This window comes from Mastigoproctus giganteus, chromosome 1 (assembly GCF_048544385.1).
Source record: "Mastigoproctus giganteus isolate SK-2022 chromosome 1, ASM4854438v1, whole genome shotgun sequence".
Taxonomy (NCBI): Eukaryota; Metazoa; Arthropoda; class Arachnida; order Uropygi; family Thelyphonidae; genus Mastigoproctus; species Mastigoproctus giganteus.
The window spans coordinates 120,122,318-121,275,750 of NC_143575.1; the positions used below are offsets into that span (position 1 = coordinate 120,122,318).

The 1,153,433-nt window shown below is 39.0% G+C and overlaps 3 protein-coding genes across 5 annotated transcripts; 2 read left to right on the forward strand and 1 right to left on the reverse strand.

Annotated features, from left to right (window-relative positions):
- Positions 1-76,690: 76,690 nt before the first annotated feature.
- CycB3 (cyclin B3) lies at positions 76,691-277,349 on the reverse strand. Of its 2 annotated transcripts, none has more exons than XM_090381974.1 (9): positions 277,250-277,349; positions 275,075-275,132; positions 255,555-255,868; positions 250,349-250,589; positions 229,542-229,772; positions 201,651-201,806; positions 162,747-162,896; positions 87,983-88,110; positions 76,691-77,104 (listed from the first exon to the last, which is right to left on the reverse strand). In XM_090381974.1, the coding sequence occupies exons 2-9, from the start codon at positions 275,081-275,083 to the stop codon at positions 76,981-76,983; spliced, it is 1,353 nt and encodes a 450-aa protein (XP_090238100.1). In that variant the 5' UTR covers positions 275,084-275,132; positions 277,250-277,349; the 3' UTR covers positions 76,691-76,980. The 2 variants fall into 2 exon arrangements, with proteins under 2 accessions (XP_090238100.1, XP_090238107.1); XM_090381981.1 differs by lacking the exon at positions 76,691-77,104 and adding an exon at positions 77,410-77,490.
- Positions 277,350-277,614: 265 nt separating this feature from the next.
- Atg3 (Autophagy-related protein 3) lies at positions 277,615-701,476 on the forward strand. Of its 2 annotated transcripts, XM_090381993.1 has the most exons (9): positions 277,615-277,748; positions 291,409-291,450; positions 393,893-394,013; positions 448,419-448,523; positions 515,907-515,962; positions 570,803-570,910; positions 600,332-600,478; positions 680,759-680,886; positions 701,259-701,476. In XM_090381993.1, the coding sequence occupies exons 1-9, from the start codon at positions 277,677-277,679 to the stop codon at positions 701,416-701,418; spliced, it is 939 nt and encodes a 312-aa protein (XP_090238119.1). In that variant the 5' UTR covers positions 277,615-277,676; the 3' UTR covers positions 701,419-701,476. The 2 variants fall into 2 exon arrangements, with proteins under 2 accessions (XP_090238119.1, XP_090238127.1); XM_090382001.1 differs by lacking the exon at positions 291,409-291,450.
- Positions 701,477-757,868: 56,392 nt separating this feature from the next.
- LOC150091117 (uncharacterized) lies at positions 757,869-999,091 on the forward strand. The gene is made up of 5 exons (XM_090384939.1): positions 757,869-759,136; positions 807,722-807,829; positions 881,205-881,259; positions 989,564-989,625; positions 998,895-999,091. Exons 1-5 carry the CDS (start codon positions 757,869-757,871, stop codon positions 998,914-998,916), a joined length of 1,515 nt encoding a protein of 504 aa, XP_090241065.1. The 3' UTR covers positions 998,917-999,091.
- The last annotated feature ends 154,342 nt before the right edge of the window (positions 999,092-1,153,433 follow it).

The window sequence follows — 1,153,433 nt, forward strand, 5'->3', positions numbered from 1 at the left end:
TGACTAGGAAACGGAAGCCAGCTGTAGTTTGCACATTAAAATCACCAAGGAAAATTACCTCACTCTTAGGACAGTTGGACTAGAGAAAGTCAAGTTACAATGAGAGGAAGTCAAAGAGCTCCAAGAGATTAGTGGAATTGGGAGAACGGTAGAAACAACAGATGAATTTGACGCAATGAGGTAGAGAGAGAGAGAGATTTTAAGCCAGAGAAGATGAAAGAGAGGAGATTAAAAATTGCCAAGTCTCTGACAGGGAATATCAGAACGGACATATGCACAAGTACCACATTTGAGGCGAAAGGAATCATCCAGCGAATAATTTGAGCATCTGAGATGAGCAGTAGTTGAATCAACAAATAACTGAGATTCTCTCAGAAAAAGTACATGGGGTTTGGCATACTGCAAGTGAAAACGGACATCGTTGAGATTAGAATTGAGACCACGTATATTTGTTAAATGAATTAGGAAGTGCTTGGAAGGTTTAGACCTTTCCGCAGATAAGCTTGCTCTATTAGTTTGACAATTCATGGTGTATTCAATAGTAAGAAAAAGTGGTTGGGACATGCTCTATGAAGTAATGAAATTTTTGGATATGGCGTACATAGGGTAAGAATATACCCAGAACATTGACATACCATGGCCACTACAATGCTCCCCGCATATACACTACTTGGACTCCCTCCAGTCACTATCTGGCAGAGTAGAGGTAACAAGATTATACCCTAGCTGATCCGGAAACCTTCTAGAGATTTGCGAATAGTCCGGAGTGCTAACTAGCGGCTGACCTGCGAACACCGTTTTAGAGCTGTACCCTTGAAATGTAAGGCATATTCGAACTCGCCACGATGTTCATCGTAACCTCAAAAGTCATCAATCATACTGCATGATGGAAGAGATAGGAAATGGTTGACCGGAACTTAGCTCTAGAGACTTAACATGGGTTTCACCACTTCAAGCCTCCAATAAGCAAAGTGGTGGAATTGCACCGGTTGACGAGAATAATCTACCACCTAGTACTGCCTGGTAACATAGAGGGGCGGCATTCCTCCATGTGGCGTGGACGCCACACCTCAACCCCTCCTTAGGTTGGTTCACATCTGGGTGGTCACTCACCATGTACTTGTGCATGGAGGTTATACCCAGGATTACTAACAGTCCAACCATCGTGAAAGTGCAAGCAGAGGATTTGGCTCTCACAGATCCTCCGGACTTCGACAAAATTGGATCCATTTAGCTTGAGTGTGACCCGAATATCAGTTCCATCAGCGTTTTAGACTTCCAGGTAGCAAGTGCAGCTTGTCTGGCATATCTGAGAGAATGTCTTTGACAACTTCAAGGACCAATAAACGATGAAGATGAAAAGTTGGTTCTCTGAATTTCATGTTGCACAGTAAATGGATGTTGGCCGGTGGCGGCACGTGTTCGGATTGTTTTTAAAGCGAGAGCGTGAATTACAGAAGGTAATTCAGAACAACAATGCCCATGGAAATATCTGTAGAAGACGCATTCAGCAGAAGCAGTCCGTCTCTGAGACAGCGACTGGAGAGACTCTGTTAGAGATGAATCATTAATTAACCTAACTGCCCTCTTCTGAATGGAATAAAGAAGCCTGAGAGAGAGATTTTGGGAGCACCACCACAGATGTGGGAACAATATTCCATGGTAGGGCGGATTTGCGATTTATACAGAGTGAGGAGCTGTTTGGAAGAAAAGTAACGCCGAGACCGAAAGAGAAAACCAAGTTTTTTAGATGCAGAGGAAGCAATATTTGTAATGTGCTTGTGCCAAGAGAGATGAGAAGTCAGCGTAATCCCCAAAACGGATATCATTTTGCCTAGAAATGGGAGTGTCACAAAAGATAAGCATAGGAGCAGACGAATTCTTGTTTTCAGCATTAGCATTATTTGAGGCATTTGATGCAAGAAAGCAAGCTTATGCAGCATCAGCCAAAAAAAAAAAAAATAAATAAATAAATAAATAAAAAAGAACCACTTCCACTTCACCCCTCTGTTCATTCGAAATACCTGTCCAGCTGAGCCTTAAACTTCTTTAGGCTATCAACTTCCACCACAAGGGATGGAAGTCTGTTCCACCAACCCAACACCCGCTGGCTAAAGGCAAATTTCCGCACATCTATCCTACATCTGTCTTTCCTCAATTTGAATTTATGCCCTCTCAGGTGATTATTCTGAGCAAGAGGAAGAATCCCATCAGCATTGAGCATGCTCAAACCATTCAAGGCTTTATAAACCTCTATCAGATCACCTCGCTGGTGCCTAGACTCCAGATACTAATTTGCAAAACAAGCCTTTCTTCGTAAGAGCACCCCTTTGTTCCATTCACTAATCTTGTTGACCTTCTCTGTACTCGTTCCAGCAGCTCTACATCCTTATTGAAATGAGGCCTCCAGCCCTTTATACAGTACTCTAGGTGTGGCCTGACCATTGCCTTATACAAGGGAATAATCACATCCTTATCGCTGCTAGAAAAATTCCTATATATCATTGACAATACACCATGAGCTACTCTCTCAGACCGTCAGCCCTGCTCAGAGAACTTCATATCTGCCTGAACAACCACCCCCAGGTCCCTTTCATTCTCTGCCTCTGTCAATGTAGTACCACAGAATTGATACGTTTATCTGGGGTTCTGTTTCCCATGTGTAGTACTTTACATTTGTCAATGTTAAACTTCATTTGTCACCTCTCAGCCCATCTGCACAACCTTTCAAGATCCTGTTGCAGCAGCATAGTGTCAGTAGTGTCCTTGACAACTCTGCCAACCTTCGTGTCGTCTGCAAACTTGGACATTAAGCTTGATATACCATCATCAAAATCATTTATAAATACAGAAACAATAATGGACCCAATACTGAACCCTGAGGGACTCCACTAATAACATTAGTCCACAATGAGCAGTGTCCATTGATTACCACTCTCTGTCTTCTCCCCCTCAACCACCCCTTTATTCATAGCAGTAATTTGTCTCCAATGCCACACTGCTCCAATTTGTGCAGCAGTCTTCCATGTGCAACAGTATCAAAAGCCTTTCTAAGGACCAAATATATATTATCAAAGTTATTCCCTGCATCCAGTTCTTTTCTGACTGCATCATGGTATCCAATAAAATTGGTCAGGCAAGACTTCCCCTTAACAAAACCATCCTGTGTCCGAGCTATAACTGAAGACTTGTCTAGATGATCCTGCATTGCTTCTTTAACCAGTGCCTCCATTAATTTTCCGAGAACAGAAGGTAAACTCACAGGTCTATAATTACTTGTGTCATTGCCTTTGATCCTCCTTTGTGAATTGGGGTCACATTTTCACATCTCCAGTCCATGGGCACCTCCCCTGAATCCAAGGAAGTTCTCATAATTATGGCTAAGGGTTTCCTTACTTCCTATGCTGCCTCCTTTAATATAACTGGATAGATCCCATCCACCCAGGTGCCTTTCTTGTGTTTATGTTCATCAATTTCTCCTCCACTTTACTCTCAGTTGCTACAAGATTCACTAGCTTACTGCCAGAGTTGAATACACCTCTGGCATTCCCCTCGTTGAATAACTTCTTATGTGTGAATGCAAAATATTCATTTAGTTTGTTAGCTACCTGAGTAGGATCATCAACAGTTGACCCATCGATATCAAGTGGACCAATCTTCATTCTGGAGTTTACATAAGTAAAGAACTCTCTGCTGTTTTTCTTTGCATCCCTTGCTAAAGATTTCTCGTAATCTGTCTTCGCCTGCCTAACCTCCTTTGTAACTTGGTTACAGATCAACTTGTATCTATCATAGACTTCTGTGTCTGGTGTTAATTTGTATGTATCCCATGCAATTTTCTTCTCTGCCATATGCCTCATTAGTTCATCTGACATCCATTTAGGCCTAAACCTTGAACAATATTTCTTAGTTGAATGTAAAGACAGTAGCTTCCAAGATAAGTTCTTTGAATGCTTCCCGTTTTGAATTTGCTGTTGGTACCATCATCATTTGGTCCCACTGTATAGAATTTAAATACTGTCTCAGTCCATCGTAGTCGCCTTTACGAAAGCAATAACCCTTCCCTTTACACCTAATGGTAGTTACCTCTTTGAGTAAATCCCACTTCAGCACACTGTGATCACTGCCACCTAGTGGTTCATTTGTTGCAGATTCTTAATGCATGAAGAATCACTACTGATAATCAAATCAAGAGTATTACTCCCTCTAGTTGCATCCCGAACATGATGATGTAGAACACAATCATCCAATAAATCCACAAAAGCCTTGCTAGTGTGTGAGTGACCAATCTACAAATTCCAGTCAATATCTGGGAAATTAAAATCCCCCATTATAAGACTCTCTGATTTACTGGCCCACTCTATTTCCCTGTACAGTTTCTTATTATACGCATCAGAGTCATTAGTCCTATATCACACTACTACTCTCAATTTTGATTTCCCAGTGCTTATGTCACACCAAACTGACTCGACACTACACTGTCCAGCGATGTTGACTGGCTTCACTTCCTTGGATTTTATGTATTTCTTAACTATTAGCATAAGCCCTCCTCCCTTTCTATCCTGTCTATCCTTTCTGTACACATTGTACTCCCAAAATTCCAGTTCTGCATTCCTTATATATATGTGACATCACGTCTCTGAAATCCCATCAATATCTGCCTTTGATGTTTTGGGCAATACCTCAAGTTCATCAAATTTATTTACTAAACTTCTAGCATTGGTGTACACGCAAGTATGCATGCACCTGTTCTTTTTCTTATCTACCCTAACACAACCCATGTGTTTACTTGTACCCCAATGATTCGCAGCAGTCTCTGAAATATCCTGCATCTTATTTCCCGGGCTGCTGGTCATTCCAATAGAAGCAGTGCAAGAATCTCTTTCACCTCTGCCAGTGGCTACTGTCAATCTATTGGTCTTTGTCTCACCCCAATCTAGCAGTTTTCCGACCCACCTAACCCTGCCTCGATAGCATCAGCAAACATTCTTGCACCCTTTATATTTAAATGTATCCCATTCCAGTAGGAGCAGTCTCTCCTGTTAACAAGTACAGACACGTACATTTTTGCGAGATATAAGACAAGACTGCATTTTAGAATGGTTGAAATAAACTAAGTTGTCTTTGCCCCACTGGAGAATTACCTGAAAATCGGTATTAAAAGAATTGGTAGCAGATTTGCGAGAAGTTGAAGCTGATTGAACAGGGCAAGGTTTCTTAAAATGGAAAGTGGAATGCAATATTCTATCATCGGCAAAACTATGGATAGGATTTCCAGTCAATGGAAGAAGGTCATTAATATACATGAGGAAAAGAGTGGGTGAAAGAAGTAAACCTTGGGGGACACTTTCATTAGTGGAGAAGTTTGAAGACAGAGAGCCATCTACCATCACCCTCAGTGAGCGATCAGACAGAAAACTGGATAACCAAACACAGTTGGCAAGCCGCGCTCTATCCTTTTAGAAGCTTGTTTAGAAGACTTTTACGCCAAGCACAATCGAAAGCCTTTGAGGTGTCAAGAGCATCTACTTTTGTTTCACCGAACCTTTCCATCGAATCAGTCCATAAATGGGCAACATAAGCCAGAACATTACCAGTGGATCGACACTGACGGAATACATACTGGCGATCGTTGATCAGACGGAAGGTTTCTAGGTAGTTTAAGAGTTGGAGGTTAATTGATTTCTCCATTACTTTAGAAAGAGTAGAAGTAATTGCAATAGGACGATAATTGGATAGGAGGAATTTATAACCCTTTTTAGGAACTCGCTGTATATGAGCAAATTTCCAAGCAGAAGGAAAAACACCTTTGGAATAAGAAAGTGAAAAAAGGAGGCAAAGAATAGTATTAAGTTCAGGAGCACAGGGTTTGAGAACAAGTTGAGAAATACCATCTGGACCTGGAGCTTTCTTCCCATCAAGATTCGGCAAAATCCTTCTGATATCCTTTTGACGGAAGACCACAGGAGGCATTGAATGGAGCGTGTTGGTAATGGTATCAGGTGTTTTACCAACATCATTAATACATGAGTTGGAAGAAAAATGGGATGCTAGCAGGGCAGCTTTATTCTTGGCTTAAGTGACAACAGAATTATCTGGTTTGGACAGAGGTATGAGCAGAGATGGGCAAAAGTTGCGGCCAATAGCTTTGGCAAGGGAACAGAATGCTCGGCTACCATTAGGGCAAGAAGCAAGTTTTCTATTCTTAGCCTGTTCAAACTCTAGTTTGGACTGATTAATAACTGCTTTGCAGTTGTTGCGAACTTTGGTGTAGACAGAAAATAGAACTGAACAATTAGAAACAAGCCAATTACGATATGCAACATTCTTCTCTTGAACAGCCTTAGCACATTTATTGGAAAACCTAAGTTTAGAAAAAGGACGAAGTGGAGTTTGGGATAAAGGATTCCATTCATGCAAGAATAATTTCACTGACACGATCTGCACAAACGTTGACATCAGAATGTTTTGAAACAGTAATCCAACCAAGAAAAAGAAGAAAGGAAATCTCACGGGTCATCCCATTTTGCATTCTTGTAAGGCCAAACAACACAAGGTTGGGAATTGCCATGAGATAAAGGCTCCATTGGAGAAGAGACAATCACCAAGTTGTGATCTGAAGTGCCTAAAGGACCTCTCACTTCCACCGTGTCCTTAGAAGGGTTGTTTATGAGAAAAAGATTGAGTGTATTGGCTGTATGATTAGGATTTTCCGGTATTCTTCTAGATAAATGAACAATCTGTGCAAGGTCATTAGTAATTGAAAAAGCCTGAGCATCTCGGCCAGCTGGTTTTGTGCGACTAGAAAACAGAAGTCACCTGAAGTTTTGTGAACATTAAAATCAACAAGGAAAATTTCCTCACTGTTAGGAAAGTTGGACTATAGAAATTCAAATTGCAAAGGGAGGAAGTCAAAGAGCTCGAAGTGGTTAGTGGAGTTGGGAGAACGGTAGAGACCACAGATGGATTTGACACGTGTGAGGTGGCCCTGGGTGCCAAGCGAATGTGATCGAGCGTTTTCTCTGTGCTTAAAAAGTGATTATCTGAAAGCGATTTAAAGTTATATTAAGTTACTGTCCTTAAGAAATTTATTTTTTATATCAGCCAATGTCACAAAAAGTACTTGTACAGAGCAAGAAAGAAAAGCTACCTTTCTTTATTTTTCATACTTCTTTTACTAACACTTAATACTCTACGCTTGGTCACACCGGGCACTGCTCCTGCCTCCCCGTGGCGGGGCCGGAAGTCTTTGCAGAAAAGCTAATCTGCCAAGGGCTAAAAGGAGAAAACATGGATCAACATGCCTTTCCGCCTCTCGAGCCGACAAGCTCTCGGCCAGAGTTAGACAACGAGCATAACACGTCGCAACCCAAGAGGATGAAAACCACTTCCTCCGCGACAAATTGTCCTGCATTTCTAATAATGCACTCTCTTGGAGATCAGCCTCTCAGTAAGCTCTCTCCGTTTTTTATCCAAAAACACCTGGAAAGTCCTGCAGGATCGCCTAAGACAGTCAAGAGACTGCAATCAGGCGACCTACTAGTGGAGACAATAAGCCATGGACATTCGCAGAAACTACTAAACCTTGCCAACTTTGCTGGAATTCCAGTAAACGTTTCTCCCCATGCTACCCTAAATACATCCAAAGGGATTATATCCAGCTGGGATCTTTTGAATGTCACGGAGGAGGAGATAATGCAAGAACAATCCATGGACATTCGCAGAAACTACTAAACCTTGCCAACTTTGCTGGAATTCCAGTAAAAGTTTCTCCCCATGCTACCCTAAATACATCCAAAGGGATTATATTCAGCTGGGATCTTTTGAATGTCACGGAGGAGGAGATAATGCAAGAACTTCAAGACCAAAATGTCATTGCAGTCAAAAGGATTATGATTAAAAAAGACAATATACTTGCACCTACAAGGAACATTATCCTCACTTTCAATACGCCAAATCTACCAACATCGATAAAAGCAGGCTATCTACATTGTCGCATTAGGCCCTACATCCCTAATCCTTTGAGATGTTTTAAGTGCCAAAAGTATGGTCACTCTCAAATGGCATGCAGAGGAAATCAAGTTTGCCCCAATTGTGGGTCCTCTGAACACACTCAAAGTGATTGCTCAGCAAAAGAAATGGCCTGCCCCAACTGTAAAGGCAACCATCCTGCTTATTCCAGGTCATGCGAGAAATGGAAAACTGAAAAGAAAATTGTGACATATAAGATTGAAAATAAAGTAAGTTTTCAAGAAGCAAGGAAAGTAATTGCTCCCAGTATGACTAAGCATACATACGCCAGTATTGCGCAAAAGTATCAATCAGTGGGCACCCAAACCGATGTTACAGTACCTACAAACACTTCAATCTCTGACTGGGCTCGGGCTGTTCTCTCCCAGCAACAGTCCGATACCCCTAAGCAGATGAACCAGGCAAATAATACTGCAATTACAGTACCAGCAACATCTCCTTCTCCTCCCACAGTGATTGCTTCTACATCAAATAATCGGAGCTCACATTTAAAAAAGAATATCCAAGAAACATCTATGGATACATTAGACTCATCTAGACAAGAAACTATATTAGAATTACATGCGGAAGAAGAAATGGACACCGGTCGACCATTCTTCTCCAAAAAAGTCAAACCAAAGCCTGAACGTCACAAGCCAACCACATTAAAAAAAGCAGTCAGATACAGCTCCTTCTACTAAACACCAATAATGCCTTATATTCTACAATGGAATTGCAGAGGATATCGTAGCAACCTTAATGATATTCAAGTCCTAATTCACCACTATTCTCCAGTTGGTTTCTGTCTACAGGAAACCTACCTAACTCCACAAATTTCCACAAACATAAAGAACTATGTCATCTATCGACAAGATTGTAATACTTCAAATGCTGCCCGTGGAGGTGTAGCCATCTTCATCAGCTCAAAGATCCCGACCAAAGAAATTGTTTTGCAAACTGATATTGAAGTTACCGGCCCTGGAAAGATTGTGCAAGGCTCAAGGGGTAGAATTTTTTTCAGTCTGGACTGTACTTGTTAACAGGAGAGATTGCTTCTACAGGGATGGGATACACTTAAATAGAAAGGGTGCAAGAATATTTCCTGATGCTATCGAGGCAGTGTTAGGTTGGTCGGAAAACTACTAGCTTGGGGGGAGACAAAGACCAATAGATTGACAGTAGCCACTGGCAGAGGTGAAAGAGATTCTTGCACTGCTTCTATTAGAATGAGCAGAAGCCTGAAAAACAAGATGCATGGTATTTCAGAGACTGCTGGGAGCCATTGCGGTACAAGAGACTGCAATCTCTACATGGGTTGTGTTAGGGTAGCTAAGAATAGAAACAGGTGCAGGTATACTTGCGTGTACACCAATGCTAGGAGTTTAGTAAATAAATTTGATGAATTTGAGGTATTGCTCAAAACATCAAAGGCAGATATTGTTGGGATATCAGAGACGTGGTGTCACACAGATATAAGGGATGCAGAACTGCAATTTGGGGAGTACAACGTCTACAGAAAGGATAGACAGGATAGGAAGGGGGGAGCGGTTATGCTATTAGTAAAGAAACACATAAAACCCAAGGAAGTGAAGTCAGTCGACATCGCTGGACAGTGCAGTGTGGAGTCAGTTTGGTGTGACATAAGCATTGGGAGATCAAAATTGAGAGTAGGAGTGTGCTATAGGCCTAATGACTCTGATGAGTATAATAAGGAACTGTACAGGGAAATAGAGTGGGCCAGTAAATCAGAGTGTCTTATAATGGGAGATTTTAATTTCCCAGATATTGACTGGAATTTGGGGGCTGGATACTCACACACTAGCAGGGCTTTTGTGGATTTATTGGATGATTGTTTTCTACATCATCATGTTCGGGAGGCAACTAGAGGGAGTAATACTCTTGATTTGATTATCAGCAGTGATTCTTCATGCATTAAGAATCTGCAGATAAACGAACCACTAGGTGGCAGTGATCACAGTGTGCTGAAGTGGGATTTACTCAAAGAGGTAACTACCATTAGGGGTAAAGGGAAGGGTTATTGCTTCCGTAAAGGCGACTACGATGGACTGAGACAGTATTTAAATTCTATACAGTGGGACCAACTGATGATGTTACCAACAGCAAATTCAAAATGGGAAGCATTCAAAGAACTTATCTTGGAAGCTACTAGGCTTTACATACCAACTAAGAAATATTGTTCAAGGTTTAGGCCAAAATGGATGTCAGATGAACTAATGAGGCATATGGCAGAGAAGAAAAATGCATGGGATACTTACAAATTAACACATGACACAGAAGCCTATGATAGATACAAGTTGATATGCAACCAAGTTACAAAGGAGGTTAGGCAGGCGAAGGCAGATTACGAGAAATCCTTGGCAAGGGATGCAAAGAAAAACAGCAAAGAGTTCTTTACTTATGTAAACTCTAGAAGGAAAGGGATGAATCAGATTGGTCCACTTGATATTGATGGGTCAAGTGTTGATGATCCTGCTCAGGTGGCTAACAAACTAAATGAATATTTTGCATCGACATTCACACATGAGGAGTTATTCAGCGAGGGGAATGCCAGAGGTGTATTCAACTCTAGCAGTAAGTTACAGAATCTTGAAATAACTGGGAGTAAAGTGGAGGAGAAACTGTTGAAGATAAACACAAGAAAGGCACCCGGGGTGGATGGGATCTATCCAGTTATATTAAAGGAGGCAGCAAAGGAAGTAAGCAAACCCTTAGCCATAATTATGAGAGCTTCCTTGGACTCAGGGGAGGTACCCATAGACTGGAAATGTGCAAATGTGACCCCAATTCACAAAGGAGGATCAAAGGCTGACACAAGTAATTATAGACCTGTGAGCTTGACTTCTGTTCCAGGAAAATTAATGGAGGCACTGGTTAAAGACGCACTGCAGGATCATTTAGACAAGACTTCAGTTATAGCTCAGACACAGCATGGTTTTGTTAAGGGGAAGTCTTGCCTGACCAACTTGATTGGATACTATGATGCAGTCACAAAAGAACTGGATGCAGGGAATAACTTTGATATTATATACTTGGATCTTAGAAAAGCTTTTGATACTGTTGCACATGGAAGACTGCTACACAAATTGGAGCAGTGTGACATTGGAGGCAAATTGCTGCTATGGATAAAGGGGTGGTTGAGGGGGAGAAGACAGAGAGTGGTAATCAATGGACACTGCTCATCGTGGACTGATGTTATTAGTGGAGTCCCTCAGGGCTCAGTGTTGGGTCCATTATTGTTTTCTGTATTTATAAATGATATTGATGATGGTATATCGGGATTAATGTCCAAGTTTGCAGACGATACAAAGGTTGGCAGGGTTGTCAAGGACACTACTGACACTATGCTTCTGCAACAGGATCTGGAAGGGTTGAGCAGATGGGCTGAGAGGTGGCAAATGAAGTTTAACATTGACAAATGTAAAGTACTACACATGGGAAACAGCAACCCCAGAGCAACGTATCAACTCTATGGTACAACACTGACAGTGGTAGAGAATGAAAGGGACTTGGGGGTGGTTGTGCAGGCAGATATGAAGTTCTCTGAGCAGTGCAGACGGGCTGCAAGAGTAGCTCATGGAGTATTGTCAATGATATACAGGAATTTTTCCAGCAGGGATAAGGAGGTGATTATTCCATTGTATAAGGCGATGGTCAGGCCACACCTAGAGTACTGTATACAGGTCTGGAGGCCTCATTTCAAGAAGGATGTAGAGCTGCTGGAACGAGTACAGAGAAGGGCAACAAGATTAGTGAATGGAACAAAGGGGTGCTCTTACGAAGAAAGGCTTAAGTTTTGCAAATTACAGTGTCTGGAGACTAGGCACCAGCGAGGTGATCTGATAGAGGTGTATAAAGCCTTGAATGGTTTAAGCATGCTCAATGCTGATGGGATCTTCCTCTAGCTCAGAATAATCACCTGAGAGGGCATAAATTCAAATTGAGGAAAGACAGATGTAGGATAGACGTGCGGAAATTTGCCTTTAGCCAGCGGGTGGTTGGTTGGTGGAACAGACTTCCATCCCTTGTGTTGGAGGTTGATAGCCTAAATAAGTTTAAGGCTCAGCTGGACAGGTATTTTGAACGAACAGAGGGGTGAAGTGGAAGTGTGTTTTTTTTTTTTTTTTTTTTTTTTTTGGCTGATGCTGCATAAGCTTGCTTTCTTGCATCAAATGCCTCTACTAATGCTAATGCTAATGGTGCACCCACTCACATACAATTACCAACTGGACAAACTTCTGCAATCGATCTATCAGTATGTTCCCCGATTCTGTTTCCAATCATAGAATGGTCTGTTTTAGATGACCCCTTGGGCAGTGATCATTTTCCCATTATTTGTGATCTGCTCACTGCACAACCACCATTAGTCAATCCCTGCAGGAAATGGAAGTTCACTCAAGCCAACTGGGTCAAATTTCAATCTTTTGTCACCCTGGATGAGCAATATATACGTACACAGTCGATAGATGAAGCCACAGATTATATCACTTCATACATACTATCTGCAGCTAAGTGTTCAATTCCATTGTCGAATCCTCATTCCCGACGGCACCATAACTATTGGTGGAATGAAGACTGCACTAAAGCAAAGAAGTTAAAAAATAAAGCATGGAATCTATTTCGCAAATCACCAACCACGACTAATCTAATCAGTTACAAGAAGCTAAGAGCGAAAGCACGTCTCATTCAAAGGCAAGCCAAGAAGAATTCTTGGATTCATTTTGCATCTACCATAAACAGAAACACTAACTCCAGGTTAATATGGAAGAAAATCAGACAGATTTCTGGAAAATTCCCAACAACCCCTTCACCAATTCTTTCATGGAATGGGCAGGAACTCTCTGCTCCTGAGGACATAGCAAATGCTTTGGGCAAAACGTTTGCTAAAGTTTCAGCGGCCTCAAATTATTCTTCGGATTTTCAGAAAATAAAGACCAAGACCGAAGAACGAGCCATAAACTATCGAACCTCAGTTTTCCTTCCGTATAACCAGCCTCTTCAATATCACGAACTTCTACATGCCATGAAAACGACACACAACGGTGCTGCTGGGCCAGATGGAATATCTTATATCATGTTACAAAACCTTGGAGACAAAAATTTACAAATACTACTGGTCTACTATAACAGAATATTTATGGAAAACATTTATCCCACCTCTTGGCATCATGCCACAGTTCTTGCCTTTTTGAAACCTGGAAAAGACCCTACAAGGCCACACAATTACCGACCAATTTCCCTCTCCGGTTGCCTCAGTAAATTACTTGAAAAAATTATTCATAATCGACTTGTTTGGACCATCGAAACACAACACCTAATGAGTAATAATCAGCATGGCTTTCGTAAGAACAGGTCCTCCTTAGATCTCATGATTAAGGCAGAGTCTGCAATTCGAAATGCCTTCTTAAAAAATGAACATCTCGTTTTGGTTTCCATTGACATAGAGAAGGCATTTGACACTACCTGGCGTCATGGCATACTCAGCGACCTCCATGCCCTTGGTCTACGAGGCAACCTTCCTATATTCATCAGAAACTTTCTCCAGAATCGTTCGTTCCAAGTTCGATACCACAACTCGCTTTCTATGACATTTTTACAGGATGAAGGAGTGCCACAAGGTTCTGTATTGAGTGCAACCCTCTTCGCCCTTAAAATTGATTCTATAACAAAAGAACTCCCAAATACAGTTGAGACCTATCTTTATGCGGATGATCTATCCATTTCTTGCCATTCTCAGAATATGAGATCCATTGAACGGCAACTGCAGTTATCCTTGAATAAGGTGCAAAGGTGGGCAGGACTCAATGGCTATCGTCTATCTCAGCAGAAAACTGTTGCAGTCCACTTTTGTAATCAACGAAAAATGCATACAGATCCTGAACTTCAGATGTCAAATTTTACCGTTCCAGTGACCAACAATATCAGATTCTTGGGATTAATCCTTGACAGAAAATTAAATTTCTTTGAGCACATTAAATCGCTACGTACTTCCTGCCTTAAAAAACTGAACATACTGAGAGCTTTATCTGCAATGTCTTGGGGAGCAGACCGTACATCTTTGCTTCTGCTATATAGAGCATTGATCAGATCCCGTTTGGATTATGGTGCTCCAATCTACGATTCTGCCCGAAAGAGTACACTACGCTGGTTAGACCCTATACAGCATAGTGCACTGCGGATTGCCCTTGGCGCATTCAGGACATCCCCTATCCAAAGTTTATATATTGAAGCACATGAGCCCCCTCTTTGTCTCCGCAGGAAAACACTACTTCTTAAGTATGCAGCCCGAATACAAAACTGCTGCCTGCATCCTATTGGGCCATATCTCTTTAATCCACCACTGCAAAACCTTTATAGAAACAAACCCAGTAAAATAAGACCGGCAGGCTTACGCCTAATTGAAATAACACAGAGTTGGAATATTCCTAATGTCAACAGGCTAGACGTAGTGAAATGCCTTCACCCACCTTGGACACCTCGTCCACAATTAACTTGTGATACTTATCTTAAAAAATGGGGAAAGAATCTTCTACCGTCACTCACCATGAAACAACTCCATGCAAGCCATATTCAGAAATATGCTAGTTTATTGCCAATATATACTGATGGCTCCAAATCACACTCAGCTGTTGGAGCAGCAGCAGTATTTCTCTCTACAATCATTTCTGCTTCCCTTCCACCTGAGTATAGCAGCTTCTCTGCAGAACTTCATGCAATAAAGTTAGCTTTAGAAAACCTGAATCTTTACCCATCTCTAAAATATATTGTATACACTGACTCTCTAAGCTCAATTACAGCAATACAAAACTTTTCTTATAAGGTTCATCCTATATTAAACCAAATCAGAAGCCTATTGTTAAAAATTGAGGAACGTCATCAATCAGTGACCTTTTGATGGATCCCAGCCCATGCGGGGATAAAAGGGAATGAACTCGCTGACAAAACTGCCAAAAATCCAACAACTTATGATTTAACCTTTGCTCCTATTCCAATCTATGACTATAATCATATCATACAAACAACATGTCTTGCGATGTGGAAAGAGTTATGGCACACCCAAAGCAATAATAAACTTTATCAGTTGAAACAGGATCCACAGCTTTGGCGCTCTAGCACCAAAACAGTACGAAGAGAAGAAGTAGTGCTTGCACGAGCACGGATAGGACATACATATCTGACTCACCTTCACCTACTTACAGGAGAGGATCCTCCTCATTGTCCACACTGTTCCTCGCACTTATCAGTCAAACACATTATCGTTGACTGCCCTCACTATGATCAGGACAGAATATCCATCCTCCTTTCCCTAAAAAATCTTCCGGAACCAAAGACATTAAAAAATATTATAGGTGACGATGCAAACATCAACGATTTCTTCTCTTTTTTGAAAAAAATTGGATTGTATCATAAATTTTAAAACATCACTCTATTAAACCATAAATTGATTCAATCTGAAATTTGATTTTTATTATTTTCTATGAATAGGCGCACTATAGCCCCAGCAGCTCGTGCGCCATTAAACCCCCGTCACAACAACAACAACGTGTGAGGTTTAGAGATTTGAAGCCAGAGAAGATCAAGGAGAGGATTCCAAATTGCCATGTCTCTAACAGAGAATATCGTAACGGACACATGCACAAGAACGGACATTTCACCTGAAAGGTGGAATGTCCGTTCCAGCGAATAATTTCGACATCTGAGATGAGCAGTAGTTGAATCAACCGATAACTGAGATTCTGTCAAGAAAAGTACATTGGGTTTGTCAGACTGCAAGTGGAAATGGACATAGTTAAGTTTAGAATTGAGACCACGTCTATTTGTGAAATTAATAAGGAAGTGCTTGGGAAGTGTAGATCTTTTCGCAGATAAGTGAGCTCTATTAGTTTGACAATTCATGGTGTAATCAATAGTAAGAAAAAGTGGGTGTGACATGCTGTATGAAGTAATGAAATTTTTGAATATGACGTAAACATGGTAAGAATATACCCAGATCCTTGACATAACGTGGCCTCCACAATGCTCCCCGCATACACACTACTCGGACTCCCTCCAGTCACTATCTGGCAGAGTAAAGGTAGCAAGATTATACACTAGCTGATCCGGAAGCCTCCTAGAGAGTTACCAATAGGTTCTGTACGGTGTACTAACTAGCGGCCGGGCTGCGAACACCGTTTTGGAGCTGTACCCTCGAAATGTAAGGAATATTGGATCTCGCTGCGATGTTCATCATAACCTCAAAAGTTATCAATCATACTGCATGATGGAAGAGACAGGGAAGGGTAGACCGGACCTTAGCTCTAGAGACTAAACATGGGTTATACCACTTCAAGCCTCCAATAAGCAAAGTGATGTTATTGCACCTGTTGATGAGAGTCATCTACCACTTATTTCTGCCTCATAACATAGAGGGGCGCCATTCCTGTATGTGATGTGGGCGCCACACCTCGTCCCCTCCTTACGTTGGTTCACACCTGGGTGGTCACCCACCATGTACTTGTGCATGGAGATTATACCGAGGATTACTAACAGTCCCACCAGCTGGAGGTGATAGGAGTCGATTTGGCTGTCCCAGGCCGTCCGAGCTTCGCCAAAATTGGGTCTACTTGACTTGAGTGTCACCCGAATATCAGTTCCATCAGCGTTTTAGACTCCCAGGTAGCAAGTGCAGCTTGTCTGGCATATCTGAGAGAATGACTGTGACAACCTCAAGGACCATTACCTCAAGGAATTAGTGTCTTTAACAAATCTGCCAACTTTCATATTGTCTTCATGACACTGTGATCACTGCCACCTAGTGGTTCCTTTATCTGCAGATTCTTAATGCATAAAAAATCACTATTGATGATCAGATCAAGAGTATTACTCCCTCTAGTTGCCTTCCGAACATGCTGCTGTAGAAAACAATCATCCACTAAATCCACAAAAGCCTTGCTATTGTGAAAGTGACCAACCCACAAATTTCAGTCAATATTTGGAAAATTAAAATCCCCCCCCATTATAAAAGTCTCAGATTTACTGGCCCAATCAATTTCCCTGTACAGTTGTTTCTTATACTCATCAGGCCTATAACACACCCCTAATCTCAATTTTGATTTCCCAGTGCTTACACCAAACTGAGTTGAAACTGCACTGTCCAGCCATGTTGACTGGATGTACTTCCTTGGATTTTATGTGTTTCTTAAATAAATCATAACCCCCCCCCCCTCCCTTTTTCTCCTATCTATCCTTCCTGTACACATTGTACTCCCCAAATTCCAGTCCTGCATTCCTTATATCTGTGTGACTCCACATCTCTGATATCCCAAAAATATCTGCATTTGAAGTTTTGACTAACCCACAGATTCATCAAATTTATTTACCAAACTCCTAGCATTGGTGTACACGCAAGTATACATGTATCTGTTCCTATTCTTAGCTACCGTGACACAGCCCATTTGTTTACTTGTACCACAGTAACTCCCAGAAGTCTGAAATCACCTGCATCTTGTTTTCGAGGCTGCTACTCATTCCAATAGAAGCAGTGCAAGAATCACTTTCAACTCTGCCAGCAGCTACTGTTAATCTATTAGGCCCTGTATCCCCCAAGTTAGCAGCTTTCCGACCCACCTAACTCTGCCTCAATAGCATCAGCAAATATTGTTGCACCCTTTCTATTTCAGTGTATCCCATCCCTGTAGAAGGAGTCTCTCCTGTTAACAAGCACACACCATGCTGAAAAAATTCTACCCCATGAGCCTTGCACAATCTCTCCAAATCGATTGACAAAGCTCTCTTCTTATAATCTCTCCTATCAAGTCTCTGCAGGATTGCAAATAGTTTAAAATTTAGTCCTAACTCACGTCCTTTTTTCAACATTGACCTTCACTTGTTAAGTAAATCTGCAGATCGCCTACACTTAATGTCATTAATGCCAACGTGTACAGCAATATCACCATTTATACCCTTAAAAGATTATATCTGCTCTAAAAGTTATCGATTTTGCCCCTGTCAAATTTACCCTGATCCTATTCCAACTTTACGTTTTGCACACTATATTTCCAGTTTCCCTGACAGTTGAGTCACCAACGATGTCCTGTGGGACCAGTGCATTCTGCTCTGAAGATTGCTGCGGTGTTGTGTAAGGTACAAGAGTGAGCTTGTCAGCTGAGAGCTTGATGAGCGCCTATTTTAATTCCCAACTCTTCAAACTCTCATAGACGCCCATCAGAATGCTGACTTGGCACTTAATTTCTTCACATTATCTGCCCTTAGCACCCACAAAAACATCCTCCATGGCTAGGTCATGTCCTGTTCTAGATAGGTCTGTGGACATGTCACGTTTTGAAAATTTTTTTTTTTTTAGGCTGTGATGCGTTGCAGAATCATCCCCTTCGGTTCTCCCCTGAACCACAGCACTTTCACTACTTTGTGCACGCTGCTTTGCTGCTCTAGTCTGGGGAATGATTTCCATTTAAATACAATTTAATTAGCAAGCAAAATTATTAAGATTTATAAATTTAATTGATAAATTGCCAGTACTATACTAAGCTAAAAATTCCTAATACAGTGCTACGTATTATGTTATACTTTACGCTATCAAGTTCAAGATATACGTTATGCTATTCCGTATTGATCTACAACAATTGCAGCAAGTTTTGAACTGTGCAATTTTTACCGATACAAATAATAACCCACAAAATCTCTATCTAAATTCAAAATAAACTAAGTATCATAACTAATAATATAAAGCTACTTCTAGAAAATAAATTAATATGCCAATTAAGTCAATAAAACAGCAAATATTTAAGTAAAACTTCTCTATTATATGGAACCATACAATAGACCCACACAGTTATTGTAATTCCCATTTCTCTAATTTGGAAACTCCTTTTTTTTCAATCCATCTTTACTCAGTTGTAATAAAGCATATATTGTGGTATTGTCTTGCCATTGCTTCCATCTCTTTGTTCAGTATTTTTTGTTAACCCATGAATGGTCATAACATTTTTATTTATGCTAGTGTTGATGTGATAGGAAAAGAACCCTACATTAATTGATATCTGTGAAGCATAAAGCAATGAAAGAAGTGCAAAAAAACTATGATAAAGGGTCAATGTATATATGTATAAAAAATGTATAAAAAAAAAGAAGTTAGGTGAATGATCTTATACGAGGTGCCGCAATAAAGTTCCCAAACTGGTACTGTTACAGTCATGAATTTGAAAATAAACAGAAGTGGTATGTTGTAGTTCAAACCTCCTCCAACAGATGATGATACATTATCTAGTAGAATGATAAGTTGCAAGTAACAAACTTTTCCATTAGTAGCATTAATCCACTTCACAATTTGGTAATGGAGAAATAAATAAATATTAAATTTTGTTTTAAACTAGAATATCTGTAGAAACATAATAAATGTTAGACTGGTACACCGAAATGTTAGCAAACTGGTACGCTGTTGTTCCAGTGTTTTGAATGCTATAAGTGGTTCACAGACAGATGGGAGGATGTTCGAGATGACTCAAGAAGTGGGAACCCGTCAATCTCTAAAAATGAGGAAAGAGCTGCAGAAGTTTGGGAAATTGTGACAAGATATCATCATTTCACCCTCAGAATAATGACTGATGAGTTAGATATGAATAAGGAGATAATTTGCAAATTCTGCACGGAAAAAAAGGTCTGTGCAAAATTTGTGCCAATCCACAAATTTTTCAATGAAGAGTAACATCATGCATAGACATCCACACTTATCAAGACAATCTTAATTTTCTTATTGTCCCTGCAGATGAGTTTTGGGTATTTCAGTAAGACTTTGAAATGAAGCCAGAGCATACAGTGGACTTCAGAATCATCACCAAGACCCAAAAAGTTTTGTTTACTGAAGCTAGGATAAAGGTGATACTGCTCGTATTTTATGACAAACGGTGTAATGCACAAGGAATTTGTACCCAAAGGGGCAGAGAATCGAATCTGTCTTCTGCATACAAGTGCTTCCAAAATTATTGAAGTACATTTCCCAGGTGAGGCTACAATTTAGAGAGAAAGGCAATTGGTTCTTGTTACACAACAATGCTCTTGCCCATTCCAACTTGCGAATATATTACTGACAAAACAGGGCATTGTATAGATCAACCATCCACTCTACTCTCCAAAAGTGAAAACTACCCTGAAAGGAAAGTGCTTTCGGGTTGTTGAGGACGTAAAGGAAAATGTACAAACTGAACATCATCTTTTTGGGTCACTGTAATTTATTGTCACAACAAACTGGTTAAGTCAGACTTTACTAAAATAAAATACAATACGAAATATACATAAAGCATTAGAAAAGATATAAAATAAGATAAAAGCATTAAAATACAATAAAAGCACTAAAATAAAGGAATAAAATAGAGGTTTTCGGGGCAAGGTGTCCCTTCATCAACTAGTTAGTGTATGGTGCACTGAGTATATATACACTAGTTAATATAACGGAAGACTGTGCATGATCAAAAAATCACAACTTCGGTGTTGGTGATGCAGCATTATGCACAGCAGTACTCATCGCACTGTATAACAGCAGACTCTATAGTGGGGGTGTATATGAACTCCCCTACTGCAATTCATAGTACGATTGCAGCTAGCATTTTGGAGTCGCGAGCGCTGGCGATAATTACATGGGTAGTCGTTGGCTTCAATGTTGTGATGGGGGATCAAGATTATGTTGCTCGACCTAATAATGTTCAGCAACAGCAGAGCATTCAAAGTTAGTGGTATGAAGAGCCACTTCATGCTCTGCAACACGATCTGTTAACCTTCTGGCAGTCTCGCCATTGTAACATATTCTGGACATGTAACACGTTAAATCGACCAGCTCCACAGAAAAGGAGGAATTGGTGTTTACACTCTGGAAATCATAGATGATATGACAGAAGAAGACATGGTTATAAAATTACAACTCTGATGCCAGTGACCCATTATGGAGTCTGCCATTCTACAGTGCAATGAGCGCTGGTGTGCATTACACATGCATAACGCTGCATCACCAGCACCACAGTTGTGATTTTATGATCATACCCAGCCTTCTGTTATATTAATAAAACCAGTGTATATACACCGATGACCAAAACATTATGACCACCTACCTAATATGATGTTGGTCCTCCACGTGTAGCCAAAACAGCTAATACCTGGTGAGGCAAGGACGCTACAAGATTTCTAAATGTGTCTTATGGTACCAACACATAACCAGCAGATCCTTTAACTCCTGTAAGGTCCATGGTTGAGATGAGGCAGATTGGAGTTGCTGTTCCGACACAAACCACGCATGCTCGATGGGTTGATGTCTGGAGAATTTCGAGGCCAGGGCAATACCTGGAATTCTTCCTCGTGTTCTGCGAACCAGTCTCGAACAATCCTGCAGAAAGATGGCACCGCCAGAGGGGAAGACCATTGCCATGAAAGAGTGTGCCTGGTCAGTAACGATGTTTAGGTAAGGCGTAAGCCCTACCTAAACATCATTGTTAGATATGTTGGTATCTAACAGCTCCTGAGATTTCTCCCATCTCCACGAGTGAGCTTTGTATCGGGCCAGAGATTTTGAGGTGTGTGGGTTATGTGCTATGTAGTGTGTTGTACCCTTTGTTCATCCGGTCATTAGCTGCCGAACCCCTAGTGGGACCCGACATTACCACACCTTGCCTCAGGGATTCTGACCGGGTGTACTATTTTTCTAAAGTACTCTGGCAGGGATTTCAGTGGCTAGGGCCTAAATAAATGGAGGAAAAATATGAATTAGAGTAGATGTCAGGGAGGATACTAAGTCGCTGTTTAGAGGGGCTATAAAGGACTCGCTGAAAGATAAATTTTCTAATATGTCTAGGAAATAAGTGAACTCATTCACCAACCATTAGATGAATTTTACTGTAACTAAAGTTTTACAAATAAATATCAAAAAACAATTTATATAATTTACTATAATTTACAATAAACTGATGGCTGTATATTGTGGAATGCTAAAACTAAAATAAAATATTTACTATAAAATATGCTAAAATATAAAGATTAAAAGCTCTAAAAAAACTGAAGCTTTTGATATCATCAGCTCCCTTCCTCAAGAGTGATAAGACTTCCTGCAACATCTCCTTATATAAGAGGCTCACGGTACCTCCACACGTGGTATTCCTCCACGTGATTCCCTCGGCGCATGGGCAGAAGCGGACATGGTTCGGGTACGTTGCAAACAAAATCGTTCATCCGTACTGCGGACAACTGCTTCAAAAATAGGATGTATGCATATACCTCTGTCTCTATTCATGGTAAATAGCTAACTTGGCAGAAATAAATTTCAAAGAAATGTAAAACAAAAGAAAATCAATCACTTACTACCCTCCTAAAGGAGGTTCCCCACAACGGGGTAACCTTAGCTGAAAGGACCACCGCTAACCTCTTGATACGATCGGCCACTTTCCTCAAACTTCAGAACGAGTAGAACACCAATGAACGAAACAATTCACAAACTAGCCTCTAGACATGTTTCAAGGCTATTGTGAATTTAATGTGAAAAAAACCCATTGGACCAGATCTATTAAATCAAACAAATGAATTATAAAATTCAAACCATTTGTCCCTATTAGACTTAGAAAAGCAAAAAGGTAGAGGGAAAGTAATAGTAGTAGTGGAAGAGGAAAAGAAACATGTCGAAGAATGAAAGGGACAGTAACTCTTCAACTCACACCACTCAAAAACTCAAATTCCTCCAATAGGTAACGCTTCCCCAGTAGAGAAGACTGTTGTTCCCATTCTCGGAAACTCCGTGAATATCAGGCTCCCCAGACATGTTTCAAGGCTATTTGTATATGTGTGGGATAATAGCTCTACTATCCACTTGTCCCTATTAGACTTAGAAAGCAAAAAAGGTAGAGGGAAAGTAATAGTAGGAGTGGAAGAGGAAAAAGAAACATGTAGAAGAATGAAAGGGACTAACTCCTTCAACTCACACCACTCAAAAACTCCTCGAATAGGTAACGCTTCCCCAGTAGAGAAGACTGTTGTTACCCATTCTCGGAAACTCTGTGAACACCAGGCTCCCCAGACATGTTTTGAAAATAGTAATGGATAAAGATGTCCGTTATCCTCAATATCCCTATTAGACTGAGCAAAGAAAAAAGAGTTAGGAAAGTGACAGTAAGAGAGGGAGAGGAAAAAACATGCCGTCGAAGAATGAAAGGGATTTTTTAGTTGTGATTCACCTGAACTCAAAACTCCTTGCCCCGAATGGGCAATGCGTCCCTCTGATGGGGATATTTATTACCCAATCGGAGTCCTACATGTTTCTGGCTATTTGGCCTTCATCAGTGGGTGGGTAGGCTTGCTGGTTAGACCAGACATAGTTTCCAGATATTTATATGGAATTTACCTTCAAGGATCCTATATGGATCCTGCTTTGGGATTACCTAGCGGCCTGTATGGCTGAAAAAAAAAAAAAAACTCCCTGTAATGAGCAGACAGGGACAGACACCCTTGTCCGCTCATATCTTTCACCTCAACCCGATTGCTCTGCTCAATCTCCCACTGACACACTCCGAGGAAGGCCCAGTCCATGTGACCACCTGGTTGGCGGCCGCCTGGAGTTGGCTTGCCCTACATGGGTTCTAGGGTCATCCGCCTCTTCCACACTCCTGTTACTTCATGCAGCCTTCAAAGCTCGGCTGCCGTTCATCTGGGAGAGAGACCAAATGCCTGCAGCTGACTTGGTCCCTTTCCTCTAATAACTAAACTAATCTGTTTTGTACATACGCTTCCCTAGCCTAGACTCATCACTACCATCTAAGCTGCACATATATGTTGTCATCTATTAGCCGACATAAAGGTGTGGGGAAACACCATAATTTTAAGAATCTTTGTTTACCAAGTTGTCGTAATTCTAATAGCAAAAATCTTCTTATTGCACCATGCATTGTTCGAAGGGTGCATTTTGACACCTCCTGTGCAGAGCCGCCTTCTTTTCTTTTCCTGATTTTCCAGGCCTGATATTTACCTTCATTTAAGAGGTATATCAGGATGTGTGTTGCTCTGGAAATGGGGGCCGGGAACTGTAAGAATAGTACTTGTTCCCTGGTCAAGCGTGGTATTCCCATTGTTTTATGTACACTACGCCAGATGCGCTGAGTAACCGGACAAGAGAAGAAAGCATGTTCCACTGTTTCACACGCCTTACAGAAAAACCACTCAACATTCGTGTGCCCTCGAAATTTGGCTTTGTTCTTCTCCACTGGCAGGTGTCCGTGTATTATTCTCCATGCCAGGTCTTTCCGTGACTCATAACCTATATGATGGTGTAGGTTGTCCAACTTCTGAGTCACATCCAGTCTCAGCCAACTGCGTGGCACCGGTACTGGCGGTGTATTGGTGTATTCATGTCGGATAACTTCCAGTATATTTCCGAAATCTTAAGCTTGGTTCCCATGTGCAAACCCCCTGCAGATAACTCTTGTAAGTGTTTGATTGCCAATTTGTAGAAGGGTGTTATTATTTCTACTGTTGGACCAGTGTGCTCCTCTCCTAGTAGTTTAGTAAACCTTCCCATATTGTACTTTGCTAAGGCAGCAGCTGCATGGGCTCCCCGTAGGGCAGTCCAAATGTGCTTTAACACATATGCCCACCTTAACCACTTTAACCGTGGTATTGCATAACCTCCCTCACACTTCCTGCAGTATAGCCTCTGCTGCGTCACTTCTTGCTGTCTGCTGTTCCAAAAGAAAAATAGTCTTCGAGTTAGCTTTTTCTGCACGCAGTAATTAAATGATGTAATTGACACAGTATTCATCAGCATCGGTATCAGAATCGTCCACATAATACACACCCTTCCGGAGAAAGATAGCATCCCCAGATTCCACTCTGACAGAGCGTCCTCCCAAGAATCTAGTAATTGCCGAGACGGTACTACCGGATATTTCACAAAAGGAACCCCTAGGATGGTTATAGGTGCTGTCGAGAATGTGAGGCCTGCTGGCAATTGTACTGGAGCCTCAGTTCCCCACTGTTGACATTTGGTCTTGCTTTTGTTTAGACATAGGCCGCTGGATAAGCTGAAATGACTGAAGGTTTCCAGCGCTCTTTGTAGAGAACTGCCATCCGCCAAAGTTAGGATCACGTCATCTGCATGTGCTACATATTTGCAATCAGAGTGTGGGCCAGGAAGATGAACCCCGCTAATGTTTTTAGAAATAGCTAATTGCCTTAATATGGGTTCTAATGCCAACGAGAATAGTGCAGGGCTTAGTGGGCACCCCTGTCTAACTCCTCGTTCCTGTTTTATTTTCTCCGAGCTGTGGCCATTAATCAAAAGAGTGGTTTGTGCCCCTTTGTACAGACTGATAATGGCTGTTCTTAGCAAAGAACCCATTCGGACCGTATGCAGCAGATTTTTAAGGTACTCATGGGAAAGCTTATCAAAGGCCTTTGCCAAATCCAGTACAGCCACCACTACACTGTATTGTTTTTGCTTACAGTATACCTGCAAATCTTTTAGAAATGACAGATTTGCCATCACAGATCTTGTTGGAATTGCATATGTTTGATTGGGACTTATGATGTGCCCTAAATGCCTTTTGAGTCGAGCGTTTAATACTTTGGCATACAACTTATAATCTGTATTTAGTAGTGATATTGGCCTCCATTCGCCCACTTCTTTCCCCATTTTACCCTGTTTTTTGAGAAATATGGTTTGGGCTTCTATAAATTCTTCCGGGACAGCCCCTTCCAAGAAGAATTTGGAGAAAATGACGGCCAAGACTGGCCCAATTTTCTCCCAGTGCTTCTTATAAAATTCCACTGTTAGCCCATCTGGACCTGGCGCTTTACCTCCTTTCATATCTTTCAATGCTGATGATAGTTCACTCAGGGAGATAGGTTGATCCTGTTCATGTCTGTGAACTGCCAAGAAACTTGGTAATTCACAGCTCTCTAGTAAACCTGGTCCTTTAAATGCTGTATACATTTCCTTGTAAACATGTGCAAAACACTTAACGATGTCACTAGTGTTCTGATATTGGTGCGGGCCTACCTGTATTTGATGGATTAAACTGCTGTCTCTGCGTGATCTGTTGAATTGCTTAAAGAAGAAAGCAGACGACTTATCAGCTTTCTTGTAACATATACGCATCTGGATAGCTTCGTTTTCTGCCTGCCTCTCTAATAGCGACAGGATTTCTTTTTGTATTTCCCTTTCTCCCAGATCATCCTGACAAGACTTTAGGAGTCTCCGAACTTCATACAGGTGTCTTAGCTCTCTCCTGCTTTCCAGGTGCTTTTCCCTTGTTAATTTTTGAAAAACTGTTTTTATTGCATTTTTGTAGTGCACCCAGCTCCCTTCTGTCCAGTGATTAGGATTTCTCAAAAGCTGTGTTAGTCTTTTAATATCCTGCGGGTCACCTTGCAGGAGCACCGGTTTTAACCTCCAGGGGCCCTTCCCCTGTTCTACAGTTAAGCTTAATGGAAAGTCCATTATAACTAATTTGTGATCTGTTATTGCGCGGGGTCCCGAAATGTTGATATGTCTTACCCGATTTATTTTATCTGCTATCTTACTTGGGACATAGAACCGGTCAATGCGGGTCCCTACCGTTCCCCTAGACCAGGTTGCTCCGTGACTTATGGGATATTTCTTTCTCCATATGTCTATCAGGTCGTGTTTTAAGCTCAAGCTGTTCAGCTCCAAGGAGCCCTCTGTGCCAGTTGTTGGATCCCCCGTACCTGTCTTATCTTTAACTGGGTCTAACACGCAATTCCAGTCTCCTCCTAGTATAATCAATCGAGCCCCCACCATAAAAAAGATGTAAACTGCTAAATATCCGCCTCCGCTCTGGAGCGGTGTTTGGTGCATATATATTCATCAGTCTTATTGTGTGTGACCCTATTCTCCCTTCTGTGTAGACTATTCTCCCTTCTATGTCCCTTTGAAGATTGCAGAATTTTCCTATGACCGGTGGTAAGACTATGATGCCTACCCCCTTGGAATTGCTTGAGCCAAAACTCCAGAAGCTTAGACATTTGTATCTGTTCTGGAATTTTCGCACTTGGACACTGTTAAAAAAGTGACTTTCTTGGATGAATAAAATTCTAACCCCCTAGTAACAACATGCTTCTCCATACATGATGCTGAGCATGCCCTTGAGCAAAGCCCCTTATGTTCCAAGTACCTATGATTACCATGTAGATACTATTGTGTCAGAGATATACTTAGAGCATACAGGGTTCTGCCTAACTCTTGCTCATGTCCTAATAACCATGAGATTCGGGAATTATTTAGCTGCTGCACTATTCCCAGTAACGTCTGTCCTGCTAAGTTTCCAAAAAATATGTCTCTCCACATAAATTGAATGTTATTTACTTTGCCTCCTTGAGCATGCTCAAACACTATTCTCGGCTTCCCTAGCCGCTGCTCCCATTCTTCTAATTTAACAGTTAATGTTTCCGATCCTACTGGCACGTATTTTTTTAAATGCTCCACCCCCAGTAATTTATCACTACCCTCGCCTAATGTCCCTTCTGTTTCAGAGTCATCTGAACTTAGCTCATTCAGATCTTCTATTGTGTCCTTTCCTTTTTCTACAATTTGCCTCTTTCTTTTTCCTTCAACCTCTAGACTTTCTTCGTCTTTGTTGTTCCCCCTCTTCATACCTCTTGCTATTTCCACCGTTTCCATTAAAGTGGGGGTGTCCTGACTTATGTCTATAACCCCTTTTTCTTCCCCTGTTCCTGTAATTAGATTCACTGGTTCAGCTGACAGTATCTTTTTTATAACTCCCTGTGGCCTTAAAATGACCATATTTCCCTTTTCCGAATTTTCTTCGCCTACTTTTCCTTCCCCTCCTCTGATCGCATCTGCATATGACCTAATTGGGCAGCTTCCCGCTCTGTGGCTTGTCTCCCCACATTTGTTGCATGCTTTGGGGCAGTCACTGCTGATATGCCCCACTTCTTTGCAATTGAAACAGCGCCCATTTGTACAATTCGCGCCTAAATGATCCAGGCTACCACATTTTAAGCACCTCTTCTCTACCCCTCTGTAATTCAGAAGTAGTCGATTTCCCATTACATAAATGATGTTTGGAACTGGTTTTCTCATTTCCATTTGCACTGTTACTTTTCCCGTATACAGCTCTGGAAAGCCCTCCCACGAGTGCATTTCTATTCTCGAGACTTTTCCATATGTTTCTAATGAAGTTTTTAGATATGTGTTCGGCATTTCAATTGGGTAACGCTCTATGGTGATATATTTCCTGATACTACCCACCAAATGGGGGTGTATCACTTGGTTTTCAAAAGGGAAGCCCCTCAGCAATGTGTCTCTTGTCACGCAGTCTTTACAAACTACCTGGTATTTCCTCAAGGGTAAGAGGGTGAACCCCTGTAATCTAGATAAATTTACGCTTTTCGCTAAACCCTCAATTACTTGTCTCGGTTCATACTCTGCATCCAGAGTGAATTCCAAGGTCCTCTCACGTATATAGAAACTCATTTTGTAGAGAGAAAAAAAAAAAAAAAAGTAACAATTGTCGTGCCCGCAGGCACTAATACCACCCTGGAAACTTTCGCAGGGTCAGCAAAAAAAAACAACTTAATCTAAGAACTTACGATCTAGAAGGACCTTGAAACAGCACAACCTCGTCAGGCGATTATACGAAAGAAGAACGTTATATCCGGCCTATCATCAGTGGGTGGGCAGGTACCCTGGTATTGCAGACAAGACGACCCAGTTGTGAAGATAATCACAAAATATGAGAGATGCCAAAAGGTGTATATGACAATATTTAAAATAACTAAATGCACAAGGCATAATACATTAAGAGTTTAATATCTATATAATATCGGTGTGTAGATACACCATAGACAACTCTTAAAAAACTACAAAGTAGTTGTTGTAGGCATCATTTGCTCTTTCTCATATTGTGCTCTGCCTTCACGACGAGTTGCCATGATATTGCACTACCTCGAATAAGTAACGCTTCACTAATAGAGAAGACTATTGTTACTTATTCTCAGTGAGTACCACCACCCAGACATGTTTCAAGGCTATTGGCCTATCATCAGTGCTATACTATACAAAAGTAGCACTCGTCATGTTTTTGGGCTTTCCATATGTGAAGTATAGCAAAAGACATGCACATTCAACTACGGCGCCTCTGTAGCCAGGTGAGCAGGTGTAGCAGTGCGTAGCACATGCTTCTTGATTAGACCGGGGTTCGAGCCCGTGACCACCAAATACGGAGGAAGCGGAAAGGTCAGGGAATGACCACCGCATATCCCCACAGAGCAATATGGCCTTAGTTGCTAATGCTCCTAAAAACCAAAATAATAATAATAATAATAATAATAATAACCTAGAACTACCATGAAACAACCTCTCTAATGTTGACCTGCAAGTAATACAGCAGAATTGAGGTGCCCAAAAAATTGTCACGATCATACATGTAAATTGCAGCCATTATCAACCCACTGCAGGATGGAAGCCTCCTCAACAATTCATGCTGAGGGAAATGGTCCATAATCTGCCACGCTGGTCCAGTGCGGGTTGGCAGATCGATCGTATTCAGCAGTCTAGGGCTTGAACCCCGGTCTACTCAAAGAGCGTATGCTATTGCACTCCCGCTCCTGACCACTCGGCTGGTTTCTATGTGCTCTGATTAATAAGTGATTTTAGTGTTGATTAAACATGGATTTACTATTCGCCAAAGATTCGGACTTGAAGAACTAACGATACTGAATCATCAGGTGATTTTATGTGAATTTCTGTGCGGATTTAAAGAATTTATGTGAGTTTTTAAATTCTTACATATGTTAGCGTTGTGCCTGTATGCAGTGCGTATGCATAGAGCCAATATGGCCGCCTTCACGATCGTTAATATGGCTGCCAGACACGTTGTTCATTTCACACTCGTGGATTCCAGTTTAAAGTGTTTTTCTCATCAAAAGTATATACAGTGATTCCTCAACTCCAGTGGACTCTCAAGGTGAGAAACTTTCTGTGCTTTGTTGGGATTTTGGCTGGTTAGAAGCGTCACTATTTGTATTCTTTGTGCCAGACCGCATGGTCACCATGTGGCTGACATTTGGGATATAGAGAGGCAACCGACATAACCCGGTCGCCACGCTTCTATCGAGCAACTTGACTGGGGAGGTGACCCAAGCTTCGTAACCTCGGACTGTGACCTAGTCCCAAATTTTCAGCGATCTTCGTACTCTTCATTTTAAGGAACAGTGACCAAAACGGTTCCCCCCCCCCTCCATTACCATAGACTTACAATGGTGAAATGTTATCTTTTCCCGATGCGCCAAATAACTTTTTAGTATTACCAGAAGCTTCGCCGCCCCTAAAAACCGCAAAGAAAGTGACCCCGCTCTCCTAGGAGTATTTCTGTACCGAGCTGTTTTCTCCCCCCACAATCTAGGCGCCTCTGTAGCCAGGTGGGAAGGAGCAGCAGTGCGTAGCACACGCTTCTTGATTAGACCGGGGTTCGAGCCCGTCACCACCAAATACGGAGGATGCGGAAAGGTCATTCAGGGAATGACCACCGCATATCCCGGAGCAATATGGCCTTAGTTGCTAATGCTCCTAAAAACCAAATAACAACAACATAACCCCCCACAATCTAACTGGGGGCACAAACCAAACTTCAACGGCTTACTGCAAGCCAACTAATATACCCACAAACTTGTGGCTGACATCATCCGCCAGCAAAATCCAAGCCCTAGCAAACACTATCAACAAAATCCCGCTAATTCGGACGACCCCGTTAATCCGAATTTTGTAGACATGGACGGGGAAACAGACAAAATGAAGGACACACAGCAACCTAATCAATGCGACTACATCCAGATAACCGCAGAGCAATCAGAGGACTTGGAGGACACTCGCCCGGGGTCCCTCTCAACCAAACGGCAGAATGTCAAACGAATGGCACCAAAATCAGAACAACGTGAAACGCGGTCTCAGACTGAAGCGAGAGACCAATTACACAACACAACCTCACAGAAGGACCAGAACGACGAAAAGCAACAGGACTCACTACTTGACCCTGCTCTCCCAGAGGGTACTGTCTACCAGAAGTCTCTCTTCCTAAAGATGGCCCTCGAAAACTTATTCAAGGACCACTCAAACAGAGTATCCACAGGCCTTAGGGCCCAAATAGTTACGATCTTCCATAAAATGGAAACGATACTCCTAGACACTCATGTCGAATGTGAAAGAGCGACCTCGCGACTACAAGCATACATGGAATGTGGGGCAAACCAAATGCCACAGCGCGCCTCCACATACGCTCAAGCGCTGAGGACCACAACCCAGGAACCACCAGAGACGACACTCCAATCGGCATCCAGACGGAAGACACTACTCCCAAGGCCGAATTTGGTCATCCTCAGACCAACTTCCACAGAGGAGCACACCTCCAGCGAAGCAGTCAAAACCACAGTAATGACAAAACTAGCAGAGGATCTCAAGACCACAAAAATTAAATCAGTACGGAAAACGCGCAACACAGGCATAATAATCGAAACGCATACGCAGGAAGATGCCCAAAAAATAATAGCCAATCCGAGAATACAAACTCTTGGCCTGGAGGCCGCGCCCCCCCAAAAAAGAGGGCCTAGTATAATTATATTCAACACGGACAAAGACCTCACACCAACAGCTCTTCGAGAAGAACTGTATATGAGAAACCTCCAGCAAGAACACCCGGAGGTCGATCCAGTTTCACTTATAAATCCGAGGTATCAAACCAAATCCCGAATAGGTAGCGCCACAAACTGGGTGGTTGAGCTTTCGCCTGCGGCCTGGAATACTATAAACAAACACTACAGAGTGTTCATAAACTGGGGCAGTCATCGCTACAATGAACATGTGACAGTCCCCAAATGCTTCCGGTGTGGCCGCTTCGGACACACCACCCACACATGCGCCCAAACGCAACCAACATGTGGGCACTGTGCTGAAGTAGGACACGAATTTAAGACATGCCCTAAAAGAGAGGATCCACCAACATGTGCAAACTGCAAGGCGCACAAAATCCAGGCAGACCATTCAATCCGTGACAACAAGTGCCCTGTATACATAAAGGCCAAGGGAGTATACCAAACAAGACTCGACTATGGAAGCACGCCCTAAACAGTATAACCAACTAAAAGTTCAGTTCACACAGCTCAACGCACAAAGGTCTAGGGCGGTTGCCGCCCAGTTGGTAAAAAAGGCCAACGAAGAAAATGTCGACATTATGCTCGTGCAAGAGCCGTATACACACAGCAAAAAGGTCAGGGGATACCCCATGCAATACAAGATTGTGCATACTGATGCTGAAACCCCGTGGGCAGCCATCCTAGTTAGAAATCCGGATTACACAGTGACTAAACTATCAAACTACTGCCTCCCCTGGGCTGCGTGTGCCCACATAGTCACCGCACTAGGGGAATTTTATGCTGTCTCAATATACAGTCGACCGGGGGAAGATATCCTCCCAACAATTAACTACCTACAGACCATGCACACAGAATTTCCGAACGCCAAAATAATTGTAGGCGCAGACGTAAACTGCCGCTCACCGGCATGGTATAGCGAAACCCCAGGACGGAGAGGCGTTGTGAACGGGCAGCGTCTGGAAGAGTACCTCACAAACAGTTGCTATAATATACTTAACCAGCCAAACAACCTCCCAACGTTCTCCAGTACTATGTGGGAGACAACAATTGATGTCACCCTTGCCACAAGATCCGTCACTGATCACATCACAGCCTGGACAGTAACGGAAAACTGGACAACATCGGACCACAGAGCAATAACCTTCCAACTAAACCGAACCATAGCCAGAAGCACAACACCCAGACAAATACAGCACAGATACGCCATAGGAAAAGCAGACAGGCCCAAATTCCAACAAAACATACGCGCCCACACATTCAATACAGAAGAGACAACCCCAGACCAACACCAGGCAAAACTGGTGAGACTTATCACAGAAGCGGCGGACAAATCTATCAAAAGAAAGAAACCATATCCGGGGGCGGTACCCTGGTGGAACCCTGAGCTTCAGCAACTAAGGCAGGTAGCAAACACCTGTCGGAAAAAATTCCAGCGGGCTAGACGTGATTGGCCTACTGCAGAAGTAGAGGCGCTCTGGGAACGATACCGTACTGCAAGGAATCAATACACAGCAAAAATCAGAGAAAGAAAACAGCGTACATGGGAGCACCTAGTTTCCACGACAGGAAATGACAACCCCTGGGGAGTGGTCTATCGGGTGACTACAAATAGGCTTCCCAGAGGCGAGGTACTCCCAGCAATGAGGAAACCGCAAGGGAGGTTCACAAAGACGTGGCACGAAACTGTCAACAATATTTTGGATGCTATGTTTCTGGAGCACACTGATCCCGCTACGCCAGAACAAGTACTGCTCTGCCAACAGAACAGGATATACACAACCCAGCAAATTGAGGAACCTTTCACCAAGATTGAGTTGGAGATCGCGGCGGCCAAGCTGAGAAACAAAACGTCCCCAGGGGAAGATCTCCTAAAGCCAGAGATCATCAAGAAAGCAGTGGACACTATCCCGGAGGAAATACTGAAACTATACAATAAATGCCTCAAAGAAGGCTACTTCCCGTGGAGTTGGAGGGTGGCGACGCTCCGGCTAATCTTGAAGAATCCCACGAAGAGGCAGGACCTCCCAGGGTCCTATCGCCCGATAACGCTCCTGACAGTTCTCAGCAAGCTTCTTGAACATCTCCTGCGAAACAGGATAGAGAAGCACTATAGAAACGCAGGCCTAGAGTCACCCAAACAATTTGGATTTCGAAAAGGATACTCCACTACCGATGCCCTACGCAGCATCATCAACGCTGCAACAGAAACAGACCGCAAATACTTTCTTGCCATCGCGGTTGACTTTGCCGGGGCGTTTGACACCCTCTGGTGGCCAAGCGCCCTCAGCAGGCTCCATGAGGCCAAACTCCCAAGTAATCTATACAATTGCATTAGCAGTTACCTATGCGACAGGTCAGTAAAAGTCACTGCTCCTTACTGTACAATAACCAGACGCATCTACAGAGGATGCCCACAGGGCTCCGTCCTGGGCCCACTGCTCTGGAACGTGGTCCTGGACGGATTCCTCAACCTCAACCTCGGAAATGCAACCACCCATGCATATGCGGATGACCTTGTACTGAAACTGGCAGAAAACTCCAGGGCACAGCTGGAAAACACAGCAAACCGGGCGCTCGCCACTCTACAACAATGGGCTGACGAAAATAACCTGAAGATATCATCCACTAAGACAAGCTCCATCCTACTTCGGGGAACCCTGGACACCAGGAGACCCCCCAAATAAAAGTACAAGGAACCACCGTCAAACTGACCACAGAAATGAAATTTCTGGGGGTTGTCCTTGATAGAAACCTATCCTTCACTCCCCATCTTAACTATCTCAGAAATAAAATCAGAAATTACTCGTCACTATTTGCAAGAATCACCCGCAAGGACTGGGGCATAAAGAAGAAAACCCTTGCTCTTTTTCACAAAACTGTGTTCCTGCCAGTCATCCTCTATGCCTCCGGTGTCTGGTACAAGAAAGCAACCACTGCAACTAATAAAAGAAAACTAGAAACCATACAGAGGTACATCTTACTGACTATCTCACGAGCTTGCAAAACAGTGAGTACACACGCGCTTCAGGTGCTCACGGGTGCCCTCCCCTTGGACCTGGAAGTGATACGCAGTGGACACCTCTACAGCCTTTCCAGAGGCATACCGGATACCTGCCTAAATTTCACATTAAATGTAGCCAGCGAACCGAAAATAGAGAAAAGAAGACTAACTGTACATCTCCAGCAAACCTGGCAAACACGGTGGCAAAACTCAACAAAAGGGCAAATAACGCGAAACTTCCTCCCAACTGTCTCGGCCGTATACCCAAAATACCCAAGCTGGCTCTCCCCAGGATTGCTGGCCACGTACCTCCTAACTGGCCACGGCGCTATCAGATTCAAATTAATGACCTTTGCACTGAGCAATACTGCCCTCTGCCATTGTGGCTTAGTGGAAACGTGGGAGCATTTAATGTACCACTGCAAGCTTTATGAAGACCTCCGATGCCGACTAATTACAGAATTACATTATGTACCAAAGAATCAAGAGGAACGCTTACTGGAGGAGGAGCACAGCTACAAAGCACTGGCAAACTTTGCACAAGATCTTTTTGACAGAAGGTGTACTCTTCCGCCCCCACAGCCACAATAGCATTTCTCAGGCCCACAATATATGACTTTGCAAACAGCAACCATATAAGGTGCACGGACAGTCACCATCAAGACAATCCACAAAGGGATTGCATCCCAGGAAGAAACAGCATAAAAAAATAAAAAAAAAAAAAAAACACCCGGACTCGACAAACTCGGATCCAACAAATGGACCCAGGATCCAATAACTAATGACCATAACTCCAGATAGAGACATAAGTACAGACTGGACTAAATACCCAAAACTACGGACCTGACTAAGGCACCTGTCCTGCTGCCAAGTGACAACCACAGACAGGAACCTACACACGGATGGGACAACAAGGACCTGACTCAAGCAGACATGCAGCTGCCAGGCCATATGGCGACCTGTGCCGGCTCCCTTGCCGGGCACACTTTCCTCCCTTCCCTGGCAGAGGGGGAGGCGACAGCCTTCTTGTTGCCTCCCCCCTGCCATCCCACATCTTTCTCTCTGGTGGGGCATGGGCATGCCCCACTGGCACATGCTGGGGTCGTCTACTCTATTGACCCCAGTCTTTCCTATCTATTCCCCCCCCCCCTAGCCTTCAGTCTCCTCCCCTCTCTATCTCTATGCCAGCGCAAGACCCACACCAAAATTCTAGCTTTCTAAATTATTTCGCCCTCTCCTCGGCCATTAAATTTTCAAATGCAACCCCTTCAAACCGGGAAACATGTATGTGATCAACATACAACGTGCGAATTTTTTTTTTTTTTTTTTTAAGGTCCTAGCCACTGAAATCTCAGGAAATTAGGTGGCAGGACCTGCCAGAGTAAATTAATTATAATACTGGTGTACCTGGTCTGCCTCCACGGGGCGAAAGTGGGGCAACGTTGGGCCTCAGTAGGGGTCCAGCGGCTAAATGACCAGATGAACAACGGTACACGACACTACATATGAACAATATCCATACACTTTTAAATCTCTGGCATTTCCAGCAAACTGGCACACCCATCACAATGTAAACAACGCGGAGATGGGGGAAGCCCCTGGTGCCGTATGACCCTAAATACACTTTACACTTTACACACTTTACACTGACCACTCGGCTACGGAGGCCTCGATCAGACATAGGCATTCTCAAATATGAAACACCAAAGCTTATTGCCACTAATGATGATGTTTCAACTGCTTTGGATCTATTGGATATATAAAATTTACACGAATATACCAGAATAAGTTAAGATAATTTACACCTCCATTGGTAGCCATTACAAAGTTTGGTGGGGGGGATAAGCAGAAACAACTAAAACATCATGCAGACTTGTCAAGACAATGCTACTTTCCTTGACAGTACTGTCACTGTATTCTGTATGGTGTTGCAGTATGACCCAGATACAATGTATCAGAACATGCCATCAACTTAAAAAAGTTTCATTTAAAGAAGTTCCGAATAAAAACAATGCTGATCATGTGTTTCGACATTCATGGTATGATTCACGAGGAATTTATACTTGAAGGGGAGAGAGTCAATGCAGCATTCTATGAACATGTGCTGCAAAGACTACTGGAGTGCTTGCTGGATGAGGCTTCAATTTCGAATGAAAGGCTACTTTGCATGAAAATACTGCTCATTCCACACTTGTGAATACATTTCTTTCAAAACTTGGCATTAGATCAACCCTCCATTGTACTGATTTATTGTTATTGCTGATTATTATTGTTGCTGATTTTCTCCTCTTCTGTTCACATCAAGTGGTTCTGTGCTTGCAAAGTCAGAAGTAAGAACCCAGACAGGGAATCCACCTTTCTTTCCTAGTCTTCATATCAAATACTAACCACTCTACTAACTTCAATAACCGCTTGGTAACTGGTGGCACAGCTATTTCCTCCATGTGGCAGGGCTGGTAACCTGGGGAAAAATCCAACCCTCAGAACTAAAAGGAGCAGAAATGGAAACTGATGTATTTCCACGTTTAGAGCCTAAGAGCTCTCGACATGTCATGTCAATGACACCGAATATGACTTCTCTCTATCAAAGAGATTTATAAAGGACACAAGGAAGCAGGATCTCCAGCTTTCCTCATAGTACATTCTTTTTCATCGCAACCTATGAGCAAGCATTCCCCTTTCATCATGCAGAGATGCATAGAAAATGCTGCAGGTTCACCAAAAATGGTTAAACGTCTCCAATCAGGAGATTTACTACTAGAGACGTCTCATCTCACTGAAGACATTCTGAGATACTATTACAACTAACTTCTTTAAGTGTAATACTGATTCAGGTAACCCCACACAACACACTAAATTCTTCCAAGAGAGTGATCTCCAAATTGGATCTATTAGAATTTTCTGAGGGAGAAATATTCCATGAGCTAAAAGATCAAAATGTGTCTCATGCAAAACGAATCATGATCAGAAAAGACGTGCACTTAACTCCTACGCGAGACATAATCCTAACTTTCAATACTCCAAATCTACCGGGTTCTGTCAAAGCAGGTTGTTGAACTGCCGCATTAGGACATATATCGCAAATCCACTTAGATGTTATAAATGTCAAAAGTTTGGCCATTCTCAGACACCATGCCGTGGAGACGCTGTAAGTCTGAACTGTGGATGCAAAAGTCACATGCAAGGCTCCAACACTACAGTGTCCTAATTGTAGTGGAAAGCATCCAGCTTACTCCAAAGATTGTGAACTAGGGAAGATAGGGGTAAAAAAATACAAAAATATAAAACAGAAAATAAAGTCTCTTACCAAGAAGAAAAAAAAAACAGATCAACTTAAGTATACCAAAATGCACTTAAGATTCTACCATTCACAGACACGAATCAGTGGCATATCAGACAGAAGTGTCCATCTCTTCAAAAAGATCAATATCAGACTGGCTCGATCAGTACTCTCAGTCCAGCATCCATCTAAACCAAATTCAGCAGACCAAAGCTATAATATGCCACTCACAATTCCATCCTAGAGACCTTTCCATTGTTAGGTAGCAGAAAATTTGCAAAGATCGTATCCTGTTGAGGTAAAACAATCATGCCTAACAAGCTTATCATGCCTATACAGATAATACTATCGTTCAAGAAGAACTGCTTGAAATACACGCAGAAGATGATATGGACGATAGCAATGAATCAGGACATCCCACTTTTCCAAAAAGAAAATTCAATACCAGACTATCATAAACAATCAGCTTTTGAAAAGCAGTCAGATACATCTTCCACAAACAAAGCCAAATAATGGAACATATCAGTCACTGGAATTGCTGAGGTTTCCGCAGCATCATCGTTGATATCAATGAATTAATTCACTGCTTCAATCCTGTTGCCATGTGCCTACAAGAAACCAACCTGACGCCCCAAGTTTCCCCTGCAGTCAAAAATTACACTATCTTCAGACAAGATAGATCTCACACTAATAGTGCTCATAAAGGAGTAGCTATCCTGTTAGACTCAAGAGTTCCCTCCAGATGCATTCCATTGCAAACCTTCTTAGAAGCTGTTGCCATGCGCATAGTAATTGGAATCATTGTTACATTGGTCTCAATTTATCTTCCACCTAATCGTACATATTCTATTCAGGAAATCGAAGATCTTGTGTTGCAACTACCACCTACCTTCTGTCTACTAGGTGACTTTAATTTTCACCACCCATTATAGGGTTCCTCTAGCTTAGACAGGGGTGGAAAGCTTATTGAAATGTTGATAGACAGACAGGATTTAACATTGTTGAATACTGGCTCTCCTACCTATTCATTTTCCTACCGGATCAACCTCCACAATAGACCTTTCCATTTGTTCTACAGTGGTCTATCCAAGTATCGATTGTGTAACTCTTAACGATCCTCACAACAGCGATCATTTCCCAATAATGCAAAATTCAAACTTCCTGTTCATTACCAAGATATAAATCAGTTAAATGGAAATTTCCAAAGGCTTGTCTCGTTCAACATACAGTGCTCTTCTATCAATCATGTTACTGAACAAACCAAATTCTAACAGCTGCAACCGCTGCCATTCCACAATACCAAGTCAGAAAAAGACAAAAATTAAATTATTGGTGGAATGAAGAGTGCAACAATGCAAAAAAAAAAAAAGAAAAACAAAGCATGGAATCAATTCTACAAACATCGAACCACTTCCAATCTTATTAATTATAAGCGACTTAGAGCAAGAGCCCGTTATATCAGACGGACAACAAAAAAAAAATATCTTGGATTAAATTCCCTTTCTCAGTTAATAAAAATACAGACAGACTGATCGGGAATAGGATAAAGCTGTTAAATGGCAAATTTCCTCCAACATCTACTCCTCTAATTAACTGGAATGGAAGGTATTCTCTACCCCTGCAGAAATCGCAAATGTACTGGGGATCTGCATTTTCTCAGTTGCCCTCCTCAACTGCTTATGACGAATTATTTCAAAAAATTAAAGAAGTAACTGAAAAATCCAAACTGAATTTCAGTGACAGTTGTGTATTAATACAGGGTGTTTCAGTTAAACGTTTCAGAACTTCTAAGAGAGGTAGGGTACATCCTGACAACTCGAAATCATATAGCAATGTGGGGTCGGAAATGCTTTCCTGAAGCGGTGTTGTACACAGAAGCACCATAAAGAAAAGAGACCGTAAGTGAGAAATCGTTTTAATATAATACATGAAAAGAAGCAAAAGGTACATGGATTACCGTAGGTACATGAATTATCAAGTAGATAGGTCTAACCGGACCTATCTACTTGATCTTTCTGCAGCAAGTATTGCCACAACTTTTGAGAGATGAACAGATTTCGGCATCGACGCAACAGGCAATGTGGTTCCAACACGATGGAGCCCCTGCCCATAATAGCGGAGATGTTCGTAACTACCTGGATGTCACATTGGTCAACAGTGGATCGGACGTGGTGGTCCCGTGCGTTGGCCTGCTCGGTCACCCGACCTATCATGTCTTGATTTTTATTTCTGGGGTCATATGAAATCGCTAGTTTATGACACCCCTGTTGACAATGCTGAGGAGCTGGTTGCAAGAATAGCAGTAGCTGCCGAAGAAATTCGAAATTCGCCTGGAGTATTCCAGAATGTTCGGATGTCCATGCGTCGGAGATGTGAGGCGTGCATTGTAGCCCATGGAAGAAACTTCGAACACTTACTTTAATCCATGTACCTTTTGCTTCTTTTCATGTATTATTAAAACGATTTCTCACTTACGGTCTCTTTCCTTTATGGTGCTTCTGTGTACAACACCGCTTCAGGAAAGCATTTCCGACCCCACATTGCTATATGATTTCGAGTTGTCAGGATGTACCCTACCCCTCTTAGAAGTTCTGAAACGTTTAACTGAAACACCCTGTATATAATCAACCATTCACCATGGTTGAACTGCGGCATGCTCTTGCCAACACAAGGAACAGTGCTGCTGGACCTAATGGGATATTCTACGTAATTCTCAAAAATTTAGATTCAAAATCAAACTTGTCACTGCTGATCTTCTTTAGTTGAATCTTCACTGAACATACATTCCCAAGCTCGTGGCATCATTCCTACGTACTGACTATCCCAAAACCTGGTAAAGACTATTCTGTTCCTCATAATTACAGACCAATTTTTCACTTACCAGCTGTCTGAGCAAAACCCTCGAAAAAATTATTCATCGCTGTCTGACTTGGTATCTTGAGTCCCAAAATTTGATCAATAACAATCAATTTGAATTCAGAAAAAAATCGATCATCATTGGACGTTACGATTAAAGCCAAAGCAAACATCAGAAATACATTCATCAGCAAGGACTATCTTGTTATGTTCTGTCTGGTTATTGAGGAAGCCTTCGACACCACATGGCGTTTCGCCATCTTAAAGGATCTACATTCTCTTGGCCTGTGAGGAAATTTGCCATATTTCATCCAAAATTTTCTACAACAAAGTTCTTTTCAAGTTCGATATCGGGAAACTCTCTCTAGAAACTTTGTCCAGGAAGAAGAAATCCCACAAGGATCCGTTCTTAGTGCCACTCTATTCCCAATTAGAATTAATCACTTAACTGAACTCCTTCCGAAAACAGTTGACTCATATCTTTATGCCGTTGATCTCAGAATCTCCTGTCACTCTCAAAACATGAACTATATTGAGAGACAATTGCAGATATCAATAAATCGGATCCAGATTTGGATGACACAAAACGGTTACAGACTATCCAGCCAGAAATCTACTGCCATTCACTTCTGTACCATAAGTAAAATGCATCCTGATCCTGAACTCCAATTAGATAACCATCCTATTCCAATAGCAAATAGTATTCGTCTGCTTGGCTTAATTTTTGACATTAAGTTAAACCTCAGAATAATCACCTGAGAGGGCATAAATTCAAATTGATTAAAGACAGATGTAGGACGTGCGGAAATTTGCCTTTAGCCAGCGGGTGGTTGGTTGGTGGAACAGACTAAGTTTAAGGCTCAGCTGGACAGGTATTTCGAACGAACAGAGGGGTGGGTGAAGTGGAAGTGGTTATTTTTATTTATTTATTTATTTATTTATTTTATTTTTATTTTTTTTTTGGCTGATGCTGCATAAGCTTGCTGTCTTGCATCAAATGCCTCTACTAATGCTAATGCTAATTACGGGCAACCCTAAAATAATAATTTGGTTTGTAACGGAATGGTGGCCCAGTGTTATTCGGAAACTTCGGCAATCAAATGTTTCTAAAAATCTATATAACAGTTTGAAGTCTTACCTAACCAACAGAAAAGTACGAAATACTAACAAATATCAGACAGTTACCAAATTCATCCGCCGGGGATGTCCGCAGGGCCCTGTGCTTGGCTTCTTCCTCTGGTCTATTATCTTTGATGAGTTCCTGAGCTTGGACCTTGGGGGCTGAGCCCTTGGCCTTTGGACACAAGGTCGTCCTTGGAAATTACTGCAAATGCGGCGCTTGTGAAGCTCCAGAACTGGGCAGCCTTGCACAACCTTACCATCTCGGCAGAAAAAACAAAATCCATTCTCCTCAAGAGCAGACTACAAATTAGAAGACCACCTACGAAGAAATTAAACTTCACTGCCATCCGACTGTATACAGAGGTTAAATACTTAGGTATTTAGCATTAGCATTAGCATTAGCATTAGTAGAGGCATTTGATGCAAGAAAGCAAGCTTATGCAGCATCAGCCAAATAAAAAAAAAAAAAAAAACCCCACTTCCACTTCACTCCTCTGTTCGTTCAAAATACCTGTCCAGCTGAGCCTTAAACTTATTTAGGCTATCAACCTCCACCACAAGGGATGGCAGTCTGTTCCACCAACCAACCACCCGCTGGCTAAAGGCAAATTTCCGCACGTCTATCCTACATCTGTCTTTCCTCAATTTGAATTTATGCCCTCTCAGGTGATTTTTCTGAGCTAGAGGAAGAATCCCATCAGCATTGAGCATGCTTAAACCATTCAAGGCTGTATACACCTCTATCAGATCACCTCGCTGGTGCCTAGTCTCCAGACACTGTAATTTGCAAAACTTAAGCCTTTCTTCGTAAGAGCACCCCTTTGTTCCATTCACTAATCTTGTTGCCCTTCTCTGTACTCGTTCCAGCAGCTCTACATCCTTCTTGAAATGAGGCCTCCAGACCTGTATACAGTACTCTAGGTGTGGCCTGACCATTGCCTTGTACAATGGAATAATCACCTCCTTATCCCTGCTGGAAACATTCCTGTATATCATTGACAATACTCCATGAGCTACTCTTGCAGCCCGTCTGCACTGCTCAGAGAACTTCATATCTGCCTGCACAATCACCCCCAAGTCCCTTTCATTCTCTACCACTGTCAGTGTAGTACCACAGAGTTGATACGTTTCTCTGGGGTTGCTGTTTCCCATGTGTAGTACTTTACATTTGTCAATGTTAAACTTCATTTGCCACCTCTCAGCCCATCTGCTCAACCTTTCCAGATCCTGTTGCAGCAGTGTAGTGTCAGTAGTGTCCTTGACAACCCTGCCAACCTTTGTATCATCTGCAAACTTGGACATTAAGCTTGATATACCATCATCAATATCATTTATAAATACAGAAAACAATAATGGACCCAACACTGAGCCCTGAGGGACTCCACTATTAACATTAGTCCACGATGAGCAGTGTCCATTGATTACCACTCTCTGTCTTCTCCCACTCAACCACCCCTTTATCCATAGCAGCAATTTGCCTCCAATGTCACACTGCTCCAATTTGTGTAGCAGTCTTCCATGTGCAACAGTATCAAAAGCCTTTCTAAGATCCAAGTATATAATATCAAAGTTATTCCCTGCATCCAGTTCTTTTGTGACTGCATCATAGTATCCAATCAAGTTGGTCAGGCAAGACGTCCCCTTAACAAAACCATGCTGTGTCTGAGCTATAACTGAAGTCTTGTCTAAATGATCCTGCAGTGCTTCTTTAACCAGTGCCTCCATTAATTTTCCTGGAACAGAAGTTAAGCTCACAGGTCTATAGTTACTCGTGTCAGCCTTTGATCCTCCTTTGTGAATTGGGGTCACATTTGCACATTTCCAGTCTATGGGTACCTCCCCTGAGTCCAAGGAAGCTCTCATAATTATGGCTAAGGGTTTGCTTACTTCCTTTGCTGCCTCCTTTAATATAACTGGATAGATCCCATCCACCCCGGGTGCCTTTCTTGTGTTTATCTTCAACAGTTTCTCCTCCACTTTACTCCCAGTTATTTCAAGATTCTGTAGCTTACTGCTAGAGTTGAATACACCTCTGGCATTCCCCTCGCTGAATAACTCCTCATGTGTGAATGTCGATGCAAAATATTCATTTAGTTTGTTAGCTACCTGAGCAGGATCATCAACAGTTGACCCATCAATATCAAGTGGACCAATCTGATTCATCCCCTTCCTTCTAGAGTTTACATAAGTAAAGAACTCTTTGCTGTTTTTCTTTGCATCCCTTGCCAAGGATTTCTCGTAATCTGCCTTCGCCTGCCTAACCTCCTTTGTAACTTGGTTGCATATCAACTTGTATCTATCATAGGCGTCTGTGTCATGTGTTAATTTGTAAGTATCCCATGCATTTTTCTTCTCTGCCATATGCCTCATTAGTTCATCTGACATCCATTTTGGCCTAAACCTTGAACAATATTTCTTAGTTGGTATGTAAAGCCTAGTAGCTTCCAAGATACGTTCTTTGAATGCTTCCCATTTTGAATTTGCTGTTGGTAACATCATCAGTTGGTCCCACTGTATAGAATTTAAATACTGTCTCAGTCCATCGTAGTCGCCTTTACGGAAGCAATAACCCTTCCCTTCCCTTTACCCCTAATGGTAGTTACCTCTTTCAGTAAATCCCACTTCAGCACACTGTGATCACTGCCACCTAGTGGTTCATTTATCTGCAGATTCTTAATGCATGAAGAATCACTGCTGATAATCAAATCAAGAGTATTACTCCCTCTAGTTGCCTCCTGAACATGCTGATGTAGAAAACAAATTTACATTGACTCGGGTCTTACTTTCCATAACCACCTGAAATATCTAGCCATAAAAATTCGTAAGTATGCCGCCATGATCAGGTGGGTGAGCAGAGCCGACTGGTGCCTGAAGCACAAAGCTCTGACCCTCATATACAAAGCAGTATACGTCCCGATAGTTTGATACGGTGCCTCCACCTGGTACAGACATGCTACACTAGCAAAAATTAAACAGAAGCTGGATACAATTCAAAGGTTCATGCTGCTTTCAATTAGTAGGGTGTGCCCCACTGTTAGCACTCCTGCCTTCCAAGTTCTAACAGGTTGTCAGCCACTCTACCTAGAAGCAGTCAGGCGAAGCCTATATTACCACCTTAGGAAACACCAGCTGAAATAGTAAATCTCCAGCTGGATCTTGCAAATGACCCCAAGATAGAGAAGAGGAGAATCACCCAACACCTACAAGCGATATGGAAACAGAGCTGGGAAACCACACAGAAAGGAGACATCACGAGGCGATTCCTCCCAACAATAAACTATATTCACCCAGAGCCCTCTCCCTGGTTCTCACCTGGTCTGCACATGACGTTTATTTTCACTGGACATGGCCCCTTCCATCAGAAACTCACAGCTGTGTGGATTGAAAGAGACCCGCTGTGCCATTGTGGAGAAGAAGAGTCCTGGAGGCATCTTATGTATGAGTGCCCTGCCTATGACAACAGTAGAATCAAATTTGTTACCGCAATTCAAAGGAATCCACGTAATCAAGAGTCCTCGCTGCTGCTGCTCGATGAAAACACATACACGGCACTAACTGTGTATTCGCAGGAAATCTTCGCACTGACGCTAGCCAAGATTTCTGAAATGAGAACAACATTGGATCATGCTGCCCCAGGCCTGAATCAGACTGGCGTGGGTTAACTCCTTCTCTGCTAGAGGACACTGCCCTGACACCTTGCTAATCCTTTAAGGGTAGGAACACCGCTGGCACCATTCTGGTGCGGGACTGCTGGCGCTTATGGAGTGCGGGATACTGCTGCAAACCCCTTATAGGGTAGGATCAGCCGACACCGTTCTGGTGCGAGATTGCTGGCACTCTGGAGAACTCCTGAGTGCGGGGTACAGAGTCCACTGGCCTCTGGTGATCATGCAGGGGCACCTGTCCCCTGCTACTTTAACCCCCACTCCCAGACCCCTATTTTCACCTCATAAAGAGCGGACTGCTCCTCAACTTCAGTCCGTCCTCCTTTTCCCTCTTTCTGTTCCTTCTAACTCGTACCCCTGTTCTATGTTTCTTCTCCCCCCCCCCTTTTTTTTCACTTGGCCTTTGTCAGGAAGCTCACGCAACCCTGGCAAAGGCCAAAAAAAAAATTATTATTTTAGGGTACTCGTAATTAAATACATTAACCCGTATTTGAGTCTGTAAATTGCGTATGTTCGATGGTTGATTTGCCTGTTTTGCTGGACGAAAAAACCCCAGTTACTGGGGAGAAAAACCTTGCAATCTACGCCTGAGACCAACTAACTCAGCCACTGAGTGAAAAACCCATTAAAGTTCCTCGCGTCATCGACGGGATTCGAACCCAGGACTTTTCCACCCGGTGTGGGGAGGACGGTGACGATACCACTGTGCTACCGCGCAGACTCCTGGCAAAGGCCAGCCAGAGTATAATGGGCAGCCTGGCTCACCTCCCCGTGGTGGTGGCGGGCAACGTGGGGTCCCACTGGGGCTCTGCTGCCAAGCAGCCAGAGACACAACAACAAAACATAGCACTACTCTGACAGAAACCAGACATTACACTTTTTCTGGCTTTAACAGAGATTCTGTACTTCTTCAAAAAGTACTATGGTGCAGATGGGGGAAACCACAGGTGGTGCTTTTCACAAACACTATGCCACTATATCACAATGTAACGGAATGGAGGGGGAAAATGGAAAAATCAAGGGTTCTCAGCAATAAAAACAAACCGAAAACATTCAGATCTTAATGGACCAACTGAATGACCTGGAAGACACCCGGTCCGGGGCCCTATCGAACAAACGAAAAACTGGAAGCCGATGGTTGTCAAGTTGGAACGCAAAACCTGTTCCCAGACTGAGGCGAGGGAGCCACAAGAGATAAACACAACACAAAAGAAACAGCAAGACGACAAACAGCAGGACCCGCCCCTGGATCCTGCACTACCAAAGGGCACTGTATACGAGAAGTCTCTCTTCCTCAAAACGGCCCTGGAAAATATTTTCAAAGAACACCCGAACAGAATGTCTACTGGACTCAGAGTTCAGATAGTAACTATATTTAACAAAATGGAGTCCATTCTCGTGGATACCTATTTAGAGAGTGAAAGAGCCACTACATGGTTCCAAGCATACATGGAATATGGGGCAAACCAAATGCCACAGCGCGCGCGCACATATGCCCAATCGCTGAGGACCTAAACACAGGGACCTCCGACGATGACAATGGAAACTTACCCAAACGAAAGACACTACTGCCAACTCCGCACTTCATCATCCTCCGACCAAACTCCACAGATGGACACGTCACCAGTGAAGCAGTAAAAAACACAGTCATAACGAAACTAGCAGAGGACCTCAAACTCTCTCTCATTTTGGCTGGTGCAGCATAGCCTCAGGCTTACTTGCACCATACAGCTAATAATAATAATAATAATAATAATAATAATAGTGTTTACATAAGTTAAGAAGTCGTTGCTATTTAGTTTCTTCAGTTCATCTGACATCCATTTTGGCGTAAAGTCTGAAAAAAAAGTTTCGAAAACTGCGTTGTAGACTTCTAATTATGGCCAACTTCGCTGAGCCACTGTATGTCACATGTGCGGTTCTAAACCCTGTTAGAGTCGCTTATTTAAAATATTGCCCACAATTGGCTTGTGGGTGTGCAATATTTTAAAACTGTCACCTAATAAAGTTCATAAATTAAAGCATCAATTAAACGGTTGGATCCCAAGAATGGGTCCATCTTAATGAATTAATCAACAAAATCTTCCCATTTAAAACCTGATGCCTGGAGCACAAGAAAGAGAAGAAAAGATAAATCCATTAGGAGCTTGTTCAATGAGAAGGCTCCAGATTCGAGCTCTCTAGGGATCGATCTTTTGTGTCTGTTCAACAACTGAAATCGCCGTGAGAAAATGGGGGACAACCGAAGGTAAAGCAGATTTTTGGTAAGTTCACTCAATTAATTGCTATGATTGAAAGTATAGCAGAGTAAATGTTGGTGATAATGGAAATGAGAAACACTGTTAATGTTGTTGTTATTTGGTTTTTAGGAGCATTAGCAACTAAGGTCATATTGCTCCGGGGATATGTGGTGGTCGTTCCCTGACCTTTCTGCATCCTCCGTATTTGGTGGTCACGGGCTCGAACCCCGGTCTAATCAAGAAGCGTGTGCTACACACTGCTGCTTCTGCCCTCCTGGCTACGGAGGCGCCCTGTTAATAGTTATTACGTGATTCACACTGTTTGCTGACTGAACTTATTCTGCAGAACGAACTGACCCACCATACCGTTAATGTTATATTAATGATTTTCCCAAAAAAAATAATAATTAATAATATATAGTTTTATTTTATAATTATTTAAAACTAATTAAAGCAATCGTTTACATATTGAGCCAAAAATTAGTATGTATAATGCATTATCAAAGTCATTCTTAGTCAGTACAAAATAAGTTATATTGGCCCCGGGTGCCAAGCGAATTTTTACCAGGCGATTTATCTGTGCGATTTTTCCCTAAGTGATCTCTGTAGAGCGACGAGTAGTTCTTTTCAAGTTCCCACATTTTCTAGAACTCTTCAATTGTTAGAAGCTCTTCTAACAAAAAGATCGTACGTTATACAAGCAGAAATGTGAACAGAGGAAGCTTCGTGTCTTTTCATTTTATCAGATAAGTTGTTCCAGTCAGATATGCCATTTATCCAAGATTTTTTTAAATCTGTGTTTTAGCGCTCTCTCCAAATAACCAACATGGTTCACAATATACAAAATCTGATTTCTGAGAATAACATAGCCATGTAACTTGTACTTTAAGACCAGCTTTTGTTGTTTTACTATAATTAAATTCAGAAAATGACCTCGACCTATTATTTTGTACAGTAATCGGAAAGGGACCTTTAGGTTGGCATGGACCTGAAGCTATTATCACACGTTTGTCTGCATCAGAAATATTTTCTTAAAATTTCGTTAGAAGATCAAATATACACCCAAGGAAACTGCTGTTCGGATATTGTTCCCTAAAAACAATTACAATAAAACAAACTTTTTTTTTTGAACAAATGTGCATGCAGTGTTATCAGTTTTACACCAGTTCTTCCCGTTTCCAGTGTGGCTTCCAGCAGATGAATTTACTTGATTTTCTGTTAAATACCTCTCCTATTTGTTTTCCACACACAAACACAAAAGGAAATAAAATAACTAAAGGAAATTGAATTAGCCAAAGGTGCAGGGCCCCTAAACAGCCCGGGAGCGGAGGTAATTGCCTTGCGTGCCTACATGGTAGCTACGCCACTGCCCTTCTCTGTACTCGTTCCAACAGCTCCACATCCTTCTTAAAATGAGGCCTCCAGACCTGTATACAATACTCAAGGTGTGGCCTGACCATCGCCTTATACAAGGGGATAATCACCTCCTTATCCCTGCTAGAAAAATTCCTATATAACATTGACAATCATTAACAAGGCACCATGAACTACTCTTGCAGGCCGTCTACACTGCTCAGAAAACTTTATATCTGCCTGCACAAGTACCCCTATGGTACTACATTGACAGTGGTAGAGAACATTCTCTATCACTGTCAGTGTAGTACCATAGAGTTGATATGTTACTCTGGGGTTACTGTTTCCCATATGTAATACTTTACATTTGTCAATGTTAAACTTCATTTGCCACCTCTCAGCCCATCTGCTCAACTTTTCTAGATCCTGTTGCAGCAGCTAACACAACTGGTTAGTGTCATTAACAAGTTAGCAGACACCAGTTAAAACCAAACATTGGATACAGTTATTCAGTGGAATTGTGAAATCTGTGCTAACTTAGATGACTCATACAATCTCCTAAGTGAATATAAGCCTGACATAGTATGCCTAAGAGAAACAAATCTGACAAATACAATATCTATGACAATTAAACATTACACTATATACAGAAAAGATACAAACTCTTCTAATTTAGCTCATGTAGGAGTAGTACTCATAGTGAACTCTAGTTCCCTTTAGACGGATCCCCCCTGCAAACATCTTTGGGGGCTGTTTTGTTATTGTTGGATTTTAGGGTTGCAACTGGGGCCATGTTGCTCTATGTAAATTGTGTGTTCTGTGCGCGATTTTCTGTTTTCTGGATGAAAAACCCGAGTTTCCGGGAGAAAAACCATGCTACCCTCACTTGACATGGACTAACTGAGTCACGTTGTGGAAAGGATCCATAAAAATCCCCCCCTTCTTCGACGAGATTCGAACACAGGTATTTTCCACCTGGTGTGGGGAGGAAAAGAACTGCGTTTGTGTCAGCTGTCGTACAGGAACTTCCCGACTTACATAAGAGTTCCGTTCGGTGGAACGCTACGTAAATCGGATTTCAGGTAAGTCGGAATTTCCCTCATGCCTGTGCAGTGCTCGCAACTGTGCTCGCTGAATTGATTGAATCAAAAAAGAAATGTTCGGCGAATATTTACATGTTCGTCGAACCGTTCCGAACTCTACCATTCTCCCTACTCCAATAATCACTTGGAGTTTTTTGATAATTCCTTCTCTTCTTCCTCTATTAACTCCTTCATGTATTTGGCATCAACCTCCAACTGAAGTAGCTCTGCAACCTTTACAATCTTATCTGTAACCTCTCCATATGATTTGTCTTTTTTAAATCCTTCAAAGCCTTTTACGAGCCGTAGGCATATTTTCTTCCATGCGCCATTTAAACAACTTTTAGTCGTTTAAATCAGATCTAAAAAGGAAAAATTACTAAAAGTCAGATCGTAAAATTCGATTTGACTTTTAATTTCCGCCTATCGACAAGCGAATACACAGTTCTGTGTATTCGCTTGTCGATTTAAGCAGAAGTACGCTTCATCACTCCAAAGGATGTTCCATGGCCAAGTGATATCCACTGTCATTTGCGCAAGAAACTGAAGTGCGTATGTGAAACGAATATCTGCATCACCATGCTTTAGCTGCTGTAGTATGTGCACCTTGTAAGGACAGTACTGCAACACCTGACGCATTACTAACCTTACAGTGGAATATGGCATGTACACTTAACGAGAAACAGCTGGTACACTTGCGCTACCACATGGAAATTGACTTGATAAATCCACGACAGCCATAGACACATCTGCAACACGAGAGGAATCACTCGTTTTCGACCTCTATTTGGTTGATGTACCGCAGCATTTTCCGTCGTATTATGCACTTGCCTATCAACGTACTCGTGAATCAATCGGCTTCCAGCAAGACCGCACAATACCATGTGAATCCAGAAAACCCTGGGTTTCAAATGATCTTCTAGCAGTTGAATTAGGACAAAAATCTAGTGTTCTAAATTTACTCTGAGAAGTAAAGAGCAAATTGCAACATCTAGACGCTCTGTGATTTTCACCCAGAGGAACCTCTTAGATAAGGGGCCCCGGAGTGACCACAATTAATGGTTCTTCTACAAGTTTGTTCAGTGAATTGCATGTAACTAGAGGAATGGTCAGGACGCAAAATAGTAACAAACAAAACAAGGTTTATTAAACATATAAGTATACAAATGAGCACAATAGAGCTGGTACATAGTTTGAATTAAATGGTATGTGATTGTTAGGTAAATTAACTGAATACAAGCATTATCTTGCTGTTAGTAATATTATAGTTCTGTAATGTTCTTCATGTGGCTTTTCCACTAATTCTCTAGCAAGTACAAAATGATTGGTGTTTGTCAACACACACACACATAACTGTTCCAATACTAGACAGGGTACTATATTAACTTAATAGTGTAATTAGTATTTGGACAACTAGATTAACAAGTCGCATTATCTATTAAAACTAAATACTAAGAAAATGATACAACAATTGTCTGGGTATATATACAAATTGTATATACATGTGAGGAAATATCTTGCTGTTAGTAATATTATAGTTCTGTAATGTTCTTCATGTGGCTTTTCCACTAATTCTCTAGCAAGTACAAAATGATTGGTGTTTGTCAACACACACACACATAACTGTTCCAATACTAGACAGGGTACTATATTAACTTAATAGTGTAATTAGTATTTGGACAACTAGATTAACAAGTCGCATTATCTATTAAAACTAAATACTAAGAAAATGATACAACAATTGTCTGGGTATATATACAAATTGTATATACATGTGAGGAAAGATGTCTTATAAATGCATTAAAATGTATGCAGATGGTAGGTTCGGCTTTGGGAAATTTAATACAGTTTGTTATTAAACAATAAGGGTTGACTTACCGAAAATATTCTGCACCGCCTCGGTGGGGGGGGGGGAATCTATATCAGACGTCAATATGGTTCTTTTCTCATCTTTTCCTAGTAATTATTATTTTACATCTTCACACAATGACAAAAATCGGCCAAGACTCTCACTGCTCTCATCTTCCTCTCATGTCTCACCCAAAGTTAAAGTTAATCAAAGTTAATCTGCATCCCCTCTCTGAGCTCCCTAAGAATTGTTCTGATCTCACGAGTCAACTATGTGTGTGTGGGGGGGGGGAATTAAATGGATATTGTACCATGCACGGGGTGTCGAAGTGACAGCTAATATGTTTATAAAGGTCTCGTTACGCAAGACGTGATGTGTCTTATCCTGCTAATTTCTACTCGTATAACAATCTACTCCGTTCTTGGGACCTTGCGTGATCGACGCTCTTGTCCGCTCACAGGAGAACAGGTGACATCATTGTAGTGTAGTATTACGGCGACCGCACCCCTGGGGTGATTGAAAACGAAAGTAAAAGTTTAAGCTCCGTCGTAGTGACGCATAAGTATATAGGGCTGTGGAAAAAGAAAGGGCTTCTTGAGGTACTGAATACCTCTTAAGGGCAAAAAAAAAACAAACTAAAAATGAAAATATTTTTTCATATTGAACACCAAGTTCGCTTCAAATTTCGCAATCACTTTGCGGACAGCACAAAAAGTCATAGGCCCATGTTGGCCTTATGCACGTCTGACGCCGGAATTCTCTGATAGCTGCAGCTGCATTGTTGCTGTTTTGATAGTACAGCTTCACTAATAGCGCATTTTCTTGCAACGTTGTTGGCATTGCTGCTCTAGCGCAGGCAAACGCCTACTGTATGATTTTGAAGAGACTGCTTTGTTTTTATACAGTAGAGTAGAGCTGAGTAGTGGCGCTGTGGCAATATCTTACGATTATGCAAATAACTTACGTTATTTGCATAATCATAACTAAGATATTTATGTGCCATACAGTGACAAATTTTGTAACTAATTTTTTTTTCCCAATAAATGGCGAGAGCATTCTTTGTTGTACCTGTTGTCCAAATTTCTCTTCAGTACGAGCCTTAGACTCGCTCCAGAACCCGCTACATAGCGATACTTTAATTTTAACAACCCTGTAGAAAGAAATTATTACATGGGATGGATTAAATAGACTAGATGAGAGGCGGGGGTGGTCCTTTTTTTTTTTTTTTTTTTTTTCCAATGTATAAATGAGAAGGCCCAGACAACAAAAGACTTAAACGTAAAATAAGTTGTATGTTTTGCTGCCTTTTAACAGAAACATCTTCTATATATTTAACCCCAGGGCTCACATCTGGTGAGTATGGGCTTGGCACACCCAGGGTCCTGAGCTAACTGGATGTAATCATACTTCTCTTCTTTGGTGATTCCCTTCTCTCTCTCTCAGGGTAATTCAGAATTTTTTTTTTTTTTTTTTTGGCTGGTGCAAAAAAAGCCTCAGGCTTCCTTGCACCATATGGCTAATAATAATAATAATAATAATAATAATAATAATAATAATATATACACAGGGCATTTTTATGCAAACAAACCAGGTCTATCTTGTTTATTTTTACATTTTGCTGACTGGACAAATTTTGTGATATCTTGTCTAAAATTTCAATATTATTAAAGTGGCCTAAGTATTGTCCTGTAGATTTTATAATTAATAAACTTAAATTTTGCCTAATGAGCTGCTTTTGATTAGGCAAAATTGAGCTCGTGGGTTTGGTTAAAAGCGGCATCATCTGTACCTCTGAAATGAATGTAAATATTCTCTTTGAAGGGAAAAACTAACGAAGCTGTATGGTCGCTCTCAGTAGGCGTCTAGCTTTCTAACGAATTTGTCTCGTCTCCTCCTGCAAATAATGACAAAATAAATAACATTCAAAAGAATTAATAAAAAATAAAAAAAAGAAGAAAATTGAGTAAAGCAGAAATTTAATTAAAGGTAGTTTAACTGAAAGAAAAAAAAATAAATAAAGGCAGTTTATGTGCATTTGGTTTTAATAATAAAAACCGTTTTTATTTATCCGATAAATGAAACGGTAACGGATATTTCGGTGCTAGCTTAACTTCCAAATTTCAGCAGTTTGTTTTTAAATATCAGTCATGTTAAATAACGGCAGATCAAATGGTTAAGATTCTGCATTGTTTATACCAGTCTCTGTAGACGGCACAGTTTTTATGATAGCTAACACATGATTTTAATTGTATTCTCAATTATGCGCCCTCAACATGTCATAATAAATGTAACCTATGGAATAAACGAGGTTGAACATTATTTAGAATAAATTTCATTTCAGTTCATGCATTATGTATTATTCTATTTTTCAGATCGTCTGAAAATTCAATGAACGTTTCATACTTTTGCTTTAATAAAAACCCCAGAAGAAAACTTTGGAGAATGTAGTGACCTTGAAAAACCTAAAAAAAAAAAAAAAAAACCACACACACACTCTTCTCATTTCACCCATCAACTCGTTTTTTTTTTTTTTTGGCTGATGCTATATAAACTTGCTTTCTTGCATCATGTGCCCATGCTAATGCTTCATTCCAGTGAGGTGTGCCGTTAAGAAGGATTTGCCGACAATTTTGGCTCCAAGTATGCCATCTCATCTGATAGCGAGTATTCCATCAATAGTATAGGTTGACAAATATGATCCCAATAGCAGGAAATTACACTTGTAGGTGAAGCCATCTGGAGTAAGAGTCCATGGAATATTGCCGTGAGAGATTTTCTACCTAGGTTAACATAAAATTACAGAACTTCAATCATTTTACATTACCCTCATGCAAACATTGTAAAACAAGTGACAAAAAAAAAAAAACATGATTAGCTTTGTTCTTTCGAAGGATTCTCTATATATTTGTGATCCAAATTATGTGCACATTTCTATCGTTTTTATGCATCACAATTCCAGTTAGAATAAAGTGATTTGAAAATTGCATGATTGTGATATATTTGCAGTCTCCAACAATTGCTTTTGGGAAATAATCTTGCTGTTGCCTGCAGTATTTTGGTCTGCATTATCCATCCAGTAATATTATCTTGTGTATCCTTATTTGGAAAACATGCTTTCACACAATTTACAGATGTAAAGTGTGTGAGGCTGGTGAGTTAAGGCTTGTGTGGCAAAAAAAGGACGCTTATCTAGCATCAGCAAAAAAAAAAAAAAAATTTACCCACATATCCCCTCTAAACGTTCAGTTCCTCCGTGAATTTATTTAAGCTATCAACTTCCACAACAACAGATGGTTCGAGAAATCAACTACGCACTGGCTAAAGACAGATTTCGGCATATCTATTATATAACTGTCTTTTAATTTGAATTTACGCGTCCCATCTGAGCAAGAGGAAGAATCTCATCAGAATTCAGCCTGCTCAACATATTCAAGGCCTTATACACCTCAATCAGATCGCCTTGCATGTGCCTAATGTCCAGACTCCAATTTTCGGAAGTTAAGCCTACTCTTGAATTTGCAGAAGTTAAGCCTTTCTTGGTGAATACCCTTTCGTTGCCCTTCTCTGTACTCGCTCAAGCAACTCTGCTTCCTTCCTAAAACGACGCCTCCAGACCTGTGCACAATACTCAAGGCGTGGCTTGACTTGCCTTATACAAAGGGACAATCACCTCCTTTTCCCTACTAGCAAAATTCATATATATATCATTGACAATACCCCATAACCTGCTCTGGCAACTTGTCTGCACTGAACAGAAATTTTCACATCTCACTGCACAATTACTCCTAGGTCTTCTTCATTTATTACCACGCAGTTGGTATGTTTCTCTGGGGTTACTTCTGCAGTATGCAGAACCCAGAGTTACATATGAAGTACTTTGCATTTGTCAATGTTAAACTTCAGTTAACACTTCCCAGCCCATCTGCCCAAGTTTTCTAGATCGTGTTGCAGTAGTATACTGCCATAATTATCATTAACCCTGCCAAACTTTGTGTCATCGTTAAACTTCGATATTAAGCCTGATATACTTTCATCAATATCAGTGATAAATATTCAAAACAACAGTGGACCCAACACCGAACAATAATATTAGTACACGAAGAGCAGCGCCCATTGATTACCGCTCTGTCTTCTCCCTCTCAACTACCCTTTTATCCCTTGTGGCAACTTACACTTAATATCATACTGTTCCAAATTCTACAGTAGTCTTCCATGTGCAATAGTGTGAATGTTATTGAGTTCAATGATACAAGGGTATGTAAGGCCAATTGTTTAAAATGGAGAAAAACTTTTATATTTTCGTTATTTCAGAGGAAATAAGATAAATATGTGCAATTTTCAACTTGGAGCTGATGGTTGAATATAGGGGACAATGAACTCATCCAAGTAGTTATCTTGATTCTCACAAGATGACTACTTGGATGGGTTTTCTCTCAATAATAGGAAGAGAAGTGCATGGTGTGTGTGTGTATGTCCAATTCTGTCTTGCCACTACCACTTCCTCTTCTGTTTCCTTGGAAACTAGAGACCCACTGCACTGGATCTTGCTTTATCTGGTTACGTTATTGGTGGTATTGAGTCTCCAGATTAGTGACATGGTCAGCACTTTCATTTCCCGGAATTCCAGAATTGCCCAGAATCAGCAGAATGTCACTGGTAGATTGGACATGCTGCAGTAGAATAACTGACAATGAACGCATTTAATGGTAGAATACGATGATCAATTTTTTTTTCTAGCCGAGTGCTGGATTTTAGGAGCATCAGCGACTAAGGACATATTGCTCCGAGTACACTATCTGTAAATTGGGTGTTCTGTGATCGAGTTTGTTTGCTGGATGAAAAATACTCACCTGAGACTGACTAACATCATCGGTGGGGAGGAGAACGGGGATTCTATTGTGCTACCCTCAATGGCAGCTGAAAGTGCACTGAAACGGTCGGGTCTATACTATTTCAGGCGAGATGGAAAGGCGGCTCCGTAGCCAGGTGGTAAGGAGCAGCAGCAGTGCGTAGCACACGCTTCTTGACTAGACCGGAGTTCGAGCCTGTCACCACCAAATACGGAGGATGCGGAAAGGTCAGGGAATGACCAACGCATATCCCGGAGCTGTTGTTGTTGTTGTTTTGGTTTTTAGGAACATTAGCAACTAAGGCCATATTGCTCCGGGATATGCAGTGGTCAGTCCCTGACGTATTTGGTGGTGATGGGCTCGAACCCTGGTCTAATCAAGAAGCGTGTGGTACGCACTGCTGCTCCTTCCCACCTGGCTACGGAGGCGCCCTATCCCGGAGCAATATGGCCTTAGTTGCTAATGCTCCTAAAAACAAAAAAAAAAAAAAACCAACAACAACAACAACAGCGAGATGGAAAGATCAAAAATCTTATTGTGTTAACTTGATGGCAGATATTTCTTTAGCATCTTCACGAAATGCTAATGGTAATGAGCCTGTAATTGTAGATGAAGGAAAAAGTGCCACGACACTTACCTTATTGGCACTTTTTGATCCATCAATATAAACCTATTCAAACTGGGACATATATTACCTCTGACGATATACATTTTCTGCAGTGGGTGAAGAAAAAATGTTATATCTACCGAAATATCAAACATTTGTACTTGTCTCATGCTACTCTGAACTCCCATTCCTGTAAAATATTAATATTTTACAGGAATGGGATTATTATTATTAATATTTTATAGGAATGGGATTATTATTATTAATATTTTATAGGAATGGGAGATCAGAGTAGCATGCGCCACGTACAACTGTTTGATATTGCGGTAGATATAACATTTTTTCTTCACCCACTGCAGAAAATGTATATCGTCAGAGGTAATGTTGCCCCAGTTTGAATAGGTGCAGCTGTCTCGAAAAATATTAAACTGACGTTCTAACACTGAATAGGCTCTAATCCTCAATGAGGTAGGTTGAAATATGTGGCTTACTATCATAGGAATCCCACAAAGTATATACAGTATACTCCCAAATAGAAGACGTTGAATCTTAGCAATATAGAGAAGCAGTATAGTGTTATTTGAACATGCCTCCGAGGATTTCTCCCAACTCTTCGATTAACTGTCATGATTACAAATGCTGAAAAGGCCAGATTATGTAGGTAGTGTGTTTGTGTGTTTAGTGTTGGGATGTTTATCTGGCCTCTTAGTTAGGGGCCTATGTTCGGCCACAAAACCTCTAGTTTACCATCCAGTGCCCAGGGTATGGGAATAGATTTGTGAGAAGAGAACAATAACCCCAAGCGGTAGGAGTGAAAGAGGAAAGGGATCCCTATGTCGAATCCCCGGTTAGTAACACTCCCACATTGGCCAGTGTGTGCATTCCACACCACCCCAACGGGAGCTACAGAATGGTGTCTGCTTGGATGACCATGAGGCCGCTAATGGTCTCCTAGGCTATCAGTCTGCTTGGTGAGGAGGGCGAAAGGGATACACAATTATTGGTAACACTCATTCACTCAGATTTTATTTTTTCTTACGTCAATACGTAAGTAGTAAACAGTCCTGGACGAATACCACTTTAGTGGTTTTGGGCTAACCATAGTTACCAAAATTCTGTAATGGCATCCGCTTAGATTTACATAGGTATATTTTTGTAAACTACAAAATAGTTGAATATTAGTTTATCCCAAGGCTGCCTCAAATTATTTGCACGAGAACTGCAAACACTGTCTAAATGCTGGTTGGCAGAATCAACTGCCCTGACTTCTGGGACATGTCAGTGGCATGTGCCACCTCCTACTCTAAGAACCACTTCTCTTCTTCAGTTACGGTAACTGAAGATCTGCGACCAATTTCTACCTGGCCAAGTATTTCGCATAATATGTGGTCTGCATTATCCATCCCTGCTAATGATCGGATCCCCAGTTCATTTCAGATCGCAATTACAGGCATTCGCTGGCCGAACTGGTTCCGCTAATGTATGGCTCCTGATCTCTACTCGCAAATTGAGATCCAACCTATCTGAAACGCAGAATGGAACTTTGCATTTACACTGACGAACTTTCACACGAAAATGCAAAACTCCATACAGACCAACTTAATGCATGTCTGAGACCAGTGAAATTTGGTGACTTCTGAGCATACATGTTGTGTACATAAATTTGCATACTATATCCGCCTCAGAACACAGGAGCTCACATCTGGTGAGTATGGGCTTGGCACACCCAGGTTCATGAGCTGAATGTCATCATTCTTCTTTCTTGGTGATTCCCTTCTACTTCTGACTCTCTCTCGCTCTCAGTGTAATTCAGATTTTTTTTTTTTTTTTTTTGGCTGGTGCAAGGAAGCCTTAGGCTTCCTTGCACCATATGCTGATAATAATAATAATAAAACTTGTACATAATCCCAACTATATGTTTGTCTGTTAATCTTATAGCACGTTATAATGTTATCTCTTTGTGATACACATAACCTTGACAAGCTCCTGGCGGTGGCAGGTACATATTGTGTCTATTTGGTATATGGACAATATAGCACTTAAAAATCATTTTATGTTATTATGCAATATCGCTTATAGAAACGTGGCACTGGAAAAATTTTAATAAAAATTCAGAAGTATTATATGATTTCAGAGTTTTGTGGTTTGCAATAAAAATATTTGTTGAAGGCGATTCCTGACTCAAAAAGGGTGGCGAACTGCTATTGTAATGTTCCTGGAAGAGTCATATACAGCCACTCCCTGGCTTACATAAGTTTTAACCGGCCGGTGCAAATTTAAAAAAAATCGGAAATGTATTTTGCATCCTTTAGGAATAAATGGTATCATGAAAATATCGTAATGTGAATCCAAGAACACATTTTTTTTTTTGGTAATTAGTTCGAAAAAGTGGTTCCTATCTTCCAAGACCTTGGAAGTTGAAAATTTCGGTATATAACTAAGCTGTTTATCTCTCTAAAAGGTCATTTTTATAAGGGAAATTGCACCCACTTTCATCATTATCCGTTATAAGAATCAATTTTGAACGCCTTTGTGGTATTTTTCTAAAACACATTTCTGGAGGTCACAACCATAAAACAATAAAAACAATTTGCACTTTCGGGTTTATCGGGCTTTCCTGTTAGCGCAATCTATTATAAACGGGTAGTAAGAACTCGATCTTATTGTATTTGCGATAATACCGATAATGGAATTGTGTGGGGTTTACTTTATTATGGTGAAATGTGGTCCCCTTCACTGAAATCTTCAATCATATAAAAAACAAATAAATTTTCAGAATCTTCTCTTCATTCCTATTTACTTATTACAATAGTGAAGGGAAAGTGCAAGTACTTGCAGGGCTAGGAACTGAAACAAAATTGATTTAGAAATGAAGATGATTAATTAAGAAGTACGAAGCAGGACAAAGTTTGTCATCTAGTGCAAGGGAATTTGGTCTCGCTGCTTCAACAGTGAATACTATTTTATAGGACAGTGCGCATATAAAAGAGCATGTTAAAGGATCAACGCATTTAAGATCAACAATGATCATAAAACAGCGTTCAGGTGCTATTTCGAAGACAGAACAGCCATTAATAATATGGATGCAAAATCAGAGTGAGAAGCAAGTGCCCCTGAGTCCAATGGCCATTCAAGCAAAAACAAGAAGTATTTATGAAGATATTAAGAATAAGTACGGGGAACCCCAAGCCAAATTTGTGGCAAGCAACAGGTGGTTTAATAGGTTCAAGCATTGCACTGGTTTCCAACACATTAAAGTATGTGGTGAAGTTGTCAGTGCCGATTCTGCAGCTGCAGAGAAATTTTGTGATGTATTGGAAAAAACACCTTCTAAATCTCCACAGCCCTCAACATCCACAGTGGCATGCTTATCAGCTGGAGAGTTAATTCTGGCAACGATGCTCAAAAGGTAAAACTTGCTAACGTTATGCCTGTCTCCACTCTTTTTAAAATTTTTGTTGTTTTGTAATTTTTCCTACGCATGAGACAAAAAAAAAAAAAAAAATGGAATAAATAATTCTATTTACATGCTCGTCGAACATTTCTTTTTTGCTTCAATCAAATTTGCGAGTGCTGCATGAGCAATTACGGAAATTCCGACTTACGTTCCATGGAACGCAACACTTATGTAAGTCGGGAGTGGCTGTATTGGAAAACCATAATCTGAGTGAACGGATTAGAGTTGTAAAGATGCAGTGAGGCATACTGATTAGCTCCCCATGACACGGATGAGACTAATCAAAATATAATCAAAACAAGTGGTTCATAAATGAGTGATGTGAGCTTGGAAATTCAGCTTGCTATCAGTACAAACATTTCTAACGGTATGAACAAATGAGATTGGGTTATTGTTTATTTGTGGATCAAGATGGGGAGCATCCATTGCTTGCAAAATGAGTGGCAGTGCATTTCTTTTCTGAGTCAATAACTGTTCTGCGATGTCCAGGATTCTATTTTAGTTATGCCAAGTTGCACCAGCCATTTGATGATCACACTTTGTGACTGAAATGCAATGGAGTGGTTATCAGCAAACATTAGCCTCAACAATTTTTGGGTTATCGCATCCCAGAATGACTGGATTTTATTTCAATAGTCTTGTTGAACAGTCTGTCTAAAAGTGTTTGGGCAGAATTGCCATTGCAGTTCACTTTATTAAACTTCCAAGTGAATTATTGATCAGGATATGAAATTACTTGTTTGCAATGAGCAAATAATTGGAGAGTGATCGCTCTTAAGGTGGTCATTTAATAGCGACCATCACCATTTTTTCACCATTAATGGATATGGTGAAAAAACTGACAAGTCAACTGTAGAAGTAGATCCTGTAGATAGGTGGGGAGATCCAGTTTAGTAAATTTAGTAATCATCATTTCCACATATTCTTCAATCAGTTTGCATCTCACGTCCACTGTAGTGGATGTGCAAAATGGAAGTTGGCCATTAAGTCACCAAAAAGACAAATCGGAGTTGGGATTTGTGTAATGAGATTGTCCAGCAATTGGAAAATATAAATGGAAACATGGGTAACTGAAGTACCAACTCTGATAGGAGATGCCACAGCTTCTAAAGTGGTTCATAATTGTATGGACCTGTACCTGGACGATGTTAGAATTAACGATAGCTACTCCTAAATGGGCAGGAGACAGAGCTCCTATCTTGTCTGTACATAACAGTTTGAAAATTTTGGCAAACTCATATTTTACAGAAAACTGCAAGTTTTCTGTAATTATACAAGTAAGGATACTGAATTGACGAGTAAATCCTTAAGTCATCAGAATAAATGCGGAATCCTCTGCAGTTCCACTATATTGTGTGCATTATTTACTTTTAGCTGAGGATTCATATTTTTTTTTTTTTGTAACATGGGGTATCTAGTACCCATTGTCCTTTTGCCTGAACTTCTAGCATTGGTTCCAACTAATCTGAGTGTACATCCAATTCTATACTGTTGGTGGGTGGTTTGGTTTTCTTATTCTTTAGCAGTTTTTAGTTTTTCAGTGTCAAGCAGCACCATTGGGATACTAATTGGGGCGTTAATGGCTTCACCAGTTTTAGTTTTAGGAGTCTTTTCCAGAGTTGCTTTATCCCAGTTAGCTTTAGGTGCCACCGTAAGCTAGTGGTCAGGTGCATAAGTACACGTACCTTGAGAGACTGGGGTTCAAGCCCGTGACTGCTGAATACGGGGCTGTTTCTTGTAATCTGTATCTTGTGAACTCCTCTGACCGTTTGGTCATTCCAGAGTATAAACAGAAAATTTACTTATTTATTTAGACAGGTGTCAGGCAGTATTGACACACCTACTTGAACTACAGTTGAAAGATAGCTTCGGGTGTGAAATGCATAGGATCAAGTAGGCATGGTTAGTGTAACTTGTATGTGGCTGAGGATATGCAACTGGATAAATTCTATTTTGTATTTCTGAATTTTCTTTCATTTTCCACATTTCACATGATTTAGCAAGGACAGGGTGATTTGATTTGCAGTTGGAGCAAACAGTAGTTGAGGCGGTGATATGGCTCTTCTATGATAGCCATCTTTTGATAAGGTGCTTTTAAGGTAATTTTTGATAAATTTAATATATCTGGAGTTAATTGTGCCAAATGAAGAATCAATTCATATCCACATCTGCATAAAATTTTGCATTGCAAGATATTTGTCATCCCCACTAGACTGGCAAAAAAATGACAATTCATAAGCTGATTTCAAGAACCTCATTTAAATCAGATTGCTTTTTATTTTGTACTGGGATTTACTCTTACTTTCAAAATTATAATCCCTGTATGTATTATTTAAATTGATGTGCCACTTTCATCCATTTTTGTGAAATTGCATTAAACGGAACATGCGGTGCATCCTTACTAAACACCTTGGATAACGGTACAAGGGTACATGTGAACAGGCGAAGTTTTTATGGCTCCAGCTAATAGAGAAGTTTTCTTAAAAATTTTGCTTTTTTTAAAATTAAAATGGGCATATTAATTTATTTTCTAGAGTTGCTTTATATTCCTAGTAACAATACTTTAGTTTAATTTGAACTTAACTAGAGATTCAGTAAGGGTATCTAATCCACATGTTGGACAAGTTTTGCAGTTCCCACGAACGCTAAGTTTTTAATTATATTTAGCCGGTTTATTTACTTAATTGTTAGATTAACTTATTTTCTGTAAGTAGCTTATAGACCTAGTCAAGCTCCGTGGTTTATTTTGAATTTAGAGAGTGCGATTTTGAAAGTAATTAATACCTCATGTCCGTAGTTGCCGCCATTGTAATACGATACAACGTATACCCGAACTAGATAGCATCAGGTTTAATGGAACACTAGATAGCGAGTATAGTGGTATCAATTAATCAGTAAAATTTACTAATCTTATTAAATTTCATTGTCAATTAAATTGTACTTTTTTAACTAAATACTCATAACGACCTAGATTTTACAAATTAACATTATAAATTAATACATATAACTTGACAGGAGATAAGAAAGTCATATAACATAACTCGGAGATAATATTCGATACTGAAAAACATATATATATAGTGTTATAACTGCATTGGGATATAAGATTAGTTTTATATTTTGTACTGGAATTTTATTTCAAATTGAATAGAAATCATGACTCAGACCAGAGCAGCAAAGCAAAAAGCTCAAACTAATAGGAGTGCTGTAGCTCAGGAGAGAACTGGGGGGGGGGTTGTGAATCGCAGTCTATTGAAATGCACTGCTTGTTTGATGTTTGTGGAGCATCAGGAATGGGACATGATATTGCCAAGGGAAATGTATTTGTGTGTGTGCGCAATGTAAGGTATATGAGGAAATCAGGTGGCAACTCAGCATTGTTATGGGCCTATATGAGAGCAGAAAGACAGGGTGGATGCCCTCGAAGGATTTAAATTGAGGTACCCATCAAGCTCTCAGATGCCCACATCAAAGCCAGAGCTTGCACTTGAACATCACGGAACACAGCAGCAAGCCCCAAGGCATAATGCACTGATCCCAAGGGAACTAGTTGTTGTCGGTGACTCTACCGTCAGGGAAACAGGAAACGTATTGTGCAAAAAGGACAGGTGGAACAGGACAAGGGTATGTCTTCCAGAGGCAAAGGTTGATGATGTTTTAGAGAGATATCATCTTTTAAGGGCACAAAGGATGATATTGTTGTACACGTTGCCGCTAATGATAGTAGGAGATCGATGGAATTACTTAACAAGTACAGGTCAATGTTGAAAAAAAGCCATGGGTTAGGGTTGAAATTGAAAGTGTCTACAATTCTGCGCAGACACAATAGGAGGGAGTATATGATGAGAGCCTTGTCGATCAATTCAGCCGTGGAGAGACTGTGCAAGGCTCAAGCGTTAGAATTTTTCTCAGCCTGGTCTGTGCTTCTTAACAGGATAGACTGCAAGAATATTTGCTGAAGCTATCGAGGCAGAGTGAGGTGGGTTGGAAAACTAGCTTGGGAGGACACACACGGACCAATAGATTAACAGTAGCTGCTGGTAGAGGTGAAAGTGATTCTTGCACTGCTTCTATTGAAATACAATTGAGAGGCAGCCTGGAAAGCAAGGTAATGGGGATTTCCAGGACTGCTGGGAGTCATAGTGGAACAAGTAAATATATGGGCTGTTTTAGGGTAACTAAGAGTAGAAACAGGTGCATGTATACCAATGCTAGGAGTATAGTTAATAAATTTGATGAGCTTGAAATGCTAGTCAACACATCAAAGGCATATATTGTTGGGATATCAGAGATGTGGTGTCACACAGACATAAGCTGTGCAGATTGGAATTTGGAGAGTACAATGTGTACAGAAACGATAGGAAGAGAGGAGGGGTCATGCTGTTAGTTAAGAAACACAAAATCTAAGGAAGAGTATCCAACCGATGTTGGTGGACAATGCAATGTTGAGTCTGTTTGGTGTGACAATGGGAATGAAAAAATGAGAGTAGGTGTGTTGTAGGCCTAATGAATCTGACGAGTATAATGAGCAATTGTGAAGAGAAATAGAGTGGGCAAGTAAACCAGAGTGTCTTATAATGGGATTTCAATTTCCTAGAGATTGACTGGAATTTGTGGGTTGATCACTCACTACCAACTAAGAAATATTGTTCAAAAAAATTAAGGCCTAAATGGATATCAGATGAACTAATTAGACATGTGGCAGAGAAGAAAAATGCATGGGTAACATATAAATTAACAGGTGACACAGAAGCCTATGATAGATATAAACTGGTCTGTAACCAACTCACAAAGGAGGTTAGGCAGGCAAAGGCAGATTACGACAAATCTTTGGCAAAGGAAGCAAAGAGGTCTTTACTTATGTAAATTCTAGAAGGAAGGGGGATGAATCATATTGGTCCACTTGATATCAACAGTTTAACTGTTGATGATCCTGCTCAGGTAGCTAAAAAACTAAATGAATATTTTACATCCAAATTCACACGAGGAGTTATTCAGAGAGGGCAAAGGAAGCAAAGAGGTCTTTACTTATGTAAACTCTAGAAGGAAGGGGATGAATCATATTGGTCCACTTGATATCAACAGTTTAACTGTTGATGATCCTGCTCAGGCAGCTAAAAAACTAAATGAATATTTTACATCCAAATTCACATGAGGAGCTATTCAGAGAGGGGAATGCCAGAGGTGTATTAAATTCTGGCTGTAAGCTAGATAATCTTGTAATAACTAAGAGTAAAGTGGAGAAGAAATTGTTGAAGATAAACATAAGAAAGGCACCTTGGGTGGATGGATTCTATCCAGTTATATTAAAGGAGACAGCAAAGGAAGTAAGCAAACCCTTAGCCATAATTTTGAGAGCTTCCTTAGACTCAGGGGAGGTACCCATGGACTGGAGATGTGCAAATGTGACCCTAATCCACAAAGGGAGACACAGGTAACTACAGACCTGTTAGTTTAACTTCTGTCCCATGGAACTTAATGGAGGCACTGGTTAAAGAAGAATTGCAGGATCATCTAGACAAGATTTCAGTTATAGCTCAGACACAGCACTGGTCTTGTCTGACCAATTTGATTGGATATTATGATGTAGTTACAAACAAACTGGATGCAAAGAAGAATTTTGATATCACATATTTGGATCTTAGAAATGCTTTTGATACTGTTGAACAAACTGGAGCAGTGTGGCATTGGTGGCAAATTACTGCTATGGATAAAGGGATGGTTGAGTGGGAGAAGACAGAGTGGTAATCAATGGACACTGCTATTCGTGGAGTCCCCGAGGGTTCAGTGTTGGGTCCATTGTTGTTTTCATCAATGATATTGATGATGGTATATCAGGCTTAATGTCCAAGTCTGCAGACGATTCGAAGGTCGGCAGGGTTGTTAATGAAAGTATGCTGCTGCAAGAGGATCTAGAAAAATTGAGCAGATAGGCTGAGAGGCAGCAACTGAAGTTTAACATTGATAAATGTAAAGTACTACACATGGGAAGCAGTAACCCCAGAGTAATGTAAGAACTGTGTGTTTCCACACTGACAAGATATAAGGTATATTCGTGTCAGACGGCACCTGGGATTTATCCCATCTCCGTGTGCGTTAGCTGTATCGAGGACAGTACACTGTCAAGCCAAAGACTTGAAAGTGTGTGGGCCATGTCTGTGCAGTGTGAGATGTTGTGCCCATTGTTTGTCCAGCTTATTGGCTGCCAGGCCCCTAGTGGGGCCCGCCGTTGCCCATACCTTGCCAACTGGAGGCTAGCCGGGTGTATCCAGTATCACAACAAATTGCTCTGGCAGGTCCTGCTACCTAGTTTCCTGAGATTTCAATGGCTAGGGGGAAAAAAAAAAAAAATTACGCGTTTGACATTAATGCTTAATGGGATTGCTGTTAGGAAATCGCTGATTGGGGTTGAACGCTAAAGAGATGTGTTAAAAGGCCTAATAAGTCAGGCAAAATTTTGATGGTATTAAATTTAGACGTGTGAGGCTATACGCTAGATGAAAGATAATAATTAGTTGTCTTAGAGATTTACATGAAACTGGCAGAATTTAGACATTGATTAGAATTTGGCGGCATTGTTAAGGGGTGTACTCGGTTGGTTTAGTGAGAGAGGGGGAGACTGAAGACTGGGGGGACACAGATAAAAGAATAGGGATGATAGAGTAGGCCTCCCCAAAGTGGTCAGGCGAACGGGTGGGAGAGACACACATTTACTTCATTCATAATCTGCATTCTCACTCTACTTGCATTCTTTTTTTTTTTTTAATACTTTTTTATTTTATAATTTTTTCCCGCAAGTTTTTTATATATATATATATATTTTTTTTTTCACTCAACTCATTCATCTTTTTATCACACCAGGAGGGATGCAATGATGTGTAGTGTAAATTTATATACTAATTAAAACTAGAGTTAGTGTACTTAACTGTAGCATTTATGTTTTGTGCTCTTTTTCTTACACGCTTACTTTTATTTATTCTTGTAGCGCTCATCTCATTTATTCGACTTACTTTCTGCACTGCATTGTCTGGGCACTTCAACTTACTGTTATTCTTGAGTTGTGGTGCAGGCCTAGCCGCAAGTCTTTTGTTTGTTTTTTGCAGGCCAGGGGAGAATGCAGTGATAGTGTTTATGTGGTTAGTAAATGATTAATGTAAGTTATTTTTAACTTTGTATTCTTTTGGCCAATTACATTTGCTTTTCCACTCATTCCCATTCACTCTCTTTCCCTCATGGTAGGTCACTCTTTCTTTCACCAAAACTGCCATTTTACCATAATTCTTAGTTCACTCGGTGCCCAGCCTATTCATTCTATCTTTCATTTTACATTGCATCCCTTTGCTACTAGCTTACTGATATTTTTCAGCTAATCTGCTTCCCTGGCTGCCTGTACATCTCTCTCTCCTACATGGTTACTTATTTGGTGTGGGACCCCAGGTTCCTACATATGGCAGGGTAGTCCTGGGGAGTTTTGTCATGTTAGGGCACAGTTATACTGCTATCCTGACAGTTTTTAAGTCATTGTCTGAGAGTGGTGGGAAACTTCGGCAATTTTAACTATTGATTATTGTTTAATTGCTGGGGGGCTGAATCGCCATTCTTTGGATTGTTCTGTGCATTTCAAATACTTGCTGTGTGAAAGATGTAAAAGCTTTATAATTTTCCTCTTATGATGAACAGATGTTCTTCTCCCCTGGGAAGGGAGCCAATCTGTGCAATTAGCTCTGTTCTGGGGATTTCATATATTATACATTCATATAGAATGTGTGCCCAGTCTTCACTTTTGCCACAGGTGCAGTTTGGGTTATCAATCAGCCCTAAGGAGGTTAGTTTTGTCTTTAGGGAGCCGTGACCTGTCAATATAAATGTTGTGAAAAGTTCAGAGGCATACCACTTAGGTGGCTTTGAGCTAACCATTGACATCTGGTTACCAAACGGCAGAAACTGTTTAGTAACCAGACCTCTGGTTTCCTGCTCCCATTTTGTTTGCCATAGCTCATGGAGCTTTGTGGCTATTCTTTTTCTTTCATCACTGAAGATGTTGGTTGTACCAAGGGCTATCCCCAGAAATTCTGTGGGTATGCCCTTTTTAAATCTGTAATATAAGCCTCTTTTGATTACTTCCAGGTAAAGTGGGAGAGCTCCGGCCAGCAACTGTAGTGCAGGTGTGCTTACTGTGCGACATGCTCTGGTAATAGTGAGTAGTATTGTCCTTTGTATCGATTCTAATTTATTCCTATTTCTTACTATGGTCGAGCAGGTGAACCATGCACCAGTTCCATAGGTGATAACAGGTAGGAACATTGCACAGTATATGATTGCCAGGGTCTTTCTGTTGAGTCCCCAGTCTGCTCAACTGATCCTGGCAATCATACCTGCATAATTTCTCACTTTCTTTGCCAAGTAGTTCAAATGGGTGTAGAAAGTTAATTTTGAATCAAAGCCCACTCCAAGATATTTTAGTTCCGTTACCATTTTTATAGTGTTTGTGTTAATTTTGATTTGTGGACGTCTTCTTACATCCAAATTGCCTTTTAGAAGTATGTTTGGTTTTTTCAGGTGATATTTTGAGCATGTGTGCCCACTCCTGCAGCTGCAAGAGGGCAGCATTTGATCTTTGTTCTATAACCACTCACACGTTACCTTTTACAAGGAAAATCATATCATCTGCAAAGGCCAGAAATTCATCCAGAACAATGTTCCAGAAGAAAGGGCCAAGAATTGAACCCTGCAGGCAGCCTTTATTCACAGGGCATGTCAATTCCTGGAACTCCGTGCATACTAGGAATGCACGGTGAAAACCGTGCATTCCTAGTGAAAACCGAGAAATTTCAAAACCAAGTTTAACCGAAGTTTATTCTTAAAACCGGTTTTAAAACCCGATTTTTTCAGACTTAGGGAAAATAACTAAAAGTTTATAACACAGGTATTTATTTTATCTTGGGTAGATTGTACAAATCGTAATCAAATCTTTTAAACAAAATCTATCACCCCTGATAGTAAAAAAAATAAAAAAATTCAAATGCTCCAAAAACGTAACAAGCTTGAGATTATACAAAATTACAAATTGTATTCGAATCCTTTGAATAAAAACTATCTCCTTGTATAGTAAACAAAAAATAATAAGCCCTGTAATAATAATAAATAAATAAAAATAATGTGAAAAAAAAACAGCTTGGGGAAATTACTATTTATTGCTCAGCTTTTTTTTTCTGAAAATGATCCTTTAAAAAACCCAGTATATTAAGCATTTTTCCTGATAGACTTGACTTTAAAGAGACCAGTGACAGAAAACACTCTCTTAGATTGGACACTTGTTGGTTTAATGGTCAGCAGTGCTCTATAAACTTTCTCCAGCTTTTCACTTTTATTGCTAGTTGCCTCGAAAATTTTAAATTCTTTGCTGATTTCGAATTCACTCGGATATTTTGAAGGCTCTTCAGTTAATCTCTTTATTACACTATCATACTCTCGCATGAGTGTATCTTCAACATCGGAACTAGATGAGTCTTTGTTTTCTTCTAAAAGAAAATAAAAGTTCGTTTATTTTCAGTTTCTTCATTCAACGCTAAGACTCCTTCGGAATGTTTGCAAATAATCTCTGATAAATCTCTTCAGCATGCTTTTTCAAAACTTGCTTACTTGGAAAATCAAAAGTTCTTGAACCTGAATCTTCTTTCCTAAACTTTTTGGGGTTGTCTAGATAGCTCAGCAAAGCCACAGTTTGGAAATTTCGTCTTGCATTGTAACACTGCAAAAGGCTTTGGTGAAACTTTAAAGCAAATTGGTTTTCTGCTGTATCAAGTTTAGCAAGCAGAAATTATATTAAAGACTCTGCTTTAAGTAAGGCTGTATCTTCTGAGGTTATAGCCTTCAGAATCATTTCAACTGGTCACAAAGTTTCACATAGCAATTCAAGTGTTTTCCAGTCATCGTCAGATACAGCTTCAGTTGACAGTACTGCACATAGAGCATTTGAAATGCAATTTTTCAATTTCAAAAATCTCTCAATCATATAGAATGTGCTATCCCTGTAGTCTTGCAATCTAATATAAGTTTATATTCTTTCCCATTAAATTTTGCTTTAACAAAATTTTGTAATATGTCATTTTTGGTAGGCGATTTTCGAAAAAGCTTGCAAATTTTTCTGACTTTGTTAATAGTTTGTGCAATATTGGCCATTGGATTGAAGAAATAAATGAGTTCATCGGTAAAGTTGGTGTGATAAAGCATGCCTTGCTGTCTTTCTTCAACTTCTTCATCATCACTACTTTCATTATTTTCATTTTCTCCATTGTCTTTGGGAGACTCAGAGACTGTGGCACCATAATTGATTGTTTTTCATAAAGTACATCTATAACTGACAGATGTATAAAATGGGCTATATATTGTTGATGATTAGGCATAATTTGTTTGCCAAACTTAATCATCATTGCTCCATCGGTGGTGCAGGCAACAATATCCTCATCCAAGTTCAAACCAAATTCCTTCAAGTGTTCATTCACAATTTGCTCAGTTCTTCTGCTATTAAGTGAACCATTAATCTCAATAAAACCGGTTTCGGTTTTAACAACTCAATATGAAAACCGATTTAACCGGTTTGCAAGCCCTAGTGCATATTGGGACACTTAGGAGACTGCCTGGCGGAGTCTCCTAAGGACACTAGGCCACCAGAGTGAGTCAAATGCCCCAGCAAAGTCAATGGAGATTGTCAGCACATATTTCTCCTCTGTGTTTTTAACTGTTGTCAGTAGGTGGTGCATGGCATCCTCTGTAGAATTGCCCTGCTTAAAACCGTACTGATTGTTGGAATGTAAACCTGCTTCTGTGTAATACTGAGCCAATCTGCTATTATTAGTCTTTCATATATTTTCCCTAGTACAGGGATTAGGGCTATTTGTCTATATGATTTGGGATCGGTAGGATTTTTCAAGGTTTTTGAGAATTAATCTAACACTGCTTTTTTCCATATTTTTGGGAATACACCTTCTGTCATACAGTTATTATATAGTGCTATTAATTTATCTGGTACTATTTTTGCTAATTTTTTGATAATCTCAACCTCTAAGAGGTCAAAATCTGGGCATTTATTGTTTTTGGTTTTAGATAGTGCTATTTCCAAGTCTTGTATAGTAAACAGAGGTTCAATATTGGCATTGTCATATTCAGTGTTTTCTTTTATAATGTCTAGCTGGGTGGGGGAATGTGTTATTCTAAAGAAATAGTGCTATTTCTAAGTCTTGTATAGTAAACAGCATTGTCATATTCAATGTTTTCTTTTATAATGTCTAGCTGGGTGGGGGAATGATTCCCAGTTTCAGTCTGAATGATACTGTCTAGGATGTTATTTACAGAATCCACCAAGCACAGGGTTGGGGTTCCATCTGGTTTAACAGTAGTTTCTAAGACATCTCCTCTTGGCAGCTTGTTTGTCACTATTCTGTAGACAACTCCCCAAGGGTTATTGTTTCCAGTAGTTCCCACCAAGTTCCTCCAGCATTCCTTATTCTTGTCACTTATGAAGGCTGTATACTGATTTCTGAGAGTTCTATAAGAATCTCTCAGTGCATTCACCTCATTTTGTGGCCAAGATGTTCTGGCTCTTTCAAAATGTCTCCTCGCCTGGTGTACCCTGCTTCTGAGTATAGTCAGTTCGGGGCACCACCAGGGAACTGTCTGCTTCCTCGGTTTTTTCTGTAGGATAGACGGTTGCTGTTTTTGTTAAAATGTTTGTCATAGTGTTTGCTCGTCCGGGCTACAGTTGCCTGATGTAGACCACTCATTTTCCTGTTTTTGCAGCTCAGCTCAGCTGCTGTATGTTCTGCCAAAATCTACCAGTTTGCCTTGTTAAGGTTATACCTTTTGATATTCAACAGGGAGTGTTGGGTTGTTTGTAATTGCCTGTTTAGTTTGAAGGAAATGGTTCTGTGATCTGATGTGGTCCAGGCTGGCTGGACACACCAGTCTGTGATTTTATAAGCTATTGCATTGGTGGCAAGGGTAACATCAATGTCACTCTTCCACATGGCACTGCTAAAAGTTGGGAGGTTATTTGGTTGGTTTACACTTCAAAGGGTGAGGTGGCTATACAGTCTGAAAGTATCTGGCCGTTGTGTGTGTGCCTGCTCTGTACGGCTAACACTATGATATTTGCAGTAGGTAGCAAGTTTGTGACTACTTGTAGGTATTCAATAGTTGGATTTATATCTTCACCTGGTCTGGAATATAATGAAATGATGTGAAACTGTCCTACAGCACTGGTGATATGGGCATACACTCCCACTGGGGAGCAGAGGTGACTCACCTTTGTGACTGTAAGGTCAGTATTTTTAACTATTATTGCTGTAGAAGGGACACCTGAGTTGTATTCTATTTATTTCATAGCCTCTTGGGTATCCCTGAACCCTACCCATATATGTGTAGGGCTCCTGGAGTACAAAGATATCTATATTGTTTTCTTCTAATTTGAGTTTGATCCGATCTACAACAGCTCTTGCTCTTTGAGCATTCAGTTGGACGAGATTTAGAACCCTAGTCACATATGTTTTAAATCTGGCCCATAGTGGTCCTAGTTTGAATAAGTTTTGCCATTTTTTTTTATAACTGGGGCATTTATCATCCCTGATACTATGTATATAGTCAGTCAGCCATTGCTGCCTTGTAGGTAGCACATTTTGGCTGCTGAGACTTATTTTTATAATCGTGGCCAGTTACTGCACAGTGACCACAAACAGGTTCTTTCTGACTGCAGTCTCTGGCAATGTGACCATATTTATGGCAGTTAAAGCAACTCTGATTTAGGGAATGTTCCCTAAATCTATGACTGGTCCAGCCAGCATAGATTCTCTGTTGTCCCCGCAATACCTTCCAAATTTTTGGTGTAATTTCTGCAATTACGTTGAGTTGTCCATTCCTTTTGTTTTTTGTTGCTCTTTTCAGCAGCAAATTCATCTATTGTCATTTCATTGTTAAAGTTTTTGAAATAGATGTCCATCATGAATTCTTTTTCTATTACTGACACAGGAACATCAAAGATTATATTAGGATTTTTCCCTTTTGGTTTTCCAGGGAGCAAGCCCAGTTTTTCCACCTCAGGATGGTTTTCTATTTTTCTTAGATCTTCTTGCTTGCTACGTCGATTAGGATTCCATCATTCCTGATTTTCCACATGTTGTTTATCTTTATTTCTCTCAGATGAGGCCTCAACTTTGTTACCACTGTGTCCTTAACTGCCTCACTGGTTTTATGGGTAGAGTCACTTTTTGCTTTCAGAATAATGTTGCTTTCCTTGTTTATATTAGGTTGCTTAGTAGCTATTTGTTTTTCTTTAGTTATGTCCTGTTTGCCATTAACCTTCGCACATTGGGCATAATGTGTTCATTAAACATAGTTGTTCTTCTCTTCAGTTGTAATCTCTAATTTTGATTTTAACACTTGGTTCTCTGTGTTTAATTCAATCAGGTGCTGCTCAAGCAGTGACCAACAGTTCACTATCTGCAGCCTAATTGCAGAAGTAATTCTGTTGGTTTGCTTGTGCATATATTCTTCTAGATACACTCTGGTTTCTTTTGCCTGTTTGATAGGGTCAGTCAAATTTGTTAGGTAGTCTAGTTTTAGTTCTTCTTCTGTCTTTTGTTGCATCTCTGGAATTTCTATAGTTTCTTGATTTTTTCCTTTCCTGCCCCTCTTAATACAGAGGAGGCCAGCTATCCAGTTCATTACCATTTTCCTCATTAACAGGGGTTTTCTCTCTGAGCACTCTAAGCTTCATTTTCAGAGGAGTCTTTTAAGTCATTGTTCAGAATTTTGTCATTTGATTTTTCAGCCACAATTTCTGATGTTTTAAGTAGTGGTTTGAGGTACTTATTTCCAGTGTACCACACTGATAGTGGTAGTGAAAAGGACCTGGAGGTAATTGTGCAGGCAGATATGAAGTTTTCTGAGCAGTGAAGACAGTCTGCAAGAATAGCTCATGGTGTCTTGTCAATGATATACTGGAATGTTTCTAGCAGGGATAAGGAGGTGATTATCAGCTTGTATAAGGCAATGGTCAGGCCACACCTTGCTTGTATACAGGTCTGGAGGCCTCATTTTAGGAAGGATGTAGAGCTGCTGGAGCGAGTGCAGAGAAGGGCAACACAATTAGTGAATGGAACAAATGGTTGCTCTTACAAAGAAAGGCTTAAGTTTTGCAAATTACAGTGTCTGGAGGCTAGGCACCTGTGAGGTGATCTGATTGAGGTGTAGAAAGTCTTGAATGGTTTGAGCATGCTCAATGCTGATGGGATTCTTCCAGTTGCTCAGAATAATAGCCCGAGAAGGCATAAATACAAATTGAGGAAAGACAGTTGTAAGATAGAAGTACAGAAATTTGCCTTTAGCCAGCAGGTGGTTGATTAATAGGAAAAACTTCCATCTGTCATTGTAGATGTTGATAGCTTAAATAGATTCAAGGCAGAACTAGACAAAAATTTGTAGGGAAGGGATGGGTGAAATTAGATTTTTTTTTTTTTTTTGTGTGGCTGATGCTATATAAGCTTGCTTTCTTGCATCATGTGTCTTTACTAATGCTAGGTGGGTGGGAAAACTGCTAGCTTGGGGGATTCACTCTTTTTAATATTGTTAGCATTAATAGTGGCAAATAATGGAGGAAAGCAAGCTTATATAGCATCAGAAAAAAAAAACAGCCTTGCCTTCAAGTTCCTGTTGGGGAAAGTTTTACTCTCCTCAAAGGGAAATAGAAGGCATAGCTATCAGTTTACGTTAATATCAGTTAGCTTTCCTTAATTTTATGTTTAATGATTGCAAACAGAGATGTCTTCCTGCACAATCAGAGTTATTTTAACATTGCTGTGTTTTTTCCCTAGCAGTAAATGTGAAAAGTGCCATTTTAATATTATGCCAAAATTGTGGTTGTTATTATTTATACAAGGTTACCTAATGGCGTATTGTGCTGTTATTTTTGTATGAAACCCGAAACTTTACTTCTGTATTGTGCTGTTATGTATGGATGAAACCCGAAACCTTACTTCTGTACAAGTGCTTTTCATGTTGTTTGTGGCTGAAAAACCCAGAATAACTCATGGGGCAACCCTCTATCTTAGACTGGTTAACTACATCCTGTAAAAAAAGTAGAAATTGATTTTTTTTTGTTTGTTGCAAGAAGTAAGGTTTCAGGTACATGACGGCTGAAATAACAATCCAGGATAGAATTCTCATAGCACAATTTTATTAATAAAACATTAAGTGTGATGATCACCCAAAGAGAATTAGCTAAGCATTCTTGACACTTCATTACTCTTAAAATGTAGCAGCTATCAAACATTTTATACATTTTCAGTGGACAAGAAGTGTTGCTAATCTCCCTTGAAGCATAAAATGATTGCATTTAACTTGAAAAGAAGATATTGCTGCTTGTGTTAAGTAAGCTCTGGATCAACAAGGAGGCATTCAAGCTTGAACCAAAAATATCTCAAATTTCAGCAAGAAGTTTAAAAGTTCATTATAAAATGTTAGCATTACAAAATCATGTCACACATTTAATGAAATGATGAGGCAATTTAAGACCAATAGGTATTTTAACAGACTGGTTAGAATTTGCTAAAATTTGCTAGAATTAGAAAGGGACTGTGGGGTATTCTCCTCTCCTCAGTGAACCCCAAAACAAAATTTGATACTTCTGGCAGCCATTTTAACAATGTTAAAGATTTTGTTTAAGCTCATGCACATTATTCTCTCAAAGTTAGGAGATTATTAAATGTAAATTAACTGAACAAGTGGATCAGACATAATGGCCCTGAGTGGCCAACCAGGTTTTTTCTGCAGGGCTATTTAAAAGGACATGTCTATTATAGGAACCAACATGCTGCAGAGAACCTTAAACATAGGGAACTGTGTTTAAGGTTGAGAAAAACTTCCCAGGTGTTATTTTCAAAATTTCACAAAAATGTATAAACTGCACTTCCATGGGCTGGGCACTTTTGACCAGTTCTCAGTGTTTCTAAAAGGTTAACACTCTTCTTTATGGGCCACATAATGGGTTTCAGGCTTTTTAATTTTCTTCTACTTAAAATAAAGCACCGTTTCAGAAATGGAAAGAAATTAATTTATGAGATGATTTTAAAAATGGCACTGATTAAATAAATAAGAAATATGTTTATGAATTTTACACATTATATTTACAGTAATATACAGTAGACATATGGCAGTCAGTCAAATAACAATTATGACAAAATTTAGTGTTTTTTTTTTTGTCATTAATGTTTAGTAGATATAAACATTACAATGAAGAGTCCAACATAAAAAAAAAAAAAATCTGATAAAAGAAAATAATATTGATAATTTTACTGAAAAATTATTCAGAGTTCCTTTCAATCTTGCCAGTATCTCTTCCCCCTCGCATTCATTTCAAGTTCAATGGAGCCACCTTGGCAACCTCAAAAAATACCCTTAAAACATATAAAACAAATTAGTTTCTGAAAAAAATCAACAAAACAGCAATAAAAGGAAAAAAAAAAAAAAAAAAAAGAATTTCTTTAGTAGTGATTTTGCAGAGGATATTGAAAAATCTATACCCTCTGCAAAATTACCTTTTCTAATTTAGCAAAGGTTTCTTCAATAATTAGAAAATAATAAGCACACTTCTGATGAAAGAAAAGAAGTTTTGGCTACACAATTCTAGAAATAGTATGGTATCATTATGGAAATGTAAATACCCTCAGAGTTAGTAGAGTTTACAGGGTGACAAACATCCATATCCTCTGTCATTGAAGTTGAATGACTTAACACATATGCAAAGAGATGGGTAATTGCAATGAGACTTACACAAATTGTTGCAGAAACACAAAGCAAGTCTCACGTGATAAAACAATTTTCTCAAAATGTTTTATCCCATGCCTCATTCAAACATTTCTACTAATGGTAAATATTGTTATAACATCTTTGTGCCACACAGGTTGAGACTCACTGGCCTTGTACAAATTTTTTATTAAAGGCAAAAAACTCTGCAAAGAGTGAGGCAAAAGGAATAATTTACAATTATTCCTTTTGTCATTTTATTCACATTTTATAAAGGGTAGCAAAAATATTTTGAGACAGGGATATTACATGGTAATTTACAAATATGTGAAATAAAACCATGTGAACTATTAATAAAGTGAATTTTGCAATACACAAAGGCATACAGCTTATTATTAGCTTACTTAACAAAAGAGGGTGCATGATGTTTATAGATACCACACTGAATCCTGTAATCAGTCCCACTCAAGCTTTTATTGCAACATCTACTTCACCTACTCATTCAACTCATATCATGCAGCTATAGATGAGTTATTCATTGTGCAGATTTTTTCAAATTCCATTTTTTAAATTTTAAAGTTAACTAAAACAAAATAAAATTCATCAATCCAAACATAACTAGTAGTGTTATATATGACAAAAATCTGTAAAATAATAAGAGGAGTTTACCTCTAAAATAATAAGAGGAGTGTATCTGTAAAATAATAAGAGGAGTTTACAATATAGTACGTAGAACACTTCCACTTCCGTATGATACTCTCCAGAAATTAAAATGAAAAAAATCGAAAACTTACATTAGAGTAAAAAATAAATAATTAAAAACCAATTTAACACAATTCAAATCAATTTAACACAATTGGGAGTTGGGAGAACGGTAGAGACAACAGATGAATTTGACACAATGAGGTAGAGAGATTTTAAGACAGAGAAGATCAAAGAGAGGAGATTACAAATTGCCAAGTCTCTGACAGGGAAAATCAGAATGGACATATGCACAAGTACCACCTTTGAGGCGAAAAGAATCATACAGCAAATAATTTGGGTATCTGAGATGAGCAGTAGTTGAATCAATCGATAACTGAGATTCTGTCAGAAAAAGTACATGGGGTTTGGCAGACTGCAAGTGGAAATGGACACTGTTGAGATTAAATTGAGACCACATATATTTGTGAAATGAATTAGGAAGTGCTTGGGAGGTTTAGATCTTTTCACAGATAAGCTTGCTCTATTAGTTTGACAATTCATGGTGTATTCAATAGTAAGAAAAAGTGGGTGGGACATGCTGTATGAAGTAATGAAATTTTTGGATATGGCATACCCATGGTAAGAATATACCCAGATCCTTGACATAACATGGCCTCGACAATGCTCCCCGCATACACACTACTCAGACTCCCTCCAGTCACTATCTGGCAGAGTAGAGGTAGCAAGATTATACACTAGCTGATCCGGAAGCCTCCTGGAGAGTTACCAATAGGTTTGGTCCGGTACTAACTAGCAGCCGGCCTGCGAACACCATTTTAGAGCTGTACCTTCGAAATGTAAGGAATACTGGATCTCACCACGATGTTCATCATAACCTCAAAAGTCATCAATCATACTGCATGATGGAAGAGAAACAGTTACAAACATGAAACAGTTAAGTGGTATAGACCAAAGTCACTAAAATCTGAAGGCTGCTATATGATTTAATGGAAAAATCTAGAAATGGATATTCAAAGTTGTAGTATGTTAACATAAGCTTGAAAAAATCCAAGCCCCACAAGCTAAATTCCACATATGATATCAACTGTATTCTAAAATAAATCATTAGAAGTCAGCCAAGACTCAATATGGGCAGATAAATATAAGTAAGCCCAGATTCAACAAGGGAAGTTAAATTATAAGTAATCTCATGAATGATTATTAAAACAAATCCATTGGATATACGAGAAAACTTTCTAACCGGAAACAACAAAATAAAATTGCTTACGGAATATGAAAGTGATTTTCCAACATTTGATTGGAAATGTTGGAAAGATGATTTTCCAACATTTTCCCCAAAACTTCCGAACTCAAAAAGTTTTATTACTTATAGAATCAATACTGCAGAATGCTTAACAACTTCAACATGTGCACCTTTCGTGGCACGTAAGATGTCCAAGCGATATTCAATTTCACTCCAAGTGTTTTCCAGCATTTGTGGTGTAACTGTTTTGATTGTAGCAACATTTCTTAGCTTCAGTTCATCAAGGGAGGTCACAGGGGTCTCAAACACAATGTCCTTCACGTATCTCCAAAAGAAGAAATCAAGCACCGTAAGATCGGGTGGGTGCGGAGGCCACGGAATCGGTCCACCACGTCCAACCCAGCGCAGAGAAAAATGCATGTCAAGAAATTCTCGGACAATAAGAGCCCAACGTGGTGGTGCACAATCTTGCTGGAACACCACATCTGGCTGATGATTTTCCAACTGGGGTAACAGATACAGCTGTATCTCGTCCAGATAGGTCACACTGTCACTGTTTTTTCCGCATAGAAAATGGGCCCCAAATTTCCGAACATGACAAAGCACACCAGATGTTGACCTTTGGACTTTCAAATTCTCAAAGGGCATGAGGGTTCTGATCCCAATATTCTGCAGTTATGATGATTTACCCTCCTCGATGCGCAAAATGTTGCTTCGTCACTAAATCTCCATCTCCGAAGGTAATTTTCATCAGCTTCAACATTTGACAAAATGTCTTGGGTAAATTGGAAACAGCGGGGTTTATCATTCTGCTTTAAAGCCTGCACAATCTGAAGTTTGTAGGCAAAGCCAGTTATGAACAATCCTCCAAACAGTTCTTTGTGGTGTACCTAATTGTAAAGAAGCTTGTCTAGTTGATTTTTGTGGGCTTTGAGAAAATTCTCCGTGGATTCGATCAACATCTTCCTGCGAAGTGCTCTGTCTTCCTGCTCCTTTTCAGTGCAGAAAACTACCAGTCTCTTGAAATTGCTTTAACCAATGTCAGAGAGCATTACCTGAAGGTGGATCTTTTCCATACTGAGTTCTGTAACGGCACTGCGTTGTGATAACGGACTTTGTTTTGAAAAACCAAAGTTTGCCTTCTCTTGAACAGTCATCAATTTGAAGTAATGCTGTCAATATCTCCCAGACATCAATGCGGCAAGTACAGCATTGCTAAATAAAACTTTGAGTTACACTTTCATATTCTGTAAGCAGTTTTGTTTTGTTGTTTCCAGTTTTAAAATTATAGGCCACGGAAACCCCAACAATAATTTAGAATCACCCTGAATATTAATGGTAATGTTTAATTTTTTACGACTGTATCACAGTAAAGCCATAATATTCCAACCGCGTTTCTTTTTCTTTTCTTTCAACGCTAATTATAAATTATCTCCATGCACGTGTATTCTAAATATGACTATAGAGGTCTCTATTTTCACACTATTTTGAATTTCTTTGCAGCTTTAAGTCTGCAGCATTAAATCCACTTCGCTGCTATAAATTGCTCTATCATGTAGATATATTGTTCATTTTGTTGAAGCTTGCATGCATTCATCTACTCTACTGAATTTGTGCACTCCAAGCTCCCAGCCTTTATTTTTCCCACCAGTTCATTTTCACTTCGCATTTCTTGAAATACTCCAGGTATTGTACACGTTCACTGTCTTATCATACTTTTGGTTTTGTTTTATATTCATTTCTTGGCATGTTTTGACACATGTTTTCTTTCATTACAAACATTTGGTTTTAGCTCCCTTTTATACTAAAGCTTACAAATGCCAGAGCCCTTACTACAAGGTTGGGTGTCACAATCCCAGCAAGCTTAGTGTTACTTAACTTTTTCTTTGCTTTTTATCTTTCTGCTGTCTAATTCTAACGTTCTTCCCGTTCGTTAAACTATTAGTATAACATGAGGATAAAACAAACGTTCCTACTATCATACTTCTATTGCTATTTTTCGTCTTTATTTATTTAAAATACTCCTTTTCCCTCCCCCATCCTCAATTTAATACCTCACCCTTATACTGTTTGCTTGTTCCAAATTTATTTTTAAAATATATTGATTTCTTATCTATACAAAATTAAATCCTACACTAAATTCTACATATTTATATTAACCATTTTTATCCCAACTAGATACTTATTTTTACCTAAATAAATTACACGCATTGGGACTACCTTGTCCATACTGTATTAGAAAGTGCTAATTTCATTTTTATTCCTTTTTGGCCTTATTTCTATACTTGTCCATAGCAGCACATTTCTTCTGCTGCTATGGACAAGTATAGAAACGCAATTCCTGATACATGGTCAGTTATAGTCCACTGGAGGGCAAATATGTGGCCTTTTAATGTAGTACTAATAAAAGGCTGTATATTTGTCCCCCTTTTTCTAATACTACAGACAAGTTTGGAAATGCAGTGCCTGATATGGTCAGGAGTATCCTGATGAATTTCCTGACTATGCATCATATTTTCATCTACTATATTCAGATTTTGCATATTTGCCATCCACTGATTCGACCTCTTGCTAAAATTGCCCTCCCATATCTGAATAGTGTTATTTATTTATTTATTTACTTACTTATAATTACTTTTTTTCCCCCATCTCTCTGCTCAGTCCCAGTTCATTTTTGTACTAGGTTTTTCAAATTCTTTTACCTGTTTAACCACTACTTCATTTCCACTTTCTACTATCCCTTAAACTTCTCTTAGTTCAGGCACCATGTGTACTTTTCATTTCCATTTTCACACTATTTATTTATTCTACAAACCATACATTATTTATATCCTTTTGCTTCCTTTACTGCTGCACTATGTGTTTTGGAGCATTAGACATACTATAACTTTTGTTATTTTCCTTTTTCTGCTTATTTTGCTTCTTAACTGTTATATATTACTACTATATATATAAAAAAAATATAAAAACGAAGAAGAGGAAGGAAGAAGAAAAGAAAAAGAACAGTATGTGTACCTGAGTGCGCCAAGCAGCAAAACAAGATACAAGTATATAAATAAATATTACAAATAAAAGTAAAATGAAATAGAAGAAAATATAGATGGAGAAGTTATTAACTACAAAATGCCTGGCCTAGATGAAGAAAATAAGAAAGAATGTTAAGAACCTAGAAATAAAAAAAAGAAAGAAAAATCATCTAGTGGAATTAAGGCTGAATTAACAGGCAAATCATATGTACAAAAGCTGAAAAGGAAATGACTGAAAGTGAGAGGAAGGTAATCAAGATACAATTAAAAATTATTAAAAATTAAAAAATTAAATTGAAAAATTGGTACACAGATCAGGTATTTCATCAGGGGGCTACACCTGATCATGTACCAAATACGGTTTCTATGCAAACCCATGTTGATGGAGAAACTATTAAAAAAAAAACCCAAGTAAGGCAAAACCCCTGAAGGAGAAACTATTAAAAAAAAAATAATAAAAAAAAAAAAAAAAAAAAATTGATCTCCAGAAACATGAGTAAGGTAGCCCCAACACAGTGTGTTTAGATTAATAAATTAAGTCGAAAGTATGTAAAAAAGGAAAGTAAGTTAAAAGTAAAACAAAAGTAAAACAAGGTAGCGGCATAGAAAAAGGAAGTAATGCAAGGTAAGGGAGGAAAAATATAGTGAGAATAAGAAAAGTGAGAATGTCCGAATCACCCTCATATTGCACTAATAGTTCAATGGACAGAAGAAAGAAGAGCAGAAAGTAGAAAGATGTAAAGAGAAGGAAAAGAGTTTAAAGGATACTAGGCAAGCTAGGTGTGTAAGTACCCAACCTCATAGAGAGGGCCTTGGCTGTGAGAGTGTTAGTAGAAGTGGAAATTAATACCGCTAGCTTGTAGTGTATATTTTGAGTGTTAGATGTACAAATAAAAATTATTAAAAAATTGGTACATAGATGAGGTATTTCATCAGGGGGCTACACCTGATCATGTACCAAACACACAATTTTTTAATTTTTAATTGTATCTTGATTACCTTCCTCTCACTTTCAGTCATTTCCTTTTCAGCTTTTGTACATATGATTTGCCTGTTAATTCAGCCTTAATTCCACTTGATTTCCCCCCCCCCCCAGGTTCTTAACATTCTTTCTTTCTTATTTTCTTCATCTAGGCCAGGCATTTTGTGGTTAATAACTTCTCCATCTATATTTTCTTCTATTTCATTTTACTTTTATTTGTAATATTTATTTATATATTTGTATCCTGTTTTGCTGCTTGGCGCACTCAGGTACACGTACTGTTCTTTTTCTTTTTCTTGTTCTTTTCCTTTTCTTCTCCCTTCCTCTTCTTCGTTTTCATATTTTATGTATATCATTTAATTTTAGCTATCTGCAGCTTTGCGCATGGCTACTTTTAAAATTTCATCACTTGCATTGTTATTGGTAATGAACCATGGGTGCACACAGCTATGATTTGAAAGGATATTTGTACTCTGTTCAGGTACAAGTTTGGGAAAATGTGAAAATCATGTTGGTTGTCTTTTTTCAACACTCAGGGAACAAATTCATCTAGATTTTTTTTCCAAACGGTCAGATGGTAAATCAGGCCTATTTTAAAGAAGTGCTGATTTGATTGAGGGAAAATATTAGGAGGAAATTCTACCAACTGTTTGAAAATAGTGGATAGTTTCTCAATCAACTAAGCTATCTTTACCCCAATGAAGGCTTACTTGGAGATAAGAATAAGAAATTGGTAGTGGATATTTGAGAAGTTGAAGCTCTTTGTGCAGAGCAATGTTTCTCAAACTGGAGTGGAATGCAATGTACTATCATCAGCAAAACTCTGGATAGGATTTGTGGTCAATGGAAGAACATTAATATACAAGAGGAAAATAGCGGGAGAAAGAACAAAACCTTGGGGAACAGCAGCATTAGTGGAGAAGTTAGAAGACAGAGAGCCATCTACCATCAGTAAGCAATCAGAGAGAAAAGCCAGATACTCAGTTACATAAACAGTTGGCACATGATAAGATGGAATTTGATATGTCAAGGGCAACTGCTTGAGTTTCACCAATCCTTTCCATTACAGTTGTCCATAGATGGGTAATATGTGCTAGAATATCACTAGTGGATCGACACTGGAGATCACTGATCAGATGGAAGGTTTTTCTAGATAGTTTAAGAATTGGGAGTTAAATGATTTCTAACTTAATTTAGAAAGAGTAGAAGTGCAATGGGATGATAACTGGATGGGAGGGATTTGTCACCCTTCTTAAGAACCAGCTAGATACAGGCATTCCAAGAAGAAGGAAAAACACCTTTGGAATAAGTAAGTTAAAAAGGTGACACAGAACAGGAGTAAGCTCAGAAGCACAGGTTTTGACAAGTAGAGAAATACCATCAGGATCTGGAGCTTTCTTAGCATCAAGATTGTTCAAAATCCTTCTGACGGAAGACCACAGGAGTGGTTTACCAAGATCATCAATACACAAGTTAGAAGAAAAGTAGGATGATAGCGGGTCAACTTTATATTTGGCTGAAGTGGCAACAGAATCGTCTGGTTTTGACAGATGTGGGAATAGAGATGGGCAAAAGTTGCAGCCAACAGTTTTGGCAAGACACCACAATGTTCGACTATCATTTGCACAAGAAGTAAGTTTTGTACTCTTAGCCTGTTGAAATCTAGATTGCACTGATTAATAACTGCTTTAAAATTGTTGTGAGCTTTGGTGTAGGCAGAAAATGAAGCTGGAGATATTGATACAAGCCAATTGCGATATGCAGCATTCTTCCCTTGAATAGCCTTATCACATTTATCGGAAAACCAAGGTTTAGATAAAGGAAGAGATTTTAGGTGGAGTGTGGAACAAAAGATTTTTTATTCCAGAAGAATAATTTCACTGACATGATCTGAGCAAACATTGACATCAGAAGGCTTGAAATAGTCCAACCAAGGAAAAGAAGACAATCTCGCACATCATCCCATTTTGCATTCGTGTAATGCCAAACATCACAAGGTTGGGAAAATGGCCATGAGAGAAAGGCTCCACTGGAGAAGAGACCATCACCAAACCTTGGGTGATCGGAGATACCTAGAGGACTACTCACCTCGACTGTACTTAGAATGGTTTTTTGTGAGAAAAAGATCAAGCGTGTTGGCTACATGGTTAGTAATGTCTGGTATTCTGGAGCTAAACGAACAATCTGTGTGTTGTCAATAATTGCAGAAGCCTTGGCATCTTGATCGGCTGGGTACATGTGATTAGAAAACGGATGCCAACTAGAGTTGTGAACAATAAAATTAATAAGGAAAATTACCTCACTGTAAAAAAAGTTAGACTGGAGAAAGTCTAGTTTCAAAGAGTTCCAAGTGAATAGCAGAGGTGGGAGAATGATGTAGGCAATAGATGAATTGCCTATATCTACAACAGAATGTGGTAGAGAGAATTTAAAACCAAAGAAGATCAAAAAGAGATTCCAAATTACTAAGTTTCTGACAGGCAATATCAGAATGGACATATGCACAAGTACAGAGCACCTTTGAAGCGAAAGGAATCATACAGGGAAAAATTTGGAAAACTGAGATGAGCAGTGGTTGCATTAACTGATAACTGAGACTGTCAGAAATAGTACATGGGATTTTGCAGACTATTTGTGGAAATGGACATCACTGAGATTAGAACCGAGACTACACATATTTGTGAAATGAATGAAGTGTTTGGGAGGTTTAGATCTTTTCACATATAAGTTTGTTCTATTAGTTTGACAATTCATGATGTATTCAGTAGTAAGAAGAGGGAGAGACGACGACAACTGCTGTATGAATAATGAAATTCTTGGTTATGGTATATACATGGCAAGAATGTACACAGCTTCTTGACATAATGTGGCCTTGACAATGCCCTCCCCCCCCAGAACAGCAGTTAAACTAACAGGTTTGTAATTACTTGTGTCACTCTTTGATCCTCCTTTGTGAATTGGGGTCACACTTGCACATCACAAGTCCATGGGTACCTCTCCAAGGAAGCTCTCATAATTATGACTAAGGGTTTGCCTTAGCCATAATTATGAGAGCTTCCTTTGCTGTTGTTGTTGTTGTTTGGCTTTTAGGAGCATTAGCAACTAAGGCCATATTGCTCCGGGGATATGCGGTGGTCATTCCCTGACCTTTCCGCATCCTCTGTATTTGGCGGTCACGGGCTCAAACTCCGGTCTAATCAAGAAGCATGTGCTATGCACTGCTGCTCCTGTCCTTTGCTGCCTCCTTAAATCTAACTGGATAGATTCCATTCACCCCAGATGCCGTTCTTATGTTTAAATTCAAAAATTTCTCCTCCACTTTGCTGTCAGATATTACATTTAGCTCACGCCAGAATTTAATACACCTCTGGCATTCTCCTCTCTGAATAACTCTTCAGGTGTAAATGTAGATGCAAAATACTTATTATTATTAGCTACATGGTGCAAGGAAGCCTGAGGCTTATGCTGCACCAGCAAAAAAAAAAAAAAAAAAAAAAAAAAAAACTCAGTTACCGAGAGAGAGAGAGAGAGAGAGAGAGAGAGAGAGAGAGAGAGAGAGAGAGAGTGTGTCAAAAGTAGAAGGGAATCACCAAGAAAGAGAAGAATGATGATATCAGTTTATACTTGTGCAGTGTTATATTAACAAAGAAATATTTCTTTATTAATACAACACTGCTTTCTACATTGTTTTTGTATCTCTTGAAAGTTCAGGTTCATCAATTTCTGGTTGTGAATTCTGGAGAATTTCAGTTTTTGAATGCCAAAATCAGACAATGGCTGAAAGTACAATTTTAGTGATTATCCTCCTCCTCCTCCTGTTTTTTTTTTAAGGACGTATGTGCTCCTCAGCAACAGAAAAGGTTAAGCAGCTAGTTGGAAACAAATCCACTTATTTAACATTTGTGTGTGTGTGTGTGTGTGTGTGTGTGTGTGTTATGTAACTTTGCCACTATTTGACTAGTTTTTGGAGTAAGGAGGAAGGCTGCAAGCAATTTTCCTTCTGTGGGTATATCACAAATAATTACTATTATAGTTATAAGGAATGAACAGAACATAAGTGAAACCAATTATCAATATGCATTTAGGTTCTTCAAATATTGAATAATGGAATTTTCCTAGATGTCATTTTGTGGCTATTATGATTATGCAAGTTTAATAAAAATTCACTGTGAGAGACTAAGGCTTACCTGTGAGAATACTTTATTCTTATGGTTTGAAGATGTTTGTGGTTCGTTGAAATCAAAGAATTAAGAGTAACACTTAAACTTTCTAAGTCTTCTTCTTTGTATCCAGAATAATACTGCAAGGTTGGTGTCTTGATGTAAAAGCAAAAATAATATAACATGAAATTTTAATATTATTAAATTCAAATAATATTAATTTAATATTTTTGTCTTCCAGTGAAATAACTGACAATAAAATTAATTAACAAGCACAGAAGATGGAGTATCACCCAAAATTCTAAAATGTATTGGTAATGGATGATGGTTATGCAAAATGTTTTTTCTAGCTAATTTAGTAAAGTAGCCATGAGAACCCAAATAAGGCGGTACACGATGACTTGGCGATGGGCAACTCAGCGACAGTAAACTCTGTGACAAAAATTATTTTGAAAAGAAAATTATATGCATGTTTTCATTTAGGGTTTTTATAAATTTATTAATGGAAATTTGTTAAGTCAAATTGATTAGTGCAATATGTTATTTATTAAGAACACACATTTATTAGAAGAGAATTTATTATGTAGTTTGGTATATATCTTTGATTTTTTTTTAATAATCCTGGAAAATAACTATAAAACTACAAATCCTTTACTTTTTTAACCGATATTGTAGTTCTAGGATATACCACGAAGATATTCTATAATATTTTTCCGATTACAGTTATTGACTTTATTTAAAATTCTGCAGTCAGCTTCTTCATAGCATATTCGTTTCTGTGGATGTTCATGGCTGGCAATATTTCTTTCGTAATCCATATAAGTGTTTTGAATTTTCCTTAACTGATCTATAAAATTCAAAGTATAGTGAGCAATACTACTACCAAAGCGTGGCCAAAGTTTGCAGTGGCAAGCTTCTGCAATATTGTTTGTTCTATCGCTTTCACTTAATGTAGACGTGCGGAAATTTGCTTTTAGCCAGCGGGTGGTTGGTTGGTGGAACAGACTTCCATCCCTTGTGGTGGAGGTTGATAGCCTAAATAAGTTTAAGGCTCAGCTGGACAGGTATTTTGAACGAACAGAGGGGTGAAGTGGAAGTGGGTTTTTTTTTTTTTTTGGCTGATGCTGCATAAGCTTGCTTTCTTGCATCAAATGGCTCTACTAATGCTAATGTTCATTGGTAATCCATATAAGTGTTTTGAATTTTCCTTAACTGATCTATAAAAATTCAAAGTATAGTGAGCAATACTACTACCAAAGCCTAGCCAAAGTTTGCAATGGCAAGCTTCTGCAATATTGTTTGTTCTATCGCTTTCACTTAATGTTCATTGGTAATCCATATAAGTGTTTTGAATTTTCCTTAACTGATCTATAAAAATTCAAAGTATAGTGAGCAATACTACTACCAAAGCCTAGCCAAAGTTTGCAATGGCAAGCTTCTGCAATATTGTTTGTTCTATCACTTTCACTTAATGTTCATTGGTATACAAACCAAATATTAGAGGGAAATGTTTGTTCAGCTCAGGTACCATTGTTTTTGAGGTGCCCTATACACATTGGTAAACTATTCTAAAATTGTTCAAACTCTTGTGGTAAATAACACTAGCTAACACAATTTTTACCTCCAAGAACTTAAATGCTTTTTAAACCAATTTTTATATAATATCGGTGTTTAGATACACCATAGACACTCTTAAAAAAACTACAAAGTAGTTGTTGTGGGCATCATTTGCTCTTTCTCATATTGTGCTCTGCCTTCATGACGAGTTGCCATGATACTGCACTACCTCAAATAAGTAACGCTTCACTAATAGAGAAGACTATTGTTACTTATTCTCAGTGAGTACCACCACCCAGACATGTTTCAAGGCTATTGGCCTATCATCAGTGGGTGGGCAGGTACCCTAGTATTGCAGACATGACGACCCAGTTGTGAAGTTAATCGCACAATATGAGAGATGCCAAAAGGTGTATAAGATAATATTTAAAATAATTAAATGCACATTGCATAATACTTTAAGAGTTTAGTATCTATATAATATCGGTGTTTAGATACAACCAATTTTTATGTATAGATTTCAAAAATCGCCATGATAGTTTCACATCAATAAATAGTGTAATTTTCTAAACTGGTAATTACATGAATAATGTATTCTTGGGGAACAAATGCAATAGACATGATCATTTTTGAATGTAATGCAAAGTCGACATCCATATTGTGTCTTCCTAGAAGATGGCATAATGACAATTGTTTCCAAAGATTTTTTAATTAAGTTAAATAAGCAACTATTAATATTTACTTCTGGAAACACTGCACAAATAGCTTGATGGATTGCAAGTTCATAATCCACATTTATTATCTCTGGATTCAGTCGAGGCGAAAGTTCAAATATCACGTTAAATAATTGTATATACGTTTCAGCTCTTATCTGGCAGTGAACAAAACAATATAGGTAAAGCTGCACCAACATCCTTTCTAGCTACTATGACGAAAATTTGAGAAGAAAGAGGAGGAGAGAGCAAAAAAAAAGTCCCGTCCATAAATAATTCCTTCATATGTTCATTCCACACTGAATGATATTCCCTAACAAATACCAGGATGCACTGCAGGCCGGACTGGCCTCTGCCTGAATCTGATAGAAGCAAACGCTCGAATTTGTCAGACTATCTCATAATGGGAATACGCCTCAAGTATAATTATTGCCTCACAAGATTCTGGATTGGTTGACGATTGTATGTTTCTGCACATAACATTACTATTTGGAAGAATACCTTGCACTGCAGCAGGAACATCTTCAATGACCTTTGTTCTTATCTGTGCTAGGTTTTCCATGGTTGTGTCTGCAATATGTTTCATGGCTGTATTTACTTTTTGGAGTATAACACTTGCTGCATTTCGTAAGTTACTACATGTATGTTCAATTCGTAGAGAATGAAAAGAATCATCGTCTATGTTGGTCCATATTTGACCTTTATATCCTTTGTGCTTATTTTCGGTGCCAGAATTGAACTGAACATCCTTATTAACTTTACCTTTGTTATAAAGATACCCATCCCAAGAGTATTTTTCATTGGCTCTTTGACTCAAAATATTAGATGAATTTTTGAAATAGATGAAGTAGAAACAAAATAGATGAAATGGATGAAGATGAATAAAGGAAAAAATGTAAATCACTAAATAAATAAATAGCATATGTCCATATTAACATAAAAATTAAAAATGTGTAACTTTAATAATTATTTTATGAATAGCAGTAGTGTGTCTAATGTTATTGTAGTTTAATAAATAAACGAACAAATTTTAAAGTTACATTTTATTTTTTCAACCTTAAACACACTTCGAACAATGAAGTGAAAACTATACAAAACCGTTAAAGCTTATAACAATCCCTTCTTGAGCAACAGTAGTATTTCTAAGAACAATATATAAAATTCTCGTTACACCTGATATTAGCTTCTCCAAAAGAATAATAGAGAACTGGATTGTTTACTCGTGTCTATAGTCTGGAATTTCTCTCTCTCATTCATATTTTTTTCTGTTAAAAATTTAATCAAAGATTGGGATTTAATGTATCTCATCAGCTTTGTGAGTATAAATAGTTAAACTTTTTTAAGACATACCGTACTTCAGTGGAGATGAAATTTACGTCCACCACTAACTCAGTCAAGTACACAAAGCAATATTAATAACGTCACTGGGGTGTTCATGTATTAATAGCAATTGTAATCACAAGAAAGTATTGATTATTCATGAAATAAATTAACAGAAATATTTTAATTATAATTTTTGTTGCCAGCTGCCCATTGCTGAGTTGACCGTGTCACAGATATGAGGGGAGGTTGAAAGTTTATAGCCTTTCATAGAAGGAACATTGTGATTACTCATTTATTTTTCAACATAGTCTCCACTTAAGTCAATCCACTTTCTGGCATTATATACTAGTTTTTGTAACCCACTCAAATAAAATTCAGACGATTTTGACTAAAATTTTGCTCACTATACCCATCACAGCATTCTCACTGTCAAATTTCAGTCTGTCCTTTTAAGTCCATTTTGAGAACTGGAAATGAAAATAGTCCAATGGAACCAAATCTGGTGAGTAGAGGGGATGAAGAAATACCTTGAACCCAGAGTTTCACAGTGTTGCCTAAGTCACAAAGACAATATGTGCTGGTGTCTAAATGCAACACGACACCTTGGGCCAATTTTCCCACACCTGTTGAGAAACATCTCAGTAGGTTAGAATAATACACATGATTCTAGCCTATTGAGATGTTTCCATGAGGAATTCATAATACATTGACAGTGGCACCTCATTCCAGGAAATCAACCATGATCACTCATTCGGCATCCTATAAGACAGATGCCATGCCGACTTCTGCACTAAACACTTTTTAGGGGGGGGAGAGAAAAGAGGGTTGCTTATACTATTTTCATTGTTCTTTTGTTCTATATAACATACTGTCCCCAAAAGTGAGCTTCATTATCTTCAAAATACTGCACAATCACATGACAACCTGACATCTTCCTGCTTCTGATCGACATTCAGCGCATTAGGGACCCATTCCAAAGAAACGCTGTCCTAAAATATTTACGACAATATTGTCAGCTCGCACATGATACAACCTATATTGGGCTAAAAACCTTATTCCCCAATACAATATCTCCATTTGTATATTTTGTGCAATATTAATTAAAAGAGTTAAAAAATAAATAAATAACTAGCCAAACTTCAAATGGATTTGAAGTTTCAAATGGATTTCATTGGTGTTGCATGTTTATAGGCTGATTTTGGTTATTACTTGTACGTTAGAGTAACATGAATAGGCGGAAGAGCAGGAATACCACCAAGTTATTTTAATGGCCAGCAACTTATCAATGAGATTGATCGTGCAATCAGCTTTTTTTATCCATTTAATGGTTCTTCAAAACCTATAGATATGTTGCCCTGGTTGGAAATGTGGTCTCTCTATCTGGCTAAACAATTTCTTTTTGGTTTGGTTTTGGTTTTTTTTTTTTTTAGGAGCATTAGCAACTAAGGCCATGTTGCTCCGGGATATGCGGTGGTCATTCCCTGACCTTTCCGCATCCTCCGTATTTGGTGGTGACGGGCTCGAACCCCAGTCTAATCAAGAAGCGTGTGCTGCGCACTGCTGCTCCTTCCCACCTGGCTACCGAGGCGCCAACAATTTCTTGATAAGGGGATGGACTGCAACTTTTTTTCCCCAATGAAATAATTATTGTTTCAAAATATTTAGCATAACAGTCTTGCTTAACCCCCCGATGGTATTCTCCACCTTGTCGCGGTGGGGGGCCTTGCACGTCCCGATGACGCGGAGAGCTAAGTCGGCGGTAGCTTAGCTACTGGTAGGCCCTCCCAAGGCCGACAGGTCAAAGGGTAGGGGCCAGACTAAGAGAGATACTCCAGCTCTCCAGGTTGGGGGTTGCTGCAACGGGCTAGCTCCACGTTCAGTGTAAAAAAATACACAAATGCTAAACGACCTACAAGTAAAAATGAATGACTGGAGATGTGAAATGTATCCCCAATTCATAAAGAGGATCAAAAGGCGATGCGAGTAATTCCGGACCTGTTAGCCTGTTCTACGGAAAATAATGGATTCACTGGCTAAAGAAGTAATGCAGGACCAGCTAGACAAGCATTCAATTATATTGCAATTATAGCCTGGATTTGTTAAGGAGCAGTCTTGTCTGACCAATCTGACAAGTTACTGTTGTGCAGTGACCAAGGAACTGGAGGTAAAAAATAATTTTTAAATCATATACTTGGATTTCAGGAAGGCTTTTGGATAGTGTGTGCATAAAAGACTGCTGTATAAACTGCAAGTTACTGCTATGGATAAAGGGCAAGACTTAAAAAATATCCATAAAGTAATAATGTAATTCAAATGGCAGAAGACTACTACAAAGAATTATACAAGGAGCGAGGGAATAATGCCAGCAGTGGGGAAGATGGATCGCAAATTAGTAACACATATGACATACCCAAGAAAATGAAGAATCAGAAAGCACTGGGGATTATATTGAAAGTAAGTAAGTTACTGTAGAGTTGTTAAAATTGGGAGGAAGAGATGACACAAAAACTGGCAAGACTCTTCACAAAATGCATTAGAAAAGGTGTCACACCTAAGGGGTGGAACAATGCAATCATAGTTTTGCTGCATAAGAAAGCAGAAAAATCGGAAATTGGAAATTATAGACCAATCAGCTTGTTATCTCACATCTACAAGTTGTTCACAAGGGTCATTACTAACAGATTAGAAAGAATATACGAGAATCAAACAAAAGAACAACCTGGCTTTAGGACAGGATTCTCAACTATCAATCACCTTCATGTAATATCACAACTATTAGAGAAAGCAAATGAATATAAAACACCATTATGCCTGGCATTTGTGGATTATGAAAAGGCAAGTTGTTTACCGCTGCCTTTGAGAAGCTTTCAGAAGATTAGACTGGTTGCAGAAAGGAGTCAATGTGAATGGAGAGTACCTAAACCATTTACGATTTGCAGATAACATTGTGGTCATAAGCAAAGTTCCAAAGAATTAGAGGAAAATCTTAATCAGTTATGTAGAGTTAGTAAGGATTTTGGACTAAAGATGAATATGGCAAAAACAAAAGTAATGATAAACAAGTATGCTACAGAAAGGGATATAATGATTGAAGGAGCAGTAATTGAAAAGGTGAAGTCATACTTATCTGGGAGAGGTCATTAGCTGTAATAATGATAAATCAAGAGAAGAAGAAGAATAAATTTTGGATGGATAGCATTCAATGTATACTCCCCACCATGACTTATGGAAGTGAAACTTGGGCACTCACGAAAAGAATAGAAGAGAAGCTGAGAACTACACAGTGAAGAATGGAACGAATTATATTGGGAACCAGACTGTTAGATAAGAAGAGAAACACATGGATTAGGCAGCAAACTCAAGTAAAGGACATTCTTATCAAAACTAAAGAAGTAAAATAGTCTTGGGCAGGACACATAGCTCGAAGACATGATGACAGATGGATTAAGAAAATAACAGAATGGTACCCAAGAGGAGCTAGAAGAAAACGACGGAGATGGACAGATGAAATTCACGAGTTTGTGGGTAGTAAACAGATGGCCATTGCACAAAACAGAAGGAACTAGAAAGTCCCTGGAGAGACGTTCATCCTGCAGTGGATTGAAAATGGCTGATGATGATGATGACTAAAGTGAACTTAAAACAAGCGACAATATAAAACAAATGGTAACAAGGAGATTAAATTAGAGATGAAAAGAATTAAGATAAAATCAATAAGAAAGATTAGAGATAGAGGTATTGTTACTATGGCTGCCTCTAATCATTATTAGAGAAACTGCAAAAGTGCAGTAAGTTTAAGGATCACAGTTTAAATGTCGATCTTCCTAAGAAATTGAACATTTATATGATAAGAAACTTAGTGATTGTAGTATAACTGATGATGTGTTCAAAAAATGTGTCAAGGTTAGATTTAAAATTAAGAGTAACTTTTATTGGATCATTGAAACCCCTACCGACATTAGGAAAATATTATTATTATTAGCTATATAGTGCAAGGACGCCTGAGACTGATGCACCAGACAAAAAAAATTTCTGAGAGAACAAGAGTCAGAAGTAGATGGAAACTGCCAAGAAAGAGAATTATGATAGCCAGCTCAGGACCCTGGGTGTACCAAGCCAATACTGACCAGATGTGAGCCACTGGGGAAAATACTGGTAATCATGTATATATTGCATGGGCAGCACAAGGTGTTAAGGATTTTATTATAGCACCTTGATGCTTTAAAAGCCTTGGTTTTTTTATGAAAACCCCAAACACGAGAAGTGTTAGAACCTATAGTACTTAGTACTGTGCTTGGGACGGAAGACAAAAGAAGATATTTGTTGACTTTAGTCTTGAACTTCTATAGACTGAAATTTTCAAGAAAGTTGTTCCAGAAAACAGCAGTTGAATGAATAAACGAAGATGATGAAAAGTTGGGTCTGTGAGTTTGACGCTGGACAGTAAATGGATGTTGGCTGGAAGCAGTGTGTTTGGACTGTTTTGAAAGAGAGAGTGGGAATTATAGAAGCCAATTCAGAAGAACAGTGACCATGGAAGTATCTGCAGAAAAGGCATGCAGTAGAAACAGTACGTTTATGAGACAGAGAGACTCTGTTAGAGATGGGTCATTAATTAACTTAACTGCCCTGTTCTGAATGGAATCTAGAAGCCTGAGAGAGGGTTTGGGGGCACTCTCCAGATGTGGGAACAATATTCCATGGTAGGGCAGATTTGCAATTTGTACAGAGCGAACAGCTGTTTCGAAGAAAAGTAACGCCAAGAGTGAAAGAGAAAACTAAATTTTTTAGATGCAGAGGAAGCAATATTTGTAATGTGCTTGTGCCAAGAGAGATTAGAAGTTAGGGTTAATCCCCAAAAGAGATACATCAACTTCCGCAGAAATCGGAGAGTCACCAAAGATGAGCGTAGGAGCAGAAGAATCCTACTTGCGAGATATCAGACAAAACTGAGTTTCAGAAGGATTGAAATCAACTAAGTTGTCTTTGCCCCACTGGAGAATTACCTGGAGATCGGCATTTAAGGAATTGGTAGCGGATATTCGACAAATTGATGCTGATTGAGCAGGGCAAGGTTTCTCGAAATAGAAAGTGCAATGCAATGTGCTATCATCGGCAAAACTATGGATAGGATTTCCAATTGATGGAAGGTCATTAATATACAAGAGGTTGTTGTTGTTTAATGGTTTTAAGACACAAGGGCATCAATGGCCAAGATGTGTCTTTCCAAGTTTTAAATGTAAATCAAACATTTTTTTCAGATTTGTTTATCAAATGTGATTTGCCGAATAAAATTAAACAATTCATCTATATTCGCAGAATTGTCCAAGATCTGTTGAAGGGTAACTGGATTCTGGTTATTGTATGAACTCTGAAAACAAAGGGATCTGGAATTTCTGAATCGAGGGCATACCAAAAGAATGTGCTTTACTGAAAGCTGAACTTGGCATTGAACACAGAGTGGGGGATTTTTGTTTGTCAATAGATGAAAATGAGTAAGATGAGTATGGCCAATTCTCAGTCTGAAAAGTATTACTTCTCTGCGACTGTGTCTGAAGCTGGAGTTCCATATTTCTGGATTAGGTTTTATTTCCTATAGTTTATTGCTTACTTTATTTTTCCATATTTGGGCCCATTCATTTTCACTTTCTCTAATAATGATTGGACTAAAATCAGTGTGTGGGACTATCCTTGTTCTGTTTGGCAGTTCTGATGATGACTTAGCTGCAATGTCTGCTTTTTCATTGCCTTCTATTCCACAATGTCCTGGGATCCAGCAAAGAGTTATTTCAGACATGTTTCTTTTGACAGAGGTTGATTAGAAAGTCAATTTCTTGTAGGAGAGGATGATGAGAATGTCGTTTACTGTATGGCTGAAATAGCACTGAGTGAATCCGAGTATATTAAGACAGAGAGGGACGACTGCTGACATATTTCACTTAATGCAAGCTGTATAGCATACAGTTCTGCAGATAGAATGCTGCACTCAACTGGAAGAGATTTTGAAATTACATGCAAAGGGAACACGGCTGCTGCACCTACATGTGACTGGGTCTTAGATCCATCCGTATAGATTATGAGTTTCCCAGTGTGTTGTGAAGTATAGATGGCATGCAACGGTCGGATATTACATAGTGGAATGGTATTTTTTGGCCACTGAGCAAAGTAAAGATCAATGTTTATATGATGTCTATTCCATGGAGGTAAAGGCATATTTGCACTTTCCGCAATTTTATTGAGATCGAGTTTCCACTTTTTTATTACTTCTTGAAGACGAATCCCAGCAGGTCTGGGTTCATTAGGGTTGGATTCATAAAGTGTTGGCCATAAAGGTTGGATGAGGTATACCCAACAGGGATGAGTTGGAAAGCTTCTTATTTTGGCAGCGTATTGGCAGAGTAGGCGTTGTCTTCTAAGATAAAGCGGAGGGTCGTGTGCTTCTATATACAAGCTTTGTACTGGCGAGGTTCTGTAGGCGTCTAGTGCCAATCGAAGGGCACTGTGTTGAATGGTGTTCACAGACCGTAATATGCTGTTTTTAGCTGATGCATATACTATAGCTCCATAGTCTAATCGTGACTGGATTAGAGCACGATATAAATTCAGCAATGACTGTCTGTCAGCACCCCAAGATGTTGAGGATACTGCACGAAGGATGTTTAGTTTCTGGAGACACGTAGTTCGTAGATAGGTTACATGTTTACGAAAATTTAATTTGGTGTCTAAATTCAGACCCAATAATCTTATGGAGTCTGTCATCGGTATTTCTCTGCCTTTCAGTTTTAATACAGGTTCCGGATGAAGCGATCGTAATTTACAGAAGTGTATCGCTGCTGTTTTCCCCTCGGTTAATTGATAGCCGTTGCTTTCTGTCCAAGTTTCAATTTTGTTTATTGCTATCTGTAGTTGTCTTTCAGTGGTAGCCATGTTCGATGATTGACAGGAAATAGCAAGATCATCTACATACAAACTTCTACCATGGCTGGGACGTCTCTTATAATGCTACTGGTACCTAACGCAAAGAGTGTGGCACTTAAAATCGATCCCTGAGGTACTCCTTCTTGTGTGTGAATTTTGGACAGCTCATTCTGAATGAATCTAGGCAGGTTACCTCTCAGTCCAAGTTTGTATAAGTCTTGGAGGATTCCATATCTCCAGGTTGTATCGAATACTTTGGTAATAGCGAAAGTTATCATTACCATGTGTTGATTTTTAAGAAAAGCATTTCGAATGTGAGCTTCAACCTTGATATGGACATCAGTTGTACACCTGTTACGGCAGACAAAAGTCCGCGGAAACCAAATTGATGGCATGATATAGCATCTTGATCTTTAACAATCCAGGCAGGTCTCTTGTGAACCATCTTTTCTATTATCTTTCCTAAACAGCTGGTCAAAGATATAGGACGATAACTATTGGGGGAGTAAGCATCTTTCCCGGGTTTCGCTATGGCTACCACAACTGACTGTTGCCATGTATCAGGGTAAACATTCTCCTCAAAGATTCAATTGGAAAATTTCAGTAGTATAGATTTTGAGTGTGATTTGAGGTGGCGAAGCATTATGTAGAAAATGCCATCTGGTCCAGCAGAACTATTTCTAGAATTCTGGAGAGCTTCGTTGAGTTCATTCATAGTGAACTAAAGGTTATACGAATAAGATTGTTTTGTAACAAAGTTAATTTTATATTTTTCCACGGAAATTTTTTTGCGTCTAAATGAGTCTTCATAAGATTGAGATGATGAAGTGACTGCAAATGTTTCTGCTAAAGCCTCTGCAATATCAGTTGGAGAAGAAATATTCATTCCTTTCCAGGACAGGATTGGGGCTTTGGTTTGTTGACACTTTCCACTGAGGATACGGGTCTTTCTCCAAATTATTCTGGGGTCAGTGTTTCTGCAGATGGTAGAACTGAATCGAATCCACGCATCCTGTTTAGCCTTTCTACGAATTCGGTGTGCTTCAGCTTTCAGCCGTTTATAGTTTATAAGGTTATCCATTGTAGCATTTCGGCGAAAAATGTTCCAAGCTTTGTTTTGTTTTCTTTTGGCAAGATAGCAATCCCTTGTCCACCAACTATTATACCTTTGTTTCGTAAGGTTAACTTTTGGTACTGCGCTGGCAGCAGTTCCAAGTAGTTCTTCTACTATATGTCTAGTGGCATTATTAATAGATGCAGTAAGAATAAAATGGTTATCAAATTGCACTGTTTTCGAAAACTTCTCCCAGTTAGCTCGGTGAAAATTCCACGTAATTCTTTGGTTAGATGTATAGTTTATATCCGTCTGTATTTTGCAAATTATAGGAAAGTGATCACTGTTGTGAAGGTCAGTTAATACTGTTCAATAAAAGCTAGGATAAATGGACGAGGAACATATGGACAGATCCAGAGCAGAACTAGAACCTGTAGGCAAGTGGATATAAGTATGCACACCGGCATTCAGTAGTGTTAAGTGATGGTTATCAAGTAGTTTCGATCATCCTCCCTCTACGATCTATGTTCGGGGAACCCGACAAAGGATGATGAGCATTTAGATCACCTAGAAAGCATACAGGTTGGGGCAGTTGATTAAGTAAATTGTCAAGTTCTGCAATGGAACATGAAACGTTTGGTGGAATATAAATGGAGATAAGAGTGAGATTAATTCCAAGAACAATACGAACGGCTACTGCTTCTAGATTAGTGGAAAGCTGAACGGGTTTAGACGGTACATTACAACGAACTAATATTGCTACTACTCCTCTTGCTGGAGACTCAGAACATCTGTCACGTCTATATAGTGCATACCGTGAGAAGTATGGGGTATAATTTGATGATAAATAAGCTTCCTGTAGACAAATACATGCAGGATCATGCCGGTGCATTAAGTATTTTAATTCATCAAGATTGCTTCTTAGTCTTCTACAATTCCATTGAATAATTTTCTGCATTACTTGGGTTTAGGTTAGGTGGATTGATCTGATCGTTTGTTTTTCCCCTCGATCCTGTTTATATTTCTCTTGTTTTGAAAAGACTGGGCGAGTAATATCCATCTCATTATCAGCATGAAGCAGGAAAACAGCATCTTCATTATCTAACTTCTCATCGATTTCCATAGTTCGTTCAGTTGGTTTATTTTGTGTACGATGAGCATCTTTCTCCTTTAATAATGTGCCCGAGTTGGGAACGTCTTGTTGTGGCTTGGATGGCTTTGTATTAGTAAACTTTGATGGACTCTTTGTCTTTGTTGCTGTCAGTGTCTCACCATCTGCAAGGATGGATCTAGCCCATTGAGTAAGAGATAATTTAGGAGGAATAGTAATATAAGTCTGTGTAGAAAATTCTTGAGTGTTTTTGGCTGCATTGGAATATGTTTCAGCAGGCATCACATTTAATATCTGTTTATGTGCCTCTTGGTAAGATACATTTTTTCCTACCTTGTACTTCATTATTTTCTTTCCCATTTTCCATAATTCGCAAGTTTTAGAATATGTGGGGTGAGTACCCTGGCAATTGGGACACTTTGGTGTTGCTGCTGTACATTCAGTTTGGGAATGGTCTGATGAGCCACACAGGTAGCCAGCTTTTACTGATTCTGGGAGATTCAGACTGCTGAAGGTAAGGATAACGTTTCTTGTGGGTGTAAGGACACCATCTTGTTTGGTCATAATTCTCTTTAGCACCGACAACACGTTGTGCTTTAAGTTCTTCGGCAATTTCTTCCTCAGAAACATTGAGGAGGTCCCATTCCGAGATGACTCCCTTTGAGGTGTTTAAAGTTCTGTGTGGGGTTACCGAAATGGGAAAGCCTCCGAAGGTCGTTTGCTTCAGAAGTTGTCTAGAATGACTGGGATTGGAAGTCTCTATAAGATCTGAGCGAAGGAGTTTGACAATTTTGGGAGTACCTGCTACAGCCTCTATGCTTTTCTGCACAAGAAATGGCGATAAGCTACTAAGAGGTTTCACTGATAACGAGTGTAAAATTAAAAAAGCAGGTAGGTCATGTGAAGAATCATCTTTTTTGATTCTTTTTGCTTGAGTTCAAGTTCATGCGAGCACGTGGGCTCTACAGTCGGTGATATTAATGGATCCATAATTGCTCCTTTTCGCCTTGAGTATTGGATTATACTCAGATTACCAGCCCCGCCACGTGGAGGCAGGAGCAGTGCCACCAGTGACCAAGCAATACAAGATTAGTGGTTACTATGTTAGAGAAATTGGTTATATATATATATATATATATATATATATATATATATATATATATATATATAAAAGAAAGGTGTCTTTCCTTCCTTGATACGAAGCTTAGTTCTTTATTTAGAAAAAGGCAAAATTAAATAACTTTATAAATAAAGAGGATTTTAACAATCTCTACAATCTGTCGCTTAGAGAAAAGACTTTCAAAATCGCTATGATCGCTCGCTTGGCACTCGGGGCCCATACAAGAGGAAAAGAGTGGGGGCGGGAAAGAACTGAACCTTGGGGGACCAGCATTAGTGGAGAAGTTAGAAGACAGAGAGCCATCTACCATCACACCCAGTGAGTGATCAGAGAAAAAACTGGATAACCAATTACAAAAAACAGTTGGCAAACCAGAAGATGAAAACTTGTTTAAGAGACCTTTAGGCCAAACACGATTGAAAGCCTTCGAGGTGTCAAGAGCAACTGCTTGTGTTTCCCCGAAATTTTCCATTGAATTTGTCAATAAATAAATGGGTAACATAAGCCAGAATATCATCACTGGATCGACACTGACTGAATCTATAGTGGCGATCGTTGATAAGACTGAAGGTTTCTAGACAGTTTAAGAGTTGGCAGTTAATTGATGATTTCTCCATTACTTTAGAAATAGCAGAAGTAATTGCAACGGGACGATAATTGGATGGGAGGGATTTGTCACTCTTTTTAGGAACTGGTGGGATACGAGCAAATTTCCAAGTAGAAGGAAAAACACCTTTGGAATAAGAAAGTGAAAAAAGGCAGCAAAGAACAGGAGTACGTTCAGGATGTTGTTATGTTTGTTATTTGGTCTTTAGGAGCATTAGCAACTAAGGCCATATTGCTCCAGGAATATGCGGTGGTCATTCCCTTGACCTTTCCGCATCCTCAGTATTTGGTGGTGACGAGCTCGAACCACGGTCTAATCAAGAAGCGTGTGCTACGCACTGCTGCTCCTTCCCATCTGGCTACGAAGGCGCCATTACGTTCAGGAGCACAAGTTTTGAGAACAAGTGGAGAAAGACCATTGGGACCTGGAACTTTCTTAGCATCCAGATTTGTCAAAATCCTTCTGATATCCTTTTGATGGAAGACCACAGGCAGCATTGAATGGAGCGTGTTGGGAATGGTGGGAGGTGTTTTACCAAGATCATTAATACACGAATTAGAAGAAAAACAGGATGCTAGTAGTTCAGCTTTATCCTTGGCTGAAGTGACAACAGAATCATCTGTTTTTGACAGGTGGGAGCAGAGACAGGAAAAAGCTGCAGCCAATAGCTTTGGGAAGAGACTAGAATGCTCGACTGCCATTAGGGCAAGAAGCAAGTTTTCTACTCTTAGCCTGTTCAAAATCTACTTTGGACTGATTAATAACTGCTTTACAATTCTTGTCAGCTTTGGTGCAGGCAGAAAATGAAATTGAATAATTGGAAACAAGCCAATTAGCATTAGTAGAGGCATTTGATGCAAGAAAGCAAGCCTATGCAGCATCAGCCAAAAAAAAAATAAAATAAAATAAAAAATAAATAAATAATAAATAAATAAAAAATAACCACTTCTACTTCACCCCTCTGTTCGTTCGAAATACCTATCCAGCTGAGCTTTAAACTTATTTCGGCTATCAACTTCCACGACAAGGGATGGAAGTTTATTCCACCAACCAACCACCCGCTGGCTAAAGGCAAATTTCCTCATGTCTATCCTACATCTGTCTTTTCTCAATTTGAATTTATGCCCTTTCAGGTGTTTATTCTGAGCAAGAGGAAGAATCCCATCAGCATTGAGCATGCTCAAACCATTCAAGGCTTTATACATGTCTATCAGATCACCTCGCCGGTGCCTAGTCTCCAGACACTGTAATTTGCAAAACTTGAGCCTTTCTTTGTAAGAGCACCCCTTTGTTCCATTCACTAATCTTGTTGCCCTTCTCTGTATTCGTTCCAGCATCTCTACATCCTTCTTGAAATGAGGCCTCCAGACCTGTATACAGTACTCTAGGTGTGGTCTGACCATTGCCTTATACAATGGAATAATTGCCTCCTTATCCCTGCTTGAAAAATTCCTATATATCATCGACAATACACCATGAGCTACTCTTGCAGCCTGTCTACACTGCTCAGAAAACTTCATATCTGCCTGCGCAACCCCCAGGTCCCTTTCATTCTCTACCACTGTCAGTGTAGTACCACAGAGTTGATACGTTGCTCTGGGGTTGCTGTTTCCCATATGTAGTACTTTACATTGCCACCTCGAAGCCCATCTGCTCAACCTTTCCAGATCCTGTTGCAGTAGCATAGTGTCAGTAGTGTCCTCGACAACCCTGCCAACCTTCGTATCATCGGCAAACTTGGACATTAAGCTTGATATACCATCATCGATATCATTTATAAATAAAGAAAACAATAATGGACCCAATACTGAACCCTGAGGGACTCCACTAATAACATTAGTCCACGATGAGCAGTGTCCATTGATTACCACTCTCTGTCTTCTCCCCCTCAAGCACCCCTTTATCCACAGCAGCAATTTGCCTCCAATGCCACACTGCTGCAATTTGTGCAGCAGTCTTCCATGTGCAACAGTACCAAAAGCCTTTCTAAGATCCAAGTATATAATATCAAAGTTATTCCCTGCATCCAGTTCTTTTGTGACTGCATCATAGTATCCAATCAAATTGGTCAGGCAAGACTTCCCCTTAACAAAACCATGCTGTGTCTGAGCTATGACTGAAGTCTTGTCTAGATGATCCTGAAGTGCTTCTTTAACCAGTGCCCCCATTAATTTTCCAGGAACAGAAGTTAAACTAACAGGCCTATAATTATTTGTGTCGCCCTTTGATCCTCCTTTGTGAATTGGGGTTACATTTGCACATCTCCAGTCCATGGGTACTTCCCCTGAGTCCAAGGAAGCTCTCATAATTATGGCTAAGGGTTTGCTTACTTCCTTTAATATAACTGGATAGATTCCATCCACCTCAGGTGCCTTTCTTGTATTTATCTTTAACAATTTCTCCTCCACATTACTCTCATTTATTTACAAGATTCTCTAGCTTACTGCCAGAGTTGAATACACCTCTGGCATTCCCCTCGCTGAATAACTCCTCATGTGTGAATGTCGATGCAAAATATTCATTCAGTTTGTTAGCTACCTGAGCAGGATCATCAACAGTTGACCCATCGACATCAAGTGGACCAATCTGATTCATCCCCTTCCTTCTAGAGTTTACATAAGTAAAGAACTCTTTGCTGTTTTTCTTTACATCCCTTGCCAAAGTTTTCTCGTAATCTGCCTTCGCCTACCTAACCTCCTTTGTAACTTGGTTACAGATCAACTTGTATCTATCATAGGCTTCTGTGTCACGTGTTAATTTGTATGTATCCCATGCATTTTTCTTCTCTGCCATATGTCTCATTAGTTCATCTGACATCCACTTAGGCCTAAACCTTGAACAATATTTCTTAGTTGGTATGTAAAGCCTAGTAGCTTCCAAGATAAGTTCTTTGAATGCTTCCCATTTTGAATTTGCTGTTGGGAACATCATCAGTTGGTCCCACTATATAGAATTTAAATACTGTCTCAGTCCATCGTAGTCGCCTTTACAAAAGCAATAACCCTTCCCTTTACCCCTGATGGTAGTTACCTCTTTGAGTAAATCCCACTTCAGCACACTGTGATCACTGCCACCTAGTGGTTAATTTACCTGCAGATTCTTAATGCATGAAGAATCGCTACTGATAATCAAATCAAGAGTATTACTCTCTCTAGTTGCCTCCCGAACATGCTGATGTAGAAAACAATCATCCAATAAATCCACAAAAGCCTTGCTAGTGCGTGAGTGACCAGCCCCCAAATTCCAGTCAATATCTGGGAAATTAAAATCCCCCATTATAAAACTCTCTGATTTACTGGCCCACTCTATTTCCCCCGTACAGTTTCTTATTATACTAATCAGAGTCATTAGGCCTATAGCACACTCCTACTCTCAATTTTGATCTCCCAATGCTTATGTCACACCAAACTGACTCGACACTGCACTGTCCAGCAATGTCGACTGGCTTCACTTCGTTGGATTTTATGCATTTCTTAACTAATAGCATAATCCCTCCTCCCTTCCTACCCTGTCTATCCTTTCTGTAGACATTGTACTCCCCAAATTCCAGTTCTGCATTTCTTATATCTGTGTGACACCACGTCTCTGAAATCCCCACAATATCTGCCTTTGATGTTTTGAGCAATACCTCAAATTCACCAAATTTATTTACTAAACTCCTAGGACTGGTGTACACGCAAGTATACATGAACCTGTTCTTTTTCTTAGCTACCCTAACACAACCTATGTGTTTATTTGTACCCCAATGATTCCCAGCAGTCTCTGAACTATCCTGTATCTTATTTTCCAGGCTGCAGCTCATTCCAATAGAAGCAGTGCAAGAATCACTTTCACCTCTGCCAGTGGCTACTGTTAATCTATTAGTCCTTGTATCCCCCCAATTTAGCAGTTTTCCGACCCACCTTACACTGCCTCGATAGCATCAGCAAACATTCTTGCACCCTTTCTATTTAAGTGTATCCCATCCCTGTAGAAGCAGTCTCTCCTGTTAACAAGTACAGGCCAGGCTGAAAAAAATTCTACCCCTTGAGCCCTGCACAATCTTTCCAGGGCCGAATTGATCGACAGGGCTCTCATCATATACTCCCTCCTATTGTGTCTGGGCAGAATTGCAGACACTTTCAAATTCATACTTAATTCACTGTTTTTTTTCAACAGTGACCTGTACTTGTTAAGTAATTCCGCCAGTCTCCTACTCTTAATATTATTAGTGCCAACGCGTACAACTATATCACCTTTTGTGCCCTTAAAAGATGATATCCGCTCTACAACATCATCAACCTTTGCCCCTGGCAAACATACCCTGGTACTGTTCCACCTATCCTTTTTACAAAGCATGTTTCCTGTTTCCGTGACAATAGAGTCACCAACAACTACTAGTTCCTTTGGGACCAACGCATTCTGCCTTGAGGGCTGCCGCTGTGTTGCTCGATGACCAAGTGCAAGCTCTGGCATTGATGTTGGCAGCTGAGAGCTTGATGGGCCCTCACTTTTAATGCTTCGAGGGCATCCACACTGTCCTTCAAGCTCTCATACAGGCCCATAACAATGCTGAGTTGTCGCCTGATTTCCTTACGCTCCTTGCATTGCGCACACACACAAAGACATCCCACATGGCAGTATCATGATATACAATTACGGTAAACAAGATTCTTGTCTTGAACAGCCTTAGCACATTTATTGGAAAACCAAGGTTTAGATAAAGTGTGGAATGAAAGATTTCATTCCTACAAGAATAATTTCACTGACATGACTGGAGCAAATGCTGACCTCAGAAGTTTTGAAACAGTAATCTGACAAAGGAAAATAAGAAAAGAAATCTTGTAGATCATCCCATTTTGCATTCTTGTAAAGCCAAACAACATGAGGTTGGGAATAGCCCCAAAGTAAACACTCCATTGGAGAAGAGACAATCACCAAGTGATCTGAGGTGTCTAAAGGACCACTCACTTCGACCATGTACTCACAAGGGTTGTTTGTGAGAAAAAGATCAAGTTGGCTCTATGGTTAGGATTGTCCGGTATTCTTGTAGGTAAATGAACAATCAGTGCAAGGTCATTAGTAATTGCAGAAGCCTGAGCATCTCGACCAGCTGGGTTGGTGTGACTGGAAAATGGAGGCCAGCTGAAATTGTGAACATTAAAATCACCAAGGAAAATTACCTCACTGTTAGGAAAGTTGGTTACGGGCATTCTGCACATAATTTTCATCAACCTGAATATACTTTTGGGTACTGTGGTAATTAGGGACACCAGATTAACCCTTGTCCTGACAAAGCTTTCCCTGCAACTTGTCATAACAGTAAAGTATGCTAGAAGAAAGCAAACCACTCCTATTGTTACAATAGCTGTCCTGAGTACATTCGTACACAAGGGGTAACCAAGAATAGCCAAGACTTAACTAGAATAATCTCTGACCATGATATCAATTACCATTTTCATCAAAAATAGAAAAATCTAATAATGAAACTACTGGAATTGGCAAGAATGTTGTGGCCATTGTTTGGGCAGCTCTGGTTATAGTTGATCCAGGTATAATTGTCACAAAAATAACGAGCTTGTGCTCCAAAATTCTGCCTGTGCCTGTCTGGAGGGTGCATTTGGGCAAATGTATTTTGCTTCATCGTATTTTCAATGCTCGCAATAACATCAAAAGATTGAGCCTTACCTAAATTAAGTAGAGGATTTTCTCAACAGGTTGTCGGGTAGAAGAATTGTGTGTAGATGCAAATTCTGCATCTAGCATTAGCATTATTAGAGGCATATGATGCAAGAAAGTAAGCTTATGCAGCATCAGCCAAAAGAAAATTCGTTTCAAATGCCTTTTCAGCTCAGCCTTAAATTTATTTAGGCTATTAGTTTCCACAACAAAAGATGGAAGCCTGATCACCAATCAACTACCCACTGGCTAAAGGCAAATTTCTGCAAATCTATTCTACAATCTTTCCTCAATTTGAAACTGTGCCCCCTCAAGTTAGTCTGTGCAAGAGGAAGAATCCCATCAGCATTCAGCTTGCTCAACCCATTCAAGGCCATATACACCTCAATGAGATTACCTTGCAGGTGCGTAGTCTCCAGACGCTGCAATTTGCAGAATTTAAGCATTTCTTGGTAAGTGCGCCCCTTTGTCCCTATCATCAATCTTGTTGCCCTTCTTTGTACTACAACTCAACATCCTTCCTAAAATGAAGTCTCCAGACCTATACACAGTACTCTAGGTGTGGCCTGACCATTGCCCTGTATAACTGGATAATCACCTCCCTGTCCCTGCTAGCAAAATTCCTACATATCATCGACAAGACTCCATGACCTGAAATGACAGCCCGTCGGCACTTTTGAGCGAACTTCATATTTGACTGCACAGGTCTTTTTCACTTTCTACTTCCTTGAGTGTAGTACCGCACAGTTGGTACGTTTCTCTTGGGTTATTGCTACCCATATCAGTACTTTGCATTTGTTAACGTTAAACTTCAGTTGCCACTTCTCAGCCCATTTTCCCAACGTATGTAGATCCAGTTGGAGTAGCATACTTTGCAGATGATACTTTGTATCATCTGCAAGTTGAACATTAAACCTGATATACCTTCATCAATATTATTGATAAATATACAAAACAACGATGGGCCGAAAACTGAACCCAGGGGAACTCCACTAATAACATTTGTTCACGAAGAGCAGTGTCTATTGATTACCACTCTCTGTGATCTCCCACTCAACCATCCCTCTATCCATTGTAGCAATTTACCCTTAATGCCATACCTCCCCAATTTGTACAGCAGTCTTCCATGTGCAACAGTATCAAAAGCTTTCCTGAAATCCAAGTATATGATATCAAAATTAATTTTGCCATTCAGTTCCTTTGTGACCACATCATAGTATCCAATTAAATTGGTCAGACAAGACTTCCCTTTAACAAACCCATGCTGTGTGTTAACTATTACTGCAATTTTGTCTAGATAATCCTGCAATGCTTCTTTGACCAGTGATTCCATCATTTCGGAATTGGGACTGTTCCATAATGATAATAATTCCATCATTATGGAACAGCCCCTTTACAGATCAAACAGGCAAATTATTAGTAGTTAATCCTAACTAGGAATTTACACCTTTGGAACAGTGTAGGGCATTCCCCCCCCTACTTTTGTCGGTGTACCTGGTCAATCCTTCATAGATATGGTGTCCAACTCTATATTTGGACATAAGGAGGGGGCTGGGGTTGCAGAACAGAAAAGTCGGTGGATTTTTGGCTGCTGTAAAGGGATAAGTATTTTGAATTTTTACTGTATTCTTCGTTAATTAACATAGTACATTGTGTTTTACAGTGATATTAAATAGTTTCAATAGCGTTCGTTAGCTTCTTATTTTGAATTTAACCAGCAACCTATATATATATATATATAAAAACTCTAAATGAAAGCATAAGGTATAAAGTAAAACTAGATAGCATAACATGAAGCACTGTATTAGGAATCTGTTAGCTTATAATAGTATTATCCATTAATCAAAAATAATATTAATCTTATTAAAATTCATCGTTAATTAAATTGTATTTAAGCAGAAATAATGACCCATACTAGGGCTGCGAAGGAAAGATCACAGACTAGCGAGAGTGCTGTGACTCGGGGAAGAAATGAAGGGGGCGATTCTCCAACGCATCACAGTCTCAAAAAATGTGCGAAATGTTTGCCGACCTTTCTAAAACAGGGCATGATCTAGCCAAGGAGGATGCCTTTGTGTGTGCTAGGTATCTAGAGTGTCGAGAAATTAGTCGCCAACTCTGCATTCCGATGGGCATCTATGAGAGCTTGAGGTGTAGAGTAAATGCCCTCGAAGAAATTAATGAGGTGCACATCAAGCTCTGAGCTGCCCAGCTCAATGACAGAGCACACTCCTGTGCATCAAGCAAAACAGAGGCAATCTCCAAGGCAGAATGCACTAGTCCAAAAGGGACTAGTTATTGTTGGTGACTCTATTGTCAGGGAGATGGGGAATATACTATGCTAGAAGGATAGGTGGAACAGGACCAGGGTATGTCTGCCAGGAGCAAAAGTTGATGACGTAGAGCGGATATTTTTAAGAGCACAAAAGGTGACGTTGTTGTCATAAGAACTAATGACATTAAGAGTAAAAGATCTGCAGATTTACTCAACAGGTACAGGTCAATGTTGAAAAAAAAAAAAAAAAAAAGTTGTGAGTTAGGGTTAAATGTGAAAGTGTCTACAATTCTACACAGACACGATAGGAGAGAGAATATGAGGAGAGCCTCGTCGATCAATTCGGCCCTGGAGAGATTGTGCAAGGCTCAAGGGGTAGAATTTTTTTCAACCTTATCTGTGCTTGTTGACAAGAGACTGCTTCTACAGGGATGGGGTACACTTAAATAGAAATGGTGCAAGAATATTTGCTGATGCTATCGAAGCAGTGTTAGGTGGGTCGGAAAACTGATAGCTTGGGGGATACACTGACTAAAAGGTTAACAGTTGCAGCAGGCAGAGGCACTGATTCTTGCACTGCTTCTATTTGAATGAGCAGCAGTCTAGAAAGCAAGGTAATGGAGATTTCCAGGACCGTTGGGAGTCATAGTGGAACAAGTAAATACATAGGCTGTGTTGGGATAACCAAGAGTAGGAACAGGTGCACATATACTTGCATTTACACCAATGCTAGGAGTATAGTTAATAAATTTGATGAGCTTGAAGTGCTAGTCATCTGGTATCACACAGATATACAGTGCAGAATTGGAATTTGAGGAGTATAATGTGTACAGGGAGGGAGGAGGGGTTATGTTGTTAGTCAATGAACACACAAAATCTAAGGAAGTGCATCCAATTGATGTTGGTGGACAATACAGTGTTGTCTGTTTGGTGTGAAATAAGCACTGGGAAAGTAAAAATGAGAGTAGGTGTGTGTTATAGGCTCAATGAATCTGATGAGTATAATGAGCAATTGTGCAGAGATATAGAGTGGGCAAGTAAATCAGAATGTCTTATAATGGGGGATTTTAACTTTCGAGATATTGCGGTTTGGTCACTCGCACACTAGCAAGACTTTTGTGGATTTATTGGATGACTGTTTTCTACAGCAACATGTTTAAGCAGCAACCAGAGGGAGTAATGCTCTTGATCTGATTATCAGCAGTGATTATTCAAGCATTAAGAATTTGCAGATAAAAGAACCACTGGGTGACAGTGATCACAATGTACTGATGTGGGAATTACTTAAAGATGTAACTACTATCAAGGCTAAAGGTAGGGACTTTTGCTTTCATAAAGGTGACTACACAGGTCTCAGACAGTTTTTAAATTCTGTACAGTGGTATCAACTGATGATGTTACCAACTAAATGGGAAGCTTTCAAGGACATAATTTTGGAGGCTATTAGGCTTTTCATTCCAACTAAGAAATACCGTTCAAGGTTTAGGCCTAAATGGATGTCAGATGAATTTTTTTTTTTTTTTTGTAGTTGTTGGCGCATAGGCTTCTGTGGCCATAATGCACCTCCCAAGGTTTTTGTACTACTTTGATCCAAGCCCGAGGCGGGAATCGAACCCGTGACCTTGGGGTTGCCGGGCAAGCACTTTAAACACCCGGCTAGCCCGGTCGGCTGTCAGATGAATTAATGAGGCTCATGGCAGAGAAGAAAAATGTATGGGATGCATATAAAGTATCAGGTGACACAGAAGCCAATGGCAGGTATAAACTAGTCTGTAATCAAGTCACAAAGGCAGTTAGGCAGATTATGAGAAATCTTTGGCAAAGGATGCAAAGAAAAATAGCAAAGAGTTCTTTAGTGATGTAAACTCTAGAGCATATGGTACAACCCGAAAAGAGGAAAACACTCCTACCAAAACCGCACCTAGTGTTGCTCAAGCTGGCTGCACCTGAAGCACCCAACACGTGAAGAAATAAAGAAAGCGGTCATAGCAACCCTCTCAGAAATACGAGGATAAAATCAATCCATAAGACCTGCAATACTGGAGTCATAACTGAAACTGAGTCAAAGGAAGATGCTCACAAGATCATAACCAACACCAGGATCCCAACCATGGGACTCCTTGCTGAACAACCACGCAAAAAAGGGCTGTCAATAAAAATTTTTGACGCTGAAAACGACATCAATCATACCACCCTCCGAGAAGAAATCTATCACCGAAACCTGCAGCAGCACTTCCTGGATGGAAAGCCAGAGGAACTCATCACACCAAAATACCAGACCAAATCCAGGACTGGGAATGCCACAAACTGCATTGTGGAGCTTGCGCTGCAAGCCTGGCAGGCACTCACTCATCATACTAGAGTTTATATAAATTAAGGCTCACACAGTTTTAGGGAACACGTAGCTGTCACCAAGTGTTTCAAGTGTTGCCACTTCAGCCACTGTGTGACAAAAGGTCATAGCTATGATACATGTCCTAATAAAACTAGTGACCTAATCTGTGCAAACTGCCGAAGCCTAAAATTACCACACACGCACTCAATCCGTGACAACAAATGCCCTGTATATGTTAAGGCAAAGAGTACATAGCAACAAAGAACTGAATATGGGGACTATGCCTAGACACTATAATAATACCAGGCTTAAAGTTTTCCAAATTAACGCACAGCAAGCTAAGGCAGTAGCTGGCCAAATCAGACAGAAGATCGAAGAAGAAAATATAGATATTCTCCTGATCCAGGAGCCCTATGCCATTGCCAATAGAATAAAAGGCTATCCTAAAAGGTGGTCCAGGTGGAAGGAGAGATTCCATGGATAGCCATAGTCGTGTGAAACCCCAACCTCACAGTCACAAAGATTTCCCATCTCTGCTCGACCTGGGCAGTGTGCACCCACATAGTTACAATGATAGGGGACTTCTACACAGTTTCCCTATACTGTCGGCCAGGAGAGGATAACCTGTCAGCTTTACAGCCTTCAACACCTTCTCACTGAAATAGAAGGGACAAAAATCCTAATCTGTGCAGACGTAAATTGCCGCTCTGCCACAGCAAAACCCCGGAATGCAGGGGATCAAGAAATGGCCAGTGTCTAGAAGACTTCATAATAAACAGAAACTTGGTCATCTATAATCGTCCTAACAATCTGCCAACCTTTTCCTCAACCAGACCCTTTTCAGGCTACATCACCAACTGGACTGTGCAGGAGGAGTGGATGACTTCCAACCATCGCGTCTACTTTCGACATGAACAGAACAATAACCTGTACCCTGGTCGCAGGACAGAGACTACAACGCTACGCATGGACAAGGCAAACTGGAACCTATTTAAGGATATGCTAACTGAAAAAGAGCAACAATTACTTGCTAAGAACTCCCAAGACCCTGACTGGCAACAATGGGCAGTAATGGATGCAATCTTGAGTGCAGCTAATGAAGCCATCAGGAAAAAAAAATCCCCTTCCAGGAGTTGTTCCCTGGTAGTCCAGAGAACTTCAGGTACTGAGGCAAGAGGTAAATCGGAAAATGTGCCTTCCAGAGGGCAAGGAGGACCTGGCCACCCGCAGAAGTTGAATACCTGGGGCAACAATACCATGAACTCCGTCAAAAATTTACTCCGTCAGAACATTTACTCCGTCAAAAATGATCTGGCAATGCAAACAGCAGTCCTGGGAGCACCTGGTCTCAACAATAGGAAACACTAAACCCTGGGGGAGTTGTTTATAAAGTGACAACAAACAAGCTCCCCAGAGGTGAGGTAACACAGTCAATGAGAACCCCACAAAGGCTAATGACCACCACCTGGAGTGACTCAGTTAGTAACATCCTCAACACCTTATTTAAACAACTAAACGAACAAAATTCTCTTGACCAACTGCAGATTTGCCTGGACAATGAAAACTACCACTCTACCTGGACAGAAGACCTCACCATAATTGACCTCCATCTTGCAATCAACAAGATAAGAAACAAAAAAAAAAAAAAAAAAAAACACGCCGGACTTGACCTGATAGAACCGGAAATAGTGAAAAAAGTAGCAGAATACACTCCACACGACCTTCCAAACCTCTATAACCACTGCCTACAACGGGGGTGGTTCCCATCAGACTGATGGACTGCAGGTATTCGCCAAATTCGGAAGAATCCTTCTAAACCTCAAGAACTTTCTGACTCGTATAGGCCCATCACCCTACTCTTGGTGCTGAGAAAGGTGTTTGAACATTTACTCCGTCAAAAAATAGACAACCACTAAAGTGCTGCAGATGCCTGCTCCTAATCAATATGGCTTCAAGCCAGGAAGACAGGATTTTTCCAATACATCGACAGTATTTTCCAATACTGTCGATGTATTGGAAAATCTCATCAACGAAGCCAACAACTGTGACAAGAAATACCTCCTAGTTATCTCAGTCGACTTTGCTGGGGCGTTCGACACCCTTTGGTGGCCGAGCGTCCTCGGCCGACTGCGACAAGCACAACTCCCTAACAACCTCTATAACTGCGTAAAAAACTACCTAATAAACAGAAGTGTAGTAGCCCAGGCACCTTATTGCCAAGTGAAGAGGAAAATCTACCGAGGTTGTCCCCAGGGTTCGGTTCTTGGCCCACTGCTCTGGACCTATGTCCTGGGTATGGGCCTTGGGGAGGTCCGCACTCAGGCCTATGCAGATGATCTGTCACTAATATTGGCCGTTGACTCAAGGGCTCAAATTGAAACCTATGCAAATCGTGCCCTAACCAACCTTATGGACTGGGTATGACTCCACCACCTCACAATATCACCCACAAAATCTCAATCAACCTTGCTAAAAGGCTCCATGGCACCAACAAGGCCACCACAGATCAAGATCCATGGCATTACAGTCAAACATGTCACTGAACTAAAGCACCTAGGAATAATAATAGATAAGAACCTATCCTTCCGCCCACACTTGAACTATATACAAAGAAAGATCAGAACCTACACAGAAACAATGGCCAGGGTGACCCGCCGAGACTGGGGTGTCACCCTGAAAAACCGCACGCTGGCTCTCTTTTATAAAGCCGTATTCATTCCTGCAAATCACTTACGCCTCTGAGGTGTGGTTTCACAAGGCCTCCACCTTGAAAGAGAAAACTGGAGTCCATTCATAGGCCAATTCTTCTTAACATGACCAGGGCATGTAACAAGGTTAGCATGCACGCACTGCAGGTACTGGCAGGGGTGCTACCCCTTGACCTGGAGGTCACACGTGTTGGAATGCTCTACCAACTCAGTAGGGACAAACCTTCTACGTATATCAACCATACAACAGATCCAGTGAGAAAAGAAGACTTCTGACCTACCTACAACAAATTTGGAAGGAAAGGTGGACAATCTCCACCAAAGGAGAAATAACTTGAAAATTTATACCGGGTATTGACAGCGTATTTCACCAGTCCCTGACCTGGTTTTTACCAGGACTACAAACTACATATCTTCTAACTGGACATGGTGCCATCCGCAGCAAACTCACCATGCTAGGCATCAAAAACAACCCCCTATGTGCATGTTCGACTGCCATTTGTATGAAGATCTCCGAGCCCTTCTCATCACTCAGCTCCAGTACAATCCCAGGAACCAGGAACACTGCCTACTTGATGAAGAACAGAACTACAAACCATTCACAAAGTTTGCCCAAGACTTGTTCACAAGGTGCAGAACCCTACCACAACCAAGAAACTTGGCAACCCTTAGCATGACCAGAACAACCTTATCACTACGAACCCTGCACTGAAACTCAGCCTGAGCAGCCCTGGCTGGACACATTGTGAAAACCAAGACTTTGAATGCAGCTAAGCTGCCATCTCTTCAGTTGGCGATCTGGGTAGGGCACCTAGCCTCACCCACTTTCTTTCCCTATCCTGGTGCGGGGAGGGGACGATCTGTTGTGTCCTTCCTTCCTTCCCCACCACCTTCTCCTGGTGGGGCATGGGCATGTTCCAATGGATATCATTGGAGTCGTCTTCTCTTTCGTCTCCATACTTCTGACTCCCCCCTCCCTTCAGCCTTAAGTCTCTCTCCCTAACTCTGTCTGCACACTAGCGGCACACATCCCACACGTTCAAATTTAAATTTGACAAAATTAAGCTGCATTCACCAGGCTTTTCCAAATTCTAGCCAAATTCTAGCCTTTTCCAAATACTTGCCCAATTTTTTTTTTTTTTTTTTTTTAAGGCCCTAGCCTCTGAAATCTCAGGAAATTAGGTGGCAGGGCCTGCCAGAGTAAAACAAATTACTGGTGTACCTGGTCTGCCTCCACGGGGCATAGTGTGGGCAATGTTGGGACCCACCAGGGTCCCAGCGGCTAAATGGCAAGAAGAACAACGGTAGACCTTAAATACACTATACTATCATCCTATTGCTTTATTACCAGTGCTAGGTAAGGTTTCAGAAGCCACTGTAACTAGATTTATGAAATATTATCACGCTAAAAATTTACAAGTAAACACTCAATTTGGCTTTACATAGGAATGACACATATCAGCGAAATGACAGTGAGGCTTGGATGGACCACATAAGTAGATTCTCCAACACACATCATCAGGTTTGATTTGATTTGGGTTTTATTGGCGCATCAGCAACTGAGGCTATAATGCACCAAATACAGGTCATATATAAAAAGTTAAAACATTCAGTGACCTGACCTAAGTAGTTAAATGACAATTCAATTTTAAATACGAATAAAAAGGTTTATTGATTTTAAAAAGCTAAAAACAGCAGACACATTGTCATTGTCGGATAAGATCTGACTGAGTGTATAAGACTCAGCCAGATGACTAAAAGCGGTAAAAAATAAAAACCACATTCATGTCTAAAACGTGGACACTCGGTTAAAATGTGGCGTATACTTAAATAGGTGTTACAGTTCTTGCACATAGGACAGTCATCTGCCCTCAGCAAAAATGCATGTGTTCTTACAGATGACTGTGTCCTATGCGGAGGCAAGCTAAAACAAATTCCTCTCTGCGATTCCTGCGCAGACTAGACTGACAATGTCGGATTACAGGCTTTATCTGATAGAGCTTGTTTGTGACTTGCTCATGCCAGGATTGTTGCCATTGGGACAGTAATTTATCGTGTATTAACTGCCTGTAGTCTGTATATGGGACTAACAGGCAATAAGTGTTGTGGGGTTCTGTGACCTGACCGCAGCATCTGCCAGTTCATTTCCCACGATCCCAATGTGGCTTGGAATCCAGCAGAAACGAATGTCGAAAGAACACTCAGACAGAAAGTGTAGCGTCTGCTGAATCCGGGTCACAAATGGATGAGGATTATACCTCATACCCGATAAAGCCTACAGTGTACATAGAGAGTCAGTGTACACCATACACCTTTGATACCTATGGGTTTTAATGTGGTCCAAGGCTAACACTATAGCATACAACTTAGCTGTATATATGCTGCATTCTTGGGGAATCTTTCCAGATATAGAACGACCTGGAAAGATAGCAGCAGATCGAACAGACAACTCCGACTTCGACCCATCAGTGAAGAGAGGCAAGAAGTCGGAATATTAGGCCCGGTGGGCAGCGTAGAGTTGGTGGTAGACAGAAGATGGATCCAATTTTTAAGGGAGAAGTCGCATGTTGGTAAGCGAGCATGCCAGGGTGGAAGTGGTTGCCTTGGTGACTGGACAACATTGTCTACCATGATGTTGAGCTCTCTGAGCAGCTCTTGGACACGGAGCTGCTCAGAGAGCAGCTCCGTGTCCAAGAGGCCGATTAGCAGTCTGATGAGTATTATATAGGTTTTCCCATCATGGCTTGAAAATGGATGTCCTATGCGGAGGGATTTTAATTTAATGGTATATTTTAAAGACAATTGCTTTTGTCGAAATGACAGTGGTGGTTCAGTTGTTTCACCATATAAACTCTGGACAGGGGATGTGCTAAATGCTCCAGTAGCAATACGGGGATGGCTTGGTGGTGAACTGGGTCCAGCCATCTAAGTATGCTGTTTCTAGCCGATGCGTACACTTGGGACCCATAGTCTAGTTTAGATCGGACAAGTGCACGATAGAGGCTGAGCAAAGTGGAGCAGTCTGCTCCCCATTTATTGGAGGAAATAGAGCGTAGGAGATTCAACCCTCTTGTGCACTTTGTCCGCAGTTGACGAATATAAGGTAAAAATATCAACTTGTTGTCGAAAATTAGCCCCAAGAATTTTGTCTCGGGTGCTACAGGAATGATGTCTTGTCCGAGTTTAAGTTCTGGTTCAATGTGAAGGTTCCGTTTGCGACAAAAGTGTACGCAGACAGTCTTCTGTGGCAAGAACCTAAAACCATTAGTCACTGCCCAAGAGTTGCCGTGGTCAACTCTTGGGCAGCAATTGGAAAGACAAATGCATGCTGCAATTGTCTTTCAACGACCCTCATATTGCATGACTGCAAAAAGATGCTAAAGTCATCTACAAAGAGGCCACTGTTTACGGTTGGAGGAAGTTGTTCAGTTATAGAGTTAACTTTGATTGCAAAAAGCGTAATGCTTAAAACTGATCCTTGTGGAACTCCCTCTTCTTGGCAGAATGGCCGGGAGAGGGTGGATCCTACACGAACTCGGAAAGATCGGTCTGTAAGGAAGTTTTTGATAAAGAGGGCAATGCGTCGTCTAAGACCAAAGTTATGTATGTGTTTTAAAATTCCATATCTCCAAGCAGTGTTGTACGCTTTTTCCATATCAAAGAAAACAGACACCTGGTGCTCACGTTTTTGGAAAGCATCACGTATAGATGTTTCCAAGCGGATTAAATGGTCAAGTGTTGACCTGTTCCTTTGGAAGCCACACTGTACAAAGGGTACTAGGAAAGTTTTGCAATACAGCTTTGTTTATTTAATTTTTTTCAAAGTAATTTCCTCTACATTCAATACACCTCTCCATCCTCCGAAACCAATCTTTAAACCAGCTATGCCAAGTTTCACTAGGGAGTAAAGCACACTCGTCCCAAGCCCGTAGAAGGTCCTCATCACTGGAAAACCGCCTCCCTTTTAGCTTCATTTTCACATGCGGGAACAGTGCAAAGTCGCAGGGAGCAAGGTCTGGACTGTAGGGAGGGTGCTCGAGAAGTTTCAGTCCTGTCGTGGTCAAATATTCGGTGCAGGTTTTGGCGCGGTGAGCTTTAGTATTATCGTGATGGAGGTACCAGGTGTCCATTCTTGACTTTGGCCGCAGGTTCTTCATAGATCCAATGACTTTTTGGCAGGCATTGTTCAGTATACCACTTAGCTGTGACTGTCTTCTGCGTGTCCAAAACGACACGTTCCACAATTCCACTCGATTTGAAAAATACACCTATCATTTTCTTCTTTACAGATCGGGATTTTCTGACAATTACGGGTGTGTCGTCATCATCAAAGACCCAAACTTTGTTTTGAGCCTTGGTCGGCAGATCGTAATAGTAGAGCCAAGTCTCGTCACCTGTCACGATGTTGTTCACATACCGAGATTGTCCCTTATCAAACTTTTTTAACATCTCCCGGCACCAAGTCACACGCCGTGTCATCTGCTCTTCAGTCAGTTGATGCGGCATCCAGAGAGAACAAAGTTTCTTCACGTGCAAATGATCTTGCAGAATCGAATGAATTGCTGGTGCATTTAGGCCCAAAGTATCCTCTATCTGTTGGTAGGTCACTCGCCTGTTTTCGTCAAGCATTTTCCTCTGGGGGGTACGATTCCTCCGTAACTGACGTTCGTGGCCTTCCCGGCCTCTCAGAATCCTCCGGAGTGAAATTTCCCCTTTGGAATTCTCTAGACCACCTGAATATCGTTGTACGATGTGGACAATCATCATCTAGTGCAAGAGTCATTTCTTCTAAGCACTGGTCTATGGTTAAACCCCCGCACGAAATTATACCGCAAAACTGTCCTTATCTCATTTCGTGACCACGATGCCATCGCAAGCACTTTACACTCTCACTACTAATGAATAACTGAGCCCATCGACTTGGCGCGGCGGCTACTATGCACGTATGAACATGTCTCAACATGCAGCAACAAGCAGCTTCCTGTGATTCATTGTTGCGTCATATTGCAAAACTTTCCCAGTACCCTTTGTATACTGGAAAGGAGGTCGTTAGCTTCTAAATACCACAAAAGATGAGCATTGACCATTCTTTCCAGGATCTTGCACAAGCAGCTCGTCAGAGTGATAGGACAGTAATTTTTTGGTATTTCTGGATCCTTTCCTGGTTTCGGAAAGGGAAGGACGGTTGCATATACCACGAGTCCGGAAATGTCTCTTCAATATAGATTCTATTATAGAGACTGAGCAAACGATCCATAGATTCCGATGAAAGGTGTTTAATCATCTCATAATGGATGTCATCTGGCCCAAGAGCACTCACCTTGGATAGTGAGAGTGCTACTTTCAGCTCCCACTGTGTAAAGGGCTGATTGTATTCCTCGCGATTGTTAGAGGCCAGCTTCAGGTGATGTTTTTCTGATCTTTGTTTGAGTGCGAGGAACTCTGGGGGGTACGATGTTTCTGAAGACATTTTAGCAAATGTCTCCCCGAAAGTATTTGCAATTGCAGTTAGATCTGCAATTGTACATCCATTATGTTCCAGGATCGATGAAGGGTGTGAGTTGTATTTGCCCTTCATTTTCCGAACTTTGTCCCAGATGGCTTTGGGATTGGCGGCCCGTGTAAGGGAAGATGAAAATTTGATCCAAGATTCCTTTTGGCTCTGACGTCTAATGTACCGTGCTTTGGCACGTGCACGTTTGAAGGCTATTAAATTATGTGGTGGGATAACGACGAAATATTCCCCATGCTTTGTTTTGAGCCTTCCTAGCTACTGTGCATTCTCCATTCCACCATGCTTTTGGAAAACATGGAAAGTGGGACGATGCCCTTGAAATTGCAACTGCTACTGCCTGGACTATACTTACGTGATGTGTTTTATTGCCTCATTAATTGGCTCCTGACCGACTATAGTGGTATTGAACGTTGCCAGATGACAAAAGGCATTCCAGTCGGTGTGATCGATCTTCCAACGTGGTATCCTCGACTGGTGACATTGTCTTCCATTTGAAATGGTGGATAACACGGGGAAGTGATCACTGCCGTAAAGGTTTTCTTCAACCTCCCATGTACTCGGAGGCAGGAGGGAAGGGGAGCAGATGGAAAGATCGATGGCAGTAAATGTACGGGTAGCCGTGTGGAAAAAGGTGTTAGATCCCACATTTAGAAGGGCCAGATCATTGTTTCCAAGCAATCGCTCGATAATCCAACCTCTTCTGTTGATGTCAGAACTACCCCACAGCGGATTATGCCCATTGAAATCACCTAATAATAGGAAAGGGGGTGGCAGTTGCTTAATAAGATCATCAAGGTCTGCCTGGGCAGTCATTTCCGGGTGGCAAATAAATGGAGCCAACAGTTAAAAGGAATCCTACTGTAAGACGAACTGCTACAGCCTCTAGATTAGTGGTAAGAAGCACAGCTTGAAAGGGGTTGTGGTTACCCACAAGGATAGAGACTCTTCCATGGGCAGGTCCATCCCCAGCTGTCTCTGTGAATAACTGAGCAGTTACATAAGTAAGGGTCTTCATTTGCCTTTAAATACGTCTCCTGTAAGCAAAAGCAAGTTGGTTCATGCTTACTCAGGAGAGCCTTGATGTCATCTCTATTTCTATGAAATCCACGGCAATTCCATTGGAGAAATTTAAATGTACCCATTATTTTGATTTACTGGGTCCGTCTGGTGGCTTCCGAAGGGCCGAGGGCTTCATTTTCTCAGTTCTGGGTTTATCTCTCTTTGGAAAGACTGGACGTTGGCCTGTATCCATTTCTTCTTCTTCTTTCGCAAAGAGTTCCAGGAGAGACTCGTCCTGTACCTCCTTATCTTCGACATCCATTGTCTCTTGGATTGTAGATGCCTGTTCCCCTTTCTTCGGAGTTTCTTTAGTACTCTGTTTTGGAAGTGGTGGAGCACTAGGAGGTACGGATATAGCAGTGGCGCGTGACTGATTTTTGGGTGGGCTTTTGGGAACTTAATAAATAGCGCGCAATGGGGGTAAATGACTTCCTTGGTGGAATACTCATATCAGTCTGGGTACCAATGGTACTTTTCCCAGAAGCTTTCTGGGCATATGAGGGCTTGGCGCTATTTATAGGTTGGATGCATCTTCTGGCCTCATGATAGGAGGTTTATCTCTGTTTGTAGTTTCTGAATTTCCTTCTCCTCTTTCCATCGTTGGCATGCTCGAGAGTATGCAGGGTGTTCTCCTTGGCAGTTAGTACAACTTGGCTTAGAAGCTAAATATTCCTTGCTCTCGTGGTCTTTAGCACCACAGCGAGCACAGACAGGGCTGCCACGACAAGCTGTTTGAGAGTGGCCATACTTTCGGCATTTAAAACACCTCAGTGGGTTCGGGATATAAATCCTCACTGAGCAGTTTAAATAGCCTGCTTTTATGGAAGTTGGAGGCCGTGGGGTGTTGAACGTTACGATGAGAACTCGGGTAGGGACGAGATTCCCATCCTTCCGCATCGATTTTCTTTTCACAGCCGTCACTCCTTGGTCTTTAAGTTCAGAGCAGATCTCTTCTTCAGAAACATGAAGAACCCACTCTGATATGACACCGCGTGAGAAATTCAAGGTTTTATGGGGGGGGGGTAACAATGTGGCTTTCAGTAGTTGCTGTGCATGTTTTTGGCTTGCAGCCTCAACTAAAATGTCTCCAGAACGTAGCCTTTTTACAGATTTTGGAGATCCTGTCAGCCCTTCTAATCCTTTCTGGATGAAAAAAGGTGACATTTTCCAGAGTGCCTGCTCTCCGGTGGAATGGAGAATGAGGAAAAGCAGATGGTGGTGTATCCTCAGTTCTGGCTCTTTTTTGCAGAGGTGGTTTCTATGGTTTCGTCTCGATTAGGTAGGGGCCTTGTTGGGGGCCCAGAAGAAATAGAATTTAAATTACTTATATGAGTAAGATAAAAATTTCAGATGCCCTAAGTACCTCACCAACCATGGAGCCCTATGAGGGGACGCCCACTCGTGAACTAGCAGGTACTGTGTACACGAATGGGACGGCAAGTTAGCTTAGAGGCACCATACCCACGTTTCCAATAAGCCTTGATCCCGTCCCAGGACCAAAGGGAGGGAGACTTATTGGAACGCAGTTGACCCTAGCAGTAACAACCACCCGCCGATTGATCCCAGTCGGACCAGTTCGGACCACCTGTCTTGTCGAAGCAGGGGTCAAAGTGATGTATTAAGGCTGGGCCCCTCAACCACCAGGATCCCCTTTCCGAATTCCACGGGTCGTGGCGCACGGCTGCACACGCCGGATTCCAAAGATGTAACCCTGGAACCAAGGTATGGGCGTTAGATCCCAGTGATGCTAATCTGGAAGCCCAGCAGCATCACTGGGAGGTCCCCTCACAACGTACAGGTGCCTACGTTGAGGGGCACATCATCAGGCTGTTCAACTGTTGATGCTATCAAGTTTATTAGAAAACAGGCCTTGTACGATGCACAAGGCCTGTTTTCTAACCAGTTAGTCGGTCATCGTAAGAAACTTTGATAATGATGATGATGATGCTATAAAGTTTGTAACGGATTCAGTCTCAAATGCGGATTCCAAGTATTTCTTCGGCCTCTATGTGGACTTCAAATGACACCTTATGGTGGCAAAGTGTCCTGGCAAGGTTCTGTGAGGTTGAGGTATCTGCTCCACTTTATCATCTAGTTTCTGATTATTTCCATGGGCCTAGTCTTGTGATGTATTCTGGTGACTATTTGGTTTCTTGAGGCTGCCCTCACAGATCGATCGTTGGACTGGTCTGCTGGAATACGGTTCTTGATGGGTAGCTCGGGATGCAGCATGACAAAATTTTGAAGGCGGGATATGCTGACAACTTGGTCGTTTTGGTTTTTGGAAAGTGTCATAGGGAACTAGAAGAACATGCAAATGAAATTTTGGGAGACCTTGATGACTGGTTTACAGTGCACAAACTACAGATTTCTATCGACAAAACTAAAATGCTTTTGAAAGGTTATTTGAACCTGAATAGATCTCCCAATGTAAAAATTAATAATCAACAAATTAAAATTGTAAGAACAAATAAATATCCTGGAATAATGACCAAAAATTTGTTATGCTGTAGGTGCATGGGGTTATCGTGTTAATAATTGTTTGGTATTGAATTATTGACTCAAGCACAATTTCTTCTTGCCATCACTAGAAATTGTAGAACACTGTCGACAATGGCACTCCATGAAGTATTGAGTGGAAAACTTCCTATCCAATATGAAGTTATATACCTTACAATATTATCATCAGAAAGCCCTGTCTGTAAGGGTGAGCAACTATTCAATTAATTTAGACATACCAACCAAGGTTGATAATTCTAGAATTAGAAGAGAGTTTGTTTAAAATTGGCAATTAACTTGGTCCATTGCAGAAGTAGGTAGAGCTACTTTTAGGTATGAGGGGTTTCCTAAAAGTAAGGTAACAAATTTTTTTCTTAATAATGGTGAAAGGGAATGAGATGAAATGCGATAGACCCGTTAATAATGTTCAAAAAGACCGCCAGGGCAGTGTTGCGGTACTGTCGCCTCGCAGCAGATTCCAGTTGCAAAATGGCAGCTACCGTGCGAGTGTGGTCTAAAACAGGTGTTCATGAAGTTATTCGCTTTTTGCAAGCAAAAGGGTTTTCATCAAGTGACATTCACCGTGAACTGGTTGCTGTGTATGGTGAAAAGGTGATGACAAAGAAGTGCTTTTAGTGCAATGAATTTAAAGCTGGCCGTATTGACATTGACATTGGGCAGGCAGGCCTTCATGAATTATTATTCAAGCAAGACAGAAGACATTTTGCGCAATAAGGGCATCATTCTTGAAACAGGCAAGTTTCAAGAATGATGCCCTTAGTGCGCAAGAAACTGTGTGAAATTGCACAAATAGTGAAAGTGAGTAAGTTGACTGTTCACGATGTCCTTGTCTTTTGAAAGGTTACAATTGTCAGGACAAAGCAAAATGCATGGGGATGTGTTTGGAGAACCTGTTGTGATACAGTGACGAAATAGAGGATTTTCTTGCTTGCATAGTCACAGCAGATGATATGTGGGTTCATCACTTTATCCTGGAGAGCAAACAAGACTGTGACCTGGAAACATCCACAAATATTCAAAACTGTTCCAGTGTCCGAAAAGTCATGGCCGCAGTGTTCTGGGATCGCCAAAGCATTCTGTTGGTGGATTTCTTGCTGAAGGGAGGAACAATCAATGCACAGCTTTACTATGCAACGCTGGGAAAACTGAAAGCCAACATTCAACACAAACGACCAGGATTCCTAGGACATGTAACAAGTGCGTTATTTTGTTGCACGACAAAACAACTCCACATACTGCCCACACCACTCGTGAGTGGTTGCGCCATAATCGTTAGGTTAACTCTGTCACCCCCCCCTACAGCCCAGACTCAGCACCTTCAGACTTCCATTTGTTCGGTTCTCTGAAAAAACACCTTTAAGGAAAGCATTTCACCATGGATGTGGAAGTTCATCAGCCTCTGCAATGATGGTTACTGCGTGTAGGCACAGACTTCAGTACTGGTACCGATAAACTGATCCATCGTTGGGGCAAGTGCATCAATAAAACTGGAGACTTCGTGGAGAAGTAGCGCATGTTCACTTATTTCTTGATGTGTAATTTCAACTTCGTATTATTAAACGTCATCGCGAGAAAAAATGTGTTACCTTACTTTTTGGAAATCCCTCTTAATTTCCTAAAGTGTCAGAATTTACCAAGCAACAGTTGACTTGGTTTTGCCCAGGTCTGAATGCATTCTATTCATGGGGTATGGCAGCTTGAACTCTAAATTGTTCACTGTGGGGTTGGCTGCCTCTTCATTATGTAAGTGTGGTGCTCCTGAGACCATAGCGCCTTTAATATTTGATTGTTATCTTTATGTAGATTTAAGAAATAATTTACAGATTCTTACAGAAGTGTACAATGAAGATGACCTACCACATTTTGTCTGTAAAATCAGAAAAGGCTAGGAAATTGTCTTTGTCACTGACAAACTGTTTGCATGCAGGTTAGTTATTTGGTTTTTAGGAGCATTAGCAACTAAGGCCATATTGCTCCGGGGATAAGCAGTGGCCATTCCCTGAGCTTCTGCATCCTCCGTATTTGGGGGTCATGGGCTTGAACCCTGGTCTAATCAAGAAGCGTGGCTACAGAAATGGTGCCTCTGTAGCTACTAATCAAGTGGCTACAGAGGCACCATTTGCATGTAGGAAGAGACTAATTGGAGATGATCTGTAAAAAAAAAAAAAAAAAAAAAAAAAACTAATGCCCCGTTATCCAGATTTTGTGTTGTAGGACAAGAACTATTATACTCTGTTCATTAAATATGTCTTTTGTAAATAAGTACTGTACTTAGTTTTGTTTTCTAAGGTAAATTTGTTTGGTTCCACTATAGTAATGTTTTGTAAAATATAGTGGATTTAGTGGATTTAATAGATAGGTTGTCTGTTGGTTGTGTTACTTTCTGATCTGGGTGTGGCTCCTGTCATGTGTGACTTGTAAAAACTATCAGGATAATGATAGCTGTTAGGTGTACAGAGGACAAGTTGGTTATACATGTAAATGTATAACCAACTTGTATAACCTGGGAGTCTAAAACGCTGATGGAACTGATATTCGGGTGACACTTAAGTCAAGTGGACCCAATTTCGGAGAAGTCCGGACGGTCTATGACAGCCAAATCCTCTTCTTGCACCTTCACGATGGCGGGACTGTTAGTAATCCTGGGTATAACCTCCATGCACAAGTACATGGTGGATGACCACCCAGGTGTGAACCAACGTAAGCAGGGGTCGAGGTGTGGCGCCCACACCACATGGAGGAACGCCGCCCCTCTATGTTACCAGGCAGTACTAGGTGGTAGATGACTCTCATCAACCGGTGAAATACCACCACTTTGCTTATTGGAGGCTTGAAGTGGTGGAACCCATGTTTAGTCTCTAGAGCTAAGTTCCGGCCAACCCTTCCCTATCTCTTCCATCATGCAGTATGATTGATGATTTTTGAGGTTATGATGAATGTCGTGGCGAGATCCAATATTCCTTACATTTTGAGGGTACAGCTCTAAAACGGTGTTCGCAGGCCGGCCGCTAGATAGTACACCGGAAACCTATTGGTAACTCTCTAGGAGGCTTCCGGATCAGCTAGTGTATAATTTTGCTGCCTCTACTCTGCCAGATAGTGACTGGAGGGAGTCCGAGTAGTGTGTATGCGGGGAGCATTGTCGAGGCCACGTTATGTCAAGGATCTGGGTATATTCTTACCACACGTACGCCATATCCAAAAATTTCATTACTTCATACAGCATGTCCCACCCACTTTTTCTTACTATTGAATACACCATGAATTGTCAAAATAATAGAGCAAGCTTATCTGCGAAAAGATCTAAACCTCCCAAGGACTTCCTAATTCATTTCACAAATATACGTGGTCTCAATTCCAATCTCAACGATGTCCATTTCCACTTGCAGTCTTCCAAACCCCATGTACTTTTTCTGACTGAATCTCAGTTATCAGTTGATTCAACTACTGCTCATCTCAGATGTCCAAATTATTTGCTGTATGATTCCTTTCGCCGCAAAGGTGGTACTTGTGCTTATGTCCATTCTGATATTCCTTGTCAGAGACTTGGCAATTTGGAATCTCCTCTCTTTGATCTTCTCTGGCTTAAAATCTCTCTACCTCATTGTGTCAAATTCATCTGTTGTCTCTACCGTTCTCCCAACTCCACTAATCACTTGGAGCTCTTTGACTTCCTCTCCTTGCAACTTGACTTTCTCCAGTCCAACTTTCCTAACAGTGAGGTAATTTTCCTTGGTGATTTTAATGTTCACAACTCCAGCTGGCTTCCATTTTCTAGTTACACCGACCCAGCAGGTCGAGATGCTGAGGCTTTTGCAATTACTAATGACCTAGCACAGATTGTTCATTTACCTACAAGAATACCGGACAATCCTAATCACACAGCCAATACGCTTGATCTTTTTCTCACAAACAACCCTTCTAAGTACAAGGTCGAAGTGAGAGGTCCTTTAGGCTCTTCAGATCACAACTTGGTGATTCTCTTCTCCAATGGAACCTTTATCTCATGGCTATTCCCAACCTCGTATTGTTTGGCATTACAAGAATGCAAAATGGGATGACCTGCGAGACTTCTTTTCTTTGGTCTGATTACTGTTTCAAAATATCTGATGTCAATGTTTGCTCAGATTGTGTCAGTGAAATTATTCTTGCAGGAATGGAATCCTTTATCCCACACTCCACTCTAAAATCTCGTCCTTTATCTAAACCTTGGTTCTCCAACAAACGTGCTAAGGCTGTCCAAGAGAAGAATGTTGCATATCGTAATTGGCTTGTTTCTAATTCTTCAGTTTCATTTTCTGCCTACCAAAGCTCGCGACAATTGTAAAGCAGCTATTAATCAGTCCAAACAAGAGTTTGAACAGGCTAAGGGTAGAAAACTTGCTTCTTGCCCTAATGGTAGCCGAGCATTCTGGTCTCTTGCCAAAGCTATTGGCCGCAACTTTTGCCCATCTCTGCTCCCACCTCTGCCAAACCAGATGGTTCTGTTGTCACTTCAGCCAAGGATAAAGCTGACCTGCTAGCATCCCATTTTTCTTCCAGCTCATGTATTAATGATCTTGGTAAAACACCTCCCACCATTTCTAACACGCTCCATTCAATGCCTTCTGTGGTCTTCCGTCAAAAGGATATCAGAAGGATTTTGATGAATCTTGATGCTAAGAAAGCTCCAGGTCCTGATGGTATTTCTCCACTTGTTCTCAAAACCTGTGCTCCTGAACATACTCCTATTCTTTGTCGCCTTTTTTCACTTTCTTATTCCAAAGGTGTTTTTCCTTCTGCTTGGAAATTTGCTCATATCCAGCGAGTTCCTAAAAAGGGTGAAAAATCCCTCCCATCCAATTATCGTCCCATTGCAATTACTTCTACTCTTTCTAAAGTAATGGAGAAATCAATTAACCGGCAACTCTTAAACTACCTAGAAACTTCCGTCTGATCAACGATCGCCAGTATGAATTCCGTCAGTGTCGATCCACTGGTGATATTCTGGCTTATGTTACCCATTAATGGACTAATTCAATGGAAAGGTTTGGTGAAACACAAGTAGTTGCTCTTGACATCTCAAAGGCTTTTGATCGTGTTTGGCATAAAGGTCTTCTAAACAAGCTTCCATCTTATGGTTTGCCAACTGTTTTTAGTAATTGGTTATCCAGTTTTCTCTCTGATCGCTCACTGAGGGTGATGGTAGATGACTCTCTGTCTTCTAACTTCTCCACTAATGCCGGTGTCCCCCAAGGTTCAGTTCTCTCCCCCACTCTTTTCCTCTTGTATATCAATGACCTTCTTCCATTGACTGGAAATCCTATCCATAGTTTTGCCGATGATAGCACATTGCATTCAACTTTTCATTTTGAGAAAATTCTTGTCTTGCTCAATCAGCTTCAAGTTCTCGAAAATCTGCTGCCAATTCTCCAGTGGGGCAAAGATAACTTAGTTGATTTCAACCCTTCTAAAACTCAGTCTTGTCTTATATCTCGCAAAAAGGATTCTTCTGCTCCTATGCTTATCTTTAGTGACACTCCGATTTCTAGGCAAAATGATATATCTCTTTTGGGGATTACCCTGACTTCTAATCTCTCTTGGCACAAGCACCTTACAAATATTGCTTCCTCTGCAACTAAAAAAACTTGGTTTTTTCTTTCGCTCTCGGCGTTACTTTTCTTCCAAACAGCTGCTCACTCTGTATAAATCGCGAATCCGCCCTGCCATGGAATATTGTTCCCACATCTGGGGTGGTGCCCCCAAAACCTCTCTCAGGCTTGTTGATTCCATTCAGAAGAGGGCAGTTAGGTTAATTAATGATTTATGTTTAACAGAGTCTCTCCACTCGCTTTCTCATAGACGTACTGTTTCTGCTGCATGCCTCTTCTACAGATACTTCCATGGGCAGTGTTCTTCTGAATTGGGTTCTATAATTCCCGCTCTCTCTTTCAAAACAGTCCGAAAACGTGCCGCCACCAGCCAACATCCATTTACTGTCCAACTTCAAACCCACAGAACCAACTTTTCATCTTCCTCATTTATTCATACAACTGCTGTTTTCTGGAACAACCTTCCATCATACTTATTTCCTGAAAATTACAATCTACAGAAGTTCAAGTCCAATGACAACAAATATCTTCTTTCGTCTTCTCAACCTCCAACCCAAGCACGGTACTAAGTACTATAGGTTCTAATACCTCTCGTGTTTGGGGTTCTCATAAAAAAAAAAAAAAATATATATTGAATTGTACAGCAATGCCAAGGTGCTGTTTATGTTTGTACACTACAATTGTGTTCTTTGTTTAATGGCGAAATCTGATAGTGTAGGATCAGTTAATCATTGAGTTTTATTAAGACGCTAAGTAGTTTAGTACTGTATAATGACCAATGACTGGACAAGTGTGCCTGGTTGCTGTGGCCTAATAGTAATATTTTTGAAATGGTGTTAATTTTAATATAATGGATTTGGTATTCATGGTTTTGGATTTTCTGATTAAGATCCCAGGGAGTGGTGATTGTACTCACTTAGCTAATAGTATATACTGTATATAGGTACTTTGTTTGGATCAAAATGTCCAACACTCAGTCTATTTATCTTCTATTCCCTTCATTCTTAGTTATTTCCAGGGGATGCCTCCTTTTTTCATCTCAAATCTATCTATCCTCTTTCTCCTTCCTCCCAACTCCTACTTCTAAGTTGCCTTTGATAATAATTCTCTCTCTCTCTCTCTCTCTCTCTCCCTCTCTCTCTCTCTCTCTCTCTCTCTAAACTATTGTAAACTTCTCTCTTCTATTTCCGGGGATGTTTATTTCTTCTTTCCCTTATCTTCCTAACCCCATACTTGTCCTTCTTATCTCCACTTCTTTTCCTTAAAACACTTGGGATTTTAAGGTTTAAGGTCAGGGGGCAGGGAACAAGGTGTCAACTCTTGGCTGCAAAGTTGCCAGGTGCCGGCACTCAACATGCATACATACATTTGCCATCCTTGGCCTTTTGCCTTTTCAGATGCTACAGCAGCATGTAGGGGGAACCCTGGAGACTGCAATTAAAACAAGCACACCGTGATAGTAGTGAATGTCAAACTTTGCCAGACGTTGGAAGGCATTCCAGTCAGCCTGACCTGTCATTCACTGGGAATGACAGATCAGGATAAAAGGAAGGCAGTCTTCTACTATGAAAGCAGGTTACCATGGGGAAGTGATCACTTACATATGGATATTCCTCTATCTTCCAAGTAAGTCAAAGCAGTAGAGAAGGAGTGCAGATAGAATGATCAATGTGTAGGTGGACATGTGGAAGGTGTTCCTTGCCACACTTAAAAGAAAGAGGCCATTGTCAGTTAGTATATGCTCCCCGACTTCCCCCCATTCCATCGATATAAGTTCTATCCCACAGAGTGGTATATGCACAAAAGTCCCAAAGAAGAAAGGAGGCGACAACTGTGTAATACAATCATTAAGGTTTCTCTCTCTCTTGCTAGGGGATATCAGTGGTGGCAAATAGCCAGATCAGACCATTCCATTAATAAAAACTGCACTATATGGTGAATTGCTATCACCATATAGTGCAGTTACTACCAGACTCTGTTAATCTTTAAACAGAGTCTGGTTTTCCAGAAGGATAGTGATTCCTTAATGAGAACGGCCCTGCAGAATTTTATCCTTATGAATGATAGTAATGTTATGCATAGTGAGGTGATCATTTGCTTTTGCAGAAGTGTCATCAGCTCTTCACTTTTTTTTGTCAGAATCCATGACAATTCCACTGTAGGAATTTAATTATTATTTAGGCTTAGCAGATCCATCAGTTGGCTTCTGAAGTGCTGGGGGCTTGTTTTTCTTTAATGTTAGCATTAGTAGAGGCATATGATCCAAGAAAGCAAGCTTATTCAGCATCAGCCAAAAAAAAAAAAAAAAACTCCCCACTTCACCCCTCCGTTCGTTCGAAATACCTGTCCAGCTGAGCCTTAAATTTATTTAGGCTATCAACTTCCACAACAAGGGATGGAAGTCTGTTCCACAACAACCAACTACCCGCTGGCTAAAGGCAAATTTCCGCACATTTATCCTACATCTGTCTTTCCTCAATTTGAATTTATGCCCTCTCAGGTGATTATTCTGAGCAAGAGGCAGTATTCCATCAGCATTGAGCATGTTCAAGCCATTCAAGGCTTTGTACACCTCTTTCATTTCACCTCGCCGGTGCCTAGTCTCCAGACACTATAATTTGCAAAGCTTAAGCCTTTCTTCGTAAGAGCAACCCTTCGTTCCGTTCACTAACCTTGTTGCCCTTCTCTGTACTCGTTCCAGCAGCTCTACATCCTTCTTGAAATGAGGAGTCCAGACCTGTATACAGTACTCAAAGTATGGCCTGACCATTGCCGTATACAAGGGAATAATCACCTCCTTATCCCTGCTAGAAAAATTCCTGTATATCATTGATAAGACACCATGAGCTAATCTTGCAGCCCGTCTGCACTACTCAGAAAACTTCATATCCGCCTGCACAATTACCCCCAGGTCCTTTTCATTCTCTAGCACTGTCAGTGTAGTACCACAGAGTTGATACGTTGCTCTGGGGTTGCTGTTTCCCATATGTAGTACCTTACATTTGTCAATGTTAAACTTCATTTGCCTTCTCTCAGCCCATCTGCTCAACCTTTCCAGATCCTGTTGCAGCAGCATAGCATCAGTAGTGTCCTTAACAACTCTGCCAACTTTTGTATCGTCTGTAAACTTGGACATTAAGCTTGATATACCATCATCAATATTATTTCTAAATACAGAAAACAACAATGGACCCAACACTGAACCCTGAGGGACTCCACTAATAACGTTAGTCCACGATGAGCAGTGTCCATTGATTACCACTCTCTATCTTCTGCCACTCAACCATTCCTTTATCCATAGCAACAATTTGCCACCAATGCCATACCGCTCCAATTTGTGCAGCAATCTTCCATGTGGAACAGTATCAAAAGCCTTTCTAAGATCCAAATATATAATATCAAAGTTATTCCCTGCATCTAATTCTTTTGTGACTACATCATAGTATCCAGTCAAATTGGTCAGGCAAGACCTTCCCTCAACAAGACCTTCCCTCAAGATGATCCTGCAGTGCTTCTTTAACCAGTGCCTCCATTAATTTTCCTGGAACAGAAGTTAAACTCACAGGTCTATAATTACTTGTGTCAGCCTTAGATCCTCCTTTGTGAATTGGGGTTACATTTGCACATCTTGTCTGTGGGTACCTCACCTACGTCCAAGGAAGCTCTTATAATTATGGCTAACAGATTGCTTACTTCCTTTGCTGCTTCCTTTAATACAACTGGATAGATCCCATCCACCCAAGGTGCCTTTGTTGTATTTATCTTCAACAATTTCTCCTCCACTTTACTCTCAATTATTACAAGATCATCTAGCTCACTGCCAGTGTTTGCTTCATCCGCATGAGGAGTTATTCAGGGAGGCATTCCCCTTCCTGAATAACTCCTCATGTGTGAATGTAGATGCAAAATATTGATTTAGTTTGTTAGCTACCTGAGCAGGACCATGAACAGTTGAACCATCGATATCATGTGGACCAATCTGATTCATCCCCTTCCTTCTAGAGTTTACATAAGTAAAGAACTAAGGCGTATTTAGGGCTAGAGCCTCAAGCTGCGAATAAATTTAGACTATGTATATAAAGTGCTTAGCATCATAATACACAGCCATTTCTGAATAAACAGAAAATTTTTTAAGGGAAAATTTTTTCTGAATAAACAGAAAATTTTTCTCATATTCACAATATGAGATATAACCTAAAACGATGCCACCTTAAAAAATTTTCTGTTTATTCAGAAATGGCTGTGTATTATGATGCTAAGCACTTTATATACATAAGTAAAGAACTCCTTGCTGTTTTTCTTTGCATCCCTTGCCAAAGATTTCTCATAATCTGCCTTCGCCTGCCTAACCTCCTTTGTAACTTGGTTACAGATCAACATATCTATCATAGGCTTCTGTGTCACGTGTGAATTTATATGTATCCCATGCATTTTTCTTCTCTGCCATATGTCTCATTAGTTCATCTGACATTCAATTAGGCCTGAACCTTGAACAATATTTCTTAGTTGGTATGTAAAGCCTAGTAGCTTCCAAGATAAGTTCTTTGAATGCTTCCCATTTTGAGTTTGCTGTTGGTAACATCATCAGTTGGTCCCACTGTATAGAATTTTAATACTGTCTCAGACCATCGTAGTCGCCTTTACGAAAGCAATAACCCTTCCCTTTACCCCTGATGGTAGTTACCTCCTTGAGTAAATCCCACTTCAGCACACTGTGATCACTGCCACCTAGTGGTTCCTGTATCTGCAGATTCTTAATGCATGAAGAATCACTACTGATAATCAAATCAAGAGTATTGGTCCCTCTAGTTGCCTCCCGAACATGCTGATTCAGAAAACAATCATCCAATAAATCCACAAAAGCCTTGCTAGTGTGTGAGTGACCAACCCACTAATTCTAGTCAATATCTGGGAAATTAAAATCCCCCATTATAAGACTCTCTGATTTACTGGCCCACTATTTCCCTGTACAGTTTCTTATTATACTCATCAGAGTCATAAGGCCTATAGCACACTCCTACTCTCAATTTTGATCTCTGAATGCTTATGTCACACCAAACTGACTCGACACTGCACTGTCCAGCGATGTCAACTGGCTTCACTTCCTTGGATTTTATGTGTTTCTTAATTAATAGCATAACCCCTCCCCCCTTCCTATCCTGTCTATCCTTTCTGTAGATGTTATACTCCCCAAATTCCAGTTCTGCATTACTTATATCTGTGTGACACCACGTCTCTGATATCCCAACAATATCTGCCTTTGATGCTTTGAGCAATACCTTAAATTCATCAAATTTATTTACCAAACTCCTAGCATTGATGTACACGCAAGTATACATGCACCTGTTCTTTTTCTTAGCTACCCTAACACAACCAATGTGTTTACTTGTACACCAATGATTCCCAGCAGTCTCTGAAATATCCTGCAATTTATTTTCCAGGCTGCTGCTCATTCCAATAGAAGCAGTGCAAGAATCACTTTCACCTTTGCCAGTGGCTACTATTAATCTATTAGTCCTTGTATCTCCCCAATTTAGCAGTTTTCCGACCCACCTAACACTGCCTCGATAGCATCAGCAAATATTCTTGCACCCTTCCTATTTAAGTGTATCCCATCCCTGTAGAAGCAGTCTCTCTTGTTAACAAGTACAGACCAGGCTGAAAAAAATTCTACCCCTTGAGCCTTGCACAATCTTTCCAGGGCCGAACTGATCGTCAGGGCTCTCATCATATACTCCCTCCTATCGTGTGTGGGCAGAATTGCAGAAACTTTCAAATTCAACCCTAAGCATTGGGCTTTTGTGGCACTGAGAGAGAGAGAGAGAGAGAGAGAGAGAGAGAGAGAGAGAGAGAGAGAGAGAAGTTTAGAAAATAAAAATCTTGCGTCTCTCTCTCCTCGCATACAGAATCATCCATTTGACCTTTGAATTTCTTCAAACTGTCAGCCTCGACTACCTGTGGAGGTAAGTTGTTACAATGATCATCAACTTCCCCTGTAATTTCAATTTACACTCCTTAATTATGCAAATCGTTATAACAGTGAAAATTTTGCCTTTGTTCATTTTACTAACACCTCTTAGAGCTTTATAAACCTCATTCGAGTTGATTTAAGGTGCATGGTTGACAAGTTCTGCAGCCCACAGTCTTTTGTTGTATGGCCACCCTTTCAAGAAGCTTAATGTCTTTTTTTCAACCGAGGTCTCTACTAGAACAGAGTATTCCAAATGTTGTCTTATACAGTGGAATTATGACTTGCCTATCACTACAGGATATTGTTCAATAATTCATTGATAGGACACCATTGGCAAATCATGGTGTCCTATTCTGGGCTCCTTTTTATACCACTCAGAGAAATTCATATCTGCCTGTATTATAACTCCCAGAACTCTTTCTTCTATTGTTTTTAATTCAGCCCTACCAAGTTATTTTGGTTTGCTATTCCCAAGTGTAAGATCCATTTTGCTATATTAAATCAGTTTTCTGCTTCTCTGACCATTCCTGAAGCCTGTTAAATTCACCCTTAAGGATGCCCTGCTTGGCACTTATCCTTAAAAACTCTACTAACTTTTTCATCATCTGCAAATTTTGTCATCATGCCTCTACCCATTTGCAAAGTCATTTATGAAAACCGGAAACAACAGTGGTTTGAGAACCGATCAGTGGGGGACCACTTCAGATATTACACCGACCTGAAGAATATTCAGCAACCACATCCCTCTATATACTGCCCTGCTGCTACCCTGTAATTCATCTTAGAATCTTCCAGTAATCAACCACAACAAGTTTCAGCAGTAACCTCTCATAAGTAATTGAGTCAAATGACTTGCTAATCCAAAAAGTACGTTGACATTGTTCCCAACATCCTGCCCATGAGTAACTGCGTAAAAATTGTCAAGCATGATTTTTCCCTTAACAAGTCATTCAGATAGCTATTTCTATCTAACTATTCCTGGATTGCAACCTTAGGTTCCCCCCACCAGTGAAGTTAGACTCATAGTTATTACTGAGTATAAGGCATCAACTCTAGGCACCTTACTTGCTTCTAGGCTTGAGATGTTCTGATAAACAGTCATCTATAATTTTGAATCACTAATTTCATGTCTCAGTATCATTTACACAGCCTCTCCTTAGCTTGATGAGTATTTTGTCAGTAAATACTGATTTGAAATAACCATTCAATTTATCGCCAACATCAGCTGGGTTATCTAAGACTTTCCCACACGTGAAAAACTGCTACCACCAGTTGTATGCATCAGGCTGCCTTCTGTCTTTTATGGTTTATCTCAAATCCACAAACTGGGAGTGCTGCCAAGACCTATTGTTTCATTAATTGGCTCTCTGACTTAATCTTGAAAGTACCTCAGCACACTCTTGAAGCCTTTGATCTCATCTTCCAAACATTCAGTGAAGTCCAGCAACGACTTTATTATCTTCTTACGTGAACTGTATATTTCTGAGGATTACGTCATGGTCTCGTTCAATGTATCCATTCCAACAGAACAGAACTGACTATTTCATGTGACAGAAATTCTTTAAAGAATGACTAATCTTAACAAGAGAATTAAACTAACAGTTGCTACAATACAATACGATCTAAGCCAAAAGGCCAATAAGCAATGGAAATAGTTACATATACATGTGTTGGCCTTCAACTTTGTCTGATCCTCGAATATACCACAGTATTTCAGGATCACGTTTTGTCAAATTAAGGGAACTGTCATGGGATTGTCCATTAGTTTCACGCAGTGGCAGATCTAATAATACACAATTTTGAAACTAAGATTTTGTCTTGCCTGTCAGTTCTCCCATCCTCCTGGTGTTGCTAAGTGGATGACATGGTTGCCTTAGTTACGACTGACTACGAGAACTGAGTATTAGCTTATGTTAATGGGTTTGAATCCACATTAAGTTAAAATTGAAGAAGAAAGTCCATTCTTTCCTCTGCTTCCTAGACATACTAGTCAAATGTGTAGGCTGCTGCATTGAAACGTTGGGGTATAGGAAGCCAACGTGCATTGGCCAAGCCACACTTTACCACAGGTCATGAATATGCACAGAATGCATTCACATCTGGAAATGTATGAAACACTGCACAAAAATATATAAAAAAAAAAAAAAACCCTCACCCAAAATGTTTATTAAATTAATAAAGAAACCTGGCACATGTCAGGTGCCCTGCCACTAGATTAAAAAAAATAATAAAATAAAATAACAAATACTGCCGCTTACTAATTTTAAAACAATATCAAACTTTAATCACTGCTCAAGCATAATGGAAGGGAAAAAAAAAAAAACCCCAAAATGTTTATTAAAAATTAAAAATAAAATTGCCACAACAATGGATCTACACACAAACTGATCTCTCGTCACATGATTTTTCTTTTCCAGAAAACTTTTAGGAAGATCCTACAGCTACCAACAATTGTACATTGAAATGACAAATTTCATGTGATACTTGGTTTCTGGGCAATGTGACGCTGTCACCCCTTCTTGCTAGTGGGCAAACCCACCACTTGGTAGGTATATAGGTATACTGCATTCACATAGACTGTAATTCAATGTCAGTATGAATAACTGATGTGAGTTAACCAACTTTGACAGAGGGATGACAGTGGGTGCCCAACACATGGGTCTATCGCAAAGGTGGTACAAAAATTGCACTATCCCCGTTTGTCAGTATCAAGAGTGTATTGGGAATATGACATTTCGGGAATAACATCTCATCGTGGACAGTGCTGTGGGCGGAGAAAGGTGGTGGATGAACGTGGCACAAATCACCACCAACTTCAATGAGAGAGGTGGCAGAAACATCTCCACTAAGACCATCAGGCAATCATTAGTTGCAATAGGTTATGGGAGCCACCGACCCACCACAGTCCCATTGTTAACACCCTAAGCCTCAATTGGGTGAAAGAACATCAGCACTGGACCTTGGATAATTGGAGATGGGTCTCCTGGTCTGAATGGGATGGGAGGATGCGTATCTGGTGGAAACCACAGAAAGCTATGCACCCGTCATGTCATCTAGGAACTGTTCAGGCAGATAGACAGTCGGTAACGGTCTGGGGCGGGTTCAACTAGCACACGTACGGACCTCTGGTATTCAGATGCATCTCTGAATGGTCCAGGTTAAATGTCCATCCATGCATACCATCTGCACCCACAGGGCAATGGACCCTTCCAGCAGGAAAATGATCCCCCCCCATAGAGCCATGGTGACTAGAACATGGTTTGAAGAACATTCTGCAGATTTTACCACCATCGAATGGCTTCCCTGTTCACTGGACATAAACCCTGTGGAAAAGACTGTTTGAGCTTTGGATTCTCCACCCAGGAATGCGACAGAATTATGGAGTGTGGTACAGCAAGTACAGATGGAAATACCCGTGGAATGCTTTTGTGAAATAGCGGACTCAATGCCTCACCGTGTGACTGTCCTCATTGCGGTGAAAATTGGGCCTACTCGTTACTAGGTACGCATCCCATGATTTCTGTCCACTCAGTATACTTTGACTATATCACAAAGTTTTGTTCTTTCTCATACAATACATCCATTTAAACAATAAATAATTTTACTATTTATTTTCTGCTAGAAATTAAATGGAATGTCTCTCTAATCTGATAGCCCTGTTCTCATGAACATGAGATAGCATTTAGAATATGAACACATCCTTTCACGAACCACTTTTAGCTATACTCTTTCCTACCAGCCTTTAAGAAACTCCTGAATTTCTATTCCTAGGGCCATATTCAAAGGCATAGAAATTAAATTCAGTTGGCATTTTGCAGCTCATTTCTCTGTGACCAATCCAGGTAATTTTTTAAGCAAAATGGCCTCCTCTGGTCATTTACCATACTGCCAACTTAAATAATTAGAAAACTTTGAACTATTATCGTAGCAAGCAACTAGTAGGGCAGTGGAATTGTTGGTTTAAAAGTTTTTAAATTGTTGGTTCATGTGATTAGAACCTTCGAGCTACTCGAAGGTTCTAATCATGTAGCTTGGCATTTATTTGTTGCTTTTAGCTAAGAAATTTTGCTTTTAGTAAGGATATAACTAATTGAAAACTCTGTGAATGCAATGCAGAACATGTATATAGGAATTTATATATATGTTCTGTGTCTATTAGCTTTAGGAATCTATTAGCTTATGGAAACCACACCCCAGATTACAGCTGCAAAGCAATGGGCATAAAGTATGCCCACTGCTTTGCTGAGGCTTGTGGAAAACCAAAGGGGCAATTCTGATATGAATCACGGCCTCGTGAAATGTGTAACATGTGCAATGTTTGCAGACCTTTCTAAAGCAGGACACAATACAGACAAGACAGGGGGGGGGGGAATACCATTGTGTGTGCTTGGTGCAGAGAGTGTGAGGAAATCAAGTGCCAACTCAAAAGATTTGATGGATGTTTATAAGAGCATGAAGAAAACAGTGGATGCCCTTGAAGGAATTAAAGTGGGGGTTCATCAAGCTCTCTGCTGTCCAACTCACACTGGCACAATCACAGTGTCAATCCTCAACGTAAAATGTGCTGGTCGTTCCACAGGAAGTAGTTATTTTGGTAACTCTGTTGTCAGGGAAATGGGAAATACACTGTGTAAAAGGGACAGGTGAAACAAGACCTGGGTATGTCTTCTGGGGGCAAATGCAGATGATGTAGAGCAGATATCTTTTAAGGGCACAAAAGGTGATATTGTTGTAAATGGTGGCAATTAAGGGTAGGAGATAGGAAGACAAATGAGGTATCCCCAATTCACAGAGGGGGATTGAAAGGTGAGAATAATAATTACCAATCTGTTAGCTTAAATCTGTTCCAGGGAAAATAATTCAGTTACTGGCTAAAGAAGTAATGCAGGACCTTGACAGGAATGAAATTATACTGTCATGACATGATTTGTTAAAGGCCATTCTTGTCTGACCAATCTGATTGGATACTATGATGCAGTAACCAAGAAACTGGATGCAAAAATTTTGATATTATATACTTAGATTTTAGGAAGGCTTTTGATACTGTTGCACATAAAAGATTTCCATATAAACTGGAGCAATGTAGTTTATGGACAAGTTACTGGCATGGATAAAGGGATGGTTAAGCAGAAGATAAAGAGTGGTTATCAATGGGCACTGCTCCCGGGGCCACTATTGTTTTGAATATTTATATTAATGAAAGTATGGAAGGCTTAATGCAGTGGTTTTTGACCTTTTTTTAATAACGGGACCCTTAAGTAATTTATTTTATTTTGTGGTACCCCTACACAACTTTCTGCCTATTAGATCTGATTCTGTGTGTGTATTTAAAAAAAATATATGAAAGTTATTATAATAATATAACTATAAACAAAATTAAAATTCATAACACAAATTATGTAAACTTACATAATAATTGTATTCTTTTTTATAGAGGTACTAAATAAACATCAATTATAGATCACCACAAAATTAAAAAGGTAGCGTACAATGGATACCGTAAACCTTTTTATAATGAAATAAATATGTAAATTTAAAAGAAAAATCAGTTTGAGTAACTTAAACCCAAATTATGTGGTACCCATGGAATGTCATTGCGGCACCTTGGTTGAAAACCACTGGCCTAATGTCTAAGTTTGCAGAAAATGTTGTTGTTGCTGTTGTTATTTGGTTTTTAGGAGCATTAGCAACTGACGCCATATTGCTCCGGGGATGTGCGGTGGTCATTCCCTGACCTTTCCGCATCCTCCGTATTTGGTGGTGACGGGCTCGAACCAGGGTCTAATCAAGAAGCGTGTGCTACACACTGGTGCTCCTTCCCACCTGGCTACGGAGGCGCCGATTGCAGAAAATAAAGAGTGGAAGGGTGGTTAATGAGTTATCAGGGCAAGTTGCTACAACATGATTTAGGAAAATTAGGTTGATAGGCTGAGAAATAGCAGTTGCAGTTTAACATTGACAAATGCAACATACTGCATACTGTTGGCAGTAATCCCAGATTAACATACCAATGTGGTACTACACTCGAGATATTTACAAATGAAAAAGACCTGAGGGTAATTATGTAATCAGATATGAAGTTGAGCAGTGCAGACAGGCACCAGTACAAGGAAAGCTAATTATCTCTTTATACAAGGCCATAATTAGACTGCAAGTTGCATACTCTTTACAGGTCTGGAGACTTCACTTTAGGAAGCATGTAGATCTGTTGGAAGGGTGTAAAGAAGGGCAATCAAATTGGTGAAGGTAACAAAAGGGTATTCTTACCAAGGAAGTCTCCAGTTCTGCAAATTGCACCACTGGAGAATAGGCACTTGTTGGGATCTCACCACAGGTGCCTACTTGATTAAAGTGTTTCTTGAATGGATTGATGAAGCTAAAGGTTGATGGCATTCTTTTCTTTTGCAGAGACTACACACATGAAGGAGCATAAACTCAAATTGAGGAAGAATAGTTGCTGGATAGATATACAGAAGTTTGTCTTCAGTCAGAAGGTATTAGTATTAGTAACGGCCGCATGGTGCAAGAAAGCCTATGGCTTATGCTGCACCAGCCAAAAAAAAAAAAAAAAAAAAAAAAAAATCCGAACAAATCAATGATAAAAAAAAAACACTAAATAATAATAATTAATTAAAAAAAAAAAAAAAAGGGAAATTAAACCTATCATCCTATGCGCTTCCCTTACCCGAAAGTACTATCCAGATGACCTTTGAATTTCCCCAAACTGTCGGCCTCTACCACCCATGAAGGCAACTTATTCCAGTAATTTATAACTCACTGGCTAAAATAAAACTTCTTGCAGTCCAATCTAAACATTTGCCCCCGTAACTTGAATTTATGTCCCCTAGTTCTAGCATCATTTATAATCTTGAAAATTTTGTCCTCATTTATTTTACTGATGCCTCTCAGAGCCTTAAACACCTCAATCAAATCTCCTCTAAGGTGTCCAGTTTCCAAACTCTGCAACCCACATATTCGAAGTCTTTCTCCATAAGGATGCCCTTTAGCCGATCTTACCAGGGGAGTTGCCCTTCTTTGCACCCTTTCAAGAAGCTCGATGTCTTTCTTTAGGTGCGGTCTCCATACTTGAACACAGTATTCCAAGTGTGGTCTAACATAAGCCTTATATAATGGGATTATCACGTCCCTCTCTCTACTTGCAAAAGTTCGATAGATCATCGATAGGACACCATGGGCCTTCCGTGCAACCTGTTTACAATGCTCAGAGAATTTCATGTCTGACCGTATCGTAACACCCAAGTCCCTTTCCTCCAGTACTGGGTTTAGTTGAACTCCACCAAGTGAATAAGTTTTTTTGGGATTACTGTTTCCCAGGTGTAATACCTTACACTTTGTTGGATTAAAGCACAGCTGCCATTTTTCCGACCATTCCTGAAGTCTATCTAGGTCTCTCTGAAGAAGCTCAGCTTGACAGTGATCATTAACTACTCTACCAATTTTATAATTTGCAAATTTAGACATCACGCCCTCTATCCCTTCATCAATGTCGTTTATGAAAATTAAAAACAACAGTGGTCCTAATACTGATCCTTGGGGAACCCCACTTCAACCCAATCTGAGGAATAGCCATTTATCACAACCCTCTGCCTCCTGCCCTGAAGCCATCCTTCTATCCATCTAAGGATTTTCCCAGTGATTCAAACCTGTTCCAGCTTATAAAGCAACCACTCATGTGGGACTGAGTCAAAAGCTTTGCTGAAATCTAAATAAACAATGTCGAAATTATTCCCTAAATCCAACTCGTGAGTGACCCTTTCGAAATAGCGAACCAGATTTGTTAAACATGATTTTCTCTTTACAAAACCATGCCGAGTATCCTTGAGAATTTCAATTCGATCCAGATCCTGAATTCCACCCTTGATTATTGCCTCCATGATTTTCCCTACTACTGAAGTCAGACTGACAGGTCGATAATTTCCAACTTCACTTTTAGAGCCACCCTTATGTATGGGAGATACATTTGCACTTTTCCAATCCAAGGGAATCTCCCCAGAGTCTAGTATGCTCGCATAATTAGCCTCAATGGTTCAATGCACTCGCTTGCCGCCTCTCTTAAGATTATAGGGTATATTCCATCAACTCCAGGAGCCTTACTGGTCTGTAGGATCAAAAGTTTTTTCATTAAATAATCTTGTGAAATTTCAATATCATTAATTACATATTTTTTAACTTCGCTCCCACAATTTCCCATTGCCACAAAAGGCTTTTCATTTGTAAATATCGATGCAAAATAACTGTTGAGTTCATCTGCAATGGCAGCTGGTGTATTTATTACTATCCCCTTTCCCTTACGTAAAGGTCCGATCTGGTTTGTCCTGCTCTTCTTGGCATTTATATATGTGAAGAATTCTTTATTCCCCCTCTTTGCTCTGTTTGCTAGTGATTTCTCATAAACTGCCTTTGCCTGTCGAACCTTTTCTGTGGCTCTATTAAACATCACCTTGTAGTTGTTACAGGCTTCAGTACTTTTTATTGCTCTGTAACCTTTCCATGCTACCTTTTTCTGCTCAAGTAATGTGGCAACTTCACTATTCATCCAACTTGGAACCCTTCTCGTGGAGTATTTTTTTAATGGTATATACGCATTCAAGGCATCTGTGATTAATGTTTTTAAAGTGTACCACAGTTCAAATGTATTCATTCTCTGCGCGATATTTACCCAGTTAATAGAGGCCATGTAGTACCTTAAGGCATCGTAATTTCCTTTTCTGAAATTAAAACCCATTCCTTTGCCTTTTACTTCTGCTACCTCTCTCGTCATCATCCACCGTAGAACTCCGTGATCACTTCCTGCTACTGGTTCCTCTACTGTCAGCCCGGTTATGTCATCTGATTCATGTGTGATGATGTGGTCTAGGATATTCTTTTCTCTAGTACTTTCCCTGACATGTTGATACAAATAACAGTCATCTAGTTGATTTAAAAATTTTGTCCCCCATGTCGAGTTTCCTTCCCATTTACTCCAATCAATTAGAGGCAAATTGAAATCACCCATAATAAGGCATTGACGCTTACTTGCCCATTCCATTTGCATGTAGAGGCTTTTGTCGTAATCTTCACAATCACCTGGTTTGTAGATTACTCCTACTCGCATTATATCTTTGTTTCCAACTACCTCACACCATACAGACTCTATACTAGCATGTGAAATGTCTGAATCCGGGAAAGCTATCGTCGCACTCAGGCTGCTTCTGATAAGAAGCATTACCCCAACCCCCCTTCTATCTAACCTATCCTTCCTAAATATATTATACAAGCCGTACTGAAACTCATCATCCCCAATTTCCGGGTGGCACCACGTCTCTGTAAGCCCTATTATGTCCGCGTTACTTGTTTTAACCAGCAGTTCGAATTCGCTAATTTTATTGACGACACTTCTAACGTTACTGTATAAACAATTAAGATTTACTGTTCTTGTATATTTAACAACCCTAACATAACCCTTGAAGTTTTTTAGGCTCTCTTCCCTGATATTAGCTAACCGCTCATGTGAAACGTCTTTGCCCCCAGAACATCTAGATAATACGTCCAGTTGGGGTAACAGATAAGAACTCTTAAGGTATGTGCAAGAGTTACATTGACCAATATTATCAGATAAATGCATGTCAGTATTATCCACATCCCCCCTAACTAGCAGTTTCCCCTGAACCTTTAAGGTATCCTCAATAATACTGGCAAAAACTTTTGCACCACTTTTGTTTAAGTGTATCCCGTCTCTACAAAACAAATTCCTTCTACATACAAGTGTGGGTCATGCTGATAGAAATTTACCCCCTAAAGCCTTGCAGATTCCTTCAAGTCTTCAGTTAATCCACAAGGCTCTTAACATATAATCCCTCCTATCATGTCTGGGCAGAATTGCAGACACATAGACATCATGGCCTAGCTCGCGACATTTCCTCAGCATGGTCCTGTATTTTTCCAACAAATCGTCAGATCGTGTACGTTTAATATCATTAGTCCCCACATGAATAATAATATTTTCTTTACCCCCTTTAAAATCTGACAATTTGTTGGTGACATCATCAATTTTGATGATGACATCATCATCAAAATATTCCCCGTTTCCCTGACAATGGAGGAGACTCCATCTCCTAATAAAACAATGTCCTTTTTAACCAGAGTAGTTTGCACTTGGTTTTTCTGTTTTGAGGCTCGAATCGGGTGTGCATCAGGTGGTTGATTGTTGGAATAAACTTCCATCTGCTGCTGTTGTTGTGGAAATGGGTGGTTTGAATAATTCAAGGAAGAACTAGACAAATTCTTGGAGGTATGAATGGGTGAAGTGTGTAGTTTTTTTGGCAGATGCTTTATTAGCTTGGTTACTTGCATCATTTGCCACTACTAATACCATCCTCCCCTGCACTCCCCCTCAGTGTCATTACAGAATGATGAGAAATGGAAGTAGCCCCAATAATGATCTCTGAGGGACTCTGCTTGTTATACCAACAGACCATGAGGAATTTCCATTTATGGCTACTCTGTATGTTCTATCATTTAGCTTACCCTTGTTCCAACAAAGGAACTTACCACTAATCCCAATTTTCTATAGTTTATGCAAGAACCCTTTCAGGGAAAAGTGTATCAAAAGGTTTACTGAAGTCAAGGAAAATAATGTAATTGTTTTTTTTTTTTCATACAAATGTTTTATGAACTCACCATAATAATTACTTAGATTGGTCAAGCAAAACTCCACGAACCCATATGGTGATCTACCAAGGATACCATTCTTATCGAGATGGTCTTGTCTTGTGTCCTTAATTAGACTCCATGATCTTAACGACCATCGTATTCAAACTCATTGACTACAGTTGCCCATCACATTTTTCATCTCCTTTGTGGATTGGGAAGAGGTTAGTCCTCTCAAGCCCAGTGAGGATTGTCTGGAAAATAATGATGATCTCATTAACATACACTTTTTTTTTTTTTAAGTATAAAAGGATGTATACTGCCTGATGATGATCACATTAACATCCGTAGTGGAGTTGGTGCATAACGGCCTTTAGCTGCACTATAAATGCACTCAATATGCAGCCATTTCAACATAACAGGATGTATACCATCTGCTCCTAGTATTTCATCTTCACTGAGCTTCAGTAGTTTACCTCCCAAGAAATTTTCAGAGATTGATATATCACTTAACTCACGACACTCTGACTTCTTGTTGCCGACCCCTAATACTTTAAGGAGGCTTTCAACAGATCACTGCAATGAACCTATTCAATTTGTTTGCCAGTTCTCTTGGGCTTTCCATGACCATATCCAATTTTAGATCTCTTTGGTAGTGATTTCTTGCACCCAGCTACGGGTTGATTTAACTCAAATGGTCTTGTTACAAATGCACTTTAATACTATATAAATCAGCATCCCATGATATACAGTCAGTTCTGCTATAACATAGTACATGTGTTCCTAAAAATCTGTGTTATGGTATTTTGTGCATTAAAAACAACAGGGCTTATGGGAAAAATAGAGATAGCACTAAAAAAAAAAAAAAAAAATATATATATATATATATATATGTATTAAAAAAAAAAAAAAGTTCAGTCTGGTAAGCAAAACACTAAAAAAAAGTTAGAAACCTAATAAAATTGCTAAAACATCTTAAATTTCTAATAAATAAATAAACACAGTAGAATGTCAGTTATCCGGAATAATTTGAAAGGCTGATCTTTTTTTTTTTTTTTTTTTTTTAAATTAACGGTAGTACAGTAAGCTCTGGTTATAGTGATCAGGTTTACTACCTGTTTATAACAGATTGTACAAACCAAAAGCCCAATGAACTGCAAATTGTAAATTGTTTTATGGTTGTGACTTCAAGAATTCTATATGACCTTCAGAAATGTGCTTTAGAAAAATATCACAGACTATTGGGTTTTCTCAGAAACTACGAGTGAATTTCAGATCTCCAGATTTAATAAGAATAATACCCGCCCAAAATGGTGCGACATCAAGAAAAATTCCAATGCTATAACAAAATTTGTGTAGATTATGGATAGTAAAGGAGGATCTAGCAGGAAAAAAAATGATGTCAAAACCTGAAAATGCTGCTTTAGAGAGTGCACTCACTTTATTTTTTTGTTTTCTTCAGAGTGAAGTTTAGGTGAACCAGTGTCTGGCCCAACATTGTGTGAAAAAGCATTGGATTTTAATCGAAAAATAAGAGGTAATGAAGATTTTAAGGCAAAGCACAGGTTGGCTGAAAAACTTTAAGCCGAGACACGTTATATGTGAAATAGATATTCAAGCCAAAAACCTTTTTGTAAATGAATCAGCAGAGGTGTCCTTTGAAAAGTAAGTTTGCTTCAGTTATAGCAAATTATGAAAAAGAACACGTTTATAATGTTGATCAGACGGGCTTATTATGGAAGCATTACTGAGAAAAATCCTAGCCACTAAAAGAGAAATGCCTGTACCAGGTTTAAAGATGAGAAAAGATCGAGTTACAATTGCTATGTGTGCAAATGCCACTGGGATGCATAGATTCTCCATGCTCGTTATCAATAAGTCGAAAAAACCAAGTGCATTTAAAAATCTTTCTAATTTTTTTTTTTTTATTTAATTAATCTTATTTAATTTAATCATAAGGTAAGAATAAAATTATTTAATCTTGCCGGAAAATTACGCTATCTGGAAGAGGTCTGACAACAATTATTCTGGATAACTGATGCCCTACTGTATTACAGTAAATATAGCACTTTACCTTGACTAGATATGAAGGTTTGTATTGTGAAATTTAAAACAGTAAAAAAGATAAGCAATCAATAAGAGCAAACATGGGATGCACAAATTGCACAAGTAACAAGTTCACAAAGCTTAAAAAATAGGAATGAACAGACAATTCTGAAAATTTATATTTTTATAAGATTGAAGATTTCATGGAAGGAGAAACACGTTTCACCATAATAACATAAAAACCCACAGAATTCCAGCTACTGGTATTATTGCAAATGCAGTAAGACCGAGTTCACTAACCATTTATAATGAGATTCCACTAAGTGAAAAGCCCAATAAACCAGGAACTGCAAATTATTTTTACTGTTTTATGGTAGTCACCTCCCAAAATATGCTCCTCTGCTAATGCTTCACAAAATTTCTGTTCGAACAGAAAAATATGAGCTCCTGAAAACAAGAGTCATCATGGAATATCACCCATTATCTTTGTGAATACAGCGAATGATAACAGTGCATCTCTGATCAATACAACTACAGTATATAGGAAATATAGCTCTCACACATTTGACATTTTTTAAGCTTTGTAAACTTGCATGTATTGCTGCGCAAGTCGCTATGTTCAGCTTGGTACTGGGTTTTGTGTCATCATCATCAGCCATTTGCAGGATGAAGGCCTCTCCAGCAACTTTCCAGTTCCTTCTGTTTTGTGCAATGGCTATCCATTTACTACCCACAAACTCACAAATTTCATCTGTCCATCTCTCTTGTTGTCTTCCAGGTTTTCTTCTAGCTCCTTTTGGGTACCGTTCTGTTATTTTCTTTATTCATCTGTTATCATGTCTTCGAGCTGTGTCCTGCCCAAGACCATTAAAACTAATGAACTAAAAAGTTCTTTAGTTTTGATAAGAATGTCCTTTACCTGAGTTTGCTGCCTAATCCATGTGTTTCTCTTCTTATCTAACAATCTGATTCCCAATATAATTCATTTAATTCTTCGCTGTGTAATTCTCAGCTTCTCTTCCATAAGTCATGATGGGGTGTATACATTGGTTCATTATTTTACGTTTCAGACAAATTGGTATATTGCTCCTCAGTATGTGACTATATGTCCTGAATGCTATTAATCCAAAATTTATTCTTCTCTTGACTTCCAGCCAATTATCATTCTTACAGCAAATGACATGTCCAAGTAAGTATATGTTTTTCTTTTTTTTGGTAGTTAGTATTAGTATTAGTATCAGTAACGGCCGCATGGTGCAAGAAAGCCTATGGCTTATGCTGCACCAGCCAAAAAAAAATAAAAAATAAAAAAAAAATAAATCCGAACAAAACAATGATAAAAACAAAATAATAAAAATAAATAACTAAATAATAATAATTAATAAAATAAAAAATAAATAAAAAGGAAATTAAACCTATCATCCTATGTGCTTCCCTTACCCGAAAGTACTATCCAGATGACCTTTGAATTTCCCCAAACTCTCGGCCTCTACCACCCATGAAGGCAACTTATTCCAGTAATTTATAACTCGCTGGCTAAAATAGAACTTCCTGCAATCCAATCTAAACATTTCCCCCCGTAACTTGAATTTATGTCCCCTAGTTCTAGGATCATTTATAATCTTGAAAATTTTGTCCTCATTCATTTTACTGATGCCTCTCAGAGCCTTAAACACCTCAATCAAATCTCCTCTAAGGTGTCTAGTTTCCAAACTCTGCAACCCACATATTCGAAGTCTTTCTTCATAAGGACGCCCTTTTGCCGATCTCACCAGGCGAGTTACCCTTCTTTGCACCCTTTCAAGAAGCTCGATGTCTTTCTTCAGGTGCGGTCTCCATACTTGAACACAGTATTCCAAGTGTGGTCTAACATAAGCCTTATATAATGGTATTATCACGTCCCTATCTCTACTTGCAAAAGTTCGATAGATCATTGATAGGACACCATGGGCCTTCCTTGCAACCTGTTTACAATGCTCAGAGAATTTCATGTCTGACCGTATCGTAACACCCAAGTCCCTTTCCTCCGGTACTGGCTTTAGTTGAACTCCACCAAGTGAATAAGTTTTTTTGGGATTACTGTTTCCCAGGTGTAATACCTTACACTTTGTTGGATTAAAGCACAGCTGCCATTTTTCTGACCATTCCTGAAGTCTATCTAGGTCTCTCTGAAGAAGCTCAGCTTGACAGTGATCATTAACTACTCTCCCAATTTTAACATCATCTGCAAATTTAGACATCACGCCCTCTATCCCTTCATCAATGTCGTTTATGAAAATTAAAAACAACAGTGGTCCTAATACTGATCCTTGGGGAACCCCACTTCTTACATCAACCCAATCTGAGGAATAGCCATTTATCACAACCCTCTGCCTCCTGCCCTGAAGCCATCCTTCTATCCATCTAAGGATTTTCCCAGTGATTCCAACCTGTTCCAGCTTATAAAGCAACCGCTCATGTGGGACTGAGTCAAAAGCTTTGCTGAAATCTAAATAAACAATGTCGAAATTATTCCCTAAATCCAGCTCGTGAGTGACCCTTTCGAAATAGCAAACCAGATTTGTTAAACATGATTTTCCCTTTACGAAACCATGCTGAGTATCCTTGAGAATTTCAATTCGATCCAAATGATCCTGAATTCCACCCTTGATCATTGCCTCCATGATTTTCCCTACTACTGAAGTCAGACTGACAGGTCGATAATTTCCAACTTCACTTTTAGTTGTTGGCGCATAGGCTTCTGTGGCCATAATGCACCTCCCAAGGTTTTTGCAGTACTTTGATCCAAGCCCGAGGCGGGAATCGAACCCGAGACCTTTGGGTTGCCAGGCAGGCACTTTACCCACCCGGCTAGCCCGGTCGGTCGGTAAGTATATGACTCCACCTTTTCAATTACTGCTCCTTCAATCATTATATCCCTTTCTGTGGCATACTTGCTCATCATTACTTTTGTTTTAGCCATATTCATCTTTACTCCAAAGTCCTTACTAACTCTGCATAAATGATTAAGATTTTCCTCTAATTCCTGGGATCATGGCTTATGACCACAATGTCATCTGCAAATCGTAAATGGTTTAGGTACTCTCCATTCACATTGACTCCTTTCTGCGACCAGTCTGAAAGCTTCAAGAAGGATATCGAGTATGCTTTATATGTTACTAATTTGCGATCCATCTTCCCCACTGCCGGAGTCATTCCCTCGCTCTTTGTATAATTCTCTATAGTAGTCTTCTGCTATTTGAATTATACTTTCTCTGCTCTTTTTAAGTACACCATCGCTATTAGTCAGTTTCACTATTATTTGTCTTTCTGTATTACTGCTCATGGCTGCTGGCCTTTGTTTTCCCTTTATGCTTGTTCTACTTTTCTTGTGTTAAATCTTCTTATGTCCTCTCCGAGTCTCTTTCTAATGGCTTTGCATAACTCAGTATACTGAATTTTCTCCTTGTCAGTGTTTATCTTGCTCTTCATTTGTCATCTTTGGTTCATCATGACAAGTGTTTCTTGACTAATTTTTTCTTTTTTGGATGTCTTTTTACCTATAGGTTTCTTGGGCTTTAGCACTTTCAGAAAGTTGTAATATTCCTCATTGATATCTTGGTCCGAAGCAGTCTGCAGAAGCTCAAACTTGTTCTTAAGTTCCAGTACATACTGCTTTTTCTCCTCTTCTGTTATCTCAAAGACATTTGCATTATTTACTCGAGTCAGTTTTTTCCTTTCTTTTCCTACATCTATAGCAAGTGTGCATCTTAGCATTCTGTGATCACTTCCAACATTTACCTTATTCAGGACAGCAACATCATTCACAATATATCTTCTGTTAGTGTGGATGAAGTCGATTTCATTAGATGTTAATCCATTCGGGCTCTTCCACTTCCTGTTCACCCTAAAAAAAAAAAAAAAAAAAAAAAAAAAGTTCATTACTGACATTCCTCGAGATTCTGCAAATTTCACAAGTCTTTCACCATTTCATTTTTTTCACCAATTCCAAAATATCCTATAGTTCCCCTTTCTGTGCTGTTTTGTCTCTTTCCAACCTTAGCATTGAAGTCCACCATAATGATAGTGTAGTGGGTTTTCTGCTCATTTAGAAGACTCAATTTCTGTGTACATTTCTTCAACTTCTTCATCATCATGGCTTGATGTTGGTGCATAAATCATTATAACCTTTAGCTTGTACCTCTTATATATGGGTTGGGTTCGCGAAATGCATTTCAGTGCACGTGGAAACTTAATACGTGCTAAATTCCAAATGGGGGCGAAATTGGCGGGAATCTTTTTGTTTAACACGTTGAGTGATGTATGGCGCTTAAACCATTCGATGACTTCGAGGGATTCATTTTCAAGGATTTTGTAGCTAGAATTTAATTTAATTACTGTAATGGCATAGATACTCCATATATTATGATTTTGAAGAAAATATATGAGAGTACTACATCCTTTATTAGACTAGACAAAGACAGTAGCAAATTTAAAATCGAGAAAGGAGTTCGACAAGGAGACACAATATCTCCGAAGCTGTTTACTGCTGCCCTTGAGGAAGCTTTTAGAAGATTAGACTGGTCGCAGAAAGGAGTCAATGTGAACGGAGAGTACCTAAACCATTTACGATTTGCAGATGACATTGTGGTCATAAGCCACGATCCCAAAGAATTAGAGGAAAATCTTAATCAGTTATGCACAGTTAGTAAGGATTTTGGACTAAAGATGAATATGGCTAAAACAAAAGTAATGATGAACAAGTATGCCACGGAAAGGGAAATAATGATTGAAGGAGCAGTAATTGAAAAGGTGGAGTCATATACTTATCTGGGACAAGTTATTAGCTGTAATAATGATAAATGGCTGGAAGTCAAGAGAAGAATAAATTTTGGATGGATAGCTTTCAGGAAATATAGTCACATACTGAAGAGCAATATCCCAGTTTGTCTGAAACGTAAAATAATGAATCAATGTATACTCCCCCACCATGACTTATGGAAGTGAAACTTGGGCACTCACCAAAAGAATGGAAGAGAAGCTAAGAACTACACAGCGAAGAATGGAACGAATTATATTGGGAATCAGACTGTTAGATAAGAAGAGAAACACATGGATTAGGCAGCAAACTCAAGTAAAGGACATTCTTATCAAAACTAAAGAACTAAAATGGTCTTGGGCAGGACACATAGCTCGAAGACATGATGACAGATGGACTAAGAAAATAACAGAATGGTACCCAAGAGGAGCTAGAAGAAAACCTGGAAGACAAAGGCGGAGATGGATAGATGAAATTCATGAGTTTTTGAGTAGTAAATGGATGGCCAGTGCTCAAAACAGAAGGAACTGGAAAGTTGCTGGAGAGGCCTTCATCCTGCAGTGGATTGAAAATGGCTGATGATGATGATGACTGTAATGGCTGAATCGATGAGTGGGTTGTGATTTTCAGATTGGACGTGTTGTGTTAGTTCTGTACTTGCTGAATTAGTTTTGAAGCTATTAAAGTGGTAGTATGCACACGTGTTGGAAATTTTTGATGTCCCGAATTTTGCTGTTGTACTGCCTATGTAACATGCTTGGCAATCTGATCAAATATATAATGTTGTCGTAATCTTGTGTCTCGTACTCGTGTGTTGTCTTGTATGAATTGAATTTGGAACTTAATTTGTTATAAGATGTGAATATTAATTTGATATCTGTATTTTTAAAAATCTGTTGAAGTGTTCTAGCGTATTGTTGATGATATGGGAGCGCGATAAGGGGTTTATGTATCCTATTCTTGTTCACGTGGTTAATAATTTTGTTTGGGTTATTAGTGTTATTATGAACTTTGGTGATGGTTTCTTTTATTAGTTGTGGTGGGTATTTTCTATCGATGAATTTTTTGGTGAGGTATTGTAATTCTACAGATAGGTCTGTTTGTGTGTGGCTATATTTTACAGCGTTGTATATCTGGTTGTATAGAACTGCTTTTGTGATGTACAGAGGGTGGTGTGAGTGGTAATGTAGGAATTTACTTGTATGTGTGTTTTTTCTGTATATTTTGGTGCCTAAAGATGTGCTTATTTTGTACAGTGAGGTTTAGAAAATTAATTTTATTATCGGTTTCTACTTCGAGGGTAAATTTGAGTCTTTCATGTGTTGTGTTAAAGGTGTTCAGTAAAGTATCGATGGTGGTTCTGTTGCCTATTAAGAGGACGTCATCTGCATACCTCATGTATAGTTTAATTCCTGGGGGAATGGGTTGGAGAATTTTTTCTTCGATAGATGCGAGGTTAAAGGGGCAGAGATACCGAGGCCCATGGGAAGGCCGAAAATTTGTTCGTAGATGTTATTTTGGAATTTAAATTGTTTGGCGTCAAGTAACAGTGATGTGAGTTCTAAAATATCATTAATGTTTAAGTCGGTACGTTTTGTTAATGTGTCGTCTTTAATTAATAGTTCTTTAAGGGCCAGTAGCATGGATTCGATGTGCACATTTGTGTATAGGGAGACGACGTTGAAGGACGCGAGAATATTGTTTTCAGATATGGTTATGGAAGTTATATATTCATGGGCTTGTTTAGTATTGTAGACCCTGAACCGAGAAAATTTCATTAAAGGTGAAATAATTTTGATGTTAGCATAGGCGGACTGTTTATAGGAAATGATGGGCCTTAAAGGATAACCTTGTTTATGGAGTTTGACTATTCCAAAAATGTGTGGGAGAATGTTATTGCGTATGCCTATTTGCTGGAGGGTATGTAAATTAATTTGTTTGTTGGCTCTGAGTCTTCTTAGGATCCCATCAAGTTTATTTTTAAGCTTGTTAATATTAAACGTGTTGCAAGCTCTGTATGTTGTTGAATCTGATAAGATGTGTAACATTTTCTTTATATATGTGTTTTTGTCCATGACTGCGATGGTATCCCCTTTGTCTACCTTTTGTATTATAATGTTCGGGGTTTTTCTAACATATACGATCTAGTTATTACATTAAAGCACATAAGGACTCCTTAAAAATCAAGAGTCAATTTAACACAAATCCTTTAACTATACATTACACCTCTTCCGCACGCCTATCATTTCCACATTTTCCCCAATGCATTCAGATCTGCACGATAGGAAACTCCATTACACAAAACAAAACCATTACAAAACTTTTACATAATGTAAATTATCACGTTCTGCTCTTTCAAATTATGTAGTGAATAGACATACTAATAATACTTTTTATTAGCAGGTAATATTCCAAGAGTTGTAAAAATCGTCATGGAGCATCTAATTTAATCCCTATCAAGCAGCTCTATCACAAGCATTTTGTCTTTCAATCTGTGTACTGCTTAAAATTGTTCTACATAATTTCTGCATCTAGTAAAGAGTGCAACTATGTCTGGACTGCAAAGGAGAAAAAGAAGATGAGCCTGGAGAAGAAAGCTTCAGATAATTTCAAGCTTCCTTTCAAGGAAGCGTGAAATTATCTGAAAGATTGATGCCAGAAAGTATGTTGGACATAGGACATGAATTTGGAATCTGAATCCACAGCATACACACCATTTGTGCAAAGGATGGTATATAAAAACATCATTTGTTTCCTTTTTTCTCTGCAGCATTCCAGGGGTCTTGAATGCTGCAGTATTCAAGACCCCTGGCTGCAAAAACCATTAAATATACACTAAAGCCATTGTTAATGCATGTGGAATCTCTGTTGATGGCATGGATCAAAAGCCCATCCCAGTTGATGGACACATCATCAAGCAAAAGGTAGCACAGAAGTCCTGGAATTTGGCAAGTAAGGGATGATATGACAAGTTTTGCAAGCTCTATACCAGGGGTAGTGAACCATTTTAAGGGTACGTGCGAAAATTGGCTAAATGTTTAAAATAACTACCACCCTAGGTGCTGCTCGGAATTTTGCAAAGTACAGTATCATTATTTTTCTCATACACGTTTTACGTGGCAAAAGCGTAACCAAAAAAAGAATGAAATAAAAAACATTATTTCAAGGATGCTTTAATAAAGGCATTAAAATAAAATCCTTCATAATAAAAATGATAAACCTCTCATATTTTAAATATAAGACATGTGAGACTTCTGCTGCACCACTGATGACATACTTTACATCAGGCTTATACTTTGCAACTTTTAGAGCTATGCATGCAGCACTAGTTTCATCTGTAAGACTACTATGACTGGACTTTACAAAGTTCATCACTGAGAACAATGACTCATAAGAATATGTTATGAGAAAATGTTAGTAATGCTGCCGCCAGATTTTTTAAACAGACAAAAGTTTCAGGAATGGAATTCCAAACTTTTAATATCTCATTTTTTGTAGTTTTCTTTGCTAATCCCATCACTAATTGTTCTCTTTCAATATTTTCTAAATCAGCTGTGAGATTAATAAATTTTTGCCTCCAAACTGAGCTGCTCTGAAAATCAATCAATTGCGTCTCAATACCATCCTGGTCGATCCACTAAACATTTTCAGGTTCAGTTCGGCTAGTTTTACACTGTCTGCAAACTTAATGAATTCTGCCGTTCCTTCCAATTCCCCGAACTTGACAAATCTTGAAGAAAACTGTTCAATCGTTGACTCAATTATTTTGGAATGTTCTGAATTCCGCGTGCCCCCCTTCGGGCACGTGTGCTATAGGTTCACCACCCCTGCTTTATAATATGCACAATGTTAATTTTAGTGGCTAAGCTGCAAATGCTGATCAGTCTGCAGCCCAACAATATCCTGTTGAACTGTTAAATTTAATCCAGAGGGAAAGCTACTCACTGAAGCAGATATGTAACACAGTTAATACAGGTCCTTACTGATGATGCCAGCAAGGACCTTTATTTCTAAGGCAGAAGCGAAGGCTCCAGGATTCAAGGTCTCTAAATATCAGCTAATTCTGCTATCCCGTGGAAACACAGAAGAGATTAAGTGCAAGCCCACACTCATTTAATTTATAAATCAGAAAATCCCAGCGGTTTGAAAATTGTTTAAAAAAAAGTAGCCTACCCAATCACTGGAGGCTGAATAGATGACAGGAGAAATGTTTGACATCTGATTCATAAAGTACTTTTGCTGAGAAGTTTAATGATATTGTAAAAGGGGCTTAGAGGGGGAACAGGTATTCTGTGTGTTATCAGACACTCAGCCTAAAACACTGATGTATCCAATATCTTTCTATTACAGAAGATTAAGGAGAAGTCCGGTTGGCCTGCCTCCCTAAAATCCACTCATGTACACCTTCTCGATGGTAAGTCCTGTTACGTCACTTAGGTGGCAACGAACGTGTAGAGTGGTTCTCTTCAAGACGCCTGGTCAGCGTGAAGAGGAAAAGACCAAACCCTCCAGCATATGACAGCACGACAAAAATAAATGGCCCTCAGTCCCCAGCAGCTTTCACTCTCCCTCTTACGGCAATGAGAGGATCAGAGTGGAAGCAGAGGGTGCTAAGAATCTCTGGGTATGACCAGGCTGTCATGCACGGAAACTGAACTTGGCCTGTTATAACGTAAGATCACTCATCAGTGCAGACAGGATATTAGAGCTGGAAAAGGAATTAGAAAATGTGAATTGGAATATCATCGGTTTGGCTGAAACAAGAAGAAGAAATGAATCACTTAGTTTATCAAGTGGAAATGTGCTGTACACCAATGGAAACAGTGAAAGAAGTGAAGGTGGAGTTGGGTTTCTGGTCCATAAAGATTTTAAAAACAACATTTTGGAATTCAAAAGTACATCACCAAGGGTGTCAAGACTAATACTCAAGATTTCTAAGAGGTACAAGCTAAAGATTATAATGATTTATGCACCAACATCGAGCCATGATGATGAAGAGGTTGAAGAAATGTACACCGAAATTGAGTCTTCTAGATGAGCAGAAAACCCACTACACTATTATTATGGGGGACTTTAATGCTAAGGTTGGAAAAAGACAAAACAGTGCAGAAAGGGGAACTATAGGAAATTTTGGAATTGGTGAAAGAAATGAAAGAGGTGAAAGACTTGTGGAATTTGCAGAATCTCAAGGACTGTCAGAAATGAACACTTTTTTTTCAAGAAAAGGGTGAACAGAAAGAGTCCAAACTACTAATGAAATCGACTTCATCCTCACTAACAGAAGATATATCGTGAATGATGTTACCGTCCTGAATAAGGTAAATGTTGGAAGTGATCATAGAATGGTAAGATGTACACTTGATATAGATGTAGGAAAGGAAAGGAAAAAACTGACTCGAGTAAATAATACAAAGGTCTTTGAGATAACAGAAGAGGAGAAAAAGCAGTATGTACTGGAATTTAAGAACAAGTTTGAGCTTCTGCAGACTGCTCAGGACCAAGATATCAACGAGGAATATTACAACTTTCTGAAAGTGATAAAGCCCAAGAAACCTATAGGGTAAAAGAAATCCAAAGAAAAAATTAGTCAAGAAACACTTGTCATGATGAACCAAAGACGACAAATGAAAAGCAAGAAAAACACTGACAGGGAGAAAATTGAGTATACTGAGTTATGCACAGCCATTAGAAAGAGACTCAGAGAGGACATAAGAAGATTTAACACAAGAAAAGTAGAACAAGCATTAAGGGAAAACAAAGGATTTAAATCAGCAGCCATGAGCAGTAATACAGAAAGACAAATGATACTGAAACTGAAGAATAGCGATGGTGTACTTATAAACAGCAGAGAAGGCATAATTCAAATAGCTGTTGTTGTTGCTTGGGTTTTATTGGCGCATTAGCGACTAAGGCTATAATGCGCCAAAACCTGGTCATAAAAAGTAAAATTTTCAGTGGCCTAATGATTTAGGTCACTAAGTCAAGGTATAAAAACAAGTATAAACTAAAAGACAAATATCAGTAAACAAGTAACAATAACAAGGTAGATTTTTTAAATATGAGTGAAAAAGTTTTCAAAAAGCTAAAAATAGCAGACACATGGTCATTGTCGGATAAATTCTGACTGAGTGTATATGGCTCAGTCAGATGGATTCAAATAGCAAAAGACTACTATAGAGAATTATACTAGGAGCAGGGGAATGATGCCAGCAGTGGGGAAGATGGATTGCAAAGTAGCAACACATACAACATACCCGATATTCTTCCTGATGAGGTAGAACGTGCATTGAAGAAAATGAAGAATCAGAAAGCCCCGGGGGACGATGAAGTTACTGTAGAGTTGTTAAAATTGGGAGGAAGAGACATAACACAAAAACTGGCAAGGCTCTTTACAAAGTGCATTAGAAAAGGTGTGACGCCTAAGCAGTGGAATAATGCAATCATAGTTTTGCTGCATAAGAAAGGAGATAAATCAGAAATTGGAAATTATAGACCAATTAGCTTGTTATCCCACATCTACAAGTTGTTCACAAGGTTCATTACTTAGAAAGAATACTTGATGAGAATCAACCGAAAGAGCAAGCTGGCTTTAGAACAGGATTCTCAACTATGGATCACCTTCACGTAATATCACAGCTAATGGAGAAAGCAAATGAATATAAAACACCATTATGCCTGGCATTTGTGGATTATGAAAAGGCATTTGACTCCATACAGCATAAGGCAATGTTTCGGGCACTGCAAAGACAAGGCATAGATATCCCACATATTATGATTTTGAAGAAAATATATGAAAGTGCTACCTCCTTTATTAGACTAGACAAAGACAGTAGGAAATTTAAAATCGAGATAGGAGTTCAACAAGGAGACACAATATCTCCGAAGCTGTTTACTGCTACCCTTGAGGAAGCTTTCAGACAATTAGACTGGTCGCAGAAAGGAGTCAATGTGAAGGGAGAGTACATAAACCATTTACGATTTGCAGATGACATTGTGGTCATAAGCCACGATCCCAAAGAATTAGAGGAAAATCTTAATCAGTTATGCACAGTTAGTAAGGATTTTGGACTAAAGATGAATATGGCTAAAACAAAAGTAATGATGAACAAGTATGCCACAGAAAGGGATATTATGATTGAAGGAGCAGTAATTGAAAAGGTGGAGTCATATACTACATATACATAAACTTATCTGGGACAAGTCATTAGCTGTAATAATGATAAATGGCTGGAAGTCAAGAGAAGAATAAATTTTGGATGGATAGCACATTCAGAAAATAGTCACATACTGAAGAGCAATATCCCAGTTTGTCTGAAACGTAAAATAATTAACCAATGTATACTCCCCACCATGACTTATGGAAGTGAAACTTGGGCACTCACCAAAAGAATGGAAGAGAAGCTGAGAACTACACAGCGAAGGATGGAACGAATTATATTGGGAATCAGACTGTTAGATAAGAAGAGAAACACATGGATTAGGCAGCAAACTCAAGTAAAGGACATTCTTATCAAAACTAAAGAACTGAAATGGTCTTGGGTAGGACACACAGCTCGAAGACATGATGACAGATGGACTAAGAAAATAACAGAATGGTACCCAAGAGGAGCTAGAAAGAAACCTGGAAGACAAAGGCGGAGATGGATAGATGAAATTCATGAGTTTGTGGGTAGTAAATGGATGGTCAGTGCTCAAAACAGAAGGAACTGGAAAGTTGCTGGAGAGGCCTTCATCCTGCAGTGGATTGAAAATGGCTGATGATGATGATGATTATTGTAAAAGACAGAATTTGCATTACAAGGCACTATGGTTAACTGATAATTCCCCAATCATTTGCAAAGCCTTGAAATCATGAACGAAAACATTACAGTTGTTTTTTTTTTTGTCCCTGAACATGACTACGTTGATTCAGCCAATGGATCAAGTCATAATTTCCACATTTATGAGCTTGTCTGTAGAAGAATTGTTTATCCATAGAGTGCGAAGCAAAACACAAAGAGGAGAAAAAACAGGATGATACTGCATCTGTGAACCTCTTAATCATTTCCAACTTACAGAAGACATTAAAGACGTTCCAAGATAGCACAGATTTTTTGCAGACTCTCGAAGCTAATTATGCTCATGTAAATTCAATGAGAAGAGATGTTAACAGCGCACTGCCCCATACAGTCTGATGTTGGCTGAACTGAAAAAGGAAGCCTGACAATCACAACATTACTAGTTTTTCGGATGACCAAACAATGTTTTTGAAACAAGAATCTCCAGCACAGTATGCCTGTCGGCGATGGACTCTGATTAGTATTTAAAAACCATGGAAGTTTTTTAGTTTTTAAGAAATCAACTCATTCTAAACATTTGTTTTTATCATTTTCTATTTGTATTACCTAATTAATATTAGAACTTATAAAAAACTTGTATAAAAGTTTGAAATAGTTCATAGAACCTAACCCCCTGTTTCCTATTGTTTTTTTATTTTTATTTCCATAAGTTTTGAATAGTTTCTGGAGCATGGACCCCACAAATACATGGAGGGGTCTACTGTACTGTCATGGAGGACTATGGTTTGCTGGATTGTTTTAGCACACAAATCACCTTGACAGCATAATGTTTGGTCGAAATGTATTAATGCTGTTTTACTGCATGTAGAAAATTTTAAGTTCCGGTTGTAGCAAATATTGGGTTATACTACTGATCAGTTTGTTATCTATAATTTGTAGACAAACACTCTCTGTATTTGTCTCTCAATGGTGATTGATAAAGAAGGTGGTCTTTACTAATTTATTGACAGGAAGGGTGGTATTTTGGCTCATATATCCAGCCTGATGTATGCACATCAGGTTTAGGCATAGTAGTTTCTACCTAAACTATATTATTAATTTCACATGATATATGAGTGGTATAAAATATAGTAATATTTTTCTTTAGTTCACTTAACTTTTTACTCTTTGCTAATTTTTTTTTTTTTACACTCTGTCTATCCAAAATCTTTGATAAATAAGTCTATAGTGCCTAAATCTACTTATCTTGATACAGCTGGTGGTAGCCACAGATTATTTTTGTTTAGTTCCAGTGAAAATTTTTAATGACAATGAATATTATTTCTTGTAATGAGGGCAAGAAATCAGTAACACCACAACAACTATGAATGATAATGGATAACATATGCAATGTAATGACACAGAGGACACAATTTAAGTTTACAAAGATGAATATTTTAACTTAAAAATTCGGTTTTTTTTGTTGTTAATGAAATAACCCTTACCCACGGTCCAACACATTTCATCCGGAGACTGAGAAGTAGAGAAGCTGCAGCAATAAGCGAATCACTAACAGATACAAGCTCATATTCCATCAGTGATGTCTCCAAAATATATCTGGCCAGTGTCAAAATTTCAAGGGACAGTTGTGCACACTAATGAATAAAATACATTATGAGAGAGAGAGATTTTTATTTGATACTAACTGATACTGTAAATTAACTTATGAATAAATTGCAAATATACCCTTCTTTACATCCATTCAAATTATGCAAAGTGCAAGTAAAGGATATGAACATATTAATCTTGATTACCAGTAAATCAATGTATGTATCTGTACTTGGACATAATTTTCATTCTAATTCTGATGTTCATTTCAGAGTTTGAAGAAGTATGCCAAACTCATACCAACCATATATGACTGAAACTTTATTAAAATAAAACAGTACAGTAATACCCCGACTTACGTGGTTCATGCCTTTTTCATTTGGCAACACTTCCGCCCGCTATCTTCAAGGTCGTTTTTCATATGCTATCAATATGCGGTGCGACAGCAGAGGTGCTTCCGTAGCCAGGTGGGAAGGAGCAGCAGTGCGTAGCACACGCTTCTTGATTAGACCGGGGTTCGAGCCCGTCCACCAAATACGGAGGATGCGTAAAAGTCAGAGAATGACCACTGCATATCCCCGGAGCAATATGGCCTTAGTTGCTAATGCTCCTAAAAACCAAATAACAAACAACAACAAACAGCGACAGCGGAAAGAGAGCGAAAGATGAACAAAATACAACTTTGCTGCCACATGAGCCACACACATATACAAGAATTTGTACTCTAACTGTCATATTTATATGTGTGCGTTCGAATTTGTGCTCAACTTTTGTCGGAAATGACATCGCTTTCACGAGAGAAATGGATCACGTCGGTCGAGCCGTATATCGATGCATATGAAAAACGACCCTCAGTGTTTCTCTTGCTGTGATACGCATTGGACGTGTTTCACATGAACTCTACGTGCACAATTACGATTCTACGATCGACGAAAGTTAAGATTGTTTTGTTATACATTTTCTAAACCCTTAAAAAAACTATGTCGTTCAAACGAAGTAAATCTGATTCTCTTGCACCTAGTAAGAAAAGGAAAACAATATCTTTGGAATGTAAACTTAACATTATCAAGGATTTTGATAGCAGAATGAAAATTTGTGAATTGGCAAAGAAGTTTGGGCTACCGGAATCCACAGTAAGAACAATCATAAAAGATAAAGAAAGAATTCTCGAAGGGGTGAAAGATGCCCAATCCTTGAACTCAAGCTTAATTCGTAAACGTCATGGTATTATTGCTGAGATGGAAACAATGCTGAAATTATGGTGTGATAATCAAGTAAAAGTGAAGAATTGTCCAGTCGATCAGAACACTGTATGCTATCAAGCTAAGCTGATTTTTGAGGGTGAAAGAAGCAGCTGGGGAGGTGGGCAAAGATGAAAACTTTGTAGCTAGTAACAGTTGGTTCAACCGATTTAAAACTCACTGTAACTGGCACAGTATTGCGGAGAGGCAGCAAGTGCCGATAAAGAAGCTGCGTCTTCTTTTCCTGAGACACTCAAGGCTATGATAAAAGGTGATTATAGCAGTGAAACCGTATTTAACGTGGATGAGACTAGCCTGTTCTGGAAGAAGATGCCTAAAAGAACTTTTATTGCGCGTGAAGAAAAAAAACTTTCCAGGCTTTAAGGTTTCCAAAGACTGATTGACAGTGATGGTTGGCAGGAATGCAGCTGGTGACTGCAAGTTAAAACCTCTTAATTTATAGCTCCAAAAAACCCAAGAGTTTTAAAAAATATCTAAAGTTAACTTACCAGTGATTTGGAAGTCAAATCATAAAGCTTGGGTGACAGCTTCCGTTTTTGGGGACTGGTTTGGTCACCAATTCATGCCTGAAGTCTAACGTTATTGCAAGTCTAAACAGATTCCATTTAAAGTGATGCTTTTTACTGATAATGTACCTGGTCACCCTCCTGCCACCCTAATTAATTTCGACCTACGTGTGAAAGTTGTGTTTTTGCCTCCAAACACAACCAGCTTGCTTCAACCGATGGACCAGGGAGTCATCAAAAAAAATTCAACGCTTACTACACGCGGCGTTCGTTTGCACATCTGAATGAAGCTATGAGACAAAATAGTGAGATATCTTTTGGAAACAATTCAATGTTTTAGATGCCGTAAGAATCATTGAAGAATCTTGGGATGAAAGTCACAAAAAAAAACATTCGGTGTATGGAAGAAACTTTGTCCATTTTTTTTTCAAAAACGAGACGAAAACAATGCCAGAAACTGATCATGTCGTTCGTGTGATAGAAGAAGAAGTTAATCTTGCCAGGCAATTAGATTTGAAAGTCAATGGTGATGATGTGAACGAGCTGTTGGATTCACATAGTCAGGAGCTGACAATGAATGAGCTCATGGAGATGCATGAGCAAAATGTCACTGAACCCCAATTCACAAAGGAGGATCAAAGGCTGACACAAGTAATTATAGACCTGTTAGTTTAACTTCTGTTCCAGGTAAATTAATGGAGGCACTGGTTAAAGAAGCAATGCAGGATCATCTAGACAAGAATTCAGTTATAGCTCAGACGCAGCATGGTTTTGTTAAGGGCAGGTCTTGCCTGACCAATTTGATTGGATACTATGATGTAGTCACAAAAGAACTGGATGCAGGGAATAACTTTGATATTATATATTTGGATCTTAGAAAGGCTTTTGATACTGTTGCACATGGAAGACTGCTGCACAAATTGGAGCATTGTGGCATTGGATGCAAATTGCTGCTATGGATAAGGGGATGGTTGAGTGGCAGAAGACAGAGAGTGGTAATCGATGGACACTGCTCAACGTGGACTAATGTTATTAGTGGAGTTCCTCAGGGTTCAGTGTTGGGTCCGTTGTTGTTCTCAGTGTTTATGAATGATATTGATGATGGGATATCAAGTTTAATGTCCAAGTTTGCAGATGATACAAAGGTTGGCAGGGTTGTTAAGGACACTACGGACGCTATGCTGCTGCAACAGGATCTGGAAAGGTTGAACAGATGGGCTGAGAGGTGGCAAATGAAGTTTAACATTGACAAATGTGAAGTACTACATATGGGAAACAGTAACCCCAGAGCAACGTATCAACTCTGCGGTACTACACTGACAGTGGTGGAGAATGAAAAGGACCTGGGGGTAATTGTGCAGGCAGATATGAAGTTCTCTGAGCAGTGCAGACGAGCTGCAAGAGTAGCTCATGGTGTCTTGTCAATGATATACAGGAATTTTTCTAGCAGGGATAAGGAGGTGATTATTCCCTTGTATAAGGCAATGGTTAGGCCACATCTTGAGTACTGTATACAGGTCTGGAGGCCTCATTTCAAGAAGGATGTAGAGCTGCTGGAATGGGTACAGAGAAGGGCAACAAGATTAGTGAATGGAACAAAGGGTTGCTCTTACGAAGAAAGGCTTAAGTTTTGCAAATTACAGAGTCTGGAGACTAGGCACCGGCGAGGTGATCTGATAGAGGTGTATAAGGCTTTGAATGGTTTGAGCATGCTCAATGCCAATGGGATTCTTCATCTTGCTCAGAATAATCACCTCAGAGGGCATAAATTCAAAGTGAGGAAGGACGGATGTCGGATAGATGTGCGGAAATTTGCCTTTGGCCAGCGGGTGGTTGGTTGGTTGGTGGAACCGACTTCCATCACTTGTTGTTGAAGTTGAAAGCCTAAACAAATTTAAAGCTCAACTAGACAGGTATTTCGAATGAACGGAGGGGCGAAATGGGAGTGGTGTGTTTTTTTTTTTTTTTTTTGGCTGATGCTGAATAAGCTTGCTTTCTTGCATCATATGCCTCTACTAATGCTAATGCTAAAAGGAAGTATCTGACACTTCAGACCCAGTTCCACCAGAAAAGCACAGGACAATTGGAAAGCTTGACAGAAGGTCTCAGCTTAATTGAAAAGGGCTTAAAAATTTTAGAAAACAGACTCCAACGAAGAACACACTATAGCTAAAAAGCAAGGAATAAAAAAATTATTAGCTTGCTACGAAGAAATTCTGCGTGAAAAAAAGAAGGCACTGTGTCATCAGACGAATTTGTTAGATTTTATGAAGCCATCGACATAACTTTTTTATGTAACTCATTTATTTTTTTAATGCATATTTTGTATTAATATGTATAAAGAACTGCAATTTTATTAAATATTTTTCTTCTAAACTAGTGTTTTTGTTAGTCCTTGGTCTCAATTAAACAAAATTTATATGTATTTATATGCACAGTTGTACCACGACTTACGTGAATTCGACAAGCGATTTTCGTCAGACCCACCTATCGCGTAACTATGAGGTATTACTGTATAAAATTTTATGTAAAAATAAAAATGAAATTCACTGACAACTGTAGAGTTAAAAGCAATAAAAATATATATAGAATTAAAATACATAAAATACACACAAAAAGTTACATGTTAAAAGTGATAAAACAACATTAACTTTAGGATATGGGAATTACTTCCATAAGTGCATGGCGACCAGAAATGGCTCGGGAGTGTGCTAAGTAGAACTGCCCATCCCATCCAAGAATTATGGTTTAAAGAGGGGGAGGGGTGAGTATGGACTTCCCTATCTCTGTGGATGGTATTATATTCCAAAGAACAAAACTGCAAGCTCTCGAGTAATTTCCGGTTCCAATAACGATGCAAATTACCAATGATAACAGCAATGCCTGGAGACATTTGGTGGTTCTCCTCTCAGAAGTGTTCAGCCACAACATATTAACCACAGTCTGTAGCCTATATTGCTCTAGCACAGGGATTCTCAATGGGGGCAAAACTTGGTTTTTGTGAGGACATAAAAATCATTACAATGGCTTGTTCCCCTTCAAAGATCAACCCTACCAATGACATATTATTCCTTAATATTAATTTCTCTCATTGGGTTTTCTTTTCTCCTGAGACAATTGCTTTTTAACATATAGGTATATTATATTAGGAGTGAGTGAGAAATTTTGATAAAAGGAAGATAGTGGGCATGATTTTATTCAACCTTTGCTTTAGGCATTAATTAAATGCCTAAGTGCTTTCAGAGGTAATGCCTCTGTAATCCTTGGCAGCGTTGTGATTGGGTGTGGTTTATTTATTTATTCTTTTGTTTCATTGGTCGATATATGAGGCATGGATGGGATGAGAAAATGTTTCAGTCTTTTGTTTCTACTTTCTAAGTGAAAATTAGTATTTATTAATTGTTTCCTTGTAGAAGTGTTTTGGGGTGACCTGGGCTATGAGAGTTAAATAAAAATAGTTTATATTTTATTATTTAATTCTTTTTAGTTATTCAACCCATCATCAATCATGTCAAGTGCTGAAAGGAAAAACTATCGACAGTATCTGCATGAATATCTAGCTTATGGTTTTACTGAAAGCCTATTTGACTCAAGACAGCCCATATGTCTCATATAATAGTTCTTTTTCAAATGAGGCTATAAAACCATCAAGACTTTTAGATCACTTGAATCCTACAAAAGGTAACTGTTGGATGCATTTTTCAGCTGAATTAACATTGATATAATTTTTTTTTCAAGATAAGAATAGTAGAAATAGTATTATTCTTTAATGCAACTATTGCACTTTACTCTTTATGATTGGGAGAAGAAAAGATGTTTTCTATTGCTAAGTTTATCATGAATAATTCTGCAGTGTAGTTGCTGCATTCAATCAGATCTATTTGATGTTTGCATAAACTGTTGCCACACCTCTATGCTTGTCAGATTTTGATTCATTATTATTTCCTGAGAAATAAAAGTAATCTTCCAAATGGTATTGGTTTATGGTGTTGTCTAATGTCAAAACTTGCAAGTGATAGTCTTCCCGATTGATTAAGGTAGTTATCTATAATTGGTGACTACTTTAATCAATGAGAAGGAAGGCTATCACTTGCCTACTGTACTTACTGCAGATCAGGTTTACCTGTTTCTTGAAGGAACTTATGATGTAAATTCCAACATGGGGTTAACTCTTTCAGCCTAATACTAAGCAAGTCTGTATATTGCCTTGGGTTTACTGGTGTTAATGAACTGTCCACTGTAAATGAAAGAGATACAGGTAAATGGGTTGAGATAGATAGCTCTACTTTTAACTGCATAAATGAGCAGCAGTGGGATGAAGAGATATATTTGCTTGAATACACAAGTTTTTTTTTTTTTTTTATGTAAACCCCAAACACGAGAGGTATTAGAACCTATAGTACTTAGTAACGTGCTTGGGTTGGAGGTTGAGAAAATGAAAAGATATTTGTTGACATTGGACTTGAACTTCTATAGACTGTAATTTTCAGGAAATACGTATGAAGGAAGGTTGTTCCAGAAAACGGCAGTTGAATGAATAAATGAGGAAGATGAAAAGTTGGTTCTGTAAGTTTGAAGTTGGACAGTAAATGGATGTTCGCTGGTGGAGGCACGTGTTTGGACTGTTTGGAAAGAGAGACGGGAATTATAAAGCCAATTCAGAAGAACAGTGCCCATGGAAGTATCTGTAGAAGAGGCATGCAGCAGAAACAGTAATTTGTTATAGTTACTTGGTTGTTTTAGAAGCATTAGCAACCAAGGCCATACTGCTCCGGGGATATGTGGTGGTCATTCCCTGACCTTTCCGCATCCTCCGTATTTGGTGGTCACAGGCTCGAATCCTAGTCTAATCAAGAAGCGTGTGCTACGCACTGCTGCTCCTGCCCACTAGGCTATTGGAGGCGCCACAAACAGTACGTCTAGGAGACAGTGAGTGGAGAGCAAAGAATAGGAGTAAGTTCAGGAGCACAGGTTTTGAGAACAGTTGGAGAAATACCATCAGGACCTGGAGCTTTCTTAGCATCAAAGATTCATCAAAATTCTTCTGATATCCTTTTGCCGGAAGACCACAGGAGACATTGAATAGAACGTGTTGGGAATGGTGGGAGGTGTTTTACCAAGATCATTAATACATGAGCTGGAAGAAAAATGGTATGCTAGCAGGTCAGCTTTATCCTTGGCTGAAGTGACAACAGAACCATCTGGTTTGGACAGAGGTGGGAGCAGAGATGGGCAAAAGTTGCAGCCAATAGCTTTGGCAAGAAACCAGAATGCTCGGCTACCATTAGGGCAAGAAGCAAGTTTTCTACTCTTAGCCTGTTCAAACTCTAATTTGGACTGATTCATAACTGCTTTACAATTGTTGCGAGCTTTGGTGTAGGCAGAAAATGAAACTGAAGAATTAGAAACAAGCCAATTACAATATGCAACATTCTTCTCTTGAACAGCCTTAACACATTTATTAGAAAACCAAGGTATAGATAAAGGATTCCATTCCTGCAAGAATAATTTCACTGACACGATCTGAGCACACGTTGACATCAGAAGTTTTAAAACAGTAATCTGACCAAGGAAAAGAAATCTTGCAGGTCATCCAATTTTGCATTCTTGTAATGCCAAACAATAGGAAGTTGTGAATAGCCATGAGATAAAGGCTCCATTGGAGAAGAGACAATCACCAAGTTGTGATCTGAAATGCCTAAAGGGCCTCTCACTTCGACCGTGTTGTTAGAAGGGTTGTTTGTGAAAAAAAGATCAAGTGTTGGCTGTATGATTAGGATTGTCCGGTATTCTTGTAGGTAAATGAACAATCTGTGCTAGGTCAGATTAGTAATTGCAAAAGCCTCAACATCTCGACCTGCTGGGCCAGTGTGACTAGAAAACGGAAGCCAGCTGGAGTTGTGAACATTAAAATCACCAAGGAAAATTACATCATTGTTAGGAAAGTTGGACTGGAGAAAGTCAAGTTGCAGAGAGAGGAAGTCAAAGAGCTCCAAGTGATTAGTGGATTTGGGAGAACGGTAGAGACAACAGATGAATTTGACACAATGAGGTAGAGAGATTTTAAGCCAGAGAAGATCAAAGAGAGGAGATTCCAAATTACCAAGTCTCTGACAGGGAATATCAGAATGGACATATGCACAAGTACCACCTTTGAGGCGAAAGGAATCATACAGCGAATAATTTGGCATCTGAGATGGGCAGTAGTTGAATCAACCGATAACTGAGATTCTGTCAGAAAAAGTACATGGGGTTTGGCAGACTGCAAGTGGAAATGAACATCGTTGAGATTAAAATTGAGACCACATATATTTGTGAAATGAATTAGGAAGTGCTTGGGAGGTTCAGATCTTTTCATAGATAAGCTTGCTCTATTTGTTTGACAATTCATGGTGTATTCAATAGTTAGAAAAAGTGGGTGGGATATGCTGTATAAAGTAATGAAATTTTTGGATATGGCTTACACATGGTAAGAATATACCCAGATCCTTGACATAATGTGGCCTCAACAATGTTCCTCGCATACACACTACTCTGACTCCCTCCAGTCACTATCTGACAGAGTAGAGGTAGCAAGATTATACACTAGCTGATTCGGAAGTAAACTAGAGAGTTACTAATAGGTTCGGTCCGGTGTAACTAACTCGCGCCGGCCTGCAAACACCGTTTTAGACCTGTACCCTCGAAATGTAAGGAATATTCATCATAAACTCAAAAGTCACCAATCATACTGCATGATGACAGAAATAGGGAAGGGCTGACCGGAAATTAGATCTAGAGACTGAACATGGGTTCCACCACTTCAAGCCTCCAATAAGCAAAGTGGTAGTATTGCACCAGTTGATGACTACCACCTAGTACTGCCTGGTAACATAGAGGGGAGGCATTCCTCCATGTGGTGTGGGTGCCACATAGTCCTTGAGGTTGTCACAGACATTCTTTCAGATATGCCAGACAAGCTGTACTTGCTACCTGGGAGACTAAAACGCTGATGGAACTGATATTCGGGTGACACTCAAGTCAAGTGGACCCAATTTCGGCGAAGTCCGGACGGTCTGCGACAACCAAATCCTCTGCTTGCACCTTCACGATGGCGGGACTGTTAGTAATCCTGGGTATAGTAATCATATTAGTAATCATTCAAGGAACTAATCTTGGAAGCTACCAGGCTTTACATACCAACTAAGAAATATTGTTCAAGGTTTAGGCCTAAATGGTTGTCAGATGAACTAATGAGACATGTCGTAGAGAAGAAAAATGCATGGGATACATACAAATTAATGGGTGACATGGAAGCCTATGATAGATATAAGTTGGTCTGTAACCAAGTCACAAAGGAGATTAGGCAGGCAAAGGCAGACTACAAAAAATCCTTGGCAAAGGATGCAAAGAAAAACAGAAAAGAGTTCCTTACCTATTTAAACTCAAGAAGGAAAGGGATGAATGAGATTGGTCCACTGGATATTGATGGTTCAACAGTTGAGGATCCTCCTCAGGTGGCTAACAATCTAAACGAGTATTTTGAATCTACATTCACGCATGAGGAGTTATTCAGGAAGGAGAGTGATGTAGGTAAAGTAAACATTGGCAGTGAGCTGGATGATTTTGTAATAACTGAGAGAAAGGTGGAGGAGAGATTGTTGAGGATAAACATAAAAAAGGCACCTGGAGTGGATGGGATCTATCCAGTTATATTAAAGGAGGCAGCAAAGGAAGTAAGCAAACCCCTAGCCATAATTATGAGAGCTTCTTTGGACACAGGGGAGGTACCCATGGACTGGAGATGTGCAAATGTAACCCCAATTCACAAAGGAGGATCAAAGGCTGACACAAGTAATTATAGACCTGTTAGTTTAACTTCTGTTCCAGGTAAATTAATGGAGCCAATGGTTAAAGAAGCACTGCAGGATCATCTAGACAAGAATTCAGTTATAGCTCAGACGCAGCATGGTTTTGTTAAGGGCAGGTCTTGCCTGACCAATTTGATTGGATACTATGATGTAGTCACAAAAGAACTGGATGCAGGGAATAACTTTGATATTATATATTTGGATCTTAGAAAGGCTATTGATACTGTTGCACATGGAAGACTGCTGCACAAATTGGAGCAGTGTGGCATTGGAGGCAAATTGCTGCTATGGATAAGGGGATGGTTGAGTGGCAGAAGACAGAGAGTGGTAATCAATGGACACTGCTCAACGTGGACTAATGTTATTAGTGGAGTTCCGCAGGGTTCAGTGTTGGGTCCGTTGTTGTTTTTGGTGTTTATGAATGATATTGATGATGGGATATCAAGTTTAATGTCCAAGTTTGCAGATGATACAAAGGTGGGCAGGGTTGTTAAGGACACCACTGACACTATGCTGCTGCAACAGGATCTGGAAAGGTTGAACAGATGGGCTGAGAGGTGGCAAATGAAGTTTAACATTGACAAATGTAAAGTACTACATATTTGAAACAGTAACCCCAGAGCAACGTATGAACTCTGCGGTACTACACTGACATTGGTGGAGAATGAAAAGGACCTGGGGGTAATTGTGCAGGCAGATATGAAGTTCTCTGAGCAGTGCAGACGAGCTGCAAGAGTAGCTCATGGTGTCTTGTCAATGATATACAGGAATTTTTCTAGCAGGGATAAGGAAGTGATTATTCCCTTGTATAAGGCAATGGTTAGGCCACATCTTGAGTACTGTATACAGGTCTGGAGGCCTCATTTCAAGAAGAATGTAGAGATGCTGGAACTGGTACAGAGAAGGGCAACAAGATTAGTGAATGGAACAAAGGGTTGCTCTTACGAAGAAAGGCTTAAGTTTTGCAAATTACAGAGTCTGGAGACTAGGCACCGGCGAGGTGATCTGATAGAGGTGTATAAGGCTTTGAATGGTTTGAGCATGCTCAATGCCAATGGGATTCTTCATCTTGCTCAGAATAATCAGCTCAGAGGGCATAAATTCAAATTGAGGAAGGACGGATGTCGGATAGATGTGCGGAAATTTGCCTTTGGCCAGCGGGTGGTTGGTTGGTGGAACCGACTTCCATCACTTGTTTTTGAAGTTGATAGCCTAAACAAATTTAAGGCTCAACTGGACAGGTATTTCGAGCGAACGGAGGGGGGAAATGGGAGTGGTGTGTTTTTTTTTTTTTTTTTGGCTGATGCTGAATAAGCTTGCTTTCTTGCATCATATGCCTCTACTAATGCTAATGCTATAACCTCCATGCACAAGTACATGGTGGGTTACCACTCAGGTCTGATCCAACGTAAGCAGGGGTCGAGGTGTGGCGCCCACACCACATGGAGCAACACCGCCCCTCTATTACCAGGCAGTACTAGGTGGTAGATGACTCTCATCAACCGGTGAAATACCACCACTTCGCTTATTGGAAGCATGAAGTGGTGGCACCCATGTTTAGTCTCTAGAGCTAAGTTCCGGTCAACCCTTCCCTATCTCTTCCATCATGCAGTATGACTGATGACGTCTGAGGTTATGAAGAACATCACAGCGAGATTGAATCTTCCTTACATTTAGAGGGTACAGCTCTAAAACAGTGTTCGCAGGCCGGCCACTAGTTAGTACACCGGACCGAACCTATTGGTATCTCCAATGGAGCCTTTATCTCATGGCTATTCTCAACCTCGTGTTGTTTGGCATTACAAGAATGCAAAATTAGATGACCTGTAAGACTTCTTTTCTCTTTTTCCTTGGTCAGATTACTGATTCAAAACTTCTGATGTCAACGTTTTCTCAGATCGTGTCAGTGAAATTATTCTTGCAGGAATGGAATCCTTTATTCCACAGTCCACTTTAAAATCTCATCCTTTATCTAAATCTTGGTTTTCCAATAAATGTGCTAAGGCTCTTCAAGAGAAGAATGTTGCATATCGTAATTTGCTTGTTTCTAATTCTTCAGTTTCATTTTCTGCCTACACCAAAGCTCGCAACAATTTTAAAGCAGTTATTAATCATTCCAAACTAGAGTTTGAACAGGCTAAGATTAGAAAACTTGCTTCGAGCCCTAATGGTAACCGAGCATTCTGGTCTCTAGCTGAAGCTATTGGCCACAAATTTTGCCTATCTCTGCTCCCACCTCTGTCCAAACCAGATGGTTCTGTTGTCACTTCAGCCAAGGATAAAGCAGACCTGCTAGCATCCCATTTTTCTTCCAACTCATGTATTAATGATCTTGGTAAAACACCTCTCACCATTCCCAACACGCTCCATTCAATGCCTCCCGTGGTCTTCCTTCAAAAGGATGTCAGAAGGATTTTGATGAATCTTGATGCTAAGAAAGCTCCAGGTCCTGATGGTATTTCTCCACTTGTTCTCAAAACTTGTGCTCTGAACTTACTCCTATTCTTTGCCACCTTTTTTCACTTTCTTATTCCAAAGGTGTTTTTCCTTCTGCTTGGAAATTTGCTCACATCCAGCCAGTTCCTAAAAAGGGTGACAAATCCATCCCATCCAATTATCGTCCCATTGCAATTATTTCTACCCTTTCTACCTAGAAACCTTCCGTCTGATCAACGATCGCCAGTATGGATTCCGCCAGAATATCACCAGTGGATTCGATCCACTGGTGATATTCTGGCTTATGTTGCCCATTTATGGACTGATTCGATGCAAAGGTTCGGTGAAACACAAGTAGTTGCTCTTGACATCTCAAAGGCTTTTGATTGTGTTTTGCATAAAGGTCTTCTAAACAAGCTTCCATCTTATGGTTCCAACTGTTTTTAGTAATTGGTTATCCAGTTTTCTCTCAGATCACTCACTGAGGGTAATGGTAGATGGCTCTCTGTCTTCTAACTTCTCCACTAATGCTGGTGGCCCCCAAGGTTCGGTTCTTTCCCCCTTCTTTTCTTCTTGTATATTAATGACCTTCTTCCATTGACTGGAAATCCTATCCATAGAGTTGCCGATGATAGCACATTGCATTCCACTTTCCATTTTGAGAAACCTTGTCTAGCTCAATCAGCTACAACTTCTCGAAAATCTGCTACCAATTCCTTAAATGCCGATCTTCTGGTAATTCTCCAGTGGGGCAAAGACAACTTAGTTGATTTGAACCCTTCTAAAACTCAGTCTTGTCTTATATCTCGCAAAAAGGATTCTTCTGCTGCTGCTCTGCCTATCTTTAGTGACACTCCGATTTCTAGGGAAAATGACATATTCTCTTTTGGGGATTACCCTGACTTCTAATCTCTCTTGGCACAAGCACATTACAAATATTGCTTCCTCTGCATCTAAAAAACTTGGTTTTCTCTTTCGCTCTCGGCGTTACTTTTCTTCCAAACAGCTGCTCACTCTGTATAAATCGCATATCTGCCCTGCCATGGAATATTGTTCCCACATCTGGGGTGGTGCACCCAAAACCTCTCTCAGGCTTCTTGATTCCATTAAGAGGGCAGTTAGGTTAATTAATGATTCATCTCTAACAGAGTCTCTCCACTCGCTTTCTCATAGACGCACTGTTTCTGCTGCATGCCTCTTCTACAGATACTTCCATGGGCACTATTCTTCGGAATTGGCTTCTATGATTCCCGCTCTCTCTTTCAAAACAGTCCGAACACGTGCTGCCACCAGCCAACATTCATTTACTGTCCAACTTCAAACCCACAGAACCAACTTTTCATCTTCCTCATTTATTCATTCAACTGCCGTTTTCTGGAACAACCTTTCTTCATATGTATTTCCTGAAAATTACAATCTACAGAAGTTCAAGTCCAATGTCAACAAATATCTTCTTTCGTCTTCTCAACCTCCAACCCAAGCATTGTACTAAGTACTATAGGTTCTAATACCTCTCGTGTTTGGGGTTCACATAAAAAAAAAAAAAAAAAATCATCCTCGACCCCTGCTTATGTTGGTTCAAACCTGGGCGGTCACCTACCATGTACTTGTGCATGGAGATTATACCCAGGATTACCAACAGTAGCACCATCGTGAAGGTGGAAGCAAAGGATTTGGCTGTACAGATCATCCGGACTTCGCCGAAATTGGGTCTACTTGACTTGAGTGTCACCCGAATATCAGTTCCATGAGCATTTTACACTCCCAGGTAGCAAGTACAGCTTGTCTGGTATATCTGAGAGAATGTTTGTGACAACCTGAAGTTTTGAAGTGGAGAAGTTTTAAAATCACCCATGGAAATTCAAAGGACATTGTGTTGAATAGTATTAAGGCACCTCAATGCACACGCACACACTCTCACTCTCTCTCGAAGAGTCATATAGTTGTGCATTTAACCTAGATGGGATCAATTACGGCTTGGTACAGAGAGAGTAAAGTTACATGATCAGAATGCCATAATTTTGATTTTAACTCATTTATGCCTCATTTTTAACTCATTTTTTAACAAGTACAGGTCACTGTTGAACAAAAGCCGAGAATTAGGGTTGAATTTGAAAGTGTCTGCAATTCTGCCCAGACACGATAGGAGGGAGTATATGATGAGAGCCTTGTCGATCAATTCGGCCCTGGAAAGATTGTGCAAGGCTCAAGGGGTAGAATTTTTTTCAGCCTGGACTGTACTTGTTAACAGGAGAGATTGCTTCTACAGGGATGGGATACACTTAAATAGAAAGGGTGCAAGAATATTTGCTGATGCTATCGAGGCAGTGTTAGGTGGGTCGGAAAACTGCTAGCTTGGGGGGAGACAAAGACCAATAGATTGACAGTAGTCACTGGCAGAGGTGAAAGAGAGTCTTGCACTGCTTCTATTAGAATGAGCAGAAGCCTGAAAAACAAGATGCATGGTATTTCAGAGACTGCTGGGAGCCATTGCGGTACAAGTAAACACATGGGTTGTGTTAGGGTAGCTAAGAATAGAAACAGGTGCAGGTATACTTGCGTGTACACCAATGCTAGGAGTTTAGTAAATAAATTTGATGAATTCGAGGTATTGCTCAAAACATCGAAGGCAGATATTGTTGGGATATCAGAGATGTCGTGTCACACAGATATAAGGGATGTAGAACTGCAATTTGGGGAGTACAACGTCTACAGAAAGGATAGACAGGATAGGAAGGGAAGAGGGGTTATGCTATTAGTTAAGAAACACATAAAAACCAAGGAAGTGAAGCCAGTCGACATCGCTGGACAGTGCAGTGTGGAGTCAGTTTGGTGTGACATAAACATTGGGAGATCAAAATTGAGAGTAGGAGTGTGCTATAGGCCTAATGACTCTGATGAGTATAATAAGGAACTGTACAGGGAAATAGAGTGGGCCAGTAAATCAGAGTGTCTTATAATGGGAGATTTTAATTTCCCAGATATTGACTGGAATTTGGGGGCTGGTTACTCAAAGAGGTAACTACCATTAGGGGTAAAGGGAAGGGTTATTGCTTCCGTAAAGGCGACTAAGATGGACTGAGACAGTATTTAAATTCTATACAGTGGGACCAACTGATGATGTTACCAACAGCAAATTCAAAATGGGAAGCATTCAAAGAACTTATCTTGGAAGCTACTAGGCTTTACATACCAACTAAGAAATATTGTTCAAGGTTTAGGCCAAAATGGATGTCAGATGAACTAATGAGGCATATGGCAGAGAAGAAAAATGCATGGGATACATACAAATTAACACATGACACAGAAGCCTATGATAGATACAAGTTGATATGCAACCAAGTTACAAAGGAGGTTAGGCAGGCGAAGGCAGATTACGAGAAATCCTTGGCAAGGGATGCAAAGAAAAACAGCAAAGAGTTCTTTACTTATGTAAACTCTAGAAGGAAGGGGATGAATCAGATTGGTCCACTTGATATTGATGGGTCAAGTGTTGATGATCCTGCTCAGGTAGCTAACAAACTAAATGAATATTTTGCATCGACATTCACACATGAGGAGTTATTCAGCGAGGGGAATGCCAGAGGTGTATTCAACTCTAGCAGTAAGCTACAGAATCTTGAAATAACTGGGAGTAAAGTGGAGTAGAAACTGTTGAAGATAAACACAAGAAAGGCACCCGGGGTGGATGGGATCTATCCAGTTATATTAAAGGAGGCAGCAAAGGAAGTAAGCAAACCCTTAGCCATAATTATGAGAGCTTCCTTGGACTCAGGGGAGGTACCCATAGACTGGAAATGTGCAAATGTGACCCCAATTCACAAAGGAGGATCAAAGGTAATTATAGACCTGTGAGCTTAACTTCTGTTCCAGGAAAATTAATGGAGGCACTGGTTAAAGAAGCACTGCAGGATCATTTAGACAAGACTTCAGTTATAGTTCAGACACAGCATGGTTTTGTTAAGGGGAGGTCTTGCCTGACCAACTTGATTGGATACTATGATGTAGTCACAAAAGAACTGGATGCAGGGAATAACTTTGATATTATATACTTGGATCTTAGAAAGGCTTTTGATACTGTTGCACATGGAAGACTGCTACACAAATTGGAGCTGTTTGGTTTTGTTTGGTTTTTTTTTTTTAGGAGCATTAGCAACTAAGGCCATATTGCTCCAAGATATGCGGTGGTCATTCCTTAACCTTTCCGCATTCTCCGTATTTGGTGGTGACGGGCTCGAACCCCGGTCTAATCAAGAAGCATGTGCTACGCACTGCTGCTCCTTCCCACCTGGCTACGGAGGCACCGCACAAATTGGAGCAGTGTGACATTGGAGGCAAATTGCTGCTATGGATAAAGGGGTGGTTGAGGGGAGAAGACAGAGAGTGGTAATCAATGGACACTGCTCATCGTGGACTGATGTTATTAGTGGAGTCCCTCAGGGCTCAGTGTTGGGTCCATTATTGTTTTCTGTATTTATAAATGATATTGATGATGGTATATCGGGCTTAATGTCCAAGTTTGCAGACGATACAAAGGTTGGCAGGGTTGTCAAGGACACTACTGACACTATGCTGCTGCAACAGGATCTGGAAAGGTTGAGCAGATGGGCTGAGAGGTGGCAAATGAAGTTTAACATTGACAAATGTAAAGTACTACACATGGGAAACAGCAACCCCAGAGCAACGTATCAACTCTGTGGTACTACACTGACAGTGGTAGAGAATGAAAGGGACTTGGGGGTGGTTGTGCAGGCAGATATGAAGTTCTCTGAGCAGTGCAGACGGGCTGCAAGAGTAGCTCATGGAGTATTGTCAATGATATACAGGAATTTTTCCAGCAGGGATAAGGAGGTGATTATTCCATTGTATAAGGCGATGGTCAGGCCACACCTAGAGTACTGTATACAGGTCTGGAGGCCTCATTTCAAGAAGGATGTAGAGCTGCTGGAACGAGTACAGAGAAGGCAACAAGATTAGTGAATGGAACAAAGGGGTGCTCTTACGAAGAAAGACTTAAGTTTTGCAAATTACAGTGTCTGGAGACTAGGCACCAGCGAGGTGATCTGATAGAGGTGTATAAAGCCTTGAATGGTTTAAGCATGCTCAATGCTGATGGGATTCTTCCTCTAGCTCAGAAAAATCACCTGAGAGGGCATAAATTCAAATTGAGGAAAGACAGATGTAGGATAGACGTGCGGAAATTTGCCTTTAGCCAGCGGGTGGTTGGTTGGTGGAACAGACTTCCATCCCTTGTGGTGGAGGTTGATAGCCTAAATAAGTTTAAGGCTCAGCTGGACAGGTATTTTGAACGAACAGAGGGGTGAAGTGGAAGTGGGTTTTTTTTTGTTTTTTTTTTGGCTGATGCTGCATAAGCTTGCTTTCTTGCATCAAATGCCTCTACTAATGCTAATGCTAATGCCCAGAAATAATTAAGGAATTTGGAAACACTTGAAACTTTAATATATTACAAATTATAATGTATATAGATCAAAACTGGCAGTTAAAATTATTTTTTAAGCCTATTAGTAAAATTAGAGCCCAAAATTTCCCATTGCACAAATGCAACAACTGGGCATATTCCAAAACTTTACATCATATTACTTAGGATGGAAATGGAATAGAAAATAAAAATGAATGTGTCATATTTTTAATGAACAAACACAATAATCCTATACGCAAAATATGTAGTTTGACTATAGCATTTCTCCTCACTTTCAACAATGTCATGACTCAATTTGTCGTAGCGTGTCTCTGCATTCATGGTACTTACACTCAACAGACATTGCTTTACTGGATTTTTAAGTGGATTTCCATATTTCTTAAGCCAACATTGAAAAATTGACCTAGTAAAGGCTAGCATATCATCCTCATATCCTCCTTCCTGAGCTAAATGCAAGCCATTGTTAACACAGACATTTATCATATAACAGAGTACAGGAAAGTACCATTTCTTGCCACAAATTGCAATTCAGTAGTGTGAAATGTTTTTGTTCATCCTGTCCACCCCCACCCACATACCTGTTGTACATACTAATTAAATGTGGAACAGATACTATTATCTTCTTTTTTTCGGCTGCTTAGTAGTGCTCGGCTTTTTCCCAGGGAACAATCAGTGTTGAGTGGATGCAATACACACTGTACCATTATCATTCCATCTGACAATTAGAATATTGGAATCTCTATCCAGAAAGTGCCCTTTAGTACCTTGTAGTAGCTTTTCCAAATCACTTATTGTCAGTCAATGGACATTCCTTTACTCTATTTCTTCATACAGTGCACCATGACCTCTTTTCTGAATCTCATCCAATAATGTGAGTGCAGTAAAAAAGTTTCAAAGTATAGTGAGAACTTTCTTCCTGGGTACTGCGTTACAAGTATATCTAAAAATCTAGGGCTATTTTTCCACCCAGTCCATGCTGATGAACATGAATTCAGTCAACATGAATTTTTCTTTGATATTTTCTTTGGTATAAATCAATGGCAAGTACATAGCCTAGAGGAGACGCAACAACCCATCCTTTATATCCCCATTGCATGGGCTTTCCGAGAATAAAGTGCTTTGTGTGATGCTGTTCATAGTATGGAATCATTGACTCATCAATGGATACATTTGATAGTCCAAGAGCTGTGCCACAATGGAAAATTTTATTCAAAATGTCCATAAATGGACACACTTTAGCAAACTCTCCATCCTTCCATATTTTGGTATTATCTGCAGAGTGAAAATTCTTCACTATCTCTCTCTTCAAATTTGTTTCGATGAATCGAATTCGCTACCAGTTCATTACGTGTGTCTAACTCAGTAGACCAATACAACCTGTGTCATGACACACTGCAGTATCCAGAAAGTAATATCACAATCAAAAATTTTCGCCTTGTCAGTTGACAACTTAAATAGATGGTTACCTGCTTGAGCTGCATAATTCACTGTTTCGATTGTTAACCGATCTATGGCATCATTAATCAAGAAGAGGTAAAATATTTCATGAGGAACATGTGGAACATCGGCAAATGGTGATTTATATAAATATTTTTCAAAATTATTCTCCCTTTGAGGAAGATCCTCAATGCACTACTGTGACAGTTTCAACTTCTTTGCAGCAATTGTAGCAACAGATTCTGGTAGTGTCTTCAATTAGTGAAACTGCTTCACTAATTGAAGTTCGAGAAATAATCTATTTCCAGGCAAGTTTTTCACAGTTGAACATCATCTCCTGAATCTTCATCGGTGATGCCATCATTTTCCAGAGGTGAAATGTAAACATTTCTTTCTTAGTTTGAATGACTGGGTCCTGGTCTAAGTGTAGATGCAAATCGTTATCACTGTCTGACTCCAGGTTCCTTTCTAATTCTTCTAAAAGCTGATCCAGTATCAATCCTCTGAAAAAAAAAAAAATAAATAAAAATTAGTTTAAACGATATAAAATATAAATTTATTAGTGACACCCTCTTAGGGGAGAGAGAAATTTATGCAAAGGGAAAATTACCTATTAAGATCTATATATTTTCACTTTTTGCCTGCTAAAGAAACTCAGGCTCAAAAAGGGAAAATAAGCGTTCGTATGATATTGGGTGTTTGCATACAAGTTCTCTTCCCAATAATGGAAGTTTATCAATTTATTGTGTGTGTGTGTGTGTGTGTGTGTGTGTGCATATACACACACAGGCACTCCTCTACTTACATACAAGCGATGACTTGCGTACAACTCACAGATACATACAAAGCTGTTGCTATGTTTGGTTATGAGAATCAATTTTGAATGCCTTAGTGATATTTTTCTAAAGGAGATTTCTGGGGGTCACTACCATAAAACAATTTGCAGTTTCCGGTTTATTGGGCTTTTCTGTTAGTGCAATCTATTAAAAACAGGTAGTAAACTCGATCTTATTGCATTTACAATGATACCGATAACTGGAATTCTGTGGAATTTTATGTTATTATGGTGAAATGTGTTTCCTCTCCACTGTAATATCACACTTTCTAAATTTTTTTTTTTTGTTCGGTTATGTTCTTCTCCAGTGCTGATATGTAAATATCTTTATTCTTCCACAATGTCTATACACTTGAAGAGGACAAAGAAAACTCTTTGCACACTTCAACATTTCTTGCACCACATTCATTAGCATTAGTAAAGGCACATAAGGCAAGCTTATATAGCATCAGCAAAAAAAAAAAAAAAAAAACCTAATTTCACCCATCCACTTACTCCAAATGTTTGTCTAATTCAGCCCTGAATCTATTTAAGCTATCAACTTCTAACAATGACAAATGGAAGTCTGTTCCAGCAACCAACTAGCCGCTGGCTAAAGGCAAACTTGTGCACATCTATCCTATATCTGTCTTTCCTCAATTTGAATTTATGCCCTCTCAGGTGATTATTCTGAGCAAGAGGAAGAATCCCATCAGCATTGAGCATGCTCAAACCATTCAAGGCTTTATACACCTCAATCAGATCGCCTCACAGGTGCCTAGTCTCCAGACACTATAATTTGCAAAACTTAAGCCTTTCTTTGTAAGAGCAACCCTTTGTTCCATTCACTAATCTTGTTGCCCTTCTCTGCACTCGCTCCAGCAGCTCTACATCATTCTTAAAATGAGGCTTCCAGATATGTATACAGTACTCAAGGTGTGGCCTGGCCGTTGCTTTATACATGGGGATAATCACCTCCTCATCCCTGCTAGAAAAATTCCTGTACATCATTGACAAGACACCATGAGGTACTGTTGCAGATCTTCTGCACTGCTCAGAAAACTTCATATCTGCCTGCACAATTACTCCCAGGTCCTTTTTATTCTCTACCACTGTCAGTTCTAACTGGTGCAAAAAATAATTTCGACGAATAATTGACTTTTTTGAAAACCGAGAGACACTTTCTTTTGTTAGCAGAAATGTTTCCAAAGGAAGGGTTCGTTTCTAACTGATTTTACTTTAAAATGGTAAAGTGAGCTGCATAAAAAGTTCTTAGAAAGCCCGATATGCACACAATGTTCATAGAACGTCCTGAAATGCATACAAAGTTCTTAGAAGTCCTGAAATAAATTTATGGTTCAGTGAATACAAGAATCTGTAAATAGGGTAATGCGACAAGCAGAAAACCAATGCACTATTATATAGTGCAGTTCCCGAAAGGATAAGGTCATAAACTGGCCACTAATCCTGATGTGATGCAGGTGGTCATAAAACTAAGTCGCCCTTTTCATTTTTGTCTATTCCAAGAATTGGGTTTTTTTGACACTGAGCAGCATAGTTACCAAAATTTGTTTGGTATATCCGTGTAGTACCCTCGTTATAACAGTGAGCGATTGTATGGGAATATGCATAAATTAAAATCATTATGGCTTTTTGCTCGTTACAGCCGTGATCTCGTTATAACCAAGTTGGACTGTACTTCCAAGGAAGTCTGGGGGTAACATGCCTAGATGAGATTAAGTTGCTGTCTTTTTTTTTTATATGAAATGAAGATTCAGAGTAATTTGCAATGTGAAGTTGATTTCTTGCAAACACATAGTAGAATCTGACGAGAGATCAAATCATAAAGATCAATGTTACTACTTAAACCTCTGCAATTTCATTGAATGATAATTTCCATTATTTTCTTTTTAAGAAGGAAAATGATTGATTTTTGTTAAAATATGGCCTTTCCTGTATATTTCCTGAAGTAGATCCACATATCTAACGTCAAATGTGGGGGAGCTATATTTAACAATTAGCGTATTGCTCTGAGAGCACCGTTGTGATTGGCTGAATTCACAAGATAACATGTTTGGCTTCAAGGCTGAATGACATTGTCAAGGTTGTTATTTGTTATTATTTGGTTTTAAGAAGCATTAGCAACTAAGGCCATATTGCTCCTGCTCCAGGGATATGCAGTGGTCATTCCCTGACCTTTCCACATCCTTCATATTTGGTGGTCATGGGCTCAAACCCCAGTCTAATCAAGAAGCGTGTGCTACGCACTGCTGCTCCTGCCCACCTGGCTACGGAGGCAGCCACACACATTTGTCAGGGAGTCAGATTTTTCTGTTCAAACAGAAATTTCGTTTGCCGTGACCGAGTGACAAGAGGAAAATGGAGGAAATGCTAATAGAAAATTAAATTAGAAGTAAATAATCTGTTTTGAGTGCACAAGTAAGAATATCCGAAATCAAATAACAATAACATCAAGGACGTTGCACCTGTGCCTATTCCGAAGCACCCTCTATTTCGACCAGCTACTCGGCATACTCACTGCAAATGTCCAGTCACAGGGATGCTCAAAATGGAAATTAGATCAACAGAATTCCAATTAATAAATTGAGAGGACGAACAAGCCGATCATTTCAATTTGAACAACTCGTACAATACGATTTCTTATCAAGTTCAATTTTTTGAAAGTTTGAGAAGCTTTTCGTTGCAATTAAATTTCATTTAAAAGTTTTGTTTCGTATTTTGGCTGAATAAATCCTTATTCAAAATTAAACTTGCAGTAATTCAACTTTCCTTAAACATATAACTAATATTTCCTTAGCACTGATTGAATTTCAAAATTGCATATTTTGCCCTCGAATGTCATCCTTAATTGGATTATATCAGAAATTAAATTCTTCTTTATTCATCCGTAAGTACATCTTGAAACGATTTTCATCATCATCAAATCCTGTAGTAAATGATGGAATTTGTCCCTTTCTGTTCTCTTCCATTTGATGTTGTGTATCCATTGCATACCAATGTATACTCCCCACCATGACTTATGGAAATGAAACTTGGGCACTCACCAAAAGAATGGAACAGAAGCTGAGAACTACACAGCAAAGAATGGAACAAATTATACTGGGAATCAGACTGTTAGATTAGAAGAGAAACGTATGGATTAGGCAGCAAACTCAAGTAAATAACTAAAATGGTCTTGGGCAGGACACACAGCTCGAAGATATGATGACAGATGGACTACGAAAATAACAGAATGGTACCCAAGAGGAGCTAGAAGAAAACCTGGAAGACAAAGGTAGAGATGGATAGATGAAATTCATGAGTTTGTGGGTAGTAAATGGATGGCCAGTGCTCAAAACAGAAGGAACTGGAAAGTTGCTGGAGAGGCCTTCATCCTGAAATGGATTGAAAATGGCTGATGATGATCCATTGCGTACTCTTTTGTTTTCTCAGCTATAAGAAAAGCGCATGCATTTTCTAAATCTTCAAAATCTGAAGAGGAGGATGAACTGTGGCAATTCATTTCGCTTCAGCTTTCCTCAAAGAGAATGACACGTATACAATGTTACAGGTTTCCAGAAGTACCCCTTTTGGAATTATAATAATATTTCTAAGATACCTCTTTTTTAACATTTGAAATGGGGAATTTGAAAAAAGCAGAAATCATAAAACAACCTGTTGAGATTATTATTTACGAAGAAAGAATTAACTGATGATAAAGTTGTTGTTGAAATGCATCCTTAAAGACTCAAAAAACATTCTATCCTATTTACAAAGGGGGTTACAGAATATTCATATTATGAATATTCTGTAACCTCCTTTGTGAATTGACTTCTTTGTAACCTTTTACATTTCTTGACTTCTTTTTTTATTTATTTGTAATGGTTTAAGGCTCAGGCAACAAACTATTTTTATTTTTTTTTTATTTAAAATTCCCAATATCAATATTGATTTTCTGTATGAAGAATATGTTCTGTTGAAATCATTCCACAAAAATATTGAGAAAAAGATCTCAAAAATATCATAGATGTTTCGATAAAAGTTTTAAATGCGTATGAAGTACGTTATACAGAAAAAAAATATTAATTTTGTTTTTGCTTTTCCTCACTCAAATGCAATGCTTGAGCGAGTATTTAATAAGAATGTCAAAGGAGAACTGTTGCCGAAAACCAATCACAATACGACTTGCAAAGAATTTTACACAAATGCACTGAAAAAATGAAAAACTGTTAAAGAAAATTTGCTCAAATGAAAAGTATTGCTAGGTAAATATTTTCTTTTAGTACACCTAATTCTGTTTTTGCACAAACTTTTTTTACACTAATTTGATTTAACACAAATTCAAAATAAATATTTCATTCTCTTTTTACGAGAGTCATTTTGATTTAACACAATTTCTATGAATTTTTTGCCTAAATTCTAAGAAAATTTTTTTTTTATTTGTGGCATATTAGTATCATTTCTATATCACACGCACCAATAGATTGGATAACAGCTAGTGTGTGCGTTTTGAAATGCGTGCTTTTGTTTACCAATGTGTACGTCTAGGTATCTATGAATCATCAACGTTTTTAGTGAATTTGGTGCACATCTACGGTATTTGTGCATTGTATCTTCGGAAGACATTTAGTAGTAAGCTCTATTTCAAAGTGAAAGAATCTTTAGTGAAATTTGTGCACATATAAATTTATTAATTTTGCCGATAGTCAATAAATTGCTAGTTTACAAATTTTTCATACCTTTTTTTATTAATTATAACTGAGATATTTTTCGGTAGCCCTTATATAATGTCGAATAATTCACCTATTCCCAAAATGAAAAGGAAAGCGATTTCTTTGGAACTTAAAATTCAAATTTTAGATTGTCTGGCAACTGGACAAGGGGCTACGTCTGTAGGAAAGCATTTTGGTGTACATGAAGCTACCGTAAGAACTATTAAGAAAAATGAAGCTGCAATTAGGAAGTCGGTATGTTCTGGAACAAAAGTAAGTGTTAATTCATCATCATATACAAGAGATATTGTCAAGGAAAAAATGGAAAAGGCTCTGGTAATATGGATAGAAGATCAGTCACAAAAAAGAGTACCGGTAGATAGAAATGCCATCAAGCAAACAGCACCAAGAATTTACAGACAGATTAAAGAAAAGGAGCCAAGCACTTAATCTCAGTTAAACAGAAAGTATGAATTTTTTGCGAGTACAGGTTGGATGACAGGGTTTCTTAAAAGGAATGCTCTTCATAATATAAAAATTAAAGGTGAAACTGCATCTGCAGATGAATCGGCTGCTAAAGTATTCCCGCAAGAACTTGCAAAAATTATTGAAGATGGAGGATACACTTCTGATCAAGTGTGGAATGCAGATGAAACTGGTTTCTTCTGGAAATGAATGCCGAACAGAACGTATGTAGCCAAATCGCATAAAACTGCTGGTGGTTTTGGTTTTAAGGTAGCTAAGGATCGTGTGACCTTATTATTTTCCTCCAAAGCTTCAGGAGATCATATGTTGAAACCACTGCTGGTAAATCGAGCCCTAAACCCACGTTCAATGAAAGGTGTAGATATCAATAAACTGCCTGTTCACTGGATGGCAAACAAGAAGGCCTGGGTGACCACTGCTATCTTTACAGAATGGTTCAACAAATGTTTCGTTCCAGATGTCAGACATTATATGAATTTGAAAGGTCTCGAATTTAAAGTTCTTCTGATTCTTGACAATGCACCCAGTCATCCTGTCTTGGAACACCCAAACGTACAAATTTTATTTATGCCACCTAATACTACATCTTTGATACAACCGCTAGACCAAGGTATAATTGCGACAATTATACGTTTTGGACAAACTGAATGATGAAACACTAACAGTCATTGATGTGTGGAAGAAATTCTCAATTATGGAGTGTATCAATCAAGTTGGATTAGCGTTAACTGAATTAAAACCAGAACTTTAAATGCGTGTTGGAAAGCGGTTTGGCCATAATGTGTGAAAAGCAAAGATCCCATCATCCCTAATACGACCGAATTTCCCAACATCATTATGGCACACAAGAAGGATTCAATGATCTATCGTTTGAAGATATTGATGAATTGTTAACCGACAAAGCCCTAAGCGAAGATGAAATATTAGAGGTTGTCCTTGGGACTCCTTATCCCACAAAACATAGTGATAATGAAGAAAATGATCCTGTTCTAAATGCAGATTTAATAAAAGAAGGCCTGGAAGTGGCCAGAAAATTAGGTAATCATTTTGTCAAACATGACCCGAATGAGGAACGTGCTACGAAGTTTCAACGTGAACTGAAGTTGTTGACAGCCTCTTATAGAGAATTATATAACGGCCTAACCAAAACATGAACACAACGATTAATAACTGAATTCGTTCGTAAAACCGATGAAACATCAGCACCAGAGGAGACTCGTGCTGATTTTGCTCAAGAGATCACAGAAAGAATTTCGTTAATAGAGGAAGAAGACGAAGTACACAACATTTCTAGTGACAGCAGTGATATTCCAGTCGTACACAAACGTATGCGCCGTTTATTATCAGAAAGTGAAAATGAATAAAATCTTATGTGTAAAACATTTTTTTTGTTCATGAAGAATTTTTTTCATTTCATATGCATATAAATTTACTTTAATACATTTTCATTACATATTATTACACGTGTATTTTGTTGAAATAAAATAATAAGCATAAAACGAATATTTTTATGTGTTTTTTTAAAATTATTTTTACTGATTTTTTAGATCTGGAACCAATCTTCCTTTCTTCCATAAATACAATGTCTTTTTTTTACACGTATTTTTCAGTAACGTATCTATCGTGTAAAAACAGAATTAGGTGTATTTACAACTCTTGCAATAAAATTTTCCGAATTAAACAAATTAAAGCACCGGCTATGCTTCGGTTAGTTTTATTGAAATTTGACTAATTTTTTATTCCACAAACTTGTAAAAATCAACAAAATATAGAAATAAAATGGCTGTTATTAAAATTATTCAGTTTTCTTTTATGATATGCGTGTACCCCTAAACGAGTGTGTGTGTGTGTTATGGGGTTTGTCGGCGCATAAGCTGCTGTGGCTATAATGCGCCTCCCCTAAACGAGGAATGAATACCCCAAACATAAGCATCAGTACCTCGAGATCAAAATTTTAATGTGGCCACCGTATGTTACAGTGACGTTTCTTCTCAGACGGACTTCGCAGTTACACTAAACAGGGACCACATAGTACTACTCTGTGGCAGGGATATGACGAGATTCACGTGACGTGACAATAATGTGTTCCAGCCCTTATTCTCTTAGTCGGCACCATGATAAGTAAAAATTAAATTTTCTTGAAAGAACTTCACAGGGTTAAAGCGAAAACTTACTATTATCACCCCACACAAACTCACATTTTATTAAAGCACATTTCCGGAGGTCACTGCCCTACAACAATAAAAACAATTTGCACTTTCCAGGTTATTGGGCTTTTCTGTTAGTGCAATTCATTATAAATGGGTAGTAAACTCGATCTTAATGCATTTGCGATAATACCGATAAATGGAATTCTGTGGGTTTTTACGTTATTATGGTGAAATGTGTGTCTACATCACTGAAATCTTCAGTCATATAAAAAAATATATATAAATAACGCAATGTAAGTCGGCAACTTACTGCATCGAAAACTGATCAGCAACCTACGTAAAAAGTATTACGATATATAGGAGTCTTGAAGTGTCCCGGTAAATCGAGTTTGCTGTGTGTGTGTATATATATATGAAATATGAAAACGAAGAAGTGGAAGGAAAAAAAAAAAAAAAAAAAAAAAAAGGAAAACAGTACGTGTACCTGAATGCGCCAAGCAGCAAAACAGGATACATGTATATAAATAAGTGTCACAAATGAAAGTAAAATAAAATAAATATAGATGGAGACGTTATTAATCACAAAATGCCAAGCCTAGTTGAAGAGAAAAAAAAAGAGAAAGAATGTTAAAAACCTATAGGGGGAAAAAAAAAAAAAAAAAAAAAAAATCATTAAGTAGAATTAAATCTGAATTAACAGGCTAATCATATGTACAAAAGCTGAAAGAAAAAGAGGGGAGGGTAATAGAAATAAAAATTAATTTTTTAAAAATTATAAAAATATTAAAAAATTAAAACATAGATCAGGTATTTCATCAGGGGGCTACACCTGATCACGTACCAAACACTGTGTATTTCTATGCAAACTCATGCTGATGGAGAAGCTATTAAAATGAAATAGATAAAAAAAAAAAAAAAAAAATTATTTTTTAATTTTTTTAATCTCCAGAAACATGAGTGAGGTAGCCCCAACGCAGCGTATTTAGATTAATAAATTGAGTCGATAGTATGTAAGAACGCAAACGCAGTGTGTTTAGTTTAACAAATCGAGTAGAAAGTATGTACGAATGTAAGTTTAAATCGAAAGTATGTAAATTAAATAATAATAAATAACAAGGTAGCGGTATAGAAAAAGGAAGTAATGCAAGGTAAGGGAGGGAAAAGAAGTTAAAAATATAGAGGCGAAGGTAGTGAGAATAAGAAAAGTGAGAATGTCCGAATCACCCTCGTATTACACTAATAGTTCAACGGACGGAAAAACGAAGAGCAGAAAGTAGAAAGATGTAAAGAGTTTAAAGGATACTAAGCAAGCCGGGTAGAGGGCCTTGGCTGTGAGAGTGTTAGTAGAAGTGGAAATTAATACCGCTAGCTTGTAGTGTATATTTTGAGTTGATAGATATATGAAATATGATATAAAATATGAAGAGGAGAAAAATTAAATACCTATGATATTTGGCAGAAACAAGTTGAGTGGAATATAATCAAGAAATAAGATACAAATATGCGATCATGATTAATAAGGTACAATTATGCGAATATGATTAATAAGAATGGAATGCAAACAGAGGGAAAACTATGATAACGATGGTGGAGTTGCTCAGAAGAGAAGAACTATGGGAGCCCTCTGTGGCCCAAATAAAATAGAGAAAATAAGATTGGACATAAGTAATTACTGATAATATTAAATCACGAAAAATGAAAAGATAATAAACTTAGGAAGTGAAAGAACACGGACATCATTCTAATAGAAGTCATTATGTGTGATCACTTTCCAAGCAGTGGAAATACCACCATTCAAATGTACAACTATACAGGTATCGAATTAACCCTAACCAAGGTGGAACATGGTGAAACCGAATTTTTCTTTAATGAAATCAAAGAGATTTTTTATAATAAAATTTAAGAAATTAATAGGAATGTCATTATTGCAAAGTTTAGTATAGAGATCATTTAAAGCACCAGCGAAAAGTGATTGATTGCTACTAATATTAGCCAAACGGATAATTTGTGTGTAATTATATTTTTATGAACCTTAATCGAAATGTCCGAGTGCCAATTTGTTAAATAGATAATATTAAAATTAAATTTGCATGTTGGTTGCCAAAGTTTTCTTTATTGAGAGTGAGTTCAGTGGATTTCATATGGATTTCGCAATATTTTCAAAATGAATGTTGGAATAAGAATGTCATCAATAACGGAATGCATAAAAATTAAGGTTCGGGTTGTTATGAATATATAGATGTTCGTAATAATGAAGAAATAAATTGGATACTATACTAGGAATTTGTGAACCCATGGGAACTCCTATGGATTTTTTATAAGTGTATTTACCATCGTAAATATAATTGTTTAGAATACAGAGGTTGATGTAGTTATTCCAAGTAACCTCATCTGTTGGTATAACGTTTTTGTATTTGAGGAACAATTCATGAAGTACATTAACAATCAAGTGATGTGGTAAGGAGGTAAATAAGTTGAAGTCATAGGTTTCAATACTAAATATGCTGGAATTAAAAATTTTAATGATACTGTGGTTATTGTTAATGATCCAAGTGGAAGGGATATTAATAAGAATGGTAGTTAACAATTTGAAAAATTGTTTACCTGGTTGGATAACAGCCACTTTTTTTTTGGCACTAGTGATGAATCTGAAGCCAACTGGATGTTTATGGAATTTGGCTATCATATACAAGAAAGGCAAAGTAGAATTGCGAATTTTGGTATGTAATTTTTTATTCAAGGCTATAATTTTTTTGATGATTGTATTAATGCCGAGATTACAGCGTAAAAAGGTGGAACTACTTTCTACTTCCTTTTTGAGGGTAGTGTAATAAAATTGCTTGCAAAAGATAGCAAAGTTTTTAATTTTTTAATATTTTTATAATTTTTAATTCTTTAATTTTTATTTTTGAATTTTATAATTTTTATCTCTATTACCCTCCCCTCTTTTTCTTTCAGCTTTTGTACATATGATTAGCCTGTTAATTCGGCAATAATTCAGACTTAATTGTACTTAATGATTATTTTTTTTTTTTCTTTTTTATATAGGTTCTTAACATTCTTTCTCTCTTTTTTTCTCTTCAATTAGGCTTGGCATTTTGTGATTAATAACTTCTCCATCTATATTTATTTTTATTTTACTTTCATTTGTGACACTTATAATATATCTCTGCTGAGTTGAGAGAGACTGCTCTCCCTTGCTTCTTGAGAGGTAACTATTTTCAACTATACACTTTTGGATTTGTCTTTAGCTTCCATTTTTCACAAATTTTAGAATATGTGTATAGACGTTTGCAGTTTAAATTTAAATGAAGCAACAATCCGGACCATAAAGAAAAATGAACAGAAAATTAGTTGCTACAGGATCTTTTATTTTCACAAATATGACAGCTCGTCCCTGAGCACCAATAATTAAGAAAAAAAAAAAAAAGCACCTAGTATACAAATTGACGATAGCAGTAAAAAACGGATCCCATTAGATGGCAGTGTATATAAACAAAATGCACTAAAAATTTATAATCATTTAAAAGAAAATGGAGACTCTACTGATAACATGGAGTTTGTTGCCAGTAAAGATTGGTTTGAGCAATTTAAAAACCACTTCTCATTATATAACATAAGAATTCAAGGGGAAAGTGCATCAGCTGATAATGAAGCTGCCAAGAAGTATGCAGAGGAATTCCAAAAATTTATTGAATGGCACACGGACACACCACATTTAAGTTTTCAATGCCGATGAGAGAGGACTTTGGTGGGAAAAAATACTCAACAGAACATTTCATAAAAATGAGAGAAAACTGCATCAGGTTTTAAGACATCAAAAGATCGTGTAACATTATTTATGTGAAGTACCACGTCAGGAGATTACCTGATAAAACCTATGCTAGTTTATAGATGCTCTAATCCTCGTGCAATGAAGAGTGTAAATAAAAACTTGTTACTGGAAACCACATAAAACTGGGTAACTGCCAATTTATTTAAAGAATGGTTTCTAAATTGTTTTGTGCCAACTGTGGAAAACTATTTAAAGTGGAAAAATCTAGATTTCAAAGCTTTATTACTATTGGATAATGTGCACGCCACCCAAATGATTTAAATCATCCAAACGTTGAAGTAATGTTCCTACCACCTAATACAACTTATTTAATTCAGCCATTAGATCAAAGTATTATATCTACCTTTAAAGCTCATTACATCAGAAAATCATTACAATGTCTTTGGGAAAAAACTGATTCCAAATGTACTGAAGTGATGGAGGTATGGAAACATTTTTCAATTATGGGCCGTATCGGAATCATAGCTTTATCTCTCAAACTAGTAAAACCATCAACATTAAATGATTGTTGGAAAAATGTATGGCCAGAGTTAGTTCATTCAGGACATATGGTCAGAAACGGCAGAAAATGGAATTGGTCAGATAGTAGAACTTACTAAGTCAGTAGAAGGGGAAGGTTTTTATGATATGATTACTGTAGACATCCTAGAATTACTGGCAGTAAAAGAGGCTGGTGAAACTGATTTGGTGAAAATGGCATTGAAGGTAAACCAAATCAATTCAGAGGATTATTCAGTGCAGATGAAAATTTTGAAGTTCCAAATTTTACACTAAAAAGCATACGGGAAGGCATAAACTTAGCCGAGCAATTAGAATCTTATTTTTTGAATGTAGATCCTTTGATTGAAAGGAGCACAAAGTTCAAAAGGGAGCTTCAAAACTGCTTAGCTCCATACCATGAAATACAAAATCAAGGAAAAGCAAACAAACTCAGATTACTAATTTTTTTTTTTAAAGAGAGCAGAAGAAAGTTCAGAAGGTGAAAATATTCTGCAACAGAGAAAAAAACTTTCTCTGTTTGATTGCGCTTAAAAGCAGTTAAAATGAAGAAAATTAAACAAATGTATATTATCTGTCATATATTATCACAGTTTAAGTTTCTGATAGTTATAAAAAATTGGTACATTTTTGTTAGCTTTCGGAACGTAATCCTCTCTTTTGTACTGGTTCTTTGTCCTGAATAATACGGTTTTGTACTAGACGAGATTTAATAGAAACCTAACTATCATGTGTGTTATACAAGGGCCACCTGTGCTACATTCTTTGGGAACCATTGGCTGAAAGTACTATCCTGAAAGTGTAGCATGTCTCCTACACAAGTTTCTGTTTTGACACATCACTTTCTCTATATAAATACATAAAGTGATGTTCATGGTGTGCACGAACATTAAACTTCACCAACATATACATTTTATGAAATAGAGCGTAGGATTGTTTACCAATACAGTAATGGCTTTGAACATTAGCTTATATAGCATCTTTCTCTATGGATTCCATGCTTGTCAATATTATTTATAACAATTGGTTCTCTTGTTTAGACTTGGCTGTGAAATGCATTCTGATGAGGCATTTCAAAAGCTTCATCAGAAAAAGACCTCAAAACAGTTTTGTTTACACCTGGCTAAATATCCTTCCATACTCAGCACTACTGAGTATAAGAGAATGGCAAATGTGACTTGGAATAATTTGTCAACCTTCCTTTGCACTTGTCAATTTCTCAACCAACCAAGAACCACTGTATCAATTGCAGCCAAACCTTCTTTCATTATTATGCAAGAAGAACTAACCCAAATGATATCACAAAATATCTATTTCTTAAGTTTTTTTTTCTTTGCTAAATCGATTTTTTTTTTTTGATAAAAAAAAAAAAGTGTTTGCCAAATAAGATTATATTTATGTTAAAGTTATATAATTTGGCATAATGCTTCTGAAAACTGTTGGCTGTTTACTCTCTATGAATTCTATTTCCTTATAGCAGTTGGAAACTTTCAACTGCTATAAGGAAATACATTTTGGTCTTAGGAGTTCACAGCAGAAAGTTAGATGGTTGACAAGACCCATAGTTACAAAATTTATGCATAAAGTCATATAGCTTGTGCTATGAGTATATTAAATATTTGAAGTTATAGCACTTTATTGGATCATATCAGTACACAAATCACCTGGACGGCATAGCACTGACAGAACTATGATTAACTAAACTATTACAACAAACTGTTTTGAAATGTTAATTATAGTAATATTTGTTAATAAAAATAAGAAATTCACATTTTAAGTAGTATTGCTATTTTTTGCAAAGAGAAAAAGACAGAGAAGGAACCAAATTGAGTAAAAAAAAAAAAGAGATTCTCCATTGTAACACCAGAGAATTGGCAGCTATTATGTACAGTGAATCCTATCTATGCAGACACCACTGGGGCAGAAGAAAGTGTCTGCTACCGAGATGTCAGTGTACAGGTAGTCAGTTTCAATAATTCGGAAAAATGAAACTCACTTTATCAGGTTACTTAAAGTGAAGTGAACACTTTTTTATTGCTTATCTATGCCTTTAATAAATAATGCGTAATTAATTTTTAATAAATAAACTTGTGTTATTAATTATTAAACATCAACTTTTAGGATAAAATGAATATAAATTGCTTTGTTTGAAGTATTTCATTTTCACTGTGGACAATTAGATTGCACACTAGTTTACTCCATATTCATTGTTTTTGCTCACATAGAATTCTTTATATGTGTATGGGTAATCTAATGCATAAGCATATTTTAATCTGGGATCACCCTGCTGTTTATCCCTTTCAGGTTCTTTATCTCCTCTTCTTCCATATGTTCTTCATTATTCATATTCACTTACATTGTCCTTCACTTTAGTGTTTATGTCTTCCACCACCACACTAGAGTCTACAGAAATATCAATCATCACTTTGTGTAGAATTTCCTAGTGTCCATAGCAAACCATTAAAAATAGAATTACATCAGCTGCACCTGCAAAGTCACCATCATACTGACTAATACTTGAATCAAATCCTATGTGGAAGGCTCGCTGCTTTGTGCTGCACTAATCAAGATTACAGCTTGTAGTACATCCATAATTTTGCAGTTTTGAACAATTTTTTTCTTCATTAAATTTTTAAATCATGTTTTGAAGAACCATTTGTTGATATTTCTCCTTAAAGCTTGCAATTATTCCTTAATCTAGAGCAGCATTTCCCAAAGTGTGTTCTGCGGAACACTAGTGTTCCACGATATGAGAAGTGTTCTGTCAAAAATCGTAATTAATAATTAAAAATATAATAATAAAATAAATAAATTTGGCATATTTGTGGCATACACTACTTTTGTATCATTCTAATTTTTGACATTATTTAATATTTGCTCCTCCGCTTGCACCCTGACGATGGTGGGACTGTTAGTAATCCTAGGTATAAACCCCATGCACAAGCACACTGTGGGTTACCACCCAGGTGTGAATCAACATAAGCAGGGGTCGAGGTGTGGCACCACACCACATGGAGGAATGCCAACCCTCTGTGTTACCAGGCAATACTAGGTGGTAGATAATTCATCAACAGGTGCAATACCACCACTTTGCTTATTGGAGGCTTGAAGTAGTGGAACCAATGTTCAGTCTCCAGAGCTAAGTTGCAGTCAACCCTTACCCATCTTTTCCATCATGCAGTATGACTGATGACTTTTGAGGTTATGAAGAACATCACAGCGAGATTCAATCTTACGTAGGTTCATTTACGTAGGTAAATGAACAGATTGTTCATTTACCTATGAGAATACTGGATAATCATAACCATACAGCCAACTTGATCTTTTTCTCACAAACAACCCTTTTGAGTACACAGTCGAAGTAAGTGGTTCTTTAGGCACCTCATATCACAACTTGGTGATTGTCTCTTCTGCAATGGAACCTTTATCTCATGGCTATTCCCAACCTTGTGTTGTTTAGCATTACAAGAATGCAAAATGGAATGACCTGCGAGACTTCTTTTCTTCTTTTTCTTGGTCGGATTACTGTTTCAAAACTTCTGATAGCAACGTTTGCTCAGATCGTGTCAGTGAAATTATTCTTGCAGGAATGGAATCCTTTATCCCACACTCCACTTTAAAATCTCGTCCTTTATCTAAACCTCGGTTTTCCAATAAATGTGCTAAGGCTGTCCAAGAGAAGAACGTTGCATATCGCAATTGGCTTGTTTCTAATTCTTCAGTTTCATTTTCTGCCTACACCAAAGCTCGCAACAATTGTAAAGCAGTTATTAATCAGTCCAAACTAGAGTTTGAACAGGCTAAGAGTAGAAAACTTGCTTCTTGCCCTAATGGTAGCCGAGCATTCTGGTCTCTTGGCAAAGCTATTGGCCGCAACTTTTGCCCATCTCTGCTCCCACCTCTGTCCAAACCAGATGGTTCTGTTGTCACTTCAGCCAAGAATAAAGCTGACCTGCTAGCATCCCATTTTTCTTCGACCTCATGTATTAATGATCTTGGTTAAACACCTCCCACCATTCCTAACACGCTCCATTCAATGCCTCCTGTGGTCTTCCGTCAAAAGGATATCAGAAGGATTTTGATGAAACTTGATGTTAAGAAAGCTCCAGGTCCTGATGGTATTTCTCCACTTGTTCTCAAAACCTGTGCTCCTGAACTTACTCCTATTCTTTGCCGCCTTTTTTCACTTTCTTATTCCAAAGGTGTTTTTCCTTCTGCTTGGAAATTTGCTCATATCCAGCCAGTTCCTAAAAATGGTGACAAATCCCTCCCATCCAATTATCATCCCATTGCAATTACTTCTACTCTTTCTAAAGTAATGGAGAAATCAATTAACCGCCAAATCTTAAACTACCTAGAAACCTTCCGTCTGATCAACGATCGCCAGTATGGATTCCGTCAGTGTCGATCCACGGGTGATATTCTGGCTTATGTTACCCATTTATGGACTAATTCAATGGAAAGGTTCGGTGAAACACAAGTAGTTGCTCTTGACATCTCAAAGGCTTTTGATCGTGTTTGGCTTAAAGGTCTTCTAAACAAGCTTCCATCTTATGGTTTGCCAACTGTTTTTAGTAATTGGTTATCCAGTTTTCTCTCTGATCGCTCACTGAGGGTGATGGTAGATGGCTCTCTGTCTTCTAACTTCTCCACTAATGCCGGTGTCCCCCAAGGTTCAGTTCTTTCCCCCACTCTTTTCCTCTTGTATATCAATGACCTTCTTCCATTGACTGGAAATCCTATCCATAGTTTTGCCGATGATAGCACATTGCATTCAACTTTCCATTTTGAGAAACCTTGTCTAGCTCAATCAGTTTCAAGTTCTCGAAAATCTGCTGCCAATTCCTTAAATGCCGATCTTCAGGTAATTCTCCAGTGGGGCAAAGACAACTTAGTTGATTTCAACCCTTCTAAAACTCAATCTTGTCTTATATCTCGCAAAAAGGATTCTTCTGCGTCTATGCTTATCTTTAGTGACACTCCGATTTCTAGGCAAAATGATATATCTCTTTTGGGGATTACCCTGACTTCTAATCTCTCTTGGCACAAGCACATTACAAATATTGCTTCCTCTGCATCTAAAAAACTTGGTTTTCTCTTTCGCTCTTGGCGTTACTTTTCTCCCAAACAGCTGCTCACTCTGTATAAATCGCAAATCCGCCCTGCCATGGAATATTGTTCCCACATCTGGGGTGGTGCCCCCAAAACCTCTCTCAGGCTTCTTGATTCCATTCAGAAGAGGGCAGTTAGGTTAATTAATGATTCATCTCTAACAGAGTCTCTCCACTCGCTTTCTCATAGACGCACTGTTTCTGCTGCATGCCTCTTCTACAGATACTTCCATGGGCACTGTTCTTCTGAATTGGCTTCTATAATTCCCGCTCTCTCTTTCAAAACAGTCCGAACACGTGCCGCCACCAGCCAACATCCATTTACTGTCCAACTTCAAACCCACAGAACCAACTTTTCATCTTCCTCATTTAACATCTTTTCATCTTCCTCATGGAACAACCTTCCTTCATACGTATTTCCTGAAAATTACAATCTACAGAAGTTCAAGTCCAATATCAACAAATATCTTCTTTCGTCTTCTCAACCTCCAACCCAAGCACGGTACTAAGTACTATAGGTTATAATACCTCTCGTGTTTGGGGTTCTCATAAGAAAAAAAAAAAAAAAAAAAAAAAAAAAAATATTAAACTAAATTGATAGTATATTCGCAGTAAATTCTCAGTATATTTGAACCTAGAAAAACTGGCAAATGGCAAACAGATGGCCTCAGTTAATTATTGATGGGATATACTGAGTGGAACTAGCCTAGTTAACATTCCATTCAATGTATCCAAATGTCAATAATTAGCTACATCATTTTAATTGTACTATTTTATTATGATTTATGTGTTTATTTATAGGGTACAACAAAGAAGTCCAACTTAGGTTACCAAAATACTTGGCCCTTTTCACCCCTAATATTTATATTCTAAATTCTTATTAAATTGCTCCAGTTGTATGCAATTTATCCAGTTGGTATTAAGTTTAAAAAATAAAAAATAAGGTTATATACAGACTGATGTAATGTTCAATCATTATTTTGATGGCATTAATCTGTTCTGATACTCTTTCTATTTCTCATATTCTTCTACATAATTTCACATATAGTTAAAAAAAAAAAAAATAAATAAATAAAAAAAATAAATAAATATATATATATTTATTTATTTCATGTTCCTGTTTTTGCTCTTTATATCCCTACCAGTCCATACATTTACTTGTCCCATGACGACTATCCTCAGGCCTTAATCACTGATACCCTACTTTCCAGGCACGAATGAATTCTGCCAATGGAAGCAGCACAAGAATAAGTTTTGCCTCTGCTTGTGATTACTGTTAAAGCACTTCTAAATATTCCTCTCCCAAACTAGCAGTTTTCTGAGCGACCTGACATTGGCACAACAGCATCAGCAAATATTCTTGTAACCCCCTTGTATTTAAGTTATCCCAGCCCTGTAAAAACAGGCCTCTCCACTTCTCCTCCAAACTGATTGACAAGGCTCTCTCCTATCATGTCTGGGTAAAATCACAGAAAATTTCAAACTTAATCCTAACTCAAGGAAAAATTTTTAACAGTCTCCAATACCTGTATCAGAGTGTGTATTCTTAATACAATTAGTACAGATTCAAAAAATGTAAAGGAAAAATAAAAATTAGCACCAACAAATAAAATTTATTCAAACATTGTTAGGCTAAATAATGTTCACACCAACTCTCTACACAAAACTGCAACAATATATAGGATAACAACAGTATAGGATTTTTATAGAGATAAAAATGGGAAAATCCTGCACAGTTTATGAACAGGTCTGGACCACATGACACTCATGAAATGGGATGTCACTGCACTCTGCTTTCATATTCAAAACAGCATCAGCTGGGCTATCTAACTGCTGTACTTTTTATTTTATAATTTCGTTTATTATAATAATAATAATCATTATTTTTTAGGTTTGTGCATTTTAATTACACTCACCGCTAATGCTGAAATCAGTCTTGCCGTAACCTACTTTTAAGCTGTCGAATCCCATTTATCTATATATTCTCTAGTTAAAATTGACTTTTTCATTCCTGTTATTTTATTTTTATTAGCTGTTCTTTAATGTACCTTATTAAAACTCATTTAGAAGTTAACTATTTTCATGTTTTTATGTACTCTGCACTCATTTGTCTCCTGGCAATCCAGGGGAGAAGTTCATGCTATTATTTTTATTTTTTTCTCAACTACTTAAAGTATGTGTTCACTATACTATAAGTTCATTATAATTTTAGACATTCATAAAATATTAGTAACGATTAAAAAAATTAATTTGCTGCAACTTACTCGGGCATATCTACGAAGAAACCTGTAAGACAATGGAACACCAAGGTCAAAATCGAGCGCTTTCAGCATGGTAACTTCCATTGTCAGCAATTCCTTTCTGCTGTAACTGTCATCACAGATATAAAGAAAATCATCCACTATAGGCGGACAGCGTTCCTAAAAAGTACTTTGAATTAAGCATAAAATTGCAAAAAAAAAAAAAAATAAATAAAAAAATAATAATAAAATAAAAATAAAATAAAGTAATAGGTAATGACATTTTTATATCATTACTATTGCATTTTATAAAATAGTGAAAAAGGTTATTATTTGAAAGTTTGAAGGTGGTAAAGGTAAAATATCTTGTATTAAGAAATAGGAATCAAAAATTTATTTTTTTAAATAAAATGACAAACAGCATAACACAGTATGTAGTACCATGCATGGGATGAAAGATACTTGTTCGCATCAGAGTTGAATTTCTGTAATTGTAATTTTTTTTGGAAATACATGAGAAGGATGGTTGTTACAGAGTGCAGAAGGGATAAATGAAGAGGAAAACTTGGTTCTATGAGTTTGCAGTTACACAGTGAATGGAAGAATTATGCATGCCGATTTGTAAGAGAAGCCCATAGAAGTATTTACAGAAAAGGCTTGCAGCAGAAACTGAACTTCTATGATACAAAGTAGAGAAAGAGTAAAAGATGGGTCATTAATTAACTTGACTGCCTTCTCTCAAATGGAGTTAAGCAGCTGGGAGAGGTTTTGGGGCACCATCCGAGATGTGAGCACAACATTGAATGGCAGGATTAATTTATATAGATTAAGTAGTCGTCAGAAGAAAGGCAACACTAATAGTAAATAATGAAAGCTGTTTTTTTTTATGCAAAGGAAGCTATAATTGGATGTGCTTATGCCAAGAGAGAGAAGTGAATCAGGGTCTTCAAATACAAGCATGTGAACAGTATACATTTTACTTCCCCCCCACCCCCGCAGGAAAAAAAGACAGGACTGTGTTACTAAGTTTTAGAAAGACTGAATTTAAATCAGTTTTATTTGCTCTATTGGAGCATTATCGGGTGATCAGTGGTAGATATCTGAGAAGCTTATGCAGATTATACAGAACAAGTTTTCTTAAACTGGAAAGTAGAATATAGTGTGCTATTATTAACAAAATTATGGATAGGATTTCCAGTCAGTGGAAGGTCATAATACAAGAGGAAAAGAACTCAATCTTGGGGAACAACAGCATTAAGGGAAAAGTTGGAAGACAGCTATCTACCATCATCCACAACAAGTATCAGAGAGAACAATGGATATTCAATTATAAAGAGTTGGCAATCCATAAGATTGGAGTTTGTATAAAAAACCTTAAATGTCATCAAAAGCCTTAAGAATATCTAGAGCAAGTGCTTGAGTTTCACCAAGCTGTACTTTTCCTCAGAATTTGTCCAAAGAGAGTAACATAAGCAAATATATCACTAGTGGACAGACACCTACAGAATCCATATTTGCAATCACTGATCAGATGAAGGTTTTTATATAGTTTAAGAGCTAGCAACTCACATATTTTTCCATTATTTTAGAAAGGGTAGAGGCAAATAAAATGGGATGCTAATTGGAAGGGAGAAATTTATCAGTCCTTTTTAGGAAGAAGCTAGATAGCAAATTTCCTTGTGTAATCTTATTATTTTGTCAAAAACAATACTAAAATCTAAGGATGTTCACTTGTTAATGGCTAGCAAATACTGCCAGAAGTATTTCCAGCTACCTTAAGCAGGAAATACTTCTGAAATGTTCCAATAAAACTTTAGACAGAAGTATTTCCTGCTCCATTATTTTTTTACTTAATTTCTCTTGCAATTTCACCAGATTTCCTCCTTGTAGTCACGAAGTGGAAGAAAAGTGGTCACAACAGTAATGCTGTTGTGACCACTTTTCTTTTCATGCACAACTAGTCATACAGTTAGAGTCCTAACTATTTAAAGAAGAACTTTATTTTAATGTGTTAGCAGCAAGGCAAGGCAAACATTGTAATTATGATAATGCTCTATACTAGAGGTTCCGAAACTTTTATACCTGAAGCGCCCTTAATTTTTCATAATTTTCATGTGCCCCCAAGTTCCAGAACAAGTGCAAATGAACAGATTTCAACTAAAATTTTGCAATGAATATACATACTTTTATAAATTAATACATACTTCAATAATTTGATAGTAAGAACCAGAGCTATAATGCTCAATACGTTGATATCAATATTAGTAAAAGAATAAGAGACGTTTACCTCAATATGATTCATAGAACACTTCCGTATGATCACTCAGTCCTTTCCTCATTCGCAAAACAAATAAATGTCCTAGTATACAACATTTCTTGTGACTCGTCTTATCAGGGTTCTACGCGGTTTCCCCTGAATTTTTGTGTTAATCAACCCACGGCCTCAGTTCGTGCTTCTTGTTCAGCAGCGTCAGATTAACCTTTCATGCCATTAATGAAAAACACTTTTTTATTTAACAATGCCAAAATACTTAGTGTTCAATGTAATTATATGAGACTATTAATAGCAGAAACCATCGAAATTAAATTACACGAGAATTCTGTTAATGTTCACCGGCCATATCTAATCTCCAACTAGTGGTCCTTTATGCCCATGCATAAAGGACCCCATGCGCGAAGACAAATAATCCCTATTTAAGTTCCATGCTCACCCGTATTTGGTAATTTTCATTCCTGTGATCACAAAATAGGGTCGAAAAGAATTGTCAGCTTCAGGAAGGAAAATCGTTTGGCATTTTTTTTTTTTCATTAAATAAATTTTTTATTGCATTAAAATAGATTTTTAATTATTGTTAATTATTTCTTACTATAATGTAAGATTTAATTTTTTTAAAAAATTGTTTTCGTTTTAATTTCTGAAGAGTATCATACGGAAGTGTTCTACGTATCATATTGAGGTAAACACCTCTTATTCTTTTACTAATACTTCAATAATACATTTAATCTCAAAGAAATAAAACTTCATACCCGGATTAGTGGGATGGCTTGTCCATAATTTGCTAATAAAATGTTTAACAAAAACAACAAACATCCACTCCCCCACTTTGGGAACCTCTACTCTAGATACTATCCTAGTAACAGGGGTATAGTATACTGCTGTTAACAGGAGAGACTGTTTCTACAGGAATGGGATACACTTAAATAGAAAGGGTGCAAGAATGTTTGCTGATGCTATCGAGGCAGTGTTAGGTGGGTCGGAAAACTGCTAGATTGGGGGACTAATAGGTTAACAGTAGCCACTGGCAGAGGTGAAAGTGATTCTTGCACTGCTTCTATTGGAATGAGCTGCAGCCTGGAAAATAAGATGCAGGATATTTCAGAGACTGCTGGGAATCATTGGGGTACAAGTAAACACATGGTTTCTGTTAGAGTAGCTAAGAAAAAGAACAGGTGCATGAACAGGCGCAAGTGTACACCAATGCTAGGAGTTTAGTAAATAAATTTGATGAATTTGAGGTATTGCTCAAAACACCAAAGGCAGATATTGTGGGGATTTCAGAGACGTGGTATCACACAGATATAAGGAATGCAGAACTGGAATTTGGTGAGTACAATGTCTACAGAAAGGATAGACAGGATAGGAAGGGAGGAGGGGTTATGCTATTAGTTAAGAAATACATAAAATCCAAGGAAGTGAAGCCAGTCGACATCGCTGGACAGTGCAGTGTTGAGTCCGTTTGGTGTGACATAAGCATTGGGAGATCAAAATTGAGAGTAGGAGTGTGCTATAGGCCTAATGACTCTGATGAGTATAATAAGAAACTGTACAGGGAAATAAGAGTGGGCCAGTAAATCAGAGTCTTATAATGGGGAATTTTAATTTCCCAGATATTGACTGGAATTTGGGGGCTGGTCACTCGCACACTAGCAAGGCTTTTGTGGATTTATTGGATGGTTGTTTTCTACATCAGCATGTTCGGGAGGCAACTAGAGGGAGTAATACTCTTGATTTGATTATCAGTAGTGATTCTTCATGCATTAAGAATCTGCAGATAAAGGAACCACTAGGTGGCAGTGATCACAGTGTGCTGAAGTGGGATTTACTCAAAGAGGTAACTACCATTAGGGGTAAAGGGAAGGGTTATTGCTTTCATAAAGGCGACTACGATGGACTGAGACAGTATTTAAATTCTATACATTGGGAACAACTGATGATGTTACCAACAGCAAATTCAAAATGGGAAGCATTCAAAGAACTTATCTTGGAAGCTACTAGGCTTTGTTAAGGGGAAGTCTTGTCTGACCAATTTGGATACTATGGTGCAGTCACAAAAGAACTGGATGCAGGGAATAACTTTGATATTATATACTTGGATCTTAGAAAGGCTTTTGATACTGTTTCACATGGAAGACTGCTGCACAAATTGGAGCAGTGTGGCATTGGAGGCAAATTGCTGCTGTGGATAAAGAGGTGGTTGAGGGGGAGAAGACAGAGAGTGGTAATCAATGGACACTGCTCATCGTGGACTAATGTTATTAGAGATGTCCCTCAGGGTTCAGTATTGGGTCCATTATTGTTTTCTGTATTTATAAATGATATTGATGATGGTATATCAAGCTTAATGTCCAAGTTTGCCGATGATACGAAGGTTGGCAGGGTTGTCAAGGACACTACTGACACTATGCTACTGCAACAGGATCTGGAAAGGTTGGGCAGATGGGCTGAGAGGTGGCAAATGAAGTTTAACATTGACAAATGTAAAGTACTACATTTGGGAAACAGCAACCCTAGAGCTACGTATCAACTCTGTGGTACTACACTGACAGTGCTAGAGAATTGAAAGGGACCTGGGGGTGGTTGTGCAGGCAGATATGAAGTTTTCTGAGCAGTGCAGACGGGCTGCAAGAGTAGCTCATGGCGTATTGTCGATGATATATAGGAATTTTTCTAGCAGGGATAAGGAGGTGATTATTCCATTGTATAAGGCAATGGTCAGACCACACCTAGAGTACTGTATACAGGTCTGGAGGCCTCATTTCAAGAGGATGTAGAGATGCTGGAACGAGTACAGAGAAGGGCAACAAGATTAGTGAATGGAACAAAGGGGTGCTCTTACGAAGAAAGGCTTAAGTTTTGCAAACTACAGTGTCTGGAGACTAGGCACCGGTGAGGTGATCTGATAGAGGTGTATAAAGCCTTGAATGGTTTGAGCATGCTCAATGCTGATAGGATTCTTCCTCTTGCTCAGAATAATCACCTGAGAGGGCATACATTCAAATTGAGAAAAGACAGATGTAGGATAGACGTGAGGAAATTTGCCTTTAGCCAGCGGGTGGTTGGTTGGTGGAATAAACTTCCATCCCTTGTCGAGGAAGTTGATAGCCTAAACAAGTTTAAGGCTCAGCTGGACAGGTATTTCGAACGAACAGAGGGGTGAAGTGGAAGTGGTTATTTTTTATTTATTTATTAATTTATTTTATTATTTTTTTTATTTTTAATTTTTTTAAATTAATTAATTAATTAATTTTTTTTTTTTTTTTTGGCTGATGTTGCATAAGCTTGCTTTCTTGCATTAAATGCCTCTACTAATGCTAATCTCTTTTAAGGTCTAACAATGCTCTTCTTTCAATGGTTTTTAAAATCGTTGACTTCCCTGTAGTCTATATTCTGGAGTAATCTTATGACTATAACACTGATAGAGTCTCTGGCTTGGTCATCCTTATGGTTCTCACTTTGATTATAGGCTTTACAGCACAAGGGCAGCAAGGCCATAATGCACCAAAGGTTCTCACTGTTGTTGAAGCAGGGGATGTTGGTGTGGGAATTTGGCTCAGGGTAGGCTTGAAAATTTAAACCTATTTTAGTATGTGAATTTCTGCAGTAATGAGGGTTCTAGAGCTTAATGGTATGACTGAGATGCTCAGGGTTCCGTCTGGGGGAGGCATTGCTAGGAGGAAAAATGGATCGAGGGGGGTCTAGTTCCTGTTGCTACTCAAACTGAAAATACAGAATATAAAATTGGAGATTTTATTACTGAGGCGGTTAGTTAAGCCTAAATGTGTTTTTAGCTGTTATTAATCTGTTCATGTTTGAGAAATCGGCTTTTAAGAGGATAAGCCAGTTATGTTTTTTATTAATGGTATTTGTTAAGTTTCATGTCTAATCTAATTTGTTTGGCACTATAATAATTTTGTTCAGGTGATGTTAATGATCTTAACTGAAAAGTAATTTTTAATGTATTTTTACATTTTAACTAGCTTGAATGAGTTTTTGTTCTTGGTAAGTAACTAAGAATTTAAGTCTACATTTTAGTTTGGTTATATTAACATTAAGATTCGCAAATTTAATGGACTGTTGTTGAACCATACCTAGATCTAATATACACTGGTGTTCAAAGAAAGTGCATCACCTAGGAATTTCACAGTTCTAACCCTTTTTCACGATGGTATGTTACATTAATGACCAGCATCACAAATAGATAAACAAAAGATTTATTAATAGTTAAGGCAAAGTTAAGTAATATTTGACAAGTGTTCTCAAAATATTCCAAAATGAGCATTTGCAACCTTTATACAAAAGTTTTGGTAAAAATTACAATTATGGCTGAAATGTTAAAAGAATCCCCCAGTTTGCTTCAGTTTATCATTTTAAATGAAAAGCAAAATGAAAAGTTCACCAGGTGCAAACTAATGATTAGTTGAACCACCTCTGACCTTGATGACAGCAGAACACCGTCGAGACATTGGCAAGATCAATTTCTGAAGATAATCAACTGATAGTTCATGGTTCCAAACACGAATTTTGGCTTTCTGAAGTTCACGAAGGGTCTTTGGTTTCTTTCGGATTCAAGTCTGGGCTGTTTCCTGGCCAGCTAAGAGTTGTAATGGACCGTTCTTCCAACCATTTTTTCACCTGTAACAAATGTAAACACATTGCTGTCGAACTCTGAATGCAGAAATGAAGCTAAAGTAACTAAAGAAGTGTCTACTTACACTTTTGCCTGATGATAAGGAGCAGAGCCGTCCTGAAAAATGTAGTTACTTGGCAGGTTGAAATGGTCTCTAATGGTTGGCAGCAATTTGCCTTCCAATATAGCCAGGTATCCATTGGCATTTATGGAACCTTTTATAAACTGCAGGTGACCTACTCTGTGATACGAAATGCACCACCATATCATTTGGCTGGTAGGGAATTTCACTGTAGACACCATACAGTCTGGATGGTATTCTTCACCACATCTACGGTGAATCGCTTGTCTCCCACCAGAGCCATGCAGATTGAATTTCTTTTCATCTGAGAAAATAATTGACTTCCACTGCTCGGGTGTCCATTTGACGTGCTCCTTACACCAAATCAATCACACCAATTAATTTGAAGAGGCTTCTTCTGACTACCAACTCCTGTATGTTCTTCCCATTCTCTTTTCAGATCAGACGAAGAAGCTTTACGGTTTTTAAGGCATAAGCACTTCAAAATGGAGTCCTGTTTTCGTGTAGACTCGTTTGCGTCTGGTTCCTTTTTTCCTATCAGCAGAACCAGTATTCTTGAGCTAGGAAAGAAATCTACTCACTGTCGACTGATTACAAGACACTCTATAAGCAATATGATGGGAAGAACATCCTTCTTCATGTAAAGCAACAACAGCACTCTTTCTTCTTGGCATCAACTGCATGTAACCCTGCATCCTGACACAAGCAAGGAATAACTGCAACTCTTGCAGAGCGTGCTCATATAGCTGAAAGTAACAGTTGACGCAATATTACATCATCACCTACACGTGTCAATCTTATCTGATGCAATCTGTAAGAAATATTGCCATATACTTATGTTATTCGGACAAAAATTACAATTTTAAGGGATGATACACTTTTTTTTGAACACCAGTGTAGCAGGGAAAAGACGTTACATAGTGACTACGTCAGATCTAAGTATGATTCAACAACAGTCTGTAAATACCCTCTCTCCACTCATGGCACAAATATTTATGATACACTTGGAAAATGAATTCATGGAAAAACAACCTGTCACATCAAAACATCAAATTTTTTGATGCACTCAATAATCACCTGAGAGGGTGATTATTGAGAAAAAATGGCATACCTTTCCTGGACACCCTTATCAACAGAAAACCTAGAGTTGCAGATGAAAGTGTACAAGAAGCATACAGATACAGGGATCAACCTTTACTACAAATCTTGCCACCCCCATTCAACAAAAATCAGCGTATAATAAAATCCTTCAGCCTAAAAAAAAAGGTAAACTGCAGGATGGAAGCCTCCTCAACAATTCATGCTGAGAGAAATGGACCATAATCTGCCACACTAGTCCAGTGCGGGCTGGCAGATCACCTGTATTTAGTAGCCAGGGGCTTGAACCCCAGTCTGCTCAAAGAACATGTGCTACTGCACTTCCGCTCCTGACCACTCGGCTACGAACCCAAGAACATACCAAATCTGCAAGAAAGAAAACCTTCAACAAGAAATAGAAGGTATAACAAATCTAGCATTAAATGACATATTCCCTCTACACATCGTAAAGAAAATAATGGCCAACAGCCCTAAGGCCTTCAAACAACCTAGCAATACCAGGAAACCAAAAATCTGTATACCATACATACCTGGAATCACTGGGGGGGGGGGGGACACCAGATTCGGCACTTTCTTCAATGGTTCAGCTTCTGTAAAACAGATTCTAAAATATCAATCCAACAGCCCCAACAATCCCAGAGGCCATATTCATCAAATATACTATGGTGTTTCGGGGTCGGGTTGGGGCTCTCGATTCCACTGCGCGTTGGATTTGGCCGTATCTCGGAGTGCGGGAATTCATTTTTTTTTTTTAAACCTTTTTTCATCTTATTCTAAGTGGTAGATGACTTTCATCAACCGGTGCAATACCACCACTTTGCTTATTGGAGGCTCGAAGTGGTGGAAACCATGTTTAGTCTCCAGGGCTAAGTTCTGGTCAACCCTTCCCTATCTCTTCCATCATGGAGTATGATTGATGACTTTTGAGGTTATGATGAACATCATGGTGATATCCAATATTCCTTACATTTCGAGGGTACAGCTCTAAAACGGTGTTTGCAGGCTGGTCGCTAGTTAGTACAGCAGACCGAACCTATTGGTAACTCTAGGAGGCTTCCGGATCAGCTAGTGTATACTAGCTGATCTTGCTACCTCTACTCTGCCAGATAGTGACTAGAGGGAGTCCGAGTAGTGTGTATGCGGGGAGCATTGTCGAGGCCAAGTTATGTCAAGGATCTGGGTATATTCTTATCATGGGTATGGATTATCCAAAAATTTCATTACTTCATACAGCATGCCCCACACACTTTTTCTTACTATTGAATACACCACGAATTGTCAAACTAATAAAGCAAACTTATCGTTAAAAGATCTAAACCTCCCAAGCACTTCCTAATTCATTTCACAAATATACATGGTCTCAATTCTAATCTCAACGATCCATTTCCACTTGCGGTCTGCCAAACCCCATGTACTTTCTGACAGAATCTCAGTTATCGGTTCATTCAACTACTACTCATCTCAGATGCCCAAATTATTCGCTGTACGATTCCTTTTGTCTCAAACGTAGTTTTTGTGCATATGTCCTTTCTGATATTCCCTGTCAGAGACTTGGCAATTTGGAATCTCCTCTCTTAGATTTTAAGCCAGAGAATATCAATCTACCTTATTGTGTCAAATTCATCTGTTGTCTCTACCATTCTCCCAACTCCACTAATCACTTGGAGCTCTTTGACTTACTCTTTTTGCAACATGACTTTCTCCAGTCCAACTTTCCTAACAGTGAGGTAATTTTCCTTGGTGATTTTAATTTTCACAATTCTGGCTGGCTTCCGTTTCCTAGTCACACCGACCCAGATGGTTGAGATGCTGAGGCTTTTGCAATTACTAATGACCTTGCACAGATTGTTCATTTACCTAGAAGAATACTGGACAATCTTAAATCATACAGCCAACACGTTTGATCCTTTTCTCACAAACAACCCTTCTAAGTACACGGTTGAAGTGAGAGGTCCTTTAGACACTTGAGATCACAACTTGGTGATTGTCTCTTCTCCAATGGAGCCTTTATCTCATGGCTATTCCCAACCTTGTGTTGTTTGCCATTACAAGAATGCAAAATGGGATGACCTGCGAGACTTCTTTTCTTTGGTCGCATTACTGTTTCAAAACTTCTGATGTCAATGTTTGCTCAGATCGTGACAGTGAAATTATTCCTGCTGGAATGGAATCCTTTATCCCAAACTCCACTTTAGAATCTCATCCTTTATCTAAACCTTGGTTTTCCAATAAATGTGCTAAGGCTGTTCAAGAGAAGAATTTTGCATATTGTAATTGGCTTGTTTCTAATTCTTCAGTTTCATTTTCTGCCTACACTAAAGCTCGCAACAATTGTAAAGCAATTATCAATCAGTCCAAACTAGGGTTTGAATAGGCTAAGAGTAGAAAACTTGCTTCTTGCCCTAGTGTTAGCCAAGCATTCTTGTCTCTTGCCAAAGCTATTGGCTGCAACTTTTGCCCATCTCTGTCCAAAACAGGGGGTTCTGTTGTCAAGAAGCATACACCAAGGATAAAGCTGACCTGCTAGCATCCCATTTTCCTTCCAACTCATGTATTACTGATCTTGGTAAAACACCTCCCACCATTCCCAACACGCTCCATTCAATGCCTCCTGTGGTCTTCCGGGAAAAGGATATCGGAAGGATTTTGATGAATCTTGATGCTAAGAAAGCTCCAGGTCCCGATGGTATGTCTACAATTGTTCTCAAAACCTGTGCTCCTGAACTTACTCCTATTCTTTGCTGCCTTTTTTCACTTTCTTATTCCAAAGGTGTTTTTCCTTCTGCTTGGAAATTTGCTCATATCCAGCCAGTTTCTAAAAAGGGTGACAAATCCCTCCCATCCAATTATCATCCCATTGCAATTACTTCTACTCTTTCTAAAGTAATGGAGAAATCAATTAACCGCCAACTCTTAAACTACCTAGAAACCTTCCGTCTGATCAATGATCGCCGGTATGGATTCCGCCAGTGTCGATCCACTGTTGATATTCTGGCTTATGTTACCCATTTATGGACTAATTCAATGGAAAGGTTCGGTGAAACACAAGTAGTTGCCCTTGACATCTCAAAGGTTTTCGATCGTGTTTGGCATAAAGGTCTTCTAAACAAGCTTCCATCTTATGGTTTGCCAACTGTTTTTAGTAATTGGTTATCCAGTTTTCTCTCTGATCACTCACTGAGGGTGATGCTAGATGGCTCTCTGTCTTCTAACCTTCTTCCATTGACTGGAAATCCTATCCATAGTTTTGCTGTTGATAGCACATTGCATTCTACTTTCCATTTTGAGAAATCTTGCCCTGCTCAATCAGCTACCAATTCCTTAAATGACAATCTTCAGGTAATTCTCCAGTGGGGTAAAGACAACTTAGTTGATTTCAACCCTTCTAAAACTCAGTCTTGTCTTATATCTCACAAAAAGGATTCTTCTGTTCCTATGCTTATCTTTAGTGACACTCTGATTTCTAGACAAAATAATATATCTCTTTTGGTGATTACCCTGACTTCTAATCTCTCTTGGTTCAAGCACACTACAAATATTGCTTCCTTTGCATCTAAAAAACTTTGTTTTTTCTTTTGCTCTTGGCGTTACTTTTCTTTCAAACAGTTGCTCACTCTGTATAAATTGCAAATCCGCCCTGCCATGGAATATTGTTCTCACGTCTGGGGTGGTGCCCCCAAAACTTCTCTCAGGCTTCTTGATTCCATTCAGAAGAGGGCAGTTGGGTTAATTAATGATTCATCTCTAACAGGGTCTCTCCACTAGCTGTCTCATAGACATACTGTTTCTGCTGCATGCCTCTTCTACAGATACTTCCATGGGCACTGTTCTTCTGAATTGGCTTCTATAATTCCCGCCCTCTCTTTCAAAAGAGTCAGAATACGTGCTGCCACCAGCCAACATCCATTTACTGTTCAATTTCAAACTCACAGAACCAACTTTTCATCTTCCTCGTTTATTCATTCAACTGCGATTTTCTGGAACAACCTTCCTTCATACATATTTCCTGAAAATTATAGTCTACAGAAGTTCAAGTCCAATGTCAACAAATATCTTCTATCGTCTTCACAACCTCCAACCCAAGCACAGTACTAAGTACTATGGGTTCTAATACCTCTCTTGTTTGGGGTTTACTTAAAAAAAAAAAAATAAATAAATAAATATATATTATTCATATATTATATTATTATTCATTACTCATCACATATGAGAGAGAATTGACTGGAATCATTCCACAAAAAAGATTGAGGTAATCTTTTACATTTTAATATATTAAAAAAATGTGGAAGTTATTGAGCACTGTAGCCCTGAATTTTTTACTAATACAAAAGAACAGAAAAATTTGACACTGCACTGCACCAATGTGGGGATACAAGGCAATTCAACAATATCATAGTTCTTTCCATCGACCAATAATACAAAAGGAGGAAATAAACATAACATTGTACGAAGGGATGTCTGTTAGCAGTAGTTCAAAGGAATTGAATTTAATCCACAAAAATTTTAAAAATTAAACACAATTCAAAATTCTTATTTTAAATTTATACGTATTTAAAATTTTAATTTATGTGAAGTTTTTGTCTTCATATCACCTGCCAAGCTTTCAAAATCAGGGATGTACTGTGATAAGGCCAACCGTAAAGAATCTTCTGTATGCAAGTCCGTAAGAGATTCTACATATCAATATGATATGTAGAATCACAGTGATTCTTTGTCTTTGTTTGTTTCCAATACGAAAAAGCCGATTCACAGAGACATGTGTAACTAAAACAGGAATTTAAAAGTTCACTACATTTTTTTACATTTGGGTACTTTTTCTGGGCAAACATATTTCCAAGTGTTTTTCTGATGATCTGGCTTTTAGGTAGATATCGTTTCGCAATGTAATAATTTCATTTTCAAGGAATATTTTTTCCATGTGAAAAATCGAGGCGATTTTTTCTGCAATTTGTTTCATATCTAAGTTGACATTAAATGGATAAGAAATATATTGAACAACGTAGCAGCTGATAATGATCTTGCATATTTGCAAAATGATCGAATTTTTTCGTTTTAGATCCTTAGCCATTTGTCAAAAATTTATATTTATATGCAGAAATACTACTGTAATAATCAAGTCACCCACCTTTTTATTTTTTCCTTGTAATTTCAAATTCAGATCACTTAAGATTTGTCGTGATCGACCGAAATTAAAGCCACAATCAACTCGTTGGCCACCCCTGGTATAGATAATTCTTACATGTATTATAAATTAATAATAATGTATAATATAAGAAGTGAAACTTGGGCACTCACCAAAACAAAGGAAGAGAAACAAAGAACTACACAGTGAAGGTTGAAATGAATTATATTAAGAATCAGACTGTTAGATATGAAAAACACATGGATTAGGCAGCAAACTCAAGTAAAGGACATTCTTAACAAAACTAAAATGTCTTGGGTAGTACATATAGCTTGAAGACATGATGATGGATGGACTAAGAAAATAACAGAATGGGGTGGAATATATGAAATAGAAACCATATTTCATATATTCATTCCGATAACGTAGTTTTTTTAAAATTCTTATCTGGAGCACTCGGAGATGGATTAGGTGAATGGTCATGATTGCACTCACCACTTGTTCTGTAATATTAAGATGTTCTTGACATGTCTTCACATCTTACCTTGGGATTTTCTGTCCTCTCCACAGAATCTAATTTTCTCTTTGCCTAAAAATTTATCCATGGCTGGACAGTTTGAAATAAAAATTTAAAATATTTACACAAAAAAAAAAAAAAAAAAAAAAAACCACCACATTTCCCAAGCACACGCACAACAGTAGGCATTTCTGGGATTCAGATCTACAGAAATTTTCCCCTCTTAGGAATACAGCTGTATTTCTAAGAGGGGAAAATAGCTAAAAATTGGCTGTATATTCGCTTTGATATATTCACTATTCAGTTGCCTGATAAATTTTGCAAACATGACTCGTCAGTGAATAATTACTGTAAACATTCAATTTCTCTCCTCAGATGAAGACGCAATAAAAGAGTATTTCAGTGGAACAATAATTACAAACAGATACCTCTGGAAGGAAATATGGCTACTGATTGTGAAGTGTAGTACATTGGCTACAAAGTAAATTTTTGTAAACATCACATGACATCCTTTTTCTGCTATAAGTTGCACTGAGGATAGCAAAATCTGCTAAGGGCTAAACTACGGGAAAAAATAACAAGCGAATTGTGGAGAAATCATGTGACTTCGTTTCAGTACTACGATAGGCTGGACAGGTTGGTTTTGATTCAGTTTTCTTAAAACACAAACTCTAGAACATCAGAAATAAATACACAGAAACTTCACAATTAGCTCATAAAAATTTTTCTAAAAACTAAGCGCATGAAAATCTGCAATTTTGGATGCTATGCCTCAGGTACCCCCAGGGGTACATGTACCTTTGATTGAGAACCAATGATTAAAAATTTTTTCTAGAAATTCTATTTAACAGAATTTATCTGCCCGTAGATGTTTAAAAAAAAGCAAAAGGGCTAATGCTGTATGATCTTGCTTTCTTGCATCACTTGCCACTATTAATATAAAGTGGGCACTGGATCATTTATGCTTAGTGCTATTAGTGGAAAGAGCAGAAATTAAAATAAACATGCATGCCTAGTGCCAACAGAGCTTCTCTTTTTTGAGTAGAACTGTGCACACATAGTTTGCATAGCAATTTTATATGTAAATTGTAGAGCTTTAAGTTTTTAATAAAAAAAGGAGAAAGTATTTATTATGCAGTAGGCATGAAGTGACTACATGGACCCTTGCAGCCGAGTGGTCAGGAGCACAAGTGCAGTCGACTGCTCTTTGAAGCTCAAGCCCCTGACCTAAATATGGTTGATCTGCCAACTCGAACTAGACCAGCATAGCAGATTTTGGTCCATTTCTGTCAACATGACTTGGACATGAGGAGGCTTCTATCCTGCAGTAGACTGATAATGGCTGCTGCTTACTTTTGGTTATGAAGTAAGGGTGTGCTGATTTTGAAAGGATCATTCAAGGTAATAATAAATTCAGTAATTAAATGTTAAAAAAAAAAAAAGTGCTACTTAATAACAAATTATTAAATTATAATAAATGAATTAGCAGCTATTGTTAATTAACATAAGTAACAGCACTTATATTATTTGCTATTAATCACATTTTTACATACATTTTTAAAATTTAAATAGAATCAAGCTCTCAAGAATCAATTAAAAAGAATCAAGCTTTCAAGCTCTGTGCAGCTGCACTGGCACAGTTATGTCACTGGGTTTGTGTCACATTCCAGCTCCAACCCAATAAATAAAATGAAGAATAAAATTCGGTAAATTTTACTTACCTACATAAGCAGAACAATTATTCAAATAAAAACAACCAATATCACTAAACAACTTTATAGCGATGTGTACTGTGTTTGGCAGGGCGAGCAAGGTTGCTCGGCTATACAACAGGTACTGGATGAAAGTAATTAATGTAATTTTCATACATGTATACCCCACCTTAAGGTACGAGCCAGTTTTTACACATCCCTTGAAATATCTAGCCCTAGATAATGGTCAAAATTCCCAGACCATCATAGTAATAAAAAATTCTCTGTAAAAGAATAAGAGAAGTTTATCTCAATATGATATGTAGAACACTTCCATATGATACTCTCCAGAAATTAAAACGAAAACAATTAAAAAATCAAAAATCTTACATTACAGTAAGAAATATAGTAATTAATCAAATGAACACAATTAAAAATCAATTTAACACAATTAAAATTAAGTCAAAAATTAATTTAACAAAAAAATTGCAAAACGATTTTCCTTCTTGAAGCTGACAACGCTTTGACTATATGTCGTGATCAAAGGAATGAAAATTACCGAATAGAGGTAAGCACGGAACTTAAATAGGGATCATTTGTCTTCACGCATGCGTGTAAAGGACCATGAGCTGGATATTAGATATGGCCGGTGAACATTAACAGAATTCTCATGTAATTTCATTTCGATGGTTTCTGCAATTAACAGTCTCGTATAATTATGCTGGACACTAAGTATTTTGGCCTTGTTAAATAAAAAAATGTTTTTCATTAACGGCATGAAAGGCCAATTAGCACGAACTGAGGCTGCGTGTTGATTAACACGAAAATTCAGAGGAAACCGTGTAGAACACCGATAAGACAGGTGGCAATCACCGCAAGAAATGTTGTATGTTAGGTCATTTATTTGTGTTGCGAACGAGGAAAGGACTGAGCGAAAATGAGCATTTTCAGCATTTATACAACACAATGAAGAGATTCTGATCATTTACAGAATTTAATTTTAAAGACTTTCAAAGGGAGAAAGCAAGTCTTTGTTAGCAAAATTTTATGAGGTGGGAAAGTCAAACATAAGAGAAATTAAAAACAACGAGGAAAAAAATTTAAAGTTCACTCAAAACTTGATTGAGATGATGGTGCAAAAAAAAAAAAAAAAAAACCCTATGAGAACAGCTTTGATACTGTAGTTGGGTTCTGGGAGCATCAACAACTAAGGCCATATTTCTCAGTGTATACTGTCTGTAAATTGGATGTTCTGTGGTCGATTTTCTATTAGCTGGACGAAAAACGATGCTACCCTCGCCTAAGACAGACTAATTCAGCCATTGTAAAAAAAAGGCCCATAAAAATTTCTCCCGGCATTGAATGAGACTAGAACTCAGGTCTTTTAAATCCAGGGTGAGGAGGAATGGCATTTCTACCAACTGTGCTACCTATGAGGGCTAGGTGAATACGAGCAACAAGCTCACATCTTGTGAGTATGGGCTTGGCACACACACAAGGTCCTGAGTTGGATATCATTATTCTTCTCATTTTTGGTGATTCCACCCTACTTCTATCTCTCTCTTAAATTTTTTTTTCGGCTGGTAGAGCATTGAGATGATGGTGCAAAAAAAAAAAAAAAAAAAAAAAAAAACCCTATGAGAACAGCTTTGATACTGTAGTTGGGTTCTGGGAGCATCAACAACTAAGGCCATATTTCTCAGCCTCAGGTGTCCTTGCACTATAATAATAATAATAATAATACTAATAAAAGAGTAAGAGATCTGGCAACAATGAAATGAAGTTCGAAAATGGTGCAGCAAAAAATAAGTAATTATTTTCGTTAAAGGTCTATATATGTGTTGATAAAAGTTCCATTTGTTTTGTTACCTATGAATAAAAATACGTAAGTACAACTTAGTGTTTTTTTTTTTTTTTTCTAATCTTACTAAACTTTTTTTTTTTCTTTTTCTTGTCTCAAGAACTCAAAACTTTATTTTTGATAAGTTCGAAAATCCAAACAAATCGGAAGTCAAAACCACCCCTGGTCCCTATTAGTTGGATTATTGACATTCTAGCGTAGTAGCTGCACAGGAAGATTGTTAATTCTGTTCTTATAAAATGTCCTTAAACTACTGAAATTAATGCCATAAAAGTAATCAAATTATAGAATTTGAACATAACTGTTATAACAAGTGATTTTTCTTAAAAGCATTTATCAGATTTAGAACTAGATTGATTGTTGTGTCAAAGTATGATTAGACACCTACTAAACTAAGAATATATCAAGATCTTAAAGAAAAAAGAAAAGCTTGTGGCACTCGAAGAATGTGAAAAACAATTTAAGAATCACAATGTTTAGTCCTTAAAATCTGATTCTTTTCAAAAGGCATTTTACTCAGTAAATGTTTGGGCAAATATCCAGTGTTTTTCTCTCACTGCTTTTATAAACCATCATGGAAATAAGAAGCACACTTTATCAACATGATAAAGTAGTAAAAAATAACTTGATTTTGCATAATTTCCTGTTTGCTCTTAAAGCAATCAGTCACACTAAAAAAAAATTAACAAAACTAAGGAATGCTATGTATGAAATTTTGATGAATTTGGAGTGATGGTGAAGACAACAAATGCAAATATTGTTGGGATTTTGAAAATGTAGTGTCATCGAAATCCAAACAATTGTCATGTGTGCAGAATATGAATATCAAGAGCACAATGTATACAGAAAGGACAGACAGGATAAGAGTGGTGAGGGGAGTTATGTTCTTAGTTAAGAAGCACATAAAATCTAAGGCAGTGCATTGAGCTAACATGGGTGGCCAGTGCAACGTTGAGTCAGTTTGATGTCAGTGACCGGGAAAGCAAAAATGACAGTGGGAGTGTCACAGGCTTATTGACTCTGAGTGCAACAAATAGCTGTACAGAGAAAGAGTGGGCCAGTAAATCATAATGTGTTATAAAGGAGAATTCTAGCCTTCCAAATATTGACTGGAACTTGTGGGTTGGTCATTCACAAACCAGCAAGACCTCTGTGGATTTATTGGATGGCTGAGTTATACAAACACATGTTAGGGAGGCAACAAGAGGGAGTAATACACTTTGATCTGGTTTATGTATTAAGAATCTGCAGATAAAAGAACCATTAGTGGCAGTGATCAGTCTATTGACTTGGGATTTACTTAAAGATGTTATTACCTTTCAAGGGTAAAGGGTTTTTGCTTTTGTAAAGGTGACTACAGTCATTTCAGGCAGTTTTTAAATTCTATATAGCAAGACCCACCTGTGGTTGTTACCATCAGCAAATTCTAAATAGGACGCATTCAAGGAATTAAGCATAAAAGCTACTAGGATTTTCAGGTTAACTAGAACAAGTCTTCATGGGGAGAGGCCTAAACAGATGTCAAATAAACTGATAAAACTTGTGGCAGAGAAGAAAAATACATGGTATTTACAGAGAAGAGCAATAAGATTAGTGAATGGAACAAAGGGGTGCTCTTACGAAGAAAGGCTTAAGTTTTGCAAATTACAGTGTCTGGAGACTAGGCACCAGCGAGGTGATCTGATAGAGGTGTATAAAGCCTTGAATAGTTTGAGCATGCTCAATGTTGATAGGATTCTTCCTCTTGCTCAGAATTTATGCACCTGAGAGGGCATAAATTCAAATTGAGGAAAGACAGATGTAGGATAGATGTGCGTAAATTTGCCTTTAGCCAGCGGGTGATTGGTTGGTGGAACAGACCTCCATCCCTTGTCGTGGAAGTTGATAGCTTAAATAAGTTTAAGGATCAGCTGGACAGGTATTTCGAACGAACAGAGGGGTGAAGTGGAAGTGGTTATTTTTTATTTATTTTTTTATTTATTTCTTTTTTTTTGGATGATGCTGCATAAGCTTGCTTTCTTGCCTCTACTAATGCTAATGGTATACATATATGCTATTGAGCAACACAGAAAGCATATGGCAGATAGAAACTATTCTGTAATTGAGTCACAAAGGTGGTGAGGCAAGCAAAGGCAGATTATGAGAAATTTTTTGGTCAAGGATGAAAAGAAAAACAGCAAAGACTTCTTTCTTGTGTAAACTCTAGAAGGAAGGGGATGAATCAGATTGGTCCACTCGATTTCGATGGTTTGACTGTTGATGATCCTGCTCAGGTTGCTGACAAAGTGAATGAGTGTTTTCCACTTACATTCATACATAAGGAAGAGTAGGAGACTTGAGGAATTACTTAACAAGTACAGGTCACTGTTGAAAAAAAGCCGTGAATTAAGTATGAATTTGAAAGTGTCTGCAATTCTGCCAGACACAATAGGAGGGAGTATATGATGAGAGCCCTGTCAATCAATTTGGCCCTGGAAGGATTGTGCAAGGCTCAAGGGGTAGAATTTTTTTCAGCCTGGTCTGTACTTGTTAACAGGAGAGACTGCTTCTACAGGGATGGGATACACTTAAATAGAAAGGGTGCAAGAATGTTTGCTGATGCTATCGAGGCAGTGTTAGGTGGGTCGGAAAACTGCTGGATTCGGGGGATACAAGGACTAATAGATTAACAGTAGCCACTGGCAGAGGTGAAAGTGATTCTTGCACTGCTTCTATTGGAATGAGCCGCAGCCTGGAAAATAAGATGCAGGATATTTCAGAGACTGCTGGGAATCATTGGGGTACAAATAAACACATAGGTTATGTTAGGGTAGCTAAGAAAAAGAACAGGTGCATGTATACTTGCATGTACACCAATGCTAGGAGTTTAGTAAATAAATTTAATGAATTTGAGGTATTGCTCAAAACATCAAAGGCAGATATTGTGGGGATTTCAGAGACGTGGTGTCACACAGATATAAGGAATGCAGAACTGGAATTTGGGGAGTACAATGTCTACAGAAAGGATAGACAGGATAGGAAGGGAGGAGGGGTTATGCTATTAGTTAAGAAATACATAAAATCCAAGGAAGTGAAGCCAGTCGACATTGCTGGACAGTGCAGTGTCGAGTCAGTTTGGTGTGACATAAGCATTGGGAGATCAAAATTAAGAGTAGGAGTGTGCTATAGGCCTAATGACTCTGATGACTATAATAAGAAACTGTACGGGTAAATAGAGTGGGTCAGTAAATCAGAGAGTCTTATAATGGGGGATTTTAATTTCCCAGATATTGACTGGAATTTAGGGGCTGGTCACTCACACACTAGCAAGGCTTTTGTGGATTTATTGGATGATTGTTTTCTACATCAGCATGTTCAGGAGGCAACTAGATTGAGTAATACTCTTGATTTGATTATCAGTAGTGATTCTTCATGCATTAAGAATCTGCAGGTAAATGAACCACTAGGTGGCAGTGATCACAGAGTGCTGAAGTGGGATTTACTCAAAGAGGTAACTACCATTAGGGGTAAAGGGAAGGGTTGCTTTCATAAAGGCGACTACGATAGACTGAGACAGTATTTAAATTCTATACAGTGGGACCAACTGATGATGTTACCAACAGCAAATTCAAAATGGGATGCAATCAAAGAACTTATCTTGGAAGCTACTAGGATTTACATACCAACTAATAAATATTGTTCAAGGATTAGGCCTAAATGGATGTCAGATGAACTAATGAGACATATGGCAGAGAAGAAAAATGCATGGGATACATACAAATTAACACGTGACAAAGAAGCCTATGATAGATACAAGTTGATCTGTAACCAAGTTACAAAGGAGGTTAGGCAGGCGAAGGCAGATTACGAGATGGAATGGCAAGGGATGCAAAGAAAAACAGCAAAGAGTTCTTTACTTATGTAAACTCTAGAAGGAAGGGGATGAATCAGATTGGTCCACTTGATATCGATGGGTCAACTGTTGATGATCCTGCTCAGGTAGCTAACAAACAATGAATATTTTGCATCGACATTCACACATGAGGAGTTATTCAGCGAGGGGAATGCCAGATGTGTATTCAACTCTGGCAGTAAGCTAGAGAATATTGTAATAACTGAGAGTAAAGTGGAGGAGAAATTGTTGAAGATAAATACAAGAAAGGCACCTGGGGTGGATGGGATCTATCCAGTTATATTAAAGGATGTAAGCAAACCCTTAGCCATAATTATGAGAGCTTCCTTGGACTCAGGGAAAATTTTGGACTGGAGATGTGGAAATGTGACCCCAATTCACAAAGGTGGATCAAAGGGTAACACAAGTAATTATAGACCTGTTAGTTTAACTTCTGTTCCTGGAAAATTAATGGAGGCACTGGTTAAAGAAGCACTGCAGGATCATCTAGACAAGACTTCAGTTATAGCTCAGACACAGCATGGTTTTGTTAAGGGGAAGTCTTGCCTGACCAATTTGATTGGATATTATGATGCAGTCACAAAAGAACTGGATGCAGGGAATAACTTTGATATTATATACTTGAATCTTAGAAAGGCTTTTGATACTGTTGCACATGGAAGACTGTTGCACAAATTGGAGCAGTGTGGCATTGGAGGCAAATTGCTGCTATGGATAAAGGGGTGGTTGAGGGGAAGACAGAGTGGTAATCAATGGACACTGCTCATCGTGGACTAATGTTATTAGTGGAGTCCCTCAGGGTTCAGTATTGGGTCCATTAATTTTTTCTGTTTTTATAAATGATATTGATGATGGTATATCAAGCTTAATGTCCAAGTTTGCAGACGATACGAAGGTTGGCAGGGTTGTCAAGGACACTACTGACACTATGCTACTGCAACAGGATCTCGAAAGGTTGAGCAGATGGGCTGAGAGCTGGCAAATTAAGTTTATCATTGACAAATGTAAAGTACTACATAAGGGAAACAGCAACCCCAGAGCAACGTATCAACTCTGTGGTACTACACTGACAGTGCTAGAGAATGAAAGGGACCTGGGGGTGGTTGTGCAGGCAGATATGAAGTTTTCTGAGCAGTGCAGACGGGCTGCAAGAGTAGCTCATGGTGTATTGTCGATGATATATAGGAATTTTTCTAGCAGGGATAAGGAGGTGATTATTCCCTTGTATAAGGCAATGGTCAGACCGCACCTAGAGTACTGTATACAGGTCTGGAGGCCTCATTTCAAGAAGGATGTAGAGATGCTGGAACGAGTACAGAGAAGGGCAACAAGATTAGTGAATGGAACAAAGGGGTGCTCTTACAAAGAAAGGCTTACGTTTTGCAAATTACAGTGTCTGGAGACTAGGCACCGGCGAGGTGATCTGATAGAGGTGTATAAAGCCTTGAATGGTTTGAGCATGCTCAATGCTGATGGGATTCTTCCTCTTGCTCAGAATAATCACCTGAGAGGGCATAAATTCAAATTGAGGATAGACAGATGTAGGATAGATGTGAGGAAATTTGTCTTTAGCCAGCGGGTGGTTGGTTGCTGGAATAGACTTCCATCCCTGGTCGTGGAAGTTGATAGCTTAAATAAGTTTAAGGCTCAGCTGGACAGGTATTTCGAACAAACAGAGGGGTGAAGTGGAAGTGGTTATTTTTTATTTATTTGTTTGTTTTTTTTTTTTTTTTGGCTGATGCTGCATAAGCTTGCTTTCTTGCATCAAATGCCTCTACTAATGCTAATGCTAATTCTTTAGGGAAGGGGATGAAAGAAGTTTAAACTAACAGTCAGCTAAATAATTTTGCAATAACCAAGAGGAAAGTGGAAGAGAAATTGTTGAAGTTAAACACAAGAAAGAACCTGAGGTGGATGGGGTCTATCCAATCATATTAAGGGAGGCAGCAAAGGAAATAAGAAAACTCAGCCATAATTATGAGAGCATTCTTGTAAGATTAATATATGGAACATATTAATCTTACACGACACAAATACTGTACAAAAAGTAGGAATCGCACAGAGAACAACCGTTAACTGAGAAGAAATCATCGAGTACCTAGTTGTATTCGATTACTGCAACAGAGTTGAAGACACATTTGAGGCACCAACTTTTCAAGTGATGTAGAGCGAGATGACAGTTGCAGATCATGTGATAACAGCATGGTGGCATGGAAATTGCAATGTTGCCATGTGTTTTCCTGAGAGCTGTAGTTGATAATGTAGAGTAACTCACCAATATGAGCCCCAACTATAATTCAAACACAAGAGCCAATTGACAAATTTTAAATGATTTTCGTGTTCAACAGGGTTATACTTCAGATACATCATGGGTTTGTTAAGTGGACATCTTGTTTGACCAACGGAACTGGATGCAAAAAATGATATATTTGGATTTCATGAAATGCTTTTGATATTGTTGCACATAAAAGACTGTACAAGTTGGAGCAGTGTGGCATTAAGAGCAAGTTGATGCTATGCATAAAGGGATTATTCAAGACGAGAAGACAGAGTGGTAATTAATGGACATTGCTCTTTAAAGACTAACATTATTAGTGGAGTCTCCAGGATTCAGTGTTAAGCCCACTGCTGTTTTCTATACAGGTGATCCCCGCTTAACGCGGATAATTCGTTCCAGAAAAACAGAACGCTAAGTGAGCACTGCATCCCCATAAGGTAACATATGTATTTTTGAGTTGTGGTCGATGCCATAGGATATTTCCTAATCAATAATAAACGGTAGTGAAAAGATGCACAAATGTCGATCAAAATATTTAATATTCAAATATTTGATCTGCATTACATATGTATATAATTATAGGGTAACCACTTATGTATCAAAATTAAACTTAAAATTCCAATTAAAATCATGAATTTAATTGATCTAAATTGATTTAATTTAATCAAATTAATAAATGTGCTAAATCAACACACTGAAAAATGTGTTGATCTAGCCACATTTATTAATTTGATTAATAAACGTGGCTAAAAATGTGTTGATTGAATAAATCCAATAAATGTGCTAAATCAACACATTGAAAAATGTGTTGATTTTGGGTTGTACTTTGGCCCTCTTGCTGGTTGTTGTTGTTGTTTTGGTTTTTAGGAGCATTAGCAACTAAGGCCATATTGCTCCGGGATATGCGGTGGTCATTCCCTGACCTTTCCGCATCCTCCGTATTTGGTGGTGATGGGCTCGAACCCCGGTCTAATCCAGAAGCGTGTGCTACGCACTGCTGCTCCTTCCCACCTGGCTACGGTGGCCCCCTCTTGCTGGTAAACTAAAAGGGGTTTTAATTTTAAATCCCCGCAGCATTAGTGCCCAACAATAAAGCTTTGAAACCTGGCGTGTTATTTTCTTCTTCTAATATGAAACTTCTTTTAGGCATTCGTTTCCAAAAAAGTCCTGCTACATCTATGTTAAAAACTTGTTGAGAAATGTGAGTTTTCTTCAGATCATCATATAGGCTAATCTCTCTCTCCCTCTTTTTTTTTTTTTTTTTTTTTTTTAATATTTAACTTAACTGAATTCTGCATTGGATATTATCTTCAATAAACTTAGTCAGTCTCACCATTTCAATCCTAATAGCCGGCCTAGTCCTAGTTGCTTGCAGTGGAACAGCTGTCTTTCCCGCTCTTAAAATTAATTCTTGATTTTTTATAATTGTTCCTACAGTCAAACTTGCCAGTCCTAAATTATGGCACACATCCGCTTGTCATTGACTGGAATCGATTCACTTCAAAACGTCTAATTTAATTTTCAAATTCAGTCTTTTTCTTACATTTATAGTCTTCGTACTGCATCCAGACATTGTTGCTTTTTCATTCTTATCCGCCATTATTAATTCTTCAAAAATGTAACTGCGTTGGTTGCATTAATTATGACACAATGTTTGAGTAAACTGTCCATTATGCACGATGTCTAATACTGTACTGAGTGATGACTAGACTTCGGATAAATGCATATAATGCAAATATTACAAGCAATATACAGTACTTGATCATTTTTTAAAATGTTGATATCGGAATTACGTAACAAGTCACTGTACTGCAATTAAATTAGCGTGTGAAAAAAAATTTTACTGAGCGTGGGAAAATTTATCAAGTTGGCATGGGAAACGTTTTAATGCTGTTTTGCTATTCATTTTCAAGCTATCGACTCCATCAAATGAAACAATTTCGTTAAATATGCCAAAAATGCAATCTGTAAAAGAGCGTTATAGCTTCCATATCAGCTGCAGTGTATCTTGCTGCCTCTACTCCGCCAAATAGTGACTGGAGGGAATGCAAGTAGTGTGTATGCAGGGCATTGTTGAGGCCACATTATGTCAAGGAGCTCTTACCATGTGTATACCATATTCAAAAATTTTATTACTTCATACAGCATGTCCCACACACATTTTTTCTTACTACTGAATACACCACGAGTTGTCAACCTAATAGAACAAACCTATCTACAAAATATCAAACCTCCCAAACATTTCTTCGTTCATTTCACACATGTAGTCTCAGTTCTAATCTCAATGATGTGCATTTCTATGTACAATCAGCCAAACCTCATGTACTTTTTCTGACAAAATTTTAGTTATCAGTTGATTCAACCACTGCTCATCTCAGTTGCCCAAATTATTCATTGTATGATTCCTTTCGTCTCAAAGATGGTACTTGTGCATATGTCTGTTTTGATATTCCCTATAGAGAGTTAGTAATTTGGAATCTCCTCTTTTTGATTTTCTCTGGCTTAAAATCTCTCTACCACATTCCTTCAAATTCATCTGTTGCCTCTATCGTTCTTCCAACTCCACTAATCACTTGGAACAATTTGATTTCCTCTCTTTGAAACTTGACTTTCTCCAGTCCAACTTTCCTAACAGTGAGGTAATTTTCTTTGGCGATTTTAATGTTTATAACTCCAGCTGGACTCTGTTTTATAGACACATGGACCCAGCCAATAGAGAAGCTGAGGCTTCTGCAATTACTAATGACCTTGCACAGACTGTTCATTTATCTACCAGACAATCCTTACCACACAACCAACATGCTTGATATTTTTTTTCCACAAACAGCCCCTCGAGGTGAGTGGTCACAACTTGATCACAACACCTCAGATCACAACTTGAGTTCTCTTCTCCAATGGAGCCTTTCTCTCATGGCCATTCACAACCTTGTGTTGTTTGGCATTACAAGAATGCAAAACAGGATGATCTGCGATATTTCTTTTTTTCCTTGGTTGGATTACTGTTTCAAAACTTCTGATGTCAACGTTTGCTCAGATCGTGTCAGACATAATTCTTTATCTAAACCTTGGTTTTTCCAATAAATGTGCTAAGGCTGGTCAAGAGAAGAATGTTGCATATCTTAATTAGATTTTTTCCAATTCTTCAGTTTCATTTTCTCCCTATACCAAAGCTTGCAACAATTGTAAAGGAATTATTAATAATTCCAAACTAGTTTTCTAAGAGTACAAAACTTGTATCTTGTCCAAATGGTAGCCAATCATTCTAGTCTCTTGCCAAAGCTATTAGCTGACTCTTTTGCTGATCTCTGTTCCCACCTCTGTCAAAACCCTGTGCTGCTATTGCCACTTCAGCCAAGGATAAAGCTGACAGCTAGGCTCCTATTTTTCTTCCAACTCGTGTATTAAACAGCAAACAGTTGACAATAGTGGAGACCAATGATATGTTGTTTCACATTCACCAGGGGTCCAAGTTCCTGCCAGTGAAACATGCCCCACACCATACAACCACCTCCACTGGCCAGCACTCTTGATACCACGCATGATGGATCAAGAACCTCATGCTGTTGACACCAAATTTGTACACAACCATCCATGGTATGGAGTAAATAACGTGACCCATCTGACCAGCACACCTTCTTCCAGTCTTCTAACATCCAGCTTGCATGCTCTTTGCACTAGGCAAGTCTTTTACACTGATGAACCTTGGTTAGGAGAGGATGCCATAGGGGTTGTCTGCTGGTATAGCCCATACGTGTGACGCATGGTCATGGCAATACAACATATTGGGTAGTCAACTCTTGAAAGTGCTATGCCTGTTCGAGTTGTCGGACCCGCACACTCACCTCTAACCTCAACCTTTCGCTGACCTTTGCAGTTTTGTTGTCGGGTCGTTGTTGGACCATTTTGACACCAGTTCTGGTACACTAACTACGGCGGCTCTCGAAGACCCCACCAGTTCAGCCGTTTGGGAAATAGAGGCACCAGCTCGTCGAGCTCCCAAAATCTGTCCTTTATCAAAGTCCGATAAATCCTTCCTTTTACCCATCACGCTTGGAATTTTATTACCTACCGAACCACTGACACCTTATCAGTGGTTCGGTAGGTTGACTAACTGCCCATTCTTCTACCTCACATGGTCTACAGGCCACATTCACTTTTCATAAGGGTGGTCATAATTCAGTGATCACTCAGTGAGTGTGTGTTTATATATATATATATATATATATAATTCAATTAATGCAAAATTAAATAGAGCGATAAAAAGTAATCAAAAAAATATATATTTTGATCACTTTTTAATGCTAACATCAGTGGCAGCAGAAAAGCACAATGCTTATAATAAGCTAAAATTGAATATTTGCCATCAGCATGGCAAACCAGTAGAGTGAAAGAGAAAGAAATATAAAAATTCTACTGTGTAATAGAGAATTTTACTGAAATTTAACATATTCAATTATGAAACTTACATCAAACTTGCAAGCAATAAATATAGCAGTAGCCCCAACCAGTTGGAGAACAGCCTTTGAAACGGGGTATACCATAAGGTAGTGATCAACCAGTTTTACTGCTAAATAAAGTGTCTCATGATTTAGTTCAAAGTTTTCCTGAACTTCTACCATCCAGTCAATTAAGATTGCCCTCATGCTTTGATTGATTTCTGGCTGGTAGTCAAGGTATTTCTTCACTTTGAATTTAGCCTAAACAAATAAACACTTCATTACTTATATTAATAAGTATAATTGAAACACGATTAAAAATCATCAAAATTTAACAGACATGATCTACATCAATTACTTTTGGCCAATTTTGGCAATAAACATCATAAATAGATTAGTGAATCACAAAGAGAAGCATACTGCTATTTATTCTCAGTAAATGCCATCACCAATATGGATCATTTTTAGGGAAACTGACTGGTTATTATTTATATAGCACATTAACACCAAATGCTAATACAAACCTGGAATAAATCATGGAGGTTGATTGATTGATCAACCAAGAAATCCTAAACCCAGACTAACCACCAGAATGGTTCACTCTAAATAAGTGAACCATTTTGGGGGTTACTGTTCCTTCAGTGGTAACTCGGCAGTTTCAGTATAAGAGTTGGAAGCTCTATTGTGATAGGTTTATATAATGAGATGACAATTTCATTTCAATATTCCTCTTTTGCAATTAGATGTTCCCTAGAACTAGCATTTTACATACATTATTTCTCCAAACCAGTTCTAGCCTGTCTTACTATCAATTAACAGTTAATGAGTACAATAACATAATAGCAACTAGCAAGGGAAAAATAAAAACCCTCAAAAGTTTATTTTTCACAATTAACATCTGCCGAGCAAGTTATGACCCTACTATCTAATCTTATCCACTCTGATCAATCTGCCCTTTTCTTAAAATGATATTTGCAAATTGCAAATGATCTAAACTTTCTAGTATCAAAGATGGCACCTCTCAGGTTACTATTATCGAGGTTCACTTCATGATGGGAAGTGGACCAGATGTCTGCATAGAATGGACAACTGCATAACACATGTTCAAAATTCTCCTTTCTTTTGCACTGACACAGGATTGTATCAAAAATCTTTCTTTCTTGAAAGGTCCATGATGCTATAAAGCAAGAGACTGCTGTGCTAAAAACCAACCATGATCCAGTTCTCATACTGGTGTATCCACAGCAGGAATAATTTCACATATTCTTCCCTTCTCAGACAAACAGGTTCCATTCATATGGAAATCATATGTAAATATATAATTATATGTAAATGTTATACCTAGAATCTTTCCCAACATTCTTTTTATAAAGTACTCATGTTTTGTAATCACTTGAACAGGCTACCCAAACAAGATGTTATTCAGCAACTTTTTTTCATAAAATTTCCAACTCTATGAGCAAAGGCAACTGAGATATATGTCGCAGCTGGAATGAACACATACTATATATTAAATTCGGAGGTACTGGAGACTCTATTCAACTATTGGGATCCTTAATTTAGCAAACACAGCCTTCGTATTCTTACATAAATATCTGACACAATTCAAAAATGATAATGTGTCCTCTCACACTATGCCTAAATACCTAACAAATGTAGCAAATAAGGAATGGAAATATCCATAGACTTTACAACTGGAGTCCTAGTTCTGTTGTTTTGCTAACATGAAAACTTATTCTTTATAATAGAAAGATGGCCAAAAAATGAGTTGCTTATTTCTTCTCTGATGGCAAATTTTGAATTTCAATGCCTGGCAAGCAACAGGCAACAAAAAGGGATAATGAAGTTATGAATGATATGTTTTAAAATGGATGAATCTTTCATAAAATCCTGTTCAAACAAACTACTACTTTGAAGCCATTCTTGGAAACTCTCTTTAAAACAAGACCTAAGACCATTATTCTGGCATTCCCTCTGGTTATACAGCAATAATCTCCCCTCTGTGTCCAAACAATGTTCATTAGGCTTGTATATTTTGTTCATTAGGCTTGTTTTTTTTTTTTTGTATTTTTTAAGTAGAGACTGACATGTTAATTTTTTTTTTTAATATGTATTTCTTCACAACATATGTAAAACATCTCTAAAAGGAAGGGGATGAATCTGATTGGTCTACTTGATATCGATGGTTCGACTGTTGATGATCCTGCTCAGATAGCAAACAAACTGAATGAGTATTTTGCATCTACATTTACACGAGGAGTTATTAAAGTTTGAATCATCTTGTCAACCACCAGAAGGTTATCAAATTGTAGCACGTTGCTTAATGATTTTGTAATAACTGAGAGCAAAGCAGAGGAGAAATTATTGAAGTTAAACATAAGAAAGGCACCTGGGGTGGATGGGATCTATCCAGTTATATTAAAGGAGGTGGCAAAGGAAGTAAGCAAACCCTTAGCCATAATTATGAGAGCATCCTTAAACTCAGGGGAGGTCCCCACGGACTGGAGATGTGCAAATGTATCCCCAATTCACAAAGGGGGAATCGAAGGGTGACACAAGTAATTACAGACCAGTTAGTTTAACTTCTGTTCCAGGTAAAATAATAGAGTCACTGGTTAAAGATGCATTGCAGGATCATCTAGACAAGACTGCAGCAATAATTCTGACACAGCATGGGTTTATTAAGGGAAAGTCTTGTCTGACAAATTTTATTGGATATTATGATGTGGTTACAAAGGAACTGGATGTAAAAAATAATTTTGATATCATATACTTGGATTTCAGGAAAGCTTTTGACATTGTTGCACATGGAAGACTACTGTACAAATTGGAGCAGAATGGTATTAAGGGTAAGTTGCTACAATGGATAAAAGGATAGTTAAGTGGAAGAAGACAGAGGGTGGGTGCTGCTCATTGTCGACTAATGTTATTAGTGGAGTCCCACAGGGTTCGGTGTTGGGTCCACTGTTGTTTCGTATATTTATCAATGATATTGATGAAGGTATATCAGGCTTAGTGTAGAAGTTTGCAGATGATACAAAGGTTGGCAGGGTTGTTAATGGCAGTAATGGCAGTGTGCTACTCCAACAGGATCTTGAAAATTTGGGCAGATGGACTGAGAAGTGGATACTGAAGTTTAACATCGACAAATGCAAAGTATTGCATATGGGTAGAAGTAACACCAGAGAAATGTACCAACTGTGTGGTACTACACTTAAGGTGATAGAAAATGAAAAAGACCTGGGAGTAACTGTGCAGTTAGATATGAAGTTTTCTGAGCAATGCAGACAGGCTGCTGGACAGGTCATGGGGATTTGTCAATGATATACAGGAATTTTGCTAGCAGGGAAAAGGAGGTGATTGTCCCTCTGTATAAGGTAATGATCAGACCACGCCTTGAGTACTGCGCACAGGTCTGGAGGCCTCATTTTAGGAAGGATGTAGATTTGCTTGAAGGGTATACAGAGAAGGGCATCAAGATTGGTGAGGGGAATGAAGGGATCCTCTTACCAAGAGAGGCTTAAGCTGTGCAAATTGCAGTGGCTGAAGACTAGGCACCTGCGTGGTGATCTGATTGATGTGTATAAGGCTTTGAATGGGTTGAGCATGCTGAATTCTGATGGGATCCTTCCACTTGTTCAGATTACGAACCTAAGGGGGCATAAATTCAAATTAAGAAAAGACAGATGTAGAATAGATGTGTGGAAATTTGCCTTTAGCCAGCGGGTGGTTAATTGCTGGAACAAACTTTCATCTGTCATTGTGGAAGTTGATAGGTTAAATAAATTTAAGGAGGAACTGGACGGGCATTTGGAGGGAATGGTGTGATTTTTATTTATTTTTATTTTTTGGCTGATGCTGCATAAGCTCATACACTTGCTTTCTTGCATCACTTGCCACTATTAATACTACTACTACTACTACATAATTATTTGAGCTTCCTGTAAGGTTGCATCAATTTTTAAGCACATAGATGTAAATAAGAAACTTATACACCCCACCCATTACACTAAAAGCTCCCAGTAATTTTGTATAATTTTTCTGCTTCCCCACATGAATGGTAACTTTAGCACTGTATTGACTGCCATCCCTGAGAGCTAGTGCCTGGCTGCAATCACTTCCATGCTTCCATGTTAGCACAGTTCTCAGCCTGTGCATTTGTAAAACTTCCATGTACAGGTCATCCTCTGGCTTAAAGCAGTCTACATTCTTAGGGAAAAATTATGCCATTAATTGGAACAATGATATAATAAGGGATTTGCATATTTAGCTTTTCTGTGCTGGATGGTTTAAATTTTACTGCTTTTACTTGTTTCCCACAGTAATTTTTTGAAATGAAATATGTAGTTTCATAAAATGACTGTGGGCATTTTATGAAATTATATGATATTATTTTAATTATTAATTGTCTCTGGCTTTCTGTGTTATGACTAAGAGCTCATTATCAGATGTCGAAGTCATCTGATAATGAGTGGGAAATTACCCACATGTCAGTCTAACTTCAGTAGCAGGGAAAATCATGGAGGCATTGATTAAGGGTGGAATTCAGGATCATTTAGAAAAAATGGAATTCTGAAGGATACTCAGCATGGTTTTGTAAAGGGAAAATCATGTTTAACAAATCTATTTAGCTATTTTGACAGGGTCACTCGTGAACAGGATTTAGGGAATAATTTCGACACTATATAGAAAGTATAGGACATTATATAGAAAGGTATAGAAAGGATAGACAGGACAGGAGGGGAGGAGGGGGTTATGCTATTAGTTAAAAAACACATAAAATCCAAGGAAGTGAAGCCAGTCGACATTGATGGACAGTGCAGTGTCGAGTCAGTTTGGTGTGACATAAGCATAGGTAAATCAAAATTGAGAGTAGGAGTGTGCTATAGGCCTAATGACTCTGATGAGTATAATAAGATACTGTACAGGGAAATAGAATGGGCCAGTAAATCAGAGAGTCTTATAATGGGGGATTTTAATTTCCCAGATATTGACTGGAATTTGTGGATTGGTCACTCACACACTAGCAGGGCTTTTGTGGATTTATTGGATGATTGTTTTCTATGCCAGCATGTTCGGGAGGCAACTAGAGGGAGTAATACTCTTGATCTGATTATCAGTAGTGACTCTTCATGCATTAGGAATCTGCAGATAAAGGAACCACTGGGTGGCAGTGATCACAGTGTGCTGAAGTGGGATTTACTCAAGGAGGTAACTACCATCAGAGGCAAAGGGAAGGGTTTTTGCTTTCGTAAAGGTGACTATGATGGTCTGAGACAGTATTTAAATTCTATACAGTGGGACCAACTGATGATGTTACCAACAGCAAATTCAAAATGGGAATCATTCAAGGAACTAATCTTGGAAGCTACCAGGCTTTACATACCAACCAAGAAATATTGTTCAAGGTTCAGGCCTAAATGGTTGTCAGATGAACTAATGAGACATATGGAAGAGAAGAAAAATGCATGGGATACATACAAATTAATGGGTGACATGGAAGCCTATGATAGATATAAGTTGGTCTGTAACCAAGTCACAAAGGAGATTAGGCAGGCAAAGGCAGATTATGAGAAATCCTTGGCAAAGGACGCAAAGAAAAACAGAAAAGAGTTCTTTACCTATTTAAACTCAAGACGGAAAGGGATGAATCAGATTGGTCCACTGGATGTTGATGGTTCAACAGTTGAGGATCCTGCTCAGGTGGCTAACAATCTAAACGAGTATTTTGCATCTACATTCACACATGAGGAGTTATTCAGGAAGGGGAATGTCGTAGCTGAAGTAAACATTGGCAGTGAGCTAGATTATTTTCTAATAACTGAGGGGAAAGTGGAGGAGAAATTGCTGAGGATAAACATAAAAAAGGCACCAGGGGTGGATGGGATCTATCCAGTTATATTAAAGGAGGCAGCAAAGGAAGTAAGCAAACCCCTAGCCATAATTATGAGAGCTTCTTTGGACTCAGGGGAGGTACCCATGGACTGGAGATGTGCAAATGTAACCCCAATTCACAAAGGAGGATCAAAGGCTGACACAAGTAATTACAGACCTGTTAGTTTAACTTCGGTTCCAGGAAAATTAATGGAGGCACTGGTTAAAGAAGCACTGCAGGATCATCTGGACAAGAATTCAGTTATAGCTCAGACACAGCATGGTTTTGTTAAGGGCAGGTCTTGTCTGACCAATTTGATTGGATACTATGATGTAGTCACAAAAGAACTGGATGCAGGGAATAACTTTGATATTATATATTTGGATCTTAGAAAGGCTTTTGATACTGTTGCGCATGGAAGACTGCTGCACAAATTGGAGAAGTGTGGCATTGGAGGCAAATTGCTGCTATGGATAAAGGGATGGTTGAGTGGCAGAAGACAGAGAGTGGTAATCAATGGACACTGCTCAACGTGGACTAATGTTATTAGTGGAGTTCCTCAGGGTTCAGTGTTGGGTCCATTGTTGTTTTCTGTATTTATAAATGATATTGATGATGGTGTATCAGGCTTAATGTCCAAGTTTGCAGATGATAAGGTTGGCAGGGTTGTTAAGGACACTACTGATACTATGCTGCTGCAACAGGATCTGGAAAGGTTGAGCAGATGGGCTGAGAGGTGGCAAATGAAGTTTAACATTGACAAATGTAAAGTACTACATATGGGAAACAGTAACCCCAGATCAACGTATCAACTCTGTGGCACTACGCTGGCAGTGGTAGAGAATGAAAAGGACCTGGGGGTAATAGTGCAAGCAGATATGAAGTTCTCTGAGCAGTGCAGACGAGCTGCAAGAGTAGCTCATGGTGTCTTGTCAATGATATACAGGAATTTTTCTAGCAGGGATAAGGATGTGATTATTCCCTTGTATAAGGCATTGGTCAGGCCACACCTTGAGTACTGTATACAGGTCTGGAGGCCTCATTTCAAGAAGGATGTAGAGCTGCTCGAACGAGTACAGAGAAGGGCAACAAGATTAGTGAATGGAACAAAGGGTTGCTCTTACGAAGAAAGGATTAAGTTTTGCAAATTACAGAGCCTGGAAACTAGGCATCGGCGAGGTGATCTGATAGAGGTGTATAAGGCTTTGAATGGCTTGAGCATGCTCAATGCCGATGGGATTCTTCCTCTTGCTCAGAATAATCACCTGAGAGGGCATAAATTCAAATTGAGGAAGGACGGATGTCGGATAGATGTGCGGAAATTTGCCTTTAGCCAGCGGGCAGTTGGTTTGTGGAATAGACTCCCATCGCTTGTTGTTGAAGTTGATAGCCTAAATAAATTTAAGGCTCAGCTGGACAGGTATTTCGAACGAACGGAGGGGTGAAATGGGAGTAGTGTTTTTTTTTTTTTTTTTTTGGCTGATGCTGAATAAGCTTGCTTTCTTGCATCATATGCCTCTGCTAATGCTAATGCTAATTGTTTGTTTGGATTTCAGCAAAGCATTTGATTCAGTTTCACATGAAGAGTTACTTTAAAAGCTTAGGAGGAGTTACTTTAAAAACTTTAACAGGTTGGAATCAGGGAAAATCCTTAGATGAATAGCAGGATGGCATCAAGGCAGGAAGCAGAGGATTGTGATAAATGGTTATTCCCCAGATTGGGTTGATGTAAGAAGTGGGGTTCCCCAAGGATCATTATTAAGACCCCTGTTTTTTTTTTTTTTTTATTTTCATAAATGACATCAATGAAAGGGTAGAGGATATGATGTCGATTTGCAGATGTTGTAAAGATTGGCACAGTAGTTAATGATCACCACCAAGCAGAGCTTCTTCAGAGTGACCTAGATAGACTTCAGGCATGGTCAGAAAAATGGCATCTATGCTTTAATCCAGCAAAGTGTAAAGTATTACACCTGGGAACAGTAACCCCAAAATAACTTATACACTTGGTGGAGTTGAACTGAAGCCAGTAGTGGATGAAGGGGACTTGGAAGTTACGATACGGTCAGGCATGAAGTTCTCTGAGCATTATAGACAGGTTGCAAGGAAGGCCCATGATGTCCTATCAATGATTTATCAAATGTTTGCTAGTAGGATAAGGACATCAAAATCCCATTATATAAGGTTATTATAGACCACACTTGGAATACTGTGTTCGAGTATGGAGACCGCACCTAAAGAAAGACATCGAGCTTCTTGAAAGGGTCCGAAGACAGGTAACTTATCTGGTGAAATCAGCAAAAGGGTGTCCATATGAGGAAAGACTTCGAATATGTGGGTTGAAGAGCTTGCAAATTAGGCACCTTAGAGGAGACTTGATTAAGGTGTTTAAGGCTCTGAGAGGCATAAGTAAAATGAATGAGGATGAAATTTTCACGGTTATAAATGATTCTAGAACTAGGGGCCATAAATTCAAGTTACGGGGGAGATGTTTAGACTGGATTGCAGGAAGTTTTATTTTAACCAGTGAGTTATAAATTACTGGAATAAGTTACCGACATGGGTAGTAGAGGTTGATAGTTTGGGGAAATTCAAGGGTCAGCTGGATAGTTACCTATGGGAGGAGGGAAATGCATAGGTTGTCTATTTCCTTTTCTTTTATTAATTATTTATTTTTTCAATTTTCTTCTTATTATTATTTTATTTATTTATTATTATTTTTTTTTGGCTGGTGCAGCATAAGTCAGACTTCCTTGCACCATGTGGCCATTTCTAATACTAATATGCAGGTAGGTACACTACTCGCACATATAAGCCTAAATACATCAAGAATTTCTCTTCACATGACCTATTTCACCTTCAGTGACATGAGAAAGGTCTTTCAAGAGCAAAAGCAAGAATCAGCCTCAGGTTTCCTCACAGCATATAGCTAATAATAATAATAATAATAAAAGTTAGGCAAGTTTTTCTCTCAACAGACTAACAGTAACAAAATGATCTTTTCTCACACAAAATCCCCTAGTTTTCCTATCTGAATTAATCGGCTGATTTCAGGCTTAGAGTACCTCACATTCTCAAGCAGACACTTTTCTTGGGAGGATCCCCACCTCACTTCTTCTGGACCTCTCTCTTTCTCACTCTCACAGAGAATGAGATAACTGATGCGTTAAATGGCATTAGCATTAAAAATAATGCATCCACGGGTGACAATCGTCAATCTTATTCCTAATTTTGCATTCCAAGTGTAGCATGATAATCTTGTCAAGACCTCTGCAAAACATCAACGTTGTGGTCTGTGCGAACACACATACATAGTATGAAGTTCCACAGCTTTGGTTTCATGGGAGAGTGTGGCACATAAGCCAAACTTCAACCTCAGATAGCAGTCTCACCTTACATAGTTCAACAAATGCTGTGATTGTTCCACAGAACAGTGCAATTTGATTCCATAGTTATGAATTTTGCCACACTTCCATTCTGACCAGGTGAGGTGAGAAGATGCCCAGACAATATCTGCTGCTGCTGCTGCAGTGCACTGTGCCAACAATGAAATTCAGAGGAGGTGAGGTTATAGTGTATTAATGTTTCTTACAGTATGAACAGTATCTTGGGCAGTTATATGGGGAATCCATCAGTGCCAATGCCTACCTTAATATTTTGGACACTCACATGCTCTCTAGGATGTGGAAAGTCTTTGGTACATGCCCTTTTTGTTTCAGCAGGACACTTGGCCAATGCTGTAAAATCAGTGTCATCAAAAAATGGTTTGTGAACAATAATAAACAAAGGTTGGAACGGTTGGTGCCGAGTCCTAATTTGAAACTGATGGGATAAAAACTGCAGTGAATGTGAGGCTGAAATGCCGCACATCAGCAGTTGAAATGGACTACAGCTGCTGCAAATCTAGTATTCATTCTAGTGGAAAGCCTACACAGGAGGGTGGAGTGAGTGGCAGTGATATTAATGTGAAAACAATACGTCTTAATACTCCTTAGAGTAGGGGTGGGGGAATCTCTCACCCACAGACGAAATTTCGCTCCCAGTCTAATTTGAAACCGCCCGTTGACAGAGTCCTCTAAAATGCCATAAGCCTTAAGGGCAAACAGTAATTTAATATAAGTGGTTTTAAGCACTTCATAAACAAATTTCTGTTAGCTGTAATCAGAGGTGGACTGGGTCAAAAATTCTTACCAGGGAAAACTTGTAGCAGTCTCATACTAGCGTTTATGGTCATATTGCCAGGAAGTGTGTGCAGGTGGGGGGGGGGATTTACAAATAACTAGAGTAATTATTGATCATTAATTATTTTTAATGAATTTTAAATAAAAAAAAACACTAATTTATTCAACAATAATTAACATAAATAAATGGTGATAGCTTCACAATCATAAAGATAAAGCTTTATTGTGAACTGTGGAATGTTAATCCTTTCAACTCTTAATTTGTGTTAATTGGACCTTCCATGAATTATTCATGGGAGATCCAATTAACATAAATTACAAACTAAAGAATTCACATTCTACAATTCAGTAGTGTCCGTAACACCTATACACCGCCTCGCCCACATACTGTAGCGAGAAGGCGCACTTGTAATAACCACACCATAGTGGCCATAGTCAAACTACCTTGTATCAATATGTATGGTAGCCACTAGCCGCAATGGCAACCTGGTGGTGCTGCTTTTATCAAACAAACTAACAGTGTTGATGAGACTACAAGGGAAAAGAAAATATTTCCAAATGACTTCGTATATTACTGTGGATAAGGAAGATACATATTTTTGTTGTTATGATTTTTGTGCATTTAGTTTTCTTTAGTCAACAAATAGAATTTATTGGAGGTCAGAGTGTATTATTGAAAATCACACTAAGTATTATGGCCAGTCCACCTCTGGCTGTACTGCTTGTTTGGTGACATTAATCACAAGTTGGAATATGTATGAATTTATGTCACACCATTATTACAGCCAATTAGCATTTAGCATTTGTTCCCCTCCCAAAAAACCATGCTTGCATGCATTGGTTCTGTCTTATTAGATCTTGTTATTGGTGATGGATAGTCAGTGTTGATATAAGTGTTTTGTGTTGGTTGGTTGTCGGTTGCATCGTTGCAAATTAAGTGCAATAATTTTCAATGCTGGCTACATTTATTACTACTTTTGCTTAGTTCTATTTAAGTCAATATTGTAAAGTGCATAAAAGTAATCCCTTTCTACAATGACTAGCAATAATAAAAGAAGAGCTGCAGGCAAAAGTTCTTTGATGAAAAATGGACGAATAATTATTTTTTCATGGAAGTAAATGGAAAGTGTGTGTCTCATTTTGTAAAGAATCAGTTGTAGTTTATAAAAAGTACAATCTTGAATGCCACTATTTGACTAAGCATAAGGAATATGAAAAACTGAATGAGACTCAGCATTTAAACAAGCCAACATTTTTTAAAAGAATCTTTATGCAAACAGCAGTCTATTTTCAAAAGACATATTCATGAAAAATATATCCATAATGCAAACAAGTTATGAAGTGTGTGAGCTAATTACAAAAAAAATGATGCCACACATTGAAGATGAATTTTAGTGTTTAGTTGCATGTTGCATGAATTTTAACTCCAGAAAAAGCAGATTGTTTGAGAATATTTTTTTATCATGGAGGACAGTTTCTGACCGTATAAAAGAAATGGAAAACAATATCCAAGTATTCTTGAAACAGGCAGCATCAGAATTTGTTTTATTCCATAGTTGTAGATGAGACAACAGATATAGCAAATGCGGCACATTTGGCTACATTTTATGTGGGATAAGGGCATACTTTAAGGTACAAAAAGATTTACTTGCTTTAAAATCTATGCCCAGATTACTACAGGTGACGATCTCTTTTCTGAAGCCAAATCAGCAATATGTGATTTCAATTTAACCTACGAAAAACTTAGGCTGTAGTTACAGATGGTGCACCGTCTATGGTAGGATCTCAAAAAAGGACTCATTACTTTAATTAAGAAGGAATTGGAGAGCCATCACCTGAAATCGAATTTGTTAATAGTGTGTCACTGTCTTATTCACCAACAAAATGTATTAACTTCATAAAAAATAAGGGATTGAAGAACAGAGAATGAATTTAAAGAAATGTTAAAGGACCTTGAAGCGGAATATGGTGATTAATTGTACATTGAGGTTTGCTGGATAAGCAAAGGGCACATGCTCAAGTGCTTTATGAGCTGAAAGATGAAGTGAAACTCTTCATGGATATTAAAGGCTCCCCCATTATGGAATTGGAGTAGCAAAAGTGGTTATGTGATTTGGCATTTTTGGTGATATCACTAGCCACTTAAATGATATAAACTTGAAATTACAAGGGCCAAACCAGATGGTTCCATCTCTTCTTCTAGTAGTAGTAGTAGTGATACAAGAAAGCAAGTGTATGGGCTTATGCAGCACAGACAAAAAAAAAAAAATAAATAAATAAAAATAAATAAATAATAATAATAAAAAAAATAAACAAAATTTACACAACTCCCTCTAAATATTTGTCCAGTTCCTCCTTAAATTTATTTAACCTATCAACTTCCACAATGACAGATGGAAATTTGTTCCAGCAATTAATCATCCGCTGGCTAATTTGTGCCATCTTTGGTTCGTAATCTGAACAAGTGGAAGAATCCCATCAGAATTCAGCGTGCTCAACCCATTCAAAGACTTATACACCTCAATCAGATCACCTTGCAGGTGCCTAGTCTCCAGCCGCTGCAATTTGCAGAAATTAAGCCTCTCTTCGTCAGAGGATCCCTTCATTCTCCTCACCAATCTTGTTGCCCTTCTCCATCACGCAAGCAAATCTACATCCTTCCTAAAATGAGACCTCGAGACCAATATGCAGTACTCAAGGTGTGACCTGACCATTGCCTTATACAGAGGGACAATCACCTCCTTTTCCCTGCTAGTAAAATTGCTGTATATCATTGACAAAGCCCCATGACCTGCTCTGGCAGCCTGTCCACATTGTTCAGACTTCATATATGATTGCACAATTACTTCCAGGTCTTTTTCATTTTCTATTACCCTAAGTGTAGTACCACACAGTTGGTACATTCCTCTGGGGTTACTTCTACCCATATGCAGTACTTTGCATTTGTCAATGTTAAACTTCAATTGCCACTTCTCAGCCCATCTGCCCAAATTTTCTAGACCCTGTTGCAGTAGCACACTGCCATTACTGTCATTAACAACCCTGCCAACCTTTGTATCATCTGCAAACTTTGACACTAAGCCTGATATACCCTCATTAATATTATTGATAAATATACAAAATCATCAACATCATTGATAAATACACCAACACTGAACTCGTGGGACTCCACTAATAACATTAGTCTACGAAGAGCAGCACCCATTATTACCATCCTCTGTCTTCTCCCACTCAACCATCCTTTTATCCATTGTAGCAACTTACCCTTAATACCATTCTGCTCCAATTTGTACAGTAGTCTTCCGTGCGCAACAGTGTCAAAAGCTTTCCTGAAATCCAAATATATGATATCAAAATTATTTTTTGCATCCAGTTCCTTTGTAACCACATCATAATATCCTATCAAATTTGTCAGACAAGACTTTCCCTTAACAAACCCATGCTGTGTCTGAATTATTGCTGCAGTCTTGTCTAGATGATCCTGCAATGCATCTTTAACCAGTGACTCCATTATTTTACCTGGAACAGAAGTTAAACTAACTGGTCAGTAATTACTAATGTGCCGACCAAGCTAGCTAAGTGGGTAAAGTGCCTGCCTGGCAACACAAAGGTCACGGGTTCGAATCCCGCCTCAAGCTGGGATCAAAGTACTGCAAAAACCTTGGGAGGTGCATTATGGCCACAGAAGCCGATGTGCCAACAACTACCAAAAAAAAAAAAAAAAAATACTAATGTCACCTTTTGATCCCCCTTTGTGAATTGGGGATACATTTGCACATCTCCAGTCCGTGGGGACCTCCCCTGAGTCCAAGGATGCTCTCATAATTATGGCTAATGGTTTGCTTACTTCCTTTTCCGCCTCCTTTAATATAACTGGATAGATCCCATCCACCCCAGATGACTTTCTTATGTTTAACTTCAACAATTTCTCTTTCACTTTTCTCTCAGTTATTAAAAAATCATTAAGCACCCTTCTACAATTTGATAACCTTCTGGCATTTTCAAACCTTAATAACTCCTCATGTGTGAATATAGCTGCAAAATACTCATTCAGTTTGTTTGCGATCTAAGCAGGATCATCAACAGTTGAACCATCAATATCAAGTGGACCAATCAGATTCATCCCCTTCCTTTTAGAGTTTATAAAAGTAAAGAAATCCTTGATGTTTCTTAGCATCCTTTGCCAAAGATGTCTCGTAATCTGCTTTCGCCTGCCTTACCTCCTTTGTGACTTGATTACAGACTAGCTTATATCTGCAATACGCTTCTGTGTCACCTGATAATTTATATGCGTCCCATGCATTTTTCTTCACTGCCACGAGTCTCTTCAGTTCATTTGACAACCATTTAGGCCTAATCCTTAAACAATATTTCTTAATAGGTATGAAACTTTTAGTAGCTTCCATGATTAATTCCTTGAATGCTTTCCACTTAGAATTTGCTGTTGGTAACATCATCACTGTACAGAATTTAAAAACATCAGGAGCTTCAAATCAATGCTGCAATTGTTTGTAACTCAACTGAAAAAATAAAACAAAACCTGATGGTACATGCTGCAGAGGGTTCCAATCTTTACAAAATCATGAACTCAAACTAAGAGAATATGCAAAACTACTTTTGATGTAATGACAGATGAAGCTCCTGATTCCTTGCAACTAGAAATAATTCATTTACAACTGGATAATACTTTGAAATGCAAATTTAATAGTACACCTATTTTGGAATTTTATAAATCCTACGTAGATACTGAAAAATATCCACTTTTGAGTAATCGTGCACTGAAAATTGCATCACTGATGTGAACAGTTTTTCTCAACATTAAATTTAAACAAGAACCACTTGCATGCTAGACTTATGGATGATAATCGTGCAAACCAACAAAGAATTGTTGAATTATCAGTGCCATCTAACATCTCTGAGCTTAGCAGAGACAACCTTGTCATTAAAGGGTAAGAAGTTTCATTAAAATTAATACATTATAACATTTTAATTAATATTGCTTAGTGTCGTCACGTGCGTACTTATGAATTTGTAAAATTTAAGAAACCATATTTTTCCCAGCAAAAATGTACTCCCACTGGTTGTTATGCACTTGCAATTTGCCCCTGGTACTAAAATGGTTTCCTGCCCCTGCCTTAGAGTATAGTGTACCAGTGCTAACAGTACTGGTATACACCCTTTGTTCCCCTACAATCTCGTTGCTCTTCTTTGTACTCGTTCTAGCAACTCTACATCCTTCCTAAAACGAGGCATCCAAACCTGCACACAGTACTCTGGTGTGGCCTGACCATTGCCTTATATAACGGGATAATCACCTCCCTCTCCCTGCTAGCAAAATTCCTATATGACAAGACTGCATGACCTGCCCTGGCAGCCCGTCTGCACTTCTCATCAAACTTCATAATTACCCCTAGGTCTTTTTCACTTTCCACTTCCCTGAGTGTAATACCACACAGTTGGTATGTTTCTCTTGGGTTATTGTTACCCATATGTAGTATTTTGCATTTATCAATGTTAAACTTCAGATGCTACTTTTCAGCCCATTTGTCCAACTTATCTAGATCCAGTTGGAGCAGCATACTGTCTTTACTGTCATTAACAACCCTGCCAACCTTTGTATCATCTGCAAACTTGGACAATAATCCTGATATACCTTCATAAATATCATTGATAAATATACAAAACAACAATGAGCCCAACACCGAACCCTGGGTCAAGAGTTATTAGTGGGGAACACCACTAATAAACATTTGACCACGAAGAGCAGTGTCCATTGATTACCACTCTGTCTTTTCCCACTCAACCATCCCTTTATCCATTGTAGCAACTTACTCTTAATGCCATACCTCTCCAATTTGTACAAGTCTTCCATGTGCAACAGTATCAAAAGCTTTCCTGAAATCCAAGTATATGATATCAAATGTATTTTTGTGATCACATTGTTGTATCCGATCAAATTGGTTAGACAAAGACCTCCCTTTAACAAACCCATGCTGTGTCTTAATTGTTACTGCAGTTCTTGTTTAGATGATCCTGCAATGCTTCTATAACCAGTTATTCCATTATTTTCCTCAGAACACAAGTTAAACTAACAGGTCAATAGTTACTTGTGTCACCTTTTGAACTTCCTTTGTGAATTGGTGATAGATTTGCATACCTCCAATCCATGGGGACCTCCTCTGAGTCCAAAGAAGCTCTCATAATTATGGCTAAGGGTTGGCTTACTTCCTTTGTTCCCTCCTTTAATATAACTGGATAGATCCCATCCATCCCAGGTGCCTTTTTTTTTATGTTTAGCTTCAACAATTTATCCTCCACTTTGCTCGTATTACACTATGCAGTTATTACAAAATCACTGAGCTCCCTGTTAGTTTGATAAACTTCTGGCATTCCCCTCATTGAATAACTCCTCATGTGTGAATGTATATGCAAAATACTCATTCAATTTATCAGCTACCTGAGCATGGTCACGAATAGTTAAGTGGTCCAATATGATTCATCCCTTTCCTTCTAGAGTTTACATAAGTAAAGAAAAGAGTTTACATAAGTAAAGTACAGATGCATATACTTTACTTAGCACACTCCAGTTATTTTAGGAAATCCAAAATATGCATTCTGCCAAGTACTTGTTTCAAGACTATGTAGGACAGCTTTCTCATTATTTTGAACTTTACGATTAACATTATATTCAGATGAAACATTAATCAGTTTCCAACAGATATCGGTGTTCATCAATAAAACTTGGGTGTAAGGGAAATATGGCCAGGAAATCAGACAGTATTCCCAGCAGCAGCTCTCAGGCTAAAAACTGCAAATGGAAATGTGAATCTCACAACAGAAACTATGATGATTGTCTACACACACCCTAATAACATACTGAAGACTGTTTTATCAAATACATGGTTTTCTTTAACACTATTTGTAGTAATTAAGATTAATCCAATTGTGCAAGAGGAGATATGTGTGTTCTCTTTTTCTTTCCAACCTAAGGCTCCATGCTCGATCTTCGAGGTGGTGTAGGCTTTAAATTTTGGGACCATGAAACTTTCTTTCAACGGCCAAAAATCTATTCGGGGCAGTAAGGAGTGTGAAAATGTCTTTATTTTTACTTAGTTTGGTTCACCTTTAGAGAGAGCAGACGCCTCATACTTGTGTCACTGGCTGTATGTGTAAAACAATCGGGGGAAGGCTGTGTTTTACTTTTGCTTTCACGTACAATTGAAGCCGCACGAGAAAAGGAGTCATAAAACATTACACCACCGTTACGTGTCCGCTAGTTAGTAGCGAGAGGTCGTCATTCGTGATTGTTATCTAAAAATAAGTAGAATTGATCAGACTTTAGATCTAGTGATTACCGCTGGACAGTCTAGAGAAGCAACCTGATACAAATATGAAGTTGCCCTATGCCCCCTCATGAATTCCATTTTGATTACGTTAGGTCTCCTAGATGACAGTCCCTGTTTTCTTCCCCCCCCCTCCGACAAAATGAACCTGAGCTAATGCGGGGGACGGGGTAGGCTCGAAAGAAGGGGACCTATATATATAGTGAGGGAAGACAAAGAAAGGGGGTGATTGTGGTTGGTTGCATACTCTGATGTCTTAGAGCGGTTGTGGAAAAGCGGTAGCGAAGTTTTAGGCAGAGAAAGGCTAAATGTATGAAGGAAGAAGAGGAATATCCGATGGATCGTTGTGAGGAATCTAAAATCTCTGATGAGACAGAAGCTGGCCAGCAAGTTGTCCCTCGTTGCTTGATCGCATACCAGACTAAATTGACCAATATCAAATCCTACACTTTACTTAAATATTAAGCCCCTAACAGACATTTCTCCTCCTAGGTATACACCATGACGAATGTTGAGTTTTATAGCACTTGAACCTTAAAATGTATTATTAATGCGACTCATTATTAAATGTAATATTGTTAATCATTGTTGAACTCCCATGTGAATTAGATACCCCCCCCAAAACTTGAACAGCAAGATGTTTGTCAGTTGCTGAGAGTACGAGTAATAGCTGTTTACAAATGTCACACGAAGAACGCAACCAAACTGATATACATGTATCATTTATATTTTAACCCATAGTACATTGTGTAACTTTCAGTATATAGGACGAAGGTATAGAGTTATACTCTTTTAACACGAAGATGCAACGTCATCCCTTATATTCATTTAGTGTAATATGTGTTTATGTTTAATAAATCATGTTTTGTTTGTTTACCCCTGCCTCTTGGCTATTCTCTAGTTACACATACGTCACTGAATAAGTTATTGTAAAAGAACCACCATTTGCGGCCGCTCTGGAGTCTAATCATCTGAAAAGGGACCAGAGTGGAAATCACAGCGCATCTTGATGTTGCAGTTTACACTTTACTTCTTAGAGTAAATTTAAGAACACAGGATTCAGTTCTAAATAAACCTCTAGTCGATCATATAAAACCCAGGCCTCCTGGAATGCTAATGTTAGTGATGAGTTTGTCCGGAAACCATTTTATACACTTTGAATGTTGAGTAATAGCATGAATCGATTATCTAAATTATTCTGTGATTAGAGTTGTCCGGCAAGCACACTATAACGGGAAAGCCTGCGGAACAGGGACTTTAGTATTATAAAAATTATACATTATTATTGATATACATCTTTGGTCATTATAACATAAAGGGAATTTAAAAGAGAGTCGCTATAAAGAGCTTCAATTGTATAAAAAAAAAAAAAAAACCACCATGTAGACAATATATATTTGATAGCATTAGTTAAAAAAAACAAATTTCTTCAGTGTAGTGATTTTTTTTGATTCTTCAGGATATGCAAAAAGGATTGCAAGTAAGGCATATCAATTATTTGAAATATTTAGAAATGTGCTCATGGTCTTCATGCTGAGGCTGCAGTTAAAGTTGTTAGGAAAACATTGAATCAAAAATGCCTCCTTTCTTAACTGTTCACTTTCTGTTATTGTTTGTGACTTATCACTGCCACATAATGGATGTCTGAATTTATCAATTACAGGCACTCCCCAGCTTACGTAATACTTGACTTACGGAAATTCAACTTTACATGTTTTTGCCAGCCAGTGCAAACTTAAAAAAATTGTGGAAACGTATTTTGCATCCCATAGGTAAAAAATGGAGGTACTGCGAAAAACCGTCATGGGGACCAAATAACACTTTTTTTTTGGCAATTCATTCCAAGACCTCAGAAGCTGAAATTTTCGCTATATAATTAAACTATTTATCTCTCTAAAATGTCATTTTTATAATGAAAATTGCACTACACTTTCATAGTTATCATATCTTTCTCTTAGGGTAATTCAGAAATTTTTTTTTTTGGCTGGTGCAGCATAAGCCTCAGGCTTCCCTGCACCATATGGCTAATGATAATAATATGTTCTGTTATAAGAATCAATTTTGAATGCCTTCATGATATTTTTCTAAAGCATATTTTGGAGGTCACTACCATAAAACAATAAAAACAATTTGCACTTTCCAGTTTACTGGGCTTTTCTGTTAGCGCAATCTATTATAAACGGGTAGTAAACTCGATCTTATTGCATTTGTGATAATACCGATAACTGGAATTGTGCGGGTTTTTACTTTATTATGGTGAAATGTGCTCACTTCATTGAACCCTTCAATCAAATAAAAAACGAAAGTTTCAGAATCTTCTCTTCGTTCCTATTTACTTATTACAATGGTGAAGGGAAAGGGACCAACAGAAAGTGCAAATGCTGGCAGTGCTAGGAAATTAAACAAAATTGATTTAGAAATGAAGAGTTTAATTAAGAAGTACAAAGCAGCACAAAGTTTGTCATCTATTTCATGGAATTAGGTCTCGCTGCTTCAACAGTGAATACTAATTTAAGGGACAGTGCATGTGTAAAAGAACATGTTAAAGGATCAACAGTGATCACAAAACAGCATTCAGGTGCTATATCGAAGATGGAAAAGCTTTTAATAATATGGATGGAAAATCAGATTCAAAAGCAAGTGCCCCTGAGTCCAATGTCCATTCAAGCAAAAGCAAGAAGTATTATATGAAGATATTAAGGATAAGTACAGCGAATCCCAAGTCAAGTTCGTGGCAAGCAATGGGTGGTTTAATAGGTTCAAGCATCCCACTGGTTTCCAAAACATTAAAGTACGCGGTGAAGTCGCCAGCGCCGATTCTGCAGCTGCAGAGAAATTTTGTGATGTGTTGGAAAAAAATCCCTTCTAAATCTCCACAGCCCTCAACTTCCACAGTGGCGTGCTTATCAGCTAGAGAGTTAATTCTGGCAACAGTGCATGAAAGGTAAAACTTGCTGACGTTATACCTGTCTTCTCTCTCTTTTTGTAATTTTATATCTTTTAAATTTTTGTAATTTTTCCCGCACAAGATAAAAAAATGGAATAAATAATTCTATTTAAATGTTCGCCGAACATTTCTTTTTTGCTTCAATCAAATTCAGCGCACATAGTTGCAAGTGCTGCATAAGCATTTAGGGAATCCAACTTATGTAAAATTTGACTTACACAGAGTTCCACGGAACGCAATCCTTATGTAAGTCAGGCAGTGGCTGTATACCTTCTTATCTGAGCTAATGATTCCAAAGAAAGAATAAAAATCTGTGGTTCATTTAAACTTGAAGTTATGTTTCCTTTCTAATATTGGTGATTTTATTCTTTCAAACTTCTCTTTCTTTAGTTAAAATAATTCTTATGGAAACATTAATCCTCTTAATGTAAACAATTGGAGTTTAGCACAAGAATATAATAACCACACTGAAGTTTTTAAACTATACTTACCTCTCGTTCTTTGTAATAATGAAATATGTCAGCAGCATACAGCGATTCTGAAAAGGGGTCATCATTTTCTTTATCAAAATCTGATATATTTGATGGCAAAATGACCGGTTTTATCTCCAGTAATTCTGACGACTTCAGTCCTAAGGCTACATGATTGTTTTCATTAAAGTCTTCTGTGATGCTTCCTGCCGTTGATATATTCCATACCTCAATTTCTGCATTTTCTTCATTCTTTAAAACACTAAAAAAGGGGAAAAGCTCCTATCAATCAATTCCCAGTATAATTAAATTTCAATTAGATTCTCTACAGAATGGTTTCTACTGAGTGCTAAACAATCAATAGGATGGGATGCAATTTCATACTGTAAAGCAAAGTGAAAAGGGTTTTCAGGTGAAGAAATACCATTCTGACACTTTATAATGTTATACCACCATGATAAATAATATTCTAAAAGGTATTTCTTGGCTAAATGCCTAAGTGTACGAGGGAGTTTCTTTATGCATGGGTAATGCACACACACACATCATTTCTACTACCAAGGTAGTTTAAATGCTTCCTTTTAATTTTATCTCAAATTGTGAATACATTCACAACAAGTTTCAGGGTAGTGTAGTTTAAATGCACTACCTCGAATAAGTAATGCTTCACGTATGGAGCAGACTAATGTTACTTCTTCAAGATAGTGTAATAACATGGCAACTCGTGAAGGTATTCATAATGAGATATAATTAAAACTGCATTAAAACTACCTTGGTAGTAGAAATGATGAGTGTGCATTACCCGTGTATAAACAAACTCCTTCAATAATAATATTTATGATTATTTATTTTGGTGTATATATGCACACTGTGTATAGAATAGCTTCTTTCTCAATGGATACCAAGACTGAAGAAAACACCTCATTTAAAGACATAAGACTTTCCTAATCTTGCAACACACACACAAATTCTCCCAAGTATATTGCCATTTATTTGGGATGTACACTATTCTAAAAGGTATTAAATTTCACTGACACAATACACATTTTTATATTAAAATGCAGCAACAGGATTGCTCAGCAGTATAGTACGTGTTTAAAATATTACCTTACCTAACATTTTTAGGTCTGTAGAATTCTGACTGTATGACCATTTACACATCACCTGATTATGACTGCTTAAAGAAATATACTGTAACAGATTTCACAACTCTTCAGAATTGGTGGGTCATTAATAACAATGGCACTGCTGTTCAGACTTTCTGTCAAGAGCATTTCCAAACCTGCACCAAAAAAGATCTGAATTCAAGATTCCCCTCTCCCTGCTTGGTTGAATATTTTCCAACAACTCAGAACTACTATGAAGAATTATTAAAATACTAAGAGGGTTAACTTGTTGCCTACATGACGAGGAAAGTTCCTAATTTGTATATTCTTATCTACTTTTTTTTGGCCATTGCAGCAAAAGCCCGTGGTTTCCTTGCACTCTATGCAATACTAATACCAATGTCATGTTTTCTTGTGTACTTGTTAGTTCCCCAACCCAAGACCACTGTACATTGATTATTTCAAAATAGCAATTTGGGTAGGTCTTCATAGTTAAACTGACAGAACTGCAAAATATCTATTTCTTTACCTTCAATATATGTGAAACAAATAATTTCTAGGAGTGAAACAAATAATTTCTAGTTTCTTATCTACTCTGCCTCCCACAAGCCAGTGCAGCAAAAGCCTCTGGCTCCCTTGCACTGTATGGCCATTACTATTATTACTACTTTTAAGTTTTTTTTTTTTTTTTTTTTTTCTGCAAAATTATTTTTACAGTATGTAAAACAGTTTACATTAAAGTTCTACTACATTAACTTGTATTGACACATGATTTATCATCTATATATTTGGCTCTCATTGGTCTTTTGTAATTGTGATTGAAAGGAAGGATAGTTTTGACTTTCTAGACTATCAGCAATGCAAATTAGGAGATGAAAATATGCAATTTATTTTATTTAAATCTTTATTTATGAGTAAAATACTGAAATAGAGTAATTAAATGCAAGGGAAGGAAGGACTCTTGTAAAAGTGACTATAATGACTCAGATTTTATATTCTATGCAGTAAGAATAACTGTAATGTTGCCAACAGCAAATTCTAAATGAGAAGCAACAGGGAAGTAATTGCAGAAGGTACTAGGCATTTTATATCAACTAAGAGATACTGTTCAAGCCTTAGACCTAAATAGATGTCAGAAGAACTGAAGAGGCTCGTGGCACAGAAGAAAAATGCATGGGATGCATATAAATTATCAGGCTATATAAAATAGCCTGCAATTAATCACATAGCAGGATAGGCAAGCTAAGGACCAATTCACAAAATGGATCAAAGGTGAGCAATTACAGACCTGTTAACTTGACTTCTGTCCCAGAAAAAATAATGGGGGGGTCATTGGTTTCAAAGTAATGTGGAGCCATCTACACTGGAATGCAGTTAGGCTGCAGTAGTAGTAGTAGTGGCATGTGATGCAAGAAAGCAAGTGTATGAGCTTATGCAGCATCAGTCAAAAAAAAAAAAAAAACGCCATTCCCTCCAAATGCCTGTCCAGTTCCTCCTTAAATTTATTTAACCTATCAACTTCAGCAGTCAGGGCATGGATTTGTTAAGGGCAATCTGATTGCATACTTTGACAAAGGTTCCTTAGTAACAAAGGAACTGGATGCAAAAAAAAAATTGACATAAAATACTTCGATTTCAGAAAAGGCTTTGATACTGTTCCACATGAAAGCATACTATCAAAATTGAAGCATTGTGGCATTAGGGGCAAATTACTGCTATGGATAAAAGGGTTGTTCAGGGGAAGAAGACAAGGTCAAGGTGTGCTTCTTTTAATTATGGCTTCTAGGGTTCCCCCATAAGCCGCTGTAGCATCTGAAAAAGGCATAAAGCCAAGGCCCGCAAGTGTATGTATGTGTGTTGTTGTGTTGAGCATTGAGTGCCAACACCTGTGACTTTGTAGCCAGGGTGTCCCCTGTCATCCCCAGTTGGATGTCAGGGGACACCTGGTCCCCTGACATCCAACTGGGGAGAAGACAGGGTGGTTATCAATAGTCACTGCTCTTCTTGGACTAATTTATTAGTGGAGTCCCTTAGGCTTCAATGATGGGCCCTGTCCTGGCAGCTCATGGGTTTTGCCAATAATATACAGGAATTTTGTCAGCAGGAATAAAGAGTTGATCATAAAGGGTGCTCTTACTAGAAAACCTTAAGTTTTGCAACTTTGCAACATCTGACTGAAGTGTTTAAAGCTCTGAATAGATTTAGTAAGCCCAATGTCAACGGAATCCTTGCTCTTGCTTTCCAACACAAGGGGGAATAAATTCAAATTGAGGAAGGATTGTTGTAGAACAGATGTGCAGAAATTTGCATTGGGGTAGTTTGAATAAAATTAAACAAGGAATGGACTAACTATGAAAGAGTGCATGGGAGGGGTTTTTTTTTTTTTTTTTTTTTTTTTGCTGATGCCGTATAAGCTTGCTTTCTTGCATGATTTGCTAATGGTACAGTAAACCCTCGATTTAATGGACCGGACAAATAATAATACAGTAATGTACATATTAATCTGGACCATATTATTTTTTTAGGTTATACAAAACTTCAGTGGTATTATTAATAAAAAATTAATAATAATTACCTATTTCCATTATTGTTTTGATAATTACCTACTTTTATTTTTATAATCAAATTCAGGAAATTTTTTTTTTATTCTTTCTGAAAACATGTTCAAATAGCTGTTTTCCAAGATTACAGATAAGAGCAGGCGGTGACTTGCGAGCTGAACGTGATTCAGGACACTAAATTGCAGGTCTACAGACTCTGTTTCGGTCTCAGTCTGCCTCAAGCTATCGTGCGATCAGGTTGTATACAGTGTTTTTGTGATTTATGAATTGTGACTTTATTTATTAAATAATTTTGCAATCCTTACAATTTAAAATGGCATTAAGTGATAGAAGAGTTAAAAGAAAGCATGTAAACTTAAATGTGGCACAGATATTAGGGCTAATTGAGAAATTAGAACAAGGTGTCTCAGTAGCATGTGTTTGTGAAATTTACGGCATAAAAAAAAACAAACTGTTTCTGATATCCATAAATCAAAGGCCAAATTGCAAAATTTTATATTTACAACAGAATATTACTTACATATTCTTTATTATAATTTAATAATTTTATATTGTACGATACTGTATATTGTATTAAAGCTTTTTTTTTGTCCCCCCCATTTTCAGTACCTTGTTCAATCCATGCCTAGATGAATTCAGGCTGTTTTGAAGGCTAAAGGCGGCTCAACATGCTACTAGGTAGGTGTATCTAATAAAGTGGCAGCACAGTGTATGTCCTTAGAAAATATTTTGGGTATATTTTAGAACGTTTTTTGGGTCTGTATACCTGGGACACAGTCCTAGATGAGCTTGTTGAAATGATTTTGAGTGGGCAGCCTGTTTCTTATGTGGATGGTCTTGTAATTTAACATGTGGAACTTCTAGATCTGAAACTAAGGACAAAGCTTCCAATTGTTTTAGATAAGTTGATGGACTGGAGTAAAAATATAAACTCAGTTTCTACTAAAAACACTGTGCACCTAATCCTGAAGATTGGCTGAGCAGAAATTGTTTGAGTAGCAAGGAGTCCTCAAAGCTATGTGGCTAAAATCAAGTATTTGGGGTTGTATCTTGAAGAACTTTTATTCTTTACCGAACATGTTATATGATTAAAATATAGAATAAAGTTACTTCATTCTAAGCATGCTAAGCTCAGAAGAGTTGTTAGGGCAGCAACAGTCAATCATTCAACTAATTATACAAATGCTTACTTTTGTCCATTTTAAACTGCTTTCGGTGCTTGGCATCACAGAGTTTCAAATTTTGCAAGAAAGCATTTGATTTCTGCTAAGAGATTTGCCCTTCTGGGTGCAACCCTGGCATTTCACTCAGTCTCTATATGGAGACTTCAAAAAGGATCATGGAGAGTAACTTCTCTCCATCATCCTTTCTTGAAGGTCATCAGTTGTTACATTTTGGTTTGCTTGCAGTTTGAAAATAAGGCAAGAGTTTTTTTTTATCAAACTTTCAGTTTTCAAGAAATAATTTAGCAGAAATATGATCTTAAGTTTGGTAAGGTAAAGTTAGAATAAATGAGGCTATAGTTAATAAGTTAAAAGTTGAGTCAATTTTTTCACTCACCTAATTTCGCCTGGTGTCACATATAATGATATTTCACTTGCATCTGCTTTTTTTGATGGAATATTACTTCTCTGTATATTTTCTTGGTCTTGTAGTGTTTCTGTTTTACCAGGTAATGGTTTAATTTCTTCTTGAGCAGATAATTTTGATGCTTTCAGGGTATTTTTTACCTTTTGTCCAGGAATCACAGCATTAGTAATATCTCCAAAAACTGAACGCTTTCTTACTCCACGTCCTTCAGGGGAATTTTCAGCACAGCGTTTAGTATTTGCAGCCATATTAACTACTTTTGCTGCTGTTTCTTGGGATTTTATCTAATGTAAGGGAAGGAAAAAATTAAATATAGAAAATCATTTAAAAAGATTCAGAAACATACATTCCTGGCCAGGAATGTATGTTTCTGAATTAAACATCAAGAAGTGTACAAAGAGTATGCCAGTGCCACATTCTTACTTACATTAAAAGATAAAATCAAATGAATGCAATATCAAAAGTTAGAGTATTGCACATACATACTCTTTTTTTTTTTTTTTTTTTTTTTTAATGCTATGAAAAGAAACCCTCTAAATGCAACAGCCAACCATGCAAAAGCAGGATATAATTTGCTTAAGGTCTTATTCAATAGATATCTAAGGTAAGGTAAGGGGAGGCTGGCTAGTAAATTTTAAAAAGAGACTAGTTTTGTCAAAAATTATTGTTCAGAAATACCTGTGGAAAAAGAACAAATACTAGTGATAGCTGAAGAGTGCAGAAATTTATCAGAAACTCTAAAAGGCCTAATAATTTATTCAATACACATACAGACAAAAACTGGCCTGTTTTACATATTTGCCTCATAAATGAGTTTCTTGTAACAAAGAACATTTAATGGTTCTTTTGTAAATGCAAATGGAACAAAGAAACTACTCTAATATAGTTGGAGAAGGACGTTATGTGATGGTTTTCCATGAAATTCAGATTTCCATAAAGACCATTCTTATGCCACGTGAATATTAAAATAATTTATTTAGCTATTAACTAATATTCACATAGTATAAGATGGTTCATTATTGAAATCTAGATTTCGTGGGAACTACTCTCTCTTGTGAAGAAAATCTTCAAAACAGTTTTGCTTTTCTAACGGTGACTATACAGATTTTAAATTGTATACAGCAGGACCAAATGACGATGTTACCCATGACCATTCTTAACAAGCTTCCATCTTATGGACTATACATTACTTTTTTCAAATGTGTAATCAGTTTTCTCTCTAACTGCTCTCTGCAAGGGCCAGTAAGTGGTATCCTATCTTCTAACTTTCCACTAATGGGTGTTCTCCAAGGTTCAATTCTTTCTTCCACTCTTTTCCTTTTGTACATTAATGATAATCTTCCACTGACTAGAAAGCCTATCCACAGTTTTGCTGATTTTAGCACATTGCATTCTACTTTCCAGCTTACTGAGAAACCTTCAACTTCTTGAATATCCACCACTGATTCCTTAAATGCTACTCTGCATGCAATTCTGAAACAGGGAGGAAGTTAAGTTAGTTAATTTCAATAAAAGTTTGAATTCAGCCCTGTTTTATATCTTGCAAAAAGAAGTCTGTAGTTCCTATGTTTATCTTTTATGATACTCAGATTTCTAGACAAGGTCACACTTCCCAATTAGGAATTACCATGACTTGTAATCTCTTTGCAGAAGCACATAACAAATATTGCTTTGTCTGCATATAAAAAAAACTGGGTTTTTTTCTTTTGATCTCACCTTTACTTTTCTTCTAAACAACCACTCAACTCTGTACAAATCTCAAGTCCACTCTACCATGAAATATTATTCTTGAATCTGGGGTAGTGCCCCAAAACCTCTCTCAGGATTCTAGCTTCCATTCAAAAGAGGGAATGTGTGGTTAATTAATGACCAGTCCCTTACAACGTCTCTCCACTCAATATTATCATCAAAAAAAAAAAAAACCCTAAATATGTGCAATTCTTTCTTTAATTCATTCAAACTATCTACTTTCACAACACCAAATGATAGTTTTTTTCCAAACAATCAATTACTCTTGTTGAAAGCAAATTTGCATCCTGCAGTCATTCTCTTTCGATTTAAGATTACTTCCTACTGTCTGTGTTTTGTCCAAGAAAGGGTAAGACTATCAATATCATCTACTTTACTCAATCAATCTAAATTCTTAAACACCTCAACTGAGCATTTAATAATAATAATAATAATAATAATTCATAATTGTTGAGTGAGTGAGTGAGTGTCTGTGTACATCTGTGATATCAATGTGGCAATGAATAAAAACAGAATTAGTGCATCAAACACAAAGGTGTTTCAATCAGTTCTTAGTTGATTTGTAATGGAGTGTCTTTCTTTCTAGATAGCATAAAAGCAACAGCCATTCAAATTTCATACAAGTTGCTTTAGACACTTATTTGTCTAATTTTCAAAATACTAGTATGTTAGCCAGACATCAGCGTAGTGGCTTACTGAGGAGAACAGATTTAATGGCTGACTGCTTCCTCTTTCAAATAGTAAAAAGAAAAGAAGAACTTGTATGATATATTTAACAACTAAACAATTAGTTCCAAATAAACAAATGGCTCATCTTACTCTTTTTTTTTTTTTTTGCTTAATTTTTGGTTATTTGCATGGTACAAACCACCAGATTAGCATCAGGTGATAGTACGTGATTTAAAGCAAGCTTATACTGTCAGCAAAAAAAAAAAAAAAAAAAAACACTTCACGCAAAATCCAATTTATCTAGTTCTTAGTTGAATTTATTTCAACTATTCACTTCCACTAAAAGATGGAATCCTGATCCAACAATAAACCATTGGTGGGCTCTAACTTGCAACCATCATTTAACTTGAATTTATGCTCTTTCATGTGTAGCTGCTGCAGGAGGAAGAATACCATTAACATTAAGCTTGCTCAATCCATTCAAAAACTTAAACACCCCAATCAGATCACACTGCATGTGCCAAGTCTGAATGCTGCAATTCACAGAACTGAAGCCTTTCTATGTAAGAGCTCTCTTTTGTTCCCTTCACCTGTTAACAGCAGATCTAGATCCTTCCTAAAGTTAAGCTACCAAACTTGCATACACTACTCAAGATGTGGCCTAACCGTGTACAAAAGGATAATCACCTCCTTATTACTGCTAGAAAAATTTCTGTATACCATGGACAAATCCCCATGAGCTGTCCTGGCAGCATGTCTACACTGATCAGAGAATTTCATATCTGAGTGCACAATTGTGCACTCAGATATGAGAGTCATCTACCACTTGTGCACAATTGGTAGTTGATTCTCATCAACTGGTGCAATACCACCATTTTGCTTATTGGATGTCTAGTCTCCAGAGCTAAGTTCCGGTCAACCCTCTCCCTTCTCTTCAATATGTTGTTGTTATTTGGTTTTTAGGAGCATTAGCAACTAAGGCCATATTGCTCCGAGGATATGCGATGGTCATTCCTCTGATCTTTCTGCATCCTCCGTGTTTGGTGGTCACGGGCTCGAACCACGGTCTAATCAAGAAGTGTGTACTATGCACTGCTGCTGCTCCTGCCCATGGAGGTGTGCTCTTCAACATGCAGTATGACTGATGTCTTTTAGGGTCGGATAACTGTTATGATGAACACCATGGTGAGATTCAAATTTCCTCACATTTCAAGGGTACAGCTCTAAAACGGTGTTTGCAGACCGGCTGCTAGTTAGCACACTGGACTGAACATATTGGCAACTCTCTAGGAGCTTTCAGGATCAGCCAGTATATAATCCTGCTACCGGAGCAGTTACCGGAGGGAGTCCGAATAGTGTGCGGATAGTTACCGGAGGGAGTCCAAGTAGTGTGCATGCGAGGGGCATTGTCAAGTCCACATTACGTCAAGGATCTGTGTAATGTGTATGCCATATCCAAAAATTTCATTACTTCATACAGCATGTCCTCCCCACCTTTTCTTACTGTTGAACACACCATGAATTGTCAAACTAATAGAGTAAGCTCATCTGTGAAAAGATCGAAATCTCCCAACATTTCCTAGTTCATTTTGTAAATATATGTGGTCACAGTTCTATTCTCAATGATGTCCATTTTAACATAACAGTCTGCCAAACTCCATGTACTTTTTCTGACAGAATCTCAATTATCGGTTTATTCAACCACTGCCCATCTCAGTTGCCCAAATTATTCACTGTGCGATTCCTTTTGCCTCAAATGTGGCACTTTTCATATATCCGTTCCAATATTCCCTATCAGAGACTTGGTATCTCCTCTTGTTGATCTTCTCTGGCTTAAAATCTCCCTACATCATTCTGTTAAATTCATCTGATGTCACTACTGTTTTCCCAACTCTACTAATCACGTGAAATTTTTTCATTTCCTCTCTTTACAATTTGACTTTCTCCAGTCCAACTTTCTTAAAAGTGAGATAATTTTCTTCGGTGATTTTAATGTTTACAACTCCAGCTGGTCGAGATGACGAGGCTTTAGTAATTGCTAATGACCTACCACAGATTGTACATTTATCTACCAGAATACCAGACAACCCTAACCATACAGCCAACACACTTGATTTTTTTCTCACAAACAACCCTTCTCCTAAGTACATGGGCGTAGAGAGTGGTCCTTTAGACACATCAGATGATCACAACTTGGTTATTCTCTCTCTCTTCTCCAATTGAGCCTTTATCTCATGACTATTCAAACCTCGTGTTGTTTGGCATTCCAAGAATGCAAAATGGGATGACCTGCGAGATTTCTTTTCTTCCTTTACTTGGTTGGATAACTGTTTCAAAACTTCTGATGTTAACATTTACTCAGATCGTGTCAGTGAAATTATTCTTGTAGGAATGGAATCCTTTATTCCACACTCCATTATAAAATCTCGCCCTTTATCTAAACCTTGGTTTTCAATAAATGTGCTAAGGCTGTTTAAGAGAAAAATGTTGCATATCGTAATTGGCTTGTTTCAAATTTTTCATTTTCAGTCTACACCAAAGCTTGCAACAATTGTAAAGCAGTTATTAATCAGTCCAAACTAGAATTTGAACAGAATAAGTGAAGAAAACTTGCTTCATGCCCCAATGGTAGCTGAGCATTCTGATCTCTTGCCAAAACTATTGGCTGCAACTTTTGCCCATCTCTGCTCCCACCTCTGTCCAAACCAGATGGTTCTGTTGTCACTTCAGCCAAGTATTCAGCTGACCTGCTAGCATTCCATTTTTCTTCCAACTCATGTATTAATGATCTTGGTAAGAGACATGAGCCATTGAATGGCTCATGTGATATTCCGTCAAAAGAATTTTGACGAATCTGGATGCTAAGAAAGCTCCATGTCATGATGGTATTTCTCCACTTGTTCTCAAAAACTGTGCTCATGAACTGTTTTTTCCTGCCTTTTTTCACTTTCTTATTCCAAATGTGTTTTTCCTTCTGCTTGGAAATTTGCTCATATCCAGCCAGTTCCTAAAAAGGGTAACAAATCCTTCCCATCCAATTACTTCTACTCTTTCTAAAGTAATAGAGAAATCAATTAACTGCAACTCTTAAACTACTAGAAACCTTCAATCTGATCAATGATCGCCAGCATGGATTCCATCAGTGTCGACCCACTGGTGATATTCTGGCTTAGGTTACCCATTTATGGGAAAATTCAAGGGAAAAGTTCAGCGAAACACAAGCAGTTCATCTTGAAATCTCAAAGGCTTTCGATCGTATTTGGCATTGGCATATGATGCAAGAAAGCAAGTTTATGCAGCATTAGCCAAAAAAAAAAAAAAAAAGAAAGAAAAAAGGTCAGATATCACCCTTCCCGTTTGTTCCAAATACCTGTCCAGCTCAGCCTTAAATTTATTCAGGCTCTCAACTTCCACAACAAAAAAATGGAAATCTGTTCCATCAATCAACTACTGCTGGCTAAAGGCTAACTTCCGCACATCTATCCTACAACTGCCTTTCCCCAATTTGAATTCGTGCCCTCTCAAATGATTATTCTGAGCAAGAGGAAGAATCCCATCAGCATTGAGCATGTTCAAACCTTTCAACACTTTATACACCTCAATCAGATCACCTCGTAGTTGCCTAGTCTGCAAACACTGTAATCTGCAAATCTTAAGTCTTTCTTTGTAAGAGCAACCCTTTGTTCAATTCACTAATCTTGTTGCCCTTCTCTGTACTCTTTCCAACAGCTCTACATCCTTCCTAAAATGAGGCCTCCACACCTGTATACAGGGTGTCTCAAAAATATTGGTACAAATGTTTAGGGGAGGTAGGTAATATCTAAAGGAATGTGAATCGCATAGCAACCCATAACCGGAAACGTCATTGTAAGTCGGTAGACGGCACTGTTCATCAGTTCGCAAGAGGGAAAATTTCTGGTTTACTCATTCAAGCAGTAGTCGCCGCACGAAGAGCATGCATCGATATACAAACTGTGAGCTGGTACACATGCACCTAGTGAATGGATTAGTAGAGGGCAATGGATGAGCCGCTCAACGAATTTATGGAGAACACTTCCCAGACAGACATGTATCAGACCACTGTTTGTTTGCGCGTGTGCATCAAAATTTGTGCGATTATGGGTCATTTAGAGGTAGCAGGAGTAGTGCGGGCAGACCATGTTCCACGTGAACTCTCGCCATGGAAGAAAGTGTGTTTAATGCCGTCCAGAATAATCCTACTACCACCACACGTGCCGTTGCCTCTGCCTAAGGAGTGTCTCGTTGCAGTGTACAGCGTGTCCGGCACGATGATTCGTTACATCCATTTCATCTCCAAAGGTTTCAGTTACTGCTCCCCCAAGATCATCCTGCCCATGTGGCTTTTGCGCAGTGGTTTCTCCAAGAAAGTGTCCAAGACTTGAATTTTCCAGCCTATGTTTTATTCACGGTTGAGGTAGATTTCACTCGGGAAGACTTATTCAATCAGCACAATGATCACGTGTGGGCTCATGACAACCGACACGGTGTGTCCGCACGCGGCACAACATCGTTTCGCAATAAATGTGTGGACAGGTATGGTCAGTGACTGCTTAATCAGCCCATACTTGTTACCATCCCGCATGAACTCCGCTAAATATCGGATCTTTCTTGAACAAGTTCAACCAGGGTTACTTGACGATGTTCCAGCAAATGTTAGAGACAACATTTAGTTTCAACATGACGGGGCGCCTGCCCATTATGGAAGGTGTGTTCGTGACCATTTGAACAGGCATTTTGGGAGTTGATGGATTGGATTTGGTGGACCAGTTGCCTGGCTCCCACGTTCGCCTGATTCATCGAGCCTTGATTTATTTCTGTGGGGACCGTCAAATCTATCGTGTATGAATCGCCTGTGGAGATGGAAATGGATCAACTCGCGAGAATCGTCTGCGCTGCTGATACTGTCAAAGAAACTCCAGGCGTGTTCGACTGTCCTCCAATCCATGCTGCGTCGGTATCACGCATGCATCGTGTCATGGTGGAACCTTCTGTTGTAACGTCACGAAATGCATCATTATGTACTCCATTGTTAATATTATGTCAAATAAATGTTTGCCACTAATTATCATCTTGTGTCATTTCTGCTTCTTGTGCCTCTGCTACTACTTTCCTGTGATGTTTCCAGTTATGGGTTCCTATGCGATTCACATTCCTTTAGATGTTGCCTACTTCCCCTAAACGTTTGTACCATATTTTTGAGACACCCTGTATAGTACTTAAGGTGTGGCCTGATCATTGCCTATACAAGGGGATAATCAACCCCCTTAACCCTGCTAGAAAGATTCCTGTATATCATTGACAAGACACCATGAGCTACTTTTGCCGATCGTCTGCACTGCTCAGAAAACTTCATACCTGCTTCCACGATTACCCCCAGGTCCTGTTAATTCTCAAAAACTGTCAGTGTAGTACCACAGAGTTGATATGTTAATCTGGGGTTACTGTTTCCCATTGTTTGGCATTACAAGAATGCAAAATGGGATGACCTGCGAGACTTCTTTTCTTCTTTTCCTTGGTCTGATTACTGTTTCAAAACTTCTGATGTCAACGTTTGCTCAGATCGTGTCAGTGAAATTATTCTTGCAGGAATGGAATCCTTTATCCCACACTCCACTTTAAAATCTCGTCCTTTATCTAAACCTTGGTTTTCCAATAAATGTGCTAAGGCTCTCCAAGAGAAGAACGTTGCATATCGTAATTGGCTTGTTTCTAATTCTTCAGTTTCATTTTCTGCCTACACCAAAGCTCGCAACAATTGTAAAGCAGTTATTAATCAGTCCAAACTAGAGTTTGAACAGGCTAAGAGAAGAAAACTTGCTTCTTGCCCTAATGGTAGCCGAGCATTCTGGTCTCTTGCCAAAGCTATTGGCCGCAACTTTTGCCCATCTCTGCTCCCACCTCTGTCCAAACCAGATGGTTCCGTTGTCACTTCAGCCAAGGATAAAGCTGACCTGCTAGCATACCATTTTTCTTTGAGCTCATGTATTAATGATCTTGGTAAAACACCTCCCACCATTCCTAACACGCTCCATTCAATGCCTCCTGTGGTCTTCCGTCAAAAGGATATCAGAAGGATTTTGATGAATCTTGATGCTAAGAAAGCTCCTGGTCCTGATGGTATTTCTCCACTTGTTCTCAAAACCTGTGCTCCTGAACTTACTCCTATTCTTTGCCGCCTTTTTTCACTTTCTTATTCCAAAGGTGTTTTTCCTTCTGCTTGGAAATTTGCTCATATCCAGCCAGTTCCTAAAAAGGGTGACAAATCCCTCCCATCCAATTATCGTCCCATTGCAATTATTTCTACTCTTTCTAAAGTAATGGAGAAATCAATTAACCGCCAACTCTTAAACTACCTAGAAACTTTCCATCTGATCAACGATCGCCAGTATGGATTCCGTCAGTGTCGATCCACTGGTGATATTCTGGCTTATGTTACCCATTTATGGACTAATTCAATGGAAAGGTTCAGTGAAACACAAGTAGTTGCTCTTGACATCTCAAAGGCTTTTGATCGTGTTTGGCATAAAGGTCTTCTAAACAAGCTTCCATCTTATGGTTTGCCAACTGTTTTTAGTAATTGGTTATCCAGTTTTCTCTCTGATCGCTCACTGAGGGTGATGGTAGATGACTCTCTGTCTTCTAACTTCTCCACTAATGCCGGTGTCCCCCAAGGTTCAGTTCTCTCCCCCACTCTTTTCCTCTTGTATATCAATGACCTTCTTCCATTGACTGGAAATCCTATCCATAGTTTTGCCGATGATAGCACATTGCATTCAACTTTCCATTTTGAGAAACCTTGTCCAGCTCAATCAGCTTTAAGTTCTCGAAAATCTGCTGCCAATTCCTTAAATGCCGATCTTCAGGTAATTCTCCAGTGGGGCAAAGACAACTTAGTTGATTTCAACCCTTCTAAAACTCAATCTTGTCTTATATCTCGCAAAAAGGATTCTTCTGCTCCTATGCTTATCTTTAGTGACACTCCAATTTCTAGGCAAAATGATATATCTCTTTTGGGGATTACCCTGACTTCTAATCTCTCTTGGCACAAGCACATTACAAATATTGCTTCCTCTACATCTAAAAAACTTGGTTTTCTCTTTCGCTCTCGGCGTTACTTTTCTCCCAAACAGCTGCTCACTCTGTATAAATCGCAAATCCGTCCTGCCATGGAATATTGTTCCCACATCTGGGGTGGTGCCCCCAAAACCTCTCTCAGGCTTCTTGATTCCATTCAGAAGAGGGCAGTTCGGTTAATTAATGATTCATCTCTAACAGAGTCTCTCCACTCGCTGTCTCATAGACGCACTGTTTCTGCTGCATGCCTCTTCTACAGATACTTCCATGGGCACTGTTCTTCTGAATTGGCTTCTATAATTCCCGCTCTCTCTTTCAAAACAGTCCGAACACGTGCCGCCACCAGCCATTTACTGTCCAACTTCAAACCCACAGAACCAACTTTTCATCTTCCTCATTTATTCATTCAACTGCCGTTTTCTGGAACAACCTTCCTTCATACGTATTTCCTGAAAATTACAATCTACAGAAGTTCAAGTCCAATATCAACAAATATCTTCTTTCGTCTTCTCAACCTCCAACCCAAGCACGGTACTAAGTACTATAGGTTTAATACCTCTCGTGTTTGGGGTTCTCATAAAAAAAAAAAAAAAAATGTAGTACTTTACATTTGTCAATGTTAAACTTCATTTGCCACCTCTCAACCCATCTGCTCAACTTTTCTAGATCCTGTTGCAGCAGCGCATTGTCATTAGTGTCATTCACAACCCTGCCAACCTTTGTATAGTCTGCAAACTTGGACATTAAACCTGATATACCATCATCAATATTATTTATAAATACAATAAACAACACTGAACCCTGAGGGACTCCACTAATTTAATAACATTATTCCACGAAAAGCAGTGTCATTTGATTACCACTCTGTCTTCTGCACTCAACCATCCCTTTATCCATAGCAGCAATTTGCCTCCAAAGCCACACTGCTCCAATTTGTGCAGCAGTCTTCCATGTGTAAGAGTATCGAAAGCCTTTCTAAGATTTAAATTTATGATATTAGCATTAGTAGAGGCATTTGATGCAAGAAAGCAAGCTTATGCAGCATCAGCCAAAAAAAAAAAAAAACCCACTTCCACTTCACCCCTCTGTTCGTTCAAAATACCTGTCCAGCTGAGCCTTAAACTTATTTAGGCTGTCAACCTCCACCACAAGGGATGGAAGTCTGTTCCACCAACCAACCACCCGCTGGCTAAAGGCAAATTTCCGCACATCTATCCTACACCTGTCTTTCCTCAATTTCAATTTATGCCCTCTCAGGTGATTTTTCTGAGCTAGAGGAAGAATCCCATCAGCATTGAGCATGCTTAAACCATTCAAGGCTTTATACACCTCTATCAGATCACCTCGCTGGTGCCTAGTCTCCAGACACTGTAATTTGCAAAAATTAAGCCTTTCTTCGTAAGAGCACCCCTTTGTTCCATTCACTAATCTTGTTGCCCTTCTCTGTACTCGTTCAAGCAGCCCTACATCCTTCTTGAAATGAGGCCTCCAGACCTGTATACAGTACTCTAGGTGTGGCCTGACCATCGCCTTATACAATGGAATAATCACCTCCTTATCCCTGCTGGAAAAATTCCAGTATATCATTGACAATACTCCATGAGCTACTCTTGCAGCCCGTCTGCACAGCCACCCCTAAGTCCCTTTCATTCTCTACCACTGTCAGTGTAGTACCACAGAGTTGATACGTTGCTCTGGGGTTACTGTTTCATATGTGTAGTACTTTACATTTGTCAATGTTAAACTTCATTTGCCACCTCTCAGCCCATCTGCTCAACCTTTCCAGATCCTGTTGCAGCAGCATAGTGTCAGTAGTGTCCTTGACAACCCTGCCAACCTTTGTATCGTCTGCAAACTTGGACATTAAGCCCGATATACCATCATCAATATCATTTATAAATACGGAAAACAATAATGGACTCAACACTGAGCCCTGAGGGACTCCACTAATAACATCAGTCCACGATGAGCAGTGTCCATTGATTACCACTCTCTGTCTTCTCCCCCTCAACCACCCCTTTATCCATAGCAGCAATTTGCCTCCAATGTCACACTGCTCCAATTTGTGTAGCAGTCTTCCATGTGCAACAGTATCAAAAGCCTTTCTAAGATCCAAGTATATAATATCAAAGTTATTCCCTGCATCCAGTTCTTTTGTGACTGCATCATAGTATCCAATCAAGTTGGTCAGGCAAGACTTCCCCTTAACAAAACCATGCTGTGTCTGAGATATAACTGAAGTCTTGTCTAAATGATCCTGCAGTGCTTCTTTAACCAGTGCCTCCATTAATTTTCCTGGAACAGAAGTTAAGCTCACAGGTCTATAATTACTTGTGGCAGCCTTTGATCCTCCTTTGTGAATTGGGGTCACATTTGGACATTTCCAGTCTATGGGTACCTCCCCTGAGTCCAAGGAAGCTCTCATAATTATGGCTAAGGGTTTGCTTACTTCCTTTGCTGCCTCCTTTAATATAACTGGATAGATCCCATCCACCCCGGGTGCCTTTCTTGTGTTTATCTTCAACAGTTTCTCCTCCACTTTACTCCCAGTTATTTCAAGATTCTGTAGCTTACTGCTAGAGTTGAATACACTTCTGGCATTCCCCTCGCTGAATAACTCCTCATGTGTGAATGTCGATGCAAAATATTCATTTAGTTTGTTAGCTACCTGAGCAGGATCATCAACACTTGACCCATCAATATCAAGTGGACCAATCTGATTCATCCCCTTCCTTCTAGAGTTTACATAAGTAAAGAACTCTTTGCTGTTTTTCTTTGCATCCCTTGCCAAGGATTTCTCGTAATCTGCCTTCGCCTGCTTAACCTCCTTTGTAACTTGGTTGCATATCAACTTGTATCTATCATAGGCTTCTGTGTCATGTGTTAATTTGTATGTATCCCATGCATTTTTCTTCTCTGCCATATGCCTCATTAGTTCATCTGACATCCATTTTGGCCTAAACCTTGAACAATATTTCTTAGTTGGTATGTAAAGCCCAGTAGCTTCCAAGATAAGTTCTTTGAATGCTTCCCATTTTGAATTTGCTGTTGGTAACATCATCAGTTGGTCCCACTGTATAGAATTTAAATACTGTCTCAGTCCATCGTAGTCGCCTTTACGGAAGCAATAACCCTTCCCTTTACCCCTAATGGTAGTTACCTCTTTGAGTAAATCCCACTTCAGCACACTGTGATCACTGCACCTAGTGGTTCATTTATCTGCAGATTCTTAATGCATGAAGAATCACTGCTGATAATCAAATCAAGAGTATTACTCCCTCTAGTTGCCTCCCGAACATGCTGATGTAGAAAACAATCATCCAATAAATCCACAAAAGCCCTGCTAGTGTGTGAGTAACCAGCCCCCAAATTCCAGTCAATATCTGGGAAATTAAAATCTCCCATTATAAGACACTCTGATTTACTGGCCCACTCTATTTCCCTGTACAGTTCCTTATTATACTCATCAGAGTCATTAGGCCTATAGCACACTCCTACTCTCAATTTTGATCTCCCAATGTTTATGTCACACCAAACTGACTCGACACTGCCCTGTCCATCGATGTCGACTGGCTTCACTTCCTTGGTTTTTATGTGTTTCTTAACTAATAGCATAACCCCTCCCCCCTTCCTATCCTGTCTATCCTTTCTGTAGACGTTGTACTCCCCAAATTGCAGTTCTGCATCCCTTATATCTGTGTGACACCACGTCTCTGATATCCCAACAATATCTGCCTTCGATGTTTTGAGCAATACCTCAAATTCATTTACTAAACTCCTAGCATTGGTGTACACGCAAGTATACCTGCACCTGTAAAGTTATTTCATCAAAGTTATTCCATGCATCCAGTTGCTTTGTGACCTTAACATAGTATCCAATCAAATTGGTCATACAAGAATTCCCATTAACAAGACCATACTGTGTCCGAGCTATAACTGAAGTCTTGTCTAGATGATGGTGCAGTGCTTTAACCAGTACCTCCATTAATTTACCTGGAACAGAAGTTAAACTAACAGGTCTGTAATTATTTGTGTCGTCCTTAGATCATCCTTTGTGAACTGGTGTCAGATTTGCACATCTCCAGTCCATGGGTACCTCCCCTGAGTCAAAGGAAGATCTCATAATTATGATTGAGGGTTTGCTTACTTCCTTTAGTATAACTGGATAGATCCCATCCACCCCAGGTGCCTTTCTTATGTTTATGTTCAACAATTTCTCCTCCACTTTACTCTCAGTTATTACAAAATCAGCTCACTGCCAGAGATTAGTTCACCTCTGGCATTCCCCTCCCTGAATAATTCCTAATGTGTGAATATATATACAAAATACTCATTTAGTTTGTTAGCCACCTAAGCAAGATCGCCAACAGTTGAACCATCGACATCCAATGGACCAATCTGATTTATCCCCTTCCTTCTACAGTTTACATAGGTAAAGAACTGTTTGCTGTTTTTCCTTTGCATCCTTTGACTGCCTAACCTCCTTTGTGACTTGGTTACAGACCAGCTTATATCTATCATAGGCTTCAAATGTCACCCACTAATTTTTATGCATACCATGCATTTTCCTTCTCTGCCATGTCTCATTTGTTCATCTGACCTCCATTTAGGCCTGCACCTTGAACAAAATTTCTTAGTTGGTATGTAAAGCCTAGTAGCTTCCAAGATTAATTCTTTGAATGCGCTGTTGGTCACACCGTATAGAATTTAAATACTGTCTCAGACTTCCGTAGTCGCCTTAACGAAAGTGAAACCCTTCCCTTTGCCCCTAATGGTAGTTACCTCTTTGAGTAAATCCCACTTCAGCACATTGTGCCAACAAGTGGTTCCTTTATCTGCAGATTCTTAATGCATGAAGAATCACTACTGATAATCAGATCAAGAGTATTACTTCCTCTAGTTGCATCCTGAACATGCTGATGTAGAAAATAAGCATCGAATAAATACACAAAAGCCTTGCTAGTGTGCGAGTGACCAGCCCAAAAATTCCAGTCAATATCCAGGAAATTAAAATCCCCCGTTATAAGACTCTGATTTACTGTCCCACTCTAATTCCCCGTACAATCTTTATTATACTCTCAGTCATTAGGCCTATAACACACTCCTACTCTCAATTTTGATTTCACAGTGCCTACGTCACACCAAACTGACTCCACACTGCACTATCCACTGGCTGTACCCACTTGTATTTTATGTGTTTCTTAACTAATAGCATAACCCCTCCCCTCTTACTATCCTGTACTTATTGTACTCCCCAAATTCCAGTTCTGCATTCCTTATATCTGTGTAACACCATGTCTCTGATATCCCAACAATATCTGGCTTTGATGTTTTGACCAAGACCTGAAATTCATTAAATTTATTTACTAAACTCCTAGCATTCATTGGTGTAAACGCAAGTATACATGCACCTGTTCCTATTCTTAGGAACAGGTGCATGTATACTAACACAACACATGTGTTTACTTTTACCAAATTCCTCCCAGCAGTCTCTGAAATCCCCTGCATCATATTTTGCAGGTTGCTGCCGAGTGGTTACTGTTAATCTATTAGTCTGTGTATCCCCATAATCTAGCAGTTTACTGACCCAGCAAATATTCTTTCACATTTTCAATTTAAGTGTTACCCATCCCTGCAGAAAACATCTCTCCTGTTAACATTCACAGACCAGGGTGAGAAAAATTCTACTCCTTGAGCCTTGCACAATCTCTCCAGGGCCAAATTGATTGACAAGACTCTCATCATATACTCCCTATCATCGTGTCTGGGCAGAATGGCAGACACTTTCAAATTCAACCCTAATTCATGTCTTTTTTTTCAACAATAAGCTTCTTGCATGACTGGAAATCTTATCCATAGCTTTGCCGATGGTAGCACATTGCATTCCACTTTGCATTTTGAGAAACCTTGCCCTGCTCAATCAGCTTGAACTTCTCGAATATTTGCTACCAATTTTTAAATGCCTATCTCCAAGTAATTATCCAGTGGGGCAAAGACAACTTAATTGATTTAAATCATTCTAAAACTCAGTTCTGTCATATTTCGCAAAAAGGATTCTTCTGCTCCCATGTTTATCTTTGGCGACACTCCTATTTCTAGGCGATTTTCAGCTCTTAATTCGTGCTTTCTACATTCATTAGCTTCTTATTTTGAATTTAACCAGTGATTTTTGGAAGTTACGACACCCAGTGTTTGCGCCAATATTGTTGAACTAGCTGCCATATTGCAGACGATAAGAAATAGCTTAATGTATATATATCTCAAACTGATAGCATAAGGTATAAAGTAAAACTAGATAGCACGAAGCACTGCATTAGGAATCTGTTAGCTTATTATAGTATAAATTAATCGTAAACAATATTAATCTAATTAAAATTCATTGTTAGCTAAAGCTGTGAAGCAAAGATCACAAACTAGTGAGAGTACTATGACTTGGGGGAGAAACAAAGGGGGTGATTCTCCAACGCATCACAATTTCAAAAAATTGTGCGAAATGTGAAATGTTTGCCGACCTTTCTAAAACAGGACATGATCTAGCTAAGGAGAATGCCTTTGTGTGTGTTAAGTATGTAGAGTGTCAGGAAATTAGGCACCAACTCAACGTTCTGATGGGTGTCTATGAGAGCTTGAGATGTAGGGTAAATGCCCTCGAAGAAATTAATATAAGGGGCCCCTTCAAGCTCACAGCTGCCCAGCTCAACGATAGAGCTCACTCCTGTGCATCAGGCAAAACAGAGGCAATTTCCAAGGCAGAATGTTCCCCAAGTAAATAGTTATTGTTGGTGACTCTATTGTCAGGGAGAAGGGGAACATACTATGCAAGAAGAATAAGTGGAACAGGACCAGGGTATGTCTGCAAGGGGCAAAAGTTGATGATGTAGAGCAGATATCATCTTTTAAGGGCACAAAAGGTGACGATGTTGTACATGTTTGAACTAATGACATTAAGAGTAAGAGATCTGCAGATTTACTCAACAAGTACAGGTCAATGTTGAAAAAAAAAGTCATGAGTTAGGGTTGAATGTGAAAGAGTCTGCAATTCTGCCCAGCCATGATAGGAGGGAGTATATGATGAGAGCTCTGTTGACAAATTCAATCCTGGAGAGATTGTGCAAGGCTTAAGGGGTAGAATTTTTTCAGCCTGGTCTGTGATTGTTGACAGGAGAGACTGCTTCTACAGGGATGAAGTACACTAAAATAGATAGGGTGCAAGAATATTTCCTTATGCTATAGAGACAGTGTTAGATGGGTCAGAAAACTGCTAGCTTGGGGGGGGGGGGTACACAGACTAAAAGGTTGATAGTGGCCACAGGCAGAGGAAAAAGGCACCTCCATAGGCAGGAGTGGCAGTGCGTAGTACACGCTTTTTGATTAGACTGGGGTTTGAGCCCGTGACCACCAAACATGGAGGATGTGGAAAGGTCAGGGAATGACCACCATATATCCCCAGAGCAATATGGCTTTAGTTGCTAATGCTCCAAAAACCAAATAACAACAATAACAACAACAACAGAGGCAAAAGTGATTCTTGCACTGCTTCTATTAGAATGAGCAGCAGCCTGGAAAGCAAGGTAATGGAGATTTCCAGGACTGCTGGGAGTCAGTGGAACAAGTAAATACATAGGCTGTGTGAGGGTAACTAAGAGTAGGAACAGGTGCATGTATACTTGCATGTACACCAATGCAAGTCAAGGCACGAATGGCAGATATTGTTGGGATATCAGAGACATGGTGTCACACAGATATAAGCAGAGCAGAATTGGAATTTGGGGAGTACAATGTGTACAGGAAGGACAGACAGGAGGTGAAGGGAGGAGGGGTTATGCTGTTAGTAAAGAAACAAAATATGAGGAAGTGCATCCAACTGATGTTAGTGGACAATGCAGTGGTGAGTCTGTTATTTTATTTTATTTATATTTTATGAAAACCCCAAACACGAAAGGTATCAAAATCTATAGTACTTAGTACTGTGCATGGGTTGAAGGGGAAGTATGGGGGGAGGGGGATGCCGGAAACTTTGCTCTAGAGACTAAACATGGGTTTGGTGTGAAATAAGCACTGGGAAAGGAAAAATGAGAGTAGACGTGTTTCAGGCCTTTGGTATATTTAGTAGCATTTAAAGCATTAATTTTTATGTCTTGATATTGAAGATTGAAATAATATTTTTATATCATTAGCATTAGCATTAGTAGAGGCATTTGATGCAAGAAAGCAAGCTTATGCAGCATCAGCCAAAAAAATAAAAAGAAAGTAACATAAATAAAAATAACCACTTCCACTTCACCCCTCTGTTCGTTCGAAATACCTCTCCAGCTGAGCCTTAACCTTATTTAGGCTATCAACTTCCACGACAAGGGATGGAAGTCTGTTCCACCTACCAACCACCCGCTGGCTAAAGGCAAATTTCCGCACATCTATCCTACATCTGTCTTTCCTCAATTTGAATTTATGCCCTCTCAGGTGATTATTCTGAGCAAGAGGAAGAATCCCATCAGCATTGAGCATGCTAAAACCATTCAAGGCTTTGTACACCTCTATCAGATCACCTCGCTGGTGCCTAGTTTCCAGACGCTGTAATTCGCAAAACTTAAGCCTTTCTTCGTAAGAGCACCCCTTTGTCCCATTCACCAATCTAGTTGCCCTTCTCTGTACTCGTTCCAGCAGCTCTATATCCTTCTTGAAATGAGGCCTCCAGGCCTGTATACAGTACTCTAGGTGTGGCCTGACCATTGCTTTATACAAGGGAATAATCACCTCCTTATCCCTGCTAGAAAAATTCCTATATATCATTGACAATACACCATGAGCTACTCTTGCAGCCCGTCTGCACTGCTCAGAGAACTTCATATCTGCCTGCACAACCACCCCCAGGTCCCTTTCATTCTCTACCACTGTCAGTGTAGTACCACAGAGTTGATACGTTGCTCTGGGGTTGCTGTTTCCCGTATGTAGTATTTTACATTTGTCAATGTTAAACTTCATTTGCCACCTCGAAGCCCATCTGCTCAACCTTTCCAAATCCTGTTGCAGTAGCATAGTGTCAGTAGTGTCCTTGACAACCCTGCCAACCTTCGTATCGTCTGCAAACTTGGACATTAAGCCTGATATACCATCATCAATATCATTTATAAATACAGAAAACAATAAAGGACCCAATACTGAAACCTGAGGGCCTCCACTAATAACATTAGTCCACGATGAGCAGTGTCCATTGATTACCACTGTCTGTCTTCTCCCCATCAACCACCCCTTTATCCATAGCAGCAATTTGCCTCCAATGCCACACTGCTCCAATTTGTGCAGCAGTCTTCCATGTGCAACAGTATCAAAAGCCTTTCTAAGATCCAAGTATATAATATCAAAGTTATTCCCTGCATCCAGTTCTTTTGTGACTGCATCATAGTATCCAATCAAATTGGTCAGGCAAGACTTACCCTTAACAAAACCATGCTGTGTCCTAGCTATAACTGAAGTCTTGTCTAGATGATCCTGCAGTGCTTCTTTAACCAGTGCCTCCATTAATTTTCCGGGTACAGAAGTTAAACTCACAGGTCTATAATTACTTGAAATTACTTAAAAAAAAAAAAAAAAAGTAACTGTTTTAACTTCATAATTCACTTGAACAGATTCTCAAGGAACTGAAGACACTGAGTATATATTTTTGTTTATATTCTTTTATATATTTTAATTAATCAGAAAAAAATATTTTACGATGTTTAGTCTACTTTGTTTTTATTTTACTGTTCGAAATGCACATTAATTTACAATCTTATATGCCACTGATTACTGAAAATACATTCATATATTTCTAAGAGTAATCTCCTTAAAATTTATTTTTTTTATATATATATTTGCTATAGTTCATTTATTTATTTTTTTTTTTTTTTGCACACCAGTGCATGGATATCAATCTGTTTGGCAGCTTAATATATCTGAATAATATTAAATTAATTAAAATAAGGAATAATAAAACTTACTTGCTTCATATTATCTTCCTTGGGTGCTCCTTCAGGTGTTGTGGTATACGATCAGCACCTATTAATATTAGAAAGGAGTATTTCTTTCTGCATACAGGTAAAGAGCTCTTCTTATGTTTTATTTCTTACAAAAGAATGTAAATTTAAAGATACACAACAAAAAACAAAAATGATTTATGTGAAATCGGTTGTAACCATGTTTTTTTTTTGGAAAGACTGCCAAATGATTTGATTCTATATTGTATTCCTTGTTGTCTTTTTTTTCTCTCTTTTTTTATTATTATACTCCAGAACAGACTAAGCCTTACAGAGGAGAAATATAGCAGTAATAGTACAGGTCTATTTACAGTTAATATGCAAAGTCAAATGTCAATATACAGTATATACAATGGAATATCATGTATAATAATAGTTTCAAAAACTAGATTTATCCTAGTCCTTGTTGGCCTTTCTAAGCTAAAATCCAAAATCTATGCTAACTTGCTATCATGCTTGAAGTTATGAGAAAACTAAAGAAATCCTTGATTTTTTTTAAATAAAAAGGAAAAAATTAAACATACTAAAGGTTTTTTGGCAGCATTATATAACAATGGAGATGTCAGAAATGACTGCATTTCATTTCTTTATTTTTGGCTAATCCTCTAAATAACCCAATAATGTGTGTGTGTTTGATGACCAGCAGTGGTTCAAATTCATCAATTCTACTCACTATATTCATTAGTGTACATGCAAGTGCTGGTGCATTATAGCCTCAGTTGCTGATGCGCCAATAAAACCCAAACCAAACAAAACATGCAAGTACATATGCATCTGTTCCTCACCCCAGTAGGCCTTGTAATTCCTGATATTTTTCTTTCCAAGTCACTGCAAGTCCCAATAAAAGTAATGCAAGAATTATTTTGCATCTTTGCTTGAAGCTGCTGTTTATCTATTAATCTGTAATTCCACCCAAGTTAGCAGTTTCCCCAACCCATCAAAACAGTAAAATGAGCAAACATTCTTACATCCCTTCTATTAAGTATCCCATCCCTGTAAAACAAGTCTTTACTGTTAACAAGCACAGACTAAGATGAGAAAATGAAGCAGCACTTTTTTTTTTCCCTTTCTTTTAATTAAGAATTATAAGGCCTGCTGGGGGGTATTGGTACAAGCAGTACATGGGTTAGGATTCCCAAAAATATAAATAAGACATAATAGAACTGTACACTTTAAAATTTAATCCTAACTCCCAACTTTTCCAACATTAGCATTAGTAGAGGCATATGATGCAAGAAAGCAAGCTTATGCAGCATCAGCAACATCGATCTGTACTTCTTAATTAATAAATCTTCTACTCTATTATTATTAGCCATATGGTGCAAGGCAGCAGGCGTTTGCTGCACACCAGCAAAAAAAAAAAACTTTCAGTTACCCAGAGAGAGAGAAAAAAAAACACGTCGAGTCAGAAGTAGAAGGGCAACATCAAGAAAGAGAAAAATGATTATATCCAGTTCAGAATCCTGGGTGTGCCAAGCCCATACCACTAAATGGGAGCCCTTGGGGGGGGGGGGGGGTTTCCTCTAAGTTCGAAAATTATCTATAAAATTTAAAGAAATTAGGGGCAGATCTCTCGATGTACTCACGTTTAAGTGCTTAGGTTTCAACCATTTTCCATTTCGATTTAGCTGCACACTATACCGCTAAAAGAAAGCAATGATCAACCGGAAGGGTACCAGCTTGTAAAAATTAACCAAAGAAAGTATTTTTCAAAGGAAACGTTTCTCCAAAATGTATTTAGAAATAACCAGGTTGGAAACAAAAACCTCTATTTCTTATTCAATTGAAGGGAAATGATAACATATTTTGTCAGTGCTGCATCAGACTTATTTCCCCCAGAATGCTGTATGTATGTTTTCTGAATAGTGCTTAATAAGCAGTTGAAACTGCTATATTAAAAATAAAATAAAATTAGAAAACAAAGTAATTTTTTAAGGTTACGAATTCCTAAATGTTCAAGTTTTGATAAATACTATCTGATCCTGTTTAAACATTCAGAAGTTTACTGATATTTTTCAAATATTTCTCTATTTGCAATAATCGTGTAATTACATATACCCATTGCTGTATTGCAAGAAATCATTTCTAGCAATACAATAATGGGTATTCGACTAGTACACACACACAAAAAAAACCTACCGTTAAATAAAGTACAGTAATGAAGAGAAATAAATTGCTGTTGTGAGTTTCAGCCTTCAGAACGGTACATCGTATTTTTAAATCTTTATCAATTCGACTTAAGTCTGAATTTATTTAATAAACTACTCCGACCACTTTACAACTTTGTACAAAACTTGTCCAATTCAAATTCTCAACTTTATTTCAACAATTATTTCATTGGACTCTTTATACGGAAATCAGCCAATTATGATTTCCAAACAAATACACAGTTTTGCTTTTGGTTCGAGGTTATAAATGGGGTGTGCATATGTGGCGAGATTGGGAAATTTTCGGTGTTTTGATTTCCAGCAGGTAAAAAAAAAAAAAAAAAAAAAAAAAAGGAGTGAAAATCAGCTGCGGAAAGTGTAGGCGCCATTCAATTCCAATTTTAAAGCGATTCTTCACGATGCAGAGTGTGATTAACAGTGTCAAAGGCACTGCTTTAGGTGTCGCAGAATTTTTAACTCCAATTTTGAAGGTATGTAAAATTCTGTTATGTGTATGTATATATATATATATATATATATATTCTTCATAATTTCCAACGTTGCATTACTATACGTATTTAAATTTTTTAAGCTATTGCTAGGGCAATAAACAGTAAACGGATTCTAACCTTACAATGCACTCAAACGATTGTAGAACAAATTGTTGGGTTTTTTTAACATGTTAGAAATATCACAATATGCCATAAATTATTAACTGAATTGTATTACTCCTTGATCCAATACCATCAAATATGCATGGCCTATATGTAGGAGAAGATGAAATTGTGCAAAAATAGGAGTCTTGTGTGTCACTACTTTAAAAAAAAATCACTGGTTTCATCCAGCTATAGTATTCCAGGTATTTACAAAAGAATGTCAAGTAGACATTCGGAACAATCGATTTCCCACCTCCCTGCCTCCCCCCCTAAAAAAAAAAAAAAAAATTAAACCATTTCTTTATAATGAATAGGCGCATTATAGCCAAAGTAGTTTATGCGCCATCAAATCCCCATAACAACAATATTTTTAAAATTTTTATATTTAATTAAAAAATATATTAATTTTATTTATAAAAAAAATTTAATTTTATTTTATGACTGAAATTTATAAAATTTTATTTATAAAAAAACAAATATAGTCAATTTTTTTTCACATATTTGTTTTATATCACAGAAATACCTATATAGGTATTTCTGTGAAATAATTATTAAAATACATATTTTAATAATAAAAACAATATAAATTAAATAGAATTAAATATATTTTTCTGCGGAGTGGATATTTCTTAATAATTTTTCATTATTTGCTATTATTCATAATATTCTATATGGAATTAGCAAAATAGTAATTAACTTGTATTGCTTTCAACATTTCTACGGTCAGTTGTGTTTTTTTTTTGATGTCCACAATTTACTTATTACTGAAAAAACTCAGGTATATCAAGCTTAATATCAAAATTTACAGATGATACAAAGATTGGCAGGGTTGTTAATTAATAACTGTAATGACAGTATGCTACTGCAACAGGATCTGGAAAAGTTCGGCAGATGGGCTGAGAAGCAGCAACTGAAGTTTAACATTGGAAAATGCAAAGTACTGCATATGAATAGCAGCAATCCCAGAGAAATGTACCAACTGAGTGGTGTTACACTCAGGATAGTGGGGAATGAAAGAGACCGGGGGGTAATTGTGCTGTCAGATATGAAGTTGTTTGATCAGTGCAGACAGGCTGCCAGAGTACATCATGGGGTCTTGTCAATGATATACAGGAATTTTGCTAGCAGGGATAAGGAGGTGATTATCCCCTTTTATAAATCAATGGTCAGGCTACACCTTGAGTACTGTATATGGGTCTGGAAGCTTCAATTTAGGAAGGATGTAGAGTTGCTCGAATGAGCACAGAGAAGGGGAAGGGGTGCTCTTATGAAGAAAGGCCTAAGTTCTGCAAATTGCAGCGTCTCGAGACTTGGTACCTGTGAGATGATCTGATTGCGGTGCATAAGGCCCTGAATGGATTGGGCAGGCTCAATGCTGATGGGATTCTTCTTCTTGCATAGATTACAAACCTGAGGGGGCATAAACTGAAATTGTGGAAAGACAGTTGTCAAATAGATGTGTGGAAAAAATTTGCCTTTCAGCCAGCGGGTAGTTGATTGCTGGAACAAATTTCCATCTGTCATTGTGGAAGTTGATATCTTAAATAAATTCAAGGAAGAAGTGGACAAATTCTTGAAGCAAATGGATGGGTGAAATGGGAAGTTTTTTTTTTTTTTTTTTTTTGGCTGATGCTGTATAAGCTTGATTTCTTGCATCATGTTGTTGTTGTTTTTATTTGGTTTTTAGGAGCATTAGCAACCAAGGCCATATTGCTCCGGGGATATGCGGTGGTCATTTCCTGACCTTTATGCATCCTCCGTATTTGGTGGTCATGGGCTTGAACCCCGGTCTAATCAAGAAGACGCACTGCTGCTCCTGCCCACCTGGCTACGGAGGCGCCCTTGATAGTTGGTTTTTTGGTTTTATATCCTCGTTGGGGCACCTAGTGCCTGGGCATATCCTAGAGGGTTGGATATGTACTTAACTCTGCCTCTTTAACCTCAAGCTTAGCTCTCAGAACTACATTCTGTTACTGCAGGTTCAAGGCGGGCCCTGAACTGAATGATCAGCCTTCAAAGTACAGTAGTGATTCTTCCTGTTTGGTCTGGCATGTTTCAGTCTGCAGTCTTATTCATGATTTTATTCTCATTCTATGATTTTATATCAAGAACAACAGGAGAACCATGTCAAAGTACCAAAAACTTACCAGACAATATAGGTTTGTCACTACCGCAGTTTCTGCCTGCAGTCTCGGTGAACAGACGGTGAGTGTATGTTATCGGTATTTGCAGTAGAAATAAAGAACGATGTATTGATCAACACGTAGTTGTGACAGACAGTAACATCATAGCATTATAGTGACATTATGATACTTTTATATACAAAGAATATTTCTTTCATTTCCTATTATTTTCTAACCCAACGTTTAAGGTTAGGTTAGGAAAAAGAAGAAAATCTTTTCCTATTATTTCCTAACCTAACACTTAAGGTCAGGTTATGAAATATAACGAAAAATTAAGAAACCTCCTTTTTTAAGCCTAACCTTAAAGACTTGTAAAGAAATGAGTAATGTTGTTTTTTTAATAGTGAAAACACTCATGAACTCCATTAATTTGCCTTTAATAATGAGAAAAAACTGACCATTACATTGTCTGTCACATCTACGTATCAATCAATATATTGTTATCAACTTCTACTGTCACTACAAATAACATGCACTATCTGTTTACTGAGAATGCAGGGAGCAACTGTGCCGTAGTTGCAAACCAGTTTGTCTGGTAAGTTTGCCGTGGTTCTCATGTTGGCTTTCTTTTTGAATATTGACTGGAATTTGGAGGTTGGTCATTCACATAGTAGCAAGATGTTTCTGGAGTTACGGATAACTGTTTTTTTTTTACATGGCCATTGTGAGAAAAGCAGTGAGATACTCTTTGTCTAATTATCAGCAATGACTCTTCATACATTCTAAGAATTTGTAGAAAAATGAACCACTAAATGTGTATTGATGTGGGATTTACTTAGATGTAAATATTGTTAAGGGTAAAGGGAAGGGCTTTTGCTTTCACAGAGCTAACTACAGTGGTCTCAGATTTTTTAAAATGTATTCAGTGAGACCAACTGTGATGTTAAGAGCTATTATTCAAGGTTTAGAAATATGTGAATGTCAGATGAACTGATCAGTCTAGTGGCAGAGAATTAAAATGCATAGTTTGCTCTTAAATTACAAGGAGATATATAGCACTACAGTAGGTATAAACTAGTCTGCAATCAAGTCATGAAGTGTGTTGGAAAAACTATGGCAATTTATGAGAAGTCTCTAGCACAATATATAAAGAAAAGTAACAAAAACTTTATGTATGTAAATACTACAAGGAAAGGGATGAATCACATTGGTCTGCTAAATGTGAATGGCTTAACTTCTGATGATCTAGCTCAGGTCACAGAAAAACTGAACAGATATTTTGCATCTATGTTTACAGGAAGAAGCTCGTATGAGTGGGGATGTTGGTAGTATGTCAAATCACAGAGAGCTAAATAGTTGTGATAAATGAGAGAAAAGTTGAAGATAAAAGTAAATGAGGCATCTGGATGGATGGGATATATTCAGTTATATTATGAGAGAGAGCAAAAAACGTAAGTAAATCTTCAGCCATAATTTAAAAAAAAACCCAACAAAGACGTCTTTATTTAGATAAACACTGGAAGGAAGGGGATGAATCATATTAGGCCCTTAGACTAGTGTTTATCAACCTTTTTTTTGTTCGCCCACCTCCAAACAACCACATTCTTATTATTGTACCTACATACATGTACGTCTACTATATTTTACTAGAAATAAACCTCTACATTTGAATTCTAAGTGCGTACAGTGAGTTAACTTTTTTTGTACTTACATAGTTTGTTTGTTTGTTATCTGGTTTTTAGGAGCATTAGCAACTAAGGCCATATTGTTCCGGGGATATGCGGTGGCCATTCCCCAACCTTTCCACATCCTCCGTATTTGGTGGGCATGGGCTCGAACTCCGGTCTAATCAAGAAGTGTGTGATATGCACTGCTGCTCCTGGCTACGGAGGCACCACTTATTTAGTAAAACAGATGATTGGACCACTTTTACGCACAAGTTTTGTGTTGCGCAACAAAATGTCGAAATACAGACATTTATTCTCATTATAATATCGCTTCTACAAAAACAATGTTTAAAAGAAATACAAACATTTATTCTCATTATAAATAACAAATATTAAAAACAATACAAACATTTATTCTCGTTATAAATAACGAATTTTAAAAACTCAGTGACATTGTTAAGCTTGTTTTGTTGAAGCCAGCAGTTCAATTCGTGGCCGAGTAGAAGTTAGGGCAAGAATGATCGCTGACTCTGGATTCAAACAGTTTCTGTCCTTAACTTTTATCGACATTAAGGCAGAGCAGCGTTGTTCACACAAATAAGCTGAAGGAAATACGAGAAGCTTTAAAAGAGCTTCATTGCTAATTTCTTTGAACTTTTTTCAAGTTTTGAACCAAAAATCATATATTTTGAGGCTTTCAAAAATTGTTTTCAATGAGTTATCTGCTGCAATTTCTAATGAACTCTTTTAAAATGACTGGCATATGGCATTGGCTGTGACGAAAGGATTTAATACCCAATCATTTGGTTTTTCTTTGTTCTTGATATGCAGAAAATACTGTGTGAAGGCTTCACTGAGATGCACCAGTGCTTTAAAAAGCCTTGAATTTAGTGCTCGAGTCCAGTCCATGACAAAAGTCATGACTCGATGACTTTTGTCCAGTCATCGAGGCCGCTCCATCTGTAGATATACTGATACACCATTCCCACTGGAGTCCTAATTAAAGTCGCACAAAATTATCCAAAGTTTGAAAAATATTTTTTCCCTTTGTTTGTTCTGGCATCTGTTTACAACCCAGTATGTCATCCTTAATAGCACCAATTTCAACATTAAAATAGCGGACAATCACAATACCCTGGGCATTGTTTGAAATGTCTGTTGACTTGTCGATTTTGACTACCTTAATCCTTAATAGCAACACTCATTACTTCATGCAACTCTGGAGTCATATTTTTTGCAGCCAAACTGTCTGTGAATAATAAAATGCTGCCAGCCGATGTCAGGATCGATTTCACATATACTTGCAATAAGACCACTTTTTTTTGTCCAGTCATCGAGGCCGCTCCATCTGTAGATATACTGATACACCATTCCCACTGGAGTTCTAATTAAAGTCTCACAAAATTGTCCAAAGTTTGAAAAATATTTTTTCCCTTTGTATGTTCTGGCATCTGTTTACAACCCAGTATTTCATCCTTAAAAGCACCAATTTCAAAATTAAAATAGCGGACAATCACAATACCCTGGGCATTGTTTGAAATGTCTGTTGACTTGTTGATTTTGCATTGAAAATCTTTTATCCAGTTTGATGTTTTCAACAGTTTGCAGAATGTGCCATTTCACAAATTCGGTGAGGCACTTCCGTAGCCAGGTGGGAAGGAGCAGCAGTGCGTACCACACGCTTCTTGATTAGACCGGGGTTCGAGCCCGTTACCACCAAATATGGAGGATGCAGAAAGGGCAGGGAATGACCACCGCATATCCCGGAGCAATATGGCCTTAGTTACTAATGCTCCTAAAAACCAAATAACAAACAATAACAAACAAACAAATTTGGTGACCTACAGTAGTATCAGAAGTTGGTATGCTTTTTATTATGTTTGAACAATTTCTGTCAAGCATTTTATCAGTGATAATTAAAGCACCAGGAACAATGAGTGTTTCAACTGCTGGGTATGCTTTTTATTTTTAGCAACTAATAAAGCTAATTTGTAAGATGTTTCTAAAGCATCTTTAGAATTTGAAGTTTGGGTAAAACTTTGAATAACTTTTTGATTTTTTTATTATAGAGTTAGCTTTGCGCTTAAAAATATCAATAGCTTTATCTTTCGATTCGACATGATTTGTTACAAGATGTCATTCTAATAGAGTGGGCTTCATGCAATTATTAGACAAAGTTTGATTGCATATTACACAGACTGGAAGAGGCGGATCACACTTGTTTGAAATGAAACCATAATTAACATAACTTTCGTCATAATAACGATGTTTGGGTTTAGAATCGGCTTCCAAAGATTTGGTGGTATTATGTTTAGTTTTAGTAGATTTTACAACAACATTTTCAACACCACTCGGCCTAGATGGAATAACAAGTGTAACTTTATTAGATCTTTGCAATTCATTATTTTCACTACATACACTGCCGTTCTCACCTTCACGTTTTAGCTTTAAACTAAACTTATTCATAATGGAGTATTAAAATAATCACATTGAAGAATTAACAGGAAAAATCGCCACACAACTGCAACCCACAAACTCATGCATTTCACCTGTCTACCTCTGTCATTGTCTTCCAGGTTTTCTTTTAGCTCCTCTTGGGTACCATTCTGTTATTTTCTTAGTCCATCTGTCATCATGATTGCATGATTGATAAGAATGTCCTTTACTTGAGTTTGCTGTCTAATCCACGTGTTTCTCTTCTTATCTAACAGTCTGATTCCCGACATAATTCGTGCCATTCATTGTGTCGTTCTCAGCTTCTCTTCCATTCTTTTGGTGAGTGCCCAAGTTTCACTTCCATAAGTCATGGAAGTGACTTATGGAAGTAAAATAATGAACATTGGTTCATTATTTTACTTTTCAGACAAATTGGGATATTGCTCCTCAGTATGTGGCTATATTTCCTGAATGCTATTCATCCAAAATTTATTCTTCTCTTGTCTTCCAGCCATTTATCATTATTACAGCCAATGAATTGTCTCAGACAAGTATATGACTCCACCTTTTCAATTACTGCTCCTTCAATCATTATATTCCTTTCTGTGGCATACTTGTTCATTACTTTTGTTTCAACCATATTCATCTTTAGTCCAAAATCCTTACTAACTCTGCATAACTGACTGTTTTCTTCTCATTATTTGGGATCGTGACTTATGACCACAATGTCATCTGCAAATCGTAAATGGTTTAGGTACTCTCCATTCACATTGACTCCTTTCTGCGAGCAGTCTAATATTCTGAAAGCTTCCTCAAGGGCAGCTGTAAACAACTTCGTAGATATTGTCTCTCCTTGTCGAACTCCTTTCTCAATTTTAAATTTCCTACTGTATCTATAAATTGTCGACTCTGTCTTTGTCTAGTCTAATAAAAGAGGTAGTATTCTCAAATATTTTCTTCAAAATTATAATAATGGGGTATCTATGCCTCTTCTTTTCAGTGCCCTAAACATTGCCTTATGCTGTATGGAGTCAAATGCCTTTTCATAATCCACAAATGCCAAGCTTAAGGGTGTTTTATATTCATTTGCTTTCTCCATTAGCTGTGATATTACGTGAAGGTGATCCATAGTTGGGAATCCTGTCCTAAAGTCAACTTGCTCTTTCAATTGATTCTCATCAAGTATTCTTTCTAATCTGTTAGTAATGTCCCTTGTGAACAACTTTTAAATGTGGAGTAACAAGCTAATTGGTCTATAATTTACAATTTCTGATTTATCTCCTTTCTTATGCAGCGAAAGTATGATTGCATTATTCCACTCCTTAGGCTTCACACCTTTTCTAATACATTTTGTGAAAAGCCTTGCCAGTTTTAGTGTCACATCTCTTCCTCCCAATTTTAACAACTCTACAGTAACTTCATCTTCCCCTGGGGCTTTCTGATTCTTCATTTTCTTCAACGCATATTCTACCTAATCAGGAAGGATATCGGGTATCTCGTATGTGTTACTAATTTGTGATCCATCTTCCCCACTGCTGGCATCATTCCCTTGCTCCTTGTATAATTCTCTATAGTAGTCTTCTGCTATTTGAATTATGCCTTCTCTTCTATTTATAAGTAGACCACCAGTATTCTTCAGTTTCAGTATCATTTGTCTTTCTGCTCATGGCTGTTGATTTATATCCTTTGTTTTCCCTTAATGCTTGTACTTTTCTTGTGTCCTCTCTGATTCTCTATCTAATGGCTTTGCATAACTCAGTATACTCAATTTTCTCCTTATCAGTGTTTATCTTGTTCTTCATTTGTTGTCTTCAGTTCATCATGACAAATGTTTCTTGATTAATTTTTTCTTCTCTGGATTTCTTTTTACTTGGGCTTTATCACTTTCAGAAAGTTGTAATATTCCTCGTCGATATCTTGCTCCTGAGCAGTCTGCAGAAGCTAAAAATTGTTCTTAAGTTCCAGTTCATACTGCTTTTTCTCCTCTTCTGTTTCCTCAAAATTCTTCGTATTATTTACTCAAGTTAGTTTTTTCCTTTCTTTTCTTACATCTATATCGAGTGTGCATCTTGCCATTCTGTGATCACTTCCAACATTTACCTTGTTGGAAGTGATCGCATATATCTTCTGTTAGTGAGGATGAAGTCGATTTCATTAGTTAATCTGTTTGGGCTCTTCCATGTCCGCTTTCTGTTCTCCTTTTTCTTGATAAAAGTGTTCTTTGCTGACAATCCTCGAGATTTTGCAAATTCCACAAGTCTTTCATTTCTTTCACCAATTCTAAAATTTCCTATAGTTCCCCTTTCTGCACTTTCTTAGATGACTCTCATCAACCGGTAAAATACCACCACTTTGCTTATTGGAGGCTTGAAGTGGTGGAACCCATGTTTAGTCTCTAGAGCTAAGTTACAGTCAACCCTTCCCTATCTCTTCCATCATGCAGCATGATTAATGACTTTTGAGGTTATGATGAACGCCGTGGCGAGATCCAATATTCCTTACATTTCGAGGGTACAGCTCTAAAACGGTGTTCGCAGGCCGGCCGCTAGTTAGTACACCGGACCGAACCTATTGGTAACTCTCTATGAGGCTTCTGGATCAGCTAGTGTATAATCTTGCTACCTCTACTCTGCCAGATAGTGACTGGAGGGAGTCCAAGTAGTGTGTATGCGGGGAGCATTGTCGAGGCCACGTTATGTCAAGGATCTGGGTATATTCTTACCACGTGTATGCCATCTCCAAAAATTTCATTACTTCATACAGCATGTCCCACCCACTTTTTCTTACTATTGAATACACCATGAATTGTCAAACTAATAGAGCAAGCTTATCTGTGAAAAGAAATAAACCAACCAAGCACTTCCTAATTCATTTCACAAATACACGTGGTCTCAATTCTAATCTCAACTATGTCCATTTCCACTTGCAGTCCGCCAAACCCCATGTACTTTTTCTGACAGAATCTCAGTTATCGGTTGATTCAACTACTGCTCATCTCAGATACCCAAATTATTCGCTGTATGATTCCTTTTGCCTCAAATGTGGTACTTGTGCATATGTCCGTTCTGATATTCCCTGTCTGAGACTTGGCAGTTTGGAATCTCCTCTCTTTGATCTTCTCTGGCTTAAAATCTCTCTACCTCATTGTGTCAAATTCATCTGTTGTCTCTACCGTTCTTCCAACTCCACTAATCACATGGAGCTCTTTGACTTCCTGTCTTTGCAACTTGACTTTCTCCAGTCCAACTTTCCTAACAGGGAGGTAATTTTCCTTGGTGATTTTAATGTTCACAACTCCAGCTGGCTTAAGTTTTCAAGTCACACAGACCCAGCAGGTCGAGATGCTGAGGCTGTGCAATTACTAATGACCTAGCACAGATTTTCATTTACCTACAAGATTACTGGACAGTCCTAATCATACAGCCAATACTCTTGATCTTTTTCTCACAAACAACTGTTCTAAGTACATGGTCGAAGTGAGTGGTCCTTTAGGCATTTCAGATCACAACTTGGTGATTCTCTTCTGCAATGGAACCTTTATCTCATGGCTATTCTCAACCTCGTGTTGTTTGGCATTACAAGAATGCAAAATGGGATGACCTGCGAGACTTCTTTTCCTTGGTCAGATTACTGCTTCAAAACTTCTGATGTCATCGTTTGCTCAGATCGTGTCAGTGAAATTATTCTTGCAGGAATGGAATCCTTTATCCCACACTCCACTTTAAAATCTCGTCCTTTATCTAAACCTTGGTTTTCCAATAAATGTGATAATACTGTTCAAGAGAAGAATGTTGCATATTGTAATTGGCTTGTTTCTAATTCTCCAGTTTCATTTTCTGCCTACACCAAAGCTCACAACAATTGTAAAGCAGTTATTAATCAGTCCAAACTAGAGTTTGAACAGGCTAAGAGTAGAAAACTTGCTTCTTGCCCTAATGGTAGCTGAGCATTCTGGTCTCTTGTCAAAGCTATCGGCCGCAACTTTTGCCCATCTCTGCTCCCACCTCTGTCCAAACAAGATGGTTCTGTTGTCACTTCAGCCAAGGATAAACCTGACCTGCTAGCATCCCATTTTTCTTCCAGCTCATGTATTAATGATCTTGGTAAAACACCTCCCACCATTCCCAACATGCTCCATTCAATGCCTCCTATGGTCTTCCGTCAAAAGGATATCAGGAGGAATTTGGAGAATCTTGATGCTAAGAAAGCTCCAGGTCCTGATGGTATTTCTCCACTTGTTCTCAAAACCTGTGCTCCTGAACTTACTCCTATTCTTTGCCGCCTTTTTTCTCTTTCTTATTCCAAAGGTGTTTTTCCTTCTGCTTGGAAATTTGCTCATATCCAGCCAGTTCCTAAAAAGGGTGACAAATTCCTCCCATCCAGTTATCGTTCCATTGCAATTACTTCTACTCTTTCTAAAGTAATGGAGAAATCAATTAACCGCCAACTCTTTAAACTCCCTAGAAACCTTCCGTCTGATCAATGATCGCCAGTATGGATTCCGTTAGCATCGATCCTCTGGTGATATTCTGGCTTATGTTACCCATTTATGGACTAATTCAATGGAAAGGTTTGGTGAAACACAAGTAGTTGCTCTTGAGATCTCAAAGGTTTTTGATCGTGTTTGGCATGAAGGTCTTCTAAACAAGCTTCCATCTTATGGTTTGCAAACTGTTTTTAGTAATTTTTGGTATAATGAATTTAAAGCGGCCTGTGTTGACATTGAAGATCGACATCGGGCGGGCAGGCCAAGTCACAGCGAATGTGACTTGGCGAAGACCGTTTTGCATGCAAATGTGAATAACTTAAAGAACGCCTGTTTTGGACCACACTTGCATGGTAATTGGCATCTGCTGTGAAGCAGCAGTACTGCAACACTGCACTGGGGGTCTTTTTGAATGTTATTAATGGATCTGTCTGTCTACCGCGTTTTATCTGAATCCCTTTCGCTATTATTAAGAAAAAGATGTATTACCTTGCTCTTTGGAAATCCATTAGAAGGGCAATGTGGGAATAAAGATTGGAGTGAATGTTTTTTATATAATGCAGTTTTGATTCATTTTGATATTTTATTTGTGATGTAATTTTTTTTATTTATTTTATTTATCAGTGAATTAATATAAATGTTATATCTACAAGTTAGTGTAATGCATCAGTTCTGTATATTGTAAATCACCAAAGTTTTAGAAATGGCATCATTTTCCTTAAATCTCACATTGTGAATGCCTTCAGAACGAGCTGCTTGTCATTGTACTATAGTTACTTATGTCAAATAAGTAACACTTCCCCATTAGCGAAGACTTGTTCCTTATTCTCGGTGAATACCACCACGTAGATTGCCGTTTGAGGGCTAGTTGGCCTTTCATCGGTGGGTGGTTAGTTTCTCGGTAGTTTAACGACTGACAACCCAGTTATGAAGTTAACTTCACAATATGAGAGATGTTAAACAGTATACAATAGTTAAAGACAAAAATAAAATTTTGAGTTAAAACCTCAAACCACGGAATTTACAAGACATACTAGTTAGTGCAGTGCATCAGTTCTGTAGCCAGGTGGGATGGAGCAGCAGTGCGTAGCACACGCTTCTTGATTAGACCGGGGTTTGAGCCCGTCGCCACCAAATACGGAGGATGCGGAAAGGTCAGGGAATGACCACCACATATCCTGGAGCAATATGGCCTTAGTTGCTAATGCTCCTAAAAACCAAAACAACAGCATCAGTTCTGTACATAAATCACCAAAGTTTGTGAAATAGCATCATTTTTCTTTCATCTCACCTTGTGAATACCTTCACAACAAGCTGCCTGTCATTGTCAAGTAAATTCCCTGATTTGTGTCTTTACCACCAAATTTTATTTTAGTCTATAAATGTTCAATTAATTAATATAAATAGTAATTTGGAACACATGAATTAATTTTTTCCAATGAATGATCACTTATATTATTAATTAGTTATTAATTACCTATATATTATTAATTTATTTTATATATTTATTTATTTTTCTGCTACTTTATGCATGTATTAATAAAAATACCTATAAAATAGTCATTTATTTGAAAAATCTAGAAATGAAATGTGTCCCAACATGTATAACCACAATGTGGTCTGAATGTGTTATTGAGTCTGATGTGCATTGAAGGATATTGGTTACTTCAAATAATTTTAGGAAGGAGGTCAACGAATTCAACCTCAATAGCCCCAGTAAAAAAATGTGGCCAGAAAATTGTTTATGGTTTTGTGGGATTTGAAGACGAAATTAGAGAAATCACAGCTGATTTTCTGGAGATGACTTAACTGCATTAGAAGTTCAAGCAGGTGGTGTTCAGAATATGCTTTCTCTCATTCTTGGGAAATCACAAATGAATATCTGGTCTTTCTAGAGCAGCAGGAAAAGTCAGTTGATTGAATGCATTTCAGGAGCAGTCACAATTTGCCATGGGGGAAAAAAAGCAGATGACCGTGACTTTTACAATGTCTAGAAGCTGGCATGGTAACTTTCAAAGAAAATTTATCCAGCTTGAAATATAGAATAACATATTCAATCCATGCTTGTGGCAAGTCATCATATAATTTTCTAGATTCATTCTTCAAAAAGGCATCAAGTGACATTGTCTTTCCTCAAATAAATCAGCCAGATTTTCCCATAAATGCTGTTTCAGTGCCACGATCATGATTAAAGATGTTCTTCTTTAACTGCAAATATAGTGTTCCGTATTCAGTCTAAATCAATTTAGAATTGAAAAGAATAAGAACTTTTCTAAACATCATCATTGTACTTTTTATATGATTTTCAAATTGATTAAATATTCTCTTTCTATTCACTTATGTAAAAAAAAAAAAAAAAAATTGCATATCAGCAACTCAATTCCATTTTACATTGTTTCTGTGATAAATGATGTTCTGATTAACATAACTTTGGCAGCATTTTTTTCTTGGAACCTAACTGGCTGTATTGGTCCTCACCAAAAGTATTAATGTAGTGGAAGATGAATTGCATTCTGAAGATAAATTTAAATGACATCTTAATGTTTAAGGGAAAAAATTTTAACTTAATAGCGATAAATGTAAAATATTGACTAAGTTTAATAATGTAAATTACCATAGAATACTGCCTGTAAGGGGAATAACTAATTCTATTTTGCCAACAAATAAATACTTGTTTTTGTTTTTTTTGCATTTACCTCGAAGTCATTTACTTTGCTGTGCTGTCAAGGTAAATGACTTCTTTTATGATGCTATAAACTTTCCTGTATGGTTTTATATTGCAGGAGTCAAGATTTAAAGAGACTGGTGTTCTGACTCCAGAAGAGGTAGATTAGTAAAAATTAATTTATGACAAAAATTAAACAGAAGCCAAAATTTAAGAATATTTCACTAATATTTATATGTATGTGTTACTAAAATTCTGTACAGTATGTCAAAACATGTATTTATGCAAAGAAATAAATAGCACATTGGTCCACCTTTGGCTGTAATTACTGCTTCAGTGAATTTAAGAAGGCTTTCTGCTGTTTTTCTGGTAAAAACTATGGCAAGAGTTAGCTAAACAACCTTTTTAATGCCACTGAAAACTTTCCTAAGAAATTGGCGTGATTGGCTAATTAGCTGACGGTCTATGACATTTGGTTCTTTTTAGCTCTTCCACTAATGATTGTGTACATATGTGATTTGCTTCAATATTTTTAGTGTTCATCTGCTATTCATGTTTGTTTTTTATCTAACCAGTGAATATTTGATGCCATTAGTGTATTAGTCGCTTTAGCATCCATTTCTAGATTCTGGGCTCTTTATTTTGCAAATTTATTTAAGACTGATACAGTAATGCTATTGGGTATGTCTATATTGCAGAAATTGACTACAGTACTAAACAGTAGCAAAATATGCTGTTTTCTTGGGACCACTCAGAAACAACTTTTTAAGCATCCTAACATTAATTAGGTTAGGTTACCTAAAAGGTCGCTGACCGGGCTAGCCGGGTGGGTAAAGTGCCTGCCTGGCAACCCAAAGGTCGTGGGTTTGATTCCCGCCTCGGGCTTGGATCAAAGTACTGCAAAAACCTTGGGAGGTGCATTATGGCCACAGAAGCCTATGCGCCAACAACTACCAAAAAAAAAAAAAAAAAAACCCTAAAAGGTCTGATTCTGTGTGATTGCTAACTGAGACACATGAAAGTTTTTTTTACTTTACTTCTGAAGAACCATTCAGTTGACTGATGTCAACTGAATGGTTGACTTAAAAGTTGTGTGAGTGCTCCTGAGAAAGGAGATCATGTTATTTTGAAAAAAAAAATAGAATTTTTATTTTGTTGCTGTTTAGTACTATATTAGTACTACAGTATTATCAGTTTCCATAATGTAGCCACAGTGATACAACCATGATGCAATAACACAGTAGTGTTATTGTATCATGGTTGGATTACAAAAATTTGCAAAAGGATAAATATTCCTGCAGACATGAATGTTGAATACATAGCAAAAGTGAGGGGAGATTGCAGAACATTATGCTTGCAGGAGAAGGTGGTCTGTTGTTTACTAATTAAACTTCACTTTATCCTTGTTTCATACTTTAGTCAATATCCATGACATAACTATACACAACAGTGTGATTATATTACGGTTAGGTTACCAAAACGTGCAAAGGGAGACTCCAGAAATTCATGCAGAGCAAAGTAGCAAATGCAGTGGGCAACTGCAGGTGACTTTTTTGTACAGAGTGAGTAGCTGTTGTGAAGACAAATAACACCAAGAATTAAAGAGAAAACCAATTTTTTTTTTTAAATGTGGCGGACGCAATATTTGTGATTTGCTTGTGCCAAGAGAGATAAGAAGTCCAAGTAATCAAGTCAAGGGTCCTTGAGGTTGTCACAGACATTCTCTCAGATATGCCAGACCAACTGTACTTGCTACTTGGGAGTCTAAATCGATGGACTGATATTTGGGTGACATTCAAGTCAAGTGGACCAAATTTTGACAAAGTCCGAATGGTCTGTGACAGCCAAATCCTCTGCTTGCACCTTCACGATGGTGGGACTGTTAGTAACCCTGGGTATAACCTCCATGCACATGCACACTGTGGGTGACCACCCAGGTGTGATCCAATGCAAGCAAGGGTCGAGGTGTGGCACCCACACCACATGGAGGAATGCCACCCCTCTGTATTACTAGGCACTACTAGATGCTAGATGACTCTCATCAACCAGTGAAATACCACCACTTTGCTTATTGGAGGCTTGAAGTACTGAAACCCATGTTTAATCTGAAGAGCTAAGTTCCGGTCAACCCTTCCCCATCTCTGCCATCATGCAGTATGACTGATGAATTTTGAAGTTGTGATGAACATCGTGATGAGATCCAGTATTCCTTACATTTCGAGGGTACAGCTCTAAAACAGTATTCGCAGGCCGACCACTAGTTAGTACACCGGACCGAACCTATTCGTAACTCTTTAGGAGGCTTCCGGATCAGCTAATCTTGCTAATCAGCTAATGTATAATCTTGCTACCTCTACTCTGCCAGATAGTGACTGGAGGGAGTCAGAGTAGTGTGTATGTGGGGGGGCATTGTCGAGGCTGTGTTATGTTAAGGATCTGGTATTCTTACCATGTTTGTAAAATAATAAGAGGTGTTTACCTCAGTATAGTAGGTAGAATACTTCCGTATGATACTCTCCAGAAATTAAAACAAAAAAATCGAAAACTTACATTAGAGTAAAAAATAAATAATTAAAAATCAATTTAACGCAACTAAAAATTAAAAAGAATCTAACGAAAATATTCAAAATGATTTTCCTTTCTGAAGCTGACAATGCTTTTTGACCATATGCCGTGATCATAGGAATGAAGATTACCGAATAGGGTCGAACCTGAAACTTAAATAGTGATTATTTGTCTTTGCGCATGCATGTAAAGGTCCATGCATCGGAGATCAAATATGGCTGCCGAACATTAACAGAATTCTCGTGTAATTTAATTTCTACGATTTCTGCATTTAATAGTCGCGTATAATTACGTTGAACATTAAGTATTTTGGCCTTGTTAAATACAAAAGTATGTTTTTCGTTAATGGCATGAAAGGCTAATTCTGACCCTGCTACACGAGAAGCACGAACCGAGGCTTCGTGTTGATTTACACGAATATTCAGAGAAGATCTCGTCAAACCTTGGTAAGACGAGTAGCAATCACCGCAAGAAATGTTATATACTAGATCATTAATTTGTGTTGCGAACGCGGAAAGAATCGAGCGATTGTTCAGTGTAGTGTGTAATTTCCGTATTGGCCATGATTTTAAATTCGGTATCTTTAAAGAATCTATTAAGCTGTTTGTGCCACTGTTCAACATAAGGGACAGAAATAAAGTATTTTTTGATATTACTATTGTTGGTTGGTGTAGTATTTTGTATCCTATCCTTAGCCTGTACCCTAATTCGGTGTGTTGTGGCAAGGGGATAACCCCTGTTTAAGAACCTGCTAGTTAATATTTGTATTGCTGAGTCCAAAGCAGATTCCATTAGTAAATATTTATAGGCATGTAGAAATTGATTAAAGATAATCGATCTTTTGTAGGTGAACAGGTGATAGCTATTATAATGTCGAGGCTGTGTTATTTCAAGGATCTGGTATTCTTACCATGTTTGTAATATATACCGTGTTTGTAGGTTTTTGATAGATGCTAAATTGGATTTTATTGTGGCTAGGCCAATACGAAAATTACAATACGTAACATACTTAATGTTCAACGTAATTAGCATTAGTAGAGGCATATGCTGCAAGAAAGCAAGCTTATGCAGCATCAGCCAAAAAAAAAAAAAAAAAACACTACCACTTCACCCCTCCGTTCATTCGAAATACCTATCCAGCTGAGCCTTAAATTTCTTTAGGCTATCAACTTCCACAACATGGGATGGAAGTCTCTTCCACCAATCAACTACCTTGTGGCTAAAGGCAAATTACCGCACATCTATCCTACATCTATCTTTTTTTTTCTCAATTTGAATTTATGCCCTCTCAGGTGATTATTCTGAGCAAGAGGAAGAATCCCATCAGCATTATGCATGCTCAAACCATTCAAGGCTTTATACACCTCTATCAGATCACCTCACTGGTGCCTAGTCTCCAGACACTGTAATTTGCAAAACTTAAGCCTTTCTTCATAAGAGCAAACCTTTGTACCATTCACTAATCTTGTTGCCCTTCTCTGTGCTCGTTCCAGCAGCTCTACATCCTTCTTGAAATGAGGCCTCCAGACCTGTATATGGTACTCAAGGTGTGGCCCGACCATTGCCTTATACAAGGGAATAATCACCTCCTTATCCCTGCTAGAAAAATTGCTGTATATCATTGACAAGACACAATGAGCTACTCTTGCAGTCCATCTGCACTGCTCAGAAAACTTCATATCTGCCTGCACAATTACTCCCTACGACCCAGTTCGGTAATTTTCATTCCTGTGATCATGATTATACAGTCGAAAAGCGTTGTCAGCTTCAGGAAGGAAAATTGTATTGAATATTTTCCTTAGATTCTTTTTAATTTTTAAATGTGTTAAATTGGTTTTTAATTATTATTTTTTACTCTAATGTAGAGTTTTTCAATTTTTTCGTTTTTAATTTCTGGAGAATATCATACGGAAGTGTTCTATATAATATATTGAGGTAAACTCCTCTTATTATTTTACAAATATTAATATGAACGTATTGAGTATTACAGCTCTGATTCATACTATCTAATTCTTACCATGTGTACACCATATCCAAGGCGCCTCCGTAGCCAGGTGGGCAGAAGCAGCAGTGCATAGCACACGCTTCTTGATTAGATCGGGGTTCGAGCCCGTGACCACCAAATACGGAGGATGCGGAATGGTCAGGGAATGACCACTGCATATCCCCGGAACAATATGGCCTTAGTTGCTAATGCTCCTAAAAACCAAATAACAAACAACAACAACCATATCCAAAAATTTCATTACTTCCTACAGCATGTTCCCCACTTTTTCTTACTATTGAATATACCATAAATTGTCAAACTAATGGAGCAAATATACGTGGTCTCAATTCTAATCTCAACGATGTCCATTTCCACTTGCAGTCTGCCAAACCCCATGTACTTTTTCTGACAGAATCTCAGTTATCGGTTGATTCACCTACTGCTCATCTCAGATGCCCAAATTATTTGCTGTATGATTATTTTGCCTCAAAGTGGTACTTGTGCATATGTCCGTTCTGATATTCCCTGTCAGAGACTTGGTAATTTGGAATCTCCTTGTTTCGATCTTTGGCGTAAAATCTCTCTACTTCATTGTGTCAAATTCATCTGTTGTCTCTACCGTTCTTCCAACTCCACTAATCACTTGGAGCTCTTTGACTTCCTCTCTTTGCAAGTTGAATTTCTCCAGTCCAACTTTCCTAACAGTGAGGTAATTTTCCTTGGTGATTTTAATGTTCACAACTCCAGCTGGCTTCTGTTTTCTAGTCACACTGACCCAGCTGGTCGAGATGCTGAGGCTTTTGCAATTACTAATGACCTTGCACAGATTGTTCATTTACCTACAAGAATACTGGACAATCCTAACCATGCAGCCAACACGCCTGATCTTTTTCTCACAAACAACCCTTCTAAGTAGACGGTTGAAGTCAGTGGTTCTTTAGCCACCTCAGATCAAAAATTGGGGATTGTCTCTTCTCCAGTGAAGCCTATCTCATGGCTATTCCCAACCTCGTATTGTTTGGCATTACAAGAATGCAAAATGGAATGACCTGAGAGATTTCCTTTCTTCTTTTCCTTGGTCGGATTACTGTGTCAAAACTTCTGATGTCAACGTTTGCTCAGATCGTGTCAGTGAAATTATTCTTGTAGGAATGGAATCCTTTATTCCACACTCCACATTAAAATCTTCTCCTTTATCTAAACCTTGGTTTTCCAATAAATGTGCTAAGGCTGTTCAAGAGAAGAACGTTGCATATCATAATTGGCTTGTTTGTTTCATATCGTAATTAGCAGAAAAAGAATCTTCAGATTCATTTTCTGCCTACACCAGAGCTCGCAAGAATTGTAAAGCAGTCATTAATCAGTTCAAACCCGATTTTGAACAGGCTAAGAGTAGAAAACTTGCTTCTTGCTCTAATGGTAGCCGAGCATTCTAGTCTCTTGCCAAAGCTATTGACCACAACGGTTGCCCTTCTCTGCTCCCATCATCTGTCAAAACCAGATGATTCTGTTCTCACTTCAGGCATGGTTAAAGCTGACCTGGTAGCATCCCATTATTCTTCCAACTTCTGTATCAGTGATCTTGGTAAAACACCTCCCACCATTCCCAACACACCCCATTCAATGCCTCCTGTGGTCTTCTGTTAAAAGGATGTCAGAAGGATTTTGACGAATATTCTGGCTTATGTTACCCATTTATGGAAAAATTCAATGGAAAAGTTCGGGGAAACACAAGCAGTTGCTCTTGACATCTCAAAGGCTGTCGATCGTGTTTGTCATAAATGTCTTCTAAACAAGCTTCCATCTTATGGTTTGCCAACTGTTTTTTGCAATTTGCTTATCCAGTTTTCTCTCTGATCGCTCACTGAGGGTGATGATAGATGGCTCTCTGTCTTCTAACTTTTCCAATAATGATTTCCATTCTTATGGGACACTATTTCCAATAGTGTCCCCCAAGGTTCAATTCTTTCCCCCACTCTTTTCCTCTTGTATATTAATGACCTTCTTCCATTGACTGGAAATCCTATCCATAGTTTTGCTGATGATAGCATATTGCATTCCACTTTCCATTTTGAGAAACTTTGCCCTGCTCAATCAAATTTATCTTCTCGAATATCTGTTACCAATACCTTAAATGCCGATCTGCAGGTAATTTTCCAGTGAGGCAAAGACAACTTAGTTTATTTCAATTCTTCTAAAACTCAGTCTTGTCTTATATCTTGCAAAAATGATTCTTCTGCTCCTATGCTTATCTTTGGTGACACTCTAATTTCTAGGCCAAATGATATACAGGCATACCTCGAATAACGAATAGGATGCGTTCCACGAAATTACTTCGTTAAGCGAAACTTCGTTTTCAGAGGTAAAAATACTATGGCCAGAATAGGGATACGTTCCTACCTAAAGAAAATGAAAAGCTTTTTTTTTTCGAACAAAGAAAAGTTTTATTAAATAAACAGTCAACTTACATACAAAGTGAAATCACATTTTAAAATAGGAGTCTAAAGCTGATTGCTTATGCTTTTTTTCTCTTTCATTTAACAATTGCCTATACGGAGTTATTGCATTTAACACTGATCGCTTAACAATAAAACTTCTTCCTAAATCAGGATCATTTTCCCTAAAAAAATTTTAAACGTTTTCAATGTCATTTAAGCACCTTTTTAAATCTTTGGTTGTTAACACTTTTTGGGCAGGAACTTCTTTAACTTCGTCTTCATTGCTAACAAGGTTTTCTAAATCTTCCACTGAAAAACCATCATCTTCTGCATTCAATAAATTTCTAACATCCTCTTCATCGACATTTTCGAAACCTATTGATTCAGCCATCTGGATAACTTCATTTCTAATTTCTTGGATGTTATTTTCTTCTAGTACAACTTCTGGCCATATTTTGCGCCAAACTCCATTTAAGCATTTCTTAGTGACTTCTTTCCAAGAACTATCAATGTTTTCAATTGCATTTTTAATGGTGTAGTTTTTCCAAAAAGTTTTAACTGTCATTTCCTCTTTATCCTCTAGTTCAGTTAAATTGCTTAATGTTCGACGCAGATAATAAGCTTTAAATGATGCTATTACTTCCTGATCCAATGGTTGAATCAGGGAAGTTGTGTTTGCTGGAAGAAACACAACTTTTACAGGAATGCGTGTCCAACGTGTTAAGATCAGTAGGATGTCCCGGAGCATTGTCTAACAACAAAAGAGCTTTTTCTTCAAAGTTGTTTTTTTGACAATACCGTTTTACTTCAGGACAAAAGTGGTTAACAAACCAATCAGTAAATAACTCCTTGGTAACCCACGCTTTTCTATTTGCTTTCCATATTACAGGTAACATTTTTATGTTACCTTTTAACGCCCTCGGATTTTCTGAATGGTAAACTAATAACAATTTTAATTTATAATCGCCAGAGGCATTTGATCCAAAGAGTAACGTTAAACGGTCTTTAGCTGCTTTGAACCCAGCAGCTGATTTTTCTTCAATAGAAATGAAGCTTTTTGTTGGTAGCCGTTTCCAGAACAAACCGCTTTCGTCAACACTGAACACCAAATTTGGTGGAAATTTTTCACGTTCAATTATTTCCTTTAGTTTTGCTGGAAACTTATTTGCAGCTTTTCCTGTTAATTTTACACTATGAATCCTGGCCCGTTTTTAAATTTCTCGAACCAACCACGAGAAGCCCCAAAGGTTTCCTTAATTTCTTCAGTTTGTTTAGATTTCAGGTGATTAAACTGGAATATTTTTTTTTTTTTTATGTTAAATGGGGCTTGAAATTGCGGACTTTGTTATATCGAAGCTTCGTTATCAGAGGTAACGTTAACCGAGGTATGTCTGTATCTCTTTTGGGAAATACCCTGACTTCTAATCTCTCTTGGCACAAGCATATTAGAAATATTGCTTCCTCTGCATCTAAAAAACTTGGTTTTCTCTTTTGCTCTAGATGTTACTTTTCTTCCAAACAATTGTTCTCTCTGTAAAAATCCACCCTACCATGGAATATTGTTCCCACATCTGGGGTGGTACCCCCAAAACCTCTCTCAGGCAGATTCCATTCAGCAGAAGGCAGTTAGATTAATTAACGTCTCCTCTCTAACAGAGTCTCTCCACTTGCTGTCTCTTAGACGTACTGTTTCTGCTGCATGCCTTTTCTACAGATACGTCCATGGGCACTCTTCTGAATTGGCTTCTATAATTCCCGCTCTCTCTATCAAAACAGTCCAAACATGTGCCACCATCGGCCATCTATTCACTTTCCAACTTCAAACTCACAGAACCAACTTTTCATCTTTCTTGTGTATTAATTCAACTGCCATTTTCTGGAACAGCCTTCCTTTGTACGTATTTCCTGAAAATTAGTCTACAGAAGTTCAAGTCTAATGTCAACAAATATCTTCTTTTATCTTCTCAACCTCCAATCCAAGCACGGTACTCAGTACTATAGGTTCTAATACCTCTCGTGTTTGGCGTTTTTATAAAAAAAAAAAAAAAAAAATCCCTACGTGTGTTACCTCACTTGCCCTGATAGCTTAAGTTCTATATTCGACTTTCCCACCTGGCCTTTTAGGACAAGTGGGAAAGCTCCTTGTCCCACTTGCCCTAATCGCATTATATCCCATTTGCCCTAATCGCATTATATCCCATTTGCCCTATTCCCACGTTTCCAATGTGTGTAGGTAACTGTGTTCTATTTTTTTGGAGTGATAAAAATTGACTTCAAAAACATAATGAAAAAAATAAACAAAAATAACAGCAAAATAAAAAATACAGAAACAAAATAAAAATTGTTAATAAACAATTTATTTGTAGAAGAATAAGTGAAATTTACCCCAACACATTAAGTAGAACACTTCCAAAACATTTATGTATAAATGTTTTGATGTCAAATAAAGAAATAAACACAAGTTTAAAATACAAATACAAATTATTAAAGTTTATATTATACTAATCATTTAGTGGAAGAAATTAACCAACTGTTAGCACAGAAGTGTAGAAATCGATGTCCCCGTTTTGTCTCTCTGCTGTGAATTTCATTAATTTCTTATTAATGCCCTCATTTTTACAAGGTCAAAGATTTCCAACATTTATTAATCATAGTATACTCTTAAAGTTAGCTTGTTGTGTTTTTAAATGGGTAATCATCTCCCATATATTAACATGATGCTGCCCCACAGATTTGATAAGAAATTGGAAGATGAAGAATTTTTGCTATTTGAACGTGGTGGGGAGAAAAGATTCTTGGTTTTGGAATTGCGGAGTTTCAGATTCTCTGCAGAAATCCAGGAAATGCTAATTAAATGGATGGAAAGTTATTTAAAGTTATTCTTCAATTATTTCAGTTATTCTTCAATTATTTATATTCTTCTTCCAGATAAATCAAAATCAAGTTACAATTGCATGTTCTAATTAATTCTACAGAAAGCATTGCACAATGGGGCAACATTTCAACCAAGAAAATTCCAAGTTGATTACAAAAGTGCTGTGTGTGTCAGATCCACAGAAGAAACATTTTCTGATGCTGATGTTAAGGGCTGTTTATTACATTTCGTGGAAATTACAACGTTTAGGATTACAATCAGCATACATTAAGGAACAAATTGTCAGAAAGTTGAAGTCAATGGTGCAATGGCATTTGTTTATCTAGAGGAAGCTTGGGAAAGAATGATTCAAGAAATTCCACTGCCAGTACATCCTTCATATGAAAAGTGTGAAGAACTTATAAAATACTTTGAAACTAATTGGATTGGACACACTGCTTGCTTTCTGCCATTATTGTAGAATCATCATGTCTAATTTCGGTTCTTGAATCATGTGGAAGGATGGCATTTTACCACGTTCAAATAGCAAAAATTCTTCATCTTCCGACTTATATTCATACAGGATAATCAATTCTGATAATGAATCTGGAAGACAAGGTTCTTCTGCAGTCTTTGAAGTTTTATCAGAAGCTATATGAAGCATCGATCATATATATATATATGTTCTCATAGCTGGGCAATAGTAGAAACAGCTTCATAACTGTAGTAACTTCTTTATTCTCCTTTATTTGTTCCACCACTTTCGTTCTCAATGTTCTGATATCAGGCTCATGATTATTACGGGCACTTTTTGCTTTAATAATGGCCCCATCCTTTGCTTTGATAACTGTTGCACGCTTCAAGAAGTTGTGGTGTGTTACAAAGTGTTTAAGGTGACATTTCTGGCAGTTTACCGATACCTATCATCATACCATGCTTTTGTTTCAGGTGGACTGGAGAGAGGTCTACTTTTTTTACCTGGTTTTTCATTTTCCTTCTTCTATTTTATTGGTATAATATTGGTAATGTTGTTCTTTTGATCATCTGGTCACTTAGCCAAGGAGCCCATGGAACACCACCAGCCTGCATACCAACCATGATGTTCAGAATATGGGAATAAAAGTCACCTCAGGCTTCCACTACACAAGAATCCTGGTTCAGGATAAAAAAAAAACTTGGCACTATCCTATTGGCTAAGGGATTTTTTCCTCACATGTAAATTGACTGCTGGCAATGCCTCTTGCCTGTATGCACATCAGCTTTCTGGGAGCTTCTGAGAGTGTCAGCAAGTAAGAATTTAATCTATTTGTATTTACCTTGGATATTCTGTTTTCTATTGTAACGGCAGTTCAGAACTTAAACTTTAGAAGCATAACAAGACACAAGTAATTATAGACCTGTGAGTTTAACTTATGTTCCAGGAAAATTAATGGAGGCACTATTTATAAAGAAGCACTGCAGGATCATCTAGACAAGACTTCAGTTATAGCTCGGACACAGCATGGTTTTGTTAAGGGGAAGTCTTGCCTGACCAATTTGATTGGATACTATGATGCAGTCACAAAAGAACTGAATGCCGGGATTAACTTTGATATTATATACTTGGATCTTAGAAAGGCTTTTGATACTGTTTCACATGGAAGACTGCTGCACAAATTGGAGCAGTGTGGCATTGGAGGCCAATTGCCGCTATGGATAAAGGGGTGGTTGAGGGGAGAAGACAGAGAGTGATTATGAATAGACACTGCTCATCGTGGACTAATGTTATCAGTGGAGTCCCTCAGGGTTCAATGTTGGGTCCATTATTGTTTTCTGTATTTATAAATAATATTGATGATGGTATATCAAGCTTAATGTCCAAGTTTGCAGACGATACAAAGGTTGGCAGGGTTGTTAAGGACACTACTTACGCTATGCTGCTGCAATAGGATCTGGAAAGGTTGAGCAGATGGGCTGAGAGGTGGCAAATGAAGTTTAACATTGACAAATGTAAAGTACTACATATGGGAAACAGCAACCCCAGAGCAACGTATCAACTCTGTGGTACTACACTGACAGTGGTAGAGAATGAAAAGGACAGATATGAAGTTTTCTGAGCAGTGCAGACGGTCTGCAAGAGTAGCTCAGTGTTTTGTCAATGATATACAGGAATTTTTCTAGCAGGGATAAGGAGGTGATTATTCCCTTGTATAAGGCAATGGTCAGGCCACGTCTTGAGTACTGTATACAGGTCTGGAGGCCTCATTTCAAGAAGAATGTAGAGCTGCTGGAAAAAGTAGACAGAAGGGCAACAAGATTAGTGAATGGAACAAAGGATTGCTCTTACGAAGAAAGGCTTAAGTTTTGCAAATTACGGTGTATGGAGACTAGACACCAGCGAGGTTATCTGATAGAGGTGTATAAAGTCTTGAATGGTTTGAGCATTCTCAATGCTGATGGGATTCTTCCTCTTGCTCAGAATAATCACCTGAGAGGGCATAAATTCAAATTGAGGAAAGACAGATGTAGGATAGATGTGCGGAAATTTGCCTTTAGCCAGCGGGTAGTTGGTTGGTGGAACAGACTTCCATCCCTTGTTGGGAAGTTGATAGCCTAAATAAATTTAAGGCTCAGCTGGACAGGTATTTCGAACGAACAGAGGGGTGAAGTGGAAGTTTTTTTTTTTATTTTTGGCTGATGCTGCATAAGCTTGCTTTCTTGCATCATATGCCTCTACTAATGCTAATAATTTGCAAATTGTAATCGTATTATTAGTGATTGTAACTGTAATATTCTAAATTATTCAAATTTGTAAAACCCTTTCTATTTTCTGTCTCCCCCCACCAACTGTATGGTCTGATGATGGGTATCGGTAAGATGCCAGAAACATCACTTAATGGGTCATTAGAATGAAAGGGAATGCAAATATACAGTTATATTCCTGCTTTGGGCAACTGACAGTAAAACACATCTACCAAGTTGGGATGCAATTAGGGCAGGTCACCATTACTGCAATCATTCATTAGGGCATGTGCGATTAGGACTTACATAATTTTGGCAAGTCACCATTAGGGCAAGTGAAATAAGTCAAATTCACTTGCCCTAATCGCCTCTGAGATTAGGGCATATGAATTAGAGCAAGTGAGGCTAAACCAACCCCTAGTAGAGGTATGTGATCTTGTTAGGAAACCTGAGTGTCATTGAAGATAAGCATAAGAATTGTAGAATCCTTTTTGTGAGATAAAAGACAGGACTCGGTTTTAGAAGGATTGAATTTAATAAAGTTTCCTTTTCCCCACTGGAGAATTACTTGAAGATCAGCATTTAAGGAATTGGTAGTAGATTTTCGAGAAGTTGAAGCTTCTCAAAAATCTACAGTGGTTATGAATAGACACTGCTCATCGTGGACTAATGTTATCAGTGGAGTCCCTCAGGGTTCAGTGTTGGGTCCATTATTGTTTTCTGTATTTATATATAATATTGATGATGGTATATCTTGCCTAATGTCCAAGTTTGCAGACGATACAAAGGTTGGCAGGGTTCTTAAGGACTCTACTTATGCTATGCTGCTGAACAGGATCTGGAAAGGTTGAGCAGATGGGCTGAGAGGTCTTTCAGATGGAAAGTTTAATGCAGTGTTCTATCATCAGAAAAACTATGGATAGGATTTCTGGTCAGTGGAAGAAGGTCATTAATATACAAGAGGAAAAGAGCAGGAATTGAACCTTGTTTGAAAGAGCGGGAATTGACCACGACCATTAGTGGAGAAATTAGAAGATGAAGCCAGAATGTCACCAATGGATCAACACAGATAGTAGCCATATTGGTAATCATTGATCAGATGAAAGGTTTCTAGATACTTTAAGACTTGGCAATTAATAGATTTCTCCATTACTTTAAAAATATTAGAAGTGCAATATGATAACAGTTGGATGGGAGGAATTTGTCACTCCTTACTCCTTTTTAGCAAATGAGAAATTTCGAAGCGAAGAAAAAACAACAGTGAAATAAGTTAAGTTGCTGAGTAGTATTGGGCACAGACATTTTTCTCCGCACAATATCCTGCTATCAATAACTTAGCATTAGCATTAGCAGAGGCATATGATGCAAGAAAGCAAGCTTATTCAGCATCAGCCAAAAAAAAAAAAAAAAAAAAAAACTCACTCCCATTTCACCCCTCCGTTCGTTCGAAATACCTGTCCAGTTGAGCTTTAAATTTGTTTAGGCTATCAACTTCAACAACAAGTGATGGAAGTCGGTTCCACCAACCAACCACCCGCTGGCCAAAGGCAAATTTCCGCACATCTATCCGACATCCGTCCTTCCTCAATTTGAATTTATGCCCTCTGAGGTGATTATTCTGAGAAAGATGAAGAATCCCATTGGCATTGAGCATGCTCAAACCATTCAAAGCCTTATACACCTCTATCAGATCACCTCGCCGGTGCCTAGTCTCCAGACTCTGTAATTTGCAAAACTTAAGCCTTTCTTCGTAAGAGCAACCCTTTGTTCCATTTACTAATCTTGTTGCCCTTCTCTGTACCCGTTCCAGCAGCTCTACATCCTTCTTGAAATGAGGCCTCCAGACCTGTATACAGTACTCAAGATGTGGCCTTACCATTGCCTTATACAAGGGAATAATCACCTCCTTATCCCTGCTAGAAAAATTCCTGTATATCATTGACAAGACACCATGAGCTACTCTTGCAGCTCGTCTGCACTGCTCAGAGAACTTCATATCTGCCTGCACAATTACCCCCAGGTCCTTTTCATTCTCCACCACTGTCAGTGTAGTACCGCAGAGTTGATACGTTGCTCTGGGGTTACTGTTTCCCATATGCAGAACTTTACATTTGTCAATGTTAAACCTCATTTGCCACCTCTCAGCCCATCTGTTCAACCTTTCCAGATCCTGTTGCAGCAGCATAGCGTCAGTATTGTCCTTAACGACCCTGCCAACCTTTGTATCATCTGCAAACTTGGACATTAAACTTGATATCCCATCATCAATATCATTCATAAACACCGAAAACAACAACGGACCCAACACCGAACCTTGAGGAACTCCACTAATAACATTAGTCCACGTTGAGCAGTGTCCATTGATTACCACTCTCTGTCTTCTGCCACTCAACCATCCCCTTATCCCTAGCAGCAATTTGCCTCCAATGCCACACTGCTCCAATTTGTGCAGCATTCTTCCATGTGCAACAGTATCAAAAGCCTTTCTAAGATCCAAATATATAATATCAAAGTTATTCCCTGCATCCAGTTCTTTTGTGACTACATCATAGTATCCAATCAAATTGGTCAGGCAAGACCTGCCCTTAACAAAACCATGCTGCGTCTGAGCTATAACTGAATTCTTGTCTAGATGATCCTGCAGTGCTTCTTTAACCAGTGCCTCCATTAATTTACCTGGAACAGAAGTTAAACTAACAGGTCTATAATTACTTGTGTCAGCCTTTGAACCTCCTTTGTGAATTGGGGTCACATTTGCACATCTCCAGTCCATAGGTACCTCCCCTGAGTCCAAGGAAGCTCTCATAATTATGGCTAAGGGTTTGCTTACTTCCTTTGCTGCCTCCTTTAATGTAACTGGATAGATCCCATCCACCCCAGGTGCCTTTTTTATGTTTATCCTCAACAATCTCTCCTCCACTTGCCTCTCAGTTATTACAAAATCATCCAGCTCACTGCCAATGTTTACTTTACCTACATCATTCTCCTTCCTGAATAACTCCTCATGCGTGAACTTTTTGTCTGGTATATTTCTAATCAGTGTCTAGTAGTAGCCTGTGTGCATATTCTGATAGTAATATACATTTCCGATTCTTTAGAAATCAGAAATGTGTATTTTGGACTTGCTGCTAATTGCCTTTATATGCAGTCGGGGAGGGGTGTCAATTATTTCTCTTAAGGCTCAGTTATTTCTCTGTGTACAAGTATGTTGTCACATGGCAAAAATGTATTATGGTAATGTAAGTTAAAGGCTATACTGTAGTAGTCCAGGTTCCAGAAATTCAAGTAAAATATCCTTTCTATGTAATAAATTGCTCACATAAATGTTCTTATGGTATCATTGCCAGGGGGCACTGCATAACATGGCGAGGCAACTGCCAGGTATTGGTTTTCATGTGTGTGTAAAGTTATTTTTTTATTCTCAGTTTTTTCAATATATTAGATATTCTCTATTCTGCTATCAATGGAAATAAATAAATTGATTTATCAGTAATTAAGATGATGATTAGGTAGCAAATATATTCTTTAAATTTCTTTCAAACCCTTTGCAGATTATTCATACTGTACTCTCATTTAAAAATGATTTAGTGTAAAAGTAACAGCTTATACTCCAGCGTAAAAACTGGTTTATGTAAAATTGATATTCAAAAATTCATAAATGTGGTAATCTGTATGTGTGAAGATGTACTTTGAAAATAACATCCACATTAATTAAAAAATATTATATATATAGTACTCTTCGTTAGCATACTGAAGCTAGTTCTTTTGGCAACACAAACCAGTTTAACTCACTAGGGCTTAATTGGGTTGCTATGTTCTTGGGATGTTTAAAATTTTTGTATGTAAAAAATTTCAGCATTCAGTAAAGTGACTTTTACTACGTTTGAGAAATATGAATAGCAGGAAAATAATTTTATGAGCAGCATCCCTCAAATGAGCCAGGATTACAAGTAGCATATAGAGTGTATTTGAAATGCTCACATGCAGTAAAAAATATTGGAAAAAATCAATAGTTCTTATTGATTTTTTTTTTGTGATAAATAATTTTTTGTAAGAGAAAAAAAAATCTGTAAAGAATGTCTAAAAGCAGCAAATTTTCTTAAAATAGAGTGCCGTTTTTTTTTTTTTTTTTTCCATGTCAAGAATTAAATAGCACATGAAAAAAAAAATAATAATAGAATGGTATTTTTTGCAGAAGAACAGTATGTTGATAAAAGCAAGTTTATATTTTGATTTCAAATGTTTCCATGGAGCTGTAACGGAAATGAAACTGAATTCATGTATGTATATATGGGTGGAAAAATGTGTATAAGCAGATGGACAAAACATTGGAAACTCTTGATATGAAAGTATACCTTTTTTTATTCATGTATGTCATTTACGAACATGCATTGGTTTTTTTTTTTTTTTTTGCTTGTTTCTAATGGGTAGTACTGTGAATAAAAGATGATAAAAGCTAATGTTTATTTAGAGATGATATAAAAAAGTACATGAAGTAAATGACCAACCTGTCTGAATTCCAAACGTTTAAATTGTAGGTGCATGTTTGGCAGGAGGATTGGTTACTGAAACTGCTGATTGTTCAGGGCTGGTGCTAAGGGGGTGTGCAAGTGAGGCACTTGCTACAGGTGCTGTCTAAAATAGGTGGCGCACTACACTGCGCACGTGTGCACACACACACACACACACACACACATGTATATATAAATAAATCAGAATGATTTAAAAAATAAAAATAATGCCAGCAGTAGGTCAAGACAGAAGAGTGAAAATAGTCAAAATTAAACATAACGATCAAACCAACAGGGAGGGAAGAGAAGGGTAACAAGAGTAAAATGATGGCAGCAGAAACTCGCCAAGATAATCTAGAAAATCTAAATGCAAAGATAATAAAATAATCAATTAAATTTTGAATGCTAATTAAATAGAAATTTAATGGCACCCCCCCCCCCCTCTGACGGACACAAAGTTCAAATTTATAAACCAAAATTATAATTTATAAATCGAATTTATAACAAAAATAAACCAAAAATAGACTGACCATTACGCCCTATCTCAAAAGAGGCCCACAAGGCCAATAATGGTCAGGGAATCGCAAAGGGCTTGATGAACTGCCAATGCAGAGGACTTGAATAGCGGTGGTCCTAATGCAGCGAAAATTAAAAATAGGACAGATGCAAGCACTCGAATGCATAGCCACACCACTGACAAAAAGTAATCTTAACCAGATTATATAGGCGAATAATGAATATGGATGGCAGCATGGGTGCAGCGTTAGCAAATCTGCCCACTACTGTTATGTGATATACCTATACATATATTTGAATAATGTTTGAAATAGTTGAAAACTGAATCTTTCATAATAAAAAAGGTAAAGCAAACATCAGAGACAGCAAAAAGCATATTCCTCTACATGATTCTTGAAATATAAAAATAAATTAGAATGATGATTAAAAAAAATAATGCCAGCAGCATGGCAAGACAAGCAAAAATAGTCAAAATTAAAAATAACGATCAAACCAACAGGGAGGGGAGAGAAGGGTAACAAGAGTAAAATTATTGCAGAAGAAACTCTCCAAGATAATTTAGAAAATCTAAATGCAAAGATAATAAAATAATAATCAATTAAATAGAAATTTAACTGTGCCCCCTCTGATGGGCACCAAGTCCAAATTTATGTGAAATATCACCAACAGAGATGTAAACCAGATACAATAAAATAAAAAATAAACAAAAATAGACTGACAATTAAGCCTCATCTTAACAGAGGACCACAAGGCCAATAATGGTCATGGAATCACTGCATTTCAATCGCTAGACAAATCGACACAAAGGCTAGTCAATCGAAAGATCTGTCTGCCACCCGATCCCGGACTGATCTTTTGATCGACTCTCCTTTGCAGTGATTGAAATGCAGTGATTCCCTGACCATTATTGGCCTTGTGGTCCTCTGTTAAGATGGGGCATAATGGTCAGTCTATTTTTGTTTTATTTTATTGTAGTTGGTTTACATCTCTGTTGGTGATATTTCACATAAATTTGGACTTGGAGCCCGTAAGAGGGTGCGCCATTAAATATCTATTTAATTGGCATTCAGAATTTAATTGATTATTATTTTATTATCTTTGCATTTAATTTTCTAAATTATCTTGCAGAGTTTCTGCTGCAATAATTTTACTCATGTTAGCTTTCTCTTCCCTCCCTGTTGGTTTGATTGTTATGTTTAATTTTGACTATTTTTTGCTCTTCTGTCTTGCCATGCTGCTGGCATTATTTTTTTAACCATCATTCTAATTTATTTTTATATTTCAATCATCATGTAGAGAAATATGCTTTTTTTGCTGCCTCTAATGTTTGCTTTACCTTTTTATATATTTTTTTTATTATGAAAGATTCAGTTTTCAACTATTCCAAACATTATTCAAGTGTGTGTGTGTGTGTGTGTGTAAAATAAATTAGAATAAAAATTAAATAATCTTTATTTAATTTTTATTCTTATTTCTTTTTATATTTCAAGTATGATGTGGAGGAATATGTTTATCTTTTTATTTCATTTTTTATTTTTATTATTAAAGATTCCGCTTTCAACTATTTCAAACATTTATTCAAATATATATATATATATATATATATATATATTAGCATAATGAAGTAGTTAAGAAAATAAATATAAAGCTATCATTAGAGGCAGCAAAATGCACATACCTCCATATAATACCCAATGTATAACTGATATTAAATCAAAATTAATGCCAGTAGCTGTTGAGCGAAAATAATAAATTAAACAAAATAACAAAAATAGACTGACCATTATGCCCCATATCAACGGAGGACCACAAGGCCAATAATGCTTTATTAATAAATACTACAATAAATTTTATTGTAGTTAATTTAGTCTCTATATGTGATATTTCACTTAATTCGGAACTGGCACCTTACGAGGGGGGGGTGCCGTTAAATTCTTATGTAATTGGCTCTAAATTTTAAAATTGATTTATTATTTTGAATTTGGTTTTTTAAATGTTTTGGAGATTTTCTGCTACAATTTTGTTTCACCTTTTCTTCTCCCTCCCTGTTGATTAATCATTGTTTAATTTATTATTTTTGCTCAACAGTTTTGCATGCTACTGGCATTAATTTTGATTTAATATTTAATATCGTGTGTGTGTGTGTGTGTGTGTGTGTGTGTGTGTGTGTGTGTGTGTGTGTGTGTGTGTGTGTGTGTGTGTGTGAGTGAGTGAGGGTATGATTTGAATTAGGTGCTGTTACAAAGTTTTGCCTCAGGTGCCACAAACACTAGTGTCAGCCCTGTGATTAACAGCTGACAGGAGAGTAAAAAGCAGACCCTCTACCTTAATCAGCTTCAAACATTTCTCCAAGAGGGATGGTCCAATATTCCTTTGAGAACAGTTCACGATGTATTTGAATCTATTGAGCATGTAATAAAAGCTGTTTTTAAAGCAAAGGGTGGCATAACGGCATATTAGTGCATACCTATCCATACCTTTATTTAATATCTATACCTATAACTCTTATCACAAGTGATAAGAGGTATAGGTTAAAAGGACTTCATTCCTTTTAAATTCAAAAGGACTTCAGTCCTTTTGAATTTAAAAGGTCACCAAAAGAAAATATGATGCAGTTGAAGAAAAGTTAAAGGTTATCAAACGATTTTAGAGTAGCGAAAGGCAGTATATTTCATCAGTGTGGAATTCCAGATGGAACTATCTGCAGTTGGATGAAAGATGAAGAAAAATTGCATTCATTCATTCAAAGACTGTGTAGAAGGTGAAGTAGGTCTCCAAAGAAAGAAAACTGGACTTTTAGAAAACAGTAATGTAGACAAGCGGTTTCTACAGAAGCATAGTGAACGAGTACCGAAAAATTGGATAATTTTGAAAGCACAGTCACTTAAATTTCATAAGCTACTTGGTGGAAATGACACATTTAAAGCTTCTGGCTTTGGGGATGGAAGGTTTGTGGGATATCCCACTTTGTAGGCAAATCTGCATTTGGTGACATTACAGCAGTAGAAGCGTTTCTGGAATTTCTGTGTAATGTAATTCAAGATGGTGACACACAGATGAACAACTGCAATGAAACAATACTGTACTGTAATCTTCTCCCAGAAAAGTCATTGGATATTAAAAAGGCAACCACTGAAGCAGGCATGAAAACTAGCAAAGAGAGGGGCATTACTATTATTTTGCACAAACAGGGCAAAGCTAAAGCTATTGTGCATCATTAGCATTAGTAGAGGCATATGATGCAAGAAAGCAAGCTTATGCAGCATCAGCCAAAAAAAAAAAAAAAAAAAAAACACACTTCCATATCACCCCTCCGTTCGTTTGAAATACCTGCCCAGCTGAGGCTTAAATTTATTTAGACTATCAACTTCCACAACAAGGGATGGAAGTCTGTTCCACCACCAACCACCTGCTGGCTAAAGGCAAATTTCTGCACATCTATCCTACATCTGTCTTTCCTCAATTTGAATTTATGCCCTCTCAGGTGATTATTCTGAGCAAGAGGAAGAATCCCATTGGCATTGAGCATGCTCAAACCATTTAAGGCTTTATACACCTCTATCAGATCACCTCGCTGGTGCCTACTCTCCAGACACTGTAATTTGCAAAACTTAAGCCTTTCTTCATAAGAGCAACCCTTTGTTCCATTCACTAATCTTGTTGCCCTTCTCTGTACTCGTTCCAGCAGCTCTACATCCTTCTTGAAATGAGGCCTCCAGACCTGTATCATTAAAAATCTAAAAAAAAAATCCCCAATGTTTATAGCACGTCAGCATGAAGCCTCTATCTGTGATTAATAACAATAGCCCCAACACTTGGATGATGAGTGATATTTTTGCTTCGTAGTTTGAAAGTGTGTTTGTACCATCGGTGAGATGCCACTTTCTTTCCAAAAAAACTTGAAGAAAAGTCTCTGTTACTGTAGGAATGCTGCCAGGGAACACAACTGCACTAATTCAGCTCATGGATCAGGGCATTATTCGAGCCTTCAAAGCCTATTATCATGTTGAGTTACTTGCTGGTGTTGTGAACCCAGAAATTTAAGTTCTAGAATTTCTGAAACCATTAACACTGAAAGATGTTGAATACAATATTGTATTAACATAGTAGAAAGTAAGCTTAACAGCAAAAAACTACTGGAAAAAATATTGTAAAAGACAAGATCACTAATAATAACCTTGAATTATCAGCATTTTCAGAACAAGAAGCAAAAGGCTGCTTGTTCTGAAAATGTATTTGGTGGCATTCCTGGAACAAAAGACTTGGTTGCTTGAATTAAGGTGAATGCAGAAGCTCCAGTTGTGCATTATCTGAGTGAGGAAGAAACTGCTTCCTTTGTGAACAGTGGGAAGACAACTGCAAACAGGTCAGAAGATAATGTGGATGACTCATGTAAGGAAAAAGTATCAGAAATTAACAAAGTGCCTGAAAATGTTAGAGGTAATGGTGCGATTAAAACATCAGTGATAGCAAACAGCTTCATTTATTGCATCTGACCACCGTTAAGAATTATGTACAGAAAAAATGCAAAAGTTCTGGCAAACTAAATTACATGACTATTTCAAGATCGATCCATAAAATAAGTCCACAACAGCATTGTTTGTAGAAGAATAAGAGAAACTTGCCTCAATATGATACGTAGAACACTTCCTAATGACCCTGTACAGAAAATAAATGGCGCCTTCGTAGCCAGGTGGGAAGGAGCAGCAGTGCGTAGCACACGCTTCTTGATTACACCGGGATTTGAGCTCGTCACCACCAAATACGGAGGATGCAGAAAGGTCAGGGAATGACCACCGCATATTCCCGGAGCAATATGGCCTTAGTTGCTAATGCTCCTAAAAACCAAACAAACAACAACAATAAACAACAGAAAATAAACTAAAATAAAATTAATGCTAATCATTTATCTCTCTATGCTTTTCTCCTAGTGATATTTATTCAAGCCAATGGGAGAAGAGGGCGAGGCAATTACATCACTACAAATGCAATTAATTATTGACAACTGCCTCCATAACATTCACCAACCTCATGCACTTGCTTCACTGGCTAACATTTGATGTTCCATTGTAAGGTTTTTTGTATATTAATAAATATTGTATTTGTAAATATTTTTGTCCTGCTGTTTCAAATTCAACAATATTCCTCATGCATTATGCAATAATTAAATGCAATTAATTATTGACAACTGCCTCCATAACATTCACCAACCTCATGCACTTGCTTCACTGTCTAACATTTGATGTTCCATTGTAAGGTTTTTTGTATATTAATAAATATTGTATATGTAAATAGTTTAGTATTTTGTAAATATTTTAAATATTTCTATAGTTTGTAAATATTTTTGTCCTGCTGTTTCAAATTCAACAATATTCCTCATGCATTATGGAACCCGAATCAGAAGCCTTTTTCCTAAGTGACCTATGTAAACACAGGTAAATAATTACATAGTGATATTTATTTGTCCTTGAGAATTCCACACACTACAAATACACAGGTAAATAATTACATGGGTTATTTCCTGGTTATATAACAATCAGTGCATATCAACAGGTGTCTTTTATGTAGAAAAGATTTGACTTGCCCCGTATACCTCTACATTTTATGTAGAAAAGCATGTGCAGGGGGTGGGCAAGCATGGGGCAAAGCCCCCTAGTAGTATTAAAATTAATTAAAAAAACAATTAACAAATTAAAACAAGTTCAACTCAAATTTTGAAAAAAGACTTCTTTTCCTGAAGCTGACAGGGCTTTTCTACCATGCATCACAGAAATGGAAAATGGAAATCTTGGTCACAGGAATGGAAATTACCCAGTATGCGTGAGTCAGAATCTCAAATAGAGAGATTATTTGCCTTCACGCATGTGCGTAAAAGACCGTTATTATTTGTCTTCGCACAGAGTAAAAGACAACGAATTGGAGATTAGATATGGACGATGAACATTAATAGATTTCTTATATAATTTAATTTTGATGGTTTATGCAATTAATATAATTACATTGGACACTAAGTAATTTGGCTTCATTGAATAAAATGTATGGTTTTCATTAACAGCATGAAAGGCCAAATCTGATGCTCCTAATGAGAATCATGGACTGACACATGCTGTTTTAATCTCACATCCAGTGTATGTGGCATCGAGCCCTGATAAGACGAGTCACAATCACTGAAAGAAATATTATATACCATGTCATTGATTTGTGTTGTGAAAGGGGAAAGAACTGAGCGATTGGCTACTATAGTGTGTAAAAATTTCTTTTAGGATAGATATTCTTGAACAAATGTAAAATGTCTTGAACAGTGCAATTATCAAAAATAACCAGAACATCGTCTAAATACCTCCCATAAAATTTAATATGGGATAGAAAGGCATCAAATGTATACGTTCAATCGTTGAGAGGTAGACCTCTGATATTAAGCCACTTAGACTCAATCCCATTGGCAAATCAGAAATTTGTTTGTATACATTGACTCGAAAGGTGATATAGTTGGCTTCAACTAAGAGTTTAATCAAGTGAAAGTTTAATCAAGTAGGAAGCTTCATATAATTAATCAGTAAAGAGTTATTATTTAACATATCCCAAAGAATAGCTAATGTGTATTCAATGCTTACATTCATACATAACAAAGTAACATCTAGTGAGAATAAATTATCATTATCACCGAGTCTACTGTCCTTAAGGTTATTAAATAATGTAACATAGCTTTTTATCTCAAATTGTATCGCCTGTCTAAAGGGTTTTATAATACTATAAAAGTATAAAAATGCTGGGTTTCTGTAAGAAACATGGGCCTAATAAGAAATCCGTTCTTATGCATTTTTATCTGACCGAAAAGTGCAGGAATGTTGTATGTTCTGGCCTTCAGTTCCTTTAACTAAGACATAGTAATGTAGTCAGTTTTTCGATAAGTGGTTAACGTTTTATTGTACTGCTTGACCAAATTGGAAAATAGTACCAAGTCTACTTCAAGATATATGGAACTATTCGATATAATTCAAAGTAACTTATTAATATAATCAGTTTTATTAAGTACAGTTAGTCTTCGTATAACACATGTTTACACTACATGAATTCGATCATGCATGATTTATAAATAGGGGAACGATATCGTATATAACACGAACCGAATTCGCCTATGCACAATTCGCCATTTGTATTTACAAGAAATGGCAGTCGGACCGGAATCACCAACTGAACGCAACACGATAGGAATGAAGAGAAGATTCTGAAAATGTATTTGTTTTTTTATCAGTGAAGGGGAAACGCATTTCGCCATAATAACATAAAATTCCAGCTATCGGTATTATTGCAAATGCCATTAAATCGAGTTTACTACCAGTTTATGGCAGATTCCACTAGCAGGAACTCAACTGGAAATTGTTTTTATTGTTTTATGGTAGTGACCCCCCCCCCCCCCCCAGAAATGTGCTTTAGTAAAATGTGAGCTAGTGAGGTAGAGTTCTCTTTGCCTTTACGGTGTTGTTTATTCAGTTGCTACACATGCACAGCTTTGTTTATGTGTATCATAAACAAATCTTATTTTATTTGGATTTCAGGAAAGCTTTTGACACTGTTGCGCATGGAAGACTATTGTACAAATTGGAGCAGAATGGTATTAAGCATAAGTTGCTACAATGGATAAAAGGATGGTTAAGTGGGAGAAGACCGAGGGGGATAATCAATGGGTGCTGCTCTTCGTCGACTAATGTTATTAGTGGAGTCCCACAGGGTTCGGTGTTGGGTCCACTGTTGTTGTTTTGTATATTTATCATTACTTCTAACATTACTATATAAAGAATTAAGACTTACTGTTCTTGTATATTTAACAACCCTAACACAACCCTTGAAGTTTTTTAGGCACTCTTCCTTGGCATTAGCTACTCGCTCACTTGAAACGTTTCTGCCCCCAGAACTTCTAGATATGTCCAGTTGGGGTCACAGATTTTTGTTTAATTCGAAAGTACAACTCTTGCGTTTGCCCATGATTTTCGCGATTTCTAAACAAAAAAAAAAAAAAAAAAAAAACTGACATCCCTAACATAACTAACGAAACAAAATTTGTCCTTTTGCTGTGCGATGAAACAATTGATGCGATGTACTAAATTAAACTAAACTTTTGTCCTTGAAGTGTCCCGGCAAATAAATAGTCTACTATACTTTATTATTACTGATTTAATGTTGGTAATGTCTTCTGCGGGTTTAATTTGTCAATTAAACTTTATTATACATATGTATGTACAAGAAAATCACACTATCATCATCATCAGCCATTTTCAATCCACTGCAGGATGAAGGCCTCTCCAGCAACTTTCCAGTTCCTTCTGTTTTGAGCACTGGCCATCCATTTACTACTCAAAAACTCATGAATTTCATCTATCCATCTCCGCCTTTGTCTTCCAGGTTTTCTTCTAGCTCCTCTTGGGTACCATTCTGTTATTTTCTTAGTCCATCTGTCATCATGTCTTCGAGCTATGTGTCCTGCCCAAGACCATTTTAGTTCTTTAGTTTTGATAAGAATGTCCTTTACTTGAGTTTGCTGTCTAATCCATGTGTTTCTCTTCTTATCTAACAGTCTGATTCCCAATATAATTCGTTCCATTCTTCGCTGTGTAGTTCTTAGCTTCTCTTCCATTCTTTTGTTGAGTGCCCAAGTTTCACTTCCATAAGTCATGGTGGGGAGTATACATTGATTCATTATTTTATGTTTCAGACAAACTGGGATATTGCTCTTCAGTATGTGACTATATTTCCTGAATGCTATCCATCCAAAATTTATTCTTCTCTTGACTTCCAGCCATTTATCATTATTACAGCTAATAACTTGTCCCAGATAAGTATATGACTCCACCTTTTCAATTACTGCTCCTTCAATCATTATTTCCCTTTCCGTCGCATACTTGTTCATCATTACTTTTGTTTTAGCCATATTCATCTTTAGTCCAAAATCCTTACTAACTGTGCATAACTGATTAAGATTTTCCTCTAATTCTATGGGATCGTGGCTTATGACCACAACGTCATCTGCAAATCGTAAATGGTTTAGGTACTCTCCGTTCACATTGACTCCTTTCTGCGACCAGTCTAATCTTCTGAAAGCTTCCTCAAGGGCAGCAGTAAACAGCTTCGGAGATGTTGTATCTCCTTGTCGAACTCCTTTCTCGATTTTAAATTTGCTACTGTCTTTGTCTAGTCTAATAAAGGATGTAGCACTCTCATATATTTTCTTCAAAATCATAATATATGGAGTATCTATGCCTTGTCTTTCCAGTGCTCGAAACATTGCCTTATGCTGTATGGAGTCAAATGCCTTTTCATAATCCACAAATGCCAGGCATAATGGTGTTTTATATTCATTTGCTTTCTCCATTAGCTGTGATATTACGTGAAGGTGATCCATAGTTGAGAATCCTGTCCTAAAGCCAGCTTGCTCTTTCGGTTGATTCTCATCAAGTATTCTTTCTAATCTGTTAGTAATGACCCTTGTGAACAACTTGTAGATATGGGATAACAAGCTAATTGGCTATAATTTCCAATTTCTGATTTATCTCCTTTCTTATGCAGCAAAACTATGATTGCATTATTCCACTGCTTAGGCATCACACCTTTTCTAATGCACTTTGTGAAGAGCCTTGCCAGTTTTTGTGTTATGTCTCTTCCTCCCAATTTTAACAACTCTACAGTAACTTCATCTTCCCCTGGGGCTTTCCATTTCTTCATTTTCGTCAATGCATTTTCTACCTCATCAGGAAGAATATCGGGTATTTCGTATGTGTTGCTACTTTGCAATCCATGTTCCCCACTGCTGGTATCATTCCCTCGCTCCTTGTATAATTCTCTATAGTAGTCTTCTGCTATTTGAATTATGCCTTCTCTGCTGTTTATAAGTACACCATCGCTATTCTTCAGTTTCAGTATCATTTGTCTTTCTGTATTACTGCTCATGGCTGCTGATTTAAATCCTTTGTTTTCCCTTAATGCTTGTTCTACTTTTCTTGTGTTAAATCTTCTTATGTCCTCTCTGAGTCTCTTTCTAATGGCTTTGCATAACTCAGTATACTCAATTTTCTCCCTGTCAGTGTTTTTCTTGCTCTTCATTTGTCGTCTTTGGTTCATCATGACAAGTGTTTCTTGACTAATTTTTTCTTCTTTGGATTTCTGTTTCCCTATAGGTTTCTTGGGCTTTATCACTTTCAGAAAGTTGTAATATTCCTCGTCGATATCTTGGTCCTGAGCAGTCTGCAGAAGCTCAAACTTGTTCTTAAGTTCCAGTACATACTGTTTTTTCTCCTCCTCTGTTATTTCAAAGACCTTTGTATTATTTACTTGAGTCAGTTTTTTCCTTTCCTTTCCTACATCTATATCAAGTGTACATCTTACCATTCTGTGATCACTTCCAACATTTACCTTATTCAGGACGGTAACATCATTCACAATATATCTTCTGTTAGTGAGGATGAAGTCGATTTCATTAGTGTTAATCCATTTGGACTCTTCCATGTCCACTTTCTGTTCACCCTTTTCTTGAAAAAAGTGTTCATTACTGACATTCCTTGAGATTCTGCAAATTCCACAAGTCTTTCACCTCTTTTATTTCTTTCACCAATTCCAAAATTTCCTATAGTTCCTCTTTCTGCGCTGTTTTGCCTTTTTCCAACCTTAGCATTGAAGTCCCCCATAATAATAGTGTAGTGGGTTTTCTGCTCATCTAGAAGACTCTCAATTTCAGTGTACATTTCTTCAACCTCTTCATCATCATGGCTCGATGTTGGTGCATAAATCATTATAATCTTTAGCTTGTACCTCTTAGAAATCTTGAGTATTAGTCTTGACACCCTTGGTGATGTACTTTTGAATTCCAAAATGTTGTTTTTAAAATCTTTATGGACCAGAAACCCAACTCCACCTTCACTCCTTTCACTGTTTCCATTGGTGTACAGCAGATTTCCGCTTGATAAACTTATAAGTGATTCATTTCTTCTTCTTGTTTCAGCCAAACCTATGATATTCCAATTCACATTTTCTAATTCCTTTTCCAGCTCTAATATCCTGTCTTCACCGATGAGTGATCGTACGTTATAACAGGCCAAGTTCAATTTCCGTGCATGGCAGCCTGGTCGTACCTAGAGATTCTTAGCACCGTCTGCTAAGAATCTCTAGTCTAAGAATCTATAGACCTAGTCAAGCTCCTTAATTTATTTTGAATTTAGACAGCTCGATTTTGAAAGTTAATTAATACTTAATTCTTTTTTTCAGCCTGGACTGTACTTGTTAACAGGAGAGATTGCTTCTACAGGGATGGGATACACTTAAATAGAAAGGGTGCAAGAATATTTGCTGATGCTATCGAGGGAGTGTTAGGTGGGTCGGAAAACTGCTAGCTTGGGGGGAGACAAAGACCAATAGATTGACAGTAGCCACTGGCAGAGGTGAAAGAGATTCTTGCACTGCTTCTATTAGAATGAGCAGAAGCCTGAAAAACAAGATGCATGGTATTTCAGAGACTGCTGGGAGCCATTGCGGTACAAGTAAAGGCATGGGTTGTGTTAGGGTAGCTAAGAATAGAAACAGGTGCAGGTATACTTGCGTGTACACCAATGCTAGGAGTTTAGTAAATAAATTTGTTGAATTTGAGGTATTGCTCAAAACATCAAAGGCAGATATTGTTGGGATATCAGAGACGTGGTGTCACACAGATATAAGGGATGCAGAACTGCAATTTGTGGAGTACAACGTCTACAGAAAGGATAGACAGGATAGGAAGGGGGGAGGAGTTGTGCTATTAGTTAAGAAACACATAAAAACCAAGGAAGTGAAGCCAGTCGACATCGCTGGACAGTGCAGTGTTGAGTCAGTTTGGTGTGACATAAGCATTGGGAGATCAAAATTGAGAGTAGGAGTGTGCTATAGGCCTAATGACTCTGATGAGTATAATAAGGAACTGTACAGGGAAATAGAGTGGGCCAGTAAATCAGAGAGTCTTAAAATGGGAGATTTTAATTTCCCAGATATTGACTGGAATTTGGGGGCGGGTTACTCACACATTAGCAGGGCTTTTGTGGATTTATTGGATGATTGTTTTCTACATCAGCATGTTCGGGAGGCAACTAGAGGGAGTAATACTCTTGATTTGATTATCAGCAGTGATTCTTCATGCATTTAGAATCTGCAGATAAATGAACCACTAGGTGGCAGTGATCACAGTGTGCTGAAGTGGGATTTATTGAAAGAGGTAACTACCATTAGGGGTAAAGGGAAGGGTTATTGCTTCCGTAAAGGCGACTACGATGGACTGAGAGAGTATTTAAATTCTATACAGTGGGACCAACTGATGATGTTACCAACAGCAAATTCAAAATGGGAAGGATTCAAAGAACTTATCTTGGAAGCTACTAGGCTTTACATACCAACTAAGAAATATTGTTCAAGGTTTAGGCCAAAATGGATGTCAGATGAACTAATGAGGCATATGGCAGAGAAGAAAAATGCATGGGATACTTACAAATTAACATATGACACAGAAGCCTATGATAGATACAAGTTGATATGCAACCAAGTTACAAAGGAGGTTAGGCAGGCGAAGGCAGATTACGAGAAATCCTTGGCAAGGGATGCAAAGAAAAACAGCAAAGAGTTCTTTACTTATGTAAACTCTAGAAGGAAGGGGATGAATCAGATTGGTCCACTTGATATTGATGGGTAAACTGTTGATGATCCTGCTCAGGTAGCTAACAAACTAAATGAATATTTTGCATCGACATTCACACATGAGGAGTTATTCAGCAAGGGGAATGCCAGAGGTTTATTCAACTCTAGCAGTAAGCTACAGAATCTTGAAATAACTGGGAGTAAAGTGGAGGAGAAACTGTTGAAGATAAACACAAGAAAGGCACCCGGGGTGGATGGGATCTATCCAGTTATATTAAAGGAGGCAGCAAAGGAAGTAAGCAAACCCTTAGCCATAATTATGAGAGCTTCCTTGGACTCAGGGGAGGTACCCATAGACTGGAAATGTGCAAATGTGACCCCAATTCACAAAGGAGGATCAAAGGCTGACACAAGTAATTATAGACCTGTTAGTTTAACTTCTGTTCCAGGAAAATTAATGGAGGCACTGGTTAAAGAAGCACTGCAGGATCATTTAGACAAGACTTCAGTTATAGCTCAGACACAGCATGGTTTTGTTAAGGGCAAGTCTTGCCTGACCAACTTGATTGGATACTATGATGCAGTCACAAAAGAACTGGATGCAGGGAATAACTTTGATATTATATACTTGGATCTTAGAAAGGCTTTTAATGCTGTTGCACATGGAAGACTGCTACATAAATTGGAGCAGTGTGACATTGGAGGCAAATTGCTGCTATGGATAAAGAGGTGGTTGAGGGGGAGAAGACAGAGAGTGGTAATCAATGGACACTGCTCATCGTGGACTAATGTTATTAGTGGAGTCCCTCAGGGCTCAGTGTTGGGTCCATTATTGTTTTCTGTATTTATAAATGATATTGATGATGGTATATCAAGCTTAATGTCCAAGTTTGCAGACGATACAAAGGTTGGCAAGGTTGTCAAGGACACTACTGACACTATGCTGCTGCAACAGGATCTGGAAAGGTTGAGCAGATGGGCTGAGTGGTGGCAAATGAAGTTTAACATTGACAAATGTAAAGTACTACACATGGGAAACAGCAACCCCAGAGCAACGTATCAACTCTGTGGTACTACACTGACAGTGGTAGAGAATGAAAGGGACTTGGGGGTGATTGTGCAGGCAGATATGAAGTTCTCTGAGCAGTGCAGACGGGCTGCAAGAGTAGCTCATGGAGTATTGTCAATGATATACAGTAATTTTTCCAGCAGGGATAAGGAGGTGATTATTCCATTGTATAAGGCAATGGTCAGGCCACACCTAGAGTACTGTATACAGGTCTGGAGGCCTCATTTCAAGAAGGATGTAGAGCTGCTGGAACGAGTACAGAGAAGGGCAACAAGATTAGTGAATGGAACAAAGGGGTGCTCTTACGAAGAAAGGCTTAAGTTTTGCAAATTACAGTGTCTGGAGACTAGGCACCAGCGAGGTGATCTGATAGAGGTGTATAAAGCCTTGAATGGTTTAAGCATGCTCAATGCTGATGGGATTCTTCCTCTAGCTCAGAAAAATCACCTGAGAGGGCATAAATTCAAATTGAGGAAAGACAGATGTAGGATAGACGTGCGGAAATTTGCGTTTAGCCAGCGGGTGGTTGGTTGGTGGAACAGACTGCCATCCCTTGTGGTGGAGGTTGATAGCCTAAATAAGTTTAATGCTCAGCTGGACAGGTATTTTGAACGTACAGAGCGGTGAAGTGGAAGTGGGTTTTTTTTTTTTTTTTTTTTGGCTGATGCTGCATAAGCTTGCTTTCTTGCATCAAATGCCTCTACTAATGCTAATGCTTAGTGTCCGGAGATTTACCATTCGTAACTTGCCACGATTGTTATATGATACTTTGCAACCACATATTCAAAGTCTTTCTTCATAAGGACGCCCTTTTCCCGATCTCACCAGGCGAGTTACGTATATCCTGAACTAGATAGCATAAGGTTTAAGGTAAAACTGGATAGCGCAGGGAATACGTTCCAAGACCTACAATGGATGCTGAAACCGGGGATATAAGCAAACACCTGATGACCCATAGAGGAACAGGTATCCTGTGTGTTATCAGACACTCAACCTAAAACACTGATGGATCCAATAACTCTCTATTACAGAATATTTAGGAGAAGTCTGGTTGGCCTGCCTCCCTAAAATCCACTCATGCACATCTTCTCGATGGTAAGCCCTGTTACGTCACTTAGGTGGCAACGAACGTGTAGAGTGGTTCTCTTCAAGACGCCTGGTCAGCGTGAAGAGGAAAAGACCAAACCCTCCAGCAATGAGAGCACAACAATACAAATGGCCCTCAGTCCCCAGCAGCTTTCACTCTCCCTCTTACGGCAGCGAGAGGATCAGAGTGGAAGCAGAGGGTGCTAAGAATCTCTGGGTACGACCAGGCTGCCATGCACGGAAATTGAACTTGGCCTGTTATAACGTACGATCACTCATCGGTGAAGACAGGATATTAGAGCTGGAAAAGGAATAAGAAAATGTGAATTGGAATATCATCGGTTTGGCTGAAACAAGAAGAAGAAATGAATCACTTATAAGTTTATCAAGTGGAAATCTGCTGTACACCAATGGAAACAGTGAAAGGAGTGAAGGTGGAGTTGGGTTTCTGGTCCATAAAGATTTTAAAAACAACATTTTGGAATTCAAAAGTACATCACCAAGGGTGTCAAGACTAATACTCAAGATTTCTAAGAGGTACAAGCTAAAGATTATAATGATTTATGCACCAACATCGAGCCATGATGATGAAGAGGTTGAAGAAATGTACACTGAAATTGAGAGTCTTCTAGATGAGCAGAAAACCCACTACACTATTATTATGGGGGACTTCAATGCTAAGGTTGGAAAAAGGCAAAACAGCGCAGAAAGAGGAACTATAGGAAATTTTGGAATTGGTGAAAGAAATAAAAGAGGTGAAAGACTTGTGGAATTTGCAGAATCTCAAGGAATGTCAGTAATGAACACTTTTTTCAAGAAAAGGGTGAACAGAAAGTGGACATGGAAGAGTCCCAATGGATTAACAACTAATGAAATCGACTTCATCCTCACTAACAGAAGATATATTGTGAATGATGTTACCGTCCTGAATTAAGGTAAATGTTGGAAGTGATCACAGAATGGTAAGATGTACACTTGATATAGATGTAGGAAAGGAAAGGAAAAAAACTGACTCGAGTAAATAATACAAAGGTCTTTGAAATAACAGAGGAGGAGAAAAAGCAGTATATACTGGAACTTAAGAACAAGTTTGAGCTTTTGCAGACTGCTCAGGACCAAGATATCGACGAGGAATATTACAACTTTCTGAAAGTGATAAAGCCCAAGAAACCTATAGGGAAAAAGAAATCCAGAGAAGAAAAAATTAGTCAAGAAACACTTGTTATGATGAACCGAAGGCAAAAAATGAAGAGCAAGATAAACACTGACAAGGAGAAAATTGAGTATACTAAGTTATGCAAAGCCATTAGAAAGAGACTCAGAAAATTATGCGAAGACTCAGAAAATTATGCGAAGACTCAGAAAGTTATGCAAAGCCATTAGAAAGAAGACTCGGACATAAGAAAAGTAGAACAAGCATTAAGGGAAAACAAAGAACTTAAATCAGCAGCCATGAGCAGTAATACAGATAGACAAATGATACTGAAACTGAAGAATAGCAATGGTGTACTTATAAACAGCAGAGAAGCCAAATTCAAATAGCAGAAGACTACTATAGAGAATTATACAAGGAGCGAGGGAATGATACCAGCAGTGGGGAAGATGGTTTGCAAAGTAGCAACACATACGACATACCCGATATTCTTCCCGATGAGGTAGAACATGCATTGAAGAAAATGAAGAATCGGAAACCCCGGGGGAAGATGAAGTTACTGTAGAGTTGTTAAAATTGGGAGGAAGAGACATAACACAAAAACTGGCAAGGCTCTTCACAAAGTGCATTAGAAAAGGTGTGGTGCCTAAGCAGTGGAATAATGCAATCATAGTTTTGCTGCATAAGAAAGGAGATAAATCAGAAATTGGAAATTATAGACCAATTAGCTTGTTATCCCATATCTACAAGTTGTTCACAAGGGTCATTACTAACAGATTAGAAAGAATACTTGATGAGAATCAACCGAAAGAGCAAGCTGGGTTTAGGACAGGATTCTCAACTATGGATCACCTTCACGTAATATCACAGCTAATGGAGAAGGCAAATGAATATAAAACACCATTATGCCTGGCATTTGACTCCATACAGCATAAGGCAATGTTTCGGGCACTGGAAAGACAAGGCACAGATACTCCATATATTATGATTTTGAAGAAAATATATGAGAGTGCTACATCCTTTATTAGACTAGACAAAGACAGTAGGAAATTTAAAATCGAGAAAGGAGTTCGACAAGGAGACACAATATCTCCGAAGCTGTTTACTGCTGCCCTTGAGGAAGCTTTCAGAAGATTAGACTGGTCGCAGAAAGGAGTCAATGTGAACGGAGAGTACCTAAACCATTTACGATTTGCAGATGACATTGTGGTCATAAGCCACGATCCCAAAGAATTGGACCAGGGTATGTCTGCCAGGGGCAAAGGTTGATGACATTGTAGAGCGGATATCATCTTTTAAGGGCACAAAAGGTGATATAGTTGTACACGTTGGCACGAATGATATTAAGAGTAGGAGACCGGCGGAGTTACTTAGCAAGTACAGGTCACTGCTGAAAAAAAGCCGTGAATTAGGGTTGAACTTGAAAGTGTCTGCAATTCTGCCCAGACACGATAGGAGGGAGTATATGATGAGAGCCTTGTCGATCAATTCGGCCCTGGAGGGATTGTGCAAGGCTCAAGGGGTAGAATTTTTTTCAGCCTGGACTGTACTTGTTAACAGGAGAGATTGCTTCTACAGGGATGGGATACACTTAAATAGAAAGGGTGCAAGAATTTTTGCTGATGCTGTCGAGGCAGTGTTAGGTGGGTCGGAAAACTGCTAGTTGGGGGGGATACAAGGACTAATAGATTAACAGTAGCCACTGGCAGAGGTGGAAGTGATTCTTGCACTGCTTCTATTGAAATGAGCAGAAGTCTGAAAAACAAGATGCAGGATATTTCAGAGACTGCTGGTAGTCATTGCGTTACAAGTAAACACATGGGTTGTGTTAGGGTAGCTAAGAATAGAAACAGGTGCATGTATACCTGCGTGTACACCAGTGCTAGGAGTTTGGTAAATAAATTTGATGAATTTGAGGTATTGCTCAAAACATCAAAGGCAGATATTGTTGGGATATCAGAGACGTGGTGTCACACAGATATAAGTAATGCGGAACTGGAATTTGGGGAATACAATGTGTATAGAAAGGATAGACAGGACAGGAGGGGAGGAGGGGTTATGCTATTAATTAAGAAACACATAAAGTCCAAGGAAGTGAAGCCAGTCGACATCGATGGACAGGGCAGTGCCGAATCAGTTTGGTGTGACATAAGCATAGGGAAATCAAAATTGAGAGTAGGAGTGTGCTATAGGCCTAATGACTCTGATGAGTATAATAAGATATTGTACAGGGAAATAGAGTGGGCCAGTAAATCAGAGAGTCTTATAATGGGGGATTTTAATTTCCCAGATATTGACTGGAATTTGTGGGTTGGTCACTCGCACACTAGCAAGGCTTTTGTGGATTTATTGGATGATTGTTTTCTACACCAGCATGTTCGTGAGGGAACAAGAGGGAGCAATACTCTTGATCTGATTATCAGTAGTGACTCTTCATGCATTAAGAACCTGCAGATAAATGAACCACTAGGTGGCAGTGATCACAGTGTGTTGAAGTGGGATTTACTCAAGGAGGTAACTACCATCAGAGGTAAAGGGAAGGGTTTTTGTTTTCGTAAAGGCGACTATGATGGTCTGAGACAGTATTTAAATTCTATACAGTGGGACCAACTGATGATGTTACCAACAGCAAACTCAAAATGGGAAGCATTCAAGGAACTAATCTTGGAGGCTACCAGGCTTTACATACCAACTAAGAAATATTGTTCAAGGTTTAGGCCTAAATGGTTGTCAGATGAACTAATGAGACATGTGGCAGAGAAGAAAAATGCATGGGATACATATAAATTAATGGGTGACATGGAAGCCTATGATAGATATAAGTTGGTCTGTAACCAAGTCACAAAGGAGATTAGGCAGGCAAAGGCAGACTACGAAAAATCCTTGGCAAAGGATGCAAAGAAAAACAGAAAAGAGTTCTTTACATACTTGAACTCGAGAAGGAAAGGGATGAATCAGATTGGTCCACTGGATATTGATGGTTCAACAGTTGAGGATCCTGCTCAGGTGGCTAACAATCTAAACGAGTATTTTGCATCTACATTCACGCATGAGGAGTTATTCAGGAAGGAGAATGATGTAGGTAAAGTAAACATTGGCAGTGAGCTGGATGATTTTGTAATAACTGAGAGGAAAGTGGAGGAGAGATTGTTGAGGATAAACATAAAAAAGGCACCTGGGGTGGATGGGATCTATCCAGTTATATTAAAGGAGGCAGCAAAGGAAGTATGCAAACCCCTAGCCATAATTATGAGAGCTTCTTTGGACTCAGGGGAGGTACCCATAGACTGGAGATGTGCAAATGTAACCCCAATTCACAAAGGAGGATCAAAGGCTGACACAAGTAATTATAGACCTGTTAGTTTAACTTCTGTTCCAGGTAAATTAATGGAGGCACTGGTTAAAGAAGCACTGCAGGATCATCTAGACAAGAATTCAGTTATAGCTCAGACGCAGCATGGTTTTGTTAAGGGCAGGTCTTGCCTGACCAATTTGATTGGATACTATGATGTAGTCACAAAAGAACTGGATGCAGGGAATAACTTTGATATTATATATTTGGATCTTAGAAAGGCACTGTTGCACATGGAAGACTGCTGCACAAATTGGAGCAGTGTGGCATTGGAGGCAAATTGCTGCTATGGATAAGGGGATGGTTGAGTGGCAGAAGACAGAGAGTGGTAATCAATGGACACTGCTCAACGTGGACTAATGTTATTAGTGGAGTTCCTCAAGGTTCAGTGTTGGGTCCGTTGTTGTTTTCGGTGTTTATGAATGATATTGATGATGGGATATCAAGTTTAATGTCCAAGTTTGCAGATGATACAAAGGTTGGCAGGGTCGTCAAGGACACTACTGACGCTATGCTGCTGCAACAGGATCTGGAAAGGTTGAACAGATGGGCTGAGAGGTGGCAAATGAAGTTTAACATTGACAAATGTAAAGTACTGCATATGGGAAACAGTAACCCCAGAGCAACGTATCAACTCTGCGGTACCACACTGACAGTGGTGGAGAATGAAAAGGACCTGGGGGTCATTGTGCAGGGAGATATGAAGTTCTCTGAGCAGTGCAGACGAGCTGCAAGAGTAGCTCATGGTGTCTTGTCAATGATATACAGGAATTTTTCTAGCAGGGATAAGGAGGTGATTATTCCCTTGTATAAGGCAATGGTTAGGCCACATCTTGAGTACTGTATACAGGTCTGGAGGCCTCATTTCAAGAAGGATGTAGAGCTGCTGGAACGGGTACAGAGAAGGGCAACAAGATTAGTAAATGGAACAAAGGGTTGCTCTTACGAAGAAAGGCTTAAGTTTTGCAAATTACAGAGTCTGGAGACTAGGCACCGGCGAGGTGATCTGATAGAGGTGTATAAGGCCTTGAATGGTTTGAGCATGCTCAATGCCAATGGGATTCTTCATCTTTCTCAGAATAATCACCTCAGAGGGCATAAATTCAAATTGAGGAAGGATGGATGTCGGATAGATGTGCGGAAATTTGCCTTTGGCCAGCGGGTGGTTGGTTGGTGGAACCGACTTCCATCACTTGTTGTTGAAGTTGATAGCCTAAACAAATTTAAAGCTCAACTGGACAGGTATTTCGAACGAACGGAGGGGTGAAATGGGAGAGGGTTTTTTTTTTTTTTTTTTGGGCTGATGCTGAATAAGCTTGCTTTCTTGCATCGTATGCCTCTACTAATGCTAATGCTAATGCTAATTAGAGGAAAATCTTAATCAGTTATGCACAGTTAGTAAGGATTTTGGACTAAAGATGAATATGGCTAAAACAAAAGTAATGATGAACAAGTATGCGACGGAAAGGGAAATAATGATTGAAGGAGCAGTAATTGAAAAGGTGGAGTCATATACTTATCTGGGACAAATTATTAGCTGTAATAATGATAAATGGCTGGAAGTCAAGAGAAGAATAAATTTTGGATGGATAGCATTCAGGAAATATAGTCACATACTGAAGAGCAATATCCCAGTTTGTCTGAAATGAAAAATAATGAATCAATGTATACTCCCCACCATGACTTATGGAAGTGAAACTTGGGCACTCACCAAAAGAATGAAAGAGAAGCTAAGAACTACACAGCGAAGAATGGAACGAATTATATTGGGAATCAGACTGTTAGATAAGAAGAGAAGCACATGGATTAGGCAGCAAACTCAAGTAAAGGACATTCTTATCAAAACTAAAGAACTAAAATGGTCTTGGGCAGGACACATAGCTCGAAGACATGATGACAGATGGACTAAGAAAATAACAGAATGGTACCCAAGAGGAGCTAGAAGGAAACCTGGAAGACAAAGGCGGAGATGGATAGATGAAATTCATGAGTTTATGAGTAGTAAATGGATGGCCAGTGCTCAAAACAGAAGTCAAGAGAAGGAAAGTTGAAAGAACTGGAAAGTTGCTGGAGAGGCCTTCATCCTGCAATGGATTGAAAATGGCTGATGATGATGATGTCATTAGGAAGTGTTCTAACATATCATATTGAGGTAAACTTCTCTTATTGTTCTACAAATATTGAAGTAGAACGTAGTGAGCATCATAGCTGTTGCTTATACTAATAACAGCATTGGGAATTAATAAAATGTGAAGGGAATGTATAACCTTTAATACTTTATATCTTTTAGTCCGTATGCTCATGTAAAGTTAGTAAGTATAGTGTATTTATATTGAAAAAAAAAAAGGAAAAAATGGAAAAAATTAAGCTATAATGTGCTTCACTTATAACGTGGATAGATATTTACATTGGTGCCCAACGCTCGTGTTGTATCAAGGTTGCACAGTATGTTTTTAGTTTTAAAAAAATGGATTAGAAAGATAGATTGTTCAAAACAGATTAATAATACAGGCCATAAAAAAGCAAACTACAGTAGAACCTGGATAAGAAATACCCAATTATGAAGTTTTCCTCTGTACTAGGTTTGGATTCTTAAGTCCCAATTTCAACTCTGTAAATTGTAATGTATTGTTTTTCCCACATAAGAAGTTTCCCAAGCAAAAAATTTTCCCGCATAAAAAGTTCGTGATAAAAAATATAAAGTGTATTATTATGATGACATTTTCCTACTTAATAAATTTTTTAAATATAGAAATTCTTTTATTTCTATATTTATTTCTTCACGCGTTGACCACAGGAAGCGCAGTGAAGCGTTTGCCATTAATCTTCACGGTTCTTAATTACTTGGTGCATTGTTGCTGTGTCTTATTGTAATTGTGACCTTTTAAGGTATGCTAAAAGCTGAACTTATAATAAGGTTTTTACTCGTATTTAAAATTTATATGTTAGTGTTGTTTCTTTTTATTGATATTTTTTATTTTATATCTGGACATGGTGGCCTAACCAATTAGGTCACTGAGAGGTTAAATTTTTATATATTACCTGGTCTTGGCGCATTATAGCCTTAGTTGCTAATGCGCCAATAAAATACAAACCAAAAAACTATTGCTTACAAGGAAATAATCACCTCCTTATCCCTGCAAGAAAAATTCCTGTATATCATTGACTAGACACCATGAGCTACTCTTGCAGCCCGTCTACACTGCTCAGAAAATTTCATATCTGCCTGCACAATTACCTCCAGGTCCTTTTCATTCTCTACTACTGTCAGTTCTCTACCAGTTGTCAATGTTAAACTTCATTTGTCACCTCTCAGCAAATCTGCTCAACCTCTCCAGATCCTGTTGCAGCAGCATAGCATTAGTAGTGTCCTTAACAACCATGTCAACCTTTGTATTGTCTGCAAACTTGGACATTAAGCTTGATATACCATCAGCAATATCCTTTATAACTACAGAAAACAACAATGGACCCAACACTGAACTGTGAGGGACTCCACTAATAACATTAGTCCACGATGTGCATTGTCCGTTGATTACCACTCTGTCTTCTCCCCCTCCCCTCAACCATCCCTTTATTCATAGCAGATATTTGCCTCCAATGCCACACTGCCCCAATTTATGCAGCAGTCTTCTATATGCTACAGTATCAAAAGCCTTTTTAAGATCCAAATACATAATATCAAAGTTATTCCCTGCAACAGTTCTTTTGTGACTGCATCATAGTATCGAATCAAATTGGTCAGGCAAGACTTCCCCTTAACAAAACCATGCTGTGTCTGAGCTATAACTGAAGTCTTGTCTAGATGAGCCTGCATTGCTTCTTTAACCAGTGCCTCCATTAATTTTCCTGGAACAGATGAGCCTTGTCTAGAGAGCCTGCATTGCTACTTTAACCAGTGCCTCCATTAATTTTCCTGGAACAGAAGTTAAACTCACAGGTCTATAATTACTTGTGTCAGCCTTTGTTCCTCCTTTGTGAATTGGGGTCACATTTGCACACCTCCAGTCTATGGGTACCTCCCCTGAGTCCAAGGAAGCTCTCATAATTATGGCCAAGGGTTTGCTTACTTCCTTTGCTTCTTCTTTAATATAACTGGATAGATCCCATCCATCCCAGGTGCCTTTCTTGTGTTTGTCTTCAACAATTTCTCCTCCACTTTACTCTCCGAGATTACAAGATTCTCTAGCTTACTGCCAGTGTTGAATACACCTCTGGCATTCCCCACGCTGAATAACTCCTCCTGTGTGAATGTGGATGCAAAATATTCATTTAGTTTGTTAGCTACCTGAGCTAACTATCCAGTCGACCAATCTGATTCATCCCCTTCCTTCTAGAGTTTACATAAGTAAAGAACTCTTTGCTGTTTTTCTTTGCATCCCTTGCCAAAGATATCTCGTAATCTGCCTTCGCCTGCCTAACCTCCTTTGTAACTTGGTTACAGATCAACTTGTATCTATTATTGGCTTCTGTGTCACATGTTAATTTGTATATATCCCATGTATTTTCTTCTCTGCCATATGTCTCATTCGTTTATCTGACATCCATTTAGGCTTAATCCTTGAACAATATTTCTTAGTTGGTATGTAAAGCCTAGTAGCTTCCAAGATTAGTTCTTTGAATGCTTCCCATTTTGAATTTGCTGTTGGTAACATCATCAGTTGGTCCCACTGTATAGAATTTAAATACTGTCTCAGTCCATCGTAGTTGCCTTTATGAAAGCAATAACCCTTCCCTTTACCCCTAATGGTAGTTACCTCTTTGAATAAATCCCACTTCAGCACACTGTGATCACTGCCACCTAGTGGTTCGTTTATCTGCAGATTCTTAATGCATGAAGAATCACTACTGATAATCAAATCAAGAGTATTACTCCCTCTAGTTGCCTCCCGAACATGCTGATGTAGAAAACAACCATCCAATAAATCCACAAAATCCTTGCTAGTGTGTGAGTGGCCCCAAATTCCAGTCAATATCCGTGAAATTAAAATCCCCCATTATAAGACTCTCTGATTTACTGGCCCACTCTATTTCCCTGTACAGTTTCTTATACTCATCAGAGTCATTAGGGCTATAGCACACTTCTACTCTCAATTTTGATCTCCCAATGCTTATGTCACAAAAAACTGACTCGACACTGCACTGTCCAGCAATGTCGACTGGCTTCACTTCCTTGGATTTTATGTATTTCTTAACTAATAGCATAACCCCTCCTCCCTTCCTATCCTGTCTATGCTTTCTGTAGTCATTGTACTCCCCAAATTACAGTTCTGCATTCCTTATATCTGTGTGACACCATGTCTCTGAAATCCCCACAATATCTGCCTTTGATGTTTTGAGCAATACCTCAAATTCATCAAATTTATTTACTAAACTCCTAGCATTGGTGTACACGCAAGTATACATGCACCTGTTCTTTTTCTTAGCTACCCTAACACAACCCATGTGTTTACTTGTACCCCAATGATTCCCAACAGTCTCTGAAATATCCTGCATCTTATTTTCCAGGCTGCTGCTCATTCCAATAGAAGCCGTGCAAGAATCACTTTCACCTCTGCCAGTGGCTACTGTTAATCTATTAGTCCTTGTATCCCCCAAATCTAGCAATTTTCCGACCCACCTAACACTGCCTCGATAGCATCAGCAAACATTCTTGCACCCTTTCTATTTAAGTGTATCCCATCCCTGTAGAAGCAGTCTCTCCTGTTAACAAGTACAGACCAGTTTATACCTAAATTACTGGCAGTCCCACCATTGTGAAGGTGCAAGCATCGGATTTGGCTGTCACGGACATTCCAGGCTTCGCTGAAATTGGATCCATTTGACTTGAATGCCAATATCAGTTCCATCAGCGTTTTAGACTCCCCGGTAGCAATTACAGTTTGTCTGGCATATCTGAGAGAATGCCTGTGACAACCTCAGTGACCAAAGTTCTATTATGATGTGGAAGAAAATGTTGATAGTGTTGAACAGGATGGATTCCTTTTGATGAATGGGATTTCCTACAGAGTATGTTGAGATTTACACTAAATTTTTATGATTATGTTGATGAAGACAACGATGTTATCACATGTGAATTGGCAAGTATTGAAGATATTTGCAATGAAGATCAAATCACGAGTGATAGTGAGTCTGAACAAGATGATGAGCTTGCTGTACCAACATTCTGAGTTGGAATGATTGGCTTCTCTTCACTGCAGCAATCCTACATAGTGTGCCAATTGAAATGTGTTAGGGAAATTGATTTATTCTATGAAGCTCTCCCCAAATTATTTGACTTTTCTCTGTACAGCTTCTTGAAAAAATTAAAATTTAGTTTTTTTGCTTTTTTTTTTTTATTTGTAATACTTGTAATTATTGAATTATTATTCTCATTACCTTTCTTCTCACTGCATCCTTGTTTATAATTTTGAAATCTTATTAAATCATGACTAATAAATATTGTTTTGCCTTAAATGACAATTTTTATTATTGACAGTTTTCCTATAATTCACATGGTCAATACAAATATATGTGTATCTTTTGATTTTTATTTGTGTAGTTAATATTTCATGCCCTTAGGTCATTTTCCCTCGTAAGAAGTTCTAAGCCTTTGGTCCTTGGGAAAACTTCTTATCTGGGTTCTACTGTAGTTTGAAATATTTTTCTGATGAAAGGAAACAAGTGGGTGGGTGTGTTTTTTTTTTTTTTTTTCTTTTTCAGCCTGCCCAATAATTGGGAGACTGGGCAAATAAATGTGCCAGCTGAAGTGTAGGTGTGTTTAAAGATCATTAGTTTGGCAGTGGTATTAATGTCTCTTGAGGTTGTTGCTGCCAGAGGTGAAAACATTTTCAACTGGGTGTAGAAGTCTCAATTCAAGTGACCTCTACACAAGGAAGCCAGTGGTTTGCCAGTATTCAGTAAGAATACAGGAAGCCAGTATTCATTCTAAAAGTAAAAATCAGCGTAGAGACAGAAAGGACTATTTCAGGTATTCTACAATGTTCATTTTTTTGATTATTGTTGAAGACAAGAGGTAAGGCATTTATTGTTTTTCTATCTGGTTGTCTTCTGTGTATTATTATTATTATTAGCCAAAAAAAAAAAAAAAAAATCCCGAGTTACCCTGAGAGTCTAAAGTAGAAGGGAATCGCCAAGATAGAGAAGAATGATGATATTCAGCTCAGGACCCTGGGTATGCCAAGCCCATACTCACCAGATGTGAGCCCCTGGGGTTGTGTGTGTGTGTGTGTGTGTGTGTGTGTGTGTGTGTGTGTGTGTATATATATATATATATATATGAAAAAAATTAAAATAATATATATATATTATTTTAATTTTTATTTTATATTTACTTTAATTTAATTTTAATTTTATACTTAATATCGGTTATGCATTGGGCATCGTGTGGAGGATTGTGTGTTTTGCTGCCCTAAATGCTGAATACCAATAAGCGTTAACCAATCGGCAAACAATATTGAAAAAATTTCGGCACCGTCTTGAACCCAAACTCTAACCAGTACGGATCTAGAGGTGAGTTCTAAGATAATAAGCTTGCTAAGAATCTTAATAGATAATCAACAGTACTTCAAGCTTTCAGTTGTAAAATTAGTCATTAACTTTGACTAGAATTTCATTTCATTATATAACATATAGACTGTTGTGGATAGTTTTGCCAATCATAGAGAAAATTAAGATTTTATGCATTGTAGATAACGGTGTGCATTCTGACACCAATGGTGCCTCCGTAGCCAGGTGGGAAGGAGCAGCAGCAGTGTGTAGCACACGCTTCTTGATTAGACCAGGGTTCGAGCCCATCACCACCAAATACGGAGGATGCGGAAAGGTCAGGAATGACCATCGCATATTCACGGAGCAATATGGCTTTAGTTGTTAATGCTCCTAAAAACCAAAATAACAATAATAAACAACATCTGACACCAATTTTGTTAAACAGTTCAATATTCCCAAGAGTACCCTATTCATCATTCTGACAGATCAAAAATACATATTGAAAGCTTGGAGAAATCAGCTGCACCAAGTGGGATTAGAGCACAATAGGTGAAGCATTCAGACTTTTTTTTTTTTTATTCAGACTTTGAAAAAGTGCTCTTGGAATGTCTAATGAGGGTGTAGGAATAAACCATTGTTGTAGATGGAAGTCTTTGAAAACTACGATGGAATCATTTGCATGTCAGATGAATATTGAAGATTTCAATATTTGTCCAATGGGTGGTTCTAGAAGACTTGATGGCAGTACCAGAAATTTAAGTCTCATCATCGGATTTTCTTCGGAAAAGTTTGCAAAGAAAGTGCAATCTTTCGCGCAAAACTTATGGTGAAATGTAAGGAAAAATCATTTAAAAAATGTTTTGTTTACCTACAACCAGAGCAGCACCTTCCATCCTGATGAAACTGGATGTTGTTTTTTTTTTTTTAAGTTGACATTGTATAAGATGATTAAATTTAAAGGTTAGAATATGGTGGTATGAAAAATGGCAGTGTGACTTATACCATTCTCCTTAGTAAACATGTTTTTCACAAGAGGAGCCTCCTCTCATAATCATTGGGAAATCCTGTACACTCCAATGCTTTAAGATATCCGATTTTGAAGACATTCCTGAATGTGTAAAACCAAAACCAAAGGCTTGGATGCCATCAAAAATCTATGAATAATGAGTCAGAGACTTAAATCGCAAGATAAGAAGGGAGAATAGAATATATTTGCTCTTTGTGGATAACTGTTCTTCTCATTGCTGAGTGAATGGCCACTGTGCAATTACTGTTGAATACCTACAATATGATAATATGGGTAGTAGATATCCTGGATTTATGTAACAGCTGTGTGCTACAACAGATGGGTAGTGTATAATGAAAAAGATCTAGAGGTAATTGTACAGTCACATATGAAGTTCTCTGACCAGTGCAGAAAGCTGTGAGAGAACTCATACAGTTTTATCAGTGATATTGAGAAAATAAGGGTAAGGAAGTGATTATCCAAATGTATATGGCAATGGTTGGCCCTGTCTTCAGTACTGCATACAGTTGTGGAAGAATAATTTGCAGAAGGATGCGGATCTGTTGGAGTTAGAGAAGAGCACAACATTAGTGAGCGGAACAGAAAGTGATCTTGAACTGAAGCCTTTAGCTCTTACCAGGAAAGGTTTGTTTTGTCATTTGCAGTATCTGGAGATTAGACAAGACACCTGTAAGGAGATTGAGATGTTTAAAGCTCTGAATGGATTGAGTAAGCTCACTGCCTATGGTATCCTTCTTCTTGTGTAGATTATGCACCTGAGGGGATATAAATTGAAATTGAGCAAGGATAGTTGCCGGATAGATGTGCAAATGTTTACATCCAGCCAACAGGTGGTAGTAGTAGTGGCATGTGATGCAAGAAAGCAAGTGTATGAGCTTATTCAGCATCAGCCAAAAAAAAAAAAAATCACACCATTCCCTCCAAATGCCTGTCCAGTTCCTCCTTAAATTTATTTAACCTATCAACTTCCACAACGACAGATGGAAGTTTGTTCCAGCAATTAACCACCCGCTGGCTAAAGGAAAATTTCCGCACATCTATTCTACATCTGTCTTTTCTTAATCTGAATTTATGTCCCCTTAGGTTTGTAATCTGAACAAGTGGAAGGATCCCATCAGAATTCTGCATGCTCAACCCATTCAAGGCCTTATACACCTCAATCAGATCACCGTGCAAATGCCTAGTCTCCATCCACTGCAATTTGCCGAACTTAAGCCTCTCTTGGTAAGAGGATCCCTTCATTCCCCTCACCAATCATGTTGCCCTTCTCTGTTCACGCTCAAGCAAATCTACATCCTTCCTAAAATGAGGCCTCCAGACCTGTACGCAGTACTCAAGGCATGGCCTGACCATTAACTTATACAGAGGGACAATCACCTCCTTTTCCCTGCTAGCAAAATTCCTATATATCATTGACAAAACCCCATGACCTACCCTGGCAGCCTGTCTGCATTGCTCAGAAAACTTCATATCTGACTGCATAGCTTCTCCCAGCTCATTTTCTACCACCTTAAGTGTAGTACCACACAGTTGGTACGTTTCTCTAGGGTTACTTCTACCTATATGCAGTACTTTGCATTTGTCAAGGTTAAACTTCAGTTGCCACTTCTTAGCCCATCTGCCCAAATTATCTAGATCCTGTTGCAGTAGCACACTGCCATTACTGTCATTAACAACCCTGCCAACCTTTGTATCATCTGCAAACTTCGACACTAAGCCTGATCATTGTCATTGATAAATATACAAAACAGCAGAGGACCCAACACCGAACCTTGTGGTACTCCACTAATAACATTAGTCCACGAAGAGCAGCACCCATTGATTATCACCCTCTGTCTTCTCCCACTCAACCATCCTTTTATACATTGTAGCAACTTACCCTTAATACCATTCTGCTCTAATTTGTACAATAGTCTTCCATGCGTAACAGTGTCAAAAGCTTTCCTGAAATCCAAGTATATGATATCAAAATTATTTTTTGCATTCAGTTCCTTTGTAACCACATCATAACATCCAATCAGATTTTTCAGACAAGACTTTCCCTTAACAAACCCATGCTGTGTCTGAATTATTGCTGTAGTCTTGTCTAGATGATCCTCCAATGCATCTTTAACCAGTGACTCCATTATTTTACCAGGAACAGAAGTTAAACTAACTGGTCTGTAATTACTCGTGTCACCCTTCAATCCCCTTTGTGAATTGGGGATACATTTGCACATCTCCAGTCTGTGGGGACCTCCCCTGAGTCCAAGGGTGCTCTCATAATTATGGCTAAGGGTTTGCTTAGTTGCTTTGCCGCCTCCTTTAATATAACTGGATAGAAGCTATGCACCCCAGGTGCCTTTCTTATGTTTAACTTCAACAATTTCTCCTCCACTTTGCTCTCAGTTATTACAAAATCATTAAGCACCCTGCTACAATTTGGATAACCTTCTGCCATTTTCAAAACTTAATAACTGATGTGTGAATGTAGATGCAAAATACTCATTTGGTATTTGATTTTTGGAACAAACTTCTGTTTGGTATTGTAGAAATAGGTATTTTGGATATATTCAAGGAAGAACTAGAAAACCTTTTTAAATGACCATCGTTCAGGTGGTATGAGAAGCATTGTTTTTTTGTTTTTTTTTTTCTGATGCTATATACAAGGTGCTACCCAAATGTTCCTGAAATTTGAATGTTGCACAGGAACTATGTCTAGTACAGACTTGTGGTGCTATGTAACACTGCATGCATCCTTTGTGTGAATCAGTGTGCCATGTGCCATTTGGCAGGATAGAGTCATTGAATATTTAGTATTAGCATTAGTAGAGGCATATGCTGACCATGCTAGCCGGTTGGGTAAACTGCCTGCCTGGCAACTGAAAGGTCGTGGGTTCAAATCCCGTCTCGGGCTTGGATCAAGTACTGTAAAATCCTTGGGAGGTGTATTATGGTCACAGAAGCCAATGCACCAACAACTACCAAAGAAAAAAAAAAAAAAAAAAAAAAAAGTAGAGGCATACGATGCAAGAAAGCAAGCTTATGCAGCATCAGCCAAAAAAAAAAAAAAAAAATCCGATCTGATTTCATCCTATCATTCAATATAAATATCTATCCAGCTTAAATTTATTTAGGCTATCAACTTCCACAACAAAAGGTGGAAGTCTGTTCCAACAATCAACTACCCGCTGGCTAAAGACAAACTTTCGCATATCTATCCTACAACTGTCTTTCCTCAATTTGAATTTATGCCCTCTCAGGTGATTATTCTGAGCAAGAGGAAGAATCCTGTCAGCATTGAGCATGCTCAAACCTTTCAAGGCCTTGTACACCGCAATCAGATCACCTTGCAGGTGATCTGATTGCGGTGTTGTAGAAGTTGTTGCGGTGTTGATTGCGGTGGTGCCTAGTCTCAAAATACTGTAATCTGCAAAACTTACGCCTTTCTTTGTAAGAGCAACTCTTTGTTCCATTCACTAATCTTGTTTCCGTTCTCTGTACTCGTTCCAACAGCTCTACATCCTTCCTAAAATGAGGCCTCCAAACCTGTATACAGTACTCAAGGTATGGCCTGACCATTGCCTTATACAAGGGGATAATCACCTCCTTACCCTGCTAGAAAAATTCCTGTATATCATTGACCAGACACCATGAGCAATTATCATTGTATTTGTATATCCCTATATACCACTGACAAGACACCATGAGAATATTTATGTGCAGTTCTTTTTCAGTGCGTTTTGCATAGTTTGTGATTGTTGCAATGGCTGATGCAAGAGAGCAAAGTGCTTGCATCACTTTGTTTCCTTCTTAATGATACAGCAGCAGAAACCCATAGGAAATTGAAACAAGCTTTTGGTGACAATTCTTCAGACCTACTGTGACGATTACTGTGGGTTTCTATCGTGGAGCATCACCCTGGAAAAAAGTTCAGGTGGCGATCCGCGAATACCGAAGGCAGACCATCCACGATGTTTCTGGAATTCTAGGACTATTGTATGCACATGTCAGCAGATTTTGTCAGAGGAGATGAACATGAGAAAGATTAGGGCCAAGTTCGTTCCATGGTTACTGAGTGAGAACCAAAAGTAGCATTGCATAGAAGTTAGCAGAGATCTTCAAGAATGGACTGGCAGTGATCAGTACTTCCTTTCTACAGTCATCACTGGTGACAAGAGTTGGGTATATGGGTATGACCTAGAAACCAAGCAACAATCATCCCAGTGGAAGAGCCCATCTTTGTTCTGACCGAAGAAAGCCCGTTAAGTGAGGAGCAATGTGAAGTCCATGCTCATCTGATTTTTGGACATTGATGGGATTATCCAAAAAGAATTCGTCTCTCCAGGCCAGACTGTCAGTGCAAAGTTCTACTACGATGTCCTGAGGCAGTTAAAGGAAGCCATCAGGAGGAAACATCCAGAGAAGTGGAGAACAAAGAACTGGGTCCTTCATCGTGACAGTACACTGGCGAACACATCTTTCGCTTTGGCGCAGTTTTTGGCATCTAACAACATGACAGTCTTCCCCCACCCCCCCTTTGTTCCCCAGACTTAGCCCATTGCAAATTCTTCCTCTTCCTAATAATGAAAATCAATCTGAAGGGTCGAAGATTTGACAGCGTAGAGGATATCCAAACGGAATTGCAGGCAGTTCTGAACACTGTGGTGAAGCAGGACTTTTCAGGATGCATTTAAATCATGTAGAAGCTCTGGGATTGGTGTTTATGCTCTCAAGTAGAACATAAACTACTTTGAAGTAGTTTATGTTCTACTTCAAAGGTGATTGGTTGCAAATAAGACCCAGTGTAGGTCTAATTTATTTTATAAATACTTTTCAGGAACTTTTGGGTAACACTTCATATGCTTGCTCACTTGCATAATTTGCTACTGCTTAATACTAATGCCCTTAGTTTTTCAGCTGATAAAGTGATCCAGTGTTTTAAGATAAATTTTCGAGTAATGCTATTAAATAAAATTAGTTATGTCTCAAAAGCAAAATAATGCAAAATTGACATGCTGCAGGCATTGCATTGCACTGTTTCAATGTGGGATTAGGGGTTTTATGAAAAAGTGATTGCCAAGTGCTTCAGATTTGTTATTGCGTAAGACGCTTTACATGCATCTTTCTCTATTAATCCTGAATAACAGTTTAATCATAATGAAGAAATTTTTACATGTCATGTGTGTCAGTGCTTAAACTCAGAAAGAAATATGTTTTAAAGTCCATACCAAAGTGGATATGAACATAGGGTTTGTGTATATGCAGAATGAAGAGGAATTCATTGCAGACATAATGAAATCTGAAGTTTGTAGTGATAAATGGGAAGAACTTGATGTGCTTGAACAATATGTTTTGTTGAAGGAGTTTGATAAGGTTTGTTGAAGGAGGAACAAGTTTTTCAATGTTTTTTTTTTTTTTTTCCAAGCACAACCTAACTGTGGAAATGAATTAACTGCTATCATGAACCTTCATAATTTTCTTTTAAAATGTGCTCTTCGGCTGAAATAGTACATCTTGACAAAGTTATTTTACAGTCTTAGGCCTTGATAAAATATCAGCAGTGATTATTCATGCATTAAGAATTTGCATATAAAGGAATCACCAGGTGGTGATCACAGTGTACTGATGTGGGATGTACTTAAAGATGTAACAACCATCATGTGTAATGGGAAGGATTTTTGTTTTCGTAAAGGTGACTACAGTTGTTTCAGACAGTTTTTAAATTCTATGCAGTGGGAACAACTGATAATGCTAAAAACAGTGAATTCTAAATGGGAAGCCTTCAAGGAATTACTCTTGGAAGCTACTAGGCTTTTTATACCAACTAAGAAATACCGTTCAAGATTTAGACCTAAATGGATGTCACATGAACTAACGAGGCTCATGGTGGAGAAGAAAAATGCATGGGATGCATATAAATTATTAGGTGACACAGAAGCCTATGTCAGATATAAACTAGTCTGTAATCAAGTCACAAAGGAGGTTAAACAAGTGAAGGCTGATTATGAGAAATCTTTGGCAAACGATGCAAACAAAAACAGCAGAGAGTTCTTTACTTATGTAAACTCTTTAAGGAAGAGGATGAATCAGATTAGTCCACTTGATGTTGGTGGTTCTACTGTTGATAATCCTGCTCAGATAGCTGACATACTGAATGAGTATTTTGCATCTACACTCACCTTGAGGAATTCCGTAAGGAATGGGAGGACAGAAGTTTACTAAACTCTAACAGAGAGGTAAATGATTTTTGTAATAATGGAGAGCAAAGTGGAGGAGAAATTGTTGAAGTTAAACCTAAAAAAAAGTCATCTGTGGTGAATGGAATCTATCAAGTTATATAGATGAGGCAGTGAGGGAAGTAAGCAAACCATTAGCCATAATTATGAGAGCATCCCTAGATTCAGGGGGGGGGGTCCCATGGACTGGAGATATGCAAATGCCCAGTTCCCAAATGGGGTTTCAAAGGGTTACACAAATAATTATAGACCTGTTATTATAACCTCTTTTCTGGGGAAAATAATGGAGTCACCACTTAAAGAAGTGATGCAGTATTACTGCACTCTTATCTAGGTGATCCTAGACAATCCCATGCTGTGTCTGTCAAAGGGAAGTCTTGTCTGACCAATTTGACTGGATGCTATGATGTGGCCAAAAAGGAATTGGATGTTGTTCCAGAATAGATGGTAAAAAAAAATTCCCGGTTAATCCAAAAATACAGTACGTTCCCGGACTTCTTACGTAAGTAGAGTTTTACGTAACTCGGGAATGACCCAAAAAATATTCCTTACTATATCCCCGATATGCCAAAATTACAAAAACCACATAGTATCCTCAGAAGAATTATGAAAAATAGTTATATATTTTTAATTAGTTCAATTAAAAACTTTATCTGGGGACAGCGGTGAAATAGCCAGAGTGGCACATAAGAAAATTAAACACTTATTGTACTGTAAAAACTGATTTGTATTTCGTAGCCTTAGTTATTATAATTGACCTCATTGGTACCGATTGCATCACCGCTTCTCGTATTCTGTCTTTGTACTTTGTGTTCACTGTTGTCACTGACAAATCTGAATTTTGCACGATACTTTTTAATCTTTGGCCATTTTCATACATCCTTATTATTTTAATTTTCTGATCCAACTCGATCGATTTCCTTTTTTTTGATAGATATACTAGTATATCTATCACTTATTCTCTTAGTTGACACCACAATAACAGTCAAAATTAAATTTTCTGAAAAGAACTTCACAGGGTGGAGGCAAAAACTCGCTGTTATCACCCCACGCGAGCTCACATTTTACTAAAACACATTTCTGGATGTCACTACCATAAAACAATAAAAACAATTTCACTTTCCGGGTTACTGGGTTTTTCTGTTAGTGCATCTAATTGTAAACGGGTAATAAATTCAATCTTATTGCATTTGTGATAATAGCAATAGCTGGAATTCTGTGGGTTTTTATGTTATTATAGTGAAATGTGTGTCGTGTCCCCTTCACTGAAATCCTCAATCATATAAAAAAAATATAAAAAACCTTATGTAAGTCGGGGAGTGAATGTATCGAAAAATGTTCAGCAACCTATGTAAAAAGTATGACGATAGATAAAAAAACGAAAAACTTATCACATAGTACTACTCGCACGTCCAGTACGATGCTTCCCTTTATTTTTTACGATGGCGATATTAAATCATTAGATTTCATGATTTAAATCTAATGACTTAAGCTAAATAAAGGGTCAATTTTAAATCATTAGATTTAAAATCGACCCTTTATTTAGCTTCCCTTTATTTTTTAAAATGATGTGTATGGTTTTGTCACCAACATTATAATGGTTCTTTAGAGATTTAACGGATGCACTGTTTTCAAACTTTTGAGTAATTTCAAGTTTTTAATTCTTTTACGTTTGCCCATGATTTTCGCGATTTCTAAACAAAAAAAAACATATATAGTTACTATAAAAAAAAAAAAAAATTCCGACATTCCTGACATAAATAACGAAACAAAATTTGTCCATTTGTGGTGCGATGGAACAACAATCGGTGCATCGCACTAAAACAAAATAAACCTTTGGTCTTTTTTTTTTTTTTTGAGCAACTGGTGTGAAGACAGTGGGGGTTGCCAGATAATAGGTACAATAATCTCCTAATGACGACTTATAATGCCACTTCTTTTTGCTCATTTACAACTTTCAAAACATCTGTTTATATTACTTGAATTTTATGATTTCAGTTTGATTTTTTTTTTTTTTTTTCAATTTGGGGTCTTGAAGTGTCCTGGTTAATCCAATCCCGATAAATCCAGAGTCTGATGTACTTTTATTTCAGCAAAGCTTTTCATACTGTTGCACTTGGAAGATTGCTGTAAAAATTGGAACGTTATATCATTAAGTGCAAATGGCGGCAATGTATAAAGGGATGGGTTTTTTTTTTTATAAAAACCCCAAACACGAGAGGTATTAGAACCTATATGTACTTAGTACCATGCTTGGGTTGGAGGTTGAGAAGATAAAAGAAGATATTTGTTGACATTAGACTTCATCTTCTCTAGACTGTAACTTTCACGAAATACGTATGAAGGAAGGTTGTTCCAGAAAACAGCAGTTGAATGAATAAACAAGGAAGATGAAAAGCTGGATCTGTGAGTTTGAACAGTAAATGGATGATCTGATTATCAATAGTGATTATTCATGCATAAAGAATCTGCAGATAAAGGAACCACTAGGTGGCAGTGATCACAGTGTGCTGAAATGGAATTTACTCAAAGAGTAAAGGAAAGGATTTTTGCTTTGGTAAAGGTGACTACGGTGGTCTCAGACACTATTTAAATTCTATATGGTGGGACCATCTGATGATGTTACCAACAGTAAATTCAAAATGGGAAGCATTCAAAGAAATAATCTTGGAAGCTACTAGGCTTTTCATACCAACTAAGAAATATGGTTGAAGATTTAGGCCTAAATGGATGTGAGATGAACTAATTAGACCTGTGGCAGAGAATAAAAATGCATGGGATACATATAAATTAACAGGTGACACAGAAGCCTATGATAGATATAAGCTAGTCTGTAACCAAGTAACAAAGGAGGTTAGACAGGCAAAGGCAGATTGCGAAAAATATTTGGGAAATGATGCAAAGAAAAACAGCAAAGAGTTCTTTACTTATGTAAACTCTAGAAGGAAGGGGATGAATTAGATTGGTCCACTTGATATCAAAGGTTCAACAGTTGATGATCCTGCTCAGGTAGCTAACAAACTAAATGAATATTTTGCATCTACATTCACACACGAGGAGTTATTCAGGGATTGCCAGACGTGTATTAAACTCAGGCAGTAAGCTAGACTTGTAACAACTGAGAGTGAAGGGAGGAGAAATTATTGAAGATAAACATAAGAAAGGCACCTAGGCTGGATGGAATCTATCAAGTTATATTAAAGGAGGCAGCAATGGAAGTAAGTAAACCCTTAAGCATAATTAGATCTTTCTTGGACTCAGGGGCGGTAACCATGGACTGGAAATGTGCAAATGTCACCCCATCCATAAAGGAGGATCAAATAGAGACACAGGAAATTACAGACCTATTAGTTTAACTTCTGTTCCTGGGAAATGAATGGAGGCACTGGTTAAAGAAGCTTTACAGGATCATCTAGACAAGACTTCAGTTATAGCTCGGACACAGCATGGGTTTGTTAAGGGGAAGTCTTGTCTGACCAGTTTGATTGGATACTATGATATAGTGGCGCCTCCGTAGCCAGGTGGGAAGGAGCAGCAGTGCATAGCACATGCTTCTTGAATAGACCGGGTTCGAGCCCATCACCACCAAATACGGAGGATGCGGAAAGGTCAGGGAATGACCACCGCATATCCCGGAGCAATATAGCCTTATTTGCTAATGCTCCTAAAAAACCAAATAACAAACTATGATATAGTCACAAAGGAACTGGATGCAAAGAATAATTTTGATATTAGCATTAGCATTAGTAGAGGCATTTGATGCAAGAAAGCAAGCTTATGCAGCATCAGCCAAAAAAAAAATAAATAAATAAACAAATAAAAAATAACCACTTCCACTTCACCCCTCCGTTCGTTCGAAATACCTGTCCAGTTGAGCCTTAAATTTGTTTAGGCTATCAACTTCAACAACAAATGATGGAAGTCGCTTCCACCAACCAACCACCCGCTGGCCAAAGGCAAATTGATATTAGCATTAGTAGAGGCATTTGATGCCTTATACAAGGGAATAATCACCTCCTTATCCCTGCTAGAAAAATTCCTATATATCATTGACAATACACCATGAGCTACTCTTCTAGCCTGTCTGCACTGCTCAGAGAACTTCATATCTGCCTGCACAACCACCCTCAGGTCCTTTTCATTCTCTACCGCTGTCAGTGTAGTACCACAGAGTTCATACGTTGCTCTGGGGTTGCTGTTTCCCATATGTAGTATTTTACATTTGTCAATGTTAAACTTCATTTGCCTCCTTTCAGCCCATCTGATCAACCTTTCCAGATCTTGTTGCAGTAGCATGGTGTCAGTAGTGTCCTTGACAACCCTGCCCACCTTCGTATCGTCTGCAAACTTGGACATTAAGCTTGATATACCATCATCAATATCATTTATAAATACAGAAAACAATAATGGACCTAATACTGAACCCTGAGGGACTCCACTAATAACATCAGTCCACGATGAGCAGAGTCCATTGATTACCACTCTCTGTCTTCTCCCCCTCAACCACCCCTTTATCCATAGCAGCAATTTGCCTCCAATGCCACCCTGCTCCAATTTGTGCAGCAGTCTTCCATGTGCAACAGTATCAAAAGCCTTTCTAAGATCCAAGTATATAATATCAAAGTTATTCCTTGCATCCAGTTCTTTTGTGACTGCCTCATAGTATCCAGTCAAATTGGTCAGGCAAGACTTCCCCTTAACAAAACCATGCTGTGTCTGAGCTATAACTGAAGTCTTGTCTAGATGATTCTGCAGTGCTTCTTTAACCAGTGCCTCCATTAATTTTCCAGGAACAGAAGTTAAACTAACAGGTCTATAATTACTCGTGTCGCCCTTTGATCCTCCTTTGTGAATTGGGGTCACATTTGCACATCTCCAGTCCATGGGTACTTCCCCTGAGTCCAAGGAAGCTCTCATAATTATGGCTAAGGGTTTGCTTACAACCTTTGCTGCTTCCTTTAATATAACTGGATAGATCCCATCCACCCCAGGTGCCTTTCTTGTATTTATCTTCAACAATTTCTCCTCCACTTTACTCTCAGTTATTACAAGATTCTCTAGCTTACTGCCAGAGTTGAATACACCTCTGGCATCCCCCTCGCTGAATAACTCCTCATGTGTGAATGTCAATGCAAAATATTCATTCAGTTTGTTAGCTACCTGAGCAGGATCATCAACAGTTGACCCATCGATATCAAGTGGACCAATCTGATTCATCCCCTTCCTTCTAGAGTTTACATAAGTAAAGAACTCTTTGCTGTTTTTCTTTGCATCCTTTGCCAAAGATTTCTCATAATCTGCCTTTGCCTGCCTAACCTCCTTTGTAACTTGGTTACAGATCAACTTGTATCTATCATAGGCTTCTGTGTCATGTGTTAATTTGTATGTATCCCATGCATTTTTCTTCTCTGCCATATGTCTCATTAGTTCATCTGACATCCATTTAGGCCTAAACCTTGAACAATATTTCTTATTTGGTATGTAAAGCCTAGTAGCTTCCAAGATAAGTTCTTTGAATGCTTCCCATTTTGAATTTGCTGTTGGTAACATCATCAGTTGGTCCCACTGTATTGAATTTAAATACTGTCTCAGTCCATCGTAGTCGCCTTTACGAAAGCAATAACTCTTCCCTTTACCCCTAATGGTAGTTACCTCTTTGAGTAAATCCCACTTCAGCACACTGTGATCACTGCCACCTAGTTGTTCATTTACCTGCAGATTCTTAATGCATGAAGAATCACTACTGATAATCAAATCAAGAGTATTACTCTCTCTAGTTGCCTCCCGAACATGCTGATGTAGAAAACAATCATCCAATAAATCCACAAAAACCTTGCTACTGTGTGAGTGACCAGCCCCCAAATTCCAGTCAATATCTGGGAAATTAAAATCCCCCATTATAAGACTCTCTGATTTACTGGCCCACTCTATTTCTCCGAACAGTTTCTTATTATACTCATCAGAGTCATTAGGCCTATAGCACACTTCTACTCTCAATTTTGATCTCCCAATGCTTATGTCACACCAAACTGACTCGACACTACACTGTCCAGCAATGTCGACTGGCTTTACTTCCTTTGATTTTATGTATTTCTTAACTAATAGCATAACCCCTCCTCCCTTCCTATCCTGTCTATCCTTTCTGTAGACATTGTACTCCCCAAATTCCAGTTCTGCATTCCTTATATCTGTGTGACAGCACGTCTCTGAAATCCCCACAATATCTGCCTTTTATGTTTTGAGTAATACGTCAAATTCATCAAATTTATTTACTAAACTCCTAGCATTGGTGTACATGCACCTGTTCTTTTTCTTAGCTACCCTAACACAACCTATGTGTTTATTTGTACCCCAATGATTCCCAGCAGTCTCTGAAATATCCTGCATCCCATTTTCCGGGCTGCTGCTCATTCCAATAGAAGCAGTGCAAGAATCACTTTCACCTCTGCCAGTGGCTACTGTTAATCTATTAGTCCTTGTATCCCCCAATCTCGCAGTTTTCCGACCCACCTAACACTGCCTCGATAGCATCAGCAAACTTTCTTGCACCCTTTCTATTTAAGTGTATCCCATCCCTGTAGAAGCAGTCTCCCCTGATAACAAGTACAGACCAGGCTGAAAAAAAATTCTACCCCTTGAGCCTTGCACAATCCTTCCAGGGCCGAATTGATTGACAAATTGATATCATATATTAAGATCTTAGAAAGGCTTTTGATACTGTTGCACATGGAAGACTGCTGAACAAATTGGAACAGCGTGGCATTGGATACAAATTGCTGCTATGGATAAAGGGATCGTTGAGTGGGAGAAGGCAGTGAGTGGTAATCAATGTACACTGCTTATCGTGGACTAATATTATTAGTGGAGTCCCCCAGGGTTCAGTGTTGGGTCCATTGTTGTTTTCTGTATTCATTAATGATATTGATGATGGTATATCAGGCTTAATGTTCAAGTTAGCAGACGAAAAGAAGGTCGGCAGGGTTGTTAACGACACAAATGACAGTAAGCTGCTGCAATCGGATCTAGAAAAGTTTAGCAGATGAGCTGAGATGTGACAACTGAAGTTGAACATTGACAAATGTAAAGTACTGCATATAGGCAGCAGTAACCCCAGAGTGATGTATCAACTGTGTTGTACTACACTGACAGCGGTAGAGAGTGAAAAGAACCTGGGGGTAATTGTGCAGGCAGATATGAAGTTTTCTGAGCAGTGCAGATGGTCTGTAAGAGTAGCTCATTGTGTCTTGTCAATGATATACAGGAATTTTTCTAGCAGGGATAAGGAGGTGATTATCCCCTTGTGTAAGGCAATGTCAGGCCACACCTTGATTACCCTATACAGGTCTGGAGGCCTCATTTTAAGAAGGATGTAGAGCTGTTGGAAAGAGTACATTGAAGGGCAACAAGATTAGTGAATGGAACAAAGGATTGCTCTAGCACTCTTACAAAGAAGGCTTAAGTTTTGCAAATTGCAGTGTCTGGAGTCTAGGCGCCTGCAAAGTAATTGAGGTGTATAAAGGCTTGAATGGTTTGAGCATGCTCAATGCTGATGGGATTCTTCCTCTAGCTCAGAATAATTACCAGAGAGGGCATAAATTCAAATTGAGGAAAGACAGTTGTTGGATAGATGTGCAGAAGTTTGCCTTTAGCCTGTGGGTGGTTGATTGTTGGAACAACTTCCATCTGTCTTTGTAGAAATTGATGAGTTAAAGAGATTCATGGTAGAACTTGACAAACATTTGCAGCATGTGGATGGGAGAAATGAGAAGGGTTAGTGTTTTTTTTGGCTGATGCTATATAAGCTTGCTTTCTTGCATCATGTGCTCTATTAATGCTAATTGTGTGTGGATGCTTGTTTGTATATACTCCCATGGATTGATACTTTATCATGTAGGAGTGTTGGCACATGTCAATGAGGCTGAGAACTATGCCATTGGTAGCATGTATTCCTATCATGGCCATCCATGATGTGAACAGACCAAAGCTAAGATTAAATTAATCAAAAATCTGTCATCACCCCACACTGGACTAGTGTGCCTGATTATGATGACAATCCCTCAACATGGCTTCACAACAAAATAAATTGCCCACATCATGCACGGCCCTCATCACAATAAAATAAATGGTCCTCAGCTTAATTAGCACTATTCTTGAAAAAAATGTCATTAGCATTAGTAGAGGCATATGATGCAAGAAAGCAAGCTTATTCAGCATCAGCCAAAAAGAAGAAAAAAAACCACCACTCCCATTTCAACTCTCCGTTCGTTCGAAATACCTGTCCAGCTGAGCCTTAAATATGTTTAGGCTATCCACTTCAACAACAAGTGATGGACGTCTGTTCCACCAACCAACTACCCGCTGGCTAAATGCAAATTTCCACACATCTATCCTACAAAAAATGTGATTTCTAGTTTGTTAATTGTGCTGTGTATAAGTAACAAACTAGAATTTGAAAGGCCAGTCTTTGAAAGCATGTCACTGCCAGGCCTTTTGCTCCTCCATAAGAAGTAGCCTATTTAAATAGTCTGCTAGTTCTGCTGTTTTACTGTTTATTCAGTTGATATGTAAGTAGGTATTATGTATATATTAAGTAGCATCATTATACGCAGCCAGTGTATTAATGGCTGTGTACTAATGATGCTATTACACTTAATATATACATAGTCTAAATTTGTTCGCAGCTTGAGGGTTTAGCCCTAAATGCATCTTAGTAAGTAGTTATTTTATTAATTAATGCTATTTATTCCCCACTGAGGAGAATGTGAATAGCTTTTTAAAATATTTAGCCAAATATATGCCAATCATTATTAGTAAAATAATAAGAGGAGTTTACCTCAATATAGTACGTAGAACACTTCCGTATGATACCCTCCAGAAATTAAAATGGAAAAACCGAAAAAATCGACAACTTACCGGTACATTAGAGTAAAATATAAATAATTAAATAATCAATTTAACACAATTCAAATCAATTTAAAACAATTAAACCCAAATTAGCGCAATTAAAAAATCTAACGAAAATATTCAAAACGATTTTTCTTCCTGAAACTGACAACGCTTTTCGATCATATGTCGTGATCACAGGAATGAAAATTACCGAATCGGGTTAAACTTGAAACTTAAATAGTGATTATTTGTTTTCGCGCATGTGGGAAAAGGTCCACGCATCGGAGATCAAATATGGCCGCCGAAAATTAACAGAATTCTCGTGTAATTTAATTTCAACGGTTTCTGCAATCAATAGTCGCGTATAATTACCTTGAACGTTAAGTATTTTGGCCTTGTTAAATAAGAAAGTATGTTTTTCGTTAATGGCATGAAATGCCTTTCATCAAAAGTATGTTTTTTATTTAACGAGGCCATTCCTTTGCCTTTTACTACTGCTATCTCTCTCATCATCATCCACCGTAGAACCCCGTGATCACTTCCTGCTACTGGTTCCTCTACTGTCAGCCCTGTTATGTCATCTGATTCGTAGGTGATGATGAGGTCTAGGATATTCTTTTCTCTAGTACTTCCCCTGATATGTTGATACAAATAACAGTCATCTAGTTGATTTAAAAATTTTGTTCCCCATGTCGAGTTTCCTTCCCATTTATTCCAACCAATTAGAGGCAAATTAAAATCACCCATAATAAGACAATGACGCTTACTTGCCCATTCCATTTGCATGTAGAGGCTTTTGTCATAATCTTCACAATCACCTGGTCTGTAGATTACTCCTACTCGCATTATACCATTGTTTCCAATTATATCACATCATCAGGATTCTATACTAGCATGTGAAACGTCTGTATCAGGGAAAGCTATCGTCGCACTCAGGCTGCTTCTGATAAGAAGCATTACCCCACCAACCCTATCCTTCCTAAATACATTATATAAGCCGTACTGAAACTCATCATCCCCAATTTCTGGGTGTCACCACGTCTCCGTAAGCCCTATTATGTCCGCGTTACTTGTTTTAACCAGCAGTTCGAATTCGCTCATTTGATTAACGACACTTCTAACATTACTAGATAAACAATTAAGACTTACTGTTCTTGTATATTTAAATACCCTAACACAACCTTTGAAATTTTTTAGGCTCTCTTCCCTGGTATTAGCTATCCACTCACTTGAAACGTTTCTGCCCCCAGAACATCTAGATAATATGTCCAGTTGGGGTAACAGATAACAATTCTTGAGGTATGTGCAAGAGTTACTTTGACCAACATTATCAGATAAACGCGTGTCAGTATTACCCACATCCCCCCTAACTAGCAGTTTCCCTGAACCTTTAAGGTATCCTCAATAATACTGCAAAAACCTTTGCACCACATTTGGTGTATCCTGTCTCTAGAAAACAAATTCTTTCTACCTACAAGTGTGGGGAATGCTGATAGAAATTTCCCCCCCAAAGCCTTGCAGAGTAACTCAAGACTTGAAGGGATCTACAAGGCTTTTAACATATAATCCCTCCTATCGTGTCTGGGCAGAATTGCAGACACAGACATTGTGTCCTAGCTCGCAGCATTTCCTCAGCATGGTACTGTATTTTTCCAATAAACATCAGATCGTGTACGTTTAATGTCATTAAAATAATAATAATAAATATGAATAATAATATTCTCTTTACTCCCCTTAAAATCTGACAATCTGTTGGTGACATCATTAATAGTTGCTCCTGGCAGACATACCCTCCTGATTCTACTCCACCTATCCTTATTACAAAAAATATTCTCCGTTTCCCTGACAATGGGGTCTCCTAATAAAACAATATAATTTTTAACCAGAGTAATTTGCACTTGGTTTTTCTGTTTTGAGGCCCGAATCGGGTGTGCATCACTTGGTAGATTGCTGGAGTCTTGAGTCTCTGACGAGCTCCCACATGCATTATTCTCGAGGGCAAGCACCCGTTTTTTCAGGGACTCAAATTGTTCCATCAGTGCACCAAATTGTAATTTAAGATCGGTGCACTCCTTACATTGATCACAAAGAAAAGAATCCCCAGGTGAGCTATAATTAGTCACCAGGTCGACCTTGGAAAACATTCCACAGATTCCGCAACAGATTAAATCATGACTCACCCGTAAATCGTTATGTTATCGGCTATTTCCGTGTGAGTCACGATACCCTGTGACGTATTTAAGGCAGGTCCCGTAACTACCATTATAAAATTAGCTAAATATCAAGGAAAATTAACTTTAAAAAAAATTATCTATAATATTATTAAAATCAAACTGTTACAGGAAAACCTTTAACAAAATAATCCAACAATATCTAAATAAATCAAATATTTAAAAGCACTAATCAACAGTTATCCAACTTAACTGGGAGCCCTGACGAAGCGTGTCTGCTCACCTCGAATGCCATCTACTTGGGGAAGCGTAAAAAAATTATATAAATTTTGCATAAAGTGGAAATAATGCACTGCAGTATAAGATTCAGCTGCTTTAGTTCAAATTTAATTTAGAGTGACCAGTGCATGGTACATAAAATGCAGTAGAACTATGTTGCTTCAATCTGGCTTGGACTCCTGAATACTTTCCTGCCGTATTTCAAGCATTGTTGACCTTTGCATTGATAAAACTCCTTACCATTAAAATAGCATTAGCATTAATAGAGGCATATGATGCAAGAAAGCAAGCTTATGCAGCATCAACCTGAATTGCTGCCTCCTTTAATATAACTGGATAGATCCCATCCACCCCAGGTGCATTTTTTATGTTTATCTTCAACAATTTCTCCTCCACTTTCTTCTCAGTTAGTTGTTTAACTCACCTCTGGCATTCCCCCTCCCTGAATAACTCCTCATGGGTGAATGTAGATGCAAAATACTCATTTAGTTTTTTAGCCACCTGAGCAGGATCATCAACAGTTGAATCATCAATTTCCAGTGGACGAATCCGATTCATCCCTTTCCTTCTAGAATTTACATAGGTAAAGAATTCTTTGTTGTTTTTCTTTGCATTCTTTGTTAAGGATTTCTCAAAATCTGCCTTTGCCTGCCTAATCTTCATTGTGACTTGGTTACAGACCAGCATATATGTCATAAGCTTCCATGTCACCCATTAATTTACCCCCAGGGGCTCACATCTGGTGAGTATGAGCTTGGGTTCTGAGCTGGATAACATCATTCTTCTCTTTCTTGGTGATTCCCTTCTATTTCTGACCCCCTGCTCTCTCGCTCGCTCTCTCTCTCTCTCTCTCTCTCTCTCTCTCTCTCTCTCAGGGGTAACTCAGAATTTTTTTTTTTTTTTTCGGCTGGTGCAGCAAAAGCCTCAGGCTTCCTTGCACCATATGGTAATTATAATAATTAAAATAATTATATGTATTCCATGCATTTTTCTTTTTTTTTTTTATATATAAACCCCAAACACTTCTCGTGTTTGGGGGTTTACTGTGAGTTTGAAGTTGGACAGTAAATGGATGTTGGCTGGTGGCGGCACGTGTTCGGGCTGTTTTGAAAGAGAGAGCAGGAATTATAGAAGCTAATTCAGAAGAACAGTGCCCATGGAAGTATCTGTAGAAGAGGCATCAGCAGAAACAGTACGTCTATGAGACAGCGAGTGCAGAGACTGTTAGAGATGAGTCATTAATTAACCTAACTGCCCTCTTCTGAATGGAATCAAGAAGCCTGAGAGAGGTTTTGGGGGCACCACCCCAGATGTGGGAACAATATTCCATGACAGGGCGGATTTGCGATTTATACAGAGTGAGCAGCTGTTTGGAAGAAAAGTAATGCCGAGAGCGAAAGAGAAAACCAAGTTTTTTAGATACAGAAGCAGCAATATTTGTAATGTGCATGTGCCAAGAGAGATTAGAATTCAGGGTAATCCCCAAAAGAGATATCATTTTGCCTAGAAATCGGAGTGTCACTAATGATAAGCGTAGGAGCAGAAGAATCCTTTTTGCGAGATATAAGACAAGACTGAGTTTTAGAAGAATTGAAATCAACTAAGTTGTCTTTGCCCCCCACTGGAGAATTACCCGGAGATTGGCATTTAAGGAATTGGCAGCAGATTTTCGAGAAGTTGAAGCTGATAGAGGTTTGAACCTCTATCAGAACCTCCAACAGAAGGTTTGAAACAGTAATCTGACCAAGGAAAAGAAGAAAAGATATCTCGCAAGTCATCCCATTTTGCATTCTTGTAATGCCAAACAACACGAGGTTGGGAATAGCCATGAGATAAAGGTTCCATTGGAGAAGAGACAATCACCAAGTTGTGATCTGAAGTGCCTAAAGGACCTCTCACTTCGACCGTGTACTTAGAACGGTTGTTTGTGAGAAAAAGATCAAGCGTATTGGCTGTATGATTAGGATTGTCTGGTATTCTTGTAGGTAAATGAACAATCTGTGCAAGATCATTAGTAATTGAAAAAGCCTCATCATCTCGACCAACTGGGTCGGTGTCACTACAAAACGGAAGCCAGCTGGAGTTGTGAACATTAAAATCACCAAGGAAAATTACCTCACTGTTAGGGAAGTTGGACTGGGAAAGTCAAGTTGCAAAGAGAGGAAGTCAAAGAGCTCCAAGTGATTAGTGGAGTTGGGAGAACGGTAGAGACAATAGATGAATTTGACACAATGAGGTAGAGAGATTTTAAGCCAGAGAAGGTCAAAGAGAGGAGATTCCAAATTGCCAAATCTCTGACAGGGAATATCAGAACGGACATATGCACAAATACCACCTTTGAGGCAAAAAGTACAGTGAATCATACAGTGAATAATTTGTTCATCTGAGATGAGCAGTAGTTGAGTCAACCGATAACTGAGATTCTGTCAGAAAAAGTACATGGGGTTTGGATGAGTTCAAGTGGAAATGGACATCGTTGAGATTAGAATTGAGACCACATATATTTGTGAAATGAATTGGGAAGTGCTTGGGGGGTTTAGATCTTTTCGCGGATAAGCTTGCTCTATTAGTTTGACAATTCATGGTGTATTCAATAGTAAGAAAAAGTGGGTAGAACATGCTGTATGCAGTAATGAAATTTTTGGATATGGCCTACACATGGTAAGAATATATCCAGATCCTTGACATAACGTGGGCTCGATAATGCTCCCCGCATACACACTACTCGGAATCCCTCCAGTCACTATCTGGCAGAGTAGAGGTAGAAAGGTTATACACTAGCTGATCCGGAAGCCTCCTAGAGAGTTACCAATAGGTTCGGTCCGGTGTAATAACTATCGGCCGGCCTGTGAACACCGTTTTAGAGCTGTACCCTCAAAATGTAAGGAATATTGGATCTCACCACGATGTTCGTCATAACCTCAAAAGTCATCATTCATACTTCATGATGGAAGAGATGGGGAAGGGTTGACCGGAACTTAGCTCTAGAGACTAAACATGGCTGCCATATGTCTCATTAGTTCATCTGACATCCATTTAGGCCTAAACCTTGAACAATATTTCTATATATGTAGAATAATATAGGGCAGTAATAAATAGGGTAATGCGACAAGAGGAACACTAATGCACTATTGGATTTTTTGATTACCCGCCCGATCAATTACGAATTTTTGCATAGTTACCAAAATTTGTATGGTATATCCGTGTAGTATGTTTGTTATTAACAGTGAGTGATAGTATGGGAATATGTGTAAATTAAAATTTTTGTGGCTTCTTTCTCATTACAGGCATGGTCTCATTATTTCTATGCCCTATATAACAAAGTTTGACTGTATATATTGAAGCTCACCTACCCCATGGTATCTCTATATACCATACAAATTTTGGTAACTATGCAAAAATTGCATAGTTTGATATGCAAGGTTGATATCACTAAACAGTTTGATTAGGAGGAGAAGTAGCTTCATTGTCTACAGCTGCACTTTACCGGGCATTCTTTTGAGAGGCAGACCAAGAAAAGTTGTAAATTTCTGATACGAACTATCAGAAGACTTAAACTTTAGTATTAAGATGCCCAAATAAATGTTCAGCTGAATCTAAATGATTCAGCCTTACTTTTTAAGTTTCCACATATGGATTTGTTTTTTGCATGCTTAATCAGAAGCCATTCCAAAAATACCTTTTCAAGATCCAGATACTGTGCATTTCGTAGCTGATCCTACTTATTGCAGAAGATTTCTTTAAGATTTTTATCTTATTCAATCATTCAGACTGCTGAACAGTCTTGAGGAATATCAAACTGTTTAGTGATATCAATCTTGCACTGCTTGCTGTAATTTACAGTTCTTAAATTTTACTTTTATCTGTGATTGGCAAAGCAAAAGAACTGGATGCAGGGAATAACTTTGATATTATATATTTGGATCTTAGAAAGGCTTTTGATACTGTTGCACATGGAAGACTGCTGCACAAATTGGAGCAGTGTGGCATTGGAGGCAAATTGCTGCTATGGATAAGGGGATGGTTGAGTGGCAGAAGACAGAGAGTGGTAATCAATGGACACTGCTCAACGTGGACTAATGTTATTAGTGGAGTTCCTCAAGGTTCAGTGTTGGGTCCGTTGTTGTTTTCGGTGTTTATGAATGATATTGATGATGGGATATCAAGTTTAATGTCCAAGTTTGCAGATGATACAAAGGTTGGCAGGGTCGTTAAGGACAATACTGACGCTATGCTGCTGCAACAGGATCTGGACAGGTTGAACAGATGGGCTGAGAGGTGGCAAATGAGGTTTAACATCGACAAATGTAAAGTGCTGCATATGGGAAACAGTAACCCCAGATCAACATATCAACTCTGCGGTACTACACTGACAGTGGTGGAGAATGAAAAGGACCTGGGGGTAATTGTGCAGGCAGATATGAAGTTCTCTGAGCAGTGCAGACGAGCTGCAAGAGTAGCTCATGGTGTCTTGTCAATGATAAAGAGGAATTTTTCTAGCAGGGATAAGGAGGTGATTATTCCCTTGTATAAGGCAATGGTAAGGCCACATCTTGAGTACTGTATACAGGTCTGGAGGCCTCATTTCAAGAAGGATGTAGAGCTGCTGGAACGGGTACAGAGAAGGGCAACAAGATTAGTAAATGGAACAAAGGGTTGCTCTTACGAAGAAAGGCTTAAGTTTTGCAAATTACAGAGTCTGGAGACTAGGCACCGGCGAGGTGATCTGATAGAGGTGTATAAGGCTTTGAATGGTTTGAGCATGCTCAATGCCAATGGGATTCTTCATCTTTCTCAGAATAATCACCTCAGAGGGCATAAATTCAAATTGAGGAAGGACGGATGTCGGATAGATGTGCGGAAATTTGCCTTTGGCCAGCGGGTGGTTGGTTGGTGGAACCGACTTCCATCACTGGTTGTTGAAGTTGATAGCCTAAACAAATTTAAAGCTCAACTGGACAGGTATTTCGAACGAACGGAGGGGTGAAATGGGAGTGGGTTTTTTTTTTTTTTTTTTGTTTTTTTTTGGCTGATGCTGAATAAGCTTGCTTTCTTGCATCATATGCCTCTGCTAATGCTAATGCTAATGCTAATCCCCCCTTTGTAGGAGTCATACTGATAGACCAATAGCCTCTATGTACTATACATATCAAATAAGCTTCTTATAAGGGCTAGTTTCATTGCACCAACAAGTGTGACAAATCACCAATGAGTGTGCGACATTGTCATAGAGTGAGCGACATTGTCAATGAGTGATTCTCCTGATCAATCTATAAGCTTGCCATTTCCTTTATTATTTTCTCATTTTGAAATGTGGGCAGTGTAATAAAAAAAAGTAAAAAATACGATTAATTAGCGGAAATATTTGGGTTATTATAGAAAATTGGTGTTTCTTTCAAGGTCATTGTATAAAATGTAAAATATCATTCGATTTATGAGAATTGAGGTTCCATTAGGAGGTTATTACTGTGTTTGCAGCTACAGCAAACGGTAAGTTTTTATATATATTTAGTCGTTTTATTGACTTAATTATTATACTAAATTATTTTCTGTAAGTAGCTTTATAGTCAAGCTAGTCAAGCTCCTTGGTTTATTTCAATTTAGATAGCGATTTTGAAAGTTAATACTTAGTGTCCATAGATCCTACAGCTCGTAACTTTCCACCATTGTGATACGATACAGAATAGTGTAATGTAAATCGTGAACTTTATAGCGTAAGGTTTAATGTAAAATTAAATAGCGAAATACGTAGCACCGTTTTAGAAATCTGTTAGTTTAGTATAGTGTTATCAATTAATCAGTAAAATTTTTAATCTTATTAAATTTCATTGTTAATTAAATTATACTTAAACGGAATCATGACCCAGAGAAGAGCAGCAAAGCAGCTTGCACAAAGTAGTGGTAGTATTGTGGCTCACGGGAGAACAAAAGATGGCAATTCTCCAATGCATCACAGTCAAAAAAAATGTGTGAGATGTGAAATGTTTGCAGAACTGTCTAGAACAGGCCATGATCTAGCCAAGGGGGATGTCTTTGTGTGTGTGTGTGATGTGTGCGCGCGCGCGCACACACACTAGGTGCAGAGACTGTGAAGAAATTAGGGTCATGCTCAGCATTCTGATGGGACTCTATGAGAGTTTGAGGTGTAGGGTATATTCCTTCGAAGAAATTAATGAGGGGCCCATCAAGCTCTCAGCTGCCCAACTCAATGCCAGAGCTCACTCCTGTGCTTCAGGCAACACAGCAGCAATCTCCATGGCAGAATGCAATGGTCCCCACAGGAAGTAGTTATTGTTGGTGACTATTGTCAGGGAGACGGAGAATATATTATGCAAAAAGGATAGGCGGAACAGGACCAGAGTATGTCTACTAGGGGGGGGCAAAAAGTGTCTACAATTCTGCCCAGACAAGATAGGAAGGAGTATATGATGAGAGCCTTGTCAGTCAATTCGGCCCTGGAGAGATTGTGGAAGGCTCACAGGGTAGAATTTTTTTTTCAGCATAGTCTGTTCTTGCTGATAGGAGCGACTGCTTGAATAGGGTGAAAGAATATTTGCTGATGCTATCGAGGCAGTGTTAGATAGGTTGGAAAACTGCTAGCTCTTTCCAAAGTAATGGAGAAATCAATTAACTACCAACTGTTAAACTATCTACAAACCTTCTATCTGATTGACAATCGGCAATATGGATTCTGTCAGTGTCTATCCACTGGTGATGTTCTGGGTTATGTTACCCATCTTTGGACAAATTCAGTGGAAACGTTTAGTGAAACTGAAGCCAGTGCTCCTGACATATCGAAGGCTTTTGTTCGTGTTTGGCATAAAGGTCTTCTGAATAAGCTTCTTTCTTCATCTTATGGCTTACCAACTGTTTTTTGTAATTGGGTATCCATTTTTCTCTCTGACTGCTCACTGTGAATAGTGCTGGTAGATGGCTCCTTGTCATCTAACTTCTCCACTAATGCTGGTGTTCCCCAAGGTTCAGTTTTTCTTCCACTGTATCTCTTGTATGTTAATGACCTTCCATTGACCGGAAATCCTATCTATAGTTTTGCTGATGATAGCACTTTGCATTCCACCTTCCGGTTTGAAAAAGCTCGCCCTGCTCAAACAGCTTCAACTTCTCAAATATCTACTACCAATTCCTTAAATGTTGATTTCCAGGTAATTGTTCAGTAGGGCAAAGATAATTTAGTTGATTTCTATCCTTCTAAAACTCAGCCCTGTCTCATATCTCCCGTGCTTATCTTTGATGACAATCCAATTTCTAGGCAACATCATATATCTCTATTGTTGATTACCCTGACTTCTAATCTCACTTGGCATAAGCACATTACAAATATTGCCTCCTCTGCATATGAAAAACTAGGTTTTCTCTTTCACTCTCAGCGTTAATTTCCTTCCAAATGGCTGTTCACTCTGTACAAACTGCCCTACCGTGGAATATTGTTCCCACATCTGGGGGGGAGTGCCCCTTAAGCCTCTCTCAGGCTTCTAGATTCTATTCAGAAGAGGTCAGTCAGATTAATTAATGACTCATTTCTAACAGAGTCTCTCTGTTTCATAGACATTCTGTTTCTGCTGCATACTGTTTCTATAGATACTTTCATGGGCACTGTTTTACTGAATTGGCTTCTATAATGCGCTCTCTCTCTCTCTCTCTCTCTCTCTCTCTCTCTCTCTCTCTCTCTCTCTCTCTCTCTCTCTCTCTCTCCAATGCAGTCTGCAAATGTGTGGCAACCAGTCAGTAATAATATTTTACTGTCCAACTTCAATCTCACAGAATCAACTTTTCTTCATCCTCATTTATTCACTCAACTTTTGTTTTCCCTGCATTGGAACAACCTTCCTTCATATGTATTTCCTGAAAGTTACATTCTGCAGAAGTTCAAGTCTAATGGCAACAAATATCTTCTTTCACCTTCTCAATCTCCAACCCACGAATGGTATTAGTACTATAGGTTCTAGTACCTCTCATGTTTGGAGTTTTCATAAAAAAAATTTCAATTACCCTTGTTTTCATTCGTATTCCACCAACTCTATGTTTCCCCATTCAGAACTTGACAATCATTACACAACTGTAGTTTGTCTTTGTGGTGGCTTTACTGCCCACCTTCCATTGTGGGATCCACTTCAATGGATACAAAAGGCAAATTGATCTAACTATTTCTGAATAGTAATGATCTTAATTTATTAAACTCTGGATCTCCCATTTATAACCCCTGGGGCTCGCATCTGGTGAGTATGGGCTTGGCAACCCCATGGCCCTGAGCTGGATATCATCATTCTTCTCTTTCTTGGTGATTCCTTTCTACTTCTGACACTCTCTCTCACTCAGGGTAAGCCGGGGAATTTTTTTTTTTTGGCTGGTGCAGCATAAGCTCCAGATAGAGGAGAATCTCCAGATAGAGGAACCACTAGGTGGCAGTGATCACAGTGTACTGAAGTGGGATTTACTCAAAGAGGCAACTATCATCAGGGGTAAAGGGAAGGGTTATTGTTTTCGTAAAAGCGACTACGATGGTCTGAGACAGTATTTAAATTCTATACAGTGGGACCAACTGATGATGTTACCAACAGCAAATTCAAAATGGGAAGCATTCAAAGAACTTATCTTGGAAGCTACTAGGCTTTACGTACCAACTAAGAAATATTGTTCAAGGTTTAGGCCTAAATGAATGTCAGATGAACTAATGAGACATATGGCAGAGAAGAAAAATGATTGGGATACATATAAATTAACACGTGACACAAAAGCCTATGATAGATATAAGTTGATCTGTAACCAAGTTACAAAGGAGGTTAGGCAGGCGAAGTCAGATTACGAGAAATCTTTGGCAAGGGATGCAAAGGAAAACAGCAAAGAGTTCTTTACTTATGTAAACTCTAGAAGGAAGGGGATGAATCAGATTGGTCCACTTGATATCGATGGTTCAACTGTTGATGATCCTGCTCAGGTAGCTAACAAACTGAATGGATATTTTGCATCGACATTCACACATGAGGAGTTATTCAGCGAGGGGAATGCCAGAGGTGTATTCAACTCTGGCAGTAAGCTAGATAATCTTGTAATAACTGAGAGTAAAGTGGAGGAGAAATTGTTGAAGATAAACACAAGAAAGGCACCTGGGGTGGATGGGATCTATCCAGCTATAATAAAGGAGGCAGCAAAGGAAGTAAGCAAACCCTTAGCCATAATTATGGGAGGTACCCATAGACTGGAGAGTGCAAATGTGACCCCCAATTCACAAAGGAGGATCACAGGCTGACACAAGTAATTATAGACCTGTGAGTTTAACTTCTGTTCCAGGAAAATTAATGGAGGCACTGGTTAAAGAAGCACTGCAGATCATCTTGACAAGACTTCAGTTATAGCTCGGACACAGCATGGTTTTGTTAAGGCGAAGTCTTGCCTGACCAGTTTGATTGGATATTATGATGCAGTCACAAAAGAACTGGATGCAGGGAATAACTTTGGTATTATATACTTGGAGCTTAGAAAGGCTTTTGATACTGTTGCACATGGAAGACTCCCGCAGAAATTGGAACAGTGTGGCATTGGAGGCAAATTTCTGCTGTGGATAAAGGGGTGATTGAGGCGGAGAAGACAGAGAGTGGTAATCAATGGACACTGCTCACCATGGACTAACCCTCAGGGTTCAGTGTTCGGTCCATTATTGTTTTCTGTATTTATAAATAATATTGATGATGGTATATCAAGCTTAATGTCCAAGTTTGCAGACGATACAAAAGTTGGCAGGGTTATTAAGGACACTACTGATGCTATGCTGCTGCAACAGGATCTGGAAAGGTTGAGCAGATGGGCTGAGAGGTGACAAATGAAGTTTAACATTGACAAATGTAAATTACTACATATGGGAAACAGCAACCCCAGAGCAACGTATCAATTCTGTGGTACTAAACTGACAGTGGTAGAGAATGAAAAGGACCTGGTGTAATTGTACAGGCAAATATGAAGTTCTCTGAGCAGTGCAGACGGGCTGCAAGAGTAGCTCATTGTGTCTTATCAATGATTATTATTATTTTATTATTATTAGCCATATGGTGCAAGGAAACCTGAGGCTTATGCTGCACCAGCCAAAAAAAAATTCCCGAGTTACCCTGAGAGAGAGAGAGAGAGGAAAGAAAGAAAGAGACTCAGGACCCTGGGTTTTCCAAGCCCATACTCACTAGCAGGGATAAGGAGGTGATTATTCCATTGTATAAGGTAATGGTCAGCCACACCTAGAGTACTGTATACAGGTCTGGAGGCCTCATTTCAAGAAGGATGTAGAGCTACTGGAATGAGTACAGAGAAGAGCAACAAGGTTAGTGAATGGAACAAAGGGTTGCTCTTACGAAGAAAGGCTTAAGTTTTGCAAATTGCAGTGCCTGGAGACTAGGCACCAGCGACGTGATCTGATAGAGGTGTATAAATTCAAATTGAGGAAAGACAGAGGTTAGATGTGCGGAAATTTGCCTTTAGCCAGCGGGTGGTTGGTTGGTGGAACAGACTTCCATCCCTTGTTGTGGAAGTTGATAGCCTAAATAAATTTAAGTCTCAGCCGGACAGGTATTTCGAATGCACGTAAGGGTGAAGTGGAAGGTTTTTTTTTCTTTTTTTTTTTTTTTCTTTTTTTTGGCTGATGCTGCAAGCTTGCTTTCTTGCATCATATGCCTCTGCTAATGCTTAAGCCTCAAGCTTCCTTGCGCCATATGGCTAATAATAATAATAATATTCACCTGTCTACCTGGAAGTTTAAAAGGGTGCATTGTGATGACTATTCTGAACCAGTCCTTTTAGACCAACTTTATGTTCAGCAACAACCTATTGATGATGAAACCAAACAGATTCTGAATCAGTTAATGCTTCCATTCCATAATCCAATATGTATCACATTCATCAAAATTGCTGGTGGAATGCAAATTACTTTAATGCAAAATAGGAGAAAAACCAATCTTGGAATAATTTCACCAAGTATCCTACTACTAGTAATCTGCTTCTTAAACCTGAAACAAGCCAAATTAATAAAGCGAAACATGATTTATGGATTGCATTTGCCTCAACTATCATCAAAGACACCAACACTTGATTTATCTGGCAAATTCCTTCAATCACCCTCACTGGAAACTTCTCTACTCTTTGAAAAAGTTGCTAATGCATTAGCAGTTCTTTATAATTTCTCTATAATATCTGCCTCTGCCTTTCAGCACATCTGTCTACTGTTGCAGGTCCTTGACAATGTTAACAACTGATTTGCATAGACAATCTATTGTCTATTAGTAATAATACTTATTTTAAATATTAATTTCATAATTATTTCTTTCAGAAAATTCATAATTCAAAAGTATCATGCTCTATCTGTTAGGCAGTTTCCATACCTTTGGATGTGTTATACTTTGTATGAACTTTTCCTTGTTCATACTAGATGGGTGGTCCACTGACTGGTGGCTACTGCTTGGCCTGAATCTTGGAGGCCTGAATGTTTGTTGATCCACTAAAGATCAATCTCTCTCTCTCTCTCTCTCTCTCTCTCTCTTTTTTTTTTTTTTTTTTTTTTTTGTTTGCATGGCTGTCCTTTATCCTTTTCAGCTGGTCTATTACTATATCCACTCATTCAGCATTATCATGGCCATAGTTAAAATTCCTATGCTATCAATTCATCTAATATTGCTATACTATTATATATTTGTATACAGGGTTATTACAAAATAATAACCCTGTATACAAATAAACAAAATAAAAAAAAAAAAAAACCTTAGGAAAAACATTTTTCCTAGCCTATGACGTGTTCAATATGAGCTCCACGAGTAATCATGACTATATCCAAACATGTGAACCTAAACCATGTTTTGCCTACAGTCTCCGCATCAATTGATGTCACAGCTTGAATCCTTTTTGAGTTCCTGCAGATTATTTGACAAAGGAGAAATATAAATTATCCTTTTTGTTTGGTTATAGTTATTGTTTACAGCAGAACTGTATACAGTCAACGTCTCCACACACCTCCTACTCCCATGGAACAAACCTGTTATGTTCATCATCATCATGTCATTTTCAATCCAATGCAGGATAAAAATCTCTCCAGCAACTTTCCAGTTCCTTCTGTTTAATGCAATGGCCATCCATTTTTGGAAATGGGCAAAAAGCCATTAGTTAGGGTTGAATTTGAAAGTGTCTGCAATTCTGCCCAGACACAATAGGAGGGCGTATATGATGAGAGAGCCTTGTTGATCAATTCAGCCCTGGAGAGATTGTGCATGGCTCAAAGGGTAGAATTTTTCTCAGCCTTGTCTGTGCTTGTTAACAGGAGAAACTGCTTCTACAGGGATGGGATACACTTAAATAGAAAGGGTGCAAGAATATTTGCTGATGCTATCGAGGCAGAGTTAGGTGGGTTGGAAAACTCCTAGCTTGATGGGGGGGCTACATCGACTAATAGATTAACAGTAACCGATGGCAGAGGTGAAAGTGATTCTTACACTGCTTCTACTGAAATGAAATTGAGCAGCAGCCTGGAAAGCAAGGCAATGGGGTTTTCCAGGACTGCTGGGAGTCATAGTGGAATAAATAAATACATGGGCTGTGTTAGGGCAACTAAGAGTAGAAACAGGTGCATGTATACTTGCATTTACACTTATACGCAAGGAATATAGTTAATAAATTTGATGAGCTTGAAGTGGTAGTCAAGTCATCAAAGGCAGATATTGTTATGATAACAGAGACATGGTGTCACACAGACATAAATAAGCAGGGCAGAATTGGAATTTGGAGTGTACAATGTGTACAGAAAGGATAGACTGCACAAGAAGGGAGTAGGGGTTTATGCTGTTAGTTAAGAAACACATAAAATCTAAGGAAGTGCATTCAATTGATGTTGGTGGAGAATGCAATGTTCAGTCTGTTTGATGTGACATAAGCACTGGGAAAGGGAAAATGAGAGTATTTGTGGCCTGAGGCTTATGCTGCACCAGGGAAAACAAAAAAAAAAATTTCTGAATTACCCAGAGAGAGAGAGAGAGAAGTAGAATAGAATCACCAAGAAAGAGAAGAACGATGATACCCATCTCAGGACCCTGGGTGTGCCAAGCCCATACTCACCAGATGAGAGTCCCTCGAGGTAAATGAGCAAAAGTGCAGAGAAATAAGAGTGGGCTGTAAATCAGAGTATCTTATAATGGGGGATTTTAATTTCCCAGATACTGACCGGAATTTGTTGGTTGGTCACTCACACACTAGCAAGGCTTTTGTGGATTTATTGGATGATTGTTTTGTACAGCAGCATGTTCGGGAGGCAACTAGAGGGAGTAATACTCTTGATCTGATTATCAGTAGTGATTCTTCATGCATTAAGAATCTGCAGATAAAGGAATCACTAGGTGGCAGTGATCACAGTGTGTTGAAGTGGGATTTACTCAAATTACCATCAGGGGTAAAGGGAAGGGTTTTTGCTTTCATAAAGGTGACTACAGTGGTCTGAGACAGTATTTATTTAAATTCTATGTGGTGGGACCAACTGATGATGTTACCAACAGCAAATTAAAAATGGGAAACATTCAAAGAAATAATCTTGGAAGCTACTAGGCTTTTCATACCAACTAAGAAATATTGTTCAAGATTTAGGCCTAAATGGATGTCACTTTAACTAATTAGACATGTGGCAGAGAGAAGAAAAATGCATGGGATACATAAATTAACAGGTGACACACAAAAGCCTATGACAGATATAAGCTAGTCTGTAACCAAGGGACAAAGAAAGTCAGAAAGCAAAGGTAGATTATGAAAAATCTTTGGAAAAGGATGCAAAGAAGAACAGCAAAGAGTTCTTTACTTATGTAAAGTCTAGAAGGAAGGGATGAATCATATTGGTCCATTTGATATCGACAGTTCAACTGTTGATGATCTTGCTCAAGTAGCTAACAAACTAAATGAATATTTTGCATCTATATTCACACATGAGGAGTTATTCAGGGAGGGGAATGCCAGAGGTGTATTAAACTTTGGCAGTAAGCTAAATAATCTTGTAATAACTGAGAGTAAAGTAGAGGAGAAATTGTTGAAGATAACTATAAGAAAAGCAACAGGGGTGGATGGAATCTATCCAGTTATATTAAAGGAGGCAGCAAGGGGAAGTAATGAAACCCTTATCCATAATTATGAGAGCTTCCTTAGATTCAGGGGGAGGTACCCATGGACTGGATATATGCAAATGTGACTCAAATCCACAAATGGGGATCGAAGGGAGACAGGTAATTACAGACCTGTTAGTTTAACTTCTCTTCCAGGGAAATTAATGCAGGTACTGGTTAAAGAAGCATTGCAGGATCATCTAGACAAGACTTCAGTTATAGCTCAGACACAGCATGGGTTTGTTAAGGGGAAGTCTTGTCTGACTAATTTGATACTATGATGTAGTCACAAAGGAACTGGATGCAAAGAATAATTTTGATATGATATATTTGGATCTAGAAAGGCTTTTGATACTGTTGCACATGGAAGATGGAAGACTGCTGCACAAATTGGAGCAGTGTGGTATTGGCTGCAAATTGCTGCTATGGATAAAGGGATGGTTGAGTGGGAGACGATAGAGAGTGGTAATCAATGGACACTACTCTTCGTGGACTAATGTTATTAGTGGAGTCCCCCAGGGTTCAGTGTTGTGTCCATTGTTGTTTTCTGTATTCATTAATGATATTGATGGTATGTCGGGCTTAATGTCCAAGTTTGGAGACGATACGAAGGTCGGCAGGGTTGTTAATGACACTAATGACAGTACGTTGCTGCAACAGGATCTAGAAAAGTTTTGTAGATGGACAGAGAGGTGGCAATTGAAATTTAATATTGACAAATGTAAAGTACTACATGTGGTAAGCAGTAACCCCAAAGTAACGTATCAACTCTGTGGTACTACACTGACAAGGTATGTTCATGTCAGACGGCACCTGGGATTTCTCCCATCTCCGCGTGTGTTTCACTGTATCGAGGACAGTACACTGTCAAGCCAGAGACTTGAAAGTGTGTGGTCCGTGTCTGTGCAGTGTGATTTGTTGTGCCCATTGTTTATCTGGCTTATTGGCCGTCAGGCCCCTACGTTGCCCATACCCTGCCACGTGGAGGCTAGCCGGGTGTATCCAGTATCACAACAAATTGCTCTGGCAGGTCCTGCCACCTACCTGGTACTACACTGACAGTGGTAGAGAGTGAAAAGGACCTGGAGGTAATTGTGCAGGCAGATATGAAGTTTTTTGAGCAGTGCAGATGGTCTGGAAAAGTAGCTGATGGTGTCTTGTCAATGCTATACAGGAATTTTTTTAGCAAGGATAAGGAGGTGATTATCCCCTTGTATAAGGCAATGGTCAGGCCACACCTTGAGTATTATATACAGGTCTGGAGGCCTCATTTTAAGAAGGATGTAAAGCTATTGGAACGAGTACAGAGAAGGGCAACAAGATTAGTGAATGGAACAAAGGGTTGCTCTTATGAACAAAGGCTTAATTTTGGCAGATTACAGTGTCTGGAGACTAGGCACCTGCGACGTGATCTGATTGAGGTGTATAAAGCCTTGAATGGTTTGAGCATGCGCAATGCTGATGGGATGAAGGCATAAATTTAAATTGAGGAAAGACAGTTGTAGGTTAGATGTGCGGAAGTTTGCCTTTATCCAATTGGTGGTTGATTGCTGTACAAACTTCCATCTTTCGTTGTCGTTGATAGCTTAAACAGATTCAAGGCAAAACTAGACAAACATTTGGAGCCTGTGGATGGGTGAAATGAGAAGCATGTGTGTGTTTGTTTGTTTTTTTTTTTTTTTGGCTGAAGCTATATAAGCTTGCTTTTTTGAATCATGTGCCAATGCTGATGCTAATTTCCTGCTCACAAAGTCTTGAATTTCATCTGTCCGTCTGCATTGTTGTCTTTCTGGTTCTCTTTTAGCTGCTGTTGGGTACCATTCTGTCATTTTCTTAGTCCATCTGTTATCATGGCTTTGAGCTTTGATGAGAAAATGGAAAACATGATGGAGTCCATTGCAGTTCTTGTGTTTCCATGTTTTTACATCTTGTGTTTTTCTTCTTATGCAACAGTTTGATTCCTAATATTCCAGTTATGTTAATAGAACTTAAAGAATCATTGTAAAGGTTAAGTGCCGCCATTATCAACCCACTGTAGGATGGAAGCCTCCCCAACAATTCATGATGAGGGAAATGGACCATAATCTGCCATGCTGGGCCAGTGCGGGTTGGCAGATCAACCGCATTCAGCAGTCAGGGACTTGAACCCCAGTCTACTCAAAGAGCGTGTGCTACTGCACTCCCACTCCTGACCACACGGCTACAGAGGCTCAAGAATTATTATATAGATCTTCAAATAGCATTGCAGGCCCAGATGTCTTTTGTTAAGTTATGCTGAAACATTTGCTTGAAATGCAACTCGTGTGCTCTATTGATTTTCTGTAATTTTATCTTCTGTGAAAATACCTGACCGTTTTGTTGCCATCTTTCATTAACGCCCCTGTCAAAAACAGGCAAAGACCCATCCTTGGTTCACAATTATAGACCAGTTTCTCTTAAAAATGGCATTCCAAATTGTATTACAAATGGCCCTTAGTCTGCAGCAGCTTTCACTCTCTCTACTATGGCAGCAAGAGGACCAGAATGAAAGCAGAGGGTGCAAAGAATCTCTGGGAATGACTAGGCTGCCATGCTCGGAAACTGAACTTGGCTTGTTACAATGTAAGATCACTCACTGATGAAGATAATTAGAGCTGGAAAAGGAATTAGAAAATGTGAACTACAATATCGGATTTCTTATCAATAAATATATGAAATACAACATTTTGGAATTTGGATGTACATCACCAAGGGTGTCAAGACTACTATTCATGATTTCTAAGAGGTACAAACTGAAAGTTGTAATGATATATGCACCAACATCAAGCCATGATGAGGAAGAGGTTCAAGAAATGTACACGGAAATTGAAATACTTCTAGATGAACAGAAAACTCATTACACCATCATTTTGGGAGCACTTCGGTGCTAAGGTTGAAAAGAGACAAAGCAGCACAGAAATAGGAACTATAGGAAATTTTGGAATTGGTGAAAGACTTGTGGAATTTGCAGAATCTCGAGGAGTGTCAGTAATGAACACCCTTTTCCAGAAAAGGGTGAAAAGAAAGTGGACGTGGAAGAGCCCAACTGGACTAACCTCTAATGGAATTGACTTCATCCTCTCTAACAGAAGATGTATTGTGCATGATGTTACTGTCCTGAACAAGGTAAATGTTGGAAGTGATCACAGAATAGAAAGATGCACACTTGATATAGATGTAAGAAAAGAAAAAACTGACTCGAGTAAATAATACAAAGGTCTTTGAGATAACAGAAGAGGCGAAAAAGCACTTTGAACTGGAACTTAAGAACAAGTTTGAGCTTCTGCAGACCCTGCAGGACCAACATATCAACAAGGAATACAACTTTCTGAGTATGATAAAGCCCAAGGAATCCATAGGCAAAAAGATATCCAGGGAATTAAAAATAGTCAGATAAACACTTGTCATGATGAACTGAAGCTGACAAATGAAGAGCAAGGTAAACACTGACAAGGATAAAATTGAGTATACCGAGTTATGCAAAGCTATTAGAAAGAGACTTGGAAAACAAAGGACTTAAATCAGCAGTAAAACAGAAAGATAAATAATAGTGATGCTATACTTAAAAATAGCAGACAAGCAGCAAGAGAAGGATATCAGCAGTGGGGAAGATGGATCACAACACATACAACATACCCGATATCTTCCCTGATGAGACAGAACATGCATTGAAGAAAATGATGAGTCAAAAAGCCCCAGTTGAGGATCAAGTTACTCTACACTTTAAATTAGGAGGAAGAGGCACAACGCGACACAGAGACTGGCAAGGCTCTTCATAAAATATTATTATTATTAGCTGTATGGTGTAAGGAAGCCTGCGGCTTATGCTGCACCAGCCAAAAAAAAAAAAAAAAAATCTGAAGAATTACCCCGAGAGAGAGAGAGTAGAAGGGAATCACCAAGAAAGAGAAGAATGATGATATTTGCCTCAGGACCCTAGGTGTTGCCAAGCCCATACTCACCATATGATAGGAAAAGTGTGACCCCTAAAGAATGGAATAATGTAATCATAATCTTGCTGCTCAAGAACGGAGATAAATCAGAAATTGGAAATTTTAGACCAATTAGCTTGTTGTCCCATGCCTCCATGCTGTTTATTCATTACTAACAGACTAAAAAGAATACTTTTTAGTCTGTTAGCAGAATCAACTGAAAGAGCAAGTTGGCTTTAGGACAGAATTCTCAACTATGGATAACCTTCATGTAATATCACAACTAATGGAGAAAGTAAATGGAATAAAATACAAGATTAGACAAGAAAAAATTTGTTTTGTCTAATCCTTTATTAGACAAGACAAAGACAGTAGGAAATTTAAAATTGAGAAAGGAGTGCGACAAGGAGACACAAATTAATGCTAGTGGCTCATATCTGGTGAGTATGGGCTTGGCACACCCAGGGTCCTGAGGCTGGATATTATAATTCTTCTCTTTCTTGGTGATTTCCTTCTACTTTTGACTCCCTCTCTCTCAGGGTAACTCGGGAATTTTTTTGGTTGGTGCAGCATAAGCTTTAGCCTTCCTTGCACTGTATAGCTAATAATAATAATAATAATATCTCTGAAGTTGTTTCCTTCAATCCTTGAAGAAGCTTTCAGAAGATTGGACTGGTCGCAGGAAGGAGTCAATGTGAATGGAGAATAACTAAACCATTTACCATTTGACGACAGCATTGTGATCATAACAAATGACACAGAAGAATTAGAGAAAATCTTAATGTGTTATGCAGAGTTAGTATGGGTTTCGGACTAAAGATGAATATGGCTAAAACAAAAGTAATGATGAACAGAAAGGAATATAATCATTGAAGGAGCAGAAATTGAAAGGGTGGATTCTTGTACTTATCTTGGACAAGCCATTGGCTGTAATAATGATAAATGAGTGGAAGTCAAGAGGAGAATAAATTTCAGATGACATGAGGAGCTAAAAGAAAACCAGTAAGATAGCAATGGAGAGGGGCAGAAGAAATTCAAGAGTTTATGGGCAGTAAATGGATGGCCATTGCAGAGAGAACTGGAAAGTTGCTGGAGAGGCCTTCATCCTGCAGCTGATTGAGGATGGCTGATGATGATGATCTCTTACAAGCTGTGTAAAATTTTTGAAAGGATGGTTCATACAAGTCTCATATGGATACTGGAATCATAGAATCTCCAGAAAAATCGTAGTATGTCTTTCAGAAGAACAGATGGACCCTGGACGTACTTATCAAAGCTGAATCTCATGTCCACAATACCGTTGTCATGAAACAACATGCAGTCGTGGTCAAACATACTTAGATATTGAAAAGGCATTCAACAGTACCTGGTATCATATATTATCATGGATTTTTACCATCTAAGGATTAGGGACCATTTGCTGAAAATAATTAAATTTCCTGCACCTGCATCCTTTTCAGGTCCGATATCAAAACATACCATCTAGATCTCATGTTCAGAAAGTAGGAGTCTCACACGGATCAGTACTTTGTGCAACTTTATTCACAACCTGAATTAGCAACATGATATGAGATATCCCAAAAACTGTTGGAGGTAACATGTATGTGGGCAATTATACCATTTCCTGTTGGTATCAAAGTATGTACAATATTGAATCATAGCTGCAACTTGATATTACCAAATTAGAATCCTGAACCTCACAATATGGGTTTGACTAGCAAGGGAAAAAAAAAAAAAAAAAAAACCTGCCACCACTTGCAATTTACATGTAATGGACTCTCCATTTTAGTCTTGATCTGCAAATAAAAAATATTCCATTTCCACTTTTTAATACCATTAGATTTCTTGAACTGACGTTATACAACAAGCTATATTTCCAAGCTCACATCACTCATCTTTCCCTCTTTAACAAAAGAACCATTTGTCAGTAACCTGAGCAGGATCATCAACAGTTAAACTATTCATATGAAGTGGTCTAATGATTCATTCCCATCCCTCTAGTGTTTTCACAATAAAGAAGTCTTTGTTGCTTATCTTTGCATTCTTTGACAGAGACTTCTCGTAATTTCCATTGCCTAACCTTTAGCATTAGCATTAGCAGAGGCATATGATGCAAGAAAGCAAGCTTATTCAGCATCAGCCAAAAAAAAAAAAAAAACACACCACTCCCATTTCACCCCTCCTTTCGTTCGAAATACCTGTCCAGTTGAGCTTTAAATTTGTTTAGGCTATCAACTTCAACAACAAGTGATGGAAGTCGGTTCCACCAACCAACCACCCACTGGCCAAAGGCAAATTTCCGCACATCTATCCGACATCCGTCCTTCCTCAATTTGAATTTATGCCCTCTGAGGTGATTATTCTGAGAAAGATGAAGAATCCCATTGGCATTGAGCATGCTCAAACCATTCAAAGCCTTATACACCTCTATCAGATCACCTCGCCGGTGCCTAGTCTCCAGACTCTGTAATTTGCAAAACTTAAGCCTTTCTTCGTAAGAGCAACCCTTTGTTCCATTTACTAATCTTGTTGCCCTTCTCTGTACCCGTTCCAGCAGCTCTACATCCTTCTTGAAATGAGGCCTCCAGACCTGTATACAGTACTCAAGATGTGGCCTTACCATTGCCTTATACAAGGGAATAATCACCTCCTTATCCCTGCTAGAAAAATTCCTGTATATCATTGACAAGACACCATGCGCTACTCTTGCAGCTCGTCTGCACTGCTCAGAGAACTTCATATCTGCCTGCACAATTACCCCCAGGTCCTTTTCATTCTCCACCACTGTCAGTGTAGTACCGCAGAGTTGATACGTTGCTCTGGGGTTACTGTTTCCCATATGCAGCACTTTACATTTGTCGATGTTAAACCTCATTTGCCACCTCTCAGCCCATCTGTTCAACCTTTCCAGATCCTGTTGCAGCAGCATAGCGTCAGTATTGTCCTTAACGACCCTGCCAACCTTTGTATCATCTGCAAACTTGGACATTAAACTTGATATCCCATCATCAATATCATTCATAAACACCGAAAACAACAACGGACCCAACACTGAACCTTGAGGAACTCCACTAATAACATTAGTCCACGTTGAGCAGTGTCCATTGATTACCACTCTCTGTCTTCTGCCACTCAACCATCCCCTTATCCATAGCAGCAATTTGCCTCCAATGCCACACTGCTCCAATTTGTGCAGCAGTCTTCCATGTGCAACAGTATCAAAAGCCTTTCTAAGATCCAAATATATAATATCAAAGTTATTCCCTGCATCCAGTTCTTTTGTGACTACATCATAGTATCCAATCAAATTGGTCAGGCAAGACCTGCCCTTAACAAAACCATGCTGCGTCTGAGCTATAACTGAATTCTTGTCTAGATGATCCTGCAGTGCTTCTTTAACCAGTGCCTCCATTAATTTACCTGGAACAGAAGTTAAACTAACAGGTCTATAATTACTTGTGTCAGCCTTTGATCCTCCTTTGTGAATTGGGGTTACATTTGCACATCTCCAGTCTATGGGCACCTCCCCTGAGTCCAAAGAAGCTCTCATAATTATGGCTAGGGGTTTGCATACTTCCTTTGCTGCCTCCTTTAATATAACTGGATAGATCCCATCCACCCCAGGTGCCTTTTTTATGTTTATCCTCAACAATCTCTCCTCCACTTTCCTCTCAGTTATTACAAAATCATCCAGCTCACTGCCAATGTTTACTTTACCTACATCATTCTCCTTCCTGAATAACTCCTCATGCGTGAATGTAGATGCAAAATACTCGTTTAGATTGTTAGCCACCTGAGCAGGATCCTCAACTGTTGAACCATCAATATCCAGTGGACCAATCTGATTCATCCCTTTCCTTTTCGAGTTCAAGTATGTAAAAAACTCTTTTCTGTTTTTCTTTGCATCCTTTGCCAAGGATTTTTCATAGTCTGCCTTTGCCTGCCTAATCTCCTTTGTGACTTGGTTACAGACCAACTTATATCTATCATAGGCTTCCATGTCACCCATTAATTTGTATGTATCCCATGCATTTTTCTTCTCTGCCACATGTCTCATTAGTTCATCTGACAACCATTTAGGCCTAAACCTTGAACAATATTTCTTAGTTGGTATGTAAAGCCTGGTAGCCTCCAAGATTAGTTCCTTGAATGCTTCCCATTTTGAGTTTGCTGTTGGTAACATCATCAGTTGGTCCCACTGTATAGAATTTAAATACTGTCTCAGACCATCATAGTCGCCTTTACGAAAACAAAAACCCTTCCCTTTACCTCTGATGGTAGTTACCTCCTTGAGTAAATCCCACTTCAACACACTGTGATCACTGCCACCTAGTGGTTCATTTATCTGCAGGTTCTTAATGCATGAAGAATCACTACTGATAATCAGATCAAGAGTATTGCTCCCTCGTGTTGCCTCACGAACATGCTGATGTAGAAAACAATCATCCAATAAATCCACAAAAGCCTTGCTAGTGTGCGAGTGACCAACCCACAAATTCCAGTCAATATCTGGGAAATTAAAGTCCCCCATTATAAGACTCTCAGATTTACTGGCCCACTCTATTTCCCTGTACAATATCTTATTATACTCATCAGAGTCATTAGGCCTATAGCACACTCCTACTCTCAATTTTGATTTCCCTATGCTTATGTCGCACCAAACTGACTCGACACTGCCCTGTCCATCGATGTCGACTGGCTTCACTTCCTTGGACTTTATGTGTTTCTTAATTAATAGCATAACCCCTCCTCCCCTCCTGTCCTGTCTATCCTTTCTATACACATTGTATTCCCCAAATTCCAGTTCCGCATTACTTATATCTGTGTGACACCACGTCTCTGATATCCCAACAATATCTGCCTTTGATGTTTTGAGCAATACCTCAAATTCATCAAATTTATTTACCAAACTCCTAGCATTGGTGTACACGCAGGTATACATGCACCTGTTTCTATTCTTAGCTACCCTAACACAACCCATGTGTTTACTTGTAGCCATGTGTTTATGGCTTGTTTATAACTTCTGCAGGCTTTACTATCACCTGATAATTTATGTGCATTCCGTGCATGCCCCTTTCCTGCCACAAATCTCATAAGTGCATGTGATATCCATTCAGGTTTAAACAGTATCAGCCTTGAACAGTATCTCTTAAGCAAGAAAACTTAATAGCTTCTAGGATTACATCCCCGAATGATTCCTATTTAGAATTTGCTATTACTAACTTCATCAGTTTATCCCACTGCATAGAATACAGGTCAATGTTGAAAAAAGTCCTGAGCTAGAGTTGAATTTGAAAGTGTCTGCAATTCTACCCAGACACAATAGGAGGGAGTATATGACGAGAGTGTTGTCAATCAATTCGGCCCTGGAGAGATTGTGCAAGGCTCATTTGGTAGAATTTTTTTCAGCATGGTCTGTGCTTGCTAACAGGAAAGACTGCTTCTACAGGGTATTTCAGAGACTGCTGGTAGTCATTGTGGTACAAGTAAACACATGGGTTGTGTTAGGGTAGCTAAGAATAGGAACAGGTGCATGTATACTTGTGTATACACCAATGCTAGGAGTTTGGTAAATAAAGTTGATGAATTTGAGGTATTGCTCAAAACATCAAAGGCAGATATTGTTGGGATATCAGAGACGTGGGATATCAAAGCAGCTACACTATATAGCAATCAATGAATAATAATACTCATGGCAGAAACAAAGATAAAAGAATCTTCATAAATATATACTTTCAAAATTGTAGAAACATCATTGAGAAGCTCAATAAATTTAAAATAGAAGTTAGCCACTCTGACTTTGATATCTGGGTTCTCATGGAAACCTGGCTAACCCCTGACATCTTGGACTCAGAAATTTGTCCCTCAAACTTTCAAATGATCAGAAGAGATAGGGTAAACAAGAAAGGGGGAGGAGAATGATTTTACTGCACCAAAGAATTGTCATCTCTAAATCTCACTAGAAGATATTGGGGGAATTTATATCAAAGCCAAAGTTGGCAACATAATGATGCAACTGGTAGGAATCTACCTACCACCTCCCAGTCAAAAAGACCACCTTAAAATAACTTGAGAAGGGACTAGAACCCATTCTTATCTCCTCCATGAGTGATGTCAAAACAATAGTGCTAGTTGACTTCAACACTCACTTTGAGCATGGATTGGGCAAGGAAGACCATAACAATAAAAATAGCTACTTATTGTAGTTTCTGAAGGATATGTTCCTCAGACTGAACCTGAAACAAAAATGCAAACTCCCCACCAGAAAAAAGAAACTCCTTGACCTAGTATTCACAAATTTTGACATAAATATTAACTATACTCCCAGTTATTTCTACTCCGATCATCTAGCCTTATTGCTTGACTTTGATCTCAAGACCAAATATATCATCAATGAAGTCAGGCAATGCTCCTTTAATTTTAGGAGAGCCCTCTGGGACAAAATAAGAAATAAAATCTCAAATGCGAACTGGCAACCATTATTTAGGAGTCAAGATCCAGATACAATTCTGGATATGCTATATAACAACTTAGACCCAATTATCAAAAATTATACACCCAAGAGCCATGCAAAGGCAAACACTAACAGATTTCCTGTGTGGTTCACAAAAGAAATCATTCAATTACTTAAAAAAAAAACAACAAATGTTCATCAAATTCAAAAACACACAGAGACATGACAGCTACATCCAGTTCTCCAACCTAAGGCAAATAAAAATACAATATCAATTTGGCCTACCAAAATTACTTATCTAACCTACAAAATGCAATGCTAAACAGGCATGATATGGGTTCATTCTGGAAGCTTTGGAAAATGGGTTATAAAAACCACAAACATATGAACAAAATGGAGACCATTCAATTAGATAAATTTGTAAATTTCTATAGTGAACTATATATATTGAAAAAGCTGATCACAGCAGTAAGCTGGATAACACCTCTCCCCCTCCTCATGTTTCAGTGATACTCTGACACAATTTGAAGTCAATCTAGAGATTTTATTGAATACCCTTAACAAATTCAAATTAAGCTATGACGCAAACACTGACAGTCTCCCCATGGCACTCTGGAAACACTGCTTTGTTGTCCTTCAACAACTACTTCTACATCTGATAAAAGTCATTTTCAAAAAGGGATCACTCCCCGGAAGATTAAAGGAAACCACCATTACCCCATTTTTTAAAAAGGGTGCAAAAGACACACCTGCCTCATTTCGACCCATACACAAAGCCAACCCCCTAAGCAAGATTGAGAACCTCCTTCACTTTCAGCTCTGCTGCTTCATGAAAAACAAATTCAGCCACATTCATCATGGCTTCCTTATGGGCAGATCAACAGTGACCAGCCTACTCTCCATAGAACATGATGTCAAACATAGCCTTGATAATAACAATCAGATAAACATTATATATCTGGACCTACAAAAAGCCTTTGACTAGGTACCACACAAGTTGCTTTGCCTCAAATTAAAGCACATAGGTTTATCAAGTAATGCATTATCACTTATGCCTAACTTCTTTGACAACAGGAAAAGCAGACTTCTTTTTGAAGGAAGTTACTCCTCCACCTTCCATATACAAAGGGGAGTCCCTCTGGGGCCACTACTTTTTGCTATATATATATTTATGACATACAAGATTGTATGCAACATGTCAACATCAAAGCGCTCTCATACACAGATGATTTAAAAATATACAAAACCATCAAAACAACAAGACTGAATCACTGGAAAATGGACTAGACACTATCGCCCGATGGATTACAAACAATGGCCTAACATTAAACTTAAACAAATGCTGCGCCATGTCTGTCGCAGACTATTACAAAAAACACTAGATTAATTATCCCTATAAAACTAATAACCATGAGCTATTGAGAATACAAGAGATTTCAGATTTGGGAGTATGGTTTTCTGACAAGGGAAACTTTTTAACATGTATAAAACTACAGCAAAGGTCTCTAAATCCCTTGGGCTGCTTAAAAGAATCTGCTTCGACTTTACCAACATACAGCTCATAAAAACAGCTTGCATAATGATAATCAACCCAATTCTAGAATATGCCTCACAAATCTGGAATCCTCACACCAAAATTCTTAAAAAACAACTGGAACGTATTCAGAAATCCATAGTCAGATTTCTAGTGTACAAATCCAGGTTGGAAATGAACACAAAATCCTACGATGAATGGTGCATTCACTTTGGGATGGTACCGCTCTCCCAAAGAAAGGCTGAGGCAGACTGCAAACTCCTAATGCATCTCGTGGCTGGAAAGTTGGATGCCCCCGAGATGTTCTACCTCATCAATTTCAGCTGTCCTCCAAGAGCATTGAGAAGACACAATATGCTGTCACAAGAGCCATTCAGAACTGATCAACTTAGATTTCATTACTTCAACAGAACTGAAAAATTGCTAAATGAATCCAACATTGATATTCTATATGAAGACATCAATATCAAAAAAGAGCTGCAAAGGTTTTATAATCAAGTAACTAGAAAATGAAAATAAATGATTAACTTAATAAGAATAATATAGTAAAAATAGGTATATTTTAGCTATAAATATTTCAGTAAACAAAGAAAATAAATAACAAATATAATAAGAAGAAATAATTAAAATAAAAAATAAAAAAACTGGATAGCTATAAGAATAATAACACAAATCAATCAATGTAACTACTCATTGTGAACAAACAAGAAAAGATAATAACAAAAATGCTTAGAAATACAAATTTCTCTGTCACCCCAGCTTTGCTCAAATGCAAATCTCTTGTATAGTAAGATATTCATTCTATATGTTATAAATTGACCTTGTATATTTGACATTGTATATTAAGATCTGGCATTGTATACTGACTGTAAATAGAATTATTACTGTATTGCTACTGTCATATTCCTCCTCTGTAAGGCTTTGGCTGTTTTGGAGTAATTAAAAAAAAAAAAAAAAAAAGACGTGGTGTTACACAGATATAAGGAATGCAGAACTGGAATTTTGGGAGTACAATGTGTATAGGAAGGGAGGAGGGGTTATGCTATTGGTTAAGAAACACATAAAATCCAACGAAGTGAAGCCAGCCGACATCACTGGACAGTGCAGTGTCGAGTCAGTTTGATGTGACATAAGCATTGGGAGATCAAAATTAAGAGTAGGAGCGTGTTTTAGGCCTAATGACTCTGATGAGTATAATAAAAAACTGTACAAGGAAATAGAGTGGGCCAGTAAATCAGAGAGTCTTATAATTGGGGATTTTAATTTCCCGGTTATTCACTGGAATTTGTGCGTTGGTCACACACACACACTACCAAGGCTTTAGAGGATTTATTGGATGATCATTTTGTACATCAGCATGTTTGGGAGGCAACTAGAGGGAGTAATACTCTTGATCTGATTATCAGTAATGATTCTTCATGCATTAAGAATCTGCAGATAAAGGAACCACTAGGTGCCAGTGATCACAGTGTGCTGAAGTGGGATTTACTCAGACTACCATCAGGGGTAAAGATAAGGGTTTTTGCTTTTGTAAAGGCGACTACAGTGGTCTGAGACAAGATCTAAATTCTATACGGTGGGACCAACTGGTGATGTTACCAACTGCAAATTCAAAGAATTTACCTTGGAAGCTACTAGGCTTTACATACCAACTAAGAAATATTGTTTAAGGCCTAAATGGATGTCAGATGAACTAATGAGACACGTGGCAGAGAAGAAAAATGCATGAAATACAAATTAATGGGTGACATGGAAGCCTATGATAGATATAAGCTGGTCTGTAACCAAGTCACAAAAGAGATTAGCGCCTCCCTAGCCAGTTGGGCAGGAGCAGCAGTGCGTAACACACGCTTCTTAATTAGACCAGGGTTCGAGCCAGTGACCACCAAATACGGAGTATGCGGAAAAGTCAGGGAATGACCACCACATATCCCTGGAGTAATATTGCCTTAGTTGCTAATGCTCCTAAAAACCAAATAACAAACAACAACAAACAAAGGAGATTAGGCAGGCAAAGGATGCAAAGAAAAACAGCAAAGACTTCTTTACCTATGTAAACTCTAAAAGGAAAGGAATGAATCAGATTGGTCCACTGGATATTGATGGTTCAACTGTTAATGTTCCTGCCCAGGTTCCTGCTAACAAACTAAATGAGTGTTTTGCCTCTACATTCACACATGAGGAGTTATTCAGGGTGGGGAAAGCCAGAGGTGAATTAAACTCTGGCAGTGAGCTAGATGATTTTATAGTAACTGAGAGGAAATTGGAGGAGAAATTGTTGAAGATAAACATAAAAAAAAGGTACCTGGGATGGATGGGATCTATCCAGTTATATTAATGGAGGCAGCAAAGGAAGTAAGCAACCCCTTAGCTATAATTATGAGAGCATCTTTTGACTCGGGGGAAGTCCCCACGGACTGGAGTTGTGCAAATCTGTCTCCAATTCGCAAAGGGGTATCAAGGGGTGACAGAAATCATTACAGACTTGTTAGTGTAACTGCAGGGAAAATAAAGGAGTCACTGGTTAAAGAAGTGATGCAGGATCACCTAGACAAGATCCCAAATATGTGGAGAGTATGGGCTTGGTACACCCAGGTCCTGAACTGGATATCATCATTCTTCTCTTTCTTGGTGATTCCCTTCTATCTCTCTCCCCCCCCCCCCACTGGGTAATTCAGAATTTTTTTTTTTTTGCTGGTGCAACATAAGCCTCAGGCTTCCTTGTACCATATGGGTAATAATATTAATAAAAAAAACGACTGCAGTAATAATTCAGACACGGCATGGATTTGTTAAGGGGAAATCTTGTCTGACCAATCTGATTGGATACTACGACATGATCACAAAGGAACTGGAGGCAAAATATAATTTTCATATCATATACCTGGATTTCAGGAATGCTTTTGATACTGTCGCGCATGGAAGACTACTGTACAAATTGGAGCGGTATGGCATTAAGGGCAAGTTGCTGCAATCAATAAAGGGATGGTTGAGTGGGAGATGCCAGTGAGTGGTAATAAATGGTCACTGTTATTAGTGGAGTCCCTCCCACTCGCTAATAACACTTTTATTAGTGAGTGGGAGATTCCAGAGAGTGGTAATAAATGGACTCTGTTATTAGTGGAGTCCCCAGGGTTTGGTGCTGGGCTCAATGTTGTTTTGTGTATTTATTAATGATATCGATGATATCAGGGTTAATTTTCCAAGCTTGCAGATGATACAAAGGTTGGTAGGGTTGTTAATGATAGTAAAGACAGTATGCTACTGCAAGAAAATCTAGAAAAGTGAGGTAGATGGGCTGAGAAGTGGCAACTGAAGTTTAATATTGACAAATGCAAAGTACTGCATATGGGTAGCAGTAACCTAAGAGAAATGTACCAACTGTGTTTTACTACACTCAGGGAGGTGGAGAATGAAAAAGACCTGGGAGTGATTGTGCAGTTGGATATGAAGTTCTCTGAGCAGTGCAGATGAGCTGCCAGAGCAGGTCATGGAGTTTTGTCAATGATATATAGGAATTTTGCTATCAGAATCAAAGAGGTGATTATACCTGTGTAAAAGCAATGGTCAGGCCACAAGTTGAGTACTGCATACAGGTCTGGAGGCCTCATTTTAGGAAGGATGTAGAGTTACTAGAATTAGTACAGAGATGGGTAACAAGATTGTTGAGAGGAACAAAAGGGTTCTCTTACCAGGAGAGGCTTAAATTCTGATTGAGATGTAGAAGGCCTAGAATGGTTTGAGCAGGCTTAATGCTGATGGGGTACTTCCACTTGCTGAGATTAAGAACCCGAGGCGGCATAGATTAAAATTGAGGAAAGAGAGTTGTAGAATAGATGTGTGGAAGTTTGTCTCTAGCCAGAGAGTAGTTGATTGCTGGTACAGAGTTTCATCTTTTGTTGTGGAAGTTGATAGCTTAAATAAATTTAAGGCTAAACTAGACAAACATTTGGAGTGACCGGAAGTAAATCTCACATCATTACACTATGATCACTGCCATCTTGTCGCTCTTTTATCTGCAGATTCTTAATACATGAAGGCTCTTTTCTAATAATCAAATTGCTTTCTTTTATTGCCTCTCTAATATCCGGTTGTACCCTTCCTGGTATACCTCTTGCACCCCATGCTATTTAATTGTATTCCTTTCCTGTAAAAACATTTTTTCCTGATTAATGACTAATCCATATGATCCAGTCAGTATATGGTAAGTTGAAATCCTCCATTATAAGACATTCTGATTTACTGCCTCACTCAAATTTGTCTGTACAATTGTACCTTATACTCATTATTTTCATTAAGCCTGTAACACACTCCTCTCATTTTTGATTTTACAATGCTTATGTCATACCCAACTGACTCAACATTGAACTGACCACCTATTTTGATTGGATATGTTCACCCTTTGAATATCTTCATACTTTATATATGAATGGTACACCTCCTCTCTCTCTCTCTCTCTCTCTCTCTCTCTCTCTCTCTCTCTCTCTCTCTCTCTCTCTCTCTCTCTCTCTCTCATATCCCTACCACATTTGAAGTCTTAACCAGTACTTCAAATTCATTAAATTTATTTACTTTGCTCTGACCAATAGTATACATGAACTGTTTTTACTTTTAACAACCCTAACACTATCCATGTATTTGCTTTTTCTGTGAGTCCCACAGCAGGCCTTGAAATTACTGAACACCTTATTTTCCAGGCTGCTGCATGTGCCAATAGAAATAGTGTAAGATGTACTCACACCTTTACTTGCAGCTGCTGTTAATCTATTAGTATGTGTATTCCCCTAGTTAACAGTTTTCTTACCCATCTAACAGTGTCTTGATAGCATCAGTAAATAATCTTCCACACCTCCTATTTAAATGTATTCCTTTCTTTTAAAAACATTATCTCCTATAGAACAAGCTGGGAAAAATTCTGCCTCGTGAACCTTTCCAAAGTCTTTCAAGGACTTAATTAATTTAGAGGTCTCTTATCATGTAACCTCTCCTATCATTTATGGGTAGAATTGCAGATATTTTTATTTGAGACCTAACTTGCAACTTTTTCTCAACATATCTCTGTACTTGTTTTCTCAGGTCGTCTACTCATATATATTTATTAATGTGCACAACAATATGCAATGTTGAGTCAGTTTGGTGTGACATAAATACTGGGAAAGCTACAATGAGGGTAGGAGTTTGTTATAGGCCTAATGACTGATGAGTACAATAAACAACTATACAGAGAAATAGTGTGGGCCAGAAAATCAGAATGTCTTATAATGGGATTATTAACTTCCCAGATACTGACTGGAGCATTTAGGTTAGTCGTTTGCACATTAGCAAGTCTTTTGTGGACTTATTGGATGACTTTTATACAGTAACATGTTCGAAAGGCAACCAGAGAGAGTAATATGTTGTGGAAGTTTTTTTTTTTTTTTTATGTAAACCCCAAACACAAAAGGTATTAGAACCTATAGTACTTAGTACCGTGCTTGGGTTGGAGGTTGAGACGATGAAAGAAGATATTCGTTGACATTAGACTTCTGTAGACTGTAATTTTCAGGAAATACATATGAAGAAAGGTTGTTCCAGAAAATGGCAGTTGAATGAATAAACGAGGAAGATGAAAAGTTGGTTCTGTGAGTTTGAAGTTGGACCGTAAATGGATGTTGGCTGGTGGCGGCACGTGTTCGGACAGTTTTCAAAGAAAGAGCGGGAATTATAGAAGCCAATTCAGAAGAACACTGCTCATGGAAGTATCTGTAGAAGAGGCATGCAGCAGAAACAGTACATCTATGAGACAGCTAGTGGAGAGACTGTTAGAGATGAATCATTAATTAACCTAACTGCCCTCTTCTGAATGGAATCAAGAAGCCTGAGAGAGGTTTTGGGGGCACCACCCCAGATGTGGGAACAATATTCCATGACAGGGCAGATTTGCGATTTATACAGAGTGAGCAGCTGTTTGGAAGGAAAGTAACGCCGAGAGCGAAAGAGAAAACCAAGTTTTTTAGAAGCAGAGGAAACAATAGATTAGAAGTCAGGGTAATCCCCAAAAGAGATATATCATTTTGCCTAGAAATTGGAGTGTCACTAAAGATAAGCATAGGAGCAGAAGAATCCTTTTTGCGAGATATAAGACAAGACTGAGTTTTAGAAGTGTTGAAATCAACTAAGTTGTCTTTGCCCCACTGGAGAATTACCTGAAGATCGGAATTTAAGGAATTGGTATCAGATTTTCGAGAAGTTGAAGCTGATTGAACAGGGCAAGGTTTCTCAAATTGGAAAGTGGAATGCAATGTGCTATCATCAGCCAAACTATGGATAAGATTTCCAGTCAATGGAAGAAGGTCATTGATATACAAGAGGAAAAGAGTGGGGGGAAATAACTGAACTTTGGGGGACACCGGTATTAGTGGAGAAGTTAGAAGACAGACAGCCATCTACCAACACCCTCAGTGAGCGATCAGAGAGAAAACTGGATAACCAATTACTAAAAACAGTTGGCAAACATAAGATGGAAGCTTGTTTAGAAGACCTTTATGCCAAACACGATCAAAAGCCTTTGAGATGTCAAGAGCAACTACTTGTGTTTCACCGAACCTTTCCATTGAATTAGTCCATAAATGGGTAACATAAGCCAGAACATCACCAGTGGATTGACATTGACGGGATTCATACTGACGATTATTGATCAGACGAAAGGTGTCTAGGTAGTGTAAGAGTTGGCAGTTAATTGATTTCTCCATTACTTTAGAAAGAGTAGAAGTAATTGCAATGGGACAATAATTGGATGAGAGGGATTTGTCACCCTTTTTAGGAACTGGCTGGATATGGGCAAATTTCCACACAGAAGAAAAAACACCTTTGGAATAAGAAAGTGAAAAAAGGCGGCAAAGAATAGGAGTGAGTTCAGGAGCACAGGTTTTGAGAACAAGTGGAGAAATACCATCGGGACCTGGAGCTTTCTTAGCACGAAGATTCGTCAAAATCCTTCTGACATCCTTTTGACGGAAGACCACAGGAGGCATTGGAGTGTGTTGGGAATGGTGGGAGGTGTTTTACCAAGATCATTAATACATGAGCTCGAAGAAAAATGGGATGCTAGCAGGTCAGCTTTATCCTTGGCTGAAGTGACAACAGAACCATCTGGTTTGGACAGAGGTGGTAGCAGAGATAGGCAAAAGTTGTGGCCAATAGTTTTGGCAAGGGACCAGAATGCTCGGCTACCATTAGGGCAAGAAGCAAGTTTTCTACTCTTAGCCTCTTCAAACTCTAGTTTGGACTGATTAATTACTGCTTTACAATTGTTGCGAGCTTTAGTGTAGGCAGAAAATGAAACTGAAGAATTAAAAACAAGCCAAGTATGATATGCAACATTCTTCTCTTGAACAGCTTTACCACATTTATTGATAAACCAAGGTTTAGATAAAGAACGAGATTTTGAAGTGGAGTGTGGAATAAAGGATTCCATTCCTACAAGAATAATTTCACTCACACGATCTGAACAAACGTTGACATCAGAAGGTTTGAAACAGTAATCCGACCAAAGAAAAGATATCTCGCAAGTCATCCCATTTTGCATTCTTGTAATGCCAAACAACACGAGGTTGGTAATAACCGTGAGATAAGGGCTCCATTCGAGAAGAGACAATCACCAAGTTGTGATCTGAAATGCCTAAAGGACCTCTCACTTCGACTGTGTACTTAGATGGGTGTTTGTGAGAAAAAGATCCAGCATATTGGCTGTATGATTAGGTTTGTCTGGTATTCTTGTAGGTAAATGAACAATCTCTGCTAGTTCATTAGTAATTGCAAAAGCCTCAGCATCTCGACCAGCTGGGTCGGTGTGACTAGAAAACGGAAGCCAGCTGGAGTTGTGAACATTAAAATCACCAAGGAAAATTACCTCACTGTTAGGAAAGTTTGACTAGAGGAAGTCAAGTTACGAAGAGAGGAAGTCAAAAAGCTCCAAGTGATTAGTGGAGTTGGTAGAACGGTAGAGGCAACAGATGAATTTTACACAATGAGGTAAAGAGATTTTAAGCCAGAGAAGATCAAAGAGAGTAGATTCCAAATTGCCAAGTCTCTGACAGGGAATATCAGAATGGACATATGTACAAGTACCACCTTTGAGGCGAAAGGAATCATACAGCGAATAATTTGGGCATCTGAGATGAGCAGTAGTTGAATCAACCGATAACTGAGATTCTGTCAGAAAAAGTACATGGGGTTTGGCAGAGTGCAAGTGGAAATGGACATCATTAAGATTAGAATTGAGACCACGTATATTTGTGAAATGAATTAGGAAGTGCTTGGGAGGTTTCGATCTTTTCGTAGGTAAGATTGCTCTATTAGTTTGTCAATTCATGGTGTATTCAATAGTAAGAAAAAGTGGGTAGGACATGCTGTATGAAGTAATGAAATTTTTGGATATGGCATACACATGGTAAGAATATACCCAGATCCTTGACATAACGTGACCTCGACAATGCTCCCCAATATACACACTACTCGGACTCCCTCCAGTCACTATCTGGCAGAGTAGAGATAGCAAGATTATACACTAGATGATCTGGAAGCCTCCTAGAGAGTTACCAATAGGTTCGGACCGGTGTACTAACTAGCGGCCGGCCTGCGACCACCGCTTTAGAGCTGTACCCTCGAAATGTAAAGAAAATTGGATCTCATCACAATGTTCATCATAACCTCAAAAGTCATCAATCATATTGCATGATGGAAGAGATAGGGAAGGGTTGACCGGAACTTAGCTCTAGAGACTAAACATGGGTTCCACCACTTCAAGCCTCCAATAAGCAGAGTGGTGGTATTGCACCAGTTGATGAGAGTCATCTACCACCTAGTACTGCCTGGTAACATAGAGGGGAGGCATTTCTCCGTGTGGTGTGGGCACCACACCTCGACCCCTGCTTACGTTGGTTCACACCTGGGTGGTCACCCACCATGTACTTGTGCAATGAAGGTTATACCAAGGATTACTAATAGTCCCACCATCATGAAGGTACAAGCAGAGGATTTGGCTGTCACAGACCGTCTGGACTTCGCCAAAATTGGGTCCACTTGACTTGACTGTCACCCGAATGTCAGTTCCATCAGAGTTTTAGACTTCCAGGTAGCAAGTGCAGCTTGTCTGGCATATCTGAGAGAATGTCTGTGACAACCTTCAGTTGATAGCTGAAATAAATTCAAGGAAAAGTAGACAAAGTTTTGGAGCGAATGAATCGGTGAAATGGAACTTTTTTTTTTTTGCTGATGCTGAATAAGGTTGTTTTCTTGCATCATATGCTTCTACCAATGCTAATATATTTTGTGCCCTTAAAAGATAACTTCTCTATAAACATCATCTTTAGTCCCTGGTAGGCACACAACCAGGTCCTAATTGACCTGATCTGTCTTTAGTGGTCAGTATATTTCCTATTTCACTGACAATCAATTTATTTACTATACTCCTAACATTGGTGTACACCTAAATGTACGTGTACCTCTTCTTACTGTTAGTTATCTTAACACAGCCCAAATATTTACTTGTTTCATGATGACTCTGAACAGTTTTTGAAATTCCCGGCACCTTGCTTTTCAGGCTGCTGTTCATTCCAATAGAAGCAGTGCAAGAATTACTTTCACCTGTGCTTGTCACTATTGTTTATCTGTTGTTCTGTGTAATAGTCTATTAGTCTCCCCCCAAGGCTAGCAGTTTTCGGACCCACCTAACACTTCCTCTATAGCTTCTGCAAATATTCTTGCACTCTTTCTATTTAAGTGTATTGATCCTTACAGGAGCAGTCTCTCCTGTTAACAAGCACAGTCCAAGGGAGAAAAATACTAGTCCATGAGCTCTGCAAAATCTGTTCAAGGCCAAATTGATTGACAGGGCTCTCATCATATACTCCCTGCAGTCATGTCTAGGCAGAACTGCAGATAGTTTAAAATTTAATCCTATGTTGTGACTTTTTTTTTCTTTCAACTTTCATCTCTACTGGTTAGTCTGTAGATCTACTCTTAATGTCATTAATGACAATGTATACAACAGTATCACGTTTTATGCCCATAAAAGATTATATCTGCTCCACAATGTCAACTTTTTTCCTTGCAGACAAACCCTGGTCCTATTTACTTATCCTTTTTGCACAATATATTTTCTGTTTCTCTGACAATAGTCAGTGATAACAGCTATCTCCTGTGGGGCCAATGCGTTTTGCCTGGGTGGTCTGCTGTGTTGCTTGATGATCAACTGCAAGCTAGATGTGGGCAGCTGACAGTTTAATGTGCCCCGAATTTAATTCCTCTGATGGCATGCTGATAAAATCCTTATGCTCCTTACATCAAGCATACACGAAGACATTCCGATTGGCAATATCATTTCCCATTCCTGATAACTCCGCAGATATCAAACAAGCAGCTTGTGAGGTCGTGATTCGGAGTACAGCTGCTCTGGTCTTAGGCATGATTCGTTAAAATTCGGTATAATTAAAAACGCTACACTAAACACATGTATGTAATGCAGTAATAACACTATTTACCAGTTATACTATGAAGTTTATGTTATTAATTATATATAATTAAAATTTGAATGTTCTTATTGATACACCATTTAAACAGCAATAATACTACCATGCTGCCTGGTTTGCATTGTATATATTAGGCTATACCATTACACTTGGAAGTTATAAGTTAATTTTAATATATAAGAAAATTATCCAATTAGGTCCAACCTAAGTGATTCAATCTTTAGAGATACCTATTTACCACATTTAAGAAATTTAAATTCTCCTACCACTCACTCTATATCTATAACAATGGCAGCAAGATTAAAATGATAAAAAGGTTCTACCTATGTTAAGTAGTAACCTACAAAATCTTTAACAAAATAAAAAAAAAAATAAAACGAGCATGACTAGTATTATTAAAGCTACTTATAGAGAACAATTTAATATGACAATTAGATCAATAAAACAACAAAATTTTCAAAAATGTATTCATTTGTTGGAGCTGAAAATTCTTTGACTAGCGTGTGGATATTTTCTGAATTTTGTGAATTCAGAATATTTCCAAATTCATGAATTCGGAAATACAGCAGGCTCTCGTTATAACGCGCTTAGCTTTACACTAATTTGCTATAACCCTGTTCTTATATTATAAGCCGTATCTGACTATAATGCTGTCGCAAATCACTATAACGCTCTTTTACAGATTGCATTTTTGACATATTTAATGAAATCGTTTCATTTGATGTAGTCGATAGCTTGAAAATTAATAGCAAAACAGCATTAAAACGTTTCCCACGCTCAGTGAAATTTTCTCACACGCTGATTTAATTACAGTACAGTGACTTGTTACGTAGTTCCAACATCAACATTTTAAAAAATGATCAGGTATATTGCTTGTAATATTTGCATTATATGCATTTATCTGAAGTCTAGTCATCACTCAGTACAATATTAGACATTGTGCGTAACAGATAGTTTACTCGAACAATGTATCATAATTAATGTAACCAACGCAGTTACATTTTCGAAGAGTTAATAATGGCGGATAAGAATGAAAAAGCAACGTCTGGATGCAGTACGAAGACTATAAATGTAAGAAAAAGACTGAATTTGAAAATTAAATTAGTCGTTTCGAAGGGAATCGATTCTGGTCAACGAAAGCAGATGTGTGCCATAATTTAGGACTGGCAAGTTTAACTGTAAGAACAATTATAAAAAATAAAGAATTAATTTTAGCAGTGGGAAAGACAGCTGTTCCACTGCAAACTAGGGCTAGGCCGGCTATTAGGATTGAAATGGAGAGACTTTAACTAATTTTATTGAAGATAATATCCAATGCAGAATTCAGTTAAGCTAAATATTATAAAAAAAAAAAAAAAAAAAATAGAGAGAGAGAGAGATTAGCCTATATAATGATCTGAAGAAAACTCGCCTAAAAAAAAATATGTGAAACCATTTAAAACTAATAAGGGCTGGTTGAATAGATTTAAAATCCAGGGAGAAGCTGCAAGTGTAGATCAAGGAGCTGAAACTTTTAAAAAAGAACTTATTGAAGAAATTATTGATGAGGGATATTGTGTGTTATACTTATCAACAAGTTTTTAACATAGATGAAGCAGGACTTTTTTGGAAACGACTGCCTAAAAGAAGTTTCATATTGAAAAAAGAAAAAAACATACCAGGTTTCAAAGCGGCGAAGGATCGGTTGAGTTTATTGTTCGGTGGTAACGCTGCGGGGGATTTAAAATTAAAACACCTTTTAGTTTACGAGAAAGAGGGCCAAAATTGACACATTTTTCATGATTAAATTCATCAATAAAATTTATGATTTTAATTGGAATTTTAAGTTTAATTTTGAAACGTAAGTAGTTACCACATAATTATATACATATATAATGCAGAATATTTTATATGTACACATATTTGAATATTAAATATTTTGACTGATATTTATGCATCTTTTTACTACTGTTTATTATTGATTAGGAAATATCCTATGGCACTGACTGCAACTCACAAATACATATGTTATCTTATGGGAATGCAGCGCTCGCTTAGCACTCTGTTTTACCAGAACGAATTATCAGCATTAAGCAGGGGGGTCACCTGTATTATAATTACCACACTTCAGCTTTGCCAGATCAGTTTGAGTCTTCCATTTATATTATAGAAAAATCTATAATTCATTTAAAAGATTTTATAATTTTTATCTATCAGTGGCACTAAAAAGTATTTATTTTCCTAGAATATAGTTTTTACACACCACATATTAATTACAGGATGTTTTGACAGGTTTCATTGATTAGATGGATGCAAGAGTCGAGATGTAAAAACCATAAATGCTGTTATGTTAATTAAATGTAACATAAATTTAATGTAAATTTTTTTTCATAAAAATATGATTAGGGTTTTTTTTATTCAATTATAAAAAATTATTGAATAAAAAGGCTTTGTGTTCTAAATTACTTTTTTGCAATACTGCTTAATTATTCCTCACATTTATGAATGTAATTAATTTATGATATTAAATAATTATTTATTAGCAATTGGGCAAAATTAATTTAAGCAGTGGAGAACTGGTATCAGTTTCTGGTAAACCACATGAAGTCAGGAACAGGTTACAAATATGATTTACAGCTATTTACTTTAGAGTTGACACAAAGTAAAACAGACCAAGTAAAATAAACAAATCTGTGATTTCTGTATTAAAATATGAATACTATATTGGTATACATTCTGAATAAAAATTGGGTGTAAATAAAATGTGCTCATGTTCTAATTGTGTTTAATATGGACATTTCAAAATTCAATTCCCCATGCATTAATTAGTTTGTATTACTGTGTTTGTGCTATATTTATTTATTAGAAAAAATTCGTTTTTGATCAGTTTCAGGATAAGTTTACAATTTATACATTAAGATGTTTGCATTACATTTTTACATTAATTTATTCATTAAAAACTCTCAGATATATTTTATTAATGGTTTTGCAGAAACATAAATTGTATTAAATAATGAATATAATCATATTTAATTTTCTGTTTAAAGAATTTTTTTTTTTTTTTTTTTTTCAGTTTGTAATAGCTGGTGATCACTTGGTTCATCACTGCCCAACTTGGCAGTGGGTTACAGGAGAAGAATCCAAAGTCAAATCCCACCTTCCACGTGATAAACAGTTTCTTATAACAAGAAATGGTAACATGCACAAAATTAATGATATACAATAGAATAAATCCTTGCTTGGTGAAGTTTATTGAAATTAAATTACTTTCTGTGTATATATCTGTCTCTGTGTATATTTCTGCTCATCTGTCTTAATTAGTGACAGTTTTCATATAAAGTATGAGTACTTTTTTATGTGTTTGTCTCTGAGTAGATTTTCATACCATCTTCTGATGTTTGTAAAGAGGCTGCATTGGTTAGCCGTAATCTGCCACCATCTGACTGATTGCCTATCTGTTCCCATCTGGATGATACCAATATTGACTGAATTCTTCCATAAAAATTCTAGTGATTTGAATGTGAACTGAAAATACTGCACATAATTACTAGTCTTTGTGATGCAAATAATGGAGTATAATAAGTAAATTATGTTGGGTAGGAATACGGTTGAAACTCATTAATGCAAAATTCAGTGGACCTAAATTTTCACGTTTTGTAACAATGTCCTTTAAAAGTGTCAATTTTATTTATTTATTATTTTTTTATGTACATACTATACACTGAGTGATCACTGAATTATGACCACCTCTATGAAAACTGAATGTGACCTGTTGACCACGTGAGGTACAAGAGTGTGGGGCTAGTCGTCCTACATAGCATAGATAAGGTGTCAGTGTTTCAGTAGGTAATAAAATTCTGAGCGTGATGGGCAAAAGGAAGGATTTATTGGACTTTGATAAAGGACAGATTGTGGGTACTCAACGATCTTGTGCCTTGATTTCCCAAATGGCTCAACTAGTGGGGTGTGGTGCCTCCGTAGCCAGGTGGGAAGGAGCAGCAGTGCACGCTTCTTGATTAGACCCAGGTTCGAGCCCGTCACCACCAAATACAGAGAATGCGGAAAGGTCAGGGAATGACCACCGCATATTCCCGGAGCAATATTGCCTTAGTTGCTAATGCTCCTAAAAAAAAAAAAAAAAAAAACCAAACCAAACTTGTGGGGTGTTTAAGAGCCACTGTAGTGAAGTATACCAGGACTGGTGTCAAAATGGTCAAACAACGACCCGATGGCAAAACTGCAAAGATCAGCAAAAGGTTGATGTTAGAGGTGAGCCCTGGGTCCGACGATGTGAACAGGCACAGCACTGTTGAAGAGTTGACTACCCAATACAATATGGGCCAACTCGGAACAATATCTGGCATTACCATGCATCACACGTGTGGGCTACCCCAACAGATATCCCCTATGGCATCTTCTCCTAACCAAGGTTCATCAGCGTAAAAGACTTGCCTGGTGCAAAGAGCATGCAAGTTGGACATTAGAAGACTGGAAGAGGGTGTGCTGCTCAGATGAGTCATGTTATTTACTCCACACCATGGATGGTTGTGTACGGATTTGGCATCAACTACATGCTCTTGGACCATCATGCATGGTATCAAAAGTGCAGGCTGGTTGAGGCGATTGTATGGTGTGGGGCACGCTTCACTGGCAGGAACTTGGATCCCTAGTGTATATGGAACAATGCATCAGTGGTCTCCACTGTCATCAACTTCTTGCTGACTGTGTACACCCTGCTATGTTGCACTTTATCCTGAATGGTGGTGGTGTCTTCCAAGATGACAATGCACCGAGCCAGCGGGCATTTGTGCAGGAATGGTTTGAGGAACACGGTTCTGACTTCCAGCATATCAATTGCCTCCAAACTCCACTGATATCAATCCCATAGAGCACTTGTGGGACACTATGGAAAGGCATATCAGGTGCCTGGATACACCAATTACCTGCATTGCTGACCGCATTACACAGAGCTTCGGGAGGTATTCCCGAATGCGTCCGACATCCTGTCGAATCAATGCCACGTCGGATAGCTGCTGTACTGAGGGCAAAAGGAGGACCTACTAAGTATTAGTTAAAAAAAAAAAAAAAAAAAAAAAGGTAAACTGCAGCCATTATCAACCCATTGCAGGATGGAAGCCTCAATAATTCATGTTGAGAGAAATGCACCATAATCTGCCACGCTGGTCCAGTGTGGGTTGGCAGATCTACCGTATTTAGCAGTCAGGGGCTTTATCCCCAGTCTAGCTCAAGGAGCGTGTGCTACTGCACTCTTGCTCTTGACGACTCTACTACGGAGGCCGAAGTATTAGGTAAAAGTAAAGTGCAGCCATTATCAACCCACTGCAGGATGGAAGCCTCCTCAGCAATTCATGCTGAGGGAAACGGACCATAATCTGCCACGCTGGTCCAGTGCAGGTTGGCAGATCAACCATATTCAGCAGTCAGGGGCTTGAACCCCGGTCTACTCAAAGAGCATGTGCTACTGCACTCCTGCTACTGACCACTCGGCCCCGGGTGCCAAGCGATTGACTGAGCGATTTCTCTTTGTGCTTTCACTGCGACTTTTTGATAGGTGAATTCTGCGTTCTCTTTTACGTTTCTCTCTTTGAGAAATACTTTAATTTAGTAGCTCTTGTATCAAAAGTACTGGTAGAGAGCAAGGAAGGAAAGTAACCTTTCTTTATTTTTCACATCTAATAGACTAACTCCTACTAATTTCGCTTGGTCACTCCAGGCACTGCTCCTGCCTCCCCGTGGCGGGGCCGGTAACCTTGTCAGAAAAGTTCATCTGCCAGGGGCTAAAAGGAGCCAAGATGGAACAAAATATGTTTCCTTGTTTAGAACCGACAAGCAGTCGGCTAGACACAGTGCACGAACATGACTCTTCGCAAGCAAAGAGGTTAAAAACCATTTCCTCTGCGACCGAGTTTCCTGCATTTTTAATAATGCATTCATTATCAGAACAGCCTCTTAGTAAGCTATCCCCCTTTCTTATCCAAAAACACTGGGAAAGTATTGCAGGGTCTCCCAAGATGGTTAAGAGATTGCAATCGAGGGACTTACTAGTAGAAACTGTCAACTGCAGGCATTCTGAAAAACTCTTGAAAGTGACAAACTTTGCTAAAATTCCAGTAAAGGTAACTGCCCATGCAACCCTAAATACATCTAAGGGTGTTATATCTAGTTGGGACCTTTTTGAATGTGACAGAAGAAGAAATTAAAGAAGAGCTAAATGAACAAAATGTAATTGCTGTCAAAAGAATTATGACTAAAAGGGACAATATACTCACACCCACCAGAAATATCATTCTGACTTTTAGCAGTCCAAATCTACCCTCATCAGTAAAAGCAGGATATCTACTCTGTCGCATTCGTCCTTATATTCCTAATCCGTTAAGATGCTATAAATGCCAAAAGTATGGCCACTCTCAGACGGCATGCAGAGGGAACCCAGCTTGTCCTAACTGTGGATCTTCTGATCACAGTCAAAATGACTGTTTGGCAAAAGAAATGACTTGTCCTAATTGCAAGGGTAACCATCCTGCTTACTCTAAACATGTGAGAAGTGGAAAATGGAGAAAAAAATTGTAAAATATAAAGTCGAAAACAAAGTTACTTATCAGGAAGCAAGAAAATTAATTGCACCCAGTATATCTAACCGTAGCTATGCCAGTATTGCAAAAAAATATCAAACAATAGCCACGCAAACTGATGTTACTGTTCCATCCAACATATCAATCTTTGACTGGGCTCGAGCTGTTCTTTCTCAGCAGCAGTCCAATATCCAGAAACATTCAGACCAAGCAAGTAATACGCCTCTTACAATTCCAGCAAAATCTCCTCATTCGCCAGTGATTGCTACTACTCCAAATAATCCCAGTTCAACTTCAAAACAGAGTGTTCAGGAAACATTGATGGATCAAGAGTACTCATCTAAACAGGAAGATCCGATTCTTGAAATATTTGCAGAAGAAGAAGAAGATATGGACACAGGTCGACCCACCTTTCCAAAAAGAAATAAACCAAAGCCAGAACGCCACAAGACAGCCACGTCAGGTACAACTTCTTCTAAACTCAAATAATGCCTTATATTTTACAGTGGAATTGTAGAGGCTTTAGAGGCAACATTGATGACATTCAGTACTTAATTAGATGCTACTCTCCAGTGGGTTTCTGTCTGCAGGAAACCTATTTAACTGCTAAAATTTCTGTTTCTATAAAAAACTACTCAGTGTATCGAAGAGATCGGAATACATCTGACTCTGCTCGTGGTGGTGTAGCTATTTTGATTAACTCAAAGATCCCTGCTAGTCAAATCATTCTTCAAACCCAAATTGAAGCCGTTGCTGTGTGTATGATTGCTGAGATTGCATTTACGCTAGTCTCAGTCTATCTCCCACCAATACCTACTCTTATAAAGATATCGAAGAACTTTTAGTACAGCTACCCTCCCCAATCTGCTTGCTAGGGGATTTCAATGGCCACCACCTTTTATGGGGATCCTCTAAATTAGATAGACAGGGCCGACTGATTGAAACTCTACTAGATAAACAGAACCTTACCATTCTTAACAGTGGTACACACACCCACATACAATTACCTACTGGACAGACTTCTGCAATCGACCTCTCGATTTGTTCTCCGATACTGTTTCCAGTCATGCAGTGGTCCGCTATGGATGATCCAATGGGAAGTGACCATTTTCCAATTGTCTGTAACCTGCTCACTACAAAATCACCATTAGACCAACCCTGCAGAAAATGGAAATTTTCTAAAGCCAAATGGGACAAATTTCAATCAGCAATAATTCTGGACAAAGAAACTATTCAGCTACAACCTATAGACAAAGTAACTGATTATATCACATCCTGTCTTTTAGTTGCAGCAAAATGCTCAATTCCATTATCAAACCCCCAAACCCGACGGCACTTCAACTACTGGTGGAACGAAGAGTGCACGAAAGCAAAGAAGGAAAAAAATAAAGCATTCAATTTATTCCGTCGATTTCCAACGACAGTTAATTTAATTAGTTACAAGAAGTTAAGGGTGTGGTTCATTCACAGGCAAGTGTGGTTCATTCACAGGCAAGCCAAGAAAGATTCTTGGACTCGGTTTGCATGTACTATCAACAGAAATACCGATTCCAGATTAATATGGAAGAAAATTAGACAGCTTTCTGGGAAGTTTCCAAACATCCCTTCCCCAATTCTTTCATACAATGGGCAAGAACTCTCTGGTCGTCTAGATATAGCGAATGCAGAGACTTCGGCAAAGGTAAAACCTTTGCCGAAGTCTCTGCTGCATCAAATTACACTCCGAAATTCCAAAAAATTAAGACCTCCACCGAACAGAGGCCAATCAACTTTAGAACCTCACTATCACTTCCGTATAATCAGCCTCTTGAATATTGTGAACTTTTACAAGCCATCAGAACAACACGAAACAGTGCAGCTGGGCCAGATGGCATATATTATGTTATGCTGCAGCATCTCGATGAGCAAAACTTACAAATGCTGCTAGTCTTCTTTAACCGGATCTTCCTGGAAAATATTTATCCAACCTCTTGGCACTATGCTACAATTTTACCCTTTTTGAAACCTGGAAAAGATCCTTCCAATCCTAATAGTTACAGGCCAATCTCTCTGTCAAGTTGCCTTGGGAAAATTCTTGAAAAAATGATCCACAGTCGACTCAGCTGGATCATTGAAACTGAACAACTACTGAGTAATTGTCAACATGGCTTTCGCAAAAATAGGTCCTCTCTAGATCTGATGATCAAGGCCGAATCTGAAATTCGCAATGCCTTTGTGAAAAACGAACACCTTGTAATGGTCTCCATTGATATAGAAAAGGCATTCGATACTACCTGGCGGTATGGCATTCTCAGTGACCTACATAATCTTGGTCTACGAGGCAACCTGCCTATATTTTTAGGAACTTCCTCCAGAGCCGTTCTTTCCAGGTTCGATACCAAAACTCCCTTTCTTCTACATTCTTGCAGGAAGAACGAGTACCACAGGGCTCAGTTTTGAGTGCAACTCTATTTGCCCTTAGAATTGATTCCATTTCAAAAGAACTTCCAAATACTGTAGAAGCCTATCTTTATGCTGACGATCTATCCATTTCTTGCCATTCTCAGAGCATGAGATCTATTGAACGGCAATTGCAAATATCCCTCAATAAAATTCAAAAATGGGCTGATTTCAATGGATATCGGCTTTCCCATCAGAAAACAGTTGTAATCCACTTTTGTAATCAACATAAATTACATATACACCCTGAACTTAGGATATCAAATTCCACCATCCCGATTGCCAACAATATTAGATTCTTGGGATTAATATTAGACAGCAAGTTAAATTTCTTTGAGCACATTAAAGTAATACGTACTACCTGTCTGAAAAAGCTGAACATGCTAAGAGCTCTATCTGCTCAGTCTTGGGGAGCAGATCGTACAAATTTACTGCTCTTATACAGAGCACTGATTAGATCTCGGTTGGATTACGGTGCCCCAGTTTATGATTCTGCCCGAAAGAGTGTATTGCGCTGGCTCGATCCTGTACAACACATGGCACTGAGGATTGCCCTTGGTGCTTATAGGACTTCACCCACCTATAGTATATATATTGAAGCCCATGAGCCCCCTCTGTACCTCTGCAGAAAAATGTTACTACTTAAATATGCAGCCAGAATACAAAACTGTTCTCTGCACCCCATCCAACCATATCTCTTTAATCCACCATTTCATAATCTCTATAGAAATAAACCAAATAAAATACGACCAGCAGGCCTACGGCTCCTTGAAAAAGCGCAAAATTGGAATGTTCCTCTCCAGAGTAGGCAGCACAGAAAGAATTATTCTCACCCACCATGGATGCCATTTCCTCAACCAGCCTGCGAGTACAGCAGCTTTTCAGCGGAATTATATGCAATTCAATTAGCTCTAGAAAATTTGACTCTTCACCCATCTGCAAAATATTTAATTTACACCGACTCTCTCTCAGCCCAATTAGAGCAATGCAGAATTTCTCTCATAAGGATCACCCTATATTAAATCAAATCAAGTATTTGCTGTTGAAAATTGAAGATCGTCAGCAACGAGTGAACTTCTGCTGGACCCCAGCACATTCAGGCATCAAAGGGAACGAGTTGGCTGATATTTCTGCTAAAAATCCGTCAACACTAGACTTAACCTCTGTTTTTATTCCTGTTTCTGATTATAATATTATAATTCAAACAGCATACCATGAACAATTGACAAAGCTATGGCATAAACAAACAAATAACAAACTTTTCCAGTTGAAACAGGACCCAAAATTTTTTCCCTCATGCATTCAGACAGTTCGGCGAGAAGAAGTGGTACTCGCACGGATTAGAATAGGACATACTCATCTGACTCACCTCCATCTACTGACAGGCGATGATCCTCCTCATTGTTCACAGTGCTCTGAGCATCTAACAGTCAAACATATTTTGATTTACTGTCCACATTATCAACAACATCGAACATCAATATTTCATTCTCTGGCTAATTTCCGGGAACGGATAACATTTAAATGATATCATTGGTGAAAATGCCAATATTAATGAACTTTTCTGTTATTTGAAACAAATAGGAATGTGTAAGCAACTATGATTAGTTTCTGGCATGAAATGAGATTGAACCGTGTTCACATTAATTAATTATTTATTTTATCTTTTCAACATACCTATGAATAGGCGCAATATAGCCACAGCAGCTTGTGCGCCATTAAACACCCATACCACACACACACACACTGACCACTCGGCTACGGAGGTATTAGGTAGGTGGTCATAATTCAGAGATCACTCAGTGTATATCTAAGAATAATAATAAAAATATCAAAAATAAATGAAAAAATAAAATAATAAAAACAAAAACCTTGTCCAACAATACAGCAATAGGAATAACACATTTTTTAAAGATTTTATTTTATTTTATTTGTAAACTAAGAGAGCAGCATTAATGGAAATGAAAATATCATACAGTATACATTTGGATATACAGGGTGTCTCAAAAATATTGGTACAAATGTTTAGGGGAGGTAGGTAACATCTAAAGGAATGTGAATCGCATAGGAACCCATAACCAGATGGGGTGCTTGCCCATTATGGAAGGTGTGTTTGTGACCATTTGAACAGGCGTTTTGGGCGTCGATGGATTGGCCGTGGTGGACCCATTTGCTTGGCTCCCACGCTCACCTGATTTATCGAGCCTTGATTTCTTTCTGTGGGGGGCCCTCAAATCTATTGTGTATGAATCGCCTGTGGAGACGGAAATGGATCTCGTTATGAGCCTCGTCTGCGCTGCTGCTACTGTCAAAGAAACCAGGTGTGTTTGACCGTGTCTGCCAATCCATGCTGCGTCGATGTCACACATGCATCATGTCTCATGGTGGAACCTTCGACCATCTGTTGTAACATCATGAAATGCATCCATCTCATACTCCATTGTTAATATTATGTCAAATAAATGTTTGCCACTAATTACTGTCTTGTGTCATTTTTGCTTCTTGTGCCTCTGTTACTACTTTCCCGTGATGTTTCCGGTTATGGGTTCCTATGTGATTCACATTCCCTTGATGTTACCTACCTCCCCTAAATGTTTGTACCAATATTTTTGAGCCATCCTGTATACAATATTTTAGTATTAAAGTAAAAAAAAATTAGAATTGTAATATAAAAGGGGACATACAAACAATTAACTTTTTAATAAATTAATCTAATTTAAAGACAGAATCAAATGTTGTTTGCAGAGTTTTTGTCCTGTATGCATTTTTAATTACAGCACAGACATTATCTAATGCATGTTATTTCTTTATTAACGTTACTACAGGCCAACTCATTTTCTATTATGCTCAATGCATTTTGGGCATCTTTTTTAGATGACAATGTGTGTGCTTCATCGTTTTGCTTGGTGCCCAGCAGCTCTTCTGGTATTGGCATTGCTGTGGTAGCAACTTCATCATCCACCTTCACAAACTCTTCAGATTGATCAGCAAAAATCCATATGCTCCTTCAAATTCCCCCATTCATCAGTGCTGCTATCACATTTGTCTGCTAGACCATGATTTCGATGCAATACTGCCCCAAGCAATAACAAGACTATGGATAGCATCCAAGACATTTCAATTTGGCTGCAAATTGTTCCCTCCTATGTTGCAGATCAAGTATCTTACCAGAAAGTACCTTACAAGTATTTTTACCAAAATGGACCACACAGAACAGAACCAGTCTATCCTTTTCTTTGTCGACTAATCCAGACTTGCCTCAAACATTTTGCAAAACCAAGTTGTTCCTGTCTTTAAATCTTTGGAGCCAGCCACCACTGCATTTGAAGTCGCTAATTCCATGTTGCTGAGCTTGATAATTTGCCTTTTCTTGCAAATTCGGACCTGATATTGGCAAATTAGATGCACACATTTGTTGGTACCACTCGAAAAGTTTTTTGTTTTAAGCTGCTTGTGTTTTGCACCATGAATTTGTTTCTTATCACTGCTCCAGTGTCACACACTTCTACAAGTTTTTTTTTTTTTTTTTTTTTTTCGTTTTTCAGTATTGTAGATAAAGTCGGGGTTAAAGGGATGTTGTTTTCCTTTGCAATGTCCGTTTTGTTTTGTTCCATCCTATCAGTCTCTTTTATAATTTTCAGTTTAATTTCCATACTTAATTCTATCTGTTTGTTTTGTTGCCATAACACTTCTAGATAAGATTTAATATAAACAAACTTTAAATTAAATTAAAGAACAAGTTTCAAAAAAGACATCACCTCAGATAAAATGGCACAAAAAATAGATTATACTGTAACAAAAGACTGTTTGAACTGGTGTAACAATTGCAACTGACCTTAATCCTGTGGAGAGCAAGGGAGTGTATGTAAACAACCTAGAAAAACTGTTTTTATTCTTTTGTTAATTTAGCAGCTCATCTTTCAGAATGATGTTTTTCAGAGTGCACTTACGTTGTAGCTACCATAAACTGTTTTTTTTTTTTTACACAAAAGTAAATGGGAGGAGTTACCCATTAGGAGGTGTGTTGCTGCCTGGGAGGCCCAATCGATGGGAAAGAAATATATAATCATAATTTCTTCAATTCAGTTTTCTAATCAACTGCAATTCTCAGTACTACTTGCATTTTTGCAGGTGTGTTCTTTGATTTAAATTGACTTTTTTTACTGATATTGTAATTAATAAGAAGATAGTTGAATTGCTGCACAAACTGGAAATGCAGACTGCAAACTACACAGCAGCTCCAGTTCATGATAAGTGGAAAATTTGAAAGCTGTCTGTTTATTGCTCCAAAAGTTATCTTTTGTCTCCATGGGTAATTTACATCTCTATTAATTTTCTGTAGCTGCTTGTACCCACACAAGTTTCTTATGTCAATGGCTGTAAAATGCTGTGATCATTCACTGCCCTATGTGAAAAATATATTGAAATGGTCACTGCACCATTTCTTGTATATTTACAGAAATATGCACATCATCCCACCCAGTAGTGTTATTGAAAAAAGAAAAGGCAGCTCTGGGGTTCTAATTAGTTAAAGTTTATTGAAGTGTTGTTCATAAAACTTCTCTTTCAGAACTATAATTTCTTGACTGGGACTTACTTTGAGCTGCGCAATGCTTAGTAGCATCAATCAGCAGTGCTGTTTTCAGTTTAGTTTTGTTTATATGCATTTTGTGTTCTAGTGATTGATTTTAGCTTAGGTAGTTTGTTTCTCTTTTTGTTTTATAATCCCCTTAAAAAGTTCAAATGAGTTGGCCAGTGCAGTGCTAATAACATTTATTTTATTTAATGTAAACCCCAAGCATGAGAGGTATTAGAACCTATAGTACTTAGTACCGTGCGTGGATTGAAGGGTAAAAAAGATACTTGTTGACACTGGACTTTAATTTTTCAGGGAATACTTATGAAGGGAGGTTGATCCAGAAAATGTAAGTTGCAGGAATAAACGAGGAAAAAAGAAAAGGTGGTTCTGTGGGTTTGAAGTTAGTCAATGAAATGGTGCTGACTGGTTGTGGAACATGTTTGGACTGATTTGGAAGAGAGAGCAGGAATTATAGAAGCTGGTTCAGAATGACTGTGCCATGCCCATGGAAGTATCTATAGAAAAGGCATGCAGCAGAAACAAAACCTGTGAAACAGAGTGGAGCGACTTCATTAGAAGTAGGTCATTAATTAACCTAACTGTCCTCCTTTGAATGAAATCTAGAAGCAAGAGAGAAGTTTGGGGCACCACCCCGGATGTGTCAACGATATTCCATGGGAGGGCAGATTTGCAATTTGTACAGAGTGAGCAACTGTTTAGAAGAAAAGTAATGCCAAGAGGAAAAGAGAAAACCCAATTTTTTAGATGCAGAGAAAAGCAACGTTTTTGATGTGCTTATGTCAAGAGAAATTAGAAGTCGGGGTAATCCCTAAAATGTGATCACATCTAGAAATCTGTGTCATCGAATATTAATCGCATAGGAGCAGAAAAAAAACTTTTTGTGTAAGAAAAGACTGAGTATTAGGAGGATGAAATCAACTATCTTAATTGATTTCATCTTCTAATTATCATAATAATTTCATCATCATCATCATCATGAAATCTTTGAAGTTATTTTTCCCCCACTGGAGATCAGCATTTAGGGAATTGGTACTGGATATTTGACAGGTTGAAGCTGTTTGTGCAGGGCAAGCAAAATTATGAATAGGATTTCCAGTCAATGGAAGAAGGTCATTAATATACAAGAGCAAAAGAGTGAGAAAAAGAACTGAACCTTAAGAATTACTTGCATTAGTGAAGAAGTTAGAAGACAGACAGCCATTTGCCATCACCCGCTGTGAGTGGTCAGGGAGAAACCTGGCTTACCCAATTACAAAAAACAGTTGGTAAACCATAAGATAGAAGCTTGCTTAGGAGACCTTTATACCAAACATGATTAAAAGCCTTTGAAATGTCAAGAGAAACTGTTTAATTTCACCAAACTTTTTCATTGAATTTGTCCATAGATGAGTGACATAAGCCAGTATGTCACCGGTGAATAGCAAATAATGATCAGATGGAAGGTATCTACGTAGTTTAGAAGCTGGCAGTTAATTACTTTAGAAATTACTCCATACTTTAGAAACAATAGAATAAGTGCAATGGGACTATAATGGGATAAAAAGTATTTGTCACCTTTTTGAGGAACTAGCTGGATGTGAGCAAATTTCCAAACAGAAGAGAAAACTCCAGTTGAATAAAAATGTAAAAAGGTGACATGGAATAGGGAGTAAGCTCAGGAGCACAGGTTTGGAGAACAAGTGGAGGAATACCATTGAGACTAATACCATTGAGACTTGGTGCTTTCTTGGCATCAAGGCTATTCAAAATCTTCTGACATCGTTTTGAAGGAAAACAACGGGTGGCATTGAATGGTTCTGAATTGAGTGATTTCTTCACTCATCTATGGACAAATTCAATGAAAAAGTTTGGTGAAATTCAAACAGTTTCTCTTGACATTTCAAAGACTTTTAATCATGTTTGGCATAAAGGTCTCCCAAGTAAGCTTCCATCTTATGGTTTACCAACTATTTTTTTAATTGGGTAAGCTAGGTTTCTCTCTGACCACTCACAGCAGGTGATGGCAAATGGCTGTCTGTCTTCTAATTTCTTCACTAATGCAAGTAATCCTTAAGGTTCAGTTCTTTTTCTCACTCTTTTGCCCTTGTAATTTGCCCTTGTACTGGGAATGGTTGGAAGTGACTTAATATAGTAAGGGAAGGAGTATAATTCTGAGGAGGTTGTTTACCAAGATCATCAATACATGAGTTAGAAGAAAAGTAGGTTGCCAGCAGGTAAGCTTTATATTTAGCTCAGTTGGCAATAGAACTGACCAGGTTTGACAGAGGGGAGGAAATGAGTAAAAGTTAAGTAAGTTGTGGCCAATAGCTTTGGCATGAGACCAGAATGCTTGACTCCATTTTGGACAAAAAACAAGTTTTCTTCTCTTAGCCTGGTCAAAATCTAGTCTGGATAAATTAATAACTGCTTTGCAATTGTTGTGATCTCTTGCGTAGGCAAAAAATTAATCCAGATATTTAATGCAAGCTAATTGCGATATGCAACACTCTTATCTTATCTTAGCACATTTATTGAAAAACCAAGGATTATATAAAAGATGAGATTTTAAGGTGAAGTGTGGAATAAACAATTTTTTCATCTCTACAAGAACATTTTTCAATGACATTATCTGAGCAAATGTTGATGTGATTAAATTTGAAACAGTAATCTGACCAAGGAAATGAAGAAAATAAATCTCATAGATCATCCCATTTTGCATTCTTGTAATGCCAAACAATGCAAAGTTTGGATGGCCATGAGAGAAAGGCCCTATTGGAGAAGAGACTATCACTAAGTTGTGATCTGAGGTGCCTCGAGGACCACTCACTTCAACTGTGCACTTAAAAGGGTTGTTTGTGAGAAAAAGATCAAGAGTGTTGGCTGGCGGTGTGGTTAGTATTGTCTGATTTTCTGGTAGGTAAAAGAATAGTATGTGTGAGGTCATTAGTAATTGCAAAAGTCTCAGCATCTCAACCAGCTGATTTCGTCTGAATGGAAAATGGAAGCCAGCTGGAGCTGTGAACATTAAAATCACCAAGGAAAATTACTTCACTGTTAGGAAAGTTGGACTGGAGAAAGTCAAGTTTCAGAGAGAGGAAGTCAGAGAGTTCCAAATGATTAGTGGAGTTGGGAAAATGATAGAGGCAACAGATGAATTTGACAGAATGGGGGTAGAGATTTTAAGCCAGAGAAGATCAAAAAGAGTACTTTTAAATTACTGAGTCTCCGAGAAGTAATATCAGAGTGGACATATGACAGGTACCATTTTTGAATTGAAAGGAATTGTATAATGAATAATTAGGACAATTGAGATGAGCAGTGGTTGGATCAACCAATAATTGGCATTCTGTTTGGAAAAGTTAAGTGGTGCGTGGCAGACTGCAAGTGGAAATGTACATTATTGAGATTGGAATTATGACCATGTATATTGGTGAAATGGATGAGGAAGTGTTTGGGTTGCTTAGATCTTTTCCAGACGAGTTTGTTCTATAGGTTTCTCTGTTCAATAGTAGCAAAAGGTGGGAAGGACATGTTATATGAAGTAATGAAATTTTTGGATGTGGCATATATATAGCAAGAATATGTATCAGCTCCTTGACATAACGTGGCCTTGACAATGTCCCTCACATACACATTATTTGGACTCCCTCCGTTCACTATCTTTTCTTGCAGCCAGGTTATACACCAGCTGACCCAGATTTCTCTTAGAGAGTTGACATGTGTTTTTGTAATATGCAGCATCTGGAATGTAATTTATCTCTGCCTTTATCTCTGTGAAGAACAGTACCACTGTAGAAGGGCCAGAAATGAGTAATGTTTGTTTGTATTATTTGTGTGTTATGTTCTCTTGGCTACCCAGAAGCATTGGTCACCTGTACAAGATGATTCTGGGTACACGTCCACATCATGGAAAGGTGGGCCAGTCCTAATGGAGCTTGCACTATCTCAGTTCGAGACTCTAACCCACCTGACATTGGCAAAAGATGAGCCAGATTCCTCTGGGGGCCCACTCCAGAGGAGGGGGGGAAAAGAAGTTCTTGTGATGTCATATATAAAAAAATAATTATGTAATAATAAATAGTAATAATAAATAAAAAAAATACTAAATAAATAATTTAAAAAAATAATAATAATAAAATAAATAAAACATTATATGAACTTCATATTCGTAGATCCTGTAACAGTTAACATCCTTTACAGTATACAATACCTTATTATCAAAACAGGCTTTGTACAAATAAACAGATGGCTTAAGTTATACCTGTGCCATATAAGTATCCTGAGCTTGTAAAGTGCAATGTTTTATATCACAAGCCCGATCAAAGTCATTCCAAATGTATGCAGTTCAGTTCAAGTTCAGAGTTAAAACATTAATGTAAATAGCATCCCAAGATCTCTACTGGCCCCTAATACACAATGTGCACGACCACCAGCCAAAGGAGTAGTATTATTCATAGACTTATAACTAATTCTTCTTGTGAAAACATCATCTGATGTTTTCACAAGAAGAAGCTGAACACTGCTGAAGAGCAACATAAGAATTCTTGTCTCCCACCTGCAAAGTTTCATGCCCATGAGATAGTGTAGAAACTGATGAAAAAAGAACATCTCTAATGTCATTATATAGTGGACAATCAAATAAAATATGGCTCCAATTTTCATTTTCTCAACATTGACAAGCTTCTGTCCTAGAAAGACCAAAACGACGTAGTTTTTTGTTAAGAGATTCATGTCCCATTAAAAGGAAGGATGTATATAAGTCTAAAGAGAACCAAACAGGTTTCTACTTAACACAAAAGGTCACCTCAGGGAAGAAAGTCCTAGTAACAGATCACACAGATGACATATCCCGGCGGGTCTGCCACAGATTTATCATTTCATTCCACAAGTGATTACGTTCTTGCTTAACATCTGAATGAATATCCAGAACCAAACCCATAAATTTGGTTGATATTTGTTTTTTTAACCTATAACAAAAACCTCTATAAGCTACATGAAGGTCTAATGGCAATACACCTGCAAGAACTTGTAGTGCAGAAGTTGAAATGGTACAACAAGCTCTTAACATACATAATAATATTTTACATTGCATAATAGCCAACTTTGAGCAAAATATAACAGTAATAACCCTGTGAAACCATACACCTGCAGCATAAATGGCCATAGGAAGGAATATGACATTATAATAGATTCTCATGGTACATCTAGAAAGTCCCCAATCTGAACAAGAAATTTTTACAATAGCACCAGTGAATCTTCTGATCTTTGTTATTACAAAAATGATAGACAAAATTATAAGCTTGTGTCTATTGTAATCCCAGATAATTTATTTTCAGAGACAAGTGGAATCCTGGTATTATTAATCTTCACTAAAGGGGTTCATTGAGGGTTTAAATGTGATCCAAAGATCATCATTTTAGTCTTAGACGAACTTATTGTCAATTTATTGTCCATTGAAATAAATTTTGTAAAACATCATTGGCATTACTTTCGATAGCAGATTTAGATGAACCATGAATTAAGATAGTAACATCGTCAACATAAGCGATGATTTTAGTACCACTAAAAAAACAATGGGAAATCCAATCTTGTAACACTGTATTCCATATAAGAGGCCAAGGCCCCAAGGTAGACCCCAAGATTCTTAGAGATAACGATAGGTTCAGTCTAGTGGACTAGTGGCCGGTCTGAAATCACTGTTTTAGAGCTGTATCCTCGAAATGTAAGGAAGGTTGAATCTCGCCATGATGTCCATCATAATCTCCAAAAACATCAATCACACTGTGTGATGGAAGAGATGGGAGAGGGCTTGCCAGAGTTTTGCTTTGGACTAAACATGGGTTCTACCATTTCAAGACTCCAATAAGCAAAGTCATGGTATTGCACCAATTGATGAGAGTCATATACCACCAAGTATCACCTGTTAACACAGAGGGGGCAGCATTAATGCATGTGTTGTGGATGTGGACGGTACACCTCAAACCCTTCTTACATTGGTTTGCACTTGTGCATTCACCTCCAATATACTAGGTGCTATATTTCAGGACTTGCACATAGGGGTTATACTCAGGGTTGCTAAGAGTTCCACCATTACAAAGGTGTAAACAGAGGATTTCATTGTTGAACAACTGGGATTCACTGAAATTTGGTCCACTTTATATGCCAGACAGCTGAACATCAGTTCTATTAGAACTTTAGCTATTCAGGTAACATTCTAAAAATACTGCATATGGAATAGCAATATATTTACACACAATTTATTGGTTTTGAACAAATTAAAAATCAGTTATCACAAGCTAATGTAAATGTAGAAATATACTTCTGATCTGATATACTATATTTATATTTTATAACACAATTTATATTTTTAAACTTTTAAATATTTCTGTTGATTTAATATCATTATACTGTATAGAGAAATGGCTTAAAATGAGTCATAAACACAGGTCATGCACACCATTTAAAATTATTTACATTATAATCTAACCCAGAGCAACGTATCAACTCTGTGGTACTACACTGACAGTGGTAGAGAATGAAAGGGACCTGGGGGTGGTTGTGCAGGCAGATATGAAGTTTTCTGAGCAGTGCAGACGGGCTGCAAGAGTAGCTCATGGTGTATTGTCGATGATATATAGGAATTTTTCTAGCAGGGATAAGAAAGTGATTATTCCAATGGTCAGACCACACCTAGAGTACTGTATACAGGTCTGGAGGCCTCATTTCAAGAAGGATGTAGAGATGCTGGAACGAGTACAGAGAAGGGCAACAAGATTAGTGAATGGAACAAAGGGGTGCTGTTAAAAAGAAAGGCTTAAGTTTTGCCAATTACAGTGTCTGGAGACTAGGCACCGGCGAGGTGATCTGATAGAGGTGTATAAAGCCTTGAATGGTTTAAGCATGCTCAATGCTGATGGGATTCTTCCTCTTGCTCAAAATAATCACCTGAGAGGGCATAAATTCAAATTGAGAAAAGACATGTAGGATAGACGTGAGGAAATTTGCCTTTAGCCAGCGGGTGGTTGGTTGGTGGAATAAACTTCCATCCCTTGTTGTGCAAGTTGATATCCTAAATAAGTTTAAAGCTCAGCTGGACAGGTATTTCGAATGAACAGAGGGGTGAAGTGGAAGTGGTTATTTTTTATTTATGTATTTATTTTTTTTTATTTTTTTATTTATTTATGTATTTATTTTATTTATTATTTGTTTTATTTGGCTGATGCTGCATAAGCTTGCTTTCTTGCATCAAATGCGTCTACTAATGCTAATGCGGAGTCACTAGTGCTCTGTTTTTATAGCCCCAATTAAGAGTGCTAAGAAGGAGACACCTGTGCTGGTGCCAGATAATAGTGATTTAATAATAAAAGACTTTGAAGTAATCATTTAGTTTCACCTAAAGTTCTCCCAATAGTGCAGTGCAGAATGGCATTGTGCTACTAAATTGAGCTATTCTGCACAGCTCAGGTTTTATCTGTGATGTACAGGTAGTAGGGACAAAGAAGTAATTATTCCATCATATAAAGCTTGGTTAGTTTTCCTACGTTTTGAGTGTTCTTTACAGATTTTGAATCCTTATTTAAGGAAATAGTAGTAGTAATGAGTGATGCAAGAAAGCTTATGTAGCATCAGCCAAAAAAAAAAAAAAAAAAAAAAAAAACAATTTCGCACATAACCTCAAAAAGTTTGTCCAGTTCCTCCTTAGCCGGGTGGGTAAAGTGCCTGCCTGGCAACCCAAAGGTCGCGGGTTCAATTCCCGCCTCGGGCTTGGGTCAAAGTACTGCAAAAACCTTGGGAGGTGCATTATGGCCACAGAAGTCTGCACCAAAAAAAAAAAAAAAAGTTCCTCCTTGAATTTATTTACGCTATCAACTTCCACAACAACAGATCGAAGTTTGTTCCCACAGTTAACCACCTGCTGCTAAAGGCTAATTTCTGCACATCTATTTTACAACTCTCTTTCCTCAATTTGAATTTATGCCCCCTCAGGTTCTTAATCTCAGCAAGCGGAAGAATTCAGCATGCTCAACCCATTCAAGGCCTTATACACCTCAATCAGATTACCCTGCAGGTGCCTAGTCTCCAGCCGCTGCAATTTGCAGAACTTAAGGCTTTCTTGGTAAGAGGACCCCTTCATTCCCCTCACCAGTCTTGTTGCCCTTCTCAGTACATGCTCAAGTAACTCTACATCCTTCCTAAAATGAGGCCTCATTTTCCCTACTAGCAAAATTTCTGTATATCATTGACAATATCCTATGACCTGCTCTGGCAGTCTGTCTGCATTGCTCAGAAAACTTCATATATGACTGCACAATTACTCCCAGAACTTTTTCATTTTCTGCCACCCTAAGTGTAGTACCACACAGTTGGTACATTTCTCTTCGGTTATTGCTACCCATATGCGTACTGCATATGGGTAGCAATAACCTAAGTACTTTGCATGTGGGTAGCAAATGTTAAACTCCAGTTGCCACTTCTCAGCCGATCTGCCCAAATTTTCCAGATCCTATTGCAGTAGCACACTGCCATTACTGTCATTAACAACCCTGCCAACCTTTGTATCATCTGCAACTTCGACATTCAGCCTGATATACCTTCATCAATATCATTGATAAATATACAAAACAGTGGGCCAACACCAAACCCTGGGGGACTCCACTAATAACATTAGTCCATGAAGAGCAGTGTCCATTGATTACCACTCTGTCTTCTCTCACACAACCACCCTTTTATCCATTGTAGCAATTTATCCTTAATACCATACTGCTCCAATTTGTACAGTAATCTTCCATGCACAACAGTGTCAAAAGCTTTCCTGAAATCCAAGTACAGTCAGACCTCTCTTTAATGAACTTCCATATAGTGAATTTTTCTATGCAGTGAACTTCTTTGATTACCCCTTGGTCATTACATTGAAAATAGTTTCTTTATAACGAAGGAAATTTCCATACAATGAACTTATTTCGAGAGACCTGAGTACTCATTGTTCTCACCTCTGGCCTTTAGGCAATAGACCTGATGTTGTAGAAAGCACAAATGAAGAGCTAAAAGGATTAAGAATTAAACCCTGCAGGAGGAAACTGGCTAACTGCTGCACGTGGTAGAAAGAGATGAAAGGTTTTGGGAGAGACCTTTGCCCAGCAGTCATTCAGCAATGGCTAAAAAGTAGTAGTAAAACCTATACAACCTATACATTACTGCACCGAGAAGTTGTGCTTGTCAACTGCTGCTGAGTCCACAGCCACTGGCAAAGATTAAGGCATATTCCTGATGCAGACATTTGCTCCGGTCAACCTGTTTTCTACTGTATGCATCCTAATTAGAAAATTAGGAGTGGGTGATTTTCCTTTATCCTGGAAATTCATCTGTTGTTTCGAAGAAATGAGTCCACAAGTTCACTAAATTTCACCTGTCTCTGTTTACATGGTAGGTACAAGTAGTCCCTAAATCAGTTTGTTTTAGCTGCCGTGCAAGTAACCTTACAGTGTCCTTGAGTGTAGTGTGAAAAAGTGTAAGTGCTCAACAGCATAGATCTGGGCGTAAAAAAAAAATATAAAATAAAATAAAAAAGAAATTGCTTTAAAATTTGTATTCCTGCCAATAGTGTGTTAACCATTCTGAAAAACTGTGTTTTGATTTTCACACTGTTTGAGGAAATGGGACCCACTCGGAATCAAGCAAAATTATGACTTTGTGAAGATGTAGATGAGGCAGTTTTTAAGTGGATGAAGTTGATTCGAGACCAAAACGTGCTGATATCAGGGCCATTAATAAAAGAAAAGCTGTGGAGTATTCATCTTCTCTGGGGCATAAAACATTCCATGGCAGTTATGGCTGGCTGAGCAAATTTAAAGAGCACCATGGCTTACTGTAAAAAGCTATTTCTGCTGAAAGTGAAGTTAGCATTAGCATTAGTACAGGCATATGATGCAAGAAAGCAAGCTTATTCAGCATCAGCCAAAAAAAAAAAAAAAAAAACCACTTCCACTTCACCCCTCTGTTCGTTCAAAATACCTATCCAGCTGAGCCTTAAACTTATTTAGGCTATCAACTTCCACGACAAGGGAAGTTGATAGCCTAAATAAGACAACAATAAAAGGTTAGTTACCACAAACCTTTTATTGTTGATAATAAATGAAAATACCAAATAAAATAAAACTGATTTTATTAAGCTTAAATTGTATCTTTTCATTTCACATGACGTTATTTGCAGATCCACCTTCAGCTCCATGGAGCTAATGACGAATTATTATTTTATTTATTTATTTTTTTGTTTTTAAGATTTCTAAAAATTTCGTATTATTTTTTTGTTACATGTATAAAACAAGCTCATGGAGAAAACTACTATAATGATCATGGCAAAGCAGTTAATTTTTGGTATCTCTTATTTTTGTTCGCAGTTTGTGATTTTACATGCATTTATTGTACAGTTTTAAATAATATTTGAGAGATAATAAACTTTTATTTGTTAATGAAACATCATATTCATAAATTGTATTCATCATATTCTTAAAAAACATACAAATGGGGATCAAATTCATTAAAAAATGCAAACACACATATATATATATTTTTTTTTTGTCATGTATAGTTTTTTACCTTCTCATTTTAAAAGCAAACAGTGATCGTCTGTAAAAAAAGCTGTATCCCACCTTCTGGAACATTCTGCTTTGTAGTCACTAATACCATACAATTTATGGGAGAAAAGTAAACTTATTTTAAAAATTGCAAAAAGCGTATAAAAACTGCATACATTTTATACAAAATAGTTCTCCTTCCAGTTTTTTATATTTATCTTCTTATTATTACTAAAACCCCATAAACTAAGTATTTAAAAGCTTAGTTTAGCCATGTACTGCAAAGAAGCCAGAGGCTTTTGCTACTAGGCAAAAAATAAAATAAAAATGAATACAGTGGACATTGCTTGTTGGGATCACTTGGGGAAGCAGCTTAATTGAGAACAATAACCAGTGACACAAGAATGTAGCTGTTATCGGTGCCATTATAACCAGCAGTGGCTGTTTGTTTGAAGATAGAATTTTTTTTTTTTTTTTTTCCCTCGGATCTTGTATTTACAAGATTCTTCACAAAATTTCCTATAACTCCGTTGACTGTATATTTAGATTTAAAAGTTGGGGGTGCTGCAGTTCCGCAGTGCCTACCACCGAGCCACCGGTTTTCAATATGTAACTAGAAAAGCAAAAATAACAAATACAGTCATAATGAACACCTGGAAAAAGTTTTGCCATGAGCTGTGAAGCAAATTTCGTTTTGCGGATTTTTTATTTCCATGAAATGCAAATGACACAGCCTGTAGATGATACTTTCCCTTTAGAAAGCAGCAAAGATTTAACTAATATAAAGATGAATAGAAATAAATACTAATTTTCAAAGCATATAGATAAACTCATAAACTCTGTTGCTGATAGAATTGAAGTTCAGCCCAGTTCAATTTGGCGACACTTATTAAACACCATGGAGGTGTACAAAGAAGCATCGTAAATATTACTTAGATGGATAGACAAAATGATTATATTGCAACGTTTCACCAAGTGTTTTTCTGTGTAGTGAAGGTACAGCCATCTGAAATGCAAATCTAATTTTTCAAAAAAATAAAATTCCTAAATAATAAATAAATTTGATAAACTGTGGACTTTGTTTGGTGGCCAGTAGACTTTCTATCATGAGTATGACCATGGTTTTTCTTTGCGGCAGTTAAAGGGCTGGCTGCCAGAAAGAAATGTAGAGATACGAAGCTACGAATGGAATTTTTGAAAACTTTAAGCAAAATATTGTTTTGACTTTATTGGAATTCAGTGCTATTCAGATTAGAAGTTTTGCTTCAAATTGAAATTGCTTAGTTTTGTCAAAAAAAAAGAAATAAAGGGAGAGAGAGAGAGAGAGAGAGAGAGAGAGAGAGAGAGAGAGAGAGAGAGAGAGAGAGAGAGAGAATCTTAAAAAGTCTGGATTCCAGCTCATTCTGTTTTTTGGATAAACAGAATAAAAACCTGTATAAAAAAAATTTAAAAAATAAGCAACATATATATTGCCATCCTCCTCCTCTCATTGATACCTCTGGAGGTAACTTATTTGTGTAAATAGATATCTCAGTGGATAACTGAAAACTTCCTATAATACAGTCTAAATCTCTTTCCCTGTAATTTCAATTCATGGATTCTAGTTCTGGAATCAGTGAACTGAAAATTTTACCTTCATTCATTTTACTATAACCTCTCAGTGCTTTATCGATTCCATATGATTCCATTCCATTGTCTCTTATCTTCCAAGGTGCCTTGCTCTATCTTGCTCTGCAGTCCACATATTTAAAGACTTTCATCATACGGTTGTCTTTTAGCAGTTTTTGCCATGTGAGCTTGCCCGTCTTTGGACCCTTTTAAGATGCTCCCTTTACTGGAATAATTTACCCGTGTGTATAGGTACTTATGTGAAGAGGATGCTTTGCCACCTTGCTGTCTTCAGGTGGCACTGGAGTCATTCAGACCAAATTTCAGTGTATTTCGGTAATTCTGCAACAAACCTTGTTTATTCACAAAAGCGAAGCTCAACCAAACCAAAGCGATGTATTTTGAGGTCATGAGGCAAGATCTAGTATTCCTTGCATTTTGAGGATATGGCACTAGAATAGTTTTCACAGGTTATGGGCTACATAGTCCACTGAAGAGAACCAATTGGTAATTCATTCAGGGACATCCAGATCAAATAATGTATAGTCTCACTGCCTTGATACTGCTAGTTAGTGACTGGAAGGTGTCCACTTAGGGTGTGCAGGGGCATTCTCGAGACTACGTTATGTCAGGGAGCTAGGTATGTACTTACTATGTGTTATGGCACATCCAAATATTTCAGTAATTCATATATGACTCTTCCCACCCCCAGTACTTACACTTTATCTACTGAATATATCATAAATAGTCAAACTAATAGAATAATCTTATGTGAGAAAAGGTGTAAACCTCCCAAAACTTCCTCATTCATTTCACAAATATACTTGTTCTTAGATCCAATTTCAATGGTGTCCTTTCTGGCAGAATCCTGATTATTGGTTGCTTCAACCACAACCAATCTCAGTTTTCATTTTTTTTACTTCAAAGGCATTGTGTGTGTGTGTGTGTGTGTGTGTGTGTGTGTGTGTGTGTGTGTGTGTGTGTGTGTGTGTGTGTGTGTGTGTGTGTGTGTGGTGGTGATATTCCTTGTTTGAGACTTTCTAATTTAAAATCTCCTCTAACTTAAAATCTTCCTATTGAAATTCAGTATTATTCCAATACTGAATTTCAATAGGCTACCTTTAGCTGCCTTTCTTTCAGACTTGTCTTTCTCCAATCTCACTTTCCTAAGCGTGAGGTAATTTTCCTTGGTCATTGTAATGTTCACAACTGCAGTTGGCTTCATTTTTCTAGTTACATGGACAGCAGGTCATGATGTAGAGGTATTTTCATTTATTTACCAAAAAATCCGAGATTCACAGCAAGACAAATTAGCATTACGACGAGAGGCATATGATGCAAGCTTCTGCAGCATCAGCCAGGGAAAAAAAAAAAAAAAAACTGCTCCTATTTCACCCCTCCATTCATTCCAAATACCTGTCCAGCTTAGCTTTAAATTTATTTAGCCTATCAACTTCCACAACAAAAGATGGAAGTCTGTTCCATCAATCAACTACCCGCTGGCTAAAGGCAGACTTCTGCACATCTATCCTACAACTGTCTCTCCTCAATTTGAATTTATGCCCTCTCAGGTGATTATTCTGAGCAAGAGGAAGAATCCCATCAGCATCGAGCATGCTCAAACCATTCAAGACTTTATACAACTCAATCAGATCATCTTGCAGGATCATTTTGCAGATTACAGTGTTTCCAGACACTGTAATCTGCAAAACTTAGGGATGCTCTTACAAAGAAAGGCTTTTATTCCATTCACTAATCTTGTTGCCCTTCTCTGCACTCGTTCCAACAGCTCTACATCCTTCTTAAAATGAGACTTCTGGGCCTGTATACAGTACTCAAGGTGTGACTTGACAATTGCCTTATACAAGGTGACATCACCTCCTTATCCCAGCTAGAAAAATTCCTGTATATCATTGACAAGACATCATGAGATACTCTTGCAGACCATCTGCACTGCTCAGAGAACTTCATATTGCCTGCACAGTTATCCCCAGGTCCTTTTCATTCTCTACCACTATCAGTGTAGTACCACAGAGTTGATATGTTACTCTGGGGTTACTGCTTCCCATATGTAGTACTTTACATTTGTCAAGGTTAAACTTCATTTGTTACCTCTCAGCCCATCTGCTCAGCTTTTCTAGATCCTGTTGCAGCAACATAGTCATTAGTGTCCTTGGGTGAACAACCCCTAAATTTCACATAGTCTGCAAACTTGGACATTAAGCCTGATATACCATCATTAATATCATTTATAAATACAGAAAATAACACTGAACCCTGAGGGACTCAACTAATAGCATTAGTCCACGAAGAGCAATGTCCATTGATTACCACTTTCTGTCTTCCCCCACTCAACATCCCTTTATCCATAGCAGCAATTTGCCTCCAATGCCACACTGCTCCAATCTGTTCAGCAGTCTTCCATGCGCAACAGTATATCAAAAGCCTTTCTAAGATCCAAATATATGATATCAAAGATATTCCCTGCATCCAGTTCCTTTGTGTCCACATCATAGTATCCAATCAAATTGGTCAGACAAGACTTCCCCTTAACAAAACGCCAACCGGGCTAGCCGAGTGGGTAAAGTACCTGCCCGGCAACCCAAAGGTCGCGGGTTCGATTCCCGCCTCGGGCTTGGATCAAAGTACTGCAAAAACCTTGGGAGGTGCAATATGGCCACAGAAGCCGATGCGCGAACAACTACCAAATCAAAAAAAAAAAAAAAAAAATCTTAACCATGCTGTGTTTGAGCCATAACTGAAATCTTGTCTAGATGATCCTGCAATGCTTCTTTAACCAGTGCCTCCATTAATTTACCTGGAACAGAAGTTAAACTAACAGGTCTATAATTACTTGTTTTGTCCTTTGATCCTCCTTTGTGAATTTTGGTCACATTTGCATATATCCAGTCCAGGGTACCTCCCACGAGCCTAAGGAAGCTCACATTCTCAATTAAGGCTAAGGGTTTGCTTACTTTATTTACTGCATCCTTTAATATAACTGGATAGATCCCATCCACCCAAGGTGCCTTCTTATGTTTATCTTCAACAATTTCTCCTCCACTTTCCTCTTTCTTGCCAACCAGGATAGCCGGGTGGGTAAAGTGCCTGCCTGGCAACCCAAAGGTCGCGGGTTCGATTTCCATCTCTGGCTTGGATCAAAGTACTGAAAAAACGTTGGGAGGTGCATTATGGCCACAGAAGCCTATGTGCCAACAACTACAAAAAAAGAAAAAAAACTTTCCTCTCAGTTTACAAAATCATTACAAAATCATCTAACTCACTGCCAGAGTTTAATTCACATCTGGTATTCCCTTCCATGAATTACTTCTCATGTGTATATGTAGATGCAATATACTCATTTAGTTTGTTATCCACCTGAACAGGATCATCAACAGTTGAGCCATCGATATCGAGTGGACCAATCTGATTAATCACTTTCCTTCTAGAGTTTACATAAGTATATAACTGTTTGCTGTTTTTCTTTGCATCCTTCTCAAAAATTTCTCATAATCTGCCTTTGCCTGCCTAACCTTGTTTGTGACTTGGTTACAGACCAGCTTATATCTATCATAGGCTTATATGTCAACTATTAATTTTTATGTATCCCATGCATTTTTCTTCTCTTGCACATGTCTCATTTGTTCATTTGACATTCATTTAGGCCTAAAACTTAAACAGTATTTCTTAGTTGGTATGTAAAGCCTATTAGCTTCCAAGATTAATTCTTTGAATGCTTCCCATTTTGAATTTGCTGCTGGTACCATCATCAGTTGGTCCCACCGTATAGAATTTAAATACTGTCTCAGACCTCTGTAGTTGCCTTTACGAAAGCAAAAACCCTTCCCTTTACCCCTGATGGTAGTTACCTCTTTGAGTAAATCTCACTTCAGCACACTGTGATCACTGCCACTTAGTGGTTTCTTTATCTGCACATTCTTAATGCATGAAGAATCACTACTGATAATCAGATCAAGTATATTACTCCCTCCAGTTGCCTCCCGAACATGCTGATGTAGAAAACAATCATCCATTAAATTCACAGATGCCTTGCTAGTGTGCGAGTGACCAACTCACAAATCCCAATCAAAATCTGGGAAATTAAAATCTCCCATTATAAGACTCTCCGATTTACTAGCCCGCTCCGTTTCCCTGTACAGTTTTTTTTATTATACTCATCAAAATCATTAGGCCTATAACACACTCTTACTCTCAATTTTGATCTCCCAGTGCTTATGTCACATCAAACTGATTTGACACTACACTGCACTGTCAGCGATGTCAACTGGCTGCTCTTCCTTGGATTTTCTGTGTTTTTTAACTTATAGCATAGCCCCTCCTCCTTTCTTATCCTGTTTATCCTTCCTGTACACATTGTACTCCCCAGATTCCAGTTCTGCATTCCTTATATCTGTGGGACACCACATCTTTGATATCCGAACAATATCTGCTTTTGATATTTTGACCAACACCTCAAATTATCAAATTTTTTTACTAAACTCCTAGCATTGGTGTACATGAAAGTATACATGCACCTGTTCCTACTGTTAGCTACCCCAACACAACCAATGTGTTTACTTGTACCGCAATGACTCCCAGCAGTCTCTGAAAGCCCCTGCATCTTGTTTTGCAGGCTGCTGCTCATTCCAATAGAAGCAGCGTAAGAATCATTTTCACCTCTGCCAGCGGCTACTGCTATTCTATTAGTTGATGTATCTCCCCCCCTCCCAATCTAGCAGTTTTCCAACCGACCTAACACTGCCTCTATAGCATCAGCAAATATTTTTGCACCCTTTTTCATTTAAATGTATCTCATCCCTGTAGTAGCAGTCTCTACTGTTAACAAGCTCAGAGCAGGCTGAGAAAAATTCTACCCCTTGAGCCTTGCACAGTCTCTCCAGGGCTGAATTGATTGACAAGGCTCTTATCGTATACCCCTCCTATCGTGTTTTGGGCAGAATTGCAAACAATTTCATTTTCAACCCTAATTCACGGCTTTTTTTCAACAGTAACCTGTACTTTTAAGGAATTCGACCGGTTTCTTATTCTTAATATCATTAGTGCCAACGTGTACAACAATATCACCTTTTGTGCCCTTAAAAGATGATATCTGCTCTACAATGTCTTCAACCTTTTCCCCTGGCAGACATACCCTGGTTTTTTCATACAAATATCATTGTATGAAAGTTTTGAGTATGCAATGATTTGGTGCATGACAATTTGATGTATGCAACAGTTTGTTGTATGGGACAATTTGGCGTATGCGACAATTAGTGCATCACAGTTTTCAATTTGAGACAATTCAGTGAATGATATTCAAATGTTTTTGACAATTTTGTTAAAATTCAATTCATCGCTGTGACAATTTGGTGCATACGTGACAGTTTGATATATCCCACAGAGATCAGAAATTAACATTAGTAGAGGCATGGGATGCAGCAAAGCAAGCTTATACAGCATCAACCAAAAAAAAAAACAAAAACAAACTTCCCATTTCACCCATCCATTGACTCCAAATTTTTGTCTAGTTCTGCCTTGAATTTATTTAAATTGTTCAACTCCTACAACTACAGATAGAAGGTTTTTCCGGCAATCAACCACATGCTGGCTAAAGACAAATGTCCGCAGATCTATTCTACAACTGTCTTTTCTCACTTGAAATCTATGCCCATTAACATTGAGCCTGCTCAAACCATTCAAGGCCTTGTACACCTTTATCAGATCACCTTGCAGGAGCCTAATCTCCAGATCCTGCAACTTACAGAATTTACATCTCTCTCCTGGTAAGAGAACCAATTTCTTCCCCTCACCAAGGAGCCTCCGTAGCCAGGTGGGCAGAAGCAGCAGTGTGGAGCACACGCTTCTTGATTAGACCGGGGTTCGAGCCCGTGACCACCAAATACGGAGGATGCAGAAAGGTCAGGGAATGACCACTGCATATCCCCGGAGCAATATGGCCTTTGTTGCTAATGCTCCTAAAAACTAAATAACAAAATAACCTCTCACCAATTAGCATTAGCATTAGTAGAGGTATTTGATGCAAGAAAGCAAGCTTATGCAGCATCAGCCCAAAAAAAAAAAAAAAAAAAAAACCACTTCCACTTCACCCCTCTGTTTGTTCAAAATACCTGTCCAGCTGAGCTTTAAACTTATTTAGGCTATCAACTTCCATGACAAGGGATGGAAGTCTGTTCCACCAACCAACCACTCGCTGGCTAAAGGCAAATTTCCGCACGTCTATCCTACATCTGTCTTTCCTCAATTTGAATTTATGCCCTCTCAGGTGATTATTCTGAGCGAGAGAAAGAATCCCATCAGCATTGAGCATGCTCAAACCATTCAATGCTTTATACACCTCTATCAGATCACCTCGCTGGTGCCTAGTCTCCAGACACTGTAATTTGCAAAAGTTAAGCCTTTCTTCGTAAGAGCACCCCTTTGTTCCATTCACTAATCTTGTTGCCCTTCTCTGTACTCGTTCCAGCAGCTCTACATCCTTCTTGAAATGAGGCCTCCAGACCTGTATACAGTACTCTAGGTGTGGCCTGACCATTGCCTTATACAAGGGAATAATCACCTCCTTATCCCTGCTAGAAAAATTCCTATATATCATTGACAATACACCATGAGCTACTCTTGCAGCCCATCTGCACTGCTCAGAGAACTTCATATCTGCCTGCACAACCACCCCCCAGGTCCCTTTCATTCTCTACCACTGTCAGTGTAGTACCACAGAGTTGATACATTGCTCTGGGGTTGCTGTTTCCCATGTGTAGTACTTTACATTTGTCAATGTTAAACTTCATTTGCCACCTCTCAGCCCATCTGCTCAACCTTTCCAGATCCTGTTGCAGCAGCATAGTGTCAGTACTGTCCTTGGCAACCCTGCCTACCTTTGTATCGTCTGCAAACTTCGACATTAAGCTTGATATACCATCATCAATATCATTTATGAATACAGAAAACAATAATGGACCCAACACTGAGCCCTGAGGGACTCCACTAATAACATTAGTCCACGACGAGCAATGCCCATTGATTACCACTCTCTTTCTTCTCCCCCTCAGCCACCCCTTTATCCACAGCAGCAAGTTGCCTCCAATTTGTGCAGCAGTCTTCCATGTGCAACAGTATCAAAAGCCTTTCTAAGATCCAAGTATATAATATCAAAGTTATTCCCTGCATCCAGTTCCTTTGTGACTGCATCATAGTATCCAATCAAATTGGTCAGGCAAGACTTCCCCTTAACAAAACCATGCTGTGTCCGAGCTATAACTGAAGTCTTGTCTAGATGATCCTGCAGTGCTTCTTTAACCAGTGCCTCCATTAATTTTCCTGGAACAGCAGTTAAACTCACAGATCTGTAATTACTTGTGTAAGCCTTTGATCCTCATTTGTGAATTGGGGTCACATTTGCACATCTCCAGTCTGTGGGTACCTCCCCCGAGTCCAAGAAAGCTCTCATAATTATGGCTAAGGGTTTGCTTACTTCCTCTGCTGCCTCCTTTAATATAACTGGATAGATCCCATCCACCCCGGGTGCCTTTCTTGTGTTTATCTTCAACAATTTCTCCTCCACTTTACTCTCAGTTATTACAAGATTCTCTAGCTTACTGCTAGAGTTGAATACACTAGTGAATGTCGAGGCAAAATATTCATTTAGTTTGTTAGCTACCTGAGCAGGATCATCAACAGTTGACCCATCGATATCAATCTTGTTACCCTTCTGTGTACTCATTCCAGCAGCTCTACATCCTTCCTAAAATGAGGCCTCCAGACTTGTGTACAGTACTCAAGGTGTGGCCTGACCATTGCCTTACACAAGGGGATAATCACCTTATCCCTTCTAGAAAAATTCCTGTATATCATTGACAAGACACAATGAGCTACTCTTGCCGACAATCTGTACTGCTCAGAAAACTTCATATCTGGCTGCACAATTCTCCCCAGGTCCTTTTCATTATCTATCAGCTTGAGTGTAGTACCACACAGTTGCTACGTTACTGTGGGGCTATTGCTACCCATATGCAGTACCTGACATTTGTCAATGTTAAAGTTCAGTTGCCCCCCTCTCAGCCCATCTCAACATTTCTAGATCCTCTTGCAGTAGTGAACTGTCGTTAATGTCCTTAACAACCCTACTAACGTTAAGCCTGATATACCTTCCTTCATCAATATCATTAATAAATACAGAAAACAACGATGGATCCAAAACTGAACCCTGGGGCACTCCACTAATAACATTAGTCCACAAGGAGCAGTTTCCATTGACTTACCCCTCTGTCGACTCAACCATCCCTTTATCCATAGCAGCATTTTGCCTTTAATTACATACTGTTCCAGTTTGTACAATAGTCTTCCTTCTGAAACAGTTTCAAAAGCTTTGCTGAAATCCAACTATATGATATCAATATTACTTTTAGCATCCAGTTCCTTTGAGACCACATCATAGTATCAGTATCCAATTAAATTGGTCAGTTTCCCATAACAAACCCATGGTGCGTCCAAGCTAGAACTGAAGTCTTGTCTAGATGAACCTGCAGTGCCTTAATTAAAGCCCCAAGAACATAAGGTAAACTAACAGGTCTGTAATTACTTGTGTCACCCTTTGATCCTCCTTTGTAAATTGGTGTCACATTTGCACATCTCCAGAACATGGGTACCACTCCTGAGTCCATGGAAGCTCTCATAATTATGGCTAAGGATTCGCTTACTTCCGTTGCTGCATCCTTTAATATTATAACTGGAAAGATAATATCCACCCCAGGTGCTTTTTTTATGTTTATCTTCAACAACTTCTCCTCCCCTTTGGTCTCAGTTATTAAAAAATTATTTAACTCACTAGCATAGTTTAATACACCTCTGGTATTCTCCTCCCTGAATAACTGCTTATGTGAAAATTTTTAGATATAAAATACCCATTTGGTTTGTTAGCTATCTGAGCAGGACCATCAACAGTTGAACCATTAATATAAAGTGGACCAATCTGATTCACCCCCCTTCCTTCTAGAGTACAAAAGTAAAGAACTCTGTGCTGTTTTTCTTTGCATCCTTTACGAAACATTTCTCATAATCTGCCTTTGCCTGCCTAACATCCTTTGTGAGTTGGTTATTGGCCAACTTATATCTTCCATCGGCTTCTGTGTTACCTCTTAATTTTTATATATCCCGTGCATTTTACTTCTCTGGCACATGGCTCATTAGTTCATCTGACATCCATTTAGGCCTAAAGCTTGAACAATATTTTTTGGTTGGTATGAAAAGCCTAGTAGCTACCAAGATTAATTCTTTGAATGGTTTCCATTTAGAATTTGCTGTTGGTAACATCATAAGTTGGTCTCACTGTATAAACTTTAGAAACTGTCTCAGACCTCCATAGTCACCATTACGAAAGCAAAAATCCTTCCCTTTATACCTGATGGTAGTTACTTCTTTGAGTAAATCTCACATCAGCACAGTTTGATCACTACTACTCCTAGTGGCGTCTTTATCTGCAGATTCTTAATGCATGAAGAATCACTACTGATAATCAAATCAAGAGTATTATTCCTGGTTGCCTCCTGAACATGCAGCTGTAGAAAACAGTCATCCAATAAATCCATAAAAGCTTGCTATTGTGCTACTGACCAACCTAGAAGTTCCAATCATTATCTGGGGAATTAAAATCCCCCATTATAACACAGTCTGATTTACTGCCCTAGTCTATTTCTCTGTACAGCTGTCCATTATACTGATCAGACTCATTAGGCCTATAGCACTCTCCTACTCTCAATTTTGTATTCCCAGTACACACCAAACTGACTCAACACTGCACTGACCACCCAAGTGAACTGGATGCACTTCCTTTGATTTTGTGTGTTTCTTAACTAACAGCATAACCTCTCCTCCCTTCCTGTATGCATTGTACTCCCCAAATTTCAGTTCTGCATTTGATATACCTGTATGACACCACGTCTTCGATATCCCAACAATATCTTCCTTTGATCTTTTGACCAGCACCTCAAATTCATCAAATTTATTTACTACACTCCTAGCATTGGTGTACACGCAAGTATATGTTCCCCTTGTCCTTACTCTTAGTTATGCTAACTCAGCCCATGTATTTACTTGTTCCGCGATGACTCCCAGCAGTCTCTGAATTCCTCGGCACCTTGTGTTCCAGTCTTCTTACAATAGAAGCAGTCCAATCCACCTCACGCTGCCTCAGCATCTGCAAATATTCTTACACCCTTTCTATTTAAGTGTATACCATCCCTGTAGAAGCAGTCTCTCCTGTTAAGAAGCGCAGACCAAGCTGAAAAAAATTCTACCCCATGAGCCTTGCACAATCTCTCCAGGGCTGAATTGATTGATAAGCCTCTTATCATATACACACTCTTATCAGTTCTTGGCAGAATTGCAGTCACCTTCAAATTCAACCCTAACTTGCGCCTTTTTTTTGTTCAATATTGACATGTACTTGCTATGTAATTCCGCTATTCTCCTACTCTTAATGTCATTGGTGCCAACATGTATAACAATATCACGTTTTGTGCTCTTAAAAGATGATATCTGCTGTACTGCATCATCAACTTTTGCTGCTAGCAGACATACCCTGGTCCTGTTCTACCTATCCTTTTTGCACAATATATTCCTCGTTTCCCCAGATATCACCTACAACTAGTTCCTGTGGGACCAGTGCATTCTGCCTTGGAGATTGCTGCTGTGTTGCCTGATGTTGGGAGCTGAGAGCTTGATGGGCCCCTCAATTTAAGCTCTTCTAGGGCATCTATCCTGTTCCTCAAGCTCTCATAAAGGCCCATAACAATGCTGAGATGGTGCCTCATTTCCTCACACTCCTTACATCGACATTCCAAGACATTCCTCTTGGCAATATGATGTCTCATTCCTGTTTGCTCCAGAAACATCAAACAAGCAGTACAAGCAATCACAGCCTTTGATATACCTTCATCAATATTCTTGATAAATATATAAAACAACAATGGGCCCAACACTAATAACATTATTCCATGTAGAGCAGTACCCATTGATTATCACTCTCTGTCTTCTCCCACTAAACCATCCTTTTATCCACTGTAGCAACTTGCCTTTAATGCCATTAGCATTACGATTTTTTGAGTACGAGGTTACTATGACATTGGTTAAGATTTTTCCAGCACCGGCGAACACTAAGTTTTCATTTATATTTAGTCGTCTTATTGACCTAATGGTTATTCTAAATTATTTTCTATAAGTAGCTTGATAGTTCTAGCCAAGCTTTATGGTTTATTTTGAATTCAGATAACGATTTTGAAAGTTAATACTTCGTGTCCGTAGATTTTACGTTCATAATTTGCTGCCATTGTTATACGATACGGAAAATTCGTAAGCATAAGGTTTAAATGTAAAACTAGATAGCGAAGTACGTAGCACTGTATTAGAAATCTCTTAAATTAGCATAGTATTATCTATAAAATTTATTAATCTTATTAAATTTTATTGTTAATTAAATTATGCTTAAATGAGCAGCAAAGCAGCATTCACAGAATAGCCAGAGTGCGGTGGCTCATGGGGGAACTGAAGGGCACGATTTTCCAACGCTTCGCAGTCTAAAATAATGTGCAAAATGTGAAATGTTTGCAGACTTGTCTATAACAGCACATGATCTAGACAAGGAGGATGTCTGTGTGTGATAAGTGGAGGGACTGTGAAGAAATTAGGCACCACTCAGCATTCTGATGGGCATCTGTGAGAGTCTGAGGTGTAGGGTAAATGCCCTCGAAGAAATTAATATGATGAGGGGGGCCCCTCCAGCTCTCAGCTGCCTAACTCAACGACAGAGCTCACTTCTATGCATCAGGAAACACAGCGATAATCCCCAAGGCAGAATGCGCTGGTCCCACAGGAAGTAGTTATTGTCGATGACTCTTTTGTCAGGGAGACAGGGAATATATTATGCAAAACGAATGGGTGGAACAGGATCAGGGTATGTCTGCCAGGAGCAAAAGTTGATATCTTTTGAGCAGATATCATCTTTTGAGGTCACAAATGGTGATATTGTTGTACACGTTGGCAGTAATGACCTTAAGAATAAGAGATCTGCAGATTTACTTAACAAGTAGCGGTCAGTGCTGAAAAAAGTCGCGAGTTAGGGTTAAATTTTAAAGTTTCTGCAATTCAGCCCAGACACGATAGGAGGGAGGCGCTTCGGTTGGCAGGAGCAGCAGTGCGTAGCACACGCTTCTTGATTAGACTACAGTTCGAGCCCGTGACCACCAAATACGGATGATGCTGAAAGGTCAGGGAATGACCATCGCATATCTCCTGAGCAATATGGCCCTAGAAAAACATTCAAGCTTAAAGGCAAGTAAGGCTCCTGGAGTTGATGGCATATACCCTGCGGCTTTGAAGGAGGCAGCCAGAGAGTATATTGAATCATTGAGTTAATTGTGAAGGCATCTTTGGACTCCAAAGACATTCCTTAGGATTGGAGAAGTGTGCCAACGTATCACCAATACATAAAGGCAGTTCCAAGAGTGAAGTCAACAACTACAGACTGGGTAGTCTGACTTCATTGGTAGTGATTAAATCAGTAATACAGGAACATTTAAATGGAAATGGTATTCTGAAGGGCAAACAACTTGGTTTTGTTAAGGGAAAATCTTGTTTAACTAATGTGGTAAGCTATTTTAACCCATGAGCCACATGTAGGAAACAATTGCAACATAGTTTATTTGGATTTTAGCATGGCATTTGACTCACTCCCTCATGACTGGTTACTGTATAAGCAAGAACATGTTGGGATTACTGGAAAGATTTTAAGATAGATTGCAGGGCAGAAGGCAACAGTTGTGATTTATGGATATTCTTCAGATTGCTGTAACATCAGAAGTGGGGGTCACTAAGGATCACTTCTTAGCCCACCATTTCTGATATTCATTAACAACATTGGTAAAGAGTGTGATGTCAAAATTTGCAGATGACTGAAACATTGAAAGAGTTGTTAATGATCCGTTCCAAGAAGCACTCCTTCCGGATGACTTGAACGGGCTTCAAGAATTGTCAGAAAAGTAGTGTTTTAATGCAGAGTTTTACAATTGGGAAGGCGCCTCCGTAGCCAGGTGGGAAGGAGCAGCAGTGAGTAGCACACGCTTCTTGATTAGACCGGGTTTCCAGCCCATCACCACCAAATACTGAGGATGCGGAAAGGTCAAGGAATGACCACCACATATCCCGGAGCAATATGGCCTTAGTTGCTAATGCTCCTAAAAACCAAAAAACAACAACAATTGGGAAATAGCAACTCCAAAATAACATACACTTGGTGGAATTAAAAATAGTAGATGGGATTCGTGAGTTACGATACGGGCATGTTTTATGTGTGTTATGTGAAAACATCTTTGATGAAAATCAGAGCCTTTTTAAAATCGAACATCTAGAACTGAAGTTATGAACGATGTAATGTTTTATGCTCATGCCTGCTGTTTCTTCTACCAAATCATACTTAGCATTAGCATTAGTAGAGGCATATGATGCAAGAAAGCAAGCTTATTCAGCATGAGACAAAAAAAAACAACCACTACTCCTATTTCACCCCTCCGTTCGTTCGAAATACCTGTCCAGCTGAGCCTTAAATTTGTTTAGGCTATCAACTTCAACAACAAGTGATGGAAGTCTATTCCACAAACCAACCGCCCGCTGGCTAAAGGCAAATTTCCGCACATCTATCCGACATCCGTCCTTCCTCAAATTGAATTAATGCCTTCTCAGGTGATTATTCTGAGCAAGAGGAAGAATCCTATCGGCATTGAGCATGCTCAAGCCATTCAAAGCCTTGTACACCTCTATCAGATCACCTCGCCGATGCCTAGTCTCCAGACTCTGTAATTTGCAAAACTTAAGCCTTTCTTCGTAAGAGCAACCCTTTGTTCCATTCACTAATCTTGTTGCCCTTCTCTGTACTCGTTCCAGCAGCTCTACATCCTTCTTGAAATGAGGCTTCCAGACCTGTATACAGTACTAAAGGTGTGGCCTGACCAAAGCCTTATACAAGGGAATAATCACATCCCTATCCCTGCTAGAAAAATTCCTGTATACCATTGACAAGACACCATGAGCTACTCTTGCAGCTCGTCTGCACTGCTCAGAGAACTTCATATCTGCCTGCACAATTACCCCAGGTCCTTTTCATTCTCTACCACTGTCAGCGTAGTACCACAGAGTTGGTACGTTGATCTGGGGTTACTGTTTCCCATATGTAGTACGTTACATTTGTCAATGTTAAACTTCATTTGCCACCTCTCAGCCCATCTGCTCAACCTTTCCAGATCCTGTTGTAGCAGCATAGCATCAGTAGTGTCCTTAACAACCCTGCCAACCTTTGTATCGTCTGCAAACTTGGACATTAAGCTTGATATACCATCATCTATATCATTTATAAATACAGAAAACAAAGGACCCAACACTGAACCCTGAGGAACTCCACTAATAACATTAGTCCAAGTTGAGCAGTGTCCATTGATTACCACTCTGTCTTCTGCCACTCAACCATCCCTTTATCCATAGCAGCAATTTGCCTCCAATGCCACACTGCTCCAATTTGTGCAGCAGTCTTCCATGCGCAACAGTATCAAAAGCCTTTCTAAGATCCAAATATATAATGTCAAAGTTATTCCCTGCATCCAGTTCTTTTGTGACTACATCATAGTATCCAATCAAATTGGTCAGACAAGACCTGCCCTTAACAAAACCATGCTGTGTCTGAGCTATAACTGAATTCTTGTCCAGATGATCCTGCAGTGCTTCTTTAACCAGTGCCTCCATTAATTTTCCTGGAACCGAAGTTAAACTAACAGGTCTATAATTACTTGTGTCAGCCTTTGATCCTCCTTTGTGAATTGGGGTTACATTTGCACATCTCCAGTCTAGTACCTCCCCTGAGTCCAAAGAAGCTCTCATAATTATGGCCCGGGGTTTGCTTACTTCCTTTGCTGCCTCCTTTAATATAACTGGATAGATCCCATCCACCCCGGGTGCCTTTTTTATGTTTATCATCAACAATTTCTCCTCCACTTTCCTCTCAGTTATTATAAAATCATCTAGCTGATTGCCAATGTTTACTTCACCTACGACATTCCCCTTCCTGAATAACTCCTCATGTGTGAATGTAGATGCAAAATACTCGTTTAGATTGTTAGCCACCTGAGCAGGATCCTCAACTGTTGAACCATCAACATCCAGTGGACCAATCTGATTCATCCCTTTCCTTCTTGAGTTTAAGTAGGTAAAGAACTCTTTTCTGTTTTTCTTTGCATCCTTTGCCAAGGATTTCTCATAATCTGCCTTTGCCTGCCTACTTCATCATACTTCAGTCCAAAATGATGTGACGTTTTATGCTCATGCCCACTACGTACTCTACCGAATCAATGTTTGGAAGAGATTAGTGAAATCCAAGTCGATAGCCTAATTACCTATTTGTTGAAGAGTATGCTGTCACAATCATGATTGCAACAATAGAAGTATTTGTATTGTTGCAATCCGCATTTTCGTTACATTCCATTGTTAAGTGCCGCTATAGATGTTTTCGCATCAGTAATTTTCTGAGCAGTGAAAGGGACTGAACGCCACACTGCTAAAGCTGAGCGTTCAACAATGCCGAAGTCAAATGCAGAGTATTGTCGAGAGTATTGAGCAGGCCAACCTAAGAAAATAAAGATGGAGGCTGTCATGAGTGCACAAGAATGAAAAAGACCTATTGAGATTGCATAAAAGATAAACAGAAAATCAAGCGTCGGATTTAGCATTGCCTTCAACCAGCTGTGCTGCTCCATCTAACAACAATGCCGAAGTGAGTATTAATTATGTACACCAGAACATTTCTCCAATTGCAGAGCAGTTGAGTTTAAATGATCAAGCTCCTTTTCCTTATGCCGACTACTATTTACATAAGAACACATATCAAGAGTTCGAAAGCAGATTTATGAAAAACAATTTCTGTTTTGTATGCTACATTTGCGATCGTCTATGGTTCGAAAACGACTCAAAGAAACCAACTGCTGAAGATACAACGTTGATGCGCACTGCATTTCCCAATTTTGATAACGATGGGATCCTTGTATAGAAGATAGCTATAGAGGATCACTTAAGAACAGCACCATTCAAATGCTATTGATTGTCGAATGACTTTGTCTACCCAGAAATTCCATCGCATTTGCTGAAGTTGGATTTGGTGACAGAGGCTTATATTTCCTTGCCTATTATTCATGCAAATAAGGTGACTGAGACACCTTATTTGCATGAATGCGCATATAAAATGCAAGAAAATACACAAGTTGAGCTATTTGATCGGGTTAGTAAGAAAGCAAGTGGTTAAAGAGTTGCTTCTATATTTGGCCGACACACTTCTCTATCAATTGTATCAAATCATGATAGATCGGTTATTCTTCGATGTCAGTCACGTGGAAATGTATTTAGCTAAAAATTCATTTCCATGTAACATAAGTGAAGCATTTCTGATCGAGGAAAGTCTCATCGTCCAACAGCAGACATTGTTGTGGAGCGACGATAAATATCTTAGAATTGCCCAGGAGAAACTAAAGATTGCAGAGCTTGCAGTTTGATGAGCATGCAGAGGAACTCTCCTTTCCCAGCCTGCTTGGACAGTTCAGAACATTCAGAGAGAATTTCGTGCGACTGCATTCATAATGGCAATGAGTGAGCTCACATCTAACTGATGCAGTGTTACTCCATATAATCTCTTTTACGTAGCAATGAAGATAAAGAGATTCAGAACGAGAGACTCTTTGATGGTAGCTTTCAAATACATAAGTACATTATACTAAAGTTACCCACGGGCAAGTTCAATCCAAAGAATACAGCTGTATTGAAATTTGGCCTTCCTAATTCTAAACTCTTCCTACTACTGGGCTCAACCAACATGATCTAACTGACGCAGTGTTACTCCATATCATCTCCTTTACAGAGCAATGAAAGTAATGAGATTGAGAACGAAAGACTATTTGATGGTGACTTTCAAATACATAGGTAACCGAGGGCAAGTTCAGTCCAAAGAATACAGCTGTATAAAACACAATTTGGCCTTCCTAAGGACAATTCTAAACTCGACCTACTACTTGGCTCAACGTAAGCACGATCTATTTAACATCTCGGTAAACCTACAATGGTCTTGATTCTGAGTGCCAATGAAATCGCCTAATGATGCTAACTCACTAACATTGATTTCGTACGTCATTTCCGAAATCTCAAATAACGGCATTTCCACTTTACATACATTGGCTAATGATGCTAACTCATTAACTTTGAGTTATGTCATTTCCGAAAATGACGTCAAATTACGTGTCCGCTGTACACATATTACCTAATGACACTAACACACTAACAATTATTTGGTACGTCATATCCGGAAGGATGTCATTTCCATAAGTGATGCAAAATTACGTCAAATGACTTCATTTCCGCATCGCAAAATTGTGACAAATTGGTTTTGCTATAGTCTGAAATTTAGTAGGTGCTGCCAAAGATATTTTCACATAAAAAAAAACTAATAATAAAATAAAAACCTTCTCATTTCATCCATACTTTCACTCCAAATGTTTGTCTAGGTCATTGTTAAAATTATTTAACTTAACTTCCACAACAGCAGATGGAAGTCTGTTGTTGGAAGTGTGTTCCAGAAATCTACTACACGCTAGCTAAAGGCAAACTTCTGCAAATTATTCTACAACCTTACCTCAATTTGAATCTAGGCCCCATCAGCATTGAGCCTGCTCAAAACCAATCACAGTCTTATACACCTCAAACAGATTACCTTGCAGGTGCATAGTCTCCAAACGCTACAAATTGCAGAGCTGAAGACTTCATAAGAACACCCCATTGTTTCTCTCACCAATCTTGTTGCCCTTCTCTGTACTCGTTCCAACAACTCCACATTCTTCCTAAAATCAGGCCTCCAGACCAGATGCAGTACTCAAGGTGAGGCCTGCCCATTGCATTATACAAGGGGATAATCACCTCCGTAGCCCTACTATCAAAATTCCTATATATCATTGACAAAACTTTAATCTGCTCTAACAGCCTGTCTGCATTGCTCAGCAAACTTCATATCTGACTGCACAGTTGCCCCCAGTTTTTTTTATTCTCCACTTTCCTGAATGTAGAACCACACAGTTGCACATTTCTCTTTAGTTACTGCTACCCATATGCAGTTCTTCGCATTTGTCAGTGTTAAACTTCAGTTGCCACTTCTCACCACATCTGCTTAACTTTTCTAGATTCCTCGGTGGGAATTAAAGAGACTAAAAGATTGACAGGAGTCACAGCAGAGGCGAAAGTGATTCTTGCACTTCTATTGTAATGAGCAGCAACCTAGAGGGCAAGTTGCCCGGGATTTCAAGAGCTTCTAGCAGTCATCTTGGAACAAGTAAATACATGGGCTGCATTGGGGTAACTAAGATTAAGAACAGGTGCAGGTATCCTTCATGTACACCAAGGCTAGAAGTATAGTAAATAAATTTGATGAATTTGAAGTGCTGATCAAGACATCAATGGCAGATATTATTGGGATATCAGAGACATGGTGTCACATGGATATAATCAGTGCAGAATTGGAATTTGGAGAACACAATGTGTACAGAAAGGACAGACAAGACAGGAATGGAGGAGGGGTTATGCTGTTAGTTAAGAAACATAAAATATAAGGAAGTCATCCAGTTGATGTTGCTGGACAATGAAATGTTGAGTCTGTTTGGTGTGACATAAGCACTGGGAAAGGAAAAATGAGAGTAGGTGTGTGTTATAGGCCTGATGAATCTGATGAGTATAATGAGCAATTGTGCTGAGAAATAGAATTGGCCAGTAAATCAGAATGTCTTATAATGGGGGGTTTTAACTTTCCAGATATCGACTGGAACTTGTGGGTTGGTCACTCACACACTAGCAAGACTTTTGTGGATTTATTGGATGACCGTTTTCTACAGCAACGTGTTCGAGAGGCAACCAGAGGAAGTAACACTCTTGATCTGATTATCAGCAGTGATTATTCGTGCATTAAGAATTTACAGATAAAGGAAACACTGGATGACAGTGATCACAACATACTGATATGGGAATTACTTAAAGATGTAACTGCCATCAAGGCTAAATGGAAGGGCTATTGCTTTCGTAAAGGTGACTACGGGGAACTCAGACAGTTTTTAAATTCTGTACAGTGAGATCAACTGATGATGTTACCAACGTTGAATTCTAAATTTGAAGCCTTCAGGGACTTAATTTTGGAGGCTACTAGGCTTTTCATTCCAATATTCCAAGTTAAACATAAGAAAGGCACCTGAGTGGGATGGAATCTATCCCGTTATTTAATGGAGGGAGTAAAGGAAGTAAGCAAACCCTAATTATGAGTGCTTCCTTGGACTCGGAAGTCTCCACGGACTGGAGGTGTGCAAATGTATTCCCAATTCACAAAGGGTTCAAAATGTGACACAAGTAACTATAGACCTGTTAGTTTAACTTGTGTTCCAGGGAAAATAATGGAACAGTTTAAAGAAGCATTGCAGGATCATCTAGACAAGACTGCAATAATAGTTAAGACACAGCATGGGTTTGTTAAAGGGCAGTCTTTTCTGACCAGTTTGATTGGATACTACGATGTGGTCACAAAGGAACTTAATGCTAAAAATAATTTAATATCATATACTTGGATTTCAGTAAAGCTTTTGATACTGTTTCACAGGAAGACTGCTGTACAAATTGGAGAGATATGGCATTAAGGGTAAGTTGCTACAATGGATAAAGGGATGGTTGAGTGGGAGACAACAGAGAGTGGAAATCAGTGGACAGTGCTCTTCATGGACAATGTTATTAATGGAGTTCCTGAGGATTCGGTGTTAGGCCCATTGTCGTTTTGTATATTATTAAGTGATATTGAGAAGGTATATCAGGTCCAAGTTTGCAGATGATACAAAGGTTGGCAGGGTTGTTAACGACAGTAAAGACAGTATGCTACTCCAACTGGATCTAGATAAGTTTGGCAGCTGAAGTTTAACATTCACAAATGCAAAGTACTGCATATTGGTAGCAATAACCGAAGAGAAACGTACCAACTGTGTGGTCCTGCACTCAGAATGAAAAGTGAATAAGGCCTGGGGGTAATTGTGCAGTTGAATATGAAGTTTGCTGAGCAGTGCAGACAGGCTGCCAGGGCAGGTCAAAAAATTTTTGTCAATGATATTTAAGAATTTTGCTAGCAGGGATGGTTGGGGTTGGTAATTATCCTGTTTTACAAGGCAATGGTCAGGCCACACCTAGAGTACTGTGTACAGGTCTGGAGGCCTCATTTTAGGCATGATGTAGAGTTGCTAGAATGAGTACAAAGAAGGGAAACAAGATTGGTGAGGGAACAAAGGGGTGTTCTTACCAAAGAAGGCTTACGTTCTGCAAATTGCAGCACCCGGAGAGTAGGCACCTGTGGGGTGATCTGATTTACGTGTATGAGGCCTTGAGTGGCTTGTGCAAACTGAATGCTGATGAGATTCTTCCCCTTTCTCAGATTAAGAACCGGAGGGGGCACTGATTCAAATTGAGGAAAGACGGTTGTGGAATAGTTGTGCGGAAATTTGCCTTTACCCAGTGGGTAGTTGATTGGTGACAGACTTCCATCTTTTGTTGTCGAAGTTGATAGCCTAAATAAATTTAATGCTGAGCTGGACAGTCATTTGAAATGAATGGAGGGGTGAAATGTTAGCGTTTTTTTTTTTTTTTTTTTCTTCTTGCTAATGCTACATAAGCTTGCTTTCATGCATCGTATGCACCTACTAATGCTAATGGGTAATGCATATAATTATAGACCTGTTAACCTTGGCCTGAACTTCTGTTCCTGGGAAAATAATGGAGTCACTGGTTAAAGAAGTGATGCAGGATCACCTAGATAAGACTACAGTAATAAAGTTCAGATACAGCATGGGTTTGTTAAGGAGATGTCTTGTGTGACCAATTTGATTGCATACTATGACGTGGAGGGCGCCTCCGTAGCCAGGTGGGCAGGAGCAGCAGTGCGTAGCACCCGCTTCTTGATTAGACCGGGGTTCGAGCCCGTCACCACCAAATACGGAGGATGCGAAAGGTCAGGAAATGACCACCGCATTTCCCGGAGCAATATGGCCTTAGTTGCTAATGCTCCTAAAAACCAAAATAACAATAACAACTATGATGTGGTCATCAAGAAATTGGATGCAAAAATAATTTTGATCTTATATATACTTGGATTTCAGGAAAGCTTTTGATACTGTTGTACATGGAAGACTGCTGTACAAATTGGAGTGGTATGGCATTAAGGAGACGTTTCTGCAATGGATGAATGGATGGTTGAGAGGGAGACGCAGAGAGTGGTAATAAATGAACACTGCTCTACATGGACTAATGTTATTAGTGGATTCTACCAGAGTTTGGTGCTGGGCCCATTGTTGTTTTGTGTATTTATTAATGATATTGATGAAAGTATATCAGGCTTAATGTCCAAGTTTGAAGATGATACTAAGGTTTGCAAAGTCGTTAATGAAATAGGATTTTCTAGATCCTATTGCGTCCATGCAATAGGATCTAGAAAAATTAGGTAGAAGGGCTGAGAAGTGGCAACTGAAGTTTAATATTGACAAATGCAAAATACTGTATATGTGTAGCAGTAACCCAAGAAAAACGTACCAACTGTATGGTACTACAATCAGGGAGGTGGAGAATGAAAAAGACCTGGGGGTCATTGTGCAGTGGGATATGAAGCAGTCTGAGCAGTGCAGAAGGGCTGCCAGAGCAGGTCATGGAGTTTATTCAGTGATATATAGAAATTTTTCTAGCAGAGCCATGGAGGTGATTATACATTTGTATAAGGCAATGGTCAGGCCACACCTTGAGGATTGCATACAGGTCTGGAGGCCTCATTTTAGGAAGGTTGTAGAGCTGATAGAAAGAGTACAGAGAAGGGCAACAAGATTGATGAGAGGAACAAAGGGGTTCTCTTACCAGGAGAGCCTTGTAAGTTGCAGCATCTGGAGACTAGATTCCTGCGAGATGATCTGATTGAGGTATACAAGGCCTTGACTAATAAATCCACTAATAACTTAACTCCACTAATAAATAACATTAATCTATGTAGTGCAGTGTCTGATTATTACCACTTTCTACTGTCTTCCACTTAACCATCCCTTTATCCATTGTAGCAACTTACCCTGAATTTGTACAGCAGTCTTCTATATGCAACGGTATCAAAAGCTTTCCTGAAAACCAATTAACGTATATGATATCAAAATTATTTTTTGGAACCATTTCCTTTGTGACCACATCATAGTATCCAGTCAAATTGGTCAGGCAAGACCTTAATAAACCATGCTGTGTCTGAACTAATCCTGCAGTCTTGTCTCAATGAACTTGCAACGCTTCTTCAACCAGTGACTTCATTATTTTCCCTGGAAAAGAACTTAAACTAAAAAGTTTATAATTATTTGTGTCACCCTTTGAATTCTCTTTGTGAATTCAGGCTACATTTGCACATCTCCAGTCGATGGGGACTTCCTCTGAATCGGCAAATATTTCACATTTTTTTTGGACTATAATACTTCGGTTCTTCCCCGAACCACCAGCACTCCCACTGCTTTTGTACCCATTGCTTTGCTGCTCTAGGCTGGGTCATGATTTCGTTTAAGTACAATTTAATTATCAATAAATTTTACTGATTAATTGATAATAATATACTAAGCTAACAGATTTCCAAGACAGTAGTAGTAGTAGTAGTAGTAGTGGCATGTGATGCAAGAAAGCAAGTGTATGAACTTATGCAGCATATCAACCAAAAAAAAAAAAAAATTGCCAAACAATTCCCTTTAAATGTTTGTCCAGTTCCTTAAATTTATTTAACCTAACTTCCACGACAGATGGAAGTTTGCTCCAGCAATTAACCACCTGCTGGCTAAAGGGAAATTTCTACACATCTATTCTACATCTGTCTTTTCTCAATTTGAAATTATGCTCCCTTAGGTTCATAATCTAAACAAGTAGAAGAATCCCATCAGAATTCAGTGTGCTCAACCCATTCAAGGTCTTATACACCTCAATCAGATCACCTCGCAGGTGCCTAGTCTCCATCTGCTGCAATTTGCAGAACTTAGGCCTCTCTTGGTAAGAGGATCCTTTCATTCCACTCACCAATCTTGTTGCCCTTCTCTGTACACACCCAAGCAACTGTACATCCTTCCTAAAATGAGGCCTCCAGACCTGTATGTAGTACTCAAGGCGCAGCCTGACCATTGTATTATACAAAGGGTCAATCACATCCTTTTCCCTGCTAGCAAAATTCCTGCATATCCTAGACAAAACCCCATGACCTGCCCTGGCAGCCTGTCTGCATTGCTCAGAAAACTTCATATCTGACTGCACAGTTACTCCCAGGTCTTTTTTATTTTCATACTACCACCTTAAGTGTAGTACCACACAGTTGGTATGTTTCTTTGGGGTTACTTCTACCCATATGCGCCGACCGGGCTGGCCGGGTGGGTAAAGTGCCTGCCTGGCAACCCAAAGGTCGCGGGTTCGATTCCCGCCTCGGGCTTGGATCAATGTACTGCAAAAACCTTGGGAGGTGCATTATGGCCACAGAAGCCTATGCGCCAACAACTACCGAACTTCATAGAGCACGTTAAACATCTAAAGACGTCTTGCCTGAAAAAAATGAACATACTCAGAGTCATTTCTTCTACATCATGGGGTGCAGATCGGTACACGTTACTGCATTTGTATAGAGCCCTAATCAGATCTCGCCTTGATTATGGTGCCCCGGTGTATGATTCTGCTAGAGAAAGTGTGCTAGCGCGACTTGCACCAATTCAACACTCTGCCCTGAGGATTTCTACAGGCGCTTATAGAACTTCACCAGTCCAAAGTCTTTATATTGATGCTCATGAACTTCCTCTAACCCTCAGAAGAAAGATGTTAATTCTTAACTATACAACTAAAATCCAAAGTCTACCTACCCATCCCATTAGGCCGATACTTAACGACCCACAGTTCACAACATTCTATAGAAATAAACCAAGAGCAATTCAACCTTTTGCTCTCAGAGCTCAAGCACTATCAGAAACCTGGAATATAGATCCCGATAAAGTTCTTCAAGATTTAAGCAGTACGGATCCCCCATGGAGGTGTATTATGCCACTCTGTGACAGTTATTTTCTAAACTGGGGAAAACACTCTCTTGCAAATGTTAATATACAACAACTCCATATAGCCCATACACAAAATTATCTGCATTTTTCAAAAATATATACTGACGGATCAAAATCTGAGAGTGGAGTGGGTGCATCAGCCGTTTTCCCTCATAAAACCTTTTCTGTATCACTTCCCAATGAATGCAGCAGCTATACAGCTGAATTATACGCCATCAAAATTGCAGTGGAAAATATCCTCCATCTGACCATCCATAAAAGCATGATATATACAGACTCCCAGAGTGCGATTATAGCTTTACAGAAAAATTCTTCTAAAACACATCCTTTAATAAAGCTCATAAAATCCAAACTGATGCATCTTCAAGAACTCCAACGAGTGGTCATTTTCTGTTGGATCCCAGGCCATGCTGGGATACTAGGAAACGAACGTGCAGACTATGCCGCTAAACATCCATCCGACAGAGAATTATCACAGCATTACGTCCCATATCTTGACTACAAAAGTAACATTCAAAGAATGTGTAAAGAACAATGGAGAATTCAATGGCAAGCCCAAACACACAATAAACTCCGCCAAATAAAACCTGAACCGCAATCGTGGACCTCCAGTTTCCGTATGAACAGGAGGGAGGAAGTAATTTTAACTAGAGCGCGAATTGGCCATAGTCACCTTACCCACCTTTATCTCCTCACAGGTAATGATCCTCCACAATGCACACAGTGCAATTGTCCACTCACAATAAAGCATATTCTTATTGAGTGTACTTTATACACCACTGCCCGCCAAGTCTCTTTTAGCTTTCTACCAAACCTTAAAGAACCTTTGACACTCTGCCATATCATAGGTAACGACGCTAATCTACTGGAGTTCTTTCACTTCACAAAAATTATCGAATTATATGATCGTTTTTAAGTAATGCCATCACAACCACCATGCATATGTACCATTTATAACAGTGATAGGTGCAATATGGCCTAAGCAGCCCTTGCACCAAAAAACAACAACAACAACAACAACAACATACCCATATGCAGTACTTTGCATTTCTCAATGTTAAACTTCAGTTGCCACTTCTCAGCCCATCGGCCGAAATTTTCTAGATCCTGTTGCAGTAGCACACTGCCATTACTGTCTTCAAACATGCCATTATACAGTTCAACCTTCCACCTGCAATTTGCAGAACTTAAGCATCTCTTGGTAAGAGGATCCTTTCATTCCCCTCACCAATCTTGTTGCCCTTCTCTGTACACGTTCAAGCAACTGTACATCCTTCCTAAAATGAGGCCTCTAGACCTGTACGTAGTACTCAAGGCGTGTTTACTTCTAACGCAATGACTCCCAGTAGTCTCTGAAATACCCTGCATCTTGTTTTCTAGACTGCTGCTCATTCCAATAGAAGCAGTGTAAGGATCACTTTCACCTCTGCCAGTGGCTACTGTTAATCTATTAGTCCCTGTATTCCCCCAAGCTTGCAGTTTTCCGACCCAAATAACACTGTCTCAATAGCATCAGCAAATATTCGGCACCCTTTCTATTTAAGTGTATCCCCTCCCTTTAGAAGCAGTCTCTCCTGTTAACAAATAGAGACCAAGCTGAAAAAAATTCTACTCCTTGAGCCTTGCACAATCTTTCCAGGGCCGAATTGATTGACAAGGCTCTCATCATATACTCTCTCATATCGTGTCTCGGCAGAATTTCAGACACTTTCAAATTCAACCCTAATTCACGGCTTTTTTTCAACAGTGACCTGTACTTGTTAAATAATTCCATCGGTCTCCTACTCTTAATATCATTAGTGCCAACGTGTACAAAATTATCACCTTTTGTTTGATTGGGTGATATCCACTCTACAATGTCATCAACCTTTGCCCCTGGCAGACATACTCTGGTCCTGTTCCACCTATCCTTTTTGCATACCATGTTCCCCGTTTCCCTTACAATAGAGTCACCAACAACTACTAATTCCTGTGGGACCAGTGCATTCTGTCCACACACAAAGACATCCCCACGGCAATATCATGTCCCGTACCTGATTGCTCCACAAACATCAAGCAAGCAGTGCATTTTAAAAGGCTGTGATTCAGAGGGCAACTGTCCCCCCTCAGTTCTCCCATTAGCTTGAGTCTTTTGCTTTGCTGCTCTGGTCTGGGTCATGATTTCGATTCAATTTCAATAAAATTTCAATTCCAGCACAAAATTATAACCCTAATCCCCAAAATTATAACCCAATGCTGTTATAACACTATATATATATAGGCATACCTCGGTTAACGTTACCTCTGATAATGAAGCTTCGATATAACGAAGTCCGCAATTTCAAACCCCATTTAACATAAAAAAATATTCCAGTTTAATCACCTGAAATCTAAATAAACTGAAGAAATTACGGAAACCTTTGGGGCTTCTCGTGGTTGATTCGAGAAATTTAAAAAACGGGCCAGGATTCATAGTGTAAAATTAACAGGAGAAGCTGCAAATAAGTTTCCAGAAAAACTAAAGGAAATAATTGAACGTGAAAATTTTCCACCAAATTTTGTGTTCAGTGTTTACGAAAGCGGTTTGTTCTGGAAACTGCTACCAACAAAAAGCTTCATTTCTATTGAAGAAAAATCAGCTGCTGGGTTCAAAGCAGCCAAAGACCGTTTAACGTTACTCTTTGGATCAAATGCCTCTGGCGATTATAAATTAAAATTGTTATTAGTTTACCATTCAGAAAATCCGAGGGCGTTAAAAGGTAACATAAAAATGAATTTACCTGTAATATGGAAAGCAAATAGAAAAGTGTGGGTTACCAAGGAGTTATTTACTGATTGGTTTGTTAACCACTTTTGTCCTGAAGTAAAACGGTATTGTCAAAAAAACAACTTTGAAGAAAAAGCTCTTTTGTTGTTAGACAATGCTCCGGGACATCCTACTGATCTTAACACGTTGGACACATGCATTCCTGTCAAAGTTGTGTTTCTTCCAGCAAACACAACTTCCCTGATTCAACCCTGATAGCAACAAATGATGCTATTACTCCCTGAACCATTGGATCAGGGAGTGATAGCATCATTTAAAGCTTATTATCTGCGTCGAACATTAAGCATTTTAACTGAACTAGAGGATAAAGAGGAAATGACAGTTAAAACGTTTTGGAAAAACTACACCATTAAAAACGCAATTGAAAACATTGATAGTTCTTGGAAAGAAGGCACTAAGAAATGCTTAAATGGAGTTTGGTGCAAAATATGGCCAGAAGTTGTACTAGAAGAAGAAAATAACATCCAAGAAATTATAAATGAAGTTATCCAGATGGCTCAATCAATAGGTTTCGAAAATTTCGATGAAGATGATGTTAGAAATTTATTGAATTCAGAAGATGATGGCTTTTCAGTGGAAGATTTTGAAAACCTTGTTAGCAACGAAGACAAAGATAATGAAGACGAAGTTAAAGAAGTTCCTGCCGAAAAAGTGTTAACAACCAAAGATTTAAAAAGGTGCTTAAATGACATTGAAAACGTTTTAAATTTTTTTAGTGAAAATGATCCTGATTTAGGAAGAAGTTTTATTGTTAAGCGATCAGTGTTAAATGCAATAACTCCGTATAGGCAATTATTAAATGAAAGAGAAAAAAAGCATAAGCAATCAACTTTAGACTCATATTTTAAAATGCGATTTCACTTTGTATGTAAGTTGACTGTTTAATTAATAAAACTTTTCTTTGTTTGAAAAAAAAGCTTTTAATTTTCTTTACATAGGAACGTATCCCTATTCTGGCCATAGTATTTTTACCTCTGAAAACGAAGTTTTGCTTAATGAAGTAATTTCGTGGAACGCATCCTATTCGTTATTCGAGGTATGCCTGTATATATATATATTTTTTTTTTCGGTATCGAGTATTATCTCAGAGTTCCGATATATCTTCCGTATCAAGTTATGTATTAATTAATTATGTTACGTTTGTAAAATCTAAGTCGTTATATGTATTTAGTTAAAAAGTACAGTGGTACCTTGGATTACGAGTAACTTGGTGTGCAAGTATTTTGCGAGACGAGCAGAAATTTTTAATAAATTTTAACTTGATAAATGAGCGAGGTCTTGCAATATGACTACAGTCCTCGTATAACACGTGTTTACACTACACGAATTCGATCATACACGATTTATGAATACGGGAACGATATCTTATATAACACGAACCGAATTCGCTTATGCACGATTCACCTTTGTGTTTACAAGAAATGGCAGTCGAATGCAGAATCAACCCAACTGAACGCAATCCAATAGGAATGAAGAGAAGATTTTGAAAATGTATTTATGGTTTTTCATATCAGTGAAGGGGAAATACATTTCACCATAATAACGTAAAAACCAACAATTCCAGGTATTATAATCGCAAATACAATTAGATCGAGTTTACTATCAGTTTATAACAGATTCCACTAGCAGGAACGCAACTGGAAATTGTTTTTATTGTTTTATGGTAGTAACCCCTAGAAATGTGCTTTAGTAAAATGTGAGGTGTTAATAGTGTATCTCTGCCTTTACGGTGTTGTTTATTCAGTTGCTACATGCGCGCAGCTTTGTTTATGTGTATCAAATGTGCCTCCACATTTTTGATTTCTGATTTCCGTGAAATCCTCAAAAGGAGGCAAAATCAAGTGTCATTGGAAAGATTCCTTGTTAAAGTCACACAAAAAGAAAAAGTCAACAGATAGCAGTGATTCCGTTAGAGACAGTCAAAGTTGTCCTACCCAATAATTAATAAATTCGATTGCTTTATGTATATTAAATTTAAATATTAAAAATATAAAAGGTATGTATTTTGTATTAATCATTTTTACAGTATATGAACATTTTTGAGTTTTGGAACAAATCATCTGGGTTTCCATTATTTCTTATGGGGAAATTCGCTTTGATATACGAGTGCTTTGGATTACGAGCACGTTTCCAGAACGAATTATGCTTGAAAACCAAGGTACCACTGTACAATTTAATTGACATTGTAGTTTAACAAGATTAATAGATTTTACTGATTAATTGACAATATTATATAATATACTATACTAAGCTAACGCTATCTAATTCGGGATATAACTTTGTATAGTGTAACAATGGTGGCAAGTTACAAAAGGTAAATCTACGGACACTTAAATATTAATTAATTTCCAAAATCTCGCTGTCTGAATTCAGAATAAACCAAGGATCTTGTTTAGGTTTATAAGCTACTTATAGAAAATAATTTAAAATAACAATTAGTCAATTGAGCGGCTAAATATAGCTAAAAAACATTATCCGTTCACTGGATCTGCAAAACTTGTAAAACACGTGGATTGGTTACCCTTACTGATACTAAATAATAACCTACAAAATTTCTATCTAATTTAAAATTTAAACTAAGTATTGTAACTAGGAATATAAAGCTACTCTATAAAATAAGTTAATATGCCAATTTAATTTAATAAAATAGAAAAAACTTCTATTTTCCAGAGCCGTAAAATCTTCGCCTGAACAAGGCTACTCTTATTCCCAGATTAGTCAAATCTGGGAACAGTGCTACATATTATATATTTAGAGAGTGCTACGTATTATGCTATCTAATTTCATGTTTAACCTTAGGCTATTAATTTACACTATTCTGTATTGATCTACTATACCATAACAATGACTGCAAGTTACGAATGGTAAAATCTATGGACTTTATCTAATAACACTAAGTATTAACTTTAAAAATCACTGTCTAAATTCAAATTAAACCAAGGATCATGACTATAACTATAAACCTGCTTCTAGAAAATAAATTAATGTGACAATTAATAAAGTCAATAAAATGGCTAAATATTTATAAAAAACTTAGCTTTTGCCGGATTTGGCCAGTCTTCCAAAATTTCATTAAAATCAGCACAATAGAAATCTGGCAATTGTTCCCATTGTATGGAATTTAAACACTGTCTTAGACCACTGTAGTCGCCTTCCCAAAAGCAAAAACCCTTCCCCTTATCCTTAATGGTAGTTACATCTTTAAGTAAATCCTACATCAATATAGTGTGATTGCTGCCACCAAATGTTTCTTTTTTCTTTAGATTCTTAATATTAGCCAAAGCCAAATTTACAGTTCACCCAGCGGCTCCTGCAATGCAAAGAACATTCACAAAGAACATTTTCTCATCCCCTATAGTGTGCTGCAGGGACTGAAACAATAAAACCCTATAAATCAAATCAAGGAGCAACCTGCTGCTTGGTCTTCCTTTGTTTTAGAATTTTTTTTCTTATTGAGGTTAGCGTTAGTATTAGCAGAGGCATACGATGCAAGCTTATGCAGCATCAGCCTTGAACCGTGCATCTTGAATAGTGCATATAGATTGGGAGGCCTCTTTTTAGGAAGGATGTAGAGCTGCTGCAATGGGTACAGTAAGATTAGTGAGGGGAACAAAGGGGTCCACTTACCAAGAAGTCTTTAGTTCTGCAAATTGCAGTGTGTGGAGGCTAGGCATTGCGAGTTGATCTGATTGAGGTGTTAAGGCTTTGAATGGCTTGAGCAAACGCAGTGCTGATTGGATTCTTCCACTTTTTCAGACTATGCATGTGAGGAGACATAAATTCAAATTGAGAGAGCATGGTTCAAAATAGATGGGTGCAAGTTTGCATTTAGCCAATGGATGATTGGTTGTTGGAACAAACTTCTGTCTGATATTGTAAGAAGTGGGTGGCTTGAATTCGTGGAAGGCGATGGTAGGTGAAATGGGAAGTTTTTTTTTTATTGGCTGATGTTGCATAATTTTTCACTATGAATTCTAATTTCTTATGTAGTGTTCCATATGATTCATTGCCTTCCTTCTGGGGGGGGGGTTAACCTTCAAATTGAAAAACAAGTCACTATTTATGCATATTTAAGAAATATGGGTGCTGTAAACGTTAGTGTGCTACTTATTCAGTCAGAATTAATGAAAGAATGGAGGAGGTTGTTTTTCTAGCTTTCAGAAATGTCAGTTGTGAAGATTTACCTTGCGGAGATGGTAGATCCAGCTTAAAATAACTTTCACAACTTCTTAATTTTTAAGAAGTTGTTTGCTCAGTTAGTATATATCCACAATGAAAACATCCTTCCTGGAGAAAGGCACATCAATTTCATATGCAGATGGCACACTTAATATCCACTGTTCTTTGTCAATCAAAGGTGATAGTCTAAATAAAACAAAAAGTGTGCATTATGTAGTGTCGGACGTGTTTAGAGGTTTGAGAAAAGAAATAGCATGGGAACTTGCACCAGAAAACTAGCCTTCAGGATTTTTTAAGAATAAATTGAAGTGTGTAGTATTTCAAGAAATACAACAGACTCTAGGATCAAGTAATTAATTAAAGTTTAAAATGCCTACTCTTAATAAAATGTTTTAACATGCAGTTTATATATTAGCTCATGCCAACCCAAAAATACTTAATTTTTAACAAGAATTATATTTCATTTCAAGTAGTCATTTTTTGGATTTTAGAGGTAGTTAGCATGAGAGACAACAGTGAAAATAATTCTGGACCAGGAAAGGGTTATACAATGATTTCATAATTTACACACTTTATTGTTATTTATATTTTTTTCTTAAAAATTTTGTGTTCTTTTAGTTCCTTGCTATAAACGATGTAAGCAAATGGAGTATTCAGAGAATAATGAGAAAGTTATTGAAGATGATGAAGATGGTGGCTGGGTTGATACACATCATTACTCTGGTATGTATCATTTCATTATATTTGTATACAGGCTAAATAGCTATTCTACTGTGTAATTCCTATGTAAATGTGATACCATGTGTAATTTAACTTCCCTTTGGGTTCAGACTTCTTTGAACAGGTCTAGAGAATAAATCTATGTACAGTTAGTACTGCTATATAGCAAAGTAACTGATATATTAGGGAATAATGTGAGTATAACGCAGTTTCCATGTTGGCTCATGTGCGATTTCGTCTGTGAGTAACACCAGGTGAATGCAAAACCTGGCACCAAGCTGAATGTAGTGACTGTGTAGCAATATACAGGGTGTCTCAAAAATATTGATACAAACGTTTAGGGGAGGTAGGTAACATCTAAAGGAATGTGAATCGCATAGGAACCTATAACCGGAAACGTCACCGTAAGTTGATAGACAGCACTGTTCATCAGTTCACGACGGAAAATTTCTGATTTACTCATTCAAGCAGTAGTCTCCACACAAAGAGCATGCATTGATATATGAACTGTGAGCTGGTAGACATGCACCTAGTGTATGGATTAGCAGAGGGCAATGGATGAGCCGCTCAACGAATTTATGGAGAACGCTTCCCAGACAGACATGTATCGGACCACCATTTGCATGTGTGCATCAAAATTTGTGCGATTATGGGTCATTTAGAGGTAACAGGAGTAGTGCGGGCAGACCACGTTCAACGCGAACTCCTGCCATGAAAGAAAGTGTGTTGAATGCCATCCAGAATAATCCTACTACCAGCACACGTGCTGTTGCCTCTGCCTTAGGAGTGTCTTGTTGCAGTGTACAGCGTGTCTGGCACGACAATTCCTTACACCTCTTTCATCTCCAAAGGGTTCAGTTACTGCTCCCCCAAGATCATCCTGCACGTATGGCTTTTGTGCAGTGGTTTCTCCAAGAAAGCGTTCAAGACTTGAATTTTCCAGCCTATGTTTTGTTCACGGATGAGGCTTATTTCACTCGGGAAGGCTTATTCAATCAGCACAATGCTCATGTGTGGGCTCACGACAACCCACACGGTGTGCGCCCCCATGTGGCACAACATTGCTTCGCAATAAATGTGTGGGCAGGTATGGTCGGTGACTGCTTAGTCGGCCCGTACCTGTTACCATCCCACACGAACTCCGCTAAATATCGGATCTTTCTTGAACAAGTTCTACCAGGGTTACTTGACAATGTTCCAGCAAATGTGAGACGCAACATTTGGTTTCAACATTACGGGGCGCCTGCCCATTATGGAAGGTGTGTTCGTGACCACTTGAACAGCGTTTTGGGTGTCGATGAATTGGCCAGGGTGGACCTGTTGCCTGGCTCCCCACGCTCACCTGATTTATCGAGCCTTGATTTCTTTCTGTGTGGCCCTCAAATCTATCATGTATGAATCGCTTGTGGAGATGGAAATGGATCTCGTGGCGAGACTTGTCTGCGCTGCTGCTACTGTGAAAGAAACTCCGGGTGTGTTCAACCGTGTCTGGCAATCCATGCTGCGTCGGTGTCACGCATGCATCGCGTCTCATGGTGGAACCTTCGAGCATTCGTTGTAACATCATGAAATGCATCCATCTCGTACTCCATTGTTAAAATTATGTCAAATAAATGTTTGCCACTAATTATACCGTCTTGTGCCATTTCTGCTTCTTGTGCCTCTGCTACTACTTTCCCGTGACATTTCCGGTTATGGGTTCCTATGCGATTCGCATTCCTTTAGATGTTACCTACCTTCCCTAAACATTTTTACCAATATTTTTGAGACACTCTGTATACACGTTTACGAAGCTTAAAAAATGTCAAAAAATGCCACTTCTTTGAACTGGTCTAGAGAATAAATCTATGTACCGTCAGTTCTACTATAATGCGCATTTTACAAAGCGACTGATATATTAAGGAATAATGTGAGTATAATGCAATTTTCGTGTTGGCTCATGGGATTTCCTCTGCAAATAACACCAGGTGAATGCAAAACCTGGCACAAACTGAATGTAGCGACCTGTGCAGCAATATATACAAGTTTACGAAGCTTAAAAAATGTCAAATATGATAGAGCTATATTTCCCGTTTACTGTAGTTGTATTGGTCGCAGATACACTGTTGTCATTTGCTATATTCACAAGATACTGTAGTGTAGGCTGACTCGCGTTTTCAGGAGCTCACATTTTTCATTTAGAACAGAAATTTCTTGAGGCATGAGAGCATGAGCAGAGGAACACATTTCTGGAGGTCACTACCATAAAACAATAAAAACAATTTTCAGTTCCCAGTTTGTTAGGCTTTTCTGTTAGTGCAATCTATTATAAATGGTTAGTAAACTCGATCCTATTGCATTTGAGATAATACTGGTAGTTGGACCCTTGTGCCGATAAACATCTACACCACCAAACAACCGATAGTTGGAACTCTTGTGGGTTTTTATGTTGGTATGCCGAAATTTGTTTCCTCTTCCATGAAAACTTAAATAAATTTTCAGAATCTGCTCTTCGTTCCTATTTTTTAAGTTTTGTAAACTTGACACTCTGTATCTCACTTGTGCATTTTGTGTGCCATGTTTGTCATTATTGATTGCTTATCTTTTTTACAGTTTTCAATTTTACAATCCAAAAAAAAACAAAAAAGTCAGTGAACAGAAATATGAATTAGTATGCATATATTATAGTATTAATTAAATTCTGTATGTAAGCATACATAGTCTCCAACCAATACAAGGTATCTTGTCAAGGTAAAGTGCTATATGTACTGTAATATTTATTTATTTACTTGTAAAAGAATAAGAGAAGTTTACCTCAATATGATATGTAGAACATTTCCGTATGATGCTCTCCAGAAATTAAAATGAAAACAATTAAAAAATTGAAAATCTTACATTACAGTAAGAAATAATTAACATTAATTAAAAATAAAATGAACACAATTAAAAATCAATTTAACGCAATTAAAAATTAAGTCAAAAATTTATTTAATGAAAATATTGCAAAACGTTTTCCTTCCTGAAGCTGACAATGCTTTTAAACCGCATGTCGTGATCACAGGAATGAAATTACCAAATGGGGTGTGCGTGGAACTCAAATAGGGATTATTTCTCTTCGCACATGCATGTAAAGGACCACGAGTCAGAGATTAGATATGGCCAGCAAACATTAACAGAATTCTCATATAATTTACTTTCGATGGTTTCTACAGTTAATAGTCTCATATAATTGCGTTGGACACTAAGTATTTTGGCCTCGTTAAATAAAAAAGTGTTTTTCATTAACTTCTTACCTCAACCCAATCTGAGGAATAGCCATTTATCACAACCCTCTGCCTCCTGCCCTGAAGCCATCCTTCTATCCATCTAAGGATTTTCCCAGTGATTCCAACCTGTTCCAGCTTATAAAGCAACCGCTCATGTGGGACTGAGTCAAAAGCTTTGCTGAAATCTAAATAAACAATGTCGAAATTATTCCCTAAATCCAGCTCGTGAGTGACCCTTTCGGAATAGCGAACCAGATTTGTTAAACATGATTTTCCCTTTACGAAACCATGCTGAGTATCCTTGAGAATTTCAATTCGATCCAAATGATCCTGAATTCCACCCTTGATCATTGCCTCCATGATTTTCCCTACTACTGAAGTCAGACTGACAGGTCGATAATTTCCAACTTCACTTTTAGAGCCACCCTTATGTATGGGAGATACATTTGCACTTTTCCAATCCAAGGGAATCTCCCCAGAGTCTAATGATGCTCGCATAATTAGCCTCAATGGTTCAATGCACTCGCTTGCCGCCTCTCTTAAGATTATAGGGTATATTCCGTCAACTCCAGGAGCTTTACTGGTCTGTAGGCTCGAAAGTTTTTTCATTAAATAATCTTGAGAAATTTCAATATCATTAATTACATATTTTTTAACTTCGCTCCCACAATTTCCCTTTGCCACAAAAGGCTTTTCATTTGTAAATATCGATGCAAAATAACTGTTGAGTTCATCTGCAACGGCAGCTGGTGTATTTATTACTATCCCCTTTCCCTTACGTAAAGGTCCGATCTGGTTTGTCCTGCTCTTCTTGGCATTTATATATGTGAAGAATTCTTTATCCCCCCTCTTTGCTCTGTTTAAGGCAATGGTCAAGCCACACCTTGAGTACTGTATACAGGTCTGGAGGCCTCATTTCAAGAAGTGTGTAGAGCTACTGGAAAGAGTATAGAGAATGGCAACAAGATTAGTGAATGGAAAAGGTTGCTCTTACGAAGAAAGGCTTAAGTTTTGCAAATTACTGTGTCTGGAGACTAGGCACCAGCGAGGTGATCTGATAGAGGTGTATAAAGCCTTGAATGGTTTGAGCATGCTCAATGCTGATGGGATTCTGCCTCTTGCTCAGAATAATCACCTGAGAGGGCATAAATTTAAATCAACGAAAGACAGAGGTAGGATAGACGTGCGGAAATTTTTCTTTAGCCAGCAGGTAGTTGGTTGGTGGAACAGACTTCCATCCCTTGTTGTGGAAGTTGATAGCCTAAATAAATTTAAGGCTCAGCTGGACAGGTATTTCAAACGATTGGAGGGGTGAGGTGAAAGTTTTTTTTTTTCTTTTTTTGGCTGATGCTGCATAAGCTTGCATTCTTGCATCATATGCCTCTACTAATGCTAATGCTAATTTCATTGCATGTCGCACCTATGTGCCAATCAAGATATCGTTCTCGACTTCTACTCCAGACCAATAACACCTATGGTCTGTTTACCGAGTGAGCAGCACTAGAGTGCAACAGTGGCAAACGAATTTGCCTGGTAAGTTACCTGAAGTGTGCCATGGTTCTTGTGTTGGCTTTCTTTACCTTCCTCCATTTTGTTTTACTTCAGACATTCACAAGACAGGATATCAAAATTAGCAACTTTTTTTTTTTTTTATCCTTTTTTTTACTGATACAGTCAGTTCTGCTATAACAAGGTAGACGTGTTCCTAAAAACAGCATGTTGGGGTACTTCGCACATTAAAAACAACACAGCTTATGGGTAAAATAGGGATCGGCAGAGCACTCAAAAATGACGTTCAATCTGGTAAGTAAAATACTAAAAAAAGTTAGCACCCAATAAAATTCCTAACACAGGTTTAAACATCTTAAATTTTTAGTAAATAAATAAATTTGAAGTATGAACCAGAGCTATAATGCTCAATACGTTCTACGTTGATAACAATATTTGTAAAAGAATAAGAGAAGTTTACCTCAATATGATGCATGGAACACTTCTGCATGATATTCCCCAGAAATTAAAACGAAAACAATTAAATTATCAACAATCTTACATTACAGTAAGAAATAATCAACAATAATTAAAAATAAAATGAACACAATTAAAAATCAATTTAACGCAATTAAAAATTAAGTCAAATTAATTTAACAAAAAAATTGCAAAACAATTTTCCTTCCTGAAGCTGACAATGCTTTTCGACCGTATGTTGTGATCAGAGGAATGAAAATTACCGAATGGGGTGGGCATAGGACTTAAATAGGGATTATTTGTCTTTGTGCATGCATGCATGCGACTCATGGTGATTTATGAAATTTCCATAAAGGAACACGAGTCGGAGATATGGACGGCAAACATTAACAGAATTCTCATGTAATTTAATTTCGACAGTTTCTGCAATTAATAGTCTCGTTTAATTACGTTGGACACTAAGAATTTTGGCCTCGTTAATAAAAAAGTATGTTTTTCATTAATGAATGGCTTGAAAGGCTAATTCTGACGCTGCTGAATGAGAAGCACGAACTGAGGCCGCATGTTGATTAACACGAAAATTCAGAGGAAACTGTGTAGAACCCTGAAAAGATGAGTCGCAATCACCACAAGAAATATTGTATACTAGGTCATTTATTTGTGTTGTGAACGAGGAAAGGACCGAGCAATTGTTCAGTGTAGTGTATAATCTTTGGGATATGTTAAATAATAACTCGATACCGATTAATTATATGCAGCTTCCTTTTAAGGAAATTTTTCACTTAACTACACTCTCAGTTGAAGCCAACTATACCACCTTTCGAGACAAACTATACAAACAAATTTTTGGTTTACAAATGGGATTAAGCCTAAGGATCATAATATAGATCTATATCTCAACGATTGAACTTATACATTTGAAGCCTTTTCTACCACAGTATAACATACTATGGGGGGTATTTAGATGATGTTCTCGTTACTAACTGATAGTAGCACTATGAAAGACAGTTTACATTTATTTAAAAATATTCATTCTAGATTCAAATTTATGTTGGAGAGAGGGAGAATACGGATACTAAGTAATTAAATTTTCTGAATTTCACGCTTACTCAGGATGCGAATAAAATCCAATTTAACATCTATCGTAAACCTACAAACACCGGTATGCTCCTGAATTATAATAGCTATCACCCGTTCATCTACAAAAGATCTATTATCTTTAATCAATTTCTCAATGCTTATAAATATTGAAGGATGGAATCTGCTTTTGGCTCGGAAATACAAATATTAACCAGTAGATTCTTAAAGAGGGGTTACCCACATGCTACAATAAACAGAATTAGGGTACAAGCGAAGGATAAAATACAAAAAATACACCAACCAACAATAGTAATATCAAAAAATACTTTATTTCTGTCCCATATGTTGAACAGTGGCACAAAAAACTTAACAGATTCTTTAAAGATACCGAATTTAAAATCGTAGCCAGGCCAATATGGAAATTTCACAGTATACTGAACAATCGCTCAGTCCTTTCCTCATTTACAACACAAATAAATGACCTAGTATTCAACATTTCTTGCGGTGACCCCAGGGGCTCACAACTAGTGAGTATGGGCTTGGCACACCCAGGATTCTGAGCCTGATAATATCATTCTTCTCTTTCTTGGTGATTCCCTTCTACTTCTCTCTTTCTCTCTCTCTCTCTCTCTCTCTCTCTCGGGGTGGTTCAGAAATTTTTTTTTTTTTGGCTGGTGGAGCATAGGCCTCAGGCTTCCTTGCACCATATGGTTAATAATAATAATAATAATAATAATAATATTTCTTAGTTGGTATGTAAAGCCTAGTAGCTTCCAAAATAAGTTCTTTGATTGCTTCCCATTTTGAATTTGCTGTTGGTAACATCATCAGTTGGTCCCACTGTATAGAATTTAAATACTGACTCAGACCGTCGTAGTCGCCTTTATGAAAGCAATAACCCTTCCCTTTACCCCTGATGGTAGTTACCTCTTTGAGTAAATCCCACTTCAGCACATTGTGATCACTGCCACCTGGTGGTTCCTTTATCTGCAGATTCTTAATGCATGAAGAATCACTACTGATAATCAAATCAAGAGTATTACTCCCTCTAGTTGCCTCCCGAACATGCTGATGTAGAAAACAATCATCCAATAAATCCACAAAAGCCTTGCTAGTGTGTGAGTGACCAGCCCACAAATTCCAGTCAATATCTGGGAAATTCTTCTCTTTCAGCAGAGTTGCAACTTGTAACACGTGGATTTGATACCCTTACCGATACTTTTACGCAATTATAAGGCCGAGTAAAGAATAAATACACCAGATTAATCAGAAAATCACAAAATAATGCTATACTACTAAATTTAAATCAAAAGTTTTAGAAAAACAATAATTTCAAATCAATAAATAAGAAAAATCCACTTAGCGGCTTTGAACACGTCTGACTCCCACTTGCCTCGTCAGCAGACCTCCATTAAGTTAACATGGGTGGTCAATGCAATGTTGAGGCAGTTTGGGGTGACATAAGAACTAGGAAAGCAAAATTGAGAATAGGAGTGTATTATAGGACTAATGACACTGCTGTACTCATCAGTGTATTATAGGACTAATGACACTGATGAGTACAGCGGATAACTATACAGAGAATTAGAGTGAGCAAGTAAATCAGATTGTCTTATAATGGGAGATTTTAACTTTCCAGATATCGACTGGAACTTGAGAATTGATCACTCACATACTAGCAAGGCCTTTGTGGATTTATTCAATGATTATTTTCTACAGAAGAAGCATGTTCAAGAGGCAACCGGAGGAAGTAATACTCTTGATCTGATTATTGCAGTGATTCTTCATGCATTTAGAATCTGCAGATAAAGGTGGCAGTGATCACAGTGCTGATTTGGGATTTACTCAGAGATGTAGCTACAATCAGAGGTAAAGGGAAGGGCTTTTGCTTTCGCGACTACCATTGGCTGAGACAGTTATTAAATTCCATACTGTGAGATCAACCAATGACGTTACCAACAGCAAATTCTGAATGGGAAGCATTCAAAGAGAAATTTTGAAAACTACTAGGTGTTTAAGAAATATTGTTTAAGGTTTAGGCCTAAATCGATGTCAGACGAAGTAGTGAGACTTGTGGCAGAGAAGAAAAATGCATGGGATGCATATAAATTATCAAGTCACACAGAAGCTTATGGTACATATAATCTTGTCTGTAATCAAGTCACAAAGGAGATTAGAAAGACAAAGGCAGATTACGAGAAATCTTTGTCAAAAGATGCAAAGAGTTTTTGCTGTTTGGAATTGGATGAATCAGATTTGTCTACTTGATATCAATGGTTTGACTGTTGTTATTATTATTATTATTATTATTATTATTATGAGCCATATGGTGCAAGGAAGCCTCAGGCTTATGCTTCACCAGCCAAAAAAAAAATTTCTGAGGGAATCACCAAGAAAGAGAAGAATGATGATATCTAGCTCGGGACCCTAGGTGTGCCAAGCCCATACTCACCAGATACGTAACATTGGCATTAGTAGAGGCATTTGATGCAAGAAAGCAAGCTTATGCAGCATCAGCCAAAAAAAAAAAAAAAAAAAAAAACCCACTTCCACTTCACCCCTCTGTTCGTTCGAAATACCTGTCCAGCTGAGCCTTAAACTTATTTAGGCTATCAACCTCCACCACAACGGATGGAAGTCTGTTCCACCAACCAACCACCTGCTGGCTAAAGGCAAATTTCCTCACGTCTATCCTACATCTGTCTTTCCTCAATTTGAATTTATGCCCTCTCAGGTGATTTTTCTGAGCTAGAGGAAGAATCCCATCAGCATTGACCATGCTTAAACCATTCAAGGCTTTATACACCTCTATCAGACCACCTCGCTGGTGCCTAGTCTCCAGACACTGTAATTTGCAAAACTTAAGCCTTTCTTCGTAAGAGCACCCCTTTGTTCCATTCACTAATCTTGTTGCCCTTCTCTGTACTCGTTCCAGCAGCTCTACATCCTTCTTGAAATGAGGCCTCCAGACCTGTATACAGTACTCTAGATGTGGCCTGACCATTGCCTTATACAATGGAATAATCACCTCCTTATCCCTGCTGGAAAAATTCCTGTATATCATTGACAATACTCCATGAGCTACTCTTGCAGCCCGTCTGCACTGCTCAGAGAACTTCATATCTGCCTGCACAACCACCCCCAGGTCCCTTTCATTCTCTACCACTGTCAGTGTAGTACCACAGAGTTGATACGTTGCTCTGGGGTTGCTGTTTCCCTTTACATTTGTCAATGTTAAACTTCATTTGCCACCTCTCAGCCCATCTGCTCAACCTTTCCAGATCCTGTTGCAGCAGCATAGTGTCAGTAGTGTCCTTGACAACCCTGCCAACCTTTGTATCATCTGCAAACTTGGACATTAAGCTTAATATACCATCATCAATATCATTTATAAATACAGAAAACAATAATGGACCCAACACTGAGCCCTGAGGGACTCCACTAATAACATTAGTCCACGATGAGCAGTGTCCATTGATTACCACTCTCTGTCTTCTCCCCCTCAACCACCCCTTTATCCATAGCAGCAATTTGCCTCCAATGTCACACTGCTCCAATTTGTGTAGCAGTCTTCCATGTGCAACAGTATCAAAAGCCTTTCTAAGATCCAAGTATATAATATCAAAGTTATTCCCTGCATCCAGTTCTTTTGTGACTGCATCATAATATCCAATCAAGTTGGTCAGGCAAGACTTCCCCTTAACAAAACCATGCTGTGTCTGAGCTATAACTGAAGTCTTGTCTAAATGATCCTGCAGTGCTTCTTTAACCAGTGCCTCCATTAATTTTCCTGGAACAGAAGTTAAGCTCACAGGTCTATAATTACTTGTGTCAGCCTTTGATCCTCCTTTGTGAATTGGGGTCACATTTGCACATTTCCAGTCTATGGGTACCTCCCCTGAGTCCAAGGAAGCTCTCATAATTATGCCTAAGGGTTTGCTTACTTCCTTTGCTGCCTCCTTTAATATAACCGGATAGATCCCATCCACCCCGGGTGCCTTTCTTGTGTTTATCTTCAACAGTTTCTCCTCCACTTTACTCCCAGTTATTTCAAGATTCTGTAGCTTACTGCTAGAGTTGAATACACCTCTGGCATTCCCCTTGCTGAATAACTCCTCATGTGTGAATGTCGATGCAAAATATTCATTTAATTTGTTAGCTATCTGAGCAGGATCATCAACAGTTGACCCATCAATATCAAGTGGACCAATCTGATTCATCCCCTTCCTTCTAGAGTTTACATAAGTAAAGAACTCTTTGCTCTTTGCATCCCTTGCCAAGGATTTCTCGTAATCTGCCTTCACCTGCCTAACCTCCTTTGTAACTTGGTTGCATATCAACTTGTATCTATCATAGGCTTCTGTGTCATGTGTTAATTTGTAAGTATCCCATGCATTTTTCTTCTCTGCCATATGCCTCATTAGTTCATCTGACATCCATTTTGGCCTAAACCTTGAACAATATTTCTTAGTTGGTATGTAAAGCCTAGTAGCTTCCAAGATAAGTTCTTTGAATGCTTCCCATTTTGAATTTGCTGTTGGTAACATCATCAGTTGGTCCCACTGTATAGAATTTAAATACTGTCTCAGTCCATCGTAGTCGCCTTTACGGAAGCAATAACCCTTCCCTTTACCCCTAATGGTAGTTACCTCTTTGAGTAAATCCCACTTCAGCACACTGTGATCACTGCCACCTAGTGGTTCGTTTATCTGCAGATTCTTAATGCATGAAAAATCACTGCTGATAATCAAATCAAGAGTATTACTCCCTCTAGTTGCCTCCCGAACATGCTGATGTAGAAAACAATCATCCAATAAATCCACAAAAGCCCTGCTAGTGTGTGAGTAACCAGCACCCAAATTCCAGTCAATATCTGGGAAATTAAAATCTCCCATTATAAGACTCTCTGATTTACTGGCCCACTCTATTTCCCTGTACAGTTCCTTATTATACTCATCAGAGTCATTAGGCCTATAGCACACTCCTACTCTCAATTTTGATCTCCCAATGCTTATGTCACACCAAACTGACTCAACACTGCACTGTCCGGTGATGTCGACTGGCTTCACTTCCTTGGTTTTTATGTGTTTCTTAACTAATAGCATAACCCCTCCCCCCTTCCTATCCTGTCTATCCTTTCTGTAGACGTACTCCTCAAATTGCAGTTCTGCATCCCTTATATCTGTGTGACACCACGTCTCTGATATCCCAACAATATCTGCCTTTGATGTTTTGAGCAATACCTCAAATTCATCAAATTTATTTACTAAACTCCTAGCATTGGTGTACACGCAAGTATACCTGCACCTGTTTCTATTCTTAGCTACCCTAACACAACCCATGTGTTTACTTGTACCGCAATGGCTCCCAGCAGTCTCTGAAATACCATGCATCTTGTTTTCCAGGCTTCTGCTCATTCTAATAGAAGCAGTGCAAGAATCTCTTTCACCTCTGCCAGTGGCTACTGTCAATCTATTGGTCTTTGTCTCCCCCCAAGCTAGCAGTTTTCCGACCCACCTAACACTGCCTCGATAGCATCAGCAAATATTCTTGCACCCTTTCAATTTAAGTGTATCCCATCCCTGTAGAAGCAATCTCTCCTGTTAACAAGTACAGTCCAGGCTGAAAAAAATTCTACCCCTTGAGTCTTGCACAATCTTTCCAGGGCCGAATTGATCGACAAGGCTCTCATCATATACTCCCTCCTATCGTGTCTGGGCAGAATTGCAGACACTTTCAAATTCAACCCTAATTCTCGGCTTTTGTTCAACAGTGACCTGTACTTGTTAAGTAATTCTGCCGGTCTCCTACTCTTAATATTATTAGTGCCAACGTGTACAACTATATCACCTTTTGTGCCCTTAAAAGATGATATTCGCTCTACAACGTCATCAACCTTTGCCCCTGGCAGACATACCCTGGTCCTGTTCGACCTATCTTTTTTACAATAATATTGTTGGTCCTGCTAGGTGACAAACTGAATGAGTATTTGGCATCTACATTTATGCATGAAGTGTTATTCGGAGAGCATTAGTAGAGGCACATGATGCAAGCTTATAAAACATCAGCCGAAAAAAAAAAAAAAAAAAACCCTTCCCATTTCTCTGATCCATTCATTCCAAATGTTTGTGTAGTTCTGCCTTAAATTTATTTAAGCTATCAACTTCCAAACAACGGATGGAAGTTTGCTCCAACAATCAACTACCTGCTGGCTAAAGACAAACTTTAGCACATCTGTTCTTCAACTGTCTTACCTTAGTTTGAAAATATGCCCCCTCAGGTTTGTAATCTGAGCAAGAGGAAGAATCCCATCAGCATTAAGCCTGCTCAATCCATTCAAGGCCTTATACACCTCAATCAGATCGCCTCACAGGCACCTAGTCTCCAGAAGCTTTAATTTGCAGAACTTAAACCTTTCTTCATAAGAGCACCCCTTTATTCCCTTCTCTGTACTCGTTCTAGAACTGTACATCCTTCTCAAAACCACCTCATCACCTCCCCAACCACCTCCCTAACCACCTCATCCTACTCCTACCTTTAACGCACTGACTGCCCAGCTAGTCGAAGTATTGCCCAGGTGCAAAAAAAATATTTAGCAAATAATTTGATTAGTAATTCTAAAATAAATATTGTAATGTCAGTGTTGTCATTTTTTAGCTTAAAATATCAAAAAAAAAAAAAAGTGTCATTTTTTTTTTTTTTTTTTTTTATGATGCATATTGTGGCCAACGTGGCCCAGTAGGTTAAATCTTGAGAAGCCGTGTCAGCCACATATGTGTGAAGCTATTACGGCATACATATGAAAGTCGTTCATGATTAGTTTATTGCACACATGGCGAGCGCTGAAATAAAACTATTTGCGATAAAATAAACTCTCAAATATCGCCATACGTTTGTCAGTATTGTTAGAGAATTTGTGAAAACAAGTTTGTCAGTGTGCTGTATTATCTATCATATTGTGTTCTGTTTTTCCGCAAGTTTGTAGAAGTGTGTTGCAAAAAAAAAAAAAAAAAATCTAAAAAGGAATGGCTAAAAGAAAATTGCTAAAATAAGAGGAACTGAGAGAAACTGCTGGAATTTACAATTAAGCAGAGTTAAATTTCTCACAGACATGCTACGAGAGGCACTTCCTTTATGCATTGGAACCATGGCTGGGGCTAAATGTGAGCAGGTTATAATAATAAATACAGAAAAACAAGTGGGAATGGCTTGCCAGTGTTTACGAGTTCATGCCAACAGCTGATGCAACCAACGCCACCAAAACAGTAGCGGCAGGTCGGTGTGCTGACCCGGGAATTTTGAAATTACGTCCGAATTAGCGGTGGAACCAGATTAGTGATGGTCGACCTGTACATTTCTCTGGGATTACTGCTACACATATGCAGTACTTTACATTTGTCAGTGTTAGACTTCACTTGCCACTTCTCAGCCCATCTACCCAACTTTTCGAGATCCTGTTGCAGCAGTATACTGTCATTACTTTTATTAACAACCCTGCCAAACTTTGTATCATCTGCAAACTTTGACGTTAAGCTTGATGTACCTTCATCAATATCATTGATAAATGTACAAAACAACAATGGGTCCAACACCAAATCTTGAGGGACACCACTAATAACATTAGTCCACGTAAAGTAATACCCATTGTCTACTACTCTGTCTTCTCCCACTAACCATAATTTTATTAATTGTAGCAACTGGCCCTTAATGCCATATGCTGCTCCAATTTGTACAGTAGTCTTCCATGTGAAACAGTATAAAAAGCTTTTCTGAAATCCAAGTATATGAGGTGCAAGAATGTTTGCTGATGCTATCGAGGCAATGTTAGGTGGGTCGGAAAACTGCTAGATTGGGGGGATACAAGGACTAATAGATTAACAGTAGCCACTGGCAGAGGTGAAAGTGATTCTTGCACTGCTTCTATTGGAATGAGCCGCAGCCTGGAAAATAAGATGCAGGATATTTCAGAGACTGCTGGGAATCATTGGGGTACAAGTAAACACATGGGTTGTGTTAGGGTAGCTAAGAAAAAGAACAGGTGCATGTATACTTGTGTGTACACCAATGCTAGGAGTTTAGTAAATAAATTTGATGAATTTGAGGTATTGCTCAAAACATCAAAGGCAGATATTGTGGGGATTTCAGAGACGTGGTGTCACACAGATATAAGAAATGCAGAACTGGAATTTGGGGAGTACAATGTCTACAGAAAGGATAGACAGGATAGGAAGGGAGGAGGGGTTATGCTATTAGTTAAAAAACACATAAAATCCAAGGAAGTGAAGCCAGTCGACATCGCTGGACAGTGCAGTGTCGAGTCAGTTTGGTGTGACATAAGCATTGGGAGATCAAAATTGAGAGTAGGAGTGTGCTATAGGCCTAATGACTCTGATGAGTATAATAAGAAACTGTTCGGAGAAATAGAGTGGGCCAGTAAATCAGAGAGTCTTATAATGGGGGATTTTAATTTCCCAGATATTGACTGGAATTTGGGGGCTGGTCACTCACACAGTAGCAAGGCTTTTGTGGATTTATTGGATGATTGTTTTCTACATCAGCATGTTCGGGAGGCAACTAGAGGGAGTAATACTCTTGATTTGATTATCAGTAGTGATTCTTCATGCATTAAGAATCTGCAGATAAATGAACCACTTGGTGGCAGTGATCACAGTGTGCTGAAGTGGGAGTTACTCAAAGAGGTAACTACCATTAGGGGTAAAGGGAAGGGGTATTGCTTTCGTAAAGGCGACTACAATGGACTGAGACAGTATTTAAATTCTATACAGTGGGATCAACTGATGATATTGCCAACAGCAAATTCAAAATGGGAAGCATTCAAAGAACTTATCGTGGAAGCTACTAGGCTTTACATACCAACTAAGAAATATTGTTCAAGGTTTAGGCCTAAATGGTTGTCAGATGAACTAATGAGGCATATGGCAGAGAAGAAAAATGCATGGGATACATACAAATTAACACGTGACACGGACGCCTATGATAGATACAAGTTGATCTGTAACCAAGTTACAAACGAGGTTAGGCAGGCGAAGGCAGATTACGAGAGATCCTTGGCAAGGGATGCGAAGAAAAACAGCAAAGAGTTCTTTACTTATGTAAACTCTAGAAGGAAGGGGATGAATCAGATTGGTCCACTTGAGATCGATGGGTCAACTGTTGATGACCCTGCTCGGGTAGCTAACAAACTAAATGAATATTTTGCATCGACATTCACACATGAGGAGTTATTCAGCGAGGGGAATGCCAGAGGTGTATTCAACTCTAGCAGTAAGCTAGAGAATCTTGTAATAACTGAGAGCAAAGTGGAGGAGAAATTGTTGAAGATAAACACAAGAAAGGCACCTGGGGTGGATGGGATCTATCCAGTTATATTAAAGGAGGCAGCAAAGGAGGTAAGCAAACCCTTAGCCATAATTATGAGAGCTTCCTTGGACTCAGGGGAGGTACCCATTGACTGGAGATGTGCAAATGTGACCCCAATTCACAAAGGGGGATCAAAGGCTGACACAAGTAATTATAGACCTGTGAGTTTAACTTCTGTTCCCGGAAAATTAATGGAGGCACTGGTGAAAGAAGCACTGCAGGATCATCTAGACAAGACTTCAGTTATAGCTAGGACACAGCATGGTTTTGTTAAGGGGAAGTCTTGCCTGACCAATTTGATTGGATACTATGATGCAGTCACAAAAGAACTGGATGCAGGGAATAACTTTGATATTATATACTTGGATCTTAGAAAGGCTTTTGATACTGTTGCACATGGAAGACTGCTGCACAAATTGGAGCAGTGTGGCATTGGAGGCAAGTTGCTGCTATGGATAAAGGGGTGGTTGAGGGGGAGAAGACAGAGAGTGGTAATCAATGGACACTGCTCATCGTGGACTAATGTTATTAGTGGAGTCCCTCAGGGTTCAGTATTGGGGCCTTTATTGTTTTCTGTATTTATAAATGATATTGATGATGGTATATCAGGCTTAATGTCCAAGTTTGCAGACGATACGAAGGTTGGCAGGGTTGTCAAGGACACTACTGACACTATGCTGCTGCAACAGGATTTGGAAAGGTTGAGCAGATGGGCTTCGAGGTGGCAAATGAAGTTTAACATTGACAAATGTAAAGTACTACATATGGGAAACAGCAACCCCAGAGCAACGTATCAACTCTGTGGTACTACACTGACAGTGGTAGAGAATGAAAGGGACCTGGGGGTGGTGGTGCAGGCAGATATGAAGTTCTCTGAGCAGTGCAGACGAGCTGCAAGAGTAGCTCATGGTGTATTGTCAATGATATATAGGAATTTTTCTAGCAGGGATAAGGAGGTGATTATTCCCTTGTATAAGGCAATGGTCAGGCCACACCTAGAGTACTGTATACAGGCCTGGAGGCCTCATTTCAGGAAGGATGTAGAGCTGCTGGAACGAGTACAGAGAAGGGCAACTAGATTGGTGAATGGGACAAAGGGGTTCTCTTACGAAGAAAGGCTTAAGTTTTGCAAATTACAGTGTCTGGAAACTAGGCACCAGCGGGGTGATCTGATAGAGGTGTACAAAGCCTTGAATGGTTTGAGCATGCTCAATGCTGATGGGATTCTTCCTCTAGCTCAGAAAAATCACCTGAGAGGGCATAAATTCAAATCGAGGAAAGACAGATGTAGGATAGATGTGCGGAAATTTGCCTTTAGCCAGCGGGTGGTTGGTGGGTGGAACAGACTTCCATCCCTTGTCGTGGAAGTTGATAGCCTAAATAAGTTTAAGGCTCAGCTGGACAGGTATTTCGAACGAACAGAGGGGTGAAGTGGAAGTGGTTATTTTTATTTATTTATGTTACTTTTTTTTTTTTTTTTTTTTTTTTTTTTTGGCTGATGCTGCATAAGCTTGCTTTCTTGCATCAAATGCCTCTACTAATGCTAATGCTAATATCTAAATTATGTTTTTGCATCCAGTTCCTTTGTGACCACATCATAGTATCCAATCAAATTAGTCAGACAAGACTTCCTCTTGACAAACCCATGCTGTGTCTGAATTATTGCTGCAGTCTATATGCTAAATTATTGCTAAATGATCCTGCAATGCTTCTTTAACCAGGGACTCCATTATTTTTCCTGGAACAGAAGTAAAACTAAGAGGTCAGTAATTACTTGTGTCACCTTTTGATCCCCCCCCCCTTTGAGAGGGGAAGGCCAGAAGTTTATCAATATCTGGGAAGGTGGAAATGATATTGTAATAACTGAGAGCAAAGCACAGGAGAAATTATTGAAGTTAAACATAAGAAAGGCTCCTGAGGTAGACAAAATCTATCCAGTTATATTAAAGGAGGTGAGCAAACCCTTAGGCTTTAATTGTGATTGTTTTCTTGGATTCAGGGGAGGTCCCCATGTAATGGAGATATGGAAATATATATCACCAATTCAAAAGTGAGGGTCAAAGGGCGAAACAAGTAATTACCGACCTATTAGTTTCTTTACTTCTGTACCATTAATTTCCCCGGAACTTCTGTTCCGGGGAAATTAATGGCAGCATCGGTTAAATTAGCAATGCAGGATCATGTAGAAAAGAATGCAGTTATAGTTCAGACACAGCACTGGTTTGTTAAGAGGAAGTCCTATCTGACCAATTCGATTAGATACTATGATGTTGTCACAAAGGAACTGGATGATGCAAAATAATTTTGATATCATGTATAGGCACTCCTCTACTTACATACAAACAATTTAAGTACAACTCGCAAATGCGTACAAAGCACAAAGCTGTTGCTATGTTTGGTTATAAGAATCAGTTAGCATTAGTTAGCATTAATAGAGGCAGAGGCATATGATACAAGAAAGCAAGCTTATGCAGCATCAGCCAATAAAAAAAAAAAAAAAGAGAGAGAGAGAAAAAAAAAAAAACCACTCCCATTTCACCCCTCCGTTCGTTCGAAATACCTGTCCAGCTGAGCCTTAAATTTATTTAGGCTATCAACTTCCACAACAAGGGATGGAAGTCTGTTCCACCAACCAACTACCCGCTGGCTGAAGGCAACTTTCCGCACATCTATACTACATCTGTCTTTCCTCAGTTTGAATTTATGCCCCTCAGGTGATTATTCTGAGCAAGAGGAAGAATCCCATCAGCATTGAGCATGCTCAGACCATTCAAGGCTTTATATATCTCTATCAGATCAACTCACTGTTGCCTAGTCTCCAGACACTGTAATTTGCAAAACTTAAGCCTTTGTTCCATTCACTAATCTTGTTGCCCTTCTCTGTACTCATTCCAGCAGCTCTACATCCTTCTTGAAATGAGGCCTCCAGACCTGTATACAGTATTCAAGGTGTGGCCTGTCCATTGCCTTATATAAGGAAATAATCACTTCCTTATCACTGCTAGAAAAATTCCTGTATATCATTGACAAGACACCATGAGCTACTCTTGCAGCCTGCCTGCACTGCTCAGAAAACTTCATATCTGCCTGCACAATCATCCCAGGTCCCTTTCATTCTCTACCACTGTCAGTGTAGTACCACAGAGTTGATACGTTACTCTGGGGTTACTGTTTCCCATATGTAGTACTTTACATTTGTCAATGTTAAACTTCATTTGCCACCTCTCGGCCCATCTGCTCAACCTTTCCAGATCCTGTTGCAGCAGCATACTGTCAGTAGTGTCCTGAACAACCCTGCAAACCTTTGTATCATCTGCAAACTTGGATATTAAGCTTGATATACAATCATCAATATCATTTATAAATACAGAAAACAACAATGGGCCCAACACTGAATCCTGAGGGACTCCACTAATAACATTAGTCCACGATGAGCAGTGTCCATTGATTACCACTCTCTGTCTTCTCCCCCTCAACCATCCCTTTATCCATAGCAGCAGTCTTCCCTTTGCAACAGTATCAAAAGCCTTTCTAAGATCCAAATATATAATATCAAAGTTATTCCCTGCATCCAGTTCTTTTGTAACTGCATCATAGTATCCAATCAAATTGGTCAGGCAAGACATTCGTTTAACAAAACCATGCTCTGTCCGAGCTATAACTGAAGTCTTGTCTTGATGATCCTTCAGTGCTACTTTAACCAGTGCCTCTATTAATTTTTTTCGAACAGAAGTTAAACTCACAGGTCTATAATTACTTATGTTAGCCTTTGATCCTCCATTGTGAATTGCGGTTACATTTGCACATCTCCAGTCTATGGGTACCTACCCTGAGTCCAAAGAAGCTCTCATAATTATGGCTAAGGGTTTGTTACTTCCTTTGCTGCCTCCTTTAATATAACTGGATAGATCCCATCCACCCTGGGTGCCTTTTTTATGTTAATCCTCAACAATTTCTTCTCCCCTTTACTCTCAGTTGTTACAAAATTATTTAGCTCACTGCCAGAGTTTCCTTCACCTCTGGCATTCCCTTTCCTGAATAACTCCCCATGTGTGTACATAGAAGCAAAATACTCGTTTAGTTTGTTAGTTACCTGAGCAGGATCATCAACAGTGGAACCATCAATATCCAGTGGACCAATATGATTCATCCCTTTCCTTCTAGAATTTACATATGTAAAGAACTCTTTTCTGTTTTTCTTTGCATTCATTGCCAAGGATTTCTCATAATTTGCCTTTGCCTGCCTAATCTCCTTTGTGACTTAGTTACAGACCAGCTTATATCTATCAGGGCTTCCATGTCACCCATAAATTTATATGTATACCATGCATGTTTCTTCTCTGCCATATGTCTCATTAGTTCATCTGACTTCCATTTAGGCCTAGACCTTGAACAGTATTTCTTAGTTGGTATGTAAAGCCTAGTAGCTTCCAAGATAAATTCTTTGAATGCTTCCCATTTTGAATTTGCTGTAGGTAACATCATCAGTTGGTCCCACTGTATAGAATTTAAATACTGTTTCAGACCATCGTAGTCGCCTTTACGAAAGCAAAAACCTGATGGTAGTTACCTCTTTGAGTAAATCCCACTTAAGCACACAGTGTTCACTGCCACCTAGTGGTTCCTTTATCTGCTGATCCTTAATGCATGAAGAATCACTACTGATAATCAGATGAAGATTATTACTCTCTCTAGTTGCCTCCTGAACATGCTGAAGTAGAAAACAATCATCCAGTAAATCCACAAAAGCCTTGCTAGTGTGTGAGTAACCAACCCACAAATTCCAGTCAATATCTGGAAAATTAAAATCCCTCATTATAAGACTCTCTGATTTACTGGCCCACTCTATTTCCCTGTACAGTTTCTTATTATACTCATCAGAGTCATTAGGCCTATAGCACTCTCCTACTCTCAATTTTGATGTCCCAATGCTTATGTCACACAAACTGACTCAACACTGCGCTGTCCAGTGATGTCGACTGGCCTCACTTCATTGGATTTTATGTGTTTCTTAACTAATAGCATAAACCCTCCTCCCTTCCTATCGTGTCTATCCTTTCTGTAGACGTTGTACTCCCCAAATTCCAGTTCTGCATTCCTTATATCTGTGTGACACCCCGTCTCTGATATCGCAACCATATCTGACTTTGATGTTTTGAGCAATACCTCAAATTCATCAAATTTATTTACTAAACTCCTTGCATTGGTGTACACGCAAGTATACATGCACCTATTTCTATTCTTAGCTACCCTGACACAACCCATGTGTTTACTTGTACCGCAATGACTCCCGGTAGTCTCTGAAATATCCTGCATCCTGTTTTTCAGGTTTCTGCTCATTCCAATAGAAGCAGTGCAAGAATCTCTTTCACCTCTGCCAGTGGCTACTGTTAATCTATTCGTCTTTGTCTTCCCCCCAAGCTAGCAGTTTTCCGACCCACCTAACTCTGCCTCGATAGCATCAGCAAATATTCTTGCACCCTCTCTATTTAAGTGTATCCCATCCCTGTAGAAGCAATCTCTCCTGTTAACAAGTACAGTCCAGGCTGAAAAAAATTCTACCCCTTGAGCCTTGCACAATCTTTCCAGGGCCGAATTGATCGACAAGGCTCTCATCATATACTCCCTCCTATCGTGTCTGGGCAGAATTTCAGACACTTTCAAATTCAACCCTATTTCACGGTTTTTTTTCAACAGTGACCTGTTCTTGTTAAGCAATTCTGCCGGTCTCCTACTCTTGATATCATTAGTGCCAACGTCTACAACTGTATCACCTTTTGTGCCCTTAAAAGATGATATCTGCTCTACGTCATCAACCTTTGCCCCTGGCAGTCATTCCCTGGTTCTGTTCCACGTATCCTTTTTTATTTGTTTATGATCGGTAAACAGCTCACACGAGAGATTTATCTTTGAACTGTAATCTGTCCCGAATATTCTCCATTAGAACATGTGGGTTTTTAGGTCATCAGGTACAGAGATTGTATCTGTCGACTGTACCACTAACACGGAATGTAGCCTAATCTGCAAAGCAAGCACAATACAGAAGTCATTAGCCTTATAAGTGTGGTTGAAAATGTCATTAGCAAATTTTTTTACGTTTTTGGATAGTCATCACATCTTGGTTCTTGAATAATTCGTACCTTGAAGGCATGTTACTTCAACGAGTCTGGATGCGAGGTTAGCCTGTGCGGCCATTGTACCTTAAAGCTCTTCAAACAGAGAAGTTTTTCCTGATTTATTTTCTGCTTTATTAGTTTAAATTGTCATATTAACTTATTTTCTAGAGTAGCTTTATATTCCTAGTTACGATACTTAGTTTAAAGTTTAACTTAGACAGAGATTTTGTAGATATTACTTAGTATCGGTAACGGTATCAAATCCACGTGTCACAAACCAAATTTTTTTTTAACCAAATTTAGTCGATTTATTAACCAACTGTTATATCAAATTATCTTCTATAAGTAGATTATAGACCTAGTCAGGATCCTTAGTTTATTCTAAATTGAGATAGCGAGATTTGGAAGCTAATCAATACTTACGAGTCCGTAGAAATACCGTTCGTGAATTCCCGCCATTTTTACACGATAGCATAAGCTTAGTGTCGTATAGTGCATAATATAATATTGTCAATTAATCAGTAAATCTATTAATCTTGATAAACTTTATTGTCAATTAAATTGTACTTTTAACTCTATATATATATATATATATATAACGACTTAATCGTAACAAATAATTAATACATAACTATAGTGGTGCACGTGATACGGAAGTTGTATAAAGGGAACTCATAGAAAACACTAGATACCGAAAAAAATATATATATAACATAACTGTTTTGGGATATAACTTAAGGATTTAATTTTTGTTTTGAATTTTATTGAATTAAATCGGAATCATGACTCTGACCAGAGCAGCAAAGCAAAAGGCTCAAGCTAATGGGAGTGCTGTGGTTCAGGGGAGAACTGAGGGGGACAGTTGCCCTCTGAATCACAGTCTATTAAAATGCACTGTTTGCTTGATGTTTGCGGAGCAGTCGGGTACGGGACATGATACTGCCAAGGGGGATGTCTTTGTGTGTGCACGATGTAAGGAGTGCAAGGAAATCAGGCGACAACTCAGCGTTGTTATGGGCCTTTATGAGAGCTTGAAGGACAGGGTGGATGCCCTCGAAGGTAATAAATTGAGGGGCCCATCAAGCTCTCAGCTGCCCACATCAACGCCAGAGCTTGCACTTGGTCATCAGGCAACACAGAAGCAGCCCCCTAGGCAGAATGCGCTGGTCCCACAGGAACTAGTAATTGTTGGTGACTCTATTGTCAGGGAAACGGGGAACATACTTTGTAAAAAGGATAGGTGGAATAGGACCAGGGTATGTCTGCCAGGGGCAAAGGTTGATGACGTTGTAGAGCGGATATCATCTTTTAAGGTCACAAAAGGTGATATAGTTGTACACGTTGGCACTAATGATATTAAGAGTAGGAGACCGGCGGAATTACTTAGCAAGTACAGGTCACTGTTGAAAAAAAGCCGTGAATTAGGGTTGAACTTGAAAGTGTCTGCAATTCTGCCCAGACACGATAGGAGGGAGTATATGATGAGAGCCTTGTCGATCAATTCGGCCCTGGAGGGATTGTGCAAGGCTCAAGGGGTAGAATTTTTTTCAGCCTGGACTGTACTTGTTAACAGGAGAGATTGCTTCTACAGGGATGGGATACACTTAAATAGAAAGGGTGCAAGAATTTTTGCTGATGCTGTCGAGGCAGTGTTAGGTGGGTCGGAAAACTGCTAGTTGGGGGGTATACAAGGACTAATAGATTAACAGTAGCCAGTGGCAGAGGTGGAAGTGATTCTTGCACTGCTTCTATTGAAATGAGCAGAAGTCTGAAAAACAAGATGCAGGATATTTCAGAGACTGCTGGTAGTCATTGCGGTACAAGTAAACACATGGGTTGTGTTAGAGCAGCTAAGAATAGAAACAGGTGCATGTATACCTGCGTGTACACCAATGCTAGGAGTTTGGTAAATAAATTTGATGAATTTGAGGTATTGCTCAAAACATCAAAGGCAGATATTGTTGGGATATCAGAGACGTGGTGTCACACAGATATAAGTAATGCGGAACTGGAATTTGGGGAATACAATGTGTATAGAAAGGATAGACAGGACAGGAGGGGAGGAGGGGTTATGCTATTAATTAAGAAACACATAAAGTCCAAGGAAGTGAAGCCAGTCGACATCGATGGACAGGGCAGTGTCGAGTCAGTTTGGTGTGACATAAGCATACGGAAATCAAAATTGAGAGTAGGAGTGTGCTATAGGCTTAATGACTCTGATGAGTATAATAAGATATTGTACAGGGAAATAGAGTGGGCCAGTAAATCAGAGAGTCTTATAATGGGGGACTTTAATTACCCAGATATTGACTGGAATTTGTGGGTTGGTCACTCGCACACTAGCAAGGCTTTTGTGGATTTATTGGATGATTGTTTTCTACATCAGCATGTTCGTGAGGCAACAAGAGGGAGCAATACTCTTGATCTGATTATCAGTAGTGATTCTTCATGCATTAAGAACCTGCAGATAAATGAACCACTAGGTGGCAGTGATCACAGTGTGTTGAAGTGGGATTTACTCAAGGAGGTAACTGCCATCAGAGGTAAGGAGGTTTTTGTTTTCGTAAAGGCGACTATGATGGTCTGAGACAGTATTTAAATTCTATACAGTGGGACCAACTGATGATGTTACCAACAGCAAACTCAAAATGGGAAGCATTCAAGGAACTAATCTTGGAGGCTACCAGGCTTTACATACCAACTAAGAAATATTGTTCAAGGTTTAGGCCTAAATGGTTGTCAGATGAACTAATGAGACATGTGGCAGAGAAGAAAAATGCATGGGATACATACAAATTAATGGGTGACATGGAAGCCTATGATAGATATAAGTTGGTCTGTAACCAAGTCACAAAGGAGATTAGGCAGGCAAAGGCAGACTATGAAAATCCTTGGCAAAGGATGCAAAGAAAAACAGAAAAGAGTTCTTTACATACTTGAACTAGAAAAGGAAAGGGATGAATCAAATTGGTCCACTGGATATTGATGGTTCAACAGTTGAGGATCCTGCTCAGGTGGCTAACAATCTAAACGAGTATTTTGCATCTACATTCACGCATGAGGAGTTATTCAGGAAGGAGAATGATGTAGGTAAAGTAAACATTGGCAGTGAGCTGGATGATTTTGTAATAACTGAGAGGAAAGTGGAGGAGAGATTGTTGAGGATAAACATAAAAAAGGCACCTGGGGTAGATGGGATCTATCCAGTTATATTAAAGGAGGCAGCAAAGGAAGTATGCAAACCCCTAGCCATAATTATGAGAGCTTCTTTGGACTCAGGGGAGGTACCCATAGACTGGAGATGTGCAAATGTAACCCCAATTCACAAAGGAGGATCAAAGGCTGACACAAGTAATTATAGACCTGTTAGTTTAACTTCTGTTCCAGGTAAATTAATGGAGGCACTGGTTAAAGAAGCACTGCAGGATCATCTAGACAAGAATTCAGTTATAGCTCAGACGCAGCATGGTTTTGTTAAGGGCAGGTCTTGCCTGACCAATTTGATTGGATACTATGATGTAGTCACAAAAGAACTGGATGCAGGGAATAACTTTGATATTATATATTTGGATCTTAGAAAGGCTTTTGATACTGTTGCACATGGAAGACTGCTGCACAAATTGGAGCAGTGTGGCATTGGAGGCAAATTGCTGCTATGGATAAGGGGATGGTTGAGTGGCAGAAGACAGAGAGTGGTAATCAATGGACACTGCTCAACGTGGACTAATGTTATTAGTGGAGTTCCTCAAGGTTCAGTGTTGGGTCCGTTGTTGTTTTCGGTGTTTATGAATGATATTGATGATGGGATATCAAGTTTAATGTCCAAGTTTGCAGATGATACAAAGGTTGGCAGGGTCGTTAAGGACAATACTGACGCTATGCTCCTGCAACAGGATCTGGAAAGGTTGAACAGATGGGCTGAGAGGTGGCAAATGAGGTTTAACATCGACAAATGTAAAGTGCTGCATATGGGAAACAGTAACCCCAGAGCAACGTATCAACTCTGCGGTACTACACTGACAGTGGTGGAGAATGAAAAGGAGCTGGGGGTAATTGTGCAGGCAGATATGAAGTTCTCTGAGCAGTGCAGACGAGCTGCAAGAGTAGCTCATGGTGTCTTGTCAATGATATACAGGAATTTTTCTAGCAGGGATAAGGAGGTGATTATTCCCTTGTATAAGGCAATGGTAAGGCCACATCTTGAGTACTGTATACAGGTCTGGAGGCCTCATTTCAAGAAGGATGTAGAGCTGCTGGAACGGGTACAGAGAAGGGCAACAAGATTAGTAAATGGAACAAAAGGTTGCTCTTACAAAGAAAGGCTTAAGTTTTGCAAATTACAGAGTTTGGAGACTAGGCACCGGCAAGGTGATCTGATAGACGTGTATAAGGCTTTGAATGGTTTGAGCATGCTCAATGCCAATGGGATTCTTCATCTTTCTCAGAATAATCACCTCAGAGGGCATAAATTCAAATTGAGGAAGGACGGATGTCGGATAGATGTGCGGAAATTTGCCTTTGGCCAGCGGGTGGTTGGTTGGTGGAACCGACTTCCATCACTTGTTGTTGAAGTTGATAGCCTAAACAAATTTAAAGCTCAATTGGACAGGTATTTCGAACGAACGGAGGGGTGAAATGGGGTTTTTTTTTTTTTTTTTTTTGGCTGATGCTGAATAAGCTTGCTTTCTTGCATCATATGCCTCTGCTAATGCTAATGCTAATGCTAAATGTTTGTGTTAACACCTTGATTTCTGTATCTATAGTTGGCATGAAGCTTGTCTCACTGGTTTCCTTGGTAACTGTAGAAAAGAAGTTTGAAAGTTTACTACCATGTCATTGGAAATTGGTCGCCACTGCTCTTTTCCACTGTTTCTGTTTCCAAGGAGTTTTCTCCTCCACTAATTAATTAACTTCACATCACATGGAATTTTTCCATACCTCATTCTAAACACTCACAAGAGATTTGTTTCCTCGTGCCAAACAATGTATTTGCCTTTTCTATCGCAGATGCCATCTTCACTGAACAGGTTGCTACAGTGCTCCCAGTAGCATATATGACAAACAAAATATACCAGCACAGAAACTATGTACGTATGTGCTTACCTGTAAAAAGATATTGGATGTTGGATTCTCCATTAAAAAAAATTATATCATACTGTAATCAGGGTAATCATTTATGGACACCCTGTATATGTATAGATAGAAATTAAAGGCCAGAGGCCATCAAGATATTCAGTGTTGGTGAAATGCTGTAGCAGTCTCATCAGTATACACCAGATATCAGACATGCTTATAAATGTACCAAGCATAATGTAAACAAATCAAGGACCAATTTATAGGGAATTAGGCGTATGTCGTGGATCATTTGAAGTTATCTGGTTGTGTGCTTTGAGCACCTCATACCTCCAAACTTTATCCATTGTGAATCTGTGAAAGTTTCCATCAAGAGCTCTAGCACTACAGGGAGCATTTATGTTGAGAGAAATCTTCTCAACAGTTGAAGGCATTGCTTGCTGGTTAGGAGGGCAGGTTTCAACTGAAGAGCTAGTTGTGGTATCCTCCTCTCAGTGGTATCCCCAAACACCAGGAAGATTCACATCACCAATATGTATTTTAATGGCTGCTACCAGATGTAAATTATCACTTTTGGTATTTAACTTCTGATAACTAAGAGCTGTTGCATGCGAAGTTCTGAATGTTTGTAATCTTCAACAACCAATGTTCATCTGCAGAGATTCTGCCAACAGTTTTGGGACAGCAAATTCTTCCTTTATGAAAGATTTCGAAGTGAATAATTCTGATGACATATATAATGGTGATCTTCAAATCAAAGACATGAAAGAAGTGCTGTTTTGCCTGCCATCTCATTTTGGACATCTCTGTATCGTAAATAAGTCACATGATCGTGAAGTCAACTTTGCCCATGAGGCTTTTCACAGACATTCTTTCCATATATGACAAGTCCCTAGGGCTTGTCATATCTGGAAAGAATGTATGTGAAGCAGTCGTGTTGGTTCGTTGGTTATCCTGCACATGCAAAAACCTGTTCACATTTCTCTCTTTCAAGAGTACAGTTCTAAAACAGTTGCATTGGCTAGCTATCCTCCATATGCAAAAAGCTGTTCATATTACTGACACCCTCAATTTAACAGTCACCTGTACACCATCTGTGACACACTGCTTTTTTATTTTAATTATAAATATTTGATTTTTAGCTTTTTTATTGAATTTATCTGTTAATTATTATTTGCTAAATTCAGTTTAAAAAATGTTGAGCTAAAATAAACAAGAGAAACCAATAATAATAATAATAAAGGAAAATTTTTTTATTTTATTTTTTTATTTTCAAGAATTCTGATCCCAAGTTTGAAACATAGACACTTTAATAGTGTTTGGCAGCTGAAATGTTGCATCTGTTTAATCTGTACAGGTTTTCCACAAATGTTTGCCCTGATTATATGTCTATTAACTGGTCACAGAAAATACTTTGTGACCAGTTACAGAATAATGGTGGGCAAATGTATGCAGATGGATTTGAATGATTTCATAGAAAATTTAAAAATGTAACAAAAACTTAATTTTATGGCAGTGTAGCTTAAATCTTATGTCAATGTTTTAAAATTCAAACATAACTCTTCAGTGAAATGTGCCACATCTGTCTACTGATGTTATTATTCCTTGTAATATATTGAGAAATATGATGTAGGACTTTGTTTAGGTCATTGGCTGTTAAATCTTCCACTTCCATTTTGGAATTCAAAGGTACATCACCAGGGGTGTCAAGAATAATACTCAAGATTTCTAAGAGGTACAAGCTAAAGGTTATAATGATCTATGCACCAACATCGAGCCATGATGATGAAGAGGTTGAAGAAATGTACACCGAAATTGAGAGTCTTCTACATGAGCAGAAAACCCACTACAATATTATTTTGGGGGACTTCAATGCTAAGGTTGGAAAAAAACAAAACAGTGCAGAAAGGGGAACTGTAGGAAATTTTGGAATTCGTGAAAGAAATGAAAGAGGTGAAAGACTTGTGGAATTTGCAGTATCTCAAGGATTGTAAGTAATGAACACTTTTTTTCAAGAAAAGGGTGAACAGAAAGTGGACATGGAAGAGTCCAAATGGATTAACAACTAATGAAATCGACTTCATCCTCACTAACAGAAGATATATCGTGAATGATGTTACCGTCCTGAATAAGGTAAATGTTGTAAGCGATCACAGAATGGTAAGTTGTACACTTGATGTAGGAAAGGAAAGGAAAAACCTGACTCGATAAATAATACAAAGGTCTTTGAGATAACAGAAGAGGAGAAAAAGCAGTATGTACTGGAACATAAGAACAAGTTTGAGCTTCAGCAGACTGCTCAGGACCAAGATATCGACCAAGAATATTACAACTTTCTGAAAGTGATAAAGCCCAAGAAACCTATAGGGAAAAAGAAATCCAGAGAAGAAAAAATTAGTCAAGAAACACTTGTTATGATGAACCGAAGGCAAAAAATGAAGAGCAAGATAAACACTGACAAGGAGAAAATTGAGTATACTAAGTTATGCAAAGCCATTAGAAAGAGACTCAGAAAATTATGCGAAGACTCAGAAAGTTATGCAAAGCCATTAGAAAGAAGACTCAGACATAAGAAAAGTAGAACAAGCATTAAGGGAAAACAAAGAACTTAAATCAGCAGCCATGAACAGTAATACAGATAGACAAATTATACTGAAACTGAAGAATAGCGATGGTGTAAATAGCAGAGAAAGCAGAAGACTACTATACAGAATTATACAAGGAGCGAGGGAATCATGCCAACAGTGGGGAAGATGGATTGCAAATTAGCAACACATACGACATACCCGATATTCTTCCTGATGAGGTAGAACATGCATTGAAGGAAATGAAGAATCAGAAAGCCCCAGGGGAAGATGAAGTTACTGTAGAGTTGTTAAAATTGGGAGGACGAGACATTAAACAAAAACTGGCAAGACTTTTCACAAAGTGCATTAGAAAAGGTGTGACGCCTAAACAGTGGAATAATGCAATCATAGTTTTGCTGCATAAAAAAGGATATCAATCAGAAATTGGAAATTATAGACCAATTAGCTTGTTATTCCACATCTACAAGTTGTTCACATGGGTCATTACTAACAGATTAGAAAGAATACTTGATGAGAATCAACCGAAAGAGCAAGCAGGCTTTAGGACAGGATTCTCAACTATGGATCACCTTCATATAATATCACAGCTAATGGAGAAAGCAAATGAATATAATACACCATTATGCCTGGCATTTGTGGATTATGAAAAGGCATTTGACTCCATACAGCATAAGGCAATGTTTCGGGCACTGGAAAGACAAGGCACAGATACTCCATATATTATGATTTTGAAGAAAATAAATGAGAATGCTACCTCCTTTATTAGACTAGACAAAGACAGTATATCTCCGAAGCTGTTTACTGCTGCCCTTGAGGAAGCTTTCAGAAGATTAGACTGGTCGCAGAAAGGAGTAAATGTGAATGGAGAGTACCTAAACCATTTACGATTTGCAGATGACATTGTGGTCAAAAGCCACAATCCCAAAGAATTAGAGAAAAACCTTAATCAGTTATGCACAGATTGTAAGGATTTTGGACTAAAGATGAATATGGCTAAAACAAAAGTAATGATGAACAAGCATGCCACAGAAAGGGACTTAATGATTGAAGGAGCAGTAATTGAAAAGGTGGAGTCATATACTTATCTGGGACAAGTTATTAGCTGTAATAATGTTAAATGGCTGGAAGTCAAAAGAAGAATAAATTTTGGATGGATAGCATTCAATGTATACTCCCCACCATAACTTATGGAAGTGAAACTTGGCCACTCACCAAAAGAATGGAAGAGAAGCTGAGAACTACACAGCGAAGAATGGAACAAATTATATTGGGAATCAGACTTAGATAAGAAGAGAAACTAAAGAACTAAAATGGTTTTATGCAGGATACATAGCTCAAAGACATGATGACCGATGGACTAAAAAAATAACAGAATGGTACCCAAGAGTAGCTAGAAGAAAACCTGGAAGACAATGGTGGAGATGGATAGATGAAACTCATGAGTTTGTGGGTAGTAAATGGATGGCCATTGCACAAAACAGAAGGAACTGTAAAGTTGCTTTAGGGCCTTCATCGTGCAGTGGATTGAAAATTGATGATGATGATGAATAGATGAGAAGGATGATTCTAGCTTTGCACTAACTTTGGGTAACTGACAAGTGCAGAAGGAAACTTGAAATACAGGCATTTGCCGACTTATGTATTACTCGGCTTATGCAAATTTGACTTTACGTAAGTTTTTGCTGGCCGGTGCAAACTGAAAAATATATGGAAACATATTTTTGCATCTGTAGGGATAAATGGAGGTATAGTGAAAATATTGTAATGTGAACACTATAACACATTTTTTTTTTTTTTAATTCATTCCAAATCCTTGGAAGTTGAAAATTTCGATTTATTACTAAGCTATTTATCTCTCTAAAAGATCATTTTTATAATGTAAATTGCACTGCCCTTTCATCGTTATCATATGTTCCCGTTATCGATTTTGAACGCCTTTCTGATATTTTTCTAAAGCATGTTTCTAGAGGTCACGACCATAAAAAAATAAAAAAATTAGCAATTTTTGGTTTATTGGACTTTTCTGTTAGTGTAATCTATTATAAACAGGTAGTCAACTCGATTTTATTGCATTTGCAATAATACCGTTAACTGCAAAATGTGGGTTTTTACGTTATTATGGAGAAATGTGTTTTTCCCTTCACTGAAATCTTCAATCATATAAAAAATAATTCATATAAATCATGTAAAAAACTGGAATTAGGCGATTTTCGAACACATCATAGTCTAAAACAATGTGTAAAATGTGAAATGTTTGCAGACCTGTCTAGAACAGGACATGATCTAGACAAGGAGGATGTCATTGTGTGTGCTAGGTGCAGAGACTGTGAAGAAATTAGGCACCAACTCAGCATGCTGATGGCGTGTATGAGAGTTTGAGGGCATTTACCTTATGTGTAGGGTAAATGCCCTCAAAGAAATTAATATGAGGGGCCCCATCAAGCTCTCAGCTGCCCAACTCAATGCCACAGCTCACTCTTGTGCATCAGGCAACAGAGAAGCAATCTCCAAGGCAGAATGTGTTGGTCCCACAGGAGCTAGTTATTATCAGTGACTCTGTTGTCAGTGAAACGGGGAATATATTATGCAAAACGATATGTAGAACAAGACGAGGGTATGTCTGCCAAGGGCAAAAGTTTATGACGTTGTAGAGCATATATCATCTTAACAGGGCACAAAAGGTGATATTGTTGTACATGTGGGCACTAATAACCTTAAGAGTAAGAGATCTGCAGATTTACTTAACACGTACTGGTCAATGATGAAAAAAAGTTGTGATTTAGGGTGAAATTTGAGTGTCTGCAATTTTGCCCAGACATGATAGGAGGGAGTATATGATGAGAGCCTTGTCAATCAATTCGGCCCTGGAGAGATTGTGCATGGCTGTTGTGGTAGAATTGTTTTTCAGCATGGTCTGTGCTTGCTAACAGGAGAGACTGCTTCTACAGGGATGGGATACACATAAATAGAAAGGGTGCAAGAATATTTGTTGATGCTATCGTGGCAGCTTAGGTGGGTCAGAAACTGCTAAATTGGGGGATTCACAGAAAAAAAGAATAATGGTATCTGCAGGCAGAGGTGAAAGTGATTCTTGCACTGCTTCTATTGTAATGAGCAGCAACCTGGAGAGAGATCTGCTGGGAGTGATCATGGAAAAAGTAAATACATGGGCTGTGTTAGGGTAACTAAGAGTAAGAACAAGTGCATGTATACTTGCATGTACACTAATGCTAGAAATATAGTAAATAAAATTGATGAATTTGAAGTACTGATCAAGATATCAAAGGCAGATATTGTTGGGAGATCAGAGACGGTGTCACGCAGATATAAGCAGTGCAGAATTGGAATTTGGAGAGTACAATGTGTACAGAAAGGACGGACAGGGTAGGAAGGGAGGAGGGGGGTTATGCTGTTAGTTAAGAAACACATAAAATTTAAGGAAGTGCATCCAGTTGATGGGTGGACAGTGCAATGTTGAATCTTTTTGGTGTGACATAAACACTGGGGAAGGGAAAATGAGAGTAGGAGTATGTTATAGGCTTAATGACTCTGCCTACAATGAACAGTTTGCAGAGAAATAGAATGGGCGAGGAAATCAGAATGTAATATAATTTTAAGTATTTTTTACCAACCGTATGTTGAAATGACAAAATAAAACAAAAGCCAAAATTTCATAACTTTATAATTAAGCTTACAATAAATTACTGTTTAGAGTGGATATAAAAAAATTTGGGAGAAGCAGCACCATATCTCCTCGGACGAAGCAGTTATCATTGACTGGACGCATAGGTTTTGGGACTGCAAGTGGCTTGAGTGCTTGCAGATTAGTTCCATTGAGAACAATATTAATAGAGACAAGGGTATTCGTATCCATCCCCTCTTTGAGACAGTGACCCTTAGAGGGGGATGAACGTTTCCACCTGATGCGCTCCCGAGCCACTTCCGGTTCCGACACGCACGAGAACAGTGCACGTGCCATCGAATCACGTGACATGTGCCGTGAACCTGCGGATATTTAAAGTTGCACTGTAAAGTAAAAAAGCGTACTGTTGAGAAAGAAGGCGGAGCCTTCGAAAGCTTCAGTTATTTTTTCGCTTTTAATCTGGTATATTTTATTGTATTTTATGATATTTTAATTGTTTTATATCCACTGTAAATAGTAATTTATTGTAAGCCTAATTATAAAGTTATCAAATTTTGGCTTTCGTTTTATTTTGTCATTTCAACATACGGTTGGTGAAAAATACTTAAAATTATATTATGAATATACCCAACCCCAGAGGCCTATTTGGAGAATCAGAATGCGTTGTAATGAGGGATTTTAACTTACAGATATTGACTGGAACTTGTTGGCTGGTCACTTACATGCTAGCAAAACTTTTGTGGATTTAATGGAGGATTGTTTTCTACAGCAACATGTTCGAGGGGCAACAAGAGGGAGTAATACTCTTGATCTGATTATCAGCAGTGATTACTCATGCATTAAGAATTTGCAGATAAAACAACCACTAGGTGACAGTGATCACAGTATACTGATGTGGGATTTACTTAAAGATGTAACTACCATCAAGGGTAGTTACATCTTTACATTACAAAGGAAGGGTTTTTGTTTTCATAAAGGTGATTGCAGTGGTCTCAGACAGTTTTTAAATTCAATACAGTGGGATCAGCTGGTTATGTTATCAACAGTGAATTCTCAATGGAAGCCTTCAGGGACTTAATCTTGGAGGCTACTAGACTTCATACCAACTAAAAATAGTGTTTTTAAGGAAATACTGTTCAAGGTTCAGGCCTAAATGGATGTTGGATGAATTAATGAGGCTTGTTGCAGAAAATAAAAATGCATAGGATGCATATAAATTATCAGTTGACACAGAAGCCTACAGCAGATATAAACTAGTCTGTAATCAAGTTATTAAGGAGGTTAGGCAGGCGAAGGCAGATTACAAGAAATCTCTGGCAAAGGACACAAAGAAAAACAGTTCTTTACTTATGTAAACTCTAAAAGGAAGGGGATGAAAGAGATTGGTCCAATTAACATAGGTGGTTCGACTATTGATGATCCTGCTCAAGCAGCTGATAAACTGAATGAGTATTTTGCATCTACATTCACACATGAGGAGTTATTCAAGGAGGGGAATGCCAGAAGTTTATCACACTCTAACAGGGTGATAAGTAATTTTGTAATAACTTAATAACTGAGAGCAAAGTGGAGGAGAAATTGTTGAAGTTAAACAAAAAAAAAAAGGCAACTGGGGCAGATTGAATCTATCCAGTTATAATGAAGGAGGCAGCAAGAGAAGTAAGAAAACCCTTACCCTTAATTATGAAAGCATCCTTAGAGTCAGTGGAGGTCTCCATGGACTGGAGATGTGCAAATGTATCACCAATTCAGAAAGGAGGTTCAAAGGGTAACAGAAATAATTATAGAACTGTTAGTTTAACTTCTGTTCCAGGGAAAATCTTCCATGTGCAACAGTATGAGAAGCTTTCCTGAAATCCAAGTTTATGATATCAAAATTATTTTTTGCATCCAGTTCTTTTGTGACCACATCGTAGTAGCCAGTGATATTAGTCAGACAAGACTTCCCCTTAACAAACCCATGCTGTGTCTGAGCTATTACTGCTGTCTTGTTAAGGGGAAGTCTTGTCTGACTAATATCACTGGCTACTACGATGTGGTCACAAAAGAACTGGATGCAAATAATAATTTTGATATTATAAACTTCGATTTCAGGAAAGCTTCTCATACTGTTGCACATGGAAGACTGCTGTACAGATTGGAGAGGTATGGCATTAAGGACAAGTTACTGCAGTGGATAAAGAGATGGTTGAGTGGGAGATGGCATAGAGTGGCAATAAATGGACACTGCTCTCCGTGGACTAATGTTATTAGCGGAGTCCCGCAGTGTTCGATGCTGGGCCCATTGTTGTTTTCAATATTTATCAATAATATATGAAAGTGTATTTTAAGGTTAATGTCCAAGTTTGCAGATGATACAAAGGTTGGCAGGGTTGTTAATGACAGTAAATACAGCATGCTACTGCAACAGGATCTAGAAAAGTTAGGCAGATGGGCAGAGAAGTGACAACTGAAGTTTAAAATTTGCAAATGCAAAGTACTCCATATGGGTAGCGGTATCCCAAGAGAAATGTACCAACTGTATGGTACTAAACTCAGGGAGATGGAGAATGAAAAGACCTGGGGGCTAATCTTGCAATCCGATATGAAGTTCTCTGAGTAGTGCAGACGGGCTGCCAGAGCAGGTCATGGAGTTTTGTCAATGATATATAGGAATTTTGTTGCAGAGACAAGGAGGTGATTATCTCCTTGTATAATGCAATGGTCAGGCAACACCTTGAGTACTGTATACAGGTATGGAGGCCTCATTTAAGGAAGGATGTAGAGTCGCTAGAATGAGTACACAGAAAGGCAACAAAATTGGTGAGACTAAAAAACCGATGCTCTTACAATGAAAGGCTTAAGTTCTGCAAGTTGCAGCATCTAGAGACTAACATTAGCATTAGTAGAGGCATACGATGCAAAACAGCAAGCTTATGCAGCATCACCCAAAAAAAAAAAAAAACACCCTCCCATTTCACCCTTCTGTCTTGCTCAGCCTTAAATTTATTTACGCTATTAGCTTCCACAAAAAAAGATGGAAGCCTGTTCCACCAATCAACTATCTGCTGGCTATAGGCAAATATAATTCCACACATCTATTCTACAACTATCATTCCTTAATTTGAAACTGTGCCCCCTCAGGTTCTTAGTCTGAGCAAGAGGAAGAATTCCATCATCATTTAGCTTACTGAACCCATGAAAGGCCTTATACACCTCAGTCAGATCATATCACAGGTGCCTACTCTCCACGCACTGCAAATTGCGGAACTTAAGCCTTTCTTGGTAAGAGGATCTCTTTGTTCCCCTCACCAATCTTGTTGTTCTTCTTTGTACCTGTTCTAGCAATTCTGCATCCTTCCTAAAATGAGGCCTCCAGACCTGTACACCGTACTCTAGGTGTGGCTTGACCATTGCCTTGTATAACGGGATAATCACCTTCCTGTCCCTGCTAGCAAAATTCCTATATATCATTGACAATACTCCATGACCTGCCCTGGCAGCCTGTCTACACTGCTCAGCAGACTTCATATTTGACTGCCCAATTGCTAGTCACCTGCGAGGTGATCTGGTCGAGGTGTATAAGGCCTTGATTGGTTTCAGCAGGCTTGGTGCAGATGGGATACTTCTGCTTGCTCAGATTAAGAACCTCAGGGGGTATAGATTCAAATTGAGAAAAGTCAGTTGTAGAATAGATGTGCAGAAGTTAGTCTTTAGCCAGCTGGTAGTTGATTGCTGGAACAGACTTCCATCTCTTCCGGGGAAATAGATAACTTAAATAAATTTAAAGCTGAACTAGACAAACATGGGTTTTGGATTCATTGGATTTGTGGATTTGTTGGATGATTGTTTTCTACATCAGCATGTTCAAGAGGCAACTAGAGGGAGTAATACTCCTAATTTGATTATCAGTAGTGATTCTTCGTGCATTAAGAATCTGCAGATAGAGGAACCAATAAGTGGCAATGATCACAGTGTGCTGAAGTGGGATTTACACAAAGAGGTAACTACCATCAGGGGTAAAGGGAAGGATTATTGCTTTCATAAAGGCGACTACGATGGTCTGAGACAGTATTTAAATTCTATACAGTGGGACCAACTGATGATGTTACCAACAGCAAATTCAAAATGGGAAGCATTCAAAGAACTTATCTTGGAAGTTACTAGGTTTTACATACCAACTAAGAAATATTGTTCAAAGTTTAGGCCTAAATGGATGTCAGATGAACTGATGAGACATGTGGCAGAGAAGAAATTTATATGAAGAGATGCATATAAATTAACATGTGACACAGAAGCCTATGATAGATATAAGTTGATCTGTAACCAAGTTACAAAGGAGATTAGGCAGGCGAAGGCAGATTACGAGAAATCTTTGGAAAGAGATGCAAAGAAAAACAGCAAAGAGTTCTTTACTTATGTAAACTCTAGAAGGAAGGGGATGAATCAGATTGATCAACTTGATATCGATGGTTGAACTGTTGATGCACCTGCTCAGGTAGCTAACAAACTAAATGAATATTTTGCATCGACATTCACACATGAGGAGTTATTGAGCGAGGGGAATGCCAAAGGTGGATATCTAGCTTACTCTGGCAGTAAGCTAGATAGCCTTGTAATAACTGAGAGTAAAGTGGAGGAGAAATTGTTGAAGATAAACACAAGAAGGGCACCTGGGGTGGATGGAATCTATCGAGTTATATTAAAGGAGGCAGCAAAGGAAGCAAGCACCTCTTAGCCATAATTAGGAGAGCTTCCTTGGACTCAGGGAAGGTGCCCATAGACTGGAGATGTGAAAATGTGACCCCAATTCACAAAGGAGGACAAAGGCTGACATAAGTAATTATAGACATGTGAGATTAACCTCTGTTCCAGGAAAATCAATGAAGGCACTGGTTAGAGGTACAGCTCTAAAACGGTGTTCGCAGGCCGGCCGCTAGTTAGTACACCGGAGTGAACCTATTGGTAACTCTCTAGGAGGCTTCTGGATCAGCTAGTGTATAATGTTGCTACCTCTACTCTGCCAGATAGTGACTGGAGGGAGTCCGATTAATGTGTGTATGTGGGGAGCATTGTCGATGCCACGTTATATCAAGGATCTGGGTATACTCTTACCAAGTGTACGCTATATCCAAAAATTTCATTACTTCATACAGCATGTCCCACTCACTTTTTCTTACTATTGAATACACCACGAATTGCTTATCTGCGAAAAGATTTAAACCTCATAAGCACTTCCTAATTCATTTCACAAATATACGTGGTCTCAATTCTAATCTCAATGATGTTCATTTCCACTTGCAGTCTGCCAAACCCCATGTACTTTTTCTGAGAGAATCTCAGTTATCGGTTGATTCAACTACTGCTCATCTCAGATGCCCAAATTATTCGCTGTATGATTCTTTTCGCCTCAAATGTGGTACTTGTGCATATGTCCGTTCTGATATTCCCTGACAGAGACTTGGCAATTTGGAATCTCCTCTCTTTGATCTTCTCTGGCTTAAATCTCTCTACCTCATTGTGTCAAATTCATCTGTTGTCTCTACCATTCTCCCAACGCCACTAATCACTTGGAGCTCTTTGACTTCCTCTCTTTGCAACTTGACTTTCTCCAGTCCAACTTTCCTAACAGTGAGGTAATTTTCCTTGATGATTTCAATGTTCACAACTCCAGCTGGCTTCTGTTTTCTAGTCACACCGACCCAGCAAGTCGAGATGCTGAGGCGTTTTCAATTACTAATGACTTAGCACAGATTGTTCATTTACCTACAAGAATACCGCACAATCCTAATCATACAGCCAATATGCTTGATCTTTTTCTCACAAACAACCCTTCTGAGTACATGGTTGAAGTGAGAGGTCTTTTAGGCACTTCAGATCACAACTTCGTGATTGTCTCTTCTCCAGTGGAACCTTTATCTCATGGCTATTCCCAACCTCGTGTTGTTTGGCTGTACAAGAATGCAAAATGGGATGACCTGCGGGACTTCTTTTCTTCTTTTTCATGGCCGGATTACTGTTTCAAAACTTCTGATGTCAATGTTTGCTCAGATCGTGTCAGTGAAATTATTCTTGCAGGAATGGAATCCTTTATCCCACACTCCACTTTAAAATCTCGTCCTTTATCTAAACCTTGGTTTTCCAATAAATGTGCTAAGGCTCATCAAGAGAAGAATGTTTGCATATCGTAATTGGCTTGTTTCTAATTCTTCAGTTTCATTTTCTGCCTAAACCAAAGCTCACAACAATTGTAAGGCAGTTATTAATCAGTCCAAACTAGAGTTTGAACAGGCTAAGAGTAGAAAACTTGCTTCTTGCCCTAATAGCAGCCAAACATTCTGGTCTCTTGCCAAAGCAATTGGCCGCAACTTTTGCCCATCTCTGCTCCCACCTCTGTCCAAACCAGATGGTTCTGTTGTCACTTCAGCCAAGGATAAAGCTGACCTGCTAGCATCCCATTTTTCTTCCAGCTCATGTATTAATGATCTTGGTAAAACACCTACCACCATTCTCCACACGCTCCATTAAATGCCTCTTGTGGTCTTCCGTCAAAAGGATATCAGAAGGATTTTGATGAATCGCGATGCTAAGAAAGCTCCAGGTCCTGATGGTATATCTCCACTTGTTCTGAAAACCTGTGCTCCTGAACTTACTCCTATTCTTTGCTGCCTTTTTTCACTTTCTTATTCCAAAGGTGTTTTTCCTTCTGCTTGGAAATTTGCTCATATCCAGCCAGTTCCTAAAAAGGGTGACAAATCCTTCCCATCCATTATCATCCCATTGCAATTACTTCTACTCTTTCTAAAGTAATGGAGAAATCAATTAACCGCCAACTCTTAAACTACTTAGAAACCTTTCGTCTGATCAACGATTGCCAGTATGGATTCCGTTAGTGTCGATCCACTAGTGATATTCTGGCTTATGTTACCCATTTATGTACTAATTCAATGGAAAGGTTCGGTGAACACAAGTAGTTGCTCTTGACATCTCAAAGGCTTTTGATCGTGTTTGGCATAAAGGTCTTCTAAACAAGCTTCCATTTTATGGTTTGCCAACTGTTTTTAGTAATTGGTTATCCAGTTTTCTCTCTGATCGCTCACTGAGGGTGGTGGTAGATGGCTCTCTGTCTTCTAACTTCTCCACTAATGCCGGTGACTCCTCCCCCCCAAGGTTCAGTTCTTTCTCCCACTGTTTTCCTCTTGTATATTAATGACTTTCTTCCATTCACTGGAAATCCTATCCATAATTTTGCCGATGATAGCACACTGCATTCTACTTTCCATTTTGAAAAACATTGTCCTGCTCAATCAGCTTCAACTTCTCGAAAATCTGCTACCAATTCCTTAAATGCCGATCTTCAGATAATTCTCCAGTGGGGCAAAGACAACTTAGTTGATTCTCCAGTGGGGCAAAGACAACTTAGTTTATTTCAACCCTTCTAAAACTCAGTCTTGTCTTGTATCTTGCAAAAAGGATTCTTCTCCTCCTATGCTTTAGTGACACTCCGATTTCTAGGCAAAATGATATATCTCTTTTGGGGATTACCCTAACTTCTAATCTCTCTTGGAACAAGCACATTACAAATATTGTTTCCTCTTCATCTAAAAAACTTGGTTTCTCTATCACTCTCGGCGTTACTTTTCTTCCGAACAGCTGCTCACTCTGTATAAATCGCAAATCTGTCCTGCCATGGAATATTGTTCCCACAACTGGGGGTGGTGTCCCCAAAACCTCTCTCAGGCTCCTTGATTCCATTCAGAAGAGGCAAGTTAGGTTAATTAATGATTCATCTCTAACAGAGTCTCTCCACTCGCTTTCTCATAGATGTACTGTTTCTGCTGTATGCCTCTTCTACAGATACTTCCACGGGCACTGTTCTTCTGAAATGGCTTCTATAATTCCCGCTCTCTCTCTTTCAAAACAGTCTGAACACGTGCCGCCACCAGCCAACATCCATTTACTGCCCAACTTCAAACCCACAGAACCTACTTTTCGTCTTCCTCATTTATTCATTCAACTGCTGTTTTCTGGAACAACCTTCCTTCATACGTATTTCCTGAAAATTACAATGTATAGAAGTTCAAGTCCAATGTCAACAAATATCTTCCTTCGTCTTCTCAACCTCCAACCCAAACACGGTACTAAGTACTATAGGTTCTAATACCTCTCGTGTTTGGGGTTCACATAAAAAGAGGAAGAAGAAGCACTGCAGAATCGTCTAGACTAGACTTCAGTAATAGCTCGGACACAGCATGCTTTTGTTAAAGGGGAAGTCTTGCCTGACCAATTTGATTGGATTCTATGATGCAGTCACAAAAGAACTGGATGCAGGGAATAACTTTGATATTATATACTTGGATCTTACAAAGGCTTTTGCTACTGCTGCACAAATTGGAGCAGTGTGGCATTGTAGGCAAATTGCTGCTGTGGATGAAGGTGTGGTTGAGGGGGAGAAGACAGAGAGTGGTAATCAATGGACACTGCTCATCGTGGACTAATGTTATAAGTGGAGTATCTGAGGGTTCAGTGTTGGGTCAATTATTGTTTTCTGTATTTATAAATAATATTGATGATGGTATATCAAGCTTAATGTCCAAGTTTGCAGACGATACAAAAGTTGGCAGTGTTGTTACGGACACTACTGACGCTATGCTGCTGCAACATGATCTGGAAAGGTTCAGCAGATGGGCTGAGAGGTGGCGAATGAAGTTTAACATTGACAAATGCAAAGTACTACATATGGGAAACAGCAACCCCAGAGCAACGTATCAACTCTGTGTTACTATACTGACAGTGGTAGATTATATAAAGGGCCTGGGGGTAATTGTGCAGGCAGCTATGCAGTTCTCTGAGCAGTGCAGACGGGCTGCAAGAGTAGCTCATGGTGTCTTATCAATGATATACGGAAATTTTTCTAGCAGGGATAAGGAGGTGATTATTATTCCCTTGTATAAGGCAATGGTCAGGCCACACCTTGAGTACTGTATACAGGTCTGGAGGCCTCATTTCAAGAATGATGTAGAGCTGCTGGAACGAGTACAGAGAAGGGCAACAAAGTTAGTGAATGGAACAAAGGGTTGTTCTTACGAAGAAAGGCTTAAATTTTGCAAATTACAGTGTCTGGAGACTAGGCACCTACGAGGTGATCTGATAGAGGTGTATAAAGCCTTGAATAGTTTGAACATGCTCAGTGCTGATGGGATTCTTGCTCTTGCTCAGAATAATCACCTGAGAGGGCATAAATTCAAATTGAGGAAAGACACATAAGATAGATGTTCAGAAATTTGCCTTTAGCCATCGGTTAGTTGATTGGTGGAACAGACTTGCTTTCCTTGCTGTGGAAGTTGATAGCCTAAATAAATTTAAGGCTCATCTGGACAGGTATTTCGAACGAACAGAGGGGTGAAGTGGAAGTGTTTTTTTTTTTTTTTTTTTTTTTTTTGGCTGATGCCGTATAAGCTTGCTTTCTTGCATCATATGCTTCTACTAATGCTAATACTAATTTGACATCCATTTAGGCCTAAATCTTGAACAGTATTTCTTCCTTGGTATGAAAAGCCTAGTAGCTTCCAAGATTAATTCCTTGAAGGCATTAATTCCAATGAACTATATTACCCCTTACCACAAGACCATGTAGTACTGTAAGTACTCCTGCCTTACAAGTCCTGGCAGGCATCCTGCCATCTGATCTTAGAGTGATTAGGCTTGGTATGGTCTACCTTCATAAGAAAGGTACAGCCACAACTCTCCTTGATATTATTCTTGATACAAACAGTGATATCAAGCAAGAAAGAAAGCATATCACAGAGGAACTGCACAGAATAGACAGGTATGCTGTGAATAAAGTACCAAAGGCAAAATAACGAGGTGATTTTTCCCAGAGATAAAAATGACAATATTTAAAATTAGTTATTTTAAATATTGTCATATACACCTTTTGGCATCTCTCATATTGTGTGATTACCTTGACAACTGGGTCATCATGTCTGCAATACCAGGGTACCTGCCCACCCACTGATGATAGGCCAATAGCCTTGAAACATGTCTGGGTGGTGGTACTCACTGGGAATAAGTAAAAATAGTCTTCTCTATTAGTGAAGCGTTACTTATTCGAGGCAGTGCAATATCATGGCAACTCGTCGTGAAGACAGAGGACAATATGAGAAAGAGCAAATGATGCCTACAACAACTACTTTGTAGTTTCTTAAGAGTTGTCTATGGTGTATCTACACACAGATATTATATAGATATTAATCTCTTAATGTATTATGCCTTGTGCATTTAGTTATTTTAACATATTAATATATAGGTTAGTGCAAAAGCATTATTTTAATGTAGCCATCTACCGAAGTAGTTAGTTAATTAATTAAATTGGCATCATTTTGTTTATATGTTATATTGTAAATGCCTTCACAACAAGTTGCAGGCGCCTCCGTAGCCAGGTGGGAAGCAGCAGTGCATAGCACACACTTCTTGATTAGACTGGGGTTCGAGCCCGTCACCACCAAATACGGTGGATGCGGAAAGGTCAGGGAATGACCACCACATATCCCAGAGCAATATGGGCTTAGTTGCTAATGCTCCTAAAACCCAAATAACAAACAAACAACAAGTTGCCATGGTATTGTACTACCTCGAATAAGTAACACTTCACAAGTGGAGAAGACTACTTTTACTTATTCTCAGTGGATACCACCACCCAGGTGGCGCCCTTTCAAAGCTTGTTGGCTTCTCCTCGATGGGTGGACAGGCACCCTGGTGTTGCAATGGTGACAACCCAGTTATAAAGTATAACTTCACAATATGAGAGATGCCTGATGATGTGCATGATATAGACTATAAACTATGTTTTTAATGAAATGGGTAAAATAACTCATATTGTACTATTCTTGTTGAATCGTGTGTAGAACTTACTTGAGCAACTAAATCAGTAGTAAACAATTTAATGGAATTTTTTTTGTAAGAAGATGGACTATGAGTGACCACGACTGTATCACCCTTCGGATCAGGGGCTGGCAAGAAAGAAATTTTTCATATAGTGTGGATAGATATGCTATCTGAACACTCAAGTGGGAGAGATTTCAAATTCTTCTGAGGGAAAAACTGACAGTTGAAAAAGAGTTGGAAAGGAATAGCAGCTGTGATAACAGGAAGGCTGAACTACTTTAGCAAATGCTGGTAAGTGCTTCACATGGTTCAATGAAGAAAAAAAGAGGATTCAAGTACACTGTGCTTTGGTTGAATAATAAACTCACTGATAAAAGATCTGTCTTCTGCTTGAGAAGACAGCTCCAGAATGCCAGACAGTCTGGTTTGCAAGAAGGGAGTGATTAAATTAAATTGAGGCATATTAATAAAAAAAAAAGGGAGTATAATAAGAATTCTGTAGCTGCTGTTTGCAAATATTAGCATTAGTAGAGGCATATGATGCAAGAAAGCAAGCTTTTACAGAATCTGCCAAAAAAAAAATTTCCATTTCACCTATCCATTTGCCCCAAAAGTTTGCCCAGTTTTATGAATTTATTTAAGCTATCAACTTCTGCAATGACAGTTAGAAGTCTGTTCCAGCAATCAACCAATCACTGGCTAAAGCCAAATTTCTGCATATCAGTTCTGCAACTGTCTTTCCGTAGTTTGAATTTATGCCTCCTGAAGTGTGTAATCTGAGAAAGAGGAAGAATCCCATCAGCATTGAGTTTGCTCAAATTCAAAGCCTTATACACAGATTTTCAGATCACCTCACAGGTGCCTTGTCTCCAGATGCTGCAATTTGTAGGACTGCAATTCAAAGGCAGATTGCAATTTGCCTTTCTTGATAACACCACCCCTTCATATCCCTCACCAATCTCATTGCCCTTCTCTGTACCCATTCAAGCAGTTCTGCATCCTTCCTAAAATGAGGCTTCCAGACCTGCATGCAGTACTCAAGGTGTGACCTGCCCATTGCCACACAAAGGGATAATCACCTGATATGCTAGCAAAATTCCTGTGTACCATTGACAAAACCCCATGAGCTGTCCTAGCAGCCTATCTGCACTTCTCAGACGTCATATCTGACTTCACAATTACCTAGAGGTATTTTTCATTCTCCACTAACCTGAGTGTAGTTCCACACAGTTGGTACATTACTCTGGGGTTACCGCTGCCCATATGTGGTACTTTGCATTTGTCAAGTTAAACTTTAGTTGGCACTTCTCTTCTTGCACATCTGCCTAACCAAAGTATCCAAAGCTTTCCAGAAATCCAAGTATAGGATATCAAAATCATTTTTTGCATCCAGATGCTTTGTGACCACATCATAGTATCCTATCAAATTGGTCAGAAAAGACCCTTAATAAACCCATGCTATGTGTGAATTATTATTGTAGTCTAGTCTAGATGATCCTGCAATGCTTCTTTAACCAGTGACTCCATTATTTTCCTCGTGAGAGATGTTAAACTAACAGGTCTTTAATTACTTGTATCACCCTTAGATCCCCTTTTGTGAATTGGGGATACATTTGCACATCCCCAGTCATTTGGGACCCACCTGAATTCAAGGATGCTCATATAATTATGGCTAAGGGTGTGTTTACTTCCTTTGCTGCCTCCTTTAATATAACTGGATAGATCCCATCTACCTCAGGTGCTTTTGTTATGTTTAACTTTAATAATTTCTCCTCCACTTTATTCTCAGTTATTACAAAATCATTTAGCTCCATGTTAGACTTTGATAAACTTCTGGCCTCTACTTCCCGACAGAATTGCTCATGTGTGAATCAAAGTACTCTGTTTGTCGGCTACCTGAGAAGGATCATCAACAGTTGATCACCTCACCTGCAAGATGATTCGATTTTCAGATCACCTCGCAGGTGCCTAGTCTCCAGATGCTGCAGTTTGCAGGACTGCAATTCAAAGGAAGATTGCAATTTGCAATCTGCCTTTCTTGATAACACCACCCCTTCCCAACAATATCAAGTGAACCAACCTGATTCATCCCCTTTCTTCTAGGGTTTACATAAGTAAAGGAGTCTTTGCTGTTTTTCTTTGCATCCTTTGCAAAGATTTCTCATAATCTGCCTTCGTTTGCCTAACATCCTTTGTATAGTATGTATATTATACATACTATACATACGCTTAATAATTTATATTCATCTATATTCATTTTTCTTCTCTGCGACAAGTCTCATTAGTTTATCTGACAACCATATAGGCCTAAAACTTGAACAATAATTTCAATTGGTATGAAAATCCTAGTAGCTTCCAAGGTTAATTCCTTGAATGCTTTCCATTTACAATTTGCTCTTAGTAACATCTCAGTTGGTCCTTCTGTATAGAATTTCAAAACTCTCTTAGACCACTAGAGTCGCCTATATGAAAGCAAAAACCCTTTCCTTTATCCCTGATGGTATTTAATAAATCCCTCATCAGCACACTATGATCATTGCTGCCTAGTGGGTCTTAATCTGCAGATTTTAATGAATGAATAATCACTACTGATAGTCAGTACATGAGTATTGCACTTTCCTTTTGCCTCTCTAACATCTTGCTGTAGAAAACAGTCCCCAGGGGCTCACATCTGGTGAGTATGGTCTTGGCACACCCAGGGTTCTGAGCTGGATATCATCATTCTTCTCTTTCTTGGTGATTCCTTTCTATTTCTCTCTCTCTCTCTCTCAGGATAATAGGGAAATTTTTTTTTTTTGGCTGGTGCAGCATATGCCTTAGGCTTACTTGCACCATATGGCTAATAATAATAAATCCACAAAAATCTTGCTCGTGACCAACCCAATTTTTCCAGTCAAAATCTGGTAGGTTAAAATCCCCCATTATAAGACATTCTGTTTTATTGGCCTTGCCTGTTTCTTTGTCCATTTGTTTATTGTACTCTGAGTCATTAGGCCTGTAACAAATTCCTATTCTCTTTTTTTCCCTTCCTCTTTGCTTATGTCACAGCAAACTGACTCAACATTGGACTTTTTGCCTATATCACCTGGGATGCACTTGCTTTATATTTATGTGCTTCTTAACTAACAGCATAACTCCTCCCCCTCCTATCCTGTTTATCCTTTCTATATACATTGTATTCTTCTTATTCAAGTTTTCCATCCCCTGTATTTGATATACCCACAATGTCTGCATTTGATGACTTCACCAGCTTCAATTTCATCTAATTTATTTACTATGCTCCTTGTGTTAGCATTAGTAGAGGCATATGATGCAAGAAAGAATCAGCCAAAAAAAAAAAAAAAAAACACACACCCCACTCCCATGTCACCCCTCCGTTTCTTTCGAAATACCTGTCCAGTTGAGCCTTAAATTTGTTTAGGCTATCAACTTCAACAACAAGTGACGGAAGTCGGTTCCACCAACCAACCACCCGCTGGCCAAAGGCAAATTTCCGCACATCTATCCGACATCCGTCCTTCCTCAATTTGAATTTATGCCCTCTGAGGTGATTATTTTGAGCAAGATGAAGAATCCCATTGGCATTGAGCATGCTCAAACCATTCAAAGCCTTATACACCTCTATCAGATCACCTCGCCGGTGCCTAGTCTCCAGACTCTGTAATTTGCAAAACTTAAGCCTTTCTTCATAAGAGCAACCCTTTGTTCCATTCACTAATCTTGTTGCCCTTCTCTGTACCCGTTCCAGCAGCTCTACATCCTTCTTGAAATGAGGCCTCCAGACCTGTATACAGTACTCAAGATGTGGCCTAACCATTGCCTTATACAAGGGAATAATCACCTCCTTATCCCTGCTAGAAAAATTCCTATATATCATTGACAAGACACCATGAGCTACTCTTGCAGCTCGTCTGCACTGCTCAGAGAACTTCATATCTGCCTGCACAATTACACCCAGGTCCTTTTCATTCTCCACCACTGTCAGTGTAGTACCGCAGAGTTGATATGTTGCTCTGGGGTTACTGTTTCCCATATGTAGTACGTTACATTTGTCAATGTTAAACTTCATTTGCCACCTCTCAGCCCATCTGTTCAACCTTTCCAGATCCTTTTGCAGCAGCATAGCGTCAATAGTGTCCTTAACAACCCTGCCAACCTTTGTATCATCTGCACACTTGGACATTAAACTTGATATCCCATCATCAATATCATTCATAAACACCGAAAACAACAACGGACCCAACACTGAACCCTGAGGAACTCCACTAATAACATTAGTCCACGTTGAGCAGTGTCCATTGATTACCACTCTCTGTCTTCTGCCACTCTCATTGTGTCAAATTCATCTGTTGTCTCTACCGTTCTCCCAACTCCACTAATCACTTGGAGCTCTTTGACTTCCTCTCGTTGCAACTTGACTTTCTCCAGTCCAACTTTCCTAACAGTGAGGTAATTTTCCTTGGTGATTTTAATGTTCACAACTCCAGCTGGCTTCCGTTTTCTAGTCACACCGACCCAGCAGGTCGAGATGCTGAGGCTTTTGCAATTACTAATGACCTAGCACAGATTGTTCATTTACCTACAAGAATACCGGACAATCCGAATCATACAGCCAATACGCTTGATCTTTTTCTCACAAACAACCCTTCTAAGTACACGGTCGAAGTGAGAGGTCCTTTAGGCACTTCAGATCACAACTTGGTGATTGCCTCTTCTCCAATGGAACCTTTATCTCATGGCTATTCCCAACCTCGTGTTGTTTGGCATTACAAGAATGCAAAATGGGATGACCTGCGAGACTTCTTTTCTTCTTTTCCTTGGTCGGATTACTGTTTCAAAACTCCTGATGTCAACGTTTGCTCAGATCGTGTCAGTGAAATTATTCTTTCAGGAATGGAATCCTTTATCCCACACTCCACTTTAAAATCTCGTCCTTTATCTAAACCTTGGTTTTCCAATAAATGTGCTAAGGCTGTTCAAGAGAAGAATGTTGCATATCGTAATTGGCTTGTTTCTAATTCTCCAGTTTCATTTTCTGCCTACACCAAAGCTCGCAACAATTGTAAAGCAGTTATTAATCAGTCCAAACTAGAGTTTGAACAGGCTAAGAGTAGAAAACTTGCTTCTTGCCCTAATGGTAGCCGAGCATTCTGGTCTCTTGCCAAAGCTATTGGCCGCAACTTTTGCCCATCTCTGCTTCCACCTCTGTCCAAACCAGATGGTTCTGTTGTCACTTCAGCCAAGGATAAAGCTGACCTGCTAGCATCCCATTTTTCTTCCAGCTCATGTATTAATGAACTTGGTAAAACACCTCCCACCATTCCCAACACGGTCCATTCAATGCCTCCTGTGGTCTTCCGTCAAAAGGATATCAGAAGGATTTTGATGACTCTTGATGCTAAGAAAGCTCCAGGTTCTGATGGTATTTCTCCATTTGTTCTCAAAATCTGTGCTCCTGAACTTACTCCTATTCTTTGCCGCCTTTTTTCACTTTCTTATTCCAAAGGTGTTTTTCCTTCTGCTTGGAAATTTGCTCATATCCAGCCAGTTCCTAAAAAGGGTGACAAATCCCTCCCATCCAATTATCGTCCCATTGCAATTACTTCTACTCTTTCTAAAGTAATGGAGAAATCAATTAACCGCCAACTCTTAAACTACCTAGAAACCTTCCGTCTGATCAACGATCGCCAGTATGGATTCCGTCGGTGTCGATCCACTGGTGATATTCTGGCTTATGTTACCCATTTATGGACTACTTCAATGGAAAGGTTCGGTGAAACACAAGCAGTTGCTCTTGACATCTCAAAGGCTTTCGATCGTGTTTGGCATAAAGGTCTTCTAAACAAGCTTCCATCTTATGGTTTGCCAACTGTTTTTAGTAATTGGTTATCCAGTTTTCTCTCTGATCGCTCACTGAGGGTGATGGTAGATGGCTCTCTGTCTTCTAACTTCTCCACTAATGCCGGTGTCCCCCAAGGTTCAGTTCTTTCCCCCACTCTTTTCCTCTTGTATATCAATGACCTTCTTCCATTGACTGGAAATCCTATCCATAGTTTTGCCGATGATAGCACATTGCATTCAACTTTCCATTTTGAGAAACCTTGCCCTGCTCAATCAGCTTCAACTTCTCGAAAATCTGCTACCAATTCCTTAAATGCCGATCTTCAGGTAATTCTCCAGTGGGGCAAAGACAACTTAGTTGATTTCAACCCTTCTAAAACTCAGTCTTGTCTTATATCTCGCAAAAAGGATTCTTCTGCTCCTATGCTTATCTTTAGTGACACTCCAATTTCTAGGCAAAAGGATATATCTCTTTTGGGGATTACCCTGACTTCTAATCTCTCTTGGCACAAGCACATTACAAATATTGCTTCCTCTGCATCTAAAAAACTTGGTTTTCTCTTTCGCTCTCGGCGTTACTTTTCTTCCAAACAGCTGCTCACTCTGTATAAATCGCAAATCCGCCCTGCCATGGAATATTGTTCCCACATTTGGGGTGGTGCCCCCAAAACCTCTCTCAGGCTTCTTGATTCCATTCAGAAGAGGGCAGTTAGGTTAATTAATGATTCATCTCTAACAGAGTCTCTCCACTCGCTTTCTCATAGACGTACTGTTTCTGCTGCATGCCTCTTCTACAGATATTTCCATGGGCACTGTTCTTCTGAATTGGCTTCTATAATTCCCGCTCTCTCTTTCAAAACAGTCCGAACACGTGCCGCCACCAGCCAACATCCATTTACTGTCCAACTTCAAACCCACAGAACCAACTTTTCATCTTCCTCATTTATTCATTCAACTGCCGTTTTCTGGAACAACCTTCCTTCATATGTATTTCCTGAAAATTACAATCTACAGAAGTTCAAGTCCAATGTCAACAAATATCTTCTTTCGTCTTCTCAACCTCCAACCCAAGCACGGTACTAAGTACTATAGGTTCTAATACCTCTCGTGTTTGGGGTTCACATAAAAAAAAAAAAAAAAAAAAAACTCAACCATCCCCTTATCCATAGCAGCAATTTGCCTCCAATGCCACACTGCTCCAATTTGTACAGCAGTCTTCCATGTGCAACAGTATCAAAAGCCTTTCTAAGATCCAAATATATAATATCAAAGTTATTCCCTGCATCCAGTTCTTTTGTGACTACATCCTAGTATACAATGAAATTGGTCAGGCAAGACCTGCCCTTAACAAAACCATGCTGCGTCTGAGCTATAACTGAATTCTTGTCTAGATGATCCTGCAGTGCTTCTTTAAACAGTGCCTCCATTAATTTACCTGGAACAGAAGTTAAACTAACAGGTCTATAATTACTTGTGACAGCCTTTGATCCTCCTTTGTGAATTGGGGTTACATTTGCACATCTCCAGTCTATGGGTACCTCCCCTGAGTCCAAAGAAGCTCTCATAATTATGGCTAGGGGTTTGCTTACTTCCTTTGCTGCCTCCTTTAATATAACTGGATAGATCCCATCCACCCCAGGTGCTTTTTTTATGTTTATCCTCAAAAATCTCTCCTCCACTTTCTTCTCAGTTATTACAAAATCATCCAGCTCACTGCCAATGTTTACTTTACCTACATCATTCTCCTTCCTGTATAACTACTCATGCGTGAATGTAGATGCAAAATACTCGTTTAGATTGTTAGCCACCTGAGCAGGATCCTCAACTGTTGAACCATCAATATCCAGTGGACCAATCTGATTCATCCCTTTCCTTCTTGAGTTTAAATAGGTAAAGAACTCTTTTCTGTTTTTCTTTGCATCCTTTGCCAAGCATTTTTCGTAGTCTGCCTTTGCCTGCCTAATCTGCTTTGTGACTTGGTTACAGACCAACTTATATCTATCATAGGCTTCCATGTCACCCATTAATTTGTATGTATCCCATGCATTTTTCTTCTCTGCCACATGTCTCATTAGTTCATCTGAAAACCATTTAGGCCTAAACCTTGAACAATATTTCTTAGTTGGTATGTAAAGCCTGATAGCCTCCAAGATTAGTTCCTTGAATGCTTCCCATTTTGAGTTTGCTGTTGGTAACATCATCAGTTGGTCCCACTGTATAGAATTTAAATACCGTCTCAGACCATCATAGTCACCTTTACGAAAACAAAAACCCTTCCCTTTACCTCTGATGGTAGTTACCTCCTTGAGTAAATCCCACTTCAACACACTGTGATCACTGCGACCTAGTGGTTCATTTATCTGCAGATTCTTAATGCATGAAGAATCACTACTGATAATCAAATCAAGAGTTTTGCTCCCACTTGTTGCCTCACGAACATGCTGATGTAGAAAGCAATCATCCAATAAATCCACAAAAGCCTTGCTACTGTGCGAGTGACCAATCCACAAATTCCAGTCAATATCTGGGAAATTAAAATCCCCCATTATAAGACTCTCTGATTTACTGGCCCACTCTATTTCCCTGTACAATATCTTATTATACTCATCAGAGTCATTAGGCCTATAGCACACTCCTACTCTCAATTTTGATTTCCCTATGCTTATGTCACACCAAACTGACTCGACACTGCCCTGTCCATCGATGTCGACTGGCTTCACTTCCTTGGACTTTGTTTCTTAACTAATAGTATAACCCATCCTCCCCTCCTGTCCTGTCTATCCTTTCTATACACATTGTATTCCCCAAATTCCAGTTCCGCATTCCTTATATCTGTGTGACACCACGTCTCTGATATCCCAACAATATCTGCCTTTGATGTTTTGAGCAATACCTCAAATTCATCAAATTTATTTACCAAACTCCTAGCATTGGTATACACGCAGGTATACATGCACCTGTTTCTATTCTTAGCTGCCCTAACACAACCCATGTGTTTACTTGTACCGCAATGACTCCCAGCAGTCTCTGAAATATCCTGCATCTTGTTTTCCAAGCTTCTGCTCATTTCAATAGAAGCAGTGCAAGAATCACTTCCACCTCTACCACTGGCTACTGTTAATCTATTAGTCCTTGTATCCCCCCCCCAACTAGCAGTTTTCCGACTCACCTAACACTGCCTCGACAGCATCAGCAAAAATTCTTGCACTCTTTCTATTTAAGTGTATCCCATCCCTGTAGAAGCAATCTCTCCTGTTAACAAGTACAGTCCAGGCTGAAAAAAATTCAACCCCTTGAGCCTTGCACAATCCCTCCAGGGCCGAATTGATCGACAAGGCTCTCATCATATACTTCCTCCTATCGTGTCTGGGCGGAATTGCAGACACTTTCAAATTCAACCCTAATTCACGGCTTTTTTTCAACAGTGACCTGTACTTGCTAAGTAATTCCGCTGGTCTCCTACTCTTAATATCATTAGTGCCAACGTGTATAACTATATCACCTTTTGTGCCCTTAAAAGATGATATCCGCTCTACAACATCATCAACCTTTGCCCCTGGCCCTGGTCGTATACCTTGGTCCTATTCCACCTATCCTTTTTACAAAGCATGTTCCCCGTTTCCCTGACAATAGAGTCACCAACAACTACTAGTTCCTGTCGGACCAGCGCATTCTGCCTAGGGGGCTGCCTCTGTGTTGCCTGATGACCAAGTGCAAGCTCTGGCGTTGATGTGGGCAGCTGAGAGCTTGATGGCCCCCTCAATTAGCATTAGCATTTTTAGCATTAGTAGAGGCATTTGATGCAAGAAAGCAAGCTTATTCAGCATCAGCCAAAAAAAAAAAAAAAAAGTAACATAAATAAATAAAAAATAACCACTTCCACTTCACCCCTCTGTTCGTTCGAAATACCTGTCCAGCTGAGCCTTAAACTTATTTAGGCTATCAACTTCCACGACAAGGGAGGGAAGTCTGTTTCACCTACTAACCACCTGCTGGCTAAAGGCAAATTTCCGCGCATCTATCCTACATCTGTCTTTCATCAATTTGAATTTATGCCCTCTCAAGTGATTATTCTGAGCAAGAGGAAGAATCCCATCAGCATTGAGCATGCTCAAACCATTCAAGGCTTTGTACACCTCTATCAGATCACCTCGCTGGTGCCTAGTTTCCAGACACTGTAATTCGCAAAACTTAAGCCTTTCTTCATAAGAGCACCCCTTTGTTCCATTCACCAATCTTGTTGCCCTTCTCTGTACTCGTTCCAGCAGCTCTACATCCTTCTTGAAATGAGGCCTCCAGGCCTGTATACAGTACTCAAGGTGTGGCCTGACCATTGCCGTATACAAAGGAATAATCACCTCCTTATCCCTGCTAGAAAAATTCCTATATATCATTGACAATACACCATGAGCTACTCTTGCAGCCCGTCTGTACTGCTCAGAGAACTTCATATCTGCCTGCACAACCACCCCCAGGTCCCTTTCATTCTCTACCACTGTCAGTGTAGTACCACAGAGTTGATACGTTGCTCTGGGGTTGCTATTTCCCATATGTAGTACTTTACATTTGTCAATGTTAAACTTCATTTGCCACCTCGAAGCCTATCTGCTCAACCTTTCCAAATCCTGTTGCAGCAGCATAGTGTCAGTAGTGTCCTTGACAACCCTGCCAACCTTCGTATCGTCTGCAAACTTGGACATTAAGCCTGATATACCATCATCAATATCATTTATAAATACAGAAAACAATAAAGGACCCAATACTAAACCCTGAGGGACTCCACTATTAACATTAGTCCACGATTACCACTCTCTGTTTTCTCCCCCTCAACCACCCCTTTATCCATAGCAGCAATTTGCCTCCAATGCCACACTGCTCCAATTTGTGCAGCAGTCTTCCATGTGCAACAGTATCAAAAGCCTTTCTAAGATCCAAGTATATAATATCAAAGTTTTTTCCTGCATCCAGTTCTTTTGTGACTGCATCATAGTATCCAATCAAATTGGTCAGGCAAGACTTCCCCTTAACGAAACCATGCTGTGTCCTAGCTATAACTGAAGTCTTGTCTAGATGATCCTGCAGTGCTTCTTTAACCAGTGCCTCCATAAATTTTCCGGGAATAGAAGTTAAACTCACAGGTCTATAATTACTTGTGTCAGCCTTTGATCCTCCTTTGTGAATTGGGGTCACATTTGCACATCTCCAGTCCATGGGTACCTCCCCTGAGTCCAAGGAAGCTCTCATAATTATGGCTACGGGTTTGCTTACTTCCTTTGCTGCCTCCTTTAATATAACTGGATAGATCCCATCCACCCCAGGTCCCTTTCTTGTGTTTATCTTCAACAGTTTCTCCTCCACTTTGCTCTCAGTTATTACAAGATTCTCTAGCTTACTGCTAGAGTTGAATACACCTCTGGCATTCCTCTCGCTGAATAACTCCTCATGTGTGAATGTCGATGCAAAATATTCATTTAGTTTGTTAGCTACCTGAGCAGGGTCATCAACAGTTGACCCATCGATATCAAGTGGACCAATCTGATTCATCCCCTTCCTTCTAGAGTTTACATAAGTAAAGAACTCTTTGCTGTTTTTCTTTGCATCCCTTGCCAAGGATCTCTTGTAATCTGCCTTCGCCTGCCTAACCTCCTTTGCAACTTGGTTACAGATCAACTTGTATCTATCATAGGTGTCTGTGTCACGTGTTAATTTGTATGTATCCCATGCATTTTTCTTCTCTGCCATATGCCTCATTAGTTCATCTGATATCCATTTAGGCCTAAACCTTTAACAATATTTCTTAGTTGGTATGTAAAGCCTAGTAGCTTCCAAGATAAGTTCTTTGAATGCTTCCCATTTTGAATTTGCTGTTGGCAATATCATCAGTTGATCCCTCTGTATAGAATTTAAAAACTGTCTCAGTCCATTGTAGTCGCCTTTACGAAAGCAATACCCCTTCCCTTTACCCCTAATGGTAGTTACCTCTTTGAGTAACTCCCACTTCAGAACACTGTGATCACTGCCACCTAGTGGTTCATTTATCTGCAGATTCTTAATGCATGAAGAATCACTACTGATAATCAAATCAAGAGTATTACTCCCTCTAGTTGCCTCCCGAACATGCTGATGTAGAAAACAATCATCCAATAAATCCACAAAAGCCTTGCTACTGTGTGAGTGACCAGCCCCCAAATTCCAGTCAATATCTGGGAAATTAAAATCCCCTATTATAAGACTCTCTGATTTACTGGCCCACTCTATTTCTCCGAACAGTTTCTTATTATACTCATCAGAGTAATTGGGCCGATAGCACACTCCTACTCTCAATTTTGATCTCCCAATGGTTATGTCACACCAAACTGACTCGACACTGCACTGTCCAGCGATGTCGACTGGCTTCACTTCCTTGGATTTTATGTATTTTTTAACTAATACCATAACCCCTCCTCCCTTCCTATCCTTTCTGTAGACATTGTACTCCCCAAATTCCAGTTCTGCATTCCTTATATCTGTGTGACACCACGTCTCTGAAATCCCCACAATATCTGCCTTTGATGTTTTGAGCAATACTTCAAATTCATCAAATTTATTTACTAAACTCCTAGCATTGGGTGTACACGCAAGTATACATGCACCTGTTCTTTTTCTTAGCTACCCTAACACAACCCATGTGTTTACTTGTACCCCAATGATTCCCAGCAGTCTCTGAAATATCCTGCATCTTATTTTCCAGGCTGCGGTTCATTCCAATAGAAGCAGTGCAAGAATCACTTTCACCTCTGCCAGTGGCTACTGTTAATCTATTAGTCCTTGTATCCCCCCCCCCCAATCTAGCAGTTTTCCAACCCACCTAACACTGCCTTGATAGCATCAGCAAACATTCTTGCACCCTTTCTATTTAAGTGTATCCCATCCCTGTAGAAGCAGTCTCTCCTGTTAACAAGTACAGACCAGGCTGAAAAAATTCTACCCTTTGAGCCCTGCACATTCTTTCCAGGACCGAATTGATTGACAGGGCTCTCATCATATACTCCCTCCTATCGTGTCTGGGCAGAATTGCAGACACTTTCAATTTAAACCCTAATTCACGGCTTTTTTTTCATCAGTGACCTGTACTTGTCAAGTAATTCCGCCGGTCTCCTACTCTTAATATCATTAGTTATTAAGTTGTTTATTTATGATATTTATTAAATTATGATATTAACTTAATATCATAATTTATTTCCTTCGAGGGCATCCACCCTGTCCTTCAAGCTCTCATAAAGGCCCATAACAACGCTGAGTTGTCGCCTGATTTCCTTGCACTCCTTACATCGTGCCCACACAAAGACATCCCCCTTGGCAGTATCATGTCCCGTACCCGACTGCTCCGCAAACATCAAGCAAACAGTGCATTTTATAAGACTGTGATTCAGAGGGCAACTGCCCCCTCAGTTCTCCCCTGAACCACAGCACTCCCATTAGCTTGAGCCTTTTTGCTTTGCTGCTCTGGTCTGAGTCATGATTCCGATTTATTCAATAAAATTTCAAAACAAAATTAATTCCTTAAGTTATATCCCAAAACAGATATAACGCTATATTTATTTTTTCGGTATCTAGTGTTTTCTACGAGTTCCCTTTATACAACTTCCGTATCACGTGTACCACTATAGTTATGTATTAATTATTTGTTACAACCAAGTCGTTATATATATATATATATAGTTAAAAGTACAATTTAATTGACAATAAAGTTTATCAAGATTAATAGATTTACTGATTAATTGATTGACAATATTATATTATGCACTATACTACACTAAGCTTATGCTATCGTGTAAAAATGGCGGGAATTCACGAACGGTACGGTGTTGGTGTACTTGCAAGTATACATGCACCTGTCTCTGCTTAGTTACTCTAACACAGCCCACATATTTGCTTGTTCAGTGATTGCTCTTAACAGGCCTTGCTTTCCAGGCTTCTGCAGGCTCCTATAGAAAACAGTGCAAGAATTACTTTCACCTCTGTCTGCAGCTACTGTTAATGTATTAGTCCTTGAATCCCCCCCTCCCCGAGCTGCACTTTTCCAGCCTCAAACACTGCCTCATTAGCATTAGTAGAGGCATATGATGCAAGAAAGAAAGCTTATGCAGCATCAGCCAAAAAAAAAAAAAAAAAAAAACCACTCCCATTTCACCCCTACGTTCTTTCAAAATACCTGTCCAGCTCTGAGCCTTAAATTTATTTAGACTATCAACTTCCACAACAAGGAATGGAAGTCTATTTCACCAACCAACTACCCGCTGGATAAAGGCAAATTTCCGCACATCTATCCTACATCTGTCTTTCCTCAATTTGAATTTGTGCCCTCTTAGGTGATTCTGAGCAAGAGGAAGAATCCCATCAGCATTGAGCATGCTCAAACCATTCAATGCTTTATACCCATCGCCAGTGTACATCAGATCACCTCACCGGTGCCTAGTCTCCAGATACTGTAATTTGCAATACTTAGCCTTTCCTGTAAAATAGTGTCTTGTGTGAACAAGTACAGAGCACTCTGAGAAATTTTCCCCCATGAGCCTCTCCAGTGCCAAATCGACTAACAAGACTCTCATAATATACTCTCCCCTCTCGTGCCTGGTCAGAATTACAGTCACTTTCAAATTCAACTCTAACTTGTGACTTTTTGTCATTGTTGTCTTGTACTTTTTACGTAAATCAAATCTTCTACTCTTAATGTCATTAGTGCCAACGTGTAATAACATCACATTTTTTGCCCTTAAAAGGTGAAATCTAGTCTAAGACCTACCTTGGCTCTCTTCCACCTGTCCTTTTTTGTATAATGTATTTCCTTTTTCTCTGACAGTAGAGCCACCAGCAACAACTACTCCTGTGGGATCAGTGCATTCTGCCTTGGAGGTTGCCACTATGTTGTGTGCGTGTGTGTGCACACACACACACACACACACACACACACACACACACACACAAGACATCCCTCTTGGCTTTATCATGTCCTGTTGCAAACTTCTGCAAACTTTGCACAAACAGTGCATTTTTTCAGGCCATGATTCGTAGGAGAATCGCCCCCTTTAGTTCTCCAAGCCACAGCCCTACCACTGCTTTGAGTGAGTCTATTGCTTTGCTGCTGTAATGTGGGACATGATTTCTGTTTAAATTCAGTATTATTAAAAATACTTAAGTAATATACTAAAATGAAATAATAACACTACTTTAATTCACCTAATATGTATTAGCTTGTCAATTGTACGTTATATGTATTACATTATGGTTGTGCAGGCAAATATGAAGTTCTCTGAGCAGTGCAGACGGGCTTCAAGAGTAGCTCATGGAGTATTGTCAATGATATACAGGAATTTTTCCAGCAGGGATAAGGAGGTGATTATTCCCTTGTATAAGGCAATGGTCAGGCCACACCTAGAGTACTGTATACAGGTCTGGAGGCCTCATTTCAAGAAGGATGTGGAGCTGCTGGAATGAGTACAGAGAAGGGCAACAAGATTAGTGAATGGAACAAAGGGGTGCTCTTACGAAGAAAGGCTTAAGTTTTGCAAATTACAGTGTCTGGAGACTAGGCACCAGCGAGGTGATCTGATAGAGGTGTATAAAGCCTTGAATGGTTTGAGCATGCTCAATGCTGATGGGATTCTTCCTCTAGCTCAGAATAATCACCTGAGAGGGCATAAATTCAAATTGAGGAAAGACAGATGTAGGATAGACATGCGGAAATTTGCCTTTAGGCAGCGGGTGGTTGGTTGGTGGAACAGACTTCCATCCCTTGTAGTGGAAGTTGATAGCCTAAATAAGTTTAAGGCTCAGCTGGACAGGTATTTTGAATGAACAGAGGGGTGAAGTGGAAGTGGGTGTTTTTTTTTTTTTTTTTTTTGGCTGATGCTGCATAAGCTTGCTTTCTTGCATCAAATGCTAATGCTAATTATCAGATTTACGTTATATGTATTATGCTGTAGCATTACATTTGTAAAGTTAATTATAATAGAGAATAAAATTATCTAACTAACGCCAAGCACATGATTCAAACTATTGGGATACTTAAAGTCGTAGCTTATAAAATCTCTTGTTAAATTTTAAATTAAGCTAACAATGTGACTAAGACTATTAAACTGGTGCCTCTGTAGACATGTGGACATGTGTATATGCAAGGGCGGCACCTAGAACGTTTGTTCAACTCCACCTTGTGTCTCTGTGAAGAACAGTATCACTACAAATGGGCCAGATATGTGTGTGACGTACGTTTGTGTGTATTGTGTGTGTGTTCTGTTGTTATGTTCTGGCCACTTGGCTACCCAGAAGCATCAGTCGCCTGGACAGATGATTCTGGGTACTCGTCCACACCACGGGAAGGTGGACCAGTCCCAGAAAAACACGTACTGTCTCAAGAGAGACTCTGACCCACCTAATTTTGCCAGAAGGTGGAACAGATTCCTCTGGGGGCCCATTCCAGAGGGAGGAGATAAAGACAGAAGAGCCCAAAAAAAAAAAAAAAAACATCCATGGTGCAGTTAAAAAAAAAAAAAAAGTAAAATAATAATAATAAATTAATTAATAAAAAATATATATATATTAAATAATAATGATAAAATAATAATAATAAAAAATAAAGAAATAAGAAGAAGAAGAGAAAAAAAACAGTTTAAATAAATTGGCTGCGCTAGAGTGGGAACTCAAGGCAGAGCGCGTGAAAAAACATAAAAAAAAATAATAATAATTTAAAAAAAAAAAATATATATATATATATATATAATAAAAAAATAGGAATAAAAATAATAAAATAAAAACTAAAAATAGAAATAAAAATATTAAAATAAAATAAATAAATAAATTGGCTGCACTAGAGTGGGAACTCGAAGCAGAGCGCGTGAAAAAAAAAAAAATAGATATAAAATAATAAAATAAGTAAATAAATCGGCAGCGCTGGAGTGGGATCTCAAGGCAGAGCGCGTGAAGAAAAAATTAAATAAATAAGAACAATAATAATTTAATAAAAATAAAGAAAAGAATAATTTGATTTAGAAATTAAAGAAGAGAAAGATAAATAAAATAAATAAATAAATGAAATGAAATGAAAATGAATGAATAATAAACTAGCTGCACTAGAGTGGGAACTCCAGACAGCACGTGGAGAAAAAAAAAAAAAAAAATGAAGAAGATGGTGGCATGCGAATATAGAACTCTTCAAGTCACCGAAGAGGTATTGTTAGGTGCAGTAACAACTATGTAGCTCTGCTTCCTGCGCTCAAAGACTTCGGATGCATAGGATTGGAATGCCTTTAGATTGTCAGGTGTTTGGAGTAGAGGCTCTGGTTGCTGTTTTGAGATATCTGGCACAGCCTGCAGCAGTGTCCTTCTTAAGTCATCGTACAACCTGCATTTGAAAAGATGTTTCCAATTCTCTGAACTGCTGCAGAAACAGCGATCTGTTGGTAGCAAACCCAGTAGATGTAACTTTTCGTTGAGGGACCTGTGTCCGGTAACCAAGTAGGAGGATTCCAAGGTGAGAGAAAGTCAGGTCTTGACCGTTTTCAGGGTTGTGAAAGTGACATCAGGGAGGAATTTTCTGGTAACGGAGCCTGTGTGTGACGTGTTCCATCTAGACTGCCAAATGTTGACGAGTTCCTTATAACATCGAGCTCTTTCTGTTTTGGGGTCAGTATTGAGATTTAGTTCTAGGCCCTGTATCTTCGTTGGTATTTTCTTTTTAATTCTGAAGTTAAGCCCTCTGAAGATAACAAATAGATCAAGCGGCAGAGTTCCAGCTATCCCCTGGATGGCAGCTGTAGACACTGTTGGGCATAATCTGTGAGTGGCCAAGAGCATAGCACGTTGAATGGAGTTGACCTTGACTTTCATATGTACTCGTTGAACCCGGTGAAACCACGCTCCTACTGCGTAGGTCACAACGGGGATGAAAACAGCTTTATAATACAGAGAGAGTGTTTTATTGGAGAGTCCCCAGTTGCTCTTGGAGATCCTCGTGATTGCAGCTGAAAATCTTTTCGTTTTGACCCCTAGATATTGTAGATGTGGAAGGAAGCTCAGCTTATGGTCAATGATCACCCCTAGGACTTTAGCCTGTGTCACAATAGGAAGCTGTTTTCCGGAGATCTTGATTTGTGGTGGGCGACGTAGGTCAAGCTTTGATTTAAAAAGCATCATTTTTGTTTTGCTGGTACTGATTTGAAGCTTGTTGAGAACTGTCCAGGAGTAGAAATCTGCTAGGACAAGATTTGCTTTTCAAGGTCGGAGCGTGATTTCCCAGAAACAACCATAGTCAGGTCGTCTGCAAACGCCACAATTTTGCATCCTTCAAAAGTTTTAGAAAGCCAGCTGTGCAGGACCATGTTCCACACAAAGGGCCCCAAGACAGAACCCTGTGGGCACCCCCGAGAGGGAGAGAACCACGATAGTGCGCTCTGTGAAATAATTCTGGAAGAGCTTGTAGAGATGGGAGGTACAGTTAGCTAGGCGGAGGCATGCCAATGCACTGTCCCACCAGACAGTGTCGAAGGCACCTTCAAAATCCACCAGGATGGCCAGTTCATATTTAGATGTGGAGTTTTCAATATGGAGGGACGAAGTCAAACAGCGCCTCTTCTGTAGATCGCCCTGGTGTGAAGCCATACTGCGCTGGGGAGAATAGGTTCTTTTCCTGGAACAGTTGTGTGATTTGGAAAGCCATGAGCCTTTCTAGAACTTTGCCTAGATTTGCCAAGAGTGCAATTGGTCTAAGGGAGCGCGGATCTCCTGGGGCTTTTCCGGGCTTCCTTTTGAGTCGCAGCAGGGCCACTTTCCACGCTTTGGGAAAAACTCCCTCTTGAAGACATTTGTTGTAGAGCAATTGGAGATATAGGGGTCTAAGCTTGAACAAAACAAAGTAGCAACAGTGCATAGCACATGTCTCTTTGGTGGTCACGGGGTTCGAACCCATGACCACCAAATACCGAGGATGCAGAAAGGTCAGGGATTGACCACCGCATATCCCCGGAGCAATATGGCCTTAGTTGCTAATGCTCCTAAAAACCAAATAGCAACAACTATTAAACTGTTTATTGAAGACAATTTAATATGTTAATTAAGTCAAAAATACAGAAAAATATTCAAAAAAACATCTCTCCCAGGAGCTCAAAATTCTTTGTTGATAGAAATTGTAGCCATGTAGTTAATGAACAGTACTCATTGTACACTACTTCAACAAGACATAGATAAATTAGTCAGTTAGATGAAAAGTAGAAATTGAGGTTTAACGTTGTTAAATATAAGATACTTTAATTGTGTAACAGTAATCCCAGACTAACATACAAATTGAATGGTACCACAATTGTGTTAGTAGAGTTAGGCCTTGTAGAATTTTACAGTTCTACGTGAAGTTAACTGAGCAGTGCATATGGGCTGCTATCTCATGGGAGGGTTCTGTCAGTTATGGAGAAATTTTTCCAGCTGAGACAAAAAGGTGATTATTCCATTGTATAAGGCAATGATTAAACCACATTTTGAATAGTGCATACAGGTTTGTCAGTCAGGATGTGAATCTGTTTTAACAGTGCAGAGAATAGCAAGATTAGTCCATACCATAGAAGGATACTCTTAACATAAATCAAAGAAAGACTTTGCTACTGCAAATTGCAGTGTGTGGTAACTAGGGACCATATTGAGGAGACCTAATTGTAGTGTTTAAGGCTTTAAGTGAATTGAATAAATTAAATACTGATGGCATTTTTACTTTCCATGGGCCTGATGTAACATAAGCTGCCACAAAATGAGCACAGCCCACTGTTAGTTACTGGATTGCAATAAATAAAACAGTTACAATTAGGTATAAATCCTTCTGGCTTCAGTCTTCCAGCTTATAAATGGACATTTATTTATTTATCATTTCTCTTTCTCATATGACACACACATAAATAAATTGTAAAAGGCTAGCAAATGTATAAAACATTTGCTTTCTGCTAAAAAACAAATACTTTTGGGATAAACTTCCATCTGGTGGTGTGAAAGTATCTGTAATCTGATTAAATTTGAAGGATTAGAGAACTTACTATTAAGGGATAGTCAAATGAATTTGATGGAACTGTATCTTTATGCTTTATCATTAACTGTATCATTTTAGTTGAGAATCCTGTCCTAAAGCCAGCTTGCTCTTTCGCTCATTACTGCTCATGGCTGCTGATTTAAGTCCTTTGTTTTCACTTAATGCTTGTTCTACTTTTCTTGTGTTAAATCTTCTTGTCCTCTCTGAGTCTCTTTATAATGGCTTTGCATAACTCAGTATACCCAATTTTCTCCTTGTCGGTGTTTATCTTGCTCTTCATTTGCTGCCTTCGGTTCATCATAACAAGTGTTTCTTGACTAATTTTTTCTTCTTTGGATTTCTTTTTCCCTATAGGTTTTTTGGACTTTATCACTTTCAGAAAGTTGTAATATTCCTCGGCGATATCTTGGTCCCGAGTAGTCTGCAGAAGCTCAAACCTGTTCTTAAATTCCAGTACATACTGCTTTTCTCCTCTTCTGTTATCTCAAAGACTTTCATATTATTTATCGAGTCAGTTTTTTTCCTTTCCTACATCTATATCAAGTGTGCATCTTACCATTCTGTGATCACTTCCAACATTTACCTTATTCAGGACGGTACCATCATTCACGATAAATCTTCTGTTAGTGAGGATGAAGTCGATTAGTTGTTAATCCATTTGGACCATTCCATGTCCACTTTCTGTTCACCCTTTTCTTGAAAAACGTTCATTACTGACAATCCTTGAGATTCTGCAAATTCCACAAGTCTTTCACCTCTTTCATTTCTTTCACCAATTCCAAAATTTCCTATAGTTCCCCTTTCTGCGCTGTTTTCTCTTTTTTCCAGCTTTAGCATTGAAGTCCCCCATAATAATGGTGTAGTGGGTTTACTATTCAATTTCGGTGTACATTTCTTCAACCTCTTCATCATCATGGCTCGATGTTTGTACATAAATCATTATAACCTTTAGCTTGTACCTCTTAGAAATCTTGAGTATTAGTCTTGACACCCTTGGTGATGTATTTTTGAATTCCAAAATGTTGATTTTTATATCTTTATAGACCAGAAACCCAACTCCACCTTTGCTCCTTTCACTGTTTCCATTGGTGTACAGCAGATTTCCACTTCATAAACTTATAAGTGACTCATTTCTTCTTCTTGTTTCAGCCAAACCGTTGATATTCCAATTCACATTTTCTAGTTCCATTTCCAGCTCTAATATTCTGTCTTCACCGATGAGTGATCTTACATTGTAACAGGCCAAGTTCAGTTTCCGTGAATTGGCAGCCTGGTCGTACCCAGAGATTCTTAGCACCCTCTGCGTCCGCTCTGATCCTCTTGCTGCCGTAAGAGGGGGAGTGAAAGCCGCTGGGGACTGAGGGCCATTTGTTTCGCCAAGCTTCATGTGCTAGAGGGTTTTGTCTTTTCCTTTTCACGCTGACCAGACGTCTTGAAGAGAACCACTCTACACATTCGTTGCCACCTAAGTGACGTAACAGGGCTTACCATCGAGAAGGTGTGCATGAGTGGATTTTAGGGAGGCAGGCCAACCGGACTTCTCCTAAATCTTCTGTAATAAAAAGATATTGGATCCATCGGTGTTTCAGACTGAGTCTCTGATAACACACAGAATACCTGTTCCCCTCTAAGCTCCCAAGATAGGCAGCTGTAAATGAATGTTACAACTGCGTAATCTTGTAAACCTGTTAACAACTTGTAAAGTGCTAAATTTCTATTATTTGTCTTCATCTTTAATTTAATTTTATTTTTTATTGCTTTAATTTTATAGGTCATCTGTAATTTCCCATCATTGTTAGTAACATTTTATTTTGCCTTTTTTTAAGAGTAATGCAAAGAAGCTAGTCAGTTAGTTATGATTTATAATATGCATATCCATAGTGTATACAGGATGTCTCAAAAATATTGGTACAAACGTTTAGGGGAGGTAGGTAACATCTAAATGAATGTGAATTGCATAGGAACTCATAACCGAAAACGTCACCGTAAGTCAGTAGATGGCATTGTTCATCAGTTCGCTAGAGGGAAAATTTCTGGTTTACTCCTTCAAGCAGTAGTCGCCGCATGAAGAGCATGCATCGATATACGAACTGTGAGCTGGCAGATATACACCTAGTTTATGGATTAGCAGAGGGCAATGGACAAGCCGCTCAACGAATTTATGGAGAATGCTTCCCAGACAGACATGTACGGACCACCGTTTGTTTGCACGTGTGCATCAAAATTTGTGCGATTATGGGTCATTTAGAGGTAACAGGAGTAGTGCGGGCAGACCATGTTCGACGCGAACTCCCACCATGGTAGAAAGTGTGTTGAATGCCGTCCAGAATAATCCTACTACCAGCACACGTGTCATTGCCTCTGCCTTAGGAGTGTCTCGTTGCAGTGTACAGCGGAGTTGGGAGAAATCTCAGGTGCCGTTTGACATGAACATATTTTATGCAGTGTACAGCGTGTCTGGCATGACGATTCCTTATAACCCTTTCATCTCCAAAGGGTTCAGTTACTGCTCCCCCAAGATCATCCTGCACGTGTGGCCTTTGCGCAGTGGTTTCTCCAAGAAAGTGTTCAAGACTTGAATTTTCCAGTCTATGTTTTGTTCACGGATGAGGCTTATTTCATTCGGGAAGGCTTATTCAATCAGCACAATGCTCATGTGTGGGCCCATGACAACCCACATGGTGTGCACCCCCATGCGGCACAACATCGCTTCTCAATAAATGTGTGGACAGGTATGGTCGGTGCCTGCTTAGTTGGCCCATACCTGTTACCATCCCACATGAACTCTGCTAATTATTGATCTTTCTTGAACAAGTTCTACCAGGGTTACTTGACGATGTTCCAGCAAATGTGAAACGCAACATTTGGTTTCAACGTGACAGGGCGTCTACCCATTATGGAAGGTGTGTTTGTGACCATTTGAACAGGCGTTTTGGGCGTTGATGGATTGGCCGTGGTGGACCTGTTGCCTGGCCCCCACACTCACCTGATTTATCAAGCCTTGATTTCTTTCAATGCCCCAGGGGCCCTCAAATCTATCATGTATGAATCGCCTGTGGAGATAGAAATGGATCTCTTGGTGAGACTCGTTTGTGCTGCTGCTACTCTCAAAGAAACTCCAGGTGTGTTCGACGGTGTCCGCCAATCCATGCTGCATTGGTGTCGCGCATGCATCGCGTCTCATGGTTGGAACCTTCGAGCATCCATTGTAACATCATGAAATGCATCCATCTCGTACTCCATTGTTAATATTATGTCAAATAAATGTTTGCCACTAATTACTGTCTTGTGTCATTTCTGCTTCTTATGCCTCTGCTACTACTTCCCCGTGACGTTTCCGGTTATGGGTTCCTATGTGATTCACATTCCTTTAAATGTTACCTACCTCCCCTAAATGTTTGTGCCAATATTTTTGAGACACCTGTATTTGCGATTTGAGCATTTTATGAGCTTTTGTTATGTGTAGTTATACATTGTAACCAAGTGAAAGTAAAATTTTTTTGTTGTTGGATTGTTAAGACAAAGGTTTTTGTTTACATTACAGATAATACTATTGCAAATTTAATGGAACATGTTCAGGAAATGACCTTGGATCCAAAAGTAAAATTTTTCCATAATTCTTGCTGTTTTTTGGCTATATAATTTTATTAAAATGCTATAGATTTCATAAAAATAATTTTCAGTGAAGAAATGCTTTTTCTTCCCATTCTTTTATACATTCAAATAAACAAAATACACAGTGATTATATTTAAATTGTATGGCTTTTGCTGGCTGCTGTAGAAAGATCTTTAATGTTAGAAAGATGAAATTTGGAGTGAATTTAGGAACACACTCTGGATCTCATGCTAAAAATAAAAAAATACTGTCACTGTAGTAATTCATGTAATTCATCTTGTGTATGAGAAATGCAAATCTAACCTGATCATTACCGTTGCTGCCATTTCTTCCGAGTCTGAGATGCCAAATGCAATCAATAGAATTTTGCAATATTTACAACAAAACAGATATAAAAATACAGAAAGTTAAAAAGTATAAAAAATATATAATATATATTGCTCAATATATGTGGAAAACATATTAACACCCTGAAAGAATCTGTATTGATTTATGAAGGTTGTTTCAACAAAACTGTGTATATATCCCAACTGCACTGGGGGTTGGTAGCACCAAGACCGGAATACTGAAGTAAGGCCCCATAGCGTTTGCAAAAATAGTTATAACATTGCTTTAACAAAATATACAGACCTCTGAAATCAACATGGATCTAGCCCCTGGATACCATTGCTATGTTCAAGAGTTAGCAGCTGAATGCAAACAAGAGAGTCCCCACACTACCTTAAACAATAATACTCTTGATTTTGTACTATAAATTGATACTCTACTGCATGAACATTTTCTTTCGATATATCGATTATGAATAGCATTTTTCATTCTGTATTCATATGCTATAGGAAAAGCTTCCATGATAGGAAAATAGCAAAATACAGTATGTCTTCGTTTTGTGAAAATTTACCATTCATATTTCATTGGTTTATTTAAAATAAATCTAAAACATTGTGATTAGTGATAAAAGTCACTAATTCCCATGTATGTATAGTTTACAGAGCAGTCGTGTTTTGTACATTGCACTGTACTAAAGGCTCTGGGTGCCAATCATTTATATGGCTAAGCGATTGTCTCTGTGCTATCAAGAGGTTACAAAGTGAACTTGTGAAATTAAATAGTTACATTTAGTTTTATATTTGGTTTTCTTAAGTTCTCACTAAAATAAACTTTCATCTTATAAGTTGTAAGAAGAATCATCAAGAAAAGAAAGATACCTTTCTTATTATCTCCTCTTGTTTTTACTACTAACCTCACTAATCATAATCTCTCCTTGGCCACCTGCTCCTGCCTTCCTGTGGCAGGGCTGAAAACCTGGAAGAAGAAAACCTGATGGTGACATTACTCACTCTAACAAGATGAGAAAGGCTGCTATCCAGCAAGACCATACCTCCTAGTTCATAATTTATTCCCTAACAAATCAACTTGTAAGCACGCTTTCATAATTCCTCATCCAAGAGAGTGAAAAATTAGTCGGGAGACTTATTGTGGAAATCACATAAGCAACCCACTCAAAATCTTTACTGTAACAAACTACCTTCATGGCAATTTCTGTTAAAATTAACTCATATACTACACTGAACGCGTGTAAAGGGCTTGTAGTGGAATGGGACTTGCTAGATGTCTCGGAAGATAAAATAATTCAAGAATTGCGAGATCAGAAAGTTATACATGCCTAAAGAATTCTGGTCCAAAAGATAAAAACTCATCCCAAATTGTATTGATATTCATTAACTAAATTTACCCAGTACTCGAAAATCTGGCTATTTTAAACTGTCATATTCGTCCAAAATCCTCTATAATCTACAAATGCCATAAGTTTGGTCACATGCAGACAGCATGTTGAGGGAACAGAGTTTGCTCGTATAGTCAGGTTACAGTACAAGCAAACAGAAATATATAAAAATTGCTCATATTCTAAGGTTACAATACAAGAAAACAGAAATATAAATGTAAAGTAACATACCAAGAAGCTAGAAAGCAAATTTTACTAGTTACACCAAAAAACACATATGCTATTGTCACTAAAACTCATCAGTCTGTAGCAACCCAAATGGTTGCTTCAATTCCACCAAATATTGCTAGGTGCAGAGAATGTGAAGAAATTAGGTGCCAGCTAAGTGTTCTGATGGACTTCTATGAGGGCTTGAAGAGTTGGGTGAATGCCCTCGAAGGAATTAAAATGGGGGGGGGGGGCATAAAGTTCTTAACTGCCCAACTCAACGCCAGAGCACACTCTTATGCACCAAGTAACACAGCGACAACCTTCAGGAGAGAATGCGATGGTCCCACAGGAGCTAGTTATTGTTGGTGACTCAATTGTCAGTGAAACGGGAAATATATTGTGCAAAAAGGATAGGTGGAATAGGACTAGAGTATATCTGCTAGGGGCAAACATTGATGACATTGAGCAGAAGACATTAAGTATAGGAGATCTACACTAATGACATTAAGTGTAAGAGATCTGCGGATTTACCAAGCAAATACAGGTCAATGCTGAAAAAAAGTCTCGAGTTAGGGTTAAATTTGAAAGTGTTTGTGATCCTGCCCAGACACGATAGAAGGGAGTATATGATGAGAGCCTTGTCAATCAATTCAGCCCTGGAGAGATTGTGCAGGGCTCGTGGGATAGAATTTTTCTCAGTGTGGTTTGTGCTTGTTAGCAGGAGAGATTGCTTCTGCTGAAATGGGATACACTTAAATAGAAAGGGGTGCAAGAAAATTTGCTGATGCTATCAAGGCAATGTTAGGTGGGTCAGAAAACTGCTAGCTTGGGGGGGGGGGGATTCACAGACTAATAGGCTAACAGTAGCTGCAGCCAGAGGTGGAAATGATTCTTGCACTGCTTCTATTGGAATGAGCAGCAGCCCAGCAAGCCAGTTGCTGGGGATTTCAGAAACAGCTGGGTGTCGTGAAACAAGTAAATACATGAGCTGTATTAGAATAAATAAGAGTAAGAACTTAACCAGTACTTCAGATTCATCAAATAGTAAGCAGATTTGATGAATTTGAAGTACTGGTTAAGACATCCAACCCGGATATTGTTGGGATATCAGAGACTTCATGCCACTCGGATATAAGGGATGCAGAATTGGAATTTGGGGAGTATAATGTGTACAGAAAGGATAGGGGGGGGAGGGAGGTTAGGCTGTTAGTTAAGAAACACATAAATTCTAATTAAGTCCACCAAGTTGACATAAAGCATTAGGCCTATAGGAAATCAGGGGTAGGATTTCGTATAGGCCTAATCGCTCTGATGAGTACAATGAACAATTACACATAGATATAAAGTGGGTGAGTAAATCAGTGGTGTCTTATAATGGGGGATTTTAACTTCCCAGATATTGGACTTCTGGGTTGGTCACTTGCACACTTGCAAGGCTTTTGTGGATTTATTTTATGATTGTTTTCTACAGCAGCATGTTAGAGAGGCAACAAGAGGAAGTAACACTCTTGATCTGATTATCAGCAGTGATTTTTCATGCATTAAGAATTTACAGATAAAGGAACCACTAGGTAGCAGTGATTACAGTGTACTGAAGTGGGATTTATATAAAGATGTAACTACCATCAGGGGTAAAGGGGAGGGTTATTGCTTTCGTAAAGGCGACTACAGTGGTCTAAGAGATTTTTTAGGTTCTATACAGTGGGATCAACTGATAATGTTACCAACAGCAAATTCTAAATGGGAAGCAGTCAGGGAGGAAATCTTGGAAGCTACTAGGGTTTTTGGTTCCAATTAAGAAATACTGCTCTAGGTTCAGACACAAATGGATGTCAAATGAACTAATGAGACGCAGAACAGAGAAGAAAAATGCATGGGATGCACATAAATTGTCAGGTGACACAGAAGCCTATGGTAGATACAAGCTAGTCTGTAATCAAGTCACAAAGGAAGTTAGGCAAGCAAAGGCAGATTACAAAAATTCGTTGGCAAAGGATGCAAATAAAATCAGCAAAGACTTCTTTACTTATATAAAGTGTAAAACGAAGGGATGAATCAGATTGGTCATTTGATATCAATGGTTTGACTGTTGATGATCATTCTCAGATAGCTGCTGAACTAAATGAGTATTTTGCATCTACATTCACACATGAGGAGTTATTCAAGGAGGAGAGGGCCAAGATTTTTATCAAACTCTGCTCTCTCAGGGAGCTAACTGATTTTGTAATTACTACAATCACTGTTGATGACCCTGCTCAGGTAGCTAACAAACTAAATGAATATTTTGCATCGACATTCACACATGAGGAGTTATTCAGCGAGGGGAATGCCCGAGGTGTATTCAACTCTAGCAGTAAGCTACAGAATCTTGAAATCACTGGGAGTAAAGTGGAGGAGAAATAGTTGAAGTTAATATAAGAAAGGCACCTGGGATGGATGGGATATATCCAGTTATATTAAAGGAGGCAGCAAAGGAAAGAAGCAAACCCTTAGCCATAATTATGAGAGCATCCTTGGACTCTGGGGAAAGTCCCCACGGACTGGAGATGTGCAAATAAATCTCAAATTCACAAAGGATGACACAAGTAATTACACACCTGTTAGTTTGACTTCTGTTCCAGGGAAAATAATGGAGTCATTAGTTAAAGAACATTGCAGGATCATTTATAAAAGACTGCAGCAATAATTTAGACACAGCATGGGTTTGCCAAGGGGAAGTCTTATCTCACCAATTTGATTGTATATTATGATGTGGTCACAAAGGAACTGGATGCAAAAAATAATTTTGATATCATCTACTTGGATTTCAGGAAAGTTTTGATACTATTGCATATGGAAAACTGTACAACTTGGAGCAGTATGGCATTAAGGGTAAGTTGCTACAATGGATAAAAGGATGGTTGATTGGGAGAAGACAGAGAGTGGTGGTCAGTGGGTACTGCTCTGTGTTGACTAATGTTATTAGTGGAGTTCTCCAGGGTTCGGTGCTGAGCCCATTGTTGTTTTGTGTTTTCATCAATGATGTTGATGAAGGTTTATCAAGCTTAATGTCAAAGTTTGCAGTGATACAAAGGTTGGCAGGTTTGGTAATAACAGTAAGGACATTATATGCTGCTGGAACAGGATCTGGAAAAGTTGGGTAGATGGGCTGGGAAGTGGCAACTGAAGTTTAGCAGTAACAAATGGAAAGTACTGCATATGGGTAGCAGTAACCTCAGAGAAATGTACCAACTATGTGGTGTTACATTCTCCACTACTCGGGTAGTGGAGAATGAAAGAGACCTTGGGGTAATTGTGCAGTCAGATATGAAGTTTTCTGAACAGTGCAGACAGGCTGCCAGAGTACGTAATGGAGTCTTGTCAGTAATATACTGGAATTTGCGAGCAGGGATAAGGAGGTGATTATCCCCTTGTATAATACAATGGTCAGGCCACATTGCCTGACCATTGCCTTAAATTGAATACTGCATACAGGATTGGAAGCCTCAATTTGGGAAAATGTAGAGTTTCTAGAATGAGTACAGAGAAGGGCAACAAGACTGGTGAAGGGAACAAAGGGGTGCTCTTATGAAGAAAGGCTTAAGTTCTGCAAATTGCAGCTTCTGGAGACTAGGCACCTGTGATGCAATGTAATTGAGGTGTATAAGGCCTTGAATGGATTGAGCAGGCTTAATGCTGAGGGGATTCTTCCTCTTGCTCAGATTACAAACCTGAGTGGGTATAGATTCAAATTCAGGAAAGACAGTTGTTGAATAGATATGCATAAATTTGCCATTAGCCAGTGGGTGGTTGATTGCTGGAATAAACTTTCATCTGTTGTTGTTGTGGAAGTTGATAGCTTAAATAAATTCAAGGCAGAACTAAACAAACATTTGGAATGAATGGAGCAGTGAAATGGGAAAGAGTTTTTTTTTTTTTTTTTTTTGGCTGATGCTGTATAAACTTGCTTTCTTGCATCATGTGCCTCTACTAATGTTAATCTCCAGTTGATTGGGCCAATCTCAAATATCAATCGTGACACAAGAACAAAATTCAATTGAACAAGCCAATAATATCCATTTCAATCTTCCTAGTGGCATCTACATCTCAAACTGTGTCTAAACAGAAAATTTAAGAACTTAGCATTTGCAGAGGCATACAATGCAAGAAAGCAAGCTTAGGCAGCATCATCCAAAAAAAAAAAAACCATTTAACTCATCTATTCACTCCAAATGCTTGTCCAGCTCAGCCTTAAATTTATTTAAGCTATCAACTTGCACAACAAGAGATGGAAGTCATCCGCAAATCAACTACCCGCTGGCTAAAGGCAAATTTCTGCACATCTATTCTACAACTGTCCTTCCTCAGTTTGAATCTATGCACCCTCAGGTTCTAAACTGAGAAAGAATCTCATCAGCATCGAGCTTACTTAACCTGTTCAAGGCCTTATACACTTCAATCAGATCACCTCGCATGTCCCTAGTTCCGGGCACTTCAGTTTGCTGAGCTTAAGCCTATCTTGGTAAGAGTACCCCTTTTTCCCCTCACCAATCGTGTTGTCTTTCTTTGTACTCATTCTAGCAACTCTACATCCTTCCTAAAATGAGCCCTCCAGACCTGTACACAGTATTCAAGGTGTTGCCTGACCATTGTCTTCCAAAACAGGATAATCACCGCCTTGTCCCTGCTAGCAAAATTCCTATATATATCACTGACAAGACTCCATATCCTGTTCTGGCAGCCCTTCTGCACTGTTAAGCAAGCTTCATATATGACTGCACAATCACCCCTAGGTCTTTTTCACTCTCAACTTCCTTGAGTGTAGTGTCACATAGTTGGTACGTTTCTCTTGGGTTACTGCTACCCATCTGCAGTACTTTGCATTTGTCAATGTTAAACTTCAGTTGCCACTTCTCAGCCCAATTGCCCAAATTACAAGCATGGTTCAATAAAGAATCCCCCTCACCTACTTCCACATATCGCAGAGTCATGATATTTTGCGTGTAGTATCATACATATCTCTGTACTAAAAGTATAAAATTTCAACCATGTGTCTTAATTTGTTTTTCTCTTACAGAGCTGAACATGTGACAAAGTAACATCATGGACAAAGTTGAAGCCAGAGCTGTAATCCGGTATCTATTCTTGAAGGGGAAATCTCCTAAAGAAATCCATGAGGAAATGACTGCTGTATATAAGGATGATATCAAGCTTAATAATATCAAGCTTATTATATATCAAGTGTATATAATATCAAGCTTAATAATATCAAGCTTATTATATATCAAGTGTATATAATATCAAGCTTAATGTCCACGTTTGCAGACGATACAAAGGTTTGCAGGGTTGTTAAGGACACTACTAACAATATGCTGCTGCAACAGGATCTAGAAAGGTTGAGCAGATGGCCTGAGAGGTGGCAAATGAAGTTTAACATTGACAAATGTAAAGTACTACATACGGGAAACAGTAACCCCAGAGCAACGTATCAACTCTGTGGTACCACACTGACAGTGGTAGAGAATGAAAAGGACCTGGGGATAATTGTGCTGGCAGATATGAAGTTTTCTGAGCAGTGCAGATGGGCTGCAAGAAAGTAGCTCATGGTGTCTTGTCAATGATATACAGGACTTTTTCTAGCAGGGATAAGGAGGTGGTTTTTTTTTCTTTTATTCCCTTATATAAGGCAGTGGTCAGGCCACACCTTCAGTACTGTTTATAGGTCTGGAGGCATCATTTCAAGAAGGATGTAGAGCTGCTGGAATGAGTACAGAGAAGGGCAACAAGGTTAGTGAATGGAACAAAGTGGTGCTCTTACGAAGAAAGGCTTAAGTTTTGCAAATTACAGTGTCTGGAGACTAGGCACCAGCGAGGTGATCTGCCTTGAATGGAAAAGCCTTGAATGGTTTGAGCATGTTCAATGCTGATGGGATTCTTCCCCTTGCTCCGAATAATCACCTGAGAGGGCATAAATTCAAATTGTGGAAAGACAGATGTAGGATAGATGTGCGGGAAATTTGCCTTTAGCCAGTGGGTAGTTGGTTGATGGAACAGACTTCCATCCTTTGTTGTGGAAGTTGAAAGCCAAAATAAATTTAAGGCTCAGCTGGACAGGTATTTCGAACGAACGGAGGGGTGAAACGGGAGTGGTTTTTTTTTGGCTGATGTTGCATAAGCTTGCTTTCTTGCATCATATGGCCGACCGGGCTAGCCGAGTGGGTAAAGTACCTGCCCGGCAACCCAAAGGTCGTGGGTTCGATTCCCGCCTTGGGCTTGGATCAAAGTACTGCAAAAACCTTGGGAGGTGCAATATGGCCACAGAAGCCGATGCGCCAACAACTACCAAAAAAAAAAAAAAAAAAAAAGGTTCTGATAAAAAGAGAGAGAGAGAGAAAGAGAGAGATGGGTAACATAAGCTAATGTATTACCAGTGGACCGATGCTGACAAATTCTATATTGATGATTATAAATCAATAATGACTGACCATCAGTGTTGATGGTCAGTCATTATTAATTGCAAAAGCCTGAAAATAAATTCACCTGCAGTTGTGAACATGAAAATCACCAAGAAAGATTGCCTCACTGTTAGGAAAGTAGAGTTACAAAGAGAAGAAGTTGGGGGTTCAATGCAATTAGTGCAATTTGGAGAACAATGGATTTGTGCATTACTTTGGAATGAATAATGTGAGTGCAATGAGACATTAATTGGAAAGGAGGGCACCTTTTTAGTAACACTGAATGTGAGAAAATTTCCAAGGAGAAGGAAAAAATCCGTGAAATAAGAAAGTATAAAAAAGGGACACAGGTTTTCAGAACTAGTGTAAAAATGCCGTGAGGATCTGGAGCATTCTAGATCTCAGGTTTGTTTAGAATCCTTCTTTTGGAAACTTTATGAGACATTGAGGGGTATGGTAGGAGATAATTTACAAAGATCATTGATATGGAAGTTAGAAGAAAAGTAGGATGCTAATAAATTGACTTTATCATTAAGAGAGGATGCAAGATAACCATCAGGTTGTAACAGAGTTGGTAGATTTTGTGGACACAGGTTGCTTTCAAATAGCTTTAGCAATAAACCAGATTTCTCAACTAACATTTGGACAAAACATAAGTTTCCTAATTTCTGGCTGTTCAAGATTGAGATTGGATAAAGTGATTACTTCATAATTCATCTGTGATGCTACTAAAAACACTGACTAAACTTTATAAAATGTCTTTATTATAATATAAAATGGCGTTTGGAGCCGGAAATGGCTAGAGAGTTTAAGGATATGTTCGTCCGAACACTTCAGTCTTAATAGGGATAAGGGTTGTCGCATTCATCCACTCTTTGAAGCCCTTATCCTAAGGAGAGGCGAACAGTTTAGAGTGGCCCATCCAATTTCTGGTTCCAATGCATGAGAAGTGAACCATGGGCAGATGCCATAGTTCATGTCGTGGACCTGCTGAGACATATGTGTGCATATATATATATATATATATATATGATGTAATATAAAAGTTAGGCAAAGGTAATAAAAATAAAATAAAATAAATAAAAAGCTATCATTAGAGGCAGCAAATACAAATCCTCCACATGAAGCCTAATTATATCTGATAATTAAAATAGATCTGATATTTAAAATAAAATAAAAACATCAGCCAGTAGTACGGCAAAAAAGTAGAGCGAAACACAACGTAAAATAATATAAAATAAACAAACAGGGAAGGGAAAGAAAGGGTAATAAGACAAAAAAGTAGTCGTTAATCCCCTGTATAATTTAGTCATTAAACCCAATTAATAAAAACGATGTAATTTTAAATAATGCCAATTATAGTTAATTTAGCGGTTCCTCCCCAGAAGGTACCAGTTCCAAAAGACGTGAAATATCACCAAAAGGGGGGGGGGGTTAAAAAAAAAAAAAAAACTACAAAAAATTAAAATATCAAGATGATAGACTGACCATCATGCCCCATATCGACAGAGGACCACGACCTTTCTTTCCCTTCCCTGTTTGTTTATTTTATATTATTTTACGTTGTGTTTCGCTCTACTTTTTTGCCGTACTACTGGCTGATGTTTTTATTTTATTTTAAATATCAGATCTATTTTAATTATCAGATATAATTAGGCTTCATGTGGAGGATTTGCATTTGCTGCCTCTAATGATAGCTTTTTATTTATTTTATTTTATTTTTATTACCTTTGCCTAACTTTTATATTACATCATATAATTAGTGGCAGTAGTGGGTTGATATGCTAATAAGCAACGCCTGTGCCGCCATCTATTCTTTTCTTTCTATTATATAAGCTGGTTAAGCTTACATTATGTCAGTGGTGTGGCTCTGATCTAGAGTGCTGTCTGTTCTATAGATTATTTCTCGCTGCATAAGGACCACCGCCATGCAAATCCTCTGCATTGGTTGATCTATCGGAGAATGGTAGGGTGGTTTGGTTCTTCGATATTTCCGCCTTTGCGATGATTTGTATGACGATTGAAATGCAGCGATTCCATGACCATTATTGGCCTCGTGGTCCTCTGTCGATATGGGGCATGATGGTCAGTCTATCATTTTGATATTTTAATTTTTTGTAGTTTTTTTTTTAACCCCCCCCTTTTGGTGATATTTCACGTCTTTTGGAACTGGTACCTTCTGGGGAGGAACCGCTAAATTAACTATAATTGGCATTATTTAAAATTACATCGTTTTTATTAATTGGGTTTAATGACTAAATTATACAGGGGATTAACGACTACTTTTTTGTCTTATTACCCTTTCTTTCCCTTCCCTGTTTGTTTATTTTATATTATTTTACGTTGTGTTTCGCTCTACTTTTTTGCCGTACTACTGGCTGATGTTTTTATTTTATTTTAAATATCAGATCTATTTTAATTATCAGATATATATATATATACAGTCGATTCCGGTTATTTGGGACACATCGGGACTAGTGCATTTTGGCCCGATTAAGCGGCTGCCCCAATTATCCGAAGTTTCACGTAAATAGTTAAAAATAGAACGTACCCCCCCCCCCCTTTACAATTAGTTCACCGTACAATCAAATCACGTTACGACGAACTCGCCATAGTCAAGTACCGTTCACTATACGATGTGTAGTAAGCGCCGGTCATTGTAATCACGTTCGTGAATTGAATTTTAATTCAATTAAACAGCGATTCTAATTAGCGAAAATAAGATATTAAGCATTAATTTACTCTTTATTACCTTACCAATTAAAAAATTAAATGATACGTGAAATTCGGAAGAATATACGTGAAAATCGGAATAATTAATACGCACTGTAATATGTACATACTAACTAAACTAGTTGACATTTCTGTTCACTGACATTTGTGGGTGGGGGTTAAAATTTAAAACAGTAAAAAGATAAGTAATCAATAACAAAAAACACGGCACACAAATTGCAAGTAACACAATATGCGCAAGCCAGAACGGAGTAACGAGTTACAAAGCTTTCAAAATAGAAATGAAGAGAAGATTCTGAAAATGATTTTTTTTATATGATTGAAGATTTCATGGAAGTGTAAACACATTTCACCATAATAACCCACAGAATTCCAGCTGTCGGTATTATCACAAATTCAATAAGATCGAGTTTACTATCCGTTTATGATAGATTGCACTAACAGAACAGCCCAATAAACAGGTGGCTGCTAATTGGTTTTATGGTTGTGACCTCCAGAAATCCGACCGAACTACGTGGTATGGTCGGAGACAATCGCAGGGTGATCTCCAGTGCTGAGGTCTCCTGCCCCGATTAAACGGCATTTTGTCCCAATTAAGCGAAGTAAACCCCAGCTATTTTCTCGATTGGTTTCTGTTTTTTAAGATTTGCCCCAAATAAACGGCTGCCCCGATTAACCGGTGGACCAAATAACCGGAATGCACTGTATATAGATTGTTGGACTACCTGTAACCATTGTTGCTGATGAAGGCTGCTACTGCTGCTGCTGCCAAAAGCTCCTATTTTAGTGGTTCTTAGTGATTTTAAACATCTTTTTAGCCCTTTTAACTCTATATTTTATTGCATTTTATCCTTGTATACATCATTTGATTTTAATATTTTAAAATACAGTTTATTCGATAAATACCCATATATTTTATTATAATTTTATATTATTTTATATTATTATAATAAAGATATTTTATAGAGTTGAGTTAGTGTTTTTAGTAGCATCACAGATGAATTATACAGTTCCTGACTATAGAGGCCTCTTCTATGAATAGAGTGATTACTATTTAGGCAGAGTATGAAGATGAATATTTGCATGAATACCAATTGTGATATGGCACATTGTTATTTTGAACATCCTGAGCACATTGATTAGTGGTTACTATTAAGTAACATTAAGTGGTTAATTAATATTAAGTAGTTACTATTAAGTACAATTACTATTGATTACTATTAAGGTAGAGTGCAGAATAAAGAATTTCATTCCTGCAGAAATAATTTCACTGATATAATCTAAATAAATTAGGATCAGAAGATTTAAATCAGTAATCCAACCAGAGTAAAGAGGAATAGAAATCATGTGGATCATCCCATTTTGCATTCACGAAGCTGAGAATGGCCATGACAGAGAGATTCCATTGGAGAAGAGATTACCAAGTTGTAATGTAAGTTGCCTAGAGGTACACTAATGCTGATCATGTACTTTTGAAGAGTTGTTGGTACGGAAAAGACCACAAGTGCTGAGTGCTTGATTAGGATTGTCTAGTATTTTGATAGGTGACCCGATTTGTGTGAGGTCATTATTAATTGCAAAAGCCTGAAAATAAATTCACCTGCAGTTGTGAACATGAAAATCACCAAGAAAGATTGCCTCACTGTTAGGAAAGTAGAGTTACAAAGAGAAGAAGTTGGGGGTTCAATGCAATTAGTGCAATTTGGAGAACAATAGAGGTAACAGATCAGTTTGAAATAATGGGGTAGAGAGATTTTAAGCCAGAGGAGATATAAAAAAATTAGAATTTCATTGACAATTAGGATAAATGAGATGATTAGTTTTCCCACTGCTGATAAGTTTTCTGTATTAGTTTGACGATTCATGATGCATCCTGTAGATAAAGTAAAATTAGAAGGGGACATGTTAGATGAAGTAATGAACCTTTGGGTGTGGCATACACATAGTAAGAATCTACATAATATTGGTGTACATACACCAATATTATATAGATTCTCTAGAAAACTCTTAAATGAAAAAAACTACGTTTGTAGTGTGAAAGGGCATCATTTTATCTGTATCTCATATTGTGCTCGTCCTTCACAATGAGTTGCCATGCATTGCACTACCTCGAATAAGTAATGCTTCACTAAAAGAGAAGACTATTGTTACTTATTCTCAGTGGGCACCACCACCCAGACGGCACCATTTCAAGGCTTGTTGGCCCTTACATTGGTTAGTGGGCAGGTACCCTGGTATTGCAGACATGACAATCCAGTTATGAAGATAATCACACAATATGAGAGATGCCAAAACGTGTACATAATAATGTTTAAGTCAAAGCATCATGTGTTTAAGAGTATAAATAAGCTATATATAATATCGGTGTAAATACGCCACAGTTAACCCATAGATTTGAGCTACGATTGTAGCGTAGAAGGCATCGTTTTAATTGTATCTCATAATGTGGTTGCCTTCACAACAAGATAGCTACTATTGAATTACTTCAAATAAATAACGCTTCTCTAATAGAGAAGACTACTGTTATTTATTTTCAGCGTACCACCACCCAGACGATCGTTTTGAAGCTTTTTGGCTTCGTCATCAGTGGGCGGGTAGGTAATACAACAAGCCATCTCAGTTGCGAAGTTATATCCACATTATGAGAGATTCCAGAAGGGTGTGGTGGTAATGTATTTGGAAAATTAAATGCACTAGGCATAATCCTTATGGGTTTTGATAATTAACTATATAATATCGGTGTAAATACACCATAGTTAACCCATAGATTTGAGCTACGATTGAAGCATAATAATGTGGTTGCCTTCACAACAAGATAGCTACTATTGAATTACTTCAAATAAATAACGCTTCTCTAGTAGAGAAGACTACTGTTATTTATTTTCAGCGTACCACCACCCAGACGATCGTTTTGAAGCTTTTTGGCTTCGTCATCAGTGGGCGGGTAGGTAATACAACAAGCCATCTCAGTTGCGAAGTTATATCCACATTATGAGAGATGCCAGAAGGGTGTGGTGGTAATGTATTTGGAAAATTAAATGCACTAGGCATAATCTTTATGAGTTTTGATAATTAACTATATAATATCGGTGTAAATACACCATAGTTAACCCATAGATTTGAGCTACAATCGTATAATACATTACCACCACACCCTTCTGGCATCTCTCATAATGTGGATATAACTTCGCAACTGAGATGGCTTGTTGTATTACCTACCCGCCCACTGATGGCGAAGCGAAAAAGCTTCGAAACGATCGTCTGGGTGGTGGTACGCTGAAAATAACAGTAGTCTTCTCTACTAGAGAAGCGTTATTTATTTGAAGTAATTCAATAGTAGCTATCTTGTTGTGAAGGCAACCACATTATGAGATACAATTAAAACGATGGCTTCTACGCTACAATCGTAGCTCAAATCTATGGGTTAACTATGGTGTATTTACACCGATATTATATAGTTAATTTTCCATAATCTATATAATATTGGTGTACACACACCATAGAAAACTCTTAAATTAAAAAACTATGTTTGTAGTGTGAAAGGGCATCATTTTATCTGTATCTCATATTGTGCTCGTCCTTCACAATGAGTTGCCATGTATTGCACTACCTCGAATAAGTAATGCTTCACTAAAAGAGAAGACTATTGTTACTTATTCTCAGTGTGCACCACCACCCAGACGGCACCGTTTCAAGGCATGGCAACTCATGAAGATGAGCACAATATGAGATAGAGATAAAATGATGCCCTTTCACACTACAAATGTAGTTTTTTCATTTAAGAGTTTTCTATGGTGTATGTACACCAATATTATATAGATTATTTATAATCTTAAACATATGATGCCTTGCTGCATGGACTTTGACTTAAACATAGTAAGAAGTAAATAAAATGTACACAATACTTGGAAACCCTCCTTAACTGCAATCAAAAGCTGGCAGAGTAGAGGCAGAAAAATTATTCACTAGATGATTTGGATGCCACTAAGATGGTTAATACTAGGTTCAGTCACATGGTCTGTCTGTCACCTGGCCTGCAAAATGTTTTAGAGCTTTACCCTCAAAATTTAAGGACTATTACATTTCATCATGATGCCCATCATAACTTCAAAAGATATTACTCATAATGTATTATAGAATAGAAGACATGGAGGTTATTAGATCTTTGCTCTACAGACTAAACAATGGTTTATTTACTTCAAACCTCCAATAAGCAAAGTGGTGGTACTGCACTTTTTTTTTTTTTTTTTTTTTTTATGAGAACCCCAAACACGAGAGGTATTATAACCTATAGTACTTAGTACCGTGCTTGGGTTGGAGGTTGAGAAGACGAAAGAAGATATTTGTTGATATTGGACTTGAACTTCTGTAGATTGTAATTTTCAGGAAATACGTATGAAGGAAGGTTGTTCCAGAAAACGGCAGTTGAATGAATAAATGAGGAAGATGAAAAGTTGGTTCTGTGGGTTTGAAGTTGGACAGTAAAAGGATGTTGGCTGGTGGCGGCACGTGTTCGGACTGTTTTGAAAGAGAGAGCGGGAATTATAGAAGCCAATTCAGAAGAACAGTGCCCATGGAAGTATCTGTAGAAGAGGCATGCAGCAGAAACAGTGCGTCTATGAGAAAGCGAGTGGAGAGACTCTGTTAGAGATGAATCATTAATTAACCTAACTGCCCGCTTCTGAATGGAATCAAGAAGCCTGAGAGAGGTTTTGGGGGCACCACCCCAGATGTGGGAACAATATTCCATGGCAGGGCGGATTTGCGATTTATACAGAGTGAGCAGCTGTTTGGGAGAAAAGTAACGCCGAGAGCGAAAGAGAAAACCAAGTTTTTTAGATGCAGAGGAAGCAATATTTGTAATGTGCTTGTGCCAAGAGAGATTAGAAGTCAGGGTAATCCCCAAAAGAGATATATCATTTTGCCTAGAAATCGGAGTGTCACTAAAGATAAGCATAGGAGCAGAAGAATCCTTTTTGCGAGATATAAGACAAGATTGAGTTTTAGAAGGGTTGAAATCAACTAAGTTGTCTTTGCCCCACTGGAGAATTACCTGAAGATCGGCATTTAAGGAATTGGCAGCAGATTTTCGAGAACTTGAAGCTGATTGAGCTGGACAAGGTTTCTCAAAATGGAAAGTTGAATGCAATGTGCTATCATCGGCAAAACTATGGATAGGATTTCCAGTCAATGGAAGAAGGTCATTGATATACAAGACGAAAAGAGTGGGGGAAAGAACTGAACCTTGGTGGACACCGGCATTAGTGGAGAAGTTAGAAGACAGAGAGCCATCTACCATCACCCTCAGTGAGCGATCAGAGAGAAAACTGGATAACCAATTACTAAAAACAGTTGGCAAACCATAAGATGGAAGCTTGTTTAGAAGACCTTTATGCCAAACATGATCAAAAGCCTTTGAGATGTCAAGAGCAACTACTTGTGTTTCACCGAACCTTTCCATTGAATTAGTCCATAAATGGGTAACATAAGCCAGAATATCACCAGTGGATCGACACTGACGGAATCCATACTGGCGATCGTTGATCAGACGGAAGGTTTCTAGGTAGTTTAAGAGTTGGCGGTTAATTGATTTCTCCATTACTTTAGAAAGAGTAGAACTAATTGCAATGGGACGATAATTGGATGGGAGGGATTTGTCACCCTTTTTAGGAACTGGCTGGATATGAGCAAATTTCCAAGCAGAAGGAAAAACACCTTTGGAATAAGAAAGTGAAAAAAGGCGGCAAAGAATAGGAGTAAGTTCAGGAGCACAGGTTTTGAGAACAAGTGGAGAAATACCATCAGGACCTGGAGCTTTCTTAGCATCAAGATTCATCAAAATCCTTCTGATATCCTTTTGACGGAAGACCACAGGAGGCATTGAATGGAGCGTGTTAGGAATGGTGGGAGGTGTTTTACCAAGATCATTAATACATGAGCTCGAAGAAAAATGGGATGCTAGCAGGTCAGCTTTATCCTTGGCTGAAGTGACAACAGAACCATCTGGTTTGGACAGAGGTGGGAGCAGAGATGGGCAAAAGTTGCGGCCAATAGCTTTGGCAAGAGACCAGAATGCTCGGCTACCATTAGGGCAAGAAGCAAGTTTTCTACTCTTAGCCTGTTCAAACTCTAGTTTGGACTGATTAATAACTGCTTTACAATTGTTGCGAGCTTTGGTGTAGGCAGAAAATGAAACTGAAGAATTAGAAACAAGCCAATTACGATATGCAACGTTCTTCTCTTGGACAGCCTTAGCACATTTATTGGAAAACCAAGGTTTAGATAAAGGACGAGATTTTAAAGTGGAGTGTGGGATAAAGGATTCCATTCCTGCAAGAATAATTTCACTGACACGATCTGAGCAAACGTTGACATCAGAAGTTTTGAAACAGTAATCAGACCAAGGAAAAGAAGAAAAGAAGTCTCGCAGGTCATCCCATTTTGCATTCTTGTAATGCCAAACAATACGAGGTTGGGAATAGCCATGAGATAAAGGTTCCATTGGAGAAGAGACAATCACCAAGTTGTGATCTGAAGTGCCTAAAGGACCTCTCACTTCAACCTTGTACTTAGAAGGGTTGTTTGTGAGAAAAAGATCAAGCGTATTGGCTGTATGATTAGGATTGTCCGGTATTCTTGTAGGTAAATGAACAATCTGTGCTAGGTCATTAGTAATTGCAAAAGCCTCAGCATCTCGACCTGCTGGGTCGGTGTGACTAGAAAACGGAAGCCAGCTGGAGTTGTGAACGTTAAAATCACCAAGGAAAATTACCTCACTGTTAGGAAAGTTGGACTGGAGAAAGTCAAGTTGCAAAGAGAGGAAGTCAAAGAGCTCCAAGTGATTAGTGGAGTTGGGAGAACGGTAGAGACAACAGATGAATTTTACACAATGGGGTAGAGAGATTTTAAGCCAGAGAAGATCAAAGAGAGGAGATTCCAAATTGCCTAGTCTCTGACAGGGAATATCAGAACGGACATATGCACAAGTACCACCTTTGAGGCGAAAGGAATCATACAGCAAATAATTTGGATATCTGAGATGAGCAGTAGTTGAATCAACTGATAACTGGGATTCAGTCAGAAAAAGTACATGGGGTTTGGAAGACTGCAAGTGGAAATGGACATCGTTGAGATTAGAATTGAGACCACGTATATTTGTGAAATGAATTAGGAAGTCCTTGGGAGGTTTAGATCTTTTCGCAGATAAGCTTGCTCTATTATTTTGACAATTAATGGTGTATTCAATAGTAAGAAAAAGTGGGTGGGACATGCTGTATGAAGTAATGAAATTTTTGGATATGGCGTACATGTGGTAAGAATATACCCAGATCCTTGACATAACGTGGCCTCGACAATGCTCCCCGCATACACACTACTCGGACTCCCTCCAGTCACTATCTGGCAGAGTAGAGGTAGCAAGATTATACACTAGCTGATCCGGAAGCTTCCTAGAGAGTTACCAATAGGTTCAGTCCGGTGTACTAACTAGCGGCCGGCCTGCGAACACCGTTTTAGAGCTGTACCCTCGAAATGTAAGGAATATTGGATCTCGCCACGACATTCATCATAACTTCAAAAATCATCAATCATACTGCATGATGGAAGAGATAGGGAAGGGTTGGCCGGAACTTAGCTCTAGAGACTAAACATGGGTTCCACCACTTCAAGCCTCCAATAAGCAAAGTGGTGGTATTTCACCGGTTGATGAGAGTCATCTACCACCTAGGCACTGGATGACCAGCTGCAACATCTGTCACCTAGTAATGCTTTGTGACTCAGAGGGGCTGCATTCTCCTGTTTAAGCACACCAAGGACAGATTATGAGAACTGTAAAATTATGAGAATTCTTTGGCTATGAATACAAAGAATGTAGGAAGGAATTCTTTGCTTATGTTAACTTACCACTAGAAGAACTGGGATGAACCATATTGGCATACTCAGTATGAATGGCACAACTATTCATCATGTTCAGGTTGTTGACTGAATAAATATTTTACTCTTACATTCCTGCACGAAGAAGTTTTTAGTGGTGAGGATTCCAGAAATCTATCACGTTATAACTGGGGGCTAAATGGTTTTATTATACTGAGATGAAAAAGTCGAAGAGTAATTGTTTAAGCTAAAAGTAAATAAAGGACTGGGGTTGACAAAGTGTATCCATTTATATTAAAAGAAGCAGTAAAACAAGTAAGCAAACCTGCAACTTTAATTATTAGATCTCTTACATAACAAGAATGGCAAATGTTGAAAAAAATCAAGAGTTAAGGTTAAATTTGAGAGTGTCTGCAATTCTACCCAGACAGGAAGGAGTATATGATGACATCCTTGTCATTCAATTCTGCCCTGCAGAGACTGTGCAAGGTTCATAGAGTAGAATTTTTCTCGGTGTGATCTGTGTTTGTTAATAGGAGAGACTGTCCTACAGGGATCAGATACACTTAAATAGAAAGGGTGCAAGAATATTTACTGATGCTATCTTGGGTGGGAGGGTATACACAGACTAATAGATTAACAATAGCCACAAGTAGAGGAGAAACTGATTGTTGCACTGCTTCTGTTGGAATGAGCAGTAGCCTGGAAAGCAAGGTGCTGGGGATTTCAAGAACTCCTGGGGGTCATCATGGAACAAGTAAATACATGGGTTGTGTTCAGGTAATTAAGAGTAAGAACAGGTGCATGTATACTTGCATGAACACCAATGCTAGGAGTATAGTAAATAAATTTGATGAATTTGAAGTGTTGGTCAAGACAGCAAAGGCAGATATTGTTGGAATATCACAGACGTGGTGTGACACATATATAAGGAATACAGAATTTGAATTTGGAGAGTTCAGTGTGTACAGAAAGGACACATATTGTACATAATGTTTGGGAAGGTGGCACAACTGGTGGTTTCCCACAAATGCACCTAAGTACTCTTGTGAAGTATATATTACTTTGTAAAAGCCAGACAAAAGATTGTGTGGTATGTGAGTCACTTCACAGATGGATCTATCACTGAGGTAGGATTTAATACAGGAGAATAGATTGTAGGGAATCTGAGCTCTTCTAAGCTTGCCCAGAATGCTCGGCCACCAAAGTGAGTTAAATGCCTCGGTAGAGTCGATGGAAATACTTCTTAATTGTCGCTTGGATGAACTTGGTTGCTTGGATTGAGTGCAACAACTGTTGTGCGCCCTGGGCAAAAACCAAACTGATTATTGGCTTGCAGGTTAACGTTTGTGTAGTGTTTGTCTACTCTGAAAAATATTAGCCTCTCGACAAGTTTGCTGGTGACTGTCAGGAGGACAGTGGGTCTGTATGAAGTTAGCTGTTCTGGTGGTTTGTTTGGGTTTTTAAGAAGAAGCCTAAAATTGGCAGTTTTCCAATCCTGTGAGAAGAATCTTTCTGCAAGGCAGTGGTTGAACAGGTTGAGAAGGAGAGTTGGGCTATGGTCAGGCCACCTTGATAACAATCTCGGGCTCAAGGAGATCTGGGCCTGTTTTCTGTTCTGTAGCTTGGAGACTGCTAGCTGGAGCTCCTCAAGTGTAAGGGCTCTTCTATTGCCAGAGTGGAGTATTCATCATTGGCAGCACACAGCTGGGCTTGTCTGGTTTGTCATTGAAGGCTGAAAGATGGTATCCAAGATATTATTGATCGATTGCTCCCATGTGGTAGTCACTGTGCTTTGTGTAGTGATGGTGGAGGTGATTACCTTGCCCCTGGGGAGTTTATTGGTGGTAACTCTGTATGACCCCCCCCCCCCCAAGGGTTGACATTGCCAGTCAAGGCTACCAGATATTCCCACAACGTCCTTTTCTTTGTCGGATCAGGGCCATGTAAGAGTTCCTGCCCGCTCTGAATTGCTGCCAGAGTGCATGAATCTCCACTTGGGGTCACAATCTTTTAGCCCATTGAAAAGCTTTCCTTTTATTGTTGACTTCTCTCATAAGATGCTGCAGCTCTGGGGACCACCAGGGCACAGTGCAGAGGAAGAGGTTCTTCTGTTGGAGAGTAGCATTGCAAGCATTTGTGATGGCTCTTGTCACCATTGTCTGATGTGCATTGGGGTCCTGGAAGTTGTTGCTTTCCACAGACAGCGATGTGGCAGAGTTGGCTAGACACAAAAAAGGTCGTTCCAGTTGGCGTTATCTATTTGATATTGGTTGAGCATTGATCTAGCCATCAGCTGTTGTTGTGTTCTGGACATATTGCATATAGCACCAGGATTCTTGAACACACCAGCCAGATATATAGCCTGCCATTTGTCTGTTGGCCAAGGTGATATCTATGTTTGCTTCCCAAGAGAGTGGAAGAGAAGGTTGATAGAGTATTGGGTCTGTTGAGGATGGTGAGATGGGTGTTAGAGATGAACTCCTCCAGGCATTGTCCATTGCCGGAGCTGCTGTGGTCCAAGTTGGTGAACCATGCCCGGGGATCGGCAGTTCACATCTGCACCAACGATGATTTTTTCATTAGGGAAGAGGGTGACTATATTGTTTAGGTAACTGATCATTGGAAGAATGTCCTCTCCAGGTCTAGAATAAATGGACACGACTTAAAAGTTGCCCAGAGGGCCATTGATATGGGCACACAGGTTCCTTGGACTGGGTGCAGGTGTGTGGTATGCCCAAAACCTGCAACACTTGAAGCAATTGGGGATGGCCACATGTTCCTTAAAGTGGTGGCTACCCCCCAATCAATGAAAATCCTATTCTGGGTTCTAATTGTGTTCCATGCCGATGGGGGGGGGGGGGTTTATTCATCCTGTCAACTCCTACGAACATTGGATTTCGTGTAGTATTTTGATTGTTCCATGATTTGTGCACATTTGTCCACATCAAAGACAATAATTGGGGCCTTTTTTCTTATGCTGCTCTGCCATCAGTCCCAGGTTGGGAATAGCAGAGTTGTTTAGTATGTTTTCAATTTCTTGCTGGGATTCTGTTTCTGGAACAGTCTGACGATGGTTTTTCTGATAGATTTGATTCATGTGGTCTTGAATTGGTCTTTGAAATTGGTCACAACTTTGTTTTTAACTTCTTTACTGGACTTTAGTTCTTCTTAATATACTGGTTTTAAGATGACAATATTCGGAGAGTTTTCAATAGAGTCTTCTCATGGTCATCTCGTGATTCAGGTTGTTATTGATCCTCAGCATATCTGCATATGAACAAGGATGCTGTGGCATTTATTCTTCTCGCTTGAAAAGATAGGCCTTCAGCTTGGCAGTAGCCTTTTATCTTTTGATATGGGTATTTAAGAGAAGAGATTCCTTCTTCGACCATATTTTTATTATAATTTCAACCCAGACTGCTGTAGTGATTCAATTGTTGGAGATGGCCATTAGCTTTTCCATCTCACAGCGGAGAGCTAGAATCTGGTCCAGGAGAGGACCCTCCCATCGACGAGAGGGTCATATCCAGTGCTGGGACGATGGGAGGGTCAGGTGCCTCTGTTGGGTTGCTAGTGCTAGTGCTGGCAGTCTCATCTTGTTTTCTCTGACTCCTTTTGAGTTTCTTTTTTTGCGTGCAGGTCCAGGCCTCTTTCCTCTGGCTCCTCCATAGGCTCTGGGATGCCATGCACAACTCTGGTTCTGGTGAGAGTGATGAAGAGTTGTTTGCCCATCCTTTCCTGTTCTTCATCTGCCATGTTTGTTCAAATTCGGATTATTGACATGATGTGGATAATCGAGATTCAGAAGTTGAGTTCATTGTCAAAACTGCAGTGGAATGGTGTGTCACACTGCTTGGATATGTCAAGTTGTTGCTGAGCAGCAGATGGGGGTGATATTTTGGGCTAACCCACAGTGCAGAAGTTGCCTGAAGGACAAAGTTGCTCTCGGTTCACAGTTCAACTTTAATTATGGATATGAAGACAAAATTACATCAGTAGGGACACACCTTCACAACACTGGTAGCCAGGACTGATTGTGGTAGCTCCGGAAATGTGACAAGCCACACCTTCAGTTTTGCATCACTGATGGAACTGTGACCTGACCATTGACATCAGAGGCCGACCATGTGACCTGTCTTGCAATGGCTGCTCAATGCTAACATAATTAAACATTAGCATTAGTTGAGGCATATGATGCAAGAAAGCAAGCTTATAGAGCATCAGCCAAAAAAAAAAAAAATAATAATAATTTAAAAAAAAAAAAAAAAAAAAACCTTTCCCATTTCATTCATCCGGTCACTCCAAATGTTTGGCTAGTTAACCTTATTCATTTAGCTATCAACTTCCACAACAACAGGTGGAAGTCTGTTCCAACAATCAATTTAACTACCGCTGGCTAAAGGCAAACTTCCGCACATCTATTCTACAACTGTCTTTCCTCAGATTGAATCTATGCCCCCTCAGGTTCTTAATCTGAGCAAGTGGAAGTATCCAATCAGAATGAGCCTGCTTAAATAATTGGGATGTACTGCACACTCAAAGTCATGTCGGGGAAAGTCCCCTCCCCACTCAAATATGCAAGAATTGCAAGTGGGAGACAGCAAGCTACTCTCTTCAATGCTATGTCAATGGCTGTTTGGTGACTTTGCCATTGACAATAGCAGTGAATAAAAGTTCTTGCAGCAGTTCCTGTAAGAGAGCCCAAGATAAACAAAAACAATGTTACCTAGGGAATCCTCTTCTGGAATTCTATTTGACACCAAACTTCCATATTAGATGACTAAAACCAAGTGAAATTTGTGATATTTGAAGAGCACAAATGAATATGGTCAACACAAATAATGGCCATTAGCATTAGTAGAGGCATTTGATGCAAGAAAGCAAGCTTATGCAGCATCAGCCAAAAAAAAAAAAAACCCCCACTTCCACTTCACCCCTCTGTTCGTTCAAAATACCTGTCCAGCTGAGCCTTAAACTTATTTAGGCTATCGACCTCCACTACAAGGGATGGAAGTCTGTTCCACCAACCAACCACCCGCTGGCTAAAAGCAAATTTCCGCACGTCTATCCTACATCTGTCTTTCCTCAATTTGAATTTATGCCCTCTCAGGTGATTATTCTGAGCTAGAGGAAGAATCCCATCAGCATTGAGCATGCTCAAACCATTCAAGGCTTTATACACCTCTATCAGATCACCTCGCTGGTGCCTAGTCTCCAGACACTGTAATTTGCAAAACTTAAGCCTTTCTTCGTAAGAGCACCCCGTTGTTCCATTCACTAATCTTGTTGCCCTTCTCTGTACTCGTTCCAGCAGCTCTACATCCTTCATGAAATGAGGCCTCCAGACCTGTATACAGTACTCTAGGTGTGGCCTGACCATTGCCTTATACAAGGGAATAATCACCTCCTTATCCCTGCTGGAAAAATTCCTGTATATCATTGACAGTACTCCATGAGCTACTCTTGCAGCCCATCTGCACTCTCAGAGAACGTCATATCTGCCTGCACAACCACCCCCAAGTCCCTTTCATTCTCTACCACTGTCAGTGTAGTACCACAGAGTTGATACGTTGCTCTGGGGTTGCTGTTTCCCATGTGTAGTACTTTACATTTGTCAATGTTAAACTTCATTTGCCACCTCTCCGCCCATCTGCTCAACCTTTCCAGATCCTGTTGCAGCAGCATAGCGTCAGTAGTGTCCTTGACAACCCTGCCAACCTTTGTACCATCTGCAAACTTGGACATTAAGCTTGATATACCATCATCAGTATCATTTATAAATACAGAAAACAATAATGGACCCAACACTGAACCCTGAGGGACTCCACTAATAACATTAATCCACGATGAGCAGTGTCCATTGATTACCACTCTCTGTCTTCTCCCCCTCAACCACCCCTTTATCCATAGCAGCAATTTGCCTCCAATGTCACACTGCTCCAATTTGTGTAGCAGTCTTCCATGTGCAACAGTATCAAAAGCCTTTCTAAGATCCAAGTATATAATATCAAAGCTATTCCCTGCATCCAGTTCTTTTCTCACTGCATCATAATATCCAATCAAATTGGTCAGGCAAGACTTCCCCTTAACAAAACCATGCTGTTTCCGAGCTATAACTGAAGTCTTGTCTAAATAATCCTGCAGTGCTTCTTTAACCAGTGCCTCCATTAATTTTCCTGGAACAGAAGTTAAGCTCACAGGTCTATAATTACTTGTGTCAGCCTTTGATCCTCCTTTGTGAATTGGGGTCACATTTGCACATTTCTAGTCTATGGGTACCTCCCATGAGTCCAAGGAAGCTCTCATAATTATGGCTAAGGGTTTGCTTACTTCCTTTGCTGCCTCCTTTAATATAACTGGATAGATCCCATCCACCCCGGGTGCCTTTCTTGTGTTTATCTTCAACAGTTTCTCCTCCACTTTACTCCCAGTGATTTCAAGATTCTGTAGCTTACTGCTAGAGTAGAATACACCTCGGGCATTCCCCTCGCTGAATAACTCCTCATGTGTGAATGTCGATGCAAAATATTCATTTAGTTTGTTAGCTACCTGAGCAGGGTCATCAACAGTTGACCCATCAATATCAAGTGGACCAATCTGATTCATCCCCTTCCTTCTAGAGTTTACATAAGTAAAGAACTCTTTGCTGTTTTTCTTTGCATCCCTTGCCAAGGATTTCTCGTAATCTGCCTTCGCCTGCCTAACCTCCTTTGTAACTTTGTTGCATATCAACTTGTATCTGTCATAGGCTTCTGTGTCATGTGTTGATTTGTAAGTATCCCATGCATTTTTCTTCTCTGCCATATGCCTCATTAGTTCATCTGACATCCATTTTGGCCTAAACCTTGAACAATATTTCTTAGTTGGTATGTAAAGCCTAGTAGCGTCCAAGATTAATTCTTTGAATGCTTCCCATTTTGAATTTGCTGTTGGTAACATCGTCAGTTGGTCCCACTGTATAGAATTTAAATACTGTCTCAGTCCATCGTAGTTGCCTTTACGGAAGCAATAACCCTTCCCTTTACCCCTAATGGTAGTTACCTCTTTGAGTAAATCCCACTTCAGCACACTGTGCTCACTGCCACATAGTGGTTCATTTATCTGCAGATTCTTAATGCATGAAGAATCACTACTGATAATCAAATCAAGAGTATTACTCCCTCTAATTGCTTCCCGAACATGCTGATGTAGAAAACAATCATCCAATAAATCCACAAAAGCCCTGCTAGTGTGTGAGTGACAAGCCCCCAAATTCCAGTCAATATCTGGGAAATTAAAATCTCCCATTATAAGACTCTCTGATTTACTGGCCCACTCTATTTCCCTGTACACTTTCTTATTATACTCATCAGAGTCATTAGGCCTATAGCACACTCCTACTCTCAATTTTGATCTCCCAATGCTTATGTCACACCAAACTGACTCAACACTGCACTGTCCAGCGATGTCGACTGGCTTCACTTCCTTGGTTTTTATGTGTTTCTTAACTAATAGCATAACCCCTCCCCCCTTCCTATCCTGTCTATCCTTTCTGTAGACGTTGTACTCCCCAAATTCGAGTTCTGCATCCCTTATATCTGTGTGACACCACGTCTCTGATATCCCAAGAATATCTGCCTTTGATGTTTTGAGCAATACCCCAAATTCATCAAATTTATTTACTAAACTCCTAGCATTGGTGTACATGCAAGTATACCTGCACCTGTTTCTATTCTTAGCTACCCTAACACAACCCATGTGTTTACTTGTACTGCAATGGCTCCCAGCAGTCTCTGAAATATCATGCATCTTGTTTTTCAGGCTTCTGCTCATTCTAATAGATGCAGTGCAAGAATCTCTTTCACCTCTGCCAGTGGCTACTGTCAATCTATTGGTCTTTGTCTCCACCCAAGCTAGCAATTTTCCGACCCACCTAACACTGCCTCGATAGCATCAGCAAATATTCTTGCACCCTTTCTATTTAAGTGTATCCCATCCCTGTAGAAGCAATCTCTCCTGTTAACAAACTTCCATATTAGATGACTAAAACCAAGTGAAATTTGTGATATTTGAAGAGCACAAATGAATATGGTCAACACAAATAATGGCCATAGTGGTAATCTGCCCCAACACACAAAGTACAGACAAGACTGGAAGGGAGGAGGAGGAGTTATGCTGCTAGTTAAGAAACACAAAATGTAAGACAATGTTTCCATTTTACCTAGGTACCCAGTACAACGTTGAGTCAGTTTGGTGTGACATAAGCACCAGGAAAAAGAAAATGAAGGTAGGAGTGCTATAAGTCTAATGACTCTGATAAGTACAATGGCCATCTATAAAGAGAAATAGAGCGGGTCAGTAAATCAGAATGTCTTATGATGGGGGACTTTAACTACCCAGATAATTGACTGGAACTTGTAGGATGATTGTATGATTGTTTTCTACAGCAGCATGTTCGAGAGGCAACCAGAGGGGTTAATATTCTTGATCTGATTATCAGCAGCGATTATTCATACATTAAGAATTTGCAGATAAAAAACCTCTAGGTGGCACTGATCACAGTGTACTGAAGTGGAATTTACTTAAAGATGAAACTAGGGTCAAAGGTAAAGGGATGGGTTTTTGCTTTCTTGGTGGTCTCAGACAAGGTGACTATGGTGGTATCAGACAGCTTCAAAATTCTATACAGCATAACCAACTGATAATGTTACCAACAGCAAATTTTAAATTCGGTGCATTCAAGAAATTAATCATGGGAGTTATTAGGCTTTTCATACCAACAAAGAAATACTGTTCAATGTTTGGGACTAAATTGATGTCAGATAAACTATTGAGACTCGTAGCAGAGAAGAAAAATGCATGAGACACATATTAATTATCAATTGACACAGAACCCTATGGTAGATATAAACTAGTCTGTAATCAAGTCCCAAAGGAATTTAGGCAGGCAAGGGCAAATTACAAGAAAACTTTTGCAAAGGATGCCAATAAAATGAGCAAAGACTTCAAAGGCCATAAACTCCAGAAAGAAGGGGTATGAATCAGATTGGTCCACTCGACATCAGCGGTTCAACTGTTGATGATCCTGCTTGGGTAGGGAACTGAATGAGTATTTAAATCTACATTTACACATGAGGAATTCTCTAGGGAAGTGAAGGCCAGAAGTTTATCAAACTTCAATTGGGAGCTAAATGATTTCGTAATAAGTGAGAGGAAAGTGGAAGAGAATTTGTTGAAATTGAACATAAGAAAGGCATATGGGGGTGGATGGGATGCATATAAAGTATCAGGTGACAGAGAAGCCTATGGCAGGTATAAACTAGTCTGTAATAAAATCACAAAGGAGGTTAGGCAGGTGAAGGCAGATTACGAGAAATCCTTGGCAAAGGATGCAAAGAAAAACAGCAAAGAGTTCTTTACTTATGTAAACACTAGAAGGAAAGGGATGAATCAGATTAGACCATTTAACATAGATGAGTTGAATATTGATGATCATGCTCAAGAAGCTAATAAACTGAATGGGTATTTTCCATCTACATTCACACATGAGGAGTCATTCAATGAGGGGAGTGTCAGAAGTTTATCAAACTCTAGCTAAGTGATTTTGTAATAACTGAGAGCAAAGTGGAGGAGAAATTGTTGAAGTTAAACATAAGGAAGGGACCTGGGGTGGATGGGATCTATCCAGTTATATTAAAGGAGGCAGCAAAAGAAGTAAGCAAACCCTTAGCCATACCCTTATTCAAACCCTTAGTCATTTTACTGTCCAACTTTAGCCTTGTGCAGGCAAAGTTTTTATGGCTCCGGAAAATAGAGAAGTTTTTTCTGTTTTATTAACTTATTTTCTAGAGTAGCTTTATATTCCTAGTTACGATACTTAGTTTAATTTTTAACTTGGATAGAGATTTTGTTGGTTATTACTTAGTATCGGTAAGGGTATCCAATCTATGTATTCTACAAGTTTTGCAGCTCTGGCAAACAGTAATTTTTTTAGCTGTATTTAGCCGCTTTATTGACTAATTGTTATATTAAATTATTTTCTATAACTAGCTTATAGACCTAGTCTAGATACTTGGTTTATTCTGAATTGAGACAGCGAGATTTTGGAAATTAATTAATACTTAGTGTCCGTAGATTTACCATTCGTAACTTGCTGCCATTGTTATATGATACAACGTTATATCCGGTACTAGATAGCGTTAGCTTAGTATAGTATAGTATATAATATTATCAATTAATCAGTAAAATTTATTAATCTTGTTAAACTTCATTGTCAATTAAATTGTACTTTTTAACTAAATACATAACTCGATACGGAAGTTATATAACGAAACTCAGAGATAATACTCAATACTGAAAAAAATATATAGTAGACTGTTAATTAACTGAGATCGGATTAACTGGGACACTTCAAGATTTCAAATTAAAAAAAAAATCAATCAGAAAGAGATTAGTGTACCTATTATCTTGAAATCCCCGCTGTCTTCACATCTGCCGCTCAAAAAAAAAAAAAAAAAAAAAAGAGGACAGACCAAATGTTTAGTTTATTTTAGTGCATCGTGTCGATTGTTGTGTTCCGTTGCATCACAAAAGGACAAATGTATGTTTCGTTATTTATGTCAGGGATGTTGGAATTTTTTTTATTGTCAATTTTTTTTGTGTGTTTAGAAATCGCGAGAATGATGGGTAAATGCAAAAGAGTTGCGTTTTCAGTTAAACAAAAACCTGAAATTATTAAAAAGTTTGAAAATGGTGCATCTGTTAAATCTCTAAGGAATTATTATAATAAGGATGTATCATGATGGCCAAACATTAACACATTAACATTAACATTAGCGGAATTCAAATTTTTCAATAATAATTTAGTTGCAATATGTTATTAGTCATTCCTGAGTTATTTAAAACTCAACGAAGTAAGAAGTCCTGGTACATATCTCTTAGGAATGTCAGGGACTTTTGTTTTTTTGGAATAATCGGGAAATCGATTATAAATAAATTTTCTGTTTATATTCCGGCATGACAACCAAGTCAGTAGAGTTTACAATATTTACAAATATTGTAAACTCTACAATATTTGTAAATATACAAATATTTTACAAATATTTGTATATTTACAAATATTTGTCAATACAAATATTTATCGTATTTAGTAGTCATGGGCTTGAACCCTGGTCCACTCAAGGAACGCGTGCTATGCACTCTCGCTCCTGAACACTTGGCTACGGATCCAGGATTTGTTTTTTACCGTCTATCCCGGAAAATCGAGTCTATAGATATATAGTGTTATAACTGCATGGATATAAGGTTAGGGTTATAATTCTGCACTGAAACTAAAATTTTATTGAAATTGAATCGAAATCATGATTCAGACCAGAGCAGAAAAGCAAAAGGCTCAAGGTAATGGGAGTGCTGTGGCTCAGGGGAGAACTGAGGGGGCAATTGACTTCTGAATCACAGCCTTTTAAAATGCACTGTTTGCTTGATGTTTGTGGAGCAATCAGGTACGAGACATGATATTGCCAAGGGGAATGTCTTTGTGTGTGCCCGACATAAGGAGTGTGAGGAAATCAGACGACAACTCAGTGTTGTTATGGGCCTCTATGAGAGCTTGAAGGACAGGGTGGATGCCCTCAAAGGATCTAAATTGAGGGGCCCATCAAGCTCTCAGCTGCCCACATCAACACCAGAGCTCGCACTTAATCATCACCCAACACAGTGGCAACCCCCAAGGCAGAATGCACTGGTCCCACAGGAACTAGTAGTTGTTGGTGACTCTATTACCAGGGAAACGGGGAACATGGTATGTAAAAAGGATAGGTGGAACAGGACCAGGATATGTCTGCCAGGTGCAAAGGTTGATGGCGTTGCATCTGTTAAATCTAGATATCATCTTGATGATATCTAGATTTAACAGATGCAACGATCTTTTAAGGGCACAAAAGGTGATATTGTTATACCGTGTAAGTAGGAAACCAGTGGAATTACGTAACAAGTACAGGTCACTGTTAAAAAAAAGCCATGAATTAGGGTTGAATTTGAAAGTCTCTGCCATTCTGCCCAGACACGATAGGAGGGAGTATACGATGAGAGCCTTGTCGATCAGTTCGGCCCTGGAAAGATTGTGCAAGGCTCAAGGGGCAGACTTTTTTTCAGCCTGGTCTGTACTTGTTAACAGGAGAGACTGCTTCTACAGGGATGGGATACACTTATATAGAAAGGGTGCAAGAATATTTGCTGATGCTATCGAGGCACTGTTAGGTGGGTCGGAAAATTGCTACCTTGGAAGGGATACAAGGACTAATAGATTAACAGTAGTCACTGGCAGAGGTGAAAGTGATTCTTATAATGCTTCTATTGAAATGAGCAGTAGCCTGGAAAACAAGATGAAGGGTAGCTGGGAGTCATTGTGGTACAAGTAAACACATGGGTTGTGTTAGGGTAGCTAAGAATAGGAACAGGTGCATGTATATTTGCATATACACCAATGCTAGGAGTGTGGTAAATAAATTTGCTGAATTTGAGGTGTTGGTCAAAATATCAAAGGCAGATATTGTTGGGATATAACAGACGTGGTGTCACACAGATATAAGAAATGCAGAACTGGAATTTCAGGTGTACAATGTGTACAGGAAAGATAGACAGGATAGGAAGGGAGGAGGGGTTATGCTATTAGTTAAGAAACACATAAAATCCAAGGAAGTGAAACCAGTCGACATCGCTGGACAGTGCACTGTCGAGTCAATTTGGTGTAACGTAAGCATTGGAAGATCAAAATTGAGAGTGGGAGTGTGTTATAAGCCTAATGGCTCTGATGAGTATAATAAGAAACTGTACAGGGAAATAGACTGGGCTAGTAAATCAGAGAGTCTTATAACAGGGGATTTTAATTTCTCTGATATTGATTGAAATTTGTAGGTTGGTCACTCACACACAAGCAAGGCTTTTGTGGATTTATTGCAGTGGTTTTCAAGCAGGGTGCCGTGACACACAAGGGTGCCGCAACAACATTCTTGGGGTGCCGTGTAATTTAGGTTTAAGTTACTTAAAGTTATTATTATTATTATTTTTTAAAATTTATACATTTATTTCATTATGAAAAAGGTGTACGGCATCCATTGTACTGTATCTTTTTAATTTTGTGGTGATCTATAATTGATCTTCATTTAGTACCTCTATACAGGGTGTTTCAGTTAAACGTTTCAGAACTTCTAAGAGGGGTAGGGTACATCCTGACAACTCGAAATCATATAGCAATGTTAGATCAGAAATGCTTTCCTGAAGCGGTGTTGTACACAGAAGCACCATAAAGAAAAGAGACCGTAAGTGAGAAATCATTTTAATAATACATGAAAAGAAGCAAAAGGTACATGGATTAAAATAAGTGTTCGAAGTTTCTTCCACGGGCTACAATGCACGCCTCACATCTCCGACGCATGGACATCCGAACATTCTGGAATACTCCAGGCGAATTTCGAATTTCTTCGGCAGCTACTGCGATTCTTGCAACCAGCTCCTCAGCATTGTCAACAGGGGTGTCATAAACTAGCGATTTCATATGACCCCAGAAATAAAAATCAAGACATGATAGGTCGGGTGACCGAGCAGGCCAACGCACGGGACCACCACGTCCGATCCACTGTTGACCAAATGTGACATCCAGGTAGTTACGAACATCTCCGCTATAATGGGCAGGGGCTCCATCGTGTTGGAACCACATTGTCTGTTGCGTCGGTGCAGAAATCTGTTCATCTCTCAAAAGTTGTGGCAATACTTGCTGCAGAAAGATCAAGTAGATAGGTCCGGTTAGACGACACGGTAACAGGTAAGGTCTGATGAGGTGATCTCCCATAATACCGGCCCATTCATTGACCGAAAATCGAATCTGTGCTGCACGACGTCGCACGACGACTTCTGTGTACAATACCGCTTCAGGAAAGCATTTCCGACCCCACATTGCTATATGATTTCGAGTTGTCAGGATGTACCCTACCCCTCTTAGAAGTTCTGAAACGTTTAACTGAAACACCCTGTATAAAGAATAACATTATTTTATAGGTAGATATTAAAAAGTCTAAAACCACTGTGTTAGGCTTAGTTTAATTTGGCTTAGGGGTGCCGTGAACCGAGAAAGTTTGGAAACCTCTGATTTATTGGATGATTTTTTTCTACATCAGCATGTTCAGGAGGCAACTAGAGAGAGTAATACTCTTAATCTGATTATCAATAGTGATTCTTTATTCATTAAAAATCTGCAGATAAAGGAACCACTAGGTGGCAGTAATCACAGTGTGCTGAAGTGGGATTTATTCAAAGAAGTAACTATCATCAGGGGTAAAGGGAAGGGATTTTGCTTTCATAAAGGCAACTATGGTGTCTGAGACAGTATTTAAATTCTATACGGTGGGACCAACTGATGATGTTACCTACAGCAAATTCAAAATGGGAAGCGTTCAAAGAATTTATCTTGGAAGCTACTAAGCTTTACATATAAGAAATATTGTTCAAGGTTTAGGCCTAAATGAATGTCAGATGAACTATAGAGACATATGGCAGAGAAGAAAAATTTATGGGATACATATAAATTAATGGGTGACATGGAAGCCTATGATAGATATAAGCTGGTCTGTAACCAAGTCACAAAGGAGATTAGGAGGGGGCAGATTATGAGAAATCCTTGCAAAGGATGCAAAGAAAAACAACAATGAGTTCTTTACCTATGTAAACTCTAGAAGGAAAGGGATGAATCAGATTGGTCCACTGGATATTGATGGTTCAGCTATTGATGATCCTGCTCTGGTGGCTAACAAACTCATGGAGTATTTTGCCTCTACATTCACACATGAGGATTTATTAAGGGAGGAGAATGCCAGAGGTGATTTCAACTCTGGCAGTGAGCTAGATGGTTTTGTAATAACTGAGAGGAAAGTGGAGGAGAAATTGTTTAAGATGAACGTAAAAAAGGAACCCAGGGTGGATGGGATCTATCCAGTTATATTAACAGCAAATAAAGTAAGCAAACCCTTAGCCATAATTATGAGAGCTTCATTGGACTCAGGGGAGGTACCCATGTACTGGAGATGTGCAAATGTGACCCCAATTCACAAAGGATTATCAAAGGACAATACAAATAATTGTAGACCTGTTAGTTTAACTTCTGTTCCAGGAAAATTAATGGAGGCACTGGTTAAAGAAGCATTGCAGGATCATCTAGACAAGACTTCAGCTATAGCTGGCACAGAGCATGGTTTTGTTAAGGGAAAGTCTTGCCTGACCAGTTTGATTGGAAACTATAATGTGGTCACCAAAGGAACTGGATGCAGGGAATAACTTTGATATCATATATTTGGATCTTAGAATGGCTCTTGATACTGTTGCACATGGAAGATTACTGTGCAAATTGGAGCACTGTGGCATTAGAGGCAAATTGCTGCTGTGGATAAAAGGATGGTTGAGTGGGAGAAGACAGAGAGTGGTAATCAATGGACACCGCTCATCGCGGACTAATGTTATTAGTGGAGTCCCTCGGGGTTCAGTGTTGGGTCCATTGTTGTTTTCTGAATTTATAAATTTTTTTGATGATGGCATATCAAGCTTAATGTCCAAGTTTTCAGACGATACAAAGGTTGACAGGGATGTTAAGGACACTAACGACAGTACGCTGCTGCAACAGGATCTAGAAAAGTTGAACAGATGGGCTGAGAGGTGGCAAATGAAGTTTAATTTTGACAAGTACTACTCATGGGAAGCAGTAACTTACCAACTCTGTGGTAGTACACTGACAGTGGTAGAGAATGAAAAGGACCTGGGGTAATTGTACAGGTAGATATGAAGTTTTCTGAGCAGTGCAGATGGTCTGCAAGAGTAGATCATAGTACAGCAAACCCCCGCTATTCGCGGGGGTTACGTTCCTGAGAAATGCCGCGAATACTGAAAACGCGAATACTGAGTTATGGCTCCCATAGTAATAAAGGGGTTCCGTTCCAAAGTATGAAATATATAAGAAAAACTAGTCTAAAATTTTGTCTATGTATGTATTATATGTACCTTCATAATATGACTATGTACACAGACAGTACCTAGTGAAATGCAAGCATATGGCATCGAAATGATAATAAGAAACAATTTAATATTAAATGTAATATTTATTAGAAATTTCAAACAAATCTTTCAAACCAGCGTCTTTGCTAACTAAAAAGCCTATCCCGCCAGTGCTATCACCAGTTTCGCTAAAGTGTTGATAAGGAGTTTTGCGTTTTCACGAATGATGAGTGAATTTAACGGAATTTTATTTTGAGTTCGATCTTTTATCCACAGATTTAAAGCCTTTTCCGTTTTTTCTAATTTAACATCACGAGTTACAGAGCAAATTTTTGGCTACGGCGAATTTTTTCTTCCGATTTTTTGATTGATCGTACCGTTGACTCGTTGATTTTATAATGTTTTGCCACTGAGGAGACACTTTCACCATTAGAAATTTTGTCTAATAACTCAATTTTATTCGCTAATGTCATCACCTTCTTTGATATTTTCACATTTCTCTTGTTATTCGTAGTTATATTTTTGTAGGGGTTAGAAAGAACTTGTCCACAATAAAGTCACTTTCTTCCGTTAACACACTCGAAAAAGTCTGTTTTACACTGCAAAACAGTAGATTTATCACTTTTGTAAGCATATGAATTTATAAATTTATTCAATTTATAAGCATATAAATTAAAAGCAAACGACGAAACCTTCCATAACAAGCGCATAACACATATTGAACAAGGATTAGCGAGAAACATTCACGCTCGCGATTTTGTCACCCCTCTCCCCCCACCCACTGAGCGCTGTTTTGACCGGGAAAGATAATTTTAGCCATGCTCATGTTTTTTTATGGCGGAAAATATCCACGGCGCTTTAAAATTCACATTTTTTAGGTTTCATTTTATATTAAATCGGCGATCGCGAATACGCGAAACCGCGAATACAGATACCGCGAATAGCGGGGGTTTACTGTATTTTGTCAATGATATACAGGAATTTTTCTAGCAGGGATAAGGAGGTGATTATCCCCTTCGGTCAGGCCACACTTTCAGTACTGTATACAGGTTTGGAGGCCTCATTTTAAGAAGGACATATATAGCTTTTGGAACAAGTACAAAGAAGGGCAACAAGATTAGTGAATGGAACGAAGGGTTGCTTTTTCGAAGAAAGGCTTAAGTTTTGCAAATTACAGTGTCTGGAGACTAGGCACCTGCGTGGTGATCTGAATGAGGTGTATAACACCTTGAATGGTTTGAGCATGCTCAATGCTGATGGGATGTTTCCTCTTGCTGAGAATGAGAGAAGGCATAAATGAAACCTGAGAGGGCATAAATTGAAATTGAGGAACGACAGTTGTAGGGTAGATGTGCGGAAATTTGCCTTTACCCAGCAAGTAGTTGGTTGGTGAAACAGACTTCCATCTTTTGTTGTGGATGTTGATGAACTAGGCAGGTATTCGGAACAGAGGGGTGTAATGGGAGCGGTTTTTTTTTTTTTTTTTTTTGTTAATGCTGCATAAGCTTGCTTTCTTGCATCATATGCCTCTACTAATGCTAAGGGCTTCCTTGTACTCAGGGGTAGTCCTCATGGGCTGGAAGGGTGCAAATGTATCACCAATTTACAAAGGGGGTTCAATAGGTGACACAAATAACTATAGACCTGTTAGTTTAACTTGTTTTCTGCAGAAAATAACTGAATCACTGGTTAAAAAATCATTGTAGGATCATCTAGGCAAGACTGCAGTAATAGTTAAAACACAGCATGGGTTTTTTAAAGTGAGGTCTTGTCTTAACAATTTTATTGGATACTATGATGTGGTCACCAAGGAACTGAATGCCAAAAATAATTTTGATATCATATACTTGGATTTCCGTAAAGCATTCGAAAGTTTCTATAAAGCTTCTGTTGCACGTCGAAGGCTGCTGTACAAATTGGAGAGGTATGGCATTAAGGGTAAGTTGCTACAATGGATAAAGGGATGGTTGAGTGGGAAATGACAGAGAGTGGTAATCAATGGATACTGCTCTTTGTGGACAAATGTTGTTAGTGGAGTTCCACAGGGTTCGATGTTGGACCCATTGTTGTTTTGTATATTTATCAATGATATTTATGGGGTATATCAGGTTTAATATCCAAGTTTTCAGATGATACAAAGGTTGGCAGGGTTGTTAACGACAGTAAAGTCAGTATGCTCCACCAACTGGATATGGATAAGTTGAGAAGTGGCAGCTGAAGTTTAACATTGACAAATGCAAAATACTGCATATGGGTAGCAATAACTGAAGAGAAACGTACCAACTCTGTGGTACTACACTCAGGGAAGTGGAAAGTGAAAAAGACCTGGGGTAATTGTACAGTCAAATATGGAGTTTGCTGACAGTGCAGACAGGTTGCCAGGTCATGTCATGGAGTCTTGTCAATGATATATAGGAATTTTGCTAGCAGGGACAGGGAGTTGATTATCCTGTTATACAAGGCAATGGTCAGGCCACACCCAGAGTACTGTGTACAGGTCTGGAGGCCTCATTTTAGGCATGATATAGAGTTGCTAGAATGAGTACAAAGAAGGGCAACAACAAAGAAGGTGACGGGAACAAAGGGATACTCTTACCAAGAAAGCCTTAAGTTTTGCAAATTGCAGCGCCTAGAGAGTAGGCACCTGTGAGGTGATCTGATTGAGGTGTATAAGGTCTTGAATGAGTTGAGCAAGCTGAATGCTGATGGGATTCTTCTTCTTGCTCAGACTAAGAACCTGAGTGGGCACAGTTTCAAATTGAGGAAAGACAGTTGTAGGATAGATGTGCAGAAGTTTTCCTTTAGCCAGCGGGTGGTTAATTGGTGGAACAGGCTTCAATCTTTTGTTGTGGAAGCTGCCCAGCTCAGCCTAAATAAATTTAAGGCTGAGCTGGACAGACATTACGAAGCAATGGGGGGGATTAAATGGGCGAATTTTTTTAAAATTTTTATTTGGTTGAGTCCATTCTTGGTTTTTGATGCGAGATAGGGGAATCTATTGTTAATTGGTGAGAGCTGTATTGCACTGAGGGGAGGATGGTAGACTGATGATGTCAACTTCTTCCTCCCAAATACCTCCCCCAACTGTTGTCATAAATGTTTCAAAACGTGGATTGTGTAGGTTGGAAGTGAATTGTATCATGAAGTTTTTGCGATTTTCTCGTTTGATTATTTATTATGCCCTTCTGTTTTGTATTTTATTAGCATTTGTGTTTTACAAACATGTCTGACAGTCCAATGTGGTGATTTTTGAAGACAACATGTGGAATGTAACAATAGGAGCCTAGTCCTGCGGATAATTCTGATAAGGTTAGTGTTGAAGAATTAGTCTTCTGAGTCTTTTCACTGCACTAGTGCAACAAGGGACACAAAAAAAGTCCATCTTTACGATGAAAGCTGCTTATCAATGGGACTTACATTGGATAGTAATCAAAGTTTGTTCTATTCCATTGTGTGTCATCTGTGGCAAACAACTTAAAAATGCAGCAATGGCTCCAGCAAAATTGATAAGACATGTAACTACATATCGCAGCCATTTCACAAGTAAAACTTCCGATTGTTTTAAACGGCTATGGAATCTCAAAACAGAAAAGTTTGTTAAAATTTTTTAACAAACTTTAAAACTTTAAAGAATTTTTAAATTTTAACTTTAATTTCACTGTTAAATTTAACTTTAACAGTGAAAAGGCTCAAGAAGCAAGTTATTTAGTATCAGAGCTTAGTACCCAGAAAAAGAAAAGCCACACAGTTTGTGTGAAACTAATAAAAATGTCGACTCTCAAACAGTACAATAAGTCGACGTATTGTTTACATGTCACATGATTCTGAAAAAGTTTTGTGTAATAAAATCAAAAACAACAACTTATCTATTCAGGTTGATGAGTTAACAGATTTCACCACTAAATGCTATAATCACCAATAAATTTCACCATCATTTACAAATGCTATAGCATTTGTAAATTATGGTGAAATTCAAGAAAACTTTTTCTCCTGCCAAGAGCTGCCTGAAACAAGCAAAAACCAAGATATATTTAATGTTTTGTCTTCACATATGGAAACAAAAGGTCTGTCTTGGAGGAACTGTGTTGACATCTGTACTGATGGTGCTCCATCAATGGTTGGCTTGCCTCTCTTGTAAAAAAAAGTAAATCCTGATGTTGTGTCAACACAGAGAGGTGCTAGTGTCAAAAACTCTTGGAGATGAAATGAAAAGAGTTCTGGATGATGCTATAGAAATGGTTAACTTAAATAAACAAAGACCAGTTCGCTCGGGAATGTTTAAAAACAGTTTGAAAACCTGGACAAACGGCATATAATCTCCCGCTACATACAGAAATCCGATGGCTTAGCAGAGGAAGAGTTCTCAACAGGGTGTTTCAGCTGAAAGGTGGATTTCAGGAGTACTTTCAAGAAAACATTAGGCCAGATTTTGCTGAATGCTTTGAAGATGAAGGATGGCTGCAGAAACTGGCATGCTTGGCAGAGTCTGGAACAGACATTTTTCATCACATGAACCAGTTGAACAAGTCTATGCAAAGCCCTGGAGAAAATGTTTTGACTTCAAGTGACAAGATTCTTGGATTTAAAAGGAAACTGAATCTTCAGAAAAATCATGTTGCAAAAGAAAATCTTGAAATGTTTCCACTGCTGCTTCGGCTTTGAGAGTGAGAAAGGATATCAGTAAGTCTCAAGTTTTATGGAAAACCACTAGAAAGAACTACAGCACAAAATTGAATAGTATTTTCCCTCTCTTTCAACACAAGTGTATGACTGGGTGAGAGGCCTGAGAATTTGACTTTTTGTTGTTTGGTTTTAGGAGGATTAGCAACTAAGGCCATGTTGCTCCGTGTTTATTGTCTGTAAATTGTGTGTTCTGAGGTCGATTTTCTGTTTGCTGGACGAAAAATCATGGCACCCTCACCTGAAACTGATTAACTCAGCCATTTGTGAAAAAGACCCCAAAAAATTCCTCCTATCATCGCCACGATTCGGACCCAGGTCTTTTCCACCTAGTGTGGGGCTGGACGGCGATTCTACCAACTGTACTACCCACAAGGGTGAGAACGTAACATTAGCATTAGTAGAGGCATATGATGCAAGAAAGGAAGATTATGCAGCATCAGCCAAAAAAAAAAAAAAAAAAAAAAGCTCCAATTTCACCCCTCCATTTGTTCCAAATACCTGTCCAGCTCAGCCTTAAATTTATTTAGGCCATCAACTTCCACTACAAAGGATGGAAGTCTGTTCCACCAACCAACTACCTGTTGGCTAAAGCCTAACTTCCGCACATCTATGTGTCCATTGATTACCACTCACTGTCTTCTCCCACTCAACCATCCCTTTATCCATAGCAGCAATTTGCCTCCAATGCTACACTGCTCCAATTTGTTCAGCAGTCTTCCACGTGCAACAGTATCAAAAGCCTTTCTAAGATACACATATATGATATCAAAGTTATTCCCTGCATCCAGTTATTTTGTGACTACATCATAGTATCCAATCAAACTGGTCAGGCAAGACCTTCCCTTAACAAAACAATGTTGTGTCTGAGTTATAACTGAAGTCTTGTCTAGATGATCCTGCAGTGCTTCTTTAACCAGTGCCTCCATTAATTTTCCTGGAACAGAAGTTAAACTAACAGGTCTATAATTACTTTTGTCACCCTTTGATCCTCCTTTGTGAATTGGGGTCACATTTGCACATCTCCAGTCCATGGGTATCACCCCTGAGCCCAAAGAAGCTCTCATAATTATGGCTAAGTGTTTGCTTACTTCCTTCGCTGCCTCCTTTAATATAACTGGATAGATCCCATCCACCCTGGGTGCATTTCTCTTCCACTTTCCTCTCAGTTATTACAAAATTATCTAGCTCACTGCCAGAGTTTAATTCACCTCTGGCATTCCCCTCCCTGAATAACTCCTCATGTGTGAATGTAGATGCAAAATACTCATTTAGTTTGTTAGCCACCTGCGCAGGATCATCAACAGTTGAACCATCAATATCCAGTGGACCAATCTGATTCATCCCTTTCCTTCTGGAGTTTACATAAGTAAAGAACTCTTTGCATCCTTTGCTAAAGATTTCTCATAATCTGCCTTTGCCTGCCTAATCTCCTTTGTGACTTGTTTACAGACAAGCTTATATCTGTCATAGGCTTCCATGTCACCCATTAATTTATATGTATCCCATGCATTTTTCTTCTCTGTCATATGTCTCATTAGTTCATCTGACATCCATTTAGGCCTAAACCTTGAACAATATTTCTTAGTTGGTATGTAAAGCCTAGTAGCTTCCAAGATAAATTCTTTGAATGCTTCCCATTTTCAGTTTGTTGTTGATAACATCATCAGTTGGTCCCACCGTAGTCCCCTTTACGAAAGCAAAATCCCTTCCCTTTACCCCTGATGGTAGTTACCTCTTTGAGTAAATCACACTTCAGCACACTGTGATCACTGCCACCTAATGGTTCCTTTCTCTGCAGATTCTTAATGCATGAAGAATCACTACTGATAATCAGATCAAGAGTATTACTCCCTCTAGTTGCCTCCCGAACATGCTGATGTAGAAAACAATCATCCAGTATATCCAAAAAAGCCTTGCTAGTGTGTGAGTGACCAATCCACAAATTCCAGTCAGTATCTGAGAAATTAAAATTTCCCATTATAAGACTCTCTGATTTACTGGCTCACTCTATTTTCCTGTACAGTTTCTTATTATAATCATCAGAGTCATTAGGCCTATAACACACTCCTACTCTTGCCACCTCCGTAGCCAGGTGGGAAGGAGCAGCAGTGCATAGCATATGCTTCTTGATTAGACCGGGGTTTGAGCCGTCACCACCAAATACGGAGGATGCGGAAAGGTCAGCGAGTGACCACCGCATATTCCCAGAGCAATATGGCCTTAGTTGCTAATGCTCCTAAAAACCAAATAACAAACAAACAAACACTCCTACTCTCAAATTTTGATCTCCCAATGCTTATGTCACACCAAACTGACTGAACCACACTGTCCTGCAATGTCGACTGGGTTCACTTCCTTGGATTTTATGTATTTCTTAATTAATAGCATAAACCCTCCTCCCTTCCTAGTCTGTCTATCCTTCCTGTACACATTGTACTCCCCAAATTCCAGTTCTGCATTCCTTATATCTGTGTGAACCCACATCTCTGAAATCCCAACAATTGATGTTTTGAGCTATACCTCAAATTCATCAAATTTATTTACCAAACTCCTAGCATTGGTGTATATGCAATTATACATGCACCTGTTCCTATTCTTAGCTACCCTAACACAATCCATGTGTTTACTTGTACTGCAGTGACACCCAGCAGTCTCTGAAATACCCTGCATCTTGTTTTCTTGTTTAACTTTGAGAGAAGGGGAAGAACTTTATGAGCTGCAGTCTGATCGTTTACTCGAGATGAGATTTACTGATCTACCACTAGACAAGTTCTGCATTTCTTTGAAAGAAGAGTATCCTGCCATTCATAGGAAAGCAATGAATATTTTGCTGCAGTTTTCAACTTCTTACATGTGTGAGCAAGTTTTTCTTGTTTAACAAGCATCAAAAAAAGGAGAGAAATCATCTCATTTCAGTTGAAGATGAACTTCGTGTATGCTTACCTAAAGTTTGATCCAGAATTGACTATTTGCAGAAAAAATTAAGCACAGGTTTCACATTAAATAGATAAATTTCATTCTTTAATTTTAGTTTCAAAAATAACACCTGTTTTTTTTGTGAATATATATATATATATATATAGGCCTATAAAAGAGCCCAAGGTACCAACACATGTATAATAATTTTGTAACTGCTAGGCTTATTTATGATTGTGTCATTCAGTAAGAAAATAAGAAAATGTTTTTCAAAGTCTTGTATAAAACTGTGTCTTAGGCTATATTTTTATTCATATTGCTTTGGCTTCATATTGTTTTAGTAGCTTTACTGTTCAATGTTGCCGATAAAGTTTCACGTTATAAATAACATTAATTAAAACCAATTTACAACCTTTGTTTAAATTAAATCTGCAGAGCCTACCTTTAGGAAAATGAAATTCCCTATTAAATCCCATTTTGACTTAAGCCAGTTATTTAACAGACATTTATTGTTTGCCTTATAAGTTTTTAAAATTTATGAAAAGTGTAAAAAAAAAAAAAAAAAAAAAAAATGTTGATTTCAAGAAAGGTAAGCTAAGCTTAACTATCTTTTTTTTTTTTTTTTTTTTCCCAAGAAAGGTTGGCTGAAAAGTCATTTTTAATTTAAAATAGGGGAAAAAACTACTCTTGCACATACCATAATTCATTAGCATCTTGTATAGTCGAAATTTCATGTAATGCAAGAAAGCAAGCGTATCAGCTTATGCAGCATCAGCCAAAAAAAAAAAAAAAAAAAATTCACACAACCATTCCCTCTAAAAGTTTCTCCATTTTTCTCCTTGAATTTATTTAAGTTATCAACTTCCACAATGACAGATGGAGTTTGTTCCAGCAATTAGCCACCTGCTGGCTAAAGGCATATTTCTGTACATCTATTCTACAGCTGTCTTTCCTCAGTTTGAATTTATGTCCCCTTAGCTTCGTAATCTGAGCAAGCGGAAGAATCCCATCAGAATCTTATACACCTCAATCAAATCACCTCACAGGTGCCTAGTCTCCAGCCGCTGCAATTTGCAGAACTTAAGCCTCTCTTGGTAAGAGGACCAATTCGTTCCCCCCTCTCTGTACACGCTCAAGCAAATCTACATCGGTGCCTCTGTAGCCAGGTGGGCAGGAGCAGCAGTGCATAGTACACGCTTCTTGATTAGACCGGAGTTCGAGCCCGTCACCACCAAATACGGAGGATGCGGAAAGGTCAGGGAATGACCACCGCATATCCCGGAGCAATATGGCCTTAGTTGCTAATGCTCCTAAAAACCAAATAACAATAACACAGCCCGTGACCACCAATCCGGAGGATGCGGAAAGGTCATGGAATGACCACTGCATATCCCTGGAGCAATATGGCCATAGTTGCTAATGCTCCTAAAAACCAAATAACAAACAAACTTCAGTTGCCACTTCTCAGCCCATCTGCCCAAATTTTCTAGATCCTTCTAGGAAAGGGAAAAAAAAACTGGTTTCCTCTACCTACACTACTGACTTGCATTAGAGGTGATATCTTTTTTGGGGAGGAGAGAACCACACAAAAAGAGTAGGCTAATAAAATCCAAGGAAGAACTACACAAACCTTTGGGAGGAATGAATAGGTGAAAAGAAAAGTGGGTTTTCTCTTTTTGAGGTCTCTTTATAAATTTTTAAAATTTAATTTTTGTAAACAAAATTAGAATATGCATGACATTTTTATCAGTGAATCTCCTCATAATGTTTTATTCCTGATATATTTTTTTTTTTTTATGAAATCCCCAAACACAAGAGGTATTAGAACCTATAGTACTTGGTACCATGTCTCCAAGATGAAAGAAGATATTTGTTGAACTGAACTGGAGATTACAATTTTCAGGAAATATCTATAAAGAAAGGTTGTTCCAGGACTGTAAAAGAATATTGACTGGTTGTGGCACGCATTTGGACTGCTTTGAAAGAGAGAGAGAGAGAGAGCGGGAATTATGAAATTTAGAAGAACAGTTCACATGGAAATATGTATAGGGGGGGAATCTGTTAGAGATAAGTCATTAATTAACCAACTGCCCTTTTCTGAATGGACTAGAAGCATGAGAAAGGTTTTGGGGATACCACCCCAGATGTGGGAACGATAATTCATGGAGGGGAGGATATGCGTTCAAAGTGAATAGTCGTTTGGAAGAAAGTATTGCTGAGAGCGAAAGAGAAAACCAGAATTCTAGATGCAGAGGAAGAAATTTTGTAATATGCTTATGCCAAGAGAGATTAAAAGTTAGGGTAATTCCCTATAGAGATATGTGATCTTTCCTAGAAATTGGAGCGTCATCGACGATAAGCATAGAAGCAGTAGAATTCTTTTTTGTAATATAGTTAATAATAATAGTAGTAGCATGTAATTCAAGAAAGCAAGTGTGTAAGCTCATGCAGCATCGGCAAAAAAAAAAAAAAAAAATTTACAAAACAATTCCCTCTAAATGCTTGTCCAGTTCCTCCTTAAATTTGTTTAACCTATCAACTTCCACAACGACAGATGGAAGTTTGTTCCAGCAATTAACCACCCGCTGGCTAAACGCTATTTCCGCACATCTATTCTACATTTGTCTTCCCTCAATTTGAATTTATGCCCCCTTAGGTTCGTAATCTGAACAAGTGGAAGAACAATTTGAACAATTTTTCCTCCACTTTGCTCTCAGTTATTACAAAATCATTAAGCATCCTGCTACAATTTGATAATCTTCTGGCATTTTCAAACCTTAATAACTCCTCATGTGTGAATGTAGATGCAAAATACTCATTGTTTGTTTGCTATCTGAGGAGGATCATCAACAGTCGAATTATCGATATCAAGTGGACCAATCTGATTCATCCTCTTCCTTCTAGAGTTTACATAAGTAAAAAACTCTGCTGTTTTTCTTAGCATCCTTTGCCAAAGATTTCTCGTAATCTGCCTTCACTTGCCTAACATCCTTTGTGACTTGATTACAGACTAGCTTATATCTACCATAGGCTTCTGTGTTGCCTGATAATTATATGCATCTCATGCATTTTTCTTCTCTGCCACAAGTCTCATTAGTTCATTTGACAACCATTTAGGCCTAAACCTTGAACAATATTTCTTAATAGGTATGAAACTTTTAGTAGCTTCCACTATTAATTCGTTGAATGCTTCCCACTTAGAATTTGGTGTTAGTAAGATCATCAGTTGATCCCACTGTACAAAATTTAAAAACTCTCTGAGACAGAAGACAGAACCGAGTTTTAGAAGATTGAAATCAGCTAAGTTATCTTTGCCCCACTTGAGAATTACCTGGAGATCAGCATTTAAGAAATTGGTAGTGAATATTCGAGAAGTTGAAGCTGTTTGAGCAGGGCAAGGTTTCTTAAACTGGAAGGTGGAATGCAATGTGCTATCATCAGAAAAATTACGGATAGGATTTCTGGTCAATTGAAGAAGGTTATTAATATGCAAGAAGAAAGGAGTGTGAGAAAGAACTGAACCCTGGGGAACACCAGCATTAGTGGAGAAGTTAGACAGAGAGTCAACTACCATCACACGAATGAAATGAATGAGGAAATGTTTGGAAGGTTTAGATCTTTTCGCAGATAAGTTTTCTCTATAGGAAGTATGAATATTGTTCTCCACTGCAGGAACAGAAATAGTTAATAATAATAATAATGATGAAATTGCAGGTACAAACAAGGAAGTGAAGTTTCAAAATTAAAAACAGATCTATCTAATTCTGGCTACCCCACCTGTGCCCTGGACAAATGCAATCTGCAGGCCCGTGAGCTTGCCACACATCCCAGAGCCTCCCACAATGATGACATGATCTCGACCACCTTTATCCCTTATTACCCTTGCATTTCACTATACCTCTCTAAGATCCTACGTGCTCACCGGATAAAATGTTTACAGCTTCCCTTTAAAAAACTGCAATTCTTTCTCTCGAGGGTACAAATACCCATTCACTCCTTGTTTCACACAGCGGCTCAGTATATCACATTGCCTGCTATGACTGCAGTAGTCACTACATTGGGGAATCTGCTTAGAGTCTCCAAGATTGGATCTCAGAACATTAGAGGGCCATTCGATCTGCTGATTCTGAGCGCCCCCAGCAGTTGCAGAGCACTATTGGTCCTCTCAACCACACCGTGATATCAAAATCGTTGACCACTCACACAATTACCAAAAAGTATGACTCGAATCATTCCATAGTTCCGGTTGTCATAGTACTTTTAACTACAACAAAGGCATGCGCATACATCAAATAAATGAGGTGGTATCCTGCAATGTGATAAAAGTTGGCATGTGCTCCATGTGCGCACCCTTCATTCACAGCTTCCTTACCTGACTGCGCCCAGGCATTCTTTGTTTCATACTAACGTCTATGTTGAAGCTGATGAAGAGTCCCTCAAACTTGAAAGCTATTTTTGTTTTATTTTATTTAATGTCATTTATTCTATTCATTTAGTGTACCTGTAGTTTCTATTAAAGGTTACTACGTTGTTTGTACCTGCAATTTCATTACTATTATTATTAACTATTTCCATTCCTCTGGTGAAGAACAGTATTCATACTTCGTATACTGTGTATCCCAGTGTAAAGAGGCCTATTTAGTTTTAAGTTTGCTCTATTAGTTAGACAATTCGTGGTTTATTCAGTAGTAAGAAAATGTGTGTTGGGGGCTATATGAATTAATGAAATTTTTGGATATGGCGTACACATGGTAAGAATATACCCAGCTCCTTGACATAACGTGGCCTTGACTATGCCCCCCCCCTACTGAGACCCTGAGAGGGTTACCAATAGATTTTGTCTGGTGTCTTAACTAGTGGCCAGTCTGCAAACACTGTTTGAGAGCTGTACCCTCAAAATGTAAGGAAGATTGGATCTCACCATTATGTCCATCATAACCTCAAACGATAACAATCATTCTGCATGATGGAAGAGATGGGGGAGGGCTTACTGGAGCTTTGCTCTGGAGTCTAAACATGGGTTCCAACACTTCAAGCCTCCAATAAGCAAAGTGGTGGTATTGCACTGGTTGATAGGAGTGTGGGTCATGAAGGCAATACCTAGGTAACACAGAGGGGTGGTATTCCTCCGTATGGTGTGAGTGCTGCACCTCGATCCAATCTTACATTTGTTCACACCTGGATGGTCACACACACACACAGTGGGCTAGTTGCCGTATTTCAGGACTTGCACATGAGGGTTATGCCGTGAGTTACTAACAGTCCCACCATCGTGAAGGTGAAAGCAGAGGATTTGGCTGCCACAGTCTGACCGGATTTTGTTGAAATTAGTTCCGCTTGACTTGAGTGTCACCTGAATATCAGTTACATTAGTGTTTTAGACTCCCTGGTAGCAAGCACAGGTTGGCATATCCAGTGCCGCCCTGTGGGTAAGAGGCGCCTTTGTTCAAAGTTATATTTCAGTGCCCCCATAAAAGAGAATTTCGAAATTAAAATAAAATTAATTTCAAGAATTTTTTTTTTTTTTATTTAGTATACCAATACAAGATATATGAATGTGTACATAAAAATTTTTTTTTTCTCAATTATCAAAAAAATCACAGCACAATAATACATTTCGAACTTTGGTATATATGATATGCCATTTATTACATATTTATCCTCCTAGCTTTATCCGCCACAAAATTCTTAATTAGATCTTTTATATCTGAAGTATCCATAATATTATTTTCTATTGATATTATTGATAAATCGGTTAGACGTTCTTCGGACATTGTTGATCACAAATAATTTTTTATTAATTTTAGCTTTGAAAAACTCCTTTCCCCGGAATGGCAGTACAGGAAACCTTTGATTAATGCGGTTTTAATTAGTGTACAAAATTTTTTTGATACTATCCCCTTAATATATGCATTATCAAATTTGATTAATGCACTGTTTTGATTAATGCACTCAAGGATCTGGGTATATTCTTACCATTTGTACGCCATATCCAAAAATTTCAGTACTTCATACAGCATGTCCCCCTGCTTTTTCTTACTATTCAATACACCATGAATTGTCAAACTAATAGAGTAAGCTTATCAGCAAAAAGATTTAAACCTCCAAAACACTTCCTAGTTAATTTAACAAATATATGTGGTCTCAATTCTAATCTCAACGATGTGAATTTCCACTTGCAGTCTGCCCAACCCTATGTACTTTTTCTGACAGAATCTCAGTTATCAGTTGATTCAACCGCTGCTCATCTCAGTTGCCAAAATTATTCACTGTATGATTCCTTTCACCTCAAAGGTGGTACTTGTGCATATGTCCGTTCCGATATTCCCTGTCAAAGACTTGTTAATTTGGAATCTCCTCGTTTCGATCTTCTCTGGCTTAAAATCTCTCTACCTCATTGTGTCAAATTCATCTGTTGTCTTTACCATTCTCCCAACTCCACTAATCACTTTGAGCTCTTTGACTTCCTCTCCTTGCAACTTGACTTTCTCCAGTCCAACTTTCCTATTAATAATTGCAAAAGCTGAGGCTTTTGCAATTATTAATAACCATGCAACCAACACGCTTGATCTTTATCTCACAAACAACCCTTCTAAGTACACGGTCGAAGTGAGTGGTCCATCAGGTACCTCAGATCACAACTTGGTAATTGTCTCTTCTCCAATGGAGCCTTTATCTCATGGCTATTCCCAACCTCGTATTGTTTGGCATTACAAGAATGCAAAATGGGATGACCTGTGAATTTTCATTTCTGCTTTTCCTTGGTTGGATTACTGTTTCCAAACTTCTGATGTCAACGTTTGTTCAGATCGTGTCAGTGAAATTATTCTTGTAGGAATGGAATCCTTTATCCCACACTCCACTTTAAAATCTCGTCCTTTATTTAAACCTTGGTTTTCCAATAAATGTGTTAAGGCTGTTCAAGAGAAGAACGTTGCATATCATAATTGACTTGTGTCCAAATCTTCAGATTCGTTTTCTGCCTACACCAAAGCTCGCAACAATTGTATAGCAGTTATTAATCAGTTCAAACTAGATTTTGAACGTGCTAAGAGTAGGAAACTTTCCAAAGCTATTGGCCACAACTTTTGCCCCTCTCTGATCAAAATCAGTTGGTTCTGTTGTCACTTCAGCCACGGATAAAGCTGACCTGCTAGCATCCCATTTTCTTCCAACTCCTGTATCAATGATCTTGGTAAAACACCTCCCACCATTACCAACACATTCCATTTAATGCCTCCTGTGGTCTTCCGTCAAAAGGATTTTGACGAATCTTGATGCTAAGAAAGCTCCAGGTCATGATGGTATTTCTCCACTTGTTATCAAACCTGTGCTCCTGAACTTACTTCTTTTCTTTGCCGCCTTTTTTTCACTTTGTTATTCCAAAGCTATTTTTTCCTTCTGCTTGAAAATTTGCTCGTATCCAGTCAGTTCCTAAAAAGGGTGACAAATCCCTCCCATCCAATTATCATCCCATTGTAATTACTTCTACTCTTTCTAAAGTAATGGAGAAATCAATTAACCACCAACTCTTAAACTACCTAGAAATCTTCCATCTGATCAATGATCGCCAGTATGGATTACGTCAGTGTCAATCCACTGGTAATATTCTTGCTTATGTTACCTATTTATGGACAAATTCCATGGAAACGTTCACAAGCAGTTACTCTTGACATCTCAAAAACTTTCGATCATGTTTGGCATAAAGGTTTCCTGAACAAGCTTCCATCTTATGGTTTGCCAACTGTTTTTTGTAATTGGTTATCCAGTTTTCTCTCTGATCGCTCACCGAGGGTTCCACTAATTCTGGTGTTCCCCCCCCCCCAAGGTTCAGTTCTTTCCCCTACTCTTTTCCTCTTGTATATTAATGACTTTCTTCCATTGACTAGAAATCCTATCCATAGTTTTTCCGATGATAGCACATTGCATTCCACTTTCCATTTTGAGAGACCTTTCCCTGCTCAATCAACTTCAACTTCTCGAATATCCGCTACCAATTCCTTAAATGCCGAACTCCAGATAATTCTCCGGTGGGGCAAAGAAAACTTAGTTGATTTCAATCCTTCTAAAACTCAGTCTTGTCTTATATCTTGCAAAAAGGATACTTCTGCTCCTCTGCTTATCTTTGGTGACACTCCAGTTTCTAGGAAAAATGATATATCTCTTTTGGGGATTACCCTGACTTGTAATCTCTCTTGGCACAAGCATATTACAAATATTGCTTTCTCTGCATCTAAAAAACTTGGTTTTCTCTTTTGCTCTCAGCATTACTTTTCATCCAAACAGCTGTTCACTTTGTACAAATCACAAATCTGCCCTACCAGGGAATACTGTTCCCACATCTGGAGCATTGCCCCCGAAACCTCTCTAAGGCTTCTAGATTCCATTCAGAAGAGGGCAGTTAGGTTAATTAATGATTCGTCTCTAACAGAGTCTCTTCACTCACTGTCTCATAGACTTACTGTTTCTGCTGCATGCCTTTTCTACAGATACTTCCATGGGCACTGTTCTTCTGAATTGGCTTCTATAATTCCCGCTCTCTCATTCAAAAAACAGTCCGAACACGTGCCGCCACCAGCCAACATCCATTTACTGTCCAACTTCAAACTCACAGAACCAACTTTTCATCTTCCTTGTTTATTCATTCAACTGCTGTTTCTGGAACAACCTTCCTTAATATGTATTTCCTGAAAATTACAGTCTTCAGAAGTTCAAGTCAACAAATATCTCCTTTCATCTTCTCAACCTCCAACCCAAGCATGGCACAAGTACTATAGGTTCTAATACCTCTCTTGTTTGGGGTTTTCATAAAAAAAAAATAAATAACTTCTGGTAATTTTTTCTTCATTTGGTAACATTCAATAATAATATGATTCAGAAAACTTGCAACCCGATTCATCTTTAGGAAAATCCTTATTAACTACTTGACAAGGACAATTTTCAACTAAACCATCTCAAATTTTTATGATTACATGGTTTGGCCAAGTACCTGGATCGTTAACATTAAAATTTAAAGTAAAATTCGAAGTTTCGGGTTTCTCTGAATTGGAATCTGAGATTTCTTTAACTACAACTTCTGGTGACATTATGGTGAGGCCAGTTTCATCTTCATTAGATATATCAGTTTCTTCAAACTTATCTTGTTGTACTGTTCATTGTTCAGTGTTCTCCTTTGAAGTAGAGGTGCTCAAAGTGCTTGCTTTATGAAAACTTTCTGTTCTTTGTTTCTTAACAGTTGCTGTTGATGGTACTGAAGTCAGAAATTTGTTCAGTAATCCGGCTAATTTATGTTTGATCTGTTCTCGTTGTAATAGTCTTTTTCTGTTTTGAGCTCCAGATAACTTCTTTGACTTTTTTTCTGACATCTAGGGTTTAAATTAAATGTTATCTGAGAAAATATATTTTTTTTTCATCAAAATGTTTTCTTTTTACACAAAATACATCATTTTTGCAACAAAAAAAAATCTTTTTTTTACAAAATATAGAATTTTACATACATACGGTGTTTATTCTATAAATTCCGGGAAGTAACTTGCATTTCGTTTCAAAACGATACGACTTATTTTATTTATTTATATTTAAGAATAATAGGTATAATTGTGAAGAACCAAAGAAATACAAGTGAACAGTCGTTGGGTGAGCTCTTGAATGCCTTTCTTATACTTTAACACATGTTTAAATCTATGCCTGAACTAAAATTCATACAATGTCAGCTGTCTTTATGTCATTCTTCGGTATAACCCAAACATCGTTATCGAGCGCTAAGACATTGAACAATGTTTCAGGTCCGGCGCCATCTGGCCCGGTCTATGAAAGTGTTGCTTACACAACACAGCTATATTGATGCGACTATATTCAAAATTTCAGTACAGCATTACACACACATTGGGGTGGTGTGGCACGTGGCATTATTCGCATTACTGAAAATAGTCAAAACAGAAGTCGTTTCTGAGAATGCAAAGTGCACAAATCACATATCGGCACGCTGATATCAATGCACTGAACATGTTCAAACCTGCTTTGACACAACACTCATGAAGCTGTACATCAAAGCAAAGCGGCTAATCAGTTGTTGAGTTTACTGTTCATATTTAATTGCCTTACTGTTTATTTTAAGTCATGCAATCTATGTAGTAAAGTTTTACTTCATGAATAAGCGCATTTTAAAATTTTACTATTATTTAACATCTTGAAAAGGCACCGCTCCTGATCAGGTGCCTTTGTGCTGGGCACAACCTGCACACCCACATGGGTCGGCCTAGGACATATCTGAGAGAATGTCTGCAACAACCTCAAGTACTAAATATAATTATTCCAGCATTCCTGTAACGTCTGAAAGCATCTCTAGAATTTTTTTACCAGTAAGCTGCTTGAATTTTACTCTCACCTTCTCTTTTATCATTGGAATATCAACAAGTCTTCCTTTTATTTTAATTTTGAGTTTGAGGAAGAGGAAAAAAAATCACATGGTACAAGGTGTGTGCATATATGTAACATAGGGTACTACAGGAATGTTTTCTTGGACCAACAGTTATTGGAGGGAGAATGTGCTGAATGCACATGGCATATTTCTCAATGGCGCCTCTGTAGCCAGGTGGGCAGGAGCAGCAGTGCGTAGCACACGCTTCTTGATTAGACCGGGGTTTGAGCCCGTGAGCCACCAAATACGGAGGATGCGGAAAGGTCAGGGAATGACCACCGCATATCCCCGGAGCGATATGGCCTTAGTTGCTAATGCTCCTAAAAACCCAATAACAACAACATATTTCTGAAATTTTTTTTTCATTCAGATCAGACATCTTAGTAATAGGCCTGCTTTACTGTTTGACAATTCTGAACAAATTAACCCCAGGGGCTCACATCTGGTGAGTATGGGCTTGGCATACCCAAGGCCCTGAGCAGGATATCATCATTCTTCTTCTCCTTCTTGGTGATTCCTTTCTACTTCTGTCTCTTGTTTTCTCTCTCTCTCTCTGTAATTTGGAATTTTTTTTTTTTTTTTTTGGCTAGTTCAGCATAAGCCTCAGGCTTCCTTGTACCATATAGCTAATAATAATAATAATAAAATTCATAATGAATGTTATCCTGAATGCTCAAAAAAATATATATATATATCGGACAACGCACTAATTTAATATATTTTTTTCTTTTGACTGATGCTGTATAAGCTTGCTTTCTTGCATTGTATGCCTCAACTAATGCTAATTAAATAATTATATTTATATATACTTCATTTTTAATTTAGAACCTCTTAGTTAAATTAGCAATAAATTATTGAATGACAAGTGTGGCAACTTCTGTGCGAGCAACAATTTCATTTGAGTCATACTTCCAGGTGGTAGATGACTTTCATCAACTGGTGAAATACCACCACTTTGCTTATTGGAGGCTTAAAGTGGTGAAACCCATGTTTAGTCTCTAGAGCAAAGTTTCCGGCATCCCCTCCCCCCATACTTCTTCAACCCATGCACGGTACTAAGTACTATAGGTTTTGATACCTTTCGTGTTTGTGGTTTTCATAAAAAAAAAAAAAAAAAGAATATTTCATTATCAGGGACTATAAAATTAATTAAATCAGGGTTGTTTACAACCTTATTTTCAGCTCCTTGCAATAGTGAACCATTTTGGTCATCATTCAACAGTCTCGGAACATGTTTTCTGTTATTTAATGCTTACAAATTACAGTTTACCTTTAAAACTACTTTACAAGATACAAAGGAGAGATTCCCATTTTAACAGTAGTTTCTTACCTGCAACTATTGCATCACTGCTTGAAATTGAAGATCAGCCTAAACATTGGTCATCTTTAACAGATTTCAACCATTTCAGAATTCATCTGTTGATAAATGTAAGCCCTACTTAAAAAGTAAAGCTTACTTTTAATTTGTAAGATTTGCACTACATTTCTCCCATCCTTCACACAAACTTGATGCACATGTTTTTCCCCTTTGTGTCAATTACGATTACAACCAGAGGCCAGACACATGTCTGAACTTCGTGTTCATTACTGGTTTGATGGAGCAGGAATTGGCTTGAGCCAGTAGTGGTGAGCAATGGGATGGGTGGTTTCCCCCACCCATCCCATTGCTTACTAATTATCTTGACATTCTCCCACCCTCTCACTCGACCTCCTCTTTTGTAATAAATAAATGCTTAGAATTTTTTTTATCAAACTTATATTATAAAACTAATGCATTTTCGATTTCTATCATTATAATATTTTGTATTTTTAGTACCCAGAAAAAATAATTGCCTCACAAGATGATGATGATGATGATGATGATGGCGAAGCAGAGGATATGGATGCTTTTATTCAAAGTGGCATGCTGGATGATGATAGGGTAATTCTGTGTATCGCCTGAAATGTTATTACAGTGGAATCTCATTAATACAAAGTTCAAGGGACCTAAATTTTCATGTTTTGTAATAATGAGGTTTGTAGTAACGAGGACCCCCAAAAGTCAAAATTTTACAGGGTTTTTTTTTTTTTTTTTTGATACATATTATATATCTCATAATAATAATATCAAAAATAAATTAATGAAATAAAATAAAAACAAAAACCTTGTCTAACAATACAGTAATAGGAATAACATATTTTTTAAAGATTTTATTTTATTTGTAAGATAAACTAAGAGAAAAGCAATATTAACAGAAATGAAAATATTATACAGTATATATTTTGATATATACAATATTTTAGTATCACAGTAAAAGGAATTACAATCTTAATATAAAAGAAGACATACAAACCATTAACTTTTTAATAAATTAATCTAATTTAAAGAAAGAATCCAATGTTGCTTGCACAGTTTTTGTCCTATATGCATTTTTAACTAAAGCACAGATGTTATCAAATGCAATAGTTGTTTCTTTATCAACATTACTGCAGGCAGACACATTCTCTGTTATGTTCAATGCATTTTGGGCATCTTTTTTAGATGGCAGTGTGCATGCTTCTTCACTGTCGCTGGTAACAAAAACATCATCATTTAGTTTGGTACCCAGCAGCTCTTCTGGTGTTGACTTTGCAGTGGTAGCAACTTCATCATCCACCTTCACAAACTCTTCAAATTCGACAACAAAATCCATATGCTCCTTCAAATTCCGCTATTCCTCACTTGCTATCACATTCTTCGGCTGGACCATGTTTTTTGATGAAGTTCTCTCCAAAGGCACCCTTTCTGAAGCAATTGATTATTACACTTGATGTAACACTTTCCCAAGCAATAACAATATTACAGATAGCATCCAAGACATTCCAATTTGGCTGCAAATTGTTCCCTCCTTGTATGTTGCGGATCAAGTACCTTATCAGGCGGGCTCTATATGCTCGCTTGATGTTATAAATAATGCCTTGATCCAGTGATTGCATTAAACTGGTGTTATTGGGGGTAAAAACAACAGCTTATCTATCAACTTAAGTGTTTCAGCAGAATGTGCTGTACAATGGTCTAGAATCATCAAATTTTTCCTTTTTTCTGAAGCCATTCTTCTATCCAATTTTGATAACCAAGACTGAAAAATTTTCACTGTAAGCCAAGCACTTCTATTGGTCTCATAATCACAGGGAAGTTGGTTAACTGCTTTACAACATCTTGACTTGGAAAACTTACCAATCACAAGTGGACATAGTTTTGTACTGCCATCTGAATTGTAGCATTAACAGAACAGTGAGTCTTTGTTTACTTAATTTTCCACCATGACAAGACTCTCCTCAAACAACAAATGTTTTGTTTGGCAGTAAATTATAAAATAAATCCGTCTCATCAAGATTAAAAATATCCTTTGCCTCGTATTTTTCCAGGATGGACCATACAGAACACAACCAGTCTGTAGCCTTTTCTTTGTCAACTAATCCAGACTCGCCTCAAACCAAGTTATTCCTGTTTTTAAATCTTTGTAGCCAGCCGCCGTGCATTTGAAGTCACTAATCCCATGTTGCTGAGCTAGATAATTTGCTTTTTCTTGCAAAATTGGACCTGATATTGGCAATAGATACACGCATTTGTTAGTACCACTCAAAAATTTTGTTTCAAGCTCCTCATGTTTTGGATCAAAAATTCATTTCCTGTTTTTCATCACTGCTCCAGTGTCACACACTTCTTCAAGTCTATTTCAGTTTTTCAGATAAAGTAGGTAAGTGGATGTTGTATTCCTTTGCAATGTCCATTTTGCTTCTTTCCATCCTATCAGCCTCTTGTATAATTTTTAGTTTAATTTCCAGGCTTAATTCAGTCCTTCTACATTTTGTTGCAATAACACTGCTAGATAAGATTTAATATAAACAAATTTTAAATTAATTTAAAGACACAAGTTCCGAAAAAGACATCAGCTCAGATAAAATGGCACAAAAAATTGCTGCTGTATACAATAGCAAAAGACTCTTTGAACTGGGGTAACAATTGTAACTGACCTTATTCCCATGGAGATTCTGCGTAGCACATGCTCCTTGATTAGACTGGGGTTCGAGCCCGTGAGCAACCAAATACGGTGGATGTGGAAAGGTCAGCGAATGACCACCGCATATCCCCGGAGCAATATGGCCTTAGTTGCTAAAGCTCGTAAAAAACAAATAACAACAATAACAACATTCCCATGGAGAGCGAGAGAGTGCATGTAAACAACTTAGAAAAACTTTTTATTCTTTTGTTAATTTAACAACTCATCCTTCAGACAGATGTTTTTCAGAGTGCACTTGATGTTGTACCTACCATAAACTGCTGTTGTTTACACAGAATTAATTTCTAATAAGTCAGTGCCATCCTTCAGGAAGTAGGGAGCCAGGTGGCCAGGAGCAATAATCAGATTGCTCTGCCAAGGTTTGTATTAAACATACAAAATTACAATATTTATTTCTTGTGGGGTGAAAAAGAACTTTGTAATACATATTAACCGAATTTTGTAATAAATGAATATATTTACAAAGAAAAGCCTATCCTTTCGCAGGGGAATGGTATGTGCTTCATATAAATGAGTACTTTGTATAAACTGAGTTTGTATTTACGAGATTTTACTGTAATTGTCATATAATTAAGCTTTGATTTAAAGTCTTAGTCAAATTGATAGCAAAAGAAAATAGGGACTATCAGTATTACTGTTGTAATTGATGATTTAAATCTTTTGGCAGCATACTAAAAAATATCTTGCAAATATTATTTAGAATTTCCATTCAGTAAAAGTCTTTTGGACAGACTTCTGGGGTGGCTGTGATTATTCCATTATTTTCATTTGTTTAGGCTGGTTAGTGAAAAAGCAAAACTTAAGAAAATTACAAATATTATTATTATTATTACTGGCCATATAGTGCAAAGAAGGCTGAGGTTTATGCTGCACCAGCATAAAAAAAAATTTCCAAGTTATGCAGAGAGAGAGAAGTAGAAGGGAATCACCAAGAAGAGAAGGATGATGATATCCAGCTCAGGACCCTGATTGTAATAGTTATGTTGAAATCAAGAAGAAAGGGTATAAAGAAATGGCAAGGTTTACTAGAAAGAATTCAATCATTTTATCAATACTGAAAAATTTTTAATTCAGTGAGCCTTTAAATTATTGGACTTGTTGCTTAAGAATGATGCTTTCATGCTCTTCAGCGCTAGAGGTGTCAGTTATCTTAGTATCCAGTACTATAAATTGGGGGTCGACAACCTTGATGAGGGGGGCTTAGAGGGGACCAAGTGTCCTGTGTGTTATCAGACACTCAATCTAAAACACTCATGGATCCAATATCTCTCTATTACAGAAGATTTAGAAGAAGTCCGGTTGGCCTGCCTCCCTAAAATCCACTCATGCACATCTTCTTGATGGTAAGCCCTGTTACATCACTTAGATGGCAACGAATGTGTAGAGTGGTTCTCTTCAAGACGCCTGGTCAGCGTGAAGAGGAAAAAACCAAACCCTCCAGCATATGACAGCACAACAAAACAAATGGCCCTCAGTCCCCAGCGGCTTTTACTCCCCCTATTACGGCAGTGAGAGGATCAGAGTGGAAGCAGAGGGTGCTAAGAATCTCTGGGTGCGGCCAGACTGCCATACACGGAAACTGAACTTGGCCTGTTACAACGTAAAATCACTCATCGGTGAAGACAGGATATTAGAGCTTGAAAAGGAATTATAAAATGTGAATTGGAATATCATCGGTTTGGCTGAAACAAGAAGAAGAAGAAATGAATCACTTATAGGTTTATCAAGTGGAAATCTGCTGTACACCAATGGAAACAGTGAAAGGAGTGAAGGTAGAGTTGGGTTTCTGGTCCATAAAGATTTAAAAAACAACATTTTGGAATTCAAAAATACATCACCAAGGGTGCCAAGACTAATACTCAAGATTTCTAAGAGGTACAAGCTAAAGGTTATAATCATTTATGCACCAACATCGAGCCATTATGATGAAGAGGTTGAAGAAATGTACATCGAAATTGAGTCTTGTAGATGAACAGAAAACCCACTACACTATTATTATGGGGGACTTCAATGCTAAGGCTGGAAAAAGACAAAACAGTGCAGAAAGGGGAACTATAGGAAATTTTGGAATTGGTGAAAGAAATGAAAGAGAATTATACAAAGAGCGAGGGAATGATGACAGCAGTGGGGAAGATGGATTGCAAATAAGCAACACATACGATATACCCGATATTCTTCCTCATGAAGTAGAACATGCATTGAAGAAAATGAAGAATGAGAAACCTCCGGGGGAAGATGAAGTTACTGTAGAGTTGTTAAAATTGGAAGGAAGAGACATAACACAAAAACTGGCAAGGCTCTTCACAAAGTGCATTAGAAAAGGTGTGACGCCTAAGCAGTGGAATAATGCAATCATAGTTTTGCTGCATAAGAAAGGAGATAAATCAGAAATTGGAAATTATAGACCAATTAGCCTGTTAACCCAAATCTACAAGTTATTCACAGAGGTCATTACTACATTAAAAAGAATACTTGATGAGAATCAACCGAAAGAGCAAGCTGGCTTTAGGACAGGATTCTCAACTATGGATCACCTTCACATAATATCACAGCTTAATGGAGAAAGCAAATGAATATAAAACACCATTATGCATGGTATTTGTGGATTATGAAAAGGCATTTGACTCCATACAGCATAAGGCAATGTTTCGGGCACTGGAAAGAGAAGGCATAGATATCCCACCATATTATGATTTTGAAGAAAATATACGAGAATGCTACCTCCTTCATTAGACTAGACAAAGACAGTAGGAAATTTAAAATCAAGAAAGCAGTACGACAAGGAGACACAATATCTCTGAAGCTGCTTACTGCTGCCCTTGAGGAAGCTTTCAGAAGATTACAGGGATGGGATACACTTAAATAGAAAGGGTGCAAGAATATTTGCTGATGCTATCGAGGCAGTGTTAGGTGGGTCGGAAAACTGCTAGCTTGGGGGGGATACAAGGACTAATAGATTAACAGTAGCCACTGGCAGAGGTGAAAGTGATTCTTGTGCTGCTTCTACTGGAATGAGCAGAAGCCTGGAAAACAAGATGCAGGATATTTCAGAGACTGCTGGGAGTCATTGTGGTAAAAGTAAACACATGGGTTGTGTTAGGGTAGCTAAGAAAAAAAACATTTGCATGTATACTTGTGTGTATAACAATGCTAGGAGTTTGGTAAATAAATTTGATGTATTGCTCAAAGCATCAAAGGCAGATATTTTTGGGATATCAGAGACGTGGTGTCGCACAAATATAAGGAATGCTGAACTGAAATTTGGGGAGTAAAATGTCTAGAGAAAGGATAGACAGGATAGGAAAGGAGGAGGGGTTATATTAGTTAAGAAACACATAAAATCCAAGGAAGTGAAGCCAGTCGACATCGCTGGACAGTGCAGCCTAATGGCTCTGATGAGTATAATAAGAAACTGTACAGGGAAATAGAGTGGGCCAGCAAATCAGAGAGTCTTATAATGGGGGATTTTAATTTCCCAGATATTGACTGGAATTTGTGGGTTGGTCACTCACACACTAGCAAGCCTTTTCTGGATTTAATGGATGATTGTTTTCTACATCAGCATGTTCGGGAGGCAACTAGAAGGAGTAATACTCTTGATTTGATTATCAGTAGTGATTCTTCATGCATTAAGAATCTGCAGGTAGAGAAACCACTAGGTGGCAGTGATCACAGTGTACTGAAGTGGAATTTACTCAAAGAGGTAACTACCATCAGGGGTAAAGGGAAGGGTTATTGCTTTCGTAAAGGCGACTACAATGATCTGAGACAGTATTTAAATTCTATACAGTGGGACCAACTGATGATGTTAACAACAGCAAATTCAAAATGGGAAGCATTCAAAGAACTTATCTTGGAAGCTACTAGGCTTTACATACCAACTAAGAAATATTGTTCAAGGTTTAGGCCTAAATGGATGTCAGATGAACTAATGAGACGTAAGGCAGAGAAGAAAAATGATTGGCACAGAAGCCTATGATAGATATAAGTTGATCTGTAACCAAGTTACAAAGAAGGTTAGGCAGGCGAAGGCAGATTACGAGAAATCTTTGGCAAGGGATGCAAAGAAAAACAGCAAAGAGTTCTTTACTTATGTAAACTCTAGAAGGTAGGGGATGAATCAGATTGGTCCACTTGATATTGATGGTTCAACTGTTGATGATCCTGCTCAGGTAGCTAACAAACTAAATGAATATTTTGCATTGACATTCACACGTGAGGAGTTATTCAGCGAGGGGAATGCCAGAGGTGTATTCATCTCTGGAAGGCGCCTCCGTAGCCAGGTGGGAAGGAGCAGCAGTGCGTAGCACACGCTTCTTGATTAGACCGGGGTTCGAGTCCGTCACCACCAAATACGGAGGATGCGGAAAGGTCAAGGAATGACCACCGCATATCCCGGAGCAATATGGCCTTAGTTGCTAATGCTCCTAAAAAAACCAAATAACAAATAAATAACATCATCTCTGGCAGTAAGTTAGATAATCTTGTAATAACTGAGAGTAAAGTGGAGGAGAAATTGTTGTAGATAAACACAAGAAGGGCACCTGGGGTGGATGGGATCTATCCAGTTATATTAAAGGAGGCAGCAAAGGAAGTAACCAAATCCTTAGCCATAATTATGAGAGCTTCCTTGGACTCAGGGGAGGTACCCATAGACTGGAGATTAGCATTAGCATTAGTAGAGGCATTTGATGCAAGAAAGCAAGCTTATGCAGCATCAACCAAAAAAATAAATAAATAAAGTAAAATAAATAAATAAAAAATAACCACTTCCACTTCACCCCTCTGTTCATTCGAAATACCTGTCCAGCTGAGCCTTAAACCTATTTAGGCTATCAACTATAGTGGAGTTCCTCAGGTTTCAGCGTTGGGTCCGCTGTTGTTTTCGGTGTTTATGAATGATATTGATGATGGGATATCAAGTTTAATGTCCAAGTTTGCAGATGATACAAAGGTTAGCAGGGTTGTTAAGGACACTACTGACACTATGCTGCTGCAACAGGATCTGGAAAGGTTGAACAGATGGGCTGAGAGGTGGCAAATGAAGTTTAACATTGACAAAATAATGTAAAGTACTACATATGGGAAACAGTAACCCCAGAGCAACGTATCAACTCTGCGGTACTACACTGACAGTGGTGGAGAATGAAAAGGACCTCGGGGTAATTGTGCAGGCAGATATGAAGTTCTCTGAGCAGTGCAGACGAGCTGCAAGAGTAGCTCATGGTGTCTTGTTAATGATATACAGGAATTTTTCTAGCAGGAATAAGGAGGTGATTATTCCCTTGTATAAGGCAATGGTTAGGCCACATCGTGAGTACTGTATACAGGTCTGGAGGCCTCATTTCAAGAAGGATGTAGAGCTGCTGGAACAGGTACAGAGAAGGGCAACAAGATTAGTGAATGGAACAAAGGGTTGCTCTTACGAAGAAAGGCTTAAGTTTTGCAAATTACAGAGTCTGGAGACTAGGCACCGGCGAGGTGATCTGATAGAGGTGTATAAGGCTTTGAATGGTTTGAGCATGCTCAATGCCAATGGGATTCTTCATCTTGCTCAGAATAATCACCTGAGAGAGCATAAATTCAAATTGAGGAAGGACGGATGTCGGATAGATGTGCGGAAATTTGCCTTTGGCCAGCGGGTGGTTGGTTGGTGGAACCGACTTCCATCACTTGTTGTTGAAGTTGATGGCCTAAACAAATTTAAAGCTCAACTGGACAGGTATTTCGAACGAACAGAGGGGTGAAATGGGAGTGGTGTGTGTGTTTTTTTTTTTTTTTTTTTTTTTGGCTGATGCTGATTAAGCTTGCTTTCTTGCATCATATGCCTCTACTAATGCTAATGCTAACTTCCACGACAAGGGATGGAAGTCTGTTCCACCTACCAACCACCCGCTGGCTAAAGGCAAATTTCCGCACATCTATCCTACATCTGTCTTTCCTCAATTTGAATTTATGCCTTCTCAGGTGATTATTCTGAACAAGAGGAAGACTCCCATCAGCATTGAGCATGCTCAAACCATTCAAGTCTTTGTACACCTCTATCAGATCACCTCGCTGATGCCTAGTCTCCAGACACTGTAATTCGCAAAATTAAGCCTTTCTTCGTAAGAGCACTCCTTTGTTCCATTCACTAATCTTGTTGCCCTTCTCTGTACATGTTCCAGCAGCTCTACATCCTTCTTGAAATGAGGCCTCCAGACCTGTATACAGTACTCAAGATGTGGTCTAGCCATTGCCTTATACAAGGGAATAATCACCTCCTTATCCCTGCTAGAAAAATTCCTATATATCATGCAAATGTGACCCCAATTCACAAAGGAGGATCAAAGGCTGACACAAGTAATTATAGACCTGTGAGTTTAACTTCTGTTCCAGGAAAATTAAAGGAGGCACTGGTTAAAGAAGCACTGCAGGATCATCTAGACAAGACTTCAGTTATAGCCCGGACACAGCATGGTTTTGTTAAGGGGAAGTCTTGCCTGAACAATTTGATTGGATACTATGATGCAGTCACAAAAGAACTGGATGCAGGGAATAACTTTGATATTATATACTTGGATCTTAGAACGGCTTTTGATTCTGTTGCACATGGAAGACTGCTGCACAAATTGGAGCAGTGTGGCATTGGAGGCAATTTGCTGCTATGGATAAAGGGGTGGTTGAGAGGGAGAAGACAGAGAGTTGTTATGAATAGACACTGCTCATTGTGGACTAATGTTATCAGTGGAGTCCCTCAGGGTTCAATGTTGGGTCCATTATTGTTTTCTGTATTTATAAATAATATTGATGGTATATCAAGCTTAATGTCCAAGTTTGCAGACGATACAAAAGTTGGCAGGTTTGTTAAGGACACTACTGGCGCTATGCTGCTGCAACAGGATCTGGAAAGGTTGAGCAGATGGGCTGAGAGGTGGCAAATGAAGTTTAATATTGACAAATGTAAAGTACTACATGTGGGAAACAGCAACCCCAGAGTAACGTATCAACTCTGTGGTACTACACTGACAGTGGTAGAGAATGAAAAGGACCTAGGGGTAATTGTACTGTATACAGGACTGTAGGCCTCATTTCAAGAAGGGTGTAGAGCTGCTGGAACGAGTACAAAGAAGGGCAACAAGGTTAGTGAATGGAACAAAGGGTTACTCTTACGAAGAAAGGCCGAAGTTTTGCAAATTATAGTGTCTGGAGACTTGGCACTGGCGATGTGATCTGATAGAGGTGTATAAAGCCTTGAATGGTTTGAGCATGCTCAATGCGAATCGGATTCTGCCTCTTGCTCAGAATAATCACCTGAGAAGGCATACATTCAAATTGAGGAAAGACAGATGTAGGATAGATATCTGGAAATTTGCCTTTAGTAGCCAGTGGGTAGTTGGTTGGTGGAACAGACTTCCATCCCTTGTTGTGGAAATTGATAGCCTAAATAAATTTAAGGCGCAACTGGACAGGTATTTCGAACGAACGGAGGGGTGAAGTGGAAGGTCTTTTTTTTTTTTTTTTTTTCTGGCTGATGCTGCATTAGCTTGCTTTCTTATATCATATGCCTCTACTAATGCTAATTCTAAAGAGAATTGCACTCTTTTTCGGGAGCTGCTAAGTGGATTTTTATTTATTGATTGAAATTATTGTTTTTCTGTAACTTTTAATTTAAATTTAGTAGTGTAGTATTTGTTTGTGATTTCTTGCTTAATTTGGTGTATTTGTTATTTACTTGGCCCTTATAATTGCTTAAAAAAAAACCACAGTTGATTCTTCCGGCATCAGAATGTTCGAGTTTTGCTGGCATTATTTTAGTATTGATATAGCAGATACTGGAGGTTTCTAAATAGCTTGTAGCAGTTTAATCAGTATCAGAAGAGCCTTATAAACTGTAATTTATAGCACTACATACGTGTTTGAATAACTTTATCACGTAGTCCATAACATACGTCATTAATATTCGTAGAGTTTTTTCTATCATTTGGCATAGATACATTATCATAAATAGTTCGTTAGAGAGTTTGGAGCTTGTAGGCTGGCAGCGGATGAAATTAAATTTATTATCTTTTATAACTTCACAAACATAACTTTATTGCGTAATATTTAATTTAAATTTGATAAGAGATACGAATTCAAATAACATAAACTCAGTAGGAGATACGAAATACCATAAGCTTGATATTGAAATATGGATCTCTGAATATATATATATATATATTCAGTAACGTAAACTTTATTTAATAATTTAGTAATTAATAAGTATTTTTAATTATATTGAATTAGAACCAAAATCATCCCTCAGACCAGAGCAGCAAAGCAAAATGCTCAAGGTAGTCGGAATGCCATGGCTAGAGGGAAAATAGAGTGGGAAAGTTTTCCTCTGAATCACATCCTTATGAAATGCTGGTTTCATAAAGCAGTGAAATGCTGATTTGGTGTTTGTGGAGCTTTCAGGAACAGGATATGATATTGCCAATGCACTTGTTGCCAACTCAGCATTTTTATGGGCCTTTATGAGAGCTTGAAGAACACTATGGATGCCTTCCAAGGATTTAAATTGGGGGCTCATGAAGCTCTCAGCTGCCCACACCAATGCCTGAGCTTGTACTTGATCATCAAGCAACACAGCGGCAATCCCCGAGGCAAAATGTGCTGGTCACATTCCTATTCTCAAGGAAATATATTGTACAAAAAGGATAGGTGGAATAAGACCAGGGTGTGTCTGCTATGGGCAAAAGTTGATTATGTTGTAGATCAGATTCTTTTAAGGACATAAAAGGTGATGTTGTTGTACAAATTGGCACTAATGACATTAAGAGTAGGAGATGTGTGGATATAACAAGTACAGGTCAGTGTTGAAAAAAAAGTCACAAGTTAAGGTTAAATTTGAAAGGGGTTGCAAATGATAAGAGCCTTGTCAATAAATTCGAGCCTGGAGAGATTGCAAGAATTCTACCCTATGCAAGGTTCGTGGGGTATGATTTTTCTCAGCGAGGTCTGTGTTTGTTAACAGGAGAGACATTAGACCGGGGTTCGATCCCGTGACCACCAAATACGGAGGATGCGAAAAGGTCAGGGAATGACCACTGCATATCCCCGGAGCAATATGGCCTTAGTTGCTAATGCTCCTAAAAACCAAATAACAACAACAACAGTAGAGACTGCTTCTACAGGTGGAGCAATATGGCCTTAGTTGCTAATGCTCCTAAAAACCAAATAACAAACAATAACAAGCTTCTACAGGGATGGGATACACTTAAATAGAAAAGATGAAAGAATCTTTGCTGATGCTGTCGAGACAGTGTTAAGTGGGCTGAAAATCTGCTAGCTTTGGGGAGATTCAGAGACTAATAGATCAACAGCAGCCACAGGCAGAGCTGAAAGTGAATCTTGCACTGCTTCTATTGGAATGAGCAGCAACCTGGAAAGCGAGTGCTGGGGATTTCAAGAACTACTGAGAGTCAATATGGAACAAGTAAATACGTGGGCTGTGTTAGGATAATTAAGAGTAGGAACAGGCACATGTATACTTGCATGTACACCAATGTTAAGAGTATACTAAATCAGTGTTGTCCAACCTACGAGCCCACGGATAATTTTTATATGGTCCGTGCGGAAAGTTATCTAAACCAGCATTTTAAATTTTGTTAAGTATTTCAAGAACTGTGTACATTCTACACTAAAATAAGTGGAAATAAACAAATTTAAAAGACTGGCATTTGTTGCAGTGAATAGTGACAATGCTGAAGTTACAAAGTCGCATGTTGATGTCGTGAATTCTGTTTCTTTTATATATTTTTTTAATCGAATATGCGCATGACGTACCAGAAGCATCTGTATATGTGAGGTGCTATTAAAATGGTCCTGGACTCCAATTATGATGCGCTTTCTGCTTGATCTTGGTGGCTGCGCAAAAGTGTATGCATAGTACACTTCATTGAAAATGTAACACACTAATTTTTTTCAAATCACTCAGTTCAGCCCACAAAACAAATCTAACTCTGAATATGGCCCTTGTAAGGGCTGGACACCATTGTACTAAATAATAAATGAGATGAATTTGAAGTGCTGATCGCCACTTCAAAAGCGGATATTGTTGGGATATCAGAGATATGGTGTCACACAGATATAAGGAATGCAGAATTTGAATTTGGGCAGTTTCATTACTGGGGTTTGCCCTACAAACCACATATTATACATTGGGACACTATAAATTCTGTAAATGCCAGAGTTAGTGTAAGTTTTAGTTCATGTAGTGTAGTGTTGGGTTATGGTGGCTTGTTGCTCCAGCATTTAGCCGGAGGAAGAATTATAATTTATAATCCTCTTCCGATATTGATTATGATGCTACAAGTCATGTAGAAACTTCCAATATCCAAATAAATGGCGGCAGAATTCAAATGCTCCTATTGATACCATGCCATCTGAAGTAGAATGTGGTTTTTCATGCAATTACAAAGGCCAAGTAAAGGATAAATACACCAAAATAATCAGAAAAATCACAAAAAAATACTAGACTACTAAATTTATATCAAAAGTTAGAGAACAACTATAAACCTTGCAAAAAGTGTGGCCCCTGAAACCTCATCAGCAGAACATAAAAGACTGCTGTACAAATTGGAGCAGTATGACAGTTAAAGGTAAGTTACAGCTATGGATAAAAGGATGGTTCAGTGGAAAAAGACAGAGGATGATAATCAGTTGACACTTCTCTTTGTGGACTTAGTGTTTATTAGTGGAGTTTCCCAAGGTTCAGTGTTGGTTCCATTGTTGTTTTCTATATTTATCAATGATATTGATTAAGGTATATCAGGCTTAATGTCTAAGTTTGCAGATGATACAAAGGTTGGTAGGGTTGTTAATGACAATAATGATGATGATATGCTGCTGCAACAGGATCTAGAATAGTTGGGCAGATGTCAAAGTTAATCTGAAGTTTAACTTTGACAAATGCAAAGTACTCATAAGGATAGCAGCAAAAAAATCACTTCATAAGGATAGCAGCAAAAAAATCACTTATCACTTCAAATTAGCTTAGAATAGTGGAGAATGAAAAAGACCTAGTAATTTTGCAGTGCAGTCGATATGAAGTTTTCAGAGCAGACAGGCTGCTCTGAAAGAGCAACCTATGAAGTCTTGTCAATGATATACAGGAACTTTGCTAGTAGGGTTAAGGAGGTAATTATTCCCTTATATAAGGCAGTAGTCAGGCCAACACCTTGCATACAGGTCTGGAGCCTTCATTTTAGGAAGCATGTAGAGCTGCTTGAACAAGTGCAGAGAAGAGCAACAAGATTTGCCCTTCTCTGTACTTCCATTCAAAGTCTTAAACACCTCAATCAGATCACCTTGCAGGTGCCTAGTTTCCAGACACTGCAGTTTGCAAAACTAAATCCTTTCTTGGTAAGAAAACACTCATTTGTTTCCTTTGCCAATCTCGTTGCCCTTCTTTGTATTTGTTCTAGCAACTCTGCATCCTTCCTAAAATGAGATCTCCAGACCTATATGCAGTACATAAGATGTAACCTGACCATTGTTTATACAATCGGATAATTTCTTCCTTATCCCTGCTGGAAAAATTCCTGTATATTGTTGACAAAACCTCATGAGCTGGCCTGGTAGCCTGTCTGCATTGCTCAGAGAACTTCATATCTGACTGCACAATACCCCCAGGTCTTTTTCATTGTTCATTACCCTGAGTGTAGTAACACACAGTTGGTATGTTACGCTGGGGTTGCTGCTACCCATATGCCATACTTTGCATTTGTTAATGTTAAATTTCAATTGCCGTTTCTTAGCTTATCTGCCTAACCAGATCCTAGTAGCATACTGCCATTAACCACCCTACCAACCTTCATATTATCTGCAAACTTCGACATTATGCCTGATATGCCTTCATCAATATCATTGATAAATATAGAAAATAATAATGGGCCCAACACCGAACCCTTGGGGACTTCAGGAAAATATTAGTTGATGAAGGGCACTGTCCGTTGATTACCACTCTGTCTCCTCCCACTCAACCATCACTTTATCGATAGCAGCTAATTTCCCTTAATACTACACTGCTCCAATTTGTACAGCAATCGTTTATACGCAACAGTATCAAAACATTTCCTGAAGTCCAAATTTATGATATGAAAATTATTTTTTGCATCTAGTTCCTTTGTGACCACATTGTGGTATCCACTCACACTGGTTTTCCATTAACAAACCGTTACTGTGTCTGAAGTGTAAAGGCAGTCTTATCTATATTGTGCTGCATTACTTCTTTTACCAATGACTCTATTATTTTCCTTAGAACAGAAGTTAAACTAACAGGTTTGTAATTGCTCCTATTATCCATTTATCCACTTTCTGAATTGTGGATACATTTGCACATCTCCCATCTGTGGTTACCTCCCCTGGATCCAATGATTTCTCATAATTATGGCTAAGGGTTTGCTTACTTCTTTCACTGCCTCTCTTAGTATAATTGGATAGATTTCGTCCACCCCAGGTGCCTTCTTATGTTTAAATTCAACAATTTCTCTTCCATTTGATAATTTTTATTAGTGTTTACAATGTGGATGAGAAGTTAAATTCAGGTTAATTTTTTTCTTATTCACATTTCTTGCAGTACAGGTAATCCTCGTATAACACGATAGTTTGGTTCCTACAAAATCTTGTATAATGCGAAACCGTGTTATATGGGACTAAGAACCAGTACAAAATGGGGGGTTGCATTCCAAAAGCTAACAAAAATACGCCATTTTTTTTTTTTTATAACTATCGGAAACTTAATTTTTATAGTAGTAATAACTTAATATTTTAACTTTATTTTTATAATAGTAGTAACTATGTGTATTTTAGTGCAATTGCATCATTTATACACAGCTAAATATAAATTAGCAAATTTGCGATAGCAGCATCATTTAAGTTACATCTCATATTATGAATGCTTTCACGACGAGTTGCCATGACATTGCATTATTTCGAATAAGTAACGCTTCACCCGAAGGAGAAGACTGTTCTTACTTATTCTCAGTGGATACCACCACCCAGACACCACCGTTTCAGGGCTATTTTGTATATGTGTGGGATAATAACTCGACTATCCACTTGTCCCTATTAGACTTAGAAAAGCAAAAAGGTAGAGGGAAAGTAATAGTAGGAGTAGAAGAGGAAAAGAAACGGTGTAGAAGAATGAAAGGGGCAGTAACTCCTTCAACTCACACCACTCAAAAACTCATAAACTCCTCGAATAGGCAACGCTTCCCCAGTGGAGAAGGCTGTTGTTACCTATTTTTGGAAACTCCGGACATCATCAGGCTCCCCCTGGTGCTGTTTCAGAGCTATTTGGCCCTTCTTCGGTGGGTGGGTGGGTGGGTGGGTAGGTACCCAAGTGATGTAATGATGGTAAAACAGTTGTGAAGTATACAAATTTGTATCTTCACAATATGAGAGATGCCTGATGGTGTATGATATAAGTTAAGACTCTAATGCATTAGGGCTTAAAGCATCAAGCTGCGAAAGAGATTATACTATGTGTATTTTAGTGCAATTGCATTAAAATACACATAGTCTAAATATAAATTAGCAAATTTGCAATAGCGGCATCGTTTAAGTTACATCTCATATTGTGAATACCTTCAGAGAATAAGTAACAACAATCTTCTCCTTCGGGTGAAGCGTTACTTATTTGAAGTAGTGCAATGTCATGGCAACTCGTCGTGAAGGTATTCACAATATGAGATGTAACTTATATGATGCTGCTATTGCAAATTTGCTAATTTATATTTAGCTGTGTATAGATGATGCAATTGCACTAAAATGCACATAGTCTAATCTCTTTCACAGCTTGAGGCTTTAAGCCTTAATGCATTAGAGTAATAGTAGTAACTTAAATAGTAATAACTGAACAAACTTGTTACCTTACAAACTGTGATACATTATACATGAAATAATGTACGTTCATTTAATTTTCTTCCTTTTCATCGCTACTAAGCACAATCTCTTCTGTAGCATCTAGATTTCATGTACCTTCTGCTCACTTTAAACGTCACGAACTGCACGCTTCAAAGTCACAATTTTTTTATGGTCTCAAACAAGCACAAGTTCAATAGCACAGAAACTAACCCAGGGATCTCCCAACAAAATATTATTATTATTATTGTTGTTGTTAGCCATATGGTGCAAAGAAGCCTGAGGCTTATGCTGCACCAGCCAAAAAAAAAAAAAAAATTCCAAATTACTGAGAGAGAGAGAAAGAAGTAGAAGGGAATCGCCAAGAAAGATATTCAGGTCAGGATCCTGGGTGTGCCAAGTCCATACTCACCAGATGTGAACCCCTGGGGTAGAATATATGGTGTATAGTGTGTTTAGGGTCTAACGGCACCAGGGGTTTCCCCCATCTCCATGTAATATACATTGTGGTGTTATACAGAACACTGTAGAGGCCAGAGGTTTAAAAGTGCGTGGATATTGTGGCGTGTAATGTTTTGTACCGTTGTTCATCTGGTCTTTTAGCCGTTGGGTCTCAAATGAGGCCCACCGTTGCCCACACTATACCTCGTGGAGGCAGACAAGGTACACCAGTATTTTAGAAATTTACTATTTACTCTGGCAGGTCCTGCCACCTAATTTCCTGAGATTTCAGTGGCTAGGACCTAAAAAAAAAAAAAAAAAAAATGGAGGGGGGGGGAGAAACGCTAGAAATTGGGTCAGGCCGAGATATAAGTTATACGGGTTAGAGTTCTTTTTTTTTTTTTTTTTTTTTATTTAGTGTGGGGCTTGTGTAGTTTTGGCAAGGGTCAAACGCTAGTCGCAAGATAGCTAGAGAGGGAAGAGAGACTGAAGACTGGGGGGTGAAAGACAGAAATATGGGGTCAATAGTGAAGATAACCCCAAAAGTCGGCGGGGCAGGCCCATGCCTCACCAGGTGAAGATAGGGGATGGCGGGGGGGGGGTAACCATTCCCTGCCAAGGGAAGGGAAAGAAAGTGAACCGAGTGAGGGTACCCGGTTCAGATCGCCTAATGAAGTTTCGGCAGCAAACTGCACAATGTCTTTGTCAGGTCTTTGTATGCCATTCCTGAGACATGTTGTCTCGTCCATGTGAGCAGTCAAGTTCAGATAATGACTCCAGTTTAAGCCAGTGGTCAGATCCAGGTTAAGTTAATGATTAGTTTTTCAGATTGTGGCTGTTAGGTTTTTGTTGGTTGACACATCTAAGGATCTTTATTATGGATAACGAGTGGTTAGTTTGTGGGAAAATTCCTGCTAAGGTTGTGGGTATGTTCTTCTTCTAGTAAAAAGATCCTGCGCAAACTGCGTTAAGGCTTAATAATTGTCCTCGCTCTCCAGGAGATATTGTTCTTGGTTTATTGGCGAGAAACGTATTCTAGTTATTAAGAGGCAGCGGAGGTCTTCGTATAGTTGGCAGTGGTGCATGAGGTGCTCCCATGTCTCTGGCTGTCCACAGTGGCAGAGAAGGGTGTCACTCAATCCGAAACTGGAGAGTTTTGCTCTTATTGCGCCATGTCCCGTGAGCAGGTAAGATGTCAGCAGTCCCAGTTAAAACCAGTTTGGGCTTTTGGGAAACACTAGTTGATTATCCGGTATGAATCTTCGGCTGACTTCCCCTTTTGTCGAAGTCATCCAGCGGGTTTGCCAGGCCTGCTGTTGGTGGGTGAGAAGCCTTTTTTTCTTGAGTTTAAGATCGTTTGCCGGATCAGTTGTGTAGTCTAGGCAGGTGATTGCTTTGCCTTTGGATAGTTGATAAAGCAACCCACAGCGGACGATCTCCAGGTCCAGGGGGAGAGCGCCCAAGAGGACCTGGAGGGCGTGGGTGCTTACAGTACAGCAGGCTCTTGAGATTGTCAGTAGGACTGAACGTTGAATTGTCTCTAGCTTCCTTTTGTTTACTGCTGTTACCGCCTTGTGGAACCAGACTCCTGATGCGTATGTTATTGCTGGTAAGAAGACTGCCTTTTTTTCTTGAGTTTAAGATCGTTTGCCGGATCAGTTGTGTAGTCTAGGCAGGTGATTGCTTTGCCTTTGGATAGTTGATAAAGCAACCCACAGCGGACGAGTGACTCTAGCTATTAGTGCGGAGTATTTTTTGATTTTGCTTCGGAGGTAAGTAAGATGGGGTGTGAAGGACAGATTTTTATCTAGCAGAATACCAAGATATTTAAGTTCGGTGGAAAGCTTAATTGTTGTTTCCTGAATCTTTATCTGGGGAGGCCTTCTGATATTGAGAGAACCTTTAAGTAGGATGGAGCAGGTTTTTGTTGGGGATATCTTTAAGTGGTTTTGGGTGGCCCAGTCTTGTAGGATATTTATAGCACGGTTTGCAGAGATCTCTAGTTGAGTTCTTGAGTCTGCCGCCAGCATCAGGATGAGGTCATCCGCATAGGCCTGTGATCTCACATTACCAAGGTCGAAGTTTAGAAAGCTGTCGAGCACCATGTTCCAGAGAAGTGGGCCAAGTACTGAGCCTTGTGGGCATCCTCTATAGATTGGGCGTGTGACTGAACAGTACGGAGCACTGACGGTTACTGTTCTATTTATGAGATAAGTTTTTATACAATTGTACAAATTAGCTGGTAGTTTTGCTTTCCGGAGTCTGCCGAGGACGCTTGGCCACCAGAGGGAGTCAAACGCCTCGGCAAAATCCACTGAAATGACAAGGAAGTATTTATGGCTGGTAGTGGTAGCTGCTTTGACGATATTCTCTAAGGCGTCCACCGTGGAGCATCCCCTTCTAAAGCCGTATTGGTTGTCAGAGTGAAGGCCAGCCTTGGAGTAATGAATTTGTATTCTATTGCTTAGAAGATGTTCTAGGAGTTTGCTTAGTATGGATAGAAGAGCGATGGGCCGGTATGACTCCGGAAGGTCTTGTGGTTTTGTCGGATTCTTGAGAATAAGCCTTAATTTTGCAGATCTCCATACTACTAGGAAATGGCCTGCTTCAAGGCAATGGTTGAAGAGGTTTAGGATCTCATTTGGGATGGTTTCAACAGCCTTCTTTACGATCTCAGGCTCCAGCATATCTTCTCCTGGAGATTTCTTGTTTTTTATTTTTGCTGCAGCGGTGTCCAGTTCTTCCTTAGTGAAGCTGTCTTCCACTTGGGCCGTGGTGTATGTGCTGTTTTCCTCACATAGTAGTATTTGCTCTGGGGTGCTTGGTGGCATGTGTTGATGGAACATGGCGTCAAGGATGTTATTTATAGATTCGGACCATGTCTTTGTATACGTGCCTTGTGGCGTCTTGGTGGCTGGGATCACTTCTCCCCTGGGGAGTTTGTTTGTGATTACTCTGTAGACCACTCCCCAGGGAGCAGAATTTCCAACTGTGGAGACTAGGTGCTCCCAGGAGCGCTTCTTCCTTTGTTTAATCAGGGCTGTGTATTCATTTCTTGCCGTTCGGTACTGCTGCTTGAGATACTCTACTTCCGCTTCCGGCCATGTCCGTCTTGGACGTTGAAAATTTTTCTGCCGTGTGTAAACCTCCCGTCGCAGTTGTTGGAGCTCTGGGCACCACCAAGGTACGGCTCCAAGAGAAGGTTTCTTCCTTTTAATAGAGTTAATTGAGCTTTCAGTGACTAGGCTTACAATTGCCTTTTGGTGCTAGTCTGCGTTCAGTCCAACTGTGCTAAGAGAGTGGGCAGCCATGATCAGTGAATCCTTAAATTCCTGCTAGTTTGCCTTGTCAATTGCAAATCTATGTAGAGTTTGCCTTATAATTGGTTGTCGGCTTACTGATCGGTGCAGTTGGAAAGTTATTACACGGTGGTCCGAAGTGGTCCAGCTTTCTCTAACTGTCCAGGATGAAAGGTGTCGTGCAACGTATCTTGTGGCCAGGGTGATATCAATTGTGGCTTCCCACATTGTACTAGAGAAGGTCGGTAGGTTATTTGGTTGGTTCAGAATTGAGAAAGAACTGTTTGAGAGATATTCTTCCAGTCTTTGTCCGTTGTTTGTGCCTCGTCTATCTTGAGTTTCACTGAACCACACTGGCGACCTGCAGTTTACGTCGGCAGCAACGATGATTTTTGCATTTGGGAATTCCAGAGAGATGCTTTGTAAGTATCTAATAATCAGGAGAATATCCTCCCCCGGCTGAGAGTAGAGAGAAACTGCGTAAAATTCCCCCAAAGGGTTGATGATATGGGCACAGGCTGCCCAGAGAAGGCAGTAACGTGGTATTTTGGTAACAGTGAGATCAGAGTTTCTGACCAGAATAGCCGCCCATGGGGTCTCCCCATCCACTTGAACGAACTTATAAGTCAACGGATACCCTCTGACTGCCTTACTATGCGAATATGGCTCTTGAAGAAAGAGGATATCGAGGTTCTCCTCATCTGCCTTTTTCCTCAACTGCGTTGCAACTGCTTTAGCTCGCTGGGCATTATTAATTTGTGCAAATTTTACAGTGGTAGTATTAAATGGTTTAAGGTAAGTCCCCATAATCGAGCCTTAGTTGACATGTGCTCTTAGCTTTTGTGTAGACAGGGCATTTATTGTCCCGGATGAAATGATCTGCCTGCATTTTCATTGATTTGCAGTTTGCGCAAGTGGGTGGGTCTTCTTTTTTAGTGCACGAGTTAAAGTCGTGGCCTCTCTCAGCTGTCCACATGTGGGTTGAGCTTGGGTACACGTGTGTGTCGTGTGTCCAAAACGACAACACTTGTAGCATTTGGGGACAGCCACATGCTCCTTGAAGCGGTGACTGCCCCAATTTATGAACACTCTATTTTGTTGACTTATTGTCTCCAGGCTGCGGGGAAAAGTTCCACTACCCAGCTGGTAGAATTTCCCACTCTGGCATTTTTTTGGAATTTCGGGAAAACGAGATCATTTGGTTCAACATCGGGGTGGTCCTGCTGGAGGTTTCTTCTGTATAGTTCATCCTGGAGTGTTGCTGGGGTTAGGTCCTTTTCGGTATCATAAATTATTATGCTGGGCCCCTTTCTTTTCGGGGGTGCAGACTGTAGGCCAAGTGTTTGTATTTTGGGGTTACTAATGATTTTGTTAGCTTCTTATTTCGTTTCAGTTTCAATCATGACACCAATATTACGTGTCTTACACACAGATTTAATTTTTGTCATTTTCAGGTCTTCTGCTAAATTTGCGACCACTATATTTTTTACTTCTTCACTTGTGTGATGATCTTCTGTGGAAGTAGGTCTAACAATTACCAGATGTGGTTTTTGTAGAAGAGTTTCCCTTTTGGTTCAGTTTCCTGATTCAGTTGTTTGTTCAGCATATAAGGTATAAGGTATGTTCGTGTCAGACGGCACCTGGGATTTCTCCCATCTCCGCTGTTCAGCATATCTGGGAATCCTCAGCACGTCTGCATAGATAGGGGCACGCTGTTGCATTTGATTATCCCTACCGTCAAGGTATGCCTCGAGTTTAGCCACTGCTTTCTCGCGTTCGAGGTGCGTTGTAAGTAAAATGGTTTCCAACTTCATCCATAGGGAAACTATGTCTGCACGCAGAGCTGTACTGACTCTGCTGTTGGTTGTCTTCATTAAAGTTTCTAGTGCAGTTCTCAGGTAGAGAACCTGCTCTAAAACGGGACCTTCAGGCAGAGTGGGATCCAGTGGTGTCTCTTCATCATCATTTTCTCCTTGCTGGGAAGATCGGTCTTGTAGTTCCTTTCATTCACTTTGGGATCTGGTTTCCATTTCTGATTTCGGAAATGATTTTTTATTGTGCTTCTTGGAGGCTGGAGTAGGCCTGGAGGCCTCAGTATCACCCCGTAGGCCTAGAGTTTGGATAGTTTCAGGAGTAATTTCCTAGCATTCATCAATGATATTATATTCTGCAGTGGACATGATTTTCGAAAAACAGAAAACAGGGGTTTCCAGATAATCGAGTCGCCGTTAGTATTCTCCTAAAAGTAGAAAAATGATGGTTGAAACAAGTCTCTATGATAAACAGGAACCGTGCATTGGGCTCTAAGCCTTCTGGTCATGTGGGAAAAAATAGGAAAAGCTCAGGCGGAAAAACCTCTAACTAAACAGAACAAGGTTTTTTTTATTATTATTATTATTATTAGAAGTTTTTGGGGACGATAAATTCGATGACAGTCTTCATTTTCTTGAAGGATAAGCCCGAGGGAAGTTTCACATTTGCCACAGAAAGTTTGTAGAAGTATGGGGAGCACACAGAAAACATGGTAAAGTTAGTTTAAATCAGGCGAAAAGTTTCAGAGACGTTGTGCCTGTGGGCATAAGAGGAGAAAAGTGCAATTAGGGTGGAAGAGGTATAATCCCTAACCTTGTCGCCACGTGACGTTATTCTTGACCTTGTTAAGCGACAATCACTAAGCAACGTAAGCAGACAATTGCTGACACACAGCGGGTGGTCCAATCCCCAGTCACAATTTGCTAGATATTAGCGTGGCAGCTCCAAAAAGACCGAAAACTGCTCTTCAATTTCCTGCCAATGGCGGCATGGCGACCTAACCATTGACAAAGACGTTGAATAATTAACGTTAAGATCTAGCAGAAAGATCCCAAAAAACACCAAAAAAGTCTCACCAACGGAATCCTCTTCTAAACTTCTCTATGGAGAACATAATTCCAGAAGTATGGGGCACTTTAAGCACTTAAATTAAACAAAGTATCAGGAGCTCGATTATTCCGTCTGCATGCCAAGACCTCCTTGCACTCGACTCGGTAGAATATATAAGTGTGTTCGTGTCAAACGGCACCAGGGGTTTCCCCCATTTCCGCATGTAGAATATATAGAGTGTAGAGTGTGTTTAGTGTCAAACGGCACCAGGGGTTTCCCCCATCTCCGCGTGCTATACATTGTGGGTGTGAAACAGAACACTGTCAATGCCAGAGGTTTAAAAGTGTATGGATTTTGTACATGTGTAGTGTCGTGTACCGTTGTTCCTCTGGTCATTTAGCCGCTGGGCCCCTAATGGGACCCAACGTTGTCCACACTCTGCCTCGTGGAGGCAGACCAGGTACACCACTATTATAGTTATTTACTCTGGCAGGTCCTGCCACCTAATTTCCTGAGATTTCAGTGGCTAGGACCTTAAAAAAAAAAAAAAAATTTAAAAAAAATAAAATAAATAAATAATAATAATAAAAAGAAATAATAATAATAAATAAAAAAAAATAAATAAAATAAATAAAAAAAAAAAAACCGTTATATAACGTTATGGGTCAGCCAAAAAGAAGTACTATTTATGCAAATAAATGTTAAGTTTTTTGGTGTAGGGCTCATGCAATTTAACAATGGTTCAGACACTAGTAATTATAATTAAAAGAGAGAGAGAGAGGGGGGGGAGACTGAAGGCTGGGGGGAAAGACAGAAATAAGGGGTCCATAGAGAAGATGACCCCCAAATCAGTGGAGCAGGCCCATGCCCCACCAGAGGGAAGAGAGGGGGCGGCGAGGGGAGGAGGAGACCAGAAGTCACCTCCCCCTCTCGCCCGGGGTGTGGAGGCAAAGGGCCACGCAAGGGAGCGTGGCTTAAAAAAAAAAAAAAAAAAAAAATTCTATAGAGTCCCAAAGGAAGGTCTTGTATCTGGGTGAGAGCCAGCTTCGTTGAGTCCAAGGATGGTTAGTTTAGTCGTGGGACTATGGTGCCTGTTCTTGATCCCTGTAGACAGCAATAAGTGTCCTTCTTCGGGTGAACAGTTCCTGGGCGAATTTTGTCAGCTCCTTATACTCCTCTTGCGAGTCCAACAGGTTTGATTCCCTATCGCGAGGGAAGTAAGTGAGCTTTGTCATCAGGAGGCAGCGGAGATCCTCATAGTTTTCGCAGTTGTACATTATGTGAGACCATGTCTCCACTTCCCCACAGACACAGCGGGGATCGTTTACTAATTTGAAACTGTTTAGTTTGGCGTTCAGGGCCCCATGACCTGTTAAAAGGTACGTAGTGTACAGTCCAGGGTGAAACCATGATGGTGCTTTTGGGTATAATCTTCCGACATCAGGCAGAAATTTCCTCCTTATTTCCCCTTTTGTGGATTCTGACCACCTATCCTGCCAGATCTGCTGCAGGTGGGTGGCGAGTTTTGTTTTCTCTCTTTTCAGGTTTCCTGTAGGGTCAATGGAGTGGCCCAGGAAGGTGCAGGGAAGCCCTTTTGCGAGATGCTGCACCATGGCACAACGCACCACCTCGAGGTCAAGGGGGAGTGCTCCCGCCAGAACCTGCAGAGCATGTGTACTCACAGTGCAGCAGGCCCGTGAAATAGAGAGGAGTATTGTCCTCTGGATGGAATCTAGTGTCCGTCTGTTAACTGCAGTAGTTGCTTTCTGGAACCAGATGGGTGACGCGTAAGTTATGGCTGGTATAAATGTCGTTTTGTAATACAGTCCCAAGGTGTGCCTCTTTAGTCCCCAATCCCTTTTAGCTATTCTTGAGACGAGGGCAGAATATCTCCTGATTTTCTCTCGGATATGTTTCAAGTGTGGGTTGAAAGATTGGTTCCTGTCCAGTATGATTCCTAGATATTTCATCTCACTGAGTAGTTTGATAGTTGTATTTTCTACTTTAATTTGCGGTGGTCTACGGAGATTTAATGTTCCTTTCAGTAGCATTGAGTAGGTTTTTCCCGGTGAGATCTTAAGAAAATGGACCTTCATCCAGTCTTGTAGAATTTGAATTGCTTGATTTGCCTGGGTTTCCAATTGAAGTCGGTTGTCTGCGGCAACAGTCAGTATCAGGTCATCTGCAAATGCCTGTGAGTGGACTTCCCCCAGGTCGAAGGACAGAAACTCATCCAATACCATACTCCAGAAAAGCGGTCCCAGTACCGAGCCCTGGGGGTGGATCCCCACTTTAAAGATACGGGTGACCCCCGCTTAACGCTGATCATTCGTTCTGGAAAAACAGAGCGCTAAGTGAATCCGCGCTAAGCGAGCGCCGCTTTCCCATAGGGTAACATATGTATTTGTGAGCTGCGGTCGGTGCCATAGGATATTTCTTAATCGGTAATAAACGGTAATGAAAAGATGCACAAATGTCGGTCAAAATATTTAATATTCAAATATTTGCACATATAAAATATTCTGCATTACATACGTATAATTATGTGGTAACTACTTGCGTATCAAAAGTAAGCTTAAAATTCCAATTAAAATAATGAATTTAATTGATTTAATTTAATGGATGAATTTAATCATGAAAAATGTGTCGATTTTGAGTTGAACTTTGGCCCTCTTCCAAATAAAGGGGTATTAATTTTAAATCCCCCGCATCGTTACGACCTAACAATAAAGTCAACTGATCCTTCGCTGCTTTGTAACCTGGCATGTTTTTTTTCTTCTTTCAATATGAAACTTCTTTTAGTCATTCGTTTCCACAAAAGTCCTGCTTCATCTATGTTATAAACTTGTTGAGAAGTATAACACATAATACCCCTCTTCAATAATTTTAAAAAGTTCTTTTTTGAAAGTTTCGGCTCCTTGATCTGCACTAGCGGCTTCTCCCTGGATTTTAAATCTATTCTACCAGCCCTTACCATTTTTAAATGGTTCCACATTTTTTTTTTTTTTTTTTTTAGGCGAGTTTTCTTCAGATCATCATATTGGCTATCTCTCTCTCTCTCTCTCTCTTTTTTTTTTTTTTTTTTTTTTTTTAATATTTAACTTAACTGAATTCTGCATTGGAATATTATCTTCAATAAAATTAAAGTGTTTCCATTTCAATCCTAGCCGGCCTAGCCCTAGTTGCTTGTAGTGGAACAGCTATCTTTCCCGCTGCTAAAATTAATTCTTTATTTTTTTATAATTGTTCTTACAGTTAAACTTGCGAGTCCTAAATTATGGCACACATCCGCTTGTTGTTGACCGGAATCGATTCGCTTCAAAATGTCTAATTTAATTTTCAAATTCAGTCTTTTTCTTACATTTATAGTCTTCATACTGCACCCAGGCGTTGTTGCTTTTTCATTCCTATCGGTCATTATTAGCTCTTTGAAAATGTAACTGCGTTGGTTGAATTAATTATGATACAATGTTCAAGTAAACTGTCCGTTACGCACGATGTCTAATACTCTACTGAGTGATGACTAGACTTCGGATAAATGCATATAACGCAAATATTACAAGCAATATACTTGATAATTTTTTAAAATGTTTATCTCAGAACTACGTAACAAGTCACTGTACTGCAATTAAATTAGCGTGCGAGAAAATTTCACTGAGCGTGGGAAACGTTTTAATGCTGTTTTGCTATTAATTTTCAAGCTATCGACTCCATAAAATGAAACGATTTCGTTAAATATGTCAAAAATGTAATCTGTAAAAGAGCGTTATAGTCAGATTCGGATTATAATATAAGAACAGCATTATAGCGAATCAGTGTAAAGCGAACCGCGTTATAATGGGGGCCTGCTGTACTGTATAAAGCATAAATTTAACTTTATTATGTTACCAATTACCAATTCTTTATGTTACCAATTAACAAAGTTAAATGAAACGTGAAAATCAAAAGAATATTTTCTGTTAGAAAAATAAAAATAAAGTTACGCTTACATACATAGCTTAATGAATACGTACTGTAATATGTACATGCTAACTAATTGATATTTCTGTTCACTGACTTTTTTTTGTTGTTGTAAAATTTTAAACAGAAAAAATGATAAGCAATTAATAACAAAGAACAGGGCATGCACAAGTTGCAACAAACACGATATGCACAAGTGAGATATGGAGTAACTAGTTTCTGAAATTTATATTTTTTATATGATTGAATATTTCATGGGGAAGCACATTTCACCACAATAACGTGAAAAACCCACAGGATTCCTGCTATTGGTACTATAGCAAATGCAAGATCGAATTTACTATTTGTTTATAATTGATTTCACGAACAGAAAAGACCAATAAACCGGAAACTGCAAATTGTTTTTATTGTTTTATGGTAGTGATCTCCAGAAATGTGCTTTAGAAAAATATCACAAAGGCGATAACAACTAGCAAGTCAACAGCAGGGATTCACAAAACGGAATGGAAATGTTGAAAATTAGATCTAACATAATAGCAGGATTTTCCCGGCACAAAAGCTCAAAAAATACAGTCAGTCCTCATATAGCACGATAGTTGTGTTCATAGAAACCCTTGTGCAATATAAACAACAGGCCCTATGGGAAAAATAGGGTTAGGTGCCAACCACCCAAGATTGAACACACACATTTGTAACTAAAACATTACCAAACACAATGAATAATCGTAATAAAATACTTACGTATTTTATTACGATTATTTATACTTACGTAGTCGTAATAAAATATTGCTAATGCTTTTGCTTCTATCGTAAGCAAACTTGTTTTTTGTTTGATTTTCTATCCAAACAGATGACAGCCGTTCCATCTCTTCCAATTCTTTGTGTCTTAATCTAATGGATTTTAATTACACTTTGAGTTGTTCCGGCTATGAAAGTTGTTTTTATGTTCTCTGCATTCTTTGTAATTCTTGGCGTTGCCTCATTTAGGTCTGTAGCACATGCAATATCACATGGTCTTTCATTTTGCTCAAAGCGTTTCACAATTTCATATTTTTTTTTCTATCGACAGAGGCGGACTGGCCATAAGCTTTACCGAGGAAACCCTGGTGGGCCAGAGGCCGGTGTGATTTTGGCCGTAACCCATAGTATGAGGGCACTATAAATTTTCCCCAATGAGAATTTTTGATCCTGTCCGCTTCTGTTTATCGATATTGCTTTTCATTTTCTCTCTCTGAATCTGCAGTGTCTTCACCAGGTCGCTTCCTTTTCACACCTTTTAAGTATTTTACTCATTTTTAGGGAATAAAGCACAATTACAAAATGAAGAGGCACACTTGATACACATAAACAAAGCTGTGGGCATGTAGCAACTGAATAAACAACACCGTAAAGGCAGAGATATACTATTAACACCTCACATTTTACTAAAGCACATTTCTAGGGGTTACTACCATAAAACAATAAAAACAATTTCCAGTTGCCTTTCTGCTAGTGGAATCTGTTATAAAATAGTAGTAAATTCAATCTAATTGCATTTGCGATTATACCGATAGCTGGAATTGTGTTGGTTTTTACGTTATTAGGGTGAAATGTGTTTCCCTTTCACTGATATAAAAAACATAAATACATCTTCAGAATCTTCTCTTCATTCCTATCGTGTGTTACGTTCGGTTGGGGTGATTCTACGTTCAGCTGCCATTTCTTGTAAACACAAAGGCAAATCATGCATAAGCGAATTCGGTTCGTGTTATATAAGATATCGTTCCCCTATTTATAAATCGTGTATGATCGAATTCGTGTAGTGTAAACACGTGTTACGAAGACTGACTGTACTGTGTTATGCGAGATTTCCAGCAATTTTGAAACCATGTTAGAGCGAAACCTTGTTGAAGAAGTACTGTGTTGTGCGAGGATTGCCGCAATTTATCAATCATGTTAGAGCGAAACCATGTTGTAGAAGTACCGTGTTATACGGAGGTTGCCTGTATTTTATTGCCATTAAAAAAAAAAAAAAAAATTTTCTAATATTTTTTTTAAATAATAGAATAATTATTTTTAAAAATTGTTTGAAAAAAAAGTATTTTAAATAGAGCTTTGAAAAAGACTGAAATCTATTTCAACTAATTGTAACATAAAAATTAGAAGAATAAAATACTGATACTCCTAAACTGATACTGATACTCAATAAAAAAAAAAAATTTAATTAAAACAAATTATGGGGAAAAAATAATTGTAATGCTGTCTGATAATAATTAAAATACTTAAACTATTTCTACCCGATTTATTTTTTTTTTTTTTTAGAAATAACTAATGAAAATATTTCATCACTTAAAAATAAAAAAAATATATATATTTTTAAAGGCATGAAATTATTGGAAAATAATAAATCTCATATTTTGATTGTCGAAATTGGTTAATAAAATTTGTTAAAAATGTAAATAATTTTAATTTTTTCAATTTATTAGTTTATTTTAGGAAAATTAATGAATTTAAGGAAAAAGGGGTGTTTACGGTTGGTTGGTTATTAGGATTTTTATGGCGCATCAGCATCTAAGGCTATAGTGCACCAATGGGGTGTTTACAAATGATGATTTTTTTGCAGTGGGAAAAGTGTACGTTGAGCTAGAACTTAAATTTTCTATGCTACTACTACTGAATAGGTGCACTATAGCCCAGCAGCTTATGTGCCATTAAACCTCCATAACACACACACTACTACTACTACTGAAATTGATTTCCCCATGCCTTCCCAAGATTTCAGAGGACTACCTTATGTTGGTTCTCACTGAAATAATTTGATTAATGGATATTGTCTTTGGTTGAGTAAAAATATTTTTTTATTTGTTTCAGGCAACTCTTGACGTTGCATCAACTCTCCCAAGAGAAAATGTGCTACCTGGTGATAGTGAAATTATTCGAACTAGAACATATGATCTGAACATCACTTATGATAAATACTATCAAACTCCTCGTTTATGGTTATTTGGGTATGATGAGGTAAATGATTTATCAATTTTTTTATATGCATAAATTATAAAATAACTGCCTCTTTACTTCAGCAATTAGAAATAGAAATTTTTTTCCAAGATATTATTATTCAAATTTGTATTTGGTCTCGTTATAGTTGGTGTATATCAAGATATAATGTCACATGAAAATATTTATAATGCAGTTGAACTCAATTATAACAAGCATTGATATAATAATATTATAACCATACTTAGCAAATAAGGAATAATTAATTACAAATAGCAAAGTTTAATTTTTTTTATATTTGTTGTTGAGTATAGTAATTACATGCTTTGTGTTAATGATAAAAGGACTGAGTTGTTTGTTCAAGGATAATTAACAAAATAACTTAGTATCCTGTACCCTTACATCTGCTGTTGCTATCAGTATGGCAATGTTTTTATAACTTTTTAACTTACACCCCATTCAAAAATTTCTTACAACTGTTAGTACCCTGTCCTCAGACATTTCTGTTATTGGTAAGCCAAAAATTATAAAATATGAAGAGCATATTTTGGAAGTACCGTGGCAGCAGGCATGTCAAAAACTCACACAAACTAAGCATGCTGTTACATTGCATTCATTGGCTAACATTTTTAGGAAAGAACAAGAAATAGTTCAAACATGAAGATTGGATCTTGTGGAGAATAACAGAAGACTGGACCTTTAGGCAGCGGGTGTGGAACAATGGAATAAATTACCTCCCGAGCACAATTTCATAAATAAAAATAAATAAAATAAAAATAAATTTTCTGTTTATACTCCTGAATGACCACACTGTCAGAGGAGTTCACAAAATAGAGAGAATACAAGAAAAGCACCATATTTAGCAGTCACGGGCTTGAACTCTGGTCATTAAGCACTTATGCTTATGCATTCTTTCGAACGACTACTCAACTATGGATACTTATGCAGTTCCTCCTTAATTAGGACAGGGAGGTGATTATTCCATTTTACAAGGCAATGGTCAGGCCACACCTAGAGTACTGTGTACAGGTCTGGAGGCATCATTTTAGGAACGATGTAGAGTTGCTAGAACGACTACAAAGAAGGGCGACAAGATTGGTGAGGGAACAAAGGGGTGCTCTTACCAAGAAAGGCTTAAGTTCTGCAAATTGCAGCACCTGGAGAGTAGGCACCTGCAAGGATTGATGTGTATAAGGCCTTGAATGAGTTGAGCAAGGTGAATGCTGATGGGATTCTTCCTCTTGCTCAGACTAAGAACCTGAGGAGGCACAGCTTCAAAATGAGGAAAGATAGTTGTAGGATAGATGTGCAGAAATTTGCCTTTAGTCAGCGGGTAGTTGATTAGTGGAACAGGCTTCCATCTTTTGTTGTGGCCTAAATAAATTTAAGGCTGAGCTGGACAGGCATTTGGAACGAATGGAGGGGTGAAATGAGAGGTTTTTTTTTTTTTTTTGGCTGATGCTGCATAAGCTTGCTTTCGTGCATCGTATTCCTCTGCAAATGCTTATAAGCACAAAATACAGAAAATATGTATGGAACAATATGTGTGGTTCAGGTTTTCAACTGAAACCTGAACCACAATTATGGACGTCTAGCCTCTGTAAAAATAGAAAGGAAGAAGTACTTCTAGCCAGAACCCGAATTGGCCATACTCACCTCACTCATCTGTTTCTGTTCACAGGAATGATCCTCCTCAGTGCATGCACTGTTTGCAACCATTGTCAGTAAAGCACTTACTGATTGAATGTACCTTGTTCAACACTCCTCGGCAGTCTACTTTCAGCTCCATCTCAAACCTTATCACTCTGCAGCATCGTAGGTAATGATACAGAACTCTACGAATTTTTCACCTACTTGAAACAAATTAAAATGTATGATCAATTCTAACTGCTTCCAGATGCTGTCACATGTATACTCACTTATTTGATAGGTGCTATATGGCCTATATAGCCCTTGTGCCAGAAAATCCCACAATAACACTATACCACTATCCTTTCATACTGAGGCCACAACTATTTATTTCCCCCCCTTCATGTGATTGCATTTGTATTTTAAGAATTCATTCCAAGGACAGTGATATTCCTCTCTTTTAGTGCATAATTTTTTCAGTAAATTTCATTACTTAGTTGCAAATTGCAAAAGCAATTCATCCTATGTAGCTAGTCATACAGCACTTGCATGAGTCAGTAACCAGTTTGCCATCACCTTAGAACAGAGACTGAAAGTGTCCAGTTCCAGCACAAGCTCTGAAGCTAGGAAAATGCATAATCTTCATTAAATCTATGGTTAATATCTTTCATTAACACTGGTTATCTTTTATAAACTCATTACGTGCACAAACAGCACATTTTAATTTCACCTGTTACATAGCCACTCAGCTGCATAATGAATTAAAATAGCAACAAAAGTGAAACTTAGTAACTGACCTTAAATTATGCGAGAAATTGATTAAATTTCTCCATAGTGCATTATTAAAATCAAAATGTTGTGTAAATTGGTAAAGATTGTACATTCTACATGTTAATTATTCCTAGAAGAATAGTTATTTTTTTTTATTCTCCATTGCTAAAGTATTTTTTCCCTGAAGTGCATTCATTGATGGTTTCTCTGCTACTGTGCTAGCCACGCATTCAAAATTGACGTTGCAGCACTCTACACGATTTTCCATAATTCTGTTTTTGTTTGCATTTATTTACATTTAACACAATTTGAATTGTTACTTACATTTTTAGCTATTTGCACTACTTTTTAGTTTTAAATTTTGCAGATGTTCAGTTATTAGCATTAACTTGAGACATACGATGCAAGAAAGCAAGCTTATACAGCATCAGCCAAAAAACCTTCTTGTTTCACCCATCCGGTCACTCCAAATATGTTGGTCTAGTTCTGCCTAAAATTTATTTAAGCTATCAACTTCCACAACAAGAGATGGAAGTCTGTTCCAGCAATCAACTACCTACTGGCTAAAGACAAACATCACATCTATTCTACAACTGTCTTTCCTCAATTTGAATCTATGCTCCCTCAGGTTCTTAATCTGAGCAAGTGAAACAATCCCTTCAGCATTGAGCCTGCTCAAACCATTCAAACCCTTGTACACCTCAATCAGGTCACCTCACAGATGCCTAGTCAGTCACTGTAATTTTCAAAACTAAAGCCTGTCTTCATAAGAGCACCCCTTTGTTCCTCTCACCAATCTTTGTTGCCTTTCTCTACTCATTCTAGCAATTCTACATCCTTCCTAAAATGAGGAATCCAGACCTGTAAGCAGTACTTAAGATTTGGTCTGCCCATTGCCTTATACAAAGGGATAATCACCTCATTGTCTCAAAAAAATTCATATATATCAATGACAAAACTCCATGACCTGCTCTGGCTGCCTGTCTGCACTGCTCAGAGAACTTCATATCTGGTTCAACGCAGGTCGTTTTCATTCTCCACCTCCCTGAGTTTTCATTCTCCACCTCCCACCTCCCAAACATACCACACAATTGGTATGTTTCTCTAAGGTTACTGCTACCCTGCTTTGCATTTGCCAAAGTTAAACTTCAGTTGCCACTTAGCTCATCTGCCTAACTTTTCTAGATCCTGTTGCATTAGCATACTGTCTTTACATTAACAACCTTTGTATCATCTGCAAACTTGGACATTAAGCCTGATATACCTTCATCAATATCATTGATAAATACACAAAACAACAATGGGCCCATCACCGAACCCTGCGGGACTCCACTAATAACATTAGTCCACATAGAGCAGTGTCCATTTATTACCACTCTCTGCTGTTTCCCACTCAACCATCCCTTTATCCATTGCAGCAACTTTAATGCCATGCTGCTCCAATTTGTACAGCAGTCTTCCATGTGAAACAGTATCAAAAGCTTTCCTGAAATCCAAGTACATGATATCAAAATTATTTTTTGCATCCTGTTCCTTTGTGACCACATTGTAGTATCCTATCAAATTGGTCAGACTAGGCTTCCCCTTAACAAACCAATGCTGTGTCTTAACTGCAGTCTTGTCTAGATTAGCCTTTATCACCTCTTTAACTAGTGGTTCCATTATTTTTCCCTGGAACAGAAGTTAAACTAACAGGTCTATAATTATTTGTGTCACCCTTTGAACCCCCTTTGTGAATTGGTGATACATTTGCACATCTCTAGTCCATGGGGAACTCCCCTGAATCTAAAGATGCTCTCATAATTACGGCTAAGGGTTTGCTAACTTCCCTCGCTGCCTCCTTCAACATAAATGGATAGATTCCATCCACTCCAGGTGCCTTTTTTTTATTTAACTTCAACAATTTCTCCTCCACTTTTCTCTCAGTTATTACAAAATCACTTAAGCCCCCTGTTACAGTTTGATAAACATCTGGCATTCCTCTCCTTGAATAACTCCTCATATGTGAATGTAGATGTAAAATACTTATTCAGTTTATCAGCTACTTCAGCAGAATAATCGAGCCATCTTTATTAAGTGGACCAATCGGATTAATCCCCTTCCTTCTAGAGTTTACATAAGTAAAGAACTCTTCGTGTATTTCTTTACATCCTTTGCCAAAGGTTTCTCATAATCTGCCTTTGCCTGCCTAACCTCCTTTGTGACTTGATTACAGACTAGCTTACACCGATGAGCCAAAATATTTTGACCATCGAGTCGTTACACAAATCGAAGCAACTGCAGGTGAACTACGGGTCAGGACACGGTATAAAAAACATCTGATACTGATCTCTGTTAATCAGTGTTACTATTGTTGTTCAGATAGGAAAGGCAGCGGACTTAAGCAAGTTTGACAAAGGCCAAATTGTAATGGCCAGACGACTGTGTCAGAGCATATCCAAAATGGCACAGCTGGTGGGGGGCTCATGGTCAACCGTGATTAGTACCTACTGAAAGTGGTCTGAGGAAGGAAAACCCATGAACCGCCGGCGAGGTGTTGGACGACCATGACTCGTCGATATTCGAAGTGAGAGAAGGCTTTCCCAGATGGTACACGGCAACAGAAGGGCAACTGTGGTGCAACTCGCCGGTAATTGGAATGCTGGTAACGGGAGTAATATGCCACAACACACAGTACATCGAACCCTGCTGAAAATGTGGCTGCATAGCTGCAGGCCCCTCTATGTGCCCATGCTAACCACAATTCACCAGCGATAGTGCTTACAGTGGGCACGCGAACATCGAAACTGGACCTTGAGCGATTAAAAGAAGGTCATCTGGACGAATGAATCACATTTCCTGTTGCACCATGTGGATGGCCAAGTATGTGTGCATTGTTTACTTTGGGAAGTGATGGCACCTGGATGTACCGTGGGACAAAAACAAGCCAGTGGGGCCAGTGTCATACTTTGGGCAATATTCTGCTGGGATTCCCTGGATCCAGTCATCTATGGGCAGTGCACTCTGACGTCTGCCACCTACCTAAACATTATTGCTAACAAGGTACACACTTTCGTGGCAACAGTATTCCCCTCTTGCTGTGCCGTTTTCCAGCAGAATAACGCGCCATGCCACACCGCCTGAATTGTTCAAGACTGGTACACGGAACATGAGAAAGACTTCCAGGTATTGCCCTGGCCTCCAAATTCCCCAGACATCAATCCCATCGAACATCTGTTGTTTGTGTTGGAACAGCAACTCTGGTCTGTGGCATCTCTACCACAGACCTTACTGGAGTTAAAGGATCTGCTGATTACGTGTTGGTACCAGATACCACAAGACACATTTAGAAATCTTGTAGCATCCATGCCTTGCCGGATACGAGCTGTTTTGGCTGCACGTCGAGGACCAACATCATATTAGGTAGGTGGTCATAATGTTTTGGCTCATTGGTGTATATCTGCTTAGGCTTCTATGTCGCCTCATAATTTATATGCATCCCATGTATTTTTCTTCTCTACCACTAGCCTCATTAATTCATCTGACATCCATTTAGGCCTGATTTCTTAGTTGGTGTGAAAAGCCTAGTAGATACAGAAGAAGCAATATTTGTAATGTGCTTGTGCCAAGAGTGATTAGAAGTCAGGGTAATCCCCAAAAGAGATATATCATCTTCCCTAAAAATCGAAGTGTCACCGAAGATAAGCATAGAACCAGAGGAATCCTTTTGGCGAGATATAAGAGAGGACTGAGTTTTAGAAGAATTGAAATCAACTAAGTTGTCTTTGCCCCACTGGAGAATTACATGGAGATCGGCATTTAAGGAATTGGTAGCGGATCTTGAGAACTTGAAGCTGATTAAGTAGGGTGAGGTCTCTCCAACTGGAAAGTTGAATGCAATGTGCAATCATCAGCAAAACCATGGATAGGATTTTTGGTCAATAAAAGAAGGTCATTAATATACCAGTGTCCCCTTTGGGGACACCAGCATTAATAGAGAAGTTAAAGGACCGGTCAAAGAGAAAACTGGATAACGAATTACAAAAAATAGTTAAGATGGAAGCTTGTTTAGAAGACCTTTATACCAAACATGATCAAAAGCCTTTGAGATGTCAAGAGCAACTGCTTGTGTTTCACCGAACTTTTCCATTGAATTTGTCCATAAATGGGTAGCATAAGACAGAATATCACCAGTGAATCGAGTGATGTTATATATACTGGTGATCGTTGATCAGACAGAAGGTTTTTAAGAGTTGGCAGTTAATTGATTTCCCCATTACTTTAGAAAGAGTAGAAGTAAGTGCAGTGGGATGATAATTGGGTGGGAGGAATTTGTCACCCGTTTTAGGAACTAGCTGGATGTGAGAAAATTTCCAAGCAGAAGGAAAAACAACTTTGTAATAAGAAAGTGAAAAAAAGGCAGCAAAGAACAGGAGTAAGTTCAGGAGCACAGGTTTTGAGAACAAGTGGGGAAATACCATCCGGACGTGGAACTTCCTTAGCATCAAGATTAATCAAGATCCTTCTGACATCCTTTTAGCATTAGCAAAGGCACATGATGCAAGGAAGCAAGCTTATATAGCATCAGCCAAAAAAAAAAAAAAAAACCCTTATTTCACTCTTCCACTCTCTCCAAATATTTGTCAAGTTCTGCCTTGAATCTATTTAAGCTATCAACTTCTACAACAGATGGAAGTTTGTTTCAGCAATCAACTAACTACCCGCTGGCTAAAGGCAAACCTCGGCACATCTATCCTACAATGGAAGGTGAGAAGAAACTAGTAATTCTTTTCATTTTGTACTTTACGGTTCAAGATAGCTTTTTTTAATACTAATTCGCTTACAGTCTCGTTACCGCACAGGCAAATAAATAAAACTGTTGCGTCTGAATTGAAAATGCACAAATGCAAAGTAGTGTTGAACAAACTTTTACATTGTAACGAAAGCCACAGAAAAATTGGTGGGGAACCAATAGGAGCCCCTCGGAAATGGCATTTCCAAAGGGGGGGGGAGTCAAAAAAGAGGTAGACGAGTTTCCCGAAGTGGGTAGTACTTCTTAGATGAACAGAACACCTGCAAAAGTGAGATAATCCCCAATAAAGTAAATCTACAGTCAGAACCTCTATATAACTAGGTCGATTGTTCCTTGAAAAAATGTGTTAAACAAAAATTTCATTATAAAGAAATATGACCTTTTCCACAATGAAAAATACAGTAAAAGATGGTAAATATATTTTCTAACAATTTATTAATACATAACAAATTAAGATACGATTTTTTTTTTTCATGTGACATGATGCGCACAGTATTAGTACACTTAAGAATTATTTTTCAAAATATTTGGTTATCTTTTGTTGTACACTGTATTTACTGTACATCGATCATTTAAAAAATGTTTGCATTTGTTTTAACATATCTTTTGTATTCTCAGGAACGTCATCACACTGCAGGCCACAACAAAGTTTCAAAAGCTGCCACCATTTCATGTTTAGAAGGTTTAATACCTTCGTTATCCTCATTTTTCTTTTCTTGTCATCGATATTGTCATTAGCTCTTTGAACTAGTTCTTAAATTTGAATTTTTTTTTTTTCTTGAAACTGTCCAAAATGTGGAAGTCATTGAGGTACCGTAACCATGTAAATAGAGATATGAAAAATTTATGGAAAAAAACACGCTTCTGCAAAACAACAGTTGATTATTTGTAAAGAAAACCACTCTCTCCTAATTCCCGAAGAGGGTGCTTACAGTAGAAGGTTGACCAGAGCACATTGTTTGCATCGGGAATACCCCTTGACCAGCGCAAGTTCTCGGTATGTGGGACAGGTGGTCAGATAGGATTTACGAGTATCACTAAGTGGAATAATCCCTTTAGCTCTCTTAATTCGTGCAGCAGCACTAATGCCTAAATTGACTGAAGGCCAGAAGTGTGAACAGTGTGTACCGAGTCTCCCTAACTGAGTTTTTTTTTTTTTTTTTTTTTATGTGAACCCCAAACACGAGAGGTATTAGAACCTATAGTACTTGGTCCCGTGCTTGGGTTGGAGGTTGAGAAGACAAAAGAAAATATTTGTTGACATTGGACTTGAACTTCTGAGATTGTAATTTTCAGGAAATACGTATGAAGGAAGGTTGTTCCAGAAAACGGCAGTTGAATGAATAAATGAGGATGATGAAAAGTTGGTTCTGTGAGTTTGAAGTTGAACAGTAAACGGATGTTGGCTGGTGGCGGCACATGTTCGGACTGTTTTGAAAGAGAGAGCGGGAATTATAGAAGCCAATTCAGAAGAACAGTGCCCATGGAAGTATCTGTAGAAGAGGCATGCAGCAGAAACAGTACGTCTATGAGAAAGCGAGTGGAGAGACTCTGTTAGAGATGAATCATTAATTAACCTAACTGCCCTCTTCTGAATGGAATCTAGAAGCCTTAGATTCATACATGCGATTTATACAGAGTGAGCATCTGTTTGGAAGAAACGTAAGGCGGGAGCGAAAGAGAAAACCAAATTTTTTAGATGCAGAGAAAGCAGTATTTGTAATGTGCTTGTGCCAAGAGAGATTAGAAGTCAGGGTAATCTCCAAAAGAGATATATCATTTTGCCTAGAAATTGGAGTGTCACTAAAGATGAGTACAGGAACAGAAGAATCCTTTTTACGAGATATAACACAAGACTGAATTTAAGAAGGGTTGAAATCAACTAAGTTGTCTTTGCCCCACTGGAGATCGGCATTTAAGGAACTGGTAGCAGTAATTTAAAATTCCAAAAATGGTTATAAAGTTTTATATAGAAAATATCTTAACAACAGACAGTGAAAAATGCAAATTTAGTTAAATAACTTTCACCGTATGTATGTATGTGTTTGAATAATGGTTAAACATGTAAAAAAAAAATTAGTGAATATTTCAAATTTCGAAATGTACTGCATGCAACTGTCACAGACTGTTAATAAAGGTGCCGATACGCTGTACCATTGCGTACCGTCACAAAAAAAGCACTGGTTTAATCTAAAACTATTTCTTGGAAAGAAACCATATCTCCCACAATTCCTTATAATTACTTTACTATCTTATGGTATATCATGTTAAATAAACATCTAAAATTATTTCTTGACTAAATGTCTAAGAGTATGAAAAAGGTTGTTTATTCATGGGTAATGCACTTCCATCATTTCTACTACCTAGGTATTATGCATGCATCGGTTGATTATATCTCGCATTACCCATGCATTAAACAACCTTTTACATACTTTTAGAAATTTAGTCAAGAAATATATTTAGATTAAACCATGCACACCATCAAGCATCTCTCATATTGTGCAGTTATACTTCATAATTGGGTTGTCACTTTTGCAACAATAGGGCACCGGCCCACCCACTGATGAGTAAGCTAATGAACAAGCTTTGAAACGGTGCCGTCTGGGTAGTGTCTGCCTAGAATAAGTGACATTTCTCCACTGGTGAAGCGTTACTTATTTAAAGCAGTACAATACCTCGGCAACTCATTGTGAAGATATTCATAATATGAGATGTAATCAAACAATACATGCATACTACCTGGGTAGAAGAAATGATGGAAGTGCAGTACCCACGCATAAACAACCTTTTTCATACTCTTAGACATTTAGTCAAGAAATAATTTTAGATGTTTATTTAACATGATATACTATAAGATAGTAAAGTAATTTTAAGGAATTGTGGGAGATGTGGTTTCTTTCCTTGGCAATTCTTTAATTTTTGGGAACGAGAGTAGCCTTGTGCAGGAGAAGTTTTTACTGCTCCTGGAAATAGAGAAGTTTTTTCTGTTTTATTAGCTTAAATTGGCATATTAACTTATTTTCTAGAGTAGCTTTATATTCCTAGTTGCGATACTTAGTTTAAAGTTTAACTTAGATAAAGATTTTAGGTTATTATTTAGTAAGGGTATCAAATCCACGTGTTACAAGTTTTGCAGCTCCGCTGAACGAGAAGATTTTTAGCCGTATTTAGCCGCTTTATTGACCAATTGTTATATTAAATTATTTTCTATAAGTGGCTTATAGACCTAGTCAAAATCCTTGGTTTATTCTTAATTGAGACAGCGAGATTTTGGAAATTAATTAATACTTAAGTGTCCGTAGATTTACAGTTCGTAACTTGCCGCCATTGTTATATGATACAACTTTATATCCCGAACTAGATAGCATTAGCTTAGTATAGTATATTATATAATATTGTCAATTAATCAGTAAACTCTATTAATTTTGTTAAACTTCATGTCAATTAAATTGTACTTTTTTAACTAAATACATATCACGACTTAGATTTTACAAATGTAACAATTAATTAATACATAACTTGATACATAAGTTATATAAACGGAACTCGTAGATAATACTCAATACTGAAAAATATATATAGATATATAGTGTTATAACTGTGTTGGGATAAAGTTTAGGGTTATAATTTTATACTGAAATTGGAATTTTATTGAAATTAAATTCAAATCATGACTCAGACCAGAGCAGCAAAGCAAAAGGCTCAATCTAATGGGAGTGCTGTGGCCCAGAAAACAGAAAAGAGTTCTTTACCTATGTAAACTCTAGAAGGAAAGGGATGAATCAGATTGATCCACTAGATATTGATGGTTCAACTGTTGATGATCCTGTTCAGGTGGCTAACAAACTAAACGAGTATTTTGCATCTATGTACACACATGAGGAGTTATTCAGGAAGGGGAATTGCCAGAGGTGAAGGAAACTCTGGCAGTGAGCTAGATGATTTTGTAATAACTGAGAGGAAAGTGGAGAAGAAATTGTTGAGGATTAACATAAAAAAGGCACCCAAGGTGGATGGAATCTATCCAGTTATATTAAAGGAGGCAGCAAAGGAAGTAAGCAAACCCTTAGCAATAATTATGAGAGCTTCTTTGGACTCGGGGGAGTTACCCATTGACTGGAGATGTGCAAATGTGACCGCAATTCACAAAGGAGGATCAAAGGCTGACACAAGTAATTATAGACCTGTGAGTTTAACTTCTGTTACAGGAAAATTAATAGAGACACTGGTTAAAGAAGCACTGCAGGATCATCTGGACAAGACTTCAGTTATAGCTTGGACACAGCATGGTTTTGTTATAGGAAAGTCTTGCTGACCAACTTGATTGGATACTATGATGCTGTCACAAAAGAACTGGATGTAGGAATAACTTTGATATTATAAATTTGGATCTTAGAAAGGCTTTTCATACTGTTGCACATGGAAGACTGCTGCACAAATTGGAGGAGTGTGACATTGGAGGCAGATTGCTGATATGGATAAAAGGATAGTTGAGTCTGAGAAGACACAGAGTGGTAATCAATGGACACTGCTCATCACGGACTAATGTTATTAGTGGAGTCCCTTAGGGTTCAATGTTGGGTCCATTGTTGTTTTCTGTATTTATAAATGATATGGATGATGGTATATCAAGCTTAATGTCCAAGTTTGCAGACTATACAAAGGTTGGCACGGTTGTTAAGGACACTACTGACAGTACGCTGCTGCAACAGGATCTGGAAAGGTTGAGCACAGGGACTAAGAGATGGCAAATGAAGTTTAACATGGACAAATGCAAAGTACTACATATGGGAAACAGTAACCCCAGAGCAAGGTATCAACTCTGTGATACTACACTAACAGTGGTAGAGAATGAAAAGGACCTGGGAGTAATTGTGCAGGCAGATATGAAGTTTTCTGAGCAGTGCAGATGGGCTGAAAGAGTAGCTCATGGTGTCTTGTCAATGATTAGCATTAGCATTAGTAGAGGCATTTGATGCAAGAAAGCAAGCTTATGCAGCATCAGCCAAAAAAAAAAAAACCCACAACCACTTCACCCCTCTGTTCGTTCAAAATACCTGTCCAGCTGAGCCTTAAACTTATTTAGGCTATCAACCTGCACTACAAGGGATGGAAGTCTGTTCCACCAACCAACCACCCGCTGGCTAAAGGCAAATTTCCGCACGTCTATCCTACATCTGTCTTTCCTTAATTTGAATTTATGCCCTCTCAGGTGATTATTCTGAGCTAGAGGAAGAATCCCATCAGCATTGAGCATGCTCAAGCCATTCAAGGCTTTATACACCTCTATCAGATCACCTCGCTGGTGCATAGTCTCCAGACACTGTAATTTGCAAAACTTAAGCCTTTCTTCGTAAGAGCACCCCTTTGTTCCATTCACTAATCTTGTTGCCCTTCTCTGTACTCGTTCCAGCAGCTCTACATCCTTCTTGAAATTAGGCCTCCAGACCTGTATACAGTACTCTAGGTGTAGCCTGACCATTGCCTTATACAAGGGAATAATCACCTCCTTATCCCTGCTTGAAAAATTCCTGTATATCATTGACAATACTCCATGAGCTACTCTTGCAGCCCGTCTGCACTGCTCAGAAAACTTCATATCTGCCTGCACAACCACCCCCAAGTCCCTTTCATTCTCTACTACTGTCAGTGTAGTACCACAGAGTTGATACGTTGCTCTGGGGTTGCTGTTTCCCATGTGTAGTATTTTACATTTGTCAATGTTAAACTTCATTTGCCACCTCTCAGCCCATCTGCTCAAGTGTCCGTAGTGTCCTTGACAACCCTGCCAACCTTTGTATCATCTGCAAACTTGGACATTAAGCTTGATATACCATCATCAATATCATTTATAAATACAGAAAACAATAATGGACCCAACACTGAGCCCTGAGGGACTCCACTAATAACATTAGTCCACGATGAGCAGTGTCCATTGATTATCACTCTCTGTCTTCTCCCCCTCAACCACCCCTTTATCTATAGCAGCAATTTGCCTCCAATGTCACACTGCTCCAATTTGTGTAGCAGTCTTCCATGTGCAACAGTATCAAAAGCCTTTCTAAGATCCAAGTATATAATATCAAAGCTATTCCCTGCAGACTTTTCTGACTGCATCATAGTATCCAATCAAATTGGTCAGGCAAGACTTCCCCTTAACAAAACCATGCTGTGTCCGAGCTATAACTGAAACTTGTCTAAATGATCCTGCAGTGCTTCTTTAACCAAAGCCTCCATTAATTTCCTGGAACATAAGTTAAGCTCACAGGTCTATAATTACTTGTGTCAGCCTTTGATCCTCCTTTGTAAATTGGGGTCACATTTGCACATTTCCAGTCCATGGGTACCTCCCCTGAGTTCAAGGAAGCTCTCATAATTATGGCTAAGGGTTTGCTTACTTCCTTTGCTGCCTCCTTTAATATAACTGGATAGATCCCATCCACCCCGGGTGCCTTTCTTGTGTTTATCTTCAACAGTTTCTCCTCCACTTTACTTCCAGTTATTTCAAGATTCTGTAGCTTACTGCTGGAGTTGAATACACCTCTGGCATTCCCCTTGCTGAATAACTCCTCATGTGTGAATGTCGATGCAAAATATTCATTTAGTTTGTTAGCTACCTGAGCAGGATCATCAACAGTTGACCCATCAATATCAAGTGTTTCCATCAATATCAAGTGTTGACCCATCAATATCAAGTGTTCTAGAGTTTACATAAGTAAAGAACTCTTTGCTGTTTTTCTTTGCATCCCTTGCCAAGGATTTCTCGTAATCTGCCTTCGCCTGCCTAACCTCCTTTGTAACTTGGTTGCATATCAACTTGTATCTATGATAGGCTTCTGTGTCATGTGTTAATTTGTAAGTATCCCATGCATTTTTCTTCTCTGCCATATGCCTCATTAGTTCATCTGACATCCATTTTGGCCTAAACCTTGAACAATATTTCTTAGTTGGTATGTAAAGCCTAGTAGCTTCCAAGATAAGTTCTTTGAATGCTTCCCATTTTGAATTTGCTGTTGGTAACATCATCAGTTGGTCCCACTGTATAGAATTTAAATACTGTCTCAGTCCATCGTAGTCGCCTTTACGGAAGCAATAACCCTTCCCTTTACCCCTAATGGTAGTTACCTCTTTGAGTAAATCCCACTTCAGCACACTGTGATCACTGCCACCTAGTGGTTCATTTATCTGCAGATTTTTAATGCATGAAGAATCACTGCTGATAATCAAATCAAGAGTATTACTCCCTCTAGTTGCCTCCCGAACATGCTGATGTAGAAAACAATCATCCAATAAATCCACAAAAGCCCTGCTAGTGTGCGAGTGACCAGCCCCCAAATTCCAGTCAATATCTGGGAAATTAAAATCTCCCATTATAAGACTCTCTGATTTACCGGCCCACTCTATTTCCCTGTACAGTTTCTTATTATACTCATCAGAGTCATTAGGCGTATAGCACACTCCTACTCTCAATTTTGATCTCCCAATGCTCATGTCACAACAAACTGACTCAACACTGCACTGTCCAGCGATGTCGACTGGCTTCACTTCCTTGGTTTTTATGTGTTTCTTAACTAATAGCATAACCCCTCCCCCCTTCCTATCCTATCTATCCTTCCTGTAGACGTTGTACTCCCCAAATTCCAGTTCTGCATCCCTTATATCTGTGTAACACCTCGTCTCTGATATCCCAACAATATCTGCCTTTGATGTTTTGAGCAATACCTCAAATTCATCAAATTTATTTACTAAACTCCTAGCACTGGTGTACATGCAAGTATACCTGCAACTGTTTCTATTCTTAAATACCCTAACACAACCCATGTGTTTACTTGTACCGCAATGGCTCCCAGCAGTCTCTGAAATATCATGCATCTTGTTTTTCAGGCTTCTGCTCATTCTAATAGAAGCAGTGCAAGAATCTCTTTCACCTCTGCCAGTGGCTACTGTCAATCTATTGGTCTTTGTCTCCCCCCAAGCTAGCAGTTTTCCGACCCACCTAACACTGCCTCGATAGCATCAGCAAATATTCTTGCACCCTTTCTATTTAAGTGTATCCCATCCCTGTAGAAGCAATCTCTCCTGTTAACAAGTACAGTCCAGGCTGAAAAAAATTCTACCCCTTGAGCCTTGCACAATCTTTCCAGGGCCGAATTGATCGACAAGGCTCTCATATACTCCCTCCTATCGTGTCTGGGCAGAATTGCAGACACTTTCAAGTTTCAATGATATACAAGAATTTTTCTAGCAGGGATAAGGAGGTGATTATTCCCTTGTATAAGGCAATGGTCAGGCCACACCTTGAGTACTGTATACAGGTCTGGAGGCCTCATTTAAAAAAGGATGTAGAACTGCTGGAATGAGTGTAGAGAAGGGCAACAAGGTTAGTGAATGGAACAAAGCGTTGCTCTTATGAAGAAGGGCTTAAGTTTTGCAAATTACAGTGCCTGGAGACTAGGCACAGGTGAGGCAATCTAATAGAGGTGTATAAAGCTGTGAATGGTTTGAGCATGCTCAGTGCTGATGGGATTCTTCCTCTTGCTCAGAATTATCACCTGAGAGGGCATATATTCAAATTTAAGAAAGACAGATGTAGGATAGATGTGTGGAAATTTGCTTTTAGCCAGTGGGTAGTTGGTTGGTAGAACAGATTTCCATCCCTTGTTGTGGAAGTTGGTAGCCCAAATAAATTTAAGGCTCGGCTGGACAGGTATTTCGAATGAACAGAGGGGTGAAATGGGAGTGGGGTGTTTTTTTTTTTTTTTTTTTTTGGTTGATGCTGCATAAACTTGCTTTCTTGCATCATATGCCTCTGCTAATGCTAAAAGTCTGTTTTCAATAGTCATAACTTCTTTCTATGCAATAAAATAAGCAAACACTTCTTTGTTTAATGCACTTCCACCTCCCGTAATGGTCAGAAGCTGATCAAGTAACAGCCTCTTGTTGTGCCGTGACTCAGCTAATTGAGGTGGAATTGCATCATACTTACTGACCTTATTTAATGTGACTCTAGAGAGGCATGCATTCTAGTGGGGAAGAAGGCGGTGAGGAGCGCTGATAAGTGTGGTGTTGGGTTTCGCATTCCGAAAAGTACAGTAGATTGACAAAAGTATTGGGGTATCTAAAATAAAACTTCCTGCAGTCTAATCTAAACATTTTGCCTCGTAACTTGAATTTGTGTCCCCGAGTTCTAGCATCATTTATAATCTTGAAAATTACGTCCTCATTCATTTTAGTGATGCCTCTCAGAGCCTTAAAAACCTCAATCAAATCTCCTTTAAGTTCTCTAGTTTCCAAACTCTGCAACCCACATATTCGAAGTCTTTCTTCATAAGGACACCCTTTTGCCGATCTCACCAGGCGAGTTACCCATCTTTGCACCCTTTCAAGAAGCTCGATGTCTTTCTTTAGGTGCAGTCTCCATACTTACAGTATTCCAAGTGTGGTCTAACAAAAGCCTTATATAATGGGATTATCACTTCCTTATCTCTACTTTCAAAAGTTCGATAGATCATTGATAGGACACCATGGGCCTTCCTTGCAACCTGTTTCAATGCTCAGAAAATTTCATGTCTGACCGTATCGTAACACACAAGTCCCTTTCCTCCAGTACTGGGTTTAGTTGAACTCCACCAAGTGAATAAGTTATTTTGGGATTACTGTTTCCCAGGTGTAATACCTTACACTTTGCTGGATTAAAGCATAGCTGCCATTTTTCTGACCATTCCTGAAGTCTATCTAGGTCTCTCTGAAGAAGTTCAGCTTGACAGTGATCATTAACTACTCTACCAATTTCAACATCATCTACAAATTTAGACATCACGCTCTCTATCCCTTCATCGATATTGTTTATGAAAATTAAAAACGACTGTGGTCCTAATACTGATCCTTGGGGAACCCCACTTCTTACATCAACCCAATCTGAGGAATAACCATTTATCGCAACCCTCTGCCTCCTGCCCTTAAGCCATCGTGCTATCCATCTAAGGATTTTCCCAGTGATTCCAACCTGTTCCAGCTTATAAAGCAACCACTCATGTGGGACTGAGTCAAAAGCTTTGCTGAAATCTAAATAAACAATGTTGAAATTATTCCCTAAATCCAGATTGTGGGTGACCCTTTCAAAATAGCGAACCAGATTTAAACATGATTTTCCCTTTACAAAACCATGCTGAGTATCCTTGAAAATTTCAATTCTATCCAAATGATCCCGAATTCCACCCTTGATCATTGCCTCCATGATTTTCCCTACAACTGAAGCCAGACTGACAGGTCGATAATTTCCCACTTCACTCCTAGAGCCACCCTTATGTATGGGAGATACATTGGCACTTTTCCACTCCAACGGAATCTCCCCAGAGTCTAGTGATGCTCGCATAATTAGCCTCAATGGTTCACTTGCTGCCTCCCTTAAGATTATATGGTATATTCCATCAACTCTAGGAGCCTTACTGGCCTGTAGGCTCGAAAGTTTTTTCATTAAATAATCTTGCGTAATTTCAATATCATTAATTACTTTTTTTTTTCAACTTCGCTCCCACAATTTCTCATTGCCGCAAAAGGTTTTTTCATTTGTAAATATTGATGCAAAATAACTGTTGAGTTCATCTGTAACAGCAGCTGGTGTATTTAATGCTATCCCCTTTTCCTTATGTAAAGGTCCGATCTGGATCGTCCTGCTCTTTTTGGCATTTATATATGTGAAGAATTCCTTACCCCCCCCCCCTCTTTGCTCTGTTCGCTAGTGATTTCTCATAAACTGCCTTTGCCTGTCAAACCTTTTCTGTGGCTCTATTACAGATCATCTTATAGCTGTTATAGGCTTCAGTACTTTTTATTGCTCTGTAACCTTTCCATGCCACCTTTTTCTGCTCAAGTAATGTGGCAACTTCGCTATTCATCCAACTTGGAACCCTCCTCGTGGAGTATTTTTTTAATGATAAATACGCATTCAAGGCATCAGTGATTAATGTTTTAAAAGCATACCACAGTTCAACTGTATTCGTTCTCTGTGCGATATCTACCCAGTTAACAGAGGCCATATAGTACCTTAAGGCATCGTAATATCCTTTTCTGAAATTAAAACCCATTCCTTTGCCTTTTACTACTGCTACTTCTCTCTCATCATCATCCACCGTAGAACTCCGTGATCACTTTCTGCTACTGGTTCCTCTACTGTCAGCCCTATTATGTCATCTGATTCATGGGTGACGATGAGGTCTAGGATATTCTTTTCTCTAGTACTCTCCTTAACATGTTGATACAAATAACAGTCATTTAGTTGATTTAAAAATTTTGTTCCCCATGTCGAGTTTCCTTCCCATTTATTCCAATCAATGAGATTGATTGGAATAAATGGGCAAATTGAAATCACCCATAATAAGACATTTATACTTGCTTGCCCATTCCATTTGCATGTAGAGGCTTTCGTCATAATCTTCACAATCACCTGGTCTGTAGATTACTCCTACTCGCAGGCGCCTCCGTAGCCAGGTGGGAAGGAGCAGCAGTGCGTAGCACACGCTCCTTGATAAGACCGGGGTTTGAGCCTGTCACCACCAAATACAGAGGATGCGGAAAGGTCAGGGAATGACCACCGCATATCCTGGAGCAATGTGGCCTTAGTTGCTAATGCTCCTAAAAAAACCAAATAACAACAACAACAACTCCTACTCGCATTATACCTTTGTTTCCAACTATATCACACCATACAGATTCTATACTAGCATGTGAAACGTCTGAATCCGGGAAAGCTATCGTCACACTCGGGCTGCTTCTGATAAGAAGCATTACCCCACCACCACTTCTGTCTACCCTATCCTTCCTAAATACATTATACAAGCCGTACTTAAACTCATCATCCCCAATTTCCGGGTGGCACCACGTCTCCTTCATCCCTATTATGTCCGCATTACTTGTTTTAACCAGCAGTTCGAATTCGCTCATTTTATTGATGACACTTCTAACATTACTATATAAACAATTAAGACTTACTGTTCTTGTATATTTAACTACCCTAACACAAACCTTGAAGTTTTTTAGGCTCTCTTCCCTGGCATTAGCTACCCGCTCACTTGAAACGTTTCTGTCCCCAGAACATCTAGATAATATGTCCATTTGGAGTAACAGATAAGAACTCTTGAGGTATGTGCAAGAGTTACTTTGAACAATATTATCAGATAAATGCGTGTCAGTATTACCCACAACCCCCCTAACTAGTACTTTACATTTGTCAATGTTAAACTTCATTTTCCACCTTTCAGCCCATCTGCTCAACTTTTCTACATTCTGTTGCAGCAGCAGCGTACTGTCATTAGGGTCCTTAGCAACCCTGCCAACCTTCGTATCGTCTTCAAACTTGGACATTGATATTCCATCATCAGTATATTATTTATAAATAGATAAAACAACAATGGACCCAACACTGAACCCCGAGGGACTCCACTAATAACATTAGTTCACGATGAACAGTGCCCCTTGATTACCATTGATATTGCAACACCAGAGTGCCTGCTAACTCACCGAAGAGGAACCAATCAGATTAGAAACAGTACCATCTGGGGTGGTTTTGATGAGGCCCTCATTACCATGAATAGGTAACAACAATCTTCCCTAAATGGGAAAACGTTGCCCATTTGGGGGATTCATGAATGTTTGAGTCCAGTGAGTGTGAGGAGTAACTGCTCCTTTCCTCTTCCTCTCCTATTATCACTTTCCTACACTTTTTTTTTTTTTTTGCTTTCCAGTCTAATAGGGACAGTATGAACAGAGTATCTTATCCCATACCATTCTTCAAATGGTGCCCTTGGGTGTTGGTATCTGCCGAGAATAAGTAACATTAGTCTTCTCCATAGCTGAACCGTTACTTATTCGAGGAAGTGCAATACCTCGGCAACCCGTTGTGAAGGTATTGACAATATGAGATACAATCGAAAGATGTATGCATATTACCTGGGTAGTAGAAATGATGGAAGTGCATTACCCATGCATAAACAACCTTTTTTAAATAAATATGTTTTCACATGTTATGTATGGGTACCTTTTTTTTAGAACCTATAGTACTTAGCACCGTGTATAGGTTGAAAGGATGAAAGAAGATACTTGTTGACATTAGATTTGAACTTTTGTAGATTGTAATTTTCAGGAAATACGTAGTTTGAAGGAAGTTTGTTCCAAAAAGCAAAAATTGAATGAATAAATGAGAAGAAATGTTAGTTCTGTGGGATTGAATTTGGACAGTAAACGGATGTTGACTGGTTGCGGCACGTATTCGGACTGCTTTGAACGAGAGAGTGGGAAATTATATAAGTCAGTTCGGAAGAACGGTGCCCATCCAAGTATATATAGAAAAGGCATGCAGCAGAAACAGTACATCTGTGAGACAGAGAGTGGAGAGATTCTGTTAGAGATGAGTCTTTAATTAACCTAACTGCCCTCTTCTGAATGGAATCTAGAAGCCTGAGAGAGGTTTTGGGGGCACTGCCCCAGATGTGGGAACAATATTTCATGGTAGGGCGGATTTGCTATTTCTACAGAGTCAACAACTGTTTGGAAGAAAAGTAACGTCGAGGGTGAAAGAGAAAACCCAGTTTTTTGGATGCAGAGGAAGCAATATTTGTAATATGTTTTATGACAAGAGAGATTAGAAGTCAGGGTAATCCCCAAGATCTTGCCTAGAAATTGGAGCATAATCAAAGATAAGCATAAAAACAAAGGAATCCTTTTTGCGAGATATAAGATAGGACTGAGTTTTGGATGGATTGGAATTAAGATTTCATTGCCCCACTGTCGAATTACCTTGAAATCGGCATTTAAGAATTGGCAGTGGATACTCGAAAAGTTGAAGCTGTTTGAGCAGGGCACAGTTTCTCAAACAAACTGGATGGTGGAAAGCAATGTCCTATCATCAGCAAGAGATAGGATTTCCAGTCAATGGAAGAAGATCATTAATATACAAGAGGAAAAGAGTGGGAGAAAGAACCTTGGGGAACATCAGCATTAGTGGAGAAGTTAGAAGATGGAGAGCCATCTACCATCACCCGCAGTGAACGGTCAGAGAGAAAACTGTATACCCAGTTACAAAGAACAGCTGGCGAACCATAGGATGGAAGCTTATTTAGAAGACCTTTATGCCAAACAAGATCAAAAGCCTTTGAAATGTCAAAAGCAATGGCTTGAGTTTCACCAAACATTTCCATTGAATTTGTACATAGGTGGGTAACATAAGCCAGAATATCACCAGTGGATCGACACTGATGGAATCCGTACTGGCAGTCGTTGATCAGATGAAAGATTTCCAGATAGTTTAAGAGTTGGCAGTTAATTGATTTGTCCATTACTTTGGAAAGAGTAGAAGTAATTGTAATTTGTCTCTTTTTAGTAACTGGCTGGATTTGAGCAAACTTCCAAGCAGAAGGAAAAATACCTTTGGAAGGAAGTGAAACAAGACAACACAAAACAGGAGTAAGTTCAGTCGCAGGCACAGGTTTTGAGAACTGGCGCTTTCTTAGTATCAGATTCATCAAAATCCTTCTGACATCCTGTTGACGGAAAAGCACAGGAGGCCTTGAATGGAGTGTACTGGGAAAGGTTTGAGTTGATTTACCATGGTCATCAATACATGAGTTGGAAGAAAAATAGGATGCTAGTAGGTCAGCTTTATCTTTTGCTGATGTAGCAACAAAACCATCTAGTTTTGACAGTGTTGGAAACAAAGATGGGTAAAAATTGCGGCCATTAGTTTTGGCAACAGACCAGAATGCTCATCTACTATTTGGACAAGAAGCAAGTTTTTTACTCTTAACCTGTTCAAAATCTAGTTTGTACTTATTAATAACTGCTTTACAAAGTATAAATAATACTTAATAATAATTTTGATTATTATGTAAGGTCGCTTATAGAAACGTAGTACTGGAAATATTTTATAATAAAAATTCAGAAATATGCAATTTCAGAGAATACAGGCTTAGTGGTTCGCGATAAAAATATTACGTTGAAAGGGGTTCGCGAGTCAAAAAATGTTGGAAACCATTGCCATAGAGGAATCACACGAAGAACATAAACATGTCACTAACTCACACCACTAGCTAAAGACCCATAAGTTACCTTCCTTATTCATGTTATTGTATGTATATTTTTGGAAATAGTGATAATAATAAATTATATTTTGTTTGAGTATCCCTGCCTCTTACCTACTCTCTTGCTACACATTAGCCATAGTTCTTTTACAAGTTTTATAGTAAAAGAACTATTATTGCAGCATTCCTTGACCTGACTATAACAGATAAGGTCCTGGGATGAAAAACACAATGCTGGTCGAAGCTGCAAGTTCTATTCGCCATGATGCTGAATATATCTTTAGGGCTCGAGATCATTGTCCAATTTTATAAACCCCTAGGGAGTCACATAAGTTTATTGGTGTTTTCTGGGTTTAACTAAGGTTTTGTAGCATCCAAACCATTCCCAGAACTTAGGCAGCATTCAAAGCATTTTAGATAACTCAGAATATTAAAGCCCAGCCTAGCATAACTGTAGATGCCCCAGAGTCCAATGTAACAGCTCCTCTATTGAGAGTACTCTGCCATTGCTCTCTACCATGTAGGTTACATGCCACATTCAGTAAATGGCCGACCAATTCAGTAGTGCCTGCCTGCCTGCCTGGCAACCCAAAGGTTGCGGGTTCGAATCCTGCCTCGGGCTTGGATCAGAGTAGAAAATGCAGAAACTTTGGGCGGTGCATTATGGCCACAGAAGTCGATGCTCCAACAACTACCAAAAAAAAAAAGTTCAGTAGACAAAGAGAAATTCAGCAAATCAGTAGCCAAAAATGTACTAGGCTTTTATGAACTTAACTAAGAAATACTGTTATAGTTAAACTAATAAATAATTGTTACTACAACAAACATACATGCCATTCAACACACTCGCCTCTCATGCCATCCTCTGTAATTATAATAATAAGTTTGCTGCTTTTCTGCTTGTTTGAAGAGATCTTGGTTTGAGCCCACCAAGACTTATTATTAATTATTAACAGTCTAAATGTGGCCATAATTATAGATTAGGAGGAACAAGTGTGATACTCACTCCCCATCCTCTTTACCAGTATAGTGGTTTAGCCACTTGTTATAGATTTAGAGAACTCTTGGTTCAAGGCCCATCCTCGACTGGGGGAACTTCTGTAGGTATCTTCAATTGGAGCTTTAGTTAATTTATTTCAGGTGGAGGGAGTAGGGTACCCACTGTGAGTTATTCAAGGTTTCTCAGCCCACACAATTGGTAAATCTGCCCATGAACACACACTAGTACAGACTGGTATAATATGGTCTCTATTGCTGATTCAGATAACTGAGAGGGAAATGAAAGAGAGATTGTTGAAGCTAAAAGTAAATAAGGCTCCTGGACTGATGGACTCTATCCAATTATAATAAAAGAAGCAACAAAAATGGTGGGTAAACCTTTAGCCATAATTATGATTACATCTTGGATTCGTGAGAGGGCTCTTTGTGAGGGCTCTTAGCTATTGTTGTTTCTTTTCTCGCTGAGAAAATGCCACTACAGTAAACCCTTGATTTAATGGACTAATAGGGGAGAAGGGGTGTCCGTTAATGCCGAAAGTCCTTTAAATTGAATGGTTACATTCAATTTAAATGGTTAGTCCTTTAAATTGAATGTAACCATAGAGGGGCATTTTTTATTGTTCTTAATGTAAAAAAAAAGCTTTAATACAATATACAGTACTGTACAATATAAAATTATTAAATTATAATAAAGAATATGTAATATTCTGTTGTAAATATAAAATTTTGCAATTTGGCCTTTGTAAATCAAAGACAGTTTGTTTTTTACGCCGTAAATTTTACAGACATGTGCTACTGAGACGCCTTGTCTAATTTCTCAATTAGCTTTAATTTCTGTGCCACATTTAAGTTCACACACTTTCTTTTAACTCCTCTACTACTTAATGCCATTTTAAATTGTAAGGATTGCAAAATTATTTAATAAATAAAGTCACAATTCAGAAATCACAGAAACACTCTGTATACAGCCTGACTGCATGATAGCTTTGAGGCAGACTGAGACCGAAACAAAGCGAGTCGGTAGACCTGCAGTTTAGTATCCTGAGTTGTGTTCAGCTCACAAGTCACCACATGCTCTTATTTGTTATCTGTAATCTGGGAAAACAGCTATTTGAACACATTTTCAGAAAGAATGAAAAACAATTTCCTGAATTTGATTATAAAAATAAAAGTAGGTAATTATTATTAATTTTTAATTAATAATAACACACTGAGGTTTTGTATAACCGAAAAAAAAAAAAAAAAAATGATTGAAATTAATATGTACATCCCGTTTTCGTATTATTATTTATCCGGTCCATTATATCGGGGTCCTTTAAATCGAGGGTTTACTGTACAGTAGGCCCTCATTATAATGCGGTTCTCTTTACGCTTATTCGCTATAACGCTGTTCTTATATTATAACCCGTAACTGACTATAACACTGTCACAAATTAATATAACGCTCTTTTATAGATTGCATTTTTGGTATATTTAACGAAATCGATTCATTTGGTGGAGTCGATAGCCTGAAAATGAACGGCAAAACAGCATTAAAATGTTTCCTACACTGACTTGAATTTCCCACACTCAGTGAAATTTTCTCGCACACTATTTAATTTCAGTGCAGTGACTTGTTACGTAGTTACCAGATCAACATTTTAAAAAATTATCAAGTATATTGCTTGTAATATTTGCGTTATATGCATTTATCCGAAGTCGAGTCATCACTCAGTACAGTATTAGACATCATGAGTAACGGACAGTTTACTCGAACATTGTATCATAATTAATTAATGCAACCAACACAGTTACATTTTCGAAGAGTAAATAATGGCGGATAAGAATGAAAAAGCAACAAGGTCTGGACGCAGTACGAAGACTACAAATGTAAGAAAAAGACTGAATTTGAAAATTAAATTAGACGTTTTGAAGCGAATCGATTCCAGTCAACGACTAGCAAATGTATGCCATAATTTAGGACTGGCAAGTTTAACTGTAAGAACATTTATAAAAAATAAAGAATTAATTTTAGCAGCGGGAAAGACAGCTGTTCCACTGCAAGCAACTAGGATTACGCGGGCTGTTAGGATTGAAATGGAGAGACGTTAACTAAATTTATTGAAGATCCAATGCAGAATTCAGTTACGTTAAATATTATTAAAAAAAAAGAGAGAGAGAGAGATAGATCAGCCTATATGATGATCGGAAGAAAACTCACTTAAAAAAAAATGTGGAATCAATTACACAGTAACGGCTGGTTGAATAGATTTAAAATCCAGGGAGAAGCCGCAAGTGCAGATCAAGGAGCCAAAACTTTCAAAAAAGAACATGTTAAAATTATTGATGAGGGGTATTATGTGTTATATTTCTCAACAAGTTTTTAACATAGATGAAGCAGGACTTTTTTGGAAACAAATGCCTAAAAGAAGTTTCATAGTGAAAGAAGGAAAAAAAATCCATCCAGGTTTCAAAGCGGCGAAGGATCGGTTGACTTTATTGTTGGGTGATAACGCTGCGGGCGATTTAAAATTAAAACACCTTTTAGTTTACCAGGAAGAGGGCCAAAGTACAATCCAAAATCGACACATTTATCATGATTAAATTCATGATTTTCATTGGAATTTTAAGTTTAATTTTGATATGTAAGTAGTTACCACAGAATTATATACGTATGTAATGCAGAATATTTTATATGCACAAATATTTTGACCGACATTTGTGCATCTTTTCACTACCATTTATTATTGATTAGGCAATATCCTATGGTACCGACCGCAACTCAAATACATATGTTACCTTTTGGGAGTGCAGCACTCACTTAGCACTCTGTTTTTCCAGAACGAATTATCAGCATTAAGCGGGGTCACCTGTATTGTATAAATCTATTGCATGTGTGCAGAAAAATCATTTGTCAGTTGCAGTTTGATGCATTTATTTCTTGAAAATTTGAAATGCAGTGATTCTATGACCATTGTTGTCTTGTCTTGTGGCCTTCCTACAAGATGGGTACTCAATCATCACTTCATTTTAAGTTTTTTTGTTTTGTAATAGTGTGACCAATTGTTATACTATTATAACTTACACTGAAAGGACAGAATTCATGGGACACCTGGTTCCTGAGCAATGTGACGCTATCACCCCTCTTGCTAGTGGACTGCTTGGCAGGTATATAGATACACTGCATTCACATAGATGGTAATTCAGTGTTAGTATGGATAAACATCGTGAGTTAACCACCTTTGAAAGAGGGATGATAGTGGGTGCCCAATGCATGGGTCACTCTATTGTGGAGGTGGTACAGATATTGCACTGTCCCCGTTCAGCAGTAATAAGAGTGTATTGGGAATATGCCATTTCCAGAATAACATCTCATTGTGGACCGCAATGTGGGCAAAGAAAGGTGGTGGACAAATATGGCCGTTGACATTTGTCTCACATTGTATCTGCCAACTGGAGATAAGGTATAAGGTATGTTCGTGTCAGACGGCGCCTGGGATTCCTCCCATCTCCGCGTATGTTCGCTGTATCGAGGACAGTACACTGTCAAGCCAGAGACTTGAAAGTGTGTGGGTCATGTCTGTGCAGTGTGATCTGTTGTGCCCATTGTTTGTCCGGCTTATTGGCCGCCTGGCCCCTGGTGGGGCCCGACGTTGCCCATACCTTGCCACGTGGAGGCTAGCCGGGTGTCCAGCATCATGATGAGTTGCTCCGGCAGGTCCTGCCACCTAGTTTCCTGGGATTTCAGTGGCTAGGACCTAAAAAATAAATAAATTAATAAAAAAATAATAATAATAATAAATAAATAAAAAAATAATAATGAAATAAAAAAATAATGATAATAATAAATAAAAAAAAATAATAATAATGAAATAAAAAAATTAAAAAAAATAATAATGATAAAAGTAAAAAATAAAATAAAAATAAAAATAAAAAATAATAATGATAAAAGTAAAAACAAAAAAAAAAAATAAATAAATAAAATAATAATAAAATATATATATATATATATATATATATATATATATATATATAGGCGTTTGACGTTAATTCTTAAGGAGATTGCTGTTAGCAAATCGCTGGTTGGGGTTGAACGCTAGAAAGATGTGTTAAAAGGCCTAATAGGTCGGGCAGAATTTTGTTATTAAATTTAGACATATGTGCGTTAGATGAAAGATAAAAGTGGGAGGAAGGGGAGGCTGAAGACTGGGGGGTAGAAGTAGAAGTAAGGGGTTGATAGAGGACATGACCCCTGCTAGTCAGTATGGCATGCCCATGCCACACCAGAGGGGAGTTTGGATGGCGGGTGGGGGAGACGAAGAAGAGCTATCTCCCCCTGCCATGGATAAGGTATACAGTTAGAGTGGGGAAGAGACTGAAGACTGGGGGGGAAAGGCAGAAGCATGGGGACGATAGAGAAGGCGACCCCAGGTGGTCAGTGAGGCAGGCCCATGCCTCACCAGGCAAAGAGATGGGTTGGCAGGGGAGGGAGGAAAACAGAGCATGTCTCCTCTCCCTCCTGCCGGGGATAGGGAATTTAAGATGAATAGGGTAAGGGTACCCCATTCAGCTCGCCATATAGCATTTGGCAGCGGAGCTGCTAGTGGTTCTAGTCCATTTCCAGGAGCGATCGGACCGAAGCATGATCGGTCATGGGGTGGTTCCCGTCCGTTCTGCAGTCTTTACCGTCAGGTCCGGGTTTGCTTGTCGGCGTTTGTGGGGTCTTTCTTGTGACATTTCCCATCCATGTGGTGTTTGCGTCAATGTTGTTTATAGAGTCATTTCTCATTTATTCAACTTTAGGTCCACTTCAGGGTTTAGTGCCTTGATTATCGGGGACCACTGGATTCAGGCGTCTTCCACGGGATGATTTCCTTCGAGGTTTGTTCATTTCCTTATTGTGTCAGTTGTTGATTGCGATTTGCTGCGATAAGAGCTCTCCGTCTTGTGAACAGGGCCAGTGCATAGCTGGAGAAAGCCTGATATTCTTCCTTGGTGTCCAAGATGTGGTACTCCTGGCCGTGTGGTAGATACTGTATTTTGGTGATGAATGCGCTGCGGAGGTCGTCATACACCTGGCAATCATGCATGAGGTGCTGCCAGCTCTCCAGCCCCCCGCAGGTGGGATCTTCCTGTATTCCGAGTAGGGATAGCTTTGCATTCAGAGCTCCATGTCCTGTCAATAGGTATGTGACTTGTAGGCCCGGGGAAAACCAGGGTGGGAAGTTCGGAAAAACCCGGCCAATGTTGGGCAGAAACTTTCTGGTGATTTCGCCTTTTTGCGAGGTGGCCCATCTATCCTGCCACATCTGCAGCAGGTGAGCATGCAGCTTTTTCTTTTCCATAGTCTTGCTATTGATGATGTCGGTGGTGAATCCCAAACATGTCTGTGGGATACCCTTGTCCAGGTGGTGCGTGAGGCCCCGTCGAATGATCTCTAAGTCCAGTGGAAGGACACCAGCAAGGACTTGCAGGGCATGCGTGCTCACTGTGCTGCAAGCTCGAGTAATGGTCAGAAGGATTGATCGGTGATTCGAGTCAATGATTCGTTTATTGACAACAGTTGTGGCTTTTTGATACCATGCGCCAGATGCATACGTGACTATTGGGGTGAAGATGGTTTTATAGAAAAGACGTAGCACCCGTCTGTCAACTGGAGAGCGACAGTGGTACAAATCACCACCGACTTCAACGAGGAAGGTGCCAGAAATGTCTCCACCAAGACCATCAGGCGATCATTAGCCGCAGTAGGTTATGGGAGCCGCTGACACACCAGAGTCCCATTGCCAACACCACAACACAGGACTCTACACATCAACTGGGCGAAAGAACCACAGATGTATTTAAAATGCACTGGACCTTGGATGATTGGAGATGGATCTCCTGGTCCAATGAGTCCCATTTCCAGTTATTTCGAGTGGACAGGAAGGTGTGTATCTGCCGGAAACCGCACAAAGTTATCCACCCATCATATCAACAAGGAACTGTTCAGTCAGATGGGCAGTAGGTAATAGTCTGAGGTGTGTTCAACTGGCACATGTTGGGACCTCTGGTACATCTAGTTACATCTCTGAACAGTCCAGGTTACATGTCCATCCTTTAAGACCATCTGCATCCCTTCATGGTCATTGTGCACCCACAGGGCAATGGACTCTTCCAGCAGGACAATGTGCCTTCCCCACAGAGCCATGGTGACCTGAACATGGTTCAAAGAGCATTCTGCAGATTTTACCACCATGGAATGGCATGTCTGGTGAACGGGGAGACCGTGGAATGGCCTCCCCGTTCGCCAGACATGAAATCTGTGGAACATCTTTGGGACACTGTGGAAAGGTCCATTCGAGCTTTGGATCCTCCCCTCAGGAATGTGATGGAATTATGGACAGTGGTGCAACAAGCATGGATGGGAAATACCTGTATGCTTTTGTGAACTAGTGGACTCAATGTCTTGCCGTGTGACTGCACTTATCTGGGCGAAAGGTGGGCCTATTTACATTTTTTTTATTACCTTTCACACTAACAAAATTTAATTTTAACGAATATACTTTGTTCACCCCTTCATGAATTCATTATAATGACATTTCGCTGTGGTTGGTAGGGTTCCCCCGAATTGTGCAGCCAAGGAGTAGTTTTGGAATTCCCTACATTAATGTTTTAAGCATGCACCACATTCTGGAATGCAGTCAAACATGGCCAAACCCAGGTACCATCCTGCCAAAGGCTCCTCATGAGAGTACATATATTTCTATTACTCGATTATAAATTATGCTTTGTATCTGTTAGAAACCATATGTAAAGGAAAATTCAGAACCACAAAACATACAATTCGAAGAAATTTTTCTGGCAAAATGTACTCCTAACCCTCCCCTATAAGAAGTTGTATTATCTTACTGTCAGTAAAGGAGTAAGGGAGAAAAATTATTTTCCAAATGTTTACATTAATAGTTTTCATAAAGCTGATTTTATATTTTTAAAATCCATTTAATCTAATAGTTACAATTATCTATTATTAAAATCTTTATTTTTCCAGGTCATGTAAAAATCACATGTAATTATTATAATTCATGATTATTATTATTTTCTATGGTAACTAGTCTCACAACAGTGTCCGGGAAGTGCACTAAGCAATATTTATTTTACACACAGAGGAAAAATAATTAGAGGAATTATGCCTTTTCAGTTATTGATACTAATGATATTTCAGGTTACTCAGTTGCAGGGTTATCAAGAAGTATTAGTCCAAATTTATCATAATTGGCTTGTAAATTTTATTTTAATTAACAATATATTCTAAATCTAAATTTCCAAGTACATAAGAATACAACACTTGTATTCTTAATTTAAGCCCCATTCACTTTTTCTTCATTATTTCTATTTGTACAGTACTGGTTTTTATTGTATTCACATCTCACAGAGCTTACCCAGCTCTGCTAACCTATTATTAATTTAATTTGCATTCATAATTAACTTACATGCATATATATTATGAGGTATATAGTTGTTGAGCACACGCTTCTTGATTAGACCGGGGTTCGAGCCCGTCACCACCAAATACGGAGGATACGGAAAGGTCAGGGAATGACCACCGCATATCCCGGAGCAATATGGCCTTAGTTGCTAATGCTCCTAAAAACCAAATAACTAACTAACAAAATAACTATAGTTGTTGATATGTGGAATTTACGGGCCAGTGCCATTGCAGGGGAATTTGCGGCAACATTTTGCAAGAAAAAAGTGCATCATGTGGTCCATAAAGTGCAGTATATATTTAAAAAAAAAAAAAATCCCTACAGTATTAGTATTGATACAAGCTGGCTTTGAATTTTCTCAAGCTCTTGGCCTCACCCTATAGAGCCATCTTATTGCAGTGATTAACATCTTGCTGGCTAAAACAAAATTCCTACACTCTACTTTATGTTTCAATTTATGCCTTCTCACACTAGCATAATTTTCTTATCCCCACTGTCTTACAGACTACAGTCATGCACTGCTTAAGACAGGGTCTGCAAATGGTTGATCACAAAGCATAATTTGGTAAGTCATTAATCATACAAAGAAAAATATATAACAATCAATACACTTAATTTATTATTATTTTTTTTAGTCTTTTCATTGCTAGCCCATCCTTAGTTCGAAAGTAGCTGGAAATTATCCTCATACACAAAGAAACTGATGAAAATTAATTAATTTGCACACAGAAGAGTTTTACATATTACAAGTAAACACATGGGTTGTGTTAGGGGTAGCTAAGAATAGGAACAGGTGCATGTATACTTGCGTGTACACCAATGCTAGGAGTTTGGTAAATAAATTTGATGAATTCGAGATATTGCTCAAAACAAAGGCAGATATTGTTGGGATATCGGAGACATGGTTTCACACAGGTATAAGGAATGCAGAACTGGAATTTGGGGAGTACAATGTGTACAGAAAGGATAGACAGGATAGGAAGGGAGGAGGGGTTATGCTATTAGTTAAAAAACACATAAAATCCAAGGAAGTGAAGCCAGTCGACATCGATGGACAGTTCAGTGTCGAGTCATGGTATGACATAAGCATTGGGAGATCAAAATTGAGAGTAGGGGTGTGCTATAGGCCTAATGACTCTGATGAGTATCATAAGAAACTGTACAGAGAAATAGAGTGGGCCAGTAAATCAGAGAGTCTTATAATGGGGGATTTTAATTTCCCAGATATTGACTGGAATTTGTGGGTTGATCACTCACACACTAGCAAGGCTTTTGTGGATTTATTGGATGATTGTTTTTCTACATCAGCAAGTTCGGGAGGGAGTAATACTCTTGATCTGATTATCAGTAGTGATTCTTCATGCATTAAGAATCTGCAGATAGAGGAACAACTAGGTGGCAGTGATCACAGTGTGCTAAAGTGGGATTTACTCAAAGAGGTAACTACCACCAGGGGTAAAGGGAAGGGTTTTTCTTTTGTAAAGGTGACTATGATGGTCTGAGACAGTATTTAAGTTCTAAACAGTGGGACCAAATGATGATGTTACCTACAGCAGATTAAAAATGGGAAGCATTCAAAGAACTTATCTTGGAAGCTACTAGGCTTTAAGTACCAGCTAAGAAATATTGTTCCAGGTTTAGGCCTAAGTGGATGTCAGATGAACTAATGAGACATATGGCAGAGAAGAAAAATGCATGGGATACATATAAATTAACATGTGACACAGAAGCCTATGATAGATATAAGTTGATCTGTAACCAAGTAACAAAGAAGGTTAGGCAAGCAAAGGCAGATTAATGGAAATCTTTGGCAAAGGATGCAAAGAAAAATAGCAAAGAGTTCTTTACTTATGTAAACTCTAGAAGGAAGGGAATGAAGCAGATTGGTCCACTTGATATCGATGGTTCAACTGTTGATGATTCAGGTAGCTTACAAACTAAATGAATATTTTGCATTGACATTCACACATAAGGAGTTATTCAACGAGGGGAATGCCAGAGGTATATTCAACTGTTGCAGTAAGCTAGGTAATCTTGTAATAACTGAGAGTAAAGTGGAGGAGAAATTGTTGAAGATAAACAAGAAAGGCACCTAGGGTGGATGGGATCTATCCAGTTATATTAAAGGAGGCAGCAAAGGAAGTAAGCAATCTCTTAGCCATAATTATGAGAGATTCCTTGAACTCGGGAGGTACCCATAGACTGGAGATGTGCAAATGTGACCCCAGTTCACAAATGAGGATCAAAGGCTTACACAAGTAATTATAGATCTGTGAGTTTAACTTCTGTTCCAGGAAAATTAATGGAGGCACTGGTTAAAGAAGCACTGCAGGATCATCTAGACAAGACTTCAGTTAAAGCTCGGACACAGCATGGTTTTGTTAAGGGAAAGTCTTGCCTGACCAATTTGATTGGATACTATGATGCAGTCACAAAAGAACTGGATGCAGGAAATAACTTTGATATTATATATTTGGATCTTAGAAAGGCTTTTGATACTATTGCACATGGAAGACTGCTGCACAAATTGGAGCAGTGTGGCATTGGAAGCAAATTGCTGCTATGGATAAAAGGATGGTTGAGGGGGAGAAGACAGAGAATGGGAATCAATGGACACTGCTCATCGTGGACTAATGTTATTGTTGTTGGACCCAACAATAATGGACCCAACACTGAAACAGTGTTTCAGTGTTGGGTCCATTATTGTTTTCTGTATTTATAAATGATATCGATGATGGTATATCAAGCAGAGACGATACAAAGGCAGGGTTGTTCAGGACACTACTGACGCTATGCTGCCACAACAGGATCTGGAAAGGTTGAGCAGATGGGCTGAGAGGTGGCAAATGAAGTTTAATATTGGCAAACATAAAGTACTACATATGGGAAACAGCAACCCCAGGGCAACGAATCTGCAGTTCTACACTGACAGTGGTAGAGAATGAAAAGGATCTAGGGGTAATTGTGCAGGCAGATATGAAGTTCTCTGAGCAGTGCAGATGGGCTGCAAGAGTAGCTCATGGTGTCTTGTCAATGATATACAGGAATTTTTCTAGCAGGGATAAGCTGGCGATTATTCCCTTTTATAAGGCAATAGTTCAGTGTTGGGTCCATTATTGTTTTCTGTATTTATAAAAGATGTCGATGATGGTATATCAAGCAGAGACGATACAAAGATTGGCAGGGTTGTTAAGGACACTACTGACGCTTTGCTGCCACAACAGGATCTGGAAAGGTTGAGCAGATGGGCTGAGAGGTGGCAAATGAAGTTTAATAATCGCAAACGTAAAGTACTACATATGGGAAACAGCAACCCCAGGGCAACGAATCAACTCTGCGGTTCTACACTGACAGTGGTAGAGAATGAAAAGGACCTGGGGGTAATTGTGCAGGCAGATATGAAGTTCTCTGAGTAGTGCAGACGGGCTGCAAGAGTAGCTCATGGTGTCTTGTCAATGATATACAGGAATTTTTCAAGCAGGGATAAGGTGGTGATTATTCCCTTTTATAAGGCAGTCAGGCCACACCTTGAGTACTGTATCTGTACAGGTCTGGAGGCCTCATTTCAAAAAGGATGTAGAGCTGCTGGAATGAGTACAGAGAAGGGCAAGAAGATTAGTGAATGGAACAAAGGGTTGCTTTTACGAAGAAAGGCTTAAGTTTTGCAAATTACAGTGTCTGGAGACTAGGCACCGGCGAGGTGATCTGATAGAGGTGTATAAAGCCTTGAATGGTTTGAGCATGCTCAGTGCTGATGGGATTCTTCCTCTTGCTCAGAATAATCACCTGAGAGGGTATAAATTCGGATTGAGTAAAGACAAATGTAGGATAGATGTGCGGAAATTTGACTTTAGCCAGTGGGTAGTTGGTTGGTGGAACAGACTTTCATGCCTTGCTGTGGAAGTTGATAGCCTAAATAAATTTAAGGCTCGGCTGGACAGGTATTTCGAACGAATGGAGGGGTGAAGTGGAAGTGTTTTTTTTTTTTTGGCTGATAAGCTTTCTTTCTTGCATCATATGCCTGTACTAATGCTAGATCCCATTAGTCCTCATTCATTGCTGTAAAAGAGGCCACAGAAACTGATATAAATGCAAAGTTGATGTAAAGATAAGACAGTTGATCTTCAGCACACAAACCAGATATCACAATATACAATGCACAGTGTCAACTTCCTTGGTGCTCAGCCCATCATAATTGAAACGCTGGGTTGCAGAATACACAGTTTTCTAATCTGATTCCATGTTTGGATTTAGCATTAGCACTGGTAAGATTCAAGAAAGCAAGCTTATACAGCTTCAACCATCCAATTCACTCCAAAACATTTCTGCACTTCTTCCTTGAATTTATTTAGGGTATCTACTTCTACAATGCCAGATTGAAGTTTGGTCCAGCAATCAACCACCTGCTGGCTAAAGGCAAATTTCCGCCCATCTATTCTACAGCTGTCTTTTCTTAGTTTGAATTTATGCCTCACAGATGCATAATCTGAGAAAGACGAAGAATCCCATCAGCATTGAGCTTGCTCAAACCATTCAATGCCTTATACATCTCAATCAGATCACCTCGCAGGTGGCTAGTCTCCAGGCAGTGCAATTTGCAGAACTGAAGCCTTTCTTGGTAAAAGCAACCCTTTGTTCCCCTTACCAATCTCGTTGCCCTTCTCAGTACTCGTTCCAGACCATGTATGTAGTACTCAAAATATGGCCTGACCATTGCCTTATACAAAGGAATAATCATCTCCTTATCCCTGCTAGCAAAATTCCTGTATATCATTGACGGGACTTCAATGATATACAGGAATAAGCTGCTCTGGCAGCCTGTCTGCACTTCTCAGAAAACTATATCTGACTGCATAAAAGCCCAGGTCTTCTTCATTCTCCACTACCTGGAATGTTGTACCACACAGTTGGTATGTTACTCTGGAGTTACTGCTACCCATATGCAGTACTTTGCATTTGTCAAACTTCAATTGCTGCCTCTCAGCCCAATCTGCCCAACTTTTCTAGATCCTATTACAGTCCTATACTGTTATTAACAACCCTTCCAACTTTTGTATCGTCTGCAAACTTTGTCATTAAGCCTGATATACCTTCATCTCTTTCATTGATAACAAAATATATATGAGCAATACAGCTCAATCCTTCTTACTTTAATACTATTTGAAAAATATAAGAGATTTAACTCATACCTTTTTATAGGAAGTTCTTCGGCCTGACACTCACGTCATATTAATCCAGTTAATACATTATATGAGACTAAATTTATGACACAATATTATGATTTAAAATTGTTGATATATACGGGTTTCTTAAAAATAATCCTGTATTCAATTTCCATAATCTACTCACTGTAATGTAAAGATTTTCCTGTGTTTGTTGGTTTGCAGTATATTTACATACAATTTAAAATATACTGCAAACCAACAAACAGGAAAATTTTTACATTATTCAAGTTATCACCCTTTTACTCATAAAATAAGTATCATTTTTAACCAATTCTATAAATGCTTACAAATATAGTTCTACACATGAATCTCACCACCAAATACGGAGGATGCGGAAAGGTCAGGGAATGACTACTGCATATCCCCTGAGCAATATGGCCTTAGTTGCTAATGCTCCTAAATAACAAACACATGAATCTCTTAATAATGAACTTAAGGAACTCTCTACAAGATTTTTGAACAGGAGATTAAAGTTCCTTATGTACAATGGTATAAACAATTCATAACTATTTTTAAAAACACACAATTTAAAATTGTTGTGCAGCCCATAAGTAAAGTCCACAAGTGTTGAAGATAATGAAGAAAAGTACAGTGTTGAACATGATGAAGAAAACTACAGTTGTTAATATGGAACGTACCAACATAGTCTATAACATTGCATGTGGGGAATGTAACTCTTTTTATATTGGTACTACCCAAAATTATCTTTCAATGCGACTAAAACAACACCAGGCATCCGTAAGTGCAAAAAGAACAGTGTGCGTCTGAACTTTCCTTTCATGCCATCCATGAGAACCATATGTTTCTTTTTAATGAGGCTAAAGTAATTAATACACAATATGAATATACAAAACTCCTAATAGCCGAAACACTTGAAATGAAGTTAAATCCTAACACTAGACTATGTTTAAGTATAGTGCAACAGCATCAATAATACATAGCCAAATCTGAATGAACAGAATATTAGCAAAGCGACATCGTTTTAAGTTATATCTCATATTGTGAATGCCTTCACAACGAGTTGCCATGATATTGCACTACTTCGAATAAGTAACGCTTCACCCGAGGAGAAGACTAATGTTACTTATTCTCTGATAAGTAACCACCCAGACAGAACGTTTCAGGGCTATTTTGTATTTGTGTGGGATAATAACTCGACTATCCACTTGTCCCTATTAGACTTAGAAAAGAAATAGAGAGAAAGTAATACTAGGAGTGGAAGAGGAAAAGAAACGGTGTAGAAGAATGAAAGGGACAGTAACTCCTTCAAATGACACCACTCAAAAACTCCTCGAATAGGCAACGCTTCCCCAGTGGAGAAGGCTGTTGTTACCCATTATTGGACACTCCGGACATCATCAGCTGGACATTTTTTTTAGAGGATTTCCTCTAAAAAAAAAATTTTTTTTTTTAGAGGAAAAATTAAAAATCGTTGGGAGCGTATGCCAAGTCAAACATTCATTTGAAAAGAAGAGAAAACCACCCCAGGTTTCAAAGCTTCAAAAGATAGGTTAACACTTTTGTTATGTGGCAATGCAGTGGGTGACTTTAAGTGTAAACCACTTCTAATTTATACATCAGGAAATCCTCGTTCTTTTAAAGGAATATCAAATATCACCTTACCAGTTCATTGTAAATTAAGCAAAAAAGACTCGATGACAGCTAAAATCTTCGAGGAATGGTTTTTAAATTGCCTTTGTGTCGAAACAAAAAGATATTACCTGAAGAAGAACACAGCATTCAAAATCTTGCTCATTCTTGACAGTGCACCCAGTCGTCATGCACATTTGTCTGATCTGCACCCAAATGTGAAAGTTACCTTTCTTCCAGTGAATACAAGTTAGTTAATTCAGCTGATGGACCAAGGTGTTATAGCTTCCTTTAAACTTTATTACCTAAGAAGATCTTTTTGTAGAATGTAGAAGCTACTCATGGAATAGGCAGGCTTTTAATTCGAGAATATTGGAGGAATTATAACCTTCTTGATGCTGTAAAAAATATTGAATTCGCATGGGGTGAAGTTAAGAATTAAGTTAACAATGAAGTTACTCAATAATGAATGCAATGTGGAAAAAGCTGTGGCCACAAAGCTGCACTAAAGAAGCCATGGTCAAAATGCCAGAGGTAATTGAGATTGTGAGAATTGGCAAAATGATTAGTGGAGAGGGATTTGAAGAACTGGAACCAGTAGCTGTCACAGAAATCCTTGAATCTCATAGAGAACAATTATCAGTGGACGATATTTTTTTGCAATGTGAAGAAGAAGATAACAAAAATGATAAAAAATTAAGAAGATGCACAAAAAAATTTGACCTCAAAGAGACTGGCTGAGTTTTTAAGACTTGCAAATCAGCTTAGCCAAGTAGCTCTGGATATGGATCCAAATTTGGAGAGGAGGTTATATTTTCACAGAACTTTATCATTAGCTTTAGTTCCTTATGAAGAAATTTATAGAGAAAAACATGTTTCTATGAAAACAATTTAACTAATTTTTTTTTTCAAAAAGTTCCAGATACTGTTGCAAGTTTATAACAGAAAACAGCAACAAAAAAGCAATGATTTTAGGTTGAAAATCTAGAAGTAAGTATTAGCAAGATTAATTTTACCGATATTTCTAATTTTTTTTCTTACCGAATCAAGACAATTTGGCAAAGGTAAAGAAAGTCAACATGGTAAACCTCGGGAAACTTTTAGCGGTCAAACGCGTTTCCCGGTATCGCAGCTTCTCCCTGCATTCTCGGTAAACAGATGGGGTGCATTATCATCATCAATAGAATGATGATAATGTACAGTCACTCCTCGACTTACATAAGGGTTACATTCTGCAGAACTCTACATAAGTCGGAATTTCCCAAAATGCTTATGCAGCACTCGCAACTAAGCGTGCTGAATTTGATTGAAGCAAAAAAGAAATGTTCAACGACCATGTAAAATAGAATTATTTATTCAATTTTTTTTTTTTATCTCATGAGCAGGAAAAATTACAAACGTGTACAAAACGACAAACATTTCCAAATTATAACAAGGATACAATGTGTAATTGGACCAACACATCATTAAATATAATGATGTGTTGGTACTGAAGGAGCTGTACTGAAGGAGCACTGCTTCACTAGTCATTAACCACTCTTCCCTTCATGGTTTACAAATTTTGACATCACTCCCTGTATTCCTTTTCAATTCATGATCAATCAAAAATAGAAGAAGAAAAATTGTTTTTCCCATCACAGCAAGTTGCCAGGGGTTTAGAGATAAATGGATGTTAAACTCACAAAAGTATATGTGAAATATATGTAAAATAAAAAAAGAAAGACAATAAATATAAAAAAATGCACAGAAATACACTTCAACTTGTATAAATGGAGTAACATTTAGCATTAGTAGAAGCATATGATGCAAGAAAGCAAGCGTATGCAGCATCAGCGAGAAAAAAAAAAAAAAAAACTTCCATTTCACCCCTCCGTTGGTTCGAAAAACCTGTCCAGCTGAGCCTTAAATTTATTTAGGCTATAAACTTCCACAACAGTGGATGGAAGTCTGTTCCACCAACCTGCTGGCTAAAGGCAAATTTCCGCAAATCTATCCTATATCTGTCTTTCCTCAATTTGAATTTATGCCCTCTCAGGTGATTATTCTGAGCAAGAGGAAAAATCCCATCAGCATTGAGCATGCTCAAACCATTCAAGGCTTTATACACCTCTATCAGATCACCTCACCAGTGCCTAGTCTCCAGACACTAATTTGCAAAACTTAAGCCTTTCTTCGTAAGAGCAACCCTTTGTTCCATTTACTAATCTTGTTGCCCTTCTCTGTACTCGTTCCAGAAGCTCTACATCCTTCTAGAAATGAGGCCTACAGACCTGTATACAGTACTCAAGGTGTGGCCTGACCATTGCCTTATACAAGGGAATAATCACCTCCTTATCAATGCTAGAAAAATTCCTGTAGACACCATGAGACAAGACACCATGAGCTGCTCTTGCAGCCCGTCTGCAGTGCTTAGAGAACTTCATATCTGCCTGCACAACCACCCCCAAGTCCCTTTCATTCTCTACCACTGTCAGTGTAGTACCACAGAGTTGATACGTTGCTCTGGGGTTAGTGTTTCCCATATGTAGTACTTTACATTTATCAATGTTAAACTTCATTTGCCAGCCGACCGGGCTAGCCGAGTGGGTAAAGTACCTCCCCGGCAACCCAAAGGTCGCGGGTTCGATTCCCGCCTCGGGCTTGGATCAAAGTACTGCAAAAACCTTGGGAGGTGCAATATGGCCACAGAAGCCGATGCGCCAACAACTACCAAATCAAAAAAAAAAAAAAAAAAAAACTTCATTTGCCACCTCTCAGCCCATCTGCTCAACCTTTCCAGATCCTGTTGCAGCAGCATAGCTTCAGTAGTGTTCTTAACAACCCTGCCAACCTTTGTATCGTCTGCAAACTTCGACATTAAGCTTGATATACCATCATCAATATTATTTATAAATACAGAAAACAATAATGGACCCAACACGGAACCCTGAGGGACTCCACTAATAACATTAGTCCACGATGAGCAGTGTCCATTGATTACCACTCTCTGTCTTCCCCCCCTCAACCACCCCTTTATCCATAGCAGCAATTTGCCTCCAATGTCACACTGCTCCAATTTGTGCAGCAGTCTTCCTTGTGCAACAGTATCAAAAGCCTTTCTAAGATCCAAGTATATAATATCAAAGTTATTCCCTGCATCCAGTTCTTTTGTGACTGCGTCATAGTAGCCAATCAAATTGGTCAGGCAAGACTTCCCTTAACAAAACCATGCTGTGTCCGAGCTATAACTGAAGTCTTATCTAGATGATCCTGCGGTGCTTCTTTAACCAGAGCCTCCATTAATTTTCCTGGAACAGAAGTTAAATTCGCAGGTCTATAATTACTTGTCAGCCTTTGATCCTCCTTTGTGAATTGGGGTCACATTTGCACATCTCCAGTCTATGAGTACCTCCCTTGAGTCCAAGGAAGCTCTCATAATTATGTCTAAGGGTTTGCTTACTTCCCTTTCTGCCTCCTTTAATATAAATGGATAGATCCCATCCACCCCAGGTGCCTTTCTTGTGTTTATCTTCAACAATTTCTCCTCCACTTTACTCTCAGTTATTACAATATTATCTAGATTACTGCCAGAGTTGAATACACCTCTGGCATTCCCCTCGATGAATAACTCCTCATGTGTGAATGTCGATGCAAAATATTCATGCCGACCGGGCTAGCTGGGTGGGTGAAGTGCTTGCCTGGCAACCCAAAGGTCACGGATTCGATTCCTACCTCTAGCTTCGATCAAAGTACTGCAAAAACCTTGGGAGGTGCATTATGGCCACAGAAGCCTATGCGCCAACAACTACCAAAAAAAAAAAAAAAAAAATATTCATTTAGTTTGTTAGCTACCTGAGTAGGATCATCAACAGTTGAACCATCCATATCAAATGGACCAATCTGATTCATCCCCTTCCTTGTATAGTTTACATAAGTAAAGAACTCTTTGTGTCCTTTGCAAAAGATTTCTCATAATCTGCCTTTGCCTGCCTAACCTCCTTTGTGACTTGGTTACAGACCAGCTTATATCTGTCATAGGCTCCTATGTCACGTGTTAATTTATATGTATCCCATGCATTTTTCTTCTCTGCCATGTGTCTCATTAGTTCATCTGACATCCATTTAGGCCTAAACCTTGAACAATATTTCTTAGTTTGTATGTAAAGCCTAGTAGCTTCCAAGATAAGACTTAACAGAGTAGACTTCACACACTCTTGGAGTCTTCCAAGAGTAGATGTAACAGTCAAGGCATTACCCTGATAGATGCAGGTAGTCAAACCAATGTTGCGGTTTGCCATCCATCCATCCATCCATCCATCCAAAGCTGGAGATTCCAAAGCAAACTGGAAAGTGATAAATGGGCCCATTCAGTTTTGGTGATGCATCAGCACAGGAGCTTACCATACAAAAGGATCATGAGAATGAGGGTAGTCTGTGCGGACATAGCTTTTTGCCACTCCTGGAACAGAGGAGTTTTTTCTGATTTATTTTCTGTTTTATTAGCTTAAATTGGCATATTAACTTATTTTCTAGAGTAGCTTTATATTCCTATTTACTATACTTAGTTTAAAATAACTTAGATAGAGATTTTGTAGGTATTACTTAGTATCGGCAAGGGTATCAAATCCACGTGTTTACCATTCGTAAATTGCAGCCATTGTTACGCGATACAAAATATCTCGAACTAGATAGCATAAGCTTAATATAGTATAGTATAGTACATAATATTGTCAATTAATCAGTAAAATCTATTATTCTTGTTGAACTTCATTGTCAATAAAATTGTACTTTTATAACTATACATATAACGACTTAGGTTACGTAACATAAATAATTAGTAAAAATAAATAATTAATACTTAACTTGATACGGAAGTTATATAAAGGGATTTCGTAGATAACTGTCGATACTGAAACATAAATATAGCATTATAACTGTGTTGAGATACAAGTTTAGGGTTTTAATTTTGTACTGAAATTGAAATTGTATTGAAATTAAATCGAAATCATGGCTCAGACCAGAGCAGCAAAGCAAAGGGCTCAAGCTAATGGGAGAGCTGTGGCTCAGGGGTGAGCTGAGGGGGAGGCAGTTGCCCTCTGAATCACAGCCTTTTAAAATGCACTACTTGCCTGATGTTTGTGGACAGTCGGATACGGGACATGATACTTCCATGGGGGATGTCTTTGTCTTTGTGTGCGTGTGTGTGCGCGTGCGTGCGCAATGCAACAAGTGTAGGGAAATCAGGTGACAACTCAGCATTGTTATGGGCCTATATGAGAGCTTGAAGGACAGGGTGGATGCCCTCGAAGGTTTAAAATTGAGGGGCCCATCAAGCTCTCAGCTGCCCACACCAATGCCAGAGCTTGAACTTGGTCATCACGCAACACACCGGCAGCCCCCAAGGCAGAATGCGCTGGTCCCAAAGGAACTAGTAGTTGTTGGTGACTCTGTTGTCAGAGAAACTGGAAACATGCTTTTTTGTAAAAAGGATAGGTGGAACAGGACCAGGGTATGTCTCCCGGGGGCAAAGGTTGATGACGTTGTAGAGCAGATATCATCTTTTAAGGGCAAAAAGGTGATACAGTTGTATCACCTTGGCACTAATGATATTAAGAGTAGGAGACCGGCGGAATTACTTAACAAGTACAGGTCACTGTTGAAAAAAAGCTATGAATTAGGCTTGAATTTGAAAGTGTCCGCAATTCTGCCCAGACACGATAGGAGGGAGTATATGATGAGAGCCCTGTCGATCAATTCGGCCCTAGAAAGATTGTGCAAGGCTCAAGGGGAAGACTTTTTAATTCTCTTGTTAACAGGAGAGACTGCTTCTACAGGGATGGGATACACTTAAATAGAAAGGGTGCAAGAATGTTTGTCTGATGCTATCGAGGCAGTGTTAGATGGGTCGGAAAACTGCTAGATTGGGGGGATACAAGGACTAATAGATTAACAGTAGCCACTGGCAGAGGTGAAAGTGATTCTTGCACTGCTTCTATTGGAATGAGCAGCAGCCTGGAAAATAAGATGCAGGATATTTTAGACTGCTGGGAATCATTGGGGTACAAGTAAACACATGGGTTGTGTTAGGGTAGCTAAGAAAAAGAACAGGTGCATGTATACTTGCGTGTACACCAATGCTAACAGTTTAGTAAATAAATTTGAGGTATTGCTCAAAACATCAGGCAGATATTGTTGGGATTTCAGAGACGTGCTGTCACCCAGATATAAGGAATGCAGAACTGGAATTTGGGGAGTACAATGTCTACCGAAACATCAGGCAGATATTGTTGGGATTTCAGAGATGTGCTGTCACCCAGATATAAGGAATGCAGAACTGGAATTTGGGGAGTACAATGTCTTACCGAAAGGATAGACAGGATAGGAAGGGAGGAGGGGTTATGTTATTAGTTAAGAAATACATAAAATCCAAGGAAGTGAAGCCAGTCGACATCGCTCGACAGTGCACTGTCGAGTCAGTTTGGTGTGACATAAGCATTGGGAGAATAAAGTTGGGAGTAGGAGTGTGCTATAGGCCTAATGACTCTGATGAGTATAATAAGAAACTGTACAGGGAAATAGAGTGGGCCAGTAAATCAGAGAGCCTTATAATGGGGTATTTTAATTTCCCAGATATTGACTGGAATTTGGAGTCACTTACACACTAGCAAGGCTTTTGTGGATTTATTGGATGATTGTTTTCTACATCAGCATGTTCAGGAGGCAACTAGAGGGAGTAATACTCTTGATTTGATTATCAGTAGTGATTCTTCATGCATTAAGAATCTGCAGATAAATGAACCACTAGGTGGCAGTGATCACAGTGTTCTGAAGTGGGAGTTACTCAAAGAGGTAACTACCATTAGGGGTAAAGGGAAGGGTTATTGCTTTCATAAAGGCGACTATGATGGACTGAGACAGTATTTAAATTCTATACAGTGGAACCAACTGATGATGATGTTACCAACAGCAAATTCAAAATGGGAAGCATTCAAAGAACTTATCTTGGAAGCTACTAGGCTTTACATACCAACTAAGAAATATTGTTCAAGGTTTAGGCCTAAATGGATATCAGATAAACTAATGAGACATATGGCAGGGAAGAAAAATCGTGGGATACATACAAATTAACACGTGACACAGAAGCCTATGATAGATACAAGTTGATCTGTAACCAAGTTACAAAGGAGGTTAGGCAGGCGAAGGCAGATTTCGAGATATCTTTGGCAAGGGATGCAAAGAAAAACAGCAAAGAGTTCTTTACATATGTAAACTCTAGAAGGAAGGGGATAAATCAGATTGGTCCACTTGATATCGATGGGTCAACTGTTGATTATCCTGCTCAGGTAGCTAACAAACTAAATGAATATTTTGCATCAACATTCACACATGAGGAGTTATTCAGCGAGGGGAATGCCAGAGTTCAACTCTGGCAGTAAGCTAGAGAATCTTGTAATAACTGAGAGTAAAGTGGAGGAGAAATTGTTGAAGATAAACACAAGAAAGGCACCTGGGGTGGATGGGATCTATCCAGTTATATTAAAGGAGGGAGCAAAGGAAGTAACAGACCCTTAGCCATAATTATGAGAGCTTCCTTGGACTCAGGGGAGGTATCCATGGACTGGAGATGTGCAAATGTGACCCCAATTCACAAAGGAGAATCAAAGTCTGACACAAGTAATTATAGACCTGTGAGTTTAACTTCTGTTCCTGGAAAATTAATGGAGACACTGGTTAAAGAAGCACTGCAGGATCATCTAGACAAGACTTCAGTTATAGCTCGGACACAGCATGGTTTTGTTAAGGAGAAGTCTTGCCTGATCAATTTGATTGTATACTATGATGCAGTCACAAAAGAACTGGATGCAGGGAATAACTTTGATATTATATACTTGGATCTAAGAAAGGCTTTTGATACTGTTGCACATGGAAGCCTGCTGCACAAATTGGAGCAGTGTGGCATTGGAGGCAAATTGCTGCTATGGATAAAGGGGTGGTTGAGGGGGAGAAGAGATTTGTAATGAATGGACACTGCTCATCGTGGACTAATGTTATTAGTGGAGTCCCTCAGGGTTTTTTCTGTTTTTCTTTGCATCCTTTGCCAAGGATTTCTCATAATCTGCCTTTGCCTGCCTAATCTCCTTTGTGACTTGGTTGCATATCAACTTGTATCTATCATAGGCTTCTGTGTCATTTGTTAATTTGTATGTATCCCATGCATTTTTCTTCTCTGCCATATGCCTCATTAGTTCATCTGACATCCATTTTGGCCTAAACCTTGAACAATATTTCTTAGTTGGTATGTAAAGCCTAGTAGCTTCCAAGGTAAGTTTTTTGAATGCTTCCCATTTTGAATTTGCTATTGGTAACATCATCAGTTGGTCCCACTGTATAGAATTTAAATACTGTCTCAGCCCATGATAGTCGCCTTTACGAAAGCAAAAACCCTTCCCTTTACCTCTGATGGTAGTTACCTCCTTGAGTACATCCCACTTCAGCACACTGTGATCACTGCCACCTAGTGGTTCTTTTATCTGCAGATTCTTAATGCATGAAGAATCACTACTGATAATCAGATCAAGAGTATTACTCCCTCTAGTTGCCTCCCGAACATGCTGGTGTAGAAAACAGTCATCCAATAAATCCACAAAAGCCTTGCTAATGTGTGAGTGACCAACCCACAAATTCCAGTCAATATCTGGGAAATTAAAATCCCCCATTATAAGACTCTCTGATTTACTGGCCCATTCTATTTCCCTGTACAGTATCTTATTATACTCATCTGAGTCATTAGGCCTATAGCACACTCCTACTCTCAATTTTGATTTACCGATGCTTATGTCACACCAAACTGACTCGACTCTACCCTGTCCATCGATATCGACTGGCTTCACTTCCTTGGATTTTATGTGTTTTTTAACTAATAGCATAACCCCTCCTCCCTTCCTATCCTGTCTGTCCTTTCTGTAGACGTTGTACTCCCCAAATTCCAGTTCTGCATTCCTTATATCTGTGTGACTCCATGTCTCTGATATCCCAACAATATCTGCCTTTGATGTTTTGAGCAAAACCTCAAATTCATCAAAATTATTTACTAAACTCCTAGCATTGGTGTACACGCATGTATACATGCACTTGTTTCTATTCTTAGCTACCCTAACACAACCCATGTGTTTACTTATACCGCAATGACTTCCAGCAGTCTCTGAAATATCCTTCATATTGTTTTTCAGGCTTCTGCTCATTCCAATAGAAGCAGTGCAAGAATCTCATTCACCTCTGCCAGTGGCTACTGTTAATCTATTTGTCTTTGTCTCCCCCCAAGCTGGCAGTTTTCCGACCCACCTAACACTGCCTCGATAGCATCAGCAAATATTCTTGCACCCTTTCTATTTAAGTGTATCCCATCCCTGTAGAAGCAATCTCTCCTGTTAACAAGTACAGTCCAGGCTGAAAAAAATTCTACCCCTTCAACCTTGCACAATCTTTCCAGGGCCGAATTGATCGACAAGGCTCTCATCATATACTCCCTCCTATCGTGTCTGGGCAGTATTGCAGACACTTTCAAATTCAACTCTGCTTCACAGGTTTTTTCAACAGTGACCTGTACTTGTTAAAATGATGGTATATCAAGCTTAATGTCCAGTAGTACTTGATGTCCAGTAGTAGTGACCTGTACTTGATGATGGTATATCAAGCTTAATGTCCAAGTTTGCAGACGATACGAAGGTTGGCAGGGTTGTCAAGGACACTACTGACACTATGCTGCTGCAACCGGATCTGGAAAGGTTGAGCAGATGGCCTGAGAGGTGGCAAATGAAGTTTAGCATTGACAAATGTAAAGTACTATATATGGGAAACAGCAACCCCAGAGCAACGTATCAACTCTGTGGTACTACACTGACAGTGGTAGAGAATGAAAGGGACCTGGGGGTGGTTGTGCAGGCAGATATGAAGGCTCTCTGTGCAGTGCAGATGGGATCACAAGAGTATCTCATGGTGTATTGTCAATGATATATAGGAATTTTTCTAGCAGGGATAAGGAGGTGATTATTCCCTTGTATAAGGCAATGGTCAGGCCACACCTAGAGTACTGTATACAGGCCTGGAGGCCTCATTTCAAGAAGGATGTAGAGCTACTGGAACAAGTACAGAGAAGGACAACAAGATTAGTGAATGGAACAAAGGGGTGCTGTTACGAAGAAAGGCTTAAATTTTGCAAATTACAGTGTCTGGATACTAGGCACCAGCGAGGTGATCTGATAGAGGTGTATAAAGCCTTGAATGGTTTGAGCATGCTCAATGCTGATGGGATTCTTCCTCTTGCTCAGAATAATCACCTGAGAGGGCATAAATTTAAATTGAGGAAAGACAGATGTAGGATAGACGTGCGGAAATTTGCCTTTAGCCAGCGGGTGGTTGGTTGGTGGAACAGGCTTCCATCCCTTGTTGTGGAAGTTGATATCCTAAATAAGTTTAAGGCTCAGCTGGACAGGTATTTCAAACAAACAGAGGGTTGAAGTGAAAATGGTTATTTTTTTTTTTTTTTTTTTTTTATGTGAACCCCAAACACGAGAGGTATTAGAACCTATAGTACTTAGTACCGTGCTTGGGTTGGAGATTGAGAAGACGAAAGAAGATATTTGTTGACATTGGACTTGAACTTCTGTAGATTGTAATTTTCAGGAAATACGTATGAAGGAAGGTTGTTCCAGAAAACGGCAGTTGAATGAATAAATGAGGAAGATGAAAAGCTGGTTCTGTGGGTTTGAAGTTGGACAGTAAATGGAAGTTGGCTGGTGGCGGCACGTGTTCGGACTGTTTTGAAAGAGAGAGCAGGAATTATAGAAGCCAATTCAGAAGAACAGTGCCCATGGAAGTATCTGTAAAAGAGGCATGCAACAGAAACAGTGCGTCTATGAGAAAGCGAGTGGAGAGAATCTGTTAGAGATGAGTCATTAATTAACCTAACTGCCCTCTTCTGAATGGAATCAAGAAGCCTGAGAGAGGTTTTGGGGCCACCACCCCAGATGTGGGAACAATATTCCATGGCAGGGCGGATTTGCGATTTATACAGAGTGAGCAGCTGTTTTGGAGAAAAGTAACGCCGAGAGCGAAAGAGAAAACCAAGTTTTTTAGATGCAGAGGAAGCAATATTTGTAATGTGCTTGTGCCAAGAGAGATTAGAAGTCAGAGTAATCCCCAAAAGAGATATATCCTTTTGCCTAGAAATTGGAGTGTTACTAAAGATAAGCATAGGAGCAGAAGAATCCTTTTTGCGAGATATAAGACAAGACTGAGTTTTAGAAGTGTTGAAATCAACTAAGTTGTCTTTGCCCCACTGGAGAGTTACCTGAAGATCGGCATTTAAGGAATTGGTAGCAGATTTTCGAGAAATTGAAGCTGATTGAGCAGGACAAGATTTCTCAAAACGGAAAGTTGGATGCAATGTGCTATCATCGGCAAAACTATGGATAGGATTTCCAGTCAATGGAAGAAGGTCGTTGATATACAACAGGAAAAGAGTGGGGGAAAGAACTGAACCTTGGGGGACACCGGCATTAGTGGAGAAGTTAGAAGACAGTGAGCCATCTACCATCACCCTCAGTGAGCGATCAGAGAGAAAACTGGATAACCAATTACTAAAAACAGTTGGCAAACCATAAGATGGAACCTTGTTTAGAAGACCTTTATGCCAAACACGATCAAAAGCCTTTGAGATGTCAAGAGCAGCTACTTGTGTTTCACCGAACCTTTCCATTGAAGTAGTCCATAAATGGGTAACATAAGCCAGGATATCACCAGTGGATCGACACTGACGGAATCCATACTGGCGATCGTTAAACAGACGGAAGGTTTCTAGGTAGTTTAAGATTTGGCGGTTAATTGATTTCTCCATTACTTTAGAAAGAGTAGATGTAATTGCAATGGGACGATAATTGGATGGGAGGGATTTGTCACCCTTTTTAGGAACCGGCTGGATATGAGCAAATTTCCAAGCAGAAGGAAAAACACCTTTGGAATAAGAAAGTGAAAAAAGGCGGCAAATAATAGGAGTAAGTTCAGGAGCACAGATTTTGAGAACAAGTGGAGAAATACCATCAGGACCTGGAGCTTTCTTAGAATCAAGATTCATCAAAATCCTTCTGATATCCTTTTGACGGAAGACCACAGGAGGCATTGAATGGACAGTGTTGGGAATGGTGGGAGGTGTTTTACCAAGTTCATTAATACATGAGTTGGAAGAAAAATGCGATGCTAGCAGGTCAGCTTTATCCTTGGCTGAAGTGACAACAGAACCATCTAGTTTGGACAGAGGTGGGAGCAGAGATGGGCAAAAGTTGCGGCCAGTAGCTTTGGCAAGAGACCAGAAAGCTCGGCTACCATTAGGGTAAGAAGCAAGTTTTCTACTCTTAGCCTGTTCAAACTCTAGTTTGGACTGATTAATAACTGCTTTACAATTGTTGCGAGCTTTGGTGTAGGCAGAAAATGAAACTGGAGAATTAGAAACAAGCCAATTACGATATGCAACATTCTTCTCTTCAACAGCCTTAGCACATTTATTGGAAAACCAAGGTTTAGATAAAGGAAGAGATTTTAAAGTGGAGTGTGGGATAAAGGATTCCATTCCTGCAAGAATAATTTCACTGACACGATCTGAGCAAACGTTGACATCAGAAGTTTTAAAACAGTAATCCGACCAAGGAAATGAAGAAAGGAAATCTCGCAGGTCATCCCATTTTGCATTCTTGTAATGCCAAACAACACGAGGTTGGGAATAGCCATGAGATAAAGGTTCCATTGGAGTAGAGACAATCACCAAGTTGTCATCTGAAGTGCCTAAAGGACCTCTCACTTCGACCGTGTACTTAGAAGGGTTGTTTGTGAGAAAAAGATCAAGCGTATTGGCTGTATGATTCGGATTGTCCGGTATTCCTGCAGGTAAATGAACAATCTGTGCAAGATCATTAGTAATTGCAACAGCATCTCGACCAGCTGGGTCGGTGTGACTAGAAAACGGAAGCCAGCTGGAGTTGTGAACATTAAAATCACCAAGGAAAATTACCTCACTGTTAGGAAAGTTGGACTGGAGAAAGTCAAGTTGCCAAAAGCGGAAGTCAAAGAGCTCCAAGTGATTAGTGGAGTTGGGAGAACGGTAGATACAACAGATGAATTTCACACACTGAGGTAGAGAGATTTTAAGCCAGAGAAGATCAAAGATTGGAGATTCTGAATTGCCAAGTCTCTGACAGGGAATATCAGAACGGACATATGCACAAGTACCACCTTTGAGGCGAAAGGAATCATACAGCGAATAATTTGGCCATCTGAGATGAGCAGTAGTTGAATCAACCGATAACTGAGATTCTGTCAGCAAAAGTACATGTGGTTTTTCAGACTGCTAGTGGAAGTGGACATCGTTGAGTTTAGAATTGAGACCACGTATATTTGCGAAATGAATTAGGAAGTCCTTATTTATTTATTTTTTGGCTGATGCTGCATAAGTTTGCTTTCTTGCATCAAATGCCTCTACTAATGCTAATGCTAAAACACGATATACAGGGTGATACAGGAGGAATAGTAAATATTTTGGGTTATAGTATCGATCCGAGTAAAAAAAAAAGTTCATATTTAAACAAGTGTCCAATTCTCAATGGATACAGAGATACAGCTGTTTGAAACTGGCATGCACAGAGCCATTATGAGAGGTATTAAAAAAGCTAAATAACTTATTGTTTGTATTTATTGACTTTTTGAATGATACAAAAGACAAATAATTGACAAATCTTTTACAGTTCACAGTAAATGTTTGAAAACTCTACCGCCAACCTCAATGCACTTTGCAACTCTTGTGGTAATATGATGTGTTGTTCTTCTGAGGTTGTCTTGACGTTCCTTTATGAGGGTAGCAGTATCCAAAATGCAAACGAGCAATTCGCCTCTTGTATTCACTTTTTCTTTGTATACTGCATTTTCATCCATCCCCACAAATAGACCTAAGGAGTTCAAATTTTTGCTATATAACTAAACTATTTATCTCTCTAAAAGGTCATTTTTATAATGGAAATTGCACTACGCTTTCATCCTTATCATATGTTCCATTATAAGAATCAGTTTTGAACGCCTTTAGGTTATTTTTCTAACACAGATTTCTGGAGGTCACTACCATAAAACAATAAAAACAATTTGCACTATCCAGTTTCTTGGGTTTTACTGTTAGTGCAATCTATTATAAATGGGTTGCAAACTCAATCTTATTGCATTTGCGATAATACTGATAACTGGAATTGTGTGGGTTTTTACGTTACGGTATGGTGAAATGTGTTCTGTTAGTCTGACTGCTTGCAATTACATAACCACTTTTCTCTATGCTGGAGTTCTATACAGAACTGAAATATGGGAATCAAGTTTCCAGTTTAACACGACACACATTTATGCTAAGGCACATTGGTTAGTAAAGTGGGCTACCCACAAATTATATCCTTCCAATACAGAAAAGACAACAGAAATTGCACAAGAATTGGGACAAAGAAGGCAAACAAACCTAGTTGAGGATGAGAGGCATGTTTTCACTCTGAAAATGTTCACAGGCATTATATCAAAACCCAATATCTAGGAAAGATGTTTATGGCACAGCACTCATGTATGTTTAAGACCCAATGTCACTAAAATCTTCAATCATATTAAAAACATAAATTTTTAGAATCTTCTCTTCATTCCTATTTACTTATTACAATGGCAATGGAAAGTGCAAGTGCTGGCAGTGCTAGGAAATTAAACAAAATTGATTTAGAAATGAAAATGATTAATTAAGAAGTACGAAGCTGGACAAAGTTTGTCATTTATTGCACGGAATTAGGTCTCGCTGCTTCATCAGTGAATACTATTTTAAGGGGCAGTGCATGTATAAAGGAACATGTTAAAGGATCAACGCATTTAAGATGCATTGATTCTTTAACAGCGTTCATAAAAGTGATCACAAAACAGCGCTCAAGTGCTATATCAAAAATGGAAAAGCTATTAATAATATGGATGGAAAATCAGATTCAGAAGTGAGTGCCCCTGAGTCCAATAGATATTCAATGAAAAAGCAAGAAGTATTTATGAAGATATTAAGGATAAGTATGGTGAACCCCAAGCCAAGTTCGTGGTAAGCAACGGGTATTTTAATAGGTTCAAACATCGCGCTGGTTTCCAAAACATTAAAGTGTGTAGTCACCAGTGCTGATTCTGCAGCTGCAGAGAAATTTTGTGATGTGTTCAAAAAAATCCCCTTCTAAATGTCCACAGCCCTCAACTTCCACAGTAGCATGCTGGAGAGTTAATTCTAGCAATGATGCTTGAAAGGTGAAACTTGCTGATATAATTTTAATAGTGGCTTAGGCAATAAGCTCAATAAACTATATTATTAATTTCATGTGGTATAAGAGTGGTTACTAAATATAGTAATTAATTCTTAGGTATCTTATACACAGCCGTCATCATACTCTTCATCAAGAATAGATCCAATTTCACATGCTATGCTGATGATATAAAAGATATCAATATAGGCAGTGATGTGGTGAAACATCAACATGGTCACTGAAACCAGTGGCGCACTACGGCCACAGATGCCGATGCACCTAATAAATCCCTAAACAAACAAACAAACAAAACAAACTGAAATTGGCATCACTGGCCTTGAAAGCTATCTCAAATGCTTCACATAAATAATCCAACACAGTCCTTGGCTGTCATTGAAGGATCTTAGATTCAAAATTAACATAGATTCAAAATTAACACACAGATTTAGGTATAGTCTTTGGCTACAAGTTATGATTCCATAATAATGTAAAAAAATAATAATTACCATCACATGTGCTGGTTAGTGAAGTGTTGAACTTGCATCTGTGAGCTTGTAATGTATCCTCAATTCACAAAGTGGGATTTAAAGGGTGACATGAGTATTTACAGACCTGTTAGTTTAAGGTGTTTTATGGAAAATAATGGAGTCACTGGTAATGGAGAAGCATTGCAGGACCATCTACACAAGATTGCAGTTATAGTTGAGACACAGCATGGGTTTTTTAAAGGGAAATGTTGTCTGAACAATTTGATTGGACACTACAATGTTGTCACAAAGGAACTGGATAAAAAAATTAATTTTGATATCATCCCCTGATTTGCGCGAGAAGGATATCAAAACGTTCCGGGAAAACACCTTGCAGTCCAAATCCACGCAATGTGAAACGTAGTTTATATGACATAATGAGTGTTCATACCTGTACACATCATCATCATCATCAGCCATTTTCAATCCACTGCGGGATGAAGGCCTCTCCAGCAACTTTCCAGTTCCTTCTGTTTTGAGCACTGGCCATCCATTTACTACTCAAAAACTCATGAATTTCATCTATCCATCTCCGCCTTTGTCTTCCAGATTTTCTTCTAGCTCCTCTTGGGTACATTCTGTTATTTTCTTAGTCCATCTGTCATCATGTCTTCGAGCTATGTGTCCTGCCCAAGACCATTTTAGTTCTTTAGTTTTGATAAGAATGTCATTTACTTGAGTTTTCTGCCTAATCCATATGTTTCTCTTCTTATCTAACAGTCTGATTCCCAATATAATTCGTTCCATTCTTCGCTGTGTAGTTCTTAGCTTCTCTTCCATTCTTTTGGTGAGTGCCCACGTTTCACTTCCATAAGTCATGGTGGGGAGTATACATTGATTCATTATTTTACGTTTCAGACAAACTGGGATATTGCTCTTCAGTATGTGACTATATTTCCTGAATGCTATCCATCCAAAATTTATTCTTCTCTTGACTTCCAGCCATTCATCATTATTACAGCTAATAACTTGTCCCAGATAAGTATATGACTCCACCTTTTCAATTACTGCTCCTTCAATCATTATTTCCCTTTCCATGGCATACTTGTTCATCATTACTTTTGTTTTAGCCATATTCATCTTTAGTCCAAAATCCTTACTAACTGTGCATAACTGATTAAGATTTTCCTCTAATTCTTTGGGATCATGGCTTATGACCACAATGTCATCTGCAAATCGTAAATGGTTTAGGTACTCTCCGTTCACATTGACTCCGTTCTGCGACCAGTCTAATCTTCTGAAAGCTTCCTCAAGGGCATCAGTAAACAGCTTAGGCGATATTGTGTCTCCTTGTCGAACTCCTTTCTCGATTTTAAATTTGCTACTGTCTTTGTCTAGTCTAATAAAGGATGTAGCACTCTCATATATTTTCTTCAAAATCATAATATATGGAGTATATATGCCTTGTCTTTCCAGTGCCCGAAACATTGCCTTATTCTGTATGGAGTCAAGTGCCTTTTCATAATCCACAAATGCCAGGCATAATGGTGTTTTATATTCATTTGCTTTCTCCATTAGCTGTGATATTACGTGAAGGTGATCCATAGTTGAGAATCCTGTCCTAAAGCCAGCTTGCTCTTTCGGTTGATTCTCATCAAGTATTCTTTTTAATGTAGTAATGACCCTTGTGAACAACTTGTAGATATGGGATAACAAGCTAATTGGTCTATAATTTCCAATTTCTGATTTATCTCCTTTCTTATGCAGCAAAACTATGATTGCATTATTCCACTGCTTAGGCATCACACCTTTTCTAATGCACTTTGTGAAGAGCCTTGCGATTTTGGTGTTATGTCTCTTCCTCCCAATTTTAACAACTCTACAGTAACTTCATCTCCCCCGGGGCTTTCCGATTCTTCATTTTCTTCAATGCATGTTCTACCTTATCAGGAAGAATATCGGGTATGTCGTATGTGTTGCTACTTTGCAATCCATGTTCCCCACTGCTGGTATCATTCCCTCGCTCCTTGTATAATTCTCTGTAGTAGTCTTCTGCTATTTGAATTATGCCTTCTCTGCTGTTTATAAGTACACCATCGCTATTCTTCAGTTTCAGTATCATTTGTCTTTCTGTATTACTGCTCATGGCTGCTGATTTAAATCCTTTGTTTTCCCTTAATGCTTGTTCTACTATTCTTGTGTTAAATCTTCTTATGTCCTCTCTGAGCCTCTTTCTAATGGCTTTGCATAACTCAGTATACTCAATTTTCTCCCTGTCAGTGTTTTTCTTGCTCTTCATTTGTCGTCTTTGGTTCATCATGACAAGTGTTTCTTGACTAATTTTTTCTTCTTTGGATTTCTGTTTCCCTATAGGTTTCTTGGGCTTTATCACTTTCAGAAAGTTGTAATATTCCTCGTTGATATCTTGGTCCTGAGCAGTCTGAAGAAGCTCAAACTTGTTCTTAAGTTCCAGTACATACTGCTTTTTCTCCTCCTCTGTTATTTCAAAGACCTTTGTATTATTTACTCGAGTCAGTTTTTTCCTTTCCTACATCTATAACAAGTGTACATCTTACCATTCTGTGATCACTTCCAACATTTACCTTATTCAGGATGGTAACATCATTCACAATATATCTTCTGTTAGTGAGGATGAAGTCGATTTCATTAGTTGTTAATCCATTTGGACTCTTCCATGTCCACTTTCTGTTCACCCTTTTCTTGAAAAAAGTGTTCATTACTGACATTCCTTGAGATTCTGCAAATTCCACAAGTCTTTCACCTCTTTTATTTCTTTCACCAATTCCAAAATTTCCTATAGTTCCTCTTTCTGCGCTGTTTTGCCTTTTTCCAACCTTAGCATTGAAGTCCCCCATAATAATAGTGTAGTGAGTTTTCTGCTCATCTAGAAGACTCTCAATTTCAGTGTACATTTCTTCAACCTCTTCATCATCATGGCTCGATGTTGGTGCATAAATCATTATAATCTTTAGCTTGTACCTCTTAGAAATCTTGAATATTAGTCTTGACACCCTTGGTGATGTACTTTTGAATTCCAAAATGTTGTTTTTAAAATCTTTATGGACCAGAAACCTAACTCCACCTTCACTCCTTTCACTGTTTCCATTGGTGTACAGCAGATTTCCACTTGATAAACTTATAAGTGATTCATTTCTTCTTCTTGTTTCAGCCAAACCGATGATATTCCAATTCACATTTTCTAATTCCTTTTCCAGCTCTAATATCCTGTCTTCACCGATGAGTGATCGTACGTTATAACAGGCCAAGTTCAATTTCCGTGCGTGGCAGCCTGGTCCTACCCAGAGATTCTTAGCACCCTCTGCTTCCACTCTGATCCTCTCGCTGCCGTAAGAGGGAGAGTGAAAGCTGCTGGGGACTGAGGGCCATTTGTATTGTTGTGCTCTCATTGCTGGAGGGTTTGGTCTTTTCCTCTTCACGCTGACCAGGCATCTTGAAGAGAACCACTCTACACGTTCGTTGCCACCTAAGTGACGTAACAGGGCTTACTATCGAGAAGGTGTGCATGAGTGGATTTTAGGGAGGCAGGCCAACCGGACTTCTCCTAAATCTTCTGTAATAGAGAGATATTGGATCTATCAATGTTTTAGGCTGAGTGTCTGATAACACACCGGATACCTGGTCTAAGCCCCACCTGTACACACACACAAAAAAAAAAAAAAAAGTGCAAAAAAAAATTAAATTGAAAAAAATTGTCGGCTTAGATAAAGAAAGCCAACATGAGAACCATGGGAAACTTTTCACAGTCAAAAGTGTTTCCCGGTACCGCAGCTTTTCCCTGCATTCTCGATAAACAGATGGTGCGTGTTATTGGTAGTGAGAGTAGAAGTCGATAGCTGTTTGGTGTTGGAATGTTGTTAAGAATGCCACACATCTTCACACATACTGAATATGCCGATATGGTGTTTGTCTATGGTTTTTGTGGTGGAAGTACTACTGCTGGTTATAGAGAATACCATCAATGGTTTCCTAACCGCAGAATACCGGTTTGGTATTTACACCAAACTGTGTGAGACTGGTACAGTTCCCAGTGCTCATATTTCTTCTGAACATGCAAATGAACAAAATGTGGATGAAATAGAACACATTCTTTAGTCAGTAGAATGTAGTTCTACTATTAGCATACAAAGAATTTTTACGTTTATCGGTATTCCACAGACAAGAGTATGGCGAACATTACGTGAGCACGACTTGTATCCATTTCATATACTCTGCGGGTGCAACACCTTCAACCAAGAGATGACATCCAGCGATTGGAATTTTGTCAGTGGGTAAATCCTAATCACTGATTAATACCATTAATACTGTTCAGCGATGAAGCTACTTTCACGTCAACAACAGGTGTTGTTGACAGTATCAACAACACCCGTAACTCTCATAGGAGGTCAGACAAATTTTCAACAGTGCTTCTCTGTAAATGTGCAGTGTAATATCATCAACAATCAGTTGATTGGGCCCATTGTGTTACAAAATCGTCTTACAAGGCCCATTACCTAGAATTTCTGCAAAAAGAACTTCCACTACTACTATTGGAGAATATTCTCTTAGCTACAAGGATTGGTATGTACTTTTAGTATGACGGAGATCGTGCACATTTTACCCATCTGGTGATACAATATCTAAATCGAACTTTCCCTGAATGATGATCATCAACAGTTGAACCATTGATATCTAGTGGACCAATCTGATTCATCCTATTCCTTCTGGCAAAGGATGCAGAGAAAAACAGCAAGGCTGGTTTTTTTGCCATCCTTTTACAAAAATTTCACTTGCCTAACCACCTTTGTGACTTGATTACAGACTAGCTTATATCTACCATAAGCTTCTGTGTCCCCTGATAATTTATATGCATCCGATGCATTTTCTTCTCTGCCACGAGTCTCAACAATATGACATCCATTTAGGCTGTACTAAACGTTTACAGTATTTGTTAGTTGGTATGAAAATCTTAGTAGCTCCAAGATCTTAGTAGCTCCTTGAATAATTCCCATTTAGAAACTGCTGTTTTGGTAACACATCAGTTGGTCCCATCATATAGAATTTAAAAACTGTCTGAGAACACTGTAGTCACCTTTATGAAAGCAAATACCCTTTTCTTTAACCTCGATGCTAGTTACATCTTTAAATAAATTCCACATCAATATGCTGTGATTACTGGCACCTTCTGCAGATTCTTAATGCATTAATAATTCTTAATTTGTAATGCATTAATCACTGCTGATAATCAGATCAAGAGTGTGAAGAATATACAATGATAACCCAGTTTAATATAATACAATAAAATATACAATGGCAGAAGCTTTCAAGACTGACAATCTCTTTTTCAACTGATAATGTGATTTGAATACAATGGATAAGTGCAATGAGTTGAGAGTGAGGCACGTTATTCATTTCCTATTGTTGTTGCACCAACGTGCACTGTTTTTTACTCCAGCGTTAAAATTGTTGTCTCTAGGATGGGGTGCAGACGTGTACCTTTGCAGCGGTTTATGGCCTTTGGATTGTTTAATATATTAAGTGACTCTAGCCATAGGTGGTGGCGAAAGTGTCGTGAGTCGTCTACTATTTCGAAGTCACGTTTGGGATCAAGATCATGGTTGGTGGCCCAAAAATGTTCCGCGACTGCGGATTTGTCAGTTTCGGCAAGCCGGATTGCTCTGTTATTCTCCGTAAGGTGATCTTGAAGACGTCTTGATGTCTCTCCTATGTAGCAGCTCTCACAGTCTCTACAGGTGATGTGATATATCACATTGTTGCATAAGAGCGGTGTGACAGGGGTCTTCACACTGGAGACAAGTGAATGTAGGTTTCTGCAGAGTAACTGTATGCATTTGATGTTGTAATTTCTAAGAATTTTTAAGATCCGTCCTGACACGCCTGGATAATAGGGAATGTAGGCGGACGGTATACCATCTTGGTTCGGTGGTCTTGGGTGGGATGTGAGTTCTTGTGCCTGTAATAGGCATCTGTTTAGCACATGGGATGGATAACCACATTTGGTTAGGTCCGCCTTCACACGGGAAATCTCGTTACGTCTAATTGCATCAGTGCTGGAATGGCTCCAAGCCCTGGAGAATAGGGTGCGGGCAGTGCTGTTGAGATGACTGGGTGCATGGCCGGATCTGTAGTTAGCAAATTGTCCGCACCACATGGGTTTGCGGTATACCGAAGTCTCTAGACGTGGGCCTATGCGATGCACTAGAACATCCAAGAACGGGAGCTCGTCGTTGACCTATAGTAAACTGGATGAAATTAGACAGGGAGTTGAGGTATTCCAGTAATGCTGTTTCAGAGCCACATGGTATTGTAGAATTCTCCAAGCCCTATTCTCCAGGGCTTGGAGCAATTCCAGCACTGATGCAATTAGATGTAAAGAGATTTCCCATGTGAAGGCGGACCTAATCAAATGTGGTTATCCATCCCATGTGCTAAACAGGTGCCTATTACAGGCAAAAAAACTCGCATCCCACCCAAGACCACCGAACCAAGGCGGTATACCTCTGCCTACATTCCCTATTATCCAGGCGTGTCAAGGACGGATCTCAAAAATTCTTAGAAATTTCAACATCAAATGCATACAGTTACCCTGCAGAAACCTACGTTCACTTGTCTCCAGTGTGAAGACCCCTGTCACACCTCTCTTATGCAGCAATGTAATATATCGCATCACCTGTAGAGACTGTGAGAGCTGCTACATAGGAGAGACATCAAGACGTCTTCAAGATTGCCTTATGGATCATGACAGAGCAATCTGTCTTGCCGAAACTGGCCAATCCGCAGTCGCGGAACATTTTTGGGCCGCCAACCACGGTCTTGATCCCAAACGTGACTTCGAAATAGTAGACCACTCACGACACTTTCGCCACTGCCTATGGCTAGAGTCACTTAATATATTAAACAACCCAAAGGCCATAAACCGCTGCAAAGGTACACGTCTGCACTCCATCCTAGAGACAACCATTTTAACACTGGATAAACACTGGAGTAAAAAACATTCATTTCCTATTGTTGTTGCACGTCCGTGCAACAACAATAGGAAATGAATAACGTGCCTCACTCTCAACTCATTGCACTTATCCGTTGTATTCAAATCATATTATCAGTTGAAAAAGAGACTTGTCAGTCTTGAAAGCTTCTGCCATTATATATTTTATTGTATTATATTAAACTGGGTTATCATTGTATATTCTTTACAACCATGGACCCCAGTACACCAGGCCCATTCGTTACAAATCAAGAGTATTACTCCCTCTGGTTGCCTCTCGAGCATGTTGCTGCAGAAAAAGAATCATCCAATAAATCTACAAAAGTGTTGCTAGTGTGCAAGTGACCAATCCACAAGTTCCAGTTAATATCTGGGAAGTGATTTCCACTGAGTCCAAGGATGCTCTCATAATTATGGCTAAGGGTTTACTTACTTCTTTTGCCACCTTTAATATAACTGGATAGATCCAATCCACCCAGGGGCCTTTCTTATGTTTAACTTCAACAATTTCTCCATTACTTTCCCCCTCAGTTATTACAAAATTATTCTAATACCCTGTTAGAGTTTAATAGAGTTTAGCTCCCTGTTAGAGTTTAATAAGCTTCTGTTCTGCACTTCCCTATAGAATTCCTAATCTGTGAATTGTAAATTCAAAATACTCATTCAGTTTGCCAGCTATCTGAGCAGGATCATCTACAGTCAAACCATCAATATCAAGCAGACCAATCTGATTCATCTCCTTCTTTTTTTTTAGAGTTTATAAAAGTCAAGTTTTTAGTGTTTTTCTTTGCCAAAGATTTCTCATAATCTGCCTTCACTTGCTAAACCTCCTTTGTGACTTGATTACAGAGTAGCTTATACCTACCATAGGCCTCTGTGTCATCTGATAATTTATATGCATCCCATGCATTTTTCTTCTCTGCCATGAGTCTCATTAGTTCATCTGACATCCATATGGGCCTAAACCTTGGCCCAAAAACTGGCATTGCTCAAAAAGGCTAAGGAAAGGCTAAATGCTGAAGCATTGCTTGAGCATTTAGCCTTTCCTGATTCATAGTGCACCTTAAAAATGTTTTTATTCTTTTTAATGTTAAATGGCAGTGTTCGGGCTCTGAAGTAGTCATCAGTTGTTGTTGTTATTTGGTTTTTCGGAGCATTAGCAACTAAGGCCATATTGCTCCTGGGATATGGGGTGGTCATTCCCTGACCTATCCGCATCCTCCGTATTTGGTGGTCATGGGCCCAGTCTAATCAAGAAGCATGTGCTACGCACTGCTGCTCCTGCCCACCTGGCTAGGGAGGTGCCGTAGTAATCAGAATGATCAAAAGAACTTTTATGAGTTTAGTAAATTCGCCAAGTATTTCAGCTCGATTTCTGAGATAAATTTCAGCAAGTTGGTGTGAAAAGCCTAGTAGCTTCCAAGATTAATTTCTTGAATGCTTCCCATTTAGAATTTCCTGTTGGTAAAGTCATCAGTTGGTCCCACTGTAGTCACCCTTTATCCGTTATGGTAGTTAAATCCTTAGGCAAATTCCACATCAGTGCAATGTGATCACTGCCATATAGTGGGTCCCAGTGGCGGCTCATGACTGATGTTTGGAGGTGCTGCATCTTAAAATTACATTAAATTACCTTGGTTATAAGACATGTAGACATACACAGTAATAATAATAAGCAAGTTAAAAATACTACAAAACATTAACTAGACATTTACCATTAACAGACTTGAACTTTTATTTAAAAACAAAATTCATTCTTCGGTTTGTATTTGTTGAAAATATATTAATAACTTTTTCATTCAAGTTTGGTGCACTGTTGACCAAGCTTTTCTCTATTGAAAGCATTGCTTGAGCATTTAGTCTTTCCTAATTCATAGTGCCCCTTAAAAATAATTTTTTTAATTCTTTTTAATGTCAAATGGCTCTGAAATAGTCATCAGAATGGTCAAAAGAACTTTTATGAGTTTTGTAAGTTCACCAAGAACTTCAGCTAGATTATTTTCTGAGATAAATTTAGCAAGTCAGTTAATTTGCAATAATTGTGTAGATCATGTCTGCTATAGAAAACTTGCAATTCCGTAATAAGTTTTTCTCTTTCAATCATGGGATATGGCTCAATAGTCGTGGCACCTCCGTAGCCAGGTGGGTGGGAGCAGCAGTACGTAGCACCCGTTTCTTGATTAGACCGGGGTTCAAGCCCATGACCACCAAATACGGAGGATGCGGAAAGGTCATGGAATAACCACCACCACATATCCCCGGAGCAATATGGCCTTAGTTGCTAATGCTCCTAAAAGCCAAATAACAAATAACAATAGTCTCCTGTACCTATTCCATGGGCATTTTCATATGAAAAATAACAAAGTTCTCCTTGTTAAACAATTTAGCAGCAATTAATTGCTTTGGAAAAGAATCTCTCACCTGTGTACCTGTGTCAATGCTTATATAGTCGCATATTTCCTTCACTTCAATCATGAGTGTTTTTGAAGGATTTTCACAGTACATTGAATTCCTGATTTTTAGAATGGCATTCTTAACGTTTCCTATATATTCATGTATTTTAACTGCCTCAATTTCTTCAGATTGCATTTGATTATGAATAACTTCCATGTGAGGCATTATCTGATGGAAAAGTTCTAACCAGAATTTGAATTTTTCATTACTCAAGATATGCAAAATTCCAGTTGCTTCTGAAATCATCTTATCTGCATTTGCTGTCACTTGTAGTTCCTCCATGCACTTTTTTAAGTATGCATGCTGTTCACATTGCATATATTGAAGTTGCATCTTGTAAGGGAAGGTTGAGAAACACGGCTGTACATATGCTTTTTGAGGACAGAGAGACACTGTGGTGATCGAGAAAAATGTTGGTATCGACATGAGGTTTGAAAAGAATATTCTTTAATCGCAGGTACTACTTGCTGCATTTCTCATCATCAGATTCAGTTGGTGTGCATAGCAGTGAATAAAATGTGCATTTTTGTGCATTTTATTCACTGTAGTGAATAAAACTTCCCCTTTCTTGCATTTCATCACACTTGCACCATCAAATGTCTGAGAAACCAGTTTTTGAGTATTTCCTTTGAGGATTATGTCTAACTATCTAGAATGAACTTTGATATTCCATCTTCTGTTTGGTTTTCCGGAGTGAAAAACCCCAAAAAAGCACAGTTCATATCTCAGAACATTTACCATTTATATATGTTCTGAAACATCTGTTTGTCATCAGTGCCTGGAGGAACTACGAGTGAAGCTTCTTTAATTTCTCTTTTTATTTCATCCCGGCATATTTGCAGCAAACAGTCAAGAATATCACTTTGAATAGTTTTTTAAATGCTGCATTACTTTCTAAATGGTTCTTTAAATTGGAATCTAATGTACAGGCGAAATTTATTAAACTTCTGAATACTCCTGGATTTTTAGAATCGTCTTTTTCATCATGTCCACGTAAAGGAATTTCAAACTGTCCATAAAATTTAATGCAGTCTATTATTTTAGATAATACCTCACGATTCTTGGCGACTTTTCTGTTATGTTTGCAGATCAAAAGTCTGTAGGCCTCATTAAGCTGTTCTTTAAATATTTATGCTTCCTAAAAGCAATAGTGAAATCACATTATCAATATGTTTCTTCGAACTCTGTTTATGTTTGTAAAGCCACTTTTTTGTCCATGTTAAGTCATCTCCGAACAGTAAACGTGGAAAACAAAACAATGCATTTCTGTTGCATTGGTAGTATTCAGTTTTAAAACTGCGAATATAAGTTGCTGAAATTTATTCACTGTCATGGGATTTACTTCATGGTGAAGCATGGAGAGCCACGATCGGATCAAATTTCACAAAATCGTGTGTCGTAGAAATAATGTTTTACTTACACATCACCTTATAATATAACTTCAACTTACCAAGTTCAAGCTCAATTTGCAATTAGCTATAATCACATCATTACACTGTTGAATGTTGACTTAACACTGATATTATTTAGTTACTTAATGGGAATGCAGTCAAATAACAAAAAGACACCAATATTGTGGCTACACACCCATCATGGTCAACGATGAAATCTGCACTGCACACTTTACAGTGACTTTGATTCGTTTCCCCTATAAAAAATGTATATTGGCAAGCTGCCATTGGCAACCAACTACCAGATATTCACTGGAATTCAAAATGTGTCACTGCCTGGTGCACAGTGCTACGTTTATTTAAACTTCAAAGTTGGAAACAATTTTGTGTTTCTATTTGTTTATTATTGAGGATGTGCATACTATATGTGGGTCCTGGGAGCCAATATGGCGGCCTAAGTGTCCGGACACGTTTTATCGCGCTCCTGATTTTTAATGGAATTTAGTAGTTTAAAATGTGCATATAGTTCAAAAAAGTGTTCAAGCTGAAAGAACTTAATCGGAGGATTCCCTAGGTGAGACTATTTTTATATTCTACTGGGAATTTAGTAAACTACCAGCGTTTTTATCTGTGTCCTTTGTTGCCAGACCTACAATGGTCACCATGTGGCTGGCGGAAAGGCCATAGAGAGGCCACTGATATAAAGCGTCGGTAGTTTGCACTTGACTGGGGAGGTTCCCAAACCGTGTTAAAACCGAGCAGGAAGTTTGCTCCACCAAACTGTGCTGGTAACTGCTATATGTTATATTATGTGTGTATTAACTGCTTTATGTGTACATTAAACCAGAAGCAATGAATTCAGTGACTCCCCCCCCCCTTGCCATAAACTCTGCCTGTTTGACTGTGAACTAATGGCACTATCGCCTCCGGCGCCCCAGGAAGCCCCTATGAGAAGTAATCCTCCTCTTCTGGGAGCATTTTCACACTAAGCTATTTCCCCCCCCCCTAGTGACCGAAGGGGATAGCACAAAACTTCAATAACCACCTGTGTGCCTTCAAATTCAACCACAGATTTGTGGAGGACATCGTCCGACAGCATTTTCAGTGCCCTACCAGATCATCCCAACATACGCCCGATAAATCGAACTGTCCCGGTTATCCGGTATTCGCTAAATGGAAGGGAAAACAGAAAAAATTATGGAATCCTTGATGCAGTCACAAAGTGACCACCTCGACATTATTGACGAGACAGAAGATATGGAGGTCACCCGATCAGGGACCTCTCAAGCCAAGCGAAAAAATAAGCGAGTGACCCGCTCCCAGACCGAGTCTAGAGAGCAGCCCGACCACACAGAATCTCAAAGGGAAACAAACAACGATGACAAACAACAGGAACCACCCCTGAACTACACTCTTCCAGAGGGCTCCGTCTATGAGAAAACATTAATTTTAAAAACGGCCCTTGAAAATATATTCAAAGAGAACCCTAACAGGATCTCTTCCGGACTGAGGTCTCAAATTGTGACAATATTTCACAAAATGGAGACACTTCTCCACGGTACATACTTAGAAAGTGAGAGAATATCTGCACGGCTACAAACCTATATGGAATGTGGGACAAACAAAATGCCACAGCGCGCCCCCACATATGCCCAAGCACTGAGGAATATACCAAACGAGGCAGAGAAAACAAAGTGGAAATCCAACAAAAGAAAGTATTATTGAAAACCCCGAACATCATCATACTGAGACCCACTGGAGAAGACAGACCCTCCAGTGAACAAATAAAGCAAAAAGTCATAAACAATCTCAAAGAGGACTTCGAAGACACTAGGATAAAGTCTATCCGGAAAACAAGAAGGCCTGGTATCGTAATTGAGACGGAAAGCAAGGAGGAAGCCTAGGGGATAATAACGAACTCCAAGCTAAATACCCTGGGACTCATGGCAGAGACCCCAAAAAAGAAAGGCCCATCAATAGTTATTTTCAACGTGGACCAAAATCTACAACCACAACAACTCACGGAAGAAATATATAGAAGAAACCTAAAAAGCCACCTACCGAATCAAGAAGGGGCTACACTGCTGACCCCAAAATACAGAACCCAGTCCAAAACATATGGAGGATATAACTGGACAGTTGAGATGACTCCGCCTGCCTGGCAGGTCCTAAAAAACCAAAACAGGATTTTTGTCGAGTGGAGCTGTCTCCGTTTTAGAGAGCATGTGGCTTTACCGACGTGCTTTAGATGTTGCAAATATGGCCACACCACTTACACCTGTGCCCAAAAGGAACCAACCTGCGGCCACTGCTCAGAGAGGGGACATGATTTTAAGACCTGCCCCAACAAAACTAAGGAACCCATCTGCACCAATTGCAAAAGCCTCAGAATGGATCACAACCACTCCATCCAAGACTCAAACTTGTCCCACTTACCTCAAGGTAAAAGGCACCTACCAACAAAGAATTGATTATGGGAATACAACATACAAAATACAATTGCGGCGTACTAAAGATACACCAACGGTACGACTCCAAGCAGATGAGGATAATGCCGACATTATCATAATCCTAGAACCGTATACCAATCGCAAACAAGTATGGGGATACCTGCTCAATTATAAAATTGTTCAAAGCAATGAAGACACCCCCTGGGCAGCAGTACTAGTAAGAAATCCAGAGATAACCGTTACAAAGATACCACAACTTTGCACGCCCTGGGCAGCCTGTGCCCGTATAATATGCTCCATAGGCAGCTACTACATAATAGCCCTCTACTGCAGGTCTGGAGTAGAAATCGACTTTGCCACAACATATCTACAATCAGTACAGACAACCCTGGCAGGACATAAAATCTTGATTGGAGCGGATGTTAACTGCCGATCACCTGTCTGGCACAGAGCCAAACCGGACCGCAGGGGAACCTCAAACGGACGGAAACTAGAAGACTTCCTAGCAAATTCAATATTTACAGTCATAAACCAGCCGTTCTGCCTCCCAACGTATTGTAACATGCTATGGGAAGAAATGATCGACATAACTTTAATGTCCAGAAATACAGATACAAACGTAACCCACTGGACTGTACAAAACGCGTGGACTACGTCTGACCACCGAACCATCACTTACAGCGTACAAAGGAATCAGGCTAGAACAGTCGCCACTAAATACCTGTCAAACAGATTCGCAATCGGGAAAGCAAATTCGGACGCCTACTGCAATTTCTTATCCACCCAAGGGAAACAGTACATGGAGGACTTGGACAGACGGGAGATCGAAGGTGAAAGGATAGACCCCAGCCAGTACGCACAAGATATAACCTGCATAATCACCAATGCAGCGGAAGCGTCCGTGAAAAGAAAAACTCCGATGACGGTAGCAATGCCATGGTGGACCCCGGAGCTGCAAAGAATGAGAAGACAAGTACAGGATAAAAGAAAGCAGTACCAAAGGGCACAAAGAACATGGCCCCAGGCGGAAGTCGCGGAACTGAGACAACAATATAGACAGATCCGAAACTTTTATACAGAAACTATTAAGAAAAACAAGAAAACATCCTGGGAACGACTTGTCCAAGTAACAGGAAATACTGAACCCTGGGGAGTGGTGTATAAAATCACCACAAACAAAGTCATCACTTCCCCAGAGGCAAAGTGATGACCGCAACAAAGACGGCACAAGGAACACTCACTGCAACATGGCAGGACTCAATAAAGAACATACTCAGCAATCTAATCCAAGATCCACCAGGCATACTAACAGAGGACCAGAAAGCCATCTGGCAAGCAAACGAAGAATACGAGACCCAACAACTAGAACCCCCTTTCACAGCTAACGAACTACAAGAAGCGGTATCACAAACCAGGAACAAAAAGTGCCCTGGCCCCGATCTTATCGAGCCGGAAATGGTCAAGAAAGCAGCGGCGGTTATGTCGGACCTCCTGCTCCGACCGTACAACACCTGTATCAAAGAGGGCCAGTTCCCCACCAGCTGGAAGACGGCCAATCTAAAACTGATCATCAAAAATCGAAACAGACACCAAGAAAATCCCAATTCATGTAGACCCCATAGCCTTATTTTCGACACTAAGCAAGCTTTACGAAAGATTATTATATAAAAGGATCCACAACCACTATAATGAGGCAAACCCGAATTCACCCAAGCAATACAGCTTCAAATCGGGATCTTCGACCATAGATGCCGTCCAAGGCCTAATCACCAAAGCGATGCAGTGTACCAAGAAATATTTCCTTGTCATAGCCGTCGACTCTGGTGGCCAAGTGTCCTTTGCAGGCTCAGGGCAGCGAGAACACCAAGCAATTTATACAGGAGCATCAAAACTTATCTCTCGGACAGAAACGTCCAAGTAATAACGCCCTACAAGAAGTTGACCTGGCTGGTCCTGGGGCCGCTCCTGTGGAATATAGTGTTTGACGAGTTCCTCACCATGGACCTGGCGGAGGTGGAGGTCCAGGCCTTCGCAGACGACCTCGTACTGATGATCGCGGCAGATTCCAGACAGAACCTTGAAACGCTTGCAAACCAAGCCCTTGAAACCTTGCAGGACTGGGCAAAACTACACACCTTAACAATCTCGCCAATGAAGACGGACTCAGTACTGTTGAGAGGGAGGTTAAACCTTAGAAGACCGCCACAAATCAAGCTGGCAGGACAAACAATCAAACTGTCAATGCAAATTAATGCGTTGACAGTTTGACTGTCAACTGGGACTGATCATCGATCAGAACTTATCATTTAAACCGCACCTAATCTATCTAAAAGAGAAACTGCGGAAATACACAGCGCTCGTTGCCAGAGTTACACGCAGGGACTGGGGGCTAAACAGGAGAACCCTGTCCCTGTATTATAAAGCCATCTTCATCCCGATAATAACATATGGATCTCCCATGTGGTACAAGAAAGCAGGAACAGCAGTCAATAAAAGGATACTGGACACGATCCAACGAAACAGATTAACAATAACAAGAGCATGTAACACGGTTAGTACGAGTGCCCTACAGGTCCTTGCAGGGACCCTACCCTTGGATTTAGAGGTAACCCGCTGCGGACTTATGTATCTACTAGCCAAAGGAACCCAAACCACCTACAATGATCTTACCATTGACATCACCAATAACAGGAAAAACGAGAAACAAAAAATAGTGGACCACCTTGTACAAATTTGGCAGAGAAGATGGACAGACGTGGAAAAAGGAGCGGTAACAAAAAATTTATTCCCCAAGTAACCAAGCTGTATCCCAAGGCTCCCGCATGGCTGTACCCAGGCCTAAACACTACTTTTCTACTCACCGGCCACGGGCCTTTCAAGGCCAAATTAAATGCCATGGGCATAATCGAGGAATCACACTGTCTCTGCGGCGAACTAGAAACATGGCATCACGTTATGCATCAGTGTGAAATATATGAAGACATCAGATGTCAAATGATCACGAGAATTAAATACATCCCTAACACCCAGGAACACCATCTCCTGGACACACCAGAAGAATTTGCGGCCTTTAGTCGCTTTGCCCAGGACGTCTTCTCCAGAAGAAAATGACAAATAGCCATCCACCAAGGCCAACAGGAATAATGAAATCAAATATGGACACCAAGGAATACGAGAAACTAAGGATGGGGATATCAACCAATGATGATGACCAAAGAAAGAGGAACACAAGTATGCGGCTTGCCCCATGAGTGACAGTGAAGAGAAACAGATCCCCACGTCAATGCAAATAACAAAAAACACTTTATTTTATTTTCTTGATGACCATTGGAATATGCCACCCAAAGTTTTTTTTTTTTTTTTTTTTTTTTTTTTAGTCCTAGCCGCCGAAATCTCAGGAAACTAAGCGGCAGGACCTGCCAGAGTAAACTAAGTCCTACAGAGTTCCTGGCCTGCCTCCACGGGGCATAACTGGGGCAACGTTGGATCCCAACAGGGTTCCAGCGGCTAAATGGCCAGAAGAACAACGGTACACAACATTACACGGTCCAAGATCCATACACTTTTAAATCTCTGACATTTACAGTGTACTGTAATACACCACAACGTAAACTACGCGGAGATGGTGGGAACCCCTGGTGCCGCTTGACCCTAAAAACACTTACACTATATGTGGGTCCTGTTGATAAAAATATTCATTGCGTTGTATTGTTCTTCACAAAATTTAATTTAACTCCGTTCACTGTATATCTAGATTTAAATAGCTGGGATTGCTGCAGTGCCAACCCTGGTGGTTCCTTTATCTGTAAATTCTTAATGCATGAATAATCACTGCTGATAATCAGATCAATCTCTTGTTGCCTCTCGAACATGCTGCTGTAGAAAACAATCATCCAATAAATCCATAGAAGTCTTGCTAGTGTCCGAGTGACCAACTCACAAGGTTCAGTCAATATTTGGGAAGTTAAAATTCCCCATTATAAGACATTATGATTTCCTGGCCCACTCTATTTCTCTGTATAGTTCATTGTACTTATCAGAGTCATTAGGCCTATAACACACTCCTACTCTCAGTTTTGCCTTGCCAGAGTTATATCCCACCAAACTGATTCAACATTGCACTGTCCACCCATATCAACTGGCTGAACTTCCTCGAATTTTGTGTTTCTTAACTAATAGCATAACCCCCTCCACCTTCCTACCTGTCTATCCTCTGAAGTACAACATCAGGTGGGCGCCTCCGTAGCCAGGTGGGAAGGAGCAGCAGTGCGTAGCACACGCTTCTTGATTAGACCGGGGTTCGAGCCTGTCACCACCAAATGCGGAGGATGCGGAAAGGTCAGGGAATGACCACCGCATATCCTGGAGCAATATGGCCTTAGTTGCTAATGCTCCTAAAAACCAAAAAATAACAACATCAGGAACAATTGGAGTTGTTATATGGGGTTAAGTCATGCTCTGATGACAGTATTAACCTTCAGTCACTTGCTTAGCACTTGTGTAATCCCTTTTTTGTTTTCATTATAATTTTTAGCTTTTTTACTGAATTGAAAATAGTGATCTGTTAATTATGATTTTCCAAACCCGATTAAAAATAATTGGATAAAGATAAATGAGAAAAACCAATGGTGAAGAAAATTTTTATAATACTTTTTGGAATTTTCAAGGTCATTGATTCTCCAGATTGAAGCCCATCTGCTTTTGTGGCATCTTGCAGATCTAACCTGAACATTTGTATTTTTGTCAACTGGTCACATTTAGCTGGCAAATTTATAACTGTTTGGAAAGATCTGATGCCTTTGCTGACATCTCATAGAAGCCACATGGGAATGTGAGTTGCCTAGAACAGAGGTATATTTTTGATATAGCACAGATCTTGAAATGATTCTACTAAAGGAAGGATTATTCCTTCATTACAGAGGTCACTGTGGTGAATGTCATATGCCTTGGCTTGTGTTTGGTCTTTCAACCATGCATTTTATTACAAAGTATACTTTTAAATTAACTTAATTTAAACCATATTCAGCGTATTGTGATAATTTAATTTAGTTTTGTTTTGTTATCTTAATTTATCATGTTATTTTGGTTTAGATATTTTTAATTTTTAATTTTATTTAAAGTACTCACCAAGAAAAGTTAACCATAAGATGCCAAAAGATGTTTGTTGTGACTGATAGTGGAATTGCCAGCAGTGATTCTCCTGTCAGTTATGGTCTTTTGACTTGCACCCATTGCCACATGCATGCTGAGTTTTTGCCAGGTGATGGAGAATTATTTCTTTGTGCAAGATAAATTCAATTCAAAACTCAGCATGTTTTCAGGGTATAAACTCAATCATGCTCTGGAGCTAATTTATTCTGAGCAGTTGTCCAGTACTCATGTGTTTGGCTATGTCAGGCGATGTACTCCTGAATCTAATCCAAGAAATAGATCAACGAGTACAGAATGCCTTATGCTTGTATAAGCTTGCTTTCTCGTGTCATATGCTTCTACTCATACTAATATTTTCAAACAGCAGCTACAGAATTCTTATGAACTTCCCCAAGTCATATTGGTTAACTCAACAAAAGTAAACAGATTTGTTTGGTCTCCCATAATATCATTTTAAAAGATGTAATGAAAATAACAAGACTGTTGTGGAACATGGAACTCAAGTAGTAGATATGTTGATATTGCTAGTAATTAGCATTAGTAGAGGCATTTGATGCAAGAAAGTAAGCTTATGCAGCATCAGCCAAAAAAAAAAAAAAACCCACTTCCACTTCACCCCTCTGTTCGTTCAAAATACCTGTCCAGCTGAGCCTTAAACTTATTTAGGCTATCAACCTCCACCACAAGGGATGGAAGTCTGTTCCACCAACCAACCACCCGCTGGCTGAAGGCAAATTTCTGCACGTCTATCCTACATCTGTCTTTCCTCAATTTGAATTTATGCCCTCTCAGGTGATTTTTCTGAGCTAGAGGAAGAATCCCATCAGCATTGAGCATGCTTAAACCATTCAAGGCTTTATACACCTCTATCAGATCACCTCGCTGGTGCCTAGTCTCCAGACACTGTAATTTGCAAAACTTAAGCCTTTCTTCGTAAGAGCACCCCTTTGTTCCATTCACTAATCTTGTTGCCCTTCTCTGTACTCGTTCCAGCAGCTCTACATCCTTCTTGAAATGAGGCCTCCAGACCTGTATACAGTACTCTAGGTATGGCCTGACCATCGCCTTATACAATGGAATAATCACCTCCTTATCCCTGCTGGAAAAATTCCTGTATATCATTGACAATACTCCATGAGCTACTCTTGCAGCCCGTCTGCACTGTTCAGAGAACTTCATATCTGCCTGCACAACCACCCCCAAGTCCCTTTCATTCTCTACCACTGTCAGTGTAGTACCACAGAGTTGATACGTTGCTCTGGGGTTGCTGTTTCCCATGTGTAGTACTTTACATTTGTCAATGTTAAACTTCATTTGCCACCTCTCAGCCCATCTGCTCAACCTTTCCAGATCCTGTTGCAGCAGCATAGTGTCAGTAGTGTCCTTGACAACCCTGCCAACCTTTGTATCATCTGCAAACTTGGACATTAAGCCCAATATACCATCATCAATATCATTTATAAATACAGAAAACAATAATGGACCCAACACTGAGCACTGAGGGACTCCACTAATAACATCAGTCCACGATGAGCAGTGTCCATTGATTACCACTCTGTCTTCTCCCCCTCAACCACCTCTTTATCCATAGCAGCAATTTGCCTCCAATGTCACACTGCTCCAATTTGTGTAGCAGTCTTCCATGTGCAACATTATCAAAAGCCTTTCTAAGATCCAAGTATATAATATCCAAGTTATTCCCTGCATCCAGTTCTTTTGTGACTGCATCATAGTATCCAATCAAGTTGGTTAGGCAAGACCTCCCTTTAACAAAACCATGCTGTGTCTGAGCTATAACTGAAGTCTTGTCTAAATGATCCTGCAGTGCTTCTTTAACCAGTGCCTCCATTAATTTTCCTGGAACAGAAGTTAAGCTCACAGGTCTATAATTACTTGTGTCAGCCTTTGATCCTCCTTTGTGAATTGGGGTCACATTTGCACATTTCCAGTCTATGGGTACCTCCCCTGAGTCCAAGGAAGCTCTCATAATTATGGCTAAGGGTTTGCTTACTTCCTTTGCTGCCTCCTTTAATATAACTGGATAGATCCCATCCACCCCGGGTGCCTTTCTTGTGTTTATCTTCAACAGTTTCTCCTCCACTTTACTCCCAGTTATTTCAAGATTCTGTAGCTTACTGCCAGAGTTTAATACACCTCTGGCATTCCCCTCGCTGAATAACGCCTCATGTGTGAATGTCGATGCAAAATATTCATTTAGTTTGTTAGCTACCTGAGCAGGATCATCAACACTTGACCCATCAATATCAAGTGGACCAATCTGATTCATCCCCTTCCTTCTAGAGTTTACATAAGTAAAGAACTCTTTGCTGTTTTTCTTTGCATCCCTTGCCAAGGATTTCTCGTAATCTGCCTTTGCCTGCCTAACCTCCTTTGTAACTTGGTTGCATATCAACTTGTATCTATCATAGGCTTCTGTGTCATGTGTTAATTTGTATGTATCCCATGCATTTTTCTTCTCTGCCATATGCCTCATTAGTTCATCTGACATCCATTTTGGCCTAAACCTTGAACAATATTTCTTAGTTGGTATGTAAAGCCTAGTAGCTTCCAAGATAAGTTCTTTGAATGCTTCCCATTTTGAATTTGCTGTTGGTAACATCATCAGTTGGTCCCACTGTACAGAATTTAAATACTGTCTCAGTCCATCGTAGTCGCCTTTACGGAAGCAATAACCCTTCCCTTTACCCCTAATGGTAGTTACCTCTTTCAGTAAATCCCACTTCAGCACACTGTGATCACTGCCACCTAGTGGTTCATTAATCTGCAGATTCTTAATGCATGAAGAATCACTGCTGATAATCAAATCAAGAGTATTACTCCCTCTAGTTGCCTCCCGAACATGCTGATGTAGAAAACAATCATCCAATAAATCCACAAAAGTCCTGCTAGTGTGTGAGTAACCAGCCCCCAAATTCCAGTCAATATCTGGGAAATTACAATCTCCCATTATAAGACACTCTGATTTACTGGCCCACTCTCTTTCCCTGTACAGTTCCTTATTATACTCATCAGAGTCATTTGGCCTATAGCACACTCCTACTCTCAATTTTGATCTCCCAATGTTTATGTCACACCAAACTGACTCCACACTGCACTGTCCAGCGATGTCGACTGGCTTCACTTCCTTGGTTTTTATGTGTTTCTTAACTAATAGCATAACCCCTCCTCCCTTCCTATCCTGTCTATCCTTTCTGTAGACGTTGTACTCCCCAAATTGCAGTTCTGCATCCCTTATATCTGTGTGACACCACGTCTCTGATATCCCAACAATATCTGCCTTCGATGTTTTGAGCAATACCTCAAATTCATTAAATTTATTTACTAAACTCCTAGCATTGGTGTACACGCAAGTATACCTGCACCTGTTTCTATTCTTAGCTACCCTAACACAACCCATGTGTTTACTTGTACCGCAATGGCTCCCAGCAGTCTCTGAAATACCATGCATCTTGTTTTTCAGGCTTCTGCTCATTCTAATAGAAGCAGTGCAAGAATCTCTTTCACCTCTGCCAGTGGCTACTGTCAATCTATTGGTCTTTGTCTCCTCCCCCAAGCTAGCAGTTTTCCGACCCACCTAACACTGCCTCGATAGCATCAGCAAATATTCTTGCACCCTTTCTATTTAAGTGTATCCCATCCCTGTAGAAGCAATCTCTCCTGTTAACAAGTACAGTCCAGGCTGAAAAAAATTCTACCCCTTGAGCCTTGCACAATCTTTCCAGGGCCGAATTGATCAACAAGGCTCTCATCATATACTCCCTCCTATCGTGTCTGGGCAGAATTGCAGACACTTTCAAATTCAACCCTAATTCTCGGCTTTTGTTCAGCAGTGACCTGTACTTGTTAAGTAATTCTGCCGGTCTCCTACTCTTAATATTATTAGTAATGGCAGAAGTGTAAGAATTGTGAGTAACCAGTGTGCTCTACCACACTGGTTACTCATAATTGAGCAATTGATATGTTCAATATAGCAGTACAACACTATTCATGTGGGTGTTTTAACATGTACTTGGTAAAGCCCATTTTAAAGTCATATTTTGGCTATGTATATAAAGTGCTTAGCATCATAATACACAGCCATTTCTGAATAAACAGAAAATTTTTAAGGTGGTATCGTTTTAGGTTATATCTCATATTGTGAATGCCTTCACAACGAGTTGCCATGATATTGCACTACTTCGAGTAAGTAACGCTTCGAATAAATAACCTAAAACGATACCACCTTAAAAATTTTCTGTTTATTCAGAAATGGCTGTGTATTATGATGCTAAGCACTTTATATACATAGTCTAAATTTGTTCGCAGCTTGAGGCTCTAGCCCTAAATGCGCCTTAGTCTAAATACATCATACACCATCAGGCATCTCTCATATTGTGGAGTTATACTTCATAACTGTTTTTGCCATCATTGCACCACTTGGGTACCTACCCACTCACTGACGAAGGGCCAGATAGCCCTGAAACAGTGCTGTCTGGGTGGTGGTACCTATCTGAGAATAAGTAACACTAGTCTTCTCCTTAGGGGAAGCGTTACTTATTCGAAGTAGTGCAATATCATGGCAACTCGTTGTGAAGGCATTCACAATATGAGATATAACCTAAAACGATACCACCTTAAAAATTTTCTGTTTATTCAGAAATGGCTGTGTATTATGATGCTAAGCACTTTATATACATAGTCTAAATTTGTTCGCAGCTTGAGGCTCTAGCCCTAAATGCGCCTTAGTCTAAGTCATATTTTTTAACATAAATTTGAGCATAAAAATATTTTACCATTTGACGTGTTTTTTTAATTTTTGATTAATACCTCAGAAATAAAGATTTGTGACCATGTTTGTAGGAACTATTTTTTCTTATTTTTAGCTGTAAAATATGCTACTACATTTGTTCTGTGCAGTTTTAAAGCACCCTATATAAAATCCTTTATAGCAATTTATTTAGATAGTTTATTACTGTTACTCTAACCAATTTATTTACTTATATTATAGCAATTGTAGTGATTTTTTAAAATTAATTCTTGAATTCGGTTATTTTGAGGCCTTTTTTTTATATATATAACTTCATTTGGCACCCATGTCCAGGGCCACTTTCGCCATACGCACATTACACCTCTGCTAAAAACAATTCTGCAAGTAGCAACTGATTAAAAATCAGCTTTTTTGGAATTTTTAATTTCATTGGAAAATTTAAAAAAAAAAAAAAAAAAAAAAAATCTTCTAAACAAAAGAGGATCTATATCTGGTAAAGAACATGACTAATTTTTATGAATAAGAAATTTTTCTGCAGTGTAGAATATATTTTGATTTTTTTTTTGTTTGTTTGGTTAATTCATCATAATTGGTACCTGGATTAGGATTTGTTTATTTATTTATTTTTTTTTTTGTTCCAACTGTTAACTGATTAATAATTTTATTTGAATCAAAAATAACATTAAAGATCTTTTTGTGCACTGTTTCATGAAATAATTTTAGCAATCCTAATATTAGATTGTCTCAGAAATGCCAATCAGTGAAAATTGCCTGTGGAGTAGTTAAAACCACCTAGTTCTAGAAATCTTCCAATTTTTTCTCTTCCGGGTACATTTTGTCCTGGTGTATTTCTCCTTCAGGGTGCATTTTTACCTTGAATTTTGATCCCTGAATATCTGTCACTTAAAGCGAGAGGTCAAACAGGTCAGGAACAAGAAATCTGCTTTGTTCCATCATCCCAGCATATCTATCTTTACTAACCTCTTTATCTACATCTTACCTATTATGTAATAGGTTTTTTTAATCACCTTGATTGCTTCTAATTCAGATTGTCTTCTTTTATGCTAACGTTACTTAGATACCTAACTATTATGCCCTAGAAGCTGGGGCGACATTACCAACCATAACCTGTTGGCACTGTAGCCTGATCTATCTATAGCAGGCCCAGGCAAACTATGGCCCGCAGGCCGCATGCGGTCCGCCGCACATTTTTGTGCAGCCCGCGAGCTTTGATTGTATTTTCAAAAAAAGTTTACTTATTTTATGCCTTTTGTGACGCCTTTTTGAAAAATAAATTTGTATGTGTAATACATTATAGAATTTGTCGACTTGTAAATTGTTTTATCATCTCTGTATTGTTCAAATCGAAATGGAATTTGAAATTGTGCGTGAACCAGAGCGAGCCAACGGGCTTTTGTAACGGTACAATTTGCAATTATAAACTAACCGCGCGAAACTACAGTAACAGACAACCGGTGATGTTGACAACAACTTTGCTGCGGTGGTGGAGTAATAGGATAGGACTGCTGACTGGCTGCAGTTCCCATCTGTTTTCTCTGATGGTCATCCCACAGTTGGTTATCATCTTGGTGCCAGTAGTGATAAAAATAATAGTTACACCCTTTTAAAAATGAATAAAAAACGAAAAATTGAACAAAAGCATTGTGTCTTCAATGAAGAGTGGAACGCAAAATATTTTTTTGCTAACATAAATAATGAGACTATTTGTCTCATCTGCCAGGAGAGTGCCTCAGTTTTGAAAGGGTTCAATATTAAAAGACATTTCACTACTAAACATTCTGAATATGGTGTCAATTTAACTCCGGAAGCGAGAAAGAAAACTGCTGATGGATTGATTCAAAATTTATCTAGACAACAAAATGTGTTTACGCGGCTAACTAAGGAACAAGAAGCTACTGTAGAGGCAAGTTTTGTTATTTCTCATATAATTGCAAAAAGCAATGAGCCTTTTATGTGATGCAGACTATATTAAAGAATGTATGACTGAAGCTTGTGGAATTATATGTCCTGACATTAAACACAAATTTGAGAATATAAGTTTATCTTGGCGAACCATAGTAAGAAGAATTGAATGTATCGATACAAATTTGAATGAGCAATTATTATCAGTATTGGAATCCATAACATGGTACTCGATAGCTCTCAACGAAAGTAACAACCAAAAGAATACTGCGCAGTTATTAATTTTCATACGTGGATGTACCTCTAATTTTGAAATTATTGAAGAGCTTCTTTCAATGGAATCTCTTAAAGACCAAACAACGGGAGCTGATATATTTGAAAAAGTTGAAAAATGCTTAACAAGATATAATTTACAATGGAACAAAATGGTAAGCGTAACAACTGACGGAGCACCAACTTTGACAGGTAAAAATGTTGGAGCGTTAAAGAAAATTCAGGATAAAATTTGTGAAAATTATCCTGATTATAATTTAATTAGAAAACTATACTCGTTACAAGTATTATGTAAAAATGTGTTAAAAGTCGAACATGTTACATCTTGTATTATTAAACTAGTAAATTTGATACGATCGAGGGGGCCTGAAACACAGACAGTTTGTTAATTTTCTTCAAGATATTGAATCCGAGTACACAGATATTCCTTATCATAGCCAAATTCGATGGCTTAGCTTAGGAAAAGTTCTTCGGCGAGTATGGGATCTTAAAGATGACATCGTTCTATTTTTAAAACTGAAAAATATTATAGACTTTCCCAAATTAACTGATAACTGGATTTGTGATTTTGTGTTTACCCTGGACCTTGTGACACACTTAAATACTTTCAACACCGTGTTACAAGGGAAAAATTTATATGCCAATGATATGGTAAAAGGTTTGAATGGATTTCAATTAAAACTCCAGTTGTTCCTTCGACATTTATTGATTAACAAGGTAGACTGCTTTCCAACCGTGAAGTTGCTGAAGATTCCAGAAAATAAATTTGAAAAATATTGTGAAATTATCAACACGCTGAATGATGACTTTTCACAAAGATTTGGTGACTTCCGAAAAATTGAGACAAGTTTGGCAATGGTGCACGGCCCATTTTCAATTGAAATTGATAGTGCACCGAGTGAACTACATCTTCAGATTATAGATCTGCATTGTGATACTGATTTAAGGGAATTGCACCGTAGTGAGGAAATCTGTAAATTTTACAATACTCTTAATTCGGACAAATTCGACGAACTTATAACGATTTTGCCCGAAAAATGTTGGTTATTTTTGGATCAACCTACATATGTGAACAAACATTTTCCATCATGAATCTAAATAAAAATTCTTTACGATCGAGCATCACCGTTGAACATTTACAAGCAGTTTTAAGAATCTCAACTACAAAATTAACACCCGAAATTAAAAAAATGTTAAATGATATAAAACAGTTCCATTCATCTCATTAAATTCTTGGTTGTTAGAGAATAATTTTTTTATGTTTATTAATTTTTTTCTTCTTCATGATAACAAATAATATATATATAAAAATAGTATTTTACCTGCGGCCCGCCTTCTTTTTGAATTCCTATTGTGGCCCTTCAGCCCAAAAGTTTGCCCAGGCCTTTCTGATGATCTATAGGCTTCTAGAAATGTGAAGAGAACATAATATCACTATTTCTGCAATGTTGTAAACCACATTTTTGAGCTACCTTCTTTATTTCTAACTATTATTTTAATACACGTTTGTTTATTTATTTATTATTATTATTTTTTTTTTAATTTCTCTTAGAATCATCAGCCACTAACCATTGAAGAAATGTATGAAGATATTAGTCAAGATCATGCCAAAAAGACAGTTACAATGGAGACTCATCAACATATCTTGGGACCTCCAATGGCATCAGTACACCCTTGCAGGTATTAAGTGTTTCAGATATAATCCGTTTGAAGTGTTTGATAGTGAACGAAGTTTTTTGGTCATTTCTGATTAAGGAATACAAAATGGCTCAAAATGCAGCATGCAAGGGACAGGATACGGGGGGGAGTGCAAATAGGAGAAGTATGGGGTTTGTTTGTTTGTTATTTGGTTTTTAGGAGCATTAGCAACTAAGACCATATTGCTCCAGGGATATGCGGCGGTCATTCCCTGACCTTTCTGCATCCTCCGTATTTGGTGATCACGGGCTCAAACCCTGGTCTAATCAAGAAGCGTGTGCTACACACTGCTGCTCCTGCCCATCTGGCTACGGAGGTGCCAAGTAGGGGATAATATCATTTGTGAAAAATGAAAGATCATATCCTCAGTCTTATGCAGTCACTACAGCCAGTTGTACAGCACCAGTACAAAAGGAGGGACTTTAAAAATTCTTATTTAGTTGCAGCTGATGTTGATTAGTAATCAACATCGGCTGCAGCCACAAAAAAATTCCTATATGTACCCTCACTGCCCTTCCTGTTCACTAATGGCCATAGCCACCTGTTGAAACTCCGTAACCAAATGACATACCACCACAAAATTACTCCACACAACCAGTAAGTGGAATGCAATGTGCTACATCGGAAAAACTATGGATAGGATTTACAAATTCAATAGAAGAAGGTCATTAATATACAAGAGGAAAAGAGTGGGGGAAAGAACTGAACACCAAAACTGGGGGACACCAAAATTAGTGGAGAAGTTAGAAGACAGAGAGCCATCTACCATCACCCTCAGTGAGCGATCAGAGAGAAAACTGGATAACCAATTATAAAAAACAGTTTGCAAACCATAAGATGGAAGCTTGTTTAGAAGACCTTTATGCCAGACATGATCGAAAGCCTTTGAGATGTCAAGAGCAACTGTTTGTGTTTTACCAAACTTTTCCATAGTGATGAATGAAAAAGACCTGGGTATAATTGTACAGTCAGATAAGAAATTTTCTGAGCAGTGCAGACAGGAGTCCAGAGCAGCACATAGGGTTTTTTTCAATGATATACAGAAATTTTTCTAGCAGGTATATGAAGGTGATTATTCCTTTGTATAAGGCAATGGCCAGAACACACCTGAGTACTGCATACAGTTCAGGAGGCCTGATTTCAGGAAGGATGTAGGGCTACTGTAACAAGTACAGAAAGGGGCAAACAGATTTGTGAGGGGAACAAATGGGGTGCTCTTACCAAGAAAGGCTTAAGCTCTGCAAATTGCAGTGTCTGGAGAATAGGCACCTGCTAGGTGATCTGATTGAGGTATATAAGGCTTTGAATGGTTTGAGCCAGTATCAATGCCGATAGGATTTTTCTTCTTGCTCCGATTACGCACTTGAGGGTGCATAAATTCAAATTGAGGAAAGACAGTTGTGGAATAGATGTATGAAAATTTGCCTTTAGCCAGCAGGTGGTTGATTGCTGGAATAAACTTCCATCTGTTTGGGACAAATGAATTGGTGTAATGGGAAGCCTTTTTTTTTTTTATTTTAAATGGTTGATGCGGTATAAGCTAGCTTGCTTTCTGCATCATCACTATTAATACCAGTGCTAATAACTATCATATCTAAAAACTATCAAGAACATTTGAAGCTTTTTTCTGCCCATGGAAGCAGTTCTTATGCTAATTACACAACATTAATGGCACCCTATATGCTGTAATTTATGGCCAGTTTTTTGTTAAGATAATTCAGTATTATGGTTAAGAATATTCATAATTTTTTTCATTGTATATACACTGAAAGGACAGAATTCATGGAATACCTGGTTCCTGGGCAATGTGATGCCCAGGACGTTAACCTACTTTGAAAGAGGGATGATAGTGGGTGCCCGACGCATGGTCCACTCTGTTGCAGAGGTGGTACATAAATTGCACTCTCCCAGTTTTACAGCATCAAGAGTGTATAAGGAATACACCATTTCCAGAATAAAATCTCATCGTGGAGAAGGGTTATTATTATTAGCTATGTGGTGCAAGGAAGCCTGAGGCTTATGCTGCACCAGCCAAAAAAAAAAAAATCCTAAGTTACCCTGAAAGAGTGAGGAGAAGTAGTAGTAGTGGCATGTGATGCAAGAAAGCAAATGTATGAGCTTATGCAGCATCAGCCAAAAAAAATCACACCATTCCCTCCAAATGCCTGTCCAGTTCCTCCTTAAATTTATTTAACCTATCAACTTCCACAACGACAGATGGAAGTTTGTTCCAGCAATTAACCACCCGCTGGCTAAAGGAAAATTTCCACACATCTATTCTACATCTGTCCTTTCTTAATTTGAATTTATGCCCCCTTAGGTTCGTAATCTGAACAAGTGGAAGGATCCCATCAGAATTCAGCATGCTGAACCCATTCAAGGCCTTATACACCTCAATCAGATCACCGTGCAGGTGCCTAGTCTCCAGCCACTGCAATTTGCAGAACTTAAGCCTCTCTTGATAAGAGGATCCCTTCATTCCCCTCACCAATCTTGTTGCCCTTCTATGTACACGCTCAAGAAAATCTACATCCTTCTTAAAATGAGGCCTCCAGACCTGTACGCAGTACTCAAGGCGTGGCCTGACCATTGCCTTATACAGAGGGATAATCACCTCCTTTTCCCTGCTAGCAAAATTCCTATATATCATTGACAAAACCCCATGACCTGCCCTGGCAGCCTGTCTGCATTGCTCAGAAAACTTCATATCTGCCTGTACAATTACTCCCAGGTCTTTTTCATTTTCTACCACCTTAAGTGTAGTACCACACAGTTGGTACGTTTCTCTGGGGTTACTTCTACCCATATGCAGTACTTTGCATTTGTCAAGGTTAAACTTCAGTTGCCACTTCTTAGCCCATCTGCCCAAATTATCTAGATCCTGTTGCAGTAGCACACTGCCATTACTGTCATTAACAACCCTGCCAACCTTTGTATCATCTGCAAACTTCGACACTAAGCCTGATATACCTTCATCAATATCATTGATAAATACACAAAACAACAGGCCGACCGGGCTAGCCGAGTGGGTAAAGTACCTGCCCGGCAACCCAAAGGTCGCGGGTTCGATTCCCGCCTCAGGCTTGGATCAAAGTACAGTAATACCCCGAAGTTACGCGATAGGTGGGCCCGACGAAAATCGCGTAAGTCGAATTCGCGTAAGTCGGGTACAACTTTGCATATAAATACATATAAATTTTGCTTAATTGGGACCAAGGACTAACAAAAACACTAGTTTAGAAGAAAAATATTAATAAAATTGCAGTTCTTTATACATATTAATACAAAATATGTATTAAAAAAACAAATGACTTACGTAAAAAAAGTTATTTCGATGTCGATGGCTTCATAAAATCTAACAAATTCGTCTGACGACACAGCGCCTTCTTTTTTTCACGCAGAATTTCTTCGTAGCAAGCTAATAATTTTTTTATTCCTTGCTTTGTAGCTATAACGCGTTCTTCGTTGGAGTCTATGTTTTCTAAAATTTTTAAGCCCTTTACAATTGAGCCCTTTTCAATTTTCAACCTGTCAAGTTTGCAATTGTCATGTGCTTTTCGCCGTTGCTTCATTTAGGCCTGTAGCACGTGCAATATCACATGGTCCTTCATTTCGCTCAAAGCGTTTCACAATTTCATATTTTTTCTCTATCGACAGAGGCGGACTGGCCATAAGCCTTACCGGGACCACCCCGGTGGGCCAGTGTGATTTTGGCCATAGTATGAGGCCACTATAAATTTTCCCGGGTAAGAATTTTTGACCCAGTCCGCCTCTGTTTATCGATAATTGCTTTTCTTTTTCTCTCTGAATCTGCAGTGTCTTCACCAGGACGCTTCCTTTTCACACCTTTTAATTAAGTATTTTACTAATTTTTAGGGAATAAAGCACAATTACAAAATGAGGAGGCACGCTTGATACGCATAAACTAAGCTGCGCGCATGTAGCAACTGAATAAACAACACCATAAAGGCAGAGATACACTATTAACACCTCACATTTGTAGGGGTTACTACCATAAAACAATAAAAATCCAGTTGCGTTTCTGCTAGTGAAATCTGTTATAAACTGGTAGTAAACTCGATCTAATTGCATTTGCGATTATACCGATAGCTGGAATTGTGTTGGTTTTTACGTTATTATGGTGAAATGTGTTTCCCCTTCACTGATATAAAAAACATAAAAGCAGCAAAGTTGAATTTTGTTCATCTTTCGCTCTCAATCTCCGCCGTCGCACCGGATATCGATAACATATGAAAAACGACCTTGAAGATAGTGGGCGGCAGCGTTGCCAAACGAAAAAATCAAGAACCGCGTAACTCCGAGTTCGCGTAAGTCGGGGTAGCGTAAGTCGGGGTATTACTGTACTGCAAAGACCTTGGGAGGTGCAATATGGCCACAGAAGCCGATGCGCCAACAACTACCAAATCAAAAAAAAAAAAAAAAAACAACAGTGGACCCAACACCGAACCCTGTGTGACTCCACTAATAACATTAGTCCAAGAAGAGCAGTACCCATTGATTACCACCCTCTGTCTTCTCGCACTTAACCATCCTTTTATCCATTGTAGCAACTTACCCTTAATACCATTCTGCTCCAATTTGTACAATAGTCTTCCATGCGCAACAGTGTCAAAAGCTTTCCTGAAATCCAAATATATGATATCAAAATTATTTTTTGCATCCAGTTCATTTGTAACCACATCATAATATCCTATCAAATTTGTCAGACAAGACTTTCCCTTAACAAACCCATGCTGTGTCTGAATTATTGCTGCAGTCTTGTCTAGATGATCCTGCAATGCATCTTTAACCAGTGACTCCATTATTTTACCCGGAACAGAAGTTAAACTAACTGGTCTGTAATTACTCGTGTCACCCTTCGATCCCCCTTCGTGAATTGGGGATACATTTGCACATCTCCAGTCCATGGGAACCTCCCCTGAGTCCAAGGATGCTCTCATAATTATGGCCAAGGGTTTGCTTAGTTGCTTTGCCGCCTCCTTTAATATAACTGGATAGATCCCATCCACCCCAGGTGCTTTTCTTACGTTTAACTTCAACAGTTTCTCTTCCACTTTGCTCTCAGTTATTACAAAATCATTAAGTATCCTGCTACAATTTGATAACCTTCTGCCATTTTCAAACCTTAATAATTCCTCACGTGCGAATGTAGATGCAAAATACTCATTCAGTTTGTTTGCTATCTGAGCAGGATCATCAACAGTCGAACCATCGATGTCAAGTGGACCAATCAGATTCATCCCCTTCCTTTTAGAGTTTATATAAGTAAAGAAATCCTTGCTGTTTTTCTTAGCATCTTTTGCCAAGGATTTCTCGTAATCTGCCTTCACCTGCCGAACCTCCTTGGTGACCTGATTACAGACTAACTTATATCTGCCATAGGCTTCTGAGTTGCTTGATAATTTATATGTATCCCATGCATTTTTCTTCTCTGTTACGAGTCTCATTAGTTCATTTGACAACCATTTAGGCCTAAACCTTGAACAATATTTCTTAATAGGTATGAAACTTTTAGTAGCATCCACGATTAATTCCTTGAATGCTTCCCACTTAGAATTTACTGTTGGTAACATCGTCAGTTGATCCCACTGTACAGAATTTAAAAACTGTCGGAGACCACTGTACTCGCCTTTACGGAAGCAAAAACCCTTTCCTTTACCCCCGATGGTAATTAAATCTTTAAGTAAATCCCATGTCAGTACACTGATCACTGCCACCTAGTGGTTCTTTTATCTGCAAATTCCTAATACATGAATGATCACTGCTGATAACCAGATCAAGAGTATTACTTTCTCTGGTTGCCTCTCGAACATGCTGCTGCAGAAAACAATCATCCAATAAATCCACAAAAGTCTGACTAGTGTGTGAGTGCCCAACCCACAAGTTCCAGTCAATATCTGGAAAGTTAAAATCCCCCATTATAAGACATTCTGATTTACTAGCCCACTCTATTTCTCTGTACAATTGTTTATTGTACTCATTCGAGTCATTAGGCCTATAACACTCCTACTTTTATTTTTGCTTTCGCAGTGCTTATGTCACACCAAACTGACTCAACAGTGCACTGTTCATCTATATCAACTGGATGCACTTCTTTTGATTTTATGTTTTTCTTAATTAACAGCATAACACCTCCTCCCTTCCTATCCTGTCTATCCTTTCTGTACACATTGTACTCCCCAAATTCCAGTTCGGCATTCCTTATATCAGTGTGACACCATGTCTCTGATATCCCAACAATATCCGCCTTTGATGTCTTGACCAACACTTCAAATTCATCAAATTTATTTACTATACTTCTAGCATTGGTATACATGCAAATATACATGCACCTATTCTTATTCTGAATAACTCTAACACATCCCATATACCCACTTGTTTCACGATGACTGCCACCCATCCCTGAAACCACCAACACCCCTCGCTCCAGGGGTGTTGGTGGTTGATATCCAGCTCAGGATCCTGGGTGTGCCAAGCCCAAATTCACCAGATGTGAGCCCATGGGATTTGACATCAGGGTTGTGGATGAACGTGGCCATCGAGGTCTGCCTCACATTGTTTCAGCCAAACAGAGACTGACAGTGGTACAAATCCTGCCGACTTCAATAAGGGAGGTCCAGAAACCCTCCTCCAAGGTCACCAGGCGATCATTAACTGCAACTTGTTATGGGAGCTGCGAACCCACCAGAATCCCATTGCTAACACCATGACACAGGACTCTATGCCTGAACTGGGCGAAAGAACATTGGCAGTGAACCTTGGATGATTGGAAATGGGTCTTCTGGTCCAATGAGTCCCGTTTGCAGTTATTTTGAGCAGACTGGAGGGTGTGATCTGGTGGAAACCACATGAAACTATGCACTCATCGTGTCAATAAGGAACTGTTCGGGCAGGTGGGCAATTGGTAATTAGCATTAGCATTAGTAGAGGCATATGATGCAAGAAAGCAAGCTTATGCAGCATCAGCCAGAAAAAACACTTCCATTTCACCCCTCCGTTTGTTCGAAATACCTGTCCAGCTGAGCCTCAAATTTATTTAGGCTATCAACTTCCACAACAAGGGATGGAAGTCTGTTCCACCAACCAACTACCCGCTAGCTAAAGGCAAATTACCGCACATCTATCTTACATCTGTCTTTCCTCAATCTGAATTTATGCCCTCTCAGGTGTTTATTCTGAGCAAGAGAAAGAATCCCATCGGCATTTAGCATGCTCAACCCATTCAAGGCTTCATACACCTCTATCAGGTCACCTTGCCGGTGCCTAGTCTCCAGACACTGTAATTTGCAAAACTTAAACCTTTCTTCGTAAGAGCAACCCTTTGTTCCATTCACTAATCTTGTTGCCCTTCTCTGTACTCATTTCAGCAGCTCTACATCCTTCTTGAAATGAGGCCTCCAGGCCTGTATACAGTATACAAGGTGTGGCATGACTCCATTGCCTTATACAAAGGAATAATCACCTCCTTATCCCTGCTAGAAAAATTCCTCTATATCATTGACAAGACACCATGAGCTACTCTTGCAGCCTGTCTGCACTGCTCAGAAAACTTCATATCTGCCTGCACAATTATCCCCAGGTTCTTTTCATTCTCTACCACTGTCAGTGTAGTAGTACACAGCAGCTTTTCTTGAGGAGAAGACAACTAATTGCAGCAACATGATAACCCTCTACTAAATGAACCCAGGGACCCTGATGGTACTGGAACCAGGCAGCTAAACTTAACCAGCATTACCATCATTGATGTGAACTACTATACATTCTCCAAAATGTCACCCACCAAAGATAACTACCAAATAACTACCTTTGAATAGAGACAACCCACAAATTAAGACAATCTAAGAAAGACAAAAGGTTCTTATTCTTCTGGACTTGTCTCTCATGGATGTGACCAATAAGACAATCTCCTAGATAAAGACTGACAATGCCACCGGCATGCCATTGGATGTCAACTTCTTTTCTTGGCCAACTAGCATTCCGAACCATGTACCCTAACTTGGTTCACTTTAATACCCCCTCCCCTGGTAGGGAGAGGGAGGGGACGGGTTTCTGTCTCCTCCCCCTCCCTGCTACACCCTTTTTTTTCTCCTGGTGGGGCCAGTCTCCACTGACCTTTCTGGGGTTGCCTTCCCTATCATCCCCATATTTCTATCTGTCCCCCCCCTTCCTCAGTCTTCACCCCTACTCTAACTAAATATGCATTTTATTCTATTTTATTTTTATTTTATTATAATCTTTTTTTTTTTTTATTTATTTATTATTACTATTACTTTTTATTTATTTATTTTTATTTTATTTATTTATTTATTTTTATTTTTATTTTTTATTTTATTTTTTTATTGATTTTTTTATTATTATTATTTTTATTTATTTTTTATTTTTATTTATTTATTTTTTTTATTTATTTTTATTTTATATATATATTTTTTTTTATTATTTTTTATTTTATTTATTTATTTATTTTATTTTTTTATTTTTTATTTTTTTTTATTTTTATTTTTATTTTTTTTTTATTTTTTATTTTTTTTAATTTTTTTTTTTTTATTTATTTTTTTTTTAGGCCCTTGCCACTGAAATCTTAGGAAATTAGGTGGCAGGGCCTGCCAGAGTAATTACTTCTAATGCGATCCCTCTATGCCTGACCTGCCTCCTCGGGGTTAAGTGTGGGCAACGGGGGGTCCCACTAGGGGCCCAACGGCTAAAAGGTCAGAGGAACAACACAACATGACACTACACAACATAAACATGTACCTTACACTTTTTAAAATCTCTGGCCTTCACAGTGTTCTGTGTTTCACAAACAGAGTACACAACACGGAGATGGGGGAAACCCCTTGGGCCGTTAGACAATGAACACTTTACACTTTACACTTTTTTTGTCAGTGTAGTACCACAGAGTTGATATGTTGCTCTGAGGTTATGTAGTTCTTTACATTTGTCAATGTTAAACTTCATTTGCCATCTCTCAGCCCATCTGCTCAACCTTTCCAGATCCTGTTGCAGCAGCATATTGTCAGTAGTGTCTTTAACAACCCTGCCAACCTTTGTATCGTCTGCAAACTTGGACATTAAGCTTGATATACCATCATCAATATCATTTATAAATACAGAAAACAATAATGGACCCAACACTGAACCCTCAGGGACTCCACTAATAACATTAGTCCACGATGAGCAGGGTCCATTGATTACCACTCTCTGTCTTCTCCCCCTCAGATGGTCTTGGGCGTGTCAACTGGCACATGTTGGGATGTCTGGAACTGTTCGTGCAGGTGGACGGTCAGTAATGGTTTGGGCATGTTCAATATGCACATGTTGGCATGTCTGATACGTCTAGATGCATCTCTGAACAGTCCAGATTACGTGTCCACCTTGCTGATCATCTGCATCCCTTCATAGTCATCATGCACCCACAGGGCAATGGAAAAGTCCATTGCCCTGTAGGTGCAATGGAAAAGTTCTAGTCACCTAGGCTCTGTGGGGAAGCACATTGTCGTGTGCCTCCCCACAGAGCCTAGGTGACTAGAACATGGTTCTAAGAGCATTCTGCAGATTTTAACACCATTCAATGGCCTCCCCATTCACAGGACATGAACCCTGTGGAGCATATTTGGGAAGCTGTGGAATGGTCCATTCGAGCTTTGGATACTCCACCTAAGAATGCGACAGAATTATGGACAATGGTGCAGCAAGCATGGATGGAAATACCTGCGGAATGGTTTTGTGAACTAATGGACTCAGTGCCTACCCGTTACTAGATAGGTAGGTATCCCATGATTTTTATTCACTCAGTGTAGTAGAAATGGTAAATAATGATAGCATACAAACTTATACAGCATCAGCCAAAAAAAAAAACAGCTCTTCCATTTTACTAGACCATCCCCTCTAATAGTGTTATTTAGTTTTTCTTTGAATTTTTTCAAACTTGCCACTGCCACAACACCAGATGAAAGTAAGGATTCCATCAGCATTGTACTTACTTAATCCTTTCAAGGCCTTAAGCACTTCAATCAGGTCTCTTTTCAGATATCTAGTGTCTAGATACTGCAATTTACAAAACTTGGTAAAAGCATAAGTGTGCTCCTCCACCACCAGTTTTGTTGTTCATGCCTCCACCCATTCCAACAGATCCACATCCTTCCTAAAATGAGGCTTCCACATCTGTATGCAGTATTTAAAATGTGGTCTAACCATTGCCTTATACACAGGGATAATCACCTCCCTATCCATGCTGGCAAAATTCCTGTAATGTCATTGACAAAACCCCAAGAGCTGTCCTGGAAAATTGTCTGTACCGCTTGCAGAACTTCATATCTGAATGTACAGTTGCCCCAGTTCTGTTTCATTCTCCACTGCCCTGTGTATGGTAGCAGACAGCTGGTACATTAATCTGGGAGTACAGGTGACCCCCGCTTAACGCTGATCATGCGTTCCGGAAAAACAGAGCGCTAAGCGAGCCCCGAATTCCCATAAGGTAACATATGTATTTGTGAGTTGTGGTCGGTGCCATAGGATATTTCCTAATCAACAATAAGCGGTAGTGAAAAGATACACAAATGTCGGTCAAAATATTTAATATTCAAATATTTGTACTTATAAAATATTCTACATTACATATGTATATAATTATATGGTAACTACTTATGTATCAAAATTAAACTTAAAATTCCAATTAAAATCATGAATTTAATTGATCTAAATTGATTTAATTTAATTATGAAAAATGTGTCGATTTTGGGTTGAACTTTGGCCCTCTTCCAAATAAACTAAAAGGGGTATTAGTTTTAAATCTCTCGCAGCGTTACCACCAACAATAAAGTCAATCGATCCTTCGCCGCTTTGAAACCTGGCATGTTTTTACTTCTTTCAATATGAAACTTCTTGTAGGCAATCGTTTCCACAAAAGTCCTGCTTCATCTATGTTAAAAACTTGTTGAGAAGTATAACACATAATACCCCTCTTCAATAATTTTAACAAGTTCTTTTTGAAACTTTCGGCTCCTTGATCTGCACTTGCGGCTTCTCCCTGGATTTTAAATCTATTCAACCAGCCCTTACTAGTTTTAAATGGTTCCACTTTTTTTTTTAGGTGAGTTTTCTTCAGATCATCATATAGGCTAATCTCTCTCTTTCTCTCTCTCTCTCTCTCTCTCTCTTTTATTATTTATAATATTTAACTTAACTGAATTCTGCATTGGATATCATCTTCAATAAAATTAGTTAAAGTCTTTCCATTTCAATCCTAATAGCCGGCCTAGCCCTTGTTGCTTGCAGTGGAACAGCTATCTTCCCCACTGCTAAAATTAATTCTTTATTTTTTTAATAATTGTTCTTACAGTTAAACTTGCAAGTCCTAAATTATGGCACACATCCGCTTGTCTTTGACTGGAATCGATTCGCTTCAAAACGTCTAATTTAATTTTCAAATTCAGTAGTATTTTTCTTACATTCGTAATCTTCGTACTGCGCCCAGACGTTGTTGCTTTTTTATTCTTATTGGCCATTAATGTAACAAATGTAACTGCGTTGGTTGCATTAATTACGATACAATGTTCAAGTAAACTGTCCGTTATGCACGATGTCTAATACTGTACTGAGTGATGACTAGACCTCGGATAAATGCATATAACGCAAATATTACATGCAATATACTTGATCATTTTTTAAAATGTTGATCTCGGAACTACGTAACAAGTCACTGTACTGCAATTAAATTAGCGCGCGACAGAATTTCACTGAGCGTGGGAATATTTCTCAAGTTTGTGTGGGAAACGTTTTAACCGTATTTTTTATATTCATTTTCAAGCTATCGACTCCATCAAATGAAACGATTTCGTTAAATATGCCAAAAAATGCAATCTGTAAAAGAGCATTATAGTGATCTGTGACAGCGTTATAGTCAGATAGTGGTTATAATATAAGAACAGCGTTATAGCGAATCAGCGTAAAGCGAACCGCGTTATAACGGGGGCCTGCTGTACTTGCTACTCACATGAATTACTTTGCATTTGTCAATATTAAATTTTAATTGCTACTTTTCAGCCCATTTGCCTAACTTTTCTAGATCTTGTTGCAGTAGCATACCCTGATTACTGTGATTAACTGCCTTTGCAAACTTTATATCATATGTAAACTTAGGCATTAAGCTTGTTATACCTTTATCAGTATCATCAATAAATACAGAAAACAATGGCGGGCCAAGCACTGAACCCTGGGAGACTCCACTAATAACATTAGTCCATGAAGAGCAGTATTCATTGATAACTACTCTCTGCTTCTCTCACTTAATCAGGGACTCTGGTCTCATGCCAGTCCTGTATGGGGCACCAACACATCATGGAACCTGACACACATGAATGGGGCACCAACACAGTCCCAGACTCCAGGACAAAGACCAACCTGGAGATGTCCTGTATACGTCCTTTCAAGCGACCATACTCCGGACCTGACCCACTTAATTACTCCGGGGTGGCTGTGCACCTCCAGATACATCTGGTAGCTTCATCGACCACACTGAGTTGCTAGGTTGCCCAATGGGTGATCTTACTTCCGCACTCCCTTGAGCGAAACCTTTTTTTTTTCCCCTCAGGGGAGAAGAGCTTCTCCCCCTTTTTTGTGGGGCATGGACATTCCTCACTGCCAAACTGGGGTAATATGCCCTGTCGACCCCCCTACTTCCAAGTTCCAACCTCCCAGCTTTCCGCTTCTCCCCATACTTTCTTCTTAACAGCATCCGTCCCACATGTCTAAATTCAAAAAACATCAAAATTTATGCCTGACCTATCAGAAAACTTATTATATTTCAGCGAGTGTCCCCTTATAGCACCTCTAAACAGTGACTAAATATCCTCCCTGGTGTCTACTCTAATTTCATAGTTTTCTTCCATTTATTTAGGTCCTAGCCACTGAAATCCCAGGATGGCAGGACCTGCCAGAGTACTTTAGAAACATTCGTACACCCAGTCAGCCTCTGACAAGGTGTGGTAACATCGGGTCCCACTAGGGGCCTGGTGGCTAATTGACCGGATGAACAAAGGGTGCAACACACTATGTAGCACATAACCCACACACCTCAAAATCTCTGACCCGATACAAAGCTCACTCGGAGATGGGAGAAATCTCAGGAGCCATTAGACACCAACATACCTTACACCTTTCATCCATTCAACCATCCCTTTGTCCATAGTAGCAACTTGCTCTTAATACCACACTACTTCAGTTTGCACAGCAGTCTTTTATGTGCAACAGTATCAAAAGCTTTTCTGAAATGTATATGTCATCAAATACCTAAGTATATGATGTTATTTTTTTCATCCAGTTCATTTTGTTATAGTAGACTTTCGAAATAACAGCACCTGCAGGGATTCAGGGTGCCATTATTTCTATTTTTCAGTTATCTAGAAAGTTTTATTTTTAATGTATTTAATGCAGAAATAATAGAGAGATTAAGAATACAATTTTATTAACTGCACATAAAAAAACGTAAACATGTTGACGATCCAATGTTATATTCTGCTATTAATACACTCCTGCTTATACCCGAGCCTTTCCACCCGGTGTGGGGAGGACACCGGGTGGAAAAGGCTAGATTCGAATCCCGTCGATGACACGAGGAACGTTTATAGGCTTTTTTCACTCCATTGCTGAGTTAGTGGGTCTCAGGCATAGATAGCAAGATTTTGTCCCAGAAACTGGGGTTTTTTTTGTCCAACAAAACAGGCAAATCGAGCAGAGAACACATACAATTTACAAACACACTATACATCAGTATATGAATTAACATTCCGGGTGAGACTAATGTAATAGTTTATCACTAAGCTTTAATACTGTTCTTCTTTTCTTCTGTGTATGAGGTTTATTAACTTTAGGAGCCATAATGAGGGTTTTTTTTTAAATAGATGTAAAACAGCGGTATAATCTGTGATATCAGTACAGAATTCACTTTGAAAATGGCAAATGTAAACAAATACAGTAATCATGTGACTTGTCGTTTTCTTTTTTTGGCACTGCACTGCACTGTATAATGTATACATCCGATCTCAATGTGCTGTTGTTTGGGGTGCCATTATTTCGACAGTCTACTGTACTTTGTCATAGTATCCAATCAGATTGGTCAGAAAAGATTACACTTTAACAAATCCATTCTGTGAATTGCACTGCAGTATAACTGCATTCCTGTCTACATCCTTCATTACTTCTTTAACCAGTGACTCTATTATTTTTCCCTAATGGAACAGAAGTCAAGATAACAAGTCTGCAATTCCTCATGTCCCCCTTTGTTAATTTGGTAATACTGTTGCATATCTATAGTCCATTGGGACCTTCCCTGAATCCAGAAATGCTCATGGCTAAATGTTTGGTTTTGTCTTTGCTGCCTCCTTTATTACAACTGGATAGATCCTATCCACTCATGTGTTATTTTTATGTTTAGCTTCAGCAATTTCTCCCCACTCTCCTCTCCATTATCCCAATGGCATTCAGTTCCCTGTCAGAATTTCTTCAGACAGGTATGCCAAAACTCACTCCTGGCATCCTTAAAAAATTCCTCATATGTGGATCCACCTGCAAAATACCATTTGATTTATCAGTAATCTTAGCAGAATTATCAACAATTAATCCATTCATATCTGCATGGGGCATTTGAAAACTTTGTGGCCTAAGTATCAGTGGGAGTGTACAGTGCCAAAAAGTTTCTGGACGGAATGTATAATATTTTAAATAAAAAACCACCAAGTTTTATGCCAAAATTCAATAATGAATTTTTTTAATTACAGGTCCTGAAGTGAACAAAGTTGTTATGAATGTGGAAATTATGCAAAATCAGTCACCATGTGGTCATCCAGAATTTGGGAAAAAAGGGACTAATATCAAAGGTAATTCATGAAGTAATTCAGCATTGAGGGAGGACCTATTCCTATTTCATGGTTAAGAACTGGACTACAGAATTAAAATGAGAGAGTAATAGCCTGGAAGATGACCCACACTCTGGAAGACCTGTAATCTTTATCACTCCAGAAGTTGTTGACCTTGTGCATGAACTGTTAAGTGATGGAGGATTGACAGTTCAGTATATTACCAGTGTCTTTGACATCTCATCTCATCTGAACATGTGTACCATATAATAGATGTTCATGCTGTGAAAAAGTGACATTGGGCCCATGATGGGTCCCACAGTTGTTGACAATCGGTCAAAAACACATGTTGTCAAATGAACATTTACATTGTTTTCAAGCAGATCCAGCCAATTTCCTTGCAGAACCACGGATGAGATGTCAATCCATGACTTTCAGCCAGAGACAAAGGAGCAATCCAAACAATGTAAACACAGCTCTTCTCCATTTCAAAAGAGAGCCAGGTCAAATCCTTCTGCTGGCAAGGTGATGGCATCAGTTTTTCGAGACGCTGATGTAGTGCTGCTAGTGAATTACCTTCAGGAAGGCCAGAAGGCATTTGCTTGAAAAACACTAAGACAAATTCATCACTAAGACAAATTTATTATATGCTTTACAACATCATCAACTTTTGCCCCTATCAGATATACCCTGGTCCTATTCCATCTATCCTTTTTACACAATATATTCCCTGTCTCCCTGACAATAGAGTCACGAACAATAACTAGTTCCTTTGGGACCAGCGCGTTCTTCCTTGGAAATTGCCGCTTTGTTGCCTGATGCCCAGGAGTGAGCTCTGCTGTTGAGTTGGGCAGCTGAGAACTTGACAGGCCCCCCTCATATTAATTTCTTCAAGGGCATCTACCCAACACCTCAAGTGCCCAGTAGAATGCTGAGTTGATGCCTAATTTCTAGACACTGTCTGCACCCGGCACACACAAAGATATCCTCCTTGGCTAGATCATGTTCTGTTCCAGAGAGTTCAGCAAACATTTCGTAAGTTGCACATTTTTTTAGGCTGTGATGCATTGGAGTATTGCCCCCCCCCCAGTTCTCCCCCAAGTCACAGCACTCCTGCCACTTCTTGCCCGTTGCTTTGCTGCTCTGGTCTGGTTCATGATATTTTAAATTAATAAGATCAATAAATTTAATTAATTAATTGTCAATACTACGCTATCTAATAGAATCCTAAATGCAGTGATGCGTATTACGCTATATAATTATACGTTAGAGCTGCCTAGTTATCACAATTAAAAATGTGAATTCCCTACTACTCTATATAGAAAAATAACGGCTGCAAGATTTGAACGAAATAACGGTTTTACATATATTAAGTAGTAATCTACAAAACTCTTTATCTAAATTAAAATAAAAATAACCAGCATAACAATAGCTATAAGACTACGTATAAAGTACAATATAAAATAACGATTAAGTAAATAAAAAGGCAAACACTTATCGCTTTTTCGGAGCTTGTAATACCTGTATCTACAGTAACAAGACACATAACAGTCACCATGTGCACTTGGTAGTAATACCCATCGCGGGATGGATCCATCCAATCAGTAATAATGTAAGAACAACAACAATACTACTAATAAAGCAGTGTCCGTACTTTACTACTAACAAATGCTGACTTTCGATGACCAAAGCCATGTTGGTTTTGATGTATGGAAGGCTTGAAAAAATTGAAGAGTTGTTTATGCACTACTGTGTCAAATAGTTTAGAAAGTCTTTTTTTGGGAGTGGTCTGAAATCTTATACAGACCACTTGTCACCTTTTTGAATACTAGAAGTATGTTAACCTGATTGAAATGCTTTGGGTAAATACCCAGTCTCAGAGATAAGTTGCAAATATGAAGCATGATAGGATTAAGAGTAGGGACAGACCTTTTCCAAAATACAGTTGGTGAGTCATCTGGGTCTTTTGTATTGTCATTTTTCATATTCTTCAATGCTGAGTTTTGGTCATCCTCATTGATCAACAGATCTCAACCAGGAAATGAAAGCGAAGGCTTCGTACCAATAGTCTCAATCCTTGACAGATGTTTGGCAAATACTTCAGTGGTGTAGAATTCTACACCTCCCACCTCTTTGTCATTTCTGTACTTATTCTACTCTCCATATTCCTGTATCCTTTGTGTCTGTGTGACATCACATTTCTGATAACCTGATAATGCCTGTATTTTAATGACTTAGCAGATATTTAAAATTCATCAAATGCATTTACTATCCCCTTAGCATTATTATCATTAGTAGTAGCAGTGGAAATGATACAAGAAAGCAAGCATATATAACATCACTCATAATAAAAAAAAAAAAAATCCTATATCACCTGTTCAACCCCTCTCATGGTTTGTATAGTTCGTCCTTGAACTTATTAAAACTACCCACTTCTACAACACTTGATGGAAGCTTGTTCCAACAATCAATTACTCAATGGCTAAATGCAAATTTCCACACATCAATCCAGCAATTATGTGTAGTCAGAGCAAGAGGAAAGAAGAATGCCATTATCATTGATCTTATTGCAGGTGCCCAGTTTCCACATGCTGCCATTTGCAGAAAATGAAGCCTTTTTGGTAAGCTCTCTTTTATTCCCAGCATAATCTTGTCTCGCTTCTCTTAATTCATTCCAACAGCTCCACATCCTACCTAAAATTACCTCTCTGGCATGCTGGTGTTAATCCTAACAGCATGTCACAGTATGTTTAACCAGTCATCCAGTAAACGAGTTTTACTGCTGTCTGAGTAACCAACCCACATGTTCCAGTCAATATCTGGAAATTATAAGGCAACATTAATGAACAAGGAAGCACTCATTTTTGTTTTTAGTAATCCTAACACATCTTACAATTAGATTACAAGGCCTGCTGGGCATCTGCTTGTCCTATGTACATCCCCAGCAGCCCTTGTAATCCCCACACCTACCTTTTCATACTGTTGCATGTCACAATAGAAGCAGCACAAGAATTTATTTTTTTCTCTGCTTGCATCTACTGCTGATGCTTTCAAGGCACCTAACACTACCTTAATAGCATCAGCAAATATTCTTGCCCCTTCCCTTTAAATTTATCCATTTTAACATTATTTTCTTGGATTTCAGAAAAGCATTTGGCTTGGTTTTTCACGTGAGAGGTCACTGTACAAGCTGGAACATGTTGTAATAGCAGGGAAATACCCTTAGATGGATTGCAGGATGACCACACAGGTGGTAGATGACTTTCATCAACCGGTGAAATACCACCACTTTGCTTATTGGAGGCTTGAAGTGGGGAAACCCATTTAGTCTCTAGAGCAAAGTTTCTGGCATCCCCCCCCCTCCCCCCATACTTCTCCTTCAACCCATGCACGGTACTAAGTACTATAGGTTTTGATACCTTTCGTGTTTGGGATTTTCATAAAAAAAAAAAAAAAAAAAAAAGGAGACCACACAGTTTATGTTTACTTTTCAGATTGGGCTGATGTAAGACGTGTAGTTCCCCAAGAATGTACTATGTATGCTGTTGATTTTTTTTTTTTTTTTTTTCTTGACATAAACAAAGGGATGCAGGATATGATGTCAAGATCATTCGTGTAGTTGATGATCAGCTCCAGGCAATACCTTTCAAGGCAGTTTAGATAGCCTTCAAGGGTGGTTAGAGTAGTGGCAGCTATGTTTTTATACAGCAAATTGCAGCATCTTACACTTGAGGAATGGTAACTCCAAAATAGCTTGTATGCTTGGTGGATTTGAATCAAGAACAGTAAAAAAAGAGATGGATTTGGGAATTATGATATGGTTGGAAATGAAATCTACAGGCAGCAAGGAAAGCCCACGATGTCATGTTGGTAATTTATCAAAAATTTGCTTGTAGAGATAGGTTGTAATATAACTGTTTGTAAGGTCACCTTTTTCATTGTGTTGACCACACTGAAAATATCAAGCGTTTTCAAAGGATCTAAAAATGATCATCACATCTGGTGAGATCATTAAAAGGTTACCTAAATTGGGACAAGACTTTGAATGGCTGAGTTACAGAACTTGGTAACTGGACTCCATGGAGGAGACCCAATTGAATTTGCTTCCATGGGGGAGGGGGGTCTTTGAGGCTGATAGCCTCAACCACTCTTTGGAGAAATTCAGAGGTCAGTTGGATGGGTACCTAAGTGAGATGGAAGTCAAATAGGTGGTTTATTTTATTATTTATTTATTATTTTTATTAATTAATGTTATTTTTTTTCAGCTGGTGCAGAAAAATCCTCAGGCTTCCTTGCACCTTACAGCTAATAATAGTCCCTGTAAAAATGGTCTCTTGTGTTAACAAGTAGTACAGTACAGTACAGTTCAGTTTTTTTTTTACTGCCAGATTGACTGTCAAAGCATTCAAAATGTATTCCAGACCTTGTCAAATTTAATACTGACTTACAAAATTTTCTGCCAGGTGGGCAGGAGTGGCAGTGCGTAGCACACACTTCTTGATTAGACCGGGGTTCGAGCCCGTGACCACCAAATACGGAGGATGTGGAAAGGTCGGGGAATGACCACCGCATATCTCCGGAGCAATATGGCCTTAGTTGCTAATGCTCCTAAAAACCAAATAACAACAACAAAATTTTCTCAACATTGTACAACTTTTTTTTTAACTGAAACTTCTTTGCAACATTTATCCTTTGCCAGGAATAATAGCACTGCAAATATTGTATGGTTAATTCCTAAATTCCGAATGCTGTTTGCAACATTTTGTGTTTCCAAAGCCATTTTCCCAAATTTAAAAACTGAAGAATGACTTATGTTTTGTAGAATTTTAACTGCATTGCAAGGCCTACACAAACATGCCCTCAATAAACAGACTGGATGCAGATGGTACTGTAACTGAATTGCATATGATGATGCTTCATTTGATGATGAGGTAGCAACACATTGATAAAATAATTAATTGGATTGGTAATTAATTTATCAATGCCAGAGAAACTCATGGTGGTTTACTTTGCAGCATGAAATAGAATTTCACGTTGTGAAGCAGATTTAATTTTTTTTGCAAATTGTATTTCTCCTTGTTATGTATTTAAGGCTTTTGATAAATCTTGCACACTAATATTTTCTAGCCATTCAGAAACGTTACTCTAAATATATTTGTTTTAAGTTTTTCAAAATATTTACCATCTCTTTTAGTGTATAAACATTACATCACTGGGTTGTCAGATCTTTCACTGCCTGTACCTGCTTACCTACCAATTAAACACTGAAATGGCCATGTGGGTAATGGCAAGAATTTCAAATAAATAAAAGCATATTTGTACTTCGGGAATGCTTTTTACTTGAAGCACAGATGCAAAAATTAGAAACTCACCTGATGCTTTTGCCAACTTATTTTGTGGTGATCAAACAGGCATTGCAGCCTGACTAACCCTTGTATGTTAGTTTTCTCAGTAATTTATATATTTTATTTATTTATTTAGGCATGCTGAAGTAATGAAGAAAATAATACAAACAGTAATGGAGGGTGGTGGTGAATTAGGAGTTCATATGTATCTTATAATATTCCTTAAATTTGTACAGGCTGTAATCCCAACAATTGAGTATGATTACACTCAGAACTTTACAATGCAAAACTTGTAAATATTATATGGACTTATCTGTATTTGCTTATTTTTAAATAAATGATATCTGTTTAGAATTTTTTAAATTTTTTTAAAGTATACTAAAAGTTAAAATTATTTAAAAATCTTAATCATTATTTATAACTGCTTTGCTTAAAGTTTTTTCATAATCTTTTTATGTCTTTTTTATCTTTGAATGATCCAAATTAACTCATTCTACTTTGAGATCTAGTTACTAGAGTTTAAAATCTTTAGATTAAATGTATTGGGTTAAATTTCTTATTTTAGGAATCCAGCTTTGGACTGGGTTGTTTTTGTGATGAAACCTTTGTCCCAATGAATGAATGAACAATCTTTTGTTGTAAGAAAAGTATCGAACTACTCAAAAAGTGGCATCTGTCAGATGCCCCTTTTTTATTTTTATTATTATTATTTTTTTTAATTTGGAAATAACATCAGATCTTCTTGTGTACCTTTCCCCACCAGTATTCTCAAAATTATTACACAATTTTTGTTTTCATTTCGGTATACTATGAAATATGTGAAATTAGATATTGCTTTGCATTGCATTTATGGTACTTAACTCCCATACTAATGTGCTGTTTGTGAGATGCCAGTGAGAGTTGCTTAATATTGGCATAGTACTTTGGTTTTGCTGGCTTCATAGAAACTAAATATGAACATGTGACTAAAACCACATGATAATCATGTGGAATTTGCAAGATGCCATATCAGCATCGTTGTCTAAATTCAGGTGATGAGTATCCTTAAATTCTAAAAAATATGAAAACATTATTATTATTATTAGTTTCTCTCATTTATTTTGGTTTAGTCTTTTCTAATCGAGTTTAGAAAAAAAAGCATTATTAACAGAACACTATTTTCAGTTCAGTAAAACAGCTAAATTAATTTTAATTTTTTTCAGAATTGAAACTTTTGTTTTAGTTCAAAAAATAATTAATACAAAACAAGTGTCTCACAGATGCTATGTGAATGTATTTGTTTTATTTAGAGCATGAGTGACAGAGGGTTAAATTTATTCCATGTACAAAAGAATAAATTTTTTTTGGATTAGTGATATACTAATTTTAAAGAATAGTTTAATGCAAATTTAAAAATTTTATGTTCAGATTGGGAGCCTTTGTATTCAAAAATCATAACACAACATTCACCTGACTGGAAATAGTATCTTTAGATTTCCACTACTATAAATATTTATATAATAGCAGGGTATAGTTCCATACATAGTTTCATAGCAGGGTATAGGGCATTTATTTAATAGCAGGGTATAGTCCTGTATAGCAGTTTTTAATAATGTTATATTTTTTCAAAGTTTTAATGGATTGGTAATTAATTTTAATATGTCACTATGCTATTATAAAACAGAAAATGTGTGCATTGCACTTCGTGACATAGTGATGAAACCTCTTTTCACTAGTTCAGAGAGGCTTGATTTTTTTTTTCTCCTGTTGAAGAAAAGGGGAATTCCTTAAAGCTTCTTCAATTAGGGCTAAAAATTAGGCAATCAAACTAATAAACTTCTCCTGTCCTGTGAGATAATTTGAGTTTCTTCCTAACATGTAAATTGGTCCTTAAACACATAGCAGTACAAATATATAGATGTATGATATGACAAACTGTGTGAACCATATCACTAGAACTGGTGTACCTATGGCCTGAGATTTATTGGGACAAAATAAGAACAAGAATCTGTTCTTAACTTGACTTTAAAAAGTGCATTGAGTTTTCACCAAATTTGGGTATGAGATTTGGGAATGTATTAGAATTAGTTTTATGTAGTTTTTTACCCTCCAACTACAAAAAAAAAGTTGTCACCCGCAATCATACAATCTGTTGTGTAAGTAATGAGTGCTTATATATTATAGGCTAAACAGTGGATAAACAACAAATCGAGCACTGGCAAACCATGGCTAGCAAGATATTCCATTTCTGTGTGCTATTTTAATTCAGAATACCATAGAGGAACAGTACAGAGTTATAGACCAGTTGCCCAGGAAGTCAGACAATGTAATGATAACATAACACAGTGAGCTTTTCAATTGCGAACTCATATAACTTGAGTAACTTGATCACTTCTGAACAGACATGACTCTCATACTTAATTTTTTGTTTGGCTTCTGAATAATTGTGGAAATTATAACAGATGTATTATAAATATTTAATACCATTACTTCTTACCAGCTTTTGTGGTTTTTCTCATACAATTTACAGGAACATCTCTCTTTAACTGTAAATGCACTCATTTTGTAATATAAGTGAGTATATAAGGATTGTTTCATCCCACCCCTTAAAAATTTAAAGACTTTTATAAGCGTTTAAATTTGGGGGTGGAAGTGAAACAATTTCTAAATTTTCATTCATTTTTATCTTACTGGTCACCAGTACTTTTTTTTGTAATAAAATAGGTGCCGGTACTCATTCTTTGCTATCAGGAAAAATTGAAAATTAAAAGGATATGAAAAGTATTCAACATTTTTCTTTCCTGATAGTTACTTTCGTAGTAATGTTTTTGGAATAAGAACAACAAATTTAGTATATTAACACAGTTTATTAAGTATAAATTTATTATTCAAGTATATATAGAAAAATAAGTAAAATGTGAATAAAATAAGTAAATAAATTGGTCAACTACTGAGTGCCGGGCACTCAGGATGAACGAATTGTTGTTAGTGTAGTATCTCAAATAGAGAGCTTTATGGTAACTGAAAAAAAGTTTCTAGTACCCCGGCTTGGCCTAAAACTTAGGAAATAACGAAAGCTTTGTCTATTTGAGTCTTTCCAGTTGTTGTTACCAAGGGTGGGAGAAGTGACTCCGACTTCTTCCTGCAGAAGCAATTAAAGTCTTGGGGGAGAAGCAACTGGCAGGTGAGGGCCCTGCAAGACTCCGTGCAGGCATCTCCCCACCACCGCCACCTCGACACTGGCTCTCTGAGTACCTCCTTTCCGAGACAACCCCAGCTTTGAAAATTGTTAAAAAATACTTCTTGTTGCAAAATTTATAAATTACCTTTATAGAATTATTAACTAACTATTTAGCAACCTTTTTGTCACTAAAAGGAGAGTTACTTAGTAAAAAGAAGCACGCTATTGAAGTGCAACAAAAAAAAGATTTTGAACTAATTTTAACACAAAAATAAATGATAAATTTCAATCTAAATAGTTTTCCCTTGATAAGCATCAAATAACGCATAGTTAATGTGATTTTGAAATTTTTAGCTCCGTTAGCGACGGAAATAGAGGGGGGACACGAAAATTACTTACATTTTCATGTCTGACGCCGCCGTTTTTAATTTTAAAAATATATTAAAATTATATTGTAAACATACTCGTTGAGCTCTTTCCAACGGTGTAGCTATAGGTTGTCGACAACATTTTTATCCCCCCACATTTACCTCCCCATCCATTTCTCAGACAGATTTTTGTCAACAATGATCAATATGGTGTTATGTTGGCCCACATGATGTGCAAACCCATGCAAAATTTCTAATCAGTGGTTCCAGAGATACAGTGCTGTGACGGACAGATGGACAGGCAGAAAACCGAGTGACATTTTAAGGGTCCTTCGTTAAACTATAGTCCCTAAAAATAATAAATAAAAATAATTTTATAATAAAGTTTTTGTAGAATATTCCAAATTTTTATTAAGTTCTCATCTGACACTCTATGCCGACTTCTTTTCTTCCTCTTTGTGTGTCTCTTGATGAATGACTTTTCCGAAGCAGTCACGAATCGACATATTTTGCTGGATCGAAGCAGGTCAGTGGTGGGCCTACAATTTTAAGAAACAGTAGTGAAGGAAGTGTTTTTGTCATCAACGAAGCTCTGGTTGGGCTGACAATCAGATTTATTTGTGAAAATCCTCGTTCACATTCACTCAATGAAATTGGTATCATACTCAGAGCGTCCATCAAATTCTTCAATTCTTCTGAAACCATCTTTTCAATTAGGTACCCCCGAAATCCACGAATTGCATTTAACTGTAACCTAATTGACAATTTTCTAACTTTATTTTTACCAAATGCCAACAATTCATGCTTAGAAGGTTTAATACCTTCATTGTCCTTGTTTTCCTTCTCTTGTCATCGATATTGCCACTAGTTCTTAAATTTGAATTTTTTTTTTTTTTTTTTTTTGAAAATGTCAGTGTCATTCGGATTTTCAAGTACTGTGACCATGTAAACAGAGATAGGGAAAATTTACGGAAAAATGTGGATAATGCACTTTCGCGAAACAACAGATGATTATTTGTCTGGGTAAAAAAAATTACTCCCTCCTAATTCTCGAATTGGGCACTTATAGTTGATTCACAAAGGTGTCCAACCTACGGTCTGCGAGGAAAGTGAACTAAAACAGCATTTTAAATTTTGTCAATTATGAAAAAAATTCTCATTTGTTCAGTAAATGTAATTGTGTGTGTGTACTTGATAAAATTTTCAAATATTTTCAATTTTACTTTTACATGCAACAAGATATGGAAAATGTAACACACTAAATAAATCTAACTTTGAATTTTTTAAAATATGGCACCTGTACGGGAAAAGCTTGGACACCACTGCAGTAGAAGGTGGGCCAGAGCCCATTGGCAATACACCTTGATCTGCTCACTGTTGACCTTCGCGACTTCTCCGTACGCGGGACAGGTGGTCGGATAGGTTTTACCAGGTACCACTAAATTATAGAATGGTAATCCTTTTAGTTCTCTTAATTCGCTCAACAGCACTAATTGCCTAAAGACCAGAAATGCAAACAATGCGTACCGAGTTAATTCTCTCCTAATCCGTTGCAATATAAAAATTTTCTCGCTCAATGGAAACTATTTAAATGTAATTTCCAAGGGGAATTCAAGATAATTAAACAGAGGTCCGACTGAGCAATTTAGAATTATAAAAATGGTTATACAGTTTTATATAGAAAATATCATAACAACAGACAGTAAAAAATGTAAATTTAGTTAAATAATTTTAAGCTTATTTGAATAGTAGATAAACATGTAAAAAAAATTTATAGAATATTACAAATTTTGAAGTGCACTGCATCCAAATGTAACACGTCACTGTTAATAAAAGTGCTGGTACGCCGTACCATTGCGTACCGTCACAATACTATTTGGACTCATATTATTGAAAATTGAATTTCTTAATCAAAGTGTAAAAACACTGATTGTTTCAGTGATTTTTGCACCTTGACTTTAAAAGCTAATGACACAGCAATGAATATATTTCTTGATGAAATCTTTTTTTCCTGTTGGTAAAGAATAATATGTAATCTTTGTAAATTTATGAAATTTTAAAAATACTGCTTCAAAAATTTGAGAATGCAGTAATGTATGAGGATTTTTAATTCATTTTGTCAAAAAATTGTTAAGGGTCTATCCCCTTTGCAAATATCAAATTTGAAGTTTATAGCTACAATAGTTATTTTTTAATGAAATTAATCTGCCACTCTTTCCTGCCTTGTGATGGATAAGTTATCTCATAAATTTAAAAACAATACTCTATCTTGTTTACAAAAGAGCTTGGCTGTCCATAGCAACATGAAAGCAGTAATTTCAAGCTTCTGTGAAAATTTTTTAGCCAGTGAGAACATGAATAAAATAGAGGACCAGTGAACTGATATAGCTTGATTAACTTCACAACTTTTGATTACACATGACTGTTCATAGTTAATGTTAGCATTAGCATTAGCATTAGTAGAGGCATACGATGCAAGAAAGCAAGCTTATTCAGCATCAGCCCAAAAAAAAAAAAAAAAAAAAAAAACCCTCTCCCATTTCACCCCTCCGTTCGTTCGAAATACCTGTCCAGTTGAGCTTTAAATTTGTTTAGGCTATCAACTTCAACAACAAGTGATGGAAGTCGGTTCCACCAACCAACCACCCGCTGGCCAAAGGCAAATTTCCGCACATCTATCCGACATCCGTCCTTCCTCAATTTGAATTTATGCCCTCTGAGGTGATTATTCTGAGAAAGATGAAGAATCCCATTGGCATTGAGCATGCTCAAACCATTCAAGGCCTTATACACCTCTATCAGATCACCTCGCCGGTGCCTAGTCTCCAGACTCTGTAATTTGCAAAACTTAAGCCTTTCTTCGTAAGAGCAACCCTTTGTTCCATTTACTAATCTTGTTGCCCTTCTCTGTACCCGTTCCAGCAGCTCTACATCCTTCTTGAAATGAGGCCTCCAGACCTGTATACAGTACTCAAGATGTGGCCTAACCATTGCCTTATACAAGGGAATAATCACCTCCTTATCCCTGCTAGAAAAATTCCTGTATATCATTGACAAGACACCATGAGCTACTCTTGCAGCTCGTCTGCACTGCTCAGAGAACTTCATATCTCCCTGCACAATTACCCCCAGGTCCTTTTCATTCTCCACCACTGTCAGTGTGGTACCGCAGAGTTGATACGTTGCTCTGGGGTTACTGTTTCCCATATGCAGTACTTTACATTTGTCAATGTTAAACTTCATTTGCCACCTCTCAGCCCATCTGTTCAACCTTTCCAGATCCTGTTGCAGCAGCATAGCGTCAGTAGTGTCCTTGACGACCCTGCCAACCTTTGTATCATCTGCAAACTTGGACATTAAACTTGATATCCCATCATCAATATCATTCATAAACACCGAAAACAACAACGGACCCAACACTGAACCTTGAGGAACTCCACTAATAACATTAGTCCACGTTGAGCAGTGTCCATTGATTACCACTCTCTGTCTTCTGCCACTCAACCATCCCCTTATCCATAGCAGCAATTTGCCTCCAATGCCACACTGCTCCAATTTGTGCAGCAGTCTTCCATGTGCAACAGTATCAAAAGCCTTTCTAAGATCCAAATATATAATATCAAAGTTATTCCCTGCATCCAGTTCTTTTGTGACTACATCATAGTATCCAATCAAATTGGTCAGGCAAGACCTGCCCTTAACAAAACCATGCTGCGTCTGAGCTATAACTGAATTCTTGTCTAGATGATCCTGCAGTGCTTCTTTAACCAGTGCCTCCATTAATTTACCTGGAACAGAAGTTAAACTAACAGGTCTATAATTACTTGTGTCAGCCTTTGATCCTCCTTTGTGAATTGGGGTTACATTTGCACATCTCCAGTCTATGGGTACCTCCCCTGAGTCCAAAGAAGCTCTCATAATTATGGCTAGGGGTTTGCATACTTCCTTTGCTGCCTCCTTTAATATAACTGGATAGATCCCATCCACCCCAGGTGCCTTTTTTATGTTTATCCTCAACAATCTCTCCTCCACTTTCCTCTCAGTTATTACAAAATCATCCAGCTCACTGCCAATGTTTACTTTACCTACATCATTCTCCTTCCTGAATAACTCCTCATGCGTGAATGTAGATGCAAAATACTCGTTTAGATTGTTAGCCACCTGAGCAGGATCCTCAACTGTTGAACCATCAATATCCAGTGGACCAATCTGATTCATCCCTTTCCTTCTCGAGTTCAAGTATGTAAAGAACTCTTTTCTGTTTTTCTTTGCATCCTTTGCCAAGGATTTTTCGTAGTCTGCCTTTGCCTGCCTAATCTCCTTTGTGACTTGGTTACAGACCAACTTATATCTATCATAGGCTTCCATGTCACCCATTAATTTATATGTATCCCATGCATTTTTCTTCTCTGCCACATGTCTCATTAGTTCATCTGACAACCATTTAGGCCTAAACCTTGAACAATATTTCTTAGTTGGTATGTAAAGCCTGGTAGCCTCCAAGATTAGTTCCTTGAATGCTTCCCATTTTGAGTTTGCTGTTGGTAACATCATCAGTTGGTCCCACTGTATAGAATTTAAATACTGTCTCAGACCATCATAGTCGCCTTTACGAAAACAAAAACCCTTCCCTTTACCTCTGATGGTAGTTACCTCCTTGAGTAAATCCCACTTCAACACACTGTGATCACTGCCACCTAGTGGTTCATTTATCTGCAGGTTCTTAATGCATGAAGAGTCACTACTGATAATCAGATCAAGAGTATTGCTCCCTCTTGTTGCCTCACGAACATGCTGGTGTAGAAAACAATCATCCAATAAATCCACAAAAGCCTTGCTAGTGTGCGAGTGACCAACCCACAAATTCCAGTCAATATCTGGGAAATTAAAATCCCCCATTATAAGACTCTCTGATTTACTGGCCCACTCTATTTCCCTGTACAATATCTTATTATACTCATCAGAGTCATTAGGCCTATAGCACACTCCTACTCTCAATTTTGATTTCCCTATGCTTATGTCACACCAAACTGATTCGGCACTGCCCTGTCCATCGATGTCGACTGGCTTCACTTCCTTGGACTTTATGTGTTTCTTAATTAATAGCATAACCCCTCCTCCCCTCCTGTCCTGTCTATCCTTTCTATACACATTGTATTCCCCAAATTCCAGTTCCGCATTACTTATATCTGTGTGACACCACGTCTCTGATATCCCAACAATATCTGCCTTTGATGTTTTGAGCAATACCTCAAATTCATCAAATTTATTTACCAAACTCCTAGCATTGGTGTACACGCAGGTATACATGCACCTGTTTCTATTCTTAGCTACCCTAACACAACCCATGTGTTTACTTGTAACGCAATGACTACCAGCAGTCTCTGAAATATCCTGCATCTTGTTTTTCAGACTTCTGCTCATTTCAATAGAAGCAGTGCAAGAATCACTTCCACCTCTGCCAGTGGCTACTGTTAATCTATTAGTCCTTGTATCCCCCCCAACTAGCAGTTTTCCGACCCACCTAACACTGCCTCGACAGCATCAGCAAAAATTCTTGCACCCTTTCTATTTAAGTGTATCCCATCCCTGTAGAAGCAATCTCTCCTGTTAACAAGTACAGTCCAGGCTGAAAAAAATTCTACCCCTTGAGCCCTGCACAATCCCTCCAGGGCCGAATTGATCGACAAGGCTCTCATCATATACTCCCTCCTATCGTGTCTGGGCAGAATTGCAGACACTTTCAAGTTCAACCCTAATTCACGGCTTTTTTTCAGCAGTGACCTGTACTTGCTAAGTAATTCCGCCGGTCTCCTACTCTTAATATCATTCGTGCCAACGTGTACAACTATATCACCTTTTGTGCCCTTAAAAGATGATATCCGCTCTACAATGTCATCAACCTTTGCCCCTGGCAGACATACCCTGGTCCTATTCCACCTATCCTTTTTACAAAGCATGTTCCCCGTTTCCCTGACAATAGAGTCACCAACAACTACTAGTTCCTGTGGGACCAGCGCATTCTGCCTAGGGGGCTGCTTCTGTGTTGCCTGATGACCAAGTGCAAGCTCTGGCGTTGATGTGGGCAGCTGAGAGCTTGATGGGCCCCTCAATTTATTTCCTTCGAGGGCATCCACCCTGTCCTTCAAGCTCTCATAAAGGCCCATAACAACGCTGAGTTGTCGCCTGATTTCCTTGCACTCCTTACATCGTGCACACACAAAGACATCCCCCTTGGCAGTATCATGTCCCGTACCCAACTGCTCCGCAAACATCAAGCAAACAGTGCATTTTAATAGACTGTGATTCAGAGGGCAACTGGCCCCCTCAGTTCTCCCCTGAACCACAGCACTCCCATTAGCTTGAGCCTTTTGCTTTGCTGCTCTGGTTAGAGTCATGATTCCAATGTAATTCAATAAAATTTAAAACAAAAATTAAATCCTTAAGTTATATTATATATATATATATATGGATATATATATTGTTTTTTTTTTTTTTTTTTTTCGGTATCTAGTGTTCCCTTTATACAACTTCCATATCACGTGTACCACTATAGTTATGTATTAATTATTTGTTACGATTAAGTCGTTATATATATTTATAGAGTTAAAAATACAATTTAATTGACAATAAAGTTTATCAAGATTAATAGATTTACTGAATAATTGACAATATTATATTATGCACTATACTACACTAAGCTTATGCTATCGTGTAAAAATGGCGGGAATTCACGAACGAGTATCAAGTATGTATTAATTATTTGTTACGTTTGTACTCTAAGTCGTTATATATATATAGTTAAAAGAACAATTTAATTGACAATGAAGTTTAACAAGATTAATAGATCTACTGATTAATTGACAATATTATATTATGCACTATACCAGACAAAGCTAATGCTATCGAATTCCGGATATGCTGTGTCGCGTTTCAGTATGTTTTTTTGGCTTCTGAAATATTGAAATAATGGCATCTTTAAAAACTGATAGGACTAACCAGTAGGTAACGAAATGGTATTATTTCCTAAACAAACATAATTTTACATCAAAGTACTCAAGCCTCAGCAGGGCAGGACAATTCTTTTTTTTTTTTTTTTTATGTAAAAAAGCTCTGAAAAATCATAGAAATTGTTTCAATTCCTCTGTTCATGAAGGCCAAGAATTTTATGGAAAGCTTACTGTTTTTGTACAAATTTCAATCAAGTTATTATTATGAAAATAAATGGGCGTGTTGTACTGGATTCCATTGCACAAAGAGATAAATACTGTATATACCAGTGAAAAAACTTTTAATAACAAATGGTGTGTTATTATTATGTTTTTCAAATACAGACCAACCAAATGCAAGGATCATAACCATATTTTTTATGTTATTCAAAGTTATTATTCAAACCACTATTAGAGCTTAATATGCTTAAATATTAGTTCCTTTTTTTTTTGTTCTTGTGAATGCTGGAGTTGTTATTGCAGTATTTATTTCAAATGTAAACAGCAGTGTGAGAATGAAAAACAGGTGGAATTATTTTCAAAAGTTTAGAGACAGGTAGCCTTGTTAATGTTCTTAATCAATTCTTTGAAACAGTGCTGAGTGAATCTATTCTAAGCAGAGTGATATTTTTTCTTAATAAATAAGAGAAATAACTATACCTGCTGCTCTGCCTACTTGTGGCCAATTTAAAAGTAAAGTCTACTTATGTAACAGTATTAAATGTTTAACTTGTAGTCAAGCTTACAAAATTTTGTGACATCAGCAAACGTGTAGACTGATGGTATGTCAAAAAAAATTTTATATTTTTATTTAAAGATACGGTCAGAATGTAATTCAAAAATGCTTTCAATTTGTCACACCAAATTCATGCTCCTCCTTAATGACAAGAAATGATTTTTCTGCTAGTTTTTATTTTTTTATTTTATTTCTTCAAATTTTGGCTCCTTCGTACTCAGGTGGGCAGGAGCAGCAGTGCATAGCACAAACTTCTTGATTAGACCAGGGTTCAAGCCCATGACCACCAAATACAGAGGACGCGGAAAGGTCAGGGAATGGCCACCGCATATCCCCGGAGCAATATGGCCTTAATTGCTAATGCTCCTAAAAACCAAATAACAAACAAACAAACTCTTCAAATTTTCAGCTGCCAATATGGAAATTTGCTTGAAATTATTTTTTTACTTGCTCAATTACACTTTTTTTTACTTGCTAAATTAATAAAAAATAAATTCAAGAACAACTTTCACATAGTTTAAAAAATTAATAGTCCTAAAGTAATTTACAACGATTGTATACTCCAGCAGGAAAGTAATTATTTTTTCATTAAAAATTCATTCTCATTCAAGTATTCAGCATATCATTTGATGCTCAGTTGATGTTTACAGCCATCTTTAACATCTCACATAGTGATGTACTAGAGTAAAATCTGCATTATAACTTTTTATTTCACTTTAATTCATTATTTCTTTTAAACGTTTACACTGCACAATAAACTAAAGAAAGCAATAAGCATCCAGAGAAGCCAGTAAGAAGGTTATGGAACCAAAACCAGTAGATTATCTGCTGAATCTTTGGATTGGCGGCCATTCCAAATGGAGGAGTCCGCTTTCTTGGCTCAGTTAGGCCCCTTCTCTGTCTTTTTCTTTTTGCAGAAAAAAAAAAAACAGAACCAGTATGAGAGTAGTTTTGAACTGAATATAAGTTGCTGCAATTTGCCAGTTAGCCATAAAAATAAAAAATAAATAAAAAAATAAACTTATTTTCTAGGTTTTTCATTTCTAACATAATGCATATAATACAGCCCATCTTATTTTAGAAAGCAATAAAGATTAACAAAAGAACTTAAATCATATAAATACTAATATCATTAAAGATTTACTTTCAAAGAAAATAAATGGTAATTTATTTTCTTGGAAAAATAAATGGAAACTCCTTTAATTCACATTGCTGATAAAATTATAAATGTGAGTACATGCGAGTAATTATACACGGCCCTCCACTGTTGATAAATTAGTAAAGGCCATCTTCCTTATCATGCATCATTATGTAAGAGCATTAGCATTAGTAGAGGCATTTGATGCAAGAAAGCAAGCTTATGCAGCATCAGCCAAAAAAAAACCACTTCCACTTCACCCCTCTGTTCGTTCAAAATACCTGTCCAGCTGAGCCTTAAACTTATTTAGGCTATTAACCTCCATGACAAGGGATGGAAGTCTGTTCCATCCCTTGTCATGGAGGTTACATGACAACCAACCACCCGCTGGCTAAAGGCAAATTTCCGCACGTCTATCCTACATCTGTCTTTCCTCAATTTGAATTTATGCCCTCTCAGGTGATTATTCTGAGCGAGAGGAAGAATCCCATCAGCATTGAGCATGCTCAAACCATTCAAGGCTTTATACACCTCTATCAGATCACCTCGCTGGTGCCTAGTCTCCAGACACTGTAATTTGCAAAACTTAAGCCTTTCTTCGTAAGAGCACCCCTTTGTTCCATTCACTAATCTTGTTGCCCTTCTCTGTACTCGTTCCAGCAGCTCTACATCCTTCTTGAAATGAGGCCTCCAGACCTGTATACAGTACTCTAGGTGTGGCCTGACCATTGCCTTATACAAGGGAATAATCACCTCCTTATCCCTGCTAGAAAAATTCCTATATATCATTGACAACACACCATGAGCTATTCTTGCAGCCCGTCTGCACTGCTCAGAGAACTTCATATCTGCCTGCACAACCACCCCCAGGTCCCTTTCATTCTCTACCACTGTCAGTGTAGTACCACAGAGTTGATACGTTGCTCTGGGGTTGCTGTTTCCCATGTGTAGTACTTTACATTTGTCAATGTTAAACTTCATTTTCCACCTCTCAGCCCATCTGCTCAACCTTTCCAGATCCTGTTTCAGCAGCGTAGTGTCCTTGACAACCCTGCCTACCTTTGTATTGTCTGCAAACTTCGACATTAAGCTTGATATACCCTCATCAATATCATTTATGAATACAGAAAACAATAATGGACCCAACACTGAGCCCCGAGGGACTCCACTAATAACATTAGTCCACGATGAGCAGTGTCCATTGATTACCACTCTCTGTCTTTTCCCCCTCAGCCACCCCTTTATCCACAGCAGCAATTTGCCTCCAATGCCACACTGCTCCAATTTGTGCAGCAGTCTTCCATGTGCAACAGTATCAAAAGCCTTTCTAAGATCCAAGTATATAATATCAAAGTTATTCCCTGCATCCAGTTCCTTTGTGACTGTATCATAGTATCCAATCAAATTGGTCAGGCAAGACTTCCCCTTAACAAAACCATGCTGTGTCCGAGCTATAGTGAGAAACAAGAACAGAGACAGAAGTCATGTATGTCAAAACCAAGATGATGGATGACATACTGATCTGTAGCACACTGCAACATTCACAACAGTGTCTATCTTATCTAATTAGTATTAGCAATATAGTGGAAGGAAGCCATATGGTTTTTCTGCGATGGCAAAAAAAAAAAAAAAAATGATAGGAAAACACAAATTTTTGCTTTCCTCCTCATGTAGGTAACTATCCAATTGACCTTTGAATTTCTTCAAACTGTCAGCCTCAACTACCTGTGAAGGCAACTTTTATCAATAATCAAGAATACACTGGTAAAAGAAAACTTCCTAGAATCTAGTCTAAATTTCTTTCCTGGTTCTGGATTTCATTATAACAGTGAAAATTCTGCTTTCATTCATTTTAACCTCTCCCAGAGCCTTATAAACCACAATCAGCTGCTCTCTAAGGTGCCTGATTGCCAAGCTCTGTAGCCCACATAATCAAATTCTTTTCTCATACGGTTGCCCTTTTGCCAATCTTTCCTTGCGAGTTGTCCATCTTTGGACAATTTCAAGAAGCTCAATGTCATTTTTCAGATCAGGTTTGCACACCTGGACACAGTATTTCAAATATGGACTTACAATTGCCTTTTACAGTGGGATTATGACCTCCCTATCTCTAAAGGATGTTGTTCGACAAATCATCAATAGGACACCTTGGGCTTTCCTGGCAACCTGTATACACTGCTCAGAAAACTTCATATCTGCACATGTCATAACTCCCAGATCCCTTTCTTCTTCAAACCCAACCAAGTGTATAAGTTATTTTAGAGTTCCTATTTCCCAAGTGTGTAAGACCTTGCATTTTGCTACATTAAAACATAGCTGCCACTTTTCTGACCATCCTTGAAGCCTGTTCAAGGCATCCTGAAAGAGCTCTGTTTGGCACTGATTGAAAGAGTCTTTAATCACTCTCCCAATCAGTTATGTTATCTGAAAATTTTGACATCATTCCCTTTATCCCTTGTCCGTGTAATTTATGAAAATCAGAAACAACAGTGGTCCAAGAACTTGATCCTTGGGGGAGGACCCCACTTCTGACGTTACACCAATCTGAAAAATATCCATTAATTAATGACCCTTTGCCTTTTGACAGACTTGCAATCCATCATAGAATCTTTCCATTAATCCTAACATGTTCCAGCTTATACAGTAACCTCTCATGAGGTACTGACTCAAATGTCGTGCTAAAATTCAAATAAACTATGCTGAAATTTTTCCATACACCTAGCTCATGAGTAACTCTAAAAGTAACTTATCAGGTTAGTTAGACATGATTTTCCTTAACAAAACGTGTGCAGTTTCCAAGCACATGCAATCCAGGGACGTTTAGATTAATCTGAATGCCCTTTGTACAATGAAATTATGACCTCCCTATATCTACAGGTTATTTGTTTGGCAAATCATCAATAGGACACCTTTTACATTTAAATTAATCTATCTGAATGTCTCTGGATTGCGTTCGTAAACATTACCTCTAAGATTTTTCTCTACTCCTGAAGTCAGAATAACTGGTTTGTAGTTACCAACTCTTAGAACCACCTTATGTATGGGTGATGCTTTGGCCCTTCTTCAATCCAAAGGAATCTGACCAAGTCCAAAGATACCTTCATAATTAACATGGTTCAGTATGCTCTCTGGCTGCCTCCTTCGAAATTTCGGAGAATATGCCATCAACTCCAAGAGCCTTACTACCTTTAGGCTTGAAAGTTTTTCTAATAAACAACCATCTGTATTTTCGAAATCAAGAACTTCATATGGGTCAGCTTCATTTGCACAGCCTCTCCTCAGAATAAAGGGTCTTTCATCAGTAAAGACTTTCATCAGTAAAGACTGATGAAAAGTACCTATTCAGTTCATCAGCTGGGTTATATAAGGCTTTCCCACACCCAGTACACAAAGATCTGATCCAATTTGTTTCTTCTTTGTATTAGCATACAAGAAAAACTACATGGCCCCATTCTTTGCTCACTTAGCTAGTGCTTTCTGATACTAAGCCTTGAACTCCCTAACCTTAGCTATGGTACCATTACAGTCCAACATGTAGCTGTTGTAGGCTTCAGTACTTGTCATCATTCTGTAATTTTTTCATGCTGTCTTTTTCTGCTCTATTAGGCTGGCCAGCTCAATTCATCCATCCCAACATCCCCCTCATGCTATATTTTCTTAATGATGTATGTGTGTTCATGGCTTCCATGGTTATTGCTTTGAAGGTATTACATAATAATTTATTCACCCTTTCTCTCTGCAATCCACCCAATTAAAAGATGCTATGTAGCACCATGCCTTTAACTACTGCAACATTTTTGTTCGTCTTCCAACTAATGACTGCATGATATCTACCTGCCAATGGTTTCTGTACTTTAAGCCCTGTGATAGCATCCGTTTCTTACATAGTCTAGAATATTCTTACCCTTAGTATTTTCTATAACATGCTGGTACAAATAACAATCATCTGGTTTATTTAAAAACAAGAATACCGCAAGGAATATTTCGGAGAAGTAAAGATTAATATCAAGGTAGTTATAAAAATCTTTCCCTCAGCTACCTTCACTGCTAGCTAAGTTGTCATTGGGATGGACTGGGCTAAAAATGCAATTTGATTATTTTTTTGCGCATATAACTATACCATCCTTTAAAAAAAAATTGCAATTATTGCAAAAAAATTATCTGGATCTGGGAATGGCTATGTAAAGTTGTCCATGAGATTTGTTGATTGTGATGACAAAAGCTTAGAAATTGTCTCCTCAAAGTTAATAAGTTAGTTTTGCTGAGAGCTAAATCAATTCTGAGAATATAAAAATCGATCATAAATTTTTTTGTATTATTATTTTTTTTTTTTCTAAATTTTGTTGCTAAATAAAGCTGCAGTAGAGCGTCAGTTATCCAGAATAATTAATGTCAGACCTCTTCCGGATAACAAAATTTTCCAGATAATTGAATGTAGGGTAAAATTAAATAAATTCTGTTATAATGTATTAAGGTAAAATAAAAAGACATGAAAAAAAACTGAATTTATTTAATAAAATAATAATAATTTATACATAAAAATTTGCACATTTACATATGCATGTATTTGGATAGGTATTTTACTGCAAATTTTATGCGGAAAAAAATGTAAAGTAATTTTTTAAATAATGTTCGATCGTTTTTTGTTACCTTTTTTTTTTGCTGCTAAATCTCTCAAGTTCCTTAATAATATCAATTTTATTATATTGCATTTTTTCTTGTTTTCTCTTTGTTGACATTTTACTGTAAAAAGCTGAGAAAAATAATAAATCACACAGTTTCAGGCTGATATTATTCTTACTGAATCTGGAGCTAAATTAAACATAATATGAAATGAAGAGAACAAAATATGTAATGGAAAATTGGGCTCACGGAAGCAAATGACTAAACTATCACTCATGGTTTCTGAGAAAACTATTAGTCCCTAATCCAACATTTCACCAGATATACGACGTAAAAAACATTGACAGAAATACTCACGTAGCATAATAAACATTTGAAAAAAAATCAGTCTTTAAAATTATTCCAGGATAACCGACATTCTACTGTATTACAAAAGGAATCAGGTCAAGAACTTGTTTAGTCTTTGAGTTATTCAAGTTCAAAGAACATTCAGGACAGAGGAACATAAGCAAATTATTATATAGATTTTTATTTCCCATAGCAAGTTATACAGTAAAACACACAAAAAAGTAATAGTAGTGGCAAATGATGCAAGAAGACAAGCTTATATATCATCAGTCAAAAAAAAAAAAAAAAAAAAAAAAAAGCCCTACACGCTTCACCCATTCATAAATTACTTTGATAAATTACTTTGGGATTACTGCTACCCATACTGCAGTACCTTACATTGTTTCTTGAGTTATTCAAGTTCAAAGAGCATTCAGGACAGCAGAACATAAATTATTATATAGATTCCCATGGCAAGTCATGCATTAAAACATACAAAAAATGTTTATAGTTAATATATCTGCACTAGAAAAAAAGTTGTAAGAACATCATTTATCGTGCAATTCTACCAGCACTTTCCCATTGAGGCGATTTGCATTCTGGTTCACCAGTGAATTCAACCCCGGGGGCTCACATCTGGTGAGTATGGGCTTGGCACACCCAGGGTCCTGAGCTGGATATCATCATTCTTCTCTTTCTTGGTGATTCCCTTCTACTTTTTACTCTCTCTCTCTCTGTCTCTCAGGGTTACTCGGGAACTTTTTTTTTTTTCCTGGTGCAGTATAAGCCTCAGGCTTCCTTGCATCATATGGATATTAATAATAATAATTAATAACTTCAGTATTTAATACACTCATACCAGAAGCTGTATAATTTTATGAATAAATTTAATGAATTATGGACTCAATTTAGCTGTGTCTTATTATCCCTCAGGAATTCCTATGGTCAAAGCCTGTTACATTATGGTTAAGTTAAATATTTAACTTAAATATAATCATATTTGCAGAACTAATTTTTGCCATACTGTAGTGCTATTCAGTGAACACGTTAAGTTTGTTTAACCAACTTGAAATTATTGAATTTTTCAAAAAAAACAAACTTAGTTTCCACTACTTCACAATATCAGTCAAGAATAAATTTGAAATATCACTTCTTTCAATTTCAGTTTCCCACCAAATGCTATTGTAAAAGAAGAATGAATTGATGTAATGTGGTTCTTGTTTGAGGAAACAAGAACTAACAAATGTGAAAGGAAGCTTGAAATATAACTAAATCCCAAATTATGCCTGGCATTTTAAAAATTCGTCATAGAACTTCTGAGTGTAAGAGAATATTTACTGAGGCAGAAAAAGAGTTCAGCTCTCTTTTTTTGTAAAGCTTGGTAAATGCACTTCTTCAAGTCAATATACTAGCGCCATTGTTATTACGAGACCTTTGATTCAACATAAAATATACTGGCTGCCAAAAAAAAAAAAACATTTTTTATGCTTCCTGTTAAAATTCAGGGCGATTCTTGTAGATTTGACATTTGGAAAATTATGGATTCAATTTAGCTGTGTGAATTTAAATACGGCAACTATATTGCTAACACCCACCAATTTTAAGGGAGAAGGGATTAAAGTCAAAATCTAAGTTTCTTGTAAATAAGATTCCATATATTTTAAGAAAATGTTACATCCAGTACTAAATATTGAACAATGGGTCTCATAACATTATTCTATTTACAAAAATGTTTTTGTGATAGCAAAACACGTATTTTGCCATTTTTTTTCCTTTTATAATCATCCAGTGGTGCCTCCCGTACAAGATTCCAACAGTAGTCTTCCAACATATTTGGACTCTGTTTTCCTTTGTATCTTTTGTCCATTTGAGAAATATCTTGGGGCACCTTTCACTGTGTTATCATTAGTCCTTTCACTGTGTTACCATTAGTCCACAATGAGCAGTGTCCATTGACACTCACCGTCACCTAGTGGTTCCTTTTTCTACAGATTCCTAATGCATGAAGAATCATTACAGATAATCAGATCAAGAGTATTACTCCCTCTAGTTGCCTCCCGAACAGGCTGATGTAGAAAACGATCATCCGATAAATCCACAAAAGCCTTGCTAGTGTGAGAGTGACCAACCCACAACTTCCAGACAATATCTGGGGAATTAAAATCCCCTATTATAAGACTCCGATTTACTGACCGATTCTATTTTCCTGTACAGTTCCTTATTATATTCATAAGAGTTATTAGGCCTATAACACACTCCTACTCTCAATTTTGATCTCCCAATTCTTATGTCACACCAAATTGACTCGACACTGCACTGTCCAGCGATGTCGACTGGCTTCACTTCCTTGGATTTTAGGTGTTTCTTAACTAATAGCATAACCCCCTCCCCCCCTTCTTATCCTGTGTATCCTTTCTGTACACATTGTACTCCCGAAATTCCAATTCTCCATTCCTTATATCTGTATGACACCACAGCTCTCCTATTCCAACAATATCTGCCTTCGATGTTTTGAGCAATACCTCAAATTCATCAAATTTATTTACCAAGCTTCTTGCACATTCGTGTACACTGTTCTATTTCTTAGCTACTCTAACACAACCATTGTGTTCACTTGTACCGCAATGACACAAAGTAGTCGCTGAACTACCCTGCATCTTGTTTTCCAGGCTGCTGCTGTTCCTTTCAATAGACACAAAGCAAGAATTACTTTTACCTCTGCAGTGGGTACTGTTTATCTATTAGTCCTTGTATCCTTCCAAACTAGTCAGTTTTCCAACCCACATAACACTGCCTCCATAGCACCAGCAGATATTCTTCCACACTTTCTATTTAAGTGTGTCCTATCCCTGTAGAAGCAGTCTCTACTGTTAACAAGTACAAACCGGGTTGGAAAAAATTCTATCCCTTAAGCCTTGCACAATCTTTCCAGCGCCGAATTAATCGACAAGGCTCTCATCATATACTCCCTCCTATCGTGTTTGGGAAGAATTGAAGACACTTTAAAATTCAACCCTTTTTCATGGCTTTTTTTCAACAGTGACCTGTACTTGTTAAGTAATTTTCTTCCTCTTGCACAGAATAATCACCTGAGAGGGCATAAATTCAAATTGAGGAAAGACAGATGCAGGATAGGCGTGCGAAAATTTGCCTTTAGCCAGCGGGTGGTTGCTTGGTGGAACAGACTTCTATCCCTAGTCGTGGAAGTTGATAGCCTAATTAAGTTTAAGGCTCAGTTGGACAGGTATTTTGAACGATCAGAGGGGTTCGGTGGAAGTGTTTTTTTTTGGCTGATGCTGCATAAGCTTGCTTTCTTGCATCAAATGCCTCTACTAATGCTAATGCTAATTCCGCCGGTCTCCTACTCTTAATACCATTAGTACCAATGTGTTCAACTATATCATCTTTTGTGCCCTTATTTGCATATGATTAGCATTAGCAGAGGCATATGATGCAAGAAAGCAAACTTATGCAGCTTAAGCCAAAAAAAAAAAAAAAAAAAACACCACTCCCATTACTCTCTTCCGTTCGTTCGAAATATCTGTCCAGCTGAGCCTTAAATTTATTTAGTCTATCAACTTCCACAACAATGGATGGAAGTCTGTTCCGCCAACCAACTACCCGCTGTCTAAAGGCAAATTTTCGCACATCTATCCTACATCTGTCTTTCCTTAATTTGAATTTATGCCCTCTCAGATGATTATTCTGTGCAAGAGGAAGCATCCCATGAACATTGAGCATGCTCAAACTATTCAAGGCTTTATACACCTCTATCAGATCACCTCGTCGGTGCCTACTCTCCAGACCCTGTAATTTGCAAAACTTAAGCCTTTCTTCGTAAGAGCAACCCTTTGTTCTATTCACCATTCTTGTTTCCTTCTCTGTAGTCGTTCCAGCAGCTCTACATCCTTCTTGAAATGAGGCCTCCAGACCTGTATAGGGTACTCAAGGTGTGGCCAGGGATAAGGAGATGATTATTCCCTTATGCAAGGGAATAATCATCTTATCCCTGCTAGAAAAATTCCTGTAAATCATTGACAAGGCACCATGAGCTACTCTTGCCGCCCGTCTGCACTGATTGGAGGGCGTCATATCTGCCTGCACAATTACCCGCAGGTCCTTTTCATTCTCTACCACTGTCAGTTTAGTACCACAGGGCTTGCTGTTTCCCATACGTAGTACTTTACCTTTGTCATTGTTAAACTTCATATCCCATCTCTCTGCCCATCTGCTCAACCTTCCAGATGCTGTTGCAGAAGCATAGTGTCAGTAGTGTTCTTAACAACCCTGCCGCAAAAAAGCAAGCTTATACAGCATTAGTCGAAAAAAAAAATACCTTCCCATTTCGCCATTCGGTCCATTGAAATGTTTGTCTAGTTCAGCCTTAAATATATTTAAGCTACCAACTTTCAAAACAACAGATTGAAGTCTGTTCAGAAATCAACTACAGGCTGATTTCTGAACACGCTGGCTAAAGGCAAACTTCCACACGTCTATTCTACAATTGTCTTTCCTCAATTTGAATCAATGGCTCCCCTCAGGTTCTTAGTTTAAGCATGCAGAGGTGTCCCGTCAGCATTGGACCTGGTCAAACCATTTAAGGCTTCAATCAGATCACCTCGCTGGTGACTAGTTTCTAGATGCTGCAACTTGCAGAAATTAAGCCTTTTTTCGGAAGCGCACCCCTTTGTTCCTCTCACCAATCTAGTTGCCCTTCTCTGTGCTGGTTCTAGCAACTCTACATCCTTCCGAAAACGAATCCTTCAATCCTTCATCCAGTACTCAAGGTGTGGCCTGACCATTGGCTTATAAAAAGGGATAACCACCTCCTTGTCTCCAATAGCAAAATTTCTGTATGTCGTTGACAAATCTCCATGATCTGCTCTGGCAGCCCATCTGCACCGTTGAGAGAACTTCAGATCTGATTGCACAATTTCCCTATAGGTCTTTTCCATTCTCCACCTCCTTCAGTGCAGTACTACAGAGTTGGTATGTTTCACTTGGGTACCCATTCTGCTGCCCGTATTGAGTATTTTGCATTTGTCACTGTTAAACTTCAGTTTTCACTGCTCAGCCCATCTGCCTAACTTTTCTATACCTGTTAGCATTAACATTAGAATTAGTAAAGGCACTTGATGCAAGAAAGCAAGCTTATATTGCATTAGACATAAAAAATCTTTTAATTTCCCATCCACTCGGTCCAAATGTTTGTTTAGTTCTTCCTTGAATCTATTTAAGTTCTCATCTTCTAGAACGACAGATGGAAGTTTGTTCCGGAAATCAACCACACGCTGATTAAAGGTTAACTTCCGTATATCTATCCTACACCTGTCTTTCCTCAATTTTAATTTATGACTTCTCAGGCGATTCTGAGCAAGAGGAAGAATCGCATCAGCTGACTTATGCAATAATCGCAGAGCATGCTCAATTATTCAAGACTGAATACAACTCAATCAGATCACCTTGCAGATGGCTAGTCTCGACACACTGTAAGGCTTTATTCTTAAGAGCAACCCTTTGTTCCATCCACTAATCTTGTTTCCCTTCTTTGCACTCACTCCAGCAGCTCTACATCCTTCCTAAAGTGAGGCCTCCAGACCTGTACACTGTACTCAAGGTGTGGCCTGACCATTGCCTTATACAAGGGGATAATCACCTCCTTATCTGTGCTAGAGAAATTCCTGTATATCATTGACAAGACACCATGAACTACTCTTGCATTTCGTCTGCACTGCTCAGAAAACTTCATGTCTGCCTGCACAATAACCCCCAAGTCCTCTCCATACACTACCACTCTCAGCGTAGTACCACACAATTGATATGTTACTCTGGGGTTACTGTTTGCCTTATGGAGTATTTTACATTTGTCAATGTTAAATTTCAGTTGCCACCTGTCAGCCCATCTGCTCAACTTTTCTAGATCCTGTTGCAGCTGTGTATTGTCATTAGTTTCATTAACAACCCTTCCAACCTTCGTATCGTCTGAAAACTTGGACATTAAGCCTGATATACTATCATGGATATCATTAATAAATATAGAAAATAACAATGGACCGAACGTTTAACCCTGAGGGACTCCGTTAATAAAATTAGTCCAGCAAGAGCAATGTCCATTGATTACCACTCTCTGTCTTCTGCCACTCAACCATCCCCTTATCCATAGCAGCAATTTGCCTCCAATGCCACACTGCTCCAATTTGTACAGCAGTCTTCCATGTGCAACAGTATCAAAAGCCTTTCTAAGATCCAAATATATAATATCAAAGTTATTCCCTGCATCCAGTTCTTTTGTGACTACATCCTAGTATACAATCAAATTGGTCAGACAAGACTGCCTCTTTACAAAACCATGCTGTGTCCCAGCTATAACTGAAGTCTTGTTTAGATGATCCTGCAGTGTGTCTTTAACCAATGCCCCCATTAAGTTCCTTGTAACAGAAATTAAACTAAGAGGAGTCTAATTACTTCTGTTGCCCTTTGATTCCCCTGTTGTAGTAGAATACTGTCTTTAGTGTCATTAACGACCCTGCCAACCTTTGTGTCGTCTGGAAACTTGGACATTAAGCCTGATATACCTTCATTGATAAATACACAAAATAACAATGGGACCAGAACGGACCCTTTCGGGACTCCTCTGATAACACTAGTCCACGTAAAGCAATGTCCATTTATTAGAACTCTCTGCCGTCTCCCACTCACTTATCCCTTTATCCATTGCAGCAACCTTAATGCAATAACACTCCAATTTGTATAGCAGTCTTCCATGTGCAGTAATATCAAAAGCTTTCTGAAATCAAAGTACTGTATATGGTATCAAAATTATTTTTTGCGTCCAGTTCGTTTGTGACCACGTTGTAATATTCCAACAAATTGGTCAGAATAGACGTCTCCTTAATAAACGCACGCTGTGTCTGAACTATTACTGCCGTCTTGTCTATTGATCCTCTATCACCTCTTTAACCAGTGACTCCTTTATTTTCCCTGGAACAGATGTTAAACCGACAGGTCTATAATTATCTGTGCTAAATTTTGAACCTTTGTGAATTCGGGATACAAAAAAAAAACCAAATTATTATATTAGAGTTACCCGTAATGATTACATTAACCCATATTCATGTCTGTAAATTGCCTGTGTTCTCTGCTCGTTTTTAGAGTTTAATAAACATCTGGTATTCCACTGCTGGAATAACTCCTCATGTGTGAAGGTAGATGCAAAATACTCATTCAATTTATCAGTCACTTGAGCAGAATCATCAATAGTTGAACCATATGTTTTGCTAACACATATGGATCGACTATTGGTGAATCAGATTGGTCCAATTAGTTAAATGGACCAATATGATTCATCCTCTTCTTTTTAGAATTTACATAAGTTAAGAACTCTTTGCTGTTTTTCTTTGCAGCCTTTGCCAAAGATTTCTCGTAATCTAACTTTGCCTTCCGAACCTCCTTTAACAGTATTTCTTCGTTGGTAAGAAAAGCCGAGTAGCCTCCAAGACTTAGTCCCTGAAGGCTTCCCATTTGGAATTCACCATTGCTATCATCATCAGTTGATTCTACTGTATAGAATTTAAAACTGTTTGAGACCACTGTAGTCACCTTTACGAAAGAAAAAATCTTTCTCTTTACACTTGATGCTAATTACATCTATAAGTGAATCCCACCTCATTACACTGAACACTGTCAGTAGTTTCCTTTATCTGCAAAACCTTAATGCATGAATAATCAGATGAAGAGTATTACTCCATCTGGTTTCCCCTTGAACATGATGCTGTAGGAGCAATCCTCCAATAAATCCGCAAAATTCTTGCTAGAGTGCGAGTTACCACATCGCAAGTTCCAGTTAATATCTATAAAGCTAAAATGTCCCATTATCAGACATTCTGATTTACTGGCCCACTCTATTTCTTTGCACAATTTTTCGTTGTACTCATCAGAGTCATTAGGCCTATAACACACTCCTACTCTCATTTTTTCCCAGTGTTTATGACACACCAAACAGACTCAACATTGCACTGTCAACTAGATGGACTTCCTTAGATATTATATGTTTCTTAATTAAGAGCACAACTCCTCCCCTCCTTCCCTACCCTGTCTATCCTTTCTGTACACTTTTGCACTGCTTATATGTGTGTGGTACCATGTCTCTGATATCCCATCAATATTTCCCTTTGATGCCTTGATCCGCAATTCAAATTCATCATTTTTATTTACTGTATTCCTAGCATTGGTGTACATGCAAGCATACATTCACCTGTTATTACTCTTTGTTACTGTAAAATAACTAATGTTTTTACTTGTTCCCTAATAACTTCCAGCGTCTCTTGAAATCCCCAGCAACTTGCTTTCTAGGCTGCTGCTCATTCCAATAGAAGCAGTGAAAGAATCACTTTCACAAACACAGTTGACAGAGCTGCCGGTGCGGACGTGCTTTTCTGCCGCTCGTGGAACAGATAAGTTTTTTCTGATTTATTTTCTGCTTTATTAGTTTAAATTGACAGATTACCTTATTTTATAAGTAGCTTTATATTCCTATTTACGGTACTTAAGTTTAAAGTAACTTAGATAGAGATTTTGTAGGTATTAATTAGTATCGGAAAGGGTATCAAATCCACGTGTTTACCGTTCGGAAATAGCCGCCATTGTCACGGGAAAATTAATCAGTAAAATCTATTAATCTTGTCGAACTTCATTGGCAATTAAATTGTACTTTTAACTATACATATAACCACTTAGGTTATGTAACATAAATAATTAGTAAAAATAAATAATTAATACATAACTTGATACTATATAATATCGGTGTAAATACACCATAGTTAAGATTTGAGCTACGATTGTAGCGTAGAAGGCATCGTTTTAATTGTATCTCATAATGTGGTTGTCTTCCCAACAAGATAACTACTATTGAATTACTTCAAATAAATAACGCTTCTCTAGTAGAGAAGGCTACTGTTATTTATTTTCAGCGTACCACCACCACCACCCAGACGATCGTTTGTGAATTTAATATGAAAAAAAAAACCCATTGGACCAGATCTAATTAAACCATTGTCCCTATTAGACTTAGAAAAGCAAAAAGGTGGAGAGAAAGTAATAGTAGGAGTGGCAGAGGAAAAGAAACGTCGTCGAAGAATGAAAGGAACAATAACTCTTCAACTCACAACCACTCAAAAACTTATAAATTCCTCCAATAGGTAACGCTTCCCAGTAGAGAAGACTGTTGTTACCCATTCTCGGAAACTCCGTGACTACCAGGCTCCTCCCCCAGACGATCGTTTCGATGCTTTTTGGCTTCGTCATCAGTGGGCGGGTAGGTAATACAATAAGCCATCTCAGTTGCGAAGTTATATCCACATTATGAGAGATGCCAGAAGGGTGTGGTGGTAATGTATTTGGAAAATTAAATGCACTAGGCATAATCCTTATGGGTTTTGATAATTAACTATATAATATATAACGACTTAATATATAACTATATATAACGTTTTATATATATATATATATATATATATATATATATATATGTAACACTTTTATATATATATATATATATATATATATATATATATATATATAAAACTTTTATATATATATATATATATATATATATATATAACGACTTAATCGTAACAAATAATTAATACATAACTATAGTGGTACACGTGATACGGAAGTTGTATAAAGGGAACTCGTAGAAAACACTAGATACCAAAAAAAAAAAATATATATATATATATATATAACATAACTGTTTTGGGATATAACTTAAGGATTTAATTTTTGTTTTGAAATTTTATTGAATTAAATCGGAATCATGACTCTGACCAAAGCAGCAAAGCAAAAGGCTCAAGCTAATGGGAGTGCTGTGGTTCAGGGGAGAACTGAGGGGGGCAGTTGCCCTCTGAATCACAGTCTTTTAAAATGCACTGTTTGCTTGATGTTTGCGGAGCAGTCGGGTACGGGACATGATACTGCCAAGGGGGATGTCTTTGTGTGTGCACGATGTAAGGAGTGTAAGGAAATCAGGCGACAACTCAGCGTTGTTATGAGCCTTTATGAGAGCTTGAAGGACAGGGTGGATGCCCTCGAAGGAAATAAATTGAGGGGCCCATCAAACTATCAGCTGCCCACATCAACGCCAGAGCTTGCACTTGGTCATCAGGCAACACAGAGGCAGCTCCCTAGGCGGAATGCGCTGGTCCCAAAGGAACTAGTAGTTGTTGGTGACTCTATTGTCAGGGAAACGGGGAACATGCTTTGTAAAAAGGATAGGTGGAATAGGACCAGGGTATGTCTGCCAGGGGCAAAGGTTTATGACGTTGTAGAGCGGATATCATCTTTTAAGGGCACAAAAGGTGATATAGTTGTACACGTTGGCACTAATGATATTAAGAGTAGGAGACCGGCGGAATTACTTAGCAAGTACAGGTCACTGTTGAAAAAAATCCGTGAATTAGGGTTGAATTTGAAAGTGTCTGCAATTCTGCCCAGACACGATAGGAGGGAGTATATGATGAGAGCCTTGTCGATCAATTCGGCCCTGGAGGGAATGTGCAAGGCTCAAGGAGTAGAATTTTTTTCAGCCTGGACTGTACTTGTTAACAGGAGAGATTGCTTCTACAGGGATGGGATACACTTAAATAGAAAGGGTGCAAGAATTTTTGCTGATGCTGTCGAGGCAGTGTTAGGTGGGTCGGAAAACTGCTAGTTGGGGGGATACAAGGACTAATAGATTAACAGTAGCCACTGGCAGAGGTGGAAGTGATTCTTGCACTGCTTCTATTCAAATGAGCAGAAGGCTGAAAAACAAGATGCAGGATATTTCAGAGACTGCTGGGAGTCATTGCGGTACAAGTAAACACATGGGTTGTGTTAGGGTAGCTAAGAATAGAAACAGGTGCATATATACCTGCGTGTACACCAATGCTAGGAGTTTGGTAAATAAATTTGATGAATTTGAGGTATTGCTCAAAACATCAAAGGCAGATATTGTTGGGATATCAGAGACGTGGTGTCACACAGATATAAGTAATGCGGAACTGGAATTTGGGGAATACAATGTGTATAGAAAGGATAGACAGGATAGGAGGGGAGGAGGGGTTATGCTATTAATTAAGAAACACATAAAGTCCAAGGAAGTGAAGCCAGTTGACATCGATGGACAGGGCAGTGTCGAGTCAGTTTGGTGTGACATAAGCATAGGGAAATCAAAATTGAGAGTAGGAGTGTGCTATAGGCCTAATGACTCTGATGAGTATAATAAGATATTGTACAAGGAAATAGAGTGGGCCAGTAAATCAGAGAGTCTTATAATGGGGGATTTTAATTTCCCAGATATTGACTGGAATTTGTGGGTTGGTCACTCGCACACTAGCAAGGCTTTTGTGGATTTATTGGATGATTGTTTTCTACATCAGCATGTTCGTGAGGCAACAAGAGGGAGCAATACTCTTGATCTGATTATCAGTAGTGATTCTTCATGCATTAAGAATCTGCAGGTAAATGAACCACTAGGTGGCAGTGATCACAGTGTGTTGAAGTGGGATTTACTCAAGGAGGTAACTACCATTAGAGGTAAAGGGAAGGGTTTTTGTTTTCGTAAAGGCGACTATGATGGTCTGAGACAGTATTTAAATTCTATACAGTGAGACCAACTGATGATGTTACCAACAGCAAACTTAAAATGGGAGGCATTCAAGGAACTAATCTTGGAGGCTACCAGGCTTTACATACCAACTAAGAAATATTGTTCAAGGTTTAGGCCTAAATGGTTGTCAGATGAACTAATGAGACATGTGGCAGAGAAGAAAAATGCATGGGATACATACAAATTAATGGGTGACATGGAAGCCTATGATAGATATAAGTTGGTCTGTAACCAAGTCACAAAGGAGATTAGACATGCAAAGGCAGACTACGAAAAATCCTTTGCAAAGGATGCAAAGAAAAACAGAAAAGAGTTCTTTACATATTTAAACTCAAGAAGGAAAGGTATGAATCAGATTGGTCCACTGGATATTGATGGTTCAACAGTTGAGGATCCTGCTCAGGTGGCTAACAATTTAAACGAGTATTTTGCATCTACATTCACGCATGAGGAGTTATTCAGGAAGGAGAATGATGTAGGTAAAGTAAACATTGGCAGTGAGCTGGATGATTTTGTAATAACTGAGAGGAAAGTGGAGGAGAGATTGTTGAGGATAAACATAAAAAAGGCACCTGGGGTGGATGGGATCTATCCAGTTATATTAAAGGAGGCAGCAAAGGAAGTAAGCAAGCCCCTAGCCATAATTATGAGAGCTTCTTTGGACTCAGGGGAGGTACCCATAGACTGGAGATGTGCAAATGTAACCCCAATTCACAAAGGAGGATCAAAGGCTGACACAAGTAATTATAGACCTGTTAGTTTAACTTCTGTTCCAGGTAAATTAATGGAGGCACTGGTTAAAGAAGCACTGCAGGATCATCTAGACAAGAATTCAGTTATAGCTCAGACGCAGCATGGTTTTGTTAAGGGCAGGTCTTGCCTGACCAATTTGATTGGATACTATGATGTAGTCACAAAAGAACTGGATGCAGGGAATAACTTTGATATTATATATTTGGATCTTAGAAAGGCTTTTGATACTGTTGCACATATTGGCGCAGTGTGGCATTGGAGGCAAATTGCTGCTATGGATATGGGGATGGTTGAGTGGCAGAAGACAGAGAGTGGTAATCAATGGACACTGCTCAACGTGGACTAATGTTATTAGTGGAGTTCCTCAGGGTTCAGTGTTGGGTCCGTTGTGGTTTTCGGTGTTCATGAATGATATTGATGATGGGATATCAAGTTTAATGTCCAAGTTTGCAGATGATACAAAGGTTGGCAGGGTTGCTAAGGACACTACTGACGCTATGCTGCTGCAACAGGATCTGGAAAGGTTGAACAGATGGGCTGAGAGGTGGCAAATGAAGTTTAACATTGACAAATGTAAAGTACTACATATGGGAAACAGTAACCCCAGAGCAACGTATCAACTCTGCGGTACTACACTGACAGTGGTCGAGAATGAAAAGGACCTGGGGATAATTGTGCAGGCAGATATGAAGTTCTCTGAGCAGTGCAGACGAGCTGCAAGAGTAGCTCATGGTGTCTTGTCAATGATAAAGAGGAATTTTTCTAGCAGGGATAAGGATGTGATTATTCCCTTGTATAAGGCAATGGTTAGGCCACATCTTGAGTACTGTATACAGGTCTGGAGGCCTCATTTCAGGAAGGATGTGGAGCTGCTGGAACGGGTACAGAGAAGGGCAACAAGATTAGTGAATGGAACAAAGGGTTGCTCTTACGAAGAAAGGCTTAAGTTTTGCAAATTACAGAGTCTGGAGACTAGGCACCGGAGAGGTGATCTGATAGAGGTGTATAAGGCTTTGAATGGTTTGAGCATGCTCAATGCCAATGGGATTCTTCATCTTGCTCAGAATAATCAGCTCAGAGGGCATAAATTCAAATTGAGGAAGGACGGATGTCGGATAGATGTGCGGAAATTTGCCTTTCGCCAGCGGGTGGTTGGTTGGTGGAACCGATTTCCATCACTTGTTGTTGAAGTTGATAGCCTAAACAAATTTAAAGCTCAACTGGACAGGTATTTCGAACGAACGGAGGGGTGTAATGGGCGTGGTGTGTTTTTTTTTTTTTTTTTGGCTGATGCTGAATAAGCTTGCTTTCTTGCATCATATGCCTCTACTAATGCTAATGCTAATAATATTTGTGTAAATACACCATAGTTAACCCATAGATTTGAGCTACGATTGTAGCGTAGAAAGCATGGTTTTAATTGTATCTCATAATGTGGTTGCCTTCACAACAAGATAGCTACTATTGAATTACTTCAAATAAATAACGCTTCTCTAGTAGAGAAGGCTACTGTTATTTATTTTCAGCGTGCCACCACCCAGACGATCGTTTGTGAATTTAATGTGAAAAAAAAACCCCATTGGACCAGATCTATTAAAACAAAACAAATGAATTATAAAATTCAAATCTACATCTTAAAAAAACTAAATTTAGACGATCGTTTCAAAGCTATTGCGAATTAAATGGGAAAAAAAACCATTGGACCAGAACGATTTAACCACACAAATTTTGAGTTATAAAATTCAAACCTATATCATGGAACTGTTTTGATGAGAACCTAAGACATCTAGATTTTTTATCAAGAAAACTGAATTTGTAATGAACGAAAAAAAAAAACCCAAGTGCTGCTTTTTTTTTTTTTTTTTCCTCAAATAACTAAAACCAGTATTTTAGATGAACCTCATCTCCAACCAAACTGCACAGAAGAGGTGGCTCTCCCACCTTTTCAGAAAGTTATCAGACCCTAAACACCATTTTTCCAACTGTAAAAACCTTTGCATGGAAGCAGACATTGTTTGTTTCAAGTCCCAAAGATATCCCCTAAAGGTCCCAAACCTTTTCCGTTTTCGAAGCTTCCACACATGATGTTTTGCCTCTGTAATTAAAAATATAGTGAACATTTTTTTCTTGCCCAAGGGATGATCGAATTGCAAGTAAATTACCTCCTCTAGTGTGAACTGTCTCATCCTCAAAAATCTACAAATCCTTTTCCAAACTTCCTGTGCGAATCGGCAGTAATAAAATAAATGGTACACTGTTTCAATTTCGGTACAAAATTGGCATAATCTGTTGCCTGTCTGACTAAATCTATACGTGATATCGTTCACTGGTATGTTTCTGTAACCAACCCTCCACGAAAAGTCAATACGCGACGGGTAGTTTCCGCCAATTTTTAAATAACAACTGGGCATTATTTCATAAATTTGGCTTTTCTGAGTTAAACAGTGTCCAGTAGAGTCGTTTTAAACCCCACTTAAAAGGATCTATATCTTTCTCCCTTAACTGCGTGCACATATCCCGAATTTTTTTGTAATATATAGGAATTGTCTCTGCTTTTGGCCCTAGATAATTGCCGCCTTTAATTAAGGCTGTATTAAATACCATAAAATACTTTATCAGTACCGCTACTAAATGGTTAGATTGCACCATATTAGCCACATCCAGCAGCCTCTTACAGCTACACCTCAAATGAATTTTTGGAATACTTAGTCCCCCATCTTCCCACGGTAAAAATAAAAATTTCTGCGCTATTTCTTGCCGTTTTCCTCCACATAGAAACTGAAATGTTGGAACGTAAAATCGTCTCATTGTCCTAGCTGTGATTCCTGTTATAAACACCGTGTATAAGATTTTAGGAAGAATTACGGTTCTAACAATAATGGATTTGTTCTCAAAAGAAAATTGTCCCACTTCCCACTCTTTTAAACTTTCCCGTATTTTAGTGGTGAACCCTCCTACAGGTAGCATGGGACTCTCTCTAAACGGAACTCCCAATATTTGAATCGATTTATTCGACTCTACTTCTCGTTGTGGTAAAGGCCGATGTACCCATTCCCCTAACAACTTTATCCTAGTTTTATCTTCGTTTATGTTTAACCCCGACTTTTTACCAAAAGAAGTAACGAGTGACATAAATTTTTGCACCGCATAACTCGTAGTGAGAATGGCGGTAACATCATCGGCATACACTATACATTTACACTGCTCTGCCGGCTTTGGCAACGGTATCCCCTGAATGGCTTCAGTTCTGTCTATTCTTCCCAGTAGTGGTTTCAGTGCTAACGTAAATAACAAAGGACTAAGCGGACATCCTTGTTTTACTCCCCTATCAATTTTAATGTTTTTCGAAATTTCTCCATTTACCAAAAGTCGCGTGCTATTACGTGTATATAGATTTCTCAGGACTGTAAACAACTGAGATCCTACGTTCGTATCTTTAATAATAGAGAAAAGGTAGTCGTGGTCGATTCTATCAAAAGCCTTTTCTAGGTCGATTGCAACTAACGCTAAATTGTAATTCTTTCGTTTCCGATATTCTAATATATCTTTTAATAGCCAAAGGTTATATTCTATCCGTCTCCCCGGTATACCCTAGCACTGTGTGCTTCTAACTACCTGCGTTACGTCGAGTTTTAACTTAGTTGCAAAATCTTTGCAAATATTTTATAGTCACAATTAGCCAACGTTATAGGTCTCCAGTTAGCAATTTTCGTTAAATCCCCTCCATGCTTCGGAATGAAAGTAGTATAGGCATTTAAAAAGCCTTCGGGTACAACCCCTTCCTGAAAAAATTTGTTAAAGGCGGCCAGAAGAATAGGCACTAACAAGTTCCAGAATTTCTTATAAAATTCAACCCCCAAACCATCGGGTCCCGGCACGCGTCGTAATTTACATGATTTTAGAGCCACGGTTAGATCCCCCATAATTATTTCCCTGTCCTGTAATGCTTTTTTCTCGGGTGTGAATTGTCCAATCGTTCAAATGGAATTGTCTCTCTCTTTTTCATAGTAATTTACAAAACTATTCATAATAGTCAGCGTTGTTGAATGTGTGTTGTTGTCGTCTGTAATTTCCTGAACAGTTTTGGCTAAATTATTTAACCTTAGTCTTCTTTGGTAAAACGCAGCTGAAGGACTATCAGCCTCCCTAAATTTCAGCTGTATTTTTCGCGTCTTTTCTTTCTCTTCTTCCAATATTATACCGTCAATAATCGCTTGTTCTTCCGCTGTTGCACTTTCATCCCCGCACCGGTGGTAAATTCTTTTTTCTTGTAGGAGATCTTTCAGTCTATTTCTGCGTTGTTCGTTTCTTTCCTTAATTTTGGAGTAATAAAATGATTTAGCACTTTCTTTAATTTTCGCCAACATTTCCCACTCATTTCTACCTTGCTCTACTATCTGTTTAATAACTGTTGTAAAGTCCCAGTCCTCTCTCTCCAGAACTTCTGGGTTGAGCTTCCAATAGCCATTACCCAGACTAACGTTCGTAAATAAATCTCCCTTCCACATTACTGCCATGTGATCTGAAACTTGTCGACCTCCCGCAAATTTCACATGCCGTATCATTGTTATCTTATCCTTCAACTGACTTGTTGCATAAATGCGATCTATCCTATATTATTGGCTATTCTCGTGGCCGCTCGTTTCACCGGATTTTTTTCCCTCCAGACGTCTACCAAGTCTAATTTAGTACAAACCTCGATTAATTCACGAACCCCTCCTGTACTATGATGCGGGGAACCCGCCCGAATTTTGTCCATAATGGGGTCAGGAACGCAGTTCCAGTCCCCTGCCATTATAATCCACTGCACCCCCCTCATATAGTTGCCCAGCCCCTGAAACAGAGTTTTCCTTTCTAAAGTGGAATTTGACTATAGACACAGATTAGTCTAATTGTGCGCCCCCATAACTCCAATCCAGTGCCACAACCCGATCTTCTGTATCCCTACCTGCCAGTCGTACAGTCCCTAAAATTGGAGGAACCACTACTATTCCCACCCCTGTGAATCGATTTGTCCCAAAACTCCAAAATCCTAACAACCGGTATCTGTTTTGAAACTGCTGGGTGTCTGCTAAGCTGGCGAAGTGGGTTTCTTGTAGAAACCAAATCTTCACCCCCATGTTCATCATAATTTGCCATATAGGTGCAGGATTTGTGCATTACAGCACACATAGAGAATGGTGGATCCAGGTGTTAGTTAACCCCTGGTGGCGAAATGGCCTGACATAATGCTCTTTTTTTCAGGCCTGTTTTGCAGACGTTCTGAGCTTTCTCAGGAGTAAAAGGTGGAGATGGGCTTGTGTCTAGGAGCCACCCTACATATCAGGACACACACAATCAATGTACAGGAAGACTACAGTATATATAAGAGCTTGTATATAAAATCTGTATATAAATATTGTATATAAATTGATTAATATTGTATATAAATTGATTAAGATATCTTGAGAATGTATATACAGTTGTGTGTTAATAAATAAAATAAAAAAAAAAAAAAACCCTGTACATTTAACGACATAAATGTTATTCCGGACATTAAGAGCGGAATTTTACTAGAACTTCTGCTAAGATATTCCTGTGTTCCGCATTTAATTTTCACTTGTTACTAGTGAGCAATACGGTGAGATCTGCTACATTCTTGTTTTTAATATTAGAAATAACAATCACCCCAGGTGAACTGAATATTAACTACCTGACCCTCCTCGTTTTCATTCCAAAGAAAATTCGGTTCTCCTCGAGTTTTAACAATTTCCGCCAAGCTTCGCCTATATTCCCTGTATTTCCTATTACATTTACCCATTCTATTCCTTCGTATTCCCTCGTTTGTATGCCATCTGAATTCAAATCAGACCCCGAAAGTGTTTTGCAATCTTTCTTACCGCCTGACAAAATTGATACCTCTTCTCCTTCTATTTGTTTTGTTTCGGTCCCTTCTTGAATTTCCTCTGTTCCCCCTTTTGCTCTTTTAGTTTTACCCCTTATTTCTTCCTTCTCTCCCCGTTTATGTACATTTTGTACTGTGTTTTCCGCTTCCATATCGTCGGTTAGTTCTGCGTGTTCCGATTGTGTTACCGACATATCGTACGCTATTGTAAACGTTGGTGTGATTTCTTTAATCTGCGTCTCACCCCTCTGCGCTGCTATAGTTTCCGCGCTCTCAGAGTTAGGTATAACTTGTAGCGGCTCGCTCGCTTTCTGCTGTCCTCCCCCACCAGCAACTCTTTCAGCAAATGTGCGTTCCGGACATTGAATGAATTTATGCGTGGAAGCGCCGCATTTTTTACAATTATTAAGGCAGTTGGCCGTAATATGACCGGTGCCATTACAATCAAAACAACGTGATTTTTGGCATTCTGCTCCCAAATGGTCTTTACCTCCACACCTCAAGCAAACTTTCTGAACTTCTGGATAATTTATTAATAACCTATGACCCATCAAATCGATGATGTTTGGCACGGGCGTTTTCAAGTCAGTATGAATTTGCACTGTACCTGTTTCCACGCCTGGCCCTTCCTCATATTCTTTCCTATGAATCTTAACAACCTTACCAAACTTGTTAAAAAAAAACTCTCGACAGGACTGTTAGACATTTCTACCGGAAACCTGTCAATAGTAATCACTTTGCGTATGTTACCAATTCGAACAGGTTTGATCATTACGTTTCTAATAGAAAACCCTTTCTCTTGCCTCTATTATTTTCAAGACCAACTGCTATTTCTGCCTCGGTAATGGAGTTAATCCTTTTATCTCGTGAACCGAAACAACCTGAGTCACTCCCCGCATTACCTCTCTAATTGGACAAACCTCTGTAGTCTGAAACTCCACTGTTCTTTCTCTAAAAAAGAACTGTGCCATAATTAATCTCGGTTCCTAAAGGAAAATGAATAGTTAAAAAATCCCGTGTCCTGCCTGACACCAGCAAAACGAAAATATCTAACTTGGCAGAAATAAATTCCAAAGAAACGTAAAACAAAAGAAAATCAATCACTTACTACCCTCCTAAAGGAGGTTCCCCACAACGGGGAAACGTCAGCTGAAAGGACCGCCGCTAACCTCTTGATGCGATCGGACACTTTCTTCAACGTTCAGAACACCAATGAACGAAACAATTCACAAACTAGACGATCGTTTCGAAGCTTTTTGGCTTCGTCATCAGTGGGCGGGTAGGTAATACAATAAGCCATCTCAGTTGCGAAGTTATATCCACATTATGAGAGATGCCAGAAGGGTGTGGTGTTAATGTATTTGGAAAATTAAATGCACTAGGCATAATCCTTATGGGTTTTGATAATTAACTATATAATATCGGTGTAAATACACCATGTTAACCTATAGATTACCTACCCGCCCACTGATGACGAAGCCAAAAAGCTTCGAAACGATCGTCTGGGTGGTGGTGGTACGCTGAAAATAAATAACAGTAGCCTTCTCTACTAGAGAAGCGTTATTTATTTGGAGTAATTCAATAGTAGCTAGCTTGTTGTGAAGGCAACCACATTATGAGATACAATTAAAACGATGGCTTCTACGCTACAATCGTAGCTCAAATCTATGGGTTAACTATGGTGTATTTACACAGATATTATATAGTTAATTATCAAAACCCATAAGGATTATGCCTAGTGCATTTAATTTTCCAAATACATTACCACCACACCTTTCTGGCATCTCTCATAATGTGGATATAACTTCGCAACTGAGATGGCTTATTGTATTACCTACCCGCCCACTAATGACGCTCTACGGACTTTGTTGCGGTACTGCTTTGTCGGGTATTGTTTCGTAAAGAGGGAAGATTTTCTGGAGATCGTAAGTTCTTGACATTAAGTTTATTTTTTTGCTGACCCTAGTAAAGCTTACAGGGTGGGATTAAGTGCCTGGGGGCACTTTTTTGTAGTTTTTTTTTTTTTTTTGTTTTTCCTCTCTCCAAGATGAATTATTACATTCGTGAAAAAACTCTGGAGTTTACTCTGGACACGGAATACGAACCGAGGCAGGTAATAGAGGGATTAGCAAAATGCGTGAGCCTGTCGAGACTACAGGGGTTTACTTTGTTACCTCTGAGGAAGTATCAAGTAGTATGTAAGGACCATGTGACTAGGGACACACTGCTTAGAGGGTTTCCATTCGAGAACAAAATGATACACCCCCATTTGGTGGGCAGTATCAGGAAGTATATAACCATAGAACGGTATCCGATCGAAATACCAAATACATATTTAAAAAGTGCATTAGACGCATACGGGAACGTTACACGGATAGAAATGCACGCGTGGGAGGGTTTTCCCGAGCTATACACAGGCAAAGTCACGATTCAAATGGAAATGAGGAAGCCGGTCCCCAATATCATATATGTTATGGGAAACCGACTAGTTTTAAACTACAGAGGGGTGGAAAAAAAATGTTTGAAGTGCGGCAGTTCGGACCATCTAGGGGCGAATTGCACAAAAGGGCGGTGTTTTAACTGTAGAGAAATTGGGCATATCAGCAGCGACTGCCCAAAACCATGCAGCAAATGTGGTGATACAAACCACAAAGCAGGCAACTGTTCAGTGAGGTCATACGCAGATGCCACTAGAGGAGGGGAGGAAAAAGAAAAGAGTCCGAGAGAGGGAAACATGGTTATTCTAAAGCCACAGGGAGGGAAAAAAATTCCATTGACAGAATCAGTGAATTTAATAACAGAAACAGAGGAGGGGGCCACAGACATAAAACAAGTCACTCCCACCTCAATGGAAACAGAAGAAACAGCAAGAGGGCAGAAGAGGGGAGAAAACGGAGAACGAGAACAGGTTGAAGGAGGGGGGGAAAAGAGGAAGAAGCAAACCACAGAGGAAGACAACATCGTTGCAGAAGTTCTAGCGAGTCGAGTTCAGAGGACTCCGAAGGGGAAGGGCCGTTAGGGGAAGGCAGAGAAAAGCTAATCGGGGTACAGCATTTAACGAAATATGTACCGGTAGGTCAGGAAAAGCTGGGGGTAAAGTTATCACAATGGGAGCAAAGTCTGGGGAAACCCAGAATAACACTAGAGCAAACCGGAGAGGGAAAAATGGAGAGAATACAATTTATGTGGAGGGATATTTTCTTCGGCAATTTGGTAGGACAGACCCTTTTAGGAATCACACAGCAATTAAGTAACTCCCGAATCAAATGGATCGCGGGGCAAGAACAAGAGCTGGGTAAAATCCTGTACGGCCTTAGCATGTCCCAAACAAAATAGGTGAAATCCCTTGGCAGATCCATTATCAGTACACATGGTAATTATCGGAACATTGAATGTCCGTGGTTTTTCCCAGGGGCACACGCAACATCACATCTGGAGAATGACACTATTAATGGGTATCAGAATTCTATTTATCCAGGAAAGCCACATGCACAATATCTTGCAAGTGCAAAAATTTCAAAATCGATTTAAATGTTTAAGCTTTTGGAGCTTTGGCACAAGTAATGCCAGGGGGGTTGGCATTATAATCCTACCACCCATTGTAGGAAGGTTTCGCAACCTTCAAAGAGATGTGGAAGGCAGGGTAGTCTGCATAGATTGGAAACTAGATTCCCATACAATCCGGTTGATAAACGTATATGCGCCAAACGATGCCCCAGAACGGGTACGGCTAATTAACAATCTGCGCCCATTTATGATGGGCACACGTTGGAATATCCTTGGGGGCGATTGGAACTGTGTCCTAGATCCAGTTAAGGATAAGACCGGCACGGGGGACCCTACAAAGGGGAAAGGGGGCGCTCTGGAATTGCACGACATTTGTCTAAAGTGCGATCTCATAGATGTATGGCGTTGGCACAATCCCACAGCACACGGTGCAACGTGGACTAGGGGTACAGTAGGCACAAGAATTGACCGCATGTATGCACCAAGGGATATGGCAAGCAAAGCTACCAGAGTTAGGCATGTAAATATTTCTGGGACACGCCCCCTGACGGATCACAAATTGTTAATAATGAACCTCCCGCTAGGCGCAACAATAGACTATGGCAGAGGCACTTGGCATTTAAACTCAGCTCTCTTGCAGGACGGGTGGCATAACGTCGAAAGTTTAACGCATGAGCTGGTGCAGTCTGAGGATTGGAGATGGGAGAAGTGGGCAGATTTTAAGCAGGCTGCAAGAACATCATTCCAAAAGACAGCTAAGGAAAGAGGGGTGGAAAGGAAAAAAGTGCTAAGGCATTTGTGTGAAGTAAGGCGATTGTTAAGCTGCTGTCATGATGAAATAGGGGTACAGCAAGTGCAAAAGGAAATACAGCTACATCTGGAAACACAGGCAGAGAACAAAGCAGTCCAGATGCGACTGCGATATAGGCTTGCCGACAAGAGGGCAGGGTTGATTTTCGATCAGTACAACAGGATGCAAACGAGCAACAGCCCCATACAACAGATCCAAGTGGGATCACGTCAGTACGATACCACCAAAGACATCATGGAACACTTCAATGAAGTATACAAACAGTTGTATGCAGCATTTCTAGGGCCAGCGTTACCAACTAGCTGGGAGATGTCACGGTTCTCTGAGGCTCAGCAACAGGAGCACAACCAGCCAATCTCTTTGAAGGAAGTTTCCACAGCCCTGCGAGAAATGAAAGCAAACAAAGTGCCAGGCCCAGCTGGAATAACAACAGACTTCTATAAGAAAGCTTGGAAAAAGGTGGGGCCAGTTTTGGCTACAATTCTTTCTGACTTCTTCATGTCGGGTAAAGTTCCGGAAAGCCTTCTGGAGGCTCAGACGATATTCTTAAGAAAGCAGGGGAGAAGGGGTGAAGAAGTGGGAGATCGGAGGCCGATTTCGCTATTAAATGTAGACTATAAACTGTACGCTAAAGTATTGAATAATCGCCTCAAAAGACATTTAGGATCCATTATAGGGGCAAACCAGACATATGGAGTGCCAGGCAGATCCATGGGAACAAATTTGATTTTCTTGAGGGACCTGCAACCATATTGTCAGAAGAAAGACAACAGCATAATCCTAGTGGTGCTTGATATAGAGAAAGCCTTTGATAAACTGTCTCAGAATTATCTTCAAAATCTGTTGTATACTGTACAGGTGGGTTCACAGTTAAGAGCAGCCATCATCAGTTTATACAAAGGAGCTACCACCACTCTAGCAATCAATGGATACAGCTCGGATAAAGTAAAACTGGAGAGGGGGGTGAGGCAGGGCTGCCCACTAAGCCCTGCTCTCTTCTCAATGGCGCTGGAGCCCATACTCAGGCAATTAGACAATTCCAGTAATATCAAAGGAGTCCATCTTCCTGGATCGAATCCCGATTGCAAATACATAGCCCATGCGGATGACGTCATACTAACCATGTCTGATCGCAGCTCCTTGCAGAGTGCGCTGGACTTGTTCGGTTACTTCAGCCTGGCAAGTGGCCTATGTCTTAATAAGCATAAAACAAAATGTCAACAATGGGGGAAGAATGCTCCACTACAGTTACCAGTGGGCCTCTCCTTCTCTGCGGAGCCTATTACCATTCTGGGAGTGCCTTTCGCAAGACGACCAAAAATAACAACCCGACAACTATTAAGCGCCTTGGAGGAAAAAATCGGCCAATGGAACCTAGGCCTGCTGTCGTTCTCTAGAAGAGTAACAATCATATGGATGATTCTCATCCCAATGGTGATGAATATCGTGACGGTCACCAACTTCAAATATATCACGCAAAAAAGGTTGCACAGAAGGCTATTCAAATTCTTTTGGAACAATGGGCAACAAGAGGTGACGCAACAAAGGTTGCATTGTAGAAAAGCGCTCGGCGGTTATGAAATGCCACAACTAAAGTGGCTACGGTGGGCGTACATAATGAAACATGTGCGAACGGCCCTGTGGGACACGCATGTAGCTTCCTCTCTAATAGAATATCATATGGGAAGGTTTACAAAGTTGCTAGGAGTAGAATATACAGGGTCTGCGGCAGAAATAATACCACCTTTCTACAAACTGATCATCAAATATCTCCAGCAGCTATCGGCAGCAGGTTTAGACATGGGGACAAAACTAAAAGTCTCAAAAATCTACTGGCAACTGTTTGACTTGTACATGCAACCAGTACAAAATCCCCGAGCGTGGCACAGCTTAGACGAAACCCAAATGTTTAAAAATCTTCGCAAACATATAGGGTATGGGTCAAGAAGTGACTTAGCCTGGAGAGTGATTTACGGGCACCTGCCGGTGGAAGTAAACAAAGCTAAGTTCCGAGGACACTCGAACACAGAGTGTCAATATTGCAAAGCGCGGGAAACAGTAGACCATGCGTTTTTCTCCTGTCCAGCTGTACAACGAGTCTGGAACAAGGTCCACAAAATCATGAAAGTACCGCGATTAACAAGAGATCAGGTACTATTTTTGCAATTTCCGGAGGCGGTCTCCAGAGCTACACACATCTTGATGTTCTTAATAAATGAAGGAAAATACCAAGCGTGGAAGATTAGGAAGAGAAAAACAGAGGGAACATGCATAGAGATATACAAACACACTATCCGATCCATGTATGCTGCAATTAGGAGATTGCTGATGTTGGAACTACTTGAATTGGGGAACCAGCAATTACTAAAACAATGGTGTTACCCTACACCACTATGCCGGCTAGTGAACAACGAGGTGTACGTGCAGCTTAGGTGGTAAAGCTTAGAAATCTTCTTAGCTTAGGCTAGAAGGGATATGGACCAAGCTGGCTGCAAGCAAATGGTCCCTCTCCCGATAATGCGGCGGCTTACGTTTAGAGTGAAGTCGTGTAAGAATGGAAGAATGAAAGAGGTGGAGGACTTGAGAATTCATGTAGGGCAAGCCAACTCCAGGCGGTTGCTTGCGTAGCGGGTAGTCACATGGACAGGGCCCTCCACGGAATGTTTCCGAGTGAGCTTAACCCAATTGGGATATAAGATCATTTTAATAACTTCAAATGAGATTTTTTTTTTTTTTTCTTCGAGAAGCAATGGATACCTACCCACCCACTGAGGAGGGGCCAAATAGCCCTGAAACGACGTTTGCCTGACCGGCCTTATGGCCATTGAAGTTCCTCGAATGGGCAGCAGCAGACCCCCTCATCGGGGAAGGGCTGCCCATCCGACGAACATGAAATCACGTGAATGAGCTGAAATAACTGCCCCTTTCCTTCTTCATCGACGATCTTCTTCCTCTACCTCTCTTACTATCACTTTCCTACCTCTTTATTGCTCTCTTGTTCTAATAGGGGCAGTGTTTGGATAACTGAGAAATCATTATCCCTTACCTTTTTTTCAAACGATAGTCTAGTTTGTGAATTGTTTCGTTCATTGGTGTTCTACTCGTTCTGAAGGTTGAAGAAAGTGTACGATCACATCAAGAGGTTAGCGGCGGTCCTTTCAGCTGAGGTTTCCCCGTTGTGGGGAACCTCCTTTAGGTGGGTAGTAAGTGATTGATTTTTTTTTTTGTTTTACGTTTTTTTGGAATTTATTTCTGCCAAGTTAGATATTTTCGTTTTGCTGGTGTCAGGCAGGACACGGGATTTTTTAATTATTCATTTTCCTTAAGGAACCGAGATTAATTATGGCACAGTTCTTTTTTAGAGAAAGAACAGTGGAGTGTCAGACTACAGAGGTTTGTCCAATTAGAGAGGAAATGCGGGGAGTGACTCAGGTTGTTTCGGTTCACGAGATAAAAGGATTAACTCCATTACCGAGGCAGAAATATCAGTTGGTCTTGAAAACAATAGAGGCAAGAGAAAAGGTTTTGAAAGGGTTTTCTATTAGAAACGTAACGATCAAACCTGTTAAAATTGGTAACATACGCAAAGTGATTACTATTGACAGGTTTCCGGTAGAAATGTCTAACAGTCCTGTCGAGAGTTTTTTTAACAAGTTTGGTAAGGTTGTTAAGATTCATAGGAAAGAATATGAGGAAGGGCCAGGCGTGGAAACAGGTACGGTGCAAATTCATACTGACATGAAAACGCCCGTGCCAAACATCATCGATTTGATGGGTCATAGGTTATTAATAAATTATCCAGGAGTTCAGAAAGTTTGCTTGAGGTGTGGAGGTAAAGACCATTTGGGAGCAGAATGCCAAAAATCACGTTGTTTTAATTGTAATGGCACCGGTCATATTACGGCCAACTGCCTTAATAATTGTAAAAAATGCGGAGCTTCCACGCATAAATTCATTCAATGTCTGGAACGCACATTTGCCGAAAGATTTGCTGGTGGGGGAGGACAGCAGAAAGCGGGCGAGCCACTAAAAGATATGCCTAACGCTGAGAGCGCGAAAACTATAGTAGCGCAGAGGATGAGGCGCAGATTAAAGAAATCACACCAACGTTTACAACAGCGTACGATATGTCGGTAACACAATCGGAACACGCAGAATAACCGAGGAAAACACAGTACAAAATGTACATAAACGGGGAGAGAAGGAAGAAATAAGCGGTAAAACTAAAAGAGCAAAAGGGGGAACAGAGGAAATTCAAGAAGAGACCGAAACAAAACAAATAGAAGGAGAAGAGGTATCAATTTTGTCAGGCGGTAAGAAAGATTGCAAAACACTTTCGGGGTCTGATTCGGATTCAGATGGCATACAAACGAGGGGATACGAAGTAATAGAATGGTTAAATGTAATAGGAAACACAAAAGAATACAGGGAATATAGGCGAAGCTTGGCGGAAATTGTTAAAACTCGAGGAGAACCGAATTTTCTTTGGAATGAAAACGAGGAGGGTCGGGTAGTTAATATTCAGTTCACCTGGTGTGATTTCGGTATTTCTAATATTAAAAACAAGAATGTTGCAGATCTCACCGTATTGCTCACTAGTAACAAGTGAAAATTAAATGCGGAACATAGGAATATCTTAGCAGAAGTTCTAGTAAAGTTCTGCTCATAATGTCCTGAATAACATTTATGTCGTTAAATGTACAGGGTTTGAGAACGATTAACAAACAAAGGATGGTATGGCAAATTATGATGGACATGGGGGTGAAGATTTGGTTTCTACAAGAAGCCCACTTCGCCAGCTTAGCAGACACCCAGCAGTTTCAAAACAGATACCGGTTGTTAGGATTTTGGAGTTTTGGGACAAATCGATCCACAGTGGTGGGAATAGTAGTGGTTCCTCCAATTTTAGGGACTGTACGACTGGCAGGTAGGGATACAGAAGGTCGGGTTGTGGCAGTGGATTGGAGTTATGGGGGGCGCACAATTAGACTAATCTGTGTCTATAGTCCAAATTCCACTTTAGAAAGGAAAATTCTGTTTCAGGGGCTGGGCAACTATATGAGGGGGGGGTGCAGTGGATTATAATGGCAGGGGACTGGAACTGTTCCTGACCCCATTATGGACAAAATTCTGGCGGGTTCCCCGCATCATGGTACAGGAGGGGTTCATGAATTAATCGAGGTTTGTACTAAATTAGACTTGGTAGACGTCTGGAGGGAAAAAAATCCGGGGAAAAGAGCAGCCACGAGAATAACCAATAATATAGGATAGATCGCATTTATGCAACAAGTCAGTTGAAGGATAAGATAACAATGATACGGCATGTGAAATTTGCAGGAGGTCGACAAGTTTCAGATCACATGGCAGTAATGTGGAAGGGAGATTTATTTACTAACGTTAGTCTGGATAATGGCTATTGGAAGCTCAACCCAGCAGTTCTGGAGAGAGAGAGGACTGGGACTTTACAACAGTTATTAAACAGATAGTAGAGCAAGGTAGAAATGAGTGGGAAATGTTGGCGAAAATTAAAGAAAGTGCTAAATCATTTTATTACTCCAAAATTAAGGAAAGAAACGAACAACGCAGAAATAGACTGAAAGATCTCCTACAAGAAAAAAGAATTTACCACCGGTGCCGGGATGAAAGTGCAACAGCGGAAGTACAAGCGATTATTGACGGTATAATATTGGAAGAAGAGAAAGAAAAGGCGCGAAAAATACAGCTGAAATTTAGGGAGGCTGACAGTCCTTCAGCTGCGTTTTACCAAAGAAGACTAATGTTAAATAATTTAGCCAAAACTATTCAGGAAATTACAGACGATGACAACACACATTCAACAACGCTAACTATTATGAATAGTTTTGTAAATTACTATGAAAAAGAGCTTGCTTTGCAAAAAAAAGAGAGAGACAACTCCATTTGGACGATTGGACAATTCACACCCGAGCAAAAAGCATTACAGGACAGGGAAATAATTATGGGGGATCTAACAGTGGCTCTAAAATCATGTAAATTACGACGCGTGCGGGGACCGGATGGTTTGGGGGTTGAATTTTATAAGAAATTCTGGAACTTGTTAGCGCCTCTTCTTCTGGCCGCCTTTAACAAATTTTTTCAGGAAGGGGTTGTACCCGAAGGCTTTTTAAATGCCTATACTACTTTCATTCCGAAGCATGGACGGGATTTAACGAAAATTGCTAACTGGAGACCTATAACGTTGGCTAATTGTGACTATAAAATATTTGCAAAGATTTTAACAACTAAATTAAAACGCGACGGAACCCAGGTAGTTAGAAGCAGACAGTGCTACGGTATACCGGGGAGGCGGATAGAATATAACCTTTGGCTATTAAAAGATATATTAGAATATCGGAAACGAAAGAGTTACAGTTTGCGTTAGTTGCAATCGACCTAGAAAAGGCTTTCGATAGAATCGACCACGACTACCTTTTCTCTGTAATTAAAGATACGAACGTAGGATCTCAGTTGTTTACAGTCCTGAGAAATCTATATACACGTAGTAGCACGCGACTTTTGGTAAATGGAGAAATTTCGAAAAACATTAAAATTGATAGGGGAGTAAAACAAGCATGTCCGCTTAGTCCTTTGTTGTTTGCGTTAGCACTGGAACGACTACTGGGAAGAATATTATTTTTTTTATTTATTAACACACAACTGTATATACATTCTCAAGTTATCTTAATCAATTTACATACAATATTAATCAATTTATATACAATATTTATATACAGATTTATATACATGCTCTTATATATACTGTAGTCTTTCTGTACATTGATTGTGTGTGTCCTGATATGAAGGGTGGCTCCTAGACACAAGCCCATCTCCACCTTTTACTCCTGAGAAAGCTCAGAACGTCTGCAAGACAGGCCTGAAAAAAAGAGCATTATGTCAGGCCATTTCGCCACCAGGGATTAACTAACACCTGGATCCACCATTCTCTATGTGTGCTGTAATGCACAAATCCTGCACCTACCGGAAGTAGTGCTATACTGGTAGGTGCCAGCAATCCCGCCCCCAAGGCTGCCCAAACTTGGAGGCCAGCGAAAAAAAAAAAATAATAAATAAAAATAAAATAAAAAATAAAAAGAAAAATTTTCCAACTAAGAATAATGTACACTTGTTGAAAAAAAAAGCAACATTATACGATTATTTACATGCAAATAGCAAATACATACACTTACATTAACTTAACACTTAGAAACATTAACATTAACATTATCTCCACTTTAGAGTCCATCCACAAATGCAAGCCTGAATTGGGTGTCCAGGAGCAGAAGATCATCTCGCTGTAGACAAGAAACATCCTATAAAGATGACATTACACGAAGTGTTCTGTCGTCAAATGTGCAGCACTTCCCTTAATTGGTATCCTGCAATAGATTTCTTAGCTCCTGTCTTCTTTTAAAAACTTTGGCCGAGAATTCCTGAAGCAAAGCAAAGATGTCCCACCTCTGAACCAAGAGAGGTAAATTATTCTCCGTGAGGTTTGGCAACCTATTTAGTAATTCCTGCCTGTCTGAAGTATACAGTCCGGATTCAAGGATGACATGTCTCCAAGATTCCACCTCACCGCACGAACAGTAGGGGTCAGGTTCTAATCCTCTTTCAAATAGTTTGGCCCTTAAGCCATGTCCAGTGATTAAGTAACTCGTTGTCATGGTGGGAGCAAACCAAGACGACACCCTCCTGTCCATTGCAAAGCTTACGGCTGGAATGAAGCCTCTTGTAATGGTTCCATACTCACTCAAATCCCAACGTTGCTGCCAGCAATTCACAAGCTCGCCCCAAATTCTACGTTTTTCCTCCTTTATGTTGTTATTTGGATTAGAGGTGATATTCAATATTTGTAACGCCCTTCCCTTCTTTAAGTTATATACAATACCTCGGAAAATAATGTGTAAATCCAAGGGGATGGTACCTGCAATAACCTGTAAGGCATTTGTCGACACTGTCCTTGGAGCGCGTATAACTGTAAGCAACATTGTACGTTGCAGGGACAGAAGCTTGGCTTTAGTTGTAACCTTGGTAGCAGCCGCAAACCAAATACCAGCACCATAATCTACAATGGGAAGAAATATCGTCTTGTAGTACAATACCAGAGTTTTTTTGGATAAACCCCATTCCTTGCGGGAAATTCTAACAACTGCAGCTACGAACTTTTTGATTTTTTCATTGATTTTAGTGACATGTACATGAAACCTGAGACGATCATCTAAAGTTAAACCCAGATATTTGGTGATCTGTACATATGGAATTTGAGTACCATATAGGGTTACCTTTGGCGGCCTTCCATAATCGAAGTGGTGTTTAAACACCATGAAATTGGTCTTGGTGACAGAAATCTTTAGTTTATTCAAACCCGCCCATGCCACTAAATTATTCAAAACTGACTAAATTTTTTGTTCGAGAATTTGTCTTGATCCTCCCTGCACCGCCACCACCAAGTCATCTGCATATGCAACTTTGATGAACTCATCGCTATCCTTCGTGAGCCACTGGTCTAGCACTGCATTCCAAAAGAGAGGTCCCAAGACTGAACCTTGAGGGCATTCTCTTGAAACGGTAGTCGTGTATGATAAATGCTTTGCACATACTCTAACTTGTCGATCCTTAAAGTAAGATCTGAGGACTCTGAACAGGTAGTCATCACACTTTGCCAGTTGCAGTGACCTGAGAGCACTCTCCCACCAAAGGGAATCGAAAGCGCCCTCAAAGTCAATAAAAACAGCAAGAACATATTTGCTGTTTGCCTCCTGAATGTAAGTCAGCAGGGTTGAGATTGCGTCCTCAGTGGAACGTCCTTTTTTGAATCCAAACTGGCAATCAGAGGAGAGATTATGTTCTGTAAATAATTTAAAAATCCTTGGGGCAATCATCCTTTCAAATAATTTGCCAAGATTTGCCAATAAAGAGATTGGCCTGTATGCTCTGGGGTTTGTTTTTGGCTTTCCCGGTTTATGCAAGATTTTTAAGAGCGCAAGCTTCCATTCGAGAGGGAAAAGCCCTTCTAGCAGGCATTTATTAAATAAGTTTAATAAAATCTCAGGGAAGAATTCATAAAATTTTCCAATTACTTGATTCTCAATGAGGTCAATGCCAGGACATTTTTTATGGTTCAATTTAGCTACTGCAGCACCTAGCTCAAGCATATTAAAAATGGCAGTTTCGGTTGTCCCCTTATATTCACGATTAATGCGTCTAATTTCCGCTTGATCAGGGCTGTCCATAAACGGCAAATCTTCCGGAAATAGGCTACTCACTATCCCTTCGACTGTAGATTCCCAGTCCGAAGTTTCTTGATTCTCTCTAATTATCGTGTTGTAAATTTCACCACACAAAAGTTTATTTCTTGAAAGCTTATAGATTATACCCCAAGGGTCAGCATTTCCTGTTTCCTTCACCAGACGTTTCCAACAATTTGCCTGCTATCAGCAATTGCTTTATGGTACCTCTTCCTCAAGTCTCTGTAATCATTTTTCAAAGCCTGAGTGTCTGCGTCCGATAGATGCCTATTCCTTTGGTATGCTTTTCGTGCTTGTTGAGTTTGTTGTCTCAATTCAGCTAGTGTCGAAGACCACCATGGGACAGAAGTTCTTCCTGTCTGTTTTCTTTTCGTCGAGTAGGCCATCGCTTGATATAAATGATATTGAACCAGAAAAACATATTCTTTTGCTGTTAAGGTGTTAATGATTACTTTGTTATCTCCATTAAAAATTGTATTCAGATATTCACAAAACTTGGTCCAGTTCACCCTGTCCATCCGAAAACGCCTTAAATCCCTTATTGTTATATTCACTTGCCTATCCTCCGGTAAAATCGAGAAGGTGATTGCTCGATGGTCACTATTAATTAGATACGGATTGACGTCCCAATTTTGCACCCTATCCACGAGATTAATGGAGGTTAAAGTAGCATCTATATTAGATTCACCATTTGTCGTCGAGAATGTATATGGTTTATTTGGCAAGTTCTTTACACAGAGATTATGATCCAAGATCAGATCAACCAACTGCTCGCCTCGAGCATCAGAAAAGCCGCTGTTCCAAAGTGTAGACTTAGCGTTGAAATCTGCTGTAATTAGTAAGTTTTTAGCTGAAAATCTGCTACATACCCTGTCAAGTCTGTGTAAGGCTGGCTGAATATCTTCTGAGGGAGGAAAATACTGGGAAACCAGATAAAACGACTGGTGCCTGGAGGAAACCAGGATACAAACTGTGGTAGCAGAACATTCACTTGAGATAGTTGTTATTACTAGTTCACTGTTAAAGATAATTATGGCGGCCTTGGGTCGATCGTCACTTGAGGCAATAATCCTTGCCGAAATTGGATATCCTATAACTTTATACGCTGAACCCCCTACCTGAGAAGAGTAATACGGTTCTTGCAAGCATACAATATCAAACCCCAGATCATCAGCAGCTTTCCTAATCTCGTCCGCCGCTGCACGAGATCTTTGCCCATTAATCTGAAGAATTTTTATTTCGCCGTATTGCAGGTTAACACTTGTTGAATCAATTACCGTTGTATTATTCATGTCTGGTTCTTCGGTCTGTCAATTCAACAGCTTTAAGATACTCAGGGCATTTATTATCCCTGACCGAGTGATTACAATCCCTACCTCTACGTTTACAATTAACACACTGTGGTGGTTCCTCCTTGTGAATACAGTCAGAAAAAACATGGCCTCCACCCCCGCAGTGGCCACAAGATACAGCTTTATGGGAACAGAACTGCGCACTGTGACCATGTCCTAGACATCTGAAGCATTTGCTTACAAGTGTAAACTTACGAAATCTATGTGACGTGAAACCTAGATAAATTTTGTCACTCTGATCACGTGTCCCATAAGGCGTGGGCTGAAACCAATAACCCAATTGGTCACTCTGGTTCCGGTGCCAGAGTTAAATCTGAATGTAATCTCATTCTTAACTTCCTCCTGGCTAAAACCAAAGTCTTTTAAATTTTTATTAATTAAATCCTCCAAAATATCCTCCTTAGAATATTCCTTCGGGACACCGTAGATCAAAATTGTAGGATCGGACAATCTGGGTTTTTCTATTGATAATCCTGCTTTTTTTAATGCAGAAGCACTTGAGATCTTCTTGGCATCATCAGGATTTGTTGTCTCTAACAACACACCTTTATTTCTCAAAAGACGTACACCCTTGATTTTCATGTCCTTGTGATCTTTTTTAATCACTTCAGTAACTGCCTTCCTGATATCCTGGCTAGACGCCAGGGAAGATTCTGCTGAGGGCCTAAGTATTAGTATGTTTTCGGAATCAGAGATCCCACTTCCGGAATCCATCCTATCTTCACCAGCAATTGGTCTGCCCGAAGAAGCTGCCACCTCCACTGAAGACGTTAGCAGAGGAATCTCTGTTATTTCAGGAGTCTGTCTATTTCGCTTTGTCCCACCACGAACAACTTCCGTAAAAGTCTTATGAGGATGTAGATCACGTTGGATCTGTATCATCTTGTCCAAAAGACCTGCTCTGATTTCCAATTCAGATGCTTTGGTCTTAAGTCGTTCATTGTCAATTAAGATTGCGGTGGTAACTGCCTCTAGATCCGCCCATAGACTATGAATGCGGTTAGAGGCAGACTTAGTTATCTTGCTAGAATCCTTTGATAGAAACTCTCCCAGAGCTTTCCTGATTTTGGCAACCGTCGCATATACAATTGAAGCATTCAAAGACCCACCCAGGTCCAATCCCTCTGTTAGAGAAAGATCTTCAGAAGATTCTGTTGGAATCGAGTTACTATCGACAATGACCATCGGCGGCTCAGAAGCCAACGAAACAGAGGGACTCTCCACCACAATGTTTTTATCTCCTCGAGCTTGAGTAATTCTAGGAGTTATGGGAGTTTTCTTCCCCCTGCATCCCTTTTTTTTCTTAGATGAATCCGTAGACTCTGATCCAGAAGAATTCTCAATGTCAATATCTTGTGTTACTGGGAAGAATAGACAGAACTGAAGCCATTCAGGGGATACCGTTGCCAAAGCCGGCAGAGCAGTGTAAATGTATAGTGTATGCGGATGATGTTACCGCCACTCTCACTACGAGTTATGCGGTGCAAAAATTTATGTCACTCGTTACTTCTTTTGGTAAAAAGTCAGGGTTAAACAGAAACGAAGATAAAACTAGGATAAAATTGTTAGTGGAATGGGTACATCGGCCTTTACCACAACGAGAAGTGGAGTCGAATAAATCGATTCAAATATTGGGAGTTCCGTTTAGAGAGAGTCCCATGCTACCTGTAGGAGGGTTCACCACTAAAATACGGGAAAGTTTAAAAGAGTGGGAAGTGGGACAATTTTCTTTTGAGAACAAATCCATTATTGTTAGAACCGTAATTCTTCCTAAAATCTTATACACGGTGTTTATAACAGGAATCACAGCTAGGACAATGAGACGATTTTACGTTCCAACATTTCAGTTTCTATGTGTAGGAAAACGGCAAGAAATAGCGCAGAAATTTTTATTTTTACCGTGGGAAGATGGGGGAATAAGTATTCCAAAAATTCATTTGAGGTGTAGCTGTAAGAGGCTGCTGGATGTGGCTAATATGGTGCAATCTAACCATTTAGTAGCGGTACTGATAAAGTATTTTATGGGATTTAATACAGCCTTAATTAAAGGCGGCAATTATCTAGGGCCAAAAGCAGAGATAATTCCTATATATTACAAAAAAATTCGCGATATGTGCACGCAGTTAAGGGAGAAAGATATAGATCCTTTTAAGGGGGGTTTAAAACAACTCTACTGGACACTGTTTAACTCAGAAAATCCAGAAAGCCAAATTTATGAAATAATGCCCAGTTGGTTTTTAAAAATTTAAAAATTGGCGGAAACTACTCATCGCGTATTGACTTTTCGTGGAGGGTTGGTTACGGAAACATACCAGTGAACGATATCACGTATAGATTTAGTCAGACAGGAAACAGATTATGCCAATTTTGTACCGAAATTGAAACAGTGTACCATTTATTTTATTACTGTCGATTAGCACAGGAAGTTTGGAAAAGAATTTGTAGATTTTTGAGGATGAGACCGTTCACACTAGAGGAAGTAATTTACTTGCAATTCGATCATCCCTTGGGCAAGAAAAAAATGTTCACTATATTTTTAATTACAGAGGCAAAATATCATGTGTGGAAGCTTCGAAAACGGAAAAGGTTTGGGACCTTTAGGGGATATCTTTGGGACTTGAAACAAACAATGTCTGTTTCCATGCAAAGGTTTTTACAGTTGGAAAAATGGCGTTTAGGGTCTGATAAGTTTCTGAAAAGGTGGGGAGAGCCACCTCTTCTGTGCAGTTTGGTTGGAGATGAGGTTCATCTAAAATACTGGTTTTAGTTATTTGAGGAAAAAAAAAAAAAAAGCAGCACCTGGGTATATTTTCGTTCATTACAAAGTTCAGTTTTCTTGATAAAAAATCTAGATGTCTTAGGTTCTCATCAAAACAGTTCCATGATATAGGTTTGAATTTTATAACTCAAAATTTGTTTGGTTAAATAGATCTGGTCCAATGGGTTTTTTCACATTTAATTCACAATAGCTTTGAAACGATCGTCTAAATTTAGATTTTTTATGATTTAGATTTGAATTTTATAATTCATTTGTTTGGTTTACTAGATCTGGTCCAATGTGTTTTTTTCACATTAAATTCACAAACGATCGTCTGGGTGGTGGTACGCTGAAAATAAATAACAGTAGCCTTCTCTACTAGAGAAGCGTTATTTATTTGAAGTAATTCAATAGTAGCTATTTTGTTGTGAAGGCAACCACATTATGAGATACAATTAAAACGATGCCTTCTACGCTACAATCGTAGCTCAAATCTATGGGTTAACTATGGTGTATTTACACCGATATCATATAGTTAATTATCAAAACCCATAAGGATTATGCCTAGTGCATTTAATTTTCCAAATAACCTGATACGGAAGTTATATAAAGGGATTTCGTAGATAACACTCGTTACTGAAACATAAATATAGTGTTATAATTGTGTTGGGGTACAAGTTTAGGATTTAATTTTGTACTGAAATTGAAATTTTATTGAAAGTAAATCGAAATCATGACTCAAAGCAGAGCAGCAAAACAAAAGGCGCAAGCTAATTGGAATGCTGTGGCTCAGGGGAGAACTGAGGGGGAGGGGCAGTTGCCCTCTGAATCACAGCCTTTTTAGATGCACTATTTGCTTGATGTTCGCGGACAGTCAGGTATGGGACATGGTACTGCCATGGGGGATTTCTTTGTATGTGCGCGATGCAAGGAGTGTAATAAAATCAGCCGACAACTCGGCGTTGTTATGGGCCTATATGAGGTCTTGAAGGACAGGGTGGATGCCCTCGAAGGATTACAAGTGAGGGGCCCATCAAGCTCTCAGCTGCCCACACTAATGCCAGAGCTTGCACTTGGTCATCGCGCAACACAGCGGCAGCCTTCAAGGCAGAATGCGTTGGTCCCAAAGGAACTAGTAGTTGTTGGTGACTCTATTGTGAGGGAAACAGGAAACATGCTTTGTAAAAAGGATAGGTGGAACAGTACCAGGGTATGTTTGCCAGGGGCAAAGGTTGATGATGTTGTAGAGCGGATAATATCTTTTAAGGGCACAAAAGGTGATATAGTTGTACACGTTGGCACTAATGATATTAAGAATAGGAGACCGACGGAATTACTTAACAAGTACAGGTCACTGATGAAAAAAAGCCGTGAATTAGGGTTGAATTTGAAAGTGTCTGCAATCCTGCCCAGACACGATGTGTCTGGGCAGGATTGCAACCTTTCCAGATCCTGTTGCAGCAGCATAGTGTCAGTAGTGTCCTTGACAACCCTGCCAACCTTTGTATCGTCTGCAAACTTGGACATTAAGCCCGATATACCATCATCAATATCATTTATAAATACAGAAAACAATAATGGACCCAACACTGAGCCCTGAGGGACTCCACTAAAACATCAGTCCACGATGAGCAGTGTCCATTGATTACCACTCTCTGTCTTCTCCCCCTCAACCACCCCTTTATCCATAGCAGCAATTTGCCTCCAATGTCACACTGCTCCAATCTGCAGATCTCTTGCTATTAAGGTTAATGTTGCCAACGTGTCAGCAATATCACCTTTTGTGTCCTTAAAAGACGATATTTGCTGTACAACATCAGCAACTTTCACCCCTGGTAGACATACACTGGTCCTATTCCACCTATCTATTTTGCATAATATATTCACCGTCTCCCTGGCAATAGTCACCAACAAGAACTACTTTCTTTGGGTCAAGCGCATTCTGCTTTGGAGATTGCCTCCGTGTTGCTTGATGCACTGGGGTGAGCTCTGGCGTTGAGTTATTATTATTAATATTATTGGCCATATGGTGCAAGGAAGCCTCAGGCTTGTGCTGCACCAGCCCAAAAAATATTCCCGAGTTACCCTGAGAGACAGAGAGAGAAGTATAAAGGAATCACCAAGAAAGAGAAGAATGATGATATCCAGCTCAGGGCCCTGGGTGTGCCAAGCCCATACTCACCAAATGTGTGCCCCTGGAGAAGTTGGGCAGCTGAGCGCTTCATGGGCCCCTTATATTAATTTCTTCTAGTGCCTATACCAGTGGTTTTAAACCTGGGCTTTTTTTTAATAACGGCACCCTTAAGTGTTTCATTTTATTTTGCGGCACCCCTACTCAATTTTCTGCCTGTTAGATCTGATTCTCTCTCTGTATATATCCGTGTGTGTGTGTATACATACATATATATATATATATATATATATATATATATATATATATATATATATATATAAAATAATAAAAGAATAATATTAAAAAGCTAAGTAATCATATAGTTTGGAGAGTACGAAAATGAAAACAAAACCTTCTTTACACTTTAATTTTTAATATTACATGAATGTAATATTAAAAATATATGTTATATGATATTTATTACAATAATATAATAATAAAAATCACATTTTATATTACAAATTATATATATACACAATATAAATTTATTCTTTATATAGAGATACTAAGTAAACATCAATTATAAAATTAAAAAAACAAAATTAAAAAGATACTGTGCACCTTTTGATAATGAAATAAACATATAAATTTAAAAAAATAATAAATGTAACTAACTTAAACCCAAATTACGTATCACCCGTGAAATTTTGTTGCGGTACCCCTGGAATATTGTTGCGGCAGTCTAAGGTACCATAGCACCCCTGGTTGAAACCACTTGGCTATACCGTAAACCTCAAAATCTCATCTTGAAATAATTTAGAAGAAACTAATTTTTCTCTATGAAAGCCTGGGCTAAGATTGGACCAAGATAAAAACTACTAAATAAAACCGAGACAAGTGCACAATTTTTTTTTTGTATATGTACTCGTATGCACATTCGGTTCGAGAACTGTTTAGCACTGTGTGGTTCAAATACTTTGAGAGAGGGGCGCTAAGTTTTTGGCCTTGACTCATTTAATCTTCACAGATGACGCTGTTGAACTTATTTAGGCTGTGTCATAATATTGCTATTTTGTATGTGTTTGTGGTGAGCGATTATTTTTATTTTTTATATTTTTATTTTTTAAAGTAATATTAACTGGAAGGTTGCCTCATTAAAGCTATAAATGTTGCTCTCTTTTATTTTTGCTATTGTATTAGATCAATTTCTGTGATGCATATATTAACATTAACCGAAGTTTCGTTTTCATCTCCATCCCCATCTAGTTTGCTTTCTTGACCTTTAATTATTATTATTTTTAAAGTAACGAAATGACTGATGACACGCCATACGTTGTTGGCATTACCTTGTCTCCATCGGCAACATTTTATGTTGATGAACCGACCAATTACCGAAGATTATATCCATCAGAAGAGTATTTCAGTCCTAAGAAAAAACCGACATCGTTTCAAATAACGAGCGTTACAGTTCAAGGTTCACGATTAAACAGTGATCTGGATGGTGGTGACGATAGTGCCGATGATTTGGATGAAAGTCACGGAGACGAAATATTGGAGACCTTAAAGGATACTGACGGAGGTGATCAATCGACATTCGATCCAAACATCGATGATTTACCGCCCTGCAGTGGTCCAATAATATTTGCCAACATTGCTTCAAAAAATAATGAATCAGTTTTAAATGTTGGTTTGCCACTTAGTATAAGGGTATCACCAACATTTCCAACCGAAAGCGAACATCTGAATGATGGTGTCACCATGATGATGAGCACTAGCACAACACCAGCTTGTTCACAGATTCCGATCGCGAACCATCATCCAGAGCATTGGCAACATAGATTTAAAATAGTAAAATTAGTAAGTACCGAACCGTTCAAACGTGGCAGGTGGGTGTGTATGGATTTTGTCGACCCTCCAACAGAACATTACGAAGCAAAGAGTGATTTTGTGGGTTCCGCCCATGAAAAGAAGATTTCGCAGCTTGACAGAGTAATGAGCACGCAAAACTGCCTCTTGCCATCAAATAGCACAGTTGCTCATCTGTACGAAATACCTGTTGATCAGTCATATTCATCGAACATATCTTTGGATTCCCAGCTAGCCTGTCAGTCATTATATGGGATTATTTTGCCAGTGAGTAGTAATCAGTCACCCCAAATGTGTGCGGAGAATGGTGGGATTCAAACAGGAAAGACTCATTCAGAAGTGCCCAGATTGATACACCAAAGGACTAAAACTGAAATACATCACTGTGAAGAACAGGCTGGAAGTGAACAAAAGTCAGAGTGCACAGAAGGTCTTATAGAGAGTATGAAATCTTGTCAGTTCTATGGTGATATGTTACTAAACACAAAGCAGTTTATGAAGAACTCATTGTATACTAATACTACATCATCAGAATCCAGTGAAATTGTGCATTGTTTTAATGATAATACTTGTAACAAAATGCAGTTGCTGGACATGTCCAATGGCAACTTACAGTATGTACCACCAGTGGTGAATAATGCTGTTAGTGTCCATTCTTCAGGGAACCAACAGAATATAAATCACGAAAGTATTTGTGATGAGGATTCTGAAAGGTGAGTGAAGTTTATTTGTACAGATGAATAAATCATATTTGTCTAACTGTATATAGTCATAAATCTTAAAAGCAAATTTAAATATTAATTTGTTAATCCAGGTTAATAAACTTTTCATGGAAAATTTCCTTTTGCAGTTTGTCTTCAAACCATCATGACCATGTTAGGATAGTCATCCTAATTTGAGTAGCCACAGAGAAAACTTTTAAAATCTCCCTTAAATGATGTAATTTATTTGGGTAATTTTTATAAAGCATTCTAAGAATATTTTATTGCTGTTATTGAAGCCAAAGAGTTTTCAATATAGTATTAGTAGTGGCAAATGATGCTAGAAAGCAAGCTTATAAAGCATCAGTAAATAAAAAAAAAAAAAAAAAGAAAATCCCACATCACTTGTCCATCCCGCCCTGTAATTTGTCTAGTTCTTCCATGAATTTATTCAAACCACCTACTTCACAACAGATGGAAGATTGTTCCCAAAATCAAACACCTGCTGGTTGAAGGCAAACCTCTTCTACCTCATATTAACGCCGTCCTACCTCAATTTGAATATATACCTGTCATGTATAGTCCAGTCTGGTCATGTCCTGGCCCCTTTATGTCTAGTCTAGTCTAGTCCAGTCTAGTCTAGTCTAGTCAAGTACCCCTCATGTATAGCCAAGAGGAAAAATGCTACCAGCATTGAGCTTTCTCAATCAATTCAGAGCCTTAAACACCTAGTTGCTACATGCTGCAGTTTGCAGAACTGAAGGGTTGTCTTGTTAAGACAACCCTTTCATTCCCTTCAGCAATTTCATTGCCTTTGGGCAATGAAATTGCTGAAGGGCCTGAAAAAATGGGCCCAGCACTAAACCCTGTGGGACTCCACTAATAACTTTAATCCACAAAGAGCAGTGCTCATTAATAACTACTCTCTTACTTCTACCAAAATGCCATTCTTTTTCCAGTGCAGTAATTTGTCCTTAATACCACACTGCTCCAATTTATTCAGTACTCTTTTATGTGCAACAATATCAAAAGTTTTAATGAATTCAAAGTATATGATAGCAGAATTATTTTTTGCATTCATTTCCTTTGTTACTGCCTCATTAGCATTAGTAGTGGCATATGATGCAAGAAAGTGAGCTTATACAGCATCTACAAAAAAAAAAAAAAAAAAAATCACAGTACATCCACCTGTACCCTCCAAAAGTTTGTTGAGTTCTTCCTTGAATTTATTTAAGCTCCCAACTTCCACAATGGAAGATGGAGGTTTGTTCCAGCAATCAACCACTTACTGGCTAAAGACAAATTTCTGTACATCTATTCTTCAACCATCTTTCCTGAATTTGCATATATGTTCCCTCAAGTATGTAATCTGAGCAAGAGGAAAAATCCCATCAGCATTGAGCTTGCTCAAACCATTCAAAGCCTTAAACACATTTAACAGATCAACTAGCAGGTGCCTAGTCTCCAGATGCTGCAATTTTCAGAAAAGCTTTTCTTTGTAAGAGCACCCCCTTGATCCTCTCAACAATCTCATTACCATTCTCTGTACTCATTCCAGCAGCTCTACATCCTTCCTAAAAATGAGACCTCTAGACCTATATGCAGTACTCAAGGTGTGGCCTGACCATTTCCTTATACAAAGGGATAATCACCTTATTCTTGCTTGCAAAATTCCTGTATATCATTGGCAGAATCCCATAAGTTGTTTCTTCACTGGCCAGAGAATTTTCTATCAGACTGCCCAATTATCCTCAGGTGTTCTGCATTTTTCACTACCCTGAGTGTAGTGAAGAATGAAACAGTGGTGAGTGGAACATACCACACAGTTGGTATGTTACTCTGGGGTTACTGTTACCCATATGCAGTACTTTGCGTCAATGTTAAACTTCAGTTACAAAGGAACTGAATGCAATACTTTTATTATCCAGTATGGAGCAAGGCAGGCTGAGGCTTTTGCTGTACCCTCCAAATAAAAATTTCGGAATTACCCTCAGAGAGAGAGAGACATGGATGTGTTTTTGTAAGGGGTGGCTCCTAGAACGTGAGTTCATCTCTGCCTCGTATCTCTGTGAAGGACAGTACCACACAGTAAGAGGGCCAGAATTGTGGTTTGTGTGTGTGTGCGTGTGCGCTGTTCTGACCACTTGGCTACCCAGAAGCATCAATCACCTGGACAAATGATTCTGGGTACTTGTCCACACCACGGGAAGGTGGGCCAGTCCCAATGGAGCACGTACTATCACGATACGAGACTCTGACCCACCTGATGTTGCTAAAAGGTGGGCCAGATTTCTCTGGGGCTCACTCCAGAGAGGAGGAAAAAAAAAAAATCCCATGGTGCAAAAAAAAAAAAAAAAAAAGAAATAAGAAGAGAGCTGTCTGGCACTAGTGACATCCCAGGTGCCGGAACGGAGTGCGAGAAAAAGAAAAAAAAAATATAATAATAATAAAATAAAAAAAAATTAAATTAAGTAATAAAAATAAATAAATAAAAAAAATAATAAACAAAATTAAGGTAAAAAAAATAAAATAAATTTAATCCCACTCCCCGGCTACAGTGAAGAGGAAGAGATAAGTCGAGGTGCCAGCAGAGGAAGAAAAAAAAAAAAAAACAATGAGAGAGTGGGTTTCCATCCTGCATGGGACAGAGTGAAAAAGAAGAAAAAGTAGTCCTAGGCTGCTTCCAGTTCCAGGGCATGCCCCGGAACCAGTGCAGAACGAGGGTTAGAGAAAAAAAAAAAAAAAAAATTGCAGTGAAGTAACAGTCAGTAGAAGTAGTGAACTTTCTGTGACTTTCAGTTTGCAGTGGCATTGTTAATGATTGAGATTTACATGGCAGTGATTGGCGATCACTGTCCTCCTCCAGGCAAATACCTCAGCTGCGAAGGTCTGGAAGGCTTTGAGGTTGTTCTGGGTACATGTCAAGATTCTGCCAATTGATGAAGATCTGCTGAGGGGGAAAAGTCCTCGGTCTTATTCTGGAGACTATTTCTGATGTCGTGGTAATGTATGCATTCCGAAAGCAAGTGTTTCCAACTTTCACTTTGTCCGCAATAACAGTAGGGACTGTTAATGAGTCCTAATGTATGCAGTTTCTCATTTAGAGAACTGTGTCCGGTAATGAGAAAGGAAGATTCGAGGCTGAGGGTAAACCATTGGGCGTTCTTTTTAGTGGTCATAGAGATTACCTCCCGAAGAGAACTCTGAGTTACCACCCCTACAGCAGAAGTATCCCATCTGGTCTGCCATATATTTAAAGGTTTATTGAGACAATGAGATTTCTCTTGCTTTACGTCCGTAGTTAGTGAGAGTTCTATATCCAGGATCGTTGCAGGAATACCTTTTTTTTAACTTGATAGCAGAGTCCCTTGTAGATTGCATAAATGTCAAGAGGGAGGATGCTTGTTATAACTTGGGGAACTGTTATAGAAACTGTATGGCAGATTCGATGGGTCGCCAGTAACATAGCTCTTTGTATAGAGTTTAGCAGGCACCCTCCCTCTTGACTTTTCTTTGAAACCAGCCCCAGCAGCTATTGGGAGAAAGACAGCTTTGTAATAAAGAGGGGTTTGCTTTGAGAGTCCTCACTCACTTCTTGAGATCCTTATAATTGTAGCAGGGAACTCTTTGGTCTTGGAACTCAGATGCTGTAGATGGGGGAAGAAAGACAGGTGGTTGTCTATTATTACTTCCAGGACTTTTGTCTGTTCTGCAAAGGTTAGCTGGGTTCCATTAATTTTGACTTGGGGGGCCTTCGTAAGTAGTTTGTTTTTAAACACCATTATCATAGTTTTGGCACGGTTAATTTGCAATTTGTCAAGTACAGTCCAGGTAGAGAGATGGTGGAATACTTGCTGTGCTGTGGATTTGAGGGCTGCTCTGGAATGACTGGCGACTACAATGGTGAGGTTGTCGACGAATGCTATGATTTTCTTTTTTCAAAACTGTTACTGAACCAGCTCTGGAGTACCATATAACACGAAGGGCCCCCAGGACAGAGCCCTGGGGACACTCCCCTATCCCTATGAATGGATTTATGGACTTGGTGGTATTTTGACTTAACTATTATTGTGCGTCATGAGAAGTAGCTTCTGAATAGCCAGTAAAGATTGTTTGGGCATTCTGCTGTGCGAAGACATTTCAGTGCACTTTCCCACCATATCAAAGGCTCCCTCGAAGTCAATAAACAGAATGAGTTCATATTTGGGTTGCAAAGTTTCCAGATGCAGGATCAATTCAGAAAGGGCATCTTCACATGATCTGCCCCAGGTGAATCCATATTGGTCTAGTGAAATCACATGTTCGAAGAAAGAGATTTGTGATTCGGATGGCCATTAGTCTTTCCAAGGTCTTGCCTAGGTTTGCTAGTAAGGCAATTGGTGTGTATGAATGAGGGTTCGTTATTGGTTTATTTGGTTTTGGTATCATGCGGAGCAGCACAACCTTCAAGGGCTGGGGAACTTTTATTGTTAGAGGCATTTTGTGAGAGAGAGAGAGAGAGAGAGAGAGAGAGAGAGAGAGAGAGAGAGAGAGAGAGAGAGAGCGTGCCCCCCCCCCCCATGATAACTATAAATAACAGCAATAAGCCCAACACGAAACTCTAGGGGACTCCACAAAGAGCAGTGTCAATTGATTACCACTCTTTGTCGTCTCCCACTCAACCATCCTTTTATTCATAGCAGTGAATTGCCCATAATGCCACATTGCTCTAATTTTTATAGCATTCTTTTATGTGCAACAGTATCAAAAGCTTTCCTGAAATCCAATGTATGATATCAAAATTATTTTTGCATTCAGTTCCTCTGTGACCACATTGTAGTATTCAATCAAATTGATTAGACAAGATTTATCCTTAACAAACCCATGCTGTGTTTGCAACCTTGTCTAGATGATCCTGCATTACCTTTTTAACCAGTGATTCCATTATTTTTCCTGGAACAGAAGTTAAACTAACAGTATTTAATTACTCATGGCCTTTGTGATTACACATCTCCAGTCCATGGGGACCTCCCCTGAGTCCAAGGATGCTCTCATAATCATGGCTAAGGGTTTGCTTACTTCCTTTGCTGCCTCTTTTAATATAACTGGATAGATTCCATCCACCCCAGGTGCCTTTCTTATGTTTAACTTCAACAATTTCTCCTCCACTTTGTTATTACAAAATGTAATAACTTTGTTATTACATTTTGTAATAAATGTAATAACTCAGTTATTACAAAATCATTTATCTCGATGTTAGAGTTCTATAAACTTCTGGCCTCCACTTCCCTAGAGAAATCCTGATGTGTGTATGTAGATGTGAAATACTCATATTGTTTGTCATCCACTTGAGCAGGATCATCAACAGGTCAAACCATTGATGTCAAGTGGACCAATTTAATTCACCCCCTTCCTTCTAGAGATTACCTAAGTAAAGAAGTCTTTGCTGGTTTTGTTTCCATCCTTTGCCAAAGATTTCTCGTAATCTGCCTTCACTTGCCTAACCTTCTTTGTGACTTGATTGCAGACTAGCTTATCTACCATAGGCTTCTGTATTGCCTGATAATTTGAGTCCCATGCCTTCCATATTCATTCCATATATATGCATCCCATGCATTTTTGGCCACTTGATATCTATGGGTTAACTGTTGAAGACCCTCTTCAGATTGCAGACAAATTAAATGGGTATTTTACTTCTACATTCACATATGAGGAATTCTTTATGGGAAGGGATGCCAGAAGTTTATCAAATGCTAGCAAAAAGCTAAATGACTTTGCGGTAAATGTAATAACTTTAGTAACTGAGAGCAAAGTGGAGGAGGAATTGTTGAGGCTGGAAATAGAAAAGGCACCTGGAGCAGATGGAATCTGCTACAGGTGCCTTTTCTATATATACCCTTATCCATAATTATTAGAGCATCCTGGGATTCAGTTGTGGTTCCTATGGACTGGCGAAGTGCAAATATATCCATAGTTCATAAAGTTGGATCAAAATGCGACATGAATAATTACGGACCTCTAGCGTAACATCGGTTCCAGGGATAATAATGGATTCACTGGTTAAAGAAGTAATGCAGGGCCATTTGGACAGGCATGCAATTATATGGCAATCACAGCATGGATTTGTTAAGTGGCAGTCTTGTCTAATCAATCTGATATGCTAATATGATGCATTGACCAAGGAACTGGTTGCAAAATATAATTTCGAGATCAAATACAGTACTTGGATTTCAGGATGGCTTTTGATACTGTTACACATAATAGGCTGCTGTACAAACTAGATCAATGTGATATTAAGGGCAAGGGCATGGATAAAGGAATGGATAAGTGGAAGAATATGAGAGTGTTTATTAATGGGCACTGCTCTTTCTAAATTAATGTTATTAGTGGAGTTCCCCAGGGTTCAGTGTTGGGCCTGTTGTTGTTTTTGGTATTTATCAATGACATTGATGATGTTATATGAGGTGTAATATCTTAGTTTACAGATGATACAGAGGTTGGAAGGGTGGTTAAGGACAGTTATCGGGGTTAGCTGCTACAACAAGATCTGGGAAAATTGGGTCACTGGGCTGAGAAATGCTAGTTGGTTTAGTTTTACATTGATGAATGTAAGGTACTGCACACGGGTAGCATTATCCCCAGATTACCTTAACAACTTTGTGGTACTACACACAGGGTATTTAAGAATGAAAAAGACCAGTGGGGTAATTGTGCAGTCAGACATGAAATTCTGTGAGCACTGCAGACAACCTGGCAGAACAGCTCATGAGGTTTTGATAATGATATTCAAAAACTTTGCTAGCACCTAGAAAGTCTTCAGTTCTGCAAATTGCAGTGCCTCAATACCAGGCATTTGTGGAGAGATCTGAATGAGGTGTTTAAAGTCTTGAATAGATTGAGTAAACTGAATGTTAATGATATCGTTTCAACTGCTGAGACTACATGCGAGGGGGCATAAATTCAAGTTGAGTAAGGGTGGTTATAGGATAGATGTACGGACCTTTGCCTGCGGGTGGTTTATTGTTATTACAGAATTCCATCTGTTGTTGTGGAAGCGGGTGGTTTGGATAAATTCGAGGGAGAACTTGACAAATTCTTGGAGGGTACGGATGGGTGAACTGTTTTTTTTTTTTTTTTTTGGCGATGCTATTTAAGTTTGCTTACTTGCATCATTAGTTTGTGATTTCCACTTGTGCGTGAACCTTTGCCTGCCTAATCTCCTTTATGACTTGATTACAGACCTTGAGGTTGTCACAGACATTCCCTCAGATATGCCACACAAGCTGTACTTGCAAGCTGGGAGTCTAAAACGCTGATGGAACTGATATTCGGGTGACACTCAAGTCAAGTGGACACAATTTCGGCAAAGTCCGGATGGTCTATCACAGCCAAATCCTCTGCTTGCACCTTCACGATGGTGGAACTTTTAGTAATCCTGAGTATAACCTCCATGGACAAGTACGTGGTGGGTGACCACCCAGGTGTGAACCAACATAAGCAGGGGTTGAGGTGTGCCGCCCACACCACATGGAGGAATGCCACCCCTCTATGTTACCAGAAAGTACTAGGTGGTAGATGACTCTCAACCAGTGCAATACCACCACTTTCCTTATTAGAGGCTGGAAGTGGTGGAACCCATGTTTAGTCTCTAGAGCTAAGTTCCGGTCAACCCTTCCCTATCTCTTCTATCATGGCAAGATCCAATATTCCTTACATTTCGAGCGTACAGCTCTAAAACGGTGTTCGCAGGCCGGCCGCCAGTTAGTACACCGGACCGAACCAATTGGTAACTCTTTAGGAGGCTTCCGGATCAGATAGTGTATAATCTTGCTACCTCTACTCTGCCAGATAGTGGCTGGAGGGAGTCTGAGTAATGTGTATGCGGGGAGCATTGTCGAAGCCACGTTATGTCAAGGAACTGTGTATATTCTTACCATGTGTATGCCATATCCAAAAATTTCATTACTTCATACAGCATGTCCCACCCACTTTTTCTTACTATTGAATACACCATGAATTGTCAAACTAATAGAGCAAGCTTATCTGCGAAAACATCTAAACCTCCCAAGTACTTCCTAATTCATTTCACAAATATACGTGGTCTCAATTCTAATCTCAACGATGTCCATTTCCACTTGCAGTCTGCCAAACCCCATGTACTTTTTCTGAGAGAATCTCAGTTATCGGTTGATTCAACTACTGCTCATCTCAGATGCCCAAATTATTCGCTGTATGATTCCTTTCACCTCAAAGGTGGTACTTGTGCATATGTCCGTTCTGATATTCCCTGTCAGAGACTTGGCAATTCGGAATCTCCTCTCTTTGATCTTCTCTGGCTTAAAATCTCTCTACCTCAGTGTGTGAAATTCATCTGTTGTATCTACAATTCATCCAACTCCACTAATCACTTGGAGCTCTTTGACTTCCGCTTTTGGCAACTTGACTTTCTCCAGTCCAACTTTCCTAACAGTGAGGCAATTTTCCTTGGTGATTTTAATGTTCACAACTCCAGCTGGCTTCCGTTTTCTAGTCACACTGACCCAGCTGGTCGAGATGCTGTTGCAATTACTAATGATCTTGCACAGATTGTTCATTTACCTACAAGAATACTGGACAATCCTAATCATACAGCCAATACGCTTGATCTTTTTCTCACAAACAACCCTTCTGAGTACATGGTTGAAGTGAGAGGTCCTTTAGGCAATTCACATCACAACTTGGTGATTGTCTCTTCTCCAATGGAGCCTTTATCTCATGGCTATTCCCAACCTCTTGTTGTTTGGCATTACAATAATGCAAAATGGGATGACCTGCGAGATTTCCTTTCTTCATTTCCTTGGTCGGATTACTGTTTTAAAACTTCTGATGTCACTGTTTGCTCAGATCGTGTCAGTGAAATTATTCTTGCAGGAATGGAATCCTTTATCCCACACTCCACTTTAAAATCTCGTCCTTTATCTAAACCTTGGTTTTCCAATAAATGTGTTAAGGCTGTTCAAGAGAAGAATGTTGCATATTGTAATTGGCTTGTTTCTAATTCTTCAGTTTCATTTTCTGCCTACACCAAAGCTCGCAACAATTGTAAAGCAGTTATTAATCAGTCGAAACTAGAGTTTGAACAGGCTAAGAGTAGAAAACTTGCTGCTTGCCCTAATGATAAGTGAACATTCTGGTCTCTTGCCAAATCTATTTTGCTCCCACCTCTGTCTAAACCAGATGGTTCAGTTGTCATTTCAGCCAAAGATAAAGCTGACCTGCTAGCATCCTATTTTTCTTCCAACTCATGTATTAATGATCTTGGTAAAACACTGCCCACCATTCCCAACACGCTCCATTCAATGCCTCCTGTTGTCTTCCATCAAAAGGATGTCAGAAGGATTTTGACAAATCTTGATGCTAAGAAAGCTCCAGGTACCAATGGTATTTCTCCACTTGTTCTCAAAACCTGTGTTCCTGAACTTACTTACCCCTATTCTTTGCTGCCTTTTTTCACTTTCTTATTCCAAAGGTGTTTTTCCTTCTGGTTGAAAATTTGCTCATATCCAGCCAGTTCCTAAAAAGGGTGATAAATCCCTCCCATCCAATTATCGTCCCATTGCAATTACTTCTACTCTTTCTAAAGTAATGGAGAAATCAATTAACTGCTAACTCTTAAACTACCAAGAAACCTTCCATCTGATCAACGATCACCAGTATGGATTCCGTCAGTGTCGATCCACTATTGATATTCTGGCTTATGTTACCCATTTATGGACTAATGCAGTGGGAAGGTTCAGTGAAACACAAGTAGTTGCTCTTGACATCTCAAAGGCTTTTGATCGTGTTTGGCATCAAAGTCTTCTAAACAAGCTTCCATCTTATGGTTTGCCAACTGTTTTTAGTAATTGGTTATCCAGTTTTCTCTCTGATCCCTCACCGAGGGTGATGGTAGATGGCTCTCTGTCTTCTAACTTCTTCACTAATGCCGGTGTCCCCCAAATTTCAGTTCTTTCCCCCACTATTTTCCTCTTGTATATTAATGACCTTTTTCCATTGACTGGAAATCCTATCCATAGTTTTGCCGATGATAGCACATTGCATTCTACTTTCCACTTTGAGAAACCTTGCCCTGCTCAATCAGCTTGAACTTCTTGAAAATCTGCTACCAATTCCTTAAGTGCTGATCATCAGGTAATTCTCCAGTGGGGCAAAGATAACTTAGTTGATTTCAACCCTTCTAAAACTCAGTCTTGTTTTATATCTCACAAAAAGGATTCTTCTGCTCCTATGCTTATCTTTAGTGACTCTCCGATTTCTAGGCAAAATGATATATCTCTTTTGGGATTACCCTGGCTTCTAATCTCTCTTGGCACAAGCACATTACAAATATTGCTTCCTCTGCATCTAAAAAATATTACAAATATTGCTTCTATATATATAAAAATAAAAATTGCATCTATATAAAAATAATTATAATATGGAATATAGGTATTCAGAGTATTTTGTTAACCTTAGTTGGACTTCATTGTTATACCCTATAATTAAACACATAATATATCACATAATAATTAAACACCTTAATATAAAATAATAATAAAATAAGATGATAATGAAGCTAATTACTGATAAAATGATACATTGAATAGTACGTTTTCTAGGGCTAGCACCACTCAATACATCTTATCAATAATTGGTTAAGGCTATCTGTTTTTGTTTGCTCTTTGCCATTACCTATATTCAATATTCTAATTACATTTCATTTTACCGACAGATGTAATGTTTAATTGAGACCTTGATGGCATTAATCTGATAAGACATTTTTTCGAAATCTCTACTTTTCTGTTTTTCTACAGGTTTAACGCTAATTTCATATATATGTTTATATATACCTATGAGCCAAAACGTTATGACCACCTACCTAATATGAAGTTGGTCCTGCACATCCAGCCAAAACAGCTCTTACCTGGCTTGTATTGTGTCAACAACCATCATGGTGGCAATAATAGCAATATCATTGCTATTATTGTACGCTAATATTATTGCTATTATTGTTGCTAATATCATACACTATTCACCTAAAAAAATCCAGAGGGTATATGGCTTATACCCATGTATACCTGCATATATCCTTGACTACAGCCCTGTGCCAAGCACCCCAGAATGACAGATGACACATGACAATGATTCCACTTGACTGACCCTAGAATTTGATTATCACAGACATTTATAATACATCACAGGTCACCAGGATAATACATCAGACGCTAGCGCAAAAGTACCAGTTGTTCAAAGAAAGTTATTACAAGTATGAACCTCAGTCCATACTAGAGCCTCCTACTCACAAACTATTGTGGCATTGTCCCAGTATAGTTTGTGAGTAGGAGTGGACAACACGATCCCGCACAACAGACCAGATATAACCCTCATCGATGAGAAGGAAAAGGCCACCTGACTGTTCGACATGGCGGTGCCAAACATCAGCAACCTCCAGAAAACCTATGTGGAAAAGATCAGGAAGTGCACATTTCTTTGACTTCCTCTCAAAGAAATATGTACTGATCAAGTAATGACCATCCTGATCATCGTGGCAACCACCAGCATGGGGCCAAAGAGCCTCCATAAGAAGCTAGGCCGACCGGGCTAGCCGGGTGGGTATAAGTTATAAGGTATGTTAGTGTCTAACGGCTCCTGGGATTTCTCCCATCTCCGCGGGTGTGCATTGTATCGGGGCCAGAGATTTGAAGTGTGTGGGGGTCATGTGCTGTATATTGTGTTGTGCCCTTTGTTCCTCCGGTCTATTAGCCGCCGGCGCCCCTAGTGGGACCCGACGTTACCACACCATGCCACGGGGAGGCTGACCGGGTGTACCACTGTAGCTAGAGTACTCTGGCGGGTCCTGCCACCTACTTTCCTGGGATTTTAGTTGCTAGGACCAGATTTGAGAATGAGATGATCGCTATTTCTTGAGCAACGGTTGTAATTTTAACAGAGTGTAGGGTTGTTCGCTGATAACTTGTTCTAGGGCCAAATAGGTCGGGCAGTAATTTTAATGTTTTTAGATTTAGACCTGTGGGGCATGCGTGTGCGTGTATATATAAATATACACACACACACACACACACACACACACACACACACACACACACACACACACACACACACATATATATAAACTAAATTAAAAAAAAAAACGTGCAAGAGAAAAGTAAGGGAATGCAGAAGACTGGAGGGTAGGAAACAGAAGAAAGGGGCCAATAGGGAAGATGGCCCCTGATGACAGTGTGGCATGCCCAGTGCCTCACCAGAGAGAGGAGTGGGGTGGCCGGTGGACGAAAACCACCGCCCCACAAAAAAAAAAAAAAAAAATCATTCTGTAAGAGAAAAATAGTGGGGTGGAGTAAAAGAACGGATGGCAGGAAACAGAAGAAAGAAGCCGAAAAAAAAAAAAAAAAAAATGAGAGAGAGATATACCCCGCAAGTTCAGGGTAGGTACAGCTAGCATGGCCAGTCAGTTATAGCCGACAACTTGCTGGAAATCCAGCAGTGTGAGTGCTGCTATAGTGGATGGGTCATGTTCAGTAAGGTCTAGTTCAGGTGCCGTCATTGGGACTCCATTTGGTGAGTCTGTGTCGCATCCAGACTGAAGGCTGGTCCAGTAGTCCATCAGAACGAACAGTGGGGGTGGTCAAAACCGGGAGTCCAAGATTGATGGTCAAGTCCAGGGATCGATGCTAGGCCTCTTCTTGATGAGATGTCACGTCTGGTCGAGAGAAGTTTGTCCAGAAATCAATGATGAGGAATTTGTTAAGGTATGTGTGGACCCTGTCTTTTATTGCACTGCTGGTCAAGTCTTGTGCAAGTTGGTCCAAGGCATTAGCAGCCATGGCTCAATGATGCATTGCAACAACTGGCAGTCACATGTTATGACCTATTGATTCGGATACTAAGGTGGTGGTAGTGCTTTCTGCCTGGTAAATAAGTCCATTGCAAATTGAGTCAGAGCTCGGTAAGTTTCTTCATTCTGTAGGGTGAGGTGTTCTTGGTTTTGGTAGTTGAAGCGTAGTTTTGTTATTAGGATCCTCCTGAAGTCCTCGTAGATTTCACAGCTGTGGGCAAGGTGCTCCCAAGTCTGATCCTCTCCACAGTGGCATCGGGGTGAGTCTGAAATTCTGAAGTCATGTAGTTTTATCTGGAACGAGCCATGTCCAGTGAGGAGGTAGGTAGCATAGAGTCCTGGTGAAAACCAGACAGGTGTGAGGGGGTAGGAGGCCCTGACATCAGGGAGGAATCTTTTGGTGGCAGTGCCTTTAGTTGATGTCTGCCATCTTTCTTGCCAGGTGTCTGTTAGATGTTCATTAAGTCTCTTCTTTTCTGCGTTTCTATTATTTGCTGGGTCAGTGGTGAAACTTGCACAAGTAACTGCTCTTCCTTTGGCTATTTGGTAGAGCAACCCATGACGAACAATCTCCAGGTCCAGTGGAAGAGATCCAGTGAGGACCTGGAGCGCATGGGTGCTGACAGTGCGACAGGCACGCGAGGACAGAAGGAGAAGAGAGCGCTGGATAGTTCCTAGGCGCGATCTGTTTACTACGGTATTGGCCTTCTTGTACCAGACTCCAGAAGCATAGGTGATAACCGGGATGAAAACTGCCTTATAGAAGAGTAACAGCGTTCTCTTCGTTAAGCCCCAGTCCTTATGGGCAACACTTGAGACTTGGGCAGCATACTTCCTGATCTTAATACTGAGTTGGTCTAGATGAGGAGTGAAGGAAAGGTTTTTGTCTAAGATCAAACCTAGATATTTAAGCTCTGTTTTTAGTTTTACTGTAACACCATTGACCTTGATTTGGGGTGGTCTTCTCAAATCAAGGGTGCCTTTTAGTAGGATCGAATTGGTTTTCTCTGGGGAGATCTTTAGGTTGTTATGCTCTGCCCAAGCTTGAAGGGTGGAGATGGCCTGGTTTGCAGTTGCTTCTAGTTGGGTTCTGTTATTGGCAGAAAAGAGCATGACCAGGTCATCTGCATAGGCCTGGGTTTGTACATTGTTGAGTTTGGTGTTCAGGAAATCATCCAGCACCAGATTCCAGAGGAGAGGCCCCAGGACAGATCCCTGAGGGCATCCCCTGAAGACTGGTCTGGAGACACTGCAGTGGGGAGCAGACACGACAACTCGCCGGTCCTGGAGATAGGTCTTGATGCATCTATATAAGTTTTCTGGGACATGCGCTCTTCGGAGCCTGCCCAGGACGCTGGGCCACCAGAGGGAATCGAAGGCACCAGCAAAGTCAAAGGAGATTAGTAGAAAGTATTTGGAGTTGCAGTTGGTAGCAGCTTCAATGATTGTTTCCAGTGCATCAATCGTGGAGCGTCCTTTCCGGAAACCGTACTGCTTAGGTGAGGAGAGACCAGCGTCATTGTAGTGGGCTTCTATTCTATGGGAGATCATCCGTTCGAGAAGTTTGCTGAAGACTGGCAGCAGTGCAATGGGCCGGTAAGATTGTGGCAGATCAAGTGGTTTGGTTGCATTCTTCAATATAAGTCTAAGGATTGCAGCCCTCCATTGTGTGGGGAAGAATCCTTGGTGGAGACAGTGGTTTAACAGGTTGAGTATTGTAGTGGGAATAAGTTCAATGGCCTTCTGGACGATTTCTGGATCGAGCATGTCTCTGCCCGGAGCCGCCTTGTTTCTGATTCTAGATGCAGCTAAGTTGAGCTCGGTTGTGGTGAAGGGTTCTTCAATTGTAGTTGTGTGATATGTTTCATTTTCCATGCAGAGCTGTAGCTGTTCCGGTGTGTGTGTGGGTCAGCAGGCTGCTGGAATGTAGCGTCTAGAATATTATTGATAGTATCTTGCCACGATCTGGTGTACAGTCCGTTCGGTAATTTTGTGGTTGATACAACCTCGCCTCTGGGGAGCTTGTTAGTGGTCACTTTGTACACAATCCCCCAGGGATCGGCGTTCCCTTCAGTTCTTACCAGGGCTTCCCATGAGCGCCTTTTGCGCTGTTTTATTGTTGTGGTATACTGGTTCCTGGTCACTCGATATTGCTGCAGTAAAGCCTCTGTTTCTTCTGGAGACCATGTTCTTCTTGCACATTGATAGCGTTTTCGTCAGTAAATGACTTCGCGTCTAAGAGCCTGGAGTTCAGGTGACCACCAGGGGACAGCACCAGGTGTGAATCTCTTCTTTTTGATAGCCTTGTTTGCAGCATTACTGACGAGCTGTGTAATTGTGCATTGATGCTGGTCTGGGCTGAGGCCGCTAGGATTGAAGCGGCTGGCTGCACTGGTCAATTCCTCCTTAAAAAGGTTCGTCAGCCTTATTCAGGGCATATCTTCTTTTCGGTTGGTTGGTTGAGTGACTGGTGTACGGTGTAGTTGGAAGGTTAGTACCCTGTGGTCAGAGGTGGTCCAGTCCTCACGGACTGTCCAGGAAGCAAGGTGCTGAGCAATGGAGCTTGAGGCTAAGGTGATATCTATTGTAGCTTCCCACAGGGTACTGGAGAAAGTTGGCAGGCAGTTAGGTTTGTTTAGAATGACCAGGTTGCTGTTAGACAAGTAGTCCTCAAGACGTTGGCCATTTCTATTTCCTCTGTGATTTTGAGTTCGGCTGTGCCAGGCTGGGGACCTGCAGTTAACATCAGCCCCTATAATGAGTTTTGTATTTGGCATTTGTAGCTGGATGGTCTGTAGATATCGGGTGGCAGGAAGAATATCTTCCCCCGGTCGACAGTATATCGAAACTAAGTAGAATTGCCCCAGTGGTGAAATTACATGGGCACACACACAGCCCAGCTAGTACACAGATCAGTGATTTTGGTGACAGTCAGTTCGGGATTGTGAACAACGATCGCGGCCCAGGGTGTGTCACCATCAACCTGGACCACTTTAAATCTCAAGGGGTAGCCTTTTACCTCCTTGTTATGAGTGTATAGCTCCTGAAGCAGCAGCACATCTAAGTTCTCTTCATCTGCCTTTTTGACCAGTTGTGCAGCAACAGCCTTGGTCCTCTGAGCGTTATGTTGTGCTATTTTCACGGTGTGGGTATTTAGGTTTGGTCTGTTACTCCCCATATTCTATTCTTGATTGTTGAGCACTTCTGGCTTTGAGACAAACTGGGCAACTGCTGTCACAGAGCGAATGGTTGGCTGGCACCTTTAGGGCCTTGCAATTGGCACATGTGGGCGGTTGAGACTTTTTGGGACATGTAGCGTATTCATGCCCCATTTCGGCACAGTGGCCAGAGGTGGGCAGATTTTGCCTGCACGTGTGCGTGGTGTGGCCGAAACGGCAGCACCTGAAACATTTGGGGATGGCTACATGCTCCCTAAAGTGGTGGCTGCCCTATTTGATGTAAATTCTTGTTTGTTGGGAGAGGATCTTCCAGGCCTTTGGTGATAGCTCAAAGACCCAGTTAATGGTGTGCCCAGCTCTGGGTTTTGTTTGGAATTTAGGGATTATGTGAGAAGTTGGTTCTTCATCTGGGAGTTCCTGTTTCAAGTTTCTGTGGAAAATTTCGCTTTGCAATTCCTCTGGAAGGAGATCCTTGTCCACATCTAGTACCAGTATGCAAGGGCCCTGTTGTCTAGGGGGCTCGGCCAGGAGTCCCAGAGATGGTAATTTAGGATTCTTAACAATCAGTTCAGCATCCTCTTTTGTGGCTGTTTCTATAATTACTCCTGTATTTCGCGTTTTGCGAATTGACTTGATTTTAGTGTTCTTTAAGTCATCTGTCAAGGAATCCATGATGGTCTTCTTGACCTCCTCACTGGACATACGACCTTCATTGGTAAGGGGTTTAAGTACCACAAAGTTAGATCTGGGTGATAGCGTTTTCTTCAGTGTAGTCCGTAGGTTGGCACCTGAATTGTTTGTCTGGTAGCTCAGTTCCTGAGATTCGGGAATAAAGTCCGGTGGTGACTTCCTCAGCGCATGGGCATATGTGGAGTTGCGCTGTCGCATTTGTTTTTCTCCACAGTCAGTGTAGGCTTCCAATTTTGCAGTTGCCTTTTCGCTTTCCAGGTGAGTCTGGATAAGCAGCGATTCTAGCTTATTCCATAGGGTGACGATTTCTGCCCTAAGAAGTGTTGTAACTCTGTTACTTGGCTCTTTGAGCACGTTCTCCAGTGCTACTTTGAGTTGTAGCGATTGTTGGATAACTGTCCCCTTAGGCATGCTGGGGTCAAGGGGGAGGTCAGGTTGTCTCATATCTGTGTACTCGGTTTGGGAGAGAGGGGGGGTTCCATGGTCCCTCTGTTTTGAGATTTTGACCTGGTTTTTCGATCAAATTTGGTACCGATTGATTTTTTGTTCTTAATGGTTTGAGATCCCTCATGTCCTTCGTGTTGCTCTGCTATTTTAGGGTTGTCGGTCACTGGCAGGGTTGTGTTTACAGCCGATTTCCTCGATTTACCCTCCATTTTGAGCAGATACGAATTGGCGAGTTCACTGCGGATGAGCGAGTGGCGAGACAGTCTCACAGAAGGAGCTCAGAAAATGAGTGCAGATGATACCCACTGCAAGTTAGTAGGTGAATCAACTTAAGAAGTTCTACACAAGAACAGTTACCACCAATAGGATTTACGTGCTGTTAAGTCATGTGCTATTTGCCCTGGGATGACATCCATATGGTCATTATAATGGTATTAAGTTACACCAGTGCTTGCAATATTATTTATGTCAAGTGGCACAATTCTAATTTCTGCCGAAATCGTGGGGCCAAAATCAGCCATTCACATCCAGTATCAGCGCCCTAATTTAAATAGCCGACTGGGCTAGGTGAGTAAAGTGCCTGCCTGGCAACCCAAAGGTCGCGGCTCAAATCCCTCCTCGGGCTTGGATCCGAGTACTGCAAAAACCTTGGGAGGTGTATTATAGCCACAGAAGCCGATGCGCCAACAACTAATTAGGGTTAAACGAGGCAGTCAGCGATTCCTGAGTTAGGCCTAACAATATTACAAAGGTAATAAACTAATATTAACAGTTTACAAAATCTATTAAAATTTATAGCCAGTTAGGGAAAAACTTACTGACAATTTCTGGACAAACTGAATTAAATAAAGCACAATGAATACATTAGGATATTAAATGAAGTGCAGCATACTAAAACGTCAACCGTACTAACAACGACACTAGCGACACAGGAATCAGCCGGGTGGGTAAGTAAGTAAGTGTAAGTGTTTTTAGGGTCAAGCGGCACCAGGGGTTCCCCCCATCTCCGCGTAGTTTACGTTGTGGTGTATTACAGTACACTGTAAATGCCAGAGATATAAAAGTGTATGGATCTTGGATCGTGTAATGTCGTGTACCATTGTTCTTCTGGCCATTTAGCCGCTGGACCCCTGTTGGGATCCAACGTTGCCCCACTTACGCCCTGTGGAGGCAGGCCAGGAACTCCGTAGACTTAGTTTACTCTGGCAGGTCCTGCTGCTTAGTTTCCTGAGATTTCGGCGGCTAGGACCACAAAAAAAAAAAAAAACATTGGGTGGCATATTCCAATGGTCATCAAGAGAATAAAATAAAGTATTTTTATTATTTGCGTTGACGTGGGGATATTATCGCTTTAATTTCTTAGACCGAATGCAGGGCGTATGGCAGTTTTGATGTATTAATTTTGATGTGTGCGACTTTCGCTAGCGTGAAGATAGAGGGGAGGGAAGCAGAAGACTGGGGAGAAAAGGCAGAAGTATGGAGCCAATAGAGAAGGCGGCCCCAGTTTCAGTGGGGCATGCCCATGCCCCACCAGAAAGGAAACAGGGGATGGTGAGAAGGGGGGGACCGTGTGGCCGTCCCCTCCTCCCGGGGAGTTAGGAATTATAGGTGAAGAAGGCTAGAGTGCCCTCTTCAGGTCTCCAATATGGCTTTTGTCTCACGTCTGTTTCTCTTCATTGTCACTCATGGGGCAAGCTGCATCCTTGTGTTCCTCTTTCTTTAGTTCAGCATCCTTCTCTGATTAGCATTAGTAGAGGCATATGATGCAAGAAAGCAAGCTTATTCAGCATCAGCCAAAAAAAAAAAAACAACCACTACTCCCATTTCACCCCTCCGTTCTTTCGAAATACCTGTCCAGCTGAGCCTTAAATTTATTAGGCTATCAACTTCAACAACAAGCGATGGGAGTCTATTCCACAAACCAACTGCCCGCTGGCTAAAGGCAAATTTCCGCACATCTATCCGACATCCGTCCTTCCTCAATTTGAATTTATGCCCTCTCAGGTGATTATTCTGAGCAAGAGGAAGAATCCCATCGGCATTGAGCATGCTCAAGCCATTCAAAGCCTTATACACCTCTATCAGATCACCCCGCCGATGCCTAGTCTTCAGGCTCTGTAATTTGCAAAACTTAAGCCTTTCTTCGTAAGAGCAACCCTTTATTCCATTCACTAATCTTGTTGTCCTTCTCTGTACTCGTTCGAGCAGCTCTACATCCTTCTTGAAATGAGGCCTTCAGACCTGTATACAGTACTCAAGGTGTGGCCTGACCAATGCCTTATACAAGGGAATAATCACATCCTTATCCCTGCTAGAAAAATTCCTGTATATCATTGACAAGACACCATGAGCTACTCTTGCAGCTCGTCTGTACTGCTCAGAGAACTTCATATCTGCCTGCACAATTACCCCCAGGTCCTTTTCGTTCTCTACCACTGTCAGCGTAGTACCACAGAGTTGATACGTTGATCTGGGGTTACTGTTTCCCATATGTAGTACTTTACATTTAAAGCTTTTTTTTTTTTTTTTTTTTTTACTTCCCTATCAGGTGGGTTCTGTTATCTTAAATGGGTGGCATTCCATTCTCAACTTTGGGTGGCCTATTCCAATGGTCATCATCATTGGTTGATATCCCCGTCCTTAGTTTCTCGTATTCCTTGGTGTCCATATTTGGTTTCATTACTCCTGTTGGCCTTGGTGGATTGCTATTTGTAGTTTTCTTCTGGAGAAGACGTCCTGGGCAAAGCGACTCAAGGCCGCAAATTCTTCTGGTGTGTCCAGGAGATGGTGTTCCTGGGTGTTAGGGATGTATTTAATTCTCGTGATCATTTGACATCTGATGTCTTCGTATATTTCACGCTGATGCATAACGTGATGCCATGTTTCTAGTTCGCCGCAGAGACAGTGTGATTCCTCGATTATGCCCATGGCATTTAATTTGGCCTTGAAAGGCACGTGGCCGGTGAGTAGAAAAGTAGTGTTTAGGCCTGGGTACAGCCATGCGGGAGCCTTGGGATACAGCTTGGTTACTTGGGGAATAAATTTTTTTGTTACTGCTCCATTTTCCACGTCTGTCCATCTTCTCTGCCAAATTTGTACTAGGTGGTCCACTATTTTTTGTTTCTTGTTTTTCCTGTTATCGGTGATGTCAATGGTAAGATCGTTGTAGGCAGTTTTGGTTCCTTTGGCTAGTAGATATATACGTCCGCAGCGGGTTACCTCTAAATCCAAGGGAAGGGTCCCCGCAAGGACCTGTAGGGCACTCGTACTAACCGTGTTACATGCTTTTGTTATTGTTAATAATACGTTGCGTTGGATCGTGTTAAGTATCCTTTTATTCACTGCTGTTCCTGCTTTCTTGTACCATATGGGAGATCCATATGTTATTATCGGGATGAATATGGCTTTATAATACAGGACAGGGTTCTCCTGTAGCTCTGGCAATGAGCGCTGTGTATTTCCGCAGCTTCTCTTTTAGATAGATTAGGTGCGGTTTAAATGATAAGTTCTGATCGATGATCAGTCCCAGATATTTAATTTGCATTGACAGTTTGATTGTTTGTCCTGCCAGCTTGATTTGTGGTGATCTTCTAAGGTTTAACCTCCCTCTCAATAGTACTGAGTCCGTCTTCATTGGCGAGATTGTTAAGGTGTGTAGTTTTGCCCAGTCCTGCAAGGTTTCAAGGGCTTGGTTTGCAAGCGTTTCAAGGTTCTGTCTGGAATCCGCCGCGACCGTCAGTACAAGGTAAGCGCCTCCGTAGCCAGGTGGGAAGGAGCAGTAGTGCGAAGCACACGCTTCTTGATTAGACCGGGGTTCGAGCCCGTCACCACCAAATACGGGGAATGCGGAAAAGTCAGGGAATGACCACTGCATATCCCGGAGCAATATGGCCTTAGTTGCTAATGCTCCTAAAAACCAAATAACAAACAAACAACAACAACAGTACAAGGTCGTCTGCGAAGGCCTGGGCCTCCACCTCCCTCAGGTCCGTGGTGAGGAACTCGTCAAACACTATATTCCAGAGGAGCGGCCCCAGGACAGATCCCTGAGGGCAGCCCCTGCGGACCGGCCAGGTCAACTTCTTGTAGGGTGTTATTACTTGGACGTTTCTGTCCGAGAGATAAGTTTTGATACTCCTGTACAAATTGCTTGGTGTTCTCGCTGCCCTGAACCTGCAAAGGAGGCTCGGCCACCAGAGGGTGTCGAACGCCCCAGCAAAGTCGACGGCTATGACAAGGAAATATTTCTTGGTACACAGCATCGCTTTGGTGATTAGGCCTTGGACGGCATCTATGGTCGAAGATCCCGATTTGAAGCCGTATTGCTTGGGTAAATTCAGGTTTGCCTCATTATAGTGGTTGTGGATCCTTTTATGTAATAATCTTTCGTAAAGCTTGCTTAGTGTCGACAATAAGGCTATGGGTCTATATGAATTGGGATTTTCCTGGTGTCTGTTTCGATTTTTGAGGATCAGTTTTAGATTGGCCGTCCTCCAGCTGGTGGGGAACTGGCCCTCTTTGATACAGGTATTGTACAGTTAGAGCAGGAGGTCCGGCATAACCTCCGCTGCTTTCTTGACCATTTCCAGCTCGATGAGATTGGGGCCAGGGCACTTTTTGTTCCTGGTTTGTGATACCGCTTCTTGTAGTTCGTTGGCTGTGAAAGGGGGTTCTAGTTGTTGGGTCTCATATTCTTCGTTTGCTTGGCAGATGGCTTTCTGGTCCTCTGTTAGTATGCCTGGTGGATCTTGGATTAGATTGCTGAGTATGTTCTTTATTGAGTCCTGCCATGTTGCAGTGAGTGTTCCTTGCGCCGTCTTTGTTGCGGTCATCACTTCGCCTCTGGGGAGTTTGTTTGTGGTGATTTTATACACCACCCCACAGGGTTCAGTATTTCCTGTTACTTGGACAAGTCGTTCCCAGGATGTTTTCTTGTTTTTCTTAATAGTTTCTGTATAAAAGTTGCGGATCTGTCTATATTGTTGCCTCAGTTCCGCGACTTCTGCCTGGGGCCATGTTCTTCGTGCCCTTTGATACTGCCTTCTTTTATCCTGTACTTGTCTTCTCATTCTTCGCAGCTCCGGGGTCCACCACGGCATTGCTCCCGTCATTCTCGAAATTTTCCTTGTCATGGACGCTTCCGCTGCATTGATGATTATGCAGGTTATATCTTGTGCGAACTGGCTGGGGTCTATCCTTTCACCTTCGGTCTCCCGTCTGTCCAAGTCCTCCATGTACTGTCTCCTTTGGGTGGATAAGAAATTGCAGTAGGCGTCCCAATTAATTTGCTTTCCTGATTGCGAATCTGCTTGACAGGTATTTAGTGGCAACTGTTCTAGCCTGATTCCTTTGTATGATGTAAGTGATGGTTCGGTGGTCAGACGTAGTCCACGTGTTTTGTACAGTCCAGTGGGTTACGTTTGTATCTATATTTCTGGACGTTAGAGTTATGTCGATCGTTTCTTCCCATAGCATGTTACAATACGTTGGGAGGCAGAATGGCTGGTTTATGACTGTAAATATTGAATTTGCTAGGAAGTCTTCTAGTTTCCGTCCGTTTGAGGTTCCCCTGCGGTCTGGTTTGGCACTGTGCCAGACAGGTGATCGGCAGTTAACATCCGCTCCAATCAAGATTTTATGTCCTGCCAGGGTTGTCTGTACTGATTGTAGATATGTTGTGGCAAAGTCGATTTCTACTCCAGACCTACAGTAGAGGGCTATTATGTAGTAGCTGCCTATGGAGCATATTATATGGGCACAGGCTGCCCAGGGCGTGCAAAGTTGTGGTATCTTTGTAACCGTTATCTCTGGATTTCTTACTAGTACTGCTGCCCAGGGGGTGTCTTCGTTCCTTTGAACAATTTTATAATTGAGCAGGTATCCCCTTACTTGTTTCCGATTGGTATACGGTTCTAGGATTATGATAATGTCGGCATTATCCTCATCTGCTTGGAGTCGTACCTGCTCAACAACCGCTCGTGCTCGGTGGGCGTTTAGTTGGTGTATCTTTAGTACGCCGCAATTGTATTTTTTATGATTGTATTCCCACAATCAATTCTTTGTTGGTAGGTGCCTTTTACCTTGAGGTAAGTGGGACAGTTTGAGTTTTGGATGGAGTGGTTGTCATCCATTCTGAGGCTATTGCAATTGGTGCAGATGGATTCCTTAGTTTTGTTGGGGCAGGTCTTAAAATCATGTCCCCTCTCTGAGTAGTGGCCGCAGGTTGGTTCCTTTTGGGCACAGGTGTGAGTGGTGTGGCCATATTTGCAACATCTAAAGCACGTCGGTATGGCCACATGCTCTCTAAAACGGAGGCAGCTCCACTCGACAAAAATCCTGCTTTGGTCCTTTAGGACCTGCCAAGCGGGCGTAGTCAGCTCAACTGTCCAGTTATAGCCTCTATTTGTTTTGGACTGAGTTTTGTATTTTGGGGTCAGCAGTGTAGCCCCTTCTTGATTCGGTAGGTGGCTTTTTAGGTTTCTTCTATATATTTCTTCAGTGAGTTGTTGTGATTGTAGATTTTGGTCCACATTGAAAATAACTATTGATGGGCCTTTCTTTTTTGGGGTCTCTGCCATGAGTCCCAGGGTATTTAGCTTGGGGTTCGTTATTATGCCCTCAGTTTCCTCCTTGCTTTCCGTCTCAATTACAATACCAGGACTTCTTGTTTTCCTGATAGACTTTATCCTAGTGTCTTCGAAGTCCTCTTTGAGATTGTTTATGACTTTTTGCTTTATTTGTTCACTGGAGGGTCTCTCTTCTCCGGTGGGTCTCAGTATGACGATGTTCGGGGTTTTCAATAATACTTTCTTTTGTTGGATTTCCACTTCGTTTGTTTTCTCGGCCTCGTTTGGTATATTCCTCAGCGCTTGGGCATATGTGGGGGTGCGCTGTGGCATTTTGTTTGCCCCACATTCCATATAGGTTTGTAGCCGTGTAGCTATTCTCTCATTTTCTAAGTATGTACCATGGAGAATTGGGTCCATTTTGTGAAATATTGTCACAATTTGAGACCTCAGTCCGGAGGAGATCCTGTTAGGGTTCTCTTTGAATATATTTTCAAAGGCCGTTTTTAAAATGAATGTTTTCTCATAGACGGAGCCCTCTGGAAGAGTGGTTCAGTGGTGGTTCCTGTTGTTTGTCATCGTTGTTTGTTTCCCTTTGAGATGCTGTGTCGTCGGGCTGCTCTCTAGACTCGGTCTGGGAGCGGGTCACTCGCTTATTTTTTCGCTTGGCTTGAGAGGCCCCTGATCGGGTGTCTTCCATATCTTCTGTCTCGTCAATAATGTCGAGGTGGTCACTTTGTGACTGCATCAAGGATTCCATAATTTTTTCTATTTTTCCTTCCATTTATTTATTATTTAGTGAATTCCGGATAACCGGGACAGTTCGGTTTATCGGGCGTATGTTGGGATGATCTGCTAGGGCACTGAAAATGCTGTCAAACGATGTCCTCCACAAATCTGTGGTTGAATTTTGAGGCACACAGGTGGTTATTGAAGTTTTGTGCTATCCCCTTCGGACACTAAGAGAGGGGGGGAAATAGCTTAGTGTGAAAATACTCCCAGAATAGCAGGATCACTTCTCATAGGGGCTTACTGGGGCGCCGGAGGCGATAGTGTCATTAGTAATTCCGTGGAATGCATACGTAAGGAGTGCAGTCAGCCAGGGAAAGTTTATGTCAAGAGGGCGGGAGTCACTGAATTCATTGCTTCTGGTTTAATGTACACATGCAGCAGTTAATACACACATAATATAACATGAAGGCGCCTCCGTAGCCAGGTGGGAAGGAGCAGCAGTGCGTAGCACACGCTTCTTGATTAGACCGGGGTTCGAGCCCGTCACCACCAAATACGGAAGATGCGGAAAGGTCAGGGAATGACCACCGCACCGGAGCAATATGGCCTTAGTTGCTAATGCTCCTAAAAACCAAATAACAACATAACAACATAATATAACATACAGTAGTTATCAGCACAGTTTGGTGGAGCAAACTTCCTGCTCGGTTTTAACACAGTTTGGGAACCTCCCCAGTCAAGTGCAAACTACCGACGTGGCTACTGCTTTACATCAATGCCTCTCTATGGCCTTGCCGCCAGCCACATTTTGACCATTGTAGGTCTGGCAACAAAGGACACAGATAAAAAACGCTGGTAGTTTACTAAATTCCCAGTAGAATATAAAAAAAGTCTCACCTAGGCAATCCTCTGATTAAGTTCTTTCATCTTGAACACTTTTTTTGAACTATATGCACATTTTAAACTACTAAATTCCATTAAAAATCAGGAGCGCGATAAAACGTGTCTGGACACTAAGGCCGCCATATTGGTATCCACGCCGGGTGGGTAGTCACGGGTTCGATTCCCGCCTCGGGCTTGGATCAAAGTACTGCATAAACCTTGGGAGGTGCATTATGGCCACAGAAGCCTATGCACCAACAACTACCAAAAAAAAAAATAATAAAAAAAAAATAAGAAGCTAGCGGCAATATACCTTCCAGAGAACACTTGCATGGAACTCCAGAGAGCCCCAATCCTGAACTCCTGTAGGATAACAAGAGAGTTCCTCAACCAACGGTAATAGCAATACTCATTAATAGTTCCAAGTTGAATTTATCATTACAGAGACTAGTGATCTCTGCAATAGTAAAAATCAGTGTTGAAATTAGTGGTTTAAATGATTCATTATAAGATTAACAGATAGCAGTTCATATTTTTCCAAAACGAATCTATCTCTATTCTTTATTCTGTGATCACTGGTCTGTATCAGGATCAAGATTTTATTATCTGTATTGCAGACCTTTGGGTCTGCAATACAGATAATATAAATCTGTTCATGTTTGAAGTTATCTTAGACATGTTTCAGAGACAGGTTGATGTAATCCTCATTCCAACCAATTCCCAGATGTTTATATGGTCTGATTCTCCTGTCATTTGTTTTACCACGAAGTTACTTTTTCTTATTTCAAAATGGTGTGCAGGAGGGAGGGAGGGAGGAATTAAAATCGCCAAAAAGTCATTGTCTGGACAGGGAGTTAAGAAAATGAGCATGTTTACTTAAGGATCCAGGTTTCTGTATTAGAGATATGATTTGAGATTAGAGGGAGATGATGTTGACCAGATGTTGGAAGCATACATGATTTCAGAAAAAATATATAAGGGGTGGCAATAAAGTTCCTGGGCAGTGCAAAAAAATAACACAAAATGAAGAAGTTCAAAAATGACTTTTTTTATTCAAAGTAATCACCACCTGATTGAATGCACTTATTACTCCATTCTAAAGGAATCAATGGAGGCTTCCAAAGAGATGATATTCAGTTTGGCAGCTATATTTTGCTTTATGTCATCACATCCTGAAAATCTTTTTCCTCTCAGTTTTCTCCTTGGGAAAAGGAAGAATTCCACTGGTGCTAGATTGGGAGAGTAGGCTAGATGGTTGATCTGTATGATGCCATGTTTCATTAGAAATGTCTTAGCATTGGCATTAGTAAGGCACATGGTACAAGAAAGCAAGATTATATAGCATCAGCCAAAAAAAAAAAAAAATAACAAAACTCTTCTCATTTCACCCATCCATTCGCTCCAAATGTTTGTCTAGTTCTGTCTTGAATCTATTTAAGCTATCAACTTCTACAACAGCAGATGGAAGTTTGTTCCAGAATTCAACTACCCGCTGGGTAAAGGCACATCTGTCCTACAACTGTCTATGCACATCTATCCTACAACTGTCTTTTGTCAATTTGAATTTATGCCCTCTCAGGTGATTATTCTGAGAAAGAGGAAGAATCTCATCAGCATTGAGCATGCTCAAACCTTTTCAAGGCCTTCTGCACTTCAATCAGACTACCTCACAGGTGCTTAGTCCAGACACTGTAATTTGCAAAACTTAAGCCTTTCTTTGTAAGAGCAACCTTTTGATCCATTCACTAAGCTTGTTGCCCTTCTCTGTACTCGTTCCAGCAACTCTACATCCTTCTTAAAATGAGGAGTCCAGACCTGTATACAGTTCTCAAGGTGTGGGCCATTTCCTGATACAAGAGGATAATCACCTCCTTATGCCTGCTTGAAAAATTCCTGTATATCAATGACAAAACACTATGAGCTACTCTGGCACACTGTCTGCACTGCTCAGAAAACTTCATATCTGCCTGCACAATTATCCCAAGGTCCTTTTCATCCCTACCACCGTCAGTGTAGTGCGACACAGTTGATATGTTACTAGCCTCCGTAGCCGAGTGGGCAGGAGCCGGAGTGCAGTAGCACATGCTCTTTGAGTAGACCGGGGTTCAAGCCCCTGACTGCTGAATACGGTCGAACTGCCAACCCACTCTGGACCAGCCTGGCAGATTATGGTCCATTTTCCCTCAGCATGAATTGTTGAGGAGGCTTCCATCCTGCACTGGGTTGATAATGGCTGCACTTTACTTTTTTTTTTTTTTTTTTTTTTTCTGGGGTTACTGCTTCCCATCTGGACATTATCTCTTCCACCATCTGGTGGTGGAAGCTTGAACTACAACATAACACTTCTATTTATATTCGAACTCATGAAACATGACTGCAACAACAAGAGCCCAGGAACTTTATTTCCATCTGGTAAATATTTAGATATTTTAAATTAATCTTAATATTTTTAATCTTCATTAGATCTAACTTCACTAGCCAGAAGGTTTTTTTTTTTTTTTTTTTTTCAAAATATTTTATAAGGTGATGATGTATATGAGTTTTAAAGGTGAGTTTGGAGTCTAAAAAGTTTCCAAGAAACTTAAATTCCGAAACTGTACTTGGATAAAGTCTGGCCTTGGATAAGAACTGGCAGGAGAGTCAGTCTTCACACTAGTGAGAAGTGGTGTGTTGAGTTTTTGGCTGAATTCATTTTTGGTTTAAAGAAGGTAAGATAATTATCAACATTTTTGTGGCAGAAGAAACTTTTATTGCCTCTTCAGCTAGGCCTGACAAGGATTTCCAGTTGGATGATATAGGCCAAGTGAAGAGAATATTATTAATATAGTAAAGAATCCTGGTTTTTTATTAAAAAATAGTATAAAGATGGCTGCAAAGAGTAGTACTGACAAGTAATCCACCCTTAGAGTGGATCCCTGTCATAAAGATCTTGTTTAGTGCTTGAGCCTCAAATTTAAAATAAATTATTCTCTTTGATAGAATAAAATAAATAAAAGATAACATGGTCTTTGATTAGCAAAAATGGTTAATGTTTACAAGCAGGTACTCCTTCCGATTGATCATTGTGAATAGCAGTGATTGAAGTGCCTAACTCACTGTGGTCAGTCTTAGGGTGTTTAACCCCCCCCCCCTGCTGTTTTAAAATCAAAAAACGAGTTCCCAATTTTAGAACAGCGGCAAGGTGGGGATAAACACCCTAACTAAGATTAACCATAGGAGGCTAGGCATGTCAATCACTGCTACTTGCAATGATCAATCAGATGGGGTACCTGCTTGTAAACATTAACTGAAAGAATTGTTCAAGTAAAAAAGAGATTTAATGGAGGCCAAATTCAAGGATTTCAGACACTGTTCTGGGTTACCATGTGACGTGATAACCCACAGCAGTGCTTAAAATTCTGAACACTTTGCTTTCCAGGCTGCAGCATGTTCCAGTAGAAACACTGCATGAATTACTTTCACCTCTGCCTGTGACTCTAGTTAATGTATTAGAGTGTATATTTTCCTAAGCTACTAGTTTTTCTACCCAGCTAACACTTAGTACCGTAGGTACAGGCGGACGAGGCAGTCACCCAGGGCCCAGAAATGTAGCGGGCCCGAATTCCGATGATATTTTAATTTTTTTTTAAAAGTAAAAAATGGTTTCTTAATATAATACTTTAATTATACAAAAAAAAATTCAATATGGCCTTATTTATATTGCAGTAAATTTATTTATTTTATAATCTGACGTTAAAAGAAATTAATTTTTACCTATTTTTATTATTTAAACCTAGTTTTAATGCAACAAAAACCCACAATAATGCAGATCCACATTTAAAACTTTGCTTAGCGCTGAATGTAATGATATCAGTTACAAGATATTACAAAGGCATTAAATGAAATCAAAGGAACAGGCCCAAGGAAAAGATGCAAAATTGCTGTCTCAAATACAAGGTTTGTTAACAGAAGTTACTTCTTTTAACTTTATTATAAGTGTAGTTGTTCGATTTGAAACATTGAGTATTATAAATAAAGTAAGTGAAGCCATGCAAAGTAGTACAATTGATATGAATACTGCAATTATATTGATTAAAGGAGTTGTTAGTCAACTAAACAAATTTAGAACATTAGGATTAAATGTTCTAAATGGATAAAACTCTAGATATTAGAAGTGAGTTGAAAGTGCCATCAGTGTTACCAGAAGTGAGAGTTTCCAGAAAAAAGTGAGTTTACTTACGAAACTTCATCAGATGAATGCTCTATTGATCCAACTTAAAATCCTTTAGGTTGGATCAATAGATTAGATTGGTTGGGATTAGATTGATTAGGTTGGATCAACCAGAATTTTTTAATATAATGATCGATGTAGTTAGCTTACAAGAAAGATTTGATCAAATAAATGACATTCTCGGCTTTCATCTTATTCTAATATCAGTAAACTTCATGAATTTATTTGAGAGCGCAATAGAAACGAAATGTCAACTCAACAACTTGAAGGAATTCTCACTGGTGAAGATGGAAGCAGCGACATTGATGCCAAAGAGATACAATCAAGAATTACAATCTTTGCAATGTGTTTTAAAAGGAAATAAAAATTGGTTTCTTAGAATTATTGACATTTGTTTATTAGTTTAATTATTTATTAGTTGAATTCTATCCCAACATCACTCTTCCTCTTTGGATATTACTGTATTTACATTGCCAATTACAGCTATGTCTGGAGAGAGGAGTTTTTTCAAGAATCAAAATGGTTAAAACATATTCACTAGCAACAATTGGCCAAGAAAAATTAATGGATTGGTCATTATAAATAAATAAATTTCATAAATTTTCTGTTTATACTCTGGGACAACCACATGGTCAGAGGAGTTCACAAGGTAGAGCGAATACAAGAAACAACACTGTATTTGGCAGTCATGGGATTGAACCCCGGTCACTCAAGGCACGTGTACTTATACACCCGCGTGCTTGACCACTTGGCTATGGATTATGTCAGAACAAGGTGTACTAAAAGATATAGAAACATCAGGCGTTATAGATAAATTTTTATCAAGTAAATATCATAAGGTAATGATGTGAAAACTTTTAAGTTTATATAATCTACTAGTCATCAGGGGAAATATTCGGGGGGGGGGATGCACCCCCTGTTAACCATGCATATAACTATTCCTAGGTCTATCAAATAAAAACACTCAATAATGTGGTCGTCATGCCCCTTACGATGATACCTGGATACAGTACTGCTAGTCGTTAAAGTAGTAGTAGATGCAAGAAAGCAAGTTATGTAGCATCAGCCAAAAATAAAATAAAAAACCATCTCACATATCCATTCCCTCTAAATGTTTGTCCAGTTCCTTCTCAAATTTATTTAAGCTATCAACTTACAACGACAGATGGCAGTTTGTTGTTCCAGCAATCAACCACCTGCTGGCTAAATGCAAATTTGTGCACATCTATTCCGCAACTGTCTTTCCTCAATTTCAGTTTTTGCCCCCTCAGGTTCGTAATCTGAGCAAGAGGAGGAATCCCATGAGAATTGAGCCTACTCAACCCATTCAAGGCCTTATACACCTCAATCAGATCACCTTGCAGGTGATTTGTCTCCAGACGCTGGAATTTGTAGAACTTAAGCCTTTCTTGGTAAGAGCACTTCCTCTCACCAATCTTGTTGCACTTCTCTGTACTCGCTTAAGAAACTCTACATCCTTCCTAAAATGAGGCCTCCAGACCTGTGTGCAGTACTCAAGGCACGGCCTAACCATTGCCTTATACAAAGGGATAACCATCTTTTCCCTACTAGCAAAATTCCTGTATATCATTGACAATATCCTATGACCTGCTCTGTCAGCCTGTTTTGCACTGTCAGAAAACTTAATATCTGACTGCACAATTACTCCCAGGTTGTTTTTGTTTTCAGCCACCCTAAATAAATAAATCATTTGTGATTTAAATAATTTTTGGGTGCTTTCTTTTTTATTAAATTTTACAATTTCCATCTTTTAATTTTTGCAAGGGGGCCCCAGATGAATATTTTGCCCGGGGCCAACAGAAGTCTAGGTATGGCACTGCTAACACTGCCTCGATAGCATCAGCAAATATTCTTGCACCCTTTCTATTTAAGTGTATCTCATTCCTATAAAAAGGGTGTCTCCTGTTAACAAGCACAGATTATTCTGGGAAAAATTCTATCCTATAAGCCTTGCACAGTCTCTCCAGCACTGAATTGATTGATAAGGCTCTCAATTGAACTCCCTCCTGTTGTGTCTGGACTGAATTGCAGACACTTTCAAATTTACTCTGAACTCAGTTTCCCCCCAACATATGCTCTGTTCTTGTTAAGTAAGTCCTTGTGTACTTACTTAACAAGATGATAATGTTTAATTAATCACATTTATGCCCAATAAAGATGAGATCTTCTCTACGATGTTGTCTACTTTTGTCCCCAGCAGATATATGGTTAGCACTTCAGTCACTGCAAACTATCCACTCACAGATATTTTATCAGTATTTTACAACAGTATTGTACTCTTTCTAAGAAGAATTGTTAGAGCAGGTGACTGGAATTAAGATTAACTTATTCTCATTGTGTTGTAGAAGCAGGGTTTTTTTTGAAACGGTATGGTGTACTGGCACCTTTTTTACAGCGTGTCAGCACGGGTGACACGCCTGGAAAGCAGTCGGTGTCAGCCATGCCAGCTGCTTCCATCTATTAAGGAGATCACGTGACAATGGGTGGAGTCAGCACCCGTCAATCACGGCCGTATCTATCGCTAGCAGTCTGGAAGGGGTACCCGTTTCTGAATCTCGACCAAAACTTCATTATGAAATCATTTTTACTTATTTTTTTACTTGGTACTTACCGTATTTTTACATTTTACTTATTTTTTATTTATTAAATAAGACTCACCTTTGACTTATTTTTAATATACTTGTATAATAAATTTATGCTTAATAAAATATGTGTGTTAATAAAATTAATGGTCGAGATTCAGTATCGGATATAGCGTACCAACTGCTAGCGATAGGGCCGTGATTGACTGGTGCTGACTCCGCCCAGTGTCACGTGATCCTTAACAGACGGAAGCTGCTGGCATGGCTGACATCCACTGCGTGCCAGCTGTGTCACCTGTGCCGGCACGGAATTTTTCTTGATAGCAAAGAATGAGTACCGGCACCAATTTTTTTACAAAAAAAGCACTGTGTAGAAGTATTTTAACACTACAGCAGAAGCATCCTTAAAATCACACTGACTCATATCAGAGCCTACCATAGAAGTGTTTGGAATAAAAGCTGTGAATAAATTAAAATTGGGTACTTCTTAATATATTCATTATTTTCACAGTAAAATGGACATAAAAATAAATAATATATATATTTGTAATAATTAAAAATATATCAAACGATTAAAAAAATATATCACAACAGCTGTTGAAACATTTTCATAAGCATAAATTGAGGGTTTAGTTTCTTTGTCTCTATCAAACAGTGTTAACTACAAATCATTTTGAAGTAAATGTTTTTGTAATTAACCAAGAAAAAGTCATTTTACATTTTCTCTTGGTTTACCGGAAAGGTGCTTATATCCCAATCTAACTTCTAAAGTACTAGAGAACTGCATTTCTATGACATGATATGCATTGTTATTTGTATAAAGTTAAATTAAAGTTGTCTGAAAACAGAAATGTAATTTTCTAATTAATATTGTCGGACACTAAGTGCACGAAATGCACAGAGAGAGAGAGAGAGAGAGAGAGAGAGAGAGATTTATCTTTTAAGGCAAAAATATGGCAAAAATATATTTTTAAAAGGTTTTAAAATAAGTTGTAAAATAAAAATTTAGGAATAAAATTTTAAAATAGGTCATACATTTTTCATTACATGCTTTGTTTTAAAAAAAATTAAATAGTTTAAGAGTAGTATTTGCTCCTGCTGCTTTTTCACACAGTGAAATTTCGTTAAACAAGTACATAATGTATGTGAATCTGATTGAAAATAAAAGTCAACAAAAATTTGGAAATGATATCGATAATCTCTCTCAGACACTGATGTAATAATAAAGTTTTACTGTTTTATTTTTAAGGTTTGCAATTAATACATTTGAAAGACTGGACGGAGTACTATGAAGGACTTTTAAAAGAAGACCGGGAAGAGTTCAAGTCGATGGAGGATTTTGGTGTAGAAGACTCGGGCTTAAAAGTTTCTGTTAGGGAAGTGGAACTCCTGCTAAAGGAAGGAAGGAATGGCAAATCACCTGGACCTGGAAGAGTTTACATGGAACTTCTGAAATATGGAGGAAGAGGAGTGGCTGTTCTGATACAAAAACTGTTAAATAGTATACTGAGAGGAGAAGAAATACCGAAAGAAATGATAACAGGATATATTACATCAATTCATAAGAAGGGCGATCGGAAAAGCTGTTCAAATTACAGAGGAATATGCGTCCTGAACGCGCTGTTAAAGATCCTTGGAAAATGGATCAGGAACCATTTAGAAACCCGAATCGAGGTATCAGAAGAACAAAGTGGTTTTTCATCTGGGAGGTCATGTATAGATCATATCTCAAAAGTACGACAGATCCTTGAAAAATGCCAATCAAAAGGAAAAAAAATCTTTATGATTTTCATTGACCTTGAAAAGGCATATGACAGTGTTCCAAGAAAACTCTTATGGGAAGCACTGAAAGAGGCAAATATTGATGGACAACTGATTAACATTATTAAGGCAATTTACAGGAATAATAGATGCAGAATTAAAGTGGGATCAGCTTTGTCACCTGAATTCCACACTTCAAAAGGCTTATTACAAGGTTGTTGCATGTCACCAACACTTTTCAAAATTTATATTGACATCTGCCTAAGATCCTGGTCAAAAAAATGTAATAAAATGGGATTACCGATTAATAAGAACACCTATATTCACAATTTACTTTTTGCAGATGATCAGGTGGTGATAGCACAAGACTTAGAAGATGCAGAGTATGCTTGTCGTCAATTGTTTGAGGAATATAAATAATGGGGTCTAAAAATCAATTTTAGCAAGACTGAAATGTTGTCTTCAGGGCCAGGACACGTTCTAAATATTGCAGGTTTTAAAATCAAACAAGTCGATAAATTCAAATATTTGGGATCAATCTTACAAAGTGATCGATCATCCCAAGCAGAGATCAATAAGAGAATTACAGACGGCAGAAAGGCTATCGGTATGTTAAACTCTGTTCTGTGGAGCAAAAATATCCTAAATAAAACAAAGAAACTTATATTTCAAACGATTGTACAAAAGTCTTCTGTTGTATGGAGCGGAAACCTGGACATTGAATAGGCGAGCGGAAAACAAATTGCTCTCCACAGAAATGGATTTTTGGAGACGCTCAGCAGGAACTTCTAGAAGAGATAGAAAATGGAATGAAGACATAAGGGAAAAAATGGAAGTGAAAAAGACTATTATTGACACCATCAAAGAAAAGCGTCTAACATGGTATGGACATGTAAAACGGATGCAAGAAAACAGATATCCAAAGGCTATCCTGGAATGGATACCTCCTGGAAGAAGGAGAAGAGGAAGACCTAGGAGGACATGGATGGATGGAGTGCATGACAGCCCGAGGCTTAACCGACCAAGACACCTTGAACCGCACTTTATGGCGAGAAAAATTCCTAACAAGAAATAACTTGTAGGCTGAGGAAACCCATTGTAAATGGAAACACTCCTCTTGAAGAAGATTTTTAAGCAATGTGTGAAGTGCTAGTGTGTAGAAATTTAGTGTCATATGAGCACCCTCTTGTGATCAAGTTTTGTTGAATGTCAGGCTGTGCTAGCTGAAATTTAGTACTAAAAGATTGGCAAGGAGATATAGAAATTAATATGCACAAGGCATAATTATATATGGGTTTTAAGTAATTAACTATATAATATCGGTGTAGATACACCTGCCCACCCACCGATGACAGTCCAACAGCTTTTAAATGGTGCTGTCTGGGTGGTGGTATCCACTGAGAATAAATAACAGTAGTCTTCTCTCTTAGAGAAGTGTTACTTATTCAAAGTAGTGCAATACCTGGTATCTCATTGTGAAGGCAGCAAAATATGAGATATAATTAAAACGATGCCTTTTACCCTACATACATAGTTTAAATTTATGGGTAAACTATGGTGTATCTACATCAATATTAATTACTTAAAACCCATATATAATTATGCCTTGTGCATTTCACCTTTAAAAAATAAATTAAAATAGGAATTCCACTTACATGAACAGTTGCACAGAATGTAATGTCCATTAGCAACAGCGGTCTTATCATCGACCAAAACTTTGTAATCTGAATTATGTATTACCAGAAAATTATCCAATTAACACATTTCAAACTGAAACAGTGACAGATAAGAAATCAAAACCAAAAATAAATTGCTCAACAAATGCAAGCCTATTTGTTGAGTATTACACATTGGCACATGCAGAATGTGTAATAATCAGTTCTGTTTTTTTACGGTTACTACTCAAATTTCATCGAAATCAGGGATCAAAAGTAAAAATTATGCTTGAAGGAAATTCACATTTGCATCAATCATTGGCCATTTTAATTTTGAAGTTTCTCTCCCTACCCCATCACATATCATATCCTGGCTGTTGTTGGGTTAATGATAAATTATCAGTCAATATACCTACAGCACTTTTTTCATTACCAGAAAACACAGGGTGTCCACAAATGAATACCCTGATTACATTTTGTTACAAAAATTTTATTACTATTGGGAGGTTAACAAAATTTAACTAAATTGTATGCTAATATTAAAAGTTTTTATCAATTCATAAGGACTTTAAAGAACTTCAACATGATTGCCTCTTGTGGCACATAGAATATCAAGGCAATATTCAATCTCTCTTCATACATTTTCTAACATCTGTGAGGTGGTGCATTCGACTGCACATGTTATTTGGTTTTTTTAGGAGAATTAGCAACTAAGGCCATATTGCTCCGGGGATATGCAGTGGTCATTCCCTGACCTTTCCGCATCCTCCATATTTGGTGGCTCACACCCTAGTCTAATCAAGAAGCATGTGCTATGCACTGCTGCTCCTGCCCACATGGCTATGGAGGTGCCGAATGCACGTGTAATCTGCTCTTGTAATGTTTCAATATCTGGAACAGATGTTGCATACACCAAGTCTTTAACATATCCCCAAAGAAAGAAATCCAGTGGGGTTATGTCTGGTGACTTGGGGGGCCATGAAATCGGTCCATCCCTGCCCATCCAACGGTTTGAAAATGTCTTATCCAAAGTGTCACGAACAACTTGAGCCCAATGAGTGGGTGCTCCATCCAGCTGAAAGATAACAGTAGGCTGCCTCTGTTCCAAGTGGGGTATATTTAATCCCAGGGGCTTACATCTGGTGAGTATGGGCTTGGCACACCCAGGGTCCTGAGCTGGATATCATCATTCTTCTCTTTCTTGGTGATTCCTTTCTACTTCTCTGTCTCTCTCTCAGAGTAACCCGGGAATTTTTTTGGCTGGTGCCTCAGGCTTCCTTGCATCATATGGCAAATAATGATAATAATAGCATAATTAATGAGCATGTCTAAAAACACATTTGCACTAATCGTGTTTTCGTGGAAGAAGAAAGGTTCAATAATGTAATCATGTAATTGAGGGTGCAACATACATTGATTTTGGGACTGTTACGAACATACTCTCTTACCACATGTGGATTTTCGGATCCCCAAATACGCACATTGTGTCTATTGACTACACCACTAATATGGCTTCATCCGAAAAACAAATGTTCTGCAAAAACTGATTATCCTCATCAATTTTATTGAATACGAGGTTAGAAAATTCTTCATGTTTATGATGATTATTTGGTTTCAGCTATTGAAGTATCTGAACTTTGTAGGCATATAGCTTTAGATGTTTCTGTAACACTTTGTGCATTGTAGACTTTGGTACTTGTAACTGCCGTGAAGCTTGTTGCACGCATTTACTAGGTGATCGCCTAAAAGCATCTTGAATTGCACCCACTGTTTCTTCGGAAATGGATGGTATGCCAATGCTTTTTTTCTTTCTCAACTGACCCAGTTACCAAAAACATTTCCATCCACGATATAAGAATAGAGAATGAAAAGGACCTGGGGATAATTGTGCAGGCAGATATGAAGTTCTCTGAGCAGTGCAGATGGACTGCAAGAGTAGCTCATGGTGTCTTGTCAGTGATATACAGGAATTTTTCTAGCAGGGATAAGGAGGTGGTTATTCCCTTGTATAAGGCAATGGTCAGGCCACACCTTGAGTACTGTATACAGGTCTGGAGGCCTCATTTCAAGAAAGATGTAGAGCTACTGGAACGAGTATAGAGAAGGGCAACAAGATTATTGAATGGAACAAAGGGTTGCTCTTACGAAGAAAGGCTTAAATTTTGTGAATTACAGTGTCTGGAGACTAGGCACCAGCGAGGTGATTTGATAGAGGTGTATAAAGCCTTGAATGGTTTGAGCATGCTCAATGCTGATGGGATTCTTCCTCTTGCTCAGAATAATCACCTGAGAGGGCATAAATTCAAATTGAGGAAAGACAGATGTAAGATAGATGTGTTGAAATTTGCCTTTAGTCAGTGGGTTGGTGGAACAGACTTCCATCCCTTGTTGTGGAAGTTGATAGCCTAAATAAATTTAAGGCTCAGCTGGACAGGTATTTCGAACGAACGGAGGAGTGGAATAGAAGTGTTTTTTTTTTTTTTTTTTTTTTTTGGCTGATGCTGCATAACTTGCTTTCTTGCATTATATGCCTCTACTAATGCTAATAAGCTTTACGTCTGGAGGATTTCTACTGTACTTGGCTCTAAACATTCTTTGCACAGTCACAAGAGATTTTGTTTCAGCTAACCAAACAACACACTGAGCTTTCTCTTTTTCAGATGGCATCTTGAATGAATAGATAGCAGTAATAGACTAACAGCAACAACAGTAAACTTAACTCACTGGGCTTAAAACTCTATAACTGTATTGATAAGAACTTTTAATATTAGCATACAATTTGATTAAATTTTGTTACCCCCCCCCCCCAATAGTAATAAAATTTTTGTAACAAAATGTAATCAGGGTAATCATTTGTGGATGCCCTGTACAGTTTGTGGTATTCTGTTATATTTCATGTCATTTAAGTGGATTAGATCAAATTTTTTAAGGCCCTTTTTTTTGAAAACTCCTATCTGTAAAATGACAGCAGTTTTTGGTAATTATGTCAGGGAATAAACTGTAGTCATAGTTATTAGTCAGGAATCTGCCATCATCTACCTGTGTTATCAGCTGTGGGTAATGTACTTAATGCTTTGAAAACCAGGAATCTAGTGGTTGTGATACGTCACAATAGAATGTTCTCAGCATAGTATTGCTGTTGGAACAGTGCATGGGGTTCTTCCACTGGTATACAGCGATTTTTATAATAGAAGTAATTATCTCCTTGTATAAACTAATGACCATATCTTAAATATAGTACACAGCTCTGGAGGCTTCATTTCGAGAAAGATATTGATTTGTTTGAAAGGATACAAAGGAGGGCAACAAGACCAGTTTTGGATTTATGTGAGATAATTTTTATAGTACAGATTTCAGTCTTTTAACTAAAAAATTTGGAAACTAGGCATCTGAATATGGATTTGACTGAGATTGAAATTAAAGAAACTGAATGAATAAAATTTTTATTTAGCCAGTGTAAGTGTAATCAGTTGTTGGATCACTTATGCCTTATGGATTCACATAATTTATTACATTCCATTTGAAAATAGATAAAATACAGTAGAACCCGGATAAGAAGTTTTCCGTGACTGGAGGTTTAGTACTTCTTAGAAGGGAAAACTTCAAGAAGGGAAAGTGATCTAAAGATATGAAATATTAACTACACAAAGAAAAATGAAAAGATACGCATACATAAGTTAAAGTTGTTTTTAAGTACTATTTTAGAATTTATAAATATTTCACTCTACCTATGGGAAACATTTTTAAACTGAAGATTTCTAATTACTTAACATTCTGCTATTGGTAAACTCATTACCAAGTTGGAAGAATGAGCTCCTTTCGAGTTTCAGCATATCTTTAAAGGTCACAGTTACAATAAGATAGAGCAACAATCCACTGAGTATTCTTCACAACCATCAGAACTTAATGCATCAGAACTCTTCACAACCATCAGAACTTAATGCTTAACCTGGTCTACGTATCCAATTATGGTTATAATCGAAAACAATTGCAATATGTCACTTCCATTATATCAAAATGTTTATATTAAAAAGGTTTTAACGCTGAAAGCTTGAGACTACGGAAAATTCACTAATCAAACAAGGTAGTGCCAAGTATCAATTTGACTCATAGTAAAACACAGAAGTAGATGAAATTAGCATTAATAGAGGCATATGATGCAAGAAAGCAAGCTTATGCAGCATCAGCCAAAAAAAAAAAAAAAATAAATAAATAAAAAAAAAACTGCTCCCATTTCACACCTCCATTCATTCCAAATACCTGTCCAGCTCAGCCTTAAATTTATTTAGGCTATCAACTTCCACAACAAAACATGGAAGTATGTTCCACAAATCAACTACCTGCTGGCTAAAGGCAAACTTCTGTACATCTATCCTACAACTGTCTTTCCTCAATTTGAATTTATGCCCTATCAGGTGATTATTCTGAGCAAGAGGCAGTATTCCATCAGTATTGAGCATGCTCAAACCATTCAAGACTTTATACACCTCAACCAGATCACCTCGCAGGTGCCTAGTCTCCAGACACTGTAATCTGCAAAACTTAAGCCTTACTTCGTAAGAGCAACCCTTCATTCCATTCACTAATCTTGTTGCCCTTCTCTGTACTCTTTCTAACAGCTCTATATCCTTCTTAAAATGAGGCCTCCAGACCTGTATACAGTACTCAAGGTGTGACCTAACCATTGCCTTATACAAGGGGATAACACCTCCTTATCCCTGCTAGTAAAATTCCTGTATATCATTGACAAGACACCATGAGCTACTCTTGTAGACTGTCTGCACTGCTCAGTAAACTTCATATCTGCCTGCACAATTACCCCCAGGTCCTTTTCATTCTCTACCACTGTCAATGTAGTACCACACAGTTGATACGTTACTCTGGGGTTACCGCTTCCCATATGTAGTACTTTACATTTGTCAATGTTAAACTTCATTCACCCTGGTCTAATCAAGAAGTGTGTGCTCGCACTGCTGCTCCTGCCCACGCGGCTACAGAGGCGCCAACTGCACGTGTAATCTGCTCTCATAATGGTTCAGTATCTGGAACAGCTATTGCATACACCAAGTCTTTAACATATCCCCAAAGAAAGAAATCCAGTGGGGTTTATACTAAAAGCCTTTCCAAGATTCAAAAATACAGACCATTTTTGTATTACAAATAAGTTGCACCTTGTTTGTAATATAAAAATGATAAAAATTTCATTTATGAAAATTTCTCCATTCAAACTGCTTATCTATGACTGAGATGTTTTTGTTAATTTTTTATTTTAAATACATGCATACTTAATGTTTCTTTTAGAAGCCCATCTGCTCAACTTTTCTAGATCCTGTTGCAGCAACGTATTTTAGTGTTCTTAACAACCCTGCCAACCTTCGTATCATCTGCAAACTTGAACATTAAGCCTGATATACCATCGTCAGTATCATTTATAAATATAGAAAACAACGATGAACCCAACACTGAACCCTGAGGGACTACACTAATAACATTAGTCCATGAAGAGCAGTGTATATTGATTACCACTCTCTGTCTTCTCCCATTCAACCATCCTTTTATCCATAGCAGCAATTTGCCTCCAATGCCCCACTGCTCCAATTTGTGCAGCAGTCTTCCGTGTGCAACAGTATCAAAAGCCTTTCTAAGATCCAAATGTTTGATATCAACGTTATTCCCTGCATCTAGTTCCTTTGTGACCACATCATGGTATCGAGTCAAATTAGTTAGACAAGACTTTCCCTTAACAAAACCATGCTATGTCTGACCTATAACTGAAGTCTTTTCTAGATAATCCTGCAGTGCTTTTTTAACCAGTGCCTCCATTAATTTTCTTGGAAAAAAAGTTAAACTAACAGATCTATAATTACTTGAGTCGCCCTTTGATCCTCCTTTGTGGATTGGGGTCACATTTGCACACTCCAGTCCATGGGTTACCCCCCCCCCCCAAGTCCAAGGAAGCTCTCATAATTATGGCTAAGGGTTTGCTTCTTCCTTTGCTGCCTCCTTTAATATAACTGGATAGATCCCATCCACCCCAGGTGCTTTTTTTATGTTTATCTTCAACAATTTCTCCTACACTTTCCTCTCAGTTATTACAAAATCCTCTTTCTCACTGCCAGGTTTTAATTCACCTCTGGCGTTCCCCTCCCTGAATAACTCCTCATGTGTGAATGTAGATGCAAAATACTCATTTAGTTTGTTAACCACCTGAGCAGGATCATCAATATCCAGTGGACCAATCTGATTCATCCCTTTCTTTCTAGAGTTTACATAGGTAAAGAATTCTTTGTTGTTTTTCTTTGCATCATTTGCCAAGGATTTCTCATAATCTGCCTTTGCCTGCCTAATCTCCTTTGTGACTTGGTTACAGACTAGCTTATATCTATCATAGGCTTCCATGTTACCCATTAATTTATATGTATCCCATGCATTTTTCTTCTCTGCCACAGGTCTCATTAGTTCATGTGACATCTATTTAGGCCTAAACCTTGAACAATATTTCTTGGTTGGTATGTAGTCTAGTAGCTTCCAAGATAAATTCTTTGAATGCTTCCCATTTGAATTTGCTCTTGGTAACATCATCAGTTGGTCCCACCGTATAGAAGGTTTTTTTTTTATGTGAACCCAAAGCACAAGAGGTATTAGAACCTATAATACTTAGTACCGTGCTTGGGTTAAATACTGTTTCAGACCACCGTAGTCACCTTTACGAAAGCAAAAACCCTTCCCTTTACCCCTGATGGTAGTTACTTTAGCATTAGCATTAGTAGAGGCATATGATGCAAGAAAGCAAGCTTATTCAGCATCAGACAAAAAAAAAAAAAAACACACCACTCCCATTTCACCCCTCCGTTCGCTCGAAATACCTGTCCAGTTGAGCCTTAAATTTGTTTAGGCTATCAACTTCAACAACAAGTGATGGAAGTCGGTTCCACCAACCAACCACCCGCTGGCCAAAGGCAAATTTCCGCACATCTATCCGACATCCGTCCTTCCTCAATTTGAATTTATGCCCTCTGAGCTGATTATTCTGAGCAAGATGAAGAATCCCATTGGCATTGAGCATGCTCAAACCATTCAAAGCCTTATACACCTCTATCAGATAACCTCGCCGGTGCCTAGTCTCCAGACTCTGTAATTTGCAAAACTTAAGCCTTTCTTCGTAAGAGCAACCCTTTGTTCCATTCACTAATCTTGTTGCCCTTCTCTGTACCCGTTCCAGCAGCTCTACATCCTTCTTGAAATGAGGCCTCCAGACCTGTATACAGTACTCAAGATGTGGTCTAGCCATTGCCTTATACAAGGGAATAATCACCTCCTTATCCCTGCTAGAAAAATTCCTGTATATCATTGACAAGACACCATGAGCTACTCTTGCAGCTCATCTGCACTGCTCAGAGAACTTCATATCTGCCTGCACAATAACCCCCAGGTCCTTTTCATTCTCCACCACTATCAGTGTAGTACCGCAGAGTTGATACGTTACTCTGGGGTTACTATTTCCCATATGTAGTACTTTACATTTGTCAATGTTAAACTTCATTTGCCACCTCTCAACCCATCTGTTCAACCTTTCCAGATCCTGTTGCAGCAGCATAGCGTCAGTGGTGTCCTTAACAACCCTGCCAACCTTTGTATCATCTGCAAACTTGGACATTAAACTTGATATCCCATCATCAATATCATTCATAAACACCGAAAACAACAACGGACCCAACACTGAACCCTGAGGAACTCCACTAATAACATTAGTCCACGTTGAGCAGTGTCCATTGATTACCACTCTCTGTCTTCTGCCACTCAACCATCCCCTTATCCATAGCAGCAATTTGCTTCCAATGCCACACTGCTCCAATTTGTGCAGCAGTCTTCCATGTGCAACAGTATCAAAAGCCTTTCTAAGATCCAAATATATAATATCAAAGTTATTCCCTGCATCCAGTTCTTTTCTGACTACATTATAGTATCCAATCAAATTGGTCAGGCAAGACTTTCCCTTAACAAAACCATGCTGCGTCTGAGCTATAACTGAATTCTTGTCTAGATGATCCTGCAGTGCTTCTTTAACTAGTGCCTCCATTAATTTACCTGGAACAGAAGTTAAACTAATAGTTCTATAATTACTTGTGTCAGCCTTTGATCCTCCTTTGTGAATTGGGGTTACATTTGCACATCTCCAGTCTATGGGTACCTCCCCTGAGTCCAAAGAAGCTCTCATAATTATGGCTAGGGGTTTGCTTACTTCCTTTGCTGCCTCCTTTAATATAACTGGATAGATCCCATCCATCCCAGGTGCCTTTTTTATGTTTATCCTCCACAATCTCTCCTCCACTTTCCTCACAGTTATTACAAAATCATCCAGCTCACTGCCAATGTTTACTTTATCTACATCATTCTCCATCCTGAATAACTCCTCATGCGTGAATGTAGATGCAAAATACTCGTTTAGATTGTTAGCCACCTGAGCAGGATCCTCAACTGTTGAACCATCAATATCCAGTGGACCAATGTGATTCATCCCTTTCCTTCTTGAGTTTAAATAGGTAAAGAACTCTTTTTCTGTTTTTCTTTGCATCCTTTGCCAAGGATTTTTCGTAGTCTGCCTTTGCCTGCCTAATCTCCTTTGTGACTTGGATACAGACCAACTTATATCTATCATAGGCTTCCATGTCACCCATTAATTTGTATGTATCCCATGCATTTTTCTTCTCTGCCACATGTCTCATTAGTTCATCTGACAACCATTTAGGCCTACACCTTAAACAATATTTCTTAGTTGGTATGTAAAGCCTGGTAGCCTCCAAGATTAGTTCCTTGAATGCTTCCCATTTTGAGTTTGCTGTTGGTAACATCATCAGTTGGTCCCACTGTATAGAATTTAAATACTGTCTCAGACCATCATAGTCGCCTTTACGAAAACAAAAACCCTTCCCTTTACCTCTGATGGTAGTTACCTCCTTGAGTAAATCCCACTTCAACACACTGTGATCACTGCCACCTAGTGGTTCATTTATCTGCAGATTCTTAATGCATGAAGAATCACTACTGATAATCAGATCAAGAGTATTGCTCCCTCTTGTTGCCTCACGAACATGCTGATGTAGAAAACAATCATCCAATAAATCCACAAAAGCCTTGCTAGTGTGCGAGTGACCAACCCACAAATTCCAGTCAATATCTGGGAAATTAAAATCCCCATTATAAGACTCTCTGAATTACTGGCCCACTCTATTTCCCTGTACAACATCTTATTATACTCATCAGAGTCATTAGGCCTATAACACACTCCTACTCTCAATTTTGATCTCCCAATGCTTATGTCACACCAAACTGACTCGACACTGCACTTTCCAGCGATGTCGACTGGTTTCACTTCCTTGGATTTTGGGTTTCTTAACTAATATTATAATCATTCCTCCCTTCCTATCTTGCCTGTCCTTCCTGTACACATTGTACTCCCCAAATTCGAGTTCTGCATTCCTTAATCTGTGTGACACCACGTTTCTGATATCTGAACAATATCTGCCTTTGATGTTCTGAGCAATACCTCAAATTCATCAAATTTATTTACCCAACTCCTAACATTGTTGTACATGCAAGTATACATGCACCTGTTCCTATTCTTAGCTACCCTGATACAACCCATGTGTTTACTTGTACTGCAATGACTCCCCGCAGTCTCTGAAATAACCCTGCAGCTTGTTTTCCAGTCCGCTGCGCATTGCAATAGAAGCAGTGCAAGAATTGCTTTCACTTCTGCCAGTGGCTACTGTTAATCTATTAGTCCTTGTATCCCCCCCTCCAAGCTGGCAGCTTTCCGACCCACCTAACACTGCCTTGATAGCATCAGCAAATATTCTTGCACCCTTTCTATTTAAGTGTATCCCTTCCCTGTAGAAGCAGTCTCTCCTGTTAACAAGGAGTGACCAGGCTGAAAAAAATTCTATACCTTGAGCCTTGCACAATCTTTCCAGGGCCGAATTGATCGACAAGGCTCTCATCATATACTCCCTCCTATCGTGTCTGGGCAGAATTTCAGACACTTTCAAATTCAACCCTAATTTGCAGATTTTTTTCAACAGTGACCTGTACTTGTTAAGTAATTCTGGCAGTCTCCACTCTCTATCATAAACAGATCATAATTATGATCTGTTTATGCATTATCATAAACTGGTAATTATGATCTGTAATCGTAAACTGTAAGTATGATCTGTTTATGCATTATCATAAAAAGATCATAATTACAGTATATCCTGGATATTTACTATAGCTAGAAGTACAGGTTGTCTATGAATTATTCACCTGATTGTGAAGCTGAATTAAAATTTTATTGTAATAGGTATCTTAAAACAGTTTGCTGCAGTTATCAATGCAACTCAGTGAGTTTTTTCTAATGCTGTTGGCAGCCTTGATCCCAGCAAGCATTGAAAAGGTGACAGGGCAGGAAAAGGCAATGTGTATGTTGTGGCTGTGGGAAATCAAATCTCGTAACTGTAAAAAGATGTTTTCAGTGGCAATTCCAGAAAGCTCCACCAACGGAATAATCATTGAGGCGATGGTTGAAACAGTTTTAAGAAACTGGTAGCGTGTTAAACCGGAAAGGAGCAGGTAGGCCTAGTGTGTATGCAGATAAAGTTTTGGAAATTTAAGAATTGCTTACTCAAAACCCTGAAAAATCTATCTGAAAGACAAGCCAACAGCAGAAAATACTTTGAGCCAAATTGCACAGAGTGGTTCACAAGATATTGAAACTTTATGCTTACAAAGTGCAAATCATCCAGGAAATTAAGCCTCTTAACAAAACATAACAAAAGCAATTTGCTGTTCACATTCTTATTTTCCAGAAAGTGCTCATCTTAGTCTCATCTGTATAGATAAAGATGAGCACTTTTTGGAAAATGTCATTTTCAGTGATAAAGTGACATTCTACCTATCTGGTAACATCAACAGACACAATTGTTGTGTATGAGGATCTGAAAATCCCTACTCAATTTGTGAATATGAGCATTATAGTCCCAAGGTAAATGTGTAGTGTGTATCCTTCAGCCAGGTGATTGTGGCATTTTTTTTCCACAAAAACACTGAACTTCGCAAATTACATAGATATCAGTGAATTGTATGCACCTCAGCTGGAAGATATGCAGTTATGTGTTCTATGAGCAGCATGGGCACCACCATATTGGAGCTTGTATGTGCTCTATTTACTTAATAAAAAATTTCCTGACTGCTGGCTTGGATGGTCTCATTCTGTGGCCTCCTTCTCATTTTCAAGATATCTCACCTATGGATTTCTTTGTATGGGGGGTATGTAAAGGACAAGGTGTATGCAAAAAAAAAGTAACATTGCCACAGAGTTAAAAGACCAGATCAAGCCGGCAGTGACTTCCATTTCTCAGGAGAGTCTTTAAAACACTTGGCATTAAATCAGCTACTATCTTGGCCTTCTATAGTACCAAAAGTGCCTATGTGAAAGTTTACTGAAGTGCAGTTGTGTGATAAGGCATTAGCAAAGGCACATGATGCAAGAAAGCAAGCTTACATAGCATCAGCCAAAAAAAAAAAAAAAAAACCCTCTTAATTTCACCCATCCACTCGCTCCAAATGTTTGTTAAGTTCTGCCTTGAATCTATTTAAGCTATCAACTTCTAATACGACAGATGGAAGTTTGTTCCAGCAATCAACCACCCGCTGACCAAAAGCAAACTTCCGCACATTTATCCTACAACCGTCTTTCCTCAATTTGAATTTATGCCTTCTCAGGTGATTATTCTGAGCAAGAGGAAGAATCCTATCAGCATTGAGCATGCTCAAACCATTCAAGGCTTTATACACCTCAATCAGATCACCTCACAGGTGCCTGGTCTCCGGACACTGTAATTTGCAAAACTTAAGCCTTTCTTCGTAAGAGCAACCCTTTGTTCTGTTCACTAATCTTGTTGCCCTTCTCTGTACCAACAGCTCTACATCCTTCTTAAGTTCTTTGAGTTGCTTTTTGAAGTGCAGCAAACCATTTTACAATACCTGATTCAATAAATTTTAATCGAGCTTCATAATCAGATTAATAATTTTTCAATATATGATTTGCAATTCCACAGTAAATTAATTTGTAAAAAATTTATGATATAGACACTGCTGATTTAAAATCTAAACAGAATTTCTCCATCCTATCAGAAATAATTGAGGTTTGTGAATTTTTGCCATCATTGACAATTAAAGCAGATTGTTCCATTTTATTAATTTGTGACACAAATCGAGCATATCTGGTGAGTATGGGCTTGGCACATCCAGCTCAGGACCCTGAGAATTTCCCAGGGTCCTGAGCTGGATGTCATCATTCTTCTCTTTCTTGGTGATTTCCTTCTACTTTTCTTTCCCTTTCTCTCTGGGTCACAGGGTAAATTAAATTTTTTTTTGGCTGGTGCAGCATAAGCCTCAGGCTTCCTTGCACCATATCGCTATTAATAATAATAAATTTTCTTGTAACACATGAAAAAATATATTTATTTTAACTTTACCTCAAGAGATTTTGATCACTATTTTAAAATCTTACAGCCGATTTGTATGTGGGACATGAAAATCTTTGTACTAAAGAATAGAGTTGGGTGAAGGGTATTTCAAAAAAAAGAGTTCAGAACTTTTGACCAGTGACAGCATTGTTGGCTAAAGTGCATCGCTTCACAAGAGGACTTCTTTGAAGGAAATGATTACTGACAAATGCCAGTAAAGATATGGTTTTTATAAAATTAGTATCATTATTTTATAGTTGCACACCTTGTTTGTAATACAAAAATGATAAAAATTTCATTGATGAAAATTTGGCCATTTAAACTGCTTACTTATGACTGAGATGATTTTGTTAATTTTTTGTTTTAAATACATGCATACTTAATGTTTCTTTTAGAAGTTGTAATTAAATTTAATTAAATTCAGTGCAATTTAATTCATGGTCTTTAGAGACTTTGAATTATATTAAGTGTCAGATTAGTCAACTGAAATATAATATTCTGTTCCATGTTTAGCCTCTTGTCCCTTGCCAATGAATTGTCACGCACATCTGGACTTCCTTCACCTATCCCCACCACTGGTAACTTGAAATCTCCAGGTTTTCCTGCTGTTGGGAATTTTAGGTATATATATATATATATATATATATCAGACTTATGTTTTCTTTTCCCACACCTCTTTCCCATTATTTCAATTGTACTCAATCTTTCAGATTATAATATGAAATATAATAATCCGAAAGATTTGGAGGACAATTGAAAACCAACTGTAAATTTAATTATGTCATACTGTTATATTCATTATATGCAGTATTATTATCATCAGATACCTGAATGACAACACTTTTCACTGTTAACCTAGGAATTAATTAAGTCTGAAAGGAGTTACATGAAAATTAGATAGCAATTAACTTTCTAGGTATATTCCTTGACATCTATATATTTCAGATCCACTTTCTGGAATCCTTTACAGCAGAAAGACAGATTTTATATAAAATATTCATTAACAGGATATGCATGATTGATTATCTTTTGTGGCAGCAATTAAAGTCACTGTTACAATCTATGAAAGAGACGAAATTAGATTGTATCAAATTGCCAGATAATATAGTTTATATAAATTTTGTATGTGCTGAGGAGAATCAGAAGAAGCAATAGTAGTGTAAATAGCAACTTGATGAAATTGTAATTTGTATGAAGAAAAAAAAATATTTTGTGAGAACAAATCAGTTGTGCTTGAATACAAAACAAGCTTTTGCACATATTAACACACGAACTGTAGTGAGTGACGGTTCATTAAAGGCATTCAGTAAATATGCTGAAAGTACTGGAGAATCATTGAGTACAAATGTAAGCCATATGATTGAATTAACAAAGTTTCTATTTGAAATGTCTATAGAATTGGAGCCAAAGTTATAACTACTGTAATGTTAAATTCACCTTGCTGTAAGCTTCATCATGAAAATAAATTGTCTCCAGCTCATTGATACAGTTTGTAATCAGTGTAGATCAGTTACTCCCATACAAGCTAATAGTGACTTTACTTGCTCTCCCAAAGTATAATGTTGCCCTGGTGTCCCAGTGTTTTTGTCCAGGCATCCTGAAAAGACATTTTGGGACCATTGAATGCCCAGGTTTCATAAAAAAATAAAGAATTCCACATAAAAAAGATGGATTTTTTGTTGTAAAGCAGTTATATAATTACTTTTTTTTCATTATAGATAACATTGTGCTGCTGGACTAATGCCATCTGTTAAGAGATGGAAACATTTTTTGATAATTCATTGTTCCCTAGCTTGGAAGGCCTAGTTGCTTGGGAGTGTGCTTAGTTGATTATTAAAAATGATTATGTCATCAGTTAATTAATAAAAATGATTATGTACAAATTTGATATTGAAATTAAAATTTTTATCCTGCTTTGTCAAAAAATCTGGTAACTCAGGACCATCTGTTATTTCGGGCAGATTGACCATTACCTTGGGATTGGAACAGGACACCAGATCTAAAAAAGATCTAATCAAAGCTTTAGAAAACAAAGTCAGAAACCTGGTTTTAGACGAATTTATGCAATTGGATTTAGAATGAGCAGATTGCAGTGCCCTTGCTGATGACTTGCTCACTTTAATAATATGGAAATGCAAGGTCCAAAATCATGTTGAGGGATGCTAATGTATTAGACAAATTGATAACTTGAAGTAGAAAATGGAAAATTGGAAATTTCAAATGAAAAGATGGTATATGTGTTATTAAAGACCAGACTATGTAGGAATCAAAATCGAGTAGTAAGGTGCCAGGAAGTCTACCTGAGGTATGTGATATCCATCAGTACTTGTATCTAGAGAGTGTTTATTTTTTACTGGGCATGTAAAATAAGTTGAGATTGTTAAATGACAAACTGAGAAGAGTTGTAAGAATGGAATGCGGCATAGACATTTGATCATTGAACTTGTTATAAGTGTTTGGTTGTGCTCATTTTGACTTCTGGAGCTTAGTTTTATAGAGTTCAAAATTCTGTCTTTAAGAAATGCTTGTTTCAAACTCAGAGGTTTGCTCCTTTTGTTACAACCTGAGCACTTCAAATCTCTCTATGGAGGCTGTGTAAGTGTTGGAAGGGAGACTTTTGGCAGACTTTTCAGTGATCTTGAATGGTCTGACATGTACAGGAATTAACATGTTATTAGGGTCATGAGTATACGGTCATATCTGAATGAGGATATAGGAGCTAATATGAAGGAGAAGAGAGAGTTCTTAAGGAATTGAATTTGCTGCCAGATTGTAAGATGGCAGCAAATGTGGGAAAAATCAGAGAAAGGGCAACAAACATTTATGTTTTTGTCTAGGGTAGACATAGTTAACTTAAAGAAGAAGTTTCATTTCAGTTTGGCTTCAATGTCACATTTCTGCTGACTGAGAATGACTTGGTCTTAGGATTATAATCCTAATATATATGTATATATTAGGATTATAATATATATTCTCATAGTAGCTCTTGTCCTTGTTGATAACTTGAAGTAGAAAATATAAATTGGAAAGTTCTAAGAAAGTTAAAGAAAGTTCTAAGCATGTAATGGCATTAGCATTAGTAGAGGCATATGATGCAAGAAAGCAAGCTTATGCAGCATCAGCCAGAAAAAAAAAAACAAAACCTGCTCAAATTTATCCCCTCTGTTCGTTCCAAATACCTGTCCAGCTCAGCCTTAAATTTATTTAGAATATCAACTTCCAGAACACAAGATGGAAGTCTGTTCCACCAATGAACTACCCGCTGGCTAAAGGCAAACTTCCGCACATCTATCCTACAACTGTCTTCCCTCAATTTGAATTTATGCCCTATCAGGTGATTATTCTGAGCAAGAGGAAGAATCCCATCAGCATTGAGCATGCTAAAACCATTCAAGGCTTTATACACCTCAATCATATCACCTCGCAGGTGCCTAGTCTCCAGACACTGTCTGGAGACTAGGCACACAAAACTTAAGCCTTTCTTTGTAAGAGCAACCCTTTGTTCCATTCAATAATCTTGTTGCCCTTCTCTGTACTCGTTCCAACAACTATATATCCTTCTTAAAATGAGGCCTCCAGACCTGTATATAGTACTCAAGGTGCGGCCTGACCATTGCCTTATACAAGGGGATAATCACCTACTTATCCCTGCCAGAGAAATATCTGTATATCATTAACATGACACCATCTGCACTGCAGATGGTGTCTTGTTAATGATATACAGATATGTTAATGATGGTCTACTCTTGCAGCCCATCTGCACTGCTCAGAAAACTTCATATCTGTCTGCACAGTTACCCCCAGGTCCTTTTCATTCTCTACCACTGTCAGTGTAGTACCACAGAGTTCATATGTTACTCTGGGGTTAGTGCTTCCCATATGTAATACTTTACATTTGTCAATGGTAAACTTCATCTCTCACCTCTCAGTCCATCTGCACAACATTTTTAATCCTGTTTCAGCAGCATACCGTCATTAGCATTAGTAGAGGCATATGATGCAAGAAAGCAAGCTTATGCAGCATCAGCCAAAAAAAAAAAAAAAAAAACCCTTTCCACTTCACCCCTCCGTTCGTTCGAAATGCCTGTCCAGCCGAGCCTTAAATTTATTTAGGCAATTAACTTCCACAACAAAGGATGGAAGTCTGTTCCACCAACCAACTACCCGCTGGCTAAAGGCAAATTTCCGCACATCTATCCTACATCTGTCTTTCCTCAATTTGAATTTATGCCCTCTCAGTGATTATTCTGAGCAAGAGGCAGTATCCCATCAGCATTGAGCATGCTCAAACCATTCAAGGCTTTGTACGCCTCTATCAGATCACTTTGCCGATGCCTCGTCTCCAGACACTGTAATTTGCAAAACTTAATCCTTTCTTCGTAAGAGCAACCCTTCGTTCCATTCACTAACCTTGTTGCCCTTCTCTGTACTCGTTCCAGCAGCCCTACATCCTTCTTGAAATGAGGCCTCCAGACCTGTATGCAGTACTCAAGGTGCGGCCTGACCATTGCCTTATACAAGGGAATAATTACCTCCCTATCCCTGCTAGAAAAATTCCTGTATATCATTGATAAGACACCATGAGCTACTCTTTCAGCCCGTCTGCACTGCTCAGAGAACTTCATATCTGCCTGCACAATTATCCCCAGGTCCTTTTCATTCTCTACCACTGTCAGTGTAGTAACACAGAGTTGATACGTTGCTCTGGGGTTGCTGTTTCCCATATGTAGTACTTTACATTTGTCAATGTTAAACTTCATTTGCCACCTCTCAGCCCATCTGCACAACCTTTCCAGATCCTGTTGCAGCAGCATAGCATCAGTAGTGTCCTTAACAACCCTGCCCACCTTTGTATCGTCTGCAAACTTGGACATTAAGCTTGATATACCATCATTATTATTATTTATAAATACAGAAAACAACAATGGACACAACGCTGAACCCTGAGGGACTCCACTAATAACATTAGTCCACGATGAGCAGTGTCCATTAATTACCACTCTCTGTCTTCTGCCACTCAACCATCCCTTTATCCATAGCAACAATTTGCCACCAATGCCAAAATTTGTGCAGCAGTCTTCCATGTGCAACAGTATCAGAACCTTTCTAAGATCCAAATATATAATATCAAAGTTATTTCCTGCATCCAATTCTTTTGTGACTACATCATAGTGTATCCAATCAAATTGGACAGGCAAGACCTTCCCTTAACAAAACCATGTTGTGTCTGAGCTATAACTGAATTCTTGTCAAGATGATCCTGCAGTGCTTCTTTAACCAGTGCTTCCATTAATTTTTCTGGAACAGAAGTTAAACTCACAGGTCTATAATTACTTGTGTCCGCCTTTGATCCTCCTTTGTGAATTGGGGTTACATTTACACATCTCCAGTCTGTGGGTACCTCCCCTGACTCCAAGGAAGCTCTCATAATTATGGCTAACGGATTGCTTACTTCCTTTGCTGCCTCCTTTAATAAAACTGGATAGATCCCATCCACCCCAGGTGCCTTTCTTGTATTTATCTTCAACAAATTGTCCTCCACTTTACTCTCAGTTATTACAAGATCATCTAGCTCACTGCCAGTGTTTACTTCATCTATGGCATTCCCCTTCGTGAATAACTTCTCGTGTGTGAATGTAGATGCAAAATATTGATTTTGTTTGTTAGCTACCTGAGCAGGATCATGAACCGTTGAACTATCAATATCAAGTGGATCAATCTGATTCATCCCCCTCCCTTCTAGAGTTTACATAAGTAAAAAACTCCTTGCTGTTTTTCTTTGCATCCCTTGCCAAAGATTTCTCATAATTGGCCATCGCCTACCAAACCTCCTTTGTAACTTGGTTACAGATCAACTTATATCTATCATAGGCTTCTGTGTCACATGTTAATTTGTATGTATCCCATGCATTTTTCTTCTCTGCCATATGTCTCATTAGTTCATCTGACATCCACTTAGGCCTAAACCTTGAACAATATTTCTTAGTTGGTATGTAAAGCCTAATAGCATGTAAAGCCTAATAGCTTCCCAGATAAGTTCTTTGAATGCTTCCCATTTTGAATTTGCTGTTGGTAACATCATCAGTTGGTCCCACTGTATAGAATTTAAATACTCTCTCAGGCCATCATAGTTGCCTTTACGAAAGCAATAACCCTTCCCTTTACCCCTGATGGTAGTTACCTCTAGTAAATCGCACTTCAGCACTCTGTGATCACTGCCACCTAGTGGTTCCTGTATCTGCAGATTCTTAATGCATGAAGAATCACTACTGATAATCAAATCAAGAGTATTGCTCCCTCTAGTTGCCTCCCGAACATGCTGATTCAGAAAAAATTCATCCAATAAATCCACAAAAGCCTTGCTAGTGTGTGAGTGACCAGCCCCCAAATTCCAGTCAATATCTGGGAAATTAAAATCCCCCATTAAAAGACTCTCTGATTTACTGGCCTACTCTAATTCCCTGTACAGTTTCTTATTATATTCATCAGAATCATTAGGGCTATAGCACACCCCTACTCTCAATTTTGATCTCCCAATGCTTTATGTAACACCAAACTGACTCGACACTGCACTGTCCAGGAATGTCGACTGGCTTCACCGCCTTGGATTTTATGTGTTTCTTAACTAATAGCATAACCCCTCCTCCCTTCCTATCCTGTCCCCAAATTCCAGTTCTGCATTACTTATATCTGTGTGACACCACGTCTCTGATATCCCAACAATATCCGCCTTTGATGCTTTGAGCAATACCTCAAATTCATCAAATTTATTTACCACACTCCTAGCATTGGTATACATGCACCTGTTCTTTTTCTTAACTACCCTAACACAACCCATGTGTTTACTTGTACCCCAATGACTCCCAGCAGTCTCTGAAATATCCTGCATCTTATTTTCCAAGCTGCTGTTCATTCCAATAGAAGCAGTGCAAGAATTGCTTTCACCCTGCCAGTGGCTACTGTTAATAGATTAACAGTAGCCACTGGCAGGGTGAATTGCTTTCACCCTGCCAGTGGCTACTGTTAATCTATTAGTCCTTGTATCCTCCAATCTAGCAGTTTTCCGACCCATCTAACACTGCCTCTATAGCATCAGCAAACATTCTTGCACCCTTTCTATTTAAGTGTATCCCATCCCTGTAGAAGCAGTCTCTCCTGTTAACAAGTACAGACCAGGCTAAAAAAAATTGTATCCCTAAAATTTTATTCCAGGGGCTCACATCTGGTGAGTATTGGCTTGGCACACCCAGGGTCCTGAGAGCGCTCTCTCTCTCTCTCTCTCTCTCTCTCTCGGCAACTTGGAAATTTTCTTTTTGGCTGGTGCAGCATAAGCCTCAGGCTTCCTTGCACTATCTGGCTAGTAATAATAATAAATTCTATTAGTGTCCTTAACACCCCTGCAAACCTTCATATCATCTGCAAACTTGGACATTTATAAATACAGAAAACAATAATGGATCCAACACTGAACCCTGAGGGACTCCACTAATAACATTAGTCCATGATGACCTGTGTCCATTGATTACCACTCTCTGTCTTCTCCTCCTCAACCACCCCTTTATCCATAGCAGCAGTTTGCCTCCAATGCCACACTGCTCCAATTTGTGCAGCAGTCTTCCATGTGCAACAGTATCAAAAGCCTTTCTAAGATACACATATATAATATCAAAGTTATTTCCTGCATCTAGTTTTTTTGTGACTGCATCATAGTATTCAATCAAATTGGTCAGACAAGACTTTCACTTAACAAAACCTTGCTGTGTCTGAGCTATAACTGAAGTCTTGTCTAGATGATCCTGCAGTGCTTCTTTAACCAGTGCCTCCATTAATTTTCCTGGAACAGAAGTTAAGCTCACAGGTCTATAGTTACTTGTGTCAGCCTTTGATCCTCCTTTGTGAATTGGGGTCACATTTGCACATTTCCAGTCTATGGGTACCTCCCCTGAGTCCAAGGAAGCTCTCATAATTATGGCTAAGGGTTTGCTTACTTCCTTTGCTGCCTCCTTTAATATAACTGGATAGATCCCATCCACCCCGGGTGCCTTTCTTGTGTTTATCTTCAACAGTTTCTCCTCCACTTTACTCCCAGTTATTTCAAGATTCTCTAGCTTACTGCTAGAGTTGAATACACCTCTGGCATTCCCCTTGCTGAATAACTCCTCATGTGTGAATGTCGATGCAAAATATTCATTTAGTTTGTTAGCTACCTGAGCAGGATCATCAATAGTTGACCCATCAATATCAAGTGGACCAATCTGATTCATCCCCTTCCTTCTAGAGTTTACATAAGTAAAGAACTCTTTGCTGTTTTTCTTTGCATCCCTTGCCAAGGATTTCTCGTAATCCGCCTTCGCCTGCCTAACCTCCTTTGTAACTTGGTTGCATATCAACTTGTATCTATCATAGACTTCTGTGTCATGTGTTAATTTGTAAGTATCCCATTGCATTTTTCTTCTCTGCCATATGCCTCATTAGTTCATCTGACATCCATTTTGGCCTAAACCTTGAACAATATTTCTTAGTTGGTATGTAAAGCCTAGTAGCTTCCAAGATACGTTCTTTGAATGCTTCCCATTTTGAATTTGCTGTTGGTAACATCATCAGTTGGTCCCACTGTATAGAATTTAAATACTGTCTCAGTCCATCGTAGTCGCCTTTACGGAAGCAATAACCCTTCCCTTTACCCCTAATGGTAGTTACCTCTTTCAGTAAATCCCACTTCAGCACACTGTGATCACTGCCACCTAGTGGTTCATTTATCTGCAGATTCTTAATGCATGAAGAATCACTGCTGATAATCAAATCAAGAGTATTACTCCCTCTAGTTGCTTCCTGAACATGCTGATGTAGAAAACAATCATCCAATAAATCCACAAAAGCCCTGCTAGTGTGTGAGTAACCAGCCCCCAAATTCCAGTCAATATCTGGGAAATTAAAATCTCCCATTATAAGACTCTCTGATTTACTGGCCCACTCTATTTCCCTGTACAGTTCCTTATTATACTCATCAGAGTCATTAGGCCTATAGCACACTCCTACTCTCAATTTTGATCTCCCAATGCTTATGTCACACCAAACTGACTCAACACTGCACTGTCCAGCGATGTCGACTGGCTTCACTTCCTTGGTTTTTATGTGTTTCTTAACTAATAGCATAACCCCTCCCCCCCTTCCTATCCTGTCTATCCTTTCTGTAGACGTTGTACTCCCCAAATTGCAGTTCTGCATCCCTTATATCTGTGTGACACCACGTCTCTGATATCCCAACAATATCTGCCTTTGATGTTTTGAGCAATACCTCAAATTCATCAAATTTATTTACTAAACTCCTAGCATTGGTGTACACGCATGTATACCTGCACCTGTTTCTATTCTTAGCTACCCTAACACAACCCATGTGTTTATTTGTACCGCAATGGCTCCCAGCAGTCTCTGAAATACCATGCATCTTGTTTTTCAGGCTTCTACTCATTCTAATAGAAGCAGTGCAAGAATCTCTTTCACCTCTGCCAGTGGCTACTGTCAATCTATTGGTCTTTGTCTCCCCCCAAGCTAGCAGTTTTCCGACCCACCTAACACTGCCTCGATAGCATCAGCAAATATTCTTGCACCCTTTCTATTTAAGTGTATCCCATCCCTGTAGAAGCAATCTCTCCTGTTAACAAGTACAGTCCAGGCTGAAAAAAATTCTACCCCTTGAGCCTTGCACAATCTTTCCAGGGCCGAATTGATCGACAAGGCTCTCATCATATACTCCCTCCTATCGTGTCTGGGCAGAATTGCAGACACTTTCAAATTCAACCCTAATTCTCGGCTTTTGTTCAACAGAAGTTGAATCTTCTGTTGAATCTTCTGTTGAGTTGAATCTGTTTTTTATCTTGACTGTGTATAATGGCAAAATTTTATCTATGTCTTCTTTCCGTGTTGTAGCATTTGTTTTGATGTTACAGAATTTAAGTCTGACTTTGGCTACTAGCAGTTGGTGGTCTGAGCCGCAGAGTGCACTGGGTAATGTTTTCACTGAAGGAACAGAACCTTTCCATCTTTGTACATGATGTAGTCAATTTGATTGCGGTGCAATCCATTTGGGGTTGTCCATGTATACAAACGTTGCTTAGGTTAGATAAACCATGTGTTTGTAATCCTTTACCGATTTTCTTTACAGAATTGCACCAAACGATTTTCTGCCTCGTTCCTATCCCCTAGACCAGGGGTCAGCAACCTTTTTTGAGTGAAGAGCCATTTTTGATCTAATTTAAAAAAAAAAAGACAATCTGAAGAGCTGCACCTCAGCATAAGCTGGGAGAAGGGGATGGGGTGGTGGAGTTTTTTCAGAAATAGAATAGAGTGGGAAGGTGTTTTATTAAAAAAAACATATTTTGAAATATTATTTATTAATTCTTAAAAAACTTACATCCAGTTAGGTATGAATTAATGTGCCTTTTGCTGCTGAACTTCTTGAGCGAGTCTCTCAACGTCAGGTGAGTATGCCGTAATTTTCACCTTTAAACATGCTGAGAGACTCGCTTTGTTCAGACGGTTTCTTGATTTAGTTTTAATATAGTTCAAGTTCGAAAATATTTGCCCCAGAAATTCGTCTAACCAAAAACTGAGAGAATTCCAAACGCAAATATTTTCAAATTTATATACGAGTCCAGTAAGCTACTCCACAAATCGAACACAATTTGGTCTTGCCTTTTCAACTCATCTATCGCCATCCATTTGTGTAGAATTGCAAGGGCAGCCTTTTTCCTCTTCAAATCCTCAGTTTCAGTTTTAAGGCATTTTGGTCTTGCACTCCACATGTCCTTGATTTTTAAGTCCTCTAACTCCATTTGAAATTGTGCTTCATGTGGGCTAAAAGTTAGAGCCGCAGGTTGCTGACCCCTGCCCTAGACCAAATCTGCCAATGATGTCATCATTTTCTCTGACTTATTTTTCATTAAAGTCTCCAAGAACATACACAATGTCTATTTTTGATGTTTGACTCAGTGCAACCTGAGCTTTGCCATAGAACTGTTCAGTTGCATCTGTTGTTGGTGCATAGACATGAAGAAATGTGACTTTAAGCAGTTTTCCATTAATGTGGATAGCCTTTACTCTGTCACTTATAACTTTCAACCTATCAGACAATTCTATTGTTTACTATAAGTGCCACACCATTCCTCCTGATACAGCCACTCCCTGAATTATGTAAGGGTTGCGTTCCACGTAACTCTACATAAATCAGAATTTCCCTAAATGCTTATGCAGCACTCGCAAATTTGATTGAAGCAAAAAAGAAATGTTCAGTGAACATGTAAATAGAATTATTTATTCAATTTTTTTATCTCATGCACAGAGAAAATTGCAAAAGTGTACAAAATACAAAAATTTCAAAATTACAAAAAAAGAGAGGAGACAGGTGTAACGTCAGCAAGTTTTACCTTTTGAGCATCGTTTCCAGAATTAACTCTCCAGCTGATAAACACGCTGCTGTGGAAGTTGAGCGCTGTGGAGGTGTAGAAGGAGTTTTTTTTCAGCACATCACAAAATTTCTCTGTAGCTGCAGAATCGGCACTAGCGACTTCACTGCATACTTTAATGTTTTGGAAACCAGTGCGATGCTTGAACCTATTAAACCACCTGTTGCTTGCCACAAACTTGGCTTGGGGTTCGCTGTACTTGTTCTTAATATCTTCATAAATATTAATTGATTTTGCTTGAATGGCCATTGGACTCAGGGGCACTCGCTTCTGAATCTGATTTTCCATCCATATTATTAATAGTTTTTCCATCTTCAATATAGCACCTGAACTCTGTTTTGTGATCACTGTTGATCTTAAATGCGTTGATCCTTTAACATGTTCGCCTGATGTAGCTGAGTGGTCAAGAGCGCGAGTGCAGTAGCACACTCTCTGAGTGGACTGGGGTTCAAGCCCGTGACTGCTAAATACGATTAACATTTGTATCAATTGATTTATTATAAACTCCACTGACCTGGTGGTTGTGCCGGAGTATAAACAAGAAAAATTTTTTTTTTTCTTTTATATGTGCACTGTCCCTTAAAATAGTATTCACTGTTGAAGCAGCAAGACCTAATTCTGTGCAATAGATGACAAACTTTGTCTTGCATGGTACTTCTTAATCGTCTTCATTTCTAAATCAATTTTGTTTCGTTTCCTACCACTGCCAGCACTTGCACTTTCCATTGGTCCTTTTCCCTTCATCACTGTAATAGGTAAATAGGGATGAAGAGAAGATTCTGAAAATTTATTTGTTTTTTATATGATTGAAGATTTCAGTGAAGGGGAAACACATTTCACCATAATAACTTAAAAACCCACACGATTCCAGTTATTGATATTATCTCAAAAGCAATAAGATTGATTTAACTACCCATTTATAGTAGATTGTGTTAACAGAAAAGCCCAATAAACAGGAAAGTGCAAATTGTTTTTATTGTTTTATGGTAGTGACCTCCAGAAATGTGTTTTAGAAAAATATCACAAAGGCATTCAAAATTGATTCTTATAACAGAACATATGATAATGATGAAAGTGTAGCACACTTTTCCTTATAAAAATGACCGTTTAAAGAGATAAATAGTTTAGTTATATAGCGAAAATTTCAACTTCCGAGGTCTTGGAACAAATTACTAAAAAAAAAAAACAAACAAAAAATTTATTGCATTCACATTACAATATTTTCATGATACCTCCATTTATTCCTACAGGATGAAAAATATGTTTCCGTGATTTTTTTACATTTGCACCAGCCGGCGAAAACTTACGTAAAGTTGAATTTCTTTAAGTCGAGTATTATGTAAGCCAGGGAGTGGCCATATTTTCATTCCCAGAGTAGTAAACTGTGAAATCATCTGACTGAAGCCATTTCTCGTTCAATTTATTTTATTGACACCAAGGATGTCAATCTTTGTCCTACCCATTTCTCTCTTAATGTCCAGCTTTCCATGATTCAAACTCTGAACATTCTATGTGCTTATGTGTTTTTGTACAGCGCAGACTGTTCCTCTCATCTTGGGCTGCCTCAGCAAACAGGCCTCCCAAAAGTTTAACCGAATTGCATCATCCATACCCACATTACTAGAAACAGGTCATTACTCTTCTCCAGTAGCATATTTGTTACTTTCCAGCCTGGAGGGCCCACCTTCAGATATCATCTGGGAAACAGCAACTCCAGAGCAACATATCAACTCTGTGGTACTACACTGACAGTGGTAGAGAATGAAAGGGACTTGGGGGTGGTTGTGCAGGCAGATATGAAGTTCTCTGAGCAGTGCAGATGGGCTGCAAGAGTAGCTCATGGAGTATTGTCAATGATATACAGGAATTTTTCCAGCAGGGATAAGGAGGTGATTATTCCCTTGTATAAGGCAATGGTCAGGCCACACCTAGAGTACTGTATACAGGTCTGGAGGCCTCATTTCAAGAAGGATGTAGAGCTGCTGGAACGAGTACAGAGAAGGGCAACAAGATTAGTGAATGGAACAAAGGGGTGCTCTTACGAAGAAAGGCTTAAGTTTTGCAAATTACAGTGTCTGGAGACTAGGCACCAGCGAGGTGATCTGATAGAGGTGTATAAAGCCTTGAATGGTTTGAGCATGCTCAATGCTGATGGGATTCTTCCTCTCGCTCAGAATAATCACCTGAGAGGGCATAAATTCAAATTGAGGAAAGACAGATGTAGGATAGACGTGCGGAAATTTGCCTTTAGCCAGCGGGTGGTTGGTTGGTGGAACAGACTTCCATCCCTTGTAGTGGAGGTTGATAGCCTAAATAAGTTTAAGGCTCAGCTGGACAGGTATTTTGAACGAACAGAGGGGTGAAGTGGAAGTGGGTTTTTTTTTTTTTTTTTTGGCTGATGCTGCATAAGCTTGCTTTCTTGCATCAAATGCCTCTACTAATGCTAATGCTAATCTCTGATAAATCCTTGAGCTCATTCATAAAGTTTTCTGGTGAAAAATACCGAAGTAGGTTACCATGTCTTTCTCCAGCCCTTCCCATTTATGCGGGCTTGGGACCAGCTTATGGATACGTTAACATCCCTATGGCTGGATTATTAATTATATATATTATGTTATTGAGTTTACGTTATGTGTATATTACCGAAAAAAAAATTAAAGAGTTTACACGATACTGTTACTTTTGTAAAGTTATAAGTTAATTATAATAGCTAATAAAATTATTTAGTAATGCCAGCCTGTGTTATTTCAACTTTTGAGATAGCTGTTTACCACTACAGTACAAAGTTCATCATTATGAACTCTGTCCGGCTTAGGTCTTTTAAGGTCTGTTCCGTTGTAGTTCTTGGAGGTGGTCTTTATCTCGCCATCGTTGTCTTGGTTGACCAACATCTCTCTTGCCTGTAGGTTTCGAGAACAATTGATCCGCAAAGCACAAGAGGAATTGACCGTATGGGAGAGTGACAGCATGGAAAACGTAGACAGGATGCAGGAGAAAGTCACCCACATTATAACCACTGCAGCGGAAATGGCAATGAAAAGGAAGACACCATCCGTAGGAGCCATGCCGTGGTGGACCCCGGAGTTACAAAGACTGCGAAAGCAAGTTCAAATAAAGAGAAAAGAATACCAGAAGGCGTGGAGAACCTGGCCACCGGCAGAGGTAGCCTATCTAAGGCATCAATACCAACAGCTACGTAATGCCTACACTGAAAAAATAAAGAAAAATAAGAAAGCCTCCTGGGAGCGACTAGTCTCTGCGACAGGAAATGAGGACCCCTGGGGGGTTGTATACAAAATAATCACAAATAAGCTCTCCAGGGGGGAAATAACGACGGCAACAAAAACGCCCCAAGGATCCCTCACTAAAACATGGGATGATTCAATTAATAACATTCTTAATACAATCATTCTAGAACCCCCAGACAGTCTCAGTGACAAGCAAGAAGAAATCTCCCAAGCGAACGAGGCATACACATCGCAACAAATGGAGCCGCCCTTCACCATGGAGGAGCTACAAAATGCCGCGTCAAAGATGCTAAATAGGAAATGCCCGGGACCGGACCTCCTGGAGCACATACCTGACTTCCTGCTCAAACTTCTAAACTGCTGCCTGCAAGCGGGGAAATTTCCGACCTCCTGGAAAACCGCAAATCTGAAACTCATCCTGAAGAACCCTAACAAGCCACCGGAACAACCGGATTCCTACCGACCGATAGCTTTACTGGCTACCCTGAGTAAACTATACGAAAGGCTGTTGCATAAAAGAATTATGAGCCACTACAAAGCTGCAAACCTAGAATCACCAAAACAGTATGGATTCAAACCGGGATTATCAACCATAGAAGCAGTCCAAAACCTTATATTCAAAGCAACCCAATGCGACAGGAAGTACTTCCTAGTCATTGCAGTGGACTTCGCAGGGGCGTTCGACACCTTGTGGTGGCCGAGCGTCCTCGGCCGGCTCCTTGAGGCAGCGCTCCCAACAAACCTCTACAAGTGTATAAAGGATTACCTAACTGATTGAAGAATTGAGGTGGTAACACCTTTTCGAAAAGTGGCTCGATGGGTCCGCAGGGGCTGCCCCCAGGGCTCGGTCCTGGGGCCGCTCATGTGGAACATTGTCTTTGATGACTTCCTGGCTCAGGACTTGGGCGAAGTGAGCTGCCAGGCCTTTGCTGACGATTTGGTCCTGATGGTGGAGGCAGACTCCAGATCGGGCCTGGAGACTCATGCAAACAAGGCAGTACAGGTGTTACAGTATTGGGCAAACCTACACATGTTGAAGATCTCACCCACCAAGACGAACTCTGTTCTACTGAAAGGAGTGCTCGACATTCACAGACCACTGCAAATAAAGATAGCAGGAGCAACCATCAAACTTGCAAAACAAATACGATACTTAGGGATTACAATCGACAGTAATTTATCCTTCACCCCTCACATCATCCACCTGAAAGAAAAACTAAGAAATTACGCAGCATTAATAGCAAGAGTCTCACGTAGGGACTGGGGATTAAACAGAAAAACCCTGTCCCTGTACTACAAAGCAATTTTCATCCCAGCCATTACCTACGGATCCCCGATATGGTACAAAAAAGCAGGGACAGTAGTAAATAAAAGACACCTGGACACAATCCAGCGTAGCATTATGCTCATTATCTCTCGTGCATGCAGAACAGTGAGCACGCATGCCCTCCAAGTCTTGACAGGAGTCCTCCCACTGGACCTGGAGGTGACTCGCTGCGGGCTGATGTACCACCTGTCTAAGGGAACACCCACTACAATCTATGGGCTCACCCTAGAAACAAACAACAACCGCAAAGCAGAAAAGCATAGAATCGTGGCTCACCTGCTACAGCTGTGGCAGGACAGATGGACAGCATCAAACAAAGGCGAAGTGACGAAGAGATTCGTACCACTGGTAGCCAAGACTTATCCAAAAGCCCCCCCCCCCCCGTGGTTTAACCCGGGGTTAAATGCAACCTACTTACTAATGGGCCATGGCCCATTCAAGGCAAAATTGAACATGCTGGGTATAACGGAGGAGCTAACTTGCACCTGTGGTGAGCCTGAAACATGGCATCATATAATGCACGACTGTGAGTGTTATGAGGAACACAGAAGCGTGCTAATAACTAAAATAAAGTACATACCGAAAAACAAAGAACACCATCTCTTGGACACAGAAGACGACTACGCGGCTTTCAGCAAATTTGCACGAGAAGTCTTCGACCGAAGAAGAACAGAAATTGCCATCCACAATGAATGAAAGTAAATTACATACTCGAAGAAAATCGACCACCCCCACAAGACTGCAAAGAGCAAGAGGAAATCAAAATGAGCTTGGAAGAAGACAACCCCGACCAACGTGAGGCCGCAAACGAGTCAAAGGACCCAACAGGACCCTACAAAGATCAAGAAAATAGCGAAGTGACAAGGAACCTGGTTAGACACAGCCACTGGAACTACCCAACGAAGATGAGTACAGGCAAACAAACCAAGTGACAAAAAACCCAGACTGGACATAAATGCAGGAACTACTTGCAGTACGCCATATGGTGGTCTGAATAGGACACCCTAGTCCTATTCACCTTTAATTCCCAATCCCCAGGCAGGGGGAGACGGTTTCCTGTTCCCTCCCCTGCCACTCCCCGCTTCTCTACTCCTGGTGGGGCATGGGCCTGCCTCACTGCTTTTGGGGACACCTACTCTATTGTCCCCATACTTCTGGCTTTTCCCCGCAGTCTTTAGTCTCCTTCCCTTACTCTGTCTATACACCAGTGTATGCCCCACACAATGTTAAAAATTAAAATATGTCCAAATTCAAACCGCGCACGCAAAACTCTTTCCGTTTAAACCTTTTTCAGCGATTATCTTATTTTATTATTATATATATATATATATATATATATATATATATATATATATATATTTTTTTTTTAGTCCCTAGCCACTGAAATCTCAGGAAACTAGGTGGCAGGGCCTGCCAGAGTAAAATATCAACTACTGGGTACCTGGTCTGCCTCCACGAGGCTAAGTGTGGACAACGTTGGGCCCCAGCAGGGGTCTAGCGGCTAAATGGCCAGAAGAACAGCGATACACAACACTACACTTACAAAATCCATGCACTTTTAAATCTCTGGCCTTTACAGTGAACTGTTACACCTACAGTGAAAGCAACGCGGAGTTGGGGGAAACCCCCGGTGCCGCTAGACACGAATACACTTTACACTTTTTTTTGCCTGTAGGTTTGTAGTTAAAGGCTAATTTTTTAATCTGGTCTGGGTTCATTCTTTCTATGTGGCTGTTCCATTTTTCCTGATACTGTTTTATGTCATTTACTATGTTATCTACTTTTAAATTCTCGTGGATATCTAAATTTCTTTGGTGGTCTAGTCTTGTAAAGCCTAATAATGGTCTTAAAAATCTCATTTGTGCTGCTTCTAGTTTGTGTGCATCTTTCTTATTTATGACCCAAGTCTCACAGCTGTAGAAGACGGCTGGTTTTGAAGTGATGTTATACAATCGTAATTTTGTTTCAGTTGTCATTTGTTTTCCAAAGTGGCGTTTAATTGTTCCATTCATTTTATTATATTTTTGTAGTTTAGTGTGGATGTCTTTCCCTTCATTTGATGTTAAATTTCCCAAATAGGTGAAGTCACTTATTTGTTCTTTTATTTTATCATCAGTAATAATTTTGACTCTTTGTATGTTTTTTCCACATAATCCCATTGTTTGTTTTTGAGGTTGAGATTTTCATTTCATACTTTTTACCTGTTTGTTCATTTGCTGTTATCTGTGGTTCATCTTCGGATTTTGCAATTATAACTTGATCATCAGCATATAATATAGTTTGGATTTTATTCCTGTTGTTCAACTGTATTCCTTTGTTAATTATTAAACAAGAATTTTATTGATGTAGATATTAAATAAATTTGGTGATTGTTTGACTCCTTTATCGGTGTTAATTGGTTCTGATAGTTGGCCATTAGAATATTTTATACAGACTTTTGAATTTTTATATAGGCTTTGCATCGCTTTCCGGAGTTGGGTTGGGATATTTTCTTCACATAGAATCTGCCAAAGTTTTTCCCAGTTTACATTGTCATATGCTTTTTCATAAACATGCTATTCCAAGTTCTTAGCCAGTTTTTATTTTTTATAGGTTTATATCCAAGACTTTCATCAGTTTCCCAATCTTTGTTTCCCAGTTTCCCAATCTTTGGATATCTGTTGCTTATGCCATATGATATTAAATAATTTTAATAATACGTTTTTTAGTAAGGTGTCCCCATATTTAAATAGTTATACATTCAAATTGTGTATGCCTGAGCTTTTTTGGTTTTTTTGATTTTTGTAATATTAACTCTAGTTCTTCCATTGTTATATTTTCTTCATCTTTGGTTATCACAGATTTATCTTCCAATTCTCTAGTGCCAGGGTTATACCATAGTTTGGAATAGTGTTGCTTCCATTCTGCTTGGGAGATGAAGTTGGTTTTTATTTGATCATTTGTGTCTAGTTGTAATTTCTTAAAAAATTTAAAACCTCTTCTCTGTGGGCCCCGTAATATCACATTCTAAAGATTTAACAAATTTATCCCAGTCATCTTGTTGGATTCTTCTGGTTAGTTTTCTGACTTCTGCTCTAAGCTTTTTATATTTTGTGTAGATGTAGGTCTTTAGTTTGTAGGAACAGTTTATAGGTCTTTTTTTTCTCATTGATTGTTTGTTTCAATTCTTCATTCCAAGTTCTTAGCCAGATTTTATTTTTTATAGGTTTATATCCAAGACTTTCTTCAGCAGCTCCCAGAATTGATTTTTTCATGTTTGACCAGATTTTCTCAACATTATCACTTTCATTTGATTTGAGTTTATCTTTCAATCGAATTTCATACAGGAATTTAGTGCTTTCATCTTCCAACAAATGTATTTTTAATTTCTTAGTAGTTTTTGTTGGTATTATCTTCTTTTTATTAAGATAATTTCTTTTTATTTTGAAAGTGCTTTCTACTAGGTAGTGATCACTGTCAATTTCACTGCCTCTGAATACTCTAGTGTCTCTAATTTTGTCATTTAAATTTTCATTAATGATAATATAATCTATTATAGACTTTGTGTTTCTTGCTTCCCATGTGAATTTATGGATATTCTTGTGTCTGAAAAAAGTATTTGTATTTTAAGTTTATTAAAAATACAAAAGTCTGTCAGGCATCTTCCATTATTGTTGACCACGGGTTTGCCTTCTGATCCTATACATTTGTCTACTGATTGAGCACCAACCCTTGCATTAAAATCTCCTGCTAGTATGGGATGCTCATTTTTGTTAGTTTGGTGTATGATCTGTTGTAATTCGTCATAAAATTATTCTGTGGTTTCATCAATGTTGCCTTCTGTTGGTGCGTAGATGCCAATGATTGTTATTGTATAAGATAGAATTTTTAGTCTTAATTTCAATATTTTGGGTGATATCCAAGAGTAGTCTAATATTTTGTTTTTCCATTCTTTCTTTATTATAACAGCAACTCCCGATGACGCTCACATTTCACTTGGTACGCCAGAGTATATCATTATGAAGTTACCCATTTCTTTGGATCCTTTGTTCTTTTTTATTTCAGTAATAACTGCTATGTCAATATTTCTATTTCCTAGTTCCATGGTCAATTCATCTAATTTGTGATTTATTCCCCTAACGTTCCAAGTTGCAACTTTAAGTTCCTTAAAATCGTAGTCCTATATCCATTGCCCAGGTTATTACCATTGAGATCTGTCCAATTTTTTCCCTTGAGCTTATTTAGAGTATTTAGAATGTCCCCCAAATAGGTTACCAGCCTTTCACAGGGTGAGTCTAGTGGTGGGGCTGCCACCTTATAGCTTCTAGACAGGCTTCAGGTACAGCATTTCCTCTGTGTGTGGCGCCTCCGTAGCCAGGTGGGAAGGAGCAGCAGTGCGTATCACATGCTTCTTGATTAGACCGGGGTTCGAGCCCGTCACCACCAAATACGAGGATGCGGAAAGGTCAGGGAATGACCACCGCATATCCCTGGAGCAATATGGCCTTAGTTGCTAATGCTCCTAAAAACCAAAAAAACAAAAAAAAAAAAAAAAAAACCTCTGTGTGTGATGGGACAGTTATACTGCTGTGGCTCAGTCGCCAGAGCCCCGTCTGTGGGAATGGGTCAGTTCGCCCTGAGAAGGTGAGGTTGACATTTGGGTAGGAGAGGTTATGGAATGCATATCACCACCCCTTGAGCACACTCAGTACAAAGTTACAAGATACAATATTGCTCAGTGCACCAAATCACTGATACAAAGGTTCTAGCCGGGTGGGTAAATTCCCGCCTCGGGCTTGGATCAAAGTACTGCAAAAACCTTGGGAGGTGCATTATGGCCACAGAAGCCTATGTGCCAACAACTACCAATAAAAAAAAAAAAAAAGTTCTACATATATTAAGTAGTAACTTACAAAATATTTAGCCAAAGTAAGAAATAAACTAGAATCTTTGTTATCAGAATGTATTTATAGAATACTATTTAATATGACAATTTAGGTCAATAAAACAGCAAAATTTTTCAAAAACTTATCTGTTCTTGTGAGATACATTCTCTGACTAGGATGTGAATACTCTTGTACCAGATCTTTTTGATTCATCATTGGTTAATACTTATTGAGTTTGTCAGAAATCTGAACAGATAATCAATATTTGGCATTCATGTCTAGTGAAAGTACACCTCTACCTCTACTCAACAATAGGGTTGAATTTGAAAGTGTCTGCAATTCTGCCCAGACATGACAGGAGGGAGTATATGATGAGAGCCTTGTCTATCAATTCGGCCCTGGAAAGATTGTGCAAGGCTCAAGGGGTAGAATTTTTTTCAGCCTGGACTGTACTTATTAACAGGAGAGATTGCTTCTACAGGGATGGGATACACTTAAATAGAAAGGGTGCAAGAATATTTGCTGATGCTATCGAGGCAGTGTTAGGTGGGTCGGAAAACTGCTAGTTTGGGGGGGATACAAAGACGAATAGATTAACAGTAGCCACTGGCAGAGGTTAGCATTAGCATTAGTAGAGGCATTTGATGCAAGAAAGCAAGCTTATGCAGCATCAGCCAAAAAAAAAAAAAAAAAAACCCACTTCCACTTCACCCCTCTGTTCGTTCAAAATACCTGTCCAGCTGAGCCTTAAACTTATTTAGGCTATCAACCTCCACCACAAGGGATGGAAGTCTGTTCCACCAACCAACCACCCGCTGGCTAAAGGCATATTTTCCGCCCGTCTATCCTACATCTGTCTTTCCTCAATTTGAATTTATGCCCTCTCAGGTGATTATTCTGAGCTAGAGGAAGAATCCCATCAGCATTGAGCATGCTTAAGCCATTCAAGGCTTTATACACCTCTATCAGGTCACCTCGCTGGTGCCTAGTCTCCAGACACTGTAATTTGCAAAACTTAAGCCTTTCTTCGTAAGAGCACCCCTTTGTTCCATTCACTAATCTTGTTGCCCTTCTCTGTACTCGTTCCAGCAGCTCTACATCCTTCTTGAAATGAGGCCTCCAGACCTGTATACAGTACTCTAGGTGTGGCCTGACCATTGCCTTATACAAGGGAATAATCACCTCCTTATCCCTGCTGGAAAAATTCCTGTATATCATTGACAATACTCCATGAGCTACTCTTGCAGCCCGTCTGCACTGCTCAGAGAACTTCATATCTGCATGCACAACCACCCACAAGTCCCTTTCATTCTCTACCACTGTCAGTGTAGTACCACAGAGTTGATACGTTGCTCTGGGGTTGCTGTTTCCCATGTGTAGTACTTTACATTTGTCAATGTTAAACTTCATTTGCCACCTCTCAGCCCATCTGCTCAACCTTTCCAGATCCTGTTGCAGCAGCATAGTGTCAGTAGTGTCCTTGACAACCCTGCCAACCTGTCGTCTGCAAACTTGGACATTAAGCTTGATATACCATCATCAATATCATTTATAAATACAGAAAACAATAATGGACCCAACACTGAGCCCTGTGGGACTCCACTAATAACATTAGTCCACGATGAGCAGTGTCCATTGATTACCACTCTGTCTTCTCCCCCTCAACCACCCCTTTATCCATAGCAGCAATTTGCCTCCAATGCCACACTGCTCCAATTTGTGTAGCAGTCTTCCATGTGCAACAGTATCAAAAGCCTTTCTAAGATCCAAGTATATAATATCAAAGCTATTCCCTGCATCCAGTTCTTTTGTGACTGCATCATAGTATCCAATCAAATTGGTCAGGCAAGACTTCCCCTTAACAAAACCATGCTGTGTCCGAGCTATAACTGAAGTCTTGTCTAAATGATCCTGCAGTGCTTCTTTAACCAGTGCCTCCATTAATTTTCCTGGAACAGAAGTTAAGCTCACAGGTCTATAATTACTTGTGTCAGCCTTTGATCCTCCTTTGTGAATTGGGGTCACATTTGCACATTTCCAGTCTATGGGTACCTCCCCTGAGTCTAAGGAAGCTCTCATAATTATGGCTAAGGGTTTGCTTACTTCGTTTGCTGCCTTCTTTAATATAATTGGATAGATCCCATCCATCCCGGGTGCCTTTCTTGTGTTTATCTTCAACAATTTCTCCTCCACTTTACTCCCAGTTATTTCAAGATTCTGTAGCTTACTGCTAGAGTTGAATACACCTCTGGCATTCCCCTCGCTGAATAACTCCTCATGTGTGAATGTAGATGCAAAATATTCATTTAGTTAGTTAGCTACCTGAGCAGGATCATCAACAGTTGACTCATCAATATCAAGTGGACCAATCTGATTCATCCCCTTCCTTCTAGAGTTTACATAAGTAAAGAACTCTTTGCTGTTTTTCTTTGCATCCCTTGCCAAGGATTTCTTGTAATCTGCCTTCGCCTGCCTAACCTCCTTTGTAACTTGGTTGCATATCAACTTGTATCTATGGTAGGCTTCTGTGTCATGTGTTAATTTGTAAGTATCCCATGCATTTTTCTTCTCTGCCATATGCCTCATAAGGCTCAGCTGGACAGGTATTTTGAACGAACAGAGGGGTGAAGTGGAAGTGGTTTTTTTTTTTTTTTTTTTTTGGCTGATGCTGCATAAGCTTGCTTTCTTGTATCAAATGCCTCTACTAATGCAAAAAAAAATGTAATACTCTGCCAGATAGTGACTGGATGGAGTCTGAGTGGTGTGTATGCGGGGAGCATTGTCGAGGCCACGTTATATCAAGGATCTGGGTATATTCTTACCACGTGTACGCCATATCCAAAAATTTCATTAATTCATACAGAATGTGCCACCCACTTTTTCTTACTATTGAATACACCATGAATTGTCAAAATAATAGAGCAAGCTTATCTGTGAAAAGATCGAAACCTCCCAAGGACTTCCTAATTCATTTCACAAATATATATACGTGGTCTCAATTCTAATCTCAACGATGTCCATTTCCACTTGCAGTCTGCCAAACCCCATGACATTTTCTGAGAGAATCTCAGTTATCGGTTGATTCAACTACTGCTTATCTCAGATGCCCAAATTATTTGCTGTATGATTCCTTTCGCCTCAAAGGTGGTACTTGTGCATATGTCCGTTCTGTTATACCCTGTCAGAGACTTGGAAATTTGGAATCTCCTCTCTTTGAGATTCTCTGGCTTAAAATCTCTCTCTACCTCATTGTGTCAAATTCATCTGTTGTCTCTACCGTTCTCCCAACTCCACTAATCACTTGGAGCTCTTTGACTTCCTCTCTTTGCAACTGGACTTTCTCCAGTCCAACTTTCCTAACAGTGAGGTAATTTTCCTTGGTGATTTTAATGTTCACAACTCCAGCTGGCTTCCGTTTTCTAGTCACACCGACCCAGCAGGTCGAGATGCTGAGGCTTTTGCAATTACTAATGACCTAGCACAGATTGTTCAATTACCTACAAGAATTCCGGACAATCCTAATCATACAGCCAATAAGCTTGATCTTTTTCTCACAAACAACCCTTCTAAGTACACGGTTGAAGTGAGAGGTCCTTTAGGCACTTCAGATCACAAATTGGTGATTGTCTCTTCTCCAATGGAACCTTTATCTCATGGCTATTCCCAACCTCATGTTGTTTGGCATTACAAGAATGCAAAATGGGATGACCTGCGAGACTTCTTTTCTTCTTTTCCTTGGTCGGATTACTGTTTCAAAACTTGTGATGTCAACGTTTGTTCAGATCGTGTCAGTGAAATTATTCTTAGCAGGAATGGAATCCTTTATCCCACACTCCACATTAAAATCTCGTCCTTTATCTAAACCTTGGTTTTCCAATAAATGTGCTAAGGCTGTTCAAGAGAAGAATGTTGTTGCATATCGTAATTGGCTTGTTTCTAATTCTTCAGTTTCATTTTCTGCCTACACCAAACTCGCAACAATTGTAAAGCAGTTATTAATCAGTCCAAACTAGAGTTTGAACAGGCTAAGAGTAGAAAACTTGCTTCTTGCCCTAATGGTAGCCGAGCATTGTGGTCTCTTGCCAAAGCTATTGGTCACAACTTTTGCCCATCTCTGCTCCCACCTCTGTCCAAACCAGATGGTTCTTTGTCACTTCAGCCAAGGATAAAGCTGACCTGCTAGCAACCCATTTTTCTTCCAACTCATGTATTAATGATCTTGGAAAAACACCTAACACCATTCCCAACACGCTCCATTCAATATCTCCTATGGTCTTCCGTCAAAAGGATATCAGAAGGATTTTGATGAATCTTGATGCTAAGAAAGCTCCAGGTCCTGATGGTATTTCTCCACTTGTTCTCAAAACCTGTGCTCCTGAACTTACTCCTATTCTTTGCCGCCTTTTTTCACTTTCTTATTCCAAAGGTGTTTTTCCTTCTGGTTGAAAATTTGCTCATATCCAGCCAGTTCCTAAAAAGGGTGACAAATCCCTCCCATCCAATTATCGTCCCATTGCAATTACTTCTACTCTTTCTAAAGTAATGGAGAAATCAATTAACCGCGAACTCTTAAACTACCTAGAAACCTTCCGTCTGATCAACGATCGCCACTATGGATTCCGTCAGTGTCGATCCACTGGTGATATTCTGGCTTATGTTACCCATTTATGGACTAATTCAATGGAAAGGTTTGGTGAAACACAAGTAGTTGCTCTTGACATCTCAAAGGCTTTTGATCATGTTTGGCATAAAAGTCTTCTAAACAAGCTTCCATCTTATGGTTTGCCAACTGTTTTTAGTAATTGGTTATCCAGTTTTCTCTCTGATTGCTCACTGAGGGTGATGGTAGATGGCTCTCTGACTTCTAACTTCTCCACTAATGCCGGTGTTCCCCAAGGTTCAGTTCTTTCCCCCACTCTTTTCCTCTTGTACATTAATGACCTTCTATTAACTGGAAATCCTATCCATAGTTTTGCCGATGATAGCACATTGCATTCCACTTTCCATTTTGAGAAACCTTGTCCTGCTCAATCAGCTTCAACTTCTCGAAAATCTGCTACCAATTCCTTAAATGCCGATCTTCAGGTAATTCTCCAGTGGGGCAAAGACGACTTAGTTGATTTCAACCCTTCTAAAACTCAGTCTTGTCTTATATCTCGCAAAAAGGATTCTTCTGCTCCTATGCTTATCTTTAGTGACACTCCGATTTCTAGGCAAAATGATATATCTCTTTTCATCTTCCTCATTTATTCATTCAGCTGCCGTTTTCTGGAACAACCTTCCTTCATATGTATTTCCTGAAAATTACAATCTACAGAAGTTCAAGTCCAATGTCAACAAATATCTTCTTTCGTCTTCTCAACCTCCAACCCAAGCACGGTACTAAGTTACCCTTACTTCTAATCTCTCTTGGCACGAGCACATTACAAATATTGCTTCCTCTGCATCTAAAAAACTTGGTTTTCTCTTTCGCTCTCGGTGTTACTTTTCTTCCAAACAGCTGCTCACTCTGTATAAATTGCAAATCCGCCCTGCCATGGAATATTGTTCCCACATCTGGGGTGGTTGCCCCCAAAACCTCTCTCACGCTTCTTGATTCCATTCAGAAGAGGGCAGTTAGGTTAATTAATGATTCATCTCTAACAGAGTCTCTCCACTTGCTTTCTCATAGATGTACTGTTTCTGCTGCATGCCTCTTCTACAGATACTTCCATGGGCACTGTTCTTCTGAATTGGCTTCTATAATTCCTGCTCTCTCTTTCAAAACAGTCCGAACACGTGCCGCCACCAGCGAACATCCATATACTGTCCAACTTCAAACCCACAGAACCAACTTTTCATCTTCCTCATTTATTCATTCAGCTGCCGTTTTCTGGAACAACCTTCCTTCATATGTATTTCCTGAAAATTACAATCTACAGAAGTTCAAGTCCAATGTCAACAAATATCTTCTTTCGTCTTCTCAACCTCCAACCCAAGCACGGTACTAAGTACAATTGGTTCTAATACCTCTCGTGTTTGGGATTCACATTAAAAAAAAAAAAAAAAAAAGCCTTCTCATCGTTAGTAATTATGTCCTTAATTAAACCTTGCATCAGTCACACACTATGATCACTGCCATCCAGTGGATCTTTTACTTCCATATTCTTAATGCACGAAGAATCACTTCTGATAATCAGATCAAAAATATGGCTTTCTCAGTTTGCCTCGCTAACATGCTACTATAGAAATCATTCAACCAATAAATCCACAAAAGTCTAGCTAGTGTGTGAGAGTCTAACCAACAAGTTCCAGTCAATATCTGGAAAGTTAAAATCATCCAATAATAAGATATTTTGATATACTAGCCCACACTTTTGGATTGAGCAATAGTCTGGAAAGCGAGGTACTGGGGATTTCAAGGACTGTGGGAGAGCATCATAGAACAAGTAAATACATGGGCTATGCTACGGTAACTAAGAGTAAAAACAGGTGCATGTATACTTGGCCGACCGGGCTAGCAGAGTGGGTAAAGTACCTGCCCGGCAACCCAAAGGTCGCGGGTTCGATTCCCGCCTCGGGCTTGGATCAAAGTACTGCAAAAACCTTGGGAGGTGCAATATGGCCACAGAAGCCGATGCGCCAATAACTACCAAATCAAAAAAAAAAAAAAAAAAATGTATACTTGCATGTACCGCCATGCTAGAAGTACAGTAAATAAATTTGATGAATTTGAAGTGCTGGTCAAGACACCAAAGGCAGATATTGTTCGGATATCACAGACATAGTGTCACACAGATATAAGCAGTGCAGAATTGAAATTAAGGGAGTAAAATGAGTAAAGAAAGGATACACAGGATAAAAAGGGAGGAAGTGTCATGCTGTTAATTAAGAAACATAAAATCTAAGAAGTGCATCCATTGGACATGAATAGCCAGTGCAGTGTTGAGCCAGTTTGGTGTGACAAATTTGGGGAAACTTAATTTTCTTGAACTGTCCATCGGGTGTGTTGTTCATTTTTTTTTTCCAAGAGAACACTGACAGTTAAACAATTAAAATGGATCATAAAACAAACTCAAGTTATCAAAATTTATTTATTCGAGAGAATTAAATTAATTCAGAATAAATTCCCAGATATAGGCACCTCTGTAGCCAGGTGGGCAGGAGCAGCAGTGCGTAGCACACGCTTCTTGATTAGACCGGGGTTCAAGCCTGTGACCACCAAATACAGAGGATGCGGAAAGGTCAGGGAATGACCACTGCATATCCCCGTAGCAATATGGCCTTAGTTGCTAATGCTACTAAAAACCAAACATCATTCAACTAATAAATCCACAAAAAACTTCCCAGATATTCACTGGAACTTGTGCATTCATCACTCACACACTAGCAAGACTTTTGTGGCTTTATTGGATGATTATTTTCTACATCAGCAGTATTTTCGAGAGACAACCATAAAGCAGTTCTCGCTTTATGAGTTCCCTGGTTTGCGAATTTTTTTGTTTCAAAGTATCAACAAACCCGAAAGTATGAACATTAATTGCAAAAAAATGAATGTTAAACATTCATAAATACCGCAATTCAAACCATGTGCATAGCTATACAATATAGTGTACCCAGCTTTACGATATTAATCCATTCCTTAGATACCATTATATTGTGAAAATATCGTAATGTGAACCCAATAACACATTGTTTGTTTGATAATTTGTTCCACGACCTTGGAAGTTGAAATTTTCACTATATAACTCTCTAAAAGGTCGTGTTTATAGTGCAAATTGTATTAGTTACCAATTCAAATCATTAAATGCACTACACTTTTATCATTATCATATGTTCTGTTATAAGAACCAATTTTTGAACGCCTTTGTGATATTTTTCTAAAACACATTTCTGGCAGTCACTACCATAAAACAATAAAAACAATTTGCACTTTACAGTTTATTGGGATTTTCTGTTACTGCAAGCAGTTATAAATGGGTAGTAAACTCAATGTTATTGCATTTGCCAAAATACCAATGGCTGGAATTGTGTGTTTTTTTATGTTCTTATGGTGAAATGTTTCCCCTTTACTGAAATCTTCAATCGTATAAAAAACGTAAATAAATTTTCAGAATCTTCTCTTCATTCCTGTTTTTTTTTTTTTTAAGCTTCATAAACTTGTTACTCCATGCAAATCGTGTTAGTTGGCCAGCGGTTAGTTGATTGATAGAACAGACTTCCATCTTTTGTTGTGGAGTTGATAGCATGAATAAATTTAAGGCTGAACTGGAGAGGTATTTGGAATGAATGGGGGCGGTAATGGAAGCGGTTTTTTTTTTTTGGCTGATGCTGCATAAGCTTGCTTTCTTGCATCATATGCCTCTACTAATGCTAGTTGCAATTTGTGCATTCTGTTAAAAAATGCTTATGCATGCTATTGAAATTTATAAAGAAAAGAGAAGATTATCTTGGAAATAAACGCCTTTTGAAGCATTTCTGAAGAAGACAACTCCTTGTGCAACAAACCAAGGAGTGCTGAGCCAGTAATGAGTGATCTACGAGTGTGCATTTAGTCGATGATGAAGAATAACCATTCTTTAAAATTTGTAAGTCAAATAATTTCTTTATTATTATAATTTGCTTGATTTTACAAACTACATTTTAATTTCTTTGGATAAATCAATCACCATTTAAACATAAACTAATTAGCTAACTAATTTCATTGTAGAGAATGTAACCCCTATTTTTAACATTGTCTATGGGATTTAATTCCCGCTTTAATCGTGCACTGGGAACAAATTAACTCGTAAAGTTGAGAACTACCTGTACTCTTGATCAGTTTATCAGCAGTGATTATTCATGCATTAAAAATCTGCTGATAAAGGAACCATTAGGTGGCAGTGATCACAGTGTACCAATGTTGAATTTACTCAAAGGTGTAACTACCATCAGGGATAAAGGAGAGGGTTTTAGCTTTCTTAAAGGAAACTTCAGCGGTCTCAGATATTTTTTAAATTCTATACAGTGAGACCAACTGATGATGTTACCAACAGCAAATTCAAAACTGGATGCATTCAAGGAATTAATCTGGCAAGCTAGTAGGGATTTCATATTAACTAAGAAATACTGTTCAAGGTTTAGGCCTAAACGGATGTCAGATGAACTAATGAGACTCGTGGCAGAGAAGAAAAATGCGTGGGATACATATAAATTATCGGGAGACACAGATGCTTCTGTTGGATATAAGATAGTCTGTAAACAAGTTACAAAGGAGGTTAGGCAAGCAAAGGAAGATTACGAGAAATTCTTCGGCAGAGGATGCAAAGAAAAACAGTAAAGACTTGTTTACTTATGTAAACTCTAGAAGGAAGGGAATGAATCATGTTGGTGCACCTGATATTGATAGTTCGATTGTTGTTGATTCTGCTCGGGTAGATGACAAACTGGATGAGTATTTTGCATCTGCATTCATATATGAAGAATACTGTAGGGAAGTGGAGGTCAGACATTTATCAAACTCTAACAGGGAGCAGAATCATCAACAGTCAAACCATCAATATCAAGTAGACAAGTCTGAAACATCCCCTTCCTTCTAGAGTTTACATAAGTAAAGAAGTCTTTGCATCCTTTTTGAAATATTTCTCTTAAACTGGCTTTGCATGGCACGTGAGGAATTCTGTAGGGAAGTGGAGGCCATAAGTATATCAAACTGTAACAGGGAGCTAAATGATTTTGTAATAACTAAGAGTAAAGTGGAGGAGTGATTTTTGAAATTAAACATAAGAAAGGCACTAGAGGTGGATAGGATCTATCTAGTTATATTAAAGGAGGCAACAAAGCAAGTAATCAGGCCCTAAGCCTTGCTTATGAGGGCATTCTTGTATTCATGGTAGGTTCCCACAGGCTGGAGATGTGGAAATGTATCCAAAATTCATAAGGGAGGATTGAAAGGAGACAAGTAATTGCAGACCCGTTAGTTTAACTTCTGTTCCTGGGAAAATAATGGAGTCACTGGTTAAAGAAGCACTGCAGGATCATCTAGACAAGACTGCAGTTATAGTTCAGACGCAACATGAGTTTGTTAAGAGTAGCCTTGCCAATTTGATTGGATACTATGATGTGGTTATGAAGGAACTCGATGCAAAAAATAATTTTGATATCATATACTTGAATTTTAGGAGAGCATTTGATACTGTTGCACATGGAAAACCTGTACAAGCTGGGGAACAGTATGAGGTTAAGGGCAAGTTGCTGCTATGGATAAAAGGATGGATGAGTGGGAGAAGACAGAGTGGGTTAATCAATGGACCCTGCTCTTCGTGAACTAATGTTATTAGTGGTGTCCCCCATGAGTCTGTTTTGGGCCCATTGTTGTTTTCTACATTTATCAGCGATATCGATGAAGGTATATTAGGCTTAATTAGCATTAGCATTAGTAGAGGCATTTGATGCAAGAAAGCAAGCTTATGCAGCATCAGCCAATAATAAAAAAAAATAAATAAAAAATAACCACTTCCACTTCACCCCTCTGTTCGTTCGAAATACCTGACCAGCTGAGCCTTAAACTTATTTAGGCTATCAACTTCCACGACAAGTGATGGAAGTCTGTTCCACCAACCAACCACCTGCTGACTAAAGGCAAATTTCCTCACGTCTATCCTACATCTGTCTTTCCTCAATTTGAATTTATGCCCTCTCAGGTGATTATTCTGAGCAAGAGGAAGAATCCCATCAGCATTGAGCATGCTCAAACCATTCAAGGCTTTATACACCTCTATCAGGTCACCTCGCTGGTGCCTAGTCTCCAGACACTGTAATTTGCAAAACTTAAGCCTTTCTTCGTAAGAGCACCCCTTTGTTCCATTCACCAATCTTGTTGCCCTTCTCTGTACTCGTTCCAGCATCTCTACATCCTTCTTGAAATGAGGCCTCCAGACCTGTATACAGTACTCTAGGTGTGGCCTGACCTTTGCCTTATACAAGGGAATAATCACCACCTTATCCCTGCTAGAAAAATTCCTATATATCATCGACAATACACCATGAGCTACTCTTGCAGCCCGTCTGCACTGCTCAGAAAACTTCATATCTGCCTGCACAACCACCCCCAGGTCCCTTTCATTCTCTACCACTGCCGGCGTAGTAGTACAGAGTTGATACGTTGCTCTGGGGTTGCTGTTTCCCATATGTAGTATTTTACATTTGTCAATGTTAAACTTCATTTGCCACCTCTCAGCCCATCTGCTCAACCTTTCCAGATCCCTTTGCAGTAGCATAGTGTCAGTAGTGTCCTTGACAACCCTGCCAACCTTCGTATCGTCTGCAAACTTGGACATTAAGCTTGATATACCATCATCAATATCATTTATAAATAAAACAATAATGGACCCAATACTGAACCCTCAGGGACTCCACTAATAACATTAGTCCACGATGTCCATTGATTACCACTCTCTGTCTTCTCCCCCTCAACCACCCCTTTTTATCCATAGCAGCAATTTGCCTCCAATGTCACACTGCTCCAATTTGTGTAGCAGTCTTCCATGTGCAACAGTATCAAAAGCCTTTCTAAGATCCAAGTATATAATATCAAAGTTATTCCCTGCATCCAGTTCTTTTGTGACTGCATCATAGTATCCAATCAAGTTGGTCAGGCAAGACTTCCCCTTAACAAAACCATGCTGTGTCTGAGCTATAACTGAAGTCTTGTCTAAATGATCCTGCAGTGCTTCTTTAACCAGTGCCTCCATTAATTTCCCTGGAACAGAAGTTAAACTATTAGGTCTATAATTACTTGTGTCAGCCTTTGATCCTCCTTTGTGAATTGGGGTCACAATTGCACATTTCCAGTCTATGGGTACCTCCCCTGAGTCCAAGGAAGCTCTCATAATTATGGCTAAGGGTTTGCTTACTTCCTTTGCTGCCTCCTTTAATATAACTGGATAGATCCCATCCACCCCGGGTGCCTTTCTTGTGTTTATCTTCAACAGTTTCTCCTCCACTTTACTCCCAGTTATCTCAAGATTCTGTAGCTTACTGCTAGAGTTGAATACACCTCTGGCATTCCCCTCGCTGAATAACTCATGTGTGAATGTCGATGCAAAATATTCATTTAGTTTGTTAGCTACCTGAGGAGGATCATCAACACTTGACCCATCAATATCAAGTGGACCAATCTGATTCATCCCCTTTCTTCTAGAGTTTACATAAGTAAAGAACTCTTTGCTGTTTTTCTTTGCATCCCTTGCCAAGGATTTCTCGTAATCTGCCTTCGCCTGCCTAACCTCCTTTGTAACTTGGTTGCATATCAACTTGTATCTATCATAGGCTTCTGTGTCATGTGTTAATTTGTATGTATCCCATGCATTTTTCTTCTCTGCCATATGCCTCATTAGTTCATCTGACATCCATTTTGGCCTAAACCTTGAACAATATTTCTTAGTTGGTATGTAAAGCCTAGTAGCTTCCAAGATAAGTTCTTTGAATGCTTCCCATTTTGAATTTGCTGTTGGTAACATCATCAGTTGGTCCCACTGTATAGAATTTAAATACTGTCTCAGTCCATCGTAGTCGCCTTTACGGAAGCAATAACCCTTCCCTTTACCCCTAATGGTAGTTACCTCTTTGAGTAAATCCCACTTCAGCACACTGTGATCACTGCCACCTAGTGGTTCGTCGAAGTTCATGTCGAAGTTTGTAGATGATACAAAGGTTGGTAGGATTGTTAATGACAGTAAGGATGGTATGCTACTGCAAGAGGATCGGGAAAAGTTGAGCAGATGGGCTGAGAGGTGGCAACTGAAGTTTTACATTGACAAATGCAAAGAGCTGCAAATGGGTAGCAGTAACCCCAGAGTAACATAGCAAGTGTGTGGTACTAAACAGAGGGTAGTGGAGAATGAAAAAGACCCGGGGAATAATTGTGCAATAAGATATGAAGTTTTCTGAGCAGTACACACAGCCTGCCAAAGCAGCTCATGGGGTCTTATTAATAATATAATGGAATTTTGCTAGCAGTAATAAGGAGGTGATTATCCATTTGTATAAGGCAATGGTCAGGCCGCACCATGAGTACTGCATACAGATTTGGAGGCCTCATTTAAGAAAGATGTAGAGCTGCTGCAACAAGTACAGAGAAGGGCAATGAGATAAATGAGTGGCACAAAGGGTTGCTGTTACCAAGAAAGGTTTAAGTTCTGGAGACTAGGCACCTGCAAGCTGATCTGATTGAGGTGTAAAAGGTGATGAACGGTTTGAGCAAGCTCAATGCTGATGGGATGATATACTTCCTCTTGCCCAGACTTTGCACCTGAATGGGCAAAAATTCAAATTGAAGAAACGTTTGTAGAATAAATATCCAGAAATTTGTCTTTAGCCAGCAGGTGGTTGATTGCTGGAAGTAGCTTGCATCTGTCGTTGTGGAAGTTTGCAGCATAAATAAATTCACGGAACTGGACAAACTTTTGGAGTGATTGGATGGGTGAAATTGGAATTTTTTTTCTGCCTGAAGCTATATAAGCTTGCTTTCTTGAATCATATGCCTCTACTAATGCTCTTTTTCATGTACAGTTGAACTCGTTTATAGTGAGAACCCGCTTACAAAGAGATCCCAGATATAACGAGTAACGATGGGACCAACTGTTGATGTTACCAACAGCAAATTCAAAATGGGAGGCATTCAAAGAATTCATCTTGGAAGCTACTAGGCTTTACATACCAACTAAGAAATATTGTTCAAGGTTATGGCCTAAATGGATGTCAGATGAACTAATGGGACATGTTTTTTTTTGGTAGTTGTTGGTGCATCGGCTTCTGTGGCCATAATGCACCTCCTAAGGTTTTTGCAGTACTTTGATTCAAGCCTGAGGCGGGATTCGAACTCGCGACCTTTGGGTTGCCAGGCAGGCACTTTACCTACCCGGCTAGCCTGATCGGCAATGAGACATGTGGCAGAGATGAAAAATGCATAGGATACATATAAATTAATGGGTGACATGGAAGCCTATGATAGATATAAGCTGGTCTGTAACCAAGTCACAATGGAGATTAGGCAGGCAAAGGCATATTATGAGAAATCTTTGTCAAAGGATGCAAAGAAAACAACAAAGACTTCTTCATCTATAGAAACTCTAGAAGGAAAGGGATGAATCAGATTGGTCAACTGGATATTGATGGTTCAACTGTTGATGATCCTGCTCAGGTGGCTAACAAACTAAATGAGTATTTAGCATCTTCATTCGCACATGAGGAGTTATTCAGAGAGGGCAATGCCAGACGTGAATTAAACTCCGGCAGTGAGCTAGATGATTTTGTAATAACTGAGAAGGAAGTGCAGGAGAAATTGTTGAAGATAAACATAAAAAAGGCACCCGGGATCGATGGGATCTATCCAGTTATATTAAAGGAAGCAGCAAAAGGAAGTAAGGAATCCCTTAGCCATAACTATAAGAGCTTCCTTTGACTCGGGTAGGTACCCATGGACTGGAGATGTGCAAATGTGACCCCAATTCACAAAGGAAGATGAAATGACAACACAAGTAATCATAGACCTAATAGTTTAACTTCTGTTCCAGGGAAATTAATGTAGGCCCTGGTTAAAGAAGCAATGCAGGATCATCTAGACAAGACTTCAGTTATCGGTCAGACACAGCATGGTTTTTGTTAAGGGGAAGTTTTTTTTTTTTTTTTTTTTTTTTTTTTGGTAATTGTTGGCGCATAGGCTTCTGTGGCCATAATGCACCTCCCAAGGTTTTTGCAGTACTTTGATCCAAGCCCGAGGTGGGAATCGAACCCGTGACCTTTGGGTTGCCAGGCAGGCACTTTACCTACCTGGCTAGCCTGGTTGGCAATAAGGGGAAGTCTTGTCTAACCAATTTGATTGGATTCTATGATGTGGTCATAAAGGAAATGGATGCATGGAATAACTTTGATATCATATATATTTGGATCTTAGAAAGGCTTTTGATACTGTTGCACATGGAAGACTGCTGCACAAATTGATGCAATATAGCATTGGAATCAAATTGCTGCTATAGATAAAGGGATGGTTAAGTGGGAGAAGACAGAGAGTAGAGTGGTAATCAATGGGCACTGCTCTTCGTTGACTAATGTTATTAGTGGAGTCCCTCAGGGTTCAGTGTTGGGTCCATTGTTGTTTTCTGTATTTATCAGCGATATTGATGATGGTATAACAGGCTTAATGTCCAAGTTTGCAGACAATACGAAAGTTGGCAGGGTTGTTAAGGACACTAATGACAGTACACTGCTGCAATAGGATCTAGAAAAATTGAGCAGATGAGGTGAAAGGTGGCAATTGAAGTATAATATTGACAAATGTAAAGTACTACATACGGGAAGCATTAAACCTAGAGTAACGTATCAACTGTGTGGTACTACACTGACAGTGGTAGAGAATGAAAAGGACCTGGGGGTAATTGTGCAGGCAGATATGAATTTTTCTGAGCATGCAGATGGTCTGCAAGAGTAGCTCATGGTGTCTTGTCAATGATATACAGCAATTTCTCTAGCAGGGATAAGGAGGTGATTATCCCCTTGTATAAGGGTCAGGCCATGCCTTGAGTACTGTATACAGGTCTGCAGGCCTCATTTTAAGAAGGAGTTGTTGGAGCAAGTACAGAGAAGGGCAACAAGATTAGTGAATGTTATGAAGGGTTGCTCTTACGAAGAAAGGCTTAAATTTTGCAGATTACATTGTCTGGAGACTAGGCATCTGCAAGGTGATCTGATTGAGGTGTATAAAGCTTTGAGTGGTTTGAGCATGCACAATGCTGATGGGTTCTTCCTTCTTGCTCAGAATAATCACCTGAGAGGGCATAAATTCAAATTGAGGAAAGACAGTTGTAGGATAGATGTGTGGAAGTTGCCTGTAGTCAACAGGTAGTTGATTGGTGGAACAGACTTCCATGTTTTGTTGTGGAAATTGATTGCCTTAATAAACCCTGACTTGTAGCCGTGAAGGGTATTGTGTACGGCGTGTGGGCTTTTGTATGCAATAAAGAGTTGTTCTTCTTCTTAAATTTAAGGCTCAGCTGGACAAGTATTTGGAACAAATTGGAGGGGTGAAATGGGAGTGGATTTTTGCGATTTTTGGAGTGGATGGAGCACAAGAAAAAGAAAAATGCCATTGATGGCATTTTTCTTTTTCTTGTGCTTTTCTTTTAATTCGTGCTTAATTTCCTCTTCCCATCTAATCCATCATTCCAATTCTCCTTCTCCCAACAGCTCTCTTCCCACACTTGTTCTCCTCTGTCACTTTCCTCAGCATGCTTTCTCTTTTCAAAACATATCCTATAAAGCTGTTTTGGCTTCTTAGTTTTTTTACTAATGTTCTCTCTTTTATTTTCCTCTAAACTTTCTCATTACTCGCTTTGTTCCCCCCATTTCACCATTTCCATTCTTCTCCACACCCACATCTCCAAAGCTTCTAGCCATATGATCTCTTCTCTTCCCAGTGTCCATGTCTCTGAGCCATAAAGTACAATAGGCAATATGAATGTTTTCATCATTTGCTTTCTTAATTCCTTCTTGAAACTTCTCTATACTTTTCTATTACTGAATGCCTCTTTGCCCATTGAAAATTCTTGTTTTTATTTCCTCCAGGCTTTTCCCATTTTCTGTCATTATGCTTCCCAAGTATCTATATTTATCCATCTGTTCAAATCTTAATCCATTTAATGTTGCTGTGATTCTTCTTCCTGGCTTCTTTGAAATTAGCATTAGCTGAGGTACATGATGCAAGAAAGAAAGCTTATATAGCATCAGTCAAAAAAAACAAAAAAACTTCCCATTTCACCCATCCGGTCACTCCAAATGTTTGTCTAGTTCAGCCTTAAATTTATTTAAGCTATCACCTTCCACAACAACAGATGGAAGTCTGTTCTAACAATCAACTACCCGCTGGCTAAAGCAAACTTCTGCATATCAATTCTATAACTGTCTTTCCTCAATTTGAATCTGTGACTCCTCAGGTTCTTAATATGAGGAAGCGGAAGTATCCCATCAGCATTCAGCCTGCTCAAAAAATTCTAGTTTCAAGGCTATAATGCATTGGAGAATTGTCCCCTTTGGTTCTCCCACTTTGTGCTCATTGCCGTGCTGCTCTAGTCTGGGTCATGTAAGTACAATTTAAGTACAGTTTAAGTGCAATTTAATTAACAATGAAATTTAATAAGATTAAAACATTTTTAATTGATTAATGATAATAATAAGCTAACAGATTCCTGATACAATGCAACGTATTTCACTGTCTAGTTTTGTGTTAAACGTGACACTATCAAGTTCGGGATATACATCACGCTATTCCGTATCGTATAACAATGGCGGCAAGTTACGAACAGTAAAATCTACGGACACGAAGTATTAACTTTCAAAATCCCTATCTAAATTCAAAATAAACCAAGGAGCTTGATTAGGACTATTAAGCTACTTATTGAATATAACAATTAAGTCAATAAAACAGCTAAATATAAATAAAAAATAACCCCAGGGGCTGAATGGGCTTGGCACACCCAGGGTTCTGAGCTGGATATCACCATTCTTCTCTTTCCTGGTGAGTCCCTTCTACTTCTGACACTTGTTCTCTCTCTCTTTCTCTCTGTCTCTCTCTCTTTCTCTCTGTCTCTCTCTCTCTCTCTCTCTTTCTCTCTCAGGGTAATTCAAATTTTTTTTTTTTTTTTTTTTTTTGGCTGGTGCAGCATAAGTCTCAGGCTTCCTTGCACCATAATAATAGCTAATAATAATAATAATAAAAAAAACTTAGTGTTCACCGGCGCTGCAAAACCTTGTCCATTATGTGGATACCCCCATGATGGACAAGGATAATTTTCTGGATTACCTGGATAATTTTCAATCTTTGTTTTATATTGGTTTGCTGTTAATCTTCATATTGTACTCCACTTTGTTGTTCAAGATATCCAAGGAGCTCTGTAATTCCTCCTCATTATTAGCAATCAGAACATGGTCATCTGCAAATCTCATTGTCTTTATCTTCTCCCCTCCTACTGTTACATCTCCTTCCTGCTCTTTTTTGTACTCTTTCATCAATGGTTCTGCATATATATATATATTAAATAGTAAGGGGGACATGGAACATCCTTGCTATACTCCTACCAATGTCTACTTCTTCTGAATCCTATCCATCAATCCGAACCATGGCTGTTTGTCCTATGTAAAGTTCCCAAATGAGTTATATATATTTTTTATCTAGGCCAACCTTTCGTAATACTTCCATCAGCTTACTCCAATTCACTCTGTTAAAAGCCTTTTCAAGATCAACAAAACAGAATGCCAGATCTTTTCTATTTCTTTGCTTCTTTTTGCTAGTGTTCTTAATATTGCCTCTCTGGTCCCACATCCTTTTCTGAACCCGAACTGATCTTCAATGAATTCACACTCCTTTGTTTTTGCTTTAATGCGTTCTGAGAGAATTTTTATTAATATTTTTGATAATAATTTTTATTATTATTAATATTTTTGAGGAATGAGAAATTAAACTGATTATCCTGTAGTTGGTACAATTTGTTGCTTTCTTCTTCTTTTTTAATGGGATAATTATGAATTTTAGAAAGTCTTTGGGCCAGCTTCCCCAGTCATAGATTTTCCCGCAAATCCTGAACAATTCTTTCTTTGCATCTTCTCCAAGTCCTTTTATAATTTTTGCTGGTATATCATCCAGTCCAGCTGCATTCCCTCTTTTTAACAAGGCCACTGCCTTTTTCGAATTCTTCTCTTAATAATTTCAGTCCTAAGGTCTCTTCTTTATCTTCTGCTGTCACAGGCCAGACTTTTGGTATGTTTATTTTATCATATAGCTCTTCTATATATTCCTTCCATCTTCACCTTATGCGTTCTTTGCCATATAGAATTTTTCCGCTCTTGTCTTTTATCTTTCCACTAGTCTTATTCTTCTTGTTCGTTAAGCTCTTGACTTTTTCATACAATTAGATCACTTCTTCCTCTTCTTGCCATTCTGTCTAGTTCTCTGCACTGTTCTTACCACCATTCTTCTCTTGCTTCATCTGTTGCCCTTCTAAGTTCATTATTTAAACTCCTATGGCGTATATCCTCTGGATTTTTTTAGGTGAATAGTGCATATACCTTCTGGATTTTGAAAGACTTAAAAACAAATATTAAAATATTCACTGAAAATTAAAAAATAAGATTAGAGAGGCCTGTGTGCTCTGGATTCATTATTAATATCGAATTACTGTGGCACAGAGCTCTGTGCCACAGTAATTCGATATTAATATTAAAAAATAAATTTATTAGAATTTTAATCCTAGGCAATACTTATAGTTTTATTATTTTTAATATATATGCTGTAAATATAAGTAAGTAAATTGCATTAGCATTAGTAGAGGCATACAATGCAAGAAAGGAGGTTTATGCAGCATCAGCCAAAAAAAAAAACTTCCCATTTCACCCCTCCATTCATTCCAAATGCCTGTCCAGCTCAGCCTTAAATTTATTTAGGCTCTAAACTTCCACAACAAAAGATGGAAGTCTGTTCCACCAATCAACTACCCGTTGGCTAAAGGCAAATTTCCACACATCCATTCTACAACTGTCTTTCCTCAGTTTGAATCTGTGTCTCCTCAGAGGTTCTTAATCTGAGCAAGAGAAAGAATCCCATCAGCATTCAGTTTGCTCAAGCCATTCAAGGCCTTATACACCTTAATCAGATCACCTCGCAGGTGCCTACACTCCAGGCGCTGCAATTTGCAGAACTTAATCCTTTCTTCGTAAGAGCACACCTTTGTTCCCCTCACCAGTCTTGTTGCCCTTATTTGTACTCGTTCTAGCAACTCTACATCCTTCCTAAAATGAGGCCTCCAGACCTGTCACAGTACTCTAGGTGTGGCCTGACCATTGCCTTGTATAATGGGATAATCACTTCCATGTCCCTGCTGGCAAAATATCTATATATGACGAGACTCCATGACCTGCCCTGGCAGCCTGTCCGCACTGCTCAGCGAACTTCATATTTGATTGCACAGTTACCCCCAGGTCTTTTTCACTTTCCACTTCCCTGAGTGTATTACCACACAGTTGATACGTTTCTGTTCGGTTATTGCTACCAATATGTAGTACTTTGCATTTGTCAATGTTAAACTTCAGTTGCCACTTCTCAGCCCATTTGCCCAACTTATCTAGATCCAGTTGGAATAGCATACTGTCTTTATTGTCGTTAACTGCCAACCTTTGTATCCTCTGCAAACTTGGAGATTAAACCTGATATACCTTCATCAATATCATTGATAAAATATACAAAACAACAATGGGCCCAACACTGAACCCTGGTGAACTCCACTAATAACATTTGTCCACGAAGAGCAGTGTCCATTGATTACCACTCTGTCTCCTCCCACTAAACTAACCTTTTATCCATTGTAGCAACTTACCCTTAATGCCATATCTCTCCAATTTGTATAGCAGTATCAAAAGCTTTCCTGAATCCAAGTATATGATATCAAAATTATTTTTGGAATTCAATTCCTTTGTGACCACATCATAATATCAATCAAATTGGGCAGACAAGACTTCCCTTTAACAAACCCATGCTGTGTCTTAATTATTATTGCAGTCTTGTCTAGATGATCCTTCAATGCTTCTTTAACCAGTGATTCCATTATTTTCCCCAAAACACAAGTTAAACTAACAGGTCTATAGTTACTTGTGTCACCTTTTGAACCCTTTGTGAATTGGTGATACATTTGCACACCTCCAGTTAATGGGGATCTCCCCTAAGCTCTCATAATTATGGCTAAGGGTTTCCTTACTCACTTTGCTGCCTCCTGTAATATAACTGGATAGATCCCATCCACTCCAGGTGCCTTTTTTTTTTATGTTTAACTTCAACAATTTCTCCTCCAATTTGCTCAGTTATTACAAAATCACTTAGCTTCCTGTTAGAGTTCGATAAAATTCTGGCACTCCCCTCATTGAATAACTCCTCATGTGTAAATGTAGATGCAAAATACCCATTCAATTTATCAGTTACCTGAGCATGAACATCAATAGTCAACCCATCTATGTTAAGTGGTGTATTGGCGATGTGTTGCCTATTGGAGGTAGTGCAATATCAGGGCAACTTGTTGTGAAGGCATTCACAATATGAGATGTAAAAAAACTATGCCATTTCACTTATTTTGGTGATTTACGATGAACTAAAACTTCTTCAATTACCCAAATGTTTATATTGTTTAATATTAAAAATAAATAATTTCTATATTCTAAAAATGTATTAAGTGGGAAAACGTCATTATAGTAATAGATTGTGTATTCTTTATCATAAACTTTTTATGCAGGAAACGTTTTACATGGGAAAATAATACATTACAACATATAGAGATCAAATTGGGACTTAAAAAATCAAACCTAGTACAGGGGAAAACTTCTTATGAGGGAATTTCTTATCTGGGTTTTACTGTATATGTGTGTATATATATATATATATATATATATAGAATGTATAAAGGGGAAATATAAAGAAAATATGAAAATTGCACCTGAGTGCACAACGCTGCAACACAGGATACAAATGTATATAGATAAAGATTGAAATCAAAAATAATTAATAGAAAAATACTCAAAGATGGAGCAGTTGGTGCCAAGGCTAATAGAAGAAGAAAAGGTGTAGAGGCTAATAGAAGAAAAAAAGTAAGAAAAAGAAAAGAATGAGATATAAAAAGGAAAAGAATTTTAAGAACCTAAAAGAATTATAAAATTATCTGAAATTAAAGGCTGAATCAAAGAGCCAATTATAAAAGTAAAGAAGCTGAATGGGAAAGTAAAATATCTGAATACTAAGTAAAGAAAAATAGTTAGCATGAAATGGAGGGTGGGAAGATAATAAAATAACTGAGGGAAAGAAAAAGCTCTGTAGTCCACATGGTCAAAGCCATGTGGACTACATTTGCTACCACCATTTTTTATTAATAGTGGTGATAGCAAATGATAAACAGCATCAGTCAAAAAAAAAAAAAAAACACATTTCCCTTTCCACCTGTCCCTTTCTAATTGTTTATCTAGTTCTTTCTTGAATTTATTCAAAGTACCCATCTCTGCAACACCAGATGGGAATTTGTTCCAACAATCAACTAATCTCTGGCTGAAGACAAATTTTTGCAAACTTAATCATAAAACCTTAAATCATAATTATGCTACTAAAAATCAAAAGTTACCAAAATAATAATTTATAGCACTAGAGAAAGTTCCACTTAGTGGCTCCTGAAAACATATGTCCCTCCAGATATCATCATCAGCAGGTTGGCCATCTTTAGGTCCCTTCAAGAAGTGGAATGTCATTTTTAGAAAAGATCTCCACACCTGGACACTATTCCCAGTCTTACAATTGCAATATTTAGTGGGATTATGACCTCCTTATTTATCTATATGAGGGAAGCATATAATTTATATTTTCTTATCTTCTTCTTTTTTTTTTTTTTTTTGTCCAGTGCAGCAAAAACACTGGCAAAAGCACTGGCCAAGGAATTACTATCTTCCTTGCACTATATGGCAATTGCTATCATTATTATTACTGTTCTCCGTACAAGACGTTCGATAAATCATCGATGGGACACTATGGGTTTTCCTGGCTGTCTGTTTATGCTTCTCATATCTCCCCAGATCCTTTTCTTCCTCTACTGTTTCTGACCCAATCTTACCAATTGGAGTTAGTGAGATTGGGGTTAACTGGGATTGCAGTTCCCCAAATAATTTTGCATTTTGCTGCATTAAAACAAAGCTGTTACTTTTCTGACCATTCTTGATGCCTGTTCAAGTTATCCCGAAGGAGCACTGCTTGGCGCTGATCATTAGCGACTGTCTTAATCTGTACATCATCTTCAGATTTTGACATATCACACTCACTGTCGTCTTGTTGGTATCGTTTATGAAAATCAGATACAACAGTGGGCTAAGAACTGATCTTTTGGAAACCCCCACATCTGATGCTGCACCAATCTGAAGACTATCTATTATTCACAACTCTCTGCCTCCTGCAACTTCAGCCACTCTGCAGTCGATCTTTTAATCTTGCCAGTAATTCCAACGTGTTCTTTTATACAGTTACCTCTCTTGAGGAACTAAGTCAAATGCCTTGCTAAAATCCAAATAAATTATGTGGAAATTATTCCTTACATCCAGCTCATGTGGAACTGTCAAAATAGCTAATCAGGTTAGTTAAACATAATTTTTCTTTAAGAAAACAGTGTTGTGTCCTTCGGAATGCCATTCCTATCTGTATTGCATTCCTAATCATTGCCTTCAAGATTTTCCCTACCACTGAATTAACCAGTTTATTCTCACCAACTTCACTCTTGGAAATTTATTTATGTATTGACGATATGTTGGCATTTCTCCAATTCAAAGGAGTCACTTCTGAATTCAGTGATCCCTCATAATTAACCTCAATTATTCAGTGTACTCTCTGGCCACTTCCCTCAAAATTACCTAGTATAAACACCATTAACTTAAATTTTTGTGATAAACAGTCATCTAATTTCAGTATTGCTAATTTCATATGTCTCAGCTTCACTTGTCCTGCATTTCTTTACCACAAAGGGTCTTTCATTAGTAAAGATAGATGCGAAGTACCTTTCAGTCATCAGCATCAACTGGATTATCTAAAGGCGAATTTACATTTTTCACTTTGGATGTACATCCTGCATGATTCATCCACAATGAACCAGAGAGTTTACGTTGACACAATTTATGTGATTCAATATTTTTAACAATGCAGTTTCATTTCATCAGTTTCCAAAATGTTGGTGACTAAAATAGTGCCCCTCGACGTGGGCACCTGTACGTTGGGAGGGGACCACTTAGTGATGCTGCTGGCCTTCCAGATTAGCATCACTGGGTTCTAACGCCCATACCTTGGTTCCAGGGTTACATTATTAGAATCCGGTGTGTGCAGCCATGACCCATGGAAATTTGGAAAGGGGGATGAGGGGCCCATCACTTCGGCCCCTGCTTCGACAAGACGGGAGGTCCTGGATGGGCCTGACTGGGATCAGTCGGTGGGTGGTTCTTACTGCTAGGATCAACTGTGTTCCAATGTCACCCTCCCTTTGGTCCTGGGACGGGATCAACGCTTATTGTAAATGTATGCTAAGCAAATTTGATGTCCCATTCGTGTACGCAGTATCTGCTAGTTCACGAGTAGGTGTCCCCACGTAGGGCTCTGTGGTGGGTGAGGTACTTAGGGCATCGGAAATTTTTATCTTACTCATATGAGTAATTTAAATCCTATTTCTTCTGAGGGCCCCAACAAGACCCTTACCTAATCAAAGTGAAAATAATGAAAACACCTCGTTAAAAAAAGAGCCAGAACTGAGGACACACCACCATCAGTGACACCACTCTTCCTCATTCTCCATTCCACCGAAGAGCAGTCAGTCAGAAAGATGTCACCCTTCTTTATCCAAAAATGGATTAGAAGAGTTGGCAGAATCACTAAAATCCTTAAAATGGCTGCATTATGGTGACCTTTTGGTCGAAGCTTCTAGCACAAAACAAGCAGAAAAAATCATGAAATCTGCATCCATAGGGGGAATGCCTGTTACCGTAACCACACACAAAAATCTGAATTCTTCATGAGGTGTCATATCAGAGTGGGACCTTCTTCATGTATCAGAAGAAGAGATTGCCCTGAACTTTTTTTTTTTTTTTTTTTTTTTTTTATGTGACTGAAAGACCATGGAGATGGCTGTCAAAATATCAGTGCAAAAGCATGGGAATCTTGTCCCTACCCAAGCTCTCATCCTAACATTCAATCCCTCATGGCCTCCAAGTTCTATCAAGGCAAGCTACTTAAACTGCCCAGTGAGGATTTACATTCCAAACCCACTGAGGTGTTTCAGATGTCAAAAATACGGCCACTCAAAAACAGCTTGTTGTGGTAACCTTGCCTGTGTTTGATGTGGTGTGAAAGATGACAACAGCAAGGAATGTTTAGCTTCCAAACCGATGTGTGTGTGTAAATTGCCAAGGAGAGCACCCTGCTTACTCTAGAGCATGCCAAAGGTGGAAGGATGGAAAAGAAATCCAAAAACTTAAAACAGAGCTGAATATCTCCTATCCAGAGGCCAGAAAATGCATCCAACCAATAAATAGCAGGAAGACTTCATATGCCCAGAAGGTTTCTGCAAAGTGCACTATCATTACACAAACTGAGAAGACTATACCACCAAAAGAGTCATCTTAGTCTGATTTTTTGCATTCACAAAAGCTCACCCAAAAAACACAGTCAGCTGCCACTCCTATATCCATACCTCCTAGTGCTCCACCACTATGAAAATCAAGTGGTAAAAAAAGCCAAAAACATCGGAAGAGCCGCCTGTAATACAGGAGACCCCGGCTTAATGCTCATAATCCATTAAGGAAAAACGGAGTGCCTGGTGAATCAGTGCTAAGCGAGTGCCATATTCTCGTAATGTAATATATGTATTTTTGAATCATGGTCTATACCACCCCGACTCACAAATAATAAACGGTAGTGAAAAGACTCCAAATGTCGGTCAAAATGTTTAATATTAAAAATTTGTACATATAAAATATTCTCCATTACATATGTGTATAACTATGTGGTAAGTAACTACATTACATTTCAAAATTAAACTTAAAATACCAATTAAAATCATGAATTTATTAATTGGATAGCCCTGGTCTGTCGAGTTTTTGTATCTTTGTTTGATTTTGGGTTGTATTTTGGCCCTCTTCTAGTAAACTAAAATAGGTTTTACTTTAAAAATCTTCACCACTTTGAAGCCTGGCATGTTTTTTTTCTTCTTTTAATATGAAACTTCTTTTAGGCATTCATTTCCAAAAAGGTCCTGTTTCATCTATGTTAAAAACTTGTTGGAAAGTATAACACCTCTTTTCAATAATTTTAAGAAGTTTTTTTTTGAACGTTTCGGTTCCTTCTTGATCTGCACTTATGGCTTCTCCCTACATTTTAAATCTATCGACCCAGCCCTTACTAGCATTAAATGGTTCCATTTTTTTTTTTTTTTTTTTTTTAAGGTGAGCTTTCTTCAGATCATCATATAGGCTAATTGCTTTTTATTTAATAATGTTTAACTTAACAGAATTATGCATTGAATATTATCGTCAATAAAATTGTTTAGAAATTTAGAATAAAATTATTTAGAATTATTTAAAGGAGGCAGCAAAGGAAGTAAGCAAACCCTTAGCCATAATTATGAGAGCAACCTTGGACTCAGAGGAGATACCCATAGACTGGAGATGTGCAAATGTGACCCCAATTTACAAAGGAGGATCAAAGGCTGACACAAGTAATTATAGACCTGTGAATTTAACTTCTGTTCCAGGAAAATTAATGGAGGCACTGGTTAAAGAAGCACTGCAGGATCACCTAGACAAGACTTCAGTTATAGCTTGGACACAGCATGGGAAGTCTTGCCTGACCAATTTGATTGGATACTATGATGCAGTCACAAAAGAACTGGAACTTTTATATTATATACTTGGATCTTAGAAAGGCATTTGATACTGTTGCACATGGAAGACTGCTGCACAAATTGGAGAAGTGTGGCATTGGAGGCAAATTGCTGCTATGGATAAAGGTGTAGTTGAGGGGGAGAAGACAGAGAGTGGTAATCAATGGACACTGCTCATCATGGATTAATGTTATTAATGGAGTCCCTCAGGATTCAGTGTTGGATCCATTATTGTTTTCTGTATTTATAAATAATATTGATGATGGTATATCAAGCTTAATGTCCAAGTTTGCAGACAATACAAAGGTTGGCAGGGTTGTTAAGGACACTACTAACGTTATGCTGCTGCCACAGGTTCTGGAAAGGTTGAGCAGATGGGCTGAGAGGTGGCAAATGAAGTTTAACATTGACAAATGTTAAAGTACTACAGATGGGAAACAGCAACCCCAGAGCAATGTATCAACTCTGACACATTGTATTACACTGATGTATCACACAATGTATTACACTGACAGTGGTAGAGAATGAAAAGGACCTGGGGTTATTGTGCAGGCAGATATGAAGTTCTCTGAGCAGTGCAGATGGGCTTCAAGAGTAGCTCATGGTGTCTTGTCAATGATATACAGGACTTTTTCTAGCAGGGATAAGGAGGTGATTTTTTTTTCTTTTATTCCTTTGTAATAGGCAGTGGTCAGGCCACACCTTGAGTACTGTTTATAGGTCTGGAGGCATCATTTCAAGAAGGATGTAGAGCTGCTGGAATGAGTACAGAAAAGGGCAACAAGGTTAGTGAATGGAACAAAGGGTTGCTCTTACGAAGAAAGGCTGAAGTTTTGCAAATTACAGAGTCTGGAGACTAGGCACCGGCGAGGTATAAAGCCTTGAATGGTTTGAGCATGCTCAATGCTGATGGGATTTTTCCTCTTGCTCAGAATAATCACCTGAGAGGGCATAAATGCAAATTGAGGAAAGACAGATATAGGATAGATGTGTGGAAATTTTCCTTTAGCCAGCGGGTAGTTGGTTGGTGGAACAGACTTCCACAACAAGGAATTCCATTCCTTGTTGTGGAAGTTGATAGCCTAAATAAATTTAAGACTCAGCTGGACAGGTATTTTGAATGAACGGAGGGGTGAAATGGGAGTGGTTTTTTTTTTTTTTTGGCTGATGCTGCATAAGCTTGCTTTCTTCCATCATATGCCTCTACCAATGCTAATGTGCTTGTGCCAAGAGAGATTAGAAGACAGGGTAATCCCCAAAAAAGATATATCACTTTGCCTAGAAATTGGAGTGTCACCAAAGATAAGCATAGGAGCAGAAGAATCCTTTTTTGTGAGATATAAGACAAGACTGAGTTTTAGAAGGATGGAAATCAACTAATTTGTCTTTGCCCCACTGGAGAATTACCTGAAGATCGGCATTTAAGGAATTGGTAGCAGATTTTCGAGAAGTTGAAGCTGATTGAGCTCAGCAAGGTTTCTCAAAATGCAAAGTAGAATGCAATGTGCTATCATCGGCAAAACTATGGATAGGATTTCCAGTCAATGGAAGAAGGTCATTAATATACAAGAGGAAAATAGTGCGGGGAAGAACTGAACCTTGGGGGACACCGGCATGAGTGGAGAAGTTAGAAGACAGAGAGCCATCTACCGTCACCCTCAGTGAGCGATCAGAGAGAAAACTGGATAACCAATTACTATAAACAGTTGGCAAACCATAAGATGGAAGCTTGTTTAGAAGACCTTTATGCCAAACACGATCGAAAGCCTCTGAGATGTCAAGAGCAACTGCTTGTGTTTCACTAAACTTTTCCATTGAATTTTTCCTTAAATGGGTAACTTAAGCCAGCATATCACCAGTAGATCAACACTGACGGAATGCATACTGGCGATCACTGATCAGATGAAAGGTTTCTATGTAGTTTAAGAGTTGGCAGTTGATTGATTTCTCCATTAATTTATAAAAGGTAGAAGTTATTGCAATAGAACGATAATTTCATGGCAGGGATTTATCTTCCTTTTTAGGAACTGGCTGGATATGAGCAAATTCCAAGTAGAAAAAAAAACACCTTTGGAATGAGAAAGTGAAAAAAGGCGGCAAAGAACTTACCTCTGTTCTTTACTCCTGCAAAGAAGAGGAGTAAGTTCAGGAGCACAGGTTTTGAGAACAAGTTGAGAAATACCATCAGGAATTGGCGCTTTCTTAGCATCAAGATTCATCAAAATCCTTCTGATATCCTTTTAGCACTAGCACTAGTAGAGGCATTTGATGCAAGAAAGCAAGCTTATGCAGCATCAGCCAAAAAAAAAAAAAAACCCACTGCTACTTCACCCCTCCATTCGTTCAAAATACCTGTCCAGCTGAGCCTTAAATTTATTTAGGCTATCAACCTCCACCACAAGGGATGGAAGTCTGTTCCACCAACCAACCACCCGCTGGCTAAAGGCAAATTTCCGCACGTCTATCCTACATCTGTCTTTCCTCAATTTGAATTTATGCCCTCTCAGGTGATTTTTCTGAGCTAGAGGAGGAATCCCATCAGCATTGAGCATGCTTAAACCATTCAAGGCCTTATACACCTCTATCAGATCACCTCGCTGGTGCCTAGTCTCCAGACACTGTAATTTGCAAAACTTAAGCCTTTCTTCATAAGAGTTCTCCTTTGTTCCATTCACTAATCTTGTTGCCCTTCTCTGTACTCGTTCCAGCAGCTCTACATTCTTCTTGAAATGAGGCCTCCAGACCTGTATACAGTACTCTAGGTGTGGCCTGACCATTGCCTTATACAATGGAATAATCACCTCCTTATCCCTGTTGGAAAAATTCCTGTATATCATTGACAATACTCCATGAGCTACTCTTGCAGCCCGTCTGCACTGCTCAGAGAATTCATATCTGCCTGCACAACCACCCCCAGGTCCCTTTCATTCTCTACCACTGCCGGCGTAGTACCACAGAGTTGATACGTTGCTCTGGGGTTGCTGTTTCCCATATGTAGTATTTTACATTTGTCAAAGTTAAACTTCATTTGCCACCTCTCAGCCCATCTGCTCAACCTTTCCAGATCCCTTTGCAGTAGCATAGTGTCAGTAGTGTCCTTGACAACCCTGCCAACCTTCGTATCATCTGCAAACTTGGACATTAAGCTTGATATACCATCATCAATATCATTTATAAATAAAACAATAATGGACCCAATACTGAACCCTCAGGGACTCCACTAATAACATTAGTCCACGATGTCCATTGATTACCACTCTCTGTCTTCTCCCCCTCAACCACCCCTTTATCCATAGCAGCAATTAGCCTCCAATGTCACACTGCTCCAATTTGTGTAGCAGTCTTCCATGTGCAACAGTATCAAAAGCCTTTCTAAGATCCAAGTATATAATATCAAAGTTATTCCCTGCATCCAGTTCCTTTGTGACTGCATCATAGTATCCAATCAAGTTGGTCAGGCAAGACTTCCCCTTAACAAAACCATGCTGTGTCTGAGCTATAACTGAAGTCTTGTCTAAATGATCCTGCAGTGCTTCTTTAACCAGTGCCTCCATTAATTTTCCTGGAACAGAAGGTAAGCTCACAGGTCTATAATTACTTGTGTCAGCCTTTGATCCTCCTTTGTGAATTGGGGTCACATTTGCACATTTCCAGTCTATGGGTACCTCCCCTGAGTCCAAGGAAGCTCTCATAATTATGGCTAAGGGTTTGCTCACTTCCTTTGCTGCCTCCTTTAATATAACTGGATAGATCCCATCCACCCCGGGTGCCTTTCTTGTGTTTATCTTCAACAGTTTCTCCTCCACTTTACTCCCAGTTATTTCAAGATTCTGTAGCTTACTGCTAGAGTTGAATACACCTCTGGCATTCCCCTTGCTGAATAACTCCTCATGTGTGAATGTCGATGCAAAATATTCATTTAGTTTGTTAGCTACCTGAGCAGGATCACCAATAGTTGACCCATCAATATCAAGTGGACCAATCTGATTCATCCCCTTCCTTCTAGAGTTTACATAAGTAAAGAACTCTTTGCTGTTTTTCTTTGCATCCCTTGCCAAGGATTTCTCGTAATCTGCCTTCGCCTGCCTAACCTCCTTTGTAACTTTGTTGCATATCAACTTGTATCTGTCATAGGCTTCTGTGTCATGTGTTGATTTGTAAGTATCCCATGCATTTTTCTTCTCTGCCATATGCCTCATTAGTTCATCTGACATCCATTTTGGCCTAAACCTTGAACAATATTTCTTAGTTGGTATATAAAGCCTAGTAGCTTCCAAGATAAGTTCTTTGAATGCTTCCCATTTTGAATTTGCTGTTGGTAACATCATCAGTTGGTCCCACTGTATAGAATTTAAATACAGTCCATCGTAGTCACCTTTACAGAAGCAATAACCCTTCCCTTTACCCCTAATGGTAGTTACCTCTTTGAGTAAATCCCACTTCAGCACACTGTGATCACTGCCACCTAGTGGTTCATTTATCTGCAGATTCTTAATGCATGAAGAATCACTGCTGATAATCAAATCAAGAGTATTACTCCCTCTAGTTGCCTCCCGAACATGCTGATGTAGAAAACAATCATCCAATAAATCCACAAAAGCTCTGCTAGTGTGTGAGTAACCAGCCCCCAAATTCCAGTCGATATCTGGGAAATTAAAATCTCCCATTATAAGACTCTCTGATTTACTGGCCCACTCTATTTCCCTGTACAGTTCCTTATTATACTCATCAGAGTCATTAGGCCTATAGCACACTCCTACTCTCAATTTTGATCTCCCAATGCTTATGTCACACCAAACTGACTCAACACTGCACTGTCCAGCGATGTTTTGACGGAAGACCACAGGAGGTATTGAATGGAGCGTGTTGGGAATGATGGGAGGTGTTTTACCAAGATCATTGATTCGAAAGTTGGAAGAAATATGGGATGCTAGCAGGTCAGCTTTTGTCCTTGGCGGAATTGACAACAGAACCATCTGCTTTTGACAGAGGTGGGAGCAGAGAAGGGCAAAAGTTGCGGCCAATAGCTTTGGCAAGGGACAAGAATGCTCGGATACCGTTAGGGCAAGAAGCAAGTTTTCTACTCTTAGCCTGTTCAAACTCTAGTTTGCACCGATTAATAACTGCTTTACAATTGTTGCCAACTTTGGTGTAGGCAGAAAATGAAACTGAAGTATTAGAAACAAGCCAATTACGACATGCAACATTCTTTTCTTGAACAGCCTTAGTACATTTATTGGAAAACTAAGGTTAAATAAAGGACGAGATTTTAAAGTGGAGTGTGGGATAAAGGATTCCATTCCTGCAAGAATAATTTCACTGACACGATCTGAGTAAACGTTTACATCAGAAGTTTTTAAACAGTAATCTTACCAAGGAAAAGAAGAAAAGAAATCTCGCAGGTCATCCCATATTGCATTCTTGTAGTGCCAAACAACACGGTGTTGGGATTAGCCATGAGAAAAAGGCTCCATTGGAGAAGAGACAATTACCAATTTGAAGTGTCTAAAGGACCTCTCACTTCGACCGTGTACTTTAGAAGGGTTGTTTGTTAGAAAAAGATCAAGCGCGTTGGCTGTATGATTAGGATTGTCTGGTATTCTTGTAGGTAATTGAACAATCTGTGCAAGGTCATTAGTAATTGCAAAAGCCATAGCATCTGGACCAGCTGGGTCGATGTGACTAGAAAATGGAAGCCAGCTGGAATTGTGAATATTAAAATCACCAAGGAAAATTACCTCACTGCTAGGAAAGGTGGACTGGAGAAAGTCAAATTGCAAATGGAGGAAGTCAAAGAGCTCCAAGTGATTAGTGGAGTTGGGAGAACGGTAGAGACAACAGATGAATTTGACACAATGAGGTAGAGAGATTTAAGCCAGAGAAGATCAAAGAGAGGAGATTCCAAATTGCCAAGTCTCTGACAGGGAATATCAGAATCGACGTATGCACAAGTACCACCTTTGAGGGGAAAGAAATCATACAGCGAATAATTTGGGCATCTGAGATGAGCAGTAGTTGAATCAACTGATAACTGAGATTCTGTCAGAAAAAGTACATAGGGTTTGGCAGACTGCAAGGAAAAGGACATCGTTGAGATTTGAATTGAGACCACGTATATTTGTGAAATGAATTAGGAAGTGTTTGGGAGGTTTGGATCTTTTCCCAGATAAGCTTGCTCTATTAGTTTGATAATTCATGGTGTATTCAATAGTAAGAAAAAGTTGGCGGGACACGCTGTATGAAGTAATGAAATTTTTGGATATGGCATACACACGGTAAGAATATACCCAGATCCTTGACATAACGTGGCCTCGACAATGCTCCCTGCATACACACTACTCGGACTCCCTCCAGCCACTATCTGGCAGAGTAGAGGTAGCAAGATTATACACTAGCTGATCCGGAAGACTCCTAGAGAGTTACCAATAGGTTCGGTCCGGTGTACTTACTAGCGGCCGGCCTGCCAACACTGTTTAGAGCTGTACCCTCAAAATGTAAGGAATATTGGATCTCGCCACGATGTTCATCATAGCCTCAAAAGTCATCAATCACACTGCATGATGGAAGAGATAGGGAAGGGTTGACCCGAACTTAGCTCTAGAGACTAAACATGGGTTCCACCACTTCAAGCCTCTAATAAGCAAAGTGGTGGTATTGCACTGGTTGATGATAGTCATCTATCACCTAGTACTTTCTGGTAACATAGAGGGGCGGCATTCCTCAATGTGGTGTTGGATGCCACACCTCGAACCCTGCTTACATTGTTTCACACCTGGGTGGTCACCCACCATGTACTTGTGCATGGGGGTTTTCTAACAGTCCCACCATCGTGAAGGTGCAAGCAGAGGATTTGGCTGTCATAGACCGTCTGGACCTCACCGAAATTGGGTCCACTTGTCTTGAGTGTTACCCGAATATCAGTTCCATCAGCGTTTTAGACTCCCAGGTAGCAAGTACAGCTTGTCTGGTATATCTGAGAGAAAGTCTGTGACATCCCAAAGGACCGAGTGATGACTAGACTTTGGATAAAAGGATATAATGCAAAAATTACAAGCAATATACATGATCATTTTTTAAAACGTTGATTTCGGAACTACGTAAAAGCCACCGTACTGCAATTAAATTAGCATGGAAGAAAATTTCACTGATCATGGGAAAATTTTTCAAGTTGGCATGGGAAACTTTTTAATGCTGTTTTGTTATTCATTTTCAAGCTATTGACTACATCAGATTAAACGTTTTCATTAAACATGACAAAAATTTAATCTGTATCCTGGTAAAACAGTGTTATAGTGAGTTGAGACAGCGTTATAGTGAGATGTGGGTTATATAAGAACAGCATTATAGCAAATCAGCTTAGAGCAAACCACTTTATAATGAGGGCTTGCTGTACTAGAAACAATAGATGTAGAGGATAAGGAGGCATCAGACGAATCAGTCTTGGAACTCTTTGCAGAGGAGGAAATGGACACAGTTCAGTGTTCATACTTCCCCAAAAAAGATATATCCAAGACTGACAAAAGTAAGCCCTCAGCACCAGAAAATGTCAGATGAACCCACCAAGCCAAAATAATGACTAAATTCCTACAATGGAATTGTCGTATATTCCGGCAAAATACTGTCGGCATCAAGGCCTCCTGCAAAAGCCAAGAGCCCACCAGCTCTTGGCTTTTGCAGGCTTTTGCATCACAATTTTTTGTAAGGATAGAATTGCAGATGGTCCTGCTCGTGCAGGCGTGGCTATCCTTGTGGGAACAAACACCTTCTTCCACATGTCTACCCATACGTTTTCTGCCATTGATCTTTCTATCTGATCCCCCTTCTCTTCTCCTTTCTCTCACTTCAGAAGTGGAGAACCCATATGGAAGTGATCAGTTCCCTGTGATAACCTGCCTATACAGTGGGAGACCATGTCTTCCTTTGGTTACCTCAGTGGAAGTTCAATCAGGCTGACTGGAATGCCTTTCGACATCAGGTAAATTTTGAAATCACTGTAGTCAGTCAGGAGCTTATTAGTGGTGCAGTCATGTACATTACAGAAAATATCATCCATGCAGCCAAAATTGCAATTCTAAAAACATCTGCCCAGTTTCCACCATGGTGTTTTTGGAATTGCAATTTCGGCTGCATGGACAAATTTGGAATTTTCCCAAACCATTGTGGAATTCAAAGTGCACAGCAGCAAAAAAAGGTTCAAAACAAAGCCTGGAGGATATTCAGCCGATATCCTACCACGGCTAACCTTATAGCGTTTAAACACGCATGAGCCAAAGCATGCTACACTTGCCATCAGAGTCAGAAGGAATCATGGATCCATTTTATCTTATGTATTACCCAGTCTTCCAGTGCTAAGGTGGTCTGGGATAAAATCTGGAAAATGAAGGGAAAATATACATCTCACCCCTTATAGACTCTGCAATAGACTCTAGTAATAGACTCTGCAATAGTGCCTACACTATTGCAGAGCTGACTTCAGTAGCCAATGTTGTTGGGGAAACATTTTCAAACATCTCTGGGATATCTTCCTATTCCCCAGAGTTTCTGGTCCTGAAACATAAAAGTGAAAAACAGGCACTAAATTTCACACTAAAGGGTCTTTGGCCCTACAACGAGCCATTCACTATGGAGGAATTAAAAAGAACTCTCTCTCCCTTTTCAAAGCAAGTGCTGTTGGACCAGATGGCATCCATTGTGAAATGATTAAGCACCTTTCACCAACATCTATGGATCACCTGCACCTTTTATATAACAAAATCTATACTGAAGAGCAGTTTCCTGATGCCTGGTGCATGGCAATTGTTCTTGCCTTTACAAAGCCAGGAAAGGATCCTAAAATCCTTACTAATTATTGTCCTATCGCTCTGACTAGCTGTCTGTGCAAAATCCTGGAGAGAATGGTTAATTTTCGTTTAATATGGTATTTAGAATCAAACCACCTTCTCTCCAAAATTCAGTTCAGCTTCCAAAGAAACCAGTCCACTCTGGACCATCTTATTAGACGGAAACATCCATCTGGGATGCTTTCCTAAAACACGAACATCTTGTGTCTGTATTCTTTGACATGGAGAAAGCGTATGACACAACTTGGAGATTTGGCATCATAAAAGATTTGCACGACCCCGTTTTTATTAAAAACTTTCTAGTTAGGTGCTCCTTCCAAGTTCGTGTAGGATCCTCACTCTCTCATCCATTTTGCCAAGAGGAGGGAGTACCACAAGGATCAGCATTAAGTGTCACTCTTTTCGCAATCAGAGTAAATTCCATCACAGAACAACTTCCTCCAACTGTAAACAGCATTCTCTATGTTGATGACTTCAGCATATTTTTACCAGTCATGCAACATGAGGGTTATTGAAAGACAACAAGGCATTAATCGCCTTAATTCCTGGGCACTTGCTAATGGAATCAGGTTCTCGCCGCAGAAGACTGTTTGTGTACACTTTTGTCGTAAGTGTAATCTTCATCCTGAACCAATGCTTGGATTAATGCTTAGACAAAATGCTATTCCAGTAGTATCAGACACAAAATTCTTGGGGCTTATTTTCGATAAAAAGTTGACCTTTCTGGAACATATCTGCCAACGTCATACAAAGTGCACGAGAGGGCTTAATATTCTATGCTCTCTGTCCTCAACATCTTGGGGTGCTGACTGATGCACCCTACTATGCATTTATCATGCACTTGTACGATCCAGACTAGATTATAGGTCCTTGGTATACAATTGAGCCAGGGACAGTGTACTCCAATGACTGGATCCTGTGCATCATCACACTCTCCATATTGCTACTGGAGCATGTCGAACGTCTCCTGTCCAGAGCCTATATGTTGAAGCATGTGAACCACCGTTATCACTTTGACGTAAGCAGTTGTTTCTAAAGTATGCTTTAAAACTGAAATCCCTGCCAGACCATTCGTTTTTGAGCCTCGTTTAGAAAGTTATACAATGCCCCCTCAGAGTGTCAATCGTCCTTTTGGTATTTCTGTCCAAGAGCTACTCAGAGAACTTGAAATCAAGGTAGACAAGATTTCCCAAACACCAAAGCAGCCCTTTGGTGTGCTGGAATGCTCATATTCCAGCATGTGATTTTTCCCTTAAAAACTGGTGAAAGTCAGATACTCAATCGTCTATTCAGCACACCAAGCTGAACATTCTGACTTCGTGGCAGTTTACACAGATGGCTTGAAGTCGGAATCACATGTAGCATCTGCTGTTGGCTTTCTGGACATCACCATATCAAAGCAGATTCTCCTTGAATGCAGCATATTTACTGCAGAGCTGAAAGTTATCCTTGGATCACATTAATAAATGCCTGTACCAACGGTTCATTCTATATTCTGATTGTTTGAATGTCGTACAGGCATTATTATCGGTGTAACCCTCACCCAATTCTGTCTGAAATTCAGCAGAAGATCTGTTCTCAACATGAATATGACATTTCTTCTAATACTCAGCTTTCTAATACCAGCGCTTTCTAATACAGTCAGTCCTTGTATAACACGTGTTTACACTACACAAATTCGATCATACGCGATTTATAAATAGGGGAATGATATCTTATATAACACGAACCGAATTCGCTTATGCACGATTTGCCTTGGTGTTTACAAGAAATGGCAGTCGAATGCAGAATCACCCCAACCGAACGCAGCATGATAGGAATGAAGAGAAGATTCTAAAAATGTATTTATGTTTTTTATATCAGTGAAGGGGAAACACATTTCACCATAATAATGTAAAAACCAACACAATTCCGGCTATCGGTATAATCGCAAATGCAATTAGATTGAGTTTACTACCAGTTTATAAATTCCAATACAGATTCCACTAACAGAAACACAACTGGAAATTGTTTTTATTGTTTTATGGTAGTAACCTCTAGAAATGTGCTTTAGTAAAATGTGAGTTGTTAATAGTGGATCTCTGCCTTTACGGTGTTGTTTATTCAGTTGCTACACATGCGCAGCTTTATTTATTACCATTAGTAGAGGCATATGATGCAAGAAAGCAAGCTTATGCAGCATCAGCCAAAAAAAAAAAAAAAACTCCCATTTCACCCCTCCGTTCGTTCGAAATACCTGTCCAGCTGAGCTTTAAATTTATTTAGGCTATCAACTTCCACAACAAGGGATGGAAGTCTGTTCTACCAACCAACTACCCATTGGTTAAAGGCAAATTTCCGCACATCTATCCTACCTCTGTCTTTCCTCAATTTGAATTTATGCCCTCTCAGGTGATTATTGTGAGCAAGAGGAACAATCCCATCGGCATTGAGCATGCTCAAACCATTCGAGGCTTTATACACCTCTGTCAGATCACCTCGCCAGTGCCTAGTCTCCAGACACTGTAATTTGCAAAACTTCAGCCTTTCTTCGTAAGAGCAACCCTTTGTTCCATTCACTAATCTTGTTGCCCTTCTCTGTACACGTTCCAGCAGCTCTACATCCTTCATGAAATGAGGCCTCCAGACCTGTATACAGTACTCAAGGTGTGGCCTGACCATTGCCATATACAAGGGAATAATCACCTCCTTCTCCCTGCTAGAAAAATTCCTGTATATCATTGACAAAACGCCATGAGCTACTCTTGCAGCCCGTCTGCACTACTCAGAGAACTTCATATCTAACTACACAATTACCCCCAGGTCCTTTTCATTCTCTACCACTGTCACTATAGTACCACAGAGTTTATACGTTGCTCTGGGGTTACTGTTTCCCATATGTGGTACTTTACATTTGTCAATGTTAAACTTCATTTGCCACCTCTTAGCCCATCTGCTCAACCTTTCCAGATCCTGTTGCAGCAGCATAGTGTCAGTAATGTCCCTAACAACCCTGCCAACCTTTGTATCGTCTGCAAACTTAGACATTAAGCTTGATATACCATCATCAGTATCATTTATAAATACAGAAAATAACAATGGACACAACGCTGAACCCTGAGGGACTCCACTAATAACATTAGTCCACGATGAGCAGTGTCCATTAATTACCACTGTCTGTCTTCTCCCCCTCAACCATCCCTTTATCCATAGCAGCAGTTTTCCTCCAATTTGTGCAGCAGTCTTCCATGTGCAACAGTATCAAACGCATTTCTCAGATTCAAATATATAATATCCAAGTTCTTTTGTGACTACATCATAGTATCCAATCAAATTGGTCAGGCAAGACTTTCCCTTCACAAAACCATGCTGTGTCCGAGCTATAACTGAAGTCTCGTCTAGATGATCTTGCAGTGCTTCTTTAACTAGTGCATCCATTAATTTTCCTGGAACAGAAGTTAAACTCGCAGGTCTAGCCTTTGCTCCTCCTTTGTGAATTGGTGTCACATTTACACATCTTCAGTATATGGGTACCTCCCCTGAGTCCAAAGAAGCTCTCATAATTATGGCTAAGGGTTTGCTTACTTCCTTTGCTGCCTCCTTTAATATAACTGGATAGATCCCATCCACCCCGAGTGCCTTTTTTATGTTTATCCTCAACAATTTCTCCTCCACTTTCCTCTCAGTTACAGTGAGCTAGTGAGCTAGATTATTACAAAATAATCTAGCTCACTGCCAGAGTTTACTTCTCGTGGCATTCTCCTTCCTGAATAACTCATGTGTGAATGTAGATGCAAAATACTTGTTTAGTTTGTTAGCCACCTGAGCACGATCCTCACCTGTTGAACCATCGATATCCAGTGGACCAATATGATTCATCCCTTTCCTTCTAGATTTTACATAGGTAAAGAACTCTTTTCTGTTTTTCTTTGCATCCTTTGCCAAGGATTTCTCATAATCTGCCTTTGCCTGCCTAATTTCCTTTGTGACTTGGTTACAGACCAGCTTATGTATATCATAGGCTTCCATGTCACCCATTAATTTATATGTATCCCATGCATTTTTCTTCTCTGCCATATGTCTCATTAGTTCATCTGACATCAATTTAGGACTAAACCTTTAACAATATTTCTTAGTTGGTATGTAAAGTCTATTAGCTTCCAAGATCTTTGAATGCTTCCCATTTTGAATTTGCTGTTGGTAACATCATCAGTTGGTCCCACTGTATAGAATTTAAATACTGTCTCAGACCATCGTAGTCGTCTTTACGAAAGTAATAACCCTTCCCTTTACCCCTGATGGTAGTTACCTCTTTGAGTAAATCCAACTTCAGCACACTGTGATCACTGCCACCTAATGGTTCCTTTATCTGCAGATTCTTAATGCATGAAGGATCACTACTGCTAATCAGATCAAGAGTATTACTCTCTCTCTAGTTGCCTCCCGAACATGCTGATGTAGAAAACAATCATCCAATAAACCAACCCAAATTCCATTCAGTATTTGGGAAATTAAAATCCCCCATTATAAGACTCTCTAATTTACTGGCCCACTCTATTTCCCTGTACAGTTTCTTATTATACTCATCAGAGTCATTAGGCCTATAGCACACTCCTACTCTCAATTTTGATCTCCCAATGCTTATGTCACACAAACTGACTCGACACTGCACTGTCCAATGATATCAACTGGCTTCACTTCCTTGGATTTTATGCATTTCTTAACTAATAGCATAACCTCTCCTCCCTTCCTATCCTGTCTATCCTTTCTGTACACATCGTACTCCCCACATTCCAGTTCTGCATTCCTTATATCTGTGTGACGCCATTGATGTTTTGAGCAATACCTCAAATTCATCAAATGTATTTACCAAACTCCTAGTATTGGTGTACACGCAAGTATACATGCACCTGTTCCTATTCTTAGCTACCCTAACACAACCCATGTGTTTACTTGTACCGCAATGACTCTCAGCAGTCTCTGAAATATCCTGCATTTTGTTTTCCAGGCTGCTGCACATTCCAATAGAAGCAATGCAAGAATAACTTTCACCTCTTCCAGTGGCTACTGTTAATCTATTAGTCCTTGTATCTCCCCAAGCTAGCAGTTTTCCGACCCACCTAACACTGCCTCGATAGCATCAGCAAATATTCTTGCACCCTTTCTGTTTAAGTGTATCCCATCCCTGTAGAAGCAGTCTCTCCTGTTTGTGTATCAAGCGTGCCTCCTTGTTTTGTATTTGTGCTTTTTATTCCCTGAAAACGAGTAACATACTTAAAAGGTGTGAAAAGGAAGCATCCTGGAGAAGACACTGCAGATTCAGAGAGAAAAAGAAAAGCAATATCGATAAACAGAGGTGGACTGGGTCAAAAATTCTTATCCGGGAAAATTTATAGTGGCCTCATACTATGGTTTATGGCCAAAATCACACTGGCCTCCGGCCCACTCTGGTTTTCCCGGTAAGGCTTATGGCCAGTCCGCCTCTGTCGATAGAGAAAAAATATGAAATTGTGAAACTTTTGAATCTCTAAAAGCTCTTTTTGCACTCAGGCTGCTTTTCATAAGAAACATGACCTCCACTCTTCAGCCTTCCCTATCCTTCCTAAATACTTTGTACTACCATAGAGCAAAACTATGTAGTAGTGGGATTGTAAGTTTTTAATTGTAGTAAACGAGTAGCCGGTTGGTTCTAATCACATAGGTTGGCATATATTTTTTATTTTAGCTACTAAACTTTATTCTAGTAAGGAAGAATGATGTAAGAAAGCAACTTTATACAGTATCAACCAAAAAAAAAAACCACTTTACATATCACTTTCTCATCATATCCAAACAGCTTGTCTGGTTCTTCCTTGAATTTATTGAACTACCCACTTCAACAACACCAGATGGAAGTTTGTTCCGAAAATCACTTGTCCACTGGCTGAAGACAAATTTCCACACATCTGTCCTGAAGCCATCTTTCCTCAATTTGATTTTGTGTCCCCTTATGGGTATAGTTTAAGCAAGAGGAAAGTTTACATTGGTATAGAACTTCCTCAATCCATTCAAAGTCCTAAACATCTCCTCACAGGTGAAAAGTTTCCAGGTGGTGCAATTTGCAGAACTGAAGCCTTTCCTGATAAGAGCATGCATTTGTTCCCTTACTAATCTTGTTGCTTTTCTTTGCACGAATTCTTATAGATCCTTCCACAAATGAGACTAAACCCAAGGTGCAGTACCCAAAATGTGGCGTAATCATTCCCTTATACAACAGGATAATTGTCTCCTTATTTCTACTTACAAAATTCCTATATATATCATTTAAAAACCCCAAGAAAGAGCTATCCTGGCAGCCTGTCTGCATGGCTCAACTAACTTCATATCTGACTATGCAGTTATTTTCAGCCCATTCTCATTCTCTGCTAACCTGAGTGCAGTAACCACACAGTTGGTATATTTAATCTGGGATTACTGCTACCCATACGAAATACCTTGCATTTGTCAATGTTAAACTTTGGTTGTCACTTCTTAACCTATCATCTTAATTTTTGTAGATCTTGTTGTATAGCATACCCTGATAATTGTCATTATCCACCTACCCTTCCTCCCTCATATCATTTGAAAACTTAGACGTTGAGCACGATATGCCTTCATTAATGTGAGTATTAAATATTGAAAAAACAACAGGTCCAGCACTGAACTGTTCAGGATTCAGTGCTCCACTAATAATATTAGTCCTAGAAATGAAATCCTCATTGATAACTCGAGGGTTTAGTTGTAGTCAAAGGCAACAACAGTGGTCTGAGACAGTCTTTAAATTCTATATAGTGGGACAAGCTGATCATGTTACCAACAGCAATAAAAAAAAAACATGATTTTGTAGTCAACGTTGTTTGACAACAACATTGACTACAAAATCATGTCTTTTCAGGAATGAGGAGAAACAGTTTTGACTACAACTTTTCCTTCAATTTCTTAAACACCATTTGTATGGTTTTTATTGTATGGTTTTTTAAATGTTACCAGGAGAGACTGCTTCTACAGGGATGGGATACACTTAAATAGAAAGGGTGCAAGAATATTTGCTGATGCTATCGAGGCAGAGTTAGGTGGGTCGGAAAACTGCTAGCTTGGAGGGATACATGGACTAATAGATTAACAGCAGTGGCTGGCAGAGGTGAAAGTGATTCTTGCACTGCTTCTATTTAAATCACTAGCAGCCTGGAAAACAAGGTATTGGGGATTCCAGAGGCTTCTGGGAGTCATTGCGGAACAAGTAAATACATGGGCCTTGTTAGAGTAGCTAAGAATAGGAACAGGTGCATGTATACTTGTGTGTACATCAATTCTAGGAGTTGGGTAAATAAATTTATACACCTCAATCAATTAGATTACCTGCGAGGTAATCTAATTGAGGTGTATAAAGCCTTGAATGGTTTGCGCATGCTCAATGCTGATGGGATTCTTCCTCTTGCTCAGAATAATCGCCTCAGATCACATAAATTCAAATTGAGGAAAGACAGTTGTAGGATAGATGTGCGGAAGTTTGCATTTAGCCAGCAGGTGGTTGATTGCTGGAACAAACCTCTATCTGTCGTTGCAGAAGTTGATAGCTTAAATTTTGTCAAGTTCTGCCTTGAATCTATTTCAATGGACCAAGTGGATGGGTGAAATGAGAAGGGTGTGTGTTTTTTTTATTTTTTTTATTTGGCTAATTCTATATAAGCTTTCTTTCTTGCATTATGTGCCTTTGCTAATGCTAAAATGAGAAAAAAATTAAAAATAGTTACTTATCGCATGATGTACACCGAGTGATCACTGAATTATGACCACCCTTATGAAAATTGAATGCAATATGTTGGTCACGTGAGGTACGAGAATGCGCAATTAGTCGACCTATGTAGCATAGTAAAGTGTCAGTGGTTCAGTAGGTAGTAAAATTTCGAGCATAATGGGTAAAAGGAAGGCTATATCGGACTTTGATAAAGGACAGATTGTAGGAGCTCGATGAGCTGGTGCCTCGATTTTCCAAATGGCTGAACTGTGGGGTGTTCAAGAGCTGCCGTAGTTAAAATGTACTAGGACTAGTGTCAAAATGGTCAAACAACAGCCCAACGGCAAAACTGCAAAGGTCAGTGAAAGGTTGAAGTTACAGGTGAGCGCCGGATCCGACGACTCGTACTGCCGAACAGGCGCAGCACTGAAGAGTTGACTACCCAATACAACATGGGCCAACCCAGAACAATATCTCTCATGACCATGCGTCGCACGTATGGGCTAAAACCAGCAGACAATCCTTATGGCATCCTCTAACCAAGGTTCATCGGTGTAAAAGATTCGTCTGGTGCAAAGAGAATGCAAGTTGGACGTTAGACGACTGGAAGGAGGTGTGCTGGTCGGGCGAGTCACGTTATTTACTCCACACCGTGTACGGATTTGGCAACAACAACAACAACATGAGGTTCTTGATCCATCATGCATGGTATCAAAAGTGCAGGCTGGTGGAGGCAGTTGTATGATGTGGGGCATGAACTTTCACTGGCAGGAACTTGGACCCTTGGTGCATGTGGAACAAGTCACTGGTCTCCGCTATTGTCAACTGCTTGCTGACTGTGTACACTCCGTTATGTTGCACTTTTTCCCCAATGGTAATGGTGTCTTCCAAGATGACAATGCACCTAGCCACTGGGCACTTGTGAGGAACACAGTTCTGACTTCTAGCATATCAGTTGGCTTCCGTACTCCCCCGATATCAATCCCATAGAGCACGTGACTTGTGGGACACTATGGAAAGGCATATCAAGAGTCTGGTTACACCAATCGCCTCGATACCTGCATTGCTGGCTGCATTATACACAACTTGGTTGGCCATACCTTCCGAATGCTTCCGAGACCTTGTTGAATCAATGCCACGTAAGATTGCTGCTATACTGAGGGAAAAAGGAGGACCTACGAAGTATTAGGTAGGTGGTCATAATTCAATGATCACTCAAGTGTATACCAACATTGATTTCCATGATGTTGTTTAATATATCACTAATAAATGAATTAATACTATGGTGTTGTATATAACTATTTTTGACATTAAAATAGTTTAGAGAAAGGCACATTACATTTTTGTATGCTTCAATTTTTAATGAGATATATGTAATTTTTGTTCACAATAAATTCAATCATACATTAAATTTATTCATTCTCTTGTTCTTCTTCTGTATCTTTACTGTCATCAGCTTCACTGAGATCCTTGTAGAACCCATGATAGTGTTAGGGAATAATATTTTCTCAGCATAAGTCCATGTGGTCTTTATGCTTCTCAGCCTGAATCTGCAAAGGGCAATTGTATTTCTTCTTTAATTGCAAATTTGAGAAGCTGACTTCGAATTTTAAAGTGTTTGAAATTTTCATCTGAGTAACTATACTTGAAATTTTCTGGATCTTCCTTCCAGTACTTTCAGCCAGACATGTTTGAAACCATTTTACTGATTCCCCGGTGGAATCTGTCTTTCTGTTTATCATTACACTGCCACTTATTTCTTTGAAGTTTAATACTTCTTCCTGGCTGACTTCTTTCACTAGGTACTTCTCAGATTTTGAAGCCATTCTGGTCAATGCATACCATCTGGAAGGATCAAAAATATCAACAGTTCTGTTTTCAGTTTTGAATGTGTGCATGCATGGAATTGCATTCCATCTGGGAATGCCCTGGTTCAAAAAATATTTGATTTATTTTGAGGGAATTCAAGGTTTGTACGGCATACATAAACATGGTTATCATGATTGCTTTTCTATTTTGACCTCTACAAGTGTTTGACATGAACACAAATTCTTTTCCATTATTACATGGATTTCATTAGTTAGCATTAGCACAGGCATACGATGCGATGGAAGAAAGCAAGCTTATGCAGCATCAGCCAAAAAAAAAACCCCTCCCATTTCACCCTTTCATTTTGTTCCAAATGCCTATCCAGCTCAGCCTTAAATTTATTTAGGCTATCAACTTCCACAACAAAAGATGGAACAAAAGATGGTGGAACAAAAGTCTGTTCCACCAATCAACTATCCGCGGGCTAAAGGCAAATTTATGCACATCTATTCTACAACTGTCTATCCTCAATTTGAATCTGTGCCCCCTCAGATTCTTAATCTGAGCAAGAGGAAGAATCTCATCAGCATTCAGCTTGCTCCACCCATTTGAAGGCCTTATACACCTCAATCAGATCACTTCGCAGGCGTCTACTCCTCAGGCACTGCAATTTGCAGAATTTAAAGCCTTTCTTAGTAAGAGCACTCCTTTGTTCCCCTCACCAATCTTGTTGCCCTTCTTTGTACTCATTCTAGCAACTCTACATCCTTCCTAAAATGAGGCCTCTAGACCTGTACACAGTACTCTAGGCGTGGCCTGACCATTGCCTTGTATAACGGGATTATCACCTCCCTATCCCTGCTAGCAAAATTCCTATATATCATTGACAAGGCTCCATGATCTGCCCTGGCAGCCCATCTGCACCGCTCAGCGAACTTAATATTTGACTGCACAATTATCCCTTGGTCTTTTTCACTTTCCACTTCCCTGAGTGTAGTACCATGCAGTTGGTAAGTTTCTCTTCTGTTATTGCCACCCATATGCAGTACTTTGCATTTGTCAATGTTAAACTTCAGTTGCCACTTCTCAGCCCATCTGCCCAATTATCTAGATCCAGTTGGACTAGCATACTGTGTGTACTAGCATTAACAACCCTGCCAACCTTTTTATCATCTGCAAACTTGGACATTAAGCCTTCATCAATAGCATTGATAAATATACAAAACAACAATGGGCCCAACACCGAACACTGGGGAACTCCACTAATAACATCCACGTAGAGCAGTGTCCATTGATTACCACTCTCTGTCGTCTCCCACTCAACCATCCCTTTATTCATTGTAGCAACTTACCCTTAATGCCATACCTCTTCAATTTATACAGCAATCTTCCATGTGCAACAGTATCAAAAGCGCTTTCCTGAAATCCAAGTATATGATATCAGAATTATGTTTGGTATTCAGTTCCTTTGTGACCACATCATAGTATCCAATCAAATTGGTCAGACAAGACCTCCCTTTAACAAACCCATGCAATCTTGTCTAAAAGCACCTCCGTAGCCAGGTGGGAATGAGCAGTATTGCGTAGCACACCCTTCTTGATTAGACCGGGGTTCGAGCCCGTCACCACAAAATACGGAGGATGCGGAAAGGTCAGGGAATGACCACCGCATATCCCGGAGCAATATGGCCTTAGTTGCTAATGCTCCTAAAAACCAAATAACAAACAACAAACAGTCTTGTCTAGATGATCCTGCAATGATTCTTTAACCAGTGATTCCATTATTTTCCCTGGAACACAAGTTAAACTAACAGGTCTATAGTTACTTGTTTCACCTTTTGAACCCCCTTTGCGAATCGGTGATACATTTGTGCAACTCCATGGGGATCTCCCCGAGTCCAAGTAAGCTCTCATAATTATGGCTAAGAGTTTGCTTACTTCCTTCGCTGCCTCCTTTAATATAACTGGATTGATTCCGTTCACCCATGTGCCTCTTTTTTTGTTTAACTTCAACAATTTGACCTCAACTTTGCTCTCAGTTATCACAAAATCACTTAACTCCCTGTTAGAGTTTGATAAAATTCTGGCCCTCCCCTCATTGAATAACTTCTCGTGTGTGAATGTAGATGCAAAAAACTCATTTAATTTATCAGCTATCTGAGCATTACCATCAATAGTCAACCCATCTATGTTAAGTAGTTCAATCTGATTTATCCCATTTCCTTCTAGAGTTTACATCAGCAAAGAACTCATTGCTGTTTTTCTTTGCATCCTTTGCCAAGGATTTCTTGTAATCTGCCTTCACCTGCCCAACCTTTTTTGTGACTTGATTACAGACTAGTTTTTATTTGCCATAGGCTTCTGTGTCACCTGATACTTTATATGTATCCTATACATTTTATTTCTCTGCCACTTCTGCTTTGTATCTAGTTGATACAAATACAATGCCACTTCTGAGGCTCCCCTCCCAGCTAATGCCTCATGCCACATAAAATTAGTTGCCATTTTGTGTGCCAACATTGTGTGCCATCAGATTGTAGACAGCCAAACAGCATTGACTTTAGGACAGTATCTCACTGCTTCAAAATCAAATTGAAAGAAGTGAAAAGCATTTTCGATTGATATTTGTTACAATCTGCCTGTCCATTCCTGTGATCTAACTTTTTTGTCAGTATGTTGTTGAAAGTCTTCTTTATTTTTATCTTTTTCCTGCTCACCCATTTTCTGAACCCTAAAGCACTTATCACACATGGAGTATGAAAAGACATATTGAACTTTGTGTGAAATACTTGCGGTAGAGCCAGGATTTTTCAGGTTTGATGTTTTCTTCAGCACACTTCTATAAGTACAAATTATATATTTTAGAAAGGTTCAAATCATTTTGCAGATATTGCTTTTGTGTGTCTTTTCTTGTGTAATGTGATGGAACTTTGGGAAAGAAGTCGATGCTCTTAACTTGTTTGTAGGGCAGTTTCTGATCATTTTGCTCTGGGCTTGTGCTTTCCTCCTTTATCATTTTCAACTACAAGTTGTTCATTCCTTTTTTTTTTTTTTTTTCAAAACATTGGCCACTTCTGTATTTGAAATGTTCAGTGTAGCTAAAAGGAAATCTTGGCAGATTGTGACTTTCTTGCCATCCTTTCCAGCCAAAATTCTTTTAATTTCACCCTCCTAGACAATTCACTTTTATATTAAGTAGTTGGCTTCTCTGTTTCATCAATCAGTGAACTTAGACTCTCATTTTCATTGAATAAACTGTTACATTTTCTAGGGCATTTTGAAGAGTCTTTTAGTAAAACATGTTTCGCAGCTATTCCTTTGCCACTACTGATGGAAAAATTAGCCTCTCCCCTTTGTATCATCTTTTTGATTACATTCCTTTTCCATGCATCAGGCCTGGAGATCTAATGTTGCAGGGACCTCCACTGTGCATTGTCCTGGATTATGAGCACCTGAAAGAGTATCACCATCTTGTATTTGTGGATTTATGTTTGTTAAAGTGGCAGTCTCATATCTTTGACGTATTTTCTACTTCATCACCGGAAGAGACAGAAGAAGAAAAGTTTTCTTCCGACTCAGGAATATAGTTTAGGTCTGTATCAAGTTGTCGAAAAAATCATCATCCAGTGATGATGATGATGATGATGATGATGAATGATGTTGGCCTAAGCTAGAAAGAACATTTTTAATTGGAGTTATGTTCAAATATTAGCAGCAATTTTAACAGCAGAATGAAACATTGTTACTTACTTCATTATTGGGCTCATTGTTGAGGCAGGTGTTGTCTGAAACAAGAGGTGGCAGCAGCCGTATCGCATTTTGAAGAGGTAGAAGCAGAAGCATCGAAATTCAATTCACTAGTCACACATGAAGCCGTTTTATTTTTCTGAACACTCAAAGCAAGCTCAAGCATTACCTTTCCCCTGCTGCTAAGTGATTAACCCCCATTAACTTTTTATTTTCTATGCTCATGAAAATCAAACACTTGGTACAAGAAAAATCTGCTTTAATCGCACGTCTGATCTCAGTGAAACCAAACAGACAACTGAATCAAAGAAAATGTCTAGTGAGGTAGACAGATAGAAAAACACAAGTGAACACATACAGAATGACTGTTGAATTCATGGAACCCTTGCCAGCAGAATTATTGTCAAAGAACATCAACTACAGATAGTATCTTTTACCAGTAGTTTGTGGTTGAAATGTTAACGGTCAAAAAACTTTATGTATACATAAAATTATTTGACATTTTTTTGGTTTACGGGAAATGTACTTGCAGCCCAAGCTAACTTGTAAAGTAATAATCAGAGAGATACAGCTCTTTGGCATGATATGCATTGTTTGTTTAAAGTAAAACTAAATTTATCTCAAAAAAATGCAATTTTGTAGCTAATGTTGTTTGACACTAAACCCTTGAACTACTCCCTGCCACTCAACCATCACTTTTTCCATAGTAGTAACTTGCCTGTAATGCCTCACTGTTTCAATATATACGGCAGTCTTTTATGCGCAAGTGTCTAAATATTTTCTGAAGTCCAAGTATGTGATATCAAAATTAATTATTACATCCAGTTTCTCGGTTTCTGAGTCACAGTATCCAATCAGATTTGTAAGATTAGGCCTCCCCCTTAACAAATCCATGCTGTCTGCTGTATAAATGCATTCTTGACTAAATGGTCCTTTAACCACTGACTCCATTATTTTCCCTGTAACAGAAGTGAAGCTTCCAGGTCCGTATTGACTTGTGTCACTCTGTGAACTGGAGATACATTCTCACATCTTCGGTCTATAGGGAAGTTCTCCTGAATCCAAGTTTGCCCTCATAATCATTGCTACAGATTTGCTGACCTCTTTTGCCAACAGCCTTAATATAATTGAATAGTCCTATCCTATCCACCCGAGTTTCCTTATTTACGTTTAACTTCAATTTCTCCCACTTTCCTTCATTTATCACAAAATCATGCAGCTCCTTAGAATTTGATACACTTCTGTCACCTTCATCCCTAAAATACCCCTCATGTGTGAATGTAGAGGTAAAACACATTTGCACTTCTCGAGGCAATGGGTACCTCCCCTGAGTCTAAGGAAGCTCTCATAATTATGGCTAAGGGTTTGCTTACTTCCTTTGCTGCCTCCTTTAATATTAATATAACTGGATAGATTCCATCTACCCCAGGTGCCTTTCTTATGTTTATTTTCGACAATTTCGCCTCGACTTTACTCTGAGTTATTACAAAATCATCTATCTCACTGCTAGAGTTTGATTCACCACTGGCATTCCCCTCCCTGAATAACTCCTCATCTGTAAATGTAGATGCAAAATACTCATTCAGTTTGTTAGCTACCTGAGCAGGATCATCAACATTTATACCATCGTTATCAAGTGGACCAATCTGATTCATTCCCTTCCTTCTAGAGTTTACATAAGTAAAGAACTCTTTGCATCCTTTGACAAAGATTTCTCATAATATGCCTTTGCTTGCCCAACCTACTTTGTGACTTGGTTACAGACCAGCTTATATCTATCATAGGCTTCCGTGCCACCTGTTAAACCTTGAACAATATTTCTTAGTTGGTATGAAAACCCTAGTAGTTTCCAAGATTAATTCTTTGAACTCTTCCCATTTAGAATTTGCTGTTGCATTTAAATTCTATTCAGTGGGACTGAATAGAATTTAAATTCTATTCAGTCCCACTGAATAGAATTTAAATACTGTCTCAGATCAACACCTTTACGAAAGCAAACACCCTTTTCCTTTACCCCTGATGATAGTTATCTCTTTGAGTAAATCCCACTTCAGCACACTGTGATCACTGCCACCTGGTGGTTTCTTTTTCTGCAGATTCTTAATGCATGAAGAATCACTACTGATAATCAAATCAGAGTATTATTCCCTCTAGTTGCCTCCCAAACATGCTGATGTAGAAAACAATCATCCAATAAATCCACAAAAGCCTTACTAGTGTGTGTGTGACAAATCCACAAATTCCAGTCAATATCTGGGAAATTAAAATCTCCCATTATAAGACACTCGGATTTACTGGCACACTCTTTTTTTTTTTCTGTACAGTTGTTTATTATACTCATCAGAGTCATTAGGCCTATAAAACACTCCTACCCTTATGTCACACCAAACTGACTTGACACTGCTCTGTCCAGCCATGTCGACTGGCTGTACTTCCTTGGATTTTGTGTGTTTCTTAACTAATAGCATAACCCCTCCTCCCTTCCTATCCTGTCTATCCTTTCTGTACACATTGTACTCCCCAATTTCCATTTCTGCATTCCTTATATCTGTGGGACACCACGTCTCTAATATCCCAACAATATCTGCCTTTGATATTTTTGATATTTGATATTTTGACCAACACCCCAAATTCATCAAATTTATTTACCAAACTCCTAGAATTGGTGTACAGGCAAGTATACACACTTGTTCCAATTCTTAGCTACCCTAACACAGCCCATGTATTTACTTGTTCCACAATGACTCCCAGCAGTCTCTGGAATCTCCAACACCTTGTTTTCCAGGCTGCTGGTCATTTAAATAGAAGCAGTGCGAGAATCACTTTCACCTCTGCAGCCACTACTGTTAATCTATTAGTCCGTGTATCCCTCCAAGCTAGCAGTTTTCCGATCCACCTAACTCTGCCTCGATAGCATCAGCAAATATTCTTGTACCCTTTCTATTTAAGTGTATCCCATCCCTGTAGAACAGCCTCTCCTGCTAACAAGCACAGACCAGGCTGAGAAAAATTCTACCCCTTGAACCTTGCACAAGCTCTCCATGGTCGAATTGATTGACAAGGCTCTCATTATATACTCCCCAGACATGATAGGAGGATTCTGTCATGCCTGGGCAGAATTGCAGACACTTTCAAATTGATCCTTAACTCACGGCTTTCTTTGGACATTGACCTGTACTTGTTAAATAATTCTGCAGGTCTCCTACTCTTAATATCATTAGTGCCTCTTTTAATTTAATGTTTGGATTAAAGATGGATGTTACATTTATATATCACAAAGCTCTGATATCCCAACAATATCTGCCTTTGATATTTTGACCAATACCTCAAATTCGTAAAATTTCAGGTGCTGGTCAAATTTGAGATTGGGTGATATAAAATGTCTTTTGTTCCATTTATCTTAATATCAAAGCTGTGAGCTGAAAATGTGAAATTAAATAGTCACAAATTTGGTTCTTGTTTAAGATGTTAACTTTTGCTTACAAAAGGTTTTTTTTTTTTTTTTTAATTTTCTTTTGGTTGTAAGTTAATCTTTTGTTTTTAATTTCAAATTATGCAAATGTGTGTATTTGTTGAAATCTTATTTTTGATTAGGTTTATATATGTATTATATAATTCAAGGAAATTGGGGAAAAAAGGCCTTGAGCACCAGGGGTAGAAATATTGAAACAATATTGCATCGACTGACAGAACAGATAAATAAGCAAAGTTTATTAAAATAAATTAATACAAATAAAAATGAGTGTAATAAAAATAGAATATCATAAAAGCAATATATGAAAGTATTTTTCTTTTCACTACTGCAGTCTTCAACTAGTTGAAGACTGCAACACTTTTGCTACATTATATTTTGACCTGCTGTTGTGAACATCATTAAGTTGACAAAGAGTACATTGTCTTTAGAGCTTTTTACCTTGTGTATTTATTTATTTTTATCACTTTCATTCAAGTATATATTTAATCGCTTTTACCTGAGGCGCCTCCGTAGCCAGGTGGGCAGGAGCAGCAGTGCGTAGCACATGCTTCTTGATTAGACCGGGGTTCAAGCCCGTGAGCCACCAAATACAGAGGATGCGGAAAGGTCAGGGAATGACCACCGCATATCCCTGGAGCAATATGGCCTTAGTTGCTAATGCTCCTAAAAAAAAAAAAAAAATAACAATAACAAGCTTTTACCTCCCTTTTCTCTTATGATAATCTATTTTTATTATACTCAGTTTTATGTGTATTAATTTATTTTAATAAACTTCTTTTGTATATCTTCATTGTTCGATGCAATATTATTTCATTAATTCAAGGAAAAGTGTTCTGTGAACTTTTCATTTTTAATTATAGAGAGAGAGAGAGAGAGAGAGAGAGAGAGAGAGAGAGAGAGAGAGAGAGAGAGAGATTTTTAGACATTATTGTCATATTTTTATTTACAACATTTATACGCTTAGATGTTTCTTTGTATATCCTAAAGTTTTCATTTCTTTCCAAAATTCATTGAATTATAAATACACATTTTTAATTTTAGTTGCCCTTCAGGATCAAATCTATTTGCTATTGATAATAAAATAGAACAAGCAATGGTAAGTTTTTGTTAAACTGACCTTAAAAGCACTGAAAATTATCTTTTTTTTTTTTTTTTTTTTAGTTTTGAGTTTATTTAAGAGGTTGCAGACCTTATCTTATGAAGGCATATTGAAAAAGATGTGGACCACTCCTGTTATTCGGTCGGAGGTATTTTTTGGTCTTGGAATTAGTTTTATTTTCAGTTTAGTATCTTTGACAACCACTGCTTATGGCAGTTCAATAACATTTCAAGATTTTATTTTCCAAGAGCAGTGAATGAGGCATTTTTCACTTCCACACCACTTTCAAATTTCTGCTTCCTGTTAATGAACCTTCAAGCTCAGAAAATACTAATAATCATAGATGGTGAGTTCTGGGCATCTTAGGCAATATGAGTATTTTGTGTTGTCTTTCAAAAGAAACTACTGTTTCTCCTTTGCTCAAGTCTTTAAATGGCTCTTATTATACTAATAAATTAGCATAATAAGCACCTTTTACAGTTAAATTTTGCTGTAAAATTATTCCTTTAGTATCGAGAAACAAAACTGATGGCAGTGTTCTGGTAGATTAGCAGCAGTACAAGATTTTTTTTTTTAGCCCATCGGGTGCAAATATGGAGCATAATATTCCCGCACTTTCTTTGACAATATTGTGGCACTCTTTAAAAGAAACACTAATTTTGCCGTATTATATTTTGCAGAAAAATACAATGCAGCAATGATGGTCTTAGTCTTCCTTTAACAGTTGTATCTGTTCCAACAATACTTAGTTGCTCTCCTTCTTTTCAGCTAAATACGTTGCAAATACAATCAAAATGCCTACAGAATGCCAAATGCATTCTGTAGGCATTTTGAACCATTCTTTGTGTCTGCTGACTAGATTGTCCTTATTTATCATAAAACTCTGTTTCTTGTTCATGTCAATTCATTGCAAAACAATGATACAAAAATATTAACCATGCCAACTAAGAAATAATTACTCTATTATACTACGCAGTCACTGAACCTAATTACTGTAGCAACAGAAATGTTTGTCAATCCACATCTTTTTCATTCTGCCCTCATATATTGTTTTATGTACCTAGGATATTATCCTATAAGTTGCTTTTAGTTAAAAATTTCATTTAACTTAAAGCAGCTTAAAATTTGTTTTTATTGTTTATATTAAAGATATAAATAGAATACAATTAGAGCAGGAGTCCCCAAACTTCGGCCCACAGATATTTCAATTAGATCATAAAAATTAATGTTTATATTAGATCACAATAAAATTTATGAAAAACACATTTTACAAATTATTTTAGCATTTGTTAGTTGATTAATAGTGTCGACGCCTCTGTGTCGTCAGCTTAGTCTTGTTAGATATTAATTCTGTTATTTCCACTCAAAGCTATTCTTTGAAACATCGTTAAAATAATCCATTAATTTTGACCCTGTCATTAAATCACAGCAATAGGCATTACAGACAGTAATTAGGGATTGCCTAATCCCTTGCCAGCCTGCACACTAAACCTGACATCCAGAGAATGGGACAAAGGTCACACTAGGCTTCCACTATTCAAGAATCCCAGATCCAGGATAAAACCTGGCACCAGCAACATGGTCTGATGATTGGTATCGGTGAGATCCTGAACCAGCCTGCACATGAACCCTAACATCCAGAGTCCAGGCTAAAAACATGACACTATCCTATTAGTTAATGGAGTTAATCCCTATGCTATAAATTAACTGCTAGCAGCCTGTATGCACATAAGGTTTCTGGTAGCATCGGCAAGAAACGGCTGTCGGTAGGTATGAATTTAATCATTTTGTACTACCTTAGATTTCCAGTTTTATATTGTAATAGCAATTCACAACTTAATACTTTAGAATTGTAATTTGCAAATTGTAATATTGGTAATTGTAACTGTAATATCCTAAAATATTCAAATATTCAAAATATTCAATTATTGATACCCATCAACTTCCTGATGATGAGTATCAGTAAGATATCCGAAACGTCACCTTATTAAACTATAGTATAATTAATAATAATATAGTTTTACATTATAACATAAAACTATAATTTTTATATTATAATAATGTAGTAACCTAATAAAGTATATTATTAATTTCACGTGATATAAGAGTGATATGAAAATAATAATAACCTTTATGTTAAAATATTTCATAAAATTAAGACATATCAGTGCTTACTTACTTCAGTATTCACATTTTTTTTTTATTCAAGTATTTTTTTTTATTCCAGTAACCCCATAAAAATCATGTCAAAGTTCATGCTAAAAAACAAAAGAAAAGTTGATGGTCAATGCTGCATTTTTAATGAGCAGTGGCCAATTAATTAATTTTTTGCACTGCTCAATGATATTTGCCCGTTTCTTATTTGCAATGATGCCTTGTCAGTGTTCAAGGAATATAATGTGAAATATCACTACACCACAAAACATGCCTCAAATTACAATAAATTTGAGGCAGGTTTTGTGGTCTAAAAACTGATTACAATAAATCAAGGAGCTTTGTGGCAGAAAAAACCCCAAGAACTAACCCAAACTTTTCAAAGTCAACAACAGATGATTAGAACTTTTACTCATCACAATTTACCTGCAGTTGGAGCTAGTTTTTGAGCTTTCCAAATCATTTCGGCAAGAAATGATTTGGAAAGCTCAAAAAGATTTGCCCTCTTCTGAATGGAATCAAATCATTGCTGAAGAAGGAAGGACCTTTACAGATGGATAATTTGTAAAATTAATTTGTTTGGTAATTGCAGAAGTATGTCTGAGAAAGTAAAGAATTTTGCATCTGTAAGTTTATCTTCATCAACTGTAATGAGAAGAATTGAAGATTTAGGAGCCGATGTTCAAAATAAACTTATAGCAAAAAGTTTGTGAATTCATAAATTTTTCAATAGCAATTAATGAGAGTGAAGATACAAGCCATACAGTTCAATTACTAATTTATATCCGAGGTATAAATCAAAATTTTGCTGTAACTGAAGAGCTAGTTACATTAAGAAGCTTGAAAGATACAAAAACAGGTGAAAATATATTTTTGAGTGTGTCAGAAGCAATTAACGGCCTCAAATTGAATTAAGATTTGCTATCAGCAGTTACGACAAATGGTGCTAAAAATATGGTTGGTACTAAAATTGGAGTCATGGGTCGGCTTCATAATTTTTTTTTTATGTGAACCCCAAACACGAGAGGTATTAGAAGCTATAGTACTTAGTACCGTGCTTGGGTTGGAGGTTCAGAAAATGAAAGAAGATATTTGTTGACATTGGACTTGAACTTCTGTAGATTGTAATTTTCAGGAAATACGTATGAAGGACGGTTGTTCCAGAAAATGGCAGTTGAATGAATAAATGAGGAAGATGAAAAGTTGGTTCTGTGGGTTTGAAGTTGGACAGTAAATGGATGTTGGCTGGTGGCAGCATGTGTTCGGACTGTTTTGAAAGAGAGAGAGAGAGGGAATTATAGAAGCCAATTCAGAAGAACAGTAACCATGGAAGTATCCGTAGAAGAGGCATGCAGCAGAGTACGTTTATGAGAAAGCCAGTGGAGAGACTCTGTTAGAGAAGAATCATTAATTAACCTAACTGCCCTCTTCTGAATGGAATCAAGAAGCCTGAGAGAGGTTTTGGGGACACAACCCCAGATGTGGGAACAATATTCCATTGCAGGGCAGATTTGCGATTTATACAGAATGAGCAGCTGTTTGGAAGAAAAATAACGCCGAGAACGAAAGAGAAAACGAAGTTTTTTAGATGCAGAGGAAGCAATTTTTGTAATGTGCTTGTGCCAAGAGAGATTAGAAGTCAGGGTAATCCCCAAAAGAGATATATCATTTTGCCTAGAAATCGGAGTGTCACTAAAGATAAGCATACGAGCAGAAGAATCCTTTTTGCGAGATATAAGACAAGACTGAGTTTTAGAAGGGTTGAAATCAACTAAGTTGTCTTTGCCCCACTGGAGAATTATCTGAAGATCGGCATTTAAGGAATTGGTAGCAGATTTTCGAGAAGTTGAAGCTGATTGAGCAGGACAAGGTTTCTCAAAATGGAAAGTAGAATGCAATGTGCTATCATCGGCAAAACTACAGATAGGATTTCCAGTCAATGGAAGAAGGTCATTAATATACAAGAGGAAAAGAGTGGGGGACACCGGCATTAGTGGAGAAGTTAGAAGACAAAGAGCCATCTACCATAACCCTCAGTGAGCGATAAGAGAGAAAACTGGATAACCAATTACTAAAAACAGTTGGCCAACCATAAGATGGAAGCTTGTTTAGAAGACCTTTATGCCAAACATGATCAAAAGCCTTTGAGATGTCAAGAGCAACTACTTGTGTTTCACCGAACCTTTCCATTGAATTAGTCCATAAATGAGTAACATAAGCCAGAATATCACCAGTGGATCGACACTGACGGAATCCATACTGGCGATCGTTGATCAGACGGAAGGTTTCCGGGTAGTTTAAGAGTTGGCGGTTAATTGATTTCTCCATTACTTTAGAAAGAGTAGAAGTCATTGCAATGGGACGATAATTGGATGGCTGGGATTTGTCACCCTTTTTAGGAACTGGCTGGATATGAGCAAATTTCCAAGCAGAAGGAAAAACACCTTTGGAATAAGAGAGTGAAAAAAGGCGGCAAAGAACAGGAGCACAGTTTTTGAGAACAAGTTGAGAAATACCATCAGCACCTGGAGCTTTTATAGCATCACGATTCGTCAAAATCCATCTGACATCTTTTTGACAGAAGACCATAAGAGGCATTGAATGCAGTGTGTTGGGAATGGTGGGAAGTGTTTTACCAAGATCATTGATACAGGAGTTGGAAGAAATATGGGATGTTAGCAGATCAGCTTTTATCCTTGGCTGAAGTGACAACAGAACCATCTGCTTTTGACAGAGGTGGGAGCAGAGAAGGGCAAAAGTTACAGCCAATAGCTTTGGCAAGAGACCAGAATGCTCAGCTATGATTAGGGCAAGAAGCTAGTTTTCTATCTTAGCCTGTTCAAAATCTAGTTTGGACTGATTAATAATTGCTTTACAGTTGTTGTGAGCTTTGTTGTAGGTTAGTTAGTTAGGTAGTTGTTGGCGCATCGGCTTCTGTGGCCATAATGCACCTCCCAAGGTTTTTTCAGTACTTTGATCCAAGCCCGAGGCGGGATTCGAACCCTCGACCTTTGGGTTGCCAGACAGGCACTTTACCCACCCGGCTAGCCCGGTCGGCGCTTTGTTGTAGGCCGAAAATGAATCTGAAGATTTGGAAACAAGCCAATTACGATATGCAACGTTCTTCTCTTGAACAGCCTTAGCACATTTATTGGAAAACATAATGTTTAGATAAAGGAGAAGATTTTAAAGTGGAGTGTGGAATAAAGGATTCCACTCCTACAAGAATAATTTCACTGACACGATCTGAGCTTACATTGACATCAGAAGTTTTGAAACAGTAATCTGACCAAGGAAAAGAAGAAAACAAATCTCGCAGGTCATGCCATTTTGCATTCTTGTAATGCCAAACAATACAAGGTTGAGAATGGCCATGAAATAAAGGCTCCATTGGAGAAGAGACAATCACCAAGTTGTGATCTGAGGTGCCTAAAGGACCACTCACTTCGACCGTGTACTTAGAAGGGTTGTTTGTGAGAAAAAAATCAAGCGTGTTGGCTGCATGGTTAGGATTGTCCGATATTCTTGTAGGCAAATGAACAATCTGTGCAAGATCATTAGTAATTACCAAAGCCTCAGTATCTCGACCAGCTGGGTCGGTGTGACTAGAAAACGACAGCCAGCTGGAGTTGTGAACATTAAAATCACCGCCGACTGGACTAGCCGGGTGGATAAAGTGCCTGCCTGGCAACCCAAAGGTTGCGGGTTCGAATCCTGCATTGGGCTTGGATCAGAGTAGAAAATTCAACAACTTTGGGAGGTGCAATATGGCCACTGAAGCTGATGCGCCAACAATTAACAAAAAGAAAAGAAAAAAAAAAAATTAAAATCAAGAAGGAAAATTACCTGACTGTTAGGAAAGTTGGATTGGAGAAAGTCAAGTTGCAAAGAGAGGAAGTCAAAGAGCTCCAAATAGATTAGTGGGATTGGGAGAACGGTAGAGACAACAGATGAATGTGACACAATTGAGGTAGAGATTTTAAGCCAGAGAAGATTGAAATGAGGAGATTCAAATTACCAAGTCTCTGACAGGGAATATGGAACGGACATATGCACATGTACCACTTTTGAGGCTAAAGGAATCATACAGCGAATAATTTGGGCAACTGAGATGAGCAGTGGTCGAATCAACCGATAACTGAGATTCTGTCAGTAAAAGTACATGGGGTTTGGCAGACTGCTAGTGGAAATGCATTGAGATTAGAATTGAGCCCAAGTATATTTGTGAAATGAAATAGAAAGTGTTTGGGAGGTTTAGATCTTTTCCCAGATAAGCTTACTCTATTAGTTTGACCAATAAGCAAAGTGGTGGTATTTCAACGGTTGACGAGTCATCTACCACCTAGTCCTGAACTGTCAGATCTCAATTGGTTGCGGACTTTCCTTTTTAACAGATATATGTGAATGCCTGAAGTTTCTTAATATGAATCTACAAGGACGAGACAAACTTGTCAATGAATTGAATTAAAATGTCAAGGCATTTGAAAGAAAACTGGGGTTATTTAAAAGTCAACTACTTCGGAATAATTTTTCACATTTTCCATGATCCAATAATTTATCAAAAAATATGCCTAGTTGTAATTTTCCCACTGAAAAGTTTGTTCAAAACATTAGTTTGTAGCAGGAAAATTTTGCGGCTAGATTTTCTGATTTTAAAAATAATTCAAAGATGTTTGAACCTTTTCAAAATCCATTTGATGTACCTATCAACGATGTTGAGAATTTACGATTAGAGTTGGTAGATCGTCAATCTAATGATGCACTGAAGACATTATTAAAAAATCAAAATCCAATTCAATTTTATTTAACATTATCTGAGTCAGATTATCCAAAAATAAAAAATTTTGCAAGAAAGGTTACATCAATTTTTGGAAATACCTATATACGTGAGCAGACCTTTTCAAAAGTGAAATATGTTAAATATAAAATACGATCACATCATGTCTAATTAACCTGCATTTACATGACTTTTTAAGAATTGGAACTAGTACTTTAAAACCCGATCTTACAAAACTTAGTCACACTCTACATCCAATAAATAAGTAATAATTAATTTTGTTATTTTACTGACTTAAATAATTAAAATTTGATATAAACAAACTGGTATATTTTATATTACATATCCATCGATTTATTTTTGATTGTGTAGATATAGGAAGGTTTAAAATTTGTTTTTCTCCATAACATTAAAGTTATGCAGAGAATGTAGTTTTCAGTAATTAGGAATTTTTTCTGGCCTGCCAAATATTCCAAAAGTTTGCATGTGGCCCGTTTCTCTAAAAGTTTGGTGACCCCTGCAATAGAAGCTCATAAAATCTTCAAAATTGTACCCCTTTGACTTTGCTGAATTTTTGAAAATTGCAGATTTTGAAACTTAATACTGTATAGAACTGCTGAATATATCACGAACAGGTTATGCTCTATAAAAAGGTTATTCAAAGTTGAAAAATTAAAAAAAAAATTGTATTTCTCTCAGAAAAATGATGCATCAAAAAAAAAAAAAAAAAAAAAATTGCCTATTTCCTTCGAGTATCTTACCAGTCTTTCCTTAAATTAATCCCGAGCACTTTGAAAGTTTAAAAAATGATTTATGTTTATTACCATACATATTTATATTTATTTATAAATACAGTATGGCTATAAAATGGCCTCCATAGCTTAGTGGTCAAGAGTGGGAGTGCAGTAGCAGACGCTCATTGAGTAGACCAGTGTTCATTCCCCTGGCTGCTAAATGCAGTTGATCTGCCAACCTACACTGGATCAGCATGGCAGATTATGATCCATTTTCTCTCAACATGAATTATTGAGGAGGCTTCCAACCTTCAGTGGATTGATAGTGGCTGCAGTTTACATTTTTTTTTTTTTTTTTTTTTATGGCTATAAATATCACATTATCATTTTGTAGCGATCTTTTGACACTAATATTAATTCTGACATTTTGTTCATTAACCTAAATAAATTATCCCAATAATATAAATGGAAATCCTATGGCTTTTTTGTGGAAGCATTGTTTTGTTGTTTGTTCTTCATCAACCCATTCTGTTTCTTATTGCAGTTATATTTAAACAACAGAATCTCACCTGTATTAAAAGTTACTACTATCACATCTCTGTTAGAGAAATTATCAGAAAGATGGACAGGTAATGTTGGAAATTTTTTTTTTTTTTTTTTTTTGGGTGATGCTGTATAAACTTGCTTCTTGCCTCATTTTTTGCTACTAATACTATTTAAAAAACAAAAAGATGATGATGATTCTTCTTTTCGATCTACTCATAAGTCTAACCTCTTATGCAGTATCACTGACCGTATCATTTTACAATCAGATCAGAAATTTTATCGTTGATAAACTTGACAATGATACTCTTATGGGGAACTCCTCATTGACTAACTTAATTTCATTAAAATATGAAATTAACTGGGCCTTGATAGAGATAGTAAGATTGATATAATGTATGTGAATTTAAGAAAGTATTTGATTGAATCCCATATGTACTTATGTCCTTTAAATTAAATCAAATTGGTGTAGTGAGTAAGGCAGTTTAATTAATGAAATTTTTTTTATATAAACAGGAAAATTTGTCTGCTATTTAGAGAAACATATATTGAGATCTTTTTGCTTACAAATGGGGATTCCTCAAGTGTCTCCTCTTAATAATAGTACATGTCTTAATAATATTCAAAATTGTTTAAAGCAAGCTGATTTTAAACTCTTAACATATGTTGATGATCTGAAAATCTAAGAGATTACTTTGTTGCAAGATTGTATTACACTGGAAAAGGGTCTATCTGTTATTAATTCCTGGTTAGAAAACTGCTATTTTATGTCAATTCTTGATTATCATAAGGAAAATATGGTTGATGTTCAGTGTACATACACTGGCTGATCAGTTAATAAACAGAGTAAGGAGGTTATTGATTTTGAGAGTTTGTTTTCCCCCAATGGTATACATTTATTGTTCATATTAATAACATTATAGCAAAAGCCTCTAAAACCCCAGGCCTGTTAAAGAGGATTTAATAAAAATAGCAATTGTCTATTACTTTAAATCTCATTCTTGAGTATACCTCACAGATATGGACATCCCATACCAATTATCTTATTAGATAGCTGAAAAATGTTCAGAAGTCCATGATTAGGTTCTTAGTTTTTAAAACAAGGTTGAACTATGAGATGAAAACTTATAGTGAATGGAGTAAATTTTTTGGCTTATTTCCACTCAGAGGATTATAGCTGATTGTGGTTTCTTTATTTTCTTATTAATGGAAAATTGGATGTATCTGAATTGCATTCCCTATTAAAATTTGTGTGTCCATCCTGACCACTGAGGAGACAATTTATTTCCATAAGTAATACCCCCTTTGGCCATAAACTTATAAAGTCAACAGATACAAAGTTGAAATTCATATAATTTATTTAATAACATTAGGAAGCACTTATACAATATTCTGTGTATCCACCTTGTTTATCAGTACATTTTTATCATTATTCTTTCCTTTGTCTGTAGATTAGATCAGCGGTTCCCAAACTTAATAATATTCAAAACTGAGATTTACGGACCCTTTCAAAATTCAAAACAAGTTCACGTACCCCTTCAATGCATATGTTTACGTGTGTGAACACTGGGTTTTCTGAAAATAAAATTCAAAGTTTTATGTGTGAAACAACCCAATTTTATTCTTATTTTTATACAGATATATAACAATAACTTTCATCATCATCATCATCAGCCATTTTCAATCCACTGCAGGATGAAGGCCTCTCCAGCAACTTTCCAGTTCCTTCTGTTTTGAGCACTGGCCATCCATTTACTACCCACAAACTCATGAATTTCATCTATCCATCTCCGTCTTTGTCTTCAAGGTTTTCTTCTAGCTCCTCTTGGATACCATTCTGTTATTTTTTTAGTCCAGCTGTCATATCTTCGAGCTATGTGTCCTGCCCAAGACCATTTTAGTTCTTTAGTTTTTATAAGAATGTCCTTTACTTGAGTTTGCTGCCTAATCCATGTGTTTCTCATCTTATCCAACAGTCTGATTCCCAATATAATTCGTTCCATTCTTCGCTGTGTAGTTCTCAGCTTCTCTTCCATTCTTTTGGTTAGTGCCCAAGTTTCACTTACATAAGTCATGGTGGGGAGTATACATTGGTTCATTATTTTACGTTTCAGACAAACTGGTATATTGCTCTTCAGTATGTGACTATATTTTCTGAATGCTATCCATCCAAAATTTATTCTTCTCTTGACTTCCAGCCATTTATCATTATTACAGCTAATAACTTGTCCCAGATAAGAATATGACTCCACCTTTTCAATTACTGCTCCTTCAATCATTATTTCCCTTTCTGTGGCATACTTTTTGTTTTAGCCATATTCATCTTTAGCCCAAAATCCTTACTAACTCTGCGTAACTGATTAAGATTTTTCTCTAATTCTTTGGAATCGTGGCTTATGACCACAATGTCATCTGCAAATCGTAAATGGTTTAGGTATTCAATTAAGGAGGTGATTATTCCATTGTATAAGGCAATGGTCAGGCCACACCTAGAGTACTGAATACAGGTCTGGAGGCCTCATTTCAAGAAGGATGTAGAGCTGCTGGAACGAGTACAGAGAAGGGCAACAAGATTAGTGAATGGAACAAAGGGGTGCTGTTACGAAGAAAGGCTTAAGTTTTGCAAATTACAGTGTCTGGAGACTAGGCACCAGCGAGGTGATCTGATAGAGGTGTATAAAGCCTTGAATGGTTTAAGCATGCTCAATGCTGATGGGATTCTTCCTCTAGCTCAGAAAAATCACCTGAGAGGGCATAAATTCAAATTGAGGAAAGACAGATGTAGGATAGACGTGCAGAAATTTGCCTTTAGCCAGCGGGTGGTTGGTTGGTGGAACAGACTTCCATCCCTTGTGGTGGAGGTTGATAGCCTAAATAAGTTTAAGGCTCAGCTGGACAGGTATTTTGAACGAACAGAGGGGTGAAGTGGAAGTGGGTTTTTTTTTTTTTTTGGCTGATGCTGCATAAGCTTGCTTTCTTGCATCAATTGCCTCTACTAATGCTAATGCTAGACAGGCAAAGGCAGATTATGATAAATCCTCGGCAAAGGATGCAGAGAAAAACAACAGAGTTTTTTACTTATGTAAACTCTAGAAGGAAAGGGTTGAATCAGATTGGTCCACTGGATATTGATGGTTCAACTGTTGATGATCCTGCTCAGGTGGCTAACAAACTAAATGAGTGTTTTGCATCAACATTCACCCATGAGGCATTCCCCTTCCACCTCTGTAATTCCCCTCTCAGTTATTCAGGGAGGGGAATGCCAGAGGTGTGTTAAAGCACTGCCAGAGGTGTGTCAAATTCTGGCAGTGAGCCAGATGATTTTGTAATAACTCAGAGGAAAGTGGGGGGAGAAATTTTTAAAGATAAACATAAAAAAGGCGCCTGGGGTGGACGGGATCTATCCATTTATATTAAATGAGGCAGCAAAGGAAGTAAGCAAACCCTTAGCCATAATTATGAGAGCTTCTTTGGATAATTACTTACCCAATTGTGTAAGTAATTATAGATCTGTTAGTTTAATGGAAGCACTTGTTAAAAAAGCACTGCAGGATCATCTAGACAAGACTTCAGTTATAGCTCGGACACAGCATGGTTTTTTTAGCATTAGCATTAGTAGAGGCATTTGATGCAAGAAAGCAAGCTTATGCAGCATCAGCCAAAAAAAAAAAAAAAAACCCACTTCACCCCTCTGTTCGTTCAAAATACCTGTCCAGCTGTGCCTTAAAATTATTTAGGCTATCAACCTCCACCACAAGGGATGGCAGTCTGTTCCACCAACCAACCACCCGCTGGCTAAAGGCAAATTTCTGCACGTCTATCCTACATCTGTCTTTCCTCAATTTGAATTTATGCCCTCTCAGGTGATTTTTCTGAGCTAGAGGAAGAATCCCATCAGCATTGAGCATGCTTAAACCATTCAAGGCTTTATACACCTCTATCAGATCACCTCGCTGGTGCCTAGTCTCCAGACACTGTAATTTGCAAAACTTAAGCCTTTCTTCGTAAGAGCACCCCTTTGTTCCATTCACTAATCTTGTTGCCCTTCTCTGTACTCGTTCCAGCAGCTCTACATCCTTCTTGAAATGAGGCCTCCAGACCTGTATACAGTACTCTAGGTGTGGCCTGACCATTGCCTTATACTGTTTTGTTAAGGGAAAGTCTTGCCTGACCAATTTTATTGGATACTATGATGTGGTCACAAAGGAACTGGATGCAGGGAATAACTTTGATATCATATATTTGGATTTTAGAAAGGCTTTTGATACTGTTGCACATGGAAGACTGCTGAACAAATTGGAGCAGTGTGGCATTGGAGCCAATTTGCTGCTATGGATAAATATGGATAAAAGATAGTTGAGTGCAAGAAGACAGAGAATGGTAAACAATGGACACTGCTCATCATGGACTAATGTTATTAGTGGAGTCCCTCAGGGTTCAGTGTTGGGTCCATTGTTGTTGTCTGTATTTATAAATGATATTGATGATGAAGCTTAATGTATATTAAGCTTAATGTCCAAGTTTGCAGACGACACGAAGGTTGGTAGGGTTGTTAAGGGCACTAATGGCAGTGCGCTGCTGCAATAGGATCTAGAAAAGTTGAGCAGATGGGCTGAGAGGTTGCAAATGAAGTTTAACATTGACAAAAGTAAAGCACTACATATGGGAAGCAGTAACCACAGATTAACGTATCAACTCTGTGGTAATACACTGACAGTGGTAGAGAACAAAAAGGACCTGGGGGTAATTGTTCATGCAAATATGAAGTTTTCTGAGCAGTCCAGATGTGCTGCAAGAGTAGCTCATAGTGTCTTGTCAATGATATAAAGGAATGTTTCTAGCAGGGATAAGGATGTGATTATCCCCTTGTATAAGGCAGTGGTCAGGCCACACCTTGAGTACTGTATATAGGTCTGGAGACCTCATTTTAAGAAGGATGTAAAGCTGTTGGAATGATTACAGAGAATGGCAACAAGATTAGTGAATGGAACAAAGGGTTGCTCTTATGAAGAAAGGCTTAAATTTTGCAAATTACAATGTCTGGAGACTAGGCACCTGCGAGGTGATCTGTTTGAGGTTTATACAGCCTTGAATGGTTTGAGCATGCTGAATGCTGTTGGGATCCTTCCTCTTGTTCAGAATAATCACCTGAGAGGGCATAAATTCAAATTGAGGAAAGACAGATATAGGATAGATGTGTGGAAGTTTGCCTTTAGCCAGTGGGTAGTTGGTTGGTGGAACAGACTTTCATCCTTTGTTGTGGAAGTTGATAGCCCAAATAAATTTAAGGCTGAGCTGGATATGTATTTGGAACAAACAGAGGGGTGAAATGGGAACGTTTTTTTTTTTTTTTTTTTTTGGCTGATGCTGCATAAGCTTGCTTTCTTGCATCATATGCCTCTACTAATGCTAATATCCAATCTATAAAAGGTCTTAAAGGTTTTTATTATTCCTTTGTCTAGGGGTTGAATCAGTGATGTGGAATTCAAAGGTAGAAAAACTAATTCAGTGTGTTTGAAAATCAACTTTGGATGGCCGACCGGGCTAGCCGAGTGGGTAAAGTACCTGCCCGGCAACCCAAAGGTCGCGGGTTCGATTCCCGCCTCGGGCTTGGATCAAAGTATTGCAAAAACCTTGGGAGGTGCAATATGGCCACAGAAGCCGATGCGCCAACAACTACCAAATCAAAAAAAAAAAAAAAAAACTTTGGATGAGTGGGACAGTTGTCCAAAACCAATGCAATTTTTTTTGTTTTTCTTATCCAATTGCAAGTTCCATTTACAAACATAAACTTCAGATAAAGGAGCTGTCATCCAAGCATTGGCATTATTGGCTTATTCAACAGGCAGCTGTTTTACTCTTTTAAAACATCTAGGCCAGTGGATGCCAAACTACTGAAATATTCCAGATGGTCCATTTTGCAGAACATCTGGCATTAGTCTACAGACCCCTAGGGATCGTGGGCCCCAGTTTGGAAAACGCTGATCTAGGCGATTTACTCCTGGCCATAACTAACAGGTTCATCTTAATTGTTTCTGTCATGTTGCATTAAAAGAACATAAACTTCAGATAAAGGAGCTGTCATCCATCTTGTTGCCCTTTTCTGTACTCTGTTCCACTGTAATCCTGTCCTTGATCTTGTTTCCTGCAGACCAGAGGAATTTTTAAAAATCATGCAATGGTGTGGGATAAACCTGTAGTACAACCCTGTTTCATCTGTATTAAAAATATCTTCAGGATTATAATTGCTGAACACAGTTTGCCAAGACGTTTTCAACCAGGTGTCAGCTGCAGAACTATAGGAATCCTGTTTTTCTCCATGAAGTTTTTTGTAAACACTATCCTGCCTCTCCTTCCATTTTGTCAGCCATCCACCCATCGCCTTAAACTCTTTGTGTAGTTTTAGCATTAGCATTAGTAGAGGCATTTGATGCAAAAAAGGAAGCTTATGCAGCATCAGCCAAAAAAAAAAAAAAACCACTTCCACTTCACCCCTCTGTTCGTTTGAAATACCTGTCCAGCTGAGCCTTCAACTTATTTAGGCTATCAACTTCCATGACAAGGGATGGAATTCTGTTCCACCAACCAACCACCCGCTGGCTAAAGGCAAATTTCTGCACGTCTATCCTACATATGTCTTTCCTCAATTTGAATTTATGCCCTCTCAGGTGATTATTCTGAGCGAGAGGAAGAATCCCATCAGCATTGAGCATGCTCAAACCATTCAAGGCTTTATACACCTGTATCAGATCACCTCGCTGGTGCCTAGTCTCCAGACACTGTAATTTGCAAAACTTAAGCCTTTCTTCGTAAAAGTACCCCTTTGTTCCATTCACTAATCTTGTTGCCCTTTTCTGTACTCGTTCCAGCAGCTCTACATCCTTCATGAAATGAGGCCTCCAGACCTGTATACAGTACGCTAGGTGTGGCCTGATCATTGCCTTATACAAGGGAATAATCACCTCCTTATCCCTGCTAGAAAAATTCCTATATATCATTGACAATACACCATGAGCTACTCTTGCAGCCCGTCTGCACTGCTCAGAGAACTTCATATCTGCCTGCACAACCACCCCCAGGTCCCTTTCATTCTCTACCACTGTCAGTGTAGTACCACATAGTTGATACGTTGCTCTGGGGTTGCTGTTTCCCATATGTAGTACTTTACATTTGTCAATGGTAAACTTCATTTGCCACCTCTCAGCCCATCTGCTCAACCTTTCCAGATCCTGTTGCAGCAGCATAGTGTCAGTAGTGTCCTTGACAACCCTGCCTACCTTTGTATCGTCTGCAAACTTGGACATTAAGCTTGATATACCATCATCAATATCATTTATAAATACAGAAAACAATAATGGACCCAACACTGAGCCCTGAGGGACTCCACTAATAACATTAGTACACGACGAGCAGTGTCCATTGATTACCACTCCTGTCTTCTCCCCCTCAGGCCACCCCTTTATCCACATCAGCAATTTGCCTCCAATGTCACACTGGTCCAATTTGTGCAGCAGTCTTCCATGTGCAACAGTATCAAAAGCCTTTCTAAGATCCAAGTATATAATATCAAAGTTATTCCCTGCATCCAGTTCTTTTGTGACTGCATCATAGTATCCAATCAAATTGGTCAGGCAAGACTTCCCCTTAACAAAACCATGCTGTGTCCGAGCTATAACTGAAGTCTTGTCTAAATGATCCTGCAGAGCTTCTTTAACTAGTGCCTCCATTAATTTTCCTGGAACAGAAGTTAAACTCACAGGTCTATAATTACTTGTCAGCCTTTGATCCTCCTTTGTGAATTGGGGTCATATTTGCACATCTCCAGTCTGTGGGTACCTCCCCTGAGTCCAAGAGAGCTCTCATACTTATGGCTAAAGGTTTGCTTACTTCCTCTGCTGCCTTCTTTAATATAACTGGATAGATGCCATCCACCCCGGGTGCCTTTCTTGTGTTTATCTTCAACAATTTCTCCTCCACTTTACTCTCAGTTATTACAAGATTCTCTAGCTTACTGCTAGAGTTGAATACACCTCTGGCATTCCCCTCGCTAAATAACTCCTCATGTGTGAATGTCGATGCAAAATATTCATTTAGTTTGTTAGCTACCTGAGCAGGATCATCAACAGTTGACCCATCGATATCAAGTGGACCAATCTGATTCTTCCCCTTCCTTCTAGAGTTTACATAAGTAAAGAACTCTTTGCTGTTTTTCTTTGCATCCCTTGCCAAAGATTTCTCGTAATCTGCCTTCGCCTGCCTAACCTCCTTTGTAACTTGGTTACAGATCAACTTGTATCTATCATAGGCTTCTGTGTCATGTGTTAATTTGTATGTATCCCATGCATGTTTCTTCTCTGCCATATGCCTCATTAGTTCATCTGACATCCATTTAGGCCTAAACCTTGAACAATATTTCTTAGTTGGTATGTAAAGCCTAGTAGCTTCCAAGATAAGTTCTTTGAATGCTTCCCATTTTGCATTTGCTGTTGGTAACATCATCAGTTTGTCCCACTGTATAGAATTTAAATGCTGTCTCAGTCCATCGCAGGCACCTTTACCAAAGCAATAACCCTTCCCTTTACCCCTAATCGTAGTTACCTCTTTGAGTAAATCCCACTTCAGCACACTGTGATCACTGCCACCTAGTGGTTCATTTATCTGCAGATTCTTAATGCATGAAGAATCACTGCTGATAATCAAATCAAGAGTATTCCTCCCTCTAGTTGCCTCCCGAACATGCTGATGTAGAAAACAATCATCCAATAAATCCACAAAAGCTTTGCTAGTGTGTGAGTGACCAGCCCCCAAATTCCAGTCAATATCTGGGAAATTAAAATCTCCCATTATAAGACTCTCTGCTTTACTGGTCCACTCTATTTCCCTGTACAGTTTCTTATTATACTCATCAGAGTCAATAGGCCTATAGCACACTTCTACTCTCAATTTTGATCTCCCAATGTTTATGTCACACCAAACTGTGACTCGACACTGCACTGTCCAGTGATGTCCACTGGCTTCACTTCCTTGAATTTTATGTATTTCTTAACTAATAGCATAACCCCTCCTCCCTTCCTATCCAGTCTATCCTTTCTGTAGACGTTCTACTCCCCAAATTCCAGTTTTGCATTCCTTATAGCTGTGTGACACCACATCTCTGATATCCCAACAATATCTGCCTTTGATGTTTTGAGCAATACCTCAAATTCATCAAATTTATTTACTAAACTCCTAGCAATGGTGTACACACAAGTATACATGCACCTATTTCTATTCTTAGCTACCCTAACACAACCCATGTGTTTACTTGTACCGCAGTGACTCCCAGCAGTCTCTGAAATATCCTGCATCTTGTTTTTCAGGCTTCTGCTCATTCCAATAGAAGCAGTGCAAGAATCTCTTTCACCTCTGCCAGTGGCTACTGTTAATCTATTCGTCTTTGTCTCCCCCCAAGCTAGCAGTTTTCCGACCCACCTAACACTGCCTCGATAGCATCAGCAAATATTCTTGCACCCTTTCTATTTAAGTGTATCCCATCCCTGTAGAAGCAATCTCTCCTGTTAACCAGTCCAGTCCAGGCTGAAAAAAATTCTACCCCTTGAGCCTTGCACAATCTTTCCAGGGCCGAATTGATCAACAAGGCTCTCATCATATACTCCCTCCTATCGGGCAGAATTGCAGACACTTTCAAATTCAACCCTATTTCACGGCTTTTTTTCAACAGTAACCTGTACTTGTTAAGCAATTCTGCTGATCTCCTACTCTTGATATCATTAGTGCCAACGTGTACAACTATATCACCTTTTGTGCCCTTAAAAGATGATATCTGCTCTTTTCCAGCAGAATCATTGCATTTTTTGAAGAAAAATGCTACGATTTATTGGTGCATTTAATTAGCTGGCTTTGTTTGAACCAAACGAACAGAGCTTCATCTACTGTTTGGCATTTCCCTTCATGCTTCCTTTTTCTGGTTTCAGTAATCACAATAGCGTTTAATGTGTGACGTGATTTTAATTATTTTGTTAAAATAATTAAAATCTGATGACCGAGGCGCCCCTAACTTTACTGTCACTTCCCTTTGTGACATATTGCCTAAGTTTAATTTATCATACACACAAATTGGAACTAACACAACACATGCAAGTGAGATGAAGTTTAGATATAGAAATGAATGGCAGATTTCAGTGAAGGGGAAACACATTTCACCGTAATAATGTAAAAACACAGAATTCCAGCTATCGGTATTATTGCAAAGCAATAAGATCGAGTTTACTACCCATTTATTGCACTAACAGAAAAGCCCAATAAACCAGAAACTGTGAGTTGTTTTTATTGTTTTATGGTTGTGACCTCTATAAACTCCAGAAATGTACTTTAGAAAAATATCACAAGCGTTCACAATTGATTCTTATAACTGAAGCTGCAATTCTAATAAAAAAATGTAAGTGTAGTGCATTTTATTGATTTGAATCGGGTCTTTGAAATTTGGTTCTATAAAGCAGCTGATTCTAATAACTAGTGATCACTATAACCGGCACTTACTGTATATATTTATTAGGTTTTTTGATATATTTACATTTATTTTAAATTTTATTGAATTTTAGGAAAATATTTTGTATAAATTTATGATTTGTATAAATTTATAAATTTGTATAATGAAAACTAGCTGGGGTCAGCTTAATCCTACCCCAGAAAGGGTCATCATATAGTTCCTGTCTCCATACACAAGTTAGCCAAGGGTCCACCAGGGGAAAAGGGGTCCCCTGCCATCATGTCTTCATCATTAGTCTTCTTTGGTTGTCATGATCCCACTCTGGAAAAGATTCAGCAGGTTGTATTTCTACATTCAACTGGAAGTTAGCAAATGATCCTGCCAAGTGGAAGGCACCCTGGCCAGCATGTTTTTATTGGGATTGTAGTTATATCTGGTGTAGTTTGTCATTATTAGGAAAGTCTTGGTAATGAAGATCTCCTCTTGACCATTATTTGCATAGTTGTATAATGCAAAATTTTGTTTTGTTTCCACTATTTGTGGTTCTTGGTCCTTTTGTATGTTGTCTACTTCCATCGCAAGGATGAACCTCAGGTCTGTGTAATGTGGGCAATCAAACATAATATAATCTGAAGTCCCTCTCTCTGGCCATATGGGCAGTATGGAGTGGGAGCCAGCCTTAAGTCAAAGTTTTGCATTTAGGTTGCTATGTCCCATTAAAAGGTATGTGGCATGGAGTCCTGGTATAAATCATGAAGTTTGTTCTTTGTTGACCTTTTCTGGGATATATGTTTTGGTCATCTGTCCCTCTGTAGTTGCGTTCCAGGTTTGTTGCCACTTTTCCAATATTAAATCTGTGTTCTGTGATGCATCCAGATTCAGTGCAATGTCCTGTACTTGGGCTGGGATGCTCTTTTTCAAATAGTATTTTAGGTACTGGAAAGTGATTTCCAGATGGATAGGTAGTATTCCACAGAGTACCTGCAGGGCCGGGATTGAGACTGTCCTACAGGCTTTAGAGGTGGTCAATAGTACTGCTCTCTGGGCCTCTTATGATTGTTTCTTGATTGCATCTTTGTCAGCATGATGCCCCCAGGCCCCAGCTTCATACATCATCAGAGGGACAAAGATGGTGTTATAGTATATCCGGAGTGTTCTTCTCTTCAGTGCTCAGTCTCTCTTTGTGAGATTGGCCAATTTTATAATCAGTTTTTGTGTTTTTTATTTTTAGTGTTGTGCATGGGGCACAAAAGAGAGATGTTAATCCAGAATATTTGGTATTTGTGACTTGTTACATATTTTTTGGTTTTATTTCTGTACCTTATTGTTTGTGGCCTGTTGTGCAGTTTACCTTTCAGAAGTATCTGTACAGTTTTGATGGGAGATACTTGGAGTTTGTGGACTTCGCTCCAAACAGCCAGGTCTTGCAAGATGTTATTAGCTGTTAGTTCTAGACGTGTTCTGGAGTTGGCAGAAATAAGGATGGCTATATCATCTGTGTAGGCAGTGGTAGTGGTTCCTTGATATTCTTTGTGTTGCATGCCATATTCCAACATAGGGACCCAAGGAAAGACCCCTGTGGGCATTCCCTTGTGACCTCTCTTGTTACTGATTGGTGACTTGATTTTATTGTGAGGTGCCTCTCTGCAAAGTAACTGGTCATAATTTTGTAAATAGTGTTGGTCACTCCGACCTATCTGAGATACTCCAGGGTGCTTTGCTACTGTAGGTTGTCAAAGGCCCCTTTGAAATCGACAGAGAAGTATTTCTCTTCAGTGTTTGCCTGCATGTCCACCACTTTTCTTAATGGATCTTCTGTGCCTCTGGTGAATCCAAATTGGTTGTTTGATGATATGTTTCTTTGACCATGATTAATGGTGATTTATTAGGTGATTATTTTCTCTAGTATTTTCTCTAGAACTGGCAAAAGGGTGATAACGTGGTATGACATTGGATCCATTGTAGGTTTGGCAGGGTTCTTGTGCAGGATTTTCAACATGACACTTTTCCACTGTGGTGGAAATGTTCCCTCTTCAAGGCAGGTGTTTGTATAGATTTAGTATTAATCTTGATGATCTCCACGTTTATGAGGATAGGTAGTATTCCACTGTACTGTAGGGTGGCACTTTCCTGATTTAATAGATTTCATGGCTTCGTCAACCTCCTCTAAAGTGATGGATAGCTCTGTAGGCTCATCTTCACGTGTTTTATGTTGTTTTTTGAGCACTCTGTCATGACGGAGAATATTGTCTACTGTAGTATTGATGCTGTCGGTTCAAGTGGCGGTTTTTATTTTGCTGGCCCTGAGTACTGTTGAATGGACGTTTTTGAGGTGAAATTTTTTAAAATTTATTTTGTAGATTAACTCCCAAGGTTCTTAATTTCCTCTGATGTTTACAAGCTTTTTTTAAAATTTTTATAAATTTCATGGTGGTATGATTATCTTTTTTCTCTGTATCTGTTTTTCAGAGCTTGTACTTTATCCGGATGGTCTTGGCACATTATAGCCTTAGTTGCTAATGCGCCAATAAAATCAAAGCCCACCAACCAACCAACCAACTTTATCCGGAAGTCTATTCTCATGTTGTGTTACCTTTTGGTAGTCGTTCCTTGTGGACTTTTTTTGCACTGCTTCTATTGGAATGAGCAGCAAGCCAGAAAACAATGGGCGTTTTCAGACACTGCTGGGAGTCATCGTGGAACAAGTAAATACATGGGCTGTATTAGGGTGGTTAAGAATAAGAACAGGTGTATGTATACTTGTGTGTACACCAATGCTAGGAGTTTGGTAAATAAATTTGATGAATTTGACGTGTTGGTCAGAACATCAAAGGCAGATATTGTTGGAATATCAGAGATGTGGTGTCACAGAAATGTAGTAATAGTAATCGAGGTAAGTGATGCAAGAAAGCAAGCTGTGAGCTTATGTAGCATCAGCCAAAAAAAAAAAAATAAATAATAAATTCACACATCCGTTCCCTCTAAAAGTTTGTTCAGTTCCTCCTTGAATTTATGCTATCAACTTCCCGAACGACTTCTTGATAGCTAATTTTATATATTTAATACAATTAAAATTCAGTTTGCGAACGTGACCCGTGCTTACTACGTATTGTATAGGGAACATTTTATTTTGGAGAGTCTATCGTAAAGTGATTTTATCATAGATTAAATTAAATTACGTATCGTATTTAGATTAAATTAGTTTTGGATAAATACTGTACGCTACGTTATTATTCATCGTATGTTTTTTCATACAATGAATAATAACTCATTAACTCTGTTACAAATTGTAAAACGCTGTACATGATGAAGTTTGTTGGGGGTTATAATCTCAGTGCATTGTCATTGTATTGTACTGTACTGTACATGTAGTTTGTATCTACAAGACCGAAGTTGGACTTACGTACATGAAAAAAACCAAGTAAGTACATAAATCGAGGAGTGCCTGTACTCAGAATGTTTGGCTGGATTGCAGTATGCTGCAGAGGTTTTGTAAAATACGTATATTATTATGAACCATCTTTTACACTTTATGAAAATTCGGGACTGTAAAGTAGCAATAATAAAATAAATAAATAAAAAAAAAAAAACTGATATTCTGTCGTGTTAAAAGTTAGGTTAATACACAGCAGCCGTTGTTAGTTTTAATTATTTTTATTTATTTATTTATTTTTTTTTTTGAATGAAGGAATTTTAATCACCAGGCAGTCATACTTAAATAAGGTTAATTCCCAATAGTAACTCCAAAAAAGCAAGGGAAAAAAAAGGTTACAGCCAGGCCTCACATAATACGTTTTTCAGTTACTGCTACCACTTTTCACTTTGCACAATGCAAATTTCCAGTTTTTTTTTTTTTTTATGAAAACCCCAAACACGACAGGTATCGAAACCTATAGTACTTAGTACCGTGCATGGGTTGAAGGAGAAGTATGGGGGGGGGGGGATGCCGGAAACTTTGCTCTAGAGCCGTGGTGGCGAACCTATGACACGTGGGTTAGATACTGACCCACAAAGGCTTTGTAAGTAACCCACGCACACGCGTTTATTGTAATATTGGCCTACTTTTTTTAATTATAACAGAGAGAAAAGATAATCGAAAATATTAAACAATTATAAAATATAAATATGTAATGTCAGATTTATAAAAAAATAAATAAATAAATAAAAATAAAATATATAAATAAAAAATAACAAAAATCCAAGTGGAATGTGGACGTCACACGTCGGCAAACAGTGTTCTATTGTATTAAACTACGCGTGTGGGTGACTCATTACATTGTGACATAAACTTGGCACGATTTGTCGTTGCATTGAAGAACGGAGATGTACCGGGCTAGTACAAAGTTACCAGCTCGCACTATTGGACTAAGAGGCAGACTTGATGTACACATCTAGAAGTGTTAATAATAAATTTATTATAACTTAATTCTTCTATTGTCATTTTCTCATCCACATAACCGATGTAAGTATATTAAGTGGGCCTACGTTTATAAAAGTTCATCTAAAATTATTGCATCCTACATATACAGGGTGTTTCAGTTAACCGTTTCAGAACTTCTAAGAGGGGTAGGGTACATCCTGACAACTCGAAATCATATAGCAATGTGGGGTCGGAAATGCTTTCCTGAAGCGGTGTTGTACACAGAAGCACCATAAAGAAAAGAGACCGTAAGTGAGAAATCATTTTAATAATACATGAAAAGAAGCAAAAGGTACATGGATTAAAGTAAGTGTTCGAAGTTTCTTCCACGGGCTACAATGCACGCCTCACATCTCCGACGCATGGACATCCGAACATTCTGGAATACTCCAGGCGAATTTCGAATTTCTTGAACAAGAACGCCAAGTTAGTAGGATGGATGATTACACGAAAGCAGAGTTAGCCGATAGGCATTTGGCGTACGGGGCTGCAAATTGTAGTGGGCCAGCCGCACAGCGTTTGTACGTGGAACGATATCCGACGAGGCGTATTCCCAGTCATAATTTCTTTGCAAAACTGCACCAGAGGTTAGCTGAGAGAGGTTCATTTGAAAGAGCTGACAGGGACAGGGTAAGAACAGCACGGACTCCAGCCGTCGAACAGAATGTGCTGCAGCATGTACAGGGGAATCCAAGAACGAGTACACGAAGTCTAGCAAACGCACTTGGGGTTTCCCATTGCAGCGTCTGGAGGATTCTCCGAGAACAAGATATGCATCCGTTTCACGTGCAGCGTGTCCAGACACAGCAACCGGAGGATTATGCACCTCGTATTGCTTTCGCACAGTGGTACCTTGGAAAATGTGCTACAAATCCCCTTTTTCCTGCTGAAGTGTTGTTTTCCGATGAGGCATCCTTCACAAGGGAAGGAATTTTCAACACGCATAACGACCATATCTGGGCGGTCGAGAACCCGTATGCAATACAGCACAGATTCGATTTTCGGTAAATGTATGGGCCGGTATTATGGGAGATCACCTCATCGGACCTTACCTGTTACCGTGTCGTCTAACCGGACCTATCTACTTGATCTTTCTGCAGCAAGTATTGCCACAACTTTTGAGAGATGAACAGATTTCTGCATCGACGCAACAGACAATGTGGTTCCAACACGATGGAGCCCCTGCCCATTATAGCGGAGATGTTCGTAACTACCTGGATGTCACATTTGGTCAACAGTGGATCGGACGTGGTGGTCCCGTGCGTTGGCCTGCTCGGTCACCCGACCTATCATGTCTTGATTTTTATTTCTGGGGTCATATGAAATCGCTAGTTTATGACACCCCTGTTGACAATGCTGAGGAGCTGGTTGCAAGAATCGCAGTAGCTGCCGAAGAAATTCGCCTGGAGTATTCCAGAATGTTCGGATGTCCATGCGTCGGAGATGTGAGGCATGCATTGTAGCTCGTGGAAGAAACTTCGAACACTTACTTTAATCCATGTACCTTTTGCTTCTTTTCATGTATTATTAAAACGATTTCTCACTTACGGTCTCTTTTCTTTATGGTGCTTCTGTGTACAACACCGCTTCAGGAAAGCATTTCCGACCCCACATTGCTATATGATTTCGAGTTGTCAGGATGTACCCTACCCCTCTTAGAAGTTCTGAAACGTTTAACTGAAACACCCTGTATAATATATATGTAGGTTATATATATATTTTTTGCAGGCGTAGCCCTGAACTATGTCAGGGTTAAAAAAATGAAAACTAACGGTACAAGCTCCAGACCATATCAAACAGAATGGTTTGATAAATATATTGTGATTGAAAAGAATAAAATAACTCTGTTTGTTATTTGTAACGAAAAAGTCGCCTCTCGTACATTCAATGTAAAATGACATTTTGAAAAGTTGCATTCAATTCTCGGCTTCTCAACAGACGAAGAAAGGAGAGAATATTTTTTACAAAAGAAAAAACATAATGATTCACAAACAAGTGTTTTAAAAACTTTTTTGACTCCGAAAAATAACATTACAGCTGCTAGTTTTCAAGTAGCCCATTGCATTGCTCGCCATGGGAAATCTCTTTCAGAAGGAGAGTTTGTAAAACAAGCATTTTTAGAATGTAGTGCTACTCTGTTTTCAGATTTTAAAGAAAAAGACTTGATTATAAAGCATATAAATGAGTTACCAATAAGTCGCAATACTATTAAAGATCGAGTAATAGAATTAGAAAGAAATATTTCTTCTCAAATACATAACAACTTAAAGTCTGTAGAAATGTATTCGATTGCTTTAGATGAGAGTACTGATGTAAATGGTTATGCACAACTAGCAGATTTTGCTCGATATAATGCAGGCAATATAATGAAAGAAGAGTTAATAAAACTAATAACATTGAAAGGAAGATGTACCGGTCTTGATATTTTTAAAGAATTTGATAATGCATTTAAAAAAATGGAAATTGTTTCTGTAACAACAGACAGTGCTCCCAATATGGTGGGAAAAAACATTCGTTTTATTCTGCAGCTTAAGCAAAATATTAGACATCACTGATAGAATTTCATTGTATAATACACCAACAAGTTCTATGTGCGAAGCAAGGTTTAAAAACATTTTCTAATGTAATGCCAGTTGTAATTAAAGTTATTAACTTTATAAATGCAAGAGGTCTTAATAAGCGAGAATTTGCACAATTATCAGAGGAAATTGAGTGCCAATATTCTGGGATTTTGACATACAACAATGTTCGATGGCTCAGCTGTGGCCACGTTCTTAATCGGTTTGTCATTTTATTAGACGAAATAAAGCTCTTTTTGAATGAAAAAAACAATAATTATGACGAATTTTCAAATATAGATTGGCTAAATGATTTAATGTTCTTATGTGATGTCACTCAGCATTTCAATGAACTAAATAAAAAACTTCAGGGACATGGACAAATTGCATTAATGATGTTTGAAAATATCAAAATATTTATGAAAAAACTTGACATCTTTACTAAAGATTTGGAAATGAGCACCATGAAATATTTTCCTCAATTACAAAAACATTTTCAAAACACTAAAGATTTTGAAAATATTCTTGACATTCAAGAAATTGCAATTAAAAAATATTTAACCATTTTGCAAGAAATAAAACAAGCTTTCCATGAGAGATATAATCAATTTAAAAGTTTGGAAAATACATTTCACTTTATTTTATGCCCACATAAAGCAGAGTACGATACAATGCAGCTAAACGATTTTATGTGGCTAGGTATCACTAACTTAGAAATGGAATTAATTGAATTCCAAAGCAGCATAGTGTGGAAAAATAAATTTGAAAACTTGATTTTCGAAGTAGAAGGAAAAATTTCAGAAAGTAATGCATATAGGCCTAATGAAGATCCCACACTAAAAGTTGAAAATATTATATTAAACGCATGGTATTCTTTACCGAACAATTTTACATGTATGAGGAAACTGGCTAACGCCCTTCTCAAAATGTTCGGGTCCACATATTCATGTGAAAAATTGTTTTCCTCAATGAATTTTGTTAAATCTTCCAATAGGAATAAACTTGGAAATGAATTGACTGCAAAATATATTAAAGTAATGAACATGAAGTATGTACCTAATATTAAGAAACTGTCTGAAAGTAAGCAACAACAAATTTCGCATTAAATATACTTTTATCAACTTTATTACACATACTGTATCTGTAATTATGTTAATTATTAATGAAGAATATTTCAAAATATTCTTTTGAAAAGCATTTTCTTTTATTCCTTACTCATTCAAATACTTTGTGCAGAGGCAATACTGGTCATGATGTCACCTGGTGCGGTACAAGGTATCAAATCAAGCTTCGATATTTACTTTTTTTTTAGCTCTTCACTTGCAAAAGTTAAAGTTATAAATCAAAAAGGAAACTAAAACCTTTTTTGGATTATTTAAAAAGTGAGAACCAAAAAGATTCAACTGTCAACTTTATCTCTTAATAAAATGTTTGATGTCTCCAAATAATTGGCACCTTTTTTTTACCCCCCCCTCCCTTTCTAACTGAGGCCACTAACTTATGACTCACGGGCTAGTATTTAAAAAAGAAATAAAAAAAATTGACCCACTCTTCAAAAAGGTTCGCCATCACTGCAGTCTAGAGACTAAACATGGCTTTCACCACTTCAAGCCTCCAATAAGCAAAGTGGTGGTATTTCACTGGTTGATGAAAGTCATCTACCACCTATGCGGTAACGTGATTCTTTTTTATGTGAAAGTTGAAAAAGATTTGAATCGTGCATTAAGCTTACCTTGCATCAGACAGGCAATAAACAAATGTTTGCCTGTTGTCCGCCTCAGTGTGGTCCATCAACCATCGGAAGATGTGTTACTTGTTTGTTTCCAGCTAATCAAGTCAATGCAAACTTGCATTTAAAATTTCTAATTTTTAAATGAGCCATACGAAAATGTTACTGTGAAGGAATAATGGTAAAAGAACTAGATGAAATCTTTCGTATCACAGAGAACCTCAAACAAAAGGTTTGAGGTTCTCTGCGATACACAGATGATGGTTGCGTGTTCATATGCCTCACTTCCTGTTCCAAAACATTCAAAAAAAAAAAAAAAGAAAGAAAATAGTGTTCAATTGTGCACAATTTAGAGGCCAATCAAGTTGGTGATGCCTTCGCTGTGTTCCTCGAACCACTCGTGTATAGTGCGGGCCTGATGACACGGTGCATTTGAAGATCTCATTTCTGTCTGGGGAATAAATTGCAACATGGCAGGATGCATATGGTCTCCTAAGCGGGTGGTTGGTGGGTGGAACAGACTTCCATCCCTTGTCGTGGAAGTTGATAGCCTAAATAAGTTTAAGGCTCAGCTGGACAGGTATTTCGAACGAACAGAGGGGTGAAGTGGAAGTGGTTATTTTTATTTATTTATGTTACTTAATTTTTTTTTTTTTTTTTTTTTTGGCTGATGCTGCATAAGCTTGCTTTCTTGCATCAAATGCCTCTACTAATGCTAATGCTAATGCTAAGAGCTGCTGGCAGAAGTCATCAGTGAAATGCTGGTGCATAAGCACTAGGGGGTCGTTGTTCCTGCCACTTGCCTGGAAAGGAATATAAGGAATGCAGAATTGGAATTTGGGGAGTACAGTGTGTACAGGAAGGATAGGATAGGAAAGGAGGAGAGGTTATGCATTTAGTTAAACAAAAAATTTAAGGAAGTTCAGCAAGTTGATATAGGTGGGCAGTTTTGTGTCGAGTCAGTTTGGTGTGACATAAGCACTGGAAAAGCAAAATTGAGGGTAGTAGTGTGTTATAGGCCAAATGACTCTGATGAGTATAGTGAATAACTGAACAGAAAAATAGAGTGGGCCACAAGACTTTTGTGGATTTATTGGATGATTGTTTTCAGCAGCAGCAGCAGCAGTATGTTTAGGCAGCAACTAGAGGGAGTAACACTCTTGATCTAATTATCAGTAGTGATTCTTCATGCATTAAGAATCTGCAGATAAAGGAACCACTAGGTGGCATCAAAGAAGTAACTACCATCAGGGGTAAAGGAAAGGGTTTTTGCTTTCATAAAGGTGACTACGGTGGTCTGAGACAGTCTTTAAATTCTATACAGTGGGACAAGCTGATGTTACCAACAGCAAATTCTAAATGGGAAGCATTCAAAGCGTTAATCTTGGAAGCTACTAGGCTTTTCATACAAACTAAGAAATATTGTTCAAGGTTTAGGCCTAAATGGTTGTTAGATGAACTAATGAGACATGTGGCAGAGAAGAAAATACATGGGATACATATAAATTAACAGGTGACACAGAAGAATATGGTAGATATAAGCTGGTCTGTAATCAAGTCACAAAGGAGGTTAGGCAGGCAAAAGCAGATTACGAGAAATCTTTGGCAAAGGATGCGAAGAAATACAGCAAAGAGGTCTCTACTTATGTAAACTCAAGAAGGAAAGGGATGAATCAGATTGGTCCACTTGAGATCGATGGTTCAACTGTTGATGATCCTGCTTAACAAACTGAATGAGTATTTTCCATCTACATTTACACATGAGGAGTTATTCAGGTGGGAAGGAAATGCCAGAGGTGTATTTAACTCTAGCAGTGAGCTAAATGATTTTGTAATAACTGAGAGTAAAAGGTAGGAGAAATTGTTGCAGATAAACATAAGAAAGGCACCTTGGATACATGGGATCTATCCATCTCAAGATTAGCCATAATCATGAGAGCTTCCATAGACTCAGGGTGGGGAAGTACCCATGAACTGGAGATGTGCAAATATGTTCCCCAATTTCTAAAGGAGGGGAACAATAATTACAGAGCTGTTAGTTTAACTTCTGTTCTGGGCAAATTAATGGAAGCACAGGTTAAAGAAGCAGTGCAGGATTATCTAGACAAGACTTCAGTTATAGTTCAGACACTGCATGGGTTTGTTAATGGGAAGTCTTGTCTCACCAATTTGATTAGATATTATGATGTGGTCACAAAGGGAACTGGAAGCAAAGAATAATTTTAATGGCATATACTTGGATCTTAGGAAGGCTTTTGTTTCTGTTGCAAGTGGAAGCCTGCTGCATAAATTGGAGCTGTGTGGCATTGGAGACAAATTGCTGCTATGGATAAAGGGATTATTGAGTGTGAGAAGACAGAGCCTGGTAATCATTTGTCACTGCTCTTTGTAGACTAATGTTATTAGTGGAGTCCCCCTGGGTTCAGTGTTGGGTCCATTGTTGTTTTCTGTATTTATTAATGATATTGATGATTGAATATCAGGGTTAATATCTAAGTTTGTAGACAACAAAGGTTACAGGGTTGTTAATGACAGTATGCTACTACAACAGGATCTAGAAAAGTTGGCAACTGAAGTTTAACATTGACATTGGCAAATGTAAAGTACTACATATAGGTAACAATAACCCCCGAGTAACATATCAACTGTGTGGTATTACACTGAGGGTGGTAGAGAATGAAAAGGACCTCCTCAGGGTAATTGTGCAGTCAGATATGAAGTTTTCTGAGCAGTGCAGATGGTCTGCATGGGTAACTCATGGTGTCTTGTCAATGATATACAGGAATTTTTCTAGCAGGGAAAAAGGGTGTGATTATCCCCTTGTATATGGCAATGGTTAGGCCACACCTTGAATACTGTATACTGGTCTGGGAGCCACATTTTAGGAAGGATGTAGAGCTGATGGAATGAGTATAGAAAAGGGCAATCTGATTAGATAATGGAATAAAGCTTTGCTCTTATGAAGAAAGGAATAAATTTTGTAAATCACAATGTCTGGAGACTAGGCACCTGCAAGGTGAACTGATTGAAGTGTATAAAGCCTTGAATGGTTTGAGCATGCTTAATGCTGATGGGATTCTTCCTGTTTTTTTTTTTTTGTTTTTTTTTGCTGATGCTGTTTAAATTGCCTGCTTGCATCATATGCCTCTACTAATGCTAACTCTAATGACTTTGTTTGCTTTTTAAGATCTGTGAGGGTTGAGGTTCATCAGCGTACATGATATGTCTTCGTTTTCTTTTTTGGTCATCGCAGCATTGCATATCTGTGATGTGTTCTTGTACTTTGTTTGTTTGTAGTTGGTAGTTTCTTGATGGTGATTAGTTCTTCTGTAGAGCTGTTTGTGATGTACAATTTGAAAGTGAACTAGTCTGCATGTTTGTATCTCTACCTTGTGAAGTCTCCTGGATCTCTCCTTGCTTTTGTTGATTGTGCTATGCTATATGTTATTGAGTTGTGGTCACTTGTGAACCAACCAGTGTGAATCTTCCAGTCTGTGATGCTCTTAGTGGTAGTGGGGGTTGTAGTGGCTTGGTTATTATATCAGGTTGTTGGTAATTATGGTTTTCTCTAGTAATTCACCTATCTGGTCCATGAAGGTGCTATTTGCAGAGTGGACATTGGAGTCATTGCGATTTAGATGTTGCATCCTTTGAGGGTTTGCACAATGCACATTCTTTGAAGGTTTGCAAAGCTGGCTATCTTTATAGCCAGCTTTGATCTCCTTAGGAGACATTGGGGAAATAAACATCAGGATGATGTTTCTAGTGGGTACAGGTTTTCCAGCTCTACATTCATTTTGTAGGTGTCACTCCTTGGGGTTCTAATTCAGAACAGGTCTCCTCTTCAGACACTTCAAGGATATCCCATCCTGCAATTAAAACACAGGATGAATTCAGTGTTTTGTTGGCGGTAACTGTGATTCACATCCCCCCACCCATATATGTGGTGTGGAGGAGCTGTTCTGAATGTTTGTCACTTCTGGTCTCTACAAGGATGTTATCTGAGTGAAACCACTTCACTGATTTTCTAAAATTTTCTAAATGGGTTGGCAGGCTCTAGAGAGCCTGCCAACCCTTTCAAACCCTTCTGAATAAAGAAGGGTTAAATTTTTTCTAAGGGCTTCTCACTAATAGAATGAATTATTAGGAAATGAGGTGTTGGACCTGACATTTCTTCAGTTCCTTGCCTCTTTGCCAAAATTAAACTATATGGATCAGCAACATCTAATTTTTCTGATAGCAGCTGTGTTGCAGCCCCAGAAAAAATACAGCCACTCCCAACTTATGTAAGGGTCGCGTTCTGCAGAACTTTGCAAAAGTCGAATTTTACATAAGTAGTAGTTGTTGGTGACTCTATTGTCAAGGAAGCGGGGAACATGCTATGTAAAAAGGATAGGTGAAACAGGACCAGGGTATGTCTGCCAGGGGCAAAGGTTGATGATGCTGTAGAGTGGATATCATCTTTTAAGGGCACAAAAGGTGATATAGTTGTACATGTTGGCACTAATGATGTTAAGAGTAGGAGACCGGCAGAATTACTTAACAAGTACAGGTCACTGTTGAAAAAAAAGCCGTGAATTAAGGTTGAATTTAAAAGTGTCTGCAATTCTGCTCAGACACGATAGGAGGGAGTATATGATAAGAGCCTTGTCTATCAATTCGGCCCTGGAAAGATTGTGCAAGGCTCAAGTGGTACAGTTTTTTCCAGCCTGGTCTGTACTTGATAACAGAAGGGACTGCTTCTACAGGGATGGGATACACTTAAATAGAGAGGGTGCAAGAATATTTGCTGATGCTATCGAGGCAGTGTTAGGTGGGTCGGAAAACTGCTAGGTTGGGGGGGTGATACAAGGACTAATAGATTAACAGTAGCCACTGGCAGAGGTGAAAGTGATTCTTGCACTGCTTCTATTGGAATGAGCAGAAGCCTGGAAAACAAGATGCAAGATATTTCAGAGCCTGCTGGGAGTCATTGCGGTACAAGTAAACACATGGGTTGTGTTAGGGTAGCTAAGAACAAGAACAGGTGCATGTATACTTGCGTGTACACCAGTGCTAGGAGTTTGGTAAATAAACTTGATGAATTTGAAGTATTGCTCAAAGGATCAAAGGCGGATATTGTTGGGATATCAGAGACGTGGTGTCACACAGATATAAGGAATGCAGAACTGGAAGCACGCCTCCGTAGCCAAGTGGGAAGGAGCAGCAGTGCCTAGCACATGCTTCTTGATTAGACCGGGGTTCGAGCCCGTCACCACCAAATACTGAGGATGCGGAAAGGTCAGGGAATGACCACCGCATATTCCCGGCGCAATATGCCCTTAGTTGCTAATGCTCCTAAAAAACAAACAACAAACAACAGCAGAACTGGCATTTGGGGAGTACAACGTCTACAGAAAGGATAGCCAGAATAGGAAGGGAGGAGGGGTTATGCTATAATTAAGAAACACATAAAATCCAAGGAAGTGAAGCCAGTCGACATTGCTGGACAGTGCAGTGTCGAGTCGGTTTTGTGTGACATAAGCATTGGGAAATCAAAATTGAGAGTAGGAGTGTGCTATAGGCTTAATGACTCTGATGAGTATAATAAGAAACTGTACAGAGAAATAGAATGGGCCAGTAAATCAGAGAATCTTATAATGGTGGATTTAAATTTTCCAGATATTGACTGGAATTTGTGGGTTGGTCACTCACACACTAGCAAGGATTTTGTGGATTTATTGGATGATTGTTTTCTACATCAGCATGTTTGGGTGGCAACTAGAGGGAGTAATACTCTTGATTTGATTATCAGTAGTGATTCTTCATGCATTAAGAATCTGCAGATAGAGGAACCACTAGGTAGCAGTGATCACAGTGTGCTGAAGTGGGATTTACTCAAGGAGGTAACTACCATCAGGGGTAAAGGGAAGGGTTATTGCTTTCGTAAAGGCAACTATGATGGCCTGAGACAGTATTTAAATTCTATACAGTGGGACCAACTGATGATGTTACCAACAGCAAATTCAAAATGGGAAGCATTCAAAGAACTTACCTTGGAAGCTACTAGGCTTTACATACCAACTAAGAAATATTGTTCAAGGTTTAGGCCTAAATGGATGTCAGATGAACTAATGAGACATATGGCAGAGAAGAAAAATACATGAGATACATATAAATTAACACATGACACAGAAGCCTATGATAGATATAAGTTGATCTGTAAGCAAGTTACAAAGGAGGTTAGGCAGGCGAAGGCAGATTACGAGAAATCTTTGGCAAAGGATGCAAAGAAAAACAGCAAGGAGTTCTTTACTTATGTAAACTCTAGAACGAAGGGGATGAATCAGATTGGTCCACTTGATATCGATGGTTCAGCTGTTGATGATTCTGTTCAGGTAGCTAACAAACTAAATGGATATTTTGCATCGACATTCACACATGAGGAGATATTCAGCGAGGGGAATGCCAGAGGTGTATTCAACTCTGGCAGTAAGCTAGATAATCTTGTAATATCTGAGAGTAAAGTGGAGGAGAAATTGTTGAAGATAAACACAAGAAAGGCACCTGAGGTGGATGAGATCTATATAGTTATATTAAAGGAGGCAGCAAAGGAAGTAAGCAATCCGTTAGCCATAATTATGAGAGCTTACTTGGACTCAAGGGATGTACCCATAGGCTGCAGATATGCAAATGTGACCCGAATTCACAAAGGAGGATCAAAGGCTGACACAAGTAATTATAGACCTGTGAGTTTAACTTCTGTTCCAGGAAAATTAATGGAGGCACTGGTTGAAAAAGCACTGCAGGATCATCTAGACAAGACTTCAGTTAAAGCTCAGACACAGCATGGTTTTGTTAAGGGGAAGTCTTGCCTGACCAATTTGATTGGATACTATGATGCAGTCACAAAAGAACTGGAAGCAGGGAATAACTTTGATATTATATACTTGGATCTTAGAAAGGCTTTTGATACTGTTGCACATGGAAAACTGCTGCACAAAGTGGAGCAGTATTTTGCAATTGGAGGCAAATTGCTGCTATGGATAAAGTAGTGGTTGAGGGGGAGAAGGCAGAGAGTGGTAATCAATGGACACTGCTCATCATGGACTGATGTTATTAGTGGAGTCCCGCAGAGTTCAGTGTTGGGCCCATTATTGTTCTCTGTATTTATAAATAATGTTGATGACGGTATATCAAGCTTAATGTCCAAGTTTGCAGATAATGCAAAGGTTGGCATGGTTGTTAAGGACACTACTGACGCTGTGCTGCTGCAACAGGATCTGGAAAGGTTGAGCAGATGGGCTGAGAGGTGGGAAATGAAGTTTAACATTAACATATGTAAAGTACTACATATGGGAAACAGCAACCCCAGAGCAGCATACCAGCTCTGTGGTACTACACTGACAGTGGTAGAGAATAAAAAGGACTTGGGGCTAATTGTGCAGGCAGATATGAAGTTCTCTGAGCAGTGCAGTTGGGCTGCAAGAGTAGCTCATGGTGTCTTATCAATGATATACAGGAATGTTTCTAGCAGGGATAAGGAGGTGATTAATCCCTTGTATAAGGCAATGGTCAGGCCACTCCTTGAGTACTGTATACAGGTCCGGAGTCCTCATTTCAAGAAGGATATAGAGCTGCTGGAATGAGTACAGAGAAGGGCAACAAGATTAGTGAATGGAACAAAGGGTTGCTCATACGAAGAAAGGCTTAAGTTTTGCAAATTACAATGTCTGGAGACTAGGCACTGGCGAGGTGATCTGATAGAGGTGTATAAAGCCTTGAATGGTTTGAGCATGCCCAATGCTGATGGGATTCTGCCTCTTGCTCAGAATAATCACCTGAGAGGGCATAAATTCAGAGAAATAGATTGGGCCAGTAAATCAGAGAGAGATGTAGGATAGATGTGCGGAAATTTGCCTTTAGCCAGCGGATAGTTGGTTGGTGGAACAGACTTCCATCCCTTGTTGTGGAAGTTGATAGCCTAAATAAATTTAAGGCTGAGCTGGACATGTATTTCGAACGGAGTGTGAGGGGTGAAGTGGAAGTGTATTTTTTTTTTTTTTTTTTTTTTTGCTGATGTTGCATAAGCTTTCTTTCTTGCATCATATGCCTATGCTAATGCTAAGTCAGAATTTCTCTAAATGCTAATGCAGCACTAGCAACTATGCGTGCTGAATTTGATTGAAGCAAAAAAAGAAATGTTCGAAGAACATGTAAATAGAATTTTTTGTTCAATTTTTTTTATCCCGCATGTAGGGAAAATTACAAAAAATATGCTTCAAAATGTATAATAAAAAGATTAAGACTAGTATAATAAAAAAATTAGGATGCCTTATATTCAGAAATAATCGTTGCCAGAATCAATGTCTCCAGCTGATAAGCATGCCTTTGTGGAGGTTGAGGGCTGTGGAGATTTGGAAGGGGTCAGCTGCTCAACTTTATGAATAAACATATTAATGGATGACTGAATTGTGGCTTTTTTATTTTCTTCATAGATTTCTTTGTATCACGCAAGCATACCATTCACCCCTCTGTTAACTTTTAAGAATCAGTCGCTGTCAGGATTCATATTGTCAAACCTCGCTGTGTGCAGGGACAGGAGCATATTTGGCATTTCATTTAAAACAGAGATGAATTACAGTATAAACACAATGAATGTCTTATGTACTTTTTTAAGGCACTTGGCTTATATGTATTTTTGCCATCCTAGTCGGGTCTTCCATTCATTTCCTGCTGGGCCACAAAATACATTACCAAGTTTTTTTTAGGTTTGCTCTAGCCGGCAAAAATATACATAAATATGAATTTATGTAAGTCGTGGAGTGGCTGCACTTGTATCGAGATTGATAGTTTTTTATTTTTTGTTCAGTACCCAGGTTCCCCACCTACCATGGTGTTGGTTCCCAGTGATGCTAACTGGAGGACCAGGAGCATCACTGGGATGTTCCACTACCACATAAAGGTGTCCACATCAAGGGGAGAAAGGAGAGACAGTAAGCATTAAACAAATTGCATAATTTTCAAGTGAATGCTTTCCAAAGTGACATTTCTTGGTCACTACATGTAAACAACACACACACACACACATACACATAGTAAACTAATATGAATATACCAGGTTACTTAAGTCTATAAAATTAGATGAAGGGGAAAAAGAAAACCCATAAAATCATAGATTATATAGCTCTATCATCTTTGATGATTCCGTATACTAAAATTGTGATTCTAATAAGAGTTTTATACGTTGCAACATATAAAATGTTTGGGTTTTCAAGTTTTTATTCATTAAAGTGGCTGATTCAATTAACCAGTGATTCCTATAAGTGGAACCCACTGACTAAATTTTATTGAATTGTTTTCTGCAGCTAAAAAAACTGTGATAAAATAAAAAATTTTCTCTGTACCTTATCAAACCAATTTGCATACCCCCTGGGGGGTGCACATACCATACTTCTGGAAACACTGGGTTAGATCATCAAAGGTGGACATTTTAGAAATATCAGAAACATGGTGCCAATCAGATATAGGAGATACAGAATTAGGAGAGTCAATATTTACTGAAAGGAGAGACAGGAGTTATGCTCACTTAAAAAGAACACATACTCTAAGGCGGGGTCCCCAAACTTTTAGGGAAGTAGGCCACATGAAATTTTGGAATATTTGGTGGGCTGGAGAAAATTTCTAATTACTGAAAACTACATTCTCAGCATAACTTTAATGTTATACAGAGAAAAAAAAAATTAATATATACCTACATATCTTCAGATTCAAAAATAAATTGATGGATGTGTAATATAAAATATACTTCTTCAAGAGGAGTGTTTCCATTTACAATGGGTTTCCTCAGCCTACAAGTTATTTCTTGTTAGGAATTTTTTCTCGCCATAAAGTGCGGTTCAAGGTGTCTTGGTCGATTAAGCCTCGGGCTGTCATGCACTCCCGTACTCCATCCATCCATGTCCTCCTAGGTCTTCCTCTTCTCCTTCTTCCAGGAGGTATCCATTCCAGGATAGTCTTTGGATATCTGTTTTTCTTGCATCCGTTTTACATGTCCATACCATGTTAGATGCTTTTCTTTGATGGTGTCGATAATAGTCTTTTTCACTTCCATTTTTTCTCTTATGTCTTCATTCCGTGGCCCCGAGTGCCAAGCGAGTGATCTAGTGATTTACAAAGTGAATTTGAAAGCGTTTTTACAAAGAGAATTTGTTAGATTTCCAAAGGCTTTACTTTCAAAGTTATTTAATTTCTGGCTCTTTGTAAATAAAGAAGGAAGCCTCCTATAAGAAAGGAAAGACACCTTTCTTTTGTATATATAACTACTTTTCTAACACACTAACCACTAACCTCCTATCGCTTGGTCACTGGTGGCACCGCTCGTGCCTCTACATGGCGGGGCCGGTAACCTGGGGGATAAATCAACCCTCGGGGCTAAAAGGAGCAGTAATGGAAACCAATGAATTTCCACATCTAGAGCCCAAGAGTGCTCAATATGAAAATCATGAAACCGACCACGACTTCTCTACCTCGAAGAGAATGAAAAAAGATGCAGGCAGACAGGAATCACCAGCCTTCCTGATTATCCATTCTCTGTCGGCACAGCCTGTTAGCAAGCTCTCCCCTTTCATTATACAACGATGCCTGGAACATGCAGCAGCATCACCAAAAATGGTGAAACGTCTCCAATCCGGGGATTTGCTAATAGAGACTTCTCTCCCAAGACACTCGGAACAACTATTGAAACTCACCACTTTAAGCGGAATTCCAGTACAAGTCACTCCACATAACACCCTGAATTCGTCCAAGGGAGTGATTACTGAGTGGGACCTACTGAAGATTTCTGAAGAAGAAATAGTACAGGAACTAAAGACACAAAATGTAACTCAAGCAAAAAGAATCATGATACGAAAAAATGGTACCTTAATCCCAACACGTAATGTAATTCTAACTTTCAATACACCGAATCTACCATCAGTCAAAGCAGGTTACTTAAATTGCCGTGTTCGACCCTTTATCCCAAACCCCCTAAGATGCTACAAATGCCAAAAATTTGGTCACTCCCAGACAGCATGCCGTGGCATTTCAACGTGTCCAAACTGTGGCTCCACAACTCATACCCAGTCAGAATGCAAAGCACAAACTCCGCAGTGGCCTAATTACAGCGGAAGCCATCCAGCATACTCTAAAGAATGTGATCTCTGGAAGATAAGCAAAAAAATACAAAAATATAAGACTGAAAATAAAGTCTCCTATCAAGAAGCTAGGAAACAAATTAAACAAATCATGCCAAATAGCTCATATGCCTCGGCTACCCACTCTCACCAATCAGTAGCATGTCAGACGGAAGTGTCACTCTCTCCGGATAAATCGATCACAGACTGGGCTCGATCAGTTCTATCGACCCAGCCTATATCAAAGCCAAACACAGTAGATCAAAGTATGAATACGCCTCTCACAGTTCCAACCCAAATCATAACCCATGGTAAAGTAACAGAAAAACTGCAAAAATCTGATCCTGTTGAGGTTAATCAACCACCCTCAACAAGGATGGATACCGATTATATGACCACCCAAGACCTGAATTACATGCAGAATTACATTGAATTACATGCAGATGGTGAAATGGAAGGTAACAATGATTCAACACGCCCCAACTTTCCCAGAAAAGAAAAACCTAAGCTAGATCGTCACAAACAACCCATTTATAAAAAACAGTCAGATTCATCTCCCTCTTACAAATCCAAATAATGGAACAGATCATCCAATGGAACTGTAGAGGCCTTCGCAGAAACATCGATGATATCCATGAATTAATTCATCACTACAGACCCGTTGCAATGTGCTTGCAGGAAACGAATTTGACACCTCAGATCTCAATCAAAATCAAAAATTATACCATGTTCAGACAAGACAGAGCTGGCCCTAACAGTGCTCACGGAGGAGTAGCAATACTCGTGGATTCAAGAATCCCCTCCAGATGCATCCATTTACAAACCGCCTTAGAAGCTGTTGCCACTCGCGTTGTAAATGGTATTACACTGACACTAGTTTCAATCTACCTTCTGCCAAATCATCAATATACTATTCAGGAAATCGAAGATCTTGTTTTGCAGTTACCATCTCCATTTTGTTTACTAGGAGACTTTAATGCCCACCATCCAATATGGGGTTCCCCTATATCAGACAGACGAGGGAAGCTTATTGAAATGTTGATAGACAGGCTTAATTTAACTGTACTAATTACTGGCACTCCCACGTATATTCATCTCCCTACAGGTTCAACATCTGCAATAGACCTTTCCATTTGTTCCCCAATCCTCTTTCCAAGTATAGACTGGAAAACTCTAAGTGATCCTTATAACAGCGACCATTATCCGATAATCTGCAAAATTCAAACATCCTGTTCCTTCCCAACAGAAAATCCAATTAAATGGAAATTTTCAAGAGCCGATTGGACAAAATACAGAACGCACATATCATTTGACAACTATATTATTCAGTCCTGTTCCATCGACAGTGTTACTGAGCACATCACAAATCAAATTCTGACAGCTGCATCTGCTACCATTCCTCAATATCAAGTAAGAAATAGACGAAAAACAAATTACTGGTGGAATGAAGACTGTAATCATGCGAAAAAAGAGAAAAACAAAGCGTGGAACTTTTTCCGCAAACACCCAACCACCTCCAATCTTATTAGTTATAAACGTCTTAGAGCAAAAGCCCGTTTCATCAGACGTAAAGCGAAAAAAGAAAATTGGATTAAATTCGCCTCATCAGTAAATAAAAATACAGATATGAGATTAATCTGGAGAAAAATAAAATATTTAAACAGTAAATTCCCTTCTTTATCCACCCCACTACTGAACTGGAATGGTCAGGAGCTTACTACTCCTACAGAAATAGCAAATGCACTGGGGATCGTATTTTCTCAGTTGTCCTCTTCTACCGCCTATGATCAAACATTTCAAAAACTTAAAACGGTTGCAGAGAAATCGAGACTAAATTTCACTGGGAATTCTGCTTTATCTTATAATAAACCATTTACCATGCTTGAGCTGCAACAATCCCTTAACAACTCAAGAAACAGTGCTGCTGGCCCAGATGAGATATACTATGTAATGCTGCGAAATTTGGATCAGAGATCACTCTCCTTACTGCTCATATTTTTCAATCGAATTTTTTCTCAACAAACATTCCCAAGTTCCTGCCGTCATTCTTATGTACTAGCAATTGCAAAGCCCAGTAAAGATCATTCTGTTCCGCAAAATTACAGACCAATATCCCTTACCAGCTGTCTAAGCAAAACCCTCGAGAAAATGTTACATCACCGTCTCACTTGGTTCATGGAGTCCCAAAACTTAATTAACAACAACCAATTTGGATTCCGGAAAAATCGATCTTCATTGGATCTCATGATCAAAACCGAGACAAACATTAGAAATGCTTTCGTCAAGAAGGAACATCATGTAATGGTCTGTCTTGACGTTGAGAAAGCCTTTGACACTACATGGCGATTCGGCCTCTTAAAAGATCTGCATTCTCTTGGCTTGAGAGGAAATTTACTATACTTTATCAAAAATTTTCTTCATCGGAGATCCTTTCAAGTTCGTTACCGGGGAACCCTCTCTAAGATCTTTACCCAAGAAGAAGGAATTCTGCAAGGGTCGGTTCTCAGTGCCACTTTATTTGCAATGAACCATATAATTGAACTCATTCCGAAAACTGTAGATTCGTACCTTTTTGCAGATGATCTCTCAATATCCTGTCATTCTCAAAACATGCATTATATTGAATGCCAGCTACAAATATCAATTAATCACATCCTGACATGGATGACACAAAATGGTTATAGACTGTCCAGCCAGAAATCTGCTGCCATACACTTCTGTAACAGACGCAATATGCATCCTGAGCCCGAGCTCCACTTGAATAACCATCCTCTTCCCATAGCTAATTGTATTCGTCTACTAGGATTATTTTTCGACAGCAAGTTAAACTTCCAAAAACACGTTGAATATCTCCGATCAAACTGTCAAAAGAAACTGAACATACTCAGAGTTTTATCAGCGACAATATGGGGAGCAGATCGTTACAGCCTGCTTCACCTATACAGAACCATAATTAGATCACGCCTGGACTACGGGGCGCCTGTTTTCGATTCTGCTAGGGAGAGTGTTTTATCTCGCCTCAACCCTATTCAACATTCAGCTCTTAGAACAGCATTAGGTGCGTTCAGAACATCTCCACTGCAAAGTTTATATATTGAAGCCCACGAACCTCCTTTAAATATCAGGAGAAAGATGTTGCTGTTAAACTATGCAATCAAGATCCAAAGCCAGGTAACCCATCCTAATTGGTCAATACTTCATGATCCACTGTATATGACCCTGTATAGAAACAAACCACAGACAGTTTGGCTTGCTGGTATTAGGCTAAAACATCTATCAGAAGATTGGGATATACACTTCAATAAAATCTTGCAAGATCCTATAGATAATACTTGTCACAGCATCATGCCATATTCTGACAAGTATTTCCACCAGTGGGGTAAACACTCTCTATCAGACTTTACCATCCAACAGCTGCACATTGAACATACTCAACATTATCCTGACTTCGCTAAAATATATACAGAGGGATCGAAGTCTGAGAGTGGATCGGGTGCAGCAGTGGTACTCCCTGATAACATAATTTCTCAATCTCTTACGACAAAGTGTAGTAGCTACACAACTGAATTATATGCCATAAAGCTTGCATTAGAAAATGGCTTCCATATGTCAATTCAAAATAGCATAATATACACAGACTCGCAAGGTTCCGTATTAGCATTGCAAAACAATTCCCCGCCTACTCATCCGATATTAAAGTTCATCAAAACACAGCTGATACGTCTTAGAGAGTATCAGCAAGAGGTTATCTTCTGCTGGATCCCAGGCCATACCGGAATACCAGGGAATGAAATTGCAGATGATGCTGCCAAAAATCCATCCAGCCCAGCCCCAACGAATTTGCTAGTACCCGTCACAGATTATAAAATGAATATACAAAGAATATGTAAAGATCAATGGACTCTTCAGTGGCAAACACAATTCCATAATAAACTACTCCAAATAAAACCCTTACCAAAATTATGGGCTTCTAGCTCTATAGCAAACAGACAAGAAGAAGTAATTCTAGCCAGAGCCAGAATCGGTCATACTCATTTAACCCATCTATTTCTTTTGTCAGGAAATGATCCTCCCCAGTGTAATCATTGTCATACACTACTCACAGTCAAACACATACTTCTGGACTGTACTCTTTATAATAATGCTTGACTAAAGTCTTTCAATTCTCTGTCAAATTTAAAGGAACCTTTGTCACTTAGCCATATCATAGGCGAAAATTCAAATCTCGCAGAATTCTTCTCCTTCCTAAAATGAATAAGATTGTATAACCGTATTTAACTGCTTCTAAATCAACAAACGCAGACAGTATGCACCACTTCCATAAGTGCAATATGGCCTAAGTAGCCATTGCACTTTAAACCCCAACAACAATCTTCATTCCGTTTTTTGTCTCTTGAAGTTCCTGCTGATCGTCTCCAAAAATCCATTTCTGTGGAGAGCAATTTGTTTTCCGCTCACCTATTCAGTGTCCAGGTTTCCGCTCTATACAATAGAAGACTGTGCAATTGTTTGAAATATAAGTTTCTTTGTTTTATTTAGGATATTTTTTCTCTACAGAACAGAGTTTAACATGCCGATAGCCTTTCTGCCTCCTGTAATTCTCTTATTAATTAAGAATAAGAATAGGTGCATGTATACTTGCATGTATACCAATGCTAGAAGTATAGTAAATAAATTTGATGAATTTGAAGTGTTGGTCAAGACATCAAAGGCGGATATTGTTGGGATATCAGAGACGTGGTGTCACACAGATATAAGGAATGCCGAACTGGAATTTGGGGAGTACAATGTGTACAGAAAGGATAGACAGGATAGGAAGGGAGGAGGTGTTATGCTGTTAATAAAGAAAAACATAAAATCAAAAGAAGTGCATCCAGTTGATATAGATGAACAGTGCACTGTTGAGTCAGTTTGGTGTCACATAAGCACTGCGAAAGCAAAAATAAGAGTAGGAGTGTGTTATAGGCCTAATGACTTGAATGAGTACAATGAACAATTGTACAGAGAAATAGAGTGGGCTAATAAATCGGAATGTCTTATAATGGGGGATTTTAACTTCATAGATATTGACTGGAACTTGTGGGTTGGGCACTCACACACTAGTCAGACTTTTGTGGATTTATTATTATTATTATTATAATTAGCTGTATGGTGCAAGGAAGCCTGAGGCTTTTGCTGCACCAGCCAAAAAAAAAAATTCTGAGTTACCCTGTGTGTGTGTGTGTGTGTGTGAGAGAGAGAGAAAACAAGAATTAGAAGTAAAAGGGATTCACCAAGAAAGAGAAGAATGATGATATCCAGCTAAGGACCCTGGGTGTGCCAAGCCCATACTCACCAGATGTGAGCCCTCGGGGTAAAATTGGATGATTGTTTTCTGCAGCAGCATGTTCGAGAGGCAACCAGAGAAAGTAATACTCTTGATCTGGTTATCAGCAGTGATCATTCATGTATTAGGAATTTGCAGATAAAAGAACCACTAGGTGGCAGTGATCACAGTGTACTCACGTGGGATTTACTTAAATATTTAACTACTATCAGGGGTAAAGGAAAGGGTTTTTGCTTCCGTAAAGGCGAGTACAGTGGTCTCCGACGGTTTTTAAATTCTGTACGGTGGGATCAACTGACGATGTTACCAACAGTAAATTCGAAGTGGGAAGCATTCAAGGAATTAATCGTGGAAGCTACTAAAAGGTTCATACCTATTAAGAAATATTGTTCAAGGTTTAGGCCTAAATGGTTGTCAAATGAACTAATGAGACTCGTAACAGAGAAGAAAAATGCATGGGATGCATATAAATTATCAGGCGACATAGAAGCCTATGGCAGATATAAGTTAATCTGTAATCAGGTCACAAAGGAGGTTCGGCAGGCGAAGGCAGATTACGAGAAATCCTTGGCAAAAGATGCTAAGAAAAACAGCAAGGATTTCTTTACTTATATAAACTCTAAAAGGAAGGGGATGAATCTGATCGGTCCACTTGACATCGATGGTTCAACTGTTGATGATCCTGCTCAGATAGCAAACAAACTGAATGAGTATTTTGCATCTACATTCACACGTGAGGAATTATTAAGGTTTGAAAATGGCAGAAGGTTATCAAATTGTAGCAAGATACTTAATGATTTTGTAATAACCGAGAGCAAAGTGGAAGAGAAATTGTTGAAGTTAAACGTAAGAAAAGCACCTGGGGTGGATGGGATCTATCCAGTTATATTAAAGGAGACGTCAAAGCAACTAAGCAAACCCTTAGCCATAATTATGAGAGCATCCTTGGACTCGGGAGGTTCCCACGGACTGGAGATGTGCAAATGTATCCCCAATTCACAAAGGGGGGATCGAAGGGTGACACGAGTAATTACAGACCAGTTAGTTTAACTTCTGTTCCGGGTAAAATAATGGAGTCGCTGGTTAAGGATGCATTGCAGGATCATCTAGACAAGACTGCAGCAATAATTCAGACACAGCATGGGTTTGTTAAGGGAAAGTCTTGTCTGACAAATTTGATAGGATATTTTGATGTGGTTACAAAGGAACTGGATGCGAAAAATAATTTTGATATCGTATATTTGGATTTCAGGAAAGCTTTTGACACTGTTGCGCATGGAAGACTATTGTACAAATTGGAGCAGAATGGTATTAAGGGTAAGTTGCTACAATGGATAAAAGGATGGTTAAGTGCTAGAAGACAGAGGGTGGTAATCAATGGGTGCTGCTCTTCTTGGACTAATGTTATTAGTGGAGTCCCACAGGGTCCGGTGTTAGGTCCACTGTAGTTTTGTATGTTTATCAATGATATTGATGAAGGTATATCAGGCTTAATGTCGAAGTTTGCAGATGATACAAAGGTTGGCAATGTTGTTAATGACAGTAATGGCAGTGTGCTACTGCAACAGGATCTAGATAATTTGGGCAGATGGGCTAAGAAGTGGCAACTGAAGTTTAACCTTGACAAATGCAAAGTACTACATATGGGTAGAAGTAACCCCAGAGAAACGTACCAACTGTGTGATACTACACTTAAAAAAAAAAAAAAATTGCAGCCATTATCAACCCACTGCAGGATGGAAGCCTCCTCAACAATTCATGCTGAGGGAAAATGGACCATAATCTGCCATGCTGGTCCAGTGCGGGTTGGCAGATCGACCGTATTCAGCAGTCAGGGTCTTGAACCCCGGTCTACTCAAAGAGCGTTTGCCACTGCACTCCCGCTCCTGACCACTCGGCTACGGACTACACTTAAAGTGGTAGAAAATGAAAAAGACCTGGGAGTAATTGTGCAGGCAGATATGAAGTTTTCTGAGCAATGCAGACAGGCTGCCAGGGCAGGTCATGGGGTTTTGTCAATGATATATAGGAATTTTGCTAGCAGGGAAAAGGAGGTGATTATCCCTCTGTATAAGGCAATGGTCAGGCCACGGCTTGAGTACTGCGTACAGGTCTGGAGGCCTCATTTTAGGAAGGATGTAGATTTACTTAAGCGTGTACAGAGAAGGGCAACAAGATTGGTGAAGGGAAAGAAGGGATCCTCTTACCAAGAGAGGCTTAAGTTCTGCAAATTGCGGTGGCTGGAGACTAGGCACCTGCGCGGTGATCTGATTGAGGTATATAAGGCCTTGAATGGGTTGAGCATGCTGAATTCTGATGTGATCCTTCCACTTGTTCAGATTACGAATCTAAGGGGGCATAAATTCAAATTAAGAAAAGACAGATGTAGAATAGATGTGCGGAAATTTTCCTTTAGCCAGCGGGTGGTTAATTGCTGGAACAAACTTCCATCTGTCGTTGTGGAAGTTGATAGGTTGAATAAATTTAAGGATGAACTGGACAGGCATTTGGAGGGAATGGTGTGATTTTTTTTTTTTTTTTTCTTTTGGCTGATGCTGCATAAGCTCATACATTTGCTTTCTTGCATCACATGCCACTACTACTATTGATCTCTGCTTGGGATGATCCATCACTTTGTAAGATTGATCCCAAATATTTGAATTTATCGACTTGTTTGATTTTAAAACCTGCAATATTTAGAACGTGTCCTGGCCCTGAAGACAACATTTCAGTCTTGCTAAAATTGATTTTTAGACCCCATTGTTTATATTCCTCAAAGAATTGACTACATGCATACTTTGCATCTTCTAAGTCTTGTGCTATCACCACCTGATCATCTGCAAAAAATAAATTGTGAATATAGGTGTTCTTATTAATTGGCAATCCCATTTTATTACATTTTTTTTTACCAGGATCTTAGGCAGATGTTGATATAAATTTTGAAAAGTGTTGGTGACATGCAACAACCTTGTAATAAGCCTTTTGAAGTGTGGAATTCAGGTGACAAAGCTGATCCCACTTTAATTAATATAAAATATACCAGTTTGTTTATATCAAATTTTAATTATTACTTATTTAGTGTACTAATCACAATAAATTAATTATTATTTATTTACTGTACTAATCACAAAAATACAGTTAGTAATACAAAAAAATTATAATTAATGTGTTGAATGAATGTGGTTGTAGAGTGCGATTAAGTATAGTAATATTGGATTTTAAAGTACTAACTAATTCCAATTCTTAAAAAGTTGTGTAAATGTGGGTCAGTTAGATGTGATCATATTTTTGATTTTACATATTTCATTTTTGAAAAGGTCTGCTCACATACACATGTACTTCCAAAAATTGATTTAACCTTTCTTGCAAAATTTCTTATTTTTGGATAATCTGACTCAGATAATGTTGAATAAAATGGAATTAGATCTTCATTTTTAAATATTGTTTTCAGTGCATCATTGGATTGAAAATCTACCAACTCTAATCATAAATTCTCATCAACATCGTTGATGGGTACGTCAAACTGATTTTGAAAATTTTCAAACATCTTTGAATTAATTTTAAAATCAGAAATCTCGCCATAAAATTTTCAGTGGAAAAATTACAACTAGGCATATTTTAAAATAAATTATCGCAACATGGAAAATTTAAAAAAATTATTCCAAAGTAGTTGACTTTTAAATAACTCCAGTTTTGTTTCAAATGCTTTGACATTATAATACAATTCATTGACAAGTTTGTCTCATCCTTGTGGTTTCATATTAAGAAATTCTGGTGCTTACATATATCTGTTGTTTGTTTGTTATTTGGTTTTTAGGAGCATTAGCAACTAAGGCCATATTGCTCCGGGGATATGCGGTGGTCATTCCCTGATCTTTCGGCATCCTCCGTATTTGGTGGTTACGGGCTTGAACCCTGGTCTAATTAAAAAGGCAAGGTTCCACAACCATTTGAGATCTGACAGTTCAGGATCAGGTTAAAATTTTTCATTCACAAATAAATATATTTCAATCCTAAGTTCAAAAAATTACTTCAACACACTACCATGATTCAATCATCGTACTTCAGTGTGGTACAAAAAATCACCATATTCCATCTCAATTGTTTCAAGAAAATTTTTGAATTGCCGATGATTCAGACCAGTCTTGTGAATAAAATTTACTGTTGATATTATTTATAGTTGACATGACTGAATTATAGTTGACATGACTACACCCAAGCATTTTCTGCACAAAGACTGCCAGTGAATTATACAATGAAATTGCATTGACTTTTTAATATTTTTACTTTCAAGATATTTATGAAGCTGACCCATGAACCCAATTTTAGTACCGAATATATTTTTAGCGTCATCTCCTTCGAATCCACTGATAGCAAATCCCAATTCAATTAGAGGCCTTCAACTGCTTCTGGCACTCAAAAATATATTTTCACTTGTATCTTTCAAGCTTTCTAATGCAACTAGCTCTTCAGTTACTTTAAAACCTTGGATTTAAATTAATAATCGAGCTGTATGACTTGTATCTTCACTCTCATTGATTGCTATTGAAAAATGTGTGAATTCACAAACTTTGTCGGCCCCGGGTGCCAAGCGATTGTGACTGAGCGATTTATCTGTGCCTTATAGTGCGATTTCCAAAAAGTGATATATAGTTCTTTTGCGTTCCTCTCGTTAAGTAATCTATTTATTTTATAACCGCTCTTGCTACAAAAGTACCTGTACAGAGCAAGAAAGGCAAGCCACCTTTCTTTTTTCATATTCTTATTACTAACCCCCTACTACTTCTCACTTGGTCACACCAGGCACTGCTCCTGCCTCCCCGTGGCGGGGCCGGAAACCTTGGCAGTAAAGCTCATCTGCCAAGGGCGAAAAGGAGCAAAGATGGAGCAAAATGATTATCCATCTTTAGAGCCGACAAGCTCTCGGCCACATACTGAAATTGATCATGACATTTCACAACCCAAGAGGTTGAAAACAAATTCAACAACCAAAGAGTTTCCTTCCTTTTTAATTTTACATTCACTTTCAGAACAACCTCTCAGCAAATTATCTCCTTTCCTCATCCAGAAACACCTGGAGAGTATTGCAGGATCTCCGAAGACTGTGAGAAGGCTGCAATCTGGAGACCTTCTTTTAGAAACAACAAAAAGTAGACATTCAGAGAAACTCTTACAACTTTCAAATTTTGCTGGGATACCAATTAAAGTATCTCCGCATGCTACCTTAAATACATCCAAAGGTGTGATTTCTAGTTGGGATTTGTTGAACGTGACAGAGGATGAATTAACCCAAGAACTTCAGGATCAAAATGTTATTGCATCAAGAAGATCATGACTAAAAAAGACAATAACCTTATGCCTACCAGGAATATCATTCTTACATTTAATTCCCCAAACTTACCATCAACAGTAAAAGCTGGCTATCTACTTTGCTGTGTTCGCCCGTATATACCCAATCCCTTGAGATGCTACAAGTGCCAAAAGTATGGTCACTCTCAGACAACATGTAGAGGAAACCCAGTTTGTCCAAACTGTGGATCTTCCGATCATACACAGTCTGAATGTTTGGCGACAGAAAAGACATGTCCCAACTGTAAAGGTAACCATCCTGCATATTCTAGAACTTGTGAGAGATGGAAAACTGAGAAACAAATTGTTAAATATAAGATTGAGAACAAGGTAAGCTTTCAAGAAGCAAGGAAAATAATTGCTCCTACCATGCCCAAACGTACCTATGCAAATGTTGCACAAAAACAACAAACAGTATCCACCCAAACTGAAGTTACCGTCCCCTCAAACATATCAATCTCTGACTGGGCTCGAGCTGTCCTCTCTCAGCAACAGTCCAGTAACCCCAAGCATTCAGATCAGGCAAGTAACACTCCTCTTACAATACCAGCGACATCTCCTACTCTACCGGAAGATCCAATATTAGAAATTCATGCCGAAGAAGAAGAAATGGACACTGGTCGGCCAGTTTTCCTAAAAAAAGACAAACAAAAATTGGAATGTCATAAACCAATCACCTTCAAAAAGCAGTCAGATACATCTCAAACAATTAAACACAAATAATGGCGTTCATTGTACAATGGAACTGCAGAGGCTTTCGTTGCAACACAGATGATATCCATAATCTAATTAACCAGTATTCTCCAGTTGCTCTCTGTCTCCAAGAAACTTACTTAACCTCGCAAATTTCTCCATCGATAAAGAACTACTGCCTTTATCGAAGAGATCGCAATACAGCAAATACTGCCCACGGTGGTGTAGCAATCCTGATAAATTCAAAGATCCCAACTAAACATATCCCACTTCGAACGGAAATAGAAGCTGTTGCGGTTCGTATAACTCTCCATATTGCAATAACACTAGTCTCAATCTATTTACAGCCAAACCATACTTATTGTTTAAAAGAACTTGAAGACCTCCTCATACAGATACCTCCACCTCTCTGTATATTAGGGGACTTTAATGGACACAATCCCCTATGGGGTGCTTCTAAATTGGATACACGTGGTCGACTCATTGAAAGACTTTTAGATTCACTAAACCTCACCATACTGAATACTGGCATGCACACTCACATTCAGCTCCCAACTGGACATACTTCAGCAATAGATCTTTCCATTTGTTCTCCAGTACTGGTCCCGACCATAGAGTGGTATGTTATAAACGATCCTATGGGCAGTGATCACTTCCCAATCGTATGCAAGGTATTGATAGCACAGACTCCTTTAACTAAACCTTGCAGGAAATGGAAATTTACAAGAGCAAACTGGGCAAAATTTCAGTCATCAATCTCTTTCGATGAGAAAAAAATCCGTCTCCACCGTATTGATGATGTGACAGATTACATCACATCGCATCTCTTAAACGTGGCTAAAGATACAATACCATTATCAAATCCACCGGGTCGAAAGCACTATAATTATTGGTGGAATGAGGAATGCACCAAAGCAAAAAAAGCAAAAAATAAAGCGTGGAATTTGTTTCGGCAATATCCAATCACAGCCAATCTGATAAATTGTAAGAAAGTAAGGGCAAAAGCACGCTTCATACAGAGGCAAGCCAAAAAAGAATCCTGGACCCGTTTTGCATCAACAATTAACAGAAATACTGACAGCAAATTAATCTGGAAAAAAATTAGACAGCTTTCTGGTAAGTTTCCAACCATACCCTCTCCAGTCCTCTCCTGGAATGGGCGAGATTTAACTAGTCCCTCGGATATAGCTAACGCTTTGGGCAATACTTTTGCTGAGATCTCAGCAACATCAGCTTATACTACATCTTTCCAACGAATTAAAAACAGTCGAGAACGGTATCCTATTAATTTCCAAACTGCCCACATTCTGCCATATAACAAACCTCTACAATATTCTGAATTATTGCATGCCATTAAAACAGCTCGTAATGGTGCCGCCGGACCAGATGGGATTTATTATATCATGCTGCAACATCTTGATGACAAAGCTTTGCGCCTCCTCCTGGTCTTTTACAACCGTATTTTTTTAGAAAAAACTTATCCAGCTTCTTGGCACCACTCTATTGTTTTGGCGTTCCTGAAGCCTGAAAAAGATCCAACCAGTCTCCATAACTATAGACCTATATCTCTGTCAAGCTGCCTCAGCAAAATCCTTGAGAAAATTGTCCACAATAGACTCGTCTGGATCATAGAGTCACAACATCTAATGAGCAATAGTCAGCATGGCTTTCGACAAAACAGATCATGCTTAGATCTCATGATCAAGGCTGAATTTGCCATTCGCAATGCGTTCGTTAAACACGAGCATCTGGTAATGGTTACTATAGATATACAGAAAGCCTTTGACACCACCTGGCGACATGGCATACTTAGTGATCTTTATTCTCTCGGTCTACGGGGAAACCTTCCCATATTTGTACAGAACTTCCTATACACTAGATCATTTCAAGTAAAATACCAAAATGACCTCTCTACAACTTTCATTCAGGAAGAAGGTGTTCCTCAAGGATCTGTGCTGAGTGCCACTCTTTTTGCTCTTAGAATCGATTCCATCACTAAACAGCTTCCAAACACAGTTGAGTCATATCTTTACGCGGATGACCTTTCCATTTCCTGTCATTCCCAAAGCATGAGATCTATTGAAAGGCAGCTTCAGATATCACTGAATAAAATACAACAATGGGCCAACCTTAACGGCTATCGACTCTCACAACAGAAAACAGTTGCTATCCATTTTTGTCGAAAACGCAAACTCCATCTGGATCCTGAACTTCAAATTTCCAATGTCTCCATCCCAGTCACTACTAACATCAGATTTCTAGGATTAATCCTTGACAACAAATTAAATTTCTTAGACCATATTAAAAATGTACGTACTTCCTGTTTAAAAAAGTTAAATATACTCAGAACTTTATCCGCACTAACATGGGGTGCAGATCGCACCTCCTTACTTCGGCTATACAGGGCATTAATCCGATCCCGTCTTGATTATGGTGCTCCTGTCTATGATTCTGCCAGAGCAAGTGTTTTGCGCTGGCTTGATCCAGTTCAACATAATGCTTTGAGGATTGCACTTGGAGATTTCAGAACATCGCCAGCACATAGCCTCTACATTGACGCTCATGAGCCCCCGTTAACACTACGTAGGAAAACACTGCTACTGAAGTATGCTGTCAAAATACAAAGTTGTGCCTCACATCCAATTCAGTCATACTTATTTAATCCACCATTAGAAAACCTCTACAGAAGTAAGCCTAGTATAGTAAAACCAGCTGGTCTTCGCCTTCTTGAACTGATGCAAGTTTGGAAAGTTTCCATTCATTCTGTACAAGAAGTAGTAACATGCATTCAACCACCATGGACTCTTACTCCTCTACCCACCTGTGACACTTACCTTTGCCAGTGGGGGAAAAATGTTCTTCAAGCATCAAATGTGAAACAACTTCATGCAATTCACACTCACAAATATTTTGACTTTTCTCCAATTTATACAGATGGCTCTAAATCTAACTCAAATGTTGGAGCAGCAGCAGCAGTGTTCCTAAATACCACTATTTCAGCAGCCCTTCCACCTGAATTCAGTATATTCTCAGCAGAATTATATGCAATTAAACTAGCCTTAGAAAATCTCTGTTTTGACTGCTCATTAAAATTTGTTATTTACACTGATTCCCTCAGCTCAATTATGGCATTATCTAACTCCGCAGATAAAGTTCACCCTTTTCTAAATGAAATTAGAAGATTATTACTGCAGATTGAAGAGCGCCACCAAATGATCACCTTCTGCTGGATTCCGGCACATTCTGGAATTTCTGGTAATGAACTGGCCGATAAAGCGGCAAAAAATCCATCTACCTTAGATTTAACCACTATCCCTGTTCCAGCATCAGACTACCCACAAATCATTCGTGATTCATGCCTAACAGAATGGACAGCACTCTTGCACTCTGAAACACATAACAAACTTTTTCAATTTAAACAGGATCCTAGAATTTGGCGTTCCAGTGTCCGTTCATCAAGACGAGAAGAGGTACTCCTTTCAAGATCAAGAATAGGCCATACACATTTGACTCACCTTCATTTACTCACAGGAGATGATCCACCACAGTGTCCACATTGTTTTCTAAATCTGACTGTGAAACACATTCTCATTGAATGCCCACACTATAATCAAGACCGAAATACAACCCTGCTATCTTTGGTTAACCTTCGCAAACCAATAACTCTAGAGAATGTCATTGGTGACAATGCAAATATCCCTGAATTTTTTAACTTTCTGAAGAAAATTGGAGTTTTTAGTCATTTCTGATTTTTGCCTCTTCTAACATAACAAGAAATTCTCATATATTATATATATTATTACAATAAAGGAATAGGCGCATTATAGCCAAAGCAGCTTATGCGCCAGAAAACCCCCACAACAACAACAACAACAAACTTTGTCTACGAGTTGATTTTGAACATCTGCTCCTAAATCTACAATTCTTCTTATTACAGATGCAAAATTCTTTACTTTCTCAGGACATACTTCTTCTGCAATTGTCAAAAAAAATCTGTTTTACAAATTCCCCATCCATAAAGGTCGTTCCTTCTTCGGTAATGATTTGGAAGGCTTGAGAGCTCCATATAAATGCAGATAAATTTTGATGAGTAAAAGTTGTAATCTTCCGTTGGTAACTGAAAAGTTTTGGTTAGTTTTTGGAGTTTTTTCTGCTGCAAAGCTCCTTGAAATTTATTGTAATTTGAGGCATGTTTTGTGGTGTAGTGACGTTTCACATTATATTCCTTAAACACTGACAAGGCGTCATTGCAAATAAGACACGTGTCAGTGTCATTGAGCAGTTCAAAAAAGTAGTTAATTGACCACTGCTCTTAAAAATGCTACACTCTGCATCAGCATTTATTTTTTTCGACATCAACTTCGACATGATTTTTATGGGGTCACTGGAATAAAAAAAAAGATACTCATGAATATTGAAGTAAGCACTGACATGTCTTAAAATTTTATGAAATATTTTAACATAAAGGTTATTATTATATTCATATCACTCTTATATCACGTGAAATTAATAATACCTTATTAAGCTATTACATTATTATAATATAAAAATTATAGTTTTATGTTATAATGTAAAACTATTATTAATTATACTATAGTTTAATAAGGTGATGTTTTGGGTATCTTACTGATACTCATCATCAGGAAGGTGATGGGTATCAGTGATTGAATATTTTGAATATTTTAATAGTTTAGGATAGTACAGTTACAATTACCAATATTACAATTTGCAAATTACAATTCTAAAGTATTAAGTTGTGAATTGCTATTACAATATAAAACTGGAAATCTAAGGTAATACAAAATGATTAAATTCATACCTCATCAAAGTTTCTTGCGATGACCGACTGACTGGTTAAAATAAATTTATTAAAGTAAAAATATTATATATACATAACATAAAACAGAAAAAAAAAACATTAAAATACAATAAGATAAAAGAATTTAAAAATATATAATAAAAGTGTTAAATATATAGTAGCTTTCGAAGTGAAGTGCCTCTTCATCAGCTAATGATGAGGCACTTCACTTCGAAAGCTACTATATATTTAACACTTTTATTATATATTTTTAAATTCTTTTATCTTATTGTATTTTAACGTTTTTTTTTTTTTCTGTTTTATGTTATGTATATATAATATTTTTACTTTAATAAATTTATTTTAACCAGTCAGTCGGTCATCGCAAGAAACTTTGATGATAAATGCAACCCGACGCACAAGGCCTGTTTTCTAATAAATTCATACCTGTCGACAGCCGTTTCTTGCCGATGCTACCAGAAACCTTATGTGCATACAGGCTGCTAGCAGTTAATTTATAGCAGAGGGATTAACTCCATTAACTAATAGGATAGTGTCATGTTTTTATCCTGGACACGGGATACTTGTATAGTAGAAACCAGGGTGGTCTATGCCCCCATACTCTGGACATCAGGGCTCATGTGCAGGCTGGTTCAGGATCTTACCGATACCAATCATCAGACCATGCTGCTGGTGCCAAGTTTTATCCTGGATCCGGAATTCTCGTGTAGTGGAAGCCTAGGTTGACCTTTGTCCCATACTCTGCCCATTAGGGTTGGCTTGCAGGCTGGCAAGGGATTAGGAAATCCCTAATTGCTGTCCCTAATGCCTACTGTCAATGCCAACACTTTCTAGTGTTGGCATTCGTAGTGAGCGGTCGTGCTTCGTCAGGGCTCCTCAGTTAAGTGGATTGGATTACTGTTGATTAGTGCTTTTAAATATTTGATTTATTTAGATATTGTTGGATTATTTTGTTATAGGTTTTCCTGTAACAGTTTGAATTTTATAATATTATAGACATAATTTTTTAAAGTTAATTTTCATTGATATTTAGCTAATTTTATAATGGTAGTTACAAGATCTGCCTTAAACACATCACAGGGTATTGTGACTCACATGGAAATAGCTGATGGCGTTTTATGAGTGAGTCATGATTTAATCCGTTGTGGAACCTGTGGAATGTTTTCCAAGGTCGACCTGGTGACTAATCATAGCTCACCTGGGGATTCTTTTCTTTGTGATCAATGTAAGGAGTGCATGGATCTTAAATTACAATTTGGTGCACTGATGGAACAATTTGAGTCCCTGAAAAAACGGGTGCTTGCCCTCGAGAATAATGCATGTGGGAGCTCGTCAGGGACTCAAGACTCCAGCAATCTACCAAGTGATGCACACCCAATTCGGGCCTCAAAACAGAAAAACCAAGTGCAAACTACTCTGGTTAAAAAGGACATTGTTTTATTAGGAGACTCCATTGTCGGGGAAACGGGGAATATTTTTTGTAATAAGGATAGGTGGAGTAGAACCAGGGTATGTCTGCTGGGAGCAACTATTAATGATGTCACCAACAGATTATCAGATTTTAAGGGGCGTAAAGAGAATATTATTATTCATGTGGGGACTAATGACATTAAATGTACACGATCTGATGATTTGTTGGAAAAATACAGGACCATGCTGAGGAAATGCCGCGAGCTAAGCCACAATGACTATGTGTCTGCAATTCTGCCCAGACACGATAGGAGGGATTATATGTTAAAAGCCTTGTGGATTAACTCAAGACTTGAAGGACTCTGCAAGACTTTAGGGGGGAAATTTCTATCAGCATGGCTCACACTTGTAGGTAGAAGGAATTTGTTTTGTTGAGACGGGATACACTTAAACAAAGGTGGCAAAAGTTTTTGCCAGTATTATTGAAGATACCTTAAAGGTTCAGGGAAACTGCTAGTTAGGGGGGATGTAGGTAATACTGACACGCGTTTATCTGATAATATTGGTAAAAGTAATTCTTGCGCATATCTTAAGAGTTCTTATCTGTTACCCCAACTGGACATATTATCTAGACGTTCTGGGGACAGAAACGTTTCAAGTGAGTGGGTAGCTAATGCCAGGGAAGAGAACCTAAAAAACTTCAAGGGTTGTGTTAGGGTTGTTAAATACACAAGAACAGTAAGTCTTAATTGTTTATATAGTAATGTTAGAAGTGTCGTAAATAAAATGAGCGAATTCGAACTGCTGGTTAAAACAAGTAACGCGGACATAATAGGGCTTACGGAGACGTGGTGCCACCCGGAAATTGGGGATGATGAGTTTCAGTACGGCTTGTATAATGTATTTAGGAAGGATAGGGTTGGTGGGGTAATGCTTCTTATCAGAAGCAGCCTGGATTCAGACGTTTCACATGCTAGTATAGAATCTGTATGGTGTGAGATAGTTGGAAACAAAGGTATAATGCGAGTAGGAGTAATCTACAGACCAGGTGATTGTGAAGACTATGATGAAAGCCTCTACATGCAAATGGAATGGGCAAGTAAGCGTCAATGTCTTATTATGGGCGATTTCAATTTGCCTCTAATTGATTGGAGTAAATGGGAAGGAAACTCGACATGGGGAACAAAATTTTTAAATCAACTAGATGACTGTTATTTGTATCATCATGTCAGGGAATGTACTAGAGAAAAGAATATCCTAGACCTCATCATCACCCGTGAATCAGATGACATAACAGGGCTGACAGTAGAGGAACCAGTAGCAGGAAGTGATCAAGGAATTCTACGGTGGATGATTATGAGAGAGGTAGCAGCAGTAAAAGGCAAGGGAATGGGTTTTAATTTCAGAAAAGGAAATTACGATGCCTTAAGGTGGTACTACATGGCCTCTATTAACTGGGTAGATATCGCACAGAGAATGAATACATTTGAACTGTGGTATGCTTTTAAAATATTAATCACAGATGCCTTGAATGCATATATACCATTAAAAAAATACTCCATGAGGAGGGTTCCAAGTTGGATGAATAGTGAAGTTGCCACATTACTTGGGCAGAAAAAGGTGGAGTGGAAAGGTTGCAGAGCAATAAAAAGTACTGAAGCCTATAACAGCTACAAGATTATCTGTAATAGAGCCACAGAAAAGGTTCGACAGGCAAAAACAGTTTATGAGAAATCACTAGCAAACAGAGCAAAGAGAGGGATAAGGAATTCTTCACATATAAATGCCAAGAAGAGTAGGACAAACCAGATCGGACCTTTACGTAAAGGAACCACTATGTGGCAGTGATCACAGTGTGCTGAAGTGGGATTTACTCAGAGAGGTAACTACCAACAGGGGTAAAGGGAAAGTTTTTGCTTTCGTAAAGGTGACTACGGTGGTCTGAGCCAGTATTTAAATTCTATACAGTGGGGCCAACTGATGATGTTACCAACAGCAAATTCAAAATGGGAAGCATTCAAAGAATTAATCTTGGGAGCTACTAGGCTTTACATACCAACTAAGAAATATTGTTCAAGGTTTAGGCCTAAATGGATGTCAGATCAACTAATGAGACATATGGCAGAGAAAAAAAATGCATGGGATACATATAAATTAATGAGTGACATTGAAGCCTATGATAGATATAAGCTGATTTGTAACCAAGTCACAAAGGAGATTAGGCAGGCAAAAGCAGATTATGAGAAATCCTTGGAAAAGGATGCAAAGAAAAACAACAAAGAGTTCTTTACCTATATAAATTCTAGACGGAAAGGGATGAATCAGATTGGTCCACTGGATATTGATGGTTCAACTGTTGATGATACTGCTCATGTGGCTAACAAACTAAATGAGTATTTTGCATCTACATTCACCCATGAGGAGTTATTCAGGGAGGGGAATGCCAAAGGTGAGTTTAACTCTGGCAGTGAGCTAGATGATTTTGTAGTAACTGAGAGGAAAGTGGAGGAGAAATTGTTAAAGATAAACATAAAAAAGGCACCCAGGGTGGACGGGATCTATGGCAGCAAAGGCACTAAGCAAACCCTTAGCCATAATTATGAGAGCTTCTTTGGACTCAAGGAAGGTACCCATGACTGGAGATGTGCAAATGTGACCTCAATTCACAAAGGAGGATCAAAGGGCGACACAAGTAATTATAGATCTGTTAGTTTAACTTCTGTTCCAGGAAAATTAATGGCGGCTCTGGTTAAAGAAGCACTGCAGGATCATCTAGACAAGACTTCAGTTATAGCTCGGACTCATGTTAAGTTATTCCCTTAACATGGTTTTGTTAAGGGGAAAGTCTTGCCTGACCAATTTGATTGGATACTATGATGTGGTCACAAAAGAACTGGATGCAGGAACTGGAACTTTTATATTATATACTTGGATCTTAGAAAGGGTTTTGATACTGTTGCACATGGAACACTGCTGAACAAATTGGAGCAGTGTGGCATTGGAGGCAAATTGCTGCTATGGATAAAGGGATGGTTGAGTGGGAGAAGACAGAGAGTGGTAATCAATGGGCATTGCTCATCGTGGACTAACATTATTAGTAGAGTCTCTCAGGGTTCAGTGTTTGGTCCATTGTTGTTTTCTGTTTTTATAAATGATATTGAAGCTTAATGTCCAAGTTTGCAGACGATACAGAGGTTGGCAGGGTTGTTAAGGACACTAATGACAGTACCCTGCTGCAACAGGATCTGGAAAGGTTGAGCAGATGGGCTGAGAGGTGAGAAATGAAGTTTAACATTGACAAATGTAAAGTACTACTTAGGGGAAACAGCAACCCCAGAGCAACGTATCAACTCTGTGGTACTACACTGACAGTGATAGAGAATGAAAGGGACCTGGGGGTGGTTGTGCAGGCAGATATGAAGTTTTCTGAGCAGTGCAGACGGGCTGCAAGATTAGCTCATGGTGTATTGTCGATGATATATAGGAATTCTTAATACACGAATATAGATATATTCGTGTATTAAGAATTTGCAGATAAAGGAACCACTAGGTGGCAGTGATCACAGTGTGCTGAAGTGGGATTTACTCAAAGAGGTAACCACCGTCAGGGGTAAAGGAAAGGGTTTTTGCTTCCGTAAAGGGGAGTACAGTGGTCTCAGACAGTTTTTAAATTCTGTACAGTGGGATCAACTGACGATGTTACAAACAGTAAATTCTAAGTGGGAAGCATTCAAAGAATTAATCGTGGAAGCTACTAGACTTTATATACCGATTAAGAAATATCGTTCAAGGTTTAGGCCTAAATGGTTATCAAATGAACTAATGAGATTCGTGACAGAGAAGAAAAATGCATGGGATGCATATAAATTATCAGGTGACGCAGAAGCCTGTGGCAGATATAAGCTAGTCTGTAATCAGGTCACAAAGGAGGTTCGGCAGGCGAAGGCGGATTACGAGAAATCTTTGGCAAAAGATGCTAAGAAAAACAGCAAGGATTTCTTTACTTATATAAACTCTAAAAGGAAGGGGATGAATATGATTGGTCCACTTGACATCGATGGTTCGACTGTTGATGATCCTGCTCAGATAGCAAACAAACTGAATGAGTATTTTGCATCTACATTCACACGTGAGGAATTATTACAATTTGAAAATGGAAGAAGGTTATCAAATTGTAGCAGTGTGCTTAATGATTTTGTAATAACTGAGAGCAAAGTGGAGGAGAAATTGTTGAAGTTAAACATAAGAAAGGCACCTGGGGTGGATGGGATCTATCCAGTTATTTTAAAGGAGGCGGCAAAGCAACTAAGCAAACCCTTAGCCATAATTATGAGAGCATCCTTGGACTCAGGGGAGGTTCCCACGGACTGGAGATGTGCAAATGTGTCCCCAATTCACAAAGGTGGATCGAAGGGTGACACGAGTAATTACAGACCAGTTAGTTTAACTTCTGTTCCGGGTAAAATAATGGAGTCGCTGGTTAAAGATGCATTGCAGGATCTAGACAAGACTGCAGCAATAATTAAAACACAGCATGGGTTTGTTAAGAGAAAGTCTTGTCTGACAAATTTGATTGGTTATTATGATGTGGTCACAAAGGAACTGGATGCAAAAAATAATTTTGATATCATATACTTGGATTTCAGAAAAGCTTTTGACACTGTTGCGCATGGAAGACTACTGTACAAATTGGAGCAGAATGGTATTAAGGGTAAGTTGCTACAATGGATAAAAGGATGGTTAAGTGGGAGAAGACAGAGGGTGGTAATCAATGGGTGCTGCTCTTCGTGGACTAATGTTATTAGTGGAGTCCCACAGGGTTCGGTGTTGGGTCCTCTGTTGTTTTGTGTATTTATCAATGATATTGATGAAGGTATATCAGGCTTAATGATGAAGTTTGCAGATGACACAAAGGTTGGCAGGGTTGTTAATGACAGTAATGGCAGTGTGCTACTGCAACAGGATCTAGATAATTTGGGCAGATGGGCTAAGAAGTGGCAACTGAAGTTCAACCTTGACAAATGCAAAGTACTGCATATGGGTAGAAGTAACCCCAGAGAAACGTACCAACTGTGTGGTACTACACTTAAGGTGGTAGAAAATGAAAAAGACCTGGGAGTAGTTGTGCAGTCAGATATGAAGTTTTCTGAGCAGTGCAGACAGGCTGCTAGGGCGGTTCATGGGATTTTGTCAATGATATATAGGAATTTTGCTAGCAGGGAAAAGGAGGTGATTGTGCCTCTGTATAAGGCAATGGTCAGGCCATGCCTTGAGTACTGCGTACAGGTCTGGAGGCCTCATTTTAGGAAGGATGTAGAGTTGCTTGAGCGTGTACAGAGAAGAGCAACACGATTGGTGAGGGGAATGAAGGGATTCTCTTACCAAGAGAGGCTTAAGTTCTGCAAATTGCAGTGGCTGGAGACTAGGCACCTGCGCGGTGATCTGATTGAGGTCTATAAGGCCTTGAATGGGTTGAGCACGCTGAATTCTGATGGGATCCTTCCACTTGTTCAGATTACCAACCTACGGGGACATAAGTTCAAATTAAGAAAGGACAGATGTAGAATAGATGTGCGGAAATTTGACTTTAGCCAGCGGGTGGTTAATTGCTGGAACAAACTTCCATCTGTCGTTGTAGAAGTTGATAGGTTAAATAAATTTAAGGAGGAACTGGACAGGCATTTGGAGGGAATGGTAAGATTTTTTTTTTTTTTTTGGCTGATGCTGCATAAGCTCCTACACTTGCTTTCTTGCATCATGTGCCACTACTACTACTACTACTACTATTTTTCTAGCAGGGATAAGGAGATGATTATTCCCTTGTATAAGGCAATGGTCAGGCCACACCTAGAGTACTGTATACAGGTCTGGAGGCCTCATTTCAAGAAGGATGTAGAGCTGCTGGAACGAGTATAGAGAAGGGCAACAAGATTGGTGAATGGAACAAAGGGATGCTCTTACGAAGAAAGGCTTAAGTTTTGCAAATTACAGTGTCTGGAGACTAGGCACCAGCGAAGTGATCTGATTGAGGTGTATAAAGCCTTGAGTGGTTTGAGCATGCTCAATGCTGATGGGATTCTTCCTCTAGCTCAGAAAAATCACCTGAGAGGCCATAAATTCAAATTGAGGAAAGACAGATGTAGGATAGACGTGAGGAAATTTGCCTTTAGCCAGTGGGTGGTTGGTTGGTGGAACAGACTTCCATCCCTTGTCATGGAAGTTGATAGCCTAAATAAGTTTATGGCTCAGCTGGACAGGTATTTCGAACGAACAGAGGAGTGAAGTGGAAATGGTTATTTTTTATTTATTTATTTTTATTTTATTTTATTTATTTTATTTTTTATTTTTTGGCTGATGCTGCATAAGCTTGCTTTCTTGCATCAAATGCCTCTACTAATGCTAATTTATCTGAAGTAGACCAGCATTATTTTCTGGGCTGCCATAATTCTTTTTATAAGAATATTAATTATTATATTACTATTATAATTCAGATAGTATTAGCAGTGTAAAATGATGCAAGACAGCAAACTTATACAGCAGTAATAACAATATTCTGCTAGCATCCTACTTTTCTTCTAACTTACGTATTGATGATCTCAGTAAACTACTTCTTTCCTACAGTTCTCAGTATACTCCATTCAATGCCTCCTGTGGTCTTCCATCAAAAGGCAGAGAGTGGTAATCAATGGACACTGCTCATCGTGGACTAATGTTATTAGTGGAGTCCCTCAGAGTTCAGTGTTGGGGCCATTGTTGTTTTCTTTTTTTTTTTTTTTTATGTAAACCCCAAAGACGAGAGGTATTAGAACCTATAGTACTTACTACTGTGCTTGGGTTGGAGGTTGAGAAAACGAAAGAAGATATTTGTTGACATTGGACTTGAACTTCTGTAGACTGTAATTTTCAGGAAATACGTATGAAGGAAAGTTGTTCTAGAAAACGGCAGTTGAATGAATAAACGAGGAAGATGAAAAGTTGGTTCTGTGAGTTTGAAGTTGGACAGTAAATGGATGTTGGCTGGTGGCAACACGTGTTCGGACTGTTTTCAAAGAGTGAGAGGGAATTATAGAAGCCATTTCAGAAGAACAGTGCCCATGGAAGTATCTGTAGAAGAGGCATACAGCAGAAACAGTACATCTATTGGAGAGACTCTGTTAGAGATGAATCATTAATTAACCTAACTGCCCTCTTCTGAATGGAATCAAGCAACCTGAGAGAGGTTTTGGGGGCACCACCCCAGATGTGGGAACAATATTAACGCCGAGAGTGAAAGAGAAAACCAAGTTTTTTAGATGCACAAGAAGCAATATTTGTAATGTGCTTGTGCCAAGAGAGATTAGAAGTCAGGGTAATTCCCAAAAGAGATATATCATTTTTTACGTTATTATGGTGAAATGTGGTTCCCTTCCATGAAATCCTCAATCATATAAAAAATAAATAAGCTTTGAGAATTTCTTTTTATTCCTATTTTATAATCTTCGTAAACTTGTCTCACTTGTTCAATTTGTGCGTCCTGTGTTCATTGTAATTGATTGCTTATCTCTTTTACTGTTTTAAATTTGACAATTAAAAATTAATCAATAAAATGTCAGTGAACAGAAATATCAATCAAACAAACTTCACATCTTGTCAAGGTAAAGAGATATATTTACTGTAATATTTATTTATTTATTAGAAATTTAAGATATTGAAACCTGTGTTAGTAATTTTATTGGGTTTCTCACTTTTTTTTAGTGTTTTAGTTACCAGGCTGAACATTTTTTTTGAGTGCTCTGCCCCATCCCTATTTTTCCCATAAGACCTGTTGTTTTTAATGTGCCACTACTATAATGTATAGCATATGAGAGCAAAACAATACAAATGGCCCTCAGTCCCCAGCAGCTTTCACTCTCCCTCTTACGGCAGCGAGAGGATCAGAGTGGAAGCAGAGGGTGCTAAGAATCTCTGGGTACAACCAGGCTGCCATGCACGGAAACTGAACTTGGCCTGTTATAACGTATGATCACTCATCGGTAAAGACAGGATATTAGAGCTGGAAAAGGAATTAGAAAATGTGAATTGTAATATCATCGGTTTGGCTGAAACAAGAAGAAGAAATGAATCACTTATAAGTTTATCAAGTGGAAATCTGCTGTACACCAATGGAAACAGTGAAAGGAATGAAGGTGGAGTTGGGTTTCTGGTCCATAAAGATTTTAAAAACAACATTTTGGAATTCAAAAGTACATCACCAAGGGTGTCAAGACTAATACTCAACATTTCTAAGAGGTACAAGTTAAAAAGATTATAATGATTTATGCACCAACATCGAGCCATGATGATGAAGAGGTTGAAGAAATGTACACCGAAATTGAGAGTCTTCTGAATGAGCAGAAAACCCACTACACTATTATTATGGGGGACTTCAATGCTAAGGTTGGAAAAAGGCAAAACAGCACAGAAAGAGGAACTATAGGAAATTTTGGAATTGGTGAAAGAAATAAAAGAGGTGAAAGACTTGTGGAATTTGCAGAATCTCAAGGACTGTCAGTAATGAACACTTTTTTCAAGAAAAGGGTGGACATGGAAGAGTCCAAATGGATTAACAACTAATGAAATCGACTTCATCCTCACTAACAAAAGATATATTGTGAATGATGTTACCGTCCTGAATAAGGTAAATGTTGGAAGTGATCACAGAATGGTAAGATGTACACTTGATATAGATGTAGGAAAGGAAAGGAAAAAACTGACTCGAGTAAATAATACAAAGGTCTTTGAGATAACAGAGGAGGAGAAAAAGCAGTATGTACTGGAACTTAAGAACAAGTTTGAGCTTCTGCAGACTGTTCAGGACCAAGATATCGACTAGGAATATTACAACTTTCTGAAAGTGATAAAGCCCAAGAAACCTATAGGGAAACAGAAATCCAAAGAAGAAAAAATTAGTCAAGAAGCACTTGTCATGATGAACCGAAGACAACAAATGAAGAGCAAGAAAAACACTGACAGGAAGAAAATTGAGTATACGGAGTTACGCAAAGCCATTAGAAAGAGACTTAGAGAGGACATAAGAAGATTTAACACAAGAAAAGTAGAACAAGCATTAAGGGAAAACAAAGGATTTAAATCAGCAGCCATGAGCAGTAATACAGAAAGACAAATGATACTGAAACTGAAGAATAGCGATGGTGTACTTATAAACAGCAGAGAAGGCATAAGTCAAATAGCAGAAGACTACTATAGAGAATTATACAAGGAGCGAGGGAATGATACCGGCAGTGGGGAAGATGGATTGCAAAGTAGCAACACATACGACATACCCGATATTCTTCCTGATGAGGTAGAACATGCATTGAAGAAAATGAAGAATCAGAAAGCCCCGGGGGAAGATGAAGTTACTGTAGAGTTGTTAAAATTGGGAGGAAGAGACATAACGCAAAAACTGGCAAGGCTCTTCACAAAGTACATTAGAAAAGGTGTGACGCCTGAGCAGTGGAATAATGCAATCATAGTTTTCCTGCATAAGAAAGGAGATAAATCAGAAATTGGAAATTATAGACCAAATAGCTTGTTATCCCACATCTACAAGTTGTTCACAAGGGTCATTACTAACAGATTAGAAAGAATACTTGATGAGAATCAACCGAAAGAGCAAGCTGGCTTTAGGACAGGATTCTCAACTATGGATCACCTTCACGTAATGTCTCAGCTAATGGAGAAAGCAAATGAATATTAAACACCATTATGCCTGGCATTTGTGGATTATGAAAAGGCATTTGACTCCATACAGCATAAGGCAATGTTTCGGGCACTCGAAAGACAAGGCATAGATACCCCATATATTACGATTTTGTAGAAAATATATGAGAGTGCTACCTCCTTTATTAGACTAGACAAAGACAGTAGTAAATTTAAAATCGAGAAAGGAGTTCGACAAGGACACACAATATCTCCGAAGCTGTTTACTACTGCCCTTGAGGAAGCTTTCAGAAGATTAGACTGGTCGCAGAAAGGAGTCAATGTAAACGGAGAGTACCTAAACCATTTACGATTTGCAGATGACATTGTGGTTATAAGGCACGATCCCAAAGAATTAGAGGAAAATCTTAATCAGTTATGCACAGTTAGTAAGGATTTTGGACTAAAGAGGAATATGGGTAAAACAAAAGTTATGATGAACAAGTATGCCACGGAAAGGGAAATAATGATTGAAGGAGCAGTAATTGAAAAGGTGGAGTCATATACTTATCTGGGACAAGTTATTAGCCGTAATAATGATAAATGGCTGGAAGTCAAGAGAAGAATAAATTTTGGATGGATAGCATTCAGGAAATATAGTCACATAGTGAAGAGCAATATCCCAGTTTGTCTGAAACGTAAAATAATGAATCAATGTATACTCCCCACCATGACTTATGGAAGTGAAACTTGGGCACTCACCAAAAGAATGGAAGAGAAGCTGAGAACTACACAGCGAAGAATGGAACGAATTATATTGGGAATCAGACTGTTAGATAAGAAGAGAAACACATGGATTAGGCAGCAAACTCAAGTAAAGGACATTGTTATCAAAACTAAAGAACTAAAATGGTCTTGGGCAGGACACATAGCTCGAAGACATGATGACAGATGGACTAAGAAAATAACAGAATGGTACCCAAGAGGAGCTAGAAGAAAACCTGGAAGACAATGGCGGAGATGGATAGATGAAATTCATGAGTTTTTGGGTAGTAAATGGATGGCCAGTGCTCAAAACAGAAGGAACTGGAAAGTTGCTGGAGAGGCCTTCATCCTGCAGTGGATTGAAAATGGTTGATGATGATAATGACTATAATGTGGAGATTTTCAGGAACACATGTACTGCGGTATAGCAGAACTGACTGTATACAATATCAAAGTTATTTTTTTCATCCAGTTCCTTTGTGACTACATCATTAGCATTAGTACAGGCATGTGATGGAACAAAGCAAGCTTATAGAGAATCAGTCAAAAAAAAAAAAAAAAAACTTTGTCCATTCTACCTTGAATTTAATTAATCTGTCAACATCTACAATTGCAGATGGATGTTTGTTCCAGCAATAAACCACCCGTGGATAAAGGCAAATTTCTGCACATCTATTGTACAACTCTTTCCTCCATTTGAATTTATGCCCCCTCAGGTGATTAATCTGGACTAGAGGAAGAATCCTATCAGCATTGTACTTGTTCAAACCATTCAAGGCCTTATACACCTCAGTCAAATCACCTCACAGGTGCCTAGTCTGTAGAAACTGTAATTTGCAGAATTTTCTTTGTAAGAGCATCACTTCGTTTCATTCACTAATCTTGTTGCCCTTCTCTGTACTCATTCCAGCAGCTCTACATTTTCCTAAAATGAGGTTTCCAGAGTGTGTACAGTACTCAAGATGTGGCCTGACCATTGCCTTATACAAGGGGATAATTACCTCCTTATCCCTGCTAGAAAAATTCCTGTATATCATTGACAAGACACAATGAGCTACTCTTGCAGACTGTCTGCACAATTACCCCCTGGTCCTTTTCACTCTCTACCAACTTGAGTGTTACCACGTAGTTTATACATTACTCTGGGGTTACTGCTACCCATATGCAGTACTTTTCATTTGTCAATGTTAAACTTCAGTTGCCACCTCTCAGTCCATCTGCAGAACCCTGGGGGACTCCACTAATAACATTAGTCCCCGAAGAGAACTGTCCTTTGATTACCACTCTCTGTCTTCACCCACTCAGCCATCCCACTATTCATAGCAGCAACTAGCCCTTAATGACACACTGCTCAAATTTGTTCAGCAGTCTTCCATGTGCAATAATACCAAAAGCGTTCCTAAGATCCAAGCATATCATATCAAAATTATTCTTTGCATCCAGTTCCTTTGTGACCACATCATAGTATCCAATCTAATTTGTCAGACTGCACTTCCCCTTAACAAACCCATGCTGTGTCCTAACTGAAGTCTTTCTAGATGATTGTGCAGTGCTTCTAAAACCAGTGCCTCCATTAATTTCCTCGGTACAGAAGTTAAACTAACTGTTCCGGGTCTGTAATTACTTGTGTCACCCTTTGATCCTCCTTTATGAATTGGGGTGACATTTGCACATCTCCAGTGCATGGGTACCTTCCCTGAGTCAAAGTAAGTTCTCATAATTATGGCTAACAGTTTGCTTTCTTCCTTTGCTGGCTGCCTCCTTAGGCACCTGGATGGGATCTATAACTGGATAGATCCCATCCAGGTGCCTTTCTTAAGTTTCTTTTTAACAATTTCTCTTTCACTTTGCTCTCATTTATTACAAAATCATTTAGTTCACTGCCACAGTTCAATAAACCTCAGTTTAGTGTGACATAAGCACTGGGAAAGCAAATATGAGGGGAGAAGTTTGTTATAGGCCTGATGGTTCTGCTGAGTACAATGAACAGTTATGCAGAAAAATAGAGTGGGCCAGTAAATCAGAGTGTCTTATAATCGGGGATTTTAACTTCCCAAATATAGACTGGAACGTGTGGTCACTTGCACACTCTCAAGGCTTTTGTGGATTTATTGGATGATTGTTTTCTACAGCAGCATGTTAGAGAGGCAACAAGAGAGAGTAACACTCTTGATCTGATTATCAGCTGTGATTCTTTGTCCATTAATAATTTACAGATAAGGATTACAGATATTATCTTTGATATTGCCTTTTCAATATTTGAACTCCTGATTTTGAGTTTGTATATTTTCAGGCCAATCTTATTTACTTTGGGATTATTCCTGATTTTGTGTGCATCAGCTTTACCAGCTGTCTCAATTACCAGTCTGTCTGCTTTTCCTGAGTCCCTTGATTTTTATTTACTTAAACTCATTTTCCAAATTTTTTTTGATGGTTTGTTTTATGGCCTTACTTGTGTCATGGTTAGAGCCTTCAGAAGGTCTTAAGATGACCACATTTTCATCTTTGTCCTGTTTAGGTAGAGTTCCTTGCTTCCTGCATTTACTGGGAATCTTGTCATTCTTTAATGCTTGTGCATAAGGTTGAGTTTGTTGCTTCTGTATTTCAATTTGTCTCGTTTGTGTCTAACTTTGTCTCAAAATTTGATTTTCTGTGTGTAGGTCAGTCATTGAGCATTCAACTATTGTCCAGTACCGAGTTATCTTTTCTCTAGTTGTAGCAAGGATCCTGCCAGTTTTCTTTGTCACTAAGTGCTAAAGTTTGAGGCTGGTCATGATAATTTTATCCAGGGCAGTACAAGCTGCCTGGAAGGAAGGATCTATGTCTTTTTTATTGACCTCATCAGAATCCTGGCTAGTTTCCTTGGGGTTGGAGTCAGTGGTAGATATGATTTTCGTATTTTGCTTCTTTTTTGAAGCAGAAACTGGAGGGATTTCTACATTCTCCATGCTGATTTGAACATTTACTTTATTGTTTGTGTGAGTATGGCACACTTTAGGTTGCAGATTATGACTTCCAGTGTCTGAATCTGTGCTCATTTCTTTGTGGAATTTTCTACTATTTTCATCTATCAAATACTTATGACTAATTGAAGATTGCTTCAGTTTAAGCTTAACTTTTGAACTCCCAGGTTCCAAGGAATCTAGAAATAAGTCATAAATAAAGCAGCTCTTTTTCCTGTAGAATTAGTATAAGAGTGTAAGCTTAGTTCTGCAAATGGGTGATGGGTGGATTCAAGCAAGCAGACAGTTGATTCAAAAATTACAAATGTTTTGGCACACTTAACAGCCTTACATAAATTACATGTAGTTTTAGTAGGATCTATGGTAATCTAAACTCACCTTTGAGGTTAAGCCGGATGTTGGCTTGGGTAGAAAATCCTTCCAAAAAGCAGATAACCCCTAAACAATAACAATAGTGATCCCAGTTGAGATTGCCATTATTAGTGCTCAGAAAGTTGAGTGGTCAGATCCAGCAGAAAACCTCAGAAATATTGTTAAAATGAATCTCAATAATGTATCTCTATTTTCCTGCATTTAAGGAAATAACACATTCCATTTCTATAAAATAAATGAGCAGAAATCGTTCAAGAAAGGCTCCACCTTAATTGGCAATACGTGATGTGACGTGATTATCACCATCCACCTTATATGGTGAAATTTTCTTTGTTCTTTCCTTCTAAGTGGAGATATTATGCCGTCTGCATAATGCGTAGCTCAACAGCACAGAACTATTCACCTCGAAGTCCTCTAGTGGACCTATACAGAAAGGATATAGTGTAGTTTGACTAGTGAAACGGGGGGTTCCCCCAAACTCTGCAATTGGTCCTTGGAGACATACAATACTCTGTAAAGGCCAGATAGTATGAGTTAGTGTGTTTGTGAAGTGTTAGTGTAGGTTGTGTTGGGATGTTGTCCATCTGGCCTCTTAGCCTAGGGCTTGTGTAAACCACCAACTCCTCGTTACCGTCCTTTGCCATGGTGAGGTGGGCTGGGTCAGGGATTTGGGAGTCCACCTGTTGAGGAGTAAAAATATAAGGAAAGGGATCCCTATAGTAGTGAAAAGTAGGATGGAATAGAGTGGGGGTAGGGGAGGAAGTAAAAGTAAAGAGGTGGATGTAGGTGGATTTATCCACCTTAGGGTTTTGAAAAGGGAGTATATAAGGGGATCTGGGAGGACATCCCACCCCCCGGGAGAGAGAAATAAAGGTCATGGTTAAGCCCATGACGTTGCTACATGGACGTCGATATCCCACACACTCATCCTCAAGAAGGGATGTCAGCATTCCACACCCAGTTGGGCATCAGTGGCATCCAGACACATGGGAAAAAAACTAACATCCTGGTCCTAGGAATGCAATCGATACAAAGGATCCCCAGGCCTAGGCGGTATTCTGCAGCTTCTGCCTGTAGTGCCCCAGTCATCTCATATATGATAATAAGGCAGTAGCCCTGGCGCCTCCGTAGCCAGGTGGGAAGGAGCAGCAGTGCGTAGCACACGCTTCTTGATTAAACCGGGGTTCGAGCCCGTCACCACCAAATGTGGAGGATGCGGAAAGGTCAGGGAATGACCACCGCATATCCCGGAGCAATATGACCTTAATTGCTAATGCTCCTTAAAAAAAAAAAAAAAAACAAGGCAGTAGCCACACCAGTAAGGGCACCTCCGTAGCCAGGTGGGCAGGAGGAGCAGTGTGTAGCACACGCTTCTTGATTAGACCGGGGTTCGAGCCCGTGACCTCCAAATACGGAGGATGCAGAAAGGTCAGGGAATGACCACCACATATCCCTGGAGCAATATGGCCTTAGTTGCTAATGCTTCTAAAAACCAAATAGCAAACAAAACACCAGTAAGACCCCCCCCCAGGACTAAACAACTCAGCCGACCAGGCTAGCTGGGTGGGTAAAGTGCCTGCCTGGCTAACCCAAAGGTCGCGGGTTCGAATCCCGCCTCGGGCTTGGATCAAAGTACTACAAAAACCTTGAGAGGTGCATTATGGCCACAGAAGCCGATGCGCCAACAACTAACAAAAATAAATAATAAAAAAAAAAAACTAAACAACTCATTCTAGATGACAGGCATGAGACTCCTGGCAGTCTCACCCCAGATGGCCAGTGGTATGTACTATTCTCACCAGCTAAGTGGGAGTTGTCTGCATCCTAAAATGTCATTATTGTCCTTTATTTATGCGGGGTTCATTTATATCTGAGTTCCCCTGTGATCCCATTAAATCAGTGCTGCCAGGATAGCCTGCTGATGATCCATCAGCATCCCACACCCAGTGGTGTCAGCACTCTAGTTTAGTCAAAATGGCCCTTTGTTTAGACAGGGTAGCTAGTGGGGTTGGTGTATCCAACACCAAGCATGGTTTCGGCAAATAGTACCATGAGTGGCTCATCCAGGAGATCTACTCTAGGATCTAATCTCACACTGTGACATGCCATACACCACTTACTGACAACAGTTAAAAACTCAGAGGAGAAATATATGCTGGCAATCTCTATTGGCTTTGCTGAGGCATTTGACTCACTCTGGTGGTCTAGTGTCCTGCCAGGCAAATTAACAGAAAACCTATATAAGGTAATTAATAGCTACCTTACAGACAGAAGTATCTCAATGCACACAAGGTATTGACGCCCTTTGAATAAAGGCTGCCTGCAGGGTTCAATCCTTGGCCCTTTGTTCTAGATGAATTTCTGGCTTTGGTTCTGGACCCTGTGGAAAGCCTGGTCTTTGCAGATACATGATTTTCCTTGTAAAAGGTAACAATGTAAGTGGTTGTAGAGCAAGGATCAAATGTCACCCTCTTGCAGCTGTAGGAGTGGGCACAAATGCACATGTTTAAAATATTGCCTGAAAAAACCAAAAACAATTGCTTCTAAAAGGCAATTTGTACATAAGAAGACTTGCACAAATCAAAATTAACACAACTACTATAAAAATGGTAACAGAACTAAAATATCCTGGAGTGGTCATTGATTCAAAATTAACTTTTTATCCCCATTTGACCTACTTGGCAAAGAAAGTGATAAATTATGCAGGTATGATTGCCATGATCAGTCAATCAGACTGGGCGCTCAAAAGAAAGACCCTGGCAATCATATACTGTGCAATGTTCCTACCTGTTATCACCTATGGAGCTAGTGCATGGTTCACCCACTAGGCAACAGTAAGAAACATGAATAACTTAGAATCAATACAAAGGACAATACTTCTCATCATTACCAGAGCATGTTGCACATTGACCGCACCTGCGCTACACTTTCTGGCCCGAGCTCTCCACCTTACCTGGAAGTAGTCAAGAGGCTTGTATTATAGACTTAAAAAGGGCATACCCACAGAATTTCTGGGGATAGCCCTTGATAAGACCAACACCTTCAATGCTGAAAGAAATGAGCTATGGCAAACAAAGTAGGAGCAGGAAACCAGAGGTCTAGTTACCAAAAGGTTTCTGCCACGGGTGGCAGTTATCAGCCCAAAGCCACCTAAGTGATATGCCTCTGGACTCTTTACAACATTCATATTGACAGGTAATGGCTCCCTAAAGGCAAAACTAGCTTCCTTAGTGACTGATTACCCAAACTGCACCTGTGACGAGAATGAAGACTGGGCATACATTCTATATGAATGTATAATTATGATATCCCCAGAACACAGCTAATAGTACAGATTGGCCCCCTTCCCAGGGGAGAATAACATCTGTTCATTATAGAAGAGAAAAATTATAAAGCCTTTACAACCTTCACAGGAAGTATTCGAGAAGCACAGATCTATCTAAAGAATGGCAATTCAGCCCCCCAGCAATTAAACAATAATCAAAAGTTAGAATTTCCCACGTCTCCCACCACGCCCAGACGATGACTTAAAACTGCCAGGACAGCAGCATTCTGCACCCTGACATGACATGACAATACCGGATTGACCTGGGACTACCCAGGTCAATCCCTGGCCTGCAAAAAACTTGCAGCTAGGCCTGCACCACAACTGAAGAATAACAGTAAGTTGAGGTGCCCAGAGAGTACAGTGTAGAAAGCAAGAGTCAAACAAATGAAATGAAAGCCAGAAGAGTGTAAGTGTGTGAAAAAAAGAACTCAGATTTATATGTTAGTTAACCCTAGTTTTAATCTTTTATATTCTTCCTTATTTAGCTTATTTATTAAGCATTAGAATTTAAATTTACATTACATTACAGCCCCCCCCCTGTGAATAAAGGCTGCCTGCAGGGTTCAATCCTGTGTGTGTGTGTGTGAGAAAAAAGATGAATGAGTGAGTGAAAAAATTGGAAAAAAAAAAAAATATATATATATATATATATACACAGATGAGCCAAAACATTATGACGAGCAAGTCGTTATGCAAATCGAAGCAGCTGCAGGTGAACTACGCACATGTGCACGTTGGTATAAAAAAACACCTGATTACTGAGTTAATCAGTGTTACTCTTGTTCTTCAGATGGGAAAGGCAGCAGACTTAAGTGAGTTTGACAAAGGCCAAATTGTAATGGCCAGATGAGTGGGTCAGAGTTTATCCGAAACAGCACGGCTGTTGGGGTGCTCACAGTCAGCCATGGTTACTACCTACCGAAAGTGGTCCGAGGATGGAAACCCATGAACCGCTGGCGAGGTGTTGGATGACCACGGCGCATCAATGTTCGCAGTGAGCAAAGGCTCTCCCAGATGGTACGAGGCAACAGAAGAGCGACTGTGTCACAACACACAGTAAATTGAACGCTGCTTAAAATGGGGCTGAAAAGCTGCAGGCTGTTCCAAGTTCCCGTGTTAACCACAATGGGCATGCAAACATTGAAACTGGACCTTGAGTGATTGGAAGAAGGTCGTTTGGTCCGACCTGTTGCACCATGTGGACAGCAGGGTATGTGTGTATCGTTTACCTGGGGAAGTGCACTGTGGGATGAAAACAAACCGGTGGCGGCAGGGTCATGCTTTCGGCCATGTTCTATTGGGATACCCTGGGTCCAGTCATCCATGTGCTGGACACTCTGATGTCTATTACCTACCTAAACATCTTTGTTGACCAGGTACATCCTTTCATGGCAATGGTCTTCCCCTCTTTTGGTGCTATCTCTCAACAGGATAATGCGCCATGTCACACTGCCCTGATTGTTCAAGACTCGTTCGTGGAACGTGAAGAAGACTTCCAGGTATTGCTCTGGCCTCCAAATTCCCTAGACATCAGTCCCATCCAGCATCTGTGGTTTGTGTTGGAAACAGGAACTCCGATCTGCGGCATCTCGACCACAGACCTTACATGAATTAGAGGATCTCCTGTTTTTTTTTTTTTTTTTATGTGAACCCCAAAGACGAGAGGTATTAGAACCTATAGTACTTACTACTGTGCTTGGGTTGGAGGTTGAGAAGATGAAAGAAGATATTTGTTGACATTGGACTTGAACTTCTGTAGACTGTAATTTTCAGGAAATACGTATGAAGGAAGGTTGTTCCAGAAAACGGCAGTTGAATGAATAAACGAGGAAGATGAAAAGTTGGTTCTGTGAGTTTGAAGTTGGACAGTAAATGGATGTTGGCTGGTGGCAACATGTGTTCGGATTGTTTTCAAAGAGAGAGCGGGAATTATAGAAGCCATTTCAGAAGAACAGTGCCCGTGAAAGTATCTGTAGAAGAGGCATACAGCAGAAACAGTACATCTATGAGACAGCAAGTGGAGAGACTGTTAGAGATGAATCATTAATTAACCTAACTGTCCTCTTCTGAATGGAATGAAGAAGCGGATAGAGGTTTTGGGGGCACCACCCCAGATGCGGGAACAATATTCCATGGCAGGGCGGATTTACGATTTATACAGAGTGAGCAGCTGTTTGGAAGAAAAGTAACGCAGAGAGCGAAAGAGAAAACCAAGTTTTTAGATGCAGAGGAAGCAATATTTGTAATGTGCTTGTGCCAAGAGATATTAGAGGTCAGAGTAATCCCTAAAAGAGATATATAATTTTGCCTAGAAATCGGAGTGTCACTAAAGATAAGCATAGGAGCAGAAGAATCCTTTTTGTGAGATATAAGACAAGACTGAGTTTTAGAAGGGTTGAAATCAACTAAGTTGTCTTTGCCCCACTGGAGAATTATCTGAAGATCGGCATTTAAGGAATTGGTAGCAGATTTTCGAGAAGTTGAAGCTGATTGAGCAGGGCAAGGTTTCTCAAAATGGAAATTAGAATACAATGTGCTATCATTGCCAAAACTATGGATAGGATTTCCAGTCAATGGAAGAAGGTCATTAATATACAAGAGGAAAAGAGTGGGGGAAAGAACTGAACCTTGGGGGACACCGGCATTAGTGGAGAAGTTAGAAGACAGAGTGCCATCTACCATCACCCTCAGTGAGCGATTAGAGAGAAAACTGGATAACCAATTACTAAAATTATTTGGCAAACCATAAGATGGAAGCTTGTTTAGAAGACCTTTATGCCAAACATGATCGAAAGCCTTTGAGATGTCAAGAGCAACTACTTGTGTTTCACCAAATCTTTCTATTGAAATTGTCTGTAAATGGGTAACATAAGCCAGAAGTTCACAAGTGGATCGACAGGACGGAATCCATACTGGCGATCGTTGATCAGACGGAAGTTTATAGATAGTTTAAGAGTTGGTGGTTAATTGATTTCTCCATTACTTTAGAAAGAGTAGAAGTAATTGCAATGGGACGATAATTGGATGGAAGGGTTTTGTCACCCTTTTTAGGAACTGGCTGGATATCAGCAAATTTCCAAGCAGAAGGAAAAACATATTTGGAATAAGAAAGTGAAAAGAGGCGGCAAAGAATAGGAGTAAGTTCAGGAGCACAGGTTTTGAGAACAAGTGGAGAAATACCATCGGGACCTGGAGCTTTCTTAGCATCATGATTCGTCAAAATCCTTCTGACATCCTTTTGACGGAAAACCACAGGGGGCATTGAGTAGAGTGTGTTGGAAATGGTGGGAGGTGTTTTACCAAGAGCATTAATACATGAGTTTGAAGAAAAATGGGAGGCTAGCAGGTCAGCTTTAACCTTGGCTGAAGTGACAACAGAACCATCTGGTTCTGTTGTCACTTCAGAGCAGAAGGGTTGTTTGTGGGAGCAGAGATGGGCAAAAGTTGTGGTCAGTAGCTTTGGCAAGAGACCAGAATGCTCGGCTACCATTAGGGCAAGAAGCAAGTTTTCTACTCTTATCCTGTTCAAACTCTAGTTTGGACTGATTAATAACTGCTTTACAATTGTTGTGAGCTTTGGTGTAGGCAGAAAATGAAACTGAAGAATTAGAAACAAGCCAATTATGATATGCAACATTTTTGCGAATTTTCTTTAACAGTTTTTCATTTTTTAGTGCATATGCGCAAAATTCTTTGCATGATATATTGTGATTGGGCTAAATTGAGCTAAATACTCGCTCACTCATTGCATTTTGAGAGCAAAGCAAAAATAAAATTAATATTTTTTTCTGTATTACGTACTTCTTACGCATTTAAAATTTTTATCCAACCATCTGTGGTAATTTGAGGTGTTTTGTCGCAGTATTTCTATGGAATAATTTCAACCGAACATAATCTTCATACAGCAAATTGATATTGATATTAGGAATTTTAAATAAAAAAAAGTTTGCTGCCTGAGCCTTAAAACATAACAATGAAATAAAATAAGAAGTCAAGTAAAATGTAAAGTCAAAGTAAGCATAATATGAATATTCTACAATCCTCTTTGTAAATAGGATAGAATATCGTATTTGAATCTTTAATTAAGGGTGCATTTCAACAACATCTTTATCGTCAGTTATTCTTTCTTCCTAAATAATCAGCTCAACAGGGTGTTTTATGATTTTCGCTTTTTCAAATGTTAAAAAAGGGGTATCTTGGAAATTTTATTATACTTCCAAAAGGGGTACGTCTGGCAACCTGTAATATTGTATATGTGTCATTCTCTTTGAGGAAAGCTGAAGCTAAATGAATTACCACAGTTCATCCTCCTCTTCAGATTTTGAAGAAGATTTAGAAAATGCATGCGCTTCTCTTATAGCCGAGAAAACAAAAGAGTACGCAATGGATACACAACATCAACTGGAAGAGAACAGAAAAGGGGGAATTCCATCATTTACTGCAGGACTTAGAAGAAGATGAAAATCGTTTCACGATGTACTTACGGATGAATAAAGAAGAATTTAATTTCCTTTATAATCTAATTAAGAATGACATTCAAGGGAAAAATACGCAATTTCGAAATTCAATCAGCGCTAAGGAAAAATTACTTATATGTCAAAGGAAAGTTGAAATACTGCAAGTTTAATTTTGAATAAGGACTTATTCTGTCAAAATACGAAACAAAACTTTTTAATGAAATTTAATAACAACAAAAAACTACTTCTCAGCCCTAAAAATTGAACTTGTAAGAAATTGTTATGAGTTGTGCAAATTGAAATGATCGACTTGTTCATCCTCTCAACTTGTAATTCTGTTGGTCTATTTTCCTACTTTTGCCATTTTTGAACGTCCCTGTGACTGGACATTTGTGGTGAGTATGCCGAGTAGCTGGTCGAAGTGGAGGGTGCTTCGGAAAGGCACAGGTGTAACGCCCTTGAAGTTTTTGTTAATTGTTTTCGGATATTGTTACTTGTACGCTCAAAACAGATTATTTACATCTAATTTAATTTTCTATTAGCATTTCCACCATTTTCCTCTTGTCATGCCTAATGAAATTTCTGTTCGAATAGAAAAATCTGACTTCCTGACAATGTCATTCGGCCTTGAAGCCTGAGTGTTATCTTGTGAATACAGCCAATCACAACACTGCGTCTCCGAGCAATAAAATAATGCTTCCCCACATTTGACATTAGATATGTATACGAGTGAAGTCTTGTGAAGTGATAATAATAATGTGTTTCTGCCCTAAGGCTCTTGGAGCAGCATAACATCTATGCATTCCTCTTCAGAAATGAGCCTGAGCTGGTCTGCCACAGCTCGAGCCTCCTGCACATTCAGTTGCAAAAATTTTAGAGTAGGGCCCATCTGTATTAGGGTGCCTGGACATAGTCTATTCCAGATTGCATCTGTTTCCTGGCTTTCAAATACACTGGACATTTTGGATTTCTAACTGAATGATTAGAGTCTATGCCAGTGGACTTACAGGGGGAATTTTCATAAAACTGAAAAATAAAGGAAACACCCAAAAATTATTCAAATCATAATTATTTATTTAAACTTTAACAGCTGTTGGATTTCTTGACATAGCTCCTTAGCATCGATGTTGCTGCTACATCTTCACCATTAAAATTCCTTCAAGGTGTTGACATTTCATTTCTGTTGCACTTTCAAATAAATTCATGAAGTTTTCTAATCTTAGAATAAGATGAAAAGCCAAGAATATTTTATTCATCTGATCAAATCTTTCTTGTAAGCTAATGATAACTAAATCGATCATTATATTAAAAAGTTCCGTTTCAAACCTTTTGGTTGGATCAGTAGAGTATTCATCTGATGAAGTTTCACAGGTAAACTCACACTTTTTTCTTGAAATTTGCAGAATTTCCAGAAAAAATTTCCTGCTAACACTGATGGTACTTCCAACTCATTTGCATAGTCTATAGCTTTATCCACACACAATTTAAATCCTGATGTTCTAAATTCATTTAGTCAATTAAGAGCACCTTCTATCATATAATTGCAGTGTTGATGTCAATTATACTACTTTGTATGGTTTTATTACTTTATTTATAATACTCAGTATTTCATACCAAACAACTACACTTTTAATAAATTTAAAAGAAGTAATTTCTCTTAATAAGCCTTGTATTTCAGACTTTAATTTTACATCTATTCCTTTGGCCTGTCCCTTGATTTCATTTAATAAGTTATAATATCCCGTAAGTGATAATGCACTGCTTCAACAGCTTTTATCTTTCTTTCCCATCTTATTTCTGGTAGAAATTTTACAGTAATTTTTACGTGCCTTTTTAAAACATCCCACCTACTCTGTAAAGCAGTGCAAATTGCATATAACCTTTGTAATGTTCCAAAAAGTAATTCTGTAGTGTTGAAGAATGCGCTGCATTATCTTCATCCATTTTCAATCCACTGCAGGATGAAGGCCTCTCCAGCAACTATCCAGTTCCTTCTGTTTTGTGCAATGGCCATCCATTTACTACCCACAAACTCATGAATTTAATCTGTCCATCTCTGTCGTTGTCTTGCAGGTTTTCTTTTAGCTCCTCTTGGGTACCATTCTGTTATTTTCTTAGTCCATCTGTCATCATGTCTTCGAGCTATGTGTCCTGCCCAAGACCATTTTAGTTCTTTAGTTTTAATAAGAATGTTCTTTACTTCAGTTTGCTGCCTATTCCAAATGTTTCTTATCTAACAGTCTGATTCCCAATATAATTCGTTCCATTTTTTGCTGTATAGTTCTCAGCTTCTCTTCCATTCTTTTGGTGAGTGACCAAGTTTCACTTCCATAAGTCATGGAACGGAGTATACATTGATTCATTATTTTACGTTTCATACAAATTTTTATGTTATTCCTCGTTATGTGACTATATTTCCTGAATGCTATCCATCCAAAATTTATTCTTCTCTTGACTTCCAGCCATTTATCATTATTACAGCTGACTTGTCCCAGATAAGTATATGACTCCACCTTTTCAATTACTGTTCCATCAATCATTATATCCCTTTCTGTGGCATACTTGTTCATCATTACTTTTGTTTTAGCCATATTCATCTTTAGTCCAAAATCCTCACTAACCCTACATAACTGATTAAGATTTTCCTCTAATTCTTTGGGATCATTGCTTATGACCATAGGCCTCACGTAACCTAGTGGTCAAGAGCGCGAGTTCAGTAGTGCACGCTCTTTGAGTGGACCGGGTTCAAGCCTGCGACTGCTAAATACGATTACCATTTGTATTGATCGATTTATTGTAAACTCCACTGATCTAGTGGTTGTGCTGGAGTATAAACAAGGACATTTAGAACTTATGACCTCAATGTCATCAGCAAATCGTAAATGGTTTAGGTACTCTCCATTCACATTGACTCCTTTTTCTGCGACTGGTCTATCTTCTGAAAGCTTCCTCAAGGGCAGCAGTAAACAACTTCAGAGATATTGTCTCCTTGTCGAACTCCTATCTCAATTTTAAATTTGCCACTGTCTAGTCTAATAAAGGTGGTAACATTCTTATATATTTTCTTCAAAATCATAATATTATTATTATTAGACATAAGGTGCAAGGAAGCCTGAGACTTAAGTTGTACCAGCCAAAAAAAAAAAAAATCCCATGTTACCCTGAGAGACAAAGAGAAGTAGAAGGGAATCACCAAAAAAGAGAAGAATGATGATATCTAGCTCAGGACCCTTTGTTTGCCAAGCCCATACTCACCAGATGTGAGCCTCTGGGGTTAATATATGGGGTATCTATACCCTTAATGCTTGTTCTACTTTACTTGTGTTACATCTTCCTGTGTCCTCTCAGATTCTATTTCTAATAGCTTTCCATAACTCAATATACTCAATTTTCTCCTTGTCGGTGTTTATCTTGCTCTTCATTTGTCGTCTTTGGTTCATCATGACAAGTGTTTCTTGACTAATTTTTTCTTCTTTGGATTTCTTTTTTACTATAGATTTCTTGGGCTTTATCATTTTCAGAAAGTTGTAATATTTCTCATCGATATCTTGGTCCTAAGCAGTCTGTAGAAGCTCAAACTTGTTCTTAAGTTCCAGTACGTACTGCTTTTTCTTCTCTTCTGTTATCTCAAAGACCTTCACATTATTTACTCGAGTCAGTTTTTCCTTTCTTTTCTTACTTATATATCAAGTGTGCCTCTTACCATTCTGTGATCACTTCCAAAATTTACCTTGTTTAGGACGGTAAAATCATTCACAATATATCTTCCGTTAGTGAAGATGGAGTTGATTTCATTAGTTGTTAACCCATTTGGGCTCTTCCCTGTCCACTTTCTGTTCACCCTTTTCTTGAAAAAGTGTTCATTACTGACAATCCGCAAGATTCTGGGAATGAAATTCTCTTTCATTTCTTTCATCAATTCCAAAATTTCCTATAGTTCCCCTTTCTGCACTATTTTGTCTCTTTCTGACCTTAGCATCAAAGTACTCCATAATAATACTGTAGTGGGTTTTTGTGCTGCATCAGATAAAACTAAATTTAAATTATGCACGACACATGGAACATGAAAAGCTCTTCTGTTTTCTTGTAAAATTCTTGCTTGCTTCTCCCAAATAAATATCCAATATTTGGTTCAAATAATTTTTCGTTGTTTCCTCTCTGTGCCAAATTTCGTGAAGCTAAAAATTTAATTATCTCGATTACTCATTTCAAAATCATCGTGTCCACTTTTTTTTTATTTATTTTTTATTTCTCATCAAATTTTGATTTACAGAATCCATAATTTAGTATTAACATTGGCACATGATGCAAGAAAGTAAGCTTATATAGCATCAGCCAAAAAAAAAAAAAAAAAAAGCTCCCATTTCACTTCTCCATTCATTCCAAATACCTGTCCAGCTCAGCCTTAAATTTATTTAGGCTGTCAACTTCACAACAAAGGATGGAAGTCGGTTCCAGCAATCAACCACCCGCTGGCTAAAGGCAAACTTCAGCACATCTGTCCTACAACTGTCTTTCCTCAATTTGAATTTATGCCCTCTTAGGCGATTTTTCTGAGCAAAAGCAAGAATCCCATCAGCATTGAGCATGCTCAAACCATTCAAGGCTTTATACACCTTGATCAGATCACCTCACAGGGGCCTAGTCTACAGACACTGTAATTTGCAAAACTTAAGCCTTTCTTCGTAAGAGCAACCTTTTGTTCCATTCACTAATATTGTTGCCCTTCTCTGTACTCGTTCTAACAGCTCTACATCGTTCTTAAAATGAGGCCTCCAGACCTGTATACAGTACTCAAGGTGAGTCCCACACAGGTGATGCCTTATACAAGGAAATTATCACCTACTTATCCCTGTTAGGAAAATTCCTATATATCATTGATAAGACACTATGAGCTACTCTTGTAGACTGTCTGCACTGCTCAGAAAACTTCATATCTGCCTGCACAATTACCCCCAGGTCCTTTTCATTCTCTACCCCTGTCAGTGTAGTCCCACACAGGTGATACTTTACTCAGGCGTTACTGCTTCCCATATGCAGTACTTTACATTTGTCAATGTTAAACTTCAATTGCCACCTCTCAGCCTATCTGCTCAACTTTTCTAGATCCTGTTGCAGCAGCGTACTGTCATTAGTGACATTAACAACCCTTCGGACCTTTGTATCGTCCCCTAACTTGGACATTAAGCCTGATATACCATCATCAGTATCATTAATGAATACAGAAAACAACAATGGAGCCAACACTGACCTGGGGGATTCCACTAATAACATTAGTCCATAAAGAGCAGTGTCCATTGATTACCACTCTATCTTCTTCCATTCAACCATCCCTTTATCCATAGCAACAATTTGTCTCAAATGCCACACTGCTCCAATTTGTGCAGCAGTCTTCCATGTGATCCAAAGCAGTCTTCCATGTGATCCCTTCTAAGATCCAAATATATGATATCAAAGTTATTCTTTTCATCCAGTTCCTTTGTGACTACATCATCATTGTATCCAATCAAATTGGTCAGACAAGATTTCCGTTTAACAAACCCGTGCTTTGTCCGAGCTATAAGTGAAGTTTTTTCTAGATGATTCTGCATTGCTTCTTTAACCAGTGCCTCCATTAATTTCCCTGGAACAGAAGTTAAACTAACAGGTCTGTAATTATCTGTGTGTCCCTTTGTTCCTACTTTGTGGATTGAGGTCACATTTGCACATTTCCAGACCATGGGTACCTCCCCTGAGTCCAAGGAAGTTCTCATAATTATGGCTAAAGGTTTGCTTACTTCCTTTGGTGCCTCCTTTAATATAACTGGATAGATTCCATCCACCCCAGGTGCCTTTCTTACATTTATCTTCAACAATTTCTCCTCCACTTTACTCTCAGTTATTACAAGATTATCTAGCTTACTGCCAGAGTTTAATACACCTCTGGCATTTCCCTCCCTGAATAACTCCTCATATGTGAATGTAGATGCAAAATATTCATTTAGTTTGTTAGCTACCTGAGCAGGATCATCAACAGTTGAATCATCGATATCAAGTGGACCAATCTGATTCATCTCCTTCCTTCCAGAGTTCTTTACAAAAGTAAAGAACCCTTTGCTGTTTTTCTTTGCATCATTTGCCAAAGATTTCTTGTAATCTGGCTTTGCCTGCCTAACCTTCTTTGTGACTTGTTTACAGACCAGCTTATATCTATCATTAGCATTAGCATTAGTAGAGGCATTTGATGCAAGAAAGCAAGCTTATGCAGCATCAGCCAAAAAAAAAAAAAACCCACTTCCACTTCACCCCTCTGTTCGTTCAAAATACCTGTCCAGCTGAGCCTTAAACTTATTTAGACTATCAACCTCCACCGCAAGGGATGGAAGTCTGTTCCACCAACCAACCACCCGCTGGCTAAAGGCAAATTTCTGCACGTCTATCCTACATCTGTCTTTCCTCAAATTGAATTTATGCCCTCTCAGGTGATTTTTCTGAGCTAGAGGAAGAATCCCATCAGCATTGAGTATGCTTAAACCATTCAAGGCTTTATACACCTCTATCAGATCACCTCGCTGGTGCCTAGTCTCCAGACACTGTAATGTGCAAAACTTAAGCCTTTCTTCGTAAGAGCACCCCTTTGTTCCATTCACTAATCTTGCTGCCCTTCTCTGTACTCGTTCCAGCAGCTCTACATCCTTCTTGAAATGAGGCCTCCAGACCTGTATACAGTACTCTAGGTGTGGCCTGACCATTGCCTTATACAATGGAATAATCACCTCCTTATCCCTGCTGGAAAAATTCCTGTATATCATTGACAATACTCCATGAGCTACTCTTGCAGCCGGTCTGCACTGCTCAGAGAACTTCATATCTGCCTGCACAACCACCCCCAAGTCCATTTCATTCTCTACCACTGTCAGTGTAGTACCACAGAGTTGATACGTTGCTCTGGGGTTGCTGTTTCCCATGTGTAGTACTTTACATTTGTCAATGTTAAACTATCATAGGCTTCTGTGTCACCTGTTAATTTATATGTATCCCATGCATTGTTCTTTTCTGCCACATGTCTAATTAGTTCATCTGACATCCTTTTAGGCCTAAACTTGAAAAATATTTCACAGTTGGTATGAAAAGCTTAGTAGATTCCAAGATGATTTCTTTGAATGCTTCCCATTTTGAATTTGCTGTTGGTAACATCATCAGTTGTTCCCACCGTATAGAATTTAAATACTGTCTGAGACTACTGTAGTCACCGTTACGAAAGCAAAAACCCTTCCCTTTACTCCTGATGGTAGTTGCCTCTTTGAGATAGTCCCAATTCAGCACACTGTGATCACTGCCACCTAGTGGTTCCTTTATCTGCAGATTCTTAATCCATGCAGAATCACTACTGATAATCAGATCAAGAGTATTACTCCCTCTAGTTTCCTTCCGAACATGCTGCTTTAGAAAACAATCATCCAGTAAATCCACAAAAATCTTGCTGGTGTGTGGGTAACCAAGCTACAAATTCCAGTCAATCTCTGGGAAATTAAAATCCCCATATATAAGGCACTCTGATTTACTGGCCCACTCTGTTTCTCTGCCCAATTGCTCATTATACTCATCAGATTCATTAGGCCTATAACATACACCTACTGTCATTTTTCCTTTCCCAGTTCTTACATCACACCAAACAGACTTAACATTGCATTGTCCACCAACATCAATTGGATGCGTTCATTAGATTTTATGTTTCTTATGTAACAGCATAACCCCTCCTCCCTTCCTGTCCTGTCTACCCTTTCTGTACACATTGTACTCCCCAAATTCGAATTCTGCTCTGCTTATGTCTGTGTGACACCACGTCTCTGATATCCCAACAATATCTGCCTTTGATGTCTTGACTAGCACTTCAAGCTCATCAAATTTATTAACTATACTCCTAGCATTGGTGTAAATGCAAGTATACATGTACCTGTTTCTACCCTTAGTTACCCTAACACAACCCATGTATTTACTTATTCCACTGTGATTCCCAGCAGTCTTGGAAGTCCCCATTTCCTTGCTTTCCAGACTGCTGCTCAATTGCATTTTGTTAGAGGCAGTGCACGTAGCAGTTTCACCTTTGCCAGCTGCTACTGTTAATCTATTAGTCCATGTGCTAGTTAGCGGCTACTGTTAATCATTTGCAACAGTGGGAGCTCTAATTTCTCCCACTGTTGCATGCATATTTTATGATTTTGAGAGTTCTCTTGTGAGCTTAAACCATTTTGTGAATGAAGCCAATAATGGAACCCAGTAATTTACAAGAGAATATTTGCATGACAAAATAATTTGCAGCAAAAGCAGAAAATGCCATCCTTTTTTTTTTTTTTTTTTTTTTTTTTTAAGTATATTAACCAAGTACTTACAAGTTTTTTGCCAATTTTTAAGATCCTGAAACGATGCTCAGTTGAAAACTGAGCATCGTTTCAGGTCAGTGATAAGCATTAATGGGATAGCGTTTTGATCAAAGCAAACAGTTTTAAATATGTATATGCATTATCGTGAATTTTTGTTGCATTAAAACTAGGTTTAAATAATAAAAATAGGCAAAAATTAATATCTATTTATAAAATAAATAAATTTACTGTAATATAAATCAGCCAATATTGAATTTTTTTTTCAATGGAAGTAATAAAAAGTATTAAAGTAAGAAATTAAGAAACAACCATTTTTTTTTATATTTAAAAAAATTAAAATATTGGAATTAGAGCCCACTACATTACCGGTTCCCAGGCAACTGCCCAGTTCACCCGTATCTAGGTATGGCACTGTCCCATAATTCAACCGCCCAATTAACATTGCAGTCTGATCATGGCGTGGTATGGTATTTTGAACTGAACTCGGGTTTTCGGTTTTCTTCAGGACACATTTCCTGTATTTCCTCTGCATTTCTGGGCGCCTCCGTAGCCAGGTGGGAAGGAGCAGCGGTGCGTAGCACACGCTTCTTGATTAGACCGGGGTTCGAGCCCGTCACCACCAAATACGGAAGATGCGGAAAGGTCAGGAAATGACCACCGCATCTCCCGGAGCAATATGGCCTTAGTTGCTAATGCTCCTAAAAACCAAAATAACAATAACAAATATCCTCTGCATTTCCTCATATGTGAGGTCCTCCTTGGTTATCTCCTTATCTATATTAAAAATGATTATTGAAGGACCCTTTCTCCTCTGCTCTGAGACCCAGGTTTTTTACCCCTGTACTGTTAGTTCTAACATCTAAGTCAGCCTGAGCGGCTGTTTCAGTAATAACCTGGGGACTTAATCTTATTTCCTTGATTTTCAGGGTTTTCGTATCACCTTTTAAGTTTTTTGTGACTGCTGCTTTCAGTTCCAACACTATTAGAGTGAGTACTCTCTGCAATTGGTTTTATTAGTACTAAGTTTGGTGCCTTGTTTAGGGGCAACTTGGGCCCTTTTGTTTTAGCCATGGGTCTCCTTGGCAGTAGTCCTTAGCACCTCTGAGTAAGAGTGGGAAAGCTGTTGCATTTTTGTATTTTCCTGCACTTTAGTTTTTGTGGCATTTATTTTGGCCTGCAGTACCCAGTTTTCTATGTGCAGATCTTGCACTATCCTTTCCAGCCTGGTTCAATATTCCACAATGTCTGTATGGATGTCTGCTGTGATCCTACTTTGCATTGCCATGTATTCCTCAAATTGGAGGTGTATAGAAGTCATTCCCCAAACAAAATCATCAATGAGGAATCCAAGGAGGATTCCTCATTGATGATTTTGCTTGGGGTTGGCTGCCCAGAATCTGATTCTGTTTCCTTGTCAGCATCAGGTTATTCAGTGTTATTGATTAATTCTTCCTGATTGCTGATTTTAATATTATTAAAATATTAAATTATAATTTTTGATAAGGAGACCACTGGTTGAAAGTTATTTTTTTTGTTCGTTTTTATCCTCTGAATCCGACATTTTCAATATTTATCAGTTATATTTAATCCTATTATATTAGTTTTAGCTATTTTAACATCAAGTGACCAGTCACCAAGTTCCAGGCTATCTATTAATTTCTTTGGTCAAGGAGTGATGCTACAGCCATGGCCTGCAACAGGCAAATCAGAGTGCAGCTAGCCAAACTACAAGCCAGGGAAAGAAAGTAAGATAGCTGCCTTCATCATCATCATCATCAGCCATTTTCAATCCACTGCAGGATGAAGGCCTCTCCAGCAACTTTCCAGTTCCTTCTGTTTTGAGCACTGGCCATCCATTTACTACTCAAAAACTCATGAATTTCATCTATCCATCTCCACTTTTGTCTTCCAGGTTTTCTTCTAGCTCCTCTTGGGTACCATTCTGTTATTTTCTTAGTCCATCTGTCATCATGTCTTCTAGCTATGTGTCCTGCCCAAGACCATTTTAGTTCTTTAGTTTTGATAAGAATGTCCTTTACTTGAGTTTGCTGCCTAATCCATGTGTTTCTCTTCTTATCTAACAGTCTGATTCCCAATATAATTCGTTCCATTCTTCGCTGTGTAGTTCTTAGCTTCTCTTCCATTCTTTTGGTGAGTGCCCAAGTTTCACTTCCATAAGTCATGGTGGGGAGTATACATTGATTCATTATTTTACGTTTCAGACAAACTGGGATATTGCTCTTCAGTATGTGACTATATTTCCTGAATGCTATCCATCCAAAATTTATTCTTCTCTTGACTTCCAGCCATTTATCATTATTACAGCTAATAACTTGTCCCAGATAAGTATATGACTCCACCTTTTCAATTACTGCTCCTTCAATCATTATTTCCCTTTCCGTGGCATACTTGTTCATCATTACCACCCAGTAATTTTTTATATAAAAAAGTAGAAATGGCTAAAAATATAGGGATTTTCTCACGTATACGAGGAATTAATGTTAAATTCAAACAATTTAACATTATCAATGATATATGCAAAAATTTGTGATTTACATGTAACTTCTTTGGTCAATGGATGATCACCGTGACTACCATGTAGACAAAAGAAAGTACCTAAAATTAAACAAATTTGTAGCTTTTAATCCATGAAAATAGTAATAGATGCTATATTACTAGAAATATACATAATCTTACCCTGTATTCAAATGAATGCAGCAAAATCCCAATAAAAACAGCCAAAATCGGTAGCGGTGCAGGAGCCCTTGACATCTACTCAACCATTCTGTACAGAAAGGACAAGTGTCAAATGTCATTTATGTGCTCGAGGCAGACCCAGGGTTCTCCCATTTGTCACTGAGTCATCTGTCGAGGCTTGTATCCCAGCCAGTCGTGTGTGTGTAGTGTCAGGTGTGTGAGAGTTGTGTTGTGTGACTGGCATCTTAGCAGGCAGGGAGCAGCTAACACCAGGTCGGCCGATCCCTGCTTCCTATCCTTTGCTATGTGGAGGCATGCCAGGTTCTGTACATCTGTCTGGGACATTTGGAACAAAGTCCCAAGTGGCCCAGTTGTGGAAAAGGAGAGGGAAGGTTGTGGGTGAAGATGGGGTTTTGGGAGGGTTCAGGAGGATTGAGGGTAGAAAGATGTGGAATGCAAACAGACTTAATGTCCAAGTTTGCAGATGATACAAAGGTTGGCTGGGGTTGTTAATGACAGTATGCTACTGCAACACGATCTAGAAAGGTTAGGCAGATGGGCTGAGAAGTGACAATTGAAGTTTAACCTTGACAAATGCAAAATACTGCATATAGGTAGGCATCTCCGTAGCCAGGTGGGAAGGAGCAGCAGTGCTAGCACACATGCTTCTTGATTAGACCGGTGTTCGAGCCCGTCACCACCAAATACGGAGGATGCGGAAAGGTTAGGGAATGACCACTGCATATTCCCGGAGCAATATGGCCTTAGTTGCTAATGCTCCTAAAAACTAAATAACAACAGCTTATGGGTAGCAGTAATCCCAGAGAAATGTACCAACTGGGCAGTACTACACTCGGAATAGTGGAGAATAAAAAAGACCTTGGAGTAATTGTTCAGTCACATATGAAGTTTTCTGAGGTGTAGACAGGCTGCCAGATCAGATCCTGTGGCCTTGTCATTGATATACAGGAATTTTGCTAGCTAGTAGGGATAAGGAGGAGATTATCCCCTAGTATAAGGCAATGGTCAGGCCACACCTTGAATACTGCGTACAGATCTGGAGGCCTCATTTTAGGAAGGATGTAAGTTGCTAGAATGAGTTGTGTTTCTTGGGTGCGTTTACCAAGAAAGGCTTAAGTTCTGTAAATTGCAGTGTCTACGAGGTGATCTGATTGAGGTGTATAAGCCCTTGAATGGTTTGAGCAGGCTCAATGCTGTTTGGATTCTTCCTCTTGCTCAGATTATGAACCTGAGGGGGCATAAACTGAAATTGAGGAAAGACAGTTGTCGAATAGATGTGCAGAAATTTGCCTTTAGCCAGCGGGTGGTTGATTGCTGGAACAAACTTCCATCTGTCATTGTGGAAGTCGATAGCTTAATTAAATTCAAGGAAGAACTGGACACAACCCCGGGGGCTCACATCTGGTGAGTATGGGCTTGGCACACCCAGGGTCCTGAGCTGGATATCATCATTCTTCTCTTTCCTGGTGATTCCCTTCTACTTTTGACTCTCTCTCTCTCTCTCTCTCTCTCTCTCTCTCTCTCTCTCTCTCTCTCTCTCTCTCTCTCAGGGTTACTCGGGAACTTTTTTTTTTTTTTTTTTTCCTGGTGCAGCATAAGCCTCAGGCTTCCTTGCATCATATGGATATTAATAATAATAATAATAATATTTTTGGAGCAAATGGATGGGTGAAATGGGAAGGTTTTTTTTTTTTTTTTTTTTTGAATTCTGCCGTATAAGCTTGCTTTCTTGCATCACTTGCCTCTGCTAATGCATCCACATAAAGGGTGAAGTGAGAAGAGTTAGAAAGGTAGGAGAAGAATAGGGGACAGTGCGATCCCACCCTGACATCAGCTTGTTATTGAATGACTTCTGTTTCACAGGTTGTTTATTATCAGATCGGGTTATCAATTCTGAAGTAGAGAAGCTGATCTTTTGAAGATTCTTGTTGCGTAGGTTACAGAAGCTTTGTATGTCTATTGATTGGATGTGGGGTTCAGCAAGTTTAAGCTGCCTTCTAGCTGGTTGTGCAGCTGCTCCCACCAGGAGTCAGGGTCAGCATCCTAAACAGAAGTGGGTTAGCAGTGAATGTATCCTACCTTGTTATATATTTGACGTTATAGAGCAGATATCATCTTTTAAGGGCACAAAAAGGTGATATAGTTGTACATGTTGTCACTAATGATATCAAGAGTAGGAGACCAGCAGAATTACTTAACAAGTACAGGTCACTGTTGAAAAAAAGCCGTGAATTAGGGTTGAAATTGAAAGTGTTGCAATTCTGCCCAGACACGATAGGAGGGAGTATATGATGAGAGCCTTGTCGATCAATTCGGCCCTGGAAAGATTGTGCAAGGCTCAAGGTATAGAATTTTTTTCAGCGTGGACTGTACTTGTTAACAGGAGAGACTGCTTCTGCAGGGAGGGGACACACTTAAATAGAAAGGGTGCAAGAATATTTGCTCATGCTGTCGAGGCAGTGTTAGGTGGGTCGGAAAACTGCTAGCTTGGGGGGAGACAAAGACTAATAGATTAACAGTAGCCACTGGCAGAGGTGAAAGAGATTCTTGCACTGCTTCTATTGGAATGAGCAGAAGCCTGAAAAACAAGATGCAGGATATTTCAGAGACTGCTGGGAGTCATTGCGGTACAAGTAAACACATGGGTTGTGTTAGGGTAGCTAAGAATAGAATGATGAATTTGAGGTATTCAAAACTCAAAACATCAAAAGCAGATATTGTTGGGATTTCAGAGACGTGGTGTCACACAGATATAATGAATGCAGAACTGGAATTTAGAGAGTGCAACGTCTACAGAAAGGATAGACAGGATAGGAAGGGAGGAGGGGTTATGCTATTAGTTAAGAAACACATAAAATCCAAGGAAGTGAAGCCAGTGGACATCGCTGGACAGTGCAGTATCGAGTCAGTTTGGTGTGACATAAGCATTGGGAGATCAAAGTTGAGAGTAGGAGTGTGCTATAGGCCTAATGACTCTGATGAGTATAATAAGAAACTGTACAGGGAAATAGAGTGGGCCAGTAAATCAGAGAGTCTTATAATGGGGGATTTTAATTTCCCAGATATTGACTGGAATTTGGGGGCTGGTCACTCACACACTAACAAGGCTTTTGTGGATTCTTTGGATGATTGTTTTCTACATCAGCATGTTCGGGAGGCAACTAGAGGGTGTAATACTCTTGATTTGATTACCAGTAGTGATTCTTCATGCATTAAGAATCTGCAGATAAATGAACCACTAGGTGGCAATGATCACTGTGTCCTGAAGTGGGATTTACTCAAAGAGGAAACTACCATTAGGGGTAAAGGGAAGGGTTATTGCTTTCGTAAAGGCGACTACAATGGACGGAGACAGTATTTAAATTCTATACAGTGGGACCAACTGATGATGTTACCAACAGCAAATTCAAAATGGGAAGCATTCAAAGAACTTATCTTGGAAGATACTAGGCTTTACTTACAAACTAAGAAATATTGTTCAAGGTTTAGGCCTAAATGGATGTCAGATGAACTAATGAGACATGCTATCGATGCTGATGCTATCGAGGGAGTGTTAGGTGGGTCGGAAAACTGCTAGCTTGGGGGGAGACAAAGACCAATAGATTGACAGTAGCCACTGGCAGAGGTGAAAGAGATTTTTGCACTGCTTCTATTAGAATGAGCAGAAGCCTGAAAAACAAGATGCATGATATTTCAGAGACTGCTGGAGCCATTGCGATACAAGTAAACACATGGGTTGTGTTAGGGTAGCTAAGAATAGAAACAGGAGTAGGTATACTTGCGTGTACACCAATGCTAGGAGTTTAGTAAATAAATTTGATGAATTTGAGGTATTGCTCAAAACATCAAAAGCAGATATTGTTGGGATAACAGAGACGTGGTGTCACACAGATATAAGGGATGCAGAACTGGAATTTGGGGAGTACAACGTCTACAGAAAGGATAGACAGGATAGGAAGGGGGGAGGGGTTATGCTATTAGTTAAGAAACACATAAAAACCAAGGAAGTGAAGCCAGTCGACATCGCTGGACAGTGCAGTGTTGAATCAGTTTGGTGTGACATAAGCAATGGGAGATCAAAATTGAGAGTAGGAGTGTGCTATAGGCCTAATGACTCTGATGAGTATAATAAGAAACTGTACAGGGAAATAGAGTGGGCCAGTAAATCAGAGAGTCTTATAATGGGAGATTTTAATTTCCCAGATATTGACTGGAATTTGGGGGCTGGTCACTCACACACTAGCAGGGCTTTTATGGATTTATTGGATGATTGTTTTCTACATCAGCATGTTCGGGAGGCAACTAGAGGGAGTAATACTCTTGATTTGATTATCAGCAGTGATTCTTCATGCATTAAGAATCTGCAGATAAATGAACCACTAGGTGGCAGTGATCACAGTGTGCTTAAGTGGGATTTACTGAAAGAGGTAACTACCATTAGGGGTAAAGGGAAGGGTTATTGCTTCCGTAAAGGCGACTACGATGGACTGAGACAGTATTTAAATTCTATACAGTGGGACCAACTGATGATGTTACCAACAGCAAATTCAAAATGGGAAGCATTCAAAGAACTTATCTTGGAAGCTACTAGGCTTTACATACCAACTAAGAAATATTGTTCAAGGTTTAGGCCAAAATGGATGTCAGATGAACTAATGAGGCATATGGCAGAGAAGAAAAATGCATGGAATACTTACAAATTAACACATGACACAGAAGCCTATGATAGATACAAGTTGATATGCAACCAAGTTACAAAGGAGGTTAGGCAGGCGAAGGCAGATTACGAGAAATCCTTGGCAAGGGATGCAAAGAAAAACAGCAAAGAGTTCTTTACTTATGTAAACTCTAGAAGGAAGGGGATGAATCAGATATTGATGGGTCAACTGTTGATGATCCTGCTCAGGTAGCTAACAAACTAAATGAATATTTTGCATCGACATTCACACATGAGGAGTTATTCAGCAAGGGGAATGCCAGAGGTGTATTCAACTCTAGCAGTAAGCTACAGAATCTTGAAATAACTGGGAGTAAAGTGGAGGAGAAACTGTTGAAGATAAACACAAGAAAGGCACCCGGGGTGGATGGGATCTATCCAGTTATATTAAAGGAGGCAGCAAAGGAAGTAAGCAAACCCTTAGCCATAATTATGAGAGCTTCCTTGGACTCAGGGGAGGTACCCATAGACTGGAAATGTGCAAATGTGACCCCAATTCACAAAGGAGGATCAAAGGCTGACACAAGTAATTATAGACCTGTGAGCTTAACTTCTGTTCCAGGAATATTAATGGAGGCACTGGTTAAAGAAGCACTGCAGGATCATTTAGACAAGACTTCAGTTATAGCTCAGACACAGCATGGTTTTGTTAAGGGGAAGTCTTGCCTGACCAACTTGATTGGATACTATGATGCAGTCACAGAAGAACTGGATGCAGGGAATAACTTTGATATTATAAACTTGGATCTTAGAAAGGCTTTTGATACTGTTGCACATGGAAGACTGCTACACAAATTGGAGCAGTGTGACATTGGAGGCAAATTGTTGCTATGGATAAAGGGGTGGTTGAGGGGGAGAAGACAGAGAGTGGTAATCAATGGACACTACTCATCATGGACTAATGTTATTAGTGGAGTCCCTCAGGGCTCAGTGTTGGGTCCATTATTGTTTTCTGTATTTATAAATGATATTGATGATGGTATATCAAGCTTAATGTCCAAGTTTGCAGATGATACGAAGATTGGCAGGGTTGTCAAGGACACTACTGACACTATGCTGCTGCAACAGGATCTGGAAAGGTTGAGCAGATGGGCTGAGAGGTGGCAAATGAAGTTTAACATTGACAAATGTAAAGTACTTCACATGGGAAACAGCAACCCCAGAGCAACGTATCAACTCTGTGGTACTACACTGACGGTGGTAGAGAATGAAAGGGACTTGGGGGTGATTGTGCAGGCAGATATGAAGTTCTCTGAACAGTGCAGACGGGCTGCAAGAGTAGCTTATGGAGTATTGTCAATGATATACAGTAATTTTTCCAGCAGGGATTAGGAGGTGATTATTCCATTGTATAAGGCAATGGTCAGGCCACACCTAGAGTACTGTATACAGGTCTGGAGGCCTCATTTCAAGAAGGATGTAGAGCTGCTGGAACGAGTACAGAGAAGGGCAACAAGATTAGTGAATGGAACAAAGGGGTGCTCTTACGAAGAAAGGCTTAACTTTTGCAAATTACAGTGTCTGGAGACTAGGCACCAGCGAGGTGATCTGATAGAGGTGTATAAAGCCTTGAATGGTTTAAGCATGCTCAATGCTGATGGGATTCTTCCTCTAGCTCAGAAAAATCACCTGAGAGGGCATAAATTCAAATTGAGGAAAGACAGATGTAGGATAGACGTGCGGAAATTTGCCTTTAGCCAGCGGGTGGTTGGTTGGTGGAACACACTGCCATCCCTTGTGGTGGAGGTTGATAGCCTAAATAAGTTTAAGGCTCAGCTGGACAGGTATTTTGAACGAACAGAGGGGTGAAGTGGAAGTGGGTTTTTTTTTTTTTTTTTTTTGGCTGATGCTGCATAAGCTTGCTTTCTTGCATCAAATGCCTCTACTAATGCTAATGCTAATTGTTTGGTGGGAAAAACACTTTCTATCAGGCTAGACACATTTGAATTTTAGTATATAATTGGGAAGTAGTTGTCAAGTAGGGAGATGGCTTAGTTTAAATAGTTGCAGCATGGTTTTTTCTCCTGTTCTCAAAAACCTTTTGAGAAAATTCAGAGAAGACAATGTAATGCATTTCATCAGAGATGAGCATTTGCTCATCTCTGGTTTATGGGTCCTGTTTTACTGATTAATGCATCTGTGGGTATGATAGTTGGGGTTGTCATATAAGATGTTGGCCCAATCCTCATCAGTGCCACACATACATTTTCGGTCCTGTATGTGACCCAACTGACATAATTTTGCATTTAGGGAGCCATGACGTCTCAACAAAAATGTAGTAAACAATCCTGGTGCAAACAAGGATGGTGGTTTAGGGGAGAGAAGAGTAACCTGTGGCAGGAATCTCCTAATGATATCCCCTTTGTCTGTTTGATCCCACCTGCCTTGCCATTGCTGTTATTGACAGGTCAGTATGATTCCTCTCCTTCCTTCTAAGGATTCTAGCATTATCATTAGTAGAGGCATATGATGCAAGAAAGCAAGCTCATACAGAATCAGCCAGAAAAACCCTTCCCATTTGGCCCATCCATTCACTCCAGGAATTTGTAGAGTTCTTCCTTGAATTTATTTAAGCTATCAACTTTTCAACAACAGCTGGAACTTTGTTCTACCAATCAACCACCTGCTGGCTAAAGTCAAATTTCCGTGCATCTATTTTACGACTCTCATTCCTCAATTTGAATTTATGCCTCTTCAGGTGCATTCATAAGAATAAGAATAATCATAAGAATTTTTCTCAGCATGGTCTGTGCTTGTTAACAGGAGAGATTCTTCTACAGGGATGGGATACACTTAAATAGAAAGTATTTAATACACTTAAATATCGAGGCAATGTTAGATGGGTCAGAAAACTGCTAGCTTCAGGGGATTCACAGACTAATAGATTAACAGTAGCTGCAGGCAGAGGTGGAAATGATTCTTCCACTGCTTCAATTGGCATGAGCAGCAGCCTGGAAACAAGCTGTAGGAGTTTCAGGAACTGCTGGGAGTCATGAAACAAGTAAACACATGGGCTGTGTTAGAGTAACTAAGAGTAAGAACAGGCGCATGTATACTTGCACATACACCAATGTAGTTAATAAATTTGATGAATTTGAAGTGCTGATTAAGATATCCAAGGTAGATATTCTTAAGATATCAGAGACGTTGGTGTTACTCAGATATAAGCAGTGGTGGGATTCAGCTGGTTTGCACCGGTTCAGCAGAACCGATACCTAATTTTTTGTTGAGTTCGGCGAACCGGTTGTTAAAATGGCACTTGTGATCAGGGTTCTCTCTAAGGTGGGCGCCTGAGCAGCCACCCAATGTGGAAATCACAAATTTACATTCCTTACTCTTGTTTAACGTTCATCTACGCAACAGCGTATTCCAAGTTCCCGTAGTAATGTTCATTCCGTTCATAGGTGAAAAAAAATTAGACGGAACTATGCTTGGCCCCGAGTGCCAAGCGATAGTGTCCAAGCAATTTTCATAAGTGATTTATAATGCTCTTTTTCAGTGATTTAGTTATATTTTCTTTCCAGTACTTTTCTCATTCTCATTTCTCTGTAAGTGGTTCTGTACTTAACAGATCCTAAGTAAGAACCCAGAAAGGAAAATTACCTTTCTTTTCTTAGTATATTTATTAATTTTTGCACTAACAAACTAACCTCTCCAACCGCTTGGCTACTAGGTGGCACCGCTCCTGCCTCCACGTGGCGGGGCTGGAAGTCTGGGAGAAGAAATCCACTCTCCCAGGACTAAAAGGAGCAACGATGGACAAAAATAAACAGTCCTCATGTGGATCTTATGATTCAGGGCTAGACAAACATAATCCAGATCATGACGACACAAATGTATCCCATGCTAAGAGACAAAAAAAAGAAGGAATGGATAAGACCACTCCACTCTTTCTAATATTACACTCCTCCACAGACCAACCATTGAGTAAGCTGTCCCCATTTTTGATACAGAAATGTCTCGAAAATGTGGCTGGCCCTCCAAAAATGGTTCGGCGATTAAGATCCGGAGATTTATTGATCGAAATGACCGAACATAGACATGCTGAGAGGCTATTCAAAATATCTACTTTTGGTGGAATTCCCACGAAGGTTACCCCACATGCCACCTTAAACTCCTCTAAAGGGGTAATATCAGAGTGGGATCTATTAAACGTATCAGAGGATGAACTTGTGCATGAACTAAGAGATCAAAACGTGGTACAAGCCAAAAGAATTGTTATTAAAAGAGATGGAGAACCTGCCCCCACACGGACGGTGATCCTAACATTCAGAACACCAAATCTACCTACTTCTATTAAAGCTGATTATCTTAGATGCCAAGTAAGACCATACATTCCAAATCCAGTCCAGTGCTTTAAGTGCCAAAAATTTGGTCATTCCCAAGCTGTCTGCAGAGGTGTAGCCACTTGTGCTAACTGCGGATCAAAAGAGCATATACATACAAACTGTAACACTGAAGGGCAAATTTGTCCTAACTGCCATGGTAACCACTCTGCCTTCTCTAAGGAATGCCATCAATGGAAAAAAGAAAAGAATATTCAAAAATATAAGATTGAGCAGAAAGTATCCTATCAAGAAGCTAAAAAACACTTTGCAGTACCTGCTGAGTCACCTACATATGCTTCAGTTACCCAACGGCTACGCTCAGTAGAAACTCAGACAGACTGCTCAGTCCCTCCAAATATCTCAATATCTGGTTGGGCTAAATCACTCCTCTCCTCATCAAAGGAAAAATTTATTCCTAAATATGCTACTCGAGAAGCAAATACTCCTGCAACAATACCTCCAGATAAGAAGCCTAATGAACAACCAAATGAACGAGCCAAGACTCCTGAAAGAAGCAACACTACTAAACTTATATCCGATACCATGGATATTGATGAAAAGATAGATGAAGATGATTCAATTCTTGAGATTCATCCAGAGGATGACATTGACACGGGTAGGCCAGTCTTCCCAAAAAAATAAAAAGCAAAAGTAGACAAGCGCAAACAAAAAAATCCGCCGTAAGAAACCAAACCCTCCTTTTAAAACCAAACAATGCACTCAGTGATTCAATGGAATTATCGCGGATTTCGTGCTAATTTAGATGACCTCTACGATCTCCTAAGTGAATATAAGCCCGTCGCAGCATGCATACAAGAAACAAACCTGACGAATGCAGTATCTATAACAATTAAACGCTTCACCATGTATAGAAAAGATAGAAACTGCTCTAATGCAGCACATGGAGGAGTAGCGCTGTTAGTAAACTCTTCAATTCCCTCCAGACCTGTTCCCTTGCAAACACCGTTGGAGGCAATTGCAGCCCGTATCACCATTGGCATAACGATAACATTAGTCTCATTGTATCTGTCACCAAACCACGCTTACACCCTTGCTGATTTAGATGACCTAGTAGGACAAATACCCGCTCCTTTCTGTATTCTGGGTGACTGGAATGGCCATAACCCCCTATGGGGTTCTCAACAACTTGACTACAGAGGAAAAATAATTGAGAAATACTTGGATAAACACAATCTAACTATTTTAAACACAGGTGATCACACATATGTTCATGTACCATCTGGCTCAAGCTCTGCCATTGATCTAACAGTATGTTCTCCAACAATATTTCCTCTCATAGACTGGACAGTTACTGACAACCCTCTTGGTAGTCATCACTTTCCGATCATCTGTAATTTCTGTACAAGTTCTCCTCCGATCAACAGAATTAGAAAAATTTGGAAATTTGACAAGGCCAACTGGGCTAAATATCAAGAAATAGCTCATTTAGATTCCACTATCATTGCTACTGTCAAGATCGATTCTGCAGTAAGCTATATCACAGAACGAATAATGACAGCAGCTGAATCCGCTATTCCGAAATCATCATTTAAAATCCAACTCCATCCAAAAATTTGGTGGAACGAAGCATGTAGCATTGCTAAAAGAGAAAGAAATAAATCCTGGAATCAGTTTAGAAAACATCCAACCACAGCCAACCTCCTACAGTTTAAAAGAGCAAGGGCTAAGGCTCGTTATATAAGACGAATGAGTAAAAAAGAAGCATGGGCATGCTATGCTGCCACAATAAACAGATTCACAGATACTGCTACAGTCTGGAAAAAATCAAACGTATCAATGGCAAATACCCACTTGCTACTTCTCCGATTCTATTTCTGAAAGGAAAGGAAATTTCTGAACCTGAAGAACTTGCTAATGCATTCGGCTCGTCTTTTGAATCACTCTCAGCTGTTTCCGCCTATGAACCAGCCTTTCAGATGCTAAAACGCAGTACAGAAAAGTATAAACTGAATTTTAATACCGGTCTCCAACATTCATACAATCTGCCGTTGACCATGACTGAATTGCTTAATGCGCTCACAAAAGTTAAAAACAGTGCTCCAGGTCCTGATGGAATTTATTACGCAATGATTTCCCATTTAAGTGAAAGATCATTAAGTGGTCTCTTATTACTCTATAATAAAATTTTCTTAGAGGAGTATTACCCCACCAGCTGGTGCCATTCTTATGTGCTAGCCTTCCCGAAACCAGGAAAAGACCACACAGATCCAACAAACTATTGACCTATCTCCTTAACAAGTTGCTTGGGAAAAACAATGGAGAAAATACTTAACACCCGACTAACGTGGTATTTGGAGACTCAAAACATTCTGAGTCCAAGCCAGTATGGTTTTTGGAGAAGTAGATCGACGCTTGATCTCATTATCAAAGCGGAAGCAAATATTCGGAACGCCTTTCTAAGAAATGAACACTTTGTTATGATATGCATTGACATCGAGAAAGCATTTGATACAACTTGGCGTTATGGGATTCTTCGGGACTTGCATAAATCTGGTCTTCGGGGTCCTCTCCCGAAATTCATTCAGAACTTCCTATCTAACAGATCCTTCCAAGTCCTCTACCATTCGTCACTTTCTGGAAGATATGTTCAAGAAGAGGGAGTTCCCCAGGGCTCAGTGCTGAGTGCAACACTTTTTGCCATCAGGATCGATTCTATAACTAATTGTATACCTAACACAGTTGATGCATACCTGTATGCTGATGACCTTGCCATCTCATGTCATTCTCAAAATATGCGACTTATTGAGAGACAACTACAAGTCACCATTAATATGGTGACTTGTAGTTTGGCCCAAGAGACTTGTAGTAACAAGTCTCTTGGGCCAAAAACAATGGCTACAGAATTTCTAAACCGAAAACAACTGCAGTGCACTTCTGTCGTAAACGTACATTGCATCCTGATCCAAACCTTCAGTTAGACTCCCATTGTATTACATTTCAACCAAGCACTCGTTTTCTTGGTATAATACTTGATAAAAAATTAAACTTCCTTGAACATATAAAATATATTCGTACCAGCTGTCTTAAGAAACTAAATATTCTCAGAGTAATCTCCTCTATGTCATGGGGTGCAGATCGGTACATGTTACTACATTTATACCGCTCATTAATTAGATCCCGCTTAGACTATGCATCTCCTGCATACACCTCAGCCAGGCCAAGTGTACTGAAATGGCTTGATCCCATTCATTATAGTGCACTTCGAATAGCACTGGGTGCCTTTCGTACATCTCCCATTTTAAGTCTATATACGGAAGCCAATGAACCGCCGCTAGACCTTCGGCGACAAATTCTTCTCCTAAATTATGCCTCAAAAATCAGCAGCTTTCCACATCACCCGATATGGCAATATCTCTTCAGACCAAAATGGGAAAACCTCTATCGTACTAAATCATGTCTCAACAAACCATCTGGCATTAGGCTTCAAGCTCTAAACACTAGCTGGGGACTCAGCATGAATAATATAATGCAGGATACTAGCATGCAAATCCAGCCATGGCAAATACCCACGATAGACATTGAAAAATACTATCAGAAATGGGGAAAGAATAATCTTTCAGATATTAACATCAGACAATTACATCTGGCCCACTCAATTCAGTTTAGCAGTTACGTGCAGCTATATACGGATGGATCCAAGACTGCCAGTAAAGTTGGTACAGCTGTAGTCCTGCCAGATGCTATCATCGCCAAACAGCTCCCTTCAGAATGTAGTAATTATACTGCTGAGTTGTATAGTATTTTACTAGCCCTGGAGAAAATAAAAGAAGCCTCATATACTCAATCCATAATATATACCGATTCATTAAGTGCCGTGAATTGTATGCAATGTAAACGCCCCAACAGTCATCCTCTGGTACAACAAATCTGGACTCAGTTAATGGCAATTCATGCACGTGGACACCGCATAATTTTTTGTTGGATTCCTGGACACTCTGGAATCCCAGGAAATGAACAGGCAGATTTAGCTGCCAAAAATGCTTCAAATCCTATTTCTCCCAATTTCAGGACACCTTATGTTGACTTTAAATCCATTATACAGCAGACCTCTAAAGAACAGTGGAAACATATATGGGAAAAAGAAACAAATAATAAACTTTTTGAAATAAAGAAAGAACCCAAACAGTGGCGATCCAGTCTAAGGGAAAATAGAAAAGAAGAAACTGTACTAGCGCGACTGCGCATTGGTCACACATACCTCACTCACAGTTATTTATTAAGAAAGGAAGATGCCCCACAATGCAGTAACTGTTCATGCCCACTCACTGTAAAGCATATCGTTATTGAATGCCCACTATATTTAAGAAAACGAAAAACTGCTTTCTCCTTACTTTTCAAAAATTCCAATCAATTAACACTACGTAATGTTCTAGAAGATCGTCAAGATATGGATGATGTTTTTGTTTTCCTAAAATCAATTGATAAATATCACCTCGTTTAAATTTTTATCAGAATCAGCATCAACAACAAAGATATACTAGTCAGAAATCAGTGCATTATAGCCACAGTTGCTGATGCACCAACAAACCTAACAACAACAACAGGAACTATGCTTGTAATATTTATTCATTTCATAAAACTCATTATACCTTTGATGAAATACTACATTTTTATTCCCTCGCATTTGTTACTGAAGTAAACAAACATATAACGCAAGAGTGGCCAACTTAATTTGTGATGCGATCTACTTTTTTCCTTCAAATGCTCTGCGATCTACCATCTCAAAAATTTCATTGCGTGAGGTGCACAAATCGAGGGATGACTGTATATTTAAAATTCATAGTGATAGACCGAAATTAAATCCACGATTGACTCGTTGGCCACCCCTGATATAACGTAAAGAGAAAAAGTGCCAAACAACCAGGGGGTGACTCACTGTCATTTGTTTCAGCTTTTTGTTACGCCCTAAATTCACACGAGATATTTTGAGTGCGTTGGTGTTCCCCGATAAATAAAAAACAATAGGACACAACGAACCAATAGAAATATAGATTTCAAGGGTTATCTTATCGCCCATTTCAGAAGCCGTGGTAATTAGGACGTTTTTATCACAACTTTCCCGTGACAAACAGGTTTGCCGTACACATTATTCTATCGTATTTAATCTGCATAGCCTATGCCATTTATTAATTCAGCAAGAAATTTTCGTTTAGTATCGATAAAATGAAGAAAATGTATGTTCTGACTGATGTTTATCAATGGTATAAGCACAGTGCTTTGTTTATAATAGTTTATGATATGACCACACGTGGACAGAACCAGTAAAAATATTCAAATATATAGGCACATATCCACTCCTGCTCTATAATATATTAAAATAAAACATTTTTAAAATTTTTTGCAGTAGCCCTTAAAAGGATGAAAAGGCAACAGAGTTTGACAGATTTTTTTCAATAAGAAACCAAAATCAGAATTTGTTGTATCAGAATTGGCCTTGGATGGTACAAAACAGTCACAAGCACAACCACTCCAACTTGAAGAAAGCAGCACATCAATTATTGAAATAAAAAACGATAACAACTCCAAAATTGAAAATAATCTTCCTGAATGCTGGACAGTGCAACAATATAACAATTTTAAAGAAAAATTTGAAGGACTGGTAATTTTTAACGGAGTTAGGTTGCGAGTGTTGTGCAAAATATGACTTTATAAAAGAGAAAAATGTTCATGTGTCAAAAAAGTGGAAATGTTTTCAGATTGAGGTATCAGAAAAAAATAAAGAGGTACAACAAGCTTCTCTGAGGAAAAAAATGAAAGAACATTTTTCATCAAAAACTCATAACATTTGTAAAGAGAACTTAAAACAATGTGAGCAGGATTTAATAACAAAAGTAATAGATACGATGAATGAAAAATATTTAAGTGCTACTTGTAGAGTATTTAATACAGTTTACAGCCTGGCAAAAAGATGTAAACCATTTTCAGACATAGAAAATGAGATAGAAGTGCAAATTAAAAATGGATTAGATATGGGAATAGGATTACATTCTCGTAAAACTGCTGTGAAAGTAGTTGATTTCATTGCAAAGGAAATTAAAAAAGAAATATTTAATAAAATTATTGAAAATAATCTGAAAATATGTTTGATTATTGACGAGGCTTCAATGATATCCTGCAAACCAGTTATTATACTTTTCTTAAAAGTTGAGGATTCAGTTACATCACCAACAATTTTCATTGAACTAGTTGAATTGGAAAAATAAGGTGCAGAGACAATATGTTCTTCAGTTATGGAAAGTTTAAATAATGTTGGGCTTACTAAGAACTACCTAGAAAAAAATTTAATAGGATTTTGCTCCGATGGTGTCAGCGTTATGCTTGGGAGAAAGTCTGGAGTGAGCACTAGGATTGCAAAAGAGTTTCCAAACATAATAACATGGCACTGTTTAAATCATCGCCTCCATCTTGTTTTAGATGATTCGATAAAGGAAATAAAGCAAGTAAATCATTTTAAAATGTTCATTGATAAGATACTATTTTTCATCAATCCAATAAGAACCAAATTGAACTTTCCAAAATATCCAAACAACTTGGAATTGAAATTATAAAGATTGGTAGAGTTTTAGGACCAAGATGGCCTGCCTGTAGTTTAAGGTCAACCCCAGCTGTGTGGCACACTTATCCAGCGCTACATCACTATTTTTATTAAAATAAAAAGTACTTAGGTATGGCTGCCCATCTTGAAAATATATATTTTATAACTGATTTGGCATTGATGATTGATATTTTAAACAAAATTTCTCTTTCAAATGCACTGCAAACAAGAAATATAGACATAATAAAGGCTGAAAGACTTGTGATAAGATTTATTAAAGCATTTCAAATGTTTGGAAAGGAAAAGGGTCCATACAAAAAAAAAAGTTGATGAATTAATTACTTCAGAAACCTTCAAAAATATAAAATTTGTAGAAAATCATTGATTTGTCAGGCTTCCTCGGGAAAGACTTTTAGAAAACATCGTAACGAATTTGAAAAAAAGACTAATGGATTGTGAACATTTAAAAGCAAGTTGTAGCCAATTTCAAGATATGAATAAATTACAATTTCTCAAATTTTTGGAGCTAGATTACTGGAATATTGAAGAAGTACTAGTTCCTTGGAAAGCAGCTGAAGAACAATTGCTTGTATTTAATGACATTTTTAATTACCAAATTGATATTAATGATTATCGAGATTTCGTGGAAAATGTTTTAAATTCCCAGAATTATGCAATTCCTGAAAGGGTTCAAAGAGCTAAAAATATTCTCAGAACAACTGCTGTATGTTCAGCAGAAGCGGAAAATGGTTTTTCAAAGATGAACATATCATGTTCAGAGAAGAGAAGTTGCCTAACTGTTTCTAATATATCAAACACAATGACTGTTAGTCTAATCGGCCTACCTCTAAAGGAATGGGATCCTACTCCTGCTGTGAAAAGATGGTTAAGGATAAATCACTCAGCCGATGATGCTCGGATAAAAGCGAAGAAAATTGCAAGTGAGGACGCCAATCAAGAAGCAATATGGAAATATCTTAAATAACAGTTTTATTGTTTTTTGTCAGGTATTATTTAATATTTTTTCATTAATATTTTAAAACTCTTTCTTATAACATAATCTAGTTTTGTGGACCTCTTTTATTGTTCTTATTTAAGTATTGACTGCATGAAATAATAAACTACCTTTCAGTATATAGTTTTTTTATACTTAGAACGGTCATTAGGGCAGCGAACCAGTTGTTAAATTATTCGAATCCTGCCACTGGATATAAGGGATGCAGAACTGGAATTTCGGGAGTAAAACGTGTACAGAAAGGATAGACACGATAGGAAGGGATGAGGACTTATGCTGTTAGTTAAGAAATACATAAAATCTAAGGAAGTGCATCCAGTTGATATGGGTGGACAGTGCAATTTTGAGTCAGTTTGGTGTGACGTAAGCACTGGGAAAGGAAAAATGAGATTAGGAGTGTGTTATAGGCTTAATGACTCTGATGAGTATAGTGAACAGTAGGGCTTACAATACTGGTCAAAATCTTAATATCGGTATTTTGGTATTTTTAATTTATGAAACCGGGATACCGGTTTCATAAATTAAATTAATACCGGTATTCCAAAAACAAACGTTTTTCTCAATAAATTTTTATGACAATTAGATGCAATAAAATAAGTAAATAAACAAGTACTGTACTGTAATTACTTGAATTATTTAAATAAACTTTTATTGCAATAATAAATATTCTAAAAAAATCATTAAAATACAGTTATTCTAAAAACAAAAAAGTACATATTGTTACTGCAAAGTTTAATTATGTTTAAGCATCCACACTACCTGTTCGAATAAAGTGAGCTCTTAAGAAACATAAGAAATCAGTAGTATGATATCATTTAAACTGGATGTAATTTTGGTACATATTTTATTAGCGGCAGAAAACGCCCTTTCAGATTCTATTCTGGTACTATTGTACTGAGATAATCGTAGACGATCTCAGTCCATATTTTCTAGGCTTTGAACTTTTTTAGCAAAAATAGTTAAAAGTATTTCATTAATTTCCGACTCAAGTTCATCTTTTAAAATCTCATTGGAGTCAGGCAATTTCTTATTTTGGAAAGAATTTGCGGAACACTGATGTTCTGTTCCATGTTGGTCTTCCATGGTTGAATTATGTTCATCATTTTCTGAAGGAGAAAGACTTTTTTTATTAAGCGAAGTATTATTTTCACTATAGTATCTTTACTGAATCTGGGAGAGAGCAAAGAGTGGGGATAAGGAATAAAGAAGAGAGCAAAAAGTGCAGTTAAGGAATTCTTCACATATATAAATGCAAAGAACAGAAGGACAGATCAGATTGGACCCTTATGTAATGGACGTGGGATAGTATTAGATAGCATAGCTGAAGTTGCAGATGAACTCAACAGTTACTTTGCATCGATATTTACATAAAAAAAACCTTTGTGTCAATGAGATATTATGGAATTGAAGTTGAAAAAAATGTGATTAATGATGTTGAAATTTCAAATGACTATTTAAAGAGAACTTTTGCGCCTACAGGCGAGTAAGGCTCCTGTGGTTGATGGCATATACCCTATAATCTTAAAGGAGGCGGCAAGTGAGTGCATTGAACCATTAAGACTAATTATGAGAGCATCACTGGACTCAGGAGAGATTCCGTTGGATTGGTGTAAATTGGAACATAAAGGCGGTTCTAGGAGTGTAACAGGAAATTACCGACTGGCCAGTCTAACTTCAGTAGTAGGGAAAATTGTGGAGGCAATGATCAAGGGTGGAATTCAGGATCATTTAGATGGAAATGGAATTTTGTAAGATATAGAGCATAAAGGGAAAATCATGTTTAATAAATCTTGTTAGCCATTTTGACAGGTCACTCTTGAGCTGGATTTAGGGAATAATTTCAACATTGTTTATTTGGATTTCAGCAAAGCATTTGACTCAGTCCCACATGACTGGTTACTTTATAAGTTGGAGCAGGCTGGAATCATATGGAAAATCCTTAGGTGGGTAGCACGATAGCTTGAGGGCACCAGACAGAGGGTTGTGATAAATGGTTATTCCTCAGATTGGGTTAATATAAGAAGTGGGATTCCCCAAGGATCAGTATTGGGACCACTGTTGTTTTTGATTATTTTAAATGACATCTATGAAGGGATGGAGGGCGTGAGGTCTAAACTTGCAGATGATGTAAAGATCAGTAGAGTAGTTAATGATCACTGTCAAGCAGAGCTTCTTCATAGTGACTTAGATAGACTTCCAGGATGGTCAGAAAAGTGGCAGTATACTTTAATTCAGCAAAATGCACCGTCTTACATCTGGGGAATAGCAACCCCAAAATAACTTATACACTTGGTGGAGTTGAACTAAACTCAGTAGTGGAGGAATGGGACTTGGGAGTTACGATACGGTCAGACATGAAGTTGTCCGAGAATTGTGGACAGGTTGCAATGTTGCATGGTGTCCTATCGATGATTTATTGAACATTTACTAGTAGTGATAACGACATCATAATCACATAAAGGTGATTATGATGTGATTAAATTATAAACAATTTTTTTTTTTTAAAATTAGTACCAAAAAACCGGTATTTTTTGTATCAAAACCGGAAAAAAAAAAATTACCAGGATCCCAGTATTGTAGGCCCTAGTGAACGGTTATACAGAGAAATAGAGTCAGCCAGTAAATTAGTGTCTTATAATAGGGGATTTTAATTTCCCAGATATAGACTGGAACTCATGGGTGTCACTTGCACACTAGCAAGGCTTTTGTGGATTTATTGGATGATTGCTTTATACAGCTGTACGTTAGAGGCAACAAGCGGGAGTAATTCAGCAGTGATTATTCATGCATTAAGAATTTACAGATAAAGGAACCACTAGGTGGCAGTGATCACAGTGTACTGATATGGAATTTACATAAAGATGTAACTACCATCATTAAATTATTTTTTTTTGCTTTTGTAAAGGTGACTACAGGGAACCGACCGATGATGTTACCAACAGCAAATTCCAAATGGGAAGCATTCAAGTAAGTAATTTTTGAAGCTACTAGGCTTTTTGTTCCAACTAAGAAATACTGTTTTTAGTTTAGGCCCAAATGGATGTCAGATAAACTAATGAGACTTGTGGGAGAGGAGAAAAATGCGTGGGATGCACATAAATTGTCAGGAAACATATAAGAAGCCTAAGGTAGATACCAGCTAGTCTCAAATCAAGTCACAAACAAAGTTAGGCAAACGAAGGCAGATTATGAGAAATATTTGGCAAAGGATTCAAAGTAAAACAGAAAAAGACTTCTTTACTTATATAAACTCTAAAAGGAAATGGATCAATCAGATTGGTCCACTTGATGAACTCTAACAGGGAGTTAAATGACTTTGTAATAACTGAGAGAAGGTGCAGGAGAAATCATTGAAGTTAAACATAAGAAAGGCACCTGGGGTAGATGGGATCTATCCAGTTATAATTTAAAGGAGGTGACAAAGGAAGTATGGAAACTCTTAGCCATAATTTTGAGAGGATCCTTAGACTCAGGGGAGATACATGTACACATCCCCATGGACTGGAGTTGTGCAAATGTATCTTCAATTCACAGAGGGGAATGAAAGGGTGACATGAGCAATTACAGACCTGTTAGTTTGACTTCGGTTTCAGTGAAAATAATGGAGTCACTGGTTAAAGAAGCATTGCAGGAACAACTAGACAAGACTGCAGTAATAATTCAGACAGGACTGGTTCTGTGCTGTGTCGATTCGATATTTTGACATGGTCACAAAGAACACAAACCAAGTATATGAAAACAAAATAATTCTGTTTTCATATACTTGGATTTCATGAAAGCTTTTGATACTGTTGCACATGGAAGACTACTGTACAAATTGGAGCAGTATGGCATTAAGGGCTAGTTTGCTACAATGGATAAAAGGATGGTTGAGTGGGAGAAGACAGAAAGTGATAATCTGTGGATACTGCTCTACATGGATTAATGTTATTAGTGGTGTTCCTCAGGGTTCGTTGTGGGGCTGATTGTTGTTTTGTATATTTATCAACAATGATATTGACGAAGGTATATCAAGCCTAATGTCAGAGTGTGCAGATGATACAAATGTTGGGAGTGTTATTAATAACAATATTGACAGTATGCTTCTGCAACAGGATCTGGAAACGTTGGGCAGATGGGTTGAGAAGTAGCAACTGAAGTTTAACGTTGACAAATGCAAAATACTGCATATAGATAGCAATAACCCCAGAGAAATGTAACAACTGGGTAGTGTTACACTCAGTGTAGTGGAAAATGAAAGGGAACTGGGGGATAATTGGCAGTCAGATATGAAGTTTTCTGAGAAGTGCAGACAGGCTGCCAGAGCAGGTCATGAAGTTTTGTCTATGATATATAAGAATTTTGCTAGCAGAGACAAGGAGGTGATTATACCTTTGTATAAGGTGGTCAGGCCACACCATGAGTACTGCATACAGGCCTGGAGGCCTCATTTTAGAAAGGAATGTAGAATTTCTAGAATGTGTACAGAGAAGGGCAGCAAGATTGGTGAGAGGAACAGAGGGGTTCTCCTACCAGTAAAGGCTTAAATTCTGTGAGTTGCAGCTTCTGGAGATTAGACACCTGCGAGGCGATCTGATTGTGGTGTATAAGGCTGAATGCTGATGGAATTCTTCCTCTTGCTCGCTCAGGTTACAAACCTAATGTAGAGCTGCTGGAATGAGTACAGAGAGTGGCAATGAGATTGATGAGGGGGAATAAAGGGTTGCTCTTACCAAGAAATGCTTAAATACAGCAAATTGTAGCATATGGAGACTAGACACCTCTGAGGTGATCTGATTGATGTGCTAATGGTTGAGCATGCTCAATGCCGATGGGATCTTTCCTCTTGCTCAGATTTTGCACTTGAGAGGGCATAAATCAAATTGAGGAAAGGAAGTTGTACAATAGATGTGCAAAAATTTTGCTTTTGTCAGCGAGTAGCTGATTGCTGGAACAAACTTTCATCTCTCGTTGTGACAGTTGATAACTTAAATAAATTCAAGGAAGAATTGGACAACCTTTTCGAGTAAATGTATAAGTGAAATGGGAATTTGGCTAAGGTAAAGAAAGCCTGCACGAGAAGCATGCAAAAGTTCGATGAAATTTACCGGTAAAAGTACTTTGCCATAACGGTATTTGTATATTTGTATTGTTGCTCGCTCAGTAAACAGACGGTGAGTGTTATCGGTCTGGCGTAGAAGTTGAATCCCACGGGATCTTGAAACCTTCCCGAAGTGGAGGGGGGATAACCTGACCTTTTTTCTTTAGAATCACTAATTGAATCACGAACAGAGTCATATTGGAAGTTCTGGCTTCGTAAAAAATGTTCGTAACGTAGTTTCACAGTTAAACTTTTTCGATAATAGGCGTGCTTCTCGTGTGGGCTTCCTTTGCCATTTTTTTTTTTTTTTCCCTTAATAAATAATTTATCCACTACTCCAGTGAGCTAGAGAAAAAAGGTCACATTACCCCCTCCACTTCAGAAGGGTTTCAGTCTCCCATGGGATTCAATTTCTACTCCTGACCAATAACACCCACTGTATGTTAACTGAGCAAGCCACAATACAAATGCCGTCACGGCAAAGTACTTTTACCAGTAAATTTCATCAAAATTTTGCGTTCGTGCAGGCTTTATTTATGTTCATCGGGAAGTTTTTTAGTGATGCTGTATAGGCTTTGTTTTTTAGCATCATATGCCTCTACTAATGCTAATGCTAATCTCCAGATGCTGCAATTTGCAGAACTGTAACTTTTCACAGTAAGGGTTTGTTTGTTAAGGGAAAGTGTTATCTGACCAATTTGATTGGATACTCTGATGAGGTCAAAAGGAACTGGGTGCAAAAAATAATTTTTAAATCATATACTTGAATTTTAGGAAAGCTTTTGATACTCTTGCACATGGAAGACTACTGTAGAAGTTGGAGCAGTATGGCATTAAGGATGGTTGAATTAAAGAGAAAAGAAGACAGAGAGTGGTAATCAATGGATGCTGATCTTCATGGATTAATGTTATTAGTGGAGTTCCCAGGGGTCTGTGTTGGGCCCATTGTTGAAGAATGGGCCCAAATATTGATGAAGGTATATCAGGCTCAATGTCCATGTTCACAGACAATACTAAGGTTTGGTAGGGTTGTTAATGATAGTAAGGACGGTGTGCTGCTGCAACAGGATCTAGAAAAGTTGAGCAGATTGGCTTATTGGTTGCAACTGAAGTTTAACGTTGACAAATGCAATATGGGTAGCAGTAAATGAGAGTAGTAGAGAATAAAAAAGACCTGGGGATAATCGTGCAGTCAGATATGAAGTTTTCTGAGCAGTGTCGACAGTCTGCAAGAGTAGCTCACGGGGGTCTTGTCAATGATATATAGCAGGGATGGCCAACAAGTTGATCGCGGCTTTAATTTCGGTTGATCATGACAAATTTTAAATATACAGTCATCCCTCGATTTGCGTGTCAGGTATACTACCAAAATTTTATATATGCACAGCACGTTTCACTACCTATGTGTTATTTAATTATTATTTATTTATTTATTTATTATTTTTTTTTTTTTACGAAGCTTCAAAAATAGGAATGAAGAGCAGATTTTGAAAATTTATTTATTTATTTATTTATTTTGCATGACTGGAGATTTCATTGAAGGAGAAATACATTTCACCATAATAACGTAAAATACCACAGAATTCCATCTGTCGGTATTATTGCAAATGCAATAAGATTGAGTTTACTACCCGTTTATAATTAGATTGCACTAACAGAAAAGCCCAATAAACCGGAAAGTGCAAATTGTTTTTATTGTTTTATGGTCGTAACCCCCAGAAATAGCTTTAGAGAAATATTACAAAGGCATTCAAAACCAATTCTTATAAGGATATAAACCAAACAGAGCAATAAACGATGGTGTTTTTGTCCGGTTATTTTGGAAACAACTTTTTCATTCGAGAATCCTCTTTATCAATTATCCGATGTTAGCTGTTCAGACAGAATATTTTTCCGGTTCGCACAAATTAAAGTGTTTTAATCAGTAAGCATTGCTTTTTCTGATTTAATAACTGGACATTACTTATATGTTAATTTAATACCTTTTGATTTAAAATGAATACCACGAAAAAGAGTAAAACGTATCATTTTCATCAAGAGTGGGAACCAGAATACTTTTTTGTAATGGTGAAAGAAAAATGTTGCTGTTTGATTTGCAATGCTTCTGTGGCTTTACCCAAAAAAAGGAAGTTTAGAAAGGCACTTCAACGCACTCCATGGTAAATACCAATCTAAATTAGAAGAACTTAAATCCAGATTATTTGCGCAACAAAATTTCTTCATGACACCTAATTTACAATCTAAAGCAGTAAATGTAGCATAATTTAAAGTGAGTCATCTTCTTGCAAAAAAATTAAAACCATTTTCTGATGGTCAATTCTCATCAAAGATGCATTTTTAGAAATAACAGATTCTATTTTTGAAAATTAAGAACAAAAATGAAATTAAAAGTGCCCTTCAAGATTTGCAATTATCCCAAAATACTGTGATGCGACACATCGAAAAAATGAGTAAAAATGTGAGCGAACAGTTGCGTGCTGATATTGCTAATTGTTTGTCCTTTTCTTTACAACTGGATGTATCTACAGATGTCAGTTATACAGCTCAGCTTGTTTTTATTCGTATTGTTTTTGATGATTCTGCCACTAGAGAAGAACTGCTGGGTATGGTTTCATTAAAAGAAAGAACTAGAGGTCTTGACATCTTTAACTCATTCAAACATTTTATTGAAAAAATTAAATTACCACTATTTCAGCTCGTATCAGTAACAACAGATGGATCTAAAGCAATGACGGGGCATCTTAATGGATTCATCGCATTGTGCCAAAAGGATGATGAATTCCCAGATTTTTTGAGTTACCACTGTATCATCCACCAACAAGTGTTAGCCAGCCAAATACTAAAAGTGTTATGGACATCGCTTTCAAAATCGTGAATTCCATCAGAGGACAATCTCTTCAAAGGAGACTTTTCAAAATGCTACTCGACGAAAAAGAACCAGATCTGATATTACACGCAGATGTGAAGTAGCTGAGTCGATTGAAATTTTCTGAATGAAATTAAAAAATTTGTTGATCAAAGGGGAGATGATTATCAGCAGCTACAAGATACAGAGTGGTTGTGTGATCTGGTTTTTTTTGGCAGATTTTTCCAGTAAATTAAGTGATCTGAATTTGGAATTAAGAGGAAAAAATAAAAATGTGGGTGACATGATTAGTAGTATTTCTGTATATAAATATCAATTTTTGGCAATGGCTAAGGATCTCAAAGAAAACAAATTCGACCATTTTGCAAATATGCAAGATCATTGGCAAAAATATCCTGTTTTTGAATTTAATAGTGAAAAATATGTTTCTGAAATTGAGAAAGTTGTGGACAATTTTGAAATCAGATTCAGTGATTTTAAAACAATTGAAGACGTTGTTCAATATATTTCTTATCCATTTAATGTCGTCTTAGATACAAAACAAATTGCAGAAAAAATCGCTGCAATTTTTCACATGGAGAAAATATTACTTGAAAATGAAATTATTATATTGTGAAACGATATCTTCCTGAAAGCCAGATCATCAGAAAAAGTTTTGGAAATATATTTGCTGAGAAAAGTACCCAAATGGAAAAAAATGGAGTGAACTTTCCTGTTTTGGAAAGTTCCTGCAAATGCAAAACAAATTCCTGCTTTGGTTCCACATATCTGTGTGAATCGGCCTTTTCATATTTGAAACAAACAAAGACGAAGAATCGCTGTGCTCTTACGGACTTGCATACAGAAGATTCTTTACGGTTGGCCTTATCACGGTATATCCCCGATTTTGAAAGCTTGGCAGATGACATGAAGACACAAACTTCTCATAAATTAAAATTTTAAATATATATGAATTTAAAACAAGAATTCTGAATTATATTGAATTTTAAAATTTATAAAAAAATTTCAATATGTGTTGATTAACTTTTTTAACCTTGTACAATGAAATTTTTGAGATGTTAGATCACGGCACATTTTGAAGGAAAAAAGTAGATCGCATCACAAATTAAGTTGGCCACCCTTGATATATAGGAATTTTTCTAGCAGGAATAAGGAGGTGATTGACCCCTTGTAAAAGGCAGTGGTCAGGACCTGTACTCAAGGTAGACCTGTACACCTTGAGTACTGCATACAGGTCTGGGGCCTTTATTTTAGGAAGGATATAGGGCTGCTAGAACAAATACAGAGAAGGACAACAAGATTAGTGAGTGTGCCACTCACTAATCTTGGGAACAATGGGTTGCTGTTACCGAGAAATGCTTGTTCTTCAACTTTCTGAGTCTGGAGACTAGGCACCTGCAAGGTGAACTGATTGAGATGTACAAGGCCTTGAATCCCATCACTCTTGAGAAAGTTTAAGGGTGATGGAATTCTTCTTCTTTCTTAGATTTCGCACCTGAGGGATCATAAATTCAAGTTGAGGAAAGACAGTTGTAGAATAGCTGTGTGGAAATTTGCCTTCTGTCAGCAGGGGTGGTTGATTGCTGGAACAAACTTCCATCAGTCATTGTGGAATTTGATAGCCTAAATAAATTCAAGGCGAACTAAACAAACTCTTGGAGTGAATGGATGGGTGAAGCAGGAAGGGATTTTTTTTTTTTTTTTTTTTTTGGCTGATGCTATATAAGCTTGCTTTCTTGCATCATATGCCTCTACTAATGCTAACTTCATTTAAATTTATACATTCTAATACCCGAATAGTCTGTATTAAAAATGTGTTGCTCACTAGCTAACACGTGCCCTTTAATTTCAGACTAATTTGAATCCACCATATATATATATATATATCTGCACTGTCCTCTCAGAACGTTTGTTAATTCCGCCCATCCTTTTTTTGCACAATAGATTTCCTCCGAAAATATAATCCTGACAATATGGGCACAGTCTGTCCCTCGTGATATTTCTTTGGACCAGTGCATTCCGTGTTTCGGATTGTCGCTGTGCTGTCCGATGCAAGTGTGTAAGCCATGGTCTTGAAGTTGGCATCTGAGAGCTTGATAGGACTTCCCATCTTAATTTCTTTGAAGGTATCGATTCTGTTCTTCAAGCTGCTATAAAATAAATTCCCATCAAAACACAGAGTTTGCATATAATTCCCTCACACTGTTTGTGCTGAACACACACAAACACATCCTCTTTGGCTGTATATCTTGTTCAGACAAGTTCACAAACATCAAAGCAGTAGCATATTTTATAATGCTGTGATTCATTGGAGAACTGCCCTGTTCAGTTCTCCTTTGAGCCACAGAATTCCCCCTACTTTGAGCCCTTTGTTTGCTGCTCTAGCCTGAGGCATGATTTTCATTTAATTTAATTTGAGAATACCACAGTAATTGCATTACTCTGTTCAAAGGTTATACAACAGTAATGTATATTATTCTAAAAAGTTAGGTTACATATTTTTTGAGAGAAAATATTGTGGTAATTAACTAATTCTAATAAAAGATTAAATAGCTCTACACCCCGCATAAGTTTTTTTAATGGCAACAAAATGATCAAGTTTTTAAAGGTCACAGCTATATGGAGCACTTCTAACCAGAAACACTGACAGGACGGGCATCGTGTGCTGGGGTTCCAACATAAATTGTAATTGTGGAACCCACACACACCGTATTATGGAAGTGATCGTTATGAGAAATGATGAGCTAATGACATGGCATACCACCATTGTCCTACTTCCGTAGAGTACGTTGACTGATTTTTGTTTCTTCTTTTTCACCATCCACAATCAGAATTAATTTGGCTCTAGCACATGCATATATTTGTAATTCACCTCTAATGATGTCTTTCATACCTTCTTGTCTAAGTTGATAAACAGGCACATCACTTTGAAAGCTACTTGGTGTATATTTGTTTTAATTCTCTTAGTATTTTAAGTTTTTGTATATTTTCTTCTTTTATATAGCGTGGACCCCTGCATCAGTCAAAAAAAAAAAAAAATACCCTTCTCGTTTCACCCATCCATTCACTCCAAAAATTTGTCTAGTTCAGCTTTGAATTTATTTAAGCTATGTAACTTCAAGAAAGACAGATGGAAGTTTGTTCCAGCAAACAACTACTTGCTGGCTAAAGGCAAATTTCTACCCCCTCAGGTAGAATCTTAGCAACAGGAAGAATCCCATCAGCATTGCACTTGCTGAAACCATTCAAGGCCTTATAACCCTCAGTCAGATCACCTTGCAAGTGTCTAGCCTCCCGACACTGCGATTTGTAGAAGTTAAGCCTATCTTTTTAACAGCAACCCTTCGTTCCACTCACTAATCTCATTGCCCTTCTCTGTACCTGTTCTAGTAACTCAACATCTTTCCTAAAATGATGCCTCCAGACCTGTATGCAGTACTCAAGGTGTGGTCTGACCATTGCCAAGGGAATAATCACCTCCTTATCCCTGCTAGAAAAATTCCTGTATATCATTGACAAGACATCATGAGCTACTCTTGCAGCCCGTCTGCACTGCTCAGAGAACTGCACAATATGCAAATCACGATTGTGATTTGCATATTGTGCAGCCAAACCATAGATAATTTACTAATTAAGATAACAAACAGTTTTACCTATAAAAAAACAATTGTGTCAAAGGGGGATTGATAAGAACTTCAGCACAAAGCATATTCAAATTAATTCAGTTTTCATATCATCGTGATATTGCTAAGTTTGAAGATGGGACAGAATTTAAAAAATGGTACATTTCCAAACTCAAGTGAGTAATGGGACAAGTGGTCACTATAGTAATGAGATATCACTAATGCCAGTAACATCAGTTAGGTAGTTTATTGCTTCCTAATTGATGTTACTGGCCTTAAAGTTCCCTCTAAATATCAGTTAATTTTTTTATATTCTCTTGAATACTTAAATTCCTTCAGCAAATAAATGACCTGCATTAATATATAAATCTGAATTGACTAGGTTTGGGTGTTGTCAAATGCTTTACCCATTAGCACCTGCAGATAAATTTGGCACTATATATGATTTCTTGAATTAATAATAATAATAAAGTAAGATGAGTTCTCCCATCTGCCTGATTGAACATATTTAGACTGCAAAATGGAAGTGTGTGAAGGTGAGAGGATAAAAGAAACCCCCACATGCAGGTCTAGCAGGTTAAGAACTATTGGTCCCTCCTCCCTTAATGCTTATTTAGTCTTTTAATTTTTTTTTCAGAATGCTATAGTTTTGGTTTGAATTTTCTAGGATCTTGTCAAAAGCCACTTGATGTTTGCTGTAAGAGAAGAAGTAGATATTTTAAAAGAAAAGATATCAGATCTGTTGCATCGAATATCACAGCTGGAATATGAAAATAGTATTCTTAGAGCAAGTGCTAATCAAGAAACATTGCATAAACTTATAGAGTGCCAAAATTTTCATTGCCACTCTCTGGAAACAGTTAATTCATCCCAGTTATATAACAATACTTGAATGCATTTTAAATACTAGTCAAAACACCTTAACTATTTTTGTAATAAAGATGCAAAATATCATAATATTTTCAAAAAGTTTGATAAAGTTTTATATATGAAAAATGGAAGTTTTGTTCAGCAGTTAAGTATAATGTTAATATTTGTTACTGTTTATGAAGATTAATTTTAGGTAAAACTTCATTAATATATTTTATTTTTTTCTTATGATCAATGTTTTTGCAACTTCACTGAAGGAAGTTGGCTTATCCACATATATATATAATATTTTTTTAATGGCATAATTTTTCTTCCTTCCACTATGGTTCAGAGACATTTTGAAATTTACATCTCACTGTGAGATCAAAGGATTTTACAATTAAGAAAATGCATTTGGCATTCAAAATAACACTAGTTATGGTTTGTTTCAGAGATCTGCTGTTATTTCATTTTTGTGGTTGTTAAAAATGCATGGAATGGACAGAAATGATTCTGAAAAGGGTTTTTCATGTGTTCATTTATTATTACAGCCCATCTCATAGTGAATGTTTTTATTCATTTGTCTTGTTTATTATTATAAAGAACACTTTGGTGAGGATGTTTCCTTTATCACAGATGAATCTTCTAAAAATGGGAATTTTAGGATTATGTGGATTAAAAAATAATCAAATATTCAACATGGATACATTAAGTATTTAAATTTTCGGATAATTATTATTTTTTTTGACCACATGCATCTGTTGTTATGAAAAAATGCCATTCTGAGGGGATAATTATATAACTCTAGGAATGAAAGTGAAGATTGTGGATGTGGTTGGATGTTTGTATCTTTGACGAAGTGATCCTTAATATGTAATACTAAATATGTCACTTTAATTTACTGTAATATAAAATTGTTATGCAATGGTACTTAAAGATGAAAAATTCAAAAAACTTAAATTTGCAAATTAAATAAAACATCTGAATATTTATCAAATAAGCAGTTCTCCACAACTGAAATCACACTAATTAAATTTTAAAAAAATTATACTGTGGGTCTGCTGTATCTTATGAAGTAATATGCCATCATTTTTGTCAAGTAAATCCATTGTTGAATGGATATCACTATTCATATAATTTTTTTTTTAATCCTCAGCTCTCATCCTTCAGAAATTAAGACATTGAATATTAAATTATATGCAAAATTAAGTATAATTTTACTCATACTGTGTTCTTTTGCTTCTTCCCCTCCTAAGCATGGGCAGGTAGGCTCATGCAGAAAGATTGCTTTCATTTGGATGGTCAAAATCATTGCTCATCATGCCAAAAACTCTATAATGAGTATCTGGTGCAGGTTGACCCACTTATGTTTCTCCTCTGCAATTTATGTTGAGGATGGTCTTTCATGGAACTTGGAAACCAGCTTCTCCATAATATTTCAATTGCATAAGAGAAACGAATAGAAGTCTGAACAGACTTCATAAATATTTTTCTCAGTATTCTGTCCTGGCACTAGCGTGATCCCCTTCCCAGTTATGGGTTTAAAGTTACTGGTTTTCATCATCATCATCATGAACTTGGTCCGGCTTAGTTCCGGCTAAGACCTGTTCCATTGTAGCTCTTGGAGGTGGTCTTGATCTTGCCATCGTTGTCTTGGTCGACCAACTCTCTTGCCTGTAGTTAAAGGCTAATTTTGGGATCCGGTCTGGGTTCATTCTTTCTACGTGGCTGATCCATTTTTCCTGATACCATTTTATGTCATTTACTATGTTATCTATTTTTAATTTCTTGTGGATATCTTTCTGTATTTCTTTGGTGGTCTAGTCTTGTTTTAAGACTAGACCACCAAAGTTTTAAGACCAAATAATGGTCTTAAAAATTTCATTTGTGCTGCTTCTAGTTTGTGTGCATCTTTCTTATTTATGACCCAAGTCTCACAGCTGTAGAAGAGGGCTGGTTTTGAAGTGATGTTGTGCAGTCGTAATTTTGTTTCGGTTGTCATTTGTTTTCCGAAGTGACGTTTAATCGTTCCATTCATTTTATTATATTTTTGTAGTTTAATGTGGATGTCTTTCCCTTCATTTGATATTAAACTTCCCAAATAGGTGAAGTCAGATATTTGTTCTATTATTTTATCATCAATAACAATTTTGACTCTTTGTATATTTTTTCCACATAATCCCATTGATTTTGTTTTTGAGGTGGAGATTTTCATCTCGTACTTTTTACCTATTTTATTAAGATCATGTGCTGCTATCTGTAGTTCATCTTCGGATTTTGCCATTATAATTTGATCATCAGCATATAATATAGTTTGGATTTTATTCCTGTTGTTCAACTGTATTCCATTGTTAATTGTTTGTTTCCATTCTTTAAGAATTTTATTGATGTAGATATTAAATAAATTTGGTGATAGTCCACATCCTTGTTTCACTCCTTTATTGGTGTTAATTGGGTCTGATAGTTGGCCATTAGAATATTTTATACAGACTTTTGAGTTTTTATATAGGCTTTGGATCGCTTTCCAGAGTTGGGTTGGAATATTTTCTTCATAGAATCTGAAAAGGTTTTTCCCGGTTTACATTGTCATATGCTTTTTCATAATCAATGAAGAGCAGAAATGTTGGTAGATTGAATTCTCTTCTTTTCTACAAAATTTGCTGTAGTGAGAAAATGGCATCTATTGTGCTTCTCCCTTTTCTGAACCCACATTGTTCTTCTTCTAAGAATTGTTCACTGTATTTATTAAGTTTATTCTTTAGTATATTAGAGTATAGCTTTCCAGCAGTTGACAGCAGTGTTATCCCTCTGTAGTTGTTAGGTTTATTTCTGGAAACTTTTTTTGTGTAAATTGATTACTATTCCTGTTTCCCAATCTTTGGATATCTGTTGCTTATGCCATATGATGTTAAATAATTTTACTAGTGCGTTTTTTAGTAAGGTGCCCCCATATTTAAATAGTTCTACATTCAAATGGTCTATGCCTGGGCTTTTTCGGTTTTTTGATTTTTGTAATATTAACTCTAGTTCTTCCATTGTTATATTTTCGTCATCTTTGGTTATCACAGATTCATCTTCCAATTCCCTAGTGCCTGAGTTATACCATAGTTTGGAATAGTGTTGCTTCCATTCTGCTTGGGAGATGGAGTTGGTTTTTATTTGATCATTCGTGTCTAGTTGTAATTTCTTAAAAATTTTAAAACCTCTTCTCTGTGGGCCCGTGATATCACGTTCTAAAGATTTAACATATTTATCCCAGTCATCTCGTCGGATTCTTCTGGTTAGTTTTCTGACTTCTGCTCGAAGCTTTTTATATTTTATGTGTTGATGTAGGTCTTTAGTTTGTAGGAACAGTTTATAGGTCTTTTTTTTCTCATTGATTGTTTGTTTCAATTCTTCATTCCAAGTTCTTAGCCAGATTTTATTTTTTATAAGTTTATATCCAAGACTTTCTTCAGCAGCTCCCAGAATTGATTTTTTCATGTTTGACCAGATTTCCTCAACATTATCACTTTCATCTGATTTGAATTTATCTTTCAATCGACTTTCATACAGGAATTTAGTGCTTTCGTCTTCCAACAAACATATTTTTAATTTCTTAGTAGTTTTTGTTGGTATTTTCTTCTTTTTATTAAGATAATTTCTTTTTATTTTGAAAGTCCTTTCTACTAAATTCTACAAAAGTGCTTTCTACATTTTAAAGAACAGGCTGGTTTTCATTCAAGATTATATTTTTTTTTCGATTTCATTAAGTTTTTCAAATTGCTACATTTGGCAAATGCATTTTGGTTGTATAATTTTGATTATTATCCTTCAAATCAAATAATAAAATGGTTTCTTATATTTACCATTTTAAAGAACAGGCTAGTTTCTTTGCATTTATTAAATAAATGTCTTAACACAGAGCGTAAATATAGTATGCCTGTAAAACAAAAATCCTAGTACATCCAAGCTGCTTCTGTAGTAGCATTTTCAAAGAGAAAATTTGTTCTCCTGTTCCCAAAATCTGTACTTTGTTCTAAATGCAAATATGAATTATGTAAGTAAGCTGTAATTTTAATCACTATTTTCATGCTGACAAATAAAACCTCACTACAACATAAGAAGAACTCATTAACAAGTCACTAAAACTTTTCTCGATGAATTTAAAATAAAAATCAACATATTAGCATTAGCATTAGCATTAGTAGAGGCATTGATGCAAGAAAGCAAGCTTATTCAGCATCAGCCAAAAAAAAACAAAAAAAAAAACACACCACTCCCATTTCACCCCTCCGTTCGTTCGAAATACCTGTCCAGTTGAGCCTTAAATTTGTTTAGGCTATCAACTTCAACAACAAGTGACGGAAGTCGGTTCCACCAACCAACCACCCGCTGGCCAAAGGCAAATTTCCGCACATCTATCCGACATCCGTCCTTCCTCAATTTGAATTTATGCCCTCTGAGGTGATTATTTTGAGCAAGATGAAGAATCCCATTGGCATTGAACATGCTCAAACCATTCAAAGCCTTATACACCTCTATCAGATCACCTCGCTGGTGCCTAGTCTCCAGGCTCTGTAATTTGCAAAACTTAAGCCTTTCTTCGTGAGAGCAACCCTTTGTTCCATTCACTAATCTTGTTGCAATTCTCTGTACCCATTCCAGCAGCTCTACATCCTTCTTGAAATGAGGCCTCCAGACCTGTATACAGTACTCAAGATGTGGCCTAACCATTGCCTTATACAAGGAAATAATCACATCCCTATCCCTGCTAGAAAAATTCCTGTATATCATTGACAAGACACCATGAGCTACTCTTGCAACTCGTCTGCACTGCTCAGAGAACTTCATATCTGCCTGCACAATTACCCCCAGGTCCTTTTCATTCTCTACCACTGTCAGCGTAGTACCACAGAGTTGATACGTTGATCTGGGGTTACTGTTTCCCATATGTAGTACTTTACATTTGTCAATGTTAAACTTCATTTGCCACCTCTCAGCCCATCTGCTCAACCTTTCCACATCCTGTTGCAGCAGCATAGCGTCAGTAGTGTCCTTAACAACCCTGCCAACCTTTGTATTGTCTGCAAACTTGGACATTAAGCTTGATATACCATCATCAATATCATTTATAAATACAGAAAACAACAATGGACCCAACACTGAACGCTGAGGGACTCCACTAATAACATTAGTCCATGATGAGCAGTGGCCATTGATTACCACTCTCTGTCTTCTGCCACTCAACCATCCCTTTATCCATAGCAGCAATTTGCCTCCAATGCCACACTGCTCCAATTTGTGCAGCAGTCTTCCATGCGCAACAGTATCAAAAGCCTTTCTAAGATCCAAATATATAATATCAAAGTTATTCCCTGCATCCAGTTCTTTTGTGACTACATCATAGTATCCAATCAAATTGGTCAGACAAGACCTGCCCTTAACAAAACCATGCTGTGTCTGAGCTATAACTGAATTCGTGTCTAGATGATCCTGCAGTGCTTCTTTAACCAGTGCCTCCATTAATTTTCCTGGAACCGAAGTTTCCAAAGGCAAATTTCCAAAGGCAAAGTTATTCCCTGCATCCAGTTCTTTTGTGACTACATCATAGTATCCAATCAAATTGGTCAGACAAGACCTGCCCTTAACAAAACCATGCTGTGTCTGAGCTATAACTGAATTCGTGTCTAGATGATCCTGCAGTGCTTCTTTAACCAGTGCCTCCATTAATTTTCCTGGAACCGAAGTTAAACTAACAGGTCTATAATTACTTGTGTCAGCCTTTGATCCTCCTTTGTGAATTGGGGTTACATTTGCACATCTCCAGTCTATGGGTACCCCCCCTGAGTCCAAAGAAGCTGTCATAATTATGGCTAGGGGTTTGCTTACTTCCTTTGCTGCCTCCTTTAATATAACTGGATAGATCCCATCCACCCAGGGTGCCTTTTTTATGTTTATCCTCAACAATTTCTCCTCCACTTTCCTCTCAGTTATTAGAAAATCATCTAGCTCACTGCCAATGTTTACTTTACCTACATCATTCTCCTTCCTGAATAACTCCTCATGCGTGAATGTAGATGCAAAATACTCGTTTAGATTGTTAGACACCTGAGCAGGATCCTCAACTGTTGAACCATCAATATCCAGTGGACCAATCTGATTCATCCCTTTCCTCCTTGAGTTTAAATAGGTAAAGAACTCTTTTCTGTTTTTCTTTGCATCCCTTGCCAAGGATTTTTCGTAGTCTGCCTTTGCCTGCCTAATCTCCTTTGTGACTTGGTTACAGACCAACTTATATCTATCATAGGCTTCCATGTCACCCATTAATTTGTATGTATCCCATGCATTTTTCTTCTCTGCCACATGTCTCATTAGTTCATCTGACAACCATTTAGGCCTAAACCTTGAACAATATTTCTTAGTTGGTATGTAAAGCCTGGTAGCCTCCAAGATTAGTTCCTTGAATGCTTCCCATTTTGAGTTTGCTGTTGGTAACATCATCAGTTGGTCCCACTGTATAGAATTTAAATACTGTCTCAGACCATCATAGTTGCCTTTACGAAAGCAAAAACCCTTCCCTTTACCTCTGATGGTAGTTACCTCCTTGAGTAAATCCCACTTCAGCACACTGTGATCGCTGCCACCTAGTGGTTCCTTTATCTGCAGATTCTTAATGCATGAAGAATCACTACTGGTAATCAGGTCAAGAGTATTACTCCCTCTAGTTGCCTCCCGAACATGCTGGTGTAGAAAACAATCATCCAGTAAATCCACAAAAGCCTTGCTAGTGTGTGAGTGATCAACCCACAAATTCCAGTCAATATCTGGGAAATTAAAATCCCCCATTATAAGACTCTCTGATTTACTGGCCCATTCTATTTCCCAGTACAGCATCTTATTATACTCATCAGAGTCATTAGGCCTATAGCACACTCCTACTCTCAATTTTGATTTACCTATGCTTATGTCACACCAAACTGACTCGACACTGCCCTGTCCATCGATGTCGACTGGCGTCACTTCCTTGGATTTTATGTGTTTCTTAACTAATAACATAACCCCTCCTCCCTTCCTATCCTGTCTATCCTTTCTGTAGACGTACTCCCCAAATTCCAGTTCCGCATTCCTTATATCTGTGTGACCCCACGTCTCTGATATCCCAACAATATCTGCCTTTAATGTTTTGAGCAATACCTCAAATTCATCAAATTTATTTACTAAACTCCTAGCATTTGGCAATACCTCATTCAATCTATTGTTATGTATGTATTTCAGTACCTCTAAAGGTGATAATTGTGAAGGTAAAACATTTGACAGGGTCCTCAGATCAGTAAGAAGATTTTGGCCATCGAAGTCACTCTCAGCTCCGTTTTCTGAATCAGATAGAAACAATTGGAAATGATTACGAAACTTTAGCAGTTTGTCGTCGCTTAAAACTTTTAAACTATGAATATCAAATAAAAATCCGAATGATTCTTTAAATTTTTCCAGCTCTTGAAATTGTTCAGTAATTGACATTATTGCTTGATCTAACAGTACATTAAAGAATTCTACCTGAAACCGTTTTTTAGGATCACAGATTATTTTATCTTCTGCCTCAAAAGAGAATTGCTTTTTGATATGTCTACATCGGACTGACTCGGCAGAAGGGAAAACAGCTTCTTCAGGAGACATTTTTAATTCATTATTGTTTGGCTATTCTCTGTGATTTTCTTTATAACATATTAAAAATTTCTTTGTCCTTTCCAAAAGTACCAACACTGTCTCTAATTGCATGTGCTCCCCTTGAAAAACTTTGCTCACAATATTCATCTGAGTTAGAATATCATACCAAATGCATAGCATCACAAGAAATTTAAAACTTTTAAGTTCTCTTGCCAGGGAAAGAGCTTCCGTTCAGCATTTGAAATCGACAGTTGTTTCAGAAACATCAATTAGTGCATCATAAATGTCACCTATTTGGAATCTAAGAGATTTGACACTTTCAACCCTGCATTCCCATCTTGTTTCCGATAGTTCCTTGATTGTAAGGTTTTACATGTACCTTTAAAAGATTCCATCTTTGTGTAGATGCGGAAAATAATACGTAGATTTGTTGTATAACACCAAATAATGACTTCGCAGAATTTGATGACCCAGCCATGTCACATAAAATCAAATTCAAATTGTGGCATCCACAAGAAACACAAAATGCCCTCCGATTGATTTTTCTTACTCTTGCTTGTACCCCTTTGTTACAACCTTTCATATTAGAACCATTATCATAAGCTTGACCGCGACAATCGGAAATTGGTAAACCTAGTTTTTTCAACTTTTCCAAGAAAACTTCTGTTAAGACAGATCCCGTTGTCTCATTAACAGGTCAAAATCATACAAACTGTTCAACGATTTCTACAGATTTCCCAATTATTTCAATGAAACGTATTACTACAGTCATCTGCTCTTGATGGCTAACATCTGGAGTGCAGTCTAAAATCACAGAGTAATATTTTGATTTATATATACTAGCTGTTAATTTTTCTAAGATGTTCTTGCTAATTAGATGAATAAATTCATTTTACATTCTTTTACCTAAGTAATGATCATGAATTTCAGAATTGTTGATTCTCCGAATGTGTTCACCTAAAGCAGGATCAAACTTCGCAACTAATTCCACCAGTCCCAAAAAATTCCCATTGTTAAGAGCATGCAGCTTTTCCTCGCTACCACAGAAAGCCATGTTTTTCTGTCCCAGAAACTGTACGATAGCTAAAATACGTTCTAGTACACCGCGCCAATGTAATTTTTCTTTCGCGATCGATTTTTGCAATTCCTTATCAAGAATTCGATTTTTGTTTAAACGATTTTCAAACTCAGTCCATTTCCTTTGTGACTCTGTGTTTCGTTGAAAATTCATGTTCTTTTATCAGTGTAGAAAGGTTCTTCCAGTCTTTAAATCTAATACTAGAAAATTTGTTTTTTGAATCAGAAAACAATTTGCAACAGAAGCAAAAAATACAGTCAAGATTTTTAGAATAAACCAACCAAAGATGGTTGATTAATTTACCATTTAAAAGTTTCCGAGTGTAGTATGACACAGAAAAGTGCCTATTATTCTCATCCAGAGGAAAATCAAAGTTAATAACCCTATTTGAACCTTTATCAATCACAAAGACTAGTTGACTGTTATTCAGAGGTACTGGCCACATACCAATATCACTCCAGTCAAGTGCACATAATTCTGATTTTTCAAACTGAGTTTCTGTTAAGGATGGAACTAATGTCATTACTGGTGGTTTTGTAAGTGGAGTTGTTTTCAAGCGTTCTTCAAATCGTGAAGCTTCAATGGTGTTTTTTTTCGGATCCAATATCTTCTGTTGTTGGGGGCAAATACTTTTTGTCTTGAAATCAATGCTTCCTGCAACATTTTTCTCTTTCGTTTCTGTGCACCTGATTCAAACTTTCTTCCTCCGATGTAAGACATTTAAGGGTGTGTTAAATCAAATCATTTAAAGGAATCCTGCAAAGAAAGCATGTTTAATCTAATAAAATTAAAATTAAAATATACTCTTGTTAAAATTTTTTTTTTTACCTTGTTAAAATTTATATAATAAAAACATTTCATCAAATACCAATGTTTACTTGCAAGAAGGTCGTGTTTATAATTATTTTCTCCCCATTTTTTATTAAATATTATTGAAATATTTCTTTACTTTTCCTTGCTAATAAACTTAATTCATTTCAAAATCCAGTAAAATTGTTTTTAAACAGGATATTATATGAATATGTTGAATTCCTAACCTTTTTCCATAGTTATTGATTTTATAAGAATATAAATGGTAAATATTCATGTCCAAAAAATTCTATTACAATTTTTTTTAAAGAAATGAGTGATTTCTAGGTAATAATAAACTTAGGAGGAATTTCAATATTAATTAGAAGTTATTTTTATTTAAAATGACATTACAAGGAATTTTATAAATATTTTATAAGTTTAGTGTCTTCAAACTGTCCATTGACACCTAGGTAGGTGTTCCTTTCTCCTGAAGGACTTTATTATTAATAAGGAAATTAAATTGATATTCGGACCTTCCCTTAAACTACAAATTGATCTTTCTGGATCTTTCAAGGAGTATCTCGCCACTGATGAATGCAAATTTGCAATTGAAATGTAATTCGATTTTATTTAAAAAATTGTCTCAAAAAGAAGACCAAATGATTAATTTTATTTTAACCATACGAATAGCTCATCATTCCTAGATGATTGTATCACCTGGAATTACCAACAGAGGCATATTTACCGTAAGGTGCAAGCTGGGGTCCTCACTCTCGACGGGGCCTCGCTTTAAAGCGCTCAATAACATCTTTATGAAAAACAGGCTACTTACCAGTGGCGTGACTATCATTGTACAGCGGGTTCAATGTACCCGGGCCCATGAAAGGATAGTTACGCCACTGCTAATTACAGTTTCGGTTGAGATACTTATTCATAGATATTTAATGAATTCATTTACTATGAATTTATGCCACTGCTAATTACAGTTTCGGTTGAGATACTTATTCATAAATATTTAATGAATTAATTTACTATGAATTTTTATATAAATGTCGACTTTTACTTTCAATAAATTCAAAAATACCTATAATTTTTTTAACCGAAATAAATGTCTGAACCAACTGTTTACATCGTACTGTTTTGTACTGACCTTTCTGGTCCTCATACTGATGTTGCGCTTAAGGCCTCCAAAAGTATAAATGCGGCCTTGATTACAAAATTTTGTAACATAAAAATTAGATTCACTTACCAAATACATACTGCTAATAGGGTGGCGTAGAAAGCGGTCGTTTTAGAAAAGTTGCCAGGAAGAGAAATTTATTGATGAAGAACTCTTAAAACTGTTACCTTTGTCTGAAGAAAATCTCTTACAATAAATGCAAAATGTTGAGGTAAAACCTCGAAATTCAGTTATTTCAGAAGAATTTGAATTTCTTTACGTCTTCGTAAACCAGTTATCCAAAGGCTGTTGTATACAAAATACAAGAAATAGAACTGTCGATGTTACCACAAAGAACAGTAAAATGAGACTGATCATCTGAAACAACCTCCTTTTTCAAGAAGGGTTTGAGAAATATTCTTAGAAATGTATTTCTGAGAAACTCTTACACAAGCGTTTTTGATACATTGTTTCATACATCTGAAAAGTGTGAAACAATGTATCTGTGAGATCTGGAAACTATTAAACGGACCTACCCTCTTACCCTTCATGCGGTGAAAAGGGAAGGGTTCTAAAGAGCCCTTAAAGCAACCCGAGATCCTCTCTCTCTATAAGGAATTTGGAAAGGAGGTAGTAAAACAAACGAGGGAATGTGAGAGTTAAGAAACGTTAGGAGAGAAAAGAAACGTTAGGTTGTAAAAAGAAAGTGTGACAGAGTTAACAGTAATTCCATTCATCCGAACACTGTTATTACTCGGTCATCATTATTTAACCCAAGAACTTGCATTTGCCTCTGTGACTGGGGGCTCCCTTGAATTGGAGACCCTAGGCAGCTGACTAGCTGGCCTATGCCTAAGGCCGGCCCTGACCATAACTCTGATATCCCAACAAATATATCCAGCTTTGATGTCTTGGCCAGCACCTCAAATTTATTTTCTATATTCCTAGCACTTGTGTACATGCAAGTATACATGCACTTATTCTTACTCTTAGTTATCCTAACACAACCCATGTACAGTCAGTCCTCGTATAGCACGATAGTTGTGTTCCTAGAAACCCTTGTGCAATGCAAAACCGTGCAATATAAACAACAGGCCCTATGGGAAAAATAGGGTTAGGTGCTAACCACCCAAGATTGAACACACATTTGTAACCAAACACAATAAATAATCGTAATAAAATACTTACGTATTTTATTACGATTAGTCGTAATAAAATATACTTACGTATTTTATTACGACTATTACTTAATAAAATATTGCTAATGCTTTTGCTTCTATCGTAAGCAAACTTGTTTTTTTGCTTGATTTTCTATCGAAACAGATGACAGCCGTTCCATCTCTTCCAATTCTTTGTGTCTTAATCTAATGGATTTTAATTACACTTTGAGTTATTCCTGCTATGAAAATTGTTTTTATTTTCTCTGCATTCTTTGTAATTCTCGGCATTGCCTCATTTAGGTCTGTAGCACGTGCAATATCACATGGTCTTTCATTTTGCTCAAAGTGTTTCACAATTTCATATTTTTTCTCTATCGACAGAGGCGGACTGGCCATAAGCCTTACCAGGGGAAACCCCGGTGGGCCGGAGGCCGGTGTGAATTTGGCCATAAACCATAGTATGAGGCCACTATAAATTTTCCTGGGTAAGAATTTTTGATCCAGTCTGTCTCTGTTTATCGATATTGCTTTTCTTTTTCTCTCTGAATCTGCCTTTTCACACCTTTTTTAAATATTTTACTCATTTTTAGGGAATAAAGCGCAATTACAAAACGAGGAAGCATGCTTGATACACAAACAAAGCTGCGCGTGTGTAGCAACTGATTAAACAACACTGTAAAGGCAGAGATACACTATTAACACTTCACATTTTACTAAAGCACATTTCTAAGGGTTACTATCATAAAACAATAAAAACAATTTCCAGTTGCGTTTCTGCTAGTGGAATCTGTTATAAACTGGTAGTAAACTCGATCTAATTGCATTTGCGATTATTCTGATAGCTGGAATTGTGTTGGTTTTTACGTTATTATGGTGAAATGTGTTTCCCCTTCACTGATATAAAAAACAAATACATTTTCATAATCTTCTCTTCATTCCTATCGTGTTGCGTTCGGTTGGGGTGATTCTGTGTTTGACTGCCATTTCTTGTAAACACAAAGGCGAATCGTGCATAAGCAAATTCGGTTCGTGTTATATAAGATATCGTTCCCCTATTTATAAATCGTGTATGATCGAATTCGTGTAGTGCAAACACGTGTTATATGAGGACTGACTGTACTTCACTTCACTTCATTTTCCAGGCTGCTGCTTATTCCAGTAGAATCAGTGCAAGAATCACTTCCACCTCTGCCTGTGGCTACTTTCAATCTATTAGTCTGTGAATCCCCCCCCAAGCTTGCAGCTTTCCTACCCACCTGACACTGCCTCGATAGCATCAGCAAATATTCTTGCACCCTTTCTATTTAAGTGGATCCCATCCCTGTAGAAGCCCTCTTTCCTGTTAACAAGCCAGGCTGAGAAAAATTCTACCCCCTGAGCCTTGCACAATCTCTCCAGGGCTGAATTGATCGACAAGGCCCTCATCATATACTTCCTCCTATCATGTCTGTGCAGAATTGCAGACTCTTTCAAATTTAACCCTGACTCATGACTCTTTTTTTTAACATTAACCTATACTTGTTAAGTAAGTCCGCAGATCTACGTATACTAAGTTAAAGTTTAATATCCATAGGTTCTATGGATACCGAGTAGTAACCTACAAAATGTCCATCTAAATTCAAAATAAATAAATTAATATGTCAATTAAGTCAGTTAAACAGCAAAAATTTAACAAATCTTAACTGTTCACTGGAGCCATAAAATTTTCACCCGCACGTGGATATCCTCCTTCCAAAAAAAATTAACAGTTTCAATACCACTGTTTTATTTTGCAAAGCAGGTAACCGCAATTTTTTAGTTATCTCCTCCCTAGTATAAACCTGCCCAGACTTAAATTTATTTTTGCTTGATCCCTAACAGGGATGGGATACACTTAAATAGAAAGGGTGCAAGAATATTTCCTGATGCTATCGAGGCAGAGTTAGATGGGTCGGAAAACTGCTAGCTTGGGGGGATACACGGACTAATAGATTAACAGTAGCCGCTGGCAGAGGTAAAAGAAGACATACGATGAATAAAAGCAAGCTTAGCTTGTGTAGCATCAGTCACTACTTCTATTGAAATGCAATTGAGCAGCAGCCTGGAAAGTAAGGCAGTGGGGATTTCCAGGACTGCTGGGAATCAGTGGAACAAGTAAATAACAAGGCTGTGTTAGGGTAACTAAGAGTAGAAACAGGTGCATATATACTTGCATGTACACCAATGCTAGGAGTATAGTTAATAAACTCGATGAGCTTGAAGTGCTAGTCAAGACATCAAAGGCAGATATTGTTGGGATATCAGAGACATGGTGTCACACAGACATAAGCAATGCAGAACTGGAATTTAGGGAGTACAATGTGTACAGAAAGGGAGGAGGGGGTTATGCTGTTAGTTAAGAAACATAAAATCTAAGGAAGTGCATCCAATTGATGTTGGTGGACAATAAAATGTTGAGTATGTTTGGCGTGACATAAGCACTGGGAAAGGAAAAATGAGAGTAAGTGTGTGTTATAGGCCAAATGAATTTGAGTATAATGAGCAATTGTGCAGAAAAATAGAGTGGGCCAGTAAATCAGAGTGTCTTATAATGGAGGATTTTAATTTCCCAGAGATTGACTGGAATTTGTGGTTGGTCACTCACACACTAGTAAGGCTTTTATGGATTTATTGGATGATTGTTTTCTACAGCAGCATGTTTCTGAGGCAACTAGAGGGAGTAATACTCTTTATCTGATTATCAGTAGTGATTCTTCATGTATCAAGAACCTGCAGATAAAGGAACCACTAGGTGGCAGTCATCACAGCGTGCTGAAGTGGGATTTACTCAAAGAGGTAACTACTATCAAGGGGTAAATGGAAGGGTTTTTGCTTTTGTAAAGGCGACTACAATGGACTGAGACAGTATTTAAATTCTATACAGTGGGACCAACTGATGATGTTACCAACAGCAAATTCAAAATGGGAAGCATTCAAAGAATTAATCTTGGAAGCTACTAGGCTTTTCATACCAACAAAGAAATATTGTTCAAGAATTAGGCCTAAATGGATGTCAGATTAACTAATTAGACATGTGACAGAGAAGAAAAATGCATGGGATACATATAAGCTGGTCTGTAACCAAGTTACAAAGGAGGTTAGGCAGGCAAAGACAGATTATGAGAAATCTCTGGCAAAGGATGCAAAGAAAAACAGCAAAGAGTTCTCTACTGATGTAAACTCTAGAAGGAAGGGGATGAATCAGATTGGTCCACTTGATATTGATGGTTCAACTGTTGATGATCCTGCTCAAGTAGCTAACAAACTAAATGAATATTTTGCATCTACATTCACACATGAGGAATTATTCAGGGAGGGGAATGCCAGAGGTGTATTAAACTATGGGAGTAAGCTGTGAGAGCTTTCCTGGATTCGGGGGAGGTACCCATGGAATGGAGAAGTGCAAATGTGACCCCAATCCACAAAGGAGGATCAAAGGGAGGCATAGGTAATTGCAGACCTGTTAGTTTAACTTCTGTTCCAGGGAAATTAATGGAGGCACTGGTTAAAGAAGCATTGCAGGATCATCTGGACAAGACTTCAGTTATAGCTCGGACACAGCATGGGTTTGTCAAGGGGAAGTCTTGTCAGTCTGATTTGATTGGATACTGTGATTTAGTCACAAAGGAACTGGATGCAAAGAATAACTCTTAGAAAGGCCTTTGATACTGCTGCACAAATTGGAGCAGTGTGGCATTGGAGGCAAATTGCTGCTATGGATAAAGGGATGGTTGAGTGGGAGAAGACAGAGAGTGGTAATCAATGGACACTGTTCTTTGTGGACTAATGTTATTAGTGGAGTCTCTCAGGGTTCAGTGTTGGGTCCATTGTTGTTGTCTGTATTTATAAATGATATTGGTGATAGTATATCAGGCTTAATTTCCAAATTTGCACACGATAGAAAGGTTGGCAGGGTTGTTAATGACACTAATGACAGTACACTGCTGTAACAGGATCTAGAAAACAGCTGCAACAGGATCTTGAGCAGATGGGCTGAGAGGTGGCAAATGAAGTTTAACATTGACATATGTAAAGTACTACATATGTGAAGCAGTAATCCCAGAGTAACGTATCAACTCTGTGGGACCACACTGACAGTGGTAGAGAATGAAAAGGACCTCGGGTTAATTGTGCAGGCAGATATGAAGTTTTCTGAGCAGTGCAGACAGTCTGCAAGAGTAGCTCATGGTGTTTTGTCAATGATACACAGGAATTTTTCTAGCAGGGATAAGGAGGTGATTATCCCCTTTTATAAGGTAATTGTCAGGCCACACCTTGAGTACTGTATACAGGTCTGGAGTCCTCATTTTAAGAAGGATGTAGAGCTGTTGGAACGAGTACAGAGATGCGCAACAAGATTAGTAAATAGAACAAAAGGTTGCTCTTATGAAGAAAGGCCTAAGTTTTGCAAATTACAGTGTCTGATTAGTATTTCGTTGAGAACCGTGTGTATTTTTGCTGGGTTGTTAGGGTCTAGGCTAATAGGAAAGTGAAAATAAAGTACAAAACTGTGAGTATGGAAGTTGATTCAAAAGCGAGTTTGTTTGCTTCTCACTACGTGTCCTCACTCTTACCTAATTGACGTGAAATATTTGTAATCCTCTTATCACATTTCAGTACAGGTATACCTCAGTTAATGACACTTTAAAATATAATTTCCAGTAATATTTAAAAGTGCTATATCAGCATTCTAAGCTGAGTAAAGTTAAATCACTGCAACATGTACCACCTTATTTAGTAAGTAGAGGGTACTACATGTTTAATTTTTACTAGTAAAAATAACATATGTTTTTTCTTGATTCATTTGTTGATTTCACTTTAATATTCTTTAAAATTAATGCAAAAGCTCATGAAAAGAAATAACATAGAAGTTAAAAGTTCAAATGTGACTAGACTTTGGAGAAATCTACGGTTTTATTGTATCCAAAATAACATTGAATTGGAGGAGTGATCTCTTCTGAGTTCTGTACTGCCAGAATTATTTCTCCATCCAACATGTTATGAGATTGTCACCATGAATATTTTGCCTTCCTTGTCGTTATAAATCCAACTCAGAATCTGTTTGAAATGTTTTCTTTAATTTTGATCTACTAAGCAGTGGCTTTCGATCTTTTTTTAATAATTTATTATAAAATAAATTACTTAAGGGTGTCAACCCTTAAGTATTTTATTTTGTGGCATCCCTACTCAATTTTCTGCCTGTTAGATCCGATTCTCTCTCTCTCTCTCTCTCTATATATATATATATATATATAATTAAAAACAAAATTATAATTCATAATACAAATTATATATACTATTATAATAATGTTATTCTTTATATAGAGGTACTAAATAAATATTAATTATAGATCACCACAAAATTAAAAAGATACTGTACAATGGAAGGTATTTAAACACTTGATTTACGTAACTTTTCAATGAGATATTTGCGCTCGATGTGATTTGTAGATCTCTTTGATATTCGGTGGAATACTGGAGAGACATATTCTCATTTCTTCCTTGATCATTTGTAGTCTTTCCCTCTCAGTAGAAACCTAGCATAAAAACCAGCTGGTCTTTGCCTTCTTGAACTGGTGCAGGTTTGGAATGCTTCCATCCATTCCCTACAACAGGTAGCAACTTATATTCAACCACCATGGGCTCCTCTTCCGAACTGTAACACTTACCTCTGTCCTCGACGAGCTTCTCAGTACTGACTTAGGCGATGTCTAGACCTTGGCATACGCTGATGATCTCTCCCTGATCCTGGCAGGGAACTCCAGGGCTCAACTTGAAGTATTTGCCATCAGAGCTCTTACTACCCTGCAAGAGTGGTCCGGAAAAACCATCTGAGCATCTCATCCACTAAAACCCAATCCATTCTCCTGAAGGGCTATCTTGATCCGCAGAGGCCGCCTCAAATCAAGATACATGGCACAACTGTCAAGCTTGTTACCCAGCTGAAACTCCTTGGCATTATCATCGACAGCAAACTAATATTTCTCCCACACCTCAACTATCTACAGAGGAAAATAAGAAATTACACTGAGCTGGTTGCCAGGGTGACCCGCCGAGATTGGGGGCTCAAAAAAACACACTCTAGCATTACTCTATAAAGCCATATTCATACCAGCTATCACCTACAGTTCTGCCATATGTTTCACCAAAGCCTCCACTGTAGGGGCGCCTCCGTAGCCAGGTGGGAAGGAGCAGCAGTGCATAGCACACGCTTCTTAATTAGACCGGGGTTCGAAGCCGTCACCTCCAAATACGGAGGATGCGGAGAGGTCAGGGAATGACCACCACATATCCCGGAGCAATATGGCCTTAGTTGCTAATGCTCCTAAAAACCAAATAACACAACAACCTCCACTGTGGTAGGACGAAGAAAGCTGAACATCACTCAACGGCCAATTCTCCTTACGATAACCAGAGCATGTTGCACCTCCAGCACGCAAGCTTTACAGGTCCTCGCTGGGGTACTGCCCCTAGACCTTAAGGTGGTCCATGTGGGGATGCTGTATCAGCTCAGCAGAGGAAAGTCTACTACCTTTATTGATTTTACCACGGATCCTACTAACACCTATTCCAGTGAAAAAAGCAGACTCCTAACCTACTTACAACAGACCTGGCAAGCTAGATGGTCTGAATCCACCAAAGGGGCCATCACCTGCAAATTTATACCGGTCATATGCAAAGTACATCCCAAATCACCCTCCTGGTGCTTCCCAGGCCTTATAACCACGTACCTCCTAACAGGGCATGGTGCCTTTCGCAGCATACTGAACCTTCTTGGACTTTCTGACAGCTCCCTTTGCACCTGTGGTGCCCAGGAGACCTGGGACCACTTGATGCTTGACTGCCTACTACATGAAGACCTCAGATCTTCTCTCATCACACAAATTCATTTCATCCCGAGAGACGAACAATGTCTCCTGGAAGACCACTATACTTATACAGCCTTTTCTAACTTTGCTCAGGGCCTCTTCACGAGGTGGAAAACCCTACCACAACCTCAGAATCAGACCCAACCAGACAATGAAACGTCCTAATCAGCCACGTGTCAAGACCACTACTTGCTTCAGCATACTGCAATCCCCGTGAAGACTTTCAACCTGCACAATAATCGTGCCTTTACAATGCAGCCTCAATATAATCTCGATCTACCATAACTGCCGCTCCAGCTTCGCCCCCACCAAGTTGACTCACCACTGAAATGACTCCACTATCTGGATGGGACTTCTTTGTCCCAGGATTGACACTACCCGGATTTGACCCTCTTCGATTGACTCTACCAAATATATCTTCATGCAGCTTACTACTGAAATGACTTCCCCACCTGGACAGGACCTGTCTGTCCCATGATTGCACTACTTGAATTTGACCTTCTCGGACTGGACTCTGCCAACTATGACTTCACGCAGCATTGCTGCCAATGCCACGTGGTGATCCTGAACCCATGCTCCCTTGCATGGCCCTTTTTCTCCCCTGTCCTCCTGGGGGGGGGAGTGACAGTCCCCTTTTGTCCTCCCCACCGCCCCCTCTTTCCTTCTGGTGGGGCATGGGCCTGCCTCACTGATTTTGGGGTCATCTACTCTATCGACCCTATACTTCTGTCTCTCCCCCCCCCCTCCCCCCAGCCTTCAGTCTCTCTTCTCCCTCTAGCTTTCCAATTAGCGTTCATCCCATGTCAAAATTATCCTAGCTCTACACCCAAAATTCTTAATTTCACACTGTATTATGACTTAAAACTCCTTTGGCCCGACCCAACCTCTAGCGCATCTCCTTTTTTTTTTTTTTTTTTTTTTTTTTTTTAAGTCCTAGCTACTGAAATCCCAGGAAATTAGGTGGCAGGACCTGCCAGAGTACTTATTTAAAAATACTGGTGACCTGGCTTGCCTCCATGGAGCTGAGTGTGGGCAACGTTGGGCCTCAGTAAGGATCCAGCGGCTAAATGGCCAGATGAACAACGGTACACGACACTACATCCAACAATATCCATACACTTTTAAATCTCTGGCCTTTACAGTGTTCTGTAACACACAACAATGTAGACTACATGGAGATGGAGGAATGTAGACTACACGGAGACCCTAAACACACTTTACACTTACCTCTGTCAATGGAGAAAGAATATTTTGCAACCATCAAATGTCAAACAACTTCATGCAGCTCACACTCAAAGATATTCATTTTTCCCCAAATTTATACAGATGGCTCTGCATCTAATGGGCGCCTCCGTAGCCAGGTGGGAAGGAGCAGCAGTGCATAGCACACGCTTCTTGATTAGACCGGGGTTCGAGCCCGTCACCACCAAATACGGAGGATGCGGAAAGGTCAAGGGAATAACCACCGCATATTCCTGGAGCAATATGGCCTTAGTTGCTAATGCTGCTAAAAACCAAATAACAAACAATAACAAACAATCTGCATCTAATTCAAATGTTGGAGTAGCCACAGTGTTTCTGAATACAATTGTATCTTCCATCAGAATTTAGTATCTTTTCAGCTGAATTATATGCAGTCAAACCAGCTTTAGAAAATCTCTATTCTGACTGTTCCTTAAAATCTGTTATTTACACTGATTCCCTCAGCTCAATCATGGCATTTTGTAATTCCTCAGATAAACTTCACCCTGCTCTAAATGAAATCAGAAGCTTATTACTACAAATTAAAGAACACCACCAACTGGTCACTTTTTGTTGGATTCCAGCACATTCTGGTATTTTAGGCAACGAACTGTCCTATAAAGCTTAAAAAAAAAATCCAACTACCTTAGATTTAACCAGTACCCCTGTTCCAGCATCAGATTATGCACTAACTGTTCATGTCGCTTGCCTATCAGAATGGACAGCACTCTGGCACTCTCAAACTAATAATAAACTCTTTCAGTTTAAACAAAATCCGAAAATTTGGCGCTCCAGTGTCCATACATCAAGATGAGAAGTAGTCCTTTCAAGGGCAAGAAATGAAGGTGGGTCATACCCATCTGACCCACCTTCATTTACTCACATCCACCACAGTGTACACATTGTTCTAGCAATTTGACTGTTAAACGTATTCTCATTGACTGCTCCTACTATAAACAAGACAGAACTTCATCCTTTGTCTCGCTGGTTAATCTTTGTAAACCAATAACTCTTGAAAATCTCATTGGTGATAAGGCAAATATTTCTGAATTTTTTAACTTTCTCAGGCAAACTGGGCTTTTTAATAATTTCTTATTTCAGAATTTCTTCTGACTTTACGGAAATCTCTCATCTCTTGATATAATAAGTGAATAGGCAAATTATAGCCTTAGCAGCTTATGTGCCATCAAGCCTCCATAACAACAACAACAACCCTCTTGTCAGTTTTTATAGTGGTAAGCACAGATAATCCTAACTCACATAGGTAAGATAAGGATGTACCTTTTTATAATGAAATAAAAAAGTTCAAGTAACTTAAACCCAAATTACGTGCCACCACTGTACTAGAGCATGCTTCTGCCCAAACATACTAAAAATCTTGCCCAATATTTGTATGTGCTTTTTAGTATACTAAGATGCTTAACCAAATGTTCCTCATTTATAAATTGTAGATCTTGTGTCCCTCCTCAATATTTAATTATGTTTTTCATTATTATATGAAAATTTCAATAAAAAGTTCAGGTTACTTCACAAAAGATATTTAGTGTTGGACTATATCAACTATGTTTATTTCTCACAGCCAATGCCCATGCCTGTCAAATTAAAATAGAACAAAAAGTTATTAATCTTGTCCAGCTTTTATTACAACCAAAGATATAGATGAAATTTAGCATCTATCTCTCCATGAACATTTCAGTGGAATAAACCTGCTGAATGGTAGTGATATAGTGATCTTATTTTATTTTATTTGTATTGTATTTTACCTTATTAATAATTTTACTTTACAGTTCACTCACTATTGGCTTTGTAATTCAGCCCATAATTTTCTTAATTCATCATAACTTTTACGATATTAACATTCTTTCACCTTTTACATATCTACTGTACTTATTTTTCTACTATCCTTACCCTTCTAGTCAATGGCACTTTGTGTAATTTTCACCTCCATCTATGCATAATTTATCTAATATATCTATTCATACATACTTATTATATACTTTTGCATCCTTTAATGCTGCTTGGTGCTTTTAGGTGCATATGTCATTCCTGACTTATTAATTTTTCATCCACTGAAACTTTTATTTTAAAATTACACTTTATATATATACAAACAAAATATATACAGGGTGGGCCAAAAGTAGGTATACAGTACTGATTGGGTTGTGTTTAGTCTGTTAGTTGCTCAAAATGTCCTCTATCAACGTTGCAACATTCAATGCTGCCACATTGCCTGATCCAACATTGTGGGAAGGTCATGTCAAGGTAGCTCCATACATCAAAGCAAAAATAAAAATAAAATATCCTTCTTATTACCTGTAAACTAAAAAGAAATAATAATGAAAAATAAAAATACCATGACCCAATCAATACTGTGTACCTACTTTTGGCCCATCCTGTATATAAACAAAAAGTACACTTAAAGAGTCGTCTTTTATCATTGTAGTATCAGTATAAATACAATAAACTCTCGATTTTACTGAGAGCTTATTGTACTTAAAATATCTGTTAAATCCAAGATATGGTAAATCACACTTTGGATTTAAAAAATATTTAACTGACATCAGTGTGTATTCTGAGTACACTCATGAGACAAGGAAAAGCAGAAACTTAAGCTGCCAGCAAGTACCTTGATCTCTTTATGGATATGATCACTATTATATCATTAAGTGTTTGTTTGTACTCTGTTTTGTCATTATAACCTCACTTAAATGCATCATACTCCCTAAGAAAACTGGTAGAAAGAGAAAGCGTGTTGCATAGAAAAAGTTGTTTAGAGAAGTTTGATTCTCTTTCTTGCATCTCCGAGGAATAATGGCATGAAAAAGACAGACTGTGACAAACATTGAAAAAAGCAAGGCCAAGCTGAAGGGGGTCTGACTCTGAAGATCACCACTTTCTCAACTCTGACTTAGCTCCAATTTTGAATAAATTTTTTCCAGTCACTACTATACATTCATTGCAAATTATCTTCTAGTGATGTATTATGTATCAACCTATAAAGTCAAGATGGAGTCATGCAGAGAATCAAGAATCAAGCAGAAAATCTTAAATAAAAGCTCATTTTTTGTTTAACTCTTATTTCATAGCTTTTAATGCATCCATGTACAGAATGACTGTTTAATTTGTCAATTATGTGGAATACAAATGGTCTCAAAAAAACAACTTTTCAATTTAATGTGCATTCTGCATAATGTATGCCCCATTAGTCTAAAAATTGAAGGTTTACTGTACTGTACTGTCGTTGAAAGAGAACTACTGTGAAACCCTCACTAATTTGCACCAGGAGGACATAGTAATCCAAATTAGTGTAGTCTGAATGTAAAATATAATCTATGTATATAAATATTTTCAAGTTGTAACTCTTAAAAATAAATTAAATCCATCTAAATTAACATTATACCATATGTTAATTTAGATGGATTAGGATACAAATATGGAGACATATTAGGATACAAATATGATGAAAAGGGACAAAAGGGATGAAAATTTTTTTAAATTTAAAATAAAATTGAATACAAAGAGTTCAAATCAATTATTATGTAAATAATGTGATTTTTTAAGCAATAACTTTAATTAATATGTAAATTTTAATGACTGCAAATTTAATAAGATATAGTTGATCCCTCCCCAGTCGTGTTGTATGTTTTGAAGAAATTGGAAATTTCCTGTTGAGTGAAAGTCCTATTGTTGGTGCTGTTTCATAACATTGTTCTTTGTTTCTCTCATAGCACAAATATATTTTTAAAATTTCTCATCCAACTTAGCATTAGTAGAGGCATTTGATGCAAGAAAGCAAGCCTATGCAGCATCAGCCAAAAAAAAAAAAAAAACCACTTCCACTTCACCTCTCTGTTCGTTCAAAATACCTGTCCAGCTGAGCCTTAAACTTATTTAGGCTATCAACCTCCACTACAAGGGATGGAAGTCTGTTCCACCAACCAACCACCCGCTGGCTAAAGGCAAATTTCCGCATGTCTATCCTATATCTGTCTTTCCTCAATTTGAATTTATGCCCTCTCAGGTGATTATTCTGAGCTAGAGGAAGAATCCCATCAGCATTGAGCATGCTCAAACCATTCAAGGCTTTATACACCTCTATCAGATCACCTCGCTGGTGCCTAGTCTCCAGACACTGTAATTTGCAAAAGTTAAGCCTTTCTTCGTAAGAGCACCCCTTTGTTCCATTCACTAATCTTGTTGCCTTTCTCTGTACTCGTTCCAGCAGCTCTACATCCTTCTTGAAATGAGGCCTCCAGACCTGTATACAGTACTCTAGGTGTGGCCTGACCATTGCCTTATACAAGGGAATAATCACCTCCTTATCCCTGCTGGAAAAATTCCTGTATATCATTAACAATACTCCATGAGCTACTCTTGCAGCCCGTCTGCACTGCTCAGAGAACATCATATCTGCCTGCACAACCACCCCCAAGTCCCTTTCATTCTCTACCACTTGCTACGTTGCTCTGGGGTTGCTGTTTCCCATGTGTAGTACTTTACATTTGTCAATGTTAAACTTCATTTGCCACCTCTCAGCCCATCTGCTGAACCTTTCCAGATCCTGTTGCAGCAGCATAGTGTCAGTAGTGTCCTTGACAACCCTGCCAACCTTTGTATCGTCTGCAAACTTGGACATTAAGCTTGATATACCATCATCAATATCATTTATAAATACAGAAAACAATAATGGACCCAACACTGAGCCCTGAGGGACTCCACTAATAACATTAGTCCACGATGAGCAGTGTCCATTGATTACCACTCTCTGTCTTCTCCCCCTCAACCACCCCTTTATCCATAGCAGCAATTTGCCTCCAATGTCACACTGCTCCAATTTGTGTAGCAGTCTTCCATGTGCAACAGTATCAAAAGCCTTTCTAAGATCCAAGTATATAATATCAAAGTTATTCCCTGCATCATAGTATCCAATCAAATTGGTCAGGCAAGACGTCCCCTTAACAAAACCATGCTGTGTCCGAGCTATAACTGAAGTCTTGTCTAAATGATCCTGCAGTGCTTCTTTTACCAGTGCCTCCATTAATTTTCCTGGAACATAAGTTAAGCTCACAGGTCTATAATTACTTGTGTCAGCCTTTGATCCTCCTTTGTGAATTGGGGTCACATTTACACATTTATGGCAATGGGTACCTCCCCTGAGTTCAAGGAAGCTCTCATAATTATGGCTAAGGGTTTGCTTACTTCCTTTGCTGCTTCCTTTAATATAACTGGATAGATCCCATCCACCCCGGGTGCCTTTCTTGTGTTTATCTTCAACAGTTTCTCCTCCACTTTACTCCCAGTTATTTCAAGATTCTGTAGCTTACTGCTAGAGTTGCATACACCTCTGGCATTCCCCTCGCTGAATAACTCCTCATGTGTGAATGTCGATGCAAAATATTCATTTAGTTTGTTAGCTACCTGAACAGGATCATCAACAGTTGACCCATCAATATCAAGTGGACCAATCTGATTCATCCCCTTCCTTCTAGAGTTTACATAAGTAAAGAACTTAGCAGATTTAATAAGAAGATTGGGGCAGCTTCTACCCTCGTGTAATTACACCTTTTCCTCTTTACTCTCTTCTTCCCCTACAAGGTTCCCCCATCAGTTGCTTGTACTATTTCTCCTTCCATAACTATATGATATCTAGCCTCACATTCATTAGCATTAGTTGAGGCATATGATGCAAGAAACCAAGCTTATACAGCATTAGCCAAATAATAAAAAAACCCCTTCCCATTTCAGCCACCGGTCACTCCAAATTTTTATCTAGTTCAGCCTTAAATTTATTTAAGCTATAAACTTCCACAACAACAGATGAAAGTTTGTTCCAGCAATCAGCTACCCGCTGGCAAAAGGCAAACTTCCGCACATCTATTCTAAAACTGTCTTTCTTCAATTTGAATCTATGCTCCCTGAGGTTCTTAATCTGAGCAAGCGGAAGTATCCCATCAGCATTGAGCCTGCTCAAACCATTCAAGGCTTTATACACCTCAATCAGATCAATTTGTAGGTACCTAGTCTCCAGATGCTGCCACTTGCAGAACTTGAGCCTTTCTTTGTAAATGCACCCCTTTGTCCTCTCACCAATGCTGTTGCCCCTCTCTGTACTCGTTCTAGCAACTCTACATCCTTCCTAAAATGAGGCATCCAGACCTGTATGCAGTACTCAAGATGAGGCCTGACCATTGCCTTATATAAAGGGATAATCACCTCCTTGTCTCCGCTAGCAAAATTCCTATATATCATTGACAAAACTCCATAACCTGCTCTGGCAGCCCATCTGCACTGCTCAGAGAACTTCATATCTGACTGCACAATTACCTCCAGGTCTTTTTCATTATCCACCTCCCTGAATGTGGTACCACACAGTTCGTCCGTTCATTTCGGTTTACTGCTACCCACCTTCAGTACTTTGCATTTGTCAATATTAAACTTGAATTGCCACTTCTCTTACCATTGCATAATGCCTTTACTGTCATTAACAACCCTGCCGACCTTTGTATTATCTGCAAACTTGGACATTAAGACTGATATATACCTTCATCGATATCATTGATAAACACACGAAACAACAATGGGCCCAGCACCAAACTCTGGGGGACTCCACATAGAGCAGTGTCCATTTATTACCACTCTCAGCCGTCTCCCACTCACCCATCCCTTTATCCATTGCAGCAACTTGCCCTTAATGCCATACTGTTCCAATTTGTACAGCAGTCTTCGAGGTGCAACGGTATCAACAGTATTGAATTTGATATCAAAAAGCTCCGGAGAACATTAATTATATTTAGCTGTTTTATTGACTTAATTGTTACATTAAATTATTTTCTATAAGTAGTTTATAGACCTAGTCAAATTCCTTGGTTTATTTTGCATTTAGATAACGATTTTTAAAGTTAATTAATACTTAGTGTCTGTAGAGTTACCATTCGTAATTTGCCACCGTTGTTATACAATATAATGTACAGGCTGGTCTCGATTAATGCGATTAATTCGTCCCGCGAGCACATCATGCAAAACGAAAATGCATTAATTGAATATAATAATCAATAGGAAAAATTATAATTGGTCCTTGACCTTCTGGAATGTCTGTAAAGAATTTCAAAAATACCTTTTAAATAACTTTTTAACTGTATACAATGTAAAAGATAATGAAAATAATTATGGAATTAAATGTTTATTGCATAAAACAGCGGTTCCCAAACTGGATGCCGCGGAATATTTTAAATTTTCGAGGGGAACACGCGATACTCGATCTCTGCTGGACACCGCGCGAACTACTAGCTCGAGGTAGTTCACAGTTTCAGCACTTCTTATTAAGTTGTTTGGACATAACTACTAAACGGAACTGTTAGGTATTTCTTTTCGTCTGGGTGCACCTTGAAAAAATTACTGAGACACTAAGGGCTCCATGAACTGAGAAAGTTTGGGAACCTCTGACATAAAATACACAATGAAGAAATGACTGTTGCGGAAATATTTGAACAGTGTTGACTTTCTCTTTTCATCAATCAATTTCCGATAGCCAACAACAATCTTCTCTGGACCCCGGCGAAATAAATATCGCAGAGAACCTCAAACCTTTTCTTTGAGGTTCTCTGCAATACGAAAGATTTCATCCAATTCTTTTACCGTTATCTGCTTCGCGGTAACATTTTCATCTGGCTCATTTAAAAATTTGAAGTTTTAAATGCAAGTCTGCATTGATGTTATTAGTGGGAGACAAGCGAGTAACACGTCTTCTTCCGATGGTTGATGGAACACACCGAGGCGGGCAGCAGGCAGGCGTTTGTTTATTGCCTGTCGGACACGCGGTAAGCTTAACACGATTCAAATCTTTTTCAACTATCGCATAAAGAAAAAAAAAAAAATCGCGTTAACTGGAAATTTGCATCGTGTAAAATGAAAAGTGGTATAATTTTTCAAATAGCGTTAACTGAAAATCGCGTTAATCGAATTCGCGTTATGCGAGGCCTGCCTGTATATCCTGAACTAGATAGCGTAAGATTTAACGTAAAACTAGAAAGCGAAACACGTAGCACTGTATTAGAAATCTGTTAGCTTAGTATAATATAGTATTATCAATTAATCAGTCAAACTTATTAATCTTATTAAATTTTATTGTCAATTAAATTGTTATTATTTTTAATTAAATACATATAACAATTTAGATTTTACAAACATAACATTATAAATTAATACATATAACTTGAAAGGAGATATGAAGGTCATATAACGTAACTCGGAGATAATACTCGATACTGAAATATATATATAGGGGGGCCGCCTCCGTAGCCAGGTGGGAAGGAGCAGCAGTGCGTAGCACACACTTCTTGATTAGACCGGGGTTCGAGCCCGTCACCACCAAATACGGAGGATGCGGAAAGGTCAAGGGAATGACCACCGCATATTCCCGGAGCAATATGGCCTTAGTTGCTAATGCTCCTAAAAACCAAATAACAAAATAACAACAACAATATATATAGTGTTATTACTCCATTTGGATTTCAGTTTAGGGTTATATTTTTGTATTGAAATTGAATCGAAATCATGACTCAGACCAGAGCAGCAAAGCAAAAGGCTCACGCTAATGGGAGTGCTGTGGCTCAGGGGAGAACTGAGGGGGGCAGTTTCCCTCTGAATCACAACCTTTTGAAGTGTACTGCTTGTTTGATGTTTGTGGACAATCAGGAGGGGAACGTAATATTGCCAAGTGGAATGTCTTTGTGTGTGCACGATGTAAGGAGTTTAGTTTGAAGAAATCAGGTGCCAAATCAGCATTGTTATGGGCCTATATGAGAGCTTGAAGGACAGGGTGGATGCCCTCAAAGGAGTTAAATTGAGGGACCCAACGAGCTGTCAGCTGCCGACATCAACACCAGAGCTTGCACTTGAACTTCACACAACACAACACAGCGGCAACCCTCAAGGCAGAATGCACTGGTACCAAAGGAACTAGTTGTTATCGTTGGCTCTGTTGTCATGGAAACGGGGAATATTTGTGCAAAAAGGATAGGTGGAACAGGACTGGAGTATGTCTGCCAGGGGCAAAGGTTTATTAGCATTAGTAGAGGCATATAATGCAAGAAAGCAAGCTTATGCAACATCAGCCAAAAAAAAAAAAAAAAAACCCTCCCATTTCATCCCTCCATTCGTTCCAAATGCCTGTCCAGCTCAGCCATAAATTTATTTAGGCTATTAGCTTCCACAACAAAAGATGGAAACCTGTTCCACCAATCAACTACCCGCTAGCTAAGGCAAATTTCCGCACATCTGTTCTACAACTATCTTTCCTCAATCTTAGTCTGAGCAAGATGAAGAATCCCATCAGCATTCAGCTTGCTCAACCCATTCAAGGCCTCATACACCTCAATCAGATCACTTTGCAGGCGTCTACTCTTCAGGCACTTCAATTTGCAGAACTTAAGCCTTTCTTGGTAAGAGCACTACTTTGTTACCTTCACCAATCTTGTTGCCCTTCTTTGTACTCGTTCTAGCAACTCTACGTCCTTCTACTCTTGGTGTTCCTACACAGTACTCTGGTTGTTGCCTGACCATTGCCTTGTATAATGGGATTATCATCTCCCTGTCCCTGCTAGCAAACTTCCTATATATCATTGATAAGACTCCATGACCTGCCCTGGCAGCCCGTCTGCACTGCTCAGCAAACTTCATATTTGACTGCACAATTACCCCAGGTCTTTTTCCACTTTCCTGAGTGTAGGTTATTGCTACCCATATGCACTACTTTGCATTTGTCATTGTCAAACTCCAGTTGCCACTTCTCAGCCCATTTTCCAAACTTATCTAGATCCAGTTGGAGTAGCATACTGTCATTAACAACCCTGCAACCTTTGTATCATCTGCAAACTTGGACATTAAACCTGATATACATTCATCAATATCATTAATAAATATACAAAACAACAATGGGTCCAACACCGACCCCTGGCGAACTCCACTATTAAGATTTGTCCACGAAGAGCAGTGTCAATTGATTACCACTCTCAGTTGTCTCCCACTCAACCATCCTTTTATCCATTGTAGCAGCTTACTCTTGATACCATACCTCTCCAATTTGTAGAGCAGCCTTCCATGTGCAGCAGTATCAAAAGCTTTCCTGAAATCCAAGTATATGATATCAAAATTATTTTTGGCATTCAGTTCCTTTGTGACCACATCATAGTAAGCAATCAGATTGGTCAGACAAGCCCTCCCTTCGACAAACCTATACTGTGTCTTAACTATTACTGCAGTCTTGTCTAGATAATCCTGCAATGCTTCTTTAACCAGTGAGTCCATTATTTTTACCGGAACACAAGTTAAACTAACAGGTCTGCAGTTACTTGTGTCACCTTTTAAATCTCCTTTGTGAATTGGTGATACATTTGCACACTTCCAGTCCATGGGGACCTCCCCTGAGTCCAAGGAAGCTCTCATAATTATGGTTAAGGGTTTGCTTACTTCCTTTGCTGCCTCCTTTAATATAACTGGATAGATCCCATCCACCCCAGGTGCCTTCCTTATGTTTAACTTCAACAATTTCTCCTCCACTTTGCTCTCAGTTATTACAAAATTACTTAGCTTCCTGTTAGCATTTGATAAACTTCTGGCACACCCCTCATTGAATAACTCCTCATGTGTGAATGTAGATGCAAAATACTCATTCAGTTTATCAGCTACTTGAGCATGATCATCAATAGTCAACCCATCTATGTTAAGTGGTCCAATCTGATTCATTCCTTTCCTTCTAGAGTTTACATAAGTAAAGAACTCCTTGCTGTATTTCTTTGCATCCTTTGCCAAAGATTTCATGTAATCTGCATTCGCCTGCCTAACCTCCTTTGTGACTTGATTACAGAGAAGCTTATGTCTCCCATTGGCCTCTGTGTCACCTGATAATTTATGTGCGTTCCATACATTTTTCTTCTCTACCACTAGCCTCATTAATTCATCTGACATCCATTTAGACCTAATGACATAGAGCAGATATCATCTTTTAAGGCCACAAAAGGTGATATTGTTGTACACGTTGGCACTAATGATATTAAGAGTAGGAGACTGATGGAATTACTTAACAAGTACAGGTCAATGTTGAAAAAAAGCCATGAGTTAGGGTTAAATTTGTGTGTGCAATTCTGCCCAGACATGATAGGAGGAAGTATATGATGAGAGTCTTGTCGATCAATTCGGCTCTGGAGAGAGTGTGCAGCGATCAAGGGGTACAATTTTTCTCAGCCTGGTCTGTGCTTGTTAACAGGAGAGACGGCTTCTACAGTGATGGAATATGCAATGATGGAATAATATCGATGGTTCAACTGTTGGTGATCCTGCTCAGGTAGCTTAAATAGAAAGGGTGCAAGAATATTTGCTGATGCCACCGAGATAGTTTTAGGTGGGTTGGAAAACTGCCAGCTTTGGGGCGATAAATGGACTAATAGATTAACAGTAGCCGCTGGCAGAGGTGAAAGTGATTCTTGCACTGCTTCTATTAGAATGAGCAGTAGTCTGGAAAACAAGGTTCAGGTGATTTCAGAGACTGCTGGGAGTCATTGCAGAACAAGTAAATACATGAGCTGCATTAGGGTAGCTAAGAATAGGAACAGGTGCATGTATACTTTTGAGTACACCAGTGCTAGGAGTTTGGTAAATAAATTTGTTGAATTTGAGGTGTTGGTCAAAACATCGAAGGCAGATATTGTTGGAATATCAGAGATGAGGCATCACACAGATAGGAGGGAGTGTATGATGAGAGCCTTGATATAAGGAATGCAGAACTGGAATATGTGGAGTACAATGTGTACAGAAAGGGAGGAGGAAACACATAAGATCCAAGGAAGTACAGCCAGTCAACATGGCTGGACAGTGCAGTGTCGAGTCAGTTTTGGTGTGACATAAGCACTGGGAAAACAAGTGAGAGTAGGTTGTGTTATATGCCTAATGACTCTGATGAGTATAATAAACAACTGTTCAGAGAAATAGAGTGTACCAGTAAATCAGAGTGTCTTATAATGTGGGATTTTAGTTTCCCAAATATTGACTGGAATTTGTGGGTTGGTCACTCACACACTAGCAAGGCGTTTGTGGATTTATTGGATGATTGTTTTGTACAGCAGCATGTTCGGGAAGCAACTAGAGGGAGTAATACTCTTGATCTGATTATCAAATAGTAATTCTTTATGAATTAAGAAAATGCAGATGAAGGAACCACTAGGTGGCAGTGATCACAGTGTGCTGAAATGGTTTTTACTCAAAGAGGTAGCTGCCATCAGAAGTAAAGGGAAGGGTTTTTGCTTTTGTAACGGTGATTATGATGGTCTGAGACAGTATTTAAATTCTATACAGTGGGATGAACTGATGATGTTACCAACAGCAAATGAAAAATGGGAAGCATTCAAAGAATTAACCTTGGAAGCTACTAGGCTTTTCATACTAACTAAGGAATATTGTTCAAGGTTTAGGCCTAAATGGATGAACTAATGGGACATTAGTTCATCCATTTAGGCCTAAATGGACTAAATGGATGAACTAGTGGCAAAGAAGAAAAATGCATGGGATGCATAAAATTAACTTAACAGTTAATACAAAAGCCTATGAAAGATATAAGCTGGTGTGTAACCAAGTGACAAAGGAGGTTGGCAGGCGAAGGCAGATTATAAGAAATCCTTCGCAAAGGATGCAAAGAAAAACAGCAAAGAGTTCTTTACTTATGTAAACGCTAGAAGGAAGGGGATGAATCAGATTGGTCCACTTGATATCGATGGTTCAACTGTTGATGATCCTGCTCAGGTAGCTAACAAATTAAATGAGTATTTTGCATCTACATTCACACATGAAAAGTTATTTAGGGATGGGAATGACAAAGGTTAATTAAACTCTGGCATGAGCTAGATGATTTTGTAATAACTGAGAGTAAAGTGGAGGAGAAATTGTTGAAGGTAAACATAGAAATGGCACCTAATGTAGCTGGGATCTATCCAAGTATATTAAAGAAGGCAGCAACGGAAGTAAGCAATTTCTTAGCCATAATTATGAAAGCTTCCTTGGACTCAGGTGGGCTACCTATAGACTGGAGATGTGCTAATCTGAGCCCAGTTCAGAAAGGAGGATCGAAGGGCAACACAAGTAATTACATACCTGTTAGTTTAACTTCTGTTCCAGATAAATTAATGGAAAACACTGGTTAAAGAAGCACTGCAAGATCATGTAGACAAGATTTCAGTTATAGCTCAGTTTGTTAAGGGAAAGTACTATACTATGATGTGGTCACAAAGGGACTTGATGCAAAGAATAATTTTATTATCATTCATTTGGAATTTAGAAAGGCTTTTGATACTATTATACATGAAAGGCTGCTGCACAAATTGGTGTAGTGTGGCATTGAAGGCAAAGGGAAGCTGAGTGGGAGAAGACAGAGTGGTAATTAATGGACACTGCTCTTCATGGTTTAATATTATTAGTGGAGTGCCCCAGGGACTAGCATTGGGTCCGTTGTTGTTTTCTGTATTTATTAATGATATTGGTGATGGTATATCTGGCTTAATGTCCAAGTTTGCAGACGATACAAAGGTTGGCAGGGTTGTTAATAACACTAAAGACAGTATGCTGCTGGAACAGTATCTTCAGTTGCCACTGAGAGGTGGCAATTGAAGTTTAATTTTGACAAAAGTACTGCATGTGGGAAGCAGTAACCCGAGAGTAATGTATCAACTGTGTGGGACTACACTGACAGGGGTATTGAATGAAAAGGACCTGGGGGTAATTGTGCAGGCAGATATGAAGTTTTCTGAGCAGTGCAGAAGGTCTGCCAGAGTAGCTCATGTTATGTTGTCAATGATATACAGGAATTTTTCTAGCAGGGATAAGTTGGTGATTATCCCCTTGTATAAGGCATCACTCAAGGTGTGGCCTTGTCAGGCCACACCTTGAGTACTGTATATAGGTCTGGAGGCCTCGGTTTAAGAAGGTTGTAGAGCTGCTGGAACAAGTACAAAGAAGGTCAACAAAATTAGTGAATGGAACAAAGGGTTGCTCTTACAAAGAATAAATACAGTGATCTGATTGAGATGTATAAAGCATTGAATGGTTTGAGCATGCTCAATGCTGGCAGGATTCTTCCTCTTGCCCAGAATATTCGCCTGAGAGGTCATAAATTCAAATTATGGAAAAACAGTTGTGGGATAGATGTGCGGAAGTTTGACTTTAGCCATTGGGTGGTTGATTACTGAAACAAACTTCCATCTGTCGTAGAAGTTGATAGCTTAAATAGATTCAAGGCAGAACTAGATAAACATTTGGAGTGAGTGGATGAGCGAAATGAGAAAGGGTTTTTTTTTGGCTGATGCTATTAAGCTTTCTTTCTTGCATCATGTGCCTTTACTAATGCTAATTATTTTTTGCATCCAGTTCCTTTGTGACCACATCTTAGTATCCAATCAAATTGGTCAGACAAGACTTCCCCTTAACAAACGTATGCTATGTCTGAACTATTACTGCAGTCTTTTCTAGGTGATCCTGTAATGACCTCTTTAGCCAGTAACTCGATTATTTTCCCCAGAACAGAAGTTGAACTACAGGTGTATAATTATCCTTAGAGTCAGGACTTCTCCTGACTCTAAGGATGCTCCCATAATTATGGTTAAGGGTTTGCTTACTTACTTCCCTTGCTGTTGCCTTTAATATAACTGGATAAATTCCATCTGCCCCAGGTGTCTTTTTTATGTTTAACTTTAACAATTTCTCCTCCACTTTGCTCTCAGTTATTACAAAATCACTTAGCTCTCTGTTAGAGTTTGATAAACCTAGCCATTTTCTTACATCCTCAAAATTATTATCCTTTTGTTGTGCAACGCAAATTGACACTCATGTTTGATTTCACTTCAATCAATAAGAACATCATAAATTTAATAACTTTTTCCGTGCTCCGTTGTAACTTGCTTTACTGCATGCTGACTTGCAGCCCAGTTGTAAGTGGCACATTATGTATCATAATTTTTAATATTTACCACTGCCGTTTCTTCTCTTGTGTATCCTGCTTACTGTCAAAATAAAAAATACCGTAATCCAAATACTACAGCCCTCGTACACCATAGTTTGTATAAGGGCTGTGGTATTTGGGGATAATAAAAGGCTTGATATTGCTGTCATTGCTTGATAAAATTTCAGCAGAAGGATATGCATTTACTTTGTCGAACAGTAACAGTCCTACTATTTCATATGCATATAATTTTTTTTTTGAATGATTTTACTTTTTTATAAAGTGATTGTGAAACCATTCTTAAAAATTTGGAACAACATCATTTAGGAAAAATTTCCTAAAAGATGTGCATAAATAAAATACAAGAAATTTCAAAAATCTATCATTTTTGAAGTCAGAGAGCAATTCACTGAAAGGCAAAGGTTATTCTATTGTGATCATTAAAACCAGTGCATATGTAAGCAGTTTAGATTGTGCTGGTTGCAAAAATACATGAAAGGATGGAGCAGTCCTGTTTTCAAACTTGTAATTAGTGATCTTTGTTATTACTTGCAAGAAATAATGTTTTCTAGAGCACATTATTAAAATCAAAATATGTAAATTTATAAAGACCACATGTATATTCCTTTTTATAATACTTAAGTTTTTTTTTTTTTTTATCTGAAGCGCATATATTAATATTCTCTCTGACACTAGAGATGCTTTTAAATGAGTACATGACAATATTTGCTCTGACTTAGTTTATTGCTTTTTATTTACAATTAACAAATTGAACTCTCATATGCATTTGTAACAACTAATCTTTTAGTAATTATAAATGTGTACAAATGTAAATAAATTATGTTGTTAGTGCTTAATATTCATTGAAAAGGTCATCTGCTTAATCAGAGTAATACCACTTTAAAATCCAGCACTTTTCAATTCCTGAGAGTGTTGGATTTTAAAGAGTACTGTATATGCATAAGGAAAGATGGCAATCTGAATTATAAGGACCCGAATTGTGCAGTTTTGCCATTGTTTTTACCCTCACTTTGCGGTATAAAAAAGAGCTCACTTTTTAAAAATTAAAATGGATGTGACTGAAATTTTGGCTCATATTCAGAGGTTTTGAAGAGCTTATCGCTTTTACTGCATTAAGTGAATGGCTGTGACACAAACAGAAGAGAATAAAGTATTGAAACTTACCCAGATGAACCTGTCTATTGTGTGGTACAGAAGGCCTATGCAGGCTTTGGTGGGGGTCTAAAACAAAATGTTTCTAACAAAACTTTTAGGGTATCCACCCTAAAAGCTTAGAGTGAATCCCCCACACCTGCACAGTAAATCCACCTCTGCAATGCAATGCCCCATTCCTATTATTATACCGTATGCTTCTACATGATGCTGCCCATATATTGACAATAAAATACCTTCACATTTCCTTACGTCACTCTATAACTGCCACCATATCATTCTTGAGATCTTGATAATTTTATTCTATTTTTGTCTTATTGATAAAACAAGTGACTGAGTCATTGTTATTATACAGTTATTTTTGTATTCATTGATCTGTGCATGGTTTGGTAAAAAATGAAAAACAGATTATAAATATATATACATATAGCAAGAAGAATACAGATACTATGGACTTTAATTTCTTTACAGTACTTTTATGAAAACAAAAAGTAAATGTCAAGTTTAAAAAAAAGGAAAATTTTAAAATTTTATTTTTATAGCTTTAGGATTTTTCTTAATTTAACTTTTTTTAATAAAAAAATCACACTTAAACTGTATTTTGTTTTTATGTGAAGTGTTAAATAAAATGCATTCATCAAAGAACTTATTGATATAGGTTATTTAGAGAAATTGATATGAAACTAATATTTATTACAGTAACAGGCATATTACATGATTAAGAAGAAAAAAAATGAACCCTTGATTTGTCATCCATAATTTTCTTCTACGCAGATATTTCACGTTAATCATTTACTAAAGCAAATATTAGACAATCAAACTATTTAAAGATAGCATTAGAGCAGAATGCACAAATATTACAGAGATCAACCCATAGGTTAGTTTAGCCGAGACTCCCATGTACAAGGGTTCTGGGGGCCCTGGGGTAGAGTTGGTTTTGGGTGCCCCAAAATTTGACTGAATTTTAAATATTTCAACTATAAAATTGTTATAATTAAACTACTATAAATATCTTAATGTGATAAAATGAAATTTGGCAAAGGTAAACAGACAACTCATTGGGAACACAGCTGCTCCAATGGCAGTACAAAGAGTGCATTGAGGGCCAACTTCATTGGTTTTTAAGGTACAACCCTAAAACATTTTTGTAGGCCAGCCTGTATTTTCCCCCTTGAATCTATTGGTAACTTTCTAGAGGTATCCAGACCAGTTAATGAATATTTTTTCAGCTGGTGAACGGAAGCAGTCCAGTAAGTAAGTACGCAAGATCCCTTTTCAAGGCATTTGTAATGTCGAGGAGCTGGATATGTTCTTGCTATGTCCGATATATGTAGCATGCCATATCTAAAAATTTCATTAATTCATGCAATATGTTATCCCCTCAATTTTTCAGTTATATTCTGTATACATATAATAAGTTTGTTTAATTATTCCAACATGAAAAGTCGGAATAATAGAACAAACTTATCTGTCAAAAGATTTAGGCCACCCAAAAACTTCCTCATTTATTTCACAAAAATATCTGTGATTAGCATTAGCATTAGTAGAGGCATTTGATGCAAGAAAGCAAGCTTATGCAGCATCAGCCAAAAAAAAAAAAAAAAAAAAGTAACATAAATAAATAAAAATAACCACTTCCACTTCACCCCTCTGTTCGTTCGAAATACCTGTCCAGCTGAGCCTTAAACTTATTTAGGCTATCAACTTCTACGACAAGGGATGGAAGTCTGTTCCACCTACCAACCACCCGCTGGATAAAGGCAAATTTCCGCACATCTATCCTACATCTGTCTTTCCTCAATTTGAATTTATGCCCTCTCAGGTGATTATTCTGAGCAAGAGGAAGAATCCCATCAGCATTGAGCATGCTCAAACCATTCAAGGCTTTGTACACCTCTATCAGATCACCTCGCTGGTGCCTAGTTTCCAGACACTGTAATTCGCAAAACTTAAGCCCTTCTTCGTAAGAGCACCCCTTTGTCCCATTCACCAATCTTGTTGCCCTTCTCTGTACTCGTTCCAGCAGCTCTACATCCTTCTTGAAATGAGGCCTCCAGGCCTGTATACAGTACTCTAGGAGTGGCCTGACCATTGCCTTATACAAGGGAATAATCACCTCCTTATCCCTGCTAGAAAAATTCCTATATATCATTGACAATACACCATGAGCTACACTTGCAGCCCGTCTGCAGTGCTCAGAGAACTTCATATCTGCCTGCACAACCACCCCCAGGTCCCTTTCATTCTCTACCACTGTCAGTGTAGTACCACAGAGTTGATATGTTGCTCTGGGGTTGCTGTTTCCCATATGTATTACTTTACATTTGTCAATGTTAAACTTCATTTGCCACCTCTCAGCCCATCTGCTGAACCTTTCCAAATCCTGTTGCAGCAGCATAGTGTCAGTAGTGTCCTTGACAACCCGGCCAACCTTCGTATCGTCTGCAAACTTGGACATTAAGCTTGATATACCATCATCAATATCATTTATAAATACAGAAAACAATAAAGGACCCAATACTGAACCCTGAGGGACTCCACTAATAACATTAGTCCACGATGAGCAGTGTCCATTGATTACCACTCTCTGTCTTCTCCCCCTCAACCGCTCCAATTTGTGCAGCAGTCTTCCATGTGCAACAGTATCAAAAGCCTTTCTAAGATCCAAGTATATAATATCAAAGTTATTCCCTGCATCCAGTTCTTTTGTGACTGCATCATAGTATCCAATCAAATTGGTCAGGCAAGACTTCCCCTTAACAAAACCATGCTGTGTCCTAGCTATAACTGAAGTCTTGTCTAGATGATCCTGCAGTGCTTCTTTAACCAGTGCCTCCATTAATTTTCCGGGAACAGAAGTTAAACTCACAGGTCTATAATTACTTGTGTCAGCCTTTGATCCCCCTTTGTCAATTGGGGTCACATTTGCACATCTCCAGTCCATGGGTACCTCCTCTGAGTCCAAGGAAGCTCTCATAATTATGGCTAAGGGTTTGCTTACTTCCTTTGCTGCCTCCTTTAATAGAACTGGATAGATCCCATCCACCCCAGGTGCCTTTCTTGTGTTTATCTTCAACAATTTCTCCTCCACTTTGCTCTCAGTTATTACAAGATTCTCTAGCTTACTGCTAGAGTTGAATGCACCCCTGGCATTCCCCTCGCTGAATAACTCCTCATGCGTGAATGTCGATGCAAAATATTCATTTAGTTTGTTAGCTACCTGAGCAGGGTCATCAACAGTTGACCCATCGATCTCAAGTGGACCAATCTGATTCATCCCCTTCCTTCTAGAATTTACATAAGTAAAGAACTCTTTGCTGTTTTTCTTCGCATCCCTTGCCAAGGATCTCTCGTAATCTGCCTTCGCCTGCCTAACCTCCTTTGTAACTTGGTTACAGATCAACTTTTATCTATCATAGGCGTCTGTGTCACGTGTTAATTTGTATGTATCCCATGCATTTTTCTTCTCTGCCATATGCCTCATTAGTTCATCTGACATCCATTTAGGCCTAAACCTTGAACAATATTTCTTAGTTGGTATGTAAAGCCTAGTAGCTTCCAAGATAAGTTCTTTGAATGCTTCCCATTTTGAATTTGCTGTTGGCAATATCATCAGTTGATCCCACTGTATAGAATTTAAATATTGTCTCAGTCCATTGTAATCGCCTTTACGAAAGCAATACCCCTTCCCTTTACCCCTAATGGTAGTTACCTCTTTGAGTAACTCCCACTTCAGCACACTATGATCACTGCCACCTAGTGGTTCATTTATCTGCAGATTCTTAATGCATGAAGAATCACTACTGATAATCAAATCAAGAGTATTACTCCCTCTAGTTGCCTCCCGAACATGCTGATGTAGAAAACAATCATCCAATAAATCCACAAAAGCCTTGCTACTGTGTGAGTGACCAGCCCCAAAATTCCAGTCAATATCTGGGAAATTAAAATCCCCCATTATAAGACTCGCTGATTTACTGGCCCACTCTATTTCTCCGAACAGTTTCTTATTATACTCATCAGAGTCATTAGGCCTATAGCACACTCCTACTCTCAATTTTGATCTCCCAATGCTTATGTCATACCAAACTGACTCGACACTGCACTGTCCAGCGATGTCGACTGGCTTCACTTCCTTGGATTTTATGTGTTTTTTAACTAATAGCATAACCCCTCCTCCCTTCCTATCCTTTCTGTAGACATTGTACTCCCCAAATTCCAGTTCTGCATTCCTTATATCTGTGTGACACCATGTCTCTGAAATCCCCACAATATCTGCCTTTGATGTTTTGAGCAATACCTCAAATTCATCAAATTTATTTACTAAACTCCTAGCATTGGTGTACACGCAAGTATACATGCACCTGTTCTTTCCAGGCTGCGGCTCATTCCAATAAAAGCAGTGCAAGAATCACTTTCACCTCTGCCAGTGGCTACTGTTAATCTATTAGTCCTTGTATCCCCCCAATCTAGCAGTTTTCCGACCCACCTAACACTGCCTCGATAGCATCAGCAAGCATTCTTGCACCCTTTCTATTTAAGTGTATCCCATCCCTGTAGAAGCAGTCTCTCCTGTTAACAAGTACAGACCAGGCTGAAAAAAATTCTACCCCTTGAGCCCTGCACAATCTTTCCAGGGCCGAATTGATTGACAGGGCTCTCATCATAAACTCCATCCTATCGTGTCTGGGCAGAATTGCAGACACTTTCAATTTCAACCCTAATTCACGGCTTTTTTTCATCAGTGACCTGTACTTGTCAAGTAATTCCGCCGGTCTCCTACTCTTAATATCATTGGTGCCAACGTGTACAACTATATCACCTTTTGTGCCCTTAAAAGATGATATCCGCTCTACAACGTCAGTTCTCATCTCAGTGATCTCCATTTCCACCTAAAATCTTCGAAACCCCAAAAAGCTGTCTGACAGAATCCAAATTACTTGTTCCCTCAACTGCTAACAGTTGACCTAATTATTCATTCTCTGATTCTTTTAGCTTCAAAGGTGGTTCTTGTGTGCATATCCACTTGGCATATGTCTCTTTCACGACCTGAATGGCCTCAATATCAAAAATTGGTGCGCCAAAAATTTCTTCTCCCTCTTTTAACTCAAACGTTTGGTTGGACACCACAACTTGATTCCATTTTCAAGTTGAAGCAAAATTCCTTCAGGAATTTTAAAAAAATCAAGCTCGGAAAATAATTATCTAATTTTCTTATTTCACCGCAATCAATTTTTGATATCACAGATATCAAGGAATACTTTTGATACTGTTGCACGTGGAAGACTGCTGTACAAATTGGAGCAGCATGGCATTAAGAGCAAGTTGCTACAGGGGATAAAAGGATAGTTGAGTGGGAAAAGAGAGAGAGTGATAATCAATGGACACTGATCTTTGTGGACTAATGTTCTTAGTGGAGTTCCCCAGAGTTTGTAAATTATACAAAGGTTGGCAGTGTTGATAATGACAGTATGCTACTGCAACAGGATCTGGAAAAGTTGGACAAATGGGCTGAGAAGTGGCAACTGAAACCTTGACAAATCCAAAGTACTGTACAGTATATGGGTAGCAGTAACCCCAGAGAAATGTACCAACTGTGTGGTGTTACGAAACCACCAGTGGCACTTGAACCTAAATACTATGCCACTATGTGTGGTGTTATACTCAGGGTAGTGCAGAATGAAAGAGACCTGACGGTAATTGTGCAGTATGATAATGAGTTTTCTGCACAGTGCAAATAGGCTGCAAGAGTAGCTCATGGGATCTTATCAATGATATACAAAAATTTTGCTAGCAGGGAGGTGATTATCCCCTTGTATAAAGCAGTGATCAGGCCAAACCTGCATACAAGTCTGGAATTACAGTTCTACAATTAGCGTACATGTATGTATACTTGCATGTACACCAATGCTAGGAGTATAGTAAATAAATTTGATGAATTAGAAGTGCTGGTCAAGACATCAAATGCGTATATTGTTCGGATAGTAGATGTGCTGCCACTCAGATATAAGCAGTGTAGAATTGGAATTTGGAGAGTACAATTGTTACAGGAAGTATAGGTAGGGTGGAAAGGGAGGAGTGTGATGCTATTAGTTTAGAAACACATAAAAATCTATGGAGTGCATCCACTTGTGTGGACAATGCAGTGTAGAGTCAGTCGGTGTGACATAAGTGCTAGGAAAACCTAGTTGAGAGTACAAGTGTGTTATAGGCCTAATGACTGTTTAGTACGATGAAGAGCTATACAGGGAAATATATTTGGCCAGTAAATCAGATTGCTTTATAATGGGGGATTTTAACACTCCCAGATATACACTGGTGTTCAAAGAAAGTGCATCACCCCTTAAAATTTTAATTGTCCGAATAAAGTAAATGACAATATTTCTTAAGCTTGTAACAGCTGTTACTTTCAGCTATATAATCATGCTCTTCACAAGTTGCAGTCATTCCTTGCTTGTGTCAGGATGGCTAGTTACATGCAGTTGACTCCACGAAGAAAGAGTCCTATTATTGCTTTACGTGACGAAGGATGTTCTTTCTGTCATATTGCTTATAGAGTGTCTTGTAATCAGTGGACAGTGAATAGCTTTCTTTCCAAACTCAAGAATACTGGTTCTGCTGATAGGAAAAAAAGGAACTGGATGCAAACGAGTCTCTACGCCAAAACAGGACCACGTTTTGAAGCGCTTATGCCTTAAAAACTGTAAAGCTTCTTCGTCTGAGCTAAAGAGAGAATGGGAAGAACATACAGGAGTGGTAGCAAGTGCAGTAACAGCCAGAAGACGCCTCTTCAAAAATAGTCTTGTAGCCCGTTTTCCTAAGAAGCCCATCCTCACAAAAAATGAAAAATGCCCGATTAATTTGGAAAAGGAGCATGTCAAATGGACCCACGATCAGTGGAAGTCAGTTGTTTTCTCAGATGAGAAGAAATTCAACATGCGTGGCTCTGATGGGAGACACGATTTGCCATAGAAGTGATGAAGAATACCATTCAGACTGTATGGTGTCTGCAGTGAAATTCTCTACCGGCCAATTGATATGGGGGTGCATTTTATATTGTGGAGTAGGTCACCTGCAGTTTATAAAAGGTTCCGTAAATGCCAATGGATATCTGGCTATGTTAGAAGGCAAATTGCTGCCAACCATTAGAGTAGAGACCATTTCAACCTGCCAAGTACTGTAACTTCATTTTTCAGGACGACTCTGCTCCTTATCATCAGGCGAAAATTGTAAGTAGGCACTTTCTGTAGTTACTTTAGCTTCATTTCTGCCTTAGAGGTTCTACAATAATGTGTTCACATTTGTTACAGTTTAAAAAATGGTTGAAAGAACGGTCCGTTACCACTCTTAGCCGGCCAGGAAACCACCTGGATCTGAATCCTATAGAGAAGTGTTGGCATCGTGTGTAATCTGCAGTTGCCAGAAAGAAACCAAAGTCCCTTTGTGAACTTCAGGAAACCATAATTCGTGTTTGGAACCACAAACTATCAGATGATTATTTATAGAAATTGATCTTGTCAGTGCCTTGACGGTGTGCTGCTGTCATCAGGGCCAGAAGCAGTTCAACTAAATATTAGTTTGCACCTGGTGAACTTTTCATTTTGTTTCCAATTTAAAATGATAAACTGAAGCAAATTGAGGGATTCTGATAAGGTTTCAGCCATAATTGTCGTGTTTACCAAAATTGTTATATAAAGGTTGCAAATGCTCATTTTGGAATATTTTGAAAGCACCTGTCAAATATCACTTAGCTTTTCTTAAACTATTAATAAATATCTTTTGTTTATATTTCTATTTGTGATGCTAGTCATTAATGTAACATACCATTGCGAAAAAGGGTTAGAAATGTGAAATTCCTAGGTGATGCACTTTCTTTGAACACCAGTGTAGACTGGTACTTGTGGGTTGATCATTAACACACTTGCAAGACTGGTTTCATTGGATGTTTGTTTTCTACAAAAGCATGTTCGAGAGACAACCAGAGGGAGTAATACTCTTGATCCAATTATCAGCAATTATTCTTCATGCATTAAGAATCTTCAGATAAAGGAACCACTAGGTGGCAATGATCACAGTGTACTGATGTGGGATTTAATTAAAGATGTCACTACCATTATTAGGGGTAAGAGAAAAAGATTTTGCTTTCTTAAAGGTGACTACAGTGCTCTCTGAGAGTTTTTAAAGTCTATGCACTGGGACCAACTGATGATGTTACCCAATAGCAAATTCTAAATGGGAATTCTAAAAATGTATTCAAGGAATAAATCTTGGAAGCCACTAGGCTATTCATACCAACAAAGAAATACTGTTGCAGGTTTAGACCTAAATGGATGTCAGGTACTCTATTGAGACTCGTGGCATGAAGAAAAATGCATGGGATGCATATAAATTATCAGAAGACACAGATGCCTATGGTACATATAAGATAGTCTGTAATCAAGTCACAAAGGACATTAGGCAAGCAAAGGCAGATTATGAGAAATCTTTGGCAAACAATGTAAAGAAAACAGTAAAGACTCTTTAGAAGGAAGGAAACTAGAAGAAATGGGATGAATCAGATTGGTCCATTTGACGTTGATGGTTCGATTGTTGATGGACCTGGTGAGGTAGCTGACAAACTGAATGAGCATTTTGCATCAACATTCATACATGAGGTCTTGTATGGAAGTGGAGGCCAGAAGCTTATGAAACTCTGGCAGGGAGCTAAATGATTTTGTAATAGCTGAGGGCAATGTGAAGTTGAAATTGTTGAAATCGAACATAAGAAAGGCACCTGAGGTGCATGAGATCTATCCAGTTATATTAAAGGAAGTAAGCAAAACCTTAGCCATAATTATGAAAGCTTCCTTGAACTCAGGAGAGGTCACCAATCAACTGGAGATGTGCAAATATCTGCCCAGTTCACAAAGGGTGACAGTAATTGCAGACCTGTTAGTTTAACTTCTGTTTCAGGGAAAATAATTGAGTCACTGGTTAAAGAAGCAATGCAGGATCGTCTAGACAAGACTACAGCTATAGATCAAACACAGCATGGGTTTGTTAAGGGGAAGCCTTGTCTGATAAAATTGATTGGATACTATGATGTGGCCACAAAGCAACTGGATGCAAAGAATAATTTTGATATCATATACCTGTATTTTAGAAAAGCTTTTGATACTGTGGCACATGGAAGACTACTGTACAAATTGGAGCAGTATGGCATTAAGCACAAGTTGCATTTGATAAAAGGATGATTGGGTGGGAGAAGACAAAGAATGGTTATCAATGGACACTGGTCTTCATGGACTAATGTTATTAGTGGAGTCTCCCTGGTTTTGGTGTTTATCAGTTATATTGATGAAGGTATATCAGGGTTACTGTCTAAGTTTGCAGATGACATGAAGGTTGTCACGATTGTTAATGACTAATGATAGTATGCTACTGCAACAGGATCTGGAAAAGATTAGCTGAGAGGTGGCGACTGAATTTTAACGTCATTGACAAATGTAAAGTACTGCATATGGGTAGCAGTAACCCCAGAATGATATATCAACTGTATGGTACTACACTCACGGTAGTTGAGAATGAAAAGGGCCTGGGATAATTGCGCAGTCACATGAAGTTTTCTCAGCAGTGTAAAAATGCTGCAAGAGTAGCTCATGGTGTGTTGTCAATGTTATAAAAACGGAATTTTGCTAGGCGGGAGAAGGGAATGATTGTCCCCTTGTCAGGCCCCACCTTGAGTACTGTCTACATGTCTGGAGGCCTCTTTTTAGGAAAGATCTACAGCTACTGGAACAAGTATAGAGAATGGCACCGAGATTGGTGAATGGAACAAAGGTTTGATATTACCAGGAAAGGCTTAAGTTCCACAAATTGCAGCGTCTGAGTCTAGGCACCTGTGAGGTTATCTAATTGAGGTGTATAAGGCCTTGAATTGATTGAGCAAGCTCATTGCTATTGGGATTCTTCCTCTTGCTTAGATTACTCACCGTAGAGGACAATAAATTCAAATTGAGGAAAGAATTGTGGAATAGATGTGCGGAGTTTCACCTTTAGCCAGCGGGTGGTTGGTAGTTGGAACTGACTTCCATCTCTTGTTGTGGAAGTTGATCACTGAAATAAATTTAAGGCTGAGCTGGAGGGGCATTTGGATTGAAGATGGGTGAAATGGGCAGGGTTTTTTTTTGGCTGTTGCTATATAAGTTTGCTTTCTTGAATTATATGCCTCTGCTAATGCTAATTGTCAGTATAAGTCTGATCATTATAGGTGGTACATCAGTCTGTCACTTTGTCCAGTTTTGTTCTGTACAAACCTGAGACTAGTGATCTCTCTTTGTTGCCTCTTATCTATTGCCCCTCGACGTGGACACCTGTATGTGGTGAGTGGACTTCCCGGTGATGTTGCTTCTCTCCCAGATTAGCATTATTGATATCTAACACCCCAATACCTTGGTTCCAGGGTTACACCATTCGAATCCGACGTGTGCAACTGTGCGGCGTGACCTGTGGAGACTTGGAAATGGGGATCCTGGTGGTTGAGGGGCCCAGCCGTAATACACTTTGGCCCCCTGCTTCAACAAGAGGGGTGGTCCCAGACCAGCCTGACTGGGATCAATTGGCGGGTCGTTCTTACTGCTAAGGTCAACTGCATTTCATTGTCTACCTCCCTTTACTCCTGGGATGGGATCAAGGCTTGTTGAAAACGTGGGTATGATGCTCCTGAGCAAACTTGGATTCCCAATCGTGTATGCAGTACCTGCTAGTTCACGAGTGGCCATCTCTTCATAGGGCTCCATGGTGGGTACTTAAGGCATCTGAAATTTTATTTTACTCCTATGAGTAATTTAAATCCTCTTTCTTCTGGGGCCCCAACAAGTCCCCTATCTAATCCAAATGATAGCACAGAAAACACCTCTGTAAAAAGAGCCAGAACAGGGCACACCACGATCAGTGACGCCACTTCCTCATTCTCCATTCTTTCGGAAAGATGTCACCTTTCTTTATCGAGAAAGGATTAGAAGGGTTGGCAGGATCACCAAAATACATTGAATGACTGCGTTCTGGTGACCTTTTGGTCGAAACTTCCAGTGCAAAACAAGCAGAAAAAATCCTGCTTGTTTTGCACTGGAAAAATCCATTGGGGGAATACATATCACCGTAGCCCCCACAAAACTGAATTCTTCACAAGTGTAAAATTCTTCATATCTCTGAAGAAGAGATCTCTGAATTGAAAGACCAAAGAGTGATGCTGTCAATAGAATATCAATATGATAGGATGGGAATCTCGTCTCTACCTGAGTTTTCATTTTCACATTCAACACCCCCCCCCCCCCACAACCTTCAACTTCCATCAAGGCAGGCTATCCGAACTGCTCAGTGAGGATTTACATTCCAAATCCACAGGTGTTTTAGATGCCAAAAATACGGCCACTCACAAACAGCTTGCTGTGGTAACCCTACCAGTGCTTGATGTGGTGATAAAGACCACAAGAGCAAGTAATGTTCAGCTTCAAAACTGATCTGTATTGAATTACCAAGGAGAGCAGAGCACACTGCCTACTCTAGAGCAAGCCAGTAGTGGAAGGATGAAAAGCATTCCAAAAATTAAAAATAGCTGAATAGCTCCTACCCAGAGGCCAGAAAACGTATCCAACTAATAAATAGTGGGAAACCATATGCCCAGAAGGTTTCTGCTAAGTGCACTATTGGTACACAAACAGATTACCAAGATCAGTGATGCCACAAAAGTCATTCACTACTATCGCATGCTATTTATTGAGTTCACAAAAGCCCACCCAAAAAACAGTCATCTGTCACTGCTATATCCGTACCTCCTAGTGCTCCCACTACCAAAACAAAGTGGCAAACAAAAGCCAAAAAGACTGGAAGGGCCACCTGTAATACCAGAAACAATGGATGTAGAGGATGAGGTACCAGACGAATCAGTCTTGGAACTCTTTGTGGAGGAAGAAATGGACACAGGACAGCTTCCATACTTCCCCAAAAAAGATAAATCGAAGAGTGACAAAAGTAAGCCTCGGAAGCCGACTGATGGACCCACCTTTTTTTTTTTTTTTTTAATGAAAATCCCAAACACGAAAGGTATCAAAACCTATAGTACTTAGTACCGTGCATGGGTTGAAGGAGAAGTATGGGGAGAGGGGGGTGCCGGAAACTTTGCTCTAGAGACTAAACATGGGTTTCACCACTTCAGGCCTCCAATAAGCAAAGTGGTGGTATTTCACCGGTTGATGAAAGTCATCTACCACCTACCAAAATAATCGCTAAATTCCTACAGTGGAATTGTGGATTCTGGCAAAATACTGTTGACATGGCTAATAATGATGACCCCATCATTATTATTATTAGCCATATTGTGCAAGGAAGCCTGAAGCTTTTGCTGCACCAGCCAAAATTTTTTTTCTGAATTACCCAGAGAAAGGTTGTTGAGAGATATATGTATAAGGGAGAAAGAGAAAGAAAATATTTTTTCACCAAGAAAGAAGAATAATGATATCCAGCTCAAGGCCCTGGGTGTGCCAAGCCCATACCAGATGTGAGCCCCTGGGGTCATTACATCACAATTTTTCATAAGGATAGAACTCCATATGGTCCTGCTCATAGAGGAGTGACTATCCTTGTGGGCAACCAGACTCCAGTTCAGCTCTTGCTACTTACAACCATTTATAGAGGCCATTGCAATTGGCCTTACAGTGGGATTTTTATTAACTGGCTGCTCTATTTTTGCAACCTCGGACTGGAATCTTCCAGGAAGACTGATCTTGTAACGCAGTTGCCTCCCCATTTCTTACTTTTCGGCGATTTTAATGGACATAACACTCTGTGGTGTAGTTGCTAGCAACAATGGAAGGGAACAAGTCATAGACATATGCTAAATGACAATGACCTTTCTCTTCTAAATGTGGGGATCAACATGCCTACCTGTACATTTTCTGCCATTAATCTTTCTATCTGCTCTTCTCTACTCCTTTAACTCACTTGGGAAGTGGAGGAGAACCTATTTGGAATTGAACCTGCTTACACAGCGGAAGACAATGTCTTCCTTTCAGGTTACCATGGCAGAAGACTGATCAGGCTGACGAATGCCTTCCAAATTTTGACCTTAATGCAGTAAGTCAGGAGCCTTTCAATGATTCAGTCACGTACATCACGGAAAATATCGTCCATTTAGCTGCCAATGTCATTCCAAAAACATCTGCCCAGTTTCCACCTTTCCCAAACCATGGTGGAATGCACAGCAGCAAAACAGATTCAAAACAAAGCTTGGGGGATATTCCGCCGATGTCCTGCCACTGTCAATCTAATAGCCTTTAAACGTGCACAAAAGCCAAAGCACGCTACATTCGCCATCGGGGTCAAAAGGAATCATGTATCCATTTTACATCATCTATTACCCAATCTACCAGCACCAAGGTGGTCTTGGATAAAATCCTGAAAATGAAGGGAAAATATGCATCGATCCTACAATAGGGGAAAACTATTGGCTGGGGAAACATTCTCAAACATATCGGGGATCTCTCCCTATCCCCAGAGTTCCTAGTCCTGAAACATAAAAGAGAAAAGCGCACTAAATTTCATACAGAAAGGCCTTTGTGCCTACAACGTGCCTTTCACTCTGCAGGAACGAAAGAGCGTCTATCTTTCCAAAGCAAGTGCTGCACCAGATGGCATCCATTATGAAATGCTTAAACATCTATCACCAACATCTGTGGATCGTCTGCATGTTCTGTGTAACAATCTATATAAAAGCAATTTTCGGATTCCTGGCACATGGCAATTGTGCTTGCCTTGGCGAAGCCAGGAAGTGATCCTAAATTCCCTACTAATTACTGTCCTATAGCTTTCACTAGCTGTCTGTGCAAAATCCTGGAGAGAATGGTTAATTTTCATTTAATGTATTTAAAACTGAATGAACTCTCAAGCACCCAGTGCATCTTCCGAAAAAAACAGACAAACCCTTGATCACTTAATTCGACTGGAACCATACATCCATTCGGGATGCTTTCCTAAAATGAGAACATTTTGTGTCAGTATTCTGACATGGACAAAGCATATTGCACAACTTGGAGATTCGGCATCTTAAACGATTTGCACCGCCTTGGTTTTAGAGGGCATCTCACTGTTTTTTTATCAAAAACTTCCTTGCTAACCGGTCTTTACATGTTTCTGTAGGATCCTCAGTCCTCACCCTCTAGCTCCTTTTGCCAAGAGGGAGTAGCACAAGGATCAGTAATAAGTGTCACTCTTTTTTGCCATCAAAGTAAATTCCATCACTGAACAGCTTTCTCAAACATCGCCCTTTATGTTGATTACTAGTATATTTTGTTAGTCATTCAACATGAGGGTTATTGAAAGACAATTGCAACAAGCCATTAATCACCTTAATCCTGGGCACTTGCTAATGGATTCAGGTTCTTGCTGCAGAAGACGAGGGGGATGCCAGAGGTGTATTCAACTCTGGCAGTAAGCTAGAGAATCTTGTAATAACTGAGAGTAAAGTGGAGGAGAAATTGTTGAAGATAAACACAAGAAAGGCAGCTGGGGTGGATGGGATCTATCCAGTTATATTAAAGGAGGCAGCAAAGGAAGTAAGCAAACCCTTAGCCATAATTATGAGAGCTTCCTTGGACTCAGGGGAGGTACCCACAGACTGGAGATGTGCAAATGTGACCCCAATTCACAAAGGAGGATCAAAGGCTGACAAGTAATTATAGACCTATGAGTTTAACTTCTGTTCCAGGAAAATTAATGGAGGCACTGTAGGATCATCTAGACAAGACTTCAGTTATAGCTCGGACACAGCATGGTTTTGTTAAGGGGAAGTCTTGCCTGACCAATTTGATTGGATACTATGATGCAGTCACAAAAGAACTGGATGCAGGGAATAACTTTTATATTATATACTTGGATCTTAGAAAGGCTTTTGATACTGTTGCACATTGAAGACTGCTGCACAAATTGGAGCAGTGTGGCATTGGAGGCAAATTGCTGCTATGGATAAAGGGATAGTTGAGGGGGAGAAGACAGAGTGATAATCAATGGACACTGCTCATCGTGGACTAATGTTATTAGTGGAGTCCCTCAGGGTTCAGTATTGGGTCCATTATTGTTTTCTGTATTTATAAATGATATTGATGATGGAATATCAAGCTGAATGTCCAAGTTTGCAGACGATACGAAGGTTGGCAGGGTTGTCAAGGACACTACTGACACTATGCTGCTGCAACAGGATCTGGAAAGGTTTAGCAGATGGGCTAAGAGGTGGCAAATGAAGTTTAACATTTACAAATGTAAAGTACTACATTTCGGAAACAGCAACCCCAGAGCAACATATCAACTCTGTGGTACTACACTGACAGTGGTAGAGAATTAAAGGGACCTGACGGTGGTTGTGCAGACAGATATGAAGTTCTCTGAGCAGTGCAGATGGGCTGCAAGAGAAGCTCATGGTGTATTGTCAATGATATATAGGAATTTTTCTAGCAGGGGTAAGGAGGTGATTCTTCCCTTGTATAAGGCAATGGTCAGGCCACACCTAGAGTACTGTATACACGTCTGGAGACCTCATTTCAAGAAGGATGTAGGGCTGCTGGAACGAGTACAGAGAAGGGCAACAAGATTAGTGAATGGAACAAATGGAACTCTTACGAATAAAGGCTTAAGTTTTGCAAATTACAGTGTCTGGAGACTAGGCAGCAGCGAGGTGATCTGATAGAAGTATAAAGCCTTGAATGGTTTGAGCATTCTCAATGCTGATGGGATTCTTCCTCTTGCTCAGAATAATCACCTGAGAGGGCATAAATTCAAATTGAGGAAAGACAGATGTAGGATAGACGTGCGAAAATTTGCCTTTAGCCAGCGGATGGTTGGTTGGTGGAACAGACTTCCATCCCTTGTCGTGGAAGTTGATAGCCTAAATAAGTTTAAGGCTCAGCTGGACAGTTATTTCGAGTATTATGAAGTTGAAGTGGTTTTTTTTTTTTTTGATGATACTGCATAAGCTTGCTTTCTTGTATCAAATGCCTCTACTACTGCTAATGCTAAGACCGTTGGCGTACATTTTTTCAAGCGATATCTAACTCTTTAAAAAATGCATCTGCATCCTGAATCTCAATTAAGGCTCGGATAAAATGCTATTCCAGTAGTATCAGACACGAAATTCTTGGGACTTGTGTTTGATAAAAAGTTGACCTTTCTAGAGCATATTCCTCAACAACTCCGTACAAAGTGTACGAGAGGACTAAATATTCTTCGCTCTCTCTCCTCTATGTGCTGGGGAGCAAACAGGTGCACCTTACTATGTATTTATCGTGCATTTGTACGATCCAAACGTGATTACGGGTTCCAGGTGTACTGTTCAGCCATAGACAGGGTCCTTCGATGGCTGGATCCTATCCACCATCAGGTTATCCGTATCGCTAATGGAGCAATGCGAACATCTGTCCACAGCGTCGAAGCAAATGAACCGCCGTTATCGTTTCGACATTAACAGTTGTCTTTTTAAGTCTGCTTTAAATCTGAAATCCGTGCCAGACCATCCTACGTGGACAACAGTTTTTGAGCCATGTTGGGAAAATTTGTACAATACCTATCAGAATGTCAACCGACCTTTTGGTATTCGTGTCCAAGATCTACTCAGAGAGTTTAACATCATGGTAGACAAGGTTGCACAAACACCAAAGCAAACTCTTCCACCCTGACATGCTCTTCCCCCATCATGCGACTGGAATTTTCCCTTAAATGGGTAAAGTCTGATACTCCACCTTCTCTACCTGCAGCTCCATTCAGCACACCCAGCTGAGCACTCCGACTTCCTGCCAGTTTACGCAGACGGCTCGAAGTCGGAATCGTGAGTAGGATCTACTGTTATCTATAATATCTCAGCAGATTCTTCCTGAATCCAGCATATACACTGCAGAGCTGTATGCCATAGGTAAGCCTTGGATCACATTCGAACTTGTCAGTACTAGAGGTCAATAATATATTCCAATTCTTTGAGTATTTTACAAGCTTTATTATCTTACAGACACAACTCCCATCCAGTTTTCTGTCGGGTACAGCACAAGATACATTTAGGAACACAAGTTTGACATCCACTTCTACTGAATTCCTAGGCACATTGGAATAAGGAGAAATCAGCAGCTCCCACTAATTTTGTGTGTCATTCCCCTATACAGACTACAGGCAAATATACACAACAAGATACACTGATGAGTCAAAACGTGACCACCTACCTAATATGATGTTGGTCCTCCGCGTGCGGCTAAAACAGCTCGTACCCGGCGAGGCATGCATACTACAAGATTTGTCTTGTGGTATCTGGCATCAACACGTAACCAGCAGATCCTTTAACTCCTCTAAGGTCCGTGGTTGAGATGCGGCAGATCGGAGTTGCTGTTCCAACACAAATCAGAGATGCTCAATGGGATTGATGTCTGGGAAATTTGGAGGCCAGGGCAATACTTGGAAGTCTTTCTCATGTTCTGCACACCAGTCTCGAACAATCTGGGCAGTGTGGCATGGTGCGTTATACCGCTGTAAACTGGCACTGCCAGAGGGGAAGACTGTTGCCATGAAAAGGTGTACCTGGTTAGCAATGATGTTTAGGTATATAGGTATTTTGAGAGTCTAATGGCTCCCGGGATTTCGCCCCTTTCTGCGTATGTTCTATCTATGAAGTTAAAGTACCCTGTCAAAGCCAGAGATTTTAAAAGTGTATGGATCATGTGATATGTATATTGTGCCCATTGTTCATTCGGTCTGTTAGCCGCTAAGCCCCTTGTGGGACCCAACGTTACCATTCCCAGCCACGGGGAGGCTGACTGGGTGTACCATTAGGACAAATCTACTCTGACAGGTCCTGACACCTGCTTTCCTGAGTTTTCAGTGGCTAGGACCTCAGAAGTAAAAAAAATTATTGTGGTCTATTCTACCGATAACTTTGGAAACTTCTCTAAATCGGATTATGCGCTGGAAATATCAAGCTTTGAGGCCTCATAGGTCTGGCAAGAATTTTGGTGTTAATTAAATTTGGACGTGTGGAGCACGTGCAATGTGAAGTGAAAGAAAGTTAGGGGGACTGAAGGATGGGGGAGAAGAAAAGGAAGTAAGGGGGGTCGTTAGAGTAGATGGTCCCTGCTAGCAGTGGAATACGCCCGTGCCCCACCAGAAGGAAAATGGGAGATGCAGGGGATGAGGAACAAGTTCCTCCCCCACAGGGGGAATAAGTTAAAAGATACTTCGCTAGTGTGGGATATAGAGCGCCAAATGGCCCTCTATACGTCGCAAGATGTTAACTTGATAGTGTCATGTCCACCATTTGGCTCCAAAAGATGGGCCCTACTCCTATTATGGTGTGTCATTTTCTTTAGGGAGGCAAAAGGGTTCGTCTTGTAAACTGCAGCTGGGCAAAGTGGGTGAAGGCCCTGTATTTGTCTTGCTCTTGTAAAATAACGTGCTCTTCATTTCTGAGTAGCGAAGCGAGTGTATATATGTCTACGCAGGTCCTCGAAGTGGTCGCACTCATGAAGGAGGTGCGCCCAGGATTCTTCTTGTCAACAGGCACAGTGGCTAGAATGGGTTATCTGTGAGTCCAAATTCATGTAGCTTTCTTCTAAAGGACCCACGCCCAGTTAGTAAAAATGTGGTGTATAGTCTGGGAGACAGCCATGATGGGGATATTGGGTACACTCTGCTGATATCTGGGAGGAACTTCTTGGTAATGATTCCTTTCGTGGTTAAATTCCATCCGGTCTGCCAGGTGTCTTTTAGGTGTTCTAAGGTTTTGCTGATTGGTGGGTCAACAGTGAAATCCATATTGGTTACCGCTCTCCCATTCGAGTGTTTTTACAGCAGCGCACAGCGCAAAACCTCCAGGTCCAGGGGAAGGGAATCCAGCCAGGACCTGGAGCACATGGGTGCTGACAGTGCAGTAAGCTCTGGTAGTCGTAAGTAATAAGGAGCATTGAATGGATTCAACCTTTCGTTTGTTCAGTGCCGTGTACCGCACCCCTGCGACATGTCACGACTGGGATGAAGACTGACTTATATAAGAGAGATCTTTTTTAGGCCCCAATCTCTGCGGGTTATTTTGGCTATAAGCGCTGATATTTTTCTAATTTTTGTTCTAAGATTCTCCATGTGTCATGTGCAGCACAGGTACATTTTATCTAGTACAATCCCCAAATACTTCAGTTGTGTATGCAATTTGATAGTCCCTCTATTGACTTTGATTTGATTTCAGGTGTCCGTCGAGTATCAAGAGTTCCTTTTAGTAGGATTGAACTTGTCTTGGCTGTTCAGATAGTTTGGTGGAGTTTGGTCTATTCCTGTATATCAATTAATTGTGTGAGTATACTTAGAAGTTATAGTATGTCTTAAAGTACTGTTTTATTGGACTAAATTCAAAAAATAGCAAGGGCTTAATTTTTCAGTACTCACCTTGATCGATCTGCAATTGTTATGGTTTGAATGGCAAGAGGTGACTAGCTTTAAGGTGGTTGGTTCTTAAATTAAGGGTTCTTAAATTTAATTTGGCTTTGTTGTGCCAGACAGAGTGTTCAGATGGCATCTTCACCACCTTGCAGTTTGCGCAGGTTGGAAGGGTTTTCCTTGTTTGTGCAGGAGTTAAATTCGTGCCGGCACAGTGGCCACAGACAGGTTGGTTGGTTTGGTTTTTTTTAGGAGCATTAGCAACTAAAGCCATATTGTTCCGGGGATATGCGATGGTCATTCCCTGACCTTTCTGCATCCTCCATATTGGTCACGGGCTCGAACTCTGACCTAATCAAGGAGCGTGTGCTATACTCTGGGTTTGGTTTTGAACTTGAGAAAGATACGACTTCCTGGTTTTTCATTTGGGAGTTGTCTCTCCAGGTTTCTTCTGAAGACTTCTGTTATCTCTTCCACAGTGGTTTCTTTTCCTACGCTATAGATAACTATGCTTGGGCCTTTTCTTCTGGGTGGTTCTTCTCTTAGTCCTGGGGTTGGGAATTTGGGGTTTTTCATGGTTTCAGTTTGTATAATTATCCGTGTTCCGTGTTTTGCTTACTGACATGATTCTTGTGTGTTTTAAGTCTTCTTTGAGTTGGTCCACTACTGTCTGCTTCACGTACTCGTTGCTTTTGAGTCCCTCAAGTGATGAAGGTTTAAGTACCACAAGATGTAGCCTAGGTTGGTCGTTGCTTGTTGGTCCTCAGCGCCTGTGAGTAAGTGAGAACTCGCTGTGGCATTTGGTTTGTCCCACTGGTTTGCAAGACCTCCAATTTGCACTTGCAATTTATCTGTTCATGTTTGTTTGGAGCAGGATAATCTCTATCTTAGTCCAGATTGAGACAATCTCTGCACTTAGAGATGTTATAATTCTTTTGTTCGGTTCCTTGAAGAAGCTCTCCAGGGCAGTCCTGAGGGCAAGAGACTGCTCATGGACAGTACCTTTTGGTAGTGCAGGGTCCAATGTTTCTCTTGAGTTTTTCGTGGTGCAGTCTCTTGCTTTTTGGCGGCACTTTCAGTTTGGAAGGCATTTTGTTCTTGATTCTTTGTTTTCCAACCTATATCGAGTCTACCCTTCGGATTTTGGCATTATAAAGTTCATATTTTTCCTTTTGGCTGTAGTACAGTCTGTTTGGGCGTTATCAGTATCGTTTTGATTGTCAATTATGATTGGGTCGCCATTGTTTGTAGCTTGTGACTGCATTTCACTATTTGAGTTGGATATTTCATCCAGTTCCGGATTTGTCGGAGTAATTCGGATTAGCGAAACCGTACCGTGATCGGTTGAACGAGGCAGAATAGAGACGACGAATATCACTATCAGAAAGTTTATACTGTTATTTGGAGCCGATCAACAGTCCGGCGAAATATTGGGATACCCCCCAGGTTACAGATGTGGGGAAATAGTGCCGAAAAAGCTTGTAACACGACTAAACAGCTTTCTTTCTGGGGGTATCGAGGGTTCTAAGAAGGATGGTGGTGTTGGTTTGCCTCTAAAATTTATAGGATAATATATGCCCTATAATATATGCGATGTAAAGTCAGGGAGGAGGGTAGGAACATTAAAATCATAATTCCTCCACTAACAGCAGTAGCACGTCTTCTAAAGTGCGGAGCACTGTTCTTGAATAATCTAGGGAATTTGGTCGGAGTAGCCTCATTTAATAGAGGGGAATTCCTTCTTTAATATGGTGTGTTTATTTTTGCTTTCCGATTTTTGAAGAAAAGGTTTCCTGAAAAGCACTCAATTTACCGAGATCAGTGAAGGGCCGACTACGTGGATCGACAATGGTGAACGCAGCTGTGTGGATAACACATTTTAATCACCAAAACATCATAAGCAGCGTGTATAATCATGTAAAATGATCAGTTGCTGGGTCGAGATTCAGAGGTGGGTACCCCTTCCAGACTGCTAGCGATAGGGTCGTGATTGACGAGTGCTGACTCCGCCCAGTGTCACGTGAACTTCTTAACAGACGGAAACCCCTGGCATGGGTGACGCGCACTGCGTGCCAGTCGTGTCACCCGTGCCATGTACCTAACAGCACTGGAAACACGAGGCACGCTTAGGTACGTTTGCTTGTGGTTTGTTTGTTTGTGCAAACAAACCACATGCAAACAAACCTCAGGTTTGTTTGCATGTGGTTCGTTCATTTCTTGTGATAGGGTTGCGAAACCCAATACGAAACCGAAAAATTAAAAAAAGGAACTTGTGTTTATTGAAATCTCCTTTGTCACAGGTATTTTTTCTTGTATATTTTTTTGTTTCTTTCCGTTCAACCCTAGAGAAAATGGAATGAATCAGTGCGCAAATGTTTCGGTGTTTGAAAAATGAAGGATGCAAGAGTGTGATTGAATGGTGCCAGAAAATGAATTTGATTTCATGTGAGTACAAATGTTTTCGGCGTGAAAGGAAAATGAGATTGGCCGAGCAGAAGGATTGTTTGGATGGTTTTGTGTGGGTCTGCCGAGCGAAAGGGGCCAATCCTCATTATTGTAAGAGATCTGTGCAAAATGGGTCGTGCTTCTCCTTCAGCAAGCTCAGTATAATCCAAGGGCTCCTTCTAACCCATTATTCCGTTGCGAAGGTGCCTGTCGATTATATTATGAATGAGCTTGGTGTCGGGTCCGCGACCGTGTGTGACTGGAGGAGTTTTTGCAGAGATGTGTGTGTGCCAGAGAGAAAGTGGTATGATATGAGGAGTGAATGTTATTGCTGTTTACAACATTATTTATTGTTTAAAACATTCATAATTCTGCTTATTATGGACAGTAATCCAAAAATTACATTAAGTCACCTGTGAGTCCAGAATTCTTTACTCTTTCTGCTGGTAGCATCTGCAATCGATGGAATCACCTTTAAACGCTAAGAATTGACATTTTTCTGAAGAGCACATACAAAAGGTGACCGTCCAGGTGGCATTACTCTGATGTTTAGGTCAATAATGTTTAGGTAAAATGTAAAGTGTATTTAGGGTCAGACGGCACCAGGGGTTTCTACCATCTCCATGTTTGTTTTGTTTTGTTGTTTATTGGCGCATTGAAAACGGAGATCATAGTGCGCCATCTCCGTGTAGTTTACATTGTGGTGTGATACAGTTCAGTTCGCTGTAATGGATTTAAAAGTGTAAAAAGTAAAGTGTAAAGTGTGTTCAGGGTCAAACGGCACCAGGGGTTTCCCCCATCTCGGCGTGTGTGGATCTTGGAATGTGTGGTGTCATGTACCATTGTTCTTCTGGCCATTTAGCCGCCAGACCTCTACTGAGGCCCAACGTCGCCCGCAGAGGCAGACCAGGTTAGGATGGTTAGGACATTTTAAAAAATAATAAATAAAATAATAATAAATAAATCTGTATATAATGATTATGTAATAATTGATCAATTGTGTGGGGGAGAGCGCTTGAAGTCTGAGAGGCCAAAATGTGAGCGAAAAGTAATTTGGACAAAGTTGGAGACGTGTGGGGCGTACGCTAGTGTGAAGATAGAGAGGGGAGGGAAGACAGAAAGATGGGGGTCAATAGTGAAGATGACCCCAATCAGCAGTCAGTGGGGGCATGCCCATGTCCCACTGGAGGGAAAAAGAGGGGTGGCAAGGGGACAGGAGACCTGTCAACTACCCCGCCACCAGGGAGGCTAAAGTGGGCCAGGCAAGGGAGCTGGCACAGATCGCCAATAAGGCTCGGTAACAATATGCTTGATATTTGGTCAAAGCTTGGGTCGAGTCCGTGGATCAAGTCCGTCGTTGTCATATCCAGGGTCTGGTCCAGCTCAATCAGTGTTTATCTTTCATGGGATGTGGAACTGTCCTAAGTAGTTTGGTTCAGTCGGTTGAGTGTCCGTCCATGGACATTGTGTAGTGGTTTATATGGCCAGGTTATTTATGGTCATGTTTGGTAGATACCGGTGATCTTTGGTGGGTTCATTGAGGGAGTTAGCCAGGGTTTACGTTGTTTGTGGTTGCTGGAACTGTGGCAAAGGGAAGGTTCGTCTTCTGTTGAAGAGGTCCTGTACATATTTTGTTAGTGCCACAGTGCATCCAGGCGCCATCACTTCCCTAGGTAAACGACGCACACGTACCCGGCCGTCCGCATGGTGCAACAGGAAACGTGATTCATCGGACCAGACGACCTTCCAATCACTCAAGGTCCACTTTCGATGCTCACGTGCCCATTGTAGACGCTGTCGCCGGTGAACCGTGGTTCATATGGGCACTCGGAGGGGCCTTCGGCTACGCAGCCCCATTTTCAGTTGGGTTCGATGTGTTGTTGTGTTGTGACACATTACTCCCGTAACCAGCATTCCAATTATTGGCGAGTTGCGCCACAGTCGCCATTCTGTTGCCACGTACCATCCGGGAGAGCCTTTGCTTACCTCGAGCATCGATGAGCCGTGGTCATCAAGAAAAAAGGCAACCACTCTTGAAAACACCAAACTTGGTGGTTCTCAGACCGACAACCCTGGAAAACACTGAAAATGTCCAATCCAGCGAAGAACTGAAGGTTAAATTTATGAAAGAGATGAAAGATGACTTGAGGACTACTAGAATTAAAACAATAAGAAAAACAAGAAGCACAGGATTAATAATAGAAACAGAAAATAAGGAAGATATACAGGCAATAATGGAAAACCCAAAACTTGTCAAGTTAGGGCTAACAGCGGAGCCGCCAAAAAAGCGTGGGCCTTCAATTATAATATTTAATGTAGACCAAGACGTAACGCCTGAACAACTAGCAACTGAAATTGTCACCAGAAATCTAAGGAATTTAGCCCAGGACGCACAAAAAAAATGCATGGTAACACCAAGGTATTCAACCGGTACCAGATCGGGAACCAATAGGGACTGGGTAGTTGAACTAGACCCATCTGCATGGCAACAGCTGAAAAAATGCAACAGAATATATATAGAATGGGGATCCCACCGGTTCCGGGAGCATGCAGCGGTGCCGAAATGCTTTCGGTGCTGCAAGTTCGGACACACAACCCACACCTGTACTCAGACAACGCCTACTTGCGGCCATTGCTCTGGCAAGGGCCATGAATACAAAACTTGCCCCAACAGGGAACAGGATCCAACCTGTGCCAATTGTAAAGCAGCCAAAATGGAATACACACATTCGATCAGAGATCCAAACTGCCCGGTCTATATCAAAGCAAAGGGTCAATACCAAAAGAGAATCGACTATGGAGACAAACAATAAGAAATATAATACATCCAAAATAGAGATCATCCAACAAAATGCGCAAAGAGCCAGAGCAGTGGCAGAACAGCTAAGGATAAAAGCTGACGAAATCAATGCAGACATTCTCATACTCCAGGAGCCGTACACCCATTCTAAACGGGTGTGTGGATACCCAATCACATATAAGATAGTACACGAAGAGGAAGATACCCCTTGGGCGGCGGTAGTGGTACGCAACCCAGACTACACAGTCACGAAAGTTAAACAACTATGCTCGTCATGGGCAGCTTGTGCCCACGTATTGACGCCGCTGGGCCAGTTCTACATAGTGGCACTGTACTGTAGACCGGGGGAGGACATTACCCCAGCTACACAATACCTTCAAGTTTTGGTAGACTTGCTCCCGGACGAGAAAATAATCATAGGGGGAGATGTCAATTGCCGATCCCCCACCTGGCACAGCCTGACTCCGGACAGAAGCGGAACTCGGAACGGGCAAATACTAGACGAATATCTTTCTAACTCCCCGATCATGGTACTAAATCGGCCGCACCAACTGCCCACGTTCTGTAACACACTGTGGGAGGCCACGATCGACGTCACGCTGTCCACTAGGAACGTCGCAGGCTATATAAAGGATTGGCTTGTTCGGGATTCGTGGACAACGTCCGATCACAGAGTGATTACCTATCAGATAGCAAGGTCACTTGACAGAGCCCCAATATCCAAGCAAATACAAAGCCGCTATGCCATTCGCAAAGCAAATTGGGAACGTTTTAAGGAAATCCTAATACCAGCAACGGCCCAACATCTAACTGAGACAAATCAGCTCGAGGAACCCAATAAAACCCAAACTAAAGTAACCAAGATAATAACAGAAGCCAGCAATGCAGCAATAAAAAGAAGAAGCCTGATCCGGGGGGCTGTCCCGTGGTGGACCCTGGAAATTCAACAGCTCAGACGAGAAACAATTAAAAGAAGAAAACAATTCCAACGGGCAAGGCGCACATGGCCGGCCCATGAGGTTGAAGCTTTAAGGGAAAGATATAGAGAAGCCAGAAACAGCTACACAAATGCGATAGTCAAGAGCAAACGCAAGGCCTGGGAGACTTTTGTTAGCGCAACAGGGAACACCAAACCCTGGGGTGTGGTATACAAGATAGTGACGAATAAACTTCCCAGGGGGGAAGTCATTTCAACCACCCAGACACCACAAGGTGATTATACCACCACGTGCAACAATCTATAAGCAATATATTGGATGCCATCTTCCCGAAACCAATAGAGCCAACACTGCCAGAGCAACTTATCATCTGTCAAGATAATGAAGTTTATTCAACAGACACTCAGGAGCCACCCTTCACACGGGATGAACTACAACAAATGGCAACCCTGATAAGAAATAATAAATGTCCAGGCCTGGACTACTTAGAACCCGAAATTATTAAGAAGACCGTGGAGATCGTTCCAGACCTCCTCTTACACCTATATAACAGCTGCTTGGCTAAGGGCATCTTCCCCAAAAATTGGAAGACAGCAAAGGTAAAATTAATCGCCAAAAATTCGAACAAACCACCCCACCTGCCAAAATCTTATCGGCCAATAGCCTTACTGCCGGTTGCAAGCAAACTGCTTGAAAGACTACTCTGCACAAGGATACATCAGCATTACCAGGCAGCGAAACTCACAGAGACATCGCAATACGGATTCAAGAAGGGTTCGTCTACTGTGGAAGCCTTGCGTAGCCTATCGGAATTAGCAGCAAACTGCAATAATAAATATCTTCTAGCCATCTCCGTTGACTTCGCTGGGGCGTTCGACACCATTTGGTGGCCGAGCGTACTGGCAAGACTAAGGCTGGCACAAGTTCCGATCAACTTATACTCCATAATTAGGTCATATCTCTCCGAGAGACGCATCATCGTGGAAGCACCTTATGGTAGAGTGAATCGTGATGTCCACAGGGGCTGTCCCCAGGGTTCTGTTCTGGGACCGCTCCTGTGGAATATGGTTTTGGATGGGTTCTTGGCTTTGCACCTCGGTGATGTGCGCTCCCAGGCCTTTGCTGATGATTTGGTCCTCACCATTGCTGCAGATAGCCGGGCCCAGCTAGAGGAAAAGGCCAATCAGGCAATGCTGATATTGCAAAACTGGACCAGAACCCACTGCCTGACGATATCAACAACAAAGACGTCCTCCGTCCTGCTAAAAGGCAAGCTTGATATACGTAGACCGCCACAAATAAAGGTGGGACCTACCACAATAAAATTAGTGACCCAGTTAAAATATTTAGGAGTTATACTGGATGGTAATCTTACCTTTAAACACCATCTAACTTATATCAGAGCCAAAATCAAAAGATACTCTGAATTGGTGGCTAGGATCGTCAGGCGGGACTGGGGGTTAAACCAACGCACCCTGTCATTGTTTTATAAAACAACCTTCCTACCGATCATCACTTACGCCTCAGCAATATGGTTTTCCAAAACAGGAACTGTAGTAAACCGACGCATCCTTGATGCAACGCAAAGAACAATCCTACTGACAGTTACACGTGCTTGTAGGACAACCAGTACCCACGCGCTGCAGGTCTTGGCCGGAGCTCTTCCCCTTGACTTAGAGATCATGCGTAGGGGAATGAACTACCACATAGAGAAAGGAATACCTTGTACATACCATGGCTATACTGTGGACGTTAATGCACCACAAAAAAATGAAAAGACAAGGCTGCAAAAACACCTGATGCAAGTTTGGCAGGAGCGTTGGGCCAACTCAAATAAGGGAAATATCACCAGGAAATTCATTCCAAACATCGACAGGATGTACCCCAGTCCCCCAACTTGGTTTCAACCTGGCTTATATACCAGCTATTTATTGACTGGTCACGGGGCCTTTAAAGCCAAGCTGGCAGCGCTGGGGATTGAGGTGGATCCGAGATGTGCCTGTGGGGAGCTTGAGTGCTGGGAGCACATTATGTATGATTGCACCCATTATGAGGACCTCAGGTGCAGACTGATCACTGCAATACACTACCTCCCCAAGAACTTGGAATCACATCTATTGGACTCACTTGAGGAATACAGGGAGCTAAAGGAATATGCCCAAAAACTATTTGGTAGGCGTAAAACACTGATAGCCATCTACAGAAGAAGATAAAAAAAAAAAAAAAAAAAAAGGAGACACAGAACACGCGTGGAGAGGACTCAAGGAGAACCTCGCCCAGGAACCTGCTTACTACTAATCATCTAAAACCAGCGATCGCAAGAATAACCCCATGGAGCTGCGGATCTTTCCATGATGAAGAGAACCACAGCCATAGCTAACAGACCAACAATGGACCTGACCAGTGTTCCTAGCTGAGGAAAAATATGGCTATCAATGACAGAGAAGACCAACGAAGATAGAGAAACTCCAAGTTGCTGCCTTAACGGAGCCATATTGGCTCTATGATCTGCACTCTCTTGTGCAGTGCAATTCTTTTACTCCCACTCCCGGCAGGGGAGGGAGGTGACGGCTTGCTGTCGCCTCTCTTCCCTGCCACACCATTTCTTCCCTCTGGTGGGGCATGGGCATGCCTCACTGAAAAATTGGGGGTCACCTACCCTATCGACCCTCTTCTTCCTATTTCAGCCCCCAGCCTTCACTCTCCCCTCCCAGCACTTTTTCTTGCACAGCGTATAGCCCTACACGTCCAAATTTAAAATACACCAAAAATTTTCGCCCAACCTTTTAGGCACTTTAGAAACAGGCTTTCAGCGTCAAACCCCATATTAGTGCTTTAATGTAAGTGATTTAAAATCAACCGCGGTCGTTCCAATTTTATTTTAGGTCCTAGCCACTAAAATCCCAGGAAAGTAAGTGGCAGGACCTGCCAGAGTACAATTGACTCAATGGTAACACCCGGCTAGCCTCCACGTGGCGAGGTATGGGCAACGTCTGGTCCCATTAGGGGCCTGGCGGCCAATAAGCCGGATAAACAATGGGCACAACATATAACACTACTCATGACCCACACACTTCTAAATCTCTGGCTTTGACAGGGTACTGTCACCGATACATAGAACATTCGCGGAGATGGGAGAAATCCCAGGAGCCGCTAGACCCTCAATACCTCATACCTCATACCTCATACCAACACTTCGCTGGCGGTTTATGGGTTTCCCTCTCTCGGGCCACTTTCGGTAGGTACTAACCATGGCTAACCATGAGCATCACACCAGCCGTGTCGGTTCGGATATGTTCTGACCCAGTTACTCTTCAATTACTCTTCTGAAGAACAAGAGTAACACTGATTAACGGAGCTCAGTATGTATCAGGTGTTTTTTATACCGTGTCCCAACCCGCACACGCGCTGTAGTTCAACTGCAATTACTTTGATTTGCATAACGACTCCCTAGTCGTAATGTTTTGGCACATAATTGTATATTTCCAATGGCAAGAACTATGGCATAGAGAGAGAACAAATATATTATACCAAATAAAGCCTGTAATAGAAACATGGCAGTCCAGTCTGCGCAGGTATCGTAGTGAGGAACTTGTTATTGCTTGATTATAGGACACAGTCATTTAACACTTGTCGATCAATGTCGGACACAGTCATTTAACACTTGTCGATCAATGTCGGACACAGTCATTTAATATTTGTCGATCAATTCAACCCTGGAAAGATTGTGCAAGGCTCAAGGGGTAGAATTTTTTTCAGCCTGGTCTGTACTTGTTAACAGGAGAGACTGCTTCTACAGGGATGGGATACACTTAAATAGAAAGGGTGCAATTTGCTGATGCTATCGAGGCAGTAGGACTAATAGATTAGTCCTACTGCCTCGATATTAGCACACAGTGATTCTTGCACTGCTTCTATTGGAATGAGCAGCAGCCTGGAAAACAAGATGCAGGGTATTTCACAGACTGCTGGGAGTCATTGCGGTACAAGTAAAGACATGGGTTGTGTTAGGGTAGCTAAGAATAGGAACAGGTGCATGTATACTTGTATGTACACCAATGCTAGGAGTTTGGTATATAAATTTGATGAATTTGAGGTATTGTTCAGAAAATCAAAGGAAGATATTGTTGGGATATCAGAGACGTGGTGTCACACAGATATAAGGAATGCAGAAATTGAAATGAATAGGAAGGATAGACAAGATAGGAAGGGAGGTCGGGTTATACTAATAGTTAAGAAACACATAAAATCCAAGGAAGTGAAGCCAGTCGACATCGCTGGACAAAGCAGTGTCGAGTCAGTTTGGTGTGACATAAGCATTGGGAGGTCAAAATTGAGAGTAGGAGTGTGTTATAGGCCTAATGATTCTGATGAGTATAATAAGGAACTGTACGGGGAAATAGAGTGGGCCAGTAAATCAGAGTCTTATAATGGGGGATTTTAATTTCCCAGATATTGACTGGAATTTGTGGGTTGGTCACTCACACACTAGGAAGGCTTTTGTGGATTTATTGGATGATTGCTTTCTACATCAGCATATTCGGGAGGCAACTAGAGGGAGTATTACTCTTGATCTGATTATCAGTAGGCGCCTCCGTAGCCAGGTGGGAAGGAGCAGCAGTGGATAGCACACGCTTCTTGATTAGACCGGGCTTCGAGCCCGTCACCACCAAATACGGAGGATGTGGAAAGGTCGGGAATGACCACAGCATATCCCCGAGCAATATGGCCTTCGTTGCTAATGCTCCAAATAACAAACAGTTCTGATTATCAGTAGTGATTCTTTATGTATTAAGAATCTGCAGATGAAGGAACCACTAGGTGGCAGTGATCACAGTGTGCTGAAGTGGGATTTACTCAAAGAGGTAACTATCATCAGGGGGAAAGGGAAGGGTTTTTGCTTTCGTAAAGGTGACTAAGGTGGTCTGAGACAGTATTTAAATTATATACGGTGGGGCCAACTGTTGATGTTACCAACAGCAAATCAAATCATTCAAAGAATTAATCTTGGAAGCTACTAGTCTTTACATACCAACTAAGAAATACTGTTCAAGGCCTAAATGGTTGTCAGATGAGCTAATGAGACATATGGCAGAGAAGAAAAATGCATGGGATATATATATATTAATTAATGAGTGACATGGAAGACTGTGATAGATATAAGCTGGTCTGTAACCAAGTCACAAAGCAGATTAGTCAGGTAAACGCAGATTATGGGAACTCCTTGGCAAAGGATGCAAAGAAAAACAACAAAGAGTTCTTTACGTATGTAAACTCTAGAAGGAAAGGGATGAATCAGATTGGTCCACTGGATATTGATGGTTCAACTATTGACGATCGTGTTGTTGTTATTTGCTTTTTAGAAGCATTAGCAACTAAGGCCACATTGCTCCGGGAATATGCGGTGGTCATTAACTGACATTTCCGCATTCTCCATATTTGGTGTTGATGGGCTCGAACCCCGGTCTAATCAAGAAACGTGTGCTACGCACTTTTGCTCCTTCCCACCTGGCTAAGGATGGGCCCCATTGTTGATGATCCTGCTCAGGTAGCTAACAAACTAAATTAGTATTTTGCATCTACATTCACCCATGAGAAGTTATTCAGGGAGGGGAATGCCAGAGGTGAGTTAAAATCTGGCAGTGAGCTGGATGATTTTGTAATAACTGAGAAGAATGTGGAGGAGAAATTGTTGAAGATAAACAGAAGAAAGGCACCTGGGGTGGATGGGATCTATCCAGTTCTATTAAAGGAGGCAGCAAAGGAAGTAAGCAAACCCTTACCCATAATTATGAGAGCTTCCTTGGACTCAGGGGAGGTACCCATGGACTGGAGATGTGCAAATGTGGCCACAATTCACAAAGGAGGATCAAAGGGCAACACAAGTAATTATAGACCTGTTAGTTTAACTTCTGTTCCAGGAAAATTAATGGAGGCACTGGTTAAAGAAGCACTTCAGAATCATCTAGACAAGACTTCAGTTACAGCTCGGACACAGCATAGTTTTGTTAAGGGAAAGTCTTGCCTGACCAATTTGATCGGATACTATGATGTAGTCACAAAGGAATTGGGTGCAGGGAATAACTTTGATATCATATATTTGGATCTTAGAAAGGCTTTTGATACTGTTACACATGGAAGACTGCTGGAGCAGTGTGGCATTGGAGGCAATTTGCGGCTATGGGTAAAGGGATGGTTGAGTGGGAGGAGACAGACAGTGGTAATCAATGGCCACTGGTCATCGTGGACTAATGTTATTAGTGGAGTCCCTCAGGTTTCAGTATTGGGTCCATTGTTGGTTTCTGTATTTATAAACGATATTGATGATGATATACCAAGCTTAATGTTCAAGTTTGCAGACGATACGAAGGTTGGCATGGTTGTTAAGGACATAAATTACAGTACGCTGCTGCAACAGGATCTAGAAAAGTTGAGGCGATGGGCCGAGAGGTGGCAGATCAAGTTTAACATTGACAAATTTAAAGCACTGCATATGGGAAGCTGCAACCCCAGAGCAACGTATCAACTCTGTGGTACTACACTGACAGTGGTAGAGAATAAAAGGGACCTGGGGGTGGTTGTGCAGGCAGATATAAAATTTTCTGAGCAGTGCAGACGGTCTCCAAGAGTAGCTCATAGTGTCTTGTCAATGATATGCAGCAATTTTTCTAGCAGGAATAAGGAGGTGATTATCCTCTTATATAAGGCAATGGTCAGGTCACACCTTGAGTACTGTATACAGGTCTGGAGGCCACATTTTAAGAAGGACGTAGAGCTGTTAGAACAAGTACAGAGAAGGGCAACAAGATTAGTGAATGGAACAAAGGGTTGCTCTTACAAAGAAAGGGTTAAATTTTGCAAATTACAGTGTCTGGAGACTAGGCACCTGCGAGATGATCTGATTGAGGTGTATAAAGCCTTGAATGGTTTGAGCATGCTCAATGCTGATGGAATTTTTCCTCATGCTCACAATAATGATTTGAGAGGACATAAATTCAAATTGAGGAGACAGATGTAAGATAGATGTCCGGAAGTTTCCGTTAACCTGCTTGTGCTTGGTTTGTTTTGGCTATCACCTTCCATATTCTTTATTGTGGAAGTTGATAGCCTAAATAAATTTAATGCTGAGTTGGTCAGGTACTTGGAATGAACGGAGGGGTGAAATGGGAGTGTTTTTTTTTTTTTTTTTTTTTGACTGATGCTGCATAAACTTGCTTTCTTGCATCATATGCCTCTACTAATGTTAATGTTAATGCTAATGTTAATGTTCGGGGCAATATGGCCTTAGTTGCTAATGCTCCTAAAAACCAAATAACAAACAAACAATGTTAATGTTACTGCTATTATATCATACGCAGTAAGTGGTTGGTACCAAAAAGTATCAAAGGTAAAAGTGAAACAGAAACTTATTTCCACACAAAGATCAGTTATTTTGACGATCAATAATATTTCAAGGACTGTTTCAAACAACGCCCTCCAAATACTTGTTGGTACGATTCCTGTAGATTTATATATTGCTTTTCGGGGTTTGATTTACTACCTAAAAAAAAGGACAGTCTAAGACAATGCTTGGAATTGCGACTGACCCAGCCAGCAACTTTAAAAGGGAGAATAAAAGGCTTTGGAAGGAATTTACTGTTGTCTGGCAAAAAAGATGGGATGAGAGCGAATTTGGGCTTATAACAAGAAAGTATATTGCGCAAGTGGAAATCTCAATAACGCCTGGAGTTATATCGTGGTTTAGACCTATGGAACTTCTTATCTGCTAACAGGGCATGGTTCCCTCATGGCTGAGTTTTTGAGGGTGCCTGGAGCCTGATCCGTTCTGCACATGTGGGGAATATGAAACGTGGATTCATGTACTTCTGAACTATTCATTGTGATCTCAACTTAGAACGGATTTAATGTCTACTGTTCCAAACTTATTGGAGAACAATGTAAATATCTTAGTTGAAGACCAAAATAACTTTACTGCGCTGCAAACCTTCTCAAGATCAGTTTTCATATTGAGGACTCATCTAAGAACTTCAGCTTCTTCTGGTAATTGACTTCACAAATGACTAAAAGACAAAAGGTTTAAGTGTAAACAAAATATTTAAGTTAATTGTTATTGTGTTGACTTATATGGATTGCTGTTGTGTCGATTTATGTTAATTAATGTTGCATTGATTTTGGCCAATTGTGATTGACAACATTTATGGCAATTGTTATTGTAAAGATGTATGTTATACATCTTTACAATTGTTTATATTGTTTATTGTTTTCTTGATGGTTCTCAGTAATTCAGAGACTCTAAGCATATTTAAAAAAAAGTATTGTATATATCTGTTTAATGTAATAATTAGTGGCTGTAAGTGAGGATAAGTTGTGGAAGTTGTCCACTAGTAATTCATTTGTTGACACCCACTGGTATTGCACTACTTACTGTGGGTGCGGGACTTGTGCATTCGACACAAATACATAACGTTAACCCGGCTTAGAGAAGGGCACCGAGCAAGAGCTGTCTTATATTAGCGGTGGTAAAATACCTCGCACGTTTTTAGACTAGATTTGTTGAGGTTCTACGCCAAAACAGATGAACTAGGTGGAGTTGGGCTTTTAGCATTAGCATTAGTAGAGGCATATGATGCAAGAAAGCAAGCCTATGTAGCATCAGCCAAAAAAAGAAAGAAAAAAAAAACTTCCACTTCACTGTCCAGCTGAGCCTTAAATTTATTTAGGCTCTCAACTTCCACAACAAGGGATGGAAGTCTGTTCCACCAACCAACTACCCGCTGGTTAAAGGCAAATTTCCGCACATCTATCCTACATCTGTCTTTCCTCAATTTGAATTTATGCCCTCTCAGATGATTATTCTGAGCAAGAGGAAGAATCCCATCAGCATTGAGCATGCTCAAACCATTCAAAGCTTTATACACCTCTATCAGGTAACCTCGCTGGTGCCTAGTCTCCAGACACTGTAATTTGCAAAACTTAAGCCTTTCTTCGTAAGAGCAACCCTTTGTTCCATTCATTAATCTTGTTGCCCTTCTCTGTACTCGTTCCAGCAGCTCTACATCCTTCTTGAAATGAGGCCTCCAGACCTGTATACAGTACTCAAGGTGTGGCCTGACTATTGCCTTATACGAGCGAATAATCCTTATCCCTGCTAGAAAAATTCCTGTATATCATTGACAAGACACCATTAGCTACCCTTGCAGACCGTCTGCACTGCTCAGAAAACTACATATCTGCCTGCACAATTACCCCCAGGTCCTTTTCATTATCTTCCACTCTCAGTGTAGTACCCCAGAGTTGATACGTTACTCTGGGGTTACTGTATCCCCTAGATATGGCAACCTACATACTTTACATTTGTCAATGTTAAACTGCATTTGCCACCTCTCAGCCCATCTGCTCAACCTTTCCAGATCCTGTTGCAGCAGCATACTGTCAGTAGTGTCCTTAACAACCCTGTCAACCTTTGTATCGTCTGCAAACTTGGACATTAAGCTTGATATACCCTCATCAATATCATTTATAAATACAGAAAACAACAATGTTCCCAACACCGAACCCTAAGGAACTCCACTAATAACATTAGTCCACGATAAGCAGTGTCCATTGATTACCACTCTATGTCATCTCCCCCTCAATCCCTAACAGCTGTCATCTCCCCTATGTCATCTCCCCCTTTATCTCTAACAGCTGTTTGCCTCCAATGCCACACGGCTCCAATTTGTGGAACAGTATCAAAAGCATTTCTAAGATCCAAATAAAAAAAAGTAAAAGTAAATTGCAGCCATTATCAACCCACTGCAGAATGGAAGCCTCCTCAACAATTCATGCTGAGGGAAATGGACCATAATCTGCCACACTGGTCCAGTGTGGGTTGGCAGATCAACCGTATTTAGCAGTCAGGGGCTTGAACACCGGTCTACTCAAAGAGCTTGTGCCACTGCACTCCGGCTCCTGACCACTCGGCTACATATATAATATCAAAATTATTCCCTGCATCCAGTTCTTTTGTGACTGCTTCATAGTATTCAATCAAATTGGTCAGGCAAGGCTTTCCCTTAAGAAAACCATGCTGTGTCCGAGCTATAACTGAAGTCTTGTCTAGGTGATCCTGCCGTGATTCTTTAACCGGTGCCTCCATTAATTTTTCTGGAACAGAAGTTAAACTCACAGGTCTGTATTTACTTGTGTCAGCCTTTGATTGTCCTTTGTGAATTGGGGTCACATTTGCACATCTCCAGTCTATGGGCACATCCCCTGAGTCCAAAGAAGCTCTCATAATGATAATTATGGCTAAGGGTTTGCTTACTTCCTTTTATGGGCGCCTCCGTAGCCAGGTGGGCAGGAGCAACAGTGCATAGCACATGCTTCTTGATTAGACCGGCGTTAGAGCCCGTGAGCCAACAAATACGCAGGATGCGGAAAGTTCAAGGAATGACCACCGCATATCCCGGGAGCAATATGGCCGTAATAGTTATGGCTCCTAAAAACCAAATAACAACAACAACAACTTCCTCTAATGCCTCCTTTAATATAACTGGATAGATCCCATCTACCCCGGGAGCCTTTTTTATCGTTATCCTCAACTATTTCTGCTCCAATTTCATCTCAGTTATTACAATATCATCTAGCGCGCTGCCAGAGTTTACTTCACCTCTGGCATTCCCCTTCCTGAATAACTCCTCATGTGTGAATGTAGATGCAAAATACTCGTTTAGTTTGTTAGCCACCTGAGCAGGATCATCAATAGTTGAACCATGAATGTCCAGTGGACCAATCTGATTCATCCCCTTCCTTCCAGTGTGGAAAGAACTCTTTACCTATGTAAACACTTTTGCCTAGGATCCTGAACTATGTGGAGATGGGCTTTTGCCCTTTACTCTGGGATACACGTACGAAGTGCACCAAGAGGTATAATATAATGTCTTATATATGTGTAACGAGAATGTTAATGTTTATATATATATATATATATTCTGATAGGAAACTGCAATGGTGTATTTAATGTAAGATTTAAGTCCTTGAGGTTGTCACAGACATTCTCTCAGATATGCCAGACAAGCTGTACTTGCTACCTGGGAGTCTAAAACGCTGATGGAACTGATATTCGGGTGACACTCAAGTCAAGTGGACCCAATTTTGGCGAAGTCCGGACGGTCTGTGACAGCCAAATCCTTCACGATTGTGGGACTGTTAGTAATCCTAGGTATAACCTCCATGCACAAGTACATGGTGGGTGACCACCCAGGTGTGAACCAACGTAAGCAGGGGTCGAGGTTTGGCGCCCACACCACATGGAGGAACGCCGCCCCTCTATGTTACCAGGCAGTACTAGGTGGTAGAGGACTCTCATCAATCGGTGAAATACCACCACTTTGCTTATTGGAGGCTTGCAGCAGTGGAACCCATGTTTAGTCTCTAGAGCTAAGTTCCGGTCAACCCTTCCCTATCTCTTCCATCATGCAGTATGATTGATGACCTTTGAGGTTTTGATGAACGTCGTAGCGAGATCCAATATTCCTTACATTTCGAGGGTACAGCTCTAAAACGGTGTTCGCAAGCCGGCCGCTAGTTAGTACACCGGATCGAACCTATTGGTAACTCTCTACCTCTGCTCTATCTTGCTACCTCTGCTCTACCAGATAGTGACTGGAGAGAGTCCGAGTAGTGTGTATGCGGGGAGCATTCTCGAGGCCACATTATGTCAAGGATCTGGATTTATTCTTACCACGTGTACGCCATATCCAAAAATTTCATTACTTCATACAGCATGAGCATGTCCCACCCACTTTTTCTTACTATTGAATACACCATGAATTGTCAAATTAATAGAGCAAGCTTATCTGCGAAAAGATCTAAACCTCCAAAGCACTTCCTAATTCATTTCACAAATATACGTGGTCTGATTCTAATTTCAACGATGTCCATTTCCACTGCAGTCTGCCAAACCACGTCTACTTTCTCTAACAGAATCTCAGTTATCGGTTGATTCAACTACTGCTCATCTCAGATGCCCAAATTATTCGCTGTATGATTCCTTTCTCCTCAAACGTGGTACTTGTGCATATCTCCGTTCTGATATTCCCTCTCAGAGAATTGTCAATTTGGAATCTCCCCTCTTTGATCTTCTCTGGCTTAAAATCTCTCTACCTCATTGTGTCAAATTCATCTGTTTTCTCTACCGTTCTCGCAACTCCACTAATCACTTGGAGCTCTTTGGCTTCCTCTCTTTGCAACTTGACTTTCTCCAGTCCAACTTTCCTAACGGTGAGGTAATTTTTCTTGGTAATTTTAAAGTTCACAACTCCAGCTGGCTTCCGTTTACTAGTCACACCGACCCAGCAGGTCGAGATGCTGAGGTTTTTTCAATTACTAATGACTTTGCACAGATTGTTCATTTCCCTACAAGAATACCGGACAATCCTTATCATACAGCCAATACGCTTGATCTTTTTCTCACAAACAACCCTTCTGAGTACATGGTTGAAGTGAGAGGTCTTTTAGGCACTTCAGATCACAACTTGGTGATTGTTTCTTCTCCAATGGAACCATTATCTCATGGCTGTTCCCAACCTCATGTTGTTTGGCCTTACAAGAATGCAAAATGGAATGACCTGCGAGACTTCTTTTCTTCTTTTCCTTGGTCGGATTACTGTTTCAAAACTTCTGATGTCAACGTTTGCTCAGATCTTGTCAGTGAAATTATTCTTAGCAGTAATGGAATCCTTTATCCCACACTCCACTTTAAAATCTCGTCCTTTATCTAAACCTTGGTTTCCAATAAATGGGCTACGTCTGTTCAAGAGAAGAATGTTGCATTTCGTAATTGGCTTGTTTCAAATTCTTCAGTTTCATTTTCTGCCTACACCAAAGCTCGCAACAATTGCAAAGCATTTATTAAGTCTGTTCAAGAGAAGAATGTTGCATTTCGTAATTGGCTTGTTTCTAATTCTTCAGTTTCATTTTCTGCCTACACCAAAGCTAGCAACAATTGTAAAGCATTTATATATCAGTCCAAACTAGAGTTTGAACAGGCTAAGAGTAGAAAACTTGCTTCTTACCCTAATGGTAGCCGAGTATTCTGGTCTCTTGCCAAAGCTATTGGCCGCAACATTTGCCCATCTCTGCTCCCACCTCTGGCCAAACCAGATAGTTCTGTTGTCATTTCAGCCAAGGATAAAGCTGATCTGCTAGCATCCCATTTTTCTTCCAACTCATGTATTAATGATCTTGGTAAAAGACCTCCCACCATTCCCAACACGCTCCATTCAATGGCTCCTGTGGTCTTCCGTCAAAAGGATGTCAGAAGGATTTTGATGAATCTTGATGCTAAGAAAGCTCCATGTCCCGATGGTATTTCTCCACTTGTTCTCAAAACCTGTGCTCCTGAACGTACTCCTATTCTTTGTCGTCTTTTTTCACTTTCTTATTCCAAAGGTGTTTTTCCTTCTGCTTGGCAATTTGCTCATATCCAGCCAGTTCCTAAAAAAAGGTGACAAATCCCTCCCATCCAATTATCGTCCCATTGCAATTACTTCTACTCTTTCTAAAGTAATGGAGAAATCAATTAACCGCCAACTCTTAAACTACCTAGAAACCTTCCGTCTGATCAACAATCACCAGTATAGATTCCGTCAGTGTCGATCTACTGGTGATATTCTGGCTTACGTTACCCATTTATGGACTAATTCAATGGAAAGGTTCGGTGAAATACAAGTAGTTGCTCAAAGGCTTTGGATCGTGTTTGGCCTAAATGTCTTCTAAACAAGCTTCCATCTTATGGGTTGCCAATTGTTTTAGTAATTGGTTATCCAGTTTTCTCTCTGATCGCTCACTGAGGGTGGCGTCAGTGAGCGATCAGAGAGAAAAGATGGTAGATAGCTCTCTGTCTTCTGACTTCTCCACCAATGCCGGTGTCCCGCAAGGTTCAGTTCTTTCCCCCACTCTTTTCCTCTTGTATATTAATGACCTTCTTCCATTGAATGGAAATCCTATCAATAGTTTTGCCGATGATAGCACATTGCAAGCCACTTTCCATTTTGAGAAACCTTGTCCTGCTCAATCAGCTTCAACTTCTCGAAAATTTGCTACCAATTCCTTAAATGCCGATCTTCAGGTAATTCTCCAGTGGGGCAAAGACAACTTAGTTGATTTCAACCCTTCTAAAACTCAGTCTTCTCTTATACCTCGCAAAAAGGATTCTTCTGCTCCTATGCTTATCTTTAGTAACACTTAGATTTCTAGGCAAAAAAATATCTTTTTTGGGGATTACCCTGACTTCTAATCTCTCTTGGCACAAGCATATTACAAATATTGCTTCCTCTGCATCTAAAAAACTTGGTTTTCTCGTTTGCTCTCGGTGTTACTTTTCTTCCAAACAGCTGCTCACTCTGTATAAATCACAAATCCGCCCTGCCATGGAATATTGTTCCCATATCTGGGGTGGTGCCCCCAAAACCTCTCTCAGGCTTCTTGATTCCATTCAGAAGAGGGGTGTTAGGTTAATTAATGATTCATTTTTAACAGAGTCTCTCCACTCGCTGGTTCATTGACGTACTGTTTCTTCTGCATGCCTCTTCTAGAGATATTTCAATGGGCACTGTTCTTCTGAATTGGCTTCTATAATTCCCGCTCTCTCCTTGAAAACAGTCCGAACACGTGCAGCCACCATCCTACATCCATTTACTGTCCAACTTCAAACTCACAGATCCAATTTTTCTTCTTCCTCGTTTATTCATTCAACTGCCATTTTCTGGAACAACCTTCCTTCATACATTTTTCCTGAAAATTACAATCTACAGAAGTGGATCCAATGTCAACAAATATCTTCTTTCGTCTTGTCAACCTCCAACCTAAGCACGGTACTAAGTACTATAGGTCTAATACCTCTCGTGTTTTGGGTTCACATAAAAAAAAAAGTAATAAATTATGTCAGAATTGATTAATGCCATCTCATAGAGATGGCATTAATCGGTTCTTCCATCACAGGCTACAATGGTTCTACACTATACCGACCTATATTATACCTTCGAGGTACATTTAACTACTACCATATATATATGTATAATAATTGGGTGTGTACAAATGAATGAAATTGTAACACAGTGGTATTGTCACCGTCCTCCTCACACCGGGTGGAAAAGGTCGGGTTCGAATCGCGTCGATCTCCGTGACTGAGTTATTCGGTCTCAGTCGTAGATAACAAGGTTTCCCCCCGGAAACTGGAGTTTTTCGGCAAGAAAAACAGTCAAATCGACCATAGAGGTTGTAACAGACATTCTCTCAGATATGCCAGACAAGCTGTACTTGCTACCTCGGAGTCTAAAACGCTGTTGGAACTGATATTCGGGTGAAACTCAAGTCAAGTGGATCCAATTTCCGCTAAGTCCAGACGGCCTGTGACAGACAAATCCTCTGCTTCCACCTTCACGATGGTGGGACTGTTAGTAATCCTGTGTATAACCTCCATTCACAAGTACATGGTGGGTGACCACTAAGGTATGAACCAACGTAAGCATGGGTCGAGGTGTGGCGCCCACATCACATGCAGGAATGTCTCGCAGGAATGTCTCTCCTGTATATTACAAGGCAGTACTAGGCAGTAGATGACTCTCATCAACCGGTGCAATACCATCACTTTGTTTATTGTAGGCTTGACGTGGTGGAACCCATGTTTAGTCTCTAGAGCTAAGTTCCGATCAACCCTTCCCCATCTCTTCCCTCATGCAGTATGATTGATGACTTTTGAGGTTATGAGGAACATCGTGGCGAGATCCATTATTCCTCACATTTCGAGGGTACAGCTGTAAAACGGTGTTCGCAGGCCGGTCACTAGTTAGTACACCGGACCGAACCTATTATCATTGCCTTCCCACATTCTCAAACACACTGTAGGAATCGACCATAGATGTTACCCTGGTGACAAGGAATATTGAAAATTATATCTCCGACTGGACAGTGCAAAGTGATTGGACGACTTCAGGCCACAGGACAATCACATACTCCATAAACAGAAGCTTGGAAAGGATACCTATTTTAAGACAGATGCAGAACAGATTCAACATCCACAAAGCTGACTGGGACAAATTCAAAAGGACACTAAGTAGCCAAGAACAGGCCTACATGGAAGCCCATAGAAATATACAATCGGAGATGGAAAATCCGGAAATCCTTCAAAGAGTCATGACTAAAATGATCACCACGGCGGCGGAAGCAAGCATGAAAAGGAGAACTCCGATCTCAAGGCCAATGCCTTGGTGGACCCCTGAGCTGCAAAGGCTAAGGAAAATGGTACAGGGAAAACGAAGAGAATTTCAAAGGGCAAGAAGAAGCTGGCCACAGGAAGAAGTCACGGAAATGAGAAACAGGTACCGCCAGCGTAGAAATCACTACACGGAGCAAATCAAAAAGAGCAAAAGGGAAAGCTGGCAGAGATTCGTCCAAACAACAGGAAACACCGATCCCTGGGGAGTGGTGTTGAAAATCATAACTAGCAAGCTCCCCAGAGGAGAAGTTATGGTGGCAACAAAAACGCCACAGGGCTCACTGACTACAACGAGGAGAAAATCAGTTGCAAATATTCTTGCAGCAATATTCGTGGAACCGCCAACAGAACTGACACTGGAGCAGGAGGAGATATGTCACGCAAATGAAAGTTACATAAACACCCACAAAGAACCGCCGTTTACTCTTGAGGAGCTCCAAGAAGCGTCGGGCAGAACAAAAAACAAAAAATGCCCAGGTTTAGATCTAATTGAACCAGAGATGATTAAAAAGACTGCTGAATGTGTCCCACAACTCCTACTACGACTGTACAATAGTTGCCTGGAGCAAGGTCACTTTCCAACACAATGGAAAAAAGCCATCTTAAAATTAATACCAAAAAGCCCTACAAAACTGCCGGAACTGCCAACATCCTATAGACCAATTGCCTTGCTATCGACGGTGAGCAAAATCCTGGAAAGACTACTACACAAGAGAATTGAACAGCACTATATGGAAGCAAACCTTAGCAACTCAAAACAATATGGGTTCAAATCTGGAACCTCTACTATTGATGCGATCCGAGATCTCCTTAACAGAGCTGCACAATGTACCAGCAAGTACTTCCTGGTGATCGCGGTGGACTTCGCTGGGGCGTTCGACACCCTTTGGTGGCCGAGCGTCCTGGCGAGGCTTCGTGCTGCAGCCCTTCCAAAAAATCTATTTGACTGTGTAAAGTCGTATCTCACTGACAGGGAAGTGCAGATCCTTGCGCCCTATTCCAGCCTATCACGTGCAGTTCGCAGGGGCTGCCCCCAGGGTTCTGTTCTGGGGCCACTCCTGTGGAACGTGGTCCTCGATGACTTTCTCTGCAAGGACCTGGGGGAGGTTGAGGCGAAGGCCTTTGCCGATGATTTACTTTTAATCACAGCAGCTGATTCAAGAGCCAACCTTGAAAAACAAGCAAATGGAGCGCTGCAAATCCTACAGGATTGGGTTAAACTAAATAACCTAAAACTAGCACCGAAAAAAAACCAACTCGGTCCTCTTGAAAGGGAAACTAAACTTAAACAGGCCACCACAAATCAAAGTAGAAGGAATAACAGTTAAATTATCAAACGAGATAAAATACTTAGGAATTATCATTGACAGCAGTCTCTCATTTAAACCGCACTTAAATTACCTTAGGAAGAAGATACGCATATACACAGCACTTATATCAAGAATCACACGTAAGGACTGGGGGCTAAATAAAAAGATCCTCTCCCTATATTACAAAACCCTCTTCATCCCGGTAATTATGTACGGATCGCCAGTATGGATGACAAAAACCAGCACAGTAACAAACAGGAAAATTCTTGAAACAATTCAGAGGAACATACTACTTACAATCACTAGAGCGAGTAGCACAGTTAGTACGGCGGCGCTCCAGGTCATTGCAGGTGCACTACCCCTTGACCTGGAAGTTGCTCGCGCGGGACTAGTGTATTATCACAAAAAAGCGATTCCAATTACAACCTGTGGCATAACCCTTGACGTGACTAGTGGCTGGAAGAGGGAACAAAAAAGGATAGATGAATTCCTAACAGAAACCTGGCAAAGAAGGTGGAATGAAACCACCAAAGGAGCAATAACCCATAAATTTCTTCCACTGGTGACAAAAATGCACCCGAAAGCCCCACTGTGGTTTTTCCCGGGCCTTAACGCTACGTATCTACTAACGGGTCATGGTCCGTTTAAGGAAAAGCTAAACATGCTAGGCATAACAGAAGATAGAAATTGTACTTGCGGAGAACCCGAATCATGGACTCATATCATGCATGAATGTGAAAATTATGACGACATAAGAGCGAGCCTCATTAGAAACATCCAGTACAATCCAATTAACCAAGAATCCCGACTCCTGAATTCACAAGAGGAGTTTGTAGCTTTTACCAACTTTGCAACTCAACTATTTACAAGAAGGAAAACAATTATTGCAATACAATCTGTCCAACAGGAAGACAACAACACTCAATAGAAAAGCCTAAACTTAGAAGGAATGGATGAACCAGAACAACGGAGAAATTCAAACAAACCAGAAACAAAGAAGAAAATCCAACAGTTCAAAAAATGCACCATTAGTGCCAATCAAAGCTGCTCACAGGAAAAGGAGAAAACAACTATCTTGAGGAAAACTACCACAGACAAGACAAATTCTCGTCACACTGATGAAATTCCTGAAAGAGACCAACACTGAAGCGTCCCAGAGCTAGAGTAGAGCGCCATCTGGCTCTCAGATCCTGCACCTGCAGGATTCTCTTTAAACCCCATTTCCTCGCAAGGGAAGAACCCTCTTCTCCCCTTGCCACCCTTCTTTCCCTCTGGTGGAGCATGGGCATGCTCCACTGAAAAACGGGGGGTCATCTTCTCTATCGACCCCTTTGCTTCCTATTTCCACCCCCAGTCTTCTGCCTCCCCACCCAAAACTGTCATCTTACATAGCGATCAGCCCAACATCAAAATTTAAGACACACCAAAATTTATGCCCGACCTTTTAGGCCTTACAGACTTTCAGTGTAAACCCCAAACGATGTTTAAAAGAACCTTAACTTACTAAACTATGCTCGCGACTTCTCCAATGTATTTTATTTTTATATACATTTTTTTTTTTTTTTTTTTTTTTCTTTTTTTAAGGTCCTTGCCACTGAAATCTCAGGACAGTAAGTGGCAGGACCCGCCAGAGTAAAATAGCTTCATTGGGTACACCCGGCCAGCCTCCTCGTGGCAGGGTGTGGAAACGTCAGGTCCCACTAGGGGCCTGGCGGCTAATAGGCCGGATGAACAAAGGGCACAACACGCCACATAGCTCATAAACCATATATATTTAAAAAAAAAAAAAAAAAAAAATCTCAGGCTTGCCCAAAACATAGAAACTACGCGGAGATGGGGGAAACCCCAGGAGCCGTTAGACCCCCAACACACCTTACACCTTACACCTTACACACCTATTGGCAACTCTCTAGGAAGCTTCCAGATCAGCAAGTGTATAATCTTGTTACATCTACTCTGCCAGATAGTGACTGCAGGGAGTCAGAGTAGTGTGTATACGGGGGACATTGTCGAGGCCACGTTATGTCAAGGATCTGGGTATATTCTTACCATGTGTACGCCATATCCAAAAATTTCATTACTTCATACAGCATGTCCCACCCACTTTTTCTTACTATTGAATATACCATGAATTCTCAAAATAATAGAGCAAGCTTATCTGCGAAAAGATCTAAACCTCCCAAACACTTCCTAATTCATTTCACAAATATACGTGGTCTCAATTTTAATCTTAACAATGTTCATTTCCACTTGCAGTCTGCCAAACCCCATGTACTTTTTCGGACAGAATCTCAGTTATCGGTTGATTCAACTACTGCTCATCTCAGATGCCCAAATTATTAGCTGTATGATTCCATTCGCCCCAAAGGAAGTACTTGTGCATATGTCCGTTCTAATATTCCCTGTCAGAGACTTGGTAATTTGGAATCTCCTCTTTTCGATGTTCTCTGGCTTAAAATCTCTCTACCTCATTGTGTCAAATTCATCTGTTGTGTCTACCGTTCTCCCAACTCCACTAATCACTTGGAGCTCTTTGACTTCGTCTCTTTGCAAGTTGACTTTCTCCAGTCAAACTTTACTAACAGTGAGGTAATTTTCCTTGGTGATTTTAATATCCACAACTCAGCTGGCTTTCGTTTTCTAGTCACACCGACCCAGCTGGTCGAGATGTTGAGGCATTTGCAATTACTAATGACCTTGCACAGATTGTTTATTTACTTACAAGAATACCGGACAATCCTAATCATACAGCCGACACGCTTCATCTGTTTCTTACAAACAACCCTTCTAAGTACAAGGTTGAAGTGAGAGATCCTTTAGGCACTTCGGAAGAGAAAACTTGGCATTACCTCGTGTTGTTTGGCATTACAAGATTGCAATATGGGATGACCTGCGAGATTTCTTTTCTTCTTTTCCTTGGTTGGATTACTGTTTCAAAACTTCTGATGTCAACGTTTTCTCAGATCGGTCAGTGAAATTATTCTTGCAGGAATGGAATCCTTTATCCCACACTCCACTTTAAAATCTCGTCCTTTATCAAATCTTGGCTTTCCAATAAATGTGCTAAGGCTGTTCAAGAGAAGAACCTTGCATATCGTAATTGGCTTGTTTCTAATTTTTCAGTTTCATTTTCTGTCTACACCAAAGCTCGCAACAATTGTAAAGCATTGATTAATCTGTCCAAACTAGAGTTTGAACAGGCTAAGAGTAGAAAACTTGGTTTTTCCCTAATGGTAGCCGAGCATTCTGGTCTCTTGCCAAAGCTATTGGCCGCCAACTTTTCCCCTTTTCTCTGATCCCACGAAGAACCCTTCTGCTGCATCTCTGCTCTGAAATGACAACAGAACTAAATAGTTCTGTTGTCACTTCAGCCAAGGCTGACCTGCTAGCCTCCCATTTTTCTTCCAACTCATGTATTAATGATCTTGGTAAAACACCTCCCACCATTCCCAACAAGATCCATTCAATGCCCCCTGTGGTTTTCTGTCAAAAGAATGTCCGAAGGATTTTCACGAATCTTGACGCTCAAAAAGCTCCAGGTCCCGATGATATTTCTCGATTTGTTCTCAAAACCTGTACTACTGAACTTACTCCTATTCTTTGCCGCCTTTTTTCACTTTCTAATTCCAAAGGTGTTTTACCTTCTGCTTGGAAATTTGCTCATATCCAGCCAGTTTCTAAAATGGGTGACAAATCCCTCTCATCCAATTATCATCCCGTTGCAATTACTTCTACTCTTTCTAAAGTAATGGAGAAATCAATTAACCGCCAACTCTTAAACTACCTAGAAACCTTCCGTCTGATCAACGATCGCCAGTATGGATTCCGTCAGTGTCGATCTACTGGTGATATTCTGGCTTACGCTACCCATTTATGCACTAATTCAATGGAAATGTTCGGTGAAATATAAGTAGTTGCTCTTGACATCTCAAAGGCTTTCGATCGTGTTTGGCGTAAAAGCCTTCTAAACCAACTTCCATCTTATGGTTTGCCAACGGTTTTTTGTAATTGGTTATCCAGTTTTCTCTCTGATCGCTCACTGAGGGTGTAAAGTGTAAAGTGTTCATTGTCTAATGGCCCAAGGGGTTTCCCCCATCTCCGTGTTGTGTACTCTGTTTATGAAACACAGAACACTGTGAAGGCCAGAGATTTTAAAAAGTGTAAGGTACATGTTTATGTTGTGTAGTGTCATGTTGTGTTGTTCCTCTGACCTTTTAGCCGTTGGGCCCCTAGGGGGACCCCCCGTTGCCCACACTTAACCCCGAGGAGGCAGGTCAGGCATAGAGGGATCGCATTAGAAGTAATTACTCTGGCAGGTCCTGCCACCTAATTTCCTAAGATTTCAGTGGCAAGGGCCTAAAAAAAAAAAAAATAATAAATAAATAAATAAATAAAATAAAAAATAAAAAATAAAAAATAAATAAATAAAATAAAAAATAATAAAAAATAAAATAAAAAAAAAAAATAATAAATAAATAAAATAAAATAAAAAAATAAAAAAATAATAAAAAATAAAAAAAAATAAAAAAAAAATAAATAAATAAAAAATAAATAAATAAAAATAATAATAATAAAAAAATCAATAAAAAAAATAAAATAAAAAAAATAATAAAATAAAATAAAATAAAAATTTAAAAAAAATAAATAAAAAGTAATAGTAATAATAAATAAATAAATAAAATAAAAATAAAATAGAATAAAATGCATATTTAGTTAGAGTAGGGGTGAAGACTGAGGAAGGGGGGACAGATAGAAATATGGGGATGATAGGGAAGGCAACCCCAGAAAGGTCAGTGGAGACTGGCCCCACCAGGAGAAAAAAAGGGTGTAGCAGGGAAGGGGAGGAGACAGAAACCCGTCCCCTCCCTCTCCCTACCAGGGGAGGGGGTATTAAAGTGAACCAAGTTAGGGTACATGGTTCGGAATGCTAGTTGGCCAAGAAAAGAAGTTGACATCCAATGGCATGCCGGTGGCATTGTCAGTCTTTATCTAGGAGATTGTCTTATTGGTCACATCCATGAGAGACAAGTCCAGAAGAATAAGAACCTTTTGTCTTTCTTAGATTGTCTTAATTTGTGGCTTGTCTCTATTCAAAGGTAGTTATTTGGTAGTTATCTTTGGTGGGTGACATTTTGGAGAATGTATAGTAGTTCACACCAATGATGGTAATGCTGGTTAAGTTTAGCTGCCTGGTTCCAGTACCATCAGGGTCCCTGGGTTCATTTAGTAGAGGGTTATCATGTTGCTGCAATTAGTTGTCTTCTCCTCAAGAAAAGCTGCTGTGCATAGTTGGTGAGAGCTTGATACTCTTCTTTAGTATCCAGTAAGTGGTTTTCTTTGCCTTTTGGTATATAAGTCAACTTTGTGATAAGCTGGCAGCGGAGGTCATCGTAGAGGGGGCACTCGTGCATGAGGTGATCCCAGTCCTCAATTCCTCCACAGGCGCATGTTGAGTCCTCTTCTAGGCCAAAGGTTGTTAGTTTTGCCTTTATTGAACCATGGCCAGTAAGCAAATACGTGGCATACGAGCCTGGAGAAAACCATAATGGGGATTTTGGATAGGTTCTGCTAACATCTGGGATGAATCTCCTGGTGATTTCCCCCTTGGTTGAATTTGTCCAGCGGTCCTGCCACACCCACTGCATGTGTGCTTGAAGTCTCCTCTTCTCAAATTTTTGGTTGTTGGTAAGATTCAGCTCGAATCCCAAGCAGGTCTGAGACACGCCCTTAGACAGATGATACAACATTCCATTTCTCACCACCTCCAGGTCGAGGGGGAGGGCCCCCACCAGGACCTGGAGGGCGTGTGATGGTAGATGGCTCTTTGTCTTCTATCTTCTTCAGTAATTCCGGTGTCCGCCCAGGTTTAGTTCTTCCCCCCACTCTTTTCCTCTTGTATATTAATGACCTTCTTCCATTGACTGAAAATCCTATCCATAGTTTTGCCGATGATAGCACATTGCATTCCACTTTCCATTTTGAGAAACCTTGCCCTTCTCAATCAGCTTCATCGTCTTGAAAATCTGCTACCAATTCTTTAAATGCTGATCTTCAGTTCAGAATTTAAATTCTCCAGTGGGGCAAAGACAATTTAGTTGATTTCCATCCTTCTAAAACTCAGTCTTTTCTTATATCTCGCAAAAAGGATTCTTCTGCTCCTATGCTTATCTTTGGTGACGCTCCAATTTCTAGGCAAAATGATATATCTCTTTTGAGGAATACCCTGAATTCTAATCTCTTTTGGCGCATGCACATTAGAAATATTGCTTCCTCTGCCTCTAGAAAACTTGGTTTTCTCTTTTGCTCTCGGCGTTACTTTTCTTCCATACAGCTGCTCACTCTGTATAAATCACAAATCTGCCATGGAATATTGTTCCCACATTTGGGGTGGTGCCCCCAAAACCTCTCTCCCAGGCTTCTTGATTCCATTCAGAAGAGAGCAGTTAGGTTAATTAATAATTCAACTCTAACAGAGTCTCTCCACTCGCTGGCTCATTGACGTACTGTTTCTTCTGCATGCTTCTTCTAGAGATATTTCAATGGGCACTGTTCTTCTGAATTGGCTTCTATAATTCCCGCTCTCTCCTTGAAAACAGTCCGAACACGTGCAGCCACCATCCTACATCCATTTACTGTCCAACTTCAAACTCACAGATCCAACTTTTCATCTTCATCGTTTATTCATTCAACTTCCGTTTTCTGGAACAACCTTCCTTCATACTTTTTTCCTGAAAATTACAGTCCCCGAAGTTCAAATTCAATATCAACAAATATCTTCTTTCATCTTCTCAACCTCCAACCCAAGCACGGTACTAAGTACTATAGGTTCTAACATAACGAAACAGGCCTACGCGCTCTGGATTCATTGAGGAATTTATTAGGCTAACACAGAGCGTACAAATAAAGGAGAAATATATGAGCTTTCGGCTATATGGTAGCCTTCATCAGAATTAAAAATACATGAATGGCAGTTGGAATGAAGATGTGCACTGCCAGGTGCGTGAGACGCGAGGTTTAATTGTTTGTTGACGTCTGTGGCTGTGACGCATGATGACGTGGCCAGCGTTTGTCCAATGATAGAACTACTGACTCTGTGATCGGGTTGATTTGGCAACCACTGTTCCTGTTCAAGGATTTATCCGAAGATTTTATATTTAACGATTCCAACCAGGTACGCTTTAGGTAATGGTGGGATCTGTCTACCACCACGACATCGCGGTGTGGGTCGATGTCGTGGTGGGTTGTCCAGACATGTTCGGCGATAGCTGAGTGTTCTATATCCGCTGGCCACGTCATCATGCGTCACAGCCACAGACGTCAACAAACAATTAAACCTCGCGTCTCACGCACCTGGCAGTGCACATCTTCATTCCAACTGCCATTCATGTATTTTTAATTCTGATGAAGGCTACCATATAGCCGAAAGCTCATATATTTCTTCTTTATTTGTACGCTCTGTGTTAGCCTAATAAATTCCTCACTATAGGTTCTGATTCCTCTCGTTTTTGGCGTTTACATAAAAAAAAAACAAGTAGAATACACGCAATTGACAGACAAAAGACACACTGCACAGCAGATGAATTTAGTTATTCGGGTGGCCTAAAATTAATAGTTTTTTTTTTAGTTCGGTAATGTAGACAATTTTTTTTCAATATTTTTGAAATAATGTATTACCTTGTGACTTTGAGACTTGTGCATATATATATATATAAACATCCACAAACATACAGCCTATGGAGCCTAAAAATGGTAAGTCAGGTAAACAAGATGATAAAGACGTTACAAACTCATCTTCAGAAAACACGATGGTGTTGTGGAGGAATATCCTCCCCTTTTAGCCTCAGCATTGAGTCAGTCTAGTCAGACTACCCAACCTCATACTGCCAAATGTAAGAAAGCGAAAGTTACTGTTATTAGGATAGATCAACCTTCTGGTGAAGAGGCACTAAGCCTGTCCCCTCATCGCAGCAAATTCTTAGTTCTGATTCTGGTGGAACTGATAATGAGAGAGAAAATTCCGTAAATATAAATAGCGATAATGAGGTGTCTAGAATTTACGTCCACATTCTCACATGCAGTTCATCTTGGGCTGGAAGGCTCGGCCGTTCATGAAATCATGAATAAATTTAAAAGGGCGTTAAGTAAATTTATGGTAGTGGAGACCAGTAAGGTCACTAAAATGGCCTCTAATTATATTCATGGCCTGTGGGCCGACGTGGAAACTATGACTACTACGTTGCTAACAGAATACGAAAAATTAAAAGCAAGAGCAGAGGAAATGCAAATTAGAGCCAATCTTTTTGACTAGCTTATGTCAGGTAGCGCTTCTCGGACATCTTATCCAACTTACGCTGATATGTTAAAACAACGATATAGTGGATATCCTACTATTCTGCAAACCAGACATGACAGTTCCAATTGGAGCTGCATCTTCCCAGCACAGAGATATTGTAAGAAGCTCAACGGAGACCGAGTTGTTTCAAGTTTCTCCCCAATATGCGGCCATCTTTCGGCCTACTGCAAGTTCCAAGCTTACCTCTAGTTCTGAGGTGAAAGACGTAATTACCAAATCTTTACCTGTTGTACATTAACATGTCAAGATCAAGAGTGTTAGGATTGTACGAAACAAGGGTGTTCTGATAGAAACCACAAATAAGGAAATTTAGACAAAATAAGAAAAACTACATCTTTTAACGAAGGGGGCCTGAAGTCAGATCAGCCAAGATTTTCGTATCCAACGATTTTAATATATGACGTCCCGAAAGAGATGTCCAAAGAATAAATCGTAGACGATCTTTTCCAAAAGAACCTTAGAGATTATGGCTTCACTCCTAAAGAAATTCAAAAGGAGACAATTTTTCGATTTAGTTCAGGTAAAAAGAACAAGGTTATTAACTGGGTCATAGGCTTCTCGCCTACAATCCTGAAACACATCTTAGAACATAAGAGAATGTTCTGGGGCTTTTTCGCCCTTAAATACATTGTATAGACGTTTTACTGTAATTACTAGGTGCTTCAGATGCTTAGCTTACGATACACCTTACTCAATTCTGTGCTCATAAAACGGCCAAATCTGTGAACATTGTGCTGGAGGCGGGCATATTTTTGCAGACTGTACCCCCCCAAAAAAGAATTTCTTGGGTGCATTAATTGCAAACGGAGGAACAGGGATCCTAATCATTCAGTTAGGGATTCACATTGTGCCGAATATATTCATGCAATTGATCTCGCAAGACAAAGGATAATATATGAATAATACAAAATTCTCTCAGCTAAAGTACAATGCCCGATCAAGTGAACGTTACCTAAATATTATGCAGGTCAAAGCGCAACGCTCAAGGGCGGTTGCAGATGAGCTCAGAGTAGCGGCATTAGAAGACGAATATGATATCCTGACGCTTCAGGAACCTTTTAGTTCCCTTCACAGATTTGACAATACATATAAAGTTATGGGGTACCCACTACCTGCAAGAACTATTGCTACTGACTCTGTACAGCCTGAAACCGCTATTGTGATCTTCAATAATAATCTGACAGTTACAACGATTTCTCGCTTTTGCACGGCTATTTCCACATGTGTACATGTCTCTGCACAGCTCATTGATTTTTGTCTGATTTCCTTATACTGTGCCCCAAGTGAAGATATAACTGTATCAATGCACCTTCTTGAAGAAATCTTTAATCAGTTCGCACATTCTAACATATTGGTCACAATGGATTCCAACTCTAAATCGCATTTGTGGTTTAGCAATATAAATGACTCTCGAGGTCGGATCTTGAAGGAATTTGTTATGTCTTCACATTGTACTGTTCATAACTGTCCAAACATGCCAACGACTTTTTGGAATGTCCACAGACCTTCAAATATTGACCTGACAATTACGTCTCCTGGACTATCACAGCATATGTTTGACTGGAATGTTAAGGAAAATATTTGTAATAGTGAACATCGAGTTATTTCATTTAAAGTGGTAATTTCTGACAATGGCAGGACTGCCATTGTCAGAAATAACTGTAAATCTACAAGAACTAAGAAGATTCTCTGTGAAGTCAACAAAGTGGACTAAATTTCGTTATTTCCTACATTCTGATTTAACGGAAGACAAACAGACAAGGTTGAACAACCTTTTGCCGCTGGAATATGAAATTACATCCAAAATTTAATATACAGAGCTCTTTTATCATTTTCAAAGAGGAAATCTGTGAAGGCCACTTCTACCCCTTGGGGGATGTCTCGGTTGTCTATTTTAAGAAGACGAGTAAATGCCGCAAGACGTGACTTCCAGCGCCACCGGCACTGGTCAGTTCAGGATGTTCAGCATCTTAAAGACATATATTGTAATTTGAAAAGAGAATATTTTGAAGCTATTGCCGAAGTGAAAAAGTCATCTTGGCAAAGTTTGGTCTCCCAAGTGGGCAATTCTGAATCTTGGGGATTAGTATATAAGTTGGGTCGAGATAAAATAATCACTCCAGAAATCTACAACACAGTCTCGTGTGAGGCTGGTGATACTCATGATTGGTTTTCGACTGTCGATGTAATCGTTGGTAAGCTTTTCCCAGAAGATTTGCCTGAACATGATTGTCCAATACAACTTAAATTTCGTTGTGACAACCGTGACTGTTTGGGACCAGAGGACCTGGAATTGTTTAATAATAATGAGTTGGACCAGGCTATATCCAAAATAAATAGAAACAAATGCCCTGGATTAGATCTTGTTGAGAATACGGCCATCAAAAAATTTCGCCTTTTGTACCCACAAGTCCTTCTGAATTTATTTAACAAATATTTGTTGGCAGGCATCTTTCCAGGTTTCTGGAAGACAGTTCTACTCAAAATTCTTTATAAGCCTGGGAAACCTAAATCGGATCCAAGGGCTTATCGACCGATTTCACTCCTCAGTAATTTAGGCAAGTTATATGAAAGATTGTTGGTTCCAAGGATAATGGAACGCAGATGACCTGGCCATCTGCATTTCAGAAGATCCAGATTAATATTGGAACAAAAAGGCAAGGAAGTATTGGACGAACTGCAGACTTAGGCAAGAGAAAATAAACTAAAAATATCTGAAACAAAGACAAAATTGATGATTTTTAACCACCATTTAGACTAACGTCGACCTCCAACTGTTAAAATAAACAACGTTCAGATTCCGTATGTAGCAGAAAATAAATAGTTGGGAATAACTATCATTTTTACCACATGTGAAAAAATTGGCATAAGGTTAAGCGTTTTACGGCGAATGTAATATGACTGACAAGATCTGATTGGGGTTTAAAGCCAAAAATCCTGGCTTTATACTATAAGGCTATATTTCTGCCTATTGTGTCCTATGTGGCCGGTGTGTGGTTTTTGAGGGTTACCTATGTGAAAGTTAGAGCCAATCTGCTGTCCTTGCAACGAGCGATGCTATTAGCCACACATCGTTGCTGTCGCATTACCTCTGCGAATGCGCTACAAATAATCTCGGGTATGATTCCACTAGATTTATGTATAGCATACAAAGGTATGCTCTACCATCTCAAGAAAGGAGTAGCTACCAAAATTATGGACATTGAGAGTAATCCTGTTATGGATCTGAAAAAAGAAAAGTTAAATCTTTGGGATTTAATCCCAAAGATTTAACTTTTTTAATTTAAATTTAATCCCATTGAATCCCAAATCCCAAAAATTTAACCAGTTAAATCTTTGGGATTTAACTGGTTAAATTTTTGGGATTTGGGATTCAATGAGATTTGGCAGACCAGATGGCTGGAAAGTGAGACTGGAAAAAATACAAAGAAATTTATTGGAAATGCTATGTTTGCACAAGACAAGAAGATGATGGCATGGTTATATCCTTCAATGACTACCTCCTTCATTATAACTGGTCATGGGTCCCTAAATGAAAAACTTTTTAACTTTGAATTGGTGGCCAGTCCTTTCTGCTTCTGTGGAGATAGAGAAGATTGGCGGCACGTGCTGTTTTATTGTCCAGCCTATCATGAAGAAAGGGCTGATTTATTTAGTTCCTTCCCTAGTGTCAATGAAGACAATGCTTTTGTTATTGTTGAGAATGCCGAACACTTTGAAGCTCTGCAGAGATTTTCTGATAAAGTGTTTAAGAAGGGATTGACTTTTGTGGGTAATAATACCTTACACAAACTGCCTTAGATGACCTGAAATGTTTACTGGTTATTGTGGCCGAGTATATGTATTTTCACGAGTATATGCATTTACCTGCTGAATTGAATGATTTTAAACCTTTGTAAGATCCAGTTAATATTTGTTGAAATATATGGTGTTATTATATAAATTTTTCTCAATTTTAAAATATTTGTTGTGAACTCTAACTGTATGTATTTATACAGGGTGTTTCAGTTAAACGTTTCAGAACTTCTAAGAGGGGTAGGGTACATCCTGACAACTCGAAATCATATAGCAATGTGGGGTCGGAAATGCTTTCCTGAAGCGGTGTTGTACACAGAAGCACCATAAAAAGAAAAGAGACCGTAAGTGAGAAATCGTTTTAATAATACATGAAAAGAAGCAAAAGGTACATGGATTAAAGTAAGTGTTCGAAGTTTCTTCCACGGGCTACAATGCACGCCTCACATCTCCGACGCATGGACATCCGAACATTCTGGAATACTCCAGGCGAATTTCGAATTTCTTGAACAAGAACGCCAAGTTAGTAGGATGGATGATTACACGAACGCAGAGTTAGCCGATATGCATTTGGCGTACGGGGCTGCAAATTGTAGTGGGCCAGCCGCACAGCGTTTGTACGCGGAACGATATCCGACGAGGCGTATTCCCAGTCATAATTTCTTTGCAAGACTGCTCCAGAGGTCAGCTGAGAGAGGTTCATTTGAAAGAGCTGACAGGGACAGGGTAAGAACAGCACGGACTCCAGCCGTCGAACAGAATGTGCTGCAGCATGTACAGGGGAATCCAAGAACGAGTACACGAAGTCTAGCAAACGCAGTCGGGGTTTCCCATTGCAGCGTCTGGAGGATTCTCCGAGAACAAGACATGCATCCGTTTCACGTGCAGGCGTGTCCAGACACAGCAACCGGATGATTATGCACCTCGTATTGCTTTCGCACAGTGGTACCTTGGAAAATGTGCTACAAATCCCCTTTTTCCTGCTGAAGTGTTGTTTTCCGATGAGGCATCCTTCACAACGAAAGGAATTTTCAACACGCATAACGACCATATCTGGGCGGTCGAGAACCCGCATGCAATACGACGTCGTGCAGCACAGGTTCGATTTTTGGTCAATGTATGGGCCGGTATTATGGGAGATCACCTCATCGGACCTTACCTGTTACCGTGTCGTCTAACCGGACCTATCTACTTGATCTTTCTGCAGCAAGTATTGCAACAACTTTTGAGAGATGAACAGATTTCTGCATCGACGCAACAGACAATGTGGTTCCAACACGATGGAGCCCCTGCCCATTATAGCGGAGATGTTCGTAACTACCTGGATGTCACATTTGGTCAACAGTGGATCGGACGTGGTGGTCCCGTGCGTTGGCCTGCTCGGTCACCCGACCTATCATGTCTTGATTTTTATTTCTGGGGTCATATGAAATCGCTAGTTTATGACACCCCTGTTGACAATGCTGAGGAGCTGGTTGCAAGAAACGCAGTAGCTGCCGAAGAAATTCGAAATTCGCCTGGAGTATTCCAGAATGTTCGGATGTCCATGCGTCGGAGATGTGAGGCGTGCATTGTAGCCCGTGGAAGAAACTTCGAACACTTACTTTAATCCACGTACCTTTTGCTTCTTTTCATGTATTATTAAAACGATTTCTCACTTACGGTCTCTTTTCTTTATGGTGCTTCTGTGTACAACACCGCTTCAGGAAAGCATTTCCGACCCCACATTGCTGTATGATTTCGAGTTGTCAGGATGTACCCTACCTCTCTTAGAAGTTCTGAAACGTTTAACTGAAACACCCTGTATATTGACTAATGATAACATCTAGGCCTGGCTGTTGTGCTGGCCTAGGGGATGTTTCTGCTAAACATATAATTTTTTTTTTTTGTTCTGTTTATACTCCGGCACGGCAACCAAGTCAGTAGAGTTTACAATAAATCGTCAATACAAATATTTATCGTATTTAGTAGTTAGGAGTTTGAACCCCGGTCCACTCAAGGAACGCGTGCTGTGCACTCTCGCTCCTGACTACTTGGCTACGTCAGGCAGTGTCCTGTGTTGGGTAAACTTTGTGGCCTAATTTATTTGTGTATAAGCATAGACAGAGTTTTTCGAATATTTTAATTATGCCCACAAGCGAGAACTTTAGGAACAACAGAAATTCAATTTTTTGGGTTAGTCCCTCTTTGCTAAGTCGGTCACAGGTTCTAAATTTTATATGCAGTTAGAGACAATGGTTCCAGAGTCTACAATTACCCGTCTGAGGCTGGAAAATTGAGGACAGCCACGCTGTTGATATTTTAGGCGTCAATAGGAACTTGTATGTACAAGCTTCAATGAAAGCATGGGAACACGTTCTAGGTAAAAACTTTGAACGGTGAAGAAAGTTTGATAAAACACTTTAATCTCAGACCCTTTTAGGTGAGTATGGGCTTGGCACACCCAGGGTCCTGAGCTGGATATCATCATTCTTCTATTTCTTGGTGATTCCCTTCTGTTTCTCTCTCTCTCTCTCTCTCTCTCTCTCAGGGTAACTCGGAAATTTTTTTTAGCTGGTGCAGCATAAGCCTGAGGCTTCCTTGCACTATATGGCTAGTAATAATAATAATAATAATAATAATAATAAAATGATGGGTTTTGTGTCTGTTTTTAGCAGGGATCTCCGGAGCCGTCGCATTTGTTGAATTTTAAATTTATTTATAAATTTTGTATTAACAGGACATGTTGAGACATGGTTCATGGAAGTAAGTTTCTTCCATTTGAATGTATATAACAGTGTATAGTGTACATCTGTTGGACTATTAAGGATATGGCTGGTTTTAGGAATATAATGGGTCGAATTTAAATATTTAATGGATAAAAGTAAGAAGTTTTCAGGGTTTTGGTTAGCCCTACTATTAATGTCATGCGTATAATTAAAACTAGAGTTGTCTTGAAAAAAAAACAAAAAAAACATATATATATTTATTTAAAAAAAAAATTTTTTTCTTATTTATAATAATTATTATTTATTATTTTTTTTTTGTGATTATGATAGTTTCAGTTTAAATACGTATATCTTAAGCTATTTCAGACAGAGACTGGGATGTCTTGGCCTCCCCTTGGTTCTGGGGATGATATTGCTGTTTAATCTAATAATATTGCTATTGATAGATGTGTATTATTGTGTAGATATGTTCTAACACTAGTTTTTTTTATTAATTAATTAATTTATTTATTTTTATTTTATTATTATTATTCTTTTATTTTATTTATTATTATTATTTTAAAAATTTTTCATTCTGCAGGTTGGGCAGCCTGTGGAAGTAATTGCATCCATTGGAAGTAACTGCATCCACTTGAACTTGATAGTAAAATCACGCCCGGCTCTACGGATTAAGGACGGCCCTCAAGGAAGCGCCTGCTCAGGTGCCAGCTGCTCCCTGGTGGCGTACAGGCCTGAAGCAACATAACCTAAACAAATACTTACACAATACACAAACACACACAACATAATCAAGCCTTTTGACAAAATACTGTTTTCACCCCATATTTGCAAGGTGGAGCATGACTTACGTCTTAGGTGCCACCCAAAACAAGAAATTTATGAGTGGTCAGTAGCGGGAATGCAGTAGCACACGCTCTTTGAGTAGATCGGAGTTCAAGCTCCTGACTGCTGAATACGGTCGATCTGCCAACCAGCGTGGCAGATTATGGTTCATTTCTCTCAGCATGAATTGTTGAAAAGGCTTCCATCCTGCAGTGGGTTGATAATGGCTGCACTTTACCTTTTTACATACATAGTTTTGTTTATATATTTGTTCTGCATTTTGAGACAGTTTGACAGTTTTATCACACAGTACTGGGGGGGGGGTTAAGACTGTAATATGTGATGTAAATATATATTAAAAATTATGCAAAACATCTAATTTCTATCTATATAAATTTTTATGTATCTGAATAGCATAATGAAAATGTGATCTTGTTTACCTCCAATATTTGAGTTGAGATATACATAGGAAGTTCCTATGTATATCTCAACGTATTTAATATCTTTGATATTTCTTATATTTTGAGAATGTATAAAATTGTATGTTTAAATAAATAATGTAATGTGCGTCTGCGCGGGTTGTACAGTGGTGTCGTCACTGTCCTCCCACACTGGGTGGAAAAGACAAGTGTTCGAATTCCGTCGATGACGTGAGGAACTTTAGTGGGCTTTTTTCACTCTGTGGCTGTCTTAGGCGTAGATAGCAAGTTTTTTTTTTTTTTTTTTTCCCAAGAAACTGGAGTTTTTCCTTCCAGCAAAACAGGCAAATCGTCCAGAGAACACACACAATTTACAGACATGAATGTGGGTTAATGTAATAATTTACGGGTAACCCTAATATAATATATTATTTTTATTATTTTTATTTTTTTGTTAATGTGTTTCTATCCTGTCATGTAATCTTTCGAAGAGCTTTGTTAGCACTGACAGCAGGGTAATAGGCCTATATGAGCCGGGTTCGTCTTGTGGTTTGGTAGGACTCTTAAGAATGAGTCGAACCCTAGCAGATTTACAAACTTCGGGGAACACGCCCTCAGAGAGGCAGTGATTGTAGGTCCAGTATTATGTGAGGTATGTATTCCACTGTTTTCTTGGCTATTTCGGGTTCAATATAGTCTTCTTCCGGAGTTTTCCTGTTTTTCATTTTTGCAGCAGCTAGGTTGAGATCTGCTTAAGTAAACGGAGGTTGTTCCGTTGCTTTCCAATATATGTAGTCGTCTAAACATAGCATTTCTTGTTCCGTTATCTGCGGCTCCTTGTATGGTAGTATGTGGTGCAGGATGTTTTCAATCGAGGATTCCCGAGTCCTGGTGTAGGTGACTTGTGGTGTCCTAGTCGCTGATATCACCTCTCTCCTAGGGAGTTTGTTTGTGGTTATTCTGTATACCACGCCCCAGGGGTTGGTGTCCCCCACAGAGGAGACCAATGCCTACCAGGAACATTTCTTTCTGAGCTCACTTTTGGCATTGTACTCGTTCCTGACCTCGCAGTAGCGTTGTCAGGGATGTTGACGTCCGCTTGGGCGCGTCGGAATCTTTCCTACAGCTGTTTACCCTTTGTCTTATATCTTAAAGTTCGTTTCACCACCATGGCACAGCTCTGGGTGCTGGTTGGTTTCTTTGTATAGCTATATTAGCTGCATCTGTATGAGTTGGATTATTTCCGTTGATGTTGGTCTGAGTTGAACTTGAGCCCATGTGAATTGAAGTTGCTTGTACAGTGTGACAGCGCCCTTTGGAACAGGTTCCAGTCTGCTTTAGATATATTGTATCTTTGGGTTGCCTGCCTATGCTGAACCAGTGGGTGATACAGGTTGAAGATTAGTACTCGGTGGTCTGAGGTGGTCCAGTTTTCCTGCACCACCCAGGGTGTGAGATGGCCAGCTATGGAGCGACTGGCAAGGCTAATGTCTATGATGGATTGCAGGTTCTGCATGTATCTGATTGCGGTCATGATGTCTTCTCCCAGCCGTGCATAGATGGAAACTATGTAAAAGGCTCCAAGGGAGGATGCTATGTGGGCACAGAACGTTGGAAAACGTGGAGGGTTGATGTGGTTTATTTAAGGTAGTTAAGTTGGTGCTGGAAATAAAGTCCTCTAGGCTCTGTCCATTCCTGGTACTCCGGCAATCAGCTGTCTCCCTGTGCCAGACAGGTGATCTGCCGTTCGCGTTCATGCCATCGATCAACTTAGCATTTGGGAGGTGTAGTTGCAGGTTCTGCATGTATCTCATTGCGGTCATGATGTCTTCTCCCGGCCGTGCATAGATGGAAACTATGTAAAAGGCTCCAAGGGAGGATGCAATGTGGGCACAGACTGCCTCGTGCATAGATCAGTGATCTTGGTTACAGTGACGTCAGGATTCCAGACGATGATGGCGGCTTAGCTAATATCATCCTCAATCTGGATTAACTTGAACTGGAGGGGGTATCCTCTTTCATTTTTTCTGTGGGTATGGCTCTTGAATTATGAGTACAGTATGTCCAGGTTTTGTTCTTGTGTTTTCTTTACCATTTGCGCAGCCACTGCTATTGATGTTTGCGTATTATACTGCGCAATTTTGACTCTAGTTAAGTTGTATCTGTTTGGTCTATTCTCCACAGTTGGTCCTCATTTGTTGTGTGCTCTTGGGTTTTACCTATATCTGACATTTGTTGTCACCGACAAAATGATCAGATGGCATCTTCATCGCCTTGCAGTTTGCGCAGATTGGAGGATTTTCCTTGTTTGATCAGGAGTTAAATTCGTGCCCGGTGCCGACACAGTGGCCACAGACAGGTTCTTTAAGCTTGAAATTGTGTGCTGTATGGCCAAAGCAACAGCACCTGATGCATTTCGGAACAGCCACTGCTCATTGAAGCGGTGGCTGCCCCAATTAATATATATTCTGGTCTGGTGGTTGAGGATTTTCTATGCAGCTGGAGATAGTTCAATGACACAGTTAGTTGCATTGCCTGTTCTCGGTTTGGTTTTGAACATGGGAAAGATATGGCTTCTGGTTCTTCATTTGGGAGTTGTCTCTGCAGGTTTCTTCTGAAGACTTCTTCTGTTGTATATTCCGCAGGGTTTCTTTCCCTACGTCATAGATAACCATATTGGTCCTTTTCTTTTGAGTGGTTCTGTTCTTAGCCATAGGGTTGGGATATTGGGGTTTTTCATGATGCTCTGTATGTCTTCCTCGGTTTCAGTTTGTATAATTATCCCTGTATTCCATGTTTTCCTTACTGACATGATTCTTTTGTGTTTTAAGTCTTCTTTGAGTAGGTCCACTACTGTCTGCTTCACCTCCTCGTTGCTTTTGAGTCCCTCAGGTGATGAAGGTTTAAGTACCACAAGATGTGGCTTAGCTAATAGGGTTTTCTTTTGGGTTGGCTCTGTCTGGGTTATAGTGGCTGTTTCAGTTGGTTGTTGCTCGTTGGTCCTCATCGCCTGTGAGTAAGTGGGAACGCGATGTGGCATTTCCTTTGTCCCACTGGTTTGCAAGACCTCCAGTTTTGCACTTGCAATTTCTTTTTCCATGTTCATTTGGAATAGGATAGTCTCCATCTTAGTCCAGATTGAGACAATCTCTGCACGTAGAAATGTTGTAATTCTGTTGTTGGGTTCCTTGAGCAGCTTTCCAGTGCAGTCCTGAGGGCAAGAGACTGCTCAAGGACAGTATCTTTGTGTAGTGTGGGATCCAATTGGGTCTCTTGAGTTTTCCCCGTTGCAGTCTGTGGTATTTGGTGGCGCTCTCAGATTGGTAAGCATTTTGTCCTGTTGATTCTTTGTTTCCGTTCTATATCGAGTTTTTCTTTCGGATTTGGCATTATAAAGTTCATATTTTTCCTTTTGGCTGTAGTACAGTCTGTTTGAGTGTTATCAGTATCGTTCTGATTGTCAATTATGATTGGCTCGCCATTGTTTGTAGCTTGCGACTGCGTTTCACTGTTTGAGTTAGATTTTCATCCAGTTCCGGATATTGGTGGTAGATATCAGAGTGCCTGGCAATGGATGACTGGAACCGGAGTATCCCAGCAGAACATCACACAAAGCAGGACACCATCCCCATCGGCTTGTTTTCGCCCCACGCTGCATCCAGGCGCCATCACTTCCCCAGGTGAACGATGCACAGGTGTCCGGCAGTCCACATGGTTAAACAGGAAACATGATTCATCGGACCAGACGACCTTCTTCCAATCATTCGAGGTCCAGTTTCGATGCTCGCGTGCCCATTGAAGGCGCTGTCGCTGGTGAACCGTAGTTAGTATGGTCACTTGGAGCGGCCTGCGCCTATGTAGCCTCATTTTCAGCAGGGTTCGATGTACTGTGTGTTGTGACAGTTCACTCCAGTCACCAAAGTCGTCCAGAGTTGCGCCACAGTCGTCCTTCTGTTGCCACGTACCATCCAGGAGAGCCTATGTTCATCTTGAGCATCGATGAGCCTTGGTCGTCCAACACCTCGCCGGTGGTTCATGGATTCGATTCCTCCTTGGATCCCTTTCGGTAGGTACTGACCACAGCTGACCGTGAGCATCCGACCAGCCATGGGATGCTCTGAACAAGTCGTCTAGCCTTTTACAATTTGGTCTTTGTCAAACTCGATTAAGTCCGCTTAAGTCGCCTTTCCCATCTGAAGAACAAGAGTAACACTGATTAACGGAGCTCAGTATCAGATGTTTTTTATACCGTGTCCCGACCCACGTACGCGCCGTAGTTCACCTGCAGCTGTTTCGATTTGCCTAACGACTCGCTGGTTATAATGCTTTGGCTAATCGGTGTATATTGAGCCATTTTATTGATTTAATTGTATTATTAAATTATTTTCTATAAGTAGCTTTTTAGTGCTAGTCAAGCTCTTCGGTTAATTTTGAACTTAGATATCGATTTTGAAAGATAATACTCAGTGTAAAAATTTCTCCATTTTTACTTTTCGTTTGCCTTTGAGGGCTGTTACTTCACCAAGTCACCTTATACTTTTTGCCTCTATTGTACTTGTAGTGTGATATTCACTCCGTGTAGAAGGCTGTTTCTTTTCTTTAGCGTACGCTCGTAGGCGCAGTTCTAGGGTAAACAGCAGTTGAAACACTATTCCATCTTTATGAGTCCAGCTGACTAACAGCAAGAGATCGTTATTCGATCGGATCGGACGAACATCATGGATATAATATTTATAAAATGGTGAGAAAGTATATGACTTTCTTCCGAGAAGAAAGAGAAATATCAATTAAGAAGCATACTTCAGGGTGAAATCTGAACCTTTTTTTACTGTGTCAGGAGTAATTTTGACACGGTAAAAATCTGAAATTTTTATTGTGTCAGGAGATCTCCAAAATAACAGTCCCTGGGATTTTCATTTCCCCACGAAATTAGCCTTTTGACCAATAGAAGCATTGGAAACTCTAAAAGGGGGGACATATATATGCAGATCGGAGTCAAAGAGAGGACGGACGATGAGAAACGGACAGACAGAGGAGAGACGGTGAGAACGGAGAGAACGAAAAGATCAGGAAGACAGAGAGAAAACGGAGAAAGATACAGAGAGAAACGCAGAGAGAGACAACGAGATGAAGAGATTCTTGTCCTGAGCAAAGCACTTCTTTTTCTTGAGGCTATTTCGTAAAAACGTCTTCAGAATCTTTTGCTGTTGGCTCCTGTTCCTAGACGTCTATTCCTGAATATTGCGAAGTTGGCTCCTGTTCCTAGACGTCTATTCCTGAATATTGCAAAGTTTATTCTGGTAAATCTCACCCTATATTTGCAACACGATAGTTAATAGAATGAAAGTGTCGGACGTTAATACATAACTTTTTATTTAAAGAGTCCACTGACAAACAACCCTCCTCATAGGAACACTCACTAAGGTAGCATCTATTTTACAACACTTAGAAATTAGAGTTTAAGATTAACAAGATCCATTTGTATTAATGGAATACCATAAGTTATGACTGTTCATCTGTATAGTACACTTACACATACACCCAGATACTCGAACTGCAGGATGATTGTTGGCTTCAGAGAGTACGGGCAGCAGTGCCAACTGAAGATAACATGAAGAACACAGACATGTTTATACACACGTATCATTAGCCGTATATCGTTTGTATCTCTTTGATAAGAGATAGAGCTCTTATATAATTATATAAAAGTATATAACCATTTTATTTTACACCTGTTTGCATGCTAGATTTAATAAACCATGTTTTGTTTAATCATCCTTGCCTCTTAGCCCAGAGCCCAGTTTTATAGTAAAAGAGCCATAGTTCTGCGGCATTCTGAGGTCTAACTTAATGGAAGATTTCAGAGTGAATAAACACAACGCCGATTTTGATGTTGCGAATCTATTGTCCACGTGTCAGGATAGATCTTGAGAACACGAGATTCTTGTCCTAATATATAAACCACTAGTCGATCATATAAAACACAGGCGTTTTCTGGAACATCAATATTGGTGAATGAACTTGCCCGGAAACCTTATTGTACACATTGAATGTTGAATAATAGTAAGAGTTGATTGCCTTAATCTCCATTTGAAGAATAATGTCCAGCAAACGAACCCCTGTAGAACATGTGTCCATAGTGTCCGTAGCTTGCCGCCGTTGTTAAACGATACGGAATAGCGTAACGTATATCCCGAACTAGATAGCACAAGTTTGGGTTTAACTTAAAACTATTAGAAATATAACACTATTAGAAATCTGTAACCTTAGTATAGTATTATCAATTAATTAAAAATTTATTAATCTTATTAAATTTCATTGTTGATTAAATTGTACTTAAACGGAATCATGACCCAGACTAGAGTAGCAAATCAAACGAGCACAAAGTAGCTGTAGTACTGTGGCTTGGGGCGAACAGAAGGGGGCGATTCTCCAACTCACCACAGTCTAAAAAAATGTTGCGTTGCGAAATGTGAAATGTTTGCAGACCCGTCTAGTACAGGACATGATCTAGCCAGGGAGGATGTTTTTGTGTGTGCTAGGTGCAGAGACTGTGAAGAAATTAGGCGCCAACTCAGCGCTCTGATGGGCGTCTATGAGATTTTGAGGTGAAGGGTAGATGCCCTCGAAGAAATTAATATGAGGGGCCCATCAAGCTTTCAGCTGCCCAACTCAATGCCAGATCTCACTGCTTTCCATCAGGCAACACATCGGCAATCTCCAAGGCAGAATGCGCTGATCCCACAGGAACTAGTTATTGTTGGTGACTCCATTGAATGAGAGAGGGGGAATATATTATGCAAAAAGGATAGGTGGAACAGCGCCAGGGTTTGTCTTCCAGGGGCGAAATTTGATGACGTACAGCAGATATCGTCTATTAAAGGCACAAGAGGTCATATTGTTGTACATGGCGCCATTAATGATTTATTTATTTTATTTACACATTTCCAATTATTTGTTTAGGCAAAGGTTAAACTAACATAATGATCACATTCCATACTGCATGTTGGGTACATAAAACAGGTCTTTACATATTTCTACGCCACTTGGTGGTCATTCGCTGATGAGCCCCCATCAGCTCAACATCCTCTGCAAGGCTCGATTCGCCAGGAATTTTAAGTCTACCGCGGTAATTTCCATTGATGGAATTGGTCCGCAGAAGTATGGCACCAAACGCACCTGTAGGAGATAGTAATAGATGATATCATAGGTTGAATATTGTTATATTCCAAGGCTATTGCAATTTTCAAACTATTATTATCATTATACCAATACCTCCAGATCATCACCTCTACCTACGATTTGTGCATCAAGAAGTAACAGGGACTCACCTCTTTCACACAGAAGCACCTCTTCTGCACCTCTTCTTTAGTATTAAAACGTGGTTCTTTACGAATCTGCCAGCCGTTTTGTCGAAACCTGTTCATCACAATATCTACAACAGCATCATGATATCGCACTCTCAAGCCATGAGTTCTTATGCACCGTTGTGATATGTGGGCGAGCGACTCGACCGCGTTTCATCCAGCTCTGCATATCCTCTCCGTGCTACATCCTCTAGATGTCCTTGAGAGGGTAGGGAGAGCATTTCTCCTCGTTCTTATGAGGTCTATATGTGCATGGCTGGACAACAATTTGGTTCTGTCACCCACCCACCAGTGCTGAGAGTGAACCTTTGCTGATTCTTTTAAGCCTCGATTATCGAAGGACTCGGCCAAGAGGACTCCACTGCCCCTTCACAGGTGCCTTTGAGTCATACAGATCTAACTGTAGCTTCCGTATTTTTGCCATCTCTGACTTGACATAAGGTAAGTTAGCAATATGACGAGTTAAAGCTGAAGACGAGTACAGTAGCTTCACCAGCTCCTGTGAATCTTTTCAACAGAGGGATATTCCACCGATAAGATAGGATCCCCAAACTTTCCTCTGGAATGCTTGCATGAATGTAAGCCGTAACTGTGTTGTACGGCAGCTATTGTTTGACTACGGATCTCACTTGGGAACCCAAGCTGTTAAGTCGGCCGGACGTTACTGTTCCCAGGACCAGACCGTGAAACAGCCTAGGGATGACATAGGCCCTGAGGATAAACCACCTTTGTTCGGGTTTAAAGGGGCTTTTCTCAACTGCTCCTACATTTCAACCAAGGAGGTCCTGGCTAACGCTCTCCCTGAGGGAGAAAACTGTATCCCAAGGTATCCCCACACGGAAGTTATGTGCCTGGCTGGAATGAAACTGTCACAGGTATATAATCCTATACCTGTCATCAAACCTCAGCTTCTTCTCCTCTCCGGAAGGGACCTTAGATAAAGTACAACACTTAGCAATATTTATTTGCAGACCTCTATATTCTAAAAGTTCTATCCAATAAATTTTGGACGCCGGAGGACGTTGACGCCACCAGGATGAGGTCATCAGCAAATGCCATGGTATTTTATAATTGCATAATTATAAGATAAAATAATTGAGATATGGTAAGATTAATATTATAAGGTTAATTAAGATAAGAGCAAAACAAGATTAAAAAATATAGGGGACAAGGAATCTCCCTGCCGAAGACTGTTACAAGGGTGAACTTCATGGCACACTCCAGAAAACCTCATCAATGTTGTACTGTGTGTAATTGCTAGGTGTTCAAAGAACCACCTAGCAATTTCACAATTCTAACCCTTTTTCGCAAATTGTTAGAATTGTGATTAATTACATTAGTTACTAGCATCACAAATAAAAATAAAACAAAAGGCATTTAATAATAGTTACGGCAAAGCTAAATAATATTTGACAGGTGCTCTAAAAATATTCCAAAATGAGCATTTGCAACCTTTATACAACTGTTTTGGTAAATACGATAGTTATGGCTGAATTATCAGAAGCTCTCAATTTACTTCAGTTTATCGTTTTAAATGGAAAACAAAATGAAAAGTTCACCAGATGCAAACTAATATTTAGTTGAATTGCCTCTGGTCCGGATGTCAGCAGCACACCGTTGAGGCATTGACAAGATTAATTTCTGAAGATAATCAACTGAATCAACTGATCGTTCGTGGTTCCAAACACGAATTATGGCTTCCTGAAGTCAGGAAGGGTCTGTGGTTTCTTTCTAGCAATTGCAGATTCCACACGATGCCAACAGTTGTAATGGATCGTCTTTCCCATCAGTTTTTCACCTGTAACAAATGTAAAACATTACTGTCGAACCTCTAATACAGAAATGAAGCTAATGTAACTACAGAAGTGCCTACTTACACTTTTTGTCGGATAAACAAGGCAGAGTTGCAGTTACTTGAGCAGGTTGAAAGGGTCTCTAATGGTTTTGTCAGCAATTTGCTTTCCAGTATAGCCAGTTATCCATTGAAATTTATGGAACCTTTTATAAGGGAGGAAGAAGGTTGGGGGAAAAGGCAGAGGTATGGGGGACACAAAACAGATTCCCCCCAGGTGGTCAGTGAGGCATACCCATGCCTCACCAGAAGGAAAGGTGGGGTAGCAGGGGAGCGAGGCGACTGGTCGTCTCGTCCTCCTGCCAGGAAGGGGTATTAAAGGAGAGCCAGGCTAGTGCTTGGCTCAGGTCGCCAGAACAGCTGCTATTCGTCCTTCATTCAGATTTTTTGTCTATCTTCATGGTTGCTTAGTAGGTCATCTTCGGTCTTATGCACATTTTGGCTTCTAGCCATTATGTGGCTAGTGTGCATTCAGGTCCCGTCTTCTGTACAACGCTTCAGCTAACTTTGAGAAGGCAATATATTCCTGCCTCCCGTCCAGGAGGTGTTGTTCTCTATCTCTGGGCAAAAAGGTGATTCGGGTGATGAGCTGGCAGCGGAGGTCATCATAAAGCTGGCATTCATGCATGAGGTGGTGCTAGCACTCCAGCTGTCCACAGCAGCAAGTAGGATCATCTGTAATGCCCAGGGCTGTAAGTTTAGCCTTAAAGGCACCATGTCCTGTTAGCAGGAAGGTCGCGTGGAGTCCCCGCGTGAACCATGCTGGAGCCATTGGATAGAGTTTGCCAACGTTGGGGAAGAATCGTTTGGTGACTTCTCCCTTTGGGGAATTCTCCCATCTGGTTTGCCAGGTTTGCACGAGATGATTTGTAAGTCTCTTTTTCTTAGTCAAACGGTTTGCGGTAGGATCTGCGTCGAAGCCGGCGAAGGTGCAGGCTCTTCCCTTGGAGGGTTCATATTATACTCCACATTTAGCTACTTCGAGGTCTAAAGGTAGGTTTCCCGCCAGCACCTGCAGCGCGTGGGTGCTAACTGTTCTGCAGTCCGGGGATATAGCGAGCAGCATGGCTCTATGGATAGAGTCGAGGATTCTGCGATTTACAGCCATGGTGACTTTGGGGTACCATGCTCCGGATGCATAGGTAGCTATCAGCAGAAAGGCGGCTTTGTAAAACAGCTTGAGGGTTTTCTTTTTCAATCCCCAGTCCCTTTTTGCGACTCTGGTAACAAGGGCTGTATAACCCCATATCTTCTTACGGATGTATTTCAAGTGTGCCTGGAAGGAGAGAGTGGGGTCCAGTATTACTCTCAGATATCTAAGTTCCTTGGACAGTCGTAGTGTGATACCATCAATCTTAATCTGTGGGGGTTTCCTGTAATCTAAGGCACCCTTGAGGAGAATGGAGTCCGTTTTGGTTGCAGAGATCCTAAGGAAGTGGATATTGGTCCACTCTTGTAGGATTTTAAAGGCATGATTTGCCTTTCTTTCCAGCTGGATTCTGCTGTTTGCCTCTATCATCAGGATGAGGTCGTCTGCAAAGGCTTGCAGACGACCTCACTTGTGAAGACGCCTCTCCAATATCGGTATTTAGGAATTCATCCAAGACGATGTTCCATAACGTAGTTCCTAAAACGGAGCCTTGTGGACAGCCTCTGTTGATTTTTCTGGTGAGTATTTTATATGCAGCATTCACCATGATGAGTCTACTGGAGAGGTAGCTTTGGATTACTCGATAGAGGTTGACTGGCATCCCACTTGGCCGGAGCCGGACCAGGATGCTCGTCCACCAAAGAGTGTCGAACGCCCCAGCATAGTCGATGTAGATAGCCAGGAAGTATTTGTTTTCTGTGGCAGCTGCACGTGTAAGAACGTTCTTCAGGGCATCTGCAGTCGACGTTCCCGGTCTAAAGCCGTACTTGTTTGGGGACATTAGGTTTGCCTGTAGGTAGTGAGCCTGTATTCTGGTTAACAGGAGTCGTTCCAAGAGTTTACTGCAGACTGTTAGTAGGGCTATTGGTCTGGTGGTTTCGTCGGGTTTTTAATTATCAGTTTAATGTTTGCTTTTTCCCAGTCCTCCGGATAGGTCCCAGTTTGGAGACATAGATTGAAGAGATTCAGTAACATATCGGGGGCTCTCTCCACCACCTTCCTAATGATTTCCGGCTCTAAGAGGTCCTTTTAATAAGGTGTGCAGCCGCTTGTAATTCCTCTATTGTGAAATCCGATTCCCTGTCTTCTGTTCGGTAGTCGTCATTCTCTGTGCACATCTTGATTGGTTGGGGTGTCTGTGGGTCTACATGAGGGTGGAAGGTTGCGTCCAAAATATTGTTAACAGATGCCTCCCAAGAATTGATAGCATCTCCCTGTGGTGTTATGGTGGCTGAAATTACCTCTCCCCTGGGGAGTTTATTAGTGGTTACTTTGTAGACCTCCCCCCCCAGGGGTTAGTGTTGCCAGTGGTTGCGACCAGATTTTCCAACGAGAGTTGTTTACTTCTGCGTATGAGCGAGGTGTACTGGTTTCTGGCTTCCTTGTAGATTTCCCGCAGTGCATTCACTTCAGGGGCAGGCCAGGAGCGTCTGTCTCTCTGGAATGCTTTCCGTTTAACCTGGACTTCTCTTCGGAGCCTCTGGAGCTCCGGACTCCACCATGGTACAGTGACTGAGGCAGGTTTTCTTCGTTTTATGGCAGAATTTGCTTCTTTAGTAACTGTGACTGTTTTTTGTAGTTGGTCAGGATCTTGATTTGTTTGAATTGCAGCTTGCTGTGTATCTTTTTCTGCTTTTAGAGTGTCTCTGAATTGGTTCCAGTTTGCAGTGTTCAGCGCATATCTCTGCAGCATTTTTCTCTCAGGATATTGTATCTGATGGTCTATGTTGAGTTGGAAGGTCAGGACCCTGTGGTCGGATGTTGTCCAGGCATCCTGAACCGTCCAGTCTGTTATATTGCCAGCAATGTTCCTAGTGGCTAGGGAGACATCGATGGTTGATTCCCATCGTAGGTTACAGTAAGTCGGTAGTTGATTAGGTTGGTTTAGCACTGTTATCGTTGATGTTGCTAGGAATTCCTGCCAATTTCTTGTCCCCTGTCTGTCTGGGGTGTGGTTGTACCAAGCTGGTGACCTGCAGTTCACGTCTGCTCCTATTATTAGTTTCTGGTCAGGGAGGATATTTGTTACATGTACCTTGTAGCCATCGTTATGTCCTCTCCAGGGCGGCAATAAAGGGCGACGACGTAGAAGGCTCCCAGTGCTGAGATAAGATGTGCACAGACTGCCCAGGCTGTGCAGAGGTGAGTGATCCTGGTAACTGTTATATCTGGGTTTCTGACCACAATAGCGGCCCAAGGGATTTCATTTTCAGGCTGTATGATCTTTTATTGTAGGGGGTATCCCCTTACTTGATTGGCGGCTGCGTATGGTTCTTGGAGTGTAATGATATCTATATTTTCGTCGTCGGCTTTCATCCTGACCTGGTCGGCCACTGCCCTGGTTCTATGAGCGTTTAGCTGGAAGAATTTGGTTACTTTAGCGTTCAATTGTTTATGATGTGGTGCCATAATCTGTTCTGGATTGGGTCAAGCTCTTGTATTTTTGGTATATGGGACACATGCTGTCTCTGAGGGAATGGGAGGCATGCATTTTCTGACTTCTGCAGTTAGCACAAACGGCGTCTGTGCTCTTATTTGAGCAGTCGGTGAAGTTGTGGCCCTTGCCAGCGCAGTGGCCGCAGGTTCGCACAGCCTGGGAGCATGTGTGCGACGTGTGTCCGAATTTGCAGCAGTTGTAGCAGTTGATGATAGCCACATGTTCGCGGAATCGGTGGCCACCCCAATATATATAAACTCTAGTGTGATTTATAAGTATTTGCCAAGCTACTGGACTCAGTTCTACAGACCAGTTCGCTGTGCTCGAGGACTTGGTCTTGATGGTGTGCTTGGGTGTCACATGATCATTTAAATTTTGATCTGGGAAATGTTTGGACAGATTTCTATCAAACAATTCGCTTGGGACCTCTTCGGGTTTGAAATCCTTATCTAGGTCGTATATAAGGATGGAGGGCCCTTCCTTCTTGAGGGTTTAGCTCTGAGCCCCAGGGTTGCGATCTTGGGGTTGGCTGTTATTTCGTTTATTTCCTCTGTGGTTTCTGTTTCGATAACCACGCCTGGATTACTTGTCTTTCGTACCGATTTTATTTTCGTGGTCCTTAGGTCATCTGAGACATGTGTGGACATGTGGACATGTAAAGGGCGGCACCTAGAACATTCGTTCAACTCCGCCTCGTATCTCTGTGAAGAACTGTATCACTACAGATGGGCCAGATGTGTGTGACGTCGGTTTGTGTGTATTATGTGTGTGTTCTGGCCGCTTGGCTACCCAGAAGCATCAGTCACCTGGACAGATGATTCTGGGTACTCGTCCACACCACGGGAAGGTGGGCCAGTTCCAGTATATCACGTAACGTCTCGAAAGAGACTCTGACTCACCTGGTGTTGCCAGCAGGTGGGCCAGGATCCTCTGGGGGCCCATTCCAGAGGGACTTCAGCAAAAAAAAAAAAAAAAAAACATTCACCCGTGGTGCAGGTTTTGATAAAAAAAAAAATAATAATAATAAAAGAAAATAAATAATAAATAAAAAAAGAATATATAATAAATAAATTAAATAAAATAAAGAAAAAAAATATAGATATTAAAAAGGAAGAAAAAAAAAAAAGGGAAAAGAAAAGAAAAGTGGGAAATTGAAGAAAAAAAAAAAAAAGAGATGAGGAAAGGAAAAATTATAAATAAAAAATAAAAATAAAATAGAATAATAATATGCCTCAAAAGGTCAATAGGTTGATCTTTGACAGGTGCTTGAGGTTATGTTGCTACAGCATTAGTTGGAAGCATACCTTTCCTTCTGGCAAAGACAGCAGCTGCAAAAGCCTGGAGTGCAGACAAGTGATGTGGGGTCAGAACAAGTTGGTCAACTCGATTTATGCTGAAGGATGGGACTTCACTTCGCAGCTCATTCCTAATGTCTTCATAGCAGGCACATTCGTGGAGAAGATGTTGCCAGTTTTCTTTTGCTCCACAGAAACAGAGGTCAGTGTTTAACAGGCCTAGCTGGTGGAGTTTTTCGTTAAGGGATCCATGTCCAGTAATGAGATAGGATGTTTCCAGACTAATTGTGAACCATGAGCTAACCTTCTTCGACATCACAAAGGAGACATCCGGTAGGAAATTTCTGGTTACAGTGCCAACAGTTGAATTGTCCCACCTTGTTTGCCAGACATTTATTAGCTCTTTAAAGCATCGAGCTTTTTCCCTTTTATTATCATCGTTCAGCGATAGGTCTATATCCATGATGAAGGTAGGTATTCCTTTTTTGAGCCTGAAGCATAATCCTCTAAATATTACGTATAGGTCTAAAGGCAGAGTCCCAGCAATAACCTGGATTGCCGCAGTGGACATCGTTCGGCAGATTCGATGTGTTGCTAGTAGCATAGCCCTCTGGATTGAGTTGAGTTTTTGCTTCATTTTAACGATTACCACTCTGTGGAACCAAGCTCTGGCCGCGAATGAGACTATGGGAAGGAATACCACTTTATAGTAAAGTAGCAGGGTCCTCCTAGACAGGCCCCACTCATTTCTTGAAATTCTAATGATGGCGGCTGTAAACTTCCTGGTTTTTTCACGAAGGTGTTGTAGATGAGGTAGGAATGAAAGCCTGTGGTCTATGATCACGCCCAAGACCCTGGCCTGGACGACCAGGGGTAGCTGGATACCATTAATTTTGACCTGGGGGGGGGCCTTCTTATGTCAAGTTTGGTTTTGAAAATCATCATCTTTGTTTTGATGGGATTAATCTGAAGTTTGTTGGTCATCTGAGAGTTTAACAATTATTGCCTGCTTAATGCCTTTACTAGAATGTTTGTCCACTTTATTAAGGGGTCTCAACACTACAAGGTTAGGTCGCCGAATGGTGGATTTCTCCCTGGCTTGTATTGGTTGGGTGGCTGTGTGGTCACACTGAACCGGTGTCCTCAGCGCATCTGCATAGGAGGGAGTGCGCTGTGGCATATTTTTTGCTCCTCCTTCCTTATAAGCCTCCAGTTTAGCTGTGGCTATTTCAGATTCTAAGTATTTTTGTAATAAAACGGACTCATTTTATTCCATAAAGTAACAATTTGGCTTCTGAGGCCTGCTGAAATTCTGTTGCTCTGGTCCCTAAATAGGTCTTCTAGGGCTGTCTTGAGAGTCGTGCTTGATCCAAGGGGGATCCCTCTGGAAGTGCAGTGTCCAGGGGGGGGGAATCCTTCGTCTTGGTTTCAACTTGTTTTTCTGGTTGTAGGGAGCCAGGATCATCATGAGCGTCCTTTGGTTGGCTCTGGCTTCTAGTTGCTCTGTCCGAATTAGAGACTATTTGATTTTTATTTTTTCTTTTAGCCAAGGGTGTCGGTTTAACTTCTTGAGTATGGAATTGGTGTTCAGGTGTTAACTTGTTCATAGTCAGAGTCACAGTCTTTTTCGTGTGGTTCTCCCACCATGTTTGTTGTATCCATTTCGGATTTTCGAAGTTATCCGGATTAGTGAGGTCTAGACGCGTTATTTTGTTTGAGGGCTTTGAGAGCTGTTGGAGGATATAAACCACTAGTCCGTGGGTATATTTGTTGCCGTGTGATCTGCAGGCGAAGATTTGGGCTCTCCCCCACTGGCAGTGGAGGGAGGGGAGAGAACAGCCTAGTATATAAGTGGCCCTAAAAAAACGGGGTTACTTTCTCTGGGGGTTTTTCTGGGCGCCGATAACATGGTGACATCAGTTTTTGGACTACATGTATATTTGCTAAGTTCTATTCTGTCCACGGTAGGTCTATTGCAGAGGGGGGGAGGAAAGACACAAAATACATGTTTCACTGGCACAGTAACGGTAATTCAGCACAGATGATGGAGCGCTCTTGCAGCTCGGGTTTGGCACAAGTTGGGGCACCTCCCCAGTCAAATGCAGGGTATTTACGTGACCGCTTTATACTGGCGCCTCTCTATATCCTTGCTGCCAGCCACATGGTGACCACTGCGGTCTCGCAAACAAAGGATATAGATGAAAATGCAAATAGCCTGCTAAATTCAAAGTTGAAATTTAAAAATTTCTTACCATGAGAGTCCACTAGTTGACTTCTTTAGATGAGAACACTTTTTAGGGCAATAACTATAATTATAACGCATATTTAAGCACATTTTTCTTTAGCGTTGATCAGCACGTCCGACTAGTAAGGCAGCCCTCTTTTATAAACTGCAGGACACCATACAGTCTGAATGGTATTCTTCGCCATGTCTACGGCGAATCGTTTGTCTCTCATCAGAGCGATGCAGGTAAAATTTCTTCTCATACGAGAAAATAATTGACTTCCACTGCTCGTGGGTCCATTTGACATGCTCCTTACACCAAATTAATCGGGCCTTTTTCATATTTTGTGTGAGGAGGGGCTTCTTCTTAGGACGACGGGCTACAAGTCGATTTTTGAAGAGGCGTCTTCTGACTGTTACTGCACTTGCTACCACTCCTGAACCACTCCCATTCTCTTTTCAGCTAAGACGAAGAAGTTTTACGGTTTTAAGGCATAAGTGCTTCAGAACGCGGTCCTGCTTCGGTGTAGAGATTCATTTGCGTCCAGTTCCTTTTTTTCCTATTAGCAGAACCACTGTTCTTGAGTTTGGAAAGAAATCTACTCACTGTCGACTGATTACAAGACACTAAGCAATATGACGGGAAGCCCATCCTTCCTTCCTTACATAAAGCAACAATAGCACTCTTTCTTCCTAGCGTCAATTGCACGGAACTCGCCATCCTGACACAAGCAAGGAATATAAGCAAGGAGGGTGCTTATACTGTATAGCTGAAAGCAACTGCTGATGCAATACGTCATTACCTAAGCGTGTCAACCTTATCTGATGCAATCTGTAAGCATATTGCCATATGCTTACGTTATTCGGATGACACTTGCAATTTTAAGGGGTGTTGCACTTTCTTTGAACACCAGTGTATATACTTAGGAAATGTCTTTGGAAATCTCTTTCTCTTCAACGCCTCCAATATGGTTTTATCACTCCCTGTGTCAAACGCTTTACCTAGGTCTAAGGATGCCAAGTGAAGACTTCTTAGATTCTCCTTGGATGATCTTAACAGAGAATCCAACACAAGCACATTTTCTGCAACCCCGTCAATGGGGAGAAATGCTCGTTGTTCAGAATCGACGGAGATAATAGATGGTATCCTCTATATCAAGATCTTATGGCAGATCCTCAAGATAATGAATGCCGCAGTAATTAGCCTAAACTCTAATGGACTCTGGGCCTGCTTCTTTTTTGGCAAAAAGATTGTGTAAGCCTTATATAAAAGCCTTATGTAAGCCTTATATAAAAAAATTCCCTCTTCCTTTGTAGTCTTCTACTTAAGGGTCTACCAGACCTATTACGAGTACTTCCCTGAGGACAGTTGGAACCGGTTGACACAACCTCGATGTTATAAAATTCTTAATCCACAAGAATGTGTGGATTAAGTTCTCGTGCATCTTCAGAGGAACTTTCATGATAGACACTGGGGGCCATCCAATCCCGAATTGGCCTTGTCACCAATGATGTTAATGCAGTTTTCAATTCTTGGTCACTAATTGGGTTATAAATAATACCTTGCAGATCCCCATCCTCATCGTAAGATTCGGGAACATTTAATGTAATTTCCTCACTATTCTTACAGAAGATACCTTTCCAAAACTCCAGAAACGTGTTCGAGTCTACCACATCATTTGATATCCTAGCCAGATTTAAAATATTCATGGCACCTTCTTAGCAAATTCCCTCTTCCTCTGTAGTCTTCTCCTTAAGGGTCTACCAGACCTATTACGAGTACTTCCCTGAGGACAGTTGGAACCGGTTAACACAACCTCCGATGTTATAAAATTCTGCAGAAGATACTCGTCGAGATCTTCCAAATCTAGTCTTTCATCAAGGGCCTGGGCCGACAGCAGCTTGAGCTGACGATAATCAAACTGTGTCAGAGGCGCTTCCACCAACGATTCAAGTATCCTGTCGTGGAGAGGCTCCTTCATGATATTTGTGTGAATTGACTCCCACACCTCTTCTGATTGACTTAAAGACCTGAACTTAAGACCGCTGGAATTAGCCCACGTGGAAACCCCATGGAGACCATGGGGTGCTGCTGCTCGAGAAGGGGTTTCCCACAATACTCCCGGCAGAACCGGACTCCTCACTGAGAGCCTGAGGCACAGCCTGTTCTAAAATAAAATTTCCAGCTTTCCGATAGTCCACGGGCACCTATTTCAAAATCAGTAGACTACCACGATGTTCCAGGGTCTCTCACCAATCTGGAAACCCAGTTTTGGTGGTAATAGTCGTACTCCCTAAAATTCTAGGGGGTTCATTCACCACTGGTAAACCGAGGAATAAAGTCATACAGATGCTCCCTGATAGTTCAGGGGCACGCTCACTTATTTTATGATTCTCCAATAGTTCGCAGTCCGTACCAACAACCGATGATCGAAATACGAGTCCATTTTCCGCTTCCATTTGATGGCATCAAGGATCCTATGTGGGAACTTAGGAGCTTCAGGTTGACGTTCTTTCATCTGGAGCTTCAGGTTGACGTTCTTTCAACCAGATCTGCATATAATCTCGGTCTCAGCATGGGCGAACATCCACATTTCCACAGTTATCCATCTTGCTTTGATTCTGGAGATATTTATAGCTGGGTTAGTTTCAGCAGGATATGTGTACTGTATGTACAGTCCTCTATCGGCTTTGGTGGTAAATGAACGTCCAGAAAAATCGCAGTTTCAGGCCCTGCTAGATGACTGGGAAGTAGAGGGTTCATCAACCCCCCCCAACAGAGCCAGGCAGGTCCGTGAGCGGTAGTCTTAAATTGCACGGAATATGCGTTCCCGTAGCCTTTTCTCTCTTCTGAGGACTTTTGGGGGTAGATGAAACCGGTTGACACAACCTCCGATGTTATAAACCTCTAGTGTGCAAAACTTAAGAACCAGTCAGGCTTTCACCTGTGGCCTGAATATGGGAAAGGCATACCCAAGGAACCTCGTGAGGTACAGAAATTGAAGGAAACAACAGCGACACAACAACGAAAACAAAACGGTGCAGACGGACTTTATTCAAAAATGGCAACAATGGAACAAAGGGAAAAAGTGGTCCTCAGTAAGAGAAATGGCCACCCCTAAAGTCGATGCATGCTTTGCACCGTCTGTCCACACTTAGAACAATGTTGTTGATAGTTCTTGGGGTAACATTGCCCATTCCTCTGTCAGCGCCATCTTCAGCTGCTGAACATTTTCTGGTGGGTGTAGACGTGCCGCTAGTCGTCTCCCCAGAGCGTCCCATATGTGTTGGATGGGTTTTAGATCGAGAGAAAGGGCAGACTAATCCATATGAACAATGTCCTCACTTTGCAAAAGAAAATCACAGCTGCAGTGCGATGGGGTGTGGCGTTATCATCTATAAACACGAGCTCGGGACGAATGGCACCTCCGAACAGACGCACATGGGGAAGGATTATCTCAGTACAGTAGCGTGCAGCGGTTACAGTACCACCTTCCAGTATCTGTAGTTGTGTAAGTCCATCCAAGATAACGCTTTCCCAGACGAGAACACCTCGACTGCAATATGCCCTCTCGCTCATACGCAGAAATAAACAACTCTCGTGGGAAAATCTGGTCGCAACCACTGGCAACACTGACCCCTGGGGGGTGGTCTACAAAGTAACCACTAATAAACTCCCCAGGGGAGAGGTAATTTCAACCACCATAACACCACAGGGAGATGCTACCAATTCTTGGGAAGCATCTGTTAACAATATTTTGGACGCAACCTTCCACCCTCATGTAGACCCACAGACACCCCAACAAATCAAGATGTGCACAGAGAATGACGGCTACCGAACAGAAGACAGGGAACCGGATTTCACAATAGAGGAATTACAAGCGGCTGCACACCTTATTAAAAGTAAGAAATGTCCGGGTCCGGACCTCTTGGAGCCGGAAATCATCAGGAAGGTGGTGGAGATAGCCCCTGACATGCTACTGAACCTCTTCAATCTATGTCTCCAAACTGGGACCTATCCGAAGGACTGGAAAAAAGCAAATATTAAACTCATAATTAAAAACCCGACAAAACCACCAGACCAACCAACTTCCTACAGACCAATAGCCCTACTAACAGTCTGCAGTAAACTCTTGGAACGACTCCTGTTAACCAGAATACAGGCTCACTACCTACAGGCAAACCTAATGTCCCCAAACCAGTACGGCTTTAGACCGGGAACGTCGACTGTAGATGCCCTGAAGAACGTCCTTGCACGTGCAGCTGCCACAGAAAACAAATATTTCCTGGCTATCTCTATCGACTTTGCTGGTGCGTTCGACACCCTTTGGTGGCCGAGCGTCCTGGCCCGGCTCCGGGAGAGTGGGATGCCGGGCAACCTCTATCGAGTAATCGAAAGCTACCTCTCCAGTAGACTCATCATGGTGAATGCTCCATATAAAATACTCACCAGAAAAATCTACAGAGGCTGTCCACAAGGCTCCGTTTTAGGACCTACGTTATGGAACATCGTCTTGGATGAATTCCTAAATACAAATATTGGAGAGGCGTCTTCACAAGCTTTTGCAGACGACCTCATCCTGATGATAGAGGGAAACAGCAGAATCCAGCTGGAAAGAAAGGCAAATCATGCCCTTAAAATCCTACAAGAGTGGACCAATATCCACTTCCTTAGGATCTCTGCAACCAAAACGGACTCCATTCTCCTCAAGGGTTCCCTAGATTACAGGAGACCCCCACAGATTAAGATTGATGGTATCACATTACGACTGTCCAAGGAACTTAGCTACCTGGGAGTGATACTGGATCCCACTCTCTCCTTCCAGGCACACTTGAAATACATCCGTAAGAAGATACGGGGCTATACAGCCCTTGTTACCAGAGTCGCAAAAAGGGACTGGGGATTGAAAAAGAAGACCCTCAAGTTGTTTTACAAAGCCGCCTTCCTGCCGATAGCTACCTATGCTTCCGGAGCATGGTACCCCAAAGTTACCATGGCTGTAAATCGCAGAATCCTCGACTCTATCCATAGAGCCATGCTGCTCGCTATAACCCGGGCCTGCAGAACAGTTAGCACCCACGCGCTGCAGGTGCTGGCGGGAACCCTACCTTTAGACCTCGAAGTAGCTAAATGTGGAATATTATATGAACTCTCCAAGGGAAGAGCCTGCACCTTCGCCGGCTTCGACGCAGATCCTACCACAAACCGTTTGACTGAGAAAAAGAGACTTACAAATCATCTCATGCAAACCTGGCAAACCAGATGGGAGAATTCCTCAAAGGGAGAAGTCACCAAACGATTCTTCCCCAACGTTGGAAAACTCTATCCAATGGCTCCAGCATGGTTCACGCCGGGACTCCACGCGACCTTCCTGCTAACAGGACATGGTGCCTTTAAGGCTAAACTTACAGCCCTGGGCATTACAGATGACCCTACTTGCTGCTGTGGAGAGATGGAGAGCTGGCACCACCTCATGCATGAATGCCAGCTTTATGATGACCTCCGCTGTCAGCTCATCACCCGGATCACTTTTTTGCCCAGAGATAGAGAACAACACCTCCTGGACGGAAGGCAGGAATATATTGCCTTCTCAAAGTTCTCTGAAGCCTTGTACAGAAGAAGACGGGACCTGAATGCACACTAGCCACATAATGGCTAGAAGCCAAAATGTGCATAACACCAAAGAGGACCTACCAAGCAACCATGAAGATAAACAAAAAATTTGAATGAAGGACGAATAGCAGCTGTTCTGGCGGCCTGAGCCAAGCACTAGCCCGGCTCTCCTTTAATACCCCTTCCTGGCAGGAGGACGAGATGACCAGTCACCTCGCCCCCCTGCTACCCCACCTTTCTTTCTGGTGAGGCATGGGCATGCCTCACTGACAACCTGGGGGAATCTCTTCTGTGTCCCCCATACTTCTGCCTTTTGCCCCCAACCTTCTTCCTCCCCTCCCCCACTCTATCTATACACGACGCGAGCGCCCTACACACTAAATTTAATCTAGCCCAAAAATAATCTTCGCCCAGTCTCGGCCTAATTATCCTCCGCACTGCCCTACTCCTGCCATATGAATGCATGCACACGTGCTGTATGCAAAGATCCAAAGTAATTACGATTGCATGGATGCGTATATATTATGTATCACTGTTGTGTATATGTACATATATGTGTATGTTCTTATATATATGTGTATGTGTACATAGTGTTTTTTTTTTTTTTTTTTTTTTTATAGGTCCTAGCTGCCGAAATCTCAGGAAATTAAGCGGCAGGACCTGCCAGAGTAAATCTTAGTCTACTGGTGTTTCCTGGTCTGCCTCCACGGGGCGAAGGTGGGGCAACGCTGGGCTCCAGCAGGGGTCCAGCGGCTAAATGACCAGATGAACAACGGTACACGACATTACACAGGTACAATACCCACACACTTTTAAACCTCTGGCATTCCCAGGAAACTGGTACACCCACAAAGAAAGCAACGCGGAGATGGGGGAAACCCCTGGTGCCGCATGACAACAATATACCTTACACCTTACACCTTATGCCCTCAGGGCTCGGTCCTGGGGCCGCTCATGTGGAACATTGTCTTTGACGACTTCCTGGCTCAGGACTTGGGCGAAATGAGCTGCCAGGCCTTTGCTGACGATTTGGTCCTGATGGTGGAGGCGGACTCCAGATCGGGCCTGGAGACTCATGCAAACAAGATAATACAGGTGTTACAGGATTGGGCAAAGCTACACATGTTGAAGATCTCACCCACGAAGACGAACTCTGTTTTACTGAAAGGAGTGCTCGACATTCACAGACCACCGCAAATAAAGATAGCAGGAGCAACCATCAAACTTGCAAAACAAATACTATACTTAGGGATTACAATCGACAATAATTTATCCTTCACCCCTCACATCATCCACCTGAAAGAAAAACTAAGAAATTACGCAGCATTAATAGCAAGAGTCTCACGCAGGGACTGGGGATTAAACAGAAAAACCCTGTCCCTGTACTACAAAGCAATTTTCATCCCAGCCATTACCTACGGATCCCCGATATGGTACAAAAAAGCAGGGACAGTAGTAAATAAAAGACATCTGGACACAATCCAGCGTAGCATTATGCTCATTATCTCTCGTGCATGCAGAACAGTGAGCACGCATGCCCTCCAAGTCTTGACAGGAGTCCTCCCACTGGACCTGGAGGTGACTCGCTGCGGGCTGATGTACCACCTGTCTAAGGGAACACCCACTACAATCTATGGGCTCACCCTAGAACCAAACAACAACCGCAAAGCAGGAAAAGCATAAAATTGTGGCTCACCTGCTACAGCTGTGGCAGGACAGATGGACAGCATCAAACAAAGGCGAAGTGACGAAGAGATTCGTACCACTGGTTGCCAAGATTTATCCAAAAGCCCCCCCCCCCCCGTGATTTAACCCGGGGTTAAATGCAACCTACTTACTAACGGGCCATGGCCCATTCAAGGCAAAATTGAACATGCTGGGTATAACGGAGGAGTTAACCTGCACCTGTGGTGAGCCTGAAACATGGCATCATATAATGCACGACTGTGAGTGTTATGAGGAACACAGAAGCGTGCTAATAACTAAAATAAAGTACATACCGAAAAACAAAGAACACCATCTCTTGGACACAGAAGTCGACTACGCGGCTTTCAGCAAATTTGCACGAGAAGTCTTCGACCGAAGAAGAACAGAAATTGCCATCCACAATGAATGAAAGTAAATTACATACTCTAAGAAAATCGACCACCCCACAAGACTGCAAAGAGCAAGAGGAAATCAAAATGAGCGTGGAAGAAGACAACCCCGACCAACGTGAGGCCACAAACGGGTCAAAGGACCCAACAGGACCCTACAAAGATCAAGAAAATAGCAAAGTGACAAGGAACCTGGTCAGACACAGCCACTGGAACTACCCGACGAAGATGAGTACAGGCAAACAACCAAGTGACAAAAAACCCGGACTGGACATAAATGCAGGAACTACTTGCTGTACGCCACATGGCGGTCTGAATAGGACACCCTAGTCCTATTCACCTTTAATTCCCAATCCCCAGGCAGGGGGAGACGGTTTCCTGTTCCCTCCCCTGCCACTCCCCGCTTCTCTACTCCTGGTGGGGTATGGGCCTGTCCCACTGCTTTTGGGGACACCTACTCTATTGTCCCCATACTTCTGGCTTTTCCCCCCAGTCTTTAGTCTCCCTCCCTTACTCTGTCTGTACACCAGCGCATGTCCCACACAGTGTTAAAAATTAAAATATGTCCAAATTCAAACCGCGCACGCAAAACTCTTTCGGTTTAACCTTTTTCAGCGATTATTTTATTTTATTATTATATATGTATATATATATATTTTTTTTTTTTTTTTTTTTTAGGCCCTCGCCACTGAAATCTCAGTAAACTAGGTGGCAGGGCCTGCTAGAGTAAAATATCAACTACTGGGTACCTGGTCTGCCTCCACGAGGCTAAGTGTGGACAACGTTGGGCCCCAGTAGGGGCCTAGCGGCTAAATGGCCAGAAGAACAACGATACACAACACTACACTTACAAAATCCATACACTTTTAAATCTCTGGCCTTTACAGTGAACTGTTACACCTACAATGAAAGCAACGCGGAGTTGGGGGAAACCCCCTGTGCCGCTAGACACGAATACACTTTACACTTTACACTTTATTGATCCCTTTCAGTGATGTCGGAAAAAAATCCCTTTCAGTGATTGCTGGGTGATACCGTGTGCTAATCTCTTACCAGATCAGCTGATGTCCAGAATCGCTGCTGAGACTGAATCTACTCTCATTAGTAAAGTGTATCTTACCACCATTGCGCTGCTGTCCAGTCCTTGTATTTGATGCACCACTGTAACGGTGTTTCCGATGAGCAGGTGTTCAAGGGACGCAGAGTACTGGCCGTGGGGCAACAGTCCACCTTTGTGGAGTCGCCTGGCCACAGTAAACCGCAATATCACGCTTCCTGTGCTCCTGTGCAGTTGGTCTGCAATGGATCTCGCTGCCTGGTGTCGATCCCTCTTGGCCTGTAGGAGTATATAGCGGTCATCATTGGGCGTTGTTTTTCGTGGAGGACCACCACTGCTCCTTCGAACAGCTGTACCTATCGTTCTGAAGGCCGACCACGCACGTGAGACGATGCTGTGGGCGATACCGAACTCTGCAGTCACACTCCTTGCACTTCGATCTTCCTCGAGCTACCCAATTATTCGACCCCTAGTAAAGTCATCCAGATGTTGTCTATTGACCATTTCGTTGCTTGTGGTACATTATGAAACCAATCGAACGTCTGTAACAATCGTGTTCAGCATTCGATAATTTGAACATATACTGCTGAACTGCTACTTTTATCTGTTTATGTGAGCCCTCTCATCACGATTCAAATTTTTGCATGTGCACCAGCTTTCAACTGAACGGCCACAGTTATGTAAATCGCCACAGGCTGTTTCATTTCATTTTGTGGTTGTAACCTTTAGAAATAGTGTTGGTCCTTAAGTTTTGCACAACAGTGTATTTCTAACCCCAATATTCAAGAACCCTAAAGGGGGTGGTAGCCCCGATTGGGAGAAATAGTGTGTGCCCTTTCGCCAAGCGAACCTACCCAGTCCACACCACGAGGAGGCAAGACATTCCACAATCGTGGCAGCCTAACGCTTAACAAATACAGGTCAATGTTGAAAAAAAAGTCGCGAGTTAGGGATAAATTTGAAAGTTTCTGCTATTCTGCCAATTAATTCGGCCCTGGAGAGATTGTGCAGGGCTCACAGGGTAGGATTTTTCTCAGCGTGCTCTCTGCTTGCTAACAGGAGAGACTGCTTCTACACGGATGAGATACTCTGAAATATAAAGGGTGCAAGAATATTTGCAGAAATATGAAAGTGATTCTTGCACTGCTTCTATTGTAATGAGTAGCAGCCTAGAGAACAAGTTGCTGGAGATTTCAAGAGCTGCTGGGAGTCATCATGGAACAAGTAAATACATGGGCTGTGTTAGAGTAATTAAGAGAAAAAACAGGTGCATATATCTTGCATGTACAACAATGCTAGGAGTATAGTAAATAAATTTGATGAATTTGAAGTCTTGATCAAGGCATAGAAGGCAGATATTGTTGTGGAAAAACAGAGACATGGTGTCGCGCAGATATAAGCAGTGCAGAATTGGAATTTGGGGAGTACAATGTAAGAGTACAATGAAGATACTAATTGGAGTTGATCTGTAAAGAATAATGCCAATAACAATTGTATGCTGTTCCCTCTATTGTTGCAGCAGATACAGTGAACTTTAAGCTGAGGCAAATTTTAATGAAGATGCTGTATACATATATACATAATAAAACGGTAAAATAAATAAATTTCTGTTTATACTCCTGGACGACCACACGGTCAGAGGAGTTCACAAGATATAGAGAATGCGAGAAACAGCACCGTATTTAGTGAACAGCACGGGGTTTAACTCCGGTCAGTCAAAGCGTGTACTTATGCACCCTTCGCCGGACCACTCGGCAAGCCATAATATGATATGAGCTTAAATATACTATAAAATAACTGTGTAAATACAAAATACACCATAGTTAGCTCATAAAAGTAAACTACAATCGTAGTGTAAATGCATCGATTTAATTGTATCTCATATCTTGACCACCTTAACGAGTTATCATGTATTGCACTACCTGGAATAAGTAATGCTTCACCAATTTACACCGATATTTTATAGTATATTTAAGCTCATATATTATGATATGATCATTTATATTTTGCTAGGCATATTTTAATCCACATTTATATTTTACTACGCATATTTTAATCCACATTTATATTTTACTACGCATATTTTAATCCACATTTATATTTTACTTTAATATTATTTTGTACACCTGGCATTTCTCATATTGCGAAATTAACTTCATAATTGGGTTGGCATTATTGCAATACCAGGGTACCTGCCCATCCACCAACGATAGGCCACCTTGAAACTGTGCCGTCTGGGTGGTGATGTGCCAACTGATAATAAGTAACAGTAGTCTTCGTTATTGGTGAAGTATTACCAAGTATTGCACTACTTATTCGAAGTAGTGCAATACTTGGTAACTCGTATGAGATGCCTCTACTCTACGATTGTAGTTTACTTTTATGAGCTAACTATGGTATATTTTCACCAACATTTTATAATATAATAAAATGAAAATAAACGATTAAAAATATAAACATAAAATTAATAAAAATAAAATAATTAACTAAATATGTCTAATTATTATTTTTAGATTTATTTCTGACTATTCAGCAAAAGCCTTTCCTTGAACAATATGGCTAATACTAATACCTTTATAATGATAATAGGAAAATTATCCTCTTTTTCAGGGTTCGACCTATTTAAAGAAGAGGAGAAATGACTGTAATCGGCCAGTTACATGAAATATTTTGGCAGTTACCCAAATAAATGTTTCTCTCCCCCCACTCCAAAGGAAGATACATTGTTCCAGAAGATCAAACGCTACAATAATATTTTACTTCAAGAACAAAAATAAGAGCTTTGTGTCTCAATGGCGTTACTGGAGGGATGCCAACAGTCTCGGTACTTGCATTTTCTTCTCCGTCAACAGCAGTAGGGCGACGAGACAAAGGTTCACGTAGCAGTGCAGTTTAAATCCTGGCTAAAGTCCAAAAGCTTTCTTCTGATGCTTTATAATGACAGAAATATTTAAAACTTATCTGGGTCAGCATGGAAAGAAAAAAATATAAATAAAATAACGTAACGAATATAATTTAATGTCTTCTTCAGAATTGTGTGCTCCTTATTCAGAATAATAGAGATCTAACGACAGAAACCACTACACCTTCCGCTAAAAAAATAGAATTAACAACAACAATAATAATAAACGTATTCCATGTTAAATTCCTGAACTCCCCTAGCAGAAGTACTGTATTATTGAAGAATAGTGATAACTTGCATATAATTCATATTCACAAGGGGAAGCTTCTGTGCTGTTTTCGTTCGGTTAACATCTTATATCCCTTTGTCATTACTATTGTCAGCAGAACTATTCGCTTCAACTGGCCTTAAAATCAGTTATCTGGGCAACTGCCAAATATTTTATGCGAAATTAAAAAGCTGCAGTACAAGATACGAGTATACCGCAGCAGCAACAACAACAAACACTTTGATTTCATTTCGTGGCTCCGGGCACTACACTACTATTTCCCTAATGCATATTAGCGTCCATCCTAATTTTGCAAACATGCTTTCGATCTTTATCAACCCTAGAAGTTTGATAGAGGTCAAAATGACCGCTGCCGTGCTTTGGCAGTTATTTATTTATTTTTTTTAAGAAGTAAAAAAAAAAAAAAAATTACAATGTTATACCTATAACAGTAACACATTTACCTAAATTGACTCATTTAAAATGTATTATTTATTATTGTTATTTTGTTATCACTTTAATGCTATTACCGGTACTTCGTTATTATTTTCATATGCATACTAAAGCCTAATACGCTATGATCATGCGCATATACAATTCCCACGCATCTGTAGTGAAGGTAAATTGTTCAGGTGTATATGCACTGTATATGTTTTTATCAGTGTGGGAGCATATGTAAGCTGTAGTATAATTACGCTAATTTTCTTATTTTATTCTATGTCACTTAAAAAATATATATATCAATTATTGTGGACATATTCTACAAGTTATAGATTAGCTATTCTCATAACTAATCTAGAATTAAGTTCTAAGTGAATATTATGGGGCTTGGCGCACCCAGGTCCTGAGCTGGATATCATCATTCTTGTCTTTCTTGGTGATTCCCTTCTACTTCTCTCTCTCCCTCTCTCTCAGGGTAACTCGGAAATGTTCTTTTGGCTGGTGCAGCATAAGCCTCAGGCTTTCTTGCACTGTATGGCTAGTAATAATAATAATAATGTGTGTGTGTGTGTGTGTGTGTGTGTGTGTGTGTGTGTGTGTGTGTGTGTGTGTGTGTGTGTGGACATGTGTTGTGTCTTACACAAGGCGGCCCCTAAACGTTAGTTTATCTCTACCGTGGTTCTCTGTGATGATATACAAGACTCTATACAATGGCCAGAAATGAGTTTAGTGTTATGCTTGCGTAGTGTGTGTGTTGTTTAGCTGTTTCTGGCCGCTTTGCTACCAGGAAGCAGCGATCATCAGGAAGGCTGAATCCCAGTACCCGTCCAAGCCACGAGGAGTAATAGCAATGGATTCCAGCAGTTCCCGTACCAAGGAAGCCCAAATCTGTGTACAAGCAGTTTAAAATCCCGTCTCTAATAAACTGGAGACCAGCGAATCCTGCAAATCTAGAAAAAAAAAAAAAAAATGAATGGACAAAATATTATTACGTTTCAAAAAATAAAAAATAAATAAAAATAAAGAAAAAAAAGATAATAAAAAAATAAATAATAAAATAATAATAATAAATGAATTAGATAAAATGTTAAAATAATAATTATTATTAAAAAAAGAAAAAAAAGTAGCTTTAATAATTCAAATAGATATTTACAGTATACCCAGTTATAAAATATAAGTACAAATTCAGTAGCTTTCGGAACACGTGTTCCGAAAGCTACTGAATTTGTACTTATATTTTATAACTGGGTATACTGTAAATATCTATTTGAATTATTAAACTATGGACCCCAGTACTCCAGGCCCATTTGTCACTAAAAGTAGCTTTGTTGAGTATAGAAGTCAGCTCAGCAATCCATGTCGTCTGTTGAAAACCTGTGTGGCAAATTCCTGTAGAGCTGAGAAGGCATTTTGATTTTCAATAAGATCTCTTTCATTTCCAGGAGAGAAATTATGCACTGTACTAGATAATGTTTGTCTTAAATCTTGGTAAACTGGGCCGAAGAATAAGACATGATTCCAGTCTTCAGAGGCGCTGCAGAAAGAGGTATCTGTCGTGGATAGATTGAATTGAAGAAGACGACCGTTCAAAGAACAGTGACTAGTTAGAATGTATGATGTAACAAGGCTTGGGTAGAACCAAAACTGATTAATTTTTGAGGTAGCGAATTTAATATCAGGTATAAAACGTCTGGTCGTTGCTCGGTTGGTCGAGGAATTCCATCTGACTTCTCAGCTTTTATGAAGCTCAGTCCATCATTTCGCTTTTTCATTCTTTGGATCGGCAGTGGGATCATAGGTCAAATCGGAAAAAGTTAGAGGATATTCTTTACGAATATAGTAAACAAAGCCTTTGTACGTAAGATACAGATCCAGAGGTAACAAGCTTGCGATGGCTTGCAAAGATGTAGTTGAAACTGTTCTACAAGTTCTCAGGAGAGCTAGCAAAAAAGGTTCGTTGGACACTGTCTAGTTTGGTTTGAACTGTAATAAGTTGCTGGAGAGGCCTTCATCCTGAGTGGATTTAAATGGCTGATGATGATGATGTAATAAGTTTGGTTAATAATAATAATTAGAACTAAGTACTGTACTGTGTTTGAAAATGAGTCAGATGTGACAGGGTCACTGCGACCCTATGTGCCGCTAGTAAGCGAAATCAAATTTGCCGCCCCAAAATATTTGGATTAAAAAAAATAATAAATAAGGTGTAAGTAATTATTATTAATTTTTTTGAAAAAGAAAAGAATTAAAACGTATCTCACATATAATATAATGAAACAAACAAAAATTTAAAAAAATCAATGAGAAATTCTGTAAATAAACTTTAAATTCTAAATCACAGTAATCGTACCCACAATAATAAAATAAAAGGAAAATTATAAAAATTTATGTTTCCTTGATTAAAGATGTTCGCATTTATTAATTATTTAATTTATGTTTATTTATTTCAAAAGATCATTTTCTATTGAAATTATTGCTAAATTAGAGATTCGTTGTTGAGACATTGTTGATCGTAAATAATTTTTGATTAATTTTAAGTTTGAAAAACTCCGTTCACCTGAGGAAACTGGTAAAGTTGGAAAAATTCTTACTGCAACTGCTACATTTGGAAAAGTATCTGTAAAATCATTTAAAAAAATATATTGAAAAACTTCAAATGGAGTAATATTGTCTTTAATATAAGTTTGAAACTTCAAATGGAGTAATATTGTCTTTAATATAAATTTGAAGTACTCTTTTTAAGTTCTTCAGATAATGCCAAACCATCAATATCGGACTCATTACGATTAATGTCACTTAATATGTAAATTTTTGCAATGATTTAATAAATCGTCATCTGACCATTTTTTTTAAATTCAGAAATATTATAAAAGATTTTAAATATTTCTACATGTTTTTTTCATATTTGTAAACCATTCAGTTAACGAGAAAATTGTTGTCTTTAATTTTAAAGAAAAAAATAATTTTGAAATTTTGTTGTGGATCCTGAATATCTTCATCCCTGCTTTCATAATCTTTTTTTTAATTGAGAACTATTACAAAAAGGTTTTAAATATTTCTACATGTTTTTTCATATTTGTAAACATTTCAATTAACGAGAAAATTTATGTGTCCTTAATTTGAAAGAAAAAAATTAATTTTGAAATTTTGTTGCAGATCCTGAATAGCTTCATCTCTGCTTTCATAATCGAAATAACGTTTTCTCAATCTTTTCCTTACAGCGCTTCTGAAAAGGAAGCTTCTATGCCAATGATAGTAGCCATATTATTAGCCCAATAGAGAATTTTTTGGAATGCTTCCTCTGTTCTATTTTCTTTAAAATAGATAAATTTAAAATATTCCGTGATATTTTGTAGACATTCAAGAGCTTCGTATATATCAGAATCCTTTATTATTATTTTTTTGCGAGCATTTTACTTACCGGATTAATTTTATTTAAAATATCATGCCAAATTATAACTGAAAAAAGAAACGTACGTTATTTTTAAGGCTATTGATTTAGCATGATTCCTTGTATCCATATCTTTATTTTCTTTAATATAAAATTGTCTTCAGTGATTATAGCAAAATATTTAGCTTCTCTAGTCATTTCTAGTATTTTATATGTAATATTTTTTGAAAATATTTCAATAATTTCATTTTGTATTTGATTACCTAAATAATGCACGATATTTTTTATTCAGATTCTGAATATGGCAATTATGTTCTGCCATAACTGAATCAAATTTAGCAATTGTTTCAGAAAGTTTTAAAAAGTTACCATTGTAATTTTCGTATAAATCTTTTGAGGAACCCCTGAACGCTATACATTGCCTTGCTAAAAATAGTATCGTATATATTATTCTGGCTGAATCCAGAACATGGGTATATCAGTTGCAGGAGTGGCCAGAGAACGGAGTGATTGTCCGGTCGAGTTTTATTATTGGATGATTATTGGGAATACGTAATTTACCTCATTTTGCGTTTCTGATTATTTGATTTTACGCAAATTCGCTTCTGACTTTAGCGGGAAATGCGAAATTATCGTGCTGTTGTTTAGTCGTCGTCGTCGTGCTGTTCTCGGTTATTGTGTGTTATTGTTATTACGTTTACAAAAGGATGGATGTAAGATGAGTTTTTGTTTTCAAGTTGTTTCTTGACAATTTGATGTTTTTCGCAGTGATTGTATGAGTTAGTATTAGGTTCTCTTTATATTAGCGGGGGTGTGAGGGCAGCAGCCCCAGAACATACACACAAAAAAAAAAAAAAAAAGGGGAAAAAAAAAAAAGAAGCATTTCTGTTGACGTGCATGAGCCATTCTCATTGTTAAATGCATGTGAAATCGTCTAGTAATATACGGGTGAGAAGTATCAGTGGGTTGTATGTGGTGTTAATTTTTGTTAGATGTTTAAACAAAAATGCCGTTTCTTTTTCTTCATTTCAGCTCTGCCATATTGTGCTGTCACGTTACATTCCCCAGTAACGTGCGGGAGAGGGGGAAAGCAGTGAGCGGGAGATGCCTTCATGTCCTAAATGCCACAGGTGCGAACAATGTGTTCCCAGTTAAGTCTCTAGTAATGCGTTTGTTATATGGAAATTTTCTTGGTTCTACGGAACCTATTTTAAATGTAATTACCAACGGAAGTTCAAAAATATCGCTAAATAGAAAATTTTGCTACAAAGAAGTTCATTAAAATGAGGTCCGATTTATATATGTCAAAAAATTTTAGCGCCCTCCTGAACTTCCGCCAGTAAGCGACTCTTACCTCGCCTACCCACTTGCGGCGGCCCTGAGATGTGATCAGCAACGATATCGCCTCCTATAAAACTAATTCTGATCTAAATATTTAACTTAAAAGAAAACTTTCATACAGCTGTACAAAAGATACTCCATGAACATCACAGAAATGAAAAGGAACCAGTACAAAACAGCAGCAGTGTAAAATTCAAAAATACACAAACAAAACCAGTTACATTTGCAATGGGTGACTACTAAATATGGTAACATTCTTGTATTGTCTCTGTCTTGTGAATTCCTTTGATCTTATGCAAGTCGACCGGAGTATAAACATAAGGAAATGTCAAACCGGTGTGTAATGTCCTACAGCTCATGCTGTTACTTGTATTGTCAAATTTTACGTTTTACGTTGTCATATTTTACTACTTTTATAATATTTCATACAGTTTAATTAGATAATGGAAGAAGTTATTTTTCAATAATTCTGTTCGGTTTATGGGTGTTAATAAAGTAATTTTTTTTTTAAGAATCTGTACTAGTTTGTAACTTGAATGAAGAAAATAATATGAAACGCTGCTAAATTATATATGCCATCAAAATGACCGCTGCATTATTTATATGTAGTTGGAACAGGATCGTAACTATGACAATACGGTGCGTTGGGGCCCACGATCAAAAGAGGGGCCCACTGCTCTCCTCTCTCCTGCCCGAAACAGGAAAACATTTAATTGAGTAAAAATTTAAGTTTTTTAGTTATGTTTATCATAAAATTTACTATGTCTACTAACAATTTTTTTCACGCTCACGTTTAATATTAAATAGTTTCCAAGCACAAGCCAAACTGCAGTGAACAGAGGTGAAATGGTATTAGCATAGCTGCTGCATCCAAGGCAATTTTTAAGGATTTGTGACTGGGGGGAGCCACAGTCAAATAGGGGCCCACTTATTGGGCCCTTATTTGACTGTGGAAATCCAACTAGTCTTTCTTCGGTACGTGAAATGCATATTAATCTAATACTATGTAAAATGCAGTGTGTTGGCTGATTTCCCAAGGAGAAAAACCTAAAACAGTTAATAACGATGAGTCGTCTCAAACTGTGTGTTGCGAATCCCCCCGGCGGTCTCAAGCTACTTAGAGAATTTTTTTTTTTAATGTGATTTTTTTTTTGTTGTTTATTTCCAAAGCAAAGGTTTTATAATATAAAGGTGTAAGATTCTATTTGTTTAATTTGATATTTATATCAAAATTTAATTATTAAAAATGAGTGGCAGATATTTATTTCTTTCGGGACTTTAGTCAATAGTTTTATTTGTAGGGAATGGGGAGTTGCATAAATTCATTTATGATTTTAGGGGATCCCGGTATTGAGAACCCCTGGATTTGAAGATAGGTTCAGTGTGTGGTGGCAATTAAAAATGAATTTTTAATTATCTATACCAATGGTCATTGCTAGGCTGAGTTAGAGTGTCTATCCACAGGCAGTTCAAAGATACTGTAAATCACAAAAGTTCATGTGCAGAAACTTTAGAACGTCCACGGTGCTGTTACCGAGACGAATGTGAAAGAGGTAGAACTGTTGTGGAAGGTCGCTGTGACATTGAAATTGCAGCACCACCCTGAAGGAACAGGAATATAGAGAGGATACTTACAGAATAGAGTAATGATAGCCAAGGAATTAAGGAATATATAACGAAAGTTGAGGATATAAGGAGCTAAGCGTGTCGGCATTGAGTCGTACACGTGTCGAATAGCCTCATGTAGTATTTCTCACCCAATTGTTTGCATTAGATCCATCTGTGGTCTCTGATGAACATTCGTCGTCTGTGCTGACTATAGTTGGCACCAGGGCTTCCACTCACAAATTTTAAAAAAACTTAGATTGCAACTTAAATAAACCCCAAAACAACCTAGTTTTCATCATATAGTATAGCAACACAAATAAGATAAAACTTACCATGCAAAAATATCTTTTATTTAATTGTAATCAGAATTTTCATCCCATTCAGTTCCCTCCACATTTATTTTTTGAAGTTCTTTCATTTTTTTCAAACGTTCTTCGTATCTTTTATGACAAGTTCCTTGTATGACTTCTTTTACCAATTCTGATTTAGGTTTCCATGAATAGCAATTTTGATTAGATCTATTTATCGCCTGTTTTGCCATTAGTCGATTTTTCACAGTTTCTGGTTTAAGGGAGTTTGTGGCTTTTGTTTTTATATGGTTTACTTGGGAGAAGATTCTTTCTACGCTTGCCAAAGAGTGAGGTAAAATAGTTAGACTGGTCATAAAGTTAGATAAAATCTCATATTTAGAATTATTAAAGCCATCTTTTACATTATGTAACAGATACCAAAACTCAGGGATGGTTTTGTAAGAGAAATATAAATCTTGATTTAAACGAAATGATCTCCATTCATCATCTAGAAGATCTAGTTTGTCTTCAGAAACAAGGTGAGGGAACTGCATTGCTAAATGGAATATTGAGGATGGAGAATTGGCACGATCATGTATCACTGCTGGGTCAAGAACATTGAGACTGGCGATAATTCCATCATCATTTAGAGGAAATCTTTTTCTGATTTCCATACAAAGTTCAACAAGAAATTTTAAACAATCATTTTTAAACCTTCTTTCACTGTCACCAAGTGGTGTTGAATTTAATAAGGCCATACAACGGCCTCCCAAATATATTTTATTAGAGGCTTATGATTTATTGCATTGCTTGGATCAATTTCAACCAGCTTGCACGAAGTAATGACTTCTTTTATGAAAAAACTAAGAATATTTTTACACTCAATTGAAACCATTGAATGAAGTAAGTGCAATCTGAAATGCTCAGATTGAAATTCAATATTCAGGAAGTTTATTTTCTCCAGTACATATCCTGAAAACAACAACATATGCTTAGTTCCTTTGGTGATCATAGTATTGTAAATATTTCCTGCACCATCGATTTTGTCAATTTTTGATTGAGACTGAAAATAAAGAACTAACGTATGCCACTGCTCAATAATAATTTTTATTACATTGCCACGGGATAACCAACGTCTTTGTGCTAATTTGGGGATTTTATGCTTAGCAGTATCTACAACATCTTGAATCATTTTGAACTCGTTTAATCTTTTACTACTACGGGAAAAATAACAAGAGATATCTTTTATAAATATTTCTAGATATGATGGTAGTACCTTGACTGAATGACTAGCACATAATGCAAAAGAATGGCAAACACATCCCATTATAAATACTGATGGTACATCCTTTTTTAGCAATGACTGGAACCCACTCTTAGTACCCATCATAGTGGCACAATTATCACTTCCAAAGCCAACGAGATTACTTATTCGAATGTTTTTTTCTATGAAAAGATCTTTTACAGCTTGATAAAGCCCTTCTGAAGTACCATTTTCGACACAAACAGTGTCAAGTAACACATCTACAACATCAAGTTTTTGAATATCAAAATATCTAACAACAACAGCTAGAACTTGCGATAAAGATAAATCTGTACTTTCATCTATTATCATTGAAAAGTTGTTGTTTCTGCATATGTTAGAAATGTATATTTTTTCATGATAGGCTATGCCATGTTGTATAAGATAAGAGACTTTAGTCGCCTTCATCTGAACTTGTTTTGCAATATTGCTATCATGAAATGCTTTCTTACATGCTTCTATAAGGTGATCACATTGCGCAAATGGAATATTATGCCCAGAAATGAGTGCAGCAACTGTTAACTCTGCCTTTGCTACTTCTTCATTCTCCGTAGGTTTACGTTTTGTGAAGAACGTGTCTAACGTTGAACTTGTCTTAGCAATATTTGCACTTTTTTTATGTTTAACTGTATTTTTATGCGCTAGTAACATCGATTTATTGGCATTCTTTAATTTCATTTCACAACAAATACAGTAATTTCATTTCACAACAAATACAAATTCATTTCTAAAATTTTGAGTATACCACCGTTTACTCATCTTTCTCTGTGGGGAACAAATTTCAAACATTGTGGGCAATTTGTGGGTATGGCTAATTAGCAGTTATCTTATTTAAAATGTTCTATAAAATAAAAAATAAATCACTAATCCATTAACATAAAATAGAAATAGTCACTACAATTTAAATTTATTATATCACTGTATGTAGGCGGCTCCGTAGCCAGGTGGGAAGGAGCAGCAGTGCGTAGCACACGCTTCTTGATTATACCGGGGTTCGAGCCCGTCACCACCAAATACAGAGGATGCGGAAAGATCAGGGAATGACCACCGCATATCCCGGAGCAATATGGCCTTAGTTGCTAATGCTCCTAAAAAAACAAATAACAAGCAATAAATAATCACTGTGTGTAGTACATGCATAAATGTAAAAATCACACCAAACAATGCAATAATATCACGAAAGACTGTGCAGTAAAGACCGCCTGCTCAATAGGCTGCGCATACATGTTAGTAACACGAACATGTATGCTTACATGTATGAACATGTAAGCGTAATTTCATAGTGTAGAACCCTGCAAACACTTTGAAATCCTTTTACATTTGTAGTATTTTGTACAAGCACTTGAGATATTACAAATTATGATCAGTATTGTTAGAATATAAAATGAAGAAAATTGTAAACTTTTATTCAATGTATTAAATTTTATTGTATTTACAAGAAATAAAAATAAATTTTGACTTAAAATTAAAAATTACTGAAAAAACCCAGATAATGAGATATTTTTGTGAAAAAAACCTATTAACACAGATGACAATCAAAAAACCCAGATCTGGGTGGAAAAACCCAGGAGTGGGAGCCCTGGTTGGCACTGTAGATAGCGTCAAATCATGGCCCACCCCTGGTCGATGGGAGAGAAACCCGTGGACCTGGATGGCTAAGATAGTGCGTACAAACCCCTGCGGTATGTCTTCGGCGCTTTGCTGCTGATAATTGATGAATGTCGTGGCGAGATCCAATATTCCTTACATTTCGTGGGTACAGCTCTAAAACGGTGTTCGCAGGCCGGCCGCTAGTTAGTACCCCGGACTGAACCTATTGGTAATTCTCTAGGAAGCTTCCGGATCAGCTAGTGTATAATCTTGCTACCTCTACTCTGCCAGATAGTGACTGGAGGGAGTCCGAGTAGTGTGTATGCGGGGAGCATTGTCGAGGCCACGTTATGTCAAGGATCTGGGTATATTCTTACCACATGTACGCCATATCCAAAAATTTCATTACTTCATACAGCATGTCCCACCCACTTTTTCTTACTATTGAATATACCATGAATTGTCAAAATAATAGAACAAGCTTATCTGCGAAAAGATCTAAACCTCCCAAGGACTTCCTAATTCATTTCACAAATATACGTGGTCTCAATTCTAATCTCAACGATGTCCATTTCCACTTGCAGTCTTCCAAACCCCATGTACGTTTTCTGACTAAATCTCAGTTATCAGTTGATTCAACTACTGCTCATCTCAGATGTCCAAATTATTTGCTGTATGATTCCTTTCGCCTCAAAGGTGGTACTTGTGCATATGTCCGTTCTGATATTCCCTGTCAAAGACTTGGCAATTTGGAATCTCCTCTCTTTGATCTTCTCTGGCTTAAAATCTCTCTACCTCATTGTGAAAAATTCATCTGTTGTCTCTACCGTTCTCCCAACTCCACTAATCACTTGGAGCTCTTTGACTTCCTCACTTTGCAACTTGACTTTCTCCAGTCCAACTTTCCTAACAGTGAGGTAATTTTCCATTGTGATTTTAACGTTCACAACTCCAGCTGGCTTCCGTTTTCTAGTCACACCGACCCAGCAGGTCGAGATGCTGAGGCTTTTGCAATTACTAATGACCTAGCACAGATTGTTCATTTACCTGCAAGAATACCGGACAATCCTAATCATACAGCCAATACGCTTGATCTTTTTCTCACAAACAACCCTTCTAAGTACAAGGTTGAAGTGAGAGGTCCTTTAGGCACTTCAGATCACAACTTGGTGATTGTCTCTTCTCCAATGGAACCTTTATCTCATGGCTATTCTGAACCTCGTATTGTTTGGCATTACAAGAATGCAAAATGGGATGACCTGCGAGACTTCTTTCTTCCTTTTCTTGGTCTGATTACTGTTTCAAAACTTCTGATGTCAACGTTTGCTCAGATCGTGTCAGTGAAATTATTCTTGCAGGAATTGAATCCTTTATCCCACACTCCACTTTAAAATCTTGTCCTTTATCTAAACCTTGGTTTTCCAATAAATGTGCTAAGGCTGTCCAAGAGAAGAACGTTGCATATCGTAATTGGCTTGTTTCATTTTCTGCCTACACCAAAGCTCGCAACAATTGTAAAGCAGTTATTAATCAGTCCAAACTAGAGTTTGAACAGGCTAAGAGTAGAAAACTTGCTTCTTGCCGTAATGGTAGCCGAGCATTCTGGTCTCTTGCCAAAGCTATTGGCCGCAACTTTTGCCCATCTCTGCTCCCACCTCTGTCCAAACCAGATGGTTCTGTTGTCACTTCAGCCAAGGATAAAGCTGACCTGCTAGCATCCCATTTTTCTTCGAGCTCATGTATTAATGATCTTGGTAAAACACCTCCCACCATTCCTAACACGCAAGGTCCTGATGGTATTTCTCCACTTGTTCTCAAAACCTGTGCTCCTGAACTTACTCCTATTCTTTGCCGCCTTTTTTCACTTTCTTATTCCAAAGGTGTTTTTCCTTCTGCTTGGAAATTTGCTCATATCCAGCCAGTTCCTAAAAAGGGTGACAAATCCCTCCCATCCAATTATCGTCGCATTGCAATTACTTCTACTCTTTCTAAAGTAATGGAGAAATAAATTAACCGCCAACTCTTAAACTACCTAGAAACCTTCCGTCTGATCAACGATCACCAGTATGGATTCCGTCAATGTCGATCCACTGGTGATATTCTGGCTTATGTTACCCATTTATGGACTAATTCAATGGAAAGGTTCGGTGAAACACAAGTAGTTGCTCTTGACATCTCAAAGGCTTTTGATCGTGTTTGGCATAAAGGTCTTCTAAACAAGCTTCCATCTTATGGTTTGCCAACTGTTTTTAGTAATTGGTTATCCAGTTTTCTCTCTGATCGCTCACTGAGGGTGATGGTAGATGGCTCTCTGTCTTATAACTTCTCCACTAATGCCGGTGTCCCCCAAGGTTCAGTTCTTTCCCCCACTCTTTTCCTCTTGTATATCAATGACCTTCTTCCATTGACTGGAAATCCTATCCATAGTTTTGCCGATGTAGCACATTGCATTCAACTTTCCATTTTGAGAAACCTTGTCTAGCTCAATCAGCTTCAAGTTCTCGAAAATCCGCTGCCAATTCCTTAAATGCCGATCTTTAGGTAATTCTCCAGTGGGGCAAAGACAACTTAGTTGATTTCAACCCTTCTAAAACTCAATCTTGTCTTATATTTCGCAAAAAGGATTCTTCTGCTCCTATGCTTATCTTTAGTGACACTCCGATTTCTAGGCAAAATGATATATCTCTTTTGGGGATTACCCTGACTTCTAATCTCTCTTGGCACAAGCACATTACGAATATTGCCTCCTCTGCATCTAAAAAACTTGGTTTTCTCTTTCGCTCTCGGCGTTACTTTTCTCCCAAACAGCTGCTCACTCTGTATAAATCGCAAATCCGCCCTGCCATGGAATATTGTTCCCACAACTGGGGTGGTGCCCCCAAAACCTCTCTCAGGCTTCTTGATTCCATTCAGAAGAGGGCAGTTAGGTTAATTAATGATTCATCTCTAACAGAGTCTCTCCACTCGCTTTCTCATAGACGCACTGTTTCTGCTGCATGTCTCTTCTACAGATACTTCCATGGGCAATGTTCTTCTGAATTGGCTTCTATAAATCCCGCTCTCTCTTTCAAAACAGTCCGAACACGTGCCGCCACCAGCAACATCCATTTACTGTCCAACTTCAAACCCACAGAACCAACTTTTCGTCTTGCTCATTTATTCATTCAACTGCCGTTTTCTGGAACAACCTTCCTTCATACGTATTTCCTGAAAATTACAATCTACAGAAGTTCAAGTCCAATATCAACAAATATCTTCTTTCGTCTTCTCAACCTCCAACCCAAGCACGGTACTAAGTACTATAGGTTATAATACCTCTCGTGTTTGGGGTTCTCATAAAAAAAAAAAAAAAAACCCAAAAACCTTAGTAAAAAAGAAGGGGTCATCGATGGTTCCAGAATCTCGGTGGCATAGCGGCGAGCAGGTTGCCATAGATGAACGACGATCGAATACCAAAACTAATCTCTCCCCAAACCATAACGCCAGCAGGGCGTGCATATGGCGTTCAACAATCACATCACTCTTGGATCATTGCGTTCACCACTTCGTCGCCTCATGTGTATGCGATAATCATCGGGCACCAAACAGAAGCGGGATTCGTCGCTAATGACCATTTGACGTCATTCTGTATCCTAGGTGACATGTTTGCAGCAAGATTACAGACGCTGTTAATGATGCGCAGTGGTCATGTTAGTAGTAAGTCTCCATTAAGCTCAACCATTCCCTGGGCTGAGACCATCCAATGGCTAGGGACTAAACGAAATATAATTCTTAGGTTTTAAAACTCATTTAATTTTAAATAAAATAAACATCAAATAAACTGAAATCAAACAAAGTTAGCAAATTTCAGCTGCTTAGCCTTGAATGAGAGACAATTTAACTTTGATCATATCCGCCAATCTGAATCATCCGAGTTTCTGTCTCTTGCGCTAGGAACCAGCTTCCACTCTTTAGATTTAAAGCATGTCGCCTCCTAAATGCTGCACTTACGTAATCATTGAAATAAAAAAAAAAAAAAATAGACGTCTGTCGGTGAATAAAACCCAGAGTCTTTCTTTCCCCAGTATGCCGACAGATCTTTCCAACTTAGATCTCAGATCGAGATAGCAGTGAAATTCTAATATGACATATTCAGATGACTCAGGCGTCCCACAAGCACACATCTCACTATTCCTTAGCCCAAGTTGTTTCAACCTTAATTCCAATCCATGGTCCGTGAGCAGGAACGTTGAATTTAATCCAAATTGCAACCATGTTTTTCTCTCAACATCTATAATATCAACTCTTGGTATAAACATAAAAGTTGTTCGTAATTTTTCGGTTTGTTTCCGTTCCTCTTGCCATATCTCCATTATAGAATGTAAAAATCGCTTCTTTTCTTACTTAACATCAAATTTTGACTAAAGTCTTTCTCTCTATCAGGATACAATGTTAATCCCATAAATATTATTATTTTTTTACATTTCTCTTTGTATAATGCAACATTCATGCCAACAGAACCAGAAACTGACGGGAATCCTTCCATATATAATCTGTAAGGCCTCAGAGGTGACACACCCTTGTTATTCCTAACAAAGAAAATCTTTGAGGGTGCAATAAATAATTTTGTATTACAACTTTCTCCACTGGATGTATCCAAGCTCCTGAAGGGTAGTTGACTATGGGCACAAATAAACATTCATATATTAGACTTATCGCTATAACTTTGATACCCCAGTCAGCCCTTACTATCCTCCGGAGCTTGGCGTACAGAGTTGTAATTTTATTCTTCAAAAATCTCACACGCTCTGTAAAAAAGGGCCGTTCTTCCAAATTACTCCTAAATATTTTGTAGTCTTAACATATCGGACAGCATCACCCTGAAGCCTTACGGATGGGGCCCGATCCATGCTTAACCTGCCCCTGAGTAACATCGAACAGTCTTATCCTTAGATATTTCTAACATATATTTTTGCCCATTCCTCCAAAACTTTTAATGTCTCCTCAGCTTTTTTTTTTTTCATTTTTGGGATCTAGCATTTCCTTGTATAACCAATGCTAAATCATCAGCATAGGCTATAATTTCTATTTGAGGTATAGAGAGATTTAAAAGATCATCAAATACGGTATTCCATGCGAAGAGGCCAATCATTGAGCCTTGTGGACATCCACAATATATTTTCTTAGTTATCTTAGCATGTTTAGTTTTAACCACTACTTCTCTACCAGAGAAATACTGTATACTTATTTGAACATCCAGTTCTTCAAATTCTGGCAAAGATACCTTCCCACCATAACGGATCAAATGCTCCTTTAAAATGTACAAATATCCCTAGAACATATCGACAACTACTCCCCGCCACTTTCTAAACCAACTTATATACCGATCGGCCAAAACATTATGACCAGCGAGTCGTTATGCAAATAGAAGCAACTGCAGGTGAACTATGGCACATGCTGGGACACGGTACAAAAAACACCTGATACTCACCTCCCTTAATCAGTGTTACTCTTGTTTTTCAGATGGGAAAGGCAGCGAACTTAAGCGAGTTGGACAAAGACCAAATTGTAATGGCCTGACGACTAGGTCAGAACATATATTACTAATTATAACTTATTATATTTAGGCCATCCGAATAATTAAATTCATCTGCCATGCTGTATCTTATGTCTGTTAATTACGTGTGTTCTATGGTCGATTTGTCTGTTTGCTGGACGAAAAACCCCAGTTTTCTCGGGGGAAAAACCTTGTTATCTACGCCTGAGACCCTAACTCAGCCACGGAGTGAAACAAACCCATTAAAGTTCATCGCGTCATCGACAGGATTCGAACCCGGGCCTTTTCCACCTGGTGTGGGGATAACGGTGACATTACCACTGTGCTACACGTGCAATCAGAAGATATCCGAAAAAGCATGCCTGGTGGGATTCTCACGGTTAGCAGTGGTTAGTACCTACTGAAAGCGGTCCAAAGAAGGGAAACCCACGAAACGCCGGCGAGGTGTTGGACGACAACGGCTCATCGATGCTTGAGGTGAGCGATGGCTCTCCCAGATGGTATGTTTCAACAGAAGGGCGACTGTGATGCAACTCACCAGTAATTGGAATGCTCGTTATGGGAGTAATGTGTCACAACACACAGTACATCGAACCCTGCTGAAAATGGGGCTGCATAGCTGGAAGCCGCTCCGAGTGTCCATGCTAACCACGGTTCGCCGGCGACAGCGCCTACAATGGGCACACGATCATCGAAACTGGACCTTGAGTGATTGGAAGGTCGTCTGGTCCGATGAATCACATTTCCTGTTGCACCATGTGGACGGCAGTGTACACGTGCGTCGTTTACTTGGAAAAGTGATGGCGCCTGGATGCACCGTGGGATGAAAACAAAGCGGTGGCGGCAGTGTCATGCTTTGAATGATGTTCTGCTGGGATGCCCTGTGTCCAGTCATCCATGCGTCGCAAACGGGCAACAGCTCGAGGATTTCATATTGGGTTCGCAGTTCACAGTATTGAACCAGCCAAAGGCATTATGCAACCAATATGATGCCCAGGGGGGGGAGGCAACTGCTACTACCAGGAGCTGGCATGGAAATCTTACCACCGCTTGGGAGCAGTCGATGAATAACATTCTGGATGCAATATTCCTAAAACCAGAAATGCCAATCCTACCAGCACTGCAACATATGTGAAAACAACAACTACAACAATCAAGAGATAGACTCCCCCCCTTCACCCTGGATGAATTCGGAGAAGCTGCACGCCGAATCAGAAAAAAGAAATGTCCAGGTCTTGATCTCATCGAGCCCGAAATACTAAAGAAAACTGTGGAATTTCAGCCACAATCATTCCTCGCATTATACAATATATGCTTAGAAACCGGCTATTCCCAACAACATGGAAAATAGTTAACCTAAAATTAATACTAAAAAATCCTACAAAGAATCCAGAAAATCCCGAAGCCTATCGACCGATCACATTGCTCCCAGCGGCTAGCAAGCTGTTTGAAAGATTGCTCCATAAAAGAATAACAAACCACTATGAAACAGCAACCCTCCAAGCCGCAAACCAGTATGGCTTCAGACTGGGGACCTCAAATGTGAATGCACTGGGAACTACACAAGATAGTGCAGGACTGCAGACATAAGTACTTGCTGCTCATATCTGTCGATTTTGCCGGCGTTTCACTCACTTTGGTGGCCAAGCATTCTGGTGAGACTGAGGGAGGCCCGAGTGCAGATCAACTTATATAAAGTCATCGAAAGTTATCTAACCCAAAGAAGAGTGGAGATAAACGTGCAGTACCAGAAACTCACGAGAGAGGTGCACAGAGGATGACCGAAGGGATCGGTTCTGGAGCCACTCCAGTGGAACATAGTCCTCATGGATTCCTGGAAATGGACCTGGGACCCGTGAGAGCACATGCGTTCGCAGATGACGGTGACAGTGGAGGCGGATTCCAGGACCCACTGGAGACGTTGGCAAACCGGGCACTACAGAGGTTACAACAATGGGCTTCCAAAAACCAATTAAGAATTTCAGCAGAAAAGACCACATCAATCGTCCTCAAAGAGAAACTACAATTGCGGCGGCCCCCGCAAATCAAAATTGAAAATGTCACCATAAAATTCGCGAGCCAGCTGAAAAAGGCTGGAAAGACAATAACCTGTCTTTCCAGCAGCACCTTCGAATCCCGTCGATGACGCAAGGAACTTTAATGGGCTTTTTTCACTTCGTGGCTGAGTTAGTCGGTCTCAGGCGTAGATAGCAAGGTTTTTCTCCCCAGTAACTGGGGTGTTTTCGTCCAGCATAACAGGCAAATCGACCATAGAACATACGCTATTTACAGACACAAATACGGGTTAATGTATTTAATTACGGGCAACCCTAAAATAATAATTTGATTTTTTTTCCAGCAGCACCTGAAATACATCCAGAGAAAAATCAGGGACTACTCTGTGATGGTAGCCAGGATCACAAAGAAGGACTGGGATCTCAAAAAGAGAGCCATGTCAATATACTACAAAACAACTTTCATACTAGCAATCATCTGTGCAGCAGAGCGGTTTTCTAAAGCGATACTGACTGTGAACAGAAGAACACTTGAAACGATCCAAAGGACCATATTACTCACGACAACGCAAGTTTGCAGCACAGTAAGTACCCCAGCACTGCAGGTACTTGCCGGAGCGCTCCCCATGGATCTGTAGGTTATCCAGGCAGGATTGCTGTTCCTGCTGTCCAGGGAAGTGGACCTGGCAATGGACCAGTGGCTGCCATCCACCAGGGCTACGACTGATCCGGCGAACAGCCTAAAGAATGAAAAAGTCAGTTTACAGACCCACCTTTGGTAGAGAAGGTGGATTGAGACCACCAAGGGCGAAGGGACAAAAAAAATCCTACCGGACATACGCAAGATATATCCAAAACAACCGGTGTGGTACTTCCTAGGGTACAACATGAAACGCTGTTAACAGGACATGGCCCCTACAATGAAAACCTTTCGGGCTGGGCCTCACTGACGAGCCCAGCTGTCATGCGGGGAGAGCGAAAGTTGGAGCCACATAGCTTATATGAGGTCCACAATACGAGGACCTCAGAGGGATTCTTATAACAAGAATCATATACCTTCCGAAGCGATTGGAGTCCCACTTCCTAGACTCAGAGGAAGAATACAATGCGCTCTCCCTCTTCGCGCAGGATCTATTCGCCAGGACGAGAATGCTACTTGCAATCTACAGAAATCAACACAGAGACTGACAGGAAACGCTACCAGATGAAACAGAAAATCGAAATTCGCGAGACACCACACTTGACCGAGTGGAACGCTGACTCTTGGAAGCGTTAGGACTGGAATTACTCCATGAATGACACCGAAAACAGAGAAGAGACTTAAAGCAGTAGGCTGTTCACTGGGGAAGACACCAGGATGGGGATTTCCCCCATGAGTGACACTAAAATGGAGTAGAACTAAAAGCAGTATAACTGCCAACAGACTCCGTTCCATTTATTTACATACACAATTTTATGTACATTCTCATGATATAAACAACTTATACACAAGATTATATACAGTTTTATAGACATTATCATATATATCCATTCTATATAATGGTAATCAAGGTACTGTGTGTGTGTGTGTGTGTGTGTGTGTGTGTGTGTGTGTGTGTGTGTGTGTGTGTGTGTGTGTGTGTTCTTATATCGGGGTAGCTCCTTGGCGTTAGCCCATCTATTTCTGCACCATAACAGAGTTACCTTTGTACTCTGTTATGGTGCAGTAACTCTGCATAATAGACCTGAAAAAATGTAAGTGTATGTGTGTAAATATTAATGTGTGTTTTTCTGTTTGTGTCAGGCTACTATGCCACCAGGGTGCTGCCAACGTATTGGCAGCTGCTGGTGTCCATCCCTAGTACCCCGGGCCTGGGTCAACAGTCATCCCATACCGGTGTAATTACCACCGAAAATCTCGCACCCGCCAGAGGTAGTGCAGTACTGGCGGGTGCCACTGCCAAAAGACTGACGGAGACCTGAAGAGGGTACCCTAGTCCCCTTCACCTTTTATTCCCATATCCTTGGGGAGACGACCTTCGATCCCTCCTCGCCACCCCACATCTTCTACTCTGGTGGGGGTTGGACATGCCTCACTGTAAACTGGGGCTACTTACCCTACTGGCCCCATATTTTTGGCTCTCACCCCCCAGTCTTCTGTCCTCCCCCACCACTATATTTACGCTAGCGAAAACCCCACACAACAAAAACGTAATGTGCCAAAAATCCTTTACGCCCATAATTTGGCATAACAACGTTAGCGATCATAGCCCTACCACAACGCATATGTGTATATATATATACAGGGTGTTTCAGTTAAACGTTTCAGAACTTCTAAGAGGGGTAGGGTACATCCTGACAACTCGAAATCATATAGCAATGTGGGGTGGGAAATGCTTTCCTGAAGCGGTGTTGTACACAGAAGCACCATAAAGAAAAGAGACCGTAAGTGAGAAATCGTTTTAATAATACATGAAAAGAAGCAAAACGTACATGGATTAAAGTAAGTGTTCGAAGTTTCTTCCACGGGCTACAATGCACGCCTCACATCTCCGACGCATGGACATCCGAACATTCTGGAATACTCCAGGCGAATTTCGAATTTCTTCGGCAGCTACTGCGATTCTTGCAACCAGCTCTTCAGCATTGTCAACAGGGGTGTCATAAACTAGCGATTTCATATGACCCCAGAAATAAAAATCAAGACATGATAGGTCGGGTGACCGAGCAGGCCAACGCACGGGACCACCACGTCCGATCCACTGTTGACCAAATGTAACATCCAGGTAGTTACGAACATCTCCGCTATAATGGGCAGGGGCTCCATCGTGTTGGAACCACATTGTCTGTTGCGTCGATGCAGAAATCTGTTCATCTCTCAAAAGTTGTGGCAATACTTGCTGCAGAAAGATCAAGTAGATAGGTCCGGTTAGACAACACGGTAACAGGTAAGGTCCGATGAGGTGATCTCCCATAATACCGGCCCATACATTGACCGAAAATCGAATCTGTACTGCACGACGTCGTATTGCATGCGGGTTCTCGACCGCCCAGATATGGTCGTTATGCGTGTTGAAAATTCCTTCCCTTGTGAAGGATGCCTCATCGGAAAACAACACTTCAGCAGGAAAAAGGGGATTTGTAGCACATTTTCCAAGGTACCACTGTGCGAAAGCAATACGAGGTGCATAATCCTCCGGTTGCTGTGTCTGGACACGCTGCACGTGAAACGGATGCATGTCTTGTTCTCGGAGAATCCTCCAGACGCTGCAATGGGAAACCCCGACTGCGTTTGCTAGACTTCGTGTACTCGTTCTTGGATTCCCCTGTACATGCTGCAGCACATTCTGTTCGATGGCTGGAGTCCGTGCTGTTCTTACCCTGTCCCTGTCAGCTCTTTCAAATGAACCTCTCTCAGCTAACCTCTGGTGCAGCCTTGCAAATAAATTATGACTGGGAATACGCCTCGTCGGATATCGTTCCGCGTACAAACGCTGTGCGGCTGGCCCACTACAATTTGCAGCCCCGGACGCCAAATGCATATCGGCTAACTCTGCGTTCGTGTAATCATCCATCCTACTAACTTGGCGTTCTTGTTCAAGAAATTCGAAATTCGCCTGAAGTATTCCAGAATGTTCGGATGTCCATGCGTCGGAGATGTGAGGCGTGCATTGTAGCCCGTGGAAGAAACTTCGAACACTTACTTTAATCCACGTACCTTTTGCTTCTTTTCATGTATTATTAAAACGATTTCTCACTTACGGTCTCTTTTCTTTATGGTGCTTCTGTGTACAACACCGCTTCAGGAAAGCATTTCCGACCCCACATTGCTATATGATTTCGAGTTGTCAGGATGTACCCTACCCCTCTTAGAAGTTCTGAAACGTTTAACTGAAACACCCTGTATATGTGTGTGTGTATATATTTGTACATGTATATATACTGTACACTGAGTGATCACTGAATTATGACCACCTACCTAATACTTCATAGGTCCTCCTTTTGCCCTCAGTACAGCAGCTATCCGACATGGCATTGATTCAAACATATGTCGGAAGCGTTCGGGAGGCGTGGACAACGAAGATGTGTGCAATGCGGTCAGCAATGCAGGTATGGAGGTGATTGGTGTATCCAGCCGCTTAATATGCCTTTCCTCAAACCATCCTGCACAACAAGTGCCCAATCGCTCGGCGCATTGTCATCTTGGAAGGCACCACCGCCATTTGGGAAAAAGTGTAACATAGCGGGGTGTACACAGTCAGCAAGCAGTTGACGATAGCGGAGACCATTGATACGTTGTTCCACATGCACCAGGAGTTCCTGCCAGTGCAACATGCCCCGCACCATACAGCCACCTCCACCGGCACATGGTATCACTTTTGATACCATGCATGATGGATCAAGAGCCTCTTGACGCCAAATCTGTACTCCACCATTCACGGTGTGCAGTAAATAACGTGACTCGTCCGACCAGCACACCACGTCCAGTCTTGTAACGGCCAACTTGCATGCTCTTTGCACCAGGCGAGTCTTTTACGCCGATGAACCTTGGTTTCGAGAGGATGCCGTAGGGGTCATCTGCTGGTATAGCCCATACGTGCGACGCATGGTTATGTCAGATATTGTTCCAGGTTGGTCCATGATGTATTGGGTAGTCAACTCTTGAACAGTGCTGCGCCTGTTTGCCTGTACGAGTCGTCGTATAGTCATCTCGAACACCCCACCCGTTCAGCCGTTTCGGTAATCGAGGTACGAGCTCGTCGAGCACGCACAATCTGTCCTTTATCAAAGTCTGATAAATCTTTTACCCATCACGGCCGAAATTTTACTACCTACTGAACCACTGACACCTTATTTACGCTACGTAGTTCGACTAACTGCGCAGTCTCGTACCTCACGTGGTCATAGGGTCGCGTTCAGTTTTCATAGGGGGGTGGTCATAATTCAGTGATCACTCACTGATTACTGAATTATGACTACCCCCTATGAATTATATGTATTATATATATGAATTATATGTGTGTGTGTCATCACTAACCTAACGGGTTTTTTTTATATAGGTCGTAGCCGCCGAAATCTCCGGAAAGTAAGTGGCAGGACCTGCCAGAGACTGAGTATGCTGGTTCCTGGTCTGCCTCCACGGGCGTAAGTCGGGAAACGTTGCGCCTCAGCAGGGGTCTAGCGGCTAAACGACCAGATTAACAACGGTACACGACACAAAACAACTCCTGCACACTTTTAAATCTCCTTCATTTCCCAGCGAACTGCTACACTCACAATGAAAGCAACGCGGAGATGGTGGGAATCCCTGGTGCCGTATGACAATAACACACTTTACACTTACCTAAACATCATTGTTGACCAGGTACACCCTTTCATGACAACAGTCTTCCCCCTCTGGTTGTGCCGTCTTTCAGCAGGATATTGCACCATGCCACACCGCCCGGATTGTTCGAGACTGGTTCGCGGAACATGAGGAGACTTCCAGGTATTGCCCTGCCCCCAAATTCTCCAGACATCAATCCCATCTAGCATTTGTGGTTTGTGTTGGAACCAGCAACTCCGATCTGCGGCGTCTCAACCACGGACCTCACAGGACTTAAAGGATCTGCTGGTTACGTGTTGGTACCAGATACCACAAGACACATTTAGAAATCTTGTAGCGTCCATGCCTCGCCGGGTACGAGCTGTTTTGGCTGCACGTAGAGGCCCAACATCATATTAGGTAGGTGGTCATAATGTTTTGGCTCATCAGTGTATATCGCATCCTCAGTTGAATAGCCTCGTTTAAACCCATATTGATTTACTGAGGACATCTGTTTGATTTCATACGTAATAATCAGTCGGTTTACATATAATCGTTCATATACCTTTCTTAAGACTGGGAGCAGAGAAATTCGGCGATATGCTCCAGTTTCATTTAAGATTCGATCTAAACTTTTAACAATCAATTTAATTTGAGCTTCTTTCCAGCAAGATGGGAAGGCACCCTCCTCCATGACTTTGGATTATCAATTCCCTGGACTGTGACGACCATTTCAGTGGATGCAGCATCGCTTCCTCTACCTGCAGGTAAAATTTTATAATTTTATTTGATGTGGGAAGGCCATTTTACAAGCAAGTGAATATATCGTTGTATCTTCCCTATGGAAACCCACATGGTCGCCGTAGCGATAGTGTTACTGAGGCAGTGAAACCTGTAAACTGTGAAACTGACTGGGAGCGGAGTTCTCCCAGGAAACTTTTAAACTGGTCACCTCACATACAACGTCCTTATTTTAGATCCTAGCAGTTTATTTTACCTTTTACCATGTTTATCGCCATATTGTTTCACTTAGCGAACCTACGTTTTTCGAGTTGGCATTAAGAAGCTTCCTGCTAATTGGCTATAAATTCCAGCTGTCTTGAACAACTTCAAAAAAAAAAAAATAAAGATAAATAAAATAAAATAAAATAATAATAATAATAATAATAATAATAATAATAATAATAATAATAATAATAAATGAATGAATAAAATAAATAAATGAATAAATAATAATAATAAAATAGTAATAATAAACAATAAAATTAAATAAAATATGTCAAAAATTGAATCTCAAACGGGAAACAGTACTCCCGTAGTTGTGCTATTGCGCCCTTCATGCAGAGAACGGCACACCTCGAGCAACGAGGAATTACTTGAAAACACCTGCCCAAACTCAGCTTTGATTAAACGGCTCAACAACAAACCAGCTAAGTTAGGCACTGATGTTTCCTCGCAACGGGATCCAAATAATAGTAATATTATTGTTGATGAGGAGGTCGCGGGTGTGGACACCAATATGAACAACTCCACCCCTCTAGCTGAGCGAAAACGGCTAAAACCCAAAAAAAAAAAAAAAACAAGAAATCCACTAAAACCTGTTCTCTTTCAGCTGCTCTCTGGGAGAACCTAGAAGAAGAACTGAACTCCATGCAGTCCTCACTAGATAAGGATTGCTCTCACTTGGAGAAAATTATGATCCTCAGGTCAATGATGGAATGCTGCCTTCACTTTGAAGGAAGTAGAGTAACCAAGCCAGCTGCCCAAAAAGTTACAGGCTGCTGGGGTACCCTCGAGAAAATGTTACATGACTTAATACTACAGAATGAACAACTAAGAGCGATCAATGAACAACTGAGGGAAACATATTATACTCTGACAAAGGCCCTCAGCAGTCCAGCTCGGACCAGCCATAGCACTCTTTCCTCCCAGATCTGACAACACAATCAAACCGCCAGACTCGGCCAGCACTTCTTCCTACACCTATCTCAGAATCAACTTATGCTGCTATGGAAAGCGGTAAAAATTAATGCCCATCCTCCCAATCACACTGCCTTACCACCAGCCAGTATTGGCTGCCACCTTATGGACAGTGCACCGAATATCACGGTTAATGATTATCACCAGACCAAGAACCGGGAACCAAGTGAAATGCCACAGCGCCCCCGGTCCTATTCAGATGCTCTGAGGATCCAACCAATGGCAGATAAACTATTTGCCCCTCCCAATACCAGACAGAATAGAGAACAAAACCTAGTCATCCTTCGCGCGACCCAGGAAGGTTGCTTCACTTCAAGCGAGGCTGTCAAGGAGGTTGTTACTACCAACTTGAAACCTCAAATGAAAACCATAAAAATTAAAAGCCTCAGAAAAATCCGTATTTCTGGGATCATCATTGAGACTGCTTCCAAAAAAGATGCAGATAACATTATCCAAATCCCCCAGATAAATGAACTTGGTCTTAGCGCTGAGATACCCAAACCAAAAGGCCCATCTATTGTAATCTTCGATGTCGAAAAAGGAATTTTCAAAGATGACCTCCTTGAGGAAATATATGACAGGAACCTTGCTGATCATATCTAGACATGAAATTGAAAGTGAAGTTAAAGTCAAGTAATCGACCAAATCCAGATCGGGTACTTGTTACAATTGGGTAGTCGAACTCTCCCCGAAGATATGGAAAATATTATCCCAACAACAACGAATATTTATTGGCTGGAGCTCTTGCCGGTTCAAGGAACACATACCTACCATCAAGTGCTTTAAATGCCTCCAATTCGGGCACACATCTCATGTCTGTGCCCGACAAGACTTCACCTGTGGCCACACTGTGCCGAACGCGGACACACCTACAACAATTGTCCAAACAAAAATCGAGTCCCTAACTGTGCCAACTGCAAAGCAGCAAAAATGGATCCCAATCACTCCATCCAGGATGTCAAATGTCCAATCTATTTAAGGGTATTGAGAACCATCCAGAACAAAACCGACTATGGCTGTACACCATAATCGCCATTCCACCAACGTCCTCAAGTTTCTCCAACTGAATGCCCAAAGAGCCAGAAATGTGGTCGAACAAATTAGAATGAAAATGGATGAAGAAGAAATTGATATCCTCTGTGCTCAGGAGCCCTACATCCACAATACGGGTACAGGGCTACCCTCGAGCATATAGGATCATTGAGACAACCACAGATACTCCATGGGCAGCCATCATTATTAGGAATACTACAATTACAGTCACAAAGATCGACTCCTTATGCACCCACTTTGGTGTTTGCGCACACATTATCTGCCAACAAGGCTCTCTGCACGTAGTCTCGTTGTACTGCCGACCACGAACTGATATCGCACCATATATTGAATATCTCCAATCAGTCATAACTCTCTTACCTTCCAGCAAAATCCTAGTAACGATGGATGCCAATTGTAGGTCTCGCCTGTGGCATAGCCTGGTGGATGGCCACGTAGTTTCCCAGAATGGACAGCGATTAGAAGATTTCCTTTCATCTTCTCCATTTGAGGTCCTTAACCAACCACATCACCTTTCTACCTTCAGCAATACCCTGTGGGAAAGCAACATTGACGTTACCCTCGGTCCATAGCACTAAAGTTCTCATCATGGATGGTTCATGAGGCCTCGACCACCTCAGACCACAGGGCCATCTCCTTCCCTCTATCTAGTCAACTTGATAGTACTCCTCCCATATACCACGATATCATCAGATACTCCACCAAAACAGCTGATTGGAATGCCTTCAAGGACAATATAAAATCAAAGCTATAAATGGATACATCCCAACTAAACCATCTTGATCCACAGGAGCACCTCTCCCTCTTAACAACCACAATCCAACAAGCATGTGAGAGAACTATGAAAAAACGTCAGAAGCATCTAAAAGCAGTCCCTTGGTGGTGCAGGGAACTAGAAAACCTAAGGCGCCAAGTCCACACTGCCCGAAAAGCCTTCCAGAGAGCGAGGCACCCCTGGCCTCCTGCTGAGGTCCAGGCTCTACGGGAAGTATATAGAAGATATCGTAACGACTACACAAGCCTCATTCGGCAGAAAAAGAAAGTGTCTTGGCAGAACCTTGTGACAACTACTGGTAAAGCAGATCCTTGGGGGATTGTTTATCGCATTGTTATGAACAAGCTGCCAGGGGAGAGATGTTAAATGCAACCCTGACTCCCGATGGCAATCCAACACATACATGGGCTGAATCCATGAATAATATTCTGAATGCCCTACTTCAGACTGATGAGAGTCCCGTCAATGATGAACAAAAGCAAATTAAACAAGACAACCAGGCCTTCTCCAACAATAAAATAGAACCTCCTTTCACCTCTGAGGAAATGAACTTGACAGAACAAAAATAAATAAATGCCCTGGCCATGATAATATTGAGGCTGAGGTCATCAAGAAAGCAGCAACACATCTCCCAAACCACCTATTAGCACTGTTCAACAAATGCCTTGCGAAAGGAATTTTCCCTGATTCTTCGACTCATCCTAAAAGGTCCAGATAAAGATCCTACTCTACCCAAATCTTACCGCCCCATTACTCTTCTCCCGGTCTTGGGAAAGGTAATGGAGCGGCTCCTTCAATCCAGATTATGCACCTACTACCAGACAGCCAACTTAGACTCTCCAAAGCAGTATGGCTTTAAGCCAGGATGCTCCACTGAAGACGCTGTGAACAAACTCCTCAACACAGCAAACTCAACCACAGAAAAATAACTACGGCTATCTCCATTGACTTTGCTGGTGCCTTCGATTCCATCTGGTGGCCCAGCATTGTCAGGAGATTGCGTCAACTCAATATTCCACTCAACCTCTACCGCTGTCTCCAGAACTACCTCTTCAACCGTTCAGTAACTGTTCAAACAAATTTTCAGAAAACCTCCCGACCAGTTGTAAGAGGGTGTCCTCAGGGCTCAGTTCATGGGCCCTACTTCTGGAATTTAATACTAGATGAATTTCTTCTTATGGATCTAGGTCCTGTGGACGGCATGGCCTATGTAGATGATCTCATCCTCCCTATCAAAGCTGATTCTAGAACTCAGCTTGAGCAAATTGCCTCGTCTGCCTTAACGATCCTCCAAAATTGGGCAAACAACCACAAGTTAGTCATATCTGGGGAAAAAACGAAGACTATCCTCCTCAAAGGATTCTTGGACATAAGAAGACTGCCCCATATTAAAATCTCTGGGCAGACATTGCAACTTAAAACAGAACTAAAATATCTAGGAGTAACCTTCGACTCCCGATTAACATTCTTGTCTCATCTTAATTACCTCTCCAGCAAAATACGTCGTTATACTACCATGATCGTAAGAATTAGCAGAGCAGACTGGGGTTTGAAGTGGAGGACTCTCATGCTACTTAACAAAACCATCTTCTTACCAGCTGTGCGCTATGGTGCAGCCATATGGTTCCATCGTGCCATCATTGCTCGTAATAAAGCAAAACTACATTCAATTCAACGCAATATCCTACTCACCGTGACTAGAGCTTGCCGGACAGTCAGTAATCCTGCCCTGCAGGTCTTAGCAGGTACTCTTCCTCTGGACCTGGAAGTTATTCGTCGTGGCCTTGCATACCGCATAAAGAGAGGAATTCCCACCACCATTCTGGATATAACACTCGATCTAGCTAATGATCCAAAAAACGAAATGAAACAGATTTACTCTAAATTATTCTTCCAGCATTGGCAAAGATCTTGGGAGCAAACAGCCAAAGGTGAAACAACTAAAAGATTTCTTCCACAAGTTATGATAACTGCACCAAAACCTCCTCCATGGTACTCACCAGGCCTTCACGTCTCGTTCTTCCTCACTGGTCATGGATCGTTTCGGGCCAAGCTGCATGCCCTGGGTCTCACCGATTCTCCTCTCTGCACATGCAGTGACAATGAAGACTGGATTCACCTCATGTATAATTGCCCTCTTTATGATTTACCTAGAGGTCTCCTAATTACCAGAACTGGAAATATACCCAGGGGGCAGGAACATCTCTACATAATTGACGAAACCAACTACAAAGCCTTCACTACTTTTGCCCACACTGTATTTGAAATGCGTCAAATTCACCTACAGCAAACTGTTCAGTGCACCCCCATCTTATAATGAACCCAAAACTCAATTCACAGACCATATCCTGAATGGAATCAAAGAAAACACCAACAGGATATTGATCTTTATCCTGACCTAACAGGAATCTCTCGACGTTCACAAAGGCAGCTATCTGACAAACTCACCAACCCAAAAAAGGACTTTTCTACAATAGACACAAGAACTCCAAGCAATCCTTGAGCTTCATGAATCCATGTGCCTCCTCTCATCCCCTAAGAGAAGATTATCCAAGTCCTCTACCCAGTGTGGGACACTGCTGATTTCCTACAAGTCACCCTTGGCTGAAGATTAAATTGCTGTCACTGGGCTCTTGCCCAATGTGGGACCTACTCACTTGCTGGCACCTCTTCTCTTCGAGGTGTAGGACAATACTGATTTTCCTACTGAAATACTCCTCTGGGAGTGGGACTGGCATTTGACTTTTCAAATGCAGAGTCATGCTATTAGGCAACCTGACCTTGTGGGTCACTTGACCTCACAATCTTTCCTCTTCCTCCTGAGGTAGGGTGGGCTCCCCCTTTTGGGGGAGCCCACCCTACCTCGCCCTCTTTCTTCTGCTTACCTTCTTTCTTCTGTTTAATCTCTCACCCCTTCTCCTATCTCAAAAAAAATATATATATATATTTATTTTTTAAAATGTTTATTATTATTATTATTATTTTATTATTCATTATTATTTATTATTATTTTTAAATATATATATATTTTTTATTTTTATTAATTTTATTTTATTTTTATTTTATTTATTATTATTTATTATTTTTTTTAAATATATATATATATATATTTTATTTTTATTAATTTTATTTTATTTTTATTTTATTTATTATTAATTTTATTTTATTTTTATTTTATTTATTATTATTTATTATTATTTTTAAATATATATATATATATATATTTTATTTTTATTAATTTAATTTTATTTTTATTTATTTATTTATTTTATTTTTATTATTTGTATTTTTATTTATTTATTTATTTTATTTATTTATTTTTTTATTTATTTTATTTTATTTATATTTTTATATATATATATATATATTATTTTGGCCCTCCCTGGGAAGCTCAAGCTAACCCCAGGGTCGGCCAGCCAGAGTTCTCTTCCCACTTACCTGGTCCGGCTCCCAGTGCCAGTGACGGTAACTAGCAGTCTGTGGTGTTTCACAGACCCTAGGCTAAGCGGCCAGATGAACAACATAACCTGCACTAAGCAAACATGAACAGGCACTAACATATGCTATCTGGTCTTGACAGTACTGTCTTACTTCACAAAAGATTCAAATGCAGAATTGTGCGAAAGCACCGGTGCCGTCTGTCAAAAAACACTATGTCATTCTCCTCCATACACTTATTATACACTTCTACATACAATTCGGGTTTTAACTGGAAAGTCCTTTTCATAACAGTAAGTTCCACTTTGTCAAGGCCCAGCGACTTATTCTCCTTCCACAGTCCATGGCCTCTTTTACCTCATTTAAGGTAAATTTTCCTCCAGCTCTTTTCTGTCATACTCGGCATTCTCCGATACCTTCTGCATCTGTTGTTCTTACATGAATCTATTCTAACAGGAAAGAGCTGGATAGTGCAAGCTATATCTGTTAAACTATTCTTGCTAATTATAATTTTAAAAAGGGAGTTCCGTGGATCTCGGGAACCTTGTTCCTCCACTAACTCCTTCCGCATGTTAATCTTAGTTCTACTGACTGCTCTAACATAGAGACGCCTCTTTTCTTTATACAACTCTTTATACACAGATAGC

What these genes read in the sequence shown, in the direction of transcription:
- CycB3 (XM_090381974.1), bottom strand. An exon ending in ATTATTACAAAGAACGAGAG is followed by an intron (nt 229,773 to 250,348) that starts GTAAGTATAGTT and finishes TTATTTGTTTAG; the next exon opens with GCTAAATTCAAAGTGAAGAA. An exon ending in AGAATAAAGTATTCTCACAG is followed by an intron (nt 77,105 to 87,982) that starts GTAAGCCTTAGT and finishes TATTTTAAGTAG; the next exon opens with AAGAAAATTAAAAAGCCTGA.
- LOC150091117 (XM_090384939.1), top strand. Translation starts at nt 757,869, where the DNA reads ATGACTGATGACACGCCATACGTTGTTGGCATTACCTTGTCTCCATCG. An exon ending in TGTGATGAGGATTCTGAAAG is followed by an intron (nt 759,137 to 807,721) that starts GTGAGTGAAGTT and finishes TTCCATGTTTAG; the next exon opens with CCTCTTGTCCCTTGCCAATG. An exon ending in ATAAAATAGAACAAGCAATG is followed by an intron (nt 881,260 to 989,563) that starts GTAAGTTTTTGT and finishes GCTTTTGTAAAG; the next exon opens with GTGACTACAGGGAACCGACC.
- Atg3 (XM_090381993.1), top strand. Translation starts at nt 277,677, where the DNA reads ATGCAGAGTGTGATTAACAGTGTCAAAGGCACTGCTTTAGGTGTCGCA. An exon ending in GTGTTCTGACTCCAGAAGAG is followed by an intron (nt 291,451 to 393,892) that starts GTAGATTAGTAA and finishes TTTTTTTTTCAG; the next exon opens with TTTGTAATAGCTGGTGATCA. An exon ending in TGATACACATCATTACTCTG is followed by an intron (nt 448,524 to 515,906) that starts GTATGTATCATT and finishes TTTACATTACAG; the next exon opens with ATAATACTATTGCAAATTTA.